At 40.2% G+C, this 1,153,433-nt stretch overlaps 21 protein-coding genes, 4 long non-coding RNA genes and 1 other non-coding gene across 84 annotated transcripts; 12 read left to right on the top strand and 14 right to left on the bottom strand.

The window, feature by feature from the left end:
- Positions 1 to 13,601: 13,601 nt before the first annotated feature.
- Positions 13,602 to 21,837, bottom strand: LOC138741420 (uncharacterized). The gene is made up of 5 exons (XR_011343494.1): positions 21,721 to 21,837; positions 18,800 to 18,928; positions 17,755 to 17,799; positions 16,523 to 16,627; positions 13,602 to 14,983 (listed from the first exon to the last, which is right to left on the bottom strand). It is a non-coding gene; the product is annotated as an uncharacterized lncRNA (long non-coding RNA).
- A 9,336-nt stretch (positions 21,838 to 31,173) lies between these two features.
- On the bottom strand, positions 31,174 to 60,689 carry dhdds (dehydrodolichyl diphosphate synthase). 6 transcript variants are annotated; one of them, XM_069895494.1, is made up of 10 exons: positions 60,470 to 60,689; positions 57,000 to 57,088; positions 56,504 to 56,619; positions 56,248 to 56,364; positions 55,527 to 55,669; positions 54,632 to 54,748; positions 54,444 to 54,545; positions 53,899 to 54,013; positions 37,509 to 37,616; positions 31,174 to 36,464 (listed from the first exon to the last, which is right to left on the bottom strand). In XM_069895494.1, exons 3-10 carry the CDS (start codon positions 56,564 to 56,566, stop codon positions 36,213 to 36,215), a joined length of 1,017 nt encoding a protein of 338 aa, XP_069751595.1. In that variant the 5' UTR covers positions 56,567 to 56,619; positions 57,000 to 57,088; positions 60,470 to 60,689; the 3' UTR covers positions 31,174 to 36,212. The 6 variants fall into 6 exon arrangements, with proteins under 6 accessions (XP_069751595.1, XP_069751592.1, XP_069751594.1 ...); XM_069895491.1 differs by lacking the exon at positions 57,000 to 57,088 and having other exon boundaries at positions 60,470 to 60,688; XM_069895493.1 differs by lacking the exon at positions 57,000 to 57,088 and having other exon boundaries at positions 60,450 to 60,688.
- Positions 60,690 to 71,763: 11,074 nt separating this feature from the next.
- On the bottom strand, positions 71,764 to 84,900 carry gpn2 (GPN-loop GTPase 2). Of its 6 annotated transcripts, none has more exons than XM_069895497.1 (8): positions 84,807 to 84,900; positions 84,174 to 84,283; positions 83,199 to 83,332; positions 81,706 to 82,161; positions 77,265 to 77,421; positions 76,580 to 76,740; positions 75,423 to 75,553; positions 71,764 to 75,229 (listed from the first exon to the last, which is right to left on the bottom strand). In XM_069895497.1, the coding sequence occupies exons 4-8, from the start codon at positions 82,120 to 82,122 to the stop codon at positions 75,133 to 75,135; spliced, it is 963 nt and encodes a 320-aa protein (XP_069751598.1). In that variant the 5' UTR covers positions 82,123 to 82,161; positions 83,199 to 83,332; positions 84,174 to 84,283; positions 84,807 to 84,900; the 3' UTR covers positions 71,764 to 75,132. The 6 variants fall into 6 exon arrangements, with proteins under 6 accessions (XP_069751598.1, XP_069751599.1, XP_069751602.1 ...); XM_069895498.1 differs by having other exon boundaries at positions 83,182 to 83,332; XM_069895501.1 differs by lacking the exon at positions 83,199 to 83,332.
- A 1,164-nt stretch (positions 84,901 to 86,064) lies between these two features.
- Positions 86,065 to 100,834, bottom strand: gpatch3 (G patch domain containing 3). 3 transcript variants are annotated; one of them, XM_069895487.1, is made up of 8 exons: positions 100,748 to 100,834; positions 98,516 to 98,881; positions 96,833 to 97,266; positions 96,333 to 96,504; positions 96,124 to 96,201; positions 94,741 to 94,856; positions 91,124 to 91,251; positions 86,065 to 90,377 (listed from the first exon to the last, which is right to left on the bottom strand). In XM_069895487.1, exons 2-8 carry the CDS (start codon positions 98,844 to 98,846, stop codon positions 90,173 to 90,175), a joined length of 1,464 nt encoding a protein of 487 aa, XP_069751588.1. In that variant the 5' UTR covers positions 98,847 to 98,881; positions 100,748 to 100,834; the 3' UTR covers positions 86,065 to 90,172. The 3 variants fall into 3 exon arrangements, with proteins under 3 accessions (XP_069751588.1, XP_069751589.1, XP_069751590.1); XM_069895488.1 differs by lacking the exon at positions 100,748 to 100,834 and adding an exon at positions 97,411 to 97,575 and having other exon boundaries at positions 98,516 to 98,602; XM_069895489.1 differs by lacking the exon at positions 100,748 to 100,834 and having other exon boundaries at positions 98,516 to 98,891.
- Positions 100,835 to 100,965: 131 nt separating this feature from the next.
- Positions 100,966 to 138,456, top strand: nudc (nudC nuclear distribution protein). The gene is made up of 9 exons (XM_069895505.1): positions 100,966 to 101,135; positions 107,725 to 107,802; positions 108,005 to 108,214; positions 110,338 to 110,415; positions 111,311 to 111,430; positions 112,559 to 112,753; positions 114,193 to 114,276; positions 123,307 to 123,425; positions 136,803 to 138,456. Exons 1-9 carry the CDS (start codon positions 101,055 to 101,057, stop codon positions 136,852 to 136,854), a joined length of 1,017 nt encoding a protein of 338 aa, XP_069751606.1. The 5' UTR covers positions 100,966 to 101,054; the 3' UTR covers positions 136,855 to 138,456.
- A 4,979-nt stretch (positions 138,457 to 143,435) lies between these two features.
- On the bottom strand, positions 143,436 to 190,095 carry LOC138741425 (keratinocyte differentiation factor 1-like). 2 transcript variants are annotated; one of them, XM_069895503.1, is made up of 4 exons: positions 189,521 to 190,095; positions 146,273 to 147,352; positions 145,836 to 145,910; positions 143,436 to 144,767 (listed from the first exon to the last, which is right to left on the bottom strand). In XM_069895503.1, exons 2-4 carry the CDS (start codon positions 147,333 to 147,335, stop codon positions 144,691 to 144,693), a joined length of 1,215 nt encoding a protein of 404 aa, XP_069751604.1. In that variant the 5' UTR covers positions 147,336 to 147,352; positions 189,521 to 190,095; the 3' UTR covers positions 143,436 to 144,690. The 2 variants fall into 2 exon arrangements, with proteins under 2 accessions (XP_069751604.1, XP_069751605.1); XM_069895504.1 differs by lacking the exon at positions 189,521 to 190,095 and adding an exon at positions 182,531 to 182,680.
- Positions 190,096 to 190,983: 888 nt separating this feature from the next.
- On the bottom strand, positions 190,984 to 202,128 carry LOC138741428 (V-type proton ATPase subunit d 1-like). Of its 2 annotated transcripts, XM_069895507.1 has the most exons (8): positions 201,919 to 202,128; positions 199,821 to 199,992; positions 199,304 to 199,482; positions 196,582 to 196,661; positions 196,296 to 196,373; positions 193,585 to 193,761; positions 192,600 to 192,677; positions 190,984 to 191,687 (listed from the first exon to the last, which is right to left on the bottom strand). In XM_069895507.1, the coding sequence occupies exons 1-8, from the start codon at positions 202,046 to 202,048 to the stop codon at positions 191,526 to 191,528; spliced, it is 1,056 nt and encodes a 351-aa protein (XP_069751608.1). In that variant the 5' UTR covers positions 202,049 to 202,128; the 3' UTR covers positions 190,984 to 191,525. The 2 variants fall into 2 exon arrangements, with proteins under 2 accessions (XP_069751608.1, XP_069751609.1); XM_069895508.1 differs by lacking the exon at positions 196,296 to 196,373.
- An 8,569-nt stretch (positions 202,129 to 210,697) lies between these two features.
- Positions 210,698 to 272,003, bottom strand: wdtc1 (WD and tetratricopeptide repeats 1). The gene is made up of 16 exons (XM_069895510.1): positions 271,905 to 272,003; positions 257,855 to 258,044; positions 257,532 to 257,615; positions 254,458 to 254,504; positions 253,973 to 254,084; positions 251,832 to 252,019; positions 250,921 to 251,103; positions 236,524 to 236,618; positions 232,718 to 232,833; positions 232,111 to 232,183; positions 226,914 to 227,010; positions 226,240 to 226,413; positions 224,277 to 224,512; positions 217,732 to 217,906; positions 215,431 to 215,623; positions 210,698 to 214,257 (listed from the first exon to the last, which is right to left on the bottom strand). Exons 2-16 carry the CDS (start codon positions 257,900 to 257,902, stop codon positions 214,063 to 214,065), a joined length of 2,016 nt encoding a protein of 671 aa, XP_069751611.1. The 5' UTR covers positions 257,903 to 258,044; positions 271,905 to 272,003; the 3' UTR covers positions 210,698 to 214,062.
- On the top strand, positions 271,551 to 284,562 carry LOC138741433 (uncharacterized). The gene is made up of 3 exons (XR_011343495.1): positions 271,551 to 271,668; positions 272,101 to 272,240; positions 284,327 to 284,562. It is a non-coding gene; the product is annotated as an uncharacterized lncRNA (long non-coding RNA).
- slc9a1a (solute carrier family 9 member A1a) lies at positions 276,640 to 333,593 on the bottom strand. Its single transcript, XM_069895509.1, has 12 exons — positions 333,214 to 333,593; positions 303,237 to 303,697; positions 302,760 to 303,010; positions 302,204 to 302,421; positions 297,147 to 297,343; positions 295,208 to 295,297; positions 286,464 to 286,534; positions 285,549 to 285,713; positions 285,094 to 285,205; positions 283,710 to 283,811; positions 280,852 to 280,921; positions 276,640 to 279,038 (listed from the first exon to the last, which is right to left on the bottom strand). Exons 1-12 carry the CDS (start codon positions 333,479 to 333,481, stop codon positions 278,809 to 278,811), a joined length of 2,235 nt encoding a protein of 744 aa, XP_069751610.1. The 5' UTR covers positions 333,482 to 333,593; the 3' UTR covers positions 276,640 to 278,808.
- Positions 333,594 to 334,577: 984 nt separating this feature from the next.
- On the bottom strand, positions 334,578 to 461,340 carry LOC138741432 (synaptotagmin-like protein 1). Of its 12 annotated transcripts, XM_069895517.1 has the most exons (18): positions 430,714 to 430,846; positions 429,150 to 429,218; positions 425,763 to 425,883; positions 413,436 to 413,888; positions 411,710 to 411,858; positions 400,225 to 400,408; positions 396,793 to 396,859; positions 393,560 to 393,574; positions 387,519 to 387,555; positions 386,067 to 386,125; positions 385,297 to 385,455; positions 381,143 to 381,306; positions 366,409 to 366,511; positions 356,076 to 356,237; positions 347,467 to 347,545; positions 342,186 to 342,285; positions 337,175 to 337,380; positions 334,578 to 336,136 (listed from the first exon to the last, which is right to left on the bottom strand). In XM_069895517.1, exons 4-18 carry the CDS (start codon positions 413,561 to 413,563, stop codon positions 335,997 to 335,999), a joined length of 1,752 nt encoding a protein of 583 aa, XP_069751618.1. In that variant the 5' UTR covers positions 413,564 to 413,888; positions 425,763 to 425,883; positions 429,150 to 429,218; positions 430,714 to 430,846; the 3' UTR covers positions 334,578 to 335,996. The 12 variants fall into 12 exon arrangements, with proteins under 12 accessions (XP_069751618.1, XP_069751619.1, XP_069751617.1 ...); XM_069895518.1 differs by lacking the exons at positions 429,150 to 429,218; positions 430,714 to 430,846 and adding an exon at positions 461,165 to 461,340; XM_069895516.1 differs by lacking the exon at positions 429,150 to 429,218.
- LOC138741431 (mannosyl-oligosaccharide 1,2-alpha-mannosidase IA-like) lies at positions 436,478 to 533,837 on the top strand. 4 transcript variants are annotated; one of them, XM_069895514.1, is made up of 13 exons: positions 436,478 to 436,732; positions 479,960 to 480,056; positions 491,463 to 491,578; positions 499,062 to 499,142; positions 499,253 to 499,321; positions 502,388 to 502,482; positions 508,740 to 508,863; positions 510,145 to 510,238; positions 521,119 to 521,234; positions 524,279 to 524,498; positions 524,982 to 525,154; positions 528,448 to 528,563; positions 529,639 to 533,837. In XM_069895514.1, exons 2-13 carry the CDS (start codon positions 479,960 to 479,962, stop codon positions 529,766 to 529,768), a joined length of 1,431 nt encoding a protein of 476 aa, XP_069751615.1. In that variant the 5' UTR covers positions 436,478 to 436,732; the 3' UTR covers positions 529,769 to 533,837. The 4 variants fall into 4 exon arrangements, with proteins under 4 accessions (XP_069751615.1, XP_069751612.1, XP_069751614.1 ...); XM_069895511.1 differs by lacking the exon at positions 436,478 to 436,732 and adding an exon at positions 461,481 to 462,258; XM_069895513.1 differs by lacking the exon at positions 436,478 to 436,732 and adding an exon at positions 461,482 to 461,743.
- A 12,221-nt stretch (positions 533,838 to 546,058) lies between these two features.
- Positions 546,059 to 646,740, bottom strand: LOC138741434 (E3 ubiquitin-protein ligase RNF19B-like). Of its 3 annotated transcripts, none has more exons than XM_069895530.1 (11): positions 646,567 to 646,740; positions 589,810 to 590,268; positions 582,340 to 582,641; positions 575,658 to 575,863; positions 572,144 to 572,288; positions 563,309 to 563,471; positions 560,892 to 561,006; positions 553,037 to 553,177; positions 551,387 to 551,594; positions 550,097 to 550,231; positions 546,059 to 548,188 (listed from the first exon to the last, which is right to left on the bottom strand). In XM_069895530.1, exons 2-11 carry the CDS (start codon positions 590,044 to 590,046, stop codon positions 547,759 to 547,761), a joined length of 2,082 nt encoding a protein of 693 aa, XP_069751631.1. In that variant the 5' UTR covers positions 590,047 to 590,268; positions 646,567 to 646,740; the 3' UTR covers positions 546,059 to 547,758. The 3 variants fall into 3 exon arrangements, with proteins under 3 accessions (XP_069751631.1, XP_069751630.1, XP_069751632.1); XM_069895529.1 differs by lacking the exon at positions 646,567 to 646,740 and adding an exon at positions 590,357 to 590,601; XM_069895531.1 differs by lacking the exons at positions 546,059 to 548,188; positions 646,567 to 646,740 and adding an exon at positions 590,357 to 590,603 and having other exon boundaries at positions 550,093 to 550,231.
- Positions 646,701 to 649,553, top strand: LOC138741435 (uncharacterized). Its single transcript, XR_011343496.1, has 3 exons — positions 646,701 to 647,117; positions 649,100 to 649,223; positions 649,343 to 649,553. It is a non-coding gene; the product is annotated as an uncharacterized lncRNA (long non-coding RNA).
- A 6,103-nt stretch (positions 649,554 to 655,656) lies between these two features.
- ak2 (adenylate kinase 2) lies at positions 655,657 to 682,389 on the bottom strand. Of its 2 annotated transcripts, XM_069895535.1 has the most exons (7): positions 682,140 to 682,389; positions 680,043 to 680,168; positions 676,673 to 676,783; positions 675,854 to 675,948; positions 665,043 to 665,115; positions 662,263 to 662,458; positions 655,657 to 656,066 (listed from the first exon to the last, which is right to left on the bottom strand). In XM_069895535.1, the coding sequence occupies exons 1-7, from the start codon at positions 682,236 to 682,238 to the stop codon at positions 656,059 to 656,061; spliced, it is 708 nt and encodes a 235-aa protein (XP_069751636.1). In that variant the 5' UTR covers positions 682,239 to 682,389; the 3' UTR covers positions 655,657 to 656,058. The 2 variants fall into 2 exon arrangements, with proteins under 2 accessions (XP_069751636.1, XP_069751635.1); XM_069895534.1 differs by lacking the exon at positions 655,657 to 656,066 and having other exon boundaries at positions 657,293 to 662,458.
- A 3,518-nt stretch (positions 682,390 to 685,907) lies between these two features.
- pdia6 (protein disulfide isomerase family A, member 6) lies at positions 685,908 to 707,997 on the top strand. The gene is made up of 13 exons (XM_069895532.1): positions 685,908 to 686,159; positions 687,083 to 687,221; positions 690,157 to 690,214; positions 690,728 to 690,854; positions 692,127 to 692,230; positions 693,096 to 693,226; positions 695,612 to 695,726; positions 697,417 to 697,560; positions 698,591 to 698,675; positions 698,947 to 699,019; positions 702,112 to 702,270; positions 702,784 to 702,880; positions 706,468 to 707,997. Exons 1-13 carry the CDS (start codon positions 686,117 to 686,119, stop codon positions 706,534 to 706,536), a joined length of 1,344 nt encoding a protein of 447 aa, XP_069751633.1. The 5' UTR covers positions 685,908 to 686,116; the 3' UTR covers positions 706,537 to 707,997.
- Positions 707,998 to 713,043: 5,046 nt separating this feature from the next.
- Positions 713,044 to 778,227, top strand: LOC138741438 (polyadenylate-binding protein 4-like). Of its 8 annotated transcripts, none has more exons than XM_069895540.1 (17): positions 713,485 to 713,574; positions 716,237 to 716,416; positions 719,327 to 719,430; positions 735,962 to 736,155; positions 737,449 to 737,564; positions 739,957 to 740,096; positions 742,182 to 742,276; positions 756,963 to 757,100; positions 759,537 to 759,632; positions 760,267 to 760,539; positions 762,374 to 762,464; positions 767,852 to 767,968; positions 768,818 to 768,957; positions 772,070 to 772,163; positions 772,333 to 772,463; positions 776,482 to 776,573; positions 777,637 to 778,227. In XM_069895540.1, exons 4-16 carry the CDS (start codon positions 735,982 to 735,984, stop codon positions 776,566 to 776,568), a joined length of 1,692 nt encoding a protein of 563 aa, XP_069751641.1. In that variant the 5' UTR covers positions 713,485 to 713,574; positions 716,237 to 716,416; positions 719,327 to 719,430; positions 735,962 to 735,981; the 3' UTR covers positions 776,569 to 776,573; positions 777,637 to 778,227. The 8 variants fall into 8 exon arrangements, 6 of the variants coding, with proteins under 6 accessions (XP_069751638.1, XP_069751637.1, XP_069751641.1 ...); XM_069895538.1 differs by lacking the exon at positions 719,327 to 719,430 and adding an exon at positions 731,258 to 731,339; XM_069895539.1 differs by lacking the exon at positions 719,327 to 719,430.
- Positions 757,921 to 758,051, top strand: LOC138742207 (small nucleolar RNA SNORA55). Its single transcript, XR_011343997.1, has one exon. It is a non-coding gene; the product is annotated as a small nucleolar RNA SNORA55 (small nucleolar RNA).
- A 10,227-nt stretch (positions 778,228 to 788,454) lies between the features above and the next one.
- ppie (peptidylprolyl isomerase E (cyclophilin E)) lies at positions 788,455 to 809,432 on the top strand. Of its 2 annotated transcripts, XM_069895543.1 has the most exons (11): positions 788,640 to 788,677; positions 789,228 to 789,293; positions 792,613 to 792,711; positions 793,073 to 793,116; positions 793,923 to 793,949; positions 795,312 to 795,393; positions 796,928 to 797,031; positions 802,567 to 802,690; positions 806,096 to 806,281; positions 807,180 to 807,322; positions 808,694 to 809,432. In XM_069895543.1, the coding sequence occupies exons 3-11, from the start codon at positions 792,678 to 792,680 to the stop codon at positions 808,760 to 808,762; spliced, it is 813 nt and encodes a 270-aa protein (XP_069751644.1). In that variant the 5' UTR covers positions 788,640 to 788,677; positions 789,228 to 789,293; positions 792,613 to 792,677; the 3' UTR covers positions 808,763 to 809,432. The 2 variants fall into 2 exon arrangements, with proteins under 2 accessions (XP_069751643.1, XP_069751644.1); XM_069895542.1 differs by lacking the exon at positions 789,228 to 789,293 and having other exon boundaries at positions 788,455 to 788,677.
- Positions 809,433 to 812,322: 2,890 nt separating this feature from the next.
- LOC138741441 (homeobox-containing protein 1-like) lies at positions 812,323 to 867,008 on the bottom strand. 13 transcript variants are annotated; one of them, XR_011343500.1, is made up of 12 exons: positions 866,910 to 867,008; positions 853,112 to 853,202; positions 841,404 to 841,481; positions 837,380 to 837,836; positions 836,890 to 836,975; positions 835,221 to 835,331; positions 833,956 to 834,103; positions 832,455 to 832,537; positions 831,315 to 831,410; positions 830,561 to 830,655; positions 816,813 to 823,243; positions 812,323 to 813,347 (listed from the first exon to the last, which is right to left on the bottom strand). XR_011343500.1 is itself a non-coding variant. In XM_069895547.1 (12 exons), exons 2-11 carry the CDS (start codon positions 853,113 to 853,115, stop codon positions 823,103 to 823,105), a joined length of 1,299 nt encoding a protein of 432 aa, XP_069751648.1. In that variant the 5' UTR covers positions 853,116 to 853,202; positions 866,910 to 867,008; the 3' UTR covers positions 812,323 to 816,925; positions 823,101 to 823,102. The 13 variants fall into 13 exon arrangements, 11 of the variants coding, with proteins under 11 accessions (XP_069751648.1, XP_069751649.1, XP_069751650.1 ...); XM_069895547.1 differs by having other exon boundaries at positions 812,323 to 816,925; positions 823,101 to 823,243; XM_069895548.1 differs by having other exon boundaries at positions 812,323 to 820,991; positions 823,101 to 823,243.
- A 1,396-nt stretch (positions 867,009 to 868,404) lies between these two features.
- LOC138741443 (zinc finger protein 706) lies at positions 868,405 to 894,359 on the top strand. 2 transcript variants are annotated; one of them, XM_069895557.1, is made up of 4 exons: positions 868,405 to 868,429; positions 882,773 to 882,921; positions 885,637 to 885,755; positions 893,203 to 894,359. In XM_069895557.1, the coding sequence occupies exons 2-3, from the start codon at positions 882,790 to 882,792 to the stop codon at positions 885,730 to 885,732; spliced, it is 228 nt and encodes a 75-aa protein (XP_069751658.1). In that variant the 5' UTR covers positions 868,405 to 868,429; positions 882,773 to 882,789; the 3' UTR covers positions 885,733 to 885,755; positions 893,203 to 894,359. The 2 variants fall into 2 exon arrangements, with proteins under 2 accessions (XP_069751658.1, XP_069751657.1); XM_069895556.1 differs by lacking the exon at positions 868,405 to 868,429 and adding an exon at positions 878,544 to 878,648.
- A 5,601-nt stretch (positions 894,360 to 899,960) lies between these two features.
- On the top strand, positions 899,961 to 958,283 carry LOC138741444 (14-3-3 protein beta/alpha-1-like). Its single transcript, XM_069895558.1, has 5 exons — positions 899,961 to 900,296; positions 949,454 to 949,577; positions 949,939 to 950,102; positions 955,178 to 955,273; positions 956,653 to 958,283. The coding sequence occupies exons 1-5, from the start codon at positions 899,994 to 899,996 to the stop codon at positions 956,710 to 956,712; spliced, it is 747 nt and encodes a 248-aa protein (XP_069751659.1). The 5' UTR covers positions 899,961 to 899,993; the 3' UTR covers positions 956,713 to 958,283.
- On the bottom strand, positions 955,308 to 973,285 carry LOC138741445 (uncharacterized). Its single transcript, XR_011343503.1, has 3 exons — positions 973,081 to 973,285; positions 958,724 to 958,817; positions 955,308 to 955,539 (listed from the first exon to the last, which is right to left on the bottom strand). It is a non-coding gene; the product is annotated as an uncharacterized lncRNA (long non-coding RNA).
- A 5,645-nt stretch (positions 973,286 to 978,930) lies between these two features.
- On the top strand, positions 978,931 to 991,616 carry pef1 (penta-EF-hand domain containing 1). 3 transcript variants are annotated; one of them, XM_069895559.1, is made up of 5 exons: positions 978,931 to 979,039; positions 985,579 to 985,963; positions 987,212 to 987,367; positions 989,457 to 989,600; positions 990,876 to 991,616. In XM_069895559.1, the coding sequence occupies exons 1-5, from the start codon at positions 979,016 to 979,018 to the stop codon at positions 991,103 to 991,105; spliced, it is 939 nt and encodes a 312-aa protein (XP_069751660.1). In that variant the 5' UTR covers positions 978,931 to 979,015; the 3' UTR covers positions 991,106 to 991,616. The 3 variants fall into 3 exon arrangements, with proteins under 3 accessions (XP_069751660.1, XP_069751662.1, XP_069751661.1); XM_069895560.1 differs by having other exon boundaries at positions 978,932 to 979,039; positions 987,227 to 987,367; XM_069895561.1 differs by lacking the exon at positions 987,212 to 987,367.
- Positions 991,617 to 1,013,641: 22,025 nt separating this feature from the next.
- LOC138741448 (F-box only protein 39-like) lies at positions 1,013,642 to 1,049,990 on the top strand. 4 transcript variants are annotated; one of them, XM_069895562.1, is made up of 5 exons: positions 1,013,642 to 1,013,906; positions 1,017,631 to 1,018,097; positions 1,019,316 to 1,019,888; positions 1,028,122 to 1,028,246; positions 1,028,431 to 1,028,901. In XM_069895562.1, exons 2-5 carry the CDS (start codon positions 1,017,639 to 1,017,641, stop codon positions 1,028,645 to 1,028,647), a joined length of 1,374 nt encoding a protein of 457 aa, XP_069751663.1. In that variant the 5' UTR covers positions 1,013,642 to 1,013,906; positions 1,017,631 to 1,017,638; the 3' UTR covers positions 1,028,648 to 1,028,901. The 4 variants fall into 4 exon arrangements, with proteins under 4 accessions (XP_069751663.1, XP_069751667.1, XP_069751666.1 ...); XM_069895566.1 differs by lacking the exon at positions 1,028,431 to 1,028,901 and adding an exon at positions 1,030,349 to 1,030,422 and having other exon boundaries at positions 1,013,644 to 1,013,906; XM_069895565.1 differs by lacking the exons at positions 1,028,122 to 1,028,246; positions 1,028,431 to 1,028,901 and adding exons at positions 1,030,349 to 1,030,525; positions 1,049,892 to 1,049,990 and having other exon boundaries at positions 1,013,646 to 1,013,906.
- Positions 1,049,991 to 1,051,779: 1,789 nt separating this feature from the next.
- Positions 1,051,780 to 1,119,472, bottom strand: LOC138741449 (sodium-dependent lysophosphatidylcholine symporter 1-like). 2 transcript variants are annotated; one of them, XM_069895567.1, is made up of 14 exons: positions 1,119,322 to 1,119,472; positions 1,113,175 to 1,113,300; positions 1,111,599 to 1,111,723; positions 1,082,387 to 1,082,519; positions 1,078,700 to 1,078,778; positions 1,074,967 to 1,075,133; positions 1,074,718 to 1,074,808; positions 1,068,171 to 1,068,292; positions 1,066,338 to 1,066,421; positions 1,061,663 to 1,061,746; positions 1,060,522 to 1,060,634; positions 1,058,040 to 1,058,183; positions 1,053,690 to 1,053,866; positions 1,051,780 to 1,052,106 (listed from the first exon to the last, which is right to left on the bottom strand). In XM_069895567.1, exons 1-14 carry the CDS (start codon positions 1,119,412 to 1,119,414, stop codon positions 1,052,052 to 1,052,054), a joined length of 1,593 nt encoding a protein of 530 aa, XP_069751668.1. In that variant the 5' UTR covers positions 1,119,415 to 1,119,472; the 3' UTR covers positions 1,051,780 to 1,052,051. The 2 variants fall into 2 exon arrangements, with proteins under 2 accessions (XP_069751668.1, XP_069751669.1); XM_069895568.1 differs by lacking the exon at positions 1,119,322 to 1,119,472 and adding an exon at positions 1,112,977 to 1,113,088 and having other exon boundaries at positions 1,113,175 to 1,113,253.
- Between the last annotated feature and the right edge of the window lie 33,961 nt (positions 1,119,473 to 1,153,433).

Raw genomic sequence — 1,153,433 nt, forward strand, 5'->3', positions numbered from 1 at the left:
TGTGTGTGTGTGTGTAAGCTGGCTATGCCCCTGCCTGCTCCCATTCCATAAGCCTCCAGATCTCTCCCATCCATGTATCTATCCAATTTATTCTTAAAACTTCAGATCAAGCCTGCATTCACCAGATCAGATGGCAGCTCATTCCACACTCCCACCACTCTCCGAGTGAAGAACTTTCCCTAATGTTCCCCAAACCTTTCCCCTTTCACCCTAAAGCCATGTCCTCTCGTACTTATCTCCCCAATCTAGGTGGAGAGAGCCTACTTGCAACCATGCTGTCTATACCTCTCAGAATCTTGTAAACCTCTATAAAATCTTCCCTCATTTTTTTCATTCCAAGGAATAAAGTCCTAACCTGTTTAATCTTTCCCTGCATCTCAACTCCTGAAGACCTGGCAACATCTTAGTAAATCTTCTCTGCACTCTTTCAATCTTTCAATCCTTCCTGTAGTTAGGCAACCAGAACTGCACACAATTCTCCAAATTTGGCCTCTCCAATGTCTTAAACAACTTCAACATAACATCCCAACTCCTATTCTCAATACTTTGATTCATAAAGGCTAATATGCCAAAAGCTTTTACCACCCTGTCCACCTGTGATGCCAACTTCAGGGAACAATGTATCTGTATTCACAAATCTCTTTTTTCCCCCTCATATTTCAAATTTAAGATTAATAACATTTGACAACAAAGATTTTACTTCCTGAACACTTTTAGGTGTATCTTATGAATTTTGCGCTGTTGATCACCTTAAAATTTTCCTATCACATACCTTTTTATGGATACAACTTATTTTTGTGATTTCTTGTCATATTTTAATATGCTTCAATCATACAAAACCATAAAGTGCAACATGTCATTGAAAATTCATTTTCTGCATTCGCACTTTGACCTCTTCCCTGCTGATCTTGGTGCAGTCAGTGGCGAACATGGTGAAATGTTTCTCCAGGAAATTGCAACCATGGAAAAGCAGCCTCAGGGCAACTGGAATCCATCAATGTTGGCCGACTATTGTTGGACACTGACACGACAGGCATCGGATGCTGATTACAAATTAAAATCAACAGCAAAACATGTTTAGGTCAGTTGAACTAATGCAATGTGCCAGCATCATTATGCGATTAAACAGACTAAATTCAATAAAAGTTCATTTAATCTTTCTCCAACTTCCTATGGGATACAGCAAATCTGAAATTATCTTTGTGTTCACCTTGAAGTTGTCTATAATAATCCTCAATTTTGTTTCAGGAAGCAAACCTTTTGCAGAAAATTTGATGTCCGGTGTAATGGAGCCATTGTGTTTGGAAGTGAAACATGATTCTGCGTTCAGCAGGTCGGCAGACACTGTTTGAGCCATTGTGTTTGGAACCTACCACAAATTATTGTTCCTCTGACATTAAGCCACATGTCCCCAACTACCTTGCTCTAACACGAGTACCCATACCTTATGCTGTCAAGGTTGGAGTCTCCAAATTCCCCTCCGGAAGTTCTCTGTCTTTCCTCCTTTAAGCTGTCTTCACCCCATGCAGAGTAGAATGCTTTTTTTTCATGTGGAATTAATTCCTTTAATTATAGCTCTATTTTATCCTCATGGCACATTTTCTGAACTATATAAATGCAAGTTGTTGTTGCTACTCATCATTTAACTACTGGATTTGAAAGCTGTTAATCAGCACCAAACTTTCTCCCTCTCCAAATAAGCCATCAATCACCAGTTTAATAATTGATTATGACTATTTCAACCCTTTGCATCTGGAGCTCCCTAATTTAGGCATGGAAACAGAAGCATCTTAGATAAAATTAATTATTTTCATAGTAGTGCAACCATTTGTAATCTTTCCCCACCCAGAGAGCAGAGTAACCCTAAACGCTCACTTAACTCTTTCACATGCACCCTAAATCTTAAACTGACCTCACCCAATATTTTTGCCCCAAGCTAATCAGAGAGCATCTTACCTTCAAGGTAACTCCTAGCAGAATTGGGTTTCAAAAACAGTGGAACAACACTGTTATTCATTGGTATTGGAGGGATTTGGTTCAATAACACTGGAGAACAATTTTTTCAAAAAGTTTGCATCCTTAAAATGGAAGATTATGACAGATAACTTAAAGCTGAACACAAAGACAATTTCAGATTTGCTACATTACATAGGAAGTTGGAGAAACATTGTGAACTTTTATCAAATTTAGCATTAAGTGTATTGTGATGGAATTGTGTTACTATTAATCTTTAATTATATAGAGTTTTAGTAAAGTTATTTTATGGGTGGACAGGGTCGCACATTTACAGACACACATTTACACTCAGAGAGAAACCATTTTGGAAGTCGAAAAGACTGCTTAGTCATTGTTCTGCTGGAAGACTGTGTGCTTAAAAAGACTGCTAATTCAAAACTGCAAACAATCATGGAAGTCTTATGACTGTTCTCCATTAAGAATTCAAAACAATAGGTGTTTGCTCAGAAACATCTATTTATACGCACAACCATTCTGGTGGCTGGTTAACAGACAATTCGGAGTCAGATCCACCAAAACTTTTGGAAGAGATGAATCCACATGTCTTTAGCATATAGACGTAAAGCACCTTTGAAATAAACTTCAAAGGCAGGAACTATGTCATGTCATGTGGTAAAGACACCAAGACAGAAAGGATTTTTGAATATTAAGGAACTAATTTCAAACTGAAGAGAAGACACCTGGCCATCCTGTAAGTAACACAAGACTGAAGAACGGGCTTGACCATCCTGTAAGTTGGACAGGATTTAAATGAGGAAACAAACGGCTGCTTGTATTCTCCTTATGAAAAGGAGGAACAGTGAAAAAGTGGCTTTGAAGAAAATAGCCACTTCCGATGGTCTCTTTGAAAGAGAGAGGACAGGATGGTCTCGTTGTGTCCACTGAAATGGTCACTTTTGATTAAGAAAGCAAAATTAATCTTGCATTTGAAACATAACCATTATTCTTTTCCAATCTTTTTATTAGTTTTGAAAAAAATAATATCAGATACATATGATATAATGTTCAAGTAACAATAAATTACAGATAGCAACGGAAAACAAGAAACACATGATCTATGTTAATGATAAAAAAAGGAAAAGAACAAAAATCTATAACTATTCTAATTAATTTCTAACCCTAACCTATTATATGAGCGAATACTATCAAAGTCATTTAAAAACTAATAGGTTCAGAAAAAAGCAAACGAGAAAGGAAAATAAAATAAAGACAAAAATAATTGATCTAAAAAATTTTGAAAATAATTTTAAAAAGAACCCCAAAGAGAGAAAAAAATTAATACTCATTTTAGAAGTTAAACACCTGATTTTCTCAAGAGAAAGGGATGCCATCAAATCCAATGACCATTGAGTTTGCATGGGAAGGACGACATCTTTCTACTAATGAGCCTTCGAGCAATCAGGGAAGCAAAAGCAACCATGTGGGATTGAGATGGAGTGAAAATTAAGTCCAATGGTCCACTCATTCCGAAAATAGCAATAAAGTGCTCAAAGACAGATTTATATCAAGAATTAAAGATAGTGTACTAAATACCTCTTTCCAGTAGTTACAAAGGGAGGGACATAACCAGAACATTATGATATAAAAGTACCTTCCTGAGTTGTACACATCATATTTAGAGGATATATTGGGGTAAAATTTAGTTAATTAAACTTTGGAATAGTGGGTCCTATGGACAAAGCCAAATTATATTAAGAGTGGACTTAGAGGACAACCCTGTCTGGTTCCCCAAAATAGTTTGAGGTTTAGATTTAATTGAATTTTTAAAAATTGAAGCTGTAGGGGATGAATATATTAATTTAATCCAATTTAAAAATTGGGAACTTAGGATAAATTTCTACAATACACAAAAAAAGATATCTCCATCATGGTCCAAGCAGAAAGACCAAAACCAGGCCTTCATAAGTCAAGAAAGAGGTGGGAGTTGGACCTAGGAATATTGATTGATGAGCAGTGCTAATCCAACTTACTTCAGACCAGTATGACTGCAGTTATTAAGGTGTGGTACAGGCTGGTGCAATACAACTTCTTGCACCAGCTGTACCTGATGCTGCAAAAATTGAACAGATCTAAACCAGAATTATCAAAGCAATGCTTCAGATGTGGCATTAAGACAGGAACATTTGTACATCCAAACTGGACATGTAACAAGATGAGATCTTTCTGGGTGGAACTGGGACAAACCCTGGAAAAAATTATAGATAAAGAATTCCCAAAGGGACCGACACCAGGGCTCTCAGCTGGAAGAAGAGGAGAGCAGCAGGAAAGGGAGTGAAAGGAAAGAAGAGCAGCAGCAGGAGGCTCAGATGAGCAGTTCAGAAGAAGAGAACCAACAGCAAGAGGCCAAGCAAGAAGAAGCCCGACGAAGTGAGACAAGCAACTCATCAGGAAAGTCAGAAGAGACACAGATACAAAGAAGAGAAGAAGACACAAATACAGGTACAGACACAGAAGAAGAGGAAGAAGAAGACCAAGATCTTATGGACAGAATATAGATAAAGCTTTTTTTCAAGAACAAATGGGAGCATTAAAAGAATGGTTGTCATTGGAATTTAGTGCAATTAAAAGAAAAATGAAAAGAACAGAAGATAAAGTATAAAGATTAGAGCTAGTCATGACAGAAATAGGGAAAAAAGTAGAAAATGTGGAAGAACAAGAAACGGCTATAGAAATGGAAGTAAATGACTTAAGAAGAAAATTGGAAGAAAGCGATAAAAAAATTAAAGAGTCACAAGAGTTGTTAGGTCAGAAAATTGCTATGTTCGAAAATTATAGTAGGCGAAACAACATAAAAATAAGTGGGCCTAAAGGAAGATGAAGAAGGCACAGGTATGAAGGAATTTATAAAAGAATGGATCTCGAAGGTCCTGGGAATTTCAGAAATGCAGGAAGGAATGGAAATAGAAAGGGCACACAGAACACTAGCTCCAAAACCACAGACACATCAAAAACCAAGATCCATTTTAGTACAATTTTTGAGATATATGACAAGAGAAAAGATACTAGAGCGGGCAAGGAATAAAATTAGAGAAGACAATAAACCATTGGAATACAAGGGTCAAAAAATATTTTTTTACCCAGACATAAGTTTTGAACTCTTAAAGAAGAGGAAGGAGTTTAATACAGCAAAATCGATCCTATGGAAAAAAGGTTATAAATTTATGTTAAGACATCCAGTTGTGATTAAAATATTTATCCCTGGGGAGCAAAACAGACTGTTCTCGGATCCAGAGGAAGCACGAGAATTTGCAGAATGCTTGCAGGACAAAAGGAGAGATGAAGAGATGTAACAAGAATGAAGAACGGCAATAAAATATATATAAAGTAAAAACAATGTATGTGTAAAGAACTAAAGGGAAAGAGAAGGGAAGAAAAGAAATAAGGGGAAAAAAGAAAGGAAGAACTTTGTTATATGTGTAAAAAAAAAAGTATTTTCTGGGGGGATGGGGGGGGGGAGAGAATAACCGTCACTGCGAAATCAGTTGACGCTTGCGAGCGGGTTCGCAATCCAAATGGAAAGGGAAGTTGTGGTTGCCTGGCAAGGAATAAGGGGCAACTCAGAGAAGGGGGGGGGTATTTGGGGTTAAGGGAATATTGGATGTGGGAGTTAAGAGTATTTTATGTTTTAAATGTGTTGTCATACATTGAGTTTAAAAGGGAAAACTGAGAGATGAAAATGGGGAAAAGGGGGGTGGTGGTGGTGAGGAAGCAGAAATGAGGTGTAAACAGGGTATGAGATGGCCATCTTGAACTATATGACTATAAACTTTAATGGAATACATAACCAAATGAAAAGGAAGAGGCTATTAAATTTACTGAAAAAAGAAAAAATAGATATAGCATTTGTGCAGGAAATGCATCTAACTGAAGTGGAACATAACAAATTAAAGAGAGACTGGGTAGGGCACGTAATGGCAGCATCATATAATTCAAAAGCTAGAGGTGTAGCTATATTAATTAATAAAAATGTACCAATCAAAATAGAGGAGGAAATAATAGATCCAGCAGGGAGGTATGTAATGATAAAGTGTCAGATATATTCAGAATTTTTGAATTTGTTCAATATATATGCACCTAATGAAGAGGATCAAAAGTTTATGCAAGATTTTTTTGAAGATTGTGGATACACAAGGAAGTATATTGATAGGAGGGGATTTTAACCTTAATTTGGATCTAATATGGGATAAAACTGGACAAAAGATGAGCAAAAAGAATAAAGTGGCCAAATTTATGATTAAATCAATGCAGGAAATGAAGCTTATGGAAAAATGGAGGAGGCAGCACCGAAGAGAATAGGAATACTCATATTATTCAAGTAGGCATAAAACATACTCAAGGATTGATATGTTTTTGTTGTCGGCCCATATTCAAGGGAGAGTTAGGAAAATGAATATAAAGCTAGAATATAAATCTGATCACTCACCCCTGTTATTAGTAATAGAATGGGAGGACATCCCACCAAGAACATATAGATGGAGGTTAAACTCCATATTACTTAAAAGGCAGGAATTTAGAGAGTTTATTGAACGCCAAATTAAAACATTTTGAAATAAATACGGAATCAGTGAAAGACAAATTTATATTATGGGACGCAATGAAAGCCTTCATTAAAGGGCAGATAATAAGTTATGTAACTAAGATGAAAAAGGACTACAATCGAGAAATAGAGCAGTTGGAAAGGGAAATAATAAGTACAGAGAAGGAACTAGTTAAAAAGGATGATATAACAAAAACGAGAGAATTGGTGGACAAAAAAATAAAATACGAAACATTACAAACATAAGGTGGAGAAGAACATAATGAGAATAAAGCACAAGTATTATGAACTAGGAGAAAAAAGACATAAAATATTAGGCTGGCAACTTAAAACAGAACAAGCTAAAAGAACTGTATTGGCATCAAGGAAAAAGGACAAACAAATTACATATAATCCAATAGAGATTAATAAAAACTTTAAGGAATTTTATGAACAATTATACCAAACTGAAAATGAGGGGAAAGATGATAAAATAGAAGAGTTTTTAGCTAAAATTGAATTGCTGAAATTGCAAGAAGAGGAACAAAACAAATTGATAAAACCATTTGAAATAGAGGAAGTACAGGATATATTAAAAAATCTGCCGAACAATAAAATGCCTGGAGAGGATGGATTCCCAATAGAATTTTATGAAACATTTAAAGAATTATTAATTCCTCCTCTCCTGGAAATAATGAACCAGATAGAAGAAATTCAAAACTTGCCAGATTCATGTAAGACAGCAATAATTACAGTAATACCAAAGATGGGGAAGGATCCTCTAACACCAGCATCACATTGACCAATATCTCTACTTAATTCAGATTATAAGATAATAGTGAAATTATTAGCAAACGGATTGGCCGATTGTGTATCAAAAATAGTAAAACATGATCAAACTGGATTTATTAAGAAAAGATGAACAGAGGATAATGTCTGTAAACTTATTAATCTAATTCATGCAGTTCAAGGAAATAAGAAGCAAACAGTGGGTATTGCTTTAGATGCAGAAAAAGCCTTTGACAGGGTAGAATGGAACTGTTATTCAAAGTATTACAGAGGTTCAATCTACCAGAAAAATATATTAATTGGATTAAAGCATTATATAATGGACCATTGGTGAAGGTAACAGTAAATGGATATGTATCAAACCAATTTCAATTAAGCAGGTCAACTAGGCAGGGATGTCAATTATCCCCCTCACTGTTCACTTTAGCAATTGAACCATTGGTAGAACTGATAAGAACAGAAATAAAATAAAAGGGATAAAAATAAAGAAGAAGGAGTATAAAATTAGTTTATTTGCCGATGACATCATAGTATATTTAACAGAACCAGAAATATCAATAAAAGAATTACATAAGATATTGAAGGAGTATAGAGAAATATCGGGGTACAAGATCAACACAAATAAAAGTGAAGTGATGCCAATGAGTAATGCAGATTATACAGAATTTAAAAAAGAATCACCATTTAAATGGCAAACACAATCTATCTGATACATAGGTATTAGGTTAGATAATAACTTAAGCCACCTGTACAAATTAAATTATCAGCCACTAATAAAGAAATTGCAGGAAGACTTAGAACATTGGAAAGAATTACCACTAACATTGATAGGGAGGGTAAATTGCATTAAAATGAATGTCTTCCCAAGGATACAATATTTATTTCAATCGTTACCAATTCCCTTAACAGAGAAATTCTTTAATGAACTAAACAGAATAATAAGGAAATTCTTGTGGAAAGGGAGGAAACCGAGGATAGTGTTAGATAAATTAACAGAGAGGTACAACCAAGGTGGTTTGCAGTTACCAAACTTTAAAGATTATTATAGAGCAGCACAATTAAGGTATTTATCAGATTTTTGAAAGATAAGGGAAAAACCAGACTGGACTAAGATAGAACTAGATAAAATAGGGGAGAAGGTACCAGAACATATACTTTATAAGTGGGATGAAAAGATGGTACAATATAAAAGCTCACCAGTACTGCATCATTTATTCAATATATTGAAGAAGATCCACTTAGAAAGGAAAAAAAAACAAATTGCCAAGTACCAAAATTACTATTGACGCAAAATCCGCTAATCCCTTTTACAATAGATAACCTTTCCTTTAGAGAATGGGAGAGAAAAGGAATTAAAAGAATTGAAAATTGTGTTTTGGGAAATAATTTATTAACATTTGAACAGTTGAAGTACAAATATGGAATCACTCATGGTACAATGTTTGCATATCATCAACTGAAAGCTTATTTAAAGGATAAATTAGGAAACAGGTTGAGATTATCTGAAGGAAGCAGCTTTGAATATGTGATTGCAGACACAATGATTTATAACGAACATGTACATTAAGCTGCAAGACAAGGAAAAGGATGAAATAAGCTATAAACCCAAACAAAAGTGGGAAAAGGATTTAAAGATAAAAAATGAAACATGGGAAAAGTTATGTTCTGGAACTATGAAGAATACAATAAACACAAGGATACGTATGATACAGTATAATTGGTTACACAGATTATATAACACATCCCAAAAGTTAAAAAAATAGGATCCAACTTATCAGATAGATGTTTTCGCTGTAAGAAGAAAATGGGAACAACAGTACATGCAATTTGGGCATGTGAGAAAGTGGAAATGTTTTGAGAAGATCTAAATCAGATATTAAATAAAATTGCAAAAAAGTATAAGTAATATAAGAAGTAAAGGATTAGGCCTCAAATTGGATAAAGTGCAAAAAAGATTTATTATGATAACCTTAGCAGTAGCAAAAAAATCTATAACGTCAACTTGGAAAATGGAAGAGGGCCTGAGAATACAACAATGGTACACGGAAATGAATAACTGTATTCCATTGGAAAAGATAATAATTTTAAAAATAAAGTCACATTATTTGAACAAATTTGGGAACATACATGGAACATTACATGGAACATAACAGAGAGGGATTGCCTCGGACCTCCACCCCCTAAAATGATAAGAAGACAAAACGACTTGATCCAGTGTGTAAAAGTAGATGACACATTTTTCTTGTTTGTTTTTCATTGTGTGATGACATTGTTTAATGGTTTTATTATATTGTATATGTTGAATATTTATTGGTTTTGGAGGGGGTGGGAAGGGGGGAGGGAAGGTTGAGGGGGAAAAAAGGGAGAAAATGCCACAGTGTATATTTAATGAGAAACGTTTGTATATATTTTGGTTAATATGGTTCACAGTATGAAAAATAAAAAAATTATTAAAAAAAAATTTCCCACAGGACCCAGCGTTATTTCTGTTGGGAAACATAATGGACATAAAGCTCACGATGAACCTGTCCAAAATTCAATTTCAATTTGCAATGATCGCATTGGCAGTGGCCAGGAAGTGCCTAGCAGTTACCCGGAAGTCCGACTCCTGCCTGAATATTGTGCACTGGAATATAGAAATGCAAAGCTGTGTTCCCCTGGAGAAAATCACTTACAATTTAAGAAATATTCAAAAAAAGATATCTCCATTCAATCCTATCAAATGCTTTTTCTGCATCTAGAGAGAGAATACATTCAAAAGATGAGAGAGTAGGGGAATAAATAATGCCTAAAAGTCAACAAACAATGAATTGTGAATAGCGTCCTTTAATAAATCCCATCTGATCCTCAGAAATAATGAGAGGCATTATATTTTATAACCTGGAAGCTAATATCTTAGATAAAACTTGGCATCAAAATTTAAAAGAGAAATTGGCCTATAAAAGGAACAGTCTAATTGATCCTTATTCTTTTTTAAGAATAAGAGAAATTGTAGCTTCATAAATGGTTTGAGATAATTGTCCACTATTTAATGATTGAGTTTTGTGATCAGCAACCCAAAATCCATAAAATACACTCACAAGTATTCAGGAAGGAAATCTTTGTTATCTAGTGTAATCCACTGATTACAGTGGGATAACCTGAGATTGTGAGCAGATTTTGATTTCTCATTCATGGAAAGTCACTGGCAGGAGAGTATCCATTTCCTATCCCAAATTATTCTTAAAATGTGTTGAGATGCCATCTTGAACCAATGCAGTTTTAAAGCATTCTCAAAATTCTGTTGAGGAGGTTGCCAGGATTTTGACCCAATATCAATTAAAACCTTGAAATCAATAGCCCCTTTTGCAATTGCAAAGTGATTCCAGGAATTAATCGACAATCAGCCTTTAAAATGTCAAATGTGAAAGCAAAATCTTCTCAACGCTGGTGTCAGATGACATCATCTGTACCAGGGATTGATGGACTCGATCCCTGGGACAATCCTTGGCATCTCCAGATGCCGGTGTTGCAATCAGTTAAGTGTGAAATGGGCAATTGCATTGTGGGATAGAAATGACCCAAGTTTTTGTGTGAGTGCAGGAGCATGAAGGAAGAAATGATTAAAATGAAGGAATAACCTGGAAAAGTCGCAGTGGGAACGAGAAGAAATGAATAGCAATAGCGGCCAATTTTTAAACAGCGTGGGAAAGTTGGTCGCGCTGGAGCGCACAATTTAGAAAGACCGTGGGAAAAAGTAATGGCAGACCTGACTTTCCAGAATGCCATGTGGCAGAGAAACCCCTCTATGAATGTTTCGCACATGCAGCACAGAATTCTGGGAGGGCTTTTTCCACGGCATTTATAAATTGTACGCAATAGTGCTACCAACTTTCTTCATAAACTGAGCGCTACAGCACTACAAACTTTCCCACCCTGTTTAAAAATGGTCCACTATTGCTGTCCCACAGGGACTGAAGGGTTCATACTCCGCTGTCCATAAAGCTTAATTATGCATGATTAATTTTGTTCAAACATTGATCAGGATTTGGGGAGGTCCACTGTCACTTGATGGGTCATCAAGTCACCAGTGGAAGGTAGGACTGTCCTCACCCTGGGAGTTGCCTCCTTGCAAGTGTGAAAGTGTTCAGTGTCCCAGATAGGAGTGGTCAAGGGTGAAAAGCCAAACCCCTATCCCTATCCTGGGACACCCCCACCCCCATCCCAGGTCACTGGGACACCCCCATTCCTATCCCAGGACACTGGGACACCCCCACCCATATCCCAAGACACTGAACGGTCAATTTAGTGGGATGCAGGTGTGAAAGGGGTTTTTAGAGTGAGGTATGACAGGAAGGGGGTCTTGCTGATGGTGATTTGATCCCCCCCCCCCATGAAGGCTTCAGCCATATAACACTATGAGGTTCACAACGACTTTCTTGGATCAGAGAGTTGAAAGTTTGGATAAGGTCCACAATATGAGTAGAGTTGTTTACAATATCAATTGTTCAAGATGCAGAAGATAATCTTCCAAATTTTTTTTAACCGAGTTCAGTGGCGACACGGATCGTGGAAAGAGAAAGTCTGGGTTTTGAAGTTATTTGGACTATTTTACGCGAATGGGCGGCTCCAATATAACATGACCATCATCCCGTCAAATGTGCTAATCAGGTTGAATGTCAGCTCGTGTTAAATTCTGTCCCTGTCGATTCCTCGTCCCGTCTCGGATTCCCAGCGGGGTCTGCGCCGTTGTACTTCTTCTAGGCAAGGGGCTGGTACTTTCCAAAGCACCGACCAAAAAAAACGTGGACTTACCATGGGAGGCAGTAAAAACCACGAAGAACAGCCGGATCCTAACCGTTCTACATTGCAGCTAGTGGAGAGCGGCAATCCAAACTTCCACCCACTCCAAACCAAACGCGCGGCAAACGCCTCCAGCCCTGGTTCAGTCGGAGCGGCCCCCGGGAGCAGAGCCAACCTCTCATCTCGGGTGATTGGTGCCAATTGTAGCTCACAATCGCTCCTCTTGGGATTACAATCTGCCATCGATTTCCTATGTTGAGCGACATCACTCATGGTTCAACATGCAAATATGCCATAGTTTGGGGGGGGGATTCCTCAAAAGCCCTCCACCTTTCCAGTGCTGTGTGGAAGCATCGAAGGTGGAATAGGGAGTATAGATTCACCCCTCTTTGATACGCCAAGGTGTACTCTCAGTGGTGCAGGGTATTGAATGTGGGACCTATCTCAAAGGTTTGACCCATGTTGCCAGGGGAAAAATGCAAGGGGAGATGACATCGTGATTTTGGGTCCAGAAAAGGTTCGGCGAGTACAGCAGGGATCCCTACTAGGCACACAGTTACTGTGCAAATGTCAGTGGGTCTCGACACTAGGGGTTTGCAACCACATATAGCTTTTAATACACAATTTAAAGAGCGCGGCAAAATGCTAACACGAATAAAACACACAATTTATCATCCTTCCATTAACAATTTCCACCACTTTTCTATAACTGCTAAAAACAGATCGCAAACCCTTATGTCCAGACCCATTGAATTGGATTTTCTCACACATATGTCCTGCCTTTTTTGCTTCAGGAAACCGGGTTGTGTATACAGCAATAATGCAGCTTTTCAGTGTAAAAAGGCTTAAGGGAATCAACTGTCAGGATTAATATCCTCTGGATAATCTCTCCTTGGCCATCATTTATACGTATAGCTGGTAGTCGCTGTATGACATGGACTGGATCCTGAATTTGATAACTATATATTCATTGTGCCCACATAGATTTCCTGCAGGGGTCCCAGTTAAAACACGTGGTTTGGTCAGTAAAATGCCCTGGTGGAATTTGGAGGAAAAAATGTGGGTAGAATTAAAAGATAGGACCAATCTGGATAGATGATTGTGGATGCACATTCTGTGGGCCGAATGGCCTGTTTCAGCGTGCTAACCGTGACCCATCATTTCATCCCAGGTCCATTCATTCTTCAGATCTAGAATTTCACCGAACGTCTGTGTGGTAGCTGCTTTTCAATGCAATAGCATGGCTGATGTATAATTAATGTTATGTTTATTTAAGTAAAACCAAGTATTGTTTCATATTGATGGCTACCCCAATTGCTTCAATGCCAATTCCTGGAGCTGTAAGTTCAGATGTAGAATTGCTGGGCAGGGGGGGAGGGAAAAAAAAAATCACCAAATCATTCCCTCCCACTGCATCTGATTTAGCTTTGAAAAAGGAAAAGCAGCAGAACTTTAAAATCTCTTAACAGCCAAACAAATGAAAAATTTCAGTCCCTGATTAAAGCTAGATTGTTTATTGAATTCTGATATTTAGAGGATTCTCACATAACGTGATGAAACACACATTACGATCTCTAGTTTTCAAATCTGTTCCAATTTTATATCAAACAGTAAATGGTGGACATTGAACCAAATCTAGCAGGCAACAAGTCAAACAAAGTGCAAGTAATATTTTTTAAACCTTTCTAATCAAGATTTACAACAGGTACCCATTCTCCCCACGACTTCCTTTATAAATGGCACATTGTTTAAATCAGAACATCAATGAGTTGCCAGATGGAAGAATAGTAATAATGCCTTCTTGTGCCAGGCCAAAATTTTCAAAATTGGATGCAAAAAAAGGAAGATTTGAACAAAAATATGAAATGCACTTAAACAGGTTAGAGGCCAGGTCGGCACTCCTTTATCCTGCAATTTTATGGCATACTGTGGTTTCAAGTCTCAGTTCATAAAACAGTATGCTGCGTTTTAAAGGTGCCAAGCTCTCGCACGCTGAAAGAAACAAAAGGTGCTATTGTGAAGAACAGAGGAGCTTCTTCACTTCTCCCTCACTAGAATAAACAAGAAATTCTTGTAAGTAGCTGCTGTGGTCAAAAAGGTTGCCTGCAGTTCCCAGAAAATTATTTTTGGGTGACTAGGTATGGAAGCAGTGTAGAAATGCCAACAGTTGTCAGGTGCAGGAAGAGTTGCAAACATCAACGCATTTATCTATAACTAAGAGTGGAAGATAAATTGTTCTAAAATAAAAAGACAGCTGTGAACTGTGGATTACATATATGGAGATTAGATTACCTTCATCATCTGACTGAAATTCTGAATAGAACCAGGAACCAAAAATAACCACCATTAACAGAAGTCCTGCCCTTCAGATACAACTGAGTCACACAAGCAAAACAATATCCAACTTTATTTAAGTAGCAAATTTAAAACTCCATGGAATACTCACCAAAATAGGACTGACTTTAAAAATTTCATCTCAACCAGATGAGATTCTAAAGAACATTTCCACTTTCGAACAGTAATTTTTAAAAGTTGCATTTTAAATGGCCAGATTTGAAAAGAATTATGATTTCACATGGGGATCAGAAAATGTCATTAACAAGACATTACAAACAGTTTCATTGGACAGGTAGAAAATGGTTCAAATTGAGGGGTATATAAGGGAGCAGAGTTTAATTTCAAGCATTTAAACATGCAATCAGTATACAAATTCTCCAAAAACACAATGCAAGCACCCACAACATTTGCCCACTCAAAGTAAAAAAAAATGTTGCCTTTATAGAAAGTGATAAAAATATTCCTTTCAACTGTACAAGTTGCAGGAGATTGATAAGCCTTCCACCATCGAGACTTGTCCATTAGCAAATTTGCTTCTTAAGCCTGAAAAAAAAATTTAGGGAGATTTAATTGGAAATCACCAGGTTCCTTAATTGGCAAGAACACAAGACAAGTTCAATGGAGGGCAAGAGTTGATTCCCAGTACTAACCCAACTGAGGTGTCAAGGTAAAAGTTGACAGGACCTCAGGAACTGAGTTACAGGGAAGATTAAACAGGACTTTATTCCATGGAACAGAGAAGAATGAAGCAAAGTATTTAAAATTATGAGGGCTCTAGACAAATGAATGTAGGCAGTGAGATGCAAACTTGAGAACATGGTTTTAAGGGTGAAAGGGGAAAAATTTAAGGGGAACATCTTTAAACAGAGTGGTGGGAGGGTGGAATGAGCTGCCATCTGAAATGGTGAATACAGGCTCAATTTTAATTTTTAATAAGAATTTGGGCAGGTACATAGATCGGAGGGGCATGGAGGGATATGGTCGAGGTGCAGGTCAATGAGACCAGGGGGAATAGTTTGGCATGGACTAGAAGGGCCGAGGGCCTGTTTCTGTGCATTTGTTCTATGGATCTAACAATAAACACACCCCAAAGTATGCTACCTCACAAATACAAGTCTGTTCATTGCTCTCGTAGGTCACTTTTGTTCAGTGAATGGCATTGTTACCCGTATTAAGCCTCAATTCCAAAACATGCTTCCCATCAAAAAAGAAGTTAGTTTCCAATTCCAAATCCAGTTTGGAATCCCCTGTTCTTTTCCTGATGATCTTAACCTTGGAGACATTAATATCTAAATAGCACATGTATTCATTTAACCAAATTCGCATTAGTTTTAAAAAAAAACAGTACCAGCACCTATGGGGATTGGTAGATGCCGACTAAGTGGATTTGCCAGTTGCTTGAGATTGCCTATTGCGTGGATTGGTGAACTGACCAAAATGGAGCGCCAATTTCAAACTCCCATAATTTAAAAAAAAAAACCAGGTTATGAACAACCTGTATTTACGAACAAATTGTTCCTCAGTTTGTGCATGTGCATCATGTTAGCTCACAAAAGCCCCTTCTGGTATGCAAAACATCGATGGAACAAGAATGTTAACTTTTAATCACAACCTTTATTTGTATAGAAAGAGAAAATATACTATATACTAAGTGTTTGTACTACATACTGTGACTGAGGCTAAATAAAATCCTTTCTGACTTACCTACAAATTTGACGCAAGGACAGACTTAGGAACGGATCTAATTCGTAACCAGGGGACTGTCTGTATTCATTTTCTGTGGGTTTTTTTGGGCAGTTGCTAGAATTCTGGATAGCAGGGATTGAGGACTGCTGGTTGTCCAGACGGGCTTGCAACTAATTCATGAAACTATCAGGAAACCCAAATTAGCACCGGCCACAATTAAATTGTTGAAGCTTTCCCAACTTCAGATCAGAATTAACCCTGATGCATCATCACACTGAGGAAGCTTGTTGCTCGTTGGTCAATGCAGCTGATAGTGCACAAGAGGACCAGAGAGGAATTCCAACAAACTGCAGATTCAGATTAGCTCTTACTCAGCACAGGAGGCTGCATTTTTACCTCTTTGTTTTCTCCATTTTGGGCAGGAGCGGAGCTGGGTTCCTGGTTCAAATCACTGGTTTTTCCTTTGACGACCTTTTGTTTCTTAGCTTTCACAGCAGCTTTCTGCAAGACAGATTCAGGACTATCAAATGACAAAGAATGACATTTAAACCCAAATTTAATGTCATTTGGTGCATTATCCATTTGGTCCTACAGCAGATGCTAGAAGGGGTGCTAAGAGGAAGGCTTGTTGATCACCTTCACTGCATTTTTTTCTTTTCATATTTGCCATACAGCAGTTTATCCCACTGTTCCACAACTTCCCACCAAAACTTACTCTACATGAGATTCCAAGTCCGTTTCATTGCATTAAGCCGATCATCAGCTTCGATTGTTTTCCCTCACCAATATCTGCATCATCCACTCCAACTAATGGTATGAGTTACAAATTCTCTGGGGGGGAATTCCAGCCATAATCTCATTGTAATCTATACCTTTGTACCTCTTGTTTTTTCCATTCAGTTAATCCACAAAATTGCTCCATTTTCTGGGAATCTGGTTAATTAAAGATTTACTAAAACTTAAGGGTGGCATGGTTAGCTTAACGTTATTACAGTGCCACCGAATGGGACGACAGTTCAAATCCCACGCTGCCTGTGAGATGTTTGTAAGTTTTCCCCATGTCTACATGGGTTTTCCCTGGTGGCTCTGGTTTCCTCCCACCATTCAAAACATTCTGGGGGGGTTGTAGGTCAGTTGGTTGTAATTAGGGGGTCATAGGCCTGTTCCCATGCTGTATGTCTAAATAAATTTAAAATTTAACATAATATTAAGGACTAGAGGGATGTGGGCCAAGAGGACCAATTTCTGAATTTTACATTTTTATGATTCTGACGCCAAGTATTCACCTTCTAACCACTTAAAGGCTCACCATGATCTGGAAAATGTAGGGTGTAATAAAGAGAGAATGCACCCAATGTACATCCTTCGGTGAACAGACCAATTGGTCACTATTGTTAAAAGCATGGGAACATTTAGGATTGTGAATACTTCAGAAGTAAGAGGCTGCAAAAATAAATTAGGTTTTGGCAATGCAACACAAAGCGAGTTTGAGGCCTAATTCAACCTTCATAAAGCTAGTACTTGAACAAATCAACTAAGAATACAAGGTTCCTTGACTGAACTGAACAGTGGAGAGATGGTCAACATTAAACATTTAATGACAGTTTTCTATGGTGTGAAGAACTCACCTTCACCGTGGCCTTCTTGGCAGGAATTACTAGCTCGGCAGTTTTCTTTTGTGAATCAACGGAAAGAGAAAATGAGAACATCAACAAAGGGGCACAAATTAGTACCAAATGACTAGTCATTACTTCCATAAATTAACTAAAGTAACATGCTAAATATTTATACAGTAAAATCTCTATTATCGAGAATTCAATGAAACAGGAACTCAAAAAGAAAGACGCACACAGGTTTGCCCCGCTGAATGGGCAACGCCCTTCAAGGCACGCGCATTCTTCTTGCCGTCGCCACTTGTGTAGAGGTGAGCTGGGTTGTTAGCATGAAGGTGCACCAAGGGCCTGCACAGTCAAATTGCATGGAGCTGAGCAGAGTTGTCAGCATGAGGAAGATGCTAAACTTTCAATAAAAGTTGCATTGAAATGAAATGGCAGCACTCAAGAGTATAAAGCCGGCCAATGCTGCTTGCCACTGGGGAGACTTTCCCAAGTGTCTCCCTATCCCTGTCTAGTAGGAGTCTTTATCTCGACTTTATCTGTAAGCCTGGGAGAGGGCGGGTTAATTCTGATGGTGATACAGTTAGCGCATCACTGTTGCAGTGCCAGGCACTGGGGTGCGAATTTAAATTTTGTAAGTTATGGGAATTATTTGATTGAAGCAAACTTTACTTAAGTGAAGACTACAATACTGATTTTTTTTTCAAATTACTTTACATTTTGCACTGTCTTTTGTCTTTTAAATGGTGTATTCTTCATGCTGGTACATTAGTTAAGCATTGGAAGAGTGAGTCTCAGACAACGAGATGTCAATCACATATCCGACATCTGTGATCCTGGTAGGTGGCAGATAATGGGGATTCTACTGTATGTGCTTGAATTCCATATTACTAGATTTTTAAAAAATTATCTTATTTTGAACATCCCAGCAGAGAATTTTAGCTCTCAGCAAACCCAACACACATACGACCTTCAAGGAAGTTTTACTGTATCCTGTGCAATGTTATGATGGACACAAAATCTTAAAGCCACCTGATCCGATACTAGTAATACCTACCCGTGGTCGTAATATCCTCCTCAATTCCTGCAACAACAAAAAAAAATGTTTAAGGATGGGTAATCAGTTTTTAATATGGGCAACTGTGAAACAATTAAAAATACTTACTTCACGTCTTACAATTTCAGCCTAGAAAAGTAAAAAGAAGTGTTAGTATTTTACTGCAAATTGTAAACACCTTCCTATGACATTAACAGCTAAATTACTTAATAATAGATGGAGATCACTTTCTTTATTGAAAAAACGTAATAGGGAGACACCTAAGTGGATAAAATATAGAAATGCAATAGCAGACAATAAAAATCAGCCATAAACAAACCAAGATAAACACAAATCTGTTAGGTGTGTTTTGTTCAAAGAGGAAAAAAAATTGAAGGACATTGTAAACCAAACTATGTTTGGCAAATATCAATCTGAAGGATCAAGGACAAAAGAACAAAAATTAAAAGGAATAGCCAAAAGTAGACTGACAACACCCTTTTGTCTTAAATTTTAAAACAATTTACAAATCTAATACAAAATCTTTCTTCTCAAACACTGTTAACAAGTCCAAAGAAAGTTATGACAAATATTGTTTGAAAAGTGTGCTACAAAATGGTTACTCGTTTCTTCTAATTTCATAGGTACCAAATAATGAGCTGACTTTCAGTTTCTGAAAGCACTAAGCAATTTATTTGGGGCGGCAGCAGTTTCCATTCAACACAAGACAAAATTCAAACCACCCATCCCATTTGTGGAATCTATCACCCCATTACAATTGTGCCCAGTTCCAGTTTTACCTTTCTGTAAAAACAAAATTCAAGTTAAGCCCTTTGTAGATTTTGTCAAAAAATGTCTCCTCCAAGTACCAGATGACGCAAGAGAAATTCTCAACTGTGCAAGATTCCAAACATTAAAATGATTTAAAAGAAGCACAAACTGGTATAGTGGTTACAGTAGTTTAGTTTTTAAATATCAGTATTATGAAGTCTTATTCCACACTAAGTATTATAACAATGACACAATTGGATACAGCAACCAGGTAAGATTGAAAAGTCTGAAATTCCAGCTTTCAACTACGGATAAAGTATATATTGCAGATGCCATGTTAATTTTAAAAAAATCAAACATCACTATTAGCTCTTTTCCTGCTAATTTAACTGCCAAGAATAAACATACTTCAGTACTGTACCTACATAACAGTACCAACACAAACCTTCCCTAAATCTAGATCCCGAAATACCCATTTCTGAGCAATTCTTCGTAGACTTGAAAAATAATTACATGTTCTGGAAATGAAAATGGAGTAACCTACTGCTACATTAATGGAACCAAGAGCTCCATGCCTTTTTGAGAGAGAAAAACATTGATTAGAGTAGAAACCCTGTTCATCAGATCCAACAATACTTTTGTCGCACAGGAAATGGGACAAGTAGCAAATTATGACTATATATTCCATTCAAAATTAATAAGTGGGCTTGGAATACAACTAATCAAGAATACCCACCAAAACTAGCAAAGTCAAAATATTAAGAACAATTGAAATGCTAATTAAGAATCAGAATACTAATTTACCTGTAATGCTACTGCACAAATTGAGGTGTATTTGAGTATTATAGAGGTGACGTAGGTCTTATTAAAACTACAATGACATATACATTTTTAGTAGTTACCCATCCATAGAGCACCTAATCCCAGGAAAAGCCACATCCATTGGCAGTTAATATTTTGGGAGCCCCAAAAAAAATCATTAATGCTCAAGCATAAAATTTTCAACAATATAAACAAAATTTTGCATTTGTTTTACAATAAAAATTATTTATTTCTAGCTTGCATCAATAATACAGTAGAGGGAAGAAATTTGATGATCAAAAGGCAGAGCATACTCCCTCCATTCTTCACCACCTCGATTCCTCACAAATCCTCCATTTATATCTAGGACATGGAACAACTCCCTCTTTGATTGCAAAATCCGAAATGGGTCGTTTTCGACATCCATTTCAGATGCCCCTTCACACCAGCTCTATGAACAAGCTGATGACGATCTTCTGCTTTATCAGTGACCAAGAGGAACGCAACAGGAGGAGGGAGATGGGTGAAGGGGGAAGGAACCGTTACTGCGCGGCCCTTGGGGGACGGCACAGAGTGGGCTCGGGGGAGCGGGCGGTGCACAGGGGGATAGGGGGCTGGGGGGCGGTGCAGAGGGAGGGGGCTGGGGGGGCGGTGCAGAGGGAGGGGGCTGGGGGGGCGGTGCAGAGGGAGGGGGCTGGGGGGGCGGTGCAGAGGGAGGGGGCTGGGGGGGCGGTGCAGAGGGAGGGGGCTGGGGGGGCGGTGCAGAGGGAGGGGGCTGGGGGGGCGGTGCAGTGCAGAGGGAGGGGGCTGGGGGGCGGTGCAGAGGGAGGGGGCTGGGGGGGCGGTGCAGAGGGAGGGGGCTGGGGGGCGGTGCAGAGGGAGGGGGCTGGGGGGGCGGTGCAGAGGGAGGGGGCTGGGGGGGCGGTGCAGAGGGAGGGGGCTGGGGGGGCGGTGCAGAGGGAGGGGGCTGGGGGGGCGGTGCGGAGGGAGGGGGCTGGGGGGGCGGTGCAGAGGAGGCTCCGAGGAGCGGGCGGTGCAGAGGGGGATGGGGGGGCGGTGCAGAGGGGGATGGGGGGAGCGGGGTACAGAGGGGGATGGGGGGAGCGGGGTACAGAGGGGGATGGGGGGCAGTGCAGAGGAGGCTCAGTGCAGAGGGGGATGGGGCGGGTGCAACACGGGGCGGGGGGGGGATTCAGGTTGGAGACGGTGCATGCAGCGGGTTCAAAAAGCCGATGTGGTCACATGCAGGGCGAACGTGCGCCACGGTGAAAAAAGCGCCATGAGGAGAAGCCCCGTGGACACCGAGGCTCGTCTCGCCTTGCGTGAAGTCCGAAGGAACGCCCTTGGCGGCCGGGGGCTGCCGCGCTCACCTTCTTGCGGGGCATTTTTGCTGCCGGGTGGACGGGTTGCTCCGATGATCTCCGCTGCCTTGCACCGCTTTCTCCCCGACTGGTCGCAGGGCGGGAACCGGTTCCAACCAGATGCTCAGCGCCGAATGCCATTGGTCAGGGCAGTCACGTGCAAGCAGCCTTGGCTGGGGCGACAGGCGATTCGCGGAGAAGGGGACGGAGACTGGGGGCGAAGAATGGCGGCGGTTGGCGCTGCGAATTGGCGGGAAGGGAGTAAACAAGGGCGGGCAATGGCGGCAGGAGAGGGGTTTTGGCCTAGGTCAAAATGTAGTTTATGGGTCGAAGATAAAGATAGAAATGCCCATCATCAGACAGATGTTATGGCTGGGAGATGAGGACCTTGATGTAATAGAGGTCATACAAAACGTGGGGGGCGAGCAACCACTCAACATGCCACCTTAGGCAATCCCTGACGAACCATGATTATATCAAGTGCACTGTTTCTCCAGCATTGTGTTTTACTTCTGAGAATTATGGCGGGAGGGTCAGGGAGAAGGGTCCCAGAGGAGGTGGATGGCTGGGAAGAAGCTCCAGGGCCATTTGTGACCAAATGATCTCTTATTCTGGCTGGTCCACTTGAATTCTGTTGAATGTCCAGCCCAGATGCAAATCCTCTCAGATTCCAGTTTTATTATCAGAGTATGTACATGACTTGAAAGAATCAGAGAACAGCAATCAAAATTCTTTGAATGCATCATGCGGAGAGAGACATTAGAGCATAGAGTGGCCAGGTATCCAGTTTTAGGCCTGGACAGTCCAGCTTTTGAGCCTTCCGTCCAGCACCACCTCGAGTTGGACTTTGATTGGTCCTTCCAAATGGAGGCCAAATTAAGTGGCAGAAAAGGCTATGTTTCTTCTCACATGCATGCGCAAGTGGCAGGCAGAGATTAACATGGTTAGAAACAGGGGAGGCAACAAATACATTTCAGAGAGTCAGAAGCCGTGATGGATGGAGAGACAGGATTGCCCATGCCAAATGGCAAGGCACCTGACATCCAGCAGGTGAGACAGAATGACCACTTATTGATAGTGCAAGAAAAAAAAACTACACAGCCTAGACATGTAAGTAAACAAATAAAGAACTCGAACAGATAATGATGTAAACAAATCAACTGCAATAAGAATTTTAAAAAAAATCAAAGTGCCCAAGTAAGAGTCCTTAAATGAGTCCTTGATTAAGGTTGTTGTTGAGGAGTCTATGGTGGAGGGTTCCTGAACCTGGTGGTGCGAGACTTACGCCATTAGTGTGTTAGGTCCAAGAAGGATCCTCTGAGATCATGATTCCCCAGAACTTAAATTTGCTCACCCTCTCCACCCCTGATCCCTCAATGATCACTGGATTGTGATCTGGTTTTCGCTTCCTGAAGTCAACAATCAGCTCCATAGTTTTGGTGACAGTGGGTACAAGGTTGTTGCTTGTGCACCATTCAGCCAAGTTTTCAAGCTCCCTCCTGTATGCTGACTCATCATCGTTCTTTATACAACCAACTACTGTGGGATCATCAGCCAATTTGTAGATGGTGTTACTGTCGTACCAAGCCACACATTTATTGGTGTAAAATGAGCAGGGGGGGCTAAGAATGCAGCCGTGAGGTGCTCCAGTACTGATGGAGATTGTGGAGGAGATATTCTTGCCAATCCTCACTGGAGGTGAGAAAATCCATGATCCAATTACACAGTGGGGTGTTGAGTCCCAGGTCTTGAAGTTTGCTGATCAGTTTTGAGGGGAAGACAATATTAAATGCCAAACTATAGTTGATAAAGAGCATCTTGATGAATGCATCTTTACTGTCCAGGTGTTCCAGGGCTTTGAGCAGAGCCAGTGAGATGGCGTCTGCCGTAGATCTATTGCTATGATAGGTGAACTGGAATGGATCCATGTCACCGCTCAAACTGGAGCTGATATGCTTCAATACCAGCCTTTCAAAACACTTCATCACTATTGATGTAAGTGCTACTGGCCTCTCCTGTTGCATCTTTCTTGTGCATAATTTATTGGTCTTGCAACATGTGGGTATTGAGTCCTTCAATTTCAAATTCATTGCCAGAGTACATACACCACTTCACATACAACCAAGATTCTTTTTCTGTCAGCAAGGCAGAATTACCACTTATTGATAATGCACAACAAGTGCTCTTTACCTACATATGTAAACAAATAAAGCAATGTAAACAGACTGCAATTCAGAGAAAGGAAAAAAAAACAATTAAGTGTAAAAGTCCTTAAATCATAGATTCTTAAGATGGGGTGTATGCCTCACTGGTGGGGCATAGGAATATTTTGGGAAATAATTAAAAAGTTGGTTTGAAAAAATAAAGTCATCATGTTGGTATGAAAGATGTGACTTGGCCACACTGTCAGTACACAATTGTGGTAACTTGCAAGTAAAATCACTTGGTTCTTTTTATTTTCATAACGTGCTTTTGGCCTTCTGATGTTTCTCCATTGTTTCGCTTATTTTAATTGTAGTTATCCTTGATTAACATTATAGTTATATTTTTTCTGAATGGTCTTATCATCCATTCCAAATTTCTCATTGGTGACAAAGATTCCAAATTATCTCAACAATCATGTCTGTCCATACCCCTTTTCTTTTTCAGTTCAGTTGTGAGTGAGACCCTTATCTGTATGTATCTTTGTGCACTAGCATATCGATGGAAGGGGGGGAATGGGATGCCAAATCTGGAGGGAAAAAATAGGGACCCCATAATGTAAAGCATGAGGCTAGTGCAGTTTTGATGCTCTCTCTGCAAGAAAAAAATATCAGAAACCGCGTTAGTGTATTTTTCATGTTTTTTAAGGTAAATATTCTTCCTTTGATTCAATTATTTCTTTTATTACATTTTTCAATTCTAAGACATAATAAATTAATGTTTCAGGGAGCTTGTGCTGTGGTATTAATCTGTTTCAGGGAACCCATGCTGTGTATATTCAAAATGAGCAAGCCAAGCAGGTAGAAGGTTCATCAATATTCAGTGGAGTTCTTGGAAGTTTGGGTTTATACTTGCTGTACACAATGAACATGCATTTTTTTGCCTATTATGCCAACAGACTTTGACAAATGAATCAATGAAAGCAGGCCGTCTTGAAGCTCATTTGAGGGTAAAACATCCTAACCATGTGAATTTAAATTGGAATATTTTAAATCACCAAAAGAGAAGTTTGAAAATAGATTTTAAAAATCACTTCATTATTCGCTGCGCAAAATACAACCCTGAATCGTACCCTTGAAATTGGCTATGGAATTTCTCTGCTGATAGCAAAACATGGGAAGAATCATACGATTGGGGAGGAACTTCATTCTCAATTCGATATAATTGCTCGTAGAATTCCTTGAAGTTTTCATTGATCTCCGTTGGGTTATATGTAATTTGTTTGTCCTTTTTCCTTGATGCCAATACCGTTCTTTTAGTTTGTTCTGTCTTAAGCTGCCAAGCTAGTATTTTGTGTGTTTTTTCTCCTAGCTCATAATACTTCTGTTTTGTCTTCATTATGTTCTTCTCCACCTTGTATGTTTGTGGTGTTTCATATTTTATTTTTTTGTCCACCAATTCTCTTCTTTTTGTTGTATCTTCCCTTGTTGCTAATTCTTTTTCTGTACTTGTTATTTCCCTTTCCAGCTGTTCTATTTCCCGATTGTAGTCCTTCTTCATCTTAGTTACATAACTTGTTATCTGCCCTCTGATGAACGCTTTCACTGCATCCCATAGTATAAATTTATCTTTCACTGATTCCGTATTTATTTCAAAGTACATTTTAATTTGTTGCTCAATGAATTCTCCAAAATCCTGTCTTTTAAGTAGCATGGAGTTTAATCTCCATCTAAACATTCTCGGTGGGATGTCCTCCAGCTCTATTGCTAAAAACAGGGGTGAGTGATCCGATCACAATCTAGCTTTATATTCTGTTTTTCTAACTCTCCCTTGGATGTGGGCTGACAACAAGAACAGGTCTATCCTTCAGTATGTTTTGTGTCTACCTGAATAATATGAGTATTCCTTCTCCTTTGGGTGTTGTCTCCTCCATATATCCAAAAGTTGCATTTGCTGCATCGATTTAACCATAAATTTGGTTACTTTGTTCTTTCTGCTAGTCTTTTGTCCAGTTTTGTCCACCTTTGATTCCAAATTAAGGTTAAAGTTCCCTCCTATCAGTATATTCCCCTGCGTATCTGCAATCTTCAAAAAGATATCTTGCATAAATTTTTGATCCTCTTCATTAGGTGTATATACATTGAGCAAATTCCAAAATTCTGAATATATCGGACACTTTATCATTACATACCTCCCTGCTGGATCTATTATTTCCTCCTCTATTTTGATTGGTACATTTTTATTGATTAATATAGCTACACCTCTGGCTTTTGAATTATATGATGCTGCCAATACGTGCCCTACCCAGTCTCTCCTTAACTTCTTGTGTTCCACTTCAGTTAGATGTGTTTCCTGCACGAATGCTATATCAATTTTTTGTTTCTTCAGTAAATTTAACAACCTCTTCCTTTTGATTTGGTTATGTATTCTGTTAATATTTATAGTCATATAGTTCAACATGGCCATTTCATACTTTGTTTACCTCTCATTTCCGCTTCCTCATCACCACCTTTACGCCTTATCCATGTTTTCTTTTTTTGAACACGCTGTAAGACAACACTTCTAAAACATAAAATATTTCCACTATTCCCACATCTAAAATTCCCTTAACCCCAAATGTTCCCCCCCCCCCCCGAGATGCCCCCTTGTCCCTTGCAGGGCAACCACAACTCCCCTCTCCATTTGGATTGCGAACCCGTTCGCAAGCGTCAACTGATTTCGCAGTGACTGTTATTCTCTCCCACCCAGAACCCTCCAGAAAAGACTTTTATCTTCACATATAACAAAGCTCCCCCTCTTAATTCCCCCCTTGTTTCCTTTCTTCCCCTTCTTACTTACACATTATTTTTCTTCATTATATGAAATTTGTTGACATTCTTGTTCTTGTTACATCTCTTCATCTCTCTTTCTGTTTTGCAGGCATTCTGCAAATTCTCGTGGTTTCTCCAGATCCGAGAACAGTCTGCTTTGCTGCCCCGGTATAACTATTTTAAGCACCGCTGGATATCTTAACATAAATTTATAGCCTTTCTTCCATAGGATCGATTTTGCTGCGTTAAACTCCTTCCTCTTCTTCAGGAGCTCAAAACTTATGTTTGGGTAGAAAATTTTTTTTTGACCTTTGTATTCCAGTGGCTTTTTGTCTTTTCTCATTTTTTTCATTGCCTTCTCCAATATATTTTCTCTTGTTGTATATCTCAGGAATTTTACTAGAATGGATCTTGATTTTTGTTGTGGCTGTGGTTTTGGGGCTAATGTTCTGTGTGCCCTTTCTATTTCCATTCTTTCCTGTATTTCTGGCATTCCTAGGACCCTGGGGATCCATTCTTTTATAAATTCTTTCATATCTTTGCCTTCTTCATCTTCCTTAAGGCCCACTATCTTTATATTATTTCTCCTATTACAGTTTTCCATTATATCCATCTTCTGAGCTAACAGTTCCTGTGTTTCTTTAACTTTTTTATCAGTTTCTTCCAATTTTCTTTTTAAGTTGTCCACTTCCATTTCTACAACTGTTTCTCGTTCTTCCACCTTGTCTACTCTTTTCCCTATTTCTGTCATGTCCATCTCTAATCTATTCACTTTTTCTTCTGTACCTTTTATTCTTTTTTTATTTCATTAAATTCTTGTGTCTGTCATTCTTTTACTGCTTCCATATATTCTTGAATTTTTTTTTAATCTATGTACAGTCCATTCCCTTTATCTTCCATTTCTCTGCGCAGAGCTTGATGTTCTCCTTCTTCTGTGTCTGCTCTACGGTTTGTGTCTTCTTCTCTTCCTTGTACCTGTGTCTTTTCTGACTTTCTTGTTGGGCTGTTTGTCTCAGTTTGTTGGGTATTTTTTTTTATGGTGCCTTGATGTTGGTCCTCTTCTGGGCTGGTTATCTGTTGTGTCTCTGATTTCCTTTTTTCATTCTCCTCTCTCCTGTTCCTGTAATTTTCTGTACCTTCCCACTGGGAGCCCTGCTGTTGGGTCTTTCTCAGCTGTTCAAGGTGTGGAGTTCCACTCCACAGCTGGTCCCCCCTCCCGTCGGTGTTGTCTTTGTCATGCGCAGTTGCGCACCTCTGTTTGGCTCCGTGAGCCATCTTTGTAGTCCTGCGTTCAGTGGATCGTGACCCTGCGGGGTTTCCACTGATGTCAGGGAGTGGGCTCCTCTTTCCATGGTGGGTCCCTGCTTCTTCGTACAGGTAAGGCCTTCACCTTTCTCTTCCGGCGTCTTTCCTTCTTCTTTTCTTCCCATTGTTTTTGGCTTTTCTTTCTTTGGTGCCATTTCCTCCACACCTTTATTTTTTATTTGTTGTGGTTTGTGTGTCTGGGGAGGGCTGGTATTCTCCTACCGGCCACTACTCCATCACGTGACTCCCGATTGGGGAGGAACTGATTAAACCCACATATCATTGTTTCTCAAAACAGTTCAGCAAAAGGATGACAAAGATGTCCGAGCAATGCCATTGAGTAATAGTACTGTCTGCAACAGAATAGCTGACATGGATCAAGATGATGAAAACTAGTTTATTGAGAAGCTGAAATCATGAAAGTTCTCAATAAAACTGGATGATTCTACCATACAATGAGGCTCTGTTATTGGCATACGTGGGATATATTGATCAGGAAGGGTTTCAAGAAGAGATGTTGTTTTGTGGATCATTAGAAACAACCACGACTGCAGTTGAATCTACAGCAAGCTCAAAAATTATTTGGATGAAAATGAAATATCAAAAGGAAACATTGTACCTTGTGCTGCAGATGGTGTACCTGCCGTGATGGGTTAAAAAACCAGGATGTTTAAAATTAATGAAGGATGAAAATCCAAACATGTTGGTTGTAAATTGTGTTATCCACCAAGAAAACTTAGTTGCCAAGAAAGTTTACATGAGATACTCCATTCTGTGATCAAGTATATCAATGCCATCAAAGCTAATGCCAAATGTGAACGTCTGTTTAAGCAGTTTTGTGTTGATAAAAATGCAGAACATGTGAGATTATTGCTTCACACTGAAGTAAAGTAGTTGCCAAAGGAAACTGCTTCAAAAGGTTTATGGAACTGTTTGATTGCCTCATCGAGTTTTTGAAGGACAACCCTGATATGAAGCTCTTACTAATAACGGATGCCAAAGCTTATGTGTTACTTGACGGACATTTTTGAGAAACTAAGTACATTGAGCAAGCAAATATGACACTCGTTGATGCAGAGCGTATGCTCAGTGGTGTTGATCCTTGATGATTGCTGCTGCTCTTCAACGGCAGCATTGCCTGTGGATATTCTCCATGAAGAGGGTTTTTATCTTTGATGTCTTGGGTTGTGTCCACTAACTACCTTCTGAGGAGCTTGAATGGAAATACCATTAAGATTCAACATGCTTTTCTTATGATGTACACCAAAAAAAATCTATGGAGTTGCTAGTCCAGAGACAAGGAGGAGGAATAAAAGAGAGTCCCTTCATAGACATTAAGTGTCCATTGGTCCCACTACCTCACTCACCTCCTGCACTCCTATAATCTCTGAAGCTGTATGGCCTCCTGTCAGTTCTAGAAGTGAACCTGAACTCAAGGCCTCCCAGGTTATTCCAAGAAGGTGACTTGGATGCAATCTTTCTTCACCCAAAACACCTTCAGATTTATCAGAGGGAAGGTGAAAAGTTAGATGAAACCACCGGTATCGTTCAATTTGCTGATGACATAATGATAGATGAGAAATTAGGCTTTAAAGAGAACACAAGGTGGCTTTAAAGTGAAAAAGTAAACAAAGATCAGGCAAATAGAAAATAGCATGGGAAAATGTGAAATTGTATATTGGCTGGACATTGTTTAAAAAACACATTAGTCCTCTAGCACAAGATTACACAGCTTGAAATGCTGAGGAATTGGAATGTCTTCATAATTCACAAAGAACTAGTATGCAGACACAGTAAGTAATTAGGAAAGCTAAGAAAATATTCTTTAATACAAGAGGAATGGAATGCAAAAATAGAGATGTTTCAGTTATTTATGTGAAATTACAACAAAAGTACTGTGTGGACGTTGTCTCTTTTAAGGATGGATGTGGATATTTCCAATGTATTATTAGGTTTACTGGACTTAAAATTGCAATTGGTGCACTGTCTTATTAGAAAAGGTCAGGACACACAGGCATATATTTGGGGAATTAAGAACAGTGGGAGGAGATTTGACTGAAGCACAAGATTGTGATAGGTATTGACAGGATGGATATGATGGGAATATTTCCTTTTCAGGAAGAATCTGGAGCTGTTTAAAAACTAAAAGTTTCCCATTTAAGATAGAGCCTGCATTTTTTTTCCTGAAGGTTGTGACATTTTGCTTCCACCACCCTGTGAAGATTAAAGTTTCAGAGCCTTTGAATATTTTAAGGCAGAGGTAGATGGATACTTGATTAGCAAATGGCTAAAAGATTACTGGTGGAATGTGGAATTGAGGTCATTATCAGATGAGCCAAATGTAGCAGTGCTGGCTTGAGAAGTAGCATACTCCTGTTCCTAATTTCTATGTAATGTATTTCTGCTGTTAACCTTATGGAGGAGATAAAGTTATTGGTGAAGCAACTGAAGATAGTTGGGGCCAGTTTAAGCCAGTTACTCTCTCTTTTGAATTCATATCTTGCAATGTTCTACAATTAGCCTATCATAACTTTTGAAAATAAGGTGCTCTACTTGACCACTTCCCCCCACCTAACTAAGAAATGGCCAGCAGGTTATTGATAAGTCATCAAACTTATTCCGTCCAGTGAACCTGTTGCTTCCTGGTAAAATGAAAGACAATATTCGCATCCGTGGCAGATACACCTTGTTCAACCTTGTGTGGTACACTGCTAATTGGAATATTTTCAGGTGAGGAGGCTGTGACGAAGGTGCCAGAAGGATTGGTACTTGTCTCTGGCCTTTCACCACATATAATTATGATAAGGGAATCTATTTAGGTTGTGAAAAGAATGCAGAGGTTTCAAGAGGATACAGGCAAAACAACTGAATGGCCAAAGACAAGTCAGCTGGAATACAATGTAGAAAAATGTAAGGACATTTACTGCAGTTGACAAAATAGATTTTTTTCTAAACATCAACAAATACTGATCTACATGAATCCCTTTTACCAGTCCATAGCCTACTGTGCCTTGAATCCAGGTAGCTTTAAATGATGCAAGAGTAGCTGCCTCTGAGGCAGTGCACTTTAGCTTGATCTCTATTCTTATTCCTCACTTTAAACCTACCCCTCTGGTATTTAACAGCCCTGCCCTGCCATGTGGTGTGGTGGGTCACCACTGTAGAAAGTGGTGAAGCAACAAAGAACACAAGAGACGCTAAGGGCTGATGAGCTGACTGGTTTAATGGCATTTTTACAGTGGTTTAAATATTTGAGATTCGCGCGCTCCCCATGTCACATGATTCCTGGAAATGATGTGGCTCCCAGAAGCCTTTGAGTCATTAGACCCCGGGAAAGTCACAGGCCCATGGAGACCCGCGACTCCGAAGCTCCGGTAATAGGATGGGAGATAGAAAAGGGGAGGGGGGGCAGAATTACTGGTCAGGGATAGGATCACAGCTATAAAGAGGGAGAAAGCTGAAGAGGGAGTGTGCACTGAGTCAGTGTGGGTGGAAGTCAGAAATAGGAAGGGAGCTATCACTGTGCTGGGAGTAGTCTATAGGCCCCCAAATAACACTCAGGACTCAGGGGAGCAGACAAGCAGGCAGATTTTGGAATGGTGTGGGAAATACAGAGTTGTAGTGATGGGCGATTTCAACTTCCCTGATATTGACTGGCACCTACTGACTGCAAAGGATAGGTGGGGTGAATTTGTCAGGTGTGTACAAGAAGGATTCCTGACACATTATGTGGACTGGCCAACTAAAGGAGAGGCCATACTGGATCTGGTTCAGGGGAATGAACTTGGTCAGTTGGCAGTCCACTTGGTGGGGGAGCATTTTGGTGAGAGTGACCAGAAGGATAAAAACAGTCAATCTGGGGAAGGGCTAATTATGAAGGGATGAGGCAGAAACTAGTGAGAATACATTGGAAAGGAATGTTTAAGGGTAAAAGCACAGAAGTAATGTGCAGGAAGTTTAGGGACCACTTGTGCAGCATTCAAGATAGGTTTATCCCACTGGGACAAGGAAAGGATGGCAAGAAAAGGGAACTGTGGATGACAAAACAGGTAAGGAAACTGGTCAGAGGAAGAAGGAAGCACACATTAGATATAGGAAGCAGGAAAGTCTCTTGAGAAGTACATGGTAGCCAGGAAGGAACTTAAGAAAGGACTTAGGAGAGCTCGAAGAGGGCATGAGAAGGCCTTGACATGTAGAATTAAAGAGAACCCGAAAGCATTCTATGTGTATGTGAAGAACAGAAGGATGACGAAAATGAAGGTGAGGCTGCTAAAGGATAAAGGCGGCAGAGGAGGTTGGGGAGATTCTAAATGAACTTTGTGTCAGTATTCACAAGAGAAAAGGACCTTGATCATGGTGAGGTCGATATTGAACAGGTCTGTGTGGTGGACATTGTGGAGATTAAGGAAGTGGAAGTGTTCGATCTTCTTAAAAACAACAAGATGGATAAGTCCCTGGGGCTGGACATGATATACCCCAAGCTGCTGTAGGAGTGAGAGAAAAGATAGATGGGGAAGTAGCTTATTATCTTTGAATCCTCTTTGGTTGTTGGGGAGGTGCTGGAAGATGGGAGAATGGCAAATGTAGTTCACTTGTTTAAAAAAGTAATAGGGAGAATCTTGGGAATTATAGACCAGTGTGCCTTACACCAGTGGTGTGCAAATTAATAGAGAGGATTCTTAAGGATAGGATTCATGAGGATTTGGAGAAGTACAGCCTACTCAAGGACAGTCAGCATGGCTTTGTGAAGGGAAGGTCATGCCTCATGAATCTAATTGAGTTTTTTGAGGAGCTAACAAAAGAAATTGATGAGGGTAGGGCAGTAGATATGGTGCAGAGCTTTTGACAAGGTCCCCAATGAGAGACTCGTCCAGAAATGAGGCACAGGATCAGTGGATCCTTGGCTGTGTGGATACAAAATTGGCTTGTAGGAAGAAAGCAGAGTAGTAGAAGTGGAAGGAAAATATTCTACCTGGAGGTCGGTGACTAGTGAGTTAAGAGTATTGTGCTAATTTCTGGTCACCTTATTATAGGAAGGATATCAAAGCTATGGAGAGAATGAAGAGGAGATTTACCAGGATGTTGTCTGGATTGGGAAACAAGTCTTATGAGACAAGGTTAGCAGAGCTGGGACTTTTATCTTTGGAGTGTAGAAGGATGCAAGGAGACTTGATAGAGGTCTATAAGATCATGAGAGGCATAGATCCAGGGTAGGATCAGGAAACACCAGAAGGCATATGTAAACAATTAAGGGAAGGAAGTTTAGGGGAGACATCAGGTTTTTTTTTCCACAGACAGATGTGGGTGCCTGAAATGCCTTGCCAGATATGGTGGAGGCTGAAATACTGGGGGGCATTTAAGAGACTCTTAGACAGACACATGGATGAAAGAAAAAATAGAGGGTTATGAGGTAGGAAGGGTTTTGTACTTTTTTTAAAGGAAGGAATATATAGGACAGAACAACATCGAGGGTCGAAGGCTGTATTGTTCTGTCCTAAGAAATCTGCAGGGTTGCTGGGTTCCAGTGTAGTGCACAAAAATGAAGGAGAAATTCAGCAGATCAAGCAAAAGGCAGAGGCCCAAGCCCTTCTTCCTGAATGCCAAAAATCAGGCAGATGCCTGAATAATAAGATTGGGAGGGAGGAGTAGCTGCTCAGGTTAAGGTAAAAGATGGGAAGTAGAAGAAATGAAACTTTGGAGGCAGCAGAGAGAGGGTTGAGAAAGATTGCTCTCTTATAGGAAAGGAAAGTCTGAGGAGTTGGAAGAAGGGAAATAGAAGAGTGAGGAAGAAAGACTGGGGAGCAGGTTAACAGAAATTGGAGAAGTTGACATTGATGCAATGCGATTGGAGACTGCCAAGATGATGTTCTTCGGATTTACAAGTGGCCTCAACTTGGCAGTACGTGAGGCCATGGACAGTCATGTCAGTGTGGGAATGGGGTGTGAAATTGGGAAGACCTTGCAGTTAAGGTGGACAGAACAAAGATGCTCAAAGCAGTGATCGCCCAACCTGTGTCCAGTCTCCCAGACGTAGATGAGACAGCATGAGATGCAGTAAATGAACCTTACAGAGTCACAGGTGTTGCTTCTCCCTCATCATCATTTTGGCTCCCCAAATGATGATGAGGGAGAAGATATGTGCAATTGTAGCACTTCTTATAGTCTCACAGGCAGGTACAAGGGAGTGATTAGAGGGAATGATAAAGACTAAGTGATTCTCAAGTTCAGAAGCACGTAAAATGATCTCAGTGAGGTGAACATCGTTCTCATGGAGCTCAACAGGGTAGATCCAGGGAAATGTTCCTCCTAGCTGGGGTGTTCAGAACTAAGATGAGAAACAATATCTTCACCCAGAGGACTGTGCATCTTTGGAATTCTTTATCCAAGTTGTCTGTGATGGTTAAGTCACTGAAAATATTCAAGACGGATTGAAATAGACTCAGATGGGGCTAGGACAGGAAAGTGGTATCAAGGTAAAAGGTCAACCAGCATCTTTTTTAGTGGTAGGTCATCCATAAAAGGCTGGCTGCATGTTCTTTGATGTGATTTTGCAATTTCAGTGTGGCCTGGATTTACCCTCCCCCCTACTCTTGCGTAATCAAGACAAGGATCTACATTCAATCGTCTAGCCCACACAAATATATTTAAACTCTGTTGAAAATATAAATAATTAATGCACAATAGTGCTTTATATTATTGCTGGAATGGTTTTAATCAGCAAATTGACAGAATAGCAAAAATTGAGAGCAAAGTCCAATCTGTGACTGGAGTAGGCAATGTTTGGAGCAGACCTTGAATGATACTGATTTATAGAAGATACAAAGTACTTAAAGAATCACAGCAATACATAAGGACCTGCAGAAATAATTTTACCCTCACATTTATTAGAGACTGGTTTCAAACATGTCCATGTTTAAAGCTGGAAAAGTACGGTAGTCTCCATTAAATGAGAACCATGACATTACTCAGCACTTGCATCTCCCAGCAGTGCAGCTGTTTGATGATACATATTGTCATTGATGGAGATAAAAGTGACTGCAAAAACTAACGGCTGGAGGAACTCAGCAGGTAAGATGCGTCTGTGGGGGGAAAGGAATTCTCTCAACTTGAAACAGTGACAATTCCTTTCCCCCAACTTGCTGCTTATCCATCAATCCCCCAGCAGGTAAAAAAAAGACTGCAAATGTTGGAATCTAGGGCAAAGAACAAACTTAAATAGAAATGGGAGTTCCTTCAGCATTTTGTTGATTGCTCCTAATTCCCATTTGAATTCCAGTTTTAATGTGTTGGCTCCAGAACTTGCTATCATCTGCACATGAACGTCAATCAGCAAACATAATCACAAGACTGCTGCATGGGAGAAGATAGGGGATGGACCAAACTGCTAGCTGATTAACACCATCTTAGCCAGGGTCAAGTTTCACTATTGGGAAAAAGAGAAGTTGGTAACAGTGCTATGACCAGATGGTCCCAAATCTGAGAGAAAAACAAGGTCAGAACACCAGTGCTCAAAATGTGTTTCTGCAGCTTAGATTGGTGACAATAGGCAGGATACATTGCCAAAGGCATGGTTTAGAGTCTTTTAATTTTTAAAAATATAGATGAACAGCACGATAACAGGGGCTTTCGGCCCACGTGCCACCCAATTGATCTACAAACTCTGGCATGTTTTGAAGGGTGGGAGAAAACCAGAGCACCTGGAGGAAACCAACAAAGACAGAGGGAGAACTCCTTAGACTGCGTTGGATTCGAACCCTAGTCGCTGGCGCTATAACAGCCTTGCGCTAACCACTCCGCTAACCGTGCCACCTTCTTCATAATATTGCTGCCTGGGAGTGAATTAGAGATAACAGGGTAAGAGCAATCAACAATTATGTTGAGCACCAGATTGGCAGAGAAGACTCCAGCTGTTTTCATTTCACTAGATACTATGATTTTTTTTAAAAATCGAGCTCCATATCAGCAGAGCATCATATTTCACAAATAAAAGTAGCTGCATAAATTCAACATTAGCAGTTTGTATTTCCATTGGGAGTTTGCAAATCATCGCCTTTTCTTTATGACAGACACATAAAGACAGCTGCATTTCACTTGCTCAATTCAGATGGAGAAATCCACCAACCAGGAAGAGATCCTGAATTCAGCATTTTGTGGCTAATGGATCGTGGGACATGATGGAGGTATTTCCACTCACTTACATAATGGGTCTTCATTTTGTTGTCTGATCTGTGGAGCTAGGAAGGCCTAAACACGTACGAATGATGTTGATTCCCGCACAAGGTCCGTGAGGAATTTCTTCCTTTTGTTCTCTAGCCCGTGTAGAAAGTTAGAGACCCTTTCTTCCCGCTCTCTGGTGTACTTGAGGATTAGTTCCAGTTGGCACTCCGTGCCTCCCAGCTCCCCTGCCAGGCATGGTTGTGACTGCTCCAGCACACAGATGCGATCTACTTCCAGCTCCTGCTGCTGACATGTTGCCTCCTGCAACAGTTTTGCTTTCTACAAAATAAAAAGATCGCTTTTTCACATGCAAAACTTAAATTTAGTAGACATCAATCTATTTACTGCTGTATGATAAGGCCCAGCCTATCTATTTAGTGGTAAGTCTTATCCCAACAAAAACCAGACAAGGAAGTCCTCCAACATATCAAACTCAAGTAATTCCATTCCAGAGCAAGATTGACACAATTCATTCCCCCAGATAGTTCAATCACAAATGAGATTCAGAGTAGCGAGGTTCTACTGTAATATAGGGTGCTGGTAAGGCTAATCCTGGAGTACTGTGTGCGGTTCTGATCGCCTTACTTGAGAAAAGATATATTGGCTTTGGAGGTAGTGGAGAGGATATTCACCAAATCGATTCCAGAGATGAGATGGTTTGTTGATGAGGAAAGATTGAATTGCTGGGACTATACTCATTGGAATTCAGAAGAATAAGAGGACATCTTATACAAACATAAAGTAAAAGGGATAGTCAAGATTGAGCCAGGAAATTTGTTTCCACTTGTAGGTGAGACTAATACTAGGAGCCATAGCCTCAAGTTTCAAGGGAGTAGACTTAGAACAGAGATGAGGTCCTGCTTCCCCATAGAGGAGTGAATCTCTGGAATTCTCTGACAAAGGAAAAAGAAGACACTGCCTTATTAAATATATTTAACATACAGTTAGATTTTTAAATAGATGGGGAATTAAGGATTATAGGGAAAAGACAGACAGGTGGAGCTAAGTCCCAGCCAGGTTGGCCATAATCTATTGAATGGTAGAATATGCTTGATTGGCCAGATGGCCTACATCTATTCCTACTTCTTATACAAGATTTCTAAATCCATGCTGAATTTGTTAAAAAAGTTATTAAGATCCTATGATTACTCAAGAGATGAAGCTTTGTTTGGTTAGTGCATCTTATAGGACTGGGATAGCAAAGAAACCTCACTACACTGTTTTCATTGCTCCTCTTTCTTATGTCAAATACCCCACGCCATTGCCCTCCCTCTCTTCCCAACAAATCCTGCAAATTAATTCCATTGAAAGAACAACACTCACCTGAAGGGCAGGATAATTCACTTGATATTGCAGGATGGCCTGACAGAGATTCCAGAAAGAATATTCTGGCCACAATACAGGTTGGAAAACCAAGCATGAATGAGAGGTCTGTAAATGATTTGAGATAATTATTAAAACCTTGAAAAACAAAAATGGAATGCACTGCCCAAAAGAGTAGAGGATAGTAAGTTTTGGTTGGAGAATCTGTGACTGGGAGATTTATCGTAAAATTTACAACCAGATCCATTTGGTGTGGACAGGAAAAAAATACTTCAAACATGCTTAAACTTTGGAACCCCCTTTTGTAAATGAGCTAAATATTTAAATTGAATGTGATTAATTTGTATCAACTAAAGGTATTAAGGCAGGGGTGGCCAACCTTTTAAGTTTTAATTTAGACAAACTAATTTAGACAAAAAGAGTATGTACAGGGGGTATAGATTAATTGGGTGGCACAATCTTGTGGGCCGAAATGGCCTATTACCATGTTTTGTTTTTTTAATTGTTTTATTTTTCACACTATGAACCATATCAATCAAAATACACACAAACATTTCCCTCTTGAATATACACAATGGAAGAGGAGTCACGTGATGGAGTAGTGGCCGGACGGAGAACTCCAGCCCTCTCCAGAAAAGTCGGGAAAAACAAGAGAAAATACAAAAGCACAGAAATAAAAGTTAAAGAAAAGTGAGTATAAAGGTGGAAAGAAGATGGAGACAAAAGAAGAAAAATCAAAATCAACGGTAAGAAGAGAGGAAGAGAAGACAACGGAGGAAAAAGGTGAAGGCCTTACCTGTCCGAAGAGGCCCACTGTGGAGAGAGGAGCCCGCTACCTCAGGTCGGTAGAAAAAGAACTACAACAATGGCTCGCAGAGCCGAGTAAAAGTGCGCAACCGCGCATGCGCATGAAAAAAAACACACCGACGGGAGGGGGGACCAGCTGGGGCGTCGATCTCCACAGCCGGCAACGACAGCTGCAAAACACCTGCAGCAAAAAGAGACCACAGAAGACAAATAGAAACAAGAAAGAAGAGAAGGAAAGGGCAACAAAGAAACAACAGATGGCCAACCCAGAGGAAGAAGAAGAGGAAGAATACAGTGAAATAGATGAAGGGAAAGGCAAGGTAAAGGATATACTTTCTCTTGTTAGAGGATACATGGAGTCATTTAAAGAATGGCAAACACAGGAATTCAATGATTTAAGAAGAAGAATAAACAACACAGAAGAGAAAGTGAATAAAATAGATATGACCTTAACAGAAATGGGGAAAAAAATGGACAAGATGGAAGAACGGGCAGTAGCAGCAGAAATGGAGGTAGAAGACTTAAAAAAGAAATTGGAGGAATCTAATAAAAAAACTAAAGAGACACAAGACCTACTAGCTCAAAAAATAGATATAATGGAAAATTATAACAGAAGAAATAACATAAAGATAGTGGGCCTTAAGGAAGATGAAGAAGGCAAGAATATGAGGGAGTTTATAAAAGAGTGGATCCCTAAGACCCTAGGATGTCCAGAACTACAGCAAGAAATGGAAATAGAAAGGGCACATAGAGCATTGGCCTCTAAACCACAACCACAACAAAAACAAAGATCTATTGTAGTAAAATTCCTAAGATATACTACAAGAGAAAAGGTACTGGAGAAGACAAGGGAAAAAGTAAGAGAGGGCAACAAACCACTGGAGTATAAAGGGCAAAAAATCTTCATTTATCCAGATATAAGTTTTGAACTCCTAAAGAAGAGAAAAGAGTTCAATACAGCAAAGGCGATTTTATGGAAGAAAGGGTATAAATTTATACTGAAGCATCCTGCGGTATTGAAAATATTTATTCCAGGACAACAAAACAGACTATTCTCGGATCCAGAAGAAGCACGAAAATTTGCAGAACAATTACAAAAATAGACTGAGGGATGAAGACGGGTAATGAGGGTAAAAATGACCACGATTGATATGTATGCGGGTAAAGAGGTATAAGAGTGAATAGAGACAATGTGCATACGTGAATGTATCTGTAATTAGAGGAAAACATAGATAGTATAGACAAGAATTAATAAGGGAAGGTAATGGAATAGAGAGAATAAGGAGGGAATTAAAAGAGTGACCTTTGTGACATATGAAAAGTGAAATCTTTTCTGGGGGGGCTGGGTGGGGGAAAAGAGCGGTCACTGCAAAATCAGTTGACGCTTGCGAGTGGATTCGCAAATCCAAATGGAGAGGGGAGATGTGGTTGTCCGACAAGGGATAAAGGACAACTCAGGAGGGGAAGGGGAGATTGGGGATAAAGAAGATAGAAATAGGAGAATAAGGAAAATGTTGGATGTTGTAGGAATGCTGTCTTGTAAAGAGTTGAAAATAAGAAAACGGAAATGGAAAAGGAGGAAAGGTAATGATGGAAAAACGGAAAGAGAAGATAAACAAAATATAAAATGGCTACGCTGAACTATATGACTTTAAATATTAATGGAATACATAACCAAATTAAAAGGAAGAAACTACTAAATTTACTGAAAAAGGAAAAAATAGATATAGCATTTGTCCAAGAAACACACTTAACTGAATTGGAGCACAAGAAATTAAAGAGAGATTGGGTAGGACATGTAACAGCAGCATCATATAATTCAAAAGCAAGAGGAGTGGCTATATTAATTAGCAAAAATGTGCCATTTAAAATAGAAGAGGAAATAATAGATCCAGCAGGGAGATATGTTATGATAAAATGTCAGATATATTCGGAGCTTTGGAATCTACTTAATATATATTCACCTAACGAAGAAGATCAAAAGTTTATGCAAGATATCTTTTTGAAGGTAGCTAATACGCAAGGGAACATACTAATAGGAGGGGATTTCAATCTGAATTTGGATCCAAATATGGATAAAACGGGGAAAAAAATTAACAGGAAGAACAAAGTAACCAAATTTATAATTAAATCAATGCAAGAAATGAAACTTGTGGACATATGGAGGAAACAAAACCCAAAAAAAAAGGAATACTCATACTACTCGACTAGACATAAAACATACTCAAGAATAGACCTATTTTTGTTATCAGCTAGTATGCAGGATAGAGTAAGAAAAACAGAATATAAAGCGAGAATGCTATCGGACCATTCACCCTTAATACTGACAGTAAAGCTAGAGGACATCCCTCCAAGAATGTATAGATGGAGATTAAACCCCATGCTACTTAAAAGACAGGATTTTAGAGAATTTATTGAAAAACAATTAAAAATGTATTTTGAAGTAAATACGGAATCAGTGGAGGATAAGTTTATACTATGGGACGCAATGAAAGCATTCATTAGAGGGCAAATAATAAGTTATGTAACCAAGATGAAGAAGGACTATAATCAGGAAACAGAGCAGTTGGAAAGGGAAATAGTAAACATAGAAAAAAAATTAGCAATAAAGGAAGATACAACCAAAAGAAGAGAATTGGCGGATAAAAAAATAAAATATGAAACATTACAAACATATAAGGTGGAGAAGAATATAATGAAGACAAAACAGAAATATTATGAACTAGGTGAAAAAACACACAAAATCTTAGCATGGCAGCTTAAGACAGAGCAAACTAAGAAAATGGTATTGGCAACAAGGAAAAAAGACAAACAAATTACATATAATCCAAAAGAAATTAAGGAAAACTTCAGAGAATTCTATGAACAATTATACCGAACTGAAAATGAAGGGAAAGAAGGGAAAATAGATGAATTTTTGACTAAAATTGAACTACCAAAACTACAAATAGAGGAACAAAATAAATTAACAGAATCATTTGGAACAGTAGAAATACAAGAGATAATAAAAAAATTACCAAATAATAAGACACCAGGAGAGGATGGACTCCCAATAGAATTCTACAAAACATTTAAAGACCTATTAATACCGCCCCTCCTGGATGTAATCAACCAGATTGATGAGACACAAAACTTACCAGATTCATGTAAAACAGCAATAATTACAGTGATACTAAAACAAGGGAAAGATCCACTCTCACCAGCGTCATATAGACCAATATCTTTGCTAAACACAGATTATAAGATAATAGCTAAACTATTAGCAAACAGATTAGCAGAACAGGTACCGAAAATGGTAAATTTAGACCAAACTGGATTTATCAAAAAAAGACGCACAACAGACAATATTTGTAAATTTATTAACTTAATTCATGCAGTAGAAGGAAATAAAGCACCTGCAGTAGCAGTTGCTTTAGACTCAGAGAAGGCCTTCGACAGAGTAGAATGGAATTATTTGTTCAAAGTATTGCAAAAATTCAGTTTATCGGAGAAGTATATTAATTGGATTAAAGCATTATATAAGGGACCGTTAGCGAAAGTGACAGTAAATGGACATGTATCAAAGCAATTTAACTTAAGCAGGTCAACGCGGCAGGGATGACCACTATCACCATTATTGTTTGCGCTAGCTATAGAACCACTAGCAGAATCGATAAGAATAGATAATAATATAAAAGGAATAAAAATAAAAGACAGGGAATATAAAATCAGTCTATTTGCGGATGATGTGATAGTGTACTTAACAGAACCAGAACTATCAATAAAAGAACTATATAAGAAATTGAAGGAATATGGAGAAGTGTCGGGATACAAGATAAACGTAAATAAAAGTGAAGCAATGCCTATGAATAACGCGGATTTCTCAAAATTTAAGAAGGAATCCCCATTCAGATGGCAAATGCAGGCAATAAGATACCTAGGTGTACAAATAAACAAAAATCTAGGCCAATTATATAAACTCAATTACAATCCACTAATGAAAAAAATTACAGGACGATTTAGAGCATTGGAAAGAGCTACCACTAACACTGATAGGAAGGATAAACTGTATTAAAATGAAAATTTTTCCAAGGATACTATACTTATTTCAGGCATTGCCAATACAACTGACAGAAAAATTCTTCAAAGAGTTAAAGAAAATAATAAGGAAATTTTTATGGAGAGGGGGGAAACCGAGGATAGCACAAGATAAATTAACAGAATGATATAAACAAGGAGGCTTACAATTGCCAAACTTCAAAAATTATTATAGAGCCGCACAATTAAGGTACCTATCAGATTTTTATCAAACAAGGGAAAAACCAGACTGGACGAGATTAGAATTAGATAAAATAGGGGAAAAGATACCTGAACACGTATTATATAAATGGGACGAAAAATTGGTACAACATAGAACTTCTCCAGTATTACACCATCTCCTCAATATATGGAAGAAGATTCATGTAGAAAGAAATAAAACAAATTATCAATTACCAAAACTAATATTGACGCAAAATAAGCTACTCCCTTTTACAATAGACAACCTTTCCTTTAGAAAATGGGAAAAAAAAGGGATTGAAAGAATAGAAAATTGTTTTTCAGGAAGTAGATTCTTATCCTTTGAACAAATGAGAGATAAGTACAATATAACTGGAGATACAGCGCTGGCATATTACCAACTGAGATCCTACTTGAAAGATAAATTAGGAAGCAATTTGAGTTTACCAGAGGGAAGTAACCTTGAATATGTGATTACAGATACAATGTTAATCAAAAGATTTATAACAAATATGTATATTAAACTGCAAGAAAAGGAGAATGAGGAAACAAATGGTAAAACTAAACAAAAATGGGAACAAGATTTAAATATAAAGATAAAAAAGGAAACATGGGAGAAGTTATGTTCTGGAATGATGAGAAATACAATAACTACGAGGCTGCGTATGATACAATATAATTGGTTACACAGACTATACATTACACCGCAAAAGTTAAATAAATGGGACCCAACAGTATCTGATAGATGTTTTCGATGTAAAAAAGAAAGGGGAACAACAATTCATGCAATCTGGACATGTGAGAGAGTAGAAAAATTTTGGGATGATCTCAATCAGATATTAAATAAACTAACAGAAAACAATATACCAAAGAATCCAGAGATCTTTTTCCTAAGTAACATAAAAAATAAAGAATTTGGAATTGACTTGGAAGATGCACAAAAAAGATTTGTTAAGATAGCTCTAGCCGTAGCAAAAAAATGTATTATGTCAACCTGGAAATTGGAAGATAATTTGAAAATACAACAATGGTATATAGAAATGAATAAATGTATTCCATTAGAAAAAATAACATATAGTTTAAGAAATAATATTGAAATATTCGAACAAGTATGGGAGCCTTACATTAAATACAATAGCGAAAACCTACCGGGAACAAATATTACCTAAGTTGATGGAAGGAGAAGAAAAGAAAAGAATGGACTCAGTAGAATTTCTGGTGTATTTTTGTTGAATGACAACATTGTCTGACTGGCTTAATGCAACCTAGATTGTATACCTAAAATGGATGAGGGGGGGGGGGTGGGGGGGGGGTGGCTTGGGAGGAGGGAGGGGGGGGGGGAGAAAAAGTCACTGTATATGTGTGAAAAAGAAAAAGTGTATATCATGGCTAACGTGATTTATGGTGTGAAAAATAAAAAATTTAAAAAAAATATACACAATGGCATTTTCTCCCCTTCCCCCCCCCCTACCTTCCCTCCCCCCTCCAAACCCATTAAACCTTCAACATATACAATACAATAAAACCATTAAACAATGTCATTACACAATGAAAATAAACAAGAAAATTGTGTCATCTATTTTTACACACTGGATCAGGTCATTTTGTCTTCTTCTCATTTTGTCATTTTAGGGGTTGGAGGTCCGCGGTAGGCCCTCTCTGTTATGTTCCATGTACGGTTCCCAAATTTGTTCAAATAATGTTACTTAATTTTTTAAATTATATGTTTTTTTTCCAATGGAATACATTTATTCATTTCTATGTACCACTATGGTATTCTCAGGCTCTCTTCTGATTTCCAAGTTGACATTATACATTTTTTGCTACAGCTAAGGCTATCATAATAAATCTTTTTTGCGCTTCATCCAGTTTGAAGCCTAATTCTTTACTTCTTATATTACTTTGAAGAAAGATCTCTGGATTTTTTGGTCTGTTGCTTTTTGTGATTTTATTTAATACCTGATTTAGATCTTCCCAAAACATTTTCACTTTCTCACATGCCCAAATTACATGTACTGTTGTTCCCGTTTCCTTTTTACAATGAAAACATCTATCTGATAATGTTAGACTATTACCATGTTGTAGGTCTAAATTAAAAATTAAAGGGTTGCCCACCCCTGTATTAAGGGATATTGTTACAAGCCCAGAGAATCCCAAAATCCAGCAGCAATATAAATTCACCAAGACAAATGGTTACTTAAACAAAAGTTGTTTTTAATTTTCTTTCAAAATAAAAACAGGATCAAACCTTAACATATTACTATTAACTTAATCCCCTTCTAATTCTAAGCACACATGTATGTTATGTGTGTATGTTCAGGAAAGTTCTTTGATTTCATAGTCCAGTAATTCTCTTCTCACTTCTCTAAGTTCACCGGTATCAGGCAATTCTTATACTATGAACAGAATTTAACATTATGAATTTTCACCAGGCTCTGGTGCTTAAAGGTTACCGCTCAGGAAGGTTCTCGTTGGTTTCAGAGAGATATTTGTTGCTCGTTAGACACACACAAACTGATTTCCTACGATTAGCCACTTCAGTGTCTTGTCCGATCATGGGTTTTCCAAATGATAATCTCTTCTTCCAGGTCACAACAGAATTCCTCTTATTTCAGGAGAAACACTCTAGCCAGCCATTTTCTCTTTAAGGACTACAAGGGTTTTGAACAGGCTAAACTCAGAACTTACAACCTGTCTTCAAAATGGGGTTTTCAACAAGCCTGCTAGCTTGTCATGTTGCAACCTCAAAAGCCACTGTAGAACTCTTCTCTCTCTCTCTCTCTCTGTCTAAGCGAAGAATCCTGTTTTCTTTCCTCTCTTTCTGCTTGTAAAAACGAGAACCCCTTCCAAGGCTCAAAATCCAATCCTTGAAAGATCTTTATCAGCACTTGATCCCAGTCTTTGTTGCATTTCCTCCTACTTCAGAAGTTCCACTGACTTTTGCAAACACTGGTGCCTATATGTTTAGCTTCAGCAAAGCTCTTGCATTTTAAATGATATGTGAAGTGCAAGTATCTGTGAAATGACGTACACTAAACCCCCCCCACATATTTATATATAATTAATATATAATATAACCTGTAACAATATGTTTTGTGATAGCAGCAGTGATTTCACTGAAGAATACTGGAAATACTGAGTAGGTCAGATCATATTGTTAGGTACAGGGAACATGACCTGAAACATTGACTTGCTTCTGAATATTTTCAATTGTCTGTTTTTTTTATTTGAGAAGCTACTTCCTGTTCATTTCTTTTTTTTCTTTCGGAACCACAATAAAACTAATTCCACAATAATATTTTAAAAAGCACAAAAGTTAAACAACATAAAGTGTTTTTGTTTTAAATTTGGGAGCCGTAAGAGGAGTCACGTGATGGAGTAGTGGCCGGTCAGGGAATTCCAGCCCTCTCCGGAAAAGTTGAAAAAAAAACGCACAAAACACAAAGGTACAAGAGTAAAAATTAAAACAAAGTAAAAATAAAGGTGAGAAGAAAATGGCAGCGAAGAGAGAAAAGTCGAAAACAACGGGAAGAAGAGAAGATGAAAGAACGTGGGAAGAAGAAGGTGAAGGCCTTACCTGTCCGAGGAGGCCCGCCGCGGAGAGAGAAGCCCACTCCCTCAGGTCAGCAGAAGTCCCGGGCTCGGGACTACAAAAATGGCTCGCAGAGCTGAGTAAAAGTGCGCAACCGCGCATGAAAAAAAACACACAGACGGGAGGGGGGAACAGCTGCGGAGTCGATCTCCACAGCTGAGAGAGACACCTGCAACACAGCAGCAGGTGCATAACACAGAAAATAACGACAACAAGAAAGAAGAGGGTAAAAAGAAAACAAGGAAACAACAGATGGTCAACCCAGAGGAAGAAGAACAGAAAGAAATGGAAGAAGTGAAAGGCAAGACAATGGATATATCTTTTTTTAAAGAATATATGGAATCAGTGAAAGAATGGCAATTACAAGAATTTAATGAGATAAAAAGAAGGATTAAAAGTGCAGAAGAAAAAATGAATAAAATACAAATGGTTATATCAGAGATAGGAAAAAGAGTGGATAATGTGGAAGAATGAGAAATAATCGTAGAAATGGAAGTAGAGGACTTAAAAGAGAAATTAGAAGAATCTAATAAAAAAGTTAAAGAGGCACATGAGCTGTTAGCTCAGAAGATAGATATAATGGAAAACTATAATAGAAGAAATAATATAAAGATAGTGGGCCTTAAGGAAGATGAAGAAGGCAAGAATATGAGAGAATTTATAAAAGATTGGATCCCCAGGGTCCAAGGAAGACCAGAATTACAGGAGGAAATGGAAATAGAGATGGCACATAGAACATTAGCGCCGAAACCACAACCGCAGCAAAAACCAAGATCCATTTTAGTAAAATTTTTAAGATATTCAACAAGAGAAAATATATTTGAGAAAGCAATGAAGACAATAAGAGAAGACAAAAAGCCACTGGAATACAAAGGTCAAAAAATATTTTTCTATCCAGACATAAGTTTTGAATTCCTGAAGAAGAGAAAGGAGTTTAATACAGCAAAAACGATCCTATGGAAAGAAGGATATAAATTTATGTTAAAGCACCCAGCGGTACTTAAAATAGTTATTCCAGGGCAACAAAACAGACTATTCTCAGATCCAGAGGAAGCACAAAAATTTGCAGAACAACTACAAAACAAGCAGAGAGATGAAGACATGTAATGAGAGTAAAAATGACCACGAACTATATGTATGTGTGATATATATATATATCTATAGATGTGTATGTATATATGTGTATACATGAGTGTATCCGTATTTAGAGGAAAATATATAGAGTATAGATAAGAATTAATAAGGGAATGAAAGGGAATAGAGGGAATAAGGAGATAAGGAGGGAATTAAAAAAGTGACCTTTGTTATATATGAAAATTGAAATCTTTTCCGGGGGGGCTGGGTGGGGCGGAGTTACGGTCACTGCAAAATCAGTTGACGCCTGCGAGTGAATTCGCAAATCCAAATGGAGTGGGGAGATGTGGTTGCCCGGCAAGGGATAAAGGGTAACTCAGGAGGGGGAGGGGAGAATGGGGTTAAAGAAGTTTTAAATAGGAGAATAAGGAAAATGTTTGATGTTTTAGAAATGTTGTCTTATAAAGTGTTCAAAACAAGAAAGCAGAAATGGATAAGAAGGAAAGGTGATGGAGAAACGGAAAGGGAATATAAACAAAGTATGAAATGGCTACGTTGAACTATATGACTTTAAATATTAACGGAATACATAACCAAATCAAAAGGAAGAAACTGCTAAATTTACTGAAAAAAGAAAAAATTGATATAGCATTTGTGCAAGAAACACATTTAACTGAATTGGAGCACAAGAAATTAAAGAGAGATTGGGTAGGACATGTAACAGCAGCGTCGTATAATTCAAAAGCAAGAGGAGTAGCTATATTAATCAGTAAAAATATACCAATTAAAATAGAAGAGAAAATAATAGATCCAGCAGGGAGATATGTAATGATAAAATGTCAGATATATTCAGAGTTTTGGAATCTACTTAATGTATATTCACCTAATGAAGAAGATCAAAAGTTTATGCAAGATATTTTTTTGAAGATAGCAGATACGCAAGGGAACATATTAATAGGAGGGGATTTCAACCTTAATTTGGATTCAAATATGGACAAAACTGGGAAAAAAATTAACAGAAAGAACAAAGTAACCAAATTTATAATTAAATCGATGGAAGAAATGCAACTTTTGGATATATGGAGGAAACAACACCCAAAGGAAAAGGAATATTCATATTATTCGGGTAGACATAAAACATACTCAAGAATATACCTATTTTTGTTATCAGCTCGTATGCAAGATAGAGTAATAAAAACAAAATATAAAGCTAGAATATTATCGGACCATTCACCCTTGATATTGACAATAGAGTTAGAGGACATCCCTCCAAGAATGTATAGATGGAGATTAAACTCCATGCTACTTAAAAGGCAGGATTTTAGAGAATTAATTGAAAGACAAATTAAAATGTAGTTTGAAATAAATACGGAATCAGTGAAAGATAAGTTTATACTATGGGATGCAATGAAACCGTTCATTAGAGGGCAAATAATAAGTTATGTAACCAAGATGAAGATGGACTATAATCAGGAAACAGAGCAGTTGGAAAGGGAAATAGTAATTACAGTAATACTAAAGCAAGGGAAAGATCCACTCGCACCAGCGTCATATAGACCAATATCATTACTTAACACAGATTATAAGATAATAGCTAAACTATTAGCAAACAGATTAACAGATTATGTACCTAAAATGGTAAATCTAGATCAAACTGGATTTATTAAAAAAAGACGCACAACAGACAATATTTGTAAATTTATTAACTTAATTCATGCAGTAGAAGGGAGTAAAGCGCCAACAGTAGCAGTTGCTTTAGACGCAGAGAAGGCCTTTGACTGAGTAGAATGGAATTATTTATTCAAAGTATTGCAAAAATTCAGTTTACCAGAGAAGTATATTAATTGGATTAAAGCATTATATAAGGGGCCATTGGCGAAAGTGACAGTAAATGGATATATATCAAAGCAATTTAACTTAAGCAGATCAAAAAGGCAGGGATGCCCACTATCACCCTTATTGTTCGCGTTAGCTATAGAACGGCTAGCAGAATTGATAAGAACAGAAAATGATATAAAAGGGATAAAAATAAAAGACAAGGAATATAAAATCAGTTTATTTGCAGATGATGTTATAGTATACTTAACAGAACCAGAACTTTTTTTCTTTGGCTTGGCTTCGCGGACGAAGATTTATGGAGGGGGTAAAAAGTCCACGTCAGCTGCAGGCTCGTTTGTGGCTGACCAGTCCGATGCGGGACAGGCAGACACGATTGCAGCGGTTGCAAGGGAAAATTGGTTGGTTGGGGTTGGGTGTTGGGTTTTTCCTCCTTTGCCTTTTGTCAGTGAGGTGGGCTCTGCGGTCTTCTTCAAAGGAGGCTGCTGCCCGCCAAACTGTGAGGCGCCAAGATGCACGGTTTGAGGCGTTATCAGCCCACTGGCGGTGGTCAATGTGGCAGGCACCAAGAGATTTCTTTAGGCAGTCCTTGTACCTTTTCTTTGGTGCACCTCTGTCACGGTGGCCAGTGGAGAGCTCGCCATATAATACGATCTTGGGAAGGCGATGGTCCTCCATTCTGGAGACGTGACCCATCCAGCGCAGCTGGATCTTCAGCAGCGTGGACTCGATGCTGTCGACCTCTGCCATCTCGAGTACCTCGACGTTAGGGGTGTGAGCGCTCCAATGGATGTTGAGGATGGAGCGGAGACAACGCTGGTGGAAGCGTTCTAGGAGCCGTAGGTGGTGCCGGTAGAGGACCCATGATTCGGAGCCGAACAGGAATGTGGGTATGACAACGGCTCTGTATACGCTTATCTTTGTGAGGTTTTTCAGTTGGTTGTTTTTCCAGACTCTTTTGTGTAGTCTTCCAAAGGCGCTATTTGCCTTGGCGAGTCTGTTGTCTATCTCATTGTCGATCCTTGCATCTGATGAAATGGTGCAGCCGAGATAGGTAAACTGGTTGACCGTTTTGAGTTTTGTGTGCCCGATGGAGATGTGGGGGGGCTGGTAGTCATGGTGGGGAGCCAGAACTATCAATAAAAGAATTATATAAGTAATTGAAGGAATATGGAGAAGTGTCGGGTTACAAGATTAACGTAAATAAAAGTGAAGCAATGCCAATGAATAATGCGGATTTCTCAAAATTTAAGAAGGAATCACCATTCAGATGGCAAATGCAAGCAATAAGATACCTAGGTATACAAATAAATAAAAATCTCGGCCATCTATATAAACTCAATTATTATCCATTAATGAAAAAATTACAGGGCGATATAGAGCATTGGAAAGATCTACCACTAACACTAATAGGAAGGATAAACTGTATTAAAATGAACATTTTCCCAAGGATACAATACCTATTTCAGGCATTGCCAATACACTTGACAGAGAAATTCTTCAAGGAGTTAAAGAAAATAATAAGGAAATTTTTATGGAAAGGGGGGAAACCGAGGATAGCACAAGATAAATTAACAGAATGGTATAAACAAGGAGGCTTACAACTGCCAAACTTTAAAAATTATTATAGAGCCGCACAATTAAGATACCTATCAGATTTGTACCAAACAAGGGAAAAGCCAGATTGGACTAGATTAGAACTAGATAAAATAGGGGAAAAGATACCTGAACACATATTATATAAATGGGATAAAAAATTGGTACAACGTAGGAGTTCTCCAGTATTACATCATCTGCTCAATATTTGGAAGAAGATTCATGTAGAAAGCAATAAAACAAATTACCAATTACCAAAACTAATAATGACGCAAAATCAGTTACTCCCTTTTACAATAGATAACCTTTCCTTTAGAGAATGGGAGAAAAAAGGGATCAAAAGAATAGAAAATTGTTTTTCAGGAAATAGATTATTATCCTTTGAACAAATGAAGGATAAATATAATATAACTCAAGATACAGTGTTGGCATATTACCAATTGAGATCCTACTTGAAGGACAAATTAGGAAGTAGTCTGAGGTTACCAGAGGGAAGTAACTTTGAATATGTGATTACTGATACAATGACAATCAAAAGATTTATAACAAATATGTATATTAAACTGCAAGAAAAGGAGAATGAGGAAACAAATGGTAAAACTAAACAAAAATGGGAACAAGATTTAAATATAAAGATAAAAAAGGAAACATGGGAGAAGTTATGTTCTGGAACGATGACAAATACAATAAATACGAGGTTACGTATGATACAATATAACTGGATACACAGGCTATACATTACACCTCAAAAGTTAAATAAATGGGACCCAACAGTATCTGACAGATGTTTTCGTTGTAAAAAAGAAATGGGAACAACAATTCATGCAATCTGGACATGTGAGAAAGTAGAAAAATTTTGGGAAGATCTAAACCAGATATTAAATAAAATTACAGAAAACAATATACCAAAAAACCCAGAGATCTTCCTCCTAAGTAACATAAAAAACAAAGAATTTGGAATTGATTTGGATGGTGCACATAAAAGATTTGTTAAGATAGCTCTAGCCGTAGCAAAAAAATGTATTATGTCAACCTGGAAATGGGAAGATAATTTGAAAATACAACAATGGTATATAGAAATGAATAAATGTATTCCATTAGAAAAAATAAATTATAGTTTAAGAAATAATATTGAAATATTTGAACAAATATGGGAGCCATACATGAAACACAATAGAGAAAACCTACTGGGGACATTCACCACCTAAATTAACGAAAGGAGAAGGAAATGAAAAAAATTGACTCAGTGGAATTTCTTGTTTATTTTTATTGAATTACAACATTGTTTGACTGGTTTAATGTATCTTAGATTTTGTACTTTAAATGGATGGGGGGAAGGTAGGGAGGGTGGGATGGGAGGAGGGAGGGGGGAGAAAATGACACTATATATTTGAAAAGGAAGATGTATGTATTATGGTCAATGTGGTTTATGGTGTGAAAAATAAAAAATTTAAAAAAAAAGAGAATGGGAGAAAAAAGGGATCAAAAGAATAGAAAATTGTTTTTCAGGAAATAGATTATTATCCTTTGAACAAATGAAGGATAAATATAATATAACTCAAGATACAGTGTTGGCATATTACCAATTGAGATCCTACTTGAAGGACAAATTAGGAAGTAGTCTGAGGTTACCAGAGGGAAGTAACTTTGAATATGTGATTACTGATACAATGACAATCAAAAGATTTATAACAAATATGTATATTAAACTGCAAGAAAAGGAGAATGAGGAAACAAATGGTAAAACTAAACAAAAATGGGAACAAGATTTAAATATAAAGATAAAGAAGGAAACATGGGAGAAGTTATGTTCTGGAACGATGAGAAATACAATAAATATGAGGTTACGTTTGATACAATATAACTGGATACACAGGCTATACATTACACCTCAAAAGTTAAATAAATGGGACCCAACAGTATCTGACAGATGTTTTCGTTGTAAAAAAGAAATGGGAACAACAATTCATGCAATCTGGACATGTGAGAAAGTAGAAAAATTTTGGGAAGATCTAAACCAGATATTAAATAAAATTACAGAAAACAATATACCAAAAACTCAGAGATCTTCCTCCTAAGTAACATAAAAAACAAAGAATTTGGAATTGATTTGGATGGTGCACATAAAAGATTTGTTAAGATAGCTCTAGCCGTAGCAAAAAAATGTATTATGCCAACCTGGAAATTGGAAGATAATTTGAGAATACAACAATGGTATGTAGAAATGAATAAATGTATTCCATTAGAAAAAATAACATATAATTTAAGAAATAATATTGAAATATTTGAACAAATATGGGAGCCATACATGAAACACAATAGAGAAAACCTACTGGGGACATCTACCTCCTAAATTAACGAAAGGAGAAGGAAATGAAAAGAATTGACTCAGTGAAATTTCTTGTTTATTTTTATTGAATGACAACATTGTTTGACTGGTTTAATGTGTCTTAGATTTTGTACTTTAAATGAATGGGGGGGGAGGTAGGGAGGGTGGGATGGGAAGAGGGAGGGGGGGAGAAAATGACACTGTATATATTTGAAAAGGAAAATGTATGTATCTTGGTCAGTGTGGTTTATGGTGTGAAAAATTTTTAAAAATTTTTTTTAAAATTGGGAGCCGTACATGGAACATTACAGAGAAGGCTTGCCTCGGACCTCCACCCCCTAAAATGATAAGAAGACAAAATTACTTGATCCAGTGTGTAAAAGTAGATGACACATTTTTCTTTATTTTTCATTGTGTGATGACATTGTTTAATGGTTTTATTGTATTGTATATGTTGAATGTTTAATGGGTTTGGAGGGGGGTGGGAAGGTAGGGGAAAAAAAAGGGGAGAAAATGCCACTGTGTATATTTAAGACGGAAATGTTTGTATGTATTTTGATTGATATGGTTCACAGTGTGAAAAATAAAACTAAAAAAGTTTTTGTTTTAGTGCATTCACAACCACAGGGTAAAACAAACTGGATTGTATTTCAACACTAACACCAATGCTTCATGTTTTAGATAATTGGAGATTGGCTCAAAATATATTGATTTTTGCATGTTTCACAAACATCTGGAATATGAAAACTTTTATTCCTTGGAATCTGGAGTATTGATTGACTTGTGGATTTTCTTAGAAAACATTGTAAAGAGGGTCAAACTGCATTTTCAAAGAAATTCATGAAATGCCATCATTGATGGTATTACTGTTATAATAAATGAATAAAGCAATGTCTTACCTGCCACAACAGAAAGTCACTGAGACGAACCTCTCCAGATGTGCGGATGAGCAGGTCTGGGTCTGGGGAACTGCTGGAGTACAGACATCTGCTCAGCAGAGTTTCAGAGAGGTCACTGAAACACAAAAGAGGAATGATTAATGCAATGAAATAGGTAGCAAGCACTTTTGCAACACCTTTGAAGTGCACCATCACTGACACAGACTTAGGATTAACCAGCCCAGTCTATATCCAATACTTGGCCCAATCACCCCTTCTCCTTGCACAACTATCACTACCCTACGACCATCACATTCTCAACACTACCCCAACAATGCATGGCATTCCTCTATTACAAACTAGACCCAAAATTGTCCAGGCTCCATTCCCACTAAAATCCTCATAGTTCATTCTCATTCTCACCAGCTTCCATTGGTACAGTCCAGCAAATCCCCAGATACTATAATATTCAGTCCAAAATTTCCTTATTTGAGTCTAAACTCCACCCCCCAGTCAGAGACTCAACCCCTCTCATCCTCTGCATGCATATAGTGAAGAAATATCACCTGGGTCTCAGTAACCCTTCCTCAACTCCTAAAGCCATTTCACAGACCGCACTGGTAATCTCATGCCGAGAGGTGTAAGCAAAGCACACATTCAGGAAACATCTGAAATAGAGCAAAACAATTAGTGGACACATCCATTCCTGCTGAAGGAGACATACAGGCACACCACATACAGTTACAATTCTTACTTGTTATAACTTTGTGTTGATAGCACTGCCTGTGCAATCAGCTCCTGAATATCAACAGGCAACAAGGTCAAATTCCCTAGGACTCTGATACAAACACCATGTTTCTTCAAATTCTCCCTAATGAACGAAAATTAAAGCAATTAATTTATTGCTAATTAAATAATGCAGTAAGAGAAAAGAGGATTCAAATGGTATAATACAGATTCTATCAACTTGTGTGATTTCCTATCCCAACTTCGATGTGGTAGAAAGAACGTAAAGAAACTTCTAATTAAGAAAATTCAAAAAAATTCTATTTTATGAGCATTGGAATACCTCACTGGTATTTCCAGCAGTGTTAGTGCCCACCTCACTGACAAAAGACAAAGGAGGAAAAACCCAACTCCCAACCCCAACCAACCAATTTTCCTTTGCAACCGCTGCAACAGTGCCTGCCTGCCCCACATCGGACTTGTCAGTCACCAACGAGCCTGCAACAGACGTGGACATACCCCTCCATAAATCTTCATCTGCGAAGCCAAGCCAAAGAGAAAGAGAAGAGTGTTCATATGGATACCAACTGATTCCATATTAAGAAGCTCAGTAACGATAGGTGCAGCAGGCCACCAGTTGATTTGTTTCCCTCTCTAATCCTGGGATAAGACCTGACTATGAACAGGAGTCTTCCTTCATGACCATGAGCTGTGTATCAGGATCACTGATGCTGGGTTCCTTCCCACTCAGTGTGAGGGTCAGAAATCAACATTAGAACACAAATGAACCTTGTAAAGGCCAAGAATCAGGCTCAGGACAAAACACTACTGAAAACAGCAATTAAAAAAACTTCTAAGTGTGAAGCAGCATCATAGCAGCAATGAGTTTTTCAGTTATGTGTTATAATTTTCTAAAAACCTACTGTTCCTCAAGGAGTCTTGTGAATTTCTGTCGTGCGAGTTCCATCAGCCCATCTACTTCCTCTTTGGAGCGCTTGAAATTCTCAATACTGAAAGCGTAAACAGTTACCTCTCGTATATTCAGGTTCAAACACCACCGAAGAGTCTATAATAGAACACCAACGTGGTATAAATTCCGCATATCATCTCATAGTCCCATTAAAAAAAAACCTGAAAAATTAATGGTTGACATTTCAGCCTTACTTCTCTGCTTTTGTCCCCCTTCCCAACCACCTCCACCCAGACATTCTTATCCTCCTCTATGGTTCTATCTCCTCCCCACCCCCCCCCCCCACCCCAAGTGTGTCTGCAGCCCATCTTTTCTACACTTCTTGCTCAAGATTTTATTAGAACTCATACCTACTTGATCTAGACTCTTCAAACTATCAGGTCTAAGTAATCAGTCAAAAAGTTAAAAAGTCAGGCAAGACGTTAGTTTTTCTGGAAGCACTGAGCTCCCAAACTTGTTTACTGAAAAAATACAACTGTTTTAAAACAGCATTTCATATGTTTAGACAGTATTACCAAGAAAAATTGCTGTTCTGTTGATAGGAAAATTCAAAATTAAAAGTTTTGAAAATCAGGAGATCCCTGTATATGTCCATATCAGAATAGGAATTCTTGTGCACCAGTGCCAAAAAAAAATTGAGATGTGAAATTTACACAAAATGTAGTCTGTTTTACCTCAGCCAGCTTCTCAAAACCCTGGGAGTGTCCCTGTTCTCTCTCTACTTGACGCTTCTGTGCATAACGTCTATTCCCATCCATGATGAAGGCCACATGCTTAGGCATTGGACCAACCTGCAGAAAAGGACATAATGTTTATTAACAGAAATCTCTGCTGTAAAACTAATTATCTGGATACTTTTAATACAGGATGTAGTGTCCCACAGCGAGAAACCAATCCTTAGATTTTCCATCTGCTTAAAAAAAAACTTACTTCTAAAATGGATGCACACAATCTCTCTACAAAGTTCAGCTCTGCTTCCTGGATCCAAGCCATTCTGTGTTGAATGATTTTCCACTCCAGACACAGGACCAGTTGTATTCTATAAACTGGGAGATGAGTTGATTATGATACACCAGAAAGAATCAGATAAACCAAACCCTCTAATTGAAGCTTCCTGCAGGATGTTAATAGTCAGACAGGAGGAGAGCTAATTTTTCACAGAAGAGAAGACAGAGGCAGAAATCAATTAAGCTTCCCCCACATTTCCCCATGGATTTACATCTTATTGTACTGTATACACGTTCAAGAAGAAAGCAAGGTCTTGGTGGAGTTTTGTCAAAATTATTTGAGGAATGAGTGCAGAGAAGTTTAAAGGAGTTCTAATTTATGTGTTTAAGCTGCAATAATGAAAATAGGAAGAAACTGTTTCCTTTGCAAATGTAGCAATTTCCTAAGATAATACATTTGAAACAATTGTTCAACAAACCAGATGTAAAAATGAAGAGTTTGTTTTTCCATATGGACACTGATCTGCATACACAATGTTGAATGAAGGTAGAGCATATTTCTTAGGATCTTTCAAAAGGTAATTCAAAATATATTTGAAAAGGATTAATTTGGAGATTTCTCCTGAAAATATAACTGGAAAGTAAAAATTATAACACTCTTCAGTAACAATCTCATCTCTGAATCAGAAGATTTGGAGCTCAAGTTCCAAATACATGAACACAAACAGGGTAGGCTCACACTTTGAATCCAAGAAGTGTGCATTATCATATTACAAGTGAGACCTTAAACCTGCTTTTTACGATGGTCAGAAAGGATCCTGTAACAATCTTCCAAAGACCAGGGGACGATTCCTATTATTTTTTTTTTAAATTTTTTATTTTTCACACCATAAATCACATTAGCCATGATATACATTTTTTCTTTTTCACACATATACAGTGACTTTTTCTCTCCCCCCCCCTCCCTCCTCCCAAGCCACCCCCCCACCCCCCCCCCCCCCTCTGGGACGATTCCTATTACTTGTCAAAACTTGGAAGTGAAACATTAAAGTCTGCAGTTGCTGTGATTGTAGTCAAAACACAGAGATGCAGGAGCAACTCAGCCAGTCTTGTAGTGTCCATGTGATATTACCGATGTTTCGGACCTGAGCCTTTCCTCAAAATTTTGACTAAAAACTTGCTCTGCACAATTGACTGCTGCTCTTCCTACATTGTAACTATGACTATATTTCAAAAGTATTTCAATAGCTTCATAAAGCTTCAGGACATGCTGAAGGGAATTATAAAATAGATTCTTCCCAACATACGTCCATCTGATCAACTGGTCATATTTCAAAATAAGTCGGAAGTACATTAGCATGACATGTAGAAGTCATAAATCAAGTAATTTTCAATTCCAAATTAAACGACTTCTTCAGCTTCTTGCTGGATCTATCAGCAGGGGATGGGTTTATCCTCTTGCTTGCCATCTTCTTTGGTGAACTTACCATGTTTACTGAACGGCAACTGAAAGATGGACATTATCGTACGAATGTAGCCTTTTTTTTGGTCATAAGTCGCATAGGTCATAAGTTGGGGAAAAGCTGTAGATATTTGTGCTTGTTTTTCCATGATTCTTTCATGAACAGAACTAAAAGAGGGCATTTGGGTTGAAAGGTCTACACTGCATGTGTCTTCCTTTTCACTTCAGCCTATCATTACAAAATTCTATTGTTTCTCCTCATGTGTTGGTTTATCTTCCTTTAATTACATGAATGCTGTTTATTTCAGCCAATGCTTGAAGTTTTACACTCCAGATTCAACTCCTTAATTGAATAGTTATTAGCAATTCTGTTCTTGAAGCTTACAGTTTTGGTCTTTAGGAACCATTGTACAATTTCAATAGCTAACTGATAACATTGCTAAAACACACCTGGGCATAATAATTTTGGTGTTATGTGCATAATTTGAGTGCCATTGTTCCCATATGAGAACATGTATGATATTTTAGAAGTAATTTGTTGTCTGGGAAAAACTTTATGACATCGTGAAGGACACAATATATAGATATGCGAGTATTTTCTTTCTCTGAAACTCTGAGGATCTTTATCAGATCTCTCTCTGGGTTGATCCAGAGATGAAGTCGGTTGCCAGTGAGGAAAACCTGAGCATGACTGATTGATACTCAATGAATTTTGGAAGAATCTCACTAAACCCTAAAAGGGATTGTTAACAAGTCAATGCTGAGAAATTGTAGTCCCACACTGGGACTGAGAGTTGGGATCAGCAACATTTAAAAGAGAGCTAAACATAATCTATTATAGGAATTCAGTAGGTCAAACAGCTTCAATGGGAGATTTAAAAAAAATGACCAACATAGTGGAGCAGAACACTTCATGGTTGAAAGTAGGAAGAGTGAGAGAGAGATTGTAGGGAGAGAGAGTCAGAAAAAGAGGCAAAAGGGTGAAGTGAAGGAAGTTAATAGTGGGGTGGAGATAGGTAGGGACAAAGGCTGCCGATATTGGAATCTGACAAGAGCTGACATAATTAGATACCACATCAAACTGAATGGGAGGGTGGGAGTGGGGAAGATTCCAAAGAGAGAAATAGGGGTTTCATCTAGTCTTCTTACATCTCTGCTGCCACCTTTACTTATTAACAGATTCAAGAACTGGCAGCCTTTGACCCCACCTATCACCCACGACACTGTATGACTCATTTTCCTCAATCTGACTCCCTCCGTTTCTTTTGATTCTCTCTCCAGCATCTACCCATCAACTGTCTTTATCTGTAATCCTTCACCTCTTCCTTGTCCAACAATCTCCCCACTGGCTTGATCCTACCCCTCTCACCATGACCTCATTATACCACCTCTCTCATTCACGATTCCGATGAAGGGCTCTGGCCTGCAACAATGATCATTCTTTTTCTCCCACTGATGCTGCCAAATTCCTCCAGCAGATCGTGTTTCACTTCAGATTCCAGCAATTGCAGTCTCCTGTGTGCCTCAAGTTTTCAAAAATGTTGCAAGATAATACTCATAATTAGATGAGATGGAGGGATGGATCCAAAAAAAGTCTTACAAGGCACAGGAAAAAAGTGTTTTGAAATTTCTACAACTCTTTGCTTTCGAACGAGAAAATGTCTTAGGATGAGAAGTAAGCTATTTGTGATTGCAACCTGAGATCTGTGGATCTCTATATCAAGACTGAGAATGACTGAAGAGTTAGATCATAGAATATCACAGTACAGGCCCTTCAGCCCTTGATGTTGTACATTCTACCTAAAAAGTACTAAACAATTCCCATCTGGGAGCACAGTTAGTTAGCACCACGCTGTTACAGCGCCAGTGACTGGGGTTCGAATCTGATGGTCTGTCAGGAGTTTGTGCGCTCTTCCTGTGGCTGTGTGGGTTTTCCCTGGGTGCTCCAGTTTTCTCCCATTGTTTAAAAATGTACCAGAGATGTAGATTAATTGGGTAGCACGGTCTTGTGGACCGAAAGAGCCTGTTACCATGCTCAATGTCTATTTTTTTTTAATTACCTCCATTTTTCTTTCATCCATGTGCCTGAGTCTCTTAAATGCCCCTCATATTCCAGCCTCCAGCACCACCGCAGCAAGGCATTCCAGGCAGCCACAACTCTTATGTTTAAAAATCTTACTCCTGATGCCTCCCCTGGACTTCCCTCCCTTCACTTCGTTTGCTACTCCTGCCCTGGGAAAGAGGCACTGGCTGCCTACTTCGCCTCTCAGAAACTTGCAGACCTGCATTAAGTTTAAACGATGAGAAGCCTTCGATCATTTTGCTCTGTAAAGAGTTGCGACCAAGAGATGCAAACCTCCTCTTCTCCCTTCCCTTTCCACCTTTAATCCCGCCCACACCACATCATTGACCTTTCCACTTTTGATGGACAGCTCTGCAATCCAATAGGGGAATGACAACGTCCCACCAGTACGCTCGATGACATACAGCTGAGCAGCAGGCCACTCGCCGTCGAGCTTCGAGATCACCTCCCGTCTCCAATGCAGGCTCGGATTCCTCAGTCTCCAGTTTAAAAGAAAATAAAAGATTTTCTTCCCGCTTTCCCGTCTCCGCTGTCTGGGCCGCTTCCCCGGCCGCAACTGAAGAGTTGTTCGGGCCCACGCTCCAAACCTACGTAAGCGATTACGTCAGGCACTACACCTGCGTCAAACCCTTTCGCTGTCTTGCTCGTGATATCACTCCGCAGCCTCCATTTACTTGATACCTGCACAAAGTCATTGAACTCACCCGTTCTTGAATCATTCATACATCGAAAAGGTAACATTCCCCCCCCCCCACCCCGGTTAACGAGATACTTCACGTTGAAACTTTTAGAAAATATTTATTTTCGGTCTATTTACTTTGACGGCTTTTGAACCCCGAGTCCCTCCGCGTGTTCTTCGGCCGCCCACGAGGCATGGTCGACCAGGTTGGAAGCGGGGAAGGCCCACGCGTTTGGGGTCAAAGTTTGTAATGTAAAACAAAGAGGGTGTCCCCTTACCCTGGGAATACACACATACACTGGGGCTCACCCAACTTTTATACAGTCAATTTCAGTATCAGAATACCCTCTCCCTTACATTCTTCTAGAATTACCTTTAAAGAAATTGCTCGAGACAAAAATTGAGAACAAAGAACATTTATTACAACAACAATGCAAAGTTGGGTGCTTCCCCTTACCCTGGGAATACACACATACACTGGGGCTCACCCAACTTTTATACAGTCAATTTCAGTATCAGAATACCCTCTCCCTTACATTCTTCTAGAATTACCTTTAAAGAAATTGCTCGAGACAAAAATTGAGAACAAAGAACATTTATTACAACAACAATGCAAAGTTGGGTGCTTCCCCTTACCCTGGGAATACACACATACACTGGGGCTCACCCAACTTTTATACAGTCAATTTCAGTATTGGAATACCCTCCCCCTTACATTCTTCTAGAATTACCTTTAAAGAAATTGCTCGAGACAAAAATTGGGAACAAAGAACATTTATTACAACAACAATGCAAAGTTGGGTGCTTCCCCTTACCCTGGGAATACACACATACACTGGGGCTCACCCAACTTTTATACAGTCAATTTCAGTATCAGAATACCCTCCCCCTTACATTCTTCTAGAATTACCTTTAAAGAAATTACACGAGACAAAAATTGGGAACAAAGAACATTTATTACAACAACGATGCAAAGTTGGGTGCTTCCCCTGACCCTGGGAATACACACATACACTGGGGCTGACCCAACTTTTATACAGTAAATTTCAGTATCGGAATACCCTCCCCCTTACATTCTTCTAGAATTACCTTTAAAGAAATTGCTCGAGACAAAAATTGGGAACAAAGAACATTTATTACAAGAACAATGCAAAGTTGGGTGCTTCCCCCTTACCCTGGGAATACACACATACACTGGGGCTCACCCAACTTTTATACAGTCAATTTCAGTATCAGAATATCCTCCCCCTTACATTCTTCTAGAATTACCTTTAAAGAAATTGCACGAGACAAAAATTGGGAACAAAGAACATTTATTACAACAACGATGCAAAGTTGGGTGCTTCCCCCTTACCCTGGGAATACACACATACACTGGGGCTCACCCAACTTTTATACAGTCAATTTCAGTATCAGAATATCCTCCCCCTTACATTCTTCTAGAATTACCTTTAAAGAAATTGCACGAGACAAAAATTGGGAACAAAGAACATTTATTACAACAACGATGCAAAGTTGGGTGCTTCCCCTGACCCTGGGAATACACACATACACTGGGGCTCACCCAACTTTTGTACAGTAAATTTCAGTATCGGAATACCCTCCCCCTTACATTCTTCTAGAATTACCTTTAAAGAAATTGCTCGAGACAAAAATTGGGAACAAAGAACATTTATTACAACAACAATGCAAAGTTGGGTGCTTCCCCTTATCCTGGGAATACACACATACACTGGGGCTCACCCAACTTTTATACAGTCAATTTCAGTATCAGAATATCCTACCCCTTACATTCTTATAGAATTACCTTTAAAGAAATTGCACAAGACAAAAATTGGGAACAAAGAACATTTATTACAACAACGATGCAAAGTTGGGTGCTTCCCCTTACCCTGGGAATACACACATACACTGGGGCTCACCCAACTTTTATACAGTCAATTTCAGTATCAGAATACCCTCCCCCTTACATTCTTCTAGAATTACCTTTAAAGAAATTGCTCGAGACAAAAATTGGGAACAAAGAACATTTATTACAACAACAATGCAAAGTTGGGTGCTTCCCCTTATCCTGGGAATACACACATACACTGGGGCTCACCCAACTTTTATACAGTCAATTTCAGTATCAGAATATCCTCCCCCTTACATTCTTATAGAATTACCTTTAAAGAAATTGCACAAGACAAAAATTGGGAACAAAGAACATTTATTACAACAACGATGCAAAGTTGGGTGCTTCCCCTTACCCTGGGAATACACACATACACTGGGGCTCACCCAACTTTTATACAGTCAATTTCAGTATCAGAATACCCTCCCCCTTACATTCTTCTAGAATGACCTTTAAAGAAATTGCTCGAGACAAAAATTGGGAACAAAGAACATTTATTACAACAACAATGCAAAGTTGGGTGCTTCCCCCTTACCCTGGGAATACACACATACACTGGGGCTCACCCAACTTTTATACAGTAAATTTCAGTATCAGAATACCCTCCCCCTTACATTCTTCTAGAATTACCTTTAAAGAAATTGCTCGAGACAAAAATTGGGAACAAAGAACATTTATTACAACAACAATGCAAAGTTGGGTGCTTCCCCTTACCCTGGGAATACACACATACACTGGAGCTCACCCAACTTTTATACAGTAAATTTCAGTTTCAGAATACCCTCCCCCTTACATTCTTCTAGAATTACCTTTAAAGAAATTGCTCGAGACAAAAATTGGGAACAAAGAACATTTATTACAACAACAATGCAAAGTTGGGTGCTTCCCCCTTACCCTGGGAATACACACATACACTGGGGCTCACCCAACTTTTATACAGTAAATTTCAGTATCAGAATACCCTCCCCCTTACATTCTTCTAGAATTACCTTTAAAGAAATTGCTCGAGACAAAAATTGAGAACAAAGAACATTTATTACAACAACAATGCAAAGTTGGGTGCTTCCCCCTTACCCTGGGAATACACACATACACTGGGGCTCTCCCAACTTTTATACAGTAAATTTCAGTATCAGAATACCCTCCCCCTTACATTCTTCTAGAATTACCTTTAAAGAAATTGCTCGAGACAAAAATTGGGAACAAAGAACATTTATTACAGCAACAATGCAAAGTTGGGTGCTCCCCCTTACCCTGGGAATACACACATACACTGGGGCTCAACCAACTTTTATACAGTAAATTTCAGTATCAGAATACCCTCCCCCTTACATTCTTCTGCCCCCTGGATGTGTTTGGCAGAGGCAATCCTTCCTGCCTACGTGCAGTTTCAGTATACTTGGAGGACCAGGGGGTATCCTGTCGGTGTCCCTTCATGTTATTGTCCTTATTCACACCTTCCTGATTCTCGGAGCTACAGTCTCTTGGTATGTAGAGTTGGCTCATCCTGTCTAGGGTTGGCTAATTTAATATGTATAACTTTGTAAATCTGTGTAAGGTTAACTAATTAGATATGTAGAACTTTGCACTTCTGTCTATCCAGACTACCTCAACTTCCTACATTCTATTGTTCCTTACCGCTCCTTATCTTATTCTTATGGTGGCTGATTGATCTTGTCACAAAGACTAGAAAATTCTTATGTTAATCGTGCTGACTCTGCTTTCCTGCATCCTAATTCCCAAGCTCATCCTGTTTGTACTGGTTACAGCCATTAACTGATGTATGAATTTTAGTTTCCTTCATGTTCATTATTTTAGATCAGTTTTCCCATCTCTCACAATGGTATAAATAAGTATGGAACATAGAACATTACAGGCCCTTCAGCCCACAATGTTGTACTGACCCACTTGACTTGCCTACCTCTATTTCAAGTTTACCAATACAAGCATAGATGACAACATATTTTTGTCAAGACCAAGGATGATTTACTCTCCTGAGGACCAGAAGATAGTTGTATGTGGGGTGCTTTTAATGTGGGATGGCTTTTACCCACCAGTGTGACAAAATGAGATTGAAGTCTCTGCTGCACACACTTAATGAACTTGCACATCCATACAAATACTCTGACTATGCTCTCCATTTCAGCCCCTTCCATCATCCTACGTTGGTGTCCCTCACCCAAGTGTTTTTCTCCATGAAAACCCTTCCCTTTTCAATTCAAATTCTGTCAAGCAAAGTGATTACCAGAGGAAAAGATTCCAGGATACGGAATCCTTCAAACAAAAATTAATTTCCCAAAAACAGAAAGTGAAGAAGGTGCATTTGGGATGGGAACGAGATCTTTGAGTCTATGCATCAAAATGCCTCACCTCACAAACTAGGTACTTAGGATGTCAGGCATCCTGTTGAAGTTTGTCATTCTGTATTGGCCTCACCAGTTACCTGAGAACTCACAAAGGAAAGTAGAAGCAAGTCACCTTCAATCATAAAAATCTTCGTTCCTGAGGTAAAAGATTTTATTTCCACCAGTTGGCAAGACCAGAAGTTGGGGTGTTTTAAAGATTAGAGGAAGACCTTTTAGAAGTAAAATTAGGAAGCATCTTCATGCAGAATGGATGAATGAAATTTGGAGAACATTTCCATAAAAAGTAATGACGGGTGCATTGTTCATTTTTAATCTGAAATTCATGGATTTTTTTATATCCAAAATATAGAATATGGATGTGAAACCAAAGTTTATTAGCCATTGTTTTCCAAGATTTTTTCCCAATTCATTTGAGATATAGACCAGCACTTATTACATAAGATCAATTACCCTTATGATGTAATGGTGAGCTATCCAAAATCGCTGCTGACTTTCTGGTTAAAGTATTTCCAGTACTATTCCTGATTTTAGATCTGGTAACCTGCAAGCAACATTGCTGGTAGTGGTGCTCTTCTACGTCTGCCATCTTTGACGTTCTTACTAATACAGGCTCTGTTGAAGAAGCCCTGATGAAAACTTAAGTACAGTACATTTTATAAATAGTGCACACACTAATCACAGTGCGGAGATGCTGGGAGGAATGATGAATGGTGCTGAATTCTTAATGATCTTTGTAATGTAAAATGTAGAGTATCCAATACACTAACATGCATCTTATACAGATGAAGCTTAGGGAAGTCAGAAGATTTTTGTTAAGTTAAACAAGAAAGTCTGCAGATGTTATGCTTGTGATTTAAACAAAAAAGTTAGAGAAACTCAATAAGTTACGCAGCATTCTTTATGTAGCAAAGATAAAGATACATAAACTACATTTCGGGTCTGAGCCCTTCAAGGAATGAGCAAAAAACAAGCAGACACCTGAATAAGTAAGTCTGCAGACACTGAGTTGAAGTAAAAAACAATGCTGGAGAAACTCAGCAGGAGAAACTTGACGAAAGGCTCAGGTTCGAAAGGTCAGTCATGTATCATTATTTTTGCTATATAAAGGACATTGTTTGACTTACTGAATTTTTCCAGCATTGTTTTTACAGGCACCTGAATAAAATGGTGGCGGGAGGGGCAAGGGGAGGAGCACAGGCAAGAGGTCATGTAATGGGTGGTATGGGTGGAAGGGCACGAGAATAAAAGCTGAGTTGATAGACGAGGGGATAGTTCTCTGAATGGAGAGGGAAGAGGGAGGAAAGCTGGAAGAAAGGAGACAGACCACAACATTTCCTCATTAGTCAGGAAGCACTGCAGCACCTACACTTCCTAAGGAAGTTTAGGACGACAAGGCTACCAGCCCCCATCCTAACAATGTTCTGCAGGAGTACAACTGAGTGTGTCCTGACGAGCTGCATCAGAGTGTGGTATGGTAACTGTAAAGCATCAGATTGGAGATCAGAACGGGGGGGGGGGGGGGGGGAGGGATTAAATCTGCTGAGGTTGCTGGGGTCTCCCTACCCTCTTTCGATGATATCTACATGGAGCAGTGCTTAAAGAGGAATCAGAGAATCGACCCTGACCCTCACAGAGAATCTGTGAGACACAACCTTTAAGGAAGAGCTACAGGAGCATTAAAAACCAGGACTGCTGAGACTTCTCACTGAGACTGTTGAACAATCCGAGAAACCTGTAAATTATTTTTATATCTATATATTTTGGAATACTAGGTATACATGTTGTTTGTGTGTTGGTGTACTGTGTGTTTGCACTATGGTCCAGAGATACACTGTGTGGGGTGGGGGTAGATGGTGGTGTGGGACTTTTTCATTTTCAGAGATGCTGTGAACAGAATTCAAAATTGCAAATGGAATTTGGAAATGAAAACGATAAGTGGTTGAAGGAACGTTACCATTTTTGAGATTCAGTGCATATATATTTTAAAATTTCACTTGAAATCTAGTTTGCTTCTCATATTTCAAACTTTGACCAGCTCATCAATTTTAATTCAAACCCACAAGCACAACAAGGTAAGGAATTGGAGCTGGAGTTGGATGAACTCTGGATCATTTGGAAGGCAAAGGGGGTGATGGACAGGAGTTACAGGGACATTTTCACACCTAGGAGGCAGGAGGAGGGTTGATGGGTGACAGTCAGGAGAGGGAAAGGGAACAGATAAGCAGTGGAAGGCACCCCTGTGGCCATTTCCTTCAATAACAAGTATACCATTTTGAATACTGTTTGGGGGGGGGGAGACTACCAAGGACAAGCCACAGTGATCAGGTCTCTGGGACGGAGTCTGATCCTGTGGCTAAGAAGGGAAGGAAGGAGAAGAGGTGAGCTGTAGTGATAAGGGATTCCATAGTTAGGGGGACAGATAAGAAAGGGGTTCTGTGGAAGAGATCAAGTATCACAGATAGTATGTGGCCTCCTTGGTGTCAGGTCAGAGATATATCAGATTGAGTTCATGGCATTCTCAAGAGGGAGAGTGAGCGGGGAGGAGTCACGTGATGGAGTAGTGGCCGGACGGTGAACTCCAGCCCTCTCCAGAAAAGTCGGGAAAAACAAAGGAAAACACAAAGGCACAGAAATAAAAGTTACAGAAAAGTGAGTATAAAGGTGGAAAGAAGATGGCGACAAAAAAAGAAAAATCGAAAGCAACGGTAAGAAGAGAGGAAGAGAAGACAAAGGAGGAAAAAGGTGAAGGCCTTACCTGTCCGAAGAGGCCCGCTGCGGAGAGAGAAACCCGCTCCCTCAGGTCGGTAAATAATGGACTACAAAAATGGCTCGCTGAGCCGAGTAAAAGTGCGCAACCGCGCATGCGCGATTCTTCGCGCATGCGCAATGCGAATGAAAAAAAACACACCGACGGGAGGGGGGACCAGCTGGGGAGTCGATCTCCACAGCCGGCAACGAGAGCTGCAGAACACCTGCAGCAAGAAGAGACCACAGAAGACAATAGAAACAAGAAAGAAGAGAAGGAAAGGGCACCAAAGAAACAACAGATGGCCAACCCAGAGGAAGAAGAAGAGGAAGAGTACTGTGAAATAGAAGAAGAAAAGAAAGGCAAGATAAAGGATATACTTTCTCTTATTAAAGGATACATGGAGTCATTTAAAGAATGGCAAACACAGGAATTTAAGGATTTAAGAAAAAGAATAAACAACACAGAAGAGAAAATGAATAAAATAGAGATGACCTTAACAGAAATGGGAAAGAAAATGGACAAGATGGAAGAGCGGGCAGTAGCAGCAGAAATGGAGGTAGAAGACTTAAAAAAGAAATTGGAGGAATCTAATAAAAAAACTAAAGAGACACAAGAACTACTAGCTCAAAAAATAGATACAATGGAAAATTATAACAGAAGAAATAACATAAAGATAGTGGGCCTTAAGGAAGATGAAGAAGGCAAGAATATGAGGGAGTTTATAAAAGAGTGGATCCCTAAGACCCTAGGATGTCCAGAACTACAGCAAGAAATGGTAATAGAAAGGGCACATAGAGTATTGGCCTCTAAACCACAACCACAACAAAAACCAAGATCTATTGTAGTAAAATTCCTAAGATATACTACAAGAGAAAAGGTACTGGAGAAGACAATGGAAAAAGTAAGAGAGGGCAACAAACCACTGGAGTATAAAGGGCAAAAAATCTTCATTTATCCAGATATAAGTTTTGAACTCCTAAAGAAGAGAAAAGAGTTCAATACAGCAAAGGCGATTTTATGGAAGAAAGGGTATAAATTTATACTAAAGCATCCAGCGGTATTGAAAATATTTATTCCAGGACAACAAAACAGACTATTCTCGGATCCAGAAGAAGCACGAAAATTTGCAGAACAATTACAAAAATAGACTGAGGGAGGAAGACGGGTAATGAGAGTTAAAATGAACACGATTGATATGTATGCGGGTAAAGAGGTATAAGAGTGAATAGAGACAATGTGCATACGTGAATCTATCTGTACTTTGAGGAAAATATAGATAGTATAGACAAGAATTAATAAGGGAAGGTAATGGAATAGAGAGAATAAGGAGGGAATTAAAAGAGTGACCTTTGTGACATATGAAAAGTGAAATCTTTTCTGGGGGGGCGGGGTGAGGGGAAATAGCGGTCACTGCAAAATCAGTTGACGCTTGCGAGTGGATTCGCAAATCCAAATGGAGAGGGGAGATGTGGTTGTCCGACAAGGGATAAAGGACAACTCAGGAGGGGAAGGGGAGATTGGGGATAAATAAGATAGAAATAGGAGAATAAGGAAAATGTTGGATGTTGTAGGAATGTTGTCTTATAAAGAGTTGAAAATAAGAAAACAGAAATGGAAAAGGAGGAAAGGTAATGATGGAAAAACGGAAAGAGAAGATAAACAAAATATAAAAGGGCTACGCTGAACTATATGACTTTAAATATTAATGGAATACATAACCAAATTAAAAGGAAGAAACTACTAAATTTAAATGAATAAATGTATTCCATTAGAAAAAATAACATATAGGTTAAGAAATAATATTGAAATATTCGAACAAGTATAGGAGCCTTACATTAAATACAATAGCGAAAACCTACCGGGGACAAACATTACCTAAGTTGATGGAAGGAGAAGGAAAGAAAAGAATGGACTCAGTAGAATTTCTGGTGTATTTTTGTTGAATGACAACATTGTCTGACTGGCTTAATGCAACCTAGATTGTATACCTAAAATGGATGTGGGGGGGGTGGCTTGGGAGGAGGGGGGGGGAGAAAAAGTCACTGTATATGTGTGAAAAAGAAATAGTGTATATCATGGCTAATGTGATTTATGGTGTGAAAAATAAAAAATTAAAAAAAAAGAGGGAGGGTGAGCAGCCAGATGTGGTGGACCATAAAGGGACCAATGGTAATTGGTAGGAAAGGTGAGAAGGACCTGTAAGGGAATTAGGCACTAGGTGAAGGACAGGACCTCCAAGGTTGTGATCCCAGAAATGCTACCTGTGCCATGTGTTAGTGAGGTTAGAAATAGGAGGATAATGCAGCTTAACGTGGCTAAATACATGGTGCAAGAGGGAGGGCTTCAGGTTTCTGGATCATTGGGCTCTCTTCCAGGAAAGGTGGCATCTGAACTAGAGGGGGACTAATATCCTTGCGGGAAGGTTTGCTAGTGCTGCTCTGGTGGGCTTAGAACATAAAGAACAGTATAGCACAGCACCTTCAGCCCACAATGTTGTCCTGTCCTTAAGACCCCGCCTCCCACAAAAACAGAACATAGAACAGTACAGCACAGGCTTAAACTAGATTTGAAGGGGATGGAAACCAGAGTGCCAGAACAGATAGAGGAGTGGAACAAGGAAGAGATGATGTGAAAATTACATGCATTGTTAGAAGTTAACAGGTTGTACGTGGTGGAAGTGTTCTCAGGTGCATCTATTTCAATGCAAGGAGTATTGTAGGAAAGGCAGACGAGCTTAGAGCTTGGATTGGCACATGGAATCATGACATTGTGGCCATTAGTGAAACTTGGTTTCAGGAGGGGCTGAACTGGCAGCTCAATGTTCCAGGCTTTAGATATGATAGAAAGGAGAAGGGGGGGCGGGGGTGAAGAGGGAGGAGTACAATTACTTGTCAGCAAAAATATCATAGCTGTGCTCAGGGGGCTGGATAGAGCTGAGGATAGAGCTGAAGATCAGGAAAGGTATGACCACACTCATGGGGTTGTATTATAAACTGCCCAATAGTCAATGAGAATTTGAGGAGCAAATCTGTATAGAGATAACAGACAACTGCAGGAAACAAAGTTGTGATAGTATGAGATTTTAATTTTCCACATATTGACTGGGACTCCATACTGTAAAAGGGCTGGATGGCTTGTAATTTGTCAAACTTATTTTCTTAACAATACATAGGTATCAACTAGAGAGAATGCAATACTGGATCTCCTATTAATCTCCTGTGTAATTGGATCATAGATTTCCTCACCTGCAGACCACAATCAGTGAAAATTGCTCAGAACTTCTCCACAAGCTCCATCAGTACCAGAGCACCACAGGGCTGTGTTCTTAGTCCCTGCTCTACTCACTTTACACCTGCAACTGTATAGCTCGGTATGACAATAACAAGATGGAAAATGAAAACTTGGCACCAACAACAACCTTGCACTGAATGTCACCAAAACTAAGGAGCTGATTGTTGACTTCAGGAAAGGAAAGCCAGAGGTATACAATCCTGTGATCATTGGGGGAATTCAGATGTGAAGAGGGTGAGCAATTTTTAAGTTCTTGGGAGTCTCTATCTTGAAGGAGCTTTCCTGGACCCAACTCACCAATGACATGGTGAAGAAAGCACGTTATCACCTCTACTTCCTCAGGATTTTGCAGAAGTTTGATATGACATCAGAAACCGTGGGAAATTTCTAGAGGTGTGGTGGAAAGTGTGCTGACCGATTGCATCATGGTCTGATATGGGGACACCTAGATCCCTTAGCATAAAGCCTTCTAAAAGGTAGTGGACACAGCCCAGGACATTACAGGCAAAACTCTCCTCACTAATGAGTATATCTACAAGGAACTCTGGCATCAGAGAGCAGCAGCAATTATTAAAGATCCACCTCACCCTGTACATACTCTGTCCTCACTGCTACCATCAGGAAAGAGATATATGTGCCACAGGTCTCACACCACCAGGTTCAGGATCAGTTGCTACCCCATCACCATCCTCAATGACAAACTCAGACACGCATTTAAATATTTTTACTTGTGCACTTTATTGATTTTCTTATTGTTCTCTGTATTGCAGAGTTGGTTTACATTTGTTATCAGTTTACAGTTCTTTGTTTACATTTTTACACTGTGTACACTAAGACTGGAGGCGTTGTGAAAGCAAAGTAGGTTTTCAGAGCTTCCAGGGGGATCTGGACCAGCTGGAAAAATGGGCTGAAAAATGACAGATGGAATTTAATGCAGACAAGAGTGAGTTGTTGCATTTTGGAAGGACAAACCAAGAAAGGATATACACAGGTAAATTTTAAAATTTAAATTTAGACATATAGCACGGTACAAGCCATTTTGACCAACGAGTCTGTGCCGTCCAATTTACACCCAATTAACCTATGCCTCCAGTACATTTTGAACGGTGGGAGGAAACCAGAGCCTCTGGGGAAAATGTCTGTCAGAGCTACAAAATCATCCATTTCAGGCTTACTATTGTTGATAGTAAGGTTACATTTGGCTCTGCAGGATTAAGGAATCATATATCAAACCATTTGATTCAGCTTCTGCCCTGCTGCAAATAGACTTCCTGTCACTACATCAAGCTTCTAATTTCATATAAGAGCGAATGGCAAAAAAGGATGGTGCTGGGTGAACAACTGCTAGTTTTATTTGTATTAACAATAGGATGACAATGCAGTTCGCATAGTAAGTAGGTTAGAGTACAAGAAGATAGAGGTGAACTAGGAAAGTAGGCCAAGGAATGAAAGATGGGATTTAACTTGGTCAAGTGTGAGGTGTTGCACTTTGATAAGTTAAACCAGTAAACTTGCACAGAAAATCCAAGGCCCTATAGAGTACTGGAGAACCAAGACCAAGGGGTATCACAAGTTAGAGCGGCAAGGTTAACTCACTGCTGTTACACCAGTGACCGGGGTTCAAATCCGGAGCGGTCTGTAAGGAGTTTGTATATTCTTCCCGTGTCTGTGTGAGTTTCCTCCTGGTGCTCCGGTTTCCTGTCACCGTTCAAAAACATACTGTGTTCCTAGGTCAATTGGGTGTCACTGGCTTGTGGACCTTAAGGGCCTATTACCATGTTTTATGTCTAAATTTAAATTTAAGTAGACAGGATGGTGAAGAAGGGATTTGCTTTGCTGGCCTTCATTCAGGACACAGAGTTGAGGAACTGGGACATCATGTTACAACTATACAAGACCTTTTCACACAAAGGATAGTAGGTATGTGGAACGAGCTGTCGGAAGAAGTGGTAAAGGTGGGTACAAAACCATTTAGACAATGTTTAGGGAGAAGTAAATCATGAAAATCTGTAGACACTGGTTAAAGTAAAAACACAAAATGCTGGAGAAGCTCAGCAGGTCAAACAGTGTCCTCTATGTAGTAAAAGTAAAGATTCCTTCCCCTCCACCACTATCAACTCAGCCCTCACCCACAACTCCTCCATTTCCCACTCATCTACCCTGGGCCTCTCTGTCTCCAGGCACAATAAACATAGAATCCCCCTCATGCATTTCCCACTCATCTGCCCTGGCCTCTTCTACCCCCAGACACAACAAACATAGAACCCTCTCATCCTCACCTACCACCCCACCAGCCTCTGCATCCAATACATTAGCCACCAGAATTTCCAGTACTTACTACAGGATCCCTCCACCAGATACATTTTTCCTTCTCCTCCCCTCTTGGCCTTCCGCAGGGACCACTCCCTCTATGATTTCTTTGTGCACTCATCCCTCCTCACCCTTAGCACTCCCGGCCACTTCCCCTGTGCCTGCAGAAGATGCAACACTTCACTTGTACATCCGCGGACTGATATATTTCATCTAGTGCTCCCTTTGTGGCATTCTCTACATCGGAGGGACCGGTTACAATTTGGGAGATCGGTTCACTGAGCAACAACAGAAACATCCCAATAGCCAACCATTTCAATTCCAAGTCACACTCCCACAATCACATGTCTGTCCATGGCTTCATATATTGTACCACTATTAGGTAAAAACATCATGAGCTGGGAATGTAGAAGGAGTCACCCAGTGCTGGGCCGTAACAAGATGCAGTTGTGACCTTGTACTCTCAAGATAAGAGTGGGGATGACAAATTGATGTGCAGGAAACTAGCAGAGAAGGATAGCAACAGTTTATTCATTGGACAATGTCATGGTATGATAATTTACTAAGTACGTATCCTAAGGTATATAAAAAACACCACTTGCTGATAATGGCAGAATGCGCCTTCTCCAACTAACACTGTTAGTTGCAAGTGTTACAATCTGGCAATAAAGAACAAAGAACCTTGATTTCGACTCAGTTGAACAAAGCAGACCTAACAACCACCCAGACAACCTGCAACTTGGAGGAACACCTTATTTTTGTCTGGGCACTCTCCAGCCAGATGGCATTAAGACTGGCGATACATTGAATTTTTCTTTTTATCATTTTTCTGTTTATCACTTGAATTGTTTTCGTTGTTTATTTTTCAAAGTTCTGAGGGGAGGGATCTAAAAAAAGTGTAAATACATTAAAAAGGATTGCTTTTTCAGATCTGATACTATTGAAAAATAAAATTTTCCAAAAAAACTTTGTGGAAGCATGGAATTGTTCTGTGAGCCAGCACAAGCATGAAGGACCAAATGGCCTACATTGTAAAGAGATGTGGAAGTAGTTAAAAATATCTAGAGCTGCTGAATGCTCATGTTGTGTGGTTGAGGTCTGTGCCACAGAATGAAAATCTGACCAGGTAGTCAGGAGCTTTTTTTTCTGATACCTGACCCTGCTGATGCCATTGCAGATGTAGGGGAATAAAAAAATTATTTCTGTCACGTACAATACATTAGATCAAGAAAACACCTGGGACAATATTAATTTTCCTATCCTGGAAAAGTACAGAGTGCTGCTGGCATGCCACACCCTGACTGACCCAAATCTGAATCTACACCAGAAATAAGTGATTAATCTACCTCAACAGTGTTTTCCTGCTATATCCCTTATTCCTTTAATATTCAGAAATCATACTCAGGCCCAAAATATTGGTCACCCTTTACTTCCTATAAATGCTAAATGACCAGCTGAGTTTTTCCAACACTTTTGTGTATTGCTCTTTGAAAAGACAGCCATGTTATTGGACTGGAGAAGAAAGTACTGAAACCAAATATCTTTATTGAAACATTGGAAGAAAAGGGTTCAATAAGAGGATCAAATTCACAAAAAAGTATTTTAAAAATATGCAGGATTAGCTAAAGTGATCAGCGGATGATCCAAAGTGCCAATTTGCAGCAAAACTGAAAACAGTTCCCGCCACGCACAGAAATAACCAAACATATTACGAGATGTATCTTAGCCAGTCTCTCATTACAATAGGTGTAGCTGCCACCATAGTCAGTGGATTCACATTATGTGGAGTTTTGCTCACAGGTGGAAAGTTGCCTCACCTCTTCTTCCACATCCTCTTCAATTGATCTTGTGTATTTCTCCTGGGCATCCATGGACCTATTTATAGCTAAGGAAGCATACTTAGAAAATTCGACAATTGTATATTAGTAAATAACATCATGATTAACAAGTTAAAAGGGGCATTATGGAGGGCAGGAGACAAGGTGAAATGGGTTGGTCTGTTGCAGCTCTAAGTCACTACTAGCCTGACCCACAACAATACCAAGTAAATTGTCTTTGTAAAGGATACTTGTTGAAATGGAAATCTGCTCCCACTGCTGAAGACATCATGGCTTCCATGGTTCTCTGTTCTGAGTTTCCAAAACAATATCCATTTGCTTTATCAACAGCCTTCATTACATGCTTCATTGTTTCTTTGTCCTACGAGAGATCAAAATCTTTAAACACAAATGTATGCTGTGCAACTAATGCCCTTAATGAACCATCTGATATATCTCTAATCCGAAACATAGTCTTCATGGGTTTGAAAAAACTAATTCTCCTCAGTGTAACACACCCTTAATGGCAGTCAATAGCCTTATCATCCCACTCCATACTTCTCATAATACCCTGTACAACTGTGTAAGCATCAATCTGTGAAACAAATGCAAAATGAAACTAAAAGCACTGGAAAAATTATTTAACAGTAGGTCAAGCGACATTTATGAGGAGATAATACTGAAGAAAGTGAACAACAAAAAAAGTCAGCTGCTTCTCAATAGAGATTCAATTTATTGTCAGAGCTCTTATATGACATCATACAGGGCCACATAGCGGTTAGTGCAATGCCTTTACAGTGCCAGTGATCGAGACCAGACTGGGGATCCAATTTTGCGTTGTCTGTAAGGAGTTTGTATGTTCTTCCCATATCTTTGTGGGTTTTTTCTGGGGGCTCTAATTTCCTCCCACCACTCAAAATGTACCAGGGGTGTCAGTTAATAGGATGTAAATTGGGTGGCATGGACTTGTCAGCCTGTTACCATGCTGTATGTCTAAATTTAACCCTGAGATTCTTTTTCCTGCGTACGAGGCAGAATTACCACTTACTGACAGTGCAAACAAAAGTCATCATACACATGTAAACAGATAAAGAAATGTAAACAAACTGACTGCTGAACATTTCCATTTTCATTTTAATTACATTGTGCAAGATACACTTCCTGTATTTACTTTCCATATTTCTTAATATGTTAACTTTCATTCAAACCCAGGCTTTGATACCACTCACAATCATAGCTGCACTACATCCCATAAACATCCCACATCATCACTCCATGAACCCATGTATTTTTCTCAAACTCACTGGGTTGCCAAAAATTCCAGTACTTCACTGACTCTCTGCAATGTTTTCAAATAATAATCAACATTATGATGCTTCTGGAAAGCTGCTAATGGACAACGACTCACCTGAACATTAAGAGGGATAAATGAGACCAAGCTGTAGTTTTCAATAACTTCTATTAGCTTCTTGTTTAATCTTCGAAAATTTTTGAAAAACGGGTCTTTGGCCAAGTGATCCAGCAAGTAAGATAGATCTAGTACTTCAGTGTAATATTCCAGGTTAAATGCTTTAAAAAGATACAAACACAGCCAAAGTGAATGCCCACATACCTGATAACTAATTTCTCCTGTGGAGTTATCTTCTCTATCAAAGCATTGATTGAATTTGTGAAAAATAATTTATTTTCAAACAGTAGAAGCCAATTCCAGCCATTGAAACTTGTGCCATACAATTACATTCAATTAATCTCCCAACCCCGTACATTTGGGTTGTGGGAGAAAACCAGAGCACCCAGAGAAAACCCATGCAGACCATGGGTGGAACATATAAACTCCTTACAGATTTGAACCTGGGTCGCTGGCTCTGTAATAGTGTTGAACTTATCATGCCGTCTTTGTACAGATACAAATTGATTATCTATTGATATAATTAGTGAAATAACAGAATCCAAAATATTTCTGATGGTCAATTATATCAGAAATTAAATACTGGACTTTGAAGCCAAGGTTAAAAGTGAGTAGCAATTTGTCATTTAATATCATCTCTAGACCTTCAGCCCCTTCCCACAATCCCACAGCCAAATAGCCTTACCTAGTTTTCCAAACTTTTCAATAAGATCCATTTTGGAGAGAATGTTAACATGAGGCAGCTCCACGTGGAGCATTGTGGATAAGGAAGTGCAGAGGATTGAGATGAACTTTGCTGGATCGGTGCAGTAATGAGAATCCACCAAATGAACGGCTGTTAACTATAAGATGACAATACATCAGATTTATTTTAAATTAAAAATTTAAAACTTATAGAGAGCGTGGGATTCGAGCCCCGGTTCCCATCGCTGGTGCTGTAAAGATGTGCTAACCGCCAACCGTGCCACCCCACAAGGTCAATACACTGTTTTCTTATTCAGCTTGGTGTGCATTCCTATCTTCTGGGTCTCCAGATACTGTTTTGTGGAATCTAACGGTTACAGTTACAGTTTAAAGAATGCCATAAACCTTTCAAATCTGCTCCACCATTCATCGTGGCTGATTTATTTTTCCCTCTCCTGCCTTCTCCTCATAACCTTTGACACTCTTACTTTCAAGAAGCTGCTTTAAATATACTCAATTACTTGACCACCACAGCCATCTGTAGTAATGAATACCAGATTCACTATCCTCAAGCTAAAGAAATTCTTCTTCATTTAAAGGGACATCTGTTTATGTTAAGGACTCACTTTTGACCTCTGATTTCTGAACTTTCTCCCTATTTAGAAAATAATCTACACCTTTATTCCTTCTACTAAATTTCATGATCCTACAGTATTCTGACACTGTATTTCATCTGCCCATTCTTCCAACATGTCCAAGTGCTTCTGCAGATTCCCTGCTCCCTCAACCTACCTACCCCTCCACCTATCTTTGTATCATCTGTAAACTTGGTGTCAAATCAATTAATTCCATCATTAGATCATTAACCTACAACATAAACAGGAGCAGACCCAACAATGACCCCTGTAGAACACCACTTGTCACCAGCAGCCAAATGGAAAAAAGACCCCCATTATTCCAACTCTTGTCTTCTTCCAGTAAGCCAATCTTCTATTCATGCTAGCAGCTTTACTGTAATAGCATGGCTTCATGTGCAACCACTTGTCAAAGGTCTTCTGAAAATCCATGTAAACAATGTCCATTGACTCTCCTGTCTGTCTTGCTTACTTCCTCAAAAAAACCCAACAGATTTGTTAGGCTAGCTATCCCCTATTTTACCATGTGTTTTCAAGACCCAAAAACCTCACCCTTAATAATGGACTCTAAAATATCACCAACTACTGAAGCCAGGCTAATCAATCTATAATTTACTGCTTTTAGCCTCTCTCCTCCTTTCTTAAAGAGGGGAGTGATATTTCCAATTTTCCCGTCCTCTCAAATCATTTCTGACTTGAGTGATTTATGAAAGATATCTGCTAATGTTTCCACAATCTGTTCAGCTCCAGGCCCTTATTATTATTTATGTGCAAATTTAGCTGTGTATTACTGAATGAGTTGGTAAATGCGGCATGTTCCTCCAGAAGCCTCTCCTGTCATGTTTAGTGAGTCCTGTTCACTATGAGATGGATTGCATTTATTTTCTTGTGCTAACAAGTAATGAAATGGCCAGTCAGTCTGCACCTCATGGTTAGGTACACTGGGGTCAGGAACGGGAATGGGTTTGTGGCTAGAGACAATGTCTTGACTGCTCGTTCTCCATTGATATGATGAAACTTGCATATTTGTTATAGACATTGCAGCCTTTGTGTCACTGCTGTAGCCTTGATGGCATTTACAGATTTTGTTATCCCCTCAAATCTGTGTGCCTATTGTACAAATAAATAAAAATCTCGGCCAACTATATAAACTCAATTATTATCCACTAATGAAAAAATTACAGGATGATTTGGAGCATTGGAAAGATTTACCATTAACACTAATAGGAAGGATAAACTGTATTAAAATGAACATTTTTCCAAGGATATTATACCTATTTCAGGCATTGCCAATACAACTGACAGAGAAATTCTTCAAGGAGTTAAAGAAAATAATAAGGAAATTTTTATGGAAAGGGGGGAAACCGAGGATAGCACAAGATAAATTAACAGAATGGTATAAACAAGGAGGCTTACAACTGCCAAACTTTAAAAATTATTATAGAGCCGCACAATTAAGATACCTATCAGATTTTTATCAAACAAGGGAAAAGCCAGATTGGACTAGATTAGAATTAGGTAAAATAGGGGAAAAGACACCTGAACACATATTATATAAATGGGATGAAAAATTGGTACAACATAGAAGTTCTCCAGTATTACATCATCTACTCAATATTTGGAAGAAGATTCATGTAGAAAGAAATAAAACAAATTATCAATTACCAAAACTAATATTGACGCAAAACAAGTTACTCCCTTTTACAATAGATAACCTTTCCTTTAGAGAATGGGAGAAGAAAGGGATTAAAAGAATAGAAAATTGTTTTTCAGGAAATAGATTATTATCCTTTGAACAAATGAAAGATAAATACAATATAACTCAAGATACAGTGCTGGTATATTACCAATTGAGATCCTACTTGAAGGACAAATTAGGAAGCAGTCTGAGGTTACCAGAGGGAAGTAACTTTGAATATGTGATTACTGATACAATGACAATCAAAAGATTTATAACAAATATGTATATTAAACTGCAAGAAAAGGAGAATGAGGAAACAAATGGTAAAACTAAACAAAAATGGGAACAAGATTTAAATATAAAGATAAAGAAGGAAACATGGGAGAAGTTATGTTCTGGAACGATGAGAAATACAATAAATACGAGGTTACGTATGATACAATATAATTGGTTACACAGACTATACATTACACCGCAAAAGTTAAATAAATGGGACCCAACAGTATCTGATAGATGTTTTCGATGTAAAAAAGAAAGGGGAACAACAATTCATGCAATCTGGACAAGTGAAAAAGTAGAAAAATTTTGGGAAGATCTCAATCAGATATTAAATAAAATAACAGAAAACAATATACCAAAGAATCCAGAGATCTTTCTCCTAAGTAACATAAAAAACAAAGAATTTGGAATTGATTTGGAGGATGCACAAAAAAGATTTGTTAAGATAGCTCTAGCCGTAGCAAAAAAAATATTATGTCAACCTGGAAATTGGAAGATAATTTGAAAATACAACAATGGTATATAGAAATGAATAAATGTATTCCATTAGAAAAAATAACATATAGTTTAAGAAATAATATTGAAATATTCGAACAAATATGGGAGCCTTACATGAAACACAATAGCGAAAACCTACCAGGGACAATCACTACCTAAGTTAACGGAAGGAAAAGGAAATGAAAAGAATGGACTCAGTGGAATTTCTGGTGTATTTTTATTGAATGACAACATTGTCTGACTGGTTTAATGTATCCTAGATTTTATACCTTAAATGGACGGGAGGGGGGAGGTGGGGAGGGTGGGAGGGGAGGAGGGAGGGGGGGGGAGAAAATGACATTGTATATGTGTGAAAAGGAAAAAATGTGTATCATGGTTAATGTGATTTATGGTGTGAAAAATAAAAAATTATAATAAAAAAAAAACCAAAAAAAAAAAAATCTGTGTGCCTATCACTTGTGAATAATGATGTCTTAGCATTCGGATCTGGACTATATCACCACAAATTCATATCCCCTCCGAAGCAAGTCAACTTATATAGAATTAAAATATTGGAAAGTACATTTGGAATTGTGTTGTTTTTACGTGACTCGGAGAATGCAGTCATACAATTACAATTATAAATTATCAATGTTATAGTCCAATGAAATCTGTTGAAATATTTCCTCAACTTCCTTATAGCCTCTAAACGTGAGTGACCATAAGGCATAGGAGCAAAAATTGACCATTCAGTCCATCGAGTCTTCCCACCAATCAATCATTAGCTGATCCATTTTCCCACTATGCTCCACTGCCCAGCCTTCTTCCATAACCTCTGATGCCCTGGCTAATCAATCTCTCCCTTAAGCAGACCCTCTGATGTGGGTATAAAAATTATGAGTTACATAAATGATTGGTAAAAAGAAACTTTTCCCCATGGTAGAGACATTCAAGGAAGGAAAAAGAGATATGGCATAGTAGGCCATACACCAAGTACTAGTATAGATAGGTACTTGATAATCATTATAGACATGATGGGGTGGACTGAAGGACCTGTTTCTGTGTTCTATGACTCTAAGAATCCAGGAAATTAACTGCAGACTGTGGGACCAATGAGCCATGCTCCAATACCTAGAATCCTCAATGTTGCTTCAGGCAAGCTGCAATCTAACAAATAGCTGGGAATGGGAGGATGGAATATTAAAGTGAGAGGGAGCAAGAGACAGGATCTGTGGACAGGAACACAGTAAAACTTCAGGTAAAACAGTAAATGTCACTTCTGAAGCATTGGGAATTTCCTTTACAGATGCTATCAGATCGACTAAATCCCTCCGACATTGTTTGTCTGTTGTGTACAAATGTAAACTCACCCTGAAATTCCATTTGGATAATTGTGCAAGGATGTTTCTCATGGAACAATTGTGAGTGTACAGCTCCACCTGTCCAGGACAGTCAAATAGGAAATAGCAGTCCTTGAACTCTTCCATCTTCTCTTGAAGCCAGTCCAGGTTTGCCTCTAAGTATTCCATACAGTAAATAAGTCCTCCATTGGGTCCCAGTCCAAGACCATCCATAACATCATCGAGTTTCACTAGTTCAGCAATGTCCACACAACATTGGTAAGGAATGAGGTCATTGGCAGGATCGAGGTTGACCACTACAACTTTTCGGCCCAGCTTAGAAAGAAACTCTTGCATCCCTGTGCAGTATGTGGTTTTTCCCGAGCCAGGTGGCCCGATAACCACCTGGCCAAAAATCACCATGGTATGACTGCTCTCTTCTACCATTTTAATCAGATCACTAGGGCCTCATTACAGATCTACAAACTTGGAACAGAGAGAGACTATTGAGAAAACATCCAACCAGTGTACATTGCTTATAGTGGGGTAAACAATAATGTGGTTATTACATGACTAAAAACAATGAATGCAAATTCAAACTCTATTGCGACACTGATTATTTCTAGCAGAGATTACAATATAAGTTGCTGTGATCTGGTATACACTGAAAATAAAGGCATATTCAATATTTATGTTTAAAAGAGAATTGGATAAACATTAAAAAGGATGTTTATTTGGATCTGGGAAACAGGGAATAACTGCATAGGTCATGTATAAAGCTGACACATGTACAATGGAAAAAAAATGCTTTGATTTGTGCCCTAATATTCAAAAACTCTTTATAGTTTTTCTCAACAAAACCAGAAGCTTTATCCACTAAACTGCACAGCAACAGTAATGTGTAAAACAAAATATTATGGATGCTACACATCTGAAATAAAAAAAATGTCAAACACTCAGCAAATAAGGCAAATATCATCAAGGACTGCCCATTAAAGACAGAGAGTGAGTGGAATTTCTTTTACCAGGAGGGTTACGACCCTCCTTATAAATCTTTTACCCAGAGAGCAGAGGAGGCAGGTCACTGAATCTCTTCCAGAGCAGAACTTTGAACTACCTACAGGGAAGTCAAGAGGCATGAGGGAGTCAGCAGGAAAACAATGTTGAGGCAAAAACTGTTTTAGCTATGTCCATGCTGAGTGATAGAGGATAGAGCAAGCTCCAAACTTAAGTCAATGCTCCTATTTCATATGTTCTTATCAACTGCAATTGATGCAGAACCCCATCTCCCCTCCCACTGAGAAGCCTGGGAGATAACCATGGAGAGTAGGAAATCACAGCAGCAAACACAGAGCAGGGACTTGGCAGTATTCGAGATCACAGGCAGTTGGTGTCTGACTTTCTTGAGTATCAGGATTTATAAGGATGCCAATGGTGAGCAGGACCCTTATAGGTCCTCAAGCACTGGCATTTCCTCATCAAATCAGGGGCTCAGCAGAAGCTGACCTGTATGTCAAGCTCACCACTGGACTGGAGATTATGAAGGTGCAGAAGGCAGTGGCATCAGAGGTGGTATCAAAGAAGACAACGGAATCCATGGACATTGGTCTCTGAAGGGATTCTCCTTTCTTTGGTTCTTTCTTGTCTTGGTAATGGCCTAGTAAACAAATGGCAGGTGAAATTTAATGCAGAGAAGTGGGATGTGTTGCATTTTGGAAGGACAAACCAATAAACATACACAGCAAATGATAGGGCAATGGGGAGTGTGGTAGAACAGAGGGTCCTGGGAATATACACAATTTCCTGAAAGTGGTGTCACAGGTGGATAGAGTTGCAAAGAGCTTTTGGCATATTGGTCTTCATAAATCAAAATATTGAGTATAGGAGTTGGGATGTTATGGTAGAGTTGTAAAAGATATTGGGGAGACTAAATTTGGATTATGTGCAGTTTTGATCACCTAACTACAGGAAAGATATCAGTAAGATTGAAAGAGTGCAGAGAAGATTTACTAGGATCTTGCCCAGACTTCAGGAACTGAGCTACAGGGAAAGATTAAACAGGTTAAGCCTTTATTCTCTGGAGCGTTGAAGAATAAGGGGAGATCTGATAGAGGTATTTAAAATTATGAGAGGTATTAAGAGAAGTAAATGTAGGTCGGCTTTTTCCACTGGGGGTAATGAGATGCAAACCAGAGCATATTGGTTAAAGGTGAAAAGGAAAAAGTTAGGGGGTACTTCTTCAAACAGCTATGTGTTTTTTTACACACAGCCACTAAGTTCCAGGAAATTACTCCAATTTTCCCAGAATTAATGCTTTGTAAAAAGCTCAGGACAGGAAATGAAGGCACCATTCCTGTTCTGACATTTTACCTCCTAGACCCCTTGTCAATTTCCCGGAACACCTGCAGTTTAAAGTGATCTGCAGGCATTCCGTGAACAACGGGCTAATGGATAGGACGTCGCGGCAGTGGCGTCGCAAGCCCCATCTCTTTACTTACCGCTCTTCCGGTGTGATGTCCAAATTCACATATAGAAACGGGAGATTTGGGGTTTTGGTCGTTCTTGTGTGAACGACCAATGCCGACATACTTCAGACCGGTAAAATAACCTAAAAAACATAAAGAGTGTGGTGGGAGTGTGGAATGAGCTGAAGTGGTGAATGTGGGCTGAATTTTAACATTTAAGAAGAATTTGGACAGGGACATGGATGGGAAGGGTATGGAGGACTATTGTCTGGGTGCAGTTCAGTGGGACTAGGCCGAAAATTGTTTGGCACAAACCAGAAGGACCTGTTTCTGTGGCGTAATGTTCCATAGTGGCTCCTCTTTATAGGTCTTTAGATGGAAAACAATTGATGCATTGTGTATACATGATTATAAATGACAATTCCCCCAAATGCTGCGTGACGTGCTGAAAGTTTCCGATATCTGCTGGGTTTTGGAAGAGGACCAGTGCCCAGCCTCCCAGAAGTGATCACCACACTGCCCAGGTTCGGCCTGGGTCTCACCGTCCACTCAACAGGCACCGGTGGCCCGCCAAGCTGCTTGACCCCGAGATTGAGGGCCAAAGACGCCGAACTTCCGCCCAGCCTCGTTATTGTTGCCCGCTTTCCCAGCCTGCACGCTCCTCACCTCACAATCCGCCAACACGGGACGCAGCCACACACCCACGCCGAGGTCCCGGGCTGCATGCCTCCACTGAGCATGCGTGACCCCCCTTCACCTCCCGCTCCCGCGCATGCGCAGCCCGCCTTCCACTGGACGAGGCTGCTGGCGTCCGAGCGCTGTTGACGGGAGCGACAAAGATGAGAGGAAGCATCAGTGCAGGGCAAGGGGGTTAGAAACACAGGATGTTCGGGAGAGAAACATCTGGCATTGGATGTAAGTGAGAACATGTTGGGACATCTACAGGGCAAAAACTCCGGTGCTGGAAGAGCTCGGACGGTCTTTTCATCGTCCATAGGAGACAAAGATATACCCGTGTTGCCGACGTTTCGGATCGACAGAACACCCATTATTCGGTAGTGAATCACGAGAGGCTGCAGACACCATGACTGGAGTAATTCCCACAAAATGCTGGAGGAACTCAGCTGGTCAGTTAGTGTACATTAAAATTCAAGATTCCTTTTTATTGCCATGCATTAAAGATAGTGCAATATTACACGGAATTTCTTTTGTTCTGAGAAAGAGAAGCATTCTTAACGCACCCCTGTCTTGAATTGCCATTCTTAATCTATCAGCCAGTTGGCTCAGTTTGCAATGTTTCAGCTTTGTCTTTAACAGTCATATTGGAATTGACATTATTGAAGATAGAGTAGTCTCGGAACATCACCCTCCCATTAGCTATTTAATTGTTCACAAATAGATATGGAATGGCTAGATTCAGCTGTCTCTATATGCTATTTTCGGCACTGAGCACAGCTTCATCAGGCTGATTCTTCATTTTTACACAGTGCTTTTCCTACCATGCATTTCTCCAGTTCTCAGTGATCCCCTGTCTTGATTATAATAGTATATGAAAGTATAAGCTGAACAATGCGATGACTGGATCTAGTGTTGCACATTTCTGTTGCTGATGGTGGGTGGCTACTTCTTGGTTAGTTTGGAGCTGCCAGATTCAACCCCTTTAATCGTCGAGATAAACAGCACAGAATCATCCCAACCCATCTATCGTGGCAAAATTTTCTCTCCAAATTAATCAATTTGCTTACTTTTGACATACATCTATCATTCCATGCAATGAAAGGGGGCAATATTAATATCAATATCCATAAAGAAATGCACACACTCACAATCAGCAATGCAAAATAGCTTGCAAAATGTTGACTGCAACCTTCTATTTGATAACTGACAGCAAGAATTCCATTGTTTCCATTAAGGTTAAATAAATATTTATTTAAAAATATATTGTGTACAAAATATTATTTTCTGCAATCAAACAATATACAACTTTGTATTTATATTAAAAAGTTCTTATGACAATACCATTCTCTAAGAATTGATTGAGCAAATGGTTCTAAAACTTCTCCCCATAATGTAGAACAATGAGCTGGATCCATTTGAAGTAAATAAGATATTTAACAATAAGCCTTACCCGGAGATAGAGGATTAACTCACATGAACAATCCAGGATTACGGATACAAATATGAAAATAACCATATTCTGATTCATATGAGGAACTTGACAGTAATAGTTGGGTAGTTAGGGAAGAAAGCTGGATTGTACCTCAAAGCATAGCATGTGACTCTATAAGCTTTCCCAAGAAAGAGACCCCATTGGATAGGTTGTTATGGGGGCAAAGTAAAACCTAAAAAGACCAGTGTTAAATTTGTCTGCAAATGAAGGAGGGCTTCATCCTGGACTTATCTGAGAATTGCATACACAATATGAAAACTATAGCCAAACTGAACAGTTCTTGAATGTGAATTAACAAACAAAATCTGGACCCTTTCATACAGTCTCTGTAAGCCCTGGGAAAAACAGGGTAAAATCATGGACTGATTTAGTGTTTGGATGCATTTTCACAAAGCTGTTCACAATGGGCTGATTAGTTATAGAGTACTAAGGATATAAGCAATTAGATAGATTATCTGAGGGTTGACTACAAGCTTTTTGTGGATAGCATACATGATATGGGGTTTATGGGGCTCCTGCGAATAGCATGTCCTGAGGTTGTTCTTGCTGATTTTAATTTGGTCTTGTACTTAACTCCCACATGGGATGCAGGGAACCCTGAACTTGATTCATGAACAGGTATCCTTTTGAGAAAGAAAATGAGGGAAATGCTGTAATAAATAGAGGAATGCTGGAGGGAGAAATTACCTTTGAAAGAGAATTGAATTGGAGCAATGTTAATGGCAGAATCACCACTGGTGGAAGCCTTTTCCTGGTCACAGGGATCCACGCAGAAATTAGGGCTAGAGGAGGTGGTGTGGTTCAGTGTGCGAACAACTGCACAAGATGGCTGGAAAAGTTAGTACAATGAGATGCATGCTAGTTCAAAGGTACAATGATATTATAAATAAATTATCAAGGGACTTGAAGAATATTAGTTTTGAATGTCAGCCTAGTCAAAAATCAATGTCACAACATACATGGAACCAGAAACAAAGGACACAAGCAGAGTAAGTACTCCAGGTGAATGAGGACTTGATTTGAATAATGTGGTATAATGGGTAGGAGTGGCATAGCGTGTAGAATATAGTCAACGTGGCAAAGGAACTCAGGCACTATAAAATAAGCAACAAGTGTGAGGATTGGGGAGGAGCATAATGTTTTGGATGCACTATGACTTAGTGAGAAAACTCAAGACATTGATTGAGGAGACCTAGCTAAACAGAATGCATGATATGCGATTAGCTATTAAATGGAGGGAAAGGATGAGCAGAGCATGGGTAAGTGAGAAAACTATGAGTCATCAAAAAATATTGACCACACATAACAAACAATCTTAGGAAAATGGTCATGGATCCGAAACAATTAGAACAGTGAAACGATCCAGAGAAAGAGATGAGCCTATTGAAAAACTTGGATGAGGAAATATACCATTATTCATCATTATTCTTAATATGTTTCAATATGAAACTGAAAGAGAGAGAGAAAAAAAATCACTAATTAATATCAATTTAAATTATAAGTGAAAGCCTCATTGCATCAAACTGAAGGAAATGTGGATAACAGGGAGGATTTAATACCATGTCCTGAGAAAAAGGATATTGTTATGGATGACTGAAGTTGTATAGAGAAACAGAAAATGCTTTAAAAATCTGCCATTATCAACAAAAACAACATTCTACATATAATAGTCAATCATTTCACTTAATGAGTGAAAGGTTTCCCACAGAGGGCAGTAATGACCCTGTCATTACTGTCATGACCCAGCCAAGCCATCAATAAAAGTTGCCTTCTCTAGAAGGGGGCTACTTTCTGGTACCTGGTATTCATGCCCCTTTGAATTTTTTAGCATTAGAAGGGATATGCTACTGAAGCAATAATCAGCCCTCTAGCAAGGTGGAAAGAGGAAATTAATTCTAAAAATACCCCTGAGTACAGAAAGGGGAAAAACATGATTACCAACTGCTTCCTTCACAATATTAATCACTCAGATGGAGGAAGGGGGGGGGGGGGGGGGTGAAAACAGGATATCATCAAGAGTTGATCATGAGAAGACCTCCATGTTGTTGGTGCCACACAGAAAGGTGAACCAAGATAGAATACAAAAGATTGGACAAGGGAAATCGAGCAATTGTATGAAGTGATGCACGTGTAGTATTCAGATCCACATAATACTCTGGAGATTAATTATACTGCATATACCACAGGATTGGCAATCAAGAAAGTGGCAATATATTAATTAAATGAAATTGTTCAGAGCGGGGATAGAAAGCCAGAGGAATTATCAGGAAATTGATCCAGTTTCTTCCATCCTTCCTAATAGAAGAAAAAAGCCCCTCAATCTTTGAAGCTACATTTCCCACGCAAGCCTTTTTGGCAATAATAGGAGCTCCTCACATTATCGAGTCTTATTTATGGAAATACAACTTTATGAAAATTCTCACATTTTAAAAATAATTTTTCAATCTAGTAATAATGTTTCAGGGTATTCATTAATAACTGGATACAGTATATATTTCACTAATTTAATTTATGGGTAGAATTAGGATGATTATTCAATTAAATTATAGCAAGTCTATGACTGACAGAGAAGTTGGCTAATAGGCAATTCTCAGGAGAGGAACCCTCCTGTAACCTGGGGACTGCCTGTACTATGACAGGAAGCCTGAAGATTGTACCACATTAAATGGTGTAATTCAGACACTAGAAGTTGTCCTGTAACTCTATCATACAATCTTTGATGGAGAAAGCTGTTGGTTCCTTTGAAAACAAGATTAAACAGCTGAGTAATTAAGTGAATAGAAGGCATGAGATTGGAAGTGACTTTCTGTTTTGTCTCCATTCTGTAGTTAAGATCACCAGGTTAGAAGAAAGATGCTGGATAATGTGTGATCCTGGTATACTTGAGTGCAATTGCTAACAGCTCTCCAGCTAATGTAATTTGTGGTCTGATTACAACAAATTATAAAGTTCAATTACTCCAATCTTCGAGATGAAACTCAAGAAATTATTCTTTGGTCCATTAATGATTTCTGTGAAGCAGGTTATTTAGTAAAAGACAGTTCTCCACTATGAGGCCAAATAAAGGAAATTGAAATTTATTTGCACTGCAAGAACGGATATGCTGATTCCTTCAAAATTTGAGGGAGGGAAGATCCTTGAGAGAACTTGAGAACCCAATTCAATTTCACATCATGGCAGGATGATTAGAAACAGATGTAAGACATGGATGGAAATCTCAGTGATAATAAAAGTGGATTCAATCAAGGGAAGTTCATCTGTCCATTTTCATCATGTTAAAGGATGCATTAGACTAGAGGGTGTGCAAGTACACAATGATGGAGTTAAAGGCTTGGTCTGAACTATCAACAGTTCAATAAAATAAACTGTATTAAAACCGTTCTTGCCTATCTTTATTCTGCTGTTGTACTGAACCCGAATATGGGATACAGGGTGTTCTAATACAAAGAAATTCACTTCTGGCCTATGATTTTCCATTTGTAAATCTCAGAGAGTGAGGGAGGTTTTCTTTTACTGTGCTTCCTGATATTAAATGAACCTTAGAGTCAAAGTCAAAATCTTCCACTGTTCACATCGACCATCTACAACATGCTACATTAAACTTTAATTAATACTATTAAAAAAAAATTCCCCTACATTCTTTTCAACACCCCAAGATTTTACCCATCCAGCTAAATATCAGTGCTAATTTACAGTGACCAATTAATCTACCAACCTTACATCTTTGGATTGTGGGATGAAACCAGAGGATCTGGAGGAAATGCAGCTGGTCACAGGAACAAAGTGTAAACTCCAAGATGGCAGCATCCAAGGTCAGGATGAGGCTAGAATGTACCAGCACACGTAGAATGTCAAAACTAAATTACTGTCTAAGGTCTCCGAACTCTTTTGCTTTAACAAATTTTATATCCTGTCTGTATTTCATGCTGGTCACTGGCTGTCTTCGGAGCAGCGTGTCTCCTTGGTCTATCTCCTCTGGTTGATCATACACAGTTGAAATCAAGTGCCCGGTCTGTCGACATAGTTTCTTCACTGACTGAAAGTTCTGGAGTTTTTCTCCATGATACCTGCACAGAGTCACAACAACAAAAAAAAAAATCACTGGAAGTCTAAAAATTAATAATCGGTGTCACAAAGCTCACATTTCTCTCAGAAGCGTGTATTTCAAGTGATACCAAAGCAACATTTCTGTTGCAGGTTAAAATTCTGTCACAGTACTTTGGATTTCTGTCTGGCACAAATGGATACAAGGATAGCACTCTTGCTGAGCCAGAAATTGCAAGGCCCACAATTTAGGTTCATCATTCAGCAAGGAGAGTCAAATAAAATTCTCAGCATTGCTTCTCCTGTATATTCAGGACTGAACCCATTCCTGAATGCACACACAATAATTAAGACTATTGTACACAAACTCCTGGGAAAAAAGTTCTTGGTCTACTCAGCAGCATTGTTGGAGAAAGACACCTTATACCGTAATCCAGAAACCCTAACTTGTGGTTCTCTCCTCGTACAACCTATTTGACCTGCTAAATATTTCCAGTATTCTCTGAATTTATTTCGGATTTCAAGCATCTTCAGAATTTTTCTTTGGAACACAAAACAAACGATCTTTATTGATCATCTGTTGGAAAACACAGTGACTACTGACTACAATGTCAGTTTATTGAGCATATTGAAATCAAATGGCCCTTCATTGACTGGGTTGTCTGTACAAGAAATTTGTCATTCATAGAAGACTCTTTATAATCAATCCTCAGGAGATATTCCCCCCCACCCCATCACACTGATACAAAGAACCTCTTGTATAACCTACCCGAATCCTCGCTTACACCTCGGATTCTGCCCATCGTTGTCGAGAGCATCAGCCAACCCAGAGCTGCTATAGCCAAGGCCTTGACCATCCTTCCACCCTTGCTTCTCCATCACTTTTCTGCCAATTCCCTGGGAAAAGAGTAAAAAGAACGCATGAATCTACGTAATCCAAAGATGTTAAACTCAGGCTCAGTAACCATGATTGTACCTGTCAAGGTACAAGTAGCACTAAATTAGGGTGGAATCCATGAATGATCTAATGCAGCATCACCAATCTCAACATTACTTAATGACAGGTTTATACAATGTTTTGAAGCAGTATTTCTCAATTCATAGCTTGTTATTTGATCCAAGTGATGTGCCAAAGACAACCATTACTGATATAATAAAGAAATATAATGTAAATTAAGGTTATAAATTTGACAACAAAATAAATTCTCAAAAATGTTTCCACCAAATCAAATTTTAAAAATCCTGCAGGTGGTCTGAAAGGAGCTAGAGCTAGCCAGCAACCCCATCCTAGCAGTGGTCATTGGGTTTTTTAAAAAAAATCAGTGATATGTATAGAAATGCAAGTGTCAAGAAATATTTTAAGGTGATCTGTGGGTGAGAAAATGTTGAGAACAATTGTTTTACATGATTTTGGTTCACTTAATGCAGTGGTTTTTAAACTTTTTTCCCCCAATTACATACACCTTAAGTAATCCCCATGTCAAAGGCACTGTGATTTGTAAGGGATTACTTAAGGTGTATATGAGTGGGGGAAAAAAAAAAGTTGTGAACCATTGCTCTAGACCCAATTGTTACGGAAATATTTTGCTTGACAAAAATGGTCATTGGCCCATTTCCTTTGGAGTTATGAAACCGTGCACATAGCAAGTCAATTAGGTACGATTAAAAGAGTGGTTTTCAAACTTTTTCTTTCCACCCACATACCACCTTAAGCAATCCCCTGCTAATCACACAGCACTTATGGCATAGGGAATACTTAAAGTGGAATGTGAGTAGAAAGAAAGTGTTTAAAACCACTAATTTAATATCTAAATTTGTTGAACTTCTACATACAAAGGCCATAGCCCAAGATCAAGGAGACTACTCCATAAAAGTACTAATGAAGCACTGTAATTAGGGAGAGACAACTTTTGATTAGCCAGACACAAGACATCCCAAAGCATTTTATACTGAAAATTAGCAGAAAGTTTTAATTAGCAGGAAGCTACGACTGTGTAGCTCAGTATGACAATAACACCATCTACAAATTTGCCAATGACACCACAGTAGTGGGTTGTACACGAGTCAGCATACAGGATGGAAAATGAAAACTTGGATGAATTGTGCACCAATAACAACTTTGCACTCAATGTCACCAAAATTGTTTGCATACCACCAACTGAAAACCTACTTGCAGGACAAATTGGGAAGCAGGCTGAGGTTTCCAGAAGGAAGCAGCTTTGAATATGTGATTACAGACACAATGATAATTAAAAGATTTATAACAAACATGTACATCAAACTGCAAGAGAAAGAGAACGAGGAAATAAGCTGTAAACCCAAACAAAAAGGGGAACAAGATCTAAACATAAAGATAAAAAATGAAAAATGGGAAAAGCTATGCTCCAGAACTATGAGAAATACAATAAACACGAGGTTACACATGATACAATATAATTGGTTACACAGGCTATACACCACGACCCAAAAGTTAAATAAATGGGACCCAACAGTATCAGATCGATGTTTTCGCTGTAAGAAGGAAACAGGAACAACAGTACATGCAATTTGGGCATGTGAGAAAGTGGAAAAGTTTTGGGAAGATCTAAATCAGATATTAAATAAAATCACAAAAAGCAACATACCAAAAAATCCAGAGAAGTAAAGAACTAGGCCTCAATTTGGATGAAGCACAAAAAAGATTTATTGTGATAGCCTTAGCTGTAGCAAAAAAAATGTATAATGTTAACCTGGAAATCAGAAGAGAGCCTGAGAGTACAGCAATAGTACATAGAAATGAATAAATGTATTCCATTGGAAAAAAATAACATATAATTTAAAAAATAACATCACAGTATTACAACAAATTTGGGAACCGTACATGGAACACAACAGAGAGGGCCTACCGTGGATCTCCACCCCCTAAAATTACAAATTGATAAGACGACAAAATGAACTGACCCAGTGTGTAAAATTAGATGACACAATTTTCTTGTTTATTTTCATTGTGTGATGACATTGTTTAATGGGTTTCATGTATTGTATATGTTGAACGTTTAGTGGGCAGGGAGGGGGGTGAGAAGGAGGGAGGGAAGGGAGGAGGGAAAAAGGGGAGAAAATGACACTGTGTATATTCAAGAGGGAAATGTTTGTGTGTATTTTGGTTAATATGGTTCATAGTGTGAAAAATAAAATTTTTTAAAAATATAAATATCACCTAAACTAAGGAGCTGATTGTTGACTTCAGGAAAAGAAAGCCAGAGGTATACAATCCAGTGATCATTAGGGGATCAGAGGTGGAGAGGGTGAGCAAATTTAGGTTCTTGGGAGCCACTATCTCGGAGGATCTTTCCTTGACCCAACACACCAATGGCATCGTGAAGAAAGGATGTCTATTTCCTCAGGAGTTTGCAGAGGTTTGGTATGACATCAGAAACCCTGGCAAATTTCTAAAGATGTATGGTGGAAAGTGTGCTGACTGGCTGCATCACTGTCTGATATGGGAAAACCAATACCCCTGAGCATAAAGCCCTCCAAAAGGTAGTGGACACAGCCCAGGACATTACAGGCAAAACCCTCCCCACTACTGAGTATGTCTACAGGGAACGCTGCTGATAGAGGGCAGTAGCAATCATCAAAGTCCCACACCACCCAGCATATGATCTATTCTCTCTTCTGCCTTCAGGAAAGAGATATAGGTGACACAAGACTCGCACCATCGGGTTCAGGTACAGCTGCTACCCCTCTACTATCAGACTTCTCAACAACAAACTAAATCAAGGATTCTTACTTTTGCATTTTATTGATTTTCTTTGCTCTCCCTGTATTGCTCAGTTTGTTTGCATTTGTTATCTGTTTACAGTTCTTTTGATTGCTTACATGTTCACGCTGTGTGCAGTTTATTTTTTCATTACAAATTAGAGGTAATTCTGCTGCGTCCACAAAAGGAACCTCAAGGTTGTATGTGATGTCATTCATGTACTCTGACAATAAATCAGAATCTGAAATTACCCTGACCAAATTAATCTTTAAACCAAACTAATGGGACACTTACCTCTTTTCCTGGCTGTAGGACCAAGTATGAAATTGACTCTTACTTCAAAACAGATTTTGGTTGTGGGGGGAGGTGGGGGGGGTGGTGGTGAGGGTTAAATGATAGTCTTTTCTTCATTTTCTTCATGGATGTAAGAAACACCATATTATTGGAGATATTTACTGTATTTTGTTTGTAAAGTGTTTATAGTGACCACGTGAACAAACACTGTAAATTGTAACTGGTCTTGCAGTTCATGTGAACAGAAGCATGCTCTACATAATAACTTCAGTGCAGATTTAGTATAAAAACTCCAATTTAAAATATACTTTTAAACAGGAGAATCTGTTATCATTAAAAATACCCAAGCTTACCTTAGTGTATCGCTCGAAGTTTCCAATACGAGGGGACTGCACAGATACAGTCTCAAGACCCTCCCTAAGCCGTTGTTCTAGCCTCATCTGCACATAATCCCGGGAATCCTTATCACCTTCATTTGCGAAAAAGTTACATCAATTTTTTTCTTTTGCAACACTTCATCAGAAATCTACTAAGACCAAAATATTTAAAATGTCACAACGCAGAAGAAGCATAGAATCTTCACTCAGTGGCGAGCTACTGACCTTGAGTTCTCCCTATGTTCATACATTCCACCCATGACCATGTGGGTTTCCTCTGGCTGCTTGCAATTTAGGTTAATTGGCCATTGTATAGATGAGCAGATGAGTGGGAAAATATGAGTGGGGGTTGATAAGAATGTAGAGACACAAAACTGGGTTGGAGTAAATGGCCTGTCTATGTTTCTCTATGAGTGATTTCTCCCTATAATCACCATTCACATCAAGGGGAACCAGAAACTTGTAAACACAGCATTACACACGAAGTATGAATCCTGTCCCTGAAGACTGTGTCAAGTCACGTGAAAGGATACAGGTTTTTACACCTACTGCAATTGACAGTATAAACATGTCCTAATTCCTGATGCATACAGGAAGAAGCACAGCCCCTACAACTCATGATATGCCCAGCAACCTTGGCCACATTGTGCATAGCTATTCACCCAATCATTAGATCCTGTATTGTGTCTTGAGAAGTCTGCACCATGCTGTATATTGGAGGAAATGCAGTCACCACATGATGTATTGTATTGGAGAGTTCCACATAGCCCCTACTGTGTGTGTTTTGCTGCCTCTGCTAGTTCACACAGGCCCAGCCAAATGGCAGAAAACAGTGGCCAGGGATTCACAATAGAAAGCATTCTGCAAACAGCATATCCTCCATATACTGCAGTCAGTGATGCATGTCACACAGCATGAAATATAGTCCTTGCATTTTGCACTAGACTGCATATGGTATTGGCAGTCTCTAAAGAAATGAATAGTCAAGGAGAAACAGCCACTTCAGTCTGCATCAGCTGTCAAAAACCTAGCAGGATTATTGCTCAATAAGGCTACAAGGGGAAGATTTTGGGTTCGGCTTTCTTCCTGCCCTTTAGCTTCTTTAATTAGTTGCAGGTTTCTTCTCTCTCGCATATTTTATTTCTAATGTAATTTGCTGAAGGCTGTACAATTGTACTCGGTGTTTATTCATTAACTCAATTTGTCTTGAGATGTTTGTCTATAAAAATCAGAATGTGATGTCAATAAATCTGATTAATATTTTATCATTCTGTTGTATTTCTAAAGGGTTGCGATAGGAATTAGGAGTATAATATGCTAAATTTCAATCACATATCAAACATGAGGATTATAAATTACCTGTCCCTCCAGATTTTCCCTTGTTGTAGTAAACACTCATATCGACATCCCAGTCATCTGCTGTCTCCTCATCAAAATCTGGAGGACAGAGCAAAAGTTAACCCTGAACAAACCAACTCTCCCGAATCCACTAGCTCTTGCCCACCACATATCCTGCCCACAACTGCCCAGGTTCATGTATCAAAACACAATCCCGTGCCTTGTCCTACCTCTTTTCTCTTGCCAATATTGTGCATCTGTGTAAAACACAAGACCAGAACCACCTTTCTCCCACTTCAGCTCAATCTCTTCCTCATACAGACGCTCCTTTGTACGATCCTGAGTTGTTACATCCTCATACAATGCCTCATGTCTCTCCCATTCTTCACAGTCATCATCATCCTGGCAGTAAATGAAGATACATTTCTGTTAGATAAGAACTTGCATTTAACACTGGAACACAGTGGGAGCTCAATCCTAGTGAGATACCCGCACAGCAGAGGTTGGAGCCCCATAATCACGCTCTGTTGCAACCTAATCCCAAATAGAAAGCTCAGTTCAGATTCCTGCAGTGCTAAGATAATCATCAATTATGACAGGTTCCTCAACCTAAGTGACAACAAGGGACCAACTCCATCTTCCCAAAGAATTTGCTTTTAGGATTATCAGGATGCAACACTCCATCACCATAGGTCCTCATCTCAAATAATAACATGAAATTGTTGCTTACATCCTCTGAATGCGAATTTTCTTCCTCTTGGTCTCCCATTTGTGACTTCTCTTGTCCTGTCCCCTGCTTCATTTTGAACTCCAGTACATGAGGAGCAGAATCTTGATGTGGGTTCTCTTCTGTTGTTTCTGTCTCAACTCTTCTTTTCCTGTGCACTGAAGTTGAATTCTGATAAAGGAATGGAACATTCCCATAACGTCTACTGGAGCTGGTCTTGGGGAACTTCAGGCAGAGCTTGGTAATGATGCGGGGAGGTAGACGACACGCTTGAATCAATTCCAGGAAGATCTTCAGTGGAGTTCCCACATTCCCATTAGGCATTATTGCAGGAGGGTTTAATTCTGACAATCTGGACAGATCTTCAATCGTGAAAGTTTCACTCAGTGCCCTCCGACTCCTAAGCTCCTTTCTCGTTTTGTATGAAATGCCCAAATCTGTTGAATGAAAGAGTGGAATAGCTTGAAAATGTACACATGCAAATATGTCCAGCCACATATTCCAACTCCTCCTAACCATCTTGATCTTCACCTGTCAGTTTAATTCCCCATCCCACTCCCAAATTGACATCCTCAACTTACAGACACCGCTGGATTCGAACCCTGGAGACTGGCGACGTAACAGTGTTGCGCTAACTGCTAGGCTAACTGTACCACCCTTATCTTTCACCATCATCCGTACTATCCTTTAATATCTTCCGCCTTCCATTCCTTCATAATAAACAGTATCCTGTAACCTTGGGTCTCCTATTAATGAAATTGAGGAAATTATTCCAAAATATTGAGATATATATTTCATATTATAATTTAATGTTTGTGATTATGTACTGAGTGAGGAATGTATTGAGTACTGTGTATGTGTGTGCACCATGGTCCGGTGAGTCGCTGTTTTCTCTTATACATGTTTAGTTAGATGATAATAAATTTGAACGATATGAAAACAAATGATGTAGATCTGAGCTAGTGAAGCAGCATCAATAAAAGAGGAAAGATGGGATAACTTTTCAAGTTTATGATTCGTCATCTTTCATGAACAAATACCAAAAATTCCTTCCCCCCACCCCACCCCCATTGTTATATAGAGAATTTAGGTTAAAATGACTTAAGTTAAAATGTGATGATTAATCATAAACAGGGAAGCCAGAACGGACAGGGAATTTACTAGCAGTCAAGGACAAAAGGTTCTGCTGAATATGTTTTTTTAAACCTATCTTTTCATGGTCATAGTGAGAGACATGCAGGAGACAAAGAAGGGTGAGAAACAGAATTTAGTGTATGTAGAGTTCACAGCGTACGTAACGAACGTGATAATTAAAAATGCAGTTATACTTAGAATGCTTTTGTAATACTAACCAATTAAAACAGTATTAATAAGAAGGGGAAGGGCAAACAATAAGGGTATAAAAATCAATGCACTGTATGTATCGGGGCTTAACTGGTGAGAAACCAGTTGAGTCCAACTCTGCAGACTTGTAAATAAAGCTTGTCGTGTCATCAGTTTTAAAGAGACTCATGTGTGAGAAGTTTTATTTCTGACACCCCCCACCCCCAACCCCCCACACCCCCACCCCCCCCACACCCCCCCCCCCAACTTCAAGATGTTCCTTTCGCACAATTTCACGTTTTTACATTGGCCTCTACCAGCAGCTCGGATTCCCAGCCATTCCACCCCAGCTGAAGGTCTCACCTGCCATCTCCCCGACTCGGACAATGCGGGTGCAGCAGCGTCCATGCAGCCATTCCCCGGTCCTATCCACCCACTGGTTGCCGTCATACATCCCCAAGAACTGGGAGGCCCGGTCCGCTGGCAGCCTCACCACACAACAACAGGTTGGACTTCCGTCGGCCTGCTCTTCATCTCGGGCTTGGTTGTGCTGCCTCTCGGGTCGATGCCGGTAATGAAAACAGCTGAAGCCACTGCTCTCCGTGAACTGGGAGAAATATTGCCGGAGATCAGCGGCGCGGAACTCATGCGGGATGTTCCTCACAACAGCATAAACACAAGCTGCAGCCTCCATCTTGCAGACGGGCAATCTGGAGCACACGCAAGCGCCTATTGGAATGAAAGTACGCCATGTTTAATACTGGCAATTCAAGGCACTTGTGTGAACTGACTGGGAAATAGTTCAAAGTCCAGCATGTTTTCATCGGTGTACATTATTCTTTAAATACATATCACATTTATAGCACATAATCGATTGTTCTGTGCTGCTGCTTAAGTTTCACATATGAGGAAATGTGGCAAGGGGTGAAATTGCCACAAGAATTTCCAAAATAAATCAGGGTTTAAAGGATGCAGTGGTTCTCAACCTTTTTCTTTCCACTCACATACAACTTGAAGTAATCCCTATGCCATCGGTGCGCTGTAAAGGATTGCTTAAGGTGGGGTATGTGAGTGGGACGCGAAGGTTGCTCTGGACCCAATTGTTACTGAAGTATTTTGCTTGAGAAAAATTGTCTTTGGCCCATTTCCTTTGGAGTTATGAAACCGTGCACATAAACGAGTCAATTAGGTACGATTAAAACAGTGGTTTTCAAACTTTTTCTTTCCACTCACATTTCCTTCTTTTACAAGGATATCAGAATTTCTCTGAATATTAAATTTGTATCAACTCACAACAGTTAAATAATTATCCACTTTTTTTGCCAAGCAAAAGGATTAATACTTCACAAGCCATAATTTTTGACTACGCCTGCCTACATTCTGCTCATATTTTGATGAAGGGCTCAAGCTCAAAACATTGGTCATGTATTTTTATCTTTGCGTTATAAAGTGCACTGGTTGACCTGGTGAGTTTCTCCAGCATTGTGTTTTTACTCTCTACATTCAGACTCTGGGGTAAAAAGACCATGACTATTTTACCTTACCGATGCTCCTCATTACCTTGGTGATGCCAGCCCAACTGCGCTGGACAGGACACGTGGTCAGAATGCCTGATGGAAGACTGCCCAAGGACATCCTGTACGGCCAACTGTCCAGTGGTACCCGAAAACGAGGAGGCCAGCGACTACGGTACAAGGATGTTCTGCGCAGGAGCCTCAAGAAAGCTGACATCGCCCCATCAACAGGGGAGGATCCAGCTCAATATCGCTTACAGTGGGGGGAGTGCTGTCAATAAAGGCATGGACACTGCTGAGAACAAGCTCAAAGAGGCCACAGAGGAAAGGCACAGGAAGCACCACACCAGAGCTTCTGCCTCTGCTGCCTCTCCAGGCCTCACCTGCCAAGTAAGTGGCAAGCAGAGCCTGTCAAGGATTGGCCTGTCCGGGCACTCCAGGATGCGCATATCCAACGCCACAAACTGACTGAAAGGAACCATCATCATCATCCATGGGATGGAGAGTGGGATGGAGAGAGAGACAGAGAGAGAGAGAGAGAGACATAAATCGGAAAGGGAAAATAAATGAGACAGATCTACCAGTGAGAAGGAGAGAGAGAGTGAGAGAGAGAGACATAAATCGAAAAGGGAAAATAAATGAGACAGATCTACCAGTGAGAAGGAGAGAGAGAGTGAGAGAGAGAGACATAAATCGAAAAGGGAAAATAAATGAGACAGATCTACCAGTGAGAAGGAGAGAGAGAGTGAGAGAGAGAGACATAAATCGAAAAGGGAAAATAAATGAGACAGATCTACCAGTGAGAAGGAGAGAGAGAGTGAGAGAGAGAGACATAAATCGAAAAGGGAAAATAAATGAGACAGATCTACCAGTGAGAAGGAGAGAGAGAGAGAGAGAGAGTGAGAGAGAGAGAGAGAGACATAAATCGAAAAGGGAAAATAAATGAGACAGATCTACCAGTGAGAAGGAGAGAGTGAGAGAGAGAGAGAGAGAGAGTGAGAGAGAGAGAGATGCTCCTCATTACTTGCTGTTGTTCAGTATTTCTTTATTAATCCAATAACTGCCCATGCTCTGAACCTACCTGCCACTGAACTTCAAATCCATCTGTACCAAATTCATCCCAGAAACCTTCAAGGGTCACCTCTTTTTTTTCCCCCAATGAATTAGTCCCATTCCCGAATGTTCCAGTTTCCATGGCGACTGCTCCTTTAACCATCCCAATCACTCTCGTCTTATTGGTCCAATCCCCGACCCGTGCGCCCAGGCCGCCCTGTGATTGGCTGACCGGCCTCAGGAGCACTTCCGGGTGAGCGACGTGGGCCTGCAGAGGGTGCGTGCGTGGCTTGAACCTCAGCGTCGCGAGAAGGATCCAAATTCCCACTGAAACCATGGGGGACTCAGCCGGTGAGGATCGTTTTGATGGGATTCTGCTCGCTATGGCCCAGCAACACGAAGACGGCATACACCAGGTATGAGGGAACCGATGCTCGGCGGGGAGAGTCCCTCCCTGCCTCTGAGCCGCATGGGTTTCACTTTGCCCCACCACCAACGTGCAGATACTTCTGTTGGCTTCCAGCTGAAACATTAGATCGATTTCCGTCTCCACGGGTGATGCCCAAAGTGCTGCATTGAGGATAAATCCGCTCGATCCCCCCAGAACGTGAATAGATCTTCCTCCACTCCAGGCAACTTGCTGATGGATCCCTTCCCTCCCTAACCCTCGGCCCGTGAGTGTGGCTGGAGAGTAGTAAGGGATTGCTTAAGGTGGTATGTGGTGGAAAGAAAAAGTTTGAAAACCACTGTTTTAATCGTACCTAATTGACTCTTTATGGGCAGGGTTTCATAACCCCAAAAGAAATGAGCCAATGACAATTTTTCTCAAGCAAAATATTTCATTTACAATTGGGTCTGGAGCAATAGTTCTCCACCTTCCCTTCCCACTCACGTACCCACCTTAAGCTATCCCTTACTAATCACAGAGCACTGACGGCATGGGGATTACTTAAAGTGGTCTGCGAGTGGAAAGAAAAAGGTTGAGAGCCATTGCTGTATGCTAATTTTGGGCATGTAAATGTTCTGCACTTCTGCGTTTTTAAAATGATGTTTGTGTTTTTCACTCCTTCTCTCGCCAGCACTGTTGCCTCTGTTAGAAACAGATGTACCTTTAAAGAAATTGCTCAAGACAAATATTGAGAACAAAGAACATTTATTACAACAACAATGCAAAGTTGGGTGCTTCCCCTTACCCTGGGAATACACACATACACTGGGGCTCACCCAACTTTTATACAGTCAATTTCAGTATCAGAATACCCTCCCCCTTACATTCTTCTAGAATTACCTTTAAAGAAATTGCTCGAGACAAAAATTGAGAACAAAGAACATTTATTACAACAACAATGCAAAGTTGGGTGCTTCCCCTTACCCTGGGAATACACACATACACTGGGGCTGACCCAACTTTTATACAGTCAATTTCAGTATTGGAATACCCTCCCCCTTACATTCTTCTAGAATTACCTTTAAAGAAATTGCTCGAGACAAAAATTGGGAACAAAGAACATTTATTACAACAACAATGCAAAGTTGGGTGCTTCCCCTTACCCTGGGAATACACACATACACTGGGGCTCACCCAACTTTTATACAGTCAATTTCAGTATCAGAATACCCTCCCCCTTACATTCTTCTAGAATTACCTTTAAAGAAATTGCTCGAGACAAAAATTGAGAACAAAGAACATTTATTACAACAACAATGCAAAGTTGGGTGCTTCCCCTTACCCTGGGAATACACACATACACTGGGGCTCACCCAACTTTTATACAGTCAATTTCAGTATCAGAATACCCTCCCCCTTACATTCTTCTAGAATTACCTTTAAAGAAATTGCTCGAGACAAAAATTGAGAACAAAGAACATTTATTACAACAACAATGCAAAGTTGGGTGCTTCCCCTTACCCTGGGAATACACACATACACTGGTGCTCACCCAATTTTTATACAGTCAATTTCAGTATCTGAATACCCTCCCCCTTACATTCTTCTAGAATTACCTTTAAAGAAATTGCTCGAGACAAAAGTTGAGAACAAAGAATGTTTATTACAACAACAATGCAAAGTTGGGTGCTTCCCCTTACCCTGGGAATACACACATACACTGGGGCTCACCCAACTTTTATACAGTAAATTTCAGTATCAGAATACCCTCCCCCTTACATTCTTCTAGAATTACCTTTAAAGAAATTGCTCGAGACAAAAATTGAGAACAAAGAATGTTTATTACAACAACAATGCAAAGTTGGGTGCTTCCCCTTACCCTGGGAATACACACATACACTGGGGCTCACCCAACTTTTATACAGTCAATTTCAGTATCAGAATACCCTCCCCCTTACATTCTTCTAGAATTACCTTTAAAGAAATTGCTCGAGACAAAAATTGAGAACAAAGAACATTTATTACAACAACAATGCAAAGTTGGGTGCTTCCCCTTACCCTGGGAATACACACATACACTGGGGCTCACCCAACTTTTATACAGTAAATTTCAGTATCACAATACCCTCCCCCTTACATTCTTCTGCCCTCTGGATGGGTTTGGTAGAGGCAATCCTTCCTGCCTACGTGCAGTTTCAGTATACTTGGAGGACCAGGGGGTTTCAGTATACTTGGAGGACCAGGGCGTATCCTGTCGGTGTCTTCTCATGCCATTATTCCCATTGTCCTTATTCACAACCTAGCCCTTGTCCCCATTCACACCTTCCCGACTCTCAGGGCTACAGTCCCTTCATATGCAGGGTTCGTTAATCTTGTCTAGGGTTTCTGAGTTAAATATGCATACTTGAAAAATCTGTGTATGGGCTTACTAATTATATATGTATAACTTGCTACTGTCTAAGGTCTTGTAATAATTTATGCAAGCCTTGCTAATTCTATCTGGGGCTTGGCGACCCTTATCTCGTTCAGACTAACTTTATTTCTATTCTCAATTGTCTGTCCTTCTCTCCTTCATTCAGTGAACTTGCTGTTCTAGGAGATTCTTATCTTACTCAGACAGTGTCAGCTTCCTGCCTTCTAATATCCATGTCTCATGTTGTTTGTACTGGCTTCATTCATTTACTTGTGTATCAATTTTATTTTCTTCACTTCTTCATGTTCATATTGCAATGTCAGTTTTTCTCATCTCTCACATCTCTATAGCCGTAACTGGCTGGCCAATCGCATGCTCGCTTGCTTCTTCCTTTCTCATCGTTGTTTAGATAGATGACGCGTGAATGGTGTGCCGCAAGAGAGGTGGGCTGTGCATGTCCAGGCACGCCTGTTGCGGGGCCGGGACAAGTTAGTTGACACATGGTGGTGGCCCAGTATCTGCCTCCGAGGCAGCAGGAGAAGTGGCTCAGTTCAGATAACTATAGCATTTTGAGGCCACATTAACTGAAATTCAAGCTGCAACAGTTTGTGAGGAGGAAATCCTGAGCCTGCTTTATGGTGCTGGGGAGCTGGCCTATGAATGGATGGGGCAGTGAGGACCTGTGGGCAAGGGAGGTGATGGTTGTCCTGTGGAAAGAGCCTCTTGCCTTCCAGAGGGTTGGAGAGAGAAGGGTTGCAGATCTACTGCCTCTGGGTGCTGGGCACAGGACGGTATAGCACTATTTAGAGATCTGTTACAGGGGTGGTAGTTACTGCCTGGAGATTGGGTGCGGGTTGGGCAGGGGCGCAGCCTGGGGATTGGGTGCGGGCCGGGCAGGGGCGCTGGCTGGGGATTGGGTGCGGGCCGGGCAGGGGCGCTGCCTGGGGATTGGGTGCGGGCCGGGCAGGGGCGCTGCCTGGGGATTGGGTGCGGGCCGGGCAGGGGCGCTGCCTGGGGATTGGGTGCGGGCCGGGCAGGGGCGCTGCCTGGGGATTGGGTGCGGGCCGGGCAGGGGCGCTGCCTGGGGATTGGGTGCGGGCCGGGCAGGGGCGCTGCCTGGGGATTGGGTGCGGGCCGGGCAGGGGCGCTGCCTGGGGATTGGGTGCGGGCCGGGCAGGGGCGCTGCCTGGGGATTGGGTGCGGGCCGGGCAGGGGCGCTGCCTGGGGATTGGGTGCGGGCCGGGCAGGGGCGCTGCCTGGGGATTGGGTGCGGGCCGGGCAGGGGCGCTGCCTGGGGATTGGGTGCGGGCCGGGCAGGGGCGCTGCCTGGGGATTGGGTGCGGGCCGGGCAGGGGCGCTGCCTGGGGATTGGGTGCGGGCCGGGCAGGGGCGCTGCCTGGGGATTGGGTGCGGGCCGGGCAGGGGCGCTGCCTGGGGATTGGGTGCGGGCCGGGCAGGGGCGCTGCCTGGGGATTGGGTGCGGGCCGGGCAGGGGCGCTGCCTGGGGATTGGGTGCGGGCCGGGCAGGGGCGCTGCCTGGCATGCTAATTATGGGCAAGTACTGCTTGGGGTCAGCAAAACCAGTTAGTGGTTTGAGCTAGGTAGCAGGTACTGCCTGATGATCTGGAAGGGGCTTTGAATCTGGCTACAGCTGGTAATGTCGTCTGATATATGGTGCTCACTGTGTTTTTTTAAAATTGATTTTATTTTAAATGACTTTTTTTAAAGTCTTGAAACTGGTAATTTTGTGGGTATGCGTCACCTTGACCTCCGCTGTATGCGTTGCACTAGCGCTTGGCTCTTCCTTTTATTTAACCTCACTCACATGTCTAATTTACTTTTTGAACCTTCTAATGCACTCTGGTCAGAGCTGTCCCTATTCCAATGACACTTTGAATAACGTGGTTTCGTCTGCACTCGCCACGAGTAGACGCTGTTGTTTTCATTGCAGGTGTTTTTATAGTCACTGCTTTTGTCAAATTTTCTGGTGTTTTAGCTACAATATTGTAGTAATTGGTCGTGTGAACCTCTGATCAATAACTTTTGAGAATGAAGTAGTAATTAAAGGGAAATAAAGAGAAAAATCAAAATGCTTCTGCTCAGTTACTAATAATGTTGTAATTCAATGTAGAAAGATTTTACAAAACATTTGTTGTTAGTATTCATATAATTAAAGAAATATCACATTTAAGCAGTTGCATCTATATTTATCACATATTTCTATTTTTACTACTATACATGGGTGGGCGGGGGGGCTGACACCATGAGTTACCGCACTGGGTGACAAACCCTAGTGATGCCACTGGAAAACTCCTTTACCCATTCCCAACATGTGGATAGACCTTTACCCCAGTATGCACAAAGTTCTATTTGTGCTCTGTCCCTGACTAGAGGTATGAATGGATTTACTGCCACTGGCCTTCCATGTAAAGCAAATAACAGGATTGAAATGAAGAATCTGATTATGTTGTACCAGAGCAACATACTTGCTCTCAATGTCTGGAACTTACCGTGAACTTTAGGAAGGGGATGTAGCAACGTGCAACTTTGCTGTGACGAACTGGCTCTGCTTGTTACACACAATTGGCAGGGCAGTTGCAACAAAGATGGCAACATGTGTCCATGTCTTCCACTCCAGAACGGAGGTTGGCATGTGAGCTTGCGTCAGCATGACGCAAGCGGCGGGATATACACGCGGTCCGACTGCCGATCTGATAAGTGAGCATGCGAAGTTTGAATGATCACTCTGCTGTGACACTCGAGCTAAGAGCTTGCGTGTCCAGACTGTTCAACCGCTCTCTCACAGCCCACTACAGGGAGGCCACAGGACTGCATGAAGGTGGAAAGGGTTAGTATCTTCAAATTCCTGGGAATCCACTCATTTCCTGGCACCAACACATTGAGGCAACTATGATGAGGGTACACCAACACCTCAACATTCAAATACTCTTGTCAAACTACTGCAGATGCACTGTGAAAAGTACATTGACTGGTTGCATCATGGTCTGGCTTGCAAACTCAAGTGCCCAGGAACACAGAAGTCTGCAGAAAGTGGAAAACCTAGACAAGTCCATCAAGGTCACTGACCTCCCATCCATTGATAAGTATATATAAGTACCGCCTCAAGATGGCACCCAACATTGTAAAAACTCCCCATTGCCTCGGTTCAAGCACAGTTTTTTTTTTCAGGCTCTTGAATTGCTACCCAAAACATCCATAATCTGCTCTAGGACCACATAATGATCTGACTGCATTATCAAAATATCACTTTTTATCTTTTTCTAACAACAGCTGAATTTATTTATCATTCCTTTTATGTTTGCCATATTTTTTGTTGTCTCAGCCTATAGTAATTTAATTTATACTCTTGTAATTGTATCTATGTATTTGTGCAGCTATAGCGAATAAGAATGTTGGTGCATCTGTACATCATACAATAAACTCTCATATCATGTATGTGGTGACTCATGGCATTAAGCTATTCCAATATTCTTTACATCTGTTCTTTTGAAATGCAACAGCTAGTGTGTGAGTGTAGTAAAACCCACTACAGCATTGTGATAAATAATTGAATGACTTGTTTTACTAATTGTAATTGTGGGATAAATATCGGCTAGGACACTGAAGAACCCCTCAGCTTAAAATGTAATGGGAATTTTTACATCCTCCTAAGAGGGCAGAGAGGCCCTCACTTTAACATCTCATGTGCATGGGGCAGCACCCCCTCAGGACAACTCTGGTTACAAGAATGAGGACGTGTCTCATGAAAGGGAATTTTAAACCCATGGACTCCTCAGTAATGAATTCTTTGCTACGTGGAATGGCCTTAAATACTTTGGATATTAAACCTGCCTGACTCTGAGTGGTTCTGTTTTCAGTAGCTAAGTCTTGTTGAGTTACAGAGTAACTGCTAGTAATGTTGGTATCACACAGTCTGGAAAAAAATGTTTAATGATATGCAATCTGGTCCACCAATGGCATGAAGGTAAAGCGTAAAGTGTGACATCTGGCACAACGCTGCTTATTGGCTGTGCTTTACTGTCATAAAACATTTTAATATTTGTTCATTTTCATGTGTTTATATTTTGATTGTTTTAATTCATTCTTACTGTATATATTTTGAGTGAAAGATTTCATCTGGTAGTTACTAAGTAACTGCTTGATCAGAGAATAAATAAAAAGAGTTCTGTTTTCATTCTTGCAGCTTGTAGACACATTCTTCAGTTTCTTGAGGCGTAAAACAGACTTCTTCACTGGTGGGGAGCAAGGAGCAGCTGAAAAAGTGAGTATAGTGGTTCTTCTTTGGTCAATAGGAGGTTTACCTCCATCTTTCCTTTTTGTTTTCCTCAGTGTAGGAGTGCAAACTAAGGAGAGAAACTGGTGGCATGACACAAGGAAGCCTCATCTACTATAGGGACTGCCTGGTGTCTCTCCAGTGGACTATTGGTGTAAAGTTTTTAACTGATTGCATATTTTTTTTACAGTTGGTCACAGAGACATTCAAGCGGCACCAAAAGTTAGCAGTTCAGGCTCAGATGGAGAAAGAGGTGAAACGGGAAGCAGAGAAAAAGGAGAAAGCAGAGCGAGCACTGGTTACAGAGGTGAAGGAGAAGCTATGTTCTGAACCAAAGCAGCCGAAAATCAAAGAGCTAACTGACGAGGAGGCAAATAAATTGCAGAAGGAGATTGACCAGGTGAGTGCATCACAAAGACCAATCTCTGCTTGAAACTTGGGCCAAGAGAACGAGCTCTTTTGGCAATTAGTTAAGAATATGGATTTGGAGAGTTGGGATAATGTTTAATAATTCAACTTTGCAGGCTGAGAAATTTACAGATCATCTACACTTTTCACAGGAGGAAACATTGCCTCTCAAGAACCCTCAGTCTTGTGTGTCATTCTTTTAAGCTCTTGTAGATATAGGTCTAGCCTGAACAACCTTCCCCCATTAGACAAGCTGCACATTTCAGGTATTTGTCTCAAATCTTTTCTCATATTGGCGGTGAGTTTTAATTTTCTTTTGCATTGAGCAGCTTTTATCGGTACACCCAGACATTGAACATTCTATCTCCCCAATGGTGTCTTTAATTTCTCTCAGTCTGGTGTCTATAGATATTCTTTCAGCCTTGTGTTGCGTCTTTACACTCGAGAGCTCACTTAAGGGCAGCCAGATCTTCAATATATGCTCTTATCTCCATTTTTATGGTATCTAAAATAGCTTTAGCTGCTCAAAGTCAGTTACCTGTTCTTTCTGGTCTGACAGTGAGCTGCCTGATGAGACAGGATCAAGCAAGGCTGAGGGTTCAGTCTATGAGGTAGCCCTCTGTGGCAGCTGCATTGACTCGACATTTAGCCTTTTTGTTAGGGCATTTCAACACTTCAAAATCCACCCCTGTTATTTCAATATGTTGCCAACTATAAACAAATAGTAGAACGCTACCTGGATTGCCGATCAATAGTACTTTATTAGTACAGTTTGGTTGAGTTATGTAGGCTGTGACTTGCTCTATTAACCACTCTCTTGCACGCTTTTTCTGAACTGTTCCAGTACATTAATATCCTTCCTTAAATATAGAATCAAATACTCACATTTGTAATTTACATGGTCTCATCTGTGCCCTATATAATGAAGCATAATCTCTTGGTTTTCGATTCAATACCCTCAACAATAAATTATAATATCAGATTTACCTATACTTGCTGTAGCTTAGCCTCCTTTAAATCATGCACTTAGACACCAAGATCTATCTTACTTGAGAAACTAAAGGAAACAAATTTTAGCAAAACTATCATTCCTGAGAAGTTGGTGAACTTAAACTGATAGTTTCCACAGACTTGATAATCTGTGTCTGAGAGTTTCAAAAGAGATAGCTGCATAGGGAGTGTTTAACTTTCAACTTTTAGGACTCTTCAGATGCTGAAATTGTTTCTGTAGTTTGGATGGTAGCACAGATGACTCCACTATTTAAGAAAAGGGAGTCTGAGAAGAACTTGTGTCAGTGGTGTGGAAATTGATGAAATCTCTCATAAAGGATATCATTACGGTATTACCTTGAATAGAATATGGAGCTCTGAGATGGATAATTTCTGATTGGCACTGGTAGGGGGGGTAGGGGGGGTTGGGGGGGTGGGGGTGGTGGGTAGTAAAAATTGTTTGGTGAGTGCTCCTCATGGAGGGCGACATGGTGCTGGTGTTGTTAAATATAGCAGAGGAGGTTGCTTGATTGGGTGATTGTTCTCGAGTGTGCATCATGGGAGCAGAGGGTTGTGTGTTTTTCTTGGTGTTAATGTCTACCCCGGTTTATCTGTGTTTGTGCATTTCCCTCCACCTCTGCAACTGTAACCCTTAAAAATAAATAAATAAATAGATAATTTAGAAGAAATAAAGATAATGTCCATCTTGTAAATTGCTACTGTTGTTCCTATAAGAAGCATGAATAAAGTGGCATAAGCTCAGGTCTATCTGGGTGAAGCTCCATGACTTTGTCCTGATATTTTATTTATAGATAAAATACAACTGGTGCTGGAACCTAGATGGGCACATGCTGGCTGCCTCTTGATGCACTCTTCATCTTCTCAATTTCTAATATGGCCTTCGGGTAATTTTGTGACCTGAAATTTGGTGCTTTTATTGAATTTATTTAATTTTTCATTCAGACTAGTAAAGCAATGCTCCTATTTGTTGAGGGTTGTCTTGGATCCATTTGCAAAACCTACCCATGTTTTTTGAATCAGTTGCTGATGTAAGTATTGAAGCTGTGGTTAACAGCTGGTCAAGTGTGCTTTGATGGTGACATTAATTGTGCCTTTTTCTTCTAGAAAAAGGAACAAGAAAGTGTTGGGGATGGAATTACGGCCAATGGGGAAAAGCTCTTGGAAAACCAGGATTCAAAACAGGTAATGAAGTTGAAGGTGGGGGGTGGGAGTATTATTTTTAAAATTCACAAGTTTTAAGTTGAGTCCTTTCAATAATAGGTTTTAAATAATTTGTCTCCTCTATTATTCCATGGATCATGCATCTTTCTTGGTGTGGATTCAAATAGCTGTTTGGGCTGTCAAACCATAGAGAGGATCAGAGCTAGTGCACTTTGAAGTTATTGTGCATGTTGCATTATTTAATAATGTTCTGGGTTGGATGAATGAAAGCAAAAAAAAATGTTCAAGGGTTCTGGTAACAATATGACAAAAGTAATTCTGAGTATATGGCTATGTGAATAACCTTTCACTTTTTCTAAAGTGTGCCAAAGCAGAGTCCATGTGGAAATTTGCTTCTTAAATATCTGTCTTGTGGCATTTATTGTTGACAATACTGAAAATGAAAATGCTAAAGTTAAGCATCCTGAGTACAGAACAGACTGAGACTTCCTCTAAGTGAGGGTCTGGCTTCACCATGCTTTTCCATTTTTGAGTTTAATTTTTAAAACCTACCTTGAAGAAGGGCACAGGCTATATATCTTTACCTCTTATGGATGCTGCGAGACCTACTGAGTTTATCCAGAATTTCTGTGTTTTTGCTAAAATCTTCATCGGCAGACTTTCATGTTTTACCCCTCTTTTAAAACCTTTAGTCTATTTGATTTATCTGGTTAAATGTTTAATTCTTAGTTTGGAAGCTGATAATTAGTTCAGCCTAGCTGGTGCTTAGGTGACTGCCCCAGTTACAACTGAGATCTGTGACTTTTGATCTGTGACTTAGCACTCATGTGCACTGTTGTGAAATGCTTCATGTACATGGAGGTAAAGTTAATGCTGCAACATAAAATATGTCTTCTTGACCCCACACATTCCATAGGCTGAATCTGAATCTGAAGGTGAAGAGGATGAGAAGGATAAAGGGAAATTGAAACCTAACTCTGGGAATGGTGCTGATCTGCCCAACTATCGGTGGACCCAGACACTGTCTGAGGTGGATGTAAGTGTCATTGATTTCCCGCAGCACACTAAAGCAGGAAATGATGCAACAGTGTTGTGAGGAGGTGATCTTCAGAATGAATGAGTACCCAAATATAATGTTGAGATGCACTGAATTTTTTGCTTGTTGCAGTCACAAATTACACTTACAAATAACAAGTATAAATTAAATTACTACCTGAGCAAAAATAAAAGATAATAATATAAAAGGATAAATATTCTCAGTTCCAGTTAATGTTAAAATTGTAATGTTACATTAATGGAAATAGATCTTTGGTGGTCCTGGAGTAGTGTTCTGTTTAATGTAAATGGAGAAGTTCAAGAGCTTGATAGCCATTGGGGGAAAAAATTGTTCTTGAACCTAAAGTAAAAGTCCTAAAATCCAGACTGCTTGGGGATTGGCTTGGTCCGGATTTTTGGATATTCTGGATTCTCAGGCAGTACTTTTAAAATTCAAATTTAAGGAGAATAAACAGGTCAATTTTGAGTTTATTAATGAAACATTTTCTCGAATGAAATCCAAAGTACAAAAATCTATTTGTTTTCTTTCATTTCCACAACTTTCATTTGGTCGCTTGTTACCACTGTGAATCTGTGTCGCGTATGCATGCACACAAAAGCGTGAGTTTTTGAGATGTCTGGATTCTCGGGTGGACCAGATTTCTGGCATACAGATTTTTGGACTTGCACTGTAGTGGGAAAGTAATGGGGATCTTTAACGAAGACTGCCTTCTTCCTTACATAGATAACTTGCCTATGTTGGGCATGGGTAGGTTTACCATTTTCCTGCAGTCTTTGCATTTCTGGGCACTCCAGTTCCTAAGTGAGGCCATGATGCAACCAATCAGTATACTTTCCATAGTACACCTGTAGAAGTTGGTTGTAATTTGGATAGGGATTTTGATGCAAAGGTACAATTATAAACTGAAGATAATAAAATCATTTTTAAATTTTTCTTTAGTGATTGTGGAGCAAGATATTTCACAAAGCATCATATGCTGTTACTCCCCTATTGAATTCCAAATGGAAATAAATGAATTTTGAAAACCATGTAGGTTCGAGCAATGCTAAATAAAGTTATAACTATTGCCCATTCCAACATTGTTAATCTCTTAGCATGTATTGCCAGCTTCTAGTACCATTCCAAGTCAACTTCAGATTGAAGAGTCGGGATATAATTGTGGAGATCCAAAGGCGTCATTTGAGGCTGGGTCTGAAAGGCCACCCACCTGTAATTGACGGTGAGATGTTCAATGATGTGAAGGTGGAGGAAAGCTCATGGCTACTGGAAGACGGGAAGAGTGTTAATGTACATCTGGAGAAGGTGAGCTGGCATTGATGGTAGTTCAAATGAATTCTCATCCATAATTTTTTGCAGGATGCACAAACAAAATGGCTGCCTGCCATTTTGTCAATAATGCTTGATCCTTTATCTCCATACCATATACCTGCTCTCTCCCCATGCCCTTTGAAGATTTCTGTGGCAAGAAGTTTCTCTTTCTTAAATAAATTTAGAGACTTGGCCTCCACTGCCTTTGGGGTAGAGAATTCCATTGGGTCACACTCTCAAGTGCTCATCTCTGTGTTTTTATCCTAAATCTCCGATTTTGATTTCCATCCCCATCCCAGCCAGAAGGAACATCCCCCTTACATCCAGTCATGATAACCCTTTTATAATTTTGTACTTTTCAATGCAATTCCTCCTTGGCCTTAAACTTAAGTTAACACCAATCTTATCAATGCAGTCTCTCCTTGGAAGAAAGTCTTACTGCCCCTAGAACCAGAGTGGAGAATGCTTGGTGCACTTTCTCAAAAGGAAGTATGTCCTTTATTTGGATATTGGACACAATACTCCAGTGTGATCTCGCTATGCCCTTCTGTACTCAAAACCATTTGCATCAAAAGCTATCCTACTACTTGTGTGTGTTTACTTTAATGATTGAAAATGGGCACCCAGATCCCAGATATGTGTCAACATTTCCCAGTAGATCACCATTCAAATAATATTGTGCTGTTCTGTTTTTTCTCCTATCAAAATGAATAATTTCACATTTGTGTACATTTACTGCATCCTTATAAATTTCTTCCCTCATTCAGCTTGTTTAAATCACCAATAAGCCTCCTTGCATGCTCCTAGCAATTGCAATCTGTTATTTTTGTCATCGACACTGAGAAATATATTTGGTTTCCACATCCAGTCTATTGTGAATAGTTGAGCCTAAGCAGTGTCCACAAATAATTTCCTGCCACTTGAAAAAGGCTATTTATTTTTTCATACCAGAATGTTACCCCCTTTTCCATGTAATTTAGCTTTGGACACTAACCACTAATACATTTTTTCTATAAATTTAAATACACCACCTGCACTGGTTTGCCTCTGTTCATTCTTCCTTGTTTCCTTTAAAAAAAAGGGTTTTAAATATAACTGTCTAATCATAAATCTATGTTGACATTGTCTAATGCCATTAATTTTTGTTATGTCGTCTTAGCACATCCTTGATAATGCTTTAACCATTTACCTACAGGCTAACAGTGATTACAGGTAGCGTGCACTGTTTTTAAAGAACCTTCCTTCTGTAAATAAGGGTGGATTAAGCTTCCTGGTCTGTATGAGGGTTACAGATCCATCCCCACATTGTGTGTGATGTTTGCACTGGGACCCATGTTTAGTGAGTGATTCTTATTCTGAGAATAAAAATGCCCAAGGGTATGAATTCTACTTGCATTATTTGTGTACTGTGAATACTTTGTTTCTTTTTTCAGATTAATAAAATGGAATGGTGGAACAAACTAGTGACAACAGATCCTGAGATTAATACCAAAAAAATTAACCCTGAAAATTCAAAGGTGAGTTTTTTTTAAAAATCTGCCTCAATCCTGTCCTTTAGCAAGAAAGGGAATGTGCTTTCTGATCAACACAGTGAATTTAAATCAATATATTTATATTTGAGCCTGTAGATTATATACAGATTCCAGGCCACAGCTTTTGCCTTTTTCCTGTGGTTTTAATAATCTTATTACTATCTACTCCACTGAAATCGTGTGTACAGGTAACCCCAATTTTGATGAATTGCTCATTAAATTTCAGAAATATGGCTGCTGTGTACCTTTTCAGCCAGAAAGGTGGAGCACATCAAAGGTGAAACCCTTGTATCACATTTGCAACCGTAAATAATTGTTTTATTTGAGACCTGTGGAGATTAGAACAGATTATATGAACTATGAATGATTCTGCCTACATCAGTGACAGAATCTTTACTTCTTAGACTAGTCTCATTCTGGTTTGGGACACCCCTTATTTAATTCCACTCTAATCTGTCATCTTCACCATTTCACAAATACCTTGTGCTCTGTTCATCATCTTCCCCATTTTCCATCTCCCCAGTGATGTAATTTAACCATTGGCCTCAAAGGGCAGCCTGTTTGTCTCCTCTTGACAATTACTCTCTCATCCTTGTGTTTAAATCCCTTCATAGTTTTCTCTCATTCCCTTGAACTTGGTTCAGATTTTAAAATAAAAATCTTCCCCCCCCCCCCCCCCCCCCCATCATCCTTTCAATCTCATTATTGATAAAGTTCTTCCACTACCTAGGCATCAGCAAAATTCCTTCCATAAACCTTTTCTCCTTTTTTTTTTTTTTTTTTTTTTTTTTTTTTTTAAATTTTTTATTTTTCACACCATAAATCACAATAGCCATGATATACACTTTTTCTTTTCCACACATTTACAGTGACTTTTTCTCCCTCCCCCCTCCCTCCTCCCAAGCCACCCCCCCATCCCTCCCCCCTCTCATCCATTTTAGTTATACAATCTAGGTTGCATTAATTCAGTTAGACAATGTTGTCATTCAACAAAAATACACCAGAAATTCTACTGAGTCCATTTTTTTCTTCTCTTCTCCTTCCATCAACTTAGGTAATGTTTGTTCCCGGTAGGTTTTCGCTATTGTATTTAATGTAAGGCTCCCATACTTGTTCGAATATTTCGATATTATTTCTTAAACTATATGTTATTTTTTCTAATGGAATACATTTATTCATTTCTATATACCATTGTTGTATTTTCAAATTATCTTCCAATTTCCAGGTTGACATAATACATTTTTTTGCTACAGCTAGGGCTATCTTAACAAATCTTTTTTGTGCATCCTCCAAGTCAATTCCAAATTCTTTGTTTTTTATGTTACTTAGGAGAAAGATCTCTGGATTCTTTGGTATATTGTTTTCTGTTATTTTATTTAATATCTGATTGAGATCTTCCCAAAATTTTTCTACTTTCTCACATGTCCAGATTGCATGAATTGTTGTTCCCCTTTCTTTTTTACATCGAAAACATCTATCAGATACTGTTGGGTCCCATTTATTTAACTTTTGCGGTGTAATGTATAGTCTGTGTAACCAATTATATTGTATCATACGCAGCCTCGTATTTATTGTATTTCTCATCGTTCCAGAGCATAACTTCTCCCATGTTTCCTTTTTTATCTTTATATTTAAATCTTGTTCCCATTTTTGTTTAGTTTTACCATTTGTTTCCTCATTTTCCTTTTCTTGCAGTTTAATATACATATTTTTTATAAATCTTTTGATTAACATTGTATCTGTAATCACATATTCAAGGTTACTTCCCTCTGGTAAACTCAAGTTGCTTCCTAATTTATCTTTCAAGTAGGATCTCAGTTGGTAATATGCCAGCGCTGTATCTCCCGTTATATTGTACTTATCTCTCATTTGTTCAAAGGATAAGAATCTACTTCCTGAAAAACAATTTTCTATTCTTTTAATCCCTTTTTTTTCCCATTTTCTAAAGGCAAGGTTGTCTATTGTAAAAGGGAGTAGCTTATTTTGCGTCAATATTAGTTTTGGTATTTGGTAATTTATTTTATTTCTTTCTACATGTATCTTCTTCCATATATTGAGGAGATGGTGTAATACTGGAGAAGTTCTATGTTGTACCAATTTTTCGTCCCATTTATATAATATGTGTTCAGGTATCTTTTCCCCTATTTTATCTAATTCTAGTCTCGTCCAGTCTGGTTTTTCCCTTGTTTGATAAAAATCTGATAGGTACCTTAATTGTGCGGCTCTATAATAATTTTTGAAGTTTGGCAATTGTAAGCCTCCTTGTTTATACCATTCTGTTAATTTGTCTAGTGCTATCCTCGGTTTCCCCCCTCTCCATAAAAATCTCCTTATTATTTTCTTTAACTCTTTGAAGAATTTTTCTGTCAGTTGTATTGGCAATGCCTGAAATAAGTATAGTATCCTTGGAAAAATGTTCATTTTAATACAGTTTATCCTTCCTATCAGTGTTAGTGGTAGCTCTTTCCAATGCTCTAAATCATCCTGTAGTTTTTTCATTAGTGGATTGTAATTGAGTTTATATAATTGGCCTAGATTTTTGTTTATTTGCACACCTAGGTATCTTATTGCCTGCGTTTGCCATCTGAATGGGGATTCCTCCTTAAATTTTGAGAAATCCGCGTTATTCATAGGCATTGCTTCACTTTTATTTACGTTTATCTTGTATCCCGACACTTCTCCATATTCCTTCAATTTCTTATATAGTTCTTTTATTGATAGTTCTGGTTCTGTTAAGTACACTATCACATCATCCGCAAACAGACTGATTTTATATTCCCTGTCTTTTATTTTTATTCCTTTTATATTATTATCTCTTCTTATCGATTCTGCTAGTGGTTCTATAGCTAGCGCAAACAATAATGGTGATAGTGGGCATCCCTGCCGCGTTGACCTGCTTAAGTTAAATTGCTTTGATACATGTCCATTTACTGTCACTTTCGCTAACGGTCCCTTATATAATGCTTTAATCCAATTAATATACTTCTCCGGTAAACTGAATTTTTGCAATACTTTGAACAAGTAATTCCATTCTACTCTGTCGAAGGCCTTCTCTGCGTCTAAAGCAACTGCTACTGCCGGTGCTTTATTTCCTTCTACTGCATGAATTAAGTTAATAAATTTACAAATATTGTCTGTTGTGCGTCTTTTTTTGATAAATCCAGTTTGGTCTAAATTTACCATTTTCGGTACCTGTTCTGCTAATCTGTTCGCTAATAGTTTAGCTATTATCTTATAATCTGTGTTTAGCAAAGATATTGGTCTATATGACGCTGGTGAGAGTGGATCTTTCCCTTGTTTTAGTATCACTGTAATTATTGCTGTTTTACATGAATCTGGTAAGTTTTGTGTCTCATCAATCTGGTTGATTACATCCAGGAGGGGCGGTATTATTAGGTCTTTAAATGTTTTGTAGAATTCTATTGGGAGTCCATCCTCTCCTGGTGTCTTATTATTTGGTAAATTTTTTATTATCTGTTGTATTTCTACTGTTCCAAATGGTTCTGTTAATTTATTTTGTTCCTCTATTTGTAGTTTTGGTAGTTCAATTTTAGTCAAAAATTCATCTATTTTCCCTTCTTTCCCTTCGTTTTCGGTTCGGTATAATTGTTCATAGAATTCTCTGAAGTTTTCCTTAATTTCTTTTGGATTATATGTAATTTGTTTGTCTTTTTTCCTTGTTGCCAATACCGTTTTCTTAGTTTGCTCTGTCTTAAGCTGCCATGCTAGGATTTTGTGTGTTTTTTCCCCTAGTTCATAATATTTCTGTTTTGTCTTCATTATATTCTTCTCCACCTTATATGTTTGTAATGTTTCATATTTTATTTTTTTATCCGCCAATTCTCTTCTTTTGGTTGTATCTTCCTTTATTGCTAATTTTTTTTCTATGTTTATTATTTCCCTTTCCAACTGCTCTGTTTCCTGATTATAGTCCTTCTTCATCTTGGTTGCATAACTTATTATTTGCCCTCTAATGAATGCTTTCATTGCGTCCCATAGTATAAACTTATCTTCCACTGATTCCGTATTTACTTCAAAGTACATTTTTAATTGTTTTTCAATAAATTCTCTAAAATCCTGTCTTTTAAGTAGCATGGGGTTTAATCTCCATCTATACATTCTTGGAGGGATGTCTTCTAGCTCTATTGCCAATAACAGGGGTGAGTGGTCCGATAATAGTCTAGCTTTATATTCCGTTTTCCTAACTCTCCCTTGTATGTGGGCTGATAACAGGAATAGGTCTATCCTTGAGTATGTTTTATGTCTAGTCGAGTAGTATGAGTATTCCTTTTCTTTTGGGTTTTGTTTCCTCCATATGTCCACAAGTTTCATTTCTTGCATTGATTTAATTATAAATTTGGTTACTTTGTTCTTCCTGTTAATTTTTTTCCCCGTTTTATCCATATTTGGATCCAAATTCAGATTGAAATCCCCTCCTATTAGTATGTTCCCTTGCGTATTAGCTACCTTCAAAAAGATATCTTGCATAAACTTTTGATCTTCTTCGTTAGGTGAATATATATTAAGTAGATTCCAAAGCTCTGAATATATCTGACATTTTATCATAACATATCTCCCTGCTGGATCTATTATTTCCTCTTCTATTTTAAATGGCACATTTTTGCTAATTAATATAGCCACTCCTCTTGCTTTTGAATTATACGATGCTGCTGTTACATGTCCTACCCAATCTCTCTTTAATTTCTTGTGCTCCAATTCAGTTAAATGTGTTTCTTGGACAAATGCTATATCTATTTTTTCCTTTTTCAGTAAATTTAGTAGTTTCTTCCTTTTAATTTGGTTATGTATTCCATTAATATTTAGAGTCATATAGTTCAGCGTAGCCATTTTATATTTTGTTTATCTTCTCTTTCCGTTTTTCCATCATTACCTTTCCTCCTTTTCCATTTCTGTTTTCTTATTTTCAACTCTTTACCAGACAACATTCCTACAACATCCAACATTTTCCTTATTCTCCTATTTCTATCTTCTTTATCCCCAATCTCCCCTTCCCCTCCTGAGTTGCCCTTTATCCCTTGTCGGACAACCACATCTCCCCTCTCCATTTGGATTTGCGAATCCACTCGCAAGCGTCAACTGATTTTGCAGTGACCGCTCTTTTCCCCCCACCCAGCCCCCCCCAGAAAAGATTTCGTTTTTTATATGTCACAAAGGTCACTCTTTTAGTTCCCTCCTTATTCTCTCTATTCCATTACCTTCCCTTATTAATTCTTGTCTATACTTTCTATGTTTTCCTCTAATTACAGATACTTTCACATATGCCCGTTGTCTCTATTCACTCTTATACCTCTTTACCCGCATACATATCAATCGTGGTCATTTTTACCCTCCTTACCCGTCTTCATCCCTCAGTCTATTTTTGTCTTTACCCACATACATATCAATCGTGATAATTTTTGCTCTCATTACCCGTCTTCATCCCTCAGTCTATTTTTGTAATTGTTCTGCAAATTTTCGTGCTTCTTCTGGATCCGAGAATAGTCTGTTTTGTTGTCCTGGAATAAATATTTTCAATACCGCAGGATGCTTCAGTGTAAATTTATATCCTTTCTTCCATAAAATCGCTTTTGCTGCATTGAACTCTTTTCTCTTCTTTAGGAGTTCAAAGCTTATATCTGGATAAATGAAGATTTTTTGCCCTTTATACTCCAGTGGTTTGTTGCCCTCTCTTACTTTTTCCATTGTCTTCTCCAGCACCTTTTCTCTTGTAGTATATCTTAGGAATTTTACTACAATAGATCTTGGTTTTTGTTGTGGTTGTGGTTTAGGGGCCAATGCTCTATGTGCCCTTTCTATTTCCATTTCTTGCTGTAGTTCTGGACATCCTAGGGCCTTAGGGATCCATTCTTTTATAAACTCCCTCATATTCTTGCCTTCTACATCTTCCTTAAGGCCCACTATCTTTATGTTATTTCTTCTGTTATAATTTTCCATTATATCTATTTTTTGGGCTAGTAATTCTTGTGTCTCTTTAGTTTTTTTATTAGATTCCTCCAATTTCTTTTTTAAGTCTTCTACCTCCATTTCTGCTGCTATTGCCCGTTCTTCCATCTTGTCCATTTTTTTCCCCATTTCTGTTAAGGTCATATCCATTTTATTTATTTTCTTTTCTGTGTTGTTTATTCTTCTTCTTAAATCATTGAATTCCTGTGTTTGCCATTCTTTAAATGACTCCATGTATCCTCTAACAAGAGCAAGTACCTCCTTTACCTTGCCTATCTTTTCTTCTTCTATTTCCCTGTACTCTTCCTCTTCCTCTTCTTCTTCCTCTAGGTTGACCATCTGTTGTTTCTTTGCTGCCCTTTCCTCCTCTTCTTTCTTGTTTCCATTGTCTTCTGTGGTGTCTTCTTGCTGCAGGTGTTCTGCAGCTGTCGTTGCCGGCTGTGGAGATCGACTCCCCAGCTGGTCCCCCCTCCCGTCGGTGTGTTTTTTTGTATGCGCATCGCGCATGCGCGAGGAGTCGCGCATGCGCGGTTGCGCACTTTTACTCGGCTCTGTGAGCCATTGTTGTAGTTCTCTTTCTACCGACCTGAGGTAGTGGGGTCTTCTCTCCACAGCGGGCCTCTTCGGACAGGTAAGGCCTTCACCTTTTTCCTCCGTTGTCTTCTCTTCCTCTCTTCTTTCCGTTGATTTTGATTTTTCTCCTTTTGTCTCCATCTTCTTTCCACCTTTATATTCACTTTTCTTTAACTTGTATTTCTGTGCCTTTGTATTTTCTCTCGTTTTTCCCGACTTTTCTGGAGAGGGCTGGAGTTCACCGTCCGGCCACTACTCCATCACGTGACTCCTCCCCAACCTTTTCTCCTTTTTAAGGTTAGTCTTAAAAGCTGCACCTTGGCTCAAGTTTTTGTCTCATCATTTCCTATTTTTAATCCTCGATTATTCCAGTTTAAAGTCTCTTTCACTTTCGCTGCCATCATTAGGCAGGTGGTATTTTCTGGTTGAGCATTCAAGAAAAACAAAGCAATTACATTATTCCTGTCCAATGCTTATGAATAGCTTCATCAGTTTCTTGTCCTATGAAAAAATTATGCCACTCGGTTTTTCATTTTTTTTTACTCTTGGGTTTTGCTCTTGTGCCAGTCTCAAAGTTTGCTCTCCATATTCTGCCTCATATTAAATCTTCTCATTCCTTATCTGCACTGGATTCTTGTCCCTCCAGATCCCAAATGTAAAAATTTTTGCCTTTATCCTGATTCTAGCTGTGAAGCTGCTATCTACTTCAGCTTTGTGGCCTCCTCTTACACTATCTGATCTTCTGTCTTGTGCCTCCACATTATATATCATCTTTAAAATATCTATTTTATTTCCATTAGATAAACAGCAGCTAATGAATCATTTCAAGTTAATGAATCATTCACCTGCATGCCACAACATTTAAAACACTGGCCAAGAAATTGAATTGTACCTTGACATGGAGCTGTATAATGAGGTGTTGTGGGTTGTTCCAATTTTGTGCAATGCTCTTGGCAGTGATATTTTGTGTCAAATTGCCCAAAGCATCGTGTGAGGAAACTTGCACAAAGAGTTTTCCTCCAAGATTATCTGATGTTGTGGATAAAGGAAATCTTGGATATGTCATTGGATGTGTGGTGCAAAGGAAAGAGGAACGTGATCAGGAAAACACCTGGAAGAGAATAGGATGTCTGGGAGTGTGGGATGGGAATTGGGAATATTCATGCAGGATCCAGTGGTCAGTGAGCAGAGAAGGTAGAACACTGAGGAGTGTGGATGAACAAAGGGATCTGGGAATACAGGTATATCATTCCCTGAAAATGGTGTCACAAGTAGATAGGGTTGTAAAGAAATTTTTTGACATCTTGACCTTCATAAATCAAAGTATTGAGTACCAGAGTTGAGATGTTGTGAGGCCAGATTTGGAGTATAGTGTGCAGTTCTGGATGCCACACTGCAGGAAGGATATCAGTAAGATTGAAAGAGTGCAGAGAAGATTTTCTAGGATGTTGCCAGATCTTCAGGAGTTGAGTTACAGGGAAAGATTAAACAATTTAAGATTTTATTCCTTGGAGTGTAAAAGAATGAGGGGAGATTTGATAGAGGTTTACAAAATTGAGTGGTATAGATAGAGTAAATGCAAGTAGGTTCTTTCCACTTAGATTAGGAGAGATAAATACACGAGGACATGGCGTTAGTGTGAAAAGGGAAAGGTTTAGGGGGAACCACTCAGTGATGGGAGTGTGAAACAAGCTCTCATCTGACATGGTAAATGCGGACTTGCTCTTAAGTTTTAAGAATAAATTGAATAGTTAAGTGGATAGGAGAGGACTGGATGGTTATAGAATGGGTGCAGGTCAGTGGGACTAGCAGAATGACGTTTCAGCACAGACTTGAATGGCGTTCTATGCTTCCATGATTAGAGTTGGGAGGGAGGGCCTGAAAAATCAATGACACAGAAACTTGATGGTAGGAATGAGTGTGACTACCTGGTAAGATGGTTTAAAGGAGATGGACTTTGGGCTCTGAAGCAAGGAGAGGCAGGCACTTTGGAAAACACCAAAGCAAACTTCATTCCTGTGGTGAAAACTTGCTTTTGTTTGTGAAGTCTATGCTTTTTAGGCATTATCTTTGTTATGCATTTCACATGAATAATGTCAAAGCCACTGTTGCTTGCCATTTAAAGTTGATGTGACTATTCCATTCCTAGTGACCTCATAAGCATGTAATGTGTTTGCAAGCGATGCATCTAAATTCTAAAAATGTGGTAGCAACATATGCAATTATGTAAAAAAAAAAATCCTTGGCACTAAATGTTACATTACCAATTTATTTTCTGGTCCATTGTTCCATTTCAAGTTGGCTAATTTATTCAAAGATAATCTCAACTGTCTCATCCTTGACAGTCCATTGACAAGCAAGCTTCCTTGATGCTCCATTTTAGGGCATCAACATCAATCCATCAGATTTTGCTTTACCTGATGAGAATAACTATTATAACATAGAGGCCCACATATTAACTGCATTCTGTGCCAACAGTTATCAGATTTGGATGGAGAGACACGGAGTATGGTAGAGAAAATGATGTATGACCAACGCCAGAAAGCCATGGGACTACCCACTTCTGAGGAGCAAAAAAAACAAGACATGTTGAAAAAGTTAGTACTCCTTTGCCACTAATGTAAGCTGTAATATTTGTTAATGATCCACTGTTTTGTCTGAGATAAACAGTCTATAACTTGCAGTTGTCAAGGGGAATAGATTCAGAATTAATGAAACTATTGTTAATTGGGAAGGTTGGGAGGGGTGCGGTCTGGTGGGCATTTCAGTCAAATCCAGAATCAGTGTTTTTGAATGCGTTCTGAGTTACCTGGTGTTAGGTCTGCTTTGTTCATGAATGAGTGAGACAAACACCAGACTGAGTCGAAATCAGGGTTCTTTGTTCTTTATTACCGGATTGTAACACTTGCGACTAACAATGTTAGTCGGAGAATGCATTCTGCCGTTATCAGCAAAATGGTGATTTTTTATACCCTTGGATACGTGCTTAGAACATCATCATATCATTACTTGTCCAATGACTAAAACTGTTGCTATCCTTTCCCTGCTAGCTTCCTGCCTCTCAATCCATCAATGTCTCTCTTATCTTGTAAGTACAAGGATGCATTCACATCTTGTTACAGCCCTGCACAGGGTAACTCCTTACACATTCCCATCTCATGATGTTTTACCTTACACTGGTGACAAGGTTTATGATCTAGCAAAGCCAATGAATACCCATATTTCCCTTCCCATTGGAGGCCCTAATAAGGACTAATATTGTAACTGATGAATTGCAAGTAGCTGAACCAAAAAGTTGAGAAAAGGAATTATAAAATTTGAACCTCAAAACATGTTCTATCCAGTGTTTGCAGCAAAACAACTGCACATCCTGGAAGATGGAAACAAAATTGTTGGAAACATTCAAGACATGAGGCAGGATCAGTGGGGGAGAATAGTTAATATTTCAAGCTGGGATCCTTCATCAGAAGTGGAGACCTAGAAAACAAGCAAATTTTAAGCTGCAGAGATGCAGGGGGTAAAGAGAATAGAGGGAACATTTGTGGTGGGGTCAAATCAAAGTTGTCAGGGTAACAATTAATTAACAATCCATCAGTAAAAACTGCATGCAAGTGATGGTAAAGAAATTGAAACTGAAAAGACCAGCAATGTCTGTATGAGAGGAAAAAAGTGGTTGCCTGAAATTATTAAATTCATTAAGTCCCAGGACTATTAAGTAACAAGCTGAAGATGAGATATGGATTTTTGAAAATTGCACTGTACATTAACAGGCCAATATAAGAGAGATCCATTTGGGAGAGAGAAAAAGAACTGAATTGACAGGTGACTGGAAACCAGATGGACTTGAGAGGTGTTCAATGGAGGAATCACCAAATCTGCATTTTGTGTCTCTTCTATGGATATGATCATGGGTGCCTCAGATGCAAAAGGAAAACGAATGCAAAGAAATACAAATATGCTCTTTCACATGGAAGGACTACTTGGATCCCAGGATGGTAGAAAGGGAAGAAGTAAAAGGATAGTTGTTGCATCACCTAAGATCACATGGAATTGAACCGGGATCCGAGGAGTGCTTGTTGGCGGTGGATCCGAGGAGTGCTTGGTGGCGGTGGATCCGAGGAGTGCTTGGTGGCGGTGGATCCGAGGAGTGCTTGGTGGCGGTGGATCCGAGGAGTGCTTGGTGGCGGTGGATCCGAGGAGTGCTTGGTGGCGGTGGATCCGAGGAGTGCTTGGTGGCGGTGGATCCGAGGAGTGCTTGGTGGCGGTGGATCCGAGGAGTGCTTGGTGGCGGTGGATCCGAGGAGTGCTTGGTGGCGGTGGATCCGAGGTGTGCTTGGTGGCGGTGGATCCGAGGAGTGCTTGGTGGCGGTGGATCCGAGGAGTGCTTGGTGGCGGTGGATCCGAGGAGTGCTTGGTGGCGGTGGATCCGAGGAGTGCTTGGTGGCGGTGGATCCGAGGAGTGCTTGGTGGCGGTGGATCCGAGGAGTGCTTGGTGGCGGTGGATCCGAGGAGTGCTTGGTGGCGGTGGATCCGAGGAGTGCTTGGTGGCGGTGGATCCGAGGAGTGCTTGGTGGCGGTGGATCCGAGGAGTGCTTGGTGGCGGTGGATCCGAGGAGTGCTTGGTGGCGGTGGATCCGAGGAGTGCTTGGTGGCGGTGGATCCGAGGAGTGCTTGGTGGCGGTGGATCCGAGGAGTGCTTGGTGGCGGTGGATCCGAGGAGTGCTTGGTGGCGGTGGATCCGAGGAGTGCTTGGTGGCGGTGGATCCGAGGAGTGCTTGGTGGCGGTGGATCCGAGGAGTGCTTGGTGGCGGTGGATCCGAGGAGTGCTTGGTGGCGGTGGATCCGAGGAGTGCTTGGTGGCGGTGGATCCGAGGAGTGCTTGGTGGCGGTGGATCCGAGGAGTGCTTGGTGGCGGTGGATCCGAGGAGTGCTTGGTGGCGGTGGATCCGAGGAGTGCTTGGTGGCGGTGGATCCGAGGAGTGCTTGGTGGCGGTGGATCCGAGGAGTGCTTGGTGGCGGTGGATCCGAGGAGTGCTTGGTGGCGGTGGATCCGAGGAGTGCTTGGTGGCGGTGGATCCGAGGAGTGCTTGGTGGCGGTGGATCCGAGGAGTGCTTGGTGGCGGTGGATCCGAGGAGTGCTTGGTGGCGGTGGATCCGAGGAGTGCTTGGTGGCGGTGGATCCGAGGAGTGCTTGGTGGCGGTGGATCCGAGGAGTGCTTGGTGGCGGTGGATCCGAGGAGTGCTTGGTGGCGGTGGATCCGAGGAGTGCTTGGTGGCGGTGGATCCGAGGAGTGCTTGGTGGCGGTGGATCCGAGGAGTGCTTGGTGGCGGTGGATCCGAGGAGTGCTTGGTGGCGGTGGATCCGAGGAGTGCTTGGTGGCGGTGGATCCGAGGAGTGCTTGGTGGCGGTGGATCCGAGGAGTGCTTGGTGGCGGTGGATCCGAGGAGTGCTTGGTGGCGGTGGATCCGAGGAGTGCTTGGTGGCGGTGGATCCGAGGAGTGCTTGGTGGCGGTGGATCCGAGGAGTGCTTGGTGGCGGTGGATCCGAGGAGTGCTTGGTGGCGGTGGATCCGAGGAGTGCTTGGTGGCGGTGGATCCGAGGAGTGCTTGGTGGCGGTGGATCCGAGGAGTGCTTGGTGGCGGTGGATCCGAGGAGTGCTTGGTGGCGGTGGATCCGAGGAGTGCTTGGTGGCGGTGGATCCGAGGAGTGCTTGGTGGCGGTGGATCCGAGGAGTGCTTGGTGGCGGTGGATCCGAGGAGTGCTTGGTGGCGGTGGATCCGAGGAGTGCTTGGTGGCGGTGGATCCGAGGAGTGCTTGGTGGCGGTGGATCCGAGGAGTGCTTGGTGGCGGTGGATCCGAGGAGTGCTTGGTGGCGGTGGATCCGAGGAGTGCTTGGTGGCGGTGGATCCGAGGAGTGCTTGGTGGCGGTGGATCCGAGGAGTGCTTGGTGGCGGTGGATCCGAGGAGTGCTTGGTGGCGGTGGATCCGAGGAGTGCTTGGTGGCGGTGGATCCGAGGAGTGCTTGGTGGCGGTGGATCCGAGGAGTGCTTGGTGGCGGTGGATCCGAGGAGTGCTTGGTGGCGGTGGATCCGAGGAGTGCTTGGTGGCGGTGGATCCGAGGAGTGCTTGGTGGCGGTGGATCCGAGGAGTGCTTGGTGGCGGTGGATCCGAGGAGTGCTTGGTGGCGGTGGATCCGAGGAGTGCTTGGTGGCGGTGGATCCGAGGAGTGCTTGGTGGCGGTGGATCCGAGGAGTGCTTGGTGGCGGTGGATCCGAGGAGTGCTTGGTGGCGGTGGATCCGAGGAGTGCTTGGTGGCGGTGGATCCGAGGAGTGCTTGGTGGCGGTGGATCCGAGGAGTGCTTGGTGGCGGTGGATCCGAGGAGTGCTTGGTGGCGGTGGATCCGAGGAGTGCTTGGTGGCGGTGGATCCGAGGAGTGCTTGGTGGCGGTGGATCCGAGGAGTGCTTGGTGGCGGTGGATCCGAGGAGTGCTTGGTGGCGGTGGATCCGAGGAGTGCTTGGTGGCGGTGGATCCGAGGAGTGCTTGGTGGCGGTGGATCCGAGGAGTGCTTGGTGGCGGTGGATCCGAGGAGTGCTTGGTGGCGGTGGATCCGAGGAGTGCTTGGTGGCGGTGGATCCGAGGAGTGCTTGGTGGCGGTGGATCCGAGGAGTGCTTGGTGGCGGTGGATCCGAGGAGTGCTTGGTGGCGGTGGATCCGAGGAGTGCTTGGTGGCGGTGGATCCGAGGAGTGCTTGGTGGCGGTGGATCCGAGGAGTGCTTGGTGGCGGTGGATCCGAGGAGTGCTTGGTGGCGGTGGATCCGAGGAGTGCTTGGTGGCGGTGGATCCGAGGAGTGCTTGGTGGCGGTGGATCCGAGGAGTGCTTGGTGGCGGTGGATCCGAGGAGTGCTTGGTGGCGGTGGATCCGAGGAGTGCTTGGTGGCGGTGGATCCGAGGAGTGCTTGGTGGCGGTGGATCCGAGGAGTGCTTGGTGGCGGTGGATCCGAGGAGTGCTTGGTGGCGGTGGATCCGAGGAGTGCTTGGTGGCGGTGGATCCGAGGAGTGCTTGGTGGCGGTGGATCCGAGGAGTGCTTGGTGGCGGTGGATCCGAGGAGTGCTTGGTGGCGGTGGATCCGAGGAGTGCTTGGTGGCGGTGGATCCGAGGAGTGCTTGGTGGCGGTGGATCCGAGGAGTGCTTGGTGGCGGTGGATCCGAGGAGTGCTTGGTGGCGGTGGATCCGAGGAGTGCTTGGTGGCGGTGGATCCGAGGAGTGCTTGGTGGCGGTGGATCCGAGGAGTGCTTGGTGGCGGTGGATCCGAGGAGTGCTTGGTGGCGGTGGATCCGAGGAGTGCTTGGTGGCGGTGGATCCGAGGAGTGCTTGGTGGCGGTGGATCCGAGGAGTGCTTGGTGGCGGTGGATCCGAGGAGTGCTTGGTGGCGGTGGATCCGAGGAGTGCTTGGTGGCGGTGGATCCGAGGAGTGCTTGGTGGCGGTGGATCCGAGGAGTGCTTGGTGGCGGTGGATCCGAGGAGTGCTTGGTGGCGGTGGATCCGAGGAGTGCTTGGTGGCGGTGGAAGAATGAATCATGGAATTATGAGGCTACGGTCTTTGGAATGATGCAAGGGGAGAAGATGCAACTAGTGGCGGAATCCATTGAAAGTCGCAACAAATTATGGATGATGATGTGTTGAATGTGAAGGCTAATGCGTGAAAGGACTGGAAAAATAACCAATCCTGTGTTTAGCTGGGAGGAGAGTGGATAAGAGCAACAAAATTGGAAATAGTGTGTTTCTTCTAATTGCTTTAATTTTGTCTATCTTGACTGCAACTGCGTTACAATTTTGAAGGTCGTCTTTGCAATTTAGACGGGACTCAATGATAACTATTGAAGTATTTTGATGAGTTAAATGCAGTTAACCCTGCCAGTACATTGCCATGTCCTTCTCTTTGTTTATAACTGTTTGAAGTTATTTAGGGTAATGGTATACGGTGATATTATCCAGGTGTTTCATGGATATGTGTCTAAAGAATCAGAATTCAATGGATCATTTATCCACCAGTGCCCATGGATTCCCACCACATGCATGAGAATGTGTGAGATAATACATCTCTTCCAGAACTTGGTTGTTTCTTACTCAGGTCAATATGCATGTTGTAATGTGCTATTTTTCAGATCATTGTGCCCCTCTCATGATGAAATATTAACAAAACTATGAGCTGTAACCTTTGGCGGTATGGAACGGTGCTGCAATAGCAGAATAGATCCACCAATAGGGCACTTGAATTTGTCTCCAAACCAAGTAGATCAGATTGAGCTCAGAAATGGGACAAAAATCTTTCTTAATTTGGTACTGTAAAAAGCATAGGCAATATTAAGACAGAAACTGAAAATGCTGGAGAAACATAGCAAAGACAATATGCAGGAAGGAAAAAGCAGGGTCAGTGTTTCATTTTTGGGGCTTTTTATTCAAACACGTACACACAGATGAAAACATTAGTTGTCTGGATCTTCCAAATTCAGGCTTCCTTTCCATAGAACAAGCACCAAGTAATGGTCACAGTGCCCTCCCTACCTGTCCCCAATTCCTGTTGCAAGCCACAGCTGTTGCATGTAGCTTTAATGTGTTTGGCTTCTGTCTTTAATTTCACCTTTGGAATTCAAAGCGTGATTTTTGAGGCTGCTCAGATTTTGTATCCGTGCATTTGCTAATTACCCTGAGTGGGAAGGATTTGTGTGTTTCTTTTGCAAAGCTTTTAAATTCTCCTGTTTTGAAATGTAGTCATCTCGTTTGCAAATCGCTTTATTTCTTCTCACCTGGATGCATTTCTGCTCTTCTTTATTCCATTATTTAATGATTTTCATCTGCAATTCTATAGCGAAAGCAATGCACACACACAAGCTGCTGAGATTTTTATAGCTTTTGATCCATTCTTTAAAAAAAAATATTTTTCACACTATGAACCATACTAACCAAAATACACACAAACATTTCCCTCTTGACTATACATAGTCATTTTCTCCCCTTTTCCCCCCTCCCTTCCCTCCCTCCTTCACCCACCCCTCCCCACCCACTCAACGTTCAACCTATATGATACATTAAACCCATTAAACAATGTCATCACACAATGAAAATAAACAAGAAAATTTTGTCATCTACTTTTACATACTGGGTCAATTCATTTAGTCTTCTCCTTCTGTCATTTTAGGCGGTGGAGGTCCGTGGTAGGACTTCTCTGTTGTGCTCCATGTACGGTTCCCAAATTTGTTCTAATACTGTGATGTTATTTCTTAAATTATATGTTATTTTTTCCAATGGAATACATTTATTCATTTCTATGTACCATTGCTGTATTCTCAGGCTATCTTCTGATTTCCAGGTTGACATAATACATTTTTTTGCTACAGCTAAGGCTATCATAATAAATCTTTTTTGTGCTCCATCCAAATTGAGGCCAAGTTCTTTACCTCTTATATTACTTAGAAGAAAGATCTCTGGATTTTTTGGTATGTTGCTTTTTGTGATTTTATTTAATACCTGGTTTAGATCTTCCCAAAACTTTTCCACTTTCTCACATGCCCAAATTGCATGTACTGTTGTTCCCGTTTCCTTCTTACAACAAAAACATCTTTCTGATATTGTTGGGTCCCATTTATTTAACTTTTGGGGCTTGGTGTATAGCCTGTGTAACCAATTATATTGTATCATGCGTAACCTTGTGTTTATTGCATTTCTCATTGTTCCAGAGCATAGCTTTTCCCATTTTTCATTTCTATGTACCATTGCTGTATTCTCAGGCTATCTTCTGATTTCCAGGTTGACGTAATACATTTTTTGCTACAGCTAAGGCTATCATAATAAATCTTTTTTGTGCTCCATCCAAATCGAGTCCAAGTTCTTTACTTCTTGTATTACTTAGAAGAAAGATCTCTGGATTTTTTGGTATGTGGCTTTTTGTGATTTTATTTAATACCTGGTTTAGATCTTCCCAAAACTTTTCCACTTTCTCACATGCCCAAATTGCATGTACTGTTGTTCCCGTTTCCTTCTTACAACAAAAACATCTTTCTGATATTGTTGGGTCCCATTTATTTAACTTTTGGGGCTTGGTGCATAGCCTGTGTAACCAATTATATTGTATCATGTGTAACTTTGTGTTTATTGTATTTCTCGTAGTTCTGGAGCATAGCTTTTCCCATGTTTCATTCTTTATCTTTGTTTAGATCTTGTTCCCATTTTTGTTTGGGTTTACAGCTTGTTTTATTGTTCTCTTTCTCTTGCAGTTTGATGTACATGTTTTTTATAAATCTTTTAATTATCATTGTGTCTGTAATCACATACTCAAAATTGCTTCCTTCTGGTAACCTCAGTCTGCTTCCTAATTTGTCCTTCAAGTAGGTTTTCAGTTGGTGCTATGCAAACATTGTACCGTGAGTTATACCATATTTGTCCTTCATTTGTTCAAAAGATAATAATTTATTTCCCAAAAAAAATTTTTCTATTCTTTTGATCCCTTTTCTCTCCCATTCTCTAAAGGAAAGGTTATCTATTGTGAAAGGGATTAGTAGATTTTGCATCAATATTAATTTTGGTTGTTGATAATTTGTTTTATTCCTTTCTGCGTGAATCTTCTTCCAAATGTTGAGCAGATGGTGCAGTACTGGTGAATTCCTAAGTTGCACCAGCTTTTCATCCCACTTATATAATATATATTCAGGTACCTTCTCCCCTATTTTATCTAGCTCTAATCTGGTCCAATCTGGTTTTTCCCTTGTTTGATTAAAAATCTGATGGATATCTTAATTGTGCTGCTCTATAATAATTCTTAAAGTTTGGTAGCTGTAAGCCCCCTTGTTTGTACCATTCTGTTAATTTATCTAGCACTATCCTCGGTTTCCCCCCTTTCCATAAGAATTTCCTTATTATTTTCTTTAGCTCCTTGAAGAATTTCTCTGTTGGGCGAATTGGTAATGATTGGAGTAGGTATTGTATCCTTGGGAAGATATTCATTTTAATCCAATTTACCCTTCCTATCAGTGTTAGTGGTAAGTCTTTCCAATGTTCTAAGTCATCTTGTAATTTCTTCATTAATGGCTGATAATTTAGTTTCTATAGATGGCCTAGATTATTATCTAGTTCTATACCTAGGTATCGAATTGCTTGTGTTTGCCATCTAAATGGTGATTCTTTGTGAAATCCGCATTATTCATTGCCATTGCTTCACTTTTATTTGCGTTGATCTTGTACACCGATACTTCTCCATATTCCTTCAATTTCTTATGTAATTTTATTGATATTTCTGGTTCTGTTAAGTATACTATGATGTCATCTGCAAATAGACTGATTGTATATTCCTTCTCTTTTATTTTTATCCCTTTTATTTTATTTTCTGTTCTTATCAGTTCTGCCAAAGGTTCTAAAGCTAAAGTGAACAGTGAGGGAAATAGAGGACATCCCTGCCTAGTTGATCTGCTTAATTTAAATTGGTTTGATATATATCCATTTACTGTCACCTTCGCCAATGGTCCCTTAATCCAATTAATATATTTCTCTGGTAGGTTGAACCTCTGTAGTACTTTGACAGAGTAGAATGGAATTATTTATTCAAAGGCTTTCTCTGCGTCTAAGGCAACTGCCACCGTTGGCGTCTTGTTTCCTTGTACTGCATGGATTAAGTTAATGAACTTACAGATATTGTCCGTTGTTCGTCTTTTCTTAATAAATCCAGTTTGATCAAGTTTTACTATTTTTGGTACACAGTCGGCCAATCTGTTTGCTAATAGTTTAGCTATTATCTTATAATCTGTGTTAAGTAGAGATATTGGACTATACGATGCTGGTGTTAGTGGATCTTTCCCCGTCTTTGGTATTACTGTAATTATTGCTGTTTTGCATGAATCTGGCATGTTTTGTGTTTCTTCATTCTAGTTCATTATTTCCAGGAGAGGAGGAATTAATAAGTCTTTAAATGTTTTATAGAATTCTATTGGGAGTCCATCCTCTCCCGGCGTTTTATTGTTTGGTAGTTTTTTTAATATATCCTGTATTTCCTCTATTTCAAATTATTTTAATTTATTTTGCTCCTCTTCTTGCAATTTCAGTAGTTCAATTTTAGCTAGAAACTCATCTATTTTGTCTTCTTTCCCTTCGTTCTCAGTTCGATAAAGTTGCTCATAGAATTCCTTGAAGTTTTCATTGATCTCCGTTGGGTTATATGTAATTTGTTTGTCCTTTTTCCTTGATGCCAATACCGTTCTTTTAGTTTGTTCTATCTTAAGCTGCCAAGCTAGTATTTTGTGCGGTTTTTTCTCTTAGCTCTTAATACTTCTGTTTTGTCTTCATTATGTTCTTCTCCACCTTGTATGTTTGTAGTGTTTCATATTTTATTTTTCTGTCTGCCAATTCTCTTTTTGTTGTATCTTCCCTTATTGCTAATTCTTTTTCTGTACTTGCTATTTCCCTTTCCAGCTGTTCTATTTCCCGATTGTAGTCCTTCTTCATCTTAGTTACATAACTTATTATCTGCCCTCTGATGAATGCTTTCATTACATCCCATAATATAAATTTATCTTTCACTGATTCCGTATTTATTTCAAAGTACATTTTAATTTGTTGCTCAATGAATTCTCCAAAATCCTGTCTTTTAAGTAGCATGGAGTTTAATCTTCATCTATACATTCTCGGTGGGATGTCCTCCAGCTCTATTGCTAAAAACAGGGGTGAGTGATCCGATCACAATCTAGCTTTATATTCCGTTTTCCTAACTCTCCCTTGGATGTGGGCTGACAAAAGGAGTATGTTTTATGTCTACCCGAATAATATGAGTATTCCTTCTATTTTGGGTGTTGTCTCTTCCATATATCCAAAAGTTGCATTTCCTGCATCAATTTAACCATAAATTTGGTTACCTTGTTCTTTCTGCTAGTCTTTTGTCCAGTTTTGTCCACCTTTGATTCCAAATTAAGGTTAAAGTCCCCTCCTATCAGTATATTCCCCTGCGTATCTGCAATCTTCAAAAAGATATCTTGCATAAATTTTTGATCCTCTTCATTAGGTGCATATACATTGAGCAAATTACAAAATTCTGAATATATCTGACACTTTATCATTGCATACCTCCCTGCTGGATCTATTATTTCCTCTTCTATTTTGATTGGTACATTTTTATTGATTAATATAGCTACTCCTCTGGCTTTTGAATTATATGATGCTGCCGTTACGTGCCCTACCCAGTCTCTCCTTAATTTCTTGTGTTCCACTTCCGTTAGATGTGTTTCCTGCACGAATGCTATATCAATTTTTTCTTTCTTCAGTAAATTTAACAGCCTCTTCCTTTTGATTTGGTTATGTATTCCGTTAATATTTATAGTCATATAGTTCAACAAGGCCATTTCGTACTTTGTTTACCTCTCATTTCCGGTTCCTCATCACCACCTTTCCTCCTTATCCATTTCTGGTTTTTTTAAACACACTGTAAGACAACACTTCTAAAACATAAAATATTTCCACTATTCCCACATCTAAAATTCCCTTAACCCCAAATGTTCCCCCCCACCCTCTCTGAGTTGTCCCTTGCCGGGCAACCACAACTCCCCTCTCCATTTGGATTGCGAACCTGCTCGCAAGCGTCAACTGATTTCACAGTGACTGTTATTCTCTCCCACCCAGCCCCCTCCAGAAAAGACTTTTATCTTCACATAAAACAAAGCTCCCCCTCTTAATTCCCTCCTTGCTTCCTTTCTTCCCCTTCTTAGTTCTTTCTTGTACATTATTTTTCTTCTTTATATGAAGTTTGTCGTCATTCTTGTTCTTGTTGCACCTCTTCATCTTTCTGTTTGTTTTGCAGGCGTTCTGCAAATTTTCGTACTTTCTCCAGATCCAAGAACAGTCTGCTTTGCTGCTCCGGGATAACTATTTTAAGCACCGCTGGATATCATAACATAAATTTATAGCCTTTCTTCCATAGGATTGATTTTGCTGCGTTAAACTCCTTCCTCTTCTTCAGGAGCTCAAAACTTGTGTCTGGGCAGAAAATTTTTTTTTGACCTTTTATCAAGAATTTTATTAGAATGGATCTTGGTTTTTGTTTTGGCTGTGGTTTTGGGACTAATGTTCTGTGTGCCCTTTCTATTTCCATTCCTTCCTGTATTTTTGGCATTCCTAGGACCCTGGGGATCCATTCTTTTATAAATTCTTTCATATCTTTGCCTTCTTCATCTTCCTTAAGGCCCATTATCTTTATATTGTTTCTCCTATTATAGTTTTCCATTATATCCTTCTTCTGAGCTAACAACTCCTGTGTTTCTTTAACTTTTTTATCAGATTCTTCCAATTTCATTTTTAAGTCGTCCATTTCCATTTCTACGGCTGTTTCTTGTTCTTTCATCTAGTCTACTCTTTTCCCCATTTCTGTCATGACCATCTCTAATCTACTCACTTTTTCTTCTGTACCTTTTATTCTTCTTTTTATTTCATTAATTCTCATGTCTGTCATTCTTTTACTACTTCCATATATTCTTCAAAAAATTTTCTATCTATGTACAGTCCATTTCCTTTGTCTTCTATTTCTCTATGCAGAGCTTGATGTTCTCCGTCCTCTTCCCCTGTGTCCACTCCAGGACCTGTGTCCTCTACCTCTCTTCCTTGTATCTGTGTCTCTTCTGACTTTCTTGTTGGGCTGTTTATCTCAGTTTGCTGGGTATTTTTTTTAATGATGTCTTGATGTTGGTCCTCTTCCTCTGGGCTGGTCATCTGCTGTGTCTCTGATTTACTTTTTTCATTCTCCTCCCTCCCATTCCCGCTATTTTCTATATCTTCCTGCTGGGAACCCTGCTGTCAGGTGTCTCAACTGTTCAAGGTGTGGAGTTCCACTCCACAGCTGGTCCCCCTTCCCGTCGGTGTTGTCTTTGTCGTGCGCTTCGCGCATGCGCGGTTGCGCACCTCTGTTTGGCTCCGTGAGCCATCCTTGTAGTCCTGCATTCGTGGGTTGCGATCCTTCGGGGTTTCCACTGACCTCAGGGAGTGGGCTCCTCTTTCCATGGCGGGTCTCTGCTTCTTCATACAAGTAAGGCCTTCACCTTTCTCTTCTGGCATCTTTCCTTCTTTTCTTCCCGATTTTGGCTTTTCTTTTTTTGGTGCCATTTCCTCCACACCTTTATTTTTTATTTGTTGTGGTTTGTGTGTCTGTGGCTTTGCTTTTTTACTTTTTTTACTTTTCTGGAGAGGGCTGGTATTCTCCTACCGGCCACTACTCCATCACGTGACTCCCTATCACTTTTGATCCATACTTAATGCATGTTTCAAAATTGTGGGTAAATTCCTGCCTGCTGTTTAGCTGATGTCACAAGTTAATCAGATGCCTCAAACTTTGAGTTCTGCTATGTGAATTGGTGTTATTTAAGGTGTGTGGTTTAAAAATCAGAACCTTGTAGGAATGTATTAGTTCCAAATCTGCTCCAGTATAAAAGTGAAAAATAGTTTTATAATGTCCAAAATCTATTTCCTAAACACTGCTGGGCACCGAGTCTTGAGAATTGTCTGGTGGGGGTGATTGTCTCATTGATGAGACTTGTAACATTTCCCGCAGATTTAAGTCGATGACAGAACATTAGGTCCACCTTGTAATTCGCCAATGTGCTGGAGAAACTCAAGGTATGTACCTTGATGAAGGGCTCAGGCCCAAAATGTTGGTTGTCCTTTACCTCCTGTGGATGCTCTGTGACTTGCTGAGTTTCTCCACCACATTGGTGTATTGCACTTGAGCCCAGCATCTACAGAGCCTGCAGAACTTCATTAGGTCCATCTTACTCTTTCATCCTTTTAGTGCAGCTGCAGAGTGTACAATATTCAAATGTTGGTTGTCTTTTTGACCAAGCTTTCAGTCTCCTAACTATGTCTGCTATTCGAAACAGTTCTGAAGATGTTTGAATTTTTGTGGCATCAGCCTTGTAAGATTTGATCTTCCTCTACTTCCCTGCAGGTTCATGGAGCAACACCCTGAAATGGATTTCTCCAAGGCCAAGTTCAGTTAAAAAAAAAATAACATGCCTGCCCTGGGGCTGAAGGGGATACTCAGACTATTGGAAGAGTTTCAGCAAAATGGCGATGTTATGAACATTACCTGGATCCCAAATTCATATACCGTTTGGGTTGTTCTTGGCATCTGCATTGGAGTCATCATACTGCATCGATCAACCCATACTTTGCATTTTCTGGCTGACCGCATGTCATTCTTCACACTTTTGTTTCATGTGTTATTTCCACAAACTCGCTACAAACTGGATTACTTTTTTACCTAACATACTGTTGATTGCACTTGTTTAATTGCTATTTTCTTTCATTAGGGATTTTTCTGACCATATTTCTGCATGAATGATGATTCCTTGCATCATTCTTGGGATGAGAGTTTAGTTGGGATTCTGTTGAAACACATTTTATAACAGAAACCACCCAGAAAATGCTTGATGGCCCTTTATTCCCATTGTGAGTTCAGATGAGAATCTGTATATGGATAACATTTGGCTACCAACATATTATGTAAACAAGCTGTAATAGAAACACTGTTCATTAACCATTGAGGATATTCAGTGAGTGCTATGCAAAACCCCACCTATAGATAAAGTGAAAGTGGCTGAACTTGGGTTCAGCTTTGTTTCTTGCTGTTGGCAGGATGCTCAGCTCAGTCATGTTTACATTGATGTGCATGCTGTGCATTTAATTTGCAAATTGTCTGGTTAACTGAACTGTTGCACATTTCCAGGTGAAGGGGGAAAGTGTTGTAACTATATGGGTTGTTAGTCTCCATTTCCTTGTCTGTGTTTCCAGCTCAGTTACAGGGTGGCTAGATAAGTTAATATCTTCATGGAGCATGTTATGTTTTAAAAATATTGATTTGCCTCAGTGCACTGGAACACAATGCTGAAATTCATTTCTCAATAAATCTAAGCTGCTGCCAGTTCTGTGGCAACAGTTCAATGGAAAAACAGTAACTTTAGCATGTTAGCAACTCAGCATTCCTATTTAACCATTAGACAGCTGGGAAAAGATGCTTTGTACAAAGAATGATGTGAAAATATCACATTAGAATGGAGCAGTGATTTTTACCTGTGTGAAAAAAAAAAAATCTGAGCAGGATACGGGTTGGGGAGTTTCAAACTGAATACAGTATATTGTAATGGAAGTGGAATGTAGCAGGTCTCCCAACCTTGAGACTTCAACAGTGACAAACAACTTTTAACATCCATCAAATATCTCATCATACTGGATTAAGACAATATGACAAACCCAACACAATTTATTGTATTGTCCTAATCTAGAATAATAAAGCATATTTTCCCTCCATAGTGGAGAATTTAGAGCAATTATTAAGGTTCAGATTTAGTTATTAATCTTCCTGCTTCCTTTTTCAGGTTTAGTATTGGAAAGCAGGAGTGAGTGTTCAGGCTTCAGACCATGATCTTAGGCTTTTGTGTCCAAGCTCATTAATTAGTTACTGTGACCTGACATGGCCACATTGTTTACATGGAGTTAGAAACCAGTACCCAGTTAACTGGCCATTCAGTCATGTTTTATAATGCAAAAGTAATTAACTAACACCAACTGATGTAAGTGTGAATAAAATCCTTCCATAATCAGCCAGTGAATATATTTCTCTTTCCCTCAATGAACACCTGACACCTCCTCCTTAATTCCTGCTTTGAGGATATTGTGATTAACCTCATTGCACAACACACAGATCACTACCCTACACCCAGTTAGCAAACATTGAATGAATCTTGGATCTAACAAAATTTATTTAGTTTGATTCTTTGCTCAAAGGATTTTTCTCCTTGCAATGTAGGGTGTGGAACACATTTCACTTCTTGCCAAGTGACAGATGGGAGGGAGTGTCTATTAATCCACATACCACTGAAATTTAAAGTGTATATGGAGGGGGATATAGGAGGTGCTTACAGCAAAACACTTGTAATTTACCATCCTATTGGGAGTTTCAATATTCAACATCTGGTTCATCTGCCTTTTTCCTGCGGCACTCAGCTCGTTAAGGTCCTGTTTCCAATGACTCGCATGATTTTTCACTGGAAAAAAAAGCTTTAATGGTATTGCTGAAACGTTTAAAAAAAAGTTTCTTGGTGTATTTAATTCCCAGAAAAGCACCACGATCCTAAGAAATTTTCAGTGTCCACTCTTCCTCAAGAGAATAAAAATTTCATGGGTATAATAAAGCAAAGGTCCGTCAGCAAATCTATTACTGTTGGTTGGATATAAAGCAGGAGTCTCAACGACTTACTGTCAGTGCAGTAAAAGCAGAATACCAAAGCCCACCCCACTAAGGCAATCATTGCTCACTGGCAAAAACATTTTGCATATCGCTTCAACTGTGATTCTGTCCTTGAGATAAATTCCCCCCCCCTCCCCTTTACTACCCTCCTGAAATACTGAATAGCTCATCCACCAACTGAAAATCAACGCTATCCCTGCTGCAGTTCTGAAACTCAATTGGTGCAGAGTTTCAATCACGAGGCCACAATCATCTACATCTGGGTAGAGGAGGGGTTCTGAAGGCACAAAGACAAATCTGACTGGTAAAGATAGATGGAGCTCCTGCTGTCTACAATGGGGAAAGTAATTGTCTGCCTCCTCTGTCTTGAATCCCTCCTCTCACTGGCTGAAGGGTTGTTTCCTGAATCACAAAGTGGATTCCATCTATGCAAGTGCATAGATGACCTCTGTCAAGCCTGATATTAACCAACAGGTCAACAACAGAACTAGCCTTGACCAGTATTTCACAAGGCTCTACGCTGGTCCAATTTTGATGGCATTCCTTCTCACAATAACAGAGCGAGATAGAGCTTTACAGCATGGTCTTTTATCCATTTGTATTACTACCAATAAGTACTTAATCAGATGCTTTGAATATTCAAATATACAGTATGTATAGTTTCCCACAGTCCCTGGCATCTGCTATTGCCTTAATCTACATGTGTGTACTGATCCATTCCCCAAAGTGCAGACAGCTTCTTTGAACACATCTCATGTTTTTGTATTGGTGGGGTGGGGGGCACTGACACCACAGTTTCAACCACCAAGTGCAGGAGGCCATGAAAGATACCTCATTCAGCCAGACCTGGTAATCCTCTGATCGTGCACTTCATCAACAATCTTGCTGCAGGCGAAAGCTATTTTGTAGAACTAAATAGGAAATTATTCAACGTGCAGACACTCCAGAACAAGGATTAGATTGTAAAGAGGCTCACATTTTTATCATTTACAGTTCAAACTGAAGTTCTATAGACTCGTGCTGAAGCAATACAAATGCACTTAATATTTGCAAAACAAAGGCACTCTTTTATCAACCATCCCCTGCTTTACCACACTGCTCCCTGTCCATTAATGTTCCAAGCAAGATTCTAGAAAGAGTGGTCATTTATCATACCTTGGAAGCCACGTCTCAGCAAACGCCAACATCATTGATGAAGTTCCCCATCATTTAATTGATAATGGACCATGCACAGAACTTGATTGACTATAGAAACAGCTAGTTATTGATCAAGTCTGCAAACCTGGAATAAAACTCAGTTAATATGCAGCATTGATTCCTGTCCTATATGCTAAGTCTTGGACCACCAAAAACGCACCTTGAAGCACAAAAAAGAATCTGCAGATGCCATCTCTGCCAAGTTATGTTCTCAGGAAGAATAAACTCAAAAAGGGCAACAATCCCACCGCCCCCCCCCCCCCCAAAGCCAATATCCTCACAGGAACTATTTTCCTGACTCCTTAGTTTGCTCATCCCTTCCCACCCTCACCTCCCCTTCCCCTGGCACCTTCCCTTGCAATCCTAGGAGGTGCAACACCTTTCACCATATTTCTCACCACTACCTCGGGAATTACATCGTCATTTTAGGTGAGGCAGAGTTTGACACAAACCTCTTCTAGTTTACTGCATTCAGTGCTTATGCTGTGGCCTCTACATTGGTGAGAAGAAGCATAGAGCAAGCAAGTGACCATTTTGCAGAACACCTGTGCTCAGTTTGGAGAAGCCTCTTTGATCTTCCGGAACTACCCTTCCCTTTCCCACACAAACTTGTCTCCACTGCCATGGAGAGGCTAACCATAAATTAGTTGAATCACCTCATATTCCACTTGATATAAACATTGAATTTTCCACTCTCACCAGTCTTCCCAAATTCACTCTCCTTTTGTTCATTTTCATCCTTCCCTCACTTGGCTTCATCTACTCATCATTTACCCATTTGGTTCCTGCCATCATCTACCAACTTTTGTCCCCATCTTCCCCCCCCCCCTTACCCATGAAAAAAAGCTACCTATATATTGGTAGCTTTTCCTTCTTCTCTTCCTCCTGCTACCCAACCGCCCAGTCATGATATCCTGATGCAGGGTCTCAACTGGAAAAGTCAATACATCCCTTTTGCCTTACTGCTTGACACACTGACTTATTCCAGCAGTTTTTTTCCCCCGCTCTGGATTTTGCCTATCATAGTTCTGGCCCCTGATGATGTCCTGCCATTTGCAATTTTTCCACAATTCATTCAGTGGAGCTAAATCTACCATAGTGTCCAGTAGGCACAAGAGACCACATAACCTTTGGACAAAGTTCTCAGAACAAACATAAAACCAATACTGTAACTTCAGTATGTAGATAAAGGAATTAAATCAATTATCTGATACTTTGCAACATGGCCAGCATGAGCAGATAACAAGAAGAAATATGTAACAAAATTAAACAACTGATATAACAATATACTAAATAGATAGTGTACAAGGTAATTGAGTTAACAAAGGGATCTCATGTAAGAGCTTCAATTATGCTTTTGAGGATTGGTTTTAATTGCTTACTACACCAAGAAAGGGATTTGAATAATACACCGAGGTAGGAGCATAGGAAGATGTTTCAGTCGATTACTGCTTCAAATATCTGGGAGGGTTTATATATTAGAGAAAGTGACTTTAATGGGTTAATCATTCATGGCAAATTCCTAAGTGGTTAAGACCAGAATGTGCAAAGGTCTTAGCAATGGCCATGACTCACTATATTGGTTTACAGCACCATCTATCTGCTGGGAGGGGCAGCATCAGACTCCGCTCCACATATTCAAAACCACAGGATTTATCCGTCCCACTAATCTCCGCTTCATTCTTAGCCTCTGTTCCTGGGGTCCAGTAATCTTTCAGTGATTTGATAGTGTAACAATATTAATGTTTGGGGAGAATTTATAAGATTTAGAGTAGGTCACATACATACACACATTTTAAAACAGATCTTATTTGAAAGACTGAAGAATTCACATTGCAAGATCTCTGGAGAATGTAAGCACCTTTCACAAGTAGATGTTAATTGAACTGACCTCATAAAATGCTTGACCATTGTCTTGCTGGAGTCATGCTGTCTATCAGTACCCTTTTTGCAAAAGTGCTCATAGAAAGGTCACTCCTGGATTTTGTTTATCTAACAACAGATGGGAGAAGAAGGAAGAACTCTAGTTGTTTTGCTCAGGAAGGTGGGGGTTTTGCAAGACATAAGTCACATGCTCTCTGTGGAGTTTCAGTTGGAAGAGAGAGAGTTGAGTTAGAACTCTGTGGTAGCTTGAAGAAAGAGGTTACCGTCTAGAAGACCCTGATGGGGCAAGTTTCATCAGCGAGACCCTGAGGTGACTAGTGGTGGTACCTCAGTTGTGGAAATCCTGAAGCAACAAATATCTCTCTCTGCAAATCCTACAAGAACCTTCCTGAGCGGTAAACATTTACCTTTCAAGCACCAAGCCTGGTGAACTTTATACATGTTAAATTCTGTGCACAGTATAGTGATTGCCTGCAACCAGAGAACTTGAAAGGAAAAGTGAGATTGAACTGTGAACCAAAGAACTTTTCTTGAATTTACACACACATTACATACACGTGCGCTTAGAATTAGAAGGGGGTTATTTGGGTTAGTTAAGTATAGAGTTAAGTTAAAGTTTGATTCTATTTTCATGTTTGAAGTTGATTAAAAATAACTTTTGTTTTAAAAAAACCACTTGTCTTGGTGAATGTCTATTGCTGCTGGGTTTTGGGGTCCCTTGGGCTCGTAACAATAGTCCACGTGTGGATTTTGGCAAGGAGAATCCACAAGACATACAATTGTGTAGGGCAACACCAGTGGAGATTTCAGCATCTGCAGTCTCTTTTGCCACAAATCAGCCCAGGTCTGCCCTTATCCACAAAGTGATCAAAGCAACAGTGATAGGAGCAGCATAAAGCCGGTGATGTTCCTCCAAAGGTGGAATCAACAAGCCCAATTGGAGGACTGAACTTGGGTTCCTGAGCTATAAGATTCAGTGAGCTCCTGCCTCACTCAGGTCAGCTCCATCACCTTTGCATCTCTGACAGCACGGCCCCACACACTACAATGGTTACTGATACCAAAAACAAGGTTTTACTGATGCTTCACAGCATACCCATAATCAAACAAAGAAAGAAAATAAGCAGAAAAGGCCTGAACGGTGGAATCCTAAATCAATAATGTTGGCTAGATCCCTACCTTAGCTGAGTGGAGAAACCATGTTGGGAGTGGAAATCAGGGATGGAAATATATTCACAGTCACAGACAAACTTACAGTTTTTCTTTTAATATAAAATGTAACTCATTAAAATCCATTGATGTTTCCCACTGCGATCCAGCATCTCATTCAGTGATTCAAAATATATCAATGGAGAGAATATATACTGGTATCCCACTTCATGCCACCCGCGGTTATAGCGCTCTTGATCTACCAGTCCACTCAATTACTTTTACATAGCACCCTGTACTTTAAACAGGATTTTTGCTCGGGAGAACTTGATGGAGTGCCTGCCCTCAATCGATGTATTCCCAGCATTGCATCACTACCAGCTGCTACTGAGCGAGTAGGGAGAGCAATGTGATCGTTCAGCAGAAGGCTCAGGAATACACCTCTGGCTGGCACAGTGAATGTACTATTATTAGAGACTGGAAGCATCTGCTCCATGTGCTGACAAGATCCTATAGTCTCTCTCATTACCACCTTTTGGATGGAAATGAAGCTGCTGTTTCCCTCTTTGTTTGTCTATGATGAAAAGCTCAATGGTAACAATAACAGTCTGCACTCATTCTGCTGGCTAGGGTGCAATCCCGAGTCCCCTATACCCACAAATACACAGCTGACCCATGTCATCAACACCATTCCTCTCTGGTTGCCTCTCCTCTCCTCTCAAGCCCTCCATAAATTAACTGCTGGATTTGCTCAGGCCTCCATCACGGCAGCGTCGTTGGTTATGCACCTCTCATTTACAGTACAACAATGACTAATTTTAGTGTTAATTCCATTAGAGCTCTTGTTCCTGGGAATGCATCTTGAATATTAAGCAAGGTACCAGTGTAAGGTCAAAGTAACTTTACACAGACAACCAACTATATCCCTTCCATCGGAGTGATAATTTACCATTCACCTGGTAAAATATCCTATGACCCACTCATTATTTAATCGTGTTCCCATCTCTGCATTCCAATACACAGAGCCTGGCTCTTCTAGTTCGAGGGAGGGCTTTTCATCCTCACGGAGGAATGAGTAAAGTGGCTGGTGGGAGGGGGGCTGTAGTAGGGCGTAAAGGAATAGAAGAGTGACTGCATTAAAGACCAATCGTAACAGACTCTGTAAATTGGAGACGTACCCAGAACCATTGAAAATGCCCAGGGTTTTGGTGGGAGGGAGGGAACAGCAGTCATGAATAACAGCCAAGAGCAGAGAGGAAGGGTTTCAGCTCCACGCTTTCCACCAGATCCCATGTGACTGCCCTGGATCTACCCATCCGGTCCTTTATGAATGTATGCAAGAGTCTGCCCTCTGAGCCTAAAGATAGACTTTGAGCAGCGGAGCTCCTGATGAATCAGTCTCAGTGTCCTGAAGAGAATCATCTTTCCGGAATTCTGGAGGAAGAAAACAAAACAATAAGGACTTTATAAGTAAGCAGAGTGGGGCGAAAAAATACAGAAATAATGGGGTAATCGTCTAAACCACAGCAGGACAAATATCAGGACATTGCAGAAACTAAAATGGCTACAGATTCTGCCACATGAGAAGGAAAGGAATGGATGTGATCAAGGATGAATGCAAGGCATGGCTGCGAGCACGGGGTGGAAGGGGAATATTGAAAAAGATAAGCGCAAGGGATGTGAGAGAGAGAGAAAAAAATCAGTAGATGAAGAAATTAACAGAGACACGGGAGGGAAGGCACAAGGGAACTAGACGAGACAGGTGAGTGGAAAGAGGAGAGAGAAGAGAATTTAGGACAGACAAGGTCATTAGTTAATGCAGGAAGCAGAGATGAATGCATCTTACAAGTGTCAATGAAGAGGGGGGACCATATGGTTTTAAAGGGTCAGAGATTGATTTTATGTACCATATTGTATGTAATAATCCACCATTCACTACATTTTTATGGAGAAATTACTTTTTTCTGGGAGAAGTTATAACTGAAAATTTTTAATTTAAATTTAGACATGGTAACAGGGCATTTCAGCCCACAAGTCCGTGCTGCCCAATGTACACCCCATTAACCTAAATTTTTGAACAGTGGGAGGAAACTGGAGGCCCTGGAGAAAATCCACGAAGACATGGGGAGAATGTACAAACTCCTTACAGACTGCGCAGGATTCGAACGTCGGTCCCAATTGCTGGCGCTGTAAAGGCGTTGCGCTAAATTTTCATTTACAAAAATTTGAGAGTAGTTTAATCTTGCTGTGAGCCAATATGTTCTTATTCCCACCTCTAGCTGAGTAACTTACACTTGTGCAGTTACTGAACCCTCTGAATAACTAAATGTATTAAACGTAAAATAACTGAATTCCACTTATGGTTTTCAGATCCAATCACCCTGCAACTGAGCAACATGTGGCTGAGACTAGCTCACTGAGTTAGAGACCGGGCATTTCAAGATTGCTCACTTCCAAGCTTGAGACACTCTGATGGTCAACAACACAGTATTCAGGAATTACCTGGGGTGGCCAGGCCTTGCAATTGCCTTGCCTTCAAATCAAGGGGGTCCACGACTGAGATTTCCAAGTTGAGGTCTAAACAGAAGCAGAGTGTCAAATCACATCACTGCAGCACAGCAGCTTCTAACCACACACAAACATCATGTATTGCAAAGGAAGGATGAGGCTACTTTAGTTTTCATCCTCATCCCCAATCAAATGTGCTTCTGACAGTCACAAACTCCAGTGCCTGCTCACTGCAGCCATCAACCCAAGTGTATAGGCAGCCCAAACCACAAGTACATTTCAATCCCAATTCTAACCTCACCTCCCAACGCAACCCCAGCCTCCAGTACACCTCAACTCCCAATGCAAATCTATTGCAGCCCCAATACATTTCAACCCTTCCCAAATCCAACCCTCAATGTAATCTCAGCTCCCTAATGCCATTCTCTCACCTTCACTTGGTAGAAAAGTCTCTGTGAGAGGTTTGGCATCAGTAGATGTCAAACTGACTAGTCTTTCCTCACTTGGTTCTTGTGGGCTACGCTTTTTTTTGGATTTTCGGGTGCTGATCCGCACTATCCCAGTCACTATCCGGCACTCGGCGTCCTTCTCATTGATCTTGTAGCCCTTGGTGATGCTGTCGATGAGCTCGCTGATCTCACTGCTCTTGCTGATGAAGGTGGTGTCAGAAGTGCACTGGGCCAGCATGTCAATTTGGTGAATGCTGAAGAGCTCCAGCAGTTTCTTGTTAATGTACTCATCCAGCTCTGCACTCGACATTGACCCATTCAGTTCATTGTTTTCTAGATCCTCTTCCAGGAAGGAGCGGAACTCATCAGAAATGTGTTTGTGAGAGTTTGGTGATGTGCTGCCAGGGCTTTCCGATTTCTGAGAATTGTAGATGTGCAAGTCCTTGCGACACGAGTCTGTGGACAGACTATGACTGTTCTTGTCCCAGATCACCTCTTCCCCTCGCAGTTTAATGTCATAATAATTGAAACTGTTGCCTGCAAGCTTTGAACTTTTATTAGTGTTGGGGTCAGACTTCATTGCGACCCCATGTGTTGGATTTGAAATGGCAGTCCCAGTTACCTTAACATCTGTCAATGACTCTGTGGTCCTCTTACATGGATTATAACCTTGATCCCTACATATTCCACAAGTCACTACGCAGCAGAAAATGGTTTTGAAGTTCTGCCACGTGACACAGGTTCCCAAACCACACGACTCGCACATGCTCGAATCCTCTGCATTTTCAGCTGATCCTGGGATGAACCCGATATTTTCTGAGTTATTCCCATTGGAATCTCTGGGATCTGCTTTGCGGCTGTGACTTCTGCCCGGCAATTTGCTTTCTTTCCTCTGGGCTCGTTTGTGTTCTGGCGTTGACCCTTCGTAAACCTCCAGAGTCAAGGTGTCCACAGAGACCGGTGGCAGGCCTGGGAAGTTGAGGAGCTTCTCTCCCACTGGTCGGTCAGTCTGCTGCAGGGCAGCTTTCTGCCGAGTACGTTGCATGACACAAACAGAAAGATCTGTGGGTCAGAAAGAAAAAATGTCACTAAACACCAACTGCACTGAGCCCAATACGGTAACCACATGAAAATCGCCAGGCCTTAAATAACAGCTACTGGGGGAGTCACGCGATGGAGTAGTGGCCGGTCAGGGAACTCCAGCCCTCTCCAGAAAAGTTTTAAAAAAATACACAAAACACAAAGGTACAAGAATAAAAATTAAAACAAAGTAAAAGTAAAGGTGGGAAGAAAATGGCAGCGAAGAGAGAAAAGTCGAAAGCAATGGGAAGAAGAGAAGAAGAAAGAACGTCGGAAGAAGAAGGTGAAGGCCTTACCTGTCTGAAGAGGCCCGCCGCGGAGAGAGAAGCCCGCTCCCTAAGGTCAATGGAAGTCCCGAGCTCGGGACTACAAAAATGGCTCACGGAGCCAAGTAAAAGAGCGCAACCGCGCATGAAAAAAGACACACTGACGGGAGGGGGGAAACAGCTGAGGAGTCGATCTCCACAGCTGAGGATGACAGCTGCAACACAACAGGAAGAGAACACAGAAAACAACGAGAGCAAGAAAGAAGAGAGAAAAATGAAAACAAGGAAACAACAGATGGCCAACCCAGAGGAAGAAGAAGAACATAGAGAAATGGAAGAAGAAGGGAAAGGCAAGACAATGGATATATCTTTTTTTAAAGAATATATGGAATCAGTAAAAGAATGGCAATCACAAGAATTTAGTGAAATAAAAAGAAGAATTAAAAGTACAGAATAAAAAATGAATAGATTAGAGATGGTCATGACAGATATAGGAAAAAGAGTGGACAAGGTGGAAGAACGAGAAACAGCTGTAGAAATGGAAGTAGAGGACTTAAAAGAGAAATTAGAAGAATCTAATAAAAAAGTTTAAGAGACACAAGAGCTGTTAGCTCAGAAGATAGATATAATGGAAAATTATAATAGAAGAAATAATATAAAGATAGTGGGCCTTAAGGAAGATGAAGAAGGCAAGAATATGAGAGAATTTATAAAAGATTGGATCCCCAGGGTCCTAGGAAGACCAGAATTACAGGAAGAAATGGAAATAGAAAGGGCACATAGAACATTAGCCCCGAAACCACAGCCATAGCAAAAATCAAGATCCATTTTAGTAAAATTCTTAAGATAATACAACAAGAGAAAATATATTGGAGAAAGCAATGAAGAAAATAAGAGAAACCAAAAAGCCACTGGAATACAAAGGTCAAAATTTTTTTTTCTATCCAGACATAAGTTTTGAATTCCTGAAGAAGAGAAAGGAGTTTAATACAGCAAAAACGATCCTATGGAAAAAAGGAAATAAATTTATGTTAAAGTACCCAGCGGTACTTAAAATAGTTATTCCAGGACAGCAAAACAGACTATTCTCGGATCCGGAGGAAGCACGAAAATTTGCAGAACAACTACAAAACAGGCAGAGAGATGAAGACATGTAACGAGAGCAAAAATGACCACGAACTATATGTATGTGTGTATATGGGTATAGATATATATATATATATATAGGTGTGTATGTATATATGTGTGTACATGAGTGTATCCATATTTAGAGGAAAATATATAGAGTATAGATAAGAATTAATAAGGGAATGAAAGGGAACAGAGGAAGTAAGGAGGGAATTAAAAGAGTGACCTTTGTTATATATGAAAATTGAAATCTTTTCTGGGGGGGCTGGGTGGGGAGGAGTTACGGTCACTGCAAAATCAGTTGACACTTGCGAGTGAATTCGCAAATTCAAATGGAGAGGGGAGATGTGGTTGCCCGACAAGGGATAAAGGGCAACTCAGGAAGGGGAGGGGATAATGGGGTTAAAGAAATTTTAGATAGGAGAAAAAGGGAAATGTTTGATGTTTTAGAAATGTTGTCTTATAAAGTGTTCAAAACAAGAAAGCAGAAATGGATAAGAAGGAAAGGTGATGATGAGGAAACGGAAAGGGAAGATAAACAAAGTATGAAATGGCTACGTTGAACTATATGACTTTAAATATTAATGGAATACATAACAAAATCAAAAGGAAGAAACTGCTAAATTTACTGAAAAAAAGAAAAAATTGATATAGCCTTCATGCAAGAAACATATTTAACTGAAATGGAGCACAAGAAATTAAAAAGAGATTGGGTAGGACATGTAACAGCAGCGTCATATAATTCAAAAGCTAGAGGAGTAGCTATATTAATCAGTAAAAATGTACCAATTAAAATAGAAGAGGAAATAATAGATCCAGCAGGGAGATATGTAATGATAAAATGTCAGATATATTCGGAGTTTTGGAATCTACTCAATGTATATTCACCTAACGAAGAAGATCAAAAGTTTATGCAAGATATCTTTTTGAAGATAGCAGATACACAAGGGAACATATTAATAGGAGGAAAACTTTAGAGAATTCTATGAACAATTATACCGAACTGAAAACGAAGGGAAAGAAGGGAAAATAGATGAATTTCTAACTAAAATTGAACTACCAAAACTACAAATAGAGGAACAAAATAAATTAACAGAGCCATTTGGAATAGTAGAAATACAAGAGATAATAAAAAAATTACGAAATAATAAGACACCAGGAGAGGATGGATTCCCAATAGAATTCTATAAAACATTTAAAGATTTATTAATTCCGCCCCTCCTGGAAGTAATCAACCAGATTGATAAAACACAAAGCTTACCAGATTCATGTAAAACAGCAATAATTAGAGTAATACTAAAGCAAGGGAAAGATCCACTCGCACCAGCGTCATATAGACCAATATCTTTACTTAACACAGATTATAAGATAATAGCTAAATTATTAGCAAACAGATTAGCAGAGTATGTACCGAAAATGGTAAATCTAGACCAAACTGGATTTATCAAAAAAAGACGCACAACAGACAATATTTGTAAATTTATTAACTTAATTCATGCAGTAGAAGGGAATAAAGCGCCAACAGTAGCAGTTGCTTTAGACGCAGAGAAGGCCTTTGACAGAGTAGAATGGAATTATTTGTTCAAAGTATTGCAAAAATTCAGTTTACCGGAGAAGTATATTAATTGGATTAAAGCATTATATAAGGGACCATTAGCGAAAGTGACAGTAAATGGACATGTATCAAAGCAATTTAACTTAAGCAGGTCAACAAATTGATAAGAATAGAAAATAATATAAAAGGGATAAAAATAAAAGACAAGGAATATAAAATCAGTTTATTTGCAGATGATGTTATAGTATACTTAACTGAACCAGAACTATCAATAAAAGAATTATATAAGAAATTGAAGGAATATGGAGAAGTGTCGGGTTACAAGATCAACGTAAATAAAAGTGAAGCAATGCCTATGAATAATGCAGATTTCTCAAAATTTAAGAAGGAATCACCATTTAGATGGCAAATGCAAGCAATAAGATACCTAGGTGTACAAATAAATAAAAATTTCGGCCAACTATATAAACTCAATTATTATCCACTAATGAAAAAAATTACAGGACGATTTAGAGCATTGGAAAGATTTACCACTAACACTAATAGGAAGGATAAACTGTATTAAAATGAACATTTTTCCAAGGATATTATACCTATTTCAGGCATTGCCAATACAACTGACAGAGAAATTCTTCAAGGAGTTAAAGAAAATAATAAGGAAGCTTTTATGGAAAGGGGGGAAACCGAGGATAGCACTAGATAAATTAACAGAATGGTATAAACAAGGAGGCTTACAACTGCCAAACTTTAAAAATTATTATAGAGCCGCACAATTAAGATACTTATCAGATTTTTATCAAACAAGGGAAAAGCCAGATTGGACCAGATTAGAATTAGATAAAATAGGGGAAAAGATACCTGAACACATATTATATAAATGGGATGAAAAATTGGTACACCATAGGAATTCTCCAGTATTACATCATCTGCTCAATATTTGGAAGAAGATTCACGTAGAAAGGAATAAAACAAATTGCCAATTACCAAAACTAATACTGACGCAAAATCAGTTAATCCCTTTTACAATAGATAACCTTTCCTTTAGAGAATGGGAGAAAAAAGGGATCAAAAGAATAGAAAATTGTTTTTCAGGAAATAAATTACTATCCTTTCAACAAATGAAGGATAAATATAATATAACTCAAGATACAGCATTGGCATACTACCAACTGAAATCCTACTTGAAGGACAAATTGGGAAGCAGTCTGAGGTTACCAGAGGGAAGAAATTTTGAATATGTGATTACAGATACAATGATAATCAAAAAATTTATAACAAATATGTATATTAAACTGCAAGAAAAGGAGAATGAGGAAACAAATGGTAAAACTAAACAAAAATGGGAACAAGATTTAAACATAAAGATAAAGAAGGGAACATGGGAGAAGTTATGCTCTGGAACTATGAGAAATACAATAAACACGAGGTTACATATGATACAATATAACTGGATACACAGGCTATACATTACACCTCAAAAGTTAAATAAATGGTACCCAACAGTATCTGAGAGATGTTTTTGTTGTAAAAAAGAAATGGGAACAACAATTCATGCAATCTGGACGTGTGAGAAAGTGAAAAAAATTTGGGAAGATCGAAACCAGATATTAAATAAAATTTCAGAAAGCAATATACCAAAAAACCCAGAGATCTTCCTCCTAAGTAACATAAAAAAAAACAAAGAATTTGGACTTGATTTGGATGGTGCACAAAAAAGATTTGTTAGGATAGCCCTTGCTGTAGCAAAAAAATGTATTATGTCAGCCTGGAAATTAGAAGAGAATACAACAATGGTATATAAAAATGAATAAATGTATTCCATTAGAAAAAAATAACATATAATTTAAGAAATAATATTACAATATTTGAACAAATATGGGAGCCATACATGAAACACAATAGAGAAAACCTACCGGGGACATCTGCCACCTAAAATGACAGAAGGAGAAGGAAATGAAAAGAATTGACTTTTGAAATTCAGTGGAATTTCTTGTTTATTTTTATTGAGTGACAACATTGTTTGACTGGTTTAATGTATCTTAGATTCTGTACTTTAAATGAATGGGATGGGAGGTAGGGAGGGTGGGATGGGAAGAGGGAGGGGGGGAAGAAAACGACACTCTATATATTTGAAAAGGAAGATGTATGTATCTTGATCAATGTGGTTTATGGTGTGAAAAATAAAAAATTTAAAAAAAAATAACAGCTACTATACAGCCGGGTAAAAGGATCTTCCAGCCCATGAGCTCATGCCGTCCAATTGCACTCAATTGACCTACAACCCTCAGTACATATTTGAATGGAGGGAGAAAACCAGAGTACCCAAAGGAAACACACACCGATATAGGGAGAATACACAAACTCCTACAGCTACACTAACCATATAGCTCTACAACAGTTTAAATATAATAGAGTTAGCAGGAATTCAAAAGAGAAGGTCATTCTTGGACAATATCATACAATTCTTTAAACCTGCAATAATTGTGTGGGTAAGACTAGGATAATTAAAGTTATTATCATCTGATTGTAAAATACACCCAATGAATCAGCTCCTCTCTAGACAATAGTGCACACACAATACACAATGATCATATAAATATTGGGGATGATTTACACAATTACAGGGTACTGTTTATCAGTCTCACAGACTGTAAGAAGAAGCTATTCTCCAGCCTGGCAGTCCTAATTCTGATGCTTCTGTACCACCTCCTTGATGGCAGTGGATTGAAGATTCTCTACGGTGGATGGAAAGGGTCTTCAACAATTTCTTAAGCCCTTAAAGGTTATGTATTTGGATTTTAAATGGCCTTGGATAAGGATCTGTGTAATGACGGTAAATCCTTAGCAGGGGCAGTCAAGGAATGTATTGATTAGCAAACCAACACCTTCCCATACAACTGAAGGAGATGCACTCTTTTCTTCCTACCATCCAGACCCAAACGCACTTTTCAGGTAAAACATTCATTCACCCATTTATCTATTAATTCAGGGCCTGCGATATCTGTCTCTGAGGCCAACAGAAGAACATCCTTCAAGAGGGAGAACCCTCACAAGGCTTCAAGCCCGGATGATGCACCTGGCTACTGTGATGAAATGCTTTGAGAGGTCGGTCATGGCCAGAAAATAACTTGCACACAAGTAAAGATCTGGACCCACTGCAATTAGCAGTCTATCATCATAGATGGACCACAGCAGATGCAATATCACTGGCTCTCCACTCAGCTCTGAATCACCTGGACTACAGCAACAAGAACATCAGGCTACTCTTCTTCAACTACAGCTCAGCCTTCAACCCTATCATACTCTCAGTGCAGGACAACAAGCTCCAAAACCTGGGCCTCTGCAACAAGATCCTGTACTCTTGCATATTTCTACAGTTGTAACGTGGAGAGTATTCTAGCTGGTTGCATCACTGTCTGGCATGGACAGGAAAAAAACTCGAGGGTTGTGAACCTGGCCAGCACCATCACTGGCATCAGTCTCCACTCCATTGAGGACAGCTACAAGAGGTGGTGTCTTAAGAAAGCAGACACTATTTTCAAGGACCCTCAACACCAAGGCCATACCCTCTTCATTCTGCTACCATTAGGAAGGAGGTACAGGAGCCTGAAGATGAACATCCAGCGGCACAAGGACAGCTTCTTCCCCTCTGCCATCAGATTCCTGAATGATTAATGAACCACAGACATTACTTCATTTTCTCACATTTTTGCACTAATTTATTTATTTTTAAACATTATTTTAATTGCAATATTTGCACTGTAATGCTCCCTCAAAACAATGAATTTTGTAACATTTTCATGACAGTATACTCTGATTCTGTGCAGACTGGATGTTCATTGTCTGGAATACCAGGGATGGGAAGGAGAATTGAAGTAACAAGCTGCTGGAAATACTGATCATATACCCAGTAGGCCAAGCAGCACACCAGCGCCTCTACTTCCTCAGGACCTGGCACAGGTTTTGTATGACAACAGAAACCCTGGCAAATTTCTACAGAGGTGTGGTGGAAAGTGTGCTGACCAGCTGCATCACGGTATGAGAACACCAATACCCCTGAGTGTAAAGTCCTCCAAAAGGTAGTGGTCACAGCCCAGGACATCACAGGCAAAACCCTCCCCACTATTGAGTACATCTACAAGGAATGCTGCTGTTGGAGGGCAACAGCAATCGTCAAAGACCCACATCACCCAGCACATGCGCTGCTGCCATCAGGAAAGAGGTCTAGGTGCCACAGACTTGCACCACCAGGTTCAGGAACAGCTGCTCCCCCGCCGCCATCAGACGCCTCAATGACAAACTCAGAGACTCATTTAAATACTCTGACTTGGGCACTTCATTAATTTTCTTATTGTTCGCTCTGAAGTGTACAATTTGTTTACATTAATTGCCTGTTTATAGTTCTATTATTTGTTTACATGTTTACGCTGCGTACAGTTTATTTTTTTGCATTACCAATTAGTAGTAATTCTGCCACGTCTGCAGGAAAATGGATGTGATGTCATATATGTACCCTGACAATAAATCTGAAATCTGAGTTCTGAAGGGAGAAGGTCTGACATCATGCCAGGCTGATAACTGTTCATTAGCACTGGAACATATCAGGCATTGAACAGTTCCATGCAAGCATCAAGGGAAGGGAAGTGGGAAGGTGGGGTGGTGGGGAAATGGAATGAGTCTGCGAGAGAGTGATTAAGTGGCAAAGGGTAATAGTGGGAGGGGAAATGTGGGGACTGATTATAAACAAAGGAACAAAAAATGGGTCTAGAGAAGCTGAAGGGCAGCATTTCTCTGGATCTGGGCCTTGCTGACAAAGCCAACATCCTTAACTGCCCTTGACGTTAGAGGTGGTAGGCCATCTTCTTGAACTGCTACAATCCTTCTGCTATGGATAATCCCACAATGATATTAGACAGGGAGTTTCAGGATTTAGACTCAGCAATGAAGAACTTGCTATGCATTTCCAAATTATGATATTGCATGACTTAGAGGGGAACCTGCCTGTGGTAATGCCCCATGTGCTCCAACCTCTGGGTGGTAGAGGCTAAAGATTGAGGAGGTGCAGTTGGATTAGCCCATCTGTGTGACCTCAGTGTGTTTTGCTGATGGTCACTGTGCTTGTAGTAGAGGGATTGAGTGTTTAGGTGGTGGATCAGTGCCAATCAGAGGAGTTGCTTTTGATTGTGTAGATCTGTTTGATCTGCATTTATCAAGGAAGTGCAGCATAATGAGGGGCATCAATCATCATTTGGTGCCAAGTTTCAAACTTGCTTTTGTAGATATAATATCCATGCAGTTGGTGTAACTGTTTGTGGTCAATAGTGATCCCAGGACTACCAAAATTATTATTGATGCAAAATCAACTAATCCCTTTCACAATATATAACCTTTCCTTTAGAGAATGGGAGAGAAAAGGGATCAAAAGAATAGAAAATTGTTTTTTGGGAAATAATTTATTATCTTTTGAACAAATGAAGTACAAATATGGTACAATGTTTGCATACCACCAACTGAAAACCTACTTGAAGGACAAATTGGGAACCAGGCTGAGGTTACCAGAAGGAAGCAGTTTTGAATATGTGATTACAGACACAATGATAATTAAAAGATTTAAAACAAACATGTACATCAAGCTGCAAGAGAAAGAGAACAATGAAATAAGCTGTAAACCCAAACAAAAGTGGGAACTAGATCTAAACATAAAGATAAAGAATGAAACATGGGAAAAGCTATGCTCCAGAACTACGAGAAATACAATAAACACGAGGTTACGCATGATACAATATAATTGGTTCTTTCTTTGGCTTGGCTTCGCGGACGAAGATTTATGGAGGGGGTAAAAAGTCCACGTCAGCTGCAGGCTCGTTTGTGGCTGACAAGTCCGATGCGGGACAGGCAGACACGGTTGCAGCGGTTGCAGGGGAAAATTGGTTGGTTGGGGTTGGGTGTTGGGTTTTTCCTCCTTACACGAGGTTACGCATGATACAATATAATTGGTTACACAGGCTATATATCACGCCCCAAAAGTTAAATAAATGGGATCCAACATTATCAGATAGATGTTTTCACTGTAAGAAGGAAACGCGAACAACAGTTCAGGCAATTTGGGCATGTGAGAAAGTGAAAAAGTTTTGGGAAGATCTAAATCAGGTATTAAATAAAATCACAAAAAGCCACATACCAAAAAATCCAGAGATTTTTCTTCTAAGTAATATAAGAAGTAAAGAACTAGGCCTCAATTTGGATGAAGCACAAAAAAGATTTATTATGATAGCCTTAGCTGTAGCAAAATAATGTATAATGTCAACCTGGAAATCAGAAGAGAGCCGAGAGTACAGCAATGGTACATGGAAATGAATAAATGTATTCCATTGGAAAAAATAACATATCATTCAAGAAATAACATCACAGTATTCGAACAAATTTGGGAACCGTACATGGAACATAAACCCCCTCCATAAATCTTCGTCCGCGAAGCCAAGCCAAAGAAGAAGACATGGAACATAACAGAGAGGGCCTACCGCGGACCTTCACCCTCTAAAACGACAGAATGAAAAGAAGACAAAATGAACTGACCCAATGTGTAAAAGTAGATGATACAATTTTCATGTTTATTTTCATTGTGTGATGACATTGTTTAATGTACGTTTTGAAGGGTGGGAGGAAACCGGAATACCCGGAGGAAACCCACGCAGACATAGGGAGAACGTACAGACAGTGAGGGTTTCGAACCCTGTTCTCGATTGGTGGCGGTGTAAAGATGTTAGGCTAATCAGCACAGGCTGATCAGTGCAACACTGTTACTTGTTTTTTTTTAACCAGCCCATGTTTAAAGTCTTGCTGCATGAAATCATGACGGATTCATTTGCAGAGGAGTTACAAATGGGATTCATCATTATGTAGCCCTCAGCAAACATCCCCACTCTAACCTTATGATGGAACAAAAGTAATTGGAGAAGTATCTGAAGATGATTAAGTGGGGCACTATCCTGAGGAACTGGTACAGTGATTCTGAGCACATTGTTTGTGAGCTGTGAGGCAGGGAGTGTATGTGGACATTAGACTGTTGGTTGACTTGTCCCATTAGATATTAGTCCCTAGATATGCATGCGTTGCGTCATGGTGGTGGTGACAAATGATGACAAGGATAATCCCACCTCTGAAATGCAGAGAGAAAGTTTGAGATACAAATACATAAGAAACAGGAGCAGGAGTAGGCCATCTGGCCCATTGAGCCTGCTCTGCCATTCAATCAAATCATGGTAGATTCATCTCTACCTACGTACCTTTCCCCCTTATTCATTAATTCTCTTACTATGTAGAAACTATCCAATCTTGTCTTAAATATATTTACTGAGGTCACCTCCACTGCTTCAATAGGCAGTGAATTCCACAAATTCCCCACCCTCTGGGAAAAGCAGTTCCTCCTCACCTCTGCCCTAAATCTACAACCCCGAATCTTGAGGCGATATCCTCTAGTTCTGGTCTTTCAGAGCTACACAATTGAAGCCTACACAATAGAAATGTTTTGCTGAGTAAAGTGGACCAGGACCAACAGCTCCTGAAAAATAATTGAAATGGAATAGAAATTTTATGGTAAATTAGTTGGGAAGAAGCATTATCAAGATAGATGGAGAGTTACTTGGCACAGAGCAGATACTCTACAATGCTCTCTGCAGATAAAACAGCTCATATTTGACCATAGTCAGCACAAAGACATCTCACACTTCCATCCACTGCATGTCATAGATTACCAACAGAAATAAAATTCAGTGCCCAAAACTGAAGGAAATTCACAAAGCAATCAGTGGACCCCAGGACAAATTATTTTTCCATTGCCACTTTAAGTAATTGGAAAGAAACTGGATCTACTGGAGAAATGAAAATCAGAACAAAGTACAAGACTGTGGATGTGGGAACCTGAAGCTAAACACAAGCTGCTGGGGGAAGGTAGCAGGTGGAGCAGCACCTGTGAGGGAAAAAGAAGGGTTGACATTTTGGGCCTGAAACCCCTCACCAAGTTAAAGACTTGATGAACGGCTATGCCCAAAAATGTGGACCATTCTTTTTCTCCCACTGATGCCGCTCGACCCACTGAGTTCCTCTTGCAGATTGAGTGTGGCAGCAAAGGGTCAGATCTCTACAGAACCCCTATGAGCAGAGAGAGAAAGATAGGGGAATAAAAGGAAGCGAAGGTTTGCTATAAAAAGGGGTGGACAGGATGGAGGAATGGGGACTGGACTTGCTTTGCTATTGTGACAGGATCAAGTTTTATTCCTGTAATCTTCATTCTGTTGGGAGCCCCACATTGCAGCCACACAGTCACTGAATGGCTTTCCCCCCCTCAAAAAAAAACCCACTGTTGCCTCATCTTTTCCACCACAAATCTTTTGAAGTTGCAGGACACGTTAAAAACACTTAGTCTTGTAATTCCGATTGTTGAACAGAAAAACAAGGAAGTCACGTTAATCTTTATACATCATTTGGCAGACCTCAGGTGGGGCACTTTGTGCAGTTCTTGGGATCACAGTTTTGTCAAAGTTTTGAGGAGCTACAGGTTGACTGGTTTAATTCACCAAAGGATTGTTCGGAAAAGAAAAGATGAACAGGAAATCAAATGAAGGCATTCAACCTTTTGATGTAACATGTTGGGAGAAATAATTTCCACTGTTCCATGGGCCATTAACTAGAGGTCACAAAAAAATGGCATCAGAACACAAAGGAAACAAAAAGAAACAGGAGCATTTTCATAGAGAGAGTAGTTAAGATCTCAATAACACAACTAAAGAGAATGGTGGAAACACATTCCACAGATGTTTCACAAAGTTAATCATACATGTAGTTGAAAGGACCAGTTGCTGGGTTATGAAGAAAAAAAAGGAAGTGTGTGCATTTAAAATAGGTGAGATAATATCCATCTTCAGTGCTGTAAGCTTCTATGATTTTATATCTTCAGGCATTTGTCACCAAACCAGTTTGAGATGACTAATGCACATCTGGTCTATTCTAAGCTCTAGTTCTGGCACAAGGTTGTTTTACAGAGACAAAAAGGTGTAAACACAAAAAATCATTCAGAATGCAATAAATTACCTCTCTTGCTAAAATTCATTAACATTTCTTTAACACCCATGACTTATCCACATTTCTGAAATTATCTTTGGAGGTAAATTTCAGGCAAAAACTGTGAATGAAAAATTGACTAAACCTTGGCAAACATGAGCATACTTGTAGAAGGAGTGTGGAAGACAGAGGAGAGAAATTTAGGAGGAAACTAAAGAGGTTACCCCTTAATTATTGAAAGCACAGCCACAGAACAAAGAAAATCAGGGATGCACAGGAAAAAATATTGGAGGAAAATAGAGGTCACAGAGGTTTGTTGCAGGACGAAGTTGCAGATGGGGAAGGAGATGAGGTAATTGGTAGTTCTGAAAACAAGCCATGGATCAAGTACTGATAAATGGTAATTCGATGGTCACGTGGACATAGTTCTCTGCCAAAGATGAAGATTAAAATCAAGGTATTTCCATGGTAGATCAGCAACCACAAATGTCATGGGGGACTGGGAAATTATGATAAAGCCTACACAGGCTGAAAAATGAGAGGTTGGCCAGGAAAGTGAACAGTCAAGTGTGAGCAGATAAGCATAGATCAACAAAGCAAAATAAAATGGGGCATCATTAGTCATCTGTCTATAGAACCCAAGAAATGGAAAGGATCAAGAAGAAATGCTTAGGAGAACTTTGGAAGAGGTAGATAGGAAGGGCAATATGATGCTCTTCTACTGAGGCTTTCTAAAACACTTAGTTCTACATACACACACTATTCACATAGCCCGAGTTTGCTCTCTAATGAAACAGGTAAGAGTGGAACCACAGATGGTCCCTGAACTTGATAATGTTGGAGAGGAGCAGGAACAATAAGTTACCACAGCCACTATTACAAGGAATGTCATGGCCAATTTTGATAAAGGGCTGTTTCAATGTGGTGTCAAGAAAGGGGTTCATAATTAGAAAGAGTCAAACAAAAAAGATGAAGAAAGATGAGCACTGATTCAAGGTTGTGAGAGAAAAGTTGAACCAAATGGGTATATTTTGTTAAGATGTGATGAAAGTAACTTTAATAGGGATGGATGCAGTACATTAGGAGCGTGACCATTTGCATTGTTGGTGAAGGCGAGACAAAGAGCAATGACCACCAAAAATGATGTTTTCAATTACTCAGGGCCTAAGCTCTGGGGTTTCCTCCCTAAATCTGTCTGCCACCAGCCTTCCTTTCTGAAAGATGTTCTTTAAACTATTTCTTTGTCCTAACATTTGGTTAACCTTGCTAACGTCATCTTCTAATTTTGTAAACTGCAGAAAATGCAGGCTGAGGGCAGTTAACAAGGGAGGTTAACAAACTTCAGTCGAAGTGTGGCCTCAGGATAGGAAATGGCAAGAAGTTGAACTCATTCATGTGATAAAGGATTACAATAATAGTATTGTTTTTATTCATTTGGTGGGAAGGTGATCGTTGCTGGTGGACCACTGCTTAACTTTAGTTGCTCTTGGCAAGTTCCAGTATTTAGTTCCAATAATGAAAAAACAGCAAAGCCTTGCCAAATCAGGATGGCTTGCAATGTGGAATCTCAGGCACGCTGCCCTTGTTCCTCTGCTTAATAAAGTTTATTGGTTTAGAACAAAGTAGCCTTGGCAAATAATTGTAGATGTGCTCTGCAGCCGCAGCACATTAGATTCAGATTTATTGTCAGAGTACATACATGCTATCACATACAACCCTGAGATTCTTTATCCTGTGGGCAAGGCAGAATTACCAAATTGTGTGCAAAAAAAAGCTGCCCTCAACATGTGTCAACAAATAAAGGAATGTAAACAAACTGACTGCAATACAGAGAGATGAAAAATTCAATAAAGTGCAAGAGTCCTTAAATGAGTTCCTGATTGAGTTTGTCGTTGAGGAGTCTGATGGTGGAAGGGTAGTAACTGTTCCTGAACCTGGTGGTGCAAGTCTTGTGGCACCGATACCTCTTTCCTGATGGCAGCAGCGAGAACAGAGCGTGTGGTGGGTGGTGCGGATCTTTGATGTTTGCTGCTGCTCTCCGACGACAGTGTTCCCTGTAGATATTCTCAATGGTGGGGAGGGCTTTACCCATGATGGCCTGGGCTGTGTCCACTACCTTTTGCAGGGCTTTACGCTCAGGGGTATTGATGTCCCCATACTAGTCTGTAATGTAGCCAGTCAGCACGCTTTCCACCACACCTCTGTAGAAATTTTCCAGGGTTTCCAATGTCACACCATCCCAGCAATATTCGAGATTGTGACAAACCTGCTGAGTCATTTTGAAATTTACAACTCCAATCAAGTATTCAATCACAAACTTGTAGCTTGTAGTTGGTGAAAATGCTTTGTGAGAATTGGGAGGTGAATCAGTCACCTCAGAGAACTGTGCCTCCCACTGGCTCTTGTAGCTGGCCATTTAGGTTGGAAGAAGCATAAAGTAGCTAAAGATGACAGGGCTGAGGATACTGCCCTGAGTGGAACAATGGCTTGGATGAGAGATTGATATCCAGAGTGACAACCATCTTCCAAAGCGAGGTGAAGAATACAGCAACTCAAACCATTCCCCAATTTCCATTGTTCAATTTTACCAGGACTTCTTGGCACCATACCCACTCCAATGTTGCCTTGATGGCAGAGACAGTTTATCTCGACTCTCTTCTGGCAATGGTCCACATTCGAACAAAGGCCCTAATGAGGTCCAGAGTCAATGGTTTTGGCACCACCCCAATTTGAGCATTGATAAGCAAGCAAGTTATTGGCTTCTTGATAATATTATTAATGACACAAACTATCACTTGATTTAAGATTAGGAGTAGACTGATGGGATTATAATTAACTAGATTGAATAAATCCTTTTTGTGAGCAGGACATAACTGTGCAATTATCCGTGCCATGGTTGCAACTATAACTGGCAAACAACTATTTCTAGAGCACATCTTAATGCCTGAACAGCATTTAAGAGCCTGAATACACCTGAGAATGTCTTATCTCAGAAGTTAAGCAGGCTCAGGACTGGTAGGTTTCTGTGAGGGGCCCTGGACAAAGTGATGTCTCTCTGTCTGCCTTACGGTAGACAAAAGTTAAAGAATTTCATGTGAGTTATGTTCTAAATGTAGTATTACCTGACAATAATGGAAGCTTACCTTAGAATGTTAAATTGCTTCAAAGTCTCTGCTATATCTAATCCTCTCAGCTATTCCTTAACATCACATGACATGTAACTAATTGGTTAAAGACTGACATCTGGAATGACAGGTATCTACAGAAGAAGTCAAGGTGGATCATCTACTCAGTACATGGCTGAAAATGGATACAAAGGCTTGAGGTTTGCCTTTGGCACTTGAATGCTGATTCCCACCACCAATGAAAAGGGTGTGTTCTTGAAGTCTCCTCCACCTGTTAGCAATTTAATTAACTACAAACATTCATATCGGAATGTAGCAAGACTGTAGAACTTTGATCGTCTGTGGATCACTTGTTGTGTCGACCACTGACTTTGCTGTGTAGTACGTACATAGTTTTGTGCTGTAGCTTGAGCCAGTTGACATCTTGTGATAAGAAGATGTCCATTCAAGAGAGGAATGAGAAGAAATTTCTTCATGCAAGAGAATCGAACCTTTGAAACCCTCAAGAAAGAGAATGATATTTAGATATTAAGATAATCAAAAGATATGGGGTTGGTGCATAAAGTGGCTGTGAGATACAAGATTAACCACCATCTTACTGAATTGCAAAGCAAGTGAAGGGCCAAATGGCTTCCATCTGTATATTTTGCACACGTGGTACTGCTCCTGTCACACACTGCAGCACTGCTCAGCTCATTGGATGGGGTTGTTCTCGCCAGTAAGTAACAGCAAAGCATAGGTTATGCCATAATATGAAATTACAGATCAACAGGGAACACATTTCTGATCTTGCTGAGTTTTTAAGAAATGCTAAATTTGGGTTGCTGGATATGCTATTCCATTCAGCACAATGGTAAGACCATGCAGAATGAGGAAGGTGTCCTCTGTTCACGAACAAGACTTTTTCTCTCTTGTATTGTGCAGTGGACACAGATATAATTAGCAAAGATGGAAATCAGTTCACCCACCAGTCTGCCAGTGGTGGTGACACTAAGCCTGGCATGGGGTTGGTCAATGAAATTCCCCACCAAATACACTCTCTGTAATCTTCCTCATAGAGAATGAATGTACTGAATCCTTTCGCATAAAAGTTAACTAACAGGGAAAAGTTTTGATGAATGGATTTTTTTTCCAGATTAGAGGCATAAGAGCAGGGACAGGCCATTTAACCTCTAAGGTTGACTCTGCCATTCAACAAGATCACGGCTTCTGCCCCAAACCTGTATCCATTCCTCTAATATCCAGAAATGTATCAATATACAATTAATGCAATCAATACCCCCACAGCCCCGAAGAAAAATCTCCTGATTTCAGTCCACAATGGTTTGTCTTATTTTGAGTCTGTAACTCCGAGCTTTGGGATTTCAGGATAACTACCCCCTGTATTTACTCTGCTCTGTCCTCTTTCAATTTGTTTATCTCACTGAGGTAATCTCTCATTCTAAACTCTAGCTGTGGTCACGTGGATGTATTTGAGCGAAATGAGCTTGTGAGCTGGAGGGGCCCTTTTACTGTGTTGCATGTCTAAATTTGAAAAAAACTATTCAGGCCCAGTTACTCAATTTCCCCCATGTAACAAACCTGTCACCCCCTTGAGGCAATCTGATGAATTTTCTCTGCATGTCCTCTGTAGCAAACAGAAATAAGGAGATGAAATTCACAATATTCCACGTGCATAATTAGAACATAACATTACAGCACAGTACTGGCCCCTCGGCCCTTGACCTATGTATTCCTACCAAACACTAAACCCTTCCTACCTCCTACCCCTCTATTTTTCTTTCATCCATGTGCCTGTCTAACATTCTCTTGAATGCCCCTAATGTTTCAGCCTCCACCTCTATCCCTGGCAAGGCATTCCAGGTACTTACAACTCACTGTATAAAAAAAAACTTACCCTTACGTCTCCCCTAAACTTTTCTTCCTTCACTTTGTACAGATGTCCCAATTGTTGGAAGAGATCTTTATTCTTGTACTCAAACCCTCTTGCAATAAAGGCAACTTTATTGTCTGCTCTGTCTCTTAAAATAGCTTTTTTATTATTTTGCACAAGGATATTTGGGTTCCTTTGGACAATGACAATTCCCAAATCACTCACCATTTAAAAAATCCTCAGCATTCCTCTTTTTTTTTCACCAAAGTAGATAACCTCAGTTTTCCACACTGTTCTCTTATCTGAAAAGTTGTGGCTCACTCACTCAGCTTGTCTACATCACTTGAGGCCTCTTTGCGTCCTCATCATGGCTTGGTTCCCATTTAGTCTGTGTTATTAGCAAACTTGGAGTGCAAAAATGAGCTGGTCTCTGTTGGTGGCTGGAACAAAAGAACTGGTGGCTTGCGCTTTTGCCTGTAAGACCCATGCAAGAATGAATAAATGACAAATAAAATTCAATGTAAAATTGTAAGATATCATGCACCTTGGAGAGACAATAGAAATTAAATGGCACAGGTTTAGAAGACTTTATGTTTAAACCCTGCCTGTCAAGGGTGACAGGCAATTTCTGCTGATACCAAATCTTTGTCTGCTTTACAGTAAAGGAAACTTTGTGTAATATCACATTTTCTGCTTTATTGCATGAGAATAAAATAATCTTGAAGATTATAAATGGCATTAGTAATCAGCTCCAGATGATACCTAAAGCTGCATCATACTTTAAGAGACATGGAGAATTTGAATAGAATAAAGGAGGAATTTACTGGAAATTTTTCAGTGTTCAGAACCAAGAACCACAGATTACAGGTCTTTGGAATGCAAATCTGTGGATTGACAGGAATTTGTAATTATTCACCTTGTGAACAGAGAAAAACCAGAAGCTGTTTAAAATGATGAATGGTTAACTCAGGATAAATAAAGGGAAAGTACTTGCAATGACTAAGGTGTTGGTAATCAGAGAGTATAGCTTTATGGTGACTGGCATAAGAATCAGAGATAAATATGCACAGTCGGATTTGAAATGCAGTGCTTTATAGAAAGTAGTCACAGATTTAACAATAGTTTTCTGAAGGGATTTAGACAAATACATTGGGAAAATAATCACAGGGATATTAGGTAAGAGTCAGGAGAAGAATTAACTGACTTGCTTTTCAAAGAGCTGGCGGGTCAAATGGCCTCGTGTATAATTCAATAATCTGTTAATTAAGACAAAGAAATTTGATAGACCAATAAAACAGGGATAAATTCATTATGTTGCCTTAAAAGGGCAGTGGGACGACTTCCTCCAGTACAGGGCCCTGGTTCTTCCTGATGTGAAAGAGTCCATCTGAGCCAATGCAACAGTGAGCCCACTGAGTGTGTTGCTCCTTCAGGACCATCTGCTTTGATTATGCGCTGGTCTCTAGCCTGAAACATGAACCTTAACATCTGACCCAGAAATAAAAGAGTGACCCACTTCAGGCTACAGGCTTAGAATTCCTAATGTCAGATACTGGTTGCTCAACAAAATTAGACATCCTATAGCAATCTCCAGCTTTGTTCTGGAAAAACTGAAGTTATTCAGCATCCTTCTAACTTTCATCACATTAGCTATATCGGTTGAAGTTCCATTCATTCAGAGAGGTCATTGATAACCTTGTGTTAATGTGATATTTTGAACACAATTCATCTTTTTGCGCAGTCTATACCAAACCTCCTACCAGTCACATCAAATGAAGAAAGATGTCTCTCTGCTGAGAAAGTATACTTCCCTCACTAAAAGTGAGCAGTTTCTCACCAATGATGTGGCTGACCTGTTGGATCTCCTTCATGTTTCAACTTTTATTTTGGATTTCCAGCTTTTACATTTTTCTTCTGTTTTAATATTTAAGGAAATACACAATTTCTTTAAGAACAAAGAATCTCTTCCATTTATAAAGCATCTATCACCACCTCATTACTTGCAAAAGTATTTTAGATGTGTGGATACCATTGTGATAAAGAGATCTCAACAGTTTATTACCATTGGGTCTGGGCTCTGCAGTCTCACCCTCAAAAGTTGAAAATCAAAGACTACAAAAGGAACAAACATCACAGCAAAGAGGGATAAAGGTGACATCTTCACATCCCCAATGAAATAATAGACAGCAGAGGGAGTCAAATCTGACAGCTGGTCCTTCCGAAAATGCCCAATGACAGACATATTGCCCCAGCAAAGCATTGCATCCCGTCTTGATGCTATTCCTCCAGACAAAAAAATGGGTTGAACAAAGAAATAAAAGATTGATCAGCCTTATCCTTCCAATAAAGAAGTTTTCAATCAACATGAAGTTACAAAACAAACAAAATCAAAGAAACATTGCAGATATATACATAAAATACCAAAACCGAACTACACGCGGATATACAAAGAAGGAAGAATCAACACATTATCACAATTATCAAATTCTGTACTAATGTTTATAAATATAAAATTACATACTGTGCAGATCCTTAGAAGAAAAGTAGGAAACAGAAAAAATGAAAGACCCCCCTCCCACTAAAGGGAAAAAAAAGAAAAACAGGAAATTCTCCCATATGATGTGACAAAAATCATTTGTTTTCCAAAAGCATTAATTACATACAGATTAAACATTATGTGATTCATCGAGAACTGACTTCTTCTCTTAATGAATAAAAGTCTTGACATAGACATCACTAGGGATATCAGAAATAATGGTATTGGAGACTGGGGTTGGGGGAATTATCAAAGGTTAACCCCAGTATATCTTAAATAAGGTTTCCATATTCCTAAAAACATGTTGTAACAATGTCTGAGGTTGTAAGAAATCTTCTCCAGGAGAACACAATTATGCATTTCTGACTCAGTTGGGAATCAGATTTCCAAGTAATGGCTATGTATTTCCTGGCCACCACTAAAGCAAGTTTAACAAATTTCAAATGATATTTCGACAGCCTCATTTTAGGTCTTATATCTGCTAATTTCCCCAATAAAAACAATTTTGACACCTGAGGGAATCGATTCTCCAAATCTTCCCAGAAGGATCTCACCTTAGGGCATGACCATATTGAATGCAAAAAGTTCCCTATATCTTGACTGAATCAAAAATATAGATTGGATAATTCAGATTTCAATTTATGCAATTTTTTCAGAGTAAGGTATAGCTGATGCAAAAAATTATATTACACCAGCTGATACCCTACATTCACTGTATTGCTCATGCTGTCCCGCCACAGGTCTTTTTCAAAAAATTTAAAAGAATTTTTACACTATGAACCATATTAACCAAAATACACACAAACATTTCCCTCTTGAATAAACACAGTCATTTTCTCCCCTTTTCCCCCCCCTCCCTTCCTTCCCTCCTTCCCACCCCCCTCCCTACCCACTAAACGTTCAACATATAAAATGCAATGAATCCATTAAACAATGTCATCACACAAAGAAAATAAATAAGAAAATTGTGTCATCTACTTTTACACACTGGGTCAGTTCATTTAGTCTTCTTCTCATTCTATCATTTTAGGGGGTGGAGGCCCGTGGTAGGCCCTCTCTGTTGTGTTCCATGTACAGTTCCCAAATTTGTTCGAATACTGTGACTTTATTTTTTTTAAATTATATGTTATTTTTTCCAATGGAATATATTTATTAATTTCTATGTACCATTGCTGTATTCTCAGGCTCTCTTCTGATTTCCAGGTTGACATTATACATTATTTTACTACAGCTAAGGCTATAATAATAAATTTTTTTTGTGCTTCATCCAAAATGAGGCCTAGTTCTTTACTTCTTATATTACTTAGAAGAAAGATCTCTGGATTTTTTGGTATGTTGCTTTTTGTGATTTTATTTAATACCTGATTTAGATCTTCCCAAAATTTTTCCACTTTCTCACATGCCCAAATTGCACGTACTGTTGTTCGCGTTTCCTTCTTACAGTGAAAACATCTATCTGATAATGTTGGATCCCATTTATTTAACTTTTGGGGCGTGATATATAGCCTGTGTAACCAATTATACTGTATCATGCGTAACCTCGTGTTTATTGTATTTCTCATAGTTCCGGAGCATAGCTTTTCCCATTTTTCATTTTTTATCTTTGTGTTTAGATCTTGCTCCCACTTTTGTTTGGGTTTACAGCTTATTTCATCGTTCTCTTTCTCTTTCTCTTGCAGCTTGATGTACATGTTTGTTATAAATCTTTTAATTATCATTGTGTCTGTAATCACATATTCAAAGCTGCTTCCTTCTGGTAACCTCAGCCTGCTTCCCAATTTGTCCTTTAAGTAAGTTTTCAGTTGGTGGTATGCAAACATTGTACCGTGAGTTATACCATATTTGTACTTCATTTGTTCAAAAGATAATAAATTATTTCCCAAAAAAAATTTTTCTATTCTTTTGATCCCTTTTCTCTCCCATTCTCTAAAGGAAAGGTTATATATTGTGAAAGGGATTAGTTGATTTTGTGTCAATAATAATTTTGGTAGTTGGTAATTTGTTTTTTTCCTTTCTACGTGAATCTTCTTCCAAATTTTGAGCAGATGGTGCAGTACTGGTGAACTTCTATGTTGGACCAGTTTTTCATCCCACTTATAAAGTATATATTCTGGTACCTTCTCCCCTATTTTATCTAGCTCTAATCTGGACCAATCTGGTTTTTCCCTTGTTTGATAAAAATCTGATAGATATCTTAATTGTGCTGCTCTGTAATAATTTTTAAAGTTTGGTAGCTGTAATCCCCCTTGTTTGTACCATTCTGTTAATTTATCTAGCGCTATCCTCGGTTTCCCCCCTTTCAATAAGTATTTCCTTATTATTTTCTTTAGCTCATTGAAGAATTTCTCTGTTAAGGGAATTGGTAACGATTGAAATAGGTATTGTATCCTTGGGAAGATAGTCATTTTAATGCAATTTACCCTTCCTATCAGTGTTAGAGGTAAATCTTTCCAATGTTTTAAATCATCTTGTAATTTCTTCATTAATGGGTGATAATTTAATTTGTATATATGGCCTAGATTATTATCCAGTCTAATACCTAGGTATCGGATTGCTTGTGTTTGCCATTAAAATGGTGATTCTTAAACTTTGTGAAATCCGCATTATTCATTGCCATTGCTTCACTTTTATTTGCGTTGATCTTGTACACCGATACTTCTCCATATTCCTTCAATTTCTTATGTAATTCTTTTATTGATAATTCTGGTTCTGTTAAGTATACTATGTCATCTGCAAATAGACAGATTTTATATTCCTTCTCTTTTATTTTTATCCCTTTTATTTTATTTTCTGTTCTTATCAGTTCTGCCAAGGGTTCTATAGCTAAAGCGAACAGTGAGGGAGATAGTGGACATCCCTGCCTAGTTGACCTGCTTAATTTAAATTGGTTCGATATATATACATTTATTGTCACCTTCGCCAATGGTCCCTTATATAATGCTTTAATCCAATTAATATATTTCTCTGGTAGGTTGAACCTCTGTAGTACTTTGAATAAATAATTTCATTCTACCCTTTCTCTGCGTCTAAAGCAACCACCACTTTTGGCGTCTTATTGTCTTGTACTGCATGGATTAAGTTAATGAACTTACAGATATTGTCCGTTGTTCGTCTTTTCTTAATAAATCCAATTTGCTAGTTTTATTATTTTTGGTACACAGTCAGCCAATCTGTTTGCTAATAGTTTTGCTATTATCTTATAATCTGAATTAAGTAGAGATATTGGTCTATATGATGCTGGTGTTAGTGGATCTTTCCCCGTCTTTGGTATTACTGTAATTATTGCTGTTTTACATGAATCTGGCATGTTTTGTGTTTCTTCAATCTGATTCATTACTGGGGGAGGAGTCACGTGATGGAGTAGTGGCCGGTTGGGGAATTCCAGCCCTCTCCGGAAAAGTTTTAAAAAAACACATAAAACACAAAGGCACAAACACAAAAATTAAAATAAAGTGAAAGTAAAGGTGGGAAGAAAATGGCAGCGAAGAAAGAAAAGTCGAAAGCAACGGGAAGAAGAGAAGAAGAAAAGACATCGGAAGAAGAAGGTGAAGGCCTTACCTGTCCGAGGAGGCCCGCTGTGGAGAGAGAAGCCCGCTCCCTCAGGTCAGTCGAAGTCCTGAGTTCGGGACTACAAAAATGGCTCACGGAACCAAGCAAAAGTGCGCAGTCGCGCATGCGCGATGCGCAAGACAAAAGAAACACTAACGGGAGGGGAGTACCAGCTGAGGAGTCGATCTCCACAGCTGAGAATGACAGCCACAGCACAGCAGCAAGAAGAGAACAGAAAACAACGAGAACAAGAAAGAAGAAAGTAAAAAGAAAACAAGGAAACAACAGATGACCAACCAATAGGAAGAAGAAGAAGAAGAACACAGAGAAATGGAAGAAGAAGGGAAAGGCAAAACAATGGATATATTTTATTTTAAAGAATATATGGAATCAGTAAAAGAATGGCAATCACAAGAATTTAGTGAAATAAAAAGAAGAATTAAAAGTACAGAAGAAAAACTGAATAGATTAGAGATGGTCATGTCAGATATAGGAAAAAGAGTGGACAAGGTGGAAGAACGAGAAACAGCCATAGAAATGGAAGTAGAGGACTTAAAAGAGAAATTAGAAGAATCTAATAAAAAAGTTTAAGAGACACAAGAGCTGTTAGCTCAGAAGATAGATATAATGGAAAATTATAATAGAAGAAATAATATAAAGATAGTGGGCCTTAAGGAAGATGAAGAAGGCAAGAATATGAGAGAATTTATAAAGGATTGGATCCCCAGGGTCCTAGGAAGACCAGAATTACAGGAAGAAATGGAAATAGAAAGGGCACATAGAACATTAGCACCGAAACCACAGCCACAACAAAAACCAAGATCCATTTTAGCAAAATTCCTAAGATATACAACGAGAGAAAATATATTGGAGAAAGCAATGAAGAAAATAAGAGAAGACAAAAAGCCACTGGAATACAAAGGTCAAAAAATATTTTTCTATCCAGACACAAGTTTTGAACTCCTGAAGAAGAGAAAGGAGTTTAATAAAGCAAAAGCGATCCTATGGAAAAAAGGATATAAATTTATGCTAAAGTACCCAGCGGTACTTAAAATAGTTATTCCAGGGCAGCAAAACAGACTATTCTCGGATCCGCAGGAAGCACGAAAATTTGCAGAACAACTACAAAACAGACAGAGAGATGGAGACATGTAACGAGAGCAAAAATGACCACGAACTATATGTATGTGGGTATATGGTGTGTGTGTGTGTGTGTGTGTGTGTGTGTGTGTGTGTGTGTGTGTGTGTGTGTGTGTGTGTGTGTGTGTGTGTGTACGTACATGTGTGTACATGAGTGTACTGAGTGTATGCGTATTTAAAGGAAAATATATAGAGTATAGATAAGAATTAATAAGGGAAAGAAAAGGAAGAGAGGAAGTAAGGAGGGAATTAAGAGAGTGACCTTTGTTGTATATGAAAATTGGAATCTTTTCTGAGGGGGGTGCTGGGTGGGGAGGAGTTACGGTCACTGCAAAATCAGTTGACGCTTGCGAGTGAATTCGCAAATCCAAATAGAGAGGGGAGATGTGGTTGCCCGACAAGGGATAAAGGGCAACTCAGGAAGGGGAGGGGATAATGGGGTTAAAGAAATTTTAGATAGGAGAGTAAGGGAAATGTTTGCTGTTTTAGAAATGTTGTCTTATAAAGTGTTCAAAGCAAGAAAGCTGAAATGAATAAGAAGGAAAGGTGATGATGAGGAAACGGAAAGGAAAGATAAACAAAGTATGAAATGGCTATGTTGAACTGTATGACTTTAAATATTAACGGAATACATAACAAAATCAAAAGGAAGAAACTGCTAAATTCACTGAAAAAAGAAAAAATTGATATAGCATTCGTGCAAGAAACACACTTAACTGAAATGGAGCACAAGAAATTAAAGAGAGATTGGATAGGACATGTAACAGCAGCGTCATATAATTCAAAAGCTAGAGGAAAAATCAGAAAAAATGTACCAATTAAAATAGAAGAGGAAATAATAGATCCAGCAGGGAGATATGTAATGATAAAATGTCAGATATATTCGGAGTTTTGGAATTTACTCAATGTATATTCACCTAATGAAGAAGATCAAAAATTTATGCAAGATATTTTTTTGAAGATAGCAGACACGCAAGGGAACATACTAATAGGAGGGGATTTCAACCTTAATTTGGATTCAAACATGGATAAAACTGGGGAAAAAATTATCAGAAAGAACAAAGTAACCAAATTTATAATTAAATCAATGCAAGAAATGCAACTTTTGGATATATGGAAGAAACAACACCCAAAGGAAAAGGAATATTCATATTATTCGGGTAGACATAAAACATACTCAAGAATAGACCTATTCCTGTTATCAGCTCGCATGCAAGACAGAGTTAGAAAAACAGAATATAAAGCTAGAATATTATCGGACCACTCACCCCTGATATTGACAATAGAGTTAGAGGACATCCCTCCAAGAATGTATAGATGGAGATTAAACTCCATGCTACTTAAAAGACAGGATTTTAGAAAATTCATTGAAAGAAAATTTAAAATGTACTTTGAAATAAATACGGAATCAGTGAAAGATAAGTTTATACTATGGGATGCAATGAAAGCGTTCATCAGAGGGCAAAAAATAAGTTATGTAACCAAGATGAAGAAGGACTACAATCAGGAAACAGAGCAGTTTGAAAGGGAAATAGCAAATATAGAAAAAGAATTAGCAATGAAGGAAGACACAACTAAAAGAAGAGAATTGGCAGATAAAAAAATAAAATATGAAACACTACAAACATATAAGGTGGAGAAGTATATAATGAAGACAAAACAGAAATATTATGAACTAGGAGAAAAAACGCACAAAATTCTAGCATGGCAGCTTAAGACAGAACAAACTAAGAGAATGGTATTGGCATCAAGGAAAAAAGACCAACAAATCACATATAATCCAATGGAGATTAATGAAAACTTCAGAGAATTCTACGAACAATTATACCAAACTGAAAACGAAGGGAAAGAAGACAAAATAGATGAATTTTTAACTAAAATTGAACTACCGAAATTACAAATAGAGGAACAAAATAAATTAACAGAACCATTTGAAATAGTAGAAATACAAGAGATAATAAAAAAACTACCAAATAATAAAACACCAGGAGAGGTTGGATTCCCAATAGAATTCTATAAAACATTTAAAGATTTATTAATTCCTCCCCTCCTGAAAGTAATCAACCAGATTGATAAAACACAAAGCTTACCAGATTCATGCAAAACAGCAATAATTACAGTAATACCAAAGACAGGGAAAGATCCACTCGCTCCGGTGTCATATAGACCAACATCTTTACTTAACACAGATTATAAGATAATAGCTAAACTATTAGCAAACAGATTAGCCGACTATGTACCAAAAATAGTAAATCTAGACCAAACTGGATTTATTAAAAAAAGACGAAATACAGACAATATTTGTAAATTTATTAACTTAATTCATGCAGTAGAAGGAAATAAAGCTCCAACAGTAGCGGTTGCTTTAGATGCAGAGAAGGCCTTTGACAGAGTAGAATGGAATTATTTATTCAAAGTACTACAAAAATTCAGTTTACCAGAGAAATATATTAATTGGATTAAAGCATTATATAAGGGGCCATTGGCGAAAGTGACAGTAAATGGATATATATATCAAAACAATTTAACTTAAGCAGATCAACAAGGCAGGGATGCCCACTATCGCCCTTATTGTTCGCATTAGCCATAAAACCACTAGCAGAACTGATAAGAACAGAAAATAAAATAAAAGGGATAAAAATAAAAGACAAGGAATATAAAATCAGTTTATTTGTGGATGACGTTATGGTATACTTAACAGAACCAGAAATATCAATAAAAGAATTACATAAGAAATTGAAGGAATATGGAGAAGAGTCGGGATACAAGATTAACGCAATTAAAAGTGAAGCAATGCCAATGAATAATGTGGATTTCTCAAAATTTACGAAAGAATCACCATTCAGATGGCAAATGCAAGCAATACGATACCTAGGTATACAAATAAATAAAAACCTCGGCCATCTATATAAACTCAATTATTATCCACTAATGAAAAAATTACAGGACGACTTAGAGCATTGGAAAGACTTACCACTAACACTAATAGGAAGGATAAACTGTATTAAAATGAACATTTTCCCAAGGATACAATACCTATTTCAGGGCATTTCCAATACACTTGATGGAGAAATTCTTCAAGGAGTTAAAGAAAATAATAAGGAAATTTTTATGGAAAGGGGGGAAACCGAGGATAGCACTAGATAAATTAACAGACTGGTATAAACAAGGAGGCTTACAACTGCCAAACTTTAAAAATTATTATAGAGCCGCAAAATTAAGATATCTATCAGATTTTTACCAAACAAAGGAAAAGCCAGATTGGACTAGATTAGAACTAGATAAAATAGTGGAGAAGATACCCGAACATATATTATATAAATGGGATGAAAAATTGGTACAACGTAGGAATTCTCCAGTATTACATCATCTGCTCAATATTTGGAAGAAGATTCATGTAGAAAGGAATAAAACAAATTACCAATTATCAAAACTAATAATGACGCAAAATCAGTTAATCCCTTTTACGATAGATAACCTTTCCTTTAGAGAATGGGAGAAAAAAGGGATCAAAAGAATAGAAAATTGCTTTTCAGGAAATAAATTATTATCCTTTGAACAAATGAAGGATAAATATAATATAACTCACGATACAGTGTTGGCATACTACCAACTGAAATCCTACTTGAAGGACAAATTGGGAAGCAGTCTGAGGTTACAAGAGGGAAGTAATTTTGAATATGTGATTACAGACACAATGATAATCAAAAAATTTATAACAAACATGTATATTAAACTGGAAGAAAAGAAAAACGAGGAAACAAATGGTAAAACTAAACAAAAATGGGAACAAGATTTAAACATAAAGATAAAGAAGGAAACATGGGAGAAGTTATGCTCAGGAACTATAAGAAATACAATAAATATGAGGTTACGTATGATACAATATAACTGGATACACAGGCTATATATTACACCTCAAAAGTTAAATAAATGGGACCCAACAGTATCTGACAGATGTTTTTGCTGTAAAAAGGAAATGGGAACAACAATTTATGCAATCTGGACATGTGAGAGAGTGAAAAGATTTTGGGAAGATCTAAACCAGATATTAAATAAAATCACAAAAAGCAATATTCCAAAAAACCCAGAGATCTTCCTCCTAAGTAACATAAAAAACAAAGAATTTGGACTTGATTTGGATGGTGCACAAAAAAGATTTGTTAGGATAGCCCTAGCTATAGCAAAAAAATGTATTATGTCAGCCTGGAAATTAGAAGATAACTTGAGAATACAACAATGGTATATAGAAATGAATAAATGTATTCCATTAGAAAAAATAACATATAATTTAAGAAATAACATTACAATATTTGAACAAATATGGGAGCCATACATGAAACACAATAGAGAAAACCTACCGGGGACATTTACCACCTAAAATGACAGAAGGAGAAGGGAATGAAAAGAATTGACTCAGTGGAAATTCTTGTTTGTTTTTATTGAGTGACAACATTGTTTGACGGGTTTAATGTATCTTAGATTCTGAACTTTAAATGAATGGGAGGGGAGGTAGGGAGGGTGGGATGGGAAGGGGGGGGAGAAAACGACACTATATATTTGAAAAGGAAAATGTATGTATCTTGATCAATGTGGTTTATAGTGTGAAAAATAAAAAATAAAAATAAAAAAAAATCTGGTTCATTACTTCCAGGAGAGTAGGAATTAATAAGTCTTTAAATGTTTTATAGAATTCTATTGGGAGTCTGTCCTCTCCAGGCATTTTATTGTTCGGTAGCTTTTTTAATATATCCTGTATTTCCTCTATTTCAAATGGTTTTATCAATTTGTTTTGCTCCTCTTCTTGCAATTTTGATAGTTCAATTTTAGCTAGAAAATCATCTATTTTGTCTTCTTTCCCTTCGTTCTCAGTTTGGTATAATTGCTCGTAGAATTCCTTTAAATTTTCATTGATCTTTGTTGGGTTATATGTAATTTCTTTGTCATTTTTCCTTGATGCCAATACCATTCCTTTAGCTTGTTCTCTTTTAAGCTGCCAAGCTAGTATTTTGTGCGTTTTTTTTCTCCTGGCTCATAATACTTCTGCTTTATCTTCATTATGTTCTTCTCCACCTTAATCGTTTGTAATGTTTCATATTTTATTTATTTGTCCGCCAATTCTCTTCATTTTGTTGCATCTTCCCTTATTGCTAGTTCTTTTTCTGTACTTACTATTTCCCTTTCCAGCTGTTCTATTTCCCGATTGTAGTCCTTCTTCATCTTAGTTACATAACTTATTATCTGCCCTCTGATGAAGGTTTTCATTGCATCCCATAATATAAATTTATCTTTCACTGATTCCATATTTATTTCAAAGTACATTTTAATTTGGCGCTCAATGAATTCTCTAAAATCCTGTCTTTTAAGTAGCATGGAATTTAATCTCCATCTATACGTTCTCGGTGGGATGTCCTCTAGCTCTATTGCTAATAACAAGGGTGAGTGATCCGATAATAATCTAGCTCTATATTCCGTTTTCCTAACTCTCCCTTGGATATGGGCTGACAACGGGAACAGGTCAATCCTTGAGTATGTTTTATGTCTACTCGAATAATATGAGTATTCCTTCTCCTTTGGGTGTTGTCTCCTCCATATATCCAAAAGTTGTATTCCCCGCCACAGGTCAGAGCAGTGGATCAATTTCTTTATCTAAATCTGATTGTCATCTATCTCCTGACTTATCAAGCCCTTGTTTAGGGACTTCTACCTGAAGCAAGAAATATATTTTTGATATAAATTTCTTTGTGATTCTCTTTCAAACCAGTCTCTATTTCAGTACATTGCGGTAAGGTCAGTGCTGTACCTAATTTATCCTTTATACAAGACCTTAACTAAAAATAGCAGAAAAAGGATGCATTTAAAACTCCAAATTTATTCCTGATTTGTTCAAATGTTATAAATTGCCACTGCTCAATCTTCGATATAGTTGATCCCAATCTGAAGTTGTTTCTAGAATTTTATTTTCAACTGTTAACGTAATTAATTTATTTTGAGCTGGGGGTGTTTTGTGTGAGAAGCCTTCCCTAACACCAATTTGACAATTGAGTTTATTCCAAATTGTAATAATATGTTTTAGTAAGGGGGCTTCCTTAGGACTAAATAGTAATTTAGAATTCCATTTATTTATAGAATTTTCTGCTGTCTTCTCACCAACCTTTTGCAGTTCTAATTTTATTCAAGAAGACTTGTCTCCTCTGTTAAAGAGGGAGGTGACGAACTTAAATAATATTTTTTAAAGTCTAGGAGCTTTAATCCTCCCAGTTCATAATACCAGGTTAATTTATCGGTAGAGACTCTGGGAAACTTACCCTTCCACAGAAACTTTCTAATATATTTATTTAAATTCTGAAATAATTGTTGTGATACTAAAACAAGTAGGTTTTGGAAAAGATATTGTAATTTAGGCAATATATTCATTTTAATACAATTGACTTTTCCAATCAAAGTAATTGGAAGAGTTGTCCATTTATTTAAATCATCAATTTTCTGAAGCAAGGGTAGATAATTCAACTTATATAAATTCAGTTTTATTATCTATCTTAATATCTAAATATTTTATCCCATTAAAACAGCAACTTAAATTGAGAGTCTCTTTTAATATGATCATAGTTCCCACCCATAAGTGGCATAACTTTGCTTTTATCCCAATTACCTTTATAGCCCGAGAAGGTCCTGAAAAATTCCAATTTAGACTGCAATTTTTGTAGATTGGTCTGTCAGATATACCATCAGCAAATAGATTGATTTTATGTTCTTTCTGGTTAACTCCGAAGGCTTCTCTGCCTGGATCTTGTGAATAGATTCGGCTAATGGTTCAATAGACAGGATCAAATGGCTAGAGATAATGGACAACCTTGTCTACTAGATCTAACCAATGGGAAGACCAATGAGATTTGACCATTAATGATTACTTTCACTTGAGGCTCATAATATAGAGCTTTAACCCAATTAATAAATACCTCTCTTAGTCCAAAATTTCCCAAAACTTTAAATAAATAGTTCCTTTCCAGTCTGTCGAAAGCTTTCTTCTCACTAAGGCCAAAGTAACAGATAAAGAACAGTTTGAGGACTCTCTAACAATGAATGCACTCCATCAGAATGATGTAGGGGTCTCATTTCATGGGAAGTCCAAAACTATTGTAAGTATTTGTCTTATATTTCTGACAATGTCTAATAAGAGTTCAATATAAAATTACTTATCTAGAGACGTGTAAATCACTGTTAAGACAGAGCAATTGAGGAGAACAGTTTAATGGGAAGCTAAACATATAGGTGTCATGAGAAAGATATGCTGGTAACATTAAAGGATGAGAGATGGAAAGAGGCTTGCATGGAATGAACTCCCACATAAATGAATCAAATGGTCTGCTTCTGTACCAAGGCAAAGAGTAGCATCATCCAGGGCTAAATCACTGGATAAATAGGTACATTGAGTCCGGCCTTCCAAAGAATGGTAGGCTGGGGGCCTCAGAGTGATAGATATGAATAAATAAAATGGGCTTTAGGGCACAAATTGTCTTACTTTCTCCACAAATTCACCATGAACTGCAAAATTCCCATGATCTGGAATTCAAGCAACTGGCAGCCTCAACCAATTGACCAAAAAAATTGTGGAAAATAAATAGGTAAAAAAAATTAAATGCAAAATTGGATGCCCCCCCCCCCGCGCCCCCCCCCCCCCCCCCAGGTTAGTTTGCCAATCATGCAACACAAAATCTCAAACTACCAGAAAATTCACTTATCCGACATCTACCAATTCCCATAGGTGTCGGATACTGGGGGTTTACTGTAGTTGCTTACAGGCTAGTAATGATACCAAGAGTTCTAACTCCAGGGATCTCAGCATCCAATGTCTTTATCCACACTGGCTCGCTGAAATGTGACCAGCTAAGTACTTTCATATAAAATACATCACTTGGAAGCTGGGACACACGCAATGTCTGGGAAAGGAAGTGACTCTAGTTATTTGTTAAATGCTGAGAAACTAGGAACTATGAGACATGGAGAATTTCAATCCATGAACTAAAATCACAAAGCCAGTGCAAACAATAAATATTTGTTAAACAGTCCTATAACGATCCTGACCTAAACCACATTTGTACCCATTTGACCTTAACACACTGAAGCATTTAAAGATATTTTAAGAAACCTTGTTTTGGGGATGGATGGTGGGGAAGACAGGTTTACTGGGAGAGGTTCAGTAACAAAATAATCCATTCAGCAGCAGAATCTGGAAAGAATTCCTTCACATAAATCTGCACTTGAAGAACCATTCAAGCTGAAGATCAAATGTAAATATCACAATTGAGGTGTACATCTTTGAATAATAAAAATAGAAAAGATTTGAAAGATCACAAAATGACACAAGTAAGGCAGGTGGAAGAAGTTAAATGTGGATTTAATTAGCCCTGGTCAACATCCCTCAGTTTCCATTTGTCATGAGCCATCTCACTACAGGCCAAACACTGATGGCAAAATTCACCACAGAGTTCAAACACCAGCAAAATGTTTTGCCGATTAGTCACAGAGTCATGGAGAGATACAGTGAAGCAGGCCCTTCGCCCACTGTCCATGCCGACCATCCATTTACACAAATCTTACATCAATCCCACATTTCCATCGGATTATAGATGCTAAGAGAGCAATTGGCTTTTATTCTTACATTATCAGAATTCAAGCGTTGGTAGCCTTCATGCCAAGTTACATGCCATTTCAATTCCCCTTGCCACAGCAACTTTTCCATCCTTGGCCTTTTCCACTGCCAGAATGAGGCCTACTTTAAACTCAAGGAACACTTTGTACGCCACTTGGCAGTCTACAGCCCAATGCTAGGAACATTGAATTTTACTATTTCAGGTACATGACCCCTCTCTATTCCAAGCTTTTTCTGTTCTCTATACCTTCTGACATTCATTTTTGTCCCACACAACCACACCCATTCTTATCCCCTTCCTAATTCCAATTTTCTCCAAATTCGAACACCCCCTTTTCAGTCCCATCTGTCCAATGTGTCCTTTGCTCCTCCCCCAGTAGCTTTACTATCTTTTATTTTCACTCCCTCGACTTATAAGATTCCAGCACTCATCTCTAATGAAGCAATTAATTATACCTGGGTACTCTTAAACACCTGTGAAGCCAAATGTCCCAAACACAGTGGCACCCTGAAATGAAGGGACTCTGTATAAAAAGTGCTGTAATTTCTACATGGTCAAACCAAAATATTTACCCATAACCTTCAATAAAATCTGGATTGTGCACTTTAATTACATGTGAAATGTTTGATTACAAATTTCAAACTGTGGAGCACAGAGACAAATCAAGGTTCCCAGACATTATGGAGGTCACTGTATCAACTGCCTCCCCATTTTGTCCAGTGTCCTTTACCTCTTCCTAGTTCACCAATCTCCTCCTTACCCTTGTCAAAGCCGGCTCTTACCGTACTGCCTAACTCCCTTCTGCACTCTCAGACTTAGTGAAGGGTTTAGATCCAAAACATTAAACATTCTTTCTCTCCCGGTGAATTCTTCGACACCCGGCTGTTTTATTTTGCATCAGTTTCCCCCGAGTACAGGGAAATGTTTCAAGGATCTCCTCAAAACTTCCTTGAAGAAAAAAAATAGGTGGCATCCTTTCTGTCTCATAGCCCAAGACGGCTCAGAGAAGCCTCCCAGAAAGCAGGTGACAAATAATATTGCGGCGAACAGCTGGAGCCGTGTTGGAAGATGCGCTTTCATAACTTGCAGGGACAAGAGGCTTGAATGGCCTTCTGCACTGTCTGTGCCCAGGATAACGAATTCCGTGACATGTTCATGTCCACAAATTCTGATATTCCCTACCTCGCAATATCCACGACAAATTAAATATATGTCATTTGCTGCACAAACAATCCTTTAAAGGCGCTACTACAGAAGTGCAAACTCCCTTATTTAGACCTCAGGTGCCTCTCCTTTCCCACCCCCTCTAGTCCTTCTCTCTCTCTCTCTCTCTCTCTCTCGTGTGTGTCCCCCCCTCTCTCTCTCTCTCGTGTCCCCCCCCCCCTCCCCTCTCTCTCTCGACCCCTTCCTTGTTCACTTTCTCTCTCTCTCCTGCTTGTCCCATTCTGGACTTCTCCCTCTCGCTCGCCCACAAACTCCACCGCTCTCTCTCTCTCTCTCTCTCGTGTCCCCCCCCTCTCTCTCTCTCTCTCGTGTCCCCCCCCCCTCTCTCTCTCTCTCGTGTCCCCCCCCCTCTCTCTCTCTCTCTCGTCCCCTTCCTTGTTCACTTTCTCTCTCTCCTGCTTGTCCCATTCTGGACTTCTCCCTCTCGCTCGCCCACAAACTCCACCGCTCTCTCTCTCTCGTGTCCCCCCCCCCCCTCTCTCTCTCTCTCTCTCTCGTGTCCCCCCCCCCTCTCTCTCTCTCTCTCGTCCCCTTCCTTGTTCACTTTCTCTCTCTCCTGCTTGTCCCATTCTGGACTTCTCCCTCTCGCTCGCCCACAAACTCCACCGCTCTCTCTCTCTCTCGTGTCCCCCCCCCCCTCTCTCTCTCTCTCTCTCTCGTGTCCCCCCCCCTCTCTCTCTCTCTCTCGTCCCCTTCCTTGTTCACTTTCTCTCTCTCCTGCTTGTCCCATTCTGGACTTCTCCCTCTCGCTCGCCCACAAACTCCACCGCTCTCTCTCTCTCTCGTGTCCCCCCCCCCCCTCTCTCTCTCTCTCTCTCTCTCTCTCTCGTGTCCCCCCCCCCTCTCTCTCGTCCCCTTCCTTGTTCACTTTCTCTCTCTCCTGCTTGTCCCATTCTGGACTTCTCCCTCTCGCTCGCCCACAAACTCCACCGCTCTCTCTCTCTCTCTCTCTCTCTCCCCAGGGTAATAAACATTCCTTTCGGAGAAAAAAGTTGAAGCTGCCAGAGAACTTTCAAGATTTGCGGCCGGGCCCCGTTTCCGGGTCCTTACCATAACACGCTCCTGGAAGCGAGGTCCCGCCGAGGTCGCCTCCTTCTGCGACCCGCACCCCTCCGGGCTGCACGTCGGACGCCTCCCGCTGGCTTGATATTCTCTCCCCCCCCTCCTCCCCCTTTTCCCTGTCGTTCCCGGTCACTTTTCTCCCCGTCCCGGCAGATCCTCACCTGAACCAGGTGAGCTCTGACGTCACGAACTGCTCCAGGAAGGAAAACCATGAAACAGGAAACGTGATGCAATTTATTGCCAAATGTTTCGCATCGAATTCCGTCCACTTTGTTTACACGGACCAGCCTCAACCCATTCAAGTTATCACAGTGTGCATAAAAAGGGTAAATAATACGATGAAAAGAATATGCGACCTGCGATGTTGTCTTGGACAGATGACAGCCCTGTCTGGACAGGTGACAGCCCTACCTGGACAGGTGACAGCCCTGTCTTGGACAGGTGACAACCCTGTCTTGGACAGGTGACAGCCCTACCTGGACAGGTGACAGCCCTGTCTTGGACAGGTGACAGCCCTGTCTTGGACAGGTGACAGCCCTGTCTTGGACAGGTGACAGCCCTGTCTTGGACAGGTGACAGCCCTGTCTTGGACAGGTGACAGCCCTATCTTGGACAGGTGACAGCCCTGTCTTGGACAGGTGACAGCCCTGTCTGGACAGGTGACAGCCCTACCTGGACAGGTGACAGCCCTGTCTTGGACAGGTGACAACCCTGTCTTGGACAGGTGACAACCCTACCTGGACAGGTGACAGCCCTGTCTTGGACAGGTGACAGCCCTGTCTTGGACAGGTGACAGCCCTGTCTTGGACAGGTGACAGCCCTGTCTTGGACAGGTGACAGCCCTGTCTTGGACAGGTGACAGCCCTGTCTTGGACAGGTGACAGCCCTGTCTGGACAGGGCTCCTAGAGAGCAGGGACAGAAGTCAGGTGGTTAAAGGATCTGAATGTGGCGGTGCGGGATCTCGCATTTGTGCAACAGACACAGGGTAAAATGAAGACTGTTTGGCAAAGGGCAGTCTGATCTCAGGAGATCGTGACGTGCTTGGGAATGCAGTGAAACTCAGCAAGTATATACCCCCCAAATTTATACTTTATTTGCTAGGGACTCCGGGCAACGCTCAAGGAGATTCTTGGTTTGCCTAAAGTTCAAGTAAATCGTGTCTATTATATTTTATGCATTATTACGTGTCTGTAATTGAACTTTGAAAAGTTAGAGGTTTAGTTATAAAGCAAGACGTTAACCATTTACATGTTGAATTGTCAAGGTCTTGATACAAACTTTCATGACTTTGAAACTCTGATAGAGTTCCAGACACATCACGTGATCCTGCTGTGCACACATTCAGAGCAGCGTGTTTCGTGGTTAAAGATGTTTACGGAAATCACTCAAGAGGGTAGATTGGAATAGAATGGGGTGTGAAAGTTCCGGGATCATGGCTGTTCTCAGCAGTTATGTCCATGAATCCCAAACACGGTTTCGTCTACTTGGATCCAGGTTTAAGAACATCTTGGGATGCATGGATGGTGAAGATCTAGTAATGTTATTATTCGGGTAGAAAACCATGGTACTGCTAAGACAAAAGCTCAGCTCAGTGCTTTCTTGCTTAACATAGCTGCCTATATTCTGTCAAATTCTTGTTTGTCTTGTGTGTTGGGTCTAAGCCTGCCCTCTGCTGGACATCATGACGTCACGTCATGATCTTTCCTATATATATGTCAGTAGCCATGTTTGTCTAACAGAAGTAAAGAATGAGAAAGCATCACGTCTCTGAGTCTTAACTGAGTGAGTGTATACACAACAGTGACGACGAGGATGGGATATGTTTTCGGTAGTGATTTGAAGACAAACCCATGAATCTGTATTTGCACACAATAACTACACATTCTTAGTTGGCACACATGATGAAACTGAGCCCATTATCCCAAATGATCACGGGAGTAGTGAACAAATATCCCGCTGTGGCATAATGTGACAAGGCAGGATAACGGGCTCGTCATGTTGTACCTGTGAGTGTGATGGAACCCAGAACAGAAAATGGACAGTGCTTTCAGTTTGGAACAAGATTCAGAGGTTACCACATACAAGGATGGCTTTTGGGAAATTTAAGAACATTTAAGGAGATTGATAGGTATCTAATTAGTCAGGGTATCAAGCGATATGGGGAAAAGGCTGGAATTTGGAGCAAGATGTGAGAACAGCTTAGCTTGGTGTGGAGTTGTGGAGCAGACTCAATGGGCCAAATGGCCCTTTATTTTGTGATCTTGTGATAAGCAAGGAGCTTGATAACAACTGAAGTAAAGGAGTGAACATCTACAATTAAATACAGGGGTAACCATACTAACATGAAGAGTAAGACAAAATCCTCATAACTTCACTAAGTGGCAGTGGTGCCTTGAGAATTTAGCCTACTTCACCAAGACCCAAGGTTTCTGATATTGGAAGCAATAAAGCAGACCAATTAGTGTCCTGTGTTATGAAACAACACATTCTAAGACATCGCCAATGACATTCATGGAGTTAACAGCAGGGAGAAAAGCTCACTGTTACAATGTTCGTAAGCGATTGGTAGCCTGGTAAAATACCTCAGTGTTTAGATCTAGAACAACTTGGGAAATAATGCCTTTGAATTGTAAAGAGCAATCATTTTCACACTCCTCTGTGCCTGATTGGCACAGCAACAGTCAATGAGATGCTTCACAATTGCTGGTGGAGAATGAAGATAATAGAGTTGTAGCCAATAGTTACATGTAATGGCCAACAACATCCAGAATGGGTCAGGCACATTGGACTCATTTGAGGAGAAAGAATCGGAGGAGATGGGTTCTGAAAACCAAATCCTCCTTTTACTCCTTTCAAAACCCCAGAACATTCAGAGACAGATGGCTGCCACAAGTCCAAGATCAATAAATTTGTATATAAATGCTGTACTGTGCATATGTATTATTTGTCTGTGTGATAGTAGAGACCTATCACCAATGTATATAGTTACAGTATCTAGAGTGTAATGACTGTGCTTACAGCGATTGGCTGAGAGTTTAGCCACGCCTACTGTCTGGGCCTTAAAGGGTTGTGTCGTTAGCCAGGTCGCATCATTCCGGACTGGTCGGCCACCTGTGAAGAACTCCTGTCTTTTGCTAATAAAAGCCTTGGTTTGGATCAACAAGTCTGGTTCTTTTGACGTGCTCTACAGTCTGTACGTGTGCTATGTCTGTTTGTTTTCAATATTGTTTCATTGGGTTGTACTTGTACAATTAAACAATAAGCTTAAACTTCATGTCTTGACGTTATCTTTGCAATTATAAGTATTAATAAAATTTATTAGAGACACACCACTGACAATTGATAAAAAGTAAAAGTGTGAATTCAGCACACAATATGACAAGTGCATTCTCTTGCACTTACAAAGTGTGATGAACCCATTATCCTGTAATGCCATTATGTGATGAATCCATTGTCCTTCACTTGCAATGTGGTACAAAACCATTGACCTGCACTGGCATACTACAACAAACTTATTTTCCTCACAGTGACAAATTAATTTTCATACATTGTCACAATGTGAAGAATGATTGTCCTAGTTTGACACAGATCAGAAAACATGACAATCTTATTACACAGCATAAAAAGGGCACTCTGACAGTCTCACCACATAGGGTAGTGAGACAGTATGACACTCAAATGGTCAACGTGACAAGTCGCTGATACTGTTATTGACCCAGGCACTAGAACCATAGAACATTACAGAACAGAAACAGGCTTTTGGCCCTTCTAGTATGTGCTGAACTATTTTTCTGCTTAGTCCCACTGACCTACTGTGGTAAACCACTGCAATATATAATTATCAGATCAAACGTACCTATTGGTCGGTTGTACCTGTGGCCCCTGTATAGAGGTGACTTTCACAGCCCCCTGTAACTCAGTGCAGGAAAACCAAACAGTGGGGATATGCTATGTTCTCAAGTGAATGAAAGCCTATTGGTTTCTCCACAATAGTCTCCTGAGTGTTTGATGATGCATCAATTTAATTCACTTGAATTTTCTGCAATGAAGCAGATCCTCAACCCCTCAATTGCCTGAGGCATCTGCCAGCTTCAAACTCTGGTTGCGCTGTTTTGAAGTATTCCTGCAGGACTCTTCTACCATTGTGCAATCAGAGACCAACAAACTGCAAGTACTGCACTCTCGGGTCAGCACCCTGATGTACTCCATGATCAGGGACGCCACAACATACCAGGAGGCCATGGACATCCTTAACGTTGTCTATGCTAGACACCTTCTAGTGATTTGAAAACAACCTGGTGAGTTAAACACCGAATACCTTTGGGCCCTGCGAGTACTTGACAAGGCTTGTGAATGCAAAGCCGTGTCTGCCGCAGAGTATACAGACAAACTGATCCGGGACGCCTACGTCATGGGGATCAGGTTGAATTACATACCACAGAGACTTTTGGAGCAAGGGGATAACAATCTGCGGAGAGCAGTTGAGCTGAGGAGGTGGCTCTCCAGAATATGGAGGGCTACTCGACTGACAACGCAGTCACCTTATGGTCACTTTGGTCACAGCCATCCTGGGACATGCCAACACACCCCGCTCCACTAACAACCAGACTACAGCAGCAGTGTTCCGCGAAAGCCTCTCGATACTCTCAACTGGCTCTGGTGATGACCCGATCAGAACTGCCGTGTTCCAGGAACCCCCAAAGTTCAACTTCTGCGGCCTGGGCAAGCATCAGAGGAAACGCTGCCCAACGAAGGATTCAATCTGCTCCAGCTGTGGAAAGATGGGTAATTATGCCAAAATGTGCAAGTCCAAATACTGCCATCGCCCATGGCTTGCAGCAACATGTGCAATTTATGGGGGCCACCATCTTCAGGACCCAGCTGCACCACATGTGTGCCACGGAGACTGCCATCTTGGGTGATATCTTCCGGATCAGGCAACACCATGTGGAGGCCCTGGGGGCCGCCATCTTGGACACAGCGAGCTGCAATGAGCCCTCAATCAGGACAGTCCACACCAACTAACCAGGTCAATGATGGGCATCAAGGTAAACGGCCACATGACAAATTGCTTGTTCGATAGCGGGAGCACAGACAGTTTTAAACATCTGAACACAGTGCGGACCCTCTCCTTTACAGTACTGCCGGTGAATCAGAAGGTCTCCCTGACATCCATTGTTTACAGCAGATATATTGTGACTTTAACTGTGTGGGGTTCTGTATATGACAACTTTAGACTGATGGTAATGTCACAGCTCTGCGCTGCTATACTGTTGGGGGTTTGATTTTCAATGTCACCTTAAAAGCATTTGATGGGCCTCATCCAACCCTCAACATTGGTAACTAGAAATTCAATAGCCAACCCTCCCCCACCCCCGCCGTTCATATCCACCAATCTAACAACTCACCATGCACCACTTGCTGACACTTAAAGCACCCCCCCCATCGCTATTCGCCAACCTCACCCCCGCCTGCAAACCCATTGGCACTAAAAGCAGGTGGTACAGCGCCGAGGACAGGGCTATCATCCAGGCAAAGGTACAGGGTTTACTTAAGGAAGGGGTTATTGAAGCCAGCAATAGCCCATGGGAGAACACAGGTAGTGGTAATGTAGAACAGGGAAGAAAATAGAATGGTCATTGGCTACAGTCAGACTGTGAATAGATACACTCAATTGGACACATACCCCCTTCCGTGAATCGTCGACATGTTCCAGAATCGGGTCTTTTTGACCATCGACCTTAAGTCGGCATGTCATCAGCTATCCATCCGCCTAGAGGATCACCTGTATACGGCGTTCAAGGCAGATAGCCACCTCTACCACTTCTTGTGGATCCCCTTTGGCATCACGAATGGTGTTTCAGTCTTCCAGCAGGAAATGGACCATATGGTGGATCAGTACAAGTTGCAGGCCACTTTCCTGTGTCTCAATAGCATCACCATCTGCAGCCACAACTGCAGAACCACAAAGCCAAGAGCTTTCTCAAAACAGCCATGCTCCTTAATCTGATGTACAACAAGGCCAAGTGCGTGTTCCACATAACTCGCTTGCCATTCTTGGCTGTGTCATGGAGAATGGTGTCATTGTCCTAGACCCAGTCCGCATACAACCATTCTTGGAATTTCACCTTCCACACAGCCTCAAGGCCCTGAAGAGGTGCCTTGGGTTTGTCTCCTATTATGCTCAGTGGGTCCCCAATTATGCGGTCAAGGCCTGCCCCCCTCATCAAATCTATGTCCTTCCCTTGGCGGAGGAGGCTTGTGCAGCCTTTAACTGCATCAAGCCCAACATTGCCAAGGCCACAATGAATGCTGTGGACATATCCACCCCTTTTTAGGTGGAAAGCAATGCAGTCACCCTTAATCAGACAGGCAGACCTGTTGCATTTTTTTTTCATGCACCCTGCAGGGCCCTGAGATTTGACACTCCTCAGTTGAAAAAGAGGTCCAAGCCATTGTCAAGGCGTGCACCACTGGCGCCATTACCTGGCCAGTAAGAGATTCAGCTTGCTGACCGATCAATGCGCTGTCGTGTTCACGTTCAACAATCAGCAGCGGGGCAAAATCAAAAATGATAAAATACTGCGGTGGAGAATAGAATTCTCCCCCTATAACTCTGATACCCTGTACCGGCCAGGGAAACTTAACGAGCACCAGACACCCTGTCCCATGGCACTTGTGCCAGCGCCCAGATCGACCGACTACAAAACATCCATAATGATCTCTGTCACCCCGGAGTCACCAGGTTTTTTCACTTTGTTAAAGCACGCAACCTGCTGTGCTCCATTGACGAGATCAGAACCATGACAAAGAACTGCCTGGTCTGTACTGAGTGCAAGCCATACTTCGACCAGCCAGACAGGGCACAACTTATCAAAGCCACTTGCCCCTTCAAGCGACTAGTGTCAACTTTAAATGACCCCTGCCCTCCACCAACCGCAACATATACTTCCTTAACATCAACGATGAATACTCACATTTTCCATTTCTTGCACGGACATGACCACTGCCACAGTCATCAAGGCCCTGCACAGCTTCTTCACTCTATTTGGCTCCCAAGTTATAGCCACAGTGACTGGGGGCCTTCCTTTATGATTGACGAGCTCCGCCATTACCTGTTGGCCAGAGGTATTGCCATGAGTACGACCACTAGTTACAACCATCGGGGTAAAGCACAAGTGGAGAGGGAGAATGCTATGGTCTGTAAGGCAGTCCTGACCTTGCAGTGCAAAGGCCCGCCAGCAAGAGGTTTTCCCGTAGGCCCTCCACTCTACCAGGTCCCTGCTGGGCACTGCCACTAACGCTACATCACATGAAATCTGCATCAGGGACCACACTACCAGCATGGCTGACGTCCCCAGGGCCTGTCCTGCTCCCGGTCGAAAGGGTCCACCTACTCCATGCCAACCCCCAATTTGTCTATGTGATATATCCGGACAGACATGAGGACACAGTTTCCATCAGGGATGGCTCCCTCAGGGGCCCTGGAAACCACTGTTAATCACCCTACACCCTCCTTACCTTTGAATGCACATGATACACCCAACCTCTGGAATCCTGCCTCCACCCCAAGGGTGGAGGATACACCAGGCATGGCATCCACCCACCAGTGCAATACTGATGGATATGAACAGGCACCTGAGACTGTCCAGGATTCTGCTGCTGCACCACAGCCACAACCAGTTCTATGACGATCCCAGCCGACAACCAGACAACCTGACAGGCTTAACTTGTGACTTACAAATTGTAAACTTGCAACTTTGTAAGTTTCAATTCACCCCACAGGATTCTTTTTAAAAACAAGGAGTGAATATGGTAAATTATGTAATGTATAATTATCTGGTCAGGTACACCTATTGGCTGGTTGTACCTGTTGCCCCACCGCACAGGCTCCTGCAACTCAGTGCAGGACAACCGAACAGTGGGGATATGCTATGTTCTTAAGTGAATTAAAGCCTATTGGTTTCTCCACAATAGTTTCCTGAATGATTGATAGTCCATCACCTACACCTTGTCTATAGCCCGCCATATACCCCTCCCATCCATGTACCCATCCAAATTCTTCGTAAGTGTTAAAAAGGAACCCGTATTCACCACTTCAGCTGGTAGCATATTCCACACACTCACCACTCTCTGTGTGGCGAAGTTCCCTCTAAACTTTTTCCCTTTCATCGTTAAACCATGTCCTCTCATTTGAATCTCACTTACTCTCAATGGAAAAAACCTATTACATAATTTTAAACACCTCTGTCAAATCTCCCTTCATTCTTCTGTGCTCCAGGGAAAAAAGTCCTAACCTGTTCAATCTTTCCCTATATCTCAGTTCCTGAAGTCCGGGCAACATCCTAATAGATCTTCTCTGCACCCTTTCAATCTTATTGATACCTTGTAGTTGAATGACCCAAACTACAATGCAGAATTTTTTTAAAAAGTATCTTACTGAAGGAATGAATTAATTTTTTAATAGTTTGTTTTGTGCACAAGGATTAACCCTTTTTTTTCCATTGAACATCAGTGGCAGAGTACATCCAATCCAATATTTCAGTCTTGACCAACAAATCATACTTTGACCAAGTTAACATGACAGAATACATTAAACCAGACAGAATATGGATAGTGTTAAAAATAAAAATTGCAGATGCTGGTGTCGTGCAATATACAAACATGCTGGATACACTCAGCTGGTTGCAATATCCATAGGAAATAAAGGGCCTGGTCCCTTTGTCGAGAATCAGTAGACAGTTTTTTGAACATCTTCAAATGTGCTTCAATGTGGAGCCACTTTCTCTGGACTAATCATGGAGACCAACAGCGATAAAAGACAGATTACTGGTTACAACTTCAGTGATAAGCAAAACACACATTACTTGAGGTTTATGGGAAAGGGTGGTTACTTCGATTCTGGTAATTGAAAATTAGTTGTTTAGTTACAGGAGCTGATAACATTAGCACGGCTCCCATCTATCATTCGTGACCGTGTAGTTAGAATATGGGGATGTAGTTGTCAATCCGAGCACGATGCCTCTGGGCAATGCACTCTGCGATCCACACAATGTTCCGACACTCCTGCTCCTTCAGCTTCATGTAAGCATGAAACACGCCAAAGTGAAACTGACTATCGAAGGCCAGGACATTGAGCTTCACCTGAGAATTGAGAAAATGAAAGCATTACAGCAGTTAGCTGGAAATCTTATTCCATTCATGAGTACACATAGCCCTAGGTGAGTCAACCAGTTACGTGTAGGCCAGGGGTGGGGGTTAGATTTCCTCTGCCAATTGCCCATGTCCTTATCCTGGGTTTTTAGGACTAGACCTTGTTGATCTCTTTGCATCCCTGGTGCATATTTCCCTGATGTAGCAGGTAAATGTTTTAATGCATAGAAACGGATGTTCCGACCCAAAGCCTGAGTGTAGGATATTCTCCATGTTACAACACCTTAAACTAAAATCAACAACAATCCTTTGTTACTTCCTATTCCTATTGATTACAGTAGCTTAGAACTACCCCCCCCCCACCCCCCCGCTCCCCCGCTCTGCCCTGAGCCTGGATCACCAGATCCGGCTCCCAGAAAATGTAACCAAATTAAACAAATGTCAAAATTTGGGATAAGCCCAAACACCTCAGATTCAAGATCTATCCAATTGAATAGATGATGGTTAATGGGGGTTGATGGGGGGGGGGGTGGTGGTGGGAAGGGGGTGCACAGGCAACAAGGAGCAAGAGGCATAAGAATATCAGGAGGCAACAGTGGGGTGGAAGGGGAGGAGGAGGAGGAGGAGGACATGTGTTAGTGGAGGAGAGAGGGAGCGAGGGAAGCAGGTGATGAGGTAAGAATGGATGGAGACTGGGATTGGAGAGTGGGGAAGAGAGGTAGGGCATTGATGTTCTGGGTAGAGGGGTTGGGATGGGGAGGAGTGGAAGCTGATGGAGTGTGGTGAGTGAGGAAAAATAAAAAGGTTGTGGTGTGTGTGGACACTGGGGAGGGAAAGGGGCGATTTGAGGGGTTTCAGAAGGATGTATGGACAAGGGGTAGAGTTGCCCAATAAGGCCTTTACCTCATATTCAAAGAACTTATCCTCAAGGGTCTTCTCATCGGAATTCTTCCCTGCACCTTCAAACAAGTATTTATATTCCTGTGATACAGAAGAAACAGAAAAAATCAGAAGTGGATGGTTTTGGGGCTAATTGAACACACAGGTTTGGAACCATACCCAATGATGTCAGATGTTACAGCCAAAAGACCTGAGGGTGGGAAAGCACCATGGATTGAGAGGAGCCCAAAGACACATTGCACGGCCTGGGTGCAGTGTTGCCCCAGGGATGTCTTTGGGGGCAGGGTTTTTTGGTGGTCTTGCCTGAAGTGTAAAATGTTAAAATACACCAGGTCTTTACTATTTGACCAGATTCTTTCCCTTGTGACATGATCCTGTTGCTGGCTGTTGTATTACAAGACACTGCAGCAGTGGCCAGGAACTGGCTGGGCAGTGGGCAGTTTTTAATTTTAGCCCCTGTGATAGTACAGATCTATCTCCAATGTATATAGTGTATATAGTTACAGTATCTAGACTGTGCTTACAGCGATTGGCTGAGAGCTAAGCCACGCCTACTGTCTGTGCCTTAAAGGGTTGTGTCCCTAGCCAGGTCGGATCATTCCGGACTGGTCGGCCACCTGTGAAGAGCTCCTGTCTTTTGCTAATAAAAGCCTTGGTTTGGATCAACAAGTCTTTGATTCTTTCGACGAGCTCTACAGCCCCTTACTGAAATTTGAGATGTTGATACTTTAAAGAGAACAATGCTCTCACCTCACCCAGCGAGCTCCTTCCAGTCTCCCAGTGACCCTCAGGGAAACTCTCTCAGTGCCCACTGAAAAATAAGGACCACTTTCACCCTTCTATACAGACCAGGAAACTATAGGTGCCTGACAGGTCTCCTTCACCCAGATACCTGTCAATGTCCATGGCCTGAACTGTAACCATGGTGCGTTGCTACTGAAATCGACGCTCAATCAATGTGAACTGAAGTATCAGGAAGAGAACGTACCGCATAATATTGAGCAACAGCATGGACATGCTCAAAGTCTTCAGCGTTGGACAACAGGGCCAAACCATCAGGATGCAGCCGGCCACAGTAAGGGTATAGTGCAGACCGGTCCTCTCTACTCAGCTCGGTGCCAAAAGAATTTAGGGTGATGATAAAGGCACGGCGGTCAGCTTCAAACTAAAGGGAGAAGAGGCAGAGAAGCAAGATAGATCCCCAGAATAAGTTCATGTTCATGGAGAGACCGTCAGTATCAGTCCCAGATAATACAGCACCAAAACATGACACTGGCCAGTATTCAGCCTCTTCCCAACTTATGCCATCAACCGTCTTTCATTCCCACTCATGCATTTCTCGCACTTCTCTTTGTGCAAGCATATTATTCACCTCCATCTCACTCTTTGGTTGTGAGTCCCACACTCTTGCCACTCTCTGGGAGAAGAAGTTGCTCCCAAACTTTGGAGAATGAAGATTTTGCTCCCTGAACACTTTTGGTTGTGCTTTATGGATTTTGGGCTGTTTAAAAACACCTTAAAATTTTCCAATAACATACTGATTTTTTTAGATTTAACCTGTTTTTGTGTTTTCTTGTCTTATTTTAAGTCAACTTCCAGCCACAAAGTGCAATGTCATTGAAAATTCATTTCTGCATTTGCTCTTGGACTTTTCCCTGCTGGTCTTGGTGCAGTCAGTGACAAACATAGTGAATGGTTTCACCAGGACTTTGCAACCATGGCAAAGTGATATCAGAACAACTGGAATCCATCAATGCTGGCCAACTATTGTTGGACACTGACATGAGACACACCAGATGCTGAGTAGAAATGAAAATCAATGGTAAAACATTTTTAGATCAGTTGAACTAATGCTATCTATCAGCATCATTCTGCGATTAAATAGGCTAAATTTAATGAAAGTTCATTTAATTTCCTTCAGTTACCTGCCAAACCCTGGGGAGATCTAGTATCAGCTAATCCAGGAGTGAAAGAGACAATTAAAAAAAAAAATTATAGCTCAATTCTGTCAAGTAAAAGCCATTCACTTTCCAAATAAAGCCAGAATGAGAGCGAGAATTGGAAATGGAAATTGAGGAAAAACTGTGGGAAGAGGCTATTGCGAGAATTGGTTCTACCACCTCCTGAGCTCGCTTGGAACTTATTCAGTTCAAGGTGCTGCACAGGGTTCACTTTTCAAAATCCAGACTGTCAGCCATTTATCCTGAAATGGAGGACAAATGCAATAGGTGCAATGACTCCCCTTGCCACCTAAGTCACATGATTTATCAGTGCCCCAAGAAATAAGGGTTCTGGAGCAGAATCTTTAGCGCACTATCCAAAATAATTTAAAATCAATTTGCAACCCTGCCCATTGACTGCAATATTTGGAATCTCCAATAACTCCCCAAATTCTCTGCAGAAAGACATAATAACATTTACATCCCTATTATCCAAGCATCTAATCTTGTTACACTGTAAGTCTGATAGGGGTCCCTCTATTGCACAATGGATTAAAGACATCAGCTTCTTTATTAAACTGGAGAAAATCAAAAGAGGGTCTGCTGGGATCTTTTCCACAAATGGCAACCCTTTATATGTTATTTCTCTGAATTACGAGTGCTTTCGGAGTAAAGGACTAACGGTTGTACTATTTACTGTCAGCAAAGGGGCCAATGTTGTAAGAGGGTAGGGGCCCAGGAGTGTATCTGACGGTGTATGTGAACATTTGTGTATACGTGTGTTGAAATGTGTACAAAGATTTTTTTGATACTCAATAAATATATTTTGGAAAGAAAGTTAATTTAATGTTTCTCTCCAACTTCCTATGTGATACAGCAAATATGAAATTATCTTTGTGTTCAGCTTGAAGCTGCCTATCATAACCTCCAATTTTTTTTCCAGGAAGCAAACCTTTTGAAAAAATTTTTTTGTCTGCTGTTATCCTATATTTCTGGCTACTAGTTCTGTACTCAGCTGCAAGTGAAAGTCCACCCCAGCCAATCCTTTCATAACGTAAAGCCCGTGACCAATTTGCCCATCAGCTTCTCTTTTTCAAGGAAGAAACAAACTTGATCTATGCAACTTTTCTTGAAAATAATGGCTTCTATTCCTTTGTATGAAGCGAATTTCCAATCTTGGATCTGAAAGCGCACTGAACCCGCTACATATTGAACCAAGGGATGTATCCTTGCTTTCCAGATCTACCACTTTAGCAATCCCCATCCATCCTGTGTAAATAAGATGAAGTCTGACCTGATGGTAACTTCAATTCTGCATTCCTATCTACCTCCACTAATGGTAGGTGCCTGGAACAAGCTGGCGGATGTAGTGGTGGAAGAAGATATAAACATAGTGTTTCTGAGACTGTTAGACAAGCAGGGAATTGAGGCCTAAAGAGCCTATTCTTGTGCTGTTCTGCTCAATGCTCCACGATCACTGATAACCTTTTACTTTAGATGTCAATCTCAATTAATTTTTATCAATCCATTATCTTGGTTTTTATCTCAAACTCCATTCTTGCTCTAAGGTCACGCAATCTTCAATATCCCCTACCCCATTTATTGGCCAGTTAGCAGGGGACCTTCACTGACCTCCTGTGACTGGGCACAACTCATCTCTACTTTTTAAACATTTGAATGGATTCAGACTCATAAGGCCAGACTGCTGGAGTTACACTTTACGGATAAGCGCAGTTGAAGAAGTTGTTGGTTTTCCTACCTCTAGAATGGGGCACATCACCTGTTCAGTCTGCCCTCCCTGCTCTTTGCAGAAGCTGTAAAATGATTCCAGATAAGCCTGAAACAGTAAAGTTAAGGCCCATGAGGAGATCTTAGCTATTGACGGAATGTCGAGGTTTTTTTTTTTTTTTTTTTACAGAGAATAGCAGACATCGAGAGTAAATGACAGACTGTTCTATTCAAGAGATTAGGGGATGTTTGTATAGAATAACATGCACCTGGCAGATTTACATGCAGGAATCTACCCTCGGATTTCCTGCTGTTACCTTGTAAAGTTTGTTTCGTAATATTTCAATATTAACTTCATCAAGGTCATTCTCTGAGATGCAGTCTTGAAAGAAGGAAGCTGAGGAATGAAAATCACCAAGTTAATGTTCCATGTAATTGTATCAATGCTGCAACAAAAACTGTCTTGGGACAACAATTCAGCTGCTTCCCTGTGAAGTCCCTTTGAAGGATGCCCACCCTCAAGAAGTTTTTCTGAACTGTCTTATGACCAGTGCAAGGCATGGGCAGCAGGTTAGTGCTATGTTGATACAGGTCTATAAGATCGTATGTTCTCCCTAGCTTCCTCCGGGTGCTCCGCTTTCTTCCTACCCTTCAAAATGTACAGGGGTTGTAGGTTAATTGGGGTATTTGGGCAGCATGGGCTCGTGGGCCAGAAGGACCTGTTACTCCGCTGTATATCTAAACTTAAAAAAAAAATTAATGTTCATTTTGTGTCAGAGCAAGTACGAGGAACTGGCTGCAGGAAGAGTCTCAATGCCCTGCGGATTTAAGCAGGGGCAACTCCCTCACACTGACCAGATACACAGTAAAACATTCAGTCCATTGAATCGCCTTGATGAGGTTCTGGGCCTTCTGCATGGACCTGTACCGAGAGAGACTCTCAGTCTCCTTTTCAGGTAGAACCTTGTGGCTATAAAAATGGGAAACAGTTGGAAGGAACGATGAAGGAATAGACTCAGACAGAAAAGAGTGAAGACATTTGAAATTAAGGCTGTGAGAATGTAGCTACTCTTACCAAATGACAAAAAAGTGTTCACAGGGCACAGATTATTTTTAAAAGCGTGAATAAGAACTAAGCTATTAACAGAAAAAAAAAGTGAAGACATGATCAGATTAATTAGTGAAAGAAGAAGCCTGTTTTCACTATTTTCCACATGATTTTGCAACATATTAGTATCAATTAGTCGTGGAAGCAGTGCTTTTTAATCGGAGAACCATTTCCATTATTTCTGATGACTGAAGGTGATGGGACAAATTTATCAGGGATCCATGTCAGCTCATCTCTCCATTGAAGGGAGCCACAATGACGAGGCTTGATTGAAATAAGCATCTTTGACATGCAGCCCCTTCGTTAAGTGTCCTAAACTACTGCCTCAATACTTGTAGATGGACAGGTAAACTAACGGCCCTAAACCCAAAACTCAAATTATTGACCCCACTTAATTCTTGTATCTTCCACTCCATATAACCATTTAACCATTGTAGAGCTCGTCGAAAGAACCAAAGACTTGTTGATCCAAACCAAGGCTTTTATTAGCAAAAGACAGGAGCTCTTCACAGGTGGCCGACCAGTCCGGAAGGATCCGACCTGGCTAGGGACACAACCCTTTAAGGCCAAGATAGTAGGCATGGCTAAGCTCTCAGCCAATCGCTGTAAGCACAGTCATTACACTCTAGATACTGTAACTATATACATTGGTGATAGGTCTGTACTATCACAACCATATAACCGTTTACAGAGCGGAAACAGGCCATGTCGGCCTTTCGAGTCCGCACCAACTCAGATCTTTTTTTCTTTTTCAATATTTCTATTGGACTTTACAGAAATAGTACACAAGTATTAATCAGAGGTAATATATAAAAAGGAATATACAGATAAAAGAACAGTATATAAGAAAAATAAAACTATTATATATAAACAGTATCATAACAGTCAAATAGAAAAAAGTAGCAAATACTTAAATGATTACAACATAGGGCTAATTGAAAAAGATTTAAAAAAATAGCTATTACACTATACTACAAATTCTAACTCCTTCCTTTCTGAAGTTATCTGGTAAATACATATACTTTACTACCATTAAAATAAACCACAAATTCATAAAACAAGATCCAATTGATCTTATAAATTGCAAAAATAAAATTGATAAAAGGATCCCATAAACTTAGAAAATTTAAATCTGTGTCTAGAAGAACACTTAATTTTTTCCTTAGTTAGGCATGTCATCATATCAGATAGCCACTGAGTATAAATAGGAGGGACAGCATCTTTCCATCTCATCAATATTGAGCATCTAGCAATATGGGAGGCAAAAGAGATCACATGGGATTGAGACATAGTTAAATTCAAATCAGTTGTCTTAGTTGATCCAAAAAGGGCAATTATAGGATTAGGTATCAGATTCACATCGAGAACTAAAGAGAAGGTATAAAAGATATCTTCCCAAATAATGGATAGATAGGAACAAGACCAAAACATATGTAGCAAAGTACCTTCTTCAGTCTTACACCTGTCACATTTCGAGGAAATGTTAGAGTAAAATTTAGCCAAATGAACTTTAGGAAAGTAAGCTTGATTAAATTATAAAAGCAAATGTCAGGCTCACAAAGAAGATGAATTGACCAATTTTAAGATAGAATTCCATGTAGTTTTGGAAAATGAAAGTTGAAGATCTTGCTCCCATAATTTTTAAATCTTATCTAGGGAATTATCCCTAGATTTTAATAATAAATCATATATAGATGATCAGCTGTTTTTGATTCTGTATAAAATCATAAATCATCCCTATCTCTATTGTATTTAGAACAAGGACTGAAACGTCCATGCCATCTCATATAGTGCCTGACCAGCTCAGTGTTTCCAGCAATTTCTTGTTTTATTTCAGATTTCCAGCATCTGCAGTTTTTTGCTTCTCGATTGGCTGGAGATATGCCTGACCTCCAGCAACCCATGTAATGGACACTCGAATGTTCTCTTACCTAGTGGTGTGTCAACCAGGATAGCATTGTAGAGTTCAGCAGGAGTCTGGGCAATGTGCACAGCTTCCATCTGTTCAAAGCTGCCCAAGGGATGGCATTTAGGAAGGAGCTCAGAGATTGGTCGTTGCCGCAACGTGCCCGTAATCAGCAGAATAATATTGTCAATCATGTAGCTGTACCTGTAAAGCGATGAGCATGTGTTACATTGAACTTTGCAGCTGTTTGTAAGGCATTGAACTTTGAATCAAGGGTTTGGGAAGTTAATGTTGAATGTTAATATGCATCAGAGACCAATATAGGCATAAACGAGTAGGACCTAATGCAAGTAGTGCAGTCCAGTGCAATCCAATGTCAGCCCATTATTGTCTTTCAATCACTCACAATTATTCTCTGATCAATTGCTCACCAATCAATGTGCTTCTGCATTAATAAAATTCAATTTATTCAGGCACATCTTTTGTGGTCACTTCCTTATATTAATATTGGAACAAAACTGTACAAAGTTCTAGTTACGAACGTGATGTAATCGAGGAAAGTGGTGAGCGGCTGTAATGAATGATTCCTCAGGTAGACAAATTCCAGCAACAGTTTCTGCTTCAGTTTATCATCAATCACTGACACAGTGAGAGGGCCAGTTTCATTGGACAAAAAACTGCCGTAGTCTGTGCTCTGAAGATGGAGCTTTAGGTCTGCAGAAAGACAGCAAGATCCCTTTCAATTAGACAAGGATTGAACCCACAGCAAATCTTGAAATATTGGATGAATTTTATTTAAAAACAAAAGCATTAATCCTTTCTCTGTAAGTCAGAAATGCTTTTTTTTTTAAAAAAATACCTATTCCACATTGCATTGCTTTAAATAGACTTTAATTCCATTGATAACACTGGACAATGAAGATTTTGCTTCCTGAACCTTCTGGGTGTATTTTATAGATTTTAGACTGCTGATCACGAAAATCACCTTAATATTTTCCTAAAAGTTTGTTTTAGATATCATCTATTTTTGTGATTTCCCGTCAAATTTTAAATCTACTTCAAGCTTATAAAACCATGAAGTGCAGCATGTCGTTGAAAATTCATTTTCTGCCTTTGCATTTTGACCTCTTCCCTGGTGATCCTGGTGCAGTCAGTGACGAACATGGTGAAAGATTTTGCCAAGTCGTTCCAACCATGGCAAAGCGGTATCGGGGCAACTGGAATCCATCAGTGCTGGCTGAGTATTGTTGGACACTGACTCGAGATGCTGAGTAGAAACGATATCAGCAACAAAACATTTTTAGGTCAGTTGAACTAATGCAAAGTGTCAGTGGTTGAATATGCCAGATTCAATAAAAATTAATGTAATGCTTCTCCAACTTCCTACTTGATACAGCAAATCTGAAATTATTTTTGTGTTCAGCTTGAAGTTGTCTAGCATAATCCCCATTTTATTTTTAGGAAGCAAACTTTTAAAAAAAATTGCTGTCCAGTGTAATCACCCTTACAGCGCCCATAATTATACTCTAGTCATAATATCATGAAATGTTTTATTCTTCTTCTTATTTCTAGCTTGAAAAATACTTTAAGAACGTATGTGCAAATTTGCATAAAGTTTCAATAAAATCATTCCATTCCTCTAAACACCAATGAGTACAAGTCCAACTATCACAACTTTTCATCATAACACATCCTCTTCATCCCAGGAATCATCCAATTGAAGGTCTGTTCATATTTCCAAACATTATACTTCACTTGTCAGTTACTTAGGGAGGTGCAAAACTTGCCCCCACACCAACTCCCTCACCATAGTCTGGGGCCCAAAACAGGCCTTTCAAGTGAAGCAACACTTCACTTGTACATCTAGAGGATTTGTTTACTGCATCCAGTGCTCCCTTTGTGGAGTTCTCTGCATCAGAGAGACTGGTCGCTTCACTGATCACCTCCTCTCCATCTGCAACAACAACGACCTCCCAGTAGCCAACCATTTCAAATTCTGAGTCCCATGCTTACATGTCTGTCCATGGCCTTGTGTACTATCCCCCCCAGACCACCCACAAATTGGAGGAACAACACCTTATTTTCCATCTGGGCATCTCCACCCAGATGGTATTAACATTGACTTTACTGCTTTCTACTAAACCAGTTTGCCTTTCCTTCCCCCTCCTCCTTTCCTGTCTTTCCAGTTCTTCAACTCACCCAAACTGCTGCTGTCCCCTCCCTCATTTCTCCACCTATCAACTCCTGCCTTGCCACCCCACCGACTCTTTTGTTCAGATGCCTGCCGCCAATTTCTCATACTTTGATGAAGGGCTCAAGCCTGAAACGTCAGTTATGTATCTTTACCTTTGTTACATAAAGGACACTGTTTGACCTGCTGATCACCTCCAGCATTTGTGTTTTTACTTAGGTTACCTCTATTGTTGTGCTATATCCCTGTCCTAACAGCTTCCTCTCCCACTTATCCTGCTATCTTCACTCCCATCCATCCCACATAATCCACCCCACCACACTCTCTCCCTTCTGCCCCAGCCAGCCACAGCAGGAGGGAATAACTTTGTAAGAGAAGGTGCTTCACACCTGGTGAGATTTCCCCATGGCAGTTAAAGGCAATGAAATTGGAAAACAGAAGGAACTCACCCTCCAGAGTCTGGCATTGCACCAAGTTGAGGAAATCTGCTTGTTTCAGGATCCCACCTTTAAACCCCCTGACCAAACCCTCCAGGTACCCATTGTCCACATTAAAATAAAATTCCGCAAAGCTCATCATTCAATTGCAGTTGTCACAATGCTGATCCTCTCTCCTCTTTCTTCTTTGCTCTGCTCACACTGAAGGTCAGTGCTAATAAACCCTTGGGTAATATCTTTGGCAGGCAGCTGATTCTGGCTGGTTGTGGTTTTACACAACTTTTCCCAATCTTGGTTGTGTTAGGCATTCCTCATTCCTGCCCTGAACCTGCTGGAAACCCTGCCCTTTTGCTCCCCTTTGCTTGTTGTTACAAAACAAACTCTTTGCAAACACAAGAGAATCATATTGCACTTTAAAACAATAATCCTTAAAGAGAAAGCAAACATGCTGTGTTTAAATCAATACATGTTCCATTTCTTTGGGGTGATTAAACAATATCTTCCTTACACGTGCACACACCCTCACAGGCACACATTTTATTTTTTTCTCTTATTCTTGAGGCAGATCACTGTCCAGCAAACCTCAGTCATTTTCAACACAGATTTGATTGACAACTCAGCAGATTTCTGACGCCAATACGGTTGTTCGCCAATTTAGTCCTGTCTCCACTGGTTTGCTTTCGTTTACACTAATCCCAAAAGGGGAACCTGGCTGGATCACACCTGAGCTAGTCACATCATTCTGCTCAGCGGGGCATGATAGGAAATAGGAGGAAAAGTAGATCACATGACCCTTCAAGCCTGCACTGCCATTTATTAAGACCACGGCTGAACTTTATCCACAGCCTCATTTTTCTACACTATCCCCATATTCCTTGATTCCTTTAATATCCAGAAATCTATCAATCTCTGTTTCAAACCTTGTTATCAACCTGTTGCATTAATCTTTCAATCTTGTCACCAATTCTTCCTTACTTCATCACTTAATCCCATCATAGATTGATGAAAAGAGTCTAAAAAAACCTGCACCTTTCTCTGCTTTTTTTTCTTGATAGTAGCTCATTCCTGGTCTTTGCTTTTCCAGGTCCTCTTCTTGATCGCTGGAGCTGTGTGTGTCTTGTTCCTTTTTTAAAAGTTCCTGGTTTTTTTTTTAAATGTGCTCTTTCCTCTATGTTGGCGGCCATTGTCGGCTTCACCTCTCTCCCTTGTATATTACCTTGCGGACAGCTCCAGAATCCTTTCTTATGATTGGCCCCTCTTCTTTTCCGTGCTCCGTTTCTTGTATTACAGTGATGGCTTTATCTTTCTTTGATGGCTTGTTGATCTCTTCTGTATATCTTTTTTTTTATGTCATTTTTTCTCAACTTTTTTGAGGAGAGCAGGGATTACCAGTCTAACCCCATGTCATCATGTGGCACGCCTCCCCCCTCCAAAAAAAAACACACTTGAGTAGTCACAAACACCTGTGAAGCCAAATGTCCCAAACATTATGGTGCCCTGAAATGTGGGGACTATGTATAAAAAAAGTGTTGTAATTTCTACATGGTCAAACCAAAATGTGTCCAAATACCTTTGAATAAAATCTGTAATCTGTACTTTAATTACATATGAATTGTTTGATTACAAATTTAAAACTGTGGAGCACAAGGGGCAAATAAAGTACAAAAGTATCTTTGTCCTAAGCATTATTTAGGGTACTGTATATTCGTTTTTTAGATAAAAAGACTGAAGTTTATCAATATTCCAGGTTCAGTTTCATTAAGGCTCTCAGAAATTACAGTAAGACATCTTTACTTATGTACTCAAATACTCTTTTAATTAAGGCCAACATACCATTTGCCTGCCCAACAGCTTGCTGTACCTGCATGACAGCTTGCAGCCTCTTGTGTACAAGGACACAAAGTCCAATTAAAAATAAACATCTCTCACCATTTAAAAAAATTCTGCTGTGTTTTCCACATTACGTTTTATCTGGCACCTTCTCGCCTACTCATTTGTTTATATCTATTTGCAGCATCTTTAATCCTCTTGCCCACTCCAATCTGGGAATGACACGATAGAGTGAAAAAGTAGTGCAGTCACATTCCTCTTCTCCAGCAGACTTTCAAAATGGAATTAATAAACACAGATGCAAGAGATGGCTGGTAATAACCATATACATTAAAGAGGATGCTCAAGTTGCTGAAGACCAGGGATTCAAGTCTGTGTCAAGGATTTTGTGATGAAGCCGTGAATTGTTAGTGAATTAGCATGTGCGTGTACACAATACATTGAAGAAAGTACAATGGAAGTGGGATCATGGTGGCTGAGATTGGGATAAAGAGACTTGTGTTTTTAAAATAAATGATTTTTTTTAAAAAAGTCGAGGATGTGCCGCAAAGCTTTACAGCTGATGACATACAAGAGTAGAAATTTAAATTTGGTTAGATCCCACTGACAAGGGGATTAATGAACAGAATTCCCAATATTGGATCATTATTGGACCAACATCATGGAATTTCAATTGAGTAGAAGTAATTTCATTGAAGAGCAGGATAGTTTCCCCAGGCATTCCAATTGCTGTGGAAAAAATGCCTACTTAATTGTGATATTGCAATTCTTTATCAGCCTCCTAAAGCAACGAGCAAGATTGTTCAACCCACTCCCAGTGTCTCTGACCTCCATCTCAGCAGATCCGAAGGCTTGACATCTACCTCCTCCATTCCTGAGAGCAAACCAACCCAAAATGTCCCTGTGTTGAAGCAGTGAACTGCTGAGTACTCCACCACTGGCATTGATAAAAATAAATTAGTGAAGCAAAACACACCATGGACACAAGTTAGAGGTAGCATGACAAAGGGCCAAGGCCTGAAACGCTGGTTACTCTTTGCTTCCTATGGATGCTGCATGACCTGCCGAGTTTCTCCAGTACGTTTGTGTATTGCAAAAGTCTGGAGCTTTATTATTGGGAATACTAAACTGCTGGGGATTGAGAACTGGTTAATAGATGAACAAGGAATATGAAAATAATGACTGTGTCAGACTGGCAGCCTCTGAATATTGGGGTACCATAGAGATGACCCCAACTATTCATGATGTATCGGGGACTAAATGTAACATGGAAGTTTGTTGCTGATGTGAAGCTGTGGGAATGTGAGCAGTGACGAAGTAAAAAAGCTTCAATGGGAATATAGACAGAGTGAACAAATGGGCCTCAATGCAGCAGATGTGGAAAACATTAGGCTATTCATTTCAGTCAGATAAACAGAAATGCTGAAGATTTAAAAAATAATGAAAGAATGGGGAAAGTTGATGCTCAAAGGAAGCCAAGCATCCTACAAGTTTATGAAAGTTACCACATGCAACAGGCACTAAGGAAGGCCAAATGATGATTCTGCTCAATCATCTTAATTATTTTCCAAGTTTCTAGAATTCAAATCTTTAACTATTGATTCTGCCATTTCCCAACTACCAATGCAAGATTAACAGTTCCATTCTCGCCTGTTTACATTCCCCCTCCCTCTAAAGTAAAAGGGTCACATGTGCTACCTTCCGATCTGCAGGAAGAATTCCAGAATCTGTAGAATTTTGAAAGGTGATAAATGGAATATTCACTATGACATATTTCAAAGCTCTGAGTTGTTGATTATTTTGCCTTTAGATCTTTAAATTAATCAGGCTCATTAACTTCTTCAGTTGTTTTATTTAACCAATGCTAATTTCTTTTAATTCCTCATTTGCATCCAGTGCTTTCAGGAGGGTTTCTCTTTCTCCAAGAAACAGACAACAAGGTTTTTTTAAAAAAAAAACGTCATTTCCTTATTTCCTACTATATATTTTCCCATCTCTATTCATGAGAACCACTTCAGCCCTTTCAAATCTCCTACAGTCATAACCTGGGTGTTATGGTGCACAAGGCCTTAATGAGGGAACACCTTGAGATGCATCTTGATGTAATCACAAAGAAGGCTCACCAGTGACTTTGTGAGGTGTCTGAAGAGATTCAGTACGTCATTGAAAACTCTCAAAAACTTCTGTAGGTCTTCTGTGGAGAGCATTCTGGCTGGTTGCATCACTACCTGGTATAGAGGCACCAATTCTCAGGACAAAAATAAACTCCATAGGTTTGTTAACTTAGCCTGCGACATCACTCCATCAAGGACATCTACATGAGGCAGTGTCGTAAAAAAGTAGCGTCTCTCCTCAAAGACCCCCACCACCCAGGCCACACCCTCTTCACTCTGCTACCATCGGGAAAAAGGTACAGGAGCCTAAAGGTGAGCACTCAGCAGTACAAGGACAGCTTCTTCCCCGCTGCGATCAGATTCCTGAATAGTTAATAAACCAAAGACACTGCCTTACCTTTCATGCAATCCTACTTAAACTTATTTTATTTCTAGTAATGCTGTAAGATGGTTATAATATGAATGTTTGCACTAAGATGCTGCTGCAAAGCCCCGAATTCTGATTCTGAATTGTGAAGTTTTGATCTAATCTGAGGAAGGACATTCTTGCTGTTGATGGAGTGGAGTGAAGATTCACCAGACTGATTCCAGTGATGCAACGACTGACATATTAAGGAATGCAGGAATTTAGATAAACGAGAGGGGATCTGTAGAAACATAGGAAATTCTGACAAGTCTAAACAGTTAGATGCATGTCATTTCTCTCTTTTGAGTACAGATTTTTGCACTACCACTAGGTAGAAATTCTGCCTGGCCTGCAGGAAAAAAAGAATCTCAGGGTTGTATGTGATGTCAGGTATGTATTTTGACAATAAATCTGAACTTTGACTTTTTAATGTTCCTGATGTTGGGGAGGTCCAGAACAAGGGTTTGCAGTTTAAGGGTAATGGGTAAGTCATTAGACTGAGATGAGAATAAACTTTTTTAAAAAACTTGTGGTATTCCCTACCATAGAAAGTCATTGAAGCCAGTTCATTAAATATATTAAAATGGGGAGTTGGATGTGGCCCTTATGGCTAAAGGGATCAAGAGAAAGTAGCAAAATGGTAGTGAAATTGTATGATTGTATTCAATTGTGGAGCAGGTTTGAAGAATTGAATGGGCTTCTCAAGATTGTACTTTCTCTTATTCTCTGTTTTCATTATTGCAGTATTATCTCTTATTTCTGTGTCCTCCCTCTCGACTACTAATTGAAGACCTATTGCTACATCTCAATCTGTTGGATCCCAGACGAGTTCCTCACTTTGTTACATCTCAAACTAGCAACAGAAAATGCAATTCAAAAGGGTTAAATTTTAACTTTATATTTATTAATGACTATTAATATATCTTAACCCAATTCACCCCACTCTAAATATCTATAACAAATATACAGATATCATATCTTTATAAACAGTGTGTATGTAAAAGAAAACCCCAGACCATTACACTCTGTGCCCAATATTCAAAAAGAGAAAAATCCCCCAAAACCCTAAGTCAGTCAGTCAAATAAGTCAGTTTAAATACACAGTTCATAGAATTCAATCTCAAAGCTCAATGTCTAAAATTCAGTTCTCTGAATGAATAACAAAAGGACGCTGCATTAACATTGGGGAAATGACTGATGTTGCATGGCCATAAGCTTACGAATCCTTTTTCAATGCTTCCTTGGTTTTCAAATTGTGGTTTTTAACCCTTCATTAACTTAGGAGGCATGTGCCTTTCACACAGCTCTCCAGTTGGTCTCCACTGCTCCAAATGCAGTTCTGTCTCCACAGCTCGACCCAGCTGCACAAGTCACACAGAGTTCCTAGGAGAATTCTGTCCTTTATGATGGAAGTCCACAGTCCAAAAGGTCCAGAACACTATAATCAAACTCCTACCATTTTACATGATAGAGGAATCAGGGGATATGGGGAGAAGGCAGGTTGGTGGAGTTAGGTCGTAAATTAGATCAGCCATGATCTTATTGAATGGCGGAGCAGGCTCGATGGGCCATTTTTGGCCTACTCCTGTTCCTACTTCCTATGTTCCTATTACCTGCTGCTTTGCTACATCCAAACTGATTCAAAATATATGGAATCAACATGGTTTTCCAATGTACTGATGCCGTCTCTTATTAACAGAACCATAATATATTTTTTGTGTCTTCTTTAATGTTGAATAATTTAAAATATTTAGCCCCTAGCACCGGCCACATATAGACAGGTATTTGTAATATACCTAAAGCTACTCATGTGGGCAATTCATTCCCCTCGTTCAAAGTTCAGATTTATTGTCAGAGCACATGCATGGCACCACATACAACCCAGAAATTCTTCTTCCTGCCATTGAGGCAGAATGACCACTTATTGGCAGTGCAAAAAAAAACTGTACATCATGTACACACGTAGACAAATAAAGAAATGTAAATTGACTATACAATACAATGTGTGGTGATACAACCATTGGACCGTCGGTGACTGCCTGTGCCCGTCCACACTCCTGCACTGCCTTCTGCAGTGGGCAACCCATTGTAGCCAATCACCGGCCCTACAAAAAGCTCTTGGGCTGGAGCAGAGCGCAGGGTGCCAGAAAGGATACAGAACCTTATGGGGGGGTGGGGGGGGGTTTAAGCTAATTAAAGCCTTTCGTTGCTTGTTTCTTCACACCGCAGTGCACCACCCATCTTTCTCTTGGCCACATCAAGTCCACTACGTGACCTGCTGAGCTTTTCCCACATTGTGACTTGACTTCAACCACTATGTCTACAGACATACTTCACTCCAGGCAAAGCCACTCCTCAGACTACGACGTCCAAGGCAGGCCCCGCCCCCTCCATGACGTAAGAGCCCCGCCCACTCAGTGACGTACGGGATCCTCGGCCAGCCCTGCTCCTTCCGTGACGTCCGGGCCCCTCGGCCAGCCCCGCCCCTCCGTGACGTAGGAGCCCCTCAACCAGCAGTGGCCGCTGTGCGCTGCCCTCCCGACGTCGGCTCCGCCAGGTCCATGCTCACAACCCAGCCCCCGGAGCAGCGATGGTGAAGCTCAGAGACAAGGTCGCCGCTAAAAGCGCCACGCGAAGCAGCCCCGTGGCGAACGTCGTGAAGACCGAGAAAGAGGGGGAGCCGGTGTCCCGGGCCGTGACTCCCAGCAGCAGGGTTGAGTTTGCCGAAGCCCGGCGGAGACTTCTGGAGCTGGAGCGACGGCAGCGCCGGGTCCGGGAGCTGGAGGTCGGCTTGCAGCAGCTGCACGACATGTTGGTCCGGGCCGAGCAGGAGGCGGTGGAACACGGGGAGCTGGTCAACCGGATCCGGATCAGGGCTCAACAGGGAGAGGTGGGACTCACCGCCCGCAGCCAGAGTATCAAAAGCCGCCTCAAATGTAGGGGACACCGGGCGCCCTTCCTAGTCGCTGCTGCCTTCGGGCTCCGCGGCTGCGTTCCCTGGGCCAGTAAGTGAAGAGATGGGCTGAGTGGTCTGCGGCATTATTCTTTGGGTCCGAATCGTATCGACGTTCAGAATGTAAATTAAAATAAAAATCTATTTAACGCAGTAACTTTGAGGTAGTGTCTTGTCTGTATCTAACCTGAGAGTGATGGGAGGCTAAGGATCATGTGAATTAAGTGTGGATTGGAAGCTTTTTTTGTTTCAGCCATTAATAAAGGGGCAGGAGACGGGAATTGACGCAGTGCACCCTCACTTAAGCTCACCTCCAGCTTCCATCAGCTTGTGTGCTTGTTCCTGAAGCTTCTCTCGGCACCTGCATAACACTTGTTTTTCCAAATTGATCATATGCTCATCACGAGTCAATTCCCCCATCACATCGATCTCTGCCTGTGTGGTTAGGTACGAGTACGAGTCCTGAGCTCTAATTATATATTCATAATTGTCGAAACCTCTATATCTACACCTTACTATGGGAAGAGCATCTTTATACTTGTGGAACACCATTTGTCTTAATGGATGCAATTCTTTTCTTTCATCTTTATCATTTTACAGAAATCTGGTTGCCACATTTTTGGAGAAAGTTTCAGCTGTACAGCATTTTGCAACCTCTCAGGTCTGTGACATTTCATGAAATGCAAGTAACACCATTTAGGAAGTTGTCGCAAACAGCTTCTCAACACATATCCCTGCATGTATACACTTGCTTCAGTACAGTTCTTTGTGAAGACCACAGTGGATCTATCATAGTTGGAATTTAAAAAAAATTGAAAATTTAATTACCTCCAAAGTAAAATGCAATTCAAGTTACTGCTGAATCTTATCATAATTTCTACATTTATTATGAAACCTGAGAATATATGATCTAGATGCATATTCTGAAATGGAGTGTCTCAGATACAAGCGATGGGCTGGGTTTTCTTCTGAGTGGAGGAGGTTGCAGGGATCATAGGAAACTTGTATAGTGAACATTCTAAAAGCTCAGGGCATTGTTTCAGGGGAACTGGTAAGAGGTTTAAAGGGGGTTTGAGGAAGAATTAAATGTGGCAGATTTTTGAATAATAGAAGAATTTTATGGTAAGTGGAACTGAGTCCCTTGACAGATTAGCCATGATTTTATTGAATGGTGGAGTAGACTTGATGTGCCAGATGGCCTACTCCTCCTATTCTTTTCACTCAGTGGTGGTTTGGAATCTAAGTATTATCTGAATGAGGGCTCTTGTGAAGTCTGATTTGTTTTTATGAAACAAATGTCCTTTTCCCATGGGATTATGTTGAGATTAATTCCAATGTAATATTTAAAGGATCCTAGTGAGTTTGCATACCTACACAAAGGTTTACATGATACCTTAGTTGTTATTTCTAATGATTCATGCAGACTGTGAAACAAGAGTTCTTCTTGCCCATTATTAAACATGGAAAAAATAACTAAAAATATCCAAGTCAAATCATTCTCCACCAGTTTTATCTGCACACTACATGTTAATCACATCTCTCAATGCGTTCCCATCATTTTGCTCTTCTCTAGCTTGAGAACAAATTCACAATCCTCCAACTTAAAGCAAGAATAATGTCAACAGAGCCAAACTGAGATGAGTGGTCAAAAAAAGTTGAGCCAATTTCTCATTTCCTTACAAGGTCTGAATGGCCTAACAAGTCTGTCAGCTTCGATTCCTCCACTTCACTACAACCTACAATTACATGCCCATCAACTCCACTTTAATTCTGTCACCCAGCTAGTTACATAAGAGCCAATTTACAGTATGCAATTAACCAACTAACATAGAAGGAAAGTTTCCTCCAGGTGGGGGGGGGGGGGGGGTCACATGGAAAATATGCAGACCTCACGGGTCACATCTGAACACTGATCCCTGAAACTGTATGGCAACAGCTTGTCTGCTGTGCCCTTGCCCTGTCCTGAATTGTGCAACTTGCTGAGCCAGGAGTGAAATTTCATTATTTGTGACCAAAATGCTAGGGTTTCTGTTTTTTTTATTGCACTGATGAAAATTAGGAGTAACGATTTTGTTGAAACTTGTCCCTTTACAAGTAGGAATTACAGTAAAACCAACACTCTGCTAAATTGGCCATTTAATGCTGGCAAAACTCAGCTGTGGAGTAACAAATTCATTTTACAGTTAGCAGCTTCCCACGGGCAATTCATCATCAAAACGCAGACAAGAACAGGAGCCTACTGTGTGAGGTTAAGCATATAATTGGCACCAAATATTTGGGTTGGTGGAGGTGCAATTACCGACCCAATCTCACCACAATGATCGAGCCAATAACCCACTGCCACTCTTGATACACCAGATCAGTGGTTCTCAACCTTTATTTTCCACTCATATACCACCTTAAGTAATCCCTTACTAACACAGAGTGGTATGTGAGTGGGGGAAAAAAAAAAGGTTGTAAACCACTGGTCTATAGTGACCAATCCCACTTTCAGATCAAGACTCTCAAATAACTGCAAATGATAAACAAAGGACCCAGGCAGGATTTTACACAGAAAAATTCCAATGCATAAAAATTATACTTTTTAAACAATTCAACAACGTAGTCACAAACATAATGGCTGATGGTTAACTAATGGTTCTGGCAACAACACAATCATTACCGGCTCCTCAAAGAACTATGGGACTCCTCTTGGTCAAATACTAACCCAACAGCTCCTAAGGAGAATCTCAAGAAACATGTTAAATAATTAAGCAGTTCATCCTGTGATTTTGATCAATTAGTTTGTGACTAATTATCCAGAAAAGTAATTACTGGGGCAGTAACTGCAAATAATCAGTGACAAAACCCATTCTGTTTCATTGTGCAGACGGTGGGAAAGGAACCAGTAATTCCTTCCACTCTCACGCAAGTAGCAAATTAGTGACCTTCAAATTACATTGATGAGCATGCGAGGCAACATGAAGTGAACCAGTTTGCAATCATCATTAAGTGTAATCTGACAAGACTTGCCTTGCAGCAAAACAGCCTCAACGTGTGATGAATTTGCTTCTGCAGAGTGTGATGGGGGTCATTATATTAATCAGCCTCAATATTTTGCATTCACTGAGCACAAACACTGAGCGCAAACACTGAAATAATCAAATCGTGAACACCGGATGCATACTATTTTGTGTCTTCCACTATTCATCCATTGAAAAGTGCCCTTGTATTGAGAAACCTACACCAAAACAGTGCCTTGTCATGTCCTTATTACCATCTTTGTGACTAAAATCCTAAATTTGTGTGTAATCTTTTCATTTACTTCTGCTTTTATAGCTCTCCAAGAGGCAGGATATCTTTTCAGTGTTAGATCTCAGCACAAGTTTCAGAAGCAGAAGGATAGTTTGTGAAGTAACTCCAGCAAGCTTGTCATGCACTCCATTCAACATGGTAACAAAATAGCTATCTACATAGCTTGCTGACTTCTTCATACACACTCATGCCAGCGAGCACTTCACACCGGCTATTTCTGCCAGAAGTGAACCTTTCTCCTCTATCTCACTCTAATCAACTTCCAATTAAATACCCAATAGACTTTTCTCCACTTAATAAAAGATTATGAATTAGAATGAGACGTGATGATTGCTCCCCTCCCTGCTCCATCATCAACAGTTGCTGCATTTATCTAAAGCTGGTCACACAATATTTAAATAAGCACATACATTGCAACAATTCATCCAATGGTGCAGACAGCAAAAAGAAACCAAAACACAATAAATCCACATTGCATATTCTTGCTAAGATTTCTCTCAAAGGTAAGCTCCTGACAGGTCTAAGATCTGGCTGTGCAATACTATCTTCAGGAAACCTTATTAGGTGCATTTGAAAAAAGGATCACTCCATGGACTGGAAAGCAAATGGTAATCACAGAATCAGTGATTGATGACAGGCAGTGAAGGCAAAAGGGTAAAACAGCCAGGAAGGGACAGCATGAATGGTCACAGGAGAGAGTGAGAGAGAAAGAAAAAGATGGGAGTAATGAACAGACCAAACGCACAGGATGTATATGGGAAAGAGGAGAGAGAGGGGAAGGAGTGAAATGAACAGACTAAGAGCATGGGATGTATTTGGAAAGAAACCCACCCCGACTGTTCGCAGGCTGTGTTCCGAGGTATTCCTGAATCAGTCTTGATACTATTCCAGTCATTTTCAATCTCACAGTAAAACAGAATTTGATTGCTTCCCATGACACTATCAATATGGGCAGTGCACCAAGATTCAATTTTTCAGACACTTCATTACATATCTTGGACACACTATAATCGGACAGAGGTGGACATAAGAGCCATAGTGTATTATTTAAGGAGCTGATCAAGAACCCTCTACGTGCTGCAATGAAAACTACCTCAGGAAATATTGACTCAAACTGTTGACCAAAGTATTTGCTTTACCACAGTATTACTGTCTTGTTTGTTGCTGATGGACTGTCACAATAGAGGGACTGAATGTGAGAGAAGAGAAAGCATTTATACAAACTGAAAGCAGCATCTAATCAATTTACAAAAAGTCTGCTTATCAAACGTTCCTTTCTCAGTCACCAGAAACAAGTTGTCTCCTGCATGTGTGTCAGATCAAGTTTGACCCAGTTAGCTGTTCACTATAGGACTTCAACATTGTTGAAGCTTCTGCAGACTGGTATAGGGTCCATCTATACGAGAGTGTGATAGACATTGGAAAAGATGCAAACCCTATTGTTGCTTCTTGAACATGGCTTATGCGTAGCTGAGGACAGTGTAGTGTTTCAGCCACAGACACTAAACTGATGATTGCTTGCTGGTCTGTCCCAAGTACGCAATTCTTCAAATTGCTTCTTAACTCGGCCGACATTGCACCTGACCTTCGGAGTTTTCCTCGTCATCTGAGGCCATCCCACTATTGGTCAGTCCAGTGATCCTGTAGCCCATATTTAAAAGCATTACTTCCAGGGGGTCAGCATTCATTCTTCGTTGGTTTGCTTGAGAAGCTCCTTCCATGTCCTCAATTACTCTTTCATTTTGATCTTCACTCTGGAAAAGGACACAGTTACTATGCATTAGATCTACTCTAGACTAACACACAGCTTCTTGTTTTGGACCAATGCGATGGATCAATAATAGATAGCAACATAGTGGTGGATTTCTCCTTCTCAAGTTGCAAGATTGGGGGCCTGAGCAGCTCAAGCTGCAGATACTTCCCAGACCAACTACATTAATACCAAGTGTCGGAAAGGACACATTCCTCCTTGTGTTACTGTTTTCATATTGAAGTGGATTTAAAATTTGTACAACCGACATATAAAAATCAGTAAGTCGTTTTCTGCCTTGACATCAAATTTGCACTTGAATTTGCTCTTTCTCCCTGAATAACCTGTGCTTATTTATCCCCAGCTTCCTTATTTAAACATTTCATTTAAAGTCAGGAGTTCAAATCAGGCCCAAACTACAAAGAATTTAATCAAAATCAACTGTTATACAGGTTAAAATCTAAAAATTTTGGTTTTAGTTGAATAAAAGGTATATTTTCAGTTTGACCCATATAATTCTTTCACTGAATCCCAGCAACATCAAGTCTCTGTGTCAAGTCCCAAATGTTCTCAGCATGCCTTGTTTACAGCTTGAAAACTTCTAATTTATGTTAAATAGGGCAAAATTGGAAAGGATGATGGTTTGCATCTAATTTCTTTAAAACAAAGAATCTGTAGCCCAGGAACTGGCTTTTTACGCTAACTGGAATGTGTTTGTATTATGTTCCCTCCCATCTCACCCAATCATAATAACTTTCTATTCCTTTCTTTTAAGTGCAACTGCATGGCTTCATTCATTTATTCATGATTCTAAACTTACTCTGGAAAAATGCCTCCCAAGAATTATCATAAAAGTTATTGATGAGTTTTTATATCCCTTAGTTCTGGACCTTCACAAATACACACACTAACTTTTAGAACTGATTGGGCAAATAATTTTTGGTTCCCTCTGTTGATGTTGGTTGGGCTAATGTTCAGTTGGCAGGCGGCTCTCACTGTGTTTGCTATTGTGAATTGTTAGGTAAGTTTTGTGCTTTGAGGCCAATTTGTGGCTAATTCCCGATCCTTGGAGAATCCAACACTATCTTCCAATGGTGAATTAACCAGTTGGTATTCATTCCCCACCTTCCCCCCACACTTGGAATCATTCAGGACCTCAGCCACTTTGCATTTGTACCTCTGGTCTTGGACTCCAGAGACGAACCACAGGATCAATGCCACTTGTTGCGAGGAAGCAGTGCCTTGGGTGAGGTTGCAGGCAGTTTACAATCGACTCGTCGCCCTGCAGAACACGAACAAGGTTTGTCGTCTCTTTCTCCCAGATGAAAAAGGATCCATCGTCGGAACCGCTGACAATGTACTGACCATTACTGAAAGGAAAGATGAACCATTTGCCACAAGAAGAGGGAGTCATTTCAGTCATAGTCAAAACATTTTCCACCACCTCTGTACAAAGAATTCAATCAAATTTGATTAGCCAGGATCTGCTCTTGACAAAACTTTATCAGCTCTCTCTGATTGAGTCCCTGTTTTTCTGAGTGTTCATAATCCCCCTCCCTTCATTTTATTCCAGTATCTTCCTTGCCACTGTGTTAGGCTCATGTCTACAGTTATCTGGCCTTTTCTGGTTGATATTCTTGAAAAGGAGGACCATGCATGGTATCATTCAATCATCTGGCACCTCACTTGTGTTCAGTGAAGATTTAAAAATTTTGGCCAAGATGCCACCAATATTTTCCCTTGCTTCCCTCATTCCATCTGCTCCTTGGAATTCATACATTTTTAAGACTGCCAAGGCATCAAGCAACTCTTTTTTTTATCTATGGAGATCTCTATTTGACCTTCACCTTACACTTCAGTCAATTCTCCAACTACAACGTCATCCTATTTCATGTAAAATATTCATTTAGGACCTCACCAATAGCCTCAGGTTCCAAGCACAAATTGCCCGTGGTCCCCAATAGTCTCTACTTCTTCCCTCTTCTTAACAAATTTAGAGAATGGCTTTGGAGATACCGTTACCCTGTCTGCTGGTGATTCTGAGTGACCCCTCTTAGTCTTCTTAATTTTGTTTTCAAGCACCTCCCTACAATGTTTATACTCTTAAAAAGCATCTTTATCACGAGTTCCTCACACCTGGCAGTTGCTTCCTTTCTCATTTTATCTAATCTCAATATTCATCAATATCAGAGTCTCTTATACTTGTTACTCCTGACATTTCCTTACAGAAATGCATTGGCATTGAACTCTTGCTATTTCTTCCTACTGTGGAATTATAGTCTTCCTACTGTGCAAATATAGACTTACCTGCAAGTAGATGTTTCAATCAACCTTTGCCAGGCCCTCCCTTATGTTAATGATCTTCATTACTCATCCATCTCTATCCTTTTCCAGAATCACTTTAAAATGTTCAGAGTTAACAATCTCCAAAATGTTCCCCTTCAAACATTCCCTCCACTTGACCAGCAACATTCCCCAAAATACGGTTATGTTGCTCCTTCTATCTACATTTTGCATTGAAAAGATCTCCTAGCCACAACTAAAAAATCCCCCACCCCAAGCCTTTCTCAGTTAATATTTGGGAAGATTACCCTATTTTTATTGCACCTCTTTCTTATCTGCCTACATTGTGTCCTCTATCTCCTATTGACTGTTTGGAGGTCTGGAATGCATCTCAAACACATGTTTTATTTCTAATCTCTACCCATATTGTTTCATTTGAGAAGCTTTTGAGGATATTCTCCCTCAATACTGAAGTAATGCAAGCTTTAACTAACAATGCAATACCTCCTCCCTTTTATATAGATTTTCCTAAAACCAACAGGTTCATCAATTTGTCCATGAGGTCAAGGTAGAACCACAAACAGTGGTGGAACAGTTAGTTTAGAGCAGTGATTCTCAATCTTTTCCTGCCACTCACACACCACCTTAAGTAATTCCTTACACACTACAGACCACCTATGAAAATTACTTGTGTGCAAGTAGCAAAAATGACATTTGTAGTGACCCGAGGATCACAAGGTGGAAGAGTTTACTGATACATGGAAGAATTTGAAAGCAAACACGAGAATACAAAAAATGTAAAAAGAGACTGGCTTTTCAGGAACCAACAAAGTGAACAAAAGAGGCATGCAAGTTTGGTTTCAAGTAACAGATTAGACAATCTTAGATTATAGAAGTGAGAATATAGATAAAATAGTAATAGGCGAGTCAACTCCTGAGGTAATGAGACAATGGATAAAATGGGTAAGCCAAATCACAGGGAGGGACACATACAGTGCTAAAGAGTAACCCTCAGGATAAAAATCGCAAATGTTACCATATTTACTTAGATTAGACTTTTAACTTCTGTTTGGAATATAACAGATCAACAATATTGGAACATTTTACAAAATAGTGTAGAGTGGTAGCTGTTTGAAACGACATTTTGCTGTAATTTAGTACCCATATGGTTCCTTTTTGCAAACTATAAAATTACCTTCCAAAAAAGTTGGCTTCTTTGATGTCAGTGGTGGTATTGCAATGCCCACAATAGCGGGATTTATAATCATAACCTCGTTCTCTCAGAATCACCTCATCATCAGAGATGGAATCTTTCCTGCCACTTGATCGGATACGGATTGGGGTTGTAGTTCCTGTTTTTTTCTCATCAGCTACAAAAATGGAGAGAAAGAAGTTCAAATAAAAGTGGAGATTCCTCATTGTTGGAGTCAGAGGCCCCATGGCCCACCAAATCCACAACAACCACCTATTTAGGTTAATCACATTAGAACGTAGAATGCTACAGCACAGTACAGGCTCTTCAATGTTGTGCTGACTTATATATTCCTAAAAAAAAGCACTAAACCCTCCCTACCCTGTAACTTTCCACTTTTCCTTCATCCATGTGCCTAAGAGTATCTGAAATTCCCCCAATGTTTCAGCCTCCACTTCCATCCCTAGCAATGCATTCCAGGCACCCAAAACCCACTGCATAAAAAAAAACTTACCCCTGATGTCTCTCCTAAACTTCCCTTCCTTCACTTTGTACATGTCCTCTGGTGTTTGCTATTCCTGCCCTAGGAAACAGACACTTTTCTGTCCATCCTATCTTTGCCTCTCATAATCCTATAGACTTCTATCAAGTCTCCTCGCATCCTTCTATTTTCCAAAGAGAAAAGTCCCAGCTCTGCTAACCTTGCCTCAAATATTTTTTTTCCAATCTATGTAACATCCTGGTAAATCACCTCTGCACCCTCTCCATAGCTTCCACATCCTTCCTATAATGAGGTGACCAGAACTGAACACAATTCTCTAAGAGATTTACCATAGGCCTTCTTAACTATCTTATCAACCTGTGGAGTGACCTTGAGGGATGTATGGATTTGAACCACAAGGTGCCTCTGTTCATCCACACTCAGCCTTCTGTCCTTCCAAAATGCATTGCATCACACTTATCCTGATTGAACTCCATCTGCCACTTTTCCACCCATCTCCACATCCTGTCTATATCCTCTCGTAACCTCTGACAACCTTCAGCTCCATTCACAAGTCCATCCTGCATGTCACCTGCAAACTTACTGACCCATCCTTCCACCTCTTCATTCAGGTAATTTATATATAAAAAATATATATACTTTACCGGTGATTACGAGAGCAAAGGTCCCAGAACAGATCCCTGCAGCACTCCACTAGTCACCGACATCCAGGCAGAATACTTTCCTTCCACTACTATTCTGCTTTCTTCCTGTAAGCTATTATTTTTATCCACACAGCCAAGGTTCCACTGATCCTGTGCCTCATGACTTTCTGGATGAGTCTCTCATGGTGGAGATGCTTTGCTAAAATCCATGTAGACCACATCTATCACCCTACCCTCATCAATTTTTTTTTTTGTTACTTCCTCAAAAGACTCAATTAGGCTCGTGAGACATGACCTTCCCTTCACAAAGCCATGCTGACTATTCTTAAGTAGACTGTACTTCTCCAAATGCTCATAGATTCTATCCTTAAGAATCCTCTCCATTAGTTTGCACACCACTGATGTAAGAATCACCAGTCTATGGTTCCCAGGATTCTCCCTATTACTTTTTTAAACAAGGGGACTACATTTACCATTCTCCAATCTTCCGGCATGTCCCTTGCAGCCAAAGAGGATTCGAAGATCACAGCTACTGCCCCAGCTATCTCTTCTCTCATTTCCCACAGCAGCCTGGGATATATCATGCCCGGCCCCAGGGGCATCAATCTTATTGTTTTTAAGAAGATCCAACACTTCCACTTCCTTAATCTCCACATGGTGCTGTTCTATTCTGATCTCACACTTATCAAAGCCCCTTTCTCTTGTGAATACTGAAGCAAAGTATTCAGTTATGACCTCCCCAACCTCCTTTGTCTCCAGGCACATGTTGCCTCCTTTATCCTTTAGAGGCCCCACCTTCATACTCATCATCCCTCTATTCTTCGCATATACATAGAACCCTATCTTGGGGTTCTCCTTAATCATCCATGCCAAGGCCTTCTCATGCCCCCTTCGAACTCTCTTGTTGTCCTTTTTTAATCTCCTTCCTGGCTACATATTCTTCTCATGAGCCCTTCCTATTTCCTATGCCTCTTTCTTTCTTTTGACTAGTTGCCTCATCCATGGTTCCTTTTTCGTACCATCATTTCCTTATCCTAATGGAGCAAACTTATCCTGAACCCAGCACAAGTGGTCCCTAACCTTTCACACATTACTTCAGTGCTTTCACCCTTGAACAACAGTTTCCAATTTACACTTCTAGATCCTACCTAATCCCTTCATAATTAGCCCTTCCCCAATTCAGCACTTTCCCATTTTTTTTGTTTTTATCCTTTTCCATAGCTATGCTGAAGCTAAGGAAACTGTGACCACTCTCACTCCACCGAAAGATCTGTCATCTGATGAGGTTCATTACCTAGAACTAGATCCAGTATGACCTCTCCTCTCGTTGGCCGATCTACACACTGTGTCAGGAATCCTTCTTGAACACACCTGACAAATTCAGCCCCATCCATCCCTCTTGTAGCCAGGAGGTACCAGTCAATATTAGGGAAGTTGAAATCACCCATAACTATAACCCTGCATATCCTGCACTGTGCCACTCTAAAACCTGCCTGCTTACCTGCTCCTTGGTGTCCAGAGGGCTGTTTGTGGACCTATAGATTACTCCCAGCATAGTGATAACTCCCTTCCTATTTCTGACTTCCACCCACACCTACTCAGTGGACACACCCTCTGCAGCGTCCTCCCTTTCTATAGCCGTAATACTATCCCTGACCAGTAATCCTACTTCCCCCTCAAAAACTCAGAACACGTGGCATCATGCTTTTCACCTTCTGCCCTAATCTCTGCACTCACATTCTGATTCCCAATCCCCACAAAACTAGTTTTAACCCTCCTCAACAGCTCTAGCAAACCTGCCCGCCAGGATATTGGTCCCTCTCCAATTTAGGTGCAGCTTGCCCTTTAGTATAGGCCAGACCTTCCCCTAAAGAGATCCCAATGATCCAGAAATCTGAACCCCTGCCCCCTGCACCAACTCTTCAGCCACACATTCATCTGCCACATCTTCCTATTCCTACCCTCTCTGGTATGTGGCACAGGCAGCAATTCTGAGATTACCACCTGAGGACCTGCTTTTTAACTTCTTTCCTAACTCCTTATATTCCCTCTTCAGGACCTCATCCTTACTCCTAACCATGTCATTGGTCCCTATGTGGCTGACATCTGACATATTAATCCTTTTTTAAAAAAAAATTTATTTTTCATTTTCCATCAATAAACAAGGAGACAACATCAAAGATATCCCCCCAACAATCTACATACATGGGAAAAAGGGAAAGAAAAGAAAGAAGCTGGGTGTGGTGTTGGCACTTCTGACAAGTGATTTAGAGATCGTGAAGGACCTCCTTATGTAATTTTTTTTGTTAATCTATCTATTGGTAATTTTTGTCAGGATGTGGCTCTAGTTGTGCTCCCTTGTACATCAGATATGTTTGCCATATTTTTAATAAAGTTGCTATGTCAGTTTCTAAGATTATACGTGATTTTTTTTCTCCATCGGAATACAGCTATGCATCTAAGTAGTCCACCTACTTAGAAACCTGACTCCCCTCTTCTTATAAGTCATAGCTATACATTTTTTTGCTATGGACAAAACAATAAATATGAATTGAATTTGGTTAATTTGTAGCTTATCGTCATGAGGTTTCCCAGCAGATACAATGCTGAGTCCAGCGGAAAGGTTACTTCTGTTATTCTGGTTAGTATATCAGCCAAATCCTGCCAAAATGGGGCAATCTTTAGAAAGGACCAGACACCTTGAATGAATGTACCCAGCTCTGCTCCACACCTGAAACACATCTCTGCATCTCTGGCAATTTAGTCTTGTGAAGCTTTGGTGGTGTGAGGTTGACCTGGTGCAGAAAGTTGTATTGAACCAGACTGTGTCTAGAATTGGTCATTGTTGTCACGATGTCTTAACACCAATCTGATCAGCATCTCTCGTCAATTATGATGCCTAGGTCTGACTCCCATCTCTCTTTTGATCTATGTAGCCCTTGCTTGGTGCTTTCACCTTGGAGGACTGAGTACATTCTTTAAATAAAGTTGGGTGCATTTCCCAGTTGAAGCATCCCTTCAATCTCACTGGAGGGAACAATGCAAGTCCCATAAGACAAATTGTATTTACATTTTAGCTGCTCAAAGGACAATAAGCTGCCTACCTTCGTAGTAGTCCTCAATATATCGGATCCCCTGCCGATGCCAAATCTCCAGGATTTTAATTACCCATGTTCATGGGCATCAATCCATTGTGAATCAGTGGCGCCTTAGGCAATATCTCCACTTTCTCTCCAATACACTCATTGATCTCATGCCCATCTTGCATATTAATCTTTAGTTTTATTATTCTCCCCATATTCTCCTCAATTTGCCCACAGATTTTAAAATTCACTTACACATTAGAGGGAATTTACATTGGATGACTAACCTATGTGGTTATGTGGGAGGAAAGCCACAAAATTACAGCAGCCAAGATCAGGGTTGAACCTGGGTCCCTGGGCGGTAAAAGGCAGCTCCTCTGTTCACTGAGTGACAGGAATGGATGGCAGACACCTGGCACTTTACAATATAGTTCTTAATCACCAGTAATGTATATTACTGCAAATTACCTGGATCCACATGAAAACTAATTGCACAAACCCTTGCTCACTGAATAACCAGTAAAAAAAAGCACTGGATGCTCTTCAGAAAGTTTAAATGATATCTTCTTAACCCAGATCAGACCCCTATCAACATCACTCTGTAAGTCAGTCCATCAAAAACTTGTACACATACCTGCTCCTACACTAAGCATCCCTGGAGCATCATTCTTGCTCATTTTTATTGACTAGGACCACAAAAACCTCAAATTTAGGGTGATATCCTTGTGTTAAATCATTTGTGTTTAGCAACTTCTGCAAGAGCACCTTCAAACGTATAATTTGCTGAATGCGTCACAGTGTAGTATGGAAGCAGCTCCACTCAAGACCAGAAGCTAGTGAATGTAGTTCAGAATATCACGCAAACTACCCCCCCACCCCACCCCTGCAGCCCATGAGCTCCACCTATATCTCCTGCAGTCTTGGCAAGTCAGTCAACATTTCTGAAGGATCTATCTCACCTTGGACACACACTCTCCCCCATCAGGTTCGAGGGTGAAATTGCACACCAAAGGATTAAAGATGGTTTCTTCCCCGCAGCCATCATATCCAGAATGCATCCCACACCAGTGCTCCTGTGCAACTTGCTTTGTGCTAATTGATATTTTTTCCCCATTGCAACTCTGTACTTCATTTGTGCTCTTTCCCTTTTATTTTACACATGTTCAATTGCTCAAGAAAGAACTGTTCCCACTATACCAGATGTATTGCGATATAAAAAATCCCCAAACTTACTCAGCCTTACACCACTTTCAATTGTCTCATGGTCTAAATCCAGTTCCGTATTAAACAGTGCATGGACATCCTTTAGCCCCCCAAGTTCTCCTTGTGTCACTCTTCTATTTAACCCTCAGAATAAATTCAAACTCATATCTCTTCATTCATCGATGGCCACATAGTTTCAGCTACACAACACCACTGAACCCCACAGCTACCCTGTGTTCTACTTCACTTCTCCAGCATTAGACTTCATTATTTTTCAGTCATCCCTTCCTGGTCTCCACTGGTACAACCTTCTAGAACCTTCAATTTGTTCATGACAACTATTTCCTTTCTGTTTCAGAATAACTTTATCTTGTGCATCACCAAAATATTAAGAACTGTTACTCAATATAGTTTTTTTTAAACTTATCTTTCATACCTCAGACAATCATTCATATATGGAATATTATCCTGCAACCTTTAACCCTCCAGCACTGCCATTTAGCAAGTCACTCTCCCTCTGTCTATTCCCATTGGTGAAGATGCCTCAACTTACTCTCTGGAATTTAGCACTTCTTTTCCAGTTTTCTCTTCACCATTAAAAATAATCTCCAAACTCAACTTTCCAACCAAGACTTAATCCCTTTTTCCTTGGCTGATTTGGGCCACAGCATTGGCTTAAAATCTTTATAAAATGCAGAATATTCAGTGGAGAGGAGGTAATATCATTTGGAAGATTAAGTATGATTTTAAACGATACATTGAGAAGTGGATGAAGAATATGCACGACAGTTGGTTAGGCTGGGAGGTTAGTAAGAGAGCTGGAATACATGAGGTAATTTATATAAGGATTAACATGGGTGGAGAGGAAAGGGGCTAAAGGGACCATATGGAAAATAATGGTTCTTCAAATTATACATTTATTGAATCCTCAAAACTCTGGCACCTTCACCTATATCTGGAGCCAATGACAAGTGTCAGTAAAGACCACATTTAGTTAGTCCTGTCATTCCTTGTTTCTGTATAATGTGTTGATTGAATTTTTACATCCCTGCATACAAGTACATACTGGTGGTGGGACCATTGTATACTGGGATTGGCATGATTGTTGGGACTCACAGTTATCACTCTTTGCAAAAAGCACAGCCTTGATGTCTCGGTCTAAAGCATCGCAGGCACTGCTGTGGGCTTGTTCAGGAAATCGTCCCTTAAAGTCATCAAGGCACTCCAGAGCCTCAGCAACATACTTCAACTCAAATAAACAACGTGCCAACCGGAAATGTGCCTTCAGGTGGGAGGGATTCAAAGAAATTGCTTTCAGACAGTCTCTGAGAGCATCGTAATGGTCTCCATCCCTGAAAGAGAAGAAAACATAGGTCAGATCAAGGATTTATTGAGCCAGAGACTACTATGTCACTCATTCATGGGACATTTAGCTTATCTTCCTTGAAAAGAGACTATGCCTGCCTATTCTTCGCTCATACCTTGACGAAGGGCTCAGGCTGGAAATGTTGGTTGCCCTTTACCTTCTACAGATACCGCATGACCTGGTCAGTTTCTCCAGCACTTTTGTGTATTGAATGCTGATAGTCAAAATAGTCCCTCACAATTTTCAAATAGGTAATTTTTTTGTGCATATATTACACATGCTGATTAGGCGCTGAAGATAAAACTACTACAAAGTAGATTTAAATTTCGTGAGTGCACAGAATCAATTAATCAACAATAATTAAATTGCTCTGACATTCAGTTTTGTTAATGGGGTCAATTTAGAAACATTAATTATAACCAATAAAAACTAACCACCAAGTGACAGATTTTACTCGATGATAGCATTTCAGTACACAGTCGAGGTGGACTACAGCCTGAACAAAACTTTCAAACTTGATTATTAGACCACTGTGCTCTGAATTACAAGATCAATTGCAAAATATAATCAGACGGAAACATGAAAGTCTGCAGACACCGTGATTGAAGTAAAAAAACAATGCTGGAGAAATTCAACAGTCAAACAGTCTTCTTTATATCGCAAAGATAAAGATACATTACCAATGTTTTGGTCTTGAGCCCTTCATCAAGGTATGAACAAAATACAGGCATTAGGGAATGTAAAATCTGCCTTTTGAAATCATTCTTTCCCATCAATCAGGGATTCAAAAAGGCTTTCGAGGTGAGGTAGCAATTCATTTGCACCTTTCTATTTAGTGTACTGCATTCAATATATATAGTGATCTTCTCTACATTGGAGAAATTGAATATAGACTGGGTGACAGCTTTGTAGAACATATCCATTTTTCTACAAGGATGACCCTAAACAAGTTTCCTGTCATTGCAACTCTATCCCATTCTGTCTCATGTGTTTAGCCTCTTCCAGGAAAGCCCTTCATAAGCTTGAGGAACAGCATTTTATTTTCTGTCTGGGAATTCTGCTTATTCTTTGAATAAAGGCTCAGGCTTGAAATGTTGACAATATATGTTTTTCTCCTATATACGGTAAAAAGACCGGCTGAGTTCCTCCAGCCTTTCGGTGTTTTTACACTGTAGCCTGCAGATTACCAAATTCAAGATATCCAAGATAGGTAGACTATGTGTCAGAATTCTCCAGCATTCTTTAATTTCAGATTTCCATAAACTACAGAGCACTCATCCCACAGTTACAGCATTAAAACCTTTCAAATGTCCTTAATCATCTCCTTCTGTTGACAGTCACCAAGACAGATAGGCTGTGACTAACTGCAACTTGCTCTTGCTTAGAAATGGGAATGAAGGATAATGGGGAACAGGTGAGTAATTGAAGCCGAGTACATGGCTTATTAAATAGCAGAGCAGGCTTGATGGGCCAAATGCCCTACACCTGCTCCCATTTCTGAACCTCCTACTTAAGTGTCCTTAAGTGTATAACTGTTGAAAGCATTGCAAGTTAGCTACTATCCACATTTCACATTCACAGAATCTCAGGTGGTTTTAAAAAAAAAATTTGAACAGTGAGCAGATTCTACCTCAGTGCAGCAAGGAGGGATCAAACAAAATGACGTATCTAGTAAAGTCATTTGATACTTAGGCAGCTCCGATTGTTCCTTACCATTTGCGTTTCATGAAGGCTGCAGCTCTGTTACCGTAAAGCATTGGGTTTCTGGCTGCTTGCTGAATGGCCTTGCTATAAAGCTGAATGGCCTGTGTCCACTGTTGCCGCGAGAAGGCATCATTTGCTTGCTGCTTCAGCCTCTCTAAATGTGGTGACAATTCATAGGGAACACTGTGAAGAGAAAAGTTAATTTTCTGATGAACAAAACCAAAAAGAACGCACTAAATATCCACAATAAGGACAAAGTCCCTATTTATTTATTTTTAAAACAGTTGCACAAACTTTGCTCAGTTCTGCGTATTGCATTGTACCATAGAGAAATTGGTTTTGTGGAAATACAATGCATCGAGGTTAAAGTGTTAAAAATAGCATTTATTAGTTTGCAGCTGGTTACTGGCCAAGATTTATTGCTCAAACCTGGTTGACGACGATAGTGAGGTGCAATCCTGAATAACTAATACATCATCTATTTAAAAGTAGAAAGGGTTGAAAGGGCAATCTTTTTAAACAGAGAACTGTATAACTTGGGTATGCAAGAGTTCATATGGAAAAGCAAGTCTTTGCTTTCACAGGACATTAAATTCCCAGATACCTTTAATCTTGAAATTTAATCCCAGTTTTGAACCCAGATCCCAGTCGTGCCAATCCAATCCTGATGAACACTCTCTTACCTACTTTGTGGCCATGCTTCCGACAGCCTGAAGCCATTACTATGAAGATGTATTCCATTTGTAACTCCATTAGCCATTGATTTTCCATTCTGTAAATCTACCAGATAAAAGATCACTATTAGAGGGCTAAATTTTAGTTTCACCACATATTTAAAGATCTGGCAGTTCATTTTTGATATTTCTACCAAAGTATCAGGACTATTAATAAAAATATAGTAATTGACCACTGAACTCAAGGAGCTGAATGATCTTTTCTCTGTACATACTTATTTATAGTACAATTGTTCGGAGTGATGCAATTACTACTTCCTAATGTAAAAACGATGGCTAAGAATTGACCTGAATCATGGAAATTCAATCTTGCAGCAAAGATGAGGATTGAGAGCTTGATGACCTGAATAAAGTGATAAAAATATCAAAAGCATGGATGGATAGATACAAAGTGAAACTATTTTGATCAGTGAAGGACAAGGGAACACAATACTAATTAGCTGCTCAGGGGAGAGAGAAAAAATGACAAAATCTTCAAAAGGGAGTGAAATCTGTAATTCTTCTTCTCCTTAAAAAGAAATTTATTATTTCCCTTTTTGTTCTTCTGATTATTTTAAATCAAATATTTAATATTATGAATTTTTTTGTTAGAGGAAGGGGCGTTTAATTCTGAATGAGTTACAAGAATTTTGAATACCTGTTATGTCTTCTCTGCTTCAAGGACGACAATGACACTTTCGCCAATATCTCTTTTCTGTTCGTTAACTAATCCTCATTCCGCAGCAATATGCTACTCATATGACTATATCCTGATTGCGTTTTCTAATGTGGCACTCTTTTGGTGTTAATATCTTGCAAAATAATCACAAGACAAATGAAAAAAATTTCAGAGATAAATATCTATTCCTTCAATCCAGGAGGAGGGAATGGTACTGAGGAAAATTGGTAGGAACTCGTAATTACACTCCCAATGCTGCAATAGGATCGTCGCAATAATTTCAACAATATTATATATAATATACAAAACAGTTTTTAAAACCAGGTCTTCAGGTGAAATTTCTTTATCTCTTGACAGATGTAGATTTGTGTTGGATGAAGGAGTTTGATAGGAGGTTGGTATAAACATCAGCATAAATTAATTGTGTGGATTCATTTCTAGCAGTAAATATTATGCAATTGCCTCTGTGCACCACTGATTGTGGGACTCTGAAAAGGATATGGAAAACTTTCAACAAGCTCTCTCCTCTTTCTCGTCAAGTCCCTACATCAACTGGATTCCTCTCTTCAGGTCTCAGAAAGCTGTTAACAGAACAGACAGCCCACTAACAGGATCCAATATTAGCACCCAATAGCCTGAATATGCCTGGGATTGTCTGATCTCGGAAGCAAAGCAGGCACAGGATTCGTCAGTACTTGGAGGGGAGACCACCTTGGAGCACCAGGTGCTGTAGGTTTCTGTGAGGGGCACTGGACAAAGTGGTGACTCTCTGTCTGCCTTACGGAAGATAAAAGTTAAAGGATTTTGTACATGTTACATTCTAAATGTATTACGTGACAATAATGGAACCTTTTCCTTTACCAAACCCAATTCTGGCCTCACCCTGCTTCCACAAACACCACTGTCTGCCTGGGCCAAGTACTCTTCCTTTTCTCCCCACCCCTTCTTACTCATCATTTGCCTTCTCCTTTTCTCTCTTAAAATCAAAAATAATAAAAGTATTTGCCATTCATCACCTAGAATGCTCTGTATTTCTTTTATGGTGTATTTTTCCTTCTTCTCTGCTTTATTTTTAAATGCTGAAAATCTGTAATATCTTGTTCCTCCTAAGATATTTTAGCTCTATTGGACAGTTGCATGTTTAATGTAACTTCTGGATTTGGAGCAGAAAAAGTATATTTCTTGGTCACGTTGATGGATATCTTGTAAGTGCAGTGGTGCGCAGGCCAACTGCAACATTACTTAATTGATTAAAAAATTATTTATTCTTGCAGGTTGGTAATGTTTCATTTAACCAGACAATGCATTCACTAACTTTGACATTGAGCAACCCAGGATAAAGATGATCCTTTTGAGAAAAGTTCAAAGGTCATAAAGAGACAACAAAATAACAAAACACAGAAACCAAACATAAAGGGAATGAATAACAACCTTGGTAGTCACATATTTTTCCTCTATCTTTTCAGTTTAATTCTTTGTATTTTTACTGACCACATCATTCAGTGGGAAAATGTTGGACATCATTCTGCCAAAAACAACTGCACCTCCAATATGCATGGAATGCTAGTTACCCAACCTGCATTACCACTTGCTTCCCATGTCCCACAACTCTGAGAATCTGTACTTTCCAATGTAGCTTTCAAACAAAAACAACTTGGATGCCGAGAATTAAGGAGTCAATTGTGACATTAGATGCTTGTGTGCTTCACAGATTCATCACTCTGGAAAAATAGTTTTTAATAGATATCCTCATGTGATGGTTTATAACTGTTCACTGCTGTGGTGACATCAACTATGCGTTCCAGAACATCCAACAAAATCCACATGGAACAGTTCAATTATACTAGGTAGACCTGGTTTCTCCTGGTATCGTTATCATTCTAAATTATAGGTACACCACATAGTTGTAGCAGGGAACCTACCATTGCCATAGCAAATCATTAAAAGGCGCCAGCTGGTGGGATATTGCCATTGCTTTTATACTGTTCTTAACTGTATTTTCCATATGGTGTCAATCTGTTCACACCTAGCAATGTCGACAGGAGGAACCATCTACTATGTTAACAAGGGATAGGTCAGAAATGTAATGGATACTCACTGGTCACCCAAATTGGTGAAGTGTTACAATTTTCAAATCATCACCTTTCAATCTTAATTCCTCTACATTCACTATCCAATACCTACATGCAAAGGCCATGGTGCACATGGTTGACAAGTACAAGACATCAATTTAACAAGCTTCCTTCAATATTGCTCTTACCCTTTTAAATACTCCTTTTCCTTTTTAAATATTTTTATTGAGTATAACATATAAACTTACATACAAAGTTTTAAGAAAAACACAAGTAATCTCATGTAGATACAAGTACACAAAAGAGAATGGAACTATATTAAGCAGTTCCTCAATCCACATGTGAAACAAGTTATAAATTAATCTATAATAACCATGTTTATTTCTCTAATTTTGGGCACTCCCAAAACTTATGGATCAGTGAAGCTTCAAAAATTTTACACTTTTCACATAGTGGATCAATATCTGCATAAATATGAGTTAATTTAAGTTTGGACATAAATTATAATAAGCAATGCCTTGCACAAAATAAAGAAGCATTAATCAAGATGAGTACCAATCTTCATCTGAAATTGTTATATTCAAATCTTGCTCCCAATCGTTCTTAATCCCTCTCAGGCATTGAGACTGATTTTAAATCCAATAAATCATGATAAATATATGATATTAATCCACCATGAAAAAAAAAAGTTAAAAAATGAATCAAGAATATTAGTATTTGAGATATGAAGAAAATCAGAAAGTTTGGACTGAATAAAACGTCTAACTTGTAAATATCTAAAAAAATTGTCTGCTAGAAAGATTAAATTTGGCTGATAATTGTTCAAAATAGGCAAAGTTATCTCAAATAAAAAGATCTTTATAACTTTAGATACCAAATCTATACTATTTTACGTTCAATTTCACATCTAGTTATTCTTTTAAATTCTCTACACTGTTGGAGAGCAACAACTAATGGTTCTGGTACTATATCAAAAAGTAAAGGACTTAATGGGCAACCTTTATTCCCCTATTAAGCCTAGACATTTTCGATTGTTGTAAATTAAAGCGAATTGAAGCCATAGAGCATGAATAATTTAATCTATTTAATAAAGTCTGGACCAAAATTAACATTTTCTAAAATAACCGATACTCCCATTCACCTGATTAAACAGTAGAATAATTTTTAATCTATGTGCTAAAACCCTAGATAGAATATTCATATCAATATTAAGTAATGAGTTAAGACATACTCTTTCCCTTTTTTTAAAGGATAAGAAAACTACAAGCTTCATTAAATGAAAAGAGAAGCTTCTCATCTTTAAATGAGTCAGCCAACACCATACTTAAGTGGGATACAAGCTATTTGGATAAGTCAAGTCCTGGAGATTTACCAGACTATAGTGAGGAAATAGCCACACTATATCCTCCTGCAAAATAGGTTTCTCCAGACTTGCTGTCTGTTTGCAAAAGCACAGGTCAATTCAACCAATCTAGGAATTTTGACACTGAAGCATAATCATTGTTAAATTCAGAGGTATAAAGGTTAGAGTAAAAATCTGTAGAAGTCTCATTTATTTTGAAATAATCTGTTGTCATTTTACTATCTCATCTAAATTTTTTTTATTTGTTTTTTTTTTAGCAGAAATTCCTTTTAATTGACCAGCTAGTAATTTACTAGATTTTTTTTCCCATGAATACAAAATAACTTCTATTTCTTAACCATTGCTGTTCAATTGCATAGGTAGAGAGAAGATCAAATTTACTTCCAAGTTCTCCTGTATAATTCCAGAATTTTATTTTGAGCAAATTAAAAATCAACTTGATCGGATTAATTAAATCTAACCTTTCCTTGTTAGTCTTCTTCTTAGTATTAGCAGTGTAAGAAATAATTTGTCCTTTTAAATACACTTTCATTGTGTTGCAAACAATCAAGTTGGACATCATTGGAGAGGAGTTAGTAGAAAAGAAAAACTGTATTTGTTTTTCCATAAAATCTACAGCAACATTCAATCTATTTTCAATGTCTAATCTGGGCTAGTGGTGGGCTACAGTTTCATAGAAGTATGGTTTACAGGTTCTTGCAAACAGGGAAGGAAAATAAAATGTGTCAACTGGCCACAATCCTATCATTGAGTCATATGGCATGGAACAGGTCCTTTGGCCCAACTTGTCCATGCCGACCAAGTAGGCATTCTGGTTTTGGTCTGTATCCTTCCAAACCTTTACCTTTTCAGCATCATCCAGACAAAGCACTTTTGCATCAGGACTCGGACACTAAGGAAGTCCCAGAAAACATCATGCTCAGAGCCTCTGACTATACAGAAAATACTATGACTGCAACTTAATTGTGCACACAAGCAATAGAAGTCCATCTTTTCTATCGTGCACAGCGTGCATCATCCTATCACAGACATCACACCTAACAAGTTACTCACCATTAGAGTGGCACTTCTTGGGTAGCAAGAATGTATAGGGCTTTTGCTTATTCGTTAAATCGAACAAATAAACCTGTAAACAAAAGACATTTATTTACTTGCAATGAATTATCCTATATTATATTGTAGTTCTACAACCTCGCTAATTTGCAGCTATCATACACAAAATCAACTAAATTATCATACGTTTTAATGAAACTCCACAAGTACCTTGTCAAAGATGAAGAGCAGGATCATGGGTGGAATGTTTAAATGCTACTGTAGTTCCCTGAAACCCAGACTGGGAAAAAAAGAGGAAAACAGGACAACGGAAAATTGGATTACATCAATTACCAGTTTAACTTCTGCACGTGGAGAAAGGATAATCCTGTGCTAAACTTTGAGTGTGCCCATCTTAAAATTCTGTTACCCACCTCATCATTATCAGAACAGGGATTTGACTGGAGCTGATAGAATCACATTCTTTTCCCAACCAATTCCCGGAACATTGCATTCAAGACATTAGAGCTACCTTGTATCAGGCTGTGAATTGAAAGTCTCAAACATGGACCAACCATTTGCAGGGGTGCCTTTTGACATAGGAATCTTAAGTTGCCCTCTATCCTACCTGCTCCCCTCCCATGTTGACCAAGAGCTCAGTTCCATCAGGATTGAAGGCTACATAAGTAGCTACAAGCACTCGAAGCCGATTATTATAATCTGGTTGTTTTACTGGGAGGTGACCTGGAGGAAAGAGGGAGAACCAGCTGAAAGATTCGCAATGAAAACATGGATCAATAAATCGATCTTCAGTCAGTCTCAGTTAGGTTTCATCTTTTTCAGTCACAGAATGCTATTGAACTATAATCATTACAGTTTCATTCGAGCCTCATGCACAATTCACTGAAGGTTAGATTTAATTAATCCGATCAAGTTGATTTTTAATTTGCTCAAAATAAAATTCTGGAATTATACAGGAGAACTTGGAAGTAAATTTGATCTTCTCTCTACCTATCCAATTGAGCAGCAATGGTTAAGAAATAGAAGTTATTTTATATTCATGGGAAAAAAATCTAGTAAGTTACTAGCTGGTCAATTAAAAGGAATTTCTGGTAAAAAAAACAAATAAAAAAGATTTAGATGAGATAGTAAAATGACAACAGATTATTTCAAAATAAATGAGACTTCTACAGATTTTTACTCTAACCTTTATACCTCTGAATTTAACAATGATTATGCTTCAGTGTCACAATTCCTAGATTGGTTGAATTGACCTGTGCTTTTGCAAACAGACAGCAAGTCTGGAGAAACCTATTTTGCAGGAGGATATAGTGTGGCTATTTCCTCACTACAGTCTGGTGATCAAGAATATGCATGTACACTTTAGCAAGGCTAAAGTAGCAACCAAAAGGTTCCAGAGCTGATTTTGTACTCATATCTGTTCAAGAATTTCTCAAAGGTGACCAGAGGATTGAAGAATTCAAAGGGAGGTGACATCTCCATCATTTCCCTAATTAGCTGATTTATATATCATGGTTAAAACTTGATGCAAACATCATTAAAAATGTGTATGTATATTTCAAAAATAACAGGAAATTAATGCTGAATTGAGAGACTGGTTAGGGGTTTTTCCTTCATGTCAAGTTTCAAACATTACATATCTAATTCTTTCCTTACAGATACCATTAAAAGATGCATCCAAAATGTTCCTCCCATTCACAATCACAGCCTGCATCAGGAAATGATTAATGACATTCATGGCCAAAAAATAGTTCCTCCAATGCCACACAAAAGGCCAGCTAAATCTCTCCCATTTTATAATTTTCTCTCCCACCCCAACAATCTTGAAACCCAGTGGGCTTTTGGACACCAATTTCTGGCTGAAGCCTACTTTTCCATTTATTTGATTGATAAAACACCATGGAATGGTTTACATGAAAGATACTGAAGTACGTGAGAAGTCAGTGTTTGGATCTCGTCATCCAAAGTCTAAAGACGGAAATGAGTGCAAGTATACAGAGTGAACATCAAAGTAAAAAGATCAAAAATTGTGAATGTGCAGAAAGAAGAGTGGGGACATTGGTGAAAAACTGAAGTGGACTCCAAAATATGACAGATACTTGGGAACAGGTGAAAGTTACATATTCTATAAGGCACAAGTTACTGTGATAAACAAATATGGTCACTTGGGAAATAGTATATTCTCTGCTGATTCATAGTAAATTTTAGGAGATCTCTTGCATCAATACAGAAAAGCACAAGACAGTCCATCCAGATTACCATGATCTCAAAATCCTAATCTTCACCTAACTAATATGGACATTTGCCTTTGATTCACTTCCAAGTTAGAATTTCCTAATACAGTAGAATTCTAATTATCTGCAATTCAATCAACTGGAAACTCAAACAACTGGCAAACAAATAAATAAATAAATAAATTGAATGAATGAGACAGGGTGGTTGGACCCCGCTGGGGAGTGCTGCGATTTTGTTGGACACATGCAGGTTTGCCCCACTGAACTAGCAATGCCTATCAACGTGCATGCTTTCTTTTCGCTATTGCCACTTGCATGGAGGTGAGTTGGGTTGTCACCACGATGAAGGTGTGCTGAGTGCCTGACCGGGACCCTTGCATGGAGGTGAGTCGGGTTGTCAGCATGAGAAAGGTGCTCAAAGAGCCTGATTGGGTCACTTGCGTGGAGGTGAGTTGGGTTGTCAGTGCAAAGAAGGCAGTAAAGTGCGCTTAGGGCCAGACCGAGACACAAATCAGAGCTGGCGGTATGGGGATAGGACATGGAGGGGGAAAGATGGTAGTGGCGTTGAGACTTTGCTGTCAAGGATTTGATTTTAGACCTGGCGTATAAGACGATCTTGATTTTGAGGCAACATTAAGTTTTGCGGATTGTCCTGTACAACAGCATATCTTTGGCTTGGCTTCGCGGACGAAGATTTATGGAGGGGGTAAAAGCATATACAGTACTTAAAAAATACACAAGTTTAAAATTGACAGGGATTAATTATTATGGTGGCATGGTTAACGTAGCGGCTAGCGCAATACTGTTACAGAACCAGAGACTGGGGTTTGAATTTAAATTTTGCAAGTTACGGGAATTACTTGATTAAAGTAAATTTTACAAAATGAAAGAGTACAATATTAATTTTTTTCCCCCAAATTACTTTGCATTTTTCACTGTCTTTTGTCTTTTAAACTGTGTATTCTTAATGCAGGTGTATTAATTGGGCATTGAAGTTGTGAGTCTGTCAACTGCATTACAGGCCCAGAGGACCCCAAAACCCAGCAGCAATAGAAATTCACCAAGAAAAATGGTTACTTAAACAAAAGTAGTTTCTAATTTTCTTTAAACACTAAAAAAAGGATCAAACTTCAACTTATTACCACTAACTTAACCCCCTTCTAATTCTAAGTGCATGTGTATAAGTTCAGAAAAGTTATTTGATTCACAGTCCAATCTCACTTCTCACTCCTCCAAGTTCACCGGTATCAGACAATTCTTATACTGTGCATAGAATTTAACATTTATGAATTTTCACCAGCCTCTGGTGGAAACAGTTAAATGGTTACCGTTCAGGAAGGTTCTTGTAAGTTTTCAGAGAGACATTCATTATTTGTGAACACACCGATTTACTTCCATCAGTACTTCAGTATTTTGCCAAAGAAACTTGCCCCATCAGGGTTTTCCTTGTTCCAGGTCACCACAGAGTTCCTTTAGTTTCCCTTATTTCAGGTGAAACAATCTAGCCAACCATTTCCTCTTGTATGGACCACAAGGGTTTTCAACAGGCTGAGCTCAGAACTCACAGCCAGTCTTCAAAATGAGGTTTAAACAAGCTACCAGCTTGTTGTACTGCAGCCTCCAGAAGTCACTGCAGGAAACTCCCTCTCTCCCCCCAAAGAATACCATTCTTCTTTCTCTCTGCTTGTAAAAATCAGAACTTCACTTAAAACAGCAAACTGCCATCAAACAGATTATTGGCTCCAAAATCAATTCCTGAAAGATCTTATCAGTTCCCTGAGATGGGTTCTTCTTTTTTCACCTCCTTGTGAAAACCTTTAGCAAAGCAGTTTCCATTGTCTTTACAAAGGCACTGTGTTCAGTGTCTGGTTTGAGCAGAGCTCTTGCATTTTAAATGAGATCTGTTTGGTGAAGTGTTTGTTTCCTACACTAAAACTCCCACAATCTACCTCTTCCAATAACATACCTATACATAACATAAAATATGATATAATCTGTCACAACTGAAAAATTCACCTATCCGACATCCACAATTCCCGTAGGTGCTGGATAATGGAGATTCTACTGTAAATATCCCTAGGACCTGCCAGCTGCACACCTGAGAGTAATGCATTTTTGGGTTTGTCAATAAAAATCTTAAAAGCTTACTGAAAAGGAAATATTGCATGTTGCCACATACCTGCCACATAATATTGAACAGCTCCATCTGGCACAGATTTGTACCTGTCACAGAATGTATGCACTCCAGGCGCTGAGCTCTGTTTTACTGCTTTTCTACAAACAGAAATAAAGAAAATTCACATACAACACCAGTTGAAGATCGAGGGAGAGGCAAAAGTGGCAATTGGATCCAAAAATATCCATTGATCCATCCATTAGTGGAAAGATTTTACTTCTTCACTGAAATTTGTTTTTAAGTGAATCCCCACTTAAAATCTTGATGATAACAATAATGGCAGAGCTAGTGGAGCCTCTGCCTTGCAGGACCAGAGATAACCTGGGTTCACTCTTAACTCCAAGTGCCATCTGTGGGAGGTGGCATAATCTCCTGTAACTACAGGAGATTCCTCTGGGTGCTCCGGTTTCCTCCCACATCCCACAGATATGCAAGATAGGCCACTGTAAATTGCTCTTAGCGTTTGTGAATGGTAGAATCTGAGGAGTGAAGAATGTGGGAAGCTTAGAAAATCCAGTCCAACAAGATTAGTGTAAATGGGAGGTTGGTGGTCAGTGCAAACTTTATCAGCTAAAGGGTCTGTTCATGCCCTGTTTCTTTCAATGAACCAGCAAGGAAATCTCTGCTGAGGATTTCCAAGTGGAAACTCTGCTGCCAACTAGAATAGAGTAGCAAATAATGGAATTGAAATTAATGTGAAAGGAGGAGCTAGGGGAATTATTTTTTAATAATTCTGTCTTTACTAATCACTCTCTCATTTTCATGGCTGAACTTCAAATTTTTCTGTGCACCACAGAAGAAGTCCAAGAATCCGGATGCCAGAAACCCGGACCACTCGAGAATCTGGACTTTTTGAAAACTCTCAAACCTTCTAAATTTAGTGGGGTTTTGTGTGCGTCTATGCAAGAGTAAGTGCCACAGATGCACAGCAACAATAAACAACCACACTTAATACGGAGGTAATCTTATCACAAAGAAATTCATTTGTATTCTGTATTTTTAAACATAATTTCAAGAATTACACACTTTTTGTGTAATTTTATGTTTACATTTTGTCAAGTGCTGATTTTATTTTTCTGAAAAACTGCTGTTTTGATAAATGAAGCATGCTGTATTTGTTAATGAATAAACAATCACAATTTACCTGTTCATCTCTTCTTTATTCTACGGTATTAATCTACAGGTCAGACCTTTTTCCATAAAAAAAACTCCTGCACTGCTCTAGTGCAGTGATCCCGAAAAAAAAACCCTTTGAAAGTAAACATGGTATCGACTGAAACAAATAGTGAATTCGAGGAAAAATATTCATTTTAATGCAATTTACTCGACCAATTAATGTTAACGGCAGATCTTTCCATTTAGTCAAATCCATTTTAATCCTTTTTAATAAAGGAACATAATTTAATTCATATAAAGATTGATAATCTGCATTTACTACCACCCCATAATACTTAATTCTATCTGACCACTTTAATTTTATAATACTTTTATATTTTGAATAATCTCCAACCCCAACTGGCAATATTTCACTCTTATCCCAATTTACTTTATATCCAGACAACTCCCCAAATTTTAACAATCTTGTAAATATTTCAAAGATTGTTCTGGTTCTGTCAAATATACCAACACATCATCTGCAAACAAATTAATCTTATATTCATCACCCACAATTTTCATTCCTTTAATCTTATTGTTCTGTTGTATTGTCTGAGCTAACAGTTCGATAGCCAATGCAAATAAGGGTGGTGACAATGGACAACCTTGTTGAGTCAATCACATTAATTTAAATGGTAAAGAAATTTGGCCATTTGTCACCACCCTAGCAATTGGGTTTGTATATAAAGCCTTAACCCAACCAATAAAATAAGGGTCAAAATTAAACTTCTCTAACACCTTAAATAAAAAATTCCACTCAACCCTATCAAAGGGTTTTTCCGCATCCAGCGCAACGGTGGTTGGGTTGATCTGAGGATATGATCAGACGCATTTCTATTTTTAATAAAACCTGTTTGATCTATATGTATCAACTAGGTAAATATTTGGCAAGTCTATTCGCTAACACCTTCACTATAATTTTATAATCTACATTTAATAAGGAAATAGGCCTATACAAAGACACTTTCAACGGGTCCCTATCTTTCTTAGGAATCACAGTAATTATAGCACTCGAACAAGATTCTGGTAACAACTGCTCCTCGGTTACTTGCTGCAATACATCTCCAAATACAGAAGATAAATCTTCATAAAATACTTTATAGAATTCAACTGAGAATCCATAATCTCCTGGCGACTTTTCATTCGGCATCTCCTGTATAGCCTCTTTAATCTCAAAATCCGTGAATGGAGCTTCCAATTCTTTAACCTCCTCCTCCCCTAAAACAGGTAAATTTAATTTAGATAAATAAGATTCAATAGAACCAGCATCCTGGCTTCCCTCAGAAGTATATAATTTCTGGTAAAATGAATAAGACTGGTCATTAATTTCCTGAGGTTTATAGGTAACTGTTGAATTCTTTTTCACAGCATTAATAGTTCAGGATGTCTGTTCCGTTTTTAACTGCCATGCTAGTACCTTATGAGTTCTCTCACCCAAATTAAACACTCATACTGATAAGTTTCTAATGTATTATAATGTAATTTCAACTTTGTTAAAGCAGCTTTTTTATCTTCTGTAACATCTTTCTGAAATTCCTTTTCCAACTCAGTCATTTGTTTCTCCAATGTTAAACTTTCCACCACATATTGCTTTTTAACTTTCGTAGTATAGCTAATAATTTGCCCTTGTAAATATGCTTTCAAAGCAACCCATAGTATAAAATTATTACGTACTGAATTGACATTCTCAGCCAGAAACAAAGTAATCTGCTCCTTAATAAAAGTAATAAACTCTGGTTTCTTCAATCACATTTGAACCTCCATCTGTAAGATGATTACACATTCTGGACTTACACAGGCGAAAAATAACATGGAATGGTCCGATATAACCTGACTTTTATATTCAACCTGTAGTGTTCTACCCTGTAAATGCGCTGAAACCAAGAAAAAGTCTATTCTAGAAAATGTCTAGATGAATGAAAAGAAAAGTCTTTCTCTGTAGGGTTTACTCTCCTCCAAACATCAACCAAATTCAGATCTTTCATCAAAGCTCCTATTTGTATGCCACCTTTGATTTCCTCATACTTTTCGGAGATCTATCCAATAAAGGGTCCAAAACACAGTTAAAATCTCCCCCAACCAGAATATTATTATTGGCCTGATTTAACAATAAAAAAGCCTCTGACATGAAGCGTTCATCATCTACATTAGGTGCATAAACATTTAACAAAGTCCATAGATTCAGCAAAAAATTTTACAGTTATCCATCAAAACCCTCCCAGCATTTCCCTCAAACGATTCCAATTCAAACGTTATTTCTTATGAATTAAAATCGCAACACCCTTCACCTTAGAATTAAAAGAAGAAGAGAACACATGACCAACCCACTCTATCTTCAATTTCAAATGCTCTTTTTCGGTCAAGTGTGTTTCTTGCAAGAAAGCAATATCAACTTTCATTTTTCTTATATAAGCCAAAACTCATTTGCACTTAATTGGGTTATTCAAACCCTGGACATTAAAAGTTGCAAAATTCAAATTAGACATTTCTTAATCTAATAACATATTCCACTACTATAAAATAATACACCCCCTCTAATTCCCTTAATATTCTAATCCCCCTATAAAAAAAACTCCAAAAAAAAGAAAAAAAATCAATCCCAAAACAAACTACTAAAAAGTAGTTGTCCCCTAAAAATCTGGCTGTGTAAAACCCACTAGAGGCAGGTGAATAAAGGTCTCAGTGTCATCCACCCACCCCCCCCCCCACCCCCAGTCAGACTTTCACAAAGTACTTAGACAAAAACAGTCAACCCAGAGATTCCAGTCCCAGTGATTGTTCCAGGTCCTCAATATCAAGAAGACTTTGTGTCAATTCAACTTTTTTCCCATTCTTCCCATTTCCATTTACCCTCCTCTGAGGTGACAATAGTGGCGACCGTCCATTTCCTCGTAAATCTGGCAATGAATTAGCAAAAATTAATGCATCATGGTCATTCAAAAATTTGAGATTGAAAGTTCCCATAAAAAACTTTCAATACTGCCGGATAACGAAATGCAAATTTATTTCCCTTTCGCCACAATACTTTAGCTGAATTAAATTCTCGGCGCCTTCTAATAATTTCTTGACTCAAATCTGCATTAAAAAACCCCTGTTATTTTGAACCATGATTGGAGCCTGGTTTTCCCGTGCCTTCTGCACCGCCATTCGCAATATCATTTCTCTATCCTGATATTTCAAACAGTGAATCAGAACTGCTCGTGGTGATTGGCCTGGAAACGGTTTCTTCCTTAATGCTTTGTGTGCCCGGTCTAAACTCCAGACCATTCGGAATGAATTCCTTGCCCAACACCTCAGGAATCTATATCTTAAAAAACTTTACTGGATCAGAACCTTCTATATCTTCTGGAAGACCTAATATTTTTACATTATTTCTTCGACTTTGATTTTCTAATGAATCAATCTTCTTCAATAATTCCTTCTTCTGAATCCCCTAATCCACGAAAGAATCCTCCACTTTTTCCATATTACACTCCACTTGATTCTTGCATTCAAAAAAAGCTTCAATCTTTTTAAAAATGATCTTGTATGATATCCACTGATTTTATGCATCTACTAACATCACTTTTAACTACAGTAATATTTTGCTTCATAAAAATCATTTCTTCACACATAGTATTCATTTTTTCACACAGTATTCATTTTGGTTTTCACTTCCATAAATCCTTGAGTCATCTGAGTAGACATCTGCATTGACATTTTTTCCATTTGATGAGCAATCCCTTCCAAGATTGTAAACACAGAATCCAGTCCAAGTTCCATCACCTCCCTTTGAGGCCTACCTTCTCTGATGTCAGTCCCCATTTCTTCCTGTGTAAATTCCAATAAAGTTGAGCTCTCTTTCTCCTCAAACGCAGTAGGTCGTCAACCTCGTCAGCCCGCTGTCACTCGGGCTCCCCCACAGCCCACACCTTACCCAATCATTCACGGATCCGTGATGCACCGCGCACGCCCAGCAGAACCACCAACCACGCAGGTGCATCTTCCGACGCTACACTGCGCGCCCCCAGACCACCAGGCAATGTTGCAGGTTTGCGGGTCTGTCCTCACTCGGCCGATCCACTCGTGCGCCCGGACTCGCAGGTGCGTGAGTCAGAATCGGCCGAGCTCGTCGCTGAACCGGAGCCATCTTGCGGATGCACGATCGGCCCTGGCATAATACTTAACTGAGCAGGAGTCCTCTGAGGCTTGGGGGTTCCAGTCGACGACTCCATGGCTTCAACTTGATAGGTAGGCCTCAATTCTTCAACACTTTTGTAAGGTAGTTTCTTTTGCAAATGAGCTTTCGATTTTTTCACATTTGCAGCTATTTCAATCCTTCACTATTCCAAAATCTGTAGATATCATTTTTAACTACTTTTACAAGTTTTAAAATCGGGTATTTAGAAGTCTAACTGGGGGAAGGTGGAACCACGCGTCTTCCCTCTACGCCATCTTGCCACCCCCCCCACCCCACCCCCACAGGTCAGATCTGGTGAAGACTATATCAACCCAATTGATCATTTGGCACTTTTAATAGCTTTGTCTGAAATCCATCACAGCTTTTGGATCCTTATGTGAAGCTGCAAAATCATTAAGCAAAAATACTGATGACAGACCAGAAGAAACGCAAGGAACAAAGGACCAAAGTTCCGTCCATCACTCCTCTCACTGTTCATTTCAATTGAGAACTCAGACCATCACACAGCACCTACACCTCCCTTCCCTTCTACTGACTCCATATGCAACATTTTAAAAGACTCATCCCACCCTGGTCACACTCTCTTCTGCCTCTTCCCATCAGCAAGATTAATGAACGTGAGATCAAACACTACCAGTAATCAGACTCCTGACTTAACTTCACATCAGTAAAGTAATGGTGCCTTTGCTCTGTTCTAAGTTCTGTAAGTGCACTCTGTTTTGTGCTTTTACTTTTGTACTAAGTATGGGTTGACTAGCCTGACTTCTCGCAAAATGAATTTTCTCACTGTACTTAGTTGGCAATAAATTTGAACTTCATTTAATTTTTCTAGCATAGGCCCTGTTCCTGAACATAATCTAATGAGCCCTGAATGCAAAGAGCGAGGTTCACAGGGTAGTGCACTGGGACCAACCATCTTCACTTGTTTCCTCAAAAGTCTAACTTCCATCAAGCTAGATGTGGGTTAGGGAATATTTGTCAGTGACTGCATTTTCTTCACTTGCACCTACAAACTCCTCAGTAAATGAATAATTTTATCTCAACATACTACAACCCTTGAACGAATTCATGTATGGGCAGAAAAGTGGGAAATATCAACTGGGCCACAAAAATGTCAGGCAATGACAAACTTCAATAAGAGGGAGTCCAATCACTTTCCTCAACATTCAACACCATCAAATCATTTTTTTTAATTTAATTTTTTTATTTTTCACATTATAAACAATATTAATCAAAATACACAGAAACATTTCGCTCTTGAGTATTTTTCCCTCCTCCCTTCCCTCCACACCCCTCCAAACCCATTAAATGTTCAACATATACAATACAATAAAACCTTTAAACAATGTCATCACACAATGAAAATAAACAAGAAAATTGTGTCATACACACTGGATCAGGTCATTTCGTCTTCTTCTCATTCTATCATTTTAGGGGGTGGAGGTCCGCGGTAGGCCCTCTCTGTTGTGTTCCATGTACGGTTCCCAAATTTGTTCAAATAATGTGACTTTATTTTTTAAATTATATGTTATTTTTTCCAATGGAATACATTTATTCATTGCTATGTACCATTGCTGTATTCTCAGGCTCTCTTCTGATTTCTTTCTCTTGCAGTTTGATGTACATGTTTGTTATAAATCTTTTTATTATCGTTGTTTCTGTAATCACATATTCAAAGCTGCTTCCTTCTGGTAATCTCAGTCTGCTTCCCAATTTGTCCTTTAAGTAGGTTTTCAGTTGGTGGTATGCAAACTCATGGTACCATGAGTTACTCCATATTTGTACTTCATTTGTTCAAATGATAATAAATTATTTCCCAAAACAATTTTCTATTCTTTTAATTCCTTTTCTCTCCCATTCTCTAAAGGAAAGGTTATCTATTGTGAAAGGGATTAGTTGATTTTGCGTCAATAATAATTTTGGTAGTTGGTAATTTGTTTTTTTCCTTTCTACGTTAATCTTCTTCCATATGTTGAGTAAATGGTGCAGTACTGGTGAACTTCTAAATTGTACCAGTTTTTCATCCCATTTATAAAGTATATGTTCTGGTACCTTCTCCCCTATTTTATCTAGCTCTATCTTGGTCCAATCTGGTTTTTACCTTGTTTGATAAAAATCTGATAGACATCTTAATTGTGCTGCTCTATATTAATTTTTAAAGTTTGGTAGCTGCAAACCACCTTGTTTGTACCATTTACCCCCTTTCCATAAGAATTTCCTTATTATTCTCTTTAGTTCATTGAAGAATTTCTCTGTTAGGTGAATTGGTAACAATTGAAATAGGTATTGTATCCTTGGGAAGATATTCATTTTAATGCAATTTACCCTTCCTATCAGTGTTAGTGGCAATTCTTTCCAATGTTCTAAGTCATCCTGTAATTTTTTCATTAATGGCTGATAATTTAATTTGTATAGGTGGCCTAAATTATTATCTAACCTAATACCAAGGTATCGGATTACTTGTTTGCCATTTAAATTATGATTCTTTTTTAAACTCTGTGTAATCTGCATTATTCATTGGCATCGCTTCACTTTTATTTGCGTTGATCTTGTACCCCAATATTTCTCCATATTCCTTCAATTTCTTTTGTAATTCTTTTATTGATATTTCTGGTTCTGTTAAGTATACTATGATGTCATCTGCAAATAAACTGATTTTATATTCCTTCTCCTTTATTTTTATCTCTTTTATTTTATTTTCTGTTCTTATCAGTTCGGCCAATGGTTCTATTGCTAAAGCGAACAGTGAGGGAGATAGTGGACATCCCTGCCCAGTTGACCTGCTTAATTTAAATTGGTTCGATATACATATCCATTTACTGTCACCTTCGCCAATAGTCCCTTATATAATGCTTTAATCCAATTAATATATTTCTATCGTAGGTTGAACCTCTGTAATACTTTGAATAAATAATTCCATTCTACTCGGTCAAAGGCTTTCTCTGTGTCTAAAGCCACAGCCACTGTTGGTATCTTATTTCCTTGTACTGCATGGATTAAGTTAATGAACTTACAGGCATTGTCCGTTGTTCGTCTTTTCTTAATAAATCCAATTTGCTAGTTTTATTATTTTTGGTACACAGTCGGCCAATCTGTTTGCTAATAGTTTTGCTATTATCTTATAATCTGAATTAAGTAGGGATATTGATCTATATGATGCTGGTGTTAGTGGATCTTTCCCTGTCTTTGGTATTACTGTAATTATTGCTGTTTTACATGAATCTGGCAAGTTTTGTGTTTCTTCTATCTGGTTCATTACTTCCAGGAGAGGAGGAATTAAATGTTTTATAGAATTCTATTGGGAGTCCGTCCTCTCCAGGCATTTTATTGTTTGGTAGCTTTTTTAATATATCCTGTATTTCCTCCATTTCAAATGGTTTTATCAATTTGTTTTGCTCCACTTCTTGCAATTTCGGTAGTTCAATTTTAGCTAAAAACTCATCTATTTTGTCTTCTTTCCCTTCGTCCTCAGTTCGGTATAATTGTTCATAGAATTCCTTAAAGTTTTCATTGATCTCTGTTGGGTTATATGTAATTTGTTTGTCCTTTTTCCTTGATGCCAATACAGTTCTTTTAGCTTGTTCTGTTTTAAGCTGCCAGGCTAATATTTTGTGCATTTTTTCTTCTAGCTCATAATACTTCTGCTTTATTTACATTGTTCTTCTCCACCTTATACGTTTGTAATGTTTTGTATTTTATTTTTTTTGTCCGCCAATTATCTTCTTTTTGTTGTATCTTCCCTTGTTGCTAGTTCTTTTTCTGTACTTACTATTTCCCTTTCCAGCTGTTCTATTTCCTGATTATAGTCCTTTTTCATCTTAATTACATAGCTTATTATCTGCCCTCTAAGGCTTTAATTGCATCCCATAATATAAATTTATCTTTCACTGATTCCGTATTTATTTCAAAATATATTTTAATTTGGCGTTCAATAAATTCTCTAAATTCCTGCTTTTTAAGTAGCATGGAGTTTAACTTCCATCTATTTGTTCTGAATTGGATGTCCTCCAGTTCTATTGCTAATAACAGGGGTGAATGATCAGATAACAATCTAGCTTTATATTCCGTTTTCCTAACTCTCCCTTGGATATGGGCTGACAACAGGAACAGGTCAATCCTTGAGTATGTTTTATGCCTACTTGAATAATATGAGTATTCCTTCTCTCTTGGGTGCTGCCTCCTCCACATATCCAAAAGTTGCATTTCCTGCATTGATTTAACCATAAATTTGGCTACTTTGTTCTTTTTGCTAGTCTTTTGTCCAGTTTTATCCATCTTTGGGTCCAAATTAAGGTTAAAATCCCCTCCTATCAATATATTCCCCTGCGTATCTACAATCTTCAAAAAAATATCTTGCATAAACTTTTGAACCTCCTCACTAGGTGCATATATATTGTCCAAATTCCAGAATTCTGAATATATCTGACACTTTATCATTACATACCTCCCTGCTGGATCTATTATTTCCTCCTCTATTTTGATTGGTACATTTTTATTGATTAATATAGCTACACCTCTGGCTTTTGAATTATATGGTGCTGCCGTTACGTGCCCTACCCAGTCTCTCCTTAATATATTATGTTCCACTTCAGTTAGATGCATTTCCTGCACGAATGCTTTATCTATTTTTTCATTTTTTCAGTAAATTTAATAGCCTCTTCCTTTTGATTTGGTTATGTATTTCATTAATATTTATAGTGATATAGTTCAACATGGCCATCTCATACTCTGTTTACACCTCATTTCTGCTTCCTCACCACCACCTTTCCCCTTTTCCCCATTTTCATCTCTCAGTTTTCCTTTTTTGAACTCAATGTATGACAAACACTTCTAAAACATAAAATACTTCAACCACTCCCACATCTAAAATTCCCTTAACCCTAAGTATTTGCCCCCCTCTCTCTGAGTCGCCCCTTGTCCCTTGCCAGGTAACCACAACTCCCCTCTCCATTCGGATTGCGAACCCGTTCGCAAGTGTCAACTGATTTTGCAGTGACTTTTATTCTCTCCCACCAAACCCCCTCTAGAAAAGACTTTTTTCTTCACATTAAAACAATGCTCCCCCTCTTCTTCTCTTTTTTCCCCCTCCTCTTCCCCCCCTTCTCCCTTACTTCCCTTTTCTTCCCTTCTTTAGTTCTTACTTATACATTATTTTTACATCTTTTTATGTAGTTTTTCGTCGTTCTTCATCTCTCTTTCTGTCCTGCAGGCGTTCTGAAAATTCTTGTGCTTTCTCCTCATCTGAGAACAGTCTGTTTTGCTCCCCCGGGATAACTATTTTAAGCACCGCAGGATATCTTAACATAAATTTATAGCCTTTTTTCCATAGGATCGATTTTGCTGCGTTAAACTCCTTCCTCTTCTTTAGGAGTTCAAAACTTACGTCTGGATAAAATTTTTTTTTTTTGACCCTTGTATTCCAATGATTTTTTTGTCTTCTCTCATTTTATTCCTTGCCTTCTCCAGTATATTTTCTCTTGTCATGTGTCTCAGAAATTTTACTAAAACGGATCTTGGTTTTTGTTGTGACTGTGGTTTCGGGGCTAGTGTTCTGTGTGCCCTTTCTATTTCTATTCCTTCATGTATTTCTGGCATTTCCAGGACTTATGGGATCCATTCTTTTATAAATTCTTTCATATTTTTGCCTTCTTCATCTTCCTTTAGGCCCACTATCTTTATATTGTTTCGCCTACTATAGTTTTCCATTATAGCCATCTTCTGAGACCAGCTCTATTCTACTCACTTTTTCTTCTGTTCTTTACATTTCACTCTAATTCTAGGGTCAACCATTCTTTTAATGCTTTCATTTGTTCTTGAAATTTTTTAAAATCTATGTACTGTCCATTCATTTTACCTTCTATTCCTCTGTGCAGAGCTCGGTGTTCTTCTTCTTCTCCTTCTGTGTCTGCTCTTGGGTTTGTGTCTTCTATTTCTCTTCCTTGTATCTGTGTCTCTTCTGACTTTCTTGTTGAGCTGCTTGCCTCAGTTTGTTGGGTTTTTTTTCATGGCTTCTTGATGTTGGTCCTCTTCTTCTGGGCTAGTTATCTGTTGGGCTTCCTGTTGCTGTTTTTCTTTCTTATCACTCCCTTTCCCATTGCTTTCCTCTTCTTCCAGCAGAGAGCCCTGCTGTCGGGCATCTCAGCTGGTCACGCTGTGTAAGTTCACTCCACAGCTGGGCCCCCCTCCCATCTGTCTTTTCCTTGTTGTGAGCATTGCACATGCGCAATTCCTTACGCATGCGCAGTTGTGCACCTGTGTTTGGCTCAGTGAGTCATTTTTGCAGTACCGTGGTCGGGAGGTCGTGACCCTGTGGGGTCTAAACTAACCTCGGGGAGTGGGCTCCTCTGTCCATGGCGGGTCCCCCCTTCTTCATGAAGGTAAGACCTTCTCCTTTCTCTTCTGGTGTCTTACCTTCTTTTTTCCCGTTGTTTTTGGTTTTTCCTTCTTGGGTGCCATTTTCTTTCTTTTCTCCACACCTTTATCTTTTATTTGTTGTGATTTGTGTTTCTTGAGCTTTGCATTTTCTTCACTTTTTTTCTTATTTTCTGGAGAGGGCTGATATTCTCCTACCGGCCGCTACTCCATCACGTGACTCCTCTGCCATTACCATCATTGAATCCCCAACCATCAAAATTCTGGAAATCACCACCATCAAGAAACTCAACTGAACCAGCCTCATACATAGATTGGCTTCTACAGCAAGTCAGTGATGAGGTAACCTCCTGACACCTTCATGTTTTTTGATGACCTAAGAAAGGGCTGAAAAGAAATACTTTCCTCTGACCTGGAGGAATGTAGCTCCAACAACTCAGGAAACTTGACAAAATGCAGGTCAAAGAAAATCACAGTTGTATCCCATCTACTATCTTGACCCTAAACATTAACCATCTCTCTGCCCTTGACAGATGCTGCCTGACATATTGAGTTTCTTCAGCAGGTTTTTTTTCTAGATTACAGTCTTTTATCTTCATTAAATTCCTGATGCAAAGCGACAGCTGCGCACATCGTCAATAATATCTACTACTGTAACAATTTGATCAACTTAAACCCACAAGCTCTGCTATCCCAAAAAAAAGGCTTGGGGGTAACATGGGATCATTATCACATTCAGATTTCCTTCCAGGTTGTAGCCATCCTGAGAGGGTAACATAATCAGCTGTACTTTGTCATGGAGTCTAAATTCTGATACTTCCCAACAAACACCTCTGTAGGAGTTCCTTCACCAGCAGTTCAAGCTAGCTTACTATTACCTTATCAAGAGCCATTAGGAACAGGAAATAAATGTTGGGTGTTAATGTTCCACAGAACATTAATTAAAAAGTTTCTGAGTAATAACTGAAGAATATATTCATCTTTGTTATTTCCTTACATATTTGACCATGTTATTCAAATCACTTAGCCAAATCACATATATTAAAGCCCTGGTATCTGGAATTCAAGCAAAGGCAGCCTCAAGCAACTGGCAAAAAAATAAAATCCGTACTTTAGACTTGTCTCGCGAGCAGAAACCAGCAAATCATGAGGCAGTGGATAAGCTTTAGTTAGGCATTGTAAGCCTCCAGCAACCGAAAAATAAACTCCAATCCCATAGGTGCCAGACACCAGGGGTTTTACTGTAAATTCAGGAAGGAGGTATAGGCCTTGAAGCATATTAAGATAAAGAGATCCCCAGGACCGAATGAAGTGCATCCTTGATCCTTGCTCGAAACTAGGAAAGAAAATGCAGAGACCCTTGCAGAGATATATACATCTTCCCTTGCCTTTGGATGAAGTGCTAGAAGACAGCTAACACTGCATTTTTATTAAGAAAGGGCAGTAAAAACAAACCGTTGAATGAAAAGCCAGTGAACCTGTCGGTAGTAAGAAAGCTGCCGGAGGGGATTCTGAGGGAATCAGATGTGGAAAGTTAATTTTCTTATTAGAAGCCAGTTGTGTGCCACAGGGGTCAGTGCTGGGCCCACTGCTGTTTGTTATCTATATTAACAATTTGGATGGTAATGTAGTTAATGTGATTAGTAAACTTGCAGATGACTCTAAAATTGGTGGCGTAGGAGACAGAGGAGAAGGATATCTCAGTTTATAGGAGGATCTAGATCAGTTAGAAAGTGGGTCAAGGAGTGGCAAGTGGAATTTATCTCGTGAGGTTGCAATTTGGTAAATCAAACCAAGGTAGGACTTGCACAGTAAATGACAGGACCATGGAGAGTGATGTAGAACAGGGAGCCCTTGGGGTACAAGTACATAATTCTATGAAAGTGGTAAGTCAGGTAAACAGGGTGGTGAAGAAAGCATTTAGCTCAGTTATCTTTATTGGGTGAGCTATTAGAAAAAGAAGTTGGGTCCTTACGATAATGATCTATGCGGCATTGGTGAGATACTTCATGTAGCTCTGTTTACCCAGCTCTAAGAAGGGTGTGAGCAAGTTGGAATGGATACAGAGGAGATTCATCAGGATGTTGCTGAGACTGGAGGGCTTGAGTTATAGGGAAAATCTTTCTTCACCCTAAAGAGCAGAGGAGGCTGAGGGTGACCTTGTAGAAGTTTATAAAATCATGAGAGGGATATATAAAGTGAGGATGAATCTAAAGGGAATAGCTTTAAGGTGAGATAGGAGAGATTGAAGATAAATCTAAAGGGAATAGCTTTAAGGTGAGATAGGAGAGATTGAAGATGAATCTAAAGGGAATAGCTTTAAGGTGAGATAGGAGAGATTGAAGATAAATCTAAAGGGAATAGCTTTAAGGTGAGATAGGAGAGATTGAAGATGAATCTAAAGGGAATAGCTTTAAGGTGAGATAGGAGAGATTGAAGATGAATCTAAAGGGCAGGTTTTTTCACTCAGGTCACAGACTATATTTGGAATGAGATGCCAGAGGAAGTTATAGAAGCAGGTACAATAATGATGGTCAGATATATGGAGCAAACACAGGCAAATGGGACTAGCTAGGAATGCCAATTCGACTGGCATGGATAAGTTGGGCCAAAGGGCCTGTCCTGTGTTGTATAACTCATTGATTCTATGATCTCACATCACATCATTGTATCAACTACATCATCCAACATACCTATGATTGTGAATCATGCGAACGTCATAGACACGCACAAAGGGCCCACTTGCCCCGACAGCCAGATAGTTGTTGTTTTGAGGGTTAATGGCCAGGCACTTGGCCTCCACATGTTGTCCGCAGTACTCGGTGAGGTCTACCAATATCTGTGAGTGTTTGTTGCTCTCCCTTAGATCATACTGTCTACAACAGAAAAGACTGTGAATTAATGGAGGCAGAGGTAACTTGTTTACTTGGGTATCTTTAGTGACATCATCCCTTTTTGTACCTTCATGCTTCCCAGATACTGGAACCCCCCCCATCCAGTTAACAACTTTCAAAGATTTTTGGCTTATGGTTCTTGTGCCCAGAATTATACTCTCTTGTTCCTAGTTCTACTGTGTGCATTTGTAGGTTTATGCTTCCAATTCCTGCCCTCAATTTCTCTACTATTAACCTCTCTCTTGAGATGTCCAAACTTTAAATCAACTGTCCTGTAATGTCTTTGAGGTTCTGGGTTTGTTCTAACTAGGTTTAATTGAAAGTCTTTGGGTTTTTCCTGCTGCAGGCAGATGATGCTATACTTCAGGAATATTGGTGCAAAACTGGCATGCCTCCAATTGTAAACATTTTGATCTTGGATCATATAATGAAGGTAATAGTGGAGTGGCAGGTCAGAAGTTATGGAATCTAACAGTCAGAGTCCACCACAAAGATATAATGAAGCCAAAACACACATGTACCATGTGGTGAGACAACTAAATGCAGAGAACACAGCAGAAACAATCACACCGAATATCCTCCCAATGACACCTATGGTAGAGATTAATGTAGGATTAACATTTGTGGGCTGAAGGGACTGTTACTGTATGTATCTCTCAATGACAGGGTAAGGTGAAACCTAATACACAAGTCTCTGCTCCAACAGATACCTGACTGTTCCATCCTCTGCTGCGCTCCAAAATGTGTTGGGCCACATGGGAGCTGCTGCAATACGCTTCACACGATTGGTATGCTCGCCAAACATATGAATAGTTTCCTTTACAGTCAAATCATGGACATGCACTTTGGAATCAGCTGCGCCAGTAATTAATGTGCGGTCATTCGAGTGAGGAAGGAACTGTAAAAGAAAGAGTTCAAAGAAGTAACAAATCCAGCAAGTCTTCACCAGGTCAATATAAAGCATGTGCACTGAGAGGGGCAGCCTCCATTAACAGATATCCACTACATTTAAAAAAAATGGTTGTCTTGGTCAAAGCATACTGAAAACGAATCAATTTCCAGACTAGGACAAAATCATTATTAGCTACCCACAATGTGACTCCATGACAGTGAGAATCAGAGAGTAATACCAACTTCTGTCGTAAATGTTTGTCATTCCTTTTTCTTCTGATTAAGCAGGATGTATATTAAATGGGAGTTTATGTCAGTAACAATCTGGACCACTTATTTAACCCAACTCACAATTTGCACTAATATTTACCTGATATTTATCTCATTATTTATTTCACTGGTTGTGAAACCTTATTTCTTCATATTGCCATTATGTGACTACAAAATAGTTTCAACATTTCACAACCCAAGGATATTTGAAATAGTCTGTGCAGAGATCATTTACTCTGATCTTATAATTTTTATGCTTGCAGCATTTGATGAGATTAGATGGAATTTTGTTGTCTTTATATATCTAACCATTGAAAAATGTCCCAAACTGAGACAAGTGAAAAATAGTGGACACAATCTAAATTTGTAGATACTGGGAGGTACAGTCAAAATCAAGGAATAATGAAAGAAAAACAAAAAGCTTTATAGAGAGAAATCCACAGCTGTCTTCAGTGGATCAAAGGGAAGGTGGCTGGTGAAGAACTTGTTTCAGGAACAATACATTGATCACTGCTATGGATCAGGATCCAGAGAAAGCAATTTAAAGTAGGGGCTTTTTTTTTAAAAGAACGCTATGTTGGCTGCAGCCTCCTTGCCATATCAGTTAGCGGCAAAAACAGAATGTAAACAAATCATACAACAGAGAGAAGGTATTTTACTGCTCTCATCTGAGCTAGCAAGAGCACTAAATTGCTGCAGTTCATCTGTTAAAGTGGACTTGAGGTTGCTCCAAAGCAAACACAAGTACAGCTGCACAAACAGTAATCATTTTGCGAAGCATGAGAACTCTGTTACAGCAAATATTACAATCACAAGCAGCAATATTACAAAGGAGACTAACTGTGGCTTACAATATCACCTCACTCGTAGTTTTTAACCCCCAGTTTTCTGGAACATTCAAACTGACTGCTCCATACAAGTACTGCACATATTCCTTAAAATTCTCTTGGAATTTGTTAGTCTCACATTACCTTTTTTTTTAAAATTATATTTTTATTATATTCCAAAAATCTTTCTCACATCCACAAATGCAAATGGTGGTTTACAAAATGAGAATTTAATCCATTCACCCGAGGGTTATGAGGGTTATGCACATGGTACAACTTTCCCAAAATTATACCTGATTCAGTACTAATTCTATCTAACAGGAATCACCTGGATAAAATCAGAGCCAAATATATAAAAGTAATCACGGTGCTTCCCTGAGAATTAAGGCAGCCCAGTGAGTCACGAAAAAAGATGTGGAAAATTCGCCAGATCAAATTCAAATCTTGTGTACATCACAGGCAAACCCCTTCCCATCATCAAGAATATCGATGAGAAACACTGCTGTCGGAGAGCAGCAGCAATCATCAAGGATCAATACCACCCAGTGCACACTGTTCTCGCTGCTATCATCAGGCAAGAGATAGAGGTGGCACAAGACTTGCATCACCAGGTTCAGGGACAGCTGCCATCAGACTCCTCACTGACAAACTCATTCAGGGACTCATTGAAGCACTCTTACTTATGTACTTTATTGTTTTCTTTTTCTCTCTGTATTTATTGTACTCTGACAATAAACCTAATCTTATCTAAATCTTGAATACCTAGGATCAACCAATACAGAGATCCAGTCACTGTGCCCTCCACAATCAAATACCAACTTTAATACAGAATACAAAAAACAGGCAAGGAGAGGAGAGCATACCTTCACTGTGAAAATATTAGCAGTATGCCCAGTATGCATATTCAGCAGTTTCTTGCAGCTAAAAGGATCCCACAGAATAGTATGCTGATCATCTGATCCAGAGGCCAACAAACTGTAATTGAAGACAACAAAAAAGTGAAGCTGCTTATTGAGCAACAGGAGGTCCAGTAGTGTACAGAGTGGAGTAGGGATATATGCAGTGTTCTGCAGGAAGATGCATAATAATAGGGCATCCGATGCTGAGTGTTAGATGAGAATTGCAATGACTGGAAGCAGAAGGACATCCTGATACAGACATGTGTGGTAGATGAATTGCAGTGAGGTGTGAGATAAGGATTTGTTCCAAGAGCATTATAGTACTGGGCAGAATGTGTTACAAATGGAGAAGAGAAAAGGATGAGGCTGCAATGTAATTGGAGGAGACACGGAGTGAGCTAGTTTGGTAGTGAGGCAGGGAAGAAAATAAAATGGAGAGCATCACTTACTTGCCCTTTTCATTCCATTCCAGACAGTTCACACAGCCAGAGTGACCCTATGAGAAAAAGCAAGAGAACAGAACAAGATCCAAATGTTAAATGGATACATCACAATACCTGCCACTGCAACACTTAGGGGGCAGGGCTAAGTGGTGGGGGCAGGGCTGGTGGGGGCAGGGCTAAGTGGTGGGGGCAGGGCTAAGTGGTGGGGGCAGGGCTAAGTGGTGGGGGCAGGGCTAAGTGGTGGGGGCAGGGCTAAGTGGTGGGGGCAGGGCTAAGTGGTGGGGGCAGGGCTAAGTGGTGGGGGCAGGGCTAAGTGGTGGGGGCAGGGCTAAGTGGTGGGGGCAGGGCTAAGTGGTGGGGGCAGGGCTAAGTGGTGGGGGCAGGGCTAAGTGGTGGGGGCAGGGCTAAGTGGTGGGGGCAGGGCTAAGTGGTGGGGGCAGGGCTAAGTGGTGGGGGCAGGGCTGGTGGGGGCAGGGCTGGTGGGGGCAGGGCTGGTGGGGGCAGGGCTGGTGGGGGCAGGGCTGGTGGGGGCAGGGCTGGTGGGGGCAGGGCTGGTGGGGGCAGGGCTGGTGGGGGCAGGGCTGGTGGGGGCAGGGCTGGTGGGGGCAGGGCTGGTGGGGGCAGGGCTGGTGGGGGCAGGGCTGGTGGGGGCAGGGCTGGTGGGGGCAGGGCTGGTGGGGGCAGGGCTGGTGGGGGCAGGGCTGGTGGGGGCAGGGCTGGTGGGGGCAGGGCTGGTGGGGGCAGGGCTGGTGGGGGCAGGGCTGGTGGGGGCAGGGCTGGTGGGGGCAGGGCAGGTGGGGGCAGGGCTGGTGGGGGCAGGGCTGGTGGGGGCAGGGCTGGTGGGGGCAGGGCTGGTGGGGGCAGGGCTGGTGGGGGCAGGGCTGGTGGGGGCAGGGCTGGTGGGGGCAGGGCTGGTGGGGGCAGGGCTGGTGGGGGCAGGGCTGGTGGGGGCAGGGCTGGTGGGGGCAGGGCTGGTGGGGGCAGGGCTGGTGGGGGCAGGGCTGGTGGGGGCAGGGCTGGTGGGGGCAGGGCTGGTGGGGGCAGGGCTGGTGGGGGCAGGGCTGGTGGGGGCAGGGCTGGTGGGGGCAGGGCTGGTGGGGGCAGGGCTGGTGGGGGCAGGGCTGGTGGGGGCAGGGCTGGTGGGGGCAGGGCTGGTGGGGGCAGGGCTGGTGGGGGCAGGGCTGGTGGGGGCAGGGCTGGTGGGGGCAGGGCTGGTGGGGGCAGGGCTGGTGGGGGCAGGGCTGGTGGGGGCAGGGCTGGTGGGGGCAGGGCTGGTGGGGGCAGGGCTGGTGGGGGCAGGGCTGGTGGGGGCAGGGCTGGTGGGGGCAGGGCAGGTGGGGGCAGGGCAGGTGGGGGCAGGGCAGGTGGGGGCAGGGCTGGTGGGGGCAGGGCTGGTGGGGGCAGGGCTGGTGGGGGCAGGGCTGGTGGGGGCAGGGCTGGTGGGGGCAGGGCTGGTGGGGGCAGGGCTGGTGGGGGCAGGGCTGGTGGGGGCAGGGCTGGTGGGGGCAGGGCTGGTGGGGGCAGGGCTGGTGGGGGCAGGGCTGGTGGGGGCAGGGCTGGTGGGGGCAGGGCTGGTGGGGGCAGGGCTGGTGGGGGCAGGGCTGGTGGGGGCAGGGCTGGTGGGGGCAGGGCTGGTGGGGGCAGGGCTGGTGGGGGCAGGGCTGGTGGGGGCAGGGCTGGTGGGGGCAGGGCTGGTGGGGGCAGGGCTGGTGGGGGCAGGGCTGGTGGGGGCAGGGCTGGTGGGGGCAGGGCTGGTGGGGGCAGGGCTGGTGGGGGCAGGGCTGGTGGGGGCAGGGCTGGTGGGGGCAGGGCTGGTGGGGGCAGGGCTGGTGGGGGCAGGGCTGGTGGGGGCAGGGCTGGTGGGGGCAGGGCTGGAACAACAAATCTCTCTCTGAAAACCGACAAGAACCTTCAGAGTGGTAACCATTTACCTTTCAAGCACCAAAGCCTGGTGAACTTTATAAATGTTAAATTCTGTGCGCAGCTTAAGAATTGCCTGCAACCAGTGAACTTGGAGGAATGAGACGTGAGATTGAACTATGAACCAAAGAACTTTTCTGAACTTACACACATATACACGTGCGCTTAGAATTAGAAGGGGGTAAAGTTAGGTTAAGTAAGTCAATAGTGATAAGTTAAAGTTTGATTCCATTTTCAAATTTAAAGATAATTAAAAGCAACTTTTGTTTAAGTAACCATTTGTCTTAGTGAATATCTATTGCTGATGGGTTTTAGGGTCCTCTGGGCTCGTAACACAGCAGATAACAGTTAAATTTTTAAGTTTGGTAAATATGGCACAAAATAGGAAGATTCCCGTGGTAGCGGTAGCATTAGATGCAAAGAAAGCATTTGATCGATTGGAATGGGACTTTTTATTTGAGACACTTCATGCTTTTGGGATTCCAAATACTTTTATAAACTGGATAAAGGCATTGTATGATCAACCAAAAGCAAAAGTGATTATGAATAACCAAATCTCACAACCCTTTTTGCTTGAAAGGTCTTCTAGATAAGGTTGTCCATTATGACTCTTTGTTTGAATTAGTAATTGAACCATTTGTGGAAATAGATGTCTCCTGTTGATAATACTAAAGGCTGTTTTTCAAGTGTCTCAAATCATATGACTTTCTTGAGCAAAGCCGGTTCTTAGTTTCAATTTCTCGAAAGCATGAATCAGATGGCAAATAAACGTTTGTTTGAACAGGAGTCTCTTTGAGTAAACATTCCATTGTTTCATTATTTCAAATGAACAATTATCAAGCTGTTTTATGGTTTTGAACCCTGTCTTCAGAATGTTATTATCTGTGTCTTTCCCTGTTCTAAACCCACCCCCCCCCCCAGTAACTCTATAAAATATAATATAAAATTAAAGATTAACATAAGTTTGTAACAATAGGGAGAGAGAGAGAGAGATGGGAGAGGGACGTAATGGAAACAGGAGAATTTGATGTTAATGTCATCTGGTTGGAGAGTGTCCAGATGGAATATTAAGTGTTCCTCCAATTTACGGGTAGCCTGAGTTTGGCAATGCACGAAGCCATGAACAGACACATCATGACAAGGAAGTTTGGTTGTCTCACCTCAAGCTCACATTCCAGGCCCAATCGCTTGATGAATGGATCAATGACATGATATCGACGCTCAAACTGCAGGGTGTTCCGTTCCTAGAGACAGGTGGAGCAGAGAGGGGGAGGTCAGTCTGCAATGTATCTCATGCTCTCACACACATGAATAATGCCATCCCACCATTGGAGAAATCTCCTCAATCCCCATTCCAGGTTAGCTCTATCCTACTCGTATAGCATCTAGAGTTCCAATCTCTAGTAAATGCAGTCCACTCTTCCACCCAGTCCCTTTGCCAGCATTTGAATCAGCAATGGAAAAAGTTCAAGGTAGTTTGTACCTTTATCTGTCGTTGAATGATGTCCCTGGTTATATTAAGCAACTCCATTATCCTTTGGATGGAGGCTCACAGATCAGGAATCTATCAATTCTTCACTGTATTGTAGTTCACCACCAGGCTTCATGGAAAGCAGAAATAAAGAAATGGCCTGTATATAATCCCAGCAAGGAACAACCCACAACACTGGAATCTGAAAAGACAGCAGAGAACCAAGATAACACAATTCTGAAATGTGATGAATAGCATCCATTTTCATCTAACAATTTGATGCTGTAGTTTCCTTTAGCAAATCAAAATGTGCCAAAAGTGATCAAATTAAAATCTGATACCAAACTGCAACAAAAAACGTGGGTCCAAATGGTGAGAGGGGCCAAGATGAGAGTTTGCATCTGGATGATCTGGAAGTAGTGTTTTGACTGGAAAAGGCATCTGAAATTAGGGTAGGGCAGAGGTGAGACCACTAGGAAGGCCTGACTGAGCATTTGGAATAAAAGGGGTACCAGAAAGGTAGGACAGGGTGCTAGGGAAGGCAGTGTGATAAGCACCAGTGGTTGCAAGATAATAGGAAAGAAAGGTGAGTCTGGACAGGACCAGAGATGCAGAAACAGCAATGGGGATTTTGGATCAGCAATAGGCATTTAATTCCTTGAGCAGTTTCCCCCATTTTGTGAGATCATGGCTGATCTAACATCTCACGCCTGCCTTTTTCACATATCTTGACATTTGATAACAAGGGGTGAAAGTTAAAAATAACAACAAACTTACACATGCAAAACCTCTTCCAAATTTGTACCACACTTTCCTGTCTTCACCAGAGGAAGAATGCATCAAAAATCCAGTCTCCACAACCACAAGAAATAGTTTTCTCAACCCTGTCAATTCCCCTCAATATCCTCAAGTTTCTGTCAAATTTCTACCTAATTTCTAAAGGAGAATTTCTAAACTTTTGAATTCTTTATGTTTATATATCATTCTGAGCTAATCCACTTCTTCTGATAACACAGTGATGCAAGTCAGAGCACCCAGAATGCTGCTCTGTTTTGTAAAGCTAGCATTCTTGTAGCTTTTTAAAAATATTTCTTGTACTTGCTCTCTTCCCGCCAGCCAGGGACACGAACATCCTTTCTAGGTAGGTGAAGGAGTGATTCACTTGCATTTCTTCCAATTTTGTTGTCTCTGCTACATCGGAAAAACTAAACCCAGCTGGATTGACTGCATTCCACAACATCTCCGCTCATGCAGTAACCTCTTGCATTTTCAGCTGCCTATCACTTTAACTTTTTAAATACCATTCCTATAACTTCACTTTTTTAGGTCTCTTATACTGTTCCAATGTACAAGCTCAAAGAACTCAAAGAACATAACCTCATCTTTCATCGAGATACATTGCAGTCCTCAAAAATCAGTTTCAGATAACCAGCCTTTCTCAGCTGATCATTCATTTGCAGTTAAGTCAGGTTTTTCTTTCTCTACTTCCTGATCTCCTGAGTATTTTCAGCATTTCACGTTTACTTCAGATTTTCTTCATTTGCAACGTTCTGCATATCATAGTTATCTCAATGTCCTTTTATTTGCACTGCCTCTGGCAGATTCAGCTCCGAACGTACTACAATTCAATGGAGGAACACATTGTTTTACCCATTATGATGTTTACAAGCATTTATTTTCCTCTTTTTGGTATGATCAATAGCACTTTCGTCACCTGGCAATCTTATCCTACCACAGGGATTATTTTTGTTCTCTTAACTCCTCCCTCTCTGCAACTTAAGTCTGTTCTTGTTTTTCCAGTTTGGAGAAAAGGTAATCAACATAAAACATTAATTATATTTCTCCCCATAGATGCTGCCTAACCTGGTTACACTTTCTATTTTTTCAGATGTACAGATTTTGCCTTTTTCCCTCCAACTTTTTGAAAACAATTCATTGATTTCCAATCTTGTCATTCTTAAAATACATAGTGGCATGACCAAATCTCTAAACTAAAGAAATTCAAGAAAAGCTCAACACATTGTTAAAATCAATGCAAATCTTCTTGCCTCCTTTCCTTAAAACCATATTTAAAAAAAAAGGGTCATAAAGATTTGTCACTCTTTATTTTATTTTTTTTTTTTTTAAAAATTTTTTTTATTTTTCACACCATAAATCACATTAGCCATGATATACACAATTTCTTTTTCACACATATACAGTGACTTTTTCTCCCCCCCCCCTTTCCTCCCAAACCACCCCCCCACCCCCCCTCTCATCCATTTTAGGTATACAATCTAGGTTGCATTAATCCAGTCAGACAATGTTGTCATTCAACAAAATTACACCAGAAATTCTACTGAGTCCATTCTTTTCTTTCCTTCTCCTTCCATCAACTTAGGTAATGTTTGTCCCCGGTAGGTTTTCGCTATTGTATTTAATGTAAGGCTCCTATACTTGTTCGAATATTTCAATATTATTTCTTAACCAATATGTTATTTTTTCTAATGGAATACATTTATTCATTTAAATTTGGTAGTTTCTTCCTTTTAATTTGGTTATGTATTCCATTAATATTTAAAGATATATAGTTCAGCGTAGCCCTTTTATATTTTGTTTATCTTCTCTTTCCGTTTTTCCATCATTACCTTTCCTCCTTTTCCATTTCTGTTTTCTTATTTTCAACTCTTTATAAGACAACATTCCTACAACATCCAACATTTTCCTTATTCTCCTATTTCTATCTTATTTATTCCCAATCTCCCATTCACCTCCTGAGTTGTCCTTTATCCCTTGTCGGACAACCACATCTCCCCTCTCCATTTGGATTTGCGAATCCACTCGCAAGCGTCAACTGATTTTGCAGTGACCGCTATTTCCCCCCACCCCGCCTCCCCCAGAAAAGATTTCACTTTTCATATGTCACAAAGGTCACTCTTTTAATTCCCTCCTTATTCTCTCTATTCCATTACCTTCCCTTATTAATTCTTGTCTATACTATCTATATTTTCCTCTAAGTACAGATACATTCACGTATGCTCCTTGTCTCTATTCACTCTTATACCTCTTTACCCGCATACATATCAATCGTGATCATTTTTACTCTCATTACCCGTCTTCATCCCTCAGTCTATTTTTGTCTTTACCCACATACATATCAATTGTGATCATCTTAACTCTCATTACCCGTCTTCCTCCCTCAGTCTATTTTTGTAATTGTTCTGCAAATTTTCGTGCTTCTTCTGGATCCGAGAATAGTCTGTTTTGTTGTCCTGGAATAAATATTTTCAATACCGCTGGATGCTTTAGTATGAATTTATACCCTTTCTTCCATAAAATCGCCTTTGCTGTATTGAACTCTTTTCTCTTCTTTAGGAGTTCAAAACTTATATCTGGATAAATGAAGATTTTTTGCCCTTTATACTCCAGTGGTTTGTTGCCCTCTCTTACTTTTTCCATTGTCTTCTCCAGTACCTTTTCTCTTGTAGTATATCTTAGGAATTTTACTACAATCGATCTTGGTTTTTGTTGTGGTTGTGGTTTAGAGGCCAATACTCTATGTGCCCTTTCTATTTCCAATTCTTGCTGTAGTTCTGGACATCCTAGGGTCTTAGGGATCCACTCTTTTATAAACTCCCTCATATTCTTGCCTTCTTCATCTTCCTTAAGGCCCACTATCTTTATGTTATTTCTTCTGTTATGGTTTTCCATTGTATCTATTTTTTGAGCTAGTAGTTCTTGTGTCTCTTTAGTTTTTTTATTAGATTTCTCCAATTTCTTTTTTAAGTCTTCTACCTCCATTTCTGCTGCTACTGCCCGCTCTTCCATCTTGTCCATTTTCTTTCCCATTTCTGTTAAGGTCATCTCCATTTTATTTATTTTCTCTTCTGTGTTGTTTATTCTTTTTCTTAAATCCTTAAATTCCTGTGTTTGCCATTCTTTAAATGATTCCATGTATCCTCTAATAAGAGCAAGTATATCCTTTACCTTGCCTCTCTTTTCTTCTTCTATTTCACCATACTCTTCCTCTTCTTCTTCCTCTGGGTTGGCCATCTGTTGTTTCTTTGTTGCCCTTTCCTCCTCTTCTATCTTGTTTCTGTTGTCTTCTGTGGTCTCTTCTTGCTGCAGGTGTTCTGCAGCTGTCGTTGCCGGCTGTGGAGATCGACTCCCCAGCTGGTCCCCCCTCCCGTCGGTGTGTTTTTTTTCATTCGCATCGCGCATGCGCGAAACTTCGCGCATGCGCGGTTGCGCACTTTTGCTCGGCTCTGCGAGCCATTTTTGTAGTCCATTATTTACCGACCTGAGGGAGCGGGTTTCTCTCTCCGCAGCGGGCCTCTTCGGACAGGTAAGGCCTTCACCTTTTTCCTCCTTTGTCTTCTCTTCCTCTCTTCTTACCGTTGCTTTCGACTTTTCTTTTTTTGTCGCCATCTTCTTTCCACCTTTATACTCACTTTTCTGTAACTTTTATTTCTGTGCCTTTGTGTTTTCTCTCGTTTTTCCCGACTTTTCTGGAGAGGGCTGGAGTTCACCGTCGGGCCACTACTCCATCGCGTGACTCCTCAAGATTTGTCACTCTTTAGTGCCGATTTTCTTCATTACATTATTTTTGAGGACTCAGTATCTGTCTCCGAGGAATGTACAACATGCTCTCTTCTTCTACTGTAAGTGATGTAACCAATGTGCTATTTGTCAATTTTTCATTATTACTATTACACATTTTCAAAGGGCTCACTTTACTCCTGACCATCCTCGTTTTCCCCAAGTAGTGTCAAAAAATTAGACATGCGTACAATCTTTGTGCGTATTTATTTTTGTAGATTTTACGATATTTTCTCAGTTTCACCCATTACTTTGCATCTTTTTCATTTGTCAGGATCCATGACTATAGCTCCACAGATCTTTTTTCCGCATCTTCCACTAATCAACCATCATCTTATCCATAGCCAGTCTCAGAAGTGAGCCTCATCTAGAATTTTAGTACTGTATCAATTAAGCCCATTAAATACCATACTGAACTTAATCACATTTTGATTGTTTTTGTACAGTTATTCATATATTATAAGCCAGAATAAAAAAACTAACAGCATTTTGTTCAGATGACTGCCTACATTTTGATCATCTTTTTGTTCTGATGTCTGCCTACATTTTTGCTCATACCTTGATGAACAGTTCAAGCCCTACTGTTTGACCTACTGAGCTTCTCCAGTATTGTGTTTTAACTAACAGCTTGTTTCTTTAATGCTTCTTATGACACATTGTCACAGAAAACAGAGCAGACATGAAATTTACTCACTTTTTGAGTCAGGTTTATCTCTACCTGCATAATTTAAAAAAAACACTTGGATACTTCATACTGTGATCCTTAGAGAAATGTTTCTCAATGTAGTTCCTAATTTTCTCCAGATTGGTCCTCTTTCTGTTTTTCTCCCTTAGCACAAGCAAGGGGCATAGCAGCTGAATTTGCAATCATCAGCTGATAATCAGACTCAATAAACGTGTGCTAAAGGTGAAACTGAAGCATTCACAAGTAACTTTTTAAAATAATTTTTTATTAAGTACTTCACCATGAACCATGTCAGTAACAATATATACAAATATTCATTATTAATATATACAGTGACATTTTCATTTATTCTCCCCCTCCCCCCGTAACTTAAAGCAGGAAATGAAAAGGAAGAAGAAATAAATAAACAATAGAACACAAAAGAAAAAGAAACTGTGTTGTCCAATATTTCATATTTAATTATTTTCATAATTGAAACTTATCATGTCAAGAGATGGAGGTCTGAAATTGGCGGTTTCTAATAAACTCTAGGTATGGTTCCCAAATGTGTTCAAATAGAGCATATTTCTCTTTTAGATTGTAGGCCATTTTTTCTAATGCAACACACCTGTTCATTTCTATGTACCATTGTTGTATTTTTAAGGTTGCTTCTGTTTTCCAAGTTATCGTTATGCACTTTTTTGCTGCTGCAGCTACAATCATAATTTAAAAAAAAATTTTAGACCCAATTCTTTATCTTTTATGTTATTTAACAGGAAGATTTTTTGGGTCTTTTGGTATCCTATTTTTTGTAATTCTATTTACTATTAGGTTTAAATGCTCCCAAAAGGTTTTCACTTTTGTACATGTCCAAATTGAGTGTATTGTTGTTCCAATTTCTTGTTTAAATGGAAGCATTTGTCTGATATTGGTGGATTCCGTTCTTTTCACTTTTGAGGTGTAATATATAGTCTATGGAGCCAATAGTATTGTATCATACGAAACTGAGTATTTATTGTATTAATTATGGTATTTGCACATAGTTCCTTCCATGTTTCATTCTTTATTTGTATAGTTAAATCTTTTTCCCAACCATGTTTGGGTTTAAATATTGCATCATCATTTTCCTTGAATTGCAATTTGCTCGACATGTTTGTGATTTTTTTACTATCAGTGTCTGTAATTAAGTTTTCATAGCAGCTATTCTCAGGTCATCTTAGACTAGTTCCCAGCTTTTCTTTTAAGTAAGGTCTCAACTGATAATATGAAAATATTGTATCATGTGATATTCCATATTTATTTTTTAACTGTTCAAATGTCAATAAATTATTTCCCAAAAAACAATCCTTTATTCTTTTAATTCCTTTTCTTGCCCATTGCTTAAAAAATAAATTGTCTATTGTAAAAGGAATTAATAGCATTTTTGGTATTTGATCATTTATCATATTTTGTTCCAGATGTAATCTCTTCAATATTTTTAGTATATGATGTAGTATTGGTAGATTGTTATGTTGCACCAGTTTCTCATTCTATTTATAGACCTTTATATAATTCTATCTTGAGCCAAACCAGTTTTTCTCCTATCAGATAAATATCTTAACTGTGCTGCCCTGTAATAGTTTTTGAAATTTTATAGCTGCAATCGTCCTTATTTATATGCCCATGTTAATTTTTCCAAAGCCACTCTTGATTTTTTACCCTTCCATAGAAACTTTCTTATTAATTTGTTTAATTTCATAAAAAATTCCCCTGTCAAGGGAATCGGTGGTGTTTGGAACAGGTATTGTAACCATTGAAATACATTCATCTTTTTTTTTTAAATTTTTTATTTTTCACACCATAAATCACATTAACCATGGTACACACTTTTTCCTTTTGAAATACATTCATCTTGATGCAATTTACTCTATTAGAGTAAGTGGTAAATCTTTCCATTTCTCTAAGTCTTCCTGTATTTTCTTTATTAACAGTTGATAAGTTAATTTATATAAATGATTAAAATTATTATCTATCCTGATACCTAGGTAATGTATGGCTTGTGATTGCCATTTAAAAGGGGATTCCCTTTTACATTTTATATAATTGACTTTGTTCATTGGCATCACTTCACTTTTATCTATTAACCTTGTATCCTGATATCGGCCCATATTCTTTCAATTTTGTATCTAACCTTTTTATTGATTTATCTGGATCCGTTAGATATACTATAATATCATCCGCAAATAAGCTAATTCTCTCTTTTACTTTGATTCCCTTCATCATAGGTTCTTTTCTTATCAGCTCTGGCAATGGTTCTATAGCCAAAGTAAACAGGGAAGGTGATAATGGCCATCCCTGTCTTGTTGACCTACTCAATTTAAAGTGGTCTGGAACATATCCATTTGTTATCACTTTTGCCACAGGACCATTATACAGTACTCTAATCCAATTAATACATTTTTCCGGTAATTTGAATTTCTGTAGTACTTTAAATAGATAACTCCATTCAACCCTATCAAAAGCTTTCTCTGCATCGAGCTACTGCCACAGTTGGTATTTTGTTTATTTGCGCTGTGTGGATTAAATTATCTGCCGCTCTTCTATTTTTAACAAACCCTGTCTGATCTAACGTCACTAATTTTGGTACACAATCTGTTAATCTATTCACTAGTAATTTTGCAATTAATTTATAGTCTGTATTTTGTAGAGATATCGTTGATCTATATGAAGCTGGTGACAATGGGTCTTTTCCTGTTTTTGGAATTACTGTGATTATGCCATTTTTCATGAGTCAGGCAAATTCTGGGTCTCTTTTACCTGCTTCATTACTTCTAAGAGGGGCGGAATAATTATTGAATACCTTATAAAATTCTGTGGGACATCCATCTTCGCCTGGCGCTTTATTATTTGGTACAGGGAATGTCATTAGTGCATCATGTATTTCTGAAGTTTTCAGGGGCGTTAGTACTTTATTTTGATCTTCCAATTGTAATTGAAACAATTCAATGTTGACAAAAATTAATCTATTTTTGTCATTCTTCCCTGGGTTTTCAGTTAATACAATTGCTTATAATTTTTTTTTAAATTCCATTAATTTCTAATGGGTTATATGAGTTCTGTTTATCCTCCTTCCTTGTTGCTATGATAGTTCTTGTTGCTTGTTCTGTGTTTAGTTGCCAAGCCAATATTTTGTGGATTTTCTCTCCTAATTCATAATATCTTTGCTTTGTCTTCATATTTTTCTCCACTTTGTATGCTTGCAACATATCATATTTTAATTTTTTCTCTGTCAATTCGTGGAATCCGGTAAGGCCTTCCTTTTTTTACCCCCTGGTGATTTCTTCACCTCTACTTGTCGTCGAAGACTTTTCTTCTTTGGAGCCACCTTCAGGTTCTTCTTATACTGTTTATCTTGCAACTTTTTAATGTTTTACTTATGTTTTGTTTTTCTGCCTTTTTTCCCCAACTTTCTCTGTGGAGGGCTGGTTTTCCCTAATCAACCACTACTCCATCATGTGACCACCTCACCATTCACAAGAAATTTGAGCCAAAATTGTCAACTGGATGATCTATTCAGCTTCTGAAAATCCTCAGAAGCCAATCCCATGTGATCTGATACTAAGTTACAGCTGAGAGAATTAGATGCTAATAAAGACCATGTGACCAGTCTGTTAAACTGAAGATTGGAACTCCAAACAAGTGTCTCATGATGCTGTTTCAATATTATCTACAACACTGGTGTCAAACTGACAATATCGCAAATCAACTGACAATATGGTAAAATGTCCAGGCATGTCCGACTCACAATAAAAATAGGACAAATCTAACTGGCCCAGACCACTCACAAACATCAATGCTACAGCTAGAGCTGTCACTTGTTACGAAACATGTGTAATAAGCAGCAATAGACAATGAAGCAGGCAGTGTTTAATTTTAAAACACTGATTTTATTTCTTACTCTTAAGTTAAATGAGGCAGACACTCCAAGTGACCTCCACTGTTAGTCACAATCAAAATGAAGCCCTTTGCTTCCCAAAAAGACCCTCCTGGCAGTCAATCCACCGAAAAGGCCCAGTCATTCACAGAGCAGGTTTTGCTCTGCATTTGACAAAAATGGCTGGCCAGAAGAGCTACTTTCAAAAGCTGCTTTCTCTTCAGCATCCAAAATAATTCTCCTTGTAAAATAACAGTGTCTTTGCAAATGTATCAAATTCTGGAACAGACTGTGACAAACCTTCCTTCAGTTCTTCCAATGTATCGAATTGTCGCTAGGCTGTGATTTGTGTTGTGCTTATGTGAAATGTTAAATGTTAACTGTGACCAATCAGTCCCTCCTGTCTATACTATCCCTTACAATAATACCATTTTACTAAAAAGGGAGCTTGTAAAATAGTGCTGTATATTATGTGTAAGTAAGAACTAAATTTCCCGCAGTTGGGCAGAAACTGGAAGTGACATGGTTGAAGGAGCTCAAGAAAAATAAAGCGGTTAAGTGTTAAACCCATGTAAAGTTGTTCTTGAAAGAACAAGCATAACATGGTATAAGAAGTGTCTATGTGAGAAGACAATAGTTCATAAGCATGGATAAATTAATTCCTTTCACACCAATGCAGTCTACTATCATTTTGAGATATTCAAATTTTTCTCCTGTGACCAGAAAAAAGTATGAGCTTTAACCAATACTTAGCCAAACTTCACACACTGAGTAAGGCCTGTGAATTTGGAGATTTGAAAAATTCACTCATTAAAGACAGAATAGTTTGTGGAATCCCAGATAATGGACTTAGACTGTTGCGTGAAAAAAGATTTGACTCTGTAAAAGGCTGTGAGATCACACAATTTAAGGAGCTGCACAGGATAGACACAACAATGCATGCTATGAAAACAGAGAAGCAGAGCACTAGGTGTACCCCAAAGCAACAACAAAGTGGTAAGCTCAAACAGCAAATGCAGCAGGTGTGGAGGTGGACATATTCCAAGGATATGTCCTTCCTATGGTAAGTCCTGCTATAAATGTGGGAAGAAGAATAATTTTGCAAAGTGCAGCAAAGGAGGGGATGCCAAGCGAAAGGTATACACAATGGACAAAGAAGAAATTGAAGAATTCTTCGTGGATTCATTACAGGCAGCTGCTGTCAAAATGGAATGGATCATTCTCGTGACTGCAAATTGGATAGTAATTCCATTTAAGCTTGACACTGGAGCCCAGGTGAATCTGTTATCTATGGACAATTACAAGACCCTCACCATCAAGAGCAAGATTTATCCTGTGAAATTAAAAGTGATAGGCTACACTGGAGAAAATGGGGCTGTATGGTAACCTTCAAACACAAAGGGCAGCATTTAAAGTCACTGCTACGGATTGTGGAAAGGAAAGTATAGCCAATATTAGGTCTGAGAGCATGTGAAGAGCTCAACCTGGTGAAAGGAGTTTTTAAAATGACTTCACAGACTGAAGATAAGCACACAAAACTTATGGAATAGAGGATAACTACATCGGAGAAGTGATACCTTAATGTACAGAGAGAATCAACCTCGTGACATGACATGAATGGCAAACTAGAAAATGAGCTGGCAAATAAGGATGCCTTCTTACACCAGCTAGAAGACAAAAATAGACAGTAGAAGCCGAACTTGCCCAGCATACTGCAGCTCTGACAAAGTCCGGAAAGCAGCATGGCAGAATTGAAGAATGTTTTTTGCAGCAGCTGTGGCCAAGATTGTGAAGTCTGGAATGAAGCTTACAGAGTTGTATAATGGATACGGTGAACCCAAGATCAACCGCTATTGGCAAATCAGGAAAATAAGAGAGTGAATAAATATTTGCATGAAATTGTCAAAGTGGAGATGAAAGCTCCACTTCTGAAGCGCCAGCATGAAAAATATGAATCTGTGCAAAAATCTGTGGCAAATTTCTCAGCTAAATTAGAAGGTGCTCTGAAGGAAATGTGCTGTTTACAGAAATGCGCCGAAGTGAATAAATATGCTTCATTACTTAACAGGGAGAATCAGAGATACAAAATTCAAGTATTACACCTTTCATGGCAGAATAGGGTGCTTTTGATGGAACTAGAAGATGTGTGAGGAAATCATATTTTATGTGAAGATGAAGTTATTTCTGCTGACATAAGCAGCTCCTCTGAAGAGATTCTCAGTATCTGGTGACCTATTGTAATGTTGAGGAACTACAACAGCAAAATCAACAGCTACTAGTGACTGTGAATTTGCAGATTAACAAGAAAAGGAAGAACTTCAGCTGAATCTTGCGGTCAGCCTGAATGAATTTGAATGACTTTGTGAAGCCAGAAGTCATTAATGTAACTGGTGGAAACTGATCACAGAATGTAGATATTTTTGTGATGTTGACATGGTATTGCATTTGTGTGTGTGTTTTTAAAAGTGAAAGATTTGTGTAAATAAGAACTACATTTCCCAGCATGCAACACACACAGTTGTGCAGAAATTGGAAGTGATATATGACAGGGGTTGTCGTAGGAAGTGGGTTAAAACAGCTCAAGGAAAATAAAGCTGGTTAAATGTTAAACCCACATAAAGTCCTTCTTGAAAGAACAAGCATAACACTAACAAGTGTCACTTGCTTTCCAATAACCTACTGACTGATATCCTGGACTACCTTGGTGTAAATACAGATCAAAATGCTGAATTTAGACACGAGTCCAGCCCTGCCCACCTTCTAGAAGTGCCTCAGTTCAGTGACATAGGGTTAACCATACTCAGCTGCTTCAACATTGATCTCCTTTACATGAACAGGTCAGAAGTGGGAATGTTCATTGCTGACTGCAATGTTCCATTCTCTTTGCAAATCCTCAGTAAGTGAACAGTGATTGCCTGCATGCAGCAAATTCTACACACATTTTTGTGGCATGGACTGACAGATGCCAAGAGGCATTCATGGTAGATAATGCCAGACAATGTCCAAGTCTGATAAAAGAGAATCTTACCATCAACCTCATCCTTAACATTCAATGGCAATATCATTGGAGAGTTCCCTACTGTCAATATCTTGAGGTACGTGGGATGTCATGAGTGAGCAAGGTCACCACTGAACAGAAACTCAAATGGCCTGCCACCAGAAATAAATATTGTGGATTCAAAGGCAAGTGGGAAGACAAGATTCTCTTGTTGATGCTCCAAAGCCTTTCCACCACTTAAAAGGCACATCAGAAATGAGATGGAAAACTCTCCAATTGGTTGACTGAGTGCATCATGCAGCAGCTGGACTGGTACCCACCCCAGCACCATAACATTTATTCTCTCCACTCTCTGTGTACTGTGTACAGAATGCAGAAACCACTGCATGGCAATTATTCATTTAGGCTACTTTGACAGATTCTCTCAAGTCCTCCAGCCATTGAACAAAGATGAGGGTAATAAACACATGGGAAAAAACCCACTGACATGTTTTCTATGTGGAAACATTCTGCTGTTCATTCACTGGCATTGGCTCTACAACCTGAAACTCTCTTCCCAATCGCATTTTGAGAGTATATTCACTGCAGCCATTTGAAAATGTTACTGGTTATTAGCAGTGGACAACAATTGCAGGCCTTGCAAGTTACCTACTTCCCAGCAAGCACACAACAAAATCTCACACCTCCTGACCCCCAATTTGAGACAGCTTTCTGTACCAAAGTGCAATGTTTAGCATTCCAGTTGTTAGTACCAAGGAGGGCACAGCTTCATATAGCATCAGTTCTATGGCTACTCAAGCAGGCATTTCTCGATGCTGACTGGTAAAAACATTGCTTGGCAAGGCTAAACAACAGCACAGCAAATGGACCAGTTGGTTTTGTAGGACAGCAAAGACAAGGTGTGTGTCTTGGGGAAGTGGTGGTAGTAGTGAGAAGTCATCTGAGTGCAGGTGGTCAGCCAACCAACTTCCACTCTGTTATGTCAGGAGAACAGTTGTTAGCAAGAGCAGTCACTGATACCACAGGAGGGTTGACATAGGGAAGGACAGAAGACTGTGGTTAGAACAGCGAACTAGAAGGGGTTGGTGATGGAAGGTGACTACTGTACTAGAGCGTGGGGGCAATGAACCAGAGCCACTGAGGGGGGGGGGTTTACAGGCAAGACGCTGGGGTGGGAGCACGGTGAACCAGTGTCACTGGGGGGGGGGGGGTTACAGGCAAGACGCTGGGGTGGGAGCACGGTGAACCAGTGACACGGGTGGGGGGTGGGTTTACAGGCAAGACGCTGGGGTGGGAGCACGGTGAACCAGTGACACGGGGGGGGGGGGGGGTTACAGGCAAGACGCTGGGGTGGGAGCACGGTGAACCAGTGACACTGGGGGGGGGGTTACAGGCAAGACGCTGGGGTGGGAGCACGGTGAACCAGTGACACTGGGGGGGGGGGGGTTACAGGCAAGACGCTGGGGTGGGAGCACGGTGAACCAGTGACACTGGGGGGGGGGGGTTTACAGGCAAGACGCTGGAGTGACACTGGGGGGGGGGGGCACAGCGGGAGAAGCCCAATAGGAACAGCGAGAGTTCGGGTGGGGTCGGCGGACAGGAGTAACCGCCAGGTGACACCGGCGAAGAAAGGCCGAGGTGACGACCGCATCTGGATTGTGAGCCCGTCGCTGGTAGGTGTTGATGACACCATGACGGGGTAATAGCCCGAGGGTGGAATGTCAGCAGCTGGGGCGGCCGGGCGGAGGAGCTTGGACATGCCAGGTCGGTGTCGCTATCGCGGCCGCCTCTCCTGGGCCCTCGCTGCAGACAACGTACACGGCGGGAGAGAGCGGCGCAAGGCTGCAGCCTTCCGCTCCGTCCGGGGCTGACAGCTGCCAACTCCTCGCGGGTCGGAGTCGCCTCCTACCTGTCGCCTCCATGCAGCCGCTCAGTCCACAGAGCGCCCGCTGAGCTTCGGCTCCCGGTCTCCACTAGGCCGCTCGCCGCGCACACAAACTGCGTCACCACGATGGCTCGCCCCTCCCCCCCGTCCACGCCCCGCCGCGACGCTCCGATTGACAGCACGCCACCCAATCACAGGTGTAATCCGCCTCACTCTTCAGGGTCCGACCAATCAACTCTTGAGAACGTTTGGGCGGGACCAGCGGCATTTTGGGAACTGGAGTTTAGTGTAGAAACCATGGAAACTGGGACTGGATGCCAAGCCATGTGGACGAGGATCCTTGGATCGGACAGTCCGTGGGTAATTGGGAACGAGGGCCAAAGAATACTGTTTAATCTTCATTCCATCATAATGTTTCCTGGGCATGATATCAAACGTATCCCCCCCCACCCAAGCAGCCATAGATGCAAGGTTGTCCCAGGGCCAACAGAATCTATTCCTTTCTCTCAATTCCTGCATCTGCTCCCAGGATGAGACCTTCCGTTCCGGGACATCGGAGATGTTCTCCTTCAGAAAACATGGCTTTCCCTCTACTGCCATTAACTCGTCCCTGACCTCCAGCCCCAGGTTCAACAAGGACAGGCTCCCCTTGATCTTACCTACCACCTCACCAGCATCCACACCCAACATATAATTCTCTGCAATTTCTGCCACCTATAAAGTCATCCCACCACCAAGCACATCTTCCCCTCCCCACTCTCTCATTCACTCATCTCTTCCGACCAATCTCCCCTCCCTCCAGTTCCTCTCCCTGTGACCACAAGTGCTACTCTAGCATTCACACCTCTCCCAACTTCTTTTTGACCAAAAAAATCAACTTTATTCACAATAATTATTTACCTACCGAAAACTATTCAAAGTCTCTTCGCACCCCTAGTTTTGTATCCATACATTTCCATCAATGTACGTTCATTTCTGTTTAGCAACACTGTCACCACTGTGGCATCTTGTTGCTACTCCAAACGGTCCTTCTAAATGAAGCAACATTTCAGTTGTGTATCTGTAGGGATCCTCATGATGTAACCTGCTGAGTTTCTCCAGCACTTTTGTATACTGTACTGCACTAGATCCAAGCATCTTCAGGACACTAAAGGATATGGTTCTGCTCAAGTGCAGAGGAAATTCATTGGTACACCAGTCTTTCTGAAGGGTTTCCACCCAAAACATCAACTGTTCCTCCCCCTGCAGCCTACACATAGATGCTGCCTAACCCGTTCTAGCAGATGGTTTCATTTTCCAGCATCTGCCATCTGTTGTGTCACTAGTTCACCATAATGTTGCCTAGATTAGAGGACTTTAGTTATGGGGAGTGAAAATTATGGTTTTGTTCTCACTAGAACAAAGGAAACCTGAAAGAGGTATCTCATAAGATACATCACAAGATACAATAGAATCTTGTTCCCATTAAAGATGTAATAAAAAGAGGGCATAGGTTTAAGGAGGACGGAGTTTTAAAGAGGGTTTGAGTGGAATTCTTTTTGCAGAGTATTCCCTCAACCCAAGGCGTTCTCTTCTGCAGCCACAGGCATTCACTTGTTTCTGCCCTTTTCCTTCCCTTCCAAAACTATAGAACCACATCTTAGCCTCATCTTTCACCCAAATGACTTCAACATTTGACAATTTATCTCCCATTTCTGGCACTTGTAACTTTTAATTCTAACTACATCTTCCCCTCTCTTACCCATACTGCTACTATCTAGTACACTCTTTCCGTAATGGTCACCGTCTTCCAGTTACACCATCCCAGTCAACAGTAGGCAATGTCCCTTTTATCTTCTCCCTTCCAAACATCCCAAATTATTCCAAGGAAAACAGCAATTTACATGTACTATTTATACTTTAGTATATTGCATTCGTTGTTCATGTGTAGTTACCTTTATATTAGGAATGCAAATGGCGATCACGACCTTTGCTATGTCTGAAAATGTGACCCAAATTCTTACATCATAGTCTAGCATCAATAGAAATTCACCAAGGCAATGTTATCTTCAAAATAATAATTTTTATTAATAGCTATTAATATAAAATCTCACTTAAATCTAAACTTAATCCCATTTATGTGTAAATGTATATACATGTGTGAATTACCCAAATCATTACAGCTTAGAAATCTTAAAAATCTTGTGTTGAAACTCAATTTTTAAACTGATGTTCAGAAGTAATTATGGAGTAGGTGAGACAGTGAGTCATCAGATTTCTCAAAATCCAGGAATTCTTGTTTCGAGTTGTTTTCAGAGAAATGTTCCTTCATATGAAGGATTTGTCACAGCTTCCCTCGTCCTTACGCAAGGGTTATGAAACTTGTGACCTCCATGATGCTTTCGAAGAGCCAGGGAAGGGTCAGACAAAACAACCATCAAAATGGTCACGATCCAAATACAAGAATGATCTTGCTTTCTTTACCCAGATATAGGTCTGTCAAAAGTGACCATTACAATGGCCACAGTATCACTGCTCTCTCTTGACAAGGAGAAGCAGCAAAAAATGATAATCTTTTCTAAAGTCACTTTAATTCGGTCTTCAGATGACTCTGGTTGATAATACTAAAGGCTGCTTTTTGAAGTGTATGACTTGCTTCATCAAGACTGGTTTTTAGTTTCAATTTCCCAAAAACATGAGTCTCTCTGGGTAAACATTTATCGTTTCAGGTTTTCAATTGAGAACAATAACACTGGTTTATGGCTCTGAATTAAATGCCAGGCGGTCTCCAGAATGTTGTTGTGTGTGTCTTTTCATGGTCCAACTCCTAAAGTAACTACTAAAAAATATAATATATAAAAGCTGATAACAACTGTCACCTTAATGTTCCTTCCCACCCAATCTCAGTACCATCACTCCAAAATATTCAATGCAAACTGGACAACAGCACCATATTTTTTTTTAACTAGGTACTTTATAGCTTACAGAACTTACCAAACACAGTAATTTCAAAATTAATTCTATTAGACTCATTTACACCTCCTTGACACATCCAAACCTCTATCTTTCCCTTAATCAGTTATAATTTAATTCAACTTCTGTAGGTCTCCCCTTCTCTGCGCATTTCCCAAAACAATTTTCCAATTCTGATGAAAAGTTATTGATCTGAAATGCTAATTATTTACCTCTCCAGAGATCCTAAAATTCAGATTAATTTGTAATAATGTAATTAAACTTTTTTGGGGGGAAGTGGGAGTTGCAGATAAGGCTAATATTTTATTGTAAATGCCCTTCAGGTGTGAACTACCCTCTTGAACCATTGCCATCTTTCTGGCAATGTTTTTGTATCAGGAGTTTTAGCATTTAAACCGAGAGGAGGAGGAATTACTATATTTACTTTGAATAAGATGTTTTGGGATGGAAAAATCAGGAGCGTACAATTGGAGAGGTCTTTCAAATTGTGGTGGTCCAACTCGCAAAGAATTGTGCAAGTGGGGACATTGTCCTATTTGGTGATCGAGATTATGGTTAACATAGCGGTTAGCACAACGCTGTTACAGAGCCAGTCATCAGGACCAGAGTTTTGAATCCCGTGCTGTCAATTATGAGTTTGTACATTTTCCCCATGTCTGAGTGAGTTTTCCCTGGGAGCTCAGATTTTCTCCCACACTTCAAAACATACCGGGATTGTAGGTCAATTGGGCAGCATGGACTCATAGCTGAAAGGGCCTGTTACCATGCTGTAAAAATGTAAAATTAATAATAAATTTAAAGAATTGGAAATACTATATCTGATTATAAGTCATGCCACGTGTCCTTTTATATTCAAATTACACAAGCACTTTGTCATGATGCTGAAGAATCAACATTACAATATGTAGATTGATATCTATAAATGAAACCATAGTTTAAAATAGTGTGTCTAATTTTATTAATCAAAATTGGTTCCTGCTGTTGGCAGTTACAAGGATGGCATCGTGTGGGCTGGGAATCAGCAACTACACAATCGGAGAGTATTGCAGACATAAGTGCTCTGTGGTTAGTAAGTGTGTTGAAAGAAAAGGTTGAAGACCACTGGTCTAAATGCACAGAGGTATTCTCTATGCAGCAGGCTCGGGCCATGTACCAAAATTTAACAGGTTCTCTGCTGTGCTCTGTGGACTTTGTAATGTTTAGAAAATTTACCCCCTTTGATTACACCTGTAGTCCCTAGACTTGTATCATGTTCATGTGCACAGTATACACCCACTATATTTGTTTACAAAGTGAAGCTAATTCACCAAGGAAACATATAGAGATAATGCCCGTTCAGCAGTCTAGAGCTGTGTTATCATGTTGCAAGGCATCTATTTCTAGAAGTGAATCCCACATGTTGGAGTTTCTAATATACTAATCTTTCTCAAACTGAATTCAGACTCACCATTGGATAGCCTGGCTGCAATTTATTGATCCATTTTTGAGAAGGCATTTGATAGATTGGAGCTTATCTGCTCCAGATCCTGTGATAACTGCATCTATTAGACCACTGTTCATTCAAGTTAAACAGATCACACCAGCGACTGCAATCCCATTCTGTTTCCTTCTTAAGATCTAGTCCAAACTGAGGTGTATAGGAAACCACTGACTGAGCAATGAACTCAATGAGCTGACACTCCACACCCACATAAACAGACCTATAACTTATGGACTTCAGCTAAAGCCCTCACTTCATACATTCCTTGGTGATGCAGGGAAAGAATGCTCAAAGCTTTTGAAATGAGATACTAGACAGACATATAAATATTGAGAATTAATTGAATAATTGTTTTATAACAAGTATAAAAACAAGTAAACAAGTATAAAAACAAAATCAATATCCCAGCATTACAGCTACTCACCAGAACCTCCAAATACCCTGCAGCACAACAATTTAATCATTCGTGTGCTGAAACTTATGTAAACGTTATTTTGAAAAGTGCATAAATTAATCACTTGGTTAATATTCTTGAGAGCAAGAGTAGCAAATCATTCAACATAGACACACTTCCATATGACTGTTTTCCTTTTGCTGATATTTAATGTCCCTGTTTCAGTCAACAAAAATACAAGAGTTTCACTCAACCTGATGTCCACTCCAAGCTTGGGCCAATCCTCACTGTAAAGAAGCTGCCACCTGATTTGACTCCAAGCCTGAGCTCTAATTCAACACGTGCTTTAAAAAAAAAAGCTAGGGGGGAGGTTCATTTAGGGATAAAGGGTTATTGCTTGTGGGGATTGTTGGGGTATTTCATGTCTTAAGTGCGTTGTCATGTGTTGAGATTAAAAAGGAAAACTTAAAAAAGTTATGTAAAAAAGGGATGGAGGTGGTGAAGAGGTGGAAAAGAAGTGAAAATAAAGATGGCCACGTTGGACTATATGACTATAAACATTAATGGAATATATAACCAAGTTTAAGTGTATCCCATTGGGAAAAAAAAAATCACAATTTAAAAGACAAAGTTGCAATGTTTGAAACAACCTGGGAACCCTATATGGAACGTAACAGAAAGAGCAGGCCTAGGACCACCACCACCTAAAATGATAAGAAGATAAACATGATCAGATTTAATGTGAATAAGTGGATGATACGTCTTTTTTGTTTGTATTCATTTTGTATAAAGATATTGTTTTATTGTATTTTATATGTTCAATATTTACTGTTTTTGGAGGGGGGTGGAAAGGGTGAAAGGGAGGGATAGGGGAAAAAAGAAAATGTCACTGTGAATATTTAAAGAGATGCATCTGTAAATATGCCTCAATCAACTTCATAAACATAATTTAGATTGCATCTGAACTGTCACACCTATGGTCTCCACCCTCAACTTAAGCACACCATTAATGCAACCTACTTGGCTGCTCCATTTCCTCCTTTTTAAATGTCTCCCATCCTTGCTCTTCATCCATCTCTTCATTATGGCTCTCTTTCTTCTGTCTCTTTCACACTGCATTCAGCCAGAGCTCCCCACACTAGGCATTATGTCCAACTATTTACCCCCATACCATAACACATTCAGCCATAACACTATAACTCTCTCTGCCTGTCCCCTCCCTCATCAATGTGATTGGCAAACTGCTACTCCCATCACTGCACTCAACCTCTTATTGGCCTCACATACTCAACCAAACAACACACCGACTTACTCAACTACCCTCAACCACCCCTTTCAGCCAAACCATCATGTCCCCACTGAACTTCCTGACTTCTTTCATATTCTACACTATACTTCCTCCATTCCAACCTCTGATATTCTATATTTCCAGATCCTTTAATCCCAATATTTGGAATGAAGATTGCATAGTTACCATCGTTTGGCTAGAAGTCCCTGACCCTACCCATGTGTTGTCACTATCACTGGTCAGGCAATGTCAATACTTAATAGGGCCCCCATACATTTTGCCTCCTATTTGTCTTCTCTCCCCTTTTTCCTCCCTACTTCCTGGAGTATACAACACCCAAAATAAAAAGGACCTACTTTAATTCAATCTGATTAAAATAGTACTTGAAAAGAGCTATAAAAATAAATTTCATTTTTGGTTTCAAGACAAATATTGTGCTCGAGTTGATGCAGACCTTTGGGACAGAACCTGTTTCTCGAAGCATCATGGCTTTCATAGGCCTCAGCTCTGGCAGATGAAGGGATAGTGACAGACTTACCAGAAAACAGCACCTGGATTGAGGCCAGACATTAATTATATCAACTGTGGTTCTCACCAATATCAATCAAAAATATATTTATCACAAACAAAATTTCAGTACTTTTTTCTTTTTTCCTTATTACCATTATAAGATTGATATTGACACTTCTCTGGAATAAACATGGAGGAGTTTTATCTCTGGAAATACACCATGAGAAACAAGGTTCAAGCAGAATTTGATGCAGGACATTGGCAGGAGATCAAAATTTAGCAACTTCTTGTGCCTTGGTTGGCTTTACAAGTCAGCAGGTTTACTCTCTGGTCCAGGGTCACTCAGAAAACGCTGCACGACGTGACTGGGTGAACCAACAGGGGCTCCTGCTTGTGAAACTTCATTGTCAGAAGTGGTTTCCTCTTCTTTTTCTTCTTCAAGAGGTTTAATTGACTTGGAGGAAGAACTAGCTAAATCTAAAGTGATCATTGGCAAGTTTTTTGTAGAATCCCTTGGATCAAAATTCATGGAATCTAAAAGAAAAGAGGGAGGATAGTTAGTGTTGTGGTTTCACATTTCATTTGGATTTTAGTCACTGGAATCTGGGAAAACTGAATCAAACACATTTTACATTTGATTTTAATCTGTGGCATTGTGACATTTGACACTGGCACACCTTTATGTTTGCAAATTATTTTGGAATAGACTGTGGTTGCTATCCAGGTATTTTGTGGGTACAATTTGCATTATTTAAGTTATACCTTAGTTCAGCTGAATTACAGTACAGGTTTCCTTCTCAAAATTGGCACAAGAATCAAAGCAACACTTAAGATTTAGAGACCACAGAACAGTCAAAGATACCATCTTTGAGTTTAAATATCAAAATCTACACATAGATTACCCTTTTAACTAAATGCAAAAGATCGCAAGGAACCTTTGAAATAAAAGCAATGTTTAAATGCTGTCCTAGCTGATACTTACTCCACAACCAACATAACTAAAATATTTAATTTTTTTGCACTTTCACTTATTTTTATTGAACATTATGGGCAAACTGACCTCTAAAATTCTAACAAGTATGAGAGACTCCATTACAGGGAGGATACTCTCAATGGCTGCAAAGTCCATAACCAGGAGTCACAGCCTCAAGATAGAGGGTGCACAAAATCAGTGAACCGGTGCGGACTTGAAAGGCCAACATGGCCTGTTTCCGCTCCGTAAATGGTTATATGGTTATGGTTATATAGAGTATGGTTATATAGAGTATGCTAATTAGAACCAAAAAGAGGAAGTTTCTTCATCCAGAGAGTGGAGAACCTGTAGGATTCTTTATCATTAATTACGGCTCCTAGAACGCTTCCACCAGCGTTGTCTCCGCTCCATCCTCAACATCCATTGGAGCGCTTTCATCCCTAACGTCGAAGTACTCGAGATGGCAGAGGTCGACAGCATCGAGTCCACGCTGCTGAAGATCCAGCTGCGCTGGGTGGGTCACGTCTCCAGAATGGAGGACCATCGCCTTCCCAAGATCGTGTTATATGGCGAGCTCTCCACTGGCCACCATGACAGAGGTGCACCAAAGAAAAGGTACAAGGACTGCCTAAAGAAATCTCTTGGTGCCTGCCACATTGACCACCGCCAGTGGGCTGATATCGCCTCAAACCGTGCATCTTGGCGCCTCACAGTTTGGCGGGCAGCAACCTCCTTTGAAGAAGACCGCAGAGCCCACCTCACTGACAAAAGGCAAAGGAGGAAAAACCCAACACCCAACCCCAACCAACCAATTTCCCCCTGCAGCCGCTGCAACCGTGTCTGCCTGTCCCGCATCGGACTTGTCAGCCACAAATGAGCCTGCAGCTGACGTGGACCTTTACCCCCTCCATAAATCTTCGTCCGCGAAGCCAAGCCAAAGAAGAATCATATTCAAGGAGAGGTAGCTGTATTTCTTAATGGTAGATGGATTAAAGTATATGAGAGAAATCAGGAACATGACTTTGAAGAGGACGATCAGCCACAATCATAAAAAAATGAAATCACACAACTTTCTCCTCCTATTTTTCTGTGTTTCTATTCACTTTCTTAAAGTCCACATCTAAGAAGAAAACTGCAATCAGCAATCTGAAATGGAAGATTTATTTTATAGAAGATTTATTTTGGAAATACTTTGGAATGAGAGGATAAGGGGGCACAGGGATTTAAAAGTCTGTGCTCTCCTTAGCAGACAATTTCTGTAATATCTTGCAACCTCGTCACGTGCGAGCCGAGGTCAGAATCCAGAAATCTTAATTTTACATTTTCACTGCTTAAAAGAGTAAAATGTGGCCCAAATGATACCAAAGACATTACCTGATTCAAGTTTTACTTTGGAAATCTTTGGAGAATCCCAAACAGCAGATGGAGATAACAACTGCGAAGCCTGTAAAAAGATCACCCAGGAATTCAAGCACAGGTCAAAGGATACATAGATCAGCAACAAACAAAATCAATACAAAGAACACTATCCCTGGGGTAAACATTTTCCAAACTGTATCACAGCGCTTCCCTGCTTGGTTTTGTTAACTGACCATGAACCCACAATCCTTTATCCTGTTTGATGTTGACTTCTGGGGTTTCACCAATTGTTTTCATTTGCTGTTAGCTAAATACCAACACAGTGGGCCAATGGGAATGCAAAACATGACAGATTGTGACTGCAGACTGTAGCATCTATGTTTGTTCCCCTAACCTCTACGTCGTCAGTCCCTTCCAAATTCAAGAATGCTGAAGACACCAAACTGCTTGAAGGACAAAAATTCCCAGTAGCCCTGTGGAGGGCAAAATACAGATCCGATTGTTAACTCAGCATCAGTACAAGATATTCTGGCACTTCAGACTTGGGTGCACAGCTACCAGAAACAAGGTGGCAATACTGAATAATCAAGCAGTATTACTGCATTACTAAAAGACAGGGGATGTCATTTGCTTTCTTTAAACCTGTGGCCCTGAAACATTGGTTGAGATCTGCATAAATATTGTTGGAGAAACAAACCTGATTCAGGCCAGATAATTCCTAAATCAATGATGGAGTACATGTGTTGTTGACAAAGACTGCCATCAGTTAATTTTGGGAATGGCCATTGTTCTAAACAGTGTTTTTCGGACTAAAATTGATTTGACAAAACGATCAGGAGTTTCATTCTGTTACAAAGATCCTAATTAAAAATGACTTATTTATTGTGGAATTGTCATACTGAATTGATAGCCTCTTCTTAAACATGCCACTCATTTTCTTGCCATTTCTGCAGTGCTCTGCTGGTACCACTCAGGTTTTCCAGAAAAGAGAAATATATATTAATGTAAAGGTTCAAACCTTGTGTTTTTATTTCTTAGTTAATTTTGTGCCTGTCTCTTTAAGAGAACTATTAGTGCTATAAAGGTAAGGAACATACAAATTCATATAATGTAACAAACATATACATTGTTATTACACTGCTATTGGAATGGATTTCAGGAATGCAAGCCAGTTATGTGACCAGAGCTATAGATGGGACATGGGTAAGTGCCTGGCCAGAGTTGGTCCAGGTATGCAGACAAAGCTAGAGACCAGGACAGCAGCCTGGATTGTGAGCTGGAGACCACAGCATGGATGGGAAGGTGATAAGAAACTTAGAAGGTCAATGGATATAGGGTCTCATGTCTGTGGGTACAAGATAGTAACTGTATACCTCAAACTATATAAAACTTAGAACAGTACAGGCCTTTGGTCCACAATGTTGTGCTAACTGACTCCACATCATTCTAACCCTTTCCTCCTTCACAGCTCATAGTCCTCCATTTTTCTACCATCCATCTGCCTATTCAAGAGACTTTTAAATATCCCTATTGGATCAGCCTCCACCACCATTCCCGGCAAGGCATTCCAGAGACTAACCACTCTGTAAAAACCTACCTCTGATGTCTCCCCTAAACTTTTTTCCATTCACCTTAAACCAACGTCTCTGGTATTGGCCCTTGCTGAATGGGAAAAAAGATGCTGGTTGTCTATTCCTCTCATAATCTTATACATTTCTATGAGGTTGCATCTTATCCTCTATCGCTCCAAGAAATGCCCCAACTCACTCAACCTTTCTTAGGTAGTTCATCGGTTTGTCCAGCAGAGCCTGGTCATTAGGTCAAAATCTTGCCATGAGTGCTTCATATAACAGCTGATGTACAACAGATACTCCGCATTAAAAAATTACATACAGATAATTTCTACTCCACAATCTGAAGTTCAAGACCTGGATATTCAGCTATCTTTGATAAGGACTCAGAGCTTTTACAATGACAGGAGACAGATGTGATGGGCAGGAGACGACTTGTTTAAAGAACAGGTCAATGTTCACAATTTCTTCTAAAGCGTCAAAGTAGAAAAGCAATGTTATCTTACCAAGTGCACTTTGCCATCAAATGACAATCCCTATGATGAGCCCTGTGTAAACAATGAAAAGAGTGCAACATCTCCCAAGTAGTCACCCAACCACCCAGTCTGACTTCTGTCCTGTGGAAGAGTCTGCTTACATTGGCCTCATCAGTCATTTTAGAACCCAGAAAAATGGAGTGGAAGCAAATCCTTCTCAATCCTGAAAGACTGCTGAAGTAGAAGAAAATAGCTGCCATGAGAAATGACATTCATGTTTGCTTCCATTACAAATACAAATGAAGTCAAAAACCAAAATACTGGCCAACCCAGTGTTCCAGGAATTGGCAGTCACAGAATTCATAAATCAGCACCTGAAAAATCGAGAAAGAGAATGAAGTAGAATTTTGCAGAAAATCATGATCTGGACCATTTTCTAGGAATGCAAACCCCGTAAGGAGGGAGGTGGTGGGTGGTGGAGTGTACTTGTCTGAGGTACAATCTGCGATTTATGTATGTTTTCTTTCACATTGATGAATGCTCTCTACAGTATTATAAAACTAGATCTGTTTTCAGTGATTAGCTACACTCCATTCAGTGAAGCTTCTAATACATAGAAGCACAATCATTAAAATCCCCTCGATGGAAAATCTGCACTTCATGGAATCATCATACTTCAAGTTGAAGAGATACAGAAATGCAATATTGCTCCAAGACTAGATTAATGGCAGCAGTAGAAATTAATGCCAAATATTGCACATATTTTAAGATTTTCTCACATCAAAGCCGATTTTATCTCAACAGTGAATGGAAGTCAGTCACCTACCCGTGTATCCAGACTTTGCCATCTTTGACGTTTCAGTAACATATGACTCCATTGGTCCTCATACGAGTCAGCAACGAGAGTGTGCCTGCTGTAGGATCGAAGCTGTAAAGCAAGATTGGAAATTACCCACTGCAATACACAGGAAAGTCGTGGATTATTTGCATTACTTTGGGTCTCTCAATGCAACTTTTACTATAACCCAATGCAGTGCAAGAAAACATATTACTCAGTGAATAACAATTATTCTGGTAAAAACTAGTATTGTCCCGACAGCAATTGTTGTAAACCAGAAATCTTTATCCTGATGAATAACTGTTATTAAGCACCTATACCTGAATGGTAACAGTACAGAGAACAGTTGAATTCAATGTTTTTGATGAACAAGAGAGTCCAAAGCTCAATTACAATCCAAACTTTGGCTGAGGGCCATTTGTATGAAAGATAATGCATTGGAAATGTCACATCTATGAAGAACTATGTCACCTGAGTGTGACTATGAATACGCTTTATACATTTAGACTAACTAAAGATGCCATCTCTTTAATTATAGTATTTGTTACATGAGGCACGACATTTATTGCAGAAATTGAAATACTAGAAGATGCTTGTCTTTGCAGGAAATTTATATCAAAGCATTAAAGACCAAGGCTGAAAAGGGGATGACCAGTTCCAAGATGCTGCTCTTAATTAACATGGAAATTTCACGTCATTTGGATTATCCTTTTCAAATAAAGAGCAATTTAAACATGTCAAGATAGGTCATTGAAGCAGACTGTTGTCTAGTTTCTAATACTTTGTATACCAAATTATTTTTATAGATAACAAACGCCACATCAATAAACATACCACTCTATTCCAGCATTTTGTATGTGCCTCTGAGCTGTAACTAAGGCAATTATACTTTGCAAATTATTTCGTTTATCTGCTTCTCCGAAAGAGATGAAGATGAAATTCTTTGGTCAGCTGTAGCTGTGTTGGGAGCATTATGGAGGGCCTCTAAATGAACCATTTTTCAAGTCAGATTTTTCTGGCCAGGTTTTACATCAAAAGCACAGAATCATAGAATGCTACATCAAGGAGCGGTCCAGTTTTTTCCAATCAAAAAATAATTTACACCTTCCAGAACAATTCTGGTTTATCCCTGCGTGGGACATTGGTCTCAACCTAATCACCCTATTCAATCTGAAGTTGATTCTCCTACCTTCTAACCTGTCCTTCAATTCCATTATTTTAAGTCCTTGCTTGCTCCTGTTCCATGTTTGCATTTATCCATTAACCAGTGTTCTACTTCTCATCATTAACAGATATGCCGCACAGTAACTGTACAGTTGATGAGCACCTGCAAGTACCTAGTGATTAAGCTTTACCCTGAACACATTCGTACCCGCTGTCTTGTTCTTTGGAGATTATCTCGAAGTATTTTCCGGACTTCCTCCTCTTTTTCTTTTGAAAGTGTGGGCAGCAGTCGCTCAGATAGTGCACTTTTTCTAGTATCCCTGATGGAATTTTAAAAAGTTTGAAACAGAAGACAGAATTGACCATCAAAGCTACAAGATGGAGACAAAGGAACAGTGGCAAAAATCATCCCACTATTTCATAAACAATTCAGTACTTCAAAGCAATTTTTTTTTGTTCTTTGAATGCTGTACATAAATAACTAAGCCTTTCATAAAAATTGTTGGTAAAATTTTGTCTCTTTCCACCAACTCCACTGCACCTCAAGCTCACCTAAATCTCTTTTTGCTTTTCCATTCCTTCTGTGCCTTCCTGTTCCAAACCTCCTCAAATTCTCTCTCTCATCACCCTTCTCCCAGTTATCATTCTGTTGCAGTCACTTACTGAATAGATGCAGACGTTGGAACCTTGGGTAAGCCACCAGTTTCTACCATTTCAATCGCATTTTTCATCTCCATCTTGTGATAAAATGCAATGAGCTGTGGTTCATTTGATCTTTCGCCACTAATTAAACATTTCCTAATGTATTTCTTATTAAACCGTGAGAGCCTAAAAAAAATTTAAAAAATGAATAAATTGTGATGTGCATGTATTGAAAAAACACAAAAACTACAGATGCTAAAATCTTGAGCAAACAACAAAAAGGTATAGAAAATCAGCAGGTCAGGCAGCCTCCATGTATAGAAATTGCAATCAATGTTTTGAGCCAGGACCCTTTAATCAAGACTGTGCATGTATCAAATTGTTTTCTCCATAGCATGTGACATTCTATTTTCCAGTGGCTGAAACATTTGCAACAGTGAGGATACAGTGCAATACAATCACATAAGGCTGTAATATCCTGTTATCTTTTCTCCCTGATGTATGTGTATCCAAAATATTTAATATTCCTCTGAATACTGCTGATAAACTTTAAATTCAATTATAGGAGAATATAGTCCTCAATATGATCTGGGGTTGAGCAATAGAAAGCCCATGCTGTCACTTGCACTAAGAGATTAAAAAGTCGTGGAGAGAAGGGACAAGGCAAGTCTGCAGTTAAGCATTACAAATGAACATTGTAGACTCTAGGTATGATGCATCCCTGTTGGAGTGTCCCCATTATTGGTGGCATAGAGCCCACTGAAATGAACCCTAAACCATGGCCTGATCAGCCATCAAATTAAATAAACATGAATAAACCTCTTACATGTGGACTGTGATCATTGCATGGCATTCATCATGAGGAAATTATGTATAGATGGACTAATGTCCTGGTTACAAGGAATACCAACAAACAACTAGTGAAACCTGACTCACTTGTCCTTCCAGTGATGATGTCCATAATGTCCACACACATCTTCAATACCGGTCAGCAAATGATCCAGGAACTGTGGAGAGAGAACATCTTTAACATCCATTTAGAATACAGTAATTTGCTACTGGATGCTGCTGTGAGTCAACAAACTTCAGCTTCATTAAATCAAAAGTCCTGCCAGCTTCATTAAATCAAAAGCTTCAATGACAGTAAAATAGTCTGCTGCCTTGGAAACAGCTCTTCATTTAGTCGTCCCCCCCCCCCCCGTTCACTTGGTTCTGAAAAAGCACAACAATCTATTTTCAAATATTGGGCAGAAAATATTACAAAGTCTTCAAGCCAATCATGTGTAGAGCAAAATATTATATGGCACATTTAACATTGTAAATGTCCCAATAAGCTTCACAAAATTGCAATAAAAAGTTAATACAGAGCCATGGATATAAGTATTGGGTAGATGACAAAATTGATCTCTTTGATGATCCTTTGAAGAGTCTAATGGCTTCAGTGTGCAAATCCCAGAGCTTTGAGAGCTGATACATCACTATATCCTTTCAAGGATCCTCAGAGGCACAGTAATGGTGTATTGCAGGCAACGCAAATTGTAAGGGTGTAAGAGTTTATAGAATTAAGAAGGGGTATATCAACAGATATTTGCAATGAGGTTTGCTTAACTGTGGGTGACACTACAGTGTCAGCAACATGGGTTCAAATCCAGGGTTGTCCGTAAGGAGTTGTACATTCTTCCTGTGACTAGCATTGGTTTACTTAGAGTGCTCTGGTTTCCTCCCCACCATCCAAAATGTACCAGGTTGGCAGATTAATTGGGTTGCCTGGATTTCATGGGCGAGAAGGGCCTTCTACCATGCTGTATCATTAAAATTAAATATTAAAACCAGCAGCTAACATAGATCTGTCAACAAGGGATGGCAAGTTTGATGGTTTAAATTAGCACACATTGTGGAGAATTGAATTGTTGTCAAGTGTACCGAGATACAGCAAAAGGCTTTGTTGTGTAATACTTTAAATGTAAAGAAACACAAGATCTGCAGATGCAGGAATTTTGTACAAACAGTGAGGCTGGAGGGCTCAGCAGGTTAGACAACATGCTTGGAGAGTATTCTTAACCCCAGCTAGCTGTCTCTGTCTTTTTGTTGGTTATGTGGAACAATCCCTGTTTTAATCCTACCTCGGCATCACTCATTATTTATCTGCTACATCATCAACTACATTGGTGCTGACTCTTGTACCCATGCAGGTTATCAACTTCACTGTCAATTCCTACTCTTCCCTCAAATTTCCAATACTTTTTGTCTCCATCTCAGGAGACAAGTTGCCAAATGACATTTATTACAAACCTACCTGGTCTAAACCTCTTCCCACCCTGTTTTTTGTAAGGACACTATCCTTTTCTTCCATTTTCTATGCTTCAACGGCATCTGCTTTTGGGATGAGCCCTTCCCTTCCAAGACATCTAAAATGTCCTCTTTCTACAAATGCAGATTAATCTCTGCTGTTATTGTCAAAGACCTTACTCATTTCTCCTCTATTTCACCTCACCTCCTCCCAGGTGGAACAAGAATAGAATTTCCTTGGTCCTCATTGTCCACAGCAGTCTCTGCATCCAGCACATTATTCTTCTATATTTCAATAATCTTCAACATAATTCTATTACCAGCCACATCTTCCCCTCCCCATCTTTTTATATAGAGATTATTCCCTCCATGTCGTCCTGGACCAGTCTTTCCACCCCACCCATCCGTCCATTCCCTCAGGCACTTCCTGCTGTAACTGAGAAGGTGCAATACTTTCCACCTAATTTGCAACAACTCCCAAAATCCCAAGACCTTGTTCAATACCATCAACTCAATCATTGGTCCCACACCTAACACCTACTCTACCAAATGCAAAAATTAAAAAAAATTATTCATAAAGTCGAGAACATCAGGACCAACATTTCCCCCTCCACCCGCAATTTAACTGTGCCACAACTCTGTTCATCCAACCTGGACTGTTTTAGCCCAATCACTCTACCCACCCTTAGAAAGAATGTGTTCACCATGAAGCCAACAACCTGCCCCCTCAACATTATCCCCATTCCTCTCCTGAGGGATGCTTTCAATGCAGTGGGTTTTAGCATCCTCTCCATTATTAACAGTTCCTTAGCTACTGGGACAGTTCCAATTTGCTTCAAGCCCATCCACACCCAAAAATTATAAACTTGTTTCTAAACTGCCATTCCTGTCAAAGGTCCTTGAAAAAGTTGTTCTTAGCCAATTGTTGCTCTACCTACATCAAAGCAACATATCTGCACAGAGATGGCCTTACTAAGTGTATACAATGACCTGCTTATTGCCACTGACTCAGGCAGCTCCGCCATTCTAATTCTCCTTGACCTTAGTGCAGCGATTGAAATGGTGGATCACACTATTTTAATAGATTGCCTCCGGCAGAGGGTCAGTGTCAATGGCACGGCCCTGAATTGGTTTCAATCTTATCTCAGTGATAGGACATTCTCAGTCAAGATGGGCAAATTTTCATCCTCACCTGCTACCCTTTACTGTGGGGTCCTATAAAGGTCGATCCTGGGCCCCATTTTCTTCTCCTTATATGTGCTTCTTCTTGGCCATATCATCCAAAAACAGGGCATCTCCTTCTACTGCCATGCTGATGACACCCAGCTCTATCTCTCCCTGAAGCCCAATGATCAAGCAAAGACAACCAGCCTCATCGACTATCTGGAAGACAAAGTGCTGGATAGCTCAAAACTTTCTGCAGCTAAACAAAGGCAAATCTGAGATCATCCTATTTGGCTCCTGCAACTCCACCAAAATGATTACCAATACCCTTGGCAACTTAGCTACCCTCATTAAACCATACGTCAAATCCCTTAGTGTGATATTCAATTCCACCTTTCAAGTTTGACAAACAAGTTAATGCAGTAGTAAAAGCTAGCTTTTTCCAGCTCTGCACTAATGCCAAAATCAAATCATTCCTGGTACTGAAAGACCTTGAGAAAGTTCTCCCATTTAGACTACTCTCATTCTCTTTACACGGGAATTAGTCAGTCATCACTATCCCAACTATAACTGGTTCAGAATGCGGCCAAGACTCCTGATAGGAGCCAAGGGACCATATCATCCTTATTCTCGGCGCCCCCGCCCCCCAACTTCTCTGGTTGCCAGTAGGGCTCAGGATAGATTTTAATGTTCTCCAGTTTGTTTACAAAGCCATCAATGGACTAGCCCCCTCCTACATCACTGATCTCCTAATGCCTTACTCCACTTCAAGACCCCTGATTGGTCAATTTAGGGCACTTAGTTGTTCCGCGCTCAAATCACAAACTCAGTGGAGATCATGCCTTTGAGATAGCAGCTCCAAAACAATGGAATAATATTCCTCCCTCCATCAAATCAGCCCCTTCCTTTAACTTTTTAAAATTCAGACTGAAGTTGTATTTTTACTTGCAAGTGTATTGAAGTGATTGTTGATTGTTACCATGTTGTATGTACAATTCTTATCCTTGGGTACCCGTTTTATACTGCGCTTTAAATAACTGCTTAAGTTAAGATGTAATTTTTGATCTGCACAGCATTTTGGTCAATGTGAGTGGTTTTAAATGTGCTATATAAATAAACTAAACTAAAACTTACTCCTGCATCTCTCCTCTCACCTCTGTCCAGGGAGAATGAAAGACTTTCTAGGTGAGGCAGTTTCACATGCACCTTTCCCAACCTAGTCACCTGAATTCAGTGCACTTATGGTCGTCTCTACATTAGTCACACCAAGTGCCAATTGGGTGACCACTTAGACAAGCATCTGCACTCTGTCTCTGGGTGCAAGCTGGTACTTCCAGTTACCTACAATACTAATCCCCTTTATTATTCCCAGATTATGCCTGTCCTTGGCCTCCTCTATTGCCAGGGTGAGGCCAAATGTAAACTTGAGGAATACCTCATCATATTCTGACTTACTGAATTTTCCAATTTCAGGTAACTAACTACAATCCAGTTTCACTGTTTTCCATGCTTTACCTTGAAACCAGGAATAGGTATGAAGGATGCATGATCAGCCATGATCAGTTTTGAGGCTTGAAGGGCTGAATGGACTCCTCCTGCACCTATATTCCAGGATTCCAGAATACTCCCATTCTCACTTTTCTCTTAAACCTTCATCCACCGCCCTGTGGCCTCCTTCCCTACCTGTCTCTCCACCTCTCCCACCTTTTTTGTTCAGTATCCAATGACTTCTTATACTCACCCAAGCCCTAACCACCTCCCCTTCAGCCCTTATTCCCACCCCCTCCCTCAGCCCTTATTCCACCCTCCCCCATTTTATAATTGCTGTTTCCCCTTCCACAACAGTAACCGTTAATTTTCCCTTGGCTGCTGCCTGACTGGCAGAGTCCTCTCATTATTTGCTCATTCTTTAAGTACAACAGATGGTGTAAAATAAAACAAAACTTCAGAGTATTGTGTTCTAGAGGCAAATGTCCAGTTAGGGAAAAGAAGAGGATATGAATAGGGTCTATTCATATATTGGTTACGTTCCTGAGGCATTGGGATATGTAGATGGGGGTCAAGGGAGGGGACTTTGACTTGCGTCTTGAGCTGAGCTGCATTGAAAACTCTATTTTCTTGCAGACTTGGCCAGAGTAGTTCCCAGAACAAGCTCTGATGCATCCAGATATGATATTTTCTATGATGCACCTATAAAAATTTGTAAGAGACATTGGGGTCATGCAAATTTTCTTCATCTTCTGAGGAAGACAAAGAGGTTGGTGATATTTACACTTGAAAACTAAAGGCTCTCTATTCAACGTTGATGCAGACAGGATCATGAATGCTTCATCACCTGCATCTTGTCATCGATAACTAGCTCCTTCATTTTACGGATGTTGAAGGAGAGAGAGGTTGTATTTACAGCTGTAGTTCTGTTTGAACTTTGGTTTCAGCGTGATTCAGATACAGCATGCCTCGATGTTCAGCTCCTTCCTGGCCTCGTAACTGTGCTGTTACTCTCACGTAATAGAATTCTCTTCCCAAAATATCCTTTTAGCTAGCTGTTCCTTATGTCAGTTTGTTCATAACTCAAGTATTACTGAGATTATTATCCACGAGGTTGATTCTTAAATTCTCTATCTCTTTCCTGTACTTCATCTCACCATTGTTTGAGACCTACCTTAAAACCGAGGAGATGTTGTCTCTAATCCACACAGATGGCACACACACAGAAGGCTGCAGATGCCAGACTCTGAAGCTAAACACAATCTGCTCGAGGAACTCAGTGTGTTGAGCATCATTGGTATGAAAAACTGGTTGGTATTTGGGTTTAATCCCTTCGTCAAGGCTGGGAATGTAGGAGAAGTTGGTACAAAGAGGAAAAGGTGCGAGGAGCAGGACCATGACCCAAGTGAGCTTAGTGAACCAGGTGAAGGAAAAGGATGACAGACCAAGGCAGACAATTGGCAGATGCCAGACAAAAGGAGAGAGAGAGAGAGAAAGGTGAAAGAAACAAAAAGGTCACATAGAGGAAGACAAGTCATACAAGGTGGAGTAGGTGATAGAAGATAAAAGTCACCAGTGCTGGAAATGATAAGTAGAGAAGATGTGAATGGTGTTATAATAAAGGAGTGGAGTGGGAAATATTGAGCCGATTCAGAGAATAAGAGGTTATTTAATTGAAACACAAAATTCTAAGAGCATTTGACGAATTAGACCAGACAAGACAAGAGGCTGTGGGGCAGGAGGACATCACAGGAGAGGATATGCAGAGGAATAAGGATTACAATTAGGAAGACAGTTAATATCCTTTTCAGTCAGGATCAAAAATCCCAAGAAACATGCATCAAGGACCACTGTAAAATGGATAGAAATGATTGGAAATGGAGAGAAATATCAAGTTATTGCACTTCATAACGAAAGGTTAGGGATGTGACTCTACTAAGAAGATATCAGGAATTCAGAACAGAATTTAAGAATCAACCTTGTGGATAATAATCTCAGTAATACTTGAGTTATGAACAAACTGACATAAGGAACAGCTAGCTAAAAGGATATTTTGGGAAGAGAATTCTATTACGTGAGAGTAACAGCACAGTTACGAGGCCAGGAAGGAGCTGAACATCGAGGCATGCTGTATCTGAATCACCCTGAAACCAAAGTTCAAACAGAACTACAGCTGTAAAATACAGATTCAAAATTAATAACATGATAGAATGCGCCCTGGCTGGTTATAAATAACTTTAGAAATGACAGAAACTCAGCATTAAAAATATTTTAAAAAATTATAAACATAGTACAGAATAAAAGACAAATGGTCAATGATCAGATAAATACCATAGAATTTAAAAAAAAACTGTTCATAAGCCATGCAATTGGAGAGATATTGGAAACTACACTAATAATAAGAGCATGCAGAGACAGAAAAGTATAATTAAGAAATCAGCATGGACGTCAATAAAATGAAGACATGCATAACTAACCTGATAGATTTATTTGAAGGTTATGGAAAGAGCAGGCAAGGCTAATGCAGATTTCATATACTTGGATTTTCAAAAGGCCTTCGACAAGGTATCACATGGTACGCTCAGTACAAAGGTTAGAGCATGTAGAATCAGGGACAAATAGCTGTATGGATAGCAAATTAGCTAAATAAAAAAAAGCAGAGAGCAGGCGTGAAGGGTAGTTATTCAGATTGGAGCAAGGCAGAAAGTAGAATTTCATGAGATTAAGTGTGGAACCATGTTATTCGCAAGTTACTTGATTATATTGACGTACAAATTATATTTTGTTTATTATCATAATTTGTAGATGTTACCAAACCAGGGGTGCATTAGTTAATCTTGAGGAAGAACACAATACAACATTAGAAATATTGAGTGAGAAATTAACATTAAGTGCTAAATAAACATTAGTATAGATAAATGTGATTTAATGTACATTGGTAGGAAAAGCAGAATCATCTTTCAGGATTTAGAAAATAACATTTATGGGATATGAAGGGAAAAGGATTTCACTATGTAAGTGAACAGGCATTAAAAATAACATTGCAGGTTAGCAAATAAAAAGATTCAGATATGTAAAACATGTACAAGATTCTGGTTGGCCTGCCTACATTTAGTTCTAATCTGCATACAACGAAAAAAGAACATCGCACCACTGAAAAAAAGTGTAAATATGATCACAAATGAGAAACTTGAAAATAATTAAGCTACCTAAAAACTAAAATCAATTGGTTCTTTTATTCCTTTAGAAAAGATTTAGAGGAGACTGACAGAGTACTTTAAAATTTTCAAAATGGGATAGATATGTAGGGTAGATGTAGGAAGACACTCTTGGGAGAGTCTGGAATTAGGAAACATAATAATTAAAGAGATGCCCAATAATCCAATAGAAACAAGGTTTCCTAGTTCTGGAATGGCATGCAAGTGAAGCAGTTTATGCTCGTCTCACAGCTCCTGGGGCTCAGGCTTGATTCTGACCTTGCATGACGTCAGTGCGGAGTTTGCATGTTCACTCAATAAACACGTGCATTTCATCTGGGTGCCCTGGTTTCGTTCCACGTCCCAAAAGATGCCCTTAGTATTTTAACAAGTGGTGACTGAAAATTACTCTTTAGTGTAGGAGAAGAAAAAAAATAATTGAATATGGAAGTTGACAGGCATGTCTGAGAGCAAACTAATTGCAGGGATGCAAGTAATCAGAATAGGGGAATATGATTTTCCCCGGGTAAGAACCCAAATGTCTTCTTTTGTATAGTTACAAGTGGAAAATAACAATGCTATTAGAATGTGAAGGTGATTAAAGGAAGTGGTTGAGGCAAATACCTTGCATATTTTCAAAAGAATATTAGCTCAAATCTATGGATGTTAGAGTACTGAAATATGCTTTAAGTTTGAGATGAGATCTTTGTAATGGCAGAACCCAGCATGCAGAAGTACAAGATAGCAAATTGGGCTAAATGACCAATTTCTGAAATAAAAACAGAAAATGTCATGAATGTTTTGCAGGTGAACCAGCATCCAAGGAAGAGCAAGCAGTTCTTTTTGTCATAACTAGTAAAGTTAGAGAACAATATTGCCTAGGGCTGGCCTTTAGATTCAAGATTGAAAGGATAGGGAAATAAATGAAGGGTGGATGCTGCCACCTGCTGTCAAGTTTCACTTGTCTTTCTGTGAAGCAAAGAATATTGAACTCACGAATCTCATAGGAATTTTCATAGCCCCATCTTATTCAAGGCAGTAATACTCACCATCTCTCGTAAGAGGGTTCACGCGCATCCCAAAAAAGAAATTGTTCTGAATCTCCAGCCAGCTTTGTGTTTCAATTAGGTTACAATCATCAATCTTGGACATCTACTCTAAAATGGAGTGCTCAAAATGGACAATTTTCTAGATGGCATCTAACAAGGATTTTATCCAATTGCAGCATAATTTGTAGCATTCTTTTTTAAAAATTTCATTAATTTTTTTTAGTAATAGCTTGTGATTTCTGCACTTGGATTCATAATTCTCTCTTGCAGCTCCTGGGTTCTTGCAATATTTCTCTCATCTAACTTGGGTCAGGCAAAATGACTTCAAATTCAACCACATTGAACATATGATTTTACTTACTCATTTAATCTATTTTAAAAAAAGCTACACACATACTATAATACCACTGGAAAAATAATTCAGAGAGGCATTCCTTTGGAGGTGATGGCACATGGAGTTGAAAATCTAGAGAGTATTGACACCATAACATACCTGTATGTGGATCTCTTCATTAATGGAACGTTTAGTGTCTTGCTTCTTCTTCACAGCAAGCAATTCAACCAATGGTCGAATAGTCATCCCCTGCCAGCCATGGATAGAACCAGTTAGTACAGTTCAAAAAAATCTTGCGTAGGTTTACCACAATTTCACAGAAAACAATCACTTAACAGATTGTGAAATACTTTGTTACAGTCTGAGTCTTACCACTAGTGTTTTTGTTAAAACAACTTGCATTTACAGTATCAATAATGCAAAATAATGCTCAATAATTTTTATTTATCAACCAATAGATAGATTTTCAGGAGGTTCATAAGAGGGCTACAAATGCAGTGGCTTAAAGATGTTACAAAGCTTTTATTTAATTATTTGAAAGTGCTATCATGGTGCGATTATATTCAAAGGACAGACATGAATTCTTCATATAATTACAAATAGGGTATGGGGTCATTCATAATTTATTCCATATGGAATGCATTATTTTCAGAAAATTCCATGACACAAGGGTAATTACCATTGCAATATAATAAGACCATGAGGGTTTGGAGCAGAATTAGGCCATTCACTCCATCAAGTTTGCTCCACCATTTATATCATGGATGATGAATTTTTCCTTTCAATCCCATTCTTCTGCCCTCTCCCCATACCTTTGATGCCCTTACTAATCAAGAACCTGTCAACATCTGCTTTAAATACATCCAGTGCCTTTGCTTTCAGAGCATCTGTGGCAACAAATTCCACAGATTCACCATCCTTTGGCTAAAGAAATGTTTCCTCATCTCTGTTCTAAAGGCACATCCTTTGATTCTGAGGCTGTGCCCTCTGGTCCTAGACTCTTCCAAACTGGAGACATCTTCTCCATGTCCACTCGATCTAGTCCTTTCAATATTTGGTATGTTTCAATGAGATCCCCCTTCATCCTTTCCAAGCTCCAGCAAGTACAGGCCCAGAGCCATCAAATGCTCCTCATACCTTAATCCTCTCATCCCTGGGATCATTCTCATAAACCTCCTCAGGGCCAGCACATCCTTAGAAGGTGTTCAAAACAGCTCACGATACTCCAAATGTGAGATGGCCAACACTTTGTAAAGCCTTAACATTACATCTTTGCCTTAATATTCTAGTCCTCTTGAGATTAATGCTAACATTGCATTTACCTTCCTTACTACAAACTGAACCTGCATGTTAACTTTTAGGGAATCTAGCATTAGGACTCTCATTTAGAAAATAGTCTATTTCTTTATTCCCTTTACTAAAGTGCTCAACTATACACTTCCCTTTGCTGAATTCCATCTGCAACTTCTTTGCCCATTTTCCCCCAACCTAATCAATCCCTCTTCAGAATCTCTGCTTCCTCAACATGGCCTGCCATTCCACCTATCTTTGTATCATCTGTAAAGTTATAAGTTCCATCATCCAATCAACACAAATTGGATTAATAAAAAACTCAACTCCCAAACTGGCTCCTAGACTCATCTCCTCATTCATATACCTATGTGGTTTTGGCTCTCCTCATGCTACCATTCAGAGGTCACTGCATTTCTTTATGTAAGGCTTCTTCTATACTTTAAATTCACTGTTCCACTTGACCTCAGTAGCCTCAATCCTAAACACTAGAAATTCCTTCTTTTACTTTGCTTCCTGCTGAGATGCCTCCTTAAAATTTGATCAAGCTTTTCCAAAAATCTCTTGGTGCATCTAAGTGGCAAAATTTATTGCATAATCACTCTTCTGAACTATCGCGGGTTGTTTTTATAATTGCCTATATAAACAGCTTTTTCTTACAGATATGGACTTTCAAAACTACTCACACCCTGCATAGAATCACATGATTCCATCAGCAAATAAGGAAGCAATTTACTGGCCTCAGCTCTTAGGCAGAAACACACATGCAAATGACAAGTATAAATTAAGCAAAAAAAAAAATCAAGACCTGAACAAAGACAGTGAAGAAGACGAGGGTAATAATGGCAGTGAGGAACATGGCTCGAGGGAATGCGTCATTCAGCAGGTAGCCAAGTGAAAAGGCGATAGCTCCTCGCAGGCCCCCATATGAAATAATGAACTGGTCCTTGGGAGTGAGTTTCACAATGCGGAATCTGTTAAGTATTAAAGTCAGACCTAGGACACCTGAAAAAAAATTGCACAGTCAGTAAGATGCTCATGGCTACCACTTGCCCATTACCTTTCTTTGATGCCACACACATTCTTTATCCGTCCCTGTGGTGGTATGGAATGGGAAGACATGAGAGTTTATTGTATTCATGTATGTGCACTGTGTAAATGCAAGTTATCACCGAGTTACTGTTTGCTGCTTATATTTGCAAGGGCTGGCTGTAACAACACTATACTGATATTGATGGCTAATTATGGTGCAAACTGGGTCTCTCTAATGGAGCTCTTCTTTAAGCAGAACAGATAAGGAGTCACATGACTTTTATGTGGGCTTGAAGATAAAATAATTGGTCACGTTGAAGATCAGAATGGTTGGCTTTGTATGGAACCACAGAGATGGGGGAGATCTTAAATATTTCCCCCCCCCCCCCCCTCAGTATTCACTAAAGAAAACAGAGAGAGTTGTAGGAAGTAAGGAAAATAAGCAGCGAGGTCATAGCACCTATACAAATTAAAGATGAGAAAGTGCTTGCTATCTTAAAATGAATAAGAATAGATAAATTCCCAGGGCCTGACAAGATATTCCTTCAAACCTTGTTGAGGGAAGCTCGTGTAGAAATCGTAGGAGCTCTGACAGAAATATTTAAAATGTTCTTAGCCACAGGCAAGTTGCCAGAGAATTGCAGGGTAGCTCCCATTGTTCCATTGCTTAAAAAAAGGCTCCAAATGAAACCCTGGAAATTATAGGCCGGTGAGCCTGACGTCAATAGTAGGCAAATTATTTGAAGGTGTTTTAAGAGATCGATATACAATTATTTAGATAGCCAGGGACTTATTAGAGATAGTTAACATGGCTTTATCTGTGGTAGATTGTGTTAACCAGTTTTTTTGAAGAGGTTATCAAGAAAGTTGACGAAGGAAAGGCTGTGGATGTTGTCGACGTAGACTTTAGTAAGGCCTTTGACAAGGCCCCACATGGGAGGTTAGTCAGGAAGGTTCAAACACTAGGTATTCATGGTGAAGCAGTGAAATGGATTTGACAATGGCTGGATGGAGAATCCAGAGAGTAGTGGTGGATGATTGCTTATCAGATTGGAGGCCTGTGACTAGTGGTGTGCCTGAAGGATTGGTACTGGGCCATTGTTGTTTGTCATCTATAATCAATGATCTGGTAAATTGGATTAGTAAGTTTGGAGATGACACGAAGATTGGAGGTGTTATGGACAGTGAAGAAGGTTTTCAAAGCTTGCAGAGGGATCTGGACCAGCTGGTAAAGTGGGCTGAAAAATAGCAGATGGAATTTAATGGAGACAAGTCTGAGGCGATGCATTTTGGAAGGAGAAATTAAGAAAGGACATACACTGAGGAGTGAGGTAGAACAAAGCGATCTGGGAATACAGATACATAATTCCCTCAAAGTGGCATCACATGTGGATAGGGTTGTAAAGAAAGCTTTTGGAATATGCTATTGGCCTTCACAAATCAAAGTATTGAGTACAGGAGTTGGGATGTTATGTTAAAGTTGTATAAGATATTGGTGAGGCCAATTTTGGAGTATTGTGTGCAGTTTTGTTCGGTTAACTACAGGAAGGCCTACAGGAAAGATATCAATAGATGGAGAAAGTGCAGAGAAGATTTACTAGGATGTTGCCTGGACTTCAGAGACTGAGTTACAGGAAAAGGTTAAACAGGTTAATTCCCTTTTATTAGAGGGATAGACAGAGTAAATGTAGATAGGTTTTTTTCCATTGAGGGCAGATGAGATTCAAACAAGAGGACACAGGTTAAGGGTAAAAGGGGAAAAGTTTAGGGAGAACTTCTTCACACAGAGTGTGGAACAAGCTTCCAGCTGAACTGATAGATGCAGGCTCAATTTTAACATACAAGGGAAATTTGGATAGGTATATGAATAGGTATATGGCTCTGGACTGAGTGCAGGTCAGTGGGACTAGAGAAGAAAAAGTGGTTCGGCATAAACGAGAAGGGCTGAAGTAGCCTGTTCTGTGCTGTAATTGTTCTTTGGTTCGAATTGTTTTTATTCCTTTGCTTTCTCACATTCAGTTCCCCATTGATCAGAGTAATCAAACCAGCCACTCAATAGCACCAAGTGATAATCTCAGAGGAACACATGGGAATCATGACACTCCTACAAATGCACCATCAAGTGAGAGTAAACCCATTATCAAACACTCGGAGCATAAATCCAGAAGGGTTAAATTCTTAGAAAAACCTGCAGATGTTGAAATCTTGAGCAAACAGCAAGAGGTTGCAAAGGCTCAAATGGGCCAGGAAGTATCCACGGACAGAAATGGACAATCAATATTTCACATTGAGACCTTTTTTAAAAAAAGGGTCCCAACCCAAAATGTTGACTGTCCATTTGTCTGTCTGTATGTTGCCTGATCAGCTGAGTCCTTCCCACCTCTCAGCATTAGATCCTTCACACTGCTTTATCAAATATTCCTGAGCCAAGAACATTCTTTTCTTTGGCTTGGCTTCGCAGACAAAGATTTATGGAGGGGTATGTCCACGTCTGCTGCAGGCTCGTTGGTGAATGACAAGTCTGATGCGGGACAGGCAGGCACGGTTGCAGCGGAAAATTGGTGGGTTGGGTTTGGGTGTTGGGTTTTTCCTCCTTTGTCTTTTGTCAGTGAGGTGGGCTCTGCGATCTTCTTCAAAGGAGGTTGATGCCCGCCGAACAAGATGCACAGTTGGAGGCGAGATCAGCCCACTGGCAGGCACCAAGAGATTTCAATGTGGCAGGCACCAAGAGATTTCTTTAAGCAGTCCTTCTACCTCTTCTTTGGTGCACCTCTGTCTCGGTGGCCAGTGGAGAGCTCACCATAGAACATGATCTTGGGAAGGCGATGGTCCTCCATTCGGGAGAAGTGACCCACCCAGCGCAGTTGGGTCTTCAGCAGCATGGATTCAATGCTTGCGGACTCTGCCAGCTCGAGTACTTCGATGTATTGTGAATTTGATATAGAACAAATCCCCTTTGGGTTGTCCCATGAAGCACTCCTAGTGATGATACAGTAGATGTTCCATGCAAAGTTGCATCAACATTATTCAATAAAAACAAATGCATCTCAAGTTTTGCTGATGAGATTTACAGTATCAGCCAGATTTTTAAAAAAAGTTTATAATGGAGAGTTTTATTTCCATGATAGTCCAGAGGAAATGGTTAATGGCGAGGGCCAATGTTCAATCCTAATACAGTCTATCATGTTCTTGTCTTCAGATATCATCAGGATATTTCCAGTTGCAGTCATTATAAATTGTAGCACAGAAATAGACTATTTAACTTAGCAGGTCTTTTCTTTAATCACATTTACTATGCCCACCCTTTGGTTAAGAAAAAGATGGAATGAACAATTGAAAGCAATTGCCCTTATACTGATGTTGGACATTAATTGGAGAAAATTCTGAGGGACAAGTTTACATTATCATTCTGAAAAGTATGAAATAACCGAGTACAGTGGTGTGGGATCTGTAAATGGATTGTTTCTCATTAAAATTTCTCAGGATGTAACAACTTGGGTTAATAAAAATATTGCATACACAGAAAATGAATGGCAAAGTCCAACATTAACCTAACAGCAGGAAAGTAAAACTCCAAGGAAAAGTGCCAAATTGGATAGAAAATTGGTTCAGAAGTAGAGGTCTGATAAGTATTTTTGTAACTGTTGGACTACATGACCTAGTCCTGTGAAGTTCCACAGAACTTGGTTTGCCTCCCTTGTTTTTCTTCACGATTACTTAGACTTAAATATGTGTATCATAATTAAGAATTTTTTAGAACACAAAAATTGGCTGCAGGTTGTTAATAAGGGAAAACAGAGAAATGCACAATAAGTGATAGAATACGGAGAAGCACAGATGAGCAAAGAGACCTAAAAGTCCAGGACCATAGGTCCCTGGAGGCAGCTGGTAAATAGATGGTTTGGTGTTCAAATGATTTTCAGATACTTCACTTTGTTAGCAAAAACATGGTATACAAGAGAAGACCTAACAGAACCATACAAAACATTACAGTATGTTGTAAATAGTGATTCCTGTCATTATTCCTTGTGAAATAATGACAGGAATCACTTGCACTTGGGAATGTTACCAGGAAAATTACATTGACATAATGAGGGAATGCAAAATGTTATGAGGAATGATTAACTAAGTTGTGTTGTTTCCACTGGAACAGAGTAGACGGAAGAGAGATTTAACTGAAGATTTAAAATTATGAGAGCATTAGATACAATGACAGGAACAACATATTCTCTTTAACAGAGATCCACCGACTTGAGAAGCATGTATCTGGCATTATAGCTTGCATTAGTAAAGAGTTGAAATTTTTGTTCACCGGAAGTGTCTTGGAGGTTTATGCCATCAAATAAGACAGTGACTTAAAGCAGGAGGGCATGTCTTACTTAAAAATACGTGAAGCACCATCTGTTGTTCTCAAAACCACATGGATGCAGCAGAAGCACTGGAAAGAGAGTTGGTCAAAATAGTTATTTTTTTTGATTGGCACTAGCATATTAGGTCAAAAATTCTGAAAAAAGATAAGTCTTATTGTAGGGGGCTGGGGGTGTCTTGGGAGAGGCTCATTTACCAGCATCCTCCTTCCCCATAACTGATAGTTCATTGTTTGTAACAGCTAAGTAAAGGATCACTTAAGATGCTTGTGGATGAAAAAAAAACCATTGAAAATTACAAATCTACAACAAAGAGTAGGAATGAATTCCACCAGGTCAGGCACTAGTTGCATGACTTTGCGTTACAGTATAATCACTTGCTACAGCCAAAATATGCATGTCTTTTTTTAAAAAGCACTCCATAGCACTAATGTCCTCTGTATCTTAGGTTCACATACTTTCTTACCAAGGACTCGACCAATCAGACAGAATATCACCGTGGAAGACATGAAGATCCAGTTCCATTCATGCTCTTCAGCAAATGTGGACACACCCAAGAAAATGAAGATGAGAGTCTCACTCACGCTGCTCCACATCTTCAGGAAGTACTTAATTGTGGTGTGTGATTTATGAGATATATTTGCCTCTACATAAGGACGCATGACTGCACCACATGCAATAAGTCTGCAAAATACAAGCAGCAATAAATACCCAACTCATTCAGCAGAATACAGTGAAGGTACACAAGATATCCCATGAAGTCTTTTTTAAAATTAAAGGATGATTCAAACAAATAATGAATGATATTAAAGTAAGGCCATCACCTGCAGTGCCTCCTTAAATATTCTTTCCCCATGATCACTGTTTGGGAATAACCAAACTCAACAATGAACCCTCCCTAGTAAAATGAAAGCTCCAACTAAAAATTAACAGAAAAATATTTTGTAAATTATGGGAGAAATACAATGATTCTCATTTGAAAAACCGAACATTATCTGTACAGTAGCTTTAAGGTTACTTACGCCATGATTCCAGAGAGATGAAAGAGTTCTGAACACAAGTAACTCATGTAACTGTACAGGAAAACAAAGAGAGGTTCAATAACACGAATGCGAGATGTAAAACGGGAGGTGAAGGCAGCCAAAATTCCAAACAAAATTCCCACAAGGACACCTCCAATAGACACCACAAAGAAGGACAAGAATCCCAGGATCACATCCTTGGCTCCAATGACAGAAGCAACAGCAAGTTCATCAAAGAGGTGATACAGCACCTATTTGAATTAAAAAAAATCAACAAATTACATAGCTCAAGAACACCATACATTTGCTCATCTAATTCAGCCACTGTTCCTGTACAAACTGATCTAAGAGAATCTATGTTTGCTATGAAGGAAGGGGGAGAACTACAGAGAGGGGCAGGGAGGGCTGCACAAAGGTCACGCTGCAGGACGTGGGCCAAATGGAAATTAGCATCAAGAATCAAATAGAAACACTTACCACAGTCACTGCATCATTGAGCAAAGACTCTCCGAACACCAGGATATGCAATAATTCATTGATATGAATCTCTTCAAAGACAGCCAGCACCGCCACAGGATCCACAGCAGATGTAATACTGCCAAACACTAGGGTGGACAATAGACCAATCTCTTTCAGTTTGGTTCCACTGAACTGGCACACTGCGTACATCAATATTCCAACAAATGATGCATTCCATAGTGTTCCAATCACTGCAAAGCTCAATATTGTTCCCAAATTCTCAGTGAAAGGTCTTATTGGCAGGAAATAGCCAGCATCCAAAATGATAGGGGGAAGAAGATAAAAAAAGAACACATCTGCCTTCAAGACAGGTGGGTCTAATCCTACACCCTTTATCAATCCTCCTACAATTAGGCCCACACAGACCAGAACGCAGCTCTCTGGGACAATCGACGACAGCCTTGGGAGAAAGTGAAAACCTACAAATATAAAACAACAGTGAATTAGTTTAAAAAAAATTGTGTAATAACAAAAGCCATTGCAACAGGTGGTAAGCAAGATACTGCTGAACCCTTGCAAAGTGAGAGTGATCTTTAATAGACATCAAATACATGCGTACAATTATTGGTACATTGGTACCAGTGCATACATGAATAAATGTGAGAAGAGATCTAACCAAGCATTTTTGAGCATTTACTTGATACAATAAAAGACTGAATCTGAAGAAGTCACATGAGAAACTGCAGATATTGGAATCTGGAGCATTAAACAAACTGCTAGAAGAACTGAGTTGGTTGAGCAACCTCAATGGGAGAAAAAAATTTGTCAACGTTTTGGGTCAGAATCTTTCATCAAGAACAAATCAACTTTTTCACTCAAAGGGTGTCCCATATCTGCGTTCAACTGCCAGAGGTAACAATAGAAGCAAGTTTAATAAAGATGTTCAAGACATTTTGATCGAAATATGGATAGGAAGGGTTTAGAAAGATATGACCAACAGCAAGCAAGTAGAACTTAACCAGAAGGCCAACTTGGTCTACATAAACAAGTTGGGCCAAAGTGTCTGATAATTGCTGTTTGACAATGACTAAATGTATTGATAAATTAATACAAAACCTCCTCATTAAAGGACTATATGCAATAGGATAAAGGATTGGCAAGAACATCTCCACAATCTCTTTCAGCGTTGGAGCACCACAGGATTGTGTACTTAACCCCCTGCTCTACTCATTTTACATCTATGACTGTGTAACTCAGTACAAAAACACCATATACAAGTTTACTGACTATACCCTGTAGTGGGCTGTATGAAGGTAGCTGGGGGGGGGGGGGGGGAAGCACAGAAATAAGTCAGCTCATAGGAGGGAAATAGAAAACTTGGCTGAATGGTGCATGAACAACAACTTCTCACTCATTGTCATCAAGACCATATTAGGAAAGGAAAATTCAAGGTGTACTATCCAAGGATGGTTGGGGGATCAGAGGTAGAGAGGGTGAGCAATTTTAAATTCTTGGGGGCTCACTATTTCAGAGGGGCTTTCCTGGACCAATTATATCAATTCAGGAGGGCCAGAGATGACCACGACCACCCCCCCCCCCCCCCAATCAATGCAAATTAATATCTGTACAAGTTACTTGGAGTCCATTTAAGTAACCTATTCTGAACATACATCTCCTCACATGTCAGGAAAGTGCCATAAGGACTTCATTTCCTTGGAAGGCTGAGGCAGGCAAGGCTATTGGCCATCATTCTGTAGACCTTTTACAGGAGCTCTACTGAGAGAGAGTTCTGGTTGGATGCATCAGTGTGGCACAGTTGCTGCAGAGCATCAGATTAGAGGTCAATCCACAGGACCATAAGAGTGGCAGAGGATCACTGGAGTCTCTCACCCCTTCCCCCCCCCCCCCCCCCCCCCCCCCAATCTATGTGATTTATTGGGAATTGTGTTTAAAGAGGGATCATTAAAATCAGGGAGGACACGTTTCAGCTACTTCCATTAAGAAGACTATACAGAAATATCAGAGCCAGAACCACAGGCTGAGGAACAAATGTTTCCCATGGGCAGTGAGACATCTAAGTGACTGCTAAAACAACTCTGTGACTCTATATGTATTAACAATATTTATTTTAATATATGTATATATGCAGTGTGTAGATGTGTCAGTAGTCAGTAGGCATGTTAGGTCTGCATGTGTTTGCACTGTTCTGCACCATGGACTAGAACAGTGCAAACACATGCAGACCTAACATGCCTACTTACTACCGACACAGGCATGGACTATATAGAAACAGACCACTTAAAGTGATTAAAGGGGTAAGAGGATAGAGATGCAAAATTAAGAGAACTGTGACATTTAGGTACAAGATTTGTATGGTGGTGAGATCTTTTAGATGATAGTAAAAATCAGTAAGTACAGCTTGATGTGATGGAAGGCCAAGGGAAAGGGTTCCTTCCTCAGGACAAAGAAAAATTCCAGAGGGTTGTTAAGTCGGCATCATCATAGGGCACCAGACTCCACTCCATTGAGGACGTCCACATGAGACGTTGTCTTAAAAAAAAGCAGCCTCAGGTGCACAAAAAAGATTTGTTAAGATAGCTCTAGCCGCAGCAAAAAAATGTATTATGTCAACCTGGAAATTGGAAGATAATTTGAGAATACAACAATGGTATATAGAAATGAATAAATGTATTCCATTAGAAAAAATAACATATAGTTTAAGAAATAATATTGAAATATTTGAACAAATATGGGAGCCTTATATGAAACACAATACCGGGGACATCTACCACCTAAATTAACGAAAGGAGAAGGAAATTGACTCAGTGGAATTTCTTGTTTATTTTTATTGAATGACAACATTGTTTGACTGGTTAATGTATCTTAGATTTTGTACTTTAAATGGATGGGGGGGGGAGGTAGGGAGGGTGGGATGGAGGGTGGGAGGAGGGAGGGGAGGGAGAAAATACCACTGTATATATTTAAAAAGGAAAATGCATGTATCATGGTCAATGTGGTTTATGGTGTGAAAAATTTAAAAAAAAGCAGCCTCTGTCCTGTTATGAACACAACAGAAGTGATAAAGATTGGTGTTTTAGTTAAAATAATATTTTTAATTATTACTCAACAATTATACAACACCTAATCTAATTTAACTAACTTATCTAAACTTAAGCTCATTTATATACAATTATCTAACAAAATTTAACTATGCGTGAATACATTGCTGTGTGTGGAATACCCCAAGTCACTACAGCTCAAGGCTCAATTCTGGGAAGGCGGTTCCAAGTTCAAAGTTCAGAAATTTGGTGATGTTACGTGGACTTGAGATTGATACGACACTCATGCTTTAGACGGTTGAGGCATCCAGGCATTAAATAATGGAGACACAAAAGCATTAAATGGCGATGCACATGTTTAGATGGAAGAAGAAGTTTATGAAGTGGGTGGGGGAGGGGGGGTGGGTGGTGACAGAAGGTTGATTAACTCATGAAAACCCTTGCTCTGGTACTTTAGAAAAATGTCGTTTTAGCTGAGGGGCTTCTTTACCAATTAGAACCCCTTTTACAGGTCAATTAAAGTAGAGCGCAGTCTTTCTTCTGCCAATAGAGAACCCCTTTTGCGGGTCAGTCGTGTAGGTGCAGTATTTCTTCTGCAACTTTAAAATACTTTTTTGGGGATCAGTTGAAGTGGTTTCTCATCCCTCAGTAACCAAAATGAGCAAATCTGACAATTCTGTCTATAACCACACAATGATAACTTCCTCAATCCCACAAAGGAAATTGAAGAGATGTTTCTCTTCTTAAAATAGCCTCTTGAACAAAATGTGTATTGTCTTTTTTAAAAAGTTAGTCACACGGCTTCTCCAGAGTCTTATAAAGTGTTCAAAACAAGAAAGCAGAAATGGATAAGAAGGAAAGGTGATGATGAGGAAATGGAAAGGAAAGATAAACAAAGTATGAAATGGCTATGTTGAACTATATGACTTTAAATATTAACGGAATATATAACCAAATCAAAAGGAAGAAACTGCTAAATTTACTGAAAAAAGAAAAAATGATATAGCATTCATGCAAGAAACACACTTAACTGAAATGGAACACAAGAAATTAAAGAGAGATTGGATAGGACATGTAATAGCAGCGTCATACAATTCAAAAGCTAGAGGAGTAGCTATATTAATCAGTAAAAATGTACCAATTAAAATAGAAGAGGAAATAATAGATCCAGCAGGGAGATATGTAATGATAAAATGTCAGATATATTCAGAGTTTTGGAATTTACTCAATGTATATTCACCTAACGAAGAAGATCAAAAATTTATACAAGATATTTTTTTGAAGATAGCAGACACGCAAAGGAACATACTAATAGGAGGGGATTTCAACCTTAATTTAGATTCAAACATGGATAAAACTGGGAAAAAAATTAACAGAAAGAACAAAGTAACCAAATTTATAATTAAATCGATGCAAGAAATGCAACTTATGGATATATGGAGGAAACAACTCCCAAAGGAAAAGGAATATTCATATTATTCGGGTCGACATAAAACATACTCAAGAATAGACCTATTCCTGTTATCAGCTCGCATGAAAGACAGAGTTAGAAAAACAGAATATAAAGCTAGAATATTATCGGGCCACTCACCCCTGATATTGACAAAAGAGTTAGAGGCCATCCCTCCAAGAATGTATAGATGGAGATTAAACTCCATGCTACTTAAAAGACAGGATTTTAGAGAATTCATTGAAAGACAAATTAAAATGTAGTTTGAAATAAATACGGAATCAGTGAAAGATAAGTTTATACTATGGGACGCAATGAAAGCGTTCATCAGAGGGCAAATAATAAGTTAAGTAACCAAGATGAAGAAGGACTATAATCAGGAAACAGAGCAGTTGGAAAGGGAAATAGCAAATATAGAAAAAGAATTAGCAATGAAGGAAGACAACTAAAAGAAGAGAATTGGCAGATAAAAAAATAAAATATGAAACACTACAAACATATAAGGTGGAGAAGAACATAATGAAGACAAAACAGAAATATTATGAACTAGGAGAAAAAACGCACAAAATTGTAGCATGGCAGCTTAAGACAGAACAAACTAAGAGAATGGTATTGGCATCAAGGAAAAAAGACAAACAAATCACATATAATCCAACGGAGATTAATGAAAACTTCAGAGAATTCTACGAACAATTATACCAAACTGAAAACGAAGGGAAAGAAGACAAAATAGATGAATTTTTAACTAAAATTGAACTACCGAAATTACAAATAGAGGAACAAAATAAATTAACAGAACCATTTGAAATAGTAGAAATACAAGAGATAATTTAAAAAACTACCGAATAATAAAACACCAGGAGAGGATGGATTCCCAATAGAATTCTATAAAACATTTAAAGATTTATTAATTCCTCCCCTCCTGGAAGTAATCAACCAGACTCATAAAACACAAAGTTTACCAGATTCATGCAAAACAGCAATAATTACAGTAATACCAAAGACGGGGAAAGATCCACTCACACCAGCGTCATATAGACCAATATCTTTACTAAACACAGATTATAAGATAATAGCTAAACTATTAGCAAACAGATTAGCCGACTATGTACCAAAAATAGTAAATCTAGACCAAACTGGATTTATTAAAAAAAGACGAAATACAGACAATATTTGTAAATTTATTAACTTAATTCATGCAGTAGAAGGAAATAAAGCTCCAACAGTAGCGGTTGCTTTAGACGCAGAGAAGGCCTTTGACAGAGTAGAATGGAATTATTTATTCAAAGTACTACAAAAATTCAGTTTACCAGAGAAATATATTAATTGGATTAAAGCATTATATAAGGGGCCATTGGCGAAAGTGACAGTAAATGGATATATATCAAAACAATTTAACTTAAGCAGATCAACAAGGCAGGGATGACCGCCCACTATCGCCTTTATTGTTCGCGTTAGCCATAGAACCACTAGCAGAACTGATAAGAACAGAAAATAAAATAAAAGGGATAAAAATAAAAGACAAGGAATATAATCAGTTTATTTGCAGATGATGTTATAGTATACTTAACAGAAATATCAATAAAAGAATTACATAAGAAATTGAAGGAATATGGAGAAGTGTCGGGTTACAAGATTAACACAAATAAAAGTGAAGCAATGCCAATGAATAATGCGGATTTCTCAAAATTTAAGAAAGAATCACCATTCAGATGGCAAATGCAAGAAATACGATACCTAGGTATACAAATAAATAAAAACCTCGGCCATCTATATAAACTCAATTATTATCCACTAATGAAAAAATTACAGGGCAACTTAGAGCATTGGAAAGACTTACCACTAACACTAATAGGAAGGATAAACTGTATTAAAATGAACATTTTCCCAAGGATACAATACTTATTTCAGGCATTGCCAATACACTTGACGGAGAAATTCTTCAAGGAGTTAAAGAAAATAATAAGGAAGCTTTTATGGAAAGGGTGGAAACCGAGGATAGCACTAGATAAATTAACAGAATGGTATAAACAAGGAGGCTTACAACTGCCAAACTTTAAAAATTATTATAGAGCCGCACAATTAAGATACCTATCAGATTTTTATCAAACAAGGGAAAAGCCAGATTGGACTAGATTAGAACTAGATAAAATAGGGGAGAAGATACCCGAACATATATTATATAAATGGGATGAAAAATTGGTACAACGTAGGAATTCTCCAGTATTACATCATCTGCTCAATATATAGAGGAAGATTCATGTAGAAAAGAATAAAACAAATTACCAATTACCAAAACTAATACTGACGCAAAATCAGCTAATCCCTTTTACAATAGATAACCTTTCCTTTAGAGAATGGGAGAAAAAAGGGATCAAAAGAATAGAAAATTGTTTTTCAGGAAATAAATTATTATCCTTTGAACAAATGAAGGATAAATATAATATAACTCACGATACAGTGTTGGCATACTACCAACTGAAATCCTACTTGAAGGACAAATTGGGAAGCAGTCTGAGGTTACCAGAGGGAAGTAATTTTGAATATGTGATTACAGACACAATGATAATCAAAAAATTTATAACAAACATGTATATTAAACTACAAGAAAAGGAGAATGAGGAAACAAATGGTAAAACTAAACAAAAATGGGAACAAGATCTAAACATAAAGATAAAAAAGGAAACATGGGAGAAGTTATGCTCAGGAACTATGAGAAATACAATAAATACGAGGTTACGTATGATACAATATAACTGGATACACAGGCTATATATTACACCTCAAAAGTTAAATAAATGGGACCCAACAGTATCTGACAGATGTTTTCGCTGTAAAAAGGAAATGGGAACAACAATTCATGCAATCTGGACGTGTGAGAAAGTGAAAAAATTTTGGGAAGATCTAAACCAGATATTAAATAAAATCACAAAAAGCAATATACCAAAAAACCCAGAGATCTTCCTCCTAAGTAACATAAAAAACAAAGAATTTGGACTTGATTTGGATGGTGCACAAAAAAGATTTGTTAGGATAGCCCTAGCTGTAGCAAAAAAATGTATTATGTCAGCCTGGAAATCAGAAGATAGCCTGAGAATACAGCAATGGTACATAGAAATGAATAAATGTATTCCATTAGAAAAAATAACATATAATTTAAGAAATAACATTACAATATTTGAACAAATATGGGAGCCATACATGAAGCACAATAGAGAAAACCTACTGGGGACATCTACCACCTAAAAGAAGGAGAAGGGAATTAAAAGAATTGACTCAGTGGAATTTCTTGTTTGTTTTTATTGAGTGACAACATTGTTTGACGGGTTTAATGTATCTTAGATTCTGAACTTTAATGAATGGAAGGGGAGGTAGGGAGGGTGGGATGGAAAGAGAGGGGGGGGGAAACGACACTGTATATATTTGAAAAGGAAAATGTATGTATCTTGATCAATGTGGTTTATAGTGTGAAAAATAAAAAATTTAAAAAAAATTCTGCAGATGTATCAACTTTTTGGGACATGTGCTCTTCAAGGCCTGCTGCTAGTCACTTTGCAAAACTTGCAGACATTTGTTAAATCTAGTCTCTTAAAGGGACAGTCCCACACAAATAAAATGAACTGGGAAAAAAAGAGGGGGGAGGAAATGCCACAATCCTCAAAGACCCCCACCACCCAGGCCATGCCCTCTTCACTCTGCTACCATCGGGAAAAAGGAACAGGAGCCTAAAGGTCAGCTTCTTCCACACTGCCATCAGATTCCTGAATAAATCAACGAACATAAGACACTGCCTTACTTTTTAGGCACTACTATTATAATTTTTTATGGTCATGTTGTAAGATGGTTATAATATGATGGTTTCCTCTAAGACACTGCTGCAAACAACACCGAATTTCATGTCTTGTTAATGACAATAAATTCTGATTCTGAATCCAGTTCTTTTTCTCAACTGGCTGGAGTAAAAGCAGACATCAAGAAATAGAGACAAAATTACTAACTCTCAACGATGGTCAAGAGGAAGCTGTGATATAGAAAAGGAAAGTTATCCAACAAGTTTAGCATGGAAAATCTCATTTACAGAACAGATATGAGAGAAACTGGAAAAAGGGAATTTTGGTAAATCTTTGAGGAATCAGTGTAAGAGATTAGATCAAATACTATTCATTGAGTAATGAAACAAATGTCATATTACACAATATCGTCTTTAGTCTTCCATAAGACTGCCCGACTTGCCGAGTATTTTACCAACTTGTTTTGAGAACAGCAGTACAAACTGCTTGGCTTGCACTGACCTGCTTTACCACACCCTCCTCCCACCCCCACCATTGTAGTTATTGAGAAATACTTATTAGGAATTTTTCATGTTCATGCTCTGGTCTAAGGGCAACATCATAGAACAGCTAGTCGAGCTGCTGCCTCACAGCACAATTCTTAACCGTCAATAAAAATTTCTCAACACTTCTGATTCTTTTTCCAATGAACTTAGATCCATACTCTACATTATTGTCTACCCTGCTAAGGGAAAAGTCTACCCTTGTTTATTGAGGTGCACAATATCTCTAATAAATTTCCTCTCTGTCCTTTTGTTCTACACAACCCACATTTGGCCAATCTCCTCTCATAATTGTCCTTTGCCCTCTCATATTATCATCTATAGTCTGGTCACCAGAATTGGATGGTATACTTGAGCAGTAATCTAATTAGCATTTAACTCTGTTCCAGTATGATCTCTGCACACTTGTATTCTGTACCCCCATCCATCTTACCTTTTACTCCTAAAATTAAAAATACAGATGCTGGAAATATGAAATAAAAATTGAAAATGCTATAAAAACTCAGGTCAAGCAGCATCTATAGAAAAAGAAAACTAATATTTCAGGTTGAAGACCTTTCTCATAAATAAGGATGAAGGATTTTTCCATTTGAAACTTTGACAATTTACCTTTCCAACAGGCTTGTCAAACTGTTGAGTCTTTCCAGCATTTTGTGCTTTTGGTATAAAAATGTTTTAAAAATTTTCTTTGTTTTTATTTACAGCATTGTAGAAGCCGATTCTGGTAATTTAAACCTGTATTGCCCATTGTCACTCTAATTAATGTTCAACCCCATACTTTTTGGAGGGTGGGAGGAAGCTGGAGCTCCCAAGGAAAATCCACACAGACATGAGAAGAATGTACAAACTCCTTAAAGAGAGCAGTAGATTCGAACCTGGATCGCTGGTGCTGTAATAACTTGGTGCTATCTGCTACACTAACCCCTGTGTTGCCCGTAGCCATTATCTATTTGTCCTGCTACTGTCTGAGTTTTGTGAACCTGAACTCCACTCTCCATTCCTCTGTACTTCTGTATTATACCATTTATTATCTATTCTCTTAAATTATCAAGAGCATGGGGGAGCTCCCCTGCAGGGAGCTGAAGGGAGCAACCCGCAGGGAACTTATGGTGGCCATTGGAGGCAGGGCAAGGGGATCGCATGGAAGAGAAGATGTGAGAGGAGGAGGAAGCATGGCAAGCAAGCAGGGGACATGCCAGGCTGAGAAAAAACCCTGTTTGACAAGCTCTCACATCCATCCAACTTACCAACATGTGCTCCCTGCACAACAAGATGGATGACACCCGTCTCCAGAGATCGGCACAGAGTGAGTACAGGGACTGCTGCATCTTCGTCTTCACCGAAACGTGGTTCGGCGTCAGAGACTCAGATACTGCCATTTAGCTGGATGGGCTCGCTTTGTTTTGGGGGGATAGGGATGCTGCACTGTGTGGCAAAGCCCATGGTGGGGGATTATGAATGGTGTAAGGATGCCATTATGGTCACCAGACACTGTTCACCACTCATGGAACTTGTGGCTGTCAGATGCAGACTATGCCATCTACCTCGGGAATTCACTGTGGTCCATATAGTGTCGTTTCCCCCCCCCCAGCGCAAATGCCAAGTGCTCTCTGGGGCCATTAATGAACTACAGAATGCTCACCCGGATGGTCTGCTCATCACAACTGGGGATTTCAACCATGCAAACCTCAAAACCACACTACCAAAATCTGGCAGTATATGGACTTTGCAACAAGAGGGGTGAGCATGCAGGACCTTGTGTACAAGAACATCCCCTAATACATATTGAGCACCCCCACCTCGGGTACTCAGACCACATCTCTGTAATGGTCAAACGCTCCAGACCAGAAACAAACAGATAAAGACCTGGCCATGTCTGCCCTTCAGGACTGCTTCGGGAGGCACATGTTTAAGGAGGTAGCAACAGACAGGAATCACATCAAGTTAGAGTACACGGCAGTGATCAGCTATATTAGCAAGTGCACCGATGATGTCACCATACCTAAGACCATCACTATTCTCCCCAACCAGAAGCCATGGATGACTGCAGAGGTGTGGGCACTGTTGAAGAATCATGGCTCTGCTTCAGAGTGGGTGACGAGGTAGAGTTGCAGTTCTTCAGCAGTGGCCAACACAAGAGTCAAGCTGTCCAAAGCCATCAGGGAGGCAAAGAGAGTCATGCCCAGAGGATTCAGAGTCACTTCCAGGACAGTGGTGGCACATACCAACGACAAAGCCACACCAGCTGCCTGTGCTGGGGATGCCTCCCTCCCTGACACTGAATGACTTCTACATGCTCTTCGAGGCAAAATAAAATGATGAGGTGGCAAGGGAGTCCACACCTCCCCCATACGAACAGGCACTGCATCTCATGGAGGCTGAAGTGAGAAGGATGCTGCTCAAGGCCAACTCTTGCAAGGCTGCGAGACCAAGTAACATCACTGGCAGGGTGCTCAGAGGATGTGCAGACCAACTAGCTGACGTCCTCACAGACATCTTCAATATCTCCCTGAGCAGCGCCGTCATACCAACGTGCTTCAAGGTGGCCATAATCATCCATGTGCAGAAGCCCTCAGTGTCCTGTCTCAATGACTACTGTCCTGTCGCACTCATGTTCACTGTCATGAAGTGCTTTGAGAGGCTAGTCGTGGAGCACATGAAGACCCAGGTGCCCCTCCTCGTTGGACCCCCTGCAGTTTGCGTACTGTCCCAACTGATCTACAGACAATGCCATTGCCACCATGCTTCACCTAGCCCTCACCCAGCTGGAAAATAAAGACTCGTATATTCAAATGCTGCTCATAGACTTCAGCTCAGCATTCAGTACAATCGTACCGCAGTGCCTGGTTAAGAAGCTGAACCTGCTGGGCCTAAACACCTTACTCTGTAACTGGATACTCAACTTCTTGATTAGAAGACCTTGGTCAGTCCAGGTTGGAAACATGTCCAATACCATCACACTTAGCATGGGGGCCCCCCCCCAAGGCTGCATGCTCAGCCCACTTGTTTAACCTGCTGACCCATGACTCTACAGCGAGATACAGTTCTAATTACATCATCAAGTTCACTGACGACAAGCAAGAACAATGAGTCATCTTACAAAGAGAAGGAGCCAACACTAATGGACTGATGCAGAGACAACAACCTACAACTGAACATCAACCAAACAAAGAAGATGGTGGCTGACTTTAGGAGAGCCCAGGAGGAATCACTCTCCGCTGACCATTGACTGTTTCACCATTGAGGTAGTCAAAAGCACCAAATTCCTTGGGGTGCACCTGGTGGAGAATCTCTCCTGCTCCCCAACATCAGATCAATTAACAAGGCCCAACAATGCCTTTATTTCCTGCAGAGGTTGAGGAAAGTCCAGCTTCCACCCTCACTACAATCTAAAGGGATTGCACTGAGAGCATCCTATGTAACTGAACCATCCCAGAACGCAAATCCTTGCAGCGGACGGTAAAGGAAATATTGGGCTCTCCCTCCCTGCCGTAAAGGCCATTGTTTGTGGAAAGCCTCCTTAAACATTGTGAAGGACTCTGCACACCCCTCCCACAATCTATTTTCCCTCCTGCCATCCAGGAAGAGGTACCAAAATGTTCAGGCCCTCACGACCAGATTGCGAAACAGTTCTTTCCCCCAAGCTGTGAGGCTTCTGAACTCCTGAACACAAGGCTAGCATATGTAACATGATATTTATAAGTGATATGTTATTTATAAAAAAAATTCTGATGCATTTAGTCATGTAAATAACCAGCTCCACGGTCCGGAGAAAAGCTATGTATGCTGTACGTTGCAATGGTTATGGTATGAATGACTTGACTTAATTGTCCTCTCAAAATGCACCAATTCACACCTCACCAGCTGAATTGCTACTTGGAACTTTTCTTACCATCTGGAACATTCATCCTGTCAATAACACAGCCAATAATCGTAATATCATCAATAAATATTTAAATCATGATTTTGACATATATCCATGCCCCAAGTTACTGAAAAAAGAATATAGGTTTCCACCCCAGTTCATTGAGGCACCCTATTTTATACTCCTTGGTTAAAATGTCAATAACAGATCACAAAGAAGCAAGGGCTCCAATGCCGGGCTCTGCAGAACATTAATGGTCCTCAGTCACTGGAAGTCCTGTCAATCTTTACCTTTTATATTCTTCCACTGAGAGCATTTTGTACACTACATCAAATTTGCTACCTTCATCCACACTCTTTTTGTCCCTGCCATTTTGGAGGAATATTCCATTTGTGATGACCTGAGCCACTCTTTCATCTTCACCACAAGACACAGCTAGCAACTGCCATCTCACAGCTTGAGTGACTGTGTTCCATTCTGAACCCTGGTGCTATGTGTTCTCCCTGCGACTACATGGACTTCCTCTATATGTTCTAGTTTCCACATCCCCCCCCCAAAAAAAAACTGGACATTGTAAATTGCCCCTAATGTTAGGGGTTGGTGGAACCTTTGGAAGGGAAAAATAAAGGCAAATGGGATTGTGCTGTAAGTTGACAGAATCAGTGAGCCAAAAGACAACCTTCCATGTCATAAGGAACTATGGAAACAAAGAACAAATCAGCTTCTCACAACACCTTCTCATATACTTTATCTTTAAATTGCCCCTAATGTTAGGGGTTGGTGGAACCTTTGGAAGGGAAAAATAAAGGCAAATGGGATTGTGCTGTAAGTTGACAGAATCAGTGAGCCAAAAGACAACCTTCCATGTCATAAGGAACTATGGAAACAAAGAACAAATCAGCTTCTCACAACACCTTCTCATATACTTTATCTTTATGTCTGTGTGGGTTTCCTCCCACATTCCAAAAAGGTTTAGGGTTGGTAGGTTAATTTGTTACATGGGGATATTAGGGTAGTTAGACCAAGAGTTAACCTCTTCAAACTCATGCACCCGACAATCTTACCCTCAAATGCAAGATTGCTGTAGAAGAAAATGGGGAGGGGATGCATGGCAGCACTGCAAGACTGCTTTGAGACCATGGATTGGAGATGCTTCAGGGAGGCAGCCACCTACAACAGTCATGTAAACATAGAGGAGTACAGGACCTCAATGACTGGCACTGAGGATGTTGCTGAGATCAAATACTTCACAACCAGGGTTAACCAGAAAACATGGTTGGATGCAGAGGTCCAGGCTCTTCTTAGATCTCATGAGGCTGCCATCAGGACAAGGGATAGGATGGCATTAAGATCTGCCAGATCTGAACTCTCCCATGCAATCTGGAAGGCAAAGCGAGGATATGCACAGAAGATCCACAGACAGTGTGTGACACCAGTATCATGAGGTGCATGTAGCAAGGGATCAAGATTATTACAGATTAGAAGTCAACATTGCTAATTAAGGACAATGACACCTTCCTTCCAGACAGGCGGAACACCTTCTATGCACAGTTTGATGAGAAGAACAGGATAATACCAAAGAAAGCTCTGTGCCCCCCGCATAGCTACAGCCGAGGTGAGGAGAACCTTATCCAAGGTGAAATCACACAAGGCGACAGGACTAGAAAACGTACCTGGTTGGGTTCTGAAGCACTGCGCAGTCCAATTGATGGAGGTTTTCATGGACATCTTCAAGACTTCAGTACAGCAGTCCCTCATTCACGCAGGGTTCAAGACAGCCACCATCATCCTGGTACCCAAGAGGGCAACAATAACAGACCTCAATGACTACTCCCCTGCAGCACTGACCTCCACCATTATGAAATGCTTTGAGTATCTGGTGATGGAAACCATCAAAGCATACATCCCAGAGATGCTGGATCCATTTCAATTTGCCTATTTGCCTACAGAAGAAATCGTTCCACAAATGATGCTATAACCTTGTCACTTCACTCCATCCTGGCCCACCTAGAGAACGACACCTCATATGCCAGGCTGCTGTTCATTGACTTTAGCTTGGCATTTAATACGATCATTCCCCAGAGGCTGGTGGAGAAGCTATCCTCGATGGGATTCAAGACCTCTCTCTGTAATTGGATCCTGGACTTCCTAACGAAAAGACCACAGAATATCAAGCACCGTCACACTGATCACTGGCACACCTCATGGCTGTGTGCTCAGCCCACTCCCATTCACACTACTGACCCACAACTGCATCACCAGATCCAGCTCCAACAGTGTCATCAAGTTTGCAGATGATACAACAGAAGTCGGCCTCATCAGTAACAACGAGTCACACTACAGAGAAGAGGTGGAAAATCAAGTGAAATGGTGCAAAAGTAACAATCCGAGTCTCAACGTGGATAAGATTAAGGAAATGATCGTGGACTTCAGGAGGACCAGGAACAACCACTCTCCACTACACATCAACAACTCTGTAGTGGAGAGTACCAAGTTCCTTGGAGTTCACTCAACTAGTGACCTTTTATGGACCTCAACTTGTTAGGAAGGTGCAACAGCAACTGCACTTTCAGAGAAAACTGAAGTGGGCAAGGCTACCAGTCACCATTATGTCAGCCTTCTCAAGGAGCTCTATCAAGTGCATCTGGCTGGCTGCATCATAGTGTGGTATGGTTGCTCCAGAGAAATGGATCAGAGGTCAATCCTCTGGACCACAAGAGTGGCTGGGAGGTTCACTAGAGTCTACCCCAATCAACGTGATCTACTGGGATCGTTGTCTGAAGAGAGGGGCGCAAGATCATCGAGGACCCCTTCCACTCTGCACACAGCATATTTCAGCTGCTCCCATTGGGGAAGAGATCCAGGAGTCTCAGAGCCAGTACCACCAGGCTGAAGAACAGCTTCTTCCCACGAGCAGTGAGAGTGCTCAACGACCAAAGGAACTGCTTACACTAACCATCTGAGACTCTCATTTGTTCACAACAATATTTATTTATTATATATATATAATACTTGTTCTGTATATGTATTATTTGTCTGTATGTGTGTTATATATGGTCGTGTGCATGTTTTGCACTGAGGACTGGAGAAAGCTGTTTTGTTGGGTTGAACTTGAACAATCAGATGACAATAAACTTGACATGGTTGTAGGCCAGAAGGGCCTGTTACCATGCTGCATCTCTAAATGAAAAAAAAAATTAAAATTGTGGAGATGCAAAATCTGTGCTTTACCTAATGACCTAATGACCCCAAAAGTCCTTCCAGATGAAGTAGCAATTCAGCTACACTTCTAACAATCCATTGAAGACATCTATATGATGTGCAGCCTCAAAGAAATACCATCATAAAGGACCCCATCACCTTGGTCACAATCTCTCCTCGCTGCTGCCTTTGGGAAGAAAGTACAGAGGTCCGACGTCCAGCACATATAGGTTAAAGAACAATTTTTTTAAAAAAGTTATAAGGCTCTTGAACTTCCACTTACTACTGTAATCATAAACTTGTTTAGCACCACAAAAAGGCCTGTCTGCACTATTACAATTAAACATGATTTGTTGGAGAATCTCATTGGTTCGAGCAGCATCAGTGCGAGAAAAATGAATGGCCGATGTTTTGACCTGAATTCTTTCATCAAGACTGGAAAAGCAGAATGAAAAGCTAATGCAATGGAGAAAGGGTGGGATAAGGAAGACAGGGTTCTGTGTGGGATCGGTGTACCAGGGAGAGGCAAACCGTGAATGAATAGAGCCAAAAGATTGGCAGATGTCAAAGACAGAAGCAAGCAAACCAAAGAGTCAAGTGGAGGAAGACAGCGGGGGAGTCACGTGATGGAATAGTGGCCGGTAGGGTAAAACCAGCCCTCTCCAGAAAAGAAGAAAAAAGTCAAGAAAAGACAAAGTTCAACAAATATAAAATATAAGAAATAAAAGATAAAGTTGCAGAGAAGAGAAAGAAGATGGCACCTAAGAAGGAAAAAGTAAAAATAATGGGGAAAAAAGAAAAGACACCGGAAAAGAAAGGAGAAGGCCTTACCTGCATGAAGGAACAAGGAGCCGTGGTGGCGAAGAGCGCCTGATCTCAGAGGTTGGTGTCGGCCCTGCGGAGGCACGACCCCCCCCCCCGACCGGTGGACTGCAAAAATGGCTCTCTAAGCCAAACAAAATTGTGCAACTGCGCAATCTAAGATAAAGGAAAAGACCGACGGGAGGGGGCCTCAGCTGAGGAGTGGGCAATCACGGCGCAACCAGCTGAGGGACGTCCGTCATCAAGGCTCTCAGCTGGAAGATGAGGAAAGCGGCAGAAAGTCGATGGGGTGAATGGCAAGAGGAGCAGCAGCAGGAGGCCTGACAGATGAGCAGATCAGAAGGAGAGGACCAACAGCAAGAGGCCAAGCAAGAAGTGGCCCGACAAAGTGAGACAAGCAACTCATCAGAAAAATCAGAAGAGACACAGATACAAAGAAGAAAAGAAGAAGACACAAACACAAGCACAGACACAGAAGAAGACGAAGAAGAAGACCAAGATCTTCAGAGAAATAGAAGGTAAAACTGATGGACAGAATATAGATAAAGTTTTTTGAAGAACAAATGAGAGCATTAAAAAAATGGTTGTCATTAGAATTTAGTGCAATTAAAAGAAAAATGAAAAGAACAGAAGATAAAATGCAAAGATTAGAGCTAGTCATGACAGAAATTGGGAAAAGAGTAGAAAATGTGGAAGAACAAGAAATGGCTGTAGAAATCGAAGTAAACAATTTAAGAGGAAAATTGGAAGAAAGTGATAAAAAAATTAAAGAGACACAAGAATTGTTAGCTCAGAAAATTGATTTATAGTAGGCGAAACAACATAAAAATAGTGGGCTTGAAGGAAGATGAAGAAGGCACAGATATGAAGGAATTTTAAAAAGAATGGATCCCGAAGGAAATGCAGAAATAAATAGAAATAGAAAGGGCACACAGAAGATTAGCTCCGAAACCACAGACACAGCAAAAACCAAGATCCATTTTAGTAAAATTGTTGAGACATACGACAAGAGAAAATATACTGGAGCGGGCAAGGAATAAAATTAGAGAAGATAATAAACCATTGGAATACAAAGGACAAAAAATACTTTTTTACCCAGACATAAGTTTTGAACTCTTAAAGAAGAAGAAGGAGTTTAATATAGCAAAATTGATCCTATGGAAAAAAGGTTATAAATTCATGTTAAGACATCCAGCTCTGCTAAAAATATTTATCCCCAGGGAGCAAAACAGACTGTTCTTGGATCCGGAGGAAGCAAGATTTTGCAGAATGCTTGCAGGACAGAAGGAGCGATGAAGAGATGTAATAAGAATGAAGAACGGCAATAAAGTATATATATATAAAGATGTAAAAACAATGTATATGTAAAGAACTAAAGGGAAAGAGAAGGGAAGGAAGGAAGGGGAAAAAAAGGAGAACTTTGTTATAGGTGTAAAAAAAAGTGTTTTCTGGGGGCGTTGGTGGGGGGAGAGAATAACCGTCACAGCGAAATCAGTTGACGCTTTCGAACAGGATCGAAATCCAAATGGAAAGGGGAGTTGTGGTTGCCCGGCAAGCGATAATGGGAACTTGGGGGGGGGGGGGGGGGTGTATTTGGGGTTAAGGTAATATTGGATGTGGGAGTTGTTGGAGTATTTTATATTTTAAATGTGTTGTCATACATTGGGTTTAAAAAGGGAAAACTGAGAGATGAAAATGGGGAAAAGGTGGATGGTGGTGGCGAGGAAGCAGAACTGAGGTGTAAACAGGATATGAGATAGCCATGTTGAACTAATACATTAATGGAATACATAACCAAATTAAAAGGAAGAAGCTATTAAATTTACCGAAAAGAAAAAAAATAGATATAGCATTTGAGCAGGAAATGCATCTAACTGAATTGGAACATAACAAATTAAAGAGAGACTGGGTAGGACACGTAGCGGCAGCATCATATAATTCAAAAGTTAGAGGTGTAGCTATATTAATTAATAAAAATGTACCAATCAAAATAGAGGAGGAAATAATAGATCCAGCAGGGAAGTATGTAATGATAAAGTGTCAGATATATTTAGAATTTTGGAATTTGCTCAATATATATACACCTAATGAGGAGGATCAAAAGTTTATGCAGGATATTTTTTTGAAGATTGTAGATACACAAGGAAATATATTGATAGGAGGGGATTTTAACCTTAATTTGGATCCAATGTCGGATAAGACTGGACAAAAGACTAGCAAAAAGAATAAAGTAGTCAAATTTACGGTTAAATCAATGCAGGAAATGAAACTTATGGATATATGGAGAAGGCAACACCCAAGAGAGAAGGAATACTCATATTATTCAAGTAGGCACAAAACATACTCAAGGATTGATATGTTTTTGTTGTCGGCCCATATTCAAGGGAGAGTTAGGAAAACTGAGTATAAAGCTAGACTACTATCTGATCATTCACCCCTGTTATTAGCAATAGAACTGGAGGACATCCCACCAAGAACATATAGATGGAGGTTAAACTCCATGCTACTTAAAAGACAGGAATTTAGAGAGTTTATTGAACGCCAAATTAAAACATATTTTGAAATAAACATGGAATCAGTGAAAGACAAATTTATATTATGCGACCCAATAAAAGCCTTCATTAGAGGACAGATAATAAGTTATGTAACTAAGATGAAAAAGGATTACAGTATTACAAACTGGGAGAAAAAAAACAGAAAAAACATGTAAAATATTAGCCTGGCAACTTAAAACAGAACAAGCTAAAAGAACTGTATTGGCATCAAGGAAAAAGAACAAACATATTACATATAACCCAATAGAGATTAATGAGAATTTTAAGGAATTTTATGAACAATTATACCAAACTAAGAACGAGGGGAAAGATGATAAAATAGAAGAGTTTTTAGCTAAAATTGAACTGCCAAAATTGCAAGAAGAGAAACAAAACAAACTGATAAAACCATTTAAAATAGAGGAAGTACAGGATATATTAAAAAAGCTACCGAACAATAAAACACCTGGAGAGGATGGATTCCCAATAGAATTCTATAAAACATTTAGAGTTATTAATTCCTCCTCTCCTGGAAGTAATGAACCAGATAGAAGAAACACAAAACTTGCCAGATTCATGTGAGACCGCAATAATTACAGTAGTACCAAAGACTGGGAAGGATCCATTAACACCAGCATCATATTGACCAATATCTCTACTTAACTCAGATTATAAGATAATAGTGAAATTATTAGCAAACAGATTGGCCGATTGTGTACCAAAAATAGTTAAACAAGATCAAACTGGATTTATTAAGAAAAGACGAACAGCGGATAATGTCTGTAAACTTATTAATCTAATTCATGCAGTTGAAGGAAATAAGAAAGCAACAGTGGCTGTTGCTTTAGACACAGAAAAAGCCTTTGACAAAGTAGAATGGAATTATTTATTTAAAGTATTACAGAGGTTCAATCTACCAGAAAAATATATTAATTGGATTAAAGCATTATATAATGGTCTTTTGGCAAAGATAACAGTAAATGGATATGTATTGAACCAATTTAAATTAAGTAGGTCAACTCGACAGGGATGTCCACTATCGCCCTCATTGTTCGCTTTAGCAGAACCATTGGCAGAACTGATAAGAACAGAAAATAAAAGGGATAAAAATAAAGGAGGAGTATAAAATTAGTTTATTTGCAGATATCATAGTATGCTGAACAGAACCAGAAATGTCAATAAAAGAATTACATAAGATATTGAAGGAGTATGGAGAAATATCAGGGTACAAGATCAACGCAAATAAAAGTGAAGTGATCCCAATGAGTAATGCAGATTATACAGAATTTAAAAAAGAATCACCATTTAAAAGGAAAACACAAGCAATCCGATACATAGGTATTAGGTTAGATAATAACTTAAGCCACCTGTACAAATTATCAGCCACTAATAAAGAAATTGCAGGAAGACTTAGAACATTGGAAAGAATTACCGCTAGCGTTGATAGGGATGGTAAACTGCATTAAAATGAATGTCTTCCCAAGGATACAATACTTATTTCAATCGTTGCCAATTCTCTTAACAGAGAAATTCTTTAATGAACTAAAGAGAATAATGAAGAAATTATTGTGGAAAGGGGGGAAACTGAGGGTAGCGTTAGATAAATTAACAGAGAGGTATAACCAAGGTGGTTTGCAGTTACCAAACTTTAAAAATTATTATAGAGCAGTACAATTAAGGTATTTATCAGATTTTTACCAGACAAGGGAAAAACCAGACTGGACTAAGATAGAACTAGATAAAATAGGGGAGAAGGTACTGGAACATATACTTTATAAGTGGGATGAAAAGCTGGTGTAATATAAAAGCTCACCAGCATTACATCATTTACTTAAGATCCACTTAGAAAGGAAAAAACAAATTACCAAATACCAAAATTGTAATTGACACAAAACCCACTAATCCCTTTCACAATAGATAACCTTTCCTTTAGAGAATGGGAGAGAAAAGGAATCAAAAGAATAGAAAATTGTGTTTTGGGAAATAATTTATTAACATTTGAACTGTTGAAGTGCAAATATGGAATAACTCATGGTACAATGTTTGCATATCATCAACTGAAAGCTTTTTTAAAGGATAAATTGGGAAACGGACTGAGATTACCAGAAGGAAGCAGCTTTGAATATGTGATTGCAGACACAATGATAATTAAAAGATTTATAATGAACATGTACATTAAGCTACAAGGAAAATGATGAAATAAGCTACAAATCTAAACAAAAGTGGGAAAAGGATTTAAACAAAGATAAAAAATGAAGCATGGGAAAAGTTATGTTCTGGAACTATGAAGAATATAATAAACACAAGGTTACGTATGATACAATATGATTGGTTACACAGGTTATATATCCACGCCTCAAAAGTTAAAAGAATGGGATCAAACATCATCAGGTAGATGTTTTGGCTGTAAGAAGGAAATGGAAACAACAGTACATGCAATTTGGGCATGTGTGAAAGTGAAAATGTTTTGGGAAGATCTAAATCAGATATTAAGTGAAATCACAAAAAATAACACCAAAAAATCCAGAGATCTTTCTTCTAAGTAATATAAGAAGTAAGGAATTAGAGCTCAAATTGGATAAAGCGCAAAAAAGATTCATTATGATAGCCTTAGCAGTAGCAAAAAAATGTATGATGTCAACTTGGAAAATGAGAATACAGCAACTGATGTGGACATTACCCCTCCATAAATCTTCGTCCGCGAAGCCAAGCCAAAGAGAAGAGAGACATGGAAATGAATAAAAGTATTCCATTGGAAAAAAATAACATAATTTTAAAAATAAAGTCACATTATTTGAACAAATTTGGGAACCCTACATGGAACACAACAGAGAGGGATTGCCTCGTACCTCCACCCCCCTAAAATGATAAGAAGACAAAACGACCTGATCCAGAGTGTAAAAGTGGATGACACATTTTTGTTGTTTATTTTCATTGTGTGATGAGATTGTTTAATGGTTTTATTGTATTGTATATGTTGAAAGTTTAATGGGTTTGGAGGGGGGTGGGAAGGGGGGAGGGAGGGTAGGGGGGAAAATAAGGGAGAAAATGCCACTGTGTATATTTAATGAGAAACGTTTGTACATATTTTGGTTGATGTGGTTCACGGGGTGAAAAAAGGTGATTAGAAGAGAAAAATGCTGCTGGTGCTGGAATCTGATAAGAGAATAAGACAACAGAGCCTCAAGGAGAGATCAATGGAACAAAACTGGGGGCAAGAAGGGGCAGAAGAAACCAGCAAGGAAATGGGGCTGGAAGGGGATGGAACCAAAGAGATGGGGGGATGAGAACAGGTGGTAAATGGGACAAAATACATCCGCACTATTGAAACCTACTTTTTTTTCCTTGCACTACTGTAATATTGTAAATATTATCTATCTACCTTTTATATTTATTATCTCGTTATTATCAGTGATTTTTGTGCACTATTGGAGTCTTTTTTTTAAATATACAATAGCTGTTTGGCTGCAGCATAAGGATTTTGATGGATATGTGCATTATTACATTTGGAGTGAAACACAGAAGTCTGCGGGCACTTTGATTTTAGTAAAACCACACAAATGCTGGGGGAACTCTGTTGGTTTGATGGTGTCCATAGGAGGTAAAGATATATTTCTGATGTTTCGGGCCTGAGCCCTCTTATGGATGCCAAGACTGGCTGAGTTCGTCCAGCATTTCTGTGCATTTGTATTATTACATTTGCAGTTCACTATCATCTCTATATGAGGAAAATTCCAATGCAGAGTGGATGACTAACTATGTTTCAGAACATCACTACTCATTCTGTGAGGGTGACCTTAAACTTCTAGTCACCTATCACTTTAATTCCCTGCTTATTACTAGTTTGATCTTCGTCTTCTGCCTCCTCCATTTTGCCAATGCAAAATGTACACAAAGTGCAAATTCATCTTCTATGGATTTGATGAAGCTGCTGAGGCCTAATATTGAATGTCACAATTAGGAAACCACTTCTTCCCTTTCTATCCCCTTCAGAGGTGGTGTTCCTTTGTTTCAATTTGCTTTCTTCTTTCTCCATCTGCTGTTCAGTTTAAGAATGCACTACCATGACGACTTAAGTCTGCAGCCTATCACAAAGATTCCTCTGTTCTCTCCAATCCTTCTCGATCCTACAACTTTTGTTTTCTCAGGTTTCCAGCTCTGATGAAAGGTCCTCAACCAGAAATGTTTCTCTCCCTACTGCTCAACTTACTGAGCGCTTTCAGCATTTTCTGCTTTTGTTTCAGATGCTAGGTCCTGCAGCATTTTGATGCATTTGCAACATGCAGGTTCCTGATCCAAGTCCCAAGTCCAAATGTTCTTTTAAACAAAATGCCACATGTGAAGTCTCAACACAGCAAAATATTTTTTGCTTGAACTAAAACACTTAAAAATCTAACTGATGGAGATTGTCATGAACAGAAATTAAACTGTGCAAATGTCATTTGATACATTATGGACACTCACAGACATTCCCTCAATTTTAGATCATTCGGTCAACAGCTAGATAAGATAGCATCACCTCCGATACATTTCACAAATAGAGAGGCCATGCCTTCTGCATTCCAAAAATCACATTTACCATTCTGCCACTTGCACTGGACAAAGGTCAGCTCCATTAATGCACCTGTATTATACAGTCCTCAGTGAATATCATTAATAAGATCTTCTCAAGATCAATAAAAACTTCAGAACCAACTAATATTGAATGTTTTAATTCCTGAAGTAAAATAGATAAATGAGGGCTGCCCCAAAAATTTGAAAAATTTTGTGATGAAGGTTCCTGGTCCACAGTCATCCCACTGTAAAACCAAATGGAATTTCTCATACAACATGCAATCTTGAGCTCTCAACAACCAATTAACTCGAAGCTCAACAGTAGACATTGCAGACTGCCAACCACTCCATACATTCATTACGTGGGATTACTAAAATAAACTGTAATTAGCCACATCCAAAATCCAAATAAAAGACCAACAGGAAAGCTGTTGAGATATTAAGTAATTAATTTAAAAAACTGCTTTACATAGAACGAATGTAATGTTATGAGTTCAGAGGACCCCAAAACCCAGCAGCAATAGATATTCACCAAGACAAATGGTTACTTAAACAAAAGTTGCTTTTAATTATCTTTAAACATGAAATCAGGATCAAACTAACTTATTACCATTAACTAACCTAACTTAACTCCCTTTTAATTCGAAGCGCATATGTATGTTAAGTGTGTAAAAGTTTAGAAAAGTTCTTTAATTCATAGTGCAATCTCATTTCTCCAAGTTCACTGGTTGCAACCAATTCTTATACTGTGCACAGAACTTAACATTTATGAATTTTTCCAGGTTTTGGTGTAAATGGTTACCGCTCAGAAAGGTTCTTGTTGGTTTTCAGAGCTATATTTGTTGTTCGCTGGACACAAACTGATTCCTTTTTAATCAGCCATGTCAGTGTCTTGCCGAAGAAACTTGCCCCATCGGGGTTTTCCACATGAAAACCTCTTTCTTTCAGGTCACCAGAGTTACCTTTTGTTTCTCTTATTTCACGTGAAACATTAGGCAGCCAGTCCTCTCCTCTTGTATGGATCACAAGGGATTTGACCAGGTTGAACTAAGCACTCATAACCCGTCTTCCAAATGGAGATTTTCCACAAGTTTGCCAGCTTGTCCTGTTCCAGTCCCTGCTGTTGCTGCTGGCTGTAAAACTGCAGAACTGATCTCTCTCTCTCTCTCTCTCTCTGCTTGCAAAAAAACCACATGATTCTCTTAGAACAGCAAACAGCACTCCCAGACAGCCTGTGGCTCAGAACCTACTCCTCCGAGTTCTTTCATCTGTTGCTTTTCAAAACAATAATCCATTAGTTAAGTCCTTTGGGCAATCTCCAAAGCTTTTGCAAAGGCCTTTGGAGCTGGCCAGTCTAGCTTGAGCAGAGCTCCATTATTTTAAATGAAATCTGTTTTGAAGTGTTTGTATGTGACCTACACTAAAAAAAACTGCCCAAATTTATCTCCCAAAATCATATGTATAATCTGTCACAGTATTGGCTAATGTATAACTAAGCTGTATAGACTAATACAGGTTCAACACCTCAGACAGCTTTCATAGTTTTGAGCACTGCCACTAACCCAAGCACCACACCTCTTCTAATCATCGTTGTAATCTCTGCTGGAATGTGTGTATTTATGGCTGTCACTGCATCCAGGCATTAAAAACACAACATTTCTGGAGGAATTCAGATGGTCCACAGGAGATTCTCTGAAGGGCTCAGGCCCAAAACATCAGTAATACATCTTTACCTCCCATGGATGCTGCAAGACCTGCTGAGCTCCTCCAGCATTTCTGTTTTGATTACAATCACAGTGTCTGCAGACTTTCATGTTTCACACTGTATCCATGCATACAGAGGAATGCCCAGGTTTGTGGGTGAGCACACTTGTGTGGGGGCAGAGTAGTAACTTAAACACAGTTACAGATCCCAGCAGAGGAGAGGATCAGTGAATCAAATGCAATTAAACAGAAATCCAAAATTCTCAATTCATGAAAGGAAAAAACATTCACTGCACTTCATGAAATCTCAGTGTTATTTTCTCCATGTTAACTCTAACTATTCCCAATAAGCATTACTCCCTCTGAAGGACAGAGGTTGACTCATTGTTTAAAAACACACAGAAATGCTGGAGGAATTCACCCGGTCTTGCACCATTCAAAGGAGTTAAAAATATATTGCTGACATTTAAAGCCTGAGCCCTTCTTCAAGGAATAAGTAAAGGACAGGAAGGTGCAAGAGTAAAGACTAAAGACAAGCCAGGGGAGCAGTTAAGACCAACAAAAGGTGTTAATTGGATATGATGAGAGGAGAGGTGAGAATTGATTTTGGCTCTGCGATTTGCAGGTGGTCTCAGTTTGGCAGTGCACGAGACCATGGACAGACATGTCAGCAAGGGGACATGGATGGGGAATTGAAATGAGTGGTATATATTGTATATAGATATGTCTTTGAAGGAGATCGTGGGGGTAGTGTGGGCCACAAACAAACACAAACTTCACAAAATAGATCTCATTTAAAATGCCAGAGCTTTGCTCAATCCAGACAGTCCAGGCTCTGAGTGCCTTTGCCTGAAGAGTCTTAACAAGTAGGTGTTAATTGGACATGCTGTGGAGTAATGGATTATTGTTTTGGAAAGCAACAGATGAATGGACTCAGAAGATTGGGTCTGGTGCCACAATCTGTCTGGATGCTGTTTGCTGTTCTAAGAAGGTCATGTGGTTTTGCAAGGAGGAGGGGGGAAAAGAGAGAGAGAGAGAAAGAGAGAATTGGTTTCTGTAGTCTTGGTAAGCTGGCAGCTTGTTGAAACCCCATTTTGAAGACTGGTTGTGAGTTCTGAGTTCAGCCTGTTGAAACCCTTCTGGCCCATACAAGAGGAAATGGCTGGCTAGAATGTTTCACCTGAAATGAGGGAAACAAAAGGAACTCCATGGTGACCTGCAGACGAAGAGGTCATCATTTGGAAAACCCTGATGGGGCAGGTTTCTTCAGCAAGACACTGAAGGGGCTTACTGGAGGGAATCAGTTTGTGTGTGTCCAATGAGCAACAAATATCTCTCTGAAACCAACAAGAACATTCCTGAGCAATAACCAATTACCTTTAAGCACCAGATCTTAGTGAAAATTAATAAATGTTAAATTCTGTGCACAGTACAAGAATTGCCTGATACTGGTGAACTTTGAAGAGTGAGAAATGAGATTGGACTGTGAATCAAATAACTTTTCTGAACTTGTACATATTAGATACACGTGCGCTTAGAATTAGAAGGGGGTTAAGTTAATAGTAATAAGTTAAAGTTTGATCCTGTTTTATGTTTAAAGAAAATTAAAAGCAACTTTTGTTTAAGTAACCATTTGTCTTGGTGAATTTCGATTGTTACTGGGTTTTGGGGTCCTCTGGACCCATAACATTGGCCACTGGGAGATCCACACTACTGCAGCGGCACAAACGAGTTGCTCAACAAAGCAATTTCCCAGTCTGTACCCAGTCTCTCCGATATAGAGGACACAATGGAAACACCAGATGCAGATGACCCCTGCAGATTCACAACTGAAATGTTGCTTCACTTGGAAGGACTGTTTGGAGCCCCAAATGGTGGTGAGGCGACCCATAGCAGGGCCTATGTTATCTTCAAAATGGGAGAGTGAGAGAGAGAGAGAGAGAGAGAGAGAAAAAGTAGTTTTCTGTGCCAATGTTGGAGTGCTATAATGATTTCTGGGCTGTGACATCAGCTTTCAATGCCCAACCTTAATTTAGGAGATTGTCACACTGAATGGTTTGCAAGGCCACTGCAGGACACAGTAAAGTTTAGAGAACATTAGTAAAACCAGATAGTTTCTACGACAACCCAGGACACAGTAAAGTTACTTTTAGAGAACATTAGTAAAACCAGATAGTTTCTAGGACAACCCAGTGGTTTCATACTCATCATTTCCCAACCCCAACCAACCAATTTTCCCCTGCAACCGTGTCTGCCTGTCCCGCATCGGACTTGTCAGCCACAAACGAGCCTGCAGCTGACGTGGACTTTTTACCCCCTCCATAAATCTTCGTCCGCGAAGCCAAGCCAAAGAATTTCTAAGGCTATTAAAATAGATTTAATTAACTGAAATTAATTTCCCCAAATTATAAAAATCAGTTTTAAATTACTCTCTACCAAACTAGTCCATTGACAACTATGAGACCACAATTTCCTTAAATTTACATCTTGTTTACACTGTCAGACAATTTTTGAGGTAGCATTAAAACTAGAAACTCATTTTAGAAATGGGAGAAAAAAATGAAATGTGAAATCAACACTTAAAACCAACTGGTTTCAGCAAAGTTGAAACATGAATTGTCGTTTACTTGTTTTGGCCTGCAGATTTCTGTATTTTCTATATCTCAATTACATCTAATATCGATGGTAAACTGCTCTGTGCAACTAATGGGAAAAAAAAACATTGCTGCACACTTCTTCCAGTTCAAAAGGAAATTCAGTAATATTACTGATAAGGAATTGGTTGTAACAACACAGAATATTGGATGAACTCAGCATCCATGGAAGAAAGGCAAAATACACAGCCATTCTGAGCCTTGCATAAAAATAGAAATTTAATGCCTACTGAAACAAACCTGTTCCTATTAACCAGAAATCATTCCCGTTTTAACAGCAAAGAACATTTTTAACCCCCATCTCCACCCCCCCCAACCATAATAAAAGCTGGATGAGTCACCGGCACATCATATTAACACAGTACTTGTGTAGATAAAGGAGTGGTGTGTTTCGCTGCTAGAAACTTAATCAGCCAAGTGCCTGGCTCCAAACGATTGATTCAGTCCACCACAGGTCAAGGTGCAAACCCAAAACAAATACTGTAGTCCACGCCTTCCCGTTAAAACTCAAAATAATAGGTCATGGTCAAAAATCCTGAACCCTCATCTCACTTTGGGAAGATTCCGAGTTTGTTGAGCTTCGACATTTTTTGGGGGGGGGGGGGGATCAGGACGAATTCTCCAGTCAATGGTCCTTCCCATCCCGCCCTGCCTTCGACGACATTCTCCCATCCATCTGTCCTTTGGTTTTGAGACTAACTTGGGCAAAACTTCCATTTTGAAGTTGCATTCCACAACAAAACCAATGCGAAAAGCGACAACTGGCGTTGGGAAACATGGGGAATCATGTTGAACTGGACGGATATGATGGCAGAGTGTTGCTGAAGTAGATGAAGACAGGGAAACCCACAATGCTGGGGGGGGGGGGGAAACAACTTCAGCAGATCAAAGGGTATCATTTACACGGCAAAGATAAATCAGCAACATTTCAGGCTGGAGCCCTCCCTTCATCAGGGGAGAAGAAGCAAAATGCGGGTCGGTGCTGTGCACTTTAGAGATACATCACCGAGTAACACAGGAAAGTCTGCAGACACCGGGGTTGAAGTAAAAACACAATGCTGGAGAAACTCAGTGCAGTTTATAGAGCAAAGGTTAAACAAAAAATACATCACCGACGTTTTGGGCTTGAGCCCTTCATCAAGGCATGAGCAGATTGTGGACAGACATTTATCTTTATCTTTCCTACATGAAGTGACTTGGACCTGATGAGTGTCTCCAGCGTTTACTTCAGCATCGGTGTGTTTGCAGACTTTTACTCAATAAGGAGAGGACCGACAACCCCCCCATCTCCCTCTCTCTCCCCCCTCCCCACAGGACTGTATCACCCCCTTCCCCATTCCAAATCAACCCCACTCTTTCTCCCCCTCCCCATGGGACCGTATCACCCCCTTCCCCATTCCAAATCATCTCCCCCCCCTCTCTCTTCCCCTCCCCACGGGACTGTATCACCCCGTTCCCCATTCCAAATCATCCCCCCACCCCCCTCTTTCCCCCCTCCCCACGGGAGCATATCACCCCCTTCCCCATTCCAAATCATCCCCCCCTCTCACTCCCCCTCCCCACGTGACCGTATCACCTCCTTCCCCATTCCAAATCATCTCCCCCCCCTCTCTCCCCCTCCCCACGGGACCGTATCACCCCCTTCCCCACTCCAAATCATCTCCCCCCCCCCTCACTCCCCCTCCCCACGTGACCGTATCACCCCCTTCCCCACTCCAAATCATCTCCCCCCCCTCTCTCTCCCCCTCCCCATGGGACCGTATCACCCCCTTCCCCATTCCAAATCATCCTCCTTCCCCCCCCCCCCCCCATCACTCACCAAGTTTCATGATGGAGGCTAACAGGATCCAGAGGGCCACCACGAATTGGGGGCGGACGTGTTGAAAGTCAAAGGAGATCACCGGGAAGGCCTTGGTTTGATTGCGGCTGCCGTGACTTCGCGGGGGGCCCGTGGGCCATTGGGAGGGGGTGGCGGTGATGGTGCCGCCGCTGGATCCCGAGGCGCCAGCTTGCGAGCTCAGGACGAGCAGCGGGAGAAGGCAGCACAGGAGCCGCGAGGAGCAGGAGCGGGTCGAGAGCGGGACCATGGTCAAGTCGCAGCCGCCGCCGACACACAGAGTGACCAGTCCCAGCGCTGACAACCTCTGGAGACCCAAAAAAAAGCCGGCCACGGACCAGATTGTGCCTCGAGCGCCACCCGGAGCACAGGAGGACTCAGCGACCGGGGGTGGAGGCGACACCCTTTGTTCAAAAGCGATCCTGCCACTCGGAGCGGCGAGGGCACTTGAACGAGCAGAGTGGTTATCAACCTCCCCCCCACTCACATTTCACCTGAAGTAATTTCCAACTAACCACAGAGCACCTATGACAGTAGGCCATTCGGCCCCTCGATCCTGCTCCCATCCAATGGCAGAGCGGGCACGACAGGCTGGATGGCCGACTCCTATTTCTTATGTTCTTGTGTTCTAATACATCTCTTGTACCTGAGATTAAATGGTTCTCCCAGGCGGCAAGTTACACTGGATTAAAAGTGTCCTTGCATTCAGTGTTAGATAACTATTCCTGCTTGTAGATAGCCAAGATTGGCAATTTTATTTTGAGCTAAAGTACTGCATTGTCCAATAAGGTGAGATGTTACAAGCGACTCCTGAGTTATGGTGTCATGGGGCAGTTATGGTGTCATGCTTCAATGGGCAGTGAATTCCAGATTCACCACCCTGGGAAAAACAGTTCCTCCTCATCTCCATCCTATATTTACTACCCTGAATTTTGAGGCTATGTCCCCTAGTTCTAGTCCCCCCTCCAATGGAAACAACTTATCTACCTCTATCTTATCAATAGCTTTCATAATTTTATATGTTTTGATAAGATCCCTTCTCATTCTTCTAAGTTCTGTTGAGTACAGTCCCAGACAATTCAGTCTCTGAGGGCTAACCTCCCTCATCTCTGGAATCAAACTGGTGAACCTCCTCTACATTGCCTCCAAAGCCAGGACATCCTTCCTCAACTAAGAGAACTATGTTAATCATCTATAGGTTTCATGGTTGTCTACATTTAAGAGGGAAAATGATAAAATGTTGTGAATTCTGTGGCGATTGATTGGGGTAATGTGATAGGTTATATGTAATGGAAATAAATAACAAGAATTATTTTTACAAGATTAATGAATAACTTCACCCACAATTTGAATATTTTGTTTTTATTCATTTAAATGGCATGTATAAAGAAGCTCTCGAGACAAATGGTGAACACAAAAACCAAGATTAAATGAATGTAAACCATTCTATTGAAATAAGCAATCCAGCATTTAATGTAAAGATGTGACCAGTGCAATAACAACAAGCCGGGGTGGGGGGAGGGGAGGAAGAGATTGGGATGTGGCCTAACCAATGTTGATGACACAATAGTCTGTTGTTCTTAAATGGATGATAATTTTTCTCTTTGGTGAAACTAAGACAGTGAGGAATTTCGTGTGTGTGTGTACACACACGCACGTGCCTGTCTAGTGTGTGTGTTTATTTTCGTATTTCCCCCATGGCCATGTTTCCTTCCACATCCCAAAGCTATACTGGTAGGTTAATTGTTTACTTAAATTACCCTTTAGTATAGGTAAGTGGCAACAAAATCAAAGGCTTGTGAGAGACAGAATAATTTGCAGGCAAGAGGGAGAAAAAGGATGAATGGGACTGTTGGGATTGCTCTTTTGAAAGCTGGTCTGGACCAGAGAGCTTCTTGTACACAAGTACACAATGAAGAAAAGTAAAGGTTAATAATTTTATATATTAAGATCTGAAAATATCAGAAACCAAGAAGGTTTCATTTGATTATTCTGATCATTTAGAACAATGGGTTCTCAAATTTTTTTCTTTTCCCCTCACATACCACCTTAAGCAGTCCCTTACTAACCACAGATCACCGATGGTATCCTATGCCATAGGTGCTCTGAGGTTAGTAAGGGATTACTTGAGATAGTATGTGAGAGGGGAAAAAAAAATTTGATAACCACTGACTTAGAAGATAGTCTCAAATTCAACAACTTCAAACTTTTAAAAAGCATCTTGTCGATGGGCTCAGGAAATTACTTAGAAACCATCTATTCTATGGCAACAAAAGGTTGTCATATGTAAAAATAAATCTTTCCACTTGAACCCATCATATTTTTCACTGTTATTTTGTCAACCAGGACTTAACATCCAATAAAAGTTTCCTTTTCAGATTTGAAGGTGAAATAAGAGCTTTCAGATAGCAAGCGATCATGACCCTACACATTGTCTGCAGGTCTGGCGTGGAGGTGGTTTATAGTTTTTGCACAGCCCTACTGCTTAGACCCCCCCCCCCCCCCCAGCCCACATCCTGCCATGGAGTTTGATCTATCCTCCATTCTGTCACATATTTCTATCATATCCCAGTCAAAATTGCTACCTTTATATTTACATACCCAAATTCTCAGTAATTTACCTCTCTGACACAGACAACAATAACACCCCCACATCCCTCGCAAATGTTTGACTTCTTGTTTTTGGCCTAATGACCCAACTATAAGGTTCTGAAGAATAACTACATCACACACTTTATTAATTGAGTGGCTTTTGGGTTCTGTGATTATTCGCTGGGAAGCACATTAGGTCTGATCGGTAAGACAGTGTCCACCCAGTGCCCAGGTGCAGCAAGCATTCTCTTCCATGCAGATATCTCTTCCTCATTTGAATCCATCCAGTTGACAGGCTGGCCATAGCTGAGACCTAGAACAGCAGCAAAGGTGGAGAGTAATCAGGGGATCTTAGATTTTCCCTTTATTATATTCAATGAACTGTAACTGTTATTCAGTTGCATTAAGTCCTCCACATTAAGTTGTGAAGCACAAAGCTGAGATTGAACTGGCAACAAGGTTACATTGTCAGTACTATTGCAATAGATAATTCTGGGATTTAAAAATACTAATGGGAGGATTTGATGCATTGAATCTGGCAAGCAATATTGATCCATTGCCATATCCGGTGGTTGAATATACTGAATAATTAAATAATAGCAGTGGAGGCATGTAGCAGAAATACTGGCACCTTCCACATTAGCCATCATCTGGTTCCTATTGACAGACCTTAATGCTCACCTGTCTGGTTGATATTGCCCCTTCTTAAATACACCTGGACTGACCTTGTCTCTTTGTCCTCAACCAGTAAATTTGGGGTCTATATGATTACCCAAACCCGCAGATCAAACAATGGTATCTATTATGCCCACTGATCCAAATTCAGAGACAAGTGTAAGTGCACATGGTCACCAAGAATGCTTACGGTTAGCACATGCTAAATGTAAAATTAAATCTAGAACAGAACATAAACATTAAGAAGAAAAGATTGGGAGTTAGAAATGCTGACAGGGTTGCAGAGGGTAAATGGGAGGGATCTCATAGGCTTACTCTGGTAATATGTTTCACTGAATGCCCACCTAATATCCTGCAGCATAAATGAGTTCAAGTAATGGACAAAGGACTGTAGCTCCAGCCTGGAAATAATGTTAGTGGATTGTGATCCAGTTTACCAACTTGTTTAATCTCATTGCCTATTTCCATTGGGAAGCAGCTCCTAATGTAAGTATAAGTTGAGGTTTTATGATCCACATAGGCCACTATCTGCAATTTTAAGGTACAGATGGGTAAAGAATGGGTATATTATCATTCATCTATCAAGACAGTGGCACTTAGGGATGGCTGCCAAAGATTTTTTTTTGCTTTTATTTAATTGTATAGGACTGAGAGTGGTGATACTTATTTCTGTTACCTGTTCCCAGACTGAGTCTCAATCCTCCCAGGAGGTGGTTGGAAAAGATTTCATGATCCCAGATGGTGAATTCTGCACAGGTCTCCCTCACATCTTCTATCTGAAAGCCGTCATACACCATTGTGTGGTTATAAACAGGATTCAGATCCCTCTTTATCACTCTGGTCTTCTGTTGACTGGATTTATTGGCATCTGGTAGAATAGAACTGATAACACCAAGGTAGTGATATGAGATTGAACTAGACATTATATAGAAAAATAGCAGATGTAGGTCATTTGGCTTTTGTGATGCACCATCAATCACTCAGGAGATTATTGTGTAGAAACCAATAAGCTTTAATTCACTTGAGAACATAGCATATCCCCATTGTTCGGTTGTCATGCACTAAGTTGCAGGGGGCTGAGGAACAGTGACCTTTATACGGGAGCCTGTAGGGGTGGGGGGGGGGGGGGGAAACAGGCACAACTGGCCAATAGGTATTCTTGACCAGATAATTATACATTACAGTGGTTTACCACATTCACCCCTTGTTTTTAAAAAGAGTCCCATGGGATGAATATTCAGTCTATCAGGTGGTTGGGTTGTCCACTGGGACCAATGTAGAACTGGTTGCAGCTGCGGTGCAGCAGTGGAGTCCTGGACGGTCTCGGGCACCTGTTCATATCCATCAGTTTTGCACTGGTGGGTGGATGCCTTGCCTGGTGTATCCTCCACCCTTGGGATGTAGGCAGGATTCCAGAGGTCAGGTGCATCATGTGAGGAGAGAGTGGAGTGATTAGCAGCGGTCTCCAGGGCCCCTGAGGGAGCCGTCCCTGATGGAAATGGTGTCCTCGTGTCTGTCCAGATATGCCACGTAAGCATATTGGGGATTGGCATGGAGTAGGTGGACCCTTTTGACCAATGGGTCAGACTTATGTTTCCTCAGATGCCTCAGGAACAGGACAGGGCCTGGGGACATCAGTGTGGTTCCTGTCACAGATTTCTTAGGGAAGGAAAACTTATGTTCACGTAGTTTAATGTTAGTGGCAGTGCACAGCAGGGATCTGGTAGGGCCTCCAGGAGAACCACCTGCCAGCGGGAGACTGGAGGCCTTTGGACTGCAAGGTCAGGAAGACTGCCTTCCACACCATAGCATTCTCCCTCTCCACTTGCCCGTTACCTTCTGCCTGCCTGAATATGGGTGGCTGCCAGAGCCAAGTCTGACGCATTGCTTTCCATCTGAAAGGGGGTGGATTCATCCACAGCATGCATTGTGGCCTTGCTAATTTCGGACTTGATGTGGTTGAAGGCTGCACAAGCCTCCTCCGCCAGAGGGAAGGATGTAAATTTGATGAGGGCGGGCCTTTACCACATAATTGAGGATCCACTGAGCTTAAGAGTAAAACCCAAGGCACCTCTTCAGGGTTTTGAGGCTGTGTGGTAGGGGAAGCTCCAAGATTGGTCTTGGTCCAGGCCAATGAATGACGCCATTCTCCATGACAGTCAAGAACAGGCAGGCGAGTTGTGCAGAACTTGCTCTTGGCCTTCTTTTATGTCAGATTAAGGAACTTGGCTGTTTTGAGAAGGCTCTGGAGATTGGCGTCATGGATCTGCTGGTCGTGGCTGCAGATGGTGACGTTATCGAGATATGGGAAAGTGGCCTGCAACTCGTACTGATCCATCTCCTGTTGGAAGACTGAGATGCCATTCATGATGCCAAAGGGAACCCACAGGAAGTTGTAGAGTATCTGCCTTGAACACCGTATACTGGTGGTCCTTTGGGCAGATAGGTAGCTGATGATATGCCAACTTTAGATGGATGGTTGAAGAGACTGGTTACTAGGAAATTTGGTTGACCACGTCGGTGATTCGTGGAAGGGGTATGCATCCAATTGAGTGTATCTATCTGTAGATGATGACCGTTCTATTCTTTTCCCCGTTGGTGCGGTCTAATTTGGAGTTCTGTGTGCAGTTCTGGTCGCCTAATTATAGGAAGGATATAAACAGAGTGGAGAGAGTGCAGAGAAGGTTTACCAGAATGTTACCTGGGTTTAAGCATCTAGAGTATAGGGAGAGATTGGACAGATTAGGTCTTTATTCTTTGGAGCGTAGAAGGTTGAAAGGGGATTTAATAGAAGTATTTAAGATTATGAAAGGGATAGACAGAGTGGATGTGGATAGACTATTTCCGTTAAGAGGAGGAAAGATTAAAACAAGAGGACATGAGTTAAGAATTAAAGGGCAGAGGTTTAGAGGTAACATGAGGGGGAACTTCTTTACTCAGAGAGTGGTAGACATGTGGAATGAGCTTCCGGGAGAAATAGTGGCGGCGGAGTCAATTGTATTATTTAAGAAAAGGTTGGACAGGTATATGGATGAGAAGAAGATGGAGGGTTATGGGCATTGTGCAGGGAGGTGGGACTAGAGAGGGGTGTTTGGTTCGGTGCGGACTAGAAGGGCCTAATGGCCTGTTTCTGTGCTGTAAATTGTTATGTTATGTTCCGCACTAACACTAGCTGCGCTCTCCAAGGGATGATGCTGGCTTCAATAACTCTTTCCTTAAGTAAGCGCCCTGTCCCTGGCACTGTACTGTCTGCTTTTAGTGGCGACAGGTTTGCAGTCAGGGGTGAGGTTGGCGAATAGCGACAGAGAGGGAAACTTTAAATGTGGAGACCCCACAAGTTGTGCATGCTGAGTGTGTGTTTGGTGGATGTGTACAGTGGGGGGTTGGCTATCAAATTGCTGGATGTGGAGAGGGTTGGATGAGGCCCATCAAACGCCATCGTCACGCTTTTAAGGTGACATTGAAAATCAAGCCCCAACAGTACAGCAGCGCAGAACTGTGACATTACCATCAGTCTAAAGTTGTCATATACTGTACCCTGCACCGTTAATGCCACAATACTGAAACTCCCGAATGTCTGCTGTAAATGACTTGGATGCCAAGGAGACTTTCTGGTTCACCGGCAGTACTGTGAAGGAGAGGCGCCGCACTGTGTCTGGATGTATAAAACTTTCCATGCTCCCTCTATTGAACAAGCAACTCATCACGTGACTTTTTACCTTAATGTCCATCATCAGCCTGCCGAGTTGGTGCACTGTCCTAGTTGAGGGTGATGGAGGCTAGAGTCGGGTTGTTACACATCGTTGCAGTAGAAGATGGCAGCATCCAAGATGGCAGTCCCCAGGGCCCAGATGTAGTGTTGCCGGATCCAGAAGATGGCGCCCAAGATGGCAGTCTCAGAAGCCCGCACATGCCGCAGCAGGGTCCTGAAGAGGGCATCCAAGATGGCGGCCCCCAAGGATTGCACATGGCACTGCTGGGCCCGGGTGATGGCAGTGTTGCAGAAGATGACCCCCACGATCCGCACGCGGCGCTGCTAGGAATGGGATTGGACTTGCACACTTTGGCGTAGTGGCCCTTCTTTCCACAGCTGGAGCAGCGTTTCCTTTGCTGGGCACCGTTTCCTCTGATGCTTGACCAGGCCTCAGAAGTAGCACTCTGGGGTTTTCGGGTCATCACTAGAGCTGGTCAAAGCCGAGAGGCTTTCGTGGAGCACTGCTGCTGTACTCTGGTTGTTAGTGGAGCAGGGGTGTGGTGGTGCATCCACAAGGTGATCCACGAGGTGGCCATGTTGTCAGTTGAGTAGGCCTTCACATTCTGGAGAGCCACCTCCAGTCTACCTGCCAGCTCGACTGGTCTCCGCATTCTGAGTTACCCTTGCTCCAAAGGTCTCTGTTGTATGTAATTCGTCCTGATCCCTGTGACATAGGTGTTCTGGATCAGGTCTTCTGTGTACTCTGCAGCGGACACGGCTTTGCATTCGCAGGATCTGCTGAGTGCTCACAGGGCCCAAAGATATTTGGCATTTGATTCACTGGGTTGTTGTTTTCAAGTCAACAATGTCTAGCATAGACAATGTTGATTTTATACAGGTATTTCCCTTTGAGGATGGCCTCCTGGTATGTTGTGGCATTCCCAATCATGGAGTACACCAGGGTGCCGATCGAGGAGTCCAGTACTTGCAGTTTGTTGGTCTCTGGTCGCACAAAGGTAGAGGAGGCCTGCAGGAATGCTTCAAAACAGTGCTGCCAGAGCTCAAAACTGGTAGATGCCTCAGACGATTGAGGGTCAATTTCCAGCTTTTTATGGTTTTAGGATATGCTTTATTGTAGAAAACTTCAAGTGAATTAAATTGATGCACCATCAATCACTCAGGAGACTATTGTGGAGAAACCAATTCCCTTGAGAACATAGCATATCCCCACTGTTTGGTTGTCCTGCACTAAGTTGCAGGGGGCTGTGGAACAGTCACCTTTATACAGGAGCCTGTGGGGAAGGGCCACAGGTTTAACTGGCCAATAGGTATGCCTGACTAGATAATTATACATTACAGTGGTTTACCATAATTTGAGTATACTACACCATTCAGTACAATGTGTGGCCTATCCTTTGACTCAATTTATGTTTATTGTCACATGTATTAAGGTACAGTGAGAATATTCATTTTAAAGCATCAAGCTTTTAAAGCAGCTCAACACAGTACAGTAAGGGATCAGTTAGATCAGAACATTCTCCCTCAATGCCTTTTGTGCCTTAAAAATTTCATCTCCTTTTTGAATATATTCAGTGATTTGGCTTCCACAACTTTTAGTAGTAGAAAATTCTATAGGATCACCATCATCTGTGTACAGAAATTTCTCCTCATCTCAATTCTAAATGTCATACCCTATATCATGGGACTGTAACCCTTGTTTATTTCCCCCGCAGCCAGAGAAATATCCTCCTTGAATCAAGTTTGTCTAATGTTGTATGTTTCAATGAGATTTCATCTAATTCCTCTGAACTATAGTGTCTCAATCAACATCTCTGCAAATAACCAGCCATCATCTTAGGAATCACTCTGGGAAGATTTTGTTGCCGACCCTCAATGGCACATACATTATATTTTTATTTCTTTCACCAGATGCTGCCTTATCAAAGTCCTGTGTCTAAAATTGCATATTTTCAGAAATTAAAGACATTATTACCATTTTACAAAGGAGTTGATGCTCTTGGATCGGTCTGAGATGAGATTCTGTGCTTCCTTTAGCCAGATGTGCACTTCTGCAGTGGAAGGCAACCCTTGATCTAAAGAAATAGATTTGTATTATCAGTTCTAGCTTCTCCACCACCTTATCCTATCACCCCACCCCTCACCCACTCTACAATGTTGGTTTCACCTCATCCATCCTCATCTGAGCCTTGAAAGGGCACACTATGAAATAAGACATAACTTGCATTTTTCAGACAGAATCTGCAGTGAGGGAAGCAGAGCTAATATTCCAGGTCATGTGTTGACAAATTAATTCTTTCTTTCATCACAGATCCATGTCTGGTCGCCTGAGAATTACCAGAATTTTGTATTTTACTACAGATGTCCAACTAAAGCAAAATTTGGCACTGAATCAAGCATAAGACATTGGATCAGGTGACCAAAAGACTGGAAAACACAAAGATTGAAAGTACAAACAAAGTTCCTTGACTGGCATATAAAGGACGATCTACCTGGACTCACAATACCTCCTTATTAGTCAGGAAGGCTCAACAGCGCCTACAGTTCCTAAGGAGATTGAGGAGGGCAAGGCTACTGGCCCCCATCTTGACAACCTTTTACAGAAGCACAATTGAGAGTGTCCTGATTGGCTGCGTCATTATGGGGAATGGTAGCAAAGCATCAGACCGGAAGTCTATTTAGAGGATCATTAGAACAGCTGAAAAGATCACTGGGATCTCCCTTTCCTCAATCAAGGACATTTACTATCTAAATAGAGCTCAAGGAATTATAGAAGACCCTCTCCAACCAGTCCATGGCATCATTAACCCACTTCCATCAAGAAGGAGGTGCAGGGGCATAAAAATCAGGACTGTCAGGCTGTGGAATAGCTTCTTCCCACGGGCTGTGAGATTGACCTGTAACTGTGTAAATCATCCCAAATATTTATATATATTTATTTTGATTATTTATGTCATCATCATGGACTGTGTATTGTGTGCTTTCGCGTTGCCCCATGGTCTGAAGAGACGCTGTTTCGCTGGGTTGTGTATGTACAATCAGATGATAATAAACTTGGAAAACAGTGCCTGAGCTAAGACTAAATTTGTGTTAATAGTGGGCCATAAGGATTAATACCTTAGGCTCAGCTATTTTCTATTTTTATCTTGTCAGTGGTTGAACAACAGTGCTAGTCTTTGACCTTGAAGAAAAGAAGCCAGAATGATCTTCCAACCTCAGTGCACTTTCCTTTTTTCCTAATGCTAGTTGCTGCCAGGAATCTCTGGCACTCAGCCACAATAGCCAGTTGCTGCCAGGAATCTCTGGGACTCAGCCACAGTAATGAAATAAAACCAACTGAGCAGTTTATCACAAGGAAATAAAAAGAAAAAAAATTGATCAATGTTTTACAGAATGGAAACAAAAATTAAGATTGGAATGTTAAATGAGATTATGATGGAATCTGAAACATCATATATATTTAAAAAGTTTAAAATAATTATCTTAAAATACATTAAAATTTTAAATTATTTGTCTGAACATTATAAACTTTACTTATAATTAGTTTCTTTCTGGCAGAGATGTTGCTACATATTAATTATGTCTTGTTATGGTTTTAAATACTAATTTCCACTGCTAACATAATTTAAAAAAAATTAATTGAGACAAACAGCACGGTAACAGGCCATTTCGTCCCACGGGTCTGTGCCACCCAATTTACACCCAATTAACCGACAACCTGTTGGAATCTAGAGGTTAAAACATTATGAAAGAAATGATTAATTAATAATTTTATATTTACTGCATGGTTCAGGGAAAAAGAGGAATGTGATTAAGTGGCAATCACAGCATGGAGCAAAGTTGGCTGAGCAAAATGGTCTGCTCCCAAATATAGGGAAAGGAAATGCATAAAACGATTTAGGAGGAATGCTCAAACTGAGGAGGTGTTAAAGAGAACAGCAGAAATTGGCCAGACAGGGACAGAATGGTGATTAGAAATATCTGGGGATGAATTAATTTCTGATCCAATCAACAGGATAGTCTGGCTTGGAGGATTAAGATGGGAGTGCTACACCCCAGATATCTGCAAAACAGGAGATGACTTGTGATAACCCTTATGCAAAAAGATCTAGCAAAGGAAGACAACTTTTGTTCTGTATGATAATGAAATCTAGCAAAGGAAGCCAACTTTTGTTCTGTATGATAAGGTTGATCTATATAAACTGAGCCAACTGGACAATAGGGGTCAGTCTTGGGGAGTAGCTCACTGTGCAGGTGACCTATGAACTAACAATTGACCCAGAGCTCTGTTAAGTTTTATTCTTGTGCTGTGTAATAAATTGACTGTTGAACCGAATACCTTCTCCTATCACTTCATTCAAAGAACACGCTGGACTCAGACTACACATAGACTAAATTAAGAGTAAGGTAAAGCCAGAGTCCGACAAACTCTAATACGTTTCAAACGGTGGGAGGAAAGTGGACTCCCCGAGAAAACCCATGCAGACACAGGGAGAACATACAAATTCCTTACATACAGCCCAGGATTCAAAACCCGGTCCTGATCGCTAGCGCTATAAAGGCATTGCACTAACCACTGTGCCAAGCATGGTTGGCATCTGTTTCACTTGATAGTATTTCCAGATCGCTGTTTTTTGACTTGTTATAGGTTATATTATATTATATATAAATAGGTTTTTAAAAGAAATAGATTGTAGGGGGGTATAGTGTGTAGGTCACTTCACAAACAGAGCTTTTTTGAAGCTAGACATTCAGGCACCAGTGATTTTTTGCAAAGACAATGGAACTGCTTTGGAAAGAATTTTAAAAGCAGGTGCAAATGAAAAGTCAGGGATCAAATGCTGATAAAGATCTTTCAAAAGTGAATGATTGGACTGTGAAACAAAGAACTTTCCTGAACGCATACATGTGTGCTTAGAATTAGAAGGGGGTTAAGTTGGGTTAAGTTAATAGTAATAAGTTAAAGTTTGATCCTGTTTTTATGTTTAAAGAAAATTAAAAACAACTTTTGTTTAAGTAACCATTTGCCTTGGTGAATTTTATTGTTGTTGGGTTTTGGAGTCCTCTGGGCCCGTAATAGACTGTTCATTGAATATTAAGTTGGATAAGACTGCCAAATCTTATGGTGTGGAAAGGCGGGGAATCAATGACTGCAACATTTGAATTTTTATCTTTAACTTGGACGGTACCTCACCAAGACATCTGTCACTACTGAGTTATCTTTCTCATTGCAGAGATGCAATGTGTAAATGTGAAGGGTGGAGAGGCGGAGTGAAGAGATACTCTTAGCACAGCATTTATATGTGGCAAATATTCATTGTTTATGTAAGCTGAAGTTCTACTTGTCCACGAATTGAGAAAGGTTGGTTTGGTCAGAAGGCTTTGATGAACAGGGCCACACCCCTTATTCATCCTGGATAGAGAAATAGAAAAGAAACAGTTTTGAAAAAGCTGATGCCCTGAAAAGCATTTGGGGGGGGGGGGGGTGCTAAAGGATAGTACACGGCAGCCTGTTTTAAAAAAAACAGTTTATGTCATTTGGCAAAATTTCTTGTTTCTAATATGACCAGCAGGCACAGAGATAGCTTGGATACTGATGAGGATAACCTTCAGAGTCTAGTCCTTCCAGCGGTGCTGCTACAAACTGCTGTCTGGGTTGGAGGCAGGGATGAGATTGTCATCAACTTTTGATAAAATACCCATTTCTATGTATGCTAAGGAGCTGGAGCAGGAGGATGGGCTTCAGGTACATGGATCATTTGCCTCTCTTCCAGAGCAGACAGGATCTGTACAAGATGCATGCATCTAAACTAGAGGGCCACAAACATCCTCACAGGGTGGTTTGCCTGTGCTATTGGGGAGAGTTTAAATTAGTGTGGCAGGGGCTGGGAACCAGAACAGTCGGTCAGCAAGTGGAGGGATTGAAGGAAAGGTAGAGGTTAGGTTAGGTCAAGTAAAACTGAAAGAGAGGACAGGCAGTGCCAGATTAATCATTGGATTCAAGGGCATATTTATTTGTTTCAATGCAGGGAGTATTACAGGTAAGACAGACAAACAAGGGCTTTTGGAAGCTGAGGGGCAATGTGATAGAAGTAGATAAAATTTTGAACCATGGATCAGGTAGATAGTCAGAGACTTTTTTTCCCAGGACATATTTTTAAGGTGTGAGGAAGAAAGTTTAAAGGAGATTTACGAAGCAATTTTTCTTTTACACACAGTAGACATCTGGAATGCACTGACAGGGGCTGTGGTGCAAGCAGATACAAGAGCAATATTTAAAAGGCATTTAGGCAGGCATGTGAACAGACAGGAGATGGAAGGATATAAATTATGTGAAATAAGTTAAAATTAGCATCATGGACTGAAGAGCCCGTGTGTAGTGAACTGTTCTATATTCCATTTTCTTTCTGCTCATCTCTCAGATTAATAAATCTCCCACAAACAAGACTTAAGGGTCAATAGAAATAAGAGAAGTGTGTTCTACATTAAGTAAAAGCAACAACATATGACTATCATCTAATTCTTTCAGGTATTACTGGTTTAAATCTTTATTTTTTCTTTTAAGCTTCATAGCATTTAGGAACTGTAGCAACATTGGCTGCTGCAGTGGTCTTTGCCTGATATTTGTCTATATGTGTATTGTAAAACCCCTGTTACCTGGAATTTAAGGAACTGGCAGCCTCAAGTAATTGGAAAAAAAATTGCAGAAAGTAAATAGGTTAAAAATATGGAAGTTTAAAACTGGCATGGCTCAACATTATTTCACCAATCTACGCAACATGCAATCTCAAGCAACTGGAAATTCACTTATCCAGCATCTAACAATCCCATAGGTGCTGGATATCAGAGACATTACTGTATATAAAATGAATATTATAAAATAAAAATTATTTACTTTTGTTAAAATAGATGGTAACGTGGGATAAGCAGATCTTATTAAGAACATAGAATAGTATAGCACAGTACAGCCCCTTCAGCCCTCAATGTTGTGCTGACGCATATATTATTTCCTTAAAAAAGTACTAAACCCTGCATACCCTATAACCCTTTATTTTTCTTTCATCCGTGTCTAAGAATCTCTTAAATGCCTCCAAAGCTTCAGCCTCCACCACCGTTACCAGCAAGGCATTCCAGGCACCCGCAACTTTCATTTGTGGTTAAATCCCACAGTTGTCTCAAATGGTTATTCGGCTTGTTTCCACCCTTACATTTTTGCAACTTTTATTAGAAAATGCAAATATTGTAATTGAACATACCCGGTGATCCTGCTGGGATGTATTTCAGTGACAATAATAGTTGACCTTTGCCTTGATTTGTGCTTGGTGGAGCAGCAATCTGTATGGGAGTAGACGAACAGTCTTTAGTTTCATGTTGCTCTCTGCTCATACTGCACAGACAGAATTAGGAAGGGGATATTCTATCACAACCATTACCAGTTGAATGAAGGTGGATGTATTGAATGTGGAGGATGGTTCAGGAATGAAAATGATGACAGGAAATGGGAACCATTTAGCTCTTTCTAAAGTTTAGAAACTCTGAATCTTTCCATTTCCATGAAAAATCATGTATGGTATAAATGTCTGAGGTTTTCTCTTTCTACATATGCTCCCAGACATGCCAAGTGTTTCCAACATTTTCTGATTTTTTATTTAATATTTTCAGTATTTGTATTTTTTTTTTAAACTTAGCTCCTACATGCCGATAATCGTAAATTTGAAATATTTCTAGAAAATCTGTGGAAAAGAAAAACTCAGGCCACATTTTTATCCATTTACTTAAGTTTCTATTTAATTGTGTGCTATTGTCAGAAACAAATCAGGAATCAAGTGATCACTGGAGTATCAGATATGGAGAGTGCAAGCAAACTTAAATTCCTGGGAGTCAATATCTCAAACAACGTTTCATTGACCCAACACATGGAAACCATGAAGAAACCACATCATCACCTCTACTTCCTCAGGAGGTTTGGTATGGCATCAAAAGCCTTTGCAAACTTTTACAGATATGTGGTGGAAAGTGTGCTGACTGGCTGCATGATGGCTTGGTATGAGAACACCAATACTTCTGAGCAAAAAACCTGCAAAAGGTAGTGGATGCAGCCCAGGACATCACAGTCAAAACTCTCCACACCATGGAGAAAATCTACATGGAACACTGACGCCGTAGAGCAGCAGAAATCATCAAGGATCCACACCACTCAGGACATGCTCAGTTCTTGACGCCACAGAAAAGAGTTAAAGGTGCCACAAGACTCACACCACCAGGTTCAGGAACAGTTGCTACCCCTCCACCGTCAGACTCCTCAACAATGATTGAGAGACTCAAAGAGACTCAAGAGTTAAAGATTCTTACTTTGCACATTTATTATTGAATATTTACTTTCTGTATTGCACAGTTTGTTTGGACTGCCTTCTTGTTTAGAGTTCTCTCTTTTGTATACATACCTTTTCTTGCTTTGCACTACAGATAAGTAGAAATTCTACCTGGCTTGCAGGGCAAAGAATCTCAGGGTTGTATGTATGTATTCTGACAATAAATCTGAACATTGAACTTTTAATGCAGCAACAGTAAGTCTTAATAAGTTTACGACAGCCTTGGGTCAAACAAGGAGCCAGAGACAAGTTGAGGGTGTTAGGCTTTTCCATCAAAGAAACATTTAATCATATGTGGCATCAAGGAGGTCTGGGAAAAACTAAACTTGATGAGAATCAAAAGAAACTTTGTCTGTTGGCTGGAGATACATCTTGCGCAAAGGACAACTGCTGTGATGATAAAGAAGTCAAACATTCCAACCCCAGGACATTATAGTAGGTATTACACAAGGCAGTGTACCAGACATAATAGTCTTCATGAATTACCATCATGTCCATTGATTATTATGAAATGTTCAGTTCCATTTATGATTTGTTAGACACAAACACCAAGATCCGCAGCATCCAAGGGAAGCATGCTGTGGCAAATTAACTCACCCTGTAAATTGTGTGAGACAATGTTTATCATCAAAAAGTCTAATCACCAACAATTGACATTGAATACTCTTACTTCATTTGTGATGGGTCTACAGCAGGGGTATCCATAATTACCCTAGGATTTTTCTGACTCTCTACCCTAGTAGATTTTATCTGATTTCCCATGTATGTCATCGGGTGGAACACACAGAATATTTAGTGGCGGGTTAATGGAGATAATGTCAAATGAGATGCAAGTAAAGTTCTGCACTGTTTGCATAAGATGCAAATAGCAGAAACAACAGAAAACCCAAGGAACATATTTGACCTTTGTGACAGAGTATATATGTTTTTGAGAGATAAATTTTTATCTTGTTAGTTAGTGTAGGTCACATACAAACACTTTAAAACAGATTTTATTTGAAATACTGGAGCTCTGCTCATGCTAGACATATCGGCCCCACAGCCTTTGCAAGAGCTTTGGAGAGTGCCCAAGAGACTACACTAATGGATTGTTGTTTACAAAAAGGCAACAGAAAGAGCTTGTCGGAGCCGCCCATTTGGAAGACAGGTTGTGAGTTCTTAGTTCAGCTTGGTCAAAGCCCTTGTGGGTCATGCAAGAGGAGAGAACTAGCTGTCTAATGTTTCACTTGAAATAAGAGAAACAAAAAGGAATTCTGTGGTGACTTGAAATAAAGAGGTTATCATCTGGAGAACCTTGAAGGGGACAAGTTTTGTCATCAAGACACTGGAGTGGTTGATTAAAAAGGAATCAGTTGTGGATGTACTGGAACAACAAATCTCTCTCTGAACACCAAAAAGAACCTTCCTGAGTGGTAACCATTTACCTTTCAAGCACCAAAGCCTGGTGAACTTTATAAATGTTAAATTCTGTGCACAGTATAAGAATTGCCTACAACCATTGAACTTGGAGGAATGAGAAGTGAGATTGGACTGTGAACCCTGCTGAACTTACACACACATTACATACACAAGCACTTAGAATTAAAGGGGGGTTAAGTTAGGTTAGTTAAGTCAATAGTGATAAGTTAAAGTGTGATTCTGTTTTCACGTTTAAAGATAATTAAAAGCAACTTTTGTTTAAGTAACCATTTGTTTTGGTGAATATCTTTTGCTGCTGGGCTTCTGGGTCCTCTGGGCTTGTAACACCATGCTGACCATGCAGTAATGGGAGAAATAGGCAGAGATTTTAGTCTGATCCAGCAGCTATCCTGCTCTCCTTTTTTTTTTAAATTTTTTATTTTTCACACCATAAATCACATTAGCCATGATATACACTATTTCTTTTTCACACATATACAGTGACTTTTTCTCCCCCCCCCCACTCCTCCCAAGCCACCCCCCCACCCCCCCCCCTCATCCATTTTAGGTATACAATCTAGGTTGCATTAAGCCAGTCAGACAATGTTGTCATTCAACAAAAATACACCAGAAATTCTACTGAGTCCATTCTTTTCTTTCCTTCTCCTTCCATCAACTTAGGTAATGTTTGTCCCCGGTAGGTTTTCGCTATTGTATTTAATGTAAGGCTCCTATACTTGTTCGAATATTTCAATATTATTTCTTAACCTATATGTTATTTTTTCTAATGGAATACATTTATTCATTTAAGTTTAGTAGTTTCTTCCTTTTAATTTGGTTATGTATTCCATTAATATTTAAAGTCATATAGTTCAGCGTAGCCCTTTTATATTTTGTTTGTCTTCTCTTTCCGTTTTTCCATCATTACCTTTTCTCTTTTTCCATTTCTGTTTTCTTATTTTCAACTCTTTATAAGACAACATTCCTACAACATCCAACATTTTCCTTATTCTCCTATTTCTATCTTATTTATCCCCAATCTCCCCTTCCCCTCCTGAGTTGTCCTTTATCCCTTGTCGGACAACCACATCTCCCCTCTCCATTTGGATTTGCGAATCCACTCGCAAGCGTCAACTGATTTTGCAGTGACCGCTATTTCCCCCCACCCCGCCCCCCCCAGAAAAGATTTCACTTTTTATATGTCACAAAGGTCACTCTTTTAATTCCCTCCTTATTCTCTCTATTCCATTACCTTCCCTTATTAATTCTTGTCTATACTATCTATATTTTCCTCTAAGTACAGATACATTCACGTATGCACATTGTCTCTATTCACTCTTATACCTCTTTACCCGCATACATATCAATCGTGATCATTTTTACTCTCATTACCCGTCTTCATCCCTCAGTCTATTTTTGTCTTTACCCACATACATATCCATCGTGATCATTTTAACTCTCATTACCCGTCTTCCTCCCTCAGTCTATTTTTGTAATTGTTCTGCAAATTTTCGTGCTTCTTCTGGATCCGAGAATAGTCTGTTTTGTTGTCCTGGAATGAATATTTTCAATACCGCTGGATGCTTTAGTATAAATTTATACCCTTTCTTCCATAAAATCGCCTTTGCTGTATTGAACTCTTTTCTCTTCTTTAGGAGTTCAAAACTTATATCTGGATAAATGAAGATTTTTTGCCCTTTATACTCCAGTGGTTTGTTGCCCTCTCTTACTTTTTCCATTGTCTTCTCCAGTACCTTTTCTCTTGTAGTATATCTTAGGAATTTTACTACAATAGATCTTGGTTTTTGTTGTGGTTGTGGTTTAGAGGCCAATACTCTATGTGCCCTTTCTATTTCCATTTCTTGCTGTAGTTCTGGACATCCTAGGGTCTTAGGGATCCACTCTTTTATAAACTCCCTCACATTCTTGCCTTCTTCATCTTCCTTAAGGCCCACTATCTTTATGTTATTTCTTCTGTTATAATTTTCCATTGTATCTATTTTTTGAGCTAGTAGTTCTTGTGTCTCTTTAATTTTTTTATTAGATTCCTCCAATTTCTTTTTTAAGTCTTCTACCTCCATTTCTGCTGCTACTGCCCGCTCTTCCATCTTGTCCATTTTCTTTCCCATTTCTGTTAAGGTCATCTCTATTTTATATATTTTCTCTTCTGTGTTGTTTATTCTTTTTCTTAAATCCTTAAATTCCTGTGTTTGCCATTCTTTAAATGACTCCATGTATCCTTTAATAAGAGAAAGTATATCCTTTATCTTGCCTTTCTTTTCTTCTTCTATTTCATTGTACTCTTCCTCTTCCTCTTCTTCTTCCTCTGGGTTGGCCATCTGTTGTTTCTTTGATGCCCTTTCCTCGTCTTCTTTCTTGTTTCTATTGTCTTCTGTGGTCTCTTCTTGCTGCAGGTGTTCTGCAGCTGTCGTTGCCGGCTGTGGAGATCGACTCCCCAGCTGGTCCCCCCTCCCGTCGGTGTGTTTCTTTTCATTCGCATTGCGCATGCGCGAAGAATCGCGCATGCGCGGTTGCGCACTTTTACTCGGCTCTGTGAGCCATTTTTGTAGTCCATTATTTACCGACCTGAGGGAGCGGGTTTCTCTCTCCGCAGCGGGCCTCTTCGGACAGGTAAGGCCTTCAGCTTTTTCCTCCTTTGTCTTCTCTTCCTCTCTTCTTACCGTTGCTTTCGATTTTTCTTTTTTTGTCGCCATCTTCTTTCCACCTTTATACTCACTTTTCTGTAACTTTTATTTCTGTGCCTTTGTGTTTTCCTTTGTTTTTCCCGACTTTTCTGGAGAGGGCTGGAGTTCACCGTCCGGCCACTACTCCATCACGTGACTCCTCTCATCCTGCTCTCCTTCATGCTGTTTTATTGGTATGAGTAGCGGCTCAAGGGATAAACAAATCCTGGAGAATGACAATCAAGCTGGGATTATTCCAGTGACATAAGGCAGACTCGTCCACCGAGGAGCAGCAGAAGAGCAATTAGTACAAGTTCAACATAGATGACTGAAAACAGCAGATTTCTGAAAAGATTCGTTGTAATCTTTGATTATGTGGAGAATTTTTTTGAAAATTTTATTTATCATTTGCATCAATACAAACATTAACTCAATAGACATAATCTTATAATAGCATAATACAAAATGATACCATTTCTTTCCATTTTCTCTCCACCCCCTTCCTACTACCCCCTGAAGAAAAGAAAGAAAGAGAAAAAGGAAAGAAAGAAAAACACCTACTATTATTACCATAGTTATCATATTTTCTAGCTATTAATTATTAACTGAGAGGAACGGGTGGCATGGAGGGTGTGGATGGACTTTAATTCACAAAATCCATATACAGTTCCCAAATCTTGTTAAAATCTCCCAATCTGATTTTGCAATTCAATGTTCCATCTATCTACTGTTACAAAATTCTCAATTTTCCACGTTATTGCTACGCATTTCTTCGCTGCCACTATTGCTATACCCCAAAATTTTATTTGATATTTATCAAACTTCAATTTCATATCTGCTTCATATATTACAAAGCACAAATATTCTCTGATCTTTTTGTATTTTTATCTTCATAATTTGTCCTAATAATATACTCAAATCCTTCCAGAATTATTTCACTTTTAGACAAGACCAGATCAAATGTAAAAAGTCCCTATTAACTTATTACATCAAAAATATTTATCAGAATAATTGGGATTAAGACCATTTAATTTATATAATTGATGTAGAAAATTGTATTGAACCATTTGAATCTAGTATTAATCATATTTGTAAAACTTTCTTGACACAATCTTGATCATATTTCTTCTTGATTTTGTATATTTAAATCTTTTTCCCATCTTTGTTTAGATTTATATAAATCCTTTTTCCCCCATAGTATCTTGCAATTTTATATACATATTGGTAATAAATGTCTCAATAAATGTATCTGTAATTAAATATTCAAATTGACTTTGTTCCGGAAGTCTAAAATTCTTACCTAATTTCCTTTTTAAATATGATTCAAGTTGATAATATGCAAAAGTTGTATTATTTTGCATGTCATATTTCTCCTTCAATTATTCAAAAGTAAAAAAAAAACCTAAAAAAATCTTTTATCCTCTGTATACCTTTACCATACCAACGATCAAATAAAGAATTGTTCAAAGTAAAAGGAAGACATTGATTTTGTCGGCATCATTTTAGGGATTTGATAATTTTTAATTCCTCTCTTCATATGGATCCCGTTCCATATCTTCAATAAATGTTTCAAAAATAGGTACTTTTATTTTCCCTTTTAGTAATTCACTATTCCACTTATACAAAAATTGCTCTGGAGTAGTATCTCCAATTTTATTAATTTCAATCTGAACCCAAGCTGTTTCTCACCAATTTGATAACAGGAGGAAAAGAATCTTAATTGAGCTGCTTTATAGTAATTTTTAAAATTTGGTAATCTCAGTTCTCCTTGTTCAAACTTCCAAGTTAGTTTTTACAAGACTATTCATGGCATTTTACCTTTCCAAAAAAATTCCTGTACTTATTTATTTAAATTTTGGAAAAAAAATTCTGGTAGTAATGGGTAATGATTGAAACAAATATTGTATTCTTGGAAAAATATTCATCTTAATACAATTTCTGCACCCTATTAAAGTTATTAATAACTCTTTCCATCTTTTTAAATCATCCTCTATTTTTTTTTTACATACTGGTAAATAATTTAATTTAAATAAATTGTCTAAATTTCTATCCATTTTTATTCCTAAATATTTAATTGCTTCTTTTTGCCATTTGAACATCATCTTTTTTTTGACTTTGTATAATCCATATCAACCTTAGACATCACTTCACTTTTATCAACATTAACTTTATAACCAGATACTAAACCATATTCTGCTAATCTTACGTTTAATTTATTCAGTGATATTTTTGGCTTTGTGAAATAAATTACAACATCGTCTGCAAATAAACTGATTTTATGTTCTTTATTATCTATCTCTAAACCTTTAATTTCTTTATCTATTCTAATTGTTTCCGCCAAAAGGTTCTATAGCCAATGCAAATAAAAATGATGACGACGGACATTCTTGTCTAGATGATCTTTCTAAATAAAAAAGGTTTTGATATTTGTCTATTTGTAACTACTTTCTCATTTGGTTGATTATATAATGCTCTTATACAATTTATAAAAGCATTCGGAATTCCAAATTTATTTAATTATTGTAAATTTTAAAAAATTCCATTCTAATCTATCAAATGCTTTTTCTGCTTCTAATGCAACTGCTACAGCTGGCTTCTTTTTTTGATTATGTGGAGAATCTTATTAATCTTTGCTGATGCATTTGGGATTTTTAATAATCATGTATCTTTTCTTAGCATGGTTTTATGTTAGAAACACACTTTAGAATAGAATGTAATTTGAGTTGGAGTTGATATCAGAATTACTTGTGACAGTACAACATTGTTCTTACAGTGTACGTACATCGAGTTTTTTTTTGACATGCTCAGTTTTTAAAAGAGCAGTATATATTGTAAATGTATTTTGAAGAATCAACAATGAGAGAGAGAGGGAGAGGAAGGATGGAGAGAGAAGAGGGAGGAGAGAGAGGAGAAGGAGGAGAGAGGGAGGGAGGAAGGGTACCATTAAGTACAGTGAGATGAATTTTTCATCTGTTTCTCTTCAATGTCCACTCTGCTTGATAAGGTGCATTCAGATTATAAATGCTGGAAACCACAAAGCCATACTTGTGAAAGTAATGTCTATCACCAGTCTCACAATAGCAAGGAGAAATTGGCATTTTATAATTAACTGCAAATATGGGTGTGTTTTTCTGCCATAAAGCTTATCACCTAACTGGAGAATTTCCTTAATGAGCCTAAATTGAGCATTATGGTTATTTTCCACAATTAATTATACTCAATTTATGCCTTTGGAATTTAAAAAAAAATATGTGCAAGATCAGATTAATGTAACCACAGTGAAACCTAAAGAGGTGGATAATTTGTGGTCTCACCCTCATGACAGGAGTTTCCTGGATGAATAGTTACAACACAGACAACTGGATAATACATGAATGCGGATCAATGTACAGGGCAATGACAAAATCTTACCCGTGGCTGAAGGGCGTAGGTTGTTGGTTCTGTATTTCTCCAGTCCCACAGTTCCAGTGAGATCTCCACCTCCCCGAGGAAGAGATTGTGCCCAAAGTGATCTCTGTGCCACACTGAGAGGTTCAGAGTCCGACTCTGCAGATCTGCTTTTTCTCGTTTGTACTTTAGTGTAAAAAAGTAATCAACAGCAAAGGATGAATGAATATATCAGGCATAACACAACAGTCAACAAACTCAGACATGAATTGGTAAAAACCTCACCCAAAGTTTTGGAGGAATTATCATAGCTGTAGGATTATATCATGTAAGCCAGTATATATAGTATATGCCAGGTGTCTGAGCATATATCTAATTTCTGGAATATATAGTGGTGTATATATTGGTCTATGTATCTTTATGTCAGTACATGGATGAAATACATGTCAGGACGTGTCTGTGTAAAAGAAGATCTGTCAATTTATACTTTGTACATTATCCCAAGGGCATCAGTTTATAAATGTGATGTTTTCTTTCATTGTAGTTAAATGAGACCGTATATTTCACAGGAAAATTATCAATTAAAAACTAAGATCAAAGTTACAAAGAGATGTTAGGCCAAAAATGTAATAAAAATTGCAGTTTAGAAAAGCATCTTAAAAGGTGGAGAGTAAAATAGAGAGATCTAAGAGAGTTTATTTGGCTCTACAGCCCCCTGAGGGCCACAGCAAATTGAAATAAAAGCCTTGTTTTCTCTTCACCTCACAAAACATATTTTTTAATGTCCTTTATGTCGTTGGTAGGAGAGAAGTACGGAAGAAACCAAACCTTGACTGCTTCACAGGGAACGGGGCCCATAAACCGAGTCCTAGGTGGCCAGAGCCAAAATAAAGTTGAGAATGGCCGTATAGATGACAGTTTCCAGGTTCTAGTATTTCCTAATTTCAAAACGTGTAATCTTCAAGGAAACGTGGGGACGATATTCCAAATTGCTATCTTATTAATTCAATAAGCCAAACTTTGTAGATGCAGTTTTATATAGCTTTAATTTGTTGATAAAATGGATAAACACTTCGCATAACTTTGCAATTAATATTTTCATAACAATGAATAAATAAAGCATTTAATTATATTTAAAGATATAACAATATTCAACTTTAAAGTTTCAAAATAAGACGAATTCAAAGAAAATTATCTCCTTCATAGTTCGTTGAAGAATGAGATGCAAGCTCTTAGTCTGTGTGGATATTACAATATATTATGTCATCATCACTATGGTAACACCATAAACAATACTTTTTCTTAAAGAGATAGGCACAAAGTTAACCAAGAATCAAAAACACAAGGTTTTAACCTTTACTGGCTGGTCTATGGAGATAAAGGCACAGATAAGGAAATCCCTATATCAAAATGTATAGAGAAGGGGTAGGAATGGAAATCCATCAAGAATAGCATTGAAATAGTTAAGAGTGGAAATTATAAAGACTAGGATGAAAGTTCCAGCAGGAGCTAAGACTACGTTAAATGATATTTCAGAGGTAAATGTATTGGAATGTACATGTACAATCAGTAGATATTATGTTTTGCCTAATGGTACACATATGGCCATTTTCTGACAAGCCAATATGTAGGGCTACATTGCAGTATCCCTCTGCATGATATACATCAGGTGGTATATATGATGAAACCACTGTAATTGTTGGTGCTGTCTAATATGAATGTATTATATGGGCTGGCCCACCCCTGTACCCGTGACTCCTCCCCTCTGAATTCCCATAAAGGCAGTTACACCCAAACTCCTCTCTCAGTACCTGCCTTGGAACCGGGCCAACAACATGCGAAAAGTGCTAGTTGTTTATGGTGATTCAAGCCTATTTAATAACAAGAGTTATTGATAGGGTATCAATTTAATCACCAAACTTTCATGCCATGAGGAAGGCAATATGGGCGAATAAACTGGACCCCAACCCTAAAGCTCTGGAGGCCTCCATAAAATTCAACCAGTGGCTGCACTCCTCAACGCCTTCATGAGATGCAACAATGTGCAGAGCGAAGAAGATAAACGGGATCTGCTCTTCGCACAGGTCAGCCTTTCAAATGATCAGAGAGTGCAGTACTTACACGGCCACAATGGTGCTCCTGCAGATACAGTACCATATCCTGATGAATGTCATCTATGTCAGGTATCTTCTGGGCCATCATCTGGTGAGTCAGTGGATGAGTATATGTGGGTCTTGTGGGAGCTGGGGCGAACCTGTGGCTGCAGAGAATATTCTGCTGCTTGGAGGAGCTGATCCGAGATGCGTGTGTAGCCAGCTTCAGGTCAGATCACATCCGCCAGAGACTCCTGGAAAAGGGTGATCGGAGCTTGCAGGAAGTCGTGGATCTGGCCAAATTGCTTGAAACAGTGCAGCAAAATGCGAAGGTATTCTCCTCTTGCAACGCGGCCACCCTGTGGGGAGCATGGGTGCCACTATCTTGGGACGTGGGATCCCAAGTTGCTGCCATCAAGCTCCCGAAGTGTCACTTCTGTGGCGATGCGAAATATCCACGTAGGAGCTGCTAGGCCAGAAATGTGATTTGTTCCAGCTGTGGGAAGAAAGGCACGACGAAAAGGTATGTAGGTCCAAACCTTCCTCCAGCAGCACTGCCTATGAGCAGCACCTTCACCATCTTGGACTGCGTCACTTCAGGTTGGGGCGAGTGATTTGGCGGGACTATGGGGATGACAACCTGGGACAGCACCACTTCCAGCGTCACTTCCAGCAGCAAGGAACAGGACTGCATGCACGCAATGGGAGCAGCCATCTTGGAGGGTGCCACCAAACAGGTACAGTAGCAGCAAATTGGACAGCGACCAGATGGTGGCCTTGATCATCCTGGACTAGAACATACTGCATCAGCTAGCCAGGTCTATGATGGACATTGAGGTAAACGGTCACGTAACAAACTGTCTATTTGATACCAGGAGCCTGCCTGGTCACATTATGGCTTTACTCCCTCGAGGTGATTCCAGCTAAGTGCAAAGTCTCTTTGGCCTCTAGATCCAACTCGACCGAGATCCACAGCTTCTGCCCGTAACATTGAGCGTGTGTAGCATTAAATACAAAAACTTTAAACTCTTCGTTATGCCACAGTTCTATGCACCGGTCATATTTGGACTGGACTTTCAGTGCCATCTCAAGTGTCCTAATGGAATGTGGCCAATCTGCAACCCGAAATCTACTCTTTATCCATCCCCTGGGTCCCATCACCACTCCTGTTCACGAACCTCACCTCTGACTGCAAGCCTCTCACCACCAAAAGCAGGCAATACAGCCCTGTGGATAGAACCTTTATTAGAATAGAAATTAAATGACTTCTGACTGAAAGCATTATAGAATATAGCACCAGCCCATCAACTGATTCACCCAACTGGATGCCTACCCCCTCCCCCACATAGCCAACATCGTGATCGAGATCTCCCAGTATCAGGTCTTCTCAACCATTAACCTTAAGTCGGTATACTACCAGCTCTCAATCCACCCGGAGGACAGCGAGCACATGGCATTTGAGGCAGACGGCCATCTCCACCTCTTCTTCCGGGTTCTCTTTGGAGTCACCAACGGGGTTTATGCCTTCCAGAGGGAGATGGACTGGTTGGTGGATGATCATGTGTTAAAGGCCACATTCCCCTATCTGGGCAACATGACCATCTGTGGCCATGACCAGCAGGACCATTATGCCAACCTACAAAAATTTCTCCATACAGCCAAAAAGCTCTACCTCACATATAACCAGAAGAAATGCGTGTTCTATACTTCATTTCTGGCTAAGCTCAGTTGCATGGTGGAGACTGGTGTCATTGGGCCCTACCCTGACCATATGCACCCACTATTGGAACTCCCACTGCCCTACAGCCTCAAGGCCCTGAAAAGGTGCTTGGGGTTCTTCTCCTATTACACCCAGTAGGTCCCTAAATATGTAGATAAGGCCCGTCCTCTGGTGAGAACAACTACCTTCCCTCCATCGGCAGAAGCCCAAATGGCTTCACAAGCATCAAGGATGACAATCGCCATAAGGAAAATGTTGGATGTTGTAGGAATGTTGTCTGGTAAAGAGTTGAAAATAAGAAAACAGAAATGGAAAAGGAGGAAAGGTAATGATGGAAAAACGGAAAGAGAAGATAAACAAAATATAAAATGGCTACGCTGAACTATATGACTCTAAATATTAATGGAATACATAACCAAATTAAAAGGAAGAAACTACTAAATTTACTGAAAAAGGAAAAAATAGATATAGCATTTGTCCAAGAAACACATTTAACTGAATTGGAGCACAAGAAATTAAAGAGAGATTGGGTAGGACATGTAACAGCAGCATCGTATAATTCAAAAGCAAGAGGAGTGGCTATATTAATTAGCAAAAATGTGCCATTTAAAATAGAAGAGGAAATAATAGATCCAGCAGGGAGATATGTTATGATAAAATGTCAGATATATTCAGAGCTTTGGAATCTACTTAATATATATTCACCTAACGAAGAAGATCAAAAGTTTATGCAAGATATCTTTTTGAAGGTAGCTAATACGCAAGGGAACATACTAATAGGAGGGGATTTCAATCTGAATTTGGATCCAAATATGGATAAAACGGGGAAAAAAATTAACAGGAAGAACAAAGTAACCAAATTTATAATTAAATCAATGCAAGAAATGAAACTTGTGGACATATGGAGGAAACAAAACCCAAAAGAAAAGGAATACTCATACTACTCGACTAGACATAAAACATACTCAAGGATAGACCTATTCCTGTTATCAGCCCACATACAAGGGAGAGTTAGGAAAACGGAATATAAAGCTAGACTATTATCGGACCACTCACCCCTGTTATTGGCAATAGAGCTAGAAGACATCCCTCCAAGAATGTATAGATGGAGATTAAACCCCATGCTACTTAAAAGACAGGATTTTAGAGAATTTATTGAAAAACAATTAAAAATGTACTTTGAAGTAAATACGGAATCAGTGGAAGATAAGTTTATACTATGGGACGCAATGAAAGCATTCATTAGAGGGCAAATAATAAGTTATGCAACCAAGATGAAGAAGGACTATAATCAGGAAACAGAGCAGTTGGAAAGGGAAATAATAAACATAGAAAAAAAATTAGCAATAAAGGAAGATACAACCAAAAGAAGAGAATTGGCGGATAAAAAAATAAAATATGAAACATTACAAACATATAAGGTGGAGAAGAATATAATGAAGACAAAACAGAAATATTATGAACTAGGGGAAAAAACACACAAAATCCTAGCATGGCAGCTTAAGACAGAGCAAACTAAGAAAACGGTATTGGCAACAAGGAAAAAAGACAAACAAATTACATATAATCCAAAAGAAATTAAGGAAAACTTCAGAGAATTCTATGAACAATTATACCGAACCGAAAACGAAGGGAAAGAAGGGAAAATAGATGAATTTTTGACTAAAATTGAACTACCAAAACTACAAATAGAGGAACAAAATAAATTAACAGAACCATTTGGAACAGTAGAAATACAAGAGATAATAAAAAATTTACCAAATAATAAGACACCAGGAGAGGATGGACTCCCAATAGAATTCTACAAAACATTTAAAGACCTAATAATACCGCCCCTCCTGGATGTAATCAACCAGATTGATGAGACACAAAACTTACCAGATTCATGTAAAACAGCAATAATTACAGTGATACTAAAACAAGGGAAAGATCCACTCTCACCAGCGTCATATAGACCAATATCTTTGCTAAACACAGATTATAAGATAATAGCTAAACTATTAGCGAACAGATTAGCAGAACAGGTACCGAAAATGGTAAATTTAGACCAAACTGGATTTATCAAAAAAAGACGCACAACAGACAATATTTGTAAATTTATTAACTTAATTCATGCAGTAGAAGGAAATAAAGCACCGGCAGTAGCAGTTGCTTTAGACGCAGAGAAGGCCTTCGACAGAGTAGAATGGAATTACTTGTTCAAAGTATTGCAAAAATTCAGTTTACCGGAGAAGTATATTAATTGGATTAAAGCATTATATAAGGGACCGTTAGCGAAAGTGACAGTAAATGGACATGTATCAAAGCAATTTAACTTAAGCAGGTCAACGCGGCAGGGATGCCCACTATCACCATTATTGTTTGCGCTAGCTATAGAACCACTAGCAGAATCGATAAGAAGAGATAATAATATAAAAGGAATAAAAATAAAAGACAGGGAATATAAAATCAGTCTGTTTGCGGATGATGTGATAGTGTACTTAACAGAACCAGAACTATCAATAAAAGAACTATATAAGAAATTGAAGGAATATGGAGAAGTGTCGGGATACAAGATAAACGTAAATAAAAGTGAAGCAATGCCTATGAATAACGCGGATTTCTCAAAATTTAAGGAGGAATCCCCATTCAGATGGCAAACGCAGGCAATAAGATACCTAGGTGTGCAAATAAACAAAAATCTAGGCCAATTATATAAACTCAATTACAATCCACTAATGAAAAAACTACAGGACGATTTAGAGCATTGGAAAGAGCTACCACTAACACTGATAGGAAGGATAAACTGTATTAAAATGAACATTTTTCCAAGGATACTATACTTATTTCAGGCATTGCCAATACAACTGACAGAAAAATTCTTCAAAGAGTTAAAGAAAATAATAAGGAGATTTTTATGGAGAGGGGGGAAACCGAGGATAGCACTAGACAAATTAACAGAATGGTATAAACAAGGAGGCTTACAATTGCCAAACTTCAAAAATTATTATAGAGCCGCACAATTAAGGTACCTATCAGATTTTTATCAAACAAGGGAAAAACCAGACTGGACGAGACTAGAATTAGATAAAATAGGGGAAAAGATACCTGAACACATATTATATAAATGGGACGAAAAATTGGTACAACATAGAACTTCTCCAGTATTACACCATCTCCTCAATATATGGAAGAAGATACATGTAGAAAGAAATAAAATAAATTACCAAATACCAAAACTAATATTGACGCAAAATAAGCTACTCCCTTTTACAATAGACAACCTTGCCTTTAGAAAATGGGAAAAAAAAGGGATTAAAAGAATAGAAAATTGTTTTTCAGGAAGTAGATTCTTATCCTTTGAACAAATGAGAGATAAGTACAATATAACGGGAGATACAGCGCTGGCATATTACCAACTGAGATCCTACTTGAAAGATAAATTAGGAAGCAACTTGAGTTTACCAGAGGGAAGTAACCTTGAATATGTGATTACAGATACAATGTTAATCAAAAGATTTATAAAAAATATGTATATTAAACTGCAAGAAAAGGAAAATGAGGAAACAAATGGTAAAACTAAACAAAAATGGGAACAAGATTTAAATATAAAGATAAAAAAGGAAACATGGGAGAAGTTATGCTCTGGAACGATGAGAAATACAATAAATACGAGGCTGCGTATGATACAATATAATTGGTTACACAGACTATACATTACACCGCAAAAGTTAAATAAATGGGACCCAACAGTATCTGATAGATGTTTTCGATGTAAAAAAGAAAGGGGAACAACAATTCATGCAATCTGGACATGTGAGAGAGTAGAAAAATTTTGGGATGATCTCAATCAGATATTAAATAAAATAACAGAAAACAATATACCAAAGAATCCAGAGATCTTTCTCCTAAGTAACATAAAAAATAAAGAATTTGGAATTGACTTGGAGGATGCACAAAAAAGATTTGTTAAGATAGCCCTAGCTGTAGCAAAAAAATGTATTATGTCAACCTGGAAATTGGAAGATAATTTGAAAATACAACAATGGTATATAGAAATGAATAAATGTATTCCATTAGAAAAAATAACATATAGTTTAAGAAATAATATTGAAATATTCGAACAAGTATGGGAGCCTTACATTAAATACAATAGCGAAAACCTACCGGGAACAAACATTACCTAAGTTGATGGAAGGAGAAGAGAAGAAAAAAATGGACTCAGTAGAATTTCTGGTGTATTTTTGTTGAATGACAACATTGTCTAACTGAATTAATGCAACCTAGATTGTATAACTAAAATGGATGAGAGGGGGGAGGGATGGGGGGGTGGCTTGGGAGGAGGGAGGGGGGAGGGAGAAAAAGTCACTGTAAATGTGTGGAAAAGAAAAAGTGTATATCATGGCTATTGTGATTTATGGTGTGAAAAATAAAAAATTTAAAAAAAAAAAAAAAAAAAAAAAAAAAAAAAAAAAAAAGGATGACAATCGCCAAAGCAGCGATGCATGCTGTGGACTAATCCATCCCGTTCCCGGTGGAGACTGATGTGTCCAACTGTGCCTTGGCTGCCATGCTTAACTAGGCAGGCAGACCTGTGCCATTCTTTTCCTGCACCCTCCAGAGCCCTGAACTCCAGCACTCAGCTATTGAGAAGGAGGCCCAGACCACAATGGAAGCAGTGTGCCACTGGAGACACTACCTGGCCGGAAAACCATTCACCCTGCTGACTGACCAATGAGCAATCAATTTTATGTCTAATAATAAACAGCAGGGGAAAATCAAGAACGACAAGATCCTGAGGTGGAGAATTAAGCTATCCACCTACAATTATGAGATAGATCTTGTGCCTGCCTGGGAAGCTCAACGAGCCATCGATGCACTGTCCCAGGGGACAGGCGCCAATGTGCAGATAGACCGCCTCCAAACCCTCCAAAACAACCCTTGCCACCCTGGGGTCACCATGCTCTACCACTTTGTTACAGCTCACAACCCTCCCCTACTCAGTGCAGGACATCAGGTAATTAACCCAGAACAGCTCAGTCTGCATGGAGTGCAAACTACAATTCTACCAGCCAGAGGAAGCTCATCTGATTAAGGCCACCTGGCCCTTTGAATGTCTGAGTATGGACTTCAAGGTCCCCTCCACCAACCAGGACATGTACTCACATTTCCCATTTGCTATCCCCTGCCCAAACATGACCATGGCCACGGTCATCAACGCGCTGCACAACCTGTTTACTCTGTTTAAATACCCCTTTATGAGTAATGAATTACACCAGTACCTGCTGGCCAAGGCCATGAGCAGGACCCACCAGCTAAAAAACACAAGGGAACGGCCAGGTTGAAAACGAGAATGCCACCGTTTGGATGGTAGTCCTTCTTGCCCTCTGGTCGAAAGGCCTGCCCATTTCCTAGTGGTAAGAGGTCCTCTCAGAGGCTCTCCACACTACCAAGTCCCTCCTTTGTACCGCTACAAATGATACCCCACATGAAAGGCTATTTTCCTTTCCCAGGAAGTCAGCATCAGGAACCATGCTGCCATTCTGGCTGATGACCCCAGGGCCCGTTCTGCTCCAGAGACACATCAGGAGCCATAAGACAGACCCCATAGTTGAGAAAGTCCACCTGCTCCACGCGAACCCCCAGTACACTTACATGGAGTACCAAAATGGGCAGAAAGACACTGTTTCCGTCTGGGACCTGGCGCATGCAGGAGCCCCCACAATCGATCAACCAGTAGCCCCAACCCCATGATGACCAGCAACACAATCGCGTATCTGGCCCCACCAATGGCACCCGTTGCCCCACCCCAACCACAGACCGAACAACCCACACCCCCCTATGACCCAACTAATTTTTTTCAGCCACCAGACACCCAGCCTGTCATGCAAAAAACCACTCAGGAGCCAACAGTTGAACCACAGCCGGCACTACGAAGATCGCAATAGCGGACAAAACCACTGGACAGGCTGAACCTGTAATGGACTTTGATCGACTTCACCTCGCTGGATTCTGTTTTAAAAGAAGGGGTGAATGTGGTGGAACAACTGTGTAACTCTTAGAGCTGTCTAGTATGAGTGTATTGTATGGGCTGACCCACTTCTGTACCTGTGACTCCTCCCCTCTGAATCCCCAAAAAGGCAGTTACGCCCAAACCCTTCCCTCAGTACCTGACTTGGAACCATGCCAGCAACATGTGAGATGTGGTTGCAGTTTATAGTGATTAAAGCCTTTTTATGCTCATGTTGGACGTGCCATTTCTGTCACTTTACATGATGAAATGTCAGATGTGTGTGAACATATGATTTATATTTTGGAGCACATCTTTTGGAGGAGGTGGGCGCACTTGGCAATTGAAATGACAGTAAAGCAATCAGTGTTATTAAACCATGACACTTACAGCAACTTTGGAGTTTCTGTATTAAACCTGGCCTGTGCAGAAACTCCAAGTTTCTATCAATAATATCCACAAACTACACCTTCTCCAGTGTAGTCCAGATTGACCTGATGAAAGATTCAGGTACTTATGAATATTGAATGGTAATTGAAAGATAACTGATCTCACCGTTAACTGCTCATTAAATGTAGGATTCAGGGTTTTCTTCTTCACCGAGGTCTTGCGCTTGCTTTGAGATGATTTGTCTGGGAGTAGGTAACTCTTTACGTAGCTATTAAAGGATGAAGTTCGCAAAATCAATACTTCATACAATTTTCCTTACAGCTATTCAGAGTAATGCTGGGAACTGGTTTTATCCCTTTCACATATACACACAAACCAACAACTTTTATTTAAAAGGACCTTAATATAGCAACATATCCCAAGATAATCACAGCAGCTGTCGAGAATCAAAATTGTGAAAACTGCACCATGCATGGATAGATTGGTCTAATAAACACATTTCAAAGATCACAAAGGAGTAAAGTGAGACTTAGAGAATTATAGAATATTTAGGAAACAGAAGGAAGCTATTCAGTCCTTTATCTCTAGCAGGTACAGAACTGTGTAGGAACCAAGGAGTTTAGTAATCATGGAAAAGTACAAAGAATGTCAGAGTAAAACAAAATGGAGAAACCACTTTGGTAGGAATGATGAGTCATAAGGAAACATGGGAAGGTGTTGATTGGAACAGAAGATTATGGCCCAGACGAGAACAAAGAAATAATTAGAAATATCTGGGGTATGGATTGACTTCTGATCAAAACAACAGGATGTTCTGGCCTTGGGGATTAAGATAGGAGGTCTACACCATAGATAATTTCAGAGCAGGAAATTGCTTGAGATAAATCTTATGCAAGGAGTCTATCAAAAAAAAACCCAACTCTTGGTCAAAATAACAATGTTGATCTATATAAACAGAAGAGACTGGACAGTAGGAGTCAGTCTTGGGAAATAGTTCACCGAGAAGGTGACCTATGAACTAATGACTGAACCAGAGCTCTGTTAAGCTTTATTCTTGTGCTATGTAATAAACTGATTGTGAAACCGAATACCTTCTCCTATCACTTCATTCAACGAGCACGCTGGACTCAGCCGACACAGACCAAATTGAGGGTAGGGTAAAGCCAGAGTCTGACAACTGTCCAGTCTAATTCCAGTTTCCAGTAAGTTTCCAGCCCTGCATCTCAAGGTTTTTCCAAACACACTGTATTTTTTAAATGAGACGAGGGCTTCTGCCTCTACCACCCTCCAAATTCCTATAATCTTTCAGGTGCTTTTCTTTCCTTCTCATCTCCTCTCTGATCCTACCAATTGATTTTAATTGCTCTGTGATTTTTGACTTAACTGCTAAGAGAAACAATTTCTTCCTATGTACCCTATATGGGCTCCACATTATATACAGTATATCAAATAATTCCCCCCCACTCTCCTTTCTTCCAAAGAAAACAATGCTTCTCTGATCTCACAGCTAAGATTTTCCAATCCTGGCAACAATCTCGTCAAATCTCTTTTGCACCCTTTTCAGTGCGTTCACATTTTCCCAAAATGTGGGGAACACAACTCTGCATACCTACATGTGGTCCAACTAGATTTGAATACAGTTTTCGCATAACAATTATGCTCTTTAATTGTATGCTTTGTCTAACAAGGGAAAGCATCCCATTTGCTTTTTAAACCAACTTACTCCCTTCTTTCTACCTGTAGTGATCTGTGGATATGCATTTCAGACTCCCTCTATTCCCATTTGTCTTTTACTGTATATTTGTTGTGCATTCTCTGGTCTTGTTGCACCTAAATGAAATGACTTCTCTGGACTGTATTCAATTTGGCATTTTGCTTCCCAACCAACCAAATCATCTGTATCTTCCTGCAGTCTATAGCTTTCCTCCTTTCCCTTAACCACTTGGACAACGTTTGTATCAGCAAACTATAACATGTTTAACTACTAATCATTAGTATGTAGTAAAACAGAGGTCGACAGCATCGAGTCCACGCTGCTGAAGATCCAGCTGCGCTGGATGGGTCACGTCTCCAGAATGGAGGACCATCGCCTTCCCAAGATCGTATTATATGGCGAGCTCTCCACTGGCCACCGTGACAGAGGTGCACCAAAGAAAAGGTACAAGGACTGCCTAAAGAAATCTCTTGGTGCCTGCCACATTGACCACCGCCAGTGGGCTGATAACGCCTCAAACCGTGCATCTTGGCGCCTCACAGTTTGGCGGGCAGCAACCTCCTTTGAAGAAGACCGCAGAGCCCACCTCACTGACAAAAGGCAAAGGAGGAAAAACCCAACACCCAACCCCAACCAACCAATTTTCCCTTGCAACCGCTGCAATCGTGTCTGCCTGTCCCGCATCGGACTGGTCAGCCACAAACGAGCCTGCAGCTGACGTGGACTTTTTACCCCCTCCATAAATCTTCGTCCGCGAAGCCAAGCCAAAGAAAGAAAAGTAAAACAAAAAGCAAAGGAAGCATTGAATCCTGTAAATCACAGCGACTGCAACCTTCAGTCACTTAAATATCTATTTACATTACCTTTTGCTTCCTGGCCCTGAAATCAGTTTGCCACTCCCCCTCAAATTCCATGGGTTTCTCATTCATTTCACATTCCAGACATTCTTTCTAGGCCCTTTCATGCCAGGGCTCCACCTGGAGGCTGGTTGTAAGTGCAGAGGGAAAACTTACCTTTCAAGGAGAAGCTCTAAAAGGCTGTTCCTGCGTCACATTCATGTTGAGCAGTGCCTCATAGCCCCCTGTGGAGCCGATGGAGGTGGGGCGGCTGGTGCCGTAGCACCACCCATTATAAATACATGCCAGAGCTGGTGATGAGCAGCCCCAAAGGCTGAAACAGCCTGGTGAGGTGCCAGAGCGGTTGGCAGGGCTGTCAGCCCACACTGGCCCCTGGCCTGATGGCTCCATGCCCTGACGGCTCCTGTTGACTGCCCCTGCCCTGAGGGGGTCATGGAGGGAGAGGGGTGAGTGGATGGGAGAGAGAGGGAAGATAGGTCGCTGGCTAACAGCATCATTGCAACGTCATCAGCCCGCCCCTAACCAGTTGCTTGCAGCAGATGTACATTCATGTGAGGCAGCGCTCTGCCAATTATCCTTCCCTGAAAGGGATTACAGTCGGCAGGGAATCTCCACCTTTACAGTTGGACTTTATCACTGCATGAAAGTGCCTACTGAGTTTCTTCCTTTTACCCACTGTTATATTCAGTGGAAACTTGGGACTATTTTATGCTGGAGCATGAACACTGCAAGACTGTAAGAGCCGCATCACACTTGAGTGGTGAGCATGCTCAGTGCAACAGTGTAATCATACATGACTAGCAGCCTAACCATTACTGATGTAAGTAAAAGTTTGTGTTGTAAACTTACAAACTTCTCTGAGTGTTTATTAAAACCTCCGATGGTACAACCAAGGACATAACATGGTGGCAGCGGTGGGACTGATAGAAACCCACATCATGTAGGAAAAAAAAACCCTATGAACCAAGATAAACACCAAGAGAAGGAAACAAAGAAAAAACACCATTATCAGATTACCAGAGCTGAAGAAGAAGATGGCCGCAGCAGCATTACACCCAGTCATGGACGGGGAAGCTGACGATGTCATAGAAGCTTTTAAAAAGTTCAAACAGAAGTGCAACCTGGCATTCAAATGTTTCCTCAAGGGAATCACACCAGAGGAAAAGGTTAGTTACATCCTTCTTTGGACGGGGAAGCGAGGACTAGACCTGTTTAATAGCTGGGAGCTGGCTGAATAGGAAGAAAATAACCCAGAAAGAATATTAGAAAAACTTTCATCTGGAACCAAAATCCAACCATAGAATAAAGCGATACGAGTTCCAGGGATTAAAACAAGAGCCTGATGAGTCAGTAGATAATTTCCTCACAAGACAAAAGAACATTGGAGCAAAATGCAAGTTCAAAGAAATCGAGGAGAGAAGAGTCGACCAACTAGTCTGGGGAAGTTCTCATCCTGAAGGGCAGAAAGCTCTCATCGGAAAAGACAGCCTGAAACTAGCAGATGCCATAGACGCAGCTAGGGCCTTTGAGGCCCCTAGGAGGCAAATGCAATTCCTCTCCGTGCAGGCCAACACGCAGCACAGAGAGGGAAGGGTCGATGCCAATAAAGCGCACGTAGAGGAAGTTGCAGACATCTGAGAACTGCAGGAGGTGGGGCAGACTACACCTCTTCAATGACCGCAAGAAATGCCCCGCATATGGTTCGAAGTGCAGGACCTGTGGGAAGGCCAATCATTGTGAAAAGATATGTAGGTCTGACATGAACAGAGAAAGAAACCAAGAATACAGGAAAGTGCACCACGTCAAGGGAAGTGACAGCAGTGACTCCGACTCACTGACACTCGGCATCGAAATAATACTCCTTCATGAGATGTCCAAGAAAGGGAAGGGAGAAAAAAATGAATTGCACACCACGATCCAAGTTAAAAGAAAGATCAGAAACAAACCAACAACAATCAACGTGAAAATAAAGTTGGTTACTGGATCACAAAACAACATCCTCCCGCTTAGGCTGTACCACCAAATGTTCCCCGAGTACATAAAAAATGGGTACATTAGAAGCTGCAAATGTCACTCTCACAGCCTATGGTGGCCTCGTGATTAAACAACTAGGAAAAGTCCAAATAAAAGGCAAACATAAAGGAAAGAGCTTCATATGCACATTCTTTGTGGTTGACGCCGATGGACCAGCAATCCTAGGCCTGAATAGTTGTCAAAAATTACAGCTAATCTCTGTAAACAATGAGATCAAGGAGAAGGAAATGTCCAAGAGGATCAATAGCGACACCCCACTTGAGCAACGCCCTCCGATCACAAATAAGGCCGAGCTCATGGACACATACCTTGAATGCTTTGATGACACAGTCGGGTGCTTTGGGTACTTTGAATACCACATTACTATAGACGCAAAATACAAACCAATAATCTATGCTCCACAGAAGGTGCCAATAGAGCTGAAACAAAAGCTAAAGCAGGAGCTGGAAGAAATGGAAGTAAGATGAGTAATTGCAAAAGTAGTAGAGCCAACTGACTGGGTAAGTTCTATAGTAGTAAAAGAAAAACCGAATGGCCACCTAAGAATATGTCTGGACCCCAAAGACATAAACCAAGCAATCAAAAGAGGGCACTATCCAATACCAATGCTGGAAGACATCACTTTGGAACTAGCGGGATCCAAAATCTTCAGTAAGCTAAATGCCAAGAATGGGTATTGGAATGTCAAGCTGGATGAAGAATTGACACTGCTAACAACTTTCAATGCTCCATTTGGCCGGTACAAGTTCCTGCCTTAAGGTGAGCCAAAGCATCTTCCAGCAAAAGATAGTTGAGATCTACATGGGATGCAAGAGCGCTGTCGACATCGCAGATGACATCCAGATTTTTGGCAGAGATGGGAAAACTCACGATCTCCACCTACATGAGGTCATGGAAAGAATAAGAGGGGCCGGCATCAAACTCAGTGCAGACAAATGCATCATTAAGGTGGAGGAGCGCCAGTTCTTCGGAATGGTGTACACACCTGAAGGGGTCAGGCCAAGCTCAGAGAAGGTAACAGCCATGGGTGAAATAGAACACCCAAAGGACATAAAGGAACTAAGAAGCTTCCTCGACCTAATTCAATATATGAGTTCCTTCAACCCACACATGTCAGACCACACAGCCAACCTCAGACAGTTGCTGAAAGAGGATGTGGAGTTTCAATGGTCACCATCGCATCAGTGAGATTTTGACAAGCTTAAGGAAATGATCTGCAGAGAAGTAGAACTGAGCTACTATGACAGGAAAAAAAATCTGTCAGATTACAAGTAGATGCTTCCATCAGAGGCCTCGGGGCAGCATTGGTGCAGGAAGGAAAACCGATATCCTTTGCCTCAAAGGCCCTGACAACAGCAGAGACCCAATATACCAATATTGAAAGGGAGCTGTTGGCAGTCGTATATGGATGCAAAAAATTCTACAAATTCCTCTATGGGAGACAGTTTGTGGTAGAGAGTGATTATCGTCCACTGGAACATGTTCAGAAAAAGAACCTAAGCAAGGCACCAGCCAGATTACAGAGGATACTCCTCCGGCTCCAATGTCACGACTTTACCTTGAAGTATAGGCCAGGGAAGGAAATGGTACTTGCTGATGCTTTGTCATGTCTTTCCCCAAATGAAAAATACGAAATGAAAGACTTGGAAATCAAGATACATCACCTTGTCAGGGTAACCAATAACAAACTAAACCAGATTAAAGAAGAAACTGTAAAGGATGAAGAGACACAGCTGCTCTCCCAACAGGTGATACAGGGATGGCCAGAAAGGATAAAACAAGTACAGCCTACAATACACCAGTATTGGTCTATCAGGGACGACATATCCCTGCAGAACGTTGTACCACTGGCCGGGTCTTGGCTGACAATGCCAGAGACAATGAAAAAAGAAATTCTCCAGAAAATACACCAAGGCCACATGGGAATGGAGAAATGCAAACTAGAGCAAAGTCAGCAGTGAGAACTGGATAGGCATGTAGAAGGATATCGAAAACATGGTGGCTACATGTCTGGCATGCCAGAAATACACAACAAAAAGAAAAGATGATACCCACAGAATTACCCGCCAGGCCATGGCACACAGTGGGAACAGACCTGTTCACAGAAAACCAAGAATGGTATCTGATTGTGTCCTGCTACTACTCCAAATTCCCCTTCGTCAGGAAAGTGAAGGACCTGAAAGGATCAACCATCACGGCTGCAGCACATGCGCTCTTCACAGAACAGGGGAGACCCGAACAAGTGATATGTGACAATGGGACCCAATTCACATCACGTGAATTCAGAGAACTAGCTGCAGAATATGGGTTCATCATCAGTACTTCATCACCACATTACCCCAAAGGCCATGGATTCATTGAGAGGCATGTACAGACAATTAAATGCACTCTCACAAAGTGTTGAGAGACAAAGGAAGATCCCTATCTCACCCTTCTGTCACTGCAAGCCACGCCTTTAGAGCCGACATGAAACCCCTAGCAAAGGTTCTGAATGGCAGAAAGTACAAGACAACCCTGCCAAGCAAAATCCATCCACCAGACGACCAAGAGGAAACAAGAAGAAAGCTGACTAACATACAAGAGGAAAGTCATCAACATCTAATCTTCTTCTTCTTCTTTGGCTTGACTTCGCGGACGAAGATTTATGGAGGGGGTAAATTGTCCACGTCAGCTGCAGGCTCGTTTGTGGCTGACAAGTCCGATGCGGGACAGGCAGACACGGTTGCAGCGGTTGCAGGGGAACATTTGTTGGTTGGGGTTGGGCGTTGGGTTTTTCCTCCTTTGTCTTTTGTCAGTGAGGTGGGCTCTGCAGTCTTCTTCAAAGGAGGTTGCTGCCCGCCGAACTGTGAGGTGCCAAAATGCACGGTTTGAGGCGATATCAGCCCACTGGCGGTGGTCAATGTGGCAGGCACCAAGTGATTTCTTTAGGCAGTCCTTGTATCTCTTCTTTGGTGCACCTCTGACACGATGGCCATTGGAGAGCTCGCCATATAACACGTTCTTGGGAAGGCGATGGTCCTCCATTCTGGAGACGTGACCTACCCAGCGCAGTTGGATCTTCAACAGCGTGGATTCGATGCTGTCGGCCTCTGCCATCTCGAGTACTTTGATGTTAGGGATGAAGTCGCTCCAATGAATGTTGAGGGTGGAGCGGAGACAACGCTGGTGGAAGCGTTCTAGGAGCCGTAGGTGATGCCGGTAGAGGACCCATGATATGGAGCCGAACAGGAGTGTGGGTATGACAACGGCTCTGTATACGCTTATCTTTGTGAGGTTTTTCAGTTGGTTGTTTTTCCAGACTCTTTTGTGTAGTCTTCCAAAGGTGCTATTTGCCTTGGCGAGTCTGTTGTCTATCTCGTTGTCGATCCTTGCATCTGATGAAATGGTGCAGCCGAGATAGGTAAACTGGTTGACCGTTTTGAGTTTTGTGTGCCCGATGGAGATGTGGGGGGGCTGGTAGTCATGGTGGGGAGCTGGTTGATGGAGGACCTCAGTTTTCTTCAGGGTGACTTCCAGGCCAAACATTTTGGCAGTTTCCGCAAAACAGGACGTCAAGCACTGAAGAGCTGGCTCTGAATGGGCAACTAAAGCGGCATCATCTGCAAAGAGTAGTTCACGGACAAGTTTCTCTTGTGTCTTGGTGTGATCTTGCAGGTGCCTCAGATTGAAGAGACTGCCATCCGTGCAGTACCGGATGTAAACAGCGTCTTCATTGTTGAGGTCTTTCATGGCTTGGTTCAGCATCATGCTGAAGAAGATTGAAAAGAGGGTTGGTGCGAGAACGCAGCCTTGCTTCACGCCATTGTTAATGGAGAAGGGTTCAGAGAGCTCATTGCTGTATCTGACCCGACCTTGTTGGCTTTCGTGCAGTTGGATAACCATGTTGAGGAACTTTGGGGGGCATCCAATACGCTCTAGTATTTTCCTGCTCACTGTGTCGAAGGCTTTGGTGAGGTCAACAAAGGTGATGTAGAGTCCTTTGTTTTGTTCTCTGCACTTTTCTTGGAGCTGTCTGAGGGCAAAGACCATGTCAGTAGTTCCTCTGATTCTGAATGGCAGAAAGTACAAGACAACCCTGCCAAGCAAAATCCATCCACCAGACGACCAAGAGGAAACAAGAAGAAAGCTGACTAACATACAAGAGGAAAGTCATCAACATATAATAAACATGCACAAACACTACCGGAACTCTTCAGAGGGCAGCATGTGCATGTTCAAGAGGCAGAGATAAAAACCTGGAGTCCAGCAAAGATTGTAGAGAAGCTGAGACACCAAGGTCATACATCTGGTAGACAACTGAGACGAAACAGGATCCACATTCACCCAACCCCAGATCTGACACGGAAAGTGCCAGAAGTACCAGCAGCTTCTAAAAATCCAACAACTTGTGAAGGAATGTGAGTAGAAACCCCAACCAACAACAACGTAACAACTGAACAGCAAGCAACAGGAGAACCGAGGCAAACAACACCACCACTCACAACCGTACTAACACCACCGAAGCAAGGTCTTCGAGGTGGAGAAGCAACATCCTACCACCAGTGTGATTCCGCTGAGAAGAATATAGAACTGCAATTGTATAATTAGAATATTTAATTCTTAATGGCAAGTCCAGGTGAAGAAGCAGTAACAATTTATTTTTAAGAAATTTAAATCTTAATAAATCTTTTAATTTTTAGACTTTTTTTTAAAGAAGGAGGGATGTTATATACAGTGGAAACTTGGGACTATTTTATGCTGGGGCATGAACACTGCAAGATTGTAAGAGCCGGATCACACTTGAGTGGTGAGCATGCTCAGTGCAACAGTGTATTCATACAGCCTGACCATTACTGATGTAAGTAAAAGTTTGTGCTGTAAACTTACAAGCTTCTCTGAGTGTTCATTAAGACCGCCGATGGTACAACCTAGGATATAACACCCACTCTGAATCAATGCTAATGCTCCCATTCGCCAGTTAAATTTATTCAAAACATTCCAAATCCCAGGCAACCTGCCAGTGGGGATATCAATGAGATGCAACTTACCCATCTACACAAGTTCTACTTTCAAAATTATTTCTAATGCTCTAAGAATCTAAAATCCTCCCTCCTGACCATCTACATATTATAATGTTATTGTATGTTACATATTCATCTGCATTATTCTACTTTTGCTCAAGGCATATAATCTGAAGATAAGTATTTCAAAGTTCTGTTTTGTAATCTGAAGATAAGTACTTCAAAGACCTTTGATTTTTAAGACGGTCTTGCTATTTTTTTCCCACTTTTAGCTCACACTGTCCACCTGCACATGCCTCATTTTTAAAATAAAAATCAATCAAGACCCTCACTGCATTGAATTCCCCATTGACTAAAATCCTGGGCTTGGTACTCTATAGGAATAGTATTCTGCAAATAGTATTCTGCAGAACTGAATTCCTACATTTGTACTTAGAAAAAATCCATGGACTTCTGCTGACAAGTAACTGGCTATTTAATTGTGTGACTTCCACTGGCTGATAACTGATTTACTACTGGCTAACACTGAGAAAAAAATAATGTTAAAAGAGGGTGGCCTGGTTAGCATAGCTGTTAATTCAATACCATTACAGTATCAGAAACGAGGGTTCGAATCTGGCGTTGTCTGTCAGGAGTTTTTATGTTCTCCCAATGTCTGCGTGGGTTTCTTCTGGGTTCTCTGGTTTCCTCCCTCTGTTCGAAACATACCAGGGGTTGAAGGTTAATTGGGCAGCACGGGCTCGTGAGCCAAAAGGGCCTGTAACTCTGTTGTGTGTCTAAATCTTTTTTAAAAATTAGATAGGATGATCAATAAATACAACTGCAAAACCCAACTAAATCCCAAAAGGTGATCGAGCTTAATAGACTTAACATTTCCACATCCACCAAAATCAGTATGTTAGTGTAAATGTATATGTTAAAGCTCCGACAAAAAAATTAAACCTAGGAAGGAATTCCAGAGTGCAGAGGCATTCTCAGCAAATTCTCAGCAAAGGCAGAGGAATTAAAACTGGGAATCCTAGAAATGAAATAGAGCACAAGTATATTCATAAAAAATGAGTACGGCACAGAAAGTGATAACTTCAGTTTTCAACATTAATGTAATTCTTAATCAGGTACAACACTGGCCAACAAGCACAGGGCAGAGTTGTACTATGCGGTGGCGGTGCAGAGTACAACTAAATAAGCACTCTTCATGATGCAGCAGACATGTATTCTGGATCTTATTTTGAAACCAAATATGTAACGAATGTTTTCAAACAGTACAAAACCACTGGAGGAACTCAGCTGTGTGGTGGTACACCACCAGCCAACCTCCACAGAGCCAGGCTGGCTGTGGCTGCAGCAACTCAGTGTGAGGTCTCGGGAGGCCGGCTCAGGCTTATATCCCGGAGGGTGATTGTCACCCGACCGGGTGGGGCTTGATCCCTTCAGGCCGACTGATTGGCAGCAGGCCAGGTGTTGTCCTGTCCCCTTACACTCCTGCAGGTACAGAGGATGCACCCTGCAGTAGGCTGGTGGTGTACCACCTCAAGCTGGTTCACAAGATCACAAGATAAAGAAACAGAAGTAGGCCACTTGGCCCATTGAGTCTGTTCCAAGACTCTATTCTAAGATGAACTATACTCACACTTAGTTCCAATTGCCAGCCTTTTCTCCATATCCCCTGATGCCCTGATCAATTAGATACTTATCAATCTCCTGCTTAAACTCTCCCAGTGATCGGGCCTCCACCGATGTATGCGGCAATGAGTTCCACAAATGCACGACCCTCTATGAAGTATTTTCTCATCTGTGTTTTAAATGGATAACTTCTAATTTTAAGTCTGCCCTCTTGTCCTTGATTCACCCACCAAGGGAAACATTTTATCTCCATCCATTCTGTCAAAACCTTTCAAAATCCAAAATGTTTCTATGAGATCCCCTCTCATTCTCCTATACTCCAATGAATACAGTCCAAGAGCTGCAAAACATTCCTCATATGTTAACCCTTGCATTCCATGAATCATCCTAGTACTCTCTCCAACAACATCACATCCTTTCTAAGATAGGGAGCCCAAAACTGCACAGTATTCCAAATGGGGTCTCACCAGTGCCCCATAGAGCCTCATCAACACCTCTTTACTCTTATACACTATTCCTCTTGAAATGAATGCCAATGAAGCATTCACTTTCTTTACTACCGATCCAACCTGGTCATTAACTTTTAGATTTCCCTGCACGAAGATGCCCAGGTCCCTTTACATTTCCGAAGTTTGAATTTTGTCCCCATCCATATAGTTCTCTGCCTGTTTATTTCCACTACCAAAATGTAGAACCATACATTTCTCAACATTGTATCTCATCTGCCATTTTTTGGCTATCTATATCCTTTTTCAACTTTTCAGTTTCTTCAACACCTCCTGTTCCCCCACCTATCTTGGTGTCATCTGCAAATTTGGCCACAAAACCATTCAATCCACAATCCAAATCATTAATATACATTGTAAACAGTAACAGCCCCAAGACCGACCCCTGTGGAACACCATTTGTTACAGACAGCCATCCTGAACAGGATCTCTATTTCAACACTTTGCTTCCTGTCCATTAGCCAATTTTCTATCCAATCTAATAGTGTCCCTGTAATTTCATAGGCTCTCATCTTATTAAGCAGCCTCACATGCAATACCTTATCAAGAGCCTTCTGAAAATCCAAATATACAACATCTACAGCCTCCCCTTTGTCTATCCCATTTGAGATTTCTTCAAAAAATTCCAATAGGTTAGTCAGGCAGGATCTACCCTTCAAGAAACCATGCTGACTTGGACCTATCCTGTCATGCATCTCTAGGTATTTCAGAGCCACATCTTTGAGGATCGACTCTTAATACCTTCCCAATACAGACGTCAGACTAATAGGCCTATAGTTACCTTTTTTCTGTCTCCCACCTTTCTTAAACAGCAGAACCACATTTCCAACCTTCCATTGACTTCTATTGTCCTGGAAAATCTTCACCAATGGGTCCACAATCTCCAAAGCCACCTCTTTTAGAACCCATGGGTGCATCTCATCTGGTCTGGGAGATTTATCAATCTTTAATCCATTCATCTTTCCTAGCACTATTTCTTTAGTAATCATAACTGCATCTAATTATACTCCCTGAAACCTCCATCTATCAGGTATATTGCTAATGTCTTCCACAGTAAAGATTGATATAAAATATTGATTAAGTTCCTCTACCATTTCTTTATTACCCAATACAATTTCCCCAGCATCATTTTCTATTGGTCCTATGTCTACGCATGCCTTTCTTTTACTCTTTATATATTAAAAAAACTCTTAGTATCCTTTTTTATATTGTTTGCCAATCTCCTTTCATAATTCATCTTTCCTAATGACTTTCTTTGTCTCTTTCTGTAAATTTCTAAAAGATTCCCAGTACTCTGTTTTCCCACTAAATTTAGCTTCATTGTATGCCCTGTCCTTTGCTTTTATCTTAGCCTTCACCTCTTTTGTTAGCCATATTGGTGCCATCTTTCCATTGACAAATTTCTTTTTCCTTGGAATATATCTATCCTACATATTTTTTATTACTTATAAAAATAGCTTTCAATTCTACTCTGCTGACCCTCCAACTAGTTTGCTTTTCCAGTCAACTTGAGCCAGTTCCTTTCTCAATTTCCTTTATTCCACTGAAAAACCGATACACCTTTTCCTCTTCAAATTTGAAACCAAATTCAACCATGTTATGGTCACTGCTTCCTAGAGGCTCTAATACCTTTAATTGCACATCACCCAATCTAGAACTGTGCATCCCCTGGTGGCTTATCAACAAGATGTTCGAAAAAAGCCATCCTTCAAGCTTTCTACAAACTCTCTCTTCTGGAATCCAGTAATTTCCTGCCCTTCCCATCCCTGTCATGTTAAAATCCCTCATAATTATTTTGACATTATCCTTGTGACATGCCCTTTCTAAGCTGTAACTCATAGTCCACTTCCCGGCTGTTGTTTGGGGGCCTGTATAAACTGCTAATATGGTCTTCTTACCCTTGTCATTTCTTAATTCAATCCATAATGATTCCACCGCTGCTGACCCTATGTCCCTTCTTTCTATTGATTTAATGTCATTACTTACCATTGGAGCCGCCACCTCTGCCTATTTGCCTATCTTTCCTATACAATGTGTACTCTTGGATATTGAGCTCCCATGCCTCAGTGAGCCATGTTTAAGTAATGGCCACAATGTCATATTTTCTAAGCTGAATCTGTGCAACTAGGTCATCTACTTTCTTTCTAATGCTACGTGCATTTAAGTACAGTGCCCTTAGACCCACTACTGATATCACTTTTGCTACCTGCCAGCTCATCTGCCCTTCCTTTTTGTCAACATTGACTGACTCTTTTCAATTTTCCTCTTTCTCCATTGAGGCTCCCCGTCTCCCTACTACCCTCATCTCTTCACTCTCGCTTTGATTCCTGCCCCCCTGCCAAATTAAACTCCCCAACATCTCTAGCAAACCCTCCTGCCAGGATATTGGTCCCTTTCCAGTTCAGGTGCAGCCCATCCCTTTTGTAGAGGTCTGACCCCCAGAAATGATCACATTGATCTTGGAATCTGAATCTTCAGCCACACATTCATCAGCCATCAGTTGAGCAACGTAAGTGGGAGGTAAAGAATGATAGACATTTTAGGTTAAAACCTTCAGTGGGAGGTAAAGAATGATAGACATTTTAGGTTAAAACCTTCATCAAGATTCATTCTTTTTCTGCCACTGATGCTGTGTGATCTGCTGAGTTCCTCCAGCAGATTGTTTTTGCTCCAGATTCCAGGATATGCGGTCTCTTATGTCTTCACAAATGTTTTAATCTGGTTCAGCATCAATCAATTACAATGAAGAGGGACAGATTTGATGGGCTAATATCCAAAGTTTCTGGCAGGGCTGAAGACAATGTCTTCATGACTGAAGACATAATCTTCTGATTTCAGCTTGTTCACAATTGGATGCTGGACAAACAGGGTGACAGAAACAGTAGAAAAGTCAAGACTAATTGGTTTAATCAGCAACTGCAGATAACAGTGACGTCAGCTTGTGGGAAGGAAATTGAGAGATGCCAATAAAGGGACTGTTTGAATGTGAGTACATGGTTATGATTGGTTCAATAAGGATTAAAGTAAACAAGTGCATGTTTTAGGGTAGATAACATAACTACATTTACTCTACCCATCAAATACTATATGCTGGATTAGAAAACTAACAATTGGACTTTGTAAATAAGCTATCAAAATCACACTCCACTTACAATTAATACTCACGGGTTAGAATGATTTTTCTTGGCTCCAGCTAGATCATTGCATTGGACCACATGAATTTGAAACTCATTACTGTACTCATTATAATAGAGTGAGAAAGTGATACTGCCTCTCACATCTGCACATCCAAGATCAGTGTTGTACAAGCTCATCATGCTCTCACCAAGCTGTAGAATAGAACACATAGTACAAATTAGTAATTTATCCTTCATCAATATCAGAAAGACTGATGTCGTCCAATTGTAAGGAGAATATTTGAGTAAAGTCTACAAGTTCATTATTATCTGATTGTACATATACGACCTGTCTCATGATGCATGCACAAAAACACACAATACACAGTACATAAAGATCTCATAATGAATCAAAATAAATATATATACAGTAAATATTTGGGATGATTGTCACGGGTACAGGATACTGTTCATCAGCTTCACAGACTGAGGGAAGAAGCTACTTCCCAGCCTTGCAGTCCTGATTTTGATGCTGTTCCTTCTTCTTGTTGGTAGTGGGTTGAAGATACTGTGAGCTCCATTAATCTCCATTTAGACAGCACTCCATGTAAATATTGGCCATATTGGGAAGGGAGACCTCAACGATCCCCTGTCACGCACATGGCAATGATAAAGTTGCTAATGAAGAAGGTCATTTTGCAGACTTCTTGTCTGTTTCTAAGATGTGGGTCTCAGCCAAGGGTCATAAGATATTATAGGTAAGCATCACATCAGGAATGGAAAAGTACTGAGACAAGAATTATGTCAGGTTTTGCAGGAGATAAAAGGTAAAATCTAAATATGTGAACATTTCTATATGTATCATGCAGTCAGCCTAGTGTCATAATGTCTAGGGTCATTTAACTAATGTGGATAGTTCAAATAAATGGGACATCTGATAAGAAAGATTCAGCAATTTAGAATGAGGCCCCATCAAGTAAAATTGGCATCTTCAATTGATGGAAAAGGTACCAGATGTAGATTTTGTTGACCAGAAGGATCTATTCCTTTGAGCAGTTGAGACTTCCTCTTAGACTTGGAATCATCTGATGTGTTAAGAGTCAATGTTAACAGGCTGAAACGAGAGAGCAAAGTGAAAGGGCAGGAAGAGAATGAAGGCTGCTGAACCAGAGTATTCCATTACATTGAATTGGAGTGGTGATAAAGATTTTCTTTCTGTATTTCATTAAAGCATTTTTGTGCAATCAAAATAAAGTAGTCCTTAACTTGTGTATAGTGTTGCCTTCGCTCATGAACATCTCTTGCTGCTGGATCAGAAATGAAAAAGGAATGAGTTTTAAAATATTTTTGTTACACCAATGGATATCACCATTCTCAATGTGGTCACGTTTAGTGATCCTAAATCATAATTTACTTCAGTGGTTATGGTATTAAGCTTCACAGAATATTAGGTTTGAGTGCTGGATAGTGCAAAACACAATCTATACATTTAGTTATTTATTTGTTCAGAAATCTTTTAGCGGAATCAACAAACATTGCTGGCATTCATTATAGATTCCTCTTTGCCCTTATGAAAGAAGTTCCTGGATTTAAGCCTATTGTCAAGGGAAAAACTGTTGTACATTTCCAAATCAGGGTGATTAGTTGATGGTTGGTTTGCACGTGGTAAGCTGAAAGGCCTACTTCCCTTCTGTACGAGTCTACAATTCAAGTATGCAAGTGGCGATGTTCCCAGGAACCTGAAGCTCTTGTCCTTGCTGGTAGAGGTTGGAACAGCTTGGTAAGTAACTGGGAGGATTTTGTTGACAGCATACGCTGTAGTCACTGTGTGGTAATTAATATTTGTGGCAGTGGATGGGCAGCTTTCTCCTGGATGTTGCAATTGTGTCAACAGATCTTTTGATGGTCCTAATGTGGTTTTATGGTGAGGGTAATCCCGGGAAATTCAAGGGCCTGATAGCTGTTTGAAAAATATTTTCTTAAACATTAGGGGTTCTGGAAATCAGGCTTCTTTCTGACCCTTCTGCCTGAAGGTAACAGAGGGAAAAGATTATGACCAGGGTGATGGGAATCCTTTATGATATTGGCTGCCTTCTTGAGGCAGCATCTCATATAGATGTTTTCAGTGGCCAAGAAGTTGGTGTCTGTGATGGACTTGGCCAAGTTTGCACTTTGTGCAGCCTTCTCCATTCCTGGGGACTCAAGTTTCCAAAGCTGGTTGTGATGCAACCAGTCAGTATATTAAACTTCTACAAGTGTACTGTAGAATGTAGAGTATTCAATGACATGCCAAATTTCCTTTGCCTTCTTAGATAGTAGAGGCATTGGTGTGCCTTCTTCATGGTTGCCTCAATGTGCAAACTCCAGGAGAGGTCCTTCGATATGTGGACTCCCAGGTATTTGAAGGTTCTATCCCTATCCACAATCAATGAAGACAAGCGCATGGTAGAAATCCATAGCATAAAAGATGATTAACCTTTAGCAGTATGATGAGACTAAAAAGCTCAGTATCCAGCTGTCTAGAGTCAAACCTGTCACTTTTAAATGCATATTAACTTGTTCATTGCCCACTGCTTGAAGTGGCACTAATAGAGGATGAGAAAGGCTGAGAATTTTACAGAGAATATATTGTTCTTGTAGAGTTAAGATGCGATGACAGATAGACAATGAAATCCCTATCCAGTCAGCTTCACTGTTATGAGAGGGATTGGGATATACAATGTATCTGGAAGAATGTTAGTTCAATAACAGCAGCATTGATAAACCAGAGCCTTCTTTCTCGTTACCAGAGCCTTGCTTTTCATGAGAATGACAGAAGATTGCTCATTTCTACTTCTCAAAGGGATTGTGGAATGACCAATAAAAGCTGGCCTTGCCAACAATACCCATAAACTCATATTAATGAAAGAAAACATCTATAAATCAGCACTACTGCCAAAAATGGAAAATCCAACACACAAGTGCAGCTCCAAGAAAGATGCCTAAACAGAAAAAAATGTTTCTGCATCTTTTCTAAAATTTTTGGTTATGAATTAACCTTTCTAAAATGCAGCATTTAAACACATAAATTGGGTAACAGGAGCAATTAAAACCCAAAGCATTCCTGAATACAGTCAGGTGAAACAATATCAGTTTGAATCTCAGAGGGCATTCTTAGCTCCCTGTCGTACTTACTTTACACCTGTGACTGTGTGGCTCAGTACAACAATAACCCAATCTACAAATTTGCAGATGATACCACGGTAGTGGGTTGTATAAAAAAAGGTGATGATTCAGCATACAGGAGGGAGACTGAAAACTTGGCTGAATGGTGCACTAACAACAACATTGCCCTCAATGTCACCAAAACTAAGGAGCTGATTGTTGACTTCAGGAAGGGAAAGCCAGTGGTATACAATCCAGTGTCATTGGGGGTCAGAGGTGAAAAGGGTGAGCAATTTAAATTCTTGGGAGTCACGAGGTCGGAAGATCTTTTCTGGACCCAACACACTAATGGCATCATGAAGAAAACATGTCAGGGCCTCTACTTCTTCAGGAGTTTGTGGAGGTTTGGTATGACACTAGAAATCCTGGCAAATTTCAGCAGATGTGTGATGGAAAGTGTGATGACTGGCTGCATCATGGTCCAGTATGAGGACATCAATACACATGAGCGTAAAGCCCTCCAAAAGGTAGTGGACACAGCCCAGGACATCACAGGCAAAACCCTCCCCACCATTATCATCTACAGGGAACACTGCACACACTCCGTTCTCGCTACTGCCATCAAGAAAGAGGTATAGGTGGCACAAGACTCACACCACCAGGTTCAGGAACAGCTGCTACCCCTCTACTATCAGACTCCTCAATGACAAACTCAATCAGGGACTCAGTTAAGGACTCTTACTTGTGCACTTTATTCTCTGAATTAATTTGTTTACATTTGTTATCTGTTTTATTACATGTTATTTTTATTTGTTTACATGTATACACTGTGTATAGTTTTTTTTTTTGCACTACCAATAAGTTGTAATTCTGTCTCGCCCAGAGGAAAAATAATCTCAGGGTTGTACGTGATGTAATATATGTACTCTGACAATAAATCTAAAATCTGAAGTCTACTCTGCATGAATTGAGGCCCATTGCATCCAGTGAATGCAAGGATGAAAAAAAAGATACTTCACAGTTCCAAACCAGCAGTATTCAGTACATGCCAGTACTCACAGTAGAAGACTGGAAACTGGACATTGACCCACTGAGATGCACATCAGGGGATGGGAAACTGGATACTGAGCTGTTGGTGTCCACTCCTTCATTTGGCGAGTTGGCTTCTATTTCATTCTGAGAACGAACACCATCGTCATATTCCATTGAACTATCATTCTGCAGTTGGTAAGAAAATAAGAAATCAGGGGTTGAATCTGATCACCAACCAGCACTGACAACACAATCATTATAACTAGTTTTCTAACTTCAAATGCAACCCAATAAAAGCAACACATTCCTAGCCAGTGCACTGAATTCCTACTTACAGTACCCAATATTGATATTGTTTTCCAGCTTTACTGAACACCTTTCTTCTCATCATCCCTCTCTCATTTTCTTCTGTCATCTCTCCTCTACTTCCTACCCATTCCCTGCTATTCCACATCTTAAGCTCTTCCTTTTCTTTATCTTGCCTTCTCACCCCTCTCTCCCTTACTTTTCCCTCATCATTCTTTTCCTTATTTTCTTCTCCCCTCACCTCTTTCTCACCTCATGTTCCCTCTTATCATCTTCCTCACTTCCTCTGCTCACATTCTTCTCTCCCCTTACTTCCATCTATTCTTGAGGCCCAACATTTGAACTCCACCTTGCTGAAAAGTGTCCTTGTCCAGTGCATTTCCCCCAATACAACATCCATCTAGCAGTAAATAAATCCATGCAATTTAGATTAGACCAACAGTTCAGTGTTCGTCACACATTCAAGGGTATGTATTCATCACGCCCCGTACCTTCACTGTAATAATTGCCGGTGATTGGTTGTCCTCCTGAGTTCTCAACCAATCATTGTCTTCATAAATAGAACATAAATAATGGAATCAAGTCAATCAATATGACCATAAAGAGAGCACATAAAGTTAGCATGACTATTTTTATGGAACAGAAGGGGTGTAGGCATGCCAGTGTGTAAAGACACTTCACTGAAAATTAAATTGCCTTATAGCATCTTATTTCAATATTATGCAACTAAAAATTAACATTTTTCCCCAAGGTGATATATGGTAACAATCATTTAAAAACAGGCGCTTCTTGGCACGAATCATTCTTGCACCCTGATACGATTTCCCTTCAGTCAGCCATGAGGGAACAAGCTGCTGTTCCTTGGGAATGTCTGACACTTGTCTTCACACAGTGGCACTGGATTGGGATGCTATGAGTTCTTTGCTAATCTTTTATTCTTCTGCCACAATCCTCTCAAATGCTCCAGGAACTCCGATTCCTCTTCCCCCACACCTCAACTTTCCTTAGAATTACTTCCTCTCCTATCTTCCACTGGGGTTCAGGCTCCAACCAACAATTCTCTATTTCCAATCCAATCTGATTCCTCCTAAAACTCTGCCCCAGCAATTCTTCAGCCTCAAGTAAATTCAATTTAACCTCACTACCTCAATTTAGAAATTGTAGATCCTTAAGTTTTTGCAGAAATCTTACTGACCTGATTCTTGACAACTTTTTCTCTCAACCACCCATCTTTAGCTCCTTCTTGCAGAGGCAATGATCTTTCAAAACATCCATTCCTCCCATCTATCCCCTATTCCTTTAATTTGTACCTGGCCCCTCAGACACTCCTCCTGAATCCCCAAAACTAGGCCTCTTCATCCTCCAGTATGAGGTTTGTGTCCAGCCACTCCCTCAGGACTTCAGCCTTCCCCCCATCCCTTCCCTCACAAGATTCAGGCCCATGTCTGCCTTACACACAATGATTGGAACCACCAACCCTCCTTCAATCTTTGGTAAAACACAGAATTCTGTGGATATCGTGGTTGAAATAAAACACACTCAATACTGGAGAGACTCAGCAGGTCAAACAGTGTCCTTTATGTAGCAAAGGCAGAGATACATAAATGATGTTTTGGGCTTCAAGCAATCTTTCCACTGCAAGACCCAGAATGAAAGAATTCTCCTCAGAACTCAGTACAATTTTACCCTTGCCTCCAAAACTCAACACAGGTTTCAGTACCGTCAATTGACTTTGTGAATGTAGGAAGATTTTTAAAAAGTTGAGGACGGAAGTCAAAATATTAATTTAAACAGAAAAGGCCAATCGCACACTAACTCTTCAATTCCAGCCTTCAATCCAGAAAGCCACGTTTTGTGTTATACCACAACCCATGATTCTTATCTTGATCTCTGCCCTTGATTCTTGACCCTGCCTCAACCTCTGCCATACCCTCCAAATTTACCTTTTGTTGCAGAGTTCTCATCGTTACAATGCTGGGTCTGAAAGCAAAATATATATATATATATATATATATTCATTAGACAAGAAAATAGCAATTTGAAGGAACTTTAATAATCTTTGGTTAAAAGTTGTAAAATGAATTCTCATTTTAGATGTTAATCCAAATTTACTTTGCTCTATTTTGGAATAATATTCTCCATCATTAGAAAGCAATGCAGGATTTTTACAGTCCAACAACAAGTGAAATCACCTTCACCAATCTTGTGCACCACATGCACATTACTTAGCTGCATAGTTATAACCTCAGGATCCAGCATACAAGGGCACACACACACCACAAAAGTAGCACTGCGAAGTGTTGATGGTCGATAGAAAGGCAAAAGAGGGGAGGGTGTGTGGACCAAGGTTCCCAGATAGGAACCTGGGGCAATAATAGTAGATATCATTCACAGAAGAAATTTCATCTATGTCCCCATGGGCACAATGGCTAAAATGGAAATTTTGGTGAAAACAGATGGACTTACGCATGGAACTTTGAATCTACTGAATTTGTTCAATGCATCAGTTTGGTTACATTTGGAATATAAGCTATACTTTGAGGTGTGACCCTAACAGGAGAAAATTAGACCCATGAATGTGAAATACAATATAACAAGAAGGGACCTCAAGAATCATCCCAGAAAATAATAAGGAATGCTCAAAAAAAGCCACTTTGGCACAATTTGAACATTCTTACGTTTCACCTGAAATTTGTTCTATTCCAATCCCACTTCAACCTTTCCTCATATTCCTTCCATTCCCTCTCCTGCCTTGTTGAATTTTGTTTGGAAATATTTAAATTATTCACTTGAGATATAGAAGAGTCAGTAGATGCTGTAACCTGGTGCAAAAAGACAATCAGTTGAAGGAACTCAGCAGATCAAACAGCATCCATGGAACAAAACAAATAGTTAGCATTTCAGGTCTCAACCTTTCATCAATACAGTCACTTTACTTTATAACAAATCCCACAATTTCTCTAAATGCAGAAATTTCTTTGTTCTCTCCTTGATTAATTCATTTTTTTTTTTAATTTTTTATTTTTCACACCATAAATCACATTAGCCATGATATACACTATTTCTTTTTCACACATATACAGTGACTTTTTCTCCTCCCAAGCCACCCCCCCACCCCCCCCCTCATCCATTTTAGGTATACAATCTAGGTTGCATTAAGCCAGTCAGACAATGTTGTCATTCAACAAAAATACACCAGAAATTCTACTGAGTCCATTCTTTTCTTTCCTTCTCCTTCCATCAACTTAGGTAATGTTTGTCCCCGGTAGGTTTTCGCTATTGTATTTAATGTAAGGCTCCTATACTTGTTCGAATATTTCAATACTATTTCTTAACCTATATGTTATTTTTTCTAATGGAATACATTTATTCATTTAAATTTAGTAGTTTCTTCCTTTTAATTTTGTTATGTATTCCATTAATATTTAAAGTCATATAGTTCAGCGTAGCCCTTTTATATTTTGTTTATCTTCTCTTTCCGTTTTTCCATCATTACCTTTCCTCCTTTTCCATTTCTGTTTTCTTATTTTCAACTCTTTATAAGACAACATTCCTACAACATCCAACATTTTCCTTATTCTCCTATTTCTAACTTATTTATCCCCAATCTCCCCTTCCCCTCCTGAGTTGTCCTTTATCCCTTGTCGGACAACCACATCTCCCCTCTCCATTTGGATTTGCGAATCCACTCGCAAGCGTCAACTGATTTTGCAGTGACCGCTATTTCCCCTCACCCCGCCCCCCCCCAGAAAAGATTTCACTTTTCATATGTCACAAAGGTCACTCTTTTAATTCCCTCCTTATTCTCTCTATTCCATTACCTTCCCTTATTAATTCTTGTCTATACTATCTATATTTTCCTCTAAGTACAGATACATTCACGTATGCACATTGTCTCTATTCACTCTTATACCTCTTTACCCGCATACATATCAATCGTGATCATTTTTACTCTCATTACCCGTCTTCATCCCTCAGTCTATTTTTGTCTTTACCCACATACATATCAATCGTGATCATTTTTACTCTCATTACCCGTCTTCATCCCTCAGTCTATTTTTGTCTTTACCCACATACATATCAATCGTGATCATTTTAACTCTCATTACCCGTCTTCCTCCCTCAGTCTATTTTTGTAATTGTTCTGCAAATTTTCGTGCTTCTTCTGGATCCGAGAATAGTCTGTTTTGTTGTCCTGGAATAAATATTTTCAATACCGCTGGATGCTTTAGTATAAATTTATACCCCTTCTTCCATAAAATCGCCTTTGCTGTATTAAACTCTTTTCTCTTCTTTAGGAGTTCAAAACTTATATCTGGATAAATGAAGATTTTTTGCCCTTTATACTCCAGTGGTTTGTTGCCCTCTCTTACTTTTTCCATTGTCTTCTCCAGTACCTTTTCTCTTGTAGAATATCTTAGGAATTTTACTACAATAGATCTTGGTTTTTGTTGTGGTTGTGGTTTAGAGGCCAATACTCTATGTGCCCTTTCTATTTCCATTTCTTGCTGTAGTTCTGGACATCCTAGGGTCTTAGGGATCCACTCTTTTATAAACTCCCTCATATTCTTGCCTTCTTCATCTTCCTTAAGGCCCACTATCTTTATGTTATTTCTTCTGTTATAATTTTCCATTGTATCTATTTTTTGAGCTAGTAGTTCTTGTGTCTCTTTAGTTTTTTTATTAGATTCCTCCAATTTCTTTTTTAAGTCTTCTACCTCCATTTCTGCTGCTACTGCCCGCTCTTCCATCTTGTCCATTTTCTTTCCCATTTCTGTTAAGGTCATCTCTATTTTATTCATTTTCTCTTCTGTGTTGTTTATTCTTTTTCTTAAATCCTTAAATTCCTGTGTTTGCCATTCTTTAAATGACTCCATGTATCCTTTAATAAGAGAAAGTATATCCTTTATCTTGCCTTTCTTTTCTTCTTCTATTTCACTGTACTCTTCCTCTTCCTCTTCTTCTTCTTCCTCTGGGTTGGCCATCTGTTGTTTCTTTGGTGCCCTTTCCTTCTCTTCTTTCTTGTTTCTATTGTCTTCTGTGGTCTCTTCTTGCTGCAGGTGTTCTGTAGCTGTCGTTGCCGGCTGTGGAGATCGACTCCCCAGCTGGTCCCCCCCCTCCCGTCGGTGTGTTTTTTTTCATTCGCATCGCGCATGCGCGATTCCTCGCGCATGCGCGGTTGCGCACTTTTACTACTTTTTGTAGTCCATTATTTACCGACCTGAGGGAGCGGGTTTCTCTCTCCGCAGCGGGCCTCTTCGGACAGGTAAGGCCTTCACTTTTTTCCTCCTTTGTCTTCTCTTCCTCTCTTCTTACCGTTGCTTTCGATTTTTCTTTTTTTGTCGCCATCTTCTTTCCACCTTTATACTCACTTTTCTGTAACTTTTATTTCTGTGCCTTTGTGTTTTCCCGACTTTTCTGGAGAGGGCTGGAGTTCACCGTCCGGCCACTACTCCATCACGTGACTCCTCCCTTGATTAATTCATTTGACGTTTCTTTTATGCCTTCCAAATTTTGAGGTATCCCAAAAGTGGAAATATTCTCCCCAACTCTGTCCTAATCAATCCATTCACAAATTCAAAGAACTCTCACATTTTCTTGGTCCTTCTCTGGATAGTTGGAACATTATTTGAATAAGGATAATATTAATATTGAACTCTGAGAAAGATAATATGATTGGGAAAAGTAAACAGATTTTTTTGAAGGGAAACTGTTTGATGTCTATTAGTGAAAGTAGAGACATAATTGTGGATGTAGTAATATGAATTTATAGAAACCATTTGACAGTACTGAAATCCACATGATTAGGGCTTATATTGCAATAGACTGTATCAATGATTGATTAAAAGACAGAAATAAAAGAATTGAAATTATTGTTATTTTAGGGATTGCAGTGTATAATGAGCAAAAAGACCAATGCTTAGGAACTGGTGGTTCAAAATATAATGGATTAATGGACTGAAAATAATACATTTCCACTGGTAACAAATAACATGTCCACAAAGAGACTTCAAATAAATATTGCATTTGGGAAGAATAATTGTAAAAAAATTGAATTATCCACTTTGGGACTAAGGATGGAAGAACATTTGGGTTTTCAAAACATTTTTTAAATATTGGATTTCAAAAGGATTTTCACCACAAAACACAAAGTTAGCATATGGATTCCTGGAAAGTTAACTCTGTCTTTTCACAAATGCTACAAGACTTGCAGAAAATTTTTAGCAGAAGGAGTAAGACACAAAAATCTACAGACGCGGTGATTGAAGTAAAAACACAATGCTGGAGAAACACATCAGTTCAAACAGTGTACTTTAAGTAGCAAAGATAGATATATAACCAACATTTCCAGCTTGAGCCCTTCATCAAGGTATGAACAAAATAGGGCAGGTGCCCAAACAAAATGGTTGGGGGGGATGCAGGACAGGGGAGGGAGAGGAGCACAAGCCCACAGGCAGGAGGTAATAGGTGGATAAGAGAGGGAGGGCACACCAGCAAGCAAAAGGAGGGGAGATGGCTCCATGAATGGATTGGGAAAGGGGTGCAGAGCTGGAGGAAAGAAGACAGAGAGATGGGGATGAGATGGAGAACAGGGAGTAGGCTAGCCAAAAGAGAAGTCAATGTTATCAGGTTGGAGAGTGCCTAGATGTAAAACATTTTTAGTATGCATGTATCAAATTTATAGCATGTACAGTTTTTGATGTTCTAATATCCTAATTACAAAATCTCTATTACTTAAGTCTTTTTTTTACTCTACACAACTTACACAACTTCCTGCCTCATGATCCTCTGGTCAGCATTCAGGCTGCATATTACAATAATTTCCAGCAAGCATTACAAATATTGGGTATTTTATAATCATTAGACAAGCTGTTTCTACTGGTTATTCTTCACCACCTTTCTGATGCTCTCGTTACCTGACAGACCAGCAGCTAACATCTCCTCTCCTTACACCAATGCTTTTATTTGATTTGGACTGTGTGTCTGATAAATAATTGTGGGTGGTACACCACCGGCCTACTGCAGGCAGCAACCTCTACCTGCAGGAGTGTAAGGGGACAGGACAACACCTGGCCGGCTGTCAATCAGTCGGCCTGAAGGGATCAAGCCTCACCCGGTCGGGTGTCAATCACTCTCCAGGATATAAGCCTGCGCCAGCCTACCGAAGCTCACTCAGAGTTACTGCAGCTACAGCCAGCCTAGCTCTGTGGAAGTCTGATTAAAGCCTGATGTACAGTCCTTACCTTGTGTCTGTCTGATTCTGGCTAACAGCGCACCACAATAATAATAAATAATAAACTATGTACAAACTACTCCTCTTTCACCTCTTCGAGATTGAATTTAGGAGAATGAGGAGGATCTCATTAAAACATTTTGAATGTTGAAGGCTGGGGCAGAGTACATATAGAAAGATGGGTTCCCACGGTGGGAGAGCCTAGGACAAAAAAGCATAACTTCGGCATTGAAGGGTGTCTGCTTAGAACAGAATTTCTTTAGCCAGAGGATGGTAACTTTGTGGAATTTGTTAGTGTGATTGAATGGCAGGCCAGGCTCGATGGGCTGAATAGCTCATTTCTGCTCCTATGACTTATGGCCTTGTATCTCCAGCTCAGATTCCAATGCTTTAGGCAGAATGATTAGCGCAGAATTTTTGTTCAACTGTTGTCACTGGGGCAAGTTTGCTTTCTGTATGTCCACATATCTGTTGCCATATTCAAATGCTTCCTGCACTACTTTACTTCTGCAGTTTACTTTGTGAAATAATTTGAGAACAGTTTCAGATTGAAAGATAACTTTATCATTAGTTCATGGTGAATCAATTACCCTTTTTAAAATACATTTAGAATTTAATCGCAAAGTGCATTTTCCTTTCACTAATATTAAATACTTACCAAGTAAAGCTCAACACTAAACTCAAAAGATAATGCAAAGGAAGTTAGGGGGGGGGGGGGGTGGGTGTACATAATTACCTGCAGATACTCACCAGGTGAGCCAGCGTCTATGGATAGAGAAACAGAGTTAAAATTTCAGGATGATAATCTTTCATCAGAATTGGAAAAATAAGAAAACAAATGTGCTTTAAGTTAAAGAGAGGGATATGCCTGGAGAGAACACAGGGAATTTGTGATATTGTAGAGACCAAAACTGTCCATGTAATAGAAATTCCGTTAATGTAGTGAAGGTGATGAATGCTTGTTAATCTCAGCTGATCTATCTGGAATGTAAACAGATGGATATCAATAAGGACAGTAAGAGAGAAAGAAAGCGGGAGAGAGAAAGAAAGAGAGGAAGAGAAAAAGAGCAAGAGAAAGAAAGAGAGGCAGATATAGAACTGAATTGTGAGATATAGAACAGCAATTGCTGGAAATGTGACAAAAATGAATGCTGGAAGTAATCATGAAACAAGATAGCAACATGGAGAGAGAAAAACAGAACTAATGTTACAAGCAGATGGCCTCTGAATTGGACCTTTCTGACATGAACAGGAACAGCTGGACATCTGAAATTGTTGAAATCAATATTGAGTCCCAAAAGCTGCAGCATGCCTTGAAGAAGGATAGGTAATATTCCTCCAACTTAAATGGGCTTCTTTGGAAGAAGCAGAAGATAAGGAGGTCACAGTTGGAAAAAGGATGGAGAATTAAAATGATGGGCAACTAAAAGATCAGGATTTTTCTTCTGTTTAGGCATTCTGCAGCATTTTGGATTTAATAATGAATGCAATTATTTCAGATTACCAAATTTTCTTGTTTGTATCAGAACTGGTCAGTTCTCCTGTGAGGCATCTACCTGCTCATTCTTATTTTTTTGAAAATTTCCAGCAACTTGTGTTCTGCATCTCTTGGTTCCAGCGCTGTCTTTATTTTATCTCTCTACTCGCCTCAATTATCATTTTCTATTTACACTCTTCCAAACTGATCATCTGTGGATTAACAAGCATTCACATTCTCTCTCAGATAATACTAAAAGCATTTATAACATTTGGACAATCTTGGTTTCCAAGAGTGGTAGAACAAAGATTCCCTTTGGACTCACTGCCCCTCTCTCTCTCTGAGAATCTTAAAGCACATTTGTTTTTCTTTGTATTTTAAATTCATATGAAAGATCATCAACTGTTTTCTTTCTGCACAGAAGCTGCCAGCCCTACTAACAACTCCAGCATTTTCTTTATTTATTTCACATTTCTAATATCTATCATTTTTTTGATGCTTTTAGTACTTGTTGCCTTCCAGTTGATCAATAGTTATTGCTGAAAATAAAAGTTTGTGGCAGACAAGGTAATAGTTGGCATTAGGAGTAGATTGGCTAGAGAGCAGATTTATTTTATGTTAGGCAAATTGGTGTACCACTGGGATTGCAGCTGGCGTCTTAACTCTTTTTACAAATGTACTGACAAGGCCATATCTGGGGGATTGTGTACAGTACTGATTTGCTTAAGTAAGGAAAGCATTGGCAGTAATTGAGAGGTTTAGTGGACTAAAATGAGTGGGCCATCTGACAAAAAAGAAAGCACATGAGAGGTTTGTTTCTGCAGTTTAGAAGAATGAGAGGGCACTTGATGGTAACATATGTCCCTAAAGGGTGGATGTGAGATGGATATGTCCTCTTGTAGCAGGATCCGAAGTCATCAGTTAAAAATAAAAGAGTTGTTCATTTAAGACGGATATGAAGATAATTTATTTTATCTTCAATGATTGTGAATCTTTGGAACTATCCATCTGAAAGTATGATGGAAGCAGAGTCTTTAAATGTTTTAAAGGCAGATGTAGGTAGATACTAGATAGCAAGGTGAAAAGTTATGGGGAGAGGAGTAGATGGGAACATGGAGTTGAGGTTAGAATCAAATCAGCCATCATTTATTAAGTAGTGGAGCAGGATTGATGAACCAAATGGCCTATTCTGCTCCAGATTTGTACATTGGTCATTATTTTTCACACCTTCACATCTTCCAAAAACATTTCTGTAACTACCTGTGGACAACTCAGTTACATTTCCAAAGCTCCTTGTTTATGTTGATACTCCTTTCACTCTCACACTGTTCTCATAGCAATTCATTTAGTAGATTATACTGACTTTGGCACAAAATATTCCAGATCTTCATGGTTCTCTCCAAACTGTTTGTAAGACTATGTCAAAATATTCCTTTTTTGTTCCCCTGGTGTAGCTTAATACGGCATATAAAAACATCAAGAAAATCGGGTTAATGTTGATTTAGTACAAATTTAAGGGGATGCATATGAGACACAAGGTTATGAACAGAAACACTGCTAAAGATAACTGGAGAGGCTAGGATTTTTGTTCTTAGAGGAGAGACAGTCAATGTGAGATTTGATGGACAAATTCAAACCATGAAAGGCAGATGGATCAGTAATCTGAGAATTCAGATTTATGAGGATTAGCAAAAGAACTAAAGGTGGCATGGGAATTAAAAACATATTCAGGTAGCATGTTTTTGAGAGCTTGCGTATTCGGCAAAAAAACGGATAGCAGAATTATATCCATTATATCGTACAAAAAGGATATGATTAAATACTTGAGGTAAATACTTGTAAAGCCACAGTAAAAGGTGAGGGGGAAGGATTTAATTGGATATCTCTTTCAAACATATCCACATTACATGTTACTATTACAGCAGGAGGAAGATAGTGATAGGACAGGGAGAATGACAGTGGGTTGTAGGTAGTCAGAGAGTGGAGGGGTGGGCAAGAAGGAAGTAGAGGTAGAAATGAAGTTCAGAGTTGTTCAGGAGTTCATTAGAGAAACCAACCTTGAACATGCCTCAGAAGTGAGAAATCCATAGAATCTTGCATTTTACAGCACAGGAATTGTGCCTTTGTTGTCTACCATTTAAATTCTCTTTCAAACATATATGTATTTAACTTTGTCTAATTTCCCTTCATCTGAAGCTAAACAACAATGAAGATAACTATTATGTAAATTTATATTCTTCCTATAGCTTCAACTTCCTTGCTAAATGAGGGTTCCATGAAGAGAAACTTCATGAAGGAATTTCTTTCGAGTCACCCAACTGTGATGAGAGAGAAACCTTTGTCTGCTCCTCATGATCTCTTTTTGCACCAGTTCTTTTTCACAGAAAAGTTCCTGCTCATTTTTCAATTCACTGAATATCTCCAATTAAAATATCAGATTGGTTAAAATTTGCAGTCTGATGCACAAATGTACCACTAATTAGTTTAACTCAGTTGAAGAACTAACCTGGTCATTGGTATCCAAAGTAAAGGTTCCCACAGTTGAGGTCACATTGTGTTTGTCATCAAATGACCTGTAAATTGGAGAAACAGGAGATATTAATGCAGATATTAAGTATGCCAACATTATACCTGTACCGCAACCTCATGTTAAACTGATACCCACACTATATCTTCACTCCCATTTTGTTCCTGCACTGCTCCCTCAGTTCTGCCTCCTATTTACAATGCCCCCTTATCCCATCTCTGGCCCTTATATACAGGCCTACAAACAGCAGCTGGGATGTGGACTGCATAATACAAGAAGAAATAGAAAAGGCATGACAGAAGGACAATGTTATGACAAATCATGGGGGATTTTAACATGAAAGTAGATTGGGAAGTCAGCTCAGTACAGCATCTCAGGAAATAGAGTTTGTGGCATGCCCATGGGATGGCTTTTTGGAGCAGCTTGTTGATGAGCCCGCCAGGGATCAGCTGTTTTGGTTTGGGTGCTGTGTAATGAACTGGAGGTGATTAGAGAGCTTCAGGTAAAGGAATCCTTCGGAGGCAGTGATCACAATATGATTGAAATGGAGAGGCTACAATCCGATATGTTGCTATTTCTGTGGAGTAAAGGAAATTACAGTTGCATGAGAGGAAATGGCCAAAGTCGATTGGAAAAGCACTTCAATTGGGAAAATAACAGATCAGCAATGGCTAGAGTTTAAGTGAGAAATGAGGAAAGTGCAGGACCGGTACGTAACCAAAAATAAAGAAATTTGTGCCAAAGTAAAAGCAAAAGAGGGTATACAAAGAAGGCAAACAAAAAAATAGTGGGAAGATAGAGGACTGTGAAGCTTTTAAAAACTTAGAAAAGGCAACATAGAAGGTGATTAGGAAGAAAAATATGAATTATGAAAGGAGGTTAGCAAATAATATCAGAGTTTTTTTAACTATATAAAGAGTAAAAGAGAGACAGCAGGTAGATGTAGGACCAATAGAAAATGACACTGGAGAAATTGTAATAGGATATAAAGAAATGGTAAAGAAAGTGAATGAATATTTTGGATTCGTCTTCACTATGGAAGACATTAGTTGGACTCTCATGGCTCTCTCAAAAGAGAAGTGAGTGTAGTCAAGTTCATGAGACAGAAGGTACTTGGGAAACTAAATGGTCTAAGGGTAGAAAAGTCTCCTGGACCAAATGGAATGCATTCTTGGCTTTTGAAGGAGGTAGCAGTCAAGATTGTGGAGGCATTGGTTATGATCTTTCAGGAATCATTGGATTCTGGCATGGTTCCAGTGGACTGGAGGATCACAAATGTCACTCTGCTGTTTAAAAAAAAAAGGGAGGGTGGCATCAAAAAGGAATTATAGACTTATTAGCCTGACATCAGTGGTTGGGAAGCTGATGGAGTTGATTGTCAACAGTGAGGTTACGGTGTTCCTAGAGATGCATGAAAAGATAGGCTCATGTCAGCATGGTTTCCCTAAAGGAAAATCACGCCCGACAAACCTATTGAAATTTTTTGAAGAAATCATGTAGGATAGACAGGAGAAATGCAGTGGATGTGGTGCATTTGGACTTTTAAAAGGCCTTCGACAAAGTGCCACACACAAGCCTGCCAAACAAGATGAGAGCTCATTGAATTACAGGAAGGATACTAGCATGGGTAGAGCATTGGTGGTTCGGCAGGAAACAGAGAGTGGGTATAAAGAGATAGGGGGTTAGTAGTTTTTTTTGTAGGAATATATAGGTCTGCATAACATAGGGGGCTGAAGAGCCTGTACTGTGCTGTAATGCTCTTCTATTCTGGTTGGCTACCCATTACCAGTGGTATTCCGCAGGGGTTGGTGTTGGTGCTGCTTTATGTTGTATATAAATGACTCGGATTATGGAATAGATGGCTTTGTGGCTAAATTTTCAGATGATATCAAAATAGGTGGTAGAGTGGATGGTGCTGAGGATACTGAAAGGCTGCAGAGAGAATGGGCAAAGATGTGGCAGATGGAATACAATGTTGGAAAGTGTATAATCATACATTATGGTAGAAGAAATATTATTTAGATGGGGAGAAAATTCAAAATTTGGAGGTGCAAAGAGACTTCAGAGTCTTTGTGCAGCATACCCAAAAAGTTAGCCTCCAGGTTAAGTTGGTGGTGAAGAAGGAATATTCAATGTGGTTCATTTCTAGAAAAATAGCATATTAGAGTAGGGATGTAATTTTGAGACTCTAAGGCACTGGTGAGACCTCGCTTGGAGTTCTGTGTAGAGTTTTGGGTGTCTTATTTGAGAAAAGGTGTGCTGGTTCAGAGAAGATTTACTAGAATGATACCAAGAATAAAAGAGTTAGCATGTGTTAGGTCTGCTCTGTTCATGAATGAGTGAGTCAGACACCAGACTGAGTCGAAATCAAGGTTCTTTGTTCTTTATTACCGGATTGTAACACTTGCAACTAACAGTGTTAGTTGGAGAAGGCGCATTCTGCCATTATCAGCAAGTGGTGTTTTTTTTATACCTCAGGATACGTACTTAGTAAATTATCATACCATGACATTGTCCAATGAATAAACTGTTGCTATCCTTCTCTGTAAGTCTGCTGCACATCATTCTTGTTAGTGCAAAGCTTATCTTGAGTGTACAAGGTCACATCTGCATTCTGTTACTCCTTAGTACTGGGTGACTCCTTCTCCGGTCCCATCTCATGATGTTTTTACCTTACACATGTGAGAAATGTTTGTCAGCTCTTGGACAGTATTTGTTGGACTACAGAAGGATGAGGGGGAACCTCATAGAAATATTTCAAATGCTGGAAGGACTGTACATAGTAGATGTGGCAAGGTTATTTCCCATAGTAGGAGTCTAGAACAAGAAAGCACAATCTCAGGATAAAAGAGCATCAATTTAAAACAAAGATGCAGAAAATGTTCTTTAGTTAGGGGTTCGTGAGTCTGTGGAATTTGTTGCCACAGACATCTGTGGGAGTGAGGTCGTTGGGTGTATTTAAGGCAGAGATTGACCGGTATTTGATTATTCAGGGCATCAAGGGTTACGGAAAGGCCAGAAGAGGGGCTGAGTGAGAGGATGGATCAGCTCATGATAGAATGGCAGAACAGACTTGGCCTTCTTCTGCTTCTATATCTTGTGATCCCTGCAGCTTTATACCCACATAGCACCACCCCCCCACCCCAGCCTCGCATTTGCATTCTCAATCTACCTTCGTACCTGCTCTGCTCCTTCATTTCCGTCTCACATCTGCTCTGCACCCTTAATCCAGCATTACACCCATATTGCATCTGTGCCCTCACTTCAGCACCTCAATTGCACTGCACCTGCACTCTAGTTTTATTTCCACACTACATCCTCACTCCCATCTTATACACACACTACATCATGACTCACCACAGATCTTTTACCATAACAGTTAAGCTATTGCAATTTGGATTGTTTCTTTACCTGCTGTGAGTTTCTGAGTGTTTGCAATCTGTCTCATCGTCTGCTGTATTCACTGGTTCAGAATTAATTGGGTCTTCATTAGTTACGACAAAGTTCTCATTCCCGCATTCCTCTTGCTCTTGATCATTCAGCTTATTAGTCATGATTTTCTCATCATTAATTGTCACTTCCTTTTCTCTTTTATCTATGATTAGACAAAAAATATTTTAACATAAAATAAATAGTAAATTCAATCTGCACAATGACTCTTTCAAAGCTGCCCAAGTTGACCCCAGTTTTTGTGGTAAAACTGAAATCTAGAGTGAGGTTTGGCTCTGAAAAATTCCAAGATTCACGCAGCAGATTTATAGGTGTGTTCAGCCAATGCAAGTAACCACGGACAGTAGCCGAACAAAATACCTTTGAAGATAAAGATGTCATCCAACATTATGCCATGCTCACTCCTTGTAAGCTACAAAAATGATCAACTGTGGGCATGATAACAAATCCAATCAAGAAATAACACTTAAACTGCACATTGAGATATCTTTGCATACCTGTGGTGCACTGAGGTAGCAACAAGCAAGCACAAAACTCAAAAGACTGTAGAACAGGGCTTTATTCCAGTAAAAGTCTGAACACCAGTTCATGCCTTGGGTGGCTCCCGTGTGACTGGCTCAGGAGGGGCCAGCTCAGGTCTCTATCAGGTCAACTGATTGAGAGCCTGCCAGGTGGAGCCAGCCCCCTAGGGGGGTTCTCCTGCTGGTACAGAGATCGCCCCCTGCTGTAGGCTGATGGCCATAGCACCACAAAAACAATAATTAAAACTTGTATATCTTTGGCTTGGCTTCACGGACGAAGATTTATGGAGGGGGTAAAAGTCCACGTCAGCTGCAGGCTCGTTTGTGGCTGACAAGTCCGATGCGGGACAGGCAGACACGGTTGCAGCAGCTGCAGGGGAAAATTGGTTGGTTGGGGTTGGGTGTTGGGTTTTTCCTCCTTTGCCTTTTGTCAGTGAGGTGGGCTCTGCGGTCTTCTTCAAAGGAGGTTGCTGCCCGCCAAACTGTGAGGCGCCAAGATGCACGGTTTGAGGCGAGATCAGCCCACTGGCGGTGGTCAATGTGGCAGGCACCAAGAGATTTCTTTAGGCAGTCCTTGTACCTCTTCTTTGGTGCACCTCTGTCACGGTGGCCAGTGGAGAGCTCGCCATATAATACGATCTTGGGAAGGCGATGGTCCTCCATTCTGGAGACGTGACCCACCCAGCGCAGCTGGATCTTCAGCAGCGTGGACTCGATGCTGTCGACCTCTGCCATCTCGAGTACTTTGACGTTAGGGATGAAAGCGCTCCAATGGATGTTGAGGATGGAGCGGAGACAACGCTGGTGGAAGCGTTCTAGGAGCCTTAGGTGATGCCAGTAGAGGACCCATGATTCGGAGCCGAACAGGAGTGTGGGTATGACAATGGCTCTGTATACGCTTATCTTTGTGAGGTTTTTCAGTTGGTTGTTTTTCCAGACTCTTTTGTGTAGTCTTCCAAAGGCGCTATTTGCCTTGGCGAGTCTGTTGTCTATCTCATTGTCGATCCTTGCATCTGATGAAATGGTGCAGCTGAGATAGGTAAACTGGTTGACCGTTTTGAGTTTTGTGTGCCCGATGGAGATGTGGGGGGGCTGGTAGTCATGGTGGGGAGCTGGCTGATGGAGGACCTCAGTTTTCTTCAGGCTGACTTCCAGGCCAAACATTTTGGCAGTTTCCGCAAAGCAGGACGTCAAGCGCTGAAGAGCTGGCTCTGAATGGGCAACTAAAGCGGCATCGTCTGCAAAGAGTAGTTCACGGACAAGTTTCTCTTGTGTCTTGGTGTGAGCTTGAAGGCGCCTCAGATTGAAGAGACTGCCATCCGTGCGGTACCGGATGTAAACAGCGTCTTCATTGTTGGGGTCTTTCATGGCTTGGTTCAGCATCATGCTGAAGAAGATTGAAAAGGGGTTGGTGCGAGAACACAGCCTTGCTTCATGCCATTGTTAATGGAGAAGGGTTCAGAGAGCTCATTGCTGTATCTGACCCGACCTTGTTGGTTTTCGTGCAGTTGGATAATCATGTTGAGGAACTTTGGGGGACATCCGATGCGCTCTAGTATTTGCCAAAGCCCTTTCCTGCTCACGGTGTCGAAGGCTTTGGTGAGGTCAACAAAGGTGATGTAGAGTCCTTTGTTTTGTTCTCTGCACTTTTCTTTGAGCTGTCTGAGGGCAAAGAGCATGTCAGTAGTTCCTCTGTTTGCGCGAAAGCCGCACTGTGATTCTGGGAGAATATTCTCGGCGACACTAGGTATTATTCTATTTAGTAGAATCCTAGCGAAGCAGCAGGTATGGATCGAATCCCCCCAGAGGTCTGGAAGGCTGGTGGCAAAACTCTGCATGCCAAACTGCATGAGTTTTTCAAGCTTTGTTGGGACCAAGGAAAACTGCCTCAGGATCTTCGTGATGCCACCATCATCACCCTGTACAAAAACAAAGGCGAGAAATCAGACTGCTCAAACTACAGGGGAATCACGCTGCTCTCCATTGCAGGCAAAATCTTCGCTAGCATTCTACTAAATAGAATAATACCTAGTGTCACCGAGAATATTCTCCCAGAATCACAGTGCGGCTTTCGCGCAAACAGAGGAACTAAAACTTGTATATATAGCCATTTTAATAGCAAAATTCCCCAAAGCACTTCAGTGGGGGTTTAATCAATCAAAATTTGATACCAAGTTAATGAATTGATACATTTGTTTATAAAAAATAGTTTGGCCAACAAGGTATTTTTAAAAAATACCTTTAAAGAAAGGATGAGAAAGGGGAAATAAATCCTATGATGGAATTCCATATATTAAAGCAGCCATTCTCAACCCCTTTTGGGCTCAAGCCCCTTTAGGACTGCTCAAAGTTTATGTGCCCCCTTCCCTGTGAAGCAGTCAAGTTTAGTTGGTTTATTCCGTTCTTTTCTCCTACCAACTAGATAAAAAGTATAAAAGATATTTTATGACTTTAGTCCGTGGCCCCCCCTTAAATATGCTGTGGTCCCCAGGGGAGCCGTTTGGTCCCTGTGGAGAATGGCTGGCTTAGAGTCCAAGACGACAGAAGAACAATAATAACTGAGGGATGCACATGATACCAAAATTCAAAAAGTACAGTGATTTTGAAGACTGATCAAGGCCAATGTGAGTTTATTGTTATATACACAAAGGACTCTACATCACCTTTGTTGACCTCACCAAAGCCTTCGACACCATGAGCAGGAAAGGGCTTTGGCAAATACTAGAGCGCATCAGATGCCCCCCAAAGTTCCTCAACATGGTTATCCAACTGCACGAAAACCAACAAGGTCGGGTCAGATACAGCAATGAGCTCTCTGAACCCTTCTCCATTAACAATGGCATGAAGCAAGGCTGTGTTCTCGCACCAACCCTCTTTTCAATCTTCTTCAGCATGATGCTGAACCAAGCCATGAAAGACCCCAACAATGAAGACTCTGTTTACATCCGGTACTGCACGGATGGTAGTCTCTTCAATCTGAGGCGCCTGCAAGCTCACACCAAGACACAAGAGAAACTTGTCCGTGAACTACTCTTTGCAGACGATGCCACTTTAGTTGCCCATTCAGAGCCAGCTCTTCAGCGCTTGACGTCCTGTTTTGCGGAAACTGCCAAAATGTTTGGCCTGGAAGTCAGCCTGAAGAAAACGGAGGTCCTCCATCAGCCAGCTCCCCACCATGACTACCAGCCCCCCCACATCTCCATCGGGCACATAAAACTCAAAACGGTCAACCAGTTTACCTATCTCGGCTGCACCATTTCATCAGATGGAAGGATCGACAACGAGATAGACAACAGACTCGCCAAGGCAAATAGCGCCTTTGGAAGACTACACAAAAGAGTCTGGAAAAACAACCAACTGAAAAACCTCATAAAGATAAGCGTATACAGAGCCGTTGTCATACCCACACTCCTTATCGGCTCCGAATCATGGGTCCTCTACCGGCATCACCTACGGCTCCTAGAGCGTTGTCTCTGCTCCATCCTCAACTTTCATTGGAGCGCCTTCATCCCTAACATCGAAGTACTCGAGATGGCAGAGGTCAACAGCATCGAGTCCACGCTGCTGAAGATCCAACTGCGCTGGGTAGGTCACGTCTCCAGAATGGAGGACCATCGCCTTCCCAAGATCGTGTTATATGGCGAGCTCTCCACTGGCCACCGAGACAGAGGTGCACCAAAGAAGAGGTACAAGGACTGCCTAAAGAAATCTCTTGGTGCCTGCCACATTGACCACCGCCAGTGGGCTGATATCGCCTCAAGCCATGCATCTTGGCGCCTCACAGTTCGGTGGGCAGCAACCTCCTTTGAAGAAGACCGCAGAGCCCACCTCACTGACAAAAGACAAAGGAGGAAAAACCCAACACCCAACCCCTACCCACCAATTTTCCCCTGCAACCGCTGCAACCGTGACTGCCTGTCCCGCATCGGACTTGTCAGCCACAAACGAGCCTGCAGCTGACGTGGACATTTACCCCCTCCATAAATCTTCGTCCGCGAAGCCAAGCCAAAGAAAAGAAAACACAAGTACAAGATGCATCAACATTCTTACCTGCTGTAGCCAAACAGCTACACAAGATAAACCAATCGTAACAGTAAAAATGTGCTTATTATGATATCCAAGACAGAAAAAGAGATAATAAATATATTTATTATATATAAATATATAATCCGACTGCCATACAGGATTTGAATGACCCACTAAAGGAGCTGATGATAGTTTTACTTAAAATCCCGCAACCGCAGGGTCTGGACCTAAGATGGCAGTGCTTATGATTAGCAGCAGTCACGAAGGGTTGCAGACTCCTGGGAAGCGAAGGACTGGCACAGGCACCATAAAATGGAGAGACCAACCCCCATTTGAGAAGGAAAAGCAGAGGAGATGACCCAAGGGACGATGACCACGGCGGCAGACCAGTGATGGATTCTGCGGCTGAAGTAACCACACAGGCAGAAGACCGTTTAAGGCGAGGAACCCACTGAGGTTGTCAGCTGCTGGAGACTGCAGTCAAGGGACTCGCAACTGGCTGAGGACTGCTTGAGACTGACTGAAGGGATGCGAGAGGATGCCGAGAGCACTGACGGGTGTCTAATTGCTTTGGAGGTTCTGATCTGGAGCTTGGGTTGCCAACGGTTTGGACTAGACCAAGGGTCTGCAACCTTCTTCAGCATTAAAAGAGCCATTTAGGCCTGTTTCCCACCAAATAAAACCCATTGGGAGCCGCAAAACCTGTTTGATCCCTAAAATGAAGAAAACACCTCATATATAGTTTCATTACACTTATGCTATGTAGATAAGGACTATAATTTGTTATATTTATGAAATAAAGGAACTACAAACAGAAAACAACTGACACTTTATTTCTATTTGTAACAAAGAAAAACAACAAATTCTTTTGAACTTTAAAAAAAAGACACAGGCACATATAAGTTTCAAATAAAATACACAATGTGGGCCTATTTGAGTCCATCCCTTATTTGTGGAATTTTTAAAAAATAAATATTCGCTTTAATTAAAAAGAGCAAACAAAAAAATGCCAGTTTGTCTTTTATTCTGAAGGTTGCCGTCATCCTTTGATTTCCTCAGTCGCGTAGCTACAGCACTCAACCACCAACCTAAATATAAAACACAACTACATCAGTTCAGGGTCCAATATAAAAATATATCTTTGCAAAATAATAACTCATTAAATGATTTATTTCACCTGGTTAATGTGACTTCTGCTCCTGAACATCATTGCACAACTAATCAATATCAGGGCTGTAAGACGTCACTTTGATTTTCACACAGGATTGTATGCTGTCATCCGTGAGGCACGAGCAATGTTTGCTTTTTATGTAGTTCATGCTTGCATAAGTATGTGGATCCAAAGATTGACAGGACTCCGAATGCATATTTTTTTATGTTCATATAAGTGTTGGAAATTGAATTCCATGTTTTCACACAAGTTTGTCCGGTTTGGGGAGGTTTTCAATTTCACTCCATTTGTGCTTCTAGGCAAGAATGGTCTTCTGACGAGCAACATCTTCAAGATCAGCTATCAAGCTTCTGAACTTAGACACCCATAAGTCTTTGTCAGCTACATCGGCCAGTTCGATCTCCAGATTGGGTTGACTTTCATCTGTAAATGCAGTCATATTCAACAGGGATAAATCGATAACTAGGGGAGTGACAGGAAAGGTCAAAGTGTTTTTTTTCCCTCTCTGAATTCACAGAATCTTTCCCCAAACACAGTTTGCATTGCAATGATTGCACACTGTAAATGCTCGTAATTGATCTGATTGTGTGCTTCTTTGAACTCTCTCAAAAAGGGGAAGTGAGACAGTGTACCTCTCTGTACATCTCTACCAAACACTGTCATCTTGTGTTCAAACGCCAAAACCTCCTCCAGCATCTTTTCCCCTGAAGACTTTTGTTCAGCATGTTAAGGTGCACTGTCATATCTCCCATGAAGTCCAGCTTTTCCAGCCAATCTGGCTGTTTTAGCTCTCGAAAGGTGAGCCCTTTGCTTTCCAGGAAAGTTTTTACAAGCTCCAGACACGCAGCATACTGCTTCAGCACCTCCTCTTTGAACAGCCACTGGACTTTGTTGTGCAGCAGGAGATCAAAGTACGTGCTTTAAACTTCTTCCAATAATGAATAGAACTGTTGGTGGTTTAATCCTTTTGCCATTATTTTGTTCACTATCTGTATGACAAGATTCATCACTTCTGTGCATTCCGGAGGAAACGTTTGAGCTCACAATGCCTCTTGATGCAGAGTGCAGTGAAATGTCAGCAGTTTTCTATCTAGTGACTTCTGAAGTAAAGTCACAAACCCCTTCTGTGCTCCTGTCATACTCGGTGCCCCATCAGTAGCCACTGACACCAAGTGGGTGGTGTTTATTTCTTTGGTCTTTAAACAATCTAACACTGCCTCACAGATGTTCTCTCCACCCCCCCCCCCCCCAACCCCACCTCGTGTTTGGCCTTTAAGTGGTATCAACTCAATGATTTCTTCCTGTAGCCCAGCAGAGTTCACATATCTGCATAATAGCGCTATTTGCTGAATATCACTTCCATCTTTTGATTCGTCACAAGCGATTGAGTATGCTGGAGCCGAATTAATGTCCTTAATTAGTTGATGAGTGATATTTGCTGCCATTTTTATGGTCCTGTCCTTGACAGTCTTTATCGAGAGTGGCATATCTCTGATTTTCACTCTTGTTTTTGAAGTCAGAGAATAGATGTTCTGATATCTTGATAAACGTTTCTTTTATATACTCCCCATCTGTGAATGGCTTCCCATGCCTGGCTATCTCCCGAGCTGCCACAAAACTAGCAGAAGTACTTCACCAGCTTCACCATCAGGCTGCATACAATATCTTCCCTTCTGGCACGAATCTCAGCCAGTGGTGTGGAGATGACCCTGCATGCTCCTTCTGCCCAACTTCAGCAACACTAAAACATATTTTGATGGGTTGCAAGACCAGCCTCATTCAAAGTCGATATACCTGGTGTCACAACCAGATGCTACAATATCTTGCAGCAGTGCTGGAAAAATCAGTGGACGAGTGTCAACACTCTACCTCCCCCTTCATCCCGCAAGCCATTAACAGCATTTGTCCCGGGAAGGTGAAGATCAACCCAGAATTGCCACATCAAGATCAGACTCCAGACGGTTGGGTGGGGCACATGATTGGAAGATAACGGCAGACAGGCCAGAGACTCTGCTTCCCAAATGAAATTGTAGAAACCAAACTCAGACCAGTCCTTGTGCTGTGGTCAGCCTCACTACATCTCGTTTATATCATCGAGCTTACAGGGCCCTGGGAAGATGTAGTGGAGAAGGCCTATGAGCACAAGAAACTGAGGTACACTGAGATTGCAGCTGATGTGCTGCAATGTGGCTGGACGGCAAGGGTCTGACCATTTGAAGTTGGTCTGCAGAGGATTTGTAGACACATCAACATCAAGGCTACTCCAGGAATTGGGAGTGCGAGGAAAGAAACACCAATGAGCAGTTAAAGATCTCTCTAGATCTGCTGAAAAGGTTAGTCAGATGAGGATGAGGAGAAATTAATCCACCTGGATCCCCAAGTGAGTGAATGGCATCTAGGGGGATCCCAGGATTCACTGCTGAACCCTCTTGTGGTGTCGTGTACCCATCAGCAAAACACTGAGGAAGGAGGAAGCCCACTTGATAACCCAGAAAATGCCACCACTCACTTGGCTACCCTGTAGAGTCCAGGCAGCAAGACTCAAGAGTGCAATGAGGGATATTAACATCTAGATGTAGCGTTTGCTACACCAGCGCTACCAAATAAATGCATGCTACTCACAACTGTTAGTAGAATTACTTTAATCACGCGATCCACCACCCTCTTATGTCACTTCTGGTTTAGAAGCCCAAAACTAGAAGTGATGTCATGACACGTTCGCGAAGCATCCCGACAAGACTTCGGGGGGGTCCACGCCATCTCCGCGGGTGAGTACACCATGGCGATTCAGCTCATGCCGGGCCACTACACCATCCTATATAACATACTACACACACACACACACAAACACAAACCCGGCGTTGCGCATATATTTTTTCAAACTCAACATTTATATTCTTTGTAACAAGAGATACACTGTTCAAACAAAGTTGGCTTCTGGCAAGACTTTTGTTGTCTGCTCATTCAATGCCTGATGGCATCAGCACTGAGGCGGGCTTGACGTTGATGCTCAGTTTCCTGCTGCCTGCTCCTTGTTTGTCTGGAGGCCTGAGCACTGAGACGGGCATATCGCTGCTGTTCTGTTTCCTGCTGCCTGCTCCTTGCATGTCTGGAAGCATCAATAGTGAGGAGAGACTGATGTTCCTCTGCTGTCTCTCGCTTTCTCCTTTGTTTAACTCTTTGAGCTTGTGAAGAGCTTCTGCCAATATTGCTTTGCTCTTTTGGGTCCATATTGAACTGGGTTTGGCCACTTTTTTAAATTCTGAATGTAAATTGATGGACAGCATTGTAACTAATGGAGGTGTCCCTGGTGCAAGTTCAAGTTTTATTTTTGAAATTTTGAACTTCATATGACCTTAAAGGTTAAATTCAATGTGGTCATGACATTCAGCATCAAATGTTACCCCAACTGAACCTCATTGGACATTTCTAGAGTGCTTCATATTAATTTGCACAAAATATTCAGCATTCCTAGGCACTAAAGTTTCCAAACCCAGGCTGTGATGCAACAATTGTGCTTCCCACAGTACATTTGTAGAAGTACAACATGCCATATCTCCTTAGACTACTTAGACTGTAGAAGCATTGGTGCTTTCTTCATGGTTGCTCGATGTACTGGTTCCAAGAGAGGTCTCCAATATGGGGACATTACAGGAATTTTAAAGTACCAATTCTCTCCACTGCTGAATCATCAATGAAGACAGGTGCCTGTTCCCTTTCAAAAAGGCCACAAGAAGATCTTTGGTCTTGCTGCCATTGACAGCAAAATTGTTGCTCTGACACCACACAACCATATCCTCAATTTCCATCCTTTATTTTAACTCATCATTTCTAATTATTCTGACGACGACAATGAATTTATAGATTGCATTGGGGCCATACTTCACTACTCGACCATAAATGTAGAGTGAAGACAAGAGGAAAGTTAGCATGAAGTCTTGGGGTGCCCCTGTGTTAATGGTCACTCAGCAAGGAGAAAGTGATGTTGCCAACCTGCACTGATTGGGTCTTTGCTGATGAAGAAAGAGAGGATCCTGTTTCACAGGGATGAGCAGAATTTGAACGACGTCATTCAGATTGATGATGAATGGGTTTGCAAATAAGAATAAATGTCTCATCTGGTTTCTAGAAATGTTGACCTCCAAATAAATAACCTTTTTGAACTGCTGCTCAAGATCAATGATGGCTACTTAGGATTGTAGCCATGAGAGAAATTAACAATGTAAATGACAACATGTTAATCAAACTGGTGATGCAATAGATCTGGAAATACACTAAAGCCCTAAAATTTCAAACCAATGAAATTCACAATGAGATACCTTTCAGAAGACTCCAAATGTAGTTTGTTTTAGACATTTCAGGAAAAAAAACTATTGAGCACATCTGACAAAACTCTCAAGGTAAGAGCACAGTTTTATGTAGCTCCAAACAATAAGGTCTGTTTATGGTCAATGTTCCCTCTAATTTTTAGTACTCAGTGGATGCAGAAATCTGATGTTGTGCAATTTTTTTTCCCCTGTGGCAAAAGCATGCACACATTGAATGCTTGTGCAAATGTAAACTTGAAATTATTTCAAGATCATTTTGGCACAGCCTATCCTTCATAGCTAATAAAACTGCGTTGGCATGTTTTAATATAATACAATACAGTTAGCTAAGAGATTATTTTCAATAAGTATAATTATTAATCACTACATTATTTTAGGAAACTCACCTTTTATTTGCACATCAATTTCCGTTGTGTGCTGGTTGCAAAACGTGTGCAGGCTTCACTTTTCACTAATGGTCTCTCGCCAAGTTATGTTGCTTTCAATCATTTAAAAATGTGGGCCCCTGGAGCAGATAATCTCTTAATGAACCTCCCTCAAATGCACCAGAATCCCTCTGCCTCAGAACACATTGTGGCTTTCTCCTTTTACTGGTTTCCATCCTCTTTGAAAATAAGTTTAAATTCTTCCAACAAAGTTATTGAGATTTTAATCGGTGTCCCTTTCCTCAGAACTTTTGCCAATGTCCGAAGAACTTGAAAACCTCCCTCCTGCTATACATCTTCAGCCATGCACTTGCTTAACTATCTTCCTGCTTTAATCGCACTAGCATGTGACACTGGGAACAATAAAATGTTATTTTAACCTTGTGATGCAAAATCCTGGAACTTGGCATGCAAAACTTCCATAGGTCTTCGTGCGTTGAAACAATCTTTGACTTCTCTTTGTATCCATTGCCATTGCAGGTTGTCCTGTGCATAGTCAGTAATGTTTTATCCTGGCACCAAGGGGTACAATACAATATTCCACGAATATCTCACAAATGCTCTTAACTACTGAATAATTGCATTTTTATTCTTTATTTACTGTGTGCTGTTAGCTCTCCAATGATGTTGGGATAGATCTACAGAGGTTTGTAGCAAAGAAATAGGTCACTAGGACCATCAGGTCTGAGTACCTCAAAAATAATATCCCTGTTTCCTTTATTGTTTTCTAGTTTCTAGTTATGCAATTTTCCCTTAAAATTGCAACAATCTCTTCTTCTAATCACATTCTGTGATAAAACTTTCTAGAATGTAACTAACATTGGTATAAAAACATCTCTTCTAGCCTCTTGCTGTAGACTCACTGACAATTTAAAATTAAAGATTCAAGGTACCTATTTTTTCCTTTTAAAATTTCCTCTTCGATTAAACCATTTCTTTAAAAAGCAAACTACATACCATAATTTTCAGAATTACCTTTTGTTCTTTTCTTCTTGTGAATGGAAGCTCGGATAAAGTCAGACCCAAACCGTTTGTCTGTGTGGCGTCTTGCTCTAGCTTCTTTGAACCAATCTCCTGTTGCAATTCTTAACTGTTCAGGATCAAGAACTGATTGTTGTAACTGCCTGTAGAATTCACAATAGAAAAATAATTAAATTAATTCAATTTCAGCACGTGGAGGAGTTAAGTACCGGAGCTGCAAGGTTTTACCAATCCACTCTATAGGATCAACTAATGCCTTTCAGTATTTGTATTTTGGAATCCAATTTAAAACAAATGATGTCAATGGAGCCAATGCCACACAATACAGCAGGTGCTATGTAGATTCAATAGGATAATATTGTAGTTAAAAGGGTTAAATTACAAGGACAAATTTGATATATGTGGCTGGTATTCCTTGGAATATGCTTGTGATGGGGTGCTTATGAATAGTGGAAAAGGCTTGAGTTAAATCTGAGGAGAGAATACCAATAAAAAGGTCAGGATCTGAGTTCTACATAATACAAACTTTTCAACAAAATCAAATATGGAACATGTCAATATTATGACTAGAATAAAGGTTTGTAATTGCTCTTTACTTATTATGAAGTGTTATATTTTATTTTGATTGCATATTACTATCTTATTGATATTGGCTAATAGTTGGAACATTTTGAAAATGATTTCCAATGCTTTTTTGATTACTGTTACCGAGTTAAAAGTTCACAATCCTTGTTTGCTAATTGGCTACAATAAAGCTTTGCAAGTGGTTACAAGTTAATAATGGGACCCAGTGTACATTTTTTGAAGGCTCACAGATAATGTCTGGCTGCAAGACCTGCTTTATCACTAGCTGTATTCACACTGGCACTTTAACCCAGTAATTAACCGCCAATCTACTTGTTAACGTATCAGTATGAACTCTCATGAACCGGATACAGACACAAGATCATCCCGGGAATGAACCACCTATGGAGGGTGTATCATGGCCAATTCGATTTGAATTAGCGTAACGGTTAGCCCAGAGTGAAAGGGACAGGGGGTATGCTGGAAGTCACCACTGGAGGATAGGTGCCCCTTTGCTCCGGGATGCTGAGTGGTGAGCGTGAAAGGGTGCAGAGAACCGTTAACATTGGTCCAGTGTGAACGGCAAAAATGCTGTTTTGAACCAGTTAATTGAAATGCAAATTTACTGGTTAACCAATGTGAAAAGGGCTAATGTCTGGCAGCATAATCTGCTGTTTCAGGAATAGAGATATTTCATAGGAGATTTACAAACAACAGCAATGTATCTAATTACAGTTCGTCTCATCAATGCTAAGCCCCATTAATTATTATAGTATTTTATTGATCTGTTTTCAAGATCCATGAAACACATTTAGTTTATTAAAATTCATTTGAAAATTTTGAGTATGGGAGAAATGATTGAAGTCAAATTTATTCTGTAATAAGGTCTTCAAATAGTCCAAGAGGATCATAAACAATTATGCTTGGAGTTATGTTGTTTGAACAAATCAGTTGTTAATTATTTTTTAACAATTGATTAATTTTTATGAAGTGGTCACAACTTATATTTTTCATCTATTAAAAGTCATTATGAAAACAGGAACTGAAAAATAATCATTTGATGTAGGTCAATTACTGAAAAAGATGGATTTAAGTATATTTCTCAGACTTTTAAGTGATTACATTTAGGTTGGATATAAAATTTCTTTCTACTTACTTGATCCGTTGTTCGTCCAATAAACGGAGTTTGGTATCCCGACAAAGAACTTGTACAATCACATCCTGCTCTTCATCTGTTAGGAAACTCAAGTCAATTAGCTCTTCCACATTGAAGTCCAATGCCATGGCAAGATGTCTAAGACCAAGTGATTCTTCACAGTAGACAAGAAGCAAATTTCAGTTAAACAATTTGAAGATGATGCTTTAGTGTTTCGCAATACAGTTCAGCATCTTGCAGTCTAATTGAAGATCAGATATTGAAACAAAATACATTCAACAAAAGCTTTCTATTTATTAGAGATGAAAATATGCAGAACACTCTTTTGGATCATAAACATTTCTTCATGTGGAGTTGCTCTAGTGAACCGGTGCGGACTCGAAAGGCTGACGTGGCCTGTTTCCGCTCTGTAAATGGTTATATGGTTATATGTGCAGGTCCAGGCATCCATTACTGTAAATAAACACAGAATTGTGAGTTTACGGAGTTGTTATATGATACACATAACATGACAAGACCAATTTTATATCTGAACACTGATATTATATTATTGAAGGACAGAAATGTGCTCGCTCTATCTCTGAAACTCAATTAATTAGATTGTAGCCATTGTTTTTCAACACTGGAGCATTTCCACATTTAGTGCCAATGCCCAAATGGGGCTGCAGTAAAGCATTGCAAATTGATCAATGTCAGTTTGAAACAGTTTTCGAGTGGTTTACACCTAGAAGCAAGCAGTACATCAAGATCTCCATGATTCCCAAAGAAACCACCACCAATTTTGGATAGCTCTAAAAACCGGGCTGTGCAGCATTCAGAGAAGAAAGCTCAAGTTTAAAAAGCACTGCTTCACCAATCTTCAGGTTTTAAATTCATTCTTCAGAAAAGCAAGTTGTTTGTATTGAATTCTTCTGCCTCTCTAGATACCACCCTTTCTTTTAAAATAACTAAAAATCAATTTAATTGCTAAAAATTATAATCATTTGTTTAAAGAGAATTTTCTTACTTTAACGAACCACGTTAGCTCAGTGGGCTCCTCTCCTGATGCCCTTAATTGGATGAATTAATGTTATTTGGGATGAAAATCTTACCCAAGTTTTTATATATTTTCTAAGCTGTTCCTGTTTTTGTTCCCAAAACTTTTTTTTGATTCATGTCTCAATTATTTCCTCATATATATGAAAAAATAAGCATCCTCGTTTTAGTAAAGTTTTCCATCAAAACCTTAAAAAGAAAAGTGGTTTGGCATTACTTAATTTTACTATAGGGGAGTGTAATGTGCGTCGAAAGAACCAAAGTCTTGTTGATCCAGACCAAGGCTTTTATTTACTAAAAGACTGGAGCATATCACAAGTAGGCCGACCAGTCTTGTGAATCCTTTCAGACCTGCCAGTAGGTGTGGCTACGCTCTCAGCCAATTACAGTCATCTATCTGTACATATGTATATATACACATTGGTGATAGAATCTGTACTATTACAGGGAGCTAATAGTCATTGAATAATTTTTTGGATTCATTATAAGGATAGATGGATTCTTCAAATTGGATTAATTTAGAAATTAACTCGAGTAAAAAATATTTTTTTATTTCGATATTTGGAGCGCCATTACCTTTTTCTGCTTCCAAATTATCTGATCATTCTGTTGTTAAACATACTTTGAGAATTTGGTTTCAATTTAGAACATATTTTGTATATCATAGATTTTTACTTGCTAGATCTATATTATTTAATTATTTTTTCCACCTTCTGTGCAAAATTCTGCTTTTCGTGAATGGGTTAAGTTGGGTATCCAGTCTTTTCAAGATTTATTTATTGATAATAATTTAACTTCATTCGATCAACTATCTCTTAAATTTAAACTTAAACTTTCCAAACATAATTTATTTTGATATCTACAAATTAGGAATGTTTTTGAATTCTGTGGTGTTGAGACTTCCTTCAAGTCATTGTTATAAATATGATAGGGCTGATCTATGATTTTAAACCGAATAAAAAAATATTGATATCACCTATATATGATGTATTATTAAAGTCTAGGGATAATTCCCCGGGTGATTAAAAAATTATGGGAGCAAGATCTTCAACTTTCATTTTCCAATACTACATGGAATTCTATCTTAAAATTGGTCAATTCATCTTCTTTGCATGACCAACATTTGCTTTTACAATTTGAGATAGTACCTCGAGCCTACCTTCCTAAAGTTCAACTGGCTAAATTTTATTCTAACATTTCCTTGAAATGTGACAGAGTACAAGACTGAAGAAGGTATTTTGTTAGATATGTTTTGGTCTTGTTCCTCTCTATCCATTGTGGAATAGTTACTTCTTAAAAATACTTTTCAATTAGCCATATGTTGTAATTATTTAAGTGTTGGCTACTTTTTTTCTGTTGGACTGTTATGATATTGAGTTTATATATAGTTTTATTTTTCTGATATAATTTTTTTTCCTGTATATTCCTTTTTATATATTACCTCTGAATAATGGTTTTCACTTATGTACTATTTCTGTAAAACCCAATAAAAATATGGAAAAAGAAAGTCAAAAGCAATACAGACTTCAGTTACTATGGAAGAGACAGAGATTGCAGGACAGAGGGGGACAGTTCCCATATGAACTCAAAGGACTTTTCAAATTCTCGTGAAAGGGAAGGTAGATAGTCTTACTTGGGAAAGAGGATAGAGATAAGAAGGGAAGAGGGTCGGTGCCAAGAGACCAGCTTGGCCCACTCTACTAGGAACCTAATAAGTAGGATACAATGGTAGGATTTCATGATTTCACAAACTTTGGCAAGGTAATCTTCGCACAACTGTTTATACTTTGGCACTCATCAAGAAATACAATCATGTTGGAGCAAACAATTAAAGTATTTAGAGATAAAACACAGGAGTCTGTTGACACCACGGTTAAGTGAAAAAAGCACACCTTGTTGAAGGGCTGAAGCCCGAAACATTGGTGATGTATCTTCACCTTTGCTCCATAAGGGCACTGTTTGACCTACTGAGTTTCTCCAGCATTTGTGAGGTTTTTTTTTCCCAATTAAAGTATTTACATAATTCTTTCATGTGTTACATTCATTACAGCTGGACCTCCACAGTGAGGGCTTTCCTAACTGATTGTCTGCATACTTTTGATTCGAGGAGAGGATCTCTTGGTTTGTATTAGGAATATTACTTACAAACTCCTTTTGGAAATTACTTATTGCAGTAAGCCAAATAATGCTCCAATTCCAGCTAAAGACTTGCAGATGATACCACTGTTGCAGGCTGGATTACAAACAATGACAAGATAGAGTGCAGGAAGGAGACAGAGAATCTGGTGACATGATGCCAGGAAAACAACCTCTCCCTCAATGTCAACAGAATGAAGGAGATGGTCATCGACTTCAAGAAGTGAAGGAGAGGGGGAGTACAAGGTGCTGAGATGGAGATGGTAGAGAGCTTTAAGTTTTTAAGTGTAAGCGTACCATCAATCTGTCCTGATGCAATCACATTGACACTTCAGCCAAAAAAGTTCATCAATGTCTCAACTTCCTTTGAAGCTTAAAGAAACTTGACATGTCTCTAATGTTTCTTTACAATTTTAATAAGTGCACCATAGAAAGTATTCTTCCCAAATGTTTCACAACTTGGTCTGGGAACTGTTCTGCTCAAAACTACAAGAAACTAACACTCCCTCCATCAACTGCTCCAACACTTCCCACTGCCTCTGGAAAGTAGCCAACATATTAAAAGAACCATCCCATCCCTGGCACATTCTGTCCTCCCTCCTCCCATTTGACAGAATATAATGGGTTCGAAAAATCTCTTCACCAGATTCAAGGGCAAGTTCTTTCTCTTTGCTATCAACCTATTGAATGGACCTCCCATTAATAAACTGATGTTGCCTGTGTATTGTTTTAACTGAACTTTGTCTCTGTAACACTATATTCTGCACTTTTGTTTTATTTTTCATCACCTGTTGTGCTTAACGTGCAGTGAACTTGTCTGGATAGAGCACGCATAACAAAGTGGCAATCTTACTGTGTTCTAGTTGTGTCCAAACCAATATTTTACAAAGTTATAATGTAAAGTTCATGCTGGTTGACTGTTTTGAACTGGGGAGGGGGCTGTGGAACAGTCACTTTCATTCAGGAGTCTGTGGGAGGGGCCACAGGTACAATCAGCCAATGGGGATGCCCAGACAGTTAAATGCGCAAACAGTGGTTTACCACATTCACCCCTTCTTTTTAGAAAAATAGCCCGGCAGGGTGAAGTGCATCAGAAGTTATCATAAGTTAAGTCTTTCGGGTGGTCTGATTTGCTGCTGTGACCGTCGTAGTGCCGACTGTGGCTGAGTCACTGCAATGGGGTCCTGGACAGTCTGGGGTGTCTGTATGCAGTTGTTGGTGTTGGTTTGATGAAAGCGTGGCAAAGAGTCTTGCATGCCATCCGATGGGGCTGGGGTAACCTGCCATGGCTCTGGGGCATCATGGGTGAAGATAGGAGTGGGGGTGCGGGGTGGTCGGTCGTGGTCTCTGGAACCCCTAAGAGTGCCAAGACACTAGCCGATACTGTGTCCTCATGCCCATCAGAGTAAGCCGCATAAGCATATTGGAGGTTGGTGTGCAGGATGTGGACCAGTGGGTTGGACTTATGGCTCGTCACGTGCTTCTGGAGTAGGAACGGCCCTGGGGACATCAGCCAGGCTAGGCTGGTCCCTGTTGCAGACATCCTGGGGAAGGAAAACATTCTTTTATGTGGAGTGGCATTGGTAGCAGTACAAAGGAGTGATCTGATTGAGTGGAGTGCCTTGGAGGACACCTTGCCAGTGGGAGACTGCAGGGCTAGGAAGATGGCCTTCCAAATATGGTCTTCTCTCTTTCAATCTGCATATTCCCTTGGGGAATGTAGCTGGTGGTTCTGCTCGAGGCAATACCTCTAGCCAGCAGGCACTGGCACAGCTCATCACTCAAAGGAGAGCCCCCAGTTGCTATGGATATAGCAAGGGAACCCAAGTAGACGCAAGAGGCAGTTGTCATGTCCGGGCAGGGGATTGTGAACAGAAAACGTGAATACTTGTCGATGATGTTAAGGAAGTACACATTGTGGTCAGAGGAGGGGAGTGGTCCTTTGAATCGATTCTCAGGCATTCAAAGGGGCGGGTAGCCTTTATCAGCTGTCCTCTGTCCAGTCAATAGAAGTGTGGTTTACACTCTGCACAGACCTGGGAGTTTCTGGTCATGGTCCGATCTCCTCAGTGGAGTAGGGCAGATTACAGGCTTTGATAAAATGGAACCTGGTGACTCCAGGGAGGCAGAGATCATTGTGGGGGGCTTGCAATCAGTCTATTTGTGCTCTGGCACACTTTCAATGGGATAGAGCATCTGGGGGATCATTGAGTTTCCCGGGCCAGTACAAGATATTGTAGTTGTAGGTGGAAAGTTCAATTCTCCTCCTCAATATCTTGTCAGTTTTGATTTTACCTTGCTGCCGGTTGTTGAACATGGAAGTCACTGCCCTTTGGTCAGTCAGTAAGGTAAATCAATTGGTGTCTAGGTAGTGTCTCCAGTGCCATACTGCCTTGACAATAGCTTGGGCTTCTTCTTGACAAAGGAGTGCTGAATCTTGGGGCCCTGGAGGGTGCTTGAAAAGAAAGCAACGGGCCTGTCTGTCTGGTTAAGTGTGGCCACCAGGGTGAAGTCGGATGTATCGTTCTCCAGCTAGAATGGGATTGATTCATCCATGGCGTGTATTGTAGCCTTGGCAATGTCTGCTCTTATGTGGCTGAAAGCTGCACAGGCCCCTGGTACCAAGGGAAAGGAGGTAGATTTAACGAGGGACCGAGCCTTGTCTACATAATTGGGGGCCCACTGGGCATAGTAGGAAAAGAAGCCCAGGCACCTTTTCAGAGCTTTGAAGCTGTGCGGGAAGGGTAAGTTCCAAAAGCGGGCGCATGAGATCAGGGTCAGTTCTCCACAACACAGCAAAGGATGGCAAGGCAGATTGTGTGAAATACACATTTAAGTTGAGGAGTTTGATGGTCTGCAGGAATTTTTGGAGGTTGGGGTCATGGTCTTGCAAGTTGTGGCCACAACTAGTGGCATGGTCCAAATACGGGAATGTGGCCTCCAGCTCATACTTGACTACCATTCGGTCCATCTCCCACTGGAAGACTAAGACCCTGTTGGTGCTGCCGAAGGGAACCCTCAGGAAATGGTAGAGGTGGCCATCCACCTCAAAACCAGTGTATTGGTGGTCCTCTGGGCAGATGGGAAGCTGGTGATATGCTGACTTAAGGTCAATGGTGGAGAAAACCCGATATTGCACGATTTGGTTTACCTTATTGGATATGAGGGGAAGAGGGTTTGCATTTAGCTGCATGAACTTGCTAATGGTCTGACAAGTCAATGATCATCCTGTTTTTCTCCCCATTCCTCACTACCACCACTTGGGCTCTCCAAGGGCTAGTGCTGGCTTCAATGATCCCTCATTGAGTAGTCGCTTCACCTCTGACCTAATAAATGCTCTGTCCCTGGCACTGTACTGTCTATTTTTGGAGGCAACGGGTTTACAGTTGGGGGTAAGGTTAGTGATCAGTGGTGGAGAGACGATCTTGAGAGTTGAGAGTCCACAGGTTGTGCACCGATGGCAATCCTTGGGTTGCTGGCTGGAAACTGTGGCGGTAGCCGGGGGGTTTTTGCAGGTGGAGCACAGTGGGCAATGTAAGAACTGCTGGTTACAGACAATGAGAGGGGGTGGCGGGGCCCATCATACTCCATAGTCACACTCTTAAGGTGGCATTGGAAATCCAGTCCCAGTAGCATGGCAGCACATAGCTGTGACATCACCAGGAGTTTACGTCTTTGTAGTCTGTTCCCCGCATGGTCAGGGTTACTACGCAGTAGCCACAGACATCAGCTGTATGGGACTTCGAGGCCAAGGAGACTTTATGACTCACTGGCCTAACTGTGAGGGAGTAGCATCCGGGTAGATGAAGCTCTCCATGCTCCCACTATCGAACAGACACCTTGTCATGTGGCCATTTAACTGGATGTCCATTATCTGGCGAGTTGGTGAGGACTACCTTGATCCAGCATAATGGAGGCCAATGTCAGGTTGCTGATCCCACGGCTCTCCCGTGGCACTGCTGGGTTTTGAAGATGGCAGCATCAATATGGCGGCCCCCATAGCTTGCACGCAGCGCTGCTGAATTGGGATGATTTGGACTTTCACTCTTCTGCATAATGCCCTTTCTTCCCGCAGTTGGAGCAGACCACATCTTTTGCCGGGCAGCATTCCCTCGGGGTGCTTGCCAGGCCACAGAAGTAGCACTTCGGGTGCTCACAGAGTACAGCGGCTGTGGTCAGGTCGCTGGTGGGATGAGGTGTTAGCAGAGTTAGGTGCTTGCAGAGTTCAGCAGACGTGGTCGTGCTGGCAGTGCGTGGTGGTGGTGGCGTATCCCAAATGGCAGCACCCAGGGCAACCACAAGGCTACCATGTTATCAGATAAATAAGCTTCCATATTCTGGAGGGCCACCTCCAGCATGCCCATCTGTTCAACCACCCTCTGCAAATTGAGCTCACCTTGCTCCAATAGTCTCTGGTGAATGTAGTTGGACCTGGTGCCTGTGACATACATGTCTCTAATCAGGTCCTCCATGTTCTCTGTGGTTGTCATAGCCTTGCAGTCAGTCATAGGCCCGTCCAAGAGCTTGGAGGGCCTGGAGGTATTCAGCTCTCAATTTCCCGGGTCACTTTTTTCAAGTAGCCAGGAGGTGTCTTGCATAGACTTTGCTTATCTTTTTCAGGTGCTGGCCCTTCAGAATGTCCATTGGCTCCAGATACAACGCAGCGTCCCTGATCATTGAGTACACCAGGGGCCAAACCTGGAGTGTAGTACCTGCAGCTTGTCATTCTCTGATCGAAAATGGCAGATGATGCCTGCAGGAACACTTTGAAGCAATGCAGCCAGAGTTCGAAGTTGGTGGAGGCTTCAGATGATTGAGGGTTGATTTCCAAATTCTCCGGCTTCAGGATCTGCTCCATTATCAAAATTTATTGTGAATAAAATTGATGCACCATCAATAACTCCAAAAGACTGAAGTTATGTAAAATTGATAGGCTCTTATTCACAATAGAATGGAGTTGTGTCCACGCTGGTCGACTATCCTGAACTGGGGTGGGGGCTGTGGAACAGTCTCCTTTATTCAGGAGTCTGTGGGGGTGGGGGGGCACAGGTACAATCAGCCAATGGGGATGCCCAGACAGATAAATACACAAACAGTGGTTTACCACACAATCCCTTACTAATCAGAGAGCACTAATGGCATATGGAATACTTAAAGTGGAATGTGACTGAACACCCTCTGTTACTCAATATTTCCTTGGCTCTCATCTTCCATTATTAATCCTCCCCAAATGCATCATATTACATGTATTAAAATCCATCTTCCACTGCTCTGTCCACCTTTACTAACTGATTAATATTATCCTTTTGCCAAAGAATATCTCCTCACCATCAAAATCAAACATCTTTCAGAAATTTCAACCAGGAAAATTTTTCAATGCAAAATACTTCAAAAATAAGTTGTGCAGTTCCTAAGAAGCAGGTTTTCTACTTACTGTGTAAACAAATCCATTCCCAAACCTCTCCAAACATCCTCCCTATCCCCCTCCCCCTCTACCCCTCGCCCTCACCTTCTCTCACTGGCAACTGGTCTATCTTGCCTTTGTTAAATTCAAGCCTCCTTGTTCTGGACTCCCCACCAAAGGAAAATGTTTCCTCTCTTCAATTAGTAAGATCTCCAATTATTTCAACTTACCCCAGAGACTTCAGCAACCCTTTACTCTTTAGCAACAAAAAAATGTTTTAGGACATGTATAAACACATCATCTTGGTTTGGGAAATAGTTTTACACAGCAGCACCCTTGAAGAAATACCACAAGCTATGGAGATCAAGAACCATAACAGTCACTTAGATTGATATCTTAAAATTACCACATTAACATCAAAGGAAATTACTTCAGCATCAGCGGGAGTTAATTCTGCAACACAAAATTAAAAGGTCCTCAGGGATCACATCAGGATATTCCCCTGGTATTGATGTTGACAAGATTTGACATGATATTGCTGACAAAGATTCTAAATTCCTTCTCAACTGCAATCAATATGTCCATTTATAAAATGCTCTAACTTTGCACTAATAATGCACATGCCAGAGATGACAGACTGAGAGCAGAGATGACTTTTAACATTGCTGTCTAAAAGGAGAAGAGTGGGTGTTTTGAGGAATGAAAACAATATTAAGCATTGCTACTAATTAAATTGTTCATAGCTGTTGAGTGCCATTTTTTGACATTTTTTCTTTCACCATGGCCTTCCCTCTACAAAAGTGGGTAAAACCCTCAGTTGTATCTCATTTTTTCCTGGATCTCTGCTCTCAACCTCCTCCTTCATATAGAAAAGATAAATTAGGTTCCCCTGATACCCCACCAGCACCTACAAGGTCCCACTGGCAGGCATATCCATTACAGTATTTATATTTAGCATGGTAACAAACCCTTTCAGCCCTTGAGCCCATGCTGGCCAATCATATACAAATGACCCCCCCACCCTCTGTATGTTTTGAAATTTGGGAGGAACATACAAACTCCTTACAGACAGCGCAGGATTTGAACCCTAATCTCTGGCACTGCAACAACGTTGTGCTATCTGCTATGCCCAAATTTTATTATAGTGTGGGTGTGTGTGTGTAGAAAATTGAGAGAAGATCAGCTCAACACTACTCTCCTCTGGTATTGGGTTATCAAAAATAGGATTACTGTGTTACTTGGGAGGCTTCTTATATAACTTAGAGATGCAAAATTCAAATAACAAAAGAGACTTTACTTCCTGATGTTTTCCACCATCTCATGAAAACTGTTCACACACTCATATACATACGCCCAACAGTGGTAGTCTGATGCAGTTACAAAATAGCTCACGTTATCCTGACTCTATAACAATTACCAACACTCATTTCAGCTTTGATCAGGACCATTCAGCTTTAACATCATTACTGATGTCAATGGACATCAAAGGGAAAACACTCCAATTGTTGGAGTCAGGCTTTACACAAAGGAAAATGGTCATGCCTCCCTGCATACTGTGGCTATGGTGTGTACCATTAACAAAAAACACTGCAATTACTACTGTGACAGAACCTCCCACATTCATAACCTCTCCAACTAAAACACCAAGGACAGGCAGCAGATATACAGGAAGAGTGCTAGTCACTATTCTGATTGAAAATATATCACAAGCTTTCATTCAACATATGAATTCCAAAATATGAATAAATAGAGAAAATAATCCTTAATTTCCCATTTCTCTTCACCTGAAAATTTGTTTTCCCTCTAACTTTATTCTGTTCTGATGGAAATAAGCCAATCAAAAGCATAAACTTTGTGTCTCTCTTGAACCTGTCTCCCCCAACTAGATACTTGGTTGATGTGCATATTTTCAGCAATTTCTATTTCCACCATAGCTTTTTCCTTCTTGGGAATCCTTCACTGTCACATGATCAGCACAAAAGCCACCTATGGTCCTTACTCCTTTCACCAGTCATCTCTGTAATGTTTTTTTGCCCTCTCTGTTTAAACTCTATTTCACTTATTCCCAAAATGACCTTATTGCCTGAAACCTCTTGCCCCATCTTCTCAGCTAATCTCAGCCATTGTAAGCAAATTCTTGTCCTCCAAGTTGAAAAAAAGCATTATGTGTTTCATTTTCTTATATTTTCCTCCCTTTAGTCAAGTGTATTTACTTGTTATTACCCTTTATTACTTCTAAATCCAACCTTCCAGGGTTCCCTTTTTAAAAATTTGAACTGCCTCTCTCTCCCCCCCCACCCCCCACCACCTCGCTCACTCTCTTCCCCCCTCCCTCTCGTTGAGGTTGGGGTGGGAACTGGTGATGGAATTGGCACCGGAATGGTATTGGTTGGGACCGGGATCTGCGTCGATAGAGGTGTCAGGGCTACGGTATGTTTGCAGTTGGGATCATCAGTGGACGTGACGGTGGCTTCGACACCTGGTCAACAGGAACAGGGGTTAGCAATGGAGGTGTTGGAAGCTTGGGCCTGTGCAGTGAACTGGGATTCACTGGTAGGGTGTTATGCTGATGGCTGGCTCTGATCCCATCTGCTCACGTATAACCTTGGTTTCCTACCCAAACCCAGGACCCTTCCGAAGAATGCTGTGAAACCCTACCCATAGTTATAAGCTAATAAAAGTGTTTGTTCTCCCTTCAGTCATGAGAGCTTATATTCACGCTACTATTTTATTAGCTTATTCCCTAAACGATGGAAGTGCTACTCAAGGCTGGTAGGCTGCTGATGGCCCCTGACCCCAACATGGCTGAGGAGTTCACGTACTGGCTAGATTGCTTCCAGGCCTACCTGAACGTGACCAGAGACGTCTTCCACACTGATGAACTCAGGAGGTCCGCACTCGTTTTGAAGGTAGAAACGAAAGGGTATGCAGTCATCAGGGACTGCACTTCATATGATGCTGCTATCAAGGTGTTGAAGGCTAGGTACCTGAAGTTGCAAAATGAGGTCCTAGCGAGGCACTGACTTGCTCTATGTCACCAACGGCCAGGAGACACCATTGATGGCTAACTGCTGGATCTGTGGATGCTTGCCAAGAAGTGCAAGTACAAAGTGGTTATGAGCTGCATTCGTGAGGAAGAACAGATCTGGGACACTCTAGTTGCTGGGGTCTGCTCGAGGAACATGAGGCAGCAACTACTCGAGTCAGGTAAGAAGGACCTGGCTAGCCATATTGAACTGGCCAAATCGTTGGAACAGGCCAAGCTCGAGAACGACGACCTTGAAGCCAGTGAGCCCACTCACCCAGATGACCCCTTCCAAAGACCAGCTGCTCCCGTTACCCCAGCCCTAATGGCTGCCACTCCCCATGCTGGGGAGCTCTTCCGTGCTAGGGAGTGCTTTTCCCGTTGCAAGAGCCAGCATCCCCGATCTTGTTGTGCAGCAAACGACTCCATGTGTTCCAGCTGTGGCAAGAAAGGGCATTGGGTGAGGGGTTGCCGCACGAGGGGAAGACCGGGGAAGTCCACAGCCTACCCCGCTCCTCGATCTGATTCCAGCCCCAAGCCGTCTACCTCAAATTCACCCAAGCCCACTTGCTATGCTACATGCCAATGGAGGGTGGCAGTGAGGAAACAGCGCAAAAAGGTTCGGTGGGCATCTTGCCATAACCCAAATTCAAACTCAGCACCATCACAATCAAAGGAGGAAGGAGAGCAGCCATCTTGCCGCGCCAATAAGTTGACACCATCTTACCCATGCAGGACAACCCAGGGTGGTGGAGGCCTCTCGAGTGAGGAGTATAGTCTCTCCAGGGGCCTAGCCTTGATGGTCCTAGATCAGGACAGACCTCAACAGCTCAGCAACTCCATAGTGACTGTGAAGGTAAATGGGCATTTCAGTAAATGCCTAATCGACTGATTAGACTCTATTGAAAGCTTCAAAGATTCACAAACAGTGCGAGAGTACAACCGAAAGATGAATACTTCAAATTATCGCATATTCCTTGCGTCTCATTCACATGCTACTCGCATTTGACAACATTGTATTGTACATCTGTCGTTTGAAGGGGAGATTCTGTAAATTTTGCCTGTATATACTTAATGAATTGTGTGCTCCGGTGTTGTTGCATCTGGATTTCCTGTGTCGCCTTAAAAGCGTGACCTTGGAGTATTCTGGTCCCCTCCCTCCTGTAACAGTTCAGAACAGAGGGCCCCTAAAATCAGAACCCACATGCAGCTTCTCCACACTGAATATTGATCCCCCCCCCCTCTCTCTTCCTGAATCTGTCCTCAGACTGCAAGAGCAGGAGGTACAGTACAGCAGACCGAGATTTCATAAAGTCTGAAGCACAACGTCTGCTAGACAAAGGTATCATTGAACCTAACACCAGCCTTTGGAGAGAGCAAGTAGTAATGGTAAAAGAGGAAAACAAGTCTAGGCTAGTAATGGACTATAGCAAATTATTAACTAGTACACACTCCAGGACGCATACCCCCTCCCACGAATTTCGGACATGGTGAATGATAATGCACAGTATTGGGTCTATTCAACCATTGACTTGAAAGCTGCTTATCACCAGCTGCCAATCCGTTCCGAGGACCGTCCATATACGGCATTTGAGGCTAATGGTCATCTCTTTCAATTCCGGAGGGTCCTTTTCAGTATTACTAACAGGGTTTCTATCTTCAGAAGCAGATGGACAGAATGGTGGATGAGTATGGGTTGAAGGCAACCTTCCCCTACCTTGATAATGTCACCATTTGTGGCCACACCTTGGAAGACCATGATGTCAACCTCCAGAGTTTTCTCCACGTGGCAAAAGCCCTGAACCTCACTTATAACTCTGACAAGGGCATGTTCAGGATTAAATGTCTAGCTATCTTTGGCTACATGGTGGAGAATTGCATCATTGACCCCGATCCCAATAGGATGCACCCCCTGTTAGATCTCCGCCCAGGATCAGAAAAGCTTTGAGGAGATGCCTGGGGTTTTTCTCATCTTACGCTCAGCGGATCCCACAATACGCTGATAAGGTTTGCCCTCTCTTAAAGCCACTAATTTCTCCCTCTCGGCTGAAGCCCAAACAGCTTTTAACTACCTCCAGAATCACATTGAGAAAGCCACCATGCACGTGGTGAGCAAGAATGTACCTTTCCAAGTGGAAAGCGACGTTTCGGACGTAGCCCTGGCTGCAACTCTCAACCAGACAGACAGGCCAGTTGCATTTCCCCACCCTGGACATTACAAGGCCAAGAAAGTGAGAACCTCGTTTTCCACTTTCCTGTTTATTTAAATATCTTTTCGTCCAATTGTCTCCAACTGAAATTTAAAATTCCTACACATCTGAACTTTTTCACTCATTATAACTGCTTTGCTGTTATTGATTGTTGGAACACACCTTAAATTTATTTTCTCACACTTTCAGAGATACAAACTTGAATGTACCTGTGTACAATTGGTTAAATCCAGACCTGTCATCATCACCTTGACCACTGTGCAAAAATTGCTGCAAATACTCATCATACAACATCTTAGCAGAAAGGAACATAGTTACTTTTTAAACCAATAATTTTTTTTCTCAGAACGAGGAAAGACTAAAAATAATATGTCAGGAGGAGGGAAAGGTAAAATCAGGGAGCAATTAAAGAACCAAATAGATAATGCTGCAAGGCAAAAGGGGAAAATTACAGAACAAAAATGTGGGTATAGAGTGGATGTAAAAGGGAATTTATATCCCAAGTGCTTAAACTCAGTGCTTAATTCAGAAACCTATAATGTGTTTGGTCAAGAGAATAAGGTGGAGTTCCTTGAGTTTCATTGGAACAAAGTAAGAAGCTAAGGAAGAGACATGAGAGTGGGACAGGCCTTAAGTATGCATTTACCCAAGGTAAACACTCACTCCTCGGCAAATTTTGGAGTCAGAGGTGGGGTTACTGCAGAATCCCTAAATAACATTTATTTGTGATTGAGGAAATGCAGGGAAGGTTATCAAAATGATTCCTGGGAGATGTTGAATGTGAGTGTTTAAGAAGATAAGGCCTATTCTAGCATTTAGACGAATGAGAGAGATCTCACTGAAAGTACAATCTCCCAAGGAGCTTGTCCAGTTAGATGAGGAATTGCTGTTCTGCCTTGTTGTGTGCCTGGAACCAGTGGTCACCATCTCAAAACATTGGTTATTCAGGACAGAGGTGAAAAAAAGAAATTTCTTCACCTTGAAGTTGGTTAATCCTTGGAATTTTCTGGTCCATTTGGACATGGATGTTCACTCATTTTGATCAAAGCACAGACTAATAGATTTTATGATATTGTGGAAAATGAGATATACAAAGTGACATAAATGTAAAAGGCAAAACAGCTATGAGAGCCCAAATGGTTCAGAGCATTCCCATGTTCCATTATATCCTCTTAACCTATGATTTGTTCATCAACTCCCTAATGATTCTCTTACCAGATACCTGCAATAAAAGGCAGTCATCAGTCTTTGATATGTGTCAGGAAACCAGAGCACCAAAAAGGAAACCTTCAGTCACAATGAAAATGACAATGGCAAAGATCAGGATTGATCCCACGTCACTGGGCCTGTATGGCAACAGCAGTTGTGTCACTGTTCCATTCTATGTTTGGAGCCAGGAAGAAGAACAGAGACCCAGTCTTCAACCTGGTGCCTTCTTCATTCTATTTGCCATCTTTTCCTTTAGTTTACCCTTGTATGAGCAAAATTCAAAGGACCTGATGTGCAATCAAAAAAAGACTAGAATTTACCTGAGTGTTAGGCTTTTATTACCATAAACTGATGGCACATCTCATGTTGTTGACCCGAGACAAGATCTTGTTCCGGGGGAGGGGTTATGGCGTTGCCACCTTTATTAGGTGAATCAAAAGGGGCAGATCAACCATACACGTTCAAACAGTAATACAGTGGTTCCACCTCATTCACCCCATCACCTCATGCCCTAGAGTTGTCAAATATACTTCCGAGCTTGCACTGTGGAAAGTATACTGAATGGTTGTGTCACAGCCTAGGCTGGAATCCCAAGTGCACAGCAGCAAAGGGGGCTGCAGAAAGTGGCAAAGCGAGCCAAGTGCATCATGTGCACTGATCTCCCATTCATTAAAGATGTCTATGTGAGGTGTTACCTCAAGAAGGCAGCCAACATCATAAAGGTTCCCCATCACTCTGGTCATGACCCCTCTTCTTGTTATTACCTTCAAACAGAAGATACAGAAGCACCTTTAAGTTCACCTCTAGATTTTTTTTCCCAACAGCTACCAGACTATTGAATCTCCCCGAATCATCCTGACCTTAAATTCTCCAGGATCAAGAGATCTGACTGCACTACTGAAGTATCATTTCTTTGCGCTAACTGCAACTGTAAATATTTACTTATGCATCTTTTATAATTATTATCTTTTTTTCTGTCTCATAGTTCATTACTGTAATTTATACTATTTCTAATGGTGTATCTTATGGACCCGTGTGGTTGCAGCAAGAAAGAATTTGGTCCATTTCTACATCCATCAATACTCTAACCTCAATCATGTTACCTCGCATATTGTAGCGGTTCACGCATGGAGACACAAACCAGCCCGCAAAATGGCTGATGAACACCGTGACTGCACGGACCTGGGGTAACACCGGCTGTCATCCCAGGTGACCTCTGCATGACGGGAAGACGAGGAACTCTGGCGGGAATGCCGGCCAACCCGAGGTCGGCACTTCGATGACACGGGACCCTGACATCAGCTCAAGAGGACCATATAAGCAGAGCTGCCAGTGCAATAAATCAGTCTTCGACTCCTTGTGCGTGTGTCTTCCTTCCACACTCGTCATAGCACATATGCTGCAATATCATAATTTACAGGAATCTACCACAATATGATGGACACCATTTTTCATTCAATAAAGATTTGTGCTGACTGCACACCAATTGTTAATCAGGTAAATTCAATTTATAGACTAATTTTAAACTCAATATCAATATAACACACATTTTCTTTGGCACTCCTCACATTGTGCAATGCTACTATGTAACGTTTAATGTCTCATTTGAATTTCCCATTCTTTAAAATATATGCATCAACTCTTCAGTTTACACAACTAACCTATTCTGAAAGTCCTCTCTTTTTTTTTTACATACACAAAGCAACATAATTTTACTTACATGCTCCCATGAACATAACCACAATACTTGAACATATTAACATACACGTACTCACAGAAACTTCAAAGGGTAAGTCTCGCTGACACCATCACTGTTATGAGTCCGTAATGAGTTTATACGCAGTAATTTTCACTTGATGATCGTACTTCATCTTCCTCACATTCTCAAGCAAAGTAATTCTCAATATTTCATACATTAAAGTGTTGGCAACTGCTGTTGGCCTTGCCTGTGTCAGTTTCCCTATGCAAGCCTTTTCCAATACTTTTAACAAACTGATAAAAGACTCTAGGACCGGAAACGTTAACTGCTTCTCCTTCCACAAATGCTACTTGGTCTGCTGAGTGTTTCCAGAATTTTATCCTTTTAGTTCATATGTCCAGCATCTGTGGCTATTTTTTAATGACAAAATTCATGACCTTTTGAGGCCTATGAGCAGACTTACCAGTTGGTGACCTCAACAAACTGCACAAGAGTTCAGTGCAGAATCAGCACTAAGAGTTTGCTGAGGTGTCCTGGTTTAGTTTAACAATGGCATTTACCTGATCCATTTCGACATATTGGTCAATTCCTGGGATGTAAAGCTCCCGGACTCTGGAGGAGTAAGGCTTCAAAACAAAACAAGCCAGCAGCTATGCAATGGTGAAAAGTTTCTGTGGCTTAGTTTGCATTATCACAGTCAGGTTATGACATCGAAGAAAGGAAACCTAACCGCAAAGAGTAGAATGAAAAACAGGACTGGATTTCAGTCAGGTAAGGAATGAGTTTAAATACAACTTTATCTTGTGATCTTCAACTTCTCAAACTAATAAAATTAAACACACGGATGCTGGAGTTTCTTACCTTTTTCTGCTTCTAAATTAACTGATTTTTATTTTCTTTGGCTTGGCTTCGCGGACGAAGATTTATGGAGGGGTAATGTCCACATCAGCTGCAGGCTCGTTTGTGGCTGACAAGTCCGATGCGGGATAGGCAGACACGGTTGCAGCGGTTGCAAGGGAAAATTGGTGGGTTGCGGTTGGGTGTTAGGTTTTTCCTCCTTTGTCTTTTGTCAGTGAGGTGGGCTCTGCGGTCTTCTTCCAAGGAGGTTGCTGCCCGCCGAACTGTGAGGCGCCAAGATGTACGGTTGGAGGCGAGATCAGCCCACTGGCAGTGGTCAATGGGGCAGGCACCAAGAGATTTCTTTAGGCAGTCCTTGTACTTCTTCTTTGGTGCACCTCTGTCTCGGTGGCCAGTGGAGAGCTCACCATAGAACACGATCTTGGGAAGGCGATGGTCCTCCATTCTGGAGACGTGACCTACCCAGCGCAGTTGGATCTTCAGCAGCGTGGATTCGATTTTGTTGTTAAACATACGTTGAGAATTTGACTTCAATTCAGAAAACATTTGGATACCATAGAATTTTGCTAGTCAGCCCCCTTTTAGCTTTTTTTTAAACTTTTGATTCAAGATTTTGGCTTTCATGAATTGGAGTTGGGTATCCAATCTTTTCCAGATCTTTTTATTGACCAAAAATTGGCTTCTTTTGAACAATTATTAAACATAATTTCTTTAGATATTTACAGATTAGGAGCTTTTGATATTGAGAGACCCTCAAGATCTGAAAATAGATATGATCATTTAAATTTTAAACCAAATCATAAAAAGTTGATATCAGCTCTTTATGAGTCATTATTATTGTCTTGTGGACATTATGGGAGCAAGATTTTCAACAGTTATTTTCAGATGCGACATATATTCTATTTTGAAATTGGTTAATTCATCTTCTCAATGAGTCCGACACTCATTATTACAATTTAAAGTAGTACATTGAGAAAATTCTCCAAAGTTGAACTGGCTAAATTTTATTTTAATATTTCTTCAAAATGTGACAGATGTAAGACTGAAGAAGGTACATGTTTCGGTCATGTCCGCATTGGGCACATATTTTCCTTTTTTTAAAAATATTCTATTTATAAGAAAAACAACCGTGATTACAAATAATACAATATATCATAACTCAAACATGGTTTATATATATAAAAAACTAAAGAAAATACTAAAAAAATCCCAAACCCCCCCTCCTCTCAACCTATAACTACACCTTCCCTCCAATCTTACCCACTAACGACCAAAAAGAAAAAGGAAAAAGAGGAGAATACTAAACACAATTCACTTATTGTGGACAAAGGAGACTCCACTGCAACCAAATCCCCATCTTCAAATTAAAATAATCCAAATATTGGCTCCAAATACTTTTAAATACATAATATTATAAGTCATCTTCTCCAATGGAATACATGACCTTAATTCCAAATGCCATTTTTCCATCTGATCTTTCCACGAAATAGCTATACATTTCCTTGCCACTGCCAACACTAATCTCAAAAAAGATCATTGAAATTTATAAAACAAACCCAGTTCACTAATATCTCCAATTAAAAAACATTTTTGGATCTAAAGAAAATTTTATTTTCAAAATAATCTGTGAACAATCTTTTACCTGAGATCAAAAAAATCTAACCTTATCACAAGACCATACTGAATATAAAAACGTACCTTTCTGACCATTGCATCGAAAACACAAATCAGAAATACTCAAATTATATCTTTTGAAACACTCCAGAGTCAAATACAATTGATGTATAACATTATAAGTTACAAGCCTAAATCTAGCATTTATAATTTTTGTCATATTATCAGTGCAAATATTTTTCCAATGATCCTTATCCAAATCAACTCCCAAATTTTTCTCCAGTTTAAGCCGTGTGCAAATCAATTTTAGGCACTTTCTGTTACAATAATTTATACATTTCCAAAATAAAACCTTTCTTCCCTCCATCACGAAACAACATTTCAAATTTCAACTCCTTAGGTAAAAGCAAATGCTTCCCAAAATAATCATACAACATTGATTTAATTTCATAATAACAAAAAAGTGTATATTTTTCCTTCATTCTTTCAAATGATAAAACATGACTCCATTCATAACAATTATTCATCATCTTAATCCCTTTCTGATTCCAAATCTTAAGATAATTATTAACCATAAAAGGAAAACATTTATTCTGATACAAAGGAGTATATCTACATAATTTACCTTGATTATCAATTTCTTTATTTATCCCTTCCCAAATAACCTATCAAATGAGATAAAAATAGGCAATTTATAAGATCTTAATAATTTAACATTCCATTTATAAACAAAATAATCTCTTCTATCTTCAAGTCTATTTAATTCTATATCTGTCCAAGTCAAAGGACTATCCAAATCAAACATTCTATTAATAATTTTTAATTGAGCAGCCTTATAATAATTTTTTTAATTTGGAAGTTGCAAATCACTTAATTCATATTTCCACATTAATTTATGCATATAAACTCTCGCTAATTTTCCCTTCCATAAAAATTTCCTAACTATTGTGACAGAGTATATATATATATATATATATATATATTTATTATATATGGATATATATGGATATATATAGATATGTTTTGGGGAGATAAATTGGGAAAGATTTGTGAGAGTAGGTCACATACAAACTCTTTAAAACAGATCTTATTTAAAATACTGGAGCTCTGCCCCATGGTAGATGTATCGCCTACACATCTTTTGCAAGAACTTTGAAGAGTGCTCAAGAGATTTCACTAATGGATTGTTGTTTGCAAAAGGCAACAGATGGAAGAGCTTGTTGGTGCCATTGCTGTCTGGAGGAGAGCTTGCTGTTGTAAGAGGGTCATGTAGTTTTGCAAGCAGAGGGAGTTAAACAGGATTTCTCTCGGAGAGAGAGAGATACAGAGATCACTTGTGTTACAGCCAGCAGACAGCCACTGGGACTGGAACAGGACAAGCTGGCAGGCCCTACTTGGAATAAGGCCTGGTCAAAGCCCTTGTGGTTCATGTAAGAGGAAAGGACTGGCTGTCTAATATTTAACTTGGAATAAGAGAAACAAATAGGAACTCTGTGGTGACCTGAAAGAAAGAGGTTATCATCTGGAGAATCCTGAAGGGGCAAGTTCCATCAGCAAGACACTGGAGTGGCTCATTAAAAAGGAATCAGTTGTGGATGTCCTGGAACAACAAATCTCTCTTTGAACACCGACAAGAACCTTCCTGAGCGGTAACCATTTACCTTTCAAGCACAAAAGCCTGGTGACCTTTATAAATGTCAAATTCTGTGCACAGTATAAGAATTGCCTGCAACCTGTGAACTTGGAGGAATGAGAAGTGAGATTGGACTGTGAACCAAAGTACTTTTCTGAACTTTTAGACACATTACATACACGTGCGCTTAGAATTAGAAAGGGGTTAAGTTAGGTTAGTTAAGTCAATAGTGATAAGTTAAAGTGTGATTCTGTTTTCATGTTTAAAGATAATGAAAAGCAACTTTTGTTTAAGTAACCATTTGTCTTGGTGAATGTCTATTGTTGCTAGGTTTAAGGGTCCTCTGGGCTCATAACAAAATTAAAAAAAAATTTTTTAGGAATAGTACAAGGAATATTTTGAAAAAAATACTGGTCTAGGAAATATATTAATTTTTATACAATTCACCCTGCCCACCAAAGTTAACAGTAAATCCTTCTATTTATTTAAATCCTCTTTAATTGCAGAAATTAACAACAAATAATTTAAATCATATAACTGATCTATATATGTATTTATTTTAATATTTAAATACTTAATTTTACTTTCCATTTAAAACATACTACTCCTTTACAAACAGAATAATCAGCTTCAGAGAGTGGCATAACTTCACTTTTATTCCAATTCACGTTGTGACCCGATAATCCGGCATACTGTCAAAACCTGTCCTTACATTTAATCTGATTATTAAACCCATTCTCAATAAATGTAGCAAATTTTGAATTAGCCATCTACAATATGGCAACCATAATCCATGCAGCTGGGCCTCCATCCCCATTAAAAAAAAACACTTCTCAAAGAATAAAAAGACAAAAAGGAATAAGAAAGATACATATTCTAAAAAAAACAAAAAAAAAATCCCAAACCCCCTTCCCCCTCCCCTTTTAGTACCAAGTACTACTCCCCCTAAAGCACGGGTAGCGGCCTAAGTCACTAAGTGAGTGACGGTGTCGGCTGAGACCTTACATCTCCCCTGAACAGATTAACCACACTATATATAGTCCATAACTTCACGTATGATAAGTTTCTTCCAAATCTTTATTCACTTGATCATCGTCAATCAGAATCTCTTCAGAATCACTTGAATCTTTCTGCCACATCTCTTCCAACTGATCTTCCTGCACTTTCTTCTTTTTTCCCTTCTGAACTCCATTACCATTCTTTTTAGCAGCTCCATTCGATTTTTGCGCTTGAGAAGGCGAAGACTGACCTTTCTTAAGATCTAGAGAAGAATTAGCAAAAATCAATGCACCTCCATCATCAAAAAATTGAGACTCATATTCCCCATAAAAGACTTTTAAGAAAGCAGGAAATCTAAAAGCAAATTTATATCCTTTCTGCCAAAGAACAGTTTTCGCCAAATTAAATTCTTTACATCTTTTAATAATATTTTGACTAAGATCCACATTAAAAAAATCTCTTCTATTCTGAACCATCAAAGGACATCCATGTTGTCTTGCATTTTGAATTGCCAATCTTAAAATTAATTCTCTATCTTGATATCTCAAACACCTAATCAAAACAGATCGAGGTGGTTGGCCAGGCAGCGGTTTCCTTCTCAAAGCTCTATGTGTGCTGTCCAGTTCCAAACCATTTGGAAACATTTCCACACCTAACACATCCGGTATCCATTTTTGAAAAAAATGTAACCGGTTACGATCCTTCAAAATCTTCCAGTAATCCCACTATCTTCACATTATTCCTCCAGCCCTGATTCTCCAATGAATCAATTTTCTTCAATAAATCAGTCTTCTCAATCCTCCATCCTGTAAAAGAATCTTCAAAAATATCCAGCTTTTGTTGACATTGATCAATATCACAAACACAATCTTCCAACTTATCTTCCATCTTCTTGACTTTTTCTTGAACTTTATCCACCACTTATGCATATTTTGCAACATCAACTTTTACAGTTGAAATATCTTCCATTACATTTGCAAGCTTACTATTAACAGATGTAAAGCCCAAAGAAATCTGCTGTGACATTGGCAGGAACTGTGTTTCAAAATAATCTTCATATTTAGAGAAGTTCCTACCTTGGGCTGCAACTGTCTTTTGTATTCCTTCCTGTTCACTAAACAATTCTTCCTCTGAACTGGTTTCTTGATATTCCTCCTTTCTTGCTGCACCAGCTCTTTTATCTCCCTCCTCCACAACAGTAACTTTTTTACCTCCCCGCCTCGGGTTTTGGGCCTGTCCTCTGCCAATCCTGACTCACTAGATCAACAAGCACTAGCACCCCCCACCTTGGGGTGGAAGATATTAGGAATAGTGCACAAGCACACCAAAGTGCACAGGCGCGAAGATTCTTCAACTTCAACAGAACGTCAGGCGCCATCTTGACTGGGGCTCCATAACCCACTTTTGCAGTCCCCGGCTGACATCACTGAACGCAAGGAGGAAGAATACTCAATGAACCTGGATCCATCTCCAAGGTAGGCCGAACTTCTAAGCTTACCAATTCCTTTAAAATCGGTTTCTTTATCATTTGGGCTCTTGTCTTTTTCATTCTTATATTTAATTACTTCTAAAAGTGAACACTATAAACGTCATACTATTTAAAAGGGCACTTAAATTGTTTTTTTATTCAAATATGACAGGAGAGATGTTCACCCACGTCTCTCTCCTATGCCATCACACCTCGTCCCTGGGCAAGTATTTTTCATAACTTAATATTAATTTGATTCCTAATCCTTTTCTTCCACTGTTTGGAACAAGTAAACCAACTGACTTGAATTTATCTGGGCTACAACCCAGCCTAGAAAAGCTATATTAATGAGATGGAAAGATCTTGTCCCTCCTATTCATATTCAATGGCTGTCTGATGTGATGACATGCCTGTCTTTGGAAAAAAATTAGATGTTCTACTATTTTATGGGGTCCTTTTTTAATTATTCTCATAATTTATAAGATTATTTAGATCCTGTTTTGTGGTTTGTTTTTTTTTCCTTTTATAACCAATAACTTCACAAGGGAAGGGTTAGATTATTAGCAATTTTTTTTACATTATGTTTTTTTTTTGCCTTTTTCAAAGTATCATAAATTATTTGTAGCCATATGTAATAGTATATCTACTTTGTTGGATACTTAATCTTATTATTTATTACCAATGTACAATTTACTTATAAAACTCAATTAAAATATTGAAAAAGATAAAAAAGAAATGCTGGAGTTCCACATTTTTGTGTGTCTGCTACAATCACAGTGTCTGCAGGCTTTCATGTTTCACGCTTAATAAAATTCAATGGGAATCAAGAAAAAATAAATATGCTTTACCAAATAAGACATTCCACAGCTATCTTCAAATAAGGTCTTTTCTATGGGACATATTAGGTCCAAGTATGGCAGTACCTTGATGCAGTAACATAGAGGCCCTGATTCGAAGGGGGATCGGCAAGAAATTTATTTCAGTAATGTATTACCTGTTCCAGTCAGAGGGACCCAAACTGGGCCTTTATAGGTTGAGAGAAAAATGGGAGTCAGACTTGGGCATTACAATTGATGAGAGATGCTGGTCCAACTTGTGCCGGGAATGCATGACCACTGTCATCAATGCAAGCTACAGGCTGGTTCAGTATAACTTTTTGCACCAGTTGTATATAATGCTGCAGAAAATAAAGAGATCAGAACCAGAACTCTCAGACCAATGCTTCAGATGTGGTGTTGCAACCTGGACTTTTGTGCACACAACCAAAGGTGAGGCCTTTTTGGGAAGATTTAGGCCAAGTCCTGGAAAAGGTTATAGGCAAGTGATTCCCACAGGTCCCAGAGTTATTCCTGCTGAGAAATATAATGGACATAAGCTTACAATGAAGCTGTCCAAATTTCAAATCCAATTTATGTTAATCGCATTGGTAGTGGCCAGGAAGTGCATCGCGGTGTCTTGGAAGTCCAACTCTAGTCTTAGCATTGAACAATGGAACAAGGAAATGCAAAGCTGCGTTCCCCTGGAGAAAATAACTTATAACCTGAGAAACAAATACAGTACCTTTTGTAAGATCTGGCAGCCATACATGCACTACATAGATGCATGGCAGTGATTGGTCTCCCCATTCCTTATTGTGTCTGCTTCTTTCTCGCACTGACCCTGATCAAGGGAAGTCAGGAATGGACATCGGCCCAAAGGCCACCCACTGAGCTGTGACAATCCCTGTCTTTTGTTATTTATTTTCCTGTTGATAAAATCTTATTGTTGTTGATCAAAGTTTGAGTGAACTGTTTTGTTTTGCATGTGGGGTTAGGGGAGTTGATAGAGAACTGGGCTTGTATATATAGTTGTAAAGAGAACAAATAAATGTATATTTGAATGTGAATTGCCAGCGGTGGCATAACAATATACATTGTACAAGCTTGTGTGAAAATATAAATAAAATATTCAAAAAAAAGGGAATCAAGGGGGTGGGGGTGGAGAGAGAGGGCACAGAATTGAATTATTTACTGTCCAGTCATTCCCAACACAGAGATGTTATCAAAGCCAGAAGTTAATCATTAAGAACATAAGGTTTGTCATTGAACTGATTGAGCCACCTTTGCTATCTAAAAAGACCATGTAAGATTTGATCTTGACATCTTCAGTTTCCCAACGGTCTCCAATGACATTCAACTTCTGCATAGTCAAACCAAATATTATGATATCTGTGTTTGTATCAGAGATAAGATGACCAAAAATTACATTTTATGTTCTTTCACTAGCTTCATTGTTCATTGACTATGTGTAAAGGTGGAACATTTCCTGCTGTGTGTCTTGCAAAAGGAAAACATCTATTCCATTCTCAGTTATTGTGTTAAACTCTATAAGGTCATTAAAAATCTTATTGGCACAATCCAACTCAGTCAATAACATCTTTGAAGAGGTAGGTAAATTAGTTGAACACCATTGATTGAGCTACAGTTCAACAGAAGCAAGTTTAGTAGTAGGAATCGGTAACCAGTTGAAACTGTTGTAGATTTTTTTTGGGACATATGGCTGCTTCACAAAATGAGAGCCCATGGAATTACAGGAAAGATATTTCTATTGGTGATCGGCAGGAAACAGAGAATGGGAATAAAGGATCCTATTCTGGTTGGCTACCAGTTACCAGTAGTGTACTGCAGGGGTTAGTGTTGGGGCCACATCTTTTTTACATTGTATGTTAATAATTTGGATTGCAAAATAAGCAGCTTTGTGGCTAAGCTTACAGATGATACAAAGATAGTGGAGGTGCAGATAGTGAGGAGGAAACAAAGAGGCTGCATGGTTAGATTAGGAGAATGGGCAAAGAAATGGCAAATGAAATCTGATGGTAGAAAGTGTATTGTCATCCACTTTGATAGGAATAAAAGGGCAGACTATTATTTGGATGAGGAGATCATTCAAAATTTGAAGGTGCAAAAGGACTTGGGAATCTTGTGCAGGATACCCTAAAGGTTAACCTCCAAATTGAGTCGGTGAAGAAGGCGGATGTAATGTTGGATTTAATATCTCAAGGAACAGGATACAAGAGCAGGGATGTGATGTTAAGTCTTTATAAGGCATTGGTGAGCTGTCACTTGGATTATGGGGTACAGTTTTGGGCTCCTTATTTAAGGAGTGATGTGCTGGCACTTGAAAGGGTTCAGAGAAGATTTACAAGAATGATTCCCAGAATAAAGGAATTAGAACATGAAGAACATTTGACAGCTCTTGGTCTGTGCTCCCTGGAGTTCAGAAGAATGACAGGGGACCTCATAAAACCATTTTGAACGTTGAAAGGCCTGGACAGAGTAGATGTTGCAAAGTTGTTTATCAGGGCAGAAAGGTCAAGTCCAAGAGGTCACAAACTTCAGGATTGAAGGATGCCCATTTAAAACAGAGATGTGGAGGGATTTCTTTAGCCAGAGAGTGGTGAACATCTGGAATTTGCTGCCATGGACAGCTATGGAGGCCAGATCATTGGGTGTATTTAAGGCAGAGATTGCTAGATATCCAAATAGAGAATCAAAGATTATGTGGAGATGGCAGGGTAATGGGGCTGAGTGGGAGAACAGATCAGCTCACGATGGAATGGTGGAGTGGCTTTACAGGCTGAATGGCCTGATTTTGCTCATATATCTTATGGTTTTACATCAGAGTCAGACTGCTAAACACCGCATGTCTAAAACAAGTTTGAAGGAAGCGTTTCCAAATATTATACTTTGTGGAATCCATGGAAATTCTCAAAAAATATGAAAGTAAGCTTCAGGCCAAGTTTATGATATTGCTCAGAGATCAAGCAGGTACAAGATATGGAACATCAACCAGGAAAAGGACAGATCATTGGGTAAATTAGGATTATCTGAATGGAAGTCGTTATTGTTGTGACTGCAAACATCACTGAGCAAATTGCGCAAACACAAAGAGTCTGTTTGTCTCAATTGTGGTATCATGGGACATCAATCAATAGTTTGTTTGAAAGCAAGGTGAGACCATGGCAAATATAAACTAGATTAGGAAGGATGGATGGATGGATCATTCATGCTAAATCAGATTTCCCTTTGTCAGCAAATGTTTTTTTTAAAAAGAATAAAACATTAATCAAATATCCATCGCCAATGATACAAAAAAATACTTTTATATATTTTCTCACCATTCCCCCTCCCACCCAAAAGTAAGAAAAAGAAAGAAAAGAAAGAAACAATAATATTAGCATAATTGTTATTAAAAAATTACTAATTAAGAGGAGTGGATAAGATAGAAGAGGTGGACAAAAAATTATCCATAAAATACATATGTTTCCAAATAGTATAAAAAATTTCAACTCGATTCCTTAAACTATACATAATTTTTTCCAAAGGTTTACAATTTTGCATCTCATCATCTCATCTACTTAATACCTCTTCTCTCTCATCTCTCCATGATATCGCTGTACATTTCTTTGCAGTTGCTATTGCAAGACTTAAAAATTTTTCTTGGTATTTGTCCAATTTTAATTTTATATCATTTTCATAAATATCGCCAAATAAAAATATTCTTGGATCCTTTGGTATCTTTATCTTCATAATTTGCCCTAACAATATACTCAGTTCATTCCAAAACCTTTCCACTTTTTCACAAGACCACACTGAATGCAAAAGAGTCCCCATTTCTTTCGCACATTGAAAACACTTATTTGAATAATTAGGATTAAGTCCATTTAACTTATGTGGAGTATAATATAACTGATGAAGAAAATTATATTGAACCGTTTGATATCTAACATTTACTGAATTTGTAACAGGTTCATAACATAATTTTGACCAAATCTCCTCCTGAATTTGTATATTTAAATCTTTCTCCCATCAGTTTTTTGATTTATGTAAATCTTTTTTCTTTGGCTTGGCTTCGCGGACGAAGATTTATGGAGGGGGTAAATGTCCAGGCTCGTTTGTGGCTGACAAGTCCGATGCGGGACAGGCAGACACTGTTGCAGCGGCTGTAGGGGAAAATTGGTTGGTTGGGGTTGGGTGTTGGGTTTTTCCTCCTTTGCCTTTTGTCAGTGAGGTGGGCTCTGCGGTCTTCTTCAAGGGAGGTTGCTGCCCGCCGAACTGTGAGGCGCCAAGATGCACGGTTTGAGGCGATATCAGCCCACTGGTGGTGGTCAATGTGGCAGGCACCAAGAGATTTCTTTAGGCAGTCCTTGTACCTTTTCTTTGGTGCACCTCTGTCACGGTGGCCAGTGGAGAGCTCGCCATATAACACGATCTTGGGAAGGCGATGGTCCTCCATTCTGGAGACGTGACCCACCCAGCGCAGCTGGATCTTCAGCAGTGTGGACTCGATGCTGTCGACCTCTGCCATCTCGAGTACTTTGACGTTAGGGATGAAAGCGCTCCAATGAATGTTGAGGATGGAGCGGAGACAACGCTGGTGGAAGCGTTCTAGGAGCCGTAGGTGATGCCGGTAGAGGACCCATGATTCGGAGCCGAACAGGAGTGTGGGTATGACAACGGCTCTGTATACGTTTATCTTTGTGAGGTTTTTCAGTTGGTTGTTTTTCCAGACTCTTTTGTGTAGTCTTCCAAAGGCGCTATTTGCCTTGGCGAGTCTGTTGTCTATCTCGTTGACGATCCTTGCATCTGATGAAATGGTGCAGCCGAGATAGGTAAACTGGTTGACCGTTTTGAGTTTTGTGTGCCCGATGGTAGTCATGGTGGTGAGTGGCTGATGGAGGACTTCAGTTTTCTTCAGGCTGACTTCCAGGCCAAACATTTTGGCAGTTTCCGCAAAGCAGGATGTCAAGCGCTGAAGAGCTGGCTCTGAATGGGCAACTAAAGCGGCATCGTCTGCAAAGAGTAGTTCACGGACAAGTTTCTCTTGTGTCTTGGTGTGAGCTTTCGGGCGCCTCAGATTGAAGAGACTGTCATCCGTGCGGTACCGGATGTAAACAGCGTCTTCATTGTTGAGGTCTTTCATGGCTTGGTTCAGCATCATGCTGAAGAAGATTGAAAAGAGGGTTGGTGCGAGAACACAGCCTTGCTTCACGCCATTGTTAATGGAGAAGGGTTCAGAGAGCTCATTGCTGTATCTGACCCGACCTTGTTGGTTTTCGTACAGTTGGATAACCAGTACCTTGTAATTTTATATACATATTAGTAATAAATTTCTTAACAAATGTATCTTCAAATTGACTTTGTTTAGGGAGTCTCAAATCTGCTCCCAGTCTCTTTTTCAAATACATTTTTAATTGATAAAATGCAAAAATTGTATTTATCTTTTAATTGATCAAAAATTAAGTAAAAAGATCCTAAGAAACAATCTTTTATTCTCTGTTTACCTTTACGATACCAATTATCAAATAAAGAATAATTCAAAGTGAAATGAAAAAGTTGATTTTGACCTTTGTCAGCAAATGTTGAAAGAAAGGGAGAGTGGAAGGATCGTGGTGATAGGAATATGAGAAAATAAATTCGGAAGTGAAATAAGCTTTCTTTTCTTACCCCAAGTCCAAAAGTCAATGTTAAGGTTATAATACTGGATTGGAGAACTGAAGAACATGAATCAGTTGTACTTGGCGAGCACCTCGAGATGTTTTACAGTAAACTTGCATGGAAGGAAGTCTCAATTCATCTGAAGGACAATAAATACCCCATCTTGGTTTTTCAAAGCATGAAGAGGGAAGTTTACAAAAATCAGGAATCTTTGAACTACTGAGTTTTTCGGTTGGGTTGCTCTGACTACTTCTGTAGTGAAGGCAGATAGCATTATCAGGAGCTATGGAAATTATAACAAAAGATATGAAGAGAGAAATAAAAGTAGACAGGTAGCTCTTCATCTGATTGATAAATTGGTTGCTCATGGATCTTCACAATGCTTGACATGTCACATGCTTACCAGCAGATTTAATGAGTCAGGTAGGAAAAATGTTCAATGTGAACTGTTTCAAACAATCATATTCCTTTTGGGATTGCATCAAGTCTGGGAATCTTCAAGAAGAGAATGGATACTTTGATTAAAGGTGTGTTAGGTGTTATGGGGTATGATTGCTTTCTGGAAAATCAGAGGAACAGACCAGGAACATAAGGAGAATCGAGAAGGTGCACTTTTGATTCTGAGCAGCAGGAGTATAGTTTCTTATCTTGGTTAGACAATGTATACTTTAATACTCAACCACTTGAGGATAATGTTAAATCATTGCAGCATGAACTAGATAGTCCATCTTAAAATCCCTTAGCTACTATGTAATTTGCTGCAAATCCTAAACAAAGTGTTTGGACTGCATCACAAGATAAAGAGGACAAAGAAGCAGTTGGCATTAGTGTCACATAATGATCCAGTGAAGCTGCTTCTGTTTTCTGGTGCTTCATTTTTAAAAGCATTTGTATCGTTATGAAACATTGTGCAATCCTTATTGGTCTTGCATCTACTGAATGTCCATCTACTGCAAGGTAAAAACATCATGAGATGGGACTGGAGAAGGAGTCACCCAGTACTAAGGAGTAACAGGATGCAGGTGTGACCTTGTACGCTCAAGATAAGTTTGGCACTAACAAGCTGATGAGCAGCAGACTAACAGAGAAGGATAGCAACAGCTTATTCATTGGACTGTGTAATGGTATGATCATTTACTAAGTGTCCTGAGGTATAAAAAAACACCACTTGCTGATATCGTTAGAATGCGCCTTCTCCAACTAACACTGTTAGTTGCAAGTGTTACAATCCGGTAATAAAGAACCTTGATTTCGACTCAGTCTGGTGTCTGACTCACTCATTCTCGAACAAAGCAGACCTAACACTACTCAGAATTAGACAGACATTTTACCTATCAGTAGCTATCATAAACACTTGTATGGATGGAACATTATTATTTTAATAGGGCATATGCCTCTGCAGGGTATTTTGGGTGAATTTAGGGGATACATTAGATGGTCTTAGCCAGACAAAACAATGGCCATTATAATTTCCACATGACTATGTTCTGGTGTAGATGAATGCACAGTACAATGAGAATACAGATGGGTTGAGTTGACTGCCAATTGGTGCACTTCAATTTAAAATATTAATATTGGGTGAGATTGTGTATTGGTAGTTCATGGACAGTACAGTAATCATAACTGAACGATGGCTTGTTACATCAACAAGGTATTACAGAAACCGCAAGAGAAAGAGAACGAGGAAATAAGCTGCAAACCCAAACAAAAGCGGGAACAAGATCTAAACATAAAGATAAAGAATGAAAAATGGGAAAAGCTATGCTCTGGAACAATGAGAAATGCAATAAACACAAGGTTACGCATGATACAATATAATTGGTTACACAGGCTATACACCACGACCCAAAAGTTAAATAAATGGGACCCAACAGTATCAGACAGATGTTTTCGCTGTAAGAAGGAAACGGGAACAACAGTACATACAATTTGGGCATGTGAGAAAGTGGAAAAGTTTTGGGAAGATCTAAATCAGATATTAAATAAAATCACAAAAAGCAACATACCAAAAAATCCAGAGATCTTTCTTCTAAGTAATATAAGAGGTAAAGAACTTGGCCTCAATTTGGATGGAGCACAAAAAAGATTTATTATGATAGCCTTAGCTGTAGCAAAAAAATGTATTATGTCAACCTGGAAATCAGAAGATAGCCTGAGAATACAGCAATGGTACATAGAAATGAATAAATGTATTCCATTGGAAAAAATAACATATAATTTAAGAAATAACATCACAGTATTCGAACAAATTTGGGAACCGTACATGGAACACAACAGAGAAGTCCTATCACGGACCTCCACCCCCTAAAATGACAGAATGAGAAGAAGACGAAATGAACTGACCCAGTACGTAAAAGTAGATGACACAATTTTCTTGTTTATTTTCATTGTGTGATGACATTGTTTAATGGGTTTAATGTATCATATATATTGAACGTTGAGTGGTGGGGGAAAGGGGGTGAGAAGGAGGGAGGGAAGGGAGGGGGACAAAGGGGAGAAAATGCCACTGTGTATATTCAAGAGGGAAAGGTTTATGTATATTTTGGTCAATATGGTTCATAGTGTGAAAAATTAAAAATTTTTTAAAAAAACAAGGTATTACAGCCAATCCCCATCCCTCATAGATATACCACCACATTTAGCATAGGGGAAGGAAAATCTGATGAAAACACATTGTTACCACATTAATATATTATGGAGGAAGTTCCAGAGTTTCCATTATTACCAGAGCTAACATGATGCCAGAATTTGTGATTGACATTCCAAAGTACACATGCTAACCAGAACATTTCTCACCTTCTACCAAAAGCAATGTAATGAAGGAAGACTAATCTCAAAATGAAAATTAAGCTGCTTCATTTCTGATGAGCAGGAAAACATCATGTCAACTTAATTCATAAATAGGGAGATATATATCGTTATTTTATTTATATGTGTATTCGTGGTAAAAGGGGGAAGAGATGTAATAATTTATGCAGCCTTTAAGATCTATGTATACATCTTATTTTATAATCTTATTGTTATCAACATACTGCAGCAGATGAATTATCCAAAAATTAAAAAAATTCTTGCCTCGTGTGTCACGTAGTTTAAATTGTATTGAGTAAAAATAACAGTCACACTGAAGGATTTGGGGCAGATGAGGTGGTCAGAGAGAAGGTTGCTCTGGTTTCTTCAGGATGGAGTACCATGAAGAATACCAATGTTTTAAAGAATGGAAGTGAGAACATTACATTTGCCTGTATTATAACCCACCAAAATTTTCTCAATTCCATAACTTTTTGTAGTTTGGAAAAGTGCACGTTACTCTACTATTTAAGAAATGTGAAAATAGGAAGACATGCAATTATAGCCACATAACCTAACAAATGATTTTGGGCAATTAATAAGGTCTGTAGTTGAGGATAAAGTTACTGATCACCTTGAATATTTTCTCTTCATCAAAGAGACTTGCAAGAGAATAGGACCAATGAACTAGCTATCACTTTTTTTCTGCAGAGGTAACTGGAGTGATGGACAAGAAATGTTATTTATATAGACTTCCAAAAGGCACCAATGTTCTAGCAAACACTTTCATCCACTACATCAATAGTGGATAGCACTTGCAAGTCAGGAATGCACTCATACATTATAATTTGTTTATCCTGTACAATATGTATTATTTGGGTGAAGGTAGTGTATTTTATTTATGCAGGTAGATAGTAGATCTGGGAAAGGATAACACAATAAGTAAAGGTCTGCACTTATCCTACCTTCTTACAGACCCTTCCTCCTTGGTGGAGGCTTCAGTCCTCCTGACCACATACTTTAAATTTTATTGCTCAACTTTATTCCCTTCATTCATACCTCTTGTCTAGAAACAACCAATCACCTGACATTCTGTTGTCTGTTACTTAGCCAATTTTCTATCAATGCTGTCAGATTCACATGCTTCAACTTTACTGATAAGCCTACTTTGTGACCTTTTATCCTCTGAGTCCATGTATAAAATATAAACTTTCTGCAAATAATTACTAATATTAAATGTTGACTGGTACCCCAAAGTCTTGCGATAATGTTGAGAAAATAACATTTACTATTAGTCTTGGTTAAGCTAAAGAGAAAAATAATGTTTAGAGGCCAAAATCTGTGTACATGCAAATTATCAAATTGGAAACAGTGTGGAGATTGCCATGTAATTATGATAAATTGCAACAATGCCCAAATGAACTAAAAAAACATAAATCAAAACAACATTTTAGGATTGTTTCCTCTGAATCCCTAGATTTTGTTTATTTTTCTTCCCTCCTGGCTTAACAAAAGATGAGAACCCATTTAAAAGATGGCTTTTGTCTCACTGTTGTTTTCTAATTTTAAAGCTAAAAGTTCCCAAACTAGCTCAACTCTTTTTGAAATTCCAATGAGGAATATTCCTCCCCCCAGACATTGTAAAGAGAAAAATTGAGTTACAGCCCTAAAACAAACAATAATTATCTGCAGCCAATGTTTGAATATTAAAATTACATGGGTTAGAGTCAGCATTATATAATATAAAACAAATATCATCATGTTTTCTTTCACTAAATTGGGAGTGCCTGAGCATTTTTCTGATTCTTGTGTTAATAATATCTGCTCAGGTTTGACTTCAGCTGAGCCTCACTGTTGCGAAGTGGGGCTAAATTATTTGCTGAGTCCTGGAAATGCCATTCCCAGAAAAGAAGTTGGTGAGTGAGAACATGCTGTGTTGAATTAATTGAGTAGTGGAAATTAGTTATTTTGTTTTGTTTGCACTCTTCTTATTGTATTTGTTAATATGCAAAGGCATTAAATTTTAAAATAGATTTACAACACATTACCTTAAATGTTGGTTATTTAGCTTCCTATTTAGTGACTCCTCGTATTGTTTTGCAAGAACACCCTTTGACCCAATCCATTTTCCTATTGACTTCTACCAATGAGATATTTCTGTATCCTAAGTATTTCCATGGTTTAGAATCTCCATTTCTTTTGCAATGGATTTAAATTGAGTGGGTGAGGTGAAATTGTGAAAGTGTAGATATTGTGCACTCTACTTCTAATGTGTGAAATTGGAATCCAGTAAAAAGCAATTTTATTGATGGAAACCAAAAGGATAGTGGAAAAAAATCTTATTGCTACATGGATTTAGTGTTTTGCTTAGAAACCTGTCTTAAAGATAGAGGAATGCAATTTGAAAAGACTCAATTGTTGATGATTATGGTGTTTGAACACCAGTTACAACACTGGAACACACCCTTAACTATTGCTTGCCAGCCACTTACAAAATAGGGATTGGATCACTTTACATGTGGAATGCCGAATTCACCTCACGTGACTTAGTTATGCTGCACTCCTACAATAAAATAGAAGTACCTACTGATGTAATATAGAGTCCAGATCCTAATTAAGGGTGTGACATAAGTTAGGTGTAAGAGAAGATAGGCAGAAAAAAAAAATTGTAAAGGGTGATTCATAGAGTACAACAAGTTTTAGCAGATGGAGTACAAATGTGAAATCATCCATTTTGATTCAGAAAAAGATAAATTAGAATATTTTATAAACAGCGAGAAGCAGATAGATGAGAGGCTCTCAGAAGAGTTCATTCTAAAAGACAGATACAAAAGTAATTAAAGAGACTAATGAAATGTAGGTATTTAAATCAAGAGGCCTGAGATAAAAAGGAATGGAAATTATGTTATAGTTATATAATGATCTAGTCAAATAGCTTTTGCAGTACAATAAAACTTTGATGATCCAACATACTCGGGACTTTAATGGTGCAAATTTTGGATGTATTCTTATTAGTACCCCAGCACACTTTTAATTAACTTGTTTTATTATTATAATTAACTTGTTTTATTATTATAAATTCAATGGGAGAGGAGAAACTGGAACACCACTGAGTTGAAAGGAAGGGAGTACAGAAACTGGTGCCCTGCCATGTTTGAACAGCAGAGCAGACTCAATGGGCTGAATGGCCTGCTTCTGCTTCCATATCTTATAATCTTAGGGAATGAGCATGTGGTAAACATCATCTGGTGAGCCAAATGCTGAACTATTGGAATTTGCAAATAGTCAGAGAGCTGATTATTGGAATTTTACAGTTATGCCTCAAAAAAAAAATTCACTTCTTTTTAGGTGTTACCTAATACATTTTCCAATGAACTTGGTATATTTAAAAGGAGCATGGACATCAGAGCTCCAGTGGAGCACAGGAAACAGAGCCCCAATGAGTTTAAAAGAGCATGGAAATCGTAGCCTGATGAACTTGGGATTTCTGAATCATTGGAATGATGTGATTATTAGAATCTTTTTGGTTCTGGCCACTGTAGATGAGGAAGGATATCTTATCCTTGGAAGTGGTGCAACTCACATTTTCCATATTCAAAGAATTTGATTATAAATGGAGGTTATAGAAACCAGTCTTTTATTTCTGTTGATAGATTACAATCTGATCTCATAGAATTGTTTAAAATGATTAAAAGATTTAAGCAAAGTCTAAGAACAGCTGTCCCACAGCTTTAGAGACCTGGGCTCATTAAAAAGGAATCAGTTGTGGATGTCCTGGAACAACAAATCTCTCTCTGAAAACCGACAATAACCTTCCTGACCAGTAATGATTTACCTTTCAAGCACCAAAGCCTGGTGAAATTCATAAATGTTAAATTTTGTGCACAGTATAAGAATTGCCTGCAACCAGTGAACTTGGAGGAATGAGAAGTGAGATTGGACTGTGAACCAAATAACTTTTCTGAACTTCTTTGGCTTGGCTTCGCGGACGAAGATTTATGGAGGGGGTAAAAAGTCCACGTCAGCTGCAGGCTCGTTTGTGGCTGACAAGTCCGATGCGGGACAGGCAGACACGATTGCAGCGGTTGCAAGGGAAAATTGGTTGGTTGGGGTTGGGTGTTGGGTTTTTCCTCCTTTGCCTTTTGTCAGTGAGGTGGGCTCTGCGGTCTTCTTCAAAGGAGGTTGCTGCCCGCCAAACTGTGAGGCGCCAAGATGCACGGTTTGAGGCGTTATCAGCCCACTGGCGGTGGTCAATGTGGCAGGCACCAAGAGATTTCTTTAGGCAGTCCTTGTACCTTTTCTTTGGTGCACCTCTGTCACGGTGGCCAGTGGAGAGCTCGCCATATAATACGATCTTGGGAAGGCGATGGTCCTCCATTCTGGAGACGTGACCCATCCAGCGCAGCTGGATCTTCATAAGCGTGGACTCGATGCTATCGACCTCTGCCATCTCGAGTACTTCGACGTTAGGGGTGTAAGCGCTCCAATGGATGTTGAGGATGGAGCGGAGACAACGCTGGTGGAAGCGTTCTAGGAGCCGTAGGTGGTGCCGGTAGAGGACCCATGATTCGGAGCCGAACAGGAGTGTGGGTATGACAACGGCTCTGTATACGCTTATCTTTGTGAGGTTTTTCAGTTGGTTGTTTTTCCAGACTCTTTTGTGTAGTCTTCCAAAGGCGCTATTTGCCTTGGCGAGTCTGTTGTCTATCTCATTGTCGATCCTTGCATCTGATGAAATGGTGCAGCCGAGATAGGTAAACTGGTTGACCGTTTTGAGTTTTGTGTGCCCGATGGAGATGTGGGGGGGCTGGTAGTCATGGTGGGGAGCTGGCTGATGGAGGACCTCAGTTTTCTTCAGGCTGACTTCCAGGCCAAACATTTTGGCAGTTTCCGCAAAGCAGGACGTCAAGCGCTGAAGAGCTGGCTCTGAATGGGCAACTAAAGCGGCATCATCTGCAAAGAGTAGTTCACGGACAAGTTTCTCTTGTGTCTTGGTGTGAGCTTGCAGGCGCCTCAGATTGAAGAGACTGCCATCCGTGCGGTACCGGATGTAAACAGCGTCTTCATTGTTGGGGTCTTTCATGGCTTGGTTCAGCATCATGCTGAAGAAGATTGAAAAGAGGGTTGGTGCCAGAACACAGCCTTGCTTCACGCCATTGTTAATGGAGAAGGGTTCAGAGAGTTCATTTGCTGTATCTGACCCGACCTTGTTGGTTTTATTACATACACGTGCATTTAGAATTAGAAAGGGGTTAAGTTAGGTAATTTAGGTAAGTTAAGTCAGTAGTGATAAGTTAAAGTGTGATTCTGTTTTCATGATTAAAGATAATTAAAGCAACTTTTGTTTAAGTAACCTTGTGAATATCTATTGCTACTAGGTTTATGGGTCCTCTGGGCTCATAACATCTGACACATTCGTTGAGCACCTTAAAGAAAGCCCTGGGGCAATGAAATGGGCAACAATTTGAAAAGATACTGGATCCTTGGCATCACCTTGATTCAGACATAGTTAACTCTGCCCACCAGTGTTATGGGCAGAATCCTCCATCTAGTAAGATCCTCCTCAATCTCCTGGAGCAAAGAGAGATAATTAAGTTTGTATAAGTTGCATAGATGTTTGTCTAATTTTATCCCCAGATATTTAATGCCTTCTTGTGCCCATTTAAATTGACTTCTCTGTTGATGCTGTCTATAATCCCCTTTTGTCCAGATTTACATTATACCCCAAGACCTCCACATAATCTTCCAGTGTGGTCCTAAGCCTGGCCAACGACCCTTCAGGGTCTATCAAATATACTAACACATCATCAGCGAAAAGATTGATTTTGTGTTCCACCTGATCCACCCTGAACCCCTTTGTGTCTGGATTCTGCCAAATGGCTTCCACCAGCAGCTTAATTGCCAGTATGAACAGCGCTGGGACAATGGACAGCCCTGCCTACTGGACTTGTTCAATGGAAACACTGGAGACATCTGCCCATTTGTAATAATTTTAGCTTGGGGTTAACAGAAAAGTGTCCTCACCCAATTAATAAATGTTTGACTCAATCCAAATTTTTCCAGTATTTTGAACAAAAGGTCCCACTCCAATTTGTCGAAGACCTTTTCAGCATCCAGAGCTACGGCCACTCTTGGATCCACATTTGACTGTGCCAGATGTACTATATTAAGTGATCTAGCTATGTTGTTTGCTGATTGTCTCCTTCCTACAAACACTGCTTGGTCTGGATTTGTTAATTTTGGCAAATATTCTGCCAACCTATTGGCCAATACTTTTGCAATGATTTTATAATCTGTATTCAGTAACAAGATGGGTCTATATCAGGCAGGATTCAATGGGTCCCTGTCTTTTCTTTGGGGGGATCACTGTGATGATTGCTGTTGAGGAAGACTCCAGGAGGGTAAGCGTCTCCTCCACCTGATCCACAACCTTCATAAGAAGGGGCATTAAAAGATCTTTGCACTCTTTACACAATTTGACGGTGAATTCATGATGGATAAAGTCAAGGGTGAGTGGTCTGACAGAAACTGAGCCATGTACTCAGTTTCCACTATCCTACCCTCCAATTGGCTGATGCCAAAAATAAATCAATTCTAGTGTAGGAATCTTGTTGTCTTGAGTAAGTGTAATCCCTTTCTCTCAGATTTAGCCTTCTAAAAACACCTATGATATTCAGTTCCTTCATAAAGGCCAGAGTAGACTTAGCCACCCTAACCCTTGGAACCTTCTTTGCTGACTTGTCCATGACTGGATCCAAACGAAAATTGAAATCCTCTGCCATCAAGACATTCTCTCACCCTTCAATTACTTTCAAGAATATATCTTGCATAATTTTTTTGTCATCAAAATTCAGAGCATATATATTCATAAGTGTCCAGGATTCTGAGTGTATTTGCCAATGCATCATCATAAATCCCCTGGCCGGATCAGTGGGCACATCCTGGATCACCACTGGAGCATTCTTTCCTATCAGGATAGCCACTCCCCGGGCTCTGGAATTAAAGGAGGATGACACCACCTGGCCCACCACCTCCTCTTCAACTTCGTGATTTTGATTTGTAAGGTGGGTTTCCTGTAAAAATACAATGTCTGCCTGCATTTTTAAAGGGTATGCTAAGACTCTCTTTCTCTTTATATGTCCATTCATCCCATTCACATTAAAACTTACAAATTTCATTGTCTTATCCATTACCCTAGAGCCCTTCTACTATTATCCTCCTCTTTCTTTTCCCTGATATTTATCTTCCGTCCAGCTTATTTACCATAGATTTCTGGTACAGATGACTGTGCTCCAAACCAAACTAAAACTAAAAAAAACTAAAACCCACCATTCATGAAAAAATAAACAATACCTCCAAATAACCTCCCCTCTCTTCTCCCCTAGCCTATCCTTTTCCTTCCTGGTGCCAATACTCCAGATATTGTTGCCAACTCCCCTGCCATTTGAGGTGTGTACAATGCACCCATCTACTTCTTATTTTTTCCCTCCCCTCTTTCTTCAAGCTCCTCGTAATAATTCTTCACTTAACTTGATTTCCCCACTATATTCATAATGCTTACAATATGTACGGACAGTCTTTTCATTAATTCCCCTTTATCTCCTTATTTATGTTTAGTCCTGAGATGATGGCAGGGTTTTTACATAGTCCATTGCCTCACCAAGAGTCCTTAAAAAAAACTTTTTCTCCTCTCCTGCCCGTTTCTTTCAGAGTCCCAAGGTGAAGGAAGGTATATTCAATTCCCTTTTGCCTAAGATTTCTTTTTACTAAATCCAATTCCCTCCTGTGCCTTAAAAGCACTGCACTAATGTCTGGGTAGAAAAAATATTTTTACTCCCTCATGTACCGCCGGACTCTTCCTTTCATTTGCTCCCAAAGCTTCTGCCCATAAAACTAGCTCTCTGTCCTGGAGGCGAAGGAATCTAATCAGGATAGAATGGGGTCATTGGTTTGGACCCGAGTGGGGGCACAGACCTGTAGGCTCACTCTAATTGCAAATCTTCCCCAATTTTTCCCCTCCTCAGCACCTCTGAGATCTACTTCTTAAAGTACCCCACCAAGTCTCTCCTTTCTATACCCTCCTTCACCCCCAGAATCCTGATATTTTTCTTCCTGCTGTATTTTCCAAAGAATCTATCTTTTCCCACATTCTCTCCCAAACATCCATTTAATTCTCTCTCTTATACAACCTTTCCTCCACCCTTTCAATTCTTTCCTCTGCTTCTGCCACCCTATCTGTCAAGTTATCTAATCTTTTTTAATTATCCCCTGGCCTGCCACCAGTTTTCAATGTTTTTTTAAAAATCTGGTCAATGGCATCAAGCCCTCTATTTCCTTTCTTTTCTGTTCTTCTGTATTTAATATAATTCTCTTTCCCCTGTGGTCTTTCTCCTCCATCTTCCTCATCTACCTCGCTCTCTGACATCGTCGTCCAGCCTTTCTTCCCACACTGTGTTCCCAAATGCCTCTTCTGCCTCGCCACTCCTGGTTCCCACCTGGCCTGATGATTCAACTTCCTAACGGAGCTCCGCGAGCAGCATCCTCTCGATCACTGGATAAAACAACTGTACCTGGTAAATCTTTGAATTTTTTTTTGCAGTATGCGATCCCTCATCCATCATTACTGCTGCCATCGCCTGCCTCAGGCCAGTTCCCTTGAGTATGGACCTCCCCGTTGTCTGCGCCCAACAGTGCTCCCACTGCCTCACCTGCCGCTCCCTACCATGAGGGTTGCCCTCCCCCACTGCTCAACCCGACAGGGGTCACGATGTTGCAATCTCTCATCCATCACTACTGCTGCTCTTGCGACTGCAAGCCAAGTCCCTAGCATACAGTTCCTTGTTCGTGCCCAATAGCGCTACAGATCGCAGCTCCCCGCCAACATCCTCGGGTCAGCCCCTCTGGGGCTGCCCTCTCCTGTAGCTCCAGGGGAGTTCTTGGCCCGATGGGTTCACGATTCCAACTCCAGAGCATCGTGGTCGGGTGAATCCTTCCCGCTCTTTATTTTTCCCATTCTTTCTGAAATCGGTTTTTGTCTTCTTTCCCATTTTTTCTTCTTTTGTGCTATTTCTATCAATTTTATTTTTTTCTGACTTTTATATTAAACTGACTGAGGAACTCTGGGAACCAAAAGCCCTCTCCCGCCATCTTGGTCGTTCACACACAAATGTCCAAAACTTGAAATCTCCATTTCCTTATGCGAGTTTAGATAGCATACTGGAAGTGCAGTAATTAAAGAAATGGGACTTGCAACAGCAAAGTGTGCTATTCATTAGCCTGTTGTTCACAGAATGCCTGCAGTTAACTTTAGACTGCAGGCATTCTGGGAAATTTACTGGGGTCTAGGAGGTAAAATATCAGAACAGGAATGGCACCCTCATTCATGTTCCGACCGGGAAAATGGCAATAATTTCCTGGAATGTAGTGGCTGTGTTTTAAAAAAAACATAACGGATAGCATGAGCTGAACTATTCAGCATTTTGGCCACTCAGATCTAGTAGACAGGTTCCAAAGAGAAATTTATGATTACGATTCACGAGTCATTAATCTTAAATGATTATGTTTCATTTATAGTTGAAAGTAACGTTTGAAAGGGTGGGGTCATCGTCTTAGTTAGAATCGTTTAATTCTTTAATTAATGCAATTAAAATAAAACTGAAATGTAATCGGATTACATGTGTTCACACAGATTTGTTAAAGGAAGTCTACAACCTCAGATAAAGACAACATGCAGGAAGGGGGTAAAACACAAAGTCTGCAGATACTGTGATTGGAGTAAAAACACAATGCTGGAAAAACTCAGCAGGTCAAATAGTGTACATTATATTGCAAAGATAAAAATACATAACCAACATTTAAGTGCAAGCCTGCCTGCCATGCTTTATTGATGCAACTTTATTTAGAGGCACCAAACTTCAGGACCATTATCTGACAATGCCATCGCTTTGATGGCCTGCCCAGCAAGGATTGGCAAATGTTTTCTATTTGCCTAATGGGCTGCAGTGGAGAATGGGGAGTCTGAGAGAGAAGTCCAGCAGAAACTGGTCATGTCCATCAGTAAGTGCAATAAAAAGGATGGCCAAATGGACAGACACAATGCAGACCACGACTGAAAGCACCCTATGGATGTGGGGGAGGGGTGGTGGGAAAAGCTGACTAGAATAGTGGTAGCAATGGAGGAGTCTACTATTCAGGAGATGAATAGCATCCTAGCATCCTCTTCAGCCAAGAAAGAGCATCATTCAGGTGCAGCCATTCTTAAGGAAAGAGATGTCTCATGGCTGGTGGAGATCAATTCAGAAAAAGAGGAAGTCAATCAATTACCACTTGCATGGAAACAAATGACATTAGTAAAACCAGGAAGAAGATTCTGCTTAAAGAATATAAGAATGTGTCTGTTTCACAATTTCTTCTCTTGCTTTAATCACCCTAGAGGATTACTGCTTGATCAACATCCAAATTTTGTAGGCAAGAAAATAATGATCTAGAATGTGCAGAGGACTCTGACCCCAGGACATGAAGCAAAATTGCAAGCTATTTTGCAGAAACATCAATAAAAATATAATGAAATGGGAATTATACTATTAAGCCAAAAGTCCAGATCATGAAAGAACCATGTTATTGTGCATGGCCAAGGGGACCCATGGAATTCTTCAAACACAAAATTAAACAAAAAATTAAATTCTCACCAGGTATTTTTGTACATTTTCATGAAAAAAGATGGATGGATGGATGGATGAAAATGGTGCAAAATTATGGGAAGACAATATGTGGAACAGGCGGTTTCCATAAAGAATGGAATTTACTGGTCTTGGATATGTTTCGTAGCCAATTAACTAAGAACACAAAGTAGATTCGCATTACAGAATACTTACATGGCAGTTATCCTGGGTGGTTTGACAACTATATCGTAACCTCTCGAGGTCTGCTTGAACAAGCCATTCAAAGATCGTGTGCACAAGGAATGGAATATTTAGATGTCGAGTGCAGAAAAGTGTTTACAAAAGGCGGGGCAATGTGTGCCGCATCAATTAATATGCTGTGTAACTTTGTGCTCAAGGCATGGGACAAAGTTAAAGTAGAGACTTTGATAAAATCATTTAAAAAGTGCGGAATCTCATGGCACAGATGATTTATTGTGGCACACTGAAGATGATGTTGAAACTGCCTCATCAGATACAGATTGGGACCCATATGATGACTGTTTAAAAGTAAGAGCATGGACATTCTTGCCGGCATCTTTGCTTCAGATGACGATAGTGAGAGTGACTTTGAAGGGTTTTAAATGTGTTGTTGTTTTCGATAAACATTACAATGAAACTCTGTCGGTTGGGTTTTTTTTTATATGTATGCCAAATTGATTTTTCAAGGGTTGACTTATATGCTGGATCAGTGTAGATTAAATTTAATGACTCAAAAGTATAACTAGCATACAAGTCGATCCCCAGTTTTTTTTGAGAGATTTTTTTGGGTTTCACGACTCAACTTGTACGCCAAAATATATATTAATGTTCAAACAATAAACAAAGTAGACAATGGTAATGCAGTAAACTAAATTTGCCTCAATTTTCATGATGTTTATTAGCAATCAATGAATGATTATCAACAGAAAATGTGGAGTCAGGAGACAAGTAACATCATAGATTGCCAGATAACTTCAAGTCAGAAAGTTTATTTATAGTTGAAAACGTAGCTTCGCAAGTCAGACAAGGGTTTTTGGCAAAAAAATCCAAAATCAAGGAATTACTATTATGTAACTTGGGAGAGGAACAAAGGGGTTTCCAAGTATAAGTATTGTACACCAATCATTAGATACTATACTAGCTCTTCCCCCTTCTGTGGAAGACGGCAGTTCCCACATTGCCCTCATCAGTTCTCTCATTACTGGAATCAGGACTTCCTTGATCATGAGGAACTACTGAAGAATAAAAAGCAAAATATACCCAAAAATAGAAATATATTATCCTGTGAACGGGAAAGAAAGAATGTGACATAGAACATGAGGGAAGGGTGAAAATTGGAAGCAAAGGTTGAGATATTTCATAAAGGATAAAAACAGGAAATGACGCTAATACTGTACAGTTATTATTTGCTCATTATTTATTACTGAATATTTATTTTCTATATTTGCACAGTTTGTCGACATTTCTTTCTTTTTGTATATATTTCTTCTTGTACACATTTCTTTTTTTTATTGAATATTTTATTTTTCATTTTTTTTTTATAAATATACATAGTAAAATCTTCAATATAATATAGTAAACTGTAAACCTGGTTTTGCACTTTCACTCTGAAGAACTTAGTACATTTTCGTAATAAATTTGGGTGTATTCCCCAGCCAGGACATGCTGAGTGATGTGGATCCTTGCTGCTGGCATCAGGAAAGAAGTATAGGTGCCACAAGATTCATACCATCAGGTTCAGGAACAGTTGCTATCCCTCAATCATCAGATTTCTAAGCAGCAGACTCTATCAGAAACTCATTTAACGACTCTGACTTTCAACATTATTTATTACTGAATATTATTTTTTTTTGGATTTGCATTTGGTTTAGGTTGCACAGATTGTTTAGAACTTTGAACACTAGTTTGTAGATTTCTAACAAGGAAACCTCAATTCTGAAGCAAACATATTTATCACAATAGCCAACATAAATCTGCTGCTTATTCCTTTTCTTATTCTTAACCCTCCCTCATCCCTTTCTTCCCTTCCCTCTTTACCTCTTACTATCCCTCCCTATACACACACCCTCTGCTAGCTCTTTTCCCATTCCCTTTTGTTCTTTTTTCTGCTCCCTACCCTTTCCCTCAGTAATCCCTCTCTCTTACTCTATTTCTCACTTTAATTACTGGGCATTAGAACAATTCAGCACCTTTGGGCCACGATTTGCCAACTTATATATACACCAAAAAGAAAAACTAATCCCTCTATTTTTCTTTCATTCATTCAAGAATTTCTTAAATGACCAGCCTCCACTACCATCCCTGGCAAGGCGTTCCAGGCACCCACAACTTTCTGTGTAAAAAGACTCATCTCCCCTAAACCTTCCTCCCCTCACATTGTACGGATGTTCTCTGGTGTTTGCTACTCACCCCCTGGGAGTTCTTCTGTGGCAAAGAAACAAAACTCCATCTCTTTAGTCACAAAGTCAACATTGCAAAGAGGCCTTCAGCTACTTTCTTGTAAAGACACAAAGAAATGCTGGAGGAACTCAGCAGGTCTCACTGCATCCATAGGAGGCAAAGATATATAACCAAAGTTTGGGGCCCAGGACTAGGCCCTTCTTGAAGAATGTGCAAAAAAAAAACCCAGGAAGGTGTCTGAATAAAGACAGGAGAGAGAAAGGGGAAATATTGGGGACGGGGGGGAAGAGAAAGAGAAGTCTAGAACAAAATGTGTTAATCAGATATGAAGAGGAAAGGTGAGAATTGATTTTTGGCTCTGTGAAAGGAGACATCAGAGTCTTGGCACAGACTGGGAGATCGCTTTGAGGAGCACTTTCATTCTGTCTGTATCAGTAGGCCCTTTCAAACTGCCATGTAAAATAGGGTTGACTGGTTAGTGCCCCATTTACATGGCAGTTAGAAATGGTCTGACCCAGTCAATCCAACCTAGTCCCTGTCCTACCTCAGAGGTAGACAGGGAACTCAGTGAAACTTACCTAGGCTGCATCTCCACAGGTGATTTGAAAAGGTAAGTGGCCAACCCACTTATTCCAGTGATGTCCTGACCAGGCAGCCAGCATGCGAACATCTGGTGGTATTTATAGTGAGTATATGGTGCATCATTGTGGGGGCGGGATCCCCCTTAAATCGCCAGGTTGGCAGATCCCCCTGCAATTTAAAAGGTACTTCCAGCACCTTTGCCCCAGTAATCACACCTGGGTCCCAGGAAAGCTACCCAGGTGCTGCAGTTCATTGAAAAGAGGCTAATGATAAGGATCTCCCAGTGGACAACCCCTTCAATTCGGTGCCCTACTCCCATGGCTTCATGTACTATCCCACCAAGACCTCCCCTAAATTTGGAGGAGCAGCACTTCATTTCCTGTCTGGGCACTCTCCAAGCGGACAAACCTCGACTTTGGTTTCCGCTAACCGACTCTCTTCCCCATCCCTCTCCGTTCAGAGCCTTGTACTCCCCCGCCCCGGTTCCCTGTGGGGACCGTGTGGCTCCCCCCGACCACAATGTTGCCCCCATCCCTTCCCTCTCCGTTCACAGAGCCTTGTACACCCCCCCCCCCCCCCGCCGGTTAGCTGTGGAATGTGGGCCCCCCCGACCACCATGTTGCACCTATCCCTTCCCTCTCCGTTCACAGAGCCTTGTACCCCCCCCCCGCCCCGATTCCCTGTGGGGACCGTGTGGCTCCCCCCGACCACCACGTTGCCCCCATCCCTTCCCTCTCCGTTCACAGAGCCTTGTACACCCCCCCGCCCCGGTTACCTGTGGGACGTGGGCTCCCCCCGACCACCACGTTGCCCCCATCCCTTCCCTCTCCGTTCACAGAGCCTTGTACCCCCCCCCCCGCCCCGGTTACCTGTGGGACGTGGCCTCCCCCCGACCACCACGTTGCCCCCATCCCTTCCCTCTCCGTTCACAGAGCCTTGTACCCCCCCCCCGCCCCGGTTACCTGTGGGACGTGGGCTCCCCCCGACCACCACGTTGCCCCCATCCCTTCGCTCTCCGTTCACAGAGCCTTGTACCCCCCCGCCCCCGTTACCTGTGGGACGTGGGCTCCCCCGACCACCATGTTGCCCCCATCCCTTCCCTCTCCGTTCACAAAGCCTTGTACCCCCCCCGCCCCCGTTACCTGTGGGACGTGGGCTCCCCCCGACCACCACGTTGCCCCCATCCCTTCCCTCTCCGTTCACAAAGCCTTGTACCCCCCCCCCGCCCCCGTTACCTGTGGGACGTGGGCTCCCCCCGACCACCACGTTGCCCCCATCCCTTACCTCTCCGTTCATAGAGCCTTGTACCCCCACGCTCCGGTTACCTGTGGGACGTGGGCTCCCCCCGACCACCACGTTGCCCCCATCCCTTCGCTCTCCGTTCACAGAGCCTTGTACCCCCCCCGCCCCCGTTACCTGTGGGACGTGGGCTCCCCCGACCACCATGTTGCCCCCATCCCTTCCCTCTCCGTTCACAAAGCCTTGTACCCCCCCCCGCCCCGCCCCCGTTACCTGTGGGACGTGGGCTCCCCCCGACCACCACGTTGCCCGAAACGTTGGATCTGTATCTTTGCTGCACGAAGTGCCCTGTTCCGTTCCTCCAGCTTTGCGCTTCCACAGCGTCTGCATCTTTGACTCGAGGTGAGTGGGCGGATTCAGGCTTGCACCGCCTCCGAGGTTGACAGCGATATGGACCAATGACGAGGGCGGAGCGGGACCCGTCGCACTCGTCATTGGTCCATATTGCCGTCAAGATCGTGACGCGAGACCAACCCGGCGCGAGGAGGAGGAGGAGGCGGCGGCGGCGGCGGCTGAAGCGAAGAGCGCGGGAGTCAGTGGGGGGGGGGGGGTGTTGTTTGACGGGGAACGTGTGTCGGATACCGCGCGGACGCAGTTCTCGCCTCGCGGATTCCGGCGTTGGTCGGACACGGGTGGCCCACGAGGGAGCGGGCCCGACGGACGTGAACGTTGAACGGATTGGTCCACGTTTTTGGAAAGACCCCCGATGGGGTGGGCTTGAGCACAGCCCCCACCCCCCTCCCCCGGCTGGTGGAGGAGTTGGATGTTGGGGCAGATCCTACTGGGTTCGAGGTAGATCGAAGTGGGCGTGAGCTCCGAGCTGCGGTGCCGTGACAGGGCCGATGATCCGCAGGCTGTGTTCGGGGTGTGGACTGGGGCCGGGCAGTCGCTTCGGTAGTGCCCGTCTCTCTCAGCGCTTCGTCTTCCTGCTCTCTCTCAGCGCCCTGGTCACCGTGTGCTTCGGGGCCATCTTCTTCCTGCCGGACGCCCTGCGGCTCCGCCGCTTCTTCTTGCTGTCCAGCGAGCCGCAGCGCGCGGGGGATCCCGCGGGCAGCGGCCCCGGGCTGGGGCCCAGAGTCGTGGCGGCAGCCGCCACTTCCAGCGGGCGCGTCGGCCCGCTTCGCCGACTCGGGCTGGATCGAGTTCGCCAGGGGGTGACGGACGGAGAGCGCCGGGCGACCGGTGAGGCCGACGGGGGGGCAGCGCGAAAGGGAGGCCCGGAGGAGGCCGGCGCCCCGCCATCGGCAGAACCGCGGGCGCAGTCGACAGAAGGGGTCGTGAGGAGCCAGCGGGAGAAAGTGAAAGAGGTAGGAGGATTTCAGTCAGCCATGAATGTTACGAGGGCATCAGGGGTGACAACTCGTCCTGCTGGCGAAGAGGCCCAATGGGATGGCCGCTTGTGGCATGACCTTCCTTTATTGTCCTTTAACATTTTCTTATTGCCCTGGGGGCGGATTCCATTGCACACTAATATTCAGCTGGGGTAAAACCTGATACTGTCATAGTTGACAACTTGATTGGGAGAGTTCGCTCAACTCCAAGGTATTACTTTCCGTTTCTAGTCAAGACTGTTGACTGACCATTCTGCCCACCGATTGATGCAAGTCGGAAATGCACAAAATTGCTGGGGGGAATGTAGGTCCCCTCCCCCCCCTCCCCTCCCCCCCCTCCCCTCCGCCCCCTCCCCTCCGCCCCCTCCCCTCCGCCCCCCTCCCCTCCGCCCCCCTCCCCTCCGCCCCCCTCCCCTCCGCCCCCCTCCCCTCCGCCCCCCTCCCCTCCGCCCCCCTCCCCGCCCCCCTCCCCTCCGCCCCCCTCCCCTCCGCCCCCTCCCCTCCGCCCCCTCCCCTCCGCCCCCTCCCCTCCGCCCCCTCCCCTCCGCCCCCTCCCCTCCGCCCCCTCCCCTCCGCCCCCTCCCCTCCGCCCCCTCCCCTCCGCCCCCCTCCCCTCCGCCCCCCTCCCCTCCGCCCCCCTCCCCTCCGCCCCCCTCCCCTCCGCCCCCCTCCCCTCCGCCCCCCTCCCCTCCGCCCCCCTCCCCTCCGCCCCCCTCCCCTCCGCCCCCCTCCCCTCCGCCCCCCTCCCCTCCGCCCCCCTCCCCTCCGCCCCCCTCCCCTCCGCCCCCCTCCCCTCCGCCCCCCTCCCCTCCGCCCCCCTCCCCTCCGCCCCCCTCCCCTCCGCCCCCCTCCCCTCCGCCCCCCTCCCCTCCGCCCCCCTCCCCTCCGCCCCCCTCCCCTCCGCCCCCCTCCCCTCCGCCCCCCTCCCCTCCGCCCCCCTCCCCTCCGCCCCCCTCCCCTCCGCCCCCCTCCCCTCCGCCCCCCTCCCCTCCGCCCCCCTCCCCTCCGCCCCCCTCCCCTCCGCCCCCCTCCCCTCCGCCCCCCTCCCCTCCGCCCCCCTCCCCTCCGCCCCCCTCCCCTCCGCCCCCCTCCCCTCCGCCCCCCTCCCCTCCGCCCCCCTCCCCTCCGCCCCCCTCCCCTCCGCCCCCCTCCCCTCCGCCCCCCTCCCCTCCGCCCCCCTCCCCTCCGCCCCCCTCCCCTCCGCCCCCCTCCCCTCCGCCCCCCTCCCCTCCGCCCCCCTCCCCTCCGCCCCCCTCCCCTCCGCCCCCCTCCCCTCCGCCCCCCTCCCCTCCGCCCCCCTCCCCTCCGCCCCCCTCCCCTCCGCCCCCCTCCCCTCCGCCCCCCTCCCCTCCGCCCCCCTCCCCTCCGCCCCCCTCCCCTCCGCCCCCCTCCCCTCCGCCCCCCTCCCCTCCGCCCCCCTCCCCTCCGCCCCCCTCCCCTCCGCCCCCCTCCCCTCCGCCCCCCTCCCCTCCGCCCCCCTCCCCTCCGCCCCCCTCCCCTCCGCCCCCCTCCCCTCCGCCCCCCTCCCCTCCGCCCCCCTCCCCTCCGCCCCCCTCCCCTCCGCCCCCCTCCCCTCCGCCCCCCTCCCCTCCGCCCCCCTCCCCTCCGCCCCCCTCCCCTCCGCCCCCCTCCCCTCCGCCCCCCTCCCCTCCGCCCCCCTCCCCTCCGCCCCCCTCCCCTCCGCCCCCCTCCCCTCCGCCCCCCTCCCCTCCGCCCCCCTCCCCTCCGCCCCCCTCCCCTCCGCCCCCCTCCCCTCCGCCCCCCTCCCCTCCGCCCCCCTCCCCTCCGCCCCCCTCCCCTCCGCCCCCCTCCCCTCCGCCCCCCTCCCCTCCGCCCCCCTCCCCTCCGCCCCCCTCCCCTCCGCCCCCCTCCCCTCCGCCCCCCTCCCCTCCGCCCCCCTCCCCTCCGCCCCCCTCCCCTCCGCCCCCCTCCCCTCCGCCCCCCTCCCCTCCGCCCCCCTCCCCTCCGCCCGCCTCCCCTCCGCCCGCCTCCCCTCCGCCCGCCTCCCCTCCGCCCGCCTCCCCTCCGCCCGCCTCCCCTCCGCCCGCCTCCCCTCCGCCCGCCTCCCCTCCGCCCGCCTCCCCTCCGCCCGCCTCCCCTCCGCCCGCCTCCCCTCCGCCCGCCTCCCCTCCGCCCGCCTCCCCTCCGCCCGCCTCCCCTCCGCCCGCCTCCCCTCCGCCCGCCTCCCCTCCGCCCGCCTCCCCTCCGCCCGCCTCCCCTCCGCCCGCCTCCCCTCCGCCCGCCTCCCCTCCGCCCGCCTCCCCCCCTCCCTCCCCCCCTCCCCCCCCCTTCCCCCCTCCCTCCCTCCCCCCCTCCCCCCTCCCCCTCCCTCAGCCACCTTCCCTCCCCCCCCTCCCTCCCTCCCCCCCCTCCCTCCCTCCCCCCCTCCCCTCCCTCCCCCCCTCCCCCCCCTCCCCCCCTCCCTCCCCTCCCCCCCTCCCTCCCCTCCCTCCCCTCCCCCTCCCCCTCCCCCCCCTTCCCCCTTCCTAGGGACACTTTGCCGGACCTGCTCAGTTTCTCCAGCCGCTCATTGTTTGCTCATCATTGTTTGCTCACCAGACCAGATTTATTAGCCGAGTCCGTGGGGTCCCTGAGGATCTTTTTCCGGCAGGCCAGCCACTTATTGATGGTGCACCCAAAAAACTGCGCACGTCTTGCACGTGGAAACAAGGAAAGAAATGTAAACAAACTATGCAAGAGAGAGAGGGGGGGGGGGAATCAGTAAAGTGGAAGAGTCCTTCAATATGTCCCTTTGCTGTTGAAGAGTCTGATGGTGGAGGGGTGGGGTACCAGCTGTCCCTGAACTTGGTCTTGCAAGACGACCAGCAGCGAGAGCAGAGCATGTGCTGGATGGTGTGGATCCTTGATGATTGCTGCTGCTACTCTCCGACGGAGTACTCCCTGCTGATGCTCTCGATGGTTTTGCCTGTGATATTGTGGGCTCTTGTCTGCTACCTTTTGCAGGGCATTATGCTCAAGGGTATTGGTGTCCCCAGAGCAGACCGTGATGCAGCCAGTCAGCACACTTTCCACCACACTTCTCTTGAAATTTGCCGGGGTTTCTGATGTCACACCAAACCTCCGCAAACTCTTGACAAACTAGAGGTGCTGATGTGCTTCCATCGTGATGCCATTTATTGTGTTGCGCCCAGGAAAGATCCTCCGAGATAATGACTCCCAAGCACTTCAATTTACTCACCCTCTCCACCTCTGATTTTCCCCAGTGATCACTGGATTGTTAACCTCTGGTTTTTCCTTCCAGAAGTCAACAATCAGCTCCTTGATTTTGGTGACCTCGAGTGTGAGGTTGTTGTTGGTGCACCATTCAGCCAAGTTTTCAATCTCCCTCCTGTGTGCTGACTCATCTCCCCTTTATATACAACCCACTCCTGTGGTATTGTCAGCAAATTTGTATATGGTGAGCCACTCATTCATTGGTGCTCCAGAACTGATGGAGATCTGAAATCATTGTTTCTCTTTTTCAAGAATGTGTTCTAAATTTTCTATTAATATCTTTCCATTGTCATTTTTATTGTGAGATATAATCATGATAATGAGCTTATTGTCATATACATATGCTCTGAAGTTCTTATTTGGTGCAACTGAACAGGTACCGTAAATAAAACCACAATAGTGTTCATTAAAATCGGATAATAAATACAAATGTAATTAATAAATATTCAGTTACCTTATTGCAAGAGAGAAAAAGTGGCATTACAATAGTGCAGGCAGATTTTTGTGATGTCAGAACAGTCTATGATTAGTGTTACAAGGGAAGATTCAAGAGCTTGATAGCCATTGGAAAGGATCTGTTCTTGAATATGGAGGTGCAGATCTTCAGGCTTATGTACCTTTACTTGAAGATAGCAGTGAGAAGAGGTAACATGGGTGATAGGAGTTCTTTATGATGTTGACTGACTTCTTGAGGCAGTGCCTCACAGATGGATTGGAGGATGAAGTCTGAGATGGAACTGGCTGTATTTGGTATCTCCTGCAGCCTTCTGCTATCCTGGGCACTTGAAGTCCCAAGCCAGGAGGTGATGATGCAACCAGTCAGTATCCTTTCACAGTGCACCTGAAGAAATTTGCTAGAGTACTCGATGACATGCCAAAAATCCTCCGACTTAATAGAAAGTGTAGAATTGGTGTGCCATCTTCACTGTTGTCTCAATGTACTGGCTCCAGAAGAGGTCTTCTGAAAAAACAACTTTCCCTTCTTAAAATCCACAAGAAGTTCCTTGGTCTTGTTGATTTTGAGTGCAAGAGTTTTGTTCTTTATCTCCATTCTTTTATACTGACTTATCATTTCCAATTATTCAGCCCACAAGTGTGTCGTCAGTGAATTTTTTGATTGCGTTGGAGTCTTAGCTTGGTCACGTTTTGCTCATATGATGGTGTTGAATGCCAGGCCGTAAACAACAGCCTGACGTGGGTGTTCTTGTGGTCCAGGTGATTTAATGCTGAGTGGAAGGCCTGTGATATCTGGTGTTGGCCTGTTGTGACTATAGGCAATATGTTATTTTAGAAGCAGCTTCTTTGACAGGTTACACCTACATGGTAATTTTTATTCAGTAACAGCAGAAAACTGGGCAACAACGTTAACTTATTGGCCAATCGAGATCAAGGGTAGGTGCCTTTGACTTTCCATGCATTCACAGTGCAAACATTATCAATTCGATCTATTTGAAAATGCACAAAGGGCAAGTTTATGAAGAGATTAGGTCATTACTCTCCATTGCAGCCCGTAATGTGGGGCACCCGATTTTAGGCTTGCAACATTGAAACAACAAAAGAAATGAAGAGAATGAGGCTGATTCTGTGCAAACGCAATTTGCCCATTTTCATCTCTATAACAAAATACCATTCTCACATATTCTATGATGATGGGCTTGAAGGGATTTAGCAATTGACCATTCACTGAAAGCCATATTTGCAAAATTGCACATGAATTTGGGGAGGGGATTGTTTTTTTTTACTACCATAGAGTTTCACATTGTTAAGATTGTATGAACACCATGATCTCCATTCTATGAAGAGACAAGTCCTGGTCAATTTACTAGTACTGATGGGACTTCTGTGTCGGTTATTCACTACATGAGAATATTCATGTGTGGCTAACTGAGGAAGTGAAGAATGATAATCAGGTTGAAAGAAAAGGTTAATGAAGTTGCAAAGAATAATAGCACCCTTAAGTTTGGGAAGGATGACAAAAGAAATGACAGCTTCACAGGGAATAAATAAATGGAAAATTTTTTTACAAACACATCATATCTGAGGTAAAAGCATGAACAGCATACTACAGGTATTAAATAGGCAGGCAATGAGTAGGGGAGATTGTGGAACTTAAATCAATTCATGTCACTAGTGAAGAAGTACTAAGAGAAATAATGGAACAAAGAGATGATAAATTACTTGGATTTGATGGTTTGCATTCCAGGATTCTAAAAGGATTGTTTGCAGGGACTGTGGAAGCACTCGTAATGTTCTGCAGATTCTGGGAGAAGTCCCACTGATTTAAATATAGTTAAAAAGGCATAAGATAAGATATATAACAACATAGTTTTGTGAAAGGGAAATTGTATTTAACCATATTAGACTTTTCTTAGAATAATGCATAAAGAAGATGTGTACTGCATTTGGGCTTCCAAAAATCCATCAATGAGGTTACTGCTAAAGATAAAGGCTTGTGGATAATATGAGAAGAGGACTGAGAGTAGTGATGAATTAATAAATTTCAAATTTCCATTCTTATCTGAAATCTCCATTTCGCCTGGGAGATGGCTTTCTGTAGGTTGAATGTGCTCCTTGCATAGTTTTCTGGATCTCAGAACAAAAATGCCTGTGACCTGGCTCTCAGCGAGTTCCAGATTTAATTGTTCATCCAGGGCTTCTGGTTGGGGAAAACCCTGAATGATTTGGTGGGGACATGCTTGACCACAGCTGTTTTGATAAAGCCCGTAATAGCCCTGTTGAAATCATTCAGATACTCAGCTTTGTTTTTGAACATTGCCCAATCCACTGATTCGAGGCATTCCTGTAGCCATTCTTCAGCCTCTCGTGACCACCTTTTGGCCGTCCTGATCTCTGGGGCCTTTCTTTTTGGGCTCAGTCTGTCTGCAGGCAGAAGGAGCACCAGCAGGTGATCCAACTTGCCAAAATGCAATCTCTAGAAAGAACGAAAGGCCTTCCTTATCTTAGTGTAACAGTGATCAAGTATGCTGGAGCCTCTATTACAGCAGGTTAATGCTGGTGATAATTGGGCATAGTTTTCTTGAGACAGAAAGTCACCCACTATGATTGGTAGTGCATTGGGAAGGGTTGTTTACTAACCACATCATGCAGCTCCGGAAGTGCCTGTCATCAACATTGGGAGGCATATAAACTCTGGTGAGAAATACTGATGAGAACTTTTGGGGTAGATAGAATGGTCTGCATTTGATGGATATTTTCTCTGAGGCAGTGGAGCAGGAGGTTGACATAACCCCAATGTCTATACACCAGCCAGTATTAACTAAAAAACACACCCCTTTCCCTTTGCCAGAATTTGAGTTCCATTTTAGTCTGTGAATGGCGAAACCCTCTGATCAGATCGGGGAATCTCCAATGTGTTCTTTGTTAGCCAGGTCTCAGTACAGCAAACAGCTGAGATTTGTCTCTGATTAAAGCAGTTTTGCCCTGAGGTTGTTGATTTTATTTTTCCAATGACTGGACATTCGGCAATAGTAATGGACAATAGAGGAAGTCTCAGTCCCTTGTGCTTCATTCTGGTTTGGATCCTAGCCCTCACTCCACATTTCTGGCCTCAGCTTGGTGGTGGCCTAGCTCTTTAAGGGCTCTGCATTCCAAATGGCCCGACTCAGCCATCACCCAGATCTGAAGATCGTTAATGTGGTTCAGTGGCTGGTCATGAGGAATAAGGCTGCATGCTGCCAAATGCATTGAAAGCAGGTCATAAGGTGAATATTTAAAAGGGAAGGTACAGCCTGTAGTAGGGGTTTCAGGAGCCCAGAAAAAGTTGCTGTTAATCTCTTTTTTGTCACCATTATTTTTATATAACATTATGTCCATGGTGCAATGAAAATACAAATAATGTGCCTGCATGGATGCTTTTATTATCCATTAAATCAACAGATGATGGAGCAGTTTGTGAAATGATAGGTGCTATGTGTAATGAGACTGTGAAGAGAGACAGGCAGTGGGTGGAACATAAATGCATTAGGTTAGTAAGGTTGAAGTGTGTGTACTTTAATGCATGCATGTTTTTGGAATAGAGCAGATAAGTTCAGAACGTGGGACAATACATGAAACTATGACATTGTGGCCATTACAGAGACTTGGCTGTCTCGGGGGCAGGAATGGTTGTTTCAAAAACGGCAGAGAGGAAGGTCAAAAGTATTGGGGCAATAGTATTGCTGATCAGGGATACTATCACAGCTGGAGAAAAGGGGGGAGTAGTGGCAGGATTGTCTACTGAGTCAATGTGGTGGGAGTCAGCAATAGGAAGGGGCTATAACCCTCAAGGATGTACAGTATATTATAGACTGCTCAGTACTTACAGAGACATTGAGGAGCTGATTCTAGAAAGGTGCAAAATAATAAGGTTAGAATGATGGGTGATTTTTAACTTTCCTAATATTGATTGGCACCATCTTAGACGGAAGGGTTTGGATGGATTGGAATTTGTTAGGTGTGTTCATGAAGGTTTCTTGACACCATATGTAGCTAGGCTAGCTGGAGGAGAGGCTTTTCTTCACCTGCTATTGGGAAATTAATTAGGTCAGGTGTCAGATCTCTCAGAGGACAAAAATTTCAGAGAAAGTGATCACAACTCTCCTTTACCATAGTACTGGGGAAGGACATGAATAGACAATTTGGGAAAACATTTAATTGGAGTAAGTGAAAATATGATGCTTTTAGATGGGAACATAAATTGGGAGCAGATGTACTCTGGGAAATATGTGGCAAATGTTCAGAGAACATGTGCATGGTGTTCTGCACAAGTACTGTATATTCCATTGAGACAGGGAAAGGATGGTAGGGTGAAAGAGCCATGGTGTTAAAGGGATGTTAAAAATATTGGTTAAAAAGAAAATAAAAGCTTATGAGAGGTTTAAGAAAATAGGACTGAGCTCCAGAGAATTAAAATTGCTAAGAGCTTGAGAAAGGACTTGGGAGAGCTGAAAAGGGCCATGAAAAGGCCTTGATGAGTAGGATTAGGAAAACCCAAAGCCATTCTACAAGTATGTGAAGAACAAGAGGATGAGTTGTGTGAAGGTGGGTCCCATCAGGGGAGATGGTGGAAACATATGCACAGAGTTGGAGGAAGTAGTGGAGGTCCTTGATAATTTGCTTCAGTATTTATTCGTACATTCATACACGCAGCTACACTTCATAGACTACACCTTGGCCTTCAATACCATTATTCCCTCAGTGCTGGTCAAAAAGTTACAAACTCTAGGCCTCTGCAACTGGATCCTTGACTTTCTCATTGGAAGACCACAGTCAGTATGAATTGGAAACATCTCCTCCTCACTGATCATCAACACAGGCACATCCCAAGGATGAGTGTTTAGCCCACTGTTTTACTCGTTATACATCCACAACTGTGTGACCAGGCACAATTCCAATGCCATCTGGAAATTTGCCCATGACACTACAGTTGTCAGCAAAATTACAAATGGCAATGAAGAAGTATACAGGAGGGAGATAGATCAGCTCATTGAATGGTGTAACGACAACAACCTTGTGCTTAATGTCAGCAAAACCAAGGAGATGATTGTGAGATAATGTTGCAGCTATATGAGATCTTATTTTACAATTTTTGTTTAAGTGTTCCTTTATTTGTTTCTGCCTCTCTCCAACTTCCCTAATCGATCTATCAACCATATGGTAATGATGGCCTTGCCCTATCAGAAATATTTTCTTATTGCAGCTAGCTTGTTTTATCAATTCTCTGATTCCTCTTTGAGAATTGTGTTCAATTCTGGTCGCTGCATTACAGGAAGGATGTTGATATTATCAAGAGGGTGCAGAGGAGATTTACAAGGATGTTGCCTGGATTGGAGAGCATGCCTTATGAGAATAGGTTGAATTAACTTGGTCTTCTTTCCTTGGAGTGACAGAGGATGAAGGGTGAGCTGATAGAGGTGTACAGAATGTGAGAGGTATTGTTCATGTGGGTGGCCAGAGGCTTTTGCCCAGGGCTGAAATGGCTAACACAGGGAGCATGGTTCTAAGATGCTTGGGAGTAAGTGTAGGAGGGATGCAAGAGGGTAAGTTTTTCATACAGAGAGTGGTGGGTGCATTGGAACAGTGGTGGCGGAAGGTACAATAGGATCTTTTAAGAGACATGAAATTGAGAAAAATGGCAGGTTACGTAGCATGAAAATTCTGGGTAGTTAAAGTACGTTATTAGTTTGGAACAACACAGGGGCTGAAGGGCCTGTACTGTGCATATGTATTAGCTTCTTTCTTTGACCTCTGAGAAGTGACATTTGTGTTGTATTTTGGGCTCATTCTTTAGAACCCAGAACTGTGACTAAGGGAAAACTCTCAATAAACAAAGAGTATTATTTATTTGCTTTAATTTGGTTGCATGAAAGATTTAAATCAAATATAAGGCAGGGCCTTAGACATAATTGTATTTATGGATTTGTTAGGATTTTTGATTTCTATTCCAATTTAATTGGCAGTTTTATAGCTCGTATGATTCTTGTAAGTAGTTTGAGATACAGTTGACTCGCCAAAATGGTGAATTGCTTAGCAATTTAATTGAATGTTATCTGAGCCCAGTAACCTGTAATTTGATGGAACACTGAGCTGACAAAATTTAAAAAAAAGAAACTGAGAAAAAAATTCCAGCTTGATGATGCTCATCAGAATCAGAGAATCGATGAAACAAGCTGCAATAAGAGAGTATTTATGATTAGAGTAAAGCCAGGGTTACCATTTGGTTGATAGATTGATTAGGGAAGTTGGAGAGAAGCAGAAACAAATAAAGGAACACGTAAACAAAAATTGTGAAATGTAGGACAGAGCTGTTCCAGATGAACCAAAAGGGCAAAGTCTGCAGAGAGAGAAAAGGCTGCTAATTTTACAGATGGGTAACACAACAAAAAAACTGATCATTTTTGATATGAACGCAAAGAGCAGATTACTTGAAATTGGTTAATTCCCAAAGGATGTAAAATGCACAGATAGAAGATGAGGTGCTGTTCCTTAAGTTGGCATGGAAACTCAATGGAACAATGAAGGAAGCTATGAGGAAAATTAAAGAGAGTGACAACACACAAACGTGCAGGAGAAACTCAGCAGGTCATGTAGCATCCATAGGAAGTAAAGGGTAATCAATGTTTTGGGCATGAACCCTTTGTCATGAGTTGCCATTGCCAGCATTAGGAACAGCATCTCATCTTCTTTCTGAGTATTTTACATCCTTCCCACAAGCAGTGAGAACTGATCACACTAACCATCCAATTCTCTCATATGTACAAAGCAATATTTATTTATTTATTTGTATAGATGAAAGATTTGTCCTGCATATATATTTGCTTGTCTGTATGCATGTTATTTCTTGTGTGTCTGCATGTTTTGCACAGAGGACCAGCAAACGCTGTTTTGTTGGGTTGTACTTGTACAAAGAGATGACAATAGACTTGACTTGATGGGCATTTGTCTTAACTCCATTAAGGGCATCTTTAAGAGGCAGTGTCTCAAAAAGGACCCTCTATCATCAAGACCCCTCACCACCCAGGCCATTAGGAAAGAAGTACAGGAGCCTGAAGATGCACATCAACATTGGATAAAACAGCTGCTTCCTCTCTGCCATCAGATTTCTGAATGGTCAAAGAACCTTTAGACACTACCTTACTTTTCCTCTTTTTTGCACTAATTATTTATTTTTAAATATTGTATTTACAGAACTGTAATTTATAACAATTTTGCACCGGTAATGCACAATGCCACTGCTGCAAAACAACAAATGCCATGATATGTTCATAAGAATAAACCTAATTCTGATTCTGTTCATCTTTTGGTTTTGATTTTTCTGCAACAGTTTTGACCTCCATTTTTTAAAGAATATAATACCCCTTTTTTTTCTTTTCTCTCTGTAACTGCCCTTGTTATTCTATCTAGCAGAAGATATTGTAAACATTATATCATCTTAACAACCCCAATCTCATTTTATAACAGATATTCTCTTTGTTCTATTCAATCCTGCCTCATCCACTCTGCAACTTGAAAGTAATTTGTTATTATTTCAAGTTATTAATCAGGTTTTCCAGTTCTGATGCAAGTCTTTGACCTGTAAAATTTTGTATCTCTTTCCACAGATGCTCCATAACCATCTGAGTTGTTTTTCAGTATATTCTGTTTTTATTTCAGATTTATGTCCTCTGCAGTAATTTTTTTTATTATTTGTTCTGATAACCTTGAAGAGCACAATGTTTTGCAGTTGTAAAATGGCATTTACAATAATTATTTCCATTTGTCATCTCAGTGGACATTTACTGTTTTCATCCACAGCCAAATGATATATAAAACAGATTTTGTGCTGATCGATGTTGTTGGAAAAAATTCATCATCGTTTTATGCAAGCTAATTTACAAAGTCTAGACAATAATGATTCTTTCCCTCCCATATGCTCTGAGACTTGGATCTTATCCCAGCCCTAATTAGGTTAGACACACTTTGCTCCTTTGGACAAACCATGTTGTTTGGATGCCCAACTCTTGGGATCTCCTGGTCTATGACTGCTCAATATTGAAAAGGAATATTTGTATTCAGATTGAGAACTTCATGTATACATGTCGTTCATGCAGAAGCCTAGTGTATTCAGCAAAAGGAAGGTATCATTATACATGGAAACTATCCTCACTGAGCACCTCCTAATTTCACTTGTGACAGTGTTTGCAAGTTCCCTATTTACTGATTTTCATCTATCACCTCTGAACCCATAGAAATGAAGTGGAAGCAGTTTAGTATTATTCCTGAGATAATGCCGAAGAAGAGTAGACTTTGGGGTATGAAGACTTTCTAATCTGTAAGGTCTTGGGGCCAGGATGATGGACTATGTCCTTGCATTTCTGGAGAGAGGAATGAAGAATCTTAATCTAACGAGGGACAAATATGCATCACTTTATCGCTGGATATTCTCATGGCATCTGCCACTTTACTCCCTTCAGCAATGGAATAATAGTTTGTCTTTTTATGAAGGAGAATTGAAATTCAAATCAAGTTTATGAGGTTCCTCCATTTGGTTATATTTTCATTAATGTTCAACTGAGATGATCAAGTTAGTGTGTATTGTGGGTTGTATTAATTCATCTTTAATGAAATTGCACAAGGACTCCATTTATACACACCTTTATATTCTTTTTATATAAACAACCTTTGACCATGCGTGGGCCGGATTGTGTGTCAATGGTTGAACAGCAGGCCACACTGATGCTACCAGTAATTTTAAAAAAAACAGTAATTTCTTGCCTGGCATCTCTTGGCTAATGACAACCAAGGGATGCCATCTTTAAATTCAAGATGGCGGCATAGAACTGACCCTCCGCAACAATAAAAGGTTTTTAAAAAATACTGCTGCATTTCTTCTGCCTAAAATACATTTTTAAACTTTCTTTACCTTAGCAATCGATTCCCTGTGAGGTAAGGATTAAGCTCGGTGTACCAGGGAAGTTTGTTTTCAATGTCGTTTCCCACCCCCCCCCCCCCCCCCTTCTTGCAGCTCGGCTTTTTCTGCTTCCTATTGCTCTTTCTCCATCTCAAAATGCTCCCACTGAATGAAGTGCAAAATCCCTGGCATGGTGTATGCTTCAGGCTCACCATGATTTTCCAAGGCAATTTTCTCCAGTTCACGTTGCCGCCTGCTGAAGCCATGGCAGCCACCTGCCTGTCCATTCTACTGTTCGTCCCCTTGCCAAATAGTAGGAGCCCCATTGCTTGCCTGCTCAGGGAAAGACTTCTGCATTGAGTTGTGAGCGGATAAATTTGGATCTTCTCCACGGGCTGTAGTGTGTTTTAGTAACTGAAACAAATGGTTTTACTTTACTAATCAAACCAAACAATGAATCAGAATGAAACATGATATTTTTATGATTTGCAATTAAATACACAGTTATAAAGCATCACACAAATAAGGATTGTAGCCTTCTCAGATAGGAAATAGCTTTTTTTATTTGTAGATTGACATGCCCCACACTGTTTCAGCTTCTGACTGCAGCACCTGCCATACATGGCAGTTATTTGACATTTGGTTGTCTGGTTGTGGAGCAGAGACAAAGGGTTAGCCAAAGAACCAGCAATAGGAGGAGATGGATGACATCTTGAGGAAGAATAACAATTTCAGGCTGCACAATGTCAGTGAAATTCTTCAGGAACTGGACAAACAACTGATTTCCCCACAACAATTTTGATGTCAATTTCAAGAAATGGGGAAGGTGAAAAATCTTCTCTCTTATTCCTCTTCCTGTCATGCCACAATAATAATGCATATGTGGACCAGATTGGCATCATGTTCTGGCTGGAATATATTAAAAAAAAATAGTAAGGTACCATTTGGCCAAAAAGTACGAACTATTGGAAACTGAATCACATTTTAATCTGCTTTTAGTTTCATAAAAGTACAAAGAATAAAGATAACAGACTATCAAACTACTTGATCTACTTAGCACACTAAAGCAATTGCATTTTTTCTTTACTTTTGAGTCGTCCACATTGTAGTAGCCTTAAATAATAAGTTCTCTTAATCAACCCAAACCATTTCTGTTTAACAAAATACATTTCTTTGATTTCACTATCACAGAGATTATGGAATGCATGTTCTAAAATTTTAGCTGTGTCTGGATTTTAAGAAAAAGAGGTGTTTTACTACCTTATTTTTTAATGGATGCATGCAATTCAACCATTTGGCTTCTGGGAATTTAAACATCTACCAAAAAAACTGATGAATATTTTAATATATCTAGTTTTCTTTTCAACTTAGTAATTGTGTACAATCCTATATTCGGTATGATCAGACCAATTGAACCTACGTTTGATAGCACAATCCTTGTTGGATGTTAAGTTTAGAAACCTAGATTGCGTGTTTTCTCAATGAAAATAGCTTGATTCTGTGAAATCACAATAACTTTATAAGGAAAACTCATCAAATTACACTAAGCTTGTGCACTATAAGGTAGGGGAAACTGTAGAATGGGAGCAGCATTAAACAGAACTTCCATTGCAACATGTAGAGAGACTGCAAAGCTGAGGGAATTTAAGCTAATGAGGACAATGGAAATAGGATTGAGGAAATGATGTACACTTTTTCTATAAGAACAAAGGATGAGAAGACATCCAGTGTTGTACTATAAATTCTGAAAACTGACAATAAATAAAAAATGTTTGGATTACAAGCCAATTTTAAATAATCAAGAGATTGTATTGATCTTGACAATATGTGTAGAACTATTAAACATGTTCCTGGAGTGCATTCATGTTCCTGGATCAGTGCTTTTGGAATTGATCTTTGTAACAATTTCTTCCTAATGGTCGTGCAACCACAATGGACTCACTGTTCCTTTGAAGAAGCAAAGGCTGGCTTCGCTACATTTATGCCCTCACTGTATGGAATTTGTGTTGATGCACACATCTAATGAAAAGATGTGCCAGAATTTTAAAGCATAAATAACCTGTGGTCAGTCATTGTAATGTAGGCATTCAAATCATTCATGCAATGTTAGAGTGTGCCAGCTGCAACCATGGAAAATGTCGAGCAGCGCTGATTACATTGCAGGGAAAAGGCATTAGTTAATTGTGCATTAAAATTCCAGTACCTCTCTTTATGTTGGGCTCATCTCTACTGTGTCAGCCCCAAAGCCTTTAATGCTTTGATCTTTCAAAAACAAAATGTTTAAAGAACCTTGATGAGCTAGCATGCACAACCATCTAGGACACACATGTCAAACTCTGGCCCGCGGGCCAAGATATAATTATATTTGGCCCGCAAGATCATTTCAAAAATGTATTAGAGGTGGCCCGCTGGCCGCCGCGCCAGTATAGTGCATGTACAGCTAATACTATAAATCCCAGAATGCATTGGCGTCAGCCTGCTAATCGCCCCCACCTCCTCTGTTTACGTTGCAGGGTCTCACCGTGGACTCTGGTTTTGGGGCCTGGCCGGTGTCAGGGGAAGCCAAGGCCGCTTCCCAGCGCCCGGAACCGGAGGCCTCGGGCCTGACCTCTGCAGGACCGTTGCCCACTCCCCCTCCCTGCCGCAGGCCGACCCGCGACTCACGGTGACGGGGCCGCTGATCCGCCGAGATGCCGCCCTGCAGTGAGAGCCGATGCCCCCGCACTGTCGTTGTCCAACCCGATCGCCCGCAAACCCCGCCCTCCCGCACACAGGCCTGAGTAAGTATTATGAACTTTAATCTCAGGATAAAACGATCTTCCAATAGTTTCATGTCACAGTGATAAATATATTCCTGGTTAAAAATGGTCCTGCACCTGGATTCAAGCTCATTAGGCATAAAACTTGAAAAGTGTGTAAATCAAAGGATATCTGTACCAATGGAAAAAGGGCATGGCAAATAACCCTGCTAGAGTTCATGCCCACAATCAGTCACCCATTTGATTGTTTCAGGAATCATGTTATTCTCCCACATTCTCAATAGCCCTCAGATTTTACTATTCGACAGCACATTAGCAACATTTGACAAATCCTCTATAGAGAAATATTATTTATTGAATATTTTATTTCTCATTTGTTAATGCTTCTGGAAAGAGTTTATCCAAAACTATTATTAAACATTTATTTTAATAAGAAAAAGTTTAACATTATATATGTTGAAAGAAGAGAAAACATGCAGATGTTGTTGAAAATTTTCAATAAATATTTAGTTCGGTCCTCGACTTAGTCCAAGTTTTTAATTTTGGCCCTGCGTGAATTTGAGTTTGACACCCCTGATCTAGGATATACAGCAGAGCAGGTCCATATAAAAGATCTACGTGGTTAGTTCATTGGTCACAATTTATGTCATTGTGAAGACAGCATGACAGCATCTCTACTTTCTTAGGAGATTGCAGAAGTTTGGTGTGACATTGAAAACCTTTGCAAACTTCAGTGGATGTATAGGGGAAAGTGTGCTGACTGACTGCATCACAGCCTAGCATAGGGGCACTGAGTGAAAAGCCCTGGAAAAGGAAATAGATGCAGCTAAGTCCGTCACAGGTAAAACTCTCCCCACCCTCGAAAATCTACATGAAACTCTGGCGTTGGAGAGCAGCAGCAATCATCAAGGATTCACACCACCCAGGTTCTCACTGCTGCCATCAGGATTGAGGAATAGGTGCCACAAGACTTGTAACAACAGGTTCCGGAACAGCTGCTACCCCTCCACCATCTGACTCCTCCACAACAAACTCAATCAGGGACTCATTTATGGACTCTTACTTGTGCACTTTATTTATTATTAATATTTATTTTCTGTATTGCAGTTTGTTTGCACTGTCTTGTTTACAGTTTTCTCTTGTATACCTTTTCTTTAGTACAGTTTTTGCAAGATTCAATTTATTATCATAGTGTCATATTACATGAAATTTCTTTTTGCCTTCTGCAAGGCAGACAGATTTGCCACCAGCAGGAATTGCCTAAGCACCTCCTACAATCTTACAGTCGGGGAGAGAGAAAAGCAAAACAGTTCCCCCAGAGTCACCGAGTGTCCGTAGATTCACCTCCAGCGCTTCCGCAGCCACACAGAGTCCAGTCCAAACCACTGGCAACCTGAGCTCCAGATCTGAGCCTTGTGGGAACCCTTTGGCGAACCTTGACACCTCCTCACATCCCAGTTCAGATACTAGTATCCCTCCAAACAGTTTGAGCTAGTCTCCAGCAGCCTCTAGCAGCCTACAGCTTCCACAAGTTCCTCGCCTCGAGTCACCAGCAGCCCATCGCATGCACTGGTCCCCCAGCCGCAGATTCCCCCCCTCACTGGTCTGTAGCCATGGTCACTACCCGCAGGTCATCTCCTCTGCTTCTTCCCATCCTCTGGTGTCCGGCTTCAGTCCTCCACTTCCTCGGAGTCTGCAGCCCCTTGTGGCTGCTGCCATCTTGGGCACAGACCTTCAGTTGTGCAATTTCAAATAAAACTACTGTCTGATCCCTCAATGGTCTGCTCAAAGCCCCCATGTGGAGTTAATAGCAGTCAACCTTGCAGGAGCAAGGTTCCCGTGGGTCTGCACCGGCGGCAGCGCTGCCGCTACAATGCTACAGCGGCTCTGGCAGTGCCGCACTACTGATGTAAATAGACATTTTTCCTGGCCTGCAGGAAAACGAATCTCAGGATTGTATGTGATGTCTGAACTTTGAATGTGTGTATTTCTGTGGCATGGGGTCATGGGCCAGCAAGGCTTGTTACCGTTCTGTATCTTTTTAAAAAAAAATCTCTCAAGAACCTCACTAGAACATGATACAATAGAAAAACAGCAAAATCGGGTTCCAATCAATGTTCCAGTTTCTGACGAGCAGATCCTATTTTGGGTTTGATTTCATTGGAATTTATTTATAAACTTGAGATATCAATTCATTTATTTGACCTTAATTTTTGCTTTCAGCTATTCATTCATTTGGGTTGCCACATTTAAGATACTATAGAGGAATAATTTTGTTTATTCTGTTGGTCCTCAGATGATGAAATTTGCCTGGGATAACTACAGACGATATGCATGGGGAACTAATGAACTCAAGCCATTGTCAAAGAATGGACATGCAAGTGGCTTGTTTGGTGAGTGACTACCTGAAACAATTATTCCTTATAAAATCTATTAGGAACAGAGGTAATTTAAAACCTATTTGGCATGTCTGGTCTAACATGAAAAGATTTGTAGGTCAGGAAAGCCTGATTATAACCGGTAGTTAATCTGGTAATATTCACAATCATCCATTTTTTGTTTCTCAGATTAGTAAGAGTTAAAGGTGGAGTTGATGAACCAGAGTCACAAACCTCTGTGTGGAGGGAATTTGGAAACAGTAGTGGGGTAATGGATCTATTGTCGGGATTGAAGGAGGGTTTTGATGTGATAAGTCAAGAAGCCTCAAGCAAGGGATTTTGGATGTAGGATAATGGAATCGACAAGCAGGGGCATAGCCAGGTTCTGAAGTTAGGGGGAGCGAGAGCACGTGAAAAAGGTGCCATGTGACAAGCTCTGTCCAAGGGGGATGGGTGGGTGGCAGGTGGCACTATCCGGGGCGGGGGTTAGTGCCGGGTGCTGTCCAGTTAACCATGACCTGCCTAACATAAAAAACATACCTCACTTTATTCTACGCTCTGTCCACATGTCGTCATCCTCAGGTTAGCTCTCATCTTATTGAAGCCGACACCAAAAACAACATGGCAGCCTCCACGGCTAGCTATCGCGAGAGATTGGCGCGATTATTGCAATTTCATGTTGAAATGCCCCTGCTTTCACTCACAGAGGTTCGACCCCCCCCCCCCCCTCGGCGTTCATCGACCCCCTTTCGAAACGCCAGCTATTTATGGACCACTTTAGGGTTAGGGTTAAATCAATGACAATTAGTCTGAAACATTGACTGTTCTGAGTATTTCCAGCATTCACTGCAAAGTATATTTCAGATAGATGGCAGTGTTATTAGCCCTCCAGCTGTTAAACAAAGGAGACAAATTCACGAAGATCAACAATCATTTGCTTCCACTTCCTACTGTGGCTTTTTATTAAATTTGAAGTAAACTTGATAAATATATTTGTGGCTTTAAAGATCCAATTTTATGTGTTACACACTCTTTGAACTTGTTCTCTTTTCCAGCAGTTTATAGGCAATCATAACCTTTTTTAAAATTACAGCATGAATTCCCCATTTGGAACACGTTTCCAGACTAGTGTTTATAAGCCAATTTTTTAACACATAACCAATGTATAGACAATATATGTTTAAAAATGCACATTCTGGCTTTTCCTCTCTTGGATTTTTCAATGCCTTGTAGATGCATGCATAAACCCTGGACAATCCAGGCAATCTAAGCATTTTGGCTACTGTGACACTTGTGTGAGAACCTGATGCCTACAGTACAAAATCTGGCCACAGTCACTGGGAGAAGCCTCCACTTTGGCTTTAGTCAGAGCCAAGTTTCAGATAGTTTTTGCACCATGGCATTGTTTTAAATGGTATATAAATATCACAAAAAGCTCCCTCCCCCCCCCCAACCCAAACCCATGAGCCAGAACCTCATTGAATGGAGGAACAGGTTCGATGAACCAGATGATCAACTCCTGCTCCTCTTTCTTAAGTGTTCCCAGCCCCGTGACACCGCACCCTCAACCTGTCAACCCTGATTGACCCTAGTCCTATAAACCCAATCCCAACTGGCCCTGGGTGCAAGGCTATCCCATCAGGGCGATGGGACTCAGCAACTCACCAGGTCTGCTCCGTGGGAAACAGCGAGGAGACCCAATACCATCACCCACTACCTGACAACGATCACGCACTAAAAAGCCATGCGTGGCGGTGTGCTGGTTTCCATGGAGGTGGGCAGGTTGGGTGGAGTAAGACAGTGGTGCATGGCAACTCCGATACTACCTCCTTGTGCATGCTCAGAGCCCGGTGACGAGCTGGCGACTCGCAGTAAAATCCTGAATTTATGCGTCACCTTTCTTTACAACGACTTTTTACTAATATTATTACAATATTCAGCCCATTAAATCTATGCTGACTCCCTGCTCAGCCATAGGTCCCTTTCCTTGGAGTTTGTACCTCTTCTATTCATTGCTCATGAACACCCCAGGGTAAGGGAGTTGTACTGCAGGCACTTCGGCCCACCATGTCTGTGCTAGTAAAATGCATAAAAGTGGAAAAATCTTCGGGAACTGACCAAGTGGACCTGAAGACACTGTGTGAAACTAGGGAAGAAATTACCGGGGCCCTGGCAAAAGATATTTATATCATCATTGAGCACAGGTGAGGTGGAACATGGGGTTTTGGAATTCATTTCTCCAGCATACTTACAGATTTCATGGCCAATGTGCAGAGCTAAATATTTGGTAAGCACGATGGATGGGATAATGTTTAGCTGAACCCCAGAATCAGATTTGTGTAACCAAAACGTCTAAAGCTAGGATTTTCCTCGAATACTGCTTGCCAATGTGGTGGAATTCTGCCCTCCCCTCTTTCAAAAAGTATGTGGTTGTGGGGGATGGGGGGGGGGGTGGCAGGATGGTTTGGGGAACTAACATCACTAACGCCCGTAAAGCTGCTTACTTATCGCACTGATCAGTGCATCAGTAAGTTGGGGATGGCTCACGTACATTCATGGCTCAGCGTGGGGTGGGGCCACTGCAGAGGGGGGTGGGAAGGAAGGAGCTGGGCACAGATCGGAAGAAGTGAATATGCAGTGCGGGAGAGCCATGGGGTTGGGGGCACTGCCAGGCTGAAAAGGCGCCACTGTGGCAGCGCACGTCGCTTGTAGCGAACCGGCCCCGCTTGTATTGCCACACCGGCTAGGCAGGCGCGAGAAGATAGTGCTGTTGAGGGACCTCCGTGCCTCGTTGCTTAAGCCAAAGCCCGTGCCTCGGGCAAGTGTGATGATGTCACCGCGGGGGGAGAGCTCACCCTGCCCTTGAAGGGTGCGTGTGAAGTTTGAATAAACAGTTCGTTTGAAACCCCCATCGTGTTGGTGGTGTGTTTCAATTTGTGTAGCAGCCGCTACACCACATTTGAAAATTTTGTTCAGGGAGAGCTCCTCCAACAGCTACATCACTGTTGACGAGTGGGGAGACATTGAAGGGGAAAACAAAGGAAGAATACGTATTCTCTTCAAAGCAACTACATTTTTTAATCAACTCAAGTATTAGCTAGATTATTTTTTTAAAGCAAAGAACATTTTGCATTTTTTTTTCTTACTGTTAACTGGGAGGTGTTGGAATCTTGAGCAAAAAATTGCTGGAGAGACTCATCCATGTGTAGAAATGGTCAATCATTGTTTCGGGTCTGAACCTTTTGTCAGGACTAAAGGAGAATAGGTATAAAAAAAATTGTGTCTGTAGGAGCCACAAAGCTGGTGAACAGTTGAGCCTTGAGGAGGAGGATGGTGGAAGCTCCAAGTTGGTATAGACAATATGAGAAGATACATAGCAGAGGCAGTACAATGTGGATAAATATATTGTATCTACTTTTGTGGCAATAACAGGAATGCAGGTTACTGTGTGAATAGATTGGGATGGGAAAGGTGCAATAGGATGTACCAATTGCTAAAGGTGCAATAAGTGATTTTTTAAAAAAAAAAAAGATTGTACAGGGCCCTTGTGAGATGCACTTTGAGCTTGGTATTGTGTGCAGTTTTGTTTTACTAGTCTTATTTTTTTTGACTGTGAAGGAAATTCAGTAAAGATCACCAAACTAATTTGAAGGATGTCAGATCTGTGTGTTATAGCAAAACAAAGATGGTTCACCTACCAGGACATTGTCAACCTACAATCTCTACCAATAAGTGTAGCAAAGTACCTGGCTATTCTGCCACCTGGAGGTTCTTTACCATGTCATTATCATGATCCTGACTAGGAATATACATTGTTTCTGGGTCTAAATACTGAAATTCTTCACCCAACATCACTCTGGAAATGTTTCTCCAGAAGCACTATAGAAGTTCCAAAGAAAATGGCTCGCCACCACTTGCCCAAGGGCAATTAGGAATGGGCAATAAATACTAACCTTGCAAGCATTGCCCACTTCCCAGAGACTGTAAGGAAAATATCTTGTAATCTGTAAACTATCATTGCATTGATATTCAGCACTTTCTAGGTTTAAAAAAAAGGGTTCGGTTCAGATAAACTCCAAATGTTTTGCCCCTTACCCTAAATCTATGTTCTCTAGTTTTATTCACTTCTGATAAGGGGAACACCTTTCCCCCCCCCCCCCCCCCCCATAACCCTTAATTCCACAACTATGCAAACATTTATTCAACTATATCTTAAATATATTTAATGAGGTGCCTTCTGCTTCCTTGGGCAGAGAATTCCACAGATTTATAATTCTCTGGAAAAAGCAGTTCCTCCTTATCTATTTCCCTGAATCTGACTCTATGTCCCCTAATTCTAGTCTCACCAGTGGAAACAATTGTAGTGTCTCTATTTTATCTATTCCCTTTATAATTTTGTATATTTCTATAAGATCTCTCATTCTTCTGAATTCCAGTGAGTATAGTCCCAGGCGACTCAATATCTCCTCATCATCTCTGGAATCAACCTGGTGAAACTCATCTGCACCTCCTCCAAAGCCAGTGCTTCCTTCCTCAAGGAAGGAGACCAGAACTGCACTCAGTGCTCCAGGTGTTGCCTCACAAGTACCTTGTATAGTTGCAGCAGAACCTTCCTGTTCTTAAATTCAATCCCTCTAGCAATAAAGGCCAACATTTCATTTGTCTTGATTACTTGTTGCATCTGCAAACTAACATTTTGCTTTTCATGCACAAACACTTCCAAGTATATCTGCACATCAGCATGCTGCCATCTTTCACCATTTAAATAATCTAATAACTTGCTAAAGCAGCTCAAAATCATGAAAAGTCGTTAAAAGAGAAGTTGTTTTCAGTTATTATAGGATAAGTGGACATATTTATGGTAATTGGTGAAAGAAGCACAAAAAGATTTACATGATATGTTAAATTAAGTTCAATTAAACTTCAAGGAAGCTTGCCAGTGGTGATTCTTTGTGAGGTGTTTGAGGAGATTTGATATGTCACCAAAGACTCTGGGAAAACTTCCACAGGTGTACAGTGGAGAGCATTTCTGGCTGGTTTCATCACTGTCTGGTATGGAGGTGCCAACGCTCAGGACAAGAAAAAACTTCAGAGGGTTGTTAACCTGTTCTGTGACATCACAGGTACCAGACTTCACTCCATAAAGGACATCTACAAGACACAATATCTTAACAAAGGAGCTTCTATCTTCAAAGACTCCCACCACCCAGGCCATGCCCTCCTCACTCTGCAACCCTTGGAGGGGAAAAAGTTACAGAAGCCTAAAGACGCACTCAGTGGCACAAGGACAGCTTCTTACCCGCTGCCATCATATTCCTGAATCATCAATGAACCAAAAGCACTGCCTTACTTTTCGTGCACTTAAAAAAAAAATATTATTGTTATAAGGTGGTTTATATGAAGGTTTGCACTAAGATGCTGCTGCAAAGCAACAAATCTCATGACTTGTTCAGGACAATAAATCCTGATTCTGACATGGGAGAAGCTGATTCAAAAGAGAGTTTAAAAAGTGAATTGGATGAATCTTCAAGAGAACTATGTAGTTGTAGCTGAGGAGTGTAAGCATTTTCTAACAATGGCTGTAATAATTGTTTTTAATGCTCAGTTTCCATGATTCTCAATGTGAAACAGAATTTGTGTAACTAAACAACAAACACCTGGAAACTCAGTTACAAAACATATCAACATCAAAGATTTGAGAATTCTATTTGCATAATGCTATGCAATTATGATCATGTCACTTCAGAAATCTATCCAGATTGTCAGTCACCTTTGTGCCCCAATACAATTTCTGCATTTTGGGTGAATGGGATGACATCATTTTTTTGGGGGTCTTTTAGGAGTACTGTGGGTTATCTTCAATCACATTGCCTCAGAAGTGATGCTGAGAGGCACTCATAGAATAAACTGGTCTTCCCAGTACAGTGGGATTATCAAGTACAGTAATATCCCTGGTATCTGAAATTCAAGCAACCAGCAACCCAACTAACTGGCAAAAAAAAAGGAAATAAATAAATAAACTTTTAAATAAATAAATAAAAGTTTAGAATTGTACAAATAAATCTGTGATGCTACACACAATCTCTTGGTGAAGATGGGAGCCAACATTCAGTCAACAGAGTGTCCCAGTTGTGCCCCATCCATAGCAGATGTTTCAAAAAAGTTTCACTAAAAATGTGTTGGAATAAAATGGTGCTGACCAGGGTGAAGAGCCAGCCGATGCCACTGGGTGAACCCCAAAGTGCCTCCCTATCTTTGCCTAGTAAGACTCTTTATCTTATTAGTATTGATTATTAGTAAGGCTTTATCTGTAAACGTAGGGGGGCGCTGTGTGGTTAATCATGACCGCAGCATGGTTAGCGTAATGGTTAGCGCAATGCTGTTACAGTACTAGCAGCTTGGGTTCGAATTTAAATTTTGTAAATTACGGGAATTGCCTGATTAAAGTGAACTTTACATAATTTAGAACTACAATACTGATTTTTTTTTACATTTTGTGTTGTCTTTTGTCTTTTATACTGTGTTTTCTTAATGCATTGTAAGAGTGTGCATATCTAGCCTCTGCAATCCCCGTGGTGCAGGATACTGGGGATTTGCTGTATGTCCTTTACTTAATCCACATCTTTTAGATTTGATGCCTCAAAAAGGCTTTATTGTCTCCCTAAATTTTTGTCTGACAATCCATCGCAAAGGCATAAGACCATAAGAAATAGGAGCAGATGTATGCCATTTGGCCTGTTGAGTCTGCTCCGTAATTCAATCATGAGTTGATCCATTCTCTCACTCAACCCTAATTTTCCCCATAAAATTTGGTACCCTGACTATTCAGATACATATCAATCTCTGCATCCAATGGCCTGGCCTCCGTAGTAGGAAATTCCAGAAGTTCACCACTTTCTGGCTGAAGAAATTTCTCTGCATCTCTGTTTTAAATGGGCACTCTTCAATCCTGAAGTTGTGCCCTCTTATCCTAGATTCCCCTACAATGGGAAACAACTTTGCCATATCTAATCTGTCCAGGCCTTCCAAGATTCAAAATGCTTCTCTGAGGTCTCCCCTCATTCTTTTGAGTACAGTCCAAGAGCTGTTAATTGTTCCTCATATGTTAATCCTTTCATTTCAGGAATCATTTTTGTCCATCTTCCCTGAATCCGCTCTAATGCCAGCACATCCTTTCTATGTCATACTGCTGCTTTACCCACATAACACACTGTTTTGGGTTCATGAGAGTTCCTTGGCATTCCCCAGCATTTATGATTTTTGTAGCATGAAATCATAGCCAATACAATATGTTATATAAAATATTTTTATGCCTAATTTAAAAATGCTGACATAAATTTAAAAGTTAAATGAGATAGCTGAATCCCCACAATGCATGTTGCAAAATTTTGTTGCATGAATTTTGTTACTTGCTAACAAGTAAATGGCTTAAAAAGTACCCCTAGGCAATAAGTGAATTGTAAGTTATATGCAATAAATATTGCTGAACAAATATTTGGCTGAAAAAGAACGAATTTTCCTCCCAGGAGAAAGTTAGAACAGATCATTGAACACAACAGCAAAAGTATAGGCTCTTTGGCTACATCCCTATTTTAAATGTGTGTATAATTTTTGCCCTTGGAGTAAGATTCCGAATGTTGTACTTACCAATCAATGGCGCTCATAATTTTATTAGTTTTTGTCAGGCCTTCTCTCCGTCTCTAGCCCTTTTCGCATTGGCCAACCGTAAATTGGCTGTTCAATGAACCTAAGTTTGTCCAATTTCTCCCAATAACTCATACCCTCTAAATCAGGCAACATCCATATAAACCTCTGTCCCTGATGTGGCCATGCCTTTCCAAATGTGCGTAAATTCTATCCCTACATTTCCTCTCCAGTAGCTACCCGAGAATCGACAGGCCATTAATTTCTTGATTTATCCCTATTTCCCTTCAGAAACAAAGGTAAAGAGCTATTCTCTAGTTCTCTGGGACCTCATGTTACTGGTGAGGATACAAAGATCTTCAAGGCCCCTGCAATCTCCTCCCTTCTCTGTCAATAACCTGAGCTACATTCCATAAGGCTCTGGGGACTGATCCACCTTCATGCTCTTCAGAAGATCCAACACTACCTCATTCTTGGACCCAAAATGCCCAAACATATCACCATTCTCCAGCCTATTCTCTCTTTTGCTGTCCCCCATTACCTTCTTGGTGAACACTGCAAAGTACTCAGTAGAATCTTAACAACTTCCTCTCTCTTCAAGCCTAAATTTCCTTCTTTGTCTTTGAGTGGTCCTGTCCTCTCCCTAGTCAGCTTCTTGTTTTTAATGTAAGTATAAAATTCATTTGGATTCTCGACATTATTGTAACATTTAAACAAAAATTAAATATTTTAATTTTTTCATTTGTTTCATATCTCTCTATCTGTATTTCTCAATCTTTATTTCATTTATATACATCATTTAAGTCTAATTTATATCTCTTTCTTCTTCCTGGTTTGGATTCTACATGTCTCAGTGAGGATTTTTCAGTCCGATTGGTTGAAGAGCCTTGCTGTCGCTTTTCCAGCTCACACACACCACAGATTCTCTATAGAGGCCACCAGACTGGAAAAGACGTCGGATCAGAGGAAATGCCCATTAACAAGCCAGCGAAAATTCTGTGAGCTGCTGTCAGTGAGGTGAATGGGGACACTATTCCTTCACTGGTGTGAGGAAAAATCCTGGTCAATAGCAACCTGAGGACTGATGAACTTAGGACATTGATTGTCCTATTTGTTTGCACTGTGTATGCTTGAGTTAAATCTCTGTATGCATAACTACTTTAACTGCATATGGGGATTAATATAGCAAAGAATTTTATCCAATATTTTTAGGGAGTGTCCAGACTACAATACAATTTTGTATTTAGTGTTATTTCTCCTTTGTAATATTAATTAGTGAGTTACATCACCAGAGATGAGGATTGAGCATAGCTGCTCCAAATCTGTATGATCGAAAAATCAAGCTTGTATGTATTTAATACCTTTCCATCTTCAATATGTCAGAGGCAATTATATCCATCTTCTGCAATATATTAAAATATTCAGTTTAAAGCATAGAAAGGCCCACATACAGTAAGAAGATAGTATAGTTTTTGTGATAGTGGGTGAAGAATAAATGATATTCATAAAACCAAGAAGCCCCCCCCTCCCCCCCCCAGTTTTTTAAATAATCCAGAGGGATTGTTTATATCAGACATAGAGGACAGATGGAACTTCAGATTATTATCTTGGAGTATTCATAATCATACAGACTACTGTCAGTACAACAATTTACTTGAAGTTCACAGAAATGTCAATCTAAATTTCAAGCTCAGATGTCTGGTGTTGAACCTAAAGCAAGTTCAACATACGAACACCAACCAAAAGCTGATGCATAATGTGTGTGTCAATTATTTTGTCTTGAATAAATATAGCAGTTCATTGTGATAATTATACCAAATCTATTGCCTTTTCCATTTTAGAAGTGATGCATAATTTCATGTCTCTTCCTCATTCTGCTTTGTCGATTATGTATACCTGCCAATTTTGTAATAAGTCCAAAGTCTTGTGAGCTGGCCTCAGTGCACATAATTAACTACTAGCATAACTTAGTAACAATAAATAATTCTTTCAAGGTTAACGAAAAAAAGTACAAGCTTCCAATTTGGCAGGAAACCATTTGGTACATTCTTCCTGGGGGCCTTTCTAGGATGATCAAAAGCTATTTCCTCTACTCACCTTTCTCATCATTATCTTGTAATACCTCTACTTAAAATTTCAGATTACTCTCCTTTTTAAAAATTGCAATTCACTCTCTCCTTCCTTATGCTCTTAACAGTTCTCATCTGTGAACTTTTTTCTATTTAACTATAAATTAATTCTTCTTCACCTGAATTGAGCAGATCAAAATTTTAAAGACTCCTTAAATTTTTTTCATGTTCCTTGCACTCATTACTGAAGTTCATTATTCCTGGCACAATCCTGAATACTACATGATCTATGACTTGAATGCTGTTTCTGTTATGGGGCATTCATTAGTGGACATGATGTCAAGCTATGCCCAAACCCATAGTTGTTCAAACTTATCAAGACAGACTTCTATTCTGTCTACTCAAAAATAAACAAATTGACGTTAATAATTTTATGTCCTTAAATTTTAAAGAATCATTTGTGTCTAGCTCCCTCAGCATCTTTCATGTCTCAGTTGGTTTTTCTAGATAATTGAGTTCTTTGCAACAAAATTGAGTAAGATGAGAAGCACATTTTTGAATGTAACTAGTGGTCCCATTTTCTTTAGCACACACCAGCCTGAAAGACCAGGTCCAATGTACATGTATCAAGCTAAATGTCATTGTGAATCTTGATTGATTCAGATAACTTAAATTAGATTACCTAAGCAGAGTGCCAACTTCTACAGGTCTTATGACATGGGATGGTGAGAGAAAAGACGGCTGCTGGTGTGAAACTTTTTGACTTGTATAGACTATATCAGAAAACATCCACCATAACCTGGGCATGATCCCCTCTTTAAAGCAACAATAAGCAAAGGAAGCAAAAGTAATCATTCCTGAAAAAGGCCAACAAATGAAGAAATTGTCAAATGCCCTCCTCAAATACCTTAATGAATTGATGACTAGCCACTGGTAAGAGCTGACCAATACTTTGTTCAGGAACACTTCCATCTGTTTAGATTTTTATGATGTCTGAAACCCTCTTCTCTTTAAATCTTAATGATGATTCAGGTTAAAAATTCTTCTAATTTAATAAAATTACAACTGTAATGTTACAGATGTTAATTTATCAGCATTACTGTACTCTTATACTATTCCATTTCTAAAGAGGAAAATGGAGAATTTGGAAGAGTAATTTTCTTATGATAGAGAGCGATCACATTATCTTCGTGATTGATTTGGGAAGAAAGCCTGAAAACTGTTTATTGATGTTAGATGCTGAAAAGATAAAATTGTTTATTTCAAATTTAAATAATTACTTTTGCAGAAAAGTCATTTTAAATTTTGAAGATATGGAAGATTTTTGACATTGAAGTAATATGCCATTTATTAATTAATTTCCTATCTTTTTATGAACAATCTTATTATTTTGTTACTTTCTTCCTTTTTAGGATTGTATTTCCACCTAGTGTCTTTATATCTTTAATATTCTTTATCTCTTTTGCTGCTAAGACATTTGTTAAGAACCATTTCCTTCATACTTTAGTTGTTCCCATCTTTTTGTAGTGTCAGTTTAGTTTCCTGCAGCAAGTTACTTTTATTCTTTTGAGAAATTGTTCATTGTTTTTTTTTCCTTCTATTTTTACAATATCAAGCTTAGAAAACAAAAGATTTTGCTGCAAAAATGCTGAAAGGACAGGAGATGGATGAATCTGTGTATGGCTAATAATACTTTTTATTTCTACAGGAGGTCTTTCGGGAGCCACAATTGTAGACTCATTGGACACACTCTTTATAATGGGTCTTCATGAGGAGTTTAGAGAAGCCAAAGAATGGGTGGAAAACAACCTGGATTTCAACGTGGTAAGTTTACTATCTTGAATCAGATTGAGGAGGAAATGGCTGGAAATTTCAGCTCCGGTTCTATTGTGATGTGTAATTTGTGACAAAGGGATAGACGAGTGTGACAAGTATTGGTGGAGTAATTTTCTAGAAGCCATAATGCAGTTAAAATGTTTGACTTGAAAATCTAATATTGAGGGAAATCAGTTGAGTAATTACAATATTTGCAAGTTTTTAATGGAAGTCTTTTAAGAAGATTATAAAATGCATCATGCATCCAGTTAAATAATTATGTGGACAATTTTGCATGTTTTATAATGATGAGCTACTGGAATCTATCCAAGCAGAGGGGTGATGAATATTTTTTTCACATTCTTATCTTGACTGTGTGAGTTGGCCAAAAAGTACATACTTTGGGTGGGCGGATTCCTTTATGGAGATATTATAAATTAATTTGAATCTTTGTGTAATTACCAGAAAAGGACTCCATTTCTTTTGAAGAAATTAATTTGAATGATTTGAAATAGTTGGGCTGATGTGACCTGACTTTATTTATTTCAAGTTTATTTTGTGGGTGCAGCAATTTTCCACGATGTTATTATCTCTATGCCTGTGTTATAATTATACTTTAAGCAATTTAGCCTGAGGAACTGTTCCATCTCATATAAAGTACTCTAGCTACACCATGTGATCAGGGTTCATGACATTTGTCATTTCTTGTGCACCTAACTACATTTACTCAATAGAGAATGAGCCAAATTAGCTCTATATTAATGCCTATGATATGAGAGGTTCTGAAGGATCGTTCATCACTTTGGATGAAGACATTAGCAAAATGACTCTTCACTTTCACAAGTGTGTGAGGCTTAACCATTGTTATAGAATTATGGTGCCATTAGTTCTAGTCTTGTCAAGTAGCATTCGCATCTAAATGTGAAACCTAATAGAATAATGCCCACTCTTTCATGCCAGGTTATTGTCATTTTTTTCACAAAAATATCCAGCAAGTCACTGTTCATTAAAAGTAATCAATTTTTACACTCGGCATGTGTATAGCAGAAGTAAGATATTCTGCAATGAATGTGTCATGCAATGGCTCCTCAGTTGAGTTTCCACTATCTAGAAGATTCAAGTTAGATGTGCAATATTAAATACTTGCTACCCTCCTAAATAACCATCATCACCATTTAGTGAGATTATCAGCATTCACAGTCAGTGGTTTCTTGATCTCATGCCATGCCATAAAACTTTGTACACCATAATTATGCTGTAGCAGCAGAATGTATAAGTTATAGTTTGCAAGGTACATTTGAGTTGGTTTCAAATAAGAATTAGCATGAATAAGGATATACCCAATTGTGAAATGAATTTCAAAAAATTGTAGGTGAGTTGTGGACAAGAGAAACAAAATTGCAGAAGAATAACTACTTTTATCCCCCTCTCCCAGTCAACCCCCTTCCAAACGTCCCCTCCAACTTCCCCCACATTCCATCTCCACCCTCCGACCTCCCCGACACTCCAATTCTGACCCCTCCACAACACCGATTCCCACTCTGACCCCTGTTTGGTCTTCACTATCTCCTCTGACCTTTCCCCTCTGAGACGGAGTGCTTGGTCCTCTGCAGAGGCCTGTCTTCATCCCATCTGCCCACACCTTAATGAATTCCGTGCATGCCATTTCGAAACCTTCGCCTCCATGATCATGACTCTTCACTCTCCCCCCCCCCCCCCCACCCAAGACCTCTTCTCCCTTCCTCCTCCTGGACACCTCATCCTGGCCAACTGCCCGCTCTGGATCTTTTTAATTCTAACTGCTGCCGAGACATCAACAGTCTTAACTTCACCACCACCCCCCCCCCCTCATATTCTAATCTTACTTCCCTGAACACTCTGCTCTCCACTCTTTCTGCAGCAATCCCAACCTCACCATCAAACCCACAGATAAGGGTGGTTCTGTTATGGTCTGGTGCACTGACCTCTTCCTTGCTCAGGACAGAGGACATATCTATCCCTTCCACAGTACCCCACGATAACAAATCAAGCCACTGTCTCCAAACCCACCTCCAAACTCATCACCTCTGGTCACCTCCCCTCCATGGCTGCCAACCTCATTGTCTCCTATCCCTGCACTGCTCATTTTTACCCTCTACCCAAGATACACAAACCCAACCACCTGGGTAGACCCATTGTTTCTACTTGCTCTTGGTCTTGTTTCACCGAACTAGTTTCATCTTAACTTGACTCTATCTCCACCCCCCGCCTGGTCTAATCCCTCCCCACCTACATCCGCGATGCTCACATGACGCAAGTACCCACATGGGTCCCAGCTACGCCTCCCTGTTTGTAGACCTTGTGGAGCAATCCGTGCTGCAAGCCTACACAGGCAAGACCCTTCAACTCATCCTTGGGTATATCAATGACTACATCGAGACTGCCTCATGCACCCACGATGAACTTGACAACTTCATCCACTTTGCGGCCAACTTCCACCCTGATCTCAAACACTCCTGATCCATCTCCAACAACACTCTCCCCTTCCTGGATCTCTCTGTCACCATTTTGGGAAACAATCTTTCCACCAACATGTATTACAAACCCACTAACTCCCACAACTACCTTGACTGCATTTTCTCACACCTTGTCCCCTGCAAGGATTTTATGGCCTCCTCTCAATTTTTCCAACTCTGTTGCATCTATTCCCAAAATTAGGTCTTCCAGCCAGATCTTTTGAAATGTCTGTCTCCTTCCACAAACGTGGTTTCCCCTCCACCACTACCAACTCAACCCTCACCCGCATCTCCTCCATTTCCTGCTCATCTGCCCTAGCCCCCTCTGCCCCCAGATGTAACAAACATAGAATTCCCCTCATCCTCATCTACCACCCCACTTGCCTCTGCATCGAATACATTATCCTCTGGAATTTCCAGCACTTACAGCAAGATACCACTACCAGACACATCATCCCCTCTCCTCCCCCTTCTGCATTCCATAGGGACCGCTCTCTCTGTGACTCCCTCATACACTCATCCCTCCCCATCAATCACCCTCTCTCCCCCCCCACCCCCAGCATCGCTCCCTGTGTCCGTAGGAGGTGCCATACTTGTGCCCACACCTCCTCCCTCACCACGGTCCAGGGCCCCAAAAAGGTTTTCAAGTGAAGCAACACTTCACTTGTGTATCTGCAGGACTGATTTACTGCATTTGGTGCTCCCTTTGTGGCTTTCTCTACATTGGAGAGACTGGGCGCAGATTGGGAGATCGTTTCGCTGAGTATCTTGGCTCAGTCAGTACCAGTAATAGGGACCTTCCAGTAGCCAACCATTTCAGTTCTATGCCACACTCCTATACACACATGTCTATCCTTGGCCTTGTGTACTGTCCCACCAGGACCACCCGCAAATTGGACGAACAACACTTGATTATCTGTCTGGGCACTCCAACCAGATGGTACTAATGTAGACTTTTTCGGTTTTTGCTAACCTGCTCTCCTCTCCTTCCCCCTCCCCCTTCCCCTTTCCAATTCTCCTCCCTCCCTTCCCTAGCCATCCCTCCTTCCCTTGATTACTGCTGACCCTCTCCCCCCTTCTCCACCTATGACCTCCTCCCTTTGAGACCACCCCTTCCTCCCTCCCCCCACACTGTTTTGTTCGGACGCCTATCAATATTTGTCCATACCTTGATGAAGGGCTCAAGCCCAAAACATTGTTTATGCATTTTTACCTTTGCGATGTAAAGAACACTGCTTGACCTGCTGAGTTTCTCCAGCTTTGTGTTTTTATAGACATTATTTTTTGTTGGAAATTAACATGTATGAAACAAACTGTTGTTATCCCTATAAAGCATTTTATACCTGTGAATATTTCTGATAACTGAGCCTTTTCATTGTAAAGGCAGAAAAGATAAAGTTTTAAATTTGTAAAACTTTTTTTAAAATTAGACATACAGCCTAACCCTAACCCTAACCCTAACCCTAACAGGCCATTTCATTCCACAAGTCTGTGCTGTCCAATTACACCCAATGAACCTCTACCCCCCACCCCCCCCCACCCGGTATGTTTTGAACGGTGTGTGGAGAACGTACAAACTCCTTACAGACAACATAGGATTTGAATCCACTGTAGACCTGTTACTATGATAGGCGAACTGGAATGTATCCATGTCACCGCTCAGATAGAAGCTGATGTGCTTTATCACCAGCCTTTCAAAACACTTCAGCACTGTTGAGGTAAGTGCTACTGGTCAATAGTCAGTAAGATATTACTTATTGGTATGATTGATGCCTGTTTGAAAAAGGTGGGTACCATGCCCTGATGGAGTGAGATATTGAAGATATCTGTGAATACCTTCGTAAGTTGCTCAGCAGAGATTTTTAATACTCCACTAGGTACTCCATCCAGGCCAGATGCTTTTCTTGGATTCACTCTCCTGAAGAAAGCAAGTGCATCATTCTCCATTATGGACAAGATGAGATCATCAGGGAACGTGGGGGTGCAGAGGGGTGGTTTCTCGCTGTTACTGTCGTCAAATCGGGCATAGAAAGCATCGAGTTTCTCTGGGAGCGAAGCTTTGCCGTCTGCTACTTCACCGAATTTGATTTTGTAACAGGCCCCGCCACAGCTGTTGGATGACCCCTGTTGCTTCCATTTTCATCCAGAATCTCCACTTCGCCCGGGAGATAGTTTTTCGTGGGTCATATCTGTTCCTGCTATACTGATCTGGATCGCTGGACTTGATCTGGATTTGGATTTAATTGTTCATTCAGGGCTTCTGGTTGTGGAAAATATTGAATAATTTGGTGGGGACACACTTATTCACATCTATTTTGATGAAGTATGTGACAGCCTCGGTGTACTCATTCAGATTCTCAGCAAATTCCTTGAACACAGCCCAATCTGCTGTCTTGAGGAAGTCCTAAAACAGTTTCTCTAGCTATTCTGACCTCTGGAGCCTCTTTTTTTAGGCTCTGTCTGTATGAAAGCAGAAGGAGCACAGCCAAATGATCAGACTTGCCAAATTGTGGTCTTGGAACTCTGTGGTGTAGCAGTGATCAAGTGTGGTGCAGCAGGTTACATGCTGGTGATAGTTAGGCAGGGTTTTCTTGGCACAGACCTGGTTAAAGTTGCCGACTAAGATTTCTAGTGCATCGGGCTGGGCCGTCCTTTGTTTATTGACCACATCATACAGCTTCACAAGTGCCTGCTTGTAATCGGCAATGGGAGGGATGTAAATACCAGTGAGAATCACTGATGAGAACTTGGGGTAGATAGAAGGGTCTGCATTAAATTCAGATTTGCTCTAAGGCAGTAGAGCAGGAGGTCGGCGTAACTAGTGTCTGTGCACCACCAAGTATTAACAATAAAGCACACACCACCTCCTCTCCCTTTTCCAGAATTCACGTTCCAATCCAATCTATGAATGGTGAAGCCATTTGTTCTGTCTATTTGTCCCTGATAAAGCCTTTTATTTCATTCTATCAGCTCCTTGTGTAATTCAAACACCTTGGATAAATAATCTGAATAAAGGTTGCTTGTGAAAAGAAATGCACCTGTGTCAGTGCATTAATTTCCTTAATATTGTGTAATCCAGTTTCTTCAGCACTATGTTTCCCTTGGGGAAAATAAAAACCTTCAAACTCATACTATACTCTATTTCAAATATTACCATTCCCATTCTATGATAAAACATAAATACAATTATTACTTGATGGTTTGCTTTTGATGTCTCATCAAATTCAGTTTTCTATCTAGGAATGATGGTGATTTTATATATGAACAAATGAATTAGGAGAAGTCAACTTGCATGGGCTTTCAAGCCTGCTCTGCCATTCAATAAGAACATAGTTGATCTGATTGTAACCTCAACTTCGCCTTCCCACAATTTTCCAGTAACATTTCACCCTCTCGCTTACGAAGAATCTGTCTTGTTCTGCTTTAAAAGTATTCAAAAATTCTGCTCTCAGTATCCTTTTAGGAAGAGAGGTCCAAACAATTATGACACTCTCAGGGGGGATAAAAGATAACATTTCATTCTTAAATGGGTGAAGCCTTATTTTTAGGTAGTGATGCCCAGTTCTAGATTTTCCCATGAGGAAACATCATTTCCACAACCACCCTTTCAAATTCTTCAGGATCTCGCAAGTTTGAATCAAATTACCTCATTATTTTAAAATCCTACTGATAAGTAGGATTTTAAATAGAGGTCTATTTGCACAGGATCTGAATTAATACTGACTAAGTTATCACATTTGCCTGCATTTGGCCCATATCCCTCTAAACCTGCATTTGGCCCATATCTCCTTTGTATAAATATCTTAAAACATTGCAGTTGTACCCATTGTTATATTTCTGCGAGCAGCTCGATCCACATATCTACCCCCTCTCTTGTGAAAAAAGGAACTCTTCAGGTCCTTTTTAAATTTTTTTAAATTTTAAATCTAGACATACAGCATGATAACAGGCCATTTTGGCTCACGAGTCTGTGCCACCCAATTAACCTATGCACATGGTACATTTTGAACAGTGGGAGGAAACTGGAGCCCCCGGGAAAAACCCACACAGACACGGGGAGAATGTACAAACTCCTTACAGCATGTGATTTGAACCCCAGTCCTGATTGTTGACACTGTAAAGGCGTTGTGCTAACTGCTACACCAACCATGCCGCTTTCCCCTCTGAATCTATGTCGTATGGTTCGAGATTTCTCCTACCCTGAGGGGGAGAAAAAAATATCATGACTATTTACCGTATGGTAAAGAAAGAAAGAAGAAGATAGATAATTCTATAAGATCACCCCCCTCAACTTCCTATGCTCCAAGGAAAAAAGTCGCATCTTATCCAGCCTCTCCTTGTAACTCAAGCCTGCCAATCGATAAACACGCACATGAATCTTTTCTGCGCCTTTTCAAACTTAAGGGCATTTTTCCTATATCTGGGTAACCAAAACTGGACACAGCACTCCCAAGTGCTGCCTTAGAAGTTTATCTTATCTAAGCTTGAATGGATGACAAACATTGCATAAATATATGAACAATATGTAAATTGCCAAATGCCTGTTTAGGCCTTTCAAACAATTTTGTCGTGATTCAGTTTTTAACAATGGTTTTGTGTATCCAAGAAAAGTAGGAGTGAGTAATTATGAGCACCACCTCCCTGATACTCGAGCCTCATCAACCTTCTCTTGGGGGCTTAATTATGAACAATTCCTATCAAGCAAAGTGGCCCTGTATTCAGGACAAATGCTGCTAATTCATGCTAAAAGTACCAATTTTAAACTGAATTTGAGATATGCTATCTGCAATTTCCTATTCCATGTTGTATATTGTTCCAAAAAGGTCATCCTTTTAGGCATTATGATACATGTTTTGTCATTTAACATGAAATATTTGCATTCTATGACTTGATCATTTTAACTCTCTGGGCCATTGCAGTTGATTATTCAATAGAAATATAGAACTGTTACATTCTGTAGGTTTTATTATATTTTTTTAAATGTTTAATCCTTTTAGAATGGAGAAGTGTCTGTCTTTGAAGTGACCATTCGCTTTGTTGGTGGGCTGCTATCGGCGTATTACTTGTCAGGTGATGAGGTGAGATGCCTGCATGTCACATTGATTTCACTTTGATCTCTGCAATATCTTGAAATGATTTTCAGTGTTAAAAGTTAAATAATTTGATTTTTTTCACATTGTTCCACCAGAAATCAGTGATGTTTTGGTATTTTGTAAAAAGGGATTTGCTTGAGAGGAGTACACACAATTTACACTATGTAAGATATAAGTATTATTTGAGAACTACAAATTATTTCTTATATTTCAATCTATGTTTGTATTAATATGTGTGTATTTTTTTATTAAACTTAATAAATATATATATATTTAAAAAATCAACTTAATGTAAATTGTGCAATGAAAGGAAAATGGACATAGAAAATGAATGCAGCTCTCAATCCTAGAAATGAGGAAGTTAAATATTATACTCCTTTTTACACAAATGACTATGTGCTAATCTATTTGTCCAGACCACATCTGTCAACTCTCCTTATTCCTTTGTAGTTACCCTTGATTTGTTTTACACCGTTGTTTCAGGTTGAAGTTTTTAAACTTGTAAGTTCAATGCGATATTCTGTCATTACTTCCTCAGGGATATTTTACTCAGATCTCTTATTAAACTGTCTAGTTATACAATGCTAGATCCAAAATATTCTGTTCCCTGGTCGATACATGATGAAGCTATCTCAATTGCACTCTTGAGTTCTTTCTTATCGCTACTGTATTCAATTTGATTAAACTATTATTTTCTTTATTTGTACTAATTCCCTGATGTCTATGAGTTGATTGTTTCTCCATGAGGCACCATATGAAAGGGTCCTTGAGAACTTTGACATTGATCTTTTTTGTGGCAATGTTTCTGTTAATGCTGATCTTGACACTTGGTTGATGGAGCTAATAGAACGAATTAGGCAGTAGCCAGACCAGCAGTCATCAGTATCTATCATGAAATGCTGAGATGGACATCTATGTTGTTCCAAGTTCAGATGATGATGACAATGCTTCTATGAAGTCTTGTGTTTGTCTCTCTGACAAAATAGGCAATTGGTGTGTTGAACTCGTCTGGGAGGATTGGTTTTCTCTTCTGGGGTGCAGACTAGGACGGAAATACAAGTCTTCCTTGGCTCATTCAAAATCTTCAAGACTAGGGCATATGAAATGGTGACCAGAGAGTTAATTTATTTTTATTGTAGAGATTTAACACTGCAACAGTCCCTTTCAGCCCATGAACCTGAGCTGCCCAAATATACCCATAGGATCAATTAATCTATTGATCCCTTATGTCCTTGGAACATGGGAGGAAACAAGACTACCCAGAGGAAGTGGACATGAACCTACAAACTCCTTACAAGTTTGAACCCAAGATCCTGCTGCTGTAATAGTATTGTGTTAATTGCTACACCTACCATGCCACCCTTTCTATATCACAGTGAAGGAGGCATTCATCAATTCTCCAGAAAAGTCAATGAAATGCCAGATTTCCTTATTCTTGGTGTAGTTCATTCTGTGTAGATGATGTTCCTCTTCTACTTGTCTCCTTCAGAAGAAGATGTTGCCAGTCTTGTTCATCTTGGTCATCTTTTTCCATTATATCTCACACAGGACAGCAATATTAACATGAAAGCCTCTAAGTTGCTTGGTTATAATAGTAGGGCAACATTCAGGTCTGTCACTGGTTAGACAGCCCACAAGGGTATAAACACTCCAGATCTTGTCGATTGAAAGTTGACTGTGCATGGTTTCTTTTATCCACGGACTTGGCAGAGCAAGATCTTGTTACTGTGATAATAGAGACTTAAGCAGTTGAGACAAAGCTTTACTGCGTGTATTTTTATGTTAGCACTTTGGAAACATGACAGGGGCCCAGTGGCAGGCATGTTTTTGGTATTGCCTTGATACCAAGAATAGTTTGATCCACTCTGGTATTCTTTGTTCTGAGGCAATTAATGTGTTTTCTTTGGGAACTGCAAATCTTCTCACAGAATGGACTGAAAGTGCCTCATGTGGCAGGCAGATAAATAGTTGGGGTGCTCCTTCACCATTTTCAGAAGGCTTATGTGCTGCTAATGCTTGAGGTTCTCACTATTCCTACTGAATGCACCTTCTCTAATTGAGCTATAAGGCTTGGGCTTCTCGAGTCCATTGGGATTCTGCAACTTTTCAAAGAGACTTTGAGTACATCCTTGAACCTTATCCTCTGTTCACCTGCTGGTGACTTTCCTTAACGGAGCATGGAAATCAATGTCCAATGCACAGGAGCAATTGATAACTGGCTCCCTGCTCACTTCTCATGCCTCTCATGTACCCTTTGGCCACACAACTGCCAGCAAAACTCCAGACACACATCTGAACCCTGACCTCAACTCCATCTGTGTACTTAGTTATGTTCCCGGTCTTTGGCTTCTGTCACATACTGGCCCCAAACACAAGCCATATATGGTCCCATGCCTCATTTCTGGCTATACACCTGGCCTGTAATCCCAGACCCTGCTGTGGCTGCATGCCAACCATGTTCTTGACTCCAGCTCCAACTGCACCCTTTCCCGTGTTCTTGGCTCTCAGGTCCAGCAGTATATCGATCTACAACCCTAACCCTGGCTCTGACTGCACAAATGGTTCATGTTTCTGGTTCCAGCCACATATCTGAGAAGAGGCCAGGTGTGTATTAGGGTCCAGACTGGGAAAAAAGAACCAGATAGGCAAATGGAGCTGAGGGTTGGGATTGTGGCCAGATGTATTCAGGTGTGAAGTGAAGGGGGGGTGGGGGTGGGGAGTGCTGTGTGGCAGGAGAGACGAAGAGCATGATGATAACAGCAGAGGAATATCAAAGAGAGAGAAGCTTCCGTCCTTGAGTTCTTGAATGCAATGGCACAAGCATTTAACTAGAAATATTTTCAATTTGCTGAGTAAGTACATTTTCTTATTTGGTAATCACAATTAATGACATCAGTTTCACTTGAGAGGGCAAAGACTCCATCCACCCCATTTCTAGTGCCCAGTGCAGCGCTCATTTACTCAGAGGAAAATTTCCATTTGTCCAGATTTTCCACTGGCAAAGTCATGAGTGAAGCTATAAGAATTATGGTAATTGATTTATTTCTGTCCAGAAATTAAGATGGAACCCATTGTGTTTGGGGTAACAAAATATTCCAATGGGTCAGTCAAAGCAACATTTAGAATTGCGTGCTTCAGAATTCCAAACCATTATTTGCACTTTCTTTTAAAATGCTTCATGATCAAGATTTAAATTGTAATCCTTTTTTATTAAATATTCTCTGTTACAGATATTCAAGATGAAAGCAATCGAATTAGGAGAGAAGCTATTGCCAGCTTTTAATACTCCTACAGGCATTCCCTGGGCCTTGATAAATCTCCGCAGGTAAGATGTCCTAATTCAAGTAGAATGTGGTCAGAGTGAATTAAATTTAGTAAAATAATTTGGAAGGAAGTTGTATATTCCACAAAAGGCAACCCAATTCTACTTGTGTTAATAAATTATCAGAATGGTTAGTTGACCTCACTTTCTATTTCACAACCAACAGGAATGAGAGGACATTTGCATCAAATTCCAGTTCATCAATCAACTGATTTTTTTGTATTATTTTTGAAGACAAACAAACAACACAATTTCTTTTCAACAATAGTATATAACATGCAGAGTCTATTTTTCCCCTACCACTCTCCCTTCCCTTCCATACCCTAATACATCAAAGAAAAGATTATACAAATTAAACAAATACCAAGAACCAAATATTGGTAAAGGTACAAATCCTAAAGGGAACTTTAAAAAACCCTAAAGAAACCTAAAACAAGAAAGATAAGGAACAAATTACAAGAACACGTCATCTGCGCCACAACCCACTTCATTGATCTCAATTATTTTGCTACTGGCATGGATTGTTGTATTTCCTTTATTCAGAAGGGGTATAATTATATCTGCGTATCAATGTGTTGCAGATAGAGTTGCCACACCCTAACAAATGTGCTATATTTCCTCCTTAAATTGTGTGTGATTTTCTCCAGAGGAATACACTCTGTATTTACGTATTCCATCGTGTAATATTTAGTTAGGAGTCGGTCTTCTATGTGACTGTTATATACTTTCTAGCTACCGACAAGACAACCTTCACAAACTGAATTTGGTATCCGGACTGCTTAAAAGTCCTGTCCATAATGTTTCCTAGAAGGTACAATTCCTGATCCTTTGGAAAATCCACTTTTGTAATTTTTTTCAGAATGTCCCTCAGGTCCTCCCAGAAGTGCACCTTTGTACACTGCCAGGTTGAAGGGATAAAGGTACTGATCTCATCACCACACCTAAAGCACATTACCAAAATTTCTGATTTAGATTTATGTAATTTTTATGGTGTGAGGTATAGTTGATGCAGGAAATTGTATTACACCAATCTGTACCGGCATTAATAATTGCTGTCATGCTGTCCAGACACACGTCTGGCCAGCACCACTCATGAATTATTTTGCCCAAGTCTGTCTCCCACCTTCCCATGACTTGTGTAAGTCCAGAGCTTTGGGCTAACTCTTTGAAATAGGAGATGTATCATAGAGGTGAACTTGTGCATATTCCCCTTTTGGGGAATTAGAATCTCCACATGGGCAAGGTCCAAATTATCCCTTAAGAAAGATCTTAGCTGAAGATAGCAGAAGAAATTTTTATTAGAAAAATCATATTTATCCCTTAGCTGTTTGAATGGCATAAGCTTTCCTTGCTCATAATGATACACCTGATCCCCTTCTGGCACCAAGTGTCCAGGATCTTATTATTCTGAGTCATGGATAATAATTTGTTCTTGGTCAAGGGCGCTTTAGGAGATATCCCCTCCTTTATTCCAAAACATTTTTTTTTTTGCCACATCTGAATTCTATGTTTAAATTTGGAGTTAGCTGTTTTCTTTGATATCAATTTAGTGTCCCATTTATATGCTAACTCCTGCTATCTTTACTGCTACAGAAATTTGTGCCCAGGAGGGGGTACCACCTCTCTCAAAGAGTGAGGCGATAAACTTCGACTGGGCTACTCAATAATATTTTTTAAAATCTGGCAATTTCAGACTTCCCAATTTATAATTCCAAGTCAACTTTTCAATGGAGATTCTAGCCACTTTACCATTCCACAAGAACTTACTGACGCATCCATTGTGCATCTTAAAGAAGGCCTGGGATGACGAAATGGGCAAGGATTGAAATAAATATTGTAGTATTGGCATCACCTTCATTTTAGTGCAATTAACTCTGCCCACCAAAGTTATGGGCAGGGTTCTCCATCTACCAAGGTCTTCTTCAATCTTCCGGAACAAAGTGAGATAATTGAGTGTAAGTAAATTGTGTAAATCCTTATCTTCTTTTAATTCCAAATATATAATGCCCTCTTGCAGCCATTGAAATTGACTCCCTTGTTGGTATTGTCTGTAATCCCTCTTTGTCAAGGGAATTATTTCATTCTTATTAAGAGATCTTGTCATAATCCTCCAGTGTTGTCCTCATTCCTGGCCAATGACCCCTTCCGATCAGTCAAATATACTAACACATCATCCACAAATCAACTGATTTTATGCTCCTCCTGGCCAGTTTTGAACCCCTTTATGTCTGGATCCCATTGGATGGCTTCTGCCAGTGATTCAGTAGCTAATATAAACAACACCTGAGACAGTGGGCAGCCCTGCCTACTGGACCAACTCAGCTGGAACACTGGAGACATTTGCCCATTTGTAATAATTTTAGCTTGGGGTTTATGATAGTGGCCTTACCAAATTAATAAATGGTTATCCCAATCCAAATCTCTCTAATACTTTGAATAAGAAATCCCACTCCAGTCTGTCAAAGGCCTTCTCCACGTCCAGAACTACGGCCACACTTGGATCCACCCCTGACTGTGCCAGATGCACTGTATTGAGTAATCTACACATATCTTCTGCTGATTGTCTCTTTTGTACAAATCCAGTAAATATTGAGCCAATCTAATGACCAATGCTTTTGCTATAATTTTATAATCTACATTCACTAGTGCAATGGGTCTATAGGAGGCAGCGTTCAATGGGGTCCCTCTCTTTTTTTTTTGGGAACACCATAATAATTGCCGTTGCGAAAGGTTCTGGGAGGGTATGTGTCTCCACCACCTGTTCCACCACCTTCGTAATAAAGGGCATTAAAGATCCTTAAACTTTATCAAATCCAGTGGGTTAGTGGGGAACCCATCCTCCCCTGATGATTTGTTAGCCTGCAATGAGCCCATGGCTTTATCAATCTCTCTAGAGAAGGGGGCACTCAGCCCCTCTTGTTCGTCTTGATCCAAATTTGGTAGTTCCAATGTAAGCAAGAAGTCAGCTATTTTAGCAAGTACTCCACTAATTTTGATTTATACAGCTCTGTATGGAACTTTCTAAATGTTTCATTTATCTCCTTTGGTTTATATGAAATCATCTCCACCCCATTTGAATCGCACTGATTGTTCTTGAGACCTCTTCCATCTTCACCTGCCAGGACAAGACTTTATGAGCCCTTTCCCCCCAGCTCATAATACTGTTGTTTAGATCTTCGGATCATCTTTTCTATCTTGTATGTTTGCATTGTGTTGTATTTAAGCTTTTTGTTCATTAAATTCCAATTTTTTTTCTCAGAGCCTAAACTTTGATATTCTTTTTCCAATTGAGCTATTTATTGCTACAAATCGTTTATCTCTTTCATATGGCCCTTTTTAATACCTTTAGTATATCCAATTATCTGACCATTATAATGGACAAAGTCAAGAGTGAATGGTCAGACAGTAACTGAGTCGTGTACTTGGTTGGAACTATCCTACCCTCCAATTGGGATGATGCCAAAAATAAATCCATTCTAGTGTAGAAATCATTGTTGTCTTGAGTAAAAGTAATAATCCCTCTCTCTTGGATGTTGCCTTCTCCAGACATCTATTAAATTCAACCCTTTCATAAAGTCCAGGGTAGATTTGGCTGCCCTGGCCCTTGTTACTTTTCTCGCTGACTTGTCCAAGACCGGATCCAGACAAAAGTTAAAATCTTCTACAGTCAAAACACCTTTCTGTTACTTTCAAAAATATATTTTGTATAAATTGTTTGTCATCAAAATTTGGAGCATATATATTCATAAGTGTCCATAATTATAATTATGTATATTTGACAATGAATCATCACAAATCTCCCAGCCGGGTCAACAACCACGCCCTGATCCACCAGAAAAATTTTTTCCTATGAAGATAGCTACTCCCCTGGCTTTGGAATTAAAGGAGGACGTCACCACTTGGCCCATCCACCCCTTTTTTAACTTTATATGTTCTTGATTTTTGAGATGGGTCTCTTGTAGAAATATTATATCTGCTTGCATTTTGTTTAGGTGTGCCAAAACCTTTTTCTCTTTATAGATCCGTTCATCCCATTTACATTGAAACTCACAAATTTAATTGTCTTATCCATTATCCCAGAGTATCTTCAGTATTTTCCTCCCCTTTCTTCCTTTTCCATGATACTTATCCAACTCATCTTCCACAGATCTCTGATGCAGACGGCCTTATTCCATATAAAATCTAAACAAACTTTAAAAAAACTAAACCAAAAAATCAGAAAAAGACAAGAAATACCACCAAATAATCTCTTCCCCCCCCCCCCCACCCCATTATCTTTGTCCTCCTTGACCTCCTCTTCTCCTCCCGGCATCAATATCCAAGACACTGGTGCCAACTCCCCCAACTCCCTCCTTCACTATTCTTTCCTTCCTTCTTAGAGCTCCCCATATTAATTCTTCATTTAACTTTAACATTCCCATCTAAATTCTTATCATTTACAACCAATTATTTCATCAGTTCCCCCTTTTATGCCTTTTTTTCCCCCAAATGCTATTTACTCCCATGAGGGTGGCAAGGTTTTTACATAGCACATTGTTTCCCTAGCATCTATTTAAAAAAATTAAAAATTCTCTCCTCCACGTCTTATTTTAGTTGCTGGGTGAACGAGGGTGAATTCTATCCCCTTTTGTCATTTTTTTTAAAAACTTGGTTGAATTCTTTTCTGTGCCTTAACAGTGCAGCACTAATGTCCAGATAGAAGAGGACCTTCCTTACTCCATATTACACTGGGCCCCCCTTTCCTTCACTCTCACTGCCACTGCCTACATAATTCTCTCTCTGTCCTGGTAGCGAAGAAATTTGACTGGGACAGAGAGGGACTGGGACTGGGTGGGGGGGGGGAGAGGGATGTTGGTGGTGTTGAGAGACCTCTCAATTTCTAATTCTCCCTCAATTTTATCCCATTCTAGTACTTCTGGGATCTTTAAGGATCCCATCAGATCTCTTCCCTCCACACCCTCCTTCACCACCATTATTTTAATATTATTCCTTCTGCTAAAATTTTCCAGGGAGTTGATCTTCTCTCATAACCTCTCCCTTTCCTTCATCCACACATCCATCTCACTTTCACTCTTCCATTCGTCCCTCCACTCTTTCAATCCTATCTTCTGTAACTGTTACACTCTCTGTTAAATCAACTGATTTTTTAACCATTCCTCCTAAATCCTCTGGATCCCATTATTCTGTGTCCTCATCCAGTGTTTGTGTTGTAGATTGCCACACACCTCAACTCTTGTGGAGGTTATCCTTTTCTATAAACCTCCAACTATATATAGACCACTTCTTTCTCCTGAAAGAGCCCAAGCAAGATACGTCAATATGATCTGTCCCATCAAGCTTAATTTTATTTGCTTTTATCTTCCATTCATTTTATATTGGCAACTTATTTGATGCCCTTCAATAATTTAAATAGTTTAAATTTCGGGCCCTTCCTAATATGAATCTTCAATTCCTCTGTTTTTGGACAATAGTATGGCCATAGTTTTCCATCATAAACGTCTGTTGATGTGATCTTGTAAATGGTTGCATTAAATATGAAAATTCTTTAGCTATTCTATAATGTGCTCATAAAACATAGATTTGCACATAAAGCATGACCAACCACATGAAAGTAATACATATTTTATCCAGATTAGCTCTTCTGCTCTTTGTTAGCTAAATCCCAAATTAATCACATTCTTCCGTAATGTCTGGAGTATATTTTTGGTCAGAGGTTGTGAAGATGCTGTTGTCTTTTGAAAGCCATTTTATATTATTATGTACAGTAAAATAATACGATGCAGTGTGGCTGAAATTCTAAGCTTTTGCTCTTCAACGCCACAATATTGTTATAATTTATTATAATTATTCATCTGTTGGCTCTAGTTGCTTGTCCCCTTGATCCTGCCACCTGTGCCTGCATACCAAAGGTGAGTGTCAGTGCATGACAGAACAGAAGTATGGAATACCCTTGGTGGGTAGTGGTTATGTTATTTTGAGGTTAGCATTAATGTCGTAAGGGTAAGCAAGATACTGAGCACATGCTGGGGTCTAGAGCAGTACACAAAAGCGCTGAAGAAACTCAGCAGGTCATGCAGCATCCAGAGGAAGTAAAAGGTATTCGATGTTTTGGGGCTGAGCCCTTCCTCTGGAATATCGAAAATCAAGCAGACACCTGAATAAAAACCTTTTTACTTAGATGTCTGCCTCATTTTCGACACCCCAGTCCATAAATTCTTAGTGAGTGGTAGTGTTAAGATCCTTGCATTTATGTTTTGCAGTGGAGTTGGTCGGAACTGGGGATGGGCCTCAGGGGGTAGCAGCATTTTGGCAGAGTTTGGCACCTTACATCTGGAGTTTGTCCACCTGAGTGAGGTGTCAGGTATTCCCAAGTTTGCTGAAAAGGTAAGTCAGTGACTGAGAGTTTACAGTTCATATTATTGTATTGATAATCAGACTTCAGTGTTATAGTTTGAATTTCAGTGATGGAAAGCGCAATGACAACTTTCAGTGTTATTTCTACTGAACTGTCCTTTGCATGCTGAGACACAAATTGTAGGTATATTGAGTAGCTTCCTATTGAGTAGCTATGCTAATACCGGAAGTTGATTACAAAGGAATTGGTGGCATCAATTAATAATCATGGTGGTAAGTTTATTGGTCCAAAGATACTGCAGCCTTGCTGCAATGCAAAATAATGTAATAGATGCAACTTAAAAAGGATCTAGAAACAGTGAAATCTGGAAATGTTAAATCTCTAAGGTACAGAACAAATTGGAAGAAATGTTACGTGTAAATATAATATCCCTCCAGCGATAAATAGTGGCAGAGAAACCAAATGTAAAGAAGCTGTCCTAAACCTTGATAAAATATAAAGGTGGCCCGAGTCAGATATCATTTTTAAATGAATTTCACTTATCAAGCCACTTTCACCAAAACTACAAGACCTTCCTAAATTCTTTAAAGCCAACAAAGAGGACTGCAGCACTTGGGGATGGGCAATAAAATGCTGATCTTGTCAATTATGCCTACATCCCTTAAGTTAAATCATCAAAAAATTGATTCAGAAAACATGGTGTTAAACAGGAAAGTCTGCAGATGCTGAGGTTGAGTGCATCAGAAAATATGGTAGCTGCTTTGTGAGTGGCAACTTTCTACAAACAGGAAATGGCCAGATTTTCAATTATATTATCTAACAGTTGAATGTTAACTGGGAGGGGAGAGGGGAAACTCCCCTCTTCTTCTTTGAAGTAATGTCCCAGGGATATTTTATGATCAGCCAGCATACATTCATTTATCGGTAAGATCAAGCTTGGTCATTGTTGCATTAGGTTTTAGTCTTAAGTGATTCAAACCCACAACTTTCTGATTCAGAAGTTTCATCTCTGTGTATTGAACTACAATTGGCACTATGTTTTAGCATGGATTTTCATGCTAAGGGAAGGAAAGGAGGGTCTTAATTGACATGAAGAACAATAGGGCTCCCAAAAAGTACATGCCTGTACATGGTCTTACTGAGTAACTTTCTAATACAAGTATTCTTTCTCTCTTGCATATACTGTTTTTCTGAAGACTTTTCAGATTTCTCAGCTTCCCTGGGAGAATTTTATCACCCTTGCCTATAATTATAACATGCAAATGAATTTCAAGGCTATGGTGTGTAAACTTGAATTTGTATGTTTTCAGGTGATGGCAATCCGGAAAGTTTTGAATCGGCTAGAGAAACCTCATGGTCTTTATCCCAATTATCTTAGCCCTGTTACTGGTCACTGGGGGCAGCGTAAGTAGCTCTGCGTTCATTAGCACTGTATGATTTCCTTGGTTTTATTTCCAAAATTTAGGCATTTACCTCTTGACTATTTCTTACGTAGCATGGACCACTTTGGTGAGATTTGAACAGACCAAGAATTGCTATCTTTAAAGAATGAAGATGAATGATATTTGTAAAGGTGTTGGTTTTGAAAAAGCTTTGCATGGAGGACAGGGCAAATTGGTCCATTGATTCACAAATCATGATGGGTTATTTTAATGTTAAATGATTTTTTAACATTTTAAATGTTGCTTAGCTTTTTAAAAAAAAATGCAGGCTCCTCAAATCCAAGTTTAACTTGTCATGCCCCAAGTGTAATTCAAAGAAGGTCCTTGCTTGGTCAGGGCAGCAGTAGTTGAGGTTGGCAATCATCAAATCTTTATGACACAGGAAAAAGTCATCTCGTTCATCAAGTGTTGTTTGGTTCTTTATGGGGGGGGGTGGTGGGGGGGACCTGATTGAACTCCCTTTCTAAAGCGTAACTGATTTTGTTTCCTCTGTCCTTGCAGCAGTGAGTTTCAGATCACACCCACTCTCTGCATTGTTTTTTAAAAATCCTCACATTCCCCTCATGTCTTTAACATCACTTTGTCATCCAGTGAAGCAATATAGGTAGAATTTAGAAACAAGAAGGGAATGATCTCTTTGAAGGGGTTGTATTATAGCCTTCCACCCCAATAGTTGGAGGAGCAGGTGTGCAGGGAAATTTCTGATAGCTGTAAGAAAAATAGGGTACTAATTATGAGGAGATTTCAACTTCTCCTATATTGACTGGGGCACAATAGAGCCATAGAATGCTACAGCACAAAAAAACAGGCCATTTGGCCCTTCTGGAGTGTGCTGACCATTGTTCAGCTAGCCCCAATAACCTGCTCCCATTCCTTAACCCTCCAGACCTCTCCCGTCCATGTATTTATCCAATTTATTCTTAAAACTCAAGATAGAGTCTGCACCCACCACATCATGTGGCAGCTCATTCCACACTCCCACCACTCTCTGAGTGAAGTTTCCCCCTAAATCTTTCCCCTTTCACCCAAAAGCCATGTACTCTCATATTTATCTCTCCTAATCTCAGTGGAAAGAACCTACTCGTATTGACTCTGTCTATGCCCCTCATAATTTTGTAAACCTCTATCAAATCTTTCCTTATTCTTCTTTGTTCCAAGGAATAAAGTCCGAACATGTTTAATCTTTCCCTGTAACTCAATTCCTGAAGACCTGGCAACATCCTAGTAAATCTTCTCAGCACTCTTTCAATCTTATTGTTATCCTTCCTTTAGCTAGGGAACCAGAACTGCACACAATATTCCAAATTTGGCCTCACCAATGTTTTCTATAACTTTAGCATAACATCCCAACTCAATGATTTATTAAAGGTCAAGATGCCAAAAACTTCCTTTACAACCCCGTCCACCTGCGACACCACCTTCTGTACCCCCAGGTCTCCCTACCATTTACAGTGTACGTCTTTCCTTGATTTGCTCTTCCAAAATGCAATACCTCACACTTGTCTGCATTAAACTCCATCATCCATTTACTGGTCCATTCTCCCAGTTGGTCCAGATTCCTCTGCAAGCTTTGAAAATCTTCCTCACTGTCTGCTACACCTCCTATCTTTGTCTCATCAGCAAACTTGCTGATCCAATCTACCATGTTATCATCCAGATCATTGATATAGACAACAAACAACAATGGTCCCAGTACTGATCCCTGAAGCACACCATTCGTCACAGGCCTCCAGTCTGAGAAGCAACCATCCACTACCACTCTCTGTTTCCTCCCATACAGCCAATTCGAATCTAGTTTACAGCCCCTTTATGAATACCTAGTGCCTTAACCTCCTGAACTAACTTCCCATGTGGGACCTTGTCAAAGGCCTTACTAAAGTCCATGTAGACAACATCCACAGCCTTTCTTTCATCTACCTTCTTGGTAACCTAGAAAAACTCCACAAGATTTGTTAAACACGACCTACCATGCAGAAAACCATGCTGACTGTCTTTAATCAGCCCATGGCTCTCCAAATACCTATATATCCTATCTCTCAGAACTCCTTCCAATAATTTACCCGACATCAGGCTCACTGGCCTATAGTTAACTAATTTACTTTTGGAGCCTTTCCTAAACAGCAGGACAACATGAGCTACTCTCCAATCCTCTAGCACCTTTCCTGTGGCTAAGGACATTTTGAATATATCCATCAGGACCCCTGCAATTTCAACACTTGTCTCCCTCAAGGTCCAAGGGAATATAATCTGGACCTGGGAATTTGTCTACCTTTATTCACTGTAAAACAGGAATCACCTCCTCCTACTTAATCTCCATATGTTTCATGACACTTCTATTTATTTTCCCTTCCATCTATGTGCATTATGCCAGTTTCCTGAGTAAATACTGACACAAAAAAAACAATTAAAGATCTCCCTCATTTCGTGAGGCTCCGCACACAGTTGACCACTCTGATCCTCTAGGGCACACATGTCAAACTCAGGCCCGCGGGCCAAATTTGGCCCGTGATATAATTATATTTGGCCCGCAAGATCATATCAAATATGTATTAGAGCTGGCCCGCTGGCCGCCGCGCCAGTATAGCGCATGCACAGCTAATAATGCTCACCTACACAGACTTCTGCCACCTGACCTGCCTGATTCCCTAATAGGAGATCAAGTATTACATCCTGTCTTGTTGGTACCTCTCCATATTAATTTAGAAAACTTTCTTGTACACATTTAACAAACTCCAAGCCATCCAGTCCTTTTACAGTAGGGGAGTCCCATTCAATATGCAGAAAGTTAAAATCTACTACCACAACTTTCTGTTTCTTACAATGGTCTACTATCTCCCTACTGATTTGCGCCTCCAATTCTTTTGGACTAATGGGCGGTCTATAATACAAGCCCATTAATGTGCTCACACCTTTCCTGTTGCTTAGCTCCACCCATATGGCCTCTGTAGGTAAGTCCATAGTGCTCTCCTGTCTAAACACAGCTGTGATATTTTCCTTGACTAGCAGTGCCACTCCTCCTTTATCCCTCCATCTCTCTATCACATCGGAACCCCAGAACATTGAGGTGCCAGTCCTGTCCCTCCTGCAATCAAATCTCACTAATAGCAATAACGTCATAATCCCATGTGCAAATCCACACCCTAAGCTCATCTGCCTTACCAACAATACTCTTCGCATTGAAATAGATACATCTGAGATCATTTGTATCATGTACAAACCTCTGCTTTCTGTCTTCATATATAGTCCTTGTATGATCTGGTCTATCACTCTGGATCCCCTCCCTCTGCAAATCAATTAGTGCAAAGAGCTTGGACAGGGTAGAATTTGTGAGTGTGCCCAAGAAAGCTTTCTCATTCCACATATTGAAGGCTACTGAAGAAGGTGAAACACTGGATTTCCTATTAGGGGATGAGATAGTGCAAGTGAATGAAGAGTCAGTGGGAGATCATCTTGAAAGCAGCAACCAAATTTCTGTTAGTTTTTAAAATAATTATGGGGAAATATAAAACTGGTTCACAAGTTGAGGCATGGCTAATTTTGGACCAGTTAAGATGGAACTTTCAGAAGTTGATTAGGAGAGGCATATTTACTGGAAAATGGGATACTTTGAAAGATAAGAGAGCAACATTTCAGGCATAGCATGTTTCTATTAAAGGTGATGGGCAAGGCTAAAAAGTTTAAGGAGCCCTAGATGACAGAGAACATTGAGTCTCTGATCAAGAAGAAGGAGATATATAGGTCAGGTTTAAGTAAACCAGATCAGACAATCTGCTGGACAAGTCTATGAGCAGGAGTGCACTTAAAAGGAAAATCAGAAGGGCAAAAGAGGGCATGAAATGGAGCTGGCAGGAATGATAAAGAAGAATCCCAAGAGATTCTACAGATATATTGAGAGAATTGGTCCCATTAAAGGTCAACATGCTGGGTTTGTGCAAAGTCATAGGGAGATGGATGAGATTTGAAATGATTTGTTGTGGATATCATGGAGGCCAAGGAACTGAAACAAATAAGTTGTGATGTTCCAATCCATGTAAGAAGTACAATGGAGGAGGTTTTGCCAAGTATAGAGCACATTAAGGTAGACACATTGGCGGGACCTTGTGAGAAGCTAGGGAAGAAATTGCAGGGGCTCTTGCTGAAATATTTACATCATCTTTGTCCTTGGGTGAAATGCCAGATGACTAGAGAGTGGCTAATGTTGTGCCATTATTTAAAAAGGGCAACAAGCACCAGCCAGGGAACTATAGGCCAGTGAGCTGGACATGTAGTTGGAAATTTGTTGGAGGCATTTCTGTGACACATTATAGATATCAGCGATCCAATAAGCGTGCACTGACGAGGACAGGGCACTGGATGTTATATATGTGAATTTAAGCAAGTCCTTTGACAAGGTCCCACATTGCAGGCAAATCTGGAAAGTTTGATCGGATGGGATCCAAGGGGAGCTGGCCCAATGGATTCAAAATTAGCTTAGTGAAAGGAGTCAGTGGGTACTAAGTGGAGGTGTGCCAGAGTGGTCAGTGCTGGGCCTTTTGTTGTCTGTATTAATAGTTCAGATTTCAGATTTATTGTCACATACATGATATCACATGCATTGGTTTCCCCAGACCAGACCATTATGCAGCCAGTCAGCATGCTTTCCACCATACATCTGCAGAAATTTGCAAGGGTTTCTGGCCTCATTACCAAACCTCCCCAAAATCCTGAGAATCAATGACGGGCTTTTTTCACGATGCTATTAAAGTGTGTTGAGTCCAGGAAAGATCCTCCAAGATCATGACTCCCAAGAACTTAAATTTGCTCATCCTCTGCACCTCTGATTCCCCAAATGATCACTGGATTGTCTACCTCTGGCTTTTCCTTCCTGAAGTCAACAATCAGCTCCTTCGTTTTGGTGACATTGAGTGAAAGGTTGTTGTTGGTGCACCATTCAACCAAGTTTTTAATTTCTCTCCTGTTTGCTGACTCATCATCTTTGTTTATACAACCCACTACTGTGGTATCATCTGCAAATTTGTAGATATTATTGTTGTACTGAGCCACACAATTGTAGGGTGTGAGGTGAGTAGAGCAGGGGGCTAAAAATGCAGCCCTCTGGTACTGATGGAATAGATGTTCTTACCAATCCTCACTGATTGTGATCTGGAGGTGATGAAATCCTTGATCCAATTACACAGTAGGGTGTTAGGTCCCAGGTTTTGGAGTTTGCTGAGCAGTTTTGAGGGGATGATGGTGTAAAATTTCAAACTGTAGTCGATGAAGAACATCCTGATGAATGCATCTTTACTGTCCAGGTGCTCCAGGGCTTTATATAGAACCAGTGAGATGGCATCAGCCATTGACCTGTTTCTACGATAGGTGAAAGTATCCAAGTCGCTGCTCAGAGAGGACCTGATGCGCTTCAACACCAGCCTTTTAAAACACTTCATCACTGTTGATGCAAGTGCTACTGGTCGATAGTCATTAAGGAAGGTTACTACACTCTTCTTGGGCACCGGTATGATTGAAACAGATGGGTACCATGCCCTGCTGGAGTGAACACATTGGTAAGTTAGTCAGCACAGATTTTTAATACTTGGCCAGATACACTGTCTGGGCTGGATGCTTTCCTCAGATTCACTCTCCTGAAGGCAGAATGCCATGAAATCCTCAGATACGGACAGGATGGGATCATCAGGGAACCTGGTGGTGTGAAGGGGAGGTTCTTCACAGTTAGATCAAATTTAGCGTAGAAGGCATTGAGTTCCTCTGGGAGCGGAGCTCTGCTGTCTTCTACTTCACCGGATTTGGTTTTATGGCCCTGCAGGTGTAGCTTGTTGTTCCATTTTCATCCAGAATTTCCACTTCACCCGGGAGTTAGCTTTTCACAGGTCATACGTGCTCCTTCTGTATTGATCTGGATCTCTGGACGTAAATGCCTGTGATCTGGTTCTCAGCAGGTTCCGGATTTCATTGTTCATTCGGAAAACTGAACAATTTGGTGGGGACATGCTCATCCACAGCTGCTTTGATAAAGTCTGTGACTTTATAGTTCAGATTCTCTGCTGAGTCCTTTGAACACTGCCCAGTCTGTTAACTTGAGGAAGTCCTGTAACCATTCTTCAGCCTCCTGTGACCAATTTCTGGGGGTCCTGATCTCCAGAGCCTCTCTTTTTGTGCACTCTATATGAAGGTAGAAGGAGCACAACCAGGTGATCTGACTTGCCAAAATGTGGTTTTGCAAAATGCAAATAAAATAGTTTGGACTGCAGTGAAGTTAACGTGATTAGTAAATGTGCAGATGATACTAAGATTAGAGGTGCAGTGGACAGTGCGGAAGGATATATAAATTTATAAGAGAATCTAGATCAGTTGGGAAGGAGTGGTAAGTGGAACTTTGAGAAGTGTGAGGTGTTGCAAACCAGGTCGGTAGGATTTTCACAGTAAATGTGAAGTGTAGAACAGGGAGACTAAGGAGTACAGGTGTTTTCTTCCCTGGTCAGTCAGTGGACAAAATAGTGAAGAAGGCATTTAGAACCATAGAACATTACGCACAGAAACAGACCCCTTCAATCACCCTAGTCTGTTCCGAACCCTGTCCATAGCCCTCCATACCTCTCCCATCCATGGACCTATCCACATTCTTCTTAAATGTTAAAATTGAGCTGCATTCACCACCTCAGCTGGCAGCTCATTCCACACTCCCACCACTGTCTGTGTGAAGTAGTTCCCCCTCACGTTCCCTAAACTTTTCCCCTTTCACTCATAACCGATGTCCTCTGGTTTGTATCTCACCTGCCCTCATAATTTTTAAATACCTCTATCAAATCTCCCCTCATTCTTTTACGCTCCAGGGAATAAAGTCTTAACCTTTCCCTGTAACTCAGTTCTTGAAGTCTGGGCGACATCCTAGTAAATCTTTTCTGCACTCATTCCATCTTATGGATATCTTTCCTGTAGTTAGGTGACCAAAACTGCATGCAATACTCCAAATTTGGCCTCACCCATATCTTATTCAACTCCTATACTCAATACTTTGATTTATGAAAGCTCTCTACACCGCCACTTTCAGGGAATTATGTATTTGTATTCTCAGATCCCTCTGTTCCACGGTACTCCTCAGTGTCCTACCATTTACCATGTATGTCCTTTCTTGGTTTATCCTTTCAAAATGAAACAACTCACACTTGTAGGCATTAAATTCCATCTGCCATTTTCCCAGCTGTTCCAGATCCCTCTGCAAGCTTTGAAAACATTCTTCCCTGTCCACAATGCGTCCAATCCTAGAGTCATTTGCAAACTTGCTGATCCAATTTACTACTTTATCATCCAGATCATTGAGATAGATGACCAGCAACAATGATCCCAGCATTGATCCCTGAAGCACACCACTAGTCACAGGCCTCCAGTCTCAGAAGCAATCATCCACCACTACTCTCTGGCTTCTCCCATCCAGCCATTGTTGAATTCAGTTCACTACTTCATCATGAATACCTAGCATGTGAACCTTCCTGACTAACCTCCCATGTGGGACCTTGTCAAAGGCCTTACTGAAGTCCATGTAGACAACATCTACAGCCTTTCCTTTGTCAACTTTCCTGGTAACCTCCTCGAAAAACACACTACCATGCATAAATCCATGTTGACTATCCCTAATCAGTCCCTGGCTCTCCAAATAATTATAAATCTGATCTCTTAGAACACCTTCCAATAATTGACCTACTACTAATTTCAGGCTCACCAGCCTATAATTTCCAGTTTTACTTTTAGAATCTTTTTTAAACAATGGAACAACATGAGTTACCTCCCAATCCTCCAGCATCACACCCATGGCTAAGGACATTTTAAATCTTTCTGCCAGAGCCCCTGCAATTTCTACACTAGCCTCCCTCAAGGTCCGAGGGAATAGCTTGTCAGGCCCTGGGGATTTATTCACCCTTTGGCATGCTTGTCTTCACTGGGTGGGGTACTGAGTACAAAAGTTATGCCCTCATCCTCATAATTTTGGCCAAACCAAGCTATCTGATATGATGGCATGCCTAACTACGGAAAAAATAAGATGTTCTGTAATGGATTTAAATTTTCTAAGTTTATGGGTCCTTTCACTTGGATCTTGTTTTGTGAGTTTGTGGTTTCTTGTAAAGCTAGTGAAAGTACCCACTCCATAAATCTTCGTCCGCGAAGCCAAGCCAAAGAAAGAAAGAAAGAAAGAAAGAAGTGAAAGTATATGTACTTAGCAGATAACTTCAGAAGTGAAGGGGTTAGATTTGTAGTATTGTGTAATAGTTACTTCTTGAAAATCATTTTTAATTAGCCATATGTTGAAATTGTATGCTACTTTTTTTGTTTGACTGTTACACTATTGAGTTTATATATGTTTTATTTTTCTTGTATAACATTTTTTCTGTACATTCCTTTTTATTTATTAGCTTTGATCAATGGCTTTTACTTATGTCCTTTAGTACAACTCCGATTATCTGAAATGGTCGGGACTGGGCCTATGTTGGATTAACGTTTTTTTTTGGATAACTGGTCATTTTAAAAAAAAAAAGGCCATTAGCAACAGCAAATTGCTTATCAATGTTTAAACAATAACAAACAACAAGGAAAGGCTTTTTAAGCATTAAAATAATGTTTAATTCTCACCAAAAACATGCTGACCGCTGCCGATCACTGAGACGAACCCAATGTGGCCACCGATCACCGAGATCACCCAACCTCTCAATCTGAACCACTGCTGCCGCTGATCCCCAGGGTGGCTTCCCAGGCCAGTGACTAGTGAGTTGGCGGGCTCCTGACTCCCCAGTTACCAGAGCACCCGATGCTGGAGTTCTAACTCCGAATATATATACACACACACACACACACACACACACACACACACACACACACACACACACACACACACACATTTGGGGTCAGCAGACACTTGGAGTCAGCATCAGTGTGTGGTCCCGCTCCTGCTCCCGGGAGGCTGCTCTCCTTGATGACGCCAGAAAGAACAAGATATTCTTCCAACTGCTTGTGGCTGGGAGACAGTGGCATGCAATTTAAAAGGGAGAGTTGGAGATAAAAGTCAATAGGGGAAGGTAAAGAAGAAATGAGGACAATCGTCATTCTAATTTCATGTCGAATTAATTTTTTTTTCAATTTGTGAGGTCAGTTTGGCTCCAAGATAAATGAGGATTTCTGATTTGCTTCCAATATCCTCATTTATCCAATTCTTTAAAAAAATTAGGATAAATGAGGATTTTGGAGAATCCAGTTTTTTTTGTTCATTGGAGTTGTACTGTATTTTTATGTAAAATCCAATAAAAATATTGAAATTTTTTTTAAAAATCTGCTGAGGTTCTGAAAGGCAGTAGACAAATGCAAGTCTTTCTTTCTTTTAGAATGACTCATAACAAAAGTTATGTACTCAAGCTTGTTGGGACAATTCCAAGTGTTTTGATGGGCATCGTTATGGAGAATGGCTTTCTCTTATAGCCAGGTCATCTGCTTCACAGGAGATTTGTAAACTTGCATCATTTGAAAGTCTGGGGTAGTAAGCAGTCAGGAAGATGCCCTCTCCTACTCACTCCCACTAGTTTTCATTCCCCCTTCTATTTGGTTCCAATCCTCTGTACCCCCATCAACCCACTGGATTCCATTCTCTCCTCTTCCTCCACCCCCTCTTAGTTCTGACTGGTCTCTCTTCGCGCCTTTTCTACTTTTCAGATTGCAGCCCTGGCAGTCTGGCTTCTAATCACCCACTCCATCCTATATGTCACTTACTCTATCTGACTATTTTTTTGTTGCCTCTCTCTCCCTTTGGCATATACCAATGCTCTGTCTGTCATGTTTCACTTCTACCTGGTCTCCATATTTCAATAGGTCTTGTCTCCCCCTCCCACCAAGTCTTCTTTACTCTAACTTCTGTACTACATTTCCTCATTCTTGATAAAGAGTTTGAGCTCAAAATGTTAGTCATTCTTCATCTCTTGCTGATGCTGTTTTACTCATTGAATTTCTCCAGGAAATTTTTTTTATCTCTCACTCTAAAATCTGCCAAACTACCACATCTGAGGTAGTTTCTTGTCAACAGTAGTTTCCAAAAAAATCCAACCCACAATAGGCAAAATTATCTCCTGTCTGACCCAGACTTGAGCTTGGTATCACGGTCAAATATCCTTTGATGTGGGGCATGTTGCAGATTGTCCAATAAGTGAGACCTGACTTTTTAAAGATTCACAATGTATGAATTTTCATCCAGTGTGAACACCTTGAAGCTGATTCTAGGACTATAGATCAAAGAGGTATCGTAAAAGCGAATAGTCCAAGGATTGATCTTTGGAGGACTTCAAGGTATGGGGTAGGTGGGAAAACCATTTCTAGAAATGTTCAAACTACAGTTGGATAGGAAATGGTGGAATTAAATGATCTGGATAATGAGGCGAGCCTTGTGAGGAAAAATAGGTTCACTTTGTCAAAAACGGAACCGTGATGGTACAGATGATTATGGATAATGCACCATAATTACAGACACAGAGTGTGTCACTTATGATTTAATCAGACCTATTTTGGTGCTGTGGTGGGAGCAGGTTCAGGAGGCGGAATGGAAAGATTCAGATAACAGGTTATTGAGAGGCTTGAATGATCAGCAAAGTACAGTAGTCAAAAGAAATAGCAGTATGCTCATGTTGAAGCATGTTGCAACAAGATTTGCTTCTCAGAATTTTTGGTTTATTTTTGCATTTGTACGAGAGTTACGATGTCAAGAATTAGTTACCTGCCTCCTTGTGTGTTTTTTTTTTAGAACTTAATGGAATGAGGCAAAATAGAACACCTTAAAGCTAACTGTGCCTTCTTATTTTCATTTTTCAGATCATGTCTCCATTGGTGGACTTGGGGATAGTTTCTATGAATATTTGATCAAAGCCTGGCTAATGTCTGACAAAACTGATGAGGAAGCAAAAACTATGTATTACGAGGCTTTACAGGTACAGAATTCTCACATCCTTGAAATATTTTCATGGAACTTAACAAATATTGTTTTATATTCATGAAAACATGAAGCATCAGTAGGCCATTTTGTTTATGATGAGCCAATATGTATTTACCCTTTCATGGATTCCTCTTACTAAAGAGTAGCTGTGTATTAAAACTGAATATACGTCAAGCTAAATGAAGAAGAAATATAAATAAACTAACTGATGATTAAATAAATCAGTTAAGTGTGGAACTAAGAGTGTGTTGGATTTTTATTTTAATTTAATTTTATTTTTTTAACTTTAGACAAGCCTTTGCCGCCCAAATACCCCAATTAACCTACAGCCCCCTTACATTTTGAAGGGTGGGAAGAAACACAAGCAGAATGGGGAGAATGTATAAACTCCTTACAGACAGTGCCGGATTCAAACCCAGGTTGCTGTGCTGTAATAGTGTTGCACTAACTGTGCCGCCATTTTTATTATATGGAAAAGAGGGCATGATCGGGTGCAACAGTTCCATTGAATGCATATGCAGTCACATTTGGAATCCAGGATGCTCCTCTAGTCCTGAACAACCACAGATTCAGTAAGTGTTATCAACTAAAAGAATTCTGAAAACAGATTTTAGACTTCAAGCAGCAGCTGATATCAATACAGGTATTTCCCCCCCCCCCCTTTTTTTCTTTCGAAAGTTCATTTTACACCACTTTGCTTTTACGAAAGACCTACATAGTACCTATTTTTGCTAACTGAAAGAAATCCAAATAAGGTTTTCACTTCTACATAAAAAGGTGAAAATAGTGTTCAGTGGGCTGTGGAGCAGTGGGATCAGTGTGGGGACTGATAGCAGGCTGTCGGGAGAGCTCAAGGCAGTGAGTCTTGGAACAGTCAAAAAATTTTCCCATATAAATTGATGGTAATTGCTTCTCTGCTTTACGCCATTTCGGCTTACAAGAGGTTTCATAGGAATGCTCTACTTTCGGATAGCAGGGGATAGCTGTACACTAATTAAAGAGCTCATTGCAAGGTGAATAACACAATTTACAATGTGGTTACTCCACAGCAAAACTGTTTTACTAGCTGTAAAAGTCTGCCAAGCACTCCAAAGAATGGGAAAAGAAAGATATTGTGCATGCAGATGCTGAGACCTACAGTTGAGATTAAAAAGCAGGATATTTCAATTACATTTAAAATTTGTTTATTTGCTATAAAATTCCCAAAGCAGTGAGAAGGGTTCTTCTGCAAATATACCAACAGGTTACCTCTAGCATTACATACAACTGTGTTTCAATACAATTTACATAGTACAGGATTACAGTGAAAAAGGAAGATCAATTAGCACCAGGCAAGGGCATCATGTGAGCCCTGTTATGGGGTTCATTCAAGAACCTGATGGCTGCAGGGAAGAAACCGTTTTTAAGCATGTTGGTGTGTGCTTTCACACTCAAGCCTTCTCACTAATGGGAGGAGGGAGAAGAGAGTGTGGCTGGAGGGTGATAAGTCATTCAGTATTTTGGGTGCCTTTTCCTAGGCAGTAGTCGAAGGAGTTTATGGAGGGAAGAGGAAGTAAGTTTTCATTGTGTTCTGAGCTACATTCTGCAGTCTTCTGCAGTTTCTGATCTTGAGCAGAACACCTTCCATACCATGATGTGAACCATCCACTAAGTGTGCTTTTGACAGTACACCTGTAGAAGTTCAGTTCAAGATTCAAGTTGTAGAAGTTGTTGAGGGACAGAGGGGACATGCCTAACTTCCTTAGTCCTCTGAGTAAATAGAAGCATTGGTGCGCTTTCTGGATTGTTGTATCGATATGTTTGTCCCAGGTCAGATCATTGGGGATATTTATTCCTAATCTACTCTTTCCATTCAAATGCTATGAATGAGTACAGGAGCCTCTGCTCACTCACCTGAAATCAGTAATCATCTCCTTCTTATTGACGTTGAGAGAGAAATTGTTTTCTTGGCACATTGCCACTAGAAGTTCAATGTTTTTCCTGCATTCCAACTCATCATTACTTGATACCTGGCTTGTGGTGTCATCAGCAAGTTTGAAGTTAGCTGTGCACTTGTGGGCGTAGAGGGAGTATAGTAAACCCCCAATAGAAATAGAAAGATGGTGTCAAAGAAGAGATGGTACAGAGGGAGGGGCTTTAGATTCTTGAGCAATTGAAGCCCGTTTACAGACCCTCAGTTGTCCAATATTTATCCATTCTCATATCCATGCTAAATGTATTGCATTATTGCCCTGTGCTTCAGCTTTGTAATATATTACTTATCAAATGCTTTTTTGAAATGTATGCTGACTTACTCCTTTGATCAACTTTGCCACTTCATCAAAAAATTCTATCAAATTGGTTGTTCATAATTTTCCCTTAACAATCCATGCTGAATTGCCTTAATTAATTTGTTTTCTCCCGGTACTTATAACCCCAATCTTGTCATACAGAAGCTTCTTTCATTTTATCTTCTTCTGCATCCCTTTTGCCATTCATAGGGTTCTGGTTTTGTTTGTTCCTCCTTCATGAGAAAGTGTCCAAACTGTATCTGAACAATCTGTTCCATAAAGGTTTGTTACATTACAGGTTCCAATATAATTTTTAATTTAAGCTCATTTCTAAAATGCATTTTTTTTAAAATTTGGAGATCCAGCACAATAACAGATCCTTCTGGCCCAATTACACCCTTGTGACCAATTAACCTGCTAACCTGTATGTGTTTGGTACATGGGAGGAAACCAGAGTACCTGGAGGAAACCCATACAGTTACGAAGAGAATGTACAATACTCCTCACAGATAGCAGTAGATTAAAACCTGGGTCACTGGCACTGTCATGGAGATGTGCCAACTGCTATGCAAGCTGTGCTGCCAAATTTACCTATGCCAAATCCATGCTTATTCTGTTGAACTTAGATTTCCTCTAATTAACAATAATTTAGAATTTAAGCACAGAAGCTTAGCAAATGATCGTTGAAAACATGTATTGCCAAATATATTAATTTGAATGCTATGTAGTTCTGCATTAACTTTTGGCAGTTCTCTTTGTATTTCTGTAGGCTATAGAGACAAATCTCGTGAGGAAGTCTGCCAGTGGTTTGACTTATATTGCAGAGTGGAGAGGTGGAATATTGGACCATAAAATGGGGCACTTGGCCTGTTTTTCAGGAGGGATGTTAGCTATGGGAGCTGATGATGCACCAACAGATCTATCTAAACACTATATGGAATTGGCAGCAGAAATCACTATCACCTGCCATGAATCGTACAAACGCTCAGGTAAGAGATTTCTACCCCAAAATCACACCACTGAATAGGACAACAAATGTAATGATATTTAATAACATGATGCGAGTTAGATAGTGAATAAATGAATTTTTTCTTTTGCAAGCAACCAGTACAGCAAGTAAGCCACAGGACAGAAGTGTAGAATCACAGAGAGAAATCAGTTGTTATGGGGCAAAGGAAACATAATTTTACTATTGGGTTTATTCATGAGGCTGATAATGACAGGAAATAAACTGTTCTTGAATCTGGTGGTGTGTCATCTTGTAAATTTTTTTTGCACTACCAATAAGTGGTAATTCTGCCTCGCAGAAAAAAAGAATCTCAGGATTGGATGTGATGTCATGCATTTTCTGTGACAATAAATCTGAAATCTAATCTGTAGACCAGGTGGATTAAGGATTCTCATGCCGCAATTAAATGGCGCATTCATTTGACATTATTGGAATATTGCATGTACAATTACTTTTTTTTTAGCAACTAAACTTGGTCCTGAAGCATTTCGTTTCGATGGAGGTGCAGATGCTGTTGCTACAAGAATGAATGATAAATATTACATCTTGCGTCCTGAAGTGGTTGAAACCTACATGCACATGTGGAGATTTACCCATGACCCCAGGTATAGAGAGTGGGGCTGGGAGGCGGTGCAGGTATGTGAAGCCTATATAAATATTTTTCATAGTGTGTTCTGTAAGATTTTTATTCCAGCTTCATAAGAAACATAATCATTTTAGTGTCTTGGCTCTCTTGCTGAACTTCTGAATGATATATTTGTAACTAGGGTATCTTTTAAATGGATTCTTTCCACCCTCCTGTAATCTTGGGAATTTTCCAGGGTGCCATTTATGGATTCTTCTATCTACATACTGGCCATTGGCAACCGTGACCAATGCTGGCATGCTGAAGATATTGCATGTTCATTGGTACCACTCGTTTAATTACATGATATTAGTTTTTGGGTTTTTTTAAATTTTTTTATTTTTCACACTATAAACCACATTGATCAAGATACATTTTCTTTTTCAAATATATACAGTGTCGTTTTCTCCCCCCCCCCCTCTTCCCATCCCATCCTCCCTACCTCCCCTCCCATTCAGTTTTTTTTAAATTTTGATGCAAGTTGATTTGCAGAGTACAGAAATCAACTAGGTGATAGAAACTATATGTCATGAGATCTTCATATAAAATGCAAGCTATTTTATTTTACAATGTGTCAGTCAAGTACTGGAGGAGATGTATTTAAGATGATGGGGGGGGCGGGGGGAGGTTTAAAGGAGATGTGCAAGGCAAGATTGTTCACACCGAGAGCAGTAGGTGCTTGAAAGAGGCTCCAGGGGGTGATGATGGAGACGAACACAATAGTAGCATCCAAGAAGCTTCTGGAAAAACTGGCACCTGCAGTGAATGGAGGAAATGGATCATTTGCAGGCACCTGAGCTTTCATTTAATTTGCCGTCATAGATATTGTAGGCAAAGGGACTTTGTTCCAGTGCTGAACATGATGCTAAATCCAACACTTCAAGATGGAAAGAATTCAAATAACTAGCCAGTATTTTGCCAGGAATTTTATGCCAGAATTTTTAACAAGTTAAATAAATCTTAGTTTTACTTATTATTGACCCTTGTACCAAGATTCAATGAATAGCTCTTTTTATGTGTGCTATTCAAAGGCAAGCAAAGAATTGTTGCCCAGTGATTGGGGGTGGGGGGGGGGGGGTGGTCTGTAGATGCTGACCCCAAGCTCAAGCCCCCATATCCAGCTGTCTGCTCTTCATCACATCTCTTCAACCACTGGCCCCAATTCCTGGAAGCTATTTGTGCCTACCGCCTGGTTGACTGCGAAGCCTGAGTTGAATGAAACACGATAAGCTGCAGACTCTGTCTTTCTTTTCTTTGGCTTGGCTTCGCGGACGAAGATTTATGGAGGGGTATGTCCACGTCTGTTGCAGGCTCGTTGGTGACTGACAAGTCCGATGCGGGACAGGCAGGCACGGTTGCAGTGGTTGCAAGGGAAAATCAATGGATTGGGTTGGGTGTTGGGTTTTTCCTCCTTTGTCTTTTGTCAGTGAGGTGGGCTCTGCGGTCTTCTTCAAAGGAGGTTGCAGCCCGCTGAACTGTGAGGCACCCAGATGCATGGTTGGAGGCGATATCAGCCCACTGGCGGTGGTCAATGTGGCAGGCACCAAGAGATTTCTTTAGGCAGTCCTTGTACCTCTTCTTTGGTGCACCTCTGTCTCGGTGGCCAGTGGAGAGCTCGCCATAGAACACGATCTTGGGAAGGCGATGGTCCTCCATTCTGGAGACGTGACCCACCCAGCGCAGTTGGGTCTTCAGCAGCGTGGATTCGATGCTTGCGGACTCTGCCATCTCGAGTACTTCGATGTTGGTGATGAAGTCATTCCAATGAATGTTGAGGATGGAGCGGGGACAGCGCTGATGGAAGCGTTCTAGGAGCCATAGGTGATGCCGGTAGAGGACCCATGATTCGGAGCCGAACAGGAGCGTGGATATGACCAACGGCTCTGTACACGCTGATCTTTGTGTGCAGACGCTGTGATTATAGTTAAAAACACCAAAATGCTGGAGGAACTCAGCTGGTTTATTCCACATCTATAGAAGACAAAGATATATTGCTGATGTTTCGGGCCTGAGCCCTTCTTCAAGCAAAAATCAGAAAAGGCAGAAACAGGATAGAACAGAGAGTCTCAGAATTCAAACAATAGGGGAGGAATCCAGACCAACAAAAGGTGTTAATTGGATGTGATAAAGGACTAGATGGAATTTATCATGTTTGTGCGAAAGGAGACGGAAAGGAGAGACTATGGGGGAGGAAGGGGTGAGGGGTGTTTTTTAATGCTATCTGGTTGGAGGGTGCCCAGTCGAAAGATGAGTTGTTGTTCCTCCAATTTATAGTTGGTCTCACTCTAGCAATGCATAAGACCATGGACATGTATGTTGGCAAGGGAATGGGATGGAGAATTAAAATGTGTGACCACTGGGAGATCCTTGCTATTGTGGCAGACAGAGCTGAGGTGCTCAACGAGCACCCAGTCTGCGTCCAGTCTTTCCATTGTAGAGGAGACCACAGCGAGAGCACGGGATGCAGTAGATGACCCCTGCAGATTCACAAGTGAAATGTGGCTTCACTTGGAATGAATGTTGGAGTCCATCTAATCCAACCACCTTTGCTCCACAATGTTCAGCTTCTGGCATTCTATAGCATCCTAGCAGGACTGACAGAAGCCACTCTATAGGAACCTTTTGGTAAATCAATACTCACCTTCAGAAGATGGAACTTATTTCACTGTGCGTTGAATCAATACAATTAAACAAATTCAAGTTTTTTCACATATACCAAGTGAGAAATTTTGTTTTGTGAGCAATCCAGTTAGACATCCTATACATAGTACAACAAATAAAACACAATACAGGATGCAGAGTTACAGGAAGAAATTAGCTCATACAGAATACAATTTTGTAAGTGTGAGATTTGTTCAGGAGTCTGGTAATATCAGAAAAGAACTTTTCTTGAATCTGATGTGTGATCTCACACGTGAATCTTCATCCTGTTGGGAGAGGAGAAGAAGAGTGTGGCCAGGATGGGATGAGTCTTTTAATATGTTGGCTGGTTTTCTGAGGTAGCAGGACAGTGAGCTGATATGGGGGTTGGGGGGGGGGGGGGAAGGGAGGTTTGTGTGATGGTCTGAGCTATGTTCACAGGTTCAGATTTATTCTCACATGTACAAAGATGAAGAGATAGAGGGTTTTTTTGCAAGCAGACCAGAGACATCTGATAAATAGTACAAGTAGCAGTACGAAAGTGCAGATTTACAGAGAGAGATTAGTTGGTATGGAGTAAAAGCAATGTAATTTAAACCCATAACTGTATGATCTAACTAAAGCCAAAGAGGCTACATTGAGTCCCTGTTTTCTATTTGTACAGGCTCTGGAGCAGCACTGTCGAGTAGATGCTGGATTTTCTGGAATAAGAGATGTCTACAGTACCCTGCCACACCATGATGATGTACAGCAGAGCTTTTTCCTTGCTGAAACTTTGAAGTAGGCATTAAAATTATTCTGGCAAATGTATTCAGAGAAGTTTCTTGGAACACCAAATGCATAACAATTCCTGGTTCAGCATTTTATTCATAAAGATAGCAAAATTAAATAGGATTGGAACATGACTGGTTTAATCCATGATTAGTACTCTCAAGCAAATCATTGTCTTACAGTTCCAATGGACTTGGGATTAATTTAACTCCATTCCATTTTTCTGGATTCTCTGGTGGTTGACAAGGCTAATATAGAACTCCAGAGTTAGCCGCAGACAGGAGGTTACGCTTTCCTTCCACCATTTATGCTGAGTTTTTGTGTGTTTGGGGGCATCCATTATGGTACACTTAGGATCAGAAGTGCACATGCAGAATCCATCTTAGAACTTTAGTCAGTCTCTTTGCACCCAAGAGATTTCAACACCTTTCCTATTTTTAACCCAGCCCTTCCAGAAGAGTATTTTAGGAGAAAATTGTAATATAAAAATACTGCCAAAAATTATCACTATGTGAAATGTATATTTAATTGAACGTTTTTGGCAGTCATCCAGAATAACATCAAATTTTGCTTGTATCTCAAACCAATGTGATTGGATGAAGATGGAATGTCAACCAGGTCATGATACAACCATTCTGATTGCAGGTGAAAATTTGAAGAGCTGTGGAGATGCTCATCTTGCACAGAAACCAGTTTCTGCATAAAGTTTAACCCTTCTTCTCCCCACATAGCCCTCTCTGCCCCCCATAGTCCTCTCCCCCACACATGATACATTTTAGCCTGAGTTATTCACTTATACAATGTTTTTAAAACTCCCTGTGTCTTAACTACTAAGAAATGTCATTCATGTACTGAGAGAGTCATTGAAAGGTACATGCACTCAAAAACAGAAGCTCTCAGATAGAGACAATGAAATTCAAACATTTAAAACTCAAATATTTAGAAATCCTCTCTTAATAGTTAGACTTGGAATTTCTGACTCTCATTTGGAAAACAAAAATAGTATAACTATGTCATACATTCTGTTTTATCAATATTTTTGGTTGTATATTAACTCTTCTCTTTATTTCCTTCCTAAACCAAGGTACCTTTATGTGTTATTCTCTGAAGATGAATTGCTGTCTCCAGAACAATGGGTGTTTAATACAGAGGCCCATCCACTACCTGTAGTACGCAGGAATACACAGGAACAAGTGATCACAAATGATCAGTAAAAAAAGAATCTATCCTGAAGAAAGGATAATCTTTATCAGTCTTTGGGGTTGAAATAAATTTCCTTTCCAGCAAAGGACCTTTATTGGTACAAGCAGAAATGAGTTGACAACAGTTTAATTGATGTGTTGTAGTATTTGATCTGTTCAGGACACATTGATTTCCTCTGTGAGGAGTTGCATGGCCTGTTGTCCTGCTTATGGTGGGCCACTCTTTAAAGCCAAGTCTCAGAAATGCACCATTTATACCTAAAGTTTCATCAGAGGGAGAATACAAATATCAAATTGACTGTTTAACCAAAGGATTAAAATTTCACACCTAGATTATTGTAAAGGTTTTTAGTTTATTCCCTTCTCATTGTATAAAAAACACGTACTCGTGTCAAGCAAAGTAAATGCATATTTAGTTGTTTATGTTTATCATAAAATTAGCATCTCTGGCCTCATTGACCACATTTTGTTTTGACATCAGTTGGGTTCTTGAAGTTCCATTATTCAATAATAAGGCCTTTCATTTCTCAGCAAGAAAGCTGCTTTGTGTATTTGCATAAAATGTCTTTGTGTGCTGCCTTTACATGTTTATGAATTATTTATTTTAAACATCTATCAGCTCTGTTAAATAATACAGGCAAAAATGTAAATTAAGTTCCACCTCTTCAGAGAATCAAATTGGTGTGCATTTTACACCTCGCCACTAAAAGGAAATGTCACTAATAAATGTTGATTTTTTTTTAAATATATATATATATATTTCAATATTAACTCCCTTTTTTTCAATCTGTGAAAAATGAAACAGAATTGAATGCCACATTTTAATCCACCTCTTTTGTTTGATAATTACATTGGACAAGAGTTTATGCAGAGCAATTGAATCCATAGTATATACCATTTAAATAATCATGTAATGACAAGTATCACATGCGCATTGCTCAAAAAAGTTGTGCATTTCAACAATTAATATTCCTGACTCATTCACATTTTAATTATGATATCAGTACATTCCATTTATTTTGCTCATGGTTTTTCTACAATCTGATACACTGAAACAGATTAAATATAAAACTAGTATCTCTTCTGTATATTCATTTTTTTGAAGTCATTCACGCATGTACAGTTTGATCACATTTGGCTAATTCCAAGCATGTGAAAATCTCAAATAGAAAAGATTCACCATCTTATCTAATTTATTCCACATGATATGCATCATAATTTAAACTCACCCAGAACCATTTTATTTTCTGGTAAAGGTAAAAACACAAGATCAGTTGTGAGGATGCAAAACAATATTCTTTTTCACCCCCTTTAGGCAACTGTTTCATTTCCTAATCCAGGTGATCAACCTTCCCTTGATTTATTTTGTAGTTTACCTACCTACTGTAGGTTCTGATTGTAGAATTAGATAGGAATTGTGGGCTGTGTTACAATTCATTTTCTACTATAATTTCAAAGAACCGCAGCAGTTTATATCTTTTTCAAAGATATGAAATGGATGTTGGTTTTCTCGGAATTATTTGAAGTGCTAAAAAAAATGGGCTGTGATTCATGTATGAAATAGGGTGTGGTGTATCTTCAGAGTGGGGGGTACAAAATTAGCTGATACAGTTGTCTTGGAAGCCAGATCCACCACCACTTGCTGAAGAACTGACATCTATCCAGTATTAGGAAGCGTCCACGTGGGATTTTTTCGGGTCCAATGAATATCAAACCAGTCCTCAAGCCTCCTTCTTGTACCCCTACTTATTACCAGATCTCACCCACCATAATGAACAACATGCACCTGCAAGTTACAACTTTACTACCACTTGATCTGAGAGGCAGTAGGAGGTATTTGGCACAGAATGAAGAAAAAGTGATAGTCTTAGCTGAGGAGTATGGTGGTGGAAAGATGAGAGGAGAATGAGAAAAAGAACAGAGGGAGAGAAAGAGATGAGAATAGGGTTAGAGGTGTGAGAGGCTTTTCAAAAGTTGTGAACTAAACAATAGGTTTTCCTATACTGTACATAAAGTGAGAAGCTTGCATCACTTAGAGAACTGTTTGTGAAAAGATACTATAGATTTTGTAAGAAACAAATTTTTGCCTAAAATTGAAGCCACTAAAGGGGGTTATCAATTTTAATATTCTGTGGTAATTAAATCATCTTTCAAATGATGCTCAGTCACCCAATGCTCATAACTCATAACTCTTTTAAAATATTTAACCTTGCCCTTCTGTCACCTCTTCACCACACATTGATAACCATCTTTCTTTGATTATCCCCTTTTTAGCCTTGTATGTTCCAGTGGCAAATTCAATAGTTTTTAAATACCTTTTTTCATAACTATTACTATTTGTGTAAACTTAAGATAAAATCCAGGCTTTTCTTTCCAGATTCTCGTTCCCTTCCTATAATGTGTCAAGAACCACACAGCATTACGATTGTCTTACCAATGACATGAACAGATCCTTGCTACTGAATTTAGTGCTATGTACATGTCCAAAATGTCAGGTGACTTTTTATGATCTTTTATAAAATGTGATGAAGGAGATGGTAGGTAAAGCCACTTTATTTTTAACCACTTTTTTTGTCAGCAAGTAGTCTAGGCTTGGGTAACATGCAGGTGGGAGTTGAATATTGAATTTTTATTGTTCTAGTTCAAAAGCACAAACTGTAAAGTCACATGGTATAAAGATGATAAAGGCCACTCCTTATCTATTGTGTTCAAAGGAAGACTATAATAACATCAACAATAATGTCCATATCCTGGTTGAGTAAGAAACAATACCATTCCCGTTTCCAGATTGGGCAGTACGGTTGGCATAGAGGTTAGTACAACGCCTTTACAGCGCCAGCAATCAGGACTGGGGTTCGAATCCCGCACTGTCTGGAAGGAGTTTGTACGTTATCCCCATGTCTGTGTGGGTTTTCCCCAGATGCTCCAGTTTCCACCCACTGTTTGAAACGTATGAGGGGTGAAGGTTAATTGGGTGTAAATTTGGCAACACAGATTCATGGGCCAAAATTTAAAACAATTTTTTTTTAAATTTACCTCAATGTACATAATTTACATCCAGTTTAACTATTATAATTTGCTCCAGGGCAGTGGGTATATTTTTAAAATAGAGGTATTCAAAATTTCATATCCATAATAAAACTCTTGTATGTTGTGTTCACATCTAATGACAGTTTTGTAATACATTCCTCATCACACACTGCCTCTATTAGTGTCGTAATAGTGGTGTTAATTTAATTTAATCAAGTCTATCTTAAATAATGAAAATGCACCAGATAACTTTTCAACATTCTAAATTTCTCAAAGGGAGATGCTCAGAACATTTCTCTGCAAAAACTCTGACATCCTATAAATGTTTAAATTTGTCTCATGTCACTGAGTTTTATTTCAACACTTAAATCTTGGCAAGTCCATCTATTACATATAAAAACACTTCCATGTTTCTTTGCTGCCATTTATCTTCCTATTTTATCAGTGTATGATTTTTACTAATTAATGTCCCCTTCTGAGTATCATCAACATATTTCAACGTAATGCTCTGTGCTTGTCCAAATCTACAATTAACTTAAAAAAAAAAAATAGGTTGCAGGAAAAATATTAGAAGTAGGTTATTTCCAGTAAGCCAGAAAACTTCCATTTATTATATTCTGTGCCTAGCCAACTCTCAAACTGTTTAAATTCTTCTTAGCCAATTCCTTGGGATCAAGGTGTGTGTTAATTGAGCAATTTGAGAACTGCAGACTCTTCCATAAATGGGGTAGAAGGTGCCTGTCGGGTCAGTTTGTGTGGTGTGTCTACTTCTACTGTTTACATGGAGCTCTGGTATGCCTACCTATGCACAAAATCATGATTTTCAAAACCATTTCAAATGTTCTTTCTCCACTTTGAGCTAAAGAGCTCCAAGAGTCAGTGGGGATTGTACTTACATTCCTTTTAATACCATATGCCTTAATGTTTGTAAAAAAATCTTTTGTATGGTGTCTTCTCAATCATCCTTTGAAATTTAATTGTACATCATTCTGTATTTCCTTTTTGACTTTGTAAATTCTTCGTATAAATTCAATTAAATTTATTGATCATGGTGTGGCTACTTAATGATATCAGATTTTCACTAATTTGCTGCACATTTTGGACTTAATAGTTTATTCATTACTGAGACCAGAATAATTGGCCTGCAGTTCCCTGTTTTTTACATTCCATTCACGTTCTTTTACTTGTTTACATTTGTAGTATTTCTGTCTGATGATAGTTGTATGTAGTTTCATTCTTCTCTTTGTTATACAAATACAATGTACCATAGATTTATAATAAGACCAACAGTGTAAAGTCATTTGCTTAGATACTTAGCAAATGAATTAATTTATTATCAAGCTTTTGTTTTCATTTTCTGTGTTTACTGAGATAGAAAATGGAGGATTTGTTTTATTCAAAATAATTTGTTGTTTCAGTCCATGAACAATGCAGAAATAATTTTAGAACAAAGTTAATACTGTACAGAGATAAAAGCTACAATGTTTTAACACTGATTTTCTGAAAGGCTCGTGACATTGAAATTCCCCCGTAACTTCCTGTTACCAAATTGATAATTTCATATTATAGTGTGGGCAATACATAATATATCAAATACCATCTGTGAAAAGAGAAATGTGTCTGATCAATGTTCTGATAGATCATTACTTGAAATGGTAATTTGGTTTCTTTCTCCACACATGTTGACCTCATTTGTTGATCATGGTCTGGCTAACTCACATCAACTTTTTGCAAATTTGCACTAATTTCTCTTTTGTTAAAATCATCTTCATTTCTGCATTTTTAAATCATTCTCTTATCATCTAAAATCCAGTTTGTTCCTTCCCTCATTTAGAATCCTAGCATTTTACAAACTCTTTGTCTAATGAGATTTTTTTCCTTCCATGACCTCAGAGGAGACCTCCTGTTATAGATCCCAACCATTATAATTTGAATAAATACAAAAAAAACCAAACCTTTGTGTAATTCATACTGCTGGTAAGCTCTCCTCTTGCATGGAATATTTATTGTCTGGCACTTGTAACTCCCATAGCTGAATGTTGTCCAGGTTTTGCTGCATACAGGCCCAAAGTGTTTCATTACCTGGAGAAGTTGAGGATGAATCTAAACACTGTGCACATCTATGTCTTAAGTCCACTGCTCATTTGAGTTCTTTGTAATAATACTGCACCCACCTGCTCTTACTTTAATACAGCAGTCAAAAACTGTTTAAGCTTTAATACATTGTTCACCTTGTCTCTGCACCTTAAATCACTTCTCACCTTTCCTTTATCCCTTAATGCTCTACTTACCCTATTCATGGTTTCTCATATAACACCATTGTGGTGACTGCACTCAACATATGAATCTGTACTATAATACAGCAGTCCGCTAGATTCCACATTTTAATATATCACATCCCATGTTTCATTACACTTTAATACTGTCTTATTGCAGATCCAACATTTTTTCATCCTAGACTAAAATTCTAATTGCATACTGCATTTTTAAGTGTTTTGAAACTTTTCCTACAGTAAAATAATAATTTTTTTTCACACAAATCTGGGTATTTGAGCACTACTAGGTGTGAATCACCATTGTCGCCTTCTGCACCAGGAATAGACAAGATGATGCCATTCCCCATGTAACGTTCAGGGATACTTGGACCACATGGTTGTGGGAGATATTCAGGATAACTTGGTCTTCTCTCAGTGCTATCTGTGCTGGACTGGGTTACAAGCCAAATATGCCTCCCATAATCTGTGCTATCTGCTGGACTGGGTTACAAGCCAAATATGCTTCCCATATTCCCTCACCCTTCACTTTCAAAGATTGAGTTCTGATATCATACCCCTTGCCTCCAGTTCCATAAGTGTTCACAGCATAAACTCCAATTTGGCCTTTCAACTTCAAAATCTGATTCTGGTCCTACAAAGAAAGTGCTGAACAGCACTTTTCTAATGGTACTGTATTTGCGACTAAATTAATTTTCAATATATTAGAATTTTAAGGCATTTTCCTCTGGAGACAAATATTCAGTTAAAACCAAATATTCCACTCTCTATATCAGCACTTTTTAGTACTTCCCTCACACCCCATAAGTGCACTTGTACGTTCCATTCATCTTGTCCTGCACTTTAATACTTCTTCGATCTAGTAATGATGCACTTTTAACATTTCCTGCCTCCCACTTCACACCTGGTCCAATTACCCTTTAATACACAACTCACTTGAGATTGTTCGATAATACTCCCTTGAACTGCTTGTAGTTCATTTTAATGCTCCCCTAAACTGATTCAGTGCACTTTAACTTTCCCATTACCTAATCCCAGCGCCGATGATCAGCACGGCCTACTCCTGGCAGCTGTTTAATTATTTTTCATCCATACTCCTGGTATGAAATAGATCGCTACTGGAATATTTCTTCATCAGTTTCTATTTTAGTTTATCCAAATCATTTAGACATTAAATATTAGTTAGCATCTAATTATTAGCCAGATTGCTAATGTTCAGGGTCATGATACCTATCTGCAGTTGGTTCAATACTGTGGGGAAACTTGGAGGTTGGGCTAGGTCAGAATGGTGATTTAAAGTCTGTCATTTTAAAGGTCTGAGGTCTCTGATCTGCATATTTTTTGGTGTTGCTTCATGTCGATTTTCTTCTTTCACTGAGTTAATCATGTATGGTGGGATCCCATATTCTGACTCAGGTTAGAAATATAGAACATTACAGTACAGAAAACAGGCCCTTCTGTGCTGTGCCGAAATATGCCTAGGCCCCCTGACATGCATCTATTTCCATGTTTCTCCATACCGCTTCCATCCATTTACCTGTCCAAACTTTTCTTAGATGTTAAAATTAAGCCTGCATTCACCATTTCAACTGGCAGCTCATTCCAAACTTCCACCTAATGTTTCTCCTAATCTCTCATCGTAACTATGTCATCTGGTTTGTATCTCATTTAATCTCAGTGGAAAAAGCCTATTTGCATTTACTCTTATCTATACCCATCATAATTTGTAAACCTCTATCAAATTTTCCCTCATTTTTCTATGTTCCAGGGAATAAAGTCCTAACCTTTTCCAAGTAACCTTACCCTGTAACCTATTTTCTCAAGTCCTGCCAACATCCTAGTGTATCTTCTCAGCACTCTTTCAATTTTATTGATACTTTTCTGTAGTTAGGTGACCAAAACTGCACATGATGCTCTAAATTTGGTCTCACCAAATTCTTATGCAACTTTCCTTTACGACCCTATCTACCTGTATCCTCAGAACAATCATATTTACTAGCATATGACTGGATAGAATTTTTTTTAATGTTCAAATCTGTGAAATTGATCAACAAATTTCCTGTACCTTGTACACTACCCTGAAGCTGCCTGTGGTATAGATAGATTCTTACAGGGTGAGAGAGAAAAAATTTAAAAGAGATATGCAATTAAGTTTTGTTACACCATTGTAGGTGGTGTTACACCATTGGATCACAATTTCGGAGACGTGGTAGAGACAATGAAAGGTAGGGATAAAGGGAAACATGCAGGGAGGTGAGATTAGTTAAATTGCATAGTTTGGGCAAGCGGGGTATGCAGACACGTCTATGCTGTATTGTTTAACGTTGTATGTGTTGATATTGGGATTTTGAAAATAAAATAGTTGAAATTTATTGAATTCAACATTCAGAAGGGTCGAGAGAAGTGTGGAGGAGGGTCAATGGGACTAGGTGGGAGAGGGTGTTCGGCAAGGACTAGCAGGGCTGAACTGGCCCATTTCTGTGCTGTAATTGTTATATGGTTATATATTACAGAATGTGTAGAACGCAAGAACAATATTTCATTTTCATCCTTACCCACCAAGAATTTTGAACCCAGTGTCTGCAAAGTTACTGCACGAGTAAAAATGCAAAAATTAAGTGTTGTTTTCAAAGCATCTAAACAGAGATGAGTTTCTGAAGAGTGGCCAGAAATCATTCCAATACTAACTGTAATTTTGATTTTCATGGTAGAAGTACCTATCTTAATTATTTCAACCCTTTTCATTGTCCCATGTATATCTTGCCTCGAGCTTACCTCTTTAAAGAGTTATTTGAGATTCCCTTGGCTCCCACTCTATCATTAAAGTCTCTTTTTAAAGCCTCCAGCCCCATCCTTTCTATTTTCATTAGCCTATAGTATTAGATTGGAAAAGCTGTGGAGTAATAAAGTATTTAATATCCACTTCATTTGCTTTAAGTGCATTAATTATGAAAAGTGGATTAAGATTTACTGCAGTACAACTATTTTATTCTCAGTCAGTACTCAGTATTAATTCAAATAAATAGTGAGTGTTCAAGCACTAACTTTAAATGTCTAAAAGTATTTTTTTAATGGAAATAAGTTCCTACAGTGGTTGAATGGATGATTGTAACGATTCTGCACCAATATTTAGCACAGGATGCTACAACTTCCTGTTTCCATTTGAAATCAGCTAAGTTGGAACCTATTGTAGTGGTGAATGGTGAAGAAGCTCAGCATTCTTTATAGATAAGGATACATAACCAACTATCCCCTCCCCTATTACTTCTCAGCTCTTTTTCTCTTGGGCCCTTCCACCCATATCAACCTAGGGCCTTTTGCCTGTAGCTCTTTGCTCCTCCCCCAGCCCCTCTCTCCCACCATTTTATTCAGGCATCTGCCTGCGTTTTGCCCATAACTTGATGAAGAGCACAAGCCCAAAACATTAGTTATGTATCTTTACTATGCATAGAATGCTGCATAAATTACTAAGTTTCTCCAACATTTTTGTGTGAACTACGATTACAGCGTCTGTAGACTTTCTTGTTTAACTACATGGATCTATTCAGGGTATTTTTAACTATGGCTCAATCCCATGTTAGATTCAGAGATTGTAGAGAAGGAACTATTCAATTCAACCAATTTGCCCTGTCCCTTGAAGTGCAGGCCAGGTAGTTCTATTTTTTTGGTCTTTGTCTTTAACTCTACAGAGTTTTCCATTTCAAATACTCATCTCATTCCCTTTTGAAACCTACTAATATATTGTATCCTGTATCCTGATTAGACATTGATTTCCAAATCTCAATCAGTTGTTTTATAAAAAAGCATTTTCTCATGTATTCAATTTCTCCTTATTTGTTTACATCTTAAATTATTTTATGTGCCTCATTTAAAACTTTGGCATCTCTGCACCAAAATGGTTAACTCCAGCTTCTCAATTCCATTTTTGAGCCTATGATAGCTCAGTGGTTAAAGCACTGGTCTTGTAAACCAGGGGTCACATGTTTGTTCCTCGCTAGAGCCTCATTTCTGTGAGGGGCGCTTGACAAAGTGGCGACTCTCTGTCTTCCTTACGATAAAAAAGTTAAAGAATTTCATGTATGTTACATTCTAAATATAATATTTATTATGTGACAGCAATGGAACCTTTACCTTTAATCTCCCTGGGGCCATTCGAGTAAATATCACATCTCCCTATCCTGGCCTTGAAGGATTGAACATGTTCATATCCTTCAAGGCCACTAAAGGCATAGATGAGCGTTGTGGGGAAAAGATAGCAGAGTGGGGCTCAAGCTGAGATCATGTGAGCCAATACCTTGTTGAACGGGGAACCAGGCGTAAGTTTTCTGAAGCCTTATTTTTCATGTGTGCTCGGTTTTCTATCCCTTAGCCTGTTTCATATTCCACTGTCCAGATTGTTTGTGAGCGATTCAGTCTTCCTAATAAGCCCATGGTGATTTCAACAAACTATTTTTGAATGTCCATGCACAGGCCTCATCGCTCTTTCTGTCCTCAAAAATAAGTCAAAAGCAATTTTAACAAATTCCATGCTCATTTAACCACAGCTGTATCACAATTCTTTGGGCAAATAGCAATAAAATACTATCACAGTCATACAGGTCATTATGAATCTTAATGGGTTTGATTAAACTTCTGGTAATTAATTTGCAGTCAATGTATCCTTGAAGATATTGGATTTCCCTTTTATGCTACTACTTCTCCCCTCATTTTATTTTACCTCTCCAACATTTTTATAATCCTCTTGATTATTCCTTGTGTCATCAAGCTTGCATTTTGTCCTTCATTTGCTTCATCTTGCTCTAACTATTCTGTTACCCAGGAATACTAGCTTTCCCTCTTGCGATCTATGTAGATTGCATTCAAACGTTGATTCTTTGTACTTTGATTTAGAAAGGTCATTTTGATCTAACAAATAGTGTCCCCCTCTTGCTACTGCACTGAAATATCCATGATACAGCATACTTTGTCTTTTAGATTAACAAAACTTTGCTTAACAAAACATTTCTCATCAATTAAGTTTAAAAATAACACTGGACAACATTTTTTTTCCAAAATGTTTGCTTCTTGAAAAAAAATTGGGGATTATGATGGTCAACTTCAAGATGAGTACAAAGATAATTTCAGATTTGCTGTATTGCGTAGGAAGTTGAGTAAACATTAAATTAACTTTTATTGAATTTAGCATTAGGCGTATACTCACCACAAATGTAACAGAATGAATTGCAGCTGTTGTGACATTAATGAGATGTCTCTGCTAATATTGAATCTTCCTGAAGATAATAAATGCCTTTGTTAAGTACACTCATTATGCTATTGCCTGTAGAATGTGCATCAACATGCGTTCAATCTCTATCAATGTAATGCATGGTATCTATATATGAACTGCTTTTATAGTCTATCTGCATCTAGTCTGACTAAGCATGCCCAGGCTTAAGACAGCATTTGCGTAGCATCTGCACTGAGTGCATGCCCAGGCATGCTTGGACTGACCAAAACAGCTTGCTTTGTGGGCAATATATTAGTAGACTTAAAATATGACAGAAAACCATAAAAATAGGTTATATCTAAAAAAAAAAGGTAGGTGATAGGAAATTTTTAAAGTGATTTCGTGATCAGCACCCCGAAAATCTATAAAATCACCCAAAGTGTTCAGGAAGCAAAATCTTTGTTGTCTAGTGTAATTGTATTTGGTTAAATAAAATCTCCTATGAGCACCACAGTTTGTCCCATTCTAAATCATTTCCTAAATCTCATTATTCTTTTACTTACAGATTGTACAAACAAATGTCCAAGGTGGGTAAGGGCGGTAGCTGCTGGAGTTCAGCCATGGGCTACTGATACTCCAATTCAACATCTCTAGATGTTTTTTTAATCAAGTTGATTCTGTACTTGATGCCCTGAAGAGCATATTTTAAGGCACTGAATCAAAACTGTCAAAAGTTGTTAGTTATCCCTTCATATAATTTCAAAATCTTTAAGATATAGGGCAATGGGATACCTATGGACAGTTTAATCTGAACACTTATAAATAATTTATTTCCAATTGGCAATAAAATAGCTGGAAGTTTATGGATGGCTGAAACATTTTATTCTCATAACCATAATTTTGAGGGAACAAAAGAATAATTTCCTTTTAAACTAATCACAAAAAAAAAATCAAGGCCTCATTATTGTTTAAGTCCTGTGGAACAATCTGTTGAATTCTATACAAGATACAATGCCTCAGGTGGATATGTTAAAATGTCAGAATGATCACTGACCTAACAAGTGCATGTATTGACTCATTTACAACCATAATTATTGTTGTCCATGTGCATTTTGTGTTGGTTTCTTTAGACTTAGGACCTGCAACAGGTTAATGATTACATAGTGAAGCAATAATCTGAAGCACATGGAATCTGACTCAGCTTTGATGCCTGCAGATCGGGAAAATAGAGAATTCATCAGCACCTGTTTTGCTTTTAGCTTTGGGTTTAAGTATTCAATAGTCCTCTTGCTATTTCATCTTTTAGACTTGAAGCATAGGTTCCAGCATATCAACTTGTGCTTGATTCCAGCAGAGGTATTTGTGAGATACGTAGGCGATGAGCTTCTTAGTTTGTTTGATATATTGACAGTATTTGTACCAAATTAATACAGAAACACTTTTAAAGTGGGCATTCTTTAAAACCTTTTGCTAATTGTCCAGTTCCTTTTGGATTATAGATTATGAAAAGTGCAGTACTTGACAAATACTGACCTAATTAATAGGTATTATTTGTTGATAAATTGATTCCAAAATGAAAATCATTCCTAAATGATTTAGTTATGCCTTAGAGTATCTGTGTGGTATAATTATTACATAAAGCTAATAGGTACTCTTAAGGGTGGTGTTTACAAGAGCAATATAATTTTTAATAACAGATTTAGTCAATCTATCTTTCATTTGTTTACAAAATATTAAGTGTTACTTACACAATGGTTTTGTGCACTGATTGCATACCAATTGTATAAATTTAAAGGATACTGTTAGTTTTGGACATTACAAGATGGAGGAGTTAAGTGAAATGAAAATTAATTTGTATGTTATTGCTCTGCTGGTACTGTGCTGAGGGACAAGTTGAAACAAAGAGAGGACGTTGTATTAGGTTGTAAGGTATTTTAATTTGTTTGGGTCTATTTATGTATTATTTTTCTTTTTAGAACATAACTAATGTGTTCTAGATTTGTGTTGATAAATATTGTGATTTTCTGTTAAATTTAATCAAAACTGCAAGATTGCGAAGGATGCAAAACCGATGTGAATTTTTTCTAATGCTTTAAAAAATGTACTTTTTCCAGTTATGAAAGACCAAGATATGTAATAAGTTTGGTATATTGTAACTAATAACATTTATAATTAAAGATTGATATATTACCACAGATATTATCATACTCTGTTCTCGCATCTGACTACAGGATATTGTACCTTTTTACTGAACATGTTTAAATCAAAACAACTACTTTTCTAAAAATCCTTAACTTTGTTAAATCTTGTATGGCATTCAAGTTGCCTGTAACAAATAATGGATTGAAATTTGATATAAATTTCATCTGTGAAATGAATATACTTTCATAAATCTGACAATTAAATTATGAAAATAAATATTTTATTTGCAGGAAAATATTGAACTGCAGAACTAGTAAATACTGTTCCTTAAGTACCTATGCCATTTCTCTTGAAATTGTTTTCCACCATCTTACACCCTGCAAATTTTAGATGTGTAATCTTAACCTCCATTGTTCCTTTCAATACTTGAACAGATTTTAACTGTTGTTCTTGTGCACTGATTTAAAAAAAAAAGAATTTACTTATCTCCTGCCTTTTAGTATGGTTGTCCTTCCCTACTGTTCCTTAAGTTAATAGCATGGTAATGACTGGATTAATTGCCACTTCACAGAAATACCTTTGGAAGCTCTGATTTAACATAAACCTATTACATCTACCAAGGTGGATAAGTAGATGCATGGAAACATCATCAAGTGTAAGTTGCCTCTGAGCAGCACTGCATCTAATTTAGACATGTATCGCCATTTCCATTATTGCAGCTGGGCTAAATCCTGGAACCCTACCAGAAAACACCATGAGAAAAACATTATCAGAAGGACTGCAGCAGGGCAATAACGTTCTCATATTAAGCCAAACTAGCAATAACAGGTCCCAAAATATAGATACTAACAAGGAAGAGATTAGTTAAATCTAACTTGGGTCTTTCATATACCAAGAATGAAGAAATGGCAGGTAAATTTAACCAAGGGTGTGTGTTTGTCTCCACAGAAGGCTCAGAATATCTTGAAATAATGGTGGTCAACAGTAAATGAGTTCAAATAAACTAACATTAATTTAAAAAATGAGTATTTGAGAAAGTAATGATTTGAAGGAGGTAATTGTTCCTACTCTGTTTGTTAAGCAATCTCCCATCCATCCCTATCCCTCAATTCCATGTACTCTAACTTTGTATCTAGCTCTTGTATAGCATCTTATTCAAGGCTATCTTATAGAGTTAAATTCACCACATTCCCTGACCCATTCACCAGTTACGACCTCAAACACAAGCTGAGTTTCATACAACCACATTGACTCTGCCCAAGCTAATAATTATTTTCCAAGAACCTGCTATAGCTTCCTAAATAATAGCTTCCAGAATTTTCCACACTATTGATGTCTGGCCAAATGATCAACAATCTTATTTCTTATACCTTTTAAACTTATCTGGCTATTTCATGCTATTTCTCAATCTAGGAATCATTCAAGAATTCTGCATGATGCCGATCATTGCAGCCATCACCTGTCATGCTGGAAGAGTATCAGGTTCGGTGGGTTCACAGAGAGACGAGACTGGGCACGTGTTACAATCACACGTAACTAATTAACACATGGAAGTCTATTACGTACTAAACCAGCCGCCTTGGAATTTTCAAAAACGATTTTTATTATTGATTATTAATATATAACACTTCTTAACTCTAACTTAACCCCACTGTGTGCGTGTGTGTGAAAAACCAAAACCATTACAGTTCAGGTATAATTCTGATGAGATGATTTTAAAGTTCAATCTCATTAAGCTTTTGTGTTGAAACTCAGTCTTTAAATTGTTGCTCAAAAGTAGTTACAAAGTATTTTGAAACATCAAATCATCAGACCTCTTTAAAACTCACAAATTTCTTCATGAGTTGTTTTCAGAGCAATGTTTTTCATATGAGTGATTTCCCCCCCCCCCCCCCTCTCTTTAGTGGAGGTTAAAGTACTTGTTTTCTTCCACAATGGTTTCACAAACCCACTCAAGGGTTACTTGAAGTAACCATTTTAAAATGGTTATGTTTCCAATGCAAGATTAATTTTGCTTTCTTAATCAAGAGTGACCATTTCAATGGATACAAGACTCTTTTAAAGAGACAGTCGGAAGTGGCTATTTCCTTCAAAGCCACTTTTTTGGTGTTCTTCCTTTTCATAAGAACACAAGCAACCTTTTGTTACTGCATTTCGATCCTGTCTGACTTAAAGGATGGCTAAGCAACTGCTTCAATCCTTTGTTACCTACAGGATGGTAAGGCATCTTCTGGGTTTCAAGATGTCTCTGTTTTCAGTATTATCTTCCCTGCAATATCTAATCATATGACATGACATCATTACTGTCTTTGAAGTTTAAATTACAAATGTTTATGAGTGGATTATGACTGTTCCATCTGCTGTTTTGTACAAAAATACAGGTGATCTGATTAGTAAATTTGCAGATGATGCAAAGACTGGCAGAATTCTGGATCAGTGAAGGAGATTAGCAAAGAATATTCTTAGATATAGATTAATGAAGAACATGGGTAGAGAAATGGTTGATGGGAGTTTAATGCAGCTCAGTGCAATGTGTTGCACTTTAAGGGGGTCAAGTGAAAGAAGAAAGTATGCAGTAGTTGGCTGGGCTCTCAGGACCATTGATGTACAGAGGAATCTGAAGATGCAAGTCTGTAACTCCCTCAAAGTAACGAAACAAGTAGAGAATGTGGAAAAGGCGGTGCAAGATTATGCTCCAAATGATAAAGGCCCAGTGAGTAAAAAGTTGGCAAGTCATATTACAGCTATTTAAAACTTTGGTTGGGCCTCTTTTGGAGGATTGTATCCAGCTGTGTTTCCCCAGCACTTTTGTATATTGCACTACAATCACCGTGTCTTTCCCATTTTACTCCATATGCAGGTAGAGAGATCAGTTTAAATTAGCTTAATATTCCTGTGCTATACTGATCTTTTCCTATCCATTCCCTCCCCACTTCTCCTTAATCTCTCCATCCCCCTCTCAAACCCATTCTTCCTCTCCACTGCTTGTTCCTTCCACTGAACTATTCAAGATACAAATGTGTTGTGGAGACTATTTGCCAATAAGAGAGGAAGATGAAAGTTGAGGTGTCAGTACTAGGCCCATCAGATTACCACTGAGCATATTTTATTCTAGTCTCCTTTTGGTTCTCCAAGTGCAGTAAGTATACATTTCAAAAAGTTTATTGCAGCGTGGAAGTAAGTTCTTTTGGTGTATTACCTCCACTTTGAACACCAAACACCCACTTGCATATCCGTACACCAATTCCATTTTATTCACCCTCCCCAATTCCCCTTAACTACCCTGATTCTAGGAAGGGTCTTCAACTTTAAAGGTTGACTCTGCTTCAATTCTTATAGATGTGGCCTGATCTATTGCTCTATCTAATGGAAAAAGCTGGAAATATGCAATGGTCATTGATCTATTTTTGAGACTATGATTAATGGTACAAGTTAGGTTTAGACTAGCCAGAGTTGTCAAAATTGGAATATCTCATCATGTGCATATTTTACGAAAACACCTATTCATGCTAGAGTAGGGGGTCACTTGCTTAAAGCCATTCTAGAATATTCTGCCCTTATTTGAATTCTGTGCTCCTGATTCCGCACCCAGAAGCTAAGACTGGAACAGTTTTAACATGCAGCATACTTGACAAAATGAATCAGTTGATATTCAAGTGGAATTCACTTTATTTACATGAAGCAATAACAAAGACACTTTAAAAATAAGACCAGGCATGATCCTTAGATGTTTCTATTTACTGTTCCTGTTGCCCATAGATGCTGAAGACGTTGTGTTTTACATTTTCCAGGAATGATGATCCATGAATGATAACATTCCATACTTTGGATTTTCTTTTTTTTTAATATATATACAAATTTGTCCAAACATTCTTCCCCTCCTGATTTCAAGGCACTGACATGCTGGCCCTGACTCCAAAGGCCTTTAAGGTCTCAAGTATCAATAATTACTTTTGTGGGCGCAAGTGCCTGTACGCAGAAGGCAGTCAGTTACTAGGTAGATGCAACTTCATGTGGAGGTGAAGTCTGGGGGTACAGAAATATTGCCACTATAGTTTCCTTGGATCAGACCCTGGGAAATTGAATATTTGGGCAAGACAACACTGCTACACAAGCCACCAGCTGTGCGCTTCCTACCCTTAAACTCTAGGGGGCCACAGCAGCATTTAAATCCGTATACACATCTACAATTATTTAGTTTAAGACATAAATTAAAGATGTGATAGCTTTACCCATTTCAATAACATCCATTACAAGAGATTAACAGCAAACAGAAACCATACAGTATTTTAAATAAAACTGGCTGATATCAGATACAGCAAATGGATTCCAGTTTTGAGTGATTAAGGATAATAATCCATAATGAAACATATTTCAGAGTGTCTCATTACAATCAATAGATTCGGGCTCTGTATCATCTCAGTTGCAGTCAGACGGTGGCTGAAATACTGAAGAGCAGAGGTCACTTAGGCTCGCTTAGAAACAAGTAAATAACGACACCATCAAAAAATGCAAAACAGGAACCTTTTTCCAAACACTTCCCTTTTAACAATGTAAAAGGCAAAACATAGATTTCCCAGATACTAATTTAATTGAGAGATGTCGCAAAGGAATAGGCCCACAAACACCCGCCACCCTCGTAACCAACAAACTCCGTATGACTTTGGAAAGTGGGAGGAAACCAGAACATCTGAAGGAAACTGATGTGGACACAGGGAGAACATGCAAACTCCTTACAGACAGAGGCAGATTCTGACATGAGTTGCTGGCGCTGTAGTAACATAGCGCTAACTGTGCCTCCCTGTTGTAATCTCTAATGAATTTTAATAATCCATCATTAAATACATGATAACCAATCCACCATATAGCTTTTATTCATTCTAGTTTGCTATGGAGAGACAGTTGTGGTTTATTCTCTCAAGAAACTAACATTCACTAACATTGCTTTTGTAAAGTTAACATTAGTTACTTGATTTTTTTGGCATTTACCGATCAGCTCTTACTTTACCATTAGAATCTATTATCTTGAAAGAATGATTGTTAAGAATCAACCAAGTTATCCAGAAACCTGGAGAAATGTGACAGCTTAGCTGAATAGAACAATTTGGAATATTTTTTTCCCTATCTGGGACAATCTATTTTTGGGCAGAGAAATAGTTCTGCTCAAATTCATGCAAAAAGTTTCTGAATTTAATCAAGAAAGAGATTACCATCTTTATTTACTGTATCAAGGATGTGATATACAAGTGTGCGTATATATATATATATATATAAAACATAATGGGACAAAATTTCAGTATTCTGATTAAGGTGCATGTAATGGGTAGATGGTTAGGGATGACTGGATAAGTTCAGATGTAATGTACAACAGGTTCCATTTGCTGCCCAGCTTGTTCAAGAATACATTCCCTTTGTTTGTTGTCACCACACTCCAAACTCTCAATGTTTAACAGCTTGATATCTGAAACTGTGATTTCCAACTGACTGCCGCTAATGGGACTGGATGAATCACGTTCATCAGAACTTATGTCAGGAACATCATCTGACTGAGTGTCAGTGCTATTTTCGTCACTTTTCATACTCTCTGGTTGAGCAAGTGTCACATCACATGTGTTGTTTGCGATGCAGTCTCTGTTATCGCACGTGAAAGAACAGTCCTTGTCTTCACGGCAAAGTCCCTCCACTGACTGAGAGTGGGCATGAAGTAATTCATCACTTGTAAAACACAAGTGCCTGGGTTTGCTCTCAATGTCAACTTGAACTTCCAGATTGTTACACTCCCTGCAATAAAAAAAATATTAATTACTCAGTTTGAAGTGCTCATTCACTACTTAACTTCTCAAGTGCAGTGACTTTTGTTACTTCCTTTCGAGTCTCAGCCTCAGTAAGAGTTCTGCATTACCCAATGTGCAACATTGAGACAGTTTAATTCATGCGTTTAACAATGTGAAAACACGGGCTTGTTCCTCTCCAAATTCTTTTTAAAGGAAGGAAAAAAAACAGCTAAGCTAGCATGTTTTTTTTTGCTCTTAATTTGTGCTTTGCATCTATCAATGCACATGGTTCTAAAAATTTTTAAAGATTCAGTCATACAGCACAGTAGCAGGTCCTTTTGGCCCATAAGCCCATGCCACCCAATATCACCCAATGTTGGGAGTAAACTGGAGTGCCCGGTAGAAACCCACGCAATCAGAGGGACAACGTATAAACTCCTTCCAATCAGTACCGGATTTGTACCCAAGTCACGAACTGCTTCACTAACCACACTGTTCTCTGCAGAATCATACAAACTAATAAAAACGAATGATGCATTTCCCCACCTTGGGTCATCAACTTGGTTAACTCTACAAGGCAACTCCAGATTGTTTTACTCAAATAGTCTGAGTTTCACTACAGCTCATTCCCTTGCAGCTATTGGTTTTTAATTTGACCAAGTCTTTTTTTTTTAAACTTTGTCAACCACAGACGATAATGTTTTTACTGACTGCCATGATAAACCAGTAATTTTTTTAAAAACTGAGACAGTCCTTTGGGATTTGGTCCGATTTGGTTACACTCTGATTTAGAGGTTCATGATGGCTGATAATAGGAACGATGGAACCTCAGACTCTCGCACAGATGGGGCAGGTGTGACCCCAGGGTGGATGGATGCTTCACTCCTGACACCATTTACATGTCATTCACAGCAAACTACTGTTTAAGAGATGTGATCAAATTCTTTGTCTCGTCATCAATTACTATCTACAAATGTGGCTAATACATTTTGTTTTAATGTATGACCTGTCAAGAACTAATTTTGCACCTCTTCCCTCACAAAAAAAACCTAAACATTCCTCAAAGGCAAATTATTTAAACATAATCAAAAACGTCACATTTTAATCACATCAAATCTGTGGACGGACATGTTCATTTGTGCATATTAATAGGGAGTGCTGGATTATTTTATTTTGCTTAGTTTACCATACTACACCTACTAGCAGTAAGTTGTTCTCTTTGTAAGAGAAGGCATAAAAATATTGGTTAATTTCAGAATACCTCTTCCCAGTTCACGGCATTGATCCCAACTTCTGCACCCTGACATCTGATCTCTCTCTTTACTTCATGGTCTGCTCCAATTATGCTCAACACAAGGTTTACAAACAGTAACTCATCTTTCAAAGCAGACATACTGAAGCTATTGAGACATGTCATGTTTAATCATTCTAAATCATAATAACTGCTTCCATATTTCCAGGCCATTGTAATATTTTGTCTCTTTCAGTTCAGGAACCATGTTTGGTAGAGGTAGAGAGAGAGGGAGAGGTAGAGAGAAAGAGAGAGCACGAGTGCACTAATTGTCAGGAAGTAATGTTTTTTTGGATGAGATGCTATCTCAGGAGAAATTGAAACGTATTCTCGCACTATCTTGAGCAGCAAGTGTTGTAGTTTCAAGCGACTGGCCATTATTACTCTTCATCTCTGGTTACAAGCACAAATTGAATATTGTTTTCTCCATTATGACACTGGTTGGACAACACTCTGGAATAGGCTGAAGGAGGTCAGTGACATTACAGAAGTGCAAGTCTTTTCTGAATAATTTATGGATCATCCATTTTTAGCATTAACCTTTTCAACCCTGCTCCTTGAGACAGGCTTGTTGAGCAGTTCATTCAGTTTCTGATGAATATTTGGGAATGTTATATTACTCACCTGTCCTGTGGGTTGTAGGAGCTGATGATGGAACCTGCCATGGCCCTGGTGCTGGCATTATCACTGCTTGCCCCAAGGCTAATTGAATCCTTATGCAATTTGCTTCCTTTTTGAATATCAGCTTGAATTTCAAGCCTGCAACAAAAAAAAATGCATCACACATTGAACTTGGTTTGTGATCAAATCTATCATAGTCTCTGCAAATTTTATTTTACAAGCATGAATGGTGTAGCAGTTAGTGCCACACCTGTACAGTGCCCGTGATTGGGACCAGACCAGGGTTCAAATCCCACACTGTAAGGAGTTTGTACGTTCTCTCCATGTCTGTGTAGATTTCCTCCCACCCTTCAAAAAACGTACCGGGGAATAGGTTAATGGGATGTAAATTGGGCAGCATGGACTTGTAGGCCCAAAATGGCCTGTTACTGTGCTGTATGTCTAAATTTAAACCAATGGCAACTGAAGATCTACTTGACTGCAGAACGTGTGTTGCAGCACAAGGGGGCAGCAGGCAGCCAGCTGTGTGGAGCAGTTTCGACCAAGTCCAGATTCCCTCCCCAAATCTCATTTTGGAGAGCATGTCCATCATGTATATGTGCGATATCCAGTCAAAATCACTTTCCTGGTCTAAGCTGGCCAGGCAGGTGTCCACCCTCCTGACCTGCATGTAGGCAATGGAATCTCTGAGCAGCATTCAACCTTTAACTAAACCGATAACACAAGTTCTTCCATAAATTACAAGATATATTTTATTCTCTGATACGAGAAGAACATCTTTTTATTTGCTTCGACCTGCAGCCTCCCAGAATGCTAAAAGACATTGAGAGCTTCAAAGCCTTTTGAAATGACCTGGGAAAGGGTCCTCAGCCACTTGTCTCTCCAGATAACTGATGCAAACCTAATTTTGCTCCACACCTCCCTCCAAGCACTGTGCACCAGTGCCAAATAGGAAGCACGAGTGCAATTTTACTAATCAGAAAATTATCTCAGATCACAAGGACCATATTTTGACAATAGCAAAGGGTGTTATTAGTATGGTCACCCTGGAGAAGTCCACACCATGTTGCTTTATTTGTTATAAAATGTGGTGTAGGAGCAGGAGCAATGCCTGATGACTTTAGTAATAAAGAAAATAACTCTCTTGTGGTCATTTTCTTTGTTTCCAAGACAACTTTCCACCTGGCTTTGAACAGCAGCATGCAAAAGTATGGTCTATACCATACCGCTGCCCAATACCCTATTACTTCAATGTATTTTTTAAACAAACAAAAATAAGTGTCAAAAGTGTACCTGCCATGTAGACCAATGTTCCCCGAGAGCATCCCTCCTGTGAGTGTGCTCCCTGATAAAGCTGCAAAGCTGGCAGTCTCACTGCAATTGCTCTGCATTACACTCACACCATCAATGGGGCTGCCACTGGTACTCAGAACACTGGTCAATCCTTCAACACTGCTATCGCCAATGCTTGGATTCTTCAGAGCACGCCATGCATCAGCAACTGAGAGGAGAGAAAGAAGTTACTGAGAGAGAGAGAGAGACACAGAGAGAGAGAGAGAGACAGAGAGAGAGAGAAAGACAGAGAGAGAGAGAGACAGAGAGAGACAATGAAAATAAAAATAAAATCGCAGATGGAAAACAGATTTTAATCAAAAAATTAAAAATGCAGGAAATATTCAGGCAGAATTGATCACATCTGTAGGAAGAGAAGCAGACTAACATTTAAGGACAAGAATTCTTCATCAGAAGTGGGAAAGAGAAAGGCAAGGAAGGGAAGCAAAGATTTTGAAAACAGAATATGTTTTGATCACGGGATACTGTGAGAAACATCCCTCATTAGTTAATATCATTTTTGTTCATATTCTACTTGAATGTAAATCACTTCTAATTTTTTGAGCTTTTAAGGTAAAAAATCACAACCTGAATGATTGTTCATCAATATTTGTGGTTTCTCATTTCAAATTCACTGTGGCTATTTAGGCATTTAAAATATAAACCACAATTTGAAGATAGGATGAAGGTGGAATACACGTCGAGTCTGATATGGGCTTAATGTACCATAAGGCAGAAACCATTCCATTCATTGCCTCTATGTAGGAGTTTCGGGTAACTTTGTTCACTGTTGCTGTGCACGACACCAGTGCCCCAGGCAGCAGACAGCGCACAACCACACTGATAGCTGGGAAAATATACACAGTAAAACCCCTGGTATCTGGCACCTATGATTGGTAGATGCTGGACAAATGTATTTTCCGGTTGCTTGAGGCTTATTATTACAATGCCTAACTGATATAACTTCATTAAGAATAAACAGTTTAAAAGAAAAGTCTTTTGAATAAAATTCACTTGTCTGAATTTACAAACCTTAAAGCATTCTACTTTATTTTCAGTCACATTCTTTGAAAACATTTAACCATCACTGCATCTGCAGGTTCCTCCCCCTCCACAAAACTGCACGAAAGACCAACAATAACATGATAGATAATTAACTTCCCCCCCCCACTCCAAATTTACAGATAAAGCCTCTGACCGGGATGACTCTTACTAAGCAGAGACAAGGCGGCGAGTGGCATCAACCAGCTCTCCATCCTGGGTGACCCCATATCTGTTTCACACAACTTTATTCAAACAGCTGCTACGAGCAGAGCACTCCACTGGCTGAATATTCATTCATTCATCTTCACCGTAGGTTTGTGTTACTTCAGAGAACATTTACAATTTTAAACTTACGTTTTTATTCTTATTTTAAAAAATTTGTTTTATTTATTTACGGCAATTTTTTTTGCCGGTTGCTTGAAGCGACCAGTTGCTTGAATTCCAAATACTAGGAGTTTTATGATAAATGTATGCACATACATCAAGTGTTCCTAAAATAGCATAATTCCCCAGAGATCAGCTACAATATTAAGTGTCTGCTGGGTGGGTCTGTGATGGATGGATTACCAGTAATTGGTCCGTCATCCTCATCAAATTCAATCTTCACTCCTTTTCCACTGGCTGCACTAACACCACAGCCGCCTCCTCTACAGAGTGACACTGGGACCACGCCATACACGTAAGCCAGCATGATGGGAATTCCAATCCCTGAAAAAAAGCAGACCATAGGTTGACATGTTTCACTGAAAAAAAATCCAGATGATACCTGTTCGATCACGTATTCAGAGCTACATCAATATTTGCATAGCAAGTGTGCGATTTTTAAATTTACACTTATTTTCTTCAAGGAAGACAATTCATAAATTAAAAATAAACCCATATAAATTAAAAGTCCTAAAATTCAGACTGCTGAGGGATTAAGTTGGTCTGGATTTTCAAGATTCTCAGGGAGAACTTTTAAAATTCAAATTCAAGGAGGAATAAAGAAGAGATAAAGGTGGGAGATAGACTTTGGGAAAAGGATTTAAGAACAATATTGGTCTTGTGTTCAATATTTACTGGTTTTGGAGGGGGGTGAGAAGGGAGGGATGGGGAAAAAAGAGAAAATGTCACTGTGTATATTTAAAGAGATACATCTGTAAATATTTTGGTTGATAGGGTTCAAAGTGCAATAAATAAAGAATTACAAAAAAAAATTGGTCAAAATTGTGCTCTGATAAAATGACATCATTTATTAATGTCAAATATAGATGTATACAATTTTATGCACTAATTATATCTTGCACCACAAAAATTACACGGTTTAAAATCTGAAATTCTGGACTCGTGTTTTAGGTGTGGTCCAGAAATTGGAACATTTATACGTTCTACCTGGCTAAGCATGAAAGTAAGATCCTTTCGGTACGACTTGGCAGAAATTCTGACAAAATTTATAGAAATGGATTTTCTGTTGGAACCAGGACTGTATTTATTGAGAAATCTTATGGTTACTGGCACAAAGCTATCAAAATATCAAAAACAGTTTGTGAGAATTTCACTCGCGATAACCAGGAAATGTATCACTGTTACATAGAAGTCGACTCCCACCCACCCCCCCCCCCCACCCACCAGATTATGGAAATGAAAAAGTTGTGCCCTCCGGAAAAGATAACTTCTAACCTTAGAGAGTAATATGATGTGGTTGTTAAAATATGGCAAACTTATTTGAATCATATTGGCTAAACCTTTCCCAAAAAGGTTTAAATAATATAGTTAGGTTAATAGCATTGACTTTCTGAAGATCAAGATATGGACTAACTAATAAAGTAATGCTCAAACACCCCTTCGTTTTGGACAATTGTTTTTTTAATGTTAGCAGTTTGGGTGGGGTGGTGAGATTTGGGCAATCATACGAAACTCTGTAATTTTAAAATACTATTTATATGATGTGTGTATTAATGTTCCATGCAAGTCCTGGAAACATTAAAATATTCAATAAAAGGAATAAAGAACAGATTAACATGTTGATAGTTCATTCATTACAAAATACAGAATGCTACATTTATCAAAATGAGCAGTTTTAAAGAAAAATGAAGTCAGGACTTCACAAAAATGTAAACAATTTTTTCATACAAAAAAGGCATGTAATACTTGAAATTATGTTTAAAAATGAACATTGTAAAAGAAAACTACAGTATACAAATGAATTCCTTTGTGATCAGATTGTCTGCATAAAGTGTTGCCACTCGTTGCCGCTGTGAATCTGTGGCGCTTACGCAAGCACGCACACAGAAGCCCGGTAAATTTTAAAAAGCTTGAATGTCTGCATTCAGACAGTGCCGGCTGGGTGAGGAATCCAAGCCAACAAACAGTGTTAATTGAATATGATATGGAGGGAGGCATTCGATGTTGATGATGAAGTCGCTTCAATGAATGTTGAGGATGGTGCTGAAGATCAAACTGCGCTGGGTAGGTCACGTCTCCAGAATGGAGGACCATCGCCTTCCCAAGATCGTGTTATATGGCGAGCTCTCCACTGGCCACCAAGACAGAGGTGCACCAAAGAAGAGGTACAAAGGACTGCCTAAAGAAATCTCTTGGTGCCTGCCACATTGACCACCGCCAGTGGGCTGATATCACCTCAAACCGTGCATCTTGGCGCCTCACAGTTCGGCGGGCAGCAACCTCCTTTGAAGAAGACTGGAGAGCCCACCTCACTGACAAAAGACAAAGGAGGAAAAACCCAAAATCCAACCCCAACCAACCAATTTTCCCTTGCCACCGCTGCAACCGTGTCTGCCTGTCCCGCATCAGACTTGTCAGCCACAATCGAGCCTGCAGCTGACGTGGACATTACCCCTCCATAAATCTTCGTCCGCGAAGCCAAGCCAAAGAAAAAGAAAAAAAGGAGGGAGCAAGAATTTATCATGCCTGTGTGAAAGAAGACAAGGAAAGCAGAGAGAGCAAGGGGAAGCTGATGGGGGAAGAAGTGGGTGGGGGAGGGGTTTAAAACAAAAGCCAGAGAAGTGGATATTAATGGCTGCCAATCAGAAGATGAGGTATTGTTCCTCCAATTTGCAGTTAGTCTCAGTCTGGCAATGTATGAGACCATGGACAGACACATCAGCAAAGGAATGGGAAGGGGAATTGAAATAGGTGATCACTGGGAGATCCATGCAACTGTGAAGGACAGAGCGGAGATGCTCAATGATGCAATCTCCCAGTCTACATCCAGTCTCTCCGATGTAGGGAGACCACAGCGGATGCCGTAGATGACCCCTGCAGATTCACTAGTGAAATGTTGCTTCACTTGGAAGGATTGTTTGGGGCCCTGAATGATGGTGAGGGAGGAAGTTTGGGTGCAAGTGAAGCATCTCTTGCATTCACAGGGATAAGTCCAAAGGAGATGATTGGTGGGGAGGGAGGAGTGGACAAGGGAGTCATGGAAGGAATGGTCTCTGCAGAAGGCTGAGAGGGGAGGAGAAGGTCTAGAAGTGAGATCATGTGGTAGGTGGTGGAAATGGTGGAGGAGGGTGTGTTGGTTGCAGAGGGCCAGGGCATATATGTGGTTAATGGAGGATATGCAGGTGAGTACCAAGTTAATGGTGGTAGAGGGAGTCGCGTTGTTTGAAAAGGTTGACATCTCTGGTGATCTGGCATGAAAGTTTTCGTCCTGGGTGCAGATGCGACGGAGACGGAAGAAATGAGAGAATGTAATTGAATCCCTGCAGGGGACAAGGTGGGAAGAGATGTAGTCAAGATAGCTGTGGGAGTTGGTGCATTTGTAGAAGATGTTTGAAAAAAGTTTGTCTCCAGATCTGGAGAGATCGAGGGAAAGGAAAGTTTTGCAAGAGATGGACCAAATGAATTTGGAGTAGGGGTGGAAGTTGGCAGCAAAGTGGATGAAGTCAATGAGCTCATCATTGGTGCATGAGGCAGGGCCAGAATAGTCATCAATGTAGCAGAGGAAGAGTTGAGGGGTGTAGGTGGAGAGAGAATGTTTAACAGGGAGGATGGGAGCTTAAGCCAAACTCTTTGGCAAATCAGCATGGCTTTGTGAAGGGAAGGTTGTGCCTCATGAGCCTAATTAGTTTTTTTGAGGAGGTAACAAAAGAAATTGATGAGGGTAGGGTAGTACATATGGTCTACATGGATTTTAGTAAGGCCTTTGACAAGGTCCCCCATGAGAGATTTGTTCAGAAAGTCATGAGGCATGGGGTCCATGGAACTTTGGCTGTGTGGATAAATAATTGATTTGCAAAGAGTAGTAGTGGAAGGAAAATATTCTGCCTGGAAGTCAATGACTAGTGGAGTACTGCAACGATCGATCTGTTCTGGGACTCCTGTTCTTTGTGATTTTTATCAATGACCTAGATGAAGAGGTGGAAGGACGGCTCATTATGTTTGCAGGTGATATGAATGTTGGAGGAGTTGTGGATGGAGCTGAAGGTTGTCAAAGGTTACAAGAGGGTATAGACAGGATGCAGAGTTGGGCAGAAAAGTGGCGGATGGAGTTCAATTTGGCTGTGTGAGGTGATGCATTTGAGAAGGAGAAAACAGAAGGCTGAGTATAGGGATTAGGGCCAGTTACTTAAGAATGTGGATGAACAGAGGGAACCTGAGGTCCAAATCCATGCATCGCTCAAGGTCCCCTCACAGGTTGATAGAATAATTAAGGTGACCGATGGGCTGCTAGGCTTCATTAATGGGGGATTGAGTTCAACGGTAGAGAGGTCATGCTGCAGCTCTACAAACCTCTGGTGAGACCATACTTGGAGAATTGTGTCCAGTTCTAGTCACCTCATTATCGGAAGGATGTGGAATCCTTAGTGAAGGTGCAGAGGAGATTTACCTGGATGTTACCTTGATTGGAAAATAAGTCTGATGAGGCAAGGTTAACAGAGCTGGGACTTTTCTCTTTGGAGTGTAGAAGGATGAGAGGAGATTTAATAGAGGTCTCCAAGATTATGAGAGGCATAGATAGGGTGGACACCCAGCACCTGTTTCCCAGGGCAGGAATAGCAAGCACCAGAGGGCAAAAAGAAGGGAGGGAAGGGAAGGACATCGGGGGGCAATTTTTTTTTAATGCAAAGAGTGCCTGGAATGCCTTGCTGGGAGTGGTGGTGGAGGCTGAAACATTAGGGGCATTTAAGAGACTAAGACAGGCACATGGATGAAAGAAAACTAGAGGGTTAAGGGGTAGAGAGAGTTTAGTACTTTTTTTTAAACAAAGGAATATATGAGTTGGCACAACATCGAGGGCTGTAGTGTTCTATCTTCTTTGGTTCTCAAGAGTAGGAGATACAAGACCTTCAACCACAGGAGAAACTTTAATGACTGTACCGTAGAGAATTATTGATGGCTTAAGCAAGAGGGTGGCCTCGCTTGAGAGGGAACATCTGCAGATCTCGAAGCAACTTGAGCATCCAGTCAGTTGAGTCTTTGGAGGAAGCTTTTGATGAAAAACTTACTCATCTCAACCTCTTCGTGCATCACATCAGAGGAGCAGCCAAATGAAAGTTGATGCCGCGCAAAGTATCTAACGAACTGTATCTGGTCTCATTTCACCCAAAGCTTCACATCAACTTTGGAAAGACAGCAGTGGCTACTGCAACAAACATGTAACTGCTTGGCGATAACAGCACAACCTATTGTTATACCTGACTTTAGAATTCACCATTCGAAATTAAGTGCCATCAAGTTAGCAAGAAATACAAAAGACTCTGTGATTGTAGTAAAAACACAAAAATGTTGGATGCCAGATAACATTTGATTAAACTTTCATTTAGCACGGACAGGTTGAGGTGAGCAAGTTTTTCATTGCAGATCCGCAGGTCTCACAACATCCGTAGAAGAGCTCAGGCCCAAGACGTTGGCTATACAGTAAAACCTTTGTTATCCAGAATTCAAGCAACCAGCAAAAAAAAAACAATCATGGAAAATAAATAGGTACGAAGAAATGAATAAGTGTATTCCATTGGAAAAAATAACATACAATTTAAAAAATCTTTGGCTTGGCTTCGCGGACGAAGATTTATGGAGGGGGTAAAAGTCCACGTCAGCTGCAGGCTCGTTTGTGGCTGACAAGTCCGATGCGGGACAGGCAGACACGGTTGCAGCGGCTGCAGGGGAAAATTGGTTGGTTGGTGTTGGGTTTTTCCTCCTTTGCCTTTTGTCAGTGAGGTGGGCTCTGCGGTCTTCTTCAAAGGAGGTTGCTGCCCGCCAAACTGTGAGGCGCCAAGATGCACGGTTTGAGGCGATATCAGCCCACTGGCGGTGGTCAATGTGGCAGGCACCAAGAGATTTCTTTAGGCAGTTCTTGTACCTTTTCTTTGGTGCACCTCTGTCACGGTGGCCAGTGGAGAGCTCGCCATATAACACGATCTTGGGAAGGCGATGGTCCTCCATTCTGGAGACGTGACCCACCCAGCGCAGCTGGATCTTCAGCAGCGTGGACTCGATGCTGTCGACCTCTGCCATCTCGAGTACTTTGACATTAGGGATGAAAGCGCTCCAATGGATGTTGAGGATGGAGCGGAGACAACGCTGGTGGAAGCGTTCTAGGAGCCGTAGGTGATGCCGGTAGAGGACCCATGATTCGGAGCCGAACAGGAGTGTGGGTATGACGACAGCTCTGTATACGCTTATCTTTGTGAGGTTTTTCAGTTGGTTGTTTTTCCAGACTCTTTTGTGTAGTCTTCCAATTTAAAAAATAAAGTCACATTATTTGAACAAATTTGGGAACCGTACATGGAACACAACAGAGAGGGCCTACCTTGGACCTCCACCCCCTAAAATGATAAAATGAGAAGAAGACAAAATGACCTGATCCAGTGTGTAAAAGTAGATGACACTATTTTCTTGTTTATTTTCATTGTGTGATGACATTGTTTAATGGTTTTATTTTATGTGTTGAACGTTTAATGGGTTTGGAGGGGGGGGGTGGGAAGGAGGGAGGGAAGGTAGGGGGAAAAAAAGGGGAAGAAAATGCCACTGTGTAGATTTAAGAGGAAAATGTTTGATGTATTTTGATTGATATGGTTCATAGTGTGAAAATTTTTAAAAAAGAAAATAAATAGGTAAAAAATACAGAAGTTAAAAATTGGCGATCCTCACCATTGGATTGCCAATCACATAACATGTAATCTCAAGCAACCAGAAAATTCACTTATCAGGCATCTAGTAATTTCCACAAGTGTCGGATACTAGGGGTTTTTAAGTACAGTATATCTTTACCTCCTATGGATGCTGCGAGACTTACCGGAGTTCCTCTCACATTTTTGTGCCATCAAGTTGTGTCACATTTCTAATTATACATATTGGCTTATACTAATGTATAGTTAGAAATATGACAAAACTTGATTGCACTTAATTTTGAATGCAAGTTTTCTACTTTGGTAATACATCAGGTTTTTGCAGTTATCAGACATGCCTGTTGTAACCCATTGGGCACAATTGGTGGGGAAGAGAAATATTCAGTAGTAAGCGATCAGACCAATTTTGAGAATGACCAGGAATTCTTTGCTTCAAGATGTACAAGGCAGACTGGAAACTCACAGCAGGCGGATTAATGTCTTGTGATTGGTCGTAATGGGCTCTGGTGTGAAATAAGTCTTCCTTATTTCCTTATTTCCTATACAATCATCTGAGCCTCCAGGAAGACGGCCAAGGAGAAGTGAGGAAAGTCCTCAAAGAATGAAGTGCGATAAAGGAGTGAATTTTGGAGATTCTTCAGGATGATAGAAAAGGTTTATGGGTGGCTCCTTATGCAAGGGAGAACCTGAAAACTGAAATAATTAGTAAAAACACAACGCTGGAGAATCTCAGCAGGTCAAACCATGTCCTTTATGTAGCAAAGATAAAGATACATAACCAACGTTTTGGGCTTGAGCCCTTCATCAAGGTATGAGCAAAATGTCGGCAGTCACCCGAACCAGGAGTTAAACAGTTAATTGGTCACATGGCCATGGGCTTGTGGGCTGGAAGGGCCTGTAACCGGGCTGTGTCTCTAAATTAAAAGTTAAATTAAATAACTTTAAAAATAAAAAATTAAAACGCAACGCTGGAGAAACTCAGCGGGTCAAACAGTGGCCTTCCAACATTTTGAGCTTGAACCCTTCATTAAATTATGAGCCAAGTGTAGTCATGTGCAGGCGCCGGCCTACATTCTGCTCATACCTTGATGAAGGGCTCAAGCCCAAAACATTGGTGATGTATCTTTATCTTTGCTACATAAAGGACACTGTTTGACCTGCTGAGTTTCTCCAGCATTGTGCTTTTACTTCAACCTGCAGAGTTTCAGGTTTTACAATTGAAATAATAAAATGTCCTAGGCTCTGAATTTTTGTGTCCACTACCGGAATACTCAGCCAAGATAGTGAAGGTGGTCCTGTTACACAAATCAGCTCTGAACCTTGGTCTCAGCCAGAAAAGCAGACCTTACCCACACTGACTGCTGCGATCACAGGAGAAGCAATGACCGACAAGGTAACTGCACCAGTGATTGCCAAATTTCTTTTGTGCTTTGAAGTCTTTTTCCCATCATAGCGACTGTGAACCTAAAAAACAAAAGGAAGGTGAGTTAACGTTAAACTTTTTAAACAGTCTTTAAATATGCAGAAATATGCAAGATTCATTAATTAAAAACTATCTTAGGGATCATGCAGCCAGAACTAGCATGAGGCAAAAAAATTGTGGAAAATAAATAGGCAAAATATACGGAAGTTTAAAATTGGTGCACCTCGCTGTTAATTCGCCAATTATGCAACACACAGTCTCAAGCAACAGAAAATTCACTTATCCGGCATCTACTAATCCCCAGGGGTTTTATTGTGCAGGTACACAATCCTTTATCCGGACATCTAAAATCCGGAAAGCTCCAAAAGCCTGCAAGTGGGGAGAGAGGCGGCAGCTTGAGTCAGGCGGACGAGGGGAGAAGAGACCAGCAGCGCGGGTCGAGCGGGTGGCGGTGGTGAGATGGCAATGCGACTGGAAGGGGGTGGATACGGCAGCACAATTTGGGTGGGCTTAAATTTGGCTTTCCGAAATCTGGGAAAATCCAAAATTCGGAACATACTGTCCACCCCCCCCCCCCCCCCCCCAAGGGTTCTGGATAAAGGATTGTGTACCTGTATATGGTTTCCTGTATTTTGGACTTTACAGAGTAGTTGGCAAGAGACGTCTGACCCTCTTCTCCTTTGGAGCAATGACACTGATTAGTTTTCAGGAACAAAGCAGTGAAATGCAGGAGAAACAGACCTTTCATCCACTGGCCTCCGGGTAGTGGAAATAATTGCAAGGCAAGTTGTCCTTCGGGAACAAGGATGAAAGGAGAAAAATCTTTAAAACTAAGATTTGAAGCAGGCCCATTTTACAATTGGCTACCAAGCACTTACTTCCTGCTAAATATGATTTAGTCAGCAACAGTTATTTTATCCAGGACCAACTAGCACCAAGGCTGTGCAAGTGGAGGGGAAAATAAAGTGATGCTCACCGTCACACAGTCCAATGATCTGAAGCCTCCCCTCTAATCATTGTTTCTTTGGCACATTGGCCTTCAGAAAGTACTGAGTCAAGGATATTACAGTGAAGATGTACAAAACATCGATGAGGCCAAATTTGGAGCATTGGGTGCAGTTTTGGTCACCTAACCACAGGAAACAAAGATTGACAGAGTGCAGACAAGATTTACAAAGACGCTGCCAGGAATTGAGGAACTGAGTTACAGGGAAAGGTTAAACAGGTTAAGACTTGTATTCTTTGGAGTGTATTAGAATGAGGGGAAATTTGATAGAGGGGTGCAAAATAATGATAGAATAAAGGCAAGTAGGCTTTTTCCACTGAGGTAAGATTAGATACAAACCAGAGGATGTGAGTTAAGGGTGAAAGGGAAGAAGTTTAAGGGGAACATTAGAGGGATTTTCTTCACACAGAGTAATGGGACTATGGAATGATCTGCCAGCTGAATTGGGGCTCAATTTTAATAATTAAGAAAAATTTCGATTGGTACATGAATGGGAGAGGTATGGAGGGATATGGACTGGGTGCAGATCAGTGGGACTCAGCTGAATAATAGTTTAGCACAGGCTTGTAGGGCAGAAAGGCCTGTTTTTCTGCGGTAATGCTCTATGGTTCTAAGCCACCCACCTACCTCCACAACAGAAAATTCCCCCTCCCCCACCCCACACCCACCGTCATGTACATGTACTCATTCCTCCTCCACACCTCCATGATCCAATCCCATCACTCATAGTTCCAGGGCTCTAGGAGCATCTCGGGCCTTGCCAATTGAACTATACCCTGGGTTAGCAGCCAGGGCATTCAAAAATGGGCACGTTCACATTTGCCTTTGGTCGTCAGACCATTTGGACTCAGCTTGGCGGAAACAGCAAAGGCAGTTTTAGTCAACACTTCACATGACCAGCCAACAGAAACTGTAACTCAAAAAGTGAATGTTAAATAAACTTCTTGCTAAGAAAGGTTTGTGAAAGCAGAAACAAAAAAGAATTGGATGGCAAGCTTCACTGCACGTTATATCTCAATAAAGATAACCCCAACCCTACAACCTGAAACACTGACTGACCATTTCTCTCCATGGGTGCTGCCTGACCCATTAGTTCCTCCAGTGTCTCTTCATTCACTTCAAAGCCATCAATTGCAATCATTTCAAACAGATGAAGTAAGCGTCCACAACAGAGACGGTGTCAATGATCATTTTTTTAAATAAAACCATCAATTTGATTCATGTACAAATAACACAATTATTTGCAATAAAGATCACCTTGTGATATCAGGGTAATACAGTTTGGGGGCATCAGCTAACACTTAATAGCAGAGATATTTTCCAATAATCTTCCCTACCTTACGGCCAACATAAACTGGGATACCAATGATCATGGCAGGAACAGCAATCCCAGCGATGAGGGAAATGCCCACAGGAGCACCAATCAGTGTGCCAAGTTGCCAGAGAATTTTCTTCTTCTTGCTCCATGGTTTCTTCCCCCAAAACGTGCAACCAGAAGGACTGAAAATGGCAATGGAAGAGAGTCAGAACCTGTTTCAGCAAAGATGAAAGAACAAGGTTTGTAACGGCTAATGTAGCATTTACGTCATTTTGTCTGAGTAAATAGGAAACAATGCTGTACAAGCATGTCTGTTGGTTGTAGTTAGATGGCAACATCATTGCAGACTAAGGACAGTGTAAAATTACCCAAGATGGGTTAATGTGGTAAAATGGTAGCCAAGCATTTATAAAAAGCAAAAAAAGGACCCATTCCTACAGTCACTATTCAACCTTATGTGTGCAATCAGGACAGATATGGCCTACAAAAATCCAATCGGAGTCATCGTTGGGGGGAGCAGGTTCAGTGGAGGTAACAAGGACAGTAGGTCAGAATGTGCATCAGTTGGGTGGGATACGAGTATGAGGGATGTCACGTTGGGTGAGGTACAAGGAATGAGGGGAGAGTGTGATTAGGTTCAAGATGAGAAGATTGGGGGAGGGGGGGAAGTCACGTGATCGAGAGGTGGCCGGTCAGGAAAAGACAAAGCACAACAAAAATAAAATATAAGAAATAGAAGATGACATCCAAGAAGGAGAAAGTAAAAACAACCAAAAAAAAGTAGAAAAGTCACCGGAGAAGAAAGAAGGCGGCCATACCTGCAAGAAGGAATAGGGAGCTGTGGTAGAGAGGAGCGTCCGATCACCGAGGTTAATGCCTGCCCTGCGGAGTCACGACCTCCCGACCGGTGGACTTCAAAAATGGCTCTTGGAGCCAAACAAAAGTGCGCAACTACGCAATGAAAAGAAAGAGGACACCAATGGGAGGGGGGCTCGGCAGAGGAGCGGGCAGCCACAGCGTGAACAACTGAGGGACACCCGATGCCAGGGCGCTCAGCTGGAGGACAAGGAAGGCGGCAGAGGAGGGAGCGAGGAAACAGACAAGGGAGAAAGATGGAGGGGTGACCGACAAGAGGATCAACGACAGGAGGCCCGACAGATGAGAAGCCCAGGAGGGGTGGACCAACAGCAAGAGGCCCAGCAAGAGGAGGCCTGACAAAGAGATACAAGCAGCTCATCAGGAAAAACAGAAGAGACACAGACACAAAGAAGAGGAGAAGAAGGCGGCACAAACACAGGTACAGACACAGAAGAAGAGGAAGAAGAAGACCAAGATCTTCATAGAGAAATAGAAGGTAAAACTGATGGACAGATGGATAAAGCTTTTTTTTGAAGAACAAATGATATCATTAAAAAATGGTTATCATTATCATTTAGTGCAATTAAAAGGAAAATGAAAAGAGCACAAGATAAAATGCAAAGTTTAGAGCTGGTCATGACAGAAATAGGGAAAAAAGTAGAGAGTGTGGAAGAGCGGAAAACTGCTGTAGAAATGGAAGTAAATGACTTAAGAGAAAAATTGAAAGAAAGTGACAAAAAAATTAAAGAGACACAAGAATTGTTATCTCAGAAAATTGATATGTTGGAAAATTATAGTAGGCGAAACAACATAAAAATAGTGGGTCTGAAGGAGGGTGAAGAAGGCACAGACATGAAGGAATTTATAAAAGGATGGATCCCGAAGGTCCTGGGAATAGCAGAAATGTAGGAAGAAATGGAAATAGAAAGGCCACACAGAACACTAGCTCTGAAACCACAGGTGCATCAAAACACAAGATCCATCTTAGTAAAATTTTTGAGATATATGACAAGAGAAAATATACTGGAGCGGGCAAGTAATAAAATTAGAGAAGATAATAAGCCATTGGAATACAAGGGTCAAAAAATATTTTTTTACCCAGACATAAGTTTTGAACTCTTAAAGAAGAGGAAGGAGTTTAATACAGTGAAAATGATTTTATGGAAAAAGGTTATAAATTCATGTTAAGACATCTAGCTGTGCTTAAAATATTTATACGCGGGGAGCAAAACAGACTGTTCTCAGATCCGGACGTAGCACAAGAAATCACACAATGTTTGTAGGACAGAAGAGGTGAAGAGTTGTAGCAAGAATGAAGAATATGTAAAGAACTAAAGAGGGAAAAGAGAAGGGAAGGAAGGAAGTAAGAGGGGAAAAAAAGAGCTTTGTTATATGTGTAAAAAAAGTTTTTTCTGGGGGTGGGCTGGGGGGGAGAGGGAATAACCGCGACTACAAAATCAGTTGATGCTTGTGAGCAAGATCGCAATCCAAATGCAAGGGATAAGGGGCAACTCAGAGGTGGGGGGGCGCATTTGGGGTTGAGGTAATATTGGTTGTGGGAACTGTTGGGGTATTTTATGTTTTAAATGTGTTGTCATACATTGAGTTTAATAAGGGAAAACTAAGAGATGAAAATGGGAAAAAGGGGGATGGAGGTGGCGAGGAGGTGGAAAAGAGGTGTATGCAAGATATAAGATGGCCATGTTGAACTATATGACTATAAATATTAATGAAATACAACCAAATTAAAAGGAAGAGGCTACTAAATTTATTGAAGAAGGAAAAAATAGATATAGCATTTGTGCAGGAAACGCATCTAACTGAAGCGGAACATAACAAATTAAAGAGAGACTGGGTAGGACATTTAGCGGCAGCATCCTATAATTCAAAAGCTAGAGGTGAAGCCATATTAGTTAACAAAAATGTACCAATCAAACTAGAGGAGGAAATAATAGATCCAGCAGGGAAGTATGTAATGATAAAGTGTCAGATATACTCAGAATTTTGGAATTTGCTCAATATATATGCACCTAACGAGGAGGATCAAAAATTTATGCAGGATATATTTTTGAAGATTGCAGACACACAAGGAAATATATTGATAGGAGGTAATTTTAACCTTAATTTGGATCCAATGTTGGATAAAACTGGACAAAAGACAAGCAAAAAGAATAAAGTAGCCAAATTTATGGTTAAATCAATGCAGGAAATGAAACTTAGGGATATATGGAGGAGGCAACACTGAAGAGAGAAGGAATATTCATATTATTCGATAGGCACAAAACATACTCAAGGATTGATATGTTTCTGTTGTCAGCCTATATTCAAGGGAGAGTTAGGAAAACTGAGTATAAAGCTAGATTACTATCAGATCATTTGCCCCTGTTATTAGCAATAGATATTCCACCAAGAACATATAGATGGAGGTTAAACTCCATGCTACTTAAAAGGCAGGAATTTAGAGAGTTTATTGAATGCCAAATTAAAACATATTTTGAAATAAATATGGAATCAGTGAAAGACAAATTTATATTATGGGACACAATGAAACCCTTCATTAGAGGACAGATAATAAGTTATGTAACTAAGATGAAAAAGGATTACAATCGGGAAATAGAGCAGTTGGAAAGGGAGATAGTAAGTACAGAAAAGGAACTAGTAAAATGGGATGATATAACGAAAAGGAGAGAACTGGCGGAAAAAAAAATACAAAACATTACAAACGTAAGGTGGAGAAGAACATAATGAAAACAAAGCAAAAGTATTATGAACTGGGAGAAAAGACACATAAAATATTGGCCTGGCGACTTAAAACTGAACAAGCTAAAAGAACTGTATTGGCATCAAGGAAAAAGGACAAACAAATTACATATAACCCAACAGAGATTAATGAAAACATTAAGGAATTTTATGAACAATTATACCAAACTGAGAATGAGGGGAAAATGATAAAATAGAGAAGTTTTTTTAGCTAAAATTGAACTGCTGAAATTGCAGGAGGAACAAAACAAACTAATAAAACCATTTGAAATAGAGGAAGTACAGGATATTAAAAAAAACTGCCGAACAATAAAACACCAGGAGAGGATGGATTTCTAATAGAATTTTATAAACATTTAAAGAGCTATTAATTCCTCCTCTCCTGGAAGTAATGAACCAGGTAGAAGAAACACAAAACTTGCCAGATTCATGTAAGACAGCAATAATTACAGTAATAACAAAGACGGGGAAGGATCCATTAACACCAGCATCATGTTGACCAATATCTCTACTGAAGTCAGATTATAAGATAATAGCGAAATTATTAGCAAACAGATTGGCCAATTGTGTACCAAAAATAGTAAAACAAGATCAAAAAGGATTTATTAAGAAAAGATGAAAAGCGGATAATGACTGTAAACTTATTCATCTAATTCATGCAGTTCAAGGAAATAAGAAACCGACAGTGGCTGTTGCTTTAGACACAGAAAAAGCCTTTGACAAAGTAGAGTGGAACTACTTATTTAAAGTATTACAGAAGTTCAATCTACCAGAAAAATATATAAATTGGATTAAAGTAAATGGATATGTATCGAATCAATTTAAATTAAGTAGGTTAACTAGACAGGGATGCCCATTATTCCCCTCATTGTTCACCTTAGCAATAGAACCTTTGGCAGAACTGATAAGAATAGAAAATAAAATAAAATGAGAAGGAGTATAGAATCAGCTTATTTGCAGATGACATTATAGTATACATAACAGAACCAGAGATATCAATAAAAGAATTACACAAGAAGTTGAAGGAATATGGAGAAATATCGGGGTACAAGACCAACGCAAATAAAAGTGAAGTGATGCCAATGAGTAATACGGATTATACAGAATTTTAAAAAAAGAATCACCATTTAAATGGCAAGCACAAGCAATCCGATACCTAGGTATCAGGTTAGATAATAACTTAAGCCACTTGTACAAACTAAATTATCAGCCATTAATAAAGAAATTGCAGGAAGACTTAGAACATTGGAAAAAATTACTGCTAACGTTGATAGGGAGTGTAAACTGCATTAAAATGAACATGTTCCCAAGGATACAATACTTTTTTGAAATGTTACCAATTCCTTTAACAGAAATTTTTTTAATGAACTAAAGAGAATAATAAGGAAATTCTTGTGGATAGGGAGGAAACCAAGGGTAGCATTAGATAAATTAACAGCGAGGTATAACCAAGGTGGTTTGTGGTTACCAAACTTGAGAAATTATTAAAGAGCCGCACAATTAAGGTATTTATCAGATTTTTACCAGACAAGGGCAAAACCAGACTGGACTAAGATAGAACTAGATAAAATAGGGGAGAAGGTACCGGAAGATATACTTTATAAGTGGGATGAAAAGCTGATGCAATATAAAAGTTGACCAGTATTGCATCATTTACTTAATACATGGAAGAAGATCCACTTAGAAAGGAAAAAAATGAATTACCAAATATCAAAATTATTATTGACGCAAAATCCACTAATCTCTTTTACAATAGATGATCTTTCCTTTAGAGAATGGGAAAGAAAAGGAATCAAAAGAATAGAAAATTGTTTTTTGGGAAATAATTTATTAACATTTGAACAGTTGAAGCACAAATATGGAATAACTCATGGTACAATGTTTGCATATCATCAATTGAAAGCTTATTTAAAGGATAAATTGGGAAACAGATTGAGATTATCTGAAGGAAGCAGCTTTGAATATGTGATTGCAGACACAATGATAATTAAAAGATTTATAACGAACTTGTGCATTAAGCTGTAAGATAAGGAAAATGATGAAATAAACTATAAACCTAAACAGAAGTGAGAAAAGGATTTAAACATAAAGATAAAAAATGAAGTATGGGAAAAATTATGTTTTGGAACTATGAAGAATACAATAAATACAAGGTTACGCACGTTACAGTATAATTGGTTACACAGGGTAAATATCACTCCTCAAAAATTAAAAAAAAAGGGACTCAACATTATCGGGTAGATGTTTTCGTTGTAAGAAGATAATGGGAACAACGGTACATGCAATTTGGGCATGTACGAAAGTGAATACGTTTTGGGAAGAATTAAATCAGATATTAAATAAAATTACAAAAAATAACATACCAAAAAATCCAGAGATCTTTCTTTTAAGTAACACAAGTAAAGAATTAGGCCTCAAATTGGATAAAGCGCAAGAAAGATTCATTATGATAGCCTTAGCAGTAGCAAAAAAAATGTATAAAGTCAACTTGGAAAATGGAAGAGAGCATGAGAATACAGTAATGGTACATGGAAATGAATAAATGTATTCCATTGGAAAAAAAAACATAATTTAAAAAATAAAGTCACATTGTTTGAACAAATTTGGGAACTGTACATGGAACATAACAGAGAGAGCTTGCCTAGGACCTCCATGCCCTAAAATGATAAGACAAAATGACTAGATTCAGTGTGTAACAAATAGATGACACATTTTTCTTGTTTATTTTCCTTTGTGTGAAGATATTATTTTATGGTTTTATTGTATATGTTGAACTTTTAATGGGTTTGGGGGAGGAGGGTAGAGAGGAGGGAGGGAAAGGGGGAAAAAGGGAGAAAATGCCACTGTTTAAATTTAATGAGAAACATTTGTACATATTTTGGTTGATATGATTCATAGTGTGAAAAATAAAAAAATTATTTAAAAAAAGATGAGAAGATTGAGAGAAACGAGAAATCATTAATTTTTAAACTGAAAAATTGACTTTCTGTAGGAATAATTCTGAGAGACTTTTCCATTATTTGCTCCGAGACCCTTCTTCAGAGACAGAGGACTAAAGTGTACAAAATGATTATTCTCAACTAACAAAGATGTAATTCCAGTTCCACATTGTGTGTGGGAGGTCAGGGTGTATGGCCAGCTGCCAGGAATGTTCATGGACAATTTTAACCTCTTCTTGCTACAGGCCGAAGTTTCTACCTGCATTAATGGCCTCTATTAGCTCAATGCCAAAGAAAGGCAAGTCAACGTGCCTCAGTGACTACCACCCAGTCACTCTGACATCCATCATTAGGAAATGTTTGAGGAGGCTGAACACGGCTCACATTAACTCCAGCATCCCCGACAGCATTGATCCACTAAAACTTGCCTACTGTCACAATAGGTCCACAGCAGATGCCATCACTCTGGCCTTGCACTCTCCTCTGGAATCCTAACACACCCAGATAACAAGGACATCCATGTCCGACTCCTCCTTATTGACCATAACTCTACCTTCAATATCATTTTCCCCAAACAAATTCATCCCAAACTCTAAACCATAGGTATCCTCCACAATAATCCTTAACCAAGCCATCAGGAGCTAAGTCAGGAAAAATGTCTTCATACTGTGGACGCCCTGAGACCTCTCCAGAGAGAGGGCAGTGGATGTCCAGAATGGCTCTAGGTCCCAGGATGCAACTGAACTTGCAATTCTGAGAGCAAGAGATTTTTTTTGTACTGGCAAGTCATCGAGAGATACGGAATGAATAGACTGAAGCTGTGATCAAATTCAATCAGATCAGCATTGAGGTTAACCCATGGATACAAATCTCATTGACTGTGCCTCAACTCACCATTGGAATTCCTAAAGATGCCACAAAGAATATCTACATGCCATGTAGATATCACTACATTTTTAACCACTGCTAATCATAGCTTTATTTTACATACATTAAAATTATGTATTATATATTGGTGCACCACCTACGGCTCCTAGAACGCTTCCACCAGCGTTGTCTCCGCTCCATCCTCAACATCCATTGGAGCGCTTACATCCCTAACGTCGAAGTACTCGAGATGGCAGAGGTCGACAGCATCGAGTCCACGCTGCTGAAGATCCAGCTGCGCTGGATGGGTCACGTCTCCAGAATGGAGGACCATCGCCTTCCCAAGATCGTGTTATATGGCGAGCTCTCCACTGGCCACCGTGACAGAGGTGCACCAAAGAAAAGGTACAAGGACTGCCTAAAGAAATCTCTTGGTGCCTGCCACATTGACCACCGCCAGTGGGCTGATAACGCCTCAAACCGTGCATCTTGGCGCCTCACAGTTTGGCGGGCAGCAACCTCCTTTGAAGAAGACCGCAGAGCCCACCTCACTGACAAAAGGCAAAGGAGGAAAAACCCAACACCCAACCCCAACCAACCAATTTTCCCTTGCAGCCGCTGCAATCGTGTCTGCCTGTCCCGCATCGGACTGGTCAGCCACAAACGAGCCTGCAGCTGACGTGGACTTTTTACCCCCTCCATAAATCTTCGTCCGCGAAGCCAAGCCAAAGAAAAGAAAAGAAACAGTCCTCTGCACTACCGCAATGTTGCTTCTAATGGAGGAATATCCTAATTTCTATTATTGTGTTTTCTTCATTTTCTAAAAAACTCTGAGAGAATTGCTTTTTGATTTGCAATCACTTGTTTACTAGAATGCCAGACATTATCAATCCACCTTGTTTACTGACAGTGATGTAAGACATGCAAAAAGTTATGTGAATGTAATAAACCAATGGAGGGAAGTTCAATAACCCAGTAAACACTCCAAATAAATAAAACTACTTACAGATTGTCCCCCCCCCGCACCTCCCCCCATAAGTACGGGCAAACATCCGGGGGACTGCCGGGCTGGATTTGCCATCTGCTGCGGGGCTGCGGGCATCTTCTGCAGGATGGGCACAGAGCAAGTTCCCAAACCCGTCCCTGAACCACAACAACAGGGGGGGGAAACTGGGTCGAGCTGGGAACACGGAGCAGGTTCCATGAGCCAGTGAAGCCACTGGTGACTGCTCTTCCTGCCCTGTTCCTTCTCCTGTCATAGCTTCTTCTGTGATCTTCTTCCAGCAGGCTGTTCCTGTTCCTTTCCAACTCACAGACATTTCTCAGGAACCCTGTCGTAACCTGGAGAGTTGCCGCCTCAATAAAAATCAACCTCCAACATCTCAAGTTCCAGAACACAGCAGCTTTAAGCATTCCTGACCGACTCCTACCTGAGATAGTGAAGGTCAGAGATTTCCTTCATACACAGCCAGCAGAACTCACAGCCACATACAGCACACGTCATGTGATTGCAGCTTCCATCATTCATTTTAATGATAAAGGCCTCGCATCGTGGACATGGCTTGATTTCATCACCTGATGAAAAAAGGTTTCAGAAAAATTGATGCTTTTGTTCTAAATAAATAACCAAATCCAATTAAAGGTAAAGGGCACGAAGCACCAATTTTAACCACACAATCAAGTTTCAAACTGGAGATTAGGATCGGGTTGTGGGAAGGTGGAGTGCTCAAGATAAAGTAGAGAATGACAGGTCAACCACAGTTCGTGTACATTCGGAGCAATGGCTATGATTTAGTGATGGTGAAAGCAGATCATGCAATATTATTTATTGCCCTTTATATAGCAAAGCTAAATATACATAACCAGTTTGAGCCCTTCATCAAGGTATGAGAAAAATGTCGGCAGGCACCCAAAAGGTAGCAGGCCTTTCTGGTCCAAGAGCCCGTGCCGCCCAGATACACCCACGAGACCAATTAACCTTCTAATGCCTTCTGTCTTTGAAAGGGGGGGGAGGGGAGGAAGGAAACCAGAGCACCCAGAGGAAACCCACTCAGACGCGAGGAGATCGTACAAACTCCTTATACACGGCACCGGATTTGCTGGCAGCGTAATAGCATTGCACTAATTGCTACGTTCCACAATGGATGTTGCTGAGTGGAAAACAAAAGTCTGCAATCACTGTGATTGTAGTCAAAACACAGAAATGCTGGAGGAACTCAGCCGGTCTCACAGCATCCATAGGAGATAAAGTTATATTACTGATGTTTTGGGCAATACATCTTAACCTCCTATGGACATTGTGAGACTAGCTGAGTTCCTCCAGCAATTTTGAATGGATTTTAGCTACTCAGTACATTAAATGGTGAGAATTTGATAGTAGAAAGGCTCTCAATTCCTCCTTTTGACCAATTTCTTTACTGAATATTTTAGCAAATAGGATGGAAAACATTCTGCCATCAGTTATTTCTGAAGATCCAATGGAATTTATTAAAAACCAATATTCCTATTTTAATATATGCCACTTAATGAATATTATATATTTGCCCTCCGGGAAAATTCCTGAGTGCATTCCATCATTGGATGCAGAAAAAGCTTTTAATTGAATAGAATGATCATATTGGTTTACAATTCTTGAAAATATTAATTTTGGTTTTAATTTTATTACATGGGTTAATAAAATTTACATCCATCTGCCACAATTCCTACTAATTTACAACAATCTCAGCCTTTCAATCTGCAACATGGCACTCATCAAGGATGCCCATTAAGTCCCTTAATATGATCTGGTGATTGAACCATTAGCAATTGCATTCCATCTGTGCAAAGACAGTTTGGGGATACGGAGGTAAGGGATTGAACATAAAGTCTCTCTTTATGCAGATGATCTCTTACTTTTCATTTCAGATCCTGTTGCCTCCCTCCCCCAATATGATGTCGTTACTTTCAGAATTTAATCAATTTTCAGGATACAAGTTGAATTTGCACAAAAGTGAACTTCTGTTGAATTCTCCTGTAACAATGCATGATGGTTTTCCTTTTTAAGATGGCTAAAAATCTATTTATCTATCTTGGTATTACAATTACAAAGAATCATAAACATCTTTTTTTAAGAATTATCTTGCTACGCTGAAACAAGTAAAGCATTACCTGACTCAATAGCCACCTTTGTCTATAACTTTAGTTGGCTGTATAAATTCCATTAAAATGAATGTTTTACCTAAATTTTTGTATCTTTTTCAATCTGTTCCAATTTTCATTTTTTGACTTGCTTAATTCAGCTATATCATCTTACATATGGAAGGGTAAGCATCTTCGCCTTAATACAGTTCTTCTACAGAGATCTAAGAGAGATGGTGGTATGGCTCTGCCTAACTTTAGATTTTATTATTGGGCAGTCGATATACGATGTCTTGTGTTTTGGTATTTTTTTTCCACAATCATTCTGACCTCCCATTATGGATACCAATGGAGATGAATTCTTCCCCCCTCCCCAATTGTTCCATTCAATGCTTCTCACCTCTTCACTTCCACTTTCAACTAAGTTAATAGATAATCCCATGGTTAAAACATTCTGTGAGAATTTGAGCACATTTTAGAAAACATTTTCCATTTCATAATTTTTTTCTTTCAATCCTTTTTCAACCTTCTTTACATGATGCTATTTTTCAGAGATGGTGTAGAAAGGGTATTCAAAATTTTAAAGATTTGTTCATTGATGGACATTTTGCATTATTTGAGCAGCTTTCTGCTAAATTTAACCTGCCAAAATGTCCATTTTATTTTAAGATATTTGCCAATCCATCATTTTCTTGAATCAGTTTTCTGATTTTCCAAGAGGGTCTGAACCAAATTTTATCAATGATTTTTTTTAGTTTAATGCCTTCTCGAAAAGGTTTAATATCAATTATTTATGAGAAATTGTTATTTTTAAAATAAACTTCACTAGTTAAAATTAAAAATGCTTGGGAACAGGATTTAAATTTTACCATATCGTATGTGGTTGGGACATAATTCTTAAATTGGTTAATAGCTCTTCGTTATGAGCCCGTCATTGTTTACTTCATTTTAAGGTGGTACCTAGAGCACATATGGCTACGGTTAAATTGTCTCACTTTTACTCTGAGTCCCTGTTGTGACAGGTGTAAGAGCAGAGAAGCGTCATTAATTCATATGTTCTGGACTTGTCCTAGTCTAGAAAAATACTGGAGCAAGGTTTTCTCGCACTTCATCTACAATTTTTAAATATAGATTTGGTACCAAACCTTTTGGTGGCCCTCTTCGGTACAATGGGAGGGAATGATTCTTCTTTGTCTCTGGTTCGTGCTATCTCTTTTGCCTCTCTTTTGATGAGGCATGCGATTTTATTTAAATGGAAGGACACTGTCCCCTACTCATGATCAGTGATTGCGCAACATCAGGTCTTGTTTGAATAAGGAAAAGATTCGTTTTTCAGTTAATAATTCAGATACAAGTTTCAGACGATGTGAGGGTCATTTATGACTCACTCTCTTACTTTATAATTTCACTCCAATGTAATTGAATTATCTGACTGGTGTCTTTTCCATGTTCTTTTCCTTATTTTTTTCTCCAATCATTTTTCTTTTAATGTTGATTGTATACAGCATCTGGCAAAGCTGCTAGGGAGAGGTATAGAGTCATTTTGTTCTGTTTTTCCTCTTTTTATTATTTTATTTTTTTCTCTTTTCTATCTTCTCTTATTTATTTTTTTCTCCTTTTTATTATTAGCTTCTTTTTAAAAAAAATACTATTTGGATTACAAATTATGGATATGTTTTACATTTTATATTTGTTTTTGAAATACTGATTGTATTGTTTAATTATGTGTAACTATTCATATAATTTCATGGTATTGTATTATTATTATAAGATCTTTATTAAAATCAATAAAAATATTTTAAAAAGGAGAAAGGTTCTCAAACTTACCATTGCCCGATTCCTGGCCATAGCTCAGCACTGCTGTTTGCTTCGTGCGGATCTGGAGACTTTGAGCTCGTTGTTGACGAGCATTGTCACAGGTCTGATTTGGGTGCCAGAGTTGTTTGCAATGATAGCAAAACTCAGTGCCACAGCCATCTCGCCCACAGGAGATTTTCGGGCAGCATGCACATCCATAAGCGATCACAGCATACCTGAGAAATAGATGACGGAATTTATTTATAAATGGAATTCAAAATTGTTAATTAGTAGAGATCCACCAATATTGAAACATTTAGTTGAAATATGGAATAAAATTAATTATGAGATAGGTGGAAAAGGAAAGATTTCAGCGAAAATGCCTTTATATCAAAATCAACTTTTTCCTTTTACTGTCAATCATCACTTTTTGAAGATATGGAATCAATTAGGGATTTTAAAAGTTGAAGATTGTTTTGAGGCAGGCAAGTAGGCTTTTTCCACTTAGATTGGGGGAGATAAATATGAGAGGTTATAGTTTTAAGCTGGAGGAGGAAAGGTTTAGAGAGAACAATGGGGGAAAGTTCTTCACTCAGAGAGTGGAGGGAGTGTGGAATGAGCTGCCATCTGATGTGACAAATGCAAGCTTGATCTTAAATTTTGAGAATAAATTGGATAGATACATGGATGGGAGAGGTCTGGAGGGTTATGGAATGGGAGCAGGTCAATGGGACTAGCGGAATAGTGGTCAGCACAGACTAGAAGGGTCGAATGGCCTGTTTAGAGTTGACAATTTGAGTTAAACACAAAAAAATTAGCAAATGCCATGATTGACATTTACACAAAAATGCTGGAGAAACTCAGCAAGTCACGTAGCGTTCTGTGTAGCAAAGATAAAGATACATAATCAGTGTTTCAGGCCTTGAGCCCTTCATCAAATTGTAGGCAGCACCTGAATAAAATGGTGGGGTGGGGGGGCAGGGGGAGGGGGAGGAGCAGAGTCCACAGGCAAGAGGTCATAGGTGGATAGGGAGGGAGGGCATGAGAAATAAAGATGTAAAGAGATAGGGAGAGGGGACAGCCCTCAAAATGGAGAGGGTGGGGAAACTGTGGGGTTGGATTGTGGGGAGTGGGAGGGTGGAGGGTTGGGGAGGTCAGAGGGTGGAGAGTTGGGGAGGTCAGAGGGTGGAGAGTTGGGGAGGTCAGAGGGTGGAGAGTTGGGGAGGTCAGAGGGTGGAGAGTTGGGGAGGTCAGAGGGTGGAGAGTTGGGGAGGTCAGAGGGTGGAGAGTTGGGGAGGTCAGAGGGTGGAGAGTTGGGGAGGTCAGAGGGTGGAGAGTTGGGGAGGTCAGAGGGTGGAGAGTTGGGGAGGTCAGAGGGTGGAGAGTTGGGGAGGTCAGAGGGTGGAAGTGGCAGGCAGAGGAGATCAGAGGGTGCAGGTGGCGGAGGGGAAGAAAGGAGCTGGGAGGAGAGATAAGAGGGCCTGAGGGCAAGGAGGGTGGGAAGAAAGGGGAGGTGGTCATCGGACCCCTATTCCATGGAAAGGGAGGCCATCTCTGAATTTAGTTTGAAGGGATTCTGATCTACTTCTGCATCATTTACTGTCCTATATGTTTCTAGGTCTAACCTTTGCCCCTCATCATGGGAAAGTTTGTCATTATTTTATAAATACATACAAAACTATACTTAGTTTATTCAACCCATCATTGCACCAGTGATATTTAGATTCTGGGCTTGATTTTATGACTACTATAACCTGAACATGAAGCCATAATAATATTCAAACATTGCAGTATTTACATGATTGAACCACTGTCCCAGTCTGACTTGCAAGTTAATGATATTAAATCATGAATGTACCTCAATCCTATTCAATCACAACTAGGGCAGCTGCCTACTGAATAAATACTGTAAGAAACCAATTCCTTTTAATAAAATCTTCATAATGTGCAACTTAGATCGATGACTCAACTTGGGCAACAATTTGGTGCTTGGTGAAAAATTGCTTCTCAGGAACCTGTTCGGTTTTAACATCCAAGTGAATAGAATTTTGGATAATTTTCAGTTCTGACTCATAACTCAGTTTTCATGATTCATTCCAAGTTGATTTTAAATAAGCCTAGAACGTCAAACAATTAGTGCATGCCGACTTTTCCTTTAAAAAATACAAAGCAAATTCAACCCAATTGTTTGCCTATCCTTTGTGTAATTCCAACTGAAAAATTGTCCAAAATAAAATGTTACAAACTGGACACCATTCTACCACAGTGGAACTGATTTGGACCATTCCTAAAGTATCGAATATTTGTATCGTTTGATTTAATGAATTAAATGGGCCAGATCTTACTGGAAAAGTATTGGCATATTACCAAATATACAGTCATTAATTTACAAACCAATCAATTAATTCATGAGATGGAGAGACTTGCTGTTTGATTTAGACCCTTCTGCCATTTACCTTGCATCCTACCTACCCGCAACTTAAGAATTCACTAGACTTGCACATTAATTGCACTATAAATTCATCAGGGAAATGCAGCTGAAGTTCACCTGAAGGAAACTTCCAATAAAATTGTGAGTATTAACACAGTGCCCAATGATTTAAGATCACAAAGAAAACAAGACTCACACCACCAGGTTCAGGAACAGCTGCTACCCTTCCACCACCAGACTCCTCAACAACAAACTCAATCAGAAATTCATTTAAGGGCTCTTTCTTTTGCACTTTATTGGGTTTTTTTTCCTCTATATATTGCAGAGTTTGTTTATATTTCTATATTTATTTGAATGCATTTTCTGGAGTAGTTTTCTTTGCACTATCAATAAGTAGAAATTTTGCCTCACCTGCCGGAAAAAGAATCTCAGTATTGTATGTGATGTCATGTATGCACTTTGACAATAAATTTGAAATAATTTAAACTCTTGTATCTCATTCCTATAAATTGCATTTAAAAACTAGGTTTTTAACAATCTAACTTTTCCTTCCTTTTACCTTCTCTACTGTTTATTGATTTCAGTTTGCAAATCTCATTTACCTGCTCCAATTCTCCCACCTCTGTCATTCAAGGTGCCTCTTACATTAACTGTGCCATTTATTGCTTGGTTTCTACCATTCATTGGGAACTCTTCGATACATCAATGTCCCACCCACCAAAGAGCAAAGTGGGTGTTGGAGGGGGGGAAAAAGAGGGAATAATATTTTAAATTGGAAAGATAAAATGTAGTCAAACCAGAACCCATCCTCCTCTAAAACTGGAAGTGGGCAGGTTAAACAATATAGGAGCTGACACACTCAATTCTGCTCTGGATCCTAGTGTGTGACACTCAGGATGGCCAGCCTTTACTGGAAAGGGAGGATTCCTGAATGGTTTATTTTCTGGCAGGCAGTAGCCAAATCCTGTACTCATTGGGGAAGGAGACACTCTGCAGGCACCTCGGTTACTTAAGATGACAAATGCTTCCTGCCTTTGCAGCATTGCTGTCAGTTCACACATTTGGTCAAACACAAAAGTCTGCAGACACCGTGAATGAAGTAAAAACACAACACTGGAGAAACTCAGTAGGTCAAACAGTGTGCTTTATATAGCAAAGATAAAGATACAGGCAGGTGCCTGCCTAAATTTTCTTCACACCTTGATGAAGGGCTCAAGCCTTAAAAGTTCATTATGCATCTTTATCTTATAAAGTACACTGTTTGACCTGCTGAGTTTCTCCAGCATTTTGTTTTTAGTTCACACATTCAACAAGTTTGGCCACTAATTTTTTGCAACTCGATTCGTGCAAGACTAAGTAATGGTATCAAAACTCCAGCACGATTAAGGCACAATGTGCTTTGATTGCAAGTATTATTAATCCCCACACCAGACAGCAATCTTTCTCAGGACAAGAAAATACTGTGCAAAATTAATCACTTAAGATATGGCGTACTCCTAGTAAAAAGGCCTCTGTAGTCACATCAAGGTGTATGGAAACAACCTATATAATTATCATTTAATAGATATTTGACATTATCCAAAACTGTCAAAATCACAATCTGTGACTCTTTAAAAATATTTGAAAAATAATTGGAAACTATGTTCTACACATTGGTCTCTCACTGTAAATTAGAGGTTTTGAGATTCTTTACAATTACCCCTCTTTTACATGAATTACCCCAGTTTAGAAATTAGTTTCTAGTTTGGCATCACTGTAGATTTTTTGAAAATTCTTTACATTTGCTAAGCCACTCGGATTAATGCAATTGCCCAGTTATTCTCATACCCCATTTACGTTTGTCCTTCTTTGTGTGTCTTTGAATAATACTTCAGTTAACATAAATGAGTTGGCAGAGGTGACCTATCTCAACACAACTGCACGAGTTGGATGTGGCACACAAGATTTGCTGTACTCCAGTCACTGTCACAAGTCCTTTCCTCTGCGCTATTCAAAGACTGTACTAGGAAACATTCTTGAAGTGTTTATGTGCATCCAAATGTGGTCTAATGCTTTATGCAAGTTGCGTGCGAAAATAAGACACATCAATTTTAAATCAACTTTGTGGATTAGCCATCCAAGAAAAAGCTATTAGCTTGAAGATTAGTGCATTTTCAACAAATAACATTACATTTACAGTACCATATTCAGGCAGTGACAAAGGTAAAAATAATACAATTATAAATTCTACCAGTCTGAATGGCACAACAATGTCATCCAACAACAACAATCAAGCTCCATCTTTCATTTCCAAGAAAGGAAACTCCAGCTTTGGCAGTGTTTGAGAGCCTTCTCAAATAACATAACATATATATAACATAACAATTACAGCACGGAAACAGGCCATTAGGCCCTTCTAGTCCGCACTGAACCAAACACCCCTTTCTAGTCCCACCTCCCTGCACAATGCCCATAATCCTCCATCTAAATTATTTTGATTTTTTTTTTAAAAAGCATCATTACCAGCCCTTTCGGCCCACCAGCTCGTGCCGCCCAATTACAACCTACAATCCCAGTACATATTGAAGGGTGGGAGGAAACCAGAGCACCCGGAGGAAACCAATACAGTCACAGGGAGAACATACAGAATCCTTAGAGAGAGCACCCAATTCGAATCTGGGTTGCTGGTGATGTAACAGTGTTGCACTAACCTCTACGCTAAACGTGCTGCCTCTTACATTAACTGTGCCAGTTATTGCTTGGTTTCTACCATTCATTGGGAACTCTTCGATACATCGACGTCCCACCCACCAAAGAGCAAAGTGGGGGTTGGGGGGGGGGGGGGGAAAGAAAGAGGGAATAATATTTTAAATTGGAAAGATAAAATGTAGTCAAACCAGAACCCATCCTCCTCTAAAACTGGAAGTGGGCAGGTTAAATAATATAGGAGCTGACACACTCAATTCTGCTCTGGATCCTAGTGTGTGACACTCAGGATGGCCAGCCTTTACTGGAAAGGGAGGAATCCTGAATGGTTTATTTTCTGACAGGCAGTAGCCAAGAAGTGGCAGGATTGTTTCCACCTCCGCTAACCCTCACCAAACATCCTCCCCAGCAACAGGCTCCTCACCCACACACCAGTCCATTACCCCACACCCCCCACCCCCACCACAATCATGGATCTTGCCGGCCGCCACCACCACAGAACAGGGGTGGCACAGTCGGCATGGCGGCTCGCACAACGCCTTTACAGCGCCAGAGATCAGGACTGCACTGGAGTTCAAACCCTGCACTGTGTGAAAGGAGTTTGCACGTTCTCCCCGTGCCTGCGTGGGTTTTCTCCGGCTCCAGTTTCAAAACCTACCGGAGGCATAGGCTAATTGGGGGTGAATGGCCTGTTACCGTGCTGTATGTCTAAATAAAAATAAACAATCTCTTCCTGTCCTGCCTCAATTCCGTCCATTTTCTCCTCCATCTGCTGGTCCTGCATCCCTTCCAAAGTGTTTATGCTGCTCCCTTCAGCCACCCCTCATGACAGCAAATTCCACCTTCTCAACTCCTCAGCTGAAGAAAACACTTGTGAATTCTGGATTACTTGATAACTGTCCCATCTGAATGTTAATGCTTGCCGCAGGTAGAAATGTCTTTTTTCATCTCACTCTACCTTACGAAGAACTCTCTCCATTTTAAAAACCTCCATCCCGGTCTTCTTTTCTCAAGAGATAAAAGCCTCAGTCTATTTGCCCTTTCAGATATGCTGACTCCTATATTGCCGATACTTGCTGCACAATCTCCAAAAAGGTTTACATTCTCATATGATAACCAAAACTGTCCGCTGTATCCCAAGCGGGAAACGAAAATTCATATAGGTTCAGCGTAACTTCAGCTTTTCAGTTCTCTCTCTCGAACAGTGGTTTTCAAACATTTTCTTCCCACTCACATGCCACCTTACTAATCACAGAGCACCTATGGCATTAGAGATTACTTAAGGTGGTTTGTGAGTGGAAATAAAAAGTTTGAAAACCACTGCTGTAGAATAAACCCTAGAATGCAGTTTTCTTACTTCATGGCCTTAATTACCTGAGGCATTAGCTTTAGTGATTGGTTTATTTTGTACCCCAAGTTCCCGTTGCTCCTCTTCCCAGCTAGATTTGCACTTTCCAAATAATATGTGTGATCTCCCTGTTCTTCCTGCCAAATACCGGACTCCTATTTACATCTACCCCTCTGGCATGCCCTACTTTGGTCAAGAAATAAGACCAAGATTACATCACAAGGTTTTTCAAAAGTGAATCGACATACCCACAGTCTGGTGCTGGACACCATCGACAGTCGGGGTCTGAAGCCAAGTACCGGCGTAACATAAATTCTTCATACTTCTCCATCAGGGCCTTGTCATTCAGGATCATTCGTATATCGTGTGGGTTCAGTCGTTCTGAGCATTCAGGGCAACTAATGTTCACGCGGCTCTCCGTTATTTCAATCCTCAGATACTGGCGCAAACAGTCAAGGCAGGAACGGTGGTGACATGTCATAATCTTGGGCACATTCTCAAATGGATGGCGTACCAAGCAAAGTGGACATTCCAGAAAACCAGACGATGCCTTGAAGAAGAAGAAGAATAAAGCATTGGATTAAGATCAAAACCACTTCGGCTAACTAATTTTCCTGGATGCCTTAATTAGTGAATAGTCTGGTCAAAGTGGAATTGAGCCAATAGAGCAGGAGGATTCTAGATTTGAAGCATCTTGTTTGATTGAATTCAATGTGGCGCTAGAATTATTAATGAAGCAGCTGTCTTAGGTAGGTGAAGTACATTTGGACAGTTTCTTGAGAGGACGAGGGTACTAATGACGCCTTCTGTGTAGTTTAATATCAGATGCCAGACTGGGCTATGGCATGTCCCCATTCTCACGGCCAACCAGCTCAATGTATGCATGCCCACACACTAAGGAAGGCCACTTAAAACAACAAATCAGTGGTAGATGGCATTCAAGACTTCATACTCAAGTATAGAGGATAACTAAAATCAGAGAGGATTTACTTGAGGATTATTTGATAAAAATGTCTAAATAAATCGAGTTTAACTGCAGAGGAACTAAATGTAATACTTCCAGGCATTTATGGCCAAGTTATAAGTAAATTTAGAAACCAACATGACCGGCACAACTCTGACCTCAAATTCAGAAATTTCTACACTACCCCAATCATGGTCCAACCTGTGCTACGTAACCTTAAATGTTACCCTACCATGAAATATTCATCAACAGTTTTAAGCAGCTCACATGAGATGACCAATCCTATAATTACGTTCTTTTTTATTATTAGTAACAACACTAAAAGTTGCTGCCTGTTGGAACTATTAATATGCATTTTTAAAATAATGGACATCAAGTGTTCAGATTCATCTTGTTCCATTCAGCTGCGAAAGGTATTTGCATAGATGTATGGACTGGCCAGTCCAAACCTCCCTGACTTTCCCTAACCCCTCCCTTGGCTCCTCCCCAGACTTTCCCTCTCTTGCTTCTGTACCTGGAACCTGGCCAACTTGTGTATCAGTAATGCTCGGGTTTTTGGTAATTAAAGCTGTTTAATCACTCCATCATGTTGATGTGGTTATTGTGTGCTCCACATTTTAATCACCAAAACAAAAGCCATGGAAACTCAACATACAAGACAAAGGCAACAGCAATCAGGAAGATGCCCGGTCACCCAGCCCACAGATGGTGGAGTCGACCCAACCATGTGGTGCAGTAGTGGTCGCATCCCTGGGGTCTGCAGTGGGTAATGAGAGAAGGGCTGATCATTTTCACGATTGAACCCAGGGAACGGAGGAACAACAGGGGCCTTGCCCAGCGCCTCGGAAGTCGAAGAGGATCCCGAGACCACCGAACAGGCTGAACCTGTGATGGACACTATGAACTATGTATATACGTAATAAAGTACGTGCTCCGTGTCGCCACATCACCCCACTGGGTTTTATCTCAAAGAAGTGGTGAATGGCATTTGCATAGATGTATGGACTGACCAGTCCGAACCTCCCCCTGACTTCCCTAACCCCTCCCTTGGCTCCTCCCAAGATTTCCCAATAAAGGCTGACGTGCCCAGACTTTCCCCCTCTTGCTCCTGTACCCGGAACCTGGCCAAGTCGTGTATCAGTAATGCTCAGGTGTTTGGTAATTAAAGCTGTTTAATCACTCCATCATGTCGATGTGGTTATTGTGTGCTCCACAGTGCGTTACATTCCTCTTTGATCCTATAATTCATAGTCTTAATAATATTGGGAGATCTGATAGTCATTTATTGACATTAAATTGTTCCAACTCACCATTACCTTGATCACCTTCCTTTGCTCCATCACTGTTGGACTTCACTTGCTTTAGTCTCACGTTCAATGGCAACCTCCCTAAATCGTCTGAACTTTCAAACCCACCCTGATCCAGATCACTGAAAAATCTTTGCATCCTCCATTCTATTCTTTCTCAGAATGGAATATGTTTTCTTAGTGGCATATGCACTTGTTGAGAAAATGTCTTTAATCCCAAAGTATTACATCAAAGCAAATTGTTGGTAATGTAAACTTCAGTGGACAGGTTAAAAACATTTTAAGACTTTTAAGAGCACAACGTCACGGAAATTATATCTCTGTTCATTGTGAGCTTGTGGTTAGGGAAAATGATGGTGGTAGATGGTTGAGCTAAATCTAAAATTTCAGCACATGAAATCTTTGTCCAGCAAATTTCCAAAAAAAAAGGCTCCTGATGGAACTCTCGGGTCATGCAGCAACTTGGAGAGAGGGATGACGAATGTTTAAAGCCACCACGCATACTGCTCGACTTAACGATTTGGTCAGCAGTTTGATTTGGGTCCAGATTACAGATCTGGAGTCACTGTAAAGAATGAAGTGCGTTTAACCTGAAATCTGCATCCATTGGGAGTATGTTCCATGAACACATTTCTATAAGTTAGCTACAAAGGATAAATGCTTACCTTTACAGTATTTACATTTTATTAATTTATGGGTTTTTTTCAAAGCTGTGAACTATTTTTTTTTCTTGGAAGTACTTTTCCCCAATTTGATTTTCATATTGAAGCTTCTGTTGCAATGGACTGAATACTGATTTTTTAAAATCTCAGACAAAATATAGAGTTGAAACTGGAAAAGCAAGAAAGATCGAATGTAATTACGTTGAAATAGATACCCTATGACAGGACAAACTTGACGGGCCGGATGGCCCTACTGCTCCTACTTGTGCTCTTAAAAGAACGATTAAACAGTTTCTTTTTGATACACATGATAAAAACTAACGTTAAAGGAGTCACAGGTTCCAGAACATAATTAGTCTTACTGACTGACACAATGTTTTGATTATATAGTATTTCATCTGATTGCAAACTGGAAACAGCAAACCATCTTCTTTCACAGTCAAACCATCTTCTTTCACAGTCAAACCATCTTCTTTCACAGTGAATCTGAACTGTGCTGGGAAACAGGCCAAACCAGTTTAGTTGCAACTCCTCCATCTGTCTCAAGTTCAGCACTAAAGTGTCATAAAAAGAGCTGGATAATTTTCAAAAATGTAAGTTGCATTGAACCAAACTGCTATTGCTTAAACCAATTTAAATATCACTGAATTAATCTTCCAAAATAATTGCAACATCGAGGAAGTAACACCTGAAGGGGTTACCTGGAGATCTTGAAGATTAGTTGTCTATGACTTCTGAAATTAAAAACAAAATGTTTACCAATGCCATATTGTTAACACCCAATAATCCCCACTCTTCCGATTTTATGCCAATCCCATTCATTTAATTCTCAACACCAGTGATCTCTTGCAAATTAGAAAGAGCTCGGAGATTTTTTAAAAAAAAATCAGGGAGTAATAATGCCCAAAATCTTTCAAATAATAAATATTTTTGAAGCATCATTTACCTCAAGCTGTGATTTCCTGCAAAAGAATTTCATGCCTGGATTCTCTAAATGAATCCCCCCTACCATAGTGAAAGCTTCCAAAGTATTAAACTTTGAATCATCATCTCTTATGAACGCAGACTGGCAACAAGCACTAACTTGCATAAAACTACTGAAGGTTACGTTATCTGGCATGCCCCTTACTGCTGACATGACATTGAATGGGAGAAAAATACGATGCTAATTTTCAAAACAATCTACGTCAAAATTACAGGCATTTCAAAACATTTCATCTTGTGGGATTTATTGTGATCAGTGCAATTAGTTACTAACCGTGGAATCGACCAAAATCATTTCCTAAATCAATCTTCCAATAAACAAACTCTATGCAGCTTAGAAGAATGTGAGGTTCTTAAAGAGGCAGAGAATGGAAAAATCAAAAAGGTGAGACTGCTGCAGAGAACGTGGTTAACTAGCATATGGAAAGAGTGCAGGACGAGAACAACAGGAATTTGTCGGAATGACTACTAACAGTCCACCTGCTGTTTATCAAATTGAACATTTGTGGTACGGAATTTTTAAAAATCCTCAATTACTTCTAGCAGTTCTGATGGTTGGGTAGCAAGATACCATTTTTGTTATGAATTCTGAAGGAAACAAAAGACATTCTTTCAAATAACAACACTGATTTAAAAATAGATTCAACGTTTTAAAAAAACTGCATTCAATTTACTAAATTCACAATCCTGGTCAATGTATTATTAAACAACTGAATTAAAGCATTCTTTTAGCTTGTGGCAAGAATGCACCCAACTAAATTCGAGATTCAGTCATCTTTATTGGTTGTTATTTTCTTCAATGATTTTATCTACTGCATTATCCTCCTGCTACCTTACAAATTTCAGCACTGGTTGCCCGATTGTCATGGGTGCGGTTACAGTGTTCTCAACCCTGGGCAAAAAAGGCATTTGCCAATTTGATTAACGGAGGCAGCAACAAAAAAAATAATTAATGAAACGGGACTTTAAACAATTCAAAAATTTGAATATGGGTTTCAGAATGCATTGACCCCAATTCACTTTCTTTTTCTCAACGCTGTCGGACTTCTTGATCTGTCCAGCTTCCCGTAACTCAGAGATCAATAAATCATTGCTCAGGTAATCCCAGGGCCAATTACAAGTACAGACACATTTGTAACAGGGTTCTCTGAACTGCAACGTATCAAAGGTAACCAACTGGATCCCTTGATAACTGCAAGAAAGATTTTGTAGTGCAAGTCTTATTAGCTTTTGTAGATTTACATCATAATTTCAATGCCAGTTCACTTTATTGCCTTCTTCACTGAACCCAGATAGTTATTGGTTCTAAGAACTGGAATACAAATCAAAACTACAAAGACATACGAGAGCAGCACAAAAGACCATTGCAATTTTGGATATGGCAAGTTGTAGATCTGCTCTCAAAATGTGTACAAAATGTTACAACTTGCATTCCTTGCCCTAACAATCACTTAGCCTCAAATGAAATAACCAAAACAGATAATCAGGTCATTAACATGTCATTATTTAGAAATCTTGCTATCTGCAATATGACTGATATGTTTTCTATGGTCAATGTATTCCATAGGCTTGTATCACCTATATATTTTGGTAATTTGAATAATGGATTGTACAAAGAGGGTGAAGGGGAGGGGAGGCAAAAAAGCAAGAGAGGAGAGAGAGAGAGGCAAAGAGAGATGGGAAGGGAATCTCAGAGGCAGGAAAGGGAAAGAAATTAATCAAGAACTTAAGAAGTTGCTGTTTATTTATGATGAAATAAAAAAATTCAAAACATACTTTTCTCAAAATGGTAAAATATTAAATCCCATAATCTCTCATGAAAAGAATTTAAACACAGTCAATTGTTTTTGTCACAAGGTGGCACATCAATGGAATGTGATCCATAAAGCATAATGAAAAATGAGTATTTACATTATTCACTTTTAAACCAGGTTTCAAAAGGTTGAGGGCCATGGAGTATGAAATTATCTAAGAGGCCTTTTTAGAATTCTGAAAGCATGTGACAAAACTGATCCAAATGTAACATTAAATTACAGCGGGAAAACATTATGGGAAAAGAATAATATAAAATTGAACAGAGTGGCCTATAAAATAGGCTGTGAAATATGAAAGTCTGTGGACGCTGTGACTGTAGTAAAAACACACAGAAATGCTGGAGGAACTCGGTTGGTCTCGCAGAGTCCATAGGAGGTAAAGGTATACTACCGACGTTTCGGGCCTGAGCCCTTCTTCAAGATATAAGCAAAAAGCAGACATGCAAGACTATGCTGCATGTGTGGTTGAAGGACTCCTGTGGGAAACTGCCTTAATGGCTTTTCTCCTCAAAAAAAAATTATATGCAAACCATTCAGACATAAAAGGTACAATTCTCCGGAGGTTTAATGCCTGCAAATGAAATTATGGCTGTCATGTGTGATTATACTCTATTTGCAAGATTACTAGCTTTTGATTATATTTAGCGTGGGATTATCACACGTTTTTGTGAACAAACTTCAAAAGATACATGTGCAAATGAGTTAACAGAAATCTGAAACATACAATGACAAAAGGTCACTCGACATTTTTTCAATGCTTCTTTGTTGAGTGACTTGCCTTTTTCTTTAAAAATAGTAAAAGTTGCTCATTCACGCTTGAATTTACCCAATTCACAAATTTGGAGTTGAGGCAGCTTGGAATGTTATCCTCGAATTTCAGTACATCAGTTGTCAGATTTTGGCAACCATTAAAATCAAGCATCTAACATTGCAAACCTTGTCACTGGGGTACCAAACTCCTTTCAAGAAATTACAATGAGCAGCAGATTGTAGCTGTCATTTATCCTTTGACAGTTTAACCAAAGCATATGACAGCCCGAAATATTCTGTATTTCCTTTTGGTCATTATTTTGCCTCAGCCATCAGAGTGTCTGGCCATTCACCAAAAGGGGCATCTTCTACTTACATTTTACAACAACGTAATGTAATAATGAGAGGCTACCAGGTGAACATCGTTACTGGTCTGGGCTACCAGGTGAACATCGTTACTGGTCTGGGCTACCAGGTGAACATCGTTACTGGTCTGGGCTACCAGGTGAACATCGTTACTGGTCTGGGCTACCAGGTGAACATCGTTACTGGTCTGGGCTACCAGGTGAACATCGTTACTGGTCTGGGCTACCAGGTGAACATCGTTACTGGTCTGGGCTACCAGGTGAACATCGTTACTGGTCTGGGCTACCAGGTGAACATCGTTACTGGTCTGGGCTACCAGGTGAACATCGTTACTGGTCTGGGCTACCAGGTGAACATCGTTACTGGTCTGGGCTACCAGGTGAACATCGTTACTGGTCTGGGCTACCAGGTGAACATCGTTACTGGTCTGGGCTACCAGGTGAACATCGTTACTGGTCTGGGCTACCAGGTGAACATCGTTACTGGTCTGGGCTACCAGGTGAACATCGTTACTGGTCTGGGCTACCAGGTGAACATCGTTACTGGTCTGGGCTACCAGGTGAACATCGTTACTGGTCTGGGCTACCAGGTGAACATCGTTACTGGTCTGGGCTACCAGGTGAACATCGTTACTGGTCTGGGCTACCAGGTGAACATCGTTACTGGTCTGGGCTACCAGGTCTGGTGCCATCGTTGGCTATTTCACTGCGAATCTGTTCTGCGTGTTATTTAAGTCACAAATGCATGATTTGAAGTTTCTAATTCCCAAATTAACTTCGGATTTGATCCCAGCTTTTAAATAACAAACTGACAAGTAAAGGGTGTAAACACACGACCACAAGTTACATTGAATGGTAGTTAAGACTCCAACCTTCTTCTCGGACTCCGTGGAGGTCAGGGTGGTCCTGCTGTCGGACAGGTGCAGTTCCTTCTCCCTCTCTGCCACCTCTACATGGACGCTCTCGATGCTGGAAACAGACACTTCCTGCTTCGGCTTTGCTTTGGATTTGCCATGAAACATACTATGGAAAAAAATCCTCCTCCTTTTTGCAGGACACTTGGGACTTGGGGCTGCATTCGCCGGGGACCGGGGGGGATCCGAACGCATGGTCTGTCCTTTCGCAGGCGGCTTCCAATCTGGCTTTGCTGGGGTTCTATCCCCCCACCCCCCGCCCGGTCCACGCGGGACAGGGGTGGCGGCCGCAGAGGTTCTGACCCCACACCTTAGATGGAAAGAGCCCCTCCAGCAGACTCCCCTCTGCCTCTCTCATTCCGCGGGGCCTCCGCAATTGGTGTCATCTCTCCCTCGCTGCCTGGTCGAGGCTGCAACCTGAAACAAGAGGAAATGAGCCCGTCAGTGTTTGTGACTTGTGTCATCAGAGCATGGTCCAGAAAGGTGCCTCCCCTCCTGCTCTCACCCCCGTGTTAACCACGTGGAGGTTGCAATCTGCGACATGGTCAACAACGCGTGTATTTCAGACCCTGTTTGCCCTCATTGGGATAACATTGCAGTCGAAGAGGAAAATCTGCAGGCATCGTGGTGGAAGTAGAAGCACAAGGCTGGAGAAACTCAGCAGGTCAAACAGTGGCCTCGACGTAGCAGAGAGAAAGATACATCTCCTCGATGAAGGGCTCATGATCTTTGCTCATTACTGCTGAGTTTCTCCAGCTTTCAACTGTTAGACCTGCTGAGTTTCTCCAGCCCTGTCTTTTTCTTAACTTTCATAATACAGCAGACAGCTGCAGCTTTGCTTTTATCTCATGAGAGACAACCCCTTGACCAGCCCACTCCCGTTGGGGGAAATATCTCTTTTACAGTTTGGTCTGAGCCTCACACAGATGTTTGTCATTCACTTTGGCTTTTTTGTCCTGAAGCAGTTTAACCCTTGCACCACCAAAAGTGCAAATTGAACCAGAGAAATTCTGCGGTTAAATCAGGTTTCACCTTTTAGATTTATTATATTCGTCCTGTGGATTCATCTGGAAAGAGAAAAAAAAAACTTTTTCCCTCACCGCTCCAAACTCCCCCACATCAGAGGTTGCTCATCCCTGATCTCCCCAAGTGTCTCTCTCAGCTTACCTGTGCCCAACTGAGATTAAGAGCCAGGTTCATGAAATTCCAGCACTTGTCACTAAAATGCTGCAAAACTGCTCCTTTCGTTTATTTGTACATTTGGAACATTTAGTTTTCATATTTCAGAGAACAGAGTTACAGGGAAAGGTTTAACAGGTTAGGATTTTATCAGAATTTATTGTCATGAAATAAAGTGTTTTGCAGCAACATCACCGGGCAAACATTCATATTATGAACCATCTTACAACAATAATATATTAAAAAAACGAAATAGTCGTGCACAAAAAGTTAGGCAGTGTCTTTGGTTCATTGATTATTCAGGAATCTGATGGCAGCGGGGAAGAAGCTGTCCTTGTGCCGCTGAGAGCTCATCTTAAGGTTCCTGTATCTCCTTCCCAGAATGAGGAGGGCATAGCCCAGTTGGTGGGGTCTTTGAAGACAGAGGCTGTTTTTTTAAAGAAACTGCCTCATGAAGATGTCCTCGATGGAGTGAAGTCTGGTGCCTGTGATGTCGCAGACTCTGAGTTAATAACCCTCTGGATCTTGTTCTTGTCCTGAGATATGGCATCTCCATACCAGACAGTGATGCAACCAGCTAGAAATTTTCGAGTTTTTGGTGACATTCCGAATCTCCTCAAACACCTCACAAAGTACAGCCGTTGGAGAGCCTTCTTCATGATTACAACAACATGGAGACACCAGGACAGATCCTTCGAAATGCTGACATCCTAGGAATTTGAAGTTTTTGACCCTCTCCACTAAGCCCTCATATTCCTCTGACTCTCTCCTGAAGTCCTCAATCATCTCCTTGGTCTTACTAACATTGAGTACAAGGTTGTTGATGTGACACCACTCCTGTACACATCCACATTGCCGTTTGTGATTCTACTGACAAATGTGGCGTCATTGGAAAACTTGTAGATGGCATTCAAATTGGCACAGATATGGGTGTATACTGAGGAGAGCAGTGGGCTAAGTGCACTGGGGTGCACCTGCGTTGATAATCAGTGAAGAGGAGATATTGCATCTAATTCATACTGACTAGTCTTTTATTCCCTGGAGAGTAGAAAAATGAGGGGAGATTTAATAGAGGTATTTAAATTATGAGGGGGATAGACAGAGTAAATGTAGATAGGCTTTTTCCACTGGAGGTAGATGAGATACAAACCAGAGAACATGGGTTAAGGGTGAAAAGGGAAAAGTTTAAGAACTTCTTCACACAGAGTGGTGAGAGTGTGGAATGAGCTGAAGTGCTCAATTTTACTTTTAAAAAGAACTTGGACAGGTCCATGGATGGGAGAGGTATGGAGGGTGACAGATTGGGTGCAGGTCAGTGGGACCAGGCAGAATAATAGTTCAGCACAGACTAGAAGGGCCAAAGGGCCTGTTTCTGTGTTGTAATGTTCAATGATGCTATTCAAAAATACTTCTTTCATAAATGATCGCAGAAGCACACCTCCACCCCCCAACTCACAAAATGAAAAGGCTTCTCGTATCTGGATGAAACAGTTGCTATTGCATATTTTCGAACTGCTCCACTTGTGAACAGAGGGTGGGTTTTCCTTGCAACCATACCAAGACTTAAAGGGAGATGCTGTGAAGAAGCAGAGAGAGAAAGCAGCACTGAACATGACACATCTTGTTTGTAGAACACAATTGCCCCCTTGCCTTCCAGGGGCCAATGCTTAGGTGGCTATTAATAGAGCAAAATATGATTGAAGGTAACTGTACTGAAACAGTTAGGGTTTACAAACTGAATTGTCAGGTTATCTACCCATGTACAGGCCAATTGGTGGGTAGAATTCTTTAAAAACTGCATGGTTGGATTGCCGACCCTTGCAGACGTTCTGTGTAAGCTGCTACTGCTCAATTTGTAATCAATAGATGGCTGCCCAGGTAGAACATAATGTCAGTCCGTGCGTGTCATCAGTGGCACATTGGTGTGGGGTTTGAGTGTGGAGAGGTGAGCAGCTCAGGGTGGGTCACTGTGATAATCAGCGTGTCCATAAAGTGAATATAGATCAGTTTTGGTGACTTCCGGCGGGTGCGTGGCGCGTCACACACCCACCTCAGCAAAGGGGCGGGATCGCTCTTAAATTGGCCGGTCGCCATTCAACTGGCCAACTTAGAGCCCAGTGTGTAAGGGGCTGCAGGGGCCCACTATATGGGTAGGAAACATGGGTCCTGAGCAGCCCCAGGTTGTAACCCATGGGGCTTTACAAACCTCCAGGGAAAAGACAAGCATGGAAACAAATTAAAATAACAAGAAGGTGAATAAGAAAGACCCATTTGTCCAAGCTGAGGGGTCAACTATAAGGAGATATAGATTTATTTTAAAGAATGAGGGGGAAATTGATGAAATCTTTTTAATCCAAAGGACGTTGTGGTCTGGAGCTCACAACCTGTAAAGATTGTGGGAGGCAGAAACTGTGCATTTAACATGTAACTGCATGAATATTTGAGGTATAACCAACAAAGCTGCATACTCAACCAGATTAAAATGTATCGATCCAGTTTCTGTCTGGCAAAAGCTAAATGGCCTCTTTACTGTGATGGATTGTATGAACGGACTTATTTCAATTTTGTAGGTGAGAATGCAAAATGTTGCTTATTCCCTCAAATGTGATAGAAGTAAAAAGACAATGCTGGAGAAACACCACAGATCAAACAATATACTTCATAGAGGAAAGATAAAATACATAGCCAATGTTTCGGGCTTAAGCCCTTCATCAAGCAAAATATAAGCCTCTTTTACACTTGCATCCCACTAAATTGGCCGTTCGATGTCCTGGAATAGGAGTGGCATTTTTCCTGTTCACACTTGACCACTCTTATTTGGAACACTGCACATGTTCACATTTGCAAGGAGCTATCCCTGGGGTTAGAACTGTTCTACCTTCTACTGGTGACGTCATGATGTAAAATGGCAAATGAGCCATTGAGCGATGGTCAACCTGCCCTAAATCCTGATCAATGTATTAGGATCTTATATTTGAACAAAATTAATCATGCCTAATTATAACATAATTAAGCTTTATGTACAGCACAGTATGAGTCCTTCAGCCCTTGCTGTTGTGCCAACCTATATAAACCTTTATAAAGGATCATGGGAATATGCTAGCAATAAATAGCAATAGTGGACAATTTTTAAACAGCATGGGTAAGTTGGTAGTGTTATCGCGTAAAATTTATACAGTGTGGGAAAATTGGTAGTGCTATTGCACAGAATTTATAAGTACCATGGGAAAAAGTGATGGCGGAACTGCCCTCCCGGAATGCTGTGCTGCAGTGAAAGGGCTATATGCACGACTGCATGCACGGAGCACGCATGGAGGGGTTTCTCTGCCTCATGGCATTCTGGGAAGTCAGGTTCACCATCGCTTTTTCCCACAGTCTTTATAAATTGTGCACTATAGCGTTACCAATTTTCCCTCGCTGTTTAAAAATTGTCCGCTATTGCTATTTTTCTCTCTCTCTCTCTCTCTCACCCCCCCCCCCACCACCCACTCTGACTTTCCCACGCCAAAGTTTATACCTTCATTTTAATCATTTCTTCTTTCATGTTACTACACTCGTGCAAAAACTTGGGTCTTTTCTATCCTAGAGTGCAATTGCCTGTCCTACACTTAAGTGATTGCAACGCCGCCATCTATAGATGCCACGGATTGTACTGGGGTCAAGGCAGTCTATCCCCAGCATGGGATGATGTCATCTTACGCCAGCATTGAGATGATTTTCATTCCACACTATACCCTTTTAAAGACGTTTGGCTGTTAATTCCTGAGATCACCTGCAAGTGTGAAAGGGGCTATAGGCAGGCACCCAAACTTCAGGCACCTACTGGCATTTTTGTCATATCTTGATGAAGGGTTCAAGCTCGAAACGTTGGTTTTGCAGCTTTATCCTTGCTACATAAAGTATATGGTTTGATCTGCTGAATTTCTCCAGCATTGTGTTTTTATTTCAAACAGTGTCTGCAGATTTTCATGTTTTACTCCTAACAAAGTTCTGTACAGCAACTCTTTCTCTTTCCACACTCCTTGCCTGCCCTGCTGAGTGTTTCCAGCATTTTCTATTTTTATTTCAGATTTCAATACCTGCAGGTTTTTTTTTGTGTTCAGAATGTTTCAAAGCAATACTACTAACCATTGCAAAATCTGTTAAAGAGTATCCGATTTTGCTGGAAATTGAATATTGTTTTTAGGCTATAATTACCAAGTCAACCCGTGATTGTGACCTCGATCATTATTATACAATGACCTGGTGCTGAAATGTTGTGTGAAAAGAAAGGCCAAGATGGATTGTAAAGGTGGTTGTTCTCCATAACACCCTTAACATACAATAGACTTGCCTGTAAATTCATTTGTATGACATAGTTGTCCACTGTTGTGTAATTGAAATGAGATTCCCCTAACCTCCCCCTCCGCTGGGAATTGGATTTACCAGCACTTCACTGAACCCATGTCAGTAAAGTTCATTGCTTTTCTTGGATTCCTCAGACTTCTCACCACACCGACTCCACTCCATTCCCCCAATCCCCTCTTGTACATTTCTCCAAAGCCAAGGGCCAGTACCTTCTGCCTCCTGGATTGACACCCTGGCACAATTTCTCAGCTCTTAACCCTCTCTCCATTGGTCCACACCACTCCACAGCTCATCCTCTGTGCTTTCTCTCTCACTCCATAAAATCTCTCCCATCCCTGTCTTATCATCCAATCATGACCTTGTTTCCAATGTCTCTCTCCACCATTCAGGTCTTCTAACATGCTAATATCTCTCATCTTCCTCTGTCACAGAGGCCCTGATCCATCCATGACCCTTCTCACATCACTAGGCTCTGACATCAACTTCCTCCCCCATCATCTATCAAATCACTCCATACCCCTCTCTCCATCTATCATAGGTTTCCGACTCTCTACCTTCCCAATAATGACGGTGAGTGTCATGTGTATGCATACATAGGAAAGCTGGTGAAATGGGTGCTGTATCACCACACCCTTCAATGTAGATGAGCAGAAATATTCAGAAATGTACAAAATCCAGCATCTACTTATCAGTGAACTATAATTTCACCTGAATGAACCAACATTTCTAAGAAGTACAATAATCATTTAACCTTCTGGGGTGAAGAAGTAGATTTTTATCCTAATTTGATAATGGTCTTTCACAACATTTTCTCAAAACACTGAATTTCATGACTCATTCATGACAATAAATTCTGATTCTGAAAGCTGCCAAATGAGAATAAACATTATCTAGTGCAATTGAAATGGGTCAAAGATTGAATCTTCAGACAAAAGTCAGCATTGGAAAAGAACTTGTAGTTTGATCTGCACTTGCACCTTGTCTGGATGCAAGATAAATAGAGGATTATGGGTGTGAGGTAGATTGTAGATCTACAACATTGCGTGCAAAAGGGCCTGCACTGTGCTGTAAGTTTTAAAGTTAGATATACAGCGCAGTAACAAGCCCTTTCGGCCCACGAGCCTGTGCCGGCCAATTACATCCAATTGACCTACAACCCCCCCCCCCAGGTCAGGTTTGAAGGGTGGGAGGAAACTGGAGCCCCCAGGGAAAACCCTCACAAACATGGGGAGAATGTACAAACTCCTTACAGAGAGTGCTGGATTCAAACCTAATTTCCATCACTGGTGCTGTAACACTATTGAGCTAATCACTACCCTAACCATGCCACCTTATGAGGGGTCATGACTGATCTGTTGCTCATCTTGTTCTTCCTCCCTTAATGCTATAAGGTATAAACCTTAATATTTTGGCAATGTCAGGTTTGGAAGTTTTAACTGACCCCCAGTTTCTTTTTTTAACCACAAGGTCCCAGATTACTGAGAAAGAAATTTTTGTCACAATATCTGAATAGCTTAGGTCCAATATTAAACATACTAAAAGTTAATTCAACTCTTCCTTTAACTGTTTATAAAATTTTAATTCAACCACCTCTAAACCCTTTTACATTCAAGGGAATCCTCGTTTGATCTGCGCGTCTTTTAGAACTGCTGTATTCCAATAGGTCTGTGCTTTCCTCTCTAAAACCTGCTTACTGAGGTATAGTGTTCAGATCTGAGAGTACGACTCAAAATGGGGGTCTGAGTTCTGTACACCCATCATACACCTTCCAAACCTTTGTATTGAGCTCTATTGTGACAAAGGCCAACACCATCCTGGTTTTTATTGCTTTCCAGACCGCATTCTACGAGATCACTATATTGATACAGGATATATTTTTTTTCCCCAAATATAGTCCGACCTATTATGTCAACCTGGAAATCGGAAGATAATTTGAAAATACAACAATGGTATATAGAAATGAATAAATGTATTCCATTAGAAAAAATAACATATAGTTTAAGAAATAATATAGAAATATTTGAACAAATATGGGAGCCTTACATGAAACACAATAGCGAAAACCTACCGGGGACATTCACTACCTAAATTAACGAAAGGAGAAGGAAATGAAAAGAATTGACTCAGTGGAATTTCTTGTTTATTTTTATTGAATGACAACATTGTTTGACTGGTTTAATGTATTCTAGATTTTGTACTTTAAATGGATGGGAGGGGGGAGGTAGGGAGGGTGGGATGGGAGGAAAGGGGGGGGAGAAAATGGCACTGTATATATTTGAAAAGGAAAAAGTATGTATCATGGTTAATGTGGTTTATGGTGTGAAAAATAAAAAAATTAAAAAAAAATATAGTCCGACCTACTTTACATTTTTGTATAAAACTCATTCCAACTAATTTTATGTCACCACCTTTCTTTAACCTTTCACCCACTTTCATCTGAATTTAGAGATGTGTCTCATGTTTAGATTGTATAAGTTCAACCTAACGAAACAGCATTCTCCAGTTGTTGGTGCAAAACATGCAAACACACAACCAACCACACATACAGACAAATGATATGTATGCATTGCATATACACAGACATAAAAATAAATAGTGGAATCTCGTAGGGTTAGTGCAGTGGTTCTCAATCTTTTCCCACTCACATATGCCACTGGTGCTCTGTGATTAGTAAAAGATTAAGGTGGGATGTGGGTGGGAAGGGAAGGTTCAGAATCACTGCTCTAGACCCAATTGTTACTGAAATATTTGGCTTGAGAAAAATTGTCATAGGCCCATTTCCTTTGGATTTATGAAACCGTGCACATAATGAGTCAATTATATAAGATTAAAACAGTGGTTTTCAAACTTTTTCTTTCCACCCACATCCCACCTTAAGCAATCCCGTATTAATCACAGAGAACTTATGACATAGGGATGACTTAAAGTGAGATGCGAGTGGAAAGAAAAAGGTTGAGAACCACCGGGTTAGTGTGAGCATTCTCACTGCCCGTTGGAAGAAGCTGCTTCTCAGCCTGGTGGTGCTGGCTCTGATACTCCTGTACCTCTTTCCTGATGGGAGAAACGGTAAGATGCTGTGTGCAGGATGGAAGAGGTCCTCAATGATTTTGCGAGCCCTTTTCATGATCCCAGTAGATATTGTCGATGGTGGGGAGGGAGACTTGAGTGATCCTCCCTGCTACTGTATGGTCCTGTTCATTTGACCTCCGATCCATTTCTATGCAGCAAGCATACCACATTGTGATGCAGCTGGCCAGAATGTTCTCATTCAAGCTCCTGTTGACAGGATAGTGGTCGGTAGCTTTGCCCGCCTCAGTCTTCTCAGGAAGTGCAGTAGCTGTTGCTCCTTCCTGACAAGTGAGGAGATGTGTTCCCAGGATTGGACGCTGCTTAAGTGGAATCCGAGGAACTTGGTGCTCTCTACTCTCTCCACTACCGAGCTATAATGTGTAGTGGAGGGTGGTCATTCTTGGTTCTCCTGAAGAAAGCCACAGCACTAAATGTTCCTTTTACAAATTAGCTGAAGTAAATTACCATAATTTCAAATAAGACCTATACCTACAGTTCTTGCAAATGACAGGCAACGGTCCACATTCTATTCATTCTTACAATGCATTCAATTCTAATGCAATTGTATCTGTAAATTGCAGTGTGTGGGTTTGACCCCCTCACACACGTGTTTTTTACAAAGGAAGTTCAGTGAGGATGGCCCAAGCTTCCTTTGAATATTTGCACTTTGCTTGATAGGTGAGATCTGGAGGAACATCTACAGGTCAGCTTGGGAAAAAAAATGTTTAAAAAATCATTCAGGATTTTGGGATATATAGAGACTGCAAAAAGTCATGATCAACTGTCATATGACCAGTACAGTGTCCAGTTTTCACACCACTCATTAGGAAGGATGTAAAAAACCAAAATGATTCCAGACAAGTAAGACTTTGTTTAATGGACAGACTGGAGCAGATGGATTTTAATCACCAGAGGAGCTTGCAAGGGGATCCAATGGAGGCATTTAAAATCATGAAGAGTATGGATGAAGTAGATGGAGAGAAACTGCTCCCATTGTTCCCAAGAAATCAAGAATGAGGGATACATTGAAGGTGATGAACATAAAGGCTATGAGAGAGGGATAGACCAGGTGAATGCAGAGGGATTTTTGCCCAGAGTAGGGGAAATTGGCAAGTAGAGACCATAAGGTTAAGGTAGGGGTCTTCAAAGTGGTCGATATTGACCCCTGGGGGTTGATGGGATTATCCAGGGGGTCAAAAGGGGGTAGATAAATGCCTGGGGGTGGTTGATTGAACTTTTGGGGTCGAAAGAATTGTAGAGCCCGAGGTCTTCACTTCCGCCTGGGAGCTCAAGGCAACCTCTTCGAGGTGAACGACAATGCACCTGATGTTGAGTATGGTGTCGCCGATACTGAAGACTTGGACCCAGCTCTGTTTGGCATCCTCCCGGCCAGAAGCAAAGTTTTTTTTTTACTGTTATTGTAATCACTTGTTTGGTTAAATTACAGATTTGTTATTTGGCAACTGGGGTTTTGTAACAAAGTTTGGGTTGTTGCTGGGAATTCTGGACACTGTGCATATGGTATGCAGTTTCACTCACTAATGCATATGGAAACTGCACATCTACTTAATTAAGATGGCAGTGCTGCTGGAGCCACTGTAATGGTAGCACTGCCACTGGTGCAGACCCACGGGAAGCGAGGGAGTGGAGATGCAGCACTCCCCTGGGGTCCAGCCGCCCAGTCAACTGCCCTTGGCTCCAAACAGGCTTTGAACAGCCCGTTAAGGGAGCCAATGGGGGTTTTTTAATTTGTAATCCTGTGACCATGGTTCCTCACCCAAGATGGCAGCACCTTTTAATCGGCAGCAGGCCACAAGGGGCTGGAGACTCCCGGGAAGCAGAGGACTGGAGCAGGGCACCAAAGGACAGGAAGATCATACCCCCCCTCCCCCGGTCTGAGAGGGATTAGCTGAGGAGATGACCCGCGGGGACGGTGACCACGATGGCAGGCCAGTGAGGGTGCCTTGCGGCTGAGGGACCAGGGTATGAGGTGGGCTGCTGGAGACTCGAGGATGCAAGGAACTGTTGGAACCAAGGGGTTAAGTAATCATAGAAAATAGGCCTATGTACTATTCATTATGTATTCATTAATCCAGTACTATGTAACAATTTACTATTTACTTCAAGTATACTGTTTAAGGGAAATAGGAATGCAATTAAGTAACAGCCACAGAATGTAGCAAAGTTGGCTGAGTGCAGAATTTGCTATCTCCAAACACAAAAGAGAAAATGTATGAACCAATCTAGGAGGAATGCTATAAGACATGAGGAGGTGTTGAGTAGAACAGAAGACTATGGCCAGACAAGAACAAAGAGTACCATGACTGAGGATGTCGGAGACAAAGAAAATGTATAAACCAATTCAGTAGGAAGGGTTAAGGCATAAGGAGGTGTTGAGTAGAACAGAAGGCTATGGCCAGATGTGTACAAAGAAATAATTAGAAATAGATGGGATAAGAATTGATTTCTGATCAAGCCAACAGGATGTTCTGGCCTTGAGGATTAAGATGAGAGGTCTACACCCAAGATAACTGCAGAGCAGGAAATAGCTTGAGATAAATCTTATGCAAGGAATCTAGCAAAGAAAGCCAACTTTTGTTCAGTGTAATAATGTTGATCTATATAAACAGAAAAGACTGGACAGTAAGAGTCAGTCTTGGGGAATAGCTCACTGAGCAGGTGACCTATGAACTAACGACTGAACCAGAGTTCTGTTAAGCTTTATTCTTGTGCTGTGTAATAAACTGATTGTTGAACCAAATACCTTCTCCTATCACTTCATTCAACGAGCATGCTGGACTCAGACGACACATAGACTAAATTGAGGGTAGGGTAAAGCCAGAGTCTGACAGAACCCATGGAAGCCGTAGGCTGCTATCGCGAGATTCGTGCTGGGCTGCAGACTGCTGGAGACCGGCTCGACTGGCTGGAGGGGTACTAGGTATTGGAACCAGGATGTGAGAAGGTGCTGAGGGTGCTGAAGGGTTCCTGACCATGTTGGAGGTTCGGATCTGGAGCTAGGGTTGCCGGTAGTTTGGACTGGACTCTCTGAGGACTGGACTCTCTGCAGAAACGCTGGAGGCAAATCTACGGACACTCATGACTCTATTTTGCTTCTCTCTTTTTGACTGTGGCTGAATGAAAGACAATTCCTGCTGGTGGCAAATCTATCTGCCTTGCAGCAGGCAAAAAGAAATTTCATATAATATGACAATAAATTGAATCTTATTGATTTATTTATTTTTGTACATGCCTGAGGTTTTGTGAGGGATCAAGGATTCCATGAAGGGATCGATGGTCTAAAAACTTTGGGGACCCCTGGGTTAAGGGGAGGGGGGAGAGACTTAACCTGAGATGTAACTTTTTTTTAAAAAACATGGAGGATGGGTGCATGCAATGGCCGCCAGAGGAGGTGGTTGAGGTAGGTATTATAGCAAAGTTAAATTGGGCACGCAAAATCATTGAGGATCCCATCCACCCTGCACACAGCACCATTCAACTACTCCTGTCAGGGGAGCCAACACCACCAGGGCAGAAAGAATGCTGAACGACCAAAGGAACTGCACAAAACAATATTTATTTATTTGAATATATGAATATTTTTCCTGCATATGTATTGTTGTATGTGTGTTATGTTTGGTTATGTGTTTGCATGTCTTGCACCGAGGACCAGAGAACCCCGTTTCTTTTAAATTAAAATTTAGACATACAGCACGGTAATAGGGCCATTCATTGAGTTGTACTTGTACAATCAGATGATAATAAACTTGACTTGGTTAGGATGGGTTTACAGGGGTGTTACGTCTCTGAGTTTCTTGGGACGCTTCTTAAATGACTTGGAGATGCAAAATTCAAATAACAGAAGAGACTTACTGATGCCTTCCACCATCTCAGGAAACTGTTCACACACATAGCTATGCCCTACACTGGTACACTACAGTTACTAAAGTGAGAAGGGTGTATTCTTACATAGTTACAAAATAGTTCACACTATCCTGACTATATAACAAGGGGTATGGGCCAAACGCAGGCAGGTGGGATGTGTGGGTGGGACATTTTGGTCGGCTTGGGTAAGTTAGGCCAAAGAGTCTAACTTGTGTCCTTCACTAGGGTATGAGCAAAAATGTTAGCAGCTGCCAGTTTGGGTGCTCACCTACATTTTGCTTATACCTTGATGAAGCACTCAAGCCCGAAACGTTGATTAAGTATCTTTATCTATGCAACATAAAGTAGTGTTTGACCTACTGAGTTTCTCCAGCATTGTGTGTTTACTTTTAACAATCAAAGAGGCAGGCTTTATTAAATCCCCTTTCTATGTGTACATTTATTAGAACAGAATGGAAATGGAAAAATGCACTTTATCATGCGAGACATCTGCATTGCTGCAAAAACCTTACAGTCCAGGCCAGAATGCAGTCTGGCAAAGCAACAATTTCTCAAATTGAGTGATAGGTCACAGTGAACTGGTAAATCAATAATGACAGCACAAAATTTATTAGTTCATTTGATTAAATCCAGGTTAAATTTCAGAATAGCAAATAGTCTGGTTTGGTTAAAAATATTTCAGTACTACTTTTAAATGGTGATAAATTTTAAACTGTAAATTAGTTTTGGAACTCCTTAATACAGTGCTAAGATTGGAAAATCCAAGAACCAACATCTGGCAAAAACTGCTGCTCTGCCAATTATTTTCAAAATCATTCTCAAACAGACTATCAACAATAAATTATCCTTAACCATCATGTTATAATTCAAGTAAATTTTAGTCATTAACAAAAGTAATTCATAAATTAATGCAGCATAAAAATGGTTAGGTGTGTAAAGCTAGAAATTATTATGAACAAGCTACACCACCTTATTTTACTCTCGTTCAAGTCCCTGACATTCTAAATTTTTCACTAACCAAGTAATAAATTAGTAACCTCTGCCAGACTCCTCTTGGAATTTTGTATAATGAGTCATCAAGTATGATGTGCCTCATTTCCAGTCTCTGCCTTCCACTGATACCTGGTGCATGTCAATAATAAACCAATCTCTCCCACTTCATGAAGGAGTGGGTTGGTATTACTCATGCACTTTCCTATCAGTTAACTGGAGAAATTGGTATTTCAAGTTTTGGATAAGGAGGAATGTTTAATTTAAATCTACACAAGCATTGCGGTCGTAATGAAACTAATGACCATCGCCAATGAATGAAGTATTACTTAATTCAAATGCCTAACTCACAAACATCTCTCCCAGGCCAAAAGTTCACCTCCATGTGTTATGAGCTCAGAGGACCCCAAAACCCAGCAGCAATAGAAATTCACCAAGACAAATGGTTACTTAAATAAAAGTTGCTTTTCATAATCTTTAAACATGAAAACAGGATCTAACTTATTACTATTGACTTGTTAGGAATTAAAGTACCTTTAAAGAAATTGCTCGAGACAAAAATTGAGAACAAAGAACATTTATTACTACAACAATGCAAAGTTGGGTGCTTCCCCTTACCCTGGGAATACACACACATACTGGGGCTCACCCAACTTTTATACAGTCAATTTCAGTATCAGAATGCCCTCCCCCTTACATTCTTCTGCCCCCTGGATGGGTTTGGCATAGGTAATTCTTCCTGCCTACGTGCAGTTTCAGTACACTTGGAGGACCAGGGGGTATCCTGTGGGTATCCTGTGTCATTGTCCTTATTCACACCTTCCTGATTCTCTGGGCTACAGTCTCTTAATATGCAGAGTTGACTCATTCTATCTAGGGTTGGCTAATTTCATATGTATAAATCTGTGTATGGTTAGCTAATTAGAAATGTATGACTTGGTACTTCTGTCCAGGGCTAGGAGACCCTTATCTGATCCAGACTACCTCAACTTCCTACATTCTATTGTACCTTACCATTCCTTATCTTAGTCCTATGGTCTTGTCACAAAGGATAGAAGATTCTTATGTTAATCGTGCTGACTCTGCTTTCCTGCATCCTAAGCCCCAAACTTATCCTGTTTGAACTGGTTTCAGCCATTTTACTGATGAACTTTAGTTTCTTCCATGTTCATAATTTTAGGTCAATTTTCCCATCTCTCACAATCCTCACTTTTCTTTTAGATCAGTAATACTGATCTTTCACCATGATCAGTGTTACTGATCTTTGGTTACTAGTGTCAGTGTGACTGATCCCCCCCCCCCTCTCCTCACTTTTCTTTTAGATCAGTAACACTGATCTTTCAAGTGTAAGGTGTAGTTTTACCCAGCTGGTCAATAACCGAATTGTAACACCTGTGTAAAGTCTTTAGGTAGGGGAGCACCATGAAGGTCAGGGGAGTGAGTCCAGCTGCTTATTAGGGTTTGGAGTATCAGGCTCCAGTTCTCAGTAAAGAGTCTAGTCCATCCCATACGTTGAAATATTGAAGCAGTGTCTTTGAAGCACACGACCTTTGTAAGTGTTGTCCCGACGAAGTCTGTGAGAGGCGCTGCCTTCAGCAGCGAACAAGTAGCAGTCTATGAGAAGCGCTGCCTTCAGCAGCGAACGAGTAGCAGTCTATGAGAAGCGCTGCCTTCAGCAGCGAACGAGTAGCAGTAGTCAGGCGGTTCCGTTTGATTGTGGCTCGTATCTGATGTCCTCTTCAGCCCCGAACCCTAGGGCCACCGATCTCCGAAGGCTGTTTGGAGCCTGATATTAAAGTGTCAAGCAGCTCACGTTGTTGGAAACTGGTGCTCCCTTTCATGGGGTGATGAAAAGTGACCAAGCTGGGGGGGGATTGTTTCTTGTGATTTAACTGTGTGTTGCAGCTTGTCTGTGTACATTAGCATATGTATTAACTCTCTCTCTCTGTTACATGTACAATCCTGACTACCATTCTGTCTGTCTTTGTCCCACCATGTCCTTTGTGCTATCGCTTCAAAACTCCTGTCTTTAATACCTGTGTAGGCTATGATACAAATTAGATGTACTCCACTAAAGCTGTTTAATTCCCCTGGTCCGTATTGGGATCCCTTATATCCCATTATGACTATACATTAAATCTATGCCCTGTCTACATTCTAAAGGAGCACAATTGTAACCTCTGCTGCCCCTATTCCAGGGGGACTTAAAACATTAACGAACAATATTCCAAAGAAATTAGTAAACAACAATGAACAATACATGTAAAGCTCATTAAAAACAGCATTAAAATACAATAAGAACTGAATAAAGTTACACACTTCAGTACTGGTCAGGGGCACATTTACGAAACCGAGACCCTCTCCCATGGGAACTTCCCACAGTGGTCTCATCCAATTGGTTTCTAGCTTATTAGGTCTGGGTTCCTGCTCCCTGGGAAATGAATCAAAGGGTTCTGCCCTTTCTTCCTGAAGAGTCTCACGCTGTTCTGAATTAAAGTTACCTCTCTCTCCTGCCAACAGAGGTGGTAATCGAGTGCTTTGTGAGCAAGTTATCATACCACTCCTGCTCTCTTCTCTCTTCTCTAGTGGTGGGGGAGGTGGGGAAGGTGCAGAAGGGTAGGTCATAGGAGGGGAAGGAAAGATAGGAGCCGGCATAGGAGGAACATAGGGTGGAGGGAGGGAATGTAACACATCCCAACCCTGTGATTCAGGGACAAGAGGTTCCTCCTCTCTCTTATCCCTGGATTCTTTCTCATTCAAAACCAGCTGTTCAATGGATCCCTTGAGCCAGCAGGCTGCATATTCCCTGCTCTCAACATTGTCTGGCTGGTTTTGATAGAGCCATAAGTTCAAAGCTTCACACATCCATTCATCCTCGGATCCGAATTTTGGCCAGTACACGGAGCTCCCTTTAACCGGGTATCCCACCCATTCATTACAACAATACCTGACCGTCGTCAGTTTGTCTTTACCGCGGGTCTTTCCTGTGCCCCACTCAGATAACATCATCCCAAGCGGGCTGTACGTAGCTATCTGGTGGTCACGTCCTGTGTCAGGACTCTCATCTCTACTGCCCGCTATTCCCATACTTAGGAACAAGTAAAATACTCTTACCGAGTTCTGGCAGTACTGCTCTAGCGCGCGTCCTTCCGCCGTTTGTTCTCAATGCCTCTTCTCGGATATCACTCGCTTCTTCCACTGACCAGCCACCCGTCGCCCGTGAGTCCAGCTGAATCAGCCGGGGTGCACCTACTCTCGTCGTCGGGGTACTCTGTCAGTGGAGGGAGTGTGATCCCGGACGAGCCCCCATTTGTTAGGAATTAAAGTACCTTTAAAGAAATTGCTCGAGACAAAAATTGAGAACAAAGAACATTTATTACTACAACAATGCAAAGTTGGGTGCTTCCCCTTACCCTGGGAATACACACACATACTGGGGCTCACCCAACTTTTATACAGTCAATTTCAGTATCAGAATGCCCTCCCCCTTACATTCTTCTGCCCCCTGGATGGGTTTGGCATAGGTAATTCTTCCTGCCTACGTGCAGTTTCAGTACACTTGGAGGACCAGGGGGTATCCTGTGGGTATCCTGTGTCATTGTCCTTATTCACACCTTCCTGATTCTCTGGGCTACAGTCTCTTAATATGCAGAGTTGACTCATTCTATCTAGGGTTGGCTAATTTCATATGTATAAATCTGTGTATGGTTAGCTAATTAGAAATGTATGACTTGGTACTTCTGTCCAGGGCTAGGAGACCCTTATCTGATCCAGACTACCTCAACTTCCTACATTCTATTGTACCTTACCATTCCTTATCTTAGTCCTATGGTCTTGTCACAAAGGATAGAAGATTCTTATGTTAATCGTGCTGACTCTGCTTTCCTGCATCCTAAGCCCCAAACTTATCCTGTTTGAACTGGTTTCAGCCATTTTACTGATGAACTTTAGTTTCTTCCATGTTCATAATTTTAGGTCAATTTTCCCATCTCTCACAGACTTAACTTAACCCCCTTCTAATTCTAAGTGCATGTATGAGAGAGAGAGAGAGAGAGAGAGAGAAGAGAAGAGTTTCAAAATGGGTTTTTTCCACAAGCTTCCCAGCTTGTCATGTTCCAGTCCCAGCTGCTGAACTGTAGAACTGTAGCATTGAATTCTCTCTCTCTGAGAAAAACCACATGACCCTCTTGGCATAGCAAACTGCACTCAGACTGCAGCATCAGGCCTGATCTTCTGAGTTATTCATCTGTTGCTTTCCACAAAAAACATCCATTTCTCCACAGCATGTCCAGTTAACACCAACTTGTGAAGTCCTTATAGGCACTCTTCAAAGTTTTTGAAAAGGTACTCAAAGCCTGGACTGTCCAGCTTGAGCAGAGCTCAGGCATTTTAAATGAGATGTGTTTTAAAGTGTTTGTATGTGACCTACACTAAAAAACCTGACACATAGGAACATAGGAACATAGGAAGTAGGAACAGGAGTAGGCCAAAAATGGCCCATCGAGCCTGCTCCACCATTCAATACAATCATGGCTGATCTAATTTATGACCTAACTCCACCTACCTGCCTTCTCCCCATATCCCCTAATTCCTCTCCTTATTGATCTCCTTTTAAAACATATCTATATACAATATAAAATAACATAATCTGTCACACATGATATTTAAACAGAGCAATACTGTGTAATTGCAACATACTTTCCAGAGAAATATCATTTGGTCGAGCCAGTTAACCTTGAGTGTCATACGTTCTTAAAGTAGCATGACAACAGCTTAAATAAAATGAACTCTAGTCTGATAAGAGGTGCGCAGAGCACATTGTATCATAAGCCATTGCATTGATGGGATGTGGTTTGACTCCTACAGTCTGCTCAGGATTTACTAAAGGCTTCACTCGCATCCCCAAAAACACCAGTGATAGGCCAGCATTAGTGGGAGCTTAGGTAAGAATCATCGTTCAACTCCATTTGAGGAAGACCAACAATGATCTCACCCTGAGGAGTTAGAGCTTTTCAATGTGACACTTTTTTCGACAACATATCTAACCAGACAAATGGGTGTCCAGTTTAGCTCTAGTTCTACATTTGCTACAATTGACTTCATTATCACTTGGCCAAAGAGGGATAATTTGCACATGCTTCATAGTTCTGAGCACTATCCAGGGAGCACCTACTTCCAGCTCTTTAAGATCTCTGGCTCTGCCTCAGCATCCTTCCTGTTGCTTGTAGATGGATTTAGATCATTCCTAGTTGTCCTCCCACCTTAGATTCCCCCATAAGCTCCATAAAGATTGGTAGATTTAGGACAGAGATGAGAAAGAACTGTTTTCCCAAGAGGGTGGTGAATCTGTAGAATTTGCTGCCCATTGAAGCATGGAGGCGACCTCAGTAAATGTAGTGAAGACAAGGTTGGATAAATTGTTACATAGTAGGGGAATTAAGGGATATGTGGAAAAGGCAGGTAGATGAAGATGAGCCTCTCATCAGATTAGCCATGATCACATTGAATGGCAGAGCAGGCACGATGGGCCGGACGGCCGACTCCTGCTCCTATTTCTTATGTTCTTAAACTTCACTCACGCCTGAAACGTTGACTGCCTTTTGCTTTCTATGGACCTGCTGAGTTTCTCCTGCACTTTTGTGTATCGCTTCCCAGCACCACTCTTTATGAATATTACAGTCCACCTGTTAGATTGCTTGCAGAAAAACTCTTCTCACTGTACTAGGTATAATGTCATAAATAAACTTAAATGCACAATAAAATGGGAGCCACACATTTTTACCCCAACATCTTGAATTACTGGCTTGTGTTTCGGTTCCTAATGATATTGCAGTTGCATCTTAGACTGATTAAAGGAAGCTTTGGTATTTTAGTGCATTTTGCTAAAACAGAACAGTAATATTCTCCGGATAACAAATGTACATATTCCAAAACCGCATTTCTCTTCTTTTATGCATTGTACAGTTAAGACTGCACTGTTTCAGTGCTGCATTTTGCTGAAAATAAAACGACAACTATTTGAGGTTCTCATTGCTTCAAACCTCACATCAAAATTTTAAATCCATAATAGATATTTATGTTGTGACTCCCTTTCTCATTGAACATACAATTCAATTCCTTAACAGTCATCTTTGTCCAACAGCCTGTGTAAAAACATCAATCATTGATGAGAGGGCAACTTATTCCTTTTTATTGTCATCTGATTGTACAAGTACAAACCGACGAAACAGAGCTCTCCGGTCTTCAGTGCAAAACATGCAGACACACGATGAGACAAAACACACATGCAGACAAACAATACATACATACTGTATGCAGGACAAGAATTTTATCCATACAAGTAAGTAAATGTTGTTTTGTGCATATGAGAGTCTCGGATTGAACCCTTTCACTAGTTACATTTGTACAGTGGGTGTCACAGAGGCAGGAAAACCTCAAAAGTCACAAGTAGTCAGATTTGCCAGCAACTAGTTTCTTGCTCACAGCCCCTCAACATCCTACGCGCATGCTTAGATGCAGCTGTAGTTTCCTTTGTCGGAAAGCTAACTATATTCCTCAGCATTACTGTAAATTATTATTATTCCGCCGAAGAAACACAACATTCATAATTGGAAGTTGTCACTACAGGAATGATTTAAAAAAATGTTACAGTAATTGAAAATAAGAAAAAATGTTTTCTGGGATGAGAATTTCCCATTTAACGAGAATGGAAATGAAATGTACCACAGGAGCATAAAGTAATGGAAGAAATTAATTTTCTGTGGTTATAATAATTACAAATAAGCAAAGAAAGATGGCTGGATGAATCTGAATGAGCTGGGGGAGTTTCCCATGATGCACATGGATCGTAGCACCTAAACTGAAAGATAAAAAGAATTCTAGTCAGACTTTCATCATTTGCTTGCTGTTAGATTCAGGGATTGATGGTGGGGAGGAAACTGCTAACCAAATACAGTGAACCCATCCACTCTACAGCAGTCAGAAACAAGGTTTTCACGTGAAATGCAACCTCTATAGGGGTGGGAAAATCATCGATTTTACACTTTCCCCAATCTACTGGATGTAACTGAGAGCATGACTTAACCCTTTCAACACACTACACAAACCTACGGCGGAATTACACCAAGCAACGGTTTAAGAAACTTCAAACTTGCATGATGAATTGCGAAGACAGTTCCCAAACTACTTTAGTCATAGAATCAGAATTACATAGCATGTATTCAGCCCATTTGGCCCAATTCTTTTATGCAACCAAGTTGCCTATCTGAGCTTGTGCTAGTTGCCCGTGTTTGATCCAAATTCTTCTAATTTTTCCCATCCATGTACCTGTCTACATCTATTTTTAAACATTATAATTGTACCCACATCTCCTACTTTCTCTGGCAACTCTGTGGAAAAGTTGCCTCCCATGTCACCTTAAATTTTTCTCCTTTCATATCAAATCAAGTTTTTGTCATTTGATTGCACAAGTACAACCAGACAAAACCACGTTCTCCAGTCCTCGGTGCAAAACTCGCTGACACACAACCAGACATGCAGACAAACAATACATATGCAGGACAAGTATTCATATAAATAAATAGATATAAGAATCTCAGATGGTTAGTGTGAGCAGTTCCTTTGGTCGTTTAGCATTCTCACTGCCCATGTGAAGAAACTGTTTCTCAGCCTGGTGGTGCTGGCTCCGATACCCTTGTATCACTTTCCTGATGGGAGCAGCTGAAAGATGCTATTTGTGGGGTGAAACAGGTCCGTAGGAGGACTAATTTTTGTGTCCTCTTCGGATAACAATCGCAGAAGATCACGTCAATGGGGGACAGGGGTGGGGTGGGGGGGGGGGGGGGGGGCAGAGACTCAAGTGATCTTCTCTGCCACTCTTACGCACCTGTGAATTGCCTTCCGATCTATTGATCTGCAGCAACTGTACCACACAGTGTTGCAGCCAGCCAGGATGGTCTCAATGGAACTACTGTTGAATGTTGACAAGATTGTGGCTTGTAACCTTTGCCCGCTTCTGTTTTCTCAGGAAGTTCAGTCACTGTCGTGCCTTCCTGACAAGTGAGAAAATGTTGTGTGTCCACGGTATGTCATTGGTTAAATGGACTCCAAGGAATGTGGTTGTCTTCACTGCAAAGTTGTTGATATGAACTGGAGGGCAGTCATTCCTGATCCTCCTGAAGTTCACACTCATCTCCTTCATCTTGTCCTCTAATTTTAGACTTCCCAACCCTGGGAAAAAAATGTGACCGTGAACATGATCTTTGCCCTTCAGAATTTTATAAACTTTTACACATCATCCCTCAGCCTATGCTTCAGGGGGGGTATAAAAAGCCTTCGCATCTCCTTATAATTCATGTCCTCCAGTCCCAGTAACATCCTTGTGAAACTTTTCTGCATCCCTTCCAGCTTAATGACATCTTTCATCTAGCAAGGCAAGCAAAACTGGGCATAATACTCCAAGTGTGGCCTCATTAACATCTCGTATGGTTGTAATATGACACCCCAACTTTTGTACTCATTTCCCTGACTGATGGCGGCAAGCCTGCCAAATACCTTCTTCATCTCCTTGTCTATGAGTATCACTACTTTCAGAGAACTATGTACTTGTTCCCCTAGATCTCTCTGTCCTACAAAACTCTCCAGGGCTCTTCCATTTACTATTTTTAGTAGTAAAAAATGAGAAAAGATAACAAATGTGAGAGCATCCTTCCAGAGAGGTATAGGAATGAAGATCTGGACATTCATGTGCATAATTCAATGAGAATGATGGGATGGCCTGAAGTTGCTAAAGAGGTAGATGGGATTTTGTGTTTTAAAAATTGAGAAACAGTGCACAAGAGCAAGGAAGTCACCATGAACCTTCACAAAGCACTCGTTTGATCACCGATATGCCCATTCTGATGCACCATTCTTTCGGCTTTGGAGAAGGTGCAGATGATCATCAAAACAATTCAAGGTTAAAAGACTATTTATTATGAATGTACAGGAGGAGCCAGGGTTGTCCTCTTGGAATACCAAAGATAGTAAGATCAGATGAAGAAATAGAAAATCAGGAGGTGAATGGAGATAGAGAAATACTGTTCCCATTGATGGGAGAATCATGGAATATAGGATGAAGATGATCGTAAATAACAGGAGGAAAACCCTTTATTTGAATCAGCGACTTAGGGCCTGAAATGCACTTCCAGGGTAGGAGGGGAAGACGATGAGGAAAACTGGGCAAGTATCTGAAAGAAAAAGAATTTGCAGGGCTATGGGAAAAAGGCATGAGAGTGGGAGTAGCTAGATTGCTCTTGTGTACATCCATGGCTCAGTGGGCCGGGGGAGTTCCCATCTTTGCTGTCACCATTCTCTGTTATTTATGGTTTGTTTTGCAGTCAAGGGTTTGCAGAAAGGGACTCTGTTGATGGAACTTTGCATTTGTCAGCTAACCTCAAAGGAATTATTACACTGGGAACACTTTAACCTGAATCATATCTGGGGACTTTCCTCATGCTGCAATGGAAAGTTCAATGGGCAGGACGTAGAATTACAGTGTTTGGATATTTACAAAGAATAATGAAACCATAACCACAAAAAAAAAAGAGATATGAACACAGACAAACAGTTCTGTGCATTGCAGAATGAATTTCTGTGATCTAAGGTGTCAAGATATTGGAAACATTTACATCTTCAGCTGCTTTTTTTAAATTTCAAGGATACCACGTATTTGGAAATATTGAATCTCACTTTACATATTTAATGAAGACAGAGTTGGAAGTCCATTTTATCTTCAGAATAAAGCTGCAGACTAGATCGAATAAAAATATCAAGCATTTTATGTTCAGCCATAAAGTTGGGTAGGATAGCTGAGGGTTCTGAATGTTAGTGGGGGGCTGCAGATGGTTATCTTTACAGCTTCCTGCACACACATGCAAATTTCTACCCTTGCGCTTACAAGCCTCCGCCAGCATTTCCAAAAATGGATTCTTTTAATTTCCTGTTTAGCAAATCAATTGAGATTACAGCCGGCCTGATCTTTTTAAGACAAAAAAATGTGATTTTTTTTGGTTGTTGCTCATCTTTGGTCACTCAGACTCAGCAAGAAAATTACTTCCTTGGAACAAGTCAAGATAAGATATCTGTGTAGAAGTAGGATATTAAAGCATAAGCAACATTTACTTTATCAGATTCCAAAAGTACATGAAAGGAGCAAAACTGGATTTTGGAGTTGAGGTGGCAGGTAATAAGGCTTTAGAATTTGACACACTCAGTGTTCCACTCATCAGTCCCTCATTTAAACCTGGGATGTGGAAATGTGCTTCCAACAAATTTCTACTGCAGCAGCAGAGGTTCCTCTTCAATGACATAGTGAGATGGTAAGGCTGGAAATTAGATTATAGTGTAATTGAGTCATACAGCGTGGAAACAGACCCTTCAGCCCAACTTGCCCATCCTGACGAAACTGTCCCATCCACACTAGTCCCACCTGCCTGCATTTGATCCATATCCCTCTAAAACATCCTATCCATATATCCGTCCATTGTTTTTATTAAATGTTGCTCCAGTCTAGTACCTTCCTTAAGGACCTCCAAGCAGCCCATTCCATACACTCACCATCATCACTGTTAAAAAAAGTTACCCCACAGGTTCCTCTTGTATCTCTCCCCTCTCACCTTAAACCTACATCCTTTGGTTACTGATTTCCCCTACTCTGATCTATTCCTATCATGATGTAGTACACCTCTATGAGATCAGCTCTCATCTTCCTGCACTCCAAGGAATAAAGCCCTAACCTGCACAACCTTTCCCTACAGCTCAAGCCTCAAGTCCTGGCAACGTCTTCGTAAATAGTCTCTGCCCTCTCTCGAACTTGACCACATCTTTCCTGTAGCACGGTGACCAAGACAGCACGATATTCCAAACGGGGCCTCCCCAATGTCTTATACAACTGCAACATGACCTTCCAACTTCTGTACTCAAATCTTTGACTGAACAAGGCCAATATGCTGAAAACAAGTACCAACACCATGGGAAAGGCATGCCCTGGAGAGAATGCACAGGATATTCAGAATGTAGCCTGGGATGGGCCATTACAGAGAAACTAAGGAGGTTGAATTTATTTTCCTTTGAGTGGGAAAGTCTGAGGGAGACGCTGATGAAAATATTACAAAATTAGAGAGGAATAAACAAGGCAAGGAAGAAATGTCCCCATAACAGTGGAATCAAGACTCAAGAATAGATTTTCATCAGGAGGTTTAGGACAAGAGTTTTTTCCCACCAGGTGGTTGGAACCAGTGACACACAGGCCGAGTGAGAGGTAGAAGTGGTTACATTCATAATGTTTATGAAGTATCTAATTGATTACTTGAATCAACAAGGCACAGAAAGCTATGGGCAAGGTGCTGGTAAATGCGATTAGTATGGATGGATAATTGACGGTTGGCATGGACACGGTGGGCCATATGATTCTATGGCTCAGAGATCTCAATGGAAACTCATAACACTCTTACAGGCTTGATGTTGTTTCTCAAGGCCAAGGAATCTAGAACCAGGAATCAGTCTCAAAATAAAGAACTGGCCATTTAGAGAAGGAGAAATGTCCTTGTGAAGACCTTTGGATTTTTCTACCAGGGAAGATTGGGATGGTTCAGTCATTGTATTCATTCAAAACAAAAATGATATTGAGAACATCAAGTGATCTGTAAATTTTAATTTATTATTTTATTTAGCGATACAGCACAATAATGAGCCCTTCTGGCCCATGAGCTCAAACACACCAATGAACCTACAAATACCATATATATTTTGGAGGGAGGAATAGGAAACCAGGACACCAAGTGGAAATGCACGGGGTCACGAGAAGAACATACAAACTCCTTATCGAAAATGCTTGATTTGAACCCGGGTTGCGTGACCTGCTATGCTAACTGTACCACCCCAAAATAGTGAAGGAAAATGTCAGTGAGGTGGAATAACAGCCATGATCTCAATGAATGAGTCCCAAGTTTAAAAGCACAACTTCCTAATTCGACATTGGGAATGTGAATCCAGGGAATAAGTTAGATTATATATCCAGTCATTCCATCAAGGGATAAAATGTCCCAACTTTTGTTTTCCCAATCCTACACCTCCCAAAGAATCACTTAAATAAAATTCAGATTTCTTTAAATATTTTGATCAACACCAGGTGTTTGGACATTAATGTGAAACGATCCTTTGGCAAACCAAAAATGATACTTTGTTATGGTTTATGATAAAAACCTTACTACTTGTGAACCATAACAAAAATGTCAAATATTATTTCCTGGCATTTTCTCTCAATGCAAATTCATACTAGGGTTACAATGGAGATAGACATCCTCTAGCACCTTAACAAAACACATTCTTTGTAAAACATCCATTGAGTACCAGTGGGGGGTTGCAACTGTTAAAGTCAAACCTAATTTTGCCATCCAGTTTCAACACGGGTGTAGTTTTCCCAAAAATAGTGATTGGCAATGATCAAAAACAAATGTGGTGGAGACAATCGGCAGGACCATGCAGGCATCTGTCGGAAGCAACATTTCAGCCCCTGGGCCCTTCATCAGGTATAAGCAAAAACAGGTCAACTCATTTGCTTTCCCCTTTCACAACTTTCTTTTTTTTTTTAATTTTTTATTTTTCACACCATAAACCACATTAACCATGGTACACACTTTTTCCTTTTCACACATATACAGTGCCATTTTCTCCCCCCCCCCTCCCATCCCACCCTCCCTACCTCCCCCCTCCCGTCCATTTAAGGTATACAATCTAGGATACATTAAACCAGTCAGACAATGTTGTCATTCAATAAAAATACACCAGAAATTCTACTGAGTCCATTCTTTTCATTTCCTTTTCCTTCCGTTAACTTAGGTAATGATTGTCCCCGGTAGGTTTTCACTATTGTATTTAATGTAAGGCTTCCATATTTGTTCGAATATTTCAATATTATTTCTTAAACTATATGTTATTTTTTCTAATGGAATACATTTATTCATTTCTATATACCATTGTTGTATTTTCAAATTATCTTCCGATTTCCAGGTTGACATAATACATTTTTTTGCTACGGCTAGAGCTATCTTAACAAATCTTTTTTGTGCATCCTCCAAATCAATTCCAAATTCTTTGTTTTTTATGTTACTTAGGAGGAAGATCTCTGGATTCTTTGGTATATTGTTTTCTGTTATTTGATTTAATATCTGATTTAGATCTTCCCAAAATTTTTTTACTTTCTCACATGTCCAGATTGCATGAATTGTTGTTCCCTTTTTTTTTTACATCGAAAACATCTATCAGATACTGTTGGGTCCCATCCCCTTTCACAACTTTCTGATGTAAAGTTATCGCTCCCTAAATGAGATCAAAGTACATAGCATGAGCTCATGATGAGAGCATAGGTCAAACCCAAGACCTTACAGACAACAACGATCAGTTAAATAACAAATTCACTAGCTGTACTGTTATGAGCCCAGAGGACCCTAAAACCCAGCAGCAATAGATATTCACCAAGACAAATGGTTACTTAAACAAAAGTTGCTTTTATCTTTAAACATGAAAACAGGATCAAACTTTATCTTATCACTATTAACTTAACTAATCTAACTTAACCCCCTTCTAATTCTAAGCGTACATGTGTATGTAAGTTCAGAAAAGTTCTTTGATTCACAGTCCAATCTTACTTCTCATTCCTTCAAGTTTACAGGTTTCAGGCAGTTATTATACTGTGTACAGAATTTAACATTTATGAAGTTCACCAGGCTTTGGTGCTTGAAAGGTAAATGGTTATTGCTCAGGAAGGTTCTTGTCAGTTTTCAGAGAGAGATTTGTTGTTCACTGGACACCTACAACTGATTCCTTGTAACCAGCCACTCCAGAATCTTGCCAAAGAAACTTGCCCCAACAGGGTTCTCCAGATGATAACCTCTTTCTTTCAGGTCACCACAGAATTCCTTTTTGTTTCTCTTATTTCAAGTGAAACATTAGGCAGCTAGTCCTCTCCTCTTGTATGAACCACAAGGGTTTTGACCAGGCTGAACTAAGCAGTCACAACCCATCTTCCAAATGGGGTTTTCCACAAGCTTGCCAGCATGTCCTGTTCCAGTCCCAGGTGCTGCTGCTGACTATAAAACTGCAGAACTGATCCTCTCTCTCTCTCTCTCTCTCTACCCCCCCCCACCCCGAGAAAAGGCCTGTTTTACTCTCTCTGCTTGCAAAACCTCATGACGCTCTTAGAACAGCGAGTTCCACTCTAGACCGCCTGTGGCTCTGACAAGTTCTTTCATCTGTTGCCTTTTTGTAAACAACAATCCATTAGTGAAGTCTCTTGGGTACTCTCCAAAGCTTTTGCAAAGGCTCTTGATGCCAGCCTGTCTAGCATGAGCAGAGCTCCAGTATTTTAAATAAGATCTGTTTTAGTGTTTGTATGTGACCTACACTAACAATTCTGCCCCAATTTATCTCCCAAAAACATAATCTGTCACAGTACTCCCTGAAGAGGTTCTGCAACAGGCAATACAGACTAATTTTCAGTATTCAATGAGAAAATACTTCTCAATACCTGCATCATAGCTGTTAACTTTGGCAAAGGAAGTTCACGAGATATCACTAGCAGGTCAGCATCTACGGATTTATTACAAAAACAAAGTAATTTGAAAATTCCTTTTTGCTTTATCATTAGCTCCTTTCACACTTGTGTCCCACTAAATTGGCCATTCAGTGTCCTGGGATAGGAATGGGGGTTGGTTTTTCACACTTGACCACTCATAACTGGGACACCAAATACTTTCATACTTGCAAGGAGCCATCCCCAGGGTTAGGACTGTTCTACCTTCTAGCGGTAATGTCAAGACGCATCACAATGGTGGACCTGCCCTAAATCTTGATCAATTTATTATGATCTTATATTGGAACAAAATGAATCATGCCTCGTTATAACATAATTAAACTTTATGTACAGCACAGTATGAGCCCTTCAGTTCCGGTTGTTGTGCCTACCTATATAAACCTTTATAAGGGACCATGGAAAAGTGCTAGTAATAAATAGCAGTAGTGGACAATTTTTAAACAGTGTGGGAAAGTTGGTAACACTATTGCACACAATTTATACAGCATGGGAAAGTTTGTAGCGCTACAGAGTGCAATTTATACAGCATGGGGAAGTTTGTAGTGCTATAGCATAGAACTTATATAGCGTGGGAAAGCTGGTAGCACTAACATGTACAATTTATACAGCGTGGGAAAGCTGGTAGCACTAACATGTACAATTTATACAGCGTGGGAAAGCTGGTAGCACTAACATGTACAATTTATACAGCATGGGAAAGCTGGTAGCACTATTGCCTACAATTTATAAATACCAAGGGAAAAAGCGATGGCAGAACTGCCCTCCCAAAATTCCAGGCATCAGAGAAAGAGCTGTATGCACAGCTGCATGCACAGATCATTCATGGAGGGGCTTCTCTGCTGCATGGCATTCTTGGAAGTCAAATCCACCATTGTTTTCTTCCTCATGGTCTTTATAAATTAAGCGCTAAACCGCTACCCCAACTTTCACACGCTGTTTAAAAATTGTCCGCTATTGCTATTTATTCTCCCCCCCCCTCTCTCTCCCCTCCCCCACCATTGCGACTTTCCCACGGCAATGACCTGCCTCAATGACCATCAGCCAGCGTAACTCTGTCTACTACGATGAAATGCATCAAGGTCAACTGCCTCAGGAAGGACCTGGTCCCAATTCAATTTTCCTATCATCTCAATAGGTCAAAGGCAGATGCCATCTTCACCTCAATCAGAAGAACATTTATGTCAGCTAGTTGTTCATCGACTACAGCTCAGTGTTCAGCACATCATACCAGCGAAGTTTAAGATCAAACCAAAGAATCAGGGTTTCTATTCCTCTGCCCCTGGATCCTTGACTTCCTCATTGGCAGAACGCAGTCAGTTCAGATTGGCAACATCACTTGCTCCTTGCTGACCATCAATGCAGGAGGACCTCAAGACTATGTGCTTAGTCCTCTGCTCTACTCCCTCCACACTCATCTTTGTGTAACCAAGCTTGACTCCAACACAAACTCTATATTTTCTGACAACACCACCTTTGTTGGCCGGGTAACAGAAAATGAGGACTCAGAGATTCTGATTGTTTGGGACCAGACAACAATCTTGATCTTAATGCCAGTAAGACCAAGGATATACTGATGGGACAGAGTGAAAAGAGTTAATACCTTTAAGTTCCTGGGAGTGTACATAACAGAAGACTTCTCCTGAAGACAGCACAGAGGCAACAGTTAAAAAGGTACACTAAAGCCTTCACTTTCGAAGATATTTGAGGAGATCCGGCATGTTGTCCAAGACTCCATCAAACTTCTACAGATGCACTGTGCGAAGTATACTGACTGGTTGCATCATGGCCTGGTTTGATAATTCAAGTGTCTAGGAATTCAAAAGGCCGCATAAAGTTACATACATAGCCAAGACCATTCACAGGTTCTGACCTCATATCGATTGAAGACATCTGTGAGGTACTGTCTCAAGAAGGCAGCCAACATCATAAAGGATCCCCATCACCCTGGTCACAACGTCTTGTCGCTGCTATCTTCAAGAAGGTACAGAAGCAGTTATACATTGCACCACAAAAAATTAATAGATTGAAGTTAGATATTTTGCATCAGTGTTTTCGATGTAAACAGGATGCAGGCACCTTTTTACCTTCAACATGGACATGTCCCAAATTTAATTCCTTTTGAACTAATTTAATAGATTTTCTTCAACAGGTAATAGTTGTTAAACTCCTGAGAAACCCTATGTTGTTTCTTTTGGGGGATATATCAAGGATTAGTCCAGAATTAAAAGTAGATTGGTTTCAAAAATAATTTTTAAATATCGCATTGGCAGTTGCCAGGAAATATATAGCTGTTTCAAAGAAATTGGATATGGACTTGGTATTAGATAGATAGCATGGTGAAATGCAAAGTTGTATACCTTTGGAAAAGATTACAGATAATTTGAAGAACATATGATAATTTTTGAAATTTGTTTTTCAAATATGCAAAAGATTGGGGTTATAACTTTATAAATACTTACATTATGTTCATTGGCAGAATTTGGTGCGAACGTTTTCACTCCCCGGCCTCACCTTAATGTATCTCATTTTATCAGATTTTTTTTCCACATAATATATATATATATATATACTACTCTTTGCAGACAATGCCGCTTTAGTTGCCCATTCAGAGCCAGCTCTTCAGCGCTTGACGTCCTGCTTTGCGGAAACTGCCAAAATGTTTGGCCTGGAAGTCAGCCTGAAGAAAACTGAGGTCCTCCATCAGCCAGCTCCCCACCATGACTACCAGCCCCCCCACATCTCCATCGGGCACACAAAACTCAAAACGGTCAACCAGTTTACCTATCTCGGCTGCACCATTTCATCAGATGCAAGGATCGACAATGAGATAGACAACAGACTCGCCAAGGCAAATAGCGTCTTTGGAAGACTACACAAAAGAGTCTGGAAAAACAACCAACTGAAAAACCTCACAAAGATAAGCGTATACAGAGCCGTTGTCATACCCACACTCCTGTTCGGCTCCGAATCATGGGTCCTCTACCGGCATCACCTACGGCTCCTAGAACGCTTCCACCAGCATTGTCTCCGCTCCATCCTCAACATCCATTGGAGCGCTTTCATCCCTAACGTCGAAGTACTCGAGATGGCAGAGGTCGACAGCATCGAGTCCACGCTGCTGAAGATCAGCTGCGCTGGGTGGGTCACGTCTCCAGAATGGAGGACCATCGCCTTCCCAAGATCGTGTTATATGGCGAGCTCTCCACTGGCCACCGTGACAGAGGTGCACCAAAGAAAAGGTACAAGGACTGCCTAAAGAAATCTCTTGGTGCCTGCCACATTGACCACCGCCAGTGGGCTGATATTGCCTCAAACCGTGCATCTTGGCGCCTCACAGTTTGGCGGGCAGCAACCTCCTTTGAAGAAGATCGCAGACCCCACCTTACTGACAAAAGGCAAAGGAGGAAAAACCCAACACCCAACCCCAACCAACCAATTTTCCCCTGCAGCCGCTGCAACCATGTCTGCCTGTCCCGCATCGGACTTGTCAGCCACAAACGAGCCTGCAGCAGACGTGGACTTTTACCCCCTCCATAAATCTTCGTCCGCGAAGCCAAGCCAAAGAAGAAGATATATATATATATATATATATACACACACAGATTTTGATTGTGTTATGTATTACACATTAGTGTTTTATTTTACTATATACTTTATTTTTAAAAGATATAATGACAGTTGTGTTAGAATAATTAGGTAATAATTTATCCATAAGGTAATATTGAGTATTGTTTTAAAATTAATCAATTCTTTGTTCTTTTCTTTTTTCTTTTTCTTTTCTTGCTTTCTGTGGGGGTGGTTTCTGTGGGGGAGGGAGCGGGTGGGGGGGGGGAAGGAGAGAAAATTATTTTTAAAAAAGCATGTATTGATTTTGATATATAGAATTTTTGATTCTATAAGCAATTTTGTTACGTGCCAATAAAATAAAATTTTAAGAAAGAAGTCCAGCACCTCCAGGTTCATGAGAGTTTTTCTTCCCCCAATGGATATCAGCCTCCTCATACACTACTTTGGGTCACAAACAGACTAGTCTGCACTATTGCATTTACTGAACATTTTATTTTTCTTGCACTAACTCTAACTGTGAATATATATTACCCATCTTAGAAATTTATTATCTCTTTCAGCTCTGAGGTATTGTATACTACTTGAGTTTTTTTCACAGCAATAAAATTGCTTATACAACCAAGAATTCTATATATCAAAATCAATACATGCTTTTCGGTTGCAATAAAAATTTTGTTGCACACATACATTGTGCTTGTGCGTATTTATTACAGAAATTACCAAAAGCAAGTACTGTACGCAGGTACAAGAAACAATTAGAATGGTCTTTGTTTCAAAGGAGGTCAGTATACAAAGGGAAGAAAATGAAACGTCACTAGATGGACGCCATCTGGAGGATTGAGCTCAACTTTGGCCATGGCCTCACATGATACATTGGGAAAGGTGCAGAGCACATTCACCTAAAGAATACTGGGAATTTTTTTTTTAAAAAGAGTAAACTATGAAGAAACTCCGCATGTACAGCTTAGAGCAGCGGTTTTCAAACTGCCCCCCTAAACTCACATTACACCTTGAGCAATCCCTATGCCATAAGTGCTCTGTGATTAGAAAAGGATAGCTTAAAGTGGTATGTGTGTAAAGAAAAAGGTTGAAAACCACTGTTTTAATCGTACCTAACTGACTCGTTATGTGCATGGTTTCATAACTCCAAAGGAAGTGGCCAATGATCATTTTTCTCAACTAAAAATTTCAGTAACAATTGGGTCTATGGCAGTGGTTCTCAACCCGCCCTTCCCATTCATGTCCCACCTTAAGCAATCCCTTACTAATCACAGAGCATTTATGGCTGAGGGATTGCTTGAGGTGGAATGTGAGTTGGTGGGGGGAGTTTGAAAACCACAAGCCTAGAGCCTGGAAGATTTAAACATGATACACAATGATAGATCACAATCTGTTAGATACAGAGAAATAAGTCCCTCTTAGAACAAGGTCAGAAGGGCTGACTCCTTCATGCTCCCATGTGAAAAAATATATGGTGTGAATTAACACGAAAGACTGTGATTGTGGTCAAAATATAGAAATGCTAGAGGAACCTAGCCAGTCTTTCAGTGTCCATAGAAAGTAAAGAAATATTACCAAATTTATGAGCCCTTCCTCAAGGCAAAGTCCTCAAGAAATATATGGCTTCTAATTTTCCAAGATCAGTGTATAAAATTATTATTTGAAAAGGTACACGACGTTTAGCTGCATTTACCTTCTCTCACACATTCCCCTTTCTAACTCTATTTAGACATCCTTTTAGCAAAATGGACTCTCTTCATCGTTAACATGGCTGCATGAACATGAAGTCAGCCTGCCCTGACTTGGCTGCCTGCCTCCAAATTGAACTACTCCATCTTGTGGCTATTTGGAGATCTGCTCACAACCATCCAGCAAAAAGGAACTTTGATTTCTTCTGCGCATGTTACCAATATGTCAAAAAATATCATTCTGTATACAAGACATTCATAAGATAAGGATGCATGGAGCTGGTGGCAACGTCTTAGCAAGGACAGAGGATTGGGTAACCAATGGAAGGCAGAGAGTTGGGATAAATGGTTGTTTCTCGGGTTGGCAATCAGTGGCGAGCAGAGGCGCATAACGGTTGGTTTTGGGCCCGCAACAGTTTACGATGTACAATAATTTGTATGAGGAGGACCAAATATAGCATATCCAAATTAACTGATAATACTAAACGGAGTGGAAATAAAAATTAGTCCAGAGGATGCAGAACGATATGGATAGATAAGTGGGCAAAGGTCTGGCAGATGGAGTAATATGTTAGTAAACACAAGGTCATTCCCTTTGGAAGAAAAAAATAGACAATCGGGTTATTATTTAAATAGTGAAAGTTTGCAGAGGGACTTGTGTCTGTTTGTACATGAATCGCAAAAAGTTAGTTTGCAGGTGCAAGAAACCAAATGAAATGTTGGCCTTCATTGCTAGAGGGATCACATTTAAGAGCATGGAGGTACTGTTGGAGTCATCTGAGACAATACTACCTGGAATTCAGAAGAATGAGAGGGGATCTTTTGGAAACGTAATATTGTGAAATAGCTAGTTAAGATAGCGAGAGGAAAGTTGTTTCCACTAGTAGGTGAGACTGGAAGTAGGGACATAGCCTCAAGATTCAAGGGAGTAGATTCAGAGGAACTGCTTTTTCCCCCATGGAGTACCAATTTCTGGTCGTACAAACTGTGTGGTCATGAACTTTATAACTGAGTGAATAATTACTCTGGTCCTACAGTTCATCTGCAATAATTGTGACTGTCATATGAAGGTAGTAAAAATGTCTTTACTAAAGCACAGAAAATATTTTCCTGTGTTGCAAGAATATCAGATTGAAATTCAGCAAACATGCCTGATAATTCAGCCAAGAGCACCACACAACAAATCCTCAAAGAAACCCAGTTCTTGAAGGATGATGCGTGCGAAATGTTAATACTGCCTCTCTTTCTGCTTTGGCAAATCACGCAGAAGTAAAAGATCTGCTGAGTATTAAATATGGTGGAAGCAAAGCTGGTTCCAGGTTTGTCAATGTTGATGCTGAAGTTGGTAGCATTTTGCACCAATGAACAGGGCCAACTTTGTAAGTCTGCCTGTGAGGACAAAGGCAAGTAAACTAGTTACAACCACAGACCATCTAATTGGAGGTGGAAATCCTCACTGAGTTACCATGGTACACTGGAGGTGAAATCCCTTATCCCCTGTGACAAGGTGCCATTGGTGTTGGAAATTCACAACCCAAATAACCAGGGTTCTCTGGAGAAAAGCAACAGACCAACTCAGTGAAAGATGCCCTTTGGTCTGCCTGCAATTGGTCTTTCAGTACATGGAGGTGTTGGTGCAAGAATGGTGCCAACTGGCCCATTGTAAGCTGCAGGAGTATGTGCTGAGGGACATAATGAGTCCACTCATTACTGGGCATTGAGGGGCTGAGACTGAAGTGAAGCTCCTCAAACACAAAGGGGGGTGCTACATACAGTGGAAACTTGGGACTATTTTATGCTGGAGCAGAAGCACCTAAATAAACATGAAGAGAAGGAACAAAGGAAAAAGCAGCATTACCTGACTACCAGAGCTGGAGAAGAAGATGGCCGCAGCAGCATTACACCCAGTCATGGACGGGGAAGCTGACAACGTCATAGAAGCTTTTAAAAAGTTCAAGCAGAAGTGCAACCTGGCATTCAAAAGTCTCCTCAAAGGAATCACACCAGAGGAAAAGGTTAGTTCCATCCTTCTTTGGACGGGGGAGCGAGGACTAGACCTGTTTAATAGCTGGGAGCTGGCTGAAGAGGAAGAAAATAACCCAGAAAGGATATTAGAAAAATTTTCCTCTCACCTGGAACCAAAATCCAACCATAGAATAAAGCGATACGAGTTCCAGGGATTAAAACAAGAGCCTGATGAGTCAGTAGATAATTTTCTCACAAGGCTAAAGAACATTGGAGCAAAATGCCAATTCATAGAAATTGAAGGAATGTGGTGGTACACCACCGGCCTACTGCAGGGGGCAACCTCTGTACCTGCAGGAGTGTAAGGGGACAGGACAACACTTAGCCGGCTGTCAATCAGTCATCCTGAATGGATCAAGCCCCACCCGGTTAATGGAATACATAACCAAATTAAAAGGAAGAGGCTACTAAATTTATTGAAGAAGGAAAAAATAGATAGAGCATTTGTGTAGGAAACGCATCTAACTGAAGCGGAACATAACAAACTAAAGAGTGACTGGGTAGGACACATAACGGCAGCATCCTAACTCAAAAACTAGAGGAATAGCCATACTAGTTAACAAAAATGTACCAATCAAAATAGAGCAGGTAATAATAAATCCGGCAGAGAGATATGCAATGATAAAGTGTCAGATATACTCAGAATTTTGGAATTTGCTCAATATTTATGCATCTAATGAGGAGGATCAAAAGTTTATGAAGGATATTTTTTTGAAGATTGCAGACACACAAGGAAATATATTGATAGGAGGGGATTTTAACCTTAATTTGGACCCAATGTTGGATAAAACTGGACAAAAGACAAGTGAAAAGAATAAAGTAGCTGAATTTATGGTTAAATCAATGCAGGAAATGAAAATGAATAAATGTATTCCATTGGAAAAAATAACATATAATTTAAAAAATAAAGTCAAAATGTTTGAGCAAATTTGGGAACCATACATGCAACATATCAAAGAGAGCTTGCCTAGGACCTCCACCACCTAAAACGAGAATGAAAATGATAAGAAGACAAAACGACTAGATTCAGTGTGTCATAAATAGATGACGCATTTTTCTTGTTTATTTTCCTTTGTGTGAAAATATTGTTTTATGGTTTTATTGTATTGTATATGTTGAATATTTATGGGTTTTCGAGGGGAGTGGATAGAGGGGAGGGAGGGAAAGGGGAAAAAAAAAGAAGAGAAAAGACCACTGTGTAAATTTAATGAGAAACGTTTGTACATATTTTGGTTTATATGGTTCATAACGTGAAAAATAAAAAAATGTTTTAAAAAGCCCTGACAACAGCAGAGACCCAATATGCCAATATTGAAAGAGAGCTGTTGGCAGTCGTATATGGATGCGAAAAATTCCACAAATTCCTCTATGGGAGACAGTTTGGGGTAGAGAGTGATCATCATCCATTGGAACACATCCAGAAAAAGAACCTAAGCAAGGCACCAGCCAGATTACAGAGGCTACTCCTCCGGCTCCAATGTCACGACTTTACCTTGAAATATAGGCCAGGGAAGGAAATGGTACTTGCTGATGCTTTGTCACGTCTTTCCCCAAATGAAAAATACAAAATGAAAGACATGGAAATCAAGATACATCACCTTGTCAGGGTAACTAATAACAAACTAAACCAGATTAAAGAAGAAACTGTAAAGGATGAAGAGACACAGCTGCTCTCCCAGCAGGTGATACAGGTACAGCCTACAATACGTCAGTATTGGCCTGTCAGGGATGACATATCCCTAGAGAATGGTGTACTGCTGGCAGGGTCTTGGCTGATAATACAGACACAATGAAAAAAGAAATTCTCCAGAAAATACACCAAGGCCACATGGGAATGGAGAAATGCAAACTAGAGCAAAGTCAGCAGTGAGAACTGGATAGGCATGTACAAGGAGATCGAAAACATGGTGGCTACATGTCTGGCATGCCAGAAATACACAACAAAAAGAAGAGATGATACCCGCAGAAATACCCGCCAGGCCATGGCACACAGTGGGAACAGACCTGTTCACAGAAAACCAAGAATGGTATCTGATTGTGTCTTGCTACTACTCCAAATTCCCCTTCATCAGGAAAGTGAACGACCTGAAAGCATCGACCCTCACGACTGCAGCACGTGGACTCTTCACAGAACAGGGGAGACCCGAACAAGTGATATGTGACAATGGGACCCAATTCACATTGCGTGAATTCAGAGAAATAGCTGCAGAATATGGGTTCACCGTCATTACTTCGTCACCACATTACCCTAAAGGCCATAGATTCATTGAGAGGCATGTACAGACAATTAAATGCACTCTAACAAAGTGTCAAGAGACAAAGGAAGATCCCTATCTCACCCTTCTGTCACTGCAAGCCACGCCTTTGAGGGCTGACATGAAATCCCCACCAGAGGTTCTGAATGGCAGAAAGTACAAGACAACCCTGCCAAGCAAAATCCATTCACCAGACAACCAAGAGGAAACAAGAAGAAAGCTGACAAACATACAAGAGGAAAACCGTCAACATTACAATAAACATGCACAAACACTACCAAACTCTTCAGAGGGCAGCATGTGCATGTTTAAGAGGCAGAGATAAAAACCTGGAGTCCAGCAAAGATTGTTCGAGAAGCTGAGACGCCAAGGTCATATATCATTGAGAGAGAATCTGGTAGGCAGCTGAGACGAAACAGGATCCACATTCACCCAACCCCAGATCTGACACGGAAAGCACCAGAAGCACCAGCAGCTTCTAAACATCCAACAACTTGTGAAGGGATGTGAGTAGAAACCCCAACCCACAACACCGTAACAACTGAACAGCAAGCAACAGGAGAACCGAGGCAAACAACACCACCACCCACAACCGTACTAACACCACCGAAGCAAGGTCTACGAGGTGGAGAAGCAACATCCTACCACCAGTGCAATTCCGCTGAGAAGAATATAGAACTGCAATTGTATAATTAGAATATTTAATTCTTAATGGCAAGTGGAGGTAAAGAAGCAGTAACAATTTATTTTTAAGAAATTTAAATCTTAATCAATCTTTTAATTTTTAGACTTTTTTTAAAGAAGGGGGGATGTTATATACAGTGGAAACTTGGGACTATTTTATGTGGAGCAGGAGCGCTGCAAGACTGCAAGAGCCGCATCACACTTGAGTGGTGAGCATGCTCAGTGAGACACATTGCAAGAGCCACATCACACTGAGTGGTGAGCATGCTCAGTGAGACACATTGCAAGAGCCACATCACACTGAGTGGTGAGCATGCTCAGTGAAACAGTGTATTCATACATGACCAGCAGCCTGAGATGTGAGTAAAAGTTTGTGCTGTAAACATACAAGCTTCTCTGAGTGTTTATTAAAACCTCTGAGGATATGAGGGGGGAGGGGGGGGCAAGGAAGTAATGACAAGATGCTAGATGTAATGGTGTAAATGGAAATGAATGTAACAGTGTACACTGATGGAAATGTATGGATACGAAACTAAGGGTGGGAAGAGACTTTGAACAGTTTTCCTTTTATAAATAATTTATTGTGAATAAAGTCTAATTTTGGTTTTAAATAAACAATATCTTTTCCTGGCCAATCAGTAAGACACGTAACTTTTTAAAAAATATAAAGCAAAGTATCTAATTAAGATGAAAAGACCAACTAAACTAGAAAGAGAGTACAAACCTTCCAACTTCAATGAGATTTTCAAGGCCCTATCCAACCACAGCATTGGTGTGAAGAGATTCTGCTATCAACAGTCACTGTGCCTGGAGCTACAGGCATCAATCATCAAATGAACCAAGCATGGGTCATCGTCGCTGGACAGAGGGCAGTCAAAATCTCTGGTCATTTCAATTCACTTACGCCAGAACAAACGGGACACCTCAATGCAGCTTAAATTGACAGTTGACCAAGTGAAGATCACAGCAATCAGCTAAAGTCAATTACAAAACAGGCCAACAGCAATAAATCACTTTTAATTGTAGAGCCGCTCCTGTTCTACCAATACCACACCCTGCTGAAGAAGGACCCATCCATTTGTATTTATGCTGATCCACAGGAGATTGCATTTAGGATTATGCTAATATGCACACACAAGAAACAGGATGTAACAGCAAAAACAATGAACTTTCAAGAGCACTCTGGGCCACGAGCAGAAACTCCTCGCCAGGGAATCAGAGAACAAACCATAATCAACACAAATGACTTTCTGTATCTTTGCAGCCAAGCTGGTCTCTGTCGACAAGAAAAACCTGCAAACAAGACTTTTTGTTCGAAGGTTAGTTTCCTCCGACCTTCACAGCTAGATAGCAAATAACTAGGCCTGCCAGGTCCCAGTGGCAAACGTTATAGGATGCACCTGGTGCGAACATGAGCATTTCAATACTGCACAGAGTGAAAGATGCACTTTTAGCTTTTAGATTTGCAGAAGGATTTTCAACTCTCACCTTGGCTGCCCAAGTAAAACAATACAGCAACTGCAAAAGACAAACAGAGGATTCATGAGAGTAAAGTACTAAATTCTGCTGTCATTGGAGTAAAAGCACAATGCTGTAGAAACTCAGCAAGTGAAACAGTGTACTTCATGTAGTGTACTTTATAATGATGACGAGCTCAAAGCAAAAACATTGGTTATGTATCTTTATCTCTGCAATATAAAGTACATGGAGTTTCTCCAGCATTGTGTTTTTTTAGTTTATTTTAATATCAGGTTTAGTGAGTAAATTGGCCCTTTACATGAGCAGGACATTTCCAGTCATTCTTGCTCAACAGGATATTGGGAATACATGAAAGTATGAAAATAGTTCAAGTTTCTCTTGATTCATTTTCTTTCAAAAGAAAAACAGTGAAAATCCAAAGGTTTTGCCAACAGTTTGTCGTTGCAACAGACTTTGGGGAGGATTTTGACTCTCAACAGGTCAAAGTGAAGAAGGGGCATTCACAATGCAGTTAGAAACGTGAATATGCAGGGAATGGAGGGATGAGGATCATGGCAAGGCACGAGATTGGGTTTAATTTGGCATCATATTCGGCACAGATATCAAGGGCCAAAGGGCCTGTGTTGTATGGGCCATTTTGAGAACCTCAAGGTCATACATTGGAACCACACAAAAGCTCCTGTATAATCAACAATAAGATGCACCACGACATAAACTATCCAACATCCATCCCTTCAGCCTTGTGGTGAATGAAGGAAAAAGTTTGGTGGGTTCAAAGAGCAATGAGTCTGAACACAGGAAGGATCTTTATTAAAACACATGTAAGGGGATTGCTACAGGAATAACACACAAGTACTCTCAATCACACAACACAGTATAGTCAGTCACATCGAACTTAACACTACCAATACTAGCAACTGTGTAAAGCCTTTGTCATTATTAACCAACCAGGTCATATTGTTCAGATGGAACAAAACAAATCACTCCCAACTTAAAGAAGGTAAACGTAAAAGAGTTGGGCAGCAGAAGAGATTTAAAAATTAAAATCCAACATGAAGAAATGTAACATCAACATCAATAATTGAGAAACCAATGCCAAGGACAGGAAACTCTAGCAAACCATTATCTGAGAAGGAACAGCTATTTTCAAAGCCAACAGATGTGCAGAACTAGAAGAAAAGAGAAGTAAATGGAAAGAGAGGCAGCAACAATCAAAGCCCAATCTGCCATCTGGAACGACCTGTCCTGAATGCAGAAGACATTTCAAAGCCAAGATTGGACTCATTCGCCTCTTGAGAGCCCATAAATAGATCAATGAACGAAGTCAATCATCCTCGACCTCGAGGGACAGCCACAACGACGATAGACTTATAACAGCCAAGGATTACAATACACTATCTCCCGTTCCTTGTCTAATGTGGGTATGGCTCCAATGCTATCTATAATACTAATATATAATAGCCCCGATCCTTATGTAGTGCACACTATACCATCAATTTCTCTAGCATTGTCTACATTTCGCAACCTGGAGTGGAGCAGGGTTCACCTCAGTACCAAAAAGCTAAAGAGAAAAAAGCTACTCCACATGATGGACTTTATAGTACAGTAAGCTCAAAGGTCCGGCCCAGGTAATTAAAGGGGCCAATGGCCAGGTGTGCACTAATGGGTGGGCAGAGTTCAACCTTGACTGGCAGGTGATTTGACTTCTTCCGACTAGGTACTCGCCAGTACCTAGTCATGACAGGCAAGATTCTCCACACTACTCCACCTCCTCCGCACTCATGGAGTAGTCTGCAGCTCCCAATATCAGCTGTTTATCATTTAACTCAAAGTAAATTCTATTTGCTCTCTGCCCATTGATGCAAAATGTCAAGTCCTAGATTTCAAATTATCTCAGATCTTCCACTTGCCCAATTTTGGCTTTTCCAAATTCCTAATTTTTAAAATCATGTCAGTCTTGGAAACTAGCTCCCTTGGCTCAAATTATTAACCCATTTCTTGAAAGTTAAAATGTATCCTTATGACCACTCCTAATTTCTTATTTGGCTCAACATTGAATATTGTTTGCAGTAACTGCCATCACAGAATGCTACAGAAACAAGCTGCTTTTTAGTAGATGGAGGATTTGTGTGGAGGAAACGTGGCCTCCCTGCCTGTCTGGAATGTATGTATTGAAGGTGGACACATGTCCTCCCTGTCTGAAACTTAATCAGAAGTCACATTACCTGTCAATCAAGATTGGATTCTGGCCACCCATTGGTGCACACCTTGCCATTGGCTAATTTAAACCACCTAGGGTCATTATTGGCTAGAAACACAGATAGCACTGTATATTACACCAATGAACAGCATATTCTTTCTCTCTGCCTCATGGTCCAAGCCCCAAATACCGTTCCATGCCAGGTCGCTACTGTGGACATCGATGGAAGTGTCGCGGGTAAAGTGTGCACTACAGCTGAGCTGTAGTATTGTGAGATTAATACTTGCAGAGAGCCACACCCCTGTTGGTAAGGGAACTGGGTGTGTGTAAGAGTCTGTTTGTAGTATATGAGGGTATATGAGGTTCACTATTGTCGGAGTTCAACCTAGGTCCGAGGTGAATGTCTATATCATTGCTTAAGTGAAAGAGTAATTGAGTACCATTTAATGTTCTCCCCTGTTTTAATTAAAGTTACATGTGATTGTAACACGTTCAGACTTGTTTCTCTGTGAACTCACTAAACCTGATATTCTTCCCAACACGACAGAGACCAACAAAAAGGCAATATATCCAGTTGCTACTGGGGTTAAATAAGAAAGGGTTAAACATACAAACACGAGCATGCCCATTCAGATTACAAACTACACAGACCAGAAAAGCTAAAAGGGGCCTGTTTCTGTGCTGTAGTGTTCTATGGTTCTATACAAATATCAGACCTGTCCTCAGAGGTCCAACACTCACTGTGCCTGGCGACAGGAAAATGCTTGTGGTTTGCAGATGTGTTTTACCATTCACTCCTCCTTGCCATTCCCATCAGGTCAGATCTCCAGAACTGACCAGAAGCACAAAGAAAACCACTTAAAGGAGGACATTGGTAGGAGATAATGGATGCCCTCCAACTCCAAAGCAACAGATTTAACTGACTGACCATTCTTTTGCTCCTACTGATGCTACTCAATCCACCAAAGTTCATCCGGCAGATAGTGTTTAGCTTCAGATTTCCAGCATCTGCAATCTCCTGTGTGTGTCACAATTTACAAGCAAGTTCGATGGCTGCCCCTGTAAGTTCGAGGCTGTTAGGACCTTCCGAGGCTAGGAATTAAAAACAGCAGATCTTATCAACAAAATCATCTTCAGCTGCAATCGGTAAAACCAATCTATAACAATTGGACCGCTGAACACAAGAGGAAACTTGGGCAGCTGAATATTCTCATCTTCAGTCAGAAGTTCAGAACTGTGCACCTTTTAAAAATATTTTAATTGTTTTAGATGAAACATAAAACATTCTTTTAAAATGTCAGTAAGGACTTTTTGAGTAACTGCTTTCAAAAGGGCTACTTTAATAAAATATTACTATAATTTGAGAATGCATGGTACTTTAGATGAATTGGTATGATCCAAGTGTTATGCATTATTTTGTGACTTTTACTATGTATTCTTATACACTCTGTATTTCTTTTGTGATTATAATTTTTTTATTTTTCACGCTCTGAACCATATTAATCAAAATACACACAAGCATTTCCCTCTTGAATATACACAGTGGCATTTTCTCCCCTTTTTTCCCCCCTCCCTTCCCTTCCTCCTTCCCACCCCCCCCCCCTCCAAACCCATTAAACGTTCAACATATACAATACAATAAACCATTAAACAATGTCATCACACAATGAAAATAAACAACAAAATTGTGTCATCTACTTTTACACATTGGATCAGGTCATTTTGTCTTCTTATCATTTTAGGGGGTGGAGGTCCGAGGTAGGCCCTCTCTGTTGTGTTCCATGTACGGTTCCCAAATTTGTTCAAATAATGTGACTTTATTTTTTAAATTATATGTTATTTTTTCCAGTGGAATACATTTATTCATTTCTATGTACCATTGCTGTACTCTCAGGCCCTCTTCTGATTTCTAAGTTAATATTATACATTATTTTGCTACAGCTAAGGCTATCATAATAAATCTTTTTTGCGCTTCATCCAGTTTGAGGCCTAATTCTTTACTTCTTATATTACTTTGAAGAAAGATCTCTGGATTTTTTGGTATGTTGCTTTTTGTGATTTTATTTAATACCTGATTTAGATCTTCCTAATGGAGATGTGATTTTTTTTAAAATTTTTTTATTTTTCACACAATAAACCATATTGATCAAGATACATACAGACATTTTTCTTCTTAAATACATATAGTGTCATTTTCTCCCCCTTTTCCCCCCTCCCATCCCTCCCTCCCTCACTCCCTTCCCCATTTATTTGAAGTTCAATCTATAAGACACATTAAACCCGTTAAACAATGTTGTCACTTAATAAAAATAAACAAGAAATTTTACTGAGTCAGTTCTTTTCATTATCTTCTCCTTCTGTCATTTTAGGTGGTGGAAGTCTATGGTAGGATTTCTCTATTGTATTTCATGTATGGCTCCCATATTTGTTCGAATATTGTGATGTTATTTCTTAAATTATATGTTATTTTTTCTAATGGAGTACATTTATTCATTTCTATATACCATTGGTGTATTCTCAAGTTGTCTTCTAATTTCCAGGTTGACATAATACATTTTTTTGCTACAACTAGGGCTATCATAACAAATCTTTTTTGTGCTCCATCCAAATCGAGTCCAAATTCTTTGTTTCTTATATTACTTAGGAGGAAGATCTCTGGGTTTTTTGGTATATTGCTTTTTGTGATTTTATTTAATATCTGGTTTAGATCTTCCCAAAATTTTTCCACTTTCTCACATGTCCAAATTGCATGAATTGTTTTCCCGTTTCCTTTTTACAGCGAAAACATCTGTCTGATACTGTTGGGTCCCATTTATTTAACTTTTGAGGTGTGATGTGTAGCCTGTGTATCCAGTTATATTGTATCATGCGTAACCTTGTGTTTATTGTATTTCTCATAGTTCCGGAGCATAGCTTCTCCCATGTTTCATTCTTTATCTTTATGTTTAGATCTTGTTCCCATTTTTGTTTAGGTTTACCGTTTGTTTCCTCGTTCTCCTTTTCTTGCAATTTGATGTACATGTTTGTTACAAATTTTTTAATTATCATTGTGTCTGTAATCACATATTCAAAATTGCTTCCTTCTAGTAACCTCAGACTGTTTCCCAATTTGTCCTTCAAGTAGGTTTTCAGTTGATAGTATGCAAACATTGTATCGTGAGTTATATTATATTTATCCTTCATTTGTTCAAAGGATAATATTTATTTCCAGAAAAACAATTTTCTATTCTTTTGATCCCTTTTCTCTCCCATTCTCTAAAGGAAAGGTTATCTATTGTAAAAGGGATTAGCTGATTTTGCGTCAATATTAGTTTTGGTAGTTGGTAATTTGTTTTATTCCTTTCTACATGAATCTTCTTCCAAATGTTGAGCAGATGATGCAATACCGGTGAATTCCTACGTTGCACCAATTTTTCATCCCATTTATATAGTATATGTTCAGGTATCTTCTCCCCTATTTTATCTAGTTCTAATCTGGTCCAATCTGGTTTTTCCCTTGTTTGATAAAAATCTGATAGGTATCTTAATTGTGCGGCTCTATAATAATTCTTAAAGTTTGGTAGTTGTAAGCCTCCTTGTTTGTACCATTCTGTTAATTTATCTAGTGTTATCCTCGGTTTCCCCCCTTTCCATAAGAATGTCCTTATTATTGTCTTTAACTCCTTGAAGAATTTCTCTGTTAGGTGTATTGGTAATGACTGAAATAGGTATTGTATCCTTGGGAAAATGTTCATTTTAATACAGTTTATCCTTCCTTTCAGTGATAGTGGTAAGTCTTTCCAATGTTCTAAGTCGTCTTGTAATTTTTTTCATTAATGGATGGTAATTGAGTTTATATAGATGGCCGAGGTTTTTATTTATTTGTATACCTAGGTATCGCATTGCTTGTGTTTGCCATCTAAATGACGATTCTTTCTTAAACTTTGTGAAATCCGCATAATTCATTGGCATTGCTTCACTTTTATTTGTGTTGATCTTGTACCCCGACACTTCTCCATATTCCTTCAATTTCCTATGTAACACTCTGTATTTCTTGATGTAGAATTTCAATTTCAAGGTAGGACTAGATGTTAATATCCCTTATTGCACCCCTGACACTTGCTGCCTAGACTGCGGGGAAGCCAAGTGAGTGGTGGCATCTTCTGGGCCATCAAGTGGGCGCCCTCCTTCCTCAGCATTTCGCTGATAGACCCACAACACCTCCAGAGGGTTCAGTAGTGAATCCTGGCATCCCGGGAAAAAGAAAGAAAAAGGGCTACTTCGCAACGTAACGCAGCAGAAAATTGCAATGAGCAACATACTCAATAGATCAAAAAAACAAATGCACATCAATTGCTTTTGTTTATATAATAATTATATTATGTCTTAAGGAACCTATTTTAAGATAAAGAATGATTCAGGATGACCATCATTTGGAGTGACAGCAATGAAGATTGTACAGCAGCCTGAATGGTTCACGGACAATACAACTGCTTTAAATAGAAAGGAATTGAGCTTTGGCCCATATTTACTCAGTCTATGTCTCTGTGACAACATGACTCACATAACTGTCATTGTATATTAAATTACTGTCTATATTTGTTCACAATTCACCAGAGCTTCATGTTCACTTCAACCTCCCCACCCAAAAGGTTCTCTTCTCACCTGGTTCCCTTCTACTTCAAATTCTCTCATACCTTCCATGGTGAAAGAGAATTTTTACCATAATCAAAATTCAGTTAGAGGACAAAGAGTTGCCATTAGTGTTGCCTGGCACCCCTTATAGTAGGAGAGAAGGTGAAGCAAAAGAGAATCCCTTTAGAGTAACTGATTCGCCTCCAGTACTCCTACAACCACACAGACTCCTGTTCGATCCATTGGCAACCTGAGCTCCAGATCCAAACCTCTGACACAATCAGGAAGCCTTCAGCACCCGAGACCCATCGGGAGTCCTTCTTGCCCTCCGTGCCCTCTTGAATCCTGGCTCTGATACCTAGTGCCTAGCAGCCTATATGGATCCTCTAACTGCAAATCACCCGTTGCCTGAGTGCGTCCTTCAGCGGCTGAGCCCCTCATTAGTCCGCTGCCATGGTCACCCTCCCCGCAGAGTCGTCTTTGTTGCTTCTCCTTTTCAACAGGGGATGATTGCCCATTGCTGGTGCCCTGCATGAGTCTGCTGCTCCCTGGAGTCTGCAACCCATTGTAGCAGCTGCTAATCACAGGTGCCACCATCTTGGGCACAGTCCTCCACAATTGCAGGATTGACTTACAAATACTGTCGGCTCCTTTAACAGGCCATTTAAAGCCTGTACGAAGCCACCACCATTAGGACCGGGTGGTTGAAGTGGTCAGAGCAGTGCTGTGTCTCTGCGCTCCTGGGTCAGTCACAGAATGAAAAACAGACTCTTTGGCACACGACAACCAAAATCTTCCACCCACCCTTGTCCCATCAGTCTGCATTTAATCCATATCTCTCTAAACCCACCCTATCCATGTATCTGTCCAAACATTTCTTAAACATTGCAATAGTACCTGCCTCAACCATCCCCTCCAACAGCCCATTCCATGCACTCACCACCCTCTATATGTGATAGTTACCTGTTTCCAATTAAATTTCTTCTCTGATATTACATTTAATATTAATGAGTTCCAATTATTAATGGAGTATTTTTTCATTAATCTGTCGGCGTGAAGTAAAATTGACATTTAGCAATCTTTGATGATAAAATGCATTCTGCCATTCCTATGATGGGCTCATAGATGGGGGAGGGGGAAGAGGAGACAAAGGCAGGAGATGATAGGTGGAGAAAGGAGGGAGCGTTACGTGGTCATAGAGCGAGAGAGCAGCAGGGTTTACAGAAGGGGAACAGTGAGAAAGAATCCCATAGAACTCCCTTCAGAGAGCAAATGTAAATGTCTTCAGAGTATCATCTCTTCAAGAGCTTTGACAGAGTTGTAGTCAAAGGCATCCTCTCCTACCCCTGCTGCTCTCAAGCTCTATGACCATGTACCCCTCCTTTCTTTCTCCACCTACCTTCTCCTGCCTTTGCCACAACACCTCTCCCCCCAACCTGTTTATTTTTGGACACCTGCCGACATTTTCTCATACCTTGATGAAGGGCTCAAGCCTGAAACGTTGGTTCTGTATCTTTACCTTTGTTGCATAAAGGACACTGTTTGACCTACTGAGCTTCTCCAGCATTTTGTGTTTTTACTTCAGCCACCGTGTCCACAGATTTTCGTGATTCACTACTGGATGGGTCTCAAGTTGTTCCTTCTAAAAATCATTCATATTTTCACAGATGTAAAACCTTCCATGAACCATTGAAATCAGGCAGCATAATGGAGATAATTTGTCTTTCCACTGAAGGTGTTAATTGATTTATTGAAAAGTTTTATTAGCATGACTGAAAAAATGAATTGATCACAAAAATAAGTATTTTAACATGTATTCAGCCTTTCCAATGAGTAACAATATAAAATAATGATAAAATTATTTGTATGTGAACTGCACTGAAATGAATTACTCTTGGGTGTAGATGGGTATGCTTCTCAGTAAATTAAGTACATTTTGATTTTTTTTTAAAAGCTTTCAAATTGTGCCTAAATATGTCAAATGAGTTAGTTTGATCTTTTCAAACCAGCAGAATCTGCAAAATCAAGACGAAGAGAGCAATTGTGAGAGGTGAAGGATGTGGAAAATGGAATTTCAACATATGCCAAAAAAAAGTAAAAACTCAAGCATCAGTGTTTTAGGATGAACTCATTCATCTTTAAAATTCCCCATAATTTTTCACCACACATTTTTCTGCTGAAATGGCTATAAAGAAACAGAAACTTGATCCTGATGTCCATACCATTAACAGTGTGCACAATGGTGAAAAGCTATCAAAAGATCTTTTTTTAAAATACATATAAGTGCTGGAGAAACTCAGCAGGTTCCCAACTGCCACCTGAAAAATTACCACCCGAGTTTTTCCAGTCTTTTTGTGTATTAAGCAACAATCACAGTGGCTGCAGAATATCCTTTTTTTTAGAAACAAGATCGCTTTTTGTTCTCCCCATGGCAAATGCTGATGACGCTCCACACGATTATGGCAATAGCAGCATCCTTCAGGAGTTTAAATAACAGCAGGTATTAAATGCCATTTGCAAAAGCTGTCTGCCATATATTGAATGTTTGAAGTGGTTGATACTAGAGGAGGGTCTCAAAAACTAGAGGGCAGAGGAGTATCAAAACTGGAGAGAAAAGGCTTAGGGGTTACATGGGATCTGAATATGCCTTTTATCTAGAGCAGTTATTCTCAACAAGGGCCCTACAGAAGATTTAAATAAAAGCCTTCTTTTCATCTCATGGAACATAACTTCAGGAGGGAGTCAGGGGAACATGTCCCAGTCCTCATTGAGGGCTCAGTAGTGGACAGGGCCAAGAACTTGAAATTCCTGGGTGTCAACATCTCAGTGGATCTGTCCTGGAACCTCCATGTTGATGCAGTCATGAAGAAGGCTCGCCAGTGGCTCTACTTTGTAAGGTGTTTGAGGAGATTCAGTATGTCACCGAAGACTCTTGAAAACGTCTACAGGTGTACTGTGGAGCACATTCTGGCTGGTTGCATCACTGTCTGGTATAGAGGCGCCAAATCTCAGGACAGGAAAAAAACTCCAGAGGTTTGTTAACTCAGCCTGCCACGTCACAGGCAACAGATTTCACTCCATCGAGGCATCTACATGAGCAGGTGTTTTAAAAAAGCAGCCTCTATCCTCAAAGTCCCCACCACCCAGGCCATCTGCTATCATCGGGAAGGAAGTACAAGAGCATAAAGATGAGTACTCTGTGGCGCAGGGAAAGCTTCTTCCCCGCTGCCAGATTCCTGAATAACCAATGAAACAAAGACACTCCCTCACTTTTCGTGCACTATATTTATATTTTTTAAAATGTACTAGTGTTGTTAGATGGCTTATAATATGAATATTTGCTCGATGATACTGCCACAAAACACCTAATTTCATGACTTGTTCATGAGAATAAATTCTGTTTCTGAATATATTTTTTAGGTTGTCGGTAAGTGAGAAGTACAGAAGAAACCAAAACTTAACTGCTTCAGTGGGGGTTGGGGGGGCGTCGTGGGTGGTACAGAAAAAGGGTTGTGAATAGCTGGTCTTGAGGATGGGTGGAATTTAGAGCCCACTGAGTGGGTGGTGGAGGCAGCAACTCAGCATTAAAGAAGTATATAGACAAACACGAATCTCCAAGGCATAGAGTTAAAGATCAAAGACTGGTAAATGCAATTAGTAGAAACTCCCACTTGATGGTTAGCATAGATGTGCTGAAGGGCCTGCCTTTGCACTGTATTAATCTACAACGCTGGTAGGCTGGATTTGCTAAAAGGATAAAAATCTGCATCTGAGGAAATTGGATTGCATAATCAAAAGATTGTTTGAGAATTGTGAAATGACACTAATCCTGTCAGGTGAAAAAGACCAACACTAGATCAGCAAAGGTCATTTTAAAAAACTGCAGATTCTGTAAATCTGAAATTAAAAACAGAAAATATTAAGAACACGGATCAGGCCGCAGCAGGACTTGAAACATTAACCGTTTCTCTTTCCAGGCACACCCAGACTTGCTAAATTTTCTCTGAAAATTAATTCAGTTCCATTTTCCCCTTTATTCTCATCTCCTCACTCATCCATCACAAGATGGCTTCCCTCCAGAAGTTTCCAGGATGCCAAGTAGCTTTATAATAATGTATACGTTCAACCAATTCAATCAGAAACATAGCTCAGATACTAATTCACAGCTGCTGTATTCAGACACGAGTCATTCTGTAATGATCTAAGCGTTCCTGAAAATATAAAACTAAATGATCTGACATTTTGGGCACAGTATTGCTTCTTCTTGGGTAGTTTCTCAGAGCTCAGGACGACTTGCTTTCACTCCACAGAGAGTAGGAAATCCCTATGTATGAATTGTGAATATGATGGGGGTAACCATTGCACACCAGCTGCAACAAACATTTAACTGCATGAGATTTGGGTCCGATGTCAGGGAGATCCAAGGTGATGGAGCAGCCCAAAAATATTTTGCCTCCTGCACCCCTCCTTTGCACCAAACCCTACCCTGAAGCTCCATTTCCTTGATGTCGGACAGCATTTTCCCAACTCCTTCTTTCTGATGGTTCCCCTCACTCTCAGCCAGAAATATAGAAAAGCAGATCCAATTGAGAAGGTTGCTTATTCAGTGGGATTTAGATCTCCCAATAGTCATCTGACAGATAGGTGCAGTGCAGGCAAAAGCAAGTAATTAGGAAAGGAAATTACATGGTGGAGTTCAGCAAGACCAGATGTAGAGTTACCTGAGAAAGAACACAATTAAAACAATATCCTCGTGTGTGCACGACCCTCACAGGAAATTTCTGTGCACACTGTTCGGAGAGTTCGGTGTTATGGACATGGGGGAGGGGACTGGTGGCAATCATTAATTGGTAGTCAGTGCTTCCATTATTTTCTCTATTTTGCACAGTACTGTACATGAATTCAGATAAAGGTATTCCAGCAAATACTCACAGTTACAAGAATCACACCTGGCCATTCAACATAGCATAATCGGGACAGAGATCAGTCCCTGCTGTCAGGGCTACATCCAACCTCCATTAGATAAATGAAAAGAATCACTTCTCAGATCATGCTGAAGTAAAAATGTAGAAATGTGTTTGGTCTTCACTGGGTACAACTTGTATTACTGATCCAGAAAATTAGGCCTTTTCTCTCTTCTCAATAAGCACCATATCAAAAAAAAGGAAAGGCCACATTAATTCAGAGTACAAATGTGTCAATATCAATATCAATTCTCTTTTAATCTTTACACTTGCAATGCTTTTTGATTCTTCCAACCCAGGAAATAGACCACCTGACTAACCTTTACAATGGTTCCCTGCATTCAATTAGTATATAGTATACTTGCTCTTTATGCTAAAGCTTTGATTCCTTCCAATTGGCATATTCTAATCTGATCTTTCATTTTCAATCTTTTTTATTGGTGTCTGAAAAAAAACATCAGAAACATAGATACACGATATAATATTCAGGTAATTTTATAAATTAAAATTACAGATAGCAATGATAAACAAGAAACGTATGATCCATGTTAATGATTAAAAAAAGAAAAAAAGTCTATAATCAATTTAATTTGTAACCCCAACCTATTATGAGAGATTACTATCAACTACTAATTTCAATATTAATAGATTAAGAAAAAAAGGAAATTAAAAAAATTAATAAAGACCAAAAAATAATTGATCTATAAATTTTGAAAATAATTGAACTAAGAGAAAAAAAATTAGTATTCGTTTTAGTAAACATCTGATTTTCTCTCGCGAGGGATGCCATCAAATCCAATAACCATTGTGTATGTGTGGGAGGGACAACATCTTTCCACCACAGCAGAATGAGCCTCTAGCAATCAGGGAAGCAGAAGCAACTGCAACCACGTGGGATTGAGATGGAGTCATAATTAAGTCCATTGGTCCACTCATTTCAAAATTTGCTGATCTAAAACAAACTGTTTAATTTAAGGTACAATCAAACATAAAGCTTCCTATTTTTTTCAAGGACCCCTTGGCACATGAAAACTTAAGCTAAGACTACCATTTTTCCAACTGTGAATAGGAGTGAGTAAATATCCACAAATAGACCACATTAGTGTTTTTACACCTCAAATGTCACGATTTCACTCTGGCAAAATATTATTTCCTGTCCATGAGCTACTGAATTTTTAAAATTTAATTAATTTAGATATTACAGGCCTTTTTGGCCCATGAGCCAATTGACCAAATTTTCTTCTTGGATTGCTATTAATGAGGCATAGCATCCTATCCAATAAAAATTGGCACAGCCATATAAAGAACAGGGCACATGCCAAAACTTTGGTCAAAGAGGCACACAAAAGTGACATTTAGGTATAAAAGGATGAAGTGGTGAAGAGGTTCAGAGGAAGAATTCCTAACCTGGTTCAAAAGCCTGACTTTAAGAAGCATTGAACTCTTTCTCTGGATGGGGTGGGCAGGTTGGACCAAATGTCTTCTTCCTGTTCCAATATTTGATCCATATCTATGATTTTATTTTAGAGGGATGTTGAGCTGGAGATGACAGAAATGGGGAAAGCAAGACTATGGACAGATGTGAAAGGGAGGATGAGAATTTTGAAAGTAAGATTTGCTTAACAGGGAACCAAAGTACTGAATGTCAGAACGCTAAATTATTTTATTTTTAAACATACAGCACTGTAACAGGTCATTCTGACCCACTAACCCATGCTGCCCAAATACCCCAATCAACCTACATCCCCCATATGTTTTAAAGGGTGGGAGGAAACCGGGCCGCCTGGAGGAAACCCACACAGACACAGGGAGAATGTAATAACTCCAACAAACAGCACCAGATTTGAATCCGGGTCACTGGTGCTTTAATAGCTTTGCACTAACCACTACACTAACTGTGGCACCCAAAGAGATGGGTGAATGTTACCTGTCGCAACTTAGGACAAGGGTAGCACAGTTTTGGATAACCTTATGTTTATGGAGGAGTGGAATTTGGGTGTAGGAGTTGTCATGACTGTAGGTATTAATGGCACAGATGATAGTATCAGCACAAGATGAGCTAAGGCAGGACTGGTGTTGAACAATGTTATGGAGATTAATATTCTACCTGGAAGTTGCCCTCCAAGCAACGAATCACCCTGATTCAGGAAATGTTCCTCCTCTGTTGCTGGGTCAAAACACTAGAACTTCCTCCTAGATTTCAAGGTCAAATTCACCACCATCTTCAGAAAAGAAATTATGGATGGGCAGTGAAAGGCTTGCAAAACCTACATCTTTTCATGAATAAACAAGATAAAAGCTCCTTGATTATCCATTTAGGTGTTCCAGGACCTACCTATCTGGATAATGCCTAATCCTGATCCTAACCCTAATGTTTCAGACATCTGCCAAGAAGAGATTTGGAGTCAGTGGGGAGGAAACATCAATGGGTTTCAATGTATAGTTTAATTCAAACCCGATGAACACCTGGGGAAAAAAAATTCTGCTCATCCTGTACTGAATGTTGGACAAGCTGAATGACAGTTTAGGAATGGTGTTAGGGCTGGAGAGTTGGTAGTTGATGTTGGGTCGAGTTAGATAATGATGAGGCACAACTGACATCGTCATCATCCATATGAACTCTCACATGGTGTGCTTGAAGAATAGCATTCAGGTGAGAACCTCGAGGTGGGTAGGCACAAGAACAAATTGTTGGCGAACTCTAGAGGTACGGTTTCGGAAGTGGAAAGGTAAGCTATTGTTGGGAATTCCCTGGCTTGGTAAGGACAGACAGAGTGGATATAGCCTCACAGTAAATGGAAAGGCTTGTGGTCTAAATTACAGACAGTGGAAAAGGAAGATGAAGGAGAGATTACCTTGGTCGAACGCACAATGAAGGTCATTGGTGTCTGCACAAAGCCACAGCACTATATTGCAAGATGGAAATCTGATTTAAGGAATTCAACTGAAGGATTAGGGGAAAGTAAATTTGGAAATGTGTTGGTAATTTGCAAAGAAGCAGGTGTCACTACCCATTGCATCATGAGGAATTACACAGTATATTGCAGTGATGAGGGAAGGAAATGGTAATAAAATGTTAAAAAAACCTAAATCTTTAGCTTCCTAATAGAAATACTTCAGACATTTTTACAAAACAAGAGATTGAGCACAAGATAAGCAAATCTCTTAATTATGTGGTTGGAGGACTTGTTCTTAATGCATACATTTCAGTTTTGTTACAAAGGATTTCGTTTCCTTGTGTATGATCTGACTACCTGATAGTTATCATGTATTGTTTGTGACATCTGGTCTTTATTTACTTTTCCCATATATACTTTACAGGAAATGATTACTTCAGTTAACTGATTAAAATCAAGCCTTCTAGTTCTACATTTTAAACTAAAATATAATAAGGTTTTACAGCAATTCTCTCAACCAAGTAAAGATTTATGCCTCAGGATCTCAGCAAGATTTAATCATATATAAAATAGAATGACTGTGTATCCTTTGCCTAGCTTAGTAACAACACGAGTGCAAATCATTTTCAGTTATTTTTTTCCTGACTCTTGTTTACTCTTAAATTTAAATCCTTGATAATGAGATTCTCTATGCCATTTATAATTAGAATTCCAAACCGTAATCTACACTGAACAAAGCTGTAATGAGGCTTGATCCTGTTGGAGATCAAATTGAGATTGGAACTGAAGTTGCTGAAAATCAGAAATAAAAGTAATGAATACTCCATATATCTGGCAGTGTCCACGCAGAGGGAGAGGCCATAACTCTCCACTTTTCCTCATCTAAGACTCTCTTAAATGCCCCAAATATTTCAGCCTCCACCACCATCCCTGGCAGGGCATTCCAGGCACCCAAAACTCTCTGTGTTTATATTCAAAAAAACCTACCCCTGATGTCTCTCCTAAACTTTCCTCCTTTCATTTGATGTTGCGACATTTCAGGAAGTAGTGAAGTGAACGGTAGGAAAATACCAGCATATAGATATTCACTTTTTTAGAGGTGAAAAATTATTCCTGCCATATGTTCTGGTTTCTTCACAGAATCTCACCTCTATAAATGTGGATGCAGCACAGCGATGCAGTAGGTGGTGCCCTTTGACTTTGACCTCCAGCACTGTCTGTGTGGAGTCTGCACATTCTCCAAGTTGCTTAGTGGCTTAAATTATCCCTAGTGTGTAAGCAAGCAGTAAGAGAAGCAGGAGGGTGTGAGCAAAGAGAACAGGTTACAAGGAAATAAGTGCAGATTGTTCTGAGTGCCAGCATAGATTCAACAGGCCAAATTACTACCACAAATAAAGTATGAAAATGAATGAGCAAACCTTGTTTGAATTTCACAAATCTTCGCTCTCCTGCAATGATAGTGAACTATTGTTATACGTGTTACTCCCAGCATGAGTTTGCAAAGCTTATTCTTAAAGAAGTCAGGTGGAACAGAAGAACATGCAAATACGTGACAGTTTTGTAATCTGTACCATCTCATTGGTGCCATAAGAGAAATTATGCCAGAACATTAAACTATTGCTTTGTCAGTAATGTCAAGACACTCCTTTACACAAATAGAGCTAAATGTTTAAATATCGTCATTAAAATGTCAAACCAAGTCTTGAGCAGCTTTCAAAATCAGTATTAGACAAGTTTGAGGCAGTCTTTGTGCAAAAGAAACTGAGGGATTTCTGTGACTAATTCTTGCTTTCAAGGTAGGTGGCCCAGATTAATTCCAATCCTGATGTACATTTATATTTCAGAAATTAACAAGGAAAAAAAACCCCAAGTAATTCTATCAGCAAGTCTCTGATTTAAGAAGCAAAAGTAAGAATGAAGCACAGAAAAGATGCAACCTTAGAAGATAGAAGCTTGCAATTTTAAAAAAAATGTAAGGTAGTTAATCATTAAAAAAAATCCATTGCATTTTTAACACATTCCCTTTTTTATAAGCTCTGCAAACTTGCATCTGAACATGATCGAGTATGCTGTCGCCTTTTGCCTAGAGAAAAAGGACTGCATTGCATTTCGATGTGGGGATGTTCAGGTGTTGAAAACATTTGCATGGGAAACGGCCGCATTTTTCAGCAATTGCAGGCGTACATTCTTTTTATTGCACCAGCTCCGGTTACTGCAAAACATGCAGAGCCTCCTCTTACCCTAATTGTGCCGGGACTGGAATGTTGTCGCCCCTTCTATGTGGAGCTCAGCTCCGTCCTCCGTCCCCCATCGCCCTGGACCAAGTCGTCTTTCCATCTGTCATGCCCATTGTCTGTCATTGCGGATGCGCAAGCTCCAGCCACGTCACAAAGGCTACTCCTGTCCGTCAGGACGGCCGCAGATGAGCGTGGAACCCCTCTGCTTTGACGTGGCAATGAACAGGTTGCAATAGGAAAACCCACCCGTATGCTTCTGAGAATGGCACGCATGCACAGCAGGTCATTCACTTTGCAAGCCCACAAGCGAAGGTGCGGGCGGCTTCCAGCGAAGCTTTGCAAGCAGGAGGGGCTGGTAAAATTCCTCACTTCCCGCGGCGGAGTCGGAATCCCAGCCGCTCCTGCAAGGCAGACTCGCTGGTCAAGGATGTCAAGAGTCAGAGCAGCTGCATGGCATCCCCATCCCATGCAACCCCCAGATTCTTTTTCCTGCAGGCCAGGCAGAATGTCTGCTTATTGGTAGTCCAAAAAACAAACAAACCACTGAACAACAGGTAACCAAATAAAGAAATGTTGACAAACTGGTGGTGCAATAGAGGAAAAAAAGATCAACAGCCAGACAGAAAACGACACCAAAAATCTCTCTCCTTTTCAGTTGAAAACGTTTTTAAAATTTACAATTATTGAACCTGGTTGACTGGCCTTTAGCCGACAGCACGAGACATTAAAACAAACATTTGTCTCTGCTGACCAGGAGAGTTTTCAGAAACTGGCTGTTGGTCTTGTACCGTGAGATCTAACAGTCAATGTTACACCTTCCATAAGCTACCTGCATCTCAATCAGCTTCCTAAACAATGAAACAAAATGCTGGAGAAACTCAGCAGGTCAAACAGTGTACTTTATAGAGCAAAGATACATAAGCAACATTTGAGGCTCGAACCCTTCACCAAGGCATGAGCAAAATGGAGGCAGGTGAAGGGCTCATGCTAAAACACTGGTTATGTATCTTTGCGACATAAAGTACACTATTTAACCTAATGAGTTTCTCCAGCATTGTATTTTTACTTAAATTATGGTGTCTTCTCTTTGGGTGGCACAGTTAGTGTAGTGGTTAGTGCAAAACTATTAAAGCACCAGTGACCCGGATTCAAATCTGGTGCTGTTTGTTGGAGTTATTACATTCTCCCTGTCTGTGTGGGTTTCCTCCAGGCGGCCCGGTTTCCTCCCACCCTTTAAAACATATGGGGGATGTAGGTTGATTGGGGTATTTGGGCAGCATGGGTTAGTGGGTCAGAAGGACCTGTTACAGTGTTGTATGTTTAAAAATAAAATAATTTAGCGTTCTGACATTCAGTACTTTGGTTCCCTGTTAAGCAAATCTTACTTTCAAAATTCTCATCCTCCCTTTCACATCTGTCCATAGTCTTGCTTTCCCCATTTCTGTCATCTCCAGCTCAACATCCCTCTAAAATAAAATCATAGAAATGGAACAAATATTGGAACAGGAAGAAGACATTTGGTCCAACCTGCCCACCCCATCCAGAGAAAGAGTTCAATGCTTCTTAAAGTCAGGCTTTTGAACCAGGTTAGGAATTCTTCCTCTGAACCTCTTCACCACTTCATCCTTTTATACCTAAATGTCACTTTTGTGTGCCTCTTTGACCAAAGTTTTGGCATGTGCTCTGTTCTTTATATGGCTGTGCCAATTTTTATTGGATAGGATGTTATGCCTCATTAATAGCAATCCAAGAAGAAAATTTGGTCAATTGGCTCATGGGCCAAAAAGGCCTGTAATATCTAAATTAATTAAATTTTAAAAATTCAGTAGCTCATGGACAGGAAATAATATTTTGCCAGAGTGAAATCGTGACATTTGAGGTGCAAAAACACTAATGTGGTCTATCTTGTGGATATTTACTCACTCCTATTCACAGTTGGTAAAATGGTAGTCTTAGCTTAAGTTTTCATGTGCCATGGGGTCCATGAAAAAAATAGGAAGCTTTATGTCTGATTGTACCTTAAATTAAAGTTTGTTTTAGATCAGCAAATTTTGAAATGAGTGGACCAATGGACTTAATTATGACTCCATCTTAATCCCACATGGTTGCAGTTGCTTCTGCTTCCTTGATTGCTAGAGGCTCATTCTGCTGTGGTGGAAAGATGTTGTCCCTCCCACACATACACAATGGCTATTGGATTTGATGGTATCCCTCGCGAGAGAAAATCAGGTGTTTAACTACTAAAATGAATACTAATTCAATTATTTTCAAAATTTATAGATCAATTATTTTTTAGTCTTTATTAATTTTTTAAATTTCCTTTTTTTCTTAATCTATTAATATTGAAATTAGTAGTTGATAGTAATATCTCATAATAGGTTGGAGTTACAAATTAAATTAGTTATAGACTTTTTTATTTTTTTAATCAATAACATGGATCATACGTTTCTTGTTTATCATTGCTATCTGTAATTTTAATTTATAAAATTACCTGAATATTATATCGTGTATCTATGTTTCTGATGTTTTTTTTCAGACACCAATAAAAAAGATTGAAAATGAAAGATCAGATTAGAATATGCCAATTGGAAGGAATCAAAGCTTTAGCATAAAGAGCAAGTATACTATATACTAATTGAATGCAGGGAACCATTGTAAAGGTTAGTCAGTTGGTCTGTTTCCAGGGTTGGAAGAATCAAAAAGCATTGCAAGTGTAAAGATTAAAAGGGAATTGATATTTTTAGTATGTATTTAAAATATCATTTTCCTTTTTGACCAGATGTACAGTGAAGAAACAAATATGTAAAGTGAAGTTAATTCAGTGTTGCCATTATTGACTTGAAAGATGTCCCAGTACAGTGATTCAACTGAAGAAATCTGTCAATCAGTTACGTGCATTCTTTGATTCACCTGGTGAAATTGTCTCATTCTATGTGGAGAAGCCAATGCAAAATTTCATTTTGCCTGTATTTATTAAACAAAAAACTTCACTTATGCCTCTAATTTGAATTTATTTTAAATAAAAGTAACCTGCTCTGTGGTTTCCAGTAAATCTGATAATGTTAAGGGATCTGCTTTTTCTTTAATTTGATTACAAACAAATTTATGACATTTTCTTTTCAGTTGAGTTGAAACTAATCTTGATGTTGCTACATTAAGAGTAGTGACACATTTGTACTCTGAATTAATGTGGCCTTTCCCTTTTTTTGATACGGTGCTTATTGAGAAGGGAGAAAAGGCCTAATTTTCTGGATCAGTAATACGAGTTGTACCCAGTGAAGACCAAACACAGTTTCTACATTTTTACTTCAGCATGATCTGAGAAGTGGTTCTTTCCATTCATCTCATGGAGGTTGGATGTAGAGCTGACAGCAGGGACTGATCTCTGTACTGATTATGCTATATTCAATGGCCAGGTGTGAGTATTGCTGGAATACCTGTATCTGAATTCATGTACAGTACTGTGCAAAATAGAGAAAATAATGGAAGCACTGACTACCAATTAATGATTGCCACCAGTCCCCTCCCCCATGTCCATAACACCGAACTCTCCGAACAGTGTGCACAGAAATTTCCTGTGAGGGTCGTGCACACACGAGGATAATGTTTTAAATGTGTTCTTCCTCAGGTCACTCCACATCTGGTCTTGCTGAACTCCACCGTGTAATTTGCTTTCCTATTTACTTGCTTTTGCCTGCACTGCAGCTATCTGTCAGATGACTATTGGGAGATCTAAATCCCACTGAATAAGCAACCTTCTCAATTGGATCTGCTTTTCTTTATTTCTGGCTGAGAGTGAGGGGAACCATCAGAAAGAAGGAGTTGGGAAAATGCTGTCCTACATCAGGGAAATGGAGCTTCAGGGTAGGGTTTGGTGCAAGGGAGGGGTGCAGGAGGCAAAATATTTTTGGGCTGCTCCATCACCTTGGATCTCCCTGACATCGGACCCAAATCTCATGCAGTTAAATGTTTGTTGCAGCTGGTGTGCAATGGTTTCCCCCATCATATTCACAATTCATACATAGGGATTTCCTACTCTCTGTGGAGTGAAAGCAAGTCGTCCTGAGCTCTGAGAAACTACCCAAGAAGAAGCAATACTGTGCCCAAAATGTCAGATCATTTAGTTTTATATTTTCAGGAACGCTTAGATCATTACAGAATGACTCGTGTCTGAATACAGCAGCTGTGAATTAGTATCTGAGCTATGTTTCTGATTGAATTGGTTGAACGTATACATTATTATAAAGCTACTTGGCATCCTGGAAACTTCTGGAGGGAAGCCATCTTGTGATGGATGAGTGAGGAGATGAGAATAAAGGGGAAAATGGAACTGAATTAATTTTCAGAGAAAATTTAGCAAGTCTGGGTGTGCCTGGAAAGAGAAACGGTTAATGTTTCAAGTCCTGCTGCGGCCTGATCCGTGTTCTTAATATTTTCTGTTTTTAATTTCAGATTTCCAGAATCTGCAGTTTTTTAAAATGTCCTTTGCTGATCGAGTGTTGGTCTTTTTCACCTGACAGGATTAGTGCCATTTCACAATTCTCAAACAATCTTTTGATTATGCAATCCAATTTCCTCAGATGCAGATTTTTATCCTTTTAGCAAATCCAGCCTACCAGCGTTGTAGATTAATATAGTGCAAAGGCAGGCCCTTCAGCCCATCTATGCTGACCATCAAGTGGGAGTTTCTACTAATTCCATTTACCAGTCTTTGATCTTTAACCCTATGCCTTGGAGATTCATGTGCTTGTCTAAATACTTCTTTAATGCGGAGTTGCTGCCTCCACCACCCACTCAGTAGGCTCTAAATTCCACCCATCCTCAAGACCAGCTATTCACAACCCTTTTTCTGTAGCACCCACGACACCCTCCCGCCACCCCCCCCCCCCCCACCCAAGCAGTTAAGTTTTGGTTTCTTCTGTACTTCGTTAAGTCACATCAGACTTAACACTACCAATACTAGCAACTCTGTATAGACTGTGTAAAGTCTATGTCATTATTAACCAACCAGGTCATGTTGTTCAGAAGGAACAAATCACTCCCAACTTGAAGAAGGCAAACGTAAAAGAGTTGGGCAGCAGAAGAGATTCAAAAATTAAAATCCAACATGAAGAAATGTAACATCAACATCAATAATTGAGAAACCAATGCCAAGGACAGGAATGAGTTCATCCTAAAACATTGATGCTTGAGTTTTTACTTTTTTTGGCATATGTTGAAATTCCATTTTCCACATCCTTCACCTCTCACAATTGCTCTCTTCCTCTTGATTTTGCAGATTCTGCTGGTTTGAAAAGATCAAACTAACTCATTTGACATATTTAGGCACAATTTGAAAGCTTTTTAAAAAAAATAAAAAATGTACTTAATTTACTGAGAAGCATACCCATCTACAACCAAGAGTAATTCATTTCAGTGCAGTTCACATGCAAATAATTTTTCCATTATTTTATATTGTTACTCATTGGAAAGGCTGAATACATGTTAAAATACTTATTTTTGTGATCAATTCATTTTTTCAGTCATGCTAATAAAACTTTTCAATAAATCAATTAACACCTTCAGTGGAAAGACAAATTATCTCCATTATGCTGCCTGATTTCAATGGTTCATGGAAGGTTTTACATCTGTGAAAATGTGAATGATTTTTAGAAGGAACAACTTGAGACCCATCCAGTAGTGAATCACGAAAATCTGTGGACACGGTGGCTGAAGTAAAAACACAAAATGCTGGAGAAGCTCAGTAGGTCAAACAGTGTCCTTTATGCAACAAAGGTAAAGATACAGAACCAACGTTTCAGGCTTGAGCCCTTCATCAAGGTATGAGAAAATGTCGGCAGGTGTCCAAAAATAAACAGGTTGGGTCCAAAAATAAACAGGTTGTGGGGAGAGGCGTTGTGGCAAAGGCAGGAGAAGGTAGGTGGAAAAAGAAAGGAGGGGTACATGGTGGTACAGCTTGAGAGCAGCAGGGGTAGGAGAGGATGCCTTTGACTACAACTCTGTCAAAGCTCTTGAAGAGATGATACTCTGAAGACATTCGCCTTTGCTCCCTGAAGGGAGTTCTATGGGATTTTCTCACTGTTCCCCTTCTGTAAACCCTGCTGCTCTCTCGCTCTATGACCATGTAACGCTCCCTCCTTTCTCCACCTATCATCTCCTGCCTTTGTCTCCTCTTCCCCCACCCCCCCCCCCCCCCCAATCTATGAGCCCATCATAGGAATGGCAGAATGCATTTTATCATCAAAGATTGCTAAATGTCAATATTACTTCACCGACAGATTAATGAAAAAATACTCCATTAATAATTGGAACTCATTAATAATAAATGTAATATCAGAGAAGAAATTTAATTGGAAACGGGTAACCATCACATATAGAGGGTGGTGAGTGCATGGAACGAGCTGTTGGAGGGGATGGTTGAGGCAGGTACTATTGCAATGTTTAAGAAATGTTTGGACAGATACATGGGTAGAGTGGGTTTAGAGGGATATGGACTGAATGCAGACAGACGGGACAAGGGTGGGTGGAAGATTTTGGTTGTCATGTGCCAAAGGGTCTGTTTTTCATTCTGCAACTGACCCAGGAGAGCAGAGACACAGCACTGCTCTGACCACTTCAACCACCCGGTCCTAATGGTGGTGGCTTCATACAGGCTTTAAACAGCCTGTTAAAGGAGCCAACAGTGTTTGTAAGTCAATCCTGCAATTGCGGAGGTCTGTGCCTAAGATGGTGGCACCGTGATTAGCAGCTGCCACAATGGGTTGCAGACTCCAGGATGCAGCAGACTCGTGCAGGGCACCAGCAATGGGCAAACATCCCTCGTTGAAAAGGAGAAGCAGCAAAGACGACTCTGCGGGAAGGGTGACCATGGCAGCGGACTAGTGACGGGTTCAGTGGCTGAAGGAAGCACTCAGGCCACGGGTGATTTGCAGTTAGAGGATCCATTTTGGCTGCTAGGCATTAGGTATCAGAGCCAGGATTCAAGAGGGCATGGTGGGCCAGAAGGACTCCCGATGGGTCTCGGGTGCTGAAGGCTTCCTTATTGTGTCAGAGGTTTGGATCTGGCCTGTTGAATCTATGCTGGCACTCAGAACAATCTGCACTTATTTCCTTGTAACCTGTTCTCTTTGCTCACTCCCTCCAGCTTCTCTTACTGCTTGCTTACACACTAGGGATAATTTAAGCCACTAAGCAACTTGGAGAATGTGCAGACTCCACACAGACAGTGCTGGAGGTCAAAGTCAAATGGCACCACCTACTGCATCGCTGTGCTGCATCCACATTTATAGAGATGAGATTCTCTAAAAAAGTGAATATCTATATGCTGGTATTTTCCTACCATTCACTTCACTACTTCCTGAAATGTCGCAACATAAAGTGAAAGAAGGGAAGTTTAGGAGAGACATCAGGGGTAGGTTTTTTTAATATAAACAAAGAATTGTGGGTGCCTGGAATGCCCTGCCAGGATGGTGGTGAAGGCTGAAATATTTGGGGCATTTAAGAGTCTTAGATGAGGAAAAGTGGAGAGTTATAGGGTAGGGAGGGTTTTGTATTTTTTTTGGGGGGGGGGGAATATATGGGTCAGCACCTCTAGGGCTGAAGAGCCTGTACTGTAATGTTCTATAGAGGTTGGAAGCCACGTAGTTTGTTGAAGTGGCAGTGATGCACGTGTGATCTTAAAACAATGAACAAGGTAGGCCTATAAATGTCCTTATCCTGCCTTCTCTAAATGTTCCCATTTTTGAAGAAGACATTGACCTGAAATGTTACCTCTTCCTCTGCGTGGACACTGCCAGATATATGGAGTATTCATTACTTTTATTTCTGATTTTCAGCAACTTCAGTTCCAATCTCAATTTGATCTCCAACAGGATCAAGCCTCATTACAGCCTTGTTCAGTGTAGATTACGGTTTGGAATTCTAATCAAATGCCCTTTCTCTGTTTTGAAGAGTCAATGAGTATTTTGCATTTCTTCAAGGAAACTTTAAGCACGACTTTGAATCTGCTTGAAAAGGTTTATTTCAAATTTTTAAAAAACGAGAACCTACATGTCAGGAATGGGACAAAACCAGTCAGAATACGAGCAACACTTAGGAAATGTCAATGCAAACAAGTGTCACCAGATAATGTCAAAGATGTGGGTATTGTCAGTAAATGATCTAGGCAGTCACAGAGACTAAAATGCATCCATTCTCAAAGTGGAATGGATGCATTTTAGGCTATTCTCACGAGCTCAATTTGACAGTCATTTTGTAAACAGTCAAGTTCCAACATCCAGTCATTGAAAAATAAAATCGACAACTTCAGGGCAAGGCTTCTTTATCAGAGACAATTCTCAATTGTTTTCTGCACTGAGAATGGCTATCAGAGAACAAACCGTATGTTGCAATCTGACCAGGTTTCACCATTCTCAAACTGGACCAGAACTTGGATTCTGGGAAAGTGGGTGGTGTGTGCTTTTTAGTTAATACTGGCTGGTACATGGACATTGGGGTCATGTCAACCTCCTGCTTCACTATCTTAAGGAGAAATATTGATCAAAATGCAGACCCTTCTATCGACCCAAGATTTCTCATCAGTATCTCATATCAGTATCTCAGAGTTCATACGCCTCCAGATACTGATTACAGTCACTTTCAGACACACTATAAATCATGTTTGGTTTCAATTGGGAAGAGAAAGTCCACGCAAGAGAAGGCTCCAAGATGGACAGTTTGCCAGTCAGCAGAAGATCCAGGCCAGTGGATTAATCTCCCCAATATTTTATAAGAGGAACTTTAAATCATTAGGAAGTCTGTAGAGACCAAGATTCAAGATAGCGATGAAATATCTTTGTGCACGGATGCTGCACTTTTTGGATGTTGCCAGATAAAGAAATTGTGAACCAAAGTACTAGAGCAAAATACAAAAGCCTGCAGACACCCTGACTGACGCAAAAACAATGCTGGAGAAACTCAACAGGTCAAATAGTGTACTTTATATAGCAAAGATAGATACATTACCTGTATTTCAGGCTTGAGCCTTTCATCAAGGTATGAGCAAAATGTAGGCAGTCGTCCCAAAGCTTGACACAACCAAACTATAACACCATATAAATGCACAAAAATTGTTTATTTTATCATAACAAGAAAGTATCAGCATTTGGTACATGCAACAACCACATACCTCACCAGAAGGCAATATGTTGTATCACTAAGGCCACAGGAAGGACATTAGAAATGAGATCTGGCTTTTCATAAATGTGGTTCTGCATAACCCAAACGTGTTCCCTCTCTGCCAATTAATATGCAACTATAAAATTGGAAAAGTTTAATAACTGAGGTAATATCATTCAATAACCCACATATATATCCTACAGCATATTAATTGCAAGAATTTAAAAACTGAATTGCACGCATGTATTAGATCACCAATATTCCCTCCACATTATGTAAACATTTATAAACTTGATCACTTGGCACACTGTGGCTTGTAAAATTCTGGCAGCATAATTTTCAGTTGGCTGAAATGAGATAAAAAGAAGGTTAAGTAAATTTAAAGCAGAAGAAAGAATTCGTTCTTCATATTCGGAGCTCCTTGACTGATGAGATCCACAGCTATCTTAGTACTTCAAGTCACACCAAAGAACCTTCCCCCGCCCCCCACCCCCACCATGCATTATAATCTTGATATTGTAAATCAGAACTCTAAATTACTAAATACTTCTGTACTAAAAAGCATCCAGTTTGTACTTTACCTGCAAATAATTGCAGATAAATGGTCCAGATTTTCAATTGGCATTATTTTATCTCTGCTTTTACTCACTTGCTTTTATTCACCCTAAAAGAACATACCTTCAAAAGAAAATTGGTAAAAACGAACTGGTCTCCAACATCATCATGGAGTGAAACACAAAAGTCTGCAGACACTGATAATAAAAGCACTGAACTGGAAAAGTACTTCAAAGGCTATGAAACCCAATGTTCTGAAATGTGCTATATAAATCCAGATCTTTCTTTAATAACTGAGTACTTCGATGAAGGAAAGCTAATCAAGATGAATTTAATGAATTAAACTTCAAGGCTATGCAATTATAACATCTCTTCTATGCACAATAGAGTAGAAGAGAAATAAATCTGACAAATACACCATTTTTTAATGAACCAAGGAATATTGGCCATTAATGCAGTCTAATTTCCAGAAGTTGGCACCTTTATTATGATTACTACTGCAAATTACCAACAAAAGTGAAAATTGGCCTTTGGAAAAGGGCTATTATATTTTCCAAAGGATCTGGCAGTCTTTGTCATTACATATTCATTCCCTTGTGAGCATGAGAAGACAATAGACATTGAAATTTTCATCTACATTATATGGAAAGCTCCTCAATTTTCACAACAACCCTTATTAAACCCCAATGGCATTGAGCTATCAACCCTTATTTAATTTTTCTGGTCTTCCATACTATTGAGTTTCAATTTAATCTCTGACCACCATTAGTTCCTTTCGTATTTCTAATTATTCCAAGTTCTGGTGAAATATATCAAAATGAATTGTTAAATAATCTGTGTCTGATCTAAATATGTCCACAAATTGTTTTTATGTGTTCAATTTATGGGTTATTAGAAACTGTATTAGAAATACCCAGATTTCCTTTGGTTATTCAGCATATAACATGTTTTCAAATTTCAACAGTGCTAGTTTTATTTCATTGAAACAAAGTAAATGAATTGGAAAACTACAAAATGATAAGCTTCATTGGTTTGCCTTTATTTTAACTCTTTTACATGGCATATAAGCAGTGCAAATTCTCAAAACATTGTCTCTAACTCACATGAAAATACAAGTTCTGAATTTTGAAACAAGATGCATTAATTAGAAGTGTAGATATTAGGAAGAGTCTCTAAATGCAATCCAAAAAGGGTACCTTTTTGCTAAAGGCAATTTTACCTCTGTTTACCCTGACAGAATCAGGAACCATTTTCCAAACAACCAAGTTTCCAGTTGTAAAGTTGAAAATGGTGAAAATGAGAAAATTCTACTTGGGGCTGGTGCAAGTCTAAAGGACTCCCATGGCCTATGGAACAGGGTATTAAGAACAATGTACTGCTGTGAACACTTAAAAAACAAAAATGAAACTCAAAAGTAACCCTATCACAAAAATAAATTTGCATTTAGCAATGAGAAGGGTATAGAAATGTTTACTTATAAAGAAGCAATTGGAAAAATTAGAAACAGAATTGAGCATTAGTGAAAACAATCTCACATTTGTTTAAAATGGCAACAGTTCTCTTCAATACATTGTCTTGCAAACTAATTTTTATTTCAAATATTACCACATATATTTTAGCTTTGCTATTGTAATTTATTTTTTAAAAAAACTAATTAATACAACTATCATACACTGCTTGATGATAATTTGGGAGGTATATGTTCGGAGGTTCCAGCAAAGATGAAGACAGATGTCATCTTACTCAGTATAAACCAAGTCTCCATTTCTCAGCTAAACAAAATCCAATACAATTAATTTCATTGTTTCGATCAGACAGAACTAATCAAAATTTTGATTTCTATGTTATTAGCAAACTTAAACCAGAGAGAAATATTCACTGCTTTAAATTTTGCACTTTATGGGAGGTACTTAAATTGTGGAAAAGGTTACATGGACTTGGCAAATCAACATGAAAAGGAATTTAAATTTGACATTAGGAAGCATTTACAATGTCAATTCTCTGCATCAAGGTCTTGCTAGATTTGATGCCATAAATCACAAAATCTGTACAATTATTTTAAACGTAAAGGACACCAATGTTGTGATACATGGATAGCCTAAAAATGGAGATAGATAATTCAGTAATCTATCTCTTTTAGCAAATTAGTTTTTTCAAAATGTTACACTTTCTAATCTTTTATTTTCAAAAAAAATTCTTGTCAAGATTTAAATAACATTGAAGAAATGAGAGTTTTATGCACTCCTTGTTTAATAGTTCCTGTTTGCAAAAAAAAATTGCAGAAGTAGATATCTTAATATTTCATCTCCTAATAAGGGTTTCCACTTCACTATATATAGGTAACCACATCTCTGGACCTAATTTCTTCCTTAGATAGGCCCTCAGTTGAAAATAGCAAGAGAATATTACTAGGTTTCCATATTTATTCCACAATTGTTCATAAGACATCAATTTGGCCTGGTTCACAACAATCTTCAATATTCTTAATACCTTTACTAAACCAGATAGTCAAAAAGTTATCATCCTCTGAAAAAGATACAAGCCAATTTTGAGTTAAAGGCATCTTAGGCAATATACTTCCCTTTGTTCCAATTTTGTCATTCGTCGTATTTCAAACATTAATCAAATGTTTCGACAGTGGTGTTTCTTTAACACCAACCATCAATATTGAGTCCCATTTATGTACAAATTCTTCTGCTGATCTCTCTCCTATTTTATCCAATTCTATTCTAACCCATGTTGGTGCTTTTTGCTCCTTCATAAAATGAAGAAAGAAATCTCAATGAACCACTTGTTAACATTTTTTAAATTACGAAGTGTAAGCCTCTCAGTTCATACTTTCATGTTAATCCTTCTATAGAAATCTTGACATTTTACCTTTCCAAAGGAATTTCATTACATATTTAATTCTTGAAAGAACTATTAAACAAGGAGTACATAAATCTAGACAGAAATGGGAATTAGATTTGAATATAATTGAGGAACAAAGATGGTCAGATCTTTGTCAAGATTGTATGACAAATACTATTAATGTATTTAATGGACTACTATCTGGTTCAGTGTATATATTTTTTTAAACATCAGTTATATTTGACACCACAAAAATTGAATAGAATGAAACCGGATCGGTCTGACCAGTTTCAGATGCGATGAAGAGATAAGTACTTTCCTACATTCAACTTGGTCATGTTCCAAGGCAAGACCCTTTTGGGTGAATTTAGGGATTTTTTTTTTTTTTAATTTTTTTTTTAAAGAGAACAAGTTAGATGCACTGTATTTCCCCCAAACCCAGAAATATCCTTATTGGGGAATATAGAAGGAACAAAACACAAATTGAAATTATCAATATATTAAATGAGATTTGTTAAAATTACATTAGCAGTAGCAAGGAAATGCATTGCAGTGAGTTGGACATTGGATTAACATTTAGGTATGGGAAGATGGAATCCAGAAATTCAAAGCTGTATTCCTCTAAAGAAAGTTACATATAATTTGAAAAGTAAACACTATTATTTTTGCAAATTTGGAGCCTGTACATGCAAATTTTAGGTATAAATATGTCAAAATATTCTTCCAGCCTCTCGACACCTGCATCAACCTTCTTCCTTAAAATTACCTTATAAACTCTCGAATTCCAGTGTGTTTAGTGGGGGGGGGGGGGGGGGGGATCCATAATGCTATTCTTTTCTTTCTTATTTTATATTGCTATATGCATATACATCTTTATATGTGTGGGGAGGGGTTATAACCGTCATGTAATGAACAAAATTCTCTCCAGTTTAAACATTTAATGTATTATATATTGGTTTATTAGTTACATGTATGGAAAATTTTCTTAAATATTGAAAAAAACGAGTGAGTGATGAGTTTTGAGTTAAACTACAATGATCTTCAGTTGCCCCTAATAACAAACTTTTCCTAACTTTCTACGACATTGGCAAATTGGGGAATTGTTCCATTTGTGAACATTGTACACAATTCAGGATCCAGTTTACAATAAAATTAACAAATTTCTAATTGGAACACGATTTACAAGTATTAAGATTTTAGCCTCACTGAATACCCCATGGATAGCAGAATTAAAATAGCATTCCATGGATATTAGCTTTGAAGATTTCTTAGGAAATACAAAGAGAAACACAAATACATTCAGAAGACTGAAGGATATACTAGAATGATCATGTGATTTTGGGTTATTGTTTGGGACAACCAGCAATCAAGATTCAGTCTGATGCTCACTGTAAATTTAGATAATTTAGTTGGAATGCTCCATAAAAAGATTCCAAGATATTGGTTTTAACTACTGAATACTCTTCATTGATCCTACAAGATCAAGAAAAGTGAAATTCTTGGTTTAATCAAAACAGACATTTTATATTTTACCATTGAACTGTATTCTCTATGGATCTTTTTTGTGCAATACATTATCTATTTTGTGGCATCCAGGTTATATAAATCATGTTCATATTCTTTATAATAGTAAAGCCAACTCCACAAGTTATTCAAACTCACCACTTCGCCTTAATAATTACTCTGATCATCTTAATTAACATTGTAGGTTCAATTTTGGGCCACCAGTTAACCACAAATCTCAAGCAAATTTTAAGGTGCTGAGAAATAGACATAAATATGCAAAGGATTAAGATTTAACAGAGAAAGAAAATTAGATTATAGTACAAGAGTGTTTTTTATGATATAGGAAGATTAATTAATGTTGGGTGAGAGTCAACCAAGTCCATAAATAGCCAAAGAACAGTGCAAGTAATCAAATGACATTAAAAAAGTAATACACGAGAGCATACTTCTTAGGGGAACTCTTTCCCTTTTAAATAGTATCAATATTTCTATTGGCAATAGAAAGGCCGGGGAGTGAGAATCTTTAAAGTTTATAGAGTTGAAATTTTCATAAAATCTAAATAATCATTTAATTAAATAATTAATTTGTTCGCATAATAAGCAAATATTTGCATTTTTTTAATGCAGGATTCTTAGAGGTAACATTTTTAATTATAAGAAAACCCAATTTACAATCGAATTGTTGCATTGGATGGCAAAACCTGCAAGAATAAAGCTCCAACAATTTATTAAATAGCAAAAAGATCAATATCTTGCAAGAATCCTCAAATCATTTATTTGGGAAAAAAAATCTTTGGCCACATCTGTTCAATGTTGATGATCAGGATGAAGTGACGTTACTAAAGTCAATTCTGAATAACTGCATTTGACTAGAGGCAACAATTTGATAAATATTGAGGAAAAAAAAATCAAAGTTGTTTCTTCTACATAGTTTAACTAATTTCCAACATAGTCTGCAAAAAGGATTGTACCTTCTCAAACAATTTTAAAAAGTTGTAAATTACAGAGGTGAAAATGTGGCTCTGAACCGAACTGAAAAATTATGAGAGCGACAAAGAGACTATATGCTGGAATCTAGAGTAAAAAGAAAATGAGCTGCTGGAAGAACTCAGATCAGGCAGCAAGAGGGATGCTACTTTACTCAGTCTGTCAATCTACCCCTCCTCTAGATCCACTTGTCAGCTCTTGCCCCATCTCCTCCTTTCATATGGTCATCACCCCTCCCCATAATCTTTCAGCCCAGATGAAGGGTCTCAACCCAAAAGGTCAACTGTCCATTTCCCCTCGATCAGTTGGTTTCTTCCAGCAATGATGTATTGTTTCTCAACTTCCGAGAAATTGATGTGCAACATTAAAACAGTAGCTGTATCCAATGTTGAAACAATGAGATAATATTTGTGCAAATGTAATTATAGCAATTATTGGCAGAATGAACCAAGTTACAATTTAACCTTTCTTAAAACTATTGCAATAAATAAAACTGAAGCCAACAGACTGAGGTGGTTTCAGTTATCCTCGAAAGGAGTATCACCTAATCATTTGCTCATGTAATCAATTAATAAGGAAGACACAAAAGACATTAAATTCTACTGCATTAGCAATAAGATCAAACAAACATAACCAGGTCCTTACATGTCGCTCCACTGAATGCAGCTAGAATAGTAGAAAAAACAATTTCAGGAGAGTGTGCAGCATCAATTACTGTATGAAGCCCTTTCCTTTGGTAATACGAAATGAGAGGCTTGGTTTGGGAATGATAAGAGATTAGGCGAGATTTTAATGTCTCTTCATTGTCATCTGAGCGTTTTAGCAAGGATTCACCAGTTACCTGCAGTAAAATACAATAAATAACAAAATTTTACTCTTTACATTTGTAAATTTAGAGCAGGCTTGGGGTATTGTGCAAGATACATCATCAGTTATGACAAATTGATTGTTCAGTCAGTAAATATTCATATACAAACGTTAGCAGTCACTTGCCTTATAAATGACTAGACCAACACAATCTAAAAACTTTGTTGTCACGGTAGGATCAGTGAATACATAACTACTTTAAGATACTTCAGAAAAAGTTGGAATATTTAATATGATAACGAATCGCGACCCACCACATGCACAGACACATTTTAGAGAAAACAAAAGTTGTGTTTTTCTTACTTTTGGAATAGACTGCTGGATGAGGCAATGGATGCAGATTAGTATTAAATTCAGAGATGAATCAGATCAAGAGGGCCACTCCTCCTTCAATATTTTGAGTACTGTATAGGTTGGCATACAAGACGGTTTTTGAATCTTAAAAATGTCACCCCATTACCAGGATCATCTTATACACCAAGTATAAAATCCGAACCATAACAGCGAAGTGCCAATGCTCCCATGTGGGGTCCATGCACCCAGTCTGATTGCTGTCAGCTCTCTACAGGCTTTAAATGGCCTATTAAAAGGAGCTAATGGTGGTTTATTTTTAAAAAAATGCTAATAAAATTTAAACCATGACTGGGTAATTTGCTTTTTAAAATATTGTGACAGCATCACTCCACTGGTCAGTGGTTAGTGCCAAACTTGAGGTAGTCTTTTCAGCAAGTATAGCTCAAAACCTACATTTGAGAGAGAAATTCAGGGGGTTGCAAGTGACCTTGTGCTCTAGTTCAATTCCACCTGGCAATTTGGAGGTTTTAGCAGGGGCAGTATTGATGGAACCTCTCCTATGTCTTAAGGTACCTGGTGCAGGTGTTTCACATCTCCGAAGAATACAGGAAAAGAGAGCTTGCTGATAATCATAACATGCTATGTTAGTGCCGTCCAAGTCACCCAAGCCCCAACACACAAGGGTCCACTTCTTCAAAAATTGAGAAGAAAGGCAACCTAATCAGTCACAATGTTCTTCCAAACTGACAAGTCTTCAAGAAGACCACTTACCAACCAAAAAACAACCACCCTTGGAAGTAATCAATATCTCTGAAGTTTTAAGCAGAGAGAAACTTACTGGCATGCTCAAAATCATTAATCTTGACATCTAAACTTATATGAACTCAATGCATTGACCACCTACTTACTGCAATTTGCTTACCTTCAGCTCTTGGAACATCAGTCAGAAATTTATCTCTTATATTTCGGAAGGACTACCCTAAATTTGTATTCCTTGTCAACCAGAAGAGGAACAGGCAAAATTCTCTAACCCTTCAAAAAAGAAGCTGCAAAATCATATACAATGGTTTTGGTGTTGCAGATAGAAGATTTTAAATTGGTAAAGTGTTTGTATGTGACCTACTCTTACAAACCTTTCCCAATTTATCTCCCAAAAACATATCTATATACTCTGTCACACTTTCTACAGCTTTTTAATTATGTAGTGAACATTGCCATTACATTCTATTTCCCATGAAGGTTTTCCATGCGAGAAATCAGTAATATTCAAGTGGCAAATCATAATGAACTGCTATATATAATGCATTTAAAGGAAGTGTTTAAAAAGTTTCCTTGTATGTGGAAACAAGCACAAATTACATTAAATGCAAGCAATTTTAATTAAATAACAATTGAATTCTTAATATTAATTTTCCTTCATTATTTTTGGCACCTGCATACAGTACATCATGTCAATCCTTTTGGAAAGATTGAAATGGGACTTAATTTGTAACATTCCTGTTGAACTATTTTAAAATTTACTGCAAAACCCCTGGTATCTGGATTCAAACAACTAGCAGCCTCAAGCAACTGGCAAAAAAAAAGGAAAATACATATTAAAAATTAAAATAAATAATAAAATAATAGATAAAAATACACAAGTTTAAATTCATAAAAGTAAATATTCTCTGAATTAACACATGAGCCTTTGAATATTTGCTCCCATATTCACCAACCAGCTGATTATCTTGGTCATGTTTTGCACATAGCAGGTGGCTGAACAAAATGGCATCCCCAGGACGAAGAGCTGGTTGATGCGACTCTCTAACATGTCTCCTTATTCCTGCTCAGTAAGAGTTGCCCCGGTCAGAGGCTTTATCTGTAAACTATTATCATCTATAAACCATCATCTGTAAACTCTCAACTTTTAATTATCTATAATGTTATTGTTATTCTTTAGGGCGGCTTCATGAAGGGGGAAGGAACCTGCAGATGCAGCACCAGTTAAATGATTTCACAGAATGTGACTGAAAATAAAACAAAATGCTTTAAGGTTTGTTTACTGGTACATATTCATGCAAGTGAATTTTGTTCATTCAATGCAAGAACAGCATAGTAGTTGTATTTTAAACTGTTTATTCTTAATGCAGGTGTATTTGTTGGACATTGTAAGAGTCAATCTCAAGCAACTGGAAAATACACTTACCCGGCATCTACCATAGGTGCCAGATACCAGGTGTTTTACAGTACATTACAAAAGTGCAATCACAACTCATTATACATACATCATCTTTCATTGGCACTTTGGGTGGGTTGTACAATTCATGGTAGGTGCGTCCACTGGCCTGATGAAGCAGCCTATAAGGAAAGGTAGACAATTTTGGTTGGTAAATAGCTTCCTCATTAAAATCTATCCTTTTTTACAGGTCATCAATACTTCACTTTGAAGACATTTTAAACAGAATTAAGCTTGTAGCACCAAAACAAATAATTTGTGAACATCATGGTGATCTTAAACTAAAAGATAAAAGTTAACAATCCTTTTATTAGGCCAAAGGCAAATTTACTGTAAACTGTAGATGTTCTGAAATTAATTGTTAGATGCTGTTCACAGCTCCTTTAAGATCAGGTCATGTTTTGTATTTAAGGAAACTGTACCGAACCATATCCAACAATTTAAAAACAGCTACACTTTTCAGTAAAATTGTTTCATGAATTAATCTACTGCTTAATCCCATAATGAGACAAAGTTCAGTTTTAATCTTGTACAGATAAGTATGACCGCATAACAATTCCTGATGGAAAAATTACCTTAAAGCAGCCAATTAATCATTGCTGGAAAATAAGTAAATGCATTAGCCATCAACTTTGCAGCCAATGTTACTGACAGTCCTTTCTACACTAAAAAAACACTAAACCCAGCTTTAAACAACTGCAGTAAAACATTAACATTATAATAAGGAATTCTTAATGAACTTCCTATATAGATAGTAAAACATGAAAGGCTGCAGATTCCATGATTGAAGTAAACACTCAATGCTGGAGAAACTCGACTGAAAACTCTAAACAGATAACCCAAGGTTGCTTCTGTATTTAATAGCCAACACCACTCCCACTTCACAAAAAAGCCAAATGATTAGCTGCACCCTCAGTTATCTAATATTACTTGTGAAAACTAGCAGAGTATTGAAAATTTGAGAATTGCCCTTTGGGATAATTTTTTTTTCCCTCCAGAAATATAACCAACTTCATCTGGCTGAAATGCAACATCTTAAGCAACTTAAAATTTATTGCTATATTATTGAAGCATCTGCAAAGATGTATCCATCAATTCCAAGTTGGCTATGTAATGTATATAAACTATATCGGGGTAGCCAAACTTGTTTAATGCAAGAGCCACATACATCAGATGACTAAGAGCCTCAAGACAAGAAAAAAGTTTTAATCTTACATGCATATTTTGTTACATATTAAGAAATACATGTATGCAACAATATTTATTCATGTAGTTTGTTTTAGTTTCAATAATCAAAAAGTGCTGATATACATATCAAATATTTTCAAAATCCTAACTGATTTTCTATGGAAAGTTCTGGCCAAGGAAGCAGTAGATACTTCCTCATTAAATATATTTAAGATAGAGCAAGAGATTTTTGCCTCACAAGGGAATGAAGGATTATGGGAAAAACCAGAGCTGAATCCACAGCCAGATCAGCTGTGATCTCAAGGAGTATGGGAGCAGGCTCGACGGGCCAGATGGACTCCTGTTCCTGATGTGTTCTCTTCGGGAAGTCTGCTGCCAGTGATCTCTGCGGATGCCTGCACTCTTGCAGCATCCACAGCTGAGTGCATGATGCGGGAAACAACCTGCCTCCTGTAGTAGGGTGAGGCCAGGGGTCCCACAGTCCTGCTCCTCCCCATCCCACATTCCTCTCGCAAGTCGCTGGCACAATGGGGGGGATGCAACTGTTGGGAGCAGAAGTTGGAGTATCTAACCTCTGCACTCCCTGATTCTGACCCTCAATCTGGTGGTGCCAGGGCTTGCCTGTGGCCGCTGACAGGAGATTCACTGCTGCTGCCAGCTTCAGCTCGGTTCTGGCTTAGTGCCTAGATGAGGTCCTAATAAGGGACTCCCTCCAGCCTCTCCTCCCCATCTCTTATATTGCTTCCCAGCCTATTAAAGTGCCTGTCTTGTAGACACCCCACTTCTGGGGCAGGCTACACATCAGAGGTCTCCTGGCCCAGCAGGGATCTGGAGTGTCCCAGGGCAACTTTGGGAGCACTGGTATTGCCTCTGGCCACCCCGTGTGGGCCACTGGCTCTCCACCTCTACTCTCCAGGCAGCTGGCTGGGAGCAGGACTACCTGGCTCCAGAGAGCCTCTGTGTTCTTTGCAGGTGGAACCTTCATCCCACAGACACCATCCAGCTGAGTCTTGCATAACTCCTCCACGCCAAGCCGCTGCACGCCTTCCTGGATACCAGGAGGTACCTGAGGGAGAACCATCTCCATCCATTGTAAGCCACACCCACTAAAATTACCACTGTGAGGACCTGTCATTGCCAACATATTTCTGCAAGCCACACATTAAATGTCAAAGAGCAGCATGTGGCTTGCAAGCCATGGTTTATAACCATATAACCACTTACAGCACAGAACAGGCCAGTTCGGCCCTACTAGTCCATGCCGTAGCAAATCCCCACCCTCCTAGTCCCACTGACCAGCACCCGGTCCATACCCCTCTAGTCCCCTCCTATCCATGTAACGATCCAGACTTTCCTTAAATGTAACCAATGATCCCGCCTCGACCACATCTGCCGGAAGCTCATTCCACATCCCCACCACCCTCTGCGAAAAGAAATTTCCCCTCATGTTCCCCTTATAATTTTCCCCCTTCAATCTTAAACCATGTCCTCTAGTTTGAATCTCCCCCTTTCTTAATTGAAAAAGCCTATCCACATTTACTCTGTCTGTCCCTTTTAAAATCTTAAACACCTCTATCAAGACCCCTCTTAATCTTCTACGCTCCAGAGAAAAAAGCCCCAGTCTGCACAACCTTTCCCTGTAACTCAGACCCTGAAATCCTGTCAACATTCTCGTGAACCTTCTCTTCACTCTCTCTATTTTGTTTATATCCTTCCTATAATTTGGTGACCAAAACTGTACACAGTACTCCAAATTTGGCCTCACCAATGCCTTGTACAATTTCATCATAACCTCCCTACTCTTGAATTCAATACTCCGATTTATGAAGGCCAACATTCCAAATGCCTTCTTCACCACACCATCTACATGAGTATCAGCCTTGAGGGTACTATTTACCATAACTCCTAAATCCCTTTGTTGCTCTGCACTCCTCAATTGTCTACTATTCAATGTATATGACCTATTTAAATTTGCCTTTCCAAAATGTAGCACCTCACATTTATCTGTATTAAATTCCATCAGCCATTTCTCAGCCCACACCTCCAGCCTTCCTAAATCACCTTTTAATCTACGGTAATCTACCTCACTGTCCACAACACCACCAATCTTTGTGTCATCCGCAATCCAATTCTTCACCCGTACATCCAAATCGTTAATATATATAACAAATAATAGTGGACCTAGGACCGAACCCTGAGGAACTCCACTAGTCACCGGCCTCCAATTGGACAAACAATTTTCTACCACTACTCTCTGACACCTTCCATCCAACCACTGCTGAATCCATTTCACTACCTCCTTATTTATACCTAATGCCTCCACCTTTTTTCCTAACCTCCTGTGGGGAACTTTGTCAAAAGCTTTACTAAAGTCCAAATAGACAACATCCACAGCTTTCCCTTCATCAACCTTTTTTGTAACCCCCTCGAAGACCTCAATCAGGTTTGTCAAGCATGATCTACCCCTGACAAAACCATGCTGATTACTCCCTATCAATCCCTGTACCTCCAAAAATTTGTAAATAGCATCCCTCAGAACACTTTCCATGAACTTGCCCACCACAGACGTCAGACTTACAGGCCTATAATTCCCAGGTTTGCATTTGGACCCTTTCTTAAACAGAGGAACCACATGCGCCACCCTCCAATCCTTTGGTACCACCCCCGTGGCCAGTGACATCCTAAATATCTCTGTTAATGGCCCCACTAACTGTCCACTAGCCTTCCTGAGTGTTCTAGGGAATATTTTGTCCGGTCCGGGAGGTTTATCCACCTTTATCTTTTTTAACATAGCCATCACTACCTCCTCGGTTATCCTTATATGCTTCATAACCTCCCCACTATTTTTATTTACTTCACCTGTTTCAACATTTTTTTCCCCTAGTGAATACCAAGCCAAAGAAATCATTCAAAATTTCCCCCATTTCCTCAGACTTCTCACTCAGCCTACCCTCGCTATCTACAAGGGGTCCAATTTTATCTCTCACTAATCTTTTACTTTTAATGTACTTATAGAAACCCTTTGGATTTATTTTTTTTTACTCTGTCAGCCAAAGCCTCTTCATGCCTTTTTTTGGCCTTTCTAATTTCTTTCTTAAGATTCCTTCTACACTCCTTGTAGTCCTCCTTCAACTTCTCAGCTCCCTGCTCTTTATACCTCTTGTACACCTCCCTTTTTCTCCTAACCAAATTTCCAATATTCCTCGAAAACCAAGCCTCCCTATGACTTCCAGCCTTTCCTTTGATCCAGACTGGGACATAACTACTCTGTACCCTCAAAATTTCTTTTTTGAATATTCTCCATTTTTCATTAACATCCTTACCTGAAAATATCCTGTCCCACTCAATACTCCCCAAATCCCTTCTTATTCCTTCGAAATTTGCTCTTTTCCAATCCAGAACCTCAACTTTAGGCCTCGTCTTGCTCTTCCTTAAAACTACCCTAAAACTAACAGAATTATGATCACTAGACCCAATTGGTTCGCCAACATTAATGTCCGCTACCTGACCTAGCTCGTTCCCTAACAGGAGATCCAGTATTACACCATCCCAATTCGGTTCTTCTACTAACTGATTTAGAAAACAACCCTGAACACATTTAACGAACTCCAGCCCATCCAGCCTTCGAACCGTATGGGTATCCCAATCAATGTGTGGGAAGTTAAAATCTCCCATGATCACTACCCTATGATTTTCACACATATACGTTATCTCTCTACAAATTTGTTCCTCTAATTCCCTTGGCCCATTTGGTGGTCTGTAATACACCCCTATTAGCACCCTCTTGCCTCCTCCACCCCTCAATTCCACCCAAACAGCCTCACTGGTCGATCCCTCCATACCATCCTGCCACCTCACGGCAGTAATGTCCTCCCTAACAAGCAGAGCAACTCCTCCTCCTTTTTTACCCCCTGATCTATCACATCTAAAACAAATGTATCCCAGAACATTAAGTTGCCAGTCCTGCCCCTCCTGTAGCCAGGTCTCACTAATTGCCACAATATCATGACCCCAAGTATCTATCCATGCTCTCAGCTCATCTACCTTATTCACTATGCTTCTTGCATTAAAATATATGCATCTCAGAGAATGACCCTCACATATATTCTCTTTTTTAACCTTCTACCCTAATCTCCATCCTACCTTTCTTATCTTTTTTATTCCTAGCTAGGTGGCCATACTCCCTGGACACTGCTCTCACCCTCTGTTCCCCACCCCCCTGCCAAACTAGTTTAAACCTTCCCCCACAGCTCTAGCAAATCTGCTTGTCCGTCTCTCTTGTACAGGTCCGACCTTCCCCAGAAGAGATCCCAATGATCCAGAAATCTTATCCCTTGCCCCCTGCACCATCTCTTTAGCCACGCATTCATCCTCCACATCTTCCTATTTCTACCCTCACTAGCTCGTGGCACGGGCAGCAATCCAGAGATTACTACCTTGGAGGTCCTGTTTTTAAACTTCCTACCTAATTCTACATAATCCTGTTTCAAGACCTCATCCCCACTTCTAACTAAGTCATTGGTCCCCACATGGACCACGACTTCTGGCTGTTCTCCTTCCCCTTGCAGAATGCTCTGTACTCGATCCGAGATATCCCTGCCCTGGCACCAGGGAGGCAACAGACCAACCTGGATCCCCCATCTCGTCCCACAAACCTCCTATCTGTCCCTCTGACTAATGTGTCCCCAACTACAAGAATCCTATTCTTATCCTTCTTTCCCTTCTGAACCTCAGGGGCAGCCCCTGTGCCAGATACCTGACCCCCACGACACCCCAGAACTATACACTACGTTTTCGATTATCCGAAAACCACTTTACCAAAATTCTGTTATCCGCAAAAACAATTTGGCAGAAAAATGTCACAAGTTTTTAAAAAGTTGATTTTTTTTTTACCTGCCATGCTCAAGTAGGACCCTGATACGCTGTTAGTGCCATTTTTGAAAATTTTATTTGTCATTTGTATCAATACAAAATATATAAATTCAATAATACACTAACTTAAACCATACAGAATGATACGTTAAATGTTTAATTTTCTCCCCAACTCCCCTCCCCCAAAAGGGGAAAAAAGAAAGAACACCTAATTCTACATATTATATATATATATTTTACTAACATATAGTATTCATTCACTATTTTTTATAATTATTGAGAAATGAGCAAGGTGGAAGATGTGGATGGACTTTTATTCAAAAAATCCATATGGTTTCCAAATTTGATTAAAGTTTTCAATTCAATTCCTTAAGTATTTTTTTCTAAAGGTGTACAATTTTCCATTTCAATATGCCATGTCTATTTTTTTTTTAAAAACCAAATTCTCAGTTTTCCACATTACTGCTATACATTTCTTTGTTGTCGCAACAGCTCTATAATTTAAAAAAATATTTATCCAATTTCAATTTTATATCTTGTATATATTCCGAAGTAAAAATATTCTCGGATCTTTTTGTATCTTTACCTTCATAATTTGTCCTAACAATACACAAATCTTTCCAAAACTGTTCCACTTTCACACAGGAGCATATAGAATGCAAAAAGGACCCCATTTCCTTGTTACATCGAAAACATTTATCCAGATAATTAGAATCAAGTCCATTCAATTTATGTGGAGAATAATTGATGAAGAAAATCATATTGAACCATTTGATATCTAGCAGTTAACTGTATTTGTAACACTTCCTTGACATAATTTTGATCATATTTCCTCTTGGATTTGTATATTTAAATCTTTCTCCCATTGTAATTTTGATTTATACAATTTTTTATTCCTTTTAGTTTCTTGTAATTTTGAATATATATCAGTAATAAATTTCTTTGATAATAAATATACATTCAAATTGACTTTGTTCGGGGAGCCTCAAATTTGTTCCAATTTTTTTTTAAATAAATGATTTTAGTTGATAATATGCAAAAATTGTGTTTTTTAAATCTTTTTGAGCAATTAAAAGATAAATATAATAGACAAAATAATACATACAATCTTTTATCCTCTGTATACCTTTACTATACCAATTATTAAATAAAGAATTATTCAAAGTGAAAGGAAGAAGCTGATTTTGTTTTAACAACATTTTAGGAAATTGATAATTTTTAATTCCTCTCTCCATATGAATCCCATTCCATATTCTCAATATACGTTTTAAAATGGATACCTCCATTTTTCATTTAAACAATTCACTATTCCATTTATACAAAATTTGTCCTGGGATAGTTTCTCAATTTTATTCATTTCAATTTGAACCCAAAGCTGTTTTCTCACCCATTTGATAGCAGGACAAAAATCTTAATCGAGCTACTTTTAATAATTTTTAAAATTCAGTAATCTTCGTCCTCCCTGATGACATTTTTGTTGACCTCATTATATCTCTCTCCAGTCTGCAAGTTTTTATTGTATTAAATCTTAATTTTTTTGATTCTAAAAATATTATTTTCTCATTTTTTTGCACTTGTAGTTCCTTCTCCAATTTCATTATTTTTACGATTGATCCATTTCTTTCATATATTCCTTCTTTACTTTTGAAGTAAAACTTATTATTTGAGCTCTTAAATATGCCTTCATAGAATCCCATATTATAAACTTACTCGTTACTGAATCAGTTAGTTTCAAGAAAAATTTTTTTATTGTCTTAAAGTCGCAAAATTATTTTTTTCTTCAGCAATGTTGTATTTAATCTCCACCTACAACCTATCTTTTGTTCTTCCTCTAATAAAATTGACAAAATTAAAAGTGAATGATCAGATAGAACTTGTGCCTAATATTCAACTTTCTGCATTCTAGATTGAAATTGAAAACATGTCTATTCGTGAATATGTTTTATATTGAAAAAATACAAAAAGAATCTCTTTCACTTGGGTGAATTCTTCTCCATATATCCACTAACCCCATATCTTTCATTAAATCTATTGCTATTTTAGCTACTTTATTTTTAAATCATTTTATCACCTGACCTATCCAGTTTAAGGTCCAAAGTAAAATTAAAATCACCTCCTAATATATTTTTTCCCTTAGCATTTGATAATTGCATAAAAAATATCCTGTACCAATTTACCATCATCTACATTAGGTGCATATACATTAGAGTCCATTGTTCCTAATAAATCTGATAATTTACTATAACACATCTTCCTGCTGTATCTATAATCGTGTCCTGTATTTTCACTGGTAAATTTTTATTTATCAATATTGCTGTACCTCTAGCTTTTGAATTGAATAAAGATGCCAATACAGTTCCTACCCAATCTCTTTTTAATTTTTCATGTTCTTTTTTCGGTCAAGTGTTTCTTGTAAAAAGGCAGTGTCCATTTTTGCTTTTTCATGCGCACTAATAATTTTTTCTGATTCATTTGGTTCTGTATCCCATTAATATTAATACTAATAAAATTCAGTTTTCCAGCCCTCTGATCTCTTTACTAAATCTACTAACCATCCATCTTTCCACTGCCATCCCTCTCAATTTTATAACACTAATGTATTTCTTAATGTTCTTGATATACAAGTGTATTAAGAAAAAGAAAACTAGTAAAAGATAGAAACCCCCCCCCAACAAAGCGTACATTATTAAAATTGTGTCTTTAAAACCCTGAACGATGAGTTGCAATTGAAACCACACCAGCACTCAAGATTCCGAAGTTCGTCCTTCACTCCCAACCAACTCTCTCAAATTACTGTACGGTATCTTGTTGCATTACATCTATATAATCTTAACCATTTACAAATTTTTACTTATTTATTGATCCTTCAAGTTAAAACTTTCCTCCCCAATAGTCTCAAAATGTTTTCTTTTTCTAATATTTCCTTTTTCCCCTCTGTATTATGAACTATAATCATTCAGTATCATCGCTCATTTCAAGCGTCACTCACTGATTGTCTCCCTTTCTTAGTTAATGAGTCTGCAAATACCTTTGCATCATTGGGTTCCGTAAAGAATCTATTCTTCCTGTCTGGAACAAAAAACTTTCAATATTGTTGGGTACCTTAGGACAAAGGCATAGCCTTTCTTCCACAATACATTTTTAACAGCATTTTTTCAACAAATCAAAACACATCAGGGTAAAATAAGATCTTATTTCCATTGTAAATTAATGGTGATTTTGCCGCCAGTTCCAAGATTTTTCTCTCACTTCATAACGAAGCAATTCAACAATATTTGATCTAATTGTGGTTTCAGCCGTAATGCTCTATGAGCTCTTTCAATCTCGGTATCTCCTTGAAATTCAGTTACTCCCAAGGATTGCGGAATCCAACGCTGCAAAAACTTCTTAATTTCCTGACCTTTACACCTTACTTTACAAGTCCAACAATTTTTATATTATTTCTTCTACCATAGTTTTCTAAAATGTCAATTTTTTTAGTTAACTGATCTTTTGTTTCAGCCGCTTCAGCTTGGAATTTTCATCCGTTCTTTAACAATTTGAATTTCAAATTCATTTCCTTTAATTTTCTATTCCACAACTTCAAATTTCTTATCTACTTGTTGCATCATTCTTTCCACCTTCTTTGTAAAATTATTATTTTCAAACATATTCCCACCACTTTTTAATTTCTGTTAATTGCACCAAAGATGGTTGGAAGTTTTCCATACAATTCTTCATTTCAGCTGTAAATTTATGTCTCTCTCATTTTTTTCTTTTTAGTCATGGCTCCTTGTTCTAGATGCAATTCATGTTCTTGGTCTTCATCCTGATCGCTGGAGCTGGAAGCTTCTTGGTTTGTTTTTAAAAATTGTCTCTTTTTCTGTGCTTTGCGCATGCACGAGGAGTTGCCCATGAGCAGAGCCACTTCTCTCCTAATGGGTGGCCATTATTGGGGGACTCCTTGGACAGCAATGTCCAAGGATATTCCCCAGCTCCAGGCTTATCTCCACAGGCTCCTACCTTCCAGACAGATCTAGGATCCTTCTTCAAAGTAGGCCTCTCTTTCTTAGGTCTCTTTTTCTTGTTCAGTTTCTTGTGCAGTTACAGCTTTTTTTTCTTTCTATGGTGATATCTTGTACTGTTTACTAGGTCGTCTGACAAATTTTTTTTTTTAAACCTTCAACCTTTATTAACTCTTTTTTAAACTTTTTCAGAGAGAAGGGATCCAGTCTAACCCCATGTCATCACATGGCATGCCCCCCCCTCCAAGTTAGTGCCATTTTGAATCCAATGGCATCTCATGTACTCAATTGGGACTCTGTTGGATTCAAAATGATGCTAACAGAATGTCAGAGTTCTCATATACTCAAATACTCTGTTAGACCCATTTTGAATGTTGCCGCATTTATCTTATTTTTGTAAGCAGAGATCACATTGTTTTTTGGTAAGAATAAAACTTTATTTCATGCTTGAAAAACCTTCCCTTGTATTAGCAGTTAAAACAGAAAAAAAACAAGTATTATGCTGATGGTACTGGGCTGGGATTGGAGCGGGGACTTGGGGCTCCCGGCCAGGTTTGGTGATGGCGGTGAGGAGGTGTCAGGGATCGGAGCGGGGACCTCAGGCTCCCAGGCAGGTCCAGCAACAGCAGTGGGGTGGTGTTAGGATTGATGACAGTCGATACAAGTATTCTGTTGCTTAAACAGGGCTGTTTACAGCCATTTCTCAGATATCCGGAAGATGCAATTAACTGATACACTTCCGGTCCCAAGCGTTTTGGATAAATCGGAAACATACTGTATTAATAAACAAGAGTACCTGCCACAAATTCTGCTAATCAGCAAGCCGTCATCAATCTTAAACTCCAACACAGAATCCAGCTTCTCGGATCGTTTTTCCAGTTGCCTGTCAAACTTGAGAAATAGTACAATTGGGACAGACATTGTAAAATTGAAAATTTATACCTTTCAGGGTTACCCATATCCCCCACATAAAATTAAGTAATTATTGAAGAGTCTTTGCAATAACAATTCCTTCTTTTTAAATCAAACAACCCATTTAATTGCCTAAACCTGAAGCAGGATCTAAACTCAAGGCAAAATTACATCTCTGATTGGAATCTTGCAACAATTCAATCACTCCCAGCTTCTCCCAATTTACCCAGGGTAATTATTTGGCCTCCATTAACTAACCAAAGGTGAAAAAAATGAGATTCTACTGTTACTTGCATAATTTTGCTAAAAAGTTGGAAATGAAATAATGATAAACACAATCCCAGCAGCTTGCAAACATGATTCCATATCGGGATACTATAAAACATTAAAAACCATCTTTTCTTAAAATTATCAACTAATTTACAAAACTTTAAATTTATTTTGCCCAATGTTTAATTTCAGTTTTGCAGAATTGAAGCCATGTTAACATCATCATAAAAGCATTTATGAATATAATCTCATGAGCACAGGAAAGGAAATTTTGCCAATTTAATATAGCTGGATATCAACATTACAGCTAGAGTGGCCATTCCAAAGGAGGACATGATCATAGGTTACCATACATTACCTTTAGACAGTGCAATGGAATTTAAACGGTATTGCAAAATATATTTTTCTTTAAAAGGAACAATAAAAAACCTACCATCTCTGCTTGATTCTGGGTGCGTGGGAATCCATCCAAGAGAAATCCATTTTTGCAGGCGTGGCTGTCCAGGTTTTTATCTATCAAATCAATGACCATTTCATCACTGACCTAAAGACAAATAATCAAATGTGCATCAAATCAGGTGCAGGCCACCAGAATCCCGTGAAGAATATTTTACTGACTAAAAATGTCTTTGTAGAAAGTTTGTTCACTTTGGGAAAAATATACACAATTATCAAAAATTCATGCAATTTGAGAGAAACATAAATGCACATTCTCCCCAAATTCATAGGGGAGATTTGTTAGGACATAGAAGGGAAAGACAAAATAAATTGACATTTTGAAGTACTTTTTTCTAAAAATCCAAAAATTTAACTCCATAGACACATAACATGCCTCATTTGTTTTAGGAGGGAACTCAAAAGGAATTATGGTAAAACTCCATTAACCTTTCTATTCATAAGACATAGGAGCAGAATCAGACCTTCACCCCACAAAGTCTGCTTTGCCATTCAAATCACAGCTGATTCTAAACCCCACTGTTCTGCCTTTACTTGCACTTGTCCCAAATTGATCGGTTCTTTTTCTCAGACAGCACCTGAACAGCCATGCTCAACATCCTTCTGTTTTCTCCCTCTTTCCAACATACTCATGTTCTCACTTTTGCCGTTCTGTTTTAGGATCTTGGCCCTGAAACATTAACACCATTTCTTTCTCCACAGATGTGAAATGAGCTGCTGCCAATACCTTACAACTTTTTAGTATGTTTCACTTTCAGGATCTGCAGTAATTTGCTTTTTATACTCTTATGGAGATGGCCTGTTACCATGCTGTATGTCTAAATTAATGTTTTTTTTAATTGACAGGATAGATGAGGGGACGATGTTTTGCTGCTGGGGTGTCTAAAACCAGGGTCACAGTCTTGGAGGTTAGACAAGCATAAATACAAATTAACAAGGGTCAGCAAGCAGGATGCATCACATCAGTGCTCAATCTAGTCCTCATCAAATGCCTGATGACCATAATCATTAAACCTTTCTGTAATAGTCACTGCATAAAGAGTGGCAACTTGAGAAAATAACATCATATGCACACTGTCTACCCCAGTTTCTGATTATATTAGCAATTCAGTTGAGGAAACATCAAGGCTAAGATCATTTTAGTCTTCACAAAATCAAACAAGGAACAAGTTTTACTATTCTGAAGCAGCTTTCCCATAAGACCATAAGATATGGGAGCAGAAGTAGGCCACATGGCCCTTCGAGTCTGCTCTGCCATTCCATTGTGAACTGATCCACTCTCTCTCTCAGCCCCATTCCCCAACCTGTTACACCCTGACCATTAAGATGCCTATCAATCTTTGCCTTAACTGCACTAAACAACTTGGCCTCCACAGTGCCACTGGTAGTAAATCCCAGAGGTTCATCACTCTGGCTAAAGACATTCCTTCTGCATTGGTTTGAAATACGCACTTTTCAATCCTGAAGTTGTGCCCTCTTCCCCTAGATCAGAGGTGTCAAACTCAAATTCACGGAGGGCCAAAATTAAAAACTTGAACTAAGTCGAGGGCCGAACTAATATTTATTGAAAATTTTCAACAACATCTGCATGTTTTCTCTTCTTTCAACATATGTAATATTAAACTTTAGGATATAACTTTAGAAGGATAATGTTACAGGTCAGGAGTAGGTAGCTCAAGTTCACCCTTTGCTTGACCTGAGGGTAACATATTTGGTCCCTGTGGAGATGTAGTCAGCATTCACAGGCTGTGTCCATTTTGGCCTGCATCACTCCTCAGGCTCTAGGCCTCTATTCACCCTCGACCCACCATCCCTCTACCTAACCAGTCCTTTACCCAACCTCTACTCACCCCTCACTCCACTCGCTCTGCCTCTACCCACCCCATCCTATACATGCCCCTCTACTGCCTCTCCCCTCAACCTGTTCCTCCCTCTACCTGTCTCTCACCCTCTAATCACCCCTCCCCTACTCGCCCTGCCCCTCCCCTTCTACCTCTTCCCTATCCACCCCTCCTTCTACTCATCCCTCCCTCTAACTGCCCCCCGCACCACCATAACTTCCCCTGCACATTACTCCTCACCTACACCCTCTGCCCACCCCTGCTTACCCACCCACTCAGGCCCAGCGCGCTGCCGATCAGCCTTTGCGGAACAGCGGGGGCCGTGCGCAGCCTGCCATGTCCATCGCGCCAACAGGAAATCACAGGCGCTCGCCAATCCGCCGCACCGCTCGACAGGTGGGAGAAGTGACTGGTTGTGCGGGGAGCCTTCCAACTGGCTTGCCGGCTGATGACATCGACAGACTTCTCGTGTTACAATTTTGTTTTCCCCGTTCTCAAAGTTTGCACGGTCAACCTGCAACACTCTTGCTCCCTCCGCGTGCTCTGATGCCCGGGTGTTGTTAGGATTCCCAGCAGAAGGTTTGTGGAACTTTACCATTCTGGATTCCTTTTTGAGAATATTCTGGCCATCTTTTAAGGGGGTGGTTTTATGGGGGAGGGGATAGTTAGGGGGTGGGGAAGGATGTGCAATGAAGGGGGAGAATGGTGGGGGTGACATTACCAAAAAACAGCATCAGCTCTCGCTGCAGGGCGGGCCACCTCTAATACATTTTTTAAATGATCTTGCGGGCCAAATATAATTATATTGTGGGCCAAATTTGGCCCGCGGGCCAGAGTTTGACATGTGTGCCCTAGACTCACCGATCATTTCCCCAATGCAATTTATACAGCACAGGTTCAAGAAATTACCAAATACAACTAATTGTGAAACAACAAAGACAACAGCATTTCTGTAGTAAGAATTGAAGATTAACCACATATTTTCACATTGTTTGTTCTTAAATTTCAGATTCCTAGCCTCCGTATTTTGTTCTTATTCACTTCCCATCATTAATAAAGGGAAAAAATCCTGTAAATACATCAGGTCAGGCAGGAAAGGAAGACTTGCTCTTTCAGATCAAATTTTATTTACCATCAAAATTAAAATCTTAAATGATAACTATGTTTTTCCTCTCTCTACAGATGCTCCGGTTTAAGAATACAAGCCACCTCTCAGTTACAGATGCCAAACTTGTGGACTCTCCAACATTCCAGAAGTCCCATATTGTTAAATTCAAAAGTCCATGCACATGTTTGCTCCTAGCAGAACTAGTTTCCATTCTCTCTCCACTTTAGTGTTTGCTCTTTCTTACCAGTCTGATGTGCTTTGGATGGCATTCGTTGCAAATATTGTGTAGGCATGGTCACCAGAGTATTTTTTCCACAACTGTGGACAAAAATCCACTTATGGATAACTATAAAAACAGAATCAGTTCATTGCACTGGGACACGCTGTGGTGCACTTACTAATTTCCCGGCATCCATTGTTTGCTTTAACTTCTGTCCCAATTTTGATCCACTTGCTACCATGGCTCGCAGCATATCGCCTGTTGCTAAGTGACATACATCGTAGTGGTCAGCAAGTTTACGAGCCTAATGAAAGAATAGAAATCAATCGAATTTTCTTTAATTATCATTTTAAGTTATCAGTCAAATACACATCCTGACTGCAAGCCAAAAATTCACATGAAATAAATCATGCAAGAAAATCTTGGAACATGAAGATGTTAGGGGAGATTTAAAACTAGAGGACATGCCTTAATGGTGAAAGGGAAAACTTTAAAGGGAACTTAAGGGGGAATTTCTTCGAGCAAAGAGTGGTGGGAGTGTGGAATGACCTGCCAATTGAATTGATGAATGCAGGCTTAATTTTGACATTTAAGAATCCAGCACCGTCTGCAAGGAGTTTGTACATTCTGTGTCTGTTCCCCCCACCCCACCCCGAGTGCTCCGGTTTCCTCCTATCCTTCAAGACATACAGGAGTAGTAGGTTAATTGATGTATTTGGACAGCATGGACTTGAAGGATCTGTTATCATGCTGAATGTCCAGTCTATTTTTTTTAAAATCTGGACAGGACTACTATGGAGGGATACAGTCCAGGTCAATGGGGTCAGGCAGAAAAATAGTTTGGCATAGAAGGAAGGGCTGAAGGGCCCATTTCTAAGCTGCAGCGTTCCATGAGATGCTTCATCAAAAGTATTTCACAAAAAGCCTCGCTTATCCATAGACAACGTGCTTTATTAACCTAGAAAAATCTCCCTAGTTATTTGACTAGAAATATCAACCCCAACATATCAAATTTATACAAAAACTCTGAAGAGGCTACAAGGGGTGACAAGAAGGTTGTTGGGGCAGACCATAGAATTTTAAGAATAAATTTGAGGAGATTGGAATGGGTGGGTCAATATCAACAGGGCGTGACGGTCAGCAGTAGCAGAATTTTTGGACAAGATAGAGACTCTGGAGTCACAGATAGAAAACAAACTAAAAGAACATCAACACTGCTGAATGGAAATAATGCAATGACTGAGGAGTTTAGCAGAAGGTAGCATGAGATTTTGCCATTATTGGGCGCTTTTAATGAGGCAGAAGCATAACATTACTGTGACTTTAATAAAATATCATCGCCAATGAATATTTTCTCAGATATTCATATTTACATGGGGGGGGGGAGAGGTTGGAGGGCACTCAAATGTGTGGAGGGCACATTCTGCATAAAATACACTTTATCCAAATGTATCCTTTGTTAAAGGAAATTTAGGACTTGGGCATATTGCTGAGTTACAACAATTCTCAATATAGTAAAAGTTGTATTATATGACAATAACAGAACCTTTATCTTCTTTAAAAAAAATGGCTGATCCAAAAAAAATTATTTTCCAACAACAATTGATATACTTACTTCCATCAGCATAAGGTCTACACAAAATATAAAATACATTCTTAACAAAAATTAATTGAGTAGATCTCAGTCCAGATTACAAATCTACCTTTGATACAAGATGGAAAAAGATTCCCCCCCCCCCCACTTCCAAAACTGTGGAGCGTCGCAGCCCATACTCTCAAGTTTTAAACATGGTCCTAGAATTCAAGAATATGGGTTTTTTTTAAAAAATAATGTTGCTGAAGGTCAAACAAAATCCAAACTGTTAACCAAGTAGGTTGATAGAGGTGGGAAATGCACTTGGACTTTTCAGGGGGTCATGTGGACGTTACATTGAACAGAAGCAGCCTTTCCTCTCGAACTTCATTGTCCTCGGTGGAAGGTCTTGACGGAGGGTTGGCACAGCATCCCCCCACCCCCCTACTCCCACCCCCCCATCCCCCATCCCCACCCCCCATCCCCCCACTCCCCATCCCCATGCCCACTCCCCATCCCCATGCCCACTCCCCATCCCCATGCCCACTCCCCATCCCCATGCCCACTCCCCATCCCCCCACTCCCCATCCCCCCACTCCCCATCCCCCCACTCCCCATCCCCCCACTCCCCATGCCCACTCCCCATGCCCACCCCCATCCCCCATGCCCACTCCCCCATCCCCAACCCCCCCCCCCGCTCACCTGGGTGCCTTTTCCCGCGCCGGGAGGGCCCAGGAGAATGGCCCTTATTCCCTGCTGGACACGGCTCGCCTTTGGTTCTTCTCCAGCCCCTGGGCTCATGTTTTAACGGTAACTGTCCAGCTTGGACAGATAACTTTTAAGGATAAACTTCTTTCTCCTCCCCACCCCCGACAGCGACAGAATCGATGCGGAGCCCCCACACCGATGGACTCCCAGCGCCGCCAATTCGACGGCAAGGTCGTTGTAGAAAAGGAAGTGACGTCTAAACCCAGCGCCCGTTTACCTGTAAATCCGCACATCTGTCCGGATTTTGGGATTGAACATTGCAGTCTGTGTTGTAAGTAGGGGGGAAGCCATCTCGTACAACGAGTGTAGCAGTTAGCATTTGTTTTGTAGTCAATGCAAACTAAATATTTACTACAAAGCAAGTAAATGCAAGTATTTACCACAATCACAACGCTTGCAGACTTACTAGTTTCACAACATTTGGATTCCTACTTGTCTGTCCCCTTTGCTCGGTGCTTTATCTTTCAAGTTCTCCAGACATTTAAAACAAATCTTTTGGGAGCTACCCAAGAATCCCGGAAGAAATTTCATATGGAGTAATAAAAATTGTGCTTCATTTTCTATGGCCTTTTCATTTATTCATTGTCAATGCATTAGAGATGGGTGGTGAGAACTTACTTCTTTAATTGGGCGGGGTAATTGGAAAGGAGAAACTGCTGGACATCTCACCATCTAGAATGAGGACCTTCAAAAGAGAGTTGACCTCTTCGTGGAAATGGGAAAATTGCACATTTTAAAGAATTAATAGTGACAAATGACAGATGTCTTCTGTGGGTCAAAATGTGTTGGAGTTTGGTAATTAAATAAAAACTGAATTCTGACTCCCCCGACCTCTTATATTCTGAGACTATGCCCGCTGGTTCCAGACTCTCCCATGAGAGGAAAATCATAAAAAATGCTCTCAGGTCAGGGAGCAGAGGAACAGAGTTAGCAATTTTAAGTCAAAACCTCTTTAATTGAAGAATTCCTCCTCTTTCCTCAAATACTACCTGACATGTTGAGTGTTTCCAACACATTTTGTGTTTGTTCCAATGAAATAATATTTGCCTTGATTGAGAGATCAGGAAACAATCAATAAAAATTGGTTTAATGCAGTAATTCTCAATTTTTTTCCCCACTCACATAACACTTTAAGTATTTCCTATGCCACAGGTGCTCTGTAATTAGTAAGGAATTGCTTAAGGTGGTATGTGGGTGGAAAGAAAAAGTTTGAAAACCACTGTTTTAATCGTACCTAATTGACTCGCTTTGTTCATGGTTTCATAACTCCAAAGGAAATGGGCCAATGACAATTTTTCTCAAGCAAAATATTTCAGTAACAATTGGGTCTAGAACAGTGGTTCTCATCCTTACCTTCCCACTCACATTCCACCTTAAGCAACCCCTTACTAATCACAGAGCATCTATAGCATAGGGATTACTTAAAGTGGTATGTGAGTGAAAAGAAAAAGGTTAAAAGAGAAGTCAAGAAGGAACATTATATAATTGAATGAGTGGTCAGTTCTTGGAACTCCATGCCAAAAAGTGGAATGAAAGGCAGGAACCTACCATTTAAAAAGAAACTGATTTAGCATTGAGAGTTGTAACTTATGGACCAAGAAATAACAAGTGGGATTGTTTAAAGATATTATTTAACCAGCATGACACAGTGGGCCAAATGGCTTCCTACATATGCCGTAATTCTGATTCTATGATAATCACTACAAGCTTTCTCTTAGACAGACACAGGTAATGATTTTATTGCTGGTGGTTAGTTTTTTTTCATAGATCCATCTGTTATTTATGGTGTCATTTGTGTGAAGTTGCAGATTGCAAACAGCTGCTTCATTTTTTGCCAGAGTGGCTGAATTTCAAATTACTTCTGCTGTACACTCCATTACAGACCTTCCTTTTCTTCTCAGTACTCTTTCCCCAATTCCATTTTTGCTTACTCACATCATTAACTTTTTACTGATCTGACACCCTGAAGTATCTGCATGCTATTCCATCCACAGATTCAACCCAACCTTGTGAACACTTTGTAATTATTTTTCGAAGATCCAACAGGACTGTTTTTTTTGCATTAATTTTACTTATTGTTAGGTGGTTTATACAAATGTTTGCACTGTGATGCTGCCTTAAAACAACAAATTTTGTGACAAATAAAATATGATAGGCTGCAGATGCTGTGATTGGTATAAATACACCAAAATGCTGGAGGAACTCAGCCGGTCTTTTGAGCATCTAAAGGAGACAAAGGTATATAGCCGACATTTCGGGCCTGAGCCCTTCTTCAAGAAAAAATCAGTAAGTCAAAATATCAGAAATTCTCAGAACTCAAACGATGGGGAAGGAATCCAGACCAACAAAAGGTGTAAATTGGATATGATAAGGAACTAGGCAGAATTCATCATGTTTGTGAGAAAGGAGACAGGGAAAGGAGAGACAACAGGGGAAGAAGGGGGTGGGATGGGGTGGGTTTTTAACGAAAGCCAGAGAAATCAATATTAATGGCATCCAGTTGGAGGGTGCCCATTTGGAAGATTTGTTGGCAGTGCTTGAGACTACAGACAGACATGTCATCAAGGGAATGGGATGGAGAACTGGAAATGGGTGGATCCTCGCTATTGGGGTGGACATAACCGAGGTGGTTAACAAAACAATCTCCCAGTCTGTGTCCACTCTCTCCAATGTAGAGGAGACCACAGCAGGAGAACCAGATCCAGTAGATGACCCCTAGAGATTCACAAGTGAAATGTTCCTTCACTTGGAAGGACTGTTTGGTGGCCCGAATGGTGCTGAGGGAGGAGGTGTAGGTGCAAGTGGAGCCTCTCCTGTGGTCACAGGGGTAGGTCCCAGGGGGATGATTGGTGGGGAGGGAGGAGTGGACATGGAAGTCAGAGGGAGTAGTCCCTGCAGAAGACAGAGGGGAGGAGAGGGGAATATGTGTCTAGTGGTAGATCACGTAGTAGGTGGTGGAAATGGCAGATGAGGATGCGCTGGATGCAGAGGCTGGTGGGGTGATAGGTGAGGACAAGGGGAATCCTGTCCTTGTTGCACGTGGGCAGCGGAGAGGGCACGGGCAGATGTGCAGGTAATGTGGTCAAGTGGCAAGTTGACGGTGGTGGAGGGAAAGCCACATTGCCCGAAGGACATCTCTGACGATCTAGCATTGAAGTCCTCATCCTGGGTGCAGGTGTGACAGAGACAGAGGGATTGAGAGAAAGGAATGGAATCCTTACAGGGGTCAGGGTGGGAAGAGGTGTAGCTGAGGTCGCTGTGGAAGCTGATGGGTTTATAGAGGAAGTCTGTCAAGTTTTGTGAAGTTCATGACAATAAATATTTATGTTTCATCAAGTCCACCTTTGGTACAGTAGTGTAATCTTGTCAGGGTAGTGAAAGTAGATTCAATCTCAGCTTTCAAGAGGGATTTAGATTCTGGGTTGGACCCAAAAAAAATTCTAAAAAGGTTTATTCACAATAAATGATTCAGAGAAAGAAATTCATTCTAATTTGCTTCCCATCCTTAATGTCATGCCCACCCTTGGACATTATTACAGTCACATTCAAAGAACGTCCTCATTCAGACAACAAGCACCATGACCTCCCCCTCCCCTTCCACTGCAGTCACGAGCCTGCGCCGGGCAACCCCGCGTGCACGCCGCGCTCGCTCCTGTTGACACGTGTCCACCTCCTGGTTGGCTCCTCTGATTTGAACCCGCGTCGAGGTCGCCCGTGCGGGCGAAGCAGCCAATCGGCGGCGGCCACGGTATGAGTCGGGGGCCGTGTCGAAGCGGAGCGTCAGTTGCCGGACGGTCAGCGCCAGTGGGGAGACACCACGGCTTCGGATACACGGCTTGTGGGGCTGACACAGCGGGCGGGCGGGCATCCTTTCTCGAACCAGTTACGGCAGGACGCAGCTCCGGTGAAAGATGAGGCCCGCCGGCGGGGAGACGGAAGTTCTCCGTGGACTAGGTGAGTGTGGGCTGGACCGACTGTACTCTTCTCCCGCTCCAGCTTTCCCCATCGTATCTGGGCGTTCAGGGTGTTGGCAGAGAAATCTGTGTCTATTGTATTTTGTGGTAATGGATGCAGATGATTTTTGCATCTTAAACTATAAATAGGGTGTAGAAAGTTTTTTTTGTCTTGAGACCATATTTTTTTTGGCTAAGTGGAAGGAGGTGACCGTGATTTCCCTTTGCTTATTAGGGTACAGTTTTGTTTTTCTGCAATCCAACCAGGAAAGTGTGCCACTTTCAAACCAAACTTAAGTGAAATGTGATCTCTCAATTGGAGATTTTTCTTCCACGCATGTTTTGTGGTTGGGACTTTGCAGATTATGCATGCCCACTGGTTTGAAGTAGACTCGCCTGTTCACTCTTGGAAGCTATGCTCTGAGTTTAGTAACTTGAGAGCAGGTGGCTTTTGAGCAATGTTATTGGTTAACTTCAAGTGAAGCTTTGCAAATACTTGAAATCTGAATTAAGAATCACGTTTGCACGGTGTGGAAAAGTCTTTTGGCTTGCAATATTTGTGCTGACTGTGTACTGATACTAATCCTATTTATCCACTTTAGGCCTTTTCCTATTATGCTTTCGATTGGCTGCTTAAATATTCTGAGAATATCCCCATCGCTGTCTCAAGTACTGCATTCCAGGTTCCAATCCCACTGTAAAATTCTCCTCAAACTCTTGTACTACAAATCAAAAATGCTGTAAATTCATTTGTTAAATGCACCTGTGAAAATAAACTAATTTAATGTTCTGTATCGGGGTGGGGGGGAAAGGTTGACCCAGTCATTTCATTGGTGTTGCCTGATTGGAATATTCCATGCTTTTAAAGTTTTATTATAAAGGTTTTTTAAAGATTGTTGCAGTTACCATTGTTTTCCTTTGTAGGGTTCCTTGGCATGTTATTTGTCACTGTCCATGCTCTTTACTCAGCAAGTGATGATGTTGTGGAACTTTCCCAAAGCAACTTCAATAGGGAAGTCATTCAAAGTGATGAACTATGGTTGGTGGAGTTCTACGCACCATGGTAAGTTTAACAAATAGATTTGCTGCAGCTGAATTGGTCATGTCATTTTGAGATACTGAACACCAGAATTTATTGTCATGAACATAATTACAAAATTTGTTTTGTGGCAGCTTTACAATGCAAATATTGCTATAAAATTGCATTTAAAAAAAAAAAAAATAAATAAATAAAAGATCATGAGGTATTGTCTGTGTTCATTGTCCATTCAGAAATCTGATGTCAGAGGGGAAGAAGCTGTCCTTGTTCTGCTGGGTGTTTGTCTTTGGGCTCCTGTACCTTTTTCCCTGATGGTGGCACTGAAGAGGGCACACCCTGGGTGGTGAGGTTTCTTGAGAATAGAGGCTGCCTTCATAAGACACTACTGCTTCTAGATGTCCTTGATAGAGTGGAGCCTGATGCCTGTGATGGCACTGACTGAGTTCACTCTAGTTTTTCTTTTCCTGTGCATTGGCACCTCTATACCAGAGTATAGAGTACTGATTCAACCAGTCAGAATGCTCTCACTTGTAGAAACTTATGAGTCTTTGGTGACCTGCCAAATCTACTCAAACTCCTCACAAAGTATAGCTGCTGGTGATCCTCCTTCATGTTTGCATTGACGTGGAGGCCTCAGGACAGATCCTCAGATGTTGAGACCCAAAAACTTAACCCTTTTCTACTGCTGACCCCTCAATGAAGACTGCTTTATAATTTCCCCTTCCTGAAGTCCACAATCGGCTCCTTGGATTTGCTAATGTTGAGTGCACGGTTGTTGTGGCACTACTCAACTAGCTGATCTATCTCCCCCTGTATGCTTCCTCATTGCCATCTGTAATTCTGCATACGACCGTGGTGTTGTCGGCAAATTTGTTACAGCATTTGCTGTTCAGTTCTCTAATTCTATGGTCAATCCAGAGAGTTTAGTTCATAGTCTTATTTGATATTGAATAGTCATGTAAAATATCTTGTATAGATGAACTTAACATTTTTATCTTAGTTGTGAATATTGTTACCTATTTTCAAATGAGTTATAAAAATGTTGTATTCCAAATTAATCAGTCTGCTCATCAGCTGAACAAAATTAACTGATTCACAAAAACCTGGAACTGCTGCATTTTGGATTTAAAACTGAAATTGTAGAAAGAGATTGAACTAATTCTACTTGTGTATAAAATATCAAAACCTAGAAACCGCACATTTTCTTTGAATTAAATTTGAGGTTCTCTTGCATCCACCCTTATGTTTCATTAAGATTCTTGTTCTTTTGAACCCCAAACACTAAAGTCAAACTACTCAGGACTTGATCAGGCTCTGCTATATGAGCATTGACAAATACTCTGATCCATGCACACAACTAAGTATGTACTATACATTTACAAGAATAAACTCAGTTGTGCATTCATCTTTGCCCATTTCCTCCATCAAAGATTCTCTTGTCCCAGCTTTCTTCAGTGTGCCCTCTGCTTTAAAATTCCTCCTAATCTCCCTCAATGACATTCATACCTTTAAAAGTAATCCACTTTCCCATCCTTGCTCCTAATGCTTGATCCCCCTCCTGTGTACCATGCTTTATACTTGCTGTTTTATCTGGCCATCTACTCTCAACCTTCTACCAATATCTATCCAATACTTAAAAATAGTTGTGCAATGGATAGCTTCCATTCCTCATTATGAAGTTTGGATTGAAAACGTCAAGATCAAAATGACTCCAATAGTAACAAAAGTCAGTGTAACTCAGAAACCTGGATATTTTTATGTTTGCTTGCTGCTCTCTGACAAAATTCAGATTTATTGTCAGAGTACATACATGACATTGCATACAACCCTGAGCTTCCTTTTCCTGTGGGCATGGCAGAATTACCACTAATTGGTAGTGCAAAAAAAGTACAATGTACACATGTAAACAAAATGTAAACAAACAGTGCAATACAGAGAGGGGAAAAAAATTAAGTGCAAAATAAGAGTCCTTGAATGAGTCCCTGATTGTTTATTGTTTAGGAGTCTGATGGCAGAGGGGTATTAGCTATTCCTGTACCTGGTGGTGCAAATCTTGTGGCACCTATACCTCTTTCCTGATGGTAGGAGCAAGAACAGAGCATGTGCTTGGTCGTGTGGATCTCTGCTGGCAGATTTCCCTGTAGATGTTTTCGACGGTGAAGAAGGTTTTGCTTTTGATGTCCTGGGCTGTGTCCACTACCTTTTGCAGGGCTTGACTCTGAGGGGTATTGGTTCCCCATACCCCTGCATGATGCAACTGGTCAGCGCACTTCCCACCACACATCTGTTGCTAGGGTTCCAATGTCCTACCAAACCTCCGCAAATTGCTGAGGAAGAGATCACCAACTTAAAGAACAAGGTGGTCACAACAGCAACCAGAAGTTCAAGTTCAACCTCTGAGAGGATTTGTGGTCCCCACACTTACCACATCAGCACCTCCGAACTCCTGAGAAATTATTTTGTAAGTATTATATTGCAGACCTGCAATTCTCCATGAAATATGTGGGACTGTGGATCCTCAACCAGATCTAATTTAAGCTATCAGATTCTGCACACCACCTGAGCTTAAGTGTTGGAATCTCAGTTACATTCAGCTGTCATTGGGCTTCTTGTGGTAGAGCAAACACACAATTTGTTCACTTCTGTTTGCTTATAAATGTACAAAGTGTCGCCACTAGCCCATCGGCTCTTTTGAGAGGAGGAAGAGAAGCAAAAGAGTCCCTTCAGAGACATTTGAGTGTTCATGTATCCCACCACGTCTTCAATGCTGCAGCCATTTGCACTCTCATAACCTCAGTGACCATGTGGCCTCATCTGTTCCTGTGGTGAATCCAAATTCAAGGTATTCAAATCCCCCTCGGCCCCTTTCTTGGAAATCCCCCTCGGGAGCCCGACTCCCCATCGGAACCCTCATGAATCAGTCTGTATAAAATTTCCTTAAAAATACTTTTTCTTTCAGGTGTGGGCATTGTCAGAATTTGGCCCCAGAGTGGAAGAAAGCTGCATCAGCCTTGAAGGTTGTATTTTTAAAAAGCTTAACCAAGTTGGTTTGTCAGTTAAAATATTTTCACTTGAGTTTTCCTAATTAACAACAAATGCTATTTCAATTTTTAAAAATTGCTTTTCTTTGGAATTGTATACCAACAGATATTCAATTTGAGTAACTAAAGTTTGACTTTGCTAAAGGTTTAATAAATTGTTAGGTTTGGAAAATCTTATTTGCTATTCCCAATTATAGTCTTAGGATCATTCATAGTCTTGTTAGTGTTCTATTTGTTACAATGTTTGTATACGCTTCAATTTATTTTTCTTTATATTAATTTTCTCTTTCTTGCCGGCCATGTTTTAGTGTTTGTTGAGATTAAATTTTGTCATTCATTATTTCAAAATTACTCAAGTTTTATCCTGATTTGTTATTTCAAATAATGTGCTGTCATGTGTAAGAATTTTTTTAAAGACAACATTTTGGGAATTTTCATTTAATTTGCAATGTAAAGTGATAAAATTGTAACTTTGCTCTAATGTTGCAGGGAATTGTAAAAGTTGGAGCAGTAGATGCAGACAAACATCAGTCTCTTGGTGGGCAGTATGGTGTTCAGGGATTTCCAACCATAAAGATTTTTGGATTAAACAAGAACAAACCTGATGATTATAATGGTAAGTTGTGGGGAACTCTTTATACAGAAATAATCATTGCTTCTGATTGAAGCAATATGCTTTCTACTGCCATTAATGAAATGTTAAATGTTTTTGAAAAGATAATTCAGCCAGCCCAAAGGACTCCAAAACCCAGCAGCAATAGATACTCACCATGACAAATGGTTCTTAGACAAAAGTTGGTTTGAATTATCCTTAAACATGAAAACAGAATCAAACTTTAACTTATCTCTTTTTAACTAACTTAAATTAACCCCTTTCTAATTCTAAGCGCACATGTATGTAATGTGTGTGTAAATTTTAAGAAAGTTCTTTGGTTCACAGTCCAATCTCACTTCTCATTCTTCCAAGTTCTCTGGTTGCAGGCAATTCTTATATGTGCACAGAATTTAACATGTATAAAGTTCACCAGGCTTTGGTGCTCAAAAGGTAAATGGTTACCGTTCAGGAAGGTTCTTGTAGGATTTGTAGAGAGAGATGTTTGGTTCCAGGATTTCCACAACTGAGGTACTTCCCTCAGTCACCTCAGTGTCTTGCTGATGAAACTTGTCCCATCAGGGTTCTCCAGATAATAACCCCTTTCTTTCAGGTTATCACAGTTACTTTCTGTTTCTCTTATTCCAAGAGAAATACTAGACGGCTCATTTTCTCCTCTTGCATGACACACAAGAGTAGACCATCCTCCACTCTGGAGCTTCTGTTTCAGTTCCAAGCTTCTCCTGGCTGACACTGTTCGTCTGTCTTGACCTCCAGCAAACAATTGAAGTCCGTTTTCTGGGTTTTTTTTTAGGTAAACAATAACCCATTAGTGACCTTTCTGTGATCACTCCAAAACTCTGCAAAGAACTATCAATAGACATCATATCTCCTGCTTGTTTTAAAGACAATAGATCATTTATTTCCACAGTTTCTGTAAAGCACTCATAATATGAATTCTCCAGTATTTTCAAATAAGATCTGTTTTAAAGTGTGTATATATGTAACCTACTCTACTTTTCCCAATTTATCTCCCAAAATTATTTCTATATATTCCGTCACAATACCATAAAATTTAAACTAACAATCTAGCTAAATTATAAGAAAAAGGCATTTAAGAAATGATTATTCATATTTTGATGTGCTTTTAATAGTGACTATGATTTTTTTTACAGTTTGGGTTGGTGACTAATAAATGTTACAAGGGCTTAAAAATTAAAGTCTGGTGAAGTGGAATTTCAGGTCTAAGAATTTAATTTCTGTATTGTCAGTGGTGCTGATTTTCATTACGTGCAGGTGCTAGATCTGCCCAAGGAATTACTGATGTAGCCCTTAACACTTTGCGGTCAATTGTCCGGGATAGACTTGGAGGCAAAAGCAGCTCAAGTTCTGGCAAAAAGGTAAAATCTTTAACTCTTAGAAATGGGCACTTGTGATAGATATTTAATTGAAAGCCAGTAGACAGACGAATGTTAAGTTGATATTATCTATGAATGATGATTTTCAATGGATCTTGCTTATGAGGATATTATTTCTTTTAATCAGCACTGGAGGAGATGATGTGTTCAGAAAAGCAGGACATCTGTTAGTGCTGTGATAACTGTGCAAGAATTAGCATTGGTCAATACCTACAAACAATATAACATTTTTGGAAACACTTGGTCGATCAGGCAGCTTCTGCTGGAAAATGGATTTATATTTCATGTCAGAATTGGGTCAGAAAGTGATGCATTGCAGTGAAGATTGGGAGAAGCCTGGATTGAAAAGAAATACCTGTAGCAGATTGGGAACAAAGTGGTTGTGGGACAATTACAGTGAGGAAAAACTAAACACCTCTGATCTTCAAGCAAGCCAGCTTAGCCTTTCTGTGCAGTGACAGGATTAGTAAGAAAAAGCAAAGTGCTTTTATACCCTCTCCAGGTCTTTCTAAAATAGGTACTGCAGCATAAAAAGATGGGGGTCTTGGGTAAATCCTTTTGGGTGGGGAAAATCTGAAACCTGGGCATTTTGCTTGAAATTTGTGTATTTGGATAAAACAAAGTATTTTGAGAATGACTGTGTGCTTTAAAGGTCTGTGAATTTTTACCTTGTGTTAAGATGTTTGTTTTAAATCAAACTGGAAAATATCCTAGTAATTGTCTGTAGACCAGTCATGGCTTGAACCTTCTGTTAACAAAAGAATTCTTGGATTTCTGGGTGAAGTAACAGAAATACTCTCATAATCAAGATTTTATTATTTCACTTTTAATTATTCTCTGGTTACAGAGCACTGATAGTAAATCTGGTAAAAAAGATGTGATTGAGTTGACGGATGATACATTTGATGCAAATGTGATCGGGAGCAGTGACATTTGGATGGTGGAGTTCTATGCACCGTGGTGTGGGCACTGCAAGAGGTAACTTTCTCTCACCATGGATACACTTAGAAGAAATGTGCTAGGTGCAGTGAGATCTGATAAAATCTGTATGTTGTACTGTATTTGGATACTAAAAGAATGTCAGTAATTTGCAGGTTTGATCGCTTTGGGTTCAGAGCGACTTTTCTTAGACTCCACAGAACTAATGCTCATATCACTATCTGGCATGGCAGAGAGACTCTTGCCTTTGCTATTACTTTAGGTTTATTTTCGATCCAATTTTTGAGGGTATTTTTTTGTATGGGCTCACTTAAGATTGCCAATCTTTACTAGATTAGATGTTCTGTGTAAGATGATTGGGGTGAACAAAATTTTCCTGAGTTAGTAAAAAGTTACATATACTTGCGTAAGATGGCCTTGTGCATTATTGCTGCAATTGAACAGCTGTCTAACATTTGCCTTCTAATTTACCTGAAGATATTTTTTTTTTAAATTTTTATTTTTCACACCATAAACCACATTGATCAAGATACATACATTTTCCTTTTCAAATATATACAGTGTCGTTTTCTCCACCTGAAGATGTTCTTGAGGTAAACTTGTGCCTATAAAGCTAGATTTCAAAAGGGAGTCAATGTAGGAAAAGAATGGGTGGGTTACCAGAGAAAAGATGGATCTTTGGTTTTGGAAATCCTAAAGAAAATTAAATTAGCTGACTGTTGGGTACACTAAAGTTAAAAAATGCAAAAAATGAGAGGGTGCCAAAGTAAAGACAATTCTAAAGGGAGGAACATGGAGAAAAGATATTGAGAACCTCCAGGAAAATAATTGTGAAATGTAAGATTAATTATAGATTACTTGCCTAAGTTTTCCTGTGCCATTTAAACTTAAAACCAAAATGGCAATAGCTGCTGTCCACATGTCCTGTTGCAGAATTGTCCAGTATGTTGGCTGCTCCCAACAGTGAATTAGGATCTAAACAAGTGCATTTTTTGTCAAGTTGCCCCTCCCTCGATAACTACAAAATGGTGGAAATGCACAGAAGGTCAAAGAGTATCTGGTGAGAAGCAGAAGTTCATCAGAACTGGGAAAAGTTAGACACTAGAATTTAGGACATGGCCTCAAGATTTGGGAAAGTAGATTTAAGACAGGTGAAGAAGTTTTCCCAGAGGATTGAAGCTGTGGAATTTTGTCCAAGGAACTTGAGAAATAGTAAGAGTAGGGCTATCGAGTCTGCTCTGCCATTCAATTAGATCATTGCTGATCTGATGATGGGCTTATCTCCACCTACCTGCCTTTTTCCCCATATTCATTAATTTCCCTATTTGTAGAAATCTAACCAACCTTGTCTTAAATATATTTACTGAGGTAGCCTCCACTGCTTCAATGGGCAGTGAACTTGATAGATTTACCACTCTCTGGGAAAAGCAGTTCCTCCTCATCTCTGTCCTAAATCTACTTTCCTAGATCTTGAGGCTATGTCCTCTAATTCTAGTCTTGCCCCCCCCCACCATTAGGAACAACTTGCCTTATCTTGCTATAGAGTTGCCTCAGTGGATATATTCAAGACATGGTTGAAAAGATTTTTTTTGGGTGGGGGGGGGAGGTGTGGTTGAATCTATGGCCATAATCAACCATGATCTTATTAAATGATGAAGCTGGCTAACCGGCCAGATGGCCTACTCCTCATTGGGGAAGGGGGTGATGCGGTCACGTGGGGAGGGGAGAGAGAGGGGGGGAGATGATTTGGAATGGGGAAGGGGGTGATACGGTGATGGCCTACTCCTCATATTCCTTGTGTTCTTATGAGTAAAAATTTAAAGATGAGGAGAATAAAGGGAAAGCAATAGTTGAGGAGCATCTACAGTCATTTGTATTTGAGTATTGAGGCACCATGGTTTAATGATTACTGTGCAGCGGCCCACGCATGGAGACGTGGACCGGCCCATAAAATGGCCAACAACCACGTGGACCTGGGGGTGATGCTGGCCATTGTCGCAAGTAATCTGCACGGCGGGAAGACGGCGAACTGTGGTGGGAACACCAACCAATCCCAGGCCAGCGCTCCGATGACGTGGTGGCCTGATTTCAGCGGCTGAGACCCATATAAACATGACGGGCAGTGCAATAAACCAGTCTCGACTTCAGTCAAGGCTTTGTGTTCTTCTCCATGCCCACATAGTATGAATGCTACAACTGCACACTCAATTGACTTAGAAATGTTTAAACAATGCTGTTTCTCTAAAATGGTGTTTTAAGTTGTTCATTCTGTATATGTGTTTTGATAGTAGTTGATGAATTGGATAATTAATGAAGCAATTGATGCACAATGCTATTTATTTGAATTGCTACCTTGAATATGAATTCTACATAAAATTATTTGAGAGCAATAATATAGATATGGTGCATTTTGATGATCTAAAGGTTAGAGCCAGAGTGGGCAGAGGCAGCCTCTGACATCAAAGTGCAGACAGCTGGGAAGGTGAAATTGGCTGCCGTGGATGCTACAACTAACCAGATGTTGGCCAGTCGGTATGGGGTAAGTGGTAAGAGATCTAGGTTCTCAGCACTTATAATGTTTGAACAAATGGAAATTTTGCTGTTTAAAAATGTTAGAATTTTTAATGAAAGCAATATTAGAATTTTTAATGAAAGCAATATTTATTTTGATACAAGCAATGTAGTTGAAAGAGCCATTAGTATGTTATCACCTATTGGATATTTTCATTGGAATTTATTATTTGATTTTTGGTAAAATTTATGTACATTTGAACAGACTTGTTTATAATGAACCTCAACTGATTATATAAACCCATTATTTGTTTTCCTATTGTTTTAAGATGAATCAAAATTTATTGTCATGAAATTTGGTATTTTCTGGCAGCACATTTATATTATAACCATCTTACAACATAACTTGAAAAGTAAGGCAGTATCTTTGGTTCATTGATTATTTAGGAATCTGATGGCGGCGGGGAAGAAGCTGTCCTTGTGCCATTTAGTGTTCATCTTTAGGCTCCTGTTCCTCTTTCCTGATGGTAGCAGAGTGAAGAGGGCATGGTCTGGCTGGTGGGGGTCTTTGAGGATAGAGGCTGCTTTTTTAAGAGCCACCTTGCATAAATGTCTTCGATGGAGTGGAGTCTGGTGCCTGTGATGACACAGGCTGAGTTAACCTTCTGGAGTTAATTCTTGTTCTGAGAGTTGTCACCTCCATACCAGGCAGTGATGCAACATGATACACATGTTGAGATTTACGAGAGAATTCAGTGACATTGCTGAATCTCTTCAAACGCCTTACAAAGTATAGCTGCAGGCGTGCCGCCTTTGTGATTACATCAACTTGTAGGCTCCAGGACACATCCTTGGAGATGTTGATACCCAAGAATTTGAAGTTCTTGACCATTACTGAGCCCTTGATGAGGACTGGGTTGTGTTCCCCTAACTTCCTCCTGAAGACAACAATCATCTCCTTGGTTTTGCTGACGTTGAGCACAAGGTTATTGTCATTACATCATTCAATGAGTTGATTTATCTCCCTCCTGGACGCTTCCTCATTGCTGTTTGTGATTCTGTTGACAATTTTGGTGACGTGGGTAAACTTGTAGATGGCATTGGAATTGTGCCTGACCCCACAGTCATGGATAATGAGTAGATCAGTGGGCTAAGCATGCATCCTTGGGGTGCGCCTGTGTTGAGGAGGAGACATTTCTAATTTGTACTGACTGGTCTTCTGATGAGAAAGTCAAGGATCCAGTTGCAGAGGGGAGTACAGAGGCCTAGAGTTTGTAGCTTCTTGAACAGCACTGAGGGAATAATGGTATTGAAGGTCAAATTGTAGTCTATAAGAGCAGCCATAAGTATGAATTGCTGTTTTCAAGGTAATCCAGAGCTGAGTGAAGAACCAGTGTATTTGCTGTGGAGCGATTGTGACGATATGTGAATTTCAGTACATGTTATGACCAGCCCCTCAAAGCATTTTATCACAGTAGAAGTTAGTGTTATTGGGTGGTAGTTGTTGAGGTAATCCAGAGCTCTTGGTTACCGACCGGAATGATTGATGCCCTTTTGAAGCAGGTGGGAACCTCTGATTGCAGCAATGAAAGGTTGAAAATTTCTGTGAACACTCCGGCTAGTTGGTTGGTGCAGATTTTCAGTACCCTGCCAGGTACGCCGTCAGGGTCTAAGGCCTTGCGAGGTTTTAACCTAAAGTAATACATTTTTAATCTTAGATTCGTGGATATCCCACCATTAAGATATTTCACAAAGATGAAGATACTCCTATTGATTATGATGGTGGACGATCGAGAGGAGATTTTGTGGTTCGTGCTCTTGAATTGTTTGCTGAAAATGCTCCAGTTCCAGAACTGAAAGAGGTAAGGAGTAGGTAGGGAAGTACAACTAACTGTCTTGTTCCACCAAATTAGATCTCTGATCTATCTAGTTTGCAATTGTAATTACTTGAATTGGAATCGATATTTTTATAACACCCATGTAAATGTTAAGTGGTCAGAACAAAACTGCAGCAATTGTTCACTCTTGGAGTAGAAAGTAATGAAAAGGTGACCATCTTCAGAGCCAGACTCTGATCAAGAATAATGTTCATTGTTTATAGTTCAGGGCTTGCCTTCCTTTTGCAGGGAATGGAGTATAAAAGTGGGACCTTGTGATGCAGCTGTACAGGGCTTTGGGGAGACTGTATGAGGAGAACTCTGTGTGGTTCTAGTATCCCAACAATGGGAAGGCTATCAGTTATTTGGAAGTGGTGCAGAGGAGATTAACCATGATGTTACCAAGACTGGAGGGCTAAAGCTATATGAAGAGATTGGATACGTTTGGTCATTATTCCTTTGAGCATAGGTACTTAAGGAGTGACCTAGTTTTTTGAATCACGAAAGACAAAATAAAGTGAATGCTCAATTATTTTTTCCAGGGTAGAGAATTCTAGCACTAGAGGGCGTAGGTTCAAGGTGATAGTAGGGAGATTTAAGAGATGCCCAAGGGAAAAACTTTTCACTCAGGGGAGTTCATATCGGGAAAGAGCTGACAGAGAAAGCTAGAGAAATGGGTGCAATTACTGTGTTCAATGGACCAAGAGCAAGCAAATGGGAATAGCCCAAATAACCCAACTTGGTTAACATAGACGTTGGGCTGATTGGCCTGTTCCATATTGTATGGCTCTAGAAAAATCCAAAAACTGACCTCTGCATTTGCATAAATAAGATCCCAGATGTCAAAATGATAATGCAAGAGATTTTAAATAACATGAACACAAGGTAAGTCTGCAACAGAAGCAATTCAAATGTGTTATCCAATGTTTGAATTAAATTTTAAGTTGGATAACAACAAAGTCGTGATGAAATATATTAATGCATGAAAGTAAATTTTCTACTTGTTTTAATATAGATTACTGATGAAGATGTACTCAAGAAAACTTGTGATGACCATCAACTATGCATTGTTGCTGTATTACCACACATCTTGGACACTGGTGAGCTTCAGCTGTTCATATTATTTTATGATGGAGAATATTTAAAAAGTTTGAGCTGACACTTCAGTGTAACCCATTTTCTGAATCTGAAGATTGACGATTGAAGTTTAAGCATTAAAAGCTGATGGTTCTACATTGTGGAAATGTTGAATATTCAGATAAGAAAAAAAGATACCTCCATTGTTTACGCATAAATTTTTTTTTTAAAAGAAATCTTGCAACATTGAGTCCAATTGTTTAGGATTTGACTATTTGTTTTATCTGTTTACAGGGGCGTCTGGGAGGAATGATTATTTGAAAGTAATGAACGCTATGGGCAACAGATATAAAAAGAAGTTCTGGGGGTAAATAAAATTCAGATTTATGAATGTTGCAGTAGATAGCTAGATGATGAATGCATGGATAATGTATATAAAAAAAAATTAAAAAAAATTTAAACATTTAAATAGAGGCATACCCTGTATAACATGGTTAATGTGTTCCAAGCAAGTTCAGTGCTATGGAAAACTGCACTGTTCAAAGCATTATGTGTTTCAATTCTATAAAAGGGATGTACAAAATTGATCTTTATTGGCAATAAGTAAACATCATTTATTTAAAAAAAATATTTACACTAGAGAAAATGGAAGAATATCAGGTTATAAAATAAATATGGACAAAAGTGAGATGATGCCATTAACTAATTTTGAATATGAAAGATACCAAAAAGGAAGTAAATTTAAATGGAACATGGATGGAATAAAATAACTTGGAATAGCAACTGACAATAACTTATAAAATCTGTAGAAACTAATTTATCTTCTTGGAAAGCTAGAAAGGGACCTGCAGAAATGGAGAGACTTTCCAATCACTTTAGTGGGAATGTTTAATTGCGTCAAATTGAAAATGATGCCAAAACTGCAGTATCTTTTTAAATGGCTGCCTATTCTGATACATAAAAACTTGTTTAAAACTACTAAATAATCATATTACAGTTCTTGTGGAATAATAAGGTACCAAGAATCGCACTGGAAAAACTGACATGGGACTATGGGCTGGGATATATATATATGTATACACTACTTAGCTGCAGAGGCTAGATTTCTGGCAGCCTTCTTCATTGAAGACATTTTCCCCCCCTCCCCTTGGATTCAGGTGGGAATGTACTCAATGGAGGAGGGGGAAGCAAAGGATTTTATCTATAAATGGAATGTCATCACTAGAAAAAAAGACAGATAATCCCATACTAATACATTTGATTAGAACATGACAAGAAATTAATGAAAGTATAGGGGGGGAAAAAGTAGGGAATCAGTAAAAGCACCACTGGAAAAAGGTATTATTGCCTATGAACATGAGCAATAGAATATTAAATTCATGGTATGACAAAGGTATAAGATATTAAGGACTGTTACATGGAAGAAACTCATGTCCTTTGAACAATTAGAACACAAATACGGAGTGGCCAGTCGGACCACCTTCTCTTTTCTCCAGTTTAGATCTTAAGAGAAAGATGGGAACCAACATTGACCGCACCTGAAATTAGTGAAACAGAATGAATGGGCTGGATGGGGAATACAGCCAAATTTGCAACAAAAATGTACTATGCTCTCCAGAGCAAAAGTGCAAAACCAGGATTACAGAGGTCAAGGGAAAGATGGGAGTCGGACTCGGGTGTGGTGATTTCAGAAAGAAATTGGTCCGATCGGTTTAAGGACAGCGTGACCTCAATTATAAATGCAACATATGGATTGGTTCAGTATAACTTTTTACACGAACTATATCTTACCCCACAGAAATTGCATCGATTAAAAGCAGAAATATCAGTTGTGTTTCAGATGTGGGACTGAGACATGAATTTTGTTTTAATTCTGCTACGTGATCATGCCCGAAGATGAGGCCATTTTGGCAAGACATCACAGAAAAATTGATCAGCATAACAGGAGTGGCCTTCATGGGTGACCCAGAGCTGTATCTACTAGGAAATTGTAATGGAGAGGCAGCGTATACCAAATAACAATTTCTAAAATGCTGGGTGCAGGAAAAGTCACCCTCGCAGTGACATCACTGTGTTGCCTTGGTCTTCTTACTTTTGTTCTGCTCCTCTCCTGTTCAGAGGACACACTACCTGCCAATCAAGGTCAAAGACTCGCCCCAAGCCAGCAAGGTGACCCTTATGATTGGCCCTCCTAAATCACCAGGTGCTGCAGTCCAGGCAGCCTACCCAGACTCAGCCCTGACCTTCACCCAAATGGCCCAGGTGAATATCCTCAGTTTACCCCTGCTGAAACCCTGCACTTGGCTTCAAGCCATTGGTCACAGCAACCAAAGGGGCCCACATTGACCCTTACGATTGGCCCCCAGGTTTGTCTCCAGAACTATAAAGGACCACGTGCTCTTGTTTTGCTTTGTGGCATGTAAGTAGCACCTTTCACACTGGATTGGGGTGAGTCTCGAGGCTAGGTAGCAAGAGCCGTGTCCGTATCGGTCAAGGGGTAGGGGCACGTAATGTCACCTTGATCTGATTGTTGAATGTGTATGCTCTTGTAATTACCCCAGTTTCTCCCTTGTCATCCAAACCATATATTTACCTCCTGCGTATTGTATATGTAGGTTTGCTTAACCATATGACCCTGTTGTCTCATTTCCATCCCTGAAATAAAAGTATGCTTTATACCTGCACTTTGGTCTGGTTCTTAACCTATGGGACCTACACAAACCCGAACAACAGTAATTTTGTGGAAATGAGCAACAAATTGAATAAATTTCAAATCTTATTTATAAAAATAGCACTGGCTATAGCAAAAAAAATATTGCAATCATTTGGAAGTCCGACTCCCCTCTACTTGTAACACAATGGACTGCGGAAGTAAATAGCTATATACCTATTGAAAAAAAATCACATGTTTAAAGAATAAATATGAAATTTTTATAAAGATCTGGTAGCCATACCTGGACTACATAGGGGCCCAAATACAGTAATAAGAAAAAGGTCAATAAATGCAACTATTATGTATATTTAAATGAGATTTTCCCCAATTGCATTATATATATATTACATGTATATAAAAAAGTATACAAGCTCCTCTGATGGTGTACAGATTCATATGTATGGAAGGGAGGGACTGTTTTTGTTGTTTATAAGAAAGTTCAATATAATTTGATACTGAAAAATTTATTGTATATCTTTGGGAAAAAAAACAAAAGAAATTCCAAAAAATTAAGAATGTTTGTCTAATATAAATTTGTCAAGTTGCTCAAATGAGACTTTCACCAAAGTTAGATCACTACCACTGAAACTATGGGTCAGAAATTTCAAACAGCATTATCAAAACCTGCGCTTCTTGAAGCAGTGTTATACAGGGTATGCTTGTACATTAATAGTCTAGCTGAGCAGTTGCTATTTATTGTGTTCTCTAGAATTAAAAACCTGGGAATTTTTTTTTCTTTTATTCAGTTGGCTATGGACTGAAGCTGGTGCGCAAGCAGAACTTGAGGATTCTTTGGGTATTGGCGGTTTTGGTTACCCAGCTATGGCTGCAATTAATGCCAGGAAAATGAAATACGCTCTGCTGAAAGGTTCTTTCAGTGAACAGGGCATCAATGAGTTTCTGAGGTAAATAGGCATATAATCGTGACATTGAATGTCAACAGTTTTGTGTCTGAAGGCTGGACTGATTCTGGTTTCTATAGATTATTGTCAATCTCTGCAGGGATGAATATAGGCTAAAGAATTGCTACTAATGATAAATTTGTCATATTTTGTATCATTGATGCTGCTACAAGCACTTTTTAGAACTGTTGCAGTGCAGAGTTCATATACCTGAGAAATACTCATACAGTTCTAGTGGAATAACTTGTCTCTTGCTCTTGTTTAGGTTCTTGTGGAGGGTTTTTAATTAGTTTTTTTTAAAAATAGGAATCCATTTTTTACTTGTCTACACTATAGCAACCCTAATTTCACAATTCTGGATCTTTGGTAATGTAGTTGCTCTTAGGAATATGCATGTAATATAAGCTAGTCCTTGAATAATTCTCTAAAGTTCTGATTCTGTTCTTTATTGAAATTCTCATGTCTTTTATTAATTTAAAGGAGTGATCTAACCAAACTTTAACTGTTTTCTGACAGGGAGCTATCATTTGGGAGAGGTTCAACTTCTCCTGTCAAAGGAGCTGCATTCCCCAAAATTAACTTGGTAGATCCATGGGATGGCAAGGATGGTCAGGTAAGTTGATAACTTGACGATCTATATTTAGATGACTATCTACTTTTAGATGAGAAGTTCATTCAATTTTCAGATATATCTGCAAACCTACCCCTTGAGCTCTTTTATACTTTTAATTTTAAATGCACATGGCTGCACAAAAATTGCCAGGGGCTTTGACTACTGTGCCATCACATACCACAAAAAAGGTGAAACTTGAGATTGAGACCAAGTGTGTACTATTCTCAAATTAAGTTTCATAAGACAATTTGTTGAATTGAATTAAGTCTCCATTTGCAGGGTCTTCTCAACTCAAAGCTCTCTCCCCATGAGATTTTCTGGTTTTGGTTTATTCCTTGAAGGGCTCTGGTCTGAAATGATGGCAGTATATTTTTATCTCCTATGGACACTGAAAAAACCAGCTGAGTTCCTCCAGCTTTTCACTGTGCTTTTACTACAATCACAGCATCTGCAGACTTTCAGGTTTCACTGTTTATTTCCTCTGGCACTTTTCAGATTGCGCTTGATGGGAATTTGATGTCATAGCAATCATAATTTTACCTTCTGAAAAGGGGGCTGATTCTGGGTTATTGTTTTTCCTTGTAAGTGTAGTCAAGCTTGGATAAGGGAGGGATTTTAGATTAATGTATTAATAACTTTTTCAGTTCACAGCTTGTTTAAAATTGAATGCATATTATAAGTTATCCATGTAGGAAGCAAATGTGACTATTTTTCAAACTTGTATGAATAGAAATTAAATATGGCTCCTAATTGATCAGTGCACAAATGAGAGAGGCAATTAAAATAAAAACACAATGCTGGAGAAACTCCGCATGTCCAACAGTATACTTTGTTCTATAAAGATACATAAGCAACATTTTAGGCTTGAGCCTTTCAAGGTATGAGCAAAATGCAGGCAGGTATTTGAAACATTGCATATATATCTCTTCTCTATAAAGTATTTGGCACCTTCCTACATTTTATTATACCTTGATGAAGGGCTCAAACCTGAAATGTTGGCTATGTATCTTTATCTTTGGTATATAAAGTACATTATTAACCTGCTGAATTTCTCAAGTATTGTTTTTTTTTACTTCAATCACAGTGTGCAGACTTTGTGTTTCTCTCCTGAGAGGCAATTAGTCTTTTCAACAATATGGCACAAACTGTCTTCGATAAACCCACTAACTTTCAGTTTCCTTGACTCTTCCCAAACTCTTCTGTAAGGATTCTATTATTTTCTCTCAATTCCTCGATAATCTGCTTCCAGGATGAGACCTTCCATTCTAGTTCATCTGAGTATGTTTTCTTCCTGAAAACTCTACTGCCATTAAACTCAGCCCTCATCTGCATCTCCTCCATTTTCTGCACACCTGCCATAGCCTCTTTCCCATTAACCCTCTTCAGACATAGCAAGGACTACATTGGAGAGACTGAACTCTGATTGAGAGATTATTTCTTTGAGCTCCTTTGCTGTGTCTTCTTTGGCTTGGCTTCGCGGTCGAAGATTTATGGAGGGGTAAATGTCCACGTCAGCTGAGGCTCGTTTGTAGCTGACAAGTCCGATGCGGGACAGGCAGACGCAGTTGCAGGGAAAAATTGGTTGGTTGGGTGTTGGGTTTTTCCTCCTTTGTCTTTTGTCAGTGAGGTGGGCTCTGCGGTCTTCTTCAAAGGAGGTTGCTGCCCGCCGAACTGTGAGGCGCCAAGATGCATGGTTTGAGGCGATATCAGCACACTGGCAGTGGTCAATGTGGCAGGCACCAAGAGATTTCTTTAGGCAGTCCTTGTACCTCTTCTTTGGTGCACCTCTCATGGTGGCCAATGGAGAGCTCGCCATATAACACGATCTTGGGAAGGCGATGGTCCTCCATTCTGGAGACGTGACCTACCCAGCGCAGTTGGATCTTCAGCAGCGTGGATTCGATGCTGTCGGCCTCTGTCATCTCGAGTACTTCGATGTTTGGGATGAAGTCACTCCAGTGAATGTTGAGGATGGAGCGGAGACAATGCTGGTGGAAGCGTTCTAAGAGCCGTAGGTGATGCCGGTAGAGGACCTATGATTCGGAGCCAAACAGGAGTGTAGGTATGACAACGGCTCTGTATACGCTAATTTTTGAGGTTTTTCAGTTGGTTTTTTTTCCAGACTCTTGTGTAGTCTTCCAAAGGTGCTATTTGCCTCGGCGAGTCTGTTGTCTATCTCGTTGTTGATCCTTGCATCAGATGAAATGGTGCAGCCGAGATAGGTAAACTGGTTGACCGTTTTGAGTTGTGTGCCCGATGAAGATGTAGGGGGGGCTGGCTGATGGAGGACCTCAGTTTTCTTCAGGCTGACTTCCAGGCCAAACATTTTTGCAGTTTCTGCAAAACTGAACGTCAAGCGCTGAAGAGCTGGCTCTGAATGGGTCTACTGTCACAGCAAAGGACCTCCCAGTGGCCAACCATTACCATTTTAATTCTACACAGCCTTGTATTCCATCTCTGGAGTCTCCAACCAGACAGCATCAATATCAACCTCCAATTTCTGTAAATTCCCCCTTGCTCTTTCTCTACCCCTCGGTCTCCTTCCCTCCAGCTCCCCATCCCCTTTGTTTTATCACAGAGCTATCCTTTGCCCTCTCTTCCTATCACTCTTGGCTTTCTTTTCTGCCCTCTTGCCTGTTACCCTGTACTCTTCCTTCCTCCTCTCACTACCTTTTTATTCATGTGTCTACCTGCTTTTTTTTCCCCCAGATTCCTTATGAAGGGTTTGGACCCCAAAGGTTCATTGCCTTTTTACTTCCTATAGGTCTTGAGTTTCTCCAGCACTTTTGTGCACTGCTCTAGATCCAAGCAACTGCAGATTTTGTTTAATTACGTGGTACAAAATTGAATGGTTTATTGGTCAGCTATGAGAAGATTTGAGTAGGCATAGAATGGAAGTCATGAAGAGGGTTTCATTAGAAAATAGACTATTTGGATTTATGTTTTTGTTGTGGGACTCAAATTGGTACTTTTTTTCATTGTCTGGTTATGTGACAAAGTTGTCATTTTGTATACAAATCAGAATTTTTGGAGGATTTATTTGAGATTACTTTAATATTGGATCCAATTTTTTAAATGGGGAATATTATAACTTTGACAAGGGATTTAAAAATGGATAAATTTCAATGTGAATTTATTCGTTTAGCTTTAGCAGTGACCAGGAAATGTATTGCGATTACATGGAAGAATGATATGGATTTGAATATTGGCATAATGTTTTGAAAGCTTGTGTTTGTTTGGAAAAGATTACATATAATTTACATAATTATTCTTTTTATGTGAAGATGTGGTCTCCATATTTGAGACCTATGGGTTTGGAGGTATAATAGTTATTTTTGGTGCTTTGTTTTTTAAATTGTAAATGCTTGACCCATTCTACAGAAGTAATTGTTTTTTTTTAAATCCCTTGTTAGAGGGTTTTTATAGAGGGGTAAGGGGAGGGAGGTATAAGGTTTTTTTTGGGGGATTGGGGTTTTTGTATTTTTTGTGTTTATAAGTTAGTATTTTATTCATAAATAAAGTTATTTTTAAAAAAAAATAGACTATCTGAAGTTATCTCCAATCCTAATGCATTTAATCTTCCGCAGTTGCCGATAGAAGAAGACATTGATTTAAGTGACGTAGATCTTGATGATTATGATAAAGATGAGCTGTGAATTGACGGCATTGCCATTGATTGGCAGACAGTACCCTCTATCTGAAGTGTTGGACTGATCACCTGTCTGCAAAGCCTTATTTCATCTTTTTGGCTTGCTGTATTTCTACTGTAATGTGTAAATAAGTTTCATTGGGGTTTTCTATTAAAATTGGATGTAACGTTTCAACTTTTTACATAAACTGATTTAATAGACCAGGCAGGTTGATGTTCATTATATGTACATTGTTACACTTGACTAACTATTTAAATGGATTCTTATCTCTTTTGGTGGGTTGCCGGGGGGTTAGGAGAGAAATGTGGTGCAAACCTGTATAATGTAATTTTGACATCCCTGCATGTATCTGAACAATTCCAAAGAATGTGATCTGTTCTATATATGACAAGTAAAATCATGGTGATTTTGCCATTAACTGGGATTGAGCATTTGGAACTTTGGATAGATGACACAATTTGGTGAAGATGGAGATTGTGAAAGTGTCTTTCAGAGAGCTGAGGTGGTTCAGTAATATTGGTTCTTTTTTTCTTACTGAAGCTATATTCTAGAGGCTCCTCCCTCCTTTGGAACACAAAAAAAACATGTCAAATTATTGTTTTGTACCTGATATGCAAGTAATTTAAATCAATGAATCGATCAACTATTATGGATACTGACCACAGAATTTGATTTGTGATGTTAAGTCATTGAATTTTGTGGTATATTTGTCATAAACTAGCACTAACGTTCATAACTTTGGAAAACTTTTTTGATTTTGAGAAATGAGACTGGCGTTGGGTTAGCATGTGGCCTTGGTTCAGCAAAAATTTCAAAAACGTTTTTTGTACTAGTTTAAATTAAAGAAAAGAATTCATGTGCATAAATTCTTTCCTACAAACTCCTAGATGATTAAAACCTAATTTCTACAGAAGGTCATGCAGGATAGCTTTAGTGTTTGAAACTTTCCTATTTATGATATTGGAGACCATCATTGGGCCCCTTTTCTTCAACTTGTTTCTTCCCATCAATTCCCCTTGGATTTTTTTTTTGTTGCTTGCAGGTAGAGGCAATTTGCAAAAGCATACCTTTTGGGATTAAAAATGGAACAACTGTGCAGACCCGCATTTGAGGGTGAGAACATGCACATTTATAGTATGTAGCAACATTGTGATTGAAATTTGGTTTTCAGAATTGAAGTATGTCTTATCCCATTAGATGTTATCTGCAGCTTTTGTGGAATGCAAAGATGACATTTTTTATCCTTTTACTTGGTACTGGCCAATTTAAATGCTATAATGTCTCATTTTAAGGTTAATAAGAGATTTGGGTCTTTATTTAACATTCAACAAAATTCAGTTAATATGAACTGTATGAGGCAGGGTCATACTTCACAAAGAAATTTAGAAACGGGCCTTTTGGTTCCAGCTTGGTTTTAAATTGTTGAATAATTGTAATAATGTGTAAAGCTAATAATCAGTAACACAACTAGATTGTGATGTTCATTTATTTTCATGGGGTCTTGATGGAATTGAGATTGATGTTGATGGTATTGAGTAAAGAGGCTTTCTTCTAAAGGGAGAGAATTCTAGATCTTCCAATAACTTAATTGAATGCAGACTTCTCAACAATCCTGTCATTTTCACAAATGTGTTTTCTGAAATAATTTACTTGGATTGAAATTTTCTATTTCTTTTAATTGCACATCACCTAAAACCAGATGTATTAATAACATTCAATGCTTCCTGGTTGGGGGGGGGGGGGTGGGGGGGTGGGGGGTGGAAATGTGAGCTGCAACTATTCCCCTTAATAAAGTGATTATTTTCTTGAGCCAGACCACTTTCTTTGAATATTTTTTAAAAATACATTTCACAATTTACTATTATTTTCCACACCAAGTTAGATGCCCATGACTTCATTTCTGGGTAACTTGTATAGTATAAAACTGGCATCCTAATCGAGCAATATTGAGGAAACTTGACAAGACTATGAAACTTGTGCTTTAATCCAAGTAGTAAAATCACTGATTTTTGGAATTAACAATTGAAGATGTATGAAATGGGAACTTGTTTAATTATGCTGCAGTTTTTGACCAGGCATTTTAACTTGGATTTAAAACCCAGCCATTGACATTTTTGCTTTGAGAGCAGTAAAGGTATATAAGCTCTTACAGAAATTCTTTTTTCAATTTTTTTCCCTCAGTAGTTAAGAATTTTCTGCATTTTACACATTTAATTCAGCCAATCTAGAAGTATTGAGGGTGGGAAAGAATCATTTCCTGACCTGCATCAGGACATAAGCATGAAAGGGGAAAAAAAAACCAGTATAAAGGGTGGTGAATTAAAAGGTTTTGGGAAATAGTGATTAAGTGGAGTTCAGTCCACACCCAGAAAAGCTATGAATAGCAGAGCTAGCTCAACAGGCCAGATGGCTGACTCCTGCTCACCTTTGTGTTCCAAGTTCTTCCAGCAGCTTGCTTTTTACATCACCCATCCTTTTGATCCCTGCGCTCAGGCTTTTCAAAATTAAGGATTTGCACTGGACTGGGTTTCTATATCACTCCAAATTTGAAATGATTGGAAACTACCATCCAAATTTTCAAGTAATAATGGCAGTCAAAAATTTTGGTGGCAGCAGATACCATTCTCACTGCCTCCACATAAAGCCCTGGAACATCTGGATGCTCTTTATCAACTGCATTTTAGTATTCAATGCCTTCATCCCCTCAAAACTCATCAGCAAACTCCCAAGACCTGGTTCTCAATACCTCACTCTAATTAGATCCTGGATTTCCTCACCTCCAGACCACAAACATCTCCACAATTTCCATCAGTACCTGGATTTCCTCACCTCCAGACCACAAACATCTCCACAATTTCCATCAGTACTGAAAGGCCAAAGGGCTGCGTTCTTAGCCTGCTGCTCTACCCACTTCACACTTGGGTTTTGTGGCTTGGTACAACGTCATCTACAAATTTGCTGATGATTCCATGGTAATGGGTCATTAAAAATGGGGTGGAGTTGGCAGGCAGAAGGGTGACTGAAAACTTGGCTGAATAAATGTATTAATAATATCCTAGCACTCAATGTCACCAATATCAGGAGGGGATAACCAGAGGTGTACTATCCAATAATTGGAGGAGGAGAGAGCAAATTTAAATTCTCGAGAGTCACTATTTTGGAAGACGTCATTGTGAAGAAGGCATGTCAGCACTTCTATTTTCTCACCTCCAGATTGTGGAGGTTGGGAATGTCAATGAAAACCTTCACAAACCTGTTGTGGAAAGTGTGATGACTGAATGCAAAATGGCCTGGTGTGGGCGTACCAATTCTGAGCAGAAAGCCCTGCAAAAGTTGGATACAGCCTAGCACGTCACAGGCAAAATTCACCCCATTGAAAAAATCTACAAGGAACACTGCCATTGGAGAGCAGCAGCAATCCACACGACCCAGGATATGCTCTGTTCTCACTGCTGTCATCAGGAAAGTGGTAGAGATGCCATCAGACTTTGTATCACCAGGTTCAGGTACAGTTGCTATCCCTCCACCATCAGATTCCTAAACAACAAACCGACTCATTTAAGGCCTCTTACTGTTGTGTTCAGAATAGGTTTGACAGGTTCAAAGAAAATCAATGTTGGATGTATTATCAACATACTGGTTTTTATGCATAGGGGAATTCACAAAAGGGCACCCCCCCCCCCCCCCCCACAGAGACTGACCCAGAATAATACACAAGTAACTGCACATTGTTAAGCAGCAAATTTTTTGCATCTATTCTCAGCTCCCTATTGGAAATGCAAGAGTTAAACACACAATGCCCATCCACCCACAGGCACAGCACACTAATGAACAGTAAATTAATTACAACTAACAAGTATATCAAATGAACCTGATTTCCAGCATCAACCTCGGCTGGGGATCTGGGACAGGCCCATTGCAGCCAGCTGTCTGGTGCCCATCTATGGCCGGGAACCTGGAGTTCAGGATGGTCTTGAGGCAGCAGTAGAAGAGCAGAGAGAGCAAGATTCCATGTGCTAGGCTTTTTCAATTCAGGGCCCTTCCATGTGACCTGAGAGGACCAAATGAACGTCAGCCTCACAGTTAGGCAGATTTAATCCTCGATTGGCTGGTGAGGTATCTTCCAATGAGGTTTCAGCCAGAGAGGCCACATGACCCTCCACAATCCAGGTTCCGACCAGATGGAGAGGCACATGACCCTCCACAACCCACACTACACTTTGCACATTATTTATTATTGAATATTCATTTTCTGCATTTCAGTTTGTTTGCACTGCCTTGTTTACATTTTTTAATTTAGACACAGCACAGTAACAGGTCTTTTCGCCCCACGAGTCCGTGCCACCCAATTTACACTCATTAATTTATACCCAGGTATCTTTTTAACGTTTCTCTTTTTTGTATACACATCTTTTCTTGAGTAGTTTTTTTTGTGAAGGTGGCATGGCTTGGGTGGTGATGGTCCTTGATGAAGAGGCTGCTTGATACTATCCATTATTTTGCTCTCTGTTTTATTCAACTCTTTATATTTATCACATTTATAACATTACTCGTGCCTCAATTCAGTATAGGATTTGACCATAAGGGATAATTATCTTGAAGGACTAGATATTTTCTTGTTTAACTTAGTTCATCAAAACTTTTGAGACTAACTCACCTCCCTCAGCTGGACCTTGCCACAGAAATGAATGCAATATCTGAACCTATTACCAGGACTAATCTGGAAGACCAATAAGAGGTTTAGTGTGTCACTGCTATGCTCTATTTCACAGTCGCAACAATTGTTAAAATTTTAGAATCAGAATTTATTGTCGAGAACATGTCACAAAATTCATTGTTTTGTGGCTGAATTGCAGGTTCAAATATTTCTACAAAATTATATTTTAAAAATAAATAAATTTGTGGAAAAGAAAAGAAAGTGAGGTAGTGAATGTGGTTCATTGTCCATTCAGAAATCTGATAACAGACAGGAAGAATCTGCCATTGTGTTGTTGGCTGTTCATCTCCTGTACCTCCTCCCCGATTGTAGCAGTGTGAAGAGGGCATAGTCTGGGTGGTGATAGTCCTTGTGTAGAGGCTGCTTTCTTAAGACATGACCTCTTGTTCATGTCCTTGATGGAGTGAAGACTGATGCCCAAATCTCTTAGGAAGTTGAGAAATTTGCTCACAAATGTTTCAATGTAAAATTCTAAAAAGGTTGCACTTCTCTATTTTAAGTGCTCAAAGAAATTTCTAAATTGGAATATTGTAGTATTTGGTAGTTATTGAATTTTATCAGCAAAATAACACAAAAGCTTTTGAATGTGGTGCCTGTGAGGATCTATGATTCTATCTACCACTATCAAAGAAATCCTCTTGAATTTAAATTTAAATTTAGACATACAGCATGGTAAAAGGCCATTTCAGCCCACAAGTCTGTGCTGTCCAATTTACACCCAGTTAACCTACACTCCCCTAACTTTTCAAATGCTGGGAGGAAAGTGGAGCCCCCACGGGAAACCCACTTCTTAGAGACAGCGTGGGATTCAAGCCCCAGTTTCAATCGCTGGCGCTGTAAAGGCGTTGCACTAACTATGACGATAAGTGAAACACTTATCCTGACTAAACGTATTTCTCTCTTGTATGCTACCTCACCCACTTAGTTTTTCCAACATTTCCATGTTCTAATATCCTAAGTGTAATGTGTTTCATACACCTGGGAAGATGTAGGAAGTACAGGTTTCATTTGCACTTGAACATTACAGTACATGACTCTTTCCCTGTTGTGGCGAAGGGTCACAGCACCTCAACATTGACACTTTCTAGACTTTACATGCGCTTGCTTGCTTGTTTTTCAGCAACTGAACTATCTTTTGTGTTTTTCTTAAAAAAACCCCCACAAAATACTAGAGAAACTCAGCAAGTCAAACAGTGTAAGATGAAGATGCCTAATTGGTCCGGGCACCTGCCTACATTTTGCTCACACCTTGATGAAGGGCTCAAGCTCAAAATGTTGGTTAGGTTTCTTTACCTGTGCTATATAAAGTACCCTGTTTGACCTGCTGAGTTTCTCCAGCCTTGTGTTTTACTTCTTCCCCAGAGTGTAGTTTTATTTGATACAGAGAGACAAAATTTGGTGGAAGAAGGAAATTATACTCCAAAGTTATGAGCGAAATTATACCCAAAAGTTCAGGCACCTGGGGATATTTTGCTCATGTCTTAATGAGGGGCTCAAGCCCGAAACGTTGGTGATCTATCTTCATCTGATGGACCAGCTGAGTTTCTCCGGCATCGTCTCTTTTTAACTTCAACCACCGTACCTCCACACTCTCCCGCTTCACCTCAAACCATGCTGACTCGAGGCGCTCAACACCCGCACGGCCCGTGGGTTTCCATTGGCTCGTTTCCGTCGCGTCCGCCGGAAGTGACGCAGAGGAGAGGGTCCCGTATATAAAGTCCGCTGCCTGCGTCGCTCGGTCTCCGTCTCCTGGTCACGGTCCGGGCAGCGCGAGTGTGTGTGTGTGTGTGGGGGTGGGTGGTTGGTTGGTGGGGTGGGGGGGGGAAAAGCTGAAGCAGCGCACACTCAACTTGGAAAAAGCGAAGAAAATGTTTTTTAAAAAAAGCGGCGCATCGAAGTTTTAGAAGGGGCGAAAACCCCATTAATTTTATTTTCCATTGAAAGAGCCCACCAACCAGGCCTGAGCCTTCCGAAGTTTCTGGAATCACAAGGGTTCGAAACGGTTGGGAACCGAGAGTTTTCCCCAGTTCTTACGTCTAAAAGGGGCTTGGATCTCTCGCTCTCTGTCTGTCGGACGCTTCCCTCCCCCCTCCCCCTCCCTTCCCCCCCCTCCCCCCGGTTCGCTTGCCCCAAGATGAACCAGACCGGTGCCAGCTACCCTATGGCCTCGCTGTACGTCGGAGACCTCCACCCAGACGTGACAGAAGCGATGCTGTACGAGAAGTTCAGCCCTGCCGGGCCCGTCCTGTCCATCCGAGTGTGCCGGGACATGATCACCAGGCGCTCCCTCGGCTACGCCTATGTCAACTTCCAGCAGCCTGCAGACGGTGAGCGCCCCTCTCCCTGCCTTTTTCCGCACACTCTCTGCAAACCAGTCACCCATCTGGGGTTTTTTTAAAAAAAAACTCTCCCTGATGCTTTGGAGAAGTGTCTTTTAAATGTTGGAGGCCTCCATCGACCTGCCAAGAGGTTGATCAGACCAATACACTCGAAGTTTTTTTTTAAAAAATTCGCCTTCAAAAGCTTTTGGGACTCTTCGTTCTAAAATCTGAAATATAAAACTTACCCAAAGAAAGGTAGTAAAATCATTATTTATAAATCTGCTGAAAGGGCAGAACTCTCTAATGACCTTGAAAATCCATGTAACTTTTACAAATATTAACATTGACTTAGATTTTCAAAGCAACAAGTGAATTGTTTTTTTTAGGATTTTCAGAACAGCTGATTGATTTGTAAAGAGGCAGGTTGGAAAGTTAATATGCAGAGGGTACCAAAACATGTGTAGCAATGTTAGGGGCCTACGGTTTTGTTGAAGAAATGTCAATTCCGCCCCTTGGCCCATTAGGAGGAGTACAATCATTTCTGTACTTGATCAAATAGATTAATAAAATGTCAATTCGGGTAAATGCCACACGGCATCCACAGCTTCCCACCTTTCATCCTCATCTTTCAGATTGGTCTTGAATAGAGGATCCCACTTTGTTGTTTGCATCTATCAAACCCCCACTTTTATGCATTGTCTACGCACCTGATCACCTTCTTGAGTGCATTTACTACCCACTGTTTGCCCTGCCCCTTTTGGTACATTGTCCCTGGACACCCCACCCCACCCCATCAATTGCCCCTTGAGCTATATCTCCACTGCAACCCACCCTTGCGTGCCCCACTTTCTATGCATTCACTCACATCTTGTTCCAACCTGCATTTTAGTACATTGATTCTGCAATCCCTCACCCCAACCTTTCTTGTCTCACTGCAATAATTCCATAACCACACACTTGCCTCATCCACTTGCAGTGTATTTTCTGCACTCCACTTTTTGCCCCATCCCTACCCTCTCTCCTTGGTGCAATGTCACTGGCCGCTCTTCCCTTTTTTTCTGTGCAACCTGCCCCCTCCCCGGCCTCTCTTTTGGACTCTCTTCTAGCACTCGCATCCCACCTCCCCTACTCCCAATTTCAAAGCCTCACATAGATCCTCTTGCGATGTTTTGTCCCCCCCAACAAGAAAACAACTCCCTTTCCTCTTCTGTCTTTCCTTCCCTAGTCTCTCACCTCATTTTTCACTCTTGCCTCCTTGAACTACTATAGTTCCCCATTCACTATTTAGTCTCTACATCTGCTCTTGCCTCCTGCACTATAGCCATTTTCAGAACATTAATGGAATGTGAACTTAAATAGCAGATATAGAATGTAGTTCCAAATTTGCTTCTGATTAAAATTGGGGGTTAGGGGATGGAATACTAGCAGTGATTGACCAGTCACTGATCTGTCAGTAAACTAGCTAGAGAGTGCCAAAGTTGCTATTGAAACTCCCATATAATAAATTGAAGTTTGGTTGAGTTAATTTAGGAATTCTAGAATTTATTGGATTTGTAGTTCACAACCATATCAAGTTATCCAAGTTCAAGTTTGTTTATTATGTGAATATACAACCTGACAAAACAGTGTTCTTCGGTCCACAGTGCAAGAACACATTGTACATGTATGCATATATTTAAAATTAATGTTATTAATAAATAGTGGAGTCTCAGAGAATTGTTTTAGTATTTCATTAGCCATTCAGCACTTCCCTGCCTGTGGGAAGAAGCTGTTCCTCAGTCTGGTAGTTATGGCCTTAATGCTTCCGTATCTCTTTCCTGAGCGAAGTAGCTGGAAGATGCTTCATGCAGGGTGGTAAGGGTCCTCACTGATTTTGCAAGTCATCTTTTTTTTTCTGAAAAGAACATTCCAATGGGGATTGGTGTGCACCGAAAAAGCGGGGTGGGAGAGGGGAGAGTCGTGAGCATCTTTCTCACCGACCAGGTGCAGCTTCGGTCTCCGCTGCTGTGTGGCCACGAGGAGCCGTCTGCCCTGGTGTCAGGCTCCATCAGGGGAAGGGCGCTCCAAGTCATCTTTAAACAACTATCTTGATAAATCAGATTGATGGGCGGGACATCCATATGTTCATTAAATGATCAAGGAACATTTTGATCTTTGATCACATGCAGTCAATGCTATTTTTTGGTTGTACTGTATTATTACTCTTTGATACTTAAATTTTAATCCTTATCTTAATGCTAGTGCTTTATCATTCTGTTTTGATGTTGTTTATTTTATGCACAGAATACTATACCATGTAAATGTTTCCTTTTACCTTGATTGGATCAAGATTTTTGTACTTCACAATAATGCGAATTAACATTCTTTATAGGGAATCAGTATTCAGCCATTTTATATTTCCTTATTGAATAATTGACGAATCTGTTTCTATCCACAAGATATTTTGAGGTTTAACGTAGTTTCGTGTCCACTTAATAGGGCAGCAGATTGAACTCGATCTTATCCAAAATTCCACACTTCAACACAAATGTATTTGTGGCACAAATTCAAGTGCTTTAAATATTGGCCATTGTAGTGAAATGTAGATAACTATAACTTTTTAATTTCATTGTTGCACTTGGATTATTTGTTTAAATGTTTGTTAAAATGTTTAAAAAATCTTTTTCAGTTATTGTTCTGTGATCCCCCTGACATCACAGCACCAGCTCTAACACAAAACAATGAAAGGTTCTGATGCTGAGCGAAACTGTGCAACTGTCGTGGGCTTAACCACAGTTCTCAGCTAATCGGAATCCTCCTTTATATTACTCAGAAATAAATGTTCAACTACCAGCAATCTACATGCATGGTAAGAAGCAACTCGAAGATTTACACATTATCCATAATGAAGTATGAAGCAGTATTCTAATATGCTCAACATTCAATCTTCTAGTTTCACCTTTTTTCCTCTCTGAGACCTTTCTTGTCACTTGATTTGTGCAAGGTATTTTATGAAATTTGTTTTTATACTTTTTATTCCAAGTGATATTTAAAGATATGCTGCTGCCATCATGGATAATCAGTAGAATTGAGCATGCTTGGAAGCCATATACAAGTATTTGCTGTGTCAGTGGTATCACTATATGGATGAATAATAAACTTGTCATGTCTGTAATCGAATATTATTGCATTTGTGCAATCACAGTCACTGTAGTGCTTACAAGTATCACATGGTCTAACACATTCTCTTTATGCAATTGTGGCACCTGCTTGGAATCAAAGTATATTTATTACAAGCTAGCAATTCTTCTATAAGATGATAGTAAAGAACATCCAAAGTTAATTTTACCCTTTGTACCATCAATTAAAATTGAGATCTGTCCATCTACATTTTTTTGATGCCCTTAAGACAATTCCATTTAGACATGCCATGATAAAACTATATCATCCATTTTACTATCATGCAGGAATTAAAATATGTTTGTATAATTGGTATTACAATTGAACATATGGTGAATCCTTGAAACTGGAGCAAAGCTTTAAGCATAAAGCTTAGCAAAGACAATTGGCAGTGGAATAATCTGCAGATATGACCAGAAAATGAAGTAATATGCCAAATTTAAATGTCAGAAGATTTTTTTTACAAAAGTAACAACTTTCCATAGATTTTTTAAATTTAAATCGTATTGCTTCAGCAATAGTTTTCAGCCATTCTCAATGGTTGCCTTATGACTCCACTGTGGGCCACAGCATATTTAAGTAAAAGCCTTCTTTCTTTTCACCTCGTAACACGTTTTAATGTAGTTAGGGAGAGAAGTACGAAAGATACCAAACTTTCACAGGGGAGGGGCTCAAACTTTGCGCGGAGTCCAAAGGGATCAGTGGCTGAAAAAGGATTGAGAATAGTTGGTTTAGATAGTTTCTATGTTCCTTTCAGAAGCTCTATGTAATTTATGCAGTACATTGCAATCATTGTCAAAGAAAAAAACTTTCTAGTGGCCTGGTTTTTTAAATTGGTTATGGCTGTTAACGATGCATCAAAGATTAAATTCTTGACTTTTATAAAATTAATTGATTATTTTTCCTCCAAATGTTTTATATCTTGTCATTTAAAAATATTCCTGGGATATTGCATGGGAGATATTCAATGTCCATTTCTAATTATTCCTGAGAAAGTAACAATGAGCCAACTACTTGGTAGAATTATGACAGTGTCATCAGGTGTTTCAAGATTTTAAATTGGATGATGAATCCTACTTTGTTGATAAGCTGGGATGGTGTGCAAGTTGGAAGAGAACTTGCAGTGATGTCATTAAGCACCTGTTATTCTTAGCCTTTGAAATTATTTTAAATGTTTCTGTTTTCAATTATTGTAATTGTGTGAACTAAAATTTTCTTTAAAAAAAATGAGAGACTGGGAATTTTTGAGGCAAAAAGTTTTTATCATTGGTGTTGAAATGATTGAAAGTGGAGTTGAATCCTTGAGAGTGGATGTAAGGTTCCTTACACGGCACCATTGAAAATAGAGGGAAAGATAAAGTGCAGAGCAAAATGTGACGAGAATCAAAAGAAAGGTCAAAATGATGAAGTATACTGAATTTGAATATCAGTAGATGGTTAAAAAATCTTTAAAGCACTTTTTTAAAAAAAACTCATTTTGCAGTAATTCGGAAAATAAAAGTATTTTCTTTACAAAAGGTGAATGTAATTTTAAGCAACATTTTGCATCATTGCCAGAAACATGTCATTTTCTAGAGTTAAACAGATTTTCTACAGGCCACACAATGTCGAAATGTTCCTCTTTTAAAATCAGTTACTGAAATAGTCGTCTGTCCATTGAGATTTTATTTTGGTTAAACCCCAGGAAAGGAGATAGGCTCATGCCATGTAGCTTGTGTAATGTTGATTCAGCTTTTTAGCCAGCACATGCCTTTAAAAGACAACTTGCTAAAAATAGCCAGCAGTGAAATACAAAAGAAGTTAAGTTGGCCATTGATGGAGTCTTTGTGAAATATCTGGCTTTGAGTGTGCAAGTAAAATAAAATACTGCTTAACCTTTCCACATCATTAAAAACATACAGAAAACCTGGCAAGTTATAAGACAGTTAATTAAGCCTTTCTTCATCAACTGAAAAATACGAGGCTAATAATTCCTACAGTTACCAGCTAAAAGTGGAACTCTTGGGAGATTTAAACATTAATTTTTAATATATATTTTTTTATTTACAGCAAGGCAGAAACTGATACTGGCCATTATCCCCATGCCACCCATTACACGCAAATTAACCTACATCCCCATACATTTTGGAGGGTGGAAGAAGCCAAAGCACCCTTAGGAAACCCATGCAGACACTGAGAGAATGTAAAAACATCTTACAGACAGTGCCGTAAGAGCATTGTGCTAACTGCTACGCTAATCACTGTGCTGCTCAGTAAAGCATTAATAAAGCATTTACACAAGTTTAGCGTTCATAATCATAAAGTACTAGGTAGGGGATTGATACCATTAACTATACTGAGATTGTGCAAGACAAATTTACCTGTTAATATTTGATTGAGAAAACATGATATAAAAATCGGGTGTCAAAATATTTAATAAAAGTTTGAAAAGAAATTCATCCTAGTTGTTTGTGGTAACTGTATAATGTATGGTGCAGCAGGCTTCCTGCCTACAAAATTAGGTTCTATTAACTTTTGTGGAGCCTATTTATGGATGAGATTTAAAGGTATTCAAGGAACAAAGTATGAAAGAATATTTATATTTATACTTTTTTTTTAGCCAGTGCAGGGAAATTTGCATGGGACCTTTAAATATTATTGAGCGGATGAGCTGCAATTGATTCGATATCCATATATTTGTGTTGGGATAGCAGGAAATTATAGGTAACTGTATTGGAAGAGATGAATTTCTACTTGTCTTGTTTGCTCTTATTTATTATAGTTAATTGATCTTGAAACTTATTTGAAATGTGTTTTGTTTTTCAATCTGAAATGGCAGTCTTGTATTTTATAATTCCTTTTGAACCATCCAAACTACTGCATGGTTCATACAGAAGTCTGATAATGGCGGGAAAATAAACTGTCCTTGATTCTGGTGGTGCTTGATCTCACAAATAAATCTTCCTGGCGGGTAGGGTTGAAGAGAGTGTGGCTGGGTAGAATGAAGCTGTTAATATGCTGGCTGCTTTTACAAGACAGCATGAGATACAGATGGGGTTAGTGAAGGTGCTGGGGGTGGGGGGGGGGAGTGTGCTGAGACTGTGCGTTGGACTGAGCAGTTCACAGCTGTCTGTGGTTTTTTTCTGAGGTCTTGGGTGGAGCAGTTCATGTGCTAAGCAGTGATGCACTCCGACAGGATACTTTCAGTGGTGCACCTGTAGAAGTTGATAAGGGGTGCAGGTGATTTGCAAAATTTCCTGAGGCCTCTGAGGAAGTAAAGGCAATGGTGCACTTTCTTCAGCATTGGATCACGACACGTGTCTGGAGATGCTTACTCCTAGGGTCTTTGTCTTCTATCCACCTCATCACAATTGATGCTGACATTGTGGGAGAGTTTGTGTCCTGGCATCACTTTTCCCCTATTCCAACTCATCATTGTTAGAGATCCTGTCTACAACAATGGTGTCATCCACGAATTTATAGATGGAGTTGGAGCATTGTTTGGCCAAGCAATCATTGCTGTACAGGGAATGCAATAGGGAACTGAGTACACAACCTTGTGGGGGCTCCAGTGTTGATAATTGTGGAGGAAATGCTATCAGCAATCCCCATTGATTGTAGCCTGGAGGAAAGGAAGTCATGTATCCAATTTTTTTGGGGGGGGGGGTGTGGGAGGCAAAGTTCACGAAGTTTGGGGATTAATTTGTTTGGTATTACAGTATTGAGTTGGAGACAGAGCTATAGTCAATGACTGGCATAGGCCTCTTTTCGCCACCTATTAACAAAATGTGGGATCATTCCTTTTGCTTACTTTATAGCCGTAGGGATGATTGTGATAAAGGGAATTGCCAATTCTTGGGTTTTTTTGGAATATTTAATAATGCTGATTGCTTTTGAAATTTTATCTTACAATTAAATAATTGAACTAGACATGAACCATGGTTTTTGAGTTTTGTCCCATATTTAACTTCAGGTATGAAATAATATAGGAAAGAGAAACAACATAAGAATTTATATTCATGAAACAGCAAATTTTATTCTGCATTTAAATATTTTGTATCATTCTCTGAGATTTTGCATGCCATATTACAGCTATTCCCCGACATGCGTCCGAGTTCCATTCTGACCGTCCAGTCGTATCTCGAAATGGACATCAGTAGGAAGTATTGTAACAGAATAAGTTAATACAATTATGGAATAAAATACATCTTAAGGGATACGGTTAGATTGTGGGGGGTTTAGGTACACTTCACAAACAGACATCTCAGTAACATGTCACAAAAGATCTCATTTGAAGTGCAAGAGTTATGCCTAAGCATTTCTGCCAGTTTCTTTACGGAATCCATGAAGAGTGCCTATGAAGACTTAAGTAGCTGTTAATGGGACTGATGTTGTAGAATTAAAATGGACTATTGTCTTTAAAGGAACAGATGTCCAGGCTCAGGAACTAATAAATCTTTTACTATTAAAACTGGTGCCAGCTTGAGGTCTGTGTTCTAAGAGGGGTCATATGATTTTGTGATATAAATTTGAATTCGGTAAATGATAAATTTATGGGACACTTTGAAAGCATCTTTAAGGGGTCAGATTATAAGTTTTGCTTCTAAAATTAAAAAGGAATATATGAGAGAGGTAGATCAATTAGAAAAAGAAATTCCAGTTTTGAAAAAAGATTTTCAAAATCGTACCTTTGAAAATAAATGTAGGCAGTTGATGAATAAAAACTTTCAATATAATACATTACAATCTTGAACTGAGAAAGCAATTATAAAAATGAAACAAAGATTACGAATTAGGTGAGAGGTCACAAATTGTTAGCTTGGCAATTAAAGGTGGAGCAGACTTCTAGAAAAATTAATGCAATAAAAAAATACTAATAGAGTTACCTATAAACCTCAAGAAATAGATGAATCTTTTAAGAATTTTTTATTCAAGATTATATAGTTTTGTGTCTTAAGGGATGAAGATAAAATAAATAATTACTTATCACAGATAATGTTGCCTAGGTTAAGTTTGGAAGAGCAGACTGAACATGATACCCCATTTACTGAGGTAGAAGTAAAGGAAACTTGCTTCCTTATGGAGTAATAAATCTCCAGAAGATGGATTTTCACCTGAATTTTATAAAATAATTTGAAGATTTACTAATACCTATATTTATGCAAATATTGGAAAAGGCATCAGAAACCCATACTTTTCCAGAATCATTTTCGATAGCAATAATTACAGATAGAGACCCTTTAAAACCTTTGTCATATACACCCATTTCATTATTAAATGTGGATTATAAAATTGTTGCAAAAAATTTGGCAAATGAAATGAATAATTTGTTACCTAAATTGATATGGATCAGACAGGTTTTGTTAAAAAGAGACAATCGTCAGAAAATGTAGCTGCATTGCTCAGTATAATTCATTTGGCACAAAAGAGAGGGGAGTTGAGTGTTGTAGTGCCCTTAGATGCAGAAAAAGCATTTGATAGTGTAGAGTGGGATTTTTAAATTTAAGGTGTTGGGGGAAATTTGGATTTAATTTTTAAAATTGGATTAGTGCATTATATAATAACCCTAAGGCTAAAGTAGTAACTAATGGACAAGTATCCACTTCATTTAAATTGGCGAGATTTATAGACAAGGATATCCTTTATGCCCATCTTTATTTATTTTAGCTATAGAACCATTTGCCCAAGTAATTCAATCTGATATACAAATTAAGGGTTTCAGGATAGGTCAAGAAGAACATAAAAATTAGTTTATTTGCAGATGATATCTTAATATATTTGACTGATCCTGAGACATCTTTACAAAGATGTTCATTTGGAAGAATATGGAAGAGTTTTGGGGTTTAAATAAATTGGGATAAAACTGAAATTTTGCCTTTAACAGAAGGTGATTATACTCAATATCAAAGGTATACTCAGTTTAAGTGGCCAAAAGAGGGTTTTAAATACTTAGGTATACGTACCCACACTCCTGTTCAGCTCCGAATCATGGGTCCTCTACCGGCATCACCTACGGCTCCTAGAACGCTTCCACCAGCGTTGCCTCCGCTCCATCCTCAACATCCATTGGAGCGCTTTCATCCCTAACGTCGAAATACTCGAGATGGCAGAGGTCGACAGCATCAAGTCCACGCTGCTGAAGATCCAGCTGCGCTGGGTGGGTCACGTCTCCAGAATGGAGGACCATCGCCTTCCCAAGATCGTGTTATATGGCGAGCTCTCCACTGGCCACCGTGACAGAGGTGCACCAAAGAAAAGGTACAAGGACTGCCTAAAGAAATCTCTTGGTGCCTGCCACATTGACCACCGCCAGTGGGCTGATATCGCCTCAAACCGTGCATCTTGGCGCCTCACAGTTTGGCGGGCAGCAACCTCCTTTGAAGAAGACCGCAGAGCCCACCTCACTGACAGAAGGCAAAGGAGGAAAAACCCAACACCCAACCCCAACCAACCAATTTTTCCCTGCAGCCGCTGCAACCGTGTCTGCCTGTCCCGCATCGGACTTGTCAGCCACAAACGAGCCTGCAGCTGACGTGGACTTTTTACCCCCTCCATAAATCTTCGTCCGCGAAGCCAAGCCAAAGAGAAGAAAAGAAGAGATACGTACAGATAAAAATTTGAAGAATTTATATAAATGTAATTATTTATCTTAACAAGAACATTTTTAAAAATGGATAAATTTACCTGTAACATTAGTTAGAAGGGTTAACTGTATAAAAATGAATATTTCCAAGAATACAATATCTTTTCCAAACATTACCTATTTTAATACCCCAAATTGTTTTCAAAAATTAACAAGGAAATTTCGATGAGAAGATAAAATGTCAAACGTTTATATAGATAAATTAACAACTGAAAATATTATCGAGCAATGCTAATGAGATTTCTTGCTTTTTTTAAAGAATGAAAACTGGCATGGGATAATATAGAACTGAATAAGGTTGGAGAGAGGAGAGCAAAGGAATTTATATATAAGTGGCAACTAAAATTGATGGTTGCTGATAAAGAGACACCATCATTGAAATTTGCTTAATATTTGGAATAAAATAAATGATGAGATTGGTGTAAGAGGGTCTATATTGCCTAAAATGCCATTGAATCAAAATACCCTTATTGCTTTTTCAAGGGCAAATCAGTTTTTGAATATTTGGTATGTTAAGGGGTTACAAATGTTGAAGATTGTCATGAAAGTAGTCAATTAATGTCATTTGAGCAATTGAGGAATAAATATGCTATACCACATAATATACTTTTTGGTTATTTTCATGTAAGAGCGTATTTAAAGGATAAGCTTGGACCGACTATGTTTTTACCTGGTTTTACCGAAATTGAACTTATTAGGAGAGGAATTGTTAAAAAATTTACATCTGTGATATGCTCAAGGAGGAATTTCTAAACAAGGATTTCATAAATCTAGACAGAGATGGGAAACAGGTTTAAATATTATAATTGATCAGAAAATATGAGGCGATTGATGTAAGGATTGTATGACTAATACTATTAATGCTTGATATAGATTAGTCCAATATAAATTTTTACATCAGTTTTATCTTACACCACAGAAATTAAATAGATTGAAATCAGATTTATATGATCAATGTTTTAGAATAGGTGTAGATGTAGAATAGTTTTTACATTCAACTTGGTTGTGTCCCAATATAAGGTGTTTTTGGACAGATTTACGAAATTTTTTTGGAACAAGTTACAGGAAATGATTTTCTGGAAAGTCCTGATTTTTTTTTTAAATTAGGGAACATTGAGGGTACAAGACCAAAATTTAAAATGATCAGTTTATCAATTTGAATTTGTTAAATTAGTTTTAGCAGTAGCGAGGAAATGTATTGCAGTCCGATACATCTTTTGGAATGTTAAGGTGGCATGCATAAGTTCAAAGTTGTATTCGTTTGGAAAAAAATTGAGAAATAAGTATTCTATGTTACAGAAATTTGGTACCAGTACGGCCAAATAAAGTGATTAAATTTGTAATGATATCATCCTTCCTATGCATCTATGAGATGCCTCATAGATTCCTATGAGATTCTCTTCAGAGTAATTATGAAAAATTTTGAGATCTGTGCCAGGTGACGCTTCACTATGAAATCCAAAATTAATTCTATTTCTTTTTCTCTTTTATATTATTTATATTGTGTTATATATTTTTTTGAGGTGGGAAGTTGGGTCTGTGGGATGGGGGTGAAAAACATCATGTATGTAACTTTATTTTGGTTCTTTGAATTCTGTAGTATATAAATGCTATTGCTATGTGTATGGAAATTTTTAAAAATAAAACATTCACAATTTGTCTCTTAGTAGCCATTCCTTTCAAATGACTAGCCAAAAGCTTATCAGATTTTTCACCATGAATATAGAACTGACTTTTACTTCTCAAATGTTGCTGTTCAATGGGATAAGTAGAAAGAAGATCAAATTTATATTTAAGTTCAACTCTCCTTTTATATGGGGGATGTCATGTGATGCAGTAGAGACAAGAAGCAGGAACTCAACCCTCCCGGGAAATCGATTAAAAAGAGTTAGTTAAACAAAGTTTTGAAAGTTCACAGTGAAGAAAAACTATTTAATCATTTCAAGAATGTCTGCTAAGAAAAAAAAAGCTACAGGAACCTCTCGAGTCCAGGAAACAAAAGAAGAAAAACAGGATCAGAGGCCTCTTGCATAAAGGAAGCCTGGGACTAGAGTTCAATTTTCTCTCCCCCCCACACCCATCGTGTGAATGAATCGATCACCTGTTGGGGCAACTAAAACCACTGGAGTTGAAGAAGATGCAGATCGTTTGCGCATGTGCAGATGTGTGCTCGTGTGTGATGAAGATGAACCCTCAACGGCAGCCAGCACTGCTAGTACCTTTGTTAGTCCGGGCAATATTAATGAGACTCAGAAGAGGAGGAAGAACAAGTCAAAACAGAGACAGAAAGTGATAGTGATGGAGCTAAAGAATGAGAAATGCCTGCTGAAGGTTAAAAAAAAGAGCTGTACTATGGAAGATTTAATGAAAGAATTGAAGAGCACAAATAAAAGAATGAAACTAGAGGATGTTTAAAAAAAAATTGCAAGTAACTATGGGAAACATGGATGAAAGAGTTAAGATTGTGGAAGAAGAATTAGAAGTTGAAGAAGAATTAGAAGTTGTAAAAGAAAGAGTGGGAAAAGTAGAGACTGATACATACTTGAGTGCTGTTGAGAAGGACAAAATGTGCCAAGAATGGATGCCTAAAGTTTTGAGAGAAGACGAGGTTGGACAGAATATTGAAATTGAAAGGGCACATAGAGCTCTTATACCAGAACACATACCAGATCAAAGCCATGTTCCATATTGATCAAATTCATAAGACATCAGAGCAGTGAAAAGATATTGATAGCAATGTCGGAAGGAGCAAAAATTAGAGGTGCCCCACTTATGATTGAAGGAAAGTTTTTTTAAATCTGCATATAGGTGCAGCATTATTGAAACGATGATGAGAATTTAATCTGATTAAAAGCTCCCTCTAGCAGAAAGGGTACAGATTCGTGTTGCGTAACTTTAAAGATTATCATGCCAAATGAAGATTTTTTTTCAGACTTTAAATGTGCTGAACAATTTGTGGAAACATGGTCAAGTATAAAGTCGCAGGAATTACTAATTAAAGATGATGTGTAACTTTTTATATTCAGATATAACTCTTGTATATAAAGAATGATTAATTTTTATGTGGTGCATATTCTGGGGACTAGGGTTAATAGGAGACTATTTTCTATCGTAATGTGTACTTTTGTGGCTACTGCTGTAATCCGTACAATTGGGGGAAGGGGTTTTAATTTTGATGTATGCAATGTAATGTATGTTTTTACTATATTTTTCTCTCTTTTCTAATTGGACTGCAAGAAGGATATGTGTGGGGAGAGAGGCAAAGGGGGATGTTGTGAAATACTTTTGTTGAGATTAATAATTCAGTAAAATGCATAAGTTTTAATGTTAATGGGCTAAGTGGACCTGGCCTTCCTACAAGAAACTAATTTAACTGAAAAAGAACATAAAAAAATTAAAAAGGGATTGGATGGGGCAGGTCTTTGCTTCTTCATTCAATTCAAAAACAAGAGGAGTGGTCATTTTAATGCACAAGAAACTTTCAATGAGAGTACAAGATGTGGTGATAACCCTTGCAGGTGGGTATGTTATAGTGCACTGTCAAATCAGAATCCTGGACCCTTATGAATGTATATGCACCAAATATTGATGATGATAAATTTATTCAAGAAACATTCCTAAATCTTCCAAATGCTTATGAAAATATTTTAGTAGGAAGAGATTTCAACTTTTGTCTGGATCCAGTTTTAGATAGATCAACAAGAGCATTAATGAGAATAAAAGCAGCAAAAGCCACTTTGGTATTACTGAAAGAGTGAAATTTAGTGGACGCTTGGAGAAGAATTCATCCAAGAGAAAGAGATTATTTCTTTTACTCAAATAGACATGATTCTTATTCCGGAATAGATTTATTTCTAATGTCAACTCAACTACAAGGTAGAATTACGGAAGCTGAAAACAAAGTGAGAATTTTATCAGATCACTCACTCACGTTTGAAGCAGATGCTTATGATGCCAGATAAAGAAACACCAGTCCACAGATAGCGTCTCAACTCGCCATTGTTGAAAAGAATCAGACTTTTGTCATTTTATTAGAAGACAAATCCAGATATTTTGTGAGACAAACTGAAATTCAACTACCAATAAATTTATTATATGGAATGCCGTGAAAGCATATTTAAGAGGACAAAGCACAAGTTATACTTCTAAGATTAAAAGGGGATATACAAGAGGTGGCAAAATTAGAAAAAGAAAGGAGGTAGGAACTTTTTTTTACATTCAACTTAGTTATGTTCTAAAGTAACACTTGTTGGGTTGATCTATGAAATTTCTTGGAGCAGATCACAGGAATCAAATTTCCACAAAATCCAGAATTATTTTTACTGAGTAATATTACAGGAAAAAGACCTATACTGAAACTATCCAAACATCAAACAGAATTTGTAAAAAAATTGTGTTGGCAGTAGCTAGAAAATGTATGGAAGTCTGATCTCACATCTAGGTATGATACGTTGGAATGCAGAAATACATAGTTGTATTCCCCTTGAGAAAATTACCTATAACTTAAGAAATAAGTGCAACAGTTTTACAAGTTTGTCGTCCATATTTACAAATCTCTGATGTAAATCTTTAAATGTGTTCATCCTAATCCTTGAAACCGGCATTGATCTTCTCCAGAGAAAGTTAATTGAATATGAATTTATGATCCGTGGAGTGTGTGACTCTTTTCAGCTGCCCATCTTGCCTTCTTTCTTTTTTCCTTTTTCTTCATCTTTTTCTTACTTTTCTTTCAAAAATTTATCTTCTTTTCTCTGGGGTCTTGGGTGAGTTGGGGTATAACCATCATGGAGCAAATACTGGATTTACTTTTGTATTTGTATTTTTAATTTTAGAATTGACTGCATGTAAGGCCAAAATTTTTAAATAAATTAATTTTAAAAACTTGTATAATTCAGAATTTTTAACTTGTGCATACTTTGTCAATTTGTTTAATCTGATTGATTAAATCTAATCTTTCCTTATTACTCTTCTTTATATTAGCTGTATAAGAAATAATTTGCCCTCTCAGATATCCTTTCATACTATCCCAAACAATCAGGTTAGAAATTGTTGGAGATGAATTTGTAGTGAAGAAAAATTGAATCTGCTCTTCCATAAATTTGAAAAAATCGTTATCTGAGAGTAAGGTAGAATTAAAATGCCAGTGCCTATTTGTCAAAGGAATGTCAGGAAAGTTCAAAGATAAGATAGGAGCATGATCAGATATCACTATTCCTTGATATTCACATGATTTGGTCAGTTAAATAGATTGATTATTTTAAAAAAAATAGATAATCAATTAGAGTTTAGTTTGGGGAAAAAATATATTCTCTGCTGTTAGAATATAAAAAAAATTGCCAAATATCTGAAATACGAAAATGTGTTTATAAAAAAAAAATGAACACAGTTGCAGATTTACTTAGATCAGCAGGTTTAGAAGAAGAACAATCTTGGACAGTATTTAGACAACTATTCAAGTTTTTTCCCCTCCCATCAAAAAAAAATACCAGCGAGTATCGACTTTAATCAGATAGGGCTGAAAAAAATCTTTAAAAGAAATTCCGGCTCATCGGTGTTTTTACCAGTAAGAATAATATAATGACCTTGATTACCTGATAAAATGTTATGTCTTGATTAATTAAAATGTAAATTCTCCAGATTTTAGGATCAGAAGAAGAATAGAAACATTGTCCTCTCCATTTAGAATTCCTTATATTCTACAGTGTTTAATTTGACCATTCATACCCTTACTATTCCATGATATAAGCCTAATCAGGTTAATTATGAGTCTGAATGTCAATTAATTCTATGAAAATTATCCAACTATCTTTCACCATTCCAAGAGCCATCACTTTGAAACCACGTTGTAACAGAGAATATGTAAACCATGAAACAAATACAACCTTGCAAATCCACAAAAAAGCCCTCCCACCCAAGCTTCCCAACTCTGAAGGTTGCAAGACAAATTTACACCAGCTGAAAAAATACATTTGAACCCTCACACTTCTACTGTAAATTTTAATATAGATCCTTGTAGTAAAAAAAATAATTTTTTTCCAAGCAACAAAAGAATTCTGTTGAAAGGAACTAAAGAGAAAAATACAAAGTTAGCTGTAAAGATAGACAATATATGCACATGCGCAGTAGAAACATGTCCCATTCCCAATATCAGCTAAAATGGAAAAAAATACACAGATGCTTTAACATAATCAAAACTTTTATATCTTAAACCTTCAGAATAATACAAATCATTAGTAAATAAAAAAGAATGTTCCTTAAACTATAAAAATCCATATTTAACTTTCCAAGCTCAGTAACATGAACACTAAAACTTGTTTGATTTTAAAAATTTCCAAACCTTTTGATGGGAGGGGGAAAAACTTGAATTGTTGTCTCGTCCTAGATTGTTCTTCTTCTAAACCTGCTGTTCTAAGTAAATCTGCAGCTGTGTTCATTCTTTTTAAACACATTTTGGTATTTCAGTGCTGACCATATTTTCCCATGGTCATATAATAACTAACCACACAAGCCTACCTTCCATGGTGAAATAATGAACTACACAGAATATTATTTGCAGTATTAATTAATTATTGAAATAGGTGAATACTGTCAATGTTAATAAAGTAAGATTAATAGAATTTATTTAAATCTTTAACATCAAAGAAAAAAAACCAAATAGAATTTTAAAAATGTAATTATTAAGTCAATTAACCCTTCAATTAACACCAGAAAAGAACAGTCAGACTCCCCCCCCGCCCACCCACCCAGCAAAAAAAAACTTTTCAAGATGAGAGCAACTTGAGATTGACTATTAGTTCATATCACATTTGAAGTTGAGACAGAGTCAGCCAAAACTTTGCAAGCTTCATCCACCAAATTCAAAAATTTCTTATGGCCATCTGCCTTATGGCAGTCAGACTGAATACAACAAAGCAGGTCTAAATCCTTTCTTATATAACTCAGCCATAACATCTCTATATTCTTTCCGCATCTCCATAACGTCAAAGCAGAAATCTTTATTGATCCTATAGTTCAAAGTTCTATTCTGACGATTTTCACGAATAACAGGATTCTTTTCTTAATAGTAACGAAAGTGAAGAATTACAGAACGTGAATGATGTTCTGAGGTTGGCTTGGGAACCAGAGTGTGCTGTGTTGAGCTCAAGTTTAGTAGCTCAACAAAAAACCCTCTTCAAAACAAACAAGTTAATTTGAGAAAAAAATCCGTTAACTTGCCTTTCTCAATATCTTCCTTTAAGCCATAAATTCTCAAGGTGGGGCATGGGAATATTTTGGTGGGGCCTAGGAATATTTTGGGAAATCATTAAAAAGTTGGTTTGAAAAATAAACTCATTATGTTGGTGTGAAAGATGTGCCTTGGCAACACTGTCCGTACAAAACAATTGTAATTTCCAAGTAAAATCACTTGGTTTTTTTCATTTTCATTATGTTTTTGCTCTTCCAGTGTTTCTCTTATTTTAACTGTTGTTATCCTGGTTAACATTATAATTATTTTTCTGACCTGTCTTATTATCATCCATTCCAAATTATTTCATTGGTGATGAGGATTCCAAATTATCTCAACTATCATGTCTCCGTCCATAACCCTTTACTTTTTCAGTTCAGTAGTGAGTGAGAATTGTATCTATATGTATCTTTGCGCACTAGTGCATTGATGGGGGGTATGGGGTCCGCCCCAGGCACTAGCCTGAGGGGGACACCAAAATCGTGAAAAAAAAATAAGGAGCTCAGTAAGTAAAGCACGAGGGTAGAGCAGTTTTGATGCTCTCTCTGCGAGAAAAAATGTCGGTGACTGCGCTAGTGTTTTCAGTTTTTTTTAGGGTCAGTATTCTTCCTTTGATTCGATCATTGCTTTTATTACATGTTTCAATTCTAAGGCATAATAAAATATTGATTAATCTGTTTCAGGGTGCTTGCGCTGTTGAAATAATCTATTTCAGGGACCTCGCTCTGTTGTATATTCAAAATGAGCAGACCAAGCAAGCAAAAGGTTTGTCAATATTCAGTGGAGTTCTTGAAGTTTGGGGTTTATACCTGCTATACACGATGAACATGCATTTTTTTGCCTATTATGTCAACAGACTTTGACAAATGAATCGATGAGATCAGGTCATCTTGAAGCTCATTTATGGGAAAAACCTCCGAACATGTCAATTCGAAATTGGAATATTTTATATCACTGAAAGAGAAGTTTGAAAATAGATCAAAAATCACTTCATTATTCACTCCGCAAACTACAACTCTGAAATGTACCCTTGAAGCTAGCTATGAAATTTCTCTGCTGATAGCAAAACTTGGGAAGAATCATACGATTGGGGAGGAACTGATTAAACCCACATATCATTGTTTCTCAAAACAGTTCAGCAAAAGGATGACAAAGATATCTGAGCAATGCCATTGATTAATAGTACTTTCTGCAACAGAATAGATGACATGGGTCAAGATGTTGAAAACCAGCTTATTGAGAAGTTGAAATCCCGAAAGTTCTCAATAAAACTGGATGAATCTACCTACCGTACGGGACAGTGAAGCTCTGTTATTGGCATACGTGGGATACATTGATCAGGAAGGGTTTCAAGAAGAGATGTTGTTTTGTGAATCATTAGAAACAACCACGACTGCAGTTGAATCTACAGCAAGCTCAAAAATTATTTGGATGAAAATGAAATATCAAAAGGAAACATTGTATCTTGTGCTGCAGATGGTGCACCTGCAGTGATGGGTAATAAAAACAGGATGTTATTAACCAAACATGTTGGTTGTGCATTGTATTATCCACCAAGAAAACTTAGTTGCCAAGAAAGTTTCCCCTGTTCTACATTAGATTTTGCATTCTGTGATCGTGTATCAATGCTATCAAAGCTAATGCCAAATGTGAACATCTGTTTAAGCAGTTTTTGTGTTGATAAAAATGCAGAGCAAGTGAGATTATTGCTTCACACTGAAGTAAGGTGGTTGTCAAAGGGAAACTGCTTCAAAAGGTTTATGGAACTGTTTGATCTCTTCAGCGAGTTTTTGAAGGACAAACCTGAAATGAAGCTCTTGCTAACAACTGATGGCAAAGCATATGTGAGTTACTTGATGGACATTTTTGAGAAACTAAGTACATTGAATAAGCAACTCCAAGTAGCAAATATGATGCTCGTTGATGCAAAAACAAAATATTTGTATTCATGACACTACTAGAATTATGCCAAAGGAATATTTCTGCAAGAAATTTAAGTCAATTCTATTGGTTGAATAAGTGTGAGGTAATAAACATCATTTTTTTTTTTTAAATTTTTTATTTTTCACACCATAAATCACATTAGCCATGATATACACTTTTTCTTTTTCACACATATACAGTGACTTTTTCTTTCCCCCCCCCCCCCCTCCTCCCAAGCCACCCCCCCACCCCCCCCTCATCCATTTTAGGTATACAATCTAGGTTGCATTAAGCCAGTCAGACAATGTTGTCATTCAACAAAAATACACCAGAAATTCTACTGAGTCCATTCTTTTCTTTCCTTCTCCTTCCATCAACTTAGGTAATGTTTGTCCCCGGTAGGTTTTCGCTATTGTATTTAATGTAAGGCTCCCATACTTGTTCGAATATTTCAATATTATTTCTTAAACTATATGATATTTTTTCTAATGGAATACATTTATTCATTTCTATATACCATTGTTGTATTTTCAAATTATCTTCCAATTTCCAGGTTGACATAATACATTTTTTTGCTACGGCTAGGGCTATCTTAACAAATCTTTTTTGTGCATCCTCCAAATCAATTCCAAATTCTTTGTTTTTTATGTTGCTTAGGAGAAAAATCTCTGGATTCTTTGGTAAATTGTTTTCTGTTATTTTATTTAATATCTGATTGAGATCATCCCAAAATTTTTCTACTCTCTCACATGTCCAGATTGCATGAATTGTTGTTCCCCTTTCTTTTTTACATCGAAAACATCTATCAGATACTGTTGGGTCCCATTTATTTAACTTTTGCGGTGTAATGTATAGTCTGTGTAACCAATTATATTGTATCATACGTGGCCTCGTATTTATTGTATTTCTCATCGTTCCAGAACATAATTTCTCCTATGTTTCCTTTTTTATCTTTATATTTAAATCTTGTTCCCATTTTTGTTTAGTTTTACCATTTGTTTCCTCATTCTCCTTTTCTTGCAGTTTAATATACATATTTGTTATAAATCTTTTGATTAACATTGTATCTGTAATCACATATTCAAGGTTACTTCCCTCTGGTAAACTCAAATTGCTTCCTAATTTATCTTTCAAGTAGGATCTCAGTTGGTAATATGCCAGCGCTATATCTCCAGTTATATTGTACTTATCTCTCATTTGTTCAAAGGATAAGAATCTACTTCCTGAAAAACAATTTTCTATTCTTTTAATCCCTTTTTTTTCCCATTTTCTAAAGGCAAGGTTGTCTATTGTAAAAGGGAGTATCTTATTTTGCGTCAATATTAGTTTTGGTAATTGATAATTTGTTTTATTTCTTTCTACATGAATCTTCTTCCAAATATTGAGGAGATGATGTAATACTGGAGAAGTTCTATGTTGTACCAATTTTTCGTCCCATTTATATAATATGTGTTCAGGTATCTTTTCCCCTATTTTATCTAATTCTAATCTCGTCCAGTCTGGTTTTTAGGTAATAAACATCATTGATGACCATTTGAAAATGTTGGTTTGTTGGTTACTGACTTCAATGATAGATTTTGTGATTTCAAAGCAATGGATTTTCCTCTTGATTAACTCAACCATTGCTGGTGGACTTTGCTGAAGTTATCTGAGTTGCAACATGATGGATGAAAACTCTGTTCAAAGAGAAAGGAACCATGATGTGTCTGTCTATCGAAATGAAAAGGAAATACCCAAACGTGACGACTTTAGCAAGGGAACTATTGATACATTTTCCATTGTCTTATTTAGTAGAATGTGGCTTCAGTGCTCTTAGTAATTTGCTACCAGCTAAGAGAAACCAACTGGAAATGACAAAACGTGGAGATTAAGGTTGAAACTAATAAAATTAGTCCCTCGAATCAAAAAAATCTGCAGCAGCGACAGGGGTAAGGGTCCCACTGAAGTGGTGAAAATTGTTGAATGTGTGTTTGAGATGTTTGACATACTGCAGTAAATGATTTAATTAAAACTTATATTGAATATATAACTTTTTTCTACTAATGATGGGGTGTATGTTTTTAAAAAAAAAAATTAAAGTGGGGCCTAGGGCAAAAAAGGCTAAGAACCATTGCTTTAAGCCCAAGATCAGAACGTTTTGGCATAGCTCCTGCTCTCCAAATCAACCACTTTCGAGGCTAACTTGAAGTTGCTGGCAGACAATGCATTGAGTTTCTAGTTTACCAAACTAACCTCGGCAGTTTCCAAATAATCCTCAATTGCTGAAATTGAATGTAGGACTTTTTCAAGCTTAGAATCATCTCTCATTGACTATTTCACTGCTGTAGTTATTTCTTGTGTTATCTCCCGTGCTTGCTATTTCAACATGTTTGAAATGAAGTCTGCAGGCAGAGGTGCTATCTCTTTACCATTTTTAGCAACTTTAGCTCCTCTGGTTGTCATCATTTTTAAAAGCAATGATGTTAAATATTGAAGGGACCAAGTTTAAGCCACTTTGAGAAATGTTTAAAATTGATCAGATCACCTAACACTGCCTCCTACACCATGCAGTTGCCAGTCTGGAAGATCATCATTTTCAATTCCAAATCGAGCACCTTCTTCGGCTTCTTGCCAGATCTGTCAACGGGGATGGGATTTTTCTCTTGCTCACAATCTTTTTGGCGATCTTACCGAATGACAACTGAGACAGTCACTATCGTACGTACGCAGCTGTTATTTTTTTTTTTTGGTCGAATGTACCAAGTCGGGGAGAGGCTCTATTTTGACAAGTCAAGTGGTCTGTCCATGTTACAATTAAGAAACATGGATTGGACTTTATTGCTCACCATAATTATCAGTTTTTGTCTAAACAAAAATTCAGTTTCTGCTTCAGATATTCGTATGCTTTCAAGAATAAGAGTTGTTGGGAATCAAGAATGGGATTCATTGAATTCTCATGGCAGTAAACAAGCCTATCCTTTCTGCTTACCAGATCTGCACTAGCTTTGTCAAGCAATTCTGTACAGTAAAAAAGATAAAATACTGTTTTATCTTATTTTGTCGTGTGTTAATAGTCTGCCATTTGATTATGTAGACACTACCAATTTTCAAAAGTGAACTACAGTATCAACCAGTCGTTAATAATCCTGGAAACTCAAAGTCAGATCTATGTAACTTCTCTGTTGCACACATTGTGAACAACATTTACTTTTTTTTGTCCCTTAAACAGTGAGTTTGTTGATATTGTCCACATTTACTACGAAGGACAGTCTTCCATTCACTATTGAAATACTATAATATCTGCATACCAGTAAGATGCTTTGAATGTGTTTACGGGGCAGGATCATTCCATCAAGAGAAAGGAGTTTGTTGTGGAGGGAGCAGAACAGAATTTTATTAAGGAGTCTGACCAGTTTCTATTTTAAGAAAGACCCTGCAACTGTAGTTTTGGTTGGAAAACTATTGAGATGCTCTTCCTTTTGTAGCTGAACGTGCTTTGGATACCATGAACTTTGATGTTATCAAGGGGAGACCAATTCGCATCATGTGGTCACAGCGTGATCCATCATTGAGAAAATCAGGAGTTGGCAATGTATTCATCAAAAACCTGGACAAATCCATTGACAACAAGGCTCTATATGACACCTTCTCTGCATTTGGAAACATCTTGTCTTGTAAGGTGAGTCTGCAAGAATGGCAGAGTAAAATCTAATCTTGAATTTTGCTGTTCTATCCATTCCTGATGCAATACCCTTGTTGGTTTCCATGTTTTGGAGATGAGTCACATTGTTAAAAAAGTGACAGGAGTCTCAGAGAGTTTTACCCTAGAAACACCAAGACACTGTATTGTAGTACTTGCTAAATGAACAGTAATACCAAAACATCAGGTCAAAGAATTATCAATTATTTATGTAGCCAGTTTTTGTGGAACAGTTAGCAGTTCTTAAATAAAAATTGCCAAAAGAAGTAACTAAAGAATCATGAAGTTTCAAACTTTTTTTTTAACCAAATTGTACCATTCCTCCATTAACTTCATCAGAATCTGTCATGTTTATGAAAGGAGATATACGTTTTTGAAGACTGAAGCAAGTAATTGTACACATGGAATTTTTTTCTTCAGATTGTGAATTGTTTCATAAAATAATCAATTTTTGTGATTTGACATTAAATACCCACTCTTTAATTTTGAATTTCACTTGATTAATGTCTTTGGTTAACACTCTCCTTTTGCCTCTTTGCTCACTAAAGTTTTGTTTGAATTACAATTCTTTCTTTTTTCAGTCTTTTTATTAATCATAGGTAAACAATACACGAGGAGAATAAAAGTAAAGGTATAAAGGTTCCATTATTGTCACGTATTGCTACATTTAGAATGTAACATGAAATTCTTTAACTTTGTCCACCATAAGGAAGACAGAGTTCCAATTTGTCCAGTGCCCCTCACAGCGAGTAACTGGTTTACAAGACCAGTGCTCTAACCACTGAGCTATTGGGGCTTTTTATTATGTAAGAGTATATAATCAAGAAGGAAAAAAAATCACTATGACATCATATGATATAACATACTGCATTACACCACAATTAACAAATATGTTCTCATCTCCTCAAAATGGAACCCCATCTAATCTAAGGAAAAAAAAATGGCCACTCTATCTGGTAATTACAATTCTTACATGTGCTTCAGTCATCCTTGGTATTTGTTTTTTTATTAGACTTATTCATGGAATTGTCAAATTTGCAATCGGAGCATACTACAAGGTATCCTGCCTCAGTGTTGTGTGTATAGTACCAGTTACTGGAGGCAAAGTCAAGCATTTAGGCCTTTGTCAGTATTTTAACGCTTTTCCAATTGGCCTTTGTTTTTATAGACATACCCACAGTAGAACCATTTAATTCTCATCGAAACCACATGAAAATATACCGGTATTGCAAATTCAGACTGCCCAGAAACATTGATGTTGTGTCTTTTAAGGTGGTATGTGATGAAAATGGCTCCAAAGGATATGCTTTTGTTCACTTTGAAACTCAGGATGCTGCAGATAGAGCAATTGAGAAAATGAATGGCATGCTACTAAATGATCGGAAAGTGTGAGTATTCAAAATTTGAACATGTTTAAATCAGGTTTTAAACTTTTTACACATTGATATTTTGCACAAAGAAATTAAATAATGTTTTTGTTTCCAAAATTGGAAATTAATTGATCCATTTTGTATTTTAACATGTTAAAGGCAAAGGATTAATTATTGTCATGCAATACAGGTGCTTAATCTTTTATCTGAAATCCTTGGGACCAGACCAGACTTTGCGGATTTTGGAATTTTTCAGATAATAGAATAACATTAAAACGATGATTCTTTTAAGTAATTGCTGGGGGAGGTGGTAAATTAAGTGAGATAAAGATAGACAACTCTTGCCTCGCTCGCCCGCCTGAGTTGTGCTGCCCTGCTCGCCCACCCCACTCTCTCCCTGCCTGAGCCACTCCCTTGTCAAATACCCTTTCAGTGGGGTTGTTGAAATTCTGCTGGAGGACAATCCCAGTATCTTTAAGTAAAACTTCGAACTTAAACTGTCTCAAACTAAGTTAAGCACCTGAAAATATACTGTACATGTAGTAAAAAAAAATGTTCGGTTTTCAGTTTTCGGAATTTTTGATAGAAAGATAAGCACCTGTACTACATTTAGAATGTAACCTACATGAAATTCTTTTAATTTTTGTCTACCATAAGGCAGACATAGAGTCATCACTTTGTCCAGCGCCCCTCACAGAAACCCTTAACACCCGGTCTCCCCTCCAAGTACCGACCAGTCCTGAGCCTGCTTAGCTTCTGAGATCAGACAATCTTGGGTGAATTCAGGCTTTTAGGTGCTGTTAAATTTGGGTAATTTGATGTTTTTGGTTGCCATTTTCTTCCATTCCCTACATTTTTATTTTTTAATTTCACTTTTCCTTTGCTTTATTTGAGTTAAAAATACCTTAATATACTCTCCTTTTGCTTGGTGCATTGTGGATCTATTGCCTTATTTTTGCCATTCAAGGCATAAAATTAGAAGTTAGTGTTTTTTGACCTTGTAGGTTGGAATGCCACTTTTGACGCTTTGGCTCTCAATCCTCCAGTGCATAAACAAGATTTCTGGTCCCTGTCTGGGCATTCTCCAAAAAGGTGGCATTAGCATTGGCATCTTCGGTTTCCGATAAACTCCTCCCCGAGACTCCCTCAGTCACCTTTCCTCCAGCTCCCCACCCCTTCCTTTCCATTCACAGAGCTCTTTCATCTTTGTTTTTTTTCTCCTACCCTCCTTCCTATATCCACCTATGACATCTTACCTGTTAGCCTCTCCTTGCCCTTTCTTCTCGCCTCTCCTCTCACTACCTTTTTATTTCGGCACCTGCCTATTTTTGCTTTGGCCCCAAACTATGGTTACTTTTTACTTCCTATAGATGCTGCATGACCTGCTGTGTTTCTCCAGCACTTTTGTGTATTGCACTACAATCACATTACAGACGCAAGTATTGAAATTTTACTGAAGTACATGCTTCTTTCAAAGTAATCTCATCAAGATAGATCTAATTAAGTCCAGGGTTGCTGCATCTACCTATATGAATGTATGGTTTTGGATGAAGTTCTGCCTTGTGATAAAATTTAGAATGTTTTATTTTAGGTAAGAGAGGTAAGATTCATTAACAGAATTGGGGTAGCATGAGATGTGATTCTTTTGTCTGGGATTTAGCGATTCTTATGTTAAATTGTTTCAAGATAAAGTGGGCTAATGAAGTATAACAACAGGTGAAATCTCTTACCTAGAAATATTCAGCCCCATGGTATATTACTGTTCTTATTTAATACTAGCTGTTCTTATTTAATACTGCTTCATGATACCCGAAGAATAAAGAAAAGTCAATTTCAGGTTGAGCATCATAATTTTAACCAAAAAAAATGATTTAACCTTGCACAATCAGCTTACCTTTTGGACCATAAATATCAATAATAACTGCATGTGATGCACTCGTCCAATCAAATATGCTGGGAAGCCTGAACACTTTACTTTTGAGGTAGGAATTCTTGTTTTGCCCACATCTCCAAATAATTAGTTTAATAAGGCCACTGAGTATGTGCAATCCATTGATAGTTTTAAACTAAACCTGCTGCTCTAAGGCACCAACAGGAAGCAACCGACAGTATGTGCCGATTTTGTTCCTCTATTGAAAAATTTTTTTTCGCTGTTATGTTTCATATTGAGCATCTATTACTAAGTTCATAGATTACATAAAGGATGGAGAAATATTACATTATAGTCGAGAAAGAACAAGAGGCATTTACTGAGAGGTTAAGATGAGACCTAACCCATAAAATGTTGTAAACTAGATCCTACAGAGTTAAATATTACAGTTATTTTCAAGGAAAAAAAAATTACTGATTTTCAGTGGATCATTGAACTTGGTAATTTTTGAACTATTACTAATGCTCAACTTTAATTTAGATTTGTTGGTCGTTTTAAGTCTCGTAAAGAAAGAGAGGCTGAACTTGGGGCAAAGGCAAAAGAATTTACCAATGTTTACATAAAGAACTTTGGAGATGATATGGATGATGAACGACTCAAAGAAATGTTTGATAAATTTGGTGAGTGGAATTTGTTGCAAATGTGGCTTGGGTAGGTTTTTTTGTCCCATAGGAAGGATACTATCACATTCAACAATGTGGGTATTGTTTCCTTGTTTCCTTTACATTTAAAAACTTTAATATCGTGCTTGAGCATTCTTACGTGCTAATTTTATTTAATTTAAATTTTTAGAATAATGAAATTGTACAACTCAGGATCAGGCCCTTTAGACCACTATGTCCATGCTGTCTTTTTTGTCTATCTACCAATATCCCATTTGCCTGCATTAGGTTCCTATCCTTCTGTGCCTTGTCTATTCAATTACCTGTCTAAATGCAGTGATTGTATCTGATCCCATCACCTCCTCTGGCAGCAACATCCAGTTATCAGCCACTTCCTGTGGTTAAAAAAAATTCCCCACAATTCTCCTTTAAAACTCTTCCTCTCTACTGAAACCTGTTCTTCAATGTGTTCTTGCTTTTGATAGAAGATTTACTGGGATGTTGCCAGGTCTTCAGGAGTTGAGTTACAGGGAAAGATTATTCCTTGGAGTGTAGAAGAATGAGGGGAGATTTGATAGAGGTTTACAAAATTATGAGGGGTATAGATAAAGTAAATGTAAGTAGGCTCTTTCCACTTGGATAGAAGAGATAAATATGAGAGGACATGACTTTAGGGTAAAAGGTTTAGGGGGAATATTAGGGAGCTGCCATTTGATGTGGTAAATGCAGGCTCACTCTTAAGTTGTATTAATAAATTTGATAGATACATAGATGGGAGTGGTCTGGAGGGTTATAGAATGGGTACAGGTCAGTGGGACTAGCAGAATGATGTTTCAGCACAGACTAGAAGGGTTGAATGGCCAGTGCTGTCATTTTCTATGGTTCTATATCCCTTACCTTGGGCAGTGGGGGTGGGGTGGTGGTGGGGAAGATTCTACAATCTCCTCTATTGATACTTTGCAAAATATATACATGTCTTGGATCTCTACCACAATTGGGACTGGGGTTCGAGTCCTGTGTTGTCTGTAAGGAGATTGTAATACAGCAGCAGATTTGACCTTTACAGCGCCAGTGATTGGGATCAGGGTTCAAGTCCCGAAGGTGTTTGTCCTAATGTCCATTTCGCTGGTGCTGTAAAGGCATAGTGCTAACGGCTACGCTCACCATGATGCCCCACAGTATTATTTTCTGTTTTAAGCTTTGTTCTACCTTTGATAAGTTTATATAGGGGGTTCCCTTAGGGGTCAGTTTGTTTTCCGGTGTTTTCTATGGTCCTGCAATAGCCAGGTCCCAACTTCGCCGGATTAAAGAGGTACAACCTATATTAACAATTGTAAATAATTATTGTATTTTTATTTTAAAATAGTTGCAGGATTGAGGAGAGAAATTTGATTGAATTTCAGCATAATCTCCTCTTTTACTGTTCATATCCTTACTGGAATAATACATAAAAGAATTTCAGTATTATTGAAGGCATTTTAATATAATTTAAATAAATGCAGATTTTCAGTTATCTTAGAAAATTCTAACAGTGACTTATTATCGCCACCAAAACAGCAATTTTGTTCATAACAGAGAATGATAATTTTTTAGGTATTTAAAAAATTGAGATGTGTGGGAAAATGGTGCTTGGGTGAAAGATCAGCAATTACATTATTGAATGACAAAGTATGTACAATGTGTCAAATAGTCTTCTCCTGTTTCTCATGAAATCATGAAAATTATGCCCATCATAAGGAAAAATATATTTTCAATTAGTTTCTTTTACTGAACTGAATAGGTCCTGTTTAAATTTGACATGCATGAGGTTGCTCAGGGAAACATTCCATTTCAGTTCTGATTTTAGAATTTTGTGTTACTTTTTTGAAAGTCCCCCAAAAATTTATCCTTTAGAAAGAATAGGCACCTTGTGTACTCCCACAGCACAAAATAAATATTTACTGCAAAATAGGATCCAGAATACAGAAAGCAACACAAATTTCTTCCTGGCCCTTAAGGAAGCACTTGTATGCTTCTCTTTAGGAAAGCTACTTCTACTTGGCGCTTAATTTTATATCTGCAAATGTTCAACTATCCTTTCTCTGTTTCTCTTTGCCCTCTTAGGCAAAACCCTCAGTGTCAAAGTCATGACAGATGCAAACGGAAAGTGCAAGGGTTTTGGCTTTGTTAGCTATGAAAAACATGAAGATGCCTCCAAGGTGTGTATGGTGGTTTGAAGAAGCAATTTATCTTTTGGTCCAACATGGGCATAGATCTAAGCTGCTTTTCTGACATACACTTAAAATAATAGTTTGTAGAAAACGGTTTTAGTCAACAAAATATATTACTTATACACAGAAAATAGGTTACCCAAATTCTTAAAAAAAGAGAAAATTTTAATTAATTTGTTTTATTTTTAACTTTTTTATTTACTATATTTAACAGATGTTGAACTAAGAAACCAGTTTACAAAGTGAGCATTTATTAATTAAAACTGCTAATCGAACCATACAACAAACATTACAACACTGAAAACTGGCCCTTCTGCCTTCTAGTGCCGAACTATTCTTTCCATTCCTACTGACCTGCACCCATTCCATATCCCTCCATACCTGTCCCATCCATGTAGCTGTCCAAGTTTTATTTTAATGAGCGTCATTTGTATTAATGGAATTAAACAGCTGAAATCAAATCAGGCAATCTGAACTTTGTGCACATTTATACCTTCAACTTGGATATCTGATGCTGATTCAAGGGGGTAGAAGACAGCTCAAACAGGGTTGATTGAAAATTGGACCAGTTTCAAGGCTTTAAAATTAATTTGAAATGGATTTCTATTGAAAATTATCTGAAATATCAGCATTCAATGTGATAATACTCTGCTCCAGAAACAGTCTGATACTTTTTTTACATTTTCACAGTGATTTTATTTTTTTAACTTTATTTCATTATTTTTACTAAAATCTATACTTTTTTTTACAAAATATCATTATTGCTACTGATTCAATATTTTGTTTTTATAATGATCATTGATAAGACGAGAGGCTACAAATGCATTTTTCCAAGGTCATATTATGTGGATATTAAAATAAAAATGGTCTGGATTATTTAATGCACACTAAATATTTTTTTTGCATTCCCCACCCCACCCCTAAATCCTTCTCTGCACTGAAAATTCATTTTCTTTAAAATAGAGAATTCACAAACTTGCATGCAAGAATGGCTAATATTAGAATTTTATGGTTGTTGCATTGGACTAGGTACATAGCTTTCAGAACAAAAGTTAAAAGTTTACAGACATTTTAGATGGAAGTGTGAAATTTTGACCTTTTTCATAAAACATGAATAGTTCATCCTTTTTTATGTGACTGTTTGCTTACAGATGCTAAATTCTAATTTTGTAAAATGTGAATTAATGTTTAAAAAAAACAGCTGAGCCATATTTGAAAGTTTTTGGCTTTCCCTCTTGTTGATGAGCCTTTATCAGATGTCTTTGGAAATTCATATGTCCCTCATCAATGCTAATTCCACTTTGTTACTTCAGAATACTCTGAAGTTTCTTTAAACATGTTTTGCCCTCTACAAGATTGTTTAATCATTCACCACATGTTCAAGTGACTGCTTATTCTGTCCCTGATATTACTTCTTGAGCCTTCCACCTATCAAGATCTCATTGATCTAACTGGCTGATGGTTACTAGGTTTATCACCACACCATTTTTATTTCATAAACAAAGGTGTCCAGTCATTTGGTACCACCGGGAAGATTGTTGCCAGGATCTTTATGGCTCAGCCACCTGGGAGTTTAGAGTACTTCCTTTATCAATTTGTAGCCCATCCAGAACAGTAAGTTATTCATTAAAGATTGATTCCTTTTACAACTTGTAGCATATTTTTAAAGTCAACAGAGGTGATCGAGATTAGTGACTTTCTCTAGAGAAAGTGCAAGTAGAATAATTTGTGGCAGCGCACATCCTCATGGTGAACCGGCCCCCCTTGTATCGCCACGTGGCGGGGCAGCCATGGGGCAATAGCATTGTCAGAGGTTTCTCTCTGACTCCAGCATCCCTTCCAGAGCGCGCCCTGGACAGCGATTATAACGTCACAATGCACCAGGTGACTGAGCTCATGCTGCCCTTAAAGGGGCATGCTGAATTTGAATAAAAACAGTCATTAACGACCATCAGTGTGGTAGCAGTGATTTCCTTCTGCTCCTGTAATTGCCACAGTGGTGACCCCAACCGGCCCAGACGTCTATCTGGACCCAGCGAACTCTCAAACTCTTCCCCCCCCCCTTCTGGCCCCATCGCCCATGGACGTGTTTCGGGCAGGCGGTAGCACAATTCCACCTCTGCAACATCTCAACCAACGCCACAAAATTTTACCACGTCTTGGGCGCTTGACCAGGATACGGTGGCGAGGGTAGACAAAATCATTCTCCGGCTACTAGCAGTGGGCAAGTATACCTCCCTCAAAAATCTACACCTTGGGAAATTTGGCCTCACTCCCCAGCAGCGTGCTTCCAGGCTCTTGCATCTGGATAGATAGGGGGATCGCAGCCCCTCAGCCCTCGTGGACGAAATGCTGGCCCTGGCGGAGAATCATGACCCGTTTTTCCTCTTCTGCCAAATATTCTTTGAACAGATGCCAAAAAATATCCGGCTCCATGTCCGAAGAGGACTTTTCCGACCCGCTCAAGCCGCAGCCTGGGCAGATGCCCTCTGGCATGCAAAACAGGAGAACGAGGCAGCCCTCAGCCAAGTCTCCAAGCTGGGGTCCATGCCGTCCGCTGGATAACCCCAAGTACAAGCCGGAGGAAACCCAGTGAACATGGTGCTTTTATCACCAGCACTGGGGAGTTAAAGCCCGCAAGTGCCATCAGCCCTGCGACTTCCAGGGGAACGGCCAGCCCAACCGCCATTGATGGCTGCCACGGTTAGCCACATGAACAGCCTCCTTTACATCACTGACAAGTCCACGGGCCGCCGGTTCCTGGTGGACTTGGGCCGAGCTGAATGCCCTTCCCCCTACAATGCTGGAAACTCGAACCTGGACCCCTGGTCCAATCCTGCGGGCTGCCAATGGTTCTGCAATCAAGACCTATGGCACCCGTAGGTCACAGATACAGATCAGGAATGAAAAGTTCACTTGGAGGTTCGTCCTGGTCTTGGTGGGCACCGCGCTGTTGGGTGCTGACTTCCTAAGGGCTCATAGTCTGCTGGTGGACGTGAGGGGCAGGAGGCTGCTCAATGCCCACACCTTTCACTCGGTGTGCCTGGGCACGGCGGATGACGACAGTCCCAAAATTGCCACGATAGCCACTGCCACAGACGAGTTCGCCGAGATCCTCGGTGAGTTCCCTGCCATCCTGGAGCCATGTTTCGATGTCGCCTCCCCCCGCCATGAAGTTTTCCATCACATCTCCACAAAAGGCCCCCCACTGCACGCCAGAGCTAGATGGCTACCACCGGAGAAGCTCAAACAGGCAAAGGAGGAATTCTCCAGGTTCCAGGAGTTGGACATCGTTTGGCGGTCGGACAGCGTTTGGGCGACGCCACTGCACATGATCCTGAAGTCATCAGGGGGTTGGAGGCCCTGCGGAGACTACAGATGGCTAAATGACGTCACGTCTCCAGACAGGTAACCGGTCCCCCATATCCAGGACTTCGCGGCCAACCTCCACGGCGCATGGTTCTTTTTAAAAGTCGATCTGGTGCGCGGATACCACCAGATCCCGGTCTACCCCGATGACATTGGAAAGACCGCCATTATCAACCCTTTTGGCTTGTTCGAATTCCTCTGGATGCCATTCGGGTTGAAAAATGCGGCCCAGACGTTCCAGCGCCTCATGGACGCAGTGGGTAGGGATTTGGACTTTATCTATCTAGATGACATCCTGGTAGCCAGCCGCAGCCACTAAGAGCACAAAGTCCATCTCTGTACCCTGTTCACCCGGCTGGCAGAATTTGGCCTCGCGGTTAACAAGGCTAAATGCCAGTTTGGGAAGCAGATATTGCAGTTCCTGGGGCACACCATCTCAGCGTCTGGGGCAGCTCCGGCACCGGAGTCCAGCCGTCCAGCATTTTCCCAAACCCTCCTCACTCAAGGGCCTGCAGGAATCCGTGGGAATGGTAAATTTTTACCATAATTTCATCCCCAACGCCATCTGCATCATGTCCCCTCTTTTCACGTTGATCGCGACGAGAGAGAAGACCCTGGGCTGGTCGGAGGAGGCAGACAAGGCCTTCACTGCAACGAAACAGGCCCTCACAGAGGTGACTTTGTTGGTGCACCCACGCCCAGAAGCACACACAGCGCTCTTGGTTGACGCTTCCGCCATCATGGTCAGGGGAATACTGAAACAGTGGCTGGATGGGCACTGGCTCCCGCTGGGCTTTTTCAGTAAGCAGTTGCGGCTGCTGGAGCTTAAATACAGTGTGTTCGACCGGGAGCTCCTGGCGCTGTACCTGACCATCCGCCACTTCTGATACTTCTTGGAGGGCATAACATTCACCGTTTTTACTGATCACAAGCTCCTCACCCAAGCACTGGCTTTGGCCAAGGACACGTGGTCGGCCAGGCAACAGCACCACCTGTGCTACGTGTCTGAATTCACTAAAGACATCCGGCACCGGGCAGGCAAGGATAATGTAGTCGCAGATGTGCTCTCACGCCTGGCCATCAGCAAGCTAGCTCCCAGCCTTGACTACGAGCAACTAGAGTAGGCCCAGCAGCACGGTGCTGAAACTCAAGCTCTCCGGACTGCCATCTCAGGTCTCCAGCTCGAGGATATCCAACTTCCTGACTCTGCCCAGCCACTGCTCTGCGATACCTCCACCAGCTCACCGCGCCCAGTAGTCTCACAGGAGTGGAGGGCTAGGGTCGTCAGCTCTATCAACGATCTCGCCCACTCCTCAGTAAAGACTACCGTGTGTATGGTGGCGCAGCGATTTGTCTGGCCTGCCTCAAGAAGGAGGTGGTAGCGCTAACTTGCAACTGGATCAGCTGCCCGATGTCTAAAGTCCAGAGGCACACGCAGGCCCCTGTTCAACATTTCAACTCAGCAACGCGGAGTTTCCAGCATATCCACATGGATGTCGGGTGCCTCTTGCCGGTGTCCAGGGAGTTGCGGTACCTGTTTACCATAATGGACAAAGCAACCAGGTGGCCGGAAACCATCCCGGTCCGTGAGGCATCAGCGGAGACCTGTGCTAGAGCCCTGGTCAGCCAGTGGATCACAATGGTCGCAGCTGGCAAGGCTTTTAGGGGTAACACTGCACCACATCATGGCTTACCACCCACAATCTAATGGGTTGGTAGAGAGGTTCCGCTCACACCTAAAGTCCACTCTGATGGCAAGACATTCTGACCCCGACTGGGTGAACGAATTGCCCTGGGTTCTCCATGGGGTTAGGTCGGCGCCCAAGGAGGACCTGCAAGCCTTGTCAGCAGAAATGGTTTATAGCGCGCCACTCTCCCTGCCAGATGAATTCTTCGGCCTGAAGGCCAAGATGATGCACAACGAAGATGAGCAGCGTGCGGACCTCCGTAAACGACTGGGCAACCTAACCCCACCGCCCCCATCACACCACGGCACTCAACCATCCCATCGACTGAAAGATCTCGATGTGGCACAATTTGTGTTCATCCGGAGAGGACCACAGAGGGCCCCGCTGCAGTGCCCATACAAAGGGCTGTACAAGGTTTTCTGGCAGTCGGGTGGGACTTTTACTTTAGATGTGGGAGGCAGGGAAGAACTGTTTACTGTGGACCTCTTAAAAGCTGCTCATTTAAACTTATCACAGCCGGTGCAGGCGGTCGTGCCCAAGCGCTGGGGCCGGCTTCCGAAACGACATGACGTATAGCCGGTTTTGGGGCGGGGGGGGTTTGTATGGCGGCGCACATCTCATGGTGAACCGGCCCCGCTTGTATCGCCATGTGGCAGGGAAGCCATGGGGAAATGGCTTCGTCAGAGGTTTCTCTCTGATTCCAACATCCCTTTCAGCACACGCCCTGGGCAGCGATTATAACGTCACAATGCACCAGGTGACTGAGCTCATGCTGCCCTTAAAGGGGTGCGCTAAATTTGAATAAAAACAGTTGTTAACGACCATCGGTGTGGTAGCAGTGATTTCCTTCAGCTCTTGCAATCGCCACAAATGACTTTTTTTGTGGCATTTCATAGCTGATATATAATCATTAGAAACTATGAATTGTCGGTCTCAAAATAATCAGGATCTATTTGATTCACTAAGTCCTTTTCCGGTAGTCTCATAATACATGGTTATCGGAGATGCTGAACAATGACATTCATGAAGGGAGTCACGTGATGGAGTAGTTGCTGGTCGGGAAACCAGCCCTCCAGAAAAATGGGGAAAAAAATTAGGAAAAGACAAAACACAACAAAAATAAAATATAAGAAATAGAAGATAAAGTTACAGAGAAGAGAAAGAAGATGGAACCCAAGAAGGAGAAAGTAAAAACAATGAAAAGCGCAGAAGATAAAATGCAAAGGTTAGAACTGGTCATGACAGAAATAGGGAAAAGAGTAGAGAATGTGGAAGAGTGGGAAACAGCTGTAGAAATGGAAGTAAATGACTTAAGAGAAAAATTGGAAGAAAGTGACAAAAAATTAAAGAGACAAGAGTTGTTATTTCAGAAAATTGATATGTTGGAAAATTATAGTCGGCAAAACAACATAAAAATAGTGGGCCTGAAGGAAGGTGAAGAAGGCACAGACATGAAGGAATTTATAAAAGGATGGATCCGAAGCTCCTGGGAATGACATAAATGCAGGAAGAAATGGAAATAGAAAGGGCACACAGAACACCAGCTCCGAAACCACAGACACATCAAAAACCAAGATCCATCTTAGTAAAATTTTTGAGATATACGACAAGAGAAAATATACTGGAGCGGGAGCATTTGGGGGTCATGGTATTATTGGGTGTGGGATCTGTTGTCGTACATTGAGTTTAATAAGGGAAAACTAAGATGAAAATGGGAAAAAGGGGGATGGAGGTGGCGAGGAGGTGGAAAAGAGATGTAAGCAAGATATAAGATGGCCACATTGAACTATATGACTATAAACATTAATGGAATACAACCAAATTAAAAGGAAGAGGCTACTAAATTTATTGAAGAAGGAAAAAATAGATATGGCATTTGAGCAGGAAATGCATCTAACTGAAGCGGAACATAACAAATTAAAGAGAGACTGGGTAGGACACGTAGCGGCAGCATCCTATAATTCAAAAGCTAGAGGTGTAGCCATATTAGTTAACAAAAATGTACCAATCGAAATAGAGGAGGAAATAATAGATCCAGCAGAGGGGTATGTAATGATAAACTCAGAATTTAGGAATTTGTTCAATATATATGCGCCTAACGAGGAGGATCAAAAGTTTATGCAGGATATTTTTTTGAAGATTGCAGACACACAAGGAATATATTGATAGGAGGGGATTTTAACTTAATTTGGATCCAATGTTGGAGAAAACTGGACAAAAGACAAGCTAAAAGAATAAAGTAGCCAAATTTATGGTTAAATCAATGCAGGAAATGAAACTTATAGATATATGGAGAAGCCAACACCCAAGAGAGAAGGAATATTCATATTATTCCAGGATTGATACGTTTTTGTTGTCAGCCCATATTCAAGGGAGAGTTAGGAAAACTGAGTATAAAGCTAGATTACTATCAGACATTCATCCCTGTGAGAAACAGAAGTACCTTCGCAGAATTTGCTCGAGACAAAAATTGAGAACAAAGAACTTTTATTATACTATTACAACAATGCAAAGTTAGGTGCTTCCCCTTACCCTGGGAATACACACAGATACTGGGGCTGACCCAACTTTTATACATTTCATTTCAGTACAGAGATACCTTCCCCCTAACATTCTTCTGCCTCCTGGATTGGTTTAGCATTAGGTAATTCTGCCCACGTGGATTCTAACTTCTTATCAGTTTATGTGTCTTCCTGCAAACTTGTTAGCCAGAGAAGTATCATGTCTTTGTTCTTCACTCATTAATCAATCCCTAAGACTTGCTAAAGCTATCTACTTGCTATCCTGTTTTGAAGATCCTTATTTTATTATAATTTTATAACCCTTCCTCCCATTTCAGCATCCCTTCACCCTGATTTAACCCATAATACTTCATCCTTAATGAGCACTTGCTTGACTCCTCACATTCCAGTATCCCTTATCCTTAAGTTAACCCATAATACTTCATTCTTAATTGGCACTTGCTTCCAGTATCTCTGGACTCCTAACATTCCAGTATCCCTCACAATCCACCCTTTTTCTTTAGCTACGCTTAGTAAATCCCCATTCGGTAGTGTTCTGTTAAGCTTGGTCCTTTTCCCAGCGTGTGAGTAAACGAACTGCGGCCTCAGCATCATCAGACGGAGTTTGGGAAGCATACATCATTTGGGTTGTAGTGACCTGCCGAAGGGCCCGTTGGATTAAACACTGCACACAAGTCTTTAAGCAGGGGAGCACCAATATGGCCAGAATAGTGAGTCCAGCTGCTATAAGGGCTATGGATATCAGACTCCAGTTACCAATAAAAAGTCTAGTTCATCCCACACCGGACCAAGGTTGCCCCGTCTGAACCTGGGCATGAGAAGATTTTCGAACTCCTGAAGAAGTGTCTTTAACCGCCTGACCGTTGTGAGCATTGTCCTTAACCAGTCTTTCACAAAAGCTGCCTTCAGCAGCCAACGAGTAATCGAGAGCCAGGCGGTTTTGTTGAACTGTGGCTCGTATCTGTCGTTTTTCTTCAGCCCCTAAATTCAGGGCCATTGCTATCTGTTCGGTGATGATCTCCAAGGCTGCCTAGAGTCTGATTGAACGATTTAAATGCCAAGCAGCTTTAGTATTCTGGAGCAGCTTACTTCGTTTACAGCTGGAACTCCCCTTACAGTGGTGGTTTTTTTAACATTCCGAATGTCTGTGTGACCCAAAGGATGCTTTACAGGAGACTAAGTTGGGGAGGGGTGTTTCTTGTCACTTAACCTGTGAGTTGCAGCTTGTCTGCGAACATTAGCATAAGTATCACTGAGCCTGTGAGTTGCAGCCTGTCTGTGAACATTAGCCACATGTACAATCCTGACTACCATTCTGTCTGTCTTTGTCCCACTATCTCCTTTGTGCTATCCCTTTAAAACTCCTCTCTTTAATACCTGTAGAGGCCAAAATACAAATCAAATCTACTCCTCTAGAGCCGTTGTGTTCCCCTGGTCCATGTTGGGATCCTATATTATTAACCCATACCCCACTATGACTATACTTTATATCTATGCCCTGTCTACATTCTAAAGGTAAATAATTGTCACCTCTGCTGCCCCTATTCCAGGAGGACTTAATACATCGTGAGTAATTTAGGGATGTCCCAAAAACGGGGAACCAACAAGTAAACAATACAGTAAATGGTAAAAACAACATTACAACACTTTTTCCCGGTGTAGTGTAACTTTCAGATCAGAAGGATGAAGGACAGCACGCCCGGTGGAGGGTAGATTATCAATGTCTTTAGTCCATGGATCAGCAGCTTGTTTAATTCGTTGTATTTGAGTTCACCCCTTTTCTTTCGTTCACACTGCAGTGTCTGTAATCAAAAGTACACAATAGGGGCCATCCCAGACAGGTTTTAGTTGGTGATCTTGCCATGCTTTTACATATACCCAATCACCAGGTTTAATAGAATGAATAGGATACTCCAGGGGTGGGCAGTAACAGCTGCATGTCTATTATCTCCGTGAGCGCAGCCTGTTTGGCAACTGCATCTGCCTGTCTGTTCCCCTGTGCTTCAGGACTGTCACCACTTTGATGGCTCCGTCTGTACATGAACTACAGCTATTTCCTCAGGTAATGTAAGAGCATCTAGAGATTGGACAATTAAGTTTTCATGGATCAACTTTTGTCCTTTTCCAGTTATCATTCCCCGCTGTTTCCAGATCTCCCCAAAGGTGTGCACTACACCAAAAGCATACTCTGAGTCTGTGTAGATCGTGCCCACCTTGTTCTCTAGACCCTGGAGAGCTCTACAGAGGGCATACAATTTACAAGATTGTGCTAACCAATAACCGGGAAGGTGACCGGCTTCAATCACCACTCCTTTCCCATCCACTACACTATACCCGCTATAGCGAGTGCCATCAATGCAATGAGAAGATCCATCAATAAACCACCTTTCACCCTCCTGTAAAGGCTCATCACTTAAATCATCTCTAATTTTGGTCTGTAAATCTATTACCGCTAAACATACATGCTCTAACTAATTTATGATATTATCAGAATTTGGAGAAACCAAGAAAGCTGTTGGATTGTGTTCTTTATTCGTAATCAGGGTCAAATCATCCCTATCCATTAGGATCGCTTCATATTTTAAAATTCTAGAGTCCATGAGTCACCTTCCAGCATGTTGTAAGAGAATATTGCGGACTGTGTGAGGGGTGTGAACTATCATCGGGGCACCAAACATAATATTTTGTCCTTCCTCATCTAAAATAGCAGTGGCTGCGATGGCTTGCACACACTCTGGCCAACCACGACAAACAGGGTCTAAAACTTTTGACAGAAAAGCAACTGGCTGTCTACAGCCTGCCCTCTCTTGTGTTAGTACTCCGGTGGCTACACCTCCTTTCGCATTGGTATATAGGTCAAATGGCTTATTTAGGTTGGGTAAAGCCAACACTGGGGCACTAATAAGGCACTGTTTCACCAAGTTAAAATCTTTAATCTCTTCCTCTGTCCAGACAACAGCTTCGCCCCCTAGAATTGTGAGTTTATCATAGAGAAATCTGACCAGACTAGAATAATTTTCAATCCAGATTCTACAGTATCCCACTAAACCAAGGAATTTCCTAAGTTCTTGGGCATTCTGGGGGGGGGATCTGTAATATGCCACATATCCTCTCTGGACTTATTTTCCTAGTTCCCTGACTTACCAGATGACCTAAGTATTTAACTTCTGATTGAACAAATTGTAATTTGGATTCGCTCACCTTGAGACCCTTATTCTCCAGAAAATTCAAAAGTCCAACAGTATACTGATTAGCTAATTCATATGTTTTTCCCGTAATTAACAAATCTTCAACATATTGTATCAACTGACAATTCTCTCTCCGAGGAGCCTCATCTAGTATTTGTTCTAAGACCTGACCGAATAAATATGGTGATTCTGTAAAGCCCTGGGGAAGGACCTTTCACCGATATTGTGAGGGATACTGGAATGTTAGGAGTCCAGAGATACTGGAAGCAAGTGCCAATTAAGAATGAAGTATTATGGGTTAACTTAAGGATAAGGGATACTGGAATGTGAGGAGTCAAGCAAGTGCTCATTAAGGATGAAGTATTATGGGTTAAATCAGGGTGAAGGGATGCTGAAATGGGAGGAAGGGTTATAAAATTATAATAAAATAAGGATCTTCAAAACAGGATAGCAAGTAGATAGCTTTAGCAAGTCTTAGGGATTGATTAATGAGTGAAGAACAAAGACATGATACTTCTCTGGCTAACAAGTTTGCAGGAAGACACATAAACTGATAAGAAGTTAGAATCCACGTGGGCAGAATTACCTAATGCTAAACCAATCCAGGAGGCAGAAGAATGTTAGGGGGAAGGTATCTCTGTACTGAAATGAAATGTATAAAAGTTGGGTCAGCCCCAGTATCTGTGTGTATTCCCAGGGTAAGGGGAAGCACCCAACTTTGCATTGTTGTAATAGTATAATAAAAGTTCTTTGTTCTCAATTTTTGTCTCGAGCAAATTCTGCGAAGGTACTTCTGTTTCTCACATCCCTGTTATTAGCAATAGAACTGGAGGACATCCCACCAAGAACATATAGATGGAGGTTAAACTCCATGCTACTTAAAAGACAGGAATTTAGGGAGTTTTTTGAACGTCAAATTTAAATATATTTTGAAATAAACACAGGATCAGTGAAAGACAAATTTATATTATGGGACACAATGAAACCCTTCATTAGAGGACAGATAATAAGTTATGTAACTAAGATGAAAAAGGATTACAGTCGGGAAATAGAGCAGTTGGAAAGGGAGATAGTAAGTATAGAAAAGGAACTAGTAAAAAGGGGTGATATAATGAAAAAGAGAATTGGCAGACAAAAAAAAACGAAACATTACAAACGTACAAGGTGGAGAAGAACATATTGAAAGCAAAGCAAAAGTATTACGAACTGGGAGAAAAAAAATCATAAAATATTAGCCTGGCAACTTAAAACAGAACAAGATAAAAGAACTGTATTGGCATCAAGGAAAAAGGACAAACAATAATGAAAACTTTAAGGAATTTTATGAACAATTATACCAAACCGAGAATGAGGGGAAAATGATAAAATAGAGGAATTTTTAGCTAAAATTGAACTGCCGAAATTACAAGAACAGGAACAAAACAAACTAATAAAACCATTTGAAATAGAGGAAATACAGGATATATTAAAAAAGCTGCCAAACAATAAAACACCAGAAGAGGATGGATTTCCAATAGAATTTTATAAAACATTTAAAGAGTTATTAATTCCTCCTCTCCTGGAAGTAATGAACCAGGTAGAAGAAACACAAAACTTGCCAGATTTATGTAAGACTGCAATAATTACAGTAATACCAAAGACGGGGAAGGATCCATTAACACCAGCATCATAGACCAATATCTTTACTAAAGTCAGATTATAAGATAATAGCGAAATTATTAGCAAACAGATTGGCCGATTGTGTACCAAAAATAGTAAAACAAGATCAAACTGGATTTATTAAGAAAAGATGAACAGCGGATAATTAATGGCTGTAAACTTATTAATCTAATTCATGCAGTTCAAGGAAATAAACAAACAGTGGCTGTTGCTTTAGACACAGAAAAAGCCTTTGACAGAGTAGAGTGGAACGACTTATTTAAAGTATTACAGAAGTTCAATCTACCAGAAAAATGTATAAATTGGGTTAAAACATTGTATAATGGACCGTTGGGAAAGGTAGCAGCAAATGGATATGTATCAAATCAATTAAAATTAAGTAGGTCATCTAGACAGGGATGTCCATTATCCATCTCATTGTTCGCCTTAGCAATTGAACCTTTGGCAGAACTAATAAGAATAGAAAATAAAATAAAAGGGATAAAAATAAAGGAGGAGTATAAAATCAGCTTACTTGCAGATTACATCATAGTATACCATAAAACAATAGCCATACTACTTTTTCTAGTGTTGACATGCGCATTTAACAGAATAACAGTGCAATGTAAAGCATTAAATTTTAAGTTGTTTCTCAGAACATTAAGCAGACTTCCTTGACCTTGTTCAAAAGTGTCACTGGATCATTTTTAAATCTTTTGGTTGGGTTTTGGATGATCTTAAAGACTGCACTCTTCTGCCATTCTCAACTATCTAATTTTTCTGGGGATAAAACTAGACTTGTGATCTCCTTACTTTTGCAAATAATAGCCTGTTCAAGGTCAAGATTCAAGATTACATTTTATTGTAATAAAAACAAGTGTAATATTACACCAAATTACCTTGGTAGTCTGCTGAAAGGCAAACAAAAGCCCTCTTCACGCTGCCAACCTTCCTAGGAAGTGGGTAAATTTAGCAGGCCTGCTGCACCCGGAGAACCTTTCCCACTGCTTCATGATTTACCTGGTTCACTGGGAACCCAGGATTTTAAGGGGGGGGGGGCCGCCTCCAGCAGTGACGTTGCGAATGACGTTTTAAGTACAGCGCTCTGACAGCCCCACCGACTGCACAGTTATATTTCACAGTGCCGTCGGTGGGGCTGTCAGAGTGCTGCTGGCCATGCTGTGAAGTGTATGCAGTCACTAATGGTAAGTCGAGTAGACAGAGTGATTAACAAGTTAACTTGGCCAGGCTCTGACACTTGCCCCCACTAAGAGTCAGAGCCTGGTTGATTTTAACTCGTGCTGCTCAGTTGGGATCTTTCACACTGCCAGATTACCCACCATGAACCCACTAAATTGGCCAGTTCAACCTTCATGTACTTAGCGGTGTGAAAGGGGATAAAGATTCACCAACAGCCGAAATTGCCTGGTGCCCCTTACAGTTGGAGAAAGAGAAGATTCCCTCTAGTCGCTGAGTGTCCGTGGATTCTCCTCCAGCGCTCCCGCAGCCTCCACAACCACACAGCCTTCCGTCCAAACCATCGGCTACCCCAACTCTACTTCCAAATCTCTGACTCTGAATCTTTTAGCACCCTCAGCACCCTTTCGCATCCAGTACCAATACTTAGTACCTCTTCAGCTAAGCTCTAGCAGACTGCAGCCTGGTGTGAGTTCTTTGACTGCAAGTTGTCAACTGCCTGAAACCTACATTGGTTCCTTGCCTCGAATCACCAATAACCCGCTATCTGTGTATTCTTCAGCCACAGATCCTCTCACTGGTTCTCACCGCCCCGTAGAGTCATCTTCTCATTCTCAAACCGGGGGTGGGGGGGTGTTCTTCCCATTATTGAGGCCCTGCACCAGTCCTATGCTTCTCAGAATCTACAGCTCCTCGAGGCTGCTGCCGAACACTGGAGCTGCCATTTTGGGCCCAAACTTGTGCAAGGTACTTTCATACTTATGAATGAGTACAATAGTGAAAGTTGATGACAATCCTCACTCCCATGTCATGATAATCTGTGATGATATGAAAGTACATTTCTTGAAAAAGTAAATGAATTGCTCTCGAATAAGCTTTTATTTTTGATTTTTACATTTTTCACACACATTGTATTTTTCTTCACACTAAACGGGTGCTCCCACTATGGTTTGATGTGGCTTAGTGGTATTTGAGTAATCCTGGTTTAAACACAAAAGATAAATTTCAAGCGTGATAACTCGTGATTTTTTTCACCTTCAATGTGATGGTACTCTTGTATGTTTATGTATAGGCTGTGGAAGAAATGAATGGAAAAGAACTGAATGGAAAGGTGCTCTTTGTTGGTCGTGCCCAGAAAAAAGTAGAACGGCAGGTTGAACTGAAAAGAAAGTTTGAACAGTTAAAGCAGGAACGCATCAGCAGATATCAGGTGTGTAAAGAAATGGTTTTTTTAAGGAATATTTTAATTAGTATTCACAAACTTGCAAAATCCAATAAACAAAGCCATTCACGTACATATGCATACCCAAAGTCCATATTTGTTTTTTCCCACCCACCCCCCCACCCAAACAATAGCGAATACATTCCAAAAACTTATTGTAAAGAAGTGGCTTCACTGGGTACTGAGTATACATGATTGCTTTCTATAAAATAATCCAAATGCAATGATCTTATTACTGATATCTGTCGTAACCAAACACTCAGTCTGTTCAAAATTGCTATTCCTGCAGCTAAATCGATTTTTGTCACACTTGTGGAAATGTTATTAAACAAACCTAATAGACATTACAAATACTTCAGAAATTTTAAGTTTACAATTGAGGAAAATAATTAATACCATTTAGTTCAATGACAACACCCTCCCCCAAACATTCAAATGAATAGGGTTAAAATTTTAATTTTAGTCAGAAGAGACTAAAAGCATCCAGCACCTCTGATCGGTGTATTACTGTCCTGCTGCTGAATGAACCTATGGAACAGTTGGACCACTCTATATGACCATACATTATAATTCAGGGCAAGACAGACAACGGACTCAGTATAGACATTGTTTCTCCAAAGATAAAACATCTTTGTTTCTCCAAAGAAACTTGTACACTCTACAAAAAGAGACAAATTTATCTGTCATCGTCTTGAATAATTGCAGCTAGGGGAATTGCATCTGATAACGGTATGTCATAGGAATGGGAACAAAAGCTTGCACATCTGCTGGTAAGTGCCATTGTTCAAGTTGGTCTTTATGCAATGTAGCACCTAGTTCCTATAATCAGGCTGATGATGTAGTGCGGACTCTGGAGGAACAGTGTGCCAAAGCAATGCAGAGTAAATCCAGATGTGCCTCTTCTACATTGAGGCTTGTCTCTACGACTTTGCAACAGTACTTTTAGATGATTTTTAACTTGTTCTATTCTTCGCTTCTTGATCGACGTGACCGTTGTTGGGCCCCATTAAGTAGATATCCTTTATGGGGTAGGCACTTGATCAAAGTTTCAAAATTCATCTTATTTCAAGATTCAGTTGATCATCATGGTGTTGTATTTCATGAAATTAACTTTTGCCTGCTGCGTCGGACAGATTCACCACCAGCAGGAATTGCCTCAGTGCCTCTTACAGTCAGAGAGAAAGAAGCAAAAGAGAGATCCCCCCCCCCCCCCCCCCCCAGAGTCACTGAATGTCCGTAGATTTGCCTCCAGCACTTCTGCAGGCTCCGTAGCCCCACAGTCCAGTCCAAACCATCAGTGACCCGAGCTCCAGGTCCGAACTCCAACATGGTCAGGAAGACTTCGGTACCCTTGGTTCCCTCCAGCCAGTTTGAGCCAGTCTCCAGCAGTCTGCATCCCGGCGCAAGTCTTCCGACAGCAGCCTACAGCTTCCATGGGTTCATCACCTTGAATCACCAGGAGCCCACCGCGTGCACTGGTCCCTCAGTCACAGAGCCCCCTCACTTGTCCACTGCCGTGGTCACCTCCGCTTCTCCTCAGAAAGTGTGTGATCTTCCTTTCCTCTGGTTCCCTGCTCGAGTCCTCTGCTTCTCCAGAGTTTGAAGCTCCTGGTGGCTGCTGATAACAGGCCCGCGGTTGTGGGATTTCAATTAAAACTACCATTGGCTCCCCCAACGGGCTGTTCAAAGCTCGTGTGATGTCAACTGGACCCTGTGGGAGTGCTGCATTTCTGCTCCCTTTCTCGCCACAGGTCCGTACCAGCAGCAGTGCTGCCATCGTGCAAATGATGCTGAGGTATTTGTTTTGATGTGTTCTATTTTAGGAACATTAACTTGAGTACTTGCTGAAAAAAGGGTTTTTATTAATTTTATTAACTTAACAGAACTAATTTTAAAAATAAGCAAGTGAAAATAATAATTTTATATTCAGAAATGTATTCCACTGAGGATTATAAAGCACAATGAAATTCCTTTCATGGTTTCCCTTAGACTTTCAACTTTTCAGAATTAAAACATTGCTAATAAATTTATGCCCAAGCTAAATTTACATTGCAAAGGTGTCCTAAAAATATCCATTTAAGAGATGTATCTAATTTTGAGTGTAAGGTTATAAAAATATTTGATGACTATCACTTGGAAATGAATGTGGCCCAAAATTTCTGGGCCTGTCACATAGCTAATCAAACTTCAGCATCTTGCACAGTTAGGGAAACTACCATTTATTGGAGAATATTTTGAGTTAGAAGTTGAGTTTGTGCTTTTTACAGATAAGATCACATTTTTGGATTAGTTTAGAATTATGCAACAATTCTATGTGTATGAATTGATCATTTATATTTGAGTAATCAACTGTCAGATTTGATGATGTGAATGTACAAATCATGAAATTATTAAGTTTACTGACATTATTAAAAATGTGTATAGGGTGTGAATCTATACATCAAAAACCTAGATGACACCATTGATGATGAAAAACTGAGAAAAGAGTTTGCTCCATTTGGTTCAATCACCAGTGCCAAGGTATGCTCATTAACAAGGTTTTATGATTGAAAATGGTGGGAATAAACAAAATGGAAAAGAATGATTGCCTTCCTCATTAATCATTAGTTTTTGTTTTAAAGAAAATGTTTTATCCATGATTTTGTGAAAACTTAATATTTCTTTAATTTCTGAGATGATCTAATCAGCTGCTTGACAGAGTAGATGCTTCTCTAACCTGAGGTATCCAGAGCCATGGGACACAATCTCAGAATAACATTGCATAGAGGACAGAGATGAGATAAAACTTCTTTATCCAGAGAGTGGTGAATCTTTGAAATCCAAGAGGTCTGTGATGGCTTAGTCACTGAGTATATTCAAGAGAGAATGATAGGTTTTTAAATAATGGAGGAATCAAGAGCGGTTGCAATAAAATGGTCCTGAGGTGAAAGGTCATCCTTGATCTCTGAATACTGAGGCAGGCCTGAGAGGCCTATGACCTATTCCTGCTCGCTTTTGTGTTCTTCTGACTTTCTTGATCAGAGCTCTCCATGTATTTGGTATCCATAGCTAAGATTACAGGATAATGTTGACAAACTGTCGTGCGTTTTAATTGCAAACATTAAATACCACTACAAATTCAATTTTAAATTTGTGATTATTTTTTTTTTAAAAGGTTATGCTGGAGGATGGTCGAAGTAAAGGCTTTGGTTTTGTCTGCTTCTCCTCTCCCGAAGAAGCCACGAAGGCTGTGACAGAAATGAATGGGCGCATTGTTGGTTCCAAGCCATTATATGTAGCCCTGGCTCAACGAAAAGAAGAACGCAAGGCTCATTTAACTAATCAGTATATGCAACGAATTGCAGGGATGCGCGCCATGCCAGCCAATACAATTATCAACCAATTTCAGCCAGCTGCTAGTGGCTACTTTATGCCAGCTGTGCCTCAGGTGAGTCTTTGTCACCTCAGTTCAAGGGGCTAAAAAGAAGTGTTTGAGAAATTGAAATTAGTTCTGCCAGATTCTTGCTAGCTTTGGGCCAGGCTATATATTGTTTTCAGATCCAGGTTGAATATTTGAAGGTCCAACTCAAAGCAAGTTCATAAACAACGTGGAAGGGTTTCAGGTCATTTCATGGTAAACAAAAAAAATCCACCTGGCACTAATGACCATAATGAACAGAAAACCTTGAAGCAAGATTGTGGTCTAATGGGAAAGAAGCTAATGTAGTTTTTCCCAGTTGGAACTTGGTCTTCATAAGTATTGCGTTTAGTTCTTTTTTTAATTGTTACTCCACCAATATCGCTATTAACTAGTCCAATGTTTATGGGCCTGCTTTTCCTGGGTTTTGCCAGTGGTGCTGGCATTCAACTGTGGAAATAGAGCAAGTCCTGGATTTCTATGTGTACGCCATGAGTGGCTTCAAGATACTGAAAAATCAACCCTGTTGCATTATATCAAAGAATCTTTTAAAAGTGAAGTCAATTGGTAATGAGGGAAAAATGTTAGAGTTATTCATAGATCAAAGGAAAATAATTGTGATTTTAAGCAATCAATCACCTTAGGCCTTGGCCATCACAAGAAGAGTTCCTCATTAAATTGTCTTATGCCCCACCATCTTAGCTGGTTCATCCATGAATTCTGTCCATTAAAAGGTGAGAAGAGATGATGATTGCACAGTGTTCAATTGTAGATAATGATGACATTTAATAAAGATTTGGACATTAAGTGTCTGATATTTGTGCTATCCAAGTGCTAGACAATGATGGTATTCACTGCCTCGCCCCTTGACATTCAACATGATCATCACCTTTCCCTTGTTCGCACCCACCATCGTTGCCATCAATATACAATGGTTCACTGTTGGCCTGATACTTGAGTGAATAAGCCATACCATACTGTAGAGAGTTCAGACTATGAATATGACAGTATATGTAATAAATGCAATGTACAGCTGCACCAAAATTCTTGCTGCAGTCATGTAGATACTTGAGTCACGCCAACAATAATATACATTAAATTATCACAATATACTATGAGACATATGGTGGGTATGTTGTGGTGTGACTTGCCTGCGAAGGCCACAAAGCGATCTACGTAATGCCTGTCTAGATTGCATGGAATAGTATTTGCATACCCAGATAACACGATACCCAGACAACACGATAAAACAAACCATTTTATTGACATCCCCTGTCAGCATTCATTCAGTACACCCATGACTGCAGTGCCTTCCAATGAAACATGCCAAGATGTTTTATTAACACTTCCCAGTCAATCTTTAAGGACATGGTCATCAGATTCATACAAGTTCCTCATTGCATTACAACCTATCCTGACTTGGAAATGTGTTGCAAGCCTAGGTCACATTTATTTTTGAAAATCATACACCAATTTAGGGATTAAACAGTTGTTGGAAAACGTGCAATCATTAAGGCCTTTCTCGTCTTGAACATAATGCCCTCAGGTAATGGAAATTTGAAACTCACTAATCACTAACTTAAAAATTGAGAAAAGAATAAACTTCATTCTCACGGAATTTATGTGGCAAAAATAAATAGGCATAAAATATGTTTTTCAACTGCCATGCATGAAGCTTCGTGTTGTAGAAAATCACAATGAAGCCAGGCTAGGAATGTAACTCCTCTGTAACACAGCTTGTGCAGTAATTTAAAGTAAAAAGAAATGAAGGCATGGAAATAATTCTCCAATTTAATTTGTTGAATATTTATATTTGAGAGAATATATTGGCAAAAGGGTTAAATTGGTTCTGGTTTTACTCTAGGCACAAAACAGAGCTACCTATTATGCACCAAATCAGATGGCTCAGATGAGACCCAGTACTCGTTGGCAACAGCAACAAACCAGGCCCCAAGGTGGGTCGGTAGTTATATGATAACTTGTCTGAAATTTAAGGTATGGTTTATATAAAATACATTGAACTTTTATAAATTTATAAAATTGCAAATACTAACAAGAATGTTTCTTTCCAAAGAAATATGAAAAGTTAACAAGAATCGAGAGGAGCAATGCTTTTGTAGTTTACATGGATTCCTTCAAGGCTATTGGCCAGGTCCCATGCAGGCTATTCAAAAAAATCTAAATGCCCAAGGAATCAAAGGTGTGGCAAATTGGATCAAGAACTGTCACATTGGCAAGAGGCAAAGACTTGACTGCCATTGTCATGATTGAAAACCTACTATCAGAGGGGTGACCATAAATGGCCAAACTGGAAGGGACGTGATCTAGAAATATACAGAAAATGCTAGTCGGGGATGTAGTTGAGAAGGAAGGGAGAGTTTTGGACTGGGAGTTGGGTGACGAGTGGCAAATGAAATTGTATTCAGGCATGCATTTGAAGAGATGCAGTAAGGCAAGGGAACACTGGGTAAATTGAAGAATTTTGAGACATTTCGTGGAATGAGAGATCTTGGAATGCATGTCCATGGGTTTTTTTAATTGCAGGAAACGTTATTAAGGCTGAGAGGTGCCTTTAGCCAGTGAAAGTATCATGAAACTGCATACAACATTGGACCACAGTTTGAGTACTTACATAGAGTTCTGTTCATCATGTTATAGGACAATAGGATTCTAGTTGAAAGGATACAGGAGATATTGTCAGGACTGAAATTTTAGGGATGAGGAAAGTTTTTAATAGGCTGGGGTTTTTTTAGAATAGTGGATCTGAGCAGAGACTCCAAACTGGATTTCAGCTGGCCGCCTTCCCTTTGCAAAAGGATAAATTTGAAGACGTTGATTAAAGGATTAGAAAGGAGATGAAGAGAATATTTTTAATCTTGAAACTAGCAGAAGCACTCGGCTTGCTGAGAAGCCTTGACTTGCAGGGCTATAGACAAGTACTTTAAGATGAGTTTAGGCTAGATAACAATTTTTTCATTCAAAACAGACAAAATGGGTCACGTGCCTTTATTTCATGTGATTCCATTCGTTCAACCCATGGAATATTACCATGGTTTATGTAATCTTGTAAATTGACTGATGGAATGTAGGTTTTATTCTGCTAAATCTACCCTGTCCTCGCTCCATAGCTTTCTCAAAATGTGACAGGTGTTTTAAACTTTGAATTGCTGTAGCATAACTTTTATCATCAAGTGTCCTAGTCCTTTAGATGTAAAGGCTAACAATCTACCTTTTTTGGTTTGATTTTCTGTATGACATTTTAATTATCAGTGTGCATGTTACCCATTCTCCATTGAGTTACCAGTGCAGTGTGTTTTTGTCACTTTGTAATGAAACTGGCCTTGTTGATCAGGGAGATCTCAGGATTGATTTATTTCTTGCTCCCTTGATTCCTATAATATGGTATTCTCAGTTAGTATTTCAAAATGGGAACAAGTATAGGAAGATTCTGGCCACATTCCCTGCAGGTGATCAACACAATGTTAAAATATAAATAATTTACTCACTGCATAACATGTTAAAAAATATCTATGTGCTTAGTCATCTGGTCGATCTTGAAATTGGAGTATACCATTCTGGAATGATCAAAGAGGAGGTGGAAGGAATATAAATTCATAGTGTTCACAGTTAATTCATTTGCCCATTCCATAAACCAAGAATTGAATGCACTTTCACGACTACTTATCTATCGTTTGTGTTCCAATTACATAACTTGATTGAAAAAGTAGATTTTTTTCTGACTATAACCCCAAAAAAATTACAAATGTTTAGTAAAATATCCACTTGAACAATTGATTAGGTTGTTGAATTGTAATCTGATTCTGGGAAGGCAACAGATTGTGGGTAGAACTTGAGCTTGAGTAAATAGAAGCACTACATCACCACATCGCTACAGCACTACATCGCTTCATCACCACAGCACTACATCGCTACAGCGCAACATCGCCACATCACTATATCATGCCCAGTTGGAAATACTTTAAGTTGAGAAATCATTGCTTTTTGCCAATGTAGTGGCAAAGTCTTGGTTCCTAACAACAGTCTGTAATATTGTTGCATGTTCATGTAGGTTTTTGACTTGCAAACCTGGAGATGTGACTTGTGCACAATACGATGGATCTTTTGACAGCTAGTGTAAGTTGAAAGTATAAATTTATCCTGGTATAATTGTCAAATTGGAGAGGGTACAGAGGGTTCACAGAGAGGGACTGGGGAGCCTGAGCTATGAGAGGTTCATCCAGTGAGAGTTTTATTTCTTGGCGTGCAGGAGCATGAGGGACGATCTCATAAAGGTATACAAAATCAAGAGGGATCGATTGGGTGATCGCACAGAGTTTTTGCCCAGAGTAGGGGAATTGGTAACCCAAGACCATAGGTATAATATGCAAGAAGGAGGAAGAAGAAATTTAATAGGAACATGAGGGTTACTTTTTTTAATACTCTTAGAGGGAGTTGAGTGTAAGGAAGAAGTGGCTGAAGCAGATACTACTGCAGCATTTAAAAAAAATAATAATAGATACTGTATATACTTGTGTAATAATTGATCCTGTGCAAAAGTCAATTCTCCCCCCTCCACCCCCCACCATTTTTGGCCCTGACCGCCCACCAATCTGAGCTCCTGACACCCCAACTTTAGATCATTGCCCTGACCGCTCACCCATCCAAGGACCCTTGCCTCGGCCTGACTGGAGACCCTTACCTCGGCCACCTGCCCGTCTGAGATCCCGACGCCCTGACCATGGATGCACACCCTGGCCGCCTGCCCATCCAAGCTCCCAATGCTCCGACCATGGATCCTTGCCTCTGAGCTCCCAACGCCCCAAACGTGAACCCTCACCTTGGCCGCCCATCCATGAGAGCTCCAGATGTCCCAACTGCGAACCCTTGCCTCAGTCACCCGCTCAACTGAGCTCCTAATGCTTCAAACGCGGTCTTATCACCAGGTCCTGGCCACCGAGCTCCCGGCACCTTGAATGACGAAGGTACTCATCGCGTGTAAAAGTTTTTAAAAAAATTAAAATTTCCCCCACCCCAAATTTTGTCCCAAAAAATTGGTCATCAAAACTTGACTATTACACGAGTATATTCAGTACATGGAGTGGATACTTTTAGAGGGATATGGGCCAAATGCAGGCAGAAAGGACTAGTGTGGGTTGGGTATTTTGCTTGGCATGGGCAAGTTGGGCCGAAGGGCCTGTTTCCATGCTGTATGAATAATTGCTCAAGTTTTAGGGTATTAAATTTATCACTAAATACCCCTCCATAAAATTTCAACATTATAAGCACCCAATAAATCTAATCTATGAATTTATTCACAAATTATAATTGTAAATTTCCATTAATGTACAACATTAATCACATTAAGTGGCTGACAAACCAGTGTTACAAGAATTGAATCGAAAATGAATAATTTTTGAATATGCTTTTGTATGCAGTGGTATGTTAGCGAGGTGAGAGACAAAATTGTATGGGGTAGAGCTAAGTGTAAGGAAACTTGCAGCTTAAGAGCAAAACTGCAAAACCTGAAATATTTGGTGAGAAGTGGTTTGGTGGGGAAAGAGAAATTATCTGTTAAAACGGGAAAACTCTTCTAAAGTAATTGGGATGCAGAGTTTGATGTGACATTAGGTAAGCAGAATTTGATCTGGGAATTTGAGAAGTCTTTTTTAATAAGCTGTGATAATGTAGGTGAAAGCACAATAGGAAATGATTGACCCAGTTGAGTTTGAAAATGAGGAGCATGAATAACCTTTTCAGTGAGTGTGAGGTAAAGGGAGCCATTGTTTTAAAAAAAAAGTGGAATGAAGCGTAGAACATAATAGTAGGTCAACGCCATTTGGTACCTTCTGCTTGTTCTGCCATTCACTGATATCATAACTGTGGACCATTTACCTGTACCAGCTTCATATCCCTTGTCAATATTTCTCAACTACTCACTGTGAAACATTTACCTGTACCAGCTTCATATCCCTTGTCAATATTTCTCAACTACTCAGTGACAGCCTCCACAGCCATATTGGGTAGAGAACCCAAAAGATTCATTGACATCTGGGTGAATAAATTTCATCAAATGATACCTTGAAGGGCCTTCACCATATTTTGAGACTATGACACCTGCGTGGGGGAAAACATTAGCTCCGTGTCTGCTTTGTTAAAGCCCTATGAGAATTTTGTACATTTCCGTTAGATCCCCACTAGTTCTTCAAAACTCACAATTGTAGGCCTAATCTGTTTACTTTAACAAATGTGCCATTACAGGAATCAATCTGGTGAACCTTTACTGCCTTCCCTCCATTGCAAGTGTATTCTTTTTTTGCATAAGAAAATTCAGATTTCCAGATGCAAGATCTCCACAGCCCTAATGTAATTGGAATAAGGGCTCTCTCTGCTCTTGCACTTAAAACCCTCTTGCAATAAAGTCCAGTACACCATTTTCTTTCCTAGTCACTTAATATACCTACATGATAGCTTTTAGTGAATGAGGACACCCTGATCTTTTTGAACACCAAGATCTTTCAATTTCTCACTATTGGAAAAAAAAGAATATATCATCTAAATTCCCCTGAAAGTTTTCTGCATCCTTCCATCACAGTCAAGCTGTCACCTCGTTTGGTATCATCAGTAAGTCTGGATATAATAACAACACTTAATCCTCTTCAAATTATTCAGATAAATTATTAACTCATTTGGTTCCAAAATTTCATCCATGTGGCATTCCACTAAGCCATCTATACCTGCTCAGCCTTCTGTCCTATAGCCAATTATGAGGTGCATGAGAATATCCCATTTACTTCCATGGACTAACCTCACATTTAAAAAAAAATCGATTGTGTAGTACTTAAGCTTACTGACGGTCCAAATATACAATCAACTAATTTGCTCTTGGGTATTCTGCATATCGCAACACAAATACATGGTTTGGCTTTCTTGAATTCTTTGCTTCCCTACTCTTGCTGTTTAGCTGATCATCAACTCCAGATCAATGATGCACAATTCTCGTATTCTCTTCTATTTTCCTCACCAATTCAATCTGCTGCTTTTATGGTTCCTCCATTTACCCAATATGATGAGAGTAATGTCCTTCAACATGGGCAGATTTTAATAAACTTCTCAAATCATTAAACAAGGATTTTGTCATTCGTGTTAGCTGTAAATAAAGTGATTTAATTTCCTATCAAATAACCAGCTTATAGTTTTTAAAATCACATGAATAGTTGAGTGTATATTTTAATCTTTCTCGCTTATGCATGTTCCAGAGGGTGCAATGCAGAAGCCTGAAGTATAAATGTATTTTTGAAATGTTAGCTTGATTATTTTCAGTGTTGGTTCCTTACTTTAACAGGGTTCCAAGCCATGCCAAATGCCCTTCGTCAGGGAGGTCCTCGGCCTTCTCTTCGTCACCTAGCTCCCACAGGAAATCCTCAGGGTTCCCGGGGTATTCCTGGTGCACAAAGAATGGGTGAGAATTTATAAAATTGCAAAAGAAAATTTTAAACCATGCAGTAGCCATTAACCTGATAGCGTGTAAAGTAGTTTTACTGTTTACGTTGGAATATAGTAGAATAGTGCATGTGTAACTCAACTACATTTTCATGGCAATCAGTTAATTACTGAAATAAATCTATAATCAGTAATAATGACAATTAAATTATTGGAATTGTCTTAAATAATTTCTTCTGGTTGCATTGAAGTGTGGTGAATGCATCCACTTGATGTTAAATGTTGGAATCAGGTTTGTCCATGGTTTTCCTATAGTGCAAAGTACTTACATTTGTATCATATTTTCTCCATACATAGAATTTACCTTGCACTCCAAGTACTTTTAAAGTTAAGAAACTGTTGTAATGTAAACATCACAACCAAATTTTGTTGATTTAAAAACTTCCAGCATTAGTTTTATTTCAGATTTCAGGCATCTGGAGATTTTTGTGTTAGAAAATGTTAAATGGCATTGGTTTGGGGATAAATGTTGAGATTTTGTGTCTTCAGAAAGTTAGAAAATTGGCAGAGAAGTTTTTAGTACTAATTAGTTGCTTCTTGCATTATAATGTACTGTTAATTTTTCACCATTATAAAGAAAAATTTAAACTGAGTCTTGAAATAACCACAGTTTGTTTAGTCCAACTTTTCATAAACCTGGTGCAGTTCCTAGACTTTGAGTATATCCGAGAAAAGCCAAAGAATTATCCAGTATGGATGTTGCCTTTCTTTAGAAAGTGAAATTGGCAGTTTGTAAATGATAAATGTTGATTTTTTTTTTAATTTTGATTGTTCAAGTTTATGGAAGTTCACAGCTTTGTTGTTTCAGGATTATCTACAACTCCAAATCTGGCTCATCGCCCTGGACTTGCTGGCCCAACACCTCGGAGTGTTCCACCTTACAAGTATGCCTCCACAGTCCGGAACCCACAGCAATCAGTAGTGCAAACTCAGATGGGCGTACAGCAGGTACAAGTTAGAACCATAGAACTGTTGAACACCACAGCACAGTAAACAGGCCATTTGGCCCTTCTAGTCTGTGCCAAAACATCATTCTGCTAGTCCCATTGACCACCCATTTCATAACCCTCCAGACCTCTCCCATCCATGTATCTATTTATTCTTAAAGCTTAAGAATGAGCCCATATTACCACGTCAGATGGGAGTTCGTTCCACACTCCCATTACTCTGAGTGAAGAAGTTCCTCCTAAAACTTTCCCCTTCTACCCTAAAGCATTGTTCTAAGGAGTAAGAGCCTTCTTATATTTACTCTGTTTATACCCTAAAAATTTTGTAAACATTTCTCAAATCTCCCCTCATTCTTCAATGCTCCAAGGAGTACTTTCAGGGAATTATGTATCTGTTTTCCTAGATTCCTTTGTTCCTCTGCATTCCTCAAAGCCCTACCATTTACTGTGTATGTCCTACCTTCATTTGTCCTTCCAAAATGGAACACCTCACATTTGTCTGCATTAAACTCCATCTGCCATTTTCCGGTCCATTTTTCCAGTAGGTCCAGATCCCTCTGCAAGCTTTGAAGGCCGCCTTCGTTGTCTTCAACACCTCCAATCTTAGTGTCACCAGCAAACTTGCTGATCCAGTTTACCTCATTATCATTGATATAGACAACAAACAATAGGCACAGCACTGATCACTGAGGCACACCACTAATCACCGGCCTCCAGTCTGAGAAGTAATCATCCACTACCACTCTTTGTCTTCTCCCATTCAGCCAATTTTGTATCCAGTTTACAACCACTCCATTGATACATAGTGTCTTAACCTTCTGAACTAACTTCCCATGTGGAACCTTGTCAAAGGCCTTACTAAAGTAATGTAAATGACATCCACAGCCTTTCCTTCATCTACCTTCTTGGTAACCTCCTTGAAAAGTTTTGTAAGATTTGTTAAACACAACCTACCATGCACAAAGCACTACCTTTAATCAGCCCTTGGCTGACAAAATACTCGTATATCCTCCAATAATTTACTAACTACTGACATCAGGGTCACTGGCCTGTAATTTCCTGGTTTACTTTTGGAGACTTTTTTAATCAGTAGCTCTGGACATTTTAAATATTTATGCCAGGCCCCCTGCAATTTCTATGCTAGTCTCCCTCTCGGCCTAAGGGAATATCATGTCAGGACGGGGATTTATCTTCCTTTATTCGCAGTAAAGCAGCAAGCACCGCCTCCTCTTTAATCTCTATATGTTCCATGACACTACTGCTTGTTCCCTTTCCTTTCTTCCCCTCAGTTTCCTGAGAAAATACTGATGCAAAAAACTGTTTAAGATCTCCCCATTCATGAAGTTTCACACATGGATGAACACTCTGATCTTCTAGGGAACCAATTTTGTCCCTTACTATCCTTTTACTCTTCATATACTTGAAGAAATCCTTTGGGTTTACCTTCACCTTATCTGCCAAAGCAACCTCGTGTCTTTTTGCCTTCCTGATTTTCTTAAGTATTTTCTACATTTTCTGTACTCTTCTTGTACCTCATTTGCTCCTTGTTATCTCTACCTGCTATACATCTCTCTTTTAACCAGATTGCCAATATCCCTTGAAAACCAAGGTTCCCTATGCCTGTTAACTTTGCCTTTCATCCTGGCAGGAATAGGCAAACTCTCCACTCTCAAAATTTTGCCTTTGAAGGCCATCCACTTACTGAACACATCCTTGACAGAAAAACAACGTATCCCAATCCACTCTTTCTCATTTCCACAAATTGGCCTTTCTTCAATTTAAAATCTCAACTCGAGGACCAGACTTATCCTTTTCCATAATTAACTTGAAACTAATGGCATTATGGTCACTGCACCCAAAATGTTCATAATGTAACCATTCAAGTACTGACAATGAATTATCTTGACTGAATACAGTGGGAACTTGGCTAATCCAAACTATTTAGGTGCTGATATCCAATCATTTAAGAATAATGGCTACTAAAAAAAGTCATTGTATTTTTAGCTGGAAATGAAGATCATTTAAAAATATTTAATTAAGTAATGCAGTGAATTTGTTTTAAATATGAGAAAACGTGAATGAAATTTATTAGCGAATTACATGTTGGCTTAACCATCTTAGCTTGTACAAGAAACCAGACACAAATGCAGTGTCTCAAGAAAATAATAGTTGTTTCAAATATTTTGTGGTAATTTGTTTTAGTTTTGGAGAAATTGTAGAATCAGAGAAATATTTGATAAAGAAAGGGCTCTTGATAGTTGAATAAGGGGTATCTAGTCTAATTCTCCCTTCCAGGTTTTGATGCCTATTCTTGCATCATTCAGTGCTCATCAAAGTACTTTTCCGATTTACTATAGATCTTCCCCCTTGCCATCCTTTCAGATAGTTGGTTCCACATCGCTACCTCTTTGGACTAAAAGATTTAACTCAACAATAATAATTTGGCACAGACTAGAAGAACCGAAAGGCCTGTTTCTGTGCTGCATTGTTCTATTAATCCTTCCATGAATCCTTCTGCCAAATCCCTTGAATCGATATGGCGTGTTTATTTACCTGTTTGCTGAATGAAATGGAGCCTTTCTGTTCACTCTTTTTAGTCCTCTAATCATTTTATAGACTTTACCTACTTCTGTTCCAAAGAAAATTATTGCAACCTAACTAATCATTCATTGTGGGTGGAATCTTCTAATCTCTGGTACATCCTCATAACTATCCTCCTTATGCTAATACTGGTCACACGCTCCCTGTAATGTGGTGACCAGAATGATACAGTACCTTGTTCATAACTTGTGTTTTATACAATTCTAGCATGGCCTTAATTAATTAGTATTATTTCAAGGCAGTATCCCAAGCTACCTAGCCTGGTACTTTCAGGGATCTGAATGTGAACTTCAAAACACCACTATTCCTCAGTATCAAATTACATAATGTGCTATTCCTATGCCGATATTTTACCTGCAGATTGAATTTCTCTGGTCCTTTTGTGTATGCCTGATACAGTCACATAATCTACATCTTGCATCAATCTTTTCAGAGTGGACTACCAGCAGTGGGTATAGAAAATGAACAATTTGGAAAACTGGTGACCATAATTTTCTGCTCTTTTTCTTAAGCCTTCTCAATCGGCAGTTCTCGTACAAGGACAGGAACCCCTGACAGCCTCCATGCTTGCTGCAGCTCCTCCTCAGGAACAAAAACAGATGCTTGGTAAATGAACAGTGAAGTACCTTTCTCAATAAATTTATAAAGTAGTGTTATTTCCAAATGTATACTGCTATTGAAAACAAAGACATGACTATGGAGAAAGTAATCCTAATCTCATACACTGTTCCCTCTGTCACAAAAGGCCAAAAACCCTTTCTTGTTGTTTTTTCAGGTGAGCGTTTGTTCCCTTTGATCCAAAGTATGCACCCTTCCTTAGCTGGAAAAATCACTGGAATGCTTCTTGAGATAGACAATTCCGAATTGCTACATATGTTGGAATCTCCGGAATCACTTCGATCAAAGGTATGCTGACCTAGTCAATTAATGGATGTTGAATGACAGCTCTGCATGAGTGATCATTTGGATGCAAGGTAGGATGCAAGGGTGGGTGGTGGTGGCAGGGAAATCTTTCACAAGGATTAAGTACCCTACCTCTCTAGCTTGAGGTAATCACGTAATATTGCCTTTTGCCTGGAGGCCTGGAAGTTGGAGATGGCCTGAGAAGAACCTGAAGGTTATTTCCACTCCAACGTTTCTGTTCTTGCCTAGGATTGACCTGGAGGTATCTGAAGCATTAGGTTTGAAAATTCCCAGCCAGCTCAATTCAGAGGAGTCACATGATGGAGTAGGGGCTGGTTGGGAAAACCAGTCCTCTCCAGGAAAATAGGAAAAAAGTTAGGAAAAAGGAAAGCATAACAAAAATAAAATATAAGAAATAGAAGATAAAGATACAGAGAAGAGAAAGAAGATGGCTCCCAAGAAGAAGAAAGTAAAATCAACTGGAAAAAAAAGTGGAAAAGTCGCCGGAGAAGATAGAAGAAGGCCTTAACTGCACGAAGGAACAGGACGCTGTGGTGGCGAGGAGCACCCGACCCTCGAGGTCAGTACCTGCCCTGCGGAGTCGCGACCCACCAGCCGGTGCAATACAAAAATGGCTCTCGGAGCCAAACAAAAGTGCGCAGTGCCCAATCAAAGGAAAAAGAGGACACCGATGGGAGGGGGGTCTCAGCAGAGGAGCAGGCTGTCACAGATCAAACAGCTGAGGGACGCTCGACACCAGGGCACTCAGCTGGAGAACTAGGAAGCCAGCAGAAGAGGGAGCAATGAAACAGATGAGGGAGACAGACAGAAGGATGACCGACAAGAAGATCAATGTCAGGAACCACAACAGACGAGCAGCCCAGGAGGGGAGGACCAGCAACAAGAGGCCCAACAAAGAGGTACAAGAAGTTCACCAGGAAAAACAGAAGAGACATAGACACAGATACAGACTCAGAAGAAGAGGAAGCAGACCAAGATCTTCACAGAGAAATAGAAGGTAAAACTGATGGACAAAGAGAAATAAAAGGTAAAACTGATGAACAGAATATAGATAAAGTCTTTTTTGAAGAACAAATGAGATCATTAAAAGAATTGTCATCATTAGAGTTTAATGCAATTAAAAGGAAAATGAAAACAGCAGAAGATAAAATGCAAAGGTTAGAACTGGTAATGACAGAAATAGGGAAAAGAGTAGAGAGTGTGGAAGAGTGGGAAACGGCTGTAGAAATGGAAGTAAATGACTTAAGAGAAAAATTGGAAGAAAGTGACAAAAATATTAAAGAGACACGAGAGTTCTTATCTCAGAAAATTGATATGTTGGAAAATTATAGTAGGCGAAACAACATAAAAATAATGGGCCTGAAGAAGGGTGACGAAGCCACAGACATGAAGGAATTTATAAAAGGATGGATCCCGAAGGTCCTGGGAACGACAGAAATGGAAATAGAAAGGGCACACAGAGCATTAGCTCTGAAACCACAGGCACATCAAAAACCAAGATCCATCTCAGTAAAATTTTTGAGATACACAGCAAGAGAAAATATACTGGAATGTGCAAGGAATAAAGTTAAAGAAGATAATAAACCATTGGAATACAAGGGTCAAAAAATATTTTTTTACCCAGACATAAGTTTTGAACTTTTAAAGAGGAAGAAGGAGTTTAATACAGCGAAAGCGACTTTATGGAAAAAAGGTTACAAATTCATATTAAAACATCCAGCCGTGCTTAAATATTTAAACCCGGGGATCAAACAGACTGTTCTTGGATCCAGAGAAAGCGCAAGAATTCGCAGAACGTTTGCAGGAAAGATGAAGAGATGTAACAAGAATGAAGAACGTCGATAAAGTATATATAAAGATGTAAAAACAATGTATATGTAAAGAACTAAAGAGGGAAAAGAGAAGGGAAGGAAGGGAGTAAGGGGGTAAAAAAGAGAGAGAGCTTTGTTATATGTGTTTTTTTTAAAAAGTGTTTTCTGGAGAGGGCTGGGTAGAGGGGGAATAACCGTCACTGCAAAATCAGTTGACGCTGCGAACAAGATCGCAATCCAAATGAAAAGGGGAGTTGTGGTTGCCCGGCAAGGAATAAGGGGCAACTCAGAGAGGGGGGGATCTTTTGGGGTTAAGGTATTAGTGGATGTGGGAACTGTGGGGATACATTATGTTTTAAATGTGTTGTACATTAAGTGTAATAAGAGAAAACTAAGAGATGAAAATGGGGAAAAGGGGGCAAAGAGTTGGAAAAGAGGTGTAGGCAAGATTTCAGATGGCCATGTTGAACTATATGACTATAAACATTAATGGAATACATAACCAAATTAAAAGGAAGAGGCTACTAAATTTATTGAAGAAGGAAAAAATAGATATAGCATTTGTGCAGGAAACGCATCTAACTGAAGTGGAGCATAACAAATTAAAGAGAGACTATGTAGGACACGTAACAGCAGCATCCTATAATTCAAAAGCTAGAGGTGTAGCCATACTAGTTAACAAAAATGTACCAATCAAAATAGAGGAGGAAATAATAGATCCGGCAGGGAGGTATGCAATGATAAAGTGTCAGATATACTCAGAATTTTGGAATTTAGTCAATATATATGGATCAAAAGTTTATGCAGGATATTTTTTTGAAGATTGCAGACACACAAGGAAGTGTGTTGATAGGAGGGGATTTTAACCTTAATTTGGACCCAATGTTGGATAAAACTGGACAAAAGACAAGTAAAATGAATAAAGTAGCCAAATTTATGGTTAAATCAATGCAGGAAATGAAACTTATGGATATATGGAGGAGGCAACAACCTTTCCTTTAGAGAATGGGAGAGAAGAGGAATCAAAAGAATAGAAAATTGTTTTTTTGGAAATAATTTATTAACATTTGAACAGTTGAAGTACAAATATGGAATAACTCATGGTACAATGTTTGCATAACATCAATTGAAAGTTGATTTAAAGGATAAATTGGGAAACAGGTTGAGATTACCTGAGGGAAGCAGCTTTGAATACGTGATTACAGACACAATGATAATTAAAAGATTTATAACGAACACGTACATTAATTTGCAAGATAAGGAAAATGAAATAAACTATAAACCCAGGCAGAAGTGGGAAAAGAATCTAAACAAAGATAAAAAATGAAGTATGGGAAAAGTTGTGTTCTGGAACTATGAAGAATACAATAAACACAAGGTTACGCATGAAATAAAATTACAAAAAAAAACGGATCTTTCTTTTAAGTAACATAAGAAGTAGAGAATTAGACCTCAAATTGGATAAAGTGCAAAAAAGATTCATTATGATAGCCTTAGCAGTAGCAAAAAAATGTATAATGTCAACTTGGAAAATGGAAGAGAGCCTGAGAGTACAGCAATGGTACATGGAAATGAATAAATGTATTCCATTGGAAAAAAAACATATAATTTAAAAAATAAAGTCACAATGTTTGAACAAATTTGGGAACCATATATGGAACATAACAGAGAGCTTACCTACAACCTCCATCCCCTAAAATGAGAATGAAAATGATAAAGACGACGAAACGAATAGATTCAGTGTGTAATAAATAGATGACGCATTTTTTAAAAAAGCCAGCTCAATTCACGGCAGTGTTAACTGGTTTAACTTCATGAATTGACTCTTTCAGTTAAATGCCATTGAGTAGTTGTACTAAAATAAATCTGATTGTACTGAAGATGTCATTGAATTAGTACTCCTTACCTACTGTATGAAGTAAAACACGAAAGTCTGCAGTCATGGTGGTTGAAGTAAAAACAATGCTGGAGAAACACAGCAGGTCAAACAGCACTTTATATAGCAAAGAAAGATACATGACTAATGTTATAGGCTTGAGCCCTTCATCAAGGCATGAGCAAAATGCAGGCAGGTGCCCAAGACTACATTGGTTATATAGTTTTATCTTTGCTGTTTGACCTGCTGAGTTTCTCCAGCCCTTGTGTTTTTACTCCTTACCTACTGCTATGATTTGTATTGGAATCTGTAGGTTGAAGAGGCTGTGGCTGTGCTGCAAGCTCACCAAGCCAAGAAAGAGGCAGCCCAGAAGGCAGCTGTGGTTGTAGCGACTTCCTAAAATGGGTGAGTATTTACATCACTTGGAATTCACTCCATTTTTGGTATTAACCGGCTTCAATTCTGACACATTGGTCCTGGTAAGAAATGGATGAGCAGGGTATATCACAATTTAATTTGCATCTGATACTCAGGTTCTCCTAATAAACATTATCACATCAGTACAAACACAATTAATCCTTTCCTGGGGGAAATCATGTCCAATGTTCAGTGCTATAGCGTGCTGTATTGTTAGGGTAATATTGCACTTCCCATTCTTTGACAAAGGCGGAGAACTAGTTGGATACTGAAGATTGACAGAGCTTTTTAAGTCAACTGTAAAGGAAACGTTGTTTCTATTTTTATTTTCTGTGGACATTCAGAGTTATGGAACTCGGAGGAAGAATAAAGTTGTGTTCCATTGTTATTCAAAGAGAATTGTTATATAAAACTAGAACCACTGAATTTACTTTAATTATTAGGAAACTGGCTTTCATTGCAGTTTTAAGAAGGGCTTATTGCTGATCCCTTGTTTGACTCCTGGAACAGAAAGAAGTTACTGAATACTTAACACAGCTTCTGGAAAAGAACACCATCTTTATCAATCTGGCTGGATTAATTTGAGTAGAACACTATCTTTATTAATCTGGCTGGATTAATTTGAGTATACAAAAATAGCCTGGGTGGCCTATTTGTATATTTTTAAGGAACTTTTGACAAGGTGTGTGTGTTTCATGGACTGATCTCTGATTTAATAGGGAATTAATGACATTCTTGCACTTAGAAACAGTTTTGTATAATGACCAGTTCTCAACATAGTTCTGTAGGTTCACTGTTAGAATTACCACAAATCAAGCTGATCATTACCAGGGAAGGGTCTACAGTTTCACTTAGTCACTGTCAATGTTAGGATTTTAAATAAGATTTTTATTAACAAATAGATAGCTAAAGCTCCACAACTAACAGACAACATTTTAATATGGATAAATAAAATATGCATTTGAGGAAGCACAAGATTCAGGATTCCAAACTAAAAAAATATAGTATCTGAATCTCAAAATGTTGACGTTATTTTGTCTTTTCTTTGCAGATTGCCAAGAAAGAATGAATCCACAAATTTGGTTCAAATACATTCAAACTGGATGCGTGGATCGTACTTAGATTTGAGGGGGGGGGGGAAATAAACAAAAACATTGCAAAATTTCAAATAACCAGAGTCTGAAAGATTTTAATGTACTTAAAATATTTAAATGAAATATATTTTGATAGATCAACCTAAAATATTACAAAACAACACTACTGTGATTCACAGCTTGCTTTGTTTTGAACATGGTTATCTGTGGCCAGGATAGATTTATTCGTGAAACCAAATACTGTGAATGCTGAGCATGTGAAATGAACAGAAAATGACAAAAATGTTCAGCAGGTCGAGCAGCCTCTTTGGAGGGGGAAACAGAGTTTGTTCGGGGTCAATGGCCTATAATTTAAAAATATTTATTTTTCTTTCTTTTCAAAAGACAGAAAATATTCTGGGTGTGAGAATGGAGCTAGATTTTAACTTTGCAGTTAGGTTTTATCATTATGGTGTGTTTTCATTTCTAAAACTCAAGTTTGCCCAAATCTGGAAATATGTTTCTGATTGGGGAAAAAAGGAGAAAAAAAATAAAAACATTGTCAAAAATGTGTCTGTTGTCTTCATTTATTTTGGAATATGTTTTTGAATTTAATTCATTAGATTATATAGACTTTAAATTAGAAGAGTGGATTGAGAGTGGAGTAGAACATTACAGTGTCTCTGGATGTGAATATTGTTGTTTCTCATTTTAGTGGCAGCAGATTCCACATGTGAAAATTAGGGTTACTCTGGCAAACTACAGTAGGTCCAATGCTTTCAGAGAAGACTTGCTTCACTACAAAATTGCTTTTGCCTTGAATCAAATAAAGATGTTACAATGAACCATTGGCAAATCCACTTGGGCTTCTCAAACCCCATGGAACAAAGTGAAGACTTGCTTCACTACAAAATTGCTTTTGCCTTGAATCAAATAAAGATGTTACAATGAACCATTGGCAAATCCACTTGGGCTTCTCAAACCCCATGGAACAAAGTGAAGACTTGCTTCACTACAAAATTGCTTTTGCCTTGAATCAAATAAAGATGTTACAATGAACCATTGGCAAATCTACTTGGGCTTCTTGAACCCCATGGAATAAAGTAGGAAATATATCTCTACTATTCTGCTGGTTTGATTTTGATGTTTTTTAAACCATGGAAATCTTGAAAGAATTAAGTGAACTTAATTGCAAGTTAACACATTAAATTAACTCTCCATTACCATACCTTTAAAAAAAGTTAACTAGTTTTTGAAAATCGATTACAACTCTTTGAAGATATTGCCCTATAACCAAGTCCAAGGTCCTGTCAGCCTCAGCTGAATGATTGATTAAAGAATGATAGAGTAAATGAATGAATTTGTTACACACAAGCACAATGTACAGATGCAAAGAAAGTCTTGCTGCAGTTTCCCAGTTTTACAAAACACAAATTAAGTATTAACATTGCCATGAAAAGTTTTTTTTAAATGAAATCTAAAAGGAAGAGAAAATAAATAACAAAAGTTCACAGTTGGCTAGTAGTGTAAAACATGTTGGTGATGCAATCTATTGTGTTATTGGGTGAAACAGGGAGATCTGAGAGACAGATGGGGGGGAGGACTGTTTTTGAACCCAGAACTTCAAGCTGCATCAGCAATGACCTTTCTTCCATTATAAGATCAATACTTAGGATGTTGGCCAATTATTCCACAATATTCAGTCCATTCACAATTCTTCAACTAATGAAGCAGCCCGGGGGAGTCATGTGATGGAGTAGTGGCTGGTCGGAACTCCAGCCCTCTCCGGAAAGGTTGAAAAAAAGCAATGAAAAAAAGCACAAAGGTACAAGAATAAAAATTAAAACAAAGTAAAAGTAAAGGTGGGAAGAAAATGGCAGCGAAGAGAGAAAAGTCGAAAGCAACAGGAAGAAAAGATGAAAGAACGTCGGAAGAAGGTGAAGGCCTTACCTGTCCGAGGAGGCCCGCTGCGGAGAGAGAAGCCCACTCCTTAAAGTCGATGCGCATGAAAAAAAAACAGACGGGAGGGGGGAATAGCTGAAGAGTCGATCTCCACAGCTGAGACTGACACCTTCAACACAGCAACAGGAAGAGAACATAGAAAATGAGAACAAGAAAGAAGAGAGCAAAAAGAAAACAAGGAAACAACAGATGGCCAACCCAGAGGAAGAAGAAGAAGAAGAACATAGAGAAATGGAAGAAAAAGGGTAAGGCAGGACAATGGATATTTTTTTTTAAAGAATATATGGAATCAGTAAAAGAATGGCAATTACAAGAATTTAATGAAATAAAAAGAAGAATTAAGAGTGCAGAAGAAAAAATGAATAAAATAGAGATGGTCATATCACATATAGGAAAAAGAGTGGACAATGTGGAAGAATGAGAAATAATCGTAGAAATGGAAGTAGAGGACTTAAAAGAGAAATTAGAAGAGTTGTTAGCTCAGAAGATAGATATAATGGAAAACTATAATAGAAGAAATAATATAAAGATAGTGGGCCTTAAGGAAGATGAGAGAATTTATAAAAGATTGGATCCCCAGGGTCCTAGGAAGACCAGAATTACAGGAAGAAATGGAAATAGAGAGGGCACATAGAACACTAGCCCCGAAACCACAGCCGCAGCAAAAACCAAGATCCATTTTAGTAAAATTCTTAAGATATACAACAAGAGAAAATATATTGGAGAAAGCAATGAAGAAAAAAGAAGACAAAAAGCCACTGGAATACAAAGGTCAAAAAAAAATTTTCTATCCAGACATAAGTTTTGAACTCCTGAAGAAGAGGAAGAAGTTTAATACAGCAAAAACGATCCTATGGAAAAAAAAAAGATATAAATTTATGTTAAAGTACCCGGCGGTACTTAAAATAGTTATTCCAGGACAGCAAAACAGACTATTCTCGGATCCGGAGGAAGCACGAAAATTTGCAGAACAACTACAAAACAAGCAGAGAGATGAAGATGTAATGAGAGTAAAAATGAGCACGAACTATATGTATGTGTGTATATGGGTATATATATATATATATATATATATATATAGATGTGTATGTATATATGTGTGTACATGAGTGTATCTGTATTTAGAGGAAAATATATAGAGTATAGATAAGAATTAATAAGGGAATGAAAGGGAACAGAGGAAGTAAGGAGGGAATTAAAAGAGTGACCTTTGTAATATATGAAAATTGTAATCTTTTCCGGGGGGGGGGCTGGGTGGGGAGGAGTTACGGTCACTGCAAAATCAGTTGACGCTTGCGAGTGAATTCGCAAATCCAAATGGAGAGGGGAGATGTGGTTGCCCGACAAGGGATAAAGGGCAACTCAGGAGGGGGAGGGGAGAATGGGGTTAAAGAAATTTTAGATAGGAGAATAAGGGAAATGTTTGATGTTTTAGAAATGTCTTATAAAGTGTAAAACAACCAACTGAAAAACCTCACAAAGATAAGCGTATACAGAGCCGTTGTCATACCCACACCTGTTCGGCTCCGAATCATGGGTCCTCTACCGGCACCACCTACGGCTCCTAGAACGCTTCCACCAGCGTTGTCTCCGCTCCATCCTCAACATCCATTGGAGCGCTTACATCCCAAACGTCGAAGTACTCGAGATGGCAGAGGTCGACAGCATCGAGTCCACGCTGCTGAAGATCCAGCTGCGCTGGATGGGTCACGTCTCCAGAATGGAGGACCATCGCCTTCCCAAGATCGTGTTATATGGCGAGCTCTCCACTGGCCACCGTGACAGAGGTGCACCAAAGAAAAGGTACAAGGACTGCCTAAAGAAATCTCTTGGTGCCTGCCACATTGACCACCGCCAGTGGGCTGAAAACGCCTCAAACCGTGCATCTTGGCGCCTCACAGTTTGGCGGGCAGCAACCTCCTTTGAAGAAGACCACAGAGCCCACCTCACTGACAAAAGACAAAGGAGGAAAAACCCAACACCCAACCCCAACCAACCAATTTTCCCCTGCAACCGCTGCAATCGTGTCTGCCTGTCCCGCATCGGACTTGTCAGCCACAAACGAGCATGCAGCTGACGTGGACTTTTTACCCCCTCCATAAATCTTCGTCCGCGAAGCCAAGCCAAAGAGAGAAGATAAAGTGTTCAAAACAAGAAAGCAGAAATGGATAAGAAGGAAAGGTGATGATGAGGAAATGGAAAGGGAAGATAAACAACGTATGAAATGGCTACGTTGAACTATTTTACTTTAAATATTAACGGAATACATAACCAAATCAAAAGGAAGAAATTGCTAAATTTACTGAAAAAAGAAAAAAAATTGATATAGCATTCGTGCAAGAAACACATTTAACTGAAATGGAGCGTAAGAAATTAAAGAGAGATTGGGTAGGACATGTAACAGCAGCATCATATAATTCAAAAGCTAGAGGAGTAGCTATATTAATCAGTAAAAATGTACTAATTAAAATAGAAGAGGAAATAATAGATCCAGCAGGGAGATATGTAATGATAAAATGTCAGATATATTCGGAGTTTTGGAATTTACTCAATGTATATTTACCTAACGAAGAAGATCAAAAATTTATGCAAGATATTTTTTTGAAGATAGCAGACACGCAAGGGAACATACTAATAGGAGGGGATTTCAACCTTAATTTCGATTCAAATATGGATAAAACTGGGGAAAAAATTAACAGAAAAAGCAAAGTAACCAAATTTATAATTAAATCGATGCAAGAAATGCAACTTTTGGATATATGGAGGAAACAACACCCAAAGGAAATGGAATATTCATATTATTCGGGTCGACATAAAACATACTCAAGAATAGACCTATTCCTGTTATCAGCTTGTATGCAAGACAGAGTAAGAAAAACAATATAAAGCTAGAATATTATTGGACCATTCACCCTTGATATTGACAATAGAGTTAGAGGACATCCCTCCAAGAATGTATAGATGGAGATTAAACTCCATGCTACTTAAAGGGCAGGATTTTAGAGAATTCATTGAAAGACAAATTAAAATGTACTTTGAAATAAATACGGAATCAGTGAAAGATAAGTTTATACTATGGGACGCAATGAAAGCGTTCATCAGAGGGAAAATAATAAGTTATGTAACCAAGATGAAGAAGGACTACAATCAGGAAACAGAGCAGTTGGAAAGGGAAAGTAAACATAGAAAAAGAATTAGCAATGAAGGAAGACACAACTAAAAGAAGAGAATTGGCAGATAAAAAAATAAAATATGAAACACTACAAACATATAAGGTGGAGAAGAACATAATGAAGACAAAACACAAATATGAACTATGAGAAAAAACGCACAAAATTCTAGCATGGCAGCTTAAGACAGAACAAACTAAGAGAATGGTATTGGCATCAAGGAAAAAAGACAAATAAATCACATATAATCCAACAGAGATTAATGAAAACTTCAGAGAATTCTATGAACAATTATACCAAACTGAAAACGAAGGGAAAGAAGACAAAATAGATGAATTTTTAACTAAAATTGAACTACCAAAATTACAAATAGAGGAACAAAATAAATTAACAGAACCATTTGAAATAGTAGAAATACAAGAGATAATAAAAAAATTACCAAATAATAAGATACCAGGAGAGGATGGATTCCCAATAGAATTCTATAAAACATTTAAAGATTTATTAATTCCTCCCCTCCTGGAAGTAATCAACCAGATTGACAAAACACAAAGCTTACCAGATTCATGGAAAACAGCAATAATTACAGTAATACCAAAGGCAGGGAAAGATCCGCTCGCACCAGTGTCATATAGACCAATGTCATTACTTAACATAGATTATAAGATAATAGCTAAACTATTAGCAAACAGATTAGCCGACTATGTACCTAAAATAGTAAATCTAGACCAAACTGGATTTATTAAAAAAAGACGAACAACAGACAATATTTGTAAATGTATTAACAATTCATGCAGTAGAAGGGAGTAAACCGCCAACAGTAGCAGTTGCTTTAGACGCAGAGAAGGCCTTTGACAGAGTAGAATGGAATTATTTATTCAAAGTATTACAAAAATTCAGTTTACCAGAGAAGTATATTAATTGGATTAAAGCATTATATAAGGGGCCATTGGAGAAAGTGACAGTAAATGGATATATATCAAAACAATTTAACTTAAGCAGATCAACAAGGCAGGGATGCCCACTATCACCCTTATTGTTCGCGTTAGCTATAGAACCACTAGCAGAATTGATAAGAACAGAAAATAAAATAAAAGGGATAAAAATAAAAGACAAGGAATATAAAATCAGTTTATTTGCAGATGACGTTATAGTGTACTTAACAGAACCAGAATTATCAATAAAAGAATTACATAAGAAATTGAAGGAATATGGAGAAGTGTCGGGTTACAAAATTAATGCAATAAAAGTGAAGCAATGCCTATGAATAATGCGGATTTCTCAAAATTTAAGAAGGAATCACCATTCAGATGGCAAATGCAAGCAATAAGATACCTAGGTATACAAATAAATAAAAACCTCAGCCAACTATATAAACTCAATTATTATCCACTAATGAAAAAATTACAGGACGACTTAGAGCATTGGAAAGATTTACCACTAACACTAATAGGAAGGATAAACTGTATTAAAATGAACATTTTCCCAAGGATACAATATCTATTTCAGGCATTGCCAATACACTTGACAGAGAAATTCTTCAAGGAGTTAAAGAAAATAATAAGGAAATTTTTAATGGAAAGGGGGGAAACCAAGGTTAGCACTAGATAATTAACAGAATGGTATAAACAAGGAGGCTTACAACTACCAAACTTTAAAAATTATTATAGAGCTGCACAATTAAGAATACCTATCAGATTTTTATCAAGGGAAAAGCCAGATTGGACTAGATTAGAACTAGATAAAATAGGGGAGAAGATACCTGAACATATATTATATAAATGGGATGAAAAATTGGTACAACGTAGGAGTTCTCCAGTATTACATCATCTGCTCAATATTTGGAAGAAGATTCATGTAGAAAGGAATAAAACAAATTACCAAAACTAATACTGACGCAAAATCAGTTAATCCCTTGTACAATAGATAACATTTCCTTTAGAGAATGGGAGAAAAAATGGATCAAAAGAATAGAAAGTTGTTTTTCAGGAAATAAATTACTATCCTTTGAACAAATGAAGGATAAATATAATATAACTCAAGATACAGTGTTGGCATACTACCAACTGAGATCCTACTTGAAGGACAAATTGGGAAGCGGTCTGAGGTTACCAGAGGGAAGTAATTTTGAATATGTGATTACAGATACAATGATCATCAAAAAAATTATAACAAATATGTATATTAAACTGCAAGAAAAGGAGAATGAGGAAACAAATGGTAAAACTAAACAAAAATGGGAACAATATTTAAACATAAAGATAAATAAGGAAACATGGGAGAAGTTACGCTCTGGAACTATGAGGAATACAATAAATACGAGGTTATGTATGATACAATATAACTGGATACACAGGCTATACATTACACCGCAAAAGTTAAATAAATGGGACCCAACAGTATCTGACAGATGTTTTTGTTGTAAAAAAGAAATGGGAACAACAATTCATGCAATCTGGACATGTGAGAAAGTGAAAAAATTTTGCGAAAATCTAAACCAGATATTAAATAAAATTACAGAAAACAATATACCAAAAAACCCAGAGATCTTCCTCCTTAGTAACATAAAAAACAAAGAATTTGGACTTGATTTGGATGGTGCACAAAAAAGATTTGTTAGGATAGCTTTAGCCGTAGCAAAAAAATGTATTATGTCAGCCTGGAAATTAGAAGATAACTTGAGAATACAACAATGGTATATAGAAATGAATAAATGTATTCCATTAGAAAAAATAACATATAGTTTAAGAAATAATATTGAAATATTTGAACAAATATGGGAGCCTTACATGAAACAACAATAAACTTAATTCCTAAAGTGTAATGAAAAAAGCTAACAAAACTCAGATTATGCTAGAATTATTAATCAAATATCAAATCTTTTCTAAACTTAAACAAAGCATAATATCTTTCAGCTACGGAGCATGAGTAGGCAGATGGTGTCCCTCCACCTGATCAGAACAGCAGGTCTAGCCAAAAGAGAAGTAAAAGACAAGACGCAACATTTATTTGGAGTCAGCAAAACATGTTGTACTGAAAAGTGCCTCAAAAGGATTCTGTTCTAACTTTATATCAAAGATTAATGATAAAGTTTGGAAAACCTCCTTCCAGTACTTTTCAAGACTAGGACAGGACCAAAACATGTGGTTTAAAGAGGCCTCATCTCTCTTGCATTTATCACAACACGAATTTACCTCTGGATAGATATGAGATAACTTAGGTTTGGAAATATAGGCCCTGTATACAACTTAAAATTGTAATCAACAATGGCAGGCATAAGTTTGATTTAAATATATGTTTAAGCGTGATATTTTAGTATTGATAAATTTTTTTTTGTTGTTAGAATTTTTTTTAGGTTAAGTTCTATCTCTTTTTTTGTAAGTGGGTATTTTTTTTCCATATATAATATTGTTAATTTTATTAACTCTTCACTCTTTATTTTGGGGGGGAGGGCTGGACTAATTTTAAGTTAGATTACTAATATTGTGTTACAATTAACGGGGGGGGGGTTATTTTGTGTAGTTTTCTGATGTAATATTGTAATACCATTTTAATTTTTTTAAATTTTTCTTTAAATGTAATTCTCTATTGTATTCATGTTATAAAATTTTAAATAAAGTCTTCAAAAAAAAACAATGGCAGGCATATAACGATGTAGTATTGTCCAACCTAAAAATTGAATCTCAGATCTCTTCCATTGTGGACAAATTTAAATCCTGTTCCCAAGCATTTTTAATTTTAAGTATCGGGGCAGGCCTTAAGTCAACCATTTCATTATAAATGAAGGATATGAAGGTTGTAAACTAAAAAAACGTATCCACAACATTCACATCTGGTTCCTAAGGAAAACCAGGTATTTGAGATGGAAGAAAATGTCTGATTTGTAAAATCTAAAAAAAAAATGAATATTCGGTAAATTGTACTTCTCAGAGAGCTGTTGAAATGATGCAAAACTATTATCAAAACAAGATCTCTGAAACTTTCAATACCTTTTCTGTGCCAAATTTGAAAAGCAGATCTTGCAAAGCTGGTTGGAAAAGGTGATTGAATAAAATCGGACTTGAAAGAAAAAATATCATGAAATCCAAAATGCTTCCTGAACTGAATCAAGACTCTCACAAAGTATCTGACAACTGGATTGTCAATGGACTTATCTAAATAAAAAGAAAAAAGCCAGAGAAAAAAGCCCCAGTCTGCACAACCTTTCCCTGTAACTCAAACCTTGAAATCCTGTCAACATTCTCGTTAACATTCTCTGCACTCTCTCTATTTTATTTATATCTTTCCTATAATTTGGTGACCACAACTGTACACAGTACTCCAAATTTGGCCTCACCAATGCCTTGTACAATTTCATCATAACCTCCCTACTCTTGAATTCAATACTCCAATTTATGAAGGCCAACATTCCAAATGCCTTCTTCACTACACCATCTACCTGAGTATCAGCCTTGAGGGTACTATTTACCATCACTCCTAAATCCCTTTGTTGCTCTGCACATCTCAATAACCTGCCATTTAATGCATATGAACTATTTAGATTTGCCTTTCCAAAATGTAACACCTCACACTTATCTGTATTAAATTCCATCAGCCATTTCTCAGCCCACACCTCAAGCCTTCCTAAATCACCTTTTAATCTACGGTAATCTTCCTCACTGTCCACAACACCACCAATCTTTGTATCATCCGCAAACTTGCTTATCCAATTCTCCACCCCTACTTCCAGATCATTAATATATATAACAAACAATAGTGGACCCAGGACTGATCCCTGAGGAACTCCACTAGTCACCGACCTTCAACAATTTTCTACCACTACTCTCTGACACCTCCCATCCAACCATTGCTGAATCCATTTCACTACCTCCTTATTTATACCTAATGCCTCCACCTTTATTCCTAACCTCCTGTGGGGAACTTTGTCAAAAGCTTTACTAAAGTCTAAATAGACAACATCCACAGCTTTCCCTTCATCAACCTTTTTTGTAACCCCCTCGAAGAACTCAATCAGGTTTGTCAAGCATGATCTACCCCTGACAAAACCATGCTGATAACTCCCTAGCAATCCCTGTACCTCCAAATATTTGTAAATACCATCCCTCAGAACACTTTCCATCAACTTGCCCACCACAGACGTCAGACACACACCAGCCCACACACCTGGACACGCCCACACACACCAGCCCACACACCTGGACACGCCCACACACACCAGCCCACACACCTGGACACACCCACACACACCAGCCCATACACCTGGACACGCCCATACACACCAGCCCACACACCTGGACACGCCCACACACACCAGCCCACACACCTGGACATGCACACGCACACACCAGCCCCCACACACCAGCCCCCACACACCTGGACACGCCCACACACCGGGACACGCCCACACACCGGGACACGCCCACACGCCTGGACACGCCCACACGCCTGGACACGCCCACACACACCAGCCCACACACCTGGACACGCCCACACACACCAGCCCACACACCTGGACGCACACGCGCGCCCGCCAGCCCGCGCCCGCCTGGACACGCGCCCACACGCCTGGACACGCCCCCACACGTCTGGACACGCCCGGACACGCCCCCACACGCCTGGACACGCCGGACACGCCCCCACACACCAGCCCACACACCTGGACACGCCCCCACACACCAGCCCACACCCACCAGCCCACACCCACAAACCTGTTTACCAGTGAACAACTCGCTCTCTTTCGCGTTCTTTAAAAAAAGTAAATGAGTGCAAAATTAAAATACAAATGAAGGAGCCAATCACAGACGAGCAACTGGCCTCGTCGGGGTCAGAGTTCAACGGTGAAGAGGTCGACTCAAGATGGCTTCATCCAAGCGGGTGCTGTATGTGGGTGAGTGGGGAAAGATAACGGTGGGCAGCGGACGAGGAGCTGCCCGCTCTCCCGGGGACAGCACGGCGGCCGGGCTCGGCCTTCAGGCTCCGGTCCTCCAGCATAGGCTCCGGCCGTCCGCACAGACATACTCTGACCCGGGCAGGGTCTCCCTTCCCCCCACCCCCCGGGCAGCATCACCCTTTCCTCTCCCCCCCCCCCCCAGGGTCTCCCTCCCCATCCCCCCCGGGCAGCATCTCCCCCCCCCACCCCCCCAGGCAGGATCTCCCCTTCCCCCCACCCCCCCCAGGCAGCATCACCCTTTCCTCCCCTCCCCTCCCCGGTAGGGTCTCCCTCCCCATCCCCCTTGGCAGCATCTCCCTTCCCCCCCCCCCCGGGTATTCTCCCTCCCAATCCCACCCCCCCTGGGTAGGATCTCCCTTCCCCCACCCCCCCCCCAGAGGGTCTCCCCATCCCCCCTGGGCAGCATCTCCCTTCCCCCCCCCACTCCCCCGGGCAGGATCTCTCAAGGCTCTTTACCTAACGGTCTTCCCCGACTGTTTTTCTGCAGGGTCCCCCAGAATTTCCTGTATCGTTTCCCTGGAGTGAATCAGAATCGTAATATATTGTCATAAATGTATGTTGCTTTCAGTTACATTAAAAAATAAATTAATGGAAAAGAAGAGAAAAATGAGATAGTGCCTGTAGTTCATTGACCATCAGAAATCTGATGACAGAGGGGAAGAAGCTGTTTTTGAACACATTTCCTGATGGGAGCAGCGAGAAGAAGACAAGGCCTGGGTGGTGAGGTCCTTGATAGATGCTGCTTTCTTGAGACACCATTTCTTGTGGATGTCCTAGAAGGAGTGAAACTAATGCCCATGATGGCACACTCCAAGTTCACAACTCCCTGTACCCTTTTCCTATCCTGTGCATTGACACCTCCATCCAGACAGTGATGCAACCAGTCAGGATACTCTCCATGATACATTTGTAGAAATTTGCAAAAGTCTTTGGTGACACTCTAAATCTCCTCAAGAAATCTAGCCGCTGGTGAGTCTTCTTCATGATTGCATCATCATGGAGGCCCCAGGATAGATCTTCATAGTATTTGAAGTTCTTTACTCTTTCCACTGCTGACCCCTTTGATGAGGATAGGTTTGTGTCTCCTGCTTTTCCCTTCCTGAAGTCCATAATCACTTCCTTAACTCTGCTAAGGTTGTTGTGACACCACTCAACGAGCTGATCTATCTCCCTTCTGTACACTTCCTCAATGTTGCTTGTGATTCTGCCGGCGACTGTGGGGTCCTCAGCAAATTTGTAGATGGGATTTGAATTATGCCACAGAGTCATGGATTTAGGGAGAATAGAGCAGTGGGCTAAGCAAGCAACCTTGAGGTGTGCCTATGTTCATTATCAGTGAGATGTTTCCAATTCACACAGACTGTGGTCTTCCGATGAGGAAGTAAAGAATCCAGTTGTAGAGGGAGGTGGAGAGACCCAGGTTTTGAGAGTTTAATGCTGCTGAAAGCTAAAATGAAGGGTAGCTTGATGTACATGTTGCTGTAGCCTAGGTGATCCAGGGCTGAGTGGAGAGCCAGTGAGATTGCATTTGCTGTGGAGTGATTGTGGTGGTAGGTGAATCAGAATCGCAGTGGGTCCAGGTCTTTACTTGGGTACAAGTTAATTCTGGCCATGACCAACATCTCAAAACATTTCATCACAGTAGATGTGAGGGCTACTGGGCAATACTCATTGAGGCAACTCACCCTGCTCATCTTGGGCACTGGGATGATTGATGCCTTTTGAAGCAGGTGGGAACCATCGGCTGCAGCAATGAGAGATTGTAAATGTCTGTGAACACTCCAGCTAGTTGGTTGGCTCACATGTACTGTACCCTGCCAGGTTCACCATCAGGGCCTTTTGCCTTTTGAGGGTTCACCCTCTTGAAGGATGCTTTGATGTTGGCTTCAGAGACAGATATCATAGGGTCGCCAACTTCTGCAGGGATTTTCATTGGTACGAATGAATTCTCCTTTTCAAAGTAAGCATAAAAGGCGTTATAATGTTAGGCTTTGCCTTCTAGGAAGTAATGCAGTGGTTTTCAAACTGCCCCCTTAAACTCACATTCCACCTCACGCAATCCCTATGCCATAAGTGTTCTGTGATTAGTAAGGGATTGCGTGAGGTGGTATGTGAGAGGGAAGGGAAGGTTGAAAACCACTGCTCGAGACCCAGTTATTATTGAAATATTTTACTTGAGAAAAATTGTCATTGGACCATTTCCTTTGGAGTTATGAAACCAGGCACATGAGTCAATTAGGTACGATTAAAACAGTGGTTTTCAAACCTTTATCTTTTCACTCAAAACCATCTTAAATAACCCCTTACTAATCACAAAACACTTCTGGCATAGCGATTGTTTAACGTGGATTGTGAGTTTAGGGGGGCAGTTTGAAAATCGCTGATGTAATGAACTGCAATCCCTACCAGAGCTGGCAAGTATCTGACTGTTTCTAACTTACCTTGGAATTGCCTTTTTGCTGATAAAATAGCCCTTCGTAGGTCGCATTGGACTTTCCGTAGAAATCCAGTTTACCAGACCTAAATGCCATTGACCTCAGCAGGATGCAAATCTTTTGATTCATTCACAGCTTTTGGTTGGGGTTCTCACAGTATTTACGATGGGCACACACTCATCCACACAGGTTCTGATGAAGTTAGCATTCGTAGCATATTCATTCAAGTTTGAACATGAGTTTTTGAATCTGAATCTGCAGGAGCTCCTCTGCCTCCCTTTCACCGTCTTCACTCTTGGTAGTCCTCAGTGTCTGCTTGTATGCTGGGAGTAGAAGTACAGCCAGGAGATCAGACTTCCCAAGTGTGGATGAGCGGGGTAGCTCGGTAGATGTTCTTCATGGTGATGTAGCAGTGGTTAAGTGTGTTTCCTCCTCTCCACAGGTAATTTGGTGATAGTTTGACAGACTTCTTCAGGTGGCCTGGTTGAATGATCGGGAGGGCATCAGGGTGTGCTGTATCATGGCTGCTGATCAGAGTGGTCGGCCCCTCCACTGCTGGCCTGACGTTAGCTTGAGGCAGAATTAACTCAGTAGCCAGAATGATGGTGGAGAACTCTCTCAGCAGATAGAATGGATGATGCTTGATTGTCAGATGTTCCAGGTTGGGGGAGCAGGACTGGGACATACCCGTCAAATTTGTGCACCACGATGAATTGATGAAGCAAATGCCACTGCTTCTGCCTTTACTTGATGCTAGTGTTCAGTCTGCGCAGAGGACGGTAAACCCCTTGGGCTGTAGTGCTGTGCCTTCAATGCCCTCGTTCAGCCATGTCTCGGTGAAGTGCATCACTCAGCAATCCCTGATGTCCATCTGCTCCTATAATCTTGCTCTGAGTTCATCCAGTTTATTTACATTGATATTATACGTTGGCCAGGAAGATGGTAGGGGGTGGAGGCCTCAGGGCCCGGTGCCTTCGTTTAACTTGTAGCCCCAAGTGCATCCGCATGGTCAGGTCTTCATTTAAGGGCCTGTGCGCAATTTGATTGAATCATCTAAAGTTCATCGGAGTTTGATATTCCCGACAATCACTAAGTCTTCAAACATACAATGCAACGTTACGTACAGCTATGTCAGTTTCTGTGGCTGTGGGTTCGAGCTGTAGTGGTTCTAAAGGAGAATATTGGATGATTCCCATCAGAGCTGCTTGCAAAGTGTTGCCACTGTTTCCCGGAGGGTTTCCAAGGGTGATCCAAGGTCTCCTAGCAAGTTTTCTCGGACTGTTTCCTGGAGTTTTTCCAGCATATTCTGCTTGTATCACATTGTTTATGAGCTCTGTTAGTGGTCCTGGTGAGAGGAATGAATTGGATCAATATTACTTCAAAGTTCTTTCTGTTACATGAACAAATTTGCTGGACACTTTGTGTTACCATCTACAGGTGGCCTTGCTGAAGAGGTGGATGAAAAGGTGCTTCATGCGGCTTTTATTCCATTTGGAGATATTATGGACATTCAAATTCCATTGGATTATGAGACCGGTAAATCCTCATAAATTCACTTAATTGTGAATTGTTCAGTATCAGAATAAAAAATAAATCTTTATGATTTAGATTTTTTTTTGGTGACACTTTATTCAGAAACTTGAATACTTTGGTTAAGCTCTCTGATGTTCCAAAATTCTTGCTCTGAAACTTAAATCCCTACATTTTGTTTTTAAAAATGAAGGTTCAAATTTAAAATTTGTGAAGAGTTGATTCCAGATTCTCCAGTATATTCTTGTGGGTATGAAAACAGATATTTGCCTTCAAAATCTGGTTATTCTTGATGTTTTATACTGGTATATCAGTTAATAAAGGTTACAAAATTATTAAAAATGTAAATAACTTTATTCTTGTTTAGAGAAACACAGAGGTTTTGCATTCATTGAATTTGAAAATGCTGAGGTGAGATGATTGTTTTTATATTTCTAATAGCTGAAAACAAATTTCACTCATTAACGTCTGGGCACCAAAAACTTTAATAGTTGGGAACCAATTTGAAGACAATTGTTTGTGAAGTAATCACTGAATAATATTTTGTTTTCTAGGTATCCACATTGAAATATTATTGATATTCCATGCATTAAAGATATGGATGTCAGCTTGCAAATATTCTTGATCATTTGACACAATTAATGTGTTTTATTTACTCTTTGAAAGGGTAATGTGAATTAGACCATAAGATATAAGAGCAGAAGTAGGCCAATCGGCTTGTTGAGTCCACTCTGCCATTCCGTCAGCCCCACTCCCCATAACCTTTGATACCCCATCCAGATATCTATCAATCTCTGTCTTAAATATACCCAATGATCTGGCCTCCACAGCCACCTGTGGTATCAAATTCCAGAGGTTCACCACTCTCTGGCTCAAGAAATTCCTCCACATCTCTGTTTTAAATGGGTGCTCTTCTATCCTGAACTTGTGCCCTCTTGTCCTTGACTCCTCTACCATGGGTGGAAAAAACATTCCTCATATTTGCTAACCCCTTCATTGTTGTGCATTTTCTCTGAATCCTTTCCAATACCAGCACATCCTTTCTTAAATAATGTCGCTTGATGATTAATTTCATTTATAACATTTTATTTCTTTCACCTGTCTTACCACCAATGAGATGTTCTTCCTCCGAAGCGTAAATAAATACAGCATTCTGTTATTAAAGAAAAATGTGCAATGTTTGTTGATAGCTTTCAACTTTTCACTGATTCTTTCAGGATGCTGCAGCTGCCATTGATAACATGGTAAGTAGCAAATGGGTGAATGGTGTGGGGGAAAAAATTGGCGAACTGACATCTTTAATGCTTTTATTTTAAAGCACATATGTCAAACTTTGGCCCGCGATATAATTATATTTGGCCCGCAAGATCATTTCAGAAATGTATTAGAGGTGGCCCGCCCTGCAGCGAGAGCCGATGCTGTTTTTTGGTAATGTCACCCCCACCATCCCCCCCTTCATTGCACATCCTTCCCCATTGTAGAAATTGTAACACGAGAAGTCTGTCGATGTCATCAGCCGGCAAGCCAGTTGGAAGGCTCCCCGCACAACCAGTCACTTCTCCCACCTGTCGAGCGGTGCGGCGGATGGGCGAGCGCCTGCGATTCCCTGTCGGTGCGACGGGCATGGCAGGCTACGCACAGCCCCCGGGCAGCGCGAGCCCCGCGTGACTGGCACCGGACGTCCCTTCCACAGCGCGAGCGCACTTCTCCCGGTCGCCACGGCCTTCAGCGCTTGCACCCGCGCGAACCCCAGGGACGGCTGGTTCGGCCCTGCACGTGAAGAGAGAGATGTTGGCTGTCCGCAAAGGCTGATCGGCAGCGCGGTGGGCCTGAGTGGGTGGGTAAGCAGGGGTGGGCAGAGGGTGTAGGTGAGGAGTAATGGGCAGGGGACGTTATGGTGGTGCGAGGGGCAGTTAGAGGGAGGGATGAGTAGAAGGAGGGGTGGATAGGGAAGAGGTAAAAGGGGAGGGGTGATTAGAGGGTGAGAGACGGGTAGAGGGAGGAACAGGTTGAGGGGAGAGGCAGTAGAGGGGCGTGTATAGGATGGGGTGGGTAGAGGCAGAGCAAGTGGAGTGAGGGGTGAGTAGAGGTTGGGTAAAGGACTGGTCAGGTAGAGGGATGGTGGGTCGAGGGTGAATAGAGGCTTAGAGCCTGAGGAGTGATGCAGGCCAAAATGGACACAGCCTGTGAATGCTGACTACATCTCCACAGGGACCAAATAGGTTTCCCTCAGGTCAAGCAAAGGGTGAACTTGAGCTACCTACTCCTGACCTGTAACATTATCCTCCTAAAGTTATATCCTAAAGTTTAACATTACATATGTTGAAAGAAGAGAAAACACGCAGATGTTGTTGAAAATTTTCAATAAATATTTAGTTCGGCCCTCGACTTAGTCCAAGTTTTTAATTTTGGCCCTCCGTGAATTTGAGTTTGACACCCCTGTTTTAACGCGTTTATTTTTTTAATAGTTGTTAATAATGGGAAATGTTTGAGAATAGAGTCTTTAAAATATAAAATAACTAAGGGTGAGAAAATCTATTGACAAAATGAATGCCCAAATTCATGTCACATAATATTGGGCTGATTGCCTTTGTGTCATTTATCAGAATGAATCTGAACTTTTTGGAAGGACAATTCGGGTAAATCTGGCAAAACCCATGCGAATTAAAGAGGGATCCTCGAGAGCAGGTGAGGAATAAAAAAGATATACAAGTCTCGATAGAGTCCCGAGCTGAAACATTGACTGACCATTTCGACCATCGATGCTGCCTGACCCACTGACTTCCTCCAGCTTTTCATTGTTTGCTGAAGAGATTCCAGCATCTCAGATGTTGGGGAAGGGGGTGACCTTGGAAAAATTGCATGCTTTGGCATGTGGAGTGGAGAGACCTTGGATACTGGTGCTTAGTCCATGCCCTATTGCCACTGACAATTGATAACTGAGGGGAAGACTGGATCTATATATCCATATATGGTGTATAAATCATGGCCCCCCCAGAACTATAGTTCACCTTGACCTCATTAACCCTTTGGACTCTGCATCCTGATTTTCAGGGACTACCAACAAACACATATACTACATGTTCCCATTTTCCAGGACTGATTTTATACCCAAACACCAGCTGGTTTTTACTGGTGTCTTTACTGTCATCATTTACCATGGACCCAGTCTGGAGTATAAATTATGAAAGGTTAAAAATGACCAGAGTCCAAAGGGTTAAGCTTTAAAATAAACTTCGTCTACATAATATTCGCAGGGAGGGTGGTGACTGCCTATATATATATGCAATAAATTAAGTTTCAAACAGGTAACCTTTGACTGCAGCACTTTCCAGAAAGCTATGCGGTAACTTCATTACATTCCTGAAGCCCACTGTACTGGAAATTAATATTTCTGGCACGTTAGCAGCAATAGGACACTTAAATAGCAAGATATCTTTAAATATTTCACAGAGATGTAATAAAATTTGATCGCCAAGCATAAAGCAGAAATTCAGGGGCATGAACCAATGCTTAGTCAGAGAGGGTCCTCAAGGAGGAGAGGTTGTTGTGGAAGCAGTTGGGTTTAGAGACTGAGTTCCTGAGTCCAGAGCCTGGAGCTGAAGTCACAGCTACTATTGATGATGTGAAGGAAAGAGAGAATGCACAGGAATCAGAGAGGCAAAGTTTAGGAGATTGTAGGGTTTGATATTTAGAAAACAAAGCTTAAAGTTTTAAACCTGGGACATTGATAGAGGTTGTTTGTATAGTCAGCAAAGAATTGATTGACATGTGGTTCAGTGCCAACAAAATTTGGAAAAGCTTGAAAAGAGAGGCATTCCAGATGATCCTTTGTTTTAAAGGATAGAATGATGTTGAAACCGATTAACCTATTACTCATGTAGATCCACAGTCCTAATTACTAGCCAGTGAAATGTTAAGTTCCTTTTGAGTTCCCCAACAAAAGAATAATCAACACACTTTGAAATGTAACATTTGACTGACCGATTGGTTTTAATATAATTGCTTGAGAAACTCAGCAAGTCAAACAGTGTAAACGCCTGCCTACATTTTGTTTATATCTTGAATGAAGGGCTCAAGGCCTAAATGTTGGTTATGCATCTTAATATTTGCTACACTATTTGTACAGTGACTGCAGACTTGCATGTTTTACCCTTAATATAATTGCTGTGGTTTGCTGCTCTTGGTGAGTGAATTGTAATTAGTGTCTCTTTCAATCTAGTGTGGTCAGATGATGACTGGTTAAAGAAATTTGCTGGAAAGACTCTGGAGGAAAATGAAAAGGAGGAAACCGGAGGAGAAAGCAGAGAAACGCAAACACAGGAGGTGAGGTTTATTTTGTCTTCAATTACTGAGGGATATATAACAGAAAAAACTGGCCTCGGACCACCACCACCTAAAATGATAAGAATGCGTACAAGTAGATGACATGTCTTTTTTTTGGTTTGTTTTCCTTTTGTATAAAGATGCTTTATTCTATTTTAGATGTTCAATATTTATTGTTTTTGGAGGGGGTGGGAAGAGGGGAGGGAGGGATGGGGAAAAAAGAGAAAATGTCACTGTATATTTAAAGAGATGCATCTGTAAATATTTTGGTTGATATTGTTCATAGTGTGATAAATAAAGAATTTTTTTTTTAATTACTGAGGGATACGGGTTATTTTAATTTCTGAATGCCCTAATACGAAACTTGACCAGAACTAAAGTGACTGCTGGAGAGTGACCTGGATCAATGAAGGCCAGGTCTATTTGACTGTGTTATACTTGTAAATTCACTGTTTATAACCAGTTGAAAATCCCACAAACATTTGTTTTAGTTGGATATCCAGTAAATCATATAATCCAAGTAAAACTATTAAAGTTATCTACATATTTCCAAGGGTTTAGGATTTCCCAGCAGCATTCCCTAGTTTTTGAGAAATGTACAAATTTATCAACGCTTGGATTATACGTGTTTGAGTACAGAAGGATGAATGGAACCTCATAGAGATGTTTCGATTGCTGAAAGGCATGAACAGAGTCAGTGGCGTTGCTAGGGGGAGCGGCATATTCTTCAGAGGTGCCTTTTTGAGCTGTGTGCTTGCGGGATTCCTGTGATGCGCTGGCAAAGTGTGTTTCCCCTGGATGGCATGCTTATTTGGCGAAAATACTCGGCAAGGCCAGCGGAGTGCCTTCAGCAATTGTTTGCGTTTCTTTCATATTTCTAGCATCTACAAGTTTCTTTCTTGGACACTCATTGGATTCTGAGGGTCACACAACATGGAATAGGCCACTCGGCCCCTCGAGTCTGAACCAACCCCCCATCAACCACACACTTAAACTTAACACACTCTTGATAGGAAAGATGCACAGTGATTCATTTTTTCCACAATAACACTCCTGTATTTTCACATGGCATGGGGATAGATACACACAATCACATCGCGCACCCCATTCACAACTATTCAGACGACAAAATGATGGACACACTTTACAAGTACAGACCTGCATGTGTACACACAGACACACACACACAAATTTATATAGACAAACTCTCCCTCTTTCACACAGACTCAGACACACACAGAACAGACTCACACCCACACATTGAGATATACAGACACACTCGCACAGAGACATATTCATGTACCCACAGTATCTTTCTCTCACATACACAGTCTTAGATAAACACACATGTGTGCACACATACCCACAGTCACACTAGGCAGATACTTTCTCTCTCACACACACACACACACACCAGCATATTGGCCGACTCACACTCACTCCAAACCCCCTCTCTCGGGTCCATGAGTGGTTGGGAAGTTCTGAAACACCACAAACGATATGATCTCAAAGGTAAAAAGAAACTCAGAGACAGCAGGTCCCTCAAGCACCACCGAATCAATTTGGATGATGCCTTATGAAATAGTCCTTCCTGTGCTGATTTGGAAAGATTTTAATTGTTGGCTCCTCTGACAATAAGTGCTATCCCGCTCCTGAGAAACAAACTCTTTGCACAAGGAGAGCTGGGATTGGGAGATGTGGTCCAACTCATGCATAGCAAACACTGTCTCTTCCTGCTGTGGGACGCGAGTCACACCGAAGCAGTCAACAACCCCCAGGATATTCGACTGGAGGAGAGCGGACACTCATGCCAGAAGCGCTGTTTCTTGACCGGGAATTGTCAACATGTGAAAGAAAGTGACGAAGCAGAAACAAGTGATCAGATGGAATGGGCTCCACACATTGAGACATGGCTCTCTCCACAAAATGAAATGGCAGTGAGGCATCAGTGTTGCTTGGCTGGCAGCACACTAAGGACAGGAGCCTGTGAGTCTTGGTGACACCCTGACCAAGACCCCTAAGTAAAGTATTTAGTTAAGATTTTATTCTATACTTTGAACTACATTATTTTATGTAACTAACCTTTTGCGCACACATTAAGTTCCTTTGGGTGCTGGTTTCAAAACGTGCGTGTGCGCACAGGGAACAGTGGCTGTGGCAGCTTTTTTATGTGCTTGCTTCCCCCTAACGTTATATAGATATAACGTACATGAACCTGGCTATGCCCCTGGACAGAGTAGATGTGACAAGGACGTTTCCCATGCTAGGGGAGTCTAGGACAAGAGGGCACAACTTCAGGGTGAAAGAGTGTCAATTTGAAACAGATGCGGAGACATCGCTTTAGTCTGTGAAACTTGTTGCCACAGGTGGCTGGGAAAAAAAGTTTGTTGGATGTATTTAAGGGAGAGATTGACGGGTATTTGATTAGGGTTATGTTACGGCGAATGGGGCTGAGTGGGAGGATGGATCAGCTTAAGATAAAATGCCTTCTTCTTTGGCTTGGCTTCGCGGACGAAGATTTATGGAGGGGTAATGTCCACGTCAGCTGCAGGCTCGTTTGTGGCTGAAAGTCCGATGCGGGACAGGCAGACAAGGTTGCAGTGGTTGCAAGGGAAAATTGGTTGGTTGGGGTTGGGTGTTGGGTTTTTCCTCCTTTGTCTTTTGTCACTGAGGTGGGTTCTGTGATCTTCTTCAAAGGAAGTTGCTGCCCGCCGAACTGTGAGGCGCCAAGATGCACGGTTTGAGGCGATATCAGCCCACTGGCGGTGGTCAATGTGGCAGGCACCAAGAGCTTTCTTTAGGCAGTCCTTGTACCTCTTCTTTGGTGCACCTCTGTCATGGTGGCCAGTAGAGAGCTTGCCATATAACACGATCTTGGGAAGGCGATGGTCCTCCATTCTGGAGACGTGACCTACCCAGCGCAGTTTGATTTTCAGCAGCGTGGATTCGATGCTGTCGGCCTCTGCCATCTCGAGTACTTCGATGTTGGAGATGAGGTCGCTCCAATGAATGTTGAGGATGGAGCGGAGACAATGCTGGTGGAAGCGTTCTAGGAGCCGTAGGTGATGCCGGTAGAGGACCCATGATTCGGAGCCGAACAGGAGTGTGGGTATGACAACGGCTCTGTATACGCTAATCTTTGTGAGGTTTTTCAGTTGGTTGTTTTTCCAGACTCTTTTGTGTAGTCTTCCAAAGGCGCTATTTGCCTTGGCGAGTCTGTTGTCTATCTCGTTGTCGATCCTTGCATCTGATGAAATGGTGCAGCCGAGATATGTAAACTGGTTGACCGTTTTGAGTTTTGTGTGCCCGATGGAGATATGGGGGGGCTGGTAATCATGGTGGGGAGCTGGCTGATGGAGGACCTCCGTTTTCTTCAGGCTGACTTCAAGGCCAAACATTTTGGCAGTTTCCGCAAAACAGGACGTCAAGCGCTGAAGAGCTGGCTCTGAATGGGCAACTAAAGCGGCATCGTCTGCAAAGAGTAGTTCACAGACAAGTTGCTCTTGTGTCTTGGTGTGAGCTTGCAGGCGCCTCAGATTGAAGAGACTGCCATCCGTGGGGTACCGAATGTAAACACCGTCTTCATTGTTGAGGTCTTCCATGGCTTGTTTCAGCATCATGCTGAAGAAGATTGAAAAGAGGGTTGGTGCGAGAACGCAGCCTTGCTTCACGCCATTGTTAATGAAAAAGGGTTCAAAGAGCTCATTGCTGTATCTGACCCGACCTTGTTGGTTTTCGTGCAGTTGGATAACCATGTTGAGTAACTTTGGGGGGCATCCGAGGCGCTCTAGTATTTGCCAAAGCTCTTTCCTGCTCACAGTGTTGAAGGCTTTGGTGAGGTCAACAAAGGTGATGTAGAGTCCTTTGTTTTATTCTCTGCACTTTTCTTGGAGCTGTCTGAGGGCAAAGACCATGTCAGTAGTTCCTCTGTTTGCGCGAAAGCCGCACTGTGATTCTGGGAGAACATTTTCGGCGACACTAGGTATTATTCTATTTAGGAGAATCCTAGCGAAGATTTTGCCTGCAATGGAGAGCAGCGTGATTCCCCTGTAGTTTGAGCAGTCTGATTTCTCACCTTTGTCTTTGTACAGGGTGATGATGATGGCATCACGAAGGTCCTGAGGCAGCTTTCCTTGGTCCCAGCAGAGCTTGAAAAACTCATGCAGTTTGTCATGCAGAGTTTTGCCCCCAGCCTTCCAGACCTCTGGGGGGATTCCATCCATACCTGCTGCTTTGCCACTTTTCAGTTGTTCAATTGCCTTATATGTCTCTTCCCGGGTGAGGACCTCATCCAGCTCTAGCCTTAAGGGCTGTTGAGGGAGCTGGAGCAGGGCGGATTCTTGGACTGAGCGGTTGGCACTAAAAAGAGATTGGAAGTGTTCTGACCATCGGTTGAGGATGGAGATCTTGTCGCTGAGGAGGACTTTGCCGTCTGAGCTGCGCAGCGGGCTTTGGACTTGGGGTGAGGGGCCGTACACAGCCTTTAGAGCCTCGTAAAAACCCCTGAAGTCGCCAATGTCCGCGCTGAGCTGGGTTCGTTTGGCAAGGCTAGTCCACCACTCATTTTAGATTTCCCGGAGTTTGCGCTGAAGATGGCTGCATGCTCGACGGAAGGCTCGTTTCTTCTCTGGCCAGGATGGCTTTTCAAGGTGAGCCTGGTGTGCAGCTCGCTTCTTTGCCAGCAGCTCCTGGATTTCCTGGTTGTTTTCGTCGAACCAGTCCTTGTTTTTCCTGGAGGAGAAGCCCAGTACCTCTTCAGTGGATTGCAGTATGGTAGTCTTCAGCTGATCCCAGAGGGTTTCAGGGGACGAGTCCGTGAGGCGGATTGCTCGCTTTTGCCCGGATTGGAGTCGCCGCCGCCTACCTTCTGCTCGGACTGGGGCCGGGGCCACCGCCGCCTACCCTCTGCCCGGACCGGGGCCGGGGCCGCCGCTGCCTTCCAGTTACACCCCAGTTACACAGCAGTAAGAAAGGGTGTGACTCGGTCAACCCCATCAGAATCCAACCGGGTCCCTGACCTACCTCAGAGGTAGTTAGAGAACCCAATTAAACTTACCTAGGCCATGTCCACAGGTGATTTGCAACCAGGTATAGTCCGACCTAGGAGGGGAGGCAGGCCCCTCCAGCCCGGGTAAGAAACCTGCATAGGAGAAGGCCACTCCGATATAAAACCTACGACCAAAGGACCTCACTGCCACGTCCCAGCTTGCTTGGCCATGGCACACGAACCATGGGTGTAAAGGGTGGGGCCAGTATTGCGCATACTGCACTCCAAGATAAAATGTAGTACACACTCAAAGGGCCGATTGGCCTACTTCTTCTCCTATATCTTGTGAATATCGATTTTTTTTGTTTGGATTTCATAACTTACAGATGTATAATTGTGTGTTTGTGGGTTCAATTTTGCCTGTAACTTTTGAGAGATCAGGAAAAATCTATATTTTTATATCTATATAAATGCGTACCTCTTGAGTATTTTAAAAGTTTGTTTTTATTCTAAATTATTTAATTATTAAAAATAACTTTTTTCTTCAGGGTGAGCCACCAGCCAAAAAATCAAGAACTAATCCTCAAGTTTATATGGACATCAAAATTGGCAATAAGCCAGTTGGTAGATTGCGCTTTTTATTACGAGCTGACGTTGTTCCGATGACCGCAGGTAAAAAGGAACAAAATACACACAGTTAATGACTAACTGTCTGGTTAGTTACATTTATTTCCTATGACCCCCCAAGTTTCTTACAACCGATTGTCCCAGTGTGCATGCCAAAACGACTGATATGGGCAATTTCTGTGAATATCTACTGCTTTCTGGATCTTCCTCTTTGAATTGTTATTTTAGACGGTAACAGGTCCTTTTGACCAATGAGCCCATGCTGTCCAATTGACCTACAACCCTGGTATGTTTATTTTGAGCAGTGGGAGGAAACCGTAGCCCCACAGGGGAAAACCCATGCAGACACAGGAAAAACGTACAAACCCCGTACAGTGTGGGGAATCAAACCTTGGTCCCCATCGCTCGCACTGTAACAGCGTTCGCTAAATGTGCTGCCTCTTATGGCACAGGGATTTGTAAAACAGTTGTCAATCAAAACAACCATGATCTGTTAATGTGCACAATTTGTGGTAAAGCAAACTTACTATATTTTATGTTCGTGAGGCATCCTGATTTATGTCAGATGTCCCAAAGGCAAAAAGCTTGGATGGTCCCAGCGGCTGAAATTACATTTTGGTTTTTCTTTAAAAATTGAGGTGTTTTTTTTTGAAAATTTTATTTTTGTTTTTCAAAACAAGCATAATGTCACTTTTGACAAGTCATTTTTAACATATTTACTCATTCTTTTAGTACAAATCACTTCTGAGATGCAAGTACAATATCAATTTACTTGTAATTCCACTCCCTCCTTTCCCAAACATCAAAAGAAAAACAAAATAACTAAAGAGATAGAAAATAGAAAGAAAAAAAAAATTCAGCGTATCGCCAATCTTTCTAATCTAATTCCACACTTTGAGATATTTCACTGCTGTTGTTTTTGTATATTTTGTCCAATTTTTAAATCTGTGAGCTGTTCTTGTAACTGGACATCAAAGCACTCTAGATAAGGCTTCCATAATTTGGCAAAAGTGTTATTTATTTCTTAAATTATATGTCATCTTCTCCATGGGCATACAGTTGTGCATCTCTGTGGACCTTTGAATGATGAGCTGAGGGGCGGGGGGTGGGGGGGGGTCGGACTTCCAGGTGATTGCAGTAATTTTTTTTGCTGCTGACGGCAATATCTACAAACTTTATTTGGAATTTTGTTAATTTTCTGCCCACGCCCATCAGGTTTCCCAATAAATACAATTCCGGGTCCAGTGGGGTCAACTCCCATAATCCTAGTTAATATATTAGATAATTCAAGCCAAAAGGGTCTCACCTTCGCACAGGTCTAGGTGGAGTGTACAAAAGTCCCAATTTCTAACCCACACCTGAAGCACATTTCCGATATCCTTGGTTTTCCTTTATGTAATTTTTGTGGTGTGAGGTACAATTGGTTTAAGAAATTGTTTTGTAAAAATCGTGATTTGATTAAAAAAATGCCTGGAACAATTTATGATGTGTTTATAAGGAAACTTAGAGAAAAACCCTAAAAAGTAGATTTTTGGTTGTCTGAATTACTCCATTGTGCCAAATACTTTGGTAGTTAATAAATGTCTCCAGCTGTAATATGGTTAAACAAAATATTATGGGATGTGATGGGAACAGGGAGCATTTTCTGATTTTAGATTTTAGTCACAACTCATTTAGAGGCCTGGGATTGAATGGTTTTAATGTGCAAGAGGAATGTTGGGTCAATAGAAACCTCAGAAAATTATCTATCATGTGCTACTTGCAGAGATAAGAATAAAAGGATAGTCAGAATGCCACTTTGCAGCAGGGGCTGCCCAATTTCGAAGATACTATAGTTTATGTATCAAACAGTTTAGATTTCTCTTTAGTTTATCTAGTTTATTTTTTTTTAAACTTCTGGCCAGAAGGGCCTGTTACTGCCCTGTTTCTCTAAATTAAAATTAATATGGACTAATCAACTTTTACTTACTCAAGTCTTTCATAAGCTTTAAATAAAAGTCCAGTTGACTTTAAGCATCCAGCAGAAATTAAATACTCACTGCCTGAAGCATGCAAGAATATAGTTGAGGCAGAATGTGGTACTCTAACTGTTAATCATTTATTTTGCCAATCACTTTGGCTCTTCTTTTGGTGCCTGAACTCTCTGTCAATAGAAACTGTCTCTGTCTACTGTCAAAAACCCTGACAATTTTAACCTCTCTTCCATGGACAATCCCAGCATCCAGTCTAACAAGATAACTAAAGGACCTCAATTTCTTGAATAATTTTCATAAATCTCCTCTGCATTCTCTCTAAAACATTCATCTTTTCCCCTAGAACTAGACACAGTACTGCAATCAATTGTGGTTTATTAATATTTATTCTGTTTTTGTGTGCTTTTCCTCAACTTTCTCTTGGATACAACTACTATCTCAACCTGCCCTGCTTCTTTCACCTGTTTTTAAATGATGAAGTCCTAGTTCTAAATTTTTCCACGAGAAGAATCTCCTAAATGTCTATCCTACCAAAACCCCTCAGGATTTTATAATCTTTCTTTTTAATAGCAGAAAATATTTTTAAATTCCTTTTTCATCACTGGACTCTCCAACCCTACCCCCCTCCCCTCATCTCCATGGACGTGATCTACCAGGATCATTGTCTGAAGAGAGCGTGCAAAATCATTGAGGACCCTTTCCACCATGCACACAGCTGTTCCCGTCAAGGAAGAGATACAGGAGGATCAGAGCCAGCACCACCAGGCTGAGGAAACGACTTCTTCCCACGGGCAATGAGAATGCTGAACGACCAAAGGAACTGCTCACATTGACCCGCCGAGTCTCTCATATTTATGAAACAATATTTATTTATATATATGAATACTTGTTCTGCATATGTATTGTTTGTTTATATGTGTGTTATGTCTGGTTGTTTGTCTGCATGTTTTGCACCGAGGACCAGAGAATCCTGTTTTGTCAGGTTGTACTTGTACAATCAGATGATAACAAACTTGATTTGAAGTTAATTGCCAGTTTTACTCTTGTCCTACCTCTTATTTCTTCTTTACTCCTGAATTTTGTGAAATTAGCCAGATTTACAGTCAACAGACTGTTATGTTTTACACTCTCTTTTAATGCTATATTTTACTCTATGATCATCCAGAGAGGTCTGGATTAATTTCCTTATCTTTCAGCCTGGTGAGAATATACTTAGATTGTAGTTGCAACATCTCTGCCTTAAAGGTCTCTAATTGTCCATTTATAGCTTTGTCTCCGTGTTCCTGGACTAAATCTGTCCTCGTCCTATTGGAACTGGCCTTTCTTCGTCTGACTAATTTTATTTTTTCCCACAACTATTCCAACCATGACACATTATAGGGTGCTTGGGAATCTGTGACTTTGTTACTGTGAGGCATAATCATTAAAATTCCACAAATTGTTCTTAACTGTACATTTAAAAAAAAATTTCTTTCAGAGAACTTCCGTTGCCTCTGTACACATGAGAAAGGATTTGGGTACAAGGGCTGCAGTTTTCATCGTATTATACCCCAGTTCATGTGTCAGGGTGGTGACTTCACCAATCATAATGGGACTGGAGGCAAAGCCATCTATGGGAGGAAGTTTGATGATGAGAACTTTATTCTGAAACACTCAGCAGCAGGTATTTGTCAATTCAACTGTCATGATAAAACACAGGCAACTCTAACCATTTGTAGCTTCCCATCTTGACAAAATATTTGATGTAGTTACTCAGATTTTTATATTCTCTGTAGTTAGTTCAGTCTTTTCTCAATCTATTGGCCATTTACTGGCAAAAAATCGAATTTTGTTTTGTTGCTGTTGAAAAGTTATAGATATTAAACTAATTTACATATAAGTTGGTTACAGTTACAGGTCAATTTGTTTTTTATTATTAAACTAAATCCTGACAGATTTAAGCTGCCATGTTGAGTAAATAAGAATGAACTGAGAATTGGATTGCAGAAGTTTCTTATTTATGCAAACTGCAGCAGGATTTCGTTCATGCCGTTAAACTTTTGCTGTGCGTGTGTGAACAGAATTGTGGGTAATTTTAAATGGTGGCCATTAGCAGGCAATTTGATGGATCACCATTGCAGCTAATTCTTCCAGTAACAAGTACCAATCAAGAGCAGAGTCATCTTTCTCTTCCACTCTTGATCTTACATTCCACCTCTATTTTCAATGAACAGCTTACTCCAGAATCCAAGTATTTAACCTGTAAATTCTGTGTGATGTAATATCCCATTTGGTTCATTCATCTGGAGTTTTCTAAGGCTAAGATTTTGTTTTTCATAGTAATTGTTTTCTTTGGAATTGAGATTTCACTTAAGGCAATGTAGGATGGCTTAATTTCACCCCTTTAAGAATTTTTCTGGGCTTATGAAATGTAATAATTCTAGCAGCAAATACCTTATTAGAACATTAAGGAGCTGATGAGAAAGAAAGGGTTCTCTCATTGGGTTGCGTAGATACATCAAAACCATAGAATTTGTTACATCAATCAGTAGTTAAGGTAATGATCTCTGCATTTTGTTTAGGTTTGCTATCAATGGCAAACTCTGGAATAAACACAAATGGATCTCAGTTTTTCATTACCCTTGACAAGACGGAGTGGCTGGATGGGAAGCATGTCGTATTTGGAGAAGTAGTGGAAGGAATGGATATTGTCAAACAGATGGAAGTGAGTATAAAACCTGACTCCAACTTATTTCTTGCAGGTTTTCATTTTTTTCCCAACTTACTGCTTGCCTTTCTCATATTCCAAGGCACGTGAAGGTTTCCTTCCAATACCAAGTCCTTGTGCTTTGAATGGCAAAGTGGACATTGATATTCAATGCAACATTTTCATAGAACATTACAAGGCAGAAACAGCCTTTCAAGTCTGTGCCATTCTATTATTCTACCTAGTCCCACATTTTGCATCAAGGGAGCTTGATAAATAAATTGAACATAAGAGTACATTTAAAAACTTTTCCTGCTGGAACTGTGACTGAATTCTCAGGGAGTTGCCATTATCTGTCCATTGGTACAAAATAAGTTAGATCCAGAGACTGAAAGTAGAACATAAACCTGAAAGTTCAATTTTCAGTCTAGGTTTTAAGATGCTCCAACAGTTATATTCCTTCTTGGGGAGAATTGGAGTATATTATAATTGAGCATATTGTACCACTCAAGATGCATAATATAGCTTTTTTTTGCAAATTGTAAAGATATATATTTATAATAATAAGATTCTTAAGTTTCTTTGTGAATCGTTTTGGAAGAAAATATAACCCATTTGACATTGAATCAGTTATATTTTCCTAAATACTTAAATGGTACAACTGAAAGAGAAGATTGATTGATAGTGGTCAATTTAAAGTGGAAATGCTACCATTGAGAAGACAATGGGAAACCAGGATAATTGGATACTTTTTGCTGTTTTTAGAACAGAGCTACTTTTTGCAGCAAAATCGAGCATGCATCAGAGAGGGTTGGGGAGGGAAGGATTGGCCTTGAGCCAGAATGAAGATTGTGAACGTGAATCCAAAAATTAAAGCCAAATCCTGTGCAGATGAAAATTACTGAAGAATGGGATGAGTAAGGTCATGGGTTAACTAAATATAGAAAGAGTTTAATTTTTACTGTTGTTGAACTGATGGTCAAAAAAAAAAGGTGGCCATGTTTTCAAAAGGATGATTGTTTTGAAGAGAAGTCTTAGTTGAGTGCATATTTCATTTTCACTAAGGCTGGTATTGGCAATTTTTGCTTTATTTGCATCACACAGTTCACTCGAGGCAAAACATTTCAGAGGAGTTGATTTATTTGTATGCCTGGAAACAGAATTAAAAATACATTTCCAAACATTTCATATAATGTGTCTACCAGAAGATAGTCTTGGCTGCAGCAAATTTCATTAGCGTTTTGGTCTTGACATTAAAAGGATCAAAATTAATGCATTTTGTTTTAAATGTGCAAACCAAACTTGAATGAACAATTTATATTATTGAGAATGTTTAGTTCAAGGTTTCATTCCCTTGAAACATCTATGATTAATGTTTATTATTCCCAGGCTCAAGGCTCTAAAGACGGAAAACCTAAGCAGAAAATAATCATCTCAGACTGTGGGGAATACATATGATGCCAATGGTTTTTACAGCTTTTATAGATGTCTTTTTCTCCAGTTTTCACTCATCTGTGAAGATTTGTTGTAAATACATTTCATCATGAAAAATATAATTTTTAATTTAGTTTTCTTTCTGCAGACAAACAATTAAAACTTATTTTTGTACATTAAGATTTCAGATTTATGGTCAGAATACTTTACATACATGACATTACATACAACCCTGAAATTTGTTTCCCTGTGGGCGAGGCAGAATTGGTGATGCAAAAAAAAAACCTGTACAGTGTATACATGTAAACAAATAAATAACTGGAAACAGATAATGAATGTAAACAAATCGACTGCAATACAGAGAATAAAAAAAAATCAATAAGTGTGCAAGTAAGAGCCCTTAAATGAGTCAGTCCCTGATTGAGTTTGTGGTTGAGGAGTCTGATGGTGGAGGGGTAGCAGCTGTTCCTGAATCTGGTGGTGTGAGTCTTGTGGCATCTCTATCTCTTCTCTGAAGGCAGCAGCAAGAGATTTACTGTCAGAGTACATACATGACATCACATGTAACCCTGAGATTCTTTTTCCTGTGGGCGCACAAGAACTACACGGCGTAAATGTGTAAACAAAGAACTGCAAACAGATAACGAATGTAAACAAACTGCAACACAGAGAATAAAAAAGAAAATCAATAAAATGCACAAGTAAGAGTCCTTAAATTAGTTTGTTGTTGAGGAGGATTCTGATGGTGGAGGGGTAGCAGCTGTTCCTGAACCTGGTGGTGCGAGTCTTGTGGCACCTAGACCTATTTCCTGATGGCAGCAGCAGAAACAGAGTGTGTGCTGGGTGGTGAGGTTCTTTGATGATCACTGCTGCAGTCTGACGGCAGCATTCCATTTAGATGTACTCAATGGGGAGGGCTTTGCCTGTGATGTCCTGGGCTGTGCCCACTACCTTTTAGAGGGCTTTACACTCAGGGGAATTGGTGTTCCTATACCAGACCATGATGCACACTTTCCACCACATTTCTCTAGAAATTTGCCAGTATTTCTGGTGACGTACCAAACCCCTGCAAACTCGTGAGAAGGTAGAGGCGGTGATGTGGTTTCTCCACAATGCCATTGGTGCGTTGGGTCCAGGAAAAATCCACCAAGATGGTGACTCCCAAGAACTTAAATTTGCTCACCCTCTCCATCTCTGATCCTCTAATGAGGATTGTATACCTCTGTGTTTTCCTTCCTGAAGTCAACAATCAACTCCTTTTGGTGACGTTAAGTGCAAGGTTTTTGGTGCACCATTCAGCCAAGTTTTCAGTCTCCCTCCTGTGTGCTGACTCATCACCTTTCTTTATATAACCAAATATTGTGGTATTGTCAGCAAATTTGTAGATGGTGTTATTGTCGTACCGAGCCACAGTTATAGGTGTAAAGTGAGAAAGGCAGGAGGCTAAGAACACAACCCTGTGATGCTCCAGTTCCGATGGAGATGTTCTTACCAATCCTCACTGATTGTGATCTGGAGATGAGGAAATCCATGAATCAATTACAGTGGGGTCTTGAGTCCTAGGTCTTGGAGTTTGCTGACCAGCTTAGAGGGGATGATGGTGTTAAACACCAAACAATAGTCAATAAAGAGCATCTTGATTTATGCATTAAGTGTCTAAAACTAAAAACACCTATGGGAGGTTTCCCATTAATTGGACACGTAAGCTTTTATTACAGCAACTCTGCATTTAAATACTTGTAATTGTATTCAACTAGTATTAATCATTAAGGATATTTTTGTTTGTTCCTTGAATAATTATCATCTATTCATATGGCTTCTCAGCCATCCCTAGTATCAAAATGAGGTAGATATGGGGGGAAAAAAGTTGCTGTGAAACACAGAAATCTGCAGACACTTGACTAGTAAAAACACACAGTAAATGCTGGAGGAACTCAGCTGGTCTTGCAGCATATAACCATTTATGGAGCAGAAACAGGCCACGTTGGCCTTTCGAGTCCGCACCGGTTCACTGATTTTGTGCGCCCTCTTCAGGCATTGGTCCCAGTAGATCTTCATTCAATAACGATGGGCAAATTCAATGCGGGTGGAATCTTACTGAAATTGAAAGCAAGATTGTTGACCTGGCACCACACAACCAAATTCTTGATCTCCATCCTGCTTTCTGACTCATGCATTAGCTCTGTCTGTCCAAGACGCAGATTCCAAGAATGAACATTTTACTCAGAAAACAACAGTTCGCTATAGATGTGTTGTGACCCTGAACTAACCCACAGCTAACTTACTAAGAATACATACAATATTTTAACTCTACAATTTACCTTACTAATATATATATATAGAGAGAGAGAGAGAGAGAGAGAGAAATATAGTTTAACATTAAATTATATGTTAATACAAATCCGTTACACCTGCTTCTGGTTTTATATTTGACTTTTTTTGCATTTATATTGGAAAAGATGAAATATCCAACTTTTTGCTTTGATATTTATGCCTGCAGCTATGATATGCTCCATTGGAAGAATACTTCTTGACTCAAGACCAACTTAACTATATATGTAAATGCATAAGAAAATGTATTCCTGACACCCAATTCCTTTGATGTTGCAATCAATATTCATTTGCATGCAAGGGATGTTTCACATTTGGCAGCTCTGCACAAATTCAAATTGTTGGTGTGGACCAAAATCCAGGTTCTATTGAAGAGAGTTTTTTTTTTTGCTTTTTCATGTAATGACTCCTCAACAATCTAAGACATAGATGTGTTTTTTTGAGTCACCACTTTTCAGAATATACATGCAATAATAAGGTTCTAAGCACTTCCATCTAAAGACCATCTCAAAATGTATGCCAAGGCCCACTAAGGCTCCAGCCACCAGACACTCTTTACCTACCTGCACCCCCATCCTTCTTTGTAGAAATAGCATCAAGGTCTGCATTCCAAGATTAGAGCATAAGAAATAGGGGCAAGTGTAGTTATTCAGCCACTTTTCTCTGCTCCACCATGTTAGGAGGTTTTTAATCTAAGTTCAAGTTTATTGTCACATGTACCAAGGTAGAGTGCAAAAGGGATACTCAGCAAGCAAACCCATGCACAAGTAGACCAAATAAAACACATGGTATTTAATTAATGCCACATTCCAACATTTACTTCCCCATTGTCTAAAATTCTATCACTTTAAAAAAATTTTTAAGCATACTCAGCAAAAGAGCTTCGATAGCCTTCTGGGAAAGAGAATTCCATAAAATTGCCAGCTTCTGTAAGATTTTCTAATCTCTGTCCTGAAAAACTAACTCCTTACTCTGAGACTGGGAGCCTTGAATCCAACATTCCTGAATCCATAGGAGGTAAAGATATATTAACATTTTGGGCCTAAGCCCTTCTTCAGGGTACCTTGAAGGGCTCAGGCCCGAAACATCAGTAATATATCTTTACCTTTTGTGAACACTGCAAGACCGGCTGAGTTCCTTCAACATTTACTGTCCAATTTCTTGATTTCAAGCATTTTGATGAAGTCAAAGAAAACAATATTTGAGGACATTCCAAAGAAAAAGACCAAGACTGTTTGAACATACTTATTGCTTTATTGGGGGTAAAGAAAATGAGCTAACCAAAAATTCAATTAATGAAAATATACAAAAACTATAAATTGGGTTCTATAACAGTCTACTGTCAAAAGGCACTAATCCAGACAATTAATTACAAATTATATACATATGGATGCATGTGTATAAACACAGAACAAAGAATAGGATACACAAGCACAGAATGCAGATAAACCTTTTAAAAAAAAAATCCCTTTCCTTTTATTTCCTATCAATTTCCTGGGACAATATGGACGATAATTTTACTCCACTAATGAGCCATCATGCACTGCATGATGAACACTGAACAAATCCCTGTAAAGTCTGATACTTGGCTTAAAGTTCTGTGATTTTGATCTTCGATTGTATCCTGTTTAAATACAAGTGTTTAACACGTGGTTAAATCCATAGCCAGGCTTCAATTTTTCACCTTGCTCACTGGGTGCACTACCTTGCAGCAACATTAATGGGGGGGGAGGGGGGGGGAAATAAACTGGTGCATGCCTTCCATACAATTTCCGTAACCCATGCCCTCTCACCTCACCCCAAAGAATACACCTGATGGCTGAGTTAAGAGAAGCACTAGCTCACCTACAACTTCCAATTGAAGGAAGGGAAAGATCTCTTACGGAGTTGGGGAGTGTCATTTTTAAAAAAGAGTAAACAGAACCTGGCTACTTTTATAAATTCCACAATATTATAGTCACATCAAGAGCTGGTAGTTCAGTAGATCAATTTTTTGTTGCTTTTTTTTAAAAACATCAGTTAACCTCTGGACATAACATTGACACTAACAAGTGACCTTAAGTCAAAAATAACCTGAACTTTAAATAATATATGGCAGTAGGTTTGTCAACAAATTAGTAAATAAACATTCATAGTTGGCATTGCTGAATTTTATACAGATTAACTGAAAAATGTTTTTCAAACATGTTTTGCTACATTAGTTTAAATCTAAAATTAGAGTTTTTGTAGAATCTAAGTTTAGTTAAACATATACAAGATGTCCTGTATTTCCTTGGTACTAGATAAAGAAACATGAAAAGTTACTTAAATACAGAGCATAAAAATTAATTTTGACAGCAATGATATTACAGTGTTCAGGATTTTAAATGGTTACTTAAAAGTAACACAGCAAAATTACATGTAATTTGTAAACTGTACAGAAACAAGATGTCTGCCTGGACATTTACACAGAAGCCACATTTCAACATTTTCTGTTTTGCTTCAAGCTACACTGAGAAGCTGGTCTAATCCAGTCAATGAGAAGCCTGAAGGACATTGCCAATATTGTGCTGTGGGCAGTGTAATTACGTACTTTGTACATTTCTCTTAATTATGCAACTGATCTAATTTTATACATTAAACATACTGAGTACAAAAAGTAATTCATTTTTTAAAAAAGTGCTTTTAAAAATTATTTACAATAATTAGATGCATTTGGACCATCTATAAAGATGTTAGATAGTTGGCATTTACACTGGTTGATAATGAAGTATCACCCTCTCAGACCCAAGTAAATGGTATGGGCAGTATATGACATTTTGGATAAGTATATACATATTTATCTTGCAAAACTACAGAATTAAAACCTGTCTTTGTTATACATCTAACTGAAGTCTTTCACAGAAATTACTAGCTGGGAGCAACCCAAGTTTGTCTTTTAAATAACCAGACAATGAAATAGGATACAAAGTGCAACACACTGCTCACAGTACAATGAGTTCTCTTGAAATCTGGCAAAATGAACAGAATAATACTGTTCCTTTTCTATTGACCAATAGTGCAATTGTTTTTAAATTCAAGCTTCAAGGACTCCAAGTAAGATTTTCTGAATTTGTTTTGAATGCCAAATCTCCTATTAAACCATTTAATAAACTCTTATATTTCCATGTGGGTACTGCTGTAATCTTACACTTTTACGCATCTCCATTAGATGGGGCAAATAATTCAATACGGTGATTATTCAGGCAAATCGCACCTAACATATGACCACAACATCATATGTTGAGGAACAAAATATGAGGTCATTTAAACTATTTGAAAAAAAAAATGTTTAGCATTAAATTTCACCAAACCCCTCCCCACAATGTTTTTGATACTTCTGTAATTACATTGCTGGTGTAAATTTTGAACTCAGGTCCACAAAATTATTATTTTTTTGTTTAACATGACTCAATAAAGTCATGTAGAAGTGTGTTTGTCTAGCGATGTAGCCATTCAGAATAAGATGGTAATCAATGTGCTTTTGTGAATCTTAGTGTTTTGGCCCAATGGACCAAAATGTGAAGGAGGTTTGTAGATTGTTAATATGAAGAACAAATTTACCTTTGAACTACAAATAAGGGGCCTTGGGACATCTGCAGAAACATTTCTGATTTCTTACATGCAGCAATAAGCTCCCCAGCTGATCCAAGTCTGAGCGCTGAAGAACACTTTGCCAAATGGACCAGAGAGGTTGAGATGAAAGATGATTTAAATTTGAGTTCAATAAAAGTACATTTTGTTGTCCATCATTTGTGCCATAATCAAGCCATAACAAATATAAATCACCTGGGAACATGAAACTATTTAACCATTGTGAAGTACATATTTATGACTGATTCTTTTGAAGTTAATAGTAAACAGAAAATGCTTTGAAGCTTAAGAGTCTGAAGATCCAATAAATGTTTTGAGGGGAATGTTGGGGAGTTTGTGGGGGACCAGAACGTACAGCATTAGAATTCAAAAGCAAACAAATTTTCCACAGTGGTACATAAAAATAGGTTTCATCTATCCTAACATTGTGAACACTTGGAAAGCTCTATTCTTAAGAAAGGAAAGACAAATTTTTAGTGTGCTATTTAAAAGCAATAAATAGGATAAAACTGTTAAAATTATTTTCCACTGGTTCTCTAAAATTCATCAACATCAAAATGTAATTGTAGAATATATTTATCTAAGTAAAATAAAGTGCACAGCTAAATTGTTGTTGAATTATATTACAATAGTTGAAGTGCAGTGGTTTTATAATTACTCACAGTTTTCTTTTTTCAAAAAAGGAAACTTGAATTTGAAGTTAGTACTGATAATGTTTGAGAGAATTCCCCTAACAAACATCATTGGAATCTTCCCTGTATTTAAGATTTTTTTTCCTAAATGGCAATCTAATCAAAATAGCTGGGGACCAACAAATTTATTGAAAATTGCATTGTTATTTTCACTTCCCTAAACTGTTGATATGTTAAAAATAATTTTAAGATCATAATTTAAATGTATACCTTTTCAATTTGTTAGAGCTCGTGATCTTACTTTCTTCATGCTAATATCACAACATGTTTAATGAGTTGGAGTTTATACCAGCTATCCTTGGCACAGGCTAAAACCAAGTTCTACCAATCCAACTGGTACCCCAATTAAAATTACATTAACTAATCTATTTTTATTTTAATTCCTTCACTTAAAAAAAAAATCACCTCCATATCCAAGCACATGCTCTTAGTGGCAAATATTTTGTGTTCTTTACAATGAGGGATACTTATGAAACAGTTCAAACACAATCAATTCATCTAATAATTTCCACAGTTCTAATTGTATGATTATGTTTGACGTTTTAATAGTTCTGGCACTTCAATGATGTATATACAGTCCAATTAATTTCAGAAATTTTCCACAGGAAAACACAAAGATGATTATCAGATTGTAGTATGCAGTTTTGAGTGTAATTTTGGTACCTTAACAGTGATGACGGGGCTGGAAGTGTTTTTAAAAAGGACCTGCGGCCAAGTCTCAAACAGAGAGTTGATGGTTAAGTTTTGAAATACAAATTAAGATTAATTGACACCTTGGGTTATGCACCTAATTGAATGATCACTTTTACAGGCAATGTAGCCAGAGATTGGGATTAGTATAAAGAAGTATTCAGTGGATTGAAGGGCCTGTTGTTATGCTGTACGACTACTAATAAACAGTTTGTTGATTTAATTTTTAATTCTGCCTCATGGGACATGTCACTACTATCAAAGGAACTTCTTAGAGCAGGATATTTAATTGTGGAATGCTTTATTTCTGAGAATGGTCGAGGAAAGACTACTGCATCTTCCAATAGTAAACTAAAGAAGTGATGTTACGGGGGATGGAAAAATAGGAAGATCAATTCCTGCATGCGAGAAAATATATGTGGTTGTAAAAACAAAACGTTATATAAAAGGGCCACAAGATACTTCTATCAGAAAACATTACATTTGCAAAGTGTTAGAATCTATCCAAATGGGATGATTAAAATGTATTTCAAACTTGTGCCTCGAAATGGATGTAAAGCACCAGAGGGTGCTCTTACTTCAGTGTATTTCTTCACTAGAAACTACAAAATGCATATACAATTGTAGAAGCTGCGAAACTTGACATTAGTTTTAGACGTTGAATGCATTATTGTGTACGATATACCTGCTTCTTTATCTATATCAGTGCAATTTATATTAGCTACTCGGCTCAGTGGTATTTCTTTTACCTTGGAGTCAAATTGTACCCGTGTTTAAACACAGGCTGTCACTTCAGTCCAATATCTGAGGTGCTGTCGAACCAAAGTCACGTCCTGACTGCCAGCTCATAGAAAAGATCTCACTGTGGTATTTAAAGAAAGGAAATGTTGTTATCTCTGTGTTCTGAGCAATGTCCTCCCCCAGTCAACACCACTAAAATTTACAAACTGGTTATTCATCTCTTTGTTGCCTGCGGGATAATTGTGCAAATTTCATGTTTTGGCTTAAATATAATCGTGAATGTATTTTAATAATAATCACTGTCTACAAGTACATTGAACGTGAAATAGACAATGTCCATGCAATTCCTTGAGCAAAAACAAACTCCTGGAGGAATTCAGCAGGTCAGACAGTATCTGTGAAGGCAAAGAATTGGATGACATGAAAAGTTGACCATCCCTCTGCCTCCACAGATGCTGCCTGACATGCTGAGTTTCCCTGTCAATTTGTATTTTACTTTAGATTCCAGCAGCTGCAAATCTTTTTCATCTCTTAAATACAAGGTCTTTATTTGCTTCATCCTGAACCTGTTTACAATAGATGTCAGAAACTAAATTAAAGTACTGGAGGAAAGCTATCAAACTCTGTCCTTAGTTTCTATCATTTGAGTATTTCCAGTCTTTTTTTTGTTTTTATTACTGCATTCTTTACCTGAAAATGTTTTATTTTTCATTTGTTATTCATTTTCAACATATTCCGTTTGCTTATTATATTCTATATCTCAGCTTATAATGTTGTATTAACTCCTAACAACCCATTTTCTCATGGGTCCTGTGACAAGAGTATATAGATATGTTTTTGGGAGATAAATCGGGAAGGGTTTGTTAGAGTAGGTCACATACAAACACTTTAAAACAGTTCTTATTTGAAATACTGGAGTCCTACTCATGCTAGACATATCGGCCTCACATCCTTTGCAAGAGCTTTGGAGAGTGCCCAAGAAACTTCACCAATGGATTGTTGCTTACAAAAAGGCAACAGATGAATGATCTCGTCAGAGCCAAAGATTGTCTGGAGCTGTTCTAAGAGGGTCATGTGGTTTTGCAAGCAGAGAGAGTCAAACAGGCTTTCTCTCAGAGGGAGAGAGACAGGGACACAGATCAGTTCTACAGTGTTACAGCCAGCAACAGCAGCTGGGACTGGAACAGGACAAGCTGGCAAGCTTGTGGAAAACCCCATTTGCAAGATCGGTTGTGAGTTCTTAATTCAGCCTGGTCAAAGCCATTGTGGGTCATGCAAGAGGAGAGAACTGGCTATCTAATGTTTCACTTGAAATAAGAGAAACAAAAAGGAACTCTGTGGTGACCTGAATGAAAGAGGTTATCATCTGGAGAACCTTGAAGGGAGAAAGTTTAGTCAGCAAGACACTGAAGTGGCTGATTAAAAAGGAATCAGTTGTGGATATCCTGGAACAACAAATTTCTCTGTCTAAACCGACAGAACCTTCCCGAGCGGTAACCATTTACCTATCAAGTACCAAAGCCTGATGAACTTTATAAAAGTTAAATTCTGTGCACAGTATAAGAATTGCCTGGAACCAGTGAACTTGGAGGAATGAGAAGTGAGATTGGACTGTGAACCAAAGAACTTTTCTGAACTTACACACACATTACATAAACATTCCCTTAGAATTAGAAGGGGGTTAAGTTAGGTTAGTTAAGTCAGTAGTGATAAGTTAAAGTGTGATTCTGTTAAAGATAATTAAAAGCAACTTTTGTTTAAGTAACCATTTGTCTTGGTGAATATCTATTGCTGCTGGGTTTTGGGGTGCTCTGGGCTTGTAACAGTCCCGAATCTCCCCCAGCAGCCACACCTAAATTTGACTGGCATCAAGAAGTTAATCAAGTGTGGAAGCCGTCATGTCTAAACTAATCCTTTTACATGACATTCACTAGTGTGTACTTTCCTTTTTTAGAAGGTCACAAATTTGAAGCCGAACCATTACTAAATATTGGGAACTCAAATGAATTTTGAACCCCACATAAATCTAGCACATTTATCAATGTGTCTGCATACTTTTAACATATTAGGACCTTCTTAAGACCTTCTCCATCCTCAGCCATGGCAGCCTGTTTAGCAAACAATGAACTGTTGGAGAAGTTCAGCAGGCCAGACAACATCCATAAATAGAAATGGCCAATGTTTCAAGCTGGACCATTTATCTAGACTAAAGTTAAAAAAAAGGATTAATAACAGACATCTGAAGGGGGAAAGAAGGTGGGGATCTCACCCTTCCCCAGCCCCTTCACCCCCTTATGTACATAATATTGCTCTCTTTTGACTTTAGTCTTGATAAAGGGTCCTGTCCCACAATAGTGACTGACCATTTCTACCTATGTAAGCAGACTGAGCAGAGTTCCTCCAGCAGTTTGTTGTTTGCTCAAAATTCCAGCATCCACATCTTTTGTGTTTCATTACAGGTTATTTGTTTACTTTCTTGGCTTCAGCCAGATATCCTTGCCTCTAAGGAAACTGTTTGGTGATATAAAACCAGTCTTGAATTGTTTTTTTGCTTTCTCCGCAGTTGCTTTATAGTTCCCCCCACCCCTTTACATGTTTTTGAAATAGCTGAGACTGTGAATATATCATTCATTGTTAAATTCAGTGCAACTACTGATAGTTGCATATCGCGAATGCCTTGTTGGAAAGTTACAGAAATACATAGTGCTTCACTGAATTTTGTCCATTAATGTCAGAACCTTAAAGTTCCTTCCTAATTTGGAAAGTTGGGAAGAGACAGTAACAGGTGAAAGAGAAAAAAAAAAACACGGGAGAATTTCATCAGTCTATCATCAATAATTACATTTATATTATCAGAAAATAATGCCACACATGCCTTTTAGCAGTATTTTTTTCAAAGAATACTTTGTTCAAAATTTTGTATTTAAAAAAAAACATTCTCTACACATTGAAATTCTGTTCCGGAAACGGTATAATGCTTTGAATAAGAACTATATTTTTGTCCTTGCTTGGAAGACTGAATGGTTTTATTCTGCATGCCACCACGAAGTTTGCATATTATTGAACATTTAAAAAGTGGTTAATCTAGAAGTAACATTATAAAGGTACTTGTCTATTTAAAAAATGTTATCCCTCACCTCTTTTGCAATAGCTCACTGGAACATGAACTTAGAACTGATATACATTTAGACAACTAATAATTCTGATCCAATCAAGAGAATTGTTTAAACCATTCAGGTAGTCAACCGCTTCCATTTACCTGGTTCCACAAAATAATTAACAAAATAAATTGAAGTTACTTGTTGATCAAATTTGCTTAATTTGGTGATGACCATTTAATTATACTTAAACTAAATACTTTTATAAACTTAAAAATTAATTGAAAGTTTTCTATTGTTTCATTTAAAAGTCAGAATCCTTTCGGTGTTGCACATAACCTATTGGATACGACTAATTGAGAGGGGGCATGGAGTGAATTATTACAGGTTCTTGATAAATATATCAGTTTCAAAATAGCATTTGCAACAAAAATGCCAATTGCATTTACCTTTTAGATTTGAAGTTTTCTTATCACATTAAATCATGCAATAATTCTGCGATATTTTGATGAAAGTAGATATGTTTTAGCTTTAACTGAAAACTGAATGTTCGTATACAATTAGATTGAACTGATTTTAACTTTGTACATATCCTAACAGTAGAACATTTATAGTGAAGAAGCAAGCCTTGTAACAATAAACTGATTCTTGTCAGAATTTAATCCTGAGTATTGTCAATGCATTTCAGATATAAAAATTCCATAAGGTTAAATTAGAAAATGCAGTTTTCATTAAAATCCATACAAGTGAATTTAAATCCTGTGAACAGCAAGATCATAAATCGCAAGTCATCATTATCATTTAGTAAGTTACATCCCACAAATTTCTTTTGATTTTCTTGTCAATTAAAAGTTGATTTGAAAACTTAGTGTCCTTGAAGATAAAAAGTTCCATTATTACTGCAGTATTTGCATGTCTTGATGAGGACTTAAACCCATTAAAATGATTTTGAAGCTCTTTTAAAAGTTAACTCAAAAGAATGCCATATGAGGGTCTTGTCTCTTCTATAATAATGGCAAATAATTGTGAAAGTTTTTTAGGAAACAAAATAAAACCAGTATTGGATCTATTCAGTATGTCAGAAAGTAGCTGTGGGTGGAAAAAGAGATAATGCTTCAGCTTCATGACTTTTACCAGAACTATGTCAGAAAACCTCTGCTCTGCAACCCAAAATACACTTGTTTACAAACTTCTAATTTTAATTGAAGATCATCATTCTGAAACATTAACTGTGTGTTCTCCCTCCAATAGCTCCCTCATCTTGATGAGTATATCCAGCATTTCAGTCATTGTTAAAATACTAAAGTATTAATTACCACATGCTAAAGGCAACATCCTGAACTGCTAGGAACCAGAATAACCTATAGCACACTCTGAGGAGGCAGACTGTAACTGCAATAGATATTTGAAACTGATACGAGTCCACATAATACTTTTCCACAGAAATTAGTTGAAGCATTAATTTGAAAGGCAGAATATCTAGAATATCTGGTAATAATCAAAGTAATACAAGAATGTTATCACTGAATATTATACTTTTTTCAATATCACAGGAAACCAAGCAAGTTGTGCAACACTGAAGCTATTATCCCAGCAGCAATGCACAGGAACAGATACAGGCTATTGGTAGCCTAGCAACCAGCATCATTATAGACTGGGACTAGACCAGCTTGCATCTAGATTCTATGCTAATTTTGCAAACTCAAAATGGTAATATTTTTTACTGAACTACTTTGCAGGAAGCAGGAATGCTTGAGTTTGTATAATTACCATCTAGAATCGAATCCATTGCCTTGGTACACATTTTAAAAACATTCTGCTAGGATTTTGCTTCATTTCTCTGCAGCTTCCCTCAGCAACTGAACCATAGAGGAATATAAATTATGCCACACCATAAACTTGGGATAAAGAAACATTTGAAAAGCATTCAAAAATTTGCCAAAATTTCCCTCAACTTTAACATGGAATACTGCATCACAAAGTAAACAATTGGTTTAACAAGAAATGAAACAACGTGGATTTCTTGTTCTTCAGGCAACCAGATTACACATGAGCCAAGGTTTCAATCTCTCAGTTCTCAGTTATGCCAATGTTCACACACACACATTAATTTCAGTTGTGGTTAATCTTTTTAAACCTTGTTCATCTGAACAGGTAAATACTGCAGTGCCACCAGGAACCCTATTTCTTGGATAGTCTGTCTCGGTTCATGCGACATAAAGTAAACTGAATTGCTCTGGTGGACTGGGCAACCCCCACACAGAAGTGAATGATTTTTCATTTGTCATTAAATAGAACCTCAATTCTGGGGAAGTAGAAATTGGCAAAATTGTCTCATTTAGAATGTCTATCAGATCTAAATATTTTTTTTCCTCTTTAATCTGTGGTGCAAATTGCACAGTTATATTTTGGCATTATCAATTTCATCATTTAAACACATGCTGAAACAAGCATGGTCATTGAAAGTTCATCCAGAGGATGCATGCAAACTGAAGTACAACTAGATCTTCTATAATTAACATGAATTTTTGCTTCAAATAAAACTAAATTGGAAAGGAAATTATTTGACCAGAGAATGATAAAATGGAATTTGACTTTACGATGGTCACCCGAGGCTGGATTTTTTTTAAAAAAGGCTGAAAAGTAGGAGCCAACAAACAATGGCCAATCTGAAAGACAAGTGCACCATCTTGTAAGTGGACCTCTGGAGCCTTGTGTTTTTAAGTTTCCTGAAGCTAGAACCTTGAATAAACTGGTGTGTGTCTGTGTCTGCCTGGGTCTTTACAACTTCTGACTTGGGCCAGTTTAGTCTGTTTGAATTTTTGTTCATGCCTCCCAGATAAAAAACTAGGTATGTAAAATTTAGAAAATAGAAAATGCTTTTATTTTGCCTTCACCTAGTAGTTTCCAATGTATCGAGTAATGTGCAGTAATACGTTAAAAAAATCCTTTTTGAGTTCACAGTCAGCCATCAGCAAACCTTAGCACTAGTCACACCTGACAACTTCTAGTCACTGATATGAGATGATCACATTGGCAGCTATAAAAAAATGAGAACTTTTCTTTCAATTTAACACACAGCGAATAAACAAATGATAAATATACATCTAATAGACTGTTGCAGAACAGTACATATAATAGGGAAGAAGGTGGCTATAGTCTATTACATTATATAATCCTGATTGCCTTCAGCCTTACGTTCAATCATCGTCGATTGCTTCTGTCTTGATTTCACTTCCACCCTGGCTGGCCAAAGCTAGGACTGAATGATTGACAGCTGCCATTTCAACAGCCAATGAGATGGGGTCTTGCTGATGATCACTATGACAAGTATTTTCATCCTAAGGAGGGGAGGAGGGGGGGGGGGAAACACAAACTGCCATATAAGTAGCACAGGAATAAATTTAAAAAAACAAACATAATACTACATTAATGGTGTGTGTATATATAATGTACTGCAGATACTGTATACATCGCCAACTGTGCAAAAACATTCACCTAATTTAAAAAAACCCATAAACAGTGTTTTGCTGAACAATTTTTTTTTCTTTTTTAAGCACATTCTCGTCAGTTCTTATTTAAGGAATGTTATTTAATATTCTGGTCCTGATACTGAATACTATTATAGCAATTGAGTCATAGAATTTTAAATATAAAAATAGTTCGTCAAAATTATTCTCTGGTGCTTTCTACTGCCTCTGAATGAATATATGAATACATTGTTTTAAAAAGTACAGAAAAAACAGCCACCAATCTTCTCAAATGACCCTGCTTTCAAAAAAAAATCCAGATATCAATCAGGGCTGGAATCAACTGTGAAGTCATTGGAAAGCATGTTTATCTATACAGATGGTCCCCAACACGCGTCTGACCAGTCAGATCTCGCACTTTGTCCACGGCCCAGCCTGCCTGGGACTGGAAAGACCCATTGTTTGCCATCTCTCCCACCTGGAACACCAGGCCTGCCACTGCCTTCATGTCCCAAAAATAGAACATATTCGGCGGCAGCTGAGACTTGGCACCCTCCCGGCCTATGGCTGCCGCCATGTTGGTCTGTCAGAATAAACAGCACCTGATCCCCTGGACCTGATGTGTAATTTTTATATTTACATATATTTTTTCTTTATTTTTAAAAACTTAAACAGTTTTTTTATTGGTTGCATGTATGGATGGTCATAAGTAGGGACCACCTGTTTTAATAGCAGCCGTACTGTTGGAAAGAAACAACACTTGAGTTAAGAATGCAACCAAATGAAATATTCATCTGCCTCCATCTTTTTTTTGCCCTATATGTTGTCCTTAAGGATAGGTTGACTTGCCTGGATGGCAAACAAAACAAAGTTTTTCATGGTATCTCAATACACATGACTATAAACAATTGAAATCAAATGCAGCTTCAGTTTTGCAGAATGAACATGATGAGCAGAATAGCCTATTCCTAGTTCTATTTTTTCAAGTTAAGTCACGTTTATTGTCATTTGATCGCACAAATACAACCCAGCGGAACCACGTCCTCCGGTCCTCAGTACAAAACGTGCAGATACACAACCAGACCTAACACACATACAGACAAAAAATACATAGGTAGGAGAACTATTTAAATTTGCAAATAAATAAATATTGCTTCGGGAATATGGGAGTCTTGGATTGTTAGTATAAGCAGTTCCTTTGGTCGTTGAGCCCAAAGGGAAGAAGCTGTTCCTCAGCCTGGTGGTGCTGGCTCTGAGACTCCTGTATCTCTTTCTTCCCATTGGAAGCAACTGAAAGTGTCTTTGTGTAAAATGGAAGGGTCCTTAATGATTTTACGTGTCCTCTTCTGACAATAATCCCAGTGGAGTGGGGGGGATGGGGGCAGGGAGACTCTAGTGATCCTCTCTGCTACTCTTACTGTCCTGTGGAATGACCTCCGATCCATTTATCTGCAGCAGGCCGTACCACACTGTGATGCAGGACATTCGTGGTAGAGCTCCTGTAGAAGGATGACATAATGATGACCGGTCGTGTTGCCTGCTTTAGTCTTCTCAAGAACTGCAGTTTGCTGTTGCATTTTCTTGACAATGGAGGAGGCAAGAAGGAGATAGACTGCACCTTATCTCCTTTTACTTGCCAAGCTTCATCTCTAACTGCTACATTAAAGATTATTACAGACCTAAACTCTGGTGTGTACAATTTCAGTACTAGACTAGAAATAGTCATTTCCAAGCTTCAGAAAATATCTGAGAAAGACAATTTTATGTTTTTCATACTTTAACCTATACAATAGCAATTAAAACATTTTTCGGTATTTTCAGTAATTCTTAGACACTAAGTATTATCTCCCCATTGCAACTGAGACAAAGAATATCTTTGTCTCGAAAAGGGTTCTGACCCAAAACATTGATTGAAGAGTTCTATCAGAGAATGCTGCCTGACATCCCCACCACACCCTCCCCCCCCCACCCCGCTGGAGTCCTCCAGCTTCATGATTTGCTCCAGATTTCAGCATCTCCATTTTTGTGTTCTTTGGAGAGAAAAACGACTTGACCAGAAACATCAACTACATTTGTTTTTATCGTCATCCACTGATGAGATTGCAAAATACTCAAGGCTAAATTTGGGTTAGTAAAATTTGCAGCTCATATACTTGTTAGGTCATCATGCTTCTAGTAGTTTTCCCAAATGTTCCTGTTTATTCTAAACCTAATTCTCCACTAATTCTGCACTACCATGACCTGAAGTTTACATGGTTGAGAAGGCTAATTTAGACAGTTTTAGATTTTTGGATTGGCTATCATTTGTCTTAGACCTCAAATGTGGATTTGATTTCCAGAAGGACAGTTTACTACTGAGTAGAGAGTATTATCTTTTAACAATCATCAAAATTTTAGTTATTGCTTTCTGAAGCCCAGTCTTATGGACTAAAATAAAAATCTTAATTCCTAGGAAACATAAATCTCAACCTTTTTCTTTCCACTCGCATACCACTTTAAGCAATCCCTATGCAATCGGTGCTCTGTGATTAGTAAGGGATTGCTTAAGGTGGGATGTGAGTGGGAAGGGAAGGTTAAGAATCACTGCTCTAGACCCAATTGTTATTGAAGTATTTTGTTTGACAAAAATTGTCATTGGCCCATTTCCTTTGGAGTTTTGAAACTGTGCACATAACGAGTCAATTAGGTACAATAAAACAGTGGCTTTCAAGCTTTTTCTTTCCACCTTAAGCAATCCCTTACTAATCCACCCACATACCACCTTAAGCAATCCCTTACTAATCCACCCACATACCACCTTAAGCAATCCCTTACTAATCCACCCACATACCACCTTAAGCAATCCCTTACTAATCACAGAGCACCTATAGCGTAGGGAATATTTAAAGTGGTATGTGAGTGGAAAGAAAAAGGTTGAGAATCACTGACATGAAAAGTTCATGGCTAACACTGCAACAAATAAACTAGTAGGTGCAGTATTAAACTCCGACAAGTATAACTTGTTTGCTATTTCTATTTATTAATCTCAAACTATTTTTTAAATTAGAAAGTACTCATTGTTTCCTCATTCTTATATTGTATATGGGAAGCTTATTTAAGATGTTTTAATCTCTTTGCTTCTTAAAGGCAACGACAATAAAACATTTTGTTTCCCATTCTAATATTCTCACCATTTGCAAGGCCAACAATAGAATGAAAAATAACAAAAAGTACAATTTTCACCAATTCCACTGCAAAACGTGATGGTTAGCCTAATTATGTCTTTGTCTATGATAAGATCTTTTTTTTCCCTCAGGAGGGATACCACAAAAGAGGCAGCTAGTGTTAGATAAGTAAACTCTTCCATGTTTACTGAACTACTGTGCAAGCAAGATTTAATTCAGACAGAAGTCCAATTTTAAATACGATTCAGGGTATGGATGAGGTGTGAATGAAATCACCTTGCAGTCTATTGTCTAGCAGCTGTTCGCTTCAGACACAGGTTCAATTGCTTAGAATTGGAAACTTGATAAAGAATCAATGGCAGGATACTGAAAATAACCAGAGTATATTTAAACACAGTGTTAATATGATTGCATATTTCAAGAATATAATCATTGGAGATTATGCAAAGTACATCCACAGTAGAGCATCTTGCATCATACTTTGGAGGGACATTATTAAGCAAAGAAGATGGTCTTTACAAATTAAAATCGATATAAAATAATACACACAAATATCGTTAAAGCCTGACTGTTATGACTGCAGTTAGCATCAGCTAGCAAAAATTCCAAAGATAAAAGACCTGGTGTTTTTGACTTGTTTTCTCACTCCCCCAAAGGTTTACAGTCAGTGCAAGATCAGCATTTTTCCAAACTTAAACTAACTTTCAACAACTTTAATTTATTAAACTCATTTTTCAAATGCTATTTTGATGAATTGATGTCAAATTCGTGGATCCGTTTGCTAAATTCTTCCATTCAATTACAAACTGGAGAAAATAACATGATCGAGAAACCAAAGTGTGCAAAGTGATACGAAAAAAAAAATCAGATTATGATTACCATCATGATACGAGAAATAAATGCATCTGGTCAGAGCTATTTCAACACCCTAAATACTCAATTAGTAACCTCTTCACTTTTCAAAACTGAAAGCATTAAATGTTACAGCAAGTAGTTAATCAGGAAAAATGTCTGTGATCATTTATTGGATCAAATTGGTTTGTGTACGTGATTAACTGCAAAAGAAGTAGAATGTATATTTCTATAGAATCAACTGACACTCTCATTAACCAAAGGAGAAAGAGAAAATACAATGTAGACAACCAGAACCTCAAATAATACATAACTTCCTAACCCTGGTGTTGAGCGGTCAGGCATCATAAAGTAAATTGGACAAAAGAATCGATGTGCAGAATATTAAGAATGATAGAAAATATGATTACATTATACAGCATTCCTAGATTTTTGGCAGTTTTATAGAGAACCACTTCCAACTTGTTAGCTGTGGTTGTATTTCCTTAATGGGGACCATCACATCAACAGTATTTTTCAAATCATTCTTCATTGATGACTCTTCCCATCATGGAACCATGCTATAATCAAGTAGGCAAGTGAAATCAAGACATACCTGTTTAACATTCCACGTTGCTCCGATGTTACAAATGTTGAAGGTTTAACAGAACAGATTAGTTTGGCCACAGGAGCACAGATCCTAATCCTATTCTGCACTATTATTTACTGAAATCTTCAGTGCATTTTGGTTTATAAAAATGGAATCATCTAATGGATAGGTCTTCCAATTTAACATTTGCCCCAATGTTAGGTCACACCTGCAGGACTCCAGGGGTTTGTTCATTGATGGTGAGGATGGGACCTCAACAGCACTTTCTACTCTTCCCCTGGCTGTGGATTCCTCAAGGAGTCCAAAGGGATACCAAAAGTATCTGCAACTTCCTAACTTTCATGCTTAACTTTGTGCAATCCCATCAGCTAATGAGAGAGAGAGAGAGAGAAAACTGGAGCTTTCTTTGTTTAGTCTGAATGGTTTAAATTGTTCTTAAAGGCATTTTTATAACTTTAAAAAAAAACATATTCATGACATATCCTAAAAAAATCAAAGGCGTTCATAAACATTCAATAAAATGTCAGATTTGACAGCTAGTGAGGTCGAGGACAAGGCCTCACTAATGTTAATGCCATTTTGGGGAAGTAGCCAGCTACACGTGCTGAGACTGTCCCTATGCTGCATTCCATCACATTGAAGTCCTAAGAGCTCAAATCCCAGTGAAAAACTGCCTATAAGTCATGCTGAAAGAAACAGCATGACCCCGTGTAATTCTGCTCCATTGCATCATGCCAGGTGATAAAATAGAGACACCCGAGAGACTACAGATGCTGGAATATGGAGCAAAATGAGCCTCGGTGAAGGGTTCCAACACAAAACATTGACATGTTTTGTCTTCCACTGATGTTGCTCAACTTGCTGAGTTCCTCCAGCAGATTTTTTTCTTTTTTTGCAGGTGATTTAAATAGATTGTTCTTTCCGAACATCATTTGATTAAAGTAATCTGAATTGTTACTGCCCAGTGAAGTTTTGCAATGTTTTTGAATTCTAACTCAGAAGGGGTCAGGATCTAAAAGTTGACCTAGTATTATATTTTTAAGATCCCCCAAACTGAAAACTATTTTTGATTACAGGTGCTGATCGGGCTGAATATTGCAAGCTATCAATTATTGCTTGTCTGTGTTTCACTTAATGCAAACAAAAATAAATAAAAACACCAACTTCCATTCCTTGATGAATGTCAGCAAAGTTATTGAATTTATAAAAATAATCTCATAGATTTCATCAACATTCTTCTGGATTAGATTTCATGATTTACCATGATTGGATGAGTATGCATTCTTCCAGATTGTTCACCAACTATTATACGAGGTGTTATTCGTTATGCATGAACATTAAATGTGAGCATTAGATGGATATTTAATTGTGAAAGATGTTACATCACTCCAGCACTTGGTCCACTTTTTAACATTAATCACAGTATTGAGATCAGGAACTACAGTTGTATTTAATGTAGTCATAATAGTATTGAAACACAATAGCTCAAAAGCTACAGTTTCTATCTCTCAATCCAACATGTTCCTGAGGTTAATTCTTACAATTTGTATGAATAAATGTCATTCTTTCAGGTTCCCTATTCATATGGTGAACACATTCATCAATCTGGTATTACACCAAAACCAAGTCACTATTCTGTGGTCACGTTGAGCCCTGGAATCTGACATCTTACCACCAGGCATCTTTTAAGTTTTAAACTTTCACCATTCCTGTAGTCTTGTTTTTAAAAAGTGTACATTCCACCTTACCCAAAAGTTTATGATTAAAAAAAATAAAATGTTCCTATTTTCTCCTTCAATTGGCCTTCAAGTCTTGAACTGAGATGGTTGCATCTGAGATGGTATTGGAAGAAATATTCCAGTCAGCCCTTACGGATTCCTCTACTATTTAATAAGATCAGGGTTGATTTGATTCCAGTCTACCTGTGGCAATTGTTCACCCACTGCCGTACTCATCAACCAGTACCTCAACTTTAAAAATACTCGACTTTGTTTCCACCACCCTTTGAGCAAGAGGGTTCTACAGACTCATGGCCCTCACAGAGAAAAGACGTTTATCTGTTCTCTGATTTTAATGGGCAAACTCTTATTTTCTAGACTATCTCACAGGAAACATGTTTGCCTTATCACCCAGTTATGACCATCAAACAAATGCCCATTCACTCTTCTAAATTCCAATAGCTACAAGTCTCCCTGGCCAAGCCTTTCCTTGTAAGATAATCCGCCCATTTTCAGGGGTTAGCCTAATAAATATTCTCTGATCTACTTCCAATGCATTAACATCCTTTATGGTTTAACTCAATAGAAAAAAAAGTAGCATTGAAGACAGAATAAAACTGTCTTTAGGAATACTGAGCATATTCACAGAATTCTTGTGAACACCCTCCAATGAATGAATGATTTCACCTTAACCTTTTGTATCTATAAATAATTATTTTAATCTGGCATTGTACAAATATCTACTACATAGCATACATTAGAGATTGATAACAAATTGTTTATAACATATCTTTCAACATTCCTGGTTAAAAAAGAATTAAAGAAGTAACTTTTGTAGTTCTAACCTCTAATAGTCGTGACTCACTTGCTCACAGTATTCGTTGACCTCAATGTCATCACTATTGGAATGTCCACCAGGACTCTGCACATCAATCCCATGACTCTCCAGGATTGCTGCTTCTTTGAAAAGAAGATTGATCAGAAACTAAACTCAACTTATAGAAAAATAAATATGTCAACTTCCTTTCAAAAGCAAATTGAATTCTGAATCATTTAAACTATGCTTTTCTGTAGTGATGCTTCAATGGCAGTGATGAATAACACCCTAAAACTGCCAAGCCCAATCATTATATTCTTTTTTTCACCTTGACTGAAATAAGGTGCATTGGTGTAGGCTGAACTTGGAACTTCTGTTCAGAATGCCTTTATTAATGATAATTACCTTAATTTTGAAAAGAATACAATTTAAATATTTACAATATTAAGCACTCCATCAAGACACTGTTTCTGCCATGTAGCCACTTTTCAGAATGGCATCAGCTGTCAGCAAAATGGCACAATCTTGCTTCTCATTTGGTCAGGGCTGTTTTGTTTTCAGTACTGAGTTGAATATCTGTTTTATTCTTGAAATGTCACAGTTTGTATTTCATCTAAATATCAGAGGAGATCTACTGTAATTAGAATATGAATATCCACTTGATATTCAAATTCATGTTTGAAGCAAATATTCTCTGGCCAGTAAAAGTTTTTAAAGAATAATTCTGGTTGAGGTTTCCATAGCTGCAAAAATCATATATAATTGATTGACCTTTTGAACAAAAGCTTTCCAATTGCCTTACCTATGTTTGCTCTTCTCTTCATCTCCTTCCGACGATTGGCAAACCAGTTGTACACTTTTAGAGGAGTTACTCTTTCAAACTCTGATAGTTTTTTACCTGAGTAAAAAGTTATTACAATGAAAACCACAGAATAAATATTCTAAGTTAGTGCCGCAATTATCCAACGTCACCATTTTTCCTTGCTTTAAGCAATCAAACTTTAAGGTAAGACATTTTTTTTTCTATTCATGAACTGGCATCCATGAAGTGAATATAGAAAATGTCTCCTAAATTACTGCTCCTCCAGAAGCCTGGCTAAGATCAGAATATTGACATGTACAAAGTCCTATAAGTTTAAAACATTTTATGTTTGTGTACCCATGCAACTTTATCCCAAATATTGCAGAAAACATAAGTGTTTGATCATCTAATCTTCTGCCTAATTACTTCAGGGTTTTATAATGACTCGATACAAGATGTTCTATTTTCCATAAACTATCATTTAAAATACAATTCCTGAGTCATTAGTCAGAAATGACCATTTCTTATAGTAAACCCATATTGTATTTACCCTATATACATTTGCTATAATTCTTTCATATCGTTGAATACGGTAATCACCATAACAATACCCATAATTAAAATAATGTAATATATACTGTATCCAGTCATTAATTAATATATTAAATAATTTTTTTATTATTATTACTACTTGATACATTTTAAAACTATTTATGATTTTTTAAAAAATGTGCATCCTTTGCTTTGAGTTAACAGCTTTAAAAGTGTCCAACATTCAGGTAACTACAACTCACAGATACAGTATAAACCATTAAGTGTCTAGTTTAACTTAAAAGGTACAAACTGCTGATCTTACAAAGCTAATACATCACACAAATAAAATTTCCCCCATATAACAATTATACATATCTTTCTACAAACAATAGTTAATTTGGAAATGTACAAAGTTTAAAATTTAAATGGGTAATTTTCCAACTATTTAATACAAGTGCTGTACCGCCAATCAATTTGTCATTAATAAGATATTCAGCTGTGTATTTTAATGGAATTTGCCACACCTCGCAAGTAAAGTGAGGCACTTCCTGATTTTTTTTTCCCCTCACTGATTCCAAATGATGAATGGACACAGGTGCTGTTTACCTGGTTTCTGTATGACTGTATTGCAAGCATTTGCAATTTCTTCGCGCTTTGCTTCATCCGGATACTGATTTTCACCAAAATAACTGGAAAGTAAAATACAATGATACACTTTTTGAAGCTGGCACATTTGAATATTTAAAGCACAGCAGTTAAATCAGAGGAATTTGAAATGCTTTGTCACTCTTTTGTGAAATTGGTTATGCACTATAAGGCTGCTGGATTATGTTCAACCCATATTCAGTGAGCCTCCAGCTGTGAAGTAAATTGAGTTCACAAGTATTTTTTTCCCCTGAAAATTTTAGATTTCTGAGCACAAAGTCTACACTTTTAAAGGCAGCTGTGAAATTATAACCAGAAACATGTAAACGACAGACAACTGAGCCACCAGTCTAATATATATGGCATGACTCCGATTAGCTTCAAAGACACAAAATTAATTCACAGTCTATTGTGTCAACAGCCTGGCCATTCTGACTAGCATTCCTCCAAGAAGCTCTACTCCATAGTCTAAATCAAAAAATGAAGTGCTCAGACCTAAAGCATTAATTTGGCTTCTCTTTCCATGGATGCTTCAGTTTAGTATTTTCTTTTTTTTTTTCAGATTTCCAGTATCTCCAATGTTTTTATTTACATTTAATGCAAAAGAAAAGGTTTAGTGTTTCACGAGGTGCTCTGATTATTTATTTTTAAATGGCAGAAATTGAAAGAAATCTCATTTTGAAAAGATAACTGGTTGATAAGCCAAAAGTACTGGTACTATTAATGTGTCATGGTCATGCGTATACTTTGGAACAAAGGCAATTGAAGACAGATTTAATTGATGTCTATTAAATGCAGACGAATAATAATCAGTGAAATCTTATTTTGTTACCTAGGAAACTCTCGAGATAAATATGAGATTTTATATAGAAGGATCAGAGGGAGTTAAGGAAAGCACTTTTCACCCAAGATGCTGGGTGCCATTACTTTTTTAAAAAATGGATAAACATTTGAATTGGTATAATTTATAAGGGTACAAATTGAGATAAGGCAAATGGAATGATAATGGGTCAAGAAAGTTTATTGTCATACACACAAGTACAATGTACAGTCGTACTAAAATTAACCAAAAGAGCTTATTTTTAGATGGCACAAACTTAGTCTCTTCTTATGCCAGAAAGATTCAATGATTTTATGGTGTTGAGACACAGAGTGCATTCAGCTCCCATCCTGGTAATTAACAAGATTTAACTGACCAGTTCTAATCTCTCTTTATATTTTTAGCTCTCCTCTCTTGTTGCAATATATCTTAAATGGAGTAAACCCTTTAATCTCATTTGCTCTTCTACAGAAATCTGGACAAAAGACCAAACTTTATTCACCTAACTCATAATAATATGCCAACACACAATTTACTGGATAGCAGTTGGAAGCTTATTATCTTTTCTCCAACCTAACAAATCCAAAAGCATAACAGGTATGAATAAGTCTTGAAAGGACCACTACCCCTCCTTCTACTAACCTTTCCATGACAGACAGGCACTCTTTGCGCCAGGTAAATCTGCTTCCTCTTCTCAGACGAAAGTTTCCAGTGACTGGGCTGACATTTGATCGCCACTCAGGATCTTCTGTTGTTGTGGTTGAAACTGGCCTCATACTTAAAGTAGCACCTAAATAGATAAAAACAAAATAAATAGTACTGATGGAGGGTTAGATTTATATTGATTTTGCTAAATTATTTTAAAGACTGTCCAGATAATGAAAGATAGTTGAGTCTTAAATAACGGGGAAAATTGAGAAAGCCCCTAAAGGGATAAGCAATGCAGAATAAACTGTGTTTATAGAGAAACAAAGTAATGGTGCATATTTGCCTCCAGCAGTCATTTTAAAATCAACAAATATCTTACATTGTCAAGTATGATACGATTTTGTTTACACAATTATAGAAATGGATCTGATTTTTAAGTTCATGGAAGACAACATTTTATATATTTTAATCTGCTACTGTGTTCTGATTGACCACTGAAAAGCTTTGCAATTTCTGCTGAATAATACAGTATATGGGTTTCCTCACACTCTTGTAATCAAAGGAAAGCAGCTTGAAGGACCATGGGTCAGAAATAACTCACAATCCCTCTTTGCTGGAAATTAGTTATTAGCTGCATAACCTACAAGTTCCTTTAAATTTTAAAGAAGGGATCAAGCCGGAAACGTTGATTATACATCTTTGCTTCCTATGTATGCTGTGTAACCTGCTGAGTTTCTCCAGCACTTTTGTATATTAAACTACAATCACAATGTCTGCAGACTTTCTTCTTTAACTCCTTTAAACTTTAAAACAAGTTTAAAACCTCAAGTATAGATCACAAAATTGTTACTGCACTGGAAATGGACAATTAGTCCATCAGTTTACACCAGATAACATAAGACCATTATCATCCCAAGAGTTCTGTTATTGGCTTTTCAATGTGATGAAGGACCCAATACACTATTAGGAGGGCCACATGTTGAATTAAGTTGGGCCACACTGTTGCCTAAGAAAATCCATGCCATCAATTCCAACAGCAACTAATTGGCAAGAAGCAATCCAATCAGTCAAAGGGTGTACCATTGAAACCTCTTTATATCCTTGTCCCTACTTTAATATCGCATCTGGTATTGTTTCATCAGTATTTGTACTGTACTAAAAGGTCAAAAACAAAATGGGGAAAAATGGAGGAACTTTTCTTTTACAACACAACCATAACCTCTACAAATCCAGTGAATCCTAATCTGAATATAACTCACCTGGACTATTTTTTTCTAGAAGATACCACCTATAAAATGCCCTCTTCTTGGGTTCACTCATATCAAGACCTTGCTGCAACAGCCATTGAGATATATAGCTTTGGCTAATGCCTACATAAAAAGAAAAAAAAAAGTGATTTCAAAATAAACATTTCTTTCTTTATAAAATGGAGGAATGAATGGGCAAGCATAAATCAAGAGCAAAAATAATCTTTTCAGCATGTATGCTGTCTCACCAGTCACCACCAGTTCTGCCAGTTAGTAAAAGCTCAAGGTTCAAGACTGCTGCCACACAAGTTGGACTAATACTGAAAAATTGTCACATCATTACTTTCTTGAAGTCTCCATGCAGAACTTTTAAAAATTGTAACCAAAATCTATTGGAATTATTTTGCCTTGCTTCTTAAGTCCTAGATTTCCAATTACAGTTGGGAACCCAAATCATTACCAGTGAACAAGTCAATGAGAGATGGTGAGAAACAGAAAAGATGGAGGAGGCAGAGGGGAAAAAAAAAGAGTACATAGGAAGTAAAAAAGAAAGGTGCACGTGGTGTGCAAGGAAGATGGAAGACTAAAAATTGCAAACTGTATGTTCCATACATCAGAGAAAAAAGGCATTGGTGGGTAATCCCCACTCTCATCTGATTCCACCATCCAACAACAACCATCATATAATGAGAGAAAAAAAACAAATACAGAGAGGTAATAGGAAGACAAAACATAAAATGTGAGCAATATCAAATGAGATCTATAAAATGGACACATGATTTCATATTTTACTGTCTGCAGTAATATTCAAACGATGGATTTAAAACACTATATTTTTTAAAAGGATCAAAAAGTTATTTTCTGCTACTTTCATCTATGATGAAGCAAAAAACTTAAAAATCTAAGCAATCTAACTATAGGTCAGTTGATACATGTACATTTTTGGAAGTAATATGTGGAAATGATCACCATAACTTTCTTGCTAATTTTTATAACTTCATTCACACCTCCAAACAAACAAGATGATTATGCACTGAAAAATAAATGTATGAGAACATCTAGTATTGTGTTAACCTCCATACTGACTGGACATAGTGAGTAATATTAACCATATAACCATTTACGGAGTGAAAACAGGCCATGTTGGCCTTTCGAGTCTGCACCGGTTCACTGATTAGTTGATAATATGTTAAACTCCAAGTAAAAATACAGCTGGTCAAACAGAGGAGGAGGGATGCTAGGTGGAGGAAGGGGTTCTCATCCCTCCCTTCCCCCTATCTTCACTTACCATCCCTCTTCCCCTTGATCGCTGCTGTCCCCTCCCTCTCTTCTCCACCTATCACCTCTTTCCTTTGTGACCACACCTCAAACCCCCCCCCCCCCCAATTTTGTTCAGACACCTGCTGACATTTTTCCATACCATAATGAAGGGCTCAAGCCTGAAACGCTGGTTATGTATTTTTACCTTTGCTATATAAAGAACACTGTTTGACCTGCTGAGTTTATCCAGCATTGTGTTTTTACTTCAACCACGGAGTCTACAAATTTTTGTGTATACTTTTGTTAATCTCCAAGACTTATTCAAATTTTAATTTGAATTTAATGTAATACCTGTTTCAAGAAGTTAATACAAAACTATGAAGAATAAGATGTTTCATTGACACTTTCTGCCCTTTCTTACCTGTGACTTGTCCAACTACCGCTTGAGAAATCCTCCGATTGGCTAAAAATGCTTTGATTTCTTCTTTTACTACATTGCTGTCTCTTCTGAAATAATAAAACATGCTTTTGTTTTTAAAGTTTATCTTCTGTCATTCCTATCACCACAAAATCCCCCACCCCACACCCCATTTACGACAGTTCATCCCCACCTGATTCCTTGTAGCTGGCAAACAAGTGATTCTGGTCATGGATTCCATTTAATACACTGCCACCATCAACGCTGCCCCTTCATTGGTCAACAAGTGGTGCAATTCGGACGACATCTTGTTTTCTTTTCTCTCTCCCTAAAATGGAAACACCTCTTTCTGCATTGCAATTCCTCTAAAATAGCTAGCCAACAAATAATAAAACTCAGACTAAGAACCACAGATGTAACCACCATGATATTCTAGCATCTGGGGCATTACGAGGTGGTGTCATTATTCTCAACGTTTACTTAATCGCATTACCTCATGTACTCTTCCACTTTCTCCTCCAAGTCTGCGTCATCATCTCCTGTGTCAAAACTATACGACCTCTGATTGCCACTGTTCTGGTACCGTGGAGAGAGTGTTCCACTCGCAACAAGTCTCTCACTTGCCATGCTTTCTCGTCCAGTGTGGCTTGTATTGTAAGGTGGAGGTGACGTATCATAGCTATTACTAGGCGATGGCGACTGTGCAATACTTTGAGTTTGTGTTGCAGCAGAAGCAGTTGAAGAGGATGCAGAAACATTGTTGGTGTAGTTACTACTGTAGTTAGGCCGCCTAACAAACTTTTCATTTTGCTCCTGGTCAAGCCGTTCCATTGTTTCAAGTGCATGAATGATTTCATGTTTAGTCATTCCTGATCGGCGCAACCGTTGGAGAAGATCGATTTGTTCAATGGTGTAGCGGGGTTCTTCATTGTAGTAAGACATGATGTCATCTGTGGAAAAGAAATGGAACAGATCAGTGATCAAGTAGACATTTGTTTGATCTAGTAACACAATAACAAAAATAAAATATGGATGGATAGTTTCCCAATTCTTCATTCATCAACATTCAGAGGCTGCCTGGACAAATTTGACAGATTTGTGCTTGTCTACAGAACTCCAAGTGTGCATCAACTGGGATGCAATAACTGACATTTATCTAGGGAACCATCAAAATCAGAATTTATTGTCATGAAATTCAGTGATTTGAACCAGCATCAAAGTGCAAAGATTCATATTAGAACCATCTTACATTATTACTATAAATAAAAAAATTAAAATAGTCGTACACAAAAAGTAAGGCAGTGTCTTTGGTTCAGTGATTATTCAGGAATCTGATGGCAGCAGGGAAGAAGCTATCCTTATGCCACTGAGTGCTCGACTTTAGGCTCCTGCATCTTTTTCCTGAAGGTAGCAGAGTGAAGAGGGTGTGGCCTGGGTGGTGGGGGTCTTTGAGGAGAGACCATTTACGGCATCACCTCATGTACATGTCCTCAATGGAGTGAAGTCTGGTGCAAATGATGTCGCAAGCCGAGTTAACAACTCTCTGGAGTTCATTCTTGTCCTGAGATTTAGTGCCTCTATACCAGGCAGTGATGCAACCAGCCAGAATTCTCTCCACCTGTAGATGTTTGAGAGTTTTCAGTGACATCTCCTCAGACACCTCACATAGCCGCTGGCGAGCTTTCTTTGTGATTGCAACATGGAGACTCCAAGACAGATCCTCAGAGATGTTGACACCCAGGAATTTGAAGTTTCTTGACCCTCTCCACTACTGAGCCCTCGATGAGGACTGGGTTGTATTCCCCTGACTTCCTTCTGAAATCCACAATCATCTCCTTGGTTTTGCTAATGTTAAGTGCAAGGTTTGTTGTTGTTACACCATTCAATGAGCTGATCTATTTCTCTCACTGCGGTTTGTGATTCTACTGACAACATCAGCAAACTTGTAGATAGCATTGGAATTGTGCCTGGCCACACAGACATGGGTGGATAATGGGTAGAGCAGTGAGCTAAGCACGCATCCTTGGGTACACCTGTGTTGATAATCAATGAGGAGCAGACATTGTTTCCAATTCATTCTGACTGTGGTCTTCCAATGAAAAAGTAAAGGATCGAGTTGCAGAGGTGGGGGGGGGGGGGGGGGGGGTGGTACAGAGGCCTAGAATTTGTAGCTTTTTGACCAGCACTGAGGGATTAATGGTATTGAAGGCCAAGCTATCATCAATGAAGAGCAGCCATATGTATGAATTACTGTTTTCGAGGTGATCCAGAGCTGAATGGAGAGCCAGTGATATTGCAGTGTGTGGAGCGATTGTGACGATAAGCGAATGGCAGTGGGTCCAGATCTTTGCTTAGGTACGTGTTAATTCTGCCCATGACCAGCCTCTCAAAGTATTATTAAAGAAGAAGTGGGATAAAGAGAAAACAAATCAAACTCACTTAATGAGTAGTTAGGCAATGTTGATAATGTTTCATCAAGAAGCTTTTTGTTAATGACTTCCATGTGTTACGAGCCTAGAGGACCCCAAAACCCAGCAGCAGTAGAAATTCACCAAGACAAATGGTTATTTAAACCAAAGTTGCTTTTAATTTTCTTTAAACATAAAAAATAGGATCAAACTTTAACTTATTACTATTAACTTAACCTCCTGCAAGGAGAGTTCAGCGAGTTTGGCACTAGGTTGAAGGACAGGACCTCCAGGGGTGTGATCTGAGGATTGCTACTCATGCCTTGTGCTGGTGAGGTTAGAAACAGGAGGATCACTGGGAGTATTTACAGGAAATGGATAAGTATCTCATTATGGTATCAAGGGATATGAGAAAAGGCTGGAAATTGGAACTAGGTTTGAGCATAATTCAGCTTAGTGTAGAGTCACGGAACAGACTCAATGGGCCTAATGACCTGCTCTGCTCCTTTAACTTGTGAACCCCCTTCTAATTCTAAGTGCATGTAGAATATAATGTGTATATGTTCAGGAAAGTTCTTTGATTCACAGTCCAATCTCGCTTTTCACTCCTCCAAGTTCACCGGTATCAGGCAATTCTTATACTATGCACAGAATTCAACATTTATGAATTTTCACCAAACTTTGGTGCTTAGGAAGGTTCTTGTTGGTTTTAGAGAGAGATTCATTGCTCGTTGGACACACACACACTGATTTACATCCATCAGTCACTTCAGTGTCTTGTTGAAGAAACTTGCCCAATCAGGGTTTTCCAAATGATAACTTCTTCTTCCAGGTCACCAAGAGTTCCTTTTCTTTCCCTTATTTCAGGTGAAACACTCTAGCCAGCCATTTCCTCTTGTAAGGACCTCAAGGGTTTTCACCAGGCTGAACTCAGAACTCACAACCTGTCTTCAAAATGGAGTTTCACAGCTTGCCAACTTGAAATGTTCTAGTCTCCAAAAGCCACTGCAGAACTGAGTTCTCCCTCTCTCCTAGAGAGAGCCCGCTTGGTCAATTCTCTCTCTCTCCTTGCAAAACCGTATGACCTTCCTGCAGGGCTCCAGACCCAGTCTCTGAAAGATCATATCAGCCTCTGAGTGTGGACTGCTTCATTTGCTCCTCCTTTTGAAGTTTCTTAACAAAGCATTTCCAAAATAGTTTTTATCATTTTTGCAAAGGCACTCGATGCCTCAATGTCTCACTTTCAGCAAAGCTCTTGCATTTTAAATGAGATGTGGTGTTACTCTGTTTGTGGTGAACTACACTAAACCATCCCCCTCCCCACAATCTATCTCTTTTAAAAAAACATATTTATATATAATATAACCCATCACACATGTTATAACGTTCATCAGTTTTATATTCAAAATTGTTGCCTTAACTATTTTGAAATTTTCATTCTTGCCCAATTGTTAAAAGATTATTTTGAATTAGCATATGGGTTATAGGTAAGTCAAATGATAAAATAACTTTATCTGTGAATGGTCCACCTCACAGAGAAAAGCAGGTTTGAAGGAGTTGTTATCTGTGCTTCATGGGCAGTAAAACCCAGAAATTCTATTTTTTATTATTTCATTCATTTTTCTGAATGAACTGCACACATAACCACAGGAAAGGAATTGAAGTGATAGACTTCAGTAAGTTTCTGCTTGTCTGATTTAACTTGGATGCTAACTGACATTTCTGCTGACTCCCGCAGAACCATCTTGACTACAGATTGCACTCACTCTTATATTCAAATGTACCAAGGGAATGAGGCTTGGCCCAAAAATATATGGAAAAACAATCTCAAGACAAGCTTAAGATTAACTGCCATTTTAACTTTGTCGTACAGTAGTTGTCCCGCACAAATGAAATCTCTGATCAGTCAGGACAGTGGCCACCGCTCTGTGCTGCAGCATACTATTAAGTATGAAGTGTTCATCCAAACAATATCCCACTACTGTTATCACAACCTAACATAATACAAGCAATCAAAATGCACAAAACCATGCAGCAACCCGTGCTTCACCACTAACCATTGTAATGGTTCTGTTTAAAAATAACACCAGAGGAAAATGGGTAACTAACCTGAAGTGCAGGCGGTCCAGTTACTATAACCCTCCTCATTGGGCCTCTTTGAATTACAATTTGCTTCAGCCTTTTTGCCTGTTCTTGTGCAACACGAACATCCATAAAAGGAAGAAAACAAAGTCAATCCCATTTAAATTTTAAGATCAGTCCAAAAATTCAAATATTTGGGTCCTAGCTAGGAACCCTTGTCACCAGTGAGCAGTTTTGTAATCTTACCAATCTTCCATTAGTAGACCAGTGGAAATATTGTGGGAAAATAATTTCATTGGATCTATTATCTATTGTTTAATAAAAATGGGTGGATGTTATTCAGAATAGCTGTTACCATGATGACCAATCAGATGTTTCTTTCAAATTTTTATCTGTATTGCCACTGAACATTACATAAATATAGAGGCATGAAATCCAGCTAAACTTTTATAAAGCACTGGTTTGACTTCAACTAGAACAATATATCCACTTCTGGGCAGCACATTTTAAGAACAATGCAAAAGTCTTGGAGAGGCTACAAGAGAGATTTCCCTGGAATGATTTGAGAGATCAGGAGCTTTGATTTGTGGATAGACTAAAGACAAAGTTGTCCTTCTTGGAATAGAGGATCGAAAGGGGATCTGGTAGAGATGCTTACAATCATAAAGGGTCCAAAGGAGACAGAAAGAAAATGTTTCCATTGGCAGAGTGTCGAGGACAAAGAATGAAGGCGAATGGCAAAAGAATGAAAAGATGTTTGAGAACACCTTTTTTTTCAGCAATATGTTATAATCTGGAAACCACTAGTGGTCGAGGTGTAAAAGAGTTGTGAAGCAGATTTAAATATGGTCATTCAACTGGTAATTGAAAATGGAAAATATTGTCAAGTTATGAGAGATTACAGGAAAGGAGAAGGTTCTTGCTAAAAGAAAGCACGGACTTGATTGACTGAATGGTCCTTCTCCATACGGTAGCTTTCTCTGAATTTTTTAAAAAAGAGATACAGCATGGTAACAAGCCCTTCTGGCCCACAATCCTGTGCCACTAAAATATACCAATATAACCTACTGACCCTGTACGTCTTTGGAATGTCGGAGGAAATTGGAGCACCCAGAGAAAACCCATGTGGTCAAGGGGAGAACATAAAAATACCTTTCAGACAGTGCCAGATTTGAACCCAGGTCATTGGTGCTGTAATATCATCATCCTAACCACTACACTAACTGTAAACATGCTACTTGTTAACTATAGCACACATGCTAATTTACTGATTTTTTCCACCTCAGCATTAATTTTTATGTTCTTTGCTGAAAATAAGACCACAATTGATTTCAAGAATATAATAAATACTTATTAACTTTGCTTTCCAAATAAATTACCAAGTCACAAATTTGTCACAGATACTATATTTCTTAGCTGGTCAAATAGTTTCATTTTTTCTAGAAACAGGAGGGTGCAAACAAGTGTGCCTTTCAAGGTGGACCATAATGTTGAAGATAAATTGGTCATTATTTCTCCTCCTTAAAAATGATGCCGGTCAGCAGTCTAGAGATTGTTTTTATTTGGTCATGTGGCTGAACCAGTTGGTATGTCACCTGGAAAAAAGGTATGAAAAAACAGTACCTTAAAAGAACTATCTGATAGAGCACTGGTGGACAATGTACTACATTAGCGATTACTCATGAAGGCAATGGTAGCTGAATGTCACTCCAGCATTTAAATAGGATATTGTTGCTGTTGATACATTTCCATGGATCACAACATCGTTTAGGTTTCAGAATGATATATTTTAGACACTCTCAGAGTATTATTAAAATTTAGTGATTAATCTTCTCATTAAAGTTAAAGAAAAGGATGTTGTTTCACTACCTTTTCAACACATTTTGCCATTTTCAAAGCCAGCTCATCCAGAGTCAGCCAGTACAGGATTATCTTATTTTGATGAAGCCTGAAACGTTGGGGATGTATCTTTGCTACATAAAGGACACTGTTTGACCTATTGAGTTTCTCCGTCATTGTGCTTTTACTTCAACCACAGTATCTGCAGACTTTCATGTTTTAATTCTGATACAGGGTTATTTTCTGCAAGAAGTCTATTAAAAAATATCTGGTGTTGAGTGACCTTGGATGTGCAAGCCTCAGGAAACCCCATTTGCCTCAGTTTCAATGTACCAAAGAAAATACATTAAAAAAAAGGAACAGATGTCAGTCACATAGCCTTAAAGCCTACTTTATCTTTCGATAAGTTAATGGCTGAACTGCTTGGCTTCGACTCAATGTTTCTATCAGATTTCTTGATTCTCTTTGAACATGCTTAACGACTTAGCCTCCACTTCTCTCGAGGATACATGATGCCAAAGAGAAGGGGAGATAATCCTAATTCTTCATTTTTTATAGGGGCAATCTCTTATCCAGAGGCGATGCCTCCTTCTCTAGATTTTCCCACCGCAGACCTAAATGTAGGGAAAATGTTAAAAGTTGACATTTGATCATGTGGTTGAGGCAAGGCTTTGTATTGTGGGAAGATAAAGATGTTCCAGGCAGAAAATTAGAAATGCAATTTACCCAGAAAGTGTACATATTTGAGGTATGCAAGATGCCATGGGAATATACTATAAGACGGAAGATATTGAATAGTACAGAGGAACAGATCAACTTTGAAGATAGACAAACAGGTTAATAAGGTGGTTAAATGGGCATTCAAGAAGGGTTCCTTCATGGTCAAGTAATACACAATAGGCTACAGATGTGTGATTGAAGTAAAAGCACCAAAATGCTGGAGGAACTCAGCTGGTCTTTTTAGCATCTATAGGAGACAAAGATCTATTGCTGATACTTTGGGCTTGAGTCCTTCTTCAAGGAAAAATCAGAAAGTCAAAATATCAAAGAGTCTCAGAATTCAAACAATGGGGGAGGAATTCAGACCAACAAAAGGGATGTGATAAGGGACTAGGTAGAATTTATCATATCTTTGCGAAAGGGGATAGCAGAGATGGGGTTTAACGAAAGCCAGAGAAGTCAATATTAATGCTATCTGGTTGGAAGATGTTGTTCCTCCAATTTATGGGGGGGGGGGGTTCAGTCTGGCAGTACATGAGACCATGGACAGATATGCTGGCAAGGAAATAGGATACAGAATTGAAATGGGTGGCCACTGGGAGATCCACGCTATTGTGGTGGACAGAGCTGAGGTGCTCAAAAAAGGGATCTCCTGGTCTGTGTCCAATCTCTCTGATGTAGAGGAGTCCACAGTGGGAGCACCAGATGCAGTAGATGACCCCTGCAGATTTATGTGAAATTTTGCATAACTTGGAACGACTGTTTGGGCTTCGAATAGTACTGTGGAAAGAGGTATTGGTGGAAGTGAAACATCACCTGCAGTCACAGTAATAAGTCCTAAGGGGATGATTGGTGGGGAGGGAGTGGACAAGGGAGTCACAGAGGGAGCAGTCCCTGAGGGAGGTGGAGAAGGGAGGAGAGGGGAATAAGTGTCTTGTGGTGGGATCACATAGTAGGTGGAGGAAATGGTGGAGGAGGATGTGTTGGATGCGGATGGTAGTGGGGTGATAGGTAAGGACAAGGAATCCTGTCCTTGTTGCATGCAAAGGGGCCAGGACAGATTTGCGGGTAATGGAAGATATGAGGGTAAGTGCCAAGTTGATGGTGATAGAGGGAAAGCCATGTGTTTGAAGAAGAAGGACGTCTCTGATGATCTGGCATGGAAGTCCTCATCCTGGGTGCAAATGCGATGGAGACAGAGGAAGTGAAAGAATGGAATGGTATCCTTACAATGTACAAGGTGGGAAGAGGTGTAGTTAAGGTAGCTGTGCGAGTTGGTGGGTTTATAGATGTCAGTTAAGTGTTTGTCTCCTGAGATTGAGACAGAGAGATCGAGGAAAGGGAGAATGTTGCTAGACATGGATCAAGTGAATTTGAGGTCAGGAAGGAAGTTGGCAACGAAGTGGATGAAGTCAATGAGCTCATTATGGATACATGAGGCAGCACCAAAATAGTCACTGATGTTGCAGAGGAAGAGTAGAGGGGCCTTGCCTGTGTAGACATAGCATGGATTGCTCCACGTAGCCAACAAAAAGTTAGGCAAAGCTGGGGCCCACGTAGGTACCCGTGACTACTCTTTTAACCTGGAAAAAGTGTGATGAGTCAAAGGAGAAATTATTGAGGGTGAGGTCAAGTTCTGCCAGCCGGAAGAAGGTGGAAGTGGAGGGGGACTGGTTGGTTCTATTGTACAGAAAGAAACAAAGGGTTTTGAGGCCTTCAGTATGGGGAATGGAAGTATTTAGGGATTAGATATACATGGTAAATATGAGGCAATTGAGTTCAGTGAACTGGAAGTTGATGAAATGATGGAGGGAATATGAAGTGTCCCAGATGTAGATGGGAGGGACTAGTCTAGGGGGGACAAAACAGAGTTAAGGTAAGTGGAGGCCAATTCGATGGGGCATAATGGAAAATTGAGTTTGAGTTTGTGGATCTTGGGTAGGAGGCAGAAATGGGCAGTACGGGGTTGGGAAACAATTAGGTTGGAGGCCGAGCGAGGGATGTGACCAGAAGTGATAAGAGATGGTGCATGATTTAATGGTTTGTTGAGTTTTGGTGGGGTCCTGTTGGAGGGGTAAGTAAGAGGAGGTCTCTGAGAGTTATCATCTGGCTTCGTGCACCAGACCACAACAGTGCCACCCTTGTCTGCAGAGAGTGTTCCGAGGGCCAGGTGTTCCGAGGGGGAGAGATTGGAATGAATGAGGGGAGTAGTGAAGAAGGGCTCAGGCCCAAAATGTCGGCAATATATCTTTGCCTCCTATAGATGCTGAAAAGACCAGCTAAGTTCCTCCAGCATTTTGATGTTTTTACTTTATGCTTAAAACACAGAATTCAAGAGCAGGGATGTCAGGATTACCACCAGATATGTGCCAGTGGAGGCAAGAACTAGGATTTCAGTGCAGTTCAATATGTGGCTAAGGAGCTAGTGCAGGAGGGTTGGCTTCAGATACAGGTATACAAGTTACCAAGCTCTCTTCTCGGGTAGGCGGGACCTGTATAAAAGGGACTAGCTATATCTAAAATGGTGGGGAGCTGGCTGATGGAGGACCTCAGTTTTCTTTAGGCTGACACTTTGGCAGTTTCCGCAAAGCAGGACGTCAAGCGCTGAAGAGCTGGCTCTGAATGGGCAACTAAAGCGGCATCATCTGCAAAGTGTAGTTCACGGACAAGTTTCTCTTGTGTCTTGGTGTGAGCTTGCAGGCGCCTCAGATTGAAGAGACTGCCATCCGTGCGGTACCGGATGTAAACAGCGTCTTCATTGTTGGGGTCTTTCATGGCTTGGTTCAGCATCATGCTGAAGAAGATTGAAAAGAGGGTTGGTGCGAGAACACAGCCTTGCTTAACACCATTGTTAATGGAGAAGGGTTCAGAGAGCTCATTGCTGTATCTGACCCGACCTTGTTGGTTTTCGTGCAGTTGGATAATCATGTTGAGGAACTTTGGGGGACATCCGATGCGCTCTAGTATTTGCCAAAGCCCTTTCCTGCTCACGGTGTCGAAGGCTTTGGTGAGGTCAACAAAGGTGATGTAGAGTCCTTTGTTTTGTTCTCTGCCCCCCTACATCTCCATCGGGCACACAAAACTCAAAACGGTCAACCAGTTTACCTATCTCGGCTGCACCATTTCATCAGATGCAAGGATCGACAATGAGATAGACAACAGACTCGCCAAGGCAAATAGTGCCTTTGGAAGACTACACAAGAGAGTCTGGAAAAACAACCAACTGAAAAACCTCACAAAGATAAACGTATACAGAGCCGTTGTCATACCCACACTCCTGTTCGGCTCCGAATCATGGGTCCTCTACCGGCACCACCTACGGCTCCTAGAACGCTTCCACCAGCGTTGTCTCCGCTCCATCCTCAACATCCATTGGAGCGCTTTCACCCCTAACGTCGAAGTACTCGAGATGGCAGAGGTCGACAGCATCGAGTCCACGCTGCTGAAGATCCAGCTGCGCTGGATGGGTCACGTCTCCAGAATGGAGGACCATCGCCTTCCCAAGATCGTGTTATATGGCGAGCTCTCCACTGGCCACCGTGACAGAGGTGCACCAAAGAAAAGGTACAAGGACTGCCTAAAGAAATCTCTTGGTGCCTGCCACATTGACCACCGCCAGTGGGCTGATAACGCCTCAAACCGTGCATCTTGGCGCCTCACAGTTTGGCGGGCAGCAACCTCCTTTGAAGAAGACAGCAGAGCCCACCTCACTGACAAAAGGCAAAGGAGGAAAAACCCAACACCCAACCCCAACCAACCAATTTTCCCTTGCAACCGCTGCAATCGTGTCTGCCTGTCCCGCATCGGACTTGTCAGCCACAAACGAGCCTGCAGCTGACGTGGACTTTTTACCCCCTCCATAAATCTTCGTCCGCGAAGCCAAGCCAAAAAAAAAGAAGAAAAAAAAAATATCTAAAATGAAGGGGGACCAATAGCTCCGCAGAAAAGTTCACTGGTGCCACTTAGGAACCAGAGTAGTGCGCTAAAAGTGGAGGAATCGAGGGGATAGCAGATGTAATGATAAGTCAAGACAAGATGGATGATAAGGTAGGACAAGAAGGAACAAGCAAATGAACACAATGAGCTGCAATGTGTTTATTTTAATACAGGGAGCATTATGGATAAGGCATAGGGACCTAGAGTCTGGATCAGTATTTCAAATTATGATATTGTTGGCATTACAGAGACTCGGCTGCAAGAGGGACAGGGCTGGTAGCTCAACATTCGTGGGTTTCATTGGTTTAGACAGATTAGAGAGGGAGATAAAGAGTTGGAGAGATTGCATTAATAATCAGGGAGAGGATTGCACTCAAAGAGGAAGTAATGAATGGCACACCCACTGAGGCAGTAGGGATCAAAAATAAGACAGGTACAATCACTCAGATAGGGTTATACTATAGTCCTCCCAATAGCCACCTAGAGATAAGAGAACAGATATGCAGACAAATTGTGCAGTTTATGGGTATAACAAGTTGTTGTATGGGTGGCTTTAATCTGCCCAATTTTGACTGGGACTTCCTCAATGCTAGGGGATTGCATGGGGTAAAAATTGTTAAGTGCATTCAGGAGCATGTAGATAGTGATGCATCTACAGAGAGGAGGGTTGAAGAGAAAGAATCCAGGGGAAATGTGGGTGGAAGATGATTGCACCAGAGAAGGATGGGACTGGTTGGGGAGGGGGAAATAATGGGCAGAGTGAAAGGATAAGAATGGAAGTAACTTGGACGAAGTGAGAATTTTGTAAACTTGGATGACGAGAAGTCATGAATCTACTCAAAATGAAAAATGAACTGGATGTAAGGGTTTGAAAGTACATAATACAAAATGAGAAACTAATCTGGAACTTGTGAAAAAACCTTAAATAACATAAGTATTACTGGAAACACTCAATATGACAAGCAGCATACAAGGAAAGAGAAATGGCATCAAGTCAAATCAGAGGGTCTTTGACCTGACCTGGTTTTCACTTAACAGATACTACATTGTCTGCTGAATGTTTCCAGCATTTTCTTTTCTTATTTCAAATTCCTAGCATCTGCAGCTTTTTCACCATATTGTAAAAATCTTGATGAGGTTGCTTTCATGACCAATGAAGATTATAACAAAGAAAGGCAAAAGAAGATGAGTGGTATAGATTAGCTATTTAAGTTTACATTTCTTTATTTGTTTACATTTGTACGTTGAGTACAGTTTTTTTGCCCTACCAATAAGTGGTAATTCTACCTCACCTGCAGTAAAAAGAATCTTAGAGTTGTATGTGATGTCATGTCCTGTATGTACTCTGACAATAAATCTGAAATCTTAAGTTTATGTTCTGAGGAGAGAATTCAAAAATCGGGACTGTCAATGGAAATGAAATCAGAATTTCAAGTGAAATTAAAATTTTTAAAAATTACAATAAGATATGCATCGCTACTTACCAAGATGAAAATTAAATGCCACAATTTAAAGCAAAATAAAAACAAAGGGGCATTTTGAATGTGAATGTTTTTGGTGTAGTTATTGAAGAGAAAGCTGCAAATAATTTAAAAAGGGAATGAGATATCTTATTACAAAACAAATATTAAAAGGTATGAAAAGTGATTATAACAATTTGAATCAGTCACATATGAAGAAGGGGCACGAGTTGGCCATGATTCTCTTTCTTAATTACTATCCAGTATCACTTGGCGCAAAGAGAACTTTATGTTATCAAGTAAGGACATCATTGGGTTCTGCTTTCTTATCCTCCACAAATGAATGGATCATAGAATGGATCATAAAATTCACCAGTATGGCTTACAAATAAAAAATAGCCATGCAGCCATTTCTGTGGACTTGAATTTTAATTAATGTCAGCCACACCAGTACAGTGATTAGTGGCTTCATTGGTGTTGCTCAGAAATGGGAGCTAATTGATAAAGCTCAATTCTAGAAGTTTATCCATTTACTTTTCGGTTCTTTTCCTTGAAGTCTTAATAATTAGCATACAGGTGAATTGCAATACCAAAAATCTTCTATCCCTCCCCAATTCAGGTGCCCTTTTTAAAAAAAATCAAAATGAACTACAATTATAGCAGCTGATCACAGGGTCACTTTCACAAACAGGAGTAACATAACACAAGTAAACAATTTTCCCTATCTCTCCACCCATCCTCCCCACCCCCCCACCACCACCATCATAGCTGCCATTCATTTTGTAAGATCAGGACTGATCCATGAAGCAACATTTTACTCCAACCTTTATATTAACTCCTTCAATTACTTTGGTTAATGAAAAATATATCTATCTTAATTTTAAAATTCAAAATTACATCAACTATGATATGTAAATGAGAAGACCAAAGTCCTAATAAAATCAAACTACTGTTGGAACCCAGTTGCCCAAGCAGCATCTGTGAAGTCAAATGGATTGTTGACGTTTTCAGTTGTGACCCTGAGTCCTGATTCAGGGTCTTGACCTGAAACATTGACTATCCCTTTGTCTCCACAGATTGCAAATGATCGGCTGAGTTTCTCCAACAGTTTGATTTTTGGCTCTAGATTTCAGTACCTGCTGCCTCTCATTGTTTCTCCAAACTCCTAGCACCTCTGTGATGACAGGGTTTCTGACCTTCATTCCAAAAGGTCTGGCTCAAATTTTCAGATTATCTGACCTCGTCCTTGGGTCTCATCTACGATTAATCTTTGTATCCTATTCCCTATAACAGCTTGAAACTTAAATCGAATCACCACTTAATCTTAGAAACATAGAAAATAGGTGCAGGAGTAGCCCATTTGGCCCTTCAAGCCTACACCCCCATTCATTATGATCATAGCTGATCAGTATCCGGTTCCTGCCTTCTCCCCATACCTCCTAATCCCCTTGGCCACAAAGGCCAAATCTAAAATATTGTAATATCTAAAATATTGACAGGGAACCGGCCTCAACTACTTCATGTGGCAAAGAATTCCACAGATTTACCACTCTCTGAGAAGAAATTTTTCCTCATCTCAGTCCTAAAAAACTTCCCCCTTATACTTAAACTATGGCCCCTGGTTCTGGTACTAAAGTCCAGATATACCACATCCACTGGTTCTCCCCTATCCACTTGACTGGTTACATTCTCAAAAAACTCTATTAGATTCGTCAGACATGATTTTCCCTTCACAAAACCATGCTGACTCTGGGCGATAATACCACTACTTTCCAAATGTACTGCAATTGCATCTTTAATAACCGATTCTAGCACCTTCCCCACTACCGATGTCAGGCTAACTGGTCTGTAGTTTCCCGATTTCTCTCTCCCTCCCTTCTTAAAGAGTGGGGTTACGTTGGCCACCCTCCAATCCTCAGGAACTAATCCATTATCCAAAGAGGTTTGAAACATTATCACGAATGCATCCACTATTCCTGGGCTACTTCCTTCAGCACTCTCGGATGCAGACTATCCGGCCCCGGGGATTTATCCTCCTTTAATCCCTGCAATTTAACTAATACAACTTCTCGACTTACAATTATTTCCTTTAGTCCCTCCGTCACAATAGATTCCTGATCCTCAATAATTTCCTGTAGATTAGTTACGTCTTCCTTGATGAAGACAGAACTAAAATACTCATTCAAACAGTCTGCCATACTCTTGTTCCCCATGATCAACTCACCCGTTTCTGTCCGCAACGGACCCATATTTGTCTTAACTAACCTTTTTCTCTTAATGTAACTATAAAAGCTTTTACAGTAATTTTTATGTTCCCTGCCAGCTTCCTCTCATAATCCCTTTTACCTTTCCTGATTAATCCTTTTGTCCTCCTCTGCAGAACTCTGAATTTCTCCCAATCATCAGGGATATTATTCTTTTTGGCTAATTTGTAAGCTCCTTCTTTGGATTTTACACTCTCTCGGATCTCCCTTGTTAGCCACGGATGCGCTACCCTCCTCGATTTATTCTTCGTACAAACTGGGATGTACATTTTCTGCACTTGCCCCAAGCTATCCTTAAACAATTGCCATTGCATTTCTACTATTAGTCCTTTAAGTACCATTTGTCAATCTATTTTAGCCAATTCACATCTCATACCATCAAAGTTACCCCTCTTCAAGTTCAAAACCTTTGTATCCGTATCAACTCTGTCACATTCCATCCTAATGAAGAATTCCACCCTATTGTGGTCACTCTTGCCCAAGGGGTTCCTCACCAACAGGATTGCTAATTAACCCTTCTCCATTACTCAATACCCAGTCTAGAATGGCTCGTTCCTTTGTCGGTTCCTCAACATGCTGATTTAGAAAACAATCCCGCATATATTCTAAGAAATCCTCTTCAACCTTACCCTTACCAATTTGGTTCACCCAATCAACATGTAGATTAAAGTCACCCATTACAACTGCCGTCCCTTTGTTGCATGCACTACCAATTTCCTTCATGTCTCCTTCTCTAACCTCACTGCTACTGTTAGGCAGCCTGTACACTACTCCCACTAGCGTCTTCTGCCCCTTCGTGTTTCTCAGCTCTACCCATATGGATTCCACATCCTCTACACTGATGTCCTTCCTTTCTATGGCATTCACCTCTTCCCTAACCAACAAGGCTACTCCACCTCCTTTTCCATTCTGTCTGTCCCTCCTGAATGTTGAGTAACCCTGAATGTTGAGCTCCCAGTCATGTTCCCCCTGAAGCCACGTCTCTGTGATCCCAACTATATCATAGTTATTAATAGCTATCTCCACATTCAATTCGTCCACTTTATTACAAATGCTCCTTGCATTGAGACACGAAGCCTTCAACCTTTCTTCAGCCACACTCTTACCCCTTTTACCATTATGTAAATAAATAGCTCTTTTTGATTTCCTCCCCCCCCCCCCCACCCCCGTTTTTTACTTGCCTGCCACTAATGCTTTTCACCTTGCTACCTTTTGCTTCTATTCTCATTTTACACCCCTTTGACTCTCTGGACTTGGTCCCATTCCCCTGCCACATTAGTTTAAACCTTCCCCAACAGCGTTAGCAAACAAACCCTCAAGAACATTGGTCCCGTCCCTGCTCAGATGCAGACCGTCCTGTTTGTACCAGTCCCATCTGCCCCAGAACCGGTTCCAATGTTCCAAGAATCTGAAACCTTCCCTCCTACACTTCTAAATTCCAGGGAAGAAAATATTAAGTTTATCAAATTTTTGCAGTATTTTTTCCCCAGGGATAATCTTTTCAAAAGATACTTGCCCATAAACTCTTGTCATCTTGGTTCTTCTGATCGGCTAGCGTTAAGGTGTTCAGTCATGGCATTCTTAGTATTTTAGACTCATAATTTCCCCTAAAGTTGAGATTGGGCAAGAGTTTTATCAGGTCTATGGGTTCGAAGAATGGAAAGTCACAAGAATAGATACTGCATGTAAATTTCTGAACTTCTAAATTTTGTATGCATTACATATCACAGATAGTCAAGTTTCCACTGCACATTAAGCAATATTTTTATAAATATAAATTGTTAATTGAAAATCCAGAAAAGAATGGAACTACTCTGGTAATTTACCAAAGGCAATTTACCAAAGGTACAACATACACAGAGTCCATTCATAGTGTCCCAATTAAGATTTATTTAAAGAATTCTGCAGTAAACTGATAATGATAAATGTATTCAATAAAATTTCTACTAATTAACTAGTGGTTTTCAACATTCTTGTGATATTAGGGCATTATTGGTGTCCTTCTGGCTTATTAATATAAAAAAAATTAGTGAGTACTCTTTGAACAATTTTATATCTGCTGTAATTAATATTCCATTTTTAAAAAATACATTGGAAAACAAACTGCACACATTTTCAATTTAATGAACCAGTGTTTCATCAGTATCCAAATCCCATCACCAATTTGTAATTTTTCTTTAATATCAGTCTTCAAACTATGAGAAACCAAAACAGACAACAAAAAAACCATTTTACAGTTCTGTTTTTATTTTGAATGAATTATCACAGAACAGATATTCACTACAAAGTTTGAGAATATAACTGGGTTTGGACTGCTTTCCACATGACATTGTGGAACCAATTCAACCAACCAACTGGTTCCTTCAGTACTTAGTGGTTTATGTAATTTTACTGAAACTTAGTTGCTAAAATAATCTACACAGATATAAAAAGAATCTACATGCAGCATATGTAGTCACTGTCCAATAAACCAGTCCACTTTCATAGTTACCTCTTTAAATCCCAACTTTATCACTAAATGTATGTGACAAAGTTCATATTCCACGTGGCAAGCATTTTAGGATATTTTAATACACTAAAATTAAAATTATTATGCAAATCCAAGCAGTTATTAAAATGACAAACCTAATATTCAATATTTGTGGCAGATTCTGATTTTATTTACTGCTTTTATTGAGGGAATATTCAACCGTTTCCCAAGATCATTTCAACAACCATATAAATTGATTTTGAGAAAACTTACTATTTTTCTCTGTTGTGGGGAAACATTTTGCTTCTCATGAAATTTTCACTCAGGAAGTTGTGGGATCTTCCAATTTCATTGATGCAGGAACATTTCTATCTTTGAACCAATTTCATTGGTTGGCACCAGTTAAATATCTGCACCAGTCTATCGAAAGTTACCTTGGTAATGCTTAAACAATATCAGTCATCAAAAAACTTAGTTCTCATTGCTATAATAATTTTTTATGTTAGTGAGCAACAGATATTTATGAATCATTGATATTGGCTGTCCTGCTTTTCCATAATAGGAATTTAAAATTCACCCATGCTTATTCTGAAGAGATTAAAGGCTCTATTTTCAATTTGAATGTAAATTTGAAAGCTAACATTGTTATAAGATTAAAAATTAGTGGATCATCTTTGTTAAAGGGTTAAAGTAACAAAAGTGAGTGGAGTTATGTGTTTAATACTTTGTGATTCACATAGTACTGATTTTACATACAAAGTGTTTGGAGTCTGAAATGCACTGTCTGAAGATGTGCCAAAGACAGTCCATTAACGCTCTTCATGAGAGAGTTGGGTAAACATGTCAAAAAATGTGAAAAGATAAGGTGAACTGGCTGGGAACAAGTGAACTGCTTTAAAAGAGAGTTGGTGGGTCAAATGGGTTCCTTCTGCTATGTATCCATTCAATTATACTATGAAATTTAAGACTCTGACAGGAAGGGGGTTTCTCCTGGATGAAAAGTCCAGAAACAGGGATTGATATCAGGAAATATGACAAGTTATTCAAGACAGAGATGAAGAGATTCTCTACCTCAGGCTGGCACCTCGCCCCCCCCCCCCCACCCCCATCAATACGCTAGTGCACAAAGATACATACAGAGGGGCACAACGCAAAGTTACTGAGTAAATTTGAAATGGATTCTAGATGCAAAAAATACCAAGGGTCTGTAATACCATGAGTCTGTAATTCAAATCCTAAAATGTGGCCAAAGAATGCAACAAACAATTTTTGGGATCAAAGGTGTGTGTGCTGGGGAAGGGTGAGCAGGGTGCTAGGTAACTAAGGTATTGCCCTTGCAATCCTGAGTTGCAGTGTCCATTGCAGTGGTCAATGGATGGGCCAAACTGGACAAAGGATCAACCCAGGTAGGGGCAGAGAGAAGTGACCAGGGTAATAAAACAGTGGTTTTCAACCTTTTTTGTCCTAGGCCCCACTTGAATTTTTCAAAAAAATGTACGTCCCACCAGGAGCAAAAAAAAGTTATAATATTCAAAATAAGTTTTAATTAAATCATTTACTACAAGTGTATTTCAATGCAATTAAGGTCGGGTAAACACCGGAACACACATTTCATATTCAACTACTACTTCAATATGTCAACCATCTCAAACACACATTCAACAATTTTCACCACTTCAGTGGGACCCTTACCCCGTCGCTGCTGCAGATTTTTTTGATTTGAAGGATTGGTTTTGTTAGTTTCAACCTTAAATCTCCACGTTTTGTCATTTCCAGTCAGATTCTCTTAGCTTGTAGCAAATCACATTCTACTAAATAAGACGATGGAAAAGAATTCCCTTGATAAAGTAGTTGAGTGTGGGTATTTCTTTTCAATCTCGTTAGACAGCCACATCACTTTGAACAGAGTTTTCACAGATTCATCATGTTGCAGCTCAGATAACTTCAGCTAAGTCCACCAGCAATGGCTGAGTTAACCAAGAGGGAAAATCCATTGCCTTTAAATCACAAAATCCATCATTGAAGTCGGTAACCAACATTTTAAAATGGTCATCAATGACATTTGTAGCAGCATTATTACCTTACACTTATTCAACCAATAGAATTAACTGAAATTTCTTGCACAAATATTCCTTTGGCATAATTCTGGAAGTGTCATGAATACACCTATCTTTGTCATATTTGTTACTTGGAGTTGCTTGTTCAATGTACTTAATTTCTCAAAAATGTCCATCAAGTAACTCACATAAGATTTGCCATCTGTTGTAAACAAGAGCTTCATTTCAGGTTTGTCCTTCAAAAACTCGCTGAAGAGATCAAACAGTTCCATAAACCTTTTGAAGCAGTTTCCTTTGGCAACCACTTTACTTCTGTGTGAAGCAATAATCTCACATGTTCTGCATTTTTATCAACACAAAACTGCTTAAACAGACGCTTACATTTGGCATTAGCTTTGATGGCATTGATATACTTGATCACAGAATGCAGCATCTTATGTAGAATGGAAAACTTTCTTGGCAACTAAGTTTTCTCAGAGGATACACAAGGCACAACCAACATGTTTGGATTTTCATCCATTTATTTTAAACACCCTATTTTTTTTTAACCCATCATAGCAGGTACACCATCTGCAACACAAGATACAATATTTCCTTTTGATATTTCATTTTCATCCAAATAATTTTTTGAGCTTGCTGTAGATATCAACTGCAGTGTGGTTGTTTCTTCTTTCTTCTTTTCTTCTTTGGCTTGGCTTCGCGGACGAAGATTTATGGAGGGGGTAAATGTCCACGTCAGCTGCAGGCTCGTTTGTGGCTGACAAGTCCGATGCGGGACAGGCAGACACGGTTGCAGCGGTTGCAGGGGAAAATTGGTTGGTTGAAAACTCTTCCTGATCAATATATCTCACATATGCCAATAACAGAGCCTCACTCCTGTACAGTAGATTCATCCAGTTGTAGTGAGAACTTTCGTGATTTCAACTTCTCAATAAGCTGGTTTTCAACATCTTGACCCACGTCATCTATTCTGTTGCAGACAGTACTATTACTCAATGGCATTGCTCAGACATCTTTGTCATCCTTTTGCAGAATTGTTTTGAGAAACAATGATATTTCGGGTTTAATCAGTTCCTCCCCAATCGTATGGTCTTCCCATGTTTTGCTATCAGCAGAGAAATTTCATAACTAGCTTCAAGGGTACGATTCAGGGCTGCAGTTTGCGCAGTGAATAATGAAGTGATTTTTGATCTATTTTCAAGCTTCTCTTTCGGTGATTTTAAATATTCCAATTTCAAATTGACATGGGTAGGATGTTTTACCCTCAAGATGGCCTGCTTTCATTGATTCATTTGTCTGTTGGCATAATAGGCAAAAAGGTGCACGTTCATGGTGTACAGCAGGTATAAACCCAAACTTCCAAGAACTCCACTGAATATTGATGAACCTTTTGCTTGCTTGGTTTGCTCATTTTGAATATACAACAGCGCAAGCTCCCTGAAACAGATTAATACAACAGCACGAGCTCCCTGAAACAGATTAATCAATATTTAATTATGTCTTAGAACTGAAAAATGTAATGAAAGTAATGATCAAATGAAAGGAAGAATACTGACCCTAGAAAAAAATGAAGAAAAAAAAAACTAGCGCTCTTTCTGACATTTTTTCATGCAGAGAGTGGATCAAAACTGCGCTAGCCTCATGCTTTATTTACAGGGTTCCCTATTTTGGTGCCCCCCCCTTCAGGGTGGCGCTTGGGGCAGACCCCACCCCCATCGATATGCTAGTGCACAAAGATACATACAGATAGATACAGGTCTTACTCACTACTGAACTGAAAAAGTAAAGGATTTGGAATCCTCATCGCCAATGAGATAATTTGGAATGGATGATAATAAGACAGGTCAGAAAAAATATAATTATAATGTTAACCAAGGATAACAACAGGTAAAATAGAAACAACGGAGAAACAACAGTGTGGTGGCATACATCGCGACGCAGGCAAATGGGCTCCGTGTTTGTCATGGCCGCGGCAGCGCAGCCGCGTACCACCCCCTCTCCCCCCAAGAGGAAGGTAAATACCCAGCTCTCAAGAAGCTCCCCTTAAGTACTTTTGGCCTGTCCAGGCCAGCGCGCTGCCAGACTCCTGCACCTAGACGGCCTAGGAGACAGAATACCACCCACCCTCATGGATGATTTGCTCGCGCTGGCAAAGGGCCACAAGCCATGCCTCATGTTTGAGTAGGCTTTCCTGGAGCAGATGCCAGATGACATACAGCTGCTGTTAGCAGATGAGGATTTCTCTGGCCGTCATGGCCAGAGCAGATGTCCTTTGGCGCACAAAACATGAAAACAAGTCCATGATGAACCAGGTGTTGCGCCCCAACCCCAATCACGCCCCAGCAAGCCGGCAGAGGCACCAAGCACTAACTGGTATTTTTATCACCAATGCTGGGGGGCACAGGCATGAAAATGCAGGCACCCCTGTTCATTTCCACAGCGGCTGGCCACATCAATAGTCTTCTGCATGTTACCGATAAGATTAGTGGCCAACGGTTCCTGGTAGACATGGGTGCTAAACTTAGTGTCATCCCATCAACCGCACTGGAGACACGAACATGTCCACGAGGCCCCACACTCCGGGTGGCAAACAACACCACTGTCAAAACCTTCGACACGCACAACATGCAAATACAGCTTGGGAACGAGAAGTTCCGGTGGAATTTCACACCAGCCGTGGTGGGCATATCACTCCTCAATGCTGATTTCCTTCGGGTGCACAGCCTACTGGTGGATGTAAAGCCAAGTGCCTAGTGCATGCCCAGACTTTCCATACTGTCCAACTCAAAGCTACTGTCGCCTGCAACCCCTAAGGACGAGTATAGCCGCATCCTGGATGAATTCCCGGCTATCCTCAGGCTGCAATTCACTTCCACCATGCCACAGCACGAGATGCTACACCACATACTGACCCTGGGGCCGCCGCTCCACGCCAAAGCCAGGAGACTTCCCCCAGACAAACTGCAGTTGGCCAAAGAGGAATTTTCCCAGTTGCAAGAGTTGGGCATAGTCCGCAGGTCCGACAGTCCGTGGGCGTCCCCACTACACATGATCCCCAAGTCCTCAGGCGGTTGGCAGCCCTGTAGATTACTGCTGCCTTAATGACTCCACCACACCCAACCACAACCCGGTCCCACATATACAGGACTTCACAGTGCGAAGTTGTTCTCCAAAGTCGATTTGGTGCGTGGCTATCATCAAATTCCAGTCCACCTGGACGACATTGACAAGACGGCCATTATGACTCCCTTCGGACTTTTCAAATTCCTCTGCATGCCTCCTGGTCTCAAGAATGCAGTGCAAACCTTTCAGCGCTTGATGGTTACAGTGGGCAGAGACTTGGACTTCGTGTTTATCTACTTGGATGACATACTCATCACAAGCAAGGACCATGGGGAAAACAAGGATCATCTCCGGTGTCTTTTCACTCACCTGTTAGAGTTTGGACTCACGATCAATGTGGTGAAGTGCCAATTCGGGAAAGATTCCGTGCAGTTCTTGGGCCACACTATCACCGCGAACGGGGCAGCACCATTAGCAGAGAAGCTCACAGCCAGTTCACCAGCCCCAACATCCTCAAAGGCCTCCAAGAATTCATGGGAATGGTTAACTTCTCTAACCGATTCATCCCATGGGCAGCTAGCATCATGAGACCACTGTTTGCCAAGATATCAGCCAAAAGCAAAACCCTAGCGTTGATGGAGGAGGCCGACACAGCTTTCACCACGACGAAGAATGCCCCGGCCAGCGCCACCTTGCTGGTTTATCCCAGATCGGATGTATCTACAGCACTCAACTGCAATGGCCATTGGGGGCGCCCTTGAGCAATCCTTTGAAGGTCAGTGGAGTCCGCTGGCCTTTTTTAGCTGCCACCTGCGCCCCCCCCCCCCCGAACTTAAATACAGCATGTTCGACAGGGAGCTCCTGGCACTCTACCTGGCTATCAGACACTTTTGGTATTTCCTGGAGGGCAGGCTGTTCACGGTTTTTATGGACCACAAGCCCCTCACCCACGCCTTCGCCATGGCCAAGGACCCCTGGTCAGCACACCAACAATGCCACCTATCCTATATATCTGAGTTCACCACTACCTCTCTGGCAAGGACAATGTCGTGGCCAACACACTCTCCTGACCTGCCATCCAGTCCTTTTCCATCAGGCTGGACTACGCTCAGCTGGTGCAGGTCCAAAAAGAGGATGAGGAGACACAGGCCTTCCGCACAGCCATCACCGGCCTCCACTTCAAAAACTTCAGTCTGCTGAACAGCCCCAACACACTTCTGTGTGATGTCTCCACTGGCGCACTGCGTTCGGTAGTGCCACAGCAATGGAGGTAACAACTTTTCAAGGCTGTTCATGACCTCGCACACCTGTCCATAAAAACTACAACCCATATGGTAGCAGAGAGGTTCTTGTGGCACGGCCTAAGAAAACAAGTTGCGCAGATGGCACCCAGTGTCAGGCATCCAAAGTCCACTGTCATGTCAAGATTCCGGTAAACAAGTTTGATCCTCCGAAGAGACGGTTCGAACATATACATGTCGACATCGTGAACCCTCTGCCCATCTCCCGAGGCACCCAGTACCTCTTCACGGTAATAGACCACACCACGAGATGACCGAAGACCATTACTTTAAATGACACCTCATCTGATTCCTGCACCAGGGCACTGCTCACACATTGGATCGCGAGGTTTGGGGTACCAGCCCACATAACCACCGACAGAGGGGCGCAGTTTACGTTAGCACTGTGGACACAGCTCTCAATGCTCCTGGGCATCAAGCTGCACCTCCCATAGTCCAACGAACTTGTGGAGCGTTTCCACCACCACATGAAGTCAGCCTTCATGGCCCGTTTAAATTCCCCCATTTGGGTGGTCGAGCTTCCCTGGGTTCTTCTGGACATCAGAATGACACCTAAAGAGGATTTACAGGCATCCTCAGCGGAATTGGTTTATGGTGCCCCACTAACCCTGCCAAGCGAATTCTTCCCACCATCCCGAGATTCAGGTACCAAGGGAAAACCATCATTACAGGACCTATGGGACAGGTTAGCCTCATTTGCAGCCCCCCTCCCCCACCACCCTCACACCATGGACCCCGGCCTGCGTCCATCCCCAAAGACTTATCAACCGCAGGCTTTGTATTCATCCACCGCAGCCCACATTCTGCCCCCCTCCAACGATGTTATGAAGGCCTGTACAAGGTCCTGCGTAACTCTGGCAAAACTTTCACACTGGACATTGGGGGTAGGGAGGAACTGTTCACAGCAGACAGACTGAAACTAGCACATATGGACTTCAGCCAGCATATTGTACCAGCACAGCCCAAACGCCAGGGGCGACCGCCTAAAGGCGTGACCCCACAGCGCCAAAGGGCAACGGGACACTAGAGCCAGTCCTTGGCGGGGGGTTGTGTGGCGGTGCACCTCGCAATGCAGGCGAACTGGCTCCATGTTTGTCACGGCCGTGGCAGCAGAGTCAAGATGGCCCCGTTGGGTTTTGTTTCCCTTATGGGCAGAAGGGCCGCGCGTGCGCACTCGGCTGCATTGTCACATCACCACCAATGCAGAGGCGGGACTTGATGACCACTTTATAACGCACAGCATGGGCTTTATCAAATAAACCATTGGAAATGAAACTGACCCCAATGAGTAGTCTCTGTTCTCATTTCCCCCTCATAGCTACTGCTACAAGAGAAACATTGGAAGAGCAAAAAAAAAGTTATGAAAATAAAAAGAACAATGTGATTTTACTTGGAAGTTACCACAATTGTGTTAACAGTGTTGCCAAGTCACATCTTTCACATTAACATAATGAGTTTATTTTTTCAAACCAACTTTTTAAATTATTTCCCAAAATATTCCTACGCCCCACTAAAATATTCTTAAGACCCATGCCCCACCAGTGGGGTGAACGCCCCACCTTGAGAATCTATGGTATAAAAGAATTAGCACACTCTAGCGGTGAGGTATCTTGGATTTGGTCTCACCACATGTTGGGTAACAACTGATGCTGTGGACTGATTGGAATGGGGGCAAAAGTTAAAAGGGCTCAGGTGCATTTCCGAGATAAGTACCACTTGTCACTTAACAATAAAGTATGTTATGTGGAGCACTGTGTGTGCAAGGCTTATTTCTATCAGATTTGTGAATGTCCTACTTAACTTTTGCACAACAGAGAATATGGTTTGAGATAGAGAACTAGACACATTGCATTAAATGATGGAGCAAGCTCAAAGGGACCAATACCCTATTCCTACCCCTATTTTCGACACATCTTATGCATCCAAACACAAACTTTTTGCAGCAGATCAATTAAAAGTCATTGATTTGAAATGCCAACATAGCTTCTGCTGCCTTACCTTCTGAGTATTTCCAGTATTTTCTGTTTTTATTTCAGATTCATCAGAAGCAAACTTTTGCTATTCAAAAAGTGTGCATATTAACTAAAGCAAGAACTAATCCAGTTCTGCACCACATTCCTAATGGATGGAGTAGAATGAATGAAATAAACCTTCCCTTTTTTTGGACTCGACTTTCCCACACAAAGCAGATCTTAGACCTTGAATCAGTTCTTCAGTCTACCCAGACTGCAAATGTTTTAGTAATTACATTGATACCAAAGAAAGAGAAAATATACACTACAAAATTTTAAAGTAAGAAGTTAATACTCTTAAGCAGAATGTTCAAAAAAATCTTTACCAGGTTGTTGGCTTTCAAGTATCAAGTTGTCATTTACCAATACAAGTCAGAAGCTTTCCAGTTGGTGATCTCAACGTTTGGGTCTGACTTATCAGAAAAGGGGGCAATATATCATACAGTATAACAGTATAATTGTATAACTGTATACAATTCCAGGTAATGCAAAAGCCAATCATCTCAATTATTTAACTTTTAAGGGCATAGCATGCAGCACTGCGTATGCAAGGCTTATTTCTATTGGATCTGTGAGCAGTTTTCAGTTGGAAACTCAGATATGTAGGCTCACAAACTGATTTTAAAAGCTATGTTTCTGTATCTAACCAACATTTTCCAGCTATTTCAACAATATTTATTGTTGTTGTCACTTAGTTCATCAAGTGCCTTGAGTGTAACTGTTGTGGCACTGGTTTTAATTTGTAATATAACAATAATACTGCACTGCACATCCTTGTGGTAATTAATACATGTCTTCTTGCAGAGCGAGAAGCTGATGGAAAGAAAAAAGTTAGGTCAATCTTCATCAGGGGTGCTCAACATTCACCCCAGAGGTATTCCATTAACCACAAAGTACATCAATTTATTATGTAGCAGGGCACATCCAACAGAAGGATATGATAGCAGGCCATCTGATGAATACAATAGTGACGTTTTAACAAATCTTATTCAAAGCATCACAATGATTATATTTCATGCTGGGAGGTGCTACAGTTTGATGTAGACATTCTATGGAGATGCAAGGCCAAAAACATCTACGACTGCATAACTAATTGCATCAACTGCTGTGAATTTTCTTCACAGACTCCAAAAAGGAAAAGAAAAGTTGTTTTTTTTTTAAACAGTTACTTTTAAGCTTCAAGTCAGGTGCTCCATCAACCAATTAAAGACAATAGCAAATATATTTTTAAATTTAAATTGAGACATACAATACAGTAACAGGCCCTTTTGGCCCTTGAGCCTTTGCCACCCAATTGACCTACAACCTTTGTACGTTTTGAAGGGTGAGAGGAAACCAGAGCACCCGGAGAAAACCCACGCAGACACGGGAAGAATGTACAAACGCCTGACAGACGTTTGCTGATGCTGTAGCAACGTTGCATGAACCATCACACTAAATGTGCCACCTGGAAAATGACAGCAAATTTGCACATTGCAAATCAAATAAAATTGCAATCAGAAAATCGGTGCTTTTGGTGGTTGTATCAATGGCAGAATCTTAAATGTCTCGGCATAGATCAATCAGAAGCAAGACTGTGACACCTGATGCTAGCAGGTAGCATGAGGCTGAAACTGTCAGTTAGATTATTAGTCAGCAGGATTCTACAATTCTCCAAACTTGTTTTTAATACTAATCTACAAGATGCGCCTTGGAACAAAAAAGTGCCATTTCCTTGCACTACTTTATCAACTTCCTTTTGATCAGTATCTATCATAGAGCAGATCTGATAATGGACTGTTGCATTTTATGGTCTATACATATATCTTCCACTTATTTGATTGCCAACTTCCCATCACCCCTTCAATCATGAACAAGATGCCAATGACTGAACTGTCTCCTAAAAATTTCCACAGAATTTTAAGAATTGTATTAGTCATGAGGCATATATTTGAATGTCTCCAAATCCCAAAATATTACCCAGAACAGAACCCAAGTTCTCTAAACTACAAACAACCTTTCTCTGGACCACTTGCAACTGCACAGTGCAAATGATAGATATTTGAAAATACTTCTGATCTTTTTTCTAAAAAATTCCTATACATGCACGATGTATCTATCTATTTATTTATTTATTGAGACTAATTTCCATGGACAATATTCCATGCCATTTCTGAAAGGAACAAATCAGTAACTTCTGATGCAAATATTCTCTGCTTAATTTGGTTATAACTTTGCAATACACTTCTAGGTCTACAAATAAATCAATAATTACAACTGAGGAAAGAGACCATTAGGGATGATCTTTCAGTTTATTAGTACTTTGAAATTATGTTCAGAAATTATCTCTTCCATTTTCAATCCTAAATTGCGTTAAATTGAACACCTGATACTTTGGCTAGAAATGCAGCAGCTTCTACATATTACAATTTAAATTACATGTTTAATAGAGTTAAACATCCTATTAAATTTCCAGAACTGTTTATCAAACAAAATTTGATCCCGACAAATGAGAGACAAAAAAATCTACCTCTTTAGCCAAACTTTAAGGAGATGTTTAAGGAATGAACTTGAGCTTTTGTGGTTACCATATGAGCTGATAACAGCAATTCAACAATATATACTCATTAGTCTTAACTATGTTCCTACAAAATATCAGTCAGTACTTTACAAATAGGTTTTTGTTTTAAATGGCTTTATTCACTCTACAGGATACAACAGCTTGGAAAACTATCCCAGCAAAATTTATCTGTTAAGAATTTTGCTTATAGTATAGGTATTCAAAAATCAGAAGTTAAAATTCACACTGGTAATATACAATTAAAGAATTTCACCCTGACTGTAATTGCCAATTGGATATTTAATCTTGTGGACTATCTTTTGTCTTCTGTCATCCATTGGACAATGCACACAAATCCTGTATCCCAACCCAGACTGCTCCATGTGGTTCCCTAACCTGTCAAATTGCACGACAGTCAGAGAGAGATTCCCCTGTCAATTTTCTAACATTCCTTGTTAGAAATTACTCAATGTAGTTCGCAAAAGGGAGTTATAAGCCCTCCATTTCGATTATTTAATTACCTTTGGCAGTTTGATTATGAACGTCAACAACATCTATTTCCCTCTTTGCTCTTTTTTGTTGGTTATTGACACAAAGTTCTACGACCTTTATCACTATCTTTACTTTGCCTCTTTCCAACCAGAATCCATTTTGCAATCTTTTAGCTTAACAAGGTAAGCCATCCTTCTCACCCATCACTAGTTTGTTTTTTCCAATTATTTGAATAGTCAATATATAGTTGGAAAAAAATCTTTTCTTGTGTTTTATTGTCTGAAAGTTCCTGCTTCACTGAGTACAGAGAGGGGCTGGATATTGTTAAAATACTGTTGTTAGTACGAATCAAATTCCAATTTCAACCTGCTTGTGAATAAGGTGCATGAATATTCTTACAGAACTAATGGAGAAAACTGCAAAGTCATTTTTTTTGTGATATAAAGTTAATTCAAGGCCTTAGTTTCCAAATGAGAATAATCTAATTTCATTAAACTATTTTAATGGAGTTTTAAATAAATTCAATGGAATAATAGCACAAGAAATCTTGTCAACATTAAATAAGCAGTGTTTAAAGAGGTTCTGACTGTATTCGAGTTCACTTTAACAAGTGTTCATGGTTGTGATCAGAGGTTTTATACAGCACCCAACTAAACGACTCAAACATTGAACACTATTGCATCTTAACTCTGCTGTGCTTTCCTCCGGTTTATGAGGGAAGGGAAGGGGGGAATGATGCTGTGAATTTAAACATCTTGTATTTTAGTCGAGTCTCATTCAGTCCCATCACCCATTTTGCTTCAAACGTGTCATCTCTTGAAACGGAGCCAAATGTTAATTAAAAATATGCAGCTGAGCACGACGTTTCTCAACTATTTGCAATCATTCCAGTATTTTTAACATCGTTGTGCGGTAAATTCAGGGGGGGAAACACAATTCCGTGCGAGGGATGGAGATTTTTAACTTTTACACTATCCCGTGTTCTTTATGATCCGTGCAATTTCAGGAACAAAAAAAAACATGCGTAAGCCAGAAATCCAATTGAAAGAGCCAGGTGTTAAAGGGTATAGCTAAAAATATGTAAACAAACGAGTAGGTGATCTCGATTCCTCCTGTACAAAGGTAGTTCAGTACAAAATAGTGTCCCAATGGGAAAAATATCCGAACATTACACAAAAGATGGGCTTCCGTTTAAAGTGCCCGTAAAGTCCGTGCAGGGGAACCCCCCCCCCCCTTTGGATTGACTACAGAGTATTGTCGCCCTGAAAACTAGCGACCAAAACACTGCAAATAACGTGGCTCTCGTCATTTAAAAATAAACTCAGAGGAGCCCACCGGCCAAGATCCCGCCCGCATCCTGCAGTTCGGGTGGAAACTCACCGACGTCCTGCGACCTCGAGCTCGCCGATCCGTCCGCTACAGCCAGAACTCAGAAAGCCAGGCACCCTGCTCCATCATTCGCCATGACAGATGGTGAGAAGCTCTCACCTCTGACCTCTCACCCCCTTCCTGCCCTCCTCTTCCCCCTCCCACAGCGAGCGCTCCTCCTTCCCCGCGCGCCGCCTCGCGCGCAGTCGGCCTGGGCGCGCGCCGAGCCAAGCCGGCGGCGCGAGGGGGCCTGGGCGGGTGTGAGCTTTCCCGCGCCGGAGCGGCCGACTGCTTTTTGCAGAGAATCGTTCCACAGGAAGCATCGGCTCTTTGCAACACTTCTCTCCTTTAAAATTCCTCGCCGCCAAGCCTCAGGTAATCTAATCTATTCATGCCACTGGATATGTATTGGACCTACCAAGGGTGATGCTAGATATTCTTTTATTACAAATGTTCTTTATAGGCACGTCCTTAATTGCAATTTGGAAACCCACTCTGTGCATTCGCTGTCAAATTTCAATTCTGAATTTTAAATGACCAACTTGTTTCTGGAAACCGGTTAAGAATCCCATTGCACCTCCTCCAGTGGAGCAAATGCAGCCCCACGACTGGCAGGAATGGAGCAACGCCCAGAGTGACCAGCTCACATTGGAAGAGCAAAATTGGGAGTTCCCATGTCCAGCTCCAAGTTATTGCCCGACCTTGCTTAAGTTGAAGCTTGTGCATTGTTCTTTTAATGTCATCACTATCTGGAATTTGAGAACACTTTAACCTTCAAAGTGCGCCCAAGGACATAAATGGAGCGTTTTAAAACTTTCATGCCTCTCTCTCTAATCCATGATTTTTCCCATCTTTTCAAATCCAGGTTGATTTCAAAAGGGAGAGAGTTTGCTTATGAGGTGACATTCAGCAAGCCTGGGATGATACTCATTGGATTTTTAGAAGGATTGGAGAAATAATCAATTATGAAAAGATGAGGAAGGCACCGGCAGCTTCCAGATTCAGGGGAGTAGATTTAAAATGGGAGCAGCTTCTTCCTGAGAGGAGTGAAGCTGTGAAATTCTCTGCCCAATGAAGCAGTAGAGGCTGCCTCTTGAATGTTATGAAAGATGCATCGATTTTTGAATAGTAAGGAAATTAAGGGTTATGGGGAACAGATGGGTCGGTGGAGCTGAATCTTTGACGAAATCAGCCACGGACTCACCTGTTTCACATAGGTATCTATCTTACCGGTGCCCAAGGAGAGTATGAAAACCTGTCTAAATGATGACTATCCACCAGAGGCACTCACATCAACTGCAGGCATGTAACGGCACAGTCGAGGAATTTTGCTGCTACACAAGCCGTCTAAAAAGGAATGTGCAGGAATTTTGAGACAATTTTGCACTGTGATTTATCCTGCAGGACACCTACAACTTTTTGGAGGAAGCCTGCAGTGTAAATAATACTGGAAAAATTCATCGACAGTCATCCACTCTACTGCACGTCCAACCACCAGGACTGTTGTACTTGGGTGCTTGCAGTCAAAAAAGGTACTCAGTGTGAACGACCACTTGGGCAGTAATTATGTTAATTTTTTTTCTGCGTTTTTTTTTTTCCCCCGACATTGCCGTCTAAAAAAACCATGTATTTTGAGAGGCTGGTGTTGAAGCCTATCAGCTCCTGTTTGAGTGGTGACATGGACCTGTTCCAATTTGCCTATTATAGCAACAGGTCTACGGCGGATGCCATCTCACTGGCTTAACACAAAGTCCTGGAAAACCTGGGTACCAAAGATGCATACATCAGAATGCTCTTTATCGACTACAGGTCAGTATTTAACACCATCATCCCCTCAGAGGCCAAGACTTGGGACTCAACATCCCACTGTATAATTGGATCCTGGATTTTTTCATCTCCAGCCCACAATCAGTGAGGATTGGTAAGAACATCTCCTACACAATCTCAATCAGTACCAGCACATCACAGGGCTGTCGTCTTAGCCCCCTGCTCTACTCACTTAACATCTACGACTTGGTATGACAGCAACACCATCTACAAGTTCACTGATATACCGTGGTAGTGGATTGTATAAAAAGGGGTGCTAAGTCAGCATACAGAAGGGAAATTGAAAACTTGGCTGAATGGTGCATCTGCAACAACTTCACACTCAATGTTGACTTTAGGAAGGGAAAACCAGAGGTTTTACAATCCAGTGATCGTTGGGGGGATCAGAGGTGGAGAGGGTGAACAAATTTAAGTTCTTGGGAGCCACTACCTCAGAGGATCTTTTCTAGACCCAACACACTAATGGCATCATGAAGAAAGCACATCAGTGCCACTACTTCCTCAGGAGTTTGCAGAGGTTTGGTATAACATCCGAAACCCTGGCATATTTGTTCAGATGTGTGGTGAAAAGTGAGCTGACCGGCTGCATCATGGTCTGGTATAAGGTCACCAATACCCCTGAGTGTAATGCCCTTCAAAAGGTAGTGGACACAGACCAGGACATCCCCACCATAGAGAACATCTACAGGGAACGCAGCTATCAGAGAGCAGCAGCAATCATCAAGGATCCACACCACCCAGCACACGCTCTGTTCTTGCTCCCATCAGGAAAGAGGTATAGGTGCGACAAGTCATGCACCACCAAGTTCAGGACACAGCTGCTACCCCTCCACCATCAGACTTCAGAGCAACAAATTCAGTCAGGGACTTAGTTAAGGACTCATTCTTTTGCGACTTTATTGATTTTTCTTCCCTGTATTGCACAATCAATTTGTTTACATTTCTTTATTTGTTTACATGTGTACATATAGAACAGTTTTTTTTTTGCATTGCCAATAAGTGGTAATTCTGCCTCGCCCACAGGAAGAATAATCTCGTTGTATGTGATGTCATGTGTGTCCTCTGACAATAAATCTGAATCATCATCTTATTGAATGGTAGAGTGGTTTCTGATTGAGACTTCCTATCACCACACACCTACCTCACTTTCTGGACATGATTTTGATTAATTGTAACCTTCGGTCTAGTACCTTAAACCTAGTTGACTAATCCTGCCTCAAGGCTCTCTACAAAGCTTTGTAAGTTGGGGCTACTCAAACCAACCTTCAGAGCCTTCATTTAAATAAAAATTATAATAATCCTTTAACTGCCAAAGGGTTCAGGCCCCAAATTTTTCGTACTAAGGGAATTAAGTAGGTGGCGATGAGCCTATCATCAGATCAGCAATGATCTCATTGACTGGCAGAGCAGGCTTGACTCCCGTTCCTATTTCTTATGTTGATTTCCCCTTTCATTCTTGTAGATGCTGGGTGACCTGCTGAGTTTTTCCAGCACTTCTGTGTATTGTATTCTGCAACATTTTCCCCATTTTCTATGATTGCTTCACTACTCTCTTATGAAGAATGACCATGTCATATATTTCTAAAATGACTAAAATTATAAATGCAACAACAATATGTCTACTAAAGATCAAAAAGCAACTTAAAAAGATGTGAAAGTGCAAAAAGCTGTCCTATTCTTTATTTTTAACCTACCTTTTTCCCAAAGATAGGAACCAAGATTATATAATCTGTTCAATTAAGAAGCAATCCTCCCTTGGGGAAAAAATGATCTTCCTTGCGTTGAAAGCTTCTGTTTTTTAGTGAATGTTACTTTGGGGATTGGCTCAGGGTGCAAAACATTCACAGAATTCATGACATTTTCCAGACAGCCTGGCACCATCCAGTCCAAATCATAAACAAAATTAATGCTTTGGAAGAACAAAAGAACAATGATTGTTTATTCAAGAAAAACTGGATGGGACATTTGCAGGTCATATGATTATGACTCATGTTTGAGGTACTTGAAGAAGCAAGTCAGAGAAATAAGATTTTGTGTGAAATAGACACTTGTGCTGTTCCACCTTGTCAGAAGAAACAGTGATCCACTGTGACCATTGTAATGGTCATTTTGATGGATCCCTATCTGGGTAAAAGAAGCACAAGAATTGCTTAATTGGATTGTTACCATTCTGATGCTTATTGTTTCCCCTATGCAAAAAAAGAGGGGAGTTGTGACAATCATTTGTGTGAAAAGACTTCTCTGGAAGTAACTCAACAAGGATTCATGAGTTAAAGGCAGTCTGATCACTCTGTGTTTCATTTACGTCATAATTCTGAACAGCAGTTTAAAAGTTCTGATATTCAACAGTGGATTTCTAAGACTGAACTTTGGTAATTGACTTTCCAGAATTGTGCCCAAGCTGTAATGGTTTAGATAACACATACACACACACGTATATTTGTGCATAGTTGGGGTTAAGTTTAGATTTAAGTAAGATGTTATTAGTAATTATTAATAAAAATATTGTTTTAAAAAATAACATTATCTTGCTGAATTTCTGTGCTGCTGGTCTATGATGTAACACTTGCCAGTGGAATAATATGTGGTGTGTAATGTGATCAGCTGTTCTTCTCATTATTAAAACAAAATAATCTTAAATTTTTATCTGGAACAAAATAGAATACTGTATTAATTTACATATAAAATTCCCTTTATGTGTGATTTGGTCCCTAATAAGATCTCTTCCAACTATATTTAATTTATTGGAAATATGTTTTGTGTTGGTTGTAGTATTTCTCAAATAAATGCAAACCTGATCGCAGAGGAGTTCTGTAAAATTTGAACAGTCAATGTATTCAGCAGCTTTTAATGGTTGGAACCACTTCTTCTGGCAGAAGTTAGATAAGAATATCTGTTGGGTTATTTAAATTCTTTGTTCCTGAGGCAGGATTAGTTTGTGAGGGAATACATCTCATGATGATTCTTCATTTACAGATTGCAGCTGCCATTAATCAGATATTTTAAGGGACATTAAAAATGAGGTACCATGCTCAAATAATAGAATTGTGATTAAAAATGTCATAATCCCCCTTATCTTTTAGCCTTGGTTGCAGTGAACTTTGAAAAGCTTCTGTAAACTACAGTATATAAATAGAACCAAGTGTCTGAATCTCTGTTTGTACAGCTCTGTTTGACCAGTCCTTACTTGATGCACAGATAAAGTTCATTGTTATTCAGATGAACATTTACACAAGCTAAAACAAAAACAGAATGCTGGAGGAACTCAATGCGTCAAACAGCATTTGTGGACACAAAAGGTGAAAGTCAGAGCACTGCATCAGGACTGAGAAGGACAAGGAAAGATCGCCATTATACAGCATTTCAAGGGAAGGTGGGATAGAGGCTGGTAGGTGATGAGTGGAACCAGATGGGGAAGGGGTGATGAGCAGATTGAGCCATCTGGGGAGAAGAGGGATGGGAGAAGAGAACAAAAGAAGATAACTAGGTAGCTTGGCGAGTGTGTATGGGCAGGAATATGGGTTATCTGAAATTGGAAAATTCAGTATTCATATTTTAGGCTATCCAAGTGGAATATAAGATGTTCTTAAAAATTGCATTTGGCCTCTCTGAAGCAATGGAGAAGGCTGAGGACAGGCAGGTTGGTGGAGAAGACCTGGTGAGTAAATGTTTTGAGTGATGGATGAAGTGCCAATCAAGTTAGCTTCTTTATTATGGTAGTTCTTGAAAGTTATTGGGTGTTTCCATCACACTCTTGACTCAAGCCTTGAAGTTCATGGAAAAGATTCAGCAAATCCAGAGATACATATCTCACCTCAGATTTATCTTTCTTTTATATTTATGCAGCTAGTCCAATTAAGTTTCCGATTAATGATGATCCCAGATGTTAATGGTGGATGACTCAGAAATGAAGCCTGTAAAGCAGGAGTAGCCAAACTGCAGCTCGCAAGCCACATGACATATAATGTGTGGCTCGCAGAGCTCCTGATGGCCCAGTGACCCATCTGAGCTCCCAAAGCACCAAACTTGGACTTACCACCCGGTCCTGTTTGTCCATTGGAACTCCTGATGCTCTGAACAACACAGGTACTTACTGAAGTCAAAAGTCGTAATAGCCTTCCCCCAAATTTTACCCTAAAAGTTGGTCCATAAAATTCAACTATTACACTCCTATGAACAATTTGTACTTTTTGATTATTGAAACTAATATAAATTAGCAGTTTAAAAACTACATACATGATTAAATATTATTACAAACATATATTTCTTAATATATATATAGTTTTGTAACAAAATGTGCATGTAAAACTAAAAACGTGTATTTAATATTTTTTTCATGTCTTGAAGCTCTCAAACATCTGAAGTTTATTCTATGCAGCTCTTATATTAAGCAAGTTTGGTCACCCCTTCTAGAAGAGTGGGAATGGTTACTGCCTAGCACTTGGGAGATGGTAATGTTATTTAGTCAAATTTTCCCAAGTCCATGCTGAATTATCATTAGGTTTTTCTACATACTGACCTAAGAAACCTCTGCAGCAACATACAAGAACCAAGATGATTGACTTCCAGCAATCAGAGCCATCTTCCTTCATGTGTGGTATTATTCCAGTCAGTGAAAAGTTTCCTTTTTGATATGCCTTGACCTCTTCAATATGTGCCGAACGTAGCAAATCAAATATCCTTTTATACAGAAATAAAACCACGGATTGTAAAGAAGAAATTATGAATGTCGTTTTGCAGCATGACGATGGCCCACTAACACTGACAATAGCATATTTTAAAGTGCCAGTTTTACATATTGAAAAGTTGAGTCCCAGTGAGGATAATGGATAATTTTATTGACAGCATGTAGGACTGATACTGAGCTCAGGGTTTCACAGGAAGTAATATTTAAGGAGATAGCATATGTGTAATAAACATAAGGTAGTGATCATGGGAGATTTTAACTTCCCTCACATTGATTGGGATACCCATACAGTAAGAGGGCTGGATGGGCTAGAGTTTGTCAAATGTGTGCAAGATAGTTTTCTTAATCAATACGTAGAGGAACCGACTCGGGACTGTGTAATACTGGATCTCCTGTTAGGAAACTGTCAGGTGTCTGAGGTTAATGATGGAGAACAACTCTATTAGTTTTAGAGAAGAGCAAAGAAGGGCCTAAAGTTGAGGTCCTGGATTGGAGAAAAGCAAATTTCGAAGGAATAAAAATGGATTTGGGGAGTATTGAGTGGGACATGATTTTTTTCAGGAAAGGATGTAAATGAAAAATGGAGAATATTCAAAGAAGAAATTTTGGGAGTACAGAGTAGATATGTCCCAGTGAGGATCAAAGGAAAGGCTGGAAGTCATAGGGAGCCTTGGTTTTCGAGGAATATTAGAAATTTGGTTAGGAGAAAGAGGGAGGTGTACAAGAGGTATAAACAGCAGGGTGATGAGAAATTGAAAGAGGACTACAAGGAGTGTAGAAAAAATCTTAAGAAAGAAATTAGAAAGGCCACAAAGAGGCTTTGGCAGGCAGAGTAAGAATAAATCCAAAGGATTTCTATAGGTACATTAAAAGCAAAAGATTAGTAAGGGATAGAATTGGACCCCTTGTAGATAGCGAGGGTAGGCTATGTGAAAAGTCAGAGGAGATGGGGGAAATTTTAAATGATTTCTTTTCCTCAGTATTCACTAGGGAAAAAAATATTGTACCAGTTGAAGTAAAGAAAAATAATGGGGAGGTCATGAATCATATAAGGATAACTGAGGAGGTAGTGATGGCAGTGTTTAAAAAAGATAAAGGTGGACAAATCTCCGGGTCCGGACAAAGTATTCCCAAGGACACTCAGGGAGGCTAGTGGGGCCATTAACAGAGATATTTAGGATGTCACTGGTCATGGGGGTAGTGCCAGAGGATTGTAGGGTGACTCATGTTGTTCCACTGTTTAAGAAAGGGTCCAAATGTAAGCCTGGAAATTATAGACCTGTGAGTCTGACGTCTGTGGTGGGTAAGTTGATGGAAAGTGTTCTGAGGGATGGCATTTATAACTATTTGGAAGAACAGGGTTTGATAGGTAGTAAGCATAGTTTTGTCAGGGGTAGATCATGCTTAACAAACATAAAGTTTTTTGAGGGGGTTACAAAAAAGATTGATGAAGGGAAGGCTGTGGATGTTGTCTATTTAGACTTTAGTAAAGCTTTTGACAAAGTTCCCCACAGGAGGTTAGGAAAAAAGGTGGAGGCATTAGATATAAATAAGGAGGTAGTGAAATGGATTCATCAATGGTTGGATGGGAGGTATCAGAGAGTACTGGTAGAAAATTGTTTGTCAAATTGGAGGCCGGTGACTAGTGGAGTTCCTCCAGAATCGGTCCTGGGTCCAGTATTGTTTGTCATATATATTAACGATCTGGAAGTAGGGGTGGAGAATTGGATAAGCAAGTTTGCGGATGATACAAAGACTGGTGGTATGGTGGACAGTGAGGAAGATTACCATAGCTTAAAAAGAGATAGAGGAAAGCTCGAGGAGTGGGCTGAGAAATGGCTGATGGAATTTAATACGGATAAGTGTGAAGTGTTGCATTTTGGAAAGGCAAATCTAAATAGGTCATATATATTGAATGGTAGACAATTGAGTGCAGAGCAACAAAGGGATTTAGGAGTTATGGTAAATAGTACCCTCAGAGTTGATACTCAGGTAGATAGAGTGGTGAAGAAGGCATTTGGAATGTTGGCCTTCATAAATCGGAGTATTGAATTCAAGAGTTGGGATGTTATGATGAAATTGTATAAAGCATTGGTGAGGCCAAGTTTGGAATACTGTGTGCAGTTATGGTCACCAAATTATAGGAAGGATATAAACAAAATGGAGAGAGTGCAGAGAAGGTTCACGAGAATGTTGACAGGATGTCAGGGTTTGAGTTACAGAGAAAGGTTGAGCAGCCTGGGGCTTTTTTCTCTGGAGCGTAGAAGATTGAGGGGGGATTTGATGGAGATGTTCAAGATTTTAAAAGAGACAGAGAGTCAACGTGGATAGGCTTTTTCAATTAAGATTGGGGGATATTCAAACCAGAGGCCATGGTTTGAGATTGCAGGGGGAAAATTATAAGGGGAACATGAGGGGAAATTTCTTCACGCAAAGGGTGGTTGGGATGTGGAATAAGCCTCCAGCAGAGGTGGTTGAAGCAAGGACGTTATTTACATTTAAGGAAAGACTGGATAATTACATGGAGGGGAGCGGATTGGAGGGGTATGGACCAGGTGCTGGTCAGTGGGACTAGGAGGGAGGGGATTTGTTCCGGCATGGACTAGTAGGGCCAAACTGGCCTGTTCTGTGCTGTATATGGTTAATGCAATTCTTGCTAAGGCATTGAGTATTGAGGAAGATTAGAACTATCAGTCTTATGGTATGGGCCAAAGACATTACTTCAGTCTCCTTATTATTTCACTCTATGAATGGTAGTTCATCCAAAATTTGATGTTGAACAAGCAGCAAGGAATAGAGGTCTTGGGATGGGGAAAGTTAACAAAGTGTACTTCAGGAACAGGATATAGATTACGAGATGTGTGTAGCAGAGGATTGAAAGGAAATGAGGAGTGAAGTTGAAGCGATAAGTGTGTGGACTTTGAAGAGAACCCATTTCAGGCAGGTTTTTGGCCACACAGATAAGATGGAACGAATGAAGTTTGTGTCTCTGACCTGGACAATGCAGTCGATATGTTTTTTTTAAACTATTGTGTGGTTGACTGTAAAAAGATCAAACAAATGTGTTTCACGTATGAGCTCTAGCAGCAGATAGAGCTGGATAGATTTTGATAATGGAGGATGATAGAACATTTTAAAACTTAATTATTACCTCTCCAACACAAGGTTCAGATTGGTGTTGCTCATTTTAAAAGTTTTGCTTATAATTAAGTTGATGTTATGATAAATGATAAGTCATAGTTCAATAAAGATTTAAAGCACAGTCATATCAGACAAGTCATTCCATCAGAAACATGTTCAAATATTTTCCAACAGCTGATGCAGAATCATTCGATATTGATCATCTGGAAATAAATGGTGCACGTATTGCCATATTACCACTATTTCCCCTGCCACCGTATCAATGGTTTGAAAAGCATTCAGTTAGACAGTATCTTTAATTTAATGTTCTCATGCACTTTTCAGAGAATGGGGTAAAATGTAAAGTGACAAATTTTCTAAATCATTCTGGGTGGATGCCACTGCAAGGATGGGACGGAAAATTTAGTAAGGTAAAACCAGCACCTGATGTTGAGAGTTGGTTGTGTACACAATATGTGAGTTATACTATTGAAGGACAAAGAGGAGCCATTTATAAACAATACAGTAATGGTTTAGGTTCGCCAACAGCAATATTCTGTGGAAAAGAGAACACAAGAACTGCCTATGTTGGAATCTTGAGCAATGATAAGCTGAAGGGATTCAGCGAGAAAGGCAGCATCCGTGGGGAGAATGGTCCAATATTCTGTGGTGGTTCGTGGTGCCGACTGCTGTGTGGTAACTGGCTGAGGAGGACAACCGATCGATGTATTTGTTCCATGTTCTCGTGTCTTTGCAAGGTCATTCCTTTCGCCGAAGCCATGTCCCTCCCACCCACACGAGATGCTGTCATCTCTTAGGTTTTATTTTCCATCAGAAGACTAAAGCAATCCATAGAGAGGAAGCTAGTCTTGTTGTGGCGAAGGGAGAAAAATGTGGGCGTTCAGGGGAAACGATTTCATCTTCACATTCCCCAGATTCGGGTGCCACCAATAACCGCCGACCCATGAGATTTCTTCCCCTATCAACGTACCTTTCATGCCTCAGGGTTTCTTCCGGGCAAGTAATGTTCCTTCCGATATTGTTTGCCTGGGCCACGGTGCTTCATCCGAGCTGATCCTCCAGAAATGGTAACATTTTAAACCTGACAAAGGCAATGGGCATTAGGAGAGTCGAAGGACAATTACAATGACCTGCCTGCAGAACGAACTTACAAGAAGTAGGACGCGATTTCAGGAAGCATGCTAGACTAAATAATGAGGGCGAGATGCCTCACCTTATGTTGATGGAAAGTAGTAAATGAATCATGGAGGCAGAGCACCAGCAAAAATGGATATTAAACCCACTGCAAGATCTGTGGTTAAGAATCTTGTGGCAGCTGAACTCCTCCGGAGGAGCACTAATCATTTAAATTGTTTCAGCGATTTGCAAATCATCCAATTTAGTAAAAAAAAGCTACCCCACAAATCGTAAATCACATCTTGTTAGATTTGCAAATTATTTTCTATCATGAGCTTTTAAAAAAAAATGTTTATCTCGAATTATACAAAATCCCTAATTACAACACGTTTTATCTCTTGACCTGCTGAAAGATGGACCATTTGGGAAAGATAAAGAACGTCAAACCCATGTTTCAACAGCACAAGCAGGATACTGGTCCCACAATCTCAAAGCTGGAATGGAAACAATTCATCCTTATTTTTGAGGGACTATCAGAATTAAATGATTATGTGTCTTACAAGTGTTGTCATCATTGCTCAGAGCTTGAAGAAGGGCTCATATCCGAAACTTTGCTCATGTGTCCTTATCTTTGCTGTATAAAGTGCACTGTTTGACCTGCTGAGTTTCTCCAGCCTTGTGTTTTTACTGCAGTCATTGCGTCTGCAGACTTTCGTGTTTTACTTATTCCTAAAGAGATGTTAAACCCGTTCTACTTCACTGCAATGTTAAAATCTCTCCGTAATGTGACCAGAAAAGGGGACAGACTGGTGGCACTCATTGACATCTTTACCGCAGCCTCGGGTATCCCGCGCATGTCCAATCCTCCCCCCAACCCGCCCATGACGTAATTTCCGGTGACGTCAGGCTCTGGCTCCGCTGACCGAGGGCGGGAGGGCGACGGCCGTTGGTGGGTTGCGCGTATCTGTCGGTACCAGCCGGTGAGTGAAGGAACACGTCTGGGTCACTTTGTTGGGGGCTTCGTTTTCAGCCTGGGGATGGGTGTTTTGCTGGGAGAGCTGCCCCCCCCCCCCACCACCGTCCGTGAGGGATGGTGCGCAGCGTCTCGCCTCCGAATGGTGGGCTCCAGCGCCCTGTCGCAGGCCACACGCCGCACCTTGTGATGGGCGCCTGGCACAGTCTGAGCTCCACGTTGGTGTTCATGATGGGTTCGCCCCACGATCAGATTTAAAGCTACTGGAGAGTTGTGGCTTCCTGAATATTAGTCCCACGGGGCGAGAATTGAGAGAAGCACGACTTTTTGTTGTTGTTGTTGATGGAAAAGAGTTTGCTGGTCTACTTTTAAATAACATGAAATAAGACACTGGTGGTTTGGTTATTTTCTGTTTCCTCCTGAAGACAATTTCTTCCATGGGATTCCCTGCTTAACGAAAGTGGTCTTAAAGAGAGGGTGAAACGCTTTGCCTGGATTTCGTGGGGATTGGGCCATTCCAACCATATGTTGGAAATTGGAACTAAAACCAGAACATTCAAGGAATACTGAGCAAGTCGGGCAACATCCATTGTTTTAATTTTTGGACTTTCTTGCTCTTTTCAACTTTTCTAAAGTTTGTATATTTAATAGGCACTTCAATCCTAATCTAGGGTGGTGTGGTGGCATTTCAGGAACATTGGAGTGTGTATTCAATCTGCAGACTTCTAATTTGACTGCTACCACAGAGCCAAATCTAAACTACTTCACTTTGTCCTATAAGTTTGTGCTTATTTTTCTATTAACTTGGAAAGATTTTGTTTGAGAGAGAAATTGTTAAAGATGAGTATTTTGGGCTTTACTCGGGCATAATTCCAATACATCCAACAGTTTCCAAATCGTACTAAAATGTTTCCTGTGTGTATTTGAAACGCAATGTGTGCCTTAATTGGTCTCTGAGTGATTATTCTGATTAAGACTTCTCTATTATGGACTGATCTTACACTTTGTGACATTAAAAAAATTGTCCATCTCAACTCTGCTGTTTCTTTTCCTGTTCTAAGATGACTAATTTTACTGTATTCTGCTTGCCCTGCATGTTTCTTGGTCCTGTTTTCACACCACTTGATGGTCCTGTTTTCACACCACTTGATGGTCCTGTTTTCACACCACTTGATGGAATTTGGGCATTTAGAAATATTTGAAAAGAATGCCAGTAGAGGAGACTAAAGTTTGTGGTTCTTGGAGAATATGTTATTGGATGGAATAAGAAACTTAAGTAAATTCTGATAGTCCCTCAAAAATAAGGATGAATTGTTTCCATTCCAGCTTTGAGATTGTGGGACCAGTATCCTGCTTGTGCTGTTGAAACATGGGTTTGACGTTCTTTATCTTTCCCAAATGGTCCATCTTTCAGCAGGTCAAGAGATAAAACGTGTTGTAATTAGGGGTTTTGTATAATTCGAGATAAACATTTTTTTTTAAAAGCTCATGATAGAAAATAATTTGCAAATCTAACAAGATGTGATTTACGATTTGTGGGGTAGCTTTTTTTTACTAAATTGGATGATTTGCAAATCGCTGAAACAATTTAAATGATTATGAACAATATTGGAATTATTTTCCCTTGTTTTATTATTATCTTTGACCATTTGGTCAATTGATTTCTAGGTCGCAAAACATTCTCGTTCACCCTTTTCCCTTTACCTAATCTCTTGTATGCCCATCAACCTCTCACCCCCACCTCGGAGTAATATACAGTGGCCAAAATACCTATCAGCATGTCCTTGGGATGTGGAAGAAAAACTCGATCAGGAAATGTTCAAGTTTCACATTGACAACATCTGAGGCCAGAATCAAACTTGGGGTGCGAGACCTGTGAGGCAGCAATGTTAACTGTTACAAACCTTTTATTGCATCCTTTGTCATATTGACCATGTGATGTATACATAGTTTCATGGTCTATTTCCAATTTTGTAAAGTGCATTTCTGCCATTCTCTTGGGTAATCTGCAGCATTTAGCCATGCTTTTTAAAAAAAAAAAGATTTAATGGTATCCCAGAGCCTCCCCACAAATATGAGGTTGTACCAAAATCAGAATTTATTGTCCAACAAATCAGGAAGTTTGGTGTTTTGCGACAGCATCATAGAGCAAACGTTCATATAATAACCATCTTACAACATTACTATAAAAAAAAGTAAAAATAATAGTGCACAAAAAGTAAGGCAATGTCTATGGCAGTGGTTAAGAAGCTGATCTTGTGCTGTTGAGTGCTCATCTTTAGGCTCCTGTGTCTTTTTTCCAATGGGAGCAGAGTGAAGAGGGCATGGCTGGGTGGTGGGGGCTTTTGAGGATAGAGGATCGACAAAATCTTTGTATTTTTCCTTTCTCCCCAGCAGTAAGTGTGAGGTTATTCACTTTGGCAAGAAAAATAAAAGAGCTGAATATTATTTAAAGGGTGAATGCTGTAGTGCAGAGGGACTTGGCAGGGCTTGTGCATGAATCGCAAAAAGTTAGGTTGCAGGTGCAGCAGGTTATTAAGAAGGCAAATGGAATGTTGGCCTTCATCGTTAGAGGAATTGAATTCAGCAGTAGGGAAGGTAATGTATAAGGTACTGGTGAGATCGCACCTGGAGTACTGTGTCCAGTTCTGGTCTCCATATTTGAGGAAGTATATACTGGCTTTGGAGACGGTCCAGAGGAGGTTTACGAGGTTGATCCCTGGGATGAAGGGGTTGACTTATGAAAAATTAAATCGTCTAGGATTGTATTTGCTCGAGTTCGGAAGAATGAGAGGAGATCTTATAGAAACATATAGGATTATGAAGGGTATGGATAGGATAGATGTAGGAAGGTTTTTTGAGCTGGCCGGGGAAACTAAAACGAGAGGACACAGTCTCAAGATTCGGGGGAGTAGATTTAGGACAGAGATGAGGAAAAATAGTTTTCCCAGAGAGTAGTGAATGTTTGGAATTCTCTAACCAGGGAAGTGGTTGAGGCTGCCTCATTAAACATTTTTAAAATTCGGTTAGATAAATTTTTACATGATAGAGGAATTAGGGGATATGGGGAGAAGGCAGGTAGGTGGAGTTAGGTCATAAATTAGATCAGCCATGATCATATTGAATGACGGAGCAGGCTCGATGGGCCTTTTTTGGCCTACTCCTGTTCCTACTTCCTATGTTCCTACTGTTTCTAGGTCTTGATTTGAAAATCAAAGCCTTGATTTTTCTAAAGAAAATGTTCTTGTTATGGTTTTCAAGTTTCCCATTTTCTTTGTCCATTCCTGTTTTTGGTGTCCTCAAGTGTGGCAGCATTCAGAAGTATTGAATCCTCCAATTTTGGTTCTCATCATCCCTGAATTTAATTACTGGTAATCCTTGCATTATGCTAGTTCAGATAAAGGAAATTTGGTCTTGTAGAATTGATACAGCTCACAAATTCTAGGACAAAAAAATAAAAATTTACTCTGATGAAACTTGCTGTGGGGGGGGGGGGGGGAGAGAAAGTAAATACAAAAATTATTTTTTTCAACTGATTTCTTGATGTACGTGCAGATGACTTGGGTTTGCATTGTGTAAAATGGCAATGTGCACTGTTTTCTAGGAATGCAACCCATCCAATCATACATAACACTGTGATCTGTACTCCACCATTAACATTGATATCCTTGTGGAATTTCACCTTCTGAAAACAACCTGCCTTCTTTAAAATCTCCTTAAAATCAAACTGTTTGATTAAGTATTTTTCGATACTTGCATTTATTTTCTTGTGTCTGTGTCGAATGATTTAAATCCTGTAAAGTGGCTTGGGATACATTTGCTCTGATATTGTATAGATTCAAAATTCAAGTTATCATGAATTTAATTGACTATTCTACTTGCACTAAAAAACTTTTCTACTTCAGATTTTAACTAATCTATGATGTGCACAAGTTTTCCTATCCTGAAGTGAATTGGTCACTTTTTATTATTTTTTTTGGGACAGACTGAAAAATGTATTTTAGTTTTGCGTGGTTGACTAAAAACTTTGCCTAAGTTGGAATTTTTATATTTACATTGGGTTTTTTTTTAAAAATGGGGTAGAGTGCACATGTTGAATTGTTTGGAACAGTAACTGAAGGTCTTTGCTAGATTTCCTCAATTTCATCATGGCTCGTGGACAGCAAAAAATACAAGCCCAGCAGAAGAATGCAAAGAGGCAAGCTGAAAAGAAAAAGGGGGGATCTGATCAAAAAGCAGCAGCAAAGGCAGCCCTTGTGCACACATGTCCAGTTTGCAAGGTAAGGGAATCAGACAGATAGTTTCAATAATACTTAAGTATCTTTCAGAGGTGTTCTACTGCAGTACCCATTTTTTTTGTTGTGTTTAAATTGTGATGGATCTTGCTTTTAAAGTTTGTTGCCAGTTCCAACAGTAAGATGATAATAAAACATAATTATATTCACAAATATTGTTACAAGTGAGTCTTGTAATTCAGAAGCATTATTTCTTTCCAAGTCTCCCATGTGATTGCTCTTCAGACTCACCATTGACCAAGGACTTAATATGGCTGTAAGACCGGCTCAAAGGCTTTTAAAAAAAAATTAATATAAAACCACTTAACAAATATATCACAATATTTCAAACTTAATCCAAGTACATGTGGTATTTTATTAAAAAAGGAAAAGAAAAACCTCCTATAAATCCCCTCCAACCCCCTACAAACTTTTTAAAAAAAGGGACAAGAAAACTACAACATTAAACCTCTTCCTCCAATCTCCATCAATTTTATTCCAAAGTTCAATTAAATGTTTCAGCATGGGCGTTTCTTTATTTGCTGTTAACAATCTTGCATTCCATTTATATATAAAATGTTATGGATCTGTTTCTCCTATTTTATCAAGTTCTATATTTACCCATGTTGGAATATTACTTAAGTCATATATTAATAAATCTCAAATGTGATGCTTTATAATAATTCATAAAATTGGGGAGATGTAAACCTCTAGATTTGATTACTTCCTTACATTTTTGATAATCTCCATTAACTAAAGATATAATTTCACTTTTCTCCCAATTAATTTTATATCCCGATATATCTCCATATTCTTTTATTCTAATTTTAAGTTTTTGCAAAGGATTTAAAGGATCTGTTAAATAAATTAAAACATCATCTGCAAATAAATTTATTTTATATTCTTATTGCTTTACTTTAATACCCACAATCTTTGAATCTTGTCTTATTGATTCAGCCAAAATAAATAAAGCTGGTGACAATGGGTAACCTTGTCTACTTGATCTTGTTAATTTAAAAGATGTTGAAATCTGTCCATTTGTCACTACCTTTCCAAAAGGTTTTTTTATACAATGTTCTAACCCAATCTATAAACATTGAACCCAATTTACATTTATCTAAAACTTTGAGGAAATCCCATTCTAATGTATCGAATGCTTTTTCAGCATCCAAAGTCTCTGCCACACACTCCCCTTTTTTTAGTCAAATGTGTCAAATTAAGAAGCCTTCCTACATTATCTGTTGATTTCTAACCCTTAACAAATCCAGTTTGATTCATATATATTAATTTTGGTAAATATTTTGCCAATCAACATTTAATAATGAAATTGGTTGACAAGACTGGTTTCATTGGATCTCTATCTCTTTTCGGAATTACGGTAATAATAATAATAATTAAAAATGATTTCGGCAAAGAATGCATTTTCATAGTGTAATTTAACACCTCCATAAATGGATGTATTAAGAGATCTTTAAATTTCATAAAATCCTATAGGAAATCCATCTTCTGGCAATTTATTATTTTGCATTGAACTCATTACCTCACTAATTTCCTTTGCTGAAAATACAAAATTCAAATCTTTCTGCTCCCTATCATTTAGACTAGGTAAAGTAATTTGAGATTAAAAACTTGTCTATCTTATTTTCATCATGTATTGATTCTGAATGATATACTGACTCAAAGGCTTGATGTACATTGGAAAATGAGCCTCCTCTTGACACCCCTTAGCCTTTCCACCAACCACAAGGTATGTCAGCAGTGTGCTTACCTGGATGATTGCATCTGCACCAATATACAAAAAGCATATTGCCATCCAGGACAAAACAGTCTGCATTATTGGCAACCAATCTGTCACCATAAAAAAATAAATTCCCTCTAGCGCTAGTTCACACAAGGTTGCAGTGTGTACATGTACATACTGCATTCCAGCTGCTTAATTTGGCTTCGCTAATCGCACCTCCCAAACCTGTGACCTGTACCACAAAGAAGGATAGAGCATTGATTTCATATGAGATCAATGAGATGAACACCATCCTGTTTTGGAAATATATCATTATTCCTCTGTCATAATTTAACTGTCTTTTTGTCAGTGAATTTGATCTGTGATTTAATTCTATATGTCCACCTTTGCTTCATTTCCACAATTTCTTTGCTTACTGATCTTAGACAAAGAGATTGTATTTGATGCTCAGTCAAATGTTAATTTGCAGAAAAATTGCAATGTTCATCTACTTTTGGGCGGCATGGTTGGCATAGCAGTTAGTGCAACGCCTTTACACTGCCAGCAATTGGGACGTGGGTTCGAATCCCGTGCTGTCTATAAGGAGTTTGTAGGTTCTCCCCGTGTCTGCAAGGGTTTTCCTTGAGGACTCCGGTTTCCTCCCTCCGTTCGAAACGTACCAAGGGTATAGGTGGACCTGTGGAAATTTATTTTTTAAATAAAAAGTGTAAATACTTCTGAAAGGTTCAGATATAATTTTTAAATTGTTTGCTCATCCAAGACTTGCAGAAATATTAAGTTCCTCTTAATATTGTAAATTCTGATCAAATAGACGTCTAACTATATAATTAAAGACTTTAAATTTTGTTTTTAATTCTTGTTGGAAATTTCATTTTAATCTGTACTTCCTCCAAGACTCCAAGAACTTTGCATGATATTTTAAGTGTGATGTCAATAATTTTAATAACAAGAATTATTTACCATTATATTTTCTATTCCAGACACAGATGCCAGATCCCAAAACCTTCAAACAGCATTTTGAGAGTAAACATCCTAAATCTCCTTTGCCTCCTGAGCTGGTAGATGTGCAGGCATAAATAAAATCACAACTTGGATTTGGGTAAGAAGTTTTTCAAAATTCACTTTTCATTGCTTTTTTTTAGAAAAAAAGGGTCTGTTTGCAGCTTTAGGTTCAGAGTGGCTGATATTACTTTAATTATGGGGAGACAGTAGCATGTGATAGTTACTGGTCTAATGATCAGAATATTGGATTATTAATATGGTAATTGGAAATAAATTCCTAATTTGGCAGCTAGTAAGTTGCACAATTGAGGCTTGTATCTTTTGGTTTTTCTGGTTCTGATATTTTTGTACAAACAAATTTAAAACTTGACCTAAAAGAACTTTGAATAGAGTTTGCGAAGTAGGTATTTTCATCTTTTACTATGAAACTTTAAAGATCATTTTATCACTTTATAGGGCCTTTTATAGCGGGAAAAAAAATTGTGATTGTAAAGGCGGATATTCTCCCTCCTCACATCGCTGAACCTACCTCCATAAATCCTCTGCATGTGACTAAAACACTGAATCTGATCCTTCCTGAGGCTGGTTGCACAAGTGGAGTGGAGTGCTCTGCCTCACTCCATAAATTTACTGCCGCTGCAAGTGACAGTCTAGGGGTGGGCTAATGATGTCACGATGACGCTGTTTGCCCAGGACCCAGTAATTGTAGCAGAAAAATCGCACAAGTTCTGTAGGTCAGAGACCCTCAGTATGCCAGAGGGGCAGTGCCGGGTAGAAGAATAAATGGTGACTTTGTTACCCATAATTCCCTGTGCAGCTGGAGCTGGACTGCGTTTCCCAGAGTGGTTCCAGCTGTGGGGGAGGATTATGGATAACCAAGACAGCCATTGCTCACCATGTATGTATGCTGTCATGTTGACGGGTCACACTGCCTCCATCGACTCTGAAGGATGCTGCAGCAGCCTTTTAGGCCTTCTTTATAAAAAAGTAAGTGCACCACCATAAAAACACTCAATGATTTGTGTTGTGTAAATAGTGCATGCAATCTGGATGAAGACTTTGTTAAGCATTAAGATATTCTCCCAAGCACATCCGCTTAATGCATCACAAAAACATGTGAATGAATTCCCCAATGAAAAATACTCAACTTTAGCATCTGTCATCTTGTGTATCGTCACAGTTTTCAACTTTATTTATAAACCGGATCCCTAGTAGCAATTAAGTAGCCTTCATCAAAGATGACAATCTTGTTGCACAAGCCCTATGGCACACATGTCAAACTCTGGCCCGCGATATAATTATATTTGGCCCACAAGATCATTTCAAAAATGTATTAGAGGTGGCCCGCCCTGCAGCGAGAGCTGATGCTGTTTTTTGGTAATGTCACCCCCACCATCCTCCCCCTTGATTGCACATCCTTCCCCACCCCCTAACTATCCCCTCCCCCCTAAAACCACCCCCCTTAAAAGATGGCCAGAATATTCTCAAAAAGGAATCCAGAATGGTAAAGTTCCACAAACCTTCTGCTGGGAATCCTAACAACACCCGGGCATCAGATCCACAGGACGCGGAGGGAGCAAGAGTGTTGCAGGTTGACCGTGCAAACTTTGAGAACGGGGAAAACAAAATTATAACATGAGAAGTCTGTCGATGTCATCAGCCGGCAAGCCAGTTGGAAGGCTCCCCGCACAACCAGTCACTTCTCCCACCTGTCGAGTGGTGCGGCGGATTGGCGAGCGCCTGTGATTTCCTGTCGGCGCGACGGACATGGCAGGCTGCGCACGGCCCCCGGGCAGCGCGAGCCCCTTGCGACTGGCACCGGACGGCCCTTCCACAGCGTGAGCGCACTTCTCCTGGTCGCCACGGCCTTCAGCGCTTGCACCCGCGCGGACCCCAGGGACGGCTGGTTCGGCCCTGCACGTAAAGAGAGAGATGGTGGCTGTCCGCAAAGGCTGATCGGCAGCACGCTGGGCCTGAGTGGGTGGGTAAGCAGGGGTGGGCAGAGGGTGTAGGTGAGGAGTAATGGGCAGGGTAAGTTATGGTGGTGCGAGGGGCAGTTAGAGGGAGGGATGAGTAGAAGGAGGGGTGGATAGGGAAGAGGTAAAAGGGGAGGGGTGATTAGAGGGTGAGAGACGGGTAGAGGGAGGAACAGGTTGAGGGGAGAGGCAGTAGAGGGGCATGTATAGGATGGGTAGAGGCAGAGCGAGTGGAGTGAGGGGTGAGTAGAGGTTGGGTAAAGGACTGGTCAGGTAGAGGGATGGTGGGTCGAGGGTGAATAGAGGCCTAGAGCCTGAGGAGTGAGCAGGAAATGCCGAGTCCTGATGCAGGCCAAAATGGACACAGCCTGTGGATGCTGACTACATCTCCACAGGGACCAAATATGTTTCCCTCAGGTCAAGCAAAGGGTGAACTTGAGCTACCAACTCCTGACCTGTAACATTATCCTCCTAAAGTTATATCCTAAAGTTTAACATTACATATGTTGAAAGAAGAGAAAACATGCAGATGTTGTTGAAAATTTTCAATAAATATTTAGTTCGGCCCTCGACTTAGTCCAAGTTTTTAATTTTGGCCCTCCGTGAATTTGAGTTTGACACCCCTGCCCTATGGGATACTTCAAAACAAGCAAAACTGCATTGACCTGAGCTTGATTCTGATCTCTGGTGCTATCAAGTTTACATTTTCTCCCTTTGTGGGTTTTTCTGCATTTCAAATTCCTAATAATTGGCTATTGTAATTCATCCCTAGTGCAGATTCTTTCTTTGGCTTGGCTTCGCGGACGAAGATTTATGGAGGGGTAATGTCCATGTCAGCTGCAGGCTCGTTTGTGGCTGACAAGTCCGATGCGGGACAGGCAGACACGGTTGCAGCGGTTGCAGGGGAAAATTGGTTGGTTGGGGTTGGGTGTTGGGTTTTTCCCTCCTTTGTTTTTTTGTCAGTGTGGTGGGCTCTGCGGTCTTCAAAGGAGGTTGCTGCCCACCGAACTGTGAGGCGCCAAGGTGCACGGTTTGAGGCGAGATCAGCCCACTGGCGGTGGTCAATGTGGCAGGCACCAAGAGATTTCTTTAGGCAGTCCTTGTACCTCTTCTTTGGTGCACCTCTGTCACGGTGGCCAGTGGAGAGCTCGCCAAAGAACACGATCTTGGGAAGGCGATGGTCCTCCATTCTGGAGACGTGACCTACCCAGCGCAGTTGGATCTTCAGCAGCGTGGATTCGATGCAGATTACTGGTGAGAGATCTAGTGGGTGTGGTGGTGAATTCTACTAATGGACATGTGTCAGAGTGCTAGAGATATAAATAGGGAGAACGGGATTACTCTGAGCTGGAAACAAAATACAATTTAGTACAGTTTTAAAGAAAAAAGCTTGTGCTTAAAAAATGGATACTGCATACTGATATATTTATTGAGTTTAATGTGGTATTGATTTAGTTTCCAGTTGATGTTTAACTGGCAAATGTGACCTTTTACCCAGCAACTTGGTGAACTGCAGCTAGCCAGACTTGTTACATTCTGCCCTTGTTGCTATTTAAAGTACTGCATTGAATGCATTATGCCACTCAAAGTAATGTTCAACCTCCATTTCAGTTTCTCAATGGTTGAATTATAAATGAAGCATTCCAGGTTAGGATGCAATCATTTTAATTTCCATCCAGCATTGTTTACTTATCTCAAAATCCTAACTGGGGTAATGCTGTCATTCTGAATTTAAAAAAAAAAGGCAAATGTTGGATTTTATTTCAAATGTGACCATTCAATACAAAGAAGTGTACAAACAACCTCTGGTTGTGCTTTGCTTTAGGGGGATGTTGCCCTCTCATTGGTCAGCTGTATATGAATAAAGTTAAGAATCTTCAAAGTATTCAATTATAAATGTTTTGAAAAATCTGTGTCATTTAATTTTGCTCCATTCTAACCATGCATTATGAACCATGTCTTTGTGAATCCATTTTCTTTCTTGATTATCCCTGTTTATTCTTTCATTTTTCGTGCCACCTCTCCCTTAATGGAGTATATAGGTAACTAGTGCTTGTATAACAGATTCAGAATTTCACTGGTTGCGGTGGGGGGGTGGTGGGTAGGAGGGAGCAGTGTTAGAAATGATCATAGGCATGGAAAAATAGGAGTGAAGAAGAATTGGTTTATTTTCCTTTTTCTCCTTTTCTGGCCCTCTCAATATTAACAATAAAGGGCAAGGATGCAGGTAGGTTTGCTAGTGTGACTCTGGTGAGTTTAAAAAGGGGGAGGGGAACCAAAGTAAAAGAATAGATGTAGGGGAGAAGAATGAAATTGAAGACAGAAGTTGTATGCACCCATTAGTAATTAACTGAGAGCAAGAGAAGGAGATTTTCTTAAATGTATTTATTTCAATGCTAGGAGCATTGTGAGAAAAGTAGATGAGCTTAGAGTATGGATAGATACTGGAATTATGGTAGCCATTAGTGAAACATGGCTGCAGGAGGGGTGTGATTAGCAACTAAACATACCAGGATTTTGTTGCTTTAGGTGTGAGAGAATAGGGGGAAGTGGGGGAGATGTTGCAGTGCTTGTTAGAGAGAGAGTATTACAACGGTGCTTTGGAAGAAGGCTTGTCTAGAGAAGCACTATGGGTGGAATTGAGTGGGGAAAGAAACGGTAACACTATGGGGGTGTATTATAGACCAACTAATGTGGAGAGGGAACTGGAGGAACAAATTTGTAAGGAAATAGATATATGTAGTAAGCACAGGGTTGTAATTGTGAGAGATTTTAACTTTCCACACATTGATTGGGACACCCATACTGTAAATGGGCTGGATGGTTTGGAGTTTGTTAAATGTGTGCAGAATAGTTTGCTACATCAATATATAGAGGTACCAACTAGAGAAGGGGCAGTGTTGGATCTGCTATTGGGAAATAAGATGGGTCGGGTGATGGAGGTGTGTGTTGGGGAGCACACATACTATTGGTTTCAAAATAATTATGGAGAAAGATAGGTCTGGACCCAGGGTTGAGATTTTTGATTAGAGAAAGGCTAATTTTGAGGAGATGAGAATGGATTTGGAAGGTGTGGACTGGGATAAATTGTTTTCTGGGAAGGATGTAGAAGGAAAATGGAGAGCATTCAAAGGTAAAATTTTAAGGTTACAGAGACAGTATATTCCTGTTCAGATGAAAAGAAAGGTTAAAAGTTTTAAGTAGCTTTGATCTTCAAGGGTTATTGGAAATATGGTTCTGAAAAAGAGGTGTACAAAAAGTATAGACAGCATGAAGTAAATGAGGTGTTATCGGAATATAGTGAATGTAAAAAGAATCTTGAGGCTAAGAGGAGATATAAGATTGCTTTGTCAAATAAGGTGAAAATAAATCCAAAAGGTTTCTACAGGTATATTAGGAGCAAAGGGATAGTGAGGTATAAAATTGGTCCCCTAGAAGATGAGAGTAGATGTCTATATGTAGAGCGAAAAGAGATGGGGTAGATTTTGAACAGTATTTACAAAGGAGAAGGATATTGATCAGCGTAAAGTAAAGGAAATAAGTAGGGAAGTTATGGAAACAATGATGATTAAAGAAGAGGTAGTACTGGCACTTTTAAGGAAAATAAAGGTGGATAAGTCTCCAGGCCCTGACAAGATATTCCCTAGGACCTTGAGGGAGGTTAGTGTATAAATAGTAGGGGCTTTGACAGCTATATTTAAAATGTCGTTAGTAACCGGAATGGTGCCGGAGGATTGGAGGGTAGCTCGTGTAGTTCCATTGTTTAAAAAAGGTGCTAGAAGTAAATCTAGTAACTATAGGCCTTTAAGTTTGACATCAGTAGGTAAGTTAATGGGAAGTATTCTTAGAGATGATGTATATATAAATATTTGGATAGGCAAGTTTGATTAGGAACAGTCAACATGGATTTGTAAGGGGAAGATCATGTTTGACAAACCTTATTGAATTTTTTTGATGAGATTACTGGTAAAGTTGATGAGGGTAGGGCAGTGGATGTTGTATATATGGACTTTAGTAAGGCCTTTTATCAGATTCCTCAGGGAAGGTTAGTTAGGAAGGTTCAATTATTGGGTATTAACATTGAAGTAGTAAAATGGATTCAACAATGGATGAATGGGTGATGCAAAAGAGTAGTGGTAGATAACATTGTCGGATTGGAAGCTGGTGCCTAGTGATGTGCCTCAGGGTTCAGTATTGGGTTCATTACTATTTGTCATATACATTAATGATCTAGATGATGAGGTGGTAAATTGGATTAATAAGTATGCAAATGATACTGATAGGTGGAACTGTGGATAGTGAGGAAGAGTTTCAAAGCTTGCAGAGGGATTTAGACCAGTTAGAAAAGTGGGCTGAAAGATGGCAGATGGAGTTTAATGCAGATAAATGTGAGGTGTTACATTTTTGAAAGGGCTAATCAAAATAGGACATGGTGAATGGTAGGGCATTGAAGAGTGCAGTAGGGATCTAGGACTAATGATACATAATTTCCCGAAGGTGAAGTCACATGTGGATAGGGTGGTGATGTTGGCCTTTATAAATCAGAACATTGAGTATAAGAGCTGGGATGTTATGTTAAAACTTTACAAGGCATTAGTGAGGCTAAACTTGGAGTATTGTGTACAGTTTTGGTCACAAAGGTATAGGAAAGATATCAACAAATTGGAGAGAGTGTAGAGAAGATTTACTAGAATGTTACTGGGGTTACAGGGCCTAAGTTATAGGGAAAGGTTAAATAAGTTATGTCTTTATTTGGTGTGTAGAAGGTTAAGAGGGGATTTGTTTGAGGTATTTAAAATTATTAGGAATATAGATAGAGTTGGCATGGAGAGGCTTTTTTCTTTAAGAATGGGGGAGGTACAAATGAGAGGACAGGAGTTGAGAGTTAGGGGGCAAATGTTTAGAGGAAACATGAGGGGTGACTTAGAGTGGTGAATTTGTGGAATGAGCTTCCAGACGAAGTGGCGGAGGCAGGCTCGGTATTAGCATTTAAGGAGAAGTTAGAAATGTATATGGACATGAAGGGAATGGAGGGTGATGGGTTGAGTGTAGGTCAGTGGGGTTAGATGGTGGAAAGTGTTCAGCATGGACTAGAAGGGCCAAGTTGTATGGTTATATGATGTGACTGGGGTTTTAAATAAGGAAAAGTACTGATTATTTCAGACTTTTGGATAATCGCACTGATGTCCAACAAATCTATTTTTCCACTGTATACATTTTAATGTGCCAGCTATAATTGATGTAAAAGCATTTATTAATCTTGGATTTATTTACACAAATGGTTAATTTTGCATTGTAAAGGACTGTAACATAAAATAAGTTGGAGTAGAGTTTATTCACTAGAATGAAAAGATTTTTCTGTAACATCTAATCAAAATCGTTAAAGGTAAAGGTCCCATTATTGCTACATAATACTACAGCAATGAGAATTATTTTTACAAAATGAATAACCAAATGAATGGTTATCCATAAGATTTTAACTTTTCATTAAAAGTAATGTTTGCTACTGTGCTAGAGCTTGGTTTTATATGGCAATTATTTTTAAAGTTATTTTATGTTTGCTTTTAGACTTGGAATTCTGCTGGCATGATGCACTGAAAATTACTACACAAGGCCTGGAAAAGATGGAGAACATTTGATTCTTCAACCTTTTCACTTTCTACTTACTACTGAACTGTTGATGTTTAATCTTTTCATGTTTTGGGACAATGAAGCATTGAAGACATTTTTGTTTGGGGCTTTGCTAAGGTGCCAATTCTTCAAGTGAGTTGGGTGAAAGCTCGTACAGATCTCCTGATAGATTAGTACTAATATTAACTTCACTACTTCTAAGCACTGGCATCATTGTAATATTAGTACTGCTGGAGTCTATTACGAGAAAGTACGGGAGTTTGGATTTGTGGCTTACGGCTAGTTTATTTTGTGAGAACCAGAATTGGTGAATACTGTTGGAATAGAGTACTGGCCTATGATTAATAAAATTCATTGACCTCCCTGAGTGTAGTCCAGTCAGCCTATTAACATATGTATTTCTTGTACAACTTGTGTTTGGCACCTTCTTTGTAGAAGGGATGTTGCAATATATTAAAAATGGTATCCCTTTTTCAAACAATGATAATTGTGATGAGTCCATTAAGATAATAGGGTCTATCTCACTGGATGTCCCCAGGTGATTGCAGGACAATTTATTCTCAAGACCACTCCTTTTGGTTTTAAAACATTTGCCCTTTGTTTGATTTTATGAGCTCCATGAATCATATAATAGGATTCTCAACAATTCAACATGTATTATTATACAGACATCAGATGTTTCAAGCAAACTTTTGAAGAAACAGTCATTTGAAGCTTAAATACTACTTCAGAGGATGTCTGATCTTTACAGGTATTGTGTTTTCAAACTTTATAGCTACAATTTGTGGAGTTAACATTTGTTGGAAAACTTAAATTTGTATATAGCAAGTCTATTGGCTAGTCATGTTTTTTAGAAAAATTGCTTGATGGGATTTCTCAATCTAGAGAGAAATCAATTATCACTGACTCAAATTCCTGTTTGAAATTGCATTATCTAGGATTGCAATAGCTTGTATTTCACCTAGACGTGCTTCTAGTCCTTAACCTTACTTTTCCTATATTCTGTAGCAATCTTGCCTGATCATACAGTATTTTGTGATTTAACTGGAGCTCATTGTAATTTCAATAAATATCAAAAGCACATTTTCTTAGAATGGCTCAGAATTTGCTTTATTTTGGTGTTTGAATTAATAATGTGTAGAACTTGATCATAGTCTTCAGTAACTTTTCAGGATTAAAGATTCTTGTAATGATACTTTGGTTAGAAATGCAATACTGTTGTAAGCACAGTGTATTTTATGATTTCAGTACTGTAGTCTTTATTTTGAGGAACACAATTAATGAGTAGCTCCCAGTAGATCACTTTTGAGAGCTGTTGTGCGAAGTGAAGCAAATATAATGATACCTTGTTTCAAAAAGTACTCGTACATATAGCGTAATTAATTTGGGAGGTTCAATACTGAACTGTTGGTATTGCCTTTGGGATTGTCTGTTCTCCCCTGTGTGTATATTTCTCCACATCCTCTTCACTGCCAACCAGTTTAAAAAACCTGGGATTGAAAATGTTATCGAATAATAATAGTGGCTATATATGATTTGTTAATCTTCATTTATCATTTGTGGATGCATAGATTTAAAGATGAGGCAGAAGTATAATTTGTACACTTATCAAGCTTTATTATAAAATTTTAAAGTTGCTAATTTTGTGGGTCTGTGGATGCAAATTAATGTTTTCAAAAAATACTTTGTTCTAGGTGAATGGTACCAAGTTTGAACAAATGAGAATTTACATCTGAAACTTTGGACAGACTGCAAGAATGTGGGCTTTTCTGAATTTGAAGATTGGGAAACTGAACCGAGGGGGATTGCAAATAAATGCTGGGATTCAAAAAATTAAAAGTTCAGTGCAAATTCAAACTAAACCAGGGAAGGGGGTTTAATGTATAAGGAGTATCAGATGCAAATCATCTGGACAAAAAATAATTTTAAGCATCAGTACATATGAATTGCATTCAAAAGTTTAAGGATTTTTAGCCTGGTTATTTGAAAATACCAAAATGATTGATAGTGTTAAGTATTGAGATTAAATAGTCTGATAATTTAATGTTTTGGGATAAAATTTAAATCCAAAACTTGGCACCTGGCATGTTGTCTCCACAATGCTATGAATACATATATAACAATCTCAGCCATGGGAAGATCTGTTAAAGGATTAAATACCAATCAAGAATGGAAAGAGCATGAAGTAATACTGAATCATCCTGACCTGCATAAAATAATGACCCGAGCAAGCAGGCTTGAATCTGAATTACATTAGCAATTCATGAGGTGATATTATAATATGGTAATCTTTTCAGACCCAAATGCATTTTACCAGACAGTGCCAGGATATGGTGTCTAGTGCAAGTGGATTAGGAGAATGTACTTTATTTGATGGCATATAGGACCCCCCCCCTTTTCCCCCTCAAAACAAATTGCCTCAAAAACCACCCCGGGTCCTATACGTGAAGGTGGCATTTTGGTGCAGCTATTTTGGGCACTGAAATACAAAGCCCTCAAACTACTCACCCAGCTTCAAGAAGCCCATAGAGGTGCTGTGGCTGTCCAGGATGTGGGCCAATAGCTTCACAGACCACCTTCCCTCGGGTGGCCTGAGCTTTCCGGAGCTGCCACTTGCTTCTCCCATGAGAAGGCCAACCACAGCAGCCCACGTCAGCAGTGCAATGGCTGTGTTTGTATTATATGCCGATGGTGCGATCGATCACTTGCTTTGAGGGGAGCGCTGGGCCTCAATCAGGCTCCATGCTGACCCTTTAAGGAGCACAGCCCTTGGAGCAAATTGAATGAGGTGTGTGGGCAGGTGGCAGTGAGCGAGCCACCTGTCAAGCTGAGCTCGGCTGAGCTCGACAGACCGCTCATTTACTGCTACCCCCTGCACCTCATTCAATTTGCTCCAAGGGCTGTGCTCGTTGAACAAAGGTTCAGCATTGAGCCTGATCACTGAGGCGCAACGCTCACCTCAAAACAAGTCATCAATCATCTGCTTCCCATGATGGTGGGCCCTGCCTTTTGTCCTGGTGACCGGCTTCTCTCTCTCCTGCCCTTGCGTGCCTGAGGGTCCTGGCGTGCCTGTCAATCAGTTGGTATTTGCATGTTGGTGGGGAACTGGCCTGAGCGGGCAGGAGGTTTTTCATTGAGGTGAGTGAAGGCACATGTGTTAGCTACAAGGGGGCTTACGGGAGGAACCTGTTCGCCAACTTACCGAATACCCATAAATACACTAAAGAAATTTTTCCTAAAATTTCACACTAAAAATGGAGGGGTCTTGTATGCCAGTGGGTCCTATATGCTGTCAAATACAGTACTTGAGAATGTAGATATGTCAATAGAAATGGGAGGACATTGTTCTAAAATAATTTAAATATTTGATTACGCAAATAAAGTCTGGTGTCCTGTATCGATTAGTGTAAGGAATAATCCTAAGTCATTAAAAACTTGAAAGTTAAAGTATGTAATACAGATGGAGGCATTTGTCTGGAATGATAGAGCTTGCTAAATATGATAAAGGTGGGTAAAGAGAATGACCGATACAAAAATGGGCCACTGAACAGTTGGGGGGGGGACACATGCAGTAAAAGGTAAAGATTCCATACGATATGTAGAAGGTAACATTCATGAAATTCTTTAATTTTGTCTACCATAAGAAGGCAGAGTCGCCACTTTGTCCAGTGCCCCTCACAGAAATGAGGCCCCAGTGAGGAACGAACTTGCAACCCCTGGTTAGTCTTGCTGGATAGAGAGGTTAGAGGAGATCACTGTATTTGTTTTCCATGAGAATTTTAAATTTGTAGTGGAAACTTAGCAAGGGCAATGGTGAAAACTGGGTGAGACAAAGGGATTGTGATGGATCCAGTTTTGGATAATATAAAGTTGGAGTGTGATAAGCTTGTAAAGAAAGCTGAAGTTTTCTCTGGAGGTGACAAAAGCTGTCGACAGATATATAGATAGGAAGTGCTTGGAAGAATACAAACCAAATGTAGGTTATTAGGACGAGCTTGGACAAATTGGGTCAAAAGCCTATTCTCTGCTTTGACTTAGATCCATGATGGAGATTGGGTTGGGTGCGTGGTAGTTGAGAGGTAATGTGGAATGGCAGAGCTGGGCTTTTAATAGACATATGGAACCAAACTCCATGTCTTTGGAAGGGCAACACATTGCTTGCTGGTTGCATAGACATCATTCTTATTCTGGTGTAAATGTTAAGTTGAATTGGCAGGATCTGTGGAAAGAGTTCTGAAGAGTCTGACCTGAAATGTTAACTTTTTTTTTTTTGCTCGACCTGACTTTAGAGCTTGACTATCTGTAATTTTTTAAATTCTAACTTATGCAGGTGCTTTGAACAATTTTTCTTTCATATTGCCTTTTTGAAAATAACCTGCTGAAATATCCATCTTGGTTTTTAATGAAAATATTTTCAAGATTGAAACAGCCATCGATGATCAGTTAGTTGTATACGTTTTACCACAACGGATTCAAGTTTGTAATGCAACAATGTTTAAAACTGAATTTTGAGATCTAATGATGTTGAACGAGAAAAGGTTTGAATGGATTCTTCGGATTTTATTACATGCACTCACCAACAATAATAGGCAGTTTTATTTCAAGGTTCCTTTTATTGTCATGTAATAAAGTATATCATACATGTTACATTTTAATGTATTAACTTTTACCTGATGTAAGGCAGACAGAGTATCACAGAATGAGAGAAAGAGAAGCAAAAGAGAATCCCTTCAGAGTCACTGAGTGTCTATGGATTCACCCCCAGTGCTCCTGCAGCTGACAGGTTTCACGCGCATAGAATAAAAACACAGTTGTCTGGTTGTGACACACCAGAGTTTGTTACGATTGGGTCAATTTCTGTTGTGGCAGACATTCCTTCACCTCTGTTTTGGGAGAAAATAATGAAGTGATTTGATGTTGGACAAAACAGCTCCAGTGTTTCAGGTTTGCCACAATTGTCTGAAAAACTGAAGAGACTGCAGATGCTGATATCTGGACCAACACAATCTGCTGGAGGAAAGCAATGGGTTGAGCAGCATCAGTATGAGAGGAAAACAAATTGTCAACGTTGTAGGATGGAACCCTTGATCAGGTGTTTCGGCCCATAAGGTCGACAATTTTTTTTCATTCCACTGATAGTGGGCAACCTGCTGAATTCAACCCTGAGAAAGAATTTCAAGGTTTTGTGATGTCACTCTTGACAATAAATCTGAATCCGAACTTGTCGTGAGCACGTCACGAAATTCGTTGTTTTGCTGCAAACATTTCTATAAACCACCGTACAAAATATAGTACAAGAAAAAGTGAAACTAAGGCTGTGTCTGCGGTTCATTGTTTATTCAGGAATCTGATGGCAGAGGGGAAGAAGCTGTCTTTGTGCTGCTGAGTGCTTGTCTTTTTCCTGAAGAGGGCATGGGTGGTGAGGATAAGAGGCTGCTTTCTTAAGACACCACATCTTGTTGATGTCTCGATGGGGTGAAGACTGATGGTGTTGGCAGTTAACAACCCTCTGCAGTTTTATCTTGTCCTGAGCGTTGGCACTTCCATACCAGACAATCCTCTGTAGAAGTTTGAGGCCTCGGTGACATAAATCTTAGAGAAAAGCAGTGGATCACGCAGCAACAGTGTGAGGGAGAGAGAAAAAAAAAGGATGGAACCCTTGATCAAGCGTTTTGGCCCATCTACAATTTTTTCCCCCACTTGATATAGTACATTTTTTTTTCTTTGGCTTGGCTGCGCGGACGAAGATTTATGGAGGGGTAAATGTCCACGTCAGCTGCAGGCTGTTTGTGGCTGACAAGTCCGATGCGGCACAGGCAGACACGGTTGCAGGGGAAAATTGGTTGGTTGGGGTTGGGTGTGGCAACCCTGAAAAAGAGCAGCAGCATTGATCAAGGATCCACATCACTTCTTGCTGCTACCATCAGGAAAAGGTATAGGAGCCACAAGACTCGCACCACCAGATACAGAGTCGGCTGCTACCTCTCCACCATCAAACTGCTCATCAATGAACAATCAGGTCCTCATTTCAGGACTTGCATTTATTGATTTACCCCCCCCCCCCCCCTCTATTGCAGTCAGTTTCTTGACATTTTATTTGTTGACGTGTATCTTGAGTCAGGTTTTTCTTTGCACCGTGCCCACAGGGGGGGAAATAAAGGGAATGTGACAATAAACTGAGTCCTTGCAAATTCTATCCTTCGTAATGAATCTGAAATCCTCCAGTCGTGCTTTGTGTTGAATGTAGCCTGCAACCTTGCAGGAGATCGTGTCTTTTATATCGTAAAGATAACGGGACATCATTTTCTTTTGAGCAAGGTACCCTGAAGGTTGGACCTGCACCTTTTGTTGCAAAGACGAACTGAGCCTTGCTGAGTTTCCCTTCGCTTTCTCGGGCTTGGCTCCCACTGCAGCTCCTATCCATTGAGAAAGTCGCCGTTTCAATCTGGGCCAAGTCCCTGGATCAGTCGCTCGCGGCCCGGGTCACTCATTGACGTCACGGGGGGGGGGGCGGCGCGAGGTGTGGCCGCGCATCCGCCGACCGAGCCTCCCGGTGGAAGGACCTCAACCGCCATTTGGTTTCGCAGGCTGAAGGAGGGAGAAGGCAGCAGGGACGCGCGCAAACTAATACCGAAAGAGGGAAAAGAGAGCCCGGCGGCTTCCACGGCGGGGGGTGGGGGACAAAAAGAGTAAGAGAGGGGGGTGGGGAGGAGGGAGTGGGGGTGGCAATGGATAAGAACGAGCTGGTGCAGAAAGCCAAGCTGTCGGAGCAAGCGGAACGGTACGAGGACATGGCGGCTGCCATGAAGGCGGTCACGGAGTGGGGCGAGGAGCTGTCCAACGAGGAGCGCAACCTGCTCTCGGTCGCCTACAAGAACGTGGTGGGGGCCCGGCGATCGGCGTGGAGGGTCATCTCCAGCATCGAGCAGAAAACCGGCGAGGGCGGCGGCAGCGACAAGAAGTTGCACATGGTGAAGGAGTACAGAGAGAAGGTGGAGGCTGAGCTCCGGGAGATCTGCAACGATGTGCTGGTGAGGGGGGGGGGGGGGGTGAGGGAGGGGGGGGGGCGAAGGGAGAGGGGGGGGCGGTTCGCAGGCTGATTACATTGACGTGATCGCCAACCACCCTGTCCTTTTTGATTCATCGCCGTCACTGACGGGCTCTGGGATGGGGAGGAAGCAGAGACCATCGAGTTCTGGGGTGGGGGGGGGAAGCAGAGACCACCGGGTTTTGGGGTGGGGGGGGAAGCAGAGACCACCGGGTTTTGGGGTGGGGGGGGGGAAAGCAGAGACCACCGGGCTCTGGGGGTGGGGAGCAGAGATCACCGGGCTCTAGGGGGGGGGGGAGCAGAGATCATCGGGATCTGGGGGTGCGGGGAAGCGGAGACCACCGGGCTCTGGGGGGGGGGGAGCAGAGACCACCGGGCTCTGGGGGGGGGGCGGGGAAGCAGAGACCACCGGGCTCTGGGAGGGCGGGGGAGCAGAGACCACCGGGCTCTGGGGGGGCGGGGAGCAGAGACCACCGGGCTCTGGAAACACCCAGCTGCCGCATTAAAGCGGCTTCTCGCCATCTCTGGGTACCAGACACGAGTAACCTGTAGAAAATGGAGGAGGAGGGCAACCTCTTCTCTGCATCGAGCTGCGGCTATCGGGCGGGGTGGGGTGATTATAAAAAGCCACAGCGTTCACCGGATAAAAACCCAAAATCACTTAGCCCCTTTTTGTATTCGCCGCAGTTTACAAAAGAGGAAATCAATTAACATCCTGGAGACATTCAGGATTCGTCATCGCCTGGTTGCAGTAGATTTCATTTGAGTGAGATGTCATGATATTTCAATTGTCTGGGCTCCAAGCATCTGATGTCTTTGCCATTTAAACATTGCTACTTCTGTATAAGATCGCAGCCTCTTCCTTTAATCTGTGTAATATTAAAATTTTAAGAATTGGAGCTGGAGCTGTAATATTGAATTACATTGCTATTAAATATTTTTTTTAAGGCAGGGAAGAACACTCTTTTTGGGAAAGGGTGCAGCTAGCTGTGTCTGCTTTATGAAGGATGAGCAAATGAACATTTCCTTGCCAATTCTGGCTGTCAGTGTATATAGGTGACCTATACAGAGGTCAATAAGGTGTACAAATTTGGATCTGAAGGTGAATTCATTCATTAAACAGTGGTATTTTGGGGAAATGGTTCTATCTTATTAAAGACATAACAGATAAAGTTACCTGGTTTTTGATCGAAATATTAACTTTTTTTCTCCTCAGATGCTGCCTGGTGTGCTGAGCATTCCAAACATTTCTATCCTTTTTTTAAGATTTCCAACTCTTATTTGCTTTGTCCATCAATCTTCAATAATGCAAGAAATATCCAGCTAAATATCAGAAAATCTGTAGTAATTATCTTCAGTCAACTTTGTATCTCATTTCTTAGCCTCATCTCCATTAACTTCTGCTTAATTTGTTATTGACTTGCCATTCTCAACAGGGGCTGTACAGCCCCCTTGGAGGCTACAGCACATTAAAGGGGGTGCACAGACTGAAATCATACAATAGTTTTTATGTTTTTCATGCAGTTGGTAGGAGAGAAGTGTAAAAAGAACCAATCAAATGCTTTACAAGGAAGGAGCCCATAAACTTTGAGCAGTCTTAAGGGAGCTTCAGCCAAAAAAGGTTGAGAATGGCTGATCTAGACTGATCACTTTCTTTGTTATTAGACCCTGAAGTGAGCTCTGGGTCATGTTTCTAACCTATTTGTAATATTATCCAACTCCATTCCTCTTTTGGCTCTTCTGCTGAAGAAATGGAGTCTGTGCTGTTACCTTTTGACTGATTATCATAATACTTTCTTGGCTGATCCTTTTTTCTATGCTTTGCAACCCTGAGTTCATTCAAAAAAGCAGATGTTCTAACTTGCAATCAAATCCTGTTTACCCAACATTCTTGTGTTTGCTGGCTGACCCACATTAGTTCCTGGTCAAACATTGTCTCAATTTAAAATATTTGACCATTGTATAGTGTAGATAAAAGCTCACACTCGACTGGAGGGAGAACAAATGCTTTTATTAGCTTACAACACAGGTAGGGTTCATGAACAGGCTTTAGAGGGGTTCTGGGTTTAGGCGGGAAACCAGGGTTATATACGGGCCCCAGAGGAAGGAGCGAGACCAGTCATCGGTACAGCACACTTCTAGTGAATCCTAGTTCACTACATTCACCCCTTCCTTCAGAATTAAGGGTCTGTAGATGAAGAGAACAAGGATCAGAAGCTGGTAATAGACACAGAAGATAAATAATTACAAAAAAAATATTTACAGACTCAGGTGGTCCAGAGGTCTGGAGATCCTGGTGGAGCGCCTTAGCACTGGGGGCCTTGGGTTCCTTGAGTCTCCTGGTCTGCCTGTGATTGAAAGGCAGTGCGCTGGGGCTCCAGCTTGACAATAGTGGGGGTGGGGGGGGGGGTTCACTCTCCTCCTGAACCAGGTCCCCTGAGGCCCTGAGCAGGGGTGGGGAGAAAAAGTTTGGTAGCTCGTGGGGCACCTGAGGTAACAGCTCTTCTGTTCTGGTGGGTGCCAGATCCTGTTGGAGGTGGTGTCCTCCCTGCCATCCGGGTGCTCCATATAGGCATACGTGGGGTTGGCATGGAGCAATTTCACCTTTTCCACCAGGGGGTCAGTCTTGCTTCTCCTCATATGCTTCTTGAGAAGGACCGGGCCAGGACTAGTGAGTCAGGCTGAGAATGTAGTCCTTGATGTTGACCTTCTGTCAAATGTAAACATAAGCTCATGAGGAGTAGCATTGGTCGCAGTGCAGAGTAGTGACCGAATTGAGTGGAGCACGATGGGGAGGACATCCTGCCAGAGTGAGTCTGGAAGGCCTCTTTGCTCCAGGGCCAGTTTGACAGCCTTCCAGATCGTGGCATTCTCTTTTTCAACTTGCCTGTTCCCCTGGGGGTTGTAACTGCTAGTCCTGCTGGATGAGATGCCCCTCACCAGCAGGTACTGACGCAGCTTGTCGCTCATGAAGGCTGAGCCTCGGACGCTATGAATATAGCCGGGATACCTGAACAGGGTGAAAATAGAAGCCTATAATGGACAAGGTGGATATGTCTATGCACGGGTTGGTGAACGGGAAGCAGGAGTACTCATCGATGACCGAGAGAAAGTAGATGTTCCCGTTTATGGAGGGGAGAGGTCCCTTAAAATTGACGCTGAGCCTTTCAAAGGGTTGGGATGATTTAATCAGGTGCGCTTTTGTGGGGCAAAAAAAGTGCGGCTTGCTCTCAGCGCAGACCTGGTATGACCTGGTTATTTCCCTGACGTCTTCTATTGAGTAGGGCAAATTGTGGGACTTGACAAAATAAGCCATGCGGGTGACCCCTGGATGGCAGAGCTCATTGTGTATGGTCCTCAGTCCATGGGAGGCACAGCATCCCATGGACAAGGCATCTGGAGGGTTGTTAAGGGCCCCTGGCCGGTAGGTGATGTCAAAATTGTAGGTGGAAAGTTTGATCCTCCACATCACTTTTGTCATTCTTGATTTTGCCCCTCTTGGCGTTGCTGGACATGAATACGACAGAGCGCTGGTCCGTGAGGAGCGTAAATCTTCTACCAGCCAGGTAGTGCCTCCAGTGCCTTATGGCTTCTACAATGGCCTCCTTTTCCACAGATGCGTTCCAGAGTTCGTGGCCTTGAAGCGTCCATGAGAAAGTCAACTGGCTTGCTTGCCTGATTGAGAGTAGCGGCCAGGGCTACGTCTGAAGCATCATTTTCCATTTGGAAAGGTACATTCATGTCTGTCACGTGCATGGTGGCATTTGCAATGTAACTTCACAGGTAATTAAAAGCCATCTGGTCTTCAGCCGAAAGGGGGAAAGTATTAGCCTTTAAGAGGGGACGAACCTTGTCGGCATAGCCACTGGGCGTAATAAGAGAAAAGCCCCAGACATCTCCTCAAAGCCTTTGTTGTTCCAGGGAGGGAGGGAAAGCTTTAACAGTGGGTGCATCCTGTAGTGCGTGTCGAAAGAACCAAAGACTTGTTGATCCAAACCAAGGCTTTTATTAACTAAAAGACTGGAGCATATCACAAGTAGGTCGACCAGTCCAGAATGACCTTGTCTAGCGAGGAGCAATCCTTTAAGACCTGCCAGTAGGTGTGGCTACACTCTCAGCCAATCACAGAATCCTAGACTACCATCTGTACATATGTACATATACACATTGGTGATAGAATCTGTACTATCACACATCCTATCAGGGTTGGACCAATGTTGCCATTCTCAACCACGTAGATAAGGATAGCCAGTCGTGTAGTCCTAAATACATACTTGTCAGAATTCTAAGTGAGATTCAGGACTCTCGCCACTTGGGAGAAAGCTCTGGAGATTGGCATCATGGTCTTCCATGATGTGGGCACAGATAGTGACATTGTCGAGGTAGGGGAAGGTAGCCTTCAACCCTTACTCGTCCACCATCCTGTCCATCTGCCACAGGAAAATAGATACCTATTGGTAATACCAAAAAGGATTCTCCGGAACTGATAGAGTTGTCCATTAGCCTCAAATGCCATGTACGGGTGGTCCTTGGAATGTATTGGCAGCTGGTGATAGGCAGCTTTCAAGTCGATAGTCGAATAGACCCGATACTGCGTGATATCGTTCACCATATCCGAAATGTTAGTCAATCACTAACCTGGACTTGTTTTCCCTCTTTACTACCGCCACTTGCGCTCTCCACGGGCTGGTACTTGGTTCGATGACCCCCTCCTCCAGTAGGCGCTGGGTCTCCGTCTTTACGAACTCCCTGTCTGCTACGTTGTACCTTCTGCTCTTGATGGGAACAGAATTGGGAAGGGGGTTGATGTTTAGCATGGAGAGGCTGCAAGTGCGTCCTGGTTTTGAAGGCCTTCCGTTCCGAACCGTTACTGGGGGAGGGGAACCTGAAAACTCCAAGGTCACGCTTTTAAGGTGACACAGGAAATCTAGACCTAACGATACTGGAGCACACAATTCATTCAAAATGTACATGTGAAATTTACAAAATTTCCCCCCCCCCCCCCCTTCAAATGATAGATGAATTGTACAATGTTTCTGTACACGCGCTGAATAGGACTGGGATGCTAAGAAAATTTGGTAATTAGACGGGTACATTTTTAAGTTATATTTTTGCACAGTCTGTGAGTATGAAACTTTCCGTGGAGCCTGTGTCAGTAAGGCACTTGGTCGAATGTCTGTTTGCCTTCACAGTCCCCATTGAGTTGCTGAGCTGGTGAGGTCTATTCTGGTCGAGGACCAGCGATGCCAGGTTGTTGGAGATGCCATGTTCTTCCCTTGAGTGGCCCCCTCCATCTTAAGTCAACCTGTGCAGGTAAGACGGTGACGACCTCATGGCGCGGCAAGATGGCCACCCTCCCTCCTCTGACGATGATGGTGCTGAATTCAAAATTGGACTGCTGAAAGATGGTGTTGAGCCTTTTCGTGCTGTTTCTGTAGGCGGCGGATTGCGCAGCAGCCAACCTCGGGCGAGTCTGGGGCAGATGGCTTGGGGCTGGAATCGGATCCAGGAGCAGTACAGACCATGGACATCCCCGGACCTCCCTTTGCATGGCAGACCCTCGCCCAATGTCCCTTCTTCCTACAGCTGGAGCACGCTGAGTCTTTGGCCGAGTAGCGGGAATGGGGGTGCTGACCCTTGCCGCAGAAAAAGCAATATCGGGCTTGGGAAGCGGCTGCCGTTAGAGCGGGGACTGCCATAGTGGGGTGGAGGTGCTCACCCAAGAGCATGAGTTCACTGACCTCGAGGTCATCATTCTTGAGACTGGCCTGTTCTAGTAATTTGGCCAGCTCGACGTGACTAGCGAGGCCCTTCCTTCCTGACTTGGAGCAGTTGCTGGCTCGCGTACCTCGAGCGGACCCCTGTGACTTGAGTGTCCTGGATCTGTTCATCTTCCTGGACGTCGCCCCATACCTGCACTTCTTAGCCAGCGTCTGCAGATCCAGCAGATAGTCGTCAATAGACTCTACGGGCTGTTGGCAATGTAGGATGAGCCTTCATTTAGTGGGCCTTCAACACATCAACAGCAGCCTCGTACGTCGGTCGGACAGTCTCGGATGACTGCATACCCCTTTGTCTTGACCCTTGAGATGAGCGCCGACCTCTGGAGCTCGTCTGTAGGCCTGGAAGCAGTCTAGCGAATGTGCGAACTCCTCAGCCGTGTCGAGGGACTGGGGGGGGGGGGTCTATTAACAGCATACTGGGCTTGAGTAACACCTCCATCCTTGTTTGTAAGCTAATAAAATTGTAGCGTAGATAAAAGCTCACATTCAACTGGAAGGGAGAACAAACACTTTTATTAGCTTGCAACATAGGTTTCATGAACAGGCTTCAGAGGGGTTCTGGGTTTAGGTGGGAAACCAAGGTTATATACGGGCCCCAGGGGGAGGAGCCGGGAGGTGGGACCAATCGACAGTACAGCACACTTCTAGTGAATCCCAGTTCACTACACATTGTTTACAAATCTCACTGTAGCATTGCCCCTCATAATCTTTGTAATCCTTTCCAGGTTTAACACCCTCTTAAGGTGTATGTATTTAATTTTGAACTCTTGATTATTCTGGAATTTAATTGTTCTACCTTAAACTTAAGTCTATAAGAATCCTCTTTTGAGCCTTTCCAACTTTATATTGCCTCCAGTTTTAAAATATTTATTTAAACAACTTTGATTAAGCTTTTGGTCCCCATCAAAGGATATCATCAAGTGGCTTTGTGTGAAATTTTGTTTGATTAATCTTCCTGTGTGCTATAAAGTTGTAAAGCATAGAAAAAGGCCTTCATTTCACGGTATTTATGCAGACCATCATGCCAATCTAACTAATACCATTTCCTGCATTTATTCCATCTCTGACTATGCATAGTTCATTCAAGTAGATATCCAGATGCCACTTAAGCATTACTATATCCTGCCTCTGCCACTACTTCTGGCAGCTCATTCCAGGTGCCAATTAAATTCTGCATGGAATTGTTTACTCCTCAGATGCTTTCCTCTCACCTTAGCCCTCTAGTTTTGAACACCCCTACCATGAGAAACAGTGTGTATCTACCCTATCTGTGCTTACACTTCTATCATGTTGTCTCTTCACTTTCTTTGGTTCAAGAAAAGCAAACACAGCCAATCTCATTTCTCTTATAAATCAAGATATCATCCTTGTGAATATTTTCTGCACCCTTTCCATCTTAATCTCCTCTCTTTCCCAGAGCGACACTCAGAACTGCACACAATTTGCGATTTAAACAACAATAATACGCACTAAGTGCCTTGACTCATGAAGGCCATAACCTTCACAGCCTTACCAACCTGTAGTGCCACCTTTGGAGAATTCTCTACTGGTACCCCTAAGGCCTTTCTGTTCAACAACATTACCCAGGACCCTACTGTGAAGGTGCTACCAGGTTCAACTTTGCTTTGTCAAAGTTGAATTATATTTGGAGGTGGTAACATGGTGGAGTAGCAGCTGGTCCAGTGAAACCAGCCCTCTCCCGAGAAAAGTTTTTTTTTAAAAACTTAGGAAAAGCAAAGCTGTGAGTCATAAAACTTAAAATCAGTAACTTAAACATTGAAGGAAAAGTTTGAAGATGGCACCGAAGAAGGAGAAAGTTGCATCGAATAGTAAAGAAATAAAGTCTCCAAGGACAAAAAGGAAGGTCTTACTTGTTCTCCAGATCTGGGACCTCTCTCCTGGGGAAGGCAGCCTGAGCTAAGAGGTCAGTAGGCAAACAGTGTCAGGATGATGTATCGAAAGGTGGGCTCCAGCGGTGGCTGGTGGAATCAAAAAGGGGATGCCAATGCGCATGCGCGACTCCTCATGCATACGCCCGACGCATTCCATTCAAGCCACAGAGGAGAGCAGACACCGACAGCATGCTGCTGCAAGCTTAATGAAAAGAAGTTCAGGAGAAACGGCTGTAGAAATATGCTCATTATCAAGTGAAGATATGGAACAAGAGGCAGAAGACTTGGAAGAAACAAGAAAGATACAGAAGAAAATTAAAGGTAAAAACCAAAGACAAATGCTAGATATAAAATATTTTGATGACCAGATGAGAGTGCTGATGGAAACATTGTTGACCAACATTAAAATTAATAGAAACTGTGTACTAGAAACATACAAAAATTCAATGAATGGAAAATGTAATAATTGATTATATGAAAGCTTTGTTTAATTTTTGAGAGAAAAATGTTGTAAACTCTCTGAGGGAGGGCTGGAGAAGGGGAGGGACAGTCTGCTGCAAAATCAGTTGACAATTCTGGTTCATACCACAACTCACAAACTTAAGGGTGTTGTGATTATCCTGCGAGTTAGGGTAGTTTTATTTTTGTCATCTTTACAGTTTTTTAGTCTTCTTAGAGTTAATTTTTTTATGGTGTTTGTGTTATCACATATAGCAAAAAAAAACTTTAAAGAGTATAGTTTGAGAGGAAGAGAGTTGGAGGATCTGAGGGGGTGGTATGTCGGAAAATATGGACTAACAAAATTAATACATTGAAATTTATGACTATTAATATTAATGGAATACATAACCTAATTAAAAGAAAAAAAATTATTGACATCATCAAAAAAAGAGAAAATAGATATACATTAGTACAAGAAACACATTTAACAGAAGGAGAACATCTTAAACCAAAGAGAAACTGGGTATGAAATGTACTGGCATCATCTTACAATTCAAAAGCTAGGGGTGTAGCTATCTTAATTAATAAAAAATTGCCTATTAAAATAGAAAAAGTAGTCACAGACTCGGCTGGAGATATGTTATAATAGCATGCCAGATTTACTTGGAATTTATTTAATATATATGTGCCTAACGAGGATGATCAGAAATTTATGCAAGACATTTTTTTAAATTATCAGATACACAAGGGCATATTTTATTGGGTGGAGATTTTAATTTTAGCATTGATGCGTTATTAGATAAAACCGGGAAAAATACCAAAAAAAGCAGCTAAATTCACATTAAGTTCAATGCAGAATATGAAAATAATAGATATATGGAGAAAACAATAGATATATGGAGAAAGAAAGAGATTATTTGTATTATTCTAACAGACATAAGACTTATTCTCAGATTGATATATTTCAGTTGACTGCCCAAATACAAGGGAGAGTTCAAAATATTGAATATAAAGCAAGACAGTTATCGGATCATTCACCTTTATGGTTAACAATTGCTCTGGAGGATATTCCACCTAAAGGATATCGATGGAGACTTAATCCCATGCTGCTATAAAGGCAAGCATTTTTGAATTTATAAACAGCAAATTAAAAGTTACTTTGATATGAATGCTAAGTCTATATCAGATAAATTTATATTAAGGGATGTGATGAAAGCTTTTATTAGAAGGCAAATAATTAGTTATACAACCAAAATTTAAAAATCACACTGCCAGGAAATAAAACAGTTAGAAAAAGATCTAGTAATTTTGGAGAAAGATTTGATAAAAAGAAGATATGGGGAAAAAAAGACAATTGAGAAAAAACATTGAAATATGATACATTACAAGCATACCAGGTGGAAAAAGATATTATGAAAATAAAACAAAGATATTATGAATTAGGAGAGAAAACTCACAAAATTCTGGCTTGGCAGTTGAAAACAGAGCAAACAACAAGAACTATGGTAGCAATGAGGAAGGGAAACAACGAGATTTCATATAAACCACAAGAGATTAATGATGATTTTTTTAAGCAATTATGTCAATCCAAAGTCCTAGAGAAGAATACTGAAATAGATAAATTTTTGTTGTATATCAAACTACCTCAATTAGATTTGGAAGAACAACATAAATTATCAAATCCCTTGACTGCTACAGAGGTATACGACACATTAATGACTACCAAATAATAAAGCACCAGGTGAAGACGGATTCCCCATGGAGTTTTATAAAGCTTTCATTAAGTTATTAAGTCTGCCCTTTTTCGGTAATAAAACAGGTGGAAGAAACTCAGAATTTACCTGAATCTTGTAAAATGGCAATAATTTCTGTGATACCAAAAACAGGAAAAGACCCTCTATCACCATCTTCATATAGACCAATATCCTTATTAAATACTGATTACAAACTAATTGCACAATTTTTGGCAAATGGATTAGTGAATTGTTTACCATAGTTGGTGAAGTCAGACCAGTCAGGATTTCTTAAAGATAGGTCAGAAGATAATGTGTGTAAATTTATTAATCTGATACATACAGCACAAGCAAACAAAGAATGAACCGTAGCTATAGATGCAGAGAAGGCCTTCGATAGGCTTAAAATGGAGTTTCCTCTTTCAAAGTATTACAGAAATTTAAATTACCGGAAAAATTAATTTGATGAAGGCCCTATATAATGGCCCCAAGTCAAGAGTGTTAACTAATGGATTTATTTCAGATTATTTTCAAATTGAGTAGGTCAACGAAGCAAGGATATCCACTATAACCTTCCCTCTTTGCCTTGGCAGACCATCGGCAGAATTGATAATAACAGACATAACGTTAAAGGGAATAAAAGATGAAGAATTTAAAATTAGTTTATTTGCAGATGATATTATTGTATATTTAACACATCCCAAAAAATCAATAAGGAGGTTACATACTAAATTGAAAGAATATAGGATGATATCAGGATATAAAGTTAACACTGATAAAAGCCAAATAATGCCAATGAACACAACTGATTATACACAATGTAAAAAATAATCTTTTAAATGGAAATTACAGGCAATATCTTATTTAGGTATCAGAATAGATAATTTAAATAATTGTTTAAGTTAAATTATCAGCCATTAATAACAGTGCAAGAGGATTTAGAGAAATGGAAGGATTTACTGATAACTCTAATAGGGAGGGTAAACTGCATTAAAATGAAAATATTTCCACAGTTACAATACTCATTTCAAATGTTTTCAAAAACTAATAAATGATTAAGAAAATTCTTATGGAAAGGTAAGAAACCAAGAATAGCTTTGGAGAAGCTGACATGGACATACAAAACAAGGGGGATTGTAGTTGCTAAATCTTAAAAATGACTATAGGGTAGCCCAATTAAGATTCTTGTCAAATTTCTATCAGGTAGGAGAAAAACAGGCTTGGCTGAGGATAGAACAGTATAAATTAGAGGAAAATGTTTCGGAACATTATGTGTGATGAGAAATTAGTGCATCAAAAAAATTTACCAACATTACATCATATATTAAAAATATTGAGTAGAATACATTTATAATGAAAGATGATAAATTACCAAATTCAACCAAAACAAAATTAATTCCTTGTACAATGAATAATATATTTTTTAAAGAATGGTCAAGAAAAGGAATTACAAGAATAAAAGACTGCTTTCTGGGCAATATTCTACTGACATTTGAACAGCTAAAAGATAAATATGGAATATCGCATGGTTCATTATTTTCATATTACCAATTAACAAAACATTTTTAAAAGAGAAGATGGGAAATGATTTAAGGTTTGCCTGAAGTTAGATGCTTTGAACATTGAATTACAGAAACTATGATAAGTTTAAAAAGTTTATTACAAATATTTATGTCAAATTATAAAACAAAGGAAAAGATCAGGCTTAATGTACAGACCTAAACAACATTGGGAAAAGGATTTATGTATACAAATAGATAATCAAACTTGGAAGGAACTATGTGTGGGTACCAGGATAAATACAATAAATGCACTCTATCGGATGGAACAATATAATTGGCTTCATAGATTGTACGTTTCACCTCAAGAATTAAAAGATTGGAATCCAACACTATCTGATCATTGTTTCTGCTGTAAACAAGAAATTGGTACAATAGTATATTCAATTTGGACATGTGCAAAAGTAAAACCCTTTTGGGAGGATTTAAATTTAATATTAAATCATATTACAAAGAACAAGATACCAAAAGCCACAAAAAAAATTTCTGTTAGGCAACATAAAGGATAAAGAGTTAAAATGTTTTTGAAATCTTATCTAAATTTAATTTTATCAAGATTGCATTAGTGGCAGCAAAAAATTGCATAATGATAGCTTGGAAAATGGAAACACCTTTGAAAATAGAGCGGTGGTACTTAGAAATGAACAATTGTATTCCATTAAAGAAAATTAATTTAAGAGAGAATTACATTCAATATGAACAACTTCAGACCTCCATGAGACATGTTATACTTGTGGAAAAAGTGAAACGTAATATTTAGATGACATGCTTGTTCTTCTTGTCTTTTCTTTCTATTCTGTTTTCTTCTTTCTATAGTTATTCAGGGTGGGGGGGACGGGAAAAAAATGGAAAAAGTCATATATATATGTACTGAGTTTGCGTATATATCTTTAATGGATGTTAGATTTTGATGTGTTACAGCTTATTTCGTATTATATAAAGGTCCGTAATTAAGTCTGTTTGCATTTTTTCATTGTTTATCGTTGTTGATTCTTTCATCTTATATTATTATGATGAAAGGAAATTAGCAGCTTGTCACTTTAATGAAATCAAAGAGCAAAGATCTGCAGAAGCTGCAAGTCTGAAATAAAAATGAGCATCAAAATTACTCAACAAATATTTCCGGTATTTTTGTTTGACCTCCCTACTTTGAACAGTTTTGCTCTATATTGAAATATGACAATCTTGAACTTTTTTAGTTGAAAACATATTGCAGCTATATGAAGAAAATTCAAATTCATTATGCATTTATGCCACTAAGATGAACAATATTGTGATAAATTATCGTTTGACCATTTTTAAAGATGCAAGTGCATGCTTTTTAATACTGTAAAATGTTTTATAATGCCTTATAAAACCTCAGCATTGAACCTTTGTTTTTGTATTCTAGTCCTTTCAAAATGAATGCTAACATTGTATTTGCCCTCCTTATTACTGACTCGACCTGCATATCAACCTTTAGGGAATCCTGTATTAGGACTCCCAAATTCCTCTGAATTTTCTCCACATTTAGAAAATAATGTGCATCTTTATTCCTCCTCCTGAAATGCAAGACCATACAAATCCATACACTGCATTCTATCTCCAACTTCTTTAGCATTTTCCTGACCTTTCCAAATCCCTCTGAAGACTACCTGCTTCCTCGACACTACAAGCCTCTCCACCAATCTTTGTCACATTCGCAAACTTGGCTGCAAAACCATCAATTCCGATGAGCTGAACACCTATGCCCGTTTTGAGAAGAAAAACTAAACAGTGGCTACTAGAATCTCTGAAAAGGCTGAGGACCCTATGATGCCTGTCTCTGAGGGCAACGTCAGAACATCTTTCAAGAGGGTGAACCCTGACGGCGTACCTGGTAGGGTACTGAAAATCTACGGCAACCAACTAGCCGGAGTGTTCACAAACATTTTCAACCTCTCATTGCTGCAGTCAGAGGTTCCCACCTCTTCAAAATGGCGTCAATCATCCAGTTACCCAAGAAGAGTACTGTGAGCTGCCTCAATGACTACTGCCCAGTAGCACTAACTCCACTGTGATGAAATGCTTTGATAAGATCGTCATTACCAGAATTAACATGTGCCTAAGAAAAGATCTGGACCAACTGCAATTCACCCATCACCACAATCGCACTACAGCAGATGCAATATTGCTTGCTGGTTCTCCACTCAGCTCTAGATCACCTCGAAAACAGCAATTCATACATATGGCTGCTCTTCCTAGACTACGGTTCGGTCCTCAATACCATTTTTCCCTCAGTGCTGGTCAAGAAGCTACAAACACTAGACCTCTATACCCCCCCTCTGCAACTGGATCCTTGACTTTCTCATCAGAAAACCAGTCAGTACGAATTGGAAACAACGTCTCCTCCTCACTGATTATCAACACAGCTGCACCCCAAGGAAGCGTACTTAGCCCACTGCTCTACTCATTATACATCCATGACTGTGGGGCCAGGCACAATTCCAATGCCATTTACAAGTTTGTAAATGATACCACAATTGTTGGCAGAATCACAAATGGCAATAAGGAAACATATAGGAGGGAGATAAATCAGCCTGTTAAATGATATAACTTCTATGGGGTTCCGTGGAGAGCATTCTGGCTGGATGCATCACGAAGTGGTACGGTGGCGCCAACTTTCAGGACAAGAATAAACTCCAGAAGGTTGTTAACTCAAACTGTGACATCGCAGGCACCAGACTTCACTCCATCGAGGATATCTATATGAGGCAGTGTCTTAAAAAAGCAGCCTCTATTGTCAAAGAACCCCTCCACCCAGGCCATGCCCTTTTCACTCTGCTACCATCGGGGAAAATGTACAGGAGCCTAAAGACAAGTACTCAGTGGCACAAGGATAGCGTCTTCCCTGCTGTCATTGGATTCCTGAATCATCAATGAACCAAAGACACTGCCTTACTTTTCATGCAGTATTATTTTAATTTTTGTTATTAGTAATATTGTAAGATAGTTAATAATATGAATGGTTTCATTATGATACTGCTGCAAACACCAAATTTCATGACAATAAAATTCTGATGCTATTAGCCACCGACAGCCTGCCAGAAAACACCCCCTTTATTCTCAAGCTGTCTTCTGCCAGTCAATCTTCTATCCATGCTAGTACATTTCTCATTATACCATCCATCCTATCTTACTTAGCAGCCTTGTGTTCAGGGCTATATAATATATATAGCATCCACTGATTTTTCTTTGCTCTTTACTTCCTCAAAGAATTCCAATAGTTTTGTCACGCAAGACCTCCCCCGAATGAAACCATGCTGACGTTAGCCTATTTTATCTTGTGTTTTCAAGAACACTGAAATATCCTTAATAATGGACTCTAGAGTTTTGTCTACCACTGAATCAGGCTAACTGGCATATAATTTGCTAACTTCTGCCTCTTTCACTTAAAGAGTGGGATGACGTGCAATTTTCCTGTCATCTGGAACTATTCCCAACTCCAATGGTTCTCAAACGATCACTCTAGTGCGTTCACAGTCTCTTCATCTACATTTTTCAAAATTCTGGGATCCATCAGCATTTCTTACTAACTTAGCCACCCCTCTCCCTCTACCTGCCTGTCGTTTTGATAGAATGTGTATCCTTGCATGTTGTTCCTAGCCATTATCCTCCTTCAGCATGTCTCTGTTACGCCCACAATATTGTACCTGTCAATTTCTAACTGCTTTCAGCTCATCCTCCTTGTTTTGTACACTGTTCATTCCAATCTTCTGTTTAGCATCCTTCTCGCATTTGTCTCTATTACCTGCGTTAAAATTTTTAACCTTTTCTGAACTTTTATTTTTAAATTCCGGAGACTAATTACCTGATATGTGCTCCACTTCCCTTCAGCTTTATCCATATTTTTCCAGTTATTTGCACCCACTACCCTACTGGTTAGGTTAAAGCCCTAAATCTAGCTCTAGTTATGCAATTTCCCAGTATCTGGTCCCAGCTCAGTTCATGTGGAGTCTGTTACAGCTCCCTCCTTCCCCAACGCTGGTGATAATGTCCCACAAATTCAAATTCTTCTACTTGAGCCACGTGTTTAACTCCCTAATCTCATTAATCCTGTGCCAATTTGCACAAGGCTTGGGTAGCAATGCAGACATTATTACCTTTCTGTGTTCAGTGTTTTGATTTAGTCCCGAGCTGTTCAGATTCCCTCAGCATAGCCTCTTTCGTAGTTACAACTTAGTTATTAGTACCTACATGGATCACTAAGTGGATCTTTCCCCTCCCACTTCAAATTCCCCTGCAGGTCAGATAAGATGTACTGAATCTGAGCACCAGGCAGGCAACGCAGCCTTCGGAACTGATAAAAGTACAGAAGATTTAGGATTTGTGGGGACAGTGGGAAATAAGGTTGGGGGAGATGCAACAGGACAGAAATTCCCAGGAAGGAAGCTACAGAATTTAAAATGCATGGCTGAAGAGTGTGATGATAATGTACAAGCAAATGGAGTCGGAGAACTTGGTGTTTGATTGTAGGAGACTATACAGGGAGGAACTAGAAGTGTTAAGGAGTAAATTGTGGAAAGATTTAGGATGATAGTTTTAAAGATAGGAATGATTGGATTAATTTTAATAAACTTTTATTTAGGATGGAATGGAGACTATAAAGCATTGTGGATGTGGGGGGATGGAGAAAGCCTGGAGAAGAAAAAGGTGTGGAAGAAATATCAATATGATTGCAATGAAATAAAGGCAGTAGATAATGTTGGGATGTTTCTCTCACTATATAGAATTGGTATTACAGAAAAAGATAAACGTTCCTTCAACTGTAGGTAGAGAATGAAAGACAGGTCTTTAGGAAAAGCCTCTCTGTTTGTGTCTTAATGCTAAGTGCTGAAAAATTGTATCAAAATTACAAAAATTGTCCTGAAAATTGAAATTATCAACTTCTTTGTTCGGACCTTATGGTCTCAAAGATCTTGTTCAGAAGGGAGATATTTATCTGATACATTCCTCACCTCATGGCTTTGAGGTTAGTTGTAGCTTCCCTCCTATTATCCAGATTGAGATTTGGTTGATACACAGGAGGCTGCAAATAGGTTTGGCTTGAGATTGATTGTTATTTTATGAACCAGGAACTAAATTTTCCCCAACATATTCTGCATTTATAAATTCTATTTTGTTGTTTAAGGAAATCAGTAGTTTCCAGCACCTTTCTTTTTTTAAATTTTTTTTATTTTTCACACTATGAACCATACTGACCAAAATACACACAAACATTTCCCTCTTGAATATACACAGTGTCATTTTATCCCCTTTTCCCCCCTCCCTTCCCTCCCCACTCACTCAACGTTCAACATATTTGATACATTAAACCCATTAAACAATGTCATCACACAATGAAAATAAACAAGAAATTTGTGTCTTCTACTTTTACATACTGGGTCAGTTCATTTCATCTTCTTCTGTCATTTTAGGCGGTGGAGGTCCGCGGTAGGACTTCTCTGTTGTGTTCCATATACGGTTCCCAAATTTGTTTGAATACTGTGATGTTATTTCTTAAATTATGTTATTTTTTCTAATGGAATACATTTATTCATTTCTATGTACCATTGCTGTATTCTCAGGCTATCTTCTAATTTCCAGGTTGACATAATACATTTTTTTGCTAAGGCTATCATAATAAATCTTTTTTGTGCTCCATCCAAATCGAGTCCAAGTTCTTCTTATATTACTTAGAAGAAAGATCTCTGGATTTTTTTGGTATGTTGCTTTTTGTGATTTTATTTAATACCTGGTTTAGATCTTCCCAAAACTTTTCCACTTTCTCACATGCCCAAATTGCATGTACTGTTGTTCCCGTTTCCTTCTTACAGAGAAAACATCTGTCTGATACTGTTGGATCCCATTTATTTTGGGGCGTGGTGTATAGTCTGTGTAACCAATTATATTGTATCATTTTTCTTGATGCACTTTGGATTCTGCAAGTAATCTGGACAGTTGAAATGGTGTTGTATCACATTTTGGATTGCTTTGTCTCCAAAACACATTTTATTCTTGGAGACAAAATGACCAAAAAACTTATACTCGGACATCTTCAAAGCTTTTTTATAATTTATCAATAATTCGTACTAACTTCGATCCTGTCCTGATACCGAACTTTAGAATAAAATTTTGGATATTGCTGATTGCCAGAAGATAGAAATCAGTAAACGAAAATGAATTATAAAAACAACATGCTAAAATCTTGTTTGAGACTAAATTCTATTACTTTTTAATATTGAATATACAGTGAGGCATCAGACCATATGTTTGTTTATTTTTTTCAAAAATGGACTTGAATTTTAAAGCAGTTGATTTGGTTGGATACAGAACAAAATACTGTTTTGATGGGTGGGAGTGGGGCATTTGATGAAGAGTGATGTGATCTATAATATCAGTGACTGCAGCATAAGGCATTTGCATTAAAATACATTATCAAAGCTTCAATGCCCTTATCAAATGCATAAATGTCAAATTGAAACTAGTTTTGCTCAGTGTTACATTTTCTTTCTGCATACAAAATACTTCAACAAGATAACATGTCAGATTTTGGAGGTGAATCAAAAAACAATGGTATAGTAAAGGCCTGTTCAAATCTGGGCTGTTAAAGATGGGCTTGATAGGCAATAACTGGTTAGCGGATCAAGACTGTGGCACTCGTTTTTTAGCCAACATTTGGTTGGCTGACAGAGGAAATGTAAACAGGCTCAGTGTTGCTTACCTCTAGAATAAAGATGAGATGTACCATGATTCCTAAACCTACAGTAATAAATTGCACATTTGAGATCAGACTACGATTTATACTTTCTGATATCCAAATGTTTTTTTTTAAAAAGGCTCTGTCAGCCTTATAAGTATATTCTAATATTGCCATTGGATAGGATTCTCAGTCAATGCAGCTAATACATTTGTCTTGTCTTTACATTTACCTTCTGAACTTGTTTTCGATCGCATTTGACATGCCTTTTGAAATGACTTATTTAGCTGCTCAAGTCATAAATGCAGCTCCAAATATCCGTAATCCCAACATTTGTGGTAAATGGTTTGGCTTAATGGGGCCAGAAATTGTTTCTCATACAGCTGTAATAAATGAGATGCCAGTATTAATACATTTCTAATCCCAGTGTTATGAATTTGAAAACTTCTTCACAAGATGCAAAACATGTTTTTAGGTTGTTTTTGGCAATTTGTAGAATAATTCCTTTCCTGTATGCAATTTCTGGATTGCATGTTAATTGGGGCATTTGGATGGCACGGGCTCGTGGGCCAGAAGGGCTTGTTAACATGCCTACATTTAAATTGTTATGTTAATAGTCCAGATTTTTCAATTCTTGCTGGTTATAAAATAATCACTAACAGGATGGGTAGCTATATAAGTGGATATTATGTTCTCCTTTGATAATCTGTCATTTGAACCCTTTTCACCTGAAGACTAGATTTTTTGATTCTCATAAGCAGGGTCACAAAAGATTAACTACAATAGTTGATTTAAACATTTTCAGGTGAAAATTATAGAGAGCAGACTTGAAGAACTAATGGAGCAATACTATTGAAATTGCCATTGATGTATGGGCTTTACTTCCAAATGACTGCACTTTCCATTTGCCTAGTTTCAAACTCCAAAAATTCTAATGAACCGTTCCATAAATATTTTAACTACAGATTTGAAATGTACATAAGAAGAATTATTTGGCATTGTAATTGAATGTAGGATTCTTGTAAGAAAGTAGAAGAAATGTTTTGTTGACTTTCCTGGATAGATTTTTAAATTCTATTTCATCTCCTTTCCTGGAGTCAGTTGCTCCTTTTGGGATTTAGTTTTAAGGTATATACATGCCTCTTAAAACTGCTCAGACAGTTATTATCTGCAACAATGGAAAATAATTGGTGTGGTTAGCATAGCAGTTAGTGCTGTGCCAGTACAGGGCCAGTAACCCAGGTTCGAATCTGCCATTGTCTGTAAGGAATTTGTATGTTCTTGTGTCTGCGTGGGTTTTTCCCGGCTGCTCCACTTTCCTCCCACCGTCCAAAACGTATGGGGTTGTAGATTAATTTGGGTGTAATTGGGCAGAATGGGCTTAAATGGCCGGATATGGCTTCTACCATACTTTAAATAAAATTTATTTTAAAAATTGACAGTTAAAATGATCGCATGCTATTTTACCACAATCTGAAACAAAACACAATGCTGAAATACTCTGCAGGTGAGGCAACATTAGAGGAGGAGGGTGTGATTAAGTTCCCCGGGAAGAGACCTTGATTTAAAATTTTAACCCAACTATTTACCTTTCCTCCTACCCCTTCCACCCTCTCTCCAGTAAGGATGCCATCCCCTTTTCTAAATTTATATCTCCCCTTAACATCTGTATTCAAGATGAAGCCTTCAAAAGGGCTCCTAAAATGTCCTTCTATTTCCCCTCTGCTATAGTTGCTGGAACCGTTGCACCTATTTCATCTATTTCTCTTATGTCTGCTCTGACACCACCAGCACCTCCCTCCCCCACACCCCACTCTGTTCCAAACTAGTTTTATTTGCCAATCTACCAATGCCATCTGGTTCCACCAATCACCTATTGCTCACTATCCAACCCCTCTGTATACATCTATACATTGACAATCTTTCCTGTTCCCTCTTAGTCTTGATTCAGGGTCTCGACACAAAATGTAATGTCAACTTTCAACTTCTGCTAACACAGAAACTGCTTGATCTGCTGAATTCGTCCAGTGTTCTGTTTTTTTTTCTGGATTCCAGAATTTACAATTTATTTTGTCTTCAGTAAAATTTCCCTACAGATTTTACATGATTAATAATGCTTTATCATTATTATAGTGGGCAAGAGAATCTTTTTTATTTCTCTCCTACCCCCAACATTTTTGTATGTCCTAAGGACACACAAGAAAACCTTGGCATTCATATCAGATTTTTAAACTAATCTCTTATGTGCAAATTAAACACAAACAACAAAGTTAGATAAACAAATACTGTACTGATATAAAAGATCAGGTAACATTTTTTGGTGCTGATATAATGCCCATAGATTTCTTCAAAATTGATTTTGGTTCCGAGAGGAATACCTCCAGTGATCTATGAAACTTTTAACTACATCGGCTTTTGTGTTTTCATTGCTAAATTAATTGCATGTGGCAAATTTGAAAAGGAAAATTATTAGAACCTTAAATAACCATCTTCAATGCCAGTATTATTTTCTTCCTTGCCAAGACTAGATGTTTTATTTGGCACTGCACTAAAAAAGAAGTACGGTTTCTTCGTCAATTTGAGGCAGACAGTGTCGCTCTGCGGATCCAGGTTTGATTCTGAGAATGAGCTGAGTTAGCTTAAAGTGGAGCTGCATAGACGTGAAGTCATTGTTGAGTCATACAATGTGAAAACAGGCCCTCAAGGACATGCTCTGTTTTACTCCCTTTGATTGTAAAGGCTGTGAGGTTTCTTTAGAAAAGTGATGACCTGGTTTTCATGAGTGTATCCCTGAGGCATCTGCAGAAATATTTATCTATAATGGTGAAAATTTAGAGGCAAAGAATAAAATTAAAGGGTAAGGAAACAGAGAATAAGATCACCTGATATTTAAATTCAGCAAATGTAATTCATTATTATGTTCTCTATATTAATATACAATTCACAGTGATGTTTTTTAGCTTCTAATTAAGAGCAGCAAATCTGCATTCTTAAGCATCAGTTTTGAGCTTTTACAAGTAACCTAAGAGACATTTTTGCGTTCTTTATTAATAAGAATTTGTAAATCTAAAATCAACCGTTATTTTTTTATAAAAATGGTCATCTCCCTCTACACAAATGTAATCATTAAACATTGACCTTGGACTACATTTTTCTGAATCCAGCCCACTCCCCAGAATTGCAGTATTCAATCCCAACCTGAGTGGATACAGAAGCAATCTTAGAGGCCCTCTGCATCCAGGAGTTGTCTTTAAAAGTATTACCCAGGCCTTAACAGGGAGTAGCTGTGGAAGGTGAACTGCTGGGTTCAAGCCCCAGAATACTTTAAATAACCTTTGATGTGCCAAACCCTCAGATAGAGCCTTGTCTCCTTCCAAAGCCGATAAAGTGATTTTGCAGTTTCTAAGCACGAAACCTCGAACAGTATGGATTTTTGGCCTATGATGTGTCAACCTATGTAAACTTAACACCATGATCATCTAAACATTCCATCCATTATAGTCCATAACCCTCCATTTTCTTTGCTCCTACAGTATGTACCTATCTAAGAGTCTTCACTAATATTTATTGTTTGGGTAAATATAGAGTCCATGTCATTATACTAAAACCATGACAAATACCTTTCATTATTAACTTCTGATGAATCTACAATGGCAGCACAGGCTTAAAGAGAGTCCTTCAGAAGTGACCCTGTCTTATATTAAGAGATATTTTAAAACAATGAAAGGTGAAGTGGTAATTTAAAAAGAAATCAAAACCACATTAAACACTTCTATAAACCAAGTCCAAAGCCCGCTGCGCAGCTCAGACGGCAAAGTCCTCCTCAGCGACAAGATTTCCATCCTCAACCGATGGTCAGAACACTTCCAATCTCTTTTCAGTGCCAACCGCTCAGTCCAAGATTCCGCCCTGCTCCAGCTCCCTCAACAGCCCCTAAGGTCCTCACCCAGGATGAGACATATAAGGCAATCGAACAACTGAAAAGTGGCAAAGCAGCAGGTATGGATGGAATCCCCCCCAGAGGTCTGGAAGGCTGGCGGCAAAACTCTGCATGTCAAACTACATGAGTTTTTCAAGCTTTGTTGGGACCAAGGAAAACTGCCTCAGGACCTTCGTGATGCCACCATCACCCTGTACAAAAACAAAGGCGAGAAATCAGACTGCTCAAACTACAGGGGAATCACGCTGCTCTCCATTGCAGGCAAAATCTTCGCTAGGATTCTCCTAAATAGAATAATACCTAGTGTCGCCGAGAATATTCTCCCAGAATTACAGGGCAGCTTTCGCGCAAACAGAGGAACTACTGACATGGTCTTTGCCCTCAGACAGCTCCAAGAAAAGTGCAGAGAACAAAACAAAGGACTCTACATCGCCTTTGTTGACCTCACCAAAGCCTTCGACACCGTGAGCAGGAAAGGGCTTTGGCAAATACTAGAGCGCATCGGATGCCCCTCAAAGTTCCTCAACATGATTATCCAACTGCACGAAAACCAACAAGGTCGGGTCAGATACAGCAATGAGCTCTCTGAACCCTTCTCCATTAACAATAGCGTGAAGCAAGGCTGTGTTCTCGCACCAACCCTCTTTTCAATCTTCTTCAGCATGATGCTGAACCAAGCCATGAAAGACCTCAACAATGAAGACGCTGTTTACATCCGGTACCGCACGAATGGCAGTCTCTTCAATTTGAGGCGCCTGCAAGCTCACACCAAGACACAAGAGAAACTTGTCCGTGAACTACTCTTTGCAGACGATGCCGCTTTAGTTGCCCATTCAGAGCCAGCTCTTCAGCGCTTGACGTCCTGTTTTGCGGAAACTGCCAAAATGTTTGGCCTGGAAGTCAGCCTGAAGAAAACGGAGGTCCTCCATCACCCAGCTCCCCACCATGACTACCAGCCCCCCCCACATCTCCATCGGGCACACAAAACTCAAAACGGTCAACCAGTTTACCTATCTCGGCTGCACCATTTCATCAGATGCAAGGATCGACAACGAGATAGACAACAGACTCGCCAAGGCAAATAGCGCCTTTGGAAGACTACACAAAAGAGTCTGGAAAAACAACCAACTGAAAAACCTCACAAAGATAAGCGTATACAGAGCCGTTGTCATACCCACACTCCTGTTCGGCTCCGAATCATGGGTCCTCTACCGGCATCACCTAAGGCTCCTAGAACGCTTCCGCCAGCGTTGTCTCCGCTCCATCCTCAACATTCATTGGAGCGCTTTCATCCCTAACGTCGAAGTACTCGAGATGGCAGAGGTCGACAGCATCGAGTCCACGCTGCTGAAGATCCAGCTGCGCTGGGTGGGTCACGTCTCCAGAATGGAGGACCATCGCCTTCCCAAGATCGTGTTATATGGCGAGCTCTCCACTGGCCACCGTGACAGAGGTGCACCAAAGAAGAGGTACAAGGACTGCCTAAAGAAATCTCTTGGTGCCTGCCACATTGACCACCGCCAGTGGCTGATATTGCCTCAAACCGTGCATCTTGGCGCCTCACAGTTTGGCGGGCTGCAACCTCCTTTGAAGAAGACCGCAGAGCCCACCTCACTGACAAAAGGCAAAGGAGGAAAAACCCAACACCCAACCCCAACCAACCAATTTTCCCCTGCAACCGTGTCTGTCTGTCCCGCATCGGACTTGTCAGCCACAAACGAGCCTGCAGCTGACGTGGACATTTACCCCCTCCATAAATCTTCGTCCGCGAAGCCAAGCCAAAGAAAAAAAAAACAATATAAGCATTGAACTAATTTAAATCTTATTTTTAAAAATAGTCATTTCCATGCTGAGAATCTCTTATCCTACACCATATATTCAAAGTTCAGATTTATTGTCAGAATACATACAACCCTGAGATTCTTTTTCTGTGAGCAAGTCAGTGTTTCTATTTATCGGTAATGAAAACTACTCTAGAAAAAGATAGGTAGGTATACAAAAGCGAGAAAGTAAATAAACTGCAATACAGAGAAACAAAAATAATATTCAGTAATAATTAAAATGCCAAGAGTCCTTAAATAAGCCTCTGAGTCTGTTGTTTACAAGCCTTGATTGTGGAGGGATAGCAACTGTTCCTGTACCAGGTGGTATATGTCTTGTGGCACCATACCTCTTTCCTGATGGCAGCAGTGAGAACAGAGCGTGTACTGGGTGGTGTGGATCGTTGATGATTGCTGTTGCTTTCCGACGACAGCATTCCGTGTATATTTTCTCTATAGTGGAGAGTATTGCCTGTGATGTATTGGGCTGTGACCACTACCTTTGCAAGGCTTTCAGCTCAAAGGTATTAGTGCTCCATGCAAGGCCGTAATGCAGCTAGTCAGCACACTTTCCACTACACATCTGTAGAAGTTTGCCAGAGTTTATGATGTCATATCGAACCTCCAGATTCTCCAGCAAAATGTGTACTCCTCCACGTCACTCATCTTGTCTTGGATTTCAAGAAGACCATGCAAGTCCAGGATTTTATTACATCAGAATGACTGAATACCATTGACTTCCTTCACAATCCACTAGGATCTGCCCTTTCCCAAATGGGAGTTATGATGGTTTTAAGAACTGAGCATCAATGGGAAAACTTGATTATTTATGTGATGAGAAATATCTATTAAAAAAGTCTTCATTTTAATTGACTGAATTGTGATCAAAATATTTTTTTAACCAATTGATATATTAAAATTAATTGATATCATAGAGATTCTTTGATAGAAAGTATCAGGCAAATATAAATTAGAAGGCACAATTCTTAAAGGGGTACGTAAGAATTAATCTGGATGATATGGAATCCTAAGATTTTGTGTAACTAAATAAGGGTAAAACATACAAGAGCATGGAAGTCATGTTAAATTTGCATTCAACCACAACTGGGGTGTTGGTGCTGATATCAGGCAACACACTAGGAGAGACATAAAGGACTTGAATAGGCTGCAGAAGATTCCATGCTGAGGGATTTCCTTGGAACAGAGGATCTTAGAGTGTTTAAAATCATGTGTGCATATAGATATAGAAAATGTGTTCTCATTGCTAGAAGGAACAAGAACTCTAGGACGTAGAATGAAGGTAATTGACAAATGACACAAGTATCATAAGAAAATAGGAAGCAGGAGTAGGCATTTGCCCATTAAGCCTGTGATGCCACTGTATATGACTGATTTGCCTCAGTCATCATATCTTCTGTGCCATTTTCCCCCAGCCCTCAAATTTTTGAAGGGTCAAAATGATTTTCCTTTTAATATGGAAATTGATCTTGGCTTCACAGACTTTTTTAAAAAAAAATTTATTTTTCACACCATGCACCATATTGACCAAAATACACATAAACATTTCCCTCTTGAATATTGTAGTTTTCTCCCCTTTTCCCCCCTCCCTTCCCTCCCTCCTTCACCGCCCCTCCCCACCCACTCAACGTTCAACATATATGATACATTAAACCCATCAAACAATGTTATCACACAATGAAAATAAACAAGAAATTTGTGTCATCTACTTTTACATACTGGGTCAGTTCATTTCATCATCTCCTGTCATTTTAGGTGGTGGAGGTCCGCGATAGGACTTCTGTTGTGTTCATGTACGGTTCCCAAATTTGTTTGAATACTGTGACTTTATTTTTTAAATTATATGTTATTTTTTCCAATGGAATACATTTATCCATTTCTATGTACCATTGCTGTATTCTCAGGCTCTCTTCTAATTTCCAGATTGACATAATACATTTTTTTGCTACAGCTAAGGCAATCATAATAGATCTTTTTTGTGCTCCATCCAAATCGAGCCCAAGTTCTTTACTTCTTATATTACTTAGAAGAAAGATCTCTGGATTTTTTGGTATGTTGCTTTTTGTGATTTTATTTAAAATACCTGGCTTAGATCTTCCCAAAACTTTTCCACTTTCTCACATGCCCAAATTGCATGTACTGTTGTTCCCGTTTCCTTCTTACAGCGAAAACATCGGTCTGATACTGTTGGGTCCCATTTATTTAAATTTTGGGGCGTGGTGTATAGTCTGTGTAACCAATTATATTGTATCATGCGTAACCTCGTGTTTATTGTATTTCTCATAGTTCCAGAGCATAGCTTTTCCCATGTTTCATTCTTTATCTTTATGCTTGGATCTTGTTCCCATTTTTGTTTGGGTTTACAGCTTGTTTCCTCGTTCTCTTTCTCTTGGAATTTGATGTACATGTTTGTTATAAATCTTTTAATTATCATTGTGTCTGTAATCACATATTCAAGATGGCTTCTTTCTGGTAACCTCAGCCTGCTTCCCAATTTGTCCTTCAAGTTGGTTTTCAGTTGGTGGTATGCAAACATTGTACTGTGAGTTATACCATATTTGCACTTCATTTGTTCAAAAGATAAAAATTTATTTCCCAAAAAACATTTTCTATTCTTTTGATCCCTTTTCTCTCCCATTCTCTAAAGGAAAGGTTATCTATTTTGAATAGGATTAGTTGATTTTGCGTCCATATTAATTTTGGTAGTTGATAATTTGTTTTATTCTTTTCTTCGTGAATCTTCTTCCAAATGTTGAGCAGATGGTGCAGTACTGGTGAATTCCTATGTGGCACCAGCTTTTCATCCCACTTATATAGTATATGTTCAGATACCTTCTCACCTATTTTATCTAGTTCTAATCTGGTCCAATCTGGTTTTTCCCTTATTTGATAAAAATTTGATAGGTATCTTAATTGTGCTGCTCTATAATAATTCTTAAAGTTTGGTAGCTGTAAGCCCCCTTGTTTGTACCATTCTGTTAATTTATCTAGCGCTATCCTCGGTTTCCCCCCTTTCCATAAGAATTTCCTTATTATTTTCTTTAGCTCTTTGAAGAATGTTTCTGTTAGGTGAATTGGTAATGATTGGAATAGGTATTGTATCCTTGGGAAGATATTCATTTTAATGCAATTTATCCTTCCTCTCAGTGTTAGTGGTAAATCTTTCCAATGTTCTAAGTCGTCTTGTATTTTCTTCATTAATGGCTGATAATTTAATTTGAGATGGCCTAGATTATTATCTAGTTGAATACCTAGGTATCGGATTGCTTGTGTTTGCCATCTAAATGGTGATTCTTTCTTAAACTTTGTGAAATCCGCATTATTCATTGGCATCGCTTCACTTTTATTTGCGTTGATCTTGTACCCCAATACTTCTCCATATTCCTTCAATTTCTTATGTAATTCTTTTATTGATATTTCTGCTTCTATTAAGTATACTATGATGTCATCTGCAAATAGACTGATTTTATATTCCTTCTTTTATTTTTATCCCTCTTATTTTATTTTCTGTTCTTATCAGTTCTGCCAGTGGTTCTATAGCTAACGCGAACAGTGAGGAAGATAGTGGACATCCCTGCCTAGTTGACCTGCTTAATTTAAATTGGTTTGATATATATCCATTTACTGTCACCTTCGCCAATGGTCCCTTATATAATGCTTTAATCCAATTAATATATTTCTCTGGTAGGTTGAACCTCTGTAGTACTTTGAATAAATAATTCCATTCTACTCTGTCAAAGGCTTTCTCTGCATCTAAGGCAACCACCACTGTTGGTGTCTTGTTTCCTTGTACTGCATGGATTAAGTTAATGAATTTACAGATATTGTCCGTTGTTCGTCTTTTCTTAATAAATACAGTTTGATTTAGTTTTACTATTTTTGGTACACAGTCGGCCAGTCTGTTTGCTAATAGTTTAGCTATTATATTATAATCTGTGTTAAGTAGAGATATTGGTCTGTACGATGCTGGTTTTAGTGGATCTTTCCACGTCTTTGTTATTACTGTAATTATTGCTGTTTTGCATGATTCTGGCATGTTTTGTGTTTCTTCATTCTGGTTCATTACTTCCAGGAGAGGAGGAATTAATAAGTCTTTAAATGTTTTATAGAATTCTATTGGGAGTCCATCCTCTCCCGGCGTTTTATTGTTCGGTAGTTTTTTTTAATATATCCTGTATTTCCTCTATTTCAAATGGTTTTATTAATTTATTTTGCTCCTCTTGCAATTTCGGTAGTTCAATTTTAGCTAGAAACTCGTCTATTTTGTCTTCTTTCCCTTCGTTCTCAGTTTGATATAATTGCTCGTAGAATTCCTTGAAGTTTTCATTGATCTCCGTTGGGTTATATGTAATTTGTTTGTCCTTTTTCCTTGATGCCAATACCGTTCTTTTAGTTTGTTCTGTCTTAAGTTGACAAGCTAGTATTTTGTGCATTTTTTTTCCTAGCTCATAATACTTCTGCTTTATTTTTATTATGTTCTTCTCCACCTTATACGTTTGTAGTGTTTCATATTTTATTTTTTTGTCCGCCAATTCTCTTCCTTTTGTTGTATCTTCCCTTGTTGGTAATTCTTTTTCTGTACTTGATATTTCCCTTTCCAGCTGGTCTATTTCACGATTGTGGTCCTTCTTCATCTTAATTACATAACTTATTATCTGCCCTCTGATGAACACTTTAATTGCATCCCATAGTATAAATTTATCTTTCACGATTCCATATTTATTTCAAAGTACATTTTAATTTGTCACTCAATTAATTCTCTAAAATCCTGTCTTTTAAGTAGCATGGAGTTTAATCTCCATCTACGTTCTCGGTGGGATGTCCTCCTGCTCTATTTCTAATAATAGGGGTGAATGATTCGATAACAATCTAGCTTTATATTCTGTTTTTCTAACTCTCCCATGGATGTGGGCTGACAACAGGAACAGATCTATCTTTTTTTTTAAATTTTTTATTTTTCACACCATAAATCACAATAGCCATGATATACACTTTTTCTTTTTCACACATTTACAGTGACTTTTTCTCCCCCCCCCCCCCCCTTCCCTCCTCCCAAGCCACCCCCCCACCCCCCCCTCCTCCATTTTAGGTATACAATCTAGGTTGCATTAATTCAGTCAGACAATGTTGTCATTCAACAAAAATACACCAGAAATTCTACTGAGTCCATTCTTTTCTTTTCTTTTCCTTCCATCAACTTAGGTAATGTTTGTTCCCGGTAGGTTTTCGCTATTGTATTTAATGTAAGGCTCCCATACTTGTTCGAATATTTCAATATTATTTCTTAAACTATATGTTATTTTTTCTAATGGAATACCTTTATTCATTTCTATATACCATTGTTGTATTTTCAAATTATCTTCCAATTTCCAGGTTGACATAATACATTTTTTTGCTACGGCTAGGGCTATCTTAACAAATCTTTTTTGTGCATCTTCCAAGTCGATTCCAAATTCTTTATTTTTTATGTTACTTAGGAGAAAGATCTCTGGATTCTTTGGTATATTGTTTTCTGTTATTTTATTTAATATCTGATTGAGATCATCCCAAAATTTTTCTACTCTCTCACATGTCCAGATTGCATGAATTGTTGTTCCCCTTTCTTTTTTACATCGAAAACATCTATCAGATACTGTTGGGTCCCATTTATTTAACTTTTGCGGTGTAATGTATAGTCTGTGTAACCAATTATATTGTATCATACGCAGCCTCGTATTTATTGTATTTCTCATCGTTCCAGAACATAATTTCTCCCATGTTTCCTTTTTTATCTTTATATTTAAATCTTGTTCCCACTTTTGTTTAGTTTTACCATTTGTTTCCTCATTCTCCTTTTCTTGCAGTTTGATATACATATTTGTTATAAATCTTTTGATTAACATTGTATCTGTAATCACATATTCAAGGTTACTTCCCTCTAGTAAACTCAAATTGCTTCCTAATTTATCTTTCAAGTAGGATCTCAGTTGGTAATATGCCAGCGCTGTATCTCCAGTTATATTGTACTTATCTCTCATTTGTTCAAAGGATAAGAATCTACTTCCTGAAAAACAATTTTCTATTCTTTTAATCCCTTTTTTTTCCCATTTTCTAAAGGAAAGGTTGTCTATTGTAAAAGGGAGTAGCTTATTTTGCGTCAATATTAGTTTTGGTATTTGATAATTTGTTTTATTTCTTTCTACATGAATCTTCTTCCATATATTGAGGAGATGGTGTAATACTGGAGAAGTTCTATGTTGTACCAATTTTTCGTCCCATTTATATAATATGTGTTCAGGTATCTTTTCCCCTATTTTATCTCATTCTAGTCTCGTCCAGTCTGGTTTTTCCCTTGTTTGATAAAAATCTGATAGGTACCTTAATTGTGCGGCTCTATAATAATTTTTGAAGTTTGGCAATTGTAAGCCTCCTTGTTTATACCATTCTGTTAATTTATCTAGTGCTATCCTCGGTTTCCCCCCTCTCCATAAAAATCTCCTTATTATTTTCTTTAACTCTTTGAAGAATTTTTCTGTCAGTTGTATTGGCAATGCCTGAAATAAGTATAGTATCCTTGGAAAAATGTTCATTTTAATACAGTTTATCCTTCCTATCAGTGTTAGTGGTAGCTCTTTCCAATGCTCTAAATCGTCCTGTAATTTTTTCATTAGTGGATTGTAATTGAGTTTATATAATTGGCCTAGATTTTTGTTTATTTGCACACCTAGGTATCTTATTGCCTGCATTTGCCATCTGAATGGGGATTCCTCCTTAAATTTTGAGAAATCCGCGTTATTCATAGGCATTGCTTCACTTTTATTTACGTTTATCTTGTATCCCGACACTTCTCCATATTCCTTCAATTTCTTATATAGTTCTTTTATTGATAGTTCTGGTTCTGTTAAGTACACTATCACATCATCCGCAAATAGACTGATTTTATATTCCCTGTCTTTTATTTTTATTCCTTTTATATTATTATCTCTTCTTATCGATTCTGCTAGTGGTTCTATAGCTAGCGCAAACAATAATGGTGATAGTGGGCATCCCTGCCGCGTTGACCTGCTTAAGTTAAATTGCTTTGATACATGTCCATTTACTGTCACTTTCGCTAACGGTCCCTTATATAATGCTTTAATCCAATTAATATACTTCTCCGGTAAACTGAATTTTTGCAATACTTTGAACAAGTAATTCCATTCTACTCTGTCGAAGGCCTTCTCTGCGTCTAAAGCAACTGCTACTGCCGGTGCTTTATTTCCTTCTACTGCATGAATTAAGTTAATAAATTTACAAATATTGTCTGTTGTGCGTCTTTTTTTGATAAATCCAGTTTGGTCTAAATTTACCATTTTCGGTACCTGTTCTGCTAATCTGTTCGCTAATAGTTTAGCTATTATCTTATAATCTGTGTTTAGCAGAGATATTGGTCTATATGACGCTGGTGAGAGTGGATCTTTCCCTTGTTTTAGTATCACTGTAATTATTGCTGTTTTACATGAATCTGGTAAGTTTTGTGTCTCATCAATCTGGTTGATTACATCCAGGAGGGGCGGTATTATTAGATCTTTAAATGTTTTGTAGAATTCTATTGGGAGTCCATCCTCTCCTGGTGTCTTATTATTTGGTAAATTTTTTATTATCTCTTGTATTTCTACTGTTCCAAATGGTTCTATTAATTTATTTTGTTCCTCTATTTGTAGTTTTGGTAGTTCAATTTTAGTCAAAAATTCATCTATTTTCCCTTCTTGGAACAGATCTATCCTTGAGTATGTTTTGTGTCTACCCGAATAATATGAGTATTCCTTCTCCTTTGGGTGTTGTTGTCTCCTCCATATATCCAAAAGTTGCATTTCCTGCATCGATTTAACCATAAATTTGGTTACTTTGTTCTTTCTGCTAGTTTTTTGTCCAGTTTTGTCCATCTTTGAGTCCAAATTAAGGTTAAAGACCCCTCCTATCAGTATATTCCCCTGCATATCTGCAATCTTCAAAAAGATATCTTGCATAAATTTTTGATCCTCTTCATTAGGTGCATATACATTGAGCAAATTCCAAAATTCTGAATATATCTGACACTTTATCATTACATATCTCCCTGCTGGATCTATTATTTCCTCTTCTATTTTGATTGGTACATTTTTATTGATTAATATAGCTACTCCTCTTGGCTTTTGAATTATATGATGCTGCCGTTACGTGCCCTACCCAGTCTCTCCTTAATTTCTTGTGTTCCACTTCAGTTAGATGTGTTTCCTGCATGAATGCTATATCAATTTTTTTCTTTCTTCAGTAAATTTAACAGCCTCTTCCTTTTGATTTGGTTATGTATTCCATTAATATTTATAGTCATATAGTTCAACATGGCCATTTCGTACTTTGTTTACCTCTCATTTCCGCTTCCTCATTATCACCTTTCCTCCTTATCCATTTCGGTTTTCTTTTTTTGAACACGCTGTAAGACAACACTTCTAAAACATAAAATATTTCCACTATTCCCACATCTAAAATTCCCTTAACCCCAAATGACCCACCTCTCTGAGTTGCCCCTTGTCCCTTGCCGGGCAACCACAACTCCCCTCTCCATTTGGATTGCGAACCCGCTCGCAAGCGTCAACTGATTTCGCAGTGACTGTTATTCTCTCCCACCCAGCCCCTCTAAAAATACTTTTATCTTCACATATAACAAAGTTCACTCTCTTAATTCCCCCCTTACTTCCTTTCTTTCCTTTCTTCCCCTTCTTAGTTCTTACTTGTACATTATTTTTCTTCTTTATATGAAGTTTGTCGTCATTCTTGTTCTTGTTACATCTCTTCATCTCTCTGTCTGTTTTGCAGGCATTCTGCAAATTCTTGTGCTTTATCCGGATCCGAGAACAGTCTGCTTTACTGCTCCAGGATAACTATTTTAAGCACCGCTTGATATCTTAACATAAATTTATAGCCTTTCTTCCATAGGATCGATTTTGCTGCGTTAAACTCCTTCCTTCTCTTCAGGAGCTCAAAACTTGTGTCTGGATAGAAAAATTTTTTTTGACCTTTGTATTCCAGTGGCTTTTTGTCTTTTCTCATTTTTTAAATTTCCTTCTCCAATATATTTTCTCTTGTCGTATATCTCAGGAATTTTACTAGAATGGATCTTGGTTTTTTGTTGTGGCTGTGGTTTTGGGGATAATCTTCTGTGTGCCCTTTCTATTTCCATTCCTTCCTGTATTTCTGGCATTCCTAGGATCCTGGGGATCCATTCTTCTATAAATTCTTTCATATCTTTGCCTTCTTCATCTTCCTTAAGGCCCACTATCTTTATATTGTTTCTCCTATTATAGTTTTCCATTATATCCATCTTCTGAGCTAACAGCTCCTGTTTCTTTAACTTTTTTATCAGTTTCTTCCAATTTTCTTTTTAAGTCGTTCACTTCCATTTCTACGGATGTTTCTCGTTCTTCCACCTTGTCTATTCCCTATTTCTGTCATGACCAGCTCTAATCTATTCACTTTTTCTTCTGTACCTTTTATTCTTCTTTTTATTTCACTAAATTCTCATGTCAGCCATTCTTTTAATGCTTCCATATATTCTTGAAATTTTTTTTATCCATGTACTGTCCATTCCCTTCATCTTCCATTTCTCTGTACAGAGCTTGATGCTCTCCCTCCTCTTCCTCTGTGTCCGCTCCAGGACCTGTGTCCTGTACCTCTCTTCCTTGTATCTGTGTCTCTTCTGACTTTCTTGTTGGGCTGTTTGTCTCAGTTTGCTGGGTATTTTTTTTAATGGTGTCTTGATGTTGGTCTTCTTCCTCTGGGCTGGTCATCTGCTGGGCCTCTGATTTTCTTTTTCCATTCTCCTCCCTCCCGTTCCCGTTATTTTCTATATCTTCCCGCTGGGAGCCCTGCTGTCGGGTCTTTCTCAGCTGGTCCCCCCTCCCCTCGGTGTTGTCTTTGTTGTGCGTGTTTGCGCACCTCTGTTTGGCTCCGTGAGCCATCGTTGTAGTCCTGCATTTGGTGGGTCGCGACCCTGCGGTGTTTCCACTGACCTCAGGGAGTGGGCTCCTCTTTCCACGGTGGGTCCCTGCTTCTTCGTACAGGTAAGGCCTTCACCTTTCTCTTCCGGCATCTTCTTCTTTTCTTCCCGTTGTTTTTGGCTTTTCTTTCTTTGGTGCCATTTCCTCCACACATTTATTTTTTATTTGTTGTGGTTTGTGTGTCTGGGGATTTGCTTTTTCTTTACTTTTTTCTTTCTTTTCTGGAGAGGGCTGGTATTCTTCTACTGGCCACTACTCCATCACGTGACTCCCCAGCGGCTTCACAGACTTCTGAGGTAGACCATTTCAGCTTAGTTTTGAATATTCCCCCTAATTTTGTAACTGTCTCCTTGTTTAATAACAGAATTGTCTGGTGGAGCAGTGGAACCTACTGCTATTTTTTTGTGTCTTATCGATTTGGAATTTTAAGTCTTACTTGACAGCAAATAATTGGTTAATCTTTTTTCTGTGTTGCTTGTTACTGATTATCAAGTGAATAGAAAATTATTTTATTGACATTCTCTCATCTTCTGAATCTTAGACTGACACTTTCCACTTTCCCCTATCCTAATTCAAAAGCTGAAGTTTATAACTAAAGATGTATTGAACCGTGGCTAGAAGTGTTTCAAGGTGTATGGTGTTATAATTTCTTGAAAAACTAAATGGTTTTGTCCTTGGGGAATGTGTTGTGGAAAAACATTCAGAAGTTAGAATTAGTTGTGACACTTTCTCCACTATCCTGTAAACCTGAAGATATTTGGAAGGGAAGATTGTAGTCATGTGATGGGATGATGACATAATGTATAGTTTTTAAATGGTTTGTGCTTGGATTGGATTGTTTTCAAGAAGTGGCTGAATACACTGAAGAGATATGGACTATCTTTTACAAGATAGTTATGTTTAATAAATTGTGTCGGAGTTGTATAACAGGGAAATAGGCTTTTCTGCCCAGTTCATCCATGCCCACCAAGATGCCTTCCTGAGCTAGCCCTGTTTGGCCTGCATTTGGCCCATATCCTTCAAAACCCGGGATGGCCGAACTGTGGCTTGCGAGACATATGCTTATCTTTGACATGAATGTGCGGATCATGGAGATATTTTGGCTGTGTAGTGTTAGTGGGCGTGACTTGCGATCATTTGATTGCGGTGCATGTGGCTGTGCTGCGGGCAGTGGAATTAGCGGAGAGTAAGGCCACCCGCCCACTCATCCGAGCTTCTGAAATCCCAACCACTGTCTCTCATCTGTGCTGTGGCTGCCCACCCTCTGGACCTCCCAATATCCTAGCTGTCCTCCCATGCGAGTTCCTGCACCCCGGTCACCATCACTCTGGAGCTCCCAACTCTCCGCCTGCTCCCCTCCCGACACCCCAACTGGCTGCCCATCCAAGCTTCTGATGCCCTGACTGCTGTCTCTCACCTAGGCCCTGGCTGGCTGCTCTCTGGAGCTCCTGATGCCCTGGCCACCCTCCCTCTGGTGCTCCCAATGCCCCAGTCACCTGCCTGCCCATCTGAGCTCTCAGGCACAGGCTCTGGATAGTCCTTTTAGTGCAAGCGCGATGATGTAATGGGGGAGTGTATTATACTGACTGCTTCTCATGTATGGAGTTGCTTGCTGTTGGCTATGGCTGTAGATATGCTCCACCCTACTGGTATAACAGATGGAGATGCTTTCCCACTGGCCAATATAGTGGTGGCTGAGAGTCTGTTAAGGAAAGCCTTGTATTAGTATAACACTTGTCTGGTCCATGTCTGTGGCATATCACTTTTAACAGACTCTCGAACTTGGACACTTCCCTGAAATCTGGAAATCTCGAGATAGATCAAAATGCCACCCAAGCTGGAGAAAGTTTTCACCACTGGCTCCATTGTTTTGAAGCATACATGTGAGTGAACAATGTTGTGCAAGACGCTGAGAAGATGGACCATCTTGTGGCTCTCCTCGGAGAAATACCTTACTCCATGGTTGGGGAGACAGCCATGTACTGGAATGCACTGAATCTCCTCAGAACCTATTATGATATTGCCACAAAATACTTTGTTTGCAAGGTATCAACTTCACACTTGAAGTACATGGAAAATTTATGTGGATTTGAATATGAATCATTGGTATATAATGAATTGAAATCTTGTATAATTTACATAATAATTATTCCTTTTATGTGAAGATGTGATCTCCATATCTGAAATATATGGGTTTGGAAATATTATAATAGTTATAACCTTTTGTGCCTTTTAAAAAAAAATGTAAGGGTTTGGCACATTCCACAGCGATGAATAAATAATTGATTTTTTTTTTCTCTCTTCCTCAGTAGAGGGAGTTTTTTTGGAGGGGACAGGAGGTGGGGTGGGGATATGTAGTTTTGCTTTTATTTTGTGGGGGTTGTTTTCTTTGTTATGTATCATATATCTATAAATAAAGTTTTTTTAAAAAACTTCACACTTGAAGACAACAAGCCAGAGAGAGCGAAGATGCTTTCGCGCTCGCACTAAAAGGACTATCCAGAGCCTGTGCTACTTTCATGGCTGAAGACCACCAAGAATCCTTAATGTTAAGCGGATTGGAGTCTGGATACATCAGACAATGCTTACTGGAGACCCCAGGCCTAACCTTTAATGCCGTTCTACAACAATCATCAAGAACCCTTAAGGCTGCGCTACAAAGCGCTAAAGCCTATGAGAAGGAAAGAAGTGCTGAAACGACACCCCCCAAAGAACACCCGCAGTGACGATCCACTGCTGAGCACCACTAAACCGCAGCGTAGAGGCTGCTACAGAAGTTGCGTTGCTACTTCTACGGATTGACGCTGCATATATGCTCACAGCGCCCTGCGCAACGAGCCGATTATGCCAACTGCGGAAAGTGACGGGACTGGGGCAGAGCCTACAGGTGCAAGAGTCCTCATTTAGCTCATGCCATGAGTTGAAGAGAGGGAAGAAGAAGCGCACAAGCGGTGCTAATGAGCAGGGTCGCCATTGTGAGACTGCTGTGTTGACTTGGAGAGCCAACAATTCATCTAACACTTCTGAAATCGTGAGTGGAACTATCAGTGACAAGGCGAGCTCTGACAGATCGGCGCTGCGGGGAGACCCTGTTCTGGCGTCGATGACAATAGACCAAGATGAACCCCACGAGCTGAAGCATTCCACAATGAAGCTGAAGGTAAATGGGGAGCCTGTTGACTGTTTGATTTGGCCAGTACTGACAGCTATATTCACCCTACAACTGCAAGCTCTATGAATCTTAACCTATATCCATCTAAGTGCAAAATTTCTATGGCTTGTTCTGGACTAAAATGAGATGTTACAAATTGCTGCAGAATAATCCTGAAAGTTCAGGGAAACTAATACAAAGATTTCAAATTACACCTGCTACCTGGTCTGTGTGCTCCAATGATATTAGAACTAGATTTCCAGTGCCAAATGAAAAGTGTTGTACTGGCATTTAACGGCCCACTACCATCGATCACTGTACCCCAAGAGGCTGTTTGTGGGTTGTCAACCCTTAAGATTAAACCTCCGCATCTTTTTACCAATCAAACCCCAGATTGTAAACCTATAGCTACAAAGAGTAGGTGCTATAGCAAAGAGGACAAACTATTAAGAATGAGGTTAGTCATTTATTGAGAGAAAAAAATTCATCAGACCCAGTAGAAGCCCTTGGAGTGCACGAGTAGTAGTCGTCAAAAATGGCGCGAAACATAGAATATAGCCAAACTATAAACAGGTTTACACAACTGGATGCTTATTCCCTGTCATACATCTCAGACATGATAAACCAGATTACACAATACAAAATATACTCCAAAATTGATTTGAAATCAGCCTACCATCAGGTACCCATTCACAAGGATGAAAGGCAGTTTACTGCTTTTGAGTTAGACGGCAGACTAATTCAATTTAAAAGGGTCTTTTTTGGAGTTAACAACGGTGTTTTGGTTTTCCAAAGAGAAATGGATAAGCTAGTGGGGGCGTGGCAAGATGGCGTAGAGTTTGGACGTGCAATCTCGACCTCTGGCCAGACTTTTCAATACCTGTTTTTTAACCCTTTGTTTTCAAGTTCAAACTTTTAAAATTTTAGTTAAAAGTATTAAGGAATTAAAAGAAGTTACATTTTCGAAGTGCTGAAGATTTGGGCCCTAGATGACTTGATACAGCCCCAGGCTCAATCTCTTCATTGTCTAAACCCCAAAGATCGCCTGTGGGGGCTGAAAAAAAAATCTATTGCTCACCAAATGAAGGATGGCGCTGGAATTACCCGTTCTCCGGAAGAAGGTGCATGTTCCCAAGAAGTGGACCCTGATTTGGAAAGCCTTTCGATTTCAACGGAGGTAGCACGCAGGAAGATGACTCCATTGTTGGAAATGCATCAGGTAGCATTTCAATCTGAAGAAATTGTTTTTCTTCGTGTATTGATGAAAAAAATAATGAGATACTGGGGGAGACCAGCGGCGACCCCCTGAGGAAGTTGAGGTGCCATCGCTGGGAGTCCAGACTCGCAGTAAAACTTTTAAAATGCCTTCTGTTGAGTTGCAGCAGGAGGTCCAGTTACCTTTGTCAGAGAGAGCAGAGCTGAGCTTTACTGACCTACAGTGTATGCAATTTAATGCAATTATCCAAGCTGTTATAAAACCTTTGTTGACATCTCAAATGAATGAAATGGTTCGTATGAATGCTGGTATAAGTTCAGAATTAAATATGGTTAAGACACGTGTGGATGCATCTTATGAAGAATTTAAAAAAATTTCAGACTGCTTTTTTGGACTGTAAACAACAAGTAACTTCTAACACAGAAAAAGTGTTGAAGGTGGAAAAATCAGTCATAGAATTAGGAGAACGTGAGAAGGAGCTAGAAAGAAAAATAGATTATTTGGAGAATCAAAGCAGAAGGAATAATGTGAAAATTGTTGGTTTGCTAGAAGGTATAGAAGGACAAGATCCACTTCGTTTCTTTAAAGACTGGATTCCGCAAATATTAGGGCAAGAATTTTTCTCTGGGGGATTGGCACTGGAAAGAGCCCATCGAGCTTTAAGAAGAACACCCTCAGCTGGTCAACTCCCGAGACCGGTAATAATTCGATGTTTTGAGTTATTTGGATAGAGAAGCAATACTTCGACTTGCAGTACAAAATGCGAGACAACGACAAACCCCATTATTGATTCAGAATAGCAGAGTCTTTTTTTTATCCTGATCTGAGTCAAGAGGTCATTCAACTCGATGTCGATTCAATCCAGTTAAAGAAGTTTTGTGGCGTAAAGGTTATAAGTCTACTTTTCGTTACCCTGCAGTGTTGAAGGTGTTTTATGGAGACTATCAATTTCAGTTTTTTGGAACTGATCGTGAAGCAATGATTTTTGCTGATTCATTGCCAGATATAAGAGCACAAAGACATAGTCCACCATTATCTCCTAAAGAAAAAACTAGTTGCTCTGGAAATGGAAGAAATGGCAGAAATGGGAAAAACGGGAATGGAAAGAGTCCACCTCCTTCTGAAATTGGATCTTCGAGATTGGAATCTTCTGGATGAAAAGAAGAATTTTCTTAATCTATTTTTTCTTTTGTTATTATGATATTTTGATGTTATTGACTGTTTGGCTGGGGAGGGGGAGATTTGCACTAAGTTCTTTACTAGTCATCAGCCACTGGTGGGTGACCCACACCCAATTTTTGTTTAGGGGATTACTACCTTTTGGTAGTTTTTTTTTGGGGGGGGGTGGAATTTTCTTTTCTCTTTTTTTTTAGCTTTTAATTTGTGATTTTTTTTATTGGAGGGCCTATATATGTTGATTTGAATTTTTATATAAAAATATTATTGCTATTTAGTAATAATAGTAGATATGTCAAAGTTGAGGTTTGCTACTTTTAATGTTCGAGGATTAAATAGTACGATTAAACGTAAGCAAGTCTTGGTGTATATTAAGAAAATAAAAATTGATATTGCCTTTTTACAAGAAACAGATTTGAATGAAGGAAAGCGTGAAATTAAAAAGGGTCTGTGTTGGGCATGTATATTCTTCTTCATTTAATTCTAGAGCTAAAGGTGTAGCAATTTTGATACATATAGATTTATCTTTTGAATTACAATCAATGGAGGAAAAGGCAGGATGTATTCTTAAATTGAATTGTAAGATTTTTAGTGAATTTTGGACTTTACTTAATATTTATGCTCCAAATGCAGATGATGAAGTATTTATTTCGGATGCATTTTTATGTTTGGGTCAGGCTAATGATAATATTTTAGTTGGTGGTGATTTTAATTGTGCTTTGAAACCTTTATTAGATAAATCTCCGAAGAAAATTTAAAAATCCAAGATGGCAATTCAGGTCCAAGCTTTGATGAAAGATCTTAATTTAGTAGATATTTGGAGATGTCTTAATCCAACAGAGAAAGATTTTTCCTTTTATTCATCTAGACATGAATCGTTTTCAAGGATTGACTTCTTTTTAGATTCGGCACATTTACAAGGGAAAATACAACAAGCGGAATATAAAAGTAGGGTTATTTCAGATCATTCTCTGTTATATTTTACATATGAGACTTCTGAGAAAATTCAAATAGCTTATCGTTGGAGATTTAATACAATGTTGTTAAAAATATGGAATTTATTGATTTTTTGAAAAAACAAATTAATTTTTTTTAAAGAAAATTCTAATTCTGTTCAAAGTAAGTTTGTATTATGGGATGCTATGAAAGCCTATTTGAGAGGACAAATAATTAGTTATACTTCTAAAATAAAAAAGAATCGATTAAATGGTTATATGGTTAAATCAGAGTCTTGAATTAGAGAAACAGATCGATGAGTTAGAAAAGGAATTTCAGAAAGATGCTACAGAAGATCAGAAAATAGAATTATCTAGACTGAAATTGAAATATAATACTTTGCAATCTTATCAATTTGAATGTGTGATTAATAGGACTAAACAACAGTATTACGAATGGGGAGAGAAAGCACATAAGATATTGGTGCGTCAATTACAGAAAGAACAGATATCGAGGACTATTAATGCTGTTAGACGGAATTCTCTTATTACATAAACCTCGTGAGATTAATGATGAGTTTTATTCATTTTATAAAAAGTTATATACATCTGAAGGAAAACAGGAAACTGGATCGATTGATCTTTTTTTATCACAGTTGAATTTACTGATATTAGAGGATGGAGATATACAGCAATTAGAAGGACCATTTACTGATTCGGAAATTAAAATGGCTATGCTGGAAATGCCGAACGGTAAATCGCCTGGTGATGATGGATTTTCGGTTGAATTTTATAAAATTTTTTATGATGATTTATCTACAGTGTTTGGGGATGTATTACATGAAGTTGGAGAATATTATGAATTACCTGAGTCTTGTTCTAGTGCTTTAATTACAGTAATTCCTAAAAAAGATAGAGATCCTTTGAAAGTATCTTCATATAGACCAATTTCATTGTTAAATGTAGATTATAAAATAATAGCTAAAATATTAGCGAATCGATTGGCTAAATTTTTACCAAAGTTGCTTCATATTGATCAAACAGGTTTTATAAAGAATAGATATGCTTCAGATGACATTTTGCGCATGATTAGTTTGATTAATAGATTTCGACAATCTTTAGATCATCCAATGGTGATATCCTTAGATGCAGAAAAAGCATTTGATAGAGTTGAATGGAATTTTTTGTTTAAAGTTTTGGAGAAATTTAAGTTTGGTCCTTTTATTGGTTGGATTAGGGCTTCATATAGTAAACCGGTAGCTAGAGTATTGACGAATGGTTTGATTTCGGAATCTTTTAAGTTAACTCGATCAACTCGTCAAGGTTGTCCTTTATCACCAGCTTTGTTTGCGTTTGTGATTGAACCTTTAGCACAGTTGATAAGACAAAGTACACAGATACAAGGTATGAAAGTTTTAGATGAGGAGTATAAAATTAATTTATTTGCTGATGATGTATTGGTGTATTTAACAAACCCAGCTCAGTCACTTTTGTATTTGAAGGAATGTTTAATATAATATGGATGTCTTTCTGGATATAAAGTTAATTGGGAATAAAGTGAAATATTACCGGTAAGTGAAGGAGATTATTCAGTATATAAGAATATTATTAATTTGAAGTGGACTGATCGAATTAAATATCTGGGTATAATTTTGAATGTTAATTATCAATCTTTATATAAATTAAATTATGTTCCGTTAATGAAAAAAATTAAAAATGATTTGATTAAATGGAAAGATTTACCTATTAATTTAATGGGAAGGATAAATACAATTTAGATGAATATCTTTCCGCGTATACAATACTTGTTTCAATCTATTCCGTATTTACTTGATAAAAATTTTTTCAAGATTTAAATTAAATGGTTAGGGAGTTTTTATGGAGGGGTAAATTTTCGAGAGTAGCTTTGAATAAATTAACTTGGAAATATGAGTTAGGGGGACTACGTTTATCACATTTATTAGTTCATTGATGGATTTGGTATGGCCTTCTAGTTGGGCTAAAATTGAGATGGCAAGTATTTCTGAATTTGAAATACATCAGTTTTTGTTTAGGTGTAATATAAATTTGTTACAACAATATAATGTGCCTATACTAAAACATTTAATGAAGTTATGGATAAAGAAAAATAAAATGATAGGCTCTATGGGTAAATTATTGGCTTTGACTCTGTTGTATAATAATCAACTTATTTCTTTTTCAATACATAATCAAAGTTTATTGCATTGGAGATTTAAAGGTGTGAAAAATTTGGGAGATTGTTTTAAAGAGGGTAAGTTTTTGTCTTTTAATCAGATGAGGGAAGATTTTTGTATTGATAAAAATTCTTTATCTCTTTATTATCAAATTTGATCTTGGGTAAAATGTATGTTTGGTAGAGATATAATTTTACCTAAAATGACTAAATTTGAGTCTTTTCTTATGAAGGTACCAGAGAAGGGTTGTATTTCATTTATGTATAAAATACTACAGGATGGTATGGATAAAAAGGGTTGGGATAGATCTAAAATTAAATGGGAAGCGGATATTGGTTTTATTTTTTCTGAAGATGATTGGTTAGATATCTTTATGATTGTGTAATTAGATTGATAAATGCACGTTATGCAATGATTAATTACAATTTTTTACATCAATTATATTTGACACCTGAAAATTTTTTTAAAAATGGCTTTAATGAATCAGATTTGTGTTTTAGATGTGGTGATACGGTTGTAACTTTTTTTCATGCTGTTTGGTTATGTATACATATACATATATGCCTGTCCCGCATCGGACTTGTCAGCCACAAACGAGCCTGCAGCTGACGTGGACTTTTTACCCCCTCCATAAATCTTCGTCCGCGAAGCCAAGCCAAAGACATATACAATCTTTTTGGAAGAGAATTCAATCGTTTTTAGAATATCTATATAAGATTAAAATAGTTTTAGATCCAACAGTGTTTTTATTGGGTAGTTTGCAACCTCTGAAAGGCTTGGGATTAGATAAATTCCAGCTTGCTTTTGTATATTTAGCTTTATCTGTAGCGTAAAAATGTATTGCTAGTACGTGAAAAGATACAAATATGATTGATATTAATAGATGGCATAATGAGATTAATGTTTGGCCTGGAAGTCAGCCTGAAGAAAACTGAGGTCCTCCATCAGCCAGCTCCCCACCATGACTACCAGCCCCCCCACATCTCCATCGGGCACACAAAACTCAAAACGGTCAACCAGTTTACCTATCTCGGCTGCACCATTTCATCAGATGCAAGGATCGACAATGAGATAGACAACAGACTCGCCAAGGCAAATAGCGCCTTTGGAAGACTACACAAAAGAGTCTGGAAAAACAACCAACTGAAAAACCTCACAAAGATAAGCGTATACAGAGCCGTTGTCATACCCACACTCCTGTTCGGCTCCGAATCATGGGTCCTCTACCGGCACCACCTACGGCTCCTAGAACGCTTCCACCAGCGTTGTCTCCGCTCCATCCTCAACATCCATTGGAGCGCTTACACCCCTAACGTCGAAGTACTCGAGATGGCAGAGGTCGACAGCATCGAGTCCACGCTGCTGAAGATCCAGCTGCGCTGGATGGGTCACGTCTCCAGAATGGAGGACCATCGCCTTCCCAAGATCGTGTTATATGGCGAGCTCTCCACTGGCCACCGTGACAGAGGTGCACCAAAGAAAAGGTACAAGGACTGCCTAAAGAAATCTCTTGGTGCCTGCCACATTGACCACCGCCAGTGGGCTGATAATGCCTCAAACCGTACATCTTGGCGCCTCAAAGTTTGGCGGGCAGCAACCTCCTTTGAAGAAGACCGCAGAGCCCACCTCACTGACAAAAGGCAAAGGAGGAAAAACCCAACACCCAACCCCAACCAACCAATTTTCCCTTGCAACCGCTGCAATCGTGTCTGCCTGTCCCGCATCGGACTTGTCAGCCACAAACGAGCCTGCAGCTGACGTGGACTTTTTACCCCCTCCATAAATCTTCGTCCGCGAAGCCAAGCCAAAGAAGAATGAGATTAAATATTGTTTAATAATGGAAAAATATGTATGTTTCACATGATAATTATAATTTTTTAATGAATAAGTGACTGTTATACTCAGAATATTTACATTTCAATTTATATTGATTAGATTTTAATATGTATATTTAATTCTTTTTTTTTAATGTTCTTTCATTTTTTTATGGCTCTCCTTAAGAGAGTTGGCTAAAGGGTGAGGGGGGGTCTTTTCTATTTTTCTATATATATTAAAAAAAATGTTCATGTTTAATTGTCATATTATTTGTTTTTTGAACGAATAAATAAAGTTTAAAAATAAAGAAATGGATAAGCTAGTAGACAGTCACAACTTGGAAGCCACCTACCCTTGTTTGAACAATGTCACTATATGCAAGGACTTAAATGATCACGATCGTAACTTAGAGAAGTTTCTCTAGGTGGACAAGAATCTGAACTTGACCCTTAACAATGATAAGGAATGGCTATACTGGGCTACATTGTGCGTAGAGATGAAATCAGGCCTGACCCAGAGAGAATGAGACTACTCATGGAGCTTCCCCCACCTGTGACACAAAATTCCCTCAAGTGCTGCTTGGGTTTTTTCTCCTATTACGCTCATTGGGTGCCAAATTACGCAAACAAGGTGTAGCTACTGTTTAAAACAACTAGTTTTCCCCTGTCTGAAGAAGCCCTCCATGCTTTTGAACATATCAAGCAGGATATAGCCAAGGTGACAATGTCAGCTATTGAGGATTTACCCTTCCAAGTTGAATCTGACATGTCCAATTGGGCTTTAGCAGCAACACTGAATCAAGTTGTGGCCTTTTTTTCTCAGATATTACATGGGCCAGAGGTCAGGCAATTCTCTATTGAAAAGGAAGCACGAGCCATTGTAGAATCCATTCTCTATTGGAGACACTCTTTAGCCAGAAAGAAATTTACATTACTGACTGATCAAAAATCTGTTGTCAACATTATCAACACGAAATTGAAGAGCAAGATTAAAAACGATAAGATCATGCGTTAGAGAATTGAGCTTTTTATTTATGATATACTCTATCGCCCTGGGAAGTTCAGTGGCCCCCCCACCCCCGGATGCTCTTTCTCGCATTACCTGTGCAAGTCTGCAGTTGGACCATTTGAAAGGCCTTCATGATGAATTATGTCACCCAGGGGTCACTAGATGTTAACATTGTTAAGTCCCTCAATTTGCCATACTCACTAGAAGACATCAAAAAATTGACTAGTGAGTGTCCAATCTGTGTGGAGTGTAAACCACGCTATTACAGAACTCCCACTTCTACGCTGATTAAGGCGTCTAGACCTTCAAATGCCTCAGCGTGGATTTTAAAGGACTGCTACCCTCAAACAATAAGAATGTCTTCTTCCTTAACATCATTGATGAATTCTCTCGTTTTCCCTTCACTATACCATGTCCTGATATTTCTCTAGTAATGTTATTAAATGTCTTGATATGATTTTCAGTTATCCTAACTTCACTCATAGTGACTGAAGGTCAGCTTTCATGAGTACAGAACTTAGGCAATACCTTTTTGATAGGGGAATCGCTACTAGTCGTACTACAAGCTATAACCCGTGGGGCAATGGTCAGGTGGAGCGTGGTAATGGTACCATCTGGAAAGCTATCAATCAATGTTTCTCCACCAGCCACTGGCAAATCGTGCTGCCAGGAGCATTACACTCTATTTGTACACTGAAAGTCCTCACCAACGTGTTATCACTTTCCCTAGAAAATTGAAGATTGGATCGACCTTGCCGACTTGGCTATCTGAGCCCAGAGAAGTTTTAATTAAGAAAATATGTTAGACTCAGCAAATCTGACTTGCTTGTAGAATGTATTCAACTGCTTCATGCTAACCTGCAGTATGCTCATGTTGTTTTTACTCGTGAGAGAAAGGACACAGTTTCCCTTAGAGACCTGGCTTCACCTGGTCTGCTAGCCCTTCCACTGCCCTTCCCACCACGAGAAAATCAGTTACTTGATCCATTGCCCAAGGAACAATACTCTCCATGTGAGAATGTTGCCTCTCACTCCCACTCCCTTCCACAGCTGGTGTGAAAGTCCTTCATTAGGAGATAAAGCTCCACTCCCAGCAGTGCCTTTGCACAGATCTGCTCATATTTCTAAACCTCAGAAACTGTGTTATGACCATTTCTAGTCGTAGTCATAATTACCAAGGCTACTAACTGTTATCTCTGTCGCCCGTTTTCTGGTCTGTGTTCCAATTAATTCTGGGTTTGTGTTATCCTGCTGTAAATTTTTAACCTGCTTGCTTTTCCAGCTTTTGCATTGATCAGTATCATTTTTTTAATTGGTCAATTTTTGTGGGGGGGTGAATGTGATGATGTAATGGTGGGGCTTTATACTGACTGCTTCTCATTGGCGATGCTATTGGCTATGGCTGTAGAGATGCTCCACCCTACTGGTATAACAGATGGAGATGCTTTCCCATTGGCCAGTATAATGGTGGCTGAGAGTCTGTTAATAAAAGCCCTGTATAACACTTGTCTGGTCCATGTCTATGGGATTTCACAGTGCCGTGGCCTCCTGACGCCTCGAACGACTAAAGTACTTGCCGCGGTAAAAAGTTATATATGTCTAATTGTCCTCAATTTTACCCTAAAATTTGGTCCACAAAATTTGACGATTACATGAATACAAGCAACCCTCGCTTTACGCGATTAATTTGTCCCCATTTTTACTTGCGTGAGATGAATTCGCATTAAGCGATTAATAGAATCATTGGAAATAATTACAATGAATGCCCATCTTTTTAGATCATCCATCAAGACATAAAAATATATTTTAAAAATAACTTTTAGCTGCGTATAATGCCAAAATAGTTAAGGTTAATAAAAATAATTGTATTTTTCATTTATTTCAATAATTACATCATAACTAAACTATTTCTTAGAAAAATATTTGTCCAAAGTTGACTGCACATATGATTTTTTTTTCTCATTATACAATTTCCTATAGCTAGCAATTGCTTTTTCTAAATTGCTGCAGACTTCCATTCTTCTTTCCATGTTAGAATCAATAGTTAGATTTTAAAAAATCCTTGGTGACTTCAAGAAGTTCAAATCCTTTTTGAAAAATTTCTAGAAATTTTACAGCAGCAGGCTTCTCCTTTAATCCTTAAGTTGTGTAAATACCTGTTCAATGTTTAAAGTGGTCAAACCAACCTAAACTTGCAGCAAAAGTTTCCGTATCCCATGAAATTTATTTTCCTTAAGCATTGAAAATATGTTTAAAGCTTTGGTTTGTATGTTTTTTTGTACAAAGTGGTATTTGCTTTTGGTTTCAATCTTTAATCCAAAGATGAAGTAGCCGTTTCATTTCACTCATTAATGGATTTCTGTTTCGAGTAATTTGCATGCTTAGAGAAACTGATGCAACTTTACCTTGTTCTTTATATTTGTGCAAACCATTGACTCGTTATAACGCAGATCGTGTCTGATTTTTCACATTGCTGGCATCGTCTTCATGTCATTTAATAACCACTTTTTTCTTCTAAAATAATTGCTTTTCTTATCCTTTTAATATCACTGTTAGATTCTTTTCCACATTTTCTTTTATCCATATTTAATAGGGTTACACACTGAATCTGACTGTCATTTGCGCATTATTTTATTTAGAGCCATTTACATGATCTACAGGTAATCAAGTTTTCCAGAAATTTCTAGAAAGATCTCGTGGTAACTGAATAATTACACGTGTAAAACAGGAAATGGTCACCATTTTCCAAATTGCGGTAACTGAATTTCACATTGATTAGCATATATGATGTGTACATTTTGATTATTGAAAGCAATACGTTAGAACTTTAAAATTTACATATATGAATAAATATTATTACATACATGTATTTTTTAATATTTATAGAACATTTTTGTATCAAAATGTGCATGTAAGAGTAAAAACGTATATGTAATTTTTTTCAAGTCGAGCAACTCTCAAACATCTGAAGTTTATTATTTGTAGCTTTTACCTTAAGCAAGTTTGGCCACCCCTGTTCTAAGCTTTATCTATCCATGAACCTACCCAAATGTCTGTGAAATAGACTGGTCTTTTATACTACTAATAATGGGAAAGCTCATGAAGCTGCTGTTAGCAACTTGAGTGTGCATCAAGTTCATGATCAGATGAATCAAATGTAGAGCTTTTTGTAACTGTTACCCCTGAATGGCTTGGTGCATTTCAATTAGCATTTCAATTGTGGTTTGGAGCCACATGTCAGCTTGACTGCAAATGCATCAGTTTTTTAGTGCATCAAATGAGGTTAATTTGGGAACTTTTGTTATAACAATTACTGATTTTAACACCAACAATGACACTGATTTTCAGTTCAGATTTAATTAACTAAAAATTCTTTTGTCTTGATGCAGCGTTGTTTTGTTTTTAATTGTATAATAAACCACTTAATTCTATGATTGTTCAGAAGATTTTCCAGAACTGAGTTTATAGAAAATTATGGCTAATTTTTTTTCTTTTCAACAGATGTCTGGTTTCCCTGTAACCCTGATATTCTAAGGCTAACCCACCATTTATACAGCAAGTGAAACATTTTGCATTTATAAAGGATGATTTGTATACGTCCATGTTCTGCATCAATATATTTTAATGTTACCATTGTATTTTTGCAGTGTTTCAAAACAGATTTAGCATTCTATTTTCTGGTCTAAGATGTTATTTAAACAGTCTTTTGTGTAATGTTAGAAAAATATACCAATTTAATACAAGAAACACCTTTTTTTGGCAGGGTTTACTGGATAAATATCTAATACCAAATTCTACCAATTCAGAGAGCAAAGTCTTCTATCTTAAGATGAAGGGGGATTATTATCGATATCTTGCAGAAGTAGCAATAGCAGAAAGCAAAAAACGTAAGTTTTATCCACTTGTACAATTTGTATTATTTTTGTATATAGTATATAAAACATGCTGTTCTCTCAAGTTTGCAACTCATTTTGTTGGTAAATTGAATAACATGATGTATAAGCCGTTTAAGGCATTTGGATTTGGATGCATCAACATGGATAATTGTGTTTTAGAATGTAGTCTCGTGACTGTCTTGTGATGAAATGGATGATGAATAAAGGTGGATTTGGCAGATACTAAAAAATAGGTTGTGAAAGAGACCTATCGTCTGCAATAAGACTGAAGTATTAAAATTGCTTTTATTGCAGCTAAAGACGCAGATGGTCAAAGTTGCTAATTTTAGTCTTTTATTCTATCCTGTTTCAGAAACTGTTGAGAACTCTCAAGCATCATACCAAGCAGCATTTGACATTAGTAAGACAGACATGCAGCCAACACAACCCATCCGATTAGGACTTGCCCTGAATTTCTCAGTATTCTACTATGAAATTCTCAACTCTCCAGAGCAAGCCTGTGCACTCGCCAAGATGGTAAACAATAAAGCCAGGGACATGTTTTCTTAAAACTTCTTTGTTTTTATGTAGCTTGAATGTGTTTTTTTTAAATTGAATTTGGTTAAAAGGATACATCTAACCTGGATTAACTTTGGAGAAGACTGGTGTTTTTCTCTCAACTTGGGGTGGCATGGTTAGTGTAGCGGTTAGCATAATGCTGTTACAGCGACAGCAATCAGGACCAGGGTTTGAATCCTGTGCTGTTTGTAAGAAGTTTATACATTCTCCCTGTGTCTTTGTAGGTTTTCCTGGGTGCTCCGGTTTCCTCCCACTGTTCAAAAAAAAGTACCAGGGGTTGTAGGTCAATTGAATGTAATTGGTCACCACAGGCTTGTGCTGTATGTCTAAATTTATTTAAAAAAAAAATAAATTGCTCTGTTTTCATCTATTTGGCTATTTCATTTCTAATAAAAGCATAAAATGCCGGAGAAACTCAGCTGGTCAAACAGCTGAGTCAGTTATGTATTTTTACCGTTGCTACATAAGGGACACTGTTTGACCATTTGAGTTTCTTCAGCATTTTGTGTTTTTACTTCAACAATGGTGACTACAGATTTTGTGATTGACTTCTATTTCATTTCTAAAACCATCTACGATGTACTGGTCCTCTTTTAGAAATCCTCGTGACGTTTTTTTCTTCACCTCCAGGTCTACTATGACATTTATGCTCGCTGGTCCACCATTTTCAACTTCCATATACTCCATCTTATAAAACTACATGAAATTTGACCCAGATAAAACAACACCTATTGTAAAGTCTTACATTTTCAATCACACTGGTCTTTAAATTTTTTTTGTTCTCCTCCGTATCCTTCCAACTTCATTTATTTATGCACTACGTAGCTTCTTGTGATATTCTTTCTCTCTCCCTCAACATTGGTGCTTGGTCCTCTGATGTGGAGGAAGTAACTAGTATTATGTCTAATAGTGAGCTAGATTCAATAAACAGTTTGAAGATGCTGTGATTTATCTTATGTTGATCATAATATGATTGAATTCAATGTCGCAAATGAAAAGGAGGAATTTGGGTGAGGCTAACTTTGATTTAATAGGATAAGGGAATATTATTGAGAGATGTTCAAAAAATAACTTTTAATAAAGAGTTAAACGGGAAAGTCTGCAGATAATGTGATTGTAATGCAATACACACAAGTGCTGGAGGAACAAGGAAGTTCACACAGCATTTATAGGAAGGGTAACCAACATAACGGGCCTGAATAAAAAGGTGGGGTGAGGAGGGGTAGGGGAAGAACATTGTGTGATTCTATGAAAATTAATATTTTCGATTAAAATTAGGAAATGAAGTTAACAAATGTGTCAGATAATTTTAAAATTTCCTCTCATATGAGCTGTTCCTTTTGGGTTAGAAAATTGTACATTAAGATGAGAAGAACATCAGAAAATTTGCCAAACGGGGGCGTGGCAAGATGGCGTAGGGAGCGGACGTGCATTCCCGGTCTCCCCCCAGGCAGTTATATAAATACCCGTTTTAAGAATATTTATTTTCTGTTAAAAGTCTTTGTTTTGTTTATCAATTGTTTTTAGTTTAAAATGGCAACAAAGATTAAGGAAAATAGAGTTCAAATACAGAACAAAACTACACTCTCCGACTTTGGAAGAAACTCGGCCTACTTGCCCAGACAGAACCACGGAGTCAAGGCTGGAATTTTCTTAAGAACGGAGCTCATTAATTGGACTGTCGGATAAGCTGGCCTTGGACACCCCTCTGAAAGATGTTTAAAATGGCAACAAAGATTAAGGAAAATAGAGTTCAAATACAGAACAAAACTACACTCTCCGACTTTGGAAGAAACTCGGCCTACTTGCCCAGACAGAACCACGGAGTCAAGGCTGGAATTTTCTTAAGAACGGAGCTCATTAATTGGACTGTCGGATAAGCTGGTCTTGGAAACCCCTCTGAAAGATGGTGATGAATATTGATTTGAAATGTTTTATGAAGATAAATTGCAGTAATTGCCATTGGTTGCCCGTGAGTTTTAAAAATCTAGATAACATTAAAGTTTATTAGTGATTTTTTTTGGATGGAATATCGGAAGGATGAATTTATTATCTATAAATACAGAACAAAATTACATTCTTTGACTTTGGAAGAAATTTGACCTATTTGCCCAGACAGAGCCGGAGTTGGTGCTGGAATTTTCTCAAGAACAGAACTTATTAAAGTTGATTTCGGACTCCTTTTTGAAAGATGGCGACGAATGTTGATTTGAAATATTTCAAATATTTTCTGAAGATAAACATATATATGGAACTCCTTGACCTGCAATAAGGTTTATCAGTGATTTTTTTTTTGGATGGAATATTGGAAGAGTGAATTTATTATCTGTGAGTATGCATACATTGCAAACAGATTTTAATAGTTTTGAAAAGGTTTTTTTTAAACTAAACAACAAGATCAGTTTAATATTGAGAAAATTGGAAAAAATGGAAACTTTATTATTAAATTTGGAAATTCAGTAGAAAGAAACTATGAACAAGATTGATGATTTATAAAATTAAAGTCGAAGGAGCAATGTCCAAGAAGAGTTAAAAATTTTGAATAAGTTTTTCTTGAAAATAAACAATAATTTCAACTGAACATTGAGAAGATTGACAAAGTGGAAAATTTGGTATTAAATTGGGAAACACAGAAGAAAGAACTTATGAATAACATTGATGCTTTAGAAGATCAAGACCGAAGGAATTATGTTCAAGAAAATTTTAAAAGATTTGAAAAAAACTTTTTTTGAAAGTAAGCTACAAATTCAACTTGAGACTGAGAAGAATGGAAGATTCGGTGTTGAACTGGGGTGTTCAGAGGTGTTTTAATTCAGTGGATGAAATTCAGGAAAAAAATTTAAAAAAAACTTTTATTGATTGTAAACAATGTTTAACTCAGTGTTGGGAGGGTGGAAAGGGTGCAAAATTTAATATCAAGTTTGGATTTTCAAAAAAAAGAGTTTATGAATAAGATTGGTTAAATTGATGGACCGGGGTTTGATGGATATAAGAAATGATGACTTTTCGGTTTATACGTGTATTTTGTCTGCCGGGGGGGGGGGGGGGGGGTGGTACTTCTGCTCCCGAAAGTCATAGGCCACTTGTGGTTTATACCACACCCATTTGGGTTTTTGGGAATTAACTACCACAAGGTGGTTTCCTAAGGGGTTAGGGGAGGTGGGGGGGGGGGTGAAAATTTGAAAATTATTTAGTATCTATTATGTAATATTATACTAAGTCAATTTGAAATGAATGTATGGAGATACTATAAATAAATTTCAAAAAAAAAAGAAAATTTGCCAAACATATATTGCTGGGATATTACTGGTGACTGATTAAAGAGTGAAAGAGTACCCTGAAAATTTTCAGCTCATCAGATTTGGCAAGATTGAACTATAAAAGATTAGGTTACATCTGAAAAAATTGATTTGATTATTTTTGTAAAGGTTATATTGTAACAATATTTGCATAAGGGCTAGGAAGGTATTTCACAATCTACTTCCTAAAAGAATGTTAGTTAAAATCAAATCTCATTAAATTTTAACTAAATTTATTGACCTGGTTGTAAAAATGACATGAGCTGCTGACGGCAATGAGAAAAGATGATGGGAAGGTGCTATGCCTTTTTGTTCTTTTCCAGTCTTATTTTTCAGTTTATGTTAAATACATTTTTCTTGTTAATCCTCTGTTATTTCATCAAAGAAATTGATCATGTTTTTATTTTTAACCTTCATTTATCAGCCAGAATGTGAGTTAGTTAATTTTCTTTGAAGTTTCCTCACCACAATTTTGAAATAGTCAACTATTTGCACTCCACTCCCACCATTGCCATATCCAGGAAGGAAAAGGATTGGTGGAGATTCTGCAATTTGCACTTTCTTTCCATTGTAATTAAGGGTATATCTCTTTTAAACGTAGCAATTTTTTTACCCAGGTAGAAAAAATACCCACATCATAAATTTTAATCCCTTCTGTCACTACAATTATCCCATTTGTAGCATCCTCTTCCTTCATCAATAAATTAAAAACCACTCACTTCCACATGATCTTTTGTTTGGTCCATCCATATTTTTCATATTTTGGCCGCTTACATTCTTGAAGGACATTGGGGACCCTTTATCCCATTAATCTATTGTCATACATTCCCTTGTGTATTTAGTCCTATATAAATAAAACAAATAATGCTTTTCCAATTGGGTTTACTGTTTTGCCATTTTAATCTAATTTGAGGAGCTTTAGCTTTGGATGCATTTCCAATCTATGAGAATTTATTCTCTGTACCGGAATAATTGTTTTTAAATGATTTTATTTTTATCTTTTGTTCATCAATCTTTCTTTGTTTGCAATCTGCCTGAACAATTTTATTTTCTTAAGATTGCTTAAATGTCTCATGCTCTTTTTTATCTCCAACCAAATCTAAACTGATGTTAAGATCGTTGTGCTACAAAGTATACCCTCACTTGAACAATATTTCATTCCTCTTCCAGTTGTTTTCTTTCTTCTGGAGCTCATCAACTCCTTGCACACAATTTTGACTCGGTCAACGTTAAGATGTTGTTTCACCAGCTTTTGTTTAGAACCTTAATATAATTTTGCACTTTTGTCCCTTTCCTTACCACTGTTTAGTGGATTATAGGATATACTCATAACATCGTAACTCCTTTGATATTCCTTATTAGATACTGTTTTGGACTCCTCACCAATTTTAGCAGTAATGCCAATCCATACACCTATTAGCCCCTTTTTTAATATTTTGTGGGCATAAATATTTTTCTTTTCAATACTGCAGCACATTCTGCACTAATTCCTTCTAATGCTTATTTGGCTGCCAAATTAAAGCCATTGCAGTGGCATAAGTGCAGTTGGTTCCAGGGTCTGAATTGAAGGGATCTGCCCAGAAACGAATTCTGCTTCATTTTCCTAGCAAGACATTACATTGGCTTGTATCTACCTGTTTTGTACAATACCAGAGAGAGAGTTTTTGAGGTCTAGCTAAAGAGCTGGATCTTAACCCTTTTCATTATTTTATTGGTTTTTATTGCTGTTTTCAGGCATTTGATGATGCCATTGCAGAGCTGGATTCATTGAATGAAGATTCCTACAAAGACAGTACACTCATCATGCAATTACTCAGGGATAACCTGACGGTAAGTGAAATTCTGCAATAAAACAGTAACAATGAAGGATGAAGTACAGGCACATAATCTTTTATCTGAAAACTGAAACTTCCGAAACCTGAATATTTTTTCCATGGATGTCGTCTGCATACCAAAGCTCACGTTTGACGCCAAACATGACCTGACGCAACCCACCCCTGTACAGTGCTGTATCTCAGTGCCCCTACCAGTGCCGTCCCTTTGCTGCTCATGGACTTCGAAGACTGTGAAAATGTCAACAAGAGCTGCAGAGTCTCCTATGGGTAACAGAGAGAAGCAGTAAAGAAAACATTTGTCATTATCAATAGCGCAGAAAGTAGAGTTATTGCAGAAGCTTGATCGTGCTGTATCTATGCAGCGTCTTTCTGAAGATTATGGTGTGGGAACTACCATGCTATATGACTTAAAGAAGCAGAAAGATAAGTTGAATTTTTACAGTGGCAGTGAGCCAGTTTATGTTTGAAGTTTTACTGTATGTTTTACTTAAAAATAACAAGAATGCTAGTAATTTTATGGCCTACCTTTATCTCACTACATTTACCACTCTATCATTCCCCCACCCAGCACTGCCACAACCCCCCACCATCCAGAGACCCTTCTAGCTGGAGTGTGTATTTGTTTTGAGCAAATCTGAAGTCAGGGTAATTACTTAACGTACCACCGTTACTATTATTCTCTTCTCTGAAAAATTTTGAATTCCAAAAAGTGTCTGGTCCCAAGAGTTTTGTATATGTCTTTTAAAGCTGATCTGATAAGCTTCTATTTTTCAACATAATTTAATAGTATTAAGAACACTGATAGAATTGTAAACAATTCTAAGAAGTGGAAAATCACAAGGGGTATCAAATGATTTAATTGCATAAATTTGGGACATTGGATAGATTTTGGAAATATGGTAGAACTTAGATGTGGCATTAAATTGAGGTAATGCACTTAAGAATTGTCTCTGAACTTTTTCCTAACAGGTCCTTTTAGATAACTTTCCCTTAAAGCATTTTTAGAAGTACTCTGTTAACTGTATTCATTGTATAAATGCAATTTGTAATAAGTATATACATGACCAAAATTATTCTTCATGGAAGTATTGGGATAAGATGTAGTACCCTTAAATCTTTCATGAGTATCATGAAATGAAGATGTCCAATAAGTTCATAAAAAATGGAGGGTAATAGTTTTAATTACAAAATTTGATACTGTACTATGTTGAATTCACTTTGGAGACTTGGTTTTTTTTCCTCAAATTTGTATTCAAAGAGCTAATGACCTGGAACAGGAGTAGTTTAATTACCAGTATTGTGAGTCTGTGTCTATATCTATCAACTATGTAAAAGTATTAATGTAAACTAAAACAGTTAACTCTTTTCCTGCAGTTATGGACATCAGATAATGCAGCAGATGATGCCGATGGTGGAGAAGGGGGAGAGAACTAACTCCACAGAGGGATCTGACATCCTCTTTTACATGTCTTCATTTCTTAGTGTTCCACTGACAATTCCGATAAAGGAATTTCTCAATTCACCAATATTGAATAGATGCACATGTGAATGCCACAATTTAGCCTATGAAAACCTTCAGCTTGGAACAAATGCCATTCCTTAGCTTTCTTTTGCTAATTGTTCTGACTTTGTAGTGTGCATTTGGGCACTTGCTACACAAACAGCAGAGATTAAATTTGCTGCGCAGTTGTGAATAAGTTGACATAGGTCCTTTTTGGTTTGCAAAGGATTGCCAAGAGCAGCTATTTTTAACTGAGTGGAGAGTGGGAAAATTATTCAAAATCTAAAACACAATGAAAAGTGAGCATCATTTTTCATTTGTGGCCACTAACTGTTGCTTATTTCAGATTTGATTTGTGCATACTTTGACGTACATCAGATGGTGTGTGTCAAATGTAAGCACATTCTCACCCAAAGAAATTGTGTTTTCTGTTTTGAGTGTCATGGTTCTGAAAGTGGATCAATATTTATTAAAATAAATTTTGTGGAGCTGTTTGGTAATCTAGCATTTTAAGTTTTGGGTTCTGAACTAGCTGGGTTCATGACCCAGAGCTGCTCTGAACTCATCAAATTTTCTGTTTTATTCAGATGCCTTGTTGGAATTCCATTACAGTAAAATTTTGTACTGCTTTTCATTCCTATGAAAAGGAAATTGCATGGCAGCTACTAGTCTTGTTTTAGTTAGGTGGGATTGCTGTGGGATGGAGTTAAGGTAGTGAAGAATTGGAGTAAAGGGAAATGTCTGTTTAAAGCCAATGTCAAAAATAAACCTCAAACGAATTAGGATTCTAACTCCACTCCTTTCCTTCCTGGTAATAGTAAGGCTTATAATCCTTAATAGTTGATAATTTCTATTCAAATCTTTAAACCAGCTAAGATACTTACTTTTTGCTTCCAATTCTACTATGTCTGTTGTCTGTCTTTTAGATTTGTCCACTAGTAAACCTGATATATTTTAGAACTGAGAGGATAGACTAGATAGGAATAATGTAAGAAAGAAATCCAATTCCAGCTTGGTTATGAAAGGAAAAAAATGACTGTTGGTACAGAATACCTGACTGTCAAATTCTGCGGTGTTTTGTTAAGATTGCAAAATATTGACTAAACTATTTCCTGTAGCTTACGGTAGTTTGGGTATATTTCTTATCAGCTCGTGCAGTGTTACATACTCTGTGCCCTTTATTTTACAGAGTATCTTGTTTTATTCTTGATTCAGTTCAAGATCTTGAAAGTGCTGTTATTTTCTACTATTAAATATTTGAGAGATGAAAGCTGACAAAACAAATTGGGGATTAATAACTTGAAGGGACCTATGCAATGACAGGTTTGACAGTAGTTTTGTCATTGTGGAAATATTGGCAGTATTTAATCCAGCACTGCTGTATTTTAATATACAATTATATGTAAAATTTTAATGAAGGATTTACCCTATTTTGTTTTTAAAGTTTGAAGCTGGTAACTGAAAGTAATATGCGATGCAAATAAAACATTCTTCACAAATGGAACTGCCTTTCTGTTTCATGATATTGAATCTTGAAATTGTTAACCATTCACAAATATATTTAAATTTAGATTTATAGTAGATAACGTATTTTGCCTTTGTGTTAACAACTGTTATAAGTTGATAATTTAACTTGTTGTATTCTCTCCCCATCTAGGCATGAAATGTGACCAAAAGATTAATAAGATACCTTAATTGTTTGTTGACTGAATTTCCTGTTATCAGAGTATTTCTGCCAATTTGTGATCCATAATGAGATATTTTGGCATCAAAACTGAAATATTGAAAATGATATTCAATTTCATCTAGCTCAAATTTTCTCATTCCTAACATTTGAAGATTTAAAGAAAAATATAATAATGAAAAATAGATTTTATGTTTGTTGTGGAATTTAAAAAAACACAACAGAAGAACAAATACAGTAATGTTGTTTAAGTTCATTACCTTATTTCAGTCTCTTTCCTCTGCTCCCAGCCTCTTCCAGATCTTTGTCATTGGTTTAATACCCATGACTCCAGTTGTGTAACTTTAAAAATAGCTGTAAACATTTACATCTGATTTTTCAATGCTTTGTCAATTCAAGTCAGTTAACCAATAATGAGCATTGACATCAAACAAAATCATTCAAGATTTGAAAATTCACCTGGTTCAGGGAAATTATATTAATATGAAATGTGAGTGAAATCAATGTTACAATCATATTTAAATAACAGTCTCCAAAGATGAAACAAACAGCTTGTTACCCCATAGCCCCCCACACCCCTCTTTTCTTTCTACCCAAGATCCACAAACTGAGTACATGCATTTCTTCCTACTTTGCTTCAATCCTTTTTTCCCTATCCAGTCTTTCCTTTACCCTCATGCTTGACATTTCTGATACCGTCAGCCTTTTTAAGGTTCCATTTCCCTGTACTAGTCAGTTCATCTTTACCATGAACAATCACTTAATACCATCATGTGAGAATGGTCTAAGGGGGCTCTGCTGTTTCCTTGTACTGGTCCTATTTGTTCACATTTACCAATGTACAAATTTACCTGCATTGAACAACTTCTCCTTCAACTCCATTCACATTCGCTAGATCAGTGGTTTTTAACGTTTTTCTTTCCACTTTAACTAATCCCTATGCCATAGGTGCTCTGTGATTGCTTAAGGTGATGTGTGGGAGGGAAGGGATGTTTGAGAATCACTGCTCTAGACCCAATTGTTACTGAAATATTTTTCTTGAGAAAAATCGTCACTATCTCATTTCCTTTGGAGTTATGAAACTGTGCACATAATGAGTCAACTAAGTACAGTTAAAACAGTGGTTTTCAATTTTTTTCTTTCCACTCACATATCACCTTAAGCAATCCCTTACTAATCACAGAGCACCTAGGGCATAGGGAATACTTAAAGTGGAATGTGAGTGGAAAAAATAAGTTTGAGAACCATTGGTCTAGATCAAAGGTGTATATATGAGACTTGTGCAAGTTGAAACCACAGCTAAATGTTTGTGGGATACATAAAACAATCTTCGTTTCCTCACTGCTCAGCCCCTTCCTTAACAATTAACAATTGAGTTGGTGCTGCACTGCAATAAAAAAAAAATTAAATCATTACTTTTGCTCATTTTCACCCTGTTCCCACTTTTGCACAATGTTTCTCTGATTCTCCTTTGCTGGATGTGCCTCCTGGGACTAGTGAGAAACATCCATTGTAAGCATATAAACCCCCACAGCTATCTGAACTATACTCCTCCCATTTGGTCTTTCCATTCCATTCTCTCTGATCCTTTGTCTCTGTTGCATTTGCTCTAATGATGAGACTTCAAAGGTGACAGAGATATTTTCCTTCCTGAATTGTGGTTTCCCCTCTGCCATTGTTGACAGCCCTTGACTGCATCTCGTTTCCCTTAGCCCAGCTCTTAATCCTGCTGAACAAAGTAAAGAGAAATCACCTGGTCCTCACCTTCTACCACACTAGTCTCTGCATTCAACAAATCATGTTTTATAATTTTCATCAACTTTAACAAAATTCTATTACCTTTAACATTTCACTCAACATTTTGAAGGGACCATTCCATCTGGTTTGCTGGTCCATTCCCACCAGTGTAAGGTAAAACATCATGAGATGGGAATGTGTAGGGAGTTACCCTGTACAGGGCAGTAACAAGAAGGGGAGGTGTCCTTGTACTCCTGTTAGGTAAAACATCATGAGATGGGACCGGAGAAGGAGTCACCCAGTACTAAGGAGTAACAGAATGCATCCTTGTACTTACAAGATAAGAGAGACATTGATGGATTGAGAGGCAGGAAGCTAGCAGGGAAAGGATAGCAACAGTTTTAGTCATTGGACAAGTAATGATATGATGATGTTCTAAGCATGTATCCAAGGGTATAAAAAATCACCATTTTGCTGATAACGGCAGAATGCATTCTCCGACTAACTTGTTAGTCGCAAGTGTTACAATCCGGTAATAAAGAACAAAGAACCCTGATTTCGACTCAGCCTGGTGTTTGTCTCACTCATTCATGAACAAAGCAGACCTAACAATTTGGTGACCCCGACGTGATGGGTGAGTGAACACTGGACGACGGTTTCTGTTTTTTCTGACAATCATCTCAGCCGGCTGATAAAAAGGTCCAGAGAAGCCTGTTTTAACAAAATTCTCTTTTTTTTTTAAAATCTTTATGATTGTCAGTAAGAACTGGAGATCGGACAAATTAGACGACCACAATTGAAGGTCGCATGCCAGGATTGTAACACGTAAGTGATTACAGACAAGATAAAAGTCCTTAAGGTGTTTGAATGACATTTATTAAGTGCTTCGCAAGAAACTACTAGAGTTTAAAAGTCTTTATTGTGTCGTTGCAAAGTCCAATAGAGTGAGAAGGTGGTCTATAAACAATTGAGGACCTGAGTTTTCTGCCCTAAACTGGTTATTAAGAGGAGAAATCTCCCACGTGAAGGTTGGGCTTTGAAAGAAAACAAAGGTTCAGGCTTATTGGCCTCAATTGTATCTGAGAGACTGACTTATAAATGTCCGGTAGGTATGATAATGTCTGTACACTTGAGAAGTTAAGAATTTATTTCCCCAATTCGCCGTGGTGGAATACCACAGCAGACACTAGAGACCTTGAGACAACAAAAAAAGTACTCAGGGACGCCTGCCTGGTGAACAAGAACGACGACAGAAGGCTGCGACAGCTGTGTCCGGATCAGGTAGGAGATATTAATGAAAAAGTTGACAAACTCCTAAGAGACACCCAGTTTATTCGAAATACTTTTGATAAGTTAAATGAGGGTATTCCCAACATCACCAAGGAGATAAAGTTACGTAAATTCATAGATTGGTACAGGGAAACAGGACAAAAGTATAGCCCAAATATTTGGTTTTCTAGTTGTAATTTAACTTTCAGACCCCTTTGGGAAAACAGAGAGTGGAAAACGAGCAATCAGAGTATACAGGACAGTCTGAAGTCAAATGGAGGACAAGACTTAGAGACTGTTCTTTTAAAAGATATTAGTCATCCAGCTTGCAAGGAGACATTTTTAAAAGCAATTTTCGTTGACATAGATCCCCTAAACGGACAAGAACCTAAAATAAAACAGGCATTAGAAAGCGGTCCCGCAGCTATGGCTGTACAGTTGCCTGCTAAGACTTTTGACCAAGTTATTAAGGAAATTAATCAGGAATTAGAGGAGCGAAATACCAGTAATGCGGCATTGGAAAAACAAAAAATGCTCCGAAAATGTGTAGACCGCTGGAGGAAGAGGGGTTGGTTACCCGGGGGCACTGAGATGTTCCTGACAGGTGAGGGAAACAAAAATTTTAAAACGTAGAGGCTTAGATAAGCTGGAAGAAACAAAACACAGAAGGGAAAGGAAAAGTGCCTGTTTCCAGTTTCCAGCCACGAAGTGTCCGGGTTTGCTCTCTCCCTCCCTCCTTTCACCCTCCCCCCTCTCTCTTCTCTCCCCCCCTCTCTCTTCTCTCCCCCTCTCTCTCTTCTCCCCCCCCTCCTCTCTCACCCACTCCCCCTCCCAATCCCAATCTGTGGTGGTGCTGCCCTGAAATCCCCAGGTTGGGCAGGGCAGAGAAATACAATTTGGTTTTAATTTTGTGCCCACAATTCCAGCTCCGCATCAAATGGGATCCTGTTTTATCCTCTCTCCCTCCCTCTTTCCCGCACCCCCACCATTGCGGGATCAGGGCAGACATTGTGGGCTGACGTGTAGCTCACTCGAGGTGGGAGGGAAGGAAGGAGTGATAGTTCCCAGTGGTGGGAGACCCAATCTGATCCACACCAGTGATCACAGGATGAGAACCTTTTAAAACCTTTGAAACGAAAGTGTTAATCTGAAGACTTTTCTCCCAGTGGGGCCAGTGCAAGGCATTTTCTCTCTCTATCTCTTGTGCTCTGTGTATCTGCCTCTCTATCTCTTTCTCTCGCTATGCTCTCTCTCTCTCTCTCTCTCTCTCTCTCTCTCTCTCTGGCACCCCAGATGGGACACTGGAGTCACGTCCCTTATATTCAGATATTGAGACACTGGGGTGTGACAAGAACCACGGGAATAGGGATACATCAGACGAGGTACAGGCCCCTTTAATAAAAATAGAAGGGGGAGTAATAGATGTAGAGACCCCTCTGGAGTCCATGAAAATAGAAAAGGAGTTAGAGATACAGAAATGGAACATGAAAAAGGTTCAGGATAACATTAAAAACTTAAACAGAGATATTAATGTGCTGGGGCAGATCAGTGAGGATCAAAAAGATTTAATGGTAGGTGTATTGAAGGAAGTGGAAAAGATAACTACAACACTGTCAGGAGAAATTAAAGCTGAAGGAATGGTAATAGGAGTAAAGGACGAAAAGTGTAGTACAGAAGAGGAAACGAGATACGATCCACCATGGGAGGAAAGTAGAAGGAAAAGACTCGGGAGGGAGAAAAATAGACATGCCTACCTGGACATAGTTAGGACAAAAGAGAAAGATGTGAAACAACTAAACTATGGCCGAAAAGATTATCTTAGAGATGAACGTGACCAATATACCTTTGACCCTGAGACATTGGAAGCTGATAGGGACAGTGACAGTGACGAAGAAGAGTCAGAACAAGGTGGGATAAATAAATGCATTACAAGAGTAAAGAAGGAGCAGAAATCCCCAAAATTGAGATATCAATGCCCATTACTGATCACGGGACGGGGAACTCAAAAATATGTACCCTGGTCACGAATGGACTTAGAGAGTTTAATGAAAAAACTACCTCCGTTGAGTAATGGGGCTAGTCCATGGATTTCTTGTTTTGAGCGAGAAACCTGCCAAGAACAATTAGCACTCACAGATGTCAGAACTATCATGATAAAATTAAAGGCAGAAGGGGCCCTGAAGCAAATAGAGAAAATTGTAAGAAGCAGTAAATTGGGGGATGAAATAGAATTTAACCCACTTCGGAATAAATTTTGGGAAGCACTTAGAGAAACATTTCCTACACCCTATAGTTTGGATGCCTTGGTAACCCTTCAACTAAAGGAAGGAGAGACTGCACACGAGTATTTCACTCGAGCATGGGACTTATGGGAAACAGGGACTGGAGAAAGACCCGACCACAGCCCCTTAGGAAGGGCTCACTTTCGTAATGGGATAATAAACGGACTACCTGCTACGGTTCAAGCAAAATTAAGGGACATTGTGGGATTAGAGACAATGTCAGAGGATTTGTGGAAAAGACACCTGACACATGCAATCAAACGACATCGTCAATCAGAGCATGCTAAGTCAGAAAGTGCGTCCCAGAAGGAGGTGGACAAGACAACCGATAAATTGGTGAGAGCCATAGAACATATAGGGGTTAAATTAGCGGCCCAACAGATAGTCCCACAGGTCATGGGGCCAGTGATAAATCCGGGACCCCAAGTAAGAAATGGTTGGGAAAGACAGCTAGGTACAATGTATAGAGGGGAACATGCAGTATGCTGGTACTGCCAAAATCCTGGACACTACCAGCGGAACTGTCCGGAGGCTGGGAGAGCAAGGGGAAAAAGATTACCCTCTATTAGAGGCTATCGGGGAAGAGGAGGAAACTTAAGAGGACAAGCAAGGGGTAGGGATGGACACATTGATGGGCCCCAGAGAATCGGGGGGTGGCAGAGTGATCAACAAGTCCAGGCACCTCAGTGTAATGACTATATTGAGGAAGGTGCTGAATTTGATTATTGAAGGTGCCCAGGAGAATCAAAAATCACGCCTCCCTGGGAGCCACCAAAAATTTGGGGGACGGTAAATGGAGAAAAAATTGAATTTATGGTTGACACAGGGGCAGCAGTTACGACAGTGATTAAAAAACCCCCAGGGAGCACATTTTCGGGCAAAACATTATCTACAATAGGATTCTCCGGGATAAGGGAAACACAGCCCTATACAGATAACATCGACATGACATTTGGACGACAAAGGGTTAAAACGCCTGTCCTGGTTGTGCCAAGTTGCCCCATTAATTTATTAGCAAGGGACATTCTTACCAAACTAGGAATAACCATACAATGTTCTGAGAAGGGCCTTCGGTTAACATACCCAGGGGATACAATAAGAAGGGGAGGACAGTTTATAGTAATGACCCCATCTAACGCTTCAGAAGACTCTGTGGAGGTTAGTATTTTCTGGAGTCGGCTACTGTATGATGAACCAGGCCCAGGGCTGATTAAACAGTTTTTTGAGTGGAGGGCCAGTATTCCTCGGTATGGGGATTACCATTATCCACTAGATCCTATGCATGTTACATTAAACTACACCATCCACCCGGACCAGGAATATGAGGAGAGGTGGGACTCTCTAAAAGAAGGGAAGACAGAAACGATACATTGTCCATTTATCTTTGTAGGTAAGGAGGGAATAGCTGCTATGGTTGTCATGACAGAAGAACAAATGGAGTGGTTCTGCTTAGGAGTAGAAAGTGTGCCTCATGTGACCTTGGGTATTGCCAAAGATCATCACGCTCGACAGCTGGGTCCGATGGTAAAGGAAGCGATAGGGTGTGAATACAGGCAGACAGAAATCCCGGGATATTCCACCTCGGAGGGAGGAAAATTTGTCAGACTGAATATTGAAGCATGGGACCAGGTTGTGAATGAGAAAGTAGAAAGAGACCGAGCCATAGAAGGAGAAAATATTGATCACAGAGACTCAGACAAATATCTTTCTAATCTGAGTCCACATATATGGACAACGGGGCCCTATGATGTGGGAGTAATAAAAGGAGAGGTATTTCTAGAATTGGCCAACCCCGGGCAGAAACCAATATGGAGAAAACAATACCGCTTGTCGCCCAGTCAGGAGGAGGGTATTAAAGGAACGATAGAAGGGTTAATGGAGTCAGGGGTTTTAAGGGCGGCACCTGACAGTATGTGGAACACGCCCATCATGCCTGTTCCCAAACAGGGTAGAAAAGACTGGAGGATGGTACACGACCTCCGGGAGATTAACTTGGCTACCAAGACTATCGGGAGACCAGTCCCAGACCCATATGTAGCACTTAGGGCTCTGAGTCCGGAGCACGAATACTATACTGTCATTGATCTGGCAAACGCATTCTTCTGCTTGAAATTAGCTGAGGAATGCCAAGACTGGTTCACTTTCACTTACCAAGCACATCGGTACACATACACTAGATTACCTCAGGGTTATAAGGACAGTCCAGGACTGTTCAATCAGGCCCTTAGCGAAATCCTAATGAAATTAAAGCTCCCGGAAGATGTTACACTGATTCAGTATGTAGACGACCTACTATTAGCAGGGAAAACGCCACATGGGTGCCTGACAGGGCAGCCAAACAGGTTACTGGTTATCATGAACATATACAGGGGATGATTTTGAGGTCCCATAACAAAAAAAATGAATCTGAAACTAAGGAGACTTGTAGCAGATTGAATGACTACACAGATGAGTTTTGTGGAGGAAGAGTGCTGTACAACTGGCTCCCCGCTAACTGGGATGGTCGGTGTGCTCTAGTAACCCTTAATGCGCCAGTGCTGATTGTCAAAAGGCAGGAGGGAGACGAGGATTCCCTAGAATTGCGCCACACAGAGAGTTGGCTGTGGAGAAAAAGGAGGAGTGTTGGACTCTTGGGGCCGGGAGGAAGGAACCCTGATGGGGTATGGATTGATGCCATTGGCCAAGCCCGGAATATTCCGGACGAATTTAAATTAGCCGATGAGATTGCAGCTGGGTTTGAAAGCTTTCCTGTTTTTAGTGCAATTTTTCCCATCACTGTAAATAAAAATGTTAATAGGATCAACCTTATTCACTATAATGTCCAGCGCCTTGCAAATTTGACCAGGGACGTTGTTGAGGCAATACATCAACAACTGTCAGAAACTTCCCTTATGACACTTCAGAATAGGATAGCGATTGATATGGTCCTGGCAGAGAAAGGTGGAGTGTGTGCTATGTTTGGAGATCTATGCTGCACTTCTATCTCTAATAACACAGGGCCAGATGGATCACTCACTAAGGGGTTAACGAAACTTAGGGCATTGGCGAAAGAATTAAAAGCCCAGTCTGGAGTCTCCAATCCTGTTTTATCCTGATTACAGGGAGTGTTTGGGAGATGGAGCACATTGTTAGGACAACTTTTGCTGGGTTTGTTCATTTCTGTATCAATTTTTATCACTTGTGGCTGTTGTTGTATTCCATGCATTCGAACGCTGGTCACGAGGACCATAGAGAAAGCCTTTGCTGACCGTGATGAACTGCCTCCGAAATATCAAGCTGTGCAGGCTGTGGAGCAAGACTATCTCACATTACAGGAGACGGAGAAAGTTGCTGAGATCGATCTGGAGTCTGAAGGGGAATGTGATGGGAAGGAGGGATTGTGAATTAGATTGTTACACATATAATTTTAACCTTGCTTGTAACCCAAATATTATAACATTGATTGTAACACAAACATTATTAATCAGATTGTAGACCATATGTTAACTTGGGTATTTACTAATGTACGGGGGGTTAGCTAGTTTTTTGCTTGGGGGCAAATGGGATGAAACTTGTAAACGGGCAATGGGATCGGGGTGACGGATGGGGGGTGTACGCAAAGGAGGGTTGGGGGAGCCCTCGCCCACCAGCCGAACTACCCTGTGAACAGAACCCGTATAGAGCTTGGCAATAATAGGCGAACTAATGTAACGCGGTGGTAGCATAGTCAGGGCGAGATTGTCCTCTAAAGAGGACAAAGGAGGGATTGTAAGGTAAAACATCATGAGATGGGAATGTGTAGGGAGTTACCCTGTACAGGGCAGTAACAAGAAGGGGAGGTGTCCTTGTACTCCTGTTAGGTAAAACATCATGAGATGGGACCGGAGAAGGAGTCACCCAGTACTAAGGAGTAACAGAATGCATCCTTGTACTTACAAGATAAGAGAGACATTGATGGATTGAGAGGCAGGAAGCTAGCAGGGAAAGGATAGCAACAGTTTTAGTCATTGGACAAGTAATGATATGATGATGTTCTAAGCATGTATCCAAGGGTATAAAAAATCACCATTTTGCTGATAACGGCAGAATGCATTCTCCGACTAACTTGTTAGTCGCAAGTGTTACAATCCGGTAATAAAGAACAAAGAACCCTGATTTCGACTCAGCCTGGTGTTTGTCTCACTCATTCATGAACAAAGCAGACCTAACACCAGTCATAGTCTTCACAGCATGTTCCTGTGCAACTGCAGGAGATGCAACACCTGTCCTCCTACCACTTTGTTTTTTAACCATCCAGGAACCCAAAGTGAAGTACTTCTGATGTGTATTGTATTGGGGATTCACAACCAAAACCAAAAGTAAGTTGCGAGATGTGCAACAACAACTTTCAATTCTGATGGGCAATCTGGAGCTTTCTCTTTTCATATTAATTTTTCATTCCACTGGATTCTGTCTTATCTGTGGCCTTCTATGTTGTAATGATGCCTAATAACCTTGAGGAATTAATCCTCACTCCTGCAGCCTTTCCTGAATCCATGTCCAATTCTTTAAAAAAAACAGCAACTTGGTTTCTCACTATTGGAACCGTCAACTTTTGGTGTAATGATCTAACTGGTATTGGCTCAGTTTTTCTCCATTAGCTCAGCCTAGATGACCATGTTCTGCAGCCCTACATTTTGCACCTTTTCACATTCCTATGTATTCTCACACTAACTGTTCTCATCTCATTAGCTTTTCTTCTATTTCTTCTGTTGAACCCTCTCAGTAAAGCATTGACCAACAATCCGGATTTTGTATTTTGCCCTGTTCATTGCCCCTGCACCTTCCCTTCAACTTAAACATACAGTAATGTGTTCTGTTTTAACCCTATTATTGGAGGGCCTTTGGTTCATAAAAGACACATTGTGCAGTTCATCTGTAGACACAAAGGTGACTTTGTAATCCTAGTCTGGAAGCGCAGAGTCTGGCACAATGGGGGCACTGGAAGTCCGTTTTTGTCATAACTGCTGCTGCTTTTTGACGCCATTCTTGGTTTTCCATCAATTTTTGGTAGTGGCTGTCTTCAAAACTGGTGTAGGCTTCATAGCACAGGGCTTATCAATGGGATCTGTCAACAGCTTTTAGTTCTCTTGGCTGGATGATTTCCTTTACAGCATCTTTATAGCTCTTGCATGGACAACCTTGAGATTTCCTTCTGGTCCAGTTCACCATAGAGCAGCTGGTGAGGCAAACAGTGGCCACCCATTCTGATGACATGTCCCACCCACCGCATCTGGGCTCTGATGATCAGGGACTCCATGCTGGTGGACTTTGCGCGATCCAAGACCTCCAGGTTGGAGAGAGTCTTGTCAGTGGATGCCAAGGATGGAACAGAGGGCACGCATGTGAAATTTCTCCAGTTGTTTGATGTGACAGGTCTCACACCCATGTAGAAGAGAAGGGATGACCACAGTTCTGTGGACTTTCATCTTTGTGGAGATGTGGATGTTGATTGAAATGTAAACTGCTTTGAATACTTGGGGAGCGTCATCTCGAGTGATAGGCCTTTGGACAAAGAAATTGACTCCAAGATCAGCCAGGTGGGAGACTTTGGAGAGGCTGCGTACCAGAGTTATCAATCAAATTTCCTATGTATGCTGTTATATAACCTGTTGAGTTTCCCCAGTATTTTATGATTTTATTTTAATTGATTAGAAACTTGCATGTTTCCAAAATGTAAATGCTTATCACAAATGTAAAACTTCTTGCACGATGTCTGCATATTGTTTCATTTAATATGTCTAAATATCTTATTTTCATTTGCAAGTAATTTTGTTTTTGATCTTGGGTGTGGGTAACTTAGAAGAAACTCAAATACTTCTGCCTCAAGAATCCAATCGATGGCTTTAGTGGGAACTCAAATATTTTAGAATTTACCAACTAATTTGAAAGTAATCTCTAATGCTCACATTTGGAATAGGAATTTTAAAAAAATTAAAATCATCTTCTAAATTGCATGATTAAGAATTTCATAAATCACAAATGATACAAAATGACTAGAGGGCAATTTAAATGTGTCCAATTGGGGCAGATAAATTTAACATGCTAACATTTATGGCTGATAAATCGAACTAGAGATGCTGGAAATCTGAAATAAAAACAGTAGATGCTGGAAAACATAGCATGCTGACAGTATTTGTAGAAAGAAAAATTAACATTTCAGGTCTTGAAGGATCCTGGCCCTGACATATTAACTTCCTCCACACACTACTCGACCTGAGTTTATCAGAACTTTTATTTCTATTTAATATTTTTTAAAGAGAAAAATAAAAGGAGAATATATCCTGCCCTTTAAAGATAGCTGCTCTGTAATTCGAAGAGTTCTAACAAAAAAAATGTTCACTATATTTGATTTTATGGCATAGACTCTGCTAATGTTCTGTGATTTGTCTCTGGGAAGACTGCTCTCTATTTGCTCTTTGGCTGGGTGTACCTGACAATTTCCAAAATAGTTGTGTAATTCCAATTGGCTCATTGCTGCTGGAGAGAATTACTTCATTTCAAATTTATGTGGAAGCACACAATACTGGATGGTCAACCAATTAAATGTTACACATTCTTTCCCTAGGACACCCTCAACTGAGAACTGCAGTGTATTATATCATGCTCAATATATGTACAAGAAAATGACATAATAACAGAAATATATCAGAATGAACTACTGAGCCAAGTTTTAGATTGTGCTGGACACAGTTTCATAGAAATGTTGCAACAAATGTTTACACACTACACTCCAGTACATGCATACTACCTTGTGTATTTCTGCTGGTCAGAAGGATCCACCTTCAAATTGGAAGATTCAGCCTTGCCACATATATACCTTCCAAAGCCAAACATGTCAAGTATTGGCTCTGCCACAATAGCGTGGATCTCCCAGTGGCCACCCATTTCAATTCTCTGACATGTCTGTCCATGATTTCATGTTCTGCCAGACTGAGACTACCCGCAAATTAGAGAAACAACACCTCATCTTCCATCTGGACAGACTCCAACCAGATGACATTAACATCGGCTTCTCCGGTTTCCGTTAACCCCCACCCCCCTTCTTCCCCTTTCCGCTTTTTCAAACCCCTTGTCTTTCTCCCCTTTTCCTTCTATCTCCTTTGACAGCCAACATCAAATCTCACCTTTCCTCCCCATTGCATTCTTCCCTCTTAATTTCTACTCTTATATCTCCTATGGATGCTGCTGAGTTACTCCAGCATTTCTGTGTGGGTTTTGTAAAACTAGACTTTCTTTGCCTCATCTGTAACTTTTAGGGTTGGGGCATTTACAATGGTGATCATATTGTGCTAGTTCAATGGTAGAGTGATCTGGAGACTGTGAGGTGTTCACTTGTCTCATGGGGCAGTCGCTGGGACACTAGATATTATTATTCCAGTTTGCTCTTCCATAAAGTGCACCTAAGGAAGCGACAGAAATTGTTCCCTACGCAAACAAGGATGAATCCTACCCATGCTGGAAAAGAGATGCTCTATATCCCAGTAGACTGCAGTACCACAGAAAACTGCATACTGCTAGCAACAAGTGAACCACAGGCACTTGCAAATGTACCAAGGAAGAGGCTTGAAACACCATAGGCTTTGGACAAGATGAAAGAAGTCACTAGTTGAATGTTCTAGAGAAATTATTGTGGTTTAGCCACTAAAGGCAACAATGCATTCTTATTCTTTGTTCAAGAGATAGAAACTGAAGGAAATTAGATTAATTTAGATTTGATTATCATTGCTAAACTATACATACATTAACTACCTATAAAATTAAGCAGGTTGATATCAGTCTATTAACTGAAATTGAAGCTGAGGGACCACACCTGTCTTCATCAAAGAAATGGTAGAGGACCTTCAAGGTCCTGAGTGTCCAAATATTGGAGAACCTCTCCTGGTGCCAACACACGAAGGAAAACATCAAGAAAGCATACCAATGTATCTACTTTCTGAGGACCTTGAGCATATTCAGCTAGCCGACAAATATTTCATTAAATCTCTGTGGGTGTTCTGTGGAAAGTATACTGACTGACTGAATCACAGCCTGGTTTGGAGGCTCAAAAGCCCACAAATAGCAAAGGGTGCAGAAAGTGGCAGACGCACAAATCCATCATTGTTACTGACCTCCCATCTATCGAAGACATCTGTGAAAGGTGCTACCACAAGAAGGCAGCCAACATCATAAAAGACTCCCATCACCCTAGCCATGATCTTTTCTCGCTGTTACCTTCAGGCAGAAGGCACAGAAGCCAAAGATCAGCACCTCTAGGTTCAAAAACAGTTTCCAACAGCTTTTAGGTTGTTTACCCATTCCCCCACCATATCACCTGAACCATAATACTACTAATAGCTCCACCAAAGATCTGTGTGAACTATTGTCAGAAAACATTTTTGCATTGCCTACCAACTACTGCAAATATTTCTTCTTTTCCTTTTATATTTTATTATCTTTTTTTTCTTTTAGTGGTGTCTTAATGATATTTAATTTGTGATAGCGTGCTGCAATAAGTAAGTGTTTCATTGCATCTATATACAGTACTGTGCTTTGTGTATTTGATAATAAACCTTTATTCATCCAAACTTTGTTGAACCAGGTTTGAGATGAATAAGATTCATTACATTAATTTCAAGGATGGTGGGTTTAATGTATGTGAAGAGATTGAGTTGTCTAGAATTTAGATGAGAGGATATTTCATTGAAATGTACAGAATTCTTACAGGCCGTACAAGCTGAATGATGCGAGCATATTCAAGCATATTTATTGAGGAATCTAGAACCAGTTTCAGAATAAGGTGTGGCCATTTAAGACAGAAATAAGAAGAAATTACTTCACCGAGAAGGTGAATCTTTCTACAGCTGAGAGCTATGGAGGGTTAGTCATTGAAGTAATTCAACATAGATATTCATAGATCTCTGGATATTAAAAGAATCAATGGATATTGAGAGAATGCAGGAAAATGTAGAAAGGAAGTAGATCAAGTTGATGATGGCTCCAAGAGCCAAGTGGCTAATTCATACTCCACTTGCTGTCTGCCCAACATGACAAGAAATTGCAGTGTTGTGAATGGAACTCAAGCCATTGCGCCAACCAACCTCCCCCCACCAACTCCATCTACACTTTTGTTGCTACTGGAAAGCATCCAACATATTAACCGACCTGCCCCACTCAGTAACACTCTTTTCTCTCCTTGCTTCAGGGAAAAGATACACAAGTTAGAAAACACATACCACCAGATTTAAGGCATTAGTAAACCAATGCTGCTCTTGTATTAAATTTTTCTCTATAACATGATACTCTGCACTTTTGTTTGAATTTGCACTAACCTATTGTAATCGATAGGTTGAAACATGAAAGTCTGCATATGCTGCATACGCTGGTTGTAGTAAAAACACTGAAATTCTGGAGGATCTCAGCCGGTCTTTTCAGCATCCAAAAAAAGCAAATATATATTGCTGACGTTTTGAGCCTGAGGCCTTCTTCAAGGAATAAGCAGAATGAGCCACAAGCAGGAAGTCTCAGAATTCAGACAACGCTGGCTAGGGGAGGAATCCAGAGCAACAAAAGGTGTTAATTGGATAAGAAAAGGGATGAGGTAAGAATTTATCAAGTTTGTGCAAAAGGAGAGAGACGGAGCTGGAGGAAGGCAGTGGAAGTAGAAGTGGGAGGTTTAATGAAAGCCAAAGAAGTCGATATTAATGCCATCCGGTTGGAGGATGCCCAATCAGAAGATGAGGTGTTGTTCCTCTAACTTATGGGTGTCCTCAATTTGGCAGTGCATGAGACCATGGACAGACATTTCAGCAAAGAAATGGGTAGCCACTGGTACATCCACGTTATGGCGGTGGACAGAGCTGAGGTGCTCAACAAAGTGACTCCCAGTCTGCGTTCAGTCTCTCTGATGTAGAGGAGTCCACAACTGGAGAACTGGATGCAGCAAATGATCCTGTAGATTCACAAGGGAAGTGTTGCTTCACTTTGTTTGGGGCCCCAAATAATGGGGATGGAGGAGGTGAAGCATCTCCTGTGGTCAAAGGGGTAGGTTCCAAGGGGATGATGGGTGGGGAGGGAGGAGTGGACATGGGTGTTGGGAGCAGACCTGGTGCAAGGTGGAGAGGAGTATATGTGCCTAGTGGTGGGATCACGTAATGGGTGGTGGAAATGGCAGAGGATATGTTGGATGTGGAGGCTGTTGGGGTGGTAAGTGAGGACAAGAGGAATCCAGTTCTTGATGCGTGTAGGAGCAGAAGGGGTCAGGGCAGATATGCAGGTAATGGAGACTATGTGGGTGAGCGCCAAGTTGATGGTGGTAGAGGGAAAGCCACATTGTTTGAAGGAGGACATCTCTGATGATCTGGCATGGAAGTCCTCATACTGGGTATAGACAGGGGTGTTTCTAGGGTATGGCACATGCCCTGGGTGCTGCTTGAAGGGGGGTGCCACTTGAAGAGGGGGCGCCACTGAGCAGTTTCTAACCCCAATGGTCTCCTTCACCACCTTGGGCTCCCAGTAGTCCCCACATCCCTCCCAATGATGCATTGAAGGAGGCACGATTAGTGTAGACAGAGGCCCAATTTGCATAGACTCTGATTCCCCCCCTCCCCCAGCCAATGCCATCCCCTTCCTGGCCAGCGCCACCACCCTGACATACAAAGAATATGCACATCTTTCTTCTCCACTTCGTCCTCCATTCGCCCTCAACTTATGAAAAGGCCGAAGCAAAATACGACGTGTCGCCTACCAAGGGTGGCTCTCGCAACACCTAGTCGCCGCTTATTTTGACGCATGGAATGTAAAAGGTTGTTTCCCCTGCCGTAAGTACTATTTTTCGTAGATATTCCCCTGTGTGCAGATGCGACAGAGACAGAGGAATTGACAGAATGGAATGGAATTCTTACAGGTGACAGGGTGGGAAGAGGTGTAGCTGTAGAAGTTGGTTGGTTTGACTCACCTGCAAACCATGCAAAACAAAGTTTTTCACTGTGTCTCGGTGCACATGACAATAAATAATTTAATTCTATTCCTATTTCTTATGCTCTTAGAAAAGAATTTACAGGAGATTTTAAAGTTATTAAGATTTTGATTCAGTGAGCAGGAACAGATGGCTCTCAAATGAAGATTAGTCCAAATTTTACCCAATGTTTCTCTTCAGTAATTAAATAACAATTTTCTCATTGGAATATTAAAAAAAAGAAAATGGAACATGACTTTCAAATCTCCCTGAGGAAATCCGGTAGTGATAAACAGGAGCTGGGCTGATTGACCTCTGACGACCATAACTATCTTCCTCAAGTGAAGGATGAGTTCAACCACTGGAGCATTTCCCCATTGATAATTTAATTTTTTATATCAATGAAAGTGATGCTGTGGTAGAGAGTAGATTTGGGGGGATAAATTCTTGTTAATTTAAGCCACGGGGCACATCATGGTGGTGGAATTAGAACCTCCAGTTTAAATGTTTCTTCTCCAAACCATTTGTGGTCTCAGATTACACAGAGAAATGAGGTTTCATGTTGCTCACTTTACTGCAAAGAAGTCTTTAGGCTTGAATTGAGATCAAGGTCACCAGAGGGAGCAAAAGGAAATAATAATTCTTTCACTATCATCAAATGCAGTATAAATCACTGAAGTGTCAACCTGACTATTCTTTCTCTATTAATCAATTGGAGAAGATGGAGCAAACTGTGAGATTGGCTTGGTCAGGAAGTGGTTTACATGTCTGATACAGTCATCTGCACACAAATGGGAAATGTGGAGTGGGAGCTTCTCTCGGCAAGATTTGAATTCTCAGTGTAGAATATAGAATTCAGCCTTTTGCTTTGTCAATTGGGAGCATGGTTAGTGTAGCAGTTAATGCAACACTGTTACAGCACCAGTAATCTGAACCGGGGTTCTGTAAGGAGTTGGTATGCTCTCCCCTGTCTGAGTTTCCTCTAGGGGCTCTGGTTTTATCCCACTGTTCTAAACATACTGGGGGCTTGTAGGTTAATTGGGTGCCATAGAATATCACAGCACAGAAGCAGGCCTCTTCAGCCCTTCTAGTCCGTGCTGAGCAATTTTTTTTGATTAGTCCCACTGACCTACACCCTCTCCATACCTCTCCCATCCATGTACCTATCCAAATACCTCTTAGATGTTAAAATTGAGCCCACATTCACCACTTCAACTAGAAGCTCGTTCCACACTCCCACCACTCTCTGTGAAGAGGTTCCCCCTCAAGTTCCCCCTTTCACTCTTAACCCATGTCCTCTTGGTTTGTATCTCACCTACTCTTAATGGAAAAAGCCTTTCTACATTTACTCTGTCCATCCCCCTCATAATTTTAAATACTTCTATCAAATCACCCCTCCTTCTTCGCTCCAAGGAATAAATTCCTAATCTATTTAACCTTTCCCTGTAACTCAGTTTCTGAAGTCTGGGCAACATCCTAGTAAATCTTTTTTGACTCTTTCTAACTTATTGATATCTTTCCTGTAGTTAGGTGACCAAAACTGCACACAATATTCCAAATTTGGCCTCACAAATGTCTTGTACAACTTTAACATAACACTCCAACTCCCATATTCAATATTTTGATTTATCAAGGCCAATATGTTAAAAGCTCTCTTTACAACCCTAGCCACCTGTGCTGCCACTTTCAAGGAATTATGTATCTGTATTCCAAGATCCCTCTGTTCCACCACAATCCTCAGTGCTTCGACTATTTACCAAGTATATCTTTTCTTGGTTTGTTCTTCCAAAATGCAACACCTCACACTTGTCTGCATCAAATTCAAATTAATTTTGTTAGATATACAGCACAGTAACAAGCTATTTTGGCCCATGAGTCTGTGCCACCCAATTTACACCCCATTAACCTACACCCCCAGTATGTTTTGAACGGTGAGAGGAAACCTGGAGAAAACCCATGCAGACACGGGGAGAGTGTACATACTCTACATACAGCATGGGACTCGATCTCCGGTTTAGTCCTGATCACAGGTGCTGTAAAGGTGTTGTGCTAACTACTATGCCAACCATCTGCCATTTATCAGAGGCTTGTGGGCCAAAGTGGCCTGTTACTGTCTTGTATTTCTAAATGAAATGCTGCTTTGATGTCAAGGGCAGTCACTCACTTCACTTGGAATAGGACTTTGGATTTAGGCTGTGGAACTGCCTAATTCCTGGCAATAAAACCAGCCATAGGTAAGGAGTTAAACAGGAAATTCTACAGTCACTGTGATTTAGATTTCAGATTTATTGTCACAGTACATACATGACATCACATACAACCCTCAGAATCTTTTTCCTATAGGTGCAGCAGGATTACCACTAATTGGTAGTGTGATTAAAAAAAACTGTACAGTGGATATATGTAAACAAATAAAGAACTGTAAACAGATAATGAATGTAAACAAACTGCAATACAGAGAATAAAAAAAGAAAATCAATAAGTGCACAAGTAGGAGTCCTTAAATGAGTCTCTGATTGAATTTGTCATTGAGGAGTCTGACAGTGGAGGGGTAACAGCTGTTCCTGAACCTGGTGGCGTAAGTCTTATGGTACCTATACCTCTTTCCTGATGGCAGCAGTGAGAACAGAACGTGTGCTGGGTGATGAGGGTCTTTGAAGATTGCTACTGCTCTCTGACAGCAACATTCTCTGTAGATGTTCTCAATAGCAGGGAGGGTTTTGCCTGTGATGTTCTGAACTGTGTCCACTACCTTTTGGAGGGCTTTATGCTCAGAGTTATTGGTGTCCCCATACCAGATGGTGATGCAGCCAGTCAGCACACTTTCCACCAGCCCAGCACCTGTTTATCACTGTAGAAATTTGCCAAGGTTCATGGTGTCATATGAAACCTCCGCAAACTCCTGAGAAAGTAGGGGCACTGATGTGGTTTCTTCACGATGCCATTGGTGTGTTGGGTCCAGTAAAGGTTCTCCAAGATAGTGACTCCCAAGAGCTTAAATCTGTTGTGCAAAACACAAAAAAATGCTGGACACATCACATCTATAGGAAGTGAAGGGTTTCAAGCCTGAGCCGTTGGTCAAGGTATTATTAGTGAATAACACTGTAGCAGCACCTTCCATCACTTTGGTAATGATTGAAAGTAGGCTGATTGACCAGCAATTGGCTGGATTTTTGTGAACCAGACACACCAAGGAAATCTTCTATGTTATATAATGAGCCCACTCCCTGTTCTCCCCTATCCCTGACTTCTGTCCTCCAGCTCGCCACTCCCTTCCCTCTGCATTCACAGACCCATCCTCCTTTATTTGGAGATGTGCCCTCATTATAACTGTAGTGGAATAGCTTAGTTGGAGATAGAGCTATTTCCGGAGCCCAGGTTAGCAGTATTGTCTGCTCCCATACTCTTTTGCTCTTTCCTAGTGGTTATCAAACTTTTTCTTTCCACTCACATACCACCTTAAGTAATCCCTATGCCATAAATGTTCTTTGATTAGTAAAGGTGGTATGTGGGTGGGAAGGGAAGGTTGAGAATCACTGCTCTAGACCCAATTGTTACTGAAATATTTTGCTTGAGAAAAATTGCCATTGATCCATTACCTTTGGAGTTATGAAACCGTTCACATAACGAGTCAATTAGGTACAATTAAAACAGTGGTTTTCAAACTTTTTCTTTCCGCACACATACCCCCTTAAGTAATCACTTACTAATCACAGAGCACCCATGGCATAGGGATTATTTAAGGTGGTACGTGCATCTTGGCGCCTCACAGTTCGGCGGGCAGCAACCTCCTTTGAAGAAGTCCGCAGAGCCCACCTCACTGACAAAAGGCAAAGGAGGAAAAACCCAACCTTGCAACCGTGCCTGCCTGTCCCGCATCGGTCTTGTCAGTCACGAACGAGCCTGCAACAGACGTGGACATAACCCTCCATAAATCTTTGTCCGCGAAGCCAAGCCAAAGAAGAAGACGTGAGTGGAAAGGAAAAGTTTGGAAACCAGCCATCTCATCAGACTGGACTCAGAGGTGTGGCAGGTCTCACACGTGAGCAGGGTTTGTTCTTTCTTTCGACATTAATTATGCACTTCCTCTTCAAACAAGACAACTTTCCCCCACCACCACCCATCCACTCACCTCCTTGCCTCACAACGTCAAAGCACATGATAAAAGAGCATTACGTCAGAGCGTTATTTGATTGATGGCTAAACCGCCCAATAAGAAACCGAAACGTCGGAGAAGCGGTCCGGCGGCTCTATGAACCGGCCAATCAGGTGAAGGGGCTTGCGAGCGGAACTCGGTCGGCAGTTGAGCGATGGCCAGTTTTCCCTACGATTCGGTAAGTCGGCGAGAGGAGAGGGGGGTCATTAACGTGGGCCGGGCGAGTGTCTGCTGAGCGAGGCTCGCGTCCGGGGTGAGGAGCAAGCGCCTCGGGGGCGGAGTTTTGGCGAAAGTTGAGAGGAGACGCCGGCCCCGCCTGTGCCTGGGCTGCGGTCGGGAAGGCGGGCGGGCCCCGCAAGGTGTGGGTGTCGGGCAGCGCGGGACGAAGCCGCTGGAAAGGACGACCCGCCAACCCCTCATTGCCGGGCCCGGGCGGGAACTTGCCTTCCTCTGCTCTGTCACGTAAAACAGGGTGTCTCCGTGTTGGTTAAAGGTCCCCCATTCAGCAATGCATTTGTAGGCTGTTTAAGTATTTGGGATCCATTGGTCCGGTCAACATGGGAGCGAAGTAATAGAACAAACCGATTTCAGATTGATTGTCAGGGGACAGGCATCACGTGCGCATGCGCAGATTGCCGTCGCTGGGGACGGTGACGGCAATCTGCTGATGAGTTCCAAATCACCTTTTTAAAAACAACGGCTTTGGTTTCATCAAAGTACGATACAGGTAATTAATTTTATGAGGAAAATGATTCTGGTCATCGTAACGATTGAATAGCGTAACTATGAAATATCGTAAGTCGGGACATTGTCTATGTACAATCCTGAAACTCCATCCGTGGGCTAGTCAGAATTGGTAGTGCAAAAAAAAATCACTGTACAATATAAACAAACTGCAATGTCGAGAAAAAAATCAATAAACTCCACAAGAGTCCTTCAATCAGGGGTCCTGGGACCTGGCAGGTGATGTGATTGCTGCTGCTCCCCAGTGCCAGGATTCCCCATAGATGTTTTCAATCGTGGGTAAGGTTTTTGCCTGCGACATCCTGGGCTGTGCCCACGACCTTTTGCAAGTCTCCGAGGTATTGGTGTCCCCATTCCAGACCAGTCACCGCACTTTCCACCACACATCGGTGGAGATTTGCCAGGGTTTCTGATGTCATACCCAATCTCTGCAAATTTCTGAGGATCTAGAGGCACTGATAAGGTTTCTTCATGAGGCTATTAATGTGCTAGGTCCAGAAAAAAATCCTCTGAGATACTTAAGAACTTAAATTTGCTCACTCTCTCCACCTCTGACCCCTAATGATCACTGAATTGTACAACTCTGGCTTGCCCTTCCTGAAAGCAACAATCAGCTCCTTGGTTTTGGTGACATTGAGTGCAAGGTTGTTTTGGTGCATCATTCACCCAAGTTTTCAATCTACCTTCTGAATGCTGATTCATCACTTTTTTTTGTACAACCCATTACCATGATATCGTTCGCAAATTTTAGATGGTATTATTTAGTATTGGGTAGGTTTTGAATGAATTGGTGGTTGATTTGCTATTGGATAGGTTATGTATTAATGGATTGGAAATTGAAAGTGCCATGAAGTCCTGAGCTCAATCATGTTGTCTGTATTGTGCAGTTCATATCAATTTTTCCTTTCATCACCATGAGGAAAGTTGGTGCTGGCTGAATCTAGAACTACTCTATTTTAATACCAACCCTGTTCCATTTCAGTGGATTCTAGCCAAGCTATCGCACTGCTTTCCACCCTAGTCACACTCTTCCCAATGATTCCATGTGTCAACAATACTGTTTTATTAATTGCAATGTGAAAATAAATTGAATTTAAAAAATATTCTGCAAAATTTTAGTGTTTTCAAATCACCAAATGAATCCACACAATCATAATTTCTTTTGGAGCAGAAAAAATTGTCTGCTGGAGAAACATTTTGGGTTCTGGGCCAAAATGACCTCGATTCTTATCACACCCTCTCTCCCCCCGCCCCCCCCCCCCACCCTCCCCGACTCATTCTGCTCGACATTCTGAGTTCCTCTAGCAGATTTTTTTTTTGGCTCTTTCCTGCCACCTCTTTCATAATGACAAGAAGCCATAAAGATACTTGTTGTAGCAGAAGCCGGGGGGAGGGAATCATCCCTGTAATGCCGGCCAACCATGAATCGTGGGGCCCCCATTGGGTTGGCGCTGGACCCCCCTCCACCTTGGAGACGAACCCTGCAGGCTGAGAAACGCATTGGAAGTGTTATGACACCTTGGAAGTGACTTAATAAGTAGTCTAAAGAGAGATTAAAACAGTTCTTTGCTGGTTACGTCATGGATTTTGTGCAGTGGGATGTTCAAATGAAAATCTGGTGTAAAGATCCTGGGGAACTCAGTTAGGACCTTTGCAAACATGTCCATAGACAGAGTCTGTATGTGCAGGGCTGGCCGTGTTTTCCTTTGCAGCTCTGCCTTAAAAGGCAGCACATTGGTCACCCTAACGTCTCTGAACCTAACACAATGTCTGATGTAGCAACTTTGAGTGCGGTGGCCATTAAGCTGCCATTGTTCTGGCCACACAGACCATGTGTGTAATTCATTCAGATGGAGGCATAATTCAACCCCCACAATATCATCAGCGAGGCTACAAAATGTTGACACGTCATTGCATCGCTAGATGACATGGTTGAACTTTTCCTAAGCAATCCTCCAGCAGAAGGTCAGTACAAAGTTTTTAAGGCCCACCTCCTACAGACTTGCACCATGACTGAACTGGAGAGAGGCACACGTCTCCTACATCAAGACGAACTTGGGGACAGGTCCCCCTCTGAGCTAATGACCAAAATGCTCGCACGAGCTGATGGACACTCCAAGTGCCTAATGTTCAAGGCTGCATTCTTAGAATGCCTCCCCCGTGATATCACCTCCTTCCTGACCAACGCAGACTTTTCCGATCCTCGGGCTGTGGCAAACAAAGCAGACAGACTATACAGAGTTCAAAAAAATTTTGTCGCAAAAGTCAATTTCGACAACCGTCACCACACCAAGACAGGCAGGAGGGTCCAAAGGCAAGCAACGGGATGAGTGGTGTTTATACCACAGGAGATGGGGCCAGAACACCCACCAATGCATCCCATCATGCACTTATTCAGCTGACACCTAGGAAAGCGGCACCACCAGCTGCCAGTAATGGCCACGGTGGTTGGCGAACACACAGGCCTCTTCTGCGCTGTCGACGGAGCTGAACGCTGAATCCTGCCACTAAATGCCTTTGAACGAGAAGCCCAGACTAAGCAATCCAACCTACATGCAGCAAACGGGTTGCCTATACCCAGCTACAGCACCAGGCCAGTCAGTTTGCTACTAGGAGACTCTGCTTACAGGTGGGATTTTACTATCGTGGCCATACGCCAACCGATCCTGGGAGTGGATTTCCTAAGGGCCATTAACCTACTGGTCAATGTTAGGGGGAGACAGTAAGTCCATGCCTCCACTTTCCAGACATGCTCACTCTCGCCTAGTACACGGCCAGCCCTGCACGTAAAGACTCTGTCTATGGACATGTTTGCAAAGGTCCTAACTGAGTTCCCCAGGATCTTTACACCAGATTTTCATTTGAACATCCCACTGCACAAAATCCAAAATTATGTGATGACTGAAGGATTGCCCATTCATGCCAAGGGATGAGATTCCACCCCCCCTCCCCCCCCCACCAACCATTTACAACAAGCAAAAGAGGAATTTAAAACTATGGAAGAGCTGGGCATCATCAGGCGTTCCAACAGCCCTTGGTCGTCTCCCCTACATATGGTCCCCTAAAGCAAGTGGAGGCTGGTGACCATGCAGGGACTACCAAAGACTGAACAGTGCAACGGTACCAGATCGCTACCCAATACCGCATATTCAGGATTTTGCCGCGAATCTGCATGGGAAATGATTCTTTTCCAAAGTGGACCATGTGAGAGGTTACCACCAAATCCCTGTACACCCAGATAATGTGCCAAAAACAGCCATGAAAACCCCATTCGGGTTTTTTGAATTTCTGAGAATGCTGTTTGGGTTGAAAAACGTGGCCCAAACCTTTCAACGTCTAATGGATGCAGTTTCCAGAGACCTCCCCTTCGTTTTCGTCTACCTAGATGATATCCTGGTAGCCAGCACTATGGAGGATGAGCATGTCCAGCACCTCAGACTCCTATTCCAGAAGCTCTGTGATTTCAGACGCCTCAATCCAGGCAAGGGTGACTTTGGTAAGGAGACCATTGACTTTTTTAGGACACAGAGTCACATCTGCTGGAAACTAAAATGGCAGGTGTCTGGAACTTCCTATGGCCCTCCACCATCAAGGGTTTACTAGGATTTTTAGGCATGGTGAACTTTTACCATCGTTTTATCCACATGGCTGCCAAGGTACTATGCCCACTTTTCCACCTGTTGACCAGCAAACAAAAACTGTTAACATGGATGCCTGAGGCAAAGACAGTATTCCAGGAAGCTAAAGAGGCATTAGCCAAAGCAACCATGCTAGCACACCCATGCATGAATGCCCTGTTGACACTGATGTCGGACGCCTCCAACCCAAAAGTAGGTGCAGTCCTAGAACAGTGAGTCAATGTCCACTGGTAACCACTCACTTTTTTCAGCCGCCATCTATGTACACATGAACTTAAATTTAGATTAAATACATCTTTACCTAGCCATGAAGCACTTCTGCCATTTCCTAGAGGGATGGCAATTCATTGCATTCACCGACCACAAACCCCTCACCTTTGCCCCTTTGAAAATATCGGACCCAAGGACAGCGAGACAATAATGATATATTGTCTTTCATCTCAGAGTTCACCTCGGACATTTGGCATGTGTTGTTGCAGGTGCCCTCTCCAGATCAGAGATCAGCTCCATCACGGGGGGAGAGGGGGTGGCCTGGACTTGAACGCTTTGGTCAAGGCCCAGCAAGAGGATGCAGAGGCGCAAGCTTCCTGGATTACAGTCACAGAACTCAGCTCCAAGAAACTGAAATGGACCCTGATAGGATTACCCTACGTTTCTACAGGAAGATTCTGGCCCCTTGCACCTACATTGTGGTATAAAAGACTTTTTGACCATGTACACGGTCTGTTGCACCCCGTGATGCACTACAGTCAAACTTGCAGCATCCAAATATGTCTGGCATGGGTGAGAAAAGTCTGGCTTGTCAAACGGCCAAAATCCTTAAGCACACCAAGGGCCTGGTGCAGCATTTCCCTCCCACCACCCAGTGGTTCCAACACATCGACATCGTTGGACCTCTGCCCATATCATGGTGGCCACAAATACATTCTCATTATGGTCAATTGATTCACCTGGTGGCTGGAAGCTGCATCCATGGTGGACATAACAACTGAGACTTGTGCCAAGACATTTTTATCTACCTAGGCGGCATGTCTGGGGGCACCTGTGCATATCACCTCTGACAGAGGCACACAGTTTACTTAGGCACTTTGGGCTGCACTTTCGCGCCTCTGTGGCATACGACTCCATTTCACCACGTCCTACCACACTCAAGTTAATGGGCTAGTGGAGCACTTTCATTGGCACCTGAAGTAGGCTCTGCGAGCTCATCTCACAGGCCCGCAGTGGTTGAACGCATTGCCCTGGGTGATGTTGAGAATAAGGTCTGCTCCAAAAGAGGACTTACAGGATTCGTCAACTGAGCTGGTTTATGACATGCTCCTGTTAGTTCCAGCCGACATTCCACCCAACAGTGACGATTCCACGGCATCTGAAGAACTCCAATGCTTGCGCCACCGCCTGGGGGCATTGGCCCCAGTCCCAACCACAAGGTAACCACAACACCCACGCACATCTAGGCGGTTCGCGACTCGGTGTGTTTTGTGTTTGTCCACCACCCAACACGGAACACAGCTACAGCGTCCCTACATTGGACCATACAAAGTGCTGAAAAACAACAGGTCCACCCTGCTGTTGGACATTGGGGGAAAATATGAGCTGTATACAAGGGACCAGCTCAAACCTGCCCATGTGGACACTGCCGAGCCAGTGCCGTTTCCACTGCAGCATCACCTTGGTCGCCCCTCCCCCCAAAAAAATCCTAAGACTCAGTCTATTGTACCCGGGGAGGATTCTGGGGGGGGGCCTTCATGTTCAAATTGTCCCTGTAATCCCAGCCAAGCACGAGTCCTGGGGGCAGACGCTGAATTGGTACTGGATCCCCTCCACCTTGGGGACAAAACCCACAGGCCGAAACGCGTTGGGAGTGTTATGATGTCACTTCTGGTTTCAGAATGGCTGAACCGGAAGTGACTTTAAAAAGTGATCTAAAGAGAAATTAAGACAGTTCTTTACTGGTTATAATGCTAGCCATTGTTTTCCTTTGCAGCTCTGCCTTAAAAGGCACTTGTACTCTGAACTTGCCAAATATTTTGTCATTGAGAAATAAATTTCCTTTCAAAAGAATATATTGTGAATTCATTTGCTAATACTAAACCTCCATAACTTTGCATTACAAATAATGTTGGTTATTTTCAAATGACACTTAATAAGATTGATGCTATTGTTTATATTACTTGAGATTTCACAAATGCCTTTCTGCATTAGTTTAATATTTTTATTCTGGAATTAATTAATCGAGATTAATGAAATGCTGGTTGGCATTTTCATCTTCTAGTTTATCTGTGAATTGTATAAACATTTATATTGATTTGAGTTTTGACTTTCATCCCTGCAGAATTACCATGGGTCAACGGGGCCTGCACCAGGAGCTCCACAAGGCAGCTATTTTTCAAGGCCACCCCAACTTGGAGGTCAGTATGGTCCCCTTTCTGGGGGCCAATTTGGCGGGCCACCACCAGGCAGCCCTTATGGAGGCCCACAACCAAGTGCACCTTACGGAGCATCAGCACCAGGCAGGCAGTATGGGAACCAAGCACCAGGCGCACCATATGGAGCCCCATCATCTGGAGGATCCTCTGGAGCCCAGGGACAGGGGGCCCAGTATGGACCTTCAGCTCCAGGTGCACCATATGGAAGTCCTGCTCCAGGTGGTCCATATGGAGGACAGGCCTATGGAATTCCACAGCAAGGGGCATATGGATCAGGTGCTCCTTCAGCTGGTAACTATCTATTGCTGAAATAAAAATATTTTTAGAAGTTAATGAGGTTTGGAATTTTGTTACAGATGCCAGTAGAGGAGTTAAATCAGCTTTTCTCTCTAAATGCTAATGTATCCACTTGTAATATCTTTCCTGGAACTGATTGGGTGAGGTACAAAACAATTCTGTTTTAAAGCTGTGAGACCAGAAGGGTGATAAGTTTTTTTCTTCGAGCCAACAGGCTGGTTGTGGGATGGTACTCCTGTTTCTATGAACTGACAGCATGACTCGGATGTCTAATGCTATTGTATCTACAAGTGTATAAACGCTGAAACTTGAGAAGAAAACATCCCACTTACCACTGTATCAATTAAGAATCATTGGTAATGCTGTAACTTGATCATGCAGTATCTCCTTTTACCTCTTTGTGTTCACACAATACCAAAATGTTGCAGAATACATGTCATGTAGCATTCAGAGAGGTCTTAAAACTGTATGAGAAATTTTATCCATGTTACTTTGCCTGGGTAGTATCAATTTTATCTCTTTGATTGAATGATATAATACTGTGCAATGCATCAAGCATAGTGACATGGAATAATTGAAATGAATACACAGTGTCACTCTCTTTAGTTTGTTCTCCTAGGGCACTGAAATTGATGTCATCATTAAAATAAATTGTCTTGTAGACTCCAAAACATTTTCTCTCCAGGGAAATTACTGGGGTAGTCTGGAAAGGAGGTATCCAAAATTTGGATCTCCATTGAGAAGGTACTTTGTGAATGATTATTTTAAATAACAAAATCATTTTCCTTCAAGATGTGATATTAACTTTGATATACAGTCATTAAATTAATCTCTTTGTACATTATACCAAGTTGCATGCATTATTGGATATGACCATCTGCATTCTGTGAGAATTATCAGATTTTGTTTGGGCTATAATTAGTCTTCCACATTTTGACAAAAATGTGAGGTTTGAATACTAGTTCGGGTATTCTTCAAAAGCATGAAAATTACTGGAATTGCAAAGGTTCTTCCTTGTTTAAAAAAAAACTTGATCTATTTTGAATTTTTATTTTAAAGTTTATATATCTGACGCTTCTAATGAAAACCTTCAGTTAAGTATAAAGTAATTCTTCAATTGAATTTTTTACTCATCAATATTTTTTGTGCAACTACTTGTAACACATTACAAGTTGGAAATGATCTTGCTTTTGCCCATTGCTTACTTATTATTACATGGTCATTCAATTTTCTGCTGTGCATGTGGTACTCCGGCAGGCGTTGATCCTGAAGCCTACGCATGGTTCCAGTCCGTTGATGCAGATTGTAGTGGTTATATAACACTGAAGGAGCTCAAGCAGGCACTTGTCAACAGTAACTGGTCAACATTTAATGATGACACCTGCTACATGTTGCTGAGTGAGTGTGAACCCATTTTGTCATTGCATACTTGAACTTATTCAATAATGAACTCATTCCGTACAGAATTTAATACTGCTCATAATTGAGACTTTTCAGTTTTACCAGTTAATGTTTTGAGCATCACTTACCAGATATTAGACCAATTGAGCTTGTTGGTAGCCACCTGTCCCAGAGAGCCATGTGGTGATGGAATCTGTGAGAAAACCCTGAGGCCTAATTGCTGGTCTTGGGCCACCCTACCTTGAGCGTCAGCCAAGACAGCAGGGCCTAGGGATTGATTAGATCAATGGGACTGCAAAAGACAAGCAAGGCCAAGGAAATAGCATGGGTGGTGAGCATGAAAGCAGATGTTTGGGGTGGAGTACTGTCAATATAATTTCAGTTACCTATTTAATTGATTTCAGACATATTCCTCCACCCACTCAGTTATGATTTGCAGAGTGCAAATTATTTAATTATGAAACTGTTCAAAGAGAAATTGAGTTTGGAAATTTATATATTTTTAAAATTTAGGCATAAAGCATGATAACAGGCCAATTCAGCCCATGAGTCAGTGCTGGCCAATTTATACCCAATTAACCTACAACCCCTGGTATGTTTCGAACATTGAAGGAAACTGGAGCCCCTGGGGAAAGCCCACGCAGACATGGGGAGAATGTACAAACTCCTTATAAATAGCACAGGATTTGAACCCCGGTTCCCATCACTGGCACTGTAAAGGTATTGCACTAGCTGCTATGCCAACCAAGCAATACCCCTGTAGCTTTTGCTATGTTTCTGCAACCTGATGCAAACATGCACAATAATTCTCTGAATGCCTTGCCCATAAGTGTCATTTAGAATGGCTCTCTCTCCTTTTAGTACCATCCCACAATAACTGAATTAAGATTGTAAACCATCTCTCAGAAATCCTGATCCAAATCCACATCTTCTCAGTCCTTTATACACTTTCATGTTATCTTGAAGCCAATTTCATTTTATGATTGAACATTACATGAGTCACATCAGATATTTTTGGATTTGAATTGTTAGGTCTGCTTTGTTCATGAATGAGCGAGTCAAACACCAGACTGAGTCGAAATCAAGGTTCTTTGTTCTTTATTGCTGGATTGTAACACTTGCAACTAACAGTGTTAGTTGGAGAAGGCGCATTCTGCCGTTATCAGCAAGTGGTGTTTTTTATATACCTTAGGATACGTACTTAGTAAATTATCATACCATGACATTGTCCAATGAATAAACTGTTGCTGTCCCTCTCTGCTAGCCTCCTGCACATCAATTTGTCATCCCCACTCTTATCTTGAGAGTACAAGGTCACAACTGCATCTTGTTACGGCCCAGCACTGGGTGACTCCCTCTACATTCCCAGCTCATGATGTTTTTACCTAACATATTTCAGGTGCAAGGAGAAGTCTATGTTAAGGGTGTCTGAGAAAAACTTTTGTGTATGAGCATGTATCTGAAACACCCTCCAACAAATAAAATAATCACCGGGCATTTAAACTCCTGTTCTGACATTCCTCAGAAATGATGATAAAATTGAAACCGCAAGGTTTATATTGAGAATTTATTGATGTTAAATTTTTTTTGCTGAGATCTCGCAAACTGCAAACTGAATGGCACGGTTAGCGTGACACTGTTAAAGAGCCAGTGACCCAGGTCCATTATCATGCTGTAAATAAATAAAAATAAAAAAATTTTAAAAGCTAACGTTCTTTACCTAATGTAAATTTCTTTGTTTTTGAATCATTAGGAGGGAATTTAGAACCACCTTTAATGACTTTTATTTAGCAATTCAAAGCTATTGTTCACAGTGCAAAAATCAAGAAGTGTAATGTGTTATTTCAATGTGTTGACTCATTGCTGGTAAAAGGATAAGGTGCTTTTTAAAAGAAAATCTGGTCTATCTCTCTGTTGTCAGGTCTGGGAGGGAAGGGAATGACCTGTCTGTCTCCTAAAGTTATTATTGTGCAAGTGCACTCAAGCATAATCCCCAGCATAAAATGACTGTAAAGCAATAATTTTTCTTGGGTTCAATTATTTAGCTCACCTGTGACAAATAACCTGAGGTGTTTTGTTTCTCCAGATATGTTTGACCAAAGCAAAATTGGTAAAATAGATTTGTACGGCTTTTCAGCGCTATGGAAATTTCTTCAGCAGTGGCGTATTATGTTCCAGCAGTTTGATCGGGATCGATCAGGAACCATAAACCCGCAAGAGCTGCAGCAAGGTGAACCCAAGGACTTATTTCATTGCACAGTAATTCTATCTCCCTGTAAAGACTAACCTTTGGTCTGAATGAAGTGAACTGAGCTTGGGGGATGGGATGGGATGGTGGTGATAAGTAGAATTGATGTCCATGTTAGTTTGTAAATGCTGATTGGAATCTGAAATATTGAATGCCTTTGATAATGTTTATCCTTAGACTGATAAGAATAATGTTCATATCCACTGAATTTATAGGAAGATAATATACGTTACCCCAGAATGGAAAGTGATAATTAGTACAAAAGATAGATAAATATTTACAGTTACAGTTAATGCAAGAAGGTTTAAAAAAAACTTCAATAATGCAGAGAAGTTTTTGTGGTCCCTAATTACTAGTGATATCATAATAACTCTGGGTTGATGAATGTAGATCAGTTTGGCTGGATTTATGGCACTTTGCAGGGCTTGACCGTGTTTCCAAGGTGGTCCAATACTCCAGTCCTGTCTGCTTCTCATTTGAACATAAAGTATTCTATTGTAGTGGGCCGAGCGACCGCACGAGTAAATGGGCCAAATTGCCCCCACGCGCAGCTGGTCCAAGATGACGCGCGCTCCCCTTCACTGCCAAGAAGGAGCCCGTACCTAGCGACACAAGCGGGCTAAGCCGCCCTCCACTTCCATGTACCTCCCCACCGGCTGGAGAGTGACACCATGAGGCAGTGACATCTCTTCTGGAAACCGGTGGGTAAGTCACTGGAAGTGGGTGGGCCAGCGTGGAGACACGGCAGATTCAAACCAATAAACTCACTCACGCTGTGTGGATGTGTCCTTACTCCGTAGTGCTACCACAGCAGCCACTACGCTATGAAACAATCTGACTCAAGATGTTGTCAGGGATCCTGGTGTTTCTTTCTCAACTCTCCACACCAGAACAAAGTATTTATTGGAGCTCGCTGCAAATTGGCTTCATACAAATTGTACTCCAGAAGCTGTTCATTTTTTTTTTAAAAGTGCTTTAGTGTGTTTTTTGAGGTGAATAGATCCTGGTTCTTTTAATAGTTGATAGTGCTGGATGGAAACATTATAAACTATTGTACCTTTTATAATTGAGATATTATTAAACAATTTAAATGATTTGAACAATTATCAACTCATATGATCCTTTTGGAATTGGATATTTTTGTCCTACTTTAATCTAGTTTGTGCAAGTGTTGGTTTATTTTTTATGTATTTCATAATTATATACTGACATTTGTTTTTCATTGGAATATGGTGTTTCATTTGTTTTGTTTTGCAGCTCTGTCCCAGTTGGGTTATAATTTAAGTCCACAATTTATCCAGTTCCTCACATCCCGGTATGCACAAAAACCAGCTCGATCCACCATTCAGCTGGACAGTTTCATCCAGATTTGTATGCAACTGCAGAGCACAACAGATGCCTTCAAAGAGAAAGACACCAACCGGTCTGGAAATATCCGTATCAGCTATGAGGACTTCCTCATTCTTGCTATGCCACGTGTGCTATGATCAGAACGCAAGAGGAATAAAGAAGGCCAAGATTAATTTACATTCACCTACTAAGATCACCTAAATGGATTCATATAGAACTATAAAAATATTGTAATGCAAACTAAAGAGCAATTTAAAATGGCTGATGTGTCTGTACTTCCTTCAACATCCAGTTGAAGTGCCAAAGTTGTACTTCCAAAACACTGCAATTTTAATGCTGTATGTTGTAAAATAATGCATTTGCATGTTACAGAAATCCTGTGCTTAGAGTCTATTAAAATTACAGGCTGATTTTAAGCATTCCATATATTAAAGTAGTTTGAAATGAAACCTGGTCCAGCAATAACACTGATCTGGGTAAAGTAATCTCATACAATGTATTCCAAACTTAAGGCCTGTGGTTTAGAATTGATGTAATTTCAGCAAATCTTGTTTATATATTTGTATAGGATAATGTGTAATAGATTATACTTTCTGTGTAATGATCTTTAATTATTTTGCCTCCCAACAATTAAAATAATTTCATTCATGTTCCGGTTTGATTTTATTCTGAGAAAAAGGAGTAATTAGAATATATGAACATTAATAGAAAAGTTTTAAGATTCCATTAGATTGAGTGCACTCACCAAAATGCGGATCTACAATGTTAATTTTTAAATGGGTATGGATAACCACTTCAAATAGCTCAATTTTTGGTATCTCTATTTCGTAACTGGGAAAGCTTTCTAGAAACAGTTTTAAATGTTGGTACGTTCTTGACACTTTAAATTTAAAGCATCTGCAAAAATGTGGATTAAATTAAACAGTATGTGAAAGATTAAAATTTTCAACAAATTTTTGTTTGAAATTTTTGTTTTGTAGCGGTGCTATGGTGGCACTACAACTCCCAGAAGGCATCAAACTGGCCATCTGATGTCAGTGCGTGATGGCATCAATGCGTGTCAAATGCATGATTCGGGCTTTTAAAAGGTTGCGCGCGATCTGAACAGTAAATCCATATGATTCACTGAAGAAACGCCTTGTGTGCTTATTTTCTCGTGTCCACTGCAATTCCAGTGGCCACAATTGATGACCTCGACGAGTCCAAAAATTTATTTTTGGACAAGGATGGACTCTGAAGCCGTTGCTGTGAAGCTACCACCTTTCTGGACAGCTGAGTCTGAACTGTGGTTCCAGCAGGCTGAAGCACAATTTCACCTTAAAGTTGAATTGGACACCACTCATTATTACCATCTCATCAGTGCCTTTGACCAGGCCGTCGCTAAGAGGGTTGATGACTTCCTACGGGATCCACCACATTCCAGCAAGTATGACGCTTTAAAAGCACTTTTATTGCAGATATATGGTATGTCCTGTAGGGAAAGAGCAGCCAACTACTACACCTCAATGGGTTGGGAGACCTTCACAACTAGTGGACGAAATGCTGTTCCTGGCATTGGTGAAAGTTCCAATCTGCTATTTGAGCAGCTCTTTTTAGAACAAATGCCAGATGAAATTAGGTTCTTGTTATCCAAGTATTCATTCGAAGACCCAAGAGCTGTAGCAGCAGAGGCAGACATTCTATGGCTGGCTAAAAAAGACAGCAAGGAAAAACGAGTCTGTGTAACCAACCCCTCCACTCTTGACCCTGTCACACTCTAGTGTGAATGCCCGCAACTGCCTTTCACCCTGCTCATTTGCAGGAAATGCTCAGGCCTGTGGTGGTTGGCGAAAAACCTGCAAGCCTATTGTATGTATGGGACTAACTGTCCCAGCGAAAATTTCTGGTTTACACTGGTTCAGAAGTTGGTGTATTTCCACCCATCGGTTTTGACACACACCATCTTACATTGGACCTGCAACAATGAGCTGTTAACAGTTCCAACATTCCGACCTTTGGCACCAGGAAGATGAATGTCAAGTTCGACAATCATCTTTACACTTCGCCATTCATTATGGCAGCAGTATCCCAACCTTTGCTTGGTGCAGATTTTTTTCAGGCTCATTCATTCCTCGTCAACATAAAAGGGCGTTGGCTAATAGATGGAACTACTTTTCAGACCATTCCTCTGGCAGACACCTATATCCCTATTCTGTGCCTCCAAACTTTAAGTAGAGCAGTGGATGAATTCTCCAAGTTGTATGAAGATTTCCCTGAAATTTCTACTCTACAATTTTATGCCTCCACTGCAAAGCACGGTGTTACTGCATTTGTACTAAGGGCCCGCTTATCCATGTGAAAGCTTGTTGCTTGCTGCCAGAGAAACTGCGTTTAGCTAAGGACTAATTTGCCAAGATGAATGAACATTTGGAACATCTTTATACACTTTTTAATCCATCTTCAAGAATTTGGACTGGCAATCAATCCAGATAAATGTGTTTTTGGACAAGAAAAGTTTGATTTTTTTGGGGGGAGGCATAGAATTACACTGGAGGGCATGACCCCGCTACTATCCCAAATTGAGGCCATTACCAAATACTCAAAACCTGCTATGTTTAAAAGCCTATAGCAATTCTTAGGAATGGTGAATTTTTATTGTTTCTTCTGGGAGCAGCTCAGATCATGAAGTCTCTTTTTTATTTACTGTCCGGTAATGTAGAAACTATCCATTGGACTGAAGAGTTAAACAAATGAATTGGTGACTCATGTCACTATGGTCAGCTACCCAGTTTTAAACGCAGCCATCGCCCTTTCCACAGACCGTAGGAGGTGCACTTCATCAATATGTCAACGGACAATGGAAGCCATTAGCATTCTTCAGCTGCCATCTTTGTGAAGCAGAAAAGAAATACAGTGCTTTTGATAAGGAGCTTTTGGCCATGTACTTGTCTATTTGACACCTCTGTTATTTTTTTGGAGGGCAGAGAATTTATCATGTACGTCGACCACAAGCCCTGAAGATTTGCATTTTCCAAGGTCGCAGAGCCCTGGTCAGCACAACCACAATGGCAATTATTAATTTCAGAATTTTCCACAAAAGTAGTGCATATTTCCGGAAAACACAATGTAGACAATTATGCATTGTCCTATTCTACTCCCCTCGAGGTTTCGTCCGTAGGTCAACCTTTGGCTGCAGCTCAAGAACATGACTATGAGATGAATGCTTATCAGACTGCATCATGAACCTGCAATTGAAAGATGTCCACTTTGGACTTCATGGCAACCTACTCATCTGTGATAATGGGACACCCATGCCCAGTAGTTCTGTCATCATGGAAATGTTGAGTATTCAACTCTGTGCATGGTCTCTTACATTAATCAATTAGATCGACTGTCCGTATGGTTTCTGACACGTTTGTGTGGCACGGTCTTAAAAAAGAGGTTACACAAATGGCGAGGTCATGAATTGCCTGCCAGAAAGCAAAAGTTCAGCGACGTATTCACAGCAGTTACTCGTCATTTTGCTCATGTCCATGTGGATATTGTTGGTCTGCTTCCTGTTTTAAGAGGATGCTGTTATCTTTTTGCAATAATAGACAGGTTTACTCGATGGCCTGAGGCCGTGCCTATGGTAGATGCTTCTACAGATACGTGCATGGGCGTTCCTCAGTCCCTGGGTGTCTCGTTCGCGAATAAGAGGCCACGCTTTTTATGGCACCCGACACCCGAGGCTGGAAAGTGACGTCACTACCGCATCCCAGAAGGCTTAGCATGAAATGTGCAGTGGGAACTATAAAAGGTGTGGTTAAGCACAATAAAGAGACTGATTCCTGACTCTACTGTCTCCAGTGTCATTTATTGCCACTTGCGTAAGGTAGTGTCGTCAGAAAGGCGACAATGGGAAAATGGTATTTGAAAACATTTGGACTCTTGAAATCCATTAAAAAAAAATCTATTTAAAAATTAATTTGAGAGTTGGAAGTATTTGGGTAGTTGTAGTTAATTAGCACTTTGTACCAAACTGCTACATACAGCAGTTACACAAATTAATTCCACATAATAGATCGGCAGGATTCATTTTTATTATTTCTTTCCTATCTCACTCCCAAAATCCTTGCAGCACATTTTGAAAACCTGATTAATTTTTATTGGTTTCTCACTGCGAGAATGGTGTCCAACTAAAGGTGATGTATTTTTGTGCAAATGCTTCTTGAGGAAGTGTCATAAATCTAAAATAAATGTGTTTTTAAGTCAATCACTTGCCTTTATAAAAGTTGATTGCAGTAAATATTTGTCATGGAGCCCTGGTCTCATTGTTTTTTTTCCATGGATCAGCAGTTTCCAAGATCTTACAGTTATTCCAGTTGTTGGCCTAAAATCTTGTTCATGATCACATTTCAAGTGCTCATCGTGTAGTGCATTTTAAAGGCAGATTATCAAGAATATCTGCAGACACCGGGGTCTAGTGCAGTACACAAAAAAGTGCTGGAGAAACTCAGCAGGTCACGCAGCATCCATAGGAAGTAAAAGGACTCAGGCCCGAAACTTTGAATGCCTTTTACTTCCCTTGGATATGAGTTTTTTCATTATTTTTCTAATAACTGTATATAACCATATAACAATTACAGTATAGAAAAAGGCCATCTCGGCCTCTCTAGTCTCATTTCAATCTGAACCCAAGCTATTTTCTCACCCACTTGATAACAGGAGGACAAAAATCTCAATTGAGCTGCTTTATACATTTTTTTAAAATTCGGTAATCTTAGTCCTCCCTGATCAAATTTATTTTTTTTTAATTTTTTTATTTTTCACACTATAGATCACATTATTCAAGATATACACATTTCTCCTTTCAAATATATACAGTGTCGTTTTCTCCCCCCCTCCCTCCTCCCCTCTCCCCCCCACCTCTCCCTCCATCCGTTCAAAACTCTGAGTCCAAGATGCATCAAACCCATCAAACAATGTTGTCACTCAACATTAACGAACAAAAACTTCCACTGAGTCAATTCTTTCCATTCTCTTTTCCTTTTGTCATTTTAGGTGATAGATGTCCCGGTAGGTTTTCTCTATTATATTCCATGTACGGCTCCCATATTTGTTCAAATAATGTTATATTATTTCTTAAACTATATGTTATTTTTTCTAATGGAATACATTTATTCATTTCTATATACCATTGCTGTATTTTCAAATTATCTTCTAATTTCCAGTTTGACATAATACATTTTTTTTGCTACAGCTAGGGCTATCTTAACAAATCTTTTTTGTCCACCCTCCAAATCAAGTCCAAATTCTTTATTTTTTATGTTACTTAGGAGGAAGATCTCTGGGTTTTTTTGGTATATTGCTTTCTGTAATTTTATTTAATATCTGGTTGAGATCTTCCCAAAATTTTTTCACCTTTTCACAAGTCCAGATTGCATGAATTGTTCCTATTTCTTTTTTACAACGAAAACATCTGTCAGATACTGTTGGATCCCATTTATTTAACTTTTGAGGAGTGATATATAACCTATGTATCCAATTATATTGTATCATACGTAATCTCGTATTTATTGTATTTCTCATAGTTCCTAAACATAACCTCTCCCATGTTTCCTTTTTTATCTTTATGTTTAGATCTTGTTCCCATTTTTGTTTAGTTTTATCATTTATTTCCTCATTCTCCTTTTCTTGTAATTTGATATACATGTTTGTTATAAATTTTTAAATTATCATTGTGTCTGTAATCAGATATTCAAAATTTCTTCCTTCTGGTAACTTCAGACTACTTCCCAATTTATCCTTTAAATAGGATTTCAATTGGTAATATGCCAGCACTGTATCTTGAGTTATATTATATTTATCCTTCATTTGCTCAAAGGATAATAATTTATTCCCCGAAAAACAATTTTCTATTCTTTTAATCCCTTTTTTCTCCCATTCTCTAAAAGACAGGTTATCTACCGTAAAAGGGATTAGCTGATTTTGCGTCAGTATTAGTTTTGATAATTGGTAGTTTGTTTTATTTCTTTCTACATGAATCTTCTTCCAAATATTAAGCAAATGGTGCAATACTGGAGAATTCCTATGTTTTACCAATTTTTCATCCCATTTATATAAAATATGTTCAGGTATCTTCTCCCCTATTTTGTCTAGCTCTAATCTAGTCCAATCTGGCTTTTCTTTTGTTTGGTAAAAATCTGATAGATATCTTAATTGTGCGGCTCTATAATAATTTTTAAAATTTGGCAGTTGTAAGCCTCCTTGTCTATACCATTCTGTTAATTTATCTAGTGCTATCCTCGGTTTCCCCCCTTTCCATAAAAATTTCCTTATTATTTTCTTTAACTCCTTAAAGAATTTTTCTGTCAAGTGTATTGGCAGTGCCTGAAATAGGTATTGTATCCTTGGAAAAATGTTCATTTTAATACAGTTTATCCTTCCTATTAGTGTTAATGGTAAGTCTTTCCAATGCTCTAAATCTTCCTGTATTTTTTTCATTAGTGGATAATAATTAAGTTTATATAGATGGCTGAGGTTTTTATTTATTTGTATACCTAGGTATCATATTGTTTGCATTTGCCATCTGAATGGTGATTCTTTCTTGAATTTTGAGAAACCCGCATTATTCATTGGCATTGCTTCACTTTTATTTGCATTAATATTGTATCCCGACACTTCTCCATACTCCTTCAATTTCTTATGTAATTCTTTTATTAATGTTTCTGGTTCCATTAGGTATACAATAACATCATCTGCAAATAAACTGATTTTGTATTCCTTGCCTTTTATTTTTATCTCTTTTATTTTATTTTCTGTTCTTATCAGTTCTGCAAGTGGTTCTATGGCTAACACGAACAATAAGGGCGATAGTGGGCATCCCTGTCTTGTTGATCTGCTTAAGTTAAAATGTTTTGATACATATCCATTTACTGTCACTCTTGCCAATGGCCCCTTATATAATGCTTTAATCCAATTAATATATTTCTCTGGTAAACTAAATTTTTGTAGTACCTTGAATAAATAATTCCATTCTACTCTGTCGAAGGCCTTCTCTGCGTCTAAAGCAACCGCTACTGTTGGAGTTTTATTTCCTTCTACTGCATGAATTAAGTTAATAAACTTACAAATATTATCTGTTGTTTGTCTTTTTTTTATGAATCCAGTTTGGTCTAGACTTACTATTTTTGGTACATAATCAGCTAATCTGTTTGCTAATAATTTAGCTATTATCTTGTAATCTGTGTTAAGTAGAGATATTGGTCGATATGATACTGGTGCAAGTGGATCTTTCCCTGCCTTTGGTATTACTGTAATTATTGCTGTTTTGCACGAATCTGGTAAGCTTTGTATTTTATCAGTCTGGTTGATTACTTCCAGGAGGGGAGGAATTAATAAATCTTTAAATGTTTTATAGAATTCTTTTGGGAGACCATCCTCTCCTGGTGTTTTATTATTCGGCAGATTTTTTATTGTCTCTTGTATTTCTACTATTTCAAATGGTTCTATTAATTTATTTTGTTCCTCTGTTTGTAATTTCAGTAGTTCAATTTTAGTTAAGAATTCATCTATTTTGCCTTCTTTCCCTTCGTTTTCAGTTTGGTATAATTGTTCGTAGAATTCTCTGAAATTTTCATTAATTTCCGTTGGATTATATGTGATCTGTTTGTCTTTTTTCCTTGATGCCAATACCATTCTTTTAGTTTGTTCTGTCTTAAGCTGCCACGCTAGAATTTTGTGCGTTTTTTCTCCTAGTTCGTAATATTTCTGCTTTGTCTTCATTATATTTTTCTCCACCTTATATGTTTGAAATGTTTCATATATTTTTTTTTATCTACCAATTCCCTTCTTTTAGTAGTGTCTTCCTTCCTTGCTAATTTTCTCTATCTCTGCTATTTCCTTTTCCAACTGTTCTGTTTCCTGATTGTAATCCTTCTTCATCTTAGTTACGTAACTTATTATTTGCCCTCTGATGAACGCTTTCATTGCGTCCCATAATATAAACTTATCCTTCACTGATTCCGTATTTATTTCAAAATATATTTTAATTTGTCTTTCTATGAATTCTCTAAAATCCTGTCTTTTAAGTAGCATGGGGTTTAATCTACATCTATACATTTTTGGAGGGATATCCTCTAACTCTATTGTCAATATCAAGGGTGAATGGTCCGATAATATTCTAGCTTTATATTGTTTTCCTAACTCTATCTTGTATACAAGCTGATAACAGGAATAAATCTATTCTTGAATATGCTTTATGTCTATCCGAATAATATGAATATTCCTTTTCCTTTGGGTGTTGTTTCCTCCATATATCCAAAAGTTGCATTTCTTGCATCAATTTAATTATAAATTTGGTTACTTTATTCTTTCTGTTAATTTTTTTCCCGGTTTTATCTATGTTTGAATCCAAATTGAGATTGAAATCCCCTCCTATTAATATATTCCCTTGCGTATCTGCTATCTTCAGAAAAATATCCTGCATAAATTTTTGATCTTCTTCATTAGGCGAATATATATTAAGTAAATTCCAAAACTCCGAATATATCTGACATTTTATCATTACATATCTTCCTGCTGGATCTATTATTTCCTCTTCAATTTTAATTGGTACATTTTTACTGATTAATATAGCCACTCCTCTAGCTTTTGAGTTATATGACGCTGCCGTTACATGTCCTATCCAATCTCTCTTTAATTTCTTGTGCGCCACTTCAGTTAAGTGTGTTTCTTGCACAAATGCAATATCAATTTTTTCTTTTTTCAGTAAATTTAGCAGTTTCTTCCTTTTGATTTGGTTATGTATTCCATTAATATTTAAAGTCATATAGTTTAATGTAGCCATTTTATACTTTGTTTATCTTTCCCTTCCGTTTCCTGATCATCACCTTTCCTTCTCATCCATTTCTGCTTTCTTTTTTTGAACAGTTTATATGACAACATTTTTAACACATCAAACATTCTCCTTATTCTCCTACCTAATATTTCTTTAACCCCATTGTCCCCTCCCCTTCCTGAGTTGCCCATTATCCCTTGTCGGGCAACCACATCTCCCCTCTCCATTTGGATTTGCGAATTCACTCGCAAGCGTCAACTGATTTTGCAGTGACCGTAATTTCTCCCTACCCAGCCCCCCCCCAGAAAAGATTTCAATTTTTATATACAACAAAGGTCACTCTCTAAATTTCCTCTTTACTCCTCTCTTCCCCTTTTTTCCCCTCATTAATTCTTCTCTATACACTATATATTTTCATTTAAATGCACATACACTTATGTAATATATGTATTATATATGTATATAGTCCTATACACACGTCTTTTTAGTTCGCAGTCTTTTGTACTCTCGTTACACGTCTTCATCTCTCAGTCTATTTTGTAATTGTTCTGCAAATTTTCGTGCTTCCTCTGGATCCGAGAATAGTCTGTTTTGCTGTCTTGGAATAAATATTTTCAATACCGCTGGATGCTTTAGTTTAAATTTATACCCTTTCTTCCATAAAATCGCCTTTGCTGTATTGAACTCCTTTCTCTTCTTCAGGAGTTCAAAACTTATATCTGGATAAATAAAAAATTTTTGCCCTTTGTACTCCAGTGGCTTGTTGCCCTCTCTTACTTTCTCCATTGTTTTCTCCAGTACCTTTTCTCTTGTAGTATATCTTAGGAATTTTACTAAAATGGATCTTGGCTTTTGTTGTGGTTGTGGTTTAAAGGCTAATGCTCTATGTGCCCTTTCTATTTCCATTTCTTGCTGTAGTTCTGGACATCCTAAGATCCTGGGGATCCAATCTTTTATAAACTCTCTCATATTCTTGCCTTCTTCATCTTCCTTAAGGCCCACTATCTTTATGTTATTTCTTCTGTTATAATTTTCCATTATATCTATTTTCTGAGCTAACAGCTCTTGTGTCTCTTTAACTTTTTTATTAGATTCTTTTAATTTCTTTTTTTAAGTCCTCTACCTCCATTTCTACTGCTGCTTCTCGTTCTTCCACCTTGTCCATTCTTTTTCCTATAAGGTCATATCTATTTTATTCACTTTCTCTTCTGTACTGTTTATTCTTCTTCTTAAATCACTAAATTCTTGTGCTTGCCATTCTTTAAATGAATCCATGTATTCTTTAATAAGAGAAAATATATCCATTGTCTTGCCTTTCCCTTCTTCTTCCATTTCACTGTATTCATCCTCTTCCTCTTCTTCTTCCTCTGGGTTGGCCATCTGTTGTTTCTTTGTTTTCTTTTTCTTCTCTTCTTTCTTGTTTTCGTTGTCTTCTATGTTCTCCTCTTGCTGCTGCTGTTCTGTAGCTGTCATTGCCGGCTGTGGAGATCGACTCCCCAGCTGGTCGCCCCTCCTGTCGGTGTGTTTTTTTGCATGCGCATCGCGCATGCGTGACTCCTCGCGCATGCGCGGTTGCGCACTTTTACTCGGCTCAGCGAGCCATTTTTGTAGTCCACTTTCTACCGACCTGAGGGAGCGGGCTTCTCTCTCCACCGCGGGCCTCTTCGAACAGGTAAGGCCTTCTCCTTCTTCTTCCGTTGTCTTCTCTTCCTCTCTTCTTAACATTGGTTTCGACTTTTCTTTTTATCGTTGCCATCTTCTTTCCACCTTTATATTCACTTTACTTTAATTTTTATTTTTGTGCCTTTGTGCTTTCCTTTATTTTTTTCAACTTTTCTGGAGAGGGCTGGAGTTCACCGTCCGGCCACTACTCCATCACGTGACTTCCCCCCTGATCAAATTTCCATGTTAATTTTTCAAGACCAGCTCTTGACATTTTACCTTTCCAACTAAGTTCTCATGTAATTTTATTCAAACCCAGCGCTTTATTATTCTATAATGACATCAGGGTCTCATAAACTTCTATTTCAGAAAAAGTATTAGACAATCTTAACTTTTCATCTTCATCTAACACAGGTAATTTAACTTGTCTCAAATACTCTTCTATTTTATTATCATCTTTAAAAGATTCTGATTGATAATGTTTGGCATTAAATTCCTTAAAATTATCATTTATTTCCTGTGTTTGATAAGTAATCTGACCAGCAGTTTTCTTAGTGGTAATTATGGTTCTAGAAACTTGATCTGCCTTTAATTTCCATGTTAATACTTTATGAGCCCTTTCACCTAATTCATAATATTTTTGTCGCCATCTCATTATATCCCTCTCCATTCTATGTTTGTATTGTATTAAATCTTAATTTTTTTTGGTTCTAACAATATTGTTTTCTCATTTTTTTGTACCTATCTCCAATTTCATTATTTCTTTTTCCAACTGATCCACCTCTTTTGTATATTCTTTCTTTACTTTTGAAGTATAAGTTATTACTTGACCTCCTAAATATGCCTTCGTAATATCTCATATCGTAAACTTTTTTGTTACGGAATCATTATTAGTTTCAAGAAAATTTTTTATTGAGGAGGTCACGTGATGGAGTAGTGGCCGGTAGGGGAGCTCCAGCCCTCTCCAGAAAAGTTAAAAAAAGATAGAGAAAAAACAAAGGCACGAACTTAAAAACCAAAACAAAGTGAAAGTAAAAGTGTGAAGAAAATGGCAACGAAGAAAGAAAAACCAAAAACAACGTGAAGAAAAGAAGAAGGAAAGACGTCGGAAGAAGAAGGTGAAGGCCTTACCTGTCCGAAGAGGCCCGCCGCGGAGAGAGAAGCCCGCTCCCTCAGGTCAGTGGAGGTCCCGGGCTCGGGACTACAAAAATGGCTCGCAGAGCCGAGTAAAAGTGGGTAACCGCGCATGCACGAGGAGTCGCGCATGCGCGATGTGCATGAAAAAGAACACACTGACGGGAGGGGGGAACAGCTGCGGAGTCGATCTCCACAGCTGAGAGAGACACCTGCAGCACAGCAGCAGGTGCAGAACACAGACAATAACGACAACAAGAAAGAAGAGGGTAAAAAGAAAACAAGGAAACAACAGATGGTCAACCCAGAGGAAGAAGAAGAAGAAGAACAGAAAGAAGTGGAAGAAGAAGAGAAAAGCAAGACAATGGATGTATCTTTTTTTAAAGAATATATGGAATCAGTGAAAGAATGGCAATTACAAAAATTTAATGAGATAAAAAGAAGAATTAAGAATGCAGAAGAAAGAATGAACAAAATGGAAGTGGCCATATCAGAATTGGCAAAAAGAGTGGAATATATGGAAAAACGAGAAACATTTGTAGATGTGGAAGTAAAAAACTTAAAAAAGAAATTGGAAGAATCTAATAAAAAAGCTAAAGAAGCACAGGAGCTGTTAGCTCAGAAGATAGATATGATAGAAAACTATAATAGAAGAAATAATATAAAGATAGTGGGCCTTAAGGAAGATGAAGAAGGCAAGAATATGAGAGAATTTATAAAAGATTGGATCCCCAGGGTCCTGGGAAGACCAGAATTACAGGAAGAAATGGAAATAGAGAGGGCACATAGAACTTTAGCCCCAAAACCACAACCGCAGCAAAAACCAAGATCCATTTTAGTAAAATTCTTAAGATATACAACAAGAGAAAATATATTGGAGAAAGCAATGAAGAAAGTAAGAGAGGACAAAAAGCCACTGGAATATAAAGGTCAAAAATTTTTTTTCTATCCAGACATAAGTTTTTAACTCCTGAAGAAGAGGAAGGAGTTCAATACAGCAAAAACGATCTTATGGAAAAAAGGATATAAATTTATGTTAAGGTACCCAGCGGTACTTAAAATAATTATTCCAGGGCAACAAAACAGACTATTCTCGGATCCAGAGGAAGCAAGGAAATTTGCAGAACAACTACAAAACAAGCAGAGAGATGAAGACATGTAATAAGAGTAAAAATGACCACGATCTATATGTATGTGTGTAAAGGGGCATATGTGTGTATATATATATAGTGTGCATACATGAATGTATCCGTATTTAGAGGAAAATATATAGAGTATAGACAAGAATTAATAAGGGAGGGAAATGGAATAGAGGGAATAAGGAGGGAATTAAAAGAGTGACCTTTGTTACATATGAAAATTGAAATCTTTTCTGGGGGGGGCTGGGTGGGGAGGAGTTACGGTCACTGCAAAATCAGCTGACGTTTGCGAGTGAATTCGCAAATCCAAATGGAGAGGGGAGATGTGGTTGTCCGACAAGGGATAAAGGACAACTCAGGAGGGGGAGGGGAGATTGGGGTTAAAGTAGTTTTAAATAGGAGAAAAGGGAAAATGTTTGAAATTTTAGAAATGTTGTCTTATAAAGTGTTCAAAACAAGAAAGCAGAAATGGTTAAGAAGGAAAGGTAATGATGGAGAAACGGAAAGGGAAGATAAACAAAGTATAAAATGGCTACGCTGAACTATATGACTTTAAATATTAACAGAATACATAACCAAATTAAAAGAAAGAAACTGCTAAATTTACTGAAAAAAGAAAAAATTGATATAGCATTTGTGCAAGGAACACATTTAACTGAATTGGAGCACAAGAAATTAAAGAGAGATTGGGTAGGACACGTAACAGCAGCGTCGTATAATTCAAAAGCAAGAGGAGTAGCTATATTAATTAGTAAAAATGTGCCAATTAAAATAGAAGAGGAAATAATAGATCCAGCAGGGAGATATGTAATGATAAAATGTCAGATATATTCCGAGTTTTGGAATCTACTCAATGTATATTCACCTAACGAAGAAGATCAAAAGTTTATGCAAGATATTTTTTTGAAGATAGCAGATACGCAAGGGAACATATTAATAGGAGGGGATTTCAACCTGAATTTGGATTCAAATATGGACAAAACTGGGAAAAAAATTAACAGAAAGAACAAAGTAACCAAATTTATAATTAAATCGATGGAAGAAATGCAACTTTTTGGATATATGGAGGAAACAACACCCAAAGGAAAAGGAATATTCATATTATTCGGGTAGACATAAAACATACTCAAGAATAGACCTATTCCTGTTATCAGCTCGTATGCAAGGTAGAGTAAGAAAAACAGAATATAAAGCTAGAATATTATCGGACCATTCACCCTTAATATTGACAGTAAAGTTAGAGGACATCCCTCTAAGAATGTATAGATGGAGATTAAACTCCATGTTACTCAAAAGGCAGGATTTTAGAGAATTAATTGAAAGACAAATTAAAATGTATTTTGAAATAAACACGGAATCAGTGAAAGATAAGTTTATACTATGGGATGCAATGAAAGCGTTCATTAGAGGGCAAATAATAAGTTATGTAACCAAGATGAAGAAGGACTATAATCAGGAAACAGAGCAGTTGGAAAGGGAAATAGTAAATATAGAAAAAGAATTAGCAATGAAGGAAGACACAATTAAAAGAAGAGAATTGGCAGTTAAAAAAATAAAATATGAAAGACTACAAACATATAAGGTGGAGAAGAATATAATGAAGACAAAACAGAAATATTATGAACTAGGGGAAAAAACGCACAAAATTCTTGCATGGCATCTCAAGACAGAACAAGCTAAGAAAATGGTATTGGCATCAAGGAAAAAAGACAAACAAATCACATATAATCCAAAGGAGATCAAGGAAAACTTTAGAGAATTCTATGAACAATTCTACCAAACTGAAAACGAAGGGAAAGAAGGGAAAATAGATGAATTTCTAACTAAAATTGAACTACCAAAACTATAAATAGAGGAACAAAATAAATTAACAGAACCATTTGGAATAGTAGAAATACAAGAGATAATAAAAAAATTACCAAATAATAAGACACCAGGAGAGGATGGATTCCCAATAGAATTCTATAAAAAATTTAAAGATTTATTAATTCCACCCCTCCTGGAAGTAATCAACCAGACTGATAAAACACAAAGCTTACCAGATTCATGTAAAACAGCAATAATTACAGTAATACTAAAGCAAGGGAAAGATCCACTCGCACCAGCATCATATAGACCAATATCTTTACTTAACACAGATTATAAAATAATAGCTAAACTATTAGCAAACAGATTAGCAGAGTATGTACCGAAAATGGTAAATCTAGACCAAACTGGATTTATTAAAAAAAGACGCACAACAGACAATATTTGTAAATTTATTAACTTAATTCATGCAGTAGAAGGGAGTAAAACGCCAACAGTAGAAGTTGCTTTAGATGCAGAGAAGGCCTTTGACAGAGTAGAATGGAATTATTTATTCAAAGTATTGCAAAAATTCAGTTTACCAGAGAAGTATATTAATTGGATTAAAGCATTATATAAGGGTCCCATTGGCGAAAGTGACAGTAAATGGATATGTATCAAAGCAATTTAACTTATGCAGGTCAACACGGCAGGGATGCCCACTATCACCTTTATTGTTCGCATTAGCTATAGAACCACTAGCAGAATTGATAAGAACAGAAAATAATATAAAAGGGATAAAAATAAAAGACAAGGAATATAAAATCAGTTTATTTGCGGATGATGTTATAGTATACTTAACAGAACCAGAACTATCAATAAAAGAATTATATAAGAAATTGAAGGAATATGGAGAAGTGTCGGGTTAGAAGATTAACGTAAATAAAAGTGAAGCAATGCCTATGAATAATGCGGATTTCTCAAAATTTAAGAAGGAATCACCATTCAGATGGCAAATGCAAGCAATAAGATACCTAGGTATACAAATAAATAAAAATCTCGGCCAACTATATAAACTCAATTATTATCCACTAATGAAAAAATTACAGGACGATTTAGAGCATTGGAAAGATTTACCACTAACACTAATAGGAAGGATAAACTGTATTAAAATGAACATTTTTCCAAGGATATTATACCTATTTCAGGCATTGCCAATACACCTGACAGAGAAATTCTTCAAGGAGTTAAAGAAAATAATAAGGAAATTTTTATGGAAAGGAGGGAAACCGAGGATAGCACTAGATAAATTAACAGAATGCTATAAACAAGGAGGCTTACAACTGCCAAACTTTAAAAATTATTATAGAGCCGCACAATTAAGATACCTATCAGATTTTTATCAAACAAGGGAAAAGCCAGATTGGACTAAATTAGAATTAGATAAAATAGGGGAAAAGATACCTGAACACATATTATATAAATAGGATAAAAAATTGGTATAACATGGAAGTTCTCCAGTATTACATCATCTACTCAATATTTGGAAGAAGATTCATGTAGAAAGAAATAAAACAAATTATCAATTACCAAAACTAATATTGACGCAAAACAAGTTACTCCCTTTTACAATAGATAACCTTTCCTTTAGAGAATGGGAGAAAAAAGGGATCAAAAGAATAGAAAATTGTTTTTCAGGAAATAGATTATTATCCTTTGAACAAATGAAAAATAAATACAATATAACTCAAGATACAGTGCTGGCATATTACCAATTGAGATCCTACTTGAAGGACAAATTAGGAAGCAGACTGAGTTTACCAGAGGGAAGTAACCTTGAATATGTGATTACAGATACAATGATAATCAAAAGATTTATAACAAATATGTATATTAAACTGCAAGAAAAGGAGAATGAGGAAACAAATGGTAAAACTAAACAAAAATGGGAACAAGATTTAAATATAAAGATAAAAAAGGAAACATGGGAGAAGTTATGTTCTGGAACGATGAAAAATACAATAAATACGAGGTTACGTATGATACAATATAACTGGATACACAGGCTATACATTACACCTCAAAAGTTAAATAAATGGGACCCAACAGTATCTGATAGATGTTTTCGATGTAAAAAAGAAATGGGAACAACAATTCATGCAATCTGGACATGTGAGAAAGTAGAAAAATTTTGGGAAGATCTAAACCAAATATTAAATAAAATTACAGAAAACAATATACCAAAGAATCCAGAGATCTTCCTCCTAAGTAACATAAAAAACAAAGAATTTGGAATTGATTTGGAGGATGCACAAAAAAGATTTGTTAAGATAGCTCTAGCCGTAGCAAAAAAATATATTATGTCAACCTGGAAATCGGAAGATAATTTGAAAATACAACAATGGTATATAGAAATTAATAAATGTATTCCATTAGAAAAAATAACATATAGTTTAAGAAATAATATTGAAATATTTGAACAAATATGGGAGCCTTACATGAAACACAATAGAGAAAACCTACCGGGGACATTCACTACCTAAATTAACGAAAGGAGAAGGAAATGAAAAGAATTGACTCAGTGGAATTTCTTGTTTATTTTTATTGAATGACAACATTGTTTGACTGGTTTAATGTATCCTAGATTTTGTAGTTTAAATGGACGGGAGGGGGGAGGTAGGGAGGGTGGGATGGGAGGAGGGGGAGGGGTAGAAAATGGCACTGTATATATTTGAAAAGGAAAAAGTATGTATCATGGTTAATGTGGTTTATGGTGTAAAAAATAAAAAAATTTAAAAAAAAAAGAATTTTTTTTATCTGTTGTCTCAAAGTCACACAATTCTTTTTTCTTCAGTAATGCTGTATTTAACCTCCACCTATAACCTATCTTTTGTTCTTCTTCCAACAAAACTGACAAAATTAAAGGTGAATGATCCAATAGAACTCACACTTGATACTCAACATTTTTCACTCTATATTGAAATTGTGCAGAAACTAAACAGATCTATTCATGGATATGTTTGATGTCGAAAAGAGTGAAAAAATAATCTCTTACATTTGGGTGAATTCTTCTCCATATATCCACCAAACCCATATCTTTCATTAAATCTATTGCTATTTTAGCTACTTTATTTTTAATAATTTTATGTCCTGATCTATCTAATTTAGGATCTAAAGTAAAATTAAAATTTCCTCCTAATATATTTTTTCCCTTAGCATTTGATAATTGCATAAAAATATCCTGTACCAATTTACCATCATCTACATTAGAGTCCATTGTTCTGAATAAATCTGATAATTTACCATAACTTATCTTCCTGCTGCCACATATACAATTGTATCCTAGTATTTTCACTGGTAAATTTTTATTTATCAATATTGCTGTACCTCTAGCTTTTGAATTAAATGATAATGCTATTACAGTTCCTACCCAATCTCTTATTAATCCTTCATGTTCTTTTTCTGTCAAATGTGTTTCTTGTAAAAAGGCAATATCTATTTTTCCCTTTTTCATATATACTAATAATTTATTCTCACTTTATTGGATTCTGAAACCCATTAATACTAATAAAATTCAGTTTTCCAGCCATCAGATCACTTTACTAAATCTACTAACCATCCATCTTTTCACTCCCATCTCTCTCACTTTTAAAACACTGATATTATATTTTGTAATATATTTGTTATATTTAGGTGTATTGAAAAAGAAAAACAGAAAAGGATGGAGCCCCCCACCGCCCCACCAAAGGTGTACATTATTGTGGTATTGGTTGATAATGTCATGAAATGAATGTGCTGTATAAGTGTAATAGAGTTAAGATGTTGGATACTTTGAAACAATTATTATAACTGTGTTAAGTAAAAGTAGAGTAGACTTTTAAACGATTGCTGTGAATTACTAAGAAATGGGTATAAGGACCCCCACCCAGACAGGTTAGCTGCAACGAACAACATTCCAGATAACTATCCATTATCACCTCTTCCTGGTCCTCCGTACATAATAGCACTATTACTTGCCGTTACACATAATGAGCTGTCAGATGCAGCCCATTCATAAATGGTTTCCCGCCCAAAAACAGCTGATGGTACTACAAGCTTGTTGTCTCAAGCAGAACGTGGAAACATCAAAAGCCTGCAGAATGACCAACGGTGCCGATGGCTTTGTTTCAGTATCTAGAATTCAACTAACCCTGTTAAAAGATAATGAATATTTTCAGTGCCAGTTAGAAAGAATTACAATAGTGCCCAACGGGCCTCACCCCTCACTATGCCTTACGAAGAAACAACACTGCACCCTGTCTGTCCTGATCATAGAACCCCCTCAACTGTTCACACACCTGACCTCAGAATGCACACCAATAGCCACAAAGAGCAGGAGGTATAGCCTGAGGGACAGAACCTTCATTAGGACAGAGGTCTGCAGGCTACTACAGGAGGGCATCATAGAGCAGAGCACCAGCCCCTGGAGAGCCCAGATGGTTGTAGTAAAGTCAGGAGAAAAATTACGCAAGGTAGTGGATTACAGCCAGACAATCAACAAATTTACACAACTAGATGCCTACCCCCTGCCACGCATAGTCAACAACATTGTATAAGGTGTTCTCCACCATAGACCTGAAGGCAGCATACCACCAACTGCCCATTAGAAACAGCGATCATATTTACACGGCATTTGAGGCAGACGGCAGGCTGTATCAATTTCTGCGACTCCCCTTCATTGTCACCAATGGAGTGTCCCTGTTTCAGAGAGAAATGGACTGAACAGTAGATGAGTTCCAACTGAAAGCGGTGTTCTCCTACTTAGACAATGTGACAATCTGTCGCCACACTCAGGAGGATCATGACATGAATTTAAAACGCTTCTTCCAGGCAGCTGAGGAAAGGAACCTAACATACAACAGGGACAAATGCGTCTTTAGCACCAGGAAGTTTCCAATCCTGGGCTACATAGTGCAGAACGGGGAAATCAGCCCAGACCCAGCCCGTATGCGCCCTCTCCTAGACCTCCCAGTGCCACACATGCTGAAAGCACTAAAAAGGTGTTTGGGACTGTTCGCTTACTACACCCAATGGGTCCCCAACTATGCCGACAGGGCCCGCCCACTTATAAAAGCCTCAGTTTTCCCACTGTGCCCAGCAGTCACCAGGGCATTCAGGGACATTAGGGACCATATTGCTAAAGTTACCATGTGGTCCATAGATGAGTCGATCCCATTTCAAATAGAAACGGATGCATCTGATGTGGCTCTGGCAGCCACCCTAAACCAAGACGGACGACCGGTGGCCTTTTTCTCCCGAACCCTACAGGGGTCAGAGGTAAGACACTCAGCAGTAGAGAAGGAGGCCCTAGCCATTGTGGAAGCAGTAAGGCACTGGTGACATTATCGGGCATGCAAACACTTCACCCTTGTCACGGACCAACGGACTGTGGCTTTAATGTTCAATAATCAGAACAGGGGGAGAATTAAAAACGACAAAATCCTGCGCTGGCGGATAGAATTGTCTACATTTAACTATGACATTCTATACCACCCCGGGAGACTCAACGAGCCCCTGGACATGTGCCATCCTTAACCACATGTACCAGTTGCAGAGCTTGCACAATGAGCTGGGCCACCCAGGGGTCGCTAGACTGTTTCACTTCATTAAAACCCAAAACCTCCCATTTTCGGTAGAGGAAGTGAGGTCAGTGAACAAGAGCTGCCCCATCTGTGTGGAATGCAAACCGCAATTTTACCGGCCAGACAAAGCCACCCTGATAAAAGCTACTAAACCTTTTGAGCGCCTCAGCCTCGATTTTAAAGGCCCGCTCCCGTCCAATAATAGAAATTTCTATTTCCTAAACGTAATAGATGAATATTCCCATTTCCCCTTCGCAATCCCGTGTTCTGATGGATCAGCAGCCACGGTTATAAAATGCCTCCAACCCATCTTCAGCATATTTGGGTGCCCGAACTACATAAACACAGACAGGGGTGCTGCATTCATGAGCGTAGAAGTACAGCAGTACCTGCACGAGAGAGGGATTGTTACCAGCCGCACTACAAGTTACAATCCCAGGGGGAATGGACAAGTCGAAAGGGAAAATGCCACTATCTGGAAAACGGTCCTCTTGACTTTAAAAGCAAAAGACCTGCCTGTTACTAGATGGCAAGAAGTGTTCCCAGAAGCCCTACACTCTATACGTTCTCTGTTGTGTACTGCCACTAACATGACCCCACATGACCGTATCTTTTCTTTCACAAGGAAAGCCACGACGGGCCCAGTGCTGCCTAAATGGATGATGACACCGGGACCTGTTCTCCTCCGGAAGCACTGCAGACCCCACAAAGCGGACCCGCTGGTGGATCAAGTGGAGTTGAGGCACGCGAACCCTCAGTAGGCCTTTGTCATATTCCCAGATGGAAGAGAAGACTCGGTGGCCACCAGGGATCTGTGAACAACGCGGGTGAAACACAGATGTCTATGGATCAACAAGGAGCGCAGCAGCAGTCACTAGAACAGTCGTCCATCGAGTCACCCCAGAGGACTAGACCACCCACCCCGGAAATCAGGACCCTGGGTACGCCCACCCCACAAAATATCACCACCCTAGACTTGATGGCAGGACCTAATCCCATATGAGGATCCCCAGCCCACATGGTCACATGACCAACCAATACTCCCACACCTCCACCAAGAAAGGCTGAAAGGCAGACCGCACACCCCACCCCTATACCACTACCGAGGAGGTCCAGAAGGCAATGGAAGCCACTCAACATTTTGGATTTATGAACTTACAAACAAGGGAAGGAGGACGGGGGTGTGGGGGTTAGGGGGAATAACAATGTTTTTAAGGGGGGGGTGAATGTGGTGATATGTAATTACACCACTAGGTCACCAGGGCTCATCCCAGTGACCTTGTATATAAAGCAGTCCAGAGCTACCGTCTAGCCTTCCAGGTTCGTCTTGCAGAGAGACAAGACCTTTTAGTGTACATATTAGTTTATTAAAGCTGTCTTATACTTGCACTGCTGGTGTAGTTATTGTTAGTACAGATAGTACTAAGTGGTGTCCACTTCTATCTTGTGAATGTGGAACTGCGCCTCAGCCTGCCTTCAGGCTGAGTGGTCCAAAAGACAGACAGTTTGAGTGAAACTGCTGCGTTGTCCATGTTGGGTTCAAAATCTGTTTGGGCCTGTCGGGGTCACCAATGTACCAACTGTGTCGCAGTGTGAAATGAAGAACGAGAAAATGATCAGACGTTGTCGAGTCAAAGTTCAGTAAAAGTCATTTACTCAAACACTGCGCGTTCCAAATTGACATCATCGCATTAGAACATAATGATGTCGCTCAGAACCTCCTGAACCAGTTCGATTAAGCCTCCGTTGAGCCCCTACAATAGCAAATTTAAATACTAAACAAAAGCATTGTTGTACAGTGGATAGATGACCAGATTAACAGTAAGAGTTGTGGACCATTCTTCCCAAACACATGGAATCCCTAATATGGAGCTCAAAATCAAGAAGTTATGAAATAAAAACCTTCCTAGATTTCACTAATTTCAGGGAAAGAATTCTGCCCTCATTCTTCAGATACTTTAGGCTGCTCTGGAAAGCAGCAGAAAACAAACTAATAAATTGCAATCGGATGATTACCAGATCGGAATATTATAACTCTGTGATAATTGTTGACTAACATCATTGGTAGACTTTGTGAACACATAAACTCTACTGAGTAATAAAACGACTGGAGCAATGCCCATAGCCATATCATCATTCTAGTTAATGATAATTTAAAAGCATGTTATTAAAAAGAAATAATTGTCCTTCAAGTTGATTATGAATGATATTAATTTTGCATATAATAATGTCATCTGAGACACTAGATAATCTTCTGTTCCTCTTGTACTTTTAATTCTATAATGCTACCAAAATCCTGATTCCCGAGGAATTCAAATTAACATTATAAACATTGTAACAACAAATACTATCTATATTAGAACACAGTTCCAAAAGCCTGTAAACATGAATGTAATCTAATTGCTGGAGAAAAAAAGTATATATATATATATATATATATATTACGATGTGGGAATTTCACTGTAACTGACACAAAAGTGAAGTGTAACAATTAGCCCATGATGTCACAGAGGTTGCTATGATTTTTCAGCCCTGAGGGAAAATTACTAGCTTTTTAATGGCAATGCAGCAAACTTGATTCATGATTAATTTGGAAAGGGGACTTGATTGACAGTGAAACTGGTGTTTGTTGGCAAGTACAGTTTTATAAAAAAAATACTTGAACACAGTTAGCAATCCGCGCTTAAAACAGTCTCTAAAGCATACATTGAAAGAATCTAGTCCATAATTAATACTTTTCAGACCTGGAGCGTCCTGTGACAAGTCTGCATTGATGAATAACTCTGAACAGAAACTGGTAAGTGTCCTGTCTAATCCCAAGAAATAGCAGATTGATTTGGTTTTGATTGTGTATAGACTTTGGGACAAAAATGTTTAGCTTCGTTTATTTCTATAGCACATTTAAAACCACTCATATTGACCAAAGTGCTGTACCACTAGGCAACTTTTTAAAGTCCAGAATAAAACAAATACGAGAGATTAGAACACAAAGTAACAATCAGGTGCATGAGGATGACTCAAAACGCTAGTGATTAAAAGGACATCCTCAATCTGGATATAAAAGAGTTGATGGAGGGAGGAATGTTGTTCCACAGTCTGGGGGCTGCAATAGCGAAGGTGTGATCTCCCCTGAGTTTACAATTTGAGCGCAGAACAGCCAAACGCCCCAAGTTAGTCGACCTGAGGGATCTTGAAGTGGAATAAGGAGTTAGGAGATCTGTGATACAAAACAGGACTAGCCCATTAAGGGCTTTATAGACAAAGAGGAGAACTTTAAAATCAATTCTGAGCCATACTGGCAGCTGATGGTGGAGGCCAGAAGAGAAGTGATATGGTTCCTCTTCTTGGCACCTGTCAGGAACCTGGCTGCAGCATTCTGAACCAGTTGCAGAGGGGATAATGATGACTGACTAATTCCTGGTATATAGAGAGTTAGAGTAGTCCAAATGGGAGAAAATAAGGACAAGGATAACTTTCTCAAGGTCTTTAAAATGAAAGGGATGATTTGATTTTGGCAATGATGTGTAGCTGGGAAAAGCTAGCTTTTTGTTTGTCGAACTTGAAGGTGGAATCAAATATTACACCAAGGGATTTGACGTGGGGTTTGATGAGGGTGGATAAGTTACCAAGACTATTGGAGATCATTTTTGTAGAATTAGGGGGACCAAATATGATAACCTCAAATTTGCCTTTGTTTTAGCTGTAAGAAGTGTTGAGCCATCCAACACTTTATGACCTCTAGACAGTTAGTGAGGCCGGCTACCTTTGATTGGTCGTTAGGTTTCAAGGGGAGATAGAGCTGAGTATCATCGGCATAGCAGTGGAAAGAGATGCCGTGTTTTTGATATGACCAAGTGGAAGCAGGATTAAAGAAAAGAAAATGGGGCCTAGAATAAACAGACCCTTGTGGGATGCTGCAGGGAAGGGTAGCTGAAGAAAGTGAAAATTTGCCCATATTAACTGAGAAAGTCCTGTCATGAAGATATGATTTCAATCAGTTCAAGGCTTCACACTGGAGACGGTCTGTGAAAATGGTGTGATCCACAGTATCGAACGCAGTGCTAAGGTCCAGGATGATTAGAAAGGTGGAGCCACCTGAGTCAGTAGAAAGGAGCAGGTCATTTTGTCATTGTTTTAACTGATAGATTCTTGAATCTGATGAATGACTGACCTTCAATTATCAATTTAACATCACCTTGATTTATTAAGTAATAATCTGATCAGCCGATGATAAAGAATAATAATCTGGTCAGCCCATGATAAAGAATACAGTCACATTACAATAGTTGATGAATAATGATACCTCAAAGACTTGCTTCACACATCAAGTTACAGACTCGAACCTGCTGTTATGTGGGAATAGGGCAGAATGAGTTGAATGGGAAGAACTGGCAATCCAGTTTTTTGATGCTTTATCACAATCTTTGGTGGCACTTTAGAGTTGATGCAAAGTCCAGAAAGGTTCTCGGGTAAGGAAGAGCACTGTCTATGCAAAAATAAAGTGGGCTCATTATACAAATGTCATGAAATATGTTTAGTTGAAAATGCTTAAGAAAAGGGGATGAAATAAAAGGGGAAAAGTGCATCGACACAAATCTGGCAAAAGAGTTAATGACGTACATGGAAATGGTGTCAAACCCTACCCCTGAAATCTGCTCAAGCAGGGCCATCCATAACTAGAGAGGGTGCAGAAAAGATTCATGGGAATTTTTTTTTTAGGCATGCAACACAGTAACTAGCCCTTCTGGCCCACAAGCCCATTCTGCCCAATTATACCCAATTGACCTACAACCCTGATATACTTTGAAGGGTGGGTGGAAACTATCACTTCTCTTCTGGAGGAAAACTATGCAGACAAAGGGAGAACTTCCAAACACCTTACAGACAGTGCCAGATTTGAAACTGAGTCACTGGCACTGTTGACAGCGTTGTACTAACCGCTACGCTGACTGTGCTGCCTGGAATGAACTTTTGGCTGCCTGGAGGACTGACATGTTGATAGGACTGGTGGGCTGGAGTTACAAGGAGAGGGTGGATAGGCTGGCACTTTCCTCCCAGAAACTTTGGAGGCTGACAGGTGGAAATTACAGAAGTTTATAAAATCATGAGGGGAAAGGGTAAGGGAAACAATCATCATCATTTCCCCAGGAGAGCAGACTTAAAAGCGAGAGGGCATTGAATCAAGGTGAGAGGGGAAAGATTTTTTTAGGAACCTGAGGGGCACCTTTTGTCACACGGAGGACGAGGAGCACGTGGGATGAGCTGCCAGAGGAATTATTTGAGCTGGGTACAATTGCAACATTCAAAAGGAACATGGATAGGAAAGGGTTGGAGGAATTTGGATCAAACACAGGAAAATAGTATTAGATGGCTTGGTCAGCAAGGACCAGTTGAGGCAAAGGGCTGTTTCCATGCTATTAAACACTATGAGGCAAAACAACAGACTAGAAACAGAGTCAAGAATACCTGGGATTTCAATGTGTGTAAATGGGACACCATCCAGTTTTGACTAAGGAAGTATGAAATTTTTGGTGAGAAATTCAAAGGTGGAGATGAGTAAAGTTGGGAGTCCAAATATATATAACCATATAACCATATAACCATTTACGGAGTGGAAACAGGCCACGTCGGCCTTTCAAGTCCGCATCGGTTTACTAGAACAACTCCACTAGCTCAAACCTCCCGCTCACCGCCAATAAACCTCCAACCCCCTCACCTCCATGTACACATCCAACCTCTTAAATGACAGAAGGGACCCTACGTGTGTGTAAGTGTGCGTGCATGCATTACTTGATTGCTTGTATTAGGAGGCTGCATTATGGATTTTTGAATTCTGAGGCTGTGCCCTCTGGTCCCACACTCCCCCACCATAAGGAACATCCATTCTACCCAGGCCTTTCATTATTCAATTGGTGAGTACAGTCCCAGAATCAAACACTCCTCACATGATAACCCTTTCATTTTGGGGTTCATTCTCATGATCCTCTCCAATGACAACATATTCTTCCTTAAATATGGAGCCCAAAACTGCTTATAACACTCCCAGAAGTAAAATAATAATGAATAATTAATTTTGCTAAATAATATTTTTTAAATTCTGAAGGCTAATTTAATGATTAGCTTCATCTCTTGGGAAAAAGAATGATACTTTAGCCTCACACACCATTTAGAGTTTGGATACTGTAACTCAGGTAGCTAGATTCTGATGGAAGGTCTTTGGCCTCAAGCCAGTGGTTCTCAACCTTTATTTTTCAACTCACATGCCGTGTTAAATAATCCCTTACTAACCATAGAGCACCTATAAGTTAATTTAATGTTTCTCTGACTTCCTACACGATAAGGCAAATCTGAAATTATCTTTGAGTTCATCTTGAAGTTGTGAATCATATTCCCCAATTTTCAGGATGCAAACCTTTTGGGGAAGAAAAATGTTGTCCAATGTAATCAGATCATGACTGACATTTCAACAAATTCCAGATCAATCTAACTAGAGTTTGGATTTTATTCACTGTCCCTTACAGGATTCAATATGACCAATGGGATGGAGGTATCCTATGATCAGGGGAGAGATATGGGAAATTGGAGTGAGCTGCCTGAGATCACCTTGAGACAGGTGTTCCGATGGCTGGGAGACCAGGACCGAGTTCGAGCAGCACTGGTGTGCAAATGCTGGAACCATGTGATGCATTCGCCAGCTCTCTGGCGATCCAGGACATTCACCTTCTGTGGGAGACCATCCAAATACCGACGAGCTGAATATGAGTCTGCCATATGGTACGTCAAAAAATTTGGTAGATACCTGGAGAACTGTGAGATCAAATTCACGAATCCGTACAATTCCCTTCTGACTCGGAGGTTCCAGATAACAATGAGGAGCTTCTTAGCACGCCTTGGAAACGAGAACAACAGGTTAAAATCTTTCACTGTCCAACATCTGGAGTTGGACCGCCTTGTGTGGAGCTCATCTGTAAGGAATGCCTTCTTAAAGGTACAGCCTCGAGGGGAGAATATAATTTTCAGTATTATTATGTACACTTCCCAATGATTGGTTCATAATTTTCTGCAAAGATGGCCCAGTTGTGCTCCAGTTTTCAAGTGTGAACATTGAATGATTGAATGCGTGTCAAACTAACTCTATTCAGTAGGCCTGTGGGAGATATTTCAACACTCATTAAACCACACAAAGCTAATTCCTCATGCCTTCTGGTTGGAGAGAAATAACAAGGTATCTCATGACTTCCTTGTTTTTGCACCCCACCCAGACCTTTATTGAGAACTACAGAACCTCATATCAGTCGACCTGCCTTGCCACTTTGAACAAACTGTGCTTGCTTACTTTGCTCTCAAACCCTTTTCAAGTTGCTGCTTCTCATTTCTCTGACCAAAATGCAACACTTCCCTACTCACCCTTAAAATTCACCTGTCCCATTTCCACCTGCCTGTGCGGGTCTGTCTGAGTCCATTTTGTGACATCTTCAGATGTGAACCTGATACACCATATTAGCTTGATACTCAAGCTTGTGAGTAAATAGAATATGAAATAAATATCAGCTCAGCAACAACTCTGCAAAGGAATTTCAATTGACTCACTTCACATGACCATAAATGTATATTTGGAATATTAACAACAATGCAATTAAAGCACTATACACAACTTGCCCAATACCACTCTGAGGTTCACGGTTCCCTTACATACATTAATACACAAAATTTGTTTGCTTTAGTTTATTCACAAAGGCATACAAAATACCTGATAACAAAAAGGATAAATAGTTTATAACACTTCTGATTTAAATTTAAAATGTTTAAATTTGACTATACATTATGGTAGAAGTCGATTCCAGCCATTGAAACCCATGCCACCCAATTAATCTACCAACCCTGTATGTTTTGGAGTGTGGGACAAAGCCGGACTCCGAAAGGAAACCCACACAGGTCAAGGGGAGATCTTCCAAACTCCTTACAGACAGTGGTGGATTCGAATCCAGGTCGCTGGCCATATGATTGGCGTTGCGCTAATGGCTACGCTAACCCTGCCACCAGTGATGCTCAGTAGTAACTTTTTGTTTGGGGTATAACCAGTACAGGCAAATCCTGAGCCGCAGGCTGACTTTGGAAATTTACAAAGCTCCCCGTGATACGATTTGTAATATCGCTTCTAACTGAAGAATCTGAAAGCTCTAATAGTGATTTCCTTCTGTTCAAGAGCCTGAACTTTTTCCTTCGTCGTGAGTGCAGACATCTTCAGTCATTCAACCTGAGAGGTGCTCGGCTGTCAATGGAGCAAGGCTTTTCCATCTTAAATTCACTGATCCAGTTTAGGAACAGGAACTCCATTAATGAGCTCAACATCGAAGATTTCTTTAGCCACCACCTCGCCATCTACGCTAATCCCACCTTCCCCAAAATCATTCGCAGCTTCTGTGAGCTTACCAGCATTTCAATCAATTATAACTGCATCTCTGATGACGTCCTGGACAACTTGTGTGAAAGCTGCTACCAGACCCTTCGGACCATGAACATTAAATGCCATATCCACGACCCTCACAACCAGGTTGTGTGGGGACTCTCCTGGTCGAAACTTGCCAAACGAGCCACCAACCTGAAAGTGAACTTTTATTTTGACCTTGTGATGAAGAATGACCACCTGACTCGGATCTTGGTTCCTGAGATTCCCGTGAGGAGCCTAAATTTCAGGAGCTGTTATTTCAGTGACCCAGACTGGTCCATGAAGCCCACCCTGTCTGATCTGATTCCTCACTACAAGAGTACACTACAGGTAAGAATGCAACAGAATGTCAATGAAATGACAAACCATAAACTCCTTTGGAGAGTTTGCTGATCCCTTACAGACAAGGCCAAAGAGAGTTCAATGAATGGAACAAGGAGCTAGCTGAAATGATGAATGTGGGCTCATTTTTGTCGTATAAGAAAACATATGATAGGAACATGAATGGGAGGTGTATGGGCGGCTATGATCTGGGAGCAGGTTACAGGGACTAGGCAGAATAACAGTTCAGCACAGGCTAAATGGTCTGAAGGGCCTTTTTGTGTGCTGTAGCAGCCTATGGTTCTAAGAGTTTGAGACAATCTGCCTAAGGCTGACACATTGTGGCAGAAGGGCTACACAACGCTGATTTGGTAAAACCAATGCACTAACGAGCCAGGGAATCAGATGGCCAGTGGGATAGTGGCCATTACCTTCAACTAGTAAGGCCAGTATTCAGAGTTGGCACCAAGGGAGGACATTAGTGGGCAATTGCCCCCCCCCATGAGGTGTTGTGAACACCCCCCACCCACTCACAGCCGATGCCCCCCCCAAATGAGGTATTACGACCCACAGTTTACCATCACTTGCAGCGAGTGTCACGAGCATCTAGTGTCACTAGTTTCCAGCCAATATAAGCAGCATGTTTGTCTGCTGCATTGGAGGGAGGGGGAAGGCAAATGTCGCACAGAGGAGGTTCATGGTAGGCAGGTAGGAACTACCACACCTCCCCCTTCCCCGCTGAGTGAATTTTCAAAGGTCAGATAGTGCCCTCCAAGGTTACCCTAATGCCCCCTGTTAAGTCTTGTTCTGGTGTCGATGCTGCCAATACTGAATGTAAAGAACAGAGAAGTTGAGAGGTGATTTAACAGAGACCTACAAGATTCTGAGAGGCATAGATAAAGTAGACAGCCAGCATCTTGCTCCCAGGGCAGGAGTGGCAAATACCAACTGTACAAAGTGAAGGGAGGAAAGTTTAGGGGAGATATCAGGGGTAAGTATTTTACACAGAGTTGTGGCAATTGAGTTCAACAGTTGAAGATAGAGGAGCAGTTGATTGGGCAATCGAGTTCAACAGTTGAAGGGCAATCAAAGTCAGATAACCTAACATCACTATAAAAGTGAGGGACCGTATAGTGGAGCGTTTATCAATGAAGCAGCCATCGTCAGAGTGGGCTGCGTCAGAGTGGAAAGGTTTTGGCTCAAGGGGCTTCAGTGAATAGAGGCTGAAGTGTGATGCAGGAGTTGATGTAAGGAAAGGCCACCCGATTCGAGGAACAAGAAAAGATTCATCAGGTAGGCGCAGGTAACGGCAGGTTTTAGATATCATTTTTTTCCCCGCCAGTCATAAACAGTGGGAATGACAGCCAAGGCAGGGGAATGCTCCTCTTGTAGAATATGGGTCATTAGGAAAGTCGGCAGAATCCCTAACACCTTCATCTGAGAAGTGCATCCAGCTGCATCTCCTGACAAACTGAGTTAAATAATTGGAGCTGGAGTTGGATGAACTCTGGATCATCAGGGCAGCAGAGGGCATGATAGATGGGAGTTACAGGGACACTATTTCACAAGGAGGCAGAAGGAAGGTAGATGGGTGACAGTCAGGAGAGGGAAAGGGCACCCCTGTGGCCATTCCCCCTCAAATAACAAGTATACTATTTTGGATAATGTTGTGGGAAATGACCTACCAGCCACAAGCCATGGCAATCAAGTCTCTGACTAAGAAGGGAAGGGAGAAGAAGAGGAGAGCTGTAGTGATATGGAATTCCATAGTTAGGGAGACAGATAAGAGATTCTGTAGAAGACAATGAGTATCCCAGATGATGTGTTGCCTCCTTGGTGCCCAGGGTCTGAGATATCTCAGATTGAGTTCATGGCATTCTCAGGAGGGAGGGAGAACAGACAAATATCATAGTTCATGTAGAGACCAATGATGTAGGTAGGAAGGGTGAGAAGGTCCTGCAAGGAGAGCTCAGGGAGTTAGGTGCTAGGTTGGAGGACAGGACCTTCCAGGGTTGTGATCTCAGGATTGCTACCCATGCCATGAGGTAGTGAGGTTAGAAATAGGAGGATAATGCAGATTAACAGATGGCTAAATACATGGTGCAGGAGGGAGGGCTTTAGGTTTCTGGCTCATTGGGCTCTCTTCCAGGGAAGGTGGGTCCTGGTCTGCATCTGATCTGGAGAGGGACTAATATCCTTGTGCAAAGATTTGGTAGTGCTGCTCTGGTGGGTTTAAACTAGTGAAGGAGGGAAAAGATGATGTGAAAATTGCATGCACTGTTAGAAGTCAACGGCTTGTTTGTGGTGGAAGTGTTATCAGGTGTGTCTATTTCAATGCAAGGAATATTGTAGGAAAGGCAGACGAGCTTAGAGCGTGGATTGCCATTTGGAATTACGACATTGTGGCCGTTAGTGAAACTTGGCTGCAGGAGGGGCAGGACTGGGAGCTCAATGTTCCAGTCTTCCATTGCTTTAGATGTTATAGAATGGGGATGGAGGACTGGGATGAAAGGGGGAGGAGTGGCATTGCTCATCAGGGAAAATTACACAGCTGTGCTCTGGCAGGACAGACCAGTGGGCTCATCTATTTCCTGGAGACTAGTGCTGCTCATGCTGAGGAATGGGAAAGGTAAGGTATGATGACACTCATGGGGTTGTATTATTGTCCACCCAATAGTCAGTGAGAATTGGAGGAGCAAATCTATAGAGAAATAGCAGACAACTGCTGGGAACATAAGGTTTTGACAGGAGATTTCAATTTTCCACATATTGACTGGGACTCCCATACTGTAAAAGGGCTGAATGGCTAGAAGTTTGACAAATGTGTTCAGGAAAGTTTTCTAAATCAACATATAGAGGTACCAACTAGAGAATGTGTAATACTGTATTTCCTATTAGGGAACAAGACAGGACAGGTGACAGAAGCATATATAAGGGATCATTTTGGGTACAGTGATCATAATGCCACAAGTTTCAAGTTAATTAGTGGAGAAGGATAGGTCTGGGCCTTGGGTTGAGATTCTAAATTGGAGAAAGGCCAATTTTGAGGAAATAATAAAGGATATAGAACACGTGGATTGGGGCCAATTGTTTTCGGGCAAGGATGTGCGACTTAAGGGCAAGTCCTTCAAAGGTGAAATTTTGAGAGTACAGAGTTTGTATGTTCCTGTCAGGATTAAAGGCAAGATTAGCAGGTATAGGGAACCTGGTTTTTTGAGGGATATTGGAGATCTGGTTCAGAAGAATAGAGAGGTGTACAGCAGGTATAGGTACTTGAGGAATATAAAAATGCAAGAAAAACCTCCAGAAAGAAATCAGGAAGGCTAAAAGAAGACATGAGATTGCCTTGGCAGACAATGTGAAAGAAAATCTTAAGGTTTTCTACAGGTATATTAAGAGCAAAAGGATAGTAAGGGACAAAATTGGTCCCCTTGAAGATCAGAATGTTTGGCTTTGTATGGAGCCAAAAGAGATGAGGTGAACTTAAATGTTTTCTTTTCATCAGTATTTACTCAGGCACAGAGTAGTGGGAAGTAAGAAAAACTAGCCATGAAGTCATGGAACCTATACAGATGGCCCCAGCACTGATTCCTGAGGCACACCACTAGTCACAGGCCTCCAGTCTGAGAAGCAATCATCCACCGCTACTCTCTAGCTTCTCCTGTGCAGCCCTTATCAAATCCAGTGCACTGCTTCACCATGAATACCTTTCGACAGAACCTCCTTGACTAACCTCCCTTGTGGGACCTTGTCAAAGGCCATGCTAAGATCCATGTATAGGAGTTGGGATGTTATGGTAAAGTTGTATAAGACATTGGTAAGGCCAATTTTTGGAGTATTGAATGCAGTTTTGGTCACCTAAGTATAGGAAATATAACAATAAGATAGAAAGAGTGCAGAGAAGATTTACTAGCATATTGCCCGGACTGTGTTACAGGGAAAGGTGAAACAGGTTAGAACTTTATTCCCTGGATCATAGAAGAATGAGGAGAGATTTGATAAAGATATTTAAAATAAGAATTGAAGGGATAGACAGAGCACATATTTACTTTTTCCACTGAGGGCAGGTGAGATACAAACCAGAGTGAAAGGGGAAAAGATTAAGGGGAACTTTTTCACACAGAGAGTAGTGGGAGTGTGGAATGAGCTGCCAGCTGAAGTGGTGAATGTGGGCTCAATTTTAACATTTATGTAGAATTTGGATAGGTACATGGATGGGAGAGTTATGGAGGGCTATGGAATGGGTGCAGAACAATGGGACTAGACAAAAAAAAATGGTTTGGCACAGACTAGAAGGGCTGAAAGGGCCTGTTTCTGTGCTATAGTGTTATATGGTTCTATCTATGGTGCCTGTAATGCCTTGCTAGGGGTGGTGGTGGAGGCTGAAACATTAGGGGTATTTAAGGGACTCTTAGACAGGCACATGGATGAAAGAAAAATTGGGGTTTACATGGCAGGAAGGGTTTAGTTTTTTTTTGGTAGGAATACAGATAGACCCCAACCTAGGATGTTTTGACGTGATATTTTTGACCTATGATGGAAGTCCCAAACCAAACCCCAATTGGAAGTTATGGTCTACTTGTATATAGGTCGGCACAATATCAAGGACCAAAGGGCTTGAAGTGTTCTATGTGCAAGTTGTAATTGGAAGCAAGTCAGAGAAGCTTCACGAGTCTGAGGCCTGGACTGGACTGGTTTTTCAAGAGGACAGGTTGGATGGGATCATTTTGTATCTACAGGAGTTTAGAAGATTAAAAGGAGTGATTGAAATACAAGCTCCTGAAGTGGATGTGGAGAGGGTGCTTCCCCCTTTGGGATAATCTAGATCTAGGAGTCACTATGTAAGTCTAAGAAGACATCCATTTAAGACAGAAGAGGGGAAAATTATTCTCTCAGAGACTCGTGAGTTTTTGGAATTGATTCATCTTCGTAAGGTGAGGGAAGTAGAAACTTTGAGTATTTTATGTAGATCAAGGTTGTGAACACCTGGGGATGGGAATGTGGGTATGTTTGAGACAGGAATTTTTATTTTAATGATTTTTAATGACACATCATTGTAGAAGCTGATCCCAGCCATTGAAGTTCATGCCACTCAATTACATTCAATGAACCTACTGAGTCCATATGCTCTGGAGGGTGGGAGGAAACTGGAGTACCCGGGGAAAACCCAAGTGGGGCATGGGGAGAACATGCAAACTCCTTACAGAAAGACAAATTCAATACAGGTCGCTGGTGCTGCATTAACCATGCCGCAGGGAACTGGGATACATTTTGACATAAAATCTACATATCTTTGAGCTGACACTTCAAGCTGAAACTTGTCTGGAAGTAGTTATGTCACTGGAGGGGTTGAAGGCTGATGTCATTGACATCAACACAGTACATTTACCAGAGGCTTTAATAACACCTACCTTTTCTTATTACATCCTTTCCTCTCACAAATAACCTGGATTTAGTGTACACAGATTTCCAGAAGGCCTCAAACATTCATTGTTAAAAAGAACAAATTGGCATTGTGAAGAGGAATGAGAGGGTGACCACAAACGGAGAAGAGGCACAAACGAGTCTTTTCCCAGCTGACGTCAGTGCTGGGTCTCAACTGTTTACGGTTTACGTGACTGATAGGGTGAAAATTCTAAAGGTATTGTTGTTAAATGTGCTGATCACGGAGAAATAGGTGGGAATATAAAATGTGAAGCAGACGTAAGACTACAAATGGAGGGAGGCAGCGAGGTGAGTGAATCTGTGAGATCTGGCTAATGCGGGGAAAATGTGAACTTGTCCACTTTGGCATTAAAAAATTTTTTTAAGTCATGCAATCTGAGATGCAGAGGTTTCTGGGTACCCTCATGCTGACTTGCCAAAGTTTACTATTTAGCTGTTGTGAAAAATAAGGATATGTTATCATTTATTCTGAAGGGAATTGTGGTGGATATGCCATTACACCACTAAGTCACCAGGGGCCACCACCTGACGACCCTGTATATAAAGCCGATCGGAACTCATGCTCCTCCTTCTGACCTGGGCTTGCACAGAGGCAAGACCTAGCTGTATATATCACTCTATTAAGCCTGGATTTAATCTTCACTCTGCTTTGTGTGATTGATGTTGGTCACAATTTAATAGAGTGATTTATATCTGGGAAGGAAGTTACTCCTGTCCTCACCCACGCTTCCGACTCCACCGAAACCAGATCCAAGGATCTGAAAATGGAGATATCCCCCATGCACATGCAGCCGAGTACGGACCAGGTGGGGAGCCGCAGGGACTCTCCCAGTGACCGAGGATTGTGAGAGGGACAAAAGCACCTGGGAGTAGGTAAAGAACGGCCCAGAGCCCTGCCTGTTAAGTAACTCTCCGGGACTGGGTCCAGCCATACAGCTAAAGTAACGCACTTCTGCAAGGTCACATTAGAAGTACAAGGCACAGAGTATGAGGAATTTAAATTATTAGTTCTCCCCTGTCTCTGTGTTCCCGTTCTGCTTGGGCTGGACTTTCATTGTCAATTGGAGACCATTACAATGGTACACAATGGGCCCCTTCCCCCACTGCTCCTCGAGAACAAACAACACTGTAACCTGACAGCTCTGAATGTAGAACCTCCCCCACTATTCACTCATCTCACCCCGGGCTGCACGCCAATAGCCACCAAGAGCAGGAGGTACAGCCCGCGGGATGGAGAGTTCATTAGAGTGGAGGTTCGCAGACCCCTACAAGAGGGCATTATAGAGAAGAGCTCCAGCCCCTGGAGAGCTCAAGTTGTTGTAGTAAGGTCGGGGGAGAAGCAACGAATGATGGTCGACTACAATCAGACCATCAACAAGTTTACACAGCTGGATGCCCACCACGCATAGTGGACATGGTGAATAGCATTGCGTAGAATAAGGTATTCTCCATTATAGACATCAAGGCAGCGTATCATCAGTTTCCCATTAGAGAGAGCGACTGCATATACACGACGTTTGAGGCAGATGGCAGACTGTACCAGTTTCTCCGTCTCTTCTTCGGCATCACTAATGGGGTATCACTATTCCAGCGGGAGATGGACTGCATAGTAGACGAGTATCAATTTAAGGCGGTGTTCCCTTTCCTCGACAACGTTACCATTTGCGGCCTCCCTAAAGCCGACCATGATACAAACCTCAAGTGGTTCTTCCAGGCAGCTAAGGAACGTAACCTAACATACAATAAGGATGAATGCATCTTTAGTGATAAGAAACTAGCCATCCTGGGATATGTAGTACAAAACTGGGAAATCAGCCCAGACCCTGCCCACATGCGCCCACTCCTAGACCTCCCAGTTGCTCACACACAGAAAATGTTAAAAAGATGTTTGCGACTCTTCATGCTTTCTTCACAGTGGGTTCCCAACTATGCCAACAGGGCCCGCCCGCTCATAAAAGCCTTGGAATTTCCCCTCGGACCGGTGGCTGTCAAAGCCTTTACAGAGATTAGGGACCTGATTGCAAAAGCAACCCATGGGCCATAGATGAGACGATCCACTTCCAAGTGGTGACGAATGCCTCAGGTGTAGCACTGGCGGCCACACTGAATCAGGAAGGGCGACCCATAACCTTTTTCTTGCGGACCCTACAGGGGTCAGAGGTGAGAAACTCGGTAGTGGAGAAGGAGACACAGGTCATCATAGAAGCGGTGAGGCATTGGAGACATTGCCTGGCTTGTAAGCGCTTCACACTGGTCACGGACCAATGATCCATGGCATTCACGTTCGACAACCAGAACGGGGAAAATAAAAAAATGAAAAAATTTTGGGCTGGAGGATAGAACTGTCCACATACAATTATGACATTCTATATCAGCCTGGGAAGCTCAATGAGCCCCCAGATGCGCTGTCCAGGGGCATCTGCATGGTCCTCAATCACATGTCCCAGCTGCAGAGCTTGCACAATGAGCTGGGCCACCCGGGGGTCACTAGATTGTTCCATTTCATAAGGATCCACAATCTCCTGTTCTTGGTTAAGGAGGTAAGGACAGCAAACAAGGGCTGTCCCATCTGCGCGGAATGCAAACCGCAGTTCTACTGGCCAGACAGGGCTACATTGATAAAAGCCACCAGACCCTTTGAATGCCTCAGCCTCGACTTTAAAGGCCCACTCCCCTCTTACGACAGGAACGTCTACTTCCTTAACGCCAGAGATGAATACTCCCATTTCCCTTACGCAATTCCATGCCCCTATGTGTTGCCAGCCACAGTAATAAAGTGCCTGCTATCTATTTTCAGCATGTGTGGGTACCCCAACTATATACACATCGACAGGGGTGCTGCATTCATGAGTGCAGAAGTCCACCAGTACCTATGGGACAGAAGTATCATCAAATGCCGCACTACAAGCTACAACCCCACAGGTAATGGGCAAGTGGAAAGGGAAAATGCCACTATTTGGAAAGCAGTACCGTTGACCTTAAAGGCAAAAGACCTACCTGCGGCAAGATGGCAGGACTTATTACTGGAGGCTTTACATTCGATACGCTCACTGTTGTGTACCACCACAAACATGACTCCACATGACCGCTTGTTTTCATTTTTAAGGAAAGCTGTGATGGGCACGGTGCTGCCTAGATGTCTGATGACACCGGGTCTGGTGCTTCTCTGGAAGCACTGCAGGCCCCACAAAATGGACCCACTGGCGGAGCCAGTAGAGCTGAGGCATGCAAACCCCCCTCTACGTGGTCATCATATTCAGGGACAGATGGGAATATTCCATAGCCATAAGGGGCAGCACGCCGGCCGGTATAGTGTACGATGAGGAAGAATCACAGACCCTGACGGACCAGCAAGATGGACAGCAGACACCAGGACAACCGACCATCATAGCACCCCAAAATGAACCGCTGACCGATACACCCCCAACAGCCAGTACCTGCCCAGAAAGCCCTACACCACCCCCCTCCCCCCCCCTCAGCATATCCCTTCTTTGCAGGCAATGAGCAGCCCTGCACCCTCATCCACCCAATGTCAGAATCCCCTGCCCCAATACCCCGAAGGTCTAAGAGACTAAGGAAAGCCCACCAGATCCTGGACATGAATTTGCAGTGGGGGAGGGGGGGGGAGGGAGTGGCCAAATTCCTTTAAGGGGGTGAATGTGGTGATATGCCATTACACCACTAGGTCACCAGGGGTCACCACATGACGACCCTGTATATAAAGCTGATCAGAACTCGCACTCCTCCTTCTGATCTGGGCTTGCACAGAGGCAAGACCTAGCTGTATCTATGACTCTATTAAAGCTTGCATTTAACCTTCATTCTGCTTCGCGCGATTGATGTCAGTCACAGGAATTAAAAGTAAAATCATGCTTCAACTAACTACAGGGCAACAGTGAAACCATGTCTGGAATAAAATGTCCATATTATTTGCAGTGAACTGGGATTCACTAGAAGTGTGCTGTACTGACGACTAGTGCTGCCTCCCAGCTCCTCCCCTGGGCCCCGTATATAACCCTACTTTCCCGTCTAACCTAGAACCCCTCTGAAGCCTGTTCATGAACCCTAACTGTGTTTTAAGCTAATAAAAGCATTTGTTCTCCCTCCAGTCAAGGGTGAGCTTTTATCTACGCTACATTAATATTTTAATTAAAGAAGATGTATATGGAAGAAGCTCAGATAAGGTTTACTGGTCTGATACTTGGATTGGATAGGTTGTTTCATGTAGAAAGGTTGACAGGATCTGCTTGAATCTACAGGAGTTTAAAAGACTTCAAAGGAGTGATTAAAGCATATACTGTGTAAAAGTTGAGTTTTGTCGACCATTCTTTAACGCTAAATTTATAGAGTTAACTATTAAACGGATACTTCTTTGGACCGCAATAAGTATCTGCATTGTCCAAGGCGTTGGGAGTTCCAATGGGTGGGTGACGAGGGCTGAGGTGATAGACTAAAATACCAGTTTTTTGGGCCAAAAATATGGGGGTCGATTCTACATGGTATGAACTTTTATATGAGTATATACGTTAAAACCTGAGGTGTTGATACAAGGTAGATATTGAGAAGATGCTTCCTCTTGTGGGAAAATCCAGAGGTAGCAATTACTGTTTAATTGTACAAGGTCATCCATTTAAGACAGAAAGGAGGGCAAATTTCTTCTGTCAAGAGGCTCATGAGTGTTTGGAACACAGTTGTTTTCATATGGTGAGGGAAGCAGAAACTCTTGAGTATTTTTAATGGGGAAATGAGCGTATATATGATAAATGGGGGCCGTGAAGTGCTATGGGATGTAGATGGGAGCATGGTGTTAATTTCATTGAGTTGTGAACTAGCCTTGAAGGGAACATATATGCGGTGTTCCCCATGCTTAATTTGTATGCCTGTATGCAAAGGGAGGGATCTGTGGCTGACTCACCGATACCTTTTCAGAAGCAAATGCTACGTCCAAAATCATCCTTCTGTTTCAACAGAAATAAATAATAGAGTACAAACTCCTCATGTTGAGATGTGACTTTTCTTGCCAGAAACTGACATTGGAATTTAATAATAGTCATGAACAAATCGATGAAGAGCTGTTGCACTTGGTGCTAACGTGTGGACGGCTACACTACATGAAGATCTGGGCTTTTCTCAGCATTAAGTTTATTGAGACAATTCTACAATATCGTCAGGAAGGAAAATCCAAGGTCCGGACTCTAAAGGTATAAGCAACTCTTCTTTCTAACTAATGGGATTACTGGGTCATTTAAATTTGAGTGAAGGCCAGATCAGTGAGAACATTATGGAATTTAAGGTGCTAAGAATTGATGGCGTTGAATTCATTGATTGTAACATTTAAGTAGGTTCAGTTAGCCCTTTGGCTGGTTGGTTGAGGACTGTAATTCTGACCTGCCTTTTTACAACCAAAGGAAAAATCCTGGTTTGTGAAAGTGCCACCCTTTATTACTCATTATGGGCTAATTACTCCTGAGTGTGTCTGTAAAAAATTTTAAACTTGATTAAGCCCTTGCATATTTTCGAGTTACACTTGTCATGCTTACTAGATCTGATGCTGCTTATCAGAGAGATTGCAAAAGAGCAAATAAAAGTAAGCTATTAAAGCTTGGTGAAGGGAAACATCTGTGAATGGAATTTGATAGTCGCTAATAACATTTGCTATCATATTCATTGTACGTGCATATGCATCAAAATTCTTACTTGCTGCAGCTGAACTTGTGTTAAAAAATTACAATAGTCTATGTTAAATTAATTAAAAAGAGATAATAAATATTCAAAGTGAAATAGGAAAAACAAGTGGTGTTACAATGGTCTTGAATCCTTTTGTGCTGTCAGAGCAGTCCACGATTAGTCAAGAATCCGATAGCTGTGGGAAAAATAAACCGTTCTTGAACTTAGAGGTGCTGGCCTTAAGGCTTCTGTAATTTCTACCTCAAGAAAGCAGTGAGAGGAGGCGTCACATGAGGAAGTGGCCAGTTGGGAAAACCAGCCCTCTCCAGAAAAATAGGAAAAAAGTTAGGAAAAGACAAAGTACAACAAAAATAAAATATAAGAAATAGATGATAAAGTTACAGAAAAGAGAAAGAAGATGGCACCTAAGAAGGAGAAAGTAAAAACAACCGAAAAAAAAAAATAGAAAAGTCGCTGGAGAAGAAAGAAGAAGGCCTTACCTGCATGAAGGAGCAGGGAGCTGCGGTGGCAAGGAGCGCCCGATCCCCAAGGTTAGTGCCTCCCCTGCAGAGTCGCAACTCCCAATCAGTGGACTTCAAAAGTGGCTCTTGGAGCCAAACAAAAGTACACAACTGCGCGATCAAAAGAAAAAGAGGACACCGATGGGAGAGGGGGTCAGCAGAGGACGGGCAGCGCAAACAGTTGAGGGACGCCCGACACCAGGGTGCTCAGCTAGAGGACGAGGAAGGGAGCAAGGAAACAGACAAAGGAGAAAGACGGAGGGTTGACCGACAAGAGGATCAATGACAGGAGGCGCGACAGACGAGCAGCCCAGGAGGGGAGGACCAACAGCAAGAGGCCCAGCAAGAGGAGGCCTGACAAAGAGATATAAGCAGCTCATCAGGAAAAACAGAAGCGACACAGACACAAAGAAGAGAAGAAGAAGACACAAATACAAGTACAGACACAGAAGAGGAAGAAGAAGACCAAGATCTTCACAGAGAAATAGATGGTAAAACAGATAGACAGAATATAGATAAAGCTTTTTTTGAAGAACAAATGAGATCATTAAAAGAATAGTTATCATTAGAATTTAATGCAATTAAAAGGAAAATGAAAACAGCAGAAGATAAAATGCAAAGTTTAGACCTGGTCATGATAGAAATAGGGAAGAGTAGAGAATGTGGAAGAGCAGGAAATGGCTGTAGAAATGGAAGTAAATGACTTAAGAGAAAAATTGGAAGAAAGTGACAAAAATATTAAAGAGACACAAGAGTTGTTATCTCAGAAAATTGATATGTTGGAAAATTATAGTAGGCGAAACAACATAAAAATAGTGGGCCTGAAGGAGGGTGAAGAAGGCACAGACATGAAAGAATTTATAAAAGGATGGATCCCGAAAGTCCTGGAAACAACAGAAATTCAGGAAGAAATGGAAATAGAAAGGGCACACAGAACACTAGCTCCGAAATCAAAGACACAGCAAAAACCAAGATCCATCTTAGTAAAATTTTTGAGATATATGAAAAGCGAAAATATACTGGAATGGGCAAGGAATAAAGTTAGAGAAGATAATAAGCCATTGAAATACATGGGTCAAAATTTTTTTTTTTTTACCCAGACATAAGTTTTGAACTCTTAAAGAAGAGGAAGGAGTTTAATACAACAAAAACGATTTCTTGGAAAAAAGGTTATAAATTCATGTTAAGACATCCAGCCGTGCTTAAAATGTTTATACCCGGGAGCAAAACAGACTGTTCTCGGATCCGGAGGAAGCACAAGAATTCCCAGAATGTTTGCAGGACAGAAGGAGAGATGAAGAGATGTAACAAGAATGAAGAACGTCGATAAAGTATATATAAAGATATAAAAATAATGTATATGTAAAGAACTAAAGAGGGAAAGAGAGGGAAGGAAGGAAGGGGGAAAAAAGAGCTTTGTTATATGTGTAAAAAAAAGTGTTTTCTGGGAGGTGCTGGGGGAGAGAGGGACTAACCGTCACTGTAATATCAGTTGAAGCTTGTGAGCAAGATCGCAGTCCAAATGGAAAGGGAAGTTGTGGTTGCCTGGCAAGGGATAATGGGCAACTCAGAGAGGGGGGGGGAGCATTTGGGGTTAAGGTATTATTGGGTGTGGGAACTGTTAGGGTATTTTATGTTTTAAATGAGTTGTTGTACATTGAGTTTAGTAAGGAAAAACTAAGAGATGAAAATGGGAAAAAGTGTGATGGAGGTGGTGAGGAAGCAGAAATGAGGTGTAAACAGGATATGAGATGGCCACGTTGAACTATATAACTATAAACATTAATGGAATACATAACCAAATTAAAAGGAAGAGGCTACTAAATTTATTGAAGGAGGAAAAAATAGATACAGCATTTGTGTAGGAAATGCATCTAACTGAAGCGGAACATAACAAATTAAAGAGAGACTGGGTAGGACACGTAGTGGCAGCATCCTATAATTCAAAAGCTAGAGGTGTAGCCATACTAGTTAACAAAAATGTACCAATCAAAATAGAGGAGGAAATAATAGATCTGGCAGGGAGGTATGTAATGATAAAGTGTCAGATATACTCAGAATTTTGGAATTTGCTCAATATATATGCACCTAACGAGGAGGATCAAAAATTTATGCAGGATTTTTTTTTGAAGATTGTAGATACACAAGGAAATATATTGATATGAGGGGATTTTAACCTTAATTTGGATCCAATGTTGGATAAAACTGGACAAAAGACAAGCAAAAAGAATAAAGTAGTCAAATTTATGGTTAAATCAATGCAGGAAATGAAACTTAGGGATATATGGAGGAGGCAATACCGAAGAGAGAAGGAATATTTATATTATTCGAGTAGGCACAAAACATACTCAAGGATTGATATGTTTTTGTTGTTGGCCCATATTCAAGGGAGAGTTAGGAAAACTGAGTATAGAGCTAGACTACTATCAGATCATTCAACCCTGTTATTAACAATAGAACTGGAGGACATTCCACTAAGAACATACAGATGGAGGTTAAACTCCATGCTACTTAAAAGGCAGGAATTTAGAGAGTTTATTGAATGCCAAATTAAAACATATTTTGAAATTAACACAGGATCAGTGAAAGACAAATTTATATTATGGGACGCAATGAAAGCCTTCATTAGAGGACAGATAATAAGTTATGTAACCAAGATGAAAAAGGATTACAGTCGGGAAATAGAGCAGTTGGAAAGGGAGATAGTAAGTACAGAAAAGGAACTAGTAAAAAGGGATGATATAATGAAAAGGAGAGAATTGGCGGACAAAAAAATAAAATACGAAACATTACAAAAGTATAAGATGGAGAAGAACATAATGAAAACAAAGCAAAAGTATTACAAACTGGGAGAAAAGACACATAAAATATTAGCCTGGCAACTTAAACCAGAACAAGCTAAAAGAACTGTATTGGCATCAGGGAAAAAGGACAAATAAATTACATATAACCCAACAGAGATTAATGAAAACTTTAAGGAAATTTTTATGAACAATTCTACCAAACTGAGAATGAGGGGAAAGATTGTAAAATAGAGGAGTTTTTTTTAGCTAAAATTGAACTGCCAAAATTGCAAGAGGAACAAAACAAACTAATAAAACCATTTGAAATAGAGGAAGTACAGGATATGTTTAAAAAAAAGCTGCCAAACAATAAAACACCAGGAGAGGATGGATTTCCAATAGAATTTTATAAAACATTTAAAGAGTTATTAATTCTTCTTCTCCTGGAAGTAATGAACCAGGTAGAAGAAACACAAAACTTGCCAGATTCATGTAAGACAGCAATAATTACAGTAATACCAAAGATGGGGAAGGATCCATAAACACCAGCATCATATAGACCAATATCTCGACTTAACTCAGATTATAAGATAATAGCGAAAATATTAGCAAACAGATTGACCAATTGTGTACCAAAAATAGTAAAACAAGATCAAACTGAATTTATTAAGAAAAGATGAACAGCGGATAATGTCTGCAAACTTATTAATCTAATTCATGCAGTTCAAGGAAATAAGAAACCAACAGTGGCTGTTGCTTTAGACACAGTAAAAGCCTTTGACAGAGTAGAGTGGAACTACTTATTTAAAGTATTACAGAAGTTCAATCTACCAGAAAAATATATAAATTGGATGAAAGCATTGTATAATGGACTGTTGGCAAAGGTAGCAGTAAATGGATATGTATCGAATCAATTTAAATTAAGTAGGTCAACTAGACAGGGATGTCCATTATCCCCCTCATTGTTTGCCTTAGCAACAGAACCTTTGGCAGAACTGATAAGAATAGAAAATAAAATAAAAGGGATAAAAATAAAGGAGAAAGAGTATAAAATCAGCTTATTTGCAGATGACATCATAGTATACCTAACAGAACCAGAGATATCAATAAAAGAATTACAAAAGAAATTGAAGGAATATGGAGAAATATCGGGGTACAAGATCATCACAAATAAAAGTGAAGTGATGCCAATGAGTAACGTGGATTATACAGAATTTAAAAAAGAATCACCATTTAAATAGAGATCAGGTTAGATAATAACTTAAGCCATTTGTACAAACTAAATTATCAGCCACTAATAAAGAAATTGCAGGAAGACTTAGAAAATTGGAAAGAATTACTTCTAACGTTGATAGGGAGGGTAAACTGCATTAAAATGAACGTGTTCCAAAGGATACAATATTTATTTCAAACATTACCAATTCCCTTAACAGAAGTTTATTTTAATGAACTAAAGAGAGTAATAAGGAAATTCTTGTGGAAAGGGAGGAAACTGAGGGTAGTGTTAGATAAATTAACAGAGAGGTATAACCAAGGTGGTTTGCAGTTACCAAACTTTAGAAATTATTATAGAGCTGCACAATTAAGGTATTTATCAGATTTTTAACCAGACAAGGGAAAAACCAGAATGGACTAAGATAAAACTAGATAAAATAGGGGAGAAGGTACCGAACCATATACTTTATAAGTGGGATGAAAAGCTGATGCAATTTAAAAGCTGACCAGTATTGCATCATTTACTTAATACATGGAAGAAGATCCACTTAGAAAGGAAAAAAATGAATTACCAAATATCAAAACTATTATTGACGCAAAATCCACTAATCCCTTTTACAATAGATGATCTTTCCTTTAGAGAATGGGAAAGAAAAGGAGTCAAAAGAATAGAAAATTGTTTTTTGGGAAATATCATCAATTGAAAGCTTATTTAAAGGATAAATTGAGAAACAGATTGAGATTACCAGAAGGAAGCAGCTTTGAATATGTGATTGCAGACACAATGATAATTAAAAGATTTATAACGAACATGTACATTAAGCTGTAAGATAAGGAAAATGAGGAAATAAACTATAAACCTAAACAGAAATGGGAAAAGGATTTAAACAAAGATAAAAAATGAAGTATGGGAAAAGTTATGTTCTGGAATTATGATGAATACAATAAACACAAGGTTACGCATGATACAGTATAATTGGTTACACAGGGTAAATATCACGCCTCAAAAATTAAAAGAATGGGATTCAACATTATCGGATAGATGTTTTAGCTGTAAGAAGGAAATGGGAACAACGGTCCATCCAATTTGGGCATGTACGAAAGTGATACGTTTTGGGAAGTACTAAATCAGATATTAAATAAAATTACAAAAAATAACAACAAAAAAATCCAGAGATCTTTCTTTTAAGTAACATAAGAAGTAAAGAATTAGGCCTCAAATTAGATGAAGTGCAAAAAAGATTCATTATGATAGCCTTAGCGATAGCAAAAAAATGTATAATGTCAACTTTGAAAATGGAAGAGAGCTTGAGAAGACAGCAATGGTACATGGAAATGAATAAATGTATTCCACTGGAAAAAATAACATACAAGTTAAAAAAAAATAAAGACTCATTATTTGAACAAATTTGGGAACCATACATGGAACATAATAGAGAGAGCTTGCCTAGGACCTCCATCCCCTAAAAATGATAAGAAGACAAACGACTAGATTCAGTGTGTAACATATAGATGACACATTTTTCTTGTTTATTTTCCTTGGTGTGAAGATATTGTTTTATGGTTTTGTGTAACAAATAGATGACGCATTTTTCTTGTTTATTTTCCTTGGTGTGAAGATATTATTTTATGGTTTTGTGTAACAAATAGATGACGCATTTTTCTTGTTTATTTTCCTTGGTGTGAAGATATTATTTTATGGTTTTATTATATTGTATATGTTGAATATTTATGAGTTTTGCAGGGGGGTGGGAAGAGAGGAGGGAGGGAAAGGGGGAAAAAAAGGGAGAAAATGCCTCTGTGTAAATTTAATGAGAAAAGTTTGTACATATTTTGGTTGATATGGTTCACAGTGTGAAAAATAAAAAATTATAAAAAAAAAGAAAGCAGTGAGAAGAAGTTGTAACCAGGATGTCAGGGGTGGGGTTATGTTGACTGCCTTCTTGAGGCATAACCTCAACAGGTGCCTGTAATTGATGGGAAATTGGAGCCTTTCGAAACAATATTTCAGTTCCTAAAATCACCATATTGCCCTCACCATTTACGTTATAGCCCACACTCCCAGTGTGTGGATCCTAAAGAGATTATCATGGTGCGGGCAAAATAGACAAACATTCAATGGGACAGTTAATTATGAGTGGATACATAAACCACACCCAGATTTTTGATGGGATATTACCATATGTATGGAAGCGCATGATCATACAAATAGGACATAGTTTTGCTGTTGCGAACTATGCCAATCCTTTTATTAAGGATTATCATAGTCATTCAGTGTTGTGGACACAGCAGTAAACTTTCCTTTATTTTCATAGCTATTCACTTTCAGCTTTTAATTCCCTAGTGTGTGAAAATTGGAACTACTTCAGAGAAAACCAGGAGAGGCTGTTCACCCTCGTAGTTGCATTAGTAAAGGATATATCCAAATTGATCAAGAGAATGGATCTAATTCCTTCTCTTTGCTCTCAGCCAGGCCAGCACTTAAAGGGAAGGACTGATTGGATAGTTTGTGTGATCTTTGTGGAGGATTCTGGGGACTAAATGAATTAGGTTCATTAGGTGATGGACCAGATCATCAATATTCACACCCCAAGGACACGTGTAAATGCCAATGCACCTTTCTGACTAACCTACCATATGGGACCTTGTCAATGGCCTTGTAGACAGATTCCACAGCTTTCCTTTAACTTTCCTGGTAACCTCTTTGAAAAACTCTATAAGAATGGTTAAACATGACCTACGATGCATGTTGACTATCTTTAATCAGTCCCTGGCTATCCAAGTACTTGTATACACAATCGCTAAGTGTAGCTTTCCATAACATCCACTACTGATGTTAGGCTCACCAATCTATAATTTCCAAGGTTAATTTTGGAGCCCTTTTTAAACAAGGAACACATGAGCTACCCTCCGATCCTCCAGCACCTCACCTGTGGTTAAGGACATTTTAAATATTTTCACCAGAGCCCCTGCAATTTCTGCACTAGTCTTCCTCAAAGTCCAAGGGAATATCTTGTCAGGACCTGGGAATTTATCCACCCTTCTTTGCTTTACGATAGCAGGCACTTCCTTTTTAATCTATATAGGTTCCATGACTTCACTGCTTGTTTTCCTTACCTCCTTAGTCTCTGTGCTAGTTTCTTGATGCAAAATCCCATTTAAGATCCCCCCTATCTCTTCTGGCTCCATACATAGCCAACCACTCTGATCTTCAAGGAGACCAATTTTGTCCATTACTATACCTGTAGAAATCCTTAGGATTTCCCTTCACATTGTCTGGCTCATGTCTTCTTTTAGCCTTCCTGATTTCTTTTCTTAGGATTTTTCTTGTATTTTTTATACTCCTCGTGTACCTCATTTGCTCTGTGTTGCCTATACCTGCTGTACACATCTCTCTTCCTCCAAACCATATCCCGAATATCCCTCAAAAACCGAGGCTCCCTATGCCTGTTTACTTTGCTTTTAATCCTAACAGGAATATGCTCTCAAAATTTCACCTTTGAAGGTCTTCCACTTACCAAGCACATACTTTTCAGAAAAAAACATTTCCCAATTCAGGCATTCTAAATCCTTACTCATTTCCTCAAAATTGGCCTTTCATATACAGTATCCATCAACAATGGGGATGCTGGATAAAAGTATTTTCTGGTTGCTTGAGACTTACTCTTGCAATGCCTACCCAATACACCTGCATTAAGAATAAGTGGTTTAAAAGACAAAAATACTGTACTGTACTTACACTGAACAAATTTCACTTGCATGAATATATAAACCAAAAGCATTTTACTTTATTTTCAGTTACTCTCTTTCAAAACATTTAACTTGCTTCACGAGCAGGTTTCTCCCCCTCCATGGAGCCACCTGAAAGATGTACAATAACATTACAGATAATTAACTTCCCTCCCCCCCCCTGACCTCTCCCAAGTTTAAAGATAAAGCCTCTGACCAGGACAACATTTACTATGCAGGGATAAGGAGACATTTTAACAGAATCTCTGCAATGATGAGCAGCATCAACCAGTTCTTCATCCTGGGCGACGCCATTGCTGTTTTGTACAACTTTATTTAAACAGTTGCTACAAGCAAAGCACAACCAAGGCACACTGCTGGCTGAGTATTTGCTCCCATTTTCACCAAAAGTTTATGTGTTACTTCAGAGAACAGTTACCTATACAATTTTAAACGTAAGTATTTTTTTTATCTATTATTTTATTCTTATTTATTTTGAATTTTTAAATTTATTTTCCCTGATTTTTGTTTTTTGCTATTTGCTTATATTCTGGATAACAGAGGTTTTACTGTATTTCTTTTAACTCAGTGGTTCTCTAGGCCGCATTTCAATTTTTCCAAAAAACGTACGCGCCACCATTAGAGGAAATAAGTTATATATTTAAAAGAAGTTTTAATTAAATCATTTACTGCAAGTATATTTCAATGCAATTAAGGTCAGGAATACACTGGAACACATAATTCATATTCAACTACTATTTCAATATGTCACCCATCTCAAACACACATTCAACAATTATTACCATATTCTTCTTCTTTCTTTGGCTTGGCTCCGCAGATGAAGGTTTATGGAGGGGTATGTCCACGTCTGCTGCAGGCTCGTTGGTGACTGACAAGTCCGATGCGGGACAGGCAGGCACAGTTGCAGCGGTTGCAAGGGAAAATTGGTTGGGTGTTGGGTTTTTCCTCCTTTGACTTTTGTCAGTAAGGTGAGCTCTGTGGTCTTCTTCAAAGGAGGTTGCTGCCCGCCGAACTGTGAGGTGCCAAGATACACGGTTGGAGGTGATATCAGCCCACTGGCGGTGGTCAATGTGGCAGGCACCAAGAGATTTCTTTAAGCAGTCCTTGTACCTCTTCTTTCGTGCACCTCTGTCTCGGTGGCCAGTGGAGAGCTCGCCATATAACACGATCTTGGGAAGGCGATGGTCCTCCATTCCGGAGAAGTGACCCACCCAGTGCAGTTGGGTCTTCAGCAGCATGGATTCGATGCTTGCGGACTCTGCCAGCTTGAGTACTTCGATGTTGGTGATGAAGTCATTGCAATGAATGTTGAGAATGGAGCAGAGACAGCGCTGATGGAAGCGTTCTAGGAGCCATAGGTGATGCCGGTAGTGGACCCATGATTACCATATAGCCATATAACAATTTACAGTATGGAAGCAGGCCATATCGGATCTTCTAGTCCGCACTGATTCACTAGTTCCACCTACCCACTCCCTTGCCCATAACCCTCCAACCCCCTCACATCCATGTATTTATCTAACCTCCTCTAGAATTGACCATGCCACAACTACCTCTTCCGATCATTCCACTTAGCCACCACTCTCTGAGTGAAGAAGCATCCTCTTATATTACTTCTAAAATTTTGCCCCCTAACCCTTAACTTATGACCCCCTTGTTCCAATCTCCTTTACCCTCAGGGGAAAGAGCCTATTCACATCTACTCTATGTATTCCTTTCATAATTTTAAATACCTCTATCAAATCCCCTCTCAACCTTTTAAGCTTCAATGAATAAAGTCTCAGTCTACTCAATCTTCGTATTCAAGATACTGCAATCCAGATTGCAGATTGTCATCACTTCAGAGGGAACATTGCCCCGATGCTGGCTGCAGATTTTTTTTGATCTGAGGGACTAATTTTGTTAGTTTCAACCTTAAATCTCCATGTTTTGTAATTTCCAGTTGGTTTCTCTTAGCTTGTAGCAAATCACCAACATCACTGAAGCCACATTCTACTAAATAAAATGATGGAAAATGTATCAATAGTACCCTTGCTAAAGTCGTCAAGTTTGGGTATTTCTTTTCAATCTTGTTAGACAGCCACATCATGGTTCCTTTCACTTTGAATGGAGTTTTCCCAGATTCATCATGTTGCAACTCAGATAACTCCTCTTGGTATTGCACTACAACATTAGCTAAGTCCACCGGCAATGGCTGAATTATCCAAGAGGGGAAATCCATTGACTTTAAATCACAAAATCTATAATTGAAGTTAGTAAGCAACAATTTTCAAATGATCAACAAAGACATTTGTAGCAGCATTAATTACCTCACACTTATTCACTAATAGAAATGACTGCAATTTCTTGCAGAAATATTTCTTTGGCATTATTCTAGAATCCAAATATCTTTGTTTTTGGATTAGCTAGCGTCATATTTGCTACTTGGAGTTGCTTGTTGAATGTACTTAGTTTCTCAAAAATGTCCATCAAGTAACATACAGGTTGGTTAGGTTTGTTCTTCAAAAACTCACCGAGGAGATCAAACAGTTCCATAAACCTTTTGAAGCAATTTCCCTTTGACAACCACCTTATTTAAGAATGAAGCAATAATCTTGCTCTGCATTTTTATCAACACAAAAACTGCTTAAACAGACGTTCACATTTGGCATTAGCTTTGATGGCATTGATACACGATCACAGAATGCAAAATATAATGTAGAACAGGGGAAACTTTCTTGGCAACTAAGTTTTCTTGGTGGATAACACAATGCACAACCAACATGTTTGGTTAATAACATCCTGTTTTTATTACCCATCACGGCAGGTGCACCATCTGCAGCACAAGGTACAATGTTTCCTTTTGGTATTTCATTTTCATCCAAATAATTTTTGAGCTTGCTGTAGATTCAACTGCAGTCGTGGTTGTTTCTAATGATCCACAAAACAACATCTCTTCTTGAAACCCTTCCTGATCAATGTATCTCACATATGCCAATAACAGAGCCTCACTGTCCCGTACGGTAGGTAGATTCATCCAGTTTTATTGAGAACTTTCGTGATTTCAACTTCTCAATAAGCTGGTTTTCAACATCCTGACCCACATCATCTATTCGATGCAGACAGTACTATTACTAATGGCATTGCTCAGACATCTTTGTCATCCTTTTGCTGAACTGTTTTGAGAAACAATGATATGCGGGTTTAATCAGTTCCTCCTCAGTCGTATGATTCTTCCCATGTTTTGCTATCAGCAGAAAAATTTCATAACTAGCTTCAAGGATATGATTCAGGGCTACAGTTTGCACAGAGAATAATGAAGTGATTTTTGATCCATTTTCAAACTTCTCTTTCAGTGATTTAAAATATTCTAATAGGATGCTTTACCCTCAAATGAGCTTCAAGACAGCCTGATTCATTTGTCTGTTGGCATAATAGGCAAAAAGGTGCACGTTCATGGTGTACAGCAGGTATAAACCCAAACTTCAAGAACTCCACTGAATATTGACGAACCTTTTGCTTGCCTGGTCTGCCCATTTTGAATATATAACAGTGCGAGGTCCCTGAAACAGATTAATACAACAGCGTGAGCTCCCTGAAACAGATTAATCAATATTTTATAATGTTTTAGAACTGAAAAATGTAATTAAAGTAATGATCAAATCAAAGGAAGAATACTGACCCTAGAAAAAAATGAAGAATAAAAAAACTAGCGCTCTTTCTGACATTTTTTCATGCAGAGAGTGGATCAAAACTGCACTAGCCTCGTGCTTTACTTACTGGGGTCCCTATATTTTTCCCAAATTTTGGCGTCCCCCTCAGGCTGGCGCCTGGGGCAAGACACCCCCTCCCATCCCCGTCAATACGCTAGTGCACAAAGATATATACAGATACAGGTCTCACTCACTACTGAACTGAAAAAGTAAAGGGGTATGGACTGAGAAACGATTGTTGAAATAATTTGGAATCCTCGTCACCAATGAGATCATTTGGAATGGATGATAATAAGACAGGTCAGAAAAAATAATGATAATGTTAACCAAGGATAACAACAGTTAAAATAAGAGAAATAACAGAGAAACATTGGAAGAGCAAAAACATGTTATGAAAATAAAAAGAACCAAGTGATTTTACTTGGAAGTTACCACAATTGTGTTGTACTGACAGTGTGGCCAAGTCACATCTTTCACACCAACATAACGAGTTTATTTTTTCAAACCAACCTTTTAGCTATTTCCCAAAATATTTGTATTCCTTAATATATTCTTAAGCTCTTAAGCTCTACAACCCACCAAAATATTCCCATGCCCCACCTGTGGGGCATATAGTCAACCTTGAGAATCTATGACTTAACTGGTTTGTCAAGATACAGTAGGTTTCAGAATGGTAGAATATGTGAAGTTTCAGGTATCAACAGACTAAACCTGTCTCAGCTTGAAAAAAAATTGCATATGGTAAATCTCTAAGACTTTATGTGATGGAGATATTGTTTAATCTGCAGGCGAGAATTTACATGCATAAGTACGAAACAAATGAAGAGGATAAGCTGCTGCGTAACTTGTACATGAAGTACAGGGACCTAATCGACAGAGAACTCAATTATTTTGTAATTACTTATCCCTTGATGTAAAGGACAGCTCTACTGAATGGACAGCCCAAGTATAAACTGTTACAGGACCAATAAGTGTATTTGTCTGCCAGTCAATAAAACTTTCAGAAACAAAAATGTTATCAGACATCACCAATGTGAAGGAATAACTGAAAATTACTTTGTGCCATTGGCAATAGGACCTTATTCATGATGTTGCAAAACTGAATGGAGGTTTAAGGTAGGGAGTACTGATGGCATTGGATTTATTTAACAGGGCTCAGTAAATGATTTTTCAGGTTGGTGAAGTGTTGTTCAGGAAAAAAAATTGAAGATCGCTTTTTTTTGACCTTCCTTTCCCATTCAACAAAAGGTTTGTGAAGTGCGAGTCTTTATCATTGTTGCCATGATCTGAGGTGTGTCTGCAGATGGTTTGGTAAAAAACATAGAAGCGCTAGAGGAACTGAACAGGTCTTGCAATATCTATCCACGGGTAAAGATACATCACTCCAAGCAGATACTTTCGACATGCTACCTTTACTCCCCCTATGTATATTCAAATATATCGCTTTGGCAGATCTAAAGAAGTTCATTAGAAAGATTGCAAAAGAGCAATGAATAGAGCCGGAAACTAACATTGGATGACAGGGAAATAGCTATGAAAGCAATTTGGCAGTTGTAAAAGGATTTCAATTCCTAAATTTACCAGATAAGTGCTTCATGATATGTTGAGGCTGAAAGAGACTCTCGCATTCAAGGCAAAATATGCTGAATACATTTCCAGAGAAAATTGTATTGAAATCATGGCTGTGTGGCATTGTGACTGAGTGAGCGGAGCAGGATGAGAACGGTTGGTAACAACTGACTGCAGCATTCATAGTCATGGTTTGTGACATCCTGGAGAAGCCCAGAATGGGAGCTTGCTAGTAAGAGCAAAGGGTTTTGTTACATCAGGACACACTCTTATAATCTGAGGCAAGAAGTGGTTTGGTGTCTTTTATTGGGGTAGAAGGCATGTCATTCATCAACATTGTTAACATTTACTGTGATAATGTCACTGGCAGAAAGTAGTGAAACTATACTCAGTGTAATAAAATGAGGATTAACATTATTAGAGCTGGTGATTAGGCATGTCTTCCTAATCTTATAATCCTAGTGTTATGTAAAAATGGTAGAATTTTTATGTGTACCATGCTTGCAAATTGTAAATAAAATATTTCTGATTTAATGAAATCAAGGCTGCACCTCTCACAATAAAACATTACAATATTTGTGTCAAAATATTTGCTACTTTGAAATTGCATAGTAGGAAGGACTACTTGATGGCAGTTGGAAAGTGTGCACAGATTTTTATCTTGTGTCTTTTATTACCAGCCGGTAAACCAAAGCAACCAATGGGTTTGCAAAACTTACTTTATCCTTCTTTTGTAATAAATCACAACAAATTCCCTTTAGGGCTATCCATGCCATTCTTCTTGTTGACCTGTCTGCACAGGGTACAGATTTATCCCAGAGACTCTGATAATTAATGGCAAAAACCTGGCCTCTGGGACTTTTGAAGGCAAAGGCTGATTTGTGAGAAAATATCAGTAGTTTGCACCTCAATAGACTGGAGTTGAGGAGAAAGAGAAATGACCTGAAGAAAACAAGAGGTTGTTTGACAGGATAGATTCTGGGTAGCAGTTCCCTCTGGTGACGCAACACGTGTACTGCAGGTGCTGGAATCTTGAGCAATCAAAGCCCCCTCCCTTTTCCACTGGCACCCTATCCCAGGAATTAACTGGGAATTTACTGGGATAGGGTCCAGTGGAAAAGGAACACTGTCCGAATGCTGGTGTCATATGACATCATTTCATGCTGGGGATTTAACCGGCTCTACCCCTACTCATATCCACGGCTGATAAAACCAATGGAAAAGGGAATATTTAAATCCCAGGACAGAAATTATGTCTTTTTTTTAAATGTGATTACATTTCACCACATGCTGAGGCTGTCAGTGCATGTTGTGAGGTGAGGCTGACTAGCTCCTTAGCAGCTTTTCCTCTTCTCAATTAGAAGAGCAATCCAAATTATAGTACTTGCAGTGGCGATTCTAGGTCAAGTGACATCCTAGGGCAGCCACTGCCATCGTGTCCCCATGTTAAAAAAAATGCCCAGAAGCTGCCACACACCAACTGTGCCGCTTGCCACCCGACATACTTGTGTTAACGTATTAGAAGTATGTGTTCCTTACCTGCTATTCCGTTTCCGGTCAGAGGGTGCAGGGGGCTGGCCTCCCGCACTTCATCGGGCCACTTGGCAGTGTCAACGGCTCAATGCAGGATCAATGGGTAAAATGGCCATCTTCCCTACCCATAATCCTCCACGCAGCTGGAACCGCTCAGCATTTGTCTGGCTGGTGCTGGCAGAACGGTTCCAACTGCATGCGGGATTATGGGTAGGAAAAAAAATGACAATTTTCCTATTGATCCTGCATTGAGCCACTTGCACCAACGAGCGGTCCTGAAGCGGCCCGATAAGATGGCAGACCTGTCAGTGCAGCACTGCACTGGCGGGTAAGGTGAGGACAGTGGCACCCCCTTGCAAGTAGCACCTCTGTTCTCTGCCCCTCCTATCATACCCTAGATACGCCTATGTGTCTAGCGCAACCTGCCTGATGTCAGCCATTGTTCTGATGAATGATGATGTAACTTCCTGCAATTGCATGTGACGCTACACAGGACATTTCAGGTTGAAGGTAGAACACTCCGATTCTCAGAAATGAGTTGTTTTCAATGAAATAGTAATTGGTCCCAGTTAGGAGTGGCTTGGTAGAAACAGCACAAATGGCTTCCTATCCCAGGACACTACACAGCCAATTAACTGGGATCCCTGTGGAAAAGGGGTTTGTGAGAAGGGATGCTATCTAACCTGCTGAATCATTCGAGCTTCACATTGTTTCCTCTGGTGGGGGAGGAATGGAGAAAAAGGTGTGATGAGAGACATTATTTTCTCAAAGGTCAAAGTTTAATGTTCAGATTTCTTGCCTGAGTACATACATGAATCACATACAACACTGAGATTCTTTTTTCCTGTGGGCAAGACAGAGTTACCACTTAGTGGCAGTGCAAAGATAAACTGTGCTCAACGTACATATGTAAACAAATAAAGAAATGTAAACAAACTGATTGTACAAAACAGAGAGAAAAAAGTCAATAAAATGTGTATATGGATAGGTTGCTGGGAGATAAAAATCGGGCAGGATTTTTAGTGTAGATCACACACAAATACTTTAAAACAAATCTCATTTAAAATACTAGAGTTCTGCTCAAGCCAGAGAGGGTGGCTCCTGGCAGCCTTTGCAAAAACTCTGGGAAGTGCCCAAGAGACTTCACTAATGGATTGTGGTTTTGAAAAGCAACACATGAAAGTGATCGGAGGAGGAGTTCGGAGCTGTAGGATGTCTGGAGTGCAGCTTGCTGCTCTGAGGGTCATGTGGTTTTGCAAGCAGAGAGAGTCAAACAGGCTTTTTCTTTGGGAGAGAGAGAGAGATCAGTTCTGCAGTTTTACAGTTCAGCAGCAGCAGCTGGGACTGGAACAGGACAAGCTGGCAAGCTTGTGGGAAAAAAAACATTTTGCAGATGGGTTGAGTTCTTAGTTCAGCCTGGCCAAAGCTCTTGTGGTTTATGCAAGTGAGGACTGCCTAATGTTTCACTTGAAATAAGGGGAACAAAAAAGAACTCTGTGGTGACCTGAAAGAAAGAGGTTATTATCTGGAAAACCCTGAGGGGCCAAGTTTTGTCAGCAAGACTCTGGAGTGGCTGATTAAAAAGGAATCAGTTGTGGATGTCCTGGAACAACACATCTCTCTCTGAAAACAAACAAGAACCTCCCTGAACAGTAATCATTTATCTTTCAAGCATCAAAGCCTGGTGAACTTTATAAATGTTAAATTCTGTGCACAGTATAAAAATTGCCTGCAACCAGTGAACTTGGAGGAATGAGAAGTGAGATTGGACTGTGAACTAAGTAATTTTTCTAAAATTACACACATATTACATACACATGCACCTAGAATTAGAAGGGGATTAGTTAAGTTAGTTAATAGTAATAAGATAAAGTTTGATCTTGTTTCCTTTCATGTTTAAAAATAATTAAAAGCAAATTTTATTTAAGTAACCACTTGTCTTGGTGAATATCTATTGCTGCTGGGTTTTGGGGTCCTCTGGGCTTGTAACAAATGCAAAAATACGAATCCTTAAATGAGTCCCTGATTGAGTTTGTCCTCAAGGAGTCTGATGGTGGAGGGGGAGCAGCTATTCCTGAACCTAGTGGTGTGAGTCTTGTGGCACAAGTCTTGTGGCACGAGTCTTGTGGCACCTATACCTCTTTCCTGATGGCAGCAAGAACAGAGCGTGTGATGGTGTGGATCCTTGATGATCTCTGACATTTCCTGTGGCATCCTCAATAGTGGGAAGGGTTTTTTCCTGTGATGTTCTGGGCTTTTGGAGGGCTTAATGATCAGGAGTATTGGTGTCCTCATTACAGACTGTGATGCAGCCGGACAGCACACTTTCCATCTCAAATCTATAGAAATTTGTCTGGGTATCTGGTGTCATACCAAACCTCCATAAAAATCCTGAGGAAGCAGAGGTGCTGACGTACTTTCTTCATGATGCCATTGGTGTGTTGGGTCCAGGAAAATTCTGGGATGATGACTCCCAAAACTTAAATTTGCTCACCCTCTGATCCCCCCAATGACCTCTGGCTTTCCCCTCCCAAAGTCAACAATCAGCTCCTTGGTTTTGGTGACTATGGTGATACACCACGAGCCTACCGCAGGGGGCGACCACTGTACCTGCAGGAAGATCAGCGGAGGACAGACACCTGGCCGGCTGTCAATGTTGACCTGAATGGACCAAACCCCACCCTGGTCTCTGCCAATCAGCTGCCCAGGATATAAGCCACATCCAGCCCCTCGAGGTCAGTCACTCAGGAGCAGGGCACAGCTAGCCACAGCAGAGTCTTTAAGCTGAATAAAGCCTGTTGTCTTTGAATCTTGTGTCTGCTTACTGTCACTACTGTGCATCAGTGACATCGAGTAAGAGGTTGTTGATGGTGCACCATTCAGCCACATTTTCAATCTCCCTCCCGTGTGCCGACTCATCACCTCTTTTTAATACATCCCATGGATGAACTAAACACTGCCCTGATGCTAAGGCCAACCACTCTCACCTCATTCCATGAATTCTGTCCAACAAAACGATGCAACCTTGAGATCCATTCACTGCATTGGTGTCAATTTGAGAGAACTGTCAACATCTGAGATGTAGGTTACACTGATCGGGAGATCATTATTTGGTCCAGAAATCAAAATACCTTTGTCACATAATAAAACAATATATGTAATGTGCGTGATAAAACTTCTGCTTGCCATATGGCAATCCCACTTTCTGAGAACAAGGTAACTAATTCCCAAGCAATTTTACAATGGATAAGTCAGTTTAGTAACCCGGCTACAACAGCTTGGCTGGAAATGCAGCCTGTTCAGGAGCATGCAACACAGAAGGGTGTCCTCATATGAGAACAGGAGTCTGCCTCCAACTAGGTCGCGACTGCCACAGGTGGACTAGTGAGGATGATGTAGGTATTGGCACACTTCCTATTTGCTGTAGTCCCAGTCTGGCACTTGTATCCTTCAGGACTCAGCCTAGTAGCTGATCAGTCTAGATGCTGTCAATGTTCCAGCGATGGTGATGGTTATTCATCAGAGATTCCATTTGACAAAAAAACTTTCAGTGTGAAAGCCATGTTGAGGAGTTGATGTTAATGCTTAATGGATTGCTCTCTTTTCCTGTTTTGCTAATTACCTGTAGAAGTCGTAGATTTGGAACACAATACCGCAAGGCAGTGTCACCATGGATAAAGCTAAAAGGTAGAAGCTGATATTAATGAAAATAACAATACTGTTGAAATTTGGGTGGAATTTTGGGAACATACAAAATAGAATCAAGGAATTGGAGAGAAGCCATAAGGTGAAAATGGATGGTAGATGTAAAAATAGCAACATGTGGATTCTTTACAGGTCAAAGGAAGAAAATAAGAAATGGAATTGCATACAGGAAGGTTGCTCTGGGAAGTCAGATGCCACAGTCCCCTTGGGGCAGGAGTAAAAGACGCTCTCTTGTTGGACGTGGAATTGACATCTGTCCATATTTCAGAAAGATTTTGGACTGGTTCAGAATGAGAAATTTTAAGAGACTAATGCTTGTAAAATATTAAAACAATAATAAATGGGGTTGAAATGCAATAAATCCACTGGTCTTTATAGACTATATTACGGCATCAAAAATCTTTTTTTTTTCGTGTCGCGGAAGGCCCCGCCGCAGCAGAGTGACGGTAAGGAGCAGGACGGCCAACTGAGTTGCGGTGGTGGGCGGCCGAGGCCTTGGACGGGGCGGGACGTCAGCGTCCTCCCTTCTGCCTGGTCTGGGTCACCTCGGCACCAAAAATCTCTGCCAATCTATTGGTTTCAATACATTATAGTATGGTCCTGACGACGATACAGTGACAAACAACCTGGTCATCCATGAAACAAAGAAAACCTAACCCAGCTCATAGCACAAGGGAGACATTCTATTAAGCAGCTGAAAACACTGGACAACTTTTTTTCCCTCCAAAAGGTTTGTTTCCTGGAGAAAAAAAATTGATGATTATGAAATAGACAACTTCAAGCTGAACACAAAAGATAATTTCAGATTTGCTATATCATGTAGGAAGTTGGATATACATTAAATTACTTTTTATTGCATTTAGCACATCTAATTGCATAACCAATGCTGACACTTTGCGTTAGTTCAACTGACCCAAAAATGTTTTGCTGCTGATCTTCGTTTGTACTCAGCATCTGATGCCTCTTGTGTCAGTGTCCAACAATAGTTGGCCAGCATTGATGGATTCCAGTTGCCCTAATACCACTTTTCCATGGTCGCAACATCCTGGTAAAACCTTTCACCACGTTCATCACTGACTGCACCAGGATCAGCAGGGAAGAAGCCCAAGTGCAAATGAACTTTCAATGATGTGTCATATTTTGAGGTTTTGTATGCTCAAAGTAGACTGAAAATGTCACAAAAATAGGTTCTATCTAAAAAGCAGCACGTGGTAGGAAATATTTTTCAAGCAATTTCCATGATCAGCAGCCAAAATCCATAAAATACACCCAAAAGTGTTCAGATCTTTGTTGTCCCGTGTAATAGGACATTTAAATCAAAACTCTAGTGGGATGAATCAAATGGAAATACTGAAGTTTTTGAAGGGTTCATGACAATAAATCCTGGTCGACAATCTGAAGTACTTACAGGCTACAATGGGACCAGAGGATTTAGAAAAGAAACTCAATAGCAGCAATCAAAAAATTCTTATTCACAAATATAATTTCCAAGATTGGATCATCTAATGACACAAGCTGAATACTCATCATTCAAACAAGTGATAAAGGATAGAACGTAGACGACTGAGAGGGGACTTGATAGAGGTATTTAAAATTATGAAAGGAATAGATAGACTTGACATAAACAGGCTCTTTCCCCTGAGGGCAGGGGAGATTGGAACGACAGGCCATGAGTTAAGGGTAAGGGGGCAAAACTTTAGGAGAAATATTAGAGGTGGCTTTTTCACTCAGCGAGTGGTGGCAGAATGGAATGAACTTCCGAATGAGATAGTTGCGGCAGGGTCCCTTCTGTCATTTAAGAGAAGGTTGGATGTGTACATGGAGGTGAGGGGGTTGGAGGGTTATTGGCGGTGAGCGGGTGGTTTGACCTAGTGGAGTTGTTCTAGTGAACCGGTGCGGACTCGAAAGGCCGACATGGCCTGTTTCCGCTCTGTAAATGGTTATATGGATAGGTTCCAGGATTCCAATCTGCAAATGGCTGTTCTATTTGTGAAACCAAAAAATAACTCGAAATCTGTCAGTGATTTAGTATTTTATTGACAACTAATATTTTAATTCAAATATATACAGTAAATTTACATTAGACCAAGTTATATGTACAGTTTTTCTTGATTAGAATATACACTGTACAAATTCTGTTCAGTCTGAATAGAGTGTAAACATATTAAACAATGTGGAAGATGTTTTCTTCAATCCATTTGTTTGACTTATTTGGGTGATGTGTTGTTTTCACATTTTGATGCACACTGTACACAAATATTAAGGTGAGCTCTTTTTATCTGTAAATATTTGTTATATAATGCTGCAGAGCTCATTTGAATCTGTTTGAGAGTTTTGGACATCATCCCTGCAAAAAAGAAAGTAAAACAACAATGATGGGAAATAATCAATCACTCTGTGTAGCTCAAGTTGTTAAAGAACCACTTAATCCATTCCAGACCTTAAGGAATGCAGACCTGCCACTTTCAAGATATTGCTGGACAAATCCTGCCTCCCTCACTGTCATACATTTTTGCAGAAAAAAAATTACATCTGGTGGAGCCAAACAACACTGGTGCAAGTTCTCCAAAAGATGCAATTGATAACCAATTATGGTTTTTAGACTGCAATATTGGGGGGAGAGGGGGAAAAAAAATTGCAGGAAAAAATTAACCTAATTACTGCCGGGGTGGTCATTCACACTGGGCGACTTTTTAGACTGCAAGTACCTGAGTGCAGTAGTCCACATCTGGTGGCATCTGAACCATTCACATCACAACTTTGCATTCTCCCAAATAGTTCAAAGCTGAACATTTCTGTCAGTTCTTATCTTTTAAAAATATTTTTATTGAGGTTAATTTAAAAAAACCTGAATGCGACACTTCTAAATTGGGACAATGTTGCAATTCAAAGTGGTGCACAGAATACATACATCTAAAGTTAAATTATCTCACTTTTATTCTGATATGGATCCATTATGTGATAAGAGTAAAGTTTTTGAGGCTTCGCTGATCCACTTGTTCTGGGTTTGCCCTAGTTTAAAAAAATTTGGAAGAACTTTTTTCAAACTTTATCTGTGATTTTTAAGATCAGATAGAACCTTATTGGGTTCACTTAATCTCAAAAGCGAATCTTAGCTTTTACCTCTCTGATAGCTAGACAGGCAATTTTGATGAAATGGAAAGACAACGCTCCACCTACTCGTATTCAATGGTTACATGATATCTTTCCTAAGTTTAGGGAACAAAAATCATTATTAAAAATATAAAGTTTAATTTTCATAGGGACGTGGGCCCATTCATGGATAACTTTCGTAATTTAAAGAATTAAGGTGTTTCAATGCTCCTGAGATACGTTGTCTGGTTTCTGGAAGTTGTCATTTAATTCATATATATATCATTTACTTGCTTCGAGGAAGGGATTTGATTACATGTGTTTTTCTCCTTTTTTTCGTTTCTCTTGAGGCATATTAAATAAATGTGAGATTAATTGAAAATTGTATACATTGATTATGTTACAGAAGACAAAGTTAATATCTGAGAAGTATAAATTAGAAGTTAGTGGTTGTCAACCTTTTTCTTTTCACTCACATACCATTTTAAGTAATCCCCATGCCACAAGTGCTCTGTGATTAGTAAGGGATTGCTTAAAGTGGGATGTGAGTGGGAAGGGAAGGTTGAGAATCACTGCTCCAGACCCAATTGTTACTGAAACATTTTGCTTGAGAAAATGGTCATTGGGCCATTTCCTTTGGAGATATGAAACCGTGCACGTAGTAACAAGTCAATTAAAACAGTGGTTTTCAAACTTTTTCTTTCCACTCACATACCACCTTAAGCAATCCCTTACTAATCACAGAGCACTTACTTAAAGTGGTATGCTACTGTCCCAAGTTTAGGAGAGACGGTAGTTGTCAACCAAGAAAGGGAAATTCCTTCTTCCCAAACTCACCGCAAATCTTCAAGTGCTTTCTTGTTCTTCTTTCTAATTTCCTCATCAATTGGGTACAATTTGAAAAGGATAAGTCCAAGGATAATAAGGAATATTGGTGCTGGTGCAACTAACATCTTTAGGGTTAGGTGAACAGCTTCTGGCTGAACACATCCTCTGGTCAGGTACCCTGCAAAACTGGATGAGAAAAAGACAATGAGAACATTGCTGCAGTGAACATCCACTGCAGCTTCAGGCGGGACACCAGAGGTATCTTAGTTCAGAAAAAGGTGCCAAAAGGTGAATTCAATGGATTTAATGTCAAACATTTCATATTCCATTTAATTATATAAAAGTAGCAGCAGAATTTGTCTTGAAAGTAGCTGTGAGCTTTGAGAACTTCAGAACAAGCAGAAAACATTTTTGTTTTGCAAATATGGCTGCATAGAAGTAAAATTGTAGTGTCAAAGACATTATGGGTGATGAAAAGCACTTTCTTTTAAAGGAATCCATGTGTTTGATTCCATATCAAACAATTCCTAAAAATGAGGAGTGGGTATCATGTGATGGGGATGCCAATTTCCTTATATTCTCACACTGAATGTACAATAGGGCAAGGGGAATTGAAGCATATATTTCATCATGACGTGCTTGGAATCTTACATAGAAAACATAGAAACTAGGTGTAGGAGTAGGCCATTTGGCCCTTCAAGCCTACACCACCATTCATTTTGATCATGGCTGATCATCCACTCAGTACCCTGTTCCGTCTCTCTCTCCATACCACTTGATCCCCCTAGTCACAAGTACTAAATCTAACTCTCTTAAATATAGCTATGGAACCGGCCTCAATCACTTCCTGTGGCAGAGAATTCCATAAATTCACCACCCTCTGAGTGAAAAAAATTCTTCCTCATCTCAATCCTAAAGGACTTCCCCTTTATATTAAACTGTGACCCCTGGTTCTAGACTTGCTCAACATTGGGAACAATCTTCCTGCATCTAGCCTGTCAAATCCCTTAAGAATTTTGAACGTTTCTATCAAGTCTCCTCTTAATCGTCTAAACTCCAGCGAGTACAAGCTCAGTCGTTCTAGCCTTTCTTCACATGCAAGTCCCGCCATCCCTGGTATCAATCTGGTAAACCTTTTTTGCACTCTCTCTATGACAATGATGTCCTTTCTTAGATAAGGAGACCAAAACTGAACACAATACTCCAGGTGAGGTCTCACCAAGGCCCTATATAACTGCATCAATACCTCTCTGCTTAAAACACACAAAATACTAGCTTGGCAGCTTAAGACAGAACAAACTAAAAGAACGGTATTGGCATCAAGGAAAAAGGACAAACAAATTACATATAACTCAACGGAGATCAATGAAAACTTCAAAGAATTCTATGAGCAACTACATCGAACTGAGAACGAAGGGAAAGAGACAAAATAGATGAATTTCTAGCGAAAATTGAACTACCGAAATTGCAAGAAGAGGAGCAAAATAAATTAATAAAATCATTTGAAATAGAGGAAATACAGGATATATTTAAAAAACTACCGAACAATAAAATGCCGGGATAGAATGGACTCCCAATAGAATTCTATAAAACATTTAAAGACTTATTAATTCCTCCTCTCCTGGAAGTAATGAACCAGATTGAAGAAACACAAAACATGCCAGATTCATGCAATAATACTTTGGCTTGGCTTCGCGGACGAAGATTTATGGAGGGGGTAAAAAGTCCACGTCAGCTGCAGGCTCGTTTGTGGCTGACAAGTCCGATGCGGGACAGGTAGACACGATTGCAGCGGTTGCAGGGGAAAACAGTAATACCAAAGACGGAGAAAGATACACTAACACCAGCATCGTATAGACTAATATCTCTACTTAACACAGATTATAAGATAATAGCTAAACTATTAGCAAACAGATTGGCCGACTGTGTACCAAAAATAGTAAAACTAGATCAAACTGGATTTATTAAGATGAACAACGGACAATATCTGTAAATTCATTAACTTAATCCATGCAGTACAAGGAAACAAGACACCAACAGTGGCGGTTGCCTTAGATGCAGAGAAAGCCTTTGACAGAGTAGAATGGAATTATTTATTCAAAGTACTACAGAGGTTCAACCTACCAGAGAAATATATAAATTGGATTAAAGCATTATATAAGGGACCATTGGCGAAGGTGACAGTAAATGGATATATATCAAACCAATTTAAATTAAGCAGGTCAACTAGGCAGGGATGTCTACTATCTCCCTCACTGTTTGCATTAGCTATAGAACCACTGGCAGAACTGATAAGAACAGAAAATAAAATAAGAGGGATAAAAATAAGAGAAGGAATATAAAATCAGTCTATTTGCAGATGACGTCATAGCATACTTAACAGAACCAGAAATATCAATAAAAGAATACATAAGAAATTGGAAAGAATATGGAGAAGTATCAGGGTACAAGATCAATGCAAATAAAAGTGAAGCAATGCCAATGAATAATGCAAATTTCACAAAGTTTAAGAAAGAATCACCATTTAGATGGCAAACACAAGCAATCCGATACCTAGGTATTCAACTAGATAATAATCTATGCCATCTATACAAACTAAATTATCAGCCATTAATGAAGAAATTACAAGATGACTTAGAACATTGGAAAGATTTACCACTAACACTGATAGGAAGGGTAAATTGGATTAAAATGAATATCTTCTCAAGGATACAATACCTATTCCAATCGTTACCAATTTACCTAACAGAGAAATTCTTCAAGGAGCTAAAGAAAATAAGGAAATTCTGATGCAAAGGGGGGAAACCGAGGATAGTGCTAGATAAATTAACAGAATGGTACAAACAAGGGGGCTTAGAGCTACCAAATTTTAAGAATTATTGTAGAGCAGCACAATTAAGATACCTATCAGATTTTTATCAAACAAGGGAAAAACCAGATTGGACCAGATTAGAGCTAGATAAAATAGGGGAGATGGTACCTGAATATATACTATACAAGTGGGATGAAAAGCTGGTGCAACATAGGAATTCACCAGTACTGCACCATCTCCTCAACTTTGGAAGAAGATTCACGTAGAAAGGAATAAAACAAATTATCAACTACCAAAATTAATAATATTGACGCAAAATCACAATAGATAACCTTTTCTTTAGAGAATGGGAGAGAAAAGGGATCAAAAGAATAGAAAATTGTTTTTTGGGAAATAAATTATTATCTTTTGAACAAATGAAGGACAAATATGGTATAACTCACGGTACAATGTTTGCATACCACCAACTGAAAACCTACTTGAAGGACAAATTGGGAAGCAGGCTGAGGTTACCAGAAGGAAGCAATTTTGAATATGTGATTACAGACACAATGATAATTAAAAGATTTATAACATGTACATCATACTGCAAGAGAAAGAGAATAAGGAAACAAGCTGTAAACCCAAACAAAAATGGAACAAGATCTAAACATAAAGATAAAGAATGAAATATGGGAAAAGCTATGCTCCGGAACTATGAGAAATACAATAAACACGAGGTTACGCATGATACAATATAACTGGTTACACAGGCTATACACCACACCCCAAAAGTTAAATAAATGGGACCAAACAGTATCAGATAGATGTTTTCACTGTAAGAAGGAAACGGGAACAATTTGGGCATGTGAGAAAGTGGAAAAGTTTTGGGAAGATCTAAATCAGGTATTAAATAAAATCACAAAAAGCAACATACCAAAAAATCCAGAGATCTTTCTTCTAAGTAATATAAGAAGTAAAGAACTTGGACTCGATTTGGAGGGAGCACAAAAAAGATTTATTATGATAGCCTTAGCTGTAGCAAAAAAAATGTATTAGGTCAACCTGGAAATCAGAAGATAGCCTGAGAATACAGCAATGGTACATAGAAATTAATAAATGTATTCCATTGGAAAAAATAACATATAATTTAAGAAATAACATCACAGTATTCGAACAAATTTGGGAACTGTATATGGAACACAACAGAAAAGTCCTACCGTGGACCTCCACCCCCTAAAACGACAGAAGGAGAAGAAGGCGAAATGAACTGACCCAGTATGTAAAAGTAGATGACACAAATTTCTTGTTTATTTTCATTATGTGATGACATGTTGAACGTTGAGTGGGTGGGGAGGGGGGTGGGAAGGGAGGAGGGAAAAGGGGAGAAAATGACACTGTGTATATTCAAGAGGGTTCTGACAAGTTAATATTTGTCTATTGTTTTCAATCTGGGGTGCAAGCTAAACTGGCAGAATATACATTTCCAAGGGCTCATTTATTCAACTCAGCTAGTTTCCCCTGCTGAGATCATATTCTAATTGTGAAAGTAAATGGGAGTTACACACTCGAGGCTCAGTGTGGAGACGCCGAGGGACACTCCAGATGCAAACTTGGTGAAGAAGACGTAGAAGGAGTAAAAGATTGCTTCATGTCCCATGGACTCTGGGTTCTTCAGTCTGAAATCATCGACTACATCAGGTAACATTGACCTGTTAAGAGTGCAAATAGGGAATTAACAGAAGAAATATTTAGTGAGTGAAACCACTGGTCTTAATTATAGTTTTTTTTTAAAAAAATCAGCATTATATCATAACCTTTCCAATCAAGGCATCAAAATTATTATTCCTTTTACTTGATTGATCAAGTGAAACACAAAAGTCTACAGACGCCGTGATTGCAGTAAAAAAAACCACATAAATGCAGGAGGAACTCAGCAGGTCACGCAGTGTCCGTAGGAGGTAAAAATACATTTTCGACAGTTTGGGCCCGAGTCTTTCCTCAAGTGAAGAGTAAAAAAAACAGGCAGGTGCCTGAATAAATAAATAGCCAAAAGAGAGAAGGTGTTAATTGGATAGGGAGAAGAGGCCAGGAAAGAGGAACAGTGAGAATTGGTTGGGGGACGGGGCAGTTAGATGAATTAGGCAACATTATAATCTTCTGAATATTAAAATTAGAAGGAAATATCAATTACTCAGCCAGAATATTAGTGAAATGCTAAATATTTTGACAGATCAAATTCAGTTTTTCTTTGTTTCGTGGTCAAAAAGTCCTCACTGAATGTGGAATAAAGTCTGTGATTCTGACAGAAAGTTTGATCAAGGGTCATGTACAGTCCAGCCGTTCTCAATGGGGACATGCTCGTTCCCCCCAACCTTTTTATTCTGGGGGGGGGGGGGAGTGCCACAGTAAAGGGGACCATGGGCTAAATTAATATTTTTTTTAATGTAGTCAGTAGGAGAGAAATATAGAAGAAACTAACTAGACTGCTTCACAGGGAAGGGGGCCCCATAAACTTTGAGCAGAATCTTAAGGGGACAATAGCCATAATGGCTAATACACTCATGATTCTTGCCCAGGAGAGGGAGGAACCACCGTTTTTCAATGAAACCCGTGTTTTCAAGGCATCAAGCGATCGAAGGTAGGCAAGTTAATAAATAATAACACACCACTTGATATAATGTAATTTGTTCGCTCCACTGGGTGGGTGCACTTCCACGGGGGGGGGGGGGGTGTGCACTTCCACTGGGGGGGTGGGGGTGGGTGCACTTCCACTGGGGGGTGGGTGGGTGCACTTCCACTGTGGGAGGGGGGGTGCACTTCCACTGGGGGGGTGGGGGTGGGTGCACTTCCACTGAGGGGTGGGTGCACTTCCACGGGGGGGGGGGTGCACTTCCACGGGGGTGGGTGCACTTCCACTGGGGGGGTGGGTGCACTTCCACTGGGGGGGTGGGTGCACTTCCACTGGGGGGGTGGGTGCACTTCCACTGGGGGGGTGGGTGCACTTCCACTGGGGGGTGGGTGGGTGCCCTTCCACTGGGGGGGGGGTGGGTGCCCTTCCACTGGGGGGGGGTGGGTGCCCTTCCACTGGGGGGGTGGGTGGGTACCCTTTCACTGGGGGGGGGGGGTGCACTTCCACTGGGGGGAGGGTGGGTGCACTTCCACTGGTTTTGCACTTCCACTGGGGGGAGGGTGGGTGCACTTCCACTGGGGGGAGGGTGGGTGCACTTCCACTGGGGGGAGGGTGGGTGCACTTCCACTGGGGGTGGGGTGGGGGTGGGTGCACTTCCACAGGGGGGGTGCACTTCCACTGGGGGGTGGGGGCACTTCCACTGGGGGGGGGGGTGGGGGTGGGTGCACTTCCACAGGGGGGGTGCACTTCCACTGGGGGGGGGTGGGTGCACTTCCACTGGGGGGGTGGGTGCACTTCCACTGAGGGGGTGGGGGTGGGTGCCCTTCCACTGGGGGGTGGGGGGTGGGTGCCCTTCCACTGGGGGGGTGGGTGGGTGCCCTTCCACTGGGGGGGTGGGTGGGTGCCCTTCCACTGGGGGGTGGGTGGGTGCCCTTCCACTGGGGGGTGGGTGCCAGTGCCCTTCCACTGGGGGTGGGTGCCCTTCCACTGGGGGGTGGGTGCCAGTGCCCTTCCACTGGGGGTGGGTGCCCTTCCACTGGGGGGTGGGTGTACTTCCACTGGTTTTGCACTTCCACTGGGGGGAGGGTGTGTGCACTTCCACTGGGGGGAGGGTGGGTGCACTTCCACTGGGGGGTGGGTGGGTGCACTTCCACTGTGGGAGGGGGGTGCCCTTCCACTGGGGGGTGGGTGGGTGCCCTTCCACTGGGGGGTGGGTGGGTGCCCTTCCACTGGGGGGTGGGGGTGGGTGCCCTTCCACTGGGGGGTGGGTGGGTTCATTTCCACTGGGGGGGGGGTGGGTTTACTTCTTGGGCCCACAGGGAAAAAAAGCTCAGTGGTTTGTTTCACCAGATGCTTGCTTGAGCAGAACTACAAAGCCAGGAGCAACAGTTGGGCATTACCGAGTCAATCTCACTTACCATGGCAACAGGAAAGCAGCAGCCACACTCATTCCAGAGGCAAATGACACAACATATGCCACAATTAGGTTCTCCTTCACCAGAACGTTCAGGATAAGAAATGGGACTGCAGACTGCAAAAGGGTTGAGCAAAGATGCACTCATTAGAATTCCATTGGAGGCTGAGACAATACAATAAAACTTAACCGAGGTTGCAGTCTTGGAGCAGAGATCCAAAAACAACGGTTCCGCTTGTTCACGGTCCCCTTTAGTATTGATAAGTGAGACACGATGGCCTTGATTTCCTCTTGTACTCAGCCTGTCATATAACATTGGTTGAACTGAATAGCAATGTTACCAGCAAGTGGGAAACTAGGATGGTTATCTGGGGTCAAACTAAACTGAACAATTGCGCATTGAATCAGGATGCAATGGACTCTTTCACAATCTGATAAGAAAAAAAAATTGTCTTGGATCATTTCCAGAATTCAAAAGGGAAAGAGTGAAACACCAATCCAGTGATTGAGAAGGCAAAGGTTGAGGATATAAACTTCAGTGAAAATGAGCAGCTCTGCAGTTTAGATTGCTCAACTTTAGTGTCTGGTCATTATTAGGCCATGAGGCAACTGCAAAATAAGCAAGAGAGATCCAATAATATTTGAAAAGGGGACACACAGAATTCAACATCTTCACATAGGAAACCTCAAATTGGTGACAGAATTGAAGACTATTGACTGCAAATATTAAAGTTTTGACCTGTATTGTTATTTATCTTGAATGAAAACAAGATATAGCCTGCCCCTTTTATTGATATTTTGACGAACATTAAGGTTGGGCAATTGGAGATTTGTACATTAGACAAGAAGCAAAGACATTCCTTTTCAACATCTTGTTGCAGCATCTGTTCACAAAAATAATGCAGTTCCATAGGTAAATCACAGATGCAGCAGGTAACTCTTTTCCAAGATGTGATAGCAATAATTTTCTGGGACAGTCTGAAGAAAATTAAAATCGGAGTTGATATGCTGGAGCCAGGCAATGGATATCTGACTGTACAGGCTGGGCATGAGGAAGGTTTTATCTGGTTGTCAACAATGTTTATATGCCCCAGTCAGAAGGAAAAAGATTTATCACAAGCCCACACCACATTGCTTGTACTTACCGAGATGCCAACATACACAGCAGTTTTCTTGCCAAATCTGGTCAAAAACCATTGCCAAAAAGGAATGGTCAATGTTGCAGAAAGCTGAAAAAGAGTGAGTTTTTACTGCATGTAACAATATTAATATTTGGGGAGAATTTATAAGATTTAGAGTAGGTCACATACATTCACACATTTTAAAACAGATCTTATTTGAAAGACTGAAGAATTCACTTTGCAGGATCTCTGGAGAATGTAAGCCACCTTTCACAAGTAGGTGTTAAAATTGAACTTTGGTCATAAAATTCTTGACCATTGTCTTGCTGGAGTCATGTTGTCTATTGTACCCTTTCTGCAAAAGTATTTATAGAAAGGTCAGTCCTGGATTGTTTACCTAAGATAACAACAGATGGGAGCAGAAGGAACTCCTGTTTGCTGGAGAAGGTGGGGGTTTTGCAAGACATGAGTCACATGCTCTCTTTGGAGTTGGAGTTAGAAAGGAGAGTTGAGTTAACAGCTCAAACAGTCAGTGTGTGGGACACTGACAAGTAACTGAAAAGTGCAATCCAGGGAAAACTGTTTGAAACTGATGAAAGCAAGTTCCAGAGCAGTAGATGGCTGGAAGTGCTATCTGTCTGATGTTTCTCTTGAAATAGAGGAAGGAATGGAACTCTCTGGTAGCTTGAAGAAAGAGGCTACCATCTAGAAGACCCTGATGGGGCAAGTTTCATCAGTGAGACCCTGAGGTGACAGGTGGTGGTACCTCAGTTGTGGAAATCCTGGAGGAACAAACATCTCTCTGCAAACCCTACAAGAACCTTCCTGAGCGGTAACCATTTACCTTCTGAGCACCAAAGCCTGGTGAACTTTATACATGTTAAATTCTGTGCACAGTATGGTGATTGCCTGCAACCAGAGAACTTGGAAGAAGTGAGATTGAATTGTGAACCAAAGAACTCTTCTTGAATTTACACACACATTACATACATGTGCGCTTAGAATTAGAAGGGGGTTAATTTGGGTTAGTTAAGTATAGAGTTAAGTTAACGTTTGACTCTATTTTCATGTTTGAAGTTGATTAAAAATAACTTTTGTTTTAAAAGCCACTTGTCTTGGTGAATGTCAATTGCTGCTGGGTTTTGGGATCCTTTGGGCTCAGAACATGCATCACAGATATATGTGGACTTTGAAAATGCACATTCGTACACAGTTCAATGCTGTTTGTAAAATAACCCTCTGGTCTTTAAAAAAACTGACTTGGGGTATAAGAAGTTCATTAGAAAGTGCCCATGTTTGCAGAAAAGGGACAGAATAGTCTCACCCCGAAAATGCTGAGAAGAGCATCCTTGCATTCAGTTCAAAAATAGAATGGCTCTCTCCAAACAGAAAGAACACAGAACAATGCAGTATGAAGCCCTTGGTTCACAATGTTGTACCGACCTATATAAACCTACAGTACAATCAATCTCTCTCTCTTCTCTCTTGCATAGTCCATAACCCCCATTACATCCATGTGCCATCTGCTAAATGTTCCTCTAATGTATCAGGTTCACTTGCTACCCCAGGCAATGCATTCCTGGTACACACTACTCAAAAAAAAACCCTACCTCTGACATCTACCCCAAACATTTATTCACTCACCTTAAACAGATGTCCTCTGGTCTTGACTGCTGTCTATTTTTTCTATCCCCCACTATAATTTCTATTTTTGACCAATTTATCATGGAGGGGAGAAAATAAAATTAAAAAAAAGGATAAATCAATGTTGTACATCAATTCTAGTTTATGAGAAGGTCACTCCAGTCAGTTGGTTATACAGCACTCAACATGCACCCAAGTGTTCAGCAAAACATCTGTTCAAATCCTTTATGTGTGCAAGAGTAACCGTATAAACTAGATTATTTAACTATCTTTAGAGAAAATTGTATCTATAGGAAATTGTTATCAATCTTCCCACCAAAAAGTTGAGGTTCCAACAGAATTAATATCACTGCATTTTTTTTTAAAGTTCATTTTCTTCTCAGCCCATGATTTCTGCTGGTAATTTGAAAAATCTCAAAGGAATTAGCTCACTTCAATTCCCCTTTTTTTTCTTCCCCATGACCAATGTCTTTACATCATCTCTTGGTAAGAATCATTGATAGAATCCCATTCCTTTGTTTCAATAAAATGCCTTTATCAGCAATAGTATTCACAAGGAAAGCCACAACAGTTCCCCACCAGCCGATCAAGCCACAACAATCTCAAGTTGACAGTTACATTGTGGGCTTAACCAAATGCACCCTTACTGTATCTACAAAAGGCTCTTTGAAACACTGTTTTCAATACAAAAGCACCAAGTTAAGTTACCATTATAAAACTACGGCAATTGAGCAATGATAATGAAGACCAGAATAGTGAAGAAGGACTCAAAAGGAAGGTCTCCAACCCTGGAACCAAAAAGCTAATGCACATGCACTCCAAGCACAAGCTGCCTCAGACTCTGTGTCCCTTGCCCTGAATTTGAATGATCTCTTGGGCCCCACATTCAGCATTGAATAGGGTTTGTATAGCAGAATGCATATGCATTTCCCTATATTGCAACTCCTGGGAAACAGCAGAACAAAGGCATTACTGTTTAGCTCATGGACACCCACACAACTCTTCACTATCTGTTAAATGCGGATGCTTCCAGTTACAACTGAAAGGAATAGATTTTTGTAATGCAAAGTCGTTCCTTGCAATCTAATGGTTCTTACAAGTCTTGAAATTATACACATTTAAATTTGGTGAGTTCTCCAGACTAAAAAAGCACATAGAGCAATATTACATGTCCATGCATTTTTTTTCTGCTGTTAAAGGAATACTGGATAAAGCACCACTTGTGTGTCCATCTCCTGTTCATTATTTTTTGCTTCAATTAACTATAGAAATACTCGTGCATCAGTGTAGAGCAGCGTTTCTCAACCTTTTTACCCTTGTGGAGTCCTTGAAATAGTTTTCATGTCTCAGGGAACCCCTGCATAAAAATTATTATATACCATTATTAATATCTATCTCTTTTATATATTTTTAAAATCGTAGTTCATGTGGTAAACATTATAATTTTTTTGGATAACTTGTTTAAGGGGGAAAAAAAAGACCCCTTTTTTGTCAAATTTATTGGCAGTGCAAAAAAAAAATCATACTGCTCATTTATGAGATCTCACATTGAGATTTTCATTTTAAATTATATAAAAGGTTCAAGCCTTTATTATAATAATCAAGGATTTTCCAACAATATGCCATCCGTGTATAGTAAAATCACGAATATAAAATTAAACAAAAATCACTAAAAAATACATTAGATATTTATTTATCACTGTTTCTCACGGAACCCCTAGTGACCTCTTGCAGAACCCTGGGGTTCCGGGGAACCCTGGTTGTCAAACACTAGAGCAATTCACACCATCAGCAAGGGATTACTAAAGAAAGCTCAGAGCCCTTCATAACCCTTTCACCATTTTAACCTTTTGATCTCACACCCTGCTATTGGTCACTGAACACTGCCTGCAACCTGCTTTCTCTGAATTGCAGGGCTTGGCTCTGATAGAACCAGCATTCTCCATGCGCTCCCCTCGCGTCATTGCAATGCATTTTGCTCACGTTTCAGAGAGTGACATTTCTTTTCCTCAGACCGAAGTCTCAACAAAAACAGACCGAAACATCGCAAGCCTTAGGGCCATTTCATTTAGAGGCTCAAAGGGACAAATATTTAAAGTCTTTTCAAACAATGCATCGATCATATCCGAAGGACAGTTTCCACTTTCTAAACTGACTTTAATAGGTGTTTCCTTCCAGTGAAAATTGCACTTCTTTAAATTGACTTATTTTATAGGTAAGACACCACTTCCCCAATTGTCCTGAAGGGTTGTAGTTGACAGTGACAAAGAAGGATTGGTGATACACTTCCAAGTGTGGATGGTGTACAACTTGGGGAAAAGCTGCATGGATGGAGGTGTTCCTGAAGCCCTGTTATGGTGGTGGTGGGTGGGGGTAGCGGGAAAGAAACTGCAAAGTTCTGTTAGAGAAGACCAGCAGTGCAGTCTGTGGACATAGCACTGGTGGTCAAGGCAGTGAATGTTCAGGGTGGTGGTGGACAATCAATCTGCACACGTGCATCTTTTCTCACCTCCAATCTTCAAATAATTTAATTTTTAAATGTAAACTTTCTGCGTCATTCTCAAAGACAAAGGCAGAGGTTTACCCCAGAACCTGATTTTCATCATGTCCAGTTTTTGCTTCTCAATTGTGACAGGTGAGAATGGGGAATTTTATTGATGAAGAGGACCAACCTACAAAGGTCTTGGTCTTTGCAAAGGATTAATATCCTTACAAAAGCAACAACACTGGCTTCAGCACAAAGCTAATGCAATTTTAATTTAATTTTCCTGTTCCCAGCTAAGATAATTTAGTTACATTGAGAATTTCACTAATCACAAGTACAGTAATACTCCTTATGGGAATGGTCAGTCTATATTATGCTCTGGTGATTAAATGATCGCCAAAAGTAAGAAGCCTGATATAGAATAAAGCACACTTCAGATGTGACTGCACTTTTGAAATGATTTCTATTAAACAATTTGCTACTGGGATAAGTGTTGTGCATCGGTCAATTGCTTAAATTACATCACACTTTTTTTTCTTCCTGAACACAAATGCAGTCTTTAATTCTTACCATGATAACCAGCAGAATGTTTTGGAAGTCATTTGGAAATCCCAGAGTGTAGGAACAATAGAGCGCATAATTCCCTTCCAGCAACTAAAAGAAGAACATAGGTTTTTTTTGTAAGATAACCTGATACAAATCTTGAGGAGTAACAAGTCTCTGAAGCCCTGACTCTGAAGCAGGGCATTTCTTTTGTGAAAGATTATTCAAACACTGGCAAAAGCTACATATTAAAATTTCCCACTTTCTCTTCCCCAACTTCTGCATCTTAAAAACATTGCTGTAATTACCCATGAAAAATTCTACTGCAGCCATCTATTTATTGATGCGTCTACACCTCATGCACATTTCGCAAGGATATTCCTGGTCGTTTCAATTAGTTTATTGCAACCACATATTAGTTAAAAATGAACAATCAGAAATGCTCCCTAATGCATCTTTAAATAATAGATGGTGGTGTTTATGGTGAGTTAGAAAATAGAACATTACCTCACAGTCCCTTCGGCCTCGATGTTGTGCCGACCTATATATTCCTACCAAAATAAAAACCAAACCCTCCCTACCTCATAACATTCTTTTTCTTTCATCCATGTGCCTGTTTAAGAGTCTCTTAAATGCCCCTAATGTTCCAGTTTCCATTCCACCCCTGGCAATACATTCCAGGCATCCACAACTGTAAAAACCCTACCTCTGATGTCTCCCCTAACTGTTCCTCCCTTCACTTTGTACAAATGTCCTTTGGTGTTTGTTACTCCCACCCTGGGAAGAAGATGCTGACTGTCTACCTAATCTATGCCTCTTGTAGCAAGACCTCTATTAAGTCACCTCCCATCCTTCTTCACTCCTTTTAAGACACATTTTCCTCATAAAACTCAATTAGGCTTGTAAAGCACACAAAGGTAATGCATTAATAAAAATGGGCCGGCTGGTTCAGTGCTGTTCCAACTCTGCAATGCCCACCATCCTGGCAATAAACAACCTGACAAATTGAAGATTTAGTCATCGCTTGTGGGCAAGACCAGGAATTTCACACAGGCCCTGGGTCCAAAAGTGGCAAGTTAAGGGTTGATACAAAGAGGCGGCACCTGCTCTTCAAAAGATTTATCCAACACGCTCACTCCATCACTCCTCCCCCTTCAGCACATCTTTTGTGAAGCCAGAGTACAATTCCTTTTTTGGAGCTGGAAGCTGCTATTTTTTTTTAAAGTTTCTATAATATTCTATACTTGAATTAGCACAAATTGGATTTTAGTCACAAATCTCCAACTTTCTCCAATCTTTGAGGCTCTGGAACATATTCTCTCTCCAGACTGGATCACATCACCCCTAAAGGTCTTATCAAATGGCTATGTGGATTTTTACACCTACACAAGCTTTGATGCTTGTGTGACGTGCTGTGTGACTACTGTGTTATCCCACCTCATCTTCTGAGTTTCATGTACTGATGATGCCCAGCTCCTTGTGAGACCCGGGGCTTTGGGTGAGATAGACATCCCTTAAGCTACTTACTGTTTTTGGTTCCCATTCCTTCAAGCCTGGAATAACTAACTCCCACATCAGACCCCATTCCTCTTCTCAATGGCCAGATGAAACCAAGATATTTATTACAGTTTGTGTACCTGCTGAAGACAGAACTCAACTCATATATTGACAAAGGGCTCAAGCCTGAAGCCTTGTGAAACAAAGTACCCTGTTTGTTTCCCCAGCTTTGTGTTTTTCCTTCAACCCCATTGTCTGCAGACTTTCATGTTTTACTACAGAGGTCAACGTTCAGGTCTACACCTCTCCTGCACTTTAAAGCCTCAGACCATAGAATATCCTATTCAAAAATAATATTCTTACCATAAAAGCTAATGAGGTAAACAGGAAACCAATGATCAGCTTCACATAAGGTCCATGACTCATGACAAGTTTCAATCCTTTCCAAAAAGAGAACGGTTTCTGTGTCTTTCTATTATGTGGATCTAGATGCAAAAGATAAAAGAGTAAAGTCAACATGAAGTTCAAACCAACTGTTCCTACTTTATTCGGGCCCTTTTGCAATGGCACTTTCTTTACATCCATGTTCAAGGGCTTCTGGACTATTAGTTTTGTATGATCTCTATTGTTCAGATTTAGATTTCTCATTCCTTAAAATCTTCAACTCAGTATTAATTATTTCATAAATTTTCAGAATGAAGACCACATGGAAATAAATCCAATTCTCTTCCATGATATTTGATGTGAAATCAATTGCTCCCTGCAAGATGTTTATTTAGATCTTTCCATTTTAGATGGGAGTGTTAAAAATGTAGCAAAAGCAGTCATCATGAACATTTGAGCATCCAGAATATACAATTCCTTTGAAGATGCATTTTCTTCACCAATCAGCAGGAACTTCTATTAAAAATACTCTTGCAATAATTTTTAGGCCTCCTTAAATACACATGCCCCACCAGAAGCAAAGAAGATGGCCTACGTGTGCTAAAATACATCGACTTAAGCCGTTGGCAGGAAAGATGGCCATATTAATTCTCACCGCCAGTCTTTCTGCTGAATAGTTCCCAAGCCAACCAGCAGGGGAAGTGCTTTGTTAAAACTTAGCTCTCCTTTCTACACCCCCCGCCCCCCCCATCACCACAATGGATCAATACAGAAGACACAAGTGAGGGCAAAGTGAAACCTTGCAATGTTTAGAAATGGAGGAAGTTGCAAAAACGAGCCTTTCTATATCTGAACCTGCTTTTAGCTTCCAAATTTTGAATAATAGTTGTTAAGGAATTAATTTTCCACTGTTCTGATGTTTTGGGTGTTTATTTTAAAAATTAACCCATTACAAAATAGTAGGGGAGGGAGGTACCATGTGAATGCAGAGCTAGCGGAAAGGGAGAGACAGAGCTAAAGAAAAGACAAAGGGCTAGGGAAAGGGAGAGATGGTGAGGGGGGTGGGGGCTAACGGAAACTTGTTAAAGAGTGCCCAAATGGAACATGCTGTCATGAAGTCAGTACATCTTGCTTCCCCTGCTACCAATTTCATAATTACTTTTGTCTGCCTTGTATTTGATGCCATTACATTAAATTTAAGACACAAAGGAAGTGGAACTATTTCATTACTTGCTTACTCCTGGCTCGAAAACTGGCACTAGAGCAGTCATGAATGCACAGCAATGACATTAGATAGAAATAACAAAGTGTACATTAACCATGCAGCATCTATAATCTTCACTAACTGTGAAACACAAATTACAGTAAAATCCACATTATTCTAAATTCAAACAACCCACAAGAAAAAAATAAATAAAAGGAATAAGAATACAATAATAGATTAAAAAAATACACAAGTTTAAAATTGCAGAAGTAAATATTCTCTGAAGTAACACAAAACTTTTGGTGGAGATGGGAGCAAATACTCAGCCAGCAGACTGCCTTGGTCGTGCTTTGCTCATAGCAGCTGTTTGAATAAAGTTGTGTTTGAATAAAATGGCATCACCCAGGATGAAGAGTTGGTTGATGCTGCTTGCTGTTGAGGGTGACTCCCCCAAAGTATTTCCTTATCCCTGCTTAGTAAGATTCTTTATCTTTATTAGTATATTAGTAAGGCTTTATCTGTAAACTGGGGGTGGGGAGATTAATTAATTATCTATAATGTTATTGTTTGTCTTTCAGACAGCTCCATGGAAGAAGGGGACCCTGCAGGTGCAACGATGGTTAAATATTTTGAAAGAATATGACTGAAAATAAAGCAAAATACATTATGGTTACATATATATATTCATGCAAGTTCAGTGGAAATACAGTATAGATTTTTTTCTATTTTAAATTGTTTATTCTTAATGCAGATATAATAGTTAGACATTGTAAGAGTGAGCCTCAAACAACCTGAAAATTTGCTTAACCGGCATCTACCAATTCCCGTAGGTGCCGGATACCAGGGGTTTTACTGTATTTTAATTGATCTTTAATCAATATAAAAGTGTTCCTGGAGGTGATCACAACAATTGCTCTTTCTTTGAGCACATTCAAGAATTGGCCAGTTGCTCCAATGAAATCCCAGTAGACATCTTCATGTCCCATTGTGGGATCCCCATGACTGGTCAGAACCAGACCCTGGACAGCCATGCCAACCGCATCACATTTTGCTGCGTTAAAGAGAAATTTGCAGCAAAGGGGAGAAAATCAGCTTTGAAGAGTTTTGATGCGAGCACACTGGAGTGTAGAAATGGGAAAGAGTGAACAGGAATTGGAGGAGCACACCTAATTTTCCATCTGGGCACTCTCTAGCCAGATGGTGTACACATAGACTTCACTGGTTTCTGCTAACCTATTCCCTGTTCTTCCTCTTCCCTCCCTCTCTTCTTTATCCAGTTCTCCAACCCTTTCCCTCTCCATTCACTGAGCCATCCCTCCTCCCTTTGTTTGCTCTTGTGCCCTCCCTTATCCACCTGTGGGACTGTGCTCCTCCCTCTGCCCCTCTCGCCCCATTTTGTTTGAGCCTATATTTTGTCCACATCTCTATCAAACCCAAAATGCTGGTTATGTATCTTTCTTTGCTCTATAAAGTATTCTGTTTCACTGGCTGAGTTTATCCAGCATTGCTTTTATGTAAGATGGAGCCCCTGTTTTCTGTGTCATGTAATTAGAAAATTAGGCTGATTGGCAGAAATTCTGGCAGGAATATTTTGTTATAATTTTGAGATAATTGAGGAATCTGCCTTTAGTTTAATGCATCGGCCAAAAAGTGACTTTGCCAAGTCTGCAGATTACGCCTCACAGGCGCAATCAAGGAGCAGGATTTTCTTATCCTCTTATATAAAGTGGCTCTGAATGCCAATAGAGTGAGGAAGTTTGCCTTGTCTAGTCTTTTGTACAAGATTTAAATTTTTTTTAAACAGTTACTTTGTGACTTCTTTTAAAAGCCAGGACTTTTGACCAATTGAAAACAGAGTAATTAAAGAGAACCACATGAGGTGTTTTATGCCTCGTAGATCATAAACTGCTCAATTATCAGTTGAACAGCCTGTGTTCATTGTAAGAGGGTACAGAACTCCATGTTCTTTACTAAATAATTCATCTCCACCAGTTAAGTGTCCAGAGGGCTTAACTTTTAACCTTGTGGAACATGTCATAAATCCCATTACACAAGAGTTTAGGCTGATTCTTGAAAAAAGGAGGAGCCAGTGATTGGGGCGAATACAAAATCACTTTCAAAGTGTTAGAATGGTCACACAATAGGGCAGTGGCTGCTTTAGAACTTCATCATTACCTCTGGTAAGCCAGCAGCTGTGATTGGAACACTCCAATTGCCACGTTGACAAAGGGTGGTTCTTGGCCATCATATCTGACCAATGGTAGACCTAAATCTTTTTAAAGACCCAGCCTTTATCAACTTCACGGGGCTCTTTCACACCTTAAAATAGGAAACCATGAGAGAAAGTGAGAAACTGAACTCAAAATTCCTCCCTGGAATCAGAAGCCGCTTTCAGGTGGCCAGAATACTTGACTGTAAAGCCACCTATTCTACCCCAATGCAGCTGTTGGGTGGCCACCTGAAAGCGGAGAACCTGGCCAGGAGGAGCACTTACCTAACACTCCTCGGGTAAGTATATTCTCAGGCTCGGAGCATCCCCATTGCACCTAAAAGGAGCATCATGAATGCAGCCCAAGACACAACCCTTCTAAGATATTTAATACAAGATTTAATATCCTATTAAATATTGTTTCTCTTGCCATCAGGTAGGTAACAATTTAACAACAGCGCCTTACGTTTAGTTAGTGACTTTAATGTCACAAAGCGTTTATTCAGTTTAAAAAACTACTTTGGGGCATTAGAATACTTAACCAAAAGCTCGTAAAAAAAATTGTATATTGCTTCCAAAACTCAGAACCTTGACAGCTGAAGGCAGGGCTGCCAAAGTTGGCACAATTAAATGCTGAGGTCAAAATTAAAGGTTTGAAGATATCTCAAAAGGGATACAGGGCTTGGAGAGAGGAAGGGAACGCATTAATGACTATGGCCACAGTCCACAGGAGCTGCATTCACTTGGACACGGCTCTCCTTCAGCCGACATGTTCAGATGACAGAAAGGCGTCTTCTCCGTGGCCACCTGAACATCCCAGCTGCACTCCCCCAGCCACGTCTGCCGGCGCATTATCTGTGCCTGAGCACCTGAAAGCGGCTAAACACTTACAGCAGAAGGTCTGTCAGCCTTAATTGTTTTTCATCCTTGTTACTTCCCCATGCCAACCATTCCAACTCTCAGTGAGAAATCCACAACCAGACACTGCAAAGTCTGCATGGACCAGTCCTGTACCATGGTGTATATGAGGCATTTTGTTTTGTTTCATCTCTGCATTTTTTTTTGGTTGTTGTTTTTTTTTTAAATTATGTCCCACGATTTAACACAGCAGCTGCCACGGAGATTTCAGATCACTGAATTTTTAAATAAACTCTCAATTCTGGTGGCATGGAGTCAGGAGTGTAGTAGCCATGTGTGGAGCAGCACATTGGAACACAAAAGAAGAGCATGTTGCTTGGGAAGGAAAGTGGGGAGTGGAGAAGCAAAGTGGAAAAACAACAAAGTACATTCAGATGGAAACAGTGAAAGGAAGAGAAAATGAAAGACTGGAAACTTGCCACAATGGGGGGGGGGAAAAAACAAAATCAGGAGAATTATAAATTTATACATCTTCTTTCTTTCTTCTCTTTGGCTTGGCTTCGCGGATGAAGATTTATGGAGGGGTAATGTCCACGTCAGCTGCAGGCTCGTTTGTGGCTGACAAGTCTGATGCGGGACAGGCAGACACGGTTGCAGCGGTTGCAAGGGAAAATTGGTTTGTTGGGGTTGAGTGTTGGGTTTTTCCTCCTTTGCCTTTTGACAGTGAGGTGGGCTCTGCGGTCTTCTTCAAAGGAGGTTGCTGCCCGCCGAACTGTGAAGCGCCAAGATGCATGGTTTGAGGCGCTATCAGCCCACTGGCGATGGTCAATGTGGCAGGCACCAAGAGCTTTCTTTAGGCAGTCCTTGTACCTCTTCTTTGGTGCACCTCTGTCTCAGTGGCCAGTGGAGAGCTCGCCATATAGCACGATCTTGGGAAGACGATGGTCCTCCATTCTGGAGATGTGACCTACCCAGCGCAGTTTGATCTTCAGCAGCGTGGATTCAATGCTATCGGCCTCTGCCATCTCGAGTACTTGGATGTTGGAGATGAAGTCGCTCCAATGAATGTTGAGGATGGAGCGGAGACAACGCTGGTGGAAGCGTTCTAGGAGCCGTAGGTGATGCCGGTAAAGGACCCATGATTCGGAGCCGAACAGGAGTGTGGGTATGACAACAGTTCTGTATACGCTAATATACGTCACTGATATCCCTCCAAATTAAAAAAAAAATGATAGATCAGAGTTAAGATCTTTGTTGTGTGGCAACTTTCACCACCATGAGTTATTGCAAATACCTTGCAGTCAATAAAATAATTTTGAAGTGTAGTCAGTGTTGAACTATGAAAAACAACTTTAAATCTGGTCACATTGATGGCCAGGTTTCACACCCATCAACATGACCAGATTTGCCTTAACATTTGAAATAAGCAAATATTAACTCAGGATATTTGGCACTCTTTTTAAAAGTTGCCTGAGACAGCAAGCAAAGACAGTCTCATGTGCCACATGGAAAGTGACACCTCCCACAGTACATCAATCACTCCTACTGTCCAGGTGCCTAACCTTTTATCCAGGATTCTGAAAACTGGCAACCTCCAAAAACCAGCACTTTTTTCAGTAGATGACATCTGTTCATTAAAGATGGAGTTTGGTGCCTCAGTCAGCTCCCGTGTATCCTGCCATGTTCCAATTAGTGGTATCATTACTTTATAAATACCCTACCCGGTCGGTGAGCATGACCCTTGTTCAACTCACGTTGGAATATCCCGTGTCGTTCCAGTATTTTATGAGCGTCTCCAAATTGCTGTACACTGACACCAGTCTAGCATCATGGCGCTTTCAGTCAGTGGCTCAATGCAGGATCATTGGCCGTCATCGCTACCCATAATCCCCCACCCAGCTGAAACTGCTGTATCAGCTCCAGCACAGGGGAACTGAAAAGAGGGCCATTCCCTTGGCACTGGTACAGTGGTGAGGCTGGGCAGGGAAAGAGGCGACAGCGCGACTCGAGGTGGGAGGGTGGGCTTAAATGGACCAAAATTAGAATGATTCCAAACAATGGCAGGCACCTGTTCCTCACTCCCATCACACCTCCATAGTATTATATGGAAGGGTCTTCAGTGACATTTAAAACCATTTTCTACACAATGGAAAGTGCCTGATGTTGTGTGTGGTGTAATTTCACTGAAATATAAATGCAAAAATTGATGTTGTTTGCATATCATGACTATATTTCATTCATTAGGCAATAATTACCCTCTTTTTCCTGGACTCCAGCGAACAAAATGATGGTGCACAGAACATATACACCACCAATAACTCCAGCCGCCATCATGTATGCACTTTTCTGTACAAAGAGAAAATGTGTATAGATCATGGAACTCCAGGAAGGGAACAAATGCTCAATAATTTCCTACTCCCTTCTCATACAGAAATCTGAAGCACAACGGCATTAATTTTGAACAGAACTTTAGGTTGTTAAAAACTGAAGTCACGAGTACATACCATTTGAGCAATGGAGGTGTTGGAATTGTACTGTGTGCTATTGATGTTAACTGTAGATATGGAGGCGTTAATATCATTTTCATGAATGCACGGAGAATTTGCTCCACCGACAATCTGGCCTTGTATTGCTGTTCCCAATACGGTCCCCAGCACCTCCACAGTCATACCTTCAACCGAGATGGAATAATTACCAACTTCACAGAACCAAACCCCTCTACATTGCTATTATGAATAGAAAACTCTACAGGCTATAAACTCCCAAATCTCTAGAGGTTCCTATCACCACTGTCCCATTTAAAATCCAAATTATGGTCTTGCCTCAGAGGTAAATGCATTATAAAAACCACTCAAAATAAAGCAGTAGAACTGAAGATCGTTCCACAAGCAGAGGAAATAGAAAGACTTCCGGAAAATAACAGACACCAAACCAAATTGGAACAATCCAAATTTTCATTTTTTTTTATATATAAAAGAAGCACACATGGATAGATTCTGTTTGTTTTAAATTGATCTAATCTTATTTTCTTTCTGGTAAATACATTGCTTTTTAAAACAATCTGTGCCCCCTCTCTTTCCCCCACCAACCCCACACTCCAAGTAATTAAGCATTAATCCATATTGCTAGAGTTTAAAAAAAAAACAGGTGTCATTTTACAATGTATTTTACAGGATATCAATTACAAAGAGGTGTTTTGAATATATCTGCAGGAAAATTACAGGGAAATGCAAGTACTATTGATATCTGAGGACTCTGAAGACTTTAAAAAAACATGTATTCTGGGAAATTGGACATGGATGGTTCTTGCAGATTTTTTTTAAATATCGATACAGTTAATGGATAACATAGTGAAGACTGAATATAAAGCTAGGCTTTTATCTGATCACTCTTTAGTATTGTTGACATATACTGGGACTGAAATGATGCAACCTTCTTAACTTTGGAGATTTAATCCATTATTGTTAAAAGAGGAGGTAAATTTATTATGGAACAAATTTAACAGTTCTTGGACATAAATAGATTTGGTTACTAGTAAATTCATATTGTGGGATGCATTTAAAGCATTTTTGAGAGGACAGATTATTAGTTATATGGTTAGATTGAAAAAAGTGTTTAGCTGAGTCAGAAAGGTTGGAACAAGAAATTGGAGTTTTAGAAAAGGAATTGCAAAAGAAGAAAAAGAATAATAAGAGAAGCAAATTGGATGCCTTGAAATTGGAATATAGCACGTCACAAACTTAGAGTTGAAAGGTTAATACAACTATCTAACAGAGATATGAATTTGGAGATAAAACACACAAGGTATTGGCACGGCAGTTGAAATCTGAACAAATGTCAAGAAGAATAAAGGTAGTGACGAAGAATTCAGTTATCTTATAGATTGCAAGATATTAATGAACAGTTCAAGAAATTTTATAGGAAATTGTATACCTCTGATATAAGGCAGGATGAGAATAAAACACAGGAGTTTTTGGGTGGACTGAAGCTGCCAAAATTAAATGACTGGACTAGGGATCAGTTGGGAAAACCAATTGGTTTGAGTGAAATGAGATCAGCTTAGAATTCAATGCTGAATGCTAAATCTCCAGGGGAGGATGGGTTTAAGGTAGAATTCTATAAAAAAATTTCAAAGTTTACTATTTCCGGTATTTGGGGAGTTCTCCCACAGGTATTGGATATGCAATCGGTTCTGGAATTGTTTACGCAGGCAATTATTACAGTAATTCTTAAGAAAGACAAAGGTCCGTTAAACTCGGGATCTTATATTTGACAAAGGTTTTGGCAAATATTTACCAAATTTGATTGGTGTTGACTAAAGTGGTTTTATTAAAAGGATATATTCAGTGGATAATGTGGTTAACTTGATTAGTTTGATAAAGGAAGATTCCCATTTACCTTTGGTCTTATCATTGGACACAGAAAAAGCTTTTTATAGGATAGAATGGGTTTTTTTTAAAATTTAAGGTGTTGGAAAAATTTTGGTTTGGACAATGTTTATCATTTGGATTAAGGCAATATATAAACAGCCTAAGGCAAGAGTAATGACTAATGGAGTTTTATTGGATTCTTTTGATTTAGAACAATCTACTAGACAAGGGTGCCCTTTGTCCCCAGCTTTGTTTGCATTAGTGATTGAACTTTTAGTGCAGGTAGTAAGGCAAGAAGAGAAAATAAAGGGAATTATGTCAGACTTGAGAGAGTACAAGATTAGTTTATTTGCAGATGATGTATTGGTATATATGACTGATCCAAAAGAGTCTTTGAAGGTTTTGCAGGAACGATTATTACAGTATGGGGAGATATCTGGTTATAAAGTGAATTGGACTAAGAGTGAAATTATACCGTTGTTGGAAGCAGATTATTCTGAATGTAAATGCATAGCAGGATTGAAATGGTCAAATTGTATTAAGTATTTAGGTATTAAAGTGAATAAAAATATAAATCAATTAGTAGATTTGAATTACTTGACTGTAATAAAAGAGGATTTAAATAGATGGAAGGATTTGCTGTTAACCTTGATTGGAAGAGTGAATTGCATAAAAATGAATATATTTCCTGGATTACAATATTAATTTCAGAATATACCTTGTAAGATACCGAATAAATTTTTTAAGGATTTAAATGTTTTGGTGAGGAAATTTTTATGGAAAGGAAAGTTAGCTCAGGTTTCTATGCACAAACTAACTTGGAAATACGAGATAGGTGGTGTGCAGTTATCAAATTTTGTGAATTATTATAAGGCAGCTCAACTGAAAATTAATAATAGAATGTTTGATTTAGATAATTTTGTTACGTGATTTAGATATTGAATTGAAGAGAATTGGAGAAGTTAGAAGGAATCATTTCATTTATAAGTGTGCGAGTAAAACTATCAAAAGTAGCACTAACTTCTGTTGTGATGAAATACTTTGAGATGCTGGTCTTGGCCAGAATTAACATGTACCTAAGCAAAGGTCAAGACACACTGCAATTCAACCATTGTCACAATCACTCCAGAGCAGAGGCAGTGTCCCTGGCTCTCCAGTCAGCTCTGGATCACCTTGAAAACAGCAACTCTTCATCGGCTACAGCTCAGCCTTCAACACCATTATTCCTTCAGTGCTGGGCTAGAAGCTGCAACTGGACGTTTGACTTCCTCATCAGAAGACCACAGTCAGTACGAATTGGAAACCAAAAAAGAAATAGTTTGGCACTAATTGATTTTTTTTGTATACTTTGTGAGAAAGTGAAGGCTCTAGAAAAAGCACAGAAACGATTTACTAGAATTACTCCAGGGATGAAGTAATACCCGAATAAAGTGGAGATGATGGTTTTTTTTCTCTACAGAGAGGAACTTTTAGAGAATTTTTCAAGATCACCGAGTAGAAGGTGAATGCAAGCTGTTCAAATTGCTGAGAAGGTCAAGTAATTGGTAAAAGAACTACAAAAATAAAATCCTTTTCTCATGTGCCAGATAGAGAGATCCTGGAACAAACTGTACAATAGGAGATTAAAATTGTTTCTCAAAAGAAAATTAGAAGCAATATTCTATGAAAGTGCGAGGTGCTAAACGGGATCTCATACTAAAAGGCAGAATGGATTCAATGGGCCAGGTTCCAACCATTCATGCTCTTATAATTAACTTGTTTGTTGAGTATTAATAGCGGCAGTTGAAAAACAAATGGACCAATGAATCAGACTCCTGTCCAAAAGGCTAACATCAACATCAAAATCCCACAGGAAAGGTTTACTCACGATAGGCAGTTGCAGAATCCCTTTCCTTCTGGTCTGTGCTTATGAACATTGTAAGTGCAGAGTAGGGAACATGAAAACACTAGGGGGAGAAAAAAAAGTCATTTATTTGCAAACTGAAGATTTTGAAATCACATTGCAGCATGTACAACTCAAGAACTAAGTGATAGGAAAAACAACTGAGAAACATGTCATGATAAAATCAAGGTTATAACAGTTAAAAATTCTGCAGAGAGCATCAATCCACAGCACTTTCAAAAGATTAAGTCACCCAATCAGAGATACTGGGCTGAGTGGCAATGAGGAGAATTAAAAGAATGCTGATCAATCTAATTAAATGTTCACAATTAATCGATAATTTGTAACATGCAAGATATACTGCATTACATTCCAAGCTTTGCTGATGCTGCTCCCCATTGATCTTTCCAATTGGGCTTTTAGTGTAACAGATCAAAAGGATGATCTGATGGAAAATGCACGAGGCAACGCTGGTTCCAGTCATTAATAAAAATTAGTACGAAAGTAAGAACCCGTATGAAGTGGGTCTAGGACATTTTGGCGCCCACATTTTGGTGCCAGACATTCTGGCCATCAGCTTGGTGCTGAACATTTTGGGCCGCTGCCCCACTCACTGTCCGCTGCCCCACTCTGTCCTGCCACACTGCCTGAAACACCGACGTTGCAGCACTGCCCGAACCCCTGGCATTGCAGAAACTCGCTCCTCTCAGTAAACCGCTCCCCAGGCAAACAAGGGCTTTTCATAGCTTATAGCAATATATTTAAATTGTTAAAAGCAGTCAGGTAACAATCAAAAACAAGGGCTTTTGGTAAATGACAACATATTTATTGCATATAATGGAGCATGTAATTAATTGAATTTAAAATTATTAAAAAATTAAAAGCACTTGTCAAAAACAATCCAGTTATCGTAAAATAGATTATTTGTTCCGCATACCTGGCGGAACTCACTGCAACCACTGTGACTATGCAGTGTCGTTCACACAGTTTTTGAAAATAAATTGTAATGAAACGATCGAAAGTAAAAGCCACCATTAACCAACCAGAGCCATCTATAGTCACAACCCTCAGTACAAGTGATAGGGCACAGATAGGTGTTATTAACAGGAAACTTGCATATACAGGCATATAATTAATATCCTGCAATATATTATTAATGACAACTACCGTTTGATCTGCCGCTACCATTACAATCAGGGAAGCGGTTTCCCGGGGGAGGGAGTTTCTGAAATGCCACGGTTCAGGCAATGCTGTAACGCTGGGGGTTGCCGGGCCAGTGCCAAACTGTGGGCACCAAAATGTCTGATTCCGATATGAAGTATCCATTTTATGTCTGAAAATGGTTCGAGGGTAAGATGAACCAAAGTACAAGAGCTGGGAAGACCCTCATTTTGTATTTCTGATGCAAAATAATCACTGATGTTTATCAGACTATTATTTAGATGAGGAGAAAATTCAAAATTCCGAGATGCCAAGGGACTTGGGAGTCCTTATGCAGGATACTCTAAAGGTTAACCTTGGTGAAGAAAGCAAATGTAATGCTGGCATTAATTTCTAGATGAATAGTATGAGAGCAGGGATGTAATATTGAGACTATAAAGCACTGATAAGACCTCACTTGGGAGTGTTGTGCAGTTTTGGATGCCTTATTTGAGAAAAGATGTACTGATGTTGTAGAGGGTTCAAAGAAGATTTATTAGAATGATACTAGGAATGAAAGGGTTAGCACAAGAGGAATGATTGTTGGCTCTTGGACCGTACTCATTGGAGTACAGAAGGATGAGGTGGTGTGACAGTCGCGTATTTACTTTTGCCAGGAGCAGTTCAGCCGTCGCTGATAAACAATATGACACACGTACTCCCCCATACTCCCCAAAATAACAGTGTCAAGCACTGAGTGACCTTTCTGGTTGAAAGCGGAGATGCTTCCAAGTAATATTACGCACGTGCAGGTGTGTTAAGTATACAGGTGATGGATCTCAGGTTCAGGAGGAGGAGAGTGAGAGTGTAAGGATCACCCGTGTGGCAGTGAGCCAATGAGAAGGTCGGAGGAGTTTAGCTGGGTGGTGTCTGGGGAGTTAAAGAATGCAATGTTGGGTCCAGTGAATAATAAAGTGAGTCGACTTCATGGTGTGCAAAAACGAGTGAGTGTATTCTTCATTTGTTTGTAAACTGTGGTAAATCAGTGTTGTTACAGGGGAACCTCAGAGGCATTTCAAATGCTGAAAGGCCTGGACAGAGTAGATGTGGCAAGGATGTTTCCCATGGTATGAGAGTCCAGGACACGAGGACACAACTTCAGGATAAAATGGCGTCAATTTAAAACAGGTGCAGAAAAAATTCCTTTAGTCGGGGTTGTGACACTGTGGAACTTGTTGCCACAGGTAGTTGTGGAAGCAAGATCATTGGGTGTATTTAAGGCAGAGATTGACAGGTGTTTGATTAGTCAGGGCATCAAAGGTTACAGGGAGAAGGCCAGTGAGAGGGAGGATGGATCAGCTCATGATTAGAATGGCAGAGAACACTCAATTGGCCAATGGGCCTACTTCTGCTCCTAGATCTTGTGATGTGAAGTTCCTGAAAATTAAACCAAAGCAGTTCTCCCATGTAAACAGAGGCATTTCTGGAGGAGACCCTACAATTGGCTTGTTCACTGTCCAAAGGGTGGATTTCTCACATTGGAATAGTTAGAAATATTCACACAGAAGCCACATTGAATTTGGTTTTTCCCGTAAAAATGGTGTCACTCTTCCAAATGTTGTTAGGCAGCAACCCAATGATAATATACAGTCAGCCAAGTCAAGCAGGTGGGGGGGAAAAAGGGTTATGTCACAAATTATGATGCAGCAGGTACTGACTTTTCAGAACCAGACCGATATTACTGGCATTAGCTGTGCAAGAACTGGAGCTGAATGCCAGCTTAGACTGGATCAGTTTCAGCTTTATAATACTGAGAGTGAAACCCTAAAAATGGCATCAACCACTCTGTATATCATCCCCCCCCTCCCCCATACTCCCCAAAATAACAGTGTCAAGCACTGAGTGACCTTTCTGGTTGAAAGCGGAGATGCTTTCAAGTAGCATGCTTCACGATTTTAAAATCTTAACCCATCCCAGCATCAAAGGCACTGGAACAATTATATGGACACACTTGGGTGGATTTTGATGATCATGAAAATCACCTTAAAATTTTCTTATCGTGTAGCTTTTTTTTTTAAAGATACAACTTATCTTTGTGATTATCCGGTCATATATTTTGTCTACTTCATTCATACAAAACCATGAAGGGCAACTTCTTAAATGAAAATTCATTTTCTGCCTTCGCACTTTGACCTCTTCCCTGCTGATCTTGGTGCTGTCAGTGACAGACGTGGTGAAGTGTTTCATCAGGAAAAGCAGCATCAAGGCAACTGGAATCCATCAATGCTGGCCAACTATTGTTGGACACTAAAACAAGAGGCATCAGATGCAGAGTATAAACTTCCTAAATGATACAGCACATCTGAAATTATTTTTATGTTCATCTTGAAGTTGTCTATCATAATCCCCATTTTTTTTCTAGGAGGCAAACCTTGGAAAAAAAAATTGTTGCCCAGTGTTATCAAACTGAAATCTTTGTCCCATGCTTCACTGACTCACTCAGTAATAACAGCTTCCTTGTTAAGTACTTACTGTCTGCAGTGTTTGAAACAAGCAGTAGAAGATCAAGTACCAAAAGATTTTTCCAACCTCTGATAGATTTCCATCTGGCACATACCACAGGAGAAAGTAAGAGGCCACTGCGAATGGTGTCGAGCAAACAATCCTGGAAAGTTAAAAAAAAACTTTTATAAAAGTACAACTTGAAAATCTTCCTGTTCTATTGAACTCACATTTCCCATTGCTGAAGCAAGTTCTATTGTACTTTTACACTGGATTGTGCCAACAGCCATGTTGCCTTCCTGGATTATCGTCACTCTCTGTAACAATAGGTGAGGAGGGCATCATAGTTCAGGAGGGACAAGCAACAGGTTGTCAAGGCAAGCCCTCTAAATGTCTGTGGAAAGTATCACATGCACCAAACAAAGCAAATGCTAATTATAAAACAATTGTCTCAAATTTATTATTATTTCGATGCTGCCACTTTAACCTCAGACTAAAAACATGGTTAAATGTATTGGCAGACCACAGTATATCCAGTAGGGCAGTAATGAACCATGTTAAAATCTCTCCTGGTTTCCAGGGAAGGCAGCCAACATACTGAAGGACCCATCATGCCCTGGACGTGCTCTCTTCTCCCTCTGCCATCAGCAAGAAGGCTTGAGTTGGAGTCACGTGATGGAGTAGTGGTTGGTCGAGTAGAACCAGCCCTCTCCAGGGAAAAAAAAGTTTGAAAAAGCAGAGTTCATTAAACATAAAATACAGGAAGAGAAAGATAAAGTTACAGAGAAGAGACAGAAGATGGCACCCAAAAGAGAGAAAGTAAAAATAACAGAGAAAAGGGAAGAAGGAAAATCACCGGAGACAACTTTACCTGCACGTTGGAGCAGGGAGCCACTGTGGAGAGGAGCGGCCGATCTCCGACATTGGTGAGTCCCCGGAGGAGTGGTGTCCTCCCGACCGGCGGATTCAAAATGGCTCTCAGAGCCAAGCAAAGTGGCACAACTGTGCATACGCAAGTAAAGGAAAAGGTTAACGCCGGCGGGAAGGGGACTCAGCTGAGGAGCGGCCAGCTGCGGAACGAACAGCTGAGAGACGCCCAGCATCAGGGCATTCAACTGGGGGAAGCAAGCAAGAAAGAGTGGTGAGAAAGAGAATGAAGGGCTGAAAGATGGTGAATGGCAACAGGACGACCTGCGGAAGGCCCAGCGGCGGGTCGGCCCGCAAGCGGGAGGCCCAGCGGCGGGTCGGCCCGCAAGCGGGAGGCCCAGCGGCGGGTCGGCCCGCAAGCGGGAGGCCCAGCGGCGGGTCGGCCCGCAAGCGGGAGGCCCAGCGGCGGGTCGGCCCGCAAGCGGGAGGCCCAGCGGCGGGTCGGCCCGCAAGCGGGAGGCCCAGCGGCGGGTCGGCCCGCAAGCGGGAGGCCCAGCGGCGGGTCGGCCCGCAAGCGGGAGGCCCAGCGGCGGGTCGGCCCGCAAGCGGGAGGCCCAGCGGCGGGTCGGCCCGCAAGCGGGAGGCCCAGCGGCGGGTCGGCCCGCAAGCGGGAGGCCCAGCGGCGGGTCGGCCCGCAAGCGGGAGGCCCAGCGGCGGGTCGGCCCGCAAGCGGGAGGCCCAGCGGCGGGTCGGCCCGCAAGCGGGAGGCCCAGCGGCGGGTCGGCCCGCAAGCGGGAGGCCCAGCGGCGGGTCGGCCCTCAAGCGGGAGGCCTATCAAGGATACAGAAGCAGATCGGAGAAGGATGAAGATACACAGATACAGAGAACAGAAGAAGACGACACAGACATAGATACAGACACGGAAGAAGAGGAGGAAGAAGACCAAGAACTTCAAAGGAAAGAAGTAAAATAGAAGGACAAAGTTTAGATAAAGCCTCTTTTGAAGAACAAATTAGGTCATTAAAAGAATGGCTATCATTAGAATTTAGTTCAATCAAAAGAAAAATTAAAAGAGCTGAAGGCAGAATGCAAAGCAATCGAGTTGGTCAAGACTGAAATTGGGAAAAGAGTAGAAAATGTGGAGGAACGAGAAGACGCTGTAGAAATGGAGATAAATGATTTAAGAGGGAAGTTGGAAGAGAGTGAAAAAAAATTAAGGAGACACAAGATATATTGTCACACAAAACTGACGTATTGTAAAACTACAGTAGGCGAAACAACATAAAAATAGTGGGCCTGAAAGAGGGCGAAGAAGGGTCAGATATAAAGGAATTTATAAAAGGATGGATCCCAAAGGTGCTGGGAACGACAGATTTACATGAAGAAATAGAAATCGAAAGGGTGCATAGAGCACTAGTACCGAAACCTCCACCACAACAAAAGCCGAGATCCATATTGGTAAAGATATACGACAAAAGAGAACATATTGGAGCAGGCAAGAAAGAAAGTTAGAGAAGACAATAAGCCGTTGGAATATAAGGGACAAAAAATATTTTTTACCCGGACATAAGTTTTGAACTTTTTTTAAATATAACTTTATTTATTCGTTCATCAAAGTTATTACATACAATAAGAAAAATACATATTATGAACGATAAAAATTATTTCCTTTATAAACAAAAAAGAGAAAAAAAAGAAACCCATCCCCCCTCCCCTCTCTCAGCCACCTCTCTTTAGGAGAGCCAAAGAAAGAAAAAAGAAACCAAAATATATTTACTAAAATCTAATCAAGATAAATCTAAATGTAAATATTCTACATATAAAGGACCACCTATTAAGAAAAAAAAAATCATGTAAAACATATGTAATTTTTTCCATTACCAAACAAGTTTTCATCTCATTATGCCATCTATTAATATCAATCATATTAGCATTTTTCCATGTACTTGCTTTACATTTTTTTGCTACAGATAAAGCTAAATATACAAAAGCAATCTGAAATTTGTCTAATCCCAAATCTTTCAAAGGCTTCAACTCGCCCAACAAAAATATTGTCAGGTCTAGAAGTATTTTAATCTTATACAAACGTTCCAACCGAATTACCGCACCTAAAACAAGAATCTGATTCACTAAAACCATATATTTTAAAAAACTTTTCAGGTGTTAAATACAATTGATGTAAAAAATTAAAATTAACCATTGAATATCGAACATTTATCAATCTAGTAACACTATCATGACAAATATCTAACCAGTCATCCTCGGAAAAATTTAATATCCTTTTCCCATTTAATCTTAGATCTATTCCATCCCTTTTTTTCCATACTTCCCTGTAATATTTGGTACATCAATGAAATGTATCCCTTCTTTGGTGCAGTCACAAGAAAAGATTCAAGTTTAGTCAAATCAGGTAAAATCATGTTTTCACCAAATATTTGTTTTACTAGAGATCGAAGTTGATAATAAACAAATAAAGAATTCTCATTAATACTAAAATCTTCCCTCATTTGATTAAAAGATAAAAATTGACCTTCTTTAAAACAATCCCCCAAGTTTTTTATACCTTTAGATTTCCAATGTAATAAGCATTGATTATACATTGAAAAAGGAATAAGTTGGTTATTATATGTTAAAGTCAGTAATTTACCCTTAGAACCTATAATTCTATTTTTCCTCATCCAAAACTTTATTAAATGTTTTAGTATAGGCACATTATATTGTTGTAATAAATTTAAATTCCACCGAAACAAAAATTGATGTTTCAAATTCAGAAATATTTGCCATCTCAATTTTAGCCCAACTAGGGGGCCGTTCCAAGTCCATTAATAAACAAGCTTTTAACTTTTAAAGAGGAAGGAATTCAACACAGCAAAAACAATCTTATGGAAGAAAGGTTATAACTTTATATTAAGACGTCCAGCAGTACTCAAAGTATTTATTCCTGGGGAACAGAATAGACTGTTCTCGGACCCAAAGAAAGCCCAAGAATTTGCTGAACATTTGCAGGACAGGAGGAGAGGAGGAGGAGTGACAAGAAGGAAGACTGGCAAGAAAATATACAAAAATATGTAATAATATAAAGTAAAGGTAATGTATAAAGAAAGATTTTAAAATGGGGAAAAAGGGGAAGGGGGAAAGAGAGTTTTGTTATATGTACAGTTCTCTGGGGGGACTGGGGGTGGGAGGATAATGGTCACTGTGAAATCAGTTGAACCTTGCGAGTAAGTTTGCAAACCAAATGGAATGGGGAGTTGTGGTTGCCCATCATGGGACAAGGGGCAACCCAAGGGGGGGGGTTCATTTGGGGTTAAAGGGTTATTGCTTGTGGGGTATTTCATGTCTTAAGTGTGTTGTCATATATTGAGATTAAAAAGGAAAACTTAAAGAACAGTAATGGAAAAAAGGGGATGAAGGTGGTGAAGAGGTAGAAAAGAAGTGAAAATAAAGATATAAGATGGCCACGTTGAACTATATGACTATAAACATTAATGGAATGCATAACCAAATTAAAAGGAAGAGGCTACTAAATTTACTGAAAAAGGAAAAAGTGGATTTAGTATTTGTACAGGAAACGCATCTAACCGAGGTGGAGCATAACAAATTGAAGAGAGACTGGGTAGGATATGTAGCGGCAGCATCATATAATTCAAAAGCTAGAGGTGTAGCTATATTATTTAACAAAAATGTACCAATTAAAATAGAGGAGGAAATAATAGATCCAGTGGGAAGGTATGTAATGATAAAATGTCAGATATACTCAGAATTTTGGAATTTGCCTAATATATACGCACCTAATGAGGAGGATCAAAAGTTTATGCAAGATATTTTTTTCAAGATTGCAGTTACACAAGGGAATATATTGATAAGAGGGGATTTTAACCTTAATTTGGATCCAGTGTTGGATAAAACTGGAAAAAATGCAAGCAAAAAAGGAGAAAGTAAGCAAGAAGGCTTAGAGTGTGAAACTTCACACCAACAGACTTAAAAACATTTGCTTCCCTGCAGCCATCAGACTCCTGAATGAACCACATCACAGTGCCACCATGTTTTAATTTCCTTTTCATTGCAATCCCACACTCTATAAATTGTGCCCTTTACATGCTGGAACAACCTGTTAGTCTGTTCACAGAAGAACCCTTCTCACTGTTATAGGTATTTTGTGACAAATAAACAATTAAATATGGGTGAAACCAATGAAAATGTCAATCAAAAAGGAGTTGAAGGATTAAAATTCAAACATTCGAGATTTCCACTTCACCAGGGTGTATTTTTGTTTATTATTTTGTCCCCTTTTCAAAACATTTTCAGATATTCACTTCCGCCTTCCCAAGGAGTTACCTTGCCCACGTTACTATTTGTCACCAAGCATTTCATCCATTATAAAACTTTACCTGATCCTGTTCCCAAATAAAATGGATGGTGTTGTTGATAGAAGGAAGATCATCCAGGATTACCATAAGACAGATCAGCTAAAAGGTTGGCCTGACCTTTGGCTGATGGGACTTAATCCTGACATGTGAAGGTGATGCATTTTAGAAGGTCAAACAAGGTAGAACCTGCACAGGCTGAGTCGATGAACGGGTTATGTGTCCATAGATCCCTAAAAATGAAGTGAAATACAGAAGTCTGCAGACACTGTGATTGTAGTAAACAAAAACACAGAAATGCTGGAGGAAGAACTCAGCTGGTCTCACAGTGTCCATAAGAAGTAAAGACATATTACTGATGTTTCCAGTATTTCTGTGTTATTCCTTAAAAGTGGAGCACAGCTGCATTGGGTGGTGAAAAAGGCACTTGTGACACCTGCCTTCTTCAACCATGGCAATGAACACAAGAGACGAGATGTCATGTTATAACTTCATGAATATTGGCTAGTTGTAGCCACCACTTAACAGGTGGGATGTGATTGTGCTGGAGAGGGAGCAGAGGACACTGTCTGGATTACAAAGAGAGTGGATTTGCTGGGTTTGCTTTTCTCTGAGCAGAGGTCATGAGGGGGCGACCTGATAAAGGTGTTTAAAATTATGATTGTGAAAAAGAGGCAACCTTGTCAATCTTGACCCAAAGTGCAGTTTGTAAGGAGTTAAGATGTTCTTCCTGTGCCAAATGGTGGGTTAATTAGCTATTGTAAGTAGACCCAAGTGTGCAGGGGGATGGTATAATCTGATGGGAGTTGATGGGAATGTGGGAAGAATAACAAGGGGATCAACATAGGATTAGTGTAAATAGGCAGTTGGTAGCAGGAGCTTGGGTGACCTGAAGTGTCTGTTGATGATGACGGAGTGAAACATGCCACTTCCCAGCTCGTCAGATTTCAGGTTTATTGTCACTGAGATTCTTTTTCCTGTGGGTGAGGCGGAATTACCACTCATCGGCAGTGCAAAAAAAACTAACTCAACTTACACATGTAAACAAATGAAGAAATGTCAACAAACTGCAATACAGAGAGAGAAAAAATAAAGTGCAAGAATCCTTAAATAATCCCTGATTGTGTTTGTTGATGAGGTTATTCTAGTTGATGGAGGAGCAAGGTTGATGGATGCTGCACATCTTAGAGATGGTCCCCACTGCAAACATGGTGCACTAGTGGTGGGAGTGGATGGAGGACAAACACGGTGCACTAGTGGTGGGAATGGATGGAGGACAAACACGGTGCACTAGTGGTGGGAGTGGATGGAGGACAATTGAGAGGGCCGTTTTGCCCTGGATAGATGCAACTGACAAATCCTCGGTTAACAAAAGTCAATCCATAAGGCTCCTTCAAGGGAGGCAAATTAAATTGCTTGTTCCAGTAAAACAAGATTCAAGATTCCTTAATTGTCTTGTAATTATACAGGCCATATCTTTGGCTTGGCTTCGCGGACGAAGATTTATGGAGGGGTAAATGTCCATGTCAGCTGCAGGCTCGTTTGTGGCTGACAAGTCCGATATGGGTCAGGGAGACACGGTTGCAGGGGAAAATTGGTTGGTTGGGGCTGGGTGTTGGATTTTTCCTCCTTTGTCTTTTGTCAAGTGTGGTGGGCTCTGCGGTCTTCTTCAAAGGAGGTTGCTGCCCACCGAACTGTGAGGCGCCAAGATGCATGGTTTGAGGTGATATCAGCCCACTGGCGGTGGTCATATAATATTACATGAAATTGCCTTCCGCCTGCCACAAGCCAAATAAAGAGCTGCCATTAGTGTCGCCTGGCACCCCTTATAGTACAAGTAAAAGAGGGTCCCTTCAGAATCCATAAGCATCTTCGGATTCGCCTCCAGTACCCCTGCAGCCTCTGCATAGACTGCTGAATGGTCCACTGGCAGCCCAAGCTCCAGATCCAAATCTCCAATGTGATCAGGAGTCCTTCCAGCGTCCAAGACCCTTTGGGAGCCCTTCTTGCCCTCAGCACTCTCCTGAATCCTGGTTCTGATACCTGGTATCCTACAAGCCAGCCTCCAGCAGCCCATGCAGGTCCCACGACCCCAAGTCACCTGCAGCCTGTACGGGTCCCTCAGCTGCTGAGCCCCTCGCTGGTCCACTGGTGTTGTCACCATCCTGTCGGACCATGTCCTCTGCAATTGCGACAATCCACACATATCCCCAATAAGAACCTCCATTCGCCTCATGGCATTAAAGCTTCAGAGAGGTTGCGTCCTTCAGACATAAAAAGGAGTTTGCTGTAGCAAGACAATTAACTGCACCCAGTAAAAGGCTTAAGGATTTGTGAATCCTACCAAGCCTGATGATTGCCTCTGCGAATTGTTTTCAATCCCTTCTATGGTGCTTTAACACGCAGCTCTTTCACATGACTCATAACACAAAACTGGTACTAATGACAAGGTCATGGGTAAGGGAAGCTTGAATTGGTGCTAAAATTATTGGACTTGCAGCAAAATGCAACATTCCGATGAAAGGTCATGAATCTGAAACACTGACTCCATTCCCCTCACCAGAGAGTACAAATAAAAAAAATTATTTTGGAAATAGACTCAGGCATTTTGTACTTCAAAGAATAAATTTATACCGGCCTAAAATGAAAATGTAGAGAACAGGACTTTGAAGTTGTCTCAATATTTTTGAGAAGATTCGAAACCAAACACAGGCAACATGTTAGAGTAGCCCACTTCACCACTCGAGGCTGGAGTGCATAATTGTGTTGTTGCAGCAAAGGGACAGTGCATTCTCTACACCAGCCGGGTCACAACCCCATATCATTGCCCTACCAACGAATTGAAAGGATTACATTTGATTTTGCAGCAGTGAGAATGAAGATAAATCACCATGTGTTTAAAAAAAAATTACAAAAACTCTTTGCTTGACATCAGCGACAGATATTTAGGGGAGTGGGGTGGGGCGGTGGTGATTTACTATGCATGACAGTCATGGGTAGTGAAAAGGCAGCAACATTTACATTCCTTATAGCTGCTCAGCTTCAATTTCCAGAATGTGTGTCTTCTATAGAAGCAACACAACGAGGGGAACTTCAACGTCACATAATCATGGAGAAACTGACACAATTGGCATTGTATTCTTCTGACCTCAAGGGACAGCAAGATCAGTCATGGTTCTGCCTGATCTAATCCAGCAACATCAATGGACTGCAGAGAAATGGATTGGAGGTCAGTCCACAGGACTGAAAGAGTGGCAGAGAAGATCACTGGAGTCTCCCTCCCATCACCCCCCCCCCCCAAAAAGCACGATCTACCAGGATCATTGTCTGAAGAGGGTGCCCAAAATCATTGAGGACCCGTCATTGAGGAGCATCAGAACCAGCACCACCAGGCTGAGGAACAGCTTCTTCCCACAGGCAGTGAGAATGATGAACGACCAAAGGAGCTGCTCACACTAACCATTCGAGACTTTCATATATACAAAACTATTTATTTACATAGATTAAATACTTGTTCTGGCAATGCATTGTTTGTTTGCATATGTATTAAGTCTGGTTGTGTCTCTGCACGTTTTGAGAGGATCGGAGACCAGTGTTTCATCAGGTTGTACTTCTGCAATCAGATGACAATAAACTGGAACTTGGATTGGCTAAGAATACTTGACTTTTTTAAAAAAAAAGCATTAAACTGAAAGGCATGTTTTGAAGCACAGAAGCTAATAAGTTAACCTGAATTAAATGACATTTCAAATTCAATCGAAATGTGACATGTTCCGTAATGGGCACCACGAAAAGAGAATTTTTATTCTCGCAAAGTTCCCCCCTTTTCAGTACTTTGCAGATTGCCAGGCCTATACATAGATTCTGTGTCCTAGAATTATCAGAAAAGACATGTCCAGCTCTTTTGCTTTGGTAAACAAAAACACCCTGTTCCAAACAGGAAAAAAGTGGAAGATCCAATGTCTGAAGGGAAAGACTTCACGATTTGGGGGCTTCAGGAACTAGAAGCGGGCTTTGTTTCCCCCAGTGGGATTGGATAATGGTGGGAAGGGCACGAGGGGATCAAAGACAAAAATGGGAAATATTTCTGGGAAAGTTAATCTCAGGGCCATCTAAAAGACAAGTAGAATAGATAAGTAAGGCAGTGAAAAATAAGTTTAAAAAGTCAGGACAAATGGTGGAAGCAGATTAAACTTTCGAAGGAAATGGATAAAGAGCGAGGAGGCAATTTGAAGGGTATGGGGCAGGTGAGAAATTTTCCCTGAAGAGGCCCAATGGTCTGAGTAGATCCTTTCAGCATTCCACAAATCTAAAAAAAATTCAGTACATAAAGTGTTGAAAAGCTGCAGCTTGCTCAATGGTATATCATAAAGATAGGAAAACATTCCAGGTGTCGACTGCTTTTCAAGAACTCCATTTGTTCAGATCTCTTTCTGCTACCCTTACCAGACACCTCTCCCATGTGTACAAAGATTGTGCAATTCCTCCAGATACACCTCTTCCTACACTCCATCCCAGTTATCAAATTCTGCTTTTGTGAGCAAGTGATTTGCGTTTAGATCCTTTGGGTGTTTAAGCAAAGGAACTAAATGCTACACAAAAAAAAACCATACGGCAGCACGGTTAATGTAGCAGCTAACTCAATGCTGTTACCAGCACCAGCAACTCAGGTTTGAATTTGGATCAGTCTGCAAGGAGTTTGTGCACTCTCCCAGTGTCTGCGTGGATTTCCTCTGGGTGCTCTGGTTTCCTCCCACCCTCCAAACACATACAGAGTTTGTAGTTAATTATAGTGTTTTTGGTGACACGGGCTGATGGGCTGGAAGGGCCAGTTACCATGCTGCAAGTCTAAGTTGAAATTTAAAGATACACAAGATTCTCGATCGATTTTTTGCTGGATTCTGGAATGGTGGAGGAAGCGACGATGGGTATATGTGTGTGAATGGACAGGGCTGAGGAAACATCAGGAAGTGCAACTAATAAGATAGTTCTGCTAAAGAGACAATGGCAGCTTCCTAAGCTTATCACCCAATGATTCTTGTGCATTCTTCCTCTCACAAGTGTGTGCGCGCACACAAAAGGGCAATCAAATGTGACTGCTTTGCTGAAGATCTCCGATCTTCTAGATACCATAGAGATCTTACTGGCAACATTTGGAAGAAGGGAGTTGATGAGCATGGAAGGTGTGGCTGTTGCGCTCTTATTAGTACAAAGTTGTGGTAGGTGCCACAACTTTGCTTTTAGTACTTTAGCACTTTTTGCCCTTTTAATTGGTTGACTTACAAATATCTTCTCCTGTTTTTAAATTAACATTTCGAAAACTAATCTAACCAATCCCATTCTGACCTCCCACTTTTTTCAGTTGTTTGTTGTGTGTGGGGGAGCGGTTTATGGCCACAATAGCTTGTGCATTATGTCAATAAACTTCCAGCTGCTCCATGCTGCACTGTGTAACACTCCTTGTCTGCCCTTTGCATGCAGCCTCGGTTTCAAATTTTAAACCAAATTGTATCTGAATGATTAAAATCAGATGGATTAATAAAAGTTTGCTTTTGTTATACATTGGCCCTTTCCCAGTTCCTTCTATTCCTTTACTGAAAATATGGCTCTTAGTTTTGCACTGTTCCATGGTAATTTCAAAACAAAATCCCAAATTCTCCTGCTTACAATTGCAACAAGCAGGTTCCCAAATGCTGCAAGGTTTTTAATGTCACATCTTATTTTTTCAAAGATGCCTTTGTAGCAAAATCTAACATACAAAGTTTTGAAAGGATGAGGCACTCTGGAAGTGAGGAGGTTTCCCTTGTCTGGGGTGGGGGAAGGTATCTATGACAAGATGTTTAGCAATGAGAAGAGTAGCAATGATATTTCAGTTGCCAAGGCCCCAGTACAGTTTTGTTTCGTTGATACAGACAAGTGATTTTTTTGAAAAACAATAAATGAATAATTATATTACAATAATACTAAGCTGTAGTTTTACTGAAAAAAAAAGACTACTTCAGTCACATTTGACCGAATGTAACCCTTGGCTGCTGCAGCACATTCCATGAACAGCCCACAGCTGGGATTACTTGCTGTTGGCTGAACTGGATAGCATGTTGAACACACCTCTTTTCTCCTCCTCCTCCTCCTCCTCAACCTCCTCCACTTCCCAGCTTTCCTCCAAGCACTTTACTCTGGAGATCAGCCTTTAGAACAAACCAGTCACAGAGAGACGCGTCTGCAAGGAAATTCTCCTCCCTCGCAATTTAGGACCTGGAGCTGCTTGAAATAGATCAAAAGGTGTTGTGCACACAGCCAGACCTTGCTTAGTAAAACCGTCACACTGAATAGCAGCAATATAGTTACTCTGGGTGTAGGCAAGAGATGTAGCTTGGGAAAGGAACGTAGGGAAATTAAAATAATGTGGAATGGAAATGAAACACGCAGCTACCATCTGATATTTGGGGATTAGTTTAAATTGAGGAGCAGACTCGATGAGCCAATGGGCCTACTTCTTCTATATTTTGGTTTTTTTTTTAAATATAAATTTCAGTACTGATAAAATTGCTTTACGGAAATCTCCGTTAATGATTGCTCATCCAAATTTGTTGCAAGGATTAGTGTCAGGGTTTGGATAATGCAAATCAACAGACACTTTAAATATTGAAAGGGAACATTGAAGATACGGAGTTTAAGAAAATATTAAATGTAGCTGTTTCTTCCTTCTTCCCTTGGGTTTTTTTAAAAATGAAATCTTTCAGATTTTTGAAAATAAAATCCCTGATTCTCCCCACTTATCAAATTCCCAGGTACAACTTTTTTTGACTGCGAACCATAATGCGCAAAATTCTGATGGATTAATTTAAATCTTGGATGCAGAGAGGGAGCTTCCCTTGGTGGGGTGCAGAATGAATGGGGTCACAATCTCAAGATATGGGGCAAGACATTTCGGACCGAGATTCTTCAGAGGATGGTGAACCCGTAGAATTCTCTCCTGCAGAAGTTAGAGGCCAAGTTGCTTCAAATACATAACAAGGAAGTAGATACGTTTCTAGTAACAAAAGGTATGAAGAGATTAAAGTATTGAGACAAAGGATCAGCACTTGAATGGTGGAACAGGCTGGGTGGAACTGATTCCATCACGTTCAGTAGAACTGTTTAAAAAAAAGGGCCCGGATTTTTGTTTTAAAAGCTGCTGTGCATGGGTGGTTAAGCACTCACTGGCAAATGCAACAGATTGAAGAGCAATTACACTGAGGATTTTGAATTTTCACTTTTGCCACAAGTCAGATGTGCAAATGGTTGCCAAATGCATTGGGTCAACAGTTTCTCAGCATTGCCAAGGATCTCAAATTTACTTAATCCAAAAACTTTAGGATCAGAATTTAATAATTGTAATTTTCCATTTGTAATATATGGTAGTATATTATAGCATATTAGTTGACCCCCATTTTTCAGCCTAATTTTAAAGGTTTTATGATATATCAGGCATACGTCAACCTCCATTTTTCGGCCTCCCAGGAACAACTCAAAAAATTTTAGCACACCCCAATCACAAGTAACAAAGGTGTAAATTAACTAAATTTAAAAAAAACCTTGGGCGTACCGGGCAGGAGAAGCGACGGCCCAGAGCTGGAACTGCAACATTATGCTCCTGGTGATAGCAGAAACCTCTGCCTACCAGACAGTGACGGCCCACGAAGATGGGGTGGTGACATCATGTTCCAGGTGGGAACAGAAACTTTGGCTTACCAGGCAGCAGTGGTGATGCCCACGGACATGGAGCACCGACTTCGCGCTCCTGGCGGGAGAAGGAACCTTGGCCTACCAGGTAGGAGTGGCGACAGCAACCTCAGGGTCCCAGATAGGAGTGGTTGGCATTATGGCAGCACCCAGCAGTGGGGAGGTGTTGGGGGTGGGGGGGTGGTGGTGGCACCAGTGGTGGGGAGGTGCTTCTGTTTTTTTTTCTGTGAATTTAAGGTCTCAAAAGTATATCCAGCATACAAGTCGACCCCCCCCTCCCTCTTTAAGAATTTTTTTTGAGTTTCACAACTTGACTTGTACGCCAAAATTTATGGTAGTTTTAATTGTTCCTCCTTGAGTTTACTAAGTGGCTTGAGTTGCTCAATAACATTTTACATGTTTGTGTATTTTAGAGCTGTTTTCTCCAGTCCAACTCTGCCTTGCATTTAAATTTTTTTTTTTAAAAACACACCAATTTAAAAACTTGCCATCAATTTGATGTTGGTTTTTTTAAAAAAAAGATTTTAAAATCTTTGATAAGATGGACATGAAGTCTTTGCTTTGTCAGTATTTCAAAACCTGGGCTCAAATTCTGATCTATGATTCTAGTAATGGGCATCAGCGTGTCCCTTTTAGATTCAAGATTCATTTTATTACCTTAGTAATAAAACAGTGTCATGTTACATGAAATTTATTTTTGCCTGCTGTAAGGCAGATTCGCCACTGGCAAAAATTGCTCAAGTGCCTTTAGAACAGAGATGAGAAAGAATTTCTTTACCCAGAGGGGTGGGGGCAGGAAAATCCATAGAATTTGTTGCCACAGATCGCTGTTGAGGCCAGTATTTAAGATAGAGATAATAAGTTCTTGATCAGGAAGGGAATCAAGGGTTACAGGTAGAAGGCAGGAAATGGGGTTGAAAAGGATAGTAAATTGTAGTAGAATGTGCAGGATGGGATAAAATTTTTAGAAGAAAGCTGATTTTAAAAATACTGATGTGAGCTGAGAGCATCCAATAAACAAGACAAAGTCTTTGAGGAGGACTTGTCTACAGTCATTCAGAAAGACTGTTATGCAAGCTAAGCATCTGATTGATCCTTTGTCCTGATAAAATTGAGTTAATCTTGTTAAAACCCTCAAAATATAGTTAAAAGACTGATTGAGTTAACCCATTGAAGAAATTCATTTGACACCTCTCGTTAAAAGATTCATCAAACACTTAACGAAGAAGGTAAAAACAATCTGTTTTCTACTTACAAACATGAACTTGTAACTGGTGAAATTTAGAGTAGTTTATATATAAATAAACTTGAAGTGAAAGTCTCCGTCATTGAGTTAATTTCTGCGACATAAATCTGCCCTGATGGAATGACAAGACATACTCAATGGGCTGAATAGCCTCATTCCATAACTATGTTAATGGCACATTGGCCTTTTTACTTTCAACTCCAAATACACAATAGCAGGCATCTTTTGTGGACTAAATTGGTCGATCCATTCCAATTTCCAGACTTCAGCCATAGGCCTACGGCAGATACCATTTCACTGGCTTGACACAAAACCCTGGATAGCAAAGATGCATACATCAACACCATCAACCCCTCAAAACTGATCAGAAAATTCCAAGACCTGGGCCTCAATGCCCCACTGTGGAATTGGATCCTGGATTTCCTCACCACCAGACCACAATCAGTATGGATTGGCAAGACATCTCCTCCACAATCTCCATCAGTAGAAGACCACCACAGGCTGCGTACTTTGCCCCCTGCTCTGCTTGCTTTATACCTACGACTGCATGTTTTGGTACGACAAGACACCACTTAGAAATTTGATGACAATACTCAGGGATGCAGTGCTATTTTGTTTTTAAGTGCCAGAGCTCAGGAAAAACCGCAACAAGGAGGTGCCAGAGCCGCCCCATGAGGTGCTGGAGCAGCGCCTCAGTGAGCTCCGGCAGCACTGCACCCTTGACGATACCACGGTAGTGGACTATATAAAGAGGGACAGAGTCAGTATATAGGAGAGAGAGATTGAAAACATGGTTGATTGGTGGTGCACTAAAAACCTCTCACCAAATGTCACCAAATCCAAGCAGCTGATTGTAAACTTAAGAAGGGAAAACCAGAAGTGTCCATGATCAATGGCAGAATCATAGGTGAAAAGGATGAACAAATTTAAATTCCTGGGAGTCACTTTCTCAGACCCAATATACCAATGTCATCATGAAGGAAGCATGTCAACGCCTCTACTTCCTCAGGAGTTTGCAGAGGTTTGGTATGACATCAGAAACCTTGGCAAAATTCTACAGAGGTGTGGTGGAAAGTGTGCTGACCGGCTGCATTGCAACCTGTCATGGGGGCACCAATACTTCTGAGTGGAAACTCCTGCGAAGGGTAGTGGACACAGCCCAGTAAGTAGATCACAGACAAAACTCTCCCCACCACCAAGAAAATCTAAGTGGAATGCTGCTATTGGAGCGCAGCAGCAATCTTCGAGCATCCGCATCACATGCTCTGTTCTCGCTGCTGCCGTCAGAAAAGAGATATAGAAGCCACAAGACTCGCACCACCAGGTACAGGAGCAGCTGCTACCCCTCCACTATCAAACTCAATCAGGGACTCATTTAAGGGCTCTTACTTTATTACTGAACATTTAGTTTGTTTACATTTCTCTCTTTTGTATTTGCACCTTTTTCTTGAGAAGTTTAAACTACTGATAAGTAGAAATTCTGCTTCATCCTGCAGGAAAAAGTATCTCGGGATTGTACACGATGTCATGAATTGAAACTCTGAAAGCTTATTAGTTCTACAGGGCCAACTTCACATCTGCAGAGGGTGTTAATCTAGCCCACTGCTGCAATCCAACCAGAAGTCTACACTTGAACCATGACTTCAACTTGCTTAAAATGAACGAGACATCAATTTTGTTTTCAAACTAATAATACAAATCCTTCCAAGAAAAGTGATTCTGTTCCAAATTTGTGATTTAACCTGGCGTTGAAGTTGCTTGGGTGTACAAGGTTCACAAATACACAAAATTTGTTTGCCATAAAGGCACCCAAAACCACACCACTTGTTCAGCACCCCACCAATAAGAGAAGCAAAAGTGATTCCCTTCGGAGGCACCGAGCATCCATAGATCTGCCTCCTGCATTCCATTCCTCTAACCTCTCCAGCTGCACAATTTCCTTCCTGTTCCAGAGGTGACACCGAGCTCCTGGTTCTGAACATGATCAGGAAGATGTTAGCTCGCCATCAGCACCCTTGTGAATCCAGGTTCTGATAAATGTTTAATTGCCATGGTTTGGCACCTCGTTTGAAACAGAAATTGACCACACATTACCTCCACCAGTCCAAACTCTTTTTTTTAAAGAAAGCTGTTCCAATGTGACTGGGAGCACGCAGGATTTTACTGAAAACTAAAGTGTCAGTGAAGCATGATTAGAACTATTAGAGATTGGGGTTGTCCCCAAAATTTGCTCCAATACAATTTTAAATTCAAAGAGTATCTCTGGGAGTCAATGGAAAATATAGAGTGGCTGCTTACCATCATCTTGAATACCTCACATTTTCAGCTCTCTGAATCAGATGGTATTTACAGAAGAAAAAAAAGACAGTCCCAGGATTTACCACAATTAATCCAGAATCCATTTCTGCCTTTGGATCCCCACCCTGTCCCAACAAAGCTGAAGCACAAATTCCAAGAATACTACCTCAACTTCCGACTTGGCACATTAGTACTCAGTACTGAATATTGAATTTAAATATTTCAGATAATTAATCTGCCATTCCAGGCGTTATCTCTCATTTATAGCAGTCACTTCACTCCACCCCTTTGTATTTTAGCCTTATCTCCTCCCATCAGCCAGCACAGCCCTCCCCCAAGTGCACTCAATCTCTTCAGCTCCACCAACTTCTGACACTGCTCAGTTACAATGGTACATCAACTCAAAGAAGCCTGTTTCTCTTTCCACAGACACTACTGGTCTGGTCAAGTTTCTACATCACTGCTTTTATTTCGTATTTCCAGCATCTGCAATATTTTGAAGTCAGATGTCAATGCACAAAAAAGACAAACTAGTTTTACTTTGATGGAGAGCAGCAGATGGACATTTTCCCTCCCCCATCAACTGCACTGATGCAAACCCAGGAAACTTGGAGACATGCCAGAAGTGGAGATGTCTACAATATGCATCTTGGTGATTATAGTTCCATTTACTTTATGGGATTGGTTTATCATTGGTAAAGCTAGCAATTTTTCTCTCTCACACCCCCCCCCCCCACCCCACCCCACAAACACACACCATTCCTAATTCCCTGAAGCTTCTTGAATTACTACAGATGTTCTGGTGAAGATGCCGAAACACAGTTGGGAAGGCATTTCCAGAATTCAGATCCAGTAATGAAGAAGGCAAGTTATTCACATTAGGTTGGCGTAGGACTTTATGGGGAACCTACAGGCTGCTATGTTCCTGAATTACTTGTTCTTGGTTTTAATAGGTTTTTTTTGGGGGGGGGGGGAAAGAGATGGAAGATGCCTTGCCAAATAACTACATTTAAAGGACAACTACCAATCAATTCAAAGTAGGAGAAAATGAACTGTTTGTAATGCTTTAGAGGCACAGCATCGGAGTAGACAAACAGGCCCTTCAGTCCATTGTGCCTGGTCTGGTTTGATTTGTGCGCTCTTCTCCAAAGGGGTTTAGACATTTGCTGATTGAAATGCAAAAACAGATAGTAAAAGTTTTATATTTATTATAAAGCAGAAAAAGTAGCAAAAGTAAATGAGGGTCCCTTGGATGATAAGAAAGGGGAATTAATTGTGGAAAATGGCCGATACCTTGAACTATTCGATCTTCATGATGAAAGCCAAAAAGTGTTGGAGGGCGAGGACCTCGTTACCATTGCGTTGAGTAAACTAGTGGGTCAAATGGTAGATAAACTCCTCCAGACCCGATGGAATGCATCCCATTGTACTGAAGAAATGGCAGCAGAAGTTATAGTAGTTGTTTGTGATATTTTACCTGAATTCTCTGGATAGATTAGAAAACAACAAATATTATGTCACTATTAAAAAAACAATGTAGCAAAAGGCAGGTTACTATATACCAGTTAGCTTTATGTCTGTCATCAGGCAAGTGTTTGAAGCTATAATTAAGGACAAAATAGCAAGACATTAGGTTAGAAATTGTTCCATCAAGTAGGTGCAGCATGGATTCAGGAAGGCATTCAATCAGGTGCCACGCTAAAGTCTTGACCATAAGACAAGGATGCATGGAGTTGGGGATAATGTATTAATTAGCATGGATTGTTTCGCCAATAGAATGCAGAGAGGTGGATAAATGGTAGGGATGTGGGAGTGCTTGTGTATGAATCGCAATAGTTTGGATTGCCTACGAGGACTGACTATGCCTACTGGAATTCAGAACAAAAGAGGGAATATTATGGAAACATAAAATTAATAAAGGGATAGACAAGACTGAGGCAAGAAAGTGGTTTCCATTGGTAGGTGAGACTAACATTAGGGGACATAGCCTCAAGATTTGGGAGAGCAGATTCAGGTTGGAGGTGAGGAGGAACAGCTTATCCCAGATAATGGGGAATCTGTGGAATTCTATGTCCAAGGAAGCAGTGGAGGCTTACTTATTAAATGCATTTTAGAAATAGCTAGATAGACTTTTGCACAGTCAGGGCCTCAAGAGTTATGGGGGAAAGGGCAGATAGGTGGAGGGGAAAGGGCAGGTAGGTGGAGGGGAAAGGGCAGGTAGGTGGAGGGGAAAGGGCAGGTAGGTGGAGGGGAAAGGGCAGGTAGGTGGAGGGGAAAGGGCAGGTAGGTGGAGGGGAAAGGGCAGGTAGGTGGAGGGGAAAGGGCAGGTAGGTGGAGGGGAAAGGGCAGGTAGGTGGAGGGGAAAGGGCAGGTAGGTGGAGGGGAAAGGGCAGGTAGGTGGAGGGGAAAGGGCAGGTAGGTGGAGGGGAAAGGGCAGGTAGGTGGAGGGGAAAGGGCAGGTAGGTGGAGGGGAAAGGGCAGGTAGGTGGAGGGGAAAGGGCAGGTAGGTGGAGGGGAAAGGGCAGGTAGGTGGAGGGGAAAGGGCAGGTAGGTGGAGGGGAAAGGGCAGGTAGGTGGAGGGGAAAGGGCAGGTAGGTGGAGCCAAGTCCACAATCAGATTAGCCGTGATCTAATTGAATGGTGGAGCAGGCTCGACAGGCCGGAAGGCCAATTCCCATGTTCCTACATGCAGCATTTTGATACAGGCCATTGGAACAGTTACAATACTTTTAGTGTTCTATCATCTGGTGTTTAGCTGCCCAGACCCCAATAGCAAACTAAAGTGTTTCCATTTTAGCATTAGAATTCTAGAATTTTATACAAAATAAAATGCAAAAGTGACTTCAGCAATGCTCATACCAAGAAAGTGGGCAAGGCTAATTTTACAGGCGGAATTAACATGCTGAGGGCTTCCTCAGAATTCCTGGCAGAAGTTTAATTGCATTCAACATATCAAACAGCCCACTATAATTTCTAAATAAACCAAAGTATTTCCTTGAGGATACAAATCTTTGAGCTGGTACGTGATCACTTAATTCCATAATAACTTGCCATTTCTAAAGTAAACCATCATGGTCAATCAAACAGGAAAGAAAAGTATGTGGGGGGGGGGGGGGAAAGAGAGTGAATAGTGTTCTTTCTGACAAGGTTCCTTCATTCAGTCGGGTTTGCAGGGAAGCATTTTTTTTGCTTTCGCAAAGGATCAGTGAGATTCAATCCCAACCTTAGAACCTTCCAGTCCACACTTCAACCATTTCTTTAGCAAGCTCCCAAGTCTCTGCAAATACCTCGCACTTCCAATCCTAACACATGATCACATGACACTTCTGATGACAAAAATACAAGAACATTGTACCATGGTAAAAGAGGGTGATCAAGTAGGAATTTAGAGAATTTATTTTCAGACATAGGATTTTAACATGCACAATGATTCTTAAGCACATTTCCCCACAAGCAGTAAGACTGCTCAATGACTGCTCAATTGAGCTGCTAAAATAACTCCCCAGGACTCTAGTAGTTTTAAATATGTATATGCATATGTTTTGTGAAAATGCATCATTTGTATGCGTGTTTACACTGAACGTGAGAATGCTGTTTCGTCAGGTTGCACTGATACAATTAGGTGATAAATAAATTTGAATGAACTAAAAATATTATTCATCAGAGAACACCATTTGGTCTTTCAGCCACGTTTCACTTTCCAGTCTAATTGATCATGAAAGGTCACGTTTGAAACAATATAGCCTGTCAATTGTACTTTTGATCTGCCATTTGAGGAGGATATCTTTTATAAAACTTGGCATCACATCAATGACCATCATCTCTCCTGGCTACAAGGATTAATCCTCCAGCGTCTTTCACTATATAGAAACTTTCACCAAATATAATTTTGGAATCGATTACATTAGATTTAAGTAATGCATCATTTTTAGGGCAAACATTACCCAACACTGTAATTGTAAACAAGGGACTGAAAGCATTCACAAGTGAGGATGTAATATTTTAATTGACATAAATGGGGGAAGTGTTTATTTGTACGAAACTGCTGTGATTGTACCCGATGAGAGGAAAACTGCAGTCGAATAACTTTCTCAGCAAGGCAGCCAGGAAGTGACACAGACACAAATCAAAAGATGCCGTTAATAATTCAAATGTATTTTGAGGAAAGACAATGCCCGACTCCAGTGAGGCGGAGGTACCAAAACCAGGACCCACCTTACGATGGGACAGCCCGAATTTAACACATGCTGGGAGTTAGATCCTGTTGTCAAATGTGTTGAGGTTCCACTGCAAGCTTTGCCAACTTCAGTTAAAACTTTTACTTTACCTATTATTACAAACCTAATTGGGCAAAATAGTGACTTTAATGCTCCGGCAGGATGCAACGTTCACTCCTTGCTATCATGAATTTAAGCAAGAATATGTGAAGGTGTGTTTATATAGCCCTTCATCAGCACACTTCTGAAAGGCTGTGTTAACTGCGAGATCACATCGAGTTACTATTGACATCGGTCGCAAAGCCACCATCAACTATACTTCAAATATTTCTTGTCTGGAAAATGGGAGCTTTTTCCACCTTGTTCAACATTTATGGACAAATCCTGCAGAAAAACTGTTCCTTCCAAATTAACTCCCTTTTAGCCCCTTCATGAGAACATTGAAGCTGGCTGGTCAGACCCTGGCCATCTTTCAGGAGTTTTGTGAAGTCCGCTGGGATTGGGAGCTGGAGAAGTCCCTGCCAGCCACAAACAAAGCAACTTGTGTCGGAGAAATGTGAGGCAGAAGAGGGATTACTCAGCAATGTTTCCATACCCCTGGCATGGTTTGGCATTGGAAAACAGTCATTCCAAGCAAGACCCAGCCATAAATGTTGAAAGCAAGTCCACCTAACAGCCAAGACTGAACTCTTGAAATGGAAGCAATACTTCATAACTGAAGACATTGTTCAGTCAGTGGATGAGAAAGATGCACCCTTGAGTGGATACTCATTAGTTTTATTTTAAAGGGAGCTCCTCCTTTCCCAACTAAATCTTGTGAAATTAGGACTGAAGGTCACAGTCAAGGTCAATCAGTAACAGCAAGTGTCCACCCAGGAAGAGTTTATCAAGAAATAATATTTATCATGTTTGTATTTATTGATCCTCTAAATGGCACTGAAAAACTAGGAATTAGTTCAGTCAGTTGTGGATTTTACAGCTCATCTTCTCCAGGGAAGTGAGGAATGGGCAATAAATACTGGGCTTGCTGATCACAAAGGTAAAAACTGCACAACCTTTTATTTTAAAAATTCTTCTATTCTTGCCATCATTTAACAGTAAGGGCTCCATGTTCCATCTGCCTAACTGAACTGCAGAGCAATTATTCATTCAACAAATCAGTTCAAGCTTAAATGTAACATCTTTATCACCTTAATATGCATGTTCAGCACAGTTTTGTATTGAAACAATCGAGCTGTCTGGGAAGTACAAGACACTACATTGTCTTAGGCCAGGATGAGCTAAAAATTGAAAATCTCCCTTGGGCATCAAGACAAGAATTTTCCTTCAATTTAAAGCAAAGTTTTTAGTTTCCATTCATATACCACCTTAAATAATCCCCATGCCATAGGTCCTGTGTTTAGTAAGGATTACTCAATGTGGTACGTGAGTGGAAAGAAAAAGTTTGAAAACCTCTCATTTAAAGTATTAAGGTTAAAAATTCCTAGTTAATCCTCATAATAATAACATGCTTTTAATTATTTGCTTTGAATCTAGTTTATAAAATGTTTGTTGCATATGGGAAAGTACTTTAATTTTTAGCTTGTGGCAGCACACTCGCTCAGGGCGAACCGGCCCTGCTTGTAATGCCACATGGTGGGCAGCCCTGGGAAGATGGTGCTGACGGGAGTTTCTTCCTCACTCAAACCTTCCCACGTGGCGCGCGCCCCAGGGCAGCAATTGTGACATCATCATGCATGTGGTGACTGAACCAACGCTGCCCTTAAAGGGGCATTAGCCAAATTCAAATAAAACAGTCGTTAATGACCCTCAGCGTGGTGGCTGTGCTTCTTACACTGCTCATCCGCCACATTGGTGACCCCAACTAGCCCAGACGTTTTTCTGGACACTGAACCATGGATTCGGCAGAGGTTAACGCCGTCTCGATCAAGCTTCCCCCCCCACCCCTTCTGGACCCAACACCAGAGGACGTGGTTCGGGCAAGCGGAAGAACAGTTCCAGCTTCGAAACATCTCTGCAGATGCCACGATGTTTTACCACGTCGTGCGTGCACTGGACCAAGACATGGCAGCGAGGGTGGACAACCTCATCCACCATTCCCCGACTGTGGGCAAGTACATCTCCCTCAAAGACCTGCTACTGGGGACATTTGGCTTCCAGGCTCCTGCACCTGGACGGGCTCGGAGACTGCAGTCCCTCGGCGGAAAACCATAAGCCCTGTTTTGTCTTCTTTTCCTCGAGCAGATGCCGGAGGACATCGAGCTGCTCCTCACCGATGAGGATTTCTCGGACCCATGCAAAGCTGTGGCCCGGGTGGATGCCCTCTGGCGAATGAAGAGGGAGAACGAGAACGAGGCAGCCATCAACCAGGTAACATGACCGGGAATCAGCCAACCACAAGCCACCCCCAAGGCCAAGCTGGATTGGACTACACAAAACTAGCCCAGGCCCAGCGAACCAATGCAGAGATGCAAGTCCTGCGGACCGCTATCTCAGGCCTCGAACTCAAGGACATCCAGGTACCCAACAGCCCAGACACGGTACTCTGCAACTTGTACTCCAGTACATGCAGGATCCCATCCAGAACTTCGACTTGGCACATCCACATAGATGTTGTTGGCCCCTTGCCGGTGCCAGGGAGGCGCGTTACCTACTCACGGTGGTGGACCGAACCACGAGATGGCCCGAGGCTATCCCCATCAAGGAAGCCTCTGCGGAGATGTGTGCCAGGACCCTGGTCAGCCAGTGGATTTCCTGGATCGGGGTCCCGGCGCACATCACCAGCGACAGGGGTGCCCAGTTCATATTTGCTCTGTGGACCCAAATGGCAAAACTCCTGGGGGTCAAGCTCCACCACACCATGGCCTACCATCCACAGTCCAACGGTTTGGTGGAGAGGTTCCACCAGCACCTTAAGTCCTTGCTCATGGCCAGACTCACCGGCCTGGACTGGGCAGACAAACTACCCTGGGTCCTCCTTGGGATCAGGGCGGCACCCAAGGAGGACCTGCAAGCCTCGGCAGTGGAAATGGTTTACAGTGCACCATTCTCCCTGCCCGGCGAGTTCTTCGGCCCAGAACCCAACACTGCGCCCGGGGATGCGAACCAGCTGGTGGACCTCCACAAAAGACTGGCCTCCTTGGCCCCCTCACCCCCAGCGTGCCACGGCACTCAGCCAGCCTAGCTCCCCAAAGAACTCTACTCTGTCCAAATTGTGTTCGTTTGGAGAGGACAGCAGGTGGCACCGCTAGTGCCCGTACGAGGGTCCATACAAGGTCCTACACCACTCCATCGGAACCATCACACTAATCATTGGGGAGAGGGAGGAACTTTTTTTTTTAATTTTTTTTAAATTTTTTATTTTTCACACCATAAATCACATTAGCCATGATATACACTATTTCTTTTTCACACATATACAGTGACTTTTTCTCCCCCCCCTCCCTCCTCCCAAGCCACCCCCCCACCCCCCCCCTCTCATCCATTTTAGGTATACAATCTAGGTTGCATTAAGCCAGTCAGACAATGTTGTCATTCAACAAAAATACACCAGAAATTCTACTGAGTCCATTCTTTTCTTTCCTTCTCCTTCCATCAACTTAGGTAATGTTTGTCCCCGGTAGGTTTTCGCTATTGTATTTAATGTAAGGCTCCCATACTTGTTCGAATATTTCAATATTATTTCTTAACCTATATGTTATTTTTTCTAATGGAATACATTTATTCATTTAAATTTAGTAGTTTCTTCCTTTTAATTTGGTTATGTATTCCATTAATATTTAAAGTCATATAGTTCAGCGTAGCCCTTTTATATTTTGTTTATCTTCTCTTTCCGTTTTTCCATCATTACCTTTCCTCCTTTTCCATTTCTGTTTTCTTATTTTCAACTCTTTATAAGACAACATTCCTACAACATCCAACATTTTCCTTATTCTCCTATTTCTATCTTATTTATCCCCAATCTCCCCTTCACCTCCTGAGTTGTCCTTTATCCCTTGTCGGACAACCACATCTCCCCTCTCCATTTGGATTTGCGAATCCACTCGCAAGCGTCAACTGATTTTGCAGTGACCGCTATTTCCCCCCACCCCGCCTCCCCCAGAAAAGATTTCACTTTTCATATGTCACAAAGGTCACTCTTTTAATTCCCTCCTTATTCTCTCTATTCTATTACCTTCCCTTATTAATTCTGGTCTATACTATCTATATTTTCCTCTAAGTACAGATACATTCACGTATGCACATTGTCTCTATTCACTCTTATACCTCTTTACCCGCATACATATCAATCGTGATCATTTTTACTCTCATTACCCGTCTTCATCCCTCAGTCTATTTTTGTCTTTACCCACATACATATCAATCGTGATCATTTTTACTCTCATTACCCGTCTTCCTCCCTCAGTCTATTTTTGTAATTGTTCTGCAAATTTTCGTGCTTCTTCTGGATCCGAGAATAGTCTGTTTTGTTGTCCTGGAATAAATATTTTCAATACCGCTGGATGCTTTAGTATAAATTTATACCCTTTCTTCCATAAAATCGCCTTTGCTGTATTGAACTCTTTTCTCTTCTTTAGGAGTTCAAAACTTATATCTGGATAAATGAAGATTTTTTGCCCTTTACACTCCAGTGGTTTGTTGCCCTCTCTTACTTTTTCCATTGTCTTCTCCAGTACCTTTTCTCTTGTAGTATATCTTAGGAATTTTACTACAATAGATCTTGGTTTTTGTTGTGGTTGTGGTTTAGAGGCCAATACTCTATGTGCCCTTTCTATTTCCATTTCTTGCTGTAGTTCTGGACATCCTAGGGTCTTAGGGATCCACTCTTTTATAAACTCCCTCATATTCTTGCCTTCTTCATCTTCCTTAAGGCCCACTATCTTTATGTTATTTCTTCTGTTATAATTTTCCATTGTATCTATTTTTTGAGCTAGTAGTTCTTGTGTCTCTTTAGTTTTTTTATTAGATTCCTCCAATTTCTTTTTTAAGTCTTCTACCTCCATTTCTGCTGCTACTGCCCGCTCTTCCATCTTGTCCATTTTCTTTCCCATTTCTGTTAAGGTCATCTCTATTTTATTCATTTTCTCTTCTGTGTTGTTTATTCTTTTTCTTAAATCATTAAATTCCTGTGTTTGCCATTCTTTAAATGACTCCATGTATCCTTTATTAAGAGAAAGTACCTTCTTTATCTTGCTTTTCTTTTCTTCTTCTATTTCACTGTACTCTTCCTCTTCTTCTTCCTCTGGGTTGGCCATCTGTTGTTTCTTTGTTGCCCTTTCCTTCTCTTCTTTCTTGTTTCCATTGTCTTCTGTGGTCTCTTCTTGCTGCAGGTGTTCTGCAGCTGTCGTTGCCGGCTGTGGAGATCGACTCCCCCAGCTGGTCCCCCCTCCCGTCGGTGTGTTTTTTTTCATGCGCGGTTGCGCACTTTTACTCGGCTCAGCGAGCCATTTTTGTAGTCCATTATTTACCGACCTGAGGGAGCGGGTTTCTCTCTCCGCAGCGGGCCTCTTTGGACAGGTAAGGCCTTCACCCTTTTCCTCCTTTGTCTTCTCTTCCTCTCTTCTTACCGTTGCTTTCGATTTTTCTTTTTTTGTCGCCATCTTCTTTCCACCTTTATACTCACTTTTCTGAAACTTTTATTTCCGTGCCTTTGTGTTTTCCTTTGTTTTTCCTGACTTTTCTGGAGAGGGCTGGAGTTCACCGTCCGGCCACTACTCCATCACGTGACTCCTCGGGGAGAGGGAGGAACTTTTCACAGAAAGGCGGCCCATCTGGACGTCGCAGCCGGCCAGGCCAAAGCAACGGGGCTGCCCACCCAAGCAGCGAGACGTGCATCCGGTTCTGGAGCGGGTTGTGTGGCAGCGCACTCACTCAGGGCGAACCTGCCCCACTTGTAATGCCACTTGGCAGGGCAGCCCTGGGAAGATGGCGCTGTAGGGGTTTCTTCCTCATTCAAACCTCGCGCGTGGCGCGCGCCCTGGGCAACGATTGTGATGTCATCATGCATGTGGTGACTGAACCAATGCTGCCCTTAAAGGGGTACGTGCCAAATTCAAATAAGACAGTTGTTCACGACCCTCAGCGTGGTGGCTGTGCTTCTTACATTGCTCATCTGCCACAAGCTAACAATTTTGCTCATTTGGATCCCAACAGTCAGCCTTTAACATAAAGTCAAGGTGTTCACAGCAGCGTTATCAGACATCATTGACAAATATTCAAGAGACATTAAAACAGACCACCGACAGCACAATAGAAGACTGATGGGTGCAAAGGAAGGGACATTTTGCAAACAAGTTTTAAGGGTGTTAGCACTGAAAGCAAAGAATTAAAGTGTTTGGGGCCAAAAAAAAAGAGGAGGGCAGTTATTTGGCTGGACAGTGATGGGATAGGGCAGGTCATGATGCAGAGGGATTTCAACGTAATGATCTAAAATGTTATTTTGAGCCGTGGCTACTCCAGGAGACTACATAGGATACAACTATTGAATGCCATGTTATCCCTGACAAGTGTCAATTTCTGTCCCAATCACAATGAAAATGGATCTTAATCAATCTGCTGCAAATGTAATCACTTCATTTTTTTTTAATACAAATAAACACCAATTGAGATTATCAGAAAGGTAGCATTTTTAAAAATGACATTTGGGCAAAACTGTCATTGCCATCAAAAATAGCTTTAAAAGCAACTTAAATTAGAAGCTGGATTTTGCAGTGCAACAGTGAAGGGAGTGGCAGCATTTGCAGTCCTTGTCTCTTTAAATGAAAACTCTGGAATTTCTGTTCCCATATACTTAGAAATCCCAAGGTCAATGTCAGCAGATCAATGCTAGACAAGTTGCATTCATATGGTGGATTCTTCACAGAATTCAATGCAGCATAGGAAAATGGAGTTGTCTGCACCACACAAATGTGCTATACTCTCACTGGAGTATTCTGTATCATATTGAAGGAGATCCAAAGAGATTGTTATATGGGATAGAGTGGCTGCTAGAATCTCAGGTGAGAGTTTATTAGTTTAATAAATCATTCTTCAAACTAAAAGCTTAGAAATATTTTAGTAAACATTTAAAAGGTGTTAGTTAAACCATGCTGTTGTTTTGATGTTATTTGTTTTAATTTTTTTGTTTTTTTTTATAAATATGTTGGCAAAATTCACTAATTTCTTCATTATTTTGTGAGGATGACTTTGGTGGTGGTCAAATTGCTTTTCATTTGAGGCATGCAGCTGCCCATACCCCAACTCTTTGATGTTCCTGTCATGAAAGTTTTTTTTAAGGCTCAGGGTTCTTTTATTGTCATGCATGCAATAAACACAAAATGGTCCACCACCCTGATCAAGAAGAGGAGAAAAAGAAGCAAAAGAGCAGCTTTGAGAGGCTGGTCGTGGCCAGAATGAACCTAAGCAAAGATCTGGACCTGCTACAATTCGTCTGTCACCACAGTCGCTCAACAGCAGATGCCATATCGCTGGCTCTCCACTCAGCTCTGGATCACCTCAAAAACTGCAATTCATACCTACAGCTGCTCTTCATCGACTGCAGCTCGGCCTTCAACACCATTATTCCCTCAGTGCTGGTCAAGAGGCTACAAACTCCAGGCCTCTGTATCTCCCCCCCCCCCCCCCCCACTCTGGAACTGGATCCTTGACTTTCTCATCAGAAGACCACAGTCAGTATGAATTGGAGACAGAGTCCTTAATTGAGTCCCTGACTGAGTTTATTGTTGAGGAGTCTGATGGTGGAGGGGTAGCAGCTGTTCCTGAACCTGATGGTCTTGTGGCATTTATACGTCTTTCTTGATGGTAGGAGTGACATGAATGTGGATCCTTGATGAATACTGCTGCTCTCCGACAGCAGTGTTCCCTGTAGATGAACTCAATAGTGGGGATAGTTTTGGACATGAAAGTTCTTTAGTTGCGCAGGTCTTTGCCTCAGAGAACCCTAGAAGTGGCATCACACAACGTGTTACTGGGATAGTTGCCAGAAGTTTTTATTTATTTATTTAAAGAAACTTATGTCCCTGGCAAGCAGACGGGAAAATTTACTGTTGAATGCACTTTTACTGGCTCCGTATTAGCATAATAAGAAAAATGATTGCTTTTCCTGGTACATACATGGGAAAGGATTGGACAGAAAATCACCAGCTGGATCATCAGCCTTAGTCTGTAAGTCCCAACAACTTAAGCACCATGATACAGAAAACCTTCATGATAACTGGAATCACAGAATCTCTGGGGAATGGGAGAGAAATAAAATATCCTGAAATCACAAAAGAAGATTTGTTGTTGTTCATAACAAGACTGAAATATGTAAGGAAAACTGCAGATATCACTGTTTTGACAATTCTTTCAAGTGCAAGGACACAACATCCTGGATTTCTACATTTAAGACAAACCATCTGGTTAAGTTATGATAGACAGCACAGAAAGAGGCCCTTCAGCCCAACTTATCTATGCTGGCCAAGTTGCCTAACTGAGCCTTGTCGATGTACAAGTGAAGCCATGAATCACAAAAGCCTTCTTACCATGGTAGTAGTCTTCCAAACTTTGTCCATTTGCTTCTACTTATGAAGAAACCAACAGCTGGATCAGTGATGGCATCCCAGGCTCGGCCAATGAATAGGATCAGGGATGCAGATGACGGGTCAAGCTGCAATAGAGGTCAATGTGTATACACGTTATGGGGAATAAAGTGATTTACTTGAATGACACAAAAATACAACCTGATGTACGAAGGAAATGAACTTAATGCACAGTTTAACTCAAGGGTCTGTGCCTTGGACTCTGACACTATCCAAGTGTTGGTCGTCAGGGCATATTGTCGTTCAATACAGATTCATTATAACCCAAATGATATGGTTAGTGTAGCGGTTAGTGCAATGCTGTCACAGTGCCAGCTACCCAGGTTTGAATCAAGCACCATCTGTAAGGGGTTTGTACCCTTTCCCCCACATCTGCTCGGGTTTTCTTCAGGTGTTCAATTTCCTCCCACTTTTCAAAACTTACTGGGGGTTGTAGGTTAATTGGGTGTAATTGGGCAGCATGAGCTCGTGGACTGGTAGGGCCAGTTATAGTGGCATATGTCTAATTTTAAAAATTTAACTTTACTGGCCAGGTTCAACTTCAGTAATTTCTCCCAATGCAAATTTTTTTTTTGCTGAGTATCCTCTGGTGAATCTTAGTTACATGCCTTGAAATTAAGTGTGTTGGCAAACTATTTTGTCATTTTAGCTTCAACCCAGCATTAATCTGCTTCTATCTGGCTCAATATACACCCAGCAAAGAGAGCAGTCTGGTGCAGCAACTTACTCATTAGCTCAGAGTTACTCGAGATCAACTGCAATGCCCTTCATTAGTGGCCGATTGAAACAGGTTAGCTCTAGGATTAAAATTGAGGATTAAATCCAGTTTCCTCTCTGCATGCTTAACTACTTAAGCATGGGAGATGGGAGAGGAAGGCAATTCAGAGAGGAATTTAATGGATGATAGAACAGAAAATGCTGAAAATACTCAGCAAGGCAGGCACCATCTAAGAAATAGGAAGCTTCCTCTTTAATGAGGGGAAATGAGAAAACAAGCTTCAGTTATAAAGAGGATGGATAGAAGGTTAAAAACTAAACTTGTTTGCTTAGTTTCCCAGTTCTGATGAAGGGTCTCTTCACCGATGCTGCTGGACTGCTCTTGTGAACACCATTCGAATTTCAGATTACCAAAACCTGCAGTAAGTCCAGCAAAGAGTTTTGATAATTAACCCTTTCACTGAAATATATTCAGATCCCCTAATACAGAAATAGCATTTCTCCATTGGGGAGAAAAGATTTTTTAAGTGTCAGTTCTTCGCATTATAATAAACAAACAGGAACAAATCCTACAGGCAACTTTAATTTACACAAACTGCAATACCTTTGTAAGCAACTCAGTATTTTGTACAGTGAGGACATAATTATAGGTTGTGGTGAATTTCATGCATAAAATTTAGTTCCAAAGTTCATCTCTGGCTCATCTTTCATTTTCCCTAGTGAAGAATAAAAAAGGAAGCACTTGGTTCATTGTTAACCTGGAAGAAAATAATTAACATCTTATTGAATCAGCAAAACTTACTTGTGAAACATCCAACAGGTAGATTTGCAGAAAAAATCCAATTGCACATCCAGTTATCTGGTAGGGAGCTCCACCAATAGCATAACACAACTTACTGCATACTGATAGGTTCTTTCTTGCTGCTCTCTGAAAACAAATGGTGAGATACATTAAAAGAAAAACAATACTCCCCAACTAGCTTTAACTGCACCATATAAAGTATCAGTACAGCTTTCTAATGAATTTACTGACAGTATCAAAATCTAATTTAGGTCAGTGGCCACATCGGTTTGAAATAACAGACATACAAGAATAATTGCACTTAAAAAAAATGTCTGATTCTAGTTTCTACTTCCCAAAATAATTTATGCCTTTGTAGCGGGCGCACAGCGCGGTATTGCCGTCATGTGCCCCAAGCAGTAAGCAGGTCGCTTTCCCCTTATCACCCTAACAAGGTGACAATGTCCCCATCTCCCAACTGACAAATCACGGACTAGCAGTGCTGGGCACCAAAGTACAGCAAGTGGATCAGATGAAGCCCCTGCCTAAAAGTGTGGGGCGCTAATGGCTCATAGCTTTAACCTGCTGGTCACTAATGAGCTTATCAACAGGCAGGGAATAAAAGGTCTGTGTATGCCTGCAATCAACCAGTCTTGAGTTGACTACCTTTGTGCATGTGTTTGCCTTTATTTAGTAGCACCTACTATAGTAGCCGCTACCTTGCCATTTTATAGAAAACAATAATCAGTGTAACAATTTTCAAGAACTGTTAAAATGATGAACTTTCTCAAAAATGTGAAGGTAACAGCCATTTGGTGTGGAGCCACGTGCATCATTTGCTTCAGGGTTTAATTCTCAATGCGTTCCAAGTCAGAAACAGTCCTGGGCCAACAATTGACCTGAGAACCCACTGGATGGATAGAGTATTGGTGTTGCTGTGTGTGGGGGGTGGGGGGGGTAGGGACATGGAGATCAAAACATTCTGCTCCCAACTACAATTCACTCATTTGAGCAGGCAAATTGACTTGGGTTTGAATTCGACAATGATCTTATGACTGAGTAGATGCTAAAAAAGGAGTTGGCACAAATTAAGGACAAGAGAATGTACAGGCTGCTGTGGAGGCCAGGTCATTAGGTGTATTTAAGCCAGACACTGAGATTCTGGATTTGCCAGATCATCAAAGGTTATGGGGAGAAGGCCAGGCAGTGGGGCTGAGAGGGTATTGAAATAGATTAGATTTGATAAAGTGAATGGCCTATTTGTGCTACCATGTCTTATGGTCTTTCTCTTCTTTGGCTTGGCTTCGCGGATGAAGATTTATGGAGGGGTAATGTCCATGTCTGCTGCAGGCTCATTGGTGACTGACAAGTCCGATGCGAGACAGGCAGGCACAGTTGCAGCGGTTGCAAGTGAAAATTGGTTGGTTGGGGTTGGGTGTTGGGTTTTTCCTCCTTTGTCTTTTGTCAGTGAGGTGGGCTCTGTGGTCTTCTTCAAAGGAGGTTGCTGCCCGCCGAACTGTGAGGTGCCAAGGTGCACGGTTGGAGGCGATATCAGCCCACTGATGGTGGTCAATGTGGCAGGCACCAAGAGATTTCTTTAAGCAGTCCTTGTACCTCTTCTTTGGTGCACCTCTGTCTCGGTGACCAGTGGAGAGCTCGCCATAGAACACGATCTTGGGAAGGCGACGGTCCTCCATTCTGGAGACGTGACCCACCCAGCGCAGTTGGGTCTTCAGCAGCATGGATTCGATGCTTGCGGACTCTGCCAGCTTGAGTACTTCAATATTGGTGATGAAGTCATTGCAATGAATGTTGAGGATGGAGCGGAGACAGCGCTGATGGAAGCGTTCTAGGAGCCGTAGGTGATGCCGGTAGAGGACCCGTGATTTGGAGCCGAACAGGAGCGTGGGTATGACAACGGCTCTCTACACGCTGATCTTTGTGTGTTTCTTTAGGTGGTTGTTTTTCCAGACTCTTTTGTGTAGTCTTCCAAAGGCACTATTTGTCTTGGCGAGTCTGTTGTCTATCGTTGCATCAGATGAAATGGTGCAGCCGAGGTAGGTAAACTGGTTGACTGTTTTGAATTCAGTGGGCCCGATGGAGATATGGGGGGGCTGGTGGTCATGGTGGGGAGCTGGCTGATGGAGGACCTCAGTTTTCTTCAGGCTGACTTCCAGGCCAAACATTTTGGCAGTTTCTGCAAAACAGGACGTCATGCGCTGGAGAGCTGGCTCTGAATGGGCAACTAAAGCAGCATCGTCTGCAAAGAGTAGTTCACGGATAAGTTGCTCTTGTGTCTTGGTGTGAGTTTGCAGGTGCCTTAGATTGAAGAGACTGCCATCTGTGTGGTACCGGATGTAAACACCGTCTTCATTGTTGAGGTCTTTATTGGCTTGTTTCAGCATCATGCTGAAGAATATAGTAAAGAGGGTTGGTCCGAGGACGCAGCCTTGCTTCACACCGTTGTCAATGGAGAAGGTCTTACAATTTGGCAAATTCAATTATTCTTATTAATTTCTTTCTGCCTGTTGTGGAAAAAATCTTGGGACACAGAGGAATGCTGGTTACAGAAAGCCTTTATTTTAAAACATGATACCCCGGAGAGAATCTAGCCCCTTTCCCACTTGCATTCCAATAAATTGGCTGTTCAGTGTCCCAGGATAGGAATGGGGGTTTGGCCTTTTACACTAGACCACTCCTAACTTGGACACTGAATGCTTTCACACTTGCAAGGGTTTATCCCCAGAGTTTGGTCGGTTCTACCTTTAATAGAAAGTGCCTGCAATGCAATTGTCAGTTTTACACTAACCTGATCTCAACCCCGTGCAGAAACTGGGGATTGTACTAGGGGGTAGAGGCTGGAAATCCCTGGCATGAGATGATGCCATCTGACACCAGCTTTGAGCAGATTTTGTTTTCATGCTTGCCACCTTGAAGGCCGATTGGCGTTCGATTCCTGGGATCACTGGCAAGTGAGAAAGGGGCTCATCTCCTAAAAGCGGAACTGAGTCTCGCCTGCATAAAAAGGCACTTTCAGGTGGCCAAAATCCCCAAATGTAAAGCCGCATATTATGTCAATATGCAGCTGTCGGGAGGCCACTTGAAAGCGCAGGAGGCGCCTGCGAGGGGAACTTTGTAATCCTCCTCCGGGAGGGATAATCGCCGGAGCACTGAGGTCCCCGCCGGCACATGAATGCAGCCACTTGAAAGCACTGCTAAGAGGATGACAGTCATATAAGGCTCCTATAGGGCTGTGGGCAGGACGTTCCCGCACTGGCCGCCCCACAGTGTGGGACTCATATCGGTCTGTTGGGAGAGCGGGGCAGTGTGAGGACATTCCCACACTGATAGCCCAGGCCAGCTGTCCCAACTCTGACAGCCAGCCACCCCAAACCTGACAGCCTGAAAGGACAAGGAGCCAGAGTGCACTCAGAGGCGCATCCAGTGTAGCTGTCCCCTCAGGTGGCCAGCGCTTCGCTTTTAGCACTGCCACCTGAACTGCAATTCAAAGAGCCGCTTCCGCAGGCGGATTCTTGGCGGAGAATGCACCTGAAGATGCCTAAAGGGACACAACACAAACTTGTAATCACAAGGACAAAGGAGAAATTATATCATGCCCCAAGCAGTAAGCAGGTTGCTTTCCCCTTATCACCCTAACAAGGTGACAATGTCCCCATCTCCCAACTGACTCCCAATAGTCTCACACTTTGTCCCAGTCAGCCTGAGGCTATGGCTACCTGAACTTACACATCCCTCAACTATTTGTTAAAAGACTGAACCCATCCTGTAACCATCCTGCCAGGAAAAAATGTTTTAAATGTCAGCAATCTATGCTGAAGATATGGAAGGCATGATTTTTCCTCCACACTGACTTAGAAAACAGAACAAATATAATGCAGGATGGCATTCACAAATAAAAAATGATCAGCATTTTAATACTGGAACATTAAAAAAAACAAATATATGGGTAGGTCATCTAGGTCACTGATCTGTCTGTCCATCTACCTGCCTTTTCTCCTTAATTCCCCTACATTCCGAAAATCTACTTCTAATGTAACAGCCTTTACTGCTTTGTTGGGCAGACAATTCCTACAGATTCAATACTAGAAATAATTTCCACACAAGGAAATCATTTCAGGTGAAAGATTGTCCAATTTTAAAATAATTGCTGGAGGAGAAAATTTTTAAAAAAATAATCTTGAAAAAGGAGAGAAATCCACATCAAAGTATAGTTGCATGAAAAATACTTAAGCCTCGTCCAAGATCAATTTCATTGAGATTTTTTTTTAAATCACAATTTCAAATTATTCAGATGTGCAATATTTAAGGCAATTCAATCCACACACAGCAATAACGAGAAAATATTGATTAGCAAATTAGAGTCAAATGCACACATTAGATCAAGAAGTTCATGATTTTTTGCACCTTCAGACCTCAATAGATTGGATGACCTGAACGTTCTCAGCTTAATTTTCATTTTGTATACAAAAACAACGCATTCCAGATAACAAGGTTTACAGATTATCGACCTCGAAGCAGATAGCAGGATTCCAGCTCCCATTTGCCAATTATATTTGTTGGAAATTAACACTGGTCAGGCTGGCTTGGGAAGTGATTGTCCTTCTGGGCCATTGATCTTATGACCAAATCACAATCAATGGGGGGGGGGGGGGGGAGGAAGGAAGAGAAGGAACATGACATCAATATCACAGCCACGTCACCATTCTGATAGAATTTGAATGAAAAGTTCAACATATCTCAGGCGCAATTCCTTTATTCTTTTGGACTAAAAAGTTTATTCTGCCTGATGCATTTATTAAGCATTATATATTTTTTAAAGTGCATATAAAACATTCTAGGAAAATGTGAGAGTTTTAACCACCGAGGGTAATTTAAAAAAAACACAATTGAAACATTGTGCTCCCGTTCTGATCCGTTCAAGTAAATAGTTACATTCCAAATGAGCCCAGACCCTTGGAATAGAGAAGGTGTTTTCCCCTCTTCCTTTAAGAGAATGGAATGAAATGCCCGGCTTGAAAAGCAATAACATGACACCCTTGGTCGAAATTCTTCTTACTACGGATCCGGAAATAAGCCGATCACTGGATTTATCCCCCACCCCACACTGCAGCCTTTCTAAATAAATAACTTTTTGAGGGCATAGAAAGAACCTGTATCCGGTCGTGAAGGGTGGCGATTAAACTCTGCGCGGTTCAGGGGGCGCCACTGCGGGTTTGATTTCAAATGGACTATTTCAGGCAGCTGTTAATTTCACTTGCACATCCTCTACCGACACGACAGATTGATCTAGAATAAAGGGAAAGGGAAATTGTGGTGGGTTGCTGGGCGAGGGCACGGGGAAATGCCCCAGGAGAGAGAGAGAGGGAGGACAGGTGTCCCGGGAGGGTGAATCGAGATAGGGAGAGAGTGCATATCTGGAACGCGGAGGGTGGAAGAGATCTGGAGGGTGGAGATATAGGATGGGAAGGAGGTTGAGGGCACACACACACACACGCACCACATCTTCCGGACCGACCCTTTGCCCAGGCCAGCCCATGTGCACCGCTCTCTCTCAGAAAGAACGCTCCAAATCCTTCACTACCACCCATAACACATGGGGAAGAAACACAGCAGCCGGATGGTTGGAGGTTTTACCCATACACTCCCCCCCCGCCCAAGACTGTTCCCCTACCCCGCCCCACCAGTAATCCCTCTACCCCACCTCACCAGTAAACTCCCCCCTACCCCATCCCACCAGTCAACTCCCCCCTACCCCATCCCACCAGTCAACTCCCCCCTACCCCATCCCACCAGTCAACTCCCCCCACCCCATCCCACCAGTCAACTCCCCCCCACCCCATCCCACCAGTAAACTCCCCCTACCCCATCCCACCAGTAAACTCCCCCCTTCCCCATCCTACCAGTAACCCCACCCCCCCACCCCATCCCTCCAGTATACACCCCTACCCCATCCCTCCAGTATACACCCCTACCCCATCCCTCCAGTATACACCCCTACCCCATCCCACCAGTGGGATGTGAAGCCACGACAATTCCGCCCCTTATACGCTAATAAGAAATAACCGAGAGTTATTTTCGCGAACGGGAAGGGTTCAGGCTCCAGGTCAACATTGTGCTGGGAGTCGAGTAAAGTTCCAGCTCGTTTACCTGTTTCACCGTTCGGTCATCGGGCTTGATGGTGTTGGGCTGCAGCAAAGTGGCGGGCGCGCTGTACGTTTCACAGCCCTCTCCTCTGGCCATAGTAAAGTGTGAGTGTGTTTAACTCGTCATCCTGCACTATGAATGAACGGGTTGTACCTTTTCCTTTCCCGCCCCTCGACTTTGTCAAGAGACCACGTAAGCAACGAAGGGGTGTGTGTGTGTGTTGGCACGCAACTTGCCAGTTGCCTACCGACCGCGAGCAATGCGAGTCCGGGCAGAAACATGATGTTGTTGAATACAATCCCCAAACCATGGGAAATTGCACATCAGTCTGGACGCATTGAATAGGCTAACAGTGGGAAAATGGATAGATTTTCGTGGTGCATGTTAGAAGGTGAACTCATGCACTGGGGTCCCGGGGTGGGGGGTGGGGGGGGGGGATTGCGGACCGCATCGGGTGACACCAAAGTGATTGCATAAAATTTTGGTCCAGCACTTTAGCAGAAATGTTACTTCTAACAACAAAAACATTTTTCGTCAGCCCAACGTCCATGTATCAATACACCGACAAGGCTAAAACTCTTCGCTAATTTACTTTTTGAACCTTCTCATCAGCTCTGCTCAGAGCTGATATTATTACCCAATCCCAATGACACTTTGAATCACGTGGTTTGGTCTGTGGCGCGACCCGCCCCCGCTGGTGTTTTCATAGTTACCGCTTTTGCCAAATTTTCTGGTGTTTTAGCTACAATATTGTGGCCATTAGTATTTGTGAACCGAGATCAATAACTTCCTTTTTCAGAATGAAGTAGCAATTAAAGGAAAAGAAGGAGAAAAAAATCAAAAAAAGGCTTCCACTCAGTTACTAATAAATGTAACTAATAATATTAGTAACAATGTAGAAAGATTTTACAAAACCATTTTGTAGGAAGGATTCTGTATGGACTGGTATAAAGGAGGTCCATAGGTGGTGGTGGGGGGGAGGTGATACCATCACTAGGGTGACACCACTGAACTTGTAAAAGCTGAGGTCTTCGGTTACATCTTGTCATGATTGCTCTTCTGGAGTTCAGAGACTGCCTGATTCATTCTGGAATTCAAGGTGGCCTGATTCAGAATATAATTAGTGAATGGCCACTGCTAGTATTAAAGAACAGCTGCTACCCCTCCACCATCAGACTCCTCAACAACAAATTTTTACACTCTATTGATTTTTTTTTCTCGATTGCACAGTCAGTTTGTTTACATGTGTACTATCCTCTCGCGTCCAGTTTTTATTTGCACTACTAATAAGTGGTCATTCTGCCTGGCCTGTTGATTAGGGGTGTGTTCAATTGAGACAATTAATTAGGGCTAGAAATCAAGAGAGTTAACAAGTAAAGAGTAATAAAAAGAGGGACAGCTATTAGAGTGACCAGTGATGGAGTATCTCAGTGAATTTGGAGCCTTGTCTCTCAGTGGCTTCATCAAACAGCAGCTGAGGAGCAACTTTTTCCTAATAAGGTAAGGGTGGTAAGTTTCTTTAATTAATTGTGATTATTGCAAGTTATGGAGCCAGCAGTTAGGACGTTCTAATTGCAAGATGTGGGAAGTCAGGGTCAGCATAAAGTGTCCCTGATGACTGCACCTGCAAGAGGTGCATTGAGCTGCAGCTCCTGGGAGACTGAATGGATGAACTCCGGATCATTGAAGAAGAAGAGGTTGTGATAGATAGGAACTTCAGGGAGGCAGTCACCCCTAAGTGTAGGGAGAGAGGCAAGGGGAAGAGGCAGCGAGAGCAGGGTAGCACTGTGGCCATTCCTGTTAATAATAGGTATACTGTTGGTGGATGTGACCTACCAGGAACAAGTTGTAGTGGTTAGATCTCTGACCCTGGGACTAGACCCCCATCTTCGAAGGGAAAAAGAGGAATGCAGTTTGATAAGGGATTTGATAGTTAGAGGGTCTGTGGAAGAGATCTATTATTCTGGATGGTTTGTTGCCTCCCTGGTGCTTGGATCCACAATATCTTGGATCGTGTGCTCCCGATTCTCAGGAGGGAGGGTGAGTAAACCACATCATAGTCCATGATGTGGGCTGGAAGGGTGAGGAGGTCCTGATAGGAGAGTTCTGGGAGTTAGGAGAAAAGATGAAGGAAAGGACCTCCAGGATTACAATCTCAGGATTATGACCTGTGTCATGTGCTAGTGAGGTGAGAAACACTAAGATCTTCACTTGTGTCTAAAGAGATGGTGCAGGAGGGAAGACTTCAGATTTCTGGATAATTGAGATCTTCTAGGAAAGGTGGGACCTATTCTGGCAGGACAGTTTGGACCTGAACTGGAGGGGGGCTAACATCCTTGTGGGTAGTTTTACTAGTGTTGCTTTGGGGGATTTAAACTAGATTTACGGGGGAAGGGATCTAGAGTGTTAAAGCAGATTGTAAGGTGGAGGATAATGAGAGTCATGCAAGGACTACGTGTAAAGACAGAGTTGTTCAGGAAAGAAATAGCCTCACATGCATCTATTTCAATGTAAGGAGTATTGCAGGTAAGATGGATGAGCTTAGAGTGAGGATTGCCACATGGGATTATGATGTTATTTGTATTAGAGAGACTTGGTTGCAGGAGGACCAGGATTGGCAGCTCAATGTTCCAGGGTTCTGTTGTTTCAGATGGAATAGAGGTCAAGGGAGAAAAGGAGGTGCGGCATTGCTAGTCGGGGAAAATATCACATCTGTGAATACACAGGACAGCACTGAGGACTCACTGAGGCCATATGGGTGGAGCTGTGGAATGGGAAGGACATGAGCATGCTAATAAGGCTGTATTACAGACCTCACAATGGTCCAAGAGAATTGGAGCTGCAAATCTGAGGGAGATAGCAGAGTGGTGTAAGAAACAGAAAGTTGTGATAGTATTAACTCAACCTGGCAAATCGCAATTATATTGTATCATGCGTAACCTCGTGTTTATTGTATTTCTCATAGTTCCGGAGCATAGCTTTTCCCATTTTTCATTTTTTAATCTTTATGACTCACTAATGGCATCATGAAGAAAGCCTCTACTTCCTCAGGAGTTTGCGGAGGAGCTAGTGGAGTTGTTCAAGTGAACCGGTGCGGACTCAAAGGGCCAACATGGCCTGTTTCCGTGCTGTAAACGGTTATATGGTTATAGGAGATTTTAACTTTCTTCACATAGACTGGGCCTCTCATACGGTAAAAGGGTTGAAGTTTGTCAAATGTGTACAGGAAAGATTTCTACATCAATATGCAGAGGTACCAACAAAAGAAGTTGCAATACTTGATCTTCTTTTAGAGAACCAGGCAGGTCAGGTGGGAAAAGTATGTGTAGGTGAGCATTTTGGGTCTAGTGACCAGAATATTAGTTGAAAATTAATTATGGAGAAGGATAGGTCTGGTCCAGGAGTTGAGGTTCTGAATTGGAGAAAGGCCAATTTTGAGGAAATGAGGAAGGATCTTGAAAGAGTCAATTGGAAAGTTAATTTCCAGAAAGGATGCATCCAGTAGATGGAAGGCCATCAATGATAAAATTTTGAGTCCAGAGATTGCATGTTCCTATCAGAAATAAGGGCAAAGTTAATAGACTTGGTTTTCAAGGGATATTGGAGAGATGGTTATGGAAAGGAGGGGGCTATATATTGCAGTGTAGACAACAAGGAGGAAATTAGGTACTTGCAAAGTATAGAAAATGTAAGGGAATGTTTAAGGAGGAAATTAGGAAGACAAAAAGACCTGAAGGTGCTTTGGTAGAGTAAAGGAAAATATAAATGGTTTCTACAAGTATATTAAAAGGATAGTAAGATACAAATCTGGACCCCTAGAAATTAGAGTGGTCAACTATATGTAGAGCCTCATGAAATGGGGGAAACTATTTTTTGCATCACTATTTACACAGGAAACTGAATAAGGATGAAAGGGAAACAAATAGAAGTGTCATGGAACATGTGGAGTTTAAGAAGGAGGTGCTTGCTGCCTTGCAATGAATAAAGGTAGACAAATCCCTTAAACTGGATATGATATTCCTGCACTCCTTGAGAGAGACAAATGCTGAAATTGCAGGGCTCCTGACGGATATAATCAAAATGTCCTTGGTTACGGGGGAAATGCCAGAGGATTGGAGGGAGGCTCATGTTGTACCGCTGCTTAAGAAGGGTTCCAAGAGTAAACCGGGCAATTATAGGCCAGTGAGCCTGACATCAGTAGCATGTAAATTATTTGAAAGATTTCTGAGAGATGGGATATATAGTTATTTGGACTGTCACCATCTGATTAAAGACCGTCAGCATGGATTTGCGTGTGGTAGGTTGTGTTTAACAAATCTTGTAGAATGTTTTGAGGAAGTTGCCGAGAATGTTGATGAGGGAAAGGCTGTGGGTGCTGTTCTATATGAATGTTACTTAGGCCTTTGACAAGGTTCCACATGAAAGGTTGGTTCAGAAGATTAGGACACTAGGTATACATAGAGAGGTTGCAAACTGGATTTGAAATTGGCTTGGTGGAAGAAAACACAGTGGTGTGGATGGTTGCTTCTCTGATTGTAGGTCTGTGTTGAATGGTGTGCCTCAGGGATCTGTATTGATACCATTATTTTTTTGTTATAAAAATTACCTAGATGATAATAGTGAATTGAATCAGATAGGAGGTGTCATGGACTGTGAGGAAGATTTTCAAAGTTTGCAGAGGGATCTGGTCCAGGTGGAAAATTGGGCCAGTAAATGGCTGATGGAATTTAATGCAAATAAGTGTGAGGTGTTGCATTGTAGAAGAGCAAATCAGGGTAGGACGTACACAGTAAGTGGTAGGCCATTGAGTGTGGAGGAACAAAGAGATCATACACATTGTTCCCTGAAGGTGGCATCACATGAGGACAGGGTTGTAAAGAAAGCATTTGGCTTTCAAATCAAAGCATTGAGTATAGAAGTTGGAATGTTATGTTGAAGTTGTTCAATTCATTAGTGAGGCCACACTTTGAATATTGTGTGTAGTTCTGGTTGCCCAGCAGCAGGAATGATATCAATAAGATTGAAAGAATGCAGAGAAGATTTACTAAGATGTTGCTGGGTCTTCAGGAGTTGGGTTACCGGGAAAGATTAAACAGGTTGGGACTTTATTCCTTAGAATGAAGAAAGATGAGGGGAGACTTGATAGATGTTTATAAGATTGAGGGGTATAGACAGAGATGCAAGTAGGATGTTTCCACTTAGGTTGGAGGAAATAAATACGAGAGGTCATAACTTTAGGCTGAAAGGGGAGAGGTATAAGGGGAACAAATAGGGGAAAGTTATTCCAATCAGAGTGGTAGGATGCATCTGATGCAGTGATTGCAGTCTCAATCTTGAGTTTTAAAAATAAATTGGACAAATGCATGGATAGGAGAGGTCTGGAGGGTTATGGAATGAGAGGAGGTCAGTGAGACTAGTTCGTTTTATTGGTCTGCACAGACCAAAAGAGTTGAATGGCCTGTTATTCTGTGCTGTAATGTTCTATGGTATGTGATGACATGTATGTACTTTGACCATAAATCTGAACTTTGAAGTACATGCATCAACAAGCAGGCCATTGTGGACAGAGCAGTACAGCGCAGGAAAAAACTCTCGGACCACCGTGTCTGCATTGACCTTCTAAGAACATAAGAAATAGGGGTAGGAGTCCGCCATCTGGTCAGTCAGGTCTGCTCTCCCATTGAATAAGGTCGTGAGTGAACTGACCTTGCACTCAACTCCACCTCTGCCTTTCCCCCATAACTCTTAATTCCCTGACTGCCAAAATCTATCCAATTGTCTTAATCTATTTAAAGAGGCAGCCTCTACTGCTTCCTGGGGTGGGGATTCCATGGGTTTTGGAGAAGCAGTTGCTTGCCATCTCGGTCCTAAATCTACTCCCATGAATCTTGAGACTGTATCCCCAAGTTCTGGACTTGCCTACTAATTTTTTAAAATTTAAATTTAGATATATAGCATGGTTCATGAACCTTGTGTTGCCCAAATACCCCAATTAACCTACAACATTTTGATGGGGTGGGAGGAAATCAGAGCACCCACAGGAAACCCACGCAGTCACAGGGAGAATGTACAAACTCCATACACAGCGCCAGATTCAAAGCCAGGTTCCTGGTGCTGTAATAGCTTTGCAGTAGCCACTACGTTAACCACAGACGTGTTACTAGTGGAAGCAACTTTCTTGCCTCTTTCATAATTTAATGCTTCAATAAGATTCAATTTCATTCTTCTAAATTCCAGTGAGTATAGTCTCAGACGACTTAATCTCTCCTCATAGGCTAAACCCTTCATCTCTCTAACCAACCTAGTGAAGCCCCTCTGCAAAGTGGTCTACCTGCTTTTGGAGGGAGATGACTGCCTGTTGGTCACCCATTCCCTAGCTTTTCTTATGCCCTTGTACTTCAGTGTGGCCAACTCACCAAGGCAATATCCACAACATTCCTGGCATTTAGCATATGCACAGCTCCATTGCATCATATGGAACTGTCAGGAGCTGCAGGTGGATACATGTCCTACGCACGTAGTCATCAGGGGTGCAGGCAGTAGCAGTATTCTTGAATCCCCAAATTGTGCAGGAGAATGATATGGGTCTGAGGTCACTTGCCATGACTAAAAAAAATGTGAAGAAAAGTTTGACTGGATGTTAATTAAATTGTTCACTCCTGCCTCTGCATGGTCTGAATCCCTCAATTCCCCACCTGTTCACGTGTCTGTCCAAATGCCTCTCAAATGTTGGTCTCTTATCTATTTCTAACTCCTCCCCTGGCAGCACATTCCAGGCACCTACTACTCTCTTTGTAAACACAAAACATGCCTCACTCATCCCCCTTTAAACTTTTCCCTCTGTTATGGGCCCAGAGGACCCCAAAACCCAACAGCAATAGAAATTCACCAAGACAAATGGTTACTTAAATAAAAGTTGCTTTTCATTTTTTTTTAAAAACATGAAAACAGGATTCTAATTCTAAGCATGTGTATGTAATGTGTGTATGAGTTCAGAAAAGTTCTTTGATTCACACTCCAATCTCACTTCTCACTCCTCCAAGTTCACCAGTATCAGGCAATTCTTTAATTTAACATTTATGAATTTAACATTTATGAATCTTCACCAGGTTGTGGTGTTTGAAAGGTTACCGCTCAGGAAGGTTCTTTTTGGTTTTCAGAGAGAGATTTGTTGTTCATTGGACACCCACTTTTAATCAGCCACTTCAGTGTCTTGCCGAAGAAACTTGCCCCTTCAGTGTTTTCCAGAAGAAAACCTCTTTCTTTCAGGTCAGAGTTCCTTTTCTGTTTCCCTTATTTCAAATGAAACATTATACAGCCAGCCATCTCCTCTTGTATGGACCACAAGGACTCTGACCAGGCTGAACTAAGAACTCACAACCCATCTTCAAAATGGGGTTTTTCCACAAGTTTGCCAGCTTGTCCTGTTCCAGTCCCAGCTGCTGCTGCCGAACTACAGAACTGAATTCTCTCTCTGAGAAAACCACATGACCCTCTTATAACAGCAAACTCCATTCAAACAGTCTGCGGCACCGAACCCAATTTTCCAAGTCCGTTCATCTGTTGCTTTCCAAAACAATAATTTATTACTCCACAACTTGTCCAATTAACACCTACTTGTGAAGTCTTTACAGGCATTCTACAAAGGCACTTGGAGCCTGGACTGTCTGGCTTAAGCAGAGCTCTGGCATTTTAAATGAGCTCTGTTTTGAAGTGTTTGTTTGTGACCTACACTAAAAAAAACTACCACAATTTATCTCCTTTAAAACATATCTATATACAATATAAAATAATCTGTCACACCCCTCACTTTAAATCTCTGGTATTTCTAGCCTGGGGGGAAGAAAAGGCACAGATCACCTACCCTGTTCTTGCCTGTCATCATTTTAAGTACAGTAAAACCCATGGTATTTGGCACCTATGGGGATTGGTGGATGCTGGATAACTATTTTCTGGTTGTTTGAGGCTTACAATGTTCAACTAATACACTGTTAAAAACACTATATTTGTACTTGCACTGAACAAACTTCACTTGCATGAAAATATAAACCTTGAAGCATTTTACTTTATTTTCAGTCACATTCTTTCAAAATATTTAACTGTCACTGCATCTGCAGGATCCCCCTTTCCACAGAGCCACTCAAAAGACGAACTATAACATTAGAGATAATTAACCCCCCAAGTTTACAGATAAAACCTCTGACTTGGGGGAATCTCTTACTAAGCAGGTATAAGGATTTATTTTAAGAGAGTCACTCCTATGGCAAATGGCATCAACCAGCTCTTCATCCTGGGTTACGCCATTGCTGTTTCATATAACTTTATTCAAACAGCTGCTACGAGCAAAGCTGAATATTTGCTCCCATCTTCACCAAAGATTAATTGGTTACTTCAGAGAATGCTTACTTTTATACTTGTAAGCTTGCACATTCTTACCTATTTTAATCTTTTATTTATTTTCCTCGTTTTAGCTGATTGCTTGACACTTCTGATTGGCTGTATTCATAGTTCTATCAGGTCACCTCTCAGCCTCTGATACTCTCTTTAAAATTTTCAAGATGTTATCAAACAATACATGAAATAGAAATTAAAATAAACTAAAACTAACCCCAACCCACCCACCCCCACCCTCAGCAAACCCTGCAAGGGGAGCAAAGTACTAAAAGCCTATACAATAGCTTAAGATATTACCAAGCCCTACATTTCAAACAGGTGATCACATCTGAACAAAAAAAATTATAATTATCATACAAATTGTTATTTTTTCCATAAGACCTCAATTCATTATGCCAACGAACTATTATCACTTCAACATCGTCCTTACAAGAAATCGCCACATATTTATACGCAATAGCCAATGCTAAACCAAGAAAAGCGATCTGAAACTTATCCAACCCCAAATCATTAAATAAACCAGTATAACCTAACAAAAAATTTTTTGGATCTAATAAAAATTTAATCTTAAACAATTTTGAAAGAAAATCTCTAATTTTGCCAGTTGAACCTTATCACAAGACCAAACTGAATGTTAAAAAAAAAAGTTCCTATACACTGACAACATCTAAAACGCCTCTGAATCACTAAAGCCATATTTCTTCAATTTCTCAGGGATCAGATACAACTGATGCAAAAAATTATAATTAACATACTATACCTTACATTAAGCAATTTAGTCACTCCATCATAACACATAATCTTCCTGATCGATATCACAAATTAAATCCCCTTCCCATTTACTCTTAGATTTATCTAAATTTGGTTTATCCACAGTACCCTGCAGCAATGTATACATATCAGAAATAAAACCCTTATTTGACAAATAAGAAATCAAAAATTCAAATTTCATTAACTTGGGTCAGCCTCTGATACTCCAGGGAAAGTAATGCATGTTCATCTATCTCTCCTGATGGGGAACACCATATGTTGGAATTCTGAAATAAAACACAAAATGTTGTAGACACCTGACAGCATCAGTCAGCATCTGTGGCGAGAAACAGAGTTGACACAACTGGCCGGTTATTTAATATATATCAGCCTTGTTTTCTTTTTACCTCCTGTTAAATACTTCTTAAATTTTTTTTTTAATGATGTAATTGGTAAGAGAGAAGTGTGGAGGAAACCAAAACTTCACTGCTGCACTTGGAAGGGGGCCCTGCTTAAAAAAAAAAGGTTGAGAATGGCTTTTAGTACGTCAGTTTTTAAAATGAAATTCCTATTTGTCCTGCAGAAAGTAGGAATTGTCACTCTTGTGTACATTGTACCATATATATGACAATAAACTCATCATCCTGTCAATGAACTGAGATATCAAAGGGTCCAAGTCCTTAGTTTCCCGAAAGTGGGAATGCAGCTAAAAAGGCTTGCGAAAAAGGCATATGGCATGTTTGCTTTCATTGATTGGGGCAGAGAGCATAAGAGTTGGGACATTGTGTTGTAGCTTTACAAAACACCGGTCGGCCCGTACTTAGAGAATTGCATCCACTTCTGGTAACTACGCTATCAGAAGGATGTGATTGCTCTGGAAAGAATGCAGGGGAGATTACCAGGGTGAACTTTAGTTCTGGGAAGAGATTATATAGAGTGGGCTTGATTTCCCTGGAGTAAAGGAGGCTAATGAGATCTAATAAGGCAGTGATAACCAAAGATGAGCAAAATATTTTTCCCCTAGCAGAGGTATCCAAAACAACAGGACATTGATTTTAAGGTGAGGGGTAGGAATTTTAGAAGGGCCTGTTTTTGCACAGAGTGGTTGATAGCTGGAACGCACTGTCAGAAGAGGTGGTGGAATCTGATACAATCACCACATTTAAGAAGCATTCATAAGACACAAATAGAAAAGGCATAGAAAAATACAGGCATAGTGACATGAATGGGAGGGTGTGATGGGTCTGTTCCTGTGCTGTACAGTTCTATGACTCTAGGATTTTAATTGTTCATCCTAGAGATCATTGATAAGAAACATTAATTCTGTTTTACTCTCTGAATACTTGCTGAAGTTCTTAATAATCCCAGAATTTTCTGTTCCATGAAAGATATTCATATTGCATTTAATCAGAAATGCCAGGATATTCAAAATTCAAGCTATTTGTCTAATTGCTTACAAAGGATCTGGACAATAGAAATAACCATAATTTTGCAGATATTTAGATGAGAAAAACAGATAAAGATAGTGTAAGTAGAAAATAGTAATCAAGTGTGGTTCAAACTTTAAATGCCACATTTATGGTGCATTTGAGGTAAATTTAAATTTGGACATAATCACTGTAAAAAGGCCCACAAGCCTGTGCTGGCCAATTAAACCCAATTGACCTATTATGCCTGTACATTTTGAAGGGTGGGAGGAAACTGGAGCACCAGGAGGAAACTCGTGTTGACACGGGGAATGTACATAATCATTACAGGCAGCACTGGAACGAACCTGGGTTGCTGGCACTATAACAGAGTTGCGCTAACCTCTACGCTAACTGTGCCATGTAGACAAGTGAAAATATTATTCATTGAGTATTCAATCACTGCAGTTGTTTTGGACAGTGCACTGATAATTTTAGTTTGGTGCTTTGAGTGCAGGGAATTCTATTGGCTGAAGGTTTTGGGTAGGCATAGAAACTTGTGTCTTAAAGAAAGAACTGGAAATAACGTGCTGCACAAACTTCAGATCCAACAAAAAGCATTTGTAATAGTAAATAGCGTTTCATGTCAAGGATGCAGGAAGGAGATGGAACTGTGTAGGATGACAAATGTGAAAGACATAGAGAGACAATAAGCCTCGTGGGTGTTGGCTATTATAACTTCTGTTCACTTCTGGTGAAAGTTACTGAACATCATGAGTTGAGATGGCGATTCCTACCTTTTTTGTCCATGGGCTAAAACTGCTCCTTTGGAAAAACTCATCACAAAATGATGTAAACAAGATTAGCACAGTGATGCAGCTAGTAGAGCTTCTGCCTCATCGTTCCAACAGTTTGGGTTGAATCCAGATCCCTGGTGTTGTTTGTGTGGAGTTTGCATGTTCTCCCTGGGACTTTGCAGGTTTTTGATGGGTGCCCTCACCATCTCCCACATCCTGGAGATGTGCAGCTTCGTAGGTTAGGCGGCTATTGTAAATTGCAGGTGACTGCAAGCATCTGGGAAGAGAGGATGGGAATAGGGGAGGGTAGGTTACTGAAAAAATGAGTTGGGAATGGGTTTGCTGTGTGAGACTCAATTGGCCAAAATTGCCTTGCTCTGATTTGTAAGGAAATATAAACTCGCATGCCTTTTAAAAAGAATAATAGGTTGTTTTGATCTATACAAAATCCAAATATATAATCAGCAAAAGAAAATTGCAGAAAAAGGGTAAAAAAAAATACGCAAGTTTAAAGTTGGTGCCCCCTCGTGGTCAGTTCGCAAAGCCACACAGCACACAATCTCAGGCAACCGGAAAATTCACTTATGCGACATCTACCAACCCCAATAGGTGGTGGATACTTTTTTACTATATATGGTTTCTAATCAAGTTTGACATGTATATGGAGCAATTTTTATCTGTATTATTTTCTGCATCCAGCACCTTGCTGAACCATGGGACACATGAGAAACTAGATGCTGGAATCTGGAGCAAAGAAACAATTTGCTGGAGGAGCTCAGCAGGTTGAGCAGCATCAGTGGGAATATAGGAATGGTTGAAGTTTTGGGCTGGAACCCTTGATGAAGGGTTGATGAAAGTTTCTGGTCTGAAACATCAACCATTTGTTTCCTCCCACTGTGGAACTCAACCCATTGAGTTGCTCCAGCAGATTGTATTTTGTTGAATGTAATTGTTATATTTATGGCATACTATAGATATGGTCATCTTGACATTAATGTGTGATCCTTCAACCTGGCTTGGTTAGTGATATGCTGGCTAATTACACCACACTTGTGATCACCAACTGTTCTGTGGGTTTCATTTGGCACAACTGTCTCTTTGCTACAGTATAATTAAGACTTGCCTCCTGAAATGATCCATTCGTTAAATATATTGTGTGGTCTTGAATCCATTATACAGATCAGAAAAGTGCCACATTTTTTTCCCTACCTTTAGTGTCTTCAAGGCAGGGAGAGGAAAAAGCGTGAGATTTCATGCTTGGAGTAAAATGTGGAAGTCTGCAGACACCGTGATTGAAGTAAAAACACAATGCTGGAGAAACTCAGCAGATTAAACAATCAACCTTGTATATATTAAAAAAAAGATACATAACCAAAGCAGGAACCTGTCTTCATTTTGCTTAAGCCTTGATGAGGGGCTCAAGCCCAAAACATAGGTTCTGTATCTTTGTCTTTGCTATATAAAGAACACTGTTTGACCTACTGAGTTTCTCCAGCATTGTGTTTTTGAGATTTCGTGCTTGATTGACACGTGTACTCTTTCCAAAGGAGATCAAGAGTGGGAATATGGTCTTTGTATCTACAATCTTGTTTCTCAATTAAGGTGCAGATTGAGAGGTTCATGTTTGATAGGAATGTTTGCTGAAGATTGGACCCAATCCACTAGAGCAGCATTTGTAAATAGAGTAAACCTCTGATAATCTGATGTCTATTTGGAAATTCTGATAGTTCACCTCTGGCTCACAAGGTGCAGATCCCCACAGGCCCTGCAACCGATGCGGCTCCAGTTTCCATATTTTGCTGAGCAAAATAGTTTCCTGTGCTCCCTTTTCTGTTTCTTGTGCTCCTTTGAAACATCTTTTTCACTGGATTCTACTTTGTGACAGCTTTTTCTTTGTTTGTTGGAATAACATCCGATAGTCTGGAAGATCTGATAGTCCAACAGCAATGACCCATGTGTGGCAAGGGCTCAGCCCTGGCTCCTGTGGCTACTGAATTGGCACCAGGGTTAGGCCCATGGCAGAGCTTGGCACTCCCTCCAAGACTGTCATGGAAGCCCACTGTGGGGAGGCAGTTGTGATGACAATGGAGGAGGTTAAGGTGTGAATCAGTTGCAGTTATGATAGAGGCTGTGATGGAAGCTCCCATCAAGTCTATCTGAGGAGCCACACTGAGAAGTAGTTGGGTGGTATTTCTTTCTACATCAGGGGCCAACAAAGTAGTAGTTAATTTGGAAGGTGGTAATGACAAGTCCCTGAACAGGTGGGCAGGTCTTCGAGGTCAGAGGAGGCAAAGGGAGTTCTCGCTGTGGAGCCGGTGTGGTGTCTGTCAGATCTCATGGGGTGGCGTGGTGGCTGAATTCAGAGGGGTGAAGGCAGCTGGATGAGACAGACTTCACCTTGGGCTCAGAGGTGCCAATGACTTCTGAAGGCTTCTAGGTATGGGAATCGGGTGTTGAGCAGAAGCGATAGAGATTAGTCAGCTATATACAGGGGTGGCAGAGGAGAAGGAGGTGATGTGGTTCTTAATCAATTGCTATTAAATTCCTTTAGAAGTTGCTTCTTTCAAGAGCATCCTGGCTGGCTGCATCACAAGGCACTTTCAGGTAGCCAAAATCCCCCGATGTAAAGCCGCATATTATCCCATATGCAGCTGTCATGAGGCCACTTGAAAACGCAGGAGGCGCATGCGAGGCGAACTTTGTAACCATTCTCAGGGAGGGATAATCGCCGGAGCACTGAGGTCTCCCCCGGCACCTGAATACATCCGCCTGAAAGGGCAGCTAAGGGGATGACAATCAGCTGGCGAGCGTCTGACATCCCCGCTCCCAGTTGCCCCTGCCCCTGGTGTGGGACGTCCCCACACTGGGGTGGCCGGCACAGACTGATATAGGGCTGTGGGGAGAGAGCGGGGCAGTGGAATCAGTGTGGGGACGTCCCCGCGCTGACACCCCAAGCCGGCTGCCCCAGCTCTGACAGCCTGTAATGGAGGATTTAGATCAGCTTATGCAAGAAGGGATGCAGTTGCATCAGTAGACATAATCTAAATTTACACTATGGGGCCCAGGGATGCATATGAATCAGTAGACATTATCCAACTTCCACCATGAGGTCAAGAGATGCAGTTGTCTTTTGTTGGTCGCAGACTGTCAGGAGACCTTGAAGATAATTAAATCATTTGTTCAAAGAGATAAGATCTGAAGTAAACAACTTTTGGGTAATATAAGCCATGGTCCCACTGCTGAAGTTTGAGACTCTCCAAGAGGTGACAACATCTCTCAGCAAGAAGAACTTCAAGATTCCAAACCAACGTCGAGGTGGAGAAGCTGCTTGTAGGTCAGACAGTGTGCAGTCGTCGCCTCGCTTTGGCAGTTGGGACCAGTCCAGGCATTGATAAGTATAATTGGGAAGGGTTTGCTTATTGTAGTGTGAATTCAGCTTTAGATTTAGTAATAAAGACTTGTATAAACTGAACTGCTCTCGGTGTGTGTGTCTATTTTCTTTCGGTAGCTTGAACCTTGTGACCAATCTAAAATGAACAAAGTGAGAGGTACAAGTTTACCCAAGACACAGCCAGCCATCCCAAACCTGACAGCCTGAAGGGACAGGAGCCAGAGTGTGCTTCAAGGGGCCTCCCGTGCAGCTGTCCCTTTCAGATGGCCAGCGCTGCTCTTTCAGCGCTGCCACGCTTCCACAGGTCTGAATCTGCTTCTGCAGGTGCATTCTTGGCGGAAAATGCACCTGAAGAAGCCTACAGTGTGGTATGATTGCTGCAGAGTAATGGATCAGAGGACAATGCACAGGACTACGAGTGGCAGAGAGGATCACTGGAGTCTTTCCCCCCCTCCCCACCCCCATTGACATGATCTACTGGGATTGTGACGCGGGGAGGATCTACTGGGATTGTGACGCGGGGAGGATCTACTGGGATTGTGACGCGGGGAGGATCTACTGGGATTGTGACGCGGGGAGGATCTACTGGGATTGTGACGCGGGGAGGATCTACTGGGATTGTGACGCGGGGAGGATCTACTGGGATTGTGACGCGGGGAGGATCTACTGGGATTGTGACGCGGGGAGGATCTACTGGGATTGTGACGCGGGGAGGATCTACTGGGATTGTGACGCGGGGAGGATCTACTGGGATTGTGACGCGGGGAGGATCTACTGGGATTGTGACGCGGGGAGGATCTACTGGGATTGTGACGCGGGGAGGATCTACTGGGATTGTGACGCGGGGAGGATCTACTGGGATTGTGACGCGGGGAGGATCTACTGGGATTGTGACGCGGGGAGGATCTACTGGGATTGTGACGCGGGGAGGATCTACTGGGATTGTGACGCGGGGAGGATCTACTGGGATTGTGACGCGGGGAGGATCTACTGGGATTGTGACGCGGGGAGGATCTACTGGGATTGTGACGCGGGGAGGATCTACTGGGATTGTGACGCGGGGAGGATCTACTGGGATTGTGACGCGGGGAGGATCTACTGGGATTGTGACGCGGGGAGGATCTACTGGGATTGTGACGCGGGGAGGATCTACTGGGATTGTGACGCGGGGAGGATCTACTGGGATTGTGACGCGGGGAGGATCTACTGGGATTGTGACGCGGGGAGGATCTACTGGGATTGTGACGCGGGGAGGATCTACTGGGATTGTGACGCGGGGAGGATCTACTGGGATTGTGACGCGGGGAGGATCTACTGGGATTGTGACGCGGGGAGGATCTACTGGGATTGTGATGCGGGGAGGATCTACTGGGATTGTGACGCGGGGAGGATCTACTGGGATTGTGACGCGGGGAGGATCTACTGGGATTGTGACGCGGGGAGGATCTGCAAAATCATTGATGACCCCTTCTACCCTGCACACAGTGTCTTTCAGCCGGTACCATCAGCAGAGATACAGGAATATCGGAGCCACCACCATCAGACTGAGGAACAGCTTCTTGCCATGGGCAGTGAGAATACTGAACAACCTAAGTAACTGCTCACACTAACCATCCGGGACTCTCATATTCATGAAGCAACATGTATTTATTTGTATAGATGAACTACTTGTCCTGCATATGTATTTTTGTCTGTATATGTGTTATGTCTGGTTGTGTGCTTGTGTGTTTTGCACTGAGGATTGGAGAACGTTGTTTTGAGGGGTTACACTTGTATAATACGATGATAATAAACTTGGTCAAGAATCACATCTCCTCTAATTTAGCCACCTCTGCCATCCCTGTATGGAGCTGCCTTTTCTCCATTGGATCTCCTCAATGTCAGCACCGCATTCCCAGAAGCCTTCGGAAGCCATTGGCACCACCCTCCATTTTTTTTTGCAAAGTGGTGCCAGACTGTGCTGTCTCTTTTGCTGGACTTTGTATGGTGCGCAAAAGAAAGTGTAGATCTCAGTCCATGTGACAATAATAAATAAAGCTAAATCTATTCTAAATATGAATAGAGTTTTAATGCATCTTGCTTCCTTTTGAAAGTCAAGTGACAATAAATTGTTTTCTGTTCTCTTTGGGAAAATGAGAGTAAATTAGTGGGAAATGATCCAATCCTCATTTATAGGTAACAATAAGGATGATTTGTTTAGCTTGTGTTGTCAATTACAATCTTGCAGTGGGGAAACTTATTCAACATTGCTTTCTTGTTTTACTTTGACGTCATAGTTTTACTTTGTCTTCATGTTGTCTTTGTTCAAATGAGTTATTGTTATTTGACTTTGTTGAAGGTTACTGAGTGAATTTATATAATTTACAGGCCCTTCAGCTCTCGATGTTGTGCTGACCCATAATTCCTTCCAAAAAAATACCCTGTATACCCCATAACCCTCTATTTTCCTTTCATCCATGTGACTGTCTAAGAGTCTCTTAAATGCTCCTAATGTTTCAGCCACCAACACCATCCCTGACAAGGCATTCCAGGCACCTACAACTGTGTTTATCTTTTTTTAAATTGTACCCTTGATGTCTCCCCAAAACTTTCCTCCCTTTGTACATATGTCCTCTGGTGTACGCTGTTCCTGCCTGGGAAGTGGGTGCTGGCTGTCCACCCTATCTATGCCTCTCATAATCTTGTAGAACTCTAAGTCTTCTGTGCTAACCTTGCCTAATAAGAGTTGTTTCTCAATTCAGGCAACATCTTGGTAAATCTCCTCTGCACTCTCTCCATAGCTTCCACATCCTTCCTATAATGAGGTGATCAGAACTGAACACCATACTCTGTGTGGTCTTAACAGAGATTTGTAGAGTTGTAACATGACCTCTCTACTCCTGAATTCAATCCCCCTATTAATCCCAGTACCCCATAGTCCTTATTAACTATCCTGTCCACCTGTGTGGCGACCTTGAGGGATGCATGGATGTTAACCCCAAGGTCCCTCTGTTCATTCACACTGATCTTTGCTTATTATTAAACATGAATGCTACCACTCATTGATCTGTGAGGGTGAACCATTTCCCAGTGAGATAGTGCCTCCAGTTGGGTACAGCCTCCATGGTGGCCTAGGCCTCCTCAATGGAGGAGTGGTGAATTTCAGGGCCTTGGAAGGCTCATTAGAAGGTGATGGGTTTGCCTGCTTGAGTGTGCCAGCCAGGGCAAAATTGGATGCATCATTCTCCATTTGGAATGATGTTGGCTCATCTATAGCATGGATGGTGCCTTGGCGATGTCGTCTTTGACACTGTTAAAAGCAGTTTGGGCTTCTGCTGGCATAGACGAGTCTTGCTCACATAGTTTTTTTAAAATTTTTTTTATTTTTCACACCATAAATCACATTAGCCATGATATACACTATTTCTTTTTCACACATATACAGTGACTTTTTCTCCCCCCCCCCTCCTCCCAAGCCACCCCCCCACCCCCCCCCCCCTCTCATCCATTTTAAGTATACAATCTAGGTTGCATTAAGCCAGTCAGACAATGTTGTCATTCAACAAAATTACACCAGAAATTCTACTGAGTCCATTCTTTTCTTTCCTTCTCCTTCCATCAACTTAGGTAATGTTTGTCCCCGGTAGGTTTTCGCTATTGTATTTAATGTAAGGCTCCTATACTTGTTCGAATATTTCAATATTATTTCTTAACCTATATGTTATTTTTTCTAATGGAATACATTTATTCATTTAAATTTAGTAGTTTCTTCCTTTTTAATTTGGTTATGTATTCCATTAATATTTAAAGACATATAGTTCAGCGTAGCCCTTTTATATTTTGTTTATCTTCTCTTTCCGTTTTTCCATCATTACCTTTCCTCCTTTTCCATTTCTGTTTTCTTATTTTCAACTCTTTATAAGACAACATTTCTACAACATCCAACATTTTCCTTATTCTCCTATTTCTATCTTATTTATCCCCAATCTCCCCTTCACCTCCTGAGTTGTCCTTTATCCCTTGTCGGACAACCACATCTCCCCTCTCCATTTGGATTTGCGAATCCACTCGCAAGCGTCAACTGATTTTGCAGTGACTGCTATTTCCCCCCACCCCGCCTCCCCCAGAAAAGATTTCACTTTTCATATGTCACAAAGGTCACTCTTTTAATTCCCTCCTTATTCTCTCTATTCCATTACCTTCCCTTATTAATTCTTGTCTATACTATCTATATTTTCCTCTAAGTACAGATACATTCATGTATGCTCATTGTCTCTATTCACTCTTATACCTTTTTACCCGCATACATATCAATCGTGATCATTTTTACTCTCATTACCCGTCTTCATCCCTCAGTCTATTTTTGTCTTTACCCACATCCATATCAATCGTGATCATTTTAACTCTCATTACCCGTCTTCCTCCCTCAGTCTATTTTTGTAATTGTTCTGCAAATTTTCGTGCTTCTTCTGGATCCGAGAATAGTCTGTTTTGTTGTCCTGGAATAAATATTTTCAATACCGCTGGATGCTTTAGTATAAATTTATACCCTTTCTTCCATAAAATCGCCTTTGCTGTATTGAACTCTTTTCTCTTCTTTAGGAGTTCAAAACTTATATCTGGATAAATGAAGATTTTTTGCCCTTTATACTCCAGTGGTTTGTTGCCCTCTCTTACTTTTTTCATTGTCTTCTCCAGTACCTTTTCTCTTGTAGTATATCTTAGGAATTTTACTACAATAGATCTTGGTTTTTGTTGTGGTTTAGAGGCCAATACTCTATGTGCCCTTTCTATTTCCATTTCTTGCTGTAGTTCTGGACATCCTAGGGTCTTAGGGATCCACTCTTTTATAAACTCCCTCATATTCTTGCCTTCTTCATTCTCCTTAAGGCCCACTATCTTTATGTTATTTCTTCTGTTATGGTTTTCCATTGTATCTATTTTTTGAGCTAGTAGTTCTTGTGTCTCTTTAGTTTTTTTATTAGATTTCTCCAATTTCTTTTTTAAGTCTTCTACCTCCATTTCTGCTGCTACTGCCCGCTCTTCCATCTTGTCCATTTTCTTTCCCATTTCTGTTAAGGTCATCTCCATTTTATTTATTTTCTCTTCTGTGTTGTTTATTCTTTTTCTTAATTCCTTAAATTCCTGTGTTTGCCAATCTTTAAATGACTCCATGTATCCTTTAATAAGAGCAAGTATATCCTTTACCTTGCCTTTCTTTTCTTCTTCTATTTCACTGTACTCTTCCTCTTCCTCTTCTTCTTCCTCTGGGTTGGCCATCTGTTGTTTCTTTGATGCCCTTTCCTCCTCTTCTTTCTTGTTTCTATTGTCTTCTGTGGTCTCTTCTTGCTGCAGGTGTTCTGCAGCTGTCGTTGCCGGCTGTGGAGGTCGACTCCCCAGCTGGTCCCCCCTCCCGTCGGTGTGTTTTTTTTCATTCGCATCCTTCGCGCATGCGCGGTTGCGCACTTTTACTCGGCTCTGCGAGCCATTTTTGTAGTCCATTATTTACCGACCTGAGGGAGCGGGTTTCTCTCTCCGCAGCGGGCCTCTTTGGACAGGTAAGGCCTTCACCTTTTTCCTCCTTTGTCTTCTCTTCCTCTCTTCTTACCGTTGTTTTCGATTTTTCTTTTTTTGTCGCCATCTTCTTTCCACCTTTATACTCACTTTTCTGTAACTTTTATTTCTGTGCCTTTGTGTTTTCCTTTGTTTTTCCCGACTTTTCTGGAGAGGGCTGGAGTTCACCGTCCGGCCACTACTCCATCACGTGACTCCCTCAGTCTTGCTCACGTAGTTGAGGACTCATTGAACATAGTATGAGAAGAACCCGAGGTATCTCTTCAGAGCTTAGAGGGAATGTGGGAGGGGTAGTTCCATCAGAGGACGCATATGATTTGGGTTAGGCCCAGTGATGCAGTTCTCGACCATGCAGCCAAGTATGGCTAGCTGTGTTGTCCTGAACACACATTTATCCAAGTTACAAGTAAGGTTCGTGTATTTTGCTGCCCGGAGGAACTTGCAGAGGTTCTCATCAGGATCCTGCAGGTCGTGGCTGCAGATACTAACGTTATCTAGGTATGGAAAGGTGGCCTGCGGATTGTAGCAGTTCATCATGCGGTCTATCTCCTGCTGTAAGATGGAGACCCCATTTATGATGCTGAAAGGGACCTGGAGGAAGTGATAGAGGTGGCCATATGCATCGAATGCCATATACTGGTGGTCCTCTGGGCTGATCGTGAGCTGGTGATACGCTGACTTCAGGTCAATTATGGAGAATACCTGATATTGTGCAATCTGGTTGACCATATCGGATATGCGGGAAAGGGGGAAAGCATCGAGCTAGTAGATGGTCTGGCTGTAGTCTATGACCATCCTATTCTTATCCCCATTTTTATGACCACCTGGGCCCTCCAAGGGAGAGAGGGTGCAGAGGAGAGTTACCAGGATGTTTCCTGAATTGGGAAACCAATCTTATTAGGTATACATATACACAACATGTCGCCTGCAGGGGGCCATCTGTGAACTGTTCATTGCAGACAAAAAGGGGAGTAGGGGCCCATCACAGCGCAGAGTGACTTTCTGAATTTGGCATTGGAAATCCAGCCCCTGTAGCAAAGGATGTGGCATAACGAGCGTCTGAAGCATTTGTACTCTACACCTCCAACAGTGAGGGTCACTACACAGGATCCTAGGGTGGGTGCTGTGTATGATTTGGATGCGAGTGATTGTCTGTGTTTGGTAGGCTGAACTTTAAGAGACAGTTGTTTAGTGGTATTGGGGTGGATAAAGCTTTCTGTACTCCTGCTATCAAATTAATAGTTGATATCGTGCCCATTTACCCGGTCGTCCATCATGAACCTGGCAAGTTCTAGCAGTGCCTCCTGGTTCAGAGTGATATGGAGGACAGTATGGATTCATTGTCCGAGTCTGATGGGTGCTCCCTCACCCAAGATGGCTACCCTCAGCTGCAAGGTCGCAGGCCTCAACCCCTTATTGTATCGTATCCCTGGGAAGATGGCATTTGGTGCGCAGTCCAAAAGGCAGCCTGCATGGTTCTCACATGGTGTCTCTAGAGTGCAGGGAAGATCGCGCAGATCACGCTGCTCAGAGTGGCGACTGTCCACACGATTTTGTGGATGGTTTGCACTGACGATCTTTGGTGTAATGCCCCTTTCTCCAGCACCTGAAGCACACTGCAACATTGACAGGGCAGTGTTTCATCAGATGCTGACCCTGCCTGCAAAAATAGCACTTGGAGTGATCTCCCGCAAAGGCAGCAGTGGTCAGGCCACTAGGGTAGTGGGTCAGTGTAGGGGACCAGTCACTCACGGGGCAGGACGATGACCCCATCCCAGGATAGCGGCACCCATGGTGACCAAATAGCAGAGTAGTCATCTGAGGTCTGGAGGGCCACCTCCAGTGTCTCCGTAAGTTCAACTGCCCTTGCAGATTGAAAACCTTTTGCTCCATTAGCTGTTGCTGTATGTACCTGAAGTGGATACCGGCCACATAAGCGTCTCTGATGAGGTCCTTTGCATTCTGGACAGCTGACATGGCTTTACAGTTGCACGCTATACACAGGATCTGGAGGGCCAGCAGGTACTCAGCGCTTGACTCACCAGGTCGCTATTTTCTAGTGACCAGGAGGTGCCTGGCGTAGACCTCATTAACCTTCCTGTGATACTGGGCCTTGAGGATCTTCAGAGCTGCTTGGTACGAGCAGGTGTCGCTGATCATTAGGAATACTTGGGGGCCGACATGCGAAAGGAGTGGTCTCTGTCGGTTAGCATCCGTGGTGATGACAACCGCTGATAAGAAGTTATTGAAGCAGTGTAGCCAAAGTTCTAATGTGTTCGGAGTGTCTGGCTACCAAGGGTCGATGTCAAGTTTCAGATACTGTTTTGGTTAATAAAATTAATGGACCATCAATAATCACAAAAGGCTGATGTTGTAAAACTATCAGGCTTTTATTAACTAAAGACTGGAACAACCATGAACCTCATTGAATGATCGAAGCAAAGATAAAGGGCAACATGCAAGAGGCTATGGGTAGGATTGGTCTCGGGAGGCATGTCCAGCCAGCAGCATCCAATCATGGAATAACAGTGGTTTACCAGAATGTTATAAGAACTTATTTTGTAAATAATGCACTCAGCAAACATGAATAAGTTTAGATGTGAGAGTTGGTGGCCTCTTCCATATGTCTTCTTTATAAGAGTTTGCAGTCCTGAGTATACATCAAAAAATAAAACTGGATAGAGAGCAGTGATTTCCTCTGGAGTGATACAGAATAAGGGCATGCTCTAAAACTAAAGATTTGAGCCAGACATTTCAACATTATTGTCAGGAAATCCTTACACCCAGAGAGTCTGGAGAAATTAGTAACCCTTTTCTACAGATTGGCAAATGATACTAGGTTAATGATTACATTTAAATTTGAGATTATTTGAATTTTGTTAAGCAACAGAAATGGAATTGGTTTAATGTGAGGTTTGCAGGTCAACGTGTTCTTGTTCCTATTTTCCTGACTTGTATATTTGCCTTCGGGCATATTTATTCATACTTGTTAATCTTTGATTGATTCCTATATATTCCATTGCTCCTTATATTCCCAAAATTCCATTTGCTTTTAAAGCAGTCATAAATTAATGAGATCAGAGATGGTGCATTAAACATTAACAGAGACACAACTTGTTAACAATCCTTCTGCTTGCATGGATTGCAATACTTGTTTCAGTCAGATGATCACTTTACTGCTGTTTTTCCAAAATTGTATAGCATATTAAAAGACAAATTATATTTCATTAGTTTCTTCTATTCATCCTTTTACTTGGAATAATATCACCTGGATTAAACCGTAGCATCTTGTTCAAAATTTAGACTTCACTAGAGTTTAAACCTTTAATTCTTACAAAACAGCTTTAATTTAAATCTTTTCTTTCTTTGGCTTGGCTTCGCGGACGAAGATTTATGGAGGGGGTAAAAAAGTCCACGTCAGCTGCAGGCTCGTTTGTGGCTGACCAGTCCGATGCGGGACAGGCAGACACGATTGCAGCGGTTGCAAGGGAAAATTGGTTGGTTGGGGTTGGGTGTTGGGTTTTTCCTCCTTTGCCTTTTGTCAGTGAGGTGGGCTCTGCGGTCTTCTTCAAAGGAGGCTGCTGCCCGCCAAACTGTGAGGCGCCAAGATGCACGGTTTGAGGCGTTATCAGCCCACTGGCGGTGGTCAATGTGGCAGGCACCAAGAGATTTCTTTAGGCAGTCCTTGTACCTTTTCTTTGGTGCACCTCTGTCACGGTGGCCAGTGGAGAGCTCGCCATATAATACGATCTTGGGAAGGCGATGGTCCTCCATTCTGGAGACGTGACACATCCAGCGCAGCTGGATCTTCAGCAGCGTGGACTCGATGCTGTCGACCTCTGCCATCTCGAGTACCTCGACGTTAGGGGTGTGAGCGCTCCAATGGATGTTGAGGATGGAGCGGAGACAACGCTGGTGGAAGCGTTCTAGGAGCCGTAGGTGGTGCCGGTAGAGGACCCATGATTCGGAGCCGAACAGGAGTGTGGGTATGACAACGGCTCTGTATACGCTTATCTTTGTGAGGTTTTTCAGTTGGTTGTTTTTCCAGACTCTTTTGTGTAGTCTTCCAAAGGCGCTATTTGCCTTGGCGAGTCTGTTGTCTATCTCATTGTCGATCCTTGCATCTGATGAAATGGTGCAGCCGAGATAGGTAAACTGGTTGAGCGTTTTGAGTTTTGTGTGCCCGATGGAGATGTGGGGGGGCTGGTAGTCATGGTGGGGAGCTGGCTGATGGAGGACCTCAGTTTTCTTCAGGCTGACTTCCAGGCCAAACATTTTGGCAGTTTCCGCAAAGCAGGACGTCAAGCGCTGAAGAGCTGGCTCTGAATGGGCAACTAAAGCGGCATCATCTGCAAAGAGCGGCCCCGATCCGGGCAGGAGCAAGGGGGAGACGGCGGCCCCAGTCCGGGCACAGGGAGAGCAGCAGCGGCCCCGGTCCGGGCGAAGGGTAAACGGCGGCGGCCCCGATCCGGGCAGGAGCAAGGGGGAGACGGCGGCCCCAGTCCGGGCACAGGGAGAGCAGCAGCGGCCCCGGCCCCGGTCCGGGCGAAGGGTAAACGGCGGCGGCCCCGATACGGGCAGGAGCAAGGGGGAGACGGCGGCCCCAGTCCGGGCACAGGGAGAGCAGCAGCGGCCCCGGCCCCGGTCCGGGCGAAGGGTAGACGGCGGCGGCCCCAATACGGGCAGGAGCAAGGGGGAGACGGCGGCCCCAGTCCGGGCACAGGGAGAGCAGCAGCGGCCCCGGCCCCGGTCCGGGCGAAGGGTAGACGGCGGCGGCCCCGATACGGGCAGGAGCAAGGGGGAGGCGGCGGCCCCAGTCCGGGCACAGGGAGAGCAGCAGCGGCCCCGGCCCCGGTCCGGGCGAAGGGTAGACGGCGGCGGCCCCGATACGGGCAGGAGCAAGGGGGACGGCGGCCCCGGCCTCGGTCGAGTGAGGCAGGCGGAGGCCCCGGTCCGGACAGGGAGTGGGAGGCGGCGGCCCCAGTCCAGGCACAGGGAGAGCAGCAGCGGCCCCGGCCCCGGTCCGGGCGAAGGGTAGACGGCGGCGGCCCCGATACGGGCAGGAGCAAGGGGGAGACGGCGGCCCCGGCCTCGGTCGAGTGAGGCAGGCGGAGGCCCCGGTCCGGACAGGGAGTGGGAGGCGGCGGCCCCAGTCCAGGCACAGGGAGAGCAGCAGCGGCCCCGGCCCCGGTCCGGGCGAAGGGTAGACGGCGGCGGCCCCGATACGGGCAGGAGCAAGGGGGAGACGGCGGCCCCGGCCTCGGTCGAGTGAGGCAGGCGGAGGCCCCGGTCCGGGCAGGGAGTGGGAGGCGGTGGCCCCAGTCCAGGCACAGGGTGAACTGCGGCGGCCTCGGCCCCGGTCCGGGCAGTATGGACCGACCTAGGAGGGGAGGCAGGCCCCTCCAGCCCGGGTAAGAAACCTGCATAGGAGAAGGCCACTCCGATATAAAACCTACGACCCAAGGACCTAATTTAAATCAATATTTTGTTAACTGCTCTTTATGCAGATCAAAGGCTTGATATAGAAATCATTCAGTTTCAAATTAAAGAAATAAAAAGGAACTACATTTTTAAAAAGGCAACCTGAAATAGACAGAATTCAAAATCAAGAAAGCACCTTTGACACTGCTCAAGCACCACTGGAATTAGTACACTTCTCCCCTAAAAACATAAACCAATGTCAATATTGTGGTTTAGCATATTGGAGCGTTTACATCTTTTGCCTTTTGTCTAAGCTCCTCAGGAATATGTTTTAATCATGGGATTGTGGTTACTTCTTGTACCACCTTTAAGTCTATCTTTCATATCTTCTTGCAGGTCAATGCTCCATTTTAAATATCTTGGAATGTTTTGCTATGTGTATAGCACTAGGTAAATAGAAGTTGTTGATCTTGTAGAAGCCAAGATTTCTGTTGAAAATAAAGTAAAAACCCTTTGGATTATCATTAGACATTAGTGCTAGGTCTTGCCTATCACTTCCATTTATAACCTATTGAGCAATTTAAAGGAGATAATCAAGTTCTTGTTCCAATATAATTTAGCTGAAGCCACCAGACAAAAGAATAACTGTCCACGACTTACCCTGGTGTTTTATGAATGGACTAGTTGCATTTGCCCAGAGGCTATTAGTAAATATCTCTTTAAAATGTTCCACTCTGTGAAACAGCTCAATTTTCCATTGTGATAAAGTACTATTTAAATGCAGATCTTGTTTAAATAAGACACTGTAGGCCATTTCAGGTGAACCCTCTGCCTTGAGGCTGGTGACAGGAATGGATTGAAAACTAAGAACTCACCTTTCAGGCAGCAGCCCTAAAAGACTGCTCAAGTGTCCCATTCATGTACAGAGGTGCCTCATAGGACCCTCTGGATTTGATGGAGGCGGGGTCACTGTTGCCGCCGTGCCACCCGTTATAATGGCCGTCTTCCCTACCCATAATCGCCCACGCAGGTGGAACCACTCTGTTTCCCAGAACAATGTCAACTATGTGGGGGTTTATGGGTAGGGAAGACCGCTATTATTATGCCATGTTTTGAACTGCAGAGAGCGACCCTGAAGACCGAAGCACCTGGCGAGGTGCCAGAGTGGCCAGCCAGTCTGTCACAGTCCACACCAGCCATTCCCCGGCGGTTCCCGCTGACATCCCCAGCGGGGCAGAGGTTGTCAGTTTTGGGGGGTTGGGTTGAGGGCTGATGGAGTCATTAGGCTTCCCCTAAACAGCCGATTATCCCTCCCCGAGGAGGGTTGGCATCGGTGCCTTGGAGGACTCTCAGCGCATTCAGGAAGGCAAGTATTTAGCCGCAAGGGGATATAATCTTTTTGCCTTTACACAAGGGTTTTGGTCCACCTGAAAGGGCCTGGTAAACCCAACACCACCCTTTTCCTGTTGAACAGGAAAGTCTGCAGCTGCTGGGGTCAAGTGCAAATCACAAAAGTGCTGGAGAACCTCAGCAGGTCATTGCAGAATCAGTATGGAGAGTTTCTCCACTACTTTTATGTACTTCACCCTTATCCTAATGTGTCTGGTTGCATCAGGCTGTGTTTGGAAACAGGCACTGAGTGACTCTATGTGCTGAGGTTCTACCTGTCCCAGGTGTTGTGAACGATGGGCAGTCTGTTGGATATTGCTTCATGACCTATCTTTCATGGAAATACTCTTCCAGACAAACATCTTTAACCACACAATTATCTGGTTGTGGTGTAATCAATTTTTGATAAAGCTGTAACATACTCCCCTGCTCTTATTTTCTGCATCCTGGCTAATCAAGTGAGGTAGTCCACTTTGTTATCTACATTTATTGCTACCTTTTGGACTATAATGTCCACTTGTTCCTTAATATTCCCTGAGGCCCTATCATTCATTGTGCATCTCCTACACTTAATAGTTCTCTCAAAATGTGTCATTTTTGCACTTATCAGGAATAAATTCTATCTACCCATTGCATTGCCTATCGTATCACCTTATCAACATTGTTCTGAACCATAAGATCACAAATCAACACCATCAATTATTATCTCCTCAGATCTGTGTCAGGTGCCAGAACTCTGAATCATTCTAGGCCAGTTTAACAATCATCACACTACATAGCAACAGCAATTCTTTGAAACATATTGGAGGTAAAACAAATTGGGATCATTCAGAGGAAAATAATTATTGGGTGTTTTTATTTGAGACTGGTTTGAGGGCTGTCAGAAGGAGGGAAATGATTTAGCACCTACACTTAGTCTTGTTTACATTGGCATTCAGTTTAAAAACTGCCTGGAACATAAAAGGTTTTTTTAACCACAGTGGATAAGTTTCGACTTGCTTTGTAACTTTAAAACTAGACAATACTAACTTAACAGAGAAAACAAAATGCATGGTGAAACACCATTACCCTCCTGGACTTACTGAGGTCTATCGCAGACCTCTGACAGCTTATTGTGTTACAGCGTCATAGTTAATAACAACATCAATCACACACAAACTAAATCCAACCTGTTAATTACTATCCTGCCAGTGTCTCAACAGCCCCTTCCAGTCTTGAAAGTGATCCCAGGAATCAAATGCCAATCACCCTTTAAAGTGGCAAGTATGAAAGCAAAATCAGCTCAATGCCGGCATCAGACGACCTCTTCTCAAGCCGGGGATTGATGGCCTCGACCCCTAATACAATCCCTGGCCTCTGCAGATGGCAAGTGTGAAATGGGTAATTGAATTGTGGGATTGAAATGACCCAAGCTTTTGCATGAGTGCAGGATGAAAAGATTAAAATGAAGGTATAAACTTTGCCATGGGAAAGTCGCGGGGGAGAGCGAGAGAGAAGAAATAAATAGCTAAAAACAGCAATAAATAGCAATAGTGGACAATTTTTAAATAGCGTGGAAAAATTGATAGTGCACAATTTATAAAGACCATGGAGGGGGGGGGGAAACAAATGGTAGACCTGCCCTCCCAGAATGCTGTGCGACAGAATGTTCCATGTATGCAGCCAGGCATGCAGCCCTTTCTCTGCTGCAGAGTCATCCTGCTGTCCGCCTGGGGATGGTATAAATTCTCCCAGGATCACCAGTGGAGCTCTGTAGACAAGTTCGGCCGAAGAGGTGTTGAAGTCCTCCTTGGATGCCCAACAGCGCCCATGGTAGCTAGTTGGGTCCTTGGAAACTGGTCCTGAGCGGTCCACCAACCCATTGGACTATGGGTGGTAAACTGTTGTGTGAAGCAGCTGGGCACCCCATGGCTGGCAAGGTCAGACCATAGACTTGAGGTGAACTGGGCCCCTCTGTCGGATGTGATGTGGGATGGTAACCCGAACTGTGCCACCCAGGTTGAGATGAGGGCCATGGCGCACGAGGTTGTGGATGTGTCTGCCAGCGAGACTGCTTCTGGCCACCTGGTGAAGTGGTCGACCATTGTGAACAGATAGCAGAAACCCTGGGATACCGGCATGGGTCCTACCACGTCCACGTGAATGTGGTAGAAGCTTTGTTCTGCGGGCTTGAAGTGCTGAGGTGGGGTCTCTGTGTGCTGCTGAACCTTGGTTGTTTGGCACTGCGTGCATGCCTTCATCGACCTGCTGATCTGTTTCTGTAATCCATGCCACACGTATTTGCTGACCACCAGCTGAACCATGGTCCTGATGGATGGGTGAGCCTGTCAGTGGATGGAGTCAAAAACCTGTCATCTCCAAGCTGCCAGGACGATGGGTCTGACCTGATCAATGGCCACATTGCACAGGAGGGTCATGTTACCTGTGCTGACTTGAATGTCCTGGGGCTGCAGTCCCGATATGGCAATCCTGTATTGGGGCATCTCCTTGTCTTTCTGGTACACCTCCGCCAGTGCCACGAAGTCCACTCCGCTTGATAGCACTTGGAGACTTTGCCTGGACAGTGCGTCGGCCACCACAATGTCCTTGCCAGAGACGTACCTTACATCCATGGTCTACTCCAAGATGTAAAACGGGTGTTGCTGACCAGCAGTCTGAGATCTTGGCCAAGGCGAAAGTCAGGGCTTGTGATCTTTGAAAGGTGTGAACAACCTGCCCTCTAGGAAGTACCTGAAATGGCGGATGGCTAAGTACAGCACCAGAAGCTCTCTGTTAAAGCACTGTACTTCAGTTCTGGAGGCCACAGATGTTTGCTGAAGAAAGCCAGCAGCCACCAACTTCCTTTGATCTGCTCCAGAACTCCACTGATCGCAGTTCCTGAGGCATCCACCGTCAGGGTCGTTGGTGTCTGACCTGGGATGTGCCAGGAGAGCGGCATCCGCCAAGGCTTCTTTGGCCTTCACGAAGGCTTCCACTGACTCCTTGTCCCAGGTGATGACCTTCACCTTGTTTGCTATCTGGGCGAACAATGGCCGCATGATGTGAGCAGCTGAGGGGATGAACCTGTGATAGAATTGCTCATTCCCACGAATTCCTGTAGTCCCTTGGTCGTGTTGGGTCTGGTGAACTTCCAGATGGCCTCCACTTTACTGGGTAGCAGTGTGACTCCTTCCCTGGTTATCCTGTGGCTCAGGAAGTTGATGGCCTCCGATCCCAACTGGCATTTGGCTGGGTTGATAGTCAGGCTGAACTCGCTCAGTCGGGTGTAGAGGTTGTGGACGTGTGTCATATGCTCCTGTTGGTTCCTGCTCGCCACAGGATATCATCCAGGTACACGAAGGTGCCATCCAGGTCTCGGCCCCCTGTGTCCATGTGTTGCTGGAAGGTCTGTGCGGTGTTCTTTAGCCTGAACGGCATTCAGTGGAATTCGAAGAGGCCGAATGGGGTGATAATGGTGGTCTTGGGGATATCATTGGGGTGTAATGGGATCTGATGATGTCCCCCCTGGAGAAGATCCTTGCCTCGTGCAGGTTAGCTGCAAAGTCCTGGATGTGCAGCACGGGGTACCGATCTGGTGTTGTGGCCTTGTTGAGCCGTCGATAGTCGGCACATGTTTTCCAGGCCCCAGTTGCTTTGATACCATGTGCAGGGGAGAAGCCAATGGGCTGTCCGACCGCTGTATGATGCCAAGCTCCTCCAGCTTCCTGAATTCCTCCTTAGCCAGCTGGAGCTTCTCCGGAGGAAGGCATTTTGCCATTGCATGGAGCGGCGGGCCCTGGGTCACGATGTAGTGCTGTACCCATGTCAGGGCATTACCATGGTGAATTAGGGGGTAAAAACTGCGTACTTGTTGTCTGATCTCTGCACGGAGTCCAGGTGGAGTGCTGGGAGCCTGGTGTCTTTGACGGGGAAGATTTGAAGTCTCAGTGTAGACCAATTTCCTTTCCTTGAGGTCCACTAGCAGGCTGTGGGCATACAGGAAGTCTGCCCCGAGGAATGGCTGTTCCACTGTGGCCAGCATGAACACCCATGAGAAGAGGCTGCTTCCCAGCAAGTCCTTGAAGGCAGTGTACATGCCTTCCAATGGGGGGGCTCCTGGATGAAGTTGGCCACCTGGCCTGCTGTGTCCTGGTCCAGGGTGCTCATTACGTAGTAGTACCGGGTGGATTCTGCTGTGATCTACCAGATCTGGAACTGTGCTTCAGCCTAGTCAAACAACACACATGGTCGATTTGTCCAGAAGGTTGGCAACTTGAGAGCGATCATGTTGACTGCTGCCTGTTCGCTCATCGCTGGCTTAAATACTGTCTAAACTGTTGGGATCACCAATTGTAGCCATGCGCAACTTGAAAGAAGGCACACACACACATAGTGTAGTCAGGTTAGTTCTGAATTTTATTAGGGCTCAGGCCCGACTTTTATATTTGTACTGTTCCTGCCTTGGCCCCCTTTGGCTGACATCACAACTTGGATAACAAAAGTGGGTTCCCTGCGCGCGGGTACTTTTCTGCATAACAATGCCCTTCTTCCCCACATGTTGTATCTCTCTGTTGGCTGCACAGCAAGACCAGCGCCATTTTAGGGTTTCTGGCCTTTAAGCTGCCCTTGCCGTTCACCTGCCAGTTCATTTGTTGGGGCCAGTGTCGCAGCGTGGGCTGATGGCATTTAGTTGTGCTCGCTGCCTGGAGCGCCAGTTTGATTGCTGTGCCGGCGGGCCGCCACAGACTAATAATAAAAATGTAAGGGAAGACAGGCAATGAGGGCGATAGAATTCTGAATAGGTCCTTCATTAAAAGACGAGAATTCAACAAGTAAAACCAAACAAACCTAGAAATGTTTAAAAGTTGGTTGCAGCTGTAAAGATAAATTGGGTGTTGCTATATTGTATTGACTGGAACTCATTTTACAGGAAAAATGTATACTTTATAGACCTTGGGGAGAAGGTAAGCAAAGTAATAGCAAACATTTTGGCTGATCCCTTAGTTAGCTCCAAATGTTTCAGAAGTAATCTTTGGCAATGATTCTACATTTCTGTTCACATCCAGAACATGTAGTGGTATAAATAGTATATACCTGTATAACAGTCATCAGTCATGTGTTGTATAAAAGGGGGCCGATGAATCAGCATACTGGAGATTGAAATCTTGGCTGAATAGTGAACTAACAACAACCTCACACTCAATGTCACTGAAACCAAGGAATTGAATGTGGGCTTCAGGAATGGAAAACCAGAAGTGTACACTCCTGTGATCATTTGGGTGTCAGACGGAGAATGTGAGCAAATTTAGATTCCTTTCCTTGACCCAACACACCAATAACATCATGAAGAAAGCACGTCAGCACCTCTACTTTCTCAGGAGTTTGCGGAGGTTTAATATGATATCGAAAACTTTAGCAGGTTTCTACAAATATGTAATGGAAAGTGTGCTGACCGGCTGCATCACGGTCAGGTGGGGGAGGGGGAGCACCAAAATCTAGGAGCAGAAAACCATGAAAAAGGTAGTGGACCCAGCCCAAAACTCTCCCCACTGTTGAGAAAGCCTATATGGAATGCTGCTGTCGGAGAGCAGCAGCAATTATCAAGGACCCACACTACTCAGGACATGCTCTGTCCTCTATGTTGCCGTAGGGAAAGAGGTATAAGTGCCGCAAGACTCGCACCACCAGGTTCAGGAACAGTTGCCACCCAGCCATCAGACCCCTCAACAACAAACTCAGAGATTCATTTAAGGACTCTTACTTTTGCACTTTATTTTTTATTGAATATTTATTTTCTGTGCTGCACAGTTTGTTTGCACTTCCTTCTTGTTTACATTTTCTCTTTTGTATACGTATCTTTTCTTGACTACATTTCTATTGCACTACCAATAAGTAGAAATTCTGCCTGGCTCGCAGGGAAAAGAATCTTGGGATTGTATGTACTCTGATATGTCAAGACCTTCAAACTTCTGGGTGTCAACATCTTCGAGGATCTGTCCTGGAGCCTCCATGTTGATGCAATCATGAGGAAGGCTCGCTAGCAGCTATACTTTGTGAGGTGCTTGAGAAGATTGGTATGTCACTAAAACCTCTACAGGTGTTCCCTGGAGAACATTTCTGGCTGGTTGCATCACTGTCTGGTATGGAGGCGCCAACACTCAGGATAATAAAAAAAACACCAGAGGGTTGTTAACTCGCCTGCAACGTCACAGGCACCAGACTTCACCCCATCGAGGATATCCACAAGAGGTGCAGTCTTAAAAAAGCAGCCCCTATCATCAAAGACCCCCATCACCCAGGCCATGCCCTCTTCACTCTGTTACCATTGGTTAAAAAAATGTTATAGGTGCCTGAAGATGAGCACTCAGCGGCACAAGGACAGCTTCTTCCCCGCTGCCATAAGTCCCTGAATAATCAATGAACCAAAGACACGGCCTTACTTTGACTTTTCGTGCACTATTTTTATTTACTTTTGTATGGGATTTAGATGAATGTTTGTGCTGTGATGCTGTTGCAAAACAACAAATTTTGTGACTTGTTCTGACAATAAATCTGAACTTTGATTACATTACAGTAGATATAATTCGCAATGTATTCTTCCGAAAACTTGTGCTGTGAGATTATGATCCTTTGTTAAGTCAGAAAAATGCAACTTTTTCAGCAGGTCAGACAACATCCACGGGTAGGTCAGTTAACATTATGGGTCTGAAGACTAAAATAAAATAGGCAAAATTAAATATCTAAATGGGGAAAGAAGGAGGGGCCCAGGTGTAATGGAGTAGAGGTCAAAAGGTGTGGGAAGTGGAGAGTCATGTAGGGGGAGAAATCATTTGGAGGGTGGAAAGGAGAGAGAGAGAGGGAAATGTTCAGGGGAAGAAGAGATGGATGCAGTGGAATCAGATGGGGCAGAGGGTTACCTAAAATTAGTGAAATCAATGTTCATGCCATTAGGTTTAAGGCTAACCAGAAGGAATATGATGCGCTGTTTCCCAAGTTTACACATAGGACTTACAGTGGGTGAGGCCAAGGATGGAC

The sequence above is a fragment of the Narcine bancroftii genome, chromosome 8 (genome assembly GCF_036971445.1).
Source record: "Narcine bancroftii isolate sNarBan1 chromosome 8, sNarBan1.hap1, whole genome shotgun sequence".
NCBI lineage: Eukaryota > Metazoa > Chordata > Chondrichthyes > Torpediniformes > Narcinidae > Narcine > Narcine bancroftii.

What these genes read in the sequence shown, in the direction of transcription:
- dhdds (XM_069895490.1), bottom strand. Translation starts at nt 60,301, where the DNA reads ATGATCGAAGGCTTCTCATCGTTTAAACTTAATGCAG. An exon ending in GTTTTGAGAAGCTGGCTGAG is followed by an intron (nt 55,670 to 56,247) that starts GTAAAACAGACT and finishes GTTCTATTATAG; the next exon opens with ACTCTTCGGTGGTGTTTGAA. An exon ending in GAAGGGTTACTGAGACCCAG is followed by an intron (nt 54,014 to 54,443) that starts GTGATATTTCTT and finishes TTTGTGTTTCAG; the next exon opens with TGACCTCTCTGAAACTCTGC.
- gpn2 (XM_069895501.1), bottom strand. Translation starts at nt 82,122, where the DNA reads ATGGTAGAAGAGAGCAGTCATACCATGGTGATTTTTGGCCAGGTGGTT. An exon ending in TTATCCCTCTTAATGTTCAG is followed by an intron (nt 75,554 to 76,579) that starts GTGAGTCGTTGT and finishes GATCTCTCGTAG; the next exon opens with GACAAAGAAACAATGAAGCA. An exon ending in GCAGATTTCCATTTCAACAA is followed by an intron (nt 75,230 to 75,422) that starts GTATCCTTTACA and finishes AGCTATAAATAG; the next exon opens with GTCCATGGATGCCCAGGAGA.
- gpatch3 (XM_069895487.1), bottom strand. Translation starts at nt 98,846, where the DNA reads ATGGAGGCTGCAGCTTGTGTTTATGCTGTTGTGAGGAACATCCCGCAT. An exon ending in CCGAGTCGGGGAGATGGCAG is followed by an intron (nt 97,267 to 98,515) that starts GTGAGACCTTCA and finishes TTCATTCAACAG; the next exon opens with ATTTGGGCATTTCATACAAA. An exon ending in AGGTGTAAGCGAGGATTCGG is followed by an intron (nt 90,378 to 91,123) that starts GTAGGTTATACA and finishes GACTCTGTGCAG; the next exon opens with GTATCATGGAGAAAAACTCC.
- nudc (XM_069895505.1), top strand. Translation starts at nt 101,055, where the DNA reads ATGGGGGACTCAGCCGGTGAGGATCGTTTTGATGGGATTCTGCTCGCT. An exon ending in AGCAAGGAGCAGCTGAAAAA is followed by an intron (nt 107,803 to 108,004) that starts GTGAGTATAGTG and finishes TTTTTTTTACAG; the next exon opens with TTGGTCACAGAGACATTCAA. An exon ending in AAAACCAGGATTCAAAACAG is followed by an intron (nt 110,416 to 111,310) that starts GTAATGAAGTTG and finishes CACATTCCATAG; the next exon opens with GCTGAATCTGAATCTGAAGG.
- LOC138741425 (XM_069895503.1), bottom strand. Translation starts at nt 147,335, where the DNA reads ATGCAACGTACTCGGCAGAAAGCTGCCCTGCAGCAGACTGACCGACCA. An exon ending in GACTTTTCTACCAAGTGAAG is followed by an intron (nt 145,911 to 146,272) that starts GTGAGAGAATGG and finishes GCTTCTGTTTAG; the next exon opens with ACCTCAACTTGGAAATCTCA. An exon ending in GCAAGGCCTGGCCACCCCAG is followed by an intron (nt 144,768 to 145,835) that starts GTAATTCCTGAA and finishes TTCTTCCTCCAG; the next exon opens with AATTCCGGAAAGATGATTCT.
- LOC138741428 (XM_069895507.1), bottom strand. Translation starts at nt 202,048, where the DNA reads ATGATGAGCTTTGCGGAATTTTATTTTAATGTGGACAATGGGTACCTG. An exon ending in ACTTTCCTCGATTACATCAC is followed by an intron (nt 199,483 to 199,820) that starts GTTCGTAACTAG and finishes ATCGCTTTACAG; the next exon opens with GTACAGCTACATGATTGACA. An exon ending in CCTGGTTGACACACCACTAG is followed by an intron (nt 196,662 to 199,303) that starts GTAAGAGAACAT and finishes TTCATTCCTCAG; the next exon opens with CTTCCTTCTTTCAAGACTGC.
- wdtc1 (XM_069895510.1), bottom strand. Translation starts at nt 257,902, where the DNA reads ATGGAGTTGCTTAATATAACCAGGGACATCATTCAACGACAGATAAAG. An exon ending in TGTTCAATATTATGTGGCAG is followed by an intron (nt 232,834 to 236,523) that starts GTATGTGGCAAC and finishes TCTTTCCTCCAG; the next exon opens with GTCACCTCCCAGTAAAACAA. An exon ending in TCAACATGGGAGGGGAGCAG is followed by an intron (nt 232,184 to 232,717) that starts GTAGGATAGAGG and finishes TTTTGTTTACAG; the next exon opens with GTTTATTTGTTCGATTTAAC.
- slc9a1a (XM_069895509.1), bottom strand. Translation starts at nt 333,481, where the DNA reads ATGGTCCCGCTCTCGACCCGCTCCTGCTCCTCGCGGCTCCTGTGCTGC. An exon ending in CATCTCTCTGGAATCATGGC is followed by an intron (nt 302,422 to 302,759) that starts GTAAGTAACCTT and finishes TGTATTTTGCAG; the next exon opens with ACTTATTGCATGTGGTGCAG. An exon ending in CAAAGTAAAACTTGAATCAG is followed by an intron (nt 279,039 to 280,851) that starts GTAATGTCTTTG and finishes CTTTTCTTTTAG; the next exon opens with ATTCCATGAATTTTGATCCA.
- LOC138741432 (XM_069895519.1), bottom strand. Translation starts at nt 413,563, where the DNA reads ATGGCATTGGACTTCAATGTGGAAGAGCTAATTGACTTGAGTTTCCTA. An exon ending in CAAGAAGAAAAGAACAAAAG is followed by an intron (nt 400,409 to 411,709) that starts GTAATTCTGAAA and finishes GTCTAATCATAG; the next exon opens with ATAAAAGAGAAAAGGAAGTG. An exon ending in CGGCAATTATTACAGTGAAG is followed by an intron (nt 385,456 to 386,066) that starts GTACGGGGCGTG and finishes TACCAACTGCAG; the next exon opens with AATGATAGTTCAATGGAATA.
- LOC138741431 (XM_069895511.1), top strand. Translation starts at nt 461,794, where the DNA reads ATGATCCGCAGGCTGTGTTCGGGGTGTGGACTGGGGCCGGGCAGTCGC. An exon ending in TTCCCAAGTTTGCTGAAAAG is followed by an intron (nt 508,864 to 510,144) that starts GTAAGTCAGTGA and finishes GTATGTTTTCAG; the next exon opens with GTGATGGCAATCCGGAAAGT. An exon ending in TGAATCGTACAAACGCTCAG is followed by an intron (nt 524,499 to 524,981) that starts GTAAGAGATTTC and finishes CTTTTTTTTTAG; the next exon opens with CAACTAAACTTGGTCCTGAA.
- LOC138741434 (XM_069895530.1), bottom strand. Translation starts at nt 590,046, where the DNA reads ATGCGTTCGGATCCCCCCCGGTCCCCGGCGAATGCAGCCCCAAGTCCC. An exon ending in TGTCCAGCACCAGACTGTGG is followed by an intron (nt 575,864 to 582,339) that starts GTATGTCGATTC and finishes TCTATTTCTCAG; the next exon opens with GTATGCTGTGATCGCTTATG. An exon ending in CAGTTTATGTTGGCCGTAAG is followed by an intron (nt 561,007 to 563,308) that starts GTAGGGAAGATT and finishes TTTGTTTTTTAG; the next exon opens with GTTCACAGTCGCTATGATGG.
- ak2 (XM_069895534.1), bottom strand. Translation starts at nt 682,238, where the DNA reads ATGAGCCCAGGGGCTGGAGAAGAACCAAAGGCGAGCCGTGTCCAGCAG. An exon ending in GCGCGGGAAAAGGCACCCAG is followed by an intron (nt 680,169 to 682,139) that starts GTGAGCGGGGGG and finishes TTCTTTCATTAG; the next exon opens with GCTCGTAAACTTGCTGACCA. An exon ending in CCCAGAATCAAGCAGAGATG is followed by an intron (nt 675,949 to 676,672) that starts GTAGGTTTTTTA and finishes CTATTTCTCAAG; the next exon opens with TTTGACAGGCAACTGGAAAA.
- pdia6 (XM_069895532.1), top strand. Translation starts at nt 686,117, where the DNA reads ATGAGGCCCGCCGGCGGGGAGACGGAAGTTCTCCGTGGACTAG. An exon ending in GCTCAAGTTCTGGCAAAAAG is followed by an intron (nt 692,231 to 693,095) that starts GTAAAATCTTTA and finishes CTCTGGTTACAG; the next exon opens with AGCACTGATAGTAAATCTGG. An exon ending in GGCATCAATGAGTTTCTGAG is followed by an intron (nt 702,271 to 702,783) that starts GTAAATAGGCAT and finishes GTTTTCTGACAG; the next exon opens with GGAGCTATCATTTGGGAGAG.
- LOC138741438 (XM_069895536.1), top strand. Translation starts at nt 713,382, where the DNA reads ATGAACCAGACCGGTGCCAGCTACCCTATGGCCTCGCTGTACGTCGGA. An exon ending in TTATGCCAGCTGTGCCTCAG is followed by an intron (nt 760,540 to 762,373) that starts GTGAGTCTTTGT and finishes GTTTTACTCTAG; the next exon opens with GCACAAAACAGAGCTACCTA. An exon ending in GGAACAAAAACAGATGCTTG is followed by an intron (nt 772,164 to 772,332) that starts GTAAATGAACAG and finishes TTGTTTTTTCAG; the next exon opens with GTGAGCGTTTGTTCCCTTTG.
- ppie (XM_069895542.1), top strand. Translation starts at nt 788,647, where the DNA reads ATGGCTTCATCCAAGCGGGTGCTGTATGTGG. An exon ending in CAGCTGCCATTGATAACATG is followed by an intron (nt 793,950 to 795,311) that starts GTAAGTAGCAAA and finishes GTCATTTATCAG; the next exon opens with AATGAATCTGAACTTTTTGG. An exon ending in CGTTGTTCCGATGACCGCAG is followed by an intron (nt 802,691 to 806,095) that starts GTAAAAAGGAAC and finishes AATTTCTTTCAG; the next exon opens with AGAACTTCCGTTGCCTCTGT.
- LOC138741441 (XM_069895547.1), bottom strand. An exon ending in TCTAGAAAAAAATAGTCCAG is followed by an intron (nt 834,104 to 835,220) that starts GTGAGTTATATT and finishes TTATCTATTTAG; the next exon opens with GTGCTACTTTAAGTATGAGG. An exon ending in TCAACGAATACTGTGAGCAA is followed by an intron (nt 823,244 to 830,560) that starts GTGAGTCACGAC and finishes TCCCCTCCTTAG; the next exon opens with GATGAAAATACTTGTCATAG.
- LOC138741443 (XM_069895557.1), top strand. Translation starts at nt 882,790, where the DNA reads ATGGCTCGTGGACAGCAAAAAATACAAGCCCAGCAGAAGAATGCAAAG. An exon ending in ACACATGTCCAGTTTGCAAG is followed by an intron (nt 882,922 to 885,636) that starts GTAAGGGAATCA and finishes TTTCTATTCCAG; the next exon opens with ACACAGATGCCAGATCCCAA.
- LOC138741444 (XM_069895558.1), top strand. Translation starts at nt 899,994, where the DNA reads ATGGATAAGAACGAGCTGGTGCAGAAAGCCAAGCTGTCGGAGCAAGCG. An exon ending in AATAGCAGAAAGCAAAAAAC is followed by an intron (nt 949,578 to 949,938) that starts GTAAGTTTTATC and finishes ATCCTGTTTCAG; the next exon opens with AAACTGTTGAGAACTCTCAA. An exon ending in TACTCAGGGATAACCTGACG is followed by an intron (nt 955,274 to 956,652) that starts GTAAGTGAAATT and finishes CTTTTCCTGCAG; the next exon opens with TTATGGACATCAGATAATGC.
- pef1 (XM_069895559.1), top strand. Translation starts at nt 979,016, where the DNA reads ATGGCCAGTTTTCCCTACGATTCG. An exon ending in ATCAGGTGCTCCTTCAGCTG is followed by an intron (nt 985,964 to 987,211) that starts GTAACTATCTAT and finishes TCTGCTGTGCAT; the next exon opens with GTGGTACTCCGGCAGGCGTT. An exon ending in CCCGCAAGAGCTGCAGCAAG is followed by an intron (nt 989,601 to 990,875) that starts GTGAACCCAAGG and finishes TTTGTTTTGCAG; the next exon opens with CTCTGTCCCAGTTGGGTTAT.
- LOC138741448 (XM_069895562.1), top strand. Translation starts at nt 1,017,639, where the DNA reads ATGACCAATGGGATGGAGGTATCCTATGATCAGGGGAGAGATATGGGA. An exon ending in TAAGGAATGCCTTCTTAAAG is followed by an intron (nt 1,018,098 to 1,019,315) that starts GTACAGCCTCGA and finishes CTTCTGTTCAAG; the next exon opens with AGCCTGAACTTTTTCCTTCG. An exon ending in TACAAGCTACAACCCCACAG is followed by an intron (nt 1,028,247 to 1,028,430) that starts GTAATGGGCAAG and finishes TTCATTTTTAAG; the next exon opens with GAAAGCTGTGATGGGCACGG.
- LOC138741449 (XM_069895567.1), bottom strand. Translation starts at nt 1,119,414, where the DNA reads ATGGCCAGAGGAGAGGGCTGTGAAACGTACAGCGCGCCCGCCACTTTG. An exon ending in GGATTCTGCAACTGCCTATC is followed by an intron (nt 1,075,134 to 1,078,699) that starts GTGAGTAAACCT and finishes TCTCGGTTGAAG; the next exon opens with GTATGACTGTGGAGGTGCTG. An exon ending in AAAGCACTTGAAGATTTGCG is followed by an intron (nt 1,052,107 to 1,053,689) that starts GTGAGTTTGGGA and finishes TCTTTTTTGCAG; the next exon opens with GGATGATGTCCAAAACTCTC.